The 1,153,433-nt window shown below is 43.8% G+C and overlaps 2 protein-coding genes across 5 annotated transcripts in view; one reads left to right on the forward strand and one right to left on the reverse strand.

The window, feature by feature from the left end:
* The first annotated feature begins 63,703 nt into the window (after window positions 1–63,703).
* SLC25A26 (solute carrier family 25 member 26) lies at window positions 63,704–906,305 on the forward strand. 3 transcript variants are annotated; one of them, XR_014968508.1, is made up of 11 exons: window positions 63,704–63,877; window positions 201,168–201,324; window positions 222,470–222,579; window positions 400,957–401,061; window positions 414,755–414,802; window positions 553,751–553,886; window positions 708,536–708,580; window positions 779,977–780,046; window positions 793,012–793,076; window positions 803,701–803,774; window positions 905,860–906,305. XR_014968508.1 is itself a non-coding variant. In XM_085624764.1 (10 exons), exons 1-10 carry the CDS (start codon window positions 63,845–63,847, stop codon window positions 905,978–905,980), a joined length of 828 nt encoding a protein of 275 aa, XP_085480890.1. In that variant the 5' UTR covers window positions 63,715–63,844; the 3' UTR covers window positions 905,981–906,305. The 3 variants fall into 3 exon arrangements, 2 of the variants coding, with proteins under 2 accessions (XP_085480890.1, XP_085480891.1); XM_085624764.1 differs by lacking the exon at window positions 553,751–553,886 and having other exon boundaries at window positions 63,715–63,877; XM_085624765.1 differs by lacking the exons at window positions 400,957–401,061; window positions 414,755–414,802; window positions 553,751–553,886 and having other exon boundaries at window positions 63,715–63,877.
* A 140,437-nt stretch (window positions 906,306–1,046,742) lies between these two features.
* LRIG1 (leucine rich repeats and immunoglobulin like domains 1) overlaps window positions 1,046,743–1,153,433 on the reverse strand; it is a 244,611-nt gene continuing 137,920 nt past the window's right edge. The window contains exons 4-19 of one of the 2 annotated variants that reach the window (XM_085624766.1): window positions 1,147,383–1,147,520; window positions 1,140,044–1,140,187; window positions 1,138,774–1,138,917; window positions 1,134,937–1,135,080; window positions 1,127,651–1,127,794; window positions 1,119,748–1,119,828; window positions 1,103,145–1,103,216; window positions 1,098,683–1,098,754; window positions 1,089,657–1,089,820; window positions 1,084,801–1,085,121; window positions 1,081,258–1,081,539; window positions 1,071,765–1,072,202; window positions 1,063,645–1,063,776; window positions 1,052,645–1,052,794; window positions 1,047,630–1,047,929; window positions 1,046,743–1,047,079 (exon numbers count right to left, since the gene is read on the reverse strand). In XM_085624766.1, coding sequence (XP_085480892.1) covers window positions 1,046,877–1,047,079; window positions 1,047,630–1,047,929; window positions 1,052,645–1,052,794; window positions 1,063,645–1,063,776; window positions 1,071,765–1,072,202; window positions 1,081,258–1,081,539; window positions 1,084,801–1,085,121; window positions 1,089,657–1,089,820; window positions 1,098,683–1,098,754; window positions 1,103,145–1,103,216; window positions 1,119,748–1,119,828; window positions 1,127,651–1,127,794; window positions 1,134,937–1,135,080; window positions 1,138,774–1,138,917; window positions 1,140,044–1,140,187; window positions 1,147,383–1,147,520 — 2,929 coding nt within the window. In that variant the 3' untranslated portion in view covers window positions 1,046,743–1,046,876. The remainder of the gene's footprint in view (window positions 1,047,080–1,047,629; window positions 1,047,930–1,052,644; window positions 1,052,795–1,063,644; window positions 1,063,777–1,071,764; window positions 1,072,203–1,081,257; window positions 1,081,540–1,084,800; window positions 1,085,122–1,089,656; window positions 1,089,821–1,098,682; window positions 1,098,755–1,103,144; window positions 1,103,217–1,119,747; window positions 1,119,829–1,127,650; window positions 1,127,795–1,134,936; window positions 1,135,081–1,138,773; window positions 1,138,918–1,140,043; window positions 1,140,188–1,147,382; window positions 1,147,521–1,153,433) is intronic. The other variant, XM_085624767.1, reaches the window with a different exon arrangement.

Here is a 1,153,433-nt window from a genome sequence, read left to right on the forward strand (position 1 = left end):
CAAGGCTGAATAATAAAATGTGTAACCATGAAACCTTGGTTCAATTCTCACTTTCCCTACGTGATCAATTGTGTGATCTTATGCAAATCACTTTTCTTTACCGTGCCTCATTTTGACTGAGGGCCAAATCTTAGGAACACCGAAGGAATTTTTTCAGGGTGTGCACTCTTAAAAAACTCACCTGTGTATGGGTTAATACACAATAATATTTTTCCACATACAACAATATTGGCCGTATGGTCTTGGCTAGGCCTGGGCGAAGCACTACGCTACGCTCGCGTAGTTTGCGAAGTTCGCGCTACTTCGCACTACGCGAACTGCACGTAGCACAGTGCGAACACGCGTAGCGTAGTGTTGCGTAGTGCTGCGGTCATTTTTTGCTTGCCTGCGGTCCTCAACAACAAGTTGGGGACCGCGAGCAAGCAAAATGACATCCCGGTGAGACTTTTTCCTTGTTCGCGATCAGCAACTGCAAGTTGGCGATCGCGAGCATGGAAAATAAACCTCCCGGCGAGATTCCCAACGCGAGGAGGTCAGGTTTCTCATTGCGAGTGGTCGAGTATGCTCGCGACCGCTCGCGATGAGAAACTACCAGTTCGCGTTGAGAAAACTGAAGCTCGAGTAAAAATCTACTCGAGCAGCAGAAAACTACAGCTCGCACTGTGCAAGATGCCATTTTCAATGATTGCACAGTGCCGGTTGCTTGTCCGCACTGTGCAATCATTGAAAACAACATCTTGCACAGTGCGAACATGTTACAACGCAGTTCGCGAAGTGCTACGCGTAGCTCGCGTAGTGCGAACTTCACTTTGCGTAGCTTCGCAAAGTGCTACTTCGCGAACTACGCCCAGGGTTAGTCTTGGCACATGACCAAGTGGGGAATGTATGACGTTACAACGCATACCACAATGCGGTATTTTACAACGCGTTCGTTACAGCGCAAGTCGTTGGCTCTGGACTTAGGAATAGTATGATTTACTATTCTAACTCCAGCCTACGGTACAGAAGGGAAGGTGTTGGAATAGTAAATCATACTATTCCTTATCTTAGAGCACCATCCAGCGCAAGTCGCTGTAATGACTTGCGTTGTAACGCCCTCGATGTAAACATACCACGGTGTAACAACCGCGCTGTACAGGTCGTTGTGGGTAAAAGTTCAAGCTTAACATTATTATTTATAAAAAATGTCAATACACTAAAGAAAAACAAAACGATTCAAGAAACAACCCAAATCTTTTGATGGATTGAGGCTGTGTTGCGCCTCTTGGAGCGAACCAGGTCCCTGGCTGGGCTCTCCCAGTGAGTTGGCTAGCTTGTCAATCTTTAGCCCACAAAAGGTTTACTTTTGCAAATTCTAGTAGAACACCAACAGAGTACCATAGACGATTTGTAAAGTGGCCAACCGGATGCCCAGCTATTGTGCATTAATGGGCTTTCCCATGAAAACCATCCGTCGAACGTTTCTTAAAGAGTGGGTGGAGGGGAGTCATCACTTGAGTCATTAATGTACAACATAAACAAATTAAAAAATAAAAGTTGTACTTTTCTCGGTTAGCCACGTGGGTGGAGGGAAGCCATCACTCGAGTCATTAATGTATAATATAAACAAATTAAAAAATAAAAGTTGTACTTTTCTCGGTTAGCCACGTGGGTGGAGGGAAGCCATCACTTGAGTCATTAATGTACAATATAAAAAATAAAAGTCATACTTTTACCAGTTGGCAACATTTCACTACCGTGTAAAAGTTCTTAAAAGCAGCCCGACAATCCTGCTAGCCTGGGACTTTTTATCTACATATCCAGCTCCCATGGAGTCTCTTCTGCGTACCACCCACATCCGTAGCCCCCACCGAATTGGTTTGGAAATAGCTAGAAGAAAGTGCAAACGAAAGGGTGCCGGGACTCATTCTTCTAGGGGTAGGGGACATCCATGCGTCAGAAGTTGAATTTGAAAAATGTAGCAAGAATTATTTTTTAACTCATGCTATAACTCTTTCTTGCAGCTTGTGGGCACCTCTAAGCACAAGTGAAATGGTGAAGCCGCATGCACAAGCAGGACACAAATACTAGTGTGCGCATGCCAACTTATAACTTCATAATCCTATATGATTTAAATAGACCATTATATTTGACTTAATTCTCTGACAAATAAATGATGGCGCTAGTTCAGAATATCCAGATTTGAAGTAGGGATCTTCCTTTGGCAGGATTCCAGTCTGAAGCAATGTGTATGGTGGAAAGAAACTGGCTTCATATAGTCATCGCGACTACTCACCCGTAATGGTCTCAAGGCGCTGGGGAGGAGGGGAGGTGCAGGTTTCAGTCCATCAAGGAGGGGGGTCTGTCAAAGAGCAAGGTTTTGAGGTTTCTTGTGAAGATGGGGAGTGATGTTGTCTGCCTGAGGTGGAGACGTAGGAGTACAGACACCATGAATACTATTTGCACATGGTTCCATCAAGCTATATCCAGATAAACATTATGTGCACTCCTATTTATGGTTAGGCATGTGATTAGAACAAATAAAGTCTTGGTCCTGTCACATCAGGATAGAGACAAATCTCCGGTCATTTGCACCCCAGAATGCCATGCTTTAGGTTGTTGGAGAGGAGCCTCCATTTAATGGCTTAACTATTTAAAGGGTTGACAGAGTTCAATAGGATCCCTCCCACCCCCAGAAAACTCGTTTTTCCTTTGACTCAGAATCACAATTAAGACTTCCATTTGGTCAATCACCATCAGCAGTAGCCACATCTCCAGGCTCAGACTAGAAGTAGAAGGAAGGCAACAACAAGCCAGGCCTTTTCCTGATATGCACCGAGCACCGGGTAGTTCATTCCAATGGGGGGTGGAGACATATCTCTATAGGCAACACATGGTCCCTTTGTAAGTTCCTTGGTGCTCAGAGAGCTTCTGAAGAGCCTCTTTTCTGATTAGTTCTATTCTCTTTCTTTCCCACTTGCAAAGTTCCTCTGATCTGTCTTCTGTATCCCATACTCATATTTGATAATCCCTTCTTGTGTAGCACAACAACTGCACAGTGCTCCAGTGTTCTGCACCTAGGTACATACATTCCCATACATACACTCCTAAATAGATGCTAGATGAATCAAAATGACCCTTCGGGAAGAAGGGGTTGGACAATTGCCCCACTGACTGAAGACAACACAGGGAATGCAGAGCTATAGTCCAATAAGTCATAAGAGTAGGAGTCAGGAGTCCCACCCTGCTTCCTTACTGTCCCTCTGCTGCCTTCCAACTTCATGTATCTTCTGGAGGCAGAGGGACAGTGCCTGTATCATAATTTTGTAAACCAGGAGAAACTGGCACCAAGTCAACAGATTTAGGGTTTGTTGGACAAATCAACCAGGGAGTGTGACACAAGCCCTGAAACCAACTTAAAACCCTCCAAATGCTTGGCTAAGCCCTGCTGTTCTCACCAATACTAGGCTTAAGATCTGAACATCTGCGTAGCACACTGTCTGAGAAAGGTAGTGTGAGGCCTCGAGATCACTTGTCAGAGGGCATCTCTTCTTAAACTTCTCATTCTGTGGTCAAATTATTTGGGTAAAAACTGACAGAAATAGACATGTAAGCCACAAAAGATGCCAAATGGACTGTGAACGTTCACCCACAGACTCTTGCTTGGACACAGCCTTCTCCACACTTTGTCTCAGGCTATCACTCTTCACCTGGGAAGTGTGGAAGGGGCTTGGTATCTTACCAGCTGGTTGGAGTCAATCCTACAATATACTCCTACAAAATATCTTAATCACTCCATCTCTCTCTCTCTGGACTTGGCATATACAGACATGATCTACTTGGGACTCCATGCCTTCAGCTAGTAGCAGAACAAATAGGCCTTCTGTCAACAGAGGGAATACTAGAGGCCCTGATCTAGACATCTGAAAGTCGGGTGTTCCAAAATCCACGTAGGGTTTTGAAGTTGAGATCCCACTTGAGGACTCCCAAATGTCAGGTGGCTCCTTCATGCTCACCAGTATCGGCAATCACAGGCGAACATGGTGGTTTACGTTTTTAAGGTACAATGAACCAGATACCCTTGAAACCTTTGATTTGCCACATTCTGGTCTACTGGGAATTTAAATTCATGAGTTATACATTTTGCATTTCTGTCCTGGTGAGTTTGATAGGCTCCTTGGGGTAGCTTCAGCTGGAAAATCTCAGTGAAGATGTTGCACTTTGTTCATATCTCTGTCCGTTGTCACCGCTGATCGTGATAATAAAAAATCAACCTAAAGGGCTGCTGTGAAAATCTGGATCTGGCCTCTGTTCAGAACCTGTGGTCCAGATGTCTGGTCTGTCATTCGATTGGAAGAATATGAAGGCAATGTTGATGGTGGTCAAGTTTTTTTCTGCTCAACTCAAGGGGATAAACAAGTAACTAAGAGTTATATGAATAAGCAAAGGAGCACCAAGTCTCCATTTCTAACCAACTAAGTGTAGACACTACTTTCTTGGGCAGAACTTCATTTCTATTTGATTTGTGCCTCTTCCCTCCAAGGACTGGAAGATTTACAGGCCAACACTCTTAGCTTGGTGTTTTTGGTTGGATCTTTTCACTTCCAGTCTTTCAATTCTGCTCCATGTGGAAAAACTGGGACTAGGGGGTGGGTGCATTTTCCTTTAATGTACCTTTTTTAACCTGGACCTCTGCTCAGGGTCTTATAGAAGAACTGCAGGGAAAGGCTGTCTGTCATTTTGCCGTTCCCTTTGTGGCCTCACAGACTAGTCACTTGTGTTAATTCAACAAAGCTGGCCTCTTCATTTGTCTTCAACCCCTCTGAAGTGTCCATCACTGACTTATTCTCAGTTGATGAAACTGAATCTGATGTCATGGAGGCCAAAAACCTTGGTTTACCATATGTAGGGTGTTACTGGAGGTTGCTAGTGCTTTGCAAACATCTAGGTTTCCCTCCAACTTGAAGACATTTATTACGCATGGGTATTTAATCTGCTTCTGGTGTCCCTCTAACTCACTTTCTCACCTTAATATGGAACTCTTCTTGAGTTTGGTTTGGCCCCTTATTCCCTTAAAGATCAATGGCTATTATATCTATTTTCAGGGAACCCTGGGCTGGAGTTGTATCACGTGCATGGTTTGATTCGTGCCTGCTTTGCAGCTTGGGCTTCACTAATCCCAGGGTAACTCTAGTGGTTCCTCCGGGTATATTCCTCCGGTCCATCAGAGTCTGAAGGGTCATCCTTTTGAGCTGCTGGAACATGTGCTACTCATGATGTTCACTGTGAAAGCAGTATCCCTTGGCGCCACAATTATGGCTAAGAGTCTGGGTAAATTGGGACTTTTTTACTACAAGGAAGCGGTGACAGAGTGCAGTAAGGCTTGCTGTATTACTCGGCCTGATTGCTGGTTTTTAAAGTATACCTACTTAGGAATATTGCAGGGTTTTCAAACAAAAGGTATTTCATTGATTTTTTAACAGTGCCTCTTACCTCTATGAGTACCGCTTGACTTTCTGGTCCGCTTTGGGTTTCCCATTTGTGCGGAGGAAGCCAAGAGTGGGACATCCTCACTTCTGCACGCCATTTCTGGCCGCCATCACAGAGGTTAGCAGACTAGTGCACCGCGCCTCTACAGCCAATTAGATGCAGGAAAACTGCCTGAAGCTAAACTCAGATAAAACGGAGGTTTTGCTCTTGAGGAATCACATCTCCTTCTGGAACTCATCATGGTGGCCATCTGATTTGGGCCCCCTTCTTGTTCCTGTTCAAAAAGCCAGAAACGTGGGCCTTGTTTTTGACACCAAACTGTGCTTCTCAAAACAAATCAACCAAATACCAATCCCTGCAAAATGCAGCCACAAGACTGATCTTGAATTTGCCCCTATCGCTCTGGTGCAGCAGGGGCTACACTCGCCTCCAGTGAGGAACAGGATCACGGTTATGGCACTGTGTCTGGTTCACAAGGCTCTCCACTGCACCGGTCCAGAATATTTTCAAATAATCTTCCTATGGCAATCTTCTAATCGGCCCCTCAGATCCAGTTCATCCAGATTGACAAATGTTCCTAGAATAAAAAAAGCTAGATGGGAAGGGAGAACCTTTGCCTTCGGTGAAAGTAAACTCTGGAACTCATTGCCTTTATCTTTGAGATTCCAGTCCAATCTGCTGCAGTTTAGGAAACAGTTAAAAACATGGCTTTTTGCCAAATCAATTAGGTAAGCTCAATCAATACCATTCTTCTCTACTGATTTCTGTCATTTAACCGCTAGCGCTAAGACACCTTTGAGGAATTGTACGCTTTATAAAACACACTTACTTACTTACATCTGCAGTTTTACCCTACTATCTTTCCTAAAGGCCAAAGATCCATCTATCACAATATATATTTTTTTCTGTGCATTTGGTTCTTGTATCTCAAGTACAGATGGACTTTAACCAGTTTGATGTGGGGAACGCTGTGTGGATCTATATATATTTCATAAAGAGGGAGTTTAAGACAAAAGCCTTCGGTCACAAACTTCAGTAGGTGAGTTTGTTACGCCACCACCTTGCTATATGATTTGGCCAATGTTCTTCCCCTTTGACGCGGATGGCTAGTCCAGGAGGCGAATGGCTTCCATGTGAGCTAAATGCAAGGGGATTGCCAAGGCAGATATTTGTAGAGATGCATTTAGAGATTCCCCTACCATGCTTTTATTTGACTATCATTTGGATATTCTGGATTCACCTGCTCCCCTTGGATTGCTCTATGTAGACTGAACTATGCTCCATCTGGATCTGTTCCCTGTTTGTGGTTCACTGGGTGAATTAAACCCTTTTTCTTCACGTGTGATCATTTGTACAGAGTCTGAAGAGAAAGAGGGGCAAAGAAAGAAAGCGCGGCTTACTTACAGGTAATCTTTATTACTCTAAGTCGTACTATTCCTGTCTGGTAGGATCAGTGTCCTCTGCCCAGTTGTCCTTGCTATAGTCAAGGATGCCTGACCATGTGCAGTTCCTCTGTAAGGAGGATCCTACCTGGGGGCTGTGATGAGCAAGAGTATGACACAGGTTAGTGGAGCAATTCAATTTCCCTTTTTTCTTGCAGCAAGACTCCCTCTTTCTGATGCTGCATCTTGGTATGTATAGATAATTGTATAGATAATTGCAATGACGCCATAACATCCTGCAATGGTTTGTTTTCAAAATCAAGTGAGATCTCAACTTTTTAAATATGTGGATTTAACTCCTGTGCCATCTACTGGATTTAGAGGTTGCAGATCCTACCATTACCCCTTTCTCCTTTTATCTGTAGCACAGCCCTTTAAATGTGGTTCATCCAATCTAGACTGCTCTCTAGCAAGCCTAATAATATATATTTTTAAACAGAGCTTGTTCATTACCACCTTTCACTTCTAAAAGGACCTGTATCACTAATCAGAGTCTGACTCCCAGCGAAGGAAGGAGGAAGGAAGGAGGTGTGGTCTGAGCTCTGAGGAGCGATGCCTGGTGTAGCGAGGAGGCGAGCGGAGAGGAAGCAAATTCTGCCAGCTGGAGTCAGAGGCAACAGGCAGCAGTTCTGCACAGGGTCGGATTGGCAGAACGAGCAACCGGCCATTACCCGAGGGGCCTGTGACGAAGGCCAGCAGGTGGGCCGTATTCTTCATCTGTAAATAACTTCACATTTGCCTGGACCGGCTTGTCCACTGGCGCTCAACCTGAAAGGCTCTTCAGCCTTAAAGCAGGGGACAGTAAAACCAAGTACAAAGCCTAGCTGGGTCATTGTCACGTGCAGTAGGACAATGCAGTGCTTAATTTGAGCCGGTGGTTTCCGGTGCTCGGTACTGGCACTTAATTGGTTTAATGGGGCACCAGCTCTTAATTGTCAACACCGTACTTATGGCAGTCTGCCAAATGGTGGCGCTACTCATCTAATTAAGAGATGAGCAGAACAACAGTTGTTTATGAATTTAATGTAGATTACAAATTACTAATACCTGCCTCCCCAACCATTCCTTTAACTTTGGGGACCTGGAATAATCTGAACTGTCGCACTTGCAGGTGAAAGAGATGGTTATGGCTGTTTTGGCAGTGATGACAGGGGCAATGGGTGGTGCAAGCTGCAGTGGCTTCCTTGTTAGGGCCTGGCACCTATTATTTTACAAATTAAGCACTGACAATGTGCCAAACTGTGGAGGCACAGCATGTGGTGGGTCTCCTACCATCCTGAGTGTCTGAGCTACCGTGCTGTTTTTGAGCATCACAACCAGCACTAACGTCACATGGGGCAAGGGGGAAGGGGCTGTGTAGTGAGACAGATTACGAGTGGTGGCCCTTTTATGAGGCTCTGCCTTTGTCTCCAGCAACAGTCAGATGAGCCAGGGTGTCTGCTAGCACCTTGTCAATGTAAAAAGGTAGAGGGGGCTCCCGTTCTCCGTTGAAAAAAATAAAAAAATGCCATAAAAGCAGTCAGAGAGGGGGAAGAAGATTTGGGAGAGAAGTGATGAAAGAAAGTGGAGAGAAGGGCAGAAACTGGTAAAGATAGAGAGAGATCAAAAACTAGAAAGCAAAAGTGGAGAGGATGGAGACAGGAAGATGAATGACATAAGAAATGATGGAGAGGCGATCAAGTCAGAAGAGGGTGTCAAAGGTTTCCTGTTCTATGAATACAAACGATGGATACCACCTCACATGCACTATTCTAGCTCTCGCCCTCAGTCTACAACTTAGGTTAAAGGTTGTTGTGATTCCACGAGGAAGCGCAAAACGTAGAGTGCAATCCACCTATGGAATTTCCTTCATGAGAGATGCAGAATGATAAAGAATATTCCACCACAGGATTCTCCTTTGCTTTTAGCGCTGCCTCCAAACACAGGAGAACTTTCCGTTCCTCTCTGTAGCCAGGCAATGCATGGCACACAATAGTCTATAACATTAGGTGTAGTACAGGATACAAAGGAGCTGAAGGGGCAAAGGGAAGTGAAGTGAGTAGGACTAACAGGATAGAGCACGCCTGAAGGTAAAAGGGAATATTTGCAAGACAGAGAAATTAAATAAAACTCCAAGGAGAGATAACAAATGAGAGGAGGAATAAGGGTATGAGAGATATAACAAGAACTGAAGTAAAGCCTACAGAGGAGACAAAGGAGTGAGCGAGAGGGGGTGGGGATTTGTAGACAGAGACAAAGATAGCAAACGACAAGGGAAAATGAGACAGAGTGAAGAAAATAGATAGAATTAGAGACACCATAGAGACACCATAGAAAGGAGAAGAAGTAGAAAATGAGAGGTCAAAAGAGGAAGAACCAGAGGGGCAAAACAAGTGATAAGGAGAATAACAGATGTGCATACAGCTAGTAAGAGAGAGGTATGGAGACAGAGGGAAAGAAAGGCAGAAGGGCAGAGAGAAAACGAAAAGAGAGTGTTATAGATGGACAGACAGAAATACAGAGAGCTAGGAAATCAGACAGATAGTCGCACTTGGTGATAGTGGAGGTGAAATGATGGACCAGAGAAAGGGGTGAGAAAGAGAAGGTATGTATATGTGTTTCTGTGAAAGAGAGCGATGGGGCAGATAATTCCTAGGAGATTAATTTTGGCCTAACGGTTAGAGCGGTCACCCTCGAAGCTGGGGAACCCAGTTTGGGTCTTGGCGAGGACGCTCAACATCCTGTGATTCTGGGCAAATCACTTAATACCTAATTACGATGTCGGTTAGACGAGCGTCTGACCGACACCATTGCGGAATGGAACTGCCCGACCATAAATCGGCGGTTCCACCTGCTGAATTAGGCTGCGACCACCAGATGGGCGGTCGGATACATCCATTTTACAATTGCAGCTTGTGCGGCGGCCGGAAAAGGGCCACAACACAAGTTGCAATTGAAAAATTGATGTTTTCAAACATCACTGCACCGTGTGACAGGCACATGTGGTGCCTGCCACACAGTGCAGGGATGTTTTGAGGGGCACCATAGGTGCCCCACCAAGCCCCATAGCAGTTGGACCACCATGAAAGGGCAAGCAGAAAGCGACATCGTTATCCCGATGGCGGAGTCGAGGCTGGCTCCACCGTCATTATGTGATATCTATTCCACCCCAATGGGCTCTGTGAGCCTGTCAGAATCGAAGCGGAATTCCCCCATGGGTTTCCCTCCGACCGCCAGTATTGTAATACGGCAGTCGGACGGAAACCTATGATCTCGGGCAGAAAGCCTCCGAAGAGCTGTCGGATGGATTTCCGACAGACATCATAATCAGGCCCTCAATCTCCCCATGCCTAACAAAATGAAAGTGTCCATCTGTAACGCAACTGGTGCTCGTGTAAACTGCTCTATACCTTCAGGTCGAGTTCGAGCTATATAAAACTCCCCCCAAAAAAGGCTGAATTTGGAGTAATTCCTGTAGCTTTTCCAGTTCCAGTCAAATCTCTCCCCACATTGCAACATACATCAAGTACCAAGCTGTATGCAGTGCCCAGACACATCACTTGCAGAGAGGCTGCTGGGTGACAACTAAAAGAGGAAACCGTGCACAACTCTGATGTGCACGACCGTAGATGCATTGCTCATTGCAGTAACTTCTCAGGGAATTTGGTAGTCACCTAAGGATGGGTGGCAGCTATGAAGGATCTGAAGGTGACCAAGAAAGCCCCTGGTTCAAGAGTGAGCAGGTACTTCAGGGGCATGAAAGTGAAGTGAGGAGGAACTTCAGTGACCCTAGGGTTATCATGAGTCTCCTCCACCTAATGTGGACAGGAACTTCACGGACGTAAGTCATGACCAGGAAGCTTGTCTACCTGAGAGTGACCATTAGCCTTAGGGAACTGACGATGAACAGAGGCCTGGAGACAAGCAAGAACATAAGGGACATGATATTGAGCAATTGTTTCAGGGAAATGGAGGTAAACTGGTGCCTCAGATATCTAAACTGAGCAGTATCCTTGAAGCTCTTGCTCGCTTCATTGTCCTCTATGGGAACTGGGGGAGAACAGGAGCTTCGGATCCCTAGGGTGAGCAGAGCACTTGATGATTTGCCCGCAGAATAAACATTGGAATCAGAGCCTTTCAGGTTAACATGGTTCTCAGCAACCTTATCACAGATATGTCTCACAGTTACTCCCCTGATACTAAGAAGCATTTCATGAAAGGTCATAATCCATATATGTGGATCACTTTTTTCTGGTTGCCCGGGCCTAATTTGAATCTCAATCTGACCCTTTCTGCACCCCGTCGATTTAGCCTACGAGGGCGTGGGGGTGAGCACCTAAGAGCCTAAGCACATGGAGTCGGCCAGTCTAGGTACCGGTGCAGCTTGCGGCTGGAGCTCAGCACCCCCTGCCTCTTGTCCTCGCCACTTCATCACCTCCCATCTAAAAATTGCACGAGCCGGCACAGAGGTACCGATTAGTACACCAAAGGATAAAAAAACAAAAAAACTGCTAACAGTGTTGGGGGACATGGGCTTTATGCCCTGATTGCGTGGGGCATCCCTGCTTTTTTTCTGTTTTCTTTGGATTCAAATTGTTGTAATAACACCAGTGGCAGGATCCTGGTGTTGGAACACCGTGTCGTTGTCCCCATTATCTCGCCTGCACATTGTGAGTACCTCAAGACCAAAATCCATAAAACACCATAAAGATGTGAGTTGTAAAAAGGCTACTAATGGGAGTTAGTTCAATGCCAGGAGTCAATGGCACATTGTCCTGGGTGACCCGAGTGGCAGAGCTTCCTGCGGTCTTACTCTGACTGTGTCTGGTGTAGGCCCGGAGTGGAGTTCCTGTAGATGGTGTCCTGTATAGCAGCCCATTTAGGCTCCAACCTTACACGTAAAAGAAGTGCAATGGTAATGTACACCTGACACTATATACATTGTGAGCTTTAACTTTATTAACATGAAATATAGCATTTAAACACATCATTGTAATGAATTCACTGTAGAAACTAGAGACTCATGAACGTGTGTAAGTTAACTTTCCATCTAATTGTGAAAACATCTAATTTCTCATTCGCATATACATTTGTGTTTCAGTTTATACTGCGTCTATTAACATGTGTTGCATATGTAATCTTGAACCCATTTATTCATGTTTGCATTTATTCTGAAGTCGCCCGCGCATTTATAATCATATTTTCAAAATGCACATTGAAATACTTAACTAACGTTAGCTTGACTGGAGGCCTTAACTTTGAAATGTATTTTGCTTGCTTTGCGTGTCCTCTCTTTTGCAAGGTGTGTTCTCATGATTTCATGGCTTCAGAAAGGAATGTTGTGTTTTTGATAGTGAGGCCTGTGAAGAGAAATCTTGGCTAGGACGTGAAGAACTCCTATTCTTCGCGTATCAGAAACAAGAAGATACTCAAGGTTGCAGAGACTGTCCAAGTTTGTGGGAATTGTACGTTGATGGATGTTGCTGATATCTACTATGATGAGGAGAAATAATTGGCTTTCTGGTGACGTGTGGAAAGATATATTGTTCTTGGAACTTCTTGGTATGATTAGTCTCACATCGTTAGAGTTCAGATAGGATCCTTTTCGACTCTGAGGGGTATAGACCTCTCTATTTCCCTTGCAAGTGTGTAGCTTTACGCTCATCATTTATTCTCTTTAGAAGACTTCTACTGGAGTTGTCACTGTGCCGACACCTTCCCGCACTTCTGAATTCCTTTGAAACCTTTAGCCAATGACTTTTTTTGACTCTTAGATTTAGAACTTGTGATAGAATCTGTTCATGTTTAGTTAGGAGGATCAGAGTTTCTCTAAGGAGCACCCACTTCTATTTCGCAGTATGAGTATTGCTGTGACTGCGATCATTGCATGTCTTATGCTATTGAATCAGAATCTCTTGCGATGTTTCAGCTTGCCAGGTGTAATTCTGCACGATTATAATATGTTTTTGATTTGTATATATATTGGATTGAATATTAACTTGTAATAAATCCACTTAACTTCATTTACTGATTCCTGGTCCTCTTTGTGTGGCTGAATGGGCTATACGCTAGTTGAAATGTCTTATTAACGCTGACTCCCTAAGCCTCTCAGTCAAATAAAAAGATTAATCTGATGAGAAACAGTAATCACCTTCCTGTTCGCCAGCCCCTGTCAGTGATCTGTAGTTCGAGGAGCAAAGGGAGGCAGAGCAAGGAGCAAGAGGTGCACATGTTGAGAGGTCGGTGCAGTGATCTCTACATTCTTTGGCAGATTTCCGCTATTAAAATGCCACCTAAAAGGCAAAAAGCAGCCCAGCAATCTTGTGGCTTCAGAAGTCTTCGACATTAAGTAGGTGCTCTGAAGAACCACCATACGGATATTCTAGCACTTTCTGGTGGACACAGGCCAATTGGAAATAGCAGCTCAAACTGCTTTAACTGCTCTAATGGTGTGCCTGAGGTAAAGCAAGTGTTAGGTGCGGCCAAGGAGAACATTCAAAAGTGAACCTCGCCTTGCTGAATAATGCTCTGTAATGTTGATTGTTTATCAATAAAAAATATTTATAAAAAGAAAAAAAAAAAAGTGAACCTCGCCAAGCCGACTGGACCTGAGGGAGGCCAGGAAGGAACCCTTAAACATAGAAGCAGGAAAGGCAGAGTCTGTCTAGCTAGATGTGGAACTTTGTGACAAAACATTTCAGTGTGTCGAAGAGTGCAAGAACATATACCTTATCCAAGAGTATTACTTTGCCACAGTTGTCTGTCCATATTAATATTGGCACTGTCACTGATGCGGACATTGTGCCTGCCATCTCCCAGCCTGATTTTGGCGTGCAATGTTTTGACATGACATTCAGGGATGGGATTGCGAGTGTGCCTCTGCATGAGGTAGAGGAAGCTTTTAGAGAACTTTTAGTTGAATTGTCAAAAGCTGAAATATTTGTGAAATGTCAAACGGTTTCTTACAGGGGTGCGGGTTAAAAACTGTGGGGTTTTCATCAATTGAAATGTCCTATATTAGTAAGGAAGGAGATGAAGGGGTTGAAGGGAATGCACAAGATGACATGAATAAGATTTGGCAGTTGGAGCTAGGAGGAGAAGGTGGTGGCGGGGCTGGACAAAGAGAGGGCTCTTAGGGAGACGGTAAAAGAAAAGCCCTATGCTCACCTCGCCTATTATCCTCCCCACTCCCAGAGAGATGTTTACATCTGCTGTTGAGAGGATCCGCCAATATATTTATTCTTGATGTACAGTTCGAGAGACCAATATAATAGAATATAGATGTTTAAGCAAAGCAAAAAAGTATTTACTCTTAATGCATTTGTTAACAAAATTGCAGAAGCTAACCAATTACAGGTTGTTTCGAAACAAATGACTTGTCTTGCAATAAGTATTGAGGCTAAAAACCACAGTCCTCCTGAGAATCGTCCTGAGGAGACTCGGTGATTTGCGCACTCACTATTTGCAGCAGAACCATCAGCAGAAGGGCTCTCCCGCAGGCAAGTCTCTTGTAACATTAAAAGTGGAAACTCCTCTAAAATTGAGATATAAATAGATGATTCTTTCAATTAGCAAATGTATATTCCTAACCAAAATTTTGAAGGCTAGAGAATGCCCAGACATCTGAAGCCATCACCTCCTCTGTTCTAAAACTTGGACGGGTTTCCCTCACTGGGCTTATAACGTTGCCTTTGCACATGATGGGGGCTTCCTTCTTCTTCTTCGTTAATAAATGTGATTGTTATTTTATAGTTTGATTGTTCAACTCTTTCAAAATGAAACAAAAAGCCCATAGCCCGGCATGACCTTGGTAAATGCGGTAGCTCAAGTTTTATTTAAAAAAAAAATGTTTTTAAATTAATGTATTGAATTTTCAACAAGAAAAAAAAAGAGTAACATAAGCTGGCATCTGCCAGCCTCACATTGCGACGCCATTTGGTCCATATAAAAGAAAATATAGCGTCCACAGTTGCTTACATAGTTTGTGAGTATCTTACATCAGTTTAGCTACTTGTCGTGCACACAAGCGCCCTGTACATGGTATCATCTATAAGCTATACATTCCCCACAGTTTCCCCCGTCCCAACCCTCTCCCATCACTACGCTGGGTTCGCTGCCTCTGGGACCTCAGTGTTTTCCCCTGACTCCTCCGCTGCTGAGGACCGCTCCTGTAGATATGCATGCAGGGGTTACCAAATGTCTAAAGTGCGAGTGGTAGGTGGCATCAGCTCTGCATAAACCGTCAGTTGTTCCTGGCAAAACATAAGGTCACGCAGCCAATCCTTAAACTTAGGTGCTCTTCCTCTCCCCCAGTTACAAGCCACCCTACGTTTAGCCAGGCGTAATCTTAATGATATGTACCTTCTTAAGGACGTCTTGAAGTCTTTGGTGTACCCCAGCAATGTGACAGATGGGGTGTTAGTTATGTGTATACCTGTTATCTGACTGAGAGCCCCAATTACCGTGGTCCAGCATGTCTGGATGGGGTCGCATTCCCATGCCAAGTGTAAAAATTTGGCTCCCTCCCTCCTGCATCTATCGCAGTTATCATTCTCCCTGAATCTAAATCGGCATAGTCTGGCCGGAGTATAATAAAGGCGGTGGAGGTATTTGAAATGTATTATACGCAGTCTACTACTAGCCGAGATTCTCCCCGTTTGTTGGCAGTGATCCAGCGCGAGACCGGAGAAAAAGGGGAAAATATATGTATATACACAGCTACCCTCCCTGCGTCGCAGACCCGATGTCACACTAGCTCATTCACACATGCAGTCATTGGTGGGGCCCATAACACCAACACTCACACGTCTCTACTCGCGGGTCTGCACACAGGAGGGATAATTATTTCACGCTGGACATGTGGGGGGGTACCTTATTACCTATAGGGAAGAAAAGTTATTTTACAAAATATACATTAGCATTCACCACCTATAGATTCCAAACATCAAGGCACTCCAGCCACTTGGTCGACGGACCAATTAGTTGGATTGGTTGATGGTGATTTAGAACCAGCTAAAACACATTTAAGACTCAGAATCCTTTATTCTCTTCATCGAAAAACCACAAACTCGTAATTTCTGTTAATCAAATATTTGTTTATCTAAATATTGTTTGCAATTAATTTCAACATTTATGATTAATCAAAGTTTAGAAATTTAGTCAATTAATACAGATCGCAGGACATTTATATTTACCTATTCTTGCTATCTGGATTTCTCTCTAATTCATTTGGCTCTGCATAACCGAATTTAGCTGTTAATTGTCCAAATAAAGCAGGCCAAAGCTCAAAGTCCAAAAGTTCTTTGCTCAGCACGTTACAGTCCCAAAGATCTCCAAAGAACCAGAAATCGTGCAAGCATCTGTCATCGCCTGTGGGGTCAAAAAGGGTGTGCAGTCATCTAAACCGCCGAATGCCAGACCCCTCCCTATTCTACTACTCTTTTTATAATAAATTTCGGGATAACATGAAACATTTTTAGGCGATGGTGAGTTGTGATTGGCTGATTGGAAAACGTCTGATTTTTATTCTATGGGGTTCCCATGGATTTTGCTGGTTCATTTCAGTAGTTCATGTTGCCCTTATGCAACAATGTTCAAGGTTTGCTTGCATGTCCCAATTGTTCATTTAGACCAGTTTTACTGACTGAAGTTTGGCAGTCCACCAAGATCCTATCTTTGACCAGGAACATGGTGAACCGAGGTTGTCAGGAAGTTCACGGAGCCATCCGAGTCTGCGTAGTAGGCATCACGCTCATGAGACGGTGGCCACTTCTGAACTCAATTTCGGACGCCATTTTTAGGTAGGCCCAAATGTCAACTTAAGCGAAACAAACACAAAAGAATAATTAATACAAAGAAATGATGATTCTAATGTTAAATCCCTTTATGTATTAGTATTTTCCTAGCATATAGCAACAATTAAAGCGATAATACTCACCTTTAGGATCCAAACAGGAGCGCAAAACATCACATAAGCAACGTAAATCATGTGATATCCTATAACCACATGTACTACTATTAATATGCGTACATATTTTAGTTATTAGAGTTATTTTGCCATGCAAATAGCAATTTCCCACGTGTAATTGGTGTATGTAAATGGTTGGTTTAGTTTCACACTGCAATCCGTTAGTAAAATTATAATCAGTAGGTTATATAGTTAGTCTTTTCATGCAAAATAGAGGAGGTATACAAAATTTTGTTCTACCTTCTCCATCAGCAGCAATATGTCCATTGATCATCGGTAATAGGGGTGACCAAGTCAGCTTCCCATCTTAGCCGCGCAGTGGGGGCAGGGTGTGGGCTATCTACTTGGGTGGTTCGGTACAGCATGGATACTGCATGTGTTGAAGAGGACCGTAGTAGTAAGGCGTTTAGCGGGGCCAAAGTGGGGTGCTCAGTTGGAAAATCAGGAGTGGCGGACTTGACATTGTGTCAGAGCCTTACATACATAAATAATTCCACAGTGGAGGGTTGACAATTGTTAAAGAAATGTTCACGTGAGCGGAATGTCCCTTCCTCGTATAGTGCTCCCCAAGTTTGGATGTCGAATTTGCGTAACATTTGTTGGCACCTTCCCTCCCTCGTGACTGGGATGTTCAATCTACCTGGCAATGGCAATAGGGGGAGTATATCATGTCCACTTTCATACGATTAGCAATTGCCCTCCATGCTCCATTTGTACATTCCACTGTGGTTGGACCTGCACATTTAGGGTTAGTGGGTGCACTTATATATGCCGAGTACGGGGTCAGCACCATGGGCCAGTGTTCTACCGCAAGGTGTGGCATGTATGGTGGTGGGTGCATCCAGTAGACCGCAAAGGGTGCCTGGGCACACCAGAAATATAGTTCCATGTCCGAAACCTCGAATCCCCCTTTATCGAAGGGTGGGGTTAGTGCCCCCCACCTCAGCCTGGGCTGTTTGCCCCCCCCAGGTCAGTCGAATGAGCTGCGATTTGAAGGCTTTAAAGAGGTATTTGCTGGGCGCATAGGGAATACTAGTAAAATGATAGAGCAATTTTGGGTGGATGACCACTTTGATCAGCGCTATCTGGCCTGCTAACGAAAGAAGCATTGTTATTCATCTTGTGATGGAATCCGTTAGTGTGTTGAGTGCTTTACCATAATTGGCCCTCATGAGGTTGTCCCTCTCTCTGGTTATTACTATTCCGAGGTATTTTAATTCATCCTCGCACCAGGTCAAGGGGAAGTCTGGGATGTATCTCTTGACTGCATCTGTGAGGGGAAAGATTTGTGATTTGCTCCAGTTGATATTGATCCCCGAATAGCGTCCAAACTGTAGGAAGAGCCCCCAATATAGGGTTCAGACTCTCCTCGGGATCGCATAAATATAATGTAAGGTCGTCTGCATATAAGGAGATCAGAATTTGCCTTTCAGGGTATATGAGAGCATGTTCGCGGTGGTGTTGCCGAAGCTTAGCCGTCAGCGGCTCCATAGCCAGGGTGAATAAAAGAGGGGAGAACGGGCATCCCTGCCTCGTCCCTCTCGTGATGTGAAATCTGGGGGAGCATACCCCGTTTATGAGTATCTTGCCTTGTGGTTTAGTGTACAATAACTGAATCCATGCTAGGAAGGGGGAGGGAACCCCATTCTTATCAATACGCACGCCAGGTAGTACCATTCAAGGGAGTCAAAGGCTTTGGTGGCGTCCAGGAAGATGGCCACCGCGGCCTGATCTGGGTCTATGTCCTGCGTAAGGGCGAAGAGAGTGCAGAGATTGTGTGACGTTGCTCTGCCAGGTATGAACCCTGATTGGTCCGGTAGCACCAGCGCTGTCATCAGAGGACTTATTCGATTAGCGAGCAATTTTGCCAGAATTTTAGCATCGCAGTTTTGCGTGTCTGTCTTTTGCGCTTCCTCGTACACGTGTTTTAAAATGGGGATGAGGGCATATGTTTTGTAGAATTCTGCAGGTAGGCCCGACCAGACTGTAACTGCATAATTGCAGTGGTTATCTCCTCATCCTCAAAATCCGCTAGAAGGAATTCCCTCTGGTTGTCGCCCAGCCATCCCAGCACTATGTAATCAAAACATGGCTCAAACTCTATCGGTTGTGTCCCGTGTTTTTTGTAAAAAGTATCATAGAACCCATGAAATGTGTCTAAAATGTCTGGGGTGTCTCTGTGTACTCGGCCGTCGTGGTCAATAACTTCCAATATGGTGCTGGAAAATTTAGGTTTTCGGGTTAGTTCTGCCAGAGCCTTCCCTGGGTGTTCCCCTTCCCCATATTGTCAGGACGCAATGGTATTTTCCCCGAAATTTGCATTCTCTCTTTGCTGTCTCCTGATAGTCTGTCAGCTTGTCCCTGAGCTGCCCCTGTAGTTCAGTGCATGGATCAGAGCTCATTTGGTTTTCGAGGTGTTTAAGTTCAGTTCCTAGTTGTCTGAGCGTGTTGCGGATGTCCTTTAATATGACTTCCCCCTTTGTAATGCATATCCCCCTAATAGTCGCTTTAAATGCCTCCCAGACCGTGTCAATGTTGCGCGGGAGGAAATCTTTTATTTCTTGTTCCAATCCCGCCCGGAATGGGATATCGAGCAGAGCTTTTACAGGTAATCTCCAGGTTTGATAAGGTGACAGTGTGAAGGGTGGGGCAAGAGTCAACAAAACGGGTGAGTGATTAGAGTATGTTCGTGGTAGATGTTTTGCTTTCGTAAGCCATGTTTTTAGCCCTCTGGTCAGCAGCCATCCATCTATGCGCGACCATGTGGAGTGTGGTGAGGAGTGCCATGTGCCCTCTCTGTCATCTGCGTCTAGCAGACCGTGTGCAATAACTATCTCTAATAGTTGACGTTGGGCGCCCGTGTCATGGTAGGGTTGTGAATGTTGCCGATCTATTGTTGGGTCTAAGGTGAGATTAAAATCCCCTTCCCATGCCACATGAGTTAAGCCTATGTCTAAAATTTTCCCCCAGAGGATGTTAAAGAACTCAAGATCATCGTTATTAGGGCCGTAGCAGCACACAATCGTTATAGACTGAGATGCAAACTGCCCCCATGTCAGGCAATACCATCCTTGTGGGTCGGCCAGTCCCCCCACAGGTACATATGGGACGTTTTTTTAAATTAGGATTACTGTTTCCCGAGCATAGGTGGAGTATGTCGAGAAGCATCTATACGAGGCCAACCGGGACGTGAACGTGGTCGGGGCAGTGGGGCCAATATGAGTCTCCTGGAGCATGGCGCAAAGTATGTAGTGTCTATCTATTCTCGCAATATTCTCTGTATGGGCAGTGCAGTAGCATACGGTAATTCCTGTGTTTGACCTTATTTTTTAGTGTCACCAACATTCCCTTCCCCCCTCCCTCCTCCCACAGCGGCAGCCCAATCCAGCCTCCCTCCCACATCAGCAGCCCTATCCTGCTGTGGCTACGTTCCCTCCCTCACCCCCATCCAGAAAGAAAACAAAAACTGCCATTCTGAAGAAATTAGGAAGAGAAATGAGAAAACAGTAAACGTTAAAAATTCTAGGGTTGTCCTGTTGGGGAGTCGCATGAGGGCACAGCAGTCTTCCCGTCGTAGACACGATGGTACCCAGGCTCTGATCCATTGTCCCTTGCATTCTGATAGTATTTACAGGTAGTGTGTAGGGAATATGTCCATGTTGCCCATTGGCATCATTACACCCATGATCCTTGTCAGGCCATGCTCGTTATGCCAGTGTCAGATGTCTGGTTCAGTATAATGTGGCTCCACGGCCCGCTGGGCTATTTTAGTCACATTGTCCGAGATTGAGCTGAAAGAGCATTCTAATAGTCTATTTGTCTCAGTTCCAAACGTGTTATTCTATGTCAGATAGGGCTGCATTTGAGTGGGAAGGGCTCAGGGATGGTTTGTTCTGGGGAGATCTACGGAGAGTGGTTTTCAGGAAGTCAGCAACATGTTGGGGATTGGTGAAAAAATGCTGTTTGCCCTGGTACGTTACACTGAGTTACGAAGGGAATAGCATGGCATACGTGATGTTGGCCTGCTGTAGTTTCTTCTTGATTAGCAGGAACTTTTTCCGGGCGTCTTGGACTGCCATTGTGAAGTCTGGAAAGATAGCCAGTTCGTAGCCCTCAAAGGAAAGCGTTTTACGCTCTCTTGCTAGTCTCAAGGCAGTGTCCCGATCTCGATAGTTTAGCATCCATGCGGTGATCGGTCTCGCAGGAGCTCCGGGCGGGGTACGAGCAGCCAGTGAGCGGTGTGCTCTTTCTATTATGAACATCGTGGAGAAGGCACTTCTTTCCAATACTGTCGTGAACAGGCGCTCTACATACTCCTCCAGGTGGCCTGTGTTGGAGGATTCCGGTATGCCCAAAATTCGTATGTTATTGCGGCGCGATCTTGATTCCAAATCTTCATTTTTTGCCACTATAACTTTCAGTAGGCACTCCATATTGAGTAGTTGTTCTTTTCTCCCCGTGGATGTGTCCTCCAAATTGGAAATGCGCTGTTCCGCCTCCTTAATACGCTCATCATGTTGATCGAGCTTATAAGTGACGTTATCTATGCCTGTGTTCATTGCGTCCATCTTGGCTTTTATTGAAGTAAGACTGTGCTTCATTGTAAGGAGTAGTTCCTTGAGATCGTCCATAGAAGTATGGGCGCCAGAGCTAGGGCCTTCTGCCATTGCCATAGAAGCTCTAGTGGATTTGCGGGCCTCAAATGGTAACTTAGCTTGCCTGCCATCTGTTTTGCCCATATTTTCTTCCTCATACGTTGTGCTCCTCCCGCAGCTCTAGTTCATGGAGCGGGTTCCTTTTCCTGTTCTGTCTTTCCCAAGTCGCGCACACCATTGAGCCATGCCATTGCCCCCTCCAGTCGATTTGTCCTTCAGTGCCCCTTTACAGGCGTTGAGCTCCCACCTCTGTGTGAATATCCCAGGCTCAGGGAGGGCTTTCCCAGGGCCTAATACGGGGTGGCGTGTGATGCTCGTGCTCTTCTGTCAGTGGTCCGGGGTGGGGCTGCTCTCCCTGCTGCTAATGATCGGCAGATGGACTCTTGCAAACAGTCTCTCCTCGCCTCTCGCACAATGGGGCCCGGTCTCAGTAGTTTCGATCCGCGGTCCAACATGCTTATTCAGGCACACAAAGCTAGTGGGGTCGCATCCCCTCACAAGGCACAAATATAGGCCCCGAATCTCCGCGCCACAGAAGGACACTTACCAATCACTTGGTGTCCAGGTTCCAACTGCCAAGTTCTAACATTGACCAAATGGTCACTGCACGGCGAATCAACAGAAGAGATCTCAGTCGAGGACCGGCACCACCTGGATGGTCAGATCAAAAGGAAAGGAAAAACGCCGTGGTTGCCAAGACTCGGGTCTCATCGGGCAGCGATCGCGTCCAGAGCGAGATTCCAATCCTTTGTCGCGACCAATCCTTTGGGCATCCGAGTCACCGATGAGTCCCACGTTGAGGCGCCAGTTTGTTGAAAGAGACCTCAGCTAGGCCTACCAGTGCAAGGGGTTTGCCCTTCTCTGCACAGAGTCCTCAGACTATTGGGAAGAAGTTGGCACAGAAACTGGAATAGAAAATACAAAGTTTAATAAACCTTCATGAAGTGGAACCACATTCACCCAGCACCCTGTGGTGCTGAATGAAGGTAGCACACAGAGTAGAAGAACCATGGGTCTTTTATACCCACACAGGGGCTCAGAAAGAGGGCGGTACAAGCATACATGAGAAGAGTTACATACATAGATGGTCATACAGAAATGCACAGTCAACAGTAAAGGAGGAGCTAGCAGTTGCTGACTCTGGTAGAAACAACCTGATAGTTACAGACTAAAAATAGATGTATGGACAGTTAGATATTCCTGCGCATGTGCAGGGTAGCAGAGTCTAAGTATAGCCAGTCTTCTAAACAGAGCACAAGGGTAAACAAAATGGCTGCCAGAAATACAAAATGGATTCCATGAAATGTACCGGATAGCCTCTAAATACCAGATGGATTCCGCTAACGCTAATTTAATCGCAGCCAATTTACGACAAGGCGGCCCTCTGTGCTCCTCTCCCCCTGGCTCCCGCTACGTGCTGAATCAGAGCAGTGCCCGGTCCGGGGGTCACGGCGTGTCCGGCCTGCTACTCATGGCAGCTTTTACTATCCTGGCGCTAGGGTATGGGGCCTCAGCAAATCGGTTTGTGTGGGCACCAACCGCAGCGCCGCCCCGCCGCCGTCCCACAGCTGTCTGTATTGGAGAGTCTGGCCAGAGCCTCTCCAGGGCACTCTCTTCGTCCCCTTTTGTGCTGCATAGGCGTTTTACTCACAGCTTCAGGTGGATATGGGCAGCCGCGGTCCGCCTTGCGATCTCCGCCAATATGTAACGCATTTCCTGCAGCGGTATTGTATTTCATCCTTATTGGTTTTGTTGCCGGTTTCATAGGGGCCGTGCGCGGTAGTCTTCCTGTGAGGGGTCTCCGGGATAAGGAGGACAGTATCCGCCAGGAGCCGCCCCTGCTTCTTCCGTCAGTATTAGCGCTGCTCCGCACACAGGTTAGCTGCCATTTTCCATATCATGTCGGGAGCCGGCAGTCAAGTCGGCTTTTTATCACCCGTGCAGCTCCTCGTTTCTTAATTGCTGGCTCAGGAGTGTCAAATGTCGTTCCGCTCGCTGTTTTCTCTCGGATTCATTCAATGTACAGGAGTTGGACAGGATTATATCGGATGTTAGTCCTGGGCTGCAAGAAGTCTCATGCAAGTGCGGCCATCTTGCATGCGCGCCCTCTAGCGCCCCCGCGGTAGCTCAAGTTGAGTTGGAACAAATTCTCCAACATGTTCCCTGTAAATTAGCAGGATTTACAGGGAACACGTTTATTAAAATCCAACACGGAGAAACCTTTGATATGGTTTATTGTTTAACAGCACAGCAATACATCTTTCCAGCAGCGGACCCCAGGCGCAACTGCAGCCCAGCTGGAACACACAACTGACCTTCTCAAAAGAACTTAGAACGAAAGATAAAAGATTACAGAGCGCATGCAGGCTAATGGTTTAACAAGGGCTCAAGTAATTAAAGCAACACAACCCTAATATGTACAGAATGTAACACATCCCCCTCATTTAGAGAAAAGATAAAAAACAAGGAAAGTGTTTAAACATAATCATCAAACTTTTTAGGACATTGCTTAAAGCTGTCAGACTTCTTAACTCTAGAAGACACAGAATCATCTTCATGTACATTGTTAAATTCATCAAAAGAGTCTGAGCTGTATTTGAGGATACTACCAAAATTTCTATCAGGACAAGAGCGTGTTTTAGAGAACAAATTTTGGGGACACTTGGCAACCCTTCTAATGTTCCATATCTTGCCATCTTGAGTAGCTACAGAATTTTCTAAAAACTTTTTTTATCTGAATAGCTTTTCCAAATTTGTTGGCACCTTTACTAATGATACCAGGTTGCAAAATCCTAACCCAGTCTCCAACTTTAAAAGAAGTCTTCCACTTCTTATCAAACCAAGATTGAGTTTTGTTTTGTTTGCTTTCAATTTTAAAAGCAGTATCTCTTAAACACTCTCTGCTCAAATAAACATTTGTACACTTTTCTCTGAACCACCAAGGGCAAATTTTAGAAGCTGGCTCCCTTCCCTTTAGCAATTTGAAGGGACTGACATCCGTTGTAGTATGAGGAGTTATGCGATACAACCAAAGTGTTTCCCTTACTAAATTCAACCAATTACTCCCTTGTTTGACAGCTTCGAAAATAAAACTTTTCAAAACACGGTTGAAGCGTTCAACTTGACCATTTTCATGTGGCCCAAACAAAGATGTAAAAATATGTTTAACTCGACATTCAATCACAAATGATTTCATTTCAGAAGAGGTAAATTGTACACCATTGTCCGTAACTAAACAAGATGGACACCCTTCACGTGCAAAAATCTCTTAAAAAGTTGATAACTACACTTGTGGTAACCTTAAAGACAAATTTTACCTCCAGCCATTTGAAGTGATAGTCTACTAAGACCAAGGCAAAACGAGAATTTTCTGGTAACATATTGAATGGGCCGGATATATCAAAAGCCAGTTTTTGCCACGGTTCTTTTGGCCATTCAACCATCCTCAGCGGGGGAATGTGGACACTCAACATTTTTTCACTTGAGACACAAAATTCACATTCCCTCACAATGCGATCAATGAACCTGTTCATACCAGGCCACCAGTAAAAGTTCCTAATGAGGCGTTTCATTGATGAAATACCAGGGTGCGTTTTGTGAGCTATTTAAAGAATAACATTTTGCATTCCTTTAGCAGGTATACATTTACTATTTTTAAACAATAGCTCTCCTTCAAACTCCAGTTCTTCTGCTACTTTAAAATAAGGAAATAACTCTGGTCTGATGGTGTTTCTTGGGCCACCCTTCCATGACATACTTTTTAATTTCAACCCAATCATTGTCATTGCGTACACACTCTTCCCATATAGTCTCACTGATTTCATTAAATTGTGAAGGCATGAGATCACTGATGTTAAGGATAAAATCAGATTCCTTAACCACACACACTCCATTTTCGGCACATGGCAACCTTGATAAACAATCCGCTGTCACATTTTTCTTCCCCGGAACATACACAGTTTTAAAACTATATTCCTGAAGCCTAGAGGCTAGTCTGGCAATCCTAGCAGTAAAATTCCATCCTCCACCAGGAGATAGGCTATTGACCAACGGTTTATGGTCGGTCCTTAAAGTGAAGTTGCTACCCCACACATATAACTTGTAATGTTCTATGGCCCACACGCATGCAAGTAATTCTCTTTCTTTTACCGCATACTTCCGCTCTGTCTCATTCAGTGTCCTAGAGGCAAACGCTACATTCCATTCTTCTTTTCCACTTCTCTGTGAAAGTACTCCACCAATGCCATAAAGACAGGCATCCACAGTAATTATGCATTCTTTCTTTAAACAAAAAGGTTTAAACGTTGGGGCACTCACTATATCCTACTTGATTGCTTCAAAAGCCTTTTGTTGACTAATAGACCAACCAAAATTTACATTTTTCCTTAGAAGTTGCCTTAGAGGTTCCATTTTACATGCAAAATTTTCTACAAATTTGCTGTAGTATTCACACATTCCAGCAAAACTTAGTAACTGTTACTTGTTAATCGGAGCTGGTGCGTTCAAAATAGCATCGACATTAGATCTCTTTGGAACAACTCCATCACCAGAGTGTGTCCCAAATATTCCACAGATTTCTTATAAAGCTTACATTTGTGTGCCTTAAGTGTAAGACCATGTTTTTCCAATCGTCCACAAACTTCATTCAAATGCTCTGTATGCTCAACCTCATTCTTTGAAAATATCAGAATATCATCTTGAAAACATTTAACAAATTGGTCAATGTCTCTGAAAATATGAAACATGACCCTTTGAAAAACAGACGCTGCCGAAGCCAAACCAAAAGGCATTCTAGTATAACGATACAAACCTTGAGGAGTAATGAAAGCCGTCAAATTGTTTTAATCATCCGTCAACCCAATCTGGTGATAGGGAGATCTTAAATCTAATGTAGAAAAGACCTTCGCACCCTCTAGCATAGACACCACTTCATTGATATTTGGAAGTGGGTGACAATCTATGACAATATTTTCATTCAATGCTCTTAAGTCTACACATACTCTCAAATTTTTATCAGCCTTCCGTATTAAAACTGTGGGTGAAACCCATTCTGAGGACTCAATTTCCTCAATCATACCTTCATTTGTAAGCTCTTTTAACATATTTCTCAGTTCTTCCCTCACATTAATGGGCACACCCCTGAGTTTTTGATACACAGGACATGCATCTTCCTTTAAAATAATCCTGTGTGAAAAGTTTCTAAGTTTCCCCAATTTGTCACTAAAAACATTTTTGTACTTTTCCATTAAGCCTGCAACTTTGTCTCCACAATCTATGACAGCTATCTTTCCTGTTAAACAATTGTTATTTAGTGTGACCGGTTCTGCAGATCGTGGGTTTAAAATTATACCCAGTTTACATTGATCTCGCCACCTTAAAACATTTACGCCTTTCACCGCAATGTATAACTTAATGTCTGCACATCTGTCTTTGAAGGTTAACGTGACATTAAAGTAACCCTCCATATCAATTCTAGAACCATCAAAACTTTCAGCTGTGATATCACTGGCATGTAATTGTTTCCCTTCGCATACAGTGCTCATCTTCTCTTCAAAATATTTTTTTGATATAATGGTCCAAGGTGAACCTGAATCCGTCATAAGATGTAATTCCACTCCTAGTACCAATACCTTATATTTTGGGGAATCAAGTAAGACTTCTCCTCTATTAATGATAGAATGATAGATACCACAAAACCCCTTTCACATTCTGAATTTCCTTCATAACAAACCACATTGTTTACATCTTTGTTTTCTGAAATTGTCGATATAGATCCACGTGTGGAAGTAACATTTCTTCTGTTATCTCTACAAACGTTGCTAAAATGACCTACTCTTCCACACTTCCTGCATTCTTTGTTAATAGCAGGACAACCATTGAATGATGCAAGGTGTGTTCTACTACCACACTTGTAACAGTAGAGTTTATTTCCAAAGCTGTCATTATGTCTAAATGAATTGCTACTGCTACTGTTGTATCTATTCCCCCCAAATTTCTGCCGATAACCTTCTACTTGTGTTCAACTTAGTTTTTTACTGCACATACTTCTTCTACACTCTCGGTTTTCTTCTCACATTGCCTTACCGTTTTCATCCATTTCTCTGATTGTTCTAAAGCTTTGGCAGTAGCTATAGTTTCAGATAATTTTGGATCACCCATAACCCAAAGATTCTCTTGAATCTTTTTGTTACAAACATGCACAATGATCTGATCTCTAATCATTTCGTCTGCCATCATACCAAAATTACATTTAATACATAAAGATCTTAAAGCTGTAAGAAAGTCATCAAAGGACTCCTCTTCTTTTTGTGCTCTTGTGTAAAATTTAAATCTGTTAAGAGCAATGCTAGTGGTGGGTTTAAATCTCTTTTCCATCCTCTGTAAAGCTTCTGTATAAACATTGACGTGCTCTTCACTGTCTTGAGGTGTAATCTGTGGTAAAGCTCTGAACACATCCTGTCCTTCCGAACCTAGGCAATGTAATAATATGCTTTTCTTCCTTTCTGCACTCATGCGTTCGCCATTAATTGCTTTCATATATGTTAAAAACTCTTCTTTCCATCTTATCCACGGTATAGGTGGCTCTCCCTTGTTTTGTAAAAATGTTGCTGGAGGTTCAAATTGCATGTTTATAGTTTATACTACTCACTAGTTTAGTATATCCGTCTTTCTTATGACGTTTTTTCTTTAAAATCAATATTTATGCTTGTTTCCTTAAGATTGTGCATCACCATAAAAATAAATAATGATAAAAAAATATATATTGTACTTCACTTTATAAGTATTTTCTATCTTTACCTTTGTAACAAGCTGCTTTCCTTTCTTTTTCAAACCGCTGTGGTTAATCCTCTTGAATTATCTTTTGAACCCTCTTAAATGCACGATCTTACTGAAGAACAGATCGTAATGTTGAGCGTTGCTATGGCAATCAAAATAGCTGCCACATAGCGTTGCACGTTGTCCAAGCGTACCTCGATTCCTCACTCGTGACGTGTTCCTTCTATGTTTCTATGGCAACCAAAATGCCTCCTTCGTTGTGTTGTACGTCAGCCAGGCGTACGTCGATTCCTTGCCACTGACGAGTTTCACCGACGTTATCTCCTCACTGAAGCTTAGCAACTGCAGATGCCAGGATACCGGTGTACTCTTTTGAAAAATCAACAAAGCACAACGTGCCGGTAAGCTTCACTATTTCTTCCGTAAGCTTCCTGTTTGACCACTTTGAAAATAAACGTAACTTCTTTCCGCTTCCACATGGGTTACTTTTGCTTTTCGCTGTTGTTCATCCTTTCTCAATGCTTTCCTTCCACGATCTTCACAAATTTAAAATAATCCTCGGGTTCTTGAAACTCTCCGTTCCCGTGCTGTTTAGTGACAGGAGGGTTTCAATAAATCTCGTCGCTAAAATCCAACACGGAGACCCTTTGATATGGTTTATTGTTTAACAGCACGGCAATACATCTTTCCAGCAGCGGACCCCAGGCGCAACTGCAGCCCAGCTGGAACACACAACTGACCTTCTCAAAAGAACTTAGAACAAAAGATAAAAGATAACAGAGCGCATGCAGGCAAATGGTTTAACAAGGGCTCAAGTAATTAAAGCAACACAACCCTAATATGTACAGAATGTAACAATGTTGTCTCTCCTCTGGCTCTGGGTCTTCGCTTAGCATTACACCATAAATAGTTAGTTCATCTTTTTTCCCGGCTACCTTGGCAGCTACTATGTTGGAGAAAAACTCTACCCTGGTTAATTCTCCCCCTCATCCGTCATTCAAAAGGCCATCAGATCTAAATCCCCAGTCATTATTACAAGTAATCTGGGGACTCTTTTAAAAATAACTAACAGTTTGGAACAATTTAATGGGGGAAGTTTCTAATTTCGTTTCCCTTTCTTTATTACTATAAAATAAAGGGCCTTAGTAGGCTGACATCTTGTCTGATCATTGTTATCTAATGCTTTCCTTCTAGATTTATTATTTGCCTTTTCAGCTCCAGCTCTCTTCTTACATCTACCTGTGGGAGGGGGTGTTGGGGGGCAGGCAGGCAGGGCTCAACCTTGACTCCACTTCACATTAAGAGTTGTGTTGGAAAAAGGCCCTCTCTGAAGGGTCACTCCAAACTTTTTGTCTTCCTCCTCTTTTTCTGACCTCTTTGTTGGCTTTAGGACTCAGAGCACTTTACCACTGCTAGCCAGTGCTATAGTGCATGTGCTCTCTCCTTTCGACATGGTAACACTGGTTCATACCCAATTGGTATATTTAATTTACGTATAAGTCCCTTGTAAAGTGAAATACCATATACCCAGGGCCTGAAAATGAAATTCTACTAGTGGGCCTGCAGCACTGATTTGCCACCCACACAAGTAGCCTTATAAACCTGTCTCAGGCCTGCTTGTGTATGCAGTTTACTGTTACTTCAACTTGCCATTTAAAACCACTTGCCAAGCCTTAAACTCCCCTTCTATTAAACATAAGTCACCACTACGGTAGGTAGCTCTAGGGCAGGGAGCTGTGTAAATAAAAGGTAGGACATGTCCTTTTAAGTTTTACAGGGCCTGGTAGTGACAAACAGCTAAATTCGTTTTTCACTACTCCAAGGCCTACTACTCTCATAGATTACCACTGGGAATTACTTAATACACTTTGGAGCTGTAATTGCTGATTAGGAAGGAGTAGCTGTGTCATGTTTTATATCTTTGAAATGGTAATGCTAACCCCTATGTACTGTTAAATTGGATTTAACATAACTAGTTTAGAAATGCCAGTTTTAGAAAGTGGGCATTTCTCTGCTCTGACTGCTCTGTGTGACTGCAGCCTGTATCAAATACACGTCGGTGGTGGGTGACAGCAACACTTTGTGCGTTCCCTCTAGACAGCCACAAACACTGGAAGGTTAGGTGTGTCTGAGCACTCATCTGTATTCTGATGGCTCTTCCTGGGCAGGAAGGGAGGGAAGAGATGATGCTTTCAACTAAATATGTAGAATCCTGCCCCCAAACAAAGGGTTGATCACCCCTACTGGAGCCAGGGCTGCGAAGAAAGGACCTCTGTACACTTCAAAGACCCTTCTTTGAAGTCACCCCCACGTCAAAGGCACAACCAGTAATAAGTACTGGGTTTCTCAACCCACCAAACCACACACTACTGGACTTGTGAAGAACTCTGCCAGGAGGAAGGTTTGCTGTGATGCTACAAGCACCACCCCTCTGCTGGACTGCTGCTTTGGAAGAACTGTTTTGCTGCTCTGCTGTGCTAACCTGATCCCTGACACCCTCTGTTCTGCTGAGGAAAAGGACTGAACCCATCACACTCGAACCCAGAGTGATTCCAAGGGCTTGCTGGCTTGCCCCCTGTTCAGAAGTCTCAGAAACACCAAAGACTTCCTGCAACCCTGCAGCAGCACCTGGATTCTGCCACCTGTGAGTTCCCAACCTGTCAAGTGGTGCCAACCCTGTCCTGGGCTCTTGGAAGTGAGTTTTCTGTGCTGACCCAGCTCTCCGTTGCGCCAATCAGAACTGATGCATCCACTTCAACACCTACGCATTGCTGCTCGAGGACATTGCTTCGACAACTGTGCCGGTCAACGATGACGCATCACCGGCATTGAAAAGGGGATCGCTGACGAAGCTTTGCCAACTGTGTGGATCGGAACTGGTGTATCGCCTCCATACAGGGGATCGACGGTGACGCATCACCTCCTCTGCTTCGTGCATCAGGGCTTTGGCATAGATGCATCCTCCATCCAGAGTACTTTTTCAGCGGGCCAAAGCTGATCCGTGTTTCTGACCCGCACTTCATCGCGGTTGGTCTGAACTTTAGATTCACTCAAGCGAGACCTGATGTCCCCGGTTGGCGCTTTATGACTCTAAGCACTATAATTTCATTTAATCTTTAAAAATTCATAAATCCAGTTCTACTTTTTTGGATTTTTGTTATTTTGGTCTTGATGTATTCATAAATTGCTTATTTTTCTAACCCTGTGTAGAGTCTTTTTGTGTCACTGTATGTGTGTGTGTTGCACAAATACTTTACACATTGCCTCTTTAGATAAGCCTGACTGCTCTGTGCAAGCTACCACAGGGTGAGCACAGGTAATGTTTTAGTGTGTATCTATCTTACCATGACTAGAGTGGTGGTCCCTGTTTGGACAGGGTGGATATCTCTGCCAACTAGAGACCCCATTTCTAACATTTCTAACATTGGTGATCAGCAGTGAGTATAGGAATTGTGTTTGTCTAATATCATATAGTAACTCATTGTTCACTATAACTCTATACAAGAGCAATTTGAACCTTTTTGATTTTTCACTAAAGCGTATTTCTCTCTGGAGAAGCAGCACCTGCACCTGAAGTCATTGATTTTGAGCTGGACATGTTCGAATCGTATACTGTGGTCACCTTACGGATTTTTTCAAGGCGTTTTATGTATCTTTGAGAGTCTTCACCCAGAAATTGGAACAGGAGAAAGCTTTGAGAGCCTGGACAGAGACCCAGAATGCAGGGATTGATGTCCCAGATGAGGAGGAGCAAGAAATTGAGAAGGAGGAGGAGAAGAAGCTGATCTTGGAGTCTAATGTGGATCTGGAACTGCCTGCAAAGGGGGCCAACAGTGTGCCCAATGCCGTGGCGGTTCCCAGAGCAGGGAGCAGTGTCTCCTCAAAGGACCTGTCCCCAGAAGAGCTAGCAGACAGGAGGGAGGAAAGAATGTTAAAGCTGGAGCTTTGAAGTTTGAGGAGGAGCAGGCTCTAGAGGAAAGGAGGGTGGCTCTTGAAGAGAAGAAATTGGCCCATGAGCTCAGTCTCAGAGAGATTGACATAAAAACCCTACAAGTGGTTTACAGCAACAGCAATGGTGGCAGCAAACCTGCATTGTCCAGTGGTGAGTCAAGAGTCCGGATACACAAGGATTTGGTGCCCAGGTATGTTGTGGGGATGACATAGACATGTGGTTTGCAGCCTATAAAGTGCCTTTAAGAGTGCACAAACTCCCAGAGGAGTCCTAGGTTGGTAGTCTATGGAGGTACACGCCCACTGGGTAAGGTGAGCCCCGCAATCCTCCAGTATGCTGACGACACAGTGGTAATGGACCATACCAGGGTGAGTCTTCAGAGACCCTTAAAGAACCTAGAAGTGTACAATAAGGAAAACAGCTTGTTAGTTAATGAGGATAAGGCAAAGATAATAGTATTTGGTAAATACACTCATAAAAAGCAAGCCTCTTGGGTACCAGGCGACCATTCAATTAGGACAACAACTGCCTATAATTACCTCGGGATTTGGCTAACAGAGAGGGCCACAGCGGCCACACACATAAAACAACTAAACACAAAAACCAACAGCATAATTCTCTCGTTGAGGTGCCTAAGTCCACGCTTGTCAAGCCCAACAGCAGAGCCAATGCTGATAGTCCTTAAGGCAAAATTTATCCCGGCCATCAATTATGGCCACCTGGCCTTCCCAGGAGCTTTTGACAAATTCATAAAGGCAGCCCACACAAAAGCCTACAAGACAGTGCAGCAGGGGCCCAGACAAGCAAGGAACACCAGGCTACGGCTGTAACTAGGTCTCAGCAGACCAGAATTGGCGTTACAGGGGGACCTAATTAAGTACTACGCGAGGGTCCTTAAGGCCCCCAATAAAAGTCTAAAATATCACTTGCAAACGATCTTCAAGGAAGTGGATTCCCGCTGGCACACTAAGGGGGCCATTAGGATGGCGGACGGATCGCCCCCGCCTGGCCGGCGGTAGCCACCGCTGGCCCGGCGTGGGGCGATCCGCCCGCCATCCATGCCTGAATGATCCCCGCCGTATTAGTATGGCTGAGGGGTCCGCGTCGGACGGAAAGACCGTCCCCCGCTTTTCCACCGGTCGACTCGTCGATCGGGTAGAAAAGGGGCATAATATGGTGGCGGTGTCTGCAAGACACCGCCATCCATATTATGATTCAGGTGAAGATTAACCTTTCCATGGCGGCGTTGCCGCCATGGAATGGCATGTGGTCCTGGCTGTTGGGGGCCTGTTGTGGGCCCCCAGGGTGTCAGGGGTATGGGGGGTGCACATGGGGGGGTACCCATGGTGCCCCCCAACATTGGCATGGACAAGGTGGCAGGCACCGCGCGGTGCCTGTCATGTTGTGCATGCCAATGCACAACGTACATTCACAATATTGTGGCGGGCGGTGCTGTGAGCACCGCCCGCCACAATGTTGTGAATGCGGAATGCCACCGCCACGGTGGCATCCTAATTGTTGGTGCGGGACCGCTGCACCACTGGTGGCCGGTCCTGGTACCGCTAGGGTGGCGGGCGGACAGGAGTCCTCCCGCCTTCCTAATAGGGGCCTAAGCTGGGCCAAGCAATAGGGACCCTGAAAATAGAAGCAGAGAGTATGACATTACATGAGATCCCACATTCCGCCTGGTCAAACGCAGTGAAGCAGCAGGCCCAGTTCATCTCGTTTGAAAAGGATCATGACTTACTCTGCCATAACACCAACATGACGGCACTGGACATGTCTTACATACCGGGGAAAGCCCAACAATATCTACGAGAAGCACTATCAGACAAAGCACGTAGGAAAATCCTGTTTATGCGGGTCGTTGCCCTTAGGATTTCGTACTTTACCCCAACATGGGCACAAAAGGACTGGGAAGTTTCTTGCGGGTTATGCAAATATCACAAGGAATCCTGGTTTCATCTACTATGCTGTTGCCCCAAACTGGCTAGTGAACGCCATCTGCTGCTTCGCCCGATCCTTAGGGCCAAGGGCATAAGGTCGTGCAAGGAGGCTGCGGACTAGTGTTTCTCAGACACAAATACTTGTCAACTCGCAAGAGTGGCGAAATTCACATATCTAATCAGAAATGTACTTGAGGCCCAGTCACAGATCCCAGAATCTAAGGCAGGCAGCAATCTTGAACCAAAAATCTGCCAGTGCCCACTGCAGCCCAAGAATGAAACCAAATTGATGGACATCGATAACAAAAAACGTACAATAAGGGCAGCAGCTGGGCTTAGCAGTGGGAATACTTAGAACATTCAAACTGAGCCTACAGGGCTATCATAACGGGCAGCAGTGAAATCGCAACTGCAATATGGAAAGAGAAAGTATCACACTATCTCTGACTCATAAAGATGAGCGCTGCACGGCCTGCCCTAAGAAGACAACGAAAAGGGGCTGAGTACCCACATACTAGAAAGCTGCCCGGCAACTCCTGTCTCCCGTGCCCAACCAGAGATTCAAACTCATTGAACTTTTAACAGGTTTCTGTGTAATCTTTGTACAACACAAATAATCAACCGCTCGACAGTAAAAACGTAATACTTTTTAATGGATTTTATGGAAATGTTAGTGCAACTAAAACGCACCGCTCTGCTTGTAGGCAAAGAAGGGATTTACCAACAAATGGGCTATTAGCATGTCTGGCGTGTTTTAAGTAATCTAGGGATGGGAGGCTGCGAGGGAGGGGGGTTTTGGGTGGAGGGGTGTCGATTATGAGCTTTTTTACTGTAAAGATTTTAAATGATCGAACGGTTGTAACTTGTGTGTTTGTGCAGACCACACTCAACATCCACAGTAGGGAGGGACACACTTCTCACACTAGAGGTGGGGGACCAGACATGCTACACTGCAATGAAGGCCATCTTGGTCAGTAAGTTTGGGTTGACTCCTGAAAAGTAGCCACACACAAGATATATGGTGGATTTCTTAGACTATAGTAGCAAGGCACTGATGGGCTGGGTGAAGGGCAGCAAGGTTGATGGTTATTCAGGGCTGTACAACTTGATTTTGAAGGAGCACATGCTTGATATTTGTTTTCCAGAGCTGCGCTAACACCTGGTTGATAGTAAGCTTTCTTACCCCAGGAAGCTTACTGAGAAGGCGGACATCTGGTTCAGCACCAGACTTTCCAAAAAGGAGGACCACCAAAAGGGTGGCCAGGGTTCCCAACAGCAGAAAGAGGGGGTATAAAAAGAAGGAGGTCTCTTCAGGCCCCAAAACAACTCACAAGGGAGAGGGTCTCATTCCCAAACTAGCCACTAGAAGAAAAACGACCATGAAAAAAGTCAGCAGTCCATGGCCTTTAGTCTTCTCCGTGATCCCCCACCTTTCATACAGGGATCTCTTTGCAGCATTGATAAGGTGATGGCCCTCTTTAGGTCCCAAAATTTCCATGGGCAATGGCACTCCCTTCATGGGAGTATAGCAACCGAGATGCAATCCCTCTTCCTAGTAGTGGCCCCCTCCTGGCACCAGGGGGTCACATAACGCACATGGGCACACAACCCGATCAGTGCGGCTGTCTAGTTCTCTCCACTGCCTCCACTTGGCACTTGGCATTTTGGGGGGTCACACACTGCATATAGGCAGACAACCCAACTGGCCTGCTGTTGTTGGAGGACCAGAATCTCACATTTCGCTCCTGAGATCCTCTGGACCTCACTCTCCCTGGCAATCTCCTTCTCAAAAGGCCCACTGATCTTGGGCTGGTGCTCCAGGCGCTTGACGGATGTTCTTGATTCTCCTGGATGATGTCCCAACACCTAGCATGGGAGACTGGCAGACCCTTAGTCCCCAGACCTGGTCACAGTAGGAAGAACTTGTGCTGAACTTCTCCATGCTGATGTACAACTTCAGTTTGAAAATACGGGAGTCTCATGCTCCCCTTTTTATAATTCATGTTCAGACACACTTGTGATTTAGTGTCTCTACCTTTAAAAGTCGTGTTCATGGGGCTGCCCACTTTGAAGTGCCCACTCATTGGTTTTGCTGTTCCTACAGACAGCGATCTTTCACAGCATGACAATCTCCAAACTTAGTAGCCCCAAAAACTGGCCATGGAAGTGACTAGAGTTTCACCTTGATGTCAGCCTCAGGAATAAGAGCATCAAAAGTTTACCAGAGGGTTCCAGACTTACTCTTAATGATTCTTTTATCAGCCCCATCTCCTTCCTCAGATTTACCCAGGCCTTTTTGACCAGTGGCCTCCTTTCGGTATCAAAGAGTCCATATCGGTATGCATCGAAGCGCATGTCTTTTCCTTCTTCCACTGTGAATCCCACGCAGCTCTCAGGAACTCAGCTATCCACAAATCAGTATAGGGGACATCTCTACCCCTCCCTGCTCCTCCAGCGAGCCCTGGGTATGTCAAAAAGGAACCACGTCTTCCATGTGTTGTGTCCATTGCAAGCACACACACAACTGCGCACAAACATACACACATGAGTAGCCTCCAATGTACTGTACCCTTGTAGGGAACATCCACACATCCCAGCATGCTCATGCAACATTGCACGCTATCGCCTATATGTGGTAACAGTTCACAGGCCCAAATATAGACCCGTGCATACATGTTTCCATTCGAAATATTTCCTGAAAGACAGTACCTTCTTGCGATCACACTTTTTTCACAGTGTGCACACAAAAACATGCAGGCTAATTCTTAATGCACTGTAACGTCTCACAGGCACACGTGTATCCAGGCACGCACACACAACCATGCATGCTATTTCTGGATGCACTGTACCTTCTTGCAGGCACTTGTGTATACCAGCGTGCATAAGCAACAATGCGCGCTATTCAAGCACTGCATCTTTCCACAGGCACACATGCATGCCAGCGTTGCACACAATCCAATAGAAGCCAAAGGTAGGTTAGGCAAACAGCAGTAGAACTTTACCACAGTTGCCCAAGTGGCGCCACACACGTAAAAATGCCTGTTTGCTATACTGGTCAGTAAAAACACATATGCTGATAACACCCCGCTCGTGCGGCGTAACTCCTGGTCAAGGCAGTAGCCTTCCACCACTTGAGGGTAACACTTTCGGTGCCTCTTCCGTATGCATTATACAGGCCTAGGTCATAGCGCATGTGCAGGACCCGTGTTCGCTCATTCTGTTACAGGGGTCTCCAACTTTTTTCTGTAGTGAGAGCTACTTCTGATCAGTAAAAATCATTGTGAGCTACTGAAGGCTAAACAACTCATGCATTGTTTCTACACCCCCCCCCCCCCCACGCCCAGCTTCATTGACTTTAAGGCTTATGTCCATACAGTCAGACACTATGGATTGAAAAAAATACTTTGACTAGGGGCACTATGGCAGGGCTGTCATGTGTGTCAGTGCCAGCATGGTCTTTGGGAAGTAAAAACATGTGTGCGCGTGAATGGGATATATGTGTATGGGTGACTGAGAGCCTGTGTCATTTGTACTTGTGGCACAGGACATACCTTTCACCATATGTGCCACCGTTACATGTATAGCACAAACATACAATAATTTTTTTTAAATGGGAGAAATTTAAAGTGGAGAAAAATGTTCTGCAAAAATGTTCAAAGTATGCAACATTTTTATGCACTTTAAATTTCTCCCACTTAAAAACAAATACTGTATTTTCCAGTTATACATATGGGACGGTGTGCACTGGCCACTGGGAGCAGGAGCCCTGCTGTTTTTAAATACAACACTTACAAATAAGAGAAAGTTTAAATTCATAGTTTCTTTTGGGGGGGGGGGGGGTAGTTTTATATAGCACAAACTCGACCCGAAGATATCAGGTATCAGAGTGCTTTACATTCTATGTCAGGACCGGAGGCTCCGATTATGCTTCTCATTTCTTTACTAGAAATTTGCTCAGCAGCCAATCACATTACAATAAATAAAAACTAAGACTACAATACCCATGAACCCACTGGGTATGACGTAATAACCATAGAGTATGTTCTTATAAAAGGTCACCAAGAGAATACCACATCCTCTTTCTTTGCTGCTCCGCAGCCAGTTAAGTGCATTTTTCTTTCTATTCTCATGATATTTCTCTGTCTTTTCATTGCGGCAGTGGTTTTATTATTATTATGCTTAGCGTTGCATTGTTTTGAATTTCTAGAGCTGTGCGCATATCGTTTCAATATTTGGTCGCGTGTTTGACTAATTTTCATTGACTTCGTGTCAGCGTTGCAGGGAGCGCGTGTCTGCCTCCCCGGTTCGGGCGCTGTGCGCCCGCGCCTCATTATTCAAGTGGAGCGGGAGAAAACGGGGCTGAAAGGCTACGCGCGTGTTGCGTAGTTCTTTCCTTCTTTGAATTCAGGCGTCGTTACCGCGCATGCGCGGCAGCCATTTTCCTTGTTGGTAAACACTGTTTTTCCTCAGGGATTCAGCACGAGAGCAGTGCTTCCTTTGCTCACATGCCCACAGCCTGTTTTCTTGCCCCTATTGACGTCCTGCTGCATATTTGACTCAGTTGGGGCTGTATAATTTTGCATAGGCACTGCCTAGAATGGCTTATAATAATTGGCAAGCCCTCCCTCCACATTTAAATATTTAAATATTTCAGGTTATTTCACCTGTTTGTTTAGTCTTGCCTACGGGGTTCTGCCACTCCCCCTTTATTGTGCTTTGGCATAACAGATTTCCTGTTGTTATTACTTCCTCTTGTGGGCTTTATTTACGCCAGGTTCTGCCATGGCTGAATATTTTGAGGAAGATGATTACTATTATTATTATGATGATGAGGACGCCTCTGGCTCTATGGAACAGGATTTAGTAGAGGCTCTTGACATGGGTGTTCAAACGTCTGTGAATAAAGCGCTGGTTCGCGCTATTACACCATTGAAGCGTCATTTGTCCCAATATGCGGTGCAGCAGGGTTGGCTGCCTAAGTCCTCTAAATCTTCAAAATCATCACAGTCCTCCAGGTCATCTAAATCTTCCAAAATGTCTAATCCACACAAGTCTGATTTTGTAAAGCTGGCTAAGGCCCTCTCTTCTGAGCATTCCTATGGTCAACCTCCCAAGGAGCCTTCGTCCCCTTGTGGAAATATGGATTTTTCTGGTCAGTTATGTCCCCTATCTTGGACCCCAACGGTTCTATGTGCATAGTACATGTATGTTCCCTCCAGTTCCAGTTATAAAGACGCAAACACATGTGCGTCCACCGTCAACATGTCCTCTGTCAGATCCGCCATGAATAGGCCGGATATTCCATTCCTAAGTACAAAAGGCCACCGGTTTTATATGGTTCACTTATGCCATTTTACAGGCCAGGCAAGTAGGCCCTGATTCTGTCATCAAACTCTTCTTGCCTTCTGCCTCTGAAAGCTCCAGTCTGAACCTGCATCTGTGACCATGAACTTTGTCTCATTCTCTGCGCGGCTCACAGCCTGACATCAGCCTATTCTCTGCCAAGTACTGTATTTCACCTTCGAATTATCTGCTTCCCCCTCAGCCGATGCATTCCTGCCTAGTAGTTTAAGTAAACATTCTTCCAGTTACCAAGCAAAGGGCCCGGCTTCTCTGCCCTCATGCAAGTAATTCATAGTCCTGTTACTATGGAAGATTCCTGCCCTCGCATTTAGTGTAGACGCCTAGACGCTTGTACACGCACGCACAGTCAGTATAGAATAGATTCTGTCCGAGAGTCCTTCTTTCTTGGATAACATAGTTCTTTAAACATAGGATGTTAGATATGATTTGGGATTAGGTTGACTTGACCCCCCAGACTTTTTGTCTCCACATGTAGAGCTAAATGTCAAGTCCCCTTCACCCCCTAGTTACACGTCAATTACACGTCATACTGCTGCGCGCGCATCTATGCCAAGTATTATCTTATAGATCAACCTATACATGACATCACAACCAATTATGTTCCTTTTTACTCTTTATTACACCCATTTCTGGTTACGTAGATATATCGTCATTTTCCTTATCAATTGTTACGCCTACTGTATTCGCTTCATTGTAATGTATGTTCTATAAAAGCCATTTCATGTCAATAATGTATGTACTTCACTTCCTGAACCTCCGGGGTGATGGAACTTGAAGCATCCGATTATAATCGATTATTGGAATAAAGCCCATTCCGAACCTCTAATACCACGGATTCTGCCTCTCATTTTACTGAGCTATTTTATAATGTTTCTGTATCAAATTCAGTCCCGGTAAAGGAATTTTATTTACCACATGATGGCGCCCGAACAGGGACACTTTCTCATCTCACGCGCCGGCGGTGAGTTGCAGGCCCGGTCTCCTGCCACAGCTGGACGGACAATAACGCGTACCAGCAGGATTTCCTGTATCTCCCTCCGGTCAAGCGGGGGCGACTGAGACTGCGATCAACACCCAGACGAGGCGGTGAGAAGTGCGAAGTATCCCGACCAGAGCCTAGCTGAGAGAGCAAGATCCGAGGTACACAGAGACCCACCAGTCCGAAGTCAAGCCCAGTGTCCGACGAGTCGAGTCGAGTCCAGTCCGGTTCAAGTTCAAGTTACTGAGGCCTTCCGTTTCCGAAGCTACCCGGTGAGTACCATTGCTGGGGAGGCATTTCTGACGTGCACATAGGTTGTGCCGGTCAAGACGGGTTTGGGTACACAAATCCGGTCTGCACTGTTTTAGCAGTGTATCTGTACTGTTTAGCAGTATATCAAGTATTCCGAAGTATCCAGTTATTGTCAAGAATTAAGCTTGGTGATTAGTTATGCAGACGATCATCATTGTTGCTTCAGTTAAAGGCTTAATGTTAAATGTTTAATGTGTTTAAAAACGTCCTGTATAGTGTGGTATGAATGACTGTTCATTATCGTGTTTATTGTATTAAGTCTGTTCAAATTCAAGTATCAGGTCAGTTGGTCAAAATCAAGTATAAGGTCAGTTCTCAATATGCCGCTCTTCTCGAAATTAAGACAGATCACTACTAGAAAAGGGGTTCTCGAAGAAGCCGTTCCTATTCCTCCTAGGGACACTCCAGGGCACTTCATGTATCACAAACATGGCTTAGACGCTATATTATTTCTTGATTTATGGGTAGACTACACCAAGGGATTACCAGAAAGTCAGAGGTGGCCCACAGCGGGAACCTGGGATGCAGAGTGCATCATGAAAGTTGAGGAAGAGTTATGGAAAAGGAAGGTCAGACAGTCACAGAAAGACGCCGTTGAGTTATGGCGTAAAGAGTCTCATAGACGCACAGAAAAAGCACGTAGACAGGAAGAAAAGAATAAAGAAAGTTCAAATAAAGTTCGAGAGAATCTATTAATTGAGGAAGGTAGCCGAGTGAAATCAGAACAAGTAGACAGACAAAGAAATGCCCTTATGAATGGTATGTATCCCCTTCTGGCCGAAGGATTACCTAAGGCTACTCCAGAAATACCGAAAGACTTGCCACCCCCATTGTTCCCAATAAAGGTACATCCTAAGGGGCATCCTAGAACCGCAGAAGATGTTTTTCTTTCCTCATATTTAGATGACGCAGCTCCCGAGTATGCTAATTCCGCCCCACATAGACCGCATACCAGGGAGGTTCAACGCCAAGATCCAGTGCCCGTATCCCTACAGCAACAAATCGAGTCACAAGTTCCGGCAAGCACATCTGTTTCTGCATCCGCTCCTACAGCTACTTCTACAGCTATGTCCACACCTGTAGTTGCTGTGTCACGTTCGACGAATCCTTTCACGCCCGACACCCCAGATGGGGCTACGGGAGGTGCTAGCAACATTTTTTCTACGCCACCCAGAATAAATAAACGTACTTTTCAAGAGTCAGCACATCCACGTACACCGAAACTCATAAGTGCCCGTACGCTGAAGGAACTTCTTATAGATTGTAGATATGACCCTGTGCCCGGTAAAGAGGACGAAATGACCCTGGCATCATTGCGTATCAGACGAGCCGCAGTGTATTTAGGAAAGTTACCAGGAATGACTGAGCATCTAGATAAAATATATCATTTTGTCCAAACAGGGCGAGATCCAGAATGTATTAACAGAGCTATGGAATACCAGAAAGTAGAGATACAGGGGGAACTGTTACGCTTCCTCATAAACTGTGTGATCAGAAATCAAGACCGACCGGGGGTAGACCCGGAAGCAATGAAAATTCTTACAAGATGGAGCCAGAATATATCAGAAGGGAGACATGATAAACAAAATTGTATAATAGCCATGTGCCGAAAGATCCGTAAAGAAATAGAACGCCTACACGAAGAGAGATTAGAGGTAGACGAGTTCGAACAAAGCGAGGAAGAAGGGTCAGGACTGCCCACAGGACAGTCGGACACCATAGCCTATGTAGGTAGAGGAAGATCTTGTAATAGTAATAGATGTCTTACTGACTCGATACGTCCGATATGTCCAGATAATAACAGGAATTTCCAAATACCTATAATTAATATAAGGTCTAACGAGCACTCGTTCCAAACCGCCGACAAACTACTCCAAGAACGAAGGGGTTATCATTTTCTCGATTCTATGGATGAACAAGATTTAGCCAGGGCAGCTGTCCATTGGGTGGACAGTCCCGGAAAATATAGTGATGATACAGTAGTACGCACATTTTTGAATCTTACCCCAGATGAACAGAGGTTAGCTGGGATTTATATGATTCAACAACTCATTATACTATATCGGAGTCAGCATTCGGACCCTGGTCCCTTACCTGACATATTGACTGAATTGCTTATGAATAAATGGAGAGGTCCAGGTACTAAATTAATTAAAGAAATTCTAGAATCAAGAAAGCAGTATATTCTTTTTGTATGTTCAGACCGTGTCTCATTACCCGTCAAGGAAAGAACCACGTATCACATGGATAGACAGAATCCTCTACGAGAAGTACACCCAATAAAGGGCGAGGACAACGAGTTTAAGCGCGTATTTGTATACACGCCCATATCAAAAATAGAATTGTTACAAATGAAAAAAGTGGTACCCAGTCATGACAAAGATCCAGCGGGTTTTCACCGAGAAATTAAAGACATGTTACTCATGGGAGAGTATACCTATCCCGACATTATGACAATATTAAAGGTATTGATGCCTGCTGGCATTTATGAAAAACTCAAGGAAAAAGAGTGGGAGGTAGGAGACCAAAAGATAGAATGGTCAGTGTTAGAAGCAGAAGAAAAGGCCCGAACTGCAGGAGCAGGACTTGGGGATAAAACTAAAGCACTGCCAGGTTTATTAGTACAGGTACTGCCACGTTTATTAACTACGAAAAAGGAAGATTGGGGTACAATTTCAGCCTGTAAACAGAAGCAAGATGAAGACACTAGTGATTACTATGCCCGATTTGAAAAATGTTTTGGTATAAATAGTGGCATAAAAGCAAGTAGCGAATCATACCCACATCTGTTTGTAACAAAATTAGTAGAAAATGCCCTGCCACCAGTAAAGAATAGAGTATTAAAATTCGAGAGTACCTGGCAAGGTAACACTCCATCACAAATGTTACAAATGTTACAGTACCATCACAATAGAATTAGAGAGGAACAAGAACATGAACACAGACGCATGAAAGACACGAAAATGAAAATGCTAGTTTCCCAGACAGTTCCAGCTGAAGGACATAAAAAGGGTATGACACATCCCGATTCAGCAGGACCTGTAAAAGGGACATGCAATTATTGTAAAAAGCCAGGTCATTACGTACACGATTGTCCAGTTTTGAAACATAATATCAGCATAGGTAAAACACAAGAAAGATCACGGCCATTTAGACAAGAGCAGAATGAACAAGGAGCTCCGCAGCATGCCCAGGCCATGCCAGCCGCACAACAGCCAATACAGTTTGTGCCAGCTGCACCACCGTTGCCTGTTGCTGCCACACAGACAACAACACGACAAATGTATCAGACCGCACAGTATGAATATCCTGAGTATCAGCGTTACGCATGAACTAGCCTAGAGAGGGAAGTTGACTTACCCCTTATTGAAATCCCAGTAGACCAAGAAGGACCTTATGTACATAGTGAATTATTAGGCCAAGATAGAAAATTTCTACTCGATACAGGGGCAAGTCGAACGACCATAAAACGTAGTGAAGTTCCAGGGGCACCCCTCTCAGGCTCACAGAATATTTCCCTTGGTTTTTCAGGAAAACCTATTGTTAATGAAGTGTCACAACCTCTGCCACTTACGATAGGACCTCTGACCCGAACTACAGATTTATTGCTTACTAAATCATGTCCAGAAAACTTGCTAGGAATAAAAACGTTGAAAGCTCTAGGAGCCATAATATGTTGTTCCCCGGAAGGAGTAAGGTTGTTTTTACGTGATTTTAAAGGTCACTATGTGTCTAGAGACATGGATCCCCGACTACAGACTTTACCTACACATCTATGGGCACAAGGCCCTACTGATGTTGGACGCATGAATATTACACCATATCAAGTCACATTAAAGGCAGGAGTGGTGCTACCACGAATGCGACAATACAAGTTACCACCAGATGCTGTAGTGGCTTTACTACAAATCATTGACGAGCTCATTGCCCAAGGAGTAGTCGTGGAAACGGACTCCAATGTATGTAATTCGCCGATAATTCCGATTCTTAAACGAACAGATCCTAAGGCCCCGCCAGTCTATCGATTGGTTATTGATCTGCGCGAGTTAAACAAATGCATTGTGCCACAATTCCCTGTGGTCCCAGATATCTCGTCATTACTGACAGCTATTGATTCCGAAGCGACATTCTTTACTGTAATAGATCTCAAGAATGCCTTTTTCAGCGTCCCAATAGATCCGGAAAGCCAATATTTATTCGGATTTAGTTTAAATGGACGTAGCTTTAAATTCTCACGCGCACCTCAAGGATTTACAGAAAGCCCCAGCATCTATAGCCAAGCACTGAAACGAGAACTAGATAGTATCCACATGCCAGTTAACACTGCTCTGCTCCAATACGTCGATGATCTGCTGATCACCGCGAGAAGCGAACCAGAATGTGAAAAAGCATCACTGACAGTTTTAAATTTTCTAGCCGAAAAGGGACACAAGGTGTCCCCTTCTAAGCTGCAATTCTGTGTCCAGCGAGTTGTTTATCTTGGACACTCGCTGTCCAAGGAGGGAAGGCAGCTTACACCAGACCGCATTCAGTTAATAGCTAACATGCCAATACCCAAGACACAAAAGGAGGTGCGGGCTTTCATAGGCCTCACTTCATACTGTAGACAGTGGATCCCGCAATATGCATTTCTAGCAAAACCACTCATCCAGTTGACAACCCAGGAGGCAGCCACATCGACTGTTCTCCCTTGGACTCAGGAACATACACAAGCTTTTGAAAGCCTAAAGAAAGCTTTATGTCAAGCACCTGTTTTAGCAACGCCATGTTACAGAAAACAGTTTACACTCTTCGTTACAGAACGCGAAGGTACTGCCTTGTCAGTACTCACACAGGATCAAGCAGGAGCACACAAACCATGTGCTTATTTTTCTAGTACATTAGATCCCGTAGCTCAGGCTTTGCCCGCATGCCTAAAATCAGTGGCAGCAACAGCTTTGGCAATCAGACAAAGCGATGCTATAGTGTTAGGACATCCATTGACAGTTCAAGTACCACACACAGTAGAAGTCCTTGTGAATAGAACGCAAACACAACACTTGACTATAGCACGACTTACAGGGTATGAACTTACATTGTTTCAGCCACATATAGAAATCAGACGCTGTAACACATTGAATCCTGCCACACTTTTGCCAGTAACCGGAACAGACCCACTAGCTCATGACTGTATTGAAGTTATTACTATAACGACAAAACCCAGACAAGACTTGACAGATGTCCCATTGTCAGATCCAGACCTGACGTTGTATGTAGATGGTTCATGTATGAGAACGAATACAGGAGAGTTAGTGGCTGCTTATGCAGTCACAACAGATACAGAAGTCATTGAAACTAATCGTATTAATACTTTGTCAGCTCAAGCCGCAGAGCTCATCGCTCTGACACAAGCCTGTATTCAAGCCACAAGTAAAAAAGTCAACATATACACTGATTCACGTTATGCATTCGGAGTTGTACATGACTTCGGCGTGCTGTGGCGAGAGAGAGGTTATTTAACTTCCCACGGTGCCCACATTCAGCACGGACCCCTCATTCATGCCTTATTAGATGCAATACATCTACCTACTGCAATATCAATTATGAAATGTAAAGCTCATACGAAAGTTACTGATATCATTTCTCAAGGCAATGATCTAGCCGACAGAACAGCTAAACAGACTGCTCAAACTCAGACTCCCGACATGACAAAGACAATAGTCCCGATACCGACACAGTGTATGACAGTTAAAGATCCTACTCTTGACGTAATTGACATACAGACACATGCTACACAAGACGAAATAAAGAAATGGACTGAATTAGGAGGGATCCAAACGGACCAGGGAAGGATGATGAAGGAAAAGTCTGTGTGGTTCCTTCCTGATTCAATGGTCCAAGTTATAATTAACACTACACATAGTCCAGCACATCTCGGAGAAAAAGCTATGCTAGACAGCATTCAACACATTTGGTTCAATAAACATTTACGAGCAGCAGCAAAGCAAAAAGTCCGTACCTGTATGATCTGTTGTCAGTTTAACCCAGGAAAAAGCGTTCCCGTAGAACAGGGTGGATTTCATCCTCCTGATTACCCTTTTGAAGTGCTCCAGATGGATTATATCCAGATGGAACGATGTCGAGGATTCAAATACGTTCTTGTAGTTGTCTGCGCTCTGTCCCGTTGGACAGAGGCGTACCCGGTTTCAGATTACACTGCCCCGACTACTGCCAAACAGTTAGTTCGAGAATTCTTCCCACGATACGGTTTACCACGTGTTGTTCACTCAGATAACGGCCAGCCGTTCTCATCCGAATTAATGAAACACGTTTCACTTCTGTTAGGATATCAGTGGAAATTCCACTGTGTCCGACACCCCGAAGCAGCAGGTCTCGTAGAAAGACATAACCAGATACTGAAAATCAGAATGTCCAAAATATGCAGAGAAAAAGGTGTCGACTGGGTAGTAGCGTTACCCGTTGCACTCTTTTACATGAGAATGGTAGCACACTCACGAACAGGGCTATCCCCGTATGAGGTGATCTTCGGTAGACCACCAAATATGTGGGGGACGCCTATACCACGAAAAATAACTGATGTTGACTGTAATATGCTGACAGATTACTTGGCTTCCTTGATGTCTGCACTACAATCTTGTCGTTCACAGGTAGCTGCAGCTTTTCCTGACAACACTGAGGTGAAACCCCATGACGTAGTTCCGGGGGATCTCGTCTTTGTGAGGAATTTCGACCGAAAGACTCAGCTGGAGCCCAGGTGGAAAGCACCCAAGTTGGTCCTGCTGACCACAAGGACAGCCGTGAAGATCGAGGGCCGCAAGGGCTGGATTCATTCAAGTCATATCAAGAAATTTCATGGACTATCCTCGGATATAGACATTGTGCCCTGCACTCCCTCACAGACTGATTCAAAACTTCCTTTGGTTGAAAAAACTGAAACCGAACTTTACAAACTAAAGCTTAGGCCCAACAAGTCGAGCAATTTGATTGTTTAAGTCCTCTCCAAGGTGAAGCGGTTGAATTGTCTCTGACATGTATCCCTTGGACCTGAGTAGAGAAAATACCCGGAAAATGTTGAAACGACAGGCGTATTGTAAATCACTGCGTAGCCACTGCATAGTGACATTATTAATTTTGTTTTTATTGAGTCTTTTAATAATTGTTACAAGTATGTTGTTGCACATATATTACCCTATTTCTAGACATGTTTATAATATTGCTGCTGAACATTCTTTTAGTGACTTACCTCCGCATGAATTGTCTTATAGACTTGCGCTGCGCAATAACACTTTCATTAGTATGTTACATCATTCCCATCAGACTAGTAATGCCACCAATTGTTGGGTGTGTGGCCGACTCCCTCCCTATCAGAATTATGAAGGAGTCCTGCCTTTCTTTCCACATCCATTTACACGTAATGGCTCCTGTGGAGCATGGTTCAGTTTAATCAATTCCATAGACTCAGACACAGCAGTTTACCAAGATCATTGGGTATGGGGATACCTGAACCTAGTTTTACTCAAGGTCTGCTACCCTGACAAGGAGGGTCGCCCCAAAAGAACAGGAACTGATCTAGAAAATGAAGTATATGGATTAGGTAATTTTACACCTAATCTCATGATTCTGAATGTCGTATCCGAAGTTGAACTAGTCTTACCCACCATGTCAGTATTTCCAGCGAAGGGCGAATTATGTGTAAGAAAAGTTGGTTCCATACATATGGGCCATAGTAAATGCACCACTACAGTAGAATTCAGTGATCAAGGCAAATCTTTATTTAGAGCTTCTCGCCATTCCTACTTTGTATGTGGTCAGACTGCATATATGCGTCTACCTCTAGATTGGGATGGTACCTGCTACATTGCATTCCTTTTGCCACCTGTTTTCCTAGCCCCTCCTGATTATTATAGAAATATTCATTTAGTACACAATAGAGAGCGGAGAGATCTCCCAATTGTCGATTATACTGAGACAGCATGGGACAAGTATGTAGATTTCAATAAAGGCATCTTTCCCTATATAGGTACAGTTACCAATAGTAAGCTGATACGTAGATTAACTAGAACCCTTGAAGCAGTAGTGAATGAAACTATTTCCGCCTTAGGCAATTTAACAGAAGAGCAGTCTGCTATGCGGATTGTTGTGCTTCAAAATCGTCTTGTCCTTGACGTCATCTTGGCTGATAGAGGCGGAGCTTGTAGGGTCATCGGATCCAGCTGCTGCGTATTCATACCAGAGAATTCGCCATCTGTATATAAAGCCATAACTCGCCTTCACAAGATTGTAAGCCAGATACACCAGAACCCAGGCACTTGGACTTGGTCCAGTTGGTTTTGGAGTGTGATATCAGCCTGGGGATGGAGAGTTCTATCCTTCCTAGGTATTGGCCTTCTCATACTATTCAGTTGCTGTATATGTCTACAATGTGGACCAGCGATTTGTGGTCTGTGTGCCACATCGTGTATTCCACCACCAAGATTTCATTCAAGATCCCGGAAGAAGAAAGAAGAACAAATGATGCTATATGAACAGATCAATGGATTAATGAAGATTGATATCTCTTAACGGGCAAGTAGGGGACAAGGAGGGAATGTGGAAATATGGATTTTTCTGGTCAGTTATGTCCCCTATCTTGGACCCCAACGGTTCTATGTGCATAGTACATGTATGTTCCCTCCAGTTCCAGTTATAAAGACGCAAACACATGTGCGTCCACCGTCAACATGTCCTCTGTCAGATCCGCCATGAATAGGCCGGATATTCCATTCCTAAGTACAAAAGGCCACCGGTTTTATATGGTTCACTTATGCCATTTTACAGGCCAGGCAAGTAGGCCCTGATTCTGTCATCAAACTCTTCTTGCCTTCTGCCTCTGAAAGCTCCAGTCTGAACCTGCATCTGTGACCATGAACTTTGTCTCATTCTCTGCGCGGCTCACAGCCTGACATCAGCCTATTCTCTGCCAAGTACTGTATTTCACCTTCGAATTATCTGCTTCCCCCTCAGCCGATGCATTCCTGCCTAGTAGTTTAAGTAAACATTCTTCCAGTTACCAAGCAAAGGGCCCGGCTTCTCTGCCCTCATGCAAGTAATTCATAGTCCTGTTACTATGGAAGATTCCTGCCCTCGCATTTAGTGTAGACGCCTAGACGCTTGTACACGCACGCACAGTCAGTATAGAATAGATTCTGTCCGAGAGTCCTTCTTTCTTGGATAACATAGTTCTTTAAACATAGGATGTTAGATATGATTTGGGATTAGGTTGACTTGACCCCCCAGACTTTTTGTCTCCACATGTAGAGCTAAATGTCAAGTCCCCTTCACCCCCTAGTTACACGTCAATTACACGTCATACTGCTGCGCGCACATCTATGCCAAGTATTATCTTATAGATCCACCTATACATGACATCACAACCAATTATGTTCCTTTTTACTCTTTATTACACCCATTTCTGGTTACGTAGATATATCGTCATTTTCCTTATCAATTGTTACGCCTACTGTATTCGCTTCATTGTAATGTATGTTCTATAAAAGCCATTTCATGTCAATAATGTATGTACTTCACTTCCTGAACCTCCGGGGTGATGGAACTTGAAGCATCCGATTATAATCGATTATTGGAATAAAGCCCATTCCGAACCTCTAATACCACGGATTCTGCCTCTCATTTTACTGAGCTATTTTATAATGTTTCTGTATCAAATTCAGTCCCGGTAAAGGAATTTTATTTACCACACCCTCCAGCTCGTCAAACAGATGATGACGGTACCTCTCCTTCTTCCTCCTCGGACCATGGGGTCGCTTCTCCTCCTCCTCGTAAGAGGGCTCGGAAGCAGCATTTTGTTGATGCGCCGTCGCATCCCCAAGTTCTTACCTTTGAGCCATCAGACATCATGCATCCCAATTCTTCTTCTTGGCTCCCATCTCAGGAGGTGGCGGAGTACGTCCAGACACACATTCGTCAACCTTTTGACAAGGATGTGCGTACCCGTCTCCGATCTGAGTGTCCACGGCCTGATTTGGCAGATAATTTAGCAGACACTCCTGAGGTGGATCCCACTATGGTGACATATCTTAAAAAATATGCCAAGGACCCAAAAAGAGGCATTGATAGAGCATGGCGCTCTTGTCAAGATAAGTTATTGGATTTACTGGGACCTCTCACCAAAGGAGTCTTCCTCTGCCATTGACCCAGATGACCTGATTGGTTGGGCTCAGAGAGCTATTTGTCAATTGAGTAATGCCAATTGTGCCATGTCTTCTGAACGCAGACGTTCTATATTATTGAAGTTGGACCCAAAATTAGCTGACCTCTCTACTTCTGAATCCGGGCCTTTGGCGCAGGGTTTATTGTTTGGGCAGTCTTTCCTTAAGGAACTAACGAAATTTGTGGCCACTTTCAGTGGTCTTGACAAGGCTCAAGCTTCTATTAGACGGGCTTTTCGCCCGGTTTTTGGAAGGGCCGGACGATATAGGGGACGATCGTTCCTCCGCGTTTTTAACCAATCTAACCAGCGTGGTTTCCAGTCCCAATGTGGAGGAGGTCAAGACCCCAACTACACCACCAACAAGCCTTCCTTCTACCCCTCCCGTAGAGGTCGATACCAATTCCGGAAAGGACGTGCCGGCGGTAATCAAGGAGGACATCACGATTCCTCCGCTTCAGGTGGGTTTGATCTCAGCTTCAGAGGTCATGTTGGGGGGCAGGATTCAGTTTTTTCTTCCCAATTGGCTTTTGATCTCCAGCGATGCATGGGTGTTGGAGACGGTCAAGGGTTTCAGAATAGAGTTTTTCAGTTGCCCAAGTCAACCTTTCCCTCCTTCTCCCTTGGTTTTTTCCCTTCACGATCAGGCGATTATTTCCACGGAAATAGACTCCCTCCTGAGGAAAGGGGCGGTTGTCCGGTCTTCCCCTCATCCTCAGGGTTTTTCCAGCCACATCTTTCTAGTTCAGAAAAAAAGGAGGCGGTTCCAGGTTAGTTCTCAACCTGAAAGAGTTCAACGGCTGGATTGTCTATCGCCACTTGAAGATGGAGGGCATCCATCTTTTGAGGGATCTTCTTCAGGAAGGGGACTGGATGCTTCGTCTCGATCTGAAGGATGCGTATTTGTCGATTCCCATTTACGGTCCTCATCGCCGGTTTCTCCAATTCCAATGGCAGGGTGTCTGGTACGAGTTCAAGGTTCTCCCGTTCGGCCTCTCATCAGCACCCTGGTGCTTCACGAAGCTTCTGAGGCCTGTGGTGGAGTCCCTGCGATCTCGGGGAGTTCGTCTGATAATTTATCTGGACGACATTCTTATCATGGCTCACTGTCCCCGTCTGTTAATGCTCCATTTGGAATGGTCAATAGATCTCTTACAGTCACTCGGATTTCTAGTGAATCCGCAGAAGTCTATTTTCCGCCCCTCGCAGTCGATAGAATTTCTGGGTTTTCTGATCAATTCCCTCTCTTGCCAACTTTTCTTGCCTCTTCAGAAGATCAGGACGATCAAACAGGAGTTGAGATTGATTTTACACAAACAGCTTGTGTCGTTGAGATCTATAGCTCAGATTGTCGGTCTGTTAGCTTCTTCAATTCAGGCCATCTTCCCGGGTCCTCTCCATTATCGGGCACTTCAGCGACTCAAAATCCGTCATCTCCAGAAAGGCCTCCGGTACTCGGATCAGATTCCTCTTTCAGAGGAAGCGAGGTGGGAGATGTTGTGGTGGTTGGAACACATGGAGTCCTGGAATGGCCGAGCCCTATTCGGAGTGTCCCCGGAGGTGGTGATCGAATCCGACGCCAGTCAGTGGGGATGGGGAGCCCGTTGCGGTCCAATGTCCACGGGAGGCCGGTGGTCTTCGGAGGAATTATCTCTCCATATCAATTGTCTGGAGCTTCTGGCGGGGTCGTTTGCAATCCCTTGTCTGTCTCCACGCATGACGAATTGTTGCATTCTCCTGCGCATGGACAATGTCTCAGCGGTTCGATATGTCAACAAGTTAGGGGGGACACGTTCCAAGATTCTAGCAGAGATTGCCAAAGATTTTTGGCACTTCTGTCTTCAGAGAAACATCACGGTGATTGCAGAGTACCTGCCGGGTCACAGCAATCTGGTGGCAGACTGGAATTCTCGGCATCTTCGGGATTTCAGCGACTGGAGACTTCACCCTCGGGTGTTCAGATCCCTGTCTCGAATGTGGGGCCCCTGCCAGATCGATCTTTTTGCCTCTCGCCTCAACACTCAACTTCCTCGGTTTTTCAGTTGGCGTCCGGATCCGGAGGCTCTAGCCACGGATGCATTTCTACAGACATGGCCTTCTCTTCTGTGTTATGCCTTTCCCCCGTTTGTCATGATATCCAGGGTTCTGGCACGCATGAAATTTTATCAGACGGAGTTGATTCTGATCACCCCTCTCTGGAGGGCTCAGGCTTGGTTCCCAGTTCTCCTGCAGCTGTCTTGTGCAGTGCCAGTCCTTCTTCCCCAACTGTGGAATCTGTTATTGGATCCACTCAACAATCCTCATCCTCTAATAGAGTCGGGTCATCTCTTTCTGGTGGCATGGCGGGTTTCGGGGATCGCTGGCAAATCTCAGGCCTTTCGCGAGACGCTTCCAGATTTATCAACGAAGCTTGGTCTCCCAACACACACAAACGTTATGCCGCAGCATGGAAACGTTGGTGTGATTGGTGCGCTCAACGGGAAGTGGATCCCTCTTCAGCAGATGTCACTTTGATTGTAAATGTTTTTGCATCTATTGCCTCCTCAGGTCTTGCATATCGGACTGTCAATAATTTCCGTTCGGCCATCTCTGCAGGGCATATTCCTATTAATAGTAAACCTGCGGGTGAACATCCTTTGGTTTCCAAATTACTCAGGGGTATCAGGTTGGTTAAACCTCCTTGTCCGAAATATGTTGCTTTATGGGATGTGTCTATTGTCTTACGTTTTATGGAGGCTTGGCCCTCCAACGACTCTTTATCCCGCAAGCAATTATCTGCAAAGTTAACTATGCTGTTATGTCTAGTGTCTTGCAAACGTGTTTCTGATGTTCGCGCGCTAGATCTTGCAGGTCGTACTTTTTCACCTGAAGGAGTTACTTTTTCTATTTCCAGACGTACAAAGTGTAATACTGATAGAGATCAGGGTGTATATAATATCCCTACTTCCACGGATAGAGTAATCTCACAGTTACATGCACATACATTCTTCATACACTAGGGCCCATTTCACTAACATACGCTCAAATACTCTACCAGCAATAATAACCTGTGGAAAGAAAAACTCCTAAACACCCTGCATCTATATCGAGGTCGATAAGATCTGGTTATTGATACTGCCCTTAAACATAATCTAAACAATCTATACAATAATAATCAAAATATGATATTCAATAATTGACAAGAAATAATAACCAACACCATATTCAAAATTATATTGCTTTATCTAAAATTAGTCAAAGAAAATCAATCAGAATAAATCATTTTTCTCATAGTTACCTATTCTAGCTAAATGTCAGAACGGGTCAGGACCAGTCTCTCGGTAAAGTCTCTCAAGACGAAGTCCCCTCAGCAACGATCTTCACCAACGCAGATTCGAACGCGGCAAAAGGCAAATGGCAAGTGGCAAAAACCCTCTCTAGGCTAACAATTCTTATAGTGCATTAAACAAAGGAAAATATAATTTGTATCGACTTCTTCCGTCAAACCTCTGAGCAAAGCGAGAAGGAAAGGATGTAGCATCGCTACATTTGAAAATCTCCGCTCAGGAAAAAATCACAAAATAAACATAACGGAACAGGAACCAAAAAATACATTTGTATCTTGTAGTTTCCACGTCTCCTCGGCAATGAGATCATAGTTCAGAGTCTTTCTTTAAAGCTCCTTTGTTTCCCAAAGCTGCCAAGGACGTTTCATTTCATTTGGAGATTGCCCAAAACTGCTGCTGTCCTCACGGAAAGTTTTAACCAGGCAAAGCAAGGACTGTGGTCAGCTGACTTCAGGACCATATTCAGCAAGGCTCTCTCTCGTCACAGTTTTCTACTCGAGGCCAGGCTCTACATGTCGGCCATCTTTATTTAGGCCACAATAGGCCACAATAGACCATCTTAATTAAAAGAGACAAAAACAACGGTACCACAGCATAGTGATTGAACAGTGTTAACCCCACTAATACCCTTATGTGTATGCAATTATCTAGCTCTTGCAACATAGAAAAGCATTAATTCGGAAAGCGTTTTGTGCTTAAAAATAAACAACACACAGCAATCTTTAAACATGTAAACACGCACATTATTATTAAACAGCACACTTATGCGTTCCCACGTGTAATTCTCTCTTGTTAAAACAAACGAGTTGATTAGTATAAACACTTACACAAGACAAATAATTAATAATGAATAATTAATAAATTAATATAACAAATAGACATGCCAGAGCTTCAAAACCCAGTTAATTTTCAAACTGAAAACTCTGCTCTAGCAATCCCCCCTTTGGTGATTTTATCACCAAATAAACCCAAAAAAAAAAAAATTCGTGAAAATTTAGTCCCATTTTAGGAAAAATAGGAAATGTCTTTTCCTCCTTACACAACACTACACACCAGTCACTCTTTCATCATCCCTCTTTGTTTCTAAATAAACACTCTCCCTCAATTCTTCTAATTCAATTTCTTGTGGTTCTCTTTTCAACCTTTTGTTTTTCTTCTCTTTATTCAATTTCTTCTTCCCTCCCCTGTTTTTACAACACACACACACTAGTCTCAGTATCAATAAAGCAATAATTATACAAGTTAAAGGAAACAATATTCTACCTATAATAGTACTACCTATTTTTGCAATAAAATCTTTAACAGCTATCACCTTATTAGCTATTTTAGTCCATAAACTCTCAGCTTCAAGTGGTACTAATTCTTCATGCAAATCAGTAATATTTTTGATATAGACCTTCAGGTCTTTGCTTTCGTCTGGAATGTAAGTGCAACAATGTTGAACTTTCAGCATTCCACAAACTCCACCCTCCTTGGCCAATAAAATATCAAGGGCAAGTCGATTTTGCATTGACATGGCACGTACGGCACTTAATTCCGTATTCACTAAAAGAAACCCTCCAGCGGTATTTGTCGATAAGCGATCCACCACTGTTGACAGTTTCCGAATTCCATAAGCATTTAAAGAAATTCCCACTGCTGGAATTAAAACCCCAAAAATATCACCCACTATTTCAGACCAGGTTTCTCTCTTGAAACGCATTAGTAAATTAATATGTTCTACATCTCTTATTTTATCTATATGGAAAATCTTTGGAAAGACCAGGCCCACATAACACGTGCCATACCAATGGTCAGGCAACTTGTAATAAGCCTTGTTCCCACAAACATAATACACTCCTGGAAAAACTGTATCTTCTCCACCTCTGAAACCCCAACCTGTTGCAATGAAGTATGTATCATGGCACTCACTAGTCCCAACAAAATATGTATCATATTGGGATTTCCTCCTTGTAATGCATAGCTTACCCTTCTGTGGTGCATCTAGAGCTAAAGTTGGACTAGCCCCATTCCTCAATTCTTTTCCCATCTCAATGTCCCAAATTGTCTCACTCACTTTATATTTCCCTGCTTTCTCATGCATGTTCAATCTCCTTTCCTCTACCATATCCAGGAAAGCTTTCTCCTCTTCTTTCAGACTGCAAGTTAAATTATTCTTAAAAATGTAATCTAATGTTAATCCTTTCTCTTCAATAAAAATTTCACCAAAAGTGTTAGCTTCTTTAGCTGGATTCAGCTCTTTGTTCATTGGCAAATGCCCAAAAATACTATCTCTGTTAGACATCTTATAATATATTTTCCCTAACAAATAGAAAACACTACTTAATATACTACATGAAATACCATATGTAGCTGGCAAATGATGATAAGTAACACCCTCTGAAACGGATGCAGGTAATTGCATACAAACGTAGCAATCCCTAACTTCCATTGTTTTCACATATTCGTATAGCAATTTCGAAAAAACATTACTAGAAAAATTATTAATTGACCTATCTTTGTGTATGTAAGTATTACTAATTCTAGTCAAAACTACTTTTTGCGAATTCTTCTCTATATCTGTCATATTTTCTGTATGCATCTCAAATGTAACTTTAAAAGTAACTAATAAAACTAAAACTCCCCACAGTAGCATTAATAATCCAGTACAGCAGCTGCACATTCTACACCATCTTTTAAAGAAGGCACATCTACTTTTATTATCCTCTATGTTAGCCATTTTACTACTTTGACCTTGTCTTTTGACTTAGCCTCTACTACTCCACTACTGTTATTTCCCAACTTTGGATTACTTCAGACAACTGAATTTCAGACTTTCTCTTTTCACTTTTCCTCCAAGTGATTTCTCAGTTCACTCAATTTGGATATTCATCAGTTTTCACTTCTTCTTCTTCAGTAACATCAAATTGTATCAGATCATCAACAACATCCTGTGCATCTGACTCTTCTCCAATGTCAGTCAGGATAACTTTTAAGATTCCTTCTTTTTCCTCAACCACTTTTCTCAAGATCCACTCCGGATTATCTTGAGTCACTGTTTCTTCTTCTCCTTCTTCAGACAGTGCCACATAAGACCATTCCGGTGATCTGTACTTTTGGTTGGGTCTTCTTATTCTTTTTATTTCCTCAGGTTCTCTTGATTCTTCTTGCTCCTTTCTTTTTACTTCATTTTGACTCGATACTTCATTCACTTGTTCAGCTTTTGATGTATTTGTTCTTATTACTCTGTATCTCAATCTCTTTACTCTGTTGTTAGGCCAACGATCTCCTTTTATCACCTTTTTCGGCCTAATTTCTTTATTATTTCTTTCTCCAATCCAAGTTCTCTTTCTCAGAACTCGACCCTCTGTTTGTTCATTCTCACTCTCATCCAATTCTGTTTCAAGTGCCTTCTGTTTTCGTTTTCTAGCAGTTTTCTTTTTCTCCACAGTTTCTTTCACCACTATTTGAGACTTCCCTACTCCTGTCCCTCCTCGGGTCTCCGACACGCAATCTTCTTGCTGTCTACTTGTCCCTTCACCTAGCTTGTCAAGAATGTTCCCTACACCTCCTCGGGGGTCTTCCGCAATCTGTCCCTCTCTATCTTCTTCTGACCCTGCTTCTTCAAATATAATCTCAAGTGGTTCTTCAGTCTCCTCCTCTTCCGATTCAGGAGTAATCTCTGTGGAATTACTCTTTTCTTTTCTTTTTTCTTCACTGCTTTTTGAAATTTCAGGCTCTCTTACAGAATCTGATCTCCTTTCTGAGACTCTCAATTGTTCTCTTGGAGTTTTTTCTGCTTCTTTTCTCACTGGTTCTGGGTCTTCATCATCACTGGAATCTGATTCTTCAAAGTACTCTTTACCAGTTCCCTCTTTAGGGTTTGGAACTCTCAGAGTATGACTCGCATGCACCCAGTTTTTCACACCAGCACACTTCACTGCAGTTGTCGTAGTTAGAATGACTTGTCTCGGCCTTCCCCACGTTGGAACTAAGCAATTTCTTCTTCTGTGCACCTTAATCCTCACCCAGTCTCCTGGACTCAGATCATGAGCTTGCTTCTTCTCAAGTGTGGTAGCTTCTTCTCCAACCTGGTGAAACACAGAATGAACTGCGTCAGCCAGGCCTTTACAGTAATCCAAAATCATGTCATCAGTTATTGTCATCAACTTATTGACAGGTACAAATGCATGGTGCATTGCACGTCCCATGATTATTTCGTGCGGACTTAAACCAGTAGTTCTATCTGGAGTAGATCTAATAGTCATTAGCACTAGAGGCAAGACGTCGGGCCATTTCATTCCAGTGGCTAAGCACATTTTACCAATCCTGTTTTTGATTGTGCCATTTATCTGCTCAACCACACCAGAAGCCTCTGGTCTGTATGCACAATGTAGCTTCTACTGTATGCTTAATGCTTCACAAATCAAAATCATGAGTTCATTATAGAAGTGTCCACCTCTATCAGACTCAATCGTTACTGGAAACCCGTACCTAGGAATCAACTCCCTTAACAGTAATTTTGCCACTGTTACTCCATCATTTCTCCTAGTCGGATAAGCTTCAACCCATCTTGAAAATAAACAGACTACCACTAGAACATACCTCAGTCTATTCACTTGGGGCATTTCAATGAAATCAATCTGCATTCTTGTAAAAGGACCTCCTTCTCTGCCTATTGTTCCCAGACTCACCACTGTCTTTTTCCCAGTGTTAAATTGCTGACAAATCAAACACCTTTGACAGATGCTCTCTGCAATTGTCCTGAATTTTGCATTGTACCAGGTCTGCTTGAACGACCTAATCATCGCATCCCTCCCCAAATGTCCCTGGCCATGATACATCCTTGCCATTGACGACAAAATGGAGTTTGGCATTACTGGTCTGCCATCCCTATAGACCCAAACATGGTCTGTTTCTCTTGGGGCACATCCTGCCTTAATCCAATCTTTTTTCTCTTCCTCTCCTGCCTCATCCTGCAACTGCTTCACTTCATCCCATGTCTCTAAGACATTAGTAAACATCACAGAGCAAAAAGACATTTCACCCTCTCGTTCCCTATTAATAGACTGATTGGATTTCGCACAGTATTGAGCAATGTCATTCGCATAACGGTTTCCAACCGTTATAAAATCCTCCCCTTGTCCATGGGCAGCACACTTTACAACTGCTAACTCCTTAGGCAGCTGTATCGCCTCAAGTAATTTCCCAATCACTTCAGCATTCTTTATTGGAGTTCCACTCGATGTCAAGAAACCTCTTTGTAGCCAAAGCTGGCCAAAATCATGCACCACTCCAAATCCATACTGACTATCAGTCATCACAGTCGTCCTCAAATCTTTCCCAATTTCACAAGCTTTTGTCAATGCCACCAATTCAGCAACCTGTGCAGATTTCACTCCTTTCAATGGTGATGCTTCCATAACCTCTGAAACTTTGCACACCGCATATGCTGCACATAGCACACCATCATCATTTCTCAGGCATGAACCATCCACAAACAACACATGATCACTCTCATGCAAGGGAAGATCCCTTATGTCTGGTCTCGGTTTTGTACAGTAATCAAGCACATCCAAACAATCATGATCATCTAACCATCCTCTGCTACCAGGAAATTGATAGAGATCAGGGTGTATATAATATCCCTACTTCCACGGATAGAGTAATCTCACAGTTACACGCACATACATTCTTCATACACTAGGGCCCATTTCACTAACATACGCTCAAATACTCTACCAGCAATAATAACCTGTTGAAAGAAAAACTCCTAAACACCCTGCATCTATATCGAGGTCGATAAGATCTGGTTATTGATACTGCCCTTAAACATAATCTAAACAATCTATACAATAATAATCAAAATATGATATTCAATAATTGACAAGAAATAATAACCAACACCATATTCAAAATTATATTGCTTTATCTAAAATTAGTCAAAGAAAATCAATCAGAATAAATCATTTTTCTCATAGTTACCTATTCTAGCTAAATGTCAGAACGGGTCAGGACCAGTCTCTCGGTAAAGTCTCTCAAGACGAAGTCCCCTCAGCAACGATCTTCACCAACGCAGATTCGAACGCGGCAAAAGGCAAATGGCAAGTGGCAAAAACCCTCTCTAGGCTAACAATTCTTATAGTGCATTAAACAAAGGAAAATATAATTTGTATTGACTTCTTCCGTCAAACCTCTGAGCAAAGCGAGAAGGAAAGGATGTAGCATCGCTACATTTGAAAATCTCCGCTCAGGAAAAAATCACAAAATAAACATAACGGAACAGGAACCAAAAAATACATTTGTATCTTGTAGTTTCCACGTCTCCTCGGCAATGAGATCATAGTTCAGAGTCTTTCTTTAAAGCTCCTTTGTTTCCCAAAGCTGCCAAGGACGTTTCATTTCATTTGGAGATCGCCCAAAACTGCTGCTGTCCTCACGGAAAGTTTTAACCAGGCAAAGCAAGGACTGTGGTCAGCTGACTTCAGGACCATATTCAGCAAGGCTCTCTCTCGTCACAGTTTTCTACTCGAGGCCAGGCTCTACATGTCGGCCATCTTTATTTAGGCCACAATAGGCCACAATAGACCATCTTAATTAAAAGAGACAAAAACAACGTTACCACAGCATAGTGATTGAACGGTGTTAACCCCACTAATACCCTTATGTGTATGCAATTATCTAGCTCTTGCAACATAGAAAAGCATTAATTCGGAAAGCGTTTTGTGCTTAAAAATAAACAACACACAGCAATCTTTAAACATGTAAACACGCACATTATTATTAAACAGCACACTTATGCGTTCCCACGTGTAATTCTCTCTTGTTAAAACAAACGAGTTGATTAGTATAAACACTTACACAAGACAAATAATTAATAATTAATAATTAATAAATTAATATAACAAATAGACATGCCAGAGCTTCAAACCCCAGTTAATTTTCAAACTGAAAACTCTGCTCTAGCAATACTGCCTCAGTCACTTACCCAAGTTTTCCCAATAATCCAAAACTCTGTGTAGTGCAATGTATTAAGGATTATGAGGTAAGTACTGCTCAATTTCGACAAGATATGCATGGTCAATTGTTGATTGCGTTGCAAAAACCTTTTCGCCCTGTGACCCCGGCTACTTTAGCTAGATGGGTCAGATGGCTCATGGGTGAGGCAGGTATTGATGTTACAACATTTGGTGCGCATTCAACTCGTGGAGCAATGGCTTCAAAGGCTTTTTCTATGGGAGTGACCTTAATAGATATTATGAAAGCAGCTGATTGGTCAACTGACTCTATGTTTAAAACTTTTTATTATAACCTATTCTGGATATTGCTTCTGTTGTGGTGGCTCAGCTTTGAACAAGCATAATCGGAGCCTCCGGTCCTGACATAGAATTCAAAATTTGCGAACATACGTGACAAGAATTTTCAATTCTATTAAGGACACGGAGGCGAGGATTATCCCACCCATTTTTTCTGTCATGTAATTTTGCACATATATCTTTGCATATGGTAATTTTCAATTCTATATTTCTTGTGTATTGTTATGATGTATTTGGATGAATTCCTTGTTTTTTCTGCCCTCCCTAAGTATCTATACCTTTTTCTTTCTTAAGAATGGTATATTACGACTTTATATCTTTTTCAGGTTCTGATCCGAAGTGAGTTGCGCTCCTCTATTTTTTCTTGGATTATCTTTTGGATACCTGCTGGTTCCGGTTTTGGGATGTCGACTCAAGCATCAAGTCAGCTGTTCCGACCTGTTGGTCTCTTGTTGCAGTGATCGAGCTACATTGTTTCTTCCAAGCTCTTTCCAGATGTTGCACTATTTTCTTCTTCTGACTGTTCTAACTACCAAAGAAAGAGGATGTGGTATTCTCTTGGTGACCTTTTATACGAACATACTCTATGGTTATTACGTCATACCCAGTGGGTTCATGGGTATTGTAGTCTTAGTTTTTATTTATTGTAATGTGATTGGCTGCTGAGCAAATTTCTAGTAAAGAAATGAGAAGCATAATCCTCGCCTCCGTGTCCTTAATAGAATTGAAAGTTCTGGTCACGTATGTTCGCAAATTTTGAATTGAGCACTAGTTTCATTACGGACAGACACGCTCATTTTTGTTAGGCACAGGGAGATTAAGTGATTTGCCCAGAATCACAGGATGCTGAGACTCGAACCCGAATCCCCAGCTTTGAAGTTGACCACTTTAGCTGTCAGGTCACACCCTCTCCCCGAAAAAATAACTTAATCATTAAGGTAACTTAGTTTTCTCCCATTTAAAAATGTTCAGCAACATAATTTTGTTCTCATGCTCTAATATTGAGCTGACAAGGACATTTTTGTAAGAGTTAAATACTGCAGTTCTTCGCCTCTGTGCCCCAGCTTGAGTCACAAATCTCACTGAGCAAGCTCATTATCAGGACCTGCTGTCTGCAGCCTGATGATAATGATGTAAAATAAACACAGCCTTCAAAAGGGAAACGTGACCCTGCGCTTGTTTAAAATTAACTCAAGGCTGTGAGCTACACTGAAAGCGCCTGAGATTTACTAGTACAACACGGTCGACTGGTTGAAGACAAAGTTTTGCTGTTTCAATGAAAAACCCAACAAGGAGTTCCCAAATTCACAGCAAAAATTTACTGAGGATATGAGTCGTTTTCACGTTCAATTACTTGCGATGGAGTGTCCCTAAAAGGGTCTCACTTGAAGTGTGCAATTGTCATACATAAGCACATGCAAAACGAAATGCCACACATTAGCATACTAAAATTAAGGCGTGGGCTCTTTGTCATGCATAAGTGCACCGAAAGCATAAAAAGTTAACAAATTAGCAAACCGAAAATTTGCAAGATATGCGTAACCCAAAGCACTTGTCCTCGGTTCCACAAAGTAAGTATTGTGCAAAACGTTACCAGCTGCAAGGCGAAGACAACACATTGTAGTCCTATTTCTACGTGCATGCTTCAGTTGGCGTGCTTGTGCACAAAACACTGACAATGGTAGCCGCCATCTTACAATGGCGCTGTTTCCGAAATGGAAACAAAATGACAGAAAAAACTGTTCCAATACGCACGGTCTGTTCCTTTAAATTACCTCGCAGTTAGATTAAATACAATGTCAGTGAATGTATTTTCTTACCAGAAAAGAATCATCATTAATGATGTTCTAGTGTGGTATGTGAACTTGATACTCGAAAGGGAATGCGGGCAATACAACGCAGATGGGTGTAGGAATCTGTTAGTAGATAATGAAAGCGACTCCTGCTTAATATATAATTTTGAGAAGGCAGGTTTTAATTTTGGCTATCTTTTTTATGCTGTCTCTTTCTTTATGTGAAGCCGAGCTTGTTTTGGTTCCATTTGACAGGATCGGCGCTTTCATGATAGTAACTTGTGCTTCTCTTCCAACCGCGACCTGGCGGCGCTGAAGGGCGCATGGTGTACTGTAGAGAGTTTGTGGCATGGAGTACTTGGCATATTGATATTCAGCGGGATGGAGCGGCGTGACTTCCTGGTGTCTCTTACCGTGAGTGCTCCTTTATGTATGACACCGCTGCCAACATTTTGTGGGTGCAATTTAGTGTTGTATTTCGCTTTTCCAGAAAGACCGAGACATACCTTTGCTTATTTAGCTTGCATCGTGACAAAATTACCAAGGTAGCATTGCCAGAAGTCGAAAGGTTTGGCCGTTGTAAAGTAAAACAGCGGTTGGCTTTTCGGTGTGGTATTGATTTCTAACTGCCTTTGTTGCGAAGGTATATGGTGGTAGGAAGTGCAGCAATCTGGTGCCTGTGTTCTGGGGGTGGCATACATTTAATGACATACAGCATAGCGTGCTCAATCTCCACTACTGTGATTTTCATCTTCTGAACAGGACTACTGCATTTAGGTATTTTTAATCTGGAATTGCCTGCCTTTAAAGTACACTATCCCCGTTTGTTGGTGTGTTGTCAATAGGAACGCTTACATTTCAGTAATACGCTTCTTAATAACAAGGTCGGACTGAGAACAAAAAACAGCCCGGCCAAAAATGTTAAAACTGTGCAAGCGAGCAACGTGTTATGTCGTTTGTATGGCGCAGCATATCCAGGCGCAATGATGAACTTTCCTAGAATGGTCTGAGAAGCGGTTCTACACAAAATAAAGTGTAATAAAAGGGGGTGAACTTGTGCATTTTACAGTGCAATTTTTCACGTTTATTGCCTAAAAAAGTTAGTATATTATGTGCAGGGAGTTCTGAATGGAAACTAGTAAAATATTGCTTTACTTAGTAGCAACACTACATCAAGGCAGACAATCATATAGCATGTGTCAACAAAAACAATATATGCCAGGTACAAAAATTGGATGTACAGCAGGCAGATATTAGTGCAAGAGGAACAGTAGTGCCTGTCTGATCCATTGTCCCACTGGGTGAATTCTGACCCAATATCATACACCACAAAGAACAGTACCAGTTTAAATTTTGTCAGGAAAATGGCTACAGTCAAAAGATCACTGACGTGCAACAAGGTCAGTGTTATTCATTGTACCAGGAAGCAACTAAATGTGTTAAGGGCTATTTTCTGCTAGGAATGTTGATCATCAGTATGTTAAGGCGGTGCAGGCTATTTATTAAATATGATGGTCATGCACTAAAAATTTGAGTTTTGTATGTATCTGACATTTTTATAGCATGAACATAATTCAATAAGTGGGAAGAGAGGTGGCTGTTTTTTAAGTTGTTGATTTATATTATTGTGTTCTTTAAAGGGGTGCGTCTTCAACTCTAAATTGGAACAGTCTTGGTTTGATCCTGATGTATACATCTGTTCCAGATCCTGGGTGCATTGATGGAAAAGGCTCGCTGCCTTGTTTTTTCTTTTTTTTACACTTCTTAGACTGCAGTCTGATGGTACCCTTGTTGCAAGTGTGCTGAAAACAACCAAAGATAGTGCGCTTGTCTGCGAGATAACCGGGGTGCTCGTCTTGAGGGCTTTGTACATGATGTAATGGGTTTTGATGACGATGAAGGCTGGAAAGGGGAGCCAATTGAGTTCCATCAGCGTGGGGGTGATGTAATCATAGTTCTTCATGCCCTGTTTTTTTTTTCACTGAGTTTTATATAGCTCGAACTTGACCTGGTATCGGGTATCCGAGCGCCTTACATAGCACCAGTTGCGTTACATGAGGACACACATTCGTTTTTTGTTAGGCACGGGGAGATAAAGTGATTTGCCCAGAATCACAGGATGTTCAGCGTCATTACCGAGACTCAAACCCAGTTCCCCAGGTCTGAGGTCGAGCGCCCTAGCCGTTAGGCCAACTCCTCTCTTTTGGTCCATTGAAGTAACTTGGTCGTCATGGCTCTCCCGAACAGCAAGGTTGCAAGGCTTTCACCTGTGGTTAAGTGAGAGGTTGAATGGTAAGCTCAAAGAGTGGAATTTTAGGCCACTTTAGGGTTGAGCTTTTCTAGCTGGACTGCTTTCTTTAGAGTACTCCTGAAACTTTCGACAAGGCCTGTTCCATTCTGATGCTTGGAGTCTCACAGGGAGAAACCAGGGGCTTGGTAGGTCCAGCATACAGGCCCCAGGGGCACTGGTAAAGAAAAGAGGATATGCTGTTCCCAAAGGGGGCGGGTTGAGAGATGTGACAGGCCACGTCAGTAATGTCAGTTACAGACAGATGCTAGATAGGACAAGATAGTGTGTGCTCGTCCAGGGATAGCTCCATTAAGGAGCAAGGGCCCTCACACACCATGAGGGGTGTCATGCTTCATCATAGAGCAGCTCCTCGTTGGGCTGGCGCTGCAATGCCAAACGGGCCCCACAGGGGGACTCTTTGCCGGAGGTCTTCTTGGTTTACCGTCATGAAGCTAAATTATGTAACTTGAGGGTGCCTATGTGTAGTGAGTAGAAATGGGATTGTGTGCGTGTGGTTTAAAAATGGCGCCTGGATTCTCCAGAGACAGTTTATTCGAGGAGTACCTGGGCCATGAGTAAAAACAGACTTAGGAGCCGTAGACTGAGGTGGGAGGATTAAACCCGTCTCCTTTCCAAGGTTTTAGTGAGTTGTGCAAGGGGTCGACATGTTTCATGCCTTATTCAGTCCGTAAGGATCTAGGCATTTCTTCAGGACCTGTTTATCCTCATCCACTCTCAGGGGGCGGCAAGTGAGGATTAGCCAAAAGGAGCAAAGAGTCACGTCCCCTCAAGTCAGAATTCCACAGTATTCCTAATGTGTGGTTAAAATAAGAGGTACAATTATACCTTCTGGAAGATCGTGCACCTAAAAGAGAATCGGTCGAAAACAGTAAGCAGCAGGACATGGCCTGGTTCACACTGGAAAAGTAACCATGAGGTCATGGAAGGGGAAGTAGGCACATGAGCACCTAAGCGGGATAGGAGAAAATAGGCAAGCTATCACCTAGAGAGGTTAGATTAAAATCACACATTGGTCATGGTAAAGTGTTGTCATAAAGGAAAAAAAATATTTCTAAAGGCCTGAAAGATCCACTTACGAATAAGTAATTACATAACCAACACATGCATCATCATCGTGAGTGTGTGGCGAGGCCACGTGGTGATGCTTCTGTCACGGGGCAATGTACCAGGGGAGTGGGTGTACACCCCCCGTGACTCTGTACCTTAGCATGTATCCTATGCAGTCTCTGCCACCAGTGAACTCACCTAAATAGGGGGGTTGTTCTGCCCCAACAGAGACAGGCCGGGATGCTCCCTGGCATTGCGAGAAAGACCAATCTGCAAATGTAAATGTCCAGAGAACCAATTCCAATTGTAACACTCGCAATTGTGTATATATGATCACATGCCCGCTGTAGTACAGAGAATGAATGAGACACTATAGCTAGTCGGATAGGGGTTCCGGGCACTAAGGTGGGCGGCTGGTACATCACTGTACACTGAGGTCCTGGTTTCTTGCGCGTAGTTCTGTATATGTGCAGAATCCCTGCAACAGAAACTCCGAGGAAGATGGTCCTGAGAAATCTGAAGCGAGGTTCTCAGAGGTTGAAAGAACAGCACCTGTTGAAATATAGTTAAGATGATGCAGGCAAAGCTGGAGCCATTAAGAGGGTGGAAAAAAAGGATCTTATTAAACACAGTTAAGGCGAGATAATACTCGCCTCCATGTTTTTAATAAAATTAAGACTTTCCGTCTTAAATGACTAGGAAAATCTACATTGTATTGCAAGTCCGGAGGCTCCTATTATGCTGATTTAAAGCAAGTCAGTGACAACAGAAGCAGCATTGTGAACAGGTTTATAATAAAAAGTGCGAAACACCGATTCATCAGCCGATCTGAGAATGTCCTCTAGCCGTGAACCAGCCCAAAAAGCAGAAGAGGCCATAGCGCCCCTGGAAGAGTGAGCTCCAAAAAAGGAGGTATTGATACCAGCAAGGGACATAATCCATCTGATTCAACGAGCAAGAGTGGGCGAGGAAACTGGATTGTGAGGTTTCCTGAAGAAAATGAGCAGGTGAGACTGAGAGGACGTTCTAAGATCGACTGTTTGGGACTCATAGACTTTAAGACGCTGTCCAATACAGAGCTTTGGTTAAGCTGGAAAGTAAGGGTAAAAAACAGAGGTTAAGTTTGTTTTAGTATGCCTGTGGACTGAGAAAAAGACACCTGTGGGGGGTAAATTGTCAAGAATTCATATTTAATGCTCTGATGTCAGAAATACATTTAATAGAAACAAGGAATAACAGCATAGTAAGCTTTTCAGATAACATTTTGAGAGAAAGGACCGAATTATCAGGCTAAGCTTCAAAACAACAGAAACATCCCAAAGTTTACTGTATTTGGGAACGGGGGGTTTAGAAAATGTTACTCCCTTTAACAGGCGACAAAGGAGCAGGTGCTCTCCCATTGGTTTTCCATTGATGTAAGGATGAGACATGAAAATGGATGATCTGTACAAATTAATGGTACAGTAAGACTTAACTGCTGAAACTTCGGATGCCAAGATGTTTACTATATAGACTATATCTGCTGAAAAGGAATTAATAGATGTTCCCAAACACCAGCTTGCCCAAAGAGATCAGGCTGATTTGTAGTCTTTAGAAGTACCTCGGGCCCAGGAGTTGTTGATTATAGGCTGAAGCTTCTGATGAAATGAAAGAGCAAGACTGGGAGTTCCTCAATTTTCCAAGCTCAAAGAAAGCGGAAGTTGTCTAGTACTGGACTGTGAGGTTGTCCCAGAGGGTTCAACAGAAGATTGGGAAAGGAAGGGAGAAGGACCGGAAAGTCTATCGCCAATTCCAAATGGGAGGAGGGGGGGGGGCAGAACCATACCTGGGATTGTCAAAAGGGGGCTAATAGGACTAAAGTGGCCCTTTGACGTTGAATTTGGGCTAAGACTCTGTTTATCATTATGAAAGGGGGAAAAGCATAATTGAGGAAAAGTGTCCTGTCTTGTAAGAAGGCATCTGTCGCTAAGGCCAGGGGGTCTGGACGCCGACTGAAAAAACATGGAAGATGGGAATTTAGTCTTGAGGCGAATAAGTTGATCTGAAAAGGACCTCATTTGCGAGAGAGAGCGTTGAAGACTCTGGTGTTAAGTCTCCAATCGCTGGAATCGGGAAGATGACGAGAGTGCTATTCTGGCACTGAATTGAGATCTCCTTGAAGATATTCTGCACAAACAGAGATGTTGTTGTGAACACCGAAATTCCAAAAGCTTTTTACTAACTCTGCGAGGGGCTTTGACCCAGTGTCCCTTAAACGATTGATATACTGGTCTGCAGAAATGTTGTCCATGAGGAGAAGATAGAGCATTGCTCTCTGTTTTTTGCAAGGCTTCTGATTGCAAAGGAGCCTGCAAGCCTCTCTAATCAATAGATATGCAGACTGGACTCCTCTAACAGCCATGAGCCTCCAGTTGAGATTGGTCCACAGCGAGGCCCCAGCCTGTTTGACTTGCATCGGATTTTAATACTAGATCCTGGGCTGACGCAAAGATGTTCCTGCCATTCCAGGCATCAAAATTGTCTATCCACCCCTGAAGTTCTGACCGGGATTCATGATCTAGAAACATGACGTCTATGTAAGCGAGACCCCTTCGCAAATGCTGAATTTTGAGTCGCTGGAGTGCGCGATAATGAAGAGGGCCTGGAAATATAGCTTGAATTGAGAAAGAAAGAAGACCAACGATCCGCGCCAACGATCTGCGGGAAATCTGTTAACCCTGAAGAATTTACAGTGTCTCGCCTTTTATTGCCTTGACTTTTGCCGAAGGAAGATTTTTTATTTTTTTATTTTAAAGGTTTTATATAGCGCTGGCTAGACCCGGAGGTATCAGAGCGCTTTACATGAGTATCAGACCATAGTTGCAGGTTACATCGTTACAAAAAGGTTACACAGTTATTAGAGCATGGTAACATAGTTACATGAAAGGTCGAGACAAACAAGAAGGACATATACGTAAGGGAAAAAGCAGGCAAGGGGAGAGATTCAGGGGAGGGGGTAGGAGCAGGGGAAGTAGACAGAGAATGGAGGAGGGAAAGAGGAGGGGAGGGTGAGAGACACAGCATGGAAAGAGGAGGGGAGGGTGACGGGACACAAACCGGTAGACGAGTCAAAGCTGCGTCCAAAGTCCGGTAAACTGTGGTCCCAGGGGATGTGGTATCATTTCCCTATCTCTGTTGCGAGAGGTTCCCTATACGCAGTAGACTCTCTGAGGGGTCTCTGAGACTCCAAGGCCTACATACTGGATCCTTCCCCAAAAAGGGGAGAGGGAGTGCTTTGGCAAGGGGCGCCATACCATACCTCAACTGTGAGTGGCTCCCTTGGCGCTGTGGACTCTCTCAGCGGGTTCGCTGAGACTCCAGAGTATAAATATTGGATCTTTCCCTCACAAGGGGAGAAGGAGTGCTTAGTCACAGGGCACAAACGGGCAGGGGGCTAGGCGGTGTAGCATGCAAGGGGAGAGATTCAGGGGAGAGGGGATGGGAGCAAAGGAAGTAGACAAAAAAGGAGAGTACTAAATGGGAACAAAAAGCATCAATTTGGGGGACAGACTGTTTTCTCTCTGTGGCCATGAGTTTGCCCCATCTCTAAGGTAAAAGCCTAGCACAGGCCATTCCAGAAGCTTTGCCATCCAGGACATGAAGCACACAGTTAGTAATTAGAGTAAGTACGCTGCACATCAGCAATCCTGATGTTATCATATTAAGTTCTTGGGTGCAGAGGATGATGCTCAGTTCGCCATGTTGTGTTCCCCTGTTGTCGGCACCTGTGAGCCTTTGGAGGGTGAATAGGATCCATGGATTCCAGACTGTGTTAAACTTCTTTGAAGTTCTTCTGCATCAACCTCCCCATCTTGTCCTGCAACAGCAGTGAAGTAACTCCACATAGGATCGCCAGTAGAATATGGGTATCCGGGGTGTGCACCAGGAGGCACGCCTTGTACTGAACCAGACATAGCTTGTCCCATTTGCATCTGCATTCCAGACATCTGTGCAGCACTGTAGCCAGCATACCCTCCGAATCCCTGGTACGCCATGTCAGAGGGAGGCCGGGAAGGACGTACAGAGGGATGAACCGGGGCTTAAAAGGTCGCTGCTACCGCGATGCCTACTATGCCCGCTACTCGCCCCTTGAAATCCAAAAACTCCTCCTACCTAAGATGAAGAGTGGCATTGGAAGAATCGACTAGCAACTCTAGGAATTTCATTTGTCTTGTTGGAGTTAGGACTGCCTTCTCTAGGTTGAGAAGAAAAACAGATTTGTAAGGAGAGAGCAGGTTATGATTAGATGAGAACGGAGAGAGTAAAGATTTTGAGACATTAAGAGGATCTTGTCCAGATAAATAATCAGACTAATTCCCTGAGATCTGAGATAAGTGACAACAGGTTTCATCATCTTGGTAAAACACCAACGAGCCGATGAAATGCCGAAAGGAAGAGGGAGACGTGGTGGGCCTGATCCTGCCTCAGGAATTGAAGGAACTTCCTGGAAGTTTGATAAAAGGGAATGGTAAGGTAAGCATCCTGAAGACCCACCTGACCATCCAATCATGTTGAATTAATGAATCTCAAAGATGAAGAATGGTCTCCAGTTTGAGATGGTGATACACCATGAAGCAATTGAAAAATTTCAGGTTGATGACTGGTCTCATCTTCTTGTTTTTCTTTTGTACTGAGAAAAATGGAAACCTGGAGAATCCGGGATACATGGATGAATTGCTAGTTTTCGCAGAAGGGACTGAACCTCTTGCTCTATCATGTGGGACTTTTTTATGGGTAGAGGAGGAGTTTCCGACTGGGAAGGTGCTGCGTAAAGCTCTATAGCATCTGCTAGTAAAGGGAAAAAAGAACAAGACGCCATCCCACGGGAGGATGGCCAGAAAAAAGGCTTATCTTGTTGAATGGTTCCTCTGGGGAACTTTTGTCACCAACCTCGATAGCCTCTGCTTCATTGCGGATAGAGCTGAGGTTTATATTCTTTGGGACTGTAGGCAGAGTTACTGGAGAAGGAGCCTCTTTGTCCTTGGAAATGGTCATTACGGCTGGAAAAGCAGCTCCTGCCTCTACCGGCCCTTGAAAAAGCCCGCTGGGAAATACTTTTTTCATAGATTGTTGAGCCTTATAAATGGATGTAAACGTAGTCACATACGTGGAAAGTTCTTTGATAAAAGAATCTCTGAACAACATGCCTTGAGCCTTAACTCCCGGATCTAAGGAGGCAAGATTAGCCAACTTGGGATCTGACTTAAGAAGAAGACACTTCTCCGCTCATGAATGATGGCGGCATTGGCATTGCCCAAAATGCAGAAAGCTCTCTGTATCCATAGGGAAAGTTCTCCGAGACCTACTGTGTCCTTGTCCTTTATAGCAGATTCTGCCAAATCAAAATTGCGAGCCAATGGACCAACAAGATCAAGCAATTTGTCTTGGCATTTAGACCAAGCTTTGTTGACACCCTTCCGCGGGTCCTTGCCAAATTTAGAAAAAAACATTAAGAGGGTAGGATTGATAGCAGGGGTAGATGTAATATTAGAGGACAGAGAAGGTCTAGGGCATTCTGATTTTAGTTTGGCCCTGGTTTGCTTGTCCAAAGGCAAACTACTTGTGGATATAATATAATTTCCAACATGTTCAATAGGAAACCATTCTGTGGAATTTGGATGATGGATGAGACCAGGGTTAAACATGGGGAAGCCCTGAGGATCTAGAATAGTTTGTGCCTCAAAGGGATCAGAAAACAACAATTTAGGTTTTTTTGAAGAAGGTGAAGAGGGATCAAAGACACCCAGTAATTATCATCATTAGTATCTTGGCCACCTAAGTCGTCGTCAGTGTCTAAAATTTGAGAAATTAAGATTTTTGATGACTTCATCTGTATATTTTTTTATTTATTCTTTCACTTAGAAGGTGTCTTAGAATTCCCCTCCTTGTTAGGAGGCCTGTGAGGAGCCACATCCTCAACCATGTGTGAGCGCACCTCACCAGTCACAAGTGCGAATGTTGGGGAAGGAGAAACAGAATGCGCCTTCTGAGACATTGTAGGAAAAACAGAGGTAGCTTTTCTTTTTCTGCTATCCCTTGCCGGATGGGCCATCAGAGGCTTAGACATTATGTTTGCCACAGAATTTTCAATGTTTTTGGTCACCACCACAAAAGGCCCCCCACCCCAGACTGTTTCTCTCACCATTCGTTGTCTGAACAAATCTGACAAGCATCTATCAATCACTCTGAGGCATATAGCTTCCTCGTCATTAAATTAATTTATCATACAGTGCTAGAGCATATCCCATCTCTCCACAAATTCGTCAATGGTCTCACCGGCTTTCTGTCATTATCTACATTTGGCATTGGCTTGAACTTGAGATTCAAGGCTGCTTTGATTTGACTGTCAGCTCGTCCCATTTTTTTATGACTTCTTTCACACCTTCACCAGCAAGATTCTTAAGGTACTTCATAATCTTCTTGTTGTCTCCTCCTTCAATTGCATAAATTAAATCATCAAATATCACTATCCATCTGTCACCAATAGTCAACATTTTGCCACTCTCGAATAGCGGTGGTGGTTTCAAGAAGGCAGCAGCATTGTAACCAATGGTGAAACTTACTGACGTGGAGAGTATAGTTTTCTCCGACCCTGCCTGGTGATCTTGTTTATGCAAAACATGTCTGAGGCCTTGCAACATGGGACCCCTTTCTTGGTCTCCATTCGAGAAGCAAACTGTCATTCTGACGCTGCTCCCAGCTTTCTGCACTTCAGAAACCTTTGGAGTTGTTCTGAGCCTCACTCAGCGGCGTTGAGGTGCCGCTTCAAATATAGATGGCTCAGCAAGCACAACCCGGTTGCTTTCTCTGGGGGTAACTCACTCCAGCCTATGATGGCTCTATTTATTTAGTACTGGTAAGCAAATGACTGTTTCTTGTGTCACTTTGCCTTTAAGCATTTCTTTGTACTGTCTGACACCTGGATGATCTCTGCCTCCCAGCGCTCCTGTTCGTAGTGTTATCTTGCACTTTTTGGCTCTTTCAAAACCTAGTTGCAGCAGCCTATAGTGTTATCACTGAGTATGAATGTATTGCATTGAGTTGCGTGGTAGCGCAGTTCTTCTTTGTGCTGCCTTCTCCAGCTGGTTTTCAGCCACCTATGTTTAGACTTCTCAGTGAAGCTTTCATTAACTTCAAATGCTTTATACAGAATTCGTGCTGCGCTTTGACTCCACATATGGCATACGTCGCTGCCGCACTTCGATGGAGGCTCACGTATGAGCAGTTTGCTGGACCACATGGAACTCTTGGGGAGAACACCGTCGATCTTCAGGTTGCTAATCCCCTATCTCATTGCCAGCTGTAATGGTCTCCCCAGGCCGGGTACTTGCCAATGACCACGCCACACATGGACCTTAGTATAACACTTCTTTATGCTGCTGTGTGTAACCGCGAACTCCACATTTTAAACCTGTATTCAATTCACTATGCGCTAATGCTTACGTCACAGTTCTACAAAGCCCATCAGGAGCCACAAAGGTTCCGTCATTACAAACTCATACAACACTACAAGAGCCATCAAACTCCGCTCGGACTCTAAAATAACAGCCTACATCAAGTGCTGAAAACCCGAGAAATTAGGGATAAGAAATGTCAAAACCCATAAAAAATTCAACAACCACCAAAAATGGTAATCCTGTCCCTGCCATGTAGAGAGGACACAATGCATCACTATTGCCGAAAATAATCATTCAACTTGTAACCCTGTAACGAAGACTTCCACTGTGCAAAAAAACTCACTCAATCTCATAGTGAAAAAAATGTGTTCTAATCATACGTTTAATTACAGCATTAATTCTATCTTTTCCTGACAAGTGTTGTAATTTAAGAATATTATCTATTGTTTTGTTGCAAAATTGTAACCTTATTTAGGGTTATCATTTGTCTGTGCATTTTGGAAGTCGATTCCTTCATCAGAAACATTTCCCTCACCAACAGACTTTGTCTATGGGGAAAGCATAACTAAAATATTGAACCTAAAATTTTTGGGTTGGCGTAAAGAGGGCTTTAGCTGTCTTCGCAGTCTCGTGCAATCTTCAAAATTAATACATTATACTCAGAGCCACTGGAATGATGCGATTGTGTGTCCGCAACAATTTTTGTATAATTATACATTTGCCGCAAAATCCATCATCTGCGGCTTTGAACAAAAAATACATTTTGTTTCTAGATCAAACTGTTCCAAAGTTAGTAATAATGCAGTGGCGTGTTGCAGCACTGTGGAGGCCCTTCTCAAACCATGCCTGCTTGGCTTTCTGTTGCTTATTGCTATATTTGGATGTTAAACTGGTAATAGTGAGGTGCAACCAATGCCCAGACAGTGTTACCTAGTTTAAAAATGACGAAAGCATGAAGTAATACCGTTACAAAATGTGGTGCATTTTAACTCATAATTTGGCTTTTCTTGCCACATAATTTACTTAATCCTAACGCATAGTTCCAATGGCCCAGATTATACCTCAGTCATACATAGAGTAAGGGACTTTAGGTCAGATGCCTTTTGTAATTCACTTGAAGGCGTGTCACCCAAAAGTTGATTTAGCTGCCTGAAGCAAGCATACAGAGTGGGAATAGGCCCCTTCCTTCATCTTATTGTTTTCATGGCCGTGTGAGTTGCATTTCAAATTGACACCCATAAAATCATTCTATAGTTTGAGTGTCACTTAAGTTGAGTGGCTTCGTTTTGCATGGAGGGTGGGATTTGATTGGGCATCTAGGGGGTGTTACTGCTGTGGGTTGTTGGAGCGGTTTTCTTCCAGAAAACATTACTGTATGCAAGTATCTACACCATGCTCTTTTGCAATCAGAATTATACATACAATGATTTCCGTGGTAAAATGGTGACTTTTGTGGCGATGTGTTTTCTGAATGTTGTTTTAGTTTTATCATTTGTTTTTCGTGGTTTGCTTCTATGAGTAGTTTCATTCAGTGCTTGATGTCTTTTTGAATAGCATCTGCAAAGGTCTAATGTGGCATTTGCTCTTAACGTGGAAAAAATAATATTAAACATGAAGCAGTGAACGAGACTAAGGCCATATATGGATACTTGTAAAACAACTTAACTGCATTATATGCTGTGAACGTTGTTAATATTAACACATTAGTAAGAATAAATGCTTATAAATCTTAGACAAATTGTTTTGAAATGTTTATAGAAGTGTGGACACATGCCATATCTTTTTGTACTACATGCATGCTCATCCGCTCTGCACTAATGTTTGTGCGCAGGTCAGTCGGCCATACTGATGTATAGTGTTGGTTTTCTTTTTAGGTCTCAGCTAGACAGTGCTTGCGCTTTCTCTTTGAGACATGTTGGAAATACTTTTTGGGTGGGCTTCGGCCCACCCACAGGCTTCCCATTTGCTGGCTCCATCATCGCTCACCAATTTTTTCTCCCCATTTGTCCATGGCATGCATGCATCATGCCTCTTCCTGTGTTTAGCCCTCCCTGAGAGCAGGGACCAATTACTATATCAATCCTCTGGCCCCGTTTTAGCATCTGTTTTAAGAACTCCTTTTTTCTTTGTTGAAAAGCAATTCACACCATGTGTCCTGTTTTCTCTCGCTCCGCTCCATTTCTGTAAACAGGCTTGTAAATCTTGTTCTTATCTTGTCACATTTGCAGAACATTCAAAGATCAAGATCAAATGTCAGATGCTGTTATCAGAGGGCTCCTGTTCCTTGCTCCCACCCCCTTCCTCATTGCTGCTTGTTTATTTGGTTAAGAGCACTTCACACGAGTGCTTGTGTTTTCACTCCAAGCTCCGTTTCTATGAGAGGATTTTTAATTGATGTCCCAGTGTCTGTTCCCACACCCCTCCCTCATCGCTGGTTGTTATTTTATTGGCAAAGCATTGGCATCAAGCATTGCCAAACAGAAAAGGAAACCGCTGGCTTAATGAAAGTGCAGGGATGTGGAATTCCGCTAGCCTGACGCCCAGGACATTTCGTTTGGGGACAAGGGCAACAAGTTTTCATGTGTATTTTTGTCCTTGGGACAAGTAGGCCCAACCCCATGCAGCACAAACCCTTTGGCTGTCAGTCTGCAGTACCACGTTATGGATCAGGGAAGGGCACTGTCTGTAGTTAAGGTAGCATTTTTGCCCATATGATAATGCTGTTCAAACTTGCATTTATGGTTCATTAATTGAAAGCCTTTATTATTAGGGTGAGTGCTCTAAGTAAATGTTGTAAGCTTCGACTTAACTACTGACAGTGGTTCCAGTATAAAAATGTGCACACACGTTTTCAAAGTTTAGCAATATGAAGCTATGTATAATGCTCTCTGATTTGATGCAAATATTTGCAGAAGCTTGAAAGCAAGATTGATGATTATTTGCTTTCAAAATAAAATGTTCATAAACAAATGAAAGTAGGAAAAAAACATTTTGCTAAACTACTTTAACATTTCAGGTACCATTTCTTTGCAGCATCATTTAGTAACATGTGTTGATATATGCTAGTATTTCCCAAAATATTCATGATGAAAAATCAGTGTAACCTATTTCATTAAGATCATGGGAAACAAAAATAAACAAGCATTGGAAAAGCCAGTAAGTCTGAAATTGCTGGTCCGTTTTAGTTTTGTCAATGTGTGACTTGTTTTAGCATGGTTTTTGTAAAACCATATTGGTGTGGGAGCTGCCGGGCCCTCACCATTATAACAAACCTTGGCAGAAGCAAAAATAGTTTTTTGGTCTCAAGGCGCACAACGCCACAGTAGTTACTGGCATTGAATAAAACTACTTTGTTTGCCGATATGCTCCTTGTGAAAGAGCAGACTGCTGTCACTCACAGTGCAGCCAGCTGATACAGAGAGAGAGACAGAATTTTAATAAACACAAAAGGTCACGGTTAACGCCTGACCAAATTAGGGGCTTAATTATTAAAGAAAGTCTAAAAAATGTACCCATGGTATATGTCCTTGCATTGAGGGCAGCTATACTGCTTTTGTGAATTCCCAAGAATTTACAGTTGTGGGACAAGAAATAGTACTCCTAGAAAATATTTGTGAACTGCATTTTCGCATGAGCAAATATGCATGTGTAGGGCTGAGTGGTTGCAAGTTCACTTTCTCTCCATCCACTTTTTTTTCCCAACTCTGGAAGAAGAGAACCATTGTCATGAGTACATTTCCAACATTTCTCAGTATGGGAAAAGATTAGAAAGAGTTGTTGAAAACCCTTAAAACATGCAAGTTAGTAGTTTTGCACAGACTCAAAAGGGCATTCTAACCCTGGAACAATTTCTTACCACTACCCTTAGCCCCAGTATGTAGATCTGCCGAAACGTAGCAACAGAAGGGGATTGCAAGTATTCAAACACTACTGTAATATGAGCCCTGGCATAATCAGAGAGGCTGTTTCAGAGCTCTTATAAATGAGATTTTGCCATAATTTGTCGATGCACACCATGCCAACAAAGGGGCAAATGGATTTTGTTACAGGACAAGTAGATTTATAACCTGCCCCATGGAAAAGTTGAGATTTTATTAAATTCCACACCCCTGAAGAGTTATGCTTTTTCAGAGTGTCCGTGCTTTACTCATACTTATTTATACGTACCAAAGAATAACAGTGACACTATGTGGCTAGTTGTTGTAGGATTAGTGTTATCTGTGAAGTTAGATATCCAGTTTAACAAAGGAAGTAGCTTGCCGACACAGTGGCTGATGTACGAATTGCGTATTTCCTAAGTTGTGATCCTTCCTTCTTTTCCAAAGGAACGATGGTCAACAAAATGACACCAGCTGAGTCTGTGGTACAATGAATGGTTGGCTCGCACCCCCTCATAGCTATCTGAGGCACTATTGTGCTAGGAGGAGCAGCATGGCACCCTATGTGCAAATCCCTGGATGTGGTCTGACCTCACAGAGAGTGCTGCTTCTGTGCCCATGGGTGGCGTGTTCAGCAGCCCTGGCACCTTGGGCCCGTCCCCCTCCACCAAGCAGCATTATATGTCTGTACCTGGCTTCAGGGCACTGAATTGGTTCACTCTGTCAGTGCTTGAAACATAAGAGGCTAGCAAGCAAATATAGGACTACTCTCGTGCCACAAATCAAATATTTTCTCAGCAATGCACACATCCGTTCATTAAAAAGTTAGAAATGGAAAACCTGCTGTGGAAAACGTTTTTTCTCTTTGTCTGGTAACTTTTGTTTCTATCAATTGTTACAATCCGGCTTGCCATGTTAAAAAATAAAGGGAACTTAAGCTATACTCAGCCACTCAAAATTGTAAAAAGAGCAGCAAAGTATGTCGACATCATTAGTGACACCTTCTGTCTGTTCCACCTTTCACCCAAAAGCACAGTGCATTCTGGGGCATGCAGTTTTCCATTCTATTTGTACATGTGGGTTAAAAAACAGCGTGAGGAATACATGATGTTGGCAAGATATAGAGGTGCTTCCTTCCACTTCAATTGTCTGGTATTTGGTGGCACTTCTAAGCTGTTGAATAAACAACTTAACCAACCGCAATAATAAATTGTTCAAACTATACGTATACTTCAATTAAAATGTTGATGCTCTTTCCGGATGCTTTCTTCTCATGAGTGATTTGTAGTGCTGCAAGTTATCAGAGGGTGAACTTTCTCTTAATAAGACCTTAATCTTGAGAGACCTTAGTGGGAAACTGATGGACTATCGATTTAAAACTGCGATCATATGTTTGTACGTTCCATTGAAAGAAAGGGAGCACTGCCAAATTGCATGTCTAGTGTCTACTAGCTACTCTGAAGATGGCTATGTCACTTTAATTCAATAACTAATTTCTAAAAATACATGCAGATAAGCCAATGAAGAGTGGAGTTGTTTGTTCAGTGCATTTCAATTGTAAGACTATGTTTGTGGCTGTAGACTTTTGCTCTGGGTTGCGTCTGATTAAGCGAGATTTAATCCTGACAGCACTCGGGGTTGACCATCTCACTCCATGTCACTACGGACATGGTTTCCAGCCCCGGACTTTTGTGTGATTACCTACTGCATTCTTGGTGTTGTAATGTAATGTAATGTAATCAGCATTTATAGAGCGCACTGTGACCCTATGGGTATCCTGGCGCTTGCACACGTGAACTAGATTAAGAGCATGGTGGGTATGTAGCCAGAGAGTAAAAAATATCACAACTTATATCCTAGGAAACAGCCAAGTGTTTAATCTCTTTCTGAACTGTAACAAATTTCCCATCTGCCTAAGTTTGGCTGGGAGTTTGTTCCAGGCCGACGCAGCCGCATTACTAAAAGCCCTACCTCTTGATTTAGCTTTCCTAAACCTGGACACTCTCACCAGTTTAGCTGAGGTGGAACGGCGATTGCGCGATGCAACATACCACTCAAATCTACTCCGCAGTGGCTTAGGCCCAAGGCCATGCAGAGCCTTGAAGACTATGCAGAGGGATTTAAACTCTATCCTCTGCATTACTGGGAGCCAATGAAGCTCAAGAAGAGCCTGAGATGCCGATGATTGACGTGGTCTCCTTAGAGCTAACTTGGCTGCCATCGACTGGATTCTCTGGAGTCTTTCAATCAAATATTTGGGAGACTCCAGCAGCAGTGCATTACAGTAATCCAGTCGACTGCTCCCTACCACCAGTGATCTTGCCTGTGTGGGAAGCAGCAGGAGGTTCCCTCGAAACACTCTAATCAGAGCGAAGCAGCTACCAACTGTTATAGTTACTAGGGGCTCTAAATTTAGATTGCAATCCAAGCTGACTGCTAAATTACGTACTACTTTGGCAGGGATCAGTGGTGCTGTCACCAGAAGTAGCCAAAACCCAGTTGGTAATGGAAGGGGATTCTTCCCGGCTGGACAACACAAAATCTCGTTTTTTTCCCCATTGAATTGTAAATAGTTATTTCGTAACCATAAGGCAGTATCTTGCAGACAGTCGTGAAATTTTTCCTGTGAAAGTGAGTGGTGGCCTTCTAATGACAGAATCAATTGAGTGTCATCAGCGTAATTCACAAGACTGATATTATGTTATTTGATGATAGCAACCAGAGGTCTCATATAAACATGAAATTAGATTGGACTAATAGCACACCCCTGTGGCACACCATGCTGGACGTTCATGAATTGTGATTGGTACGGAGGGAGTGCAACCGCCTGTTGTCTGTCAGAAAGAAGCCCCTCCAATGCCAAGCTTCCAACTCCAGCTCCTGCGAGCCTGGCCAGTAGTATCTCATGGCTGACCTTATCAAATGTGGCGGAGAGGTCTAGCAAAATCAGAATTGCTGATTGTCCCCTGTCCGCCTGCATTCAAAGATCGTCCAATACGGTCACTAAGGCCGTCTCCGTCCCATGTCCTGGGCGGAAACCAAATTGCACATCCTCCAGTCCCTCGTTAGCTTAAAAAAACTGGGACAGTGCTTGTAGTCTTGATTTGCAGCCCATAACCTAATAAAACTAACACACCTAACACTAGTTATTTGCAAGTGAAAAGCCCGGTTCTAATAACAGTGTCTGTAATGACATGGAGTGAGGTAGTCATCCTGGCACTCACTTATTACTTGCAGTGCTCAAAACCCTCCCAGAGTATTTGTTTTATACTACCACTGACACTCCGCTATCACGGACTAGCAGTCGTACACACTACAACGTGCAGTCTCCCACCCCTAACCAAGTAACAGCCGTAATCTATCAACAGAACTCTTAAAAACACACCCTGAGTAGCAATTACACAGGACCGAGAGCACTCTCACTCGTCCAATATCACTAAACACCTTCGCAAAGCCAATAGGTCCCAAAGACGAGACATATTGATTGTGCCAAAGCTTGTTTCACATTGCCATTGTTTGTTGACCGAAAACAATCAGACCAGTAATGGAAAGCAGACAATGACATAGTCTGTCACAAATTGCTCTATAAAGAACAGCACTGCAGAGTGGGCGAAAGTACATGGAGTTGTAAAGTGAATGTGTCTCTGCGTTACTCTGAACTTTTTCAATCAATTTTTATACAGTATCTGTGCAGATATTCCTATTAACAACTTTAACCACAAATGCTGCAGTAAATGTCCGGTATGCTTTTATTCACTTCTCTAATTTATGCCACAAAAGCCGTTTTTTGGTTTGGCCTAGAAATCACTTTATATGTTTGGCAGTCTCATGTAATCACGAAAATACCATAAATTAATGCATAAATATAAACACTTTGTGTGAGCCCCCTACTGCCAAAGGTTAGTAGGAGTGTCAATCTCATATCCATTCACCCCACAGAACTGCATTTATACAATGGGGCAGTGGATCAGCCACTGGCTTTCTGCAGGTATCTCATTTGCATTTTGACTCCACTCTCGTGATTGCTATTTGTTTTTTGATGTGTCAAACACCTGAGTGATGGCATTTTGTTGCGTTGCCCCCTGTCTCCACTCCGGTATAGCTGGTCCACGTACCTGCAGGCTAAACAGTCCCTCTATCTGGTTCCATGGAGCTATTGGTGGCGTTGTTCTTGGTACCTACCTTATTGCTAGATGTGCTCTAAAGCTGGCCATGGTGACAGAGAGTGCTGGGGACACAGTGGGCATTTCGTCCCTCCCTCGATACTAGTGGCAATGTTGATTCTTCTGTTAGAAGCACTCTTTGCCTTGGCATTGTATGGAGGGAGTCGCTGCATATACAGGCCTTAGTGGCACTCCTTCATCTAACACAATTCCATGAAGTCTTGCACATCTTGATCACTACAGCGCACAGTTTGAGGCTCATTGCGGCTTACCCCCACTTCTGCATCCGCAGCTAATGGAGGTGGTCAGCAGCAAGGTCCATGGAAAAATTGGAGGCATGGAATGGGCCAGGAAAGGTGGACCGGTGACTTAATTGTTTGGATATTGCTTAAAAAAACAACAGTTCCGAGACCTTCTAAGAGGGTAGCTAAATTTCCAGTGCAGGGCTGTGGAAGTTAATAAAATATCTACGTGTCCATGGGGCAGGTTTTATCATAAATCTACTGGTCCTGTAACAAAATCCACTTGTCCCTTTGGTGCCATGTAGTGCAGCGACAAATTATGCCAGCAGTCTCTTTATATAGGAGCTCTGATATAGCTTCTCTAATAATGCCAAGGCTCATACCATAGTAGAGTTTGAATACGTGCAACCCTCTTATGTTCCCATGTTTCCGCAGATCGACATACTGGGGCTGAAGGTAGTGGTAAGCAATAGTTCCAGGGTTAGAATGCCCTTTTGAGTCTGTGCAAACCTAATAACATGCATGTGTTAAGGGTTTTCAACAACACTTATCTAATCTTTTCCCATACCGAGAATTGTTGGAAATTTTCGCCTGACAATGGCAGACGTAAACCTTCTTCCAGAGTTAGGAAAAAAGTGGTTGGAGGGAAAGTGAACTTGCAAACACTCAGATTTTCGCATGAGCATATCTACACATGCATATTTGCTCATGCTAAATGCAGTTCACAAATATTTTCTAGGAGTACGATTTCTTGTCCTACTTCTGTAAATTTGTGGGAATTCACGAAAGCCTTATAGTTGCACTTAATGCTAGGACATATACCATGGGTGCACTTTTGGGACTTTCTTTAATAATTGGCTCCTAATTTGGTGTGGCGTTGACCATGACCTTTGCGTTCATTAAAATTCTGTCTCTCTCTCTGTATCGGCTGGCTTCACTGTGAGTGACAGCATTCTGCCCTTTCACAGTGGGCATATCGGCACAAAGTAGTTTTGTTCAGTGACAGTAACTACTTTGGCAGTGTGTGCTTTTTGAGACCAAAAAATGTTTGCTTTTGCCAATGTTTGTTATAATGGTGAGGGCCCAGCAGTTCCCACACCAATAAGGTTTTACAAAAACCATGCCAAAACAAGTCACACATTGACAAAACTAAAAAGCTAACCACCAATTTTAGACCTACTGACTTTACCAATGCCTGTTTAGTTTGTTTCCCATAATCTTATTGAAACTGGTTACACTGATTTTCCATTATGAATATTTTTGAGAAATACTAGCATGCATCAACACGTGTTACTAAATGATGCTAAATGAACAACGAGACGGCGGCCCTCATCCTCCTGGATCTCTCCGCCGCCTTCGACACCGTCTGCCACCACACACTACGCACGCGCCTCCGAGACCCAGGGATCCGGGAGAAGGCCCTGGACTGGACCACCTCCTTCCTCTCCGGCAGAACTCAGAGAGTCCGCCTCCCCCCGTTCCGATCCGAGGCCTCCAAGATCATCTGCGGCGTCCCACAGGGATCCTCCCTCAGCCCGACGCTATTCAACATCTACATGGCACCACTAGCACGCACCGCCCGACAGCACGACCTCAACATAATCTCCTACGCCGACGACACGCAGCTGATCATCTCCCTCACCAAGGACCCTCTCACCGCCAAATCCAACCTCCACCAGGGAATGAAGGCCGTCGCCGACTGGATGTAATGTAATGTAATGTAATGTAAAAAATTCTTATAGAGCGCAACTTACACCGGACGGTTTCTTGGCGCTAAGCACTTACTTGAGCAGAGGCAGAAAAAAGAAAAAAGAGGGCTTATGTATAGATAAAGTGAAAGAGATGGGTTTTGAGAAGGGATCTAAAGTGAGGGAGAGAAGGAGAAAGTCTAATATCCAACGGGAGTGAATTCCAGAAGGAGGGAGCTAGAAAAGAGAATCTGAGGCCACCGTGTTTTTTGCGCCTAAACCTTGGCGTCTGGAGGAGCGCGTGATGAGAGGAGCGAAGGTGCCTAGAGGGAACATAGGGATGCAAAAGAGAAGAAATAAAAGAAGGGCCAAAACCGGCCAGAGATTTATGAATCAGACAGCCAAGTTTAAACTTGCAACGCTCCGATACAGGGAGCCAGTGCAAGGCTTTGAGCAGAGGGTGGACGTGAGAATGTTTGGGGCAGTGGTAGATCAGGCGAGCAGCCTGATTCTGTATCAGCTGTAGTCTTTTAATTTGATACTGTGGGATGCCTACATACAGAACATTGGCATAGTCAATTCGAGAAATGACTAATGCCAGTAGTGCCAGAGTGAGGGCCTCGGTGGTCAAGAAGTGGGCTATTTTCCGAATCTTCCTAAGCTGGAAGAAGCAAGAAGACACAGTGGCACTGACCTGGTGTTTCATAGAGAGATCGTGGGAAATGTAGACTCCCAGACTTTTCACCTTGTCAACCGGGCAGGGAGAAGGACCCAGAGAAGGGGGCCAAAACATCGAATTCCAGGGGTTGGATGGGCCACCGACAAGAACAAGCTCAGTCTTGTCGGGATTAAGCTTGAGGTGGTGAGCACCCATCCAATCACTGATATGACAAAGGGTGAGTTGGAAATCTTGAATTGCTTCGTCAGATGAGTCAAGGTTGAAAACAAGCTGAATGTCATCTGCATAATTAAATGCAGTGACATTCCTTCCCCGGAGGGAGCGAATGAGGGGAGTAAGATACAAATTGAATAAAAGTGGTGACAAAGACGAGCCCTGTGGAACGCCACAGGTAAGCCGCATTTTGTCAGCCGAAAACTGGGAGAGCCGCACAGATTGATGGCGGTTAGTCAGAAAGGAACGAACCCAACTAAGGGCCGTCCCACTGATACCTGCCTCTTTGACACGGTCGGCCAAGATGGTATGGTCGACCGTGTCAAAGGCCGCCGAAAGGTCTAGGAGGATCAGGGCTTGACTGGTATTAGAGTCTGCACCTCTACGGAGTTCCTCCATGACAGAGAGTATAACTGCTTCCGTCGAGTGAGCAGGTCTAAACCCGGCTTGCTGGGAGTCTAAGAAATTAGACTCTTCAATAAAAGAGGTGAGGACTCCAGTCACGTGAGTCTCAAGTACCTTACTCAGGTAAGGGAGAAGGGAAATAGGGCGAAAATTGCCCATAACTGTAGGATCGGCATTAGGTTTTTTTAAGACAGGAACCACCTCAGCATTCTTAAACTGGCTAGGTACCTCACCGAACAGAAGAGAATTGTTCAGGAGGGCTAGTGGAGGGGTGGGGCAAGCTGAAAAAGCAGCGCGGAGGATCGCAGGAGGGCAGCAATCGATGGGAGAACCAGAAGAGACTTTGTTAAGCAGAGAAAGAAAGTCGCATTCAAGTATAGGGGGAAACTGAGTAAGAGAGTGGGGATTAGAAAAGGGAGTGATATCAGTAGGGAACATCACCGGGGATCCAGAGAGGATACTGTGTTTGATTTTACTGATTTTGTCAATAAAAAATTGATTGAGGGAATCGCAGAGAGCCTGAGATGGGAGGGGTTTGAGGGTCACCCTATCAGGATGTGAGAGCTCCTCCACAATAGCAAAAATTTCTTTTGATTTTTGTGCAGAGTTAAGAATTTTGGTAGAAAAGTAGGCCATTTTTGCAGCTGAAATGGCCTGTTTGTATTCGCCGGAGAGTTTTAGGAATTGTAGCTTTCCTGAGTGATCGTAGTTTCTGCGCCAACGGCGCTCGGCTTGGCGGAGTCCCAATTTTAGAGATTTGAGGCTGTCCGAGAACCATCGATGTGCGTCATGGGGACGCTTAGTTCTAATTGTCTTAAGGGGGGCAACCTTATCGCTGGCGGACTCCAGCCATTTAGCAAGTGCGACTTCTTGGGAGTCTATGGAGCCGGAACTAGGGAGAGCCGAAGATGTAAGAGATGTAAAAAATGAGTCAAGGTTTGCTTTATTCCAATTGCGGGCCAAGAGGCTAGGGCCTCGGCTGCGAGAAGGCGGTGGAGGGACCAAGAGGGAGAAAGAAATTAAAAAGTGATCAGACCAATGACAAGGTGTAATTGTGAGCGACTTAATACCTAGATTATAGGTCCACACTTGATCAAGAGTGTGGCCCTTAGAGTGAGTAGCCATATGGATATGTTGGCCCAGTTAATAGGTCGGTAAAAGCCAGAGAAGAAGAGCATTCAGAGGCGTCTGATGGCCAATAGTTGAAATCTCCCAGAACCAGAAGTTTGGAGTAGTTAATAATAAGCTGGGAGAGTAAGTCGCCAAAGAGCAAAGAGAAATTTGGCATATGTTGGGGGGGGCGGTATACCAAGACGCAGGTAAGAGGAGACACCGAGGATTCAAAGCGGATAACTAGGTAGTCAACCTGAGGGATATCGGGTAGGGAAAGGGAGGTAAACCTAAGGGGAAGTTTAATAATGGCGGCAACGCCGCCACCCGGTTTCCCAGCTGGGCGGTTGGCTTGAAGAATATAATACCCAGGTGGAATGGCTGCCAAAATGTCAGGGGAGGAATCCTCGTTCAGCCAGGTCTCAGTTATAAGTAGAATATCTGGTCGGTCAACGTCCAGAAGGTGGCAAATGTCAAGTTGATGACGGACTAACGACCGAGTGTTTAGATATATGATTGTTAATTCCATGTTGGCAGGAGCCTGAGCAGGCAGAGATGAGGGGGGAGAGGGAGTAACAATATGTCCAGAAACAAGGGAAGATGGGAGGGTCCGGAACTCAGGGAAAGTCCTGCGGGCTTGTAGAATGCCAAGTTGTTTAAGTTTTAACTGAATAGTAGCGGCCAGCGGCCGGGTTTGTGTAAAGAGATTAAGTCCCTAGGGGAGTAGGATAAAAATTGGGCAGAGTAACAGGCCCCAGGCCCCGGCCGGCCGCGGACGGGCGCAGACGGGCTTGCCTTAGGCGCGCCTTCGGCGCGCCAGCGGCGCGCCCGCTGCGCGGGCGCGACATCGTTCTTGAAATAGCGGAGGTGCGTGGCGCGTGCGCAGACAGCAGCAACAGCTATGACGCTACCCTTCGTATTGGGAGCGTGAAGGTGGCGAGTGCAAATACATGAAAGTACGTAAACAACTGATAGGCGCAATGACAAGATTTTAAAAAGCTAAAATACCCCCCAGGAGCATAACACACAGCTCCTTAGCCCCACAAGTGAAGATTAGGACAAAATTAAAACGAATTAGGCAAGGCAAAATAGTTGTAGCAGGTAACAGTTCCTAACCTCAAGGGTGCTGCTGCGCGACCGCGATCTCGCTCCTAAAATAGCGGAGGTGCGTGGCGCGTGCGCAGACAGCAGCAACAGCTATGACGCTACCCTTCGTATTGGGAGCGTGAAGGTGGCGAGTGCAAATACATGAAAGTACGTAAACAACTGATAGGCGCAATGACAAGATTTTAAAAAGCTAAAATACCCCCCAGGAGCATAACACACAGCTCCTTAGCCCCACAAGTGAAGATTAGGACAAAATTAAAACGAATTAGGCAAGGCAAAATAGTTGTAGCAGGTAACAGTTCCTAACCTCAAGGGTGCTGCTGCGCGACCGCGATCTCGCTCCTAAAATAGCGGAGGTGCGTGGCGCGTGCGCAGACAGCAGCAACAGCTATGACGCTACCCTTCGTATTGGGAGCGTGAAGGTGGCGAGTGCAAATACATGAAAGTACGTAAACAACTGATAGGCGCAATGACAAGATTTTAAAAAGCTAAAATACCCCCCAGGAGCATAACACACAGCTCCTTAGCCCCACAAGTAAAGATTAGGACAAAATTAAAACGAATTAGGCAAGGCAAAATAGTTGTAGCAGGTAACAGTTCCTAACCTCAAGGGTGGATGAAGGAAAGCTGACTTAAGCTGAACTCAGACAAGACGGAGATCCTCATTCTCGGTTCCAACCCCTCAGCATGGGACGACTCTTGGTGGCCCGCATCACTGGGGACCCCCCGGCCCCTACCGACCACGCACGCAACCTGGGAGTCATCCTCGACTCAACTCACCATGACCAAACAAGTCAACGCAGTCTCCTCCACCTGCTTCAATACCCTCCGCACATGCTCCGCAAGATCTACAGAGGGATCCCGACAAACACGAGGAAAACAGTCACCCAGGCCCTAGTCAGCAGCAGACTTGACTACGGAAACGCCCTCTATGCCGGAGCCTCGTCCAAGCTCATCAACAGACTACAAAGAATCCAGAACGCCTCTGCACGCCTGATCCTCGACGCCCCGCGACCTCATCACCCCCCTACCTGAGGAACCTGCACTGGCTCCCCGTCGACAGAAGGATCTCCTTCAAGCTCCTGATCCACGCACACAAGGCACTCCACAAAACCGTCCCAGCCTACCTCAACAGCCGACTCTCCTTCTACGTACCCAACAGGACACTCTGCTCCGCTGACCACGCCCTGGCCACGGTCCCGCGCATCCGTAGAACCAATTCCGGAGGCAGATCCTCCTCCCACCGCGCCGCCAAGACCTGGAACACCCTCCCCCTCTACTTACGACAAACCGAAGACCTACTGACCTTCAGGAGACCACTCAAGACCTGGCTTTTTGACCAGTAGCAACAGCCCACCATCCCCCCAGCGCCTTGAAACCCTTACGGGTAAGTAGCGCGCTTTACAAATTTACTGATTGATCGAAGCTGCAAAGAAATGGTACCTGAAATTTTACAGTAGTTTAGCTAAATGTTTTATTTCCTGCTTTCATTTTTAATGTACATTTTATTTTGAAAGCAAAGAATCATCAATCTTGCTTTCAAGCTTCTGCAAATATTTGCATCAAATCAGAGAGCATTCTGGGAGCATTATACATAGTATAAATGACAAAACAAAAGGAAGCGGTTCTCCCGCCCCCAACTGCTGCACTGCAAAATGAGGAATCTCTCCTCTAGAAATGAGTTCAATTGTGACCAAGTGCTCCAAAGTGATCAAAAGTAATCCAAAAATGAATAGATGACAATAATCCATGTTCTCAAACAAATCATATCAGTCTGGAGACAGCAATGTACACTGTGAGTGTTTATTGTGCATTTTCAAATGTCTGATGCTGCATTTCGCTTAAGACATAGACACGTGCTTTAAACATTCCTTCAAAATGGCACTTGTGCAAAAACCCAATGCATTTCGAACCATTCCGGTTCTTCGTCAGGGGTACTGAAACAGATAAAATAAAAGAACTGCATAAACAACCATACTGAGCATGTGCGACTTCAATAATGCGAAACAAAAAAAGGAGACCGAACAAATGTATCAACCCATTTGCCTCACCACCTGCATCCCTCTTCCCTCTTGATAACCAATGTGATTACCCAAGCAGTAACAGAAACCATATGTGAAACAGCGTTACTCCCACCCTGTAACTAAAACATCCATAAAAAACCCACTTTATTCTTTTACCTTCTGCGCCTAACAGTTACAAGTGTGCGTCTTGCTTTCCGCTTTCAGGGAGTCATCGACTTCCCACATAATGAGGCCGTTATTTAAAGCCTGCTCATGCACACGTATTTCGCGCTTATTCCCTAATTAGAACTCACCACGTGATCAGCCATGTCCTCTATTCACTTAAAGAAACAACTAATGCCTCACTTTCCCATAAATCATTGCGCAGGTGAACAAAACCCCGTGACCCCGTCTTAATCCCAACGCATTCAAATAAATGCTTAAAGAACTGTAAAACGGATGAATAAATGAACAAATAAACAAATAATGTCACAAGAACACATGTATAAAAATATACTCGTGCTGTGTAAGTGAAAACATTAAATCCATCAGTGTCAAACACAATCCATCGTGAAATCGTAACGCTTCTTCCTGCTGATTGTAGTTGTAAGAATGCAGTCCAACAACGTTGATGTTATCGGCCATTTGTACAAGATGGTTCTAAGTGCTGTCTCCAGAATTATACTGTCGAGTGGTTTCATTGTATTCCATATTGTGGGGTGCAACCTCGTTTTTGGGACGTTCAAGTATCAAGATCCATAACAGTTTTACGTGTGCACACCTTCCCTTTTTGTGAGTTTCAATTTCAAGTTTTTAAAGTTGATTTTTCGAATACGAGCGTGCTAGCAGCTTGCTGTGACCGTCCCTACACAGCATTAGTATAAATGACAAAACAAAAGGAAGCGGTTCTCCCGCCCCCAACTGCTGCACTGCAAAATGAGGAATCTCGAAATTCCTCATTTTGCAGTGCAGCAGTTGGGGGCGGGAGAACCGCTTCCTTTTGTTTTGTCATTTATACTAATGCTGTGTAGGGACGGTCACAGCAAGCTGCTAGCACGCTCGTATTCGAAAAATCAACTTTAAAAACTTGAAATTGAAACTCACAAAAAGGGAAGGTGTGCACACGTAAAACTGTTATGGATCTTGATACTTGAACGTCCCAAAAACGAGGTTGCACCCCACAATATGGAATACAATGAAACCACTCGACAGTATAATTCTGGAGACAGCACTTAGAACCATCTTGTACAAATGGCCGATAACATCAACGTTGTTGGACTGCATTCTTACAACTACAATCAGCAGGAAGAAGCGTTACGATTTCACGATGGATTGTGTTTGACACTGATGGATTTAATGTTTTCACTTACACAGCACGAGTATATTTTTATACATGTGTTCTTGTGACATTATTTGTTTATTTGTTCATTTATTCATCCGTTTTACAGTTCTTTAAGCATTTATTTGAATGCGTTGGGATTAAGACGGGGTCACGGGGTTTTGTTCACCTGCGCAATGATTTATGGGAAAGTGAGGCATTAGTTGTTTCTTTAAGTGAATAGAGGACATGGCTGATCACGTGGTGAGTTCTAATTAGGGAATAAGCGCGAAATACGTGTGCATGAGCAGGCTTTAAATAACGGCCTCATTTTGTGGGAAGTCGATGACTCCCTGAAAGCGGAAAGCAAGACGCACACTTGTAACTGTTAGGCGCAGAAGGTAAAAGAATAAAGTGGGTTTTTTATGGATGTTTTAGTTACAGGGTGGGAGTAACGCTGTTTCACATATGGTTTCTGTTACTGCTTGGGTAATCACATTGGTTATCAAGAGGGAAGAGGGATGCAGGTGGTGAGGCAATGGGTTGATACATTTGTTCGGTCTCCTTTTTTTGTTTCGCATTATTGAAGTCGCACATGCTCAGTATGGTTGTTTATGCAGTTCTTTTATTTTATCTGTTTCAGTACCCCTGACGAAGAACCGGAATGGTTCGAAATGCATTGGGTTTTTGCACAAGTGCCATTTTGAAGGAATGTTTAAAGCACGTGTCTATGTCTTAAGCGAAATGCAGCATCAGACATTTGAAAATGCACAATAAACACTCACAGTGTACATTGCTGTCTCCAGACTGATATGATTTGTTTGAGAACATGGATTATTGTCATCTATTCATTTTTGGATTACTTTTGATCACTTTGGAGCACTTGGTCACAATTGAACTCATTTCTAGAGGAGAGATTCCTCATTTTGCAGTGCAGCAGTTGGGGGCGGGAGAACCGCTTCCTTTTGTTTTGTCATTTATACTAATGCTGTGTAGGGACGGTCACAGCAAGCTGCTAGCACGCTCGTATTCGAAAAATCAACTTTAAAAACTTAAAATTGAAACTCACAAAAAGGGAAGGTGTGCACACGTAAAACTGTTATGGAGCATTATACATAGCCCATATTGCTAAACTTTTAAAACATGTGTACACATTTTTATACTCGAAACACTGTCAGTAGTGCAGTCAGAGCTTACAACATTTACTTAGAGCGCTCACCCTAATAATAAAGGTTTACAATTTATGAACCATAAATAAAAGTTTGACCAGCATTAACATATGGACAAAAATATTACCTTAACTGCAGACAGTGCCATTCTCTTATCCATAATGTGGTAATGCAAACTGGCAGCCAAAGTGTTTGCGCTGCAGGGGGTAGGTTGGGCCTACTTGTCCCAAAGACAAAATACACATTAAAACTTGTTGCCCTTGACCCCAAACAATATGTCCTGGGCATCGGGCTATAGGAATTCCACATTCCTGCAGTGCCACCCTTTTTCTATGCCCATACTGAAATAGGTTTTATGTTGTTCACTTTCTTTAGTTGCTGAGTTTTTAACAAAAGTACAAAAGTGAAGCATGCCCTCAACAAATAACTTATGCATATACATATTTTAGCAGTTTTTCTGCAGTTGCCTTTCAGTGCTGTACTCTATGGACAAAGTGGCATAAGCCTCATAAACCCCAGATACGCCAATATACACACACTCATCAGTGGCGCACAACAGTCAGTCCCGGATAGACTATTTATTCACACACCAGACGCAGGTGGGGCAATTCAGGGGAGCAGCTCATAAGGCACGAGGGATCTCGGATCATTCCACGGTTGAGGTCCGAATGCAGGGCTGTAGTAAGAATGCTGTTTTGCTCCCGAGATTGAACCCATGGTAATTCAGGGACAAAAAGAATAAGGAGGACTTGCTGGAATGCAGAACACGATATTTTCAATAGAATGAAGGATCGGTGGAGGAGGCATCCGCATTGTGGGAGGTGTATAAAACCGTGATCAGGGGACATGTACAGGCACAAATGGGAATACAGAAGTGTTGGAAGGTGGGTTATTGGTAGGGGCAAATGTAGGTCTGCCCCTGGCAATAAGGCCACTAAAACATGATAGGACCCAGCATAGGTCTTAGAAAATTATTCCTATGCTCAACCCTTGGTAACGTGGCTGCGTGCAGACAGGCTTAACTTCAAAGACAGGTATGTAAAGCATCTAAAAACACAATTTCAGTAAATAATTAAGACACAACACGAAATAAAATTCCAACACCAATTTATAAAAATATGTAATATTTGTATCTTTTAATTGACACCAAAACGAAAAACATCCACTGTAGGGAACCAGAGATATGAATTTTTAAAGATTAGTCACTTTCTAGTGCTTAGAAACCAACAGTGCCCCTTTTAGTTATTTTGTTTTTTCTGACAGGGACACACCTTTAGAAACGGTTCTGGAGAATGTCTCACCACTGTGTAGCCTTCTCCAGCAGGCTAGGTCCAGTTAGAACTCCTTCCTGAAGTTCTGCTTGCGGGTCCCAAAGTATCCAACACACAGTCCAAGGTTCTGGAATCTCCAAGAGGGTCCTTGAAAGTGTGAAACTTCAATTCCGCAATCCACTTGAACAAAACCCTTTCAAATTCACCGGTTCTCCAGGCTGGGTATTCTTTGTGGGGATGTCCAGGTGAGCTCTGTTAACCTGTAGCTTGCAGGGAGTCTACTTCTTAGTCCTTTTGTAGCAAGGTAATCCACAGGGCTGCAGTTTTCAGATGGCGCAGTTTTCAGAGGTCAGGCCTTAGAAGTCTTTGCACAGCAGAACTTCGCAGCAGGGCACGTCTTGCTTCAAGTAAGTTTCAAGCAGCAGATCTGGAGGGCTCTGCCCCTCTAAGATACTTATTCAAAATTCTCTGGGTCAAGCCACAGGTCACTTCTGACCAATGAAAGCAGGGTAACTCCTCATAGTTATGACTACATCCGGTAGAGTGTGGCATTATGTTGTCCCAGAGTGTATCTTTCTTCCAAATCCATAATGGCTGATTTTCCAGCAAGGAGGTAAGAGCTGGCTAAACACACCCCCTGGGATGGCTTATTTCCATGGACTCTCCCCCTACCATCTGCACATACCTTCCTTAAGCCTATCCCTGACTCCTGGTCAAGAGTGTCAGAGTGAACCTGAAACCCAGGCCTCCCCTCTGCCTTTGAAGAGCATAGTTTATGAACTCCACCTCCTGGCCTGGCATACCTATAGACCAGCACACTGCCCTCCCAGCAGAGTGGCCCTTTATCACCTCTTCAAAGCAGCCTGGCTAATCCACTTAACTCTGACCAATCGGGGCAGACCACTGGAAGGCTGAATTTGGACTTACAAACAAGAAAGTCTTATAACTTCTTGTACGTACACTTTAGGAGAAATTCAACAATATAATATTGTTAGATTTACTACTACCATTCTGGGAAGTCTTTGAATGGTCCGGCTAGTCCTCTCCTATCGATATTTATTAATCTTTAACTTCCTACCATGTTAACCTATGGGCCATGGGGTTTGCAATGGGCAAAATGACTTGGGTCAGTTTTCTAGCACCAGGGCTTATAAAAACATATTTTATAAGTATTTCCCTAATCTCTACAGGACCCCCACTCCCTGTGCAACTAAGGGAGACTTTAGGGGTTCTGAAGCTGCAGAAATATTGCAGATCTTCCTTAACCAGGTTTTCTAGCATCAAAATCGAATTTGAGCAGCTCTTTACTTTTTAAAAGCAGTCCTGGCAACCAGGGCTGGTTTTAAACGGACCCAGGCTTCAGCAGAGCACACATGCAAGTGCAGAAAATCTGCTGGCCTCTAAACTTCCATGCCCCAGGATACTGGGGACCTCTAGGTAGTTTCAATCCCCTGCCATATTATATAAATCTAATGTGTTCCTTTCAGCTTGGCACTGGCCCTGGACCTGGTTAGGCAGAGCCCAGGATCAGTCAGAGTCAGTTACCACCAGTTCCAGTCAGCAAAAAGTTGGGGGGTGCCCAGGGCACAGGATGACTTTGCAACATAGCCCCCCCCCCCTCCAAACGAAAGGTGATGGGTTACTAACCTACACCCTGGTAGTCCTCATCAGCTAAGTGGAAAAACCTGGAAAGTCCATCTGCATTTGCATGGGCAACCCCAGGTCTGTGTTCCACTGTAAAGTCCATTCCCTGTAGGGAAATGGACCACCTTAACAGCTTGGGATTCTCCCCTCTCATCTGCATGAGCCACCTGAGAGGTCTGTGGTCAGTTGTCAGTTTGAACACAAAAGTGAGTCCCAAACCAATAGGGTCTGAACGTTTTCAGTGACCACACCACAGCAAAAGCCTCTCTCTCAATGGCACTCCACCTCTGCTCTCTGGGAAGAAGCCTTCTACTAATAAAGGCAACTGGCTGATCAAGGCCCCCTTCATTTAGCTGTGACAACACTGCCCCAATCCCTTGCTCTGAAGCATCTGTCTGAACTACAAATTATTTTGTATAGTCAGGGGCCAGTAACACTGGTGCTGAACACATAGCAGCTTTCTGAGTGTCAAAAGCCTTCTGACACTCTGGGGTCCAAATCACCTTTTTGGGCCTCTTTTTAGAAGTCAGTTCTGTTAGGGGCCCCACAATGGTCCCATAATTTTTAACAAACCTTCTATAGTACCCTGTCAGTCCAAGGAATGCCCTGACCTAAGTCTTGGTAACAGGAGCTGTCCAATCCAAAATAGTTTGTATTTTAGCTTGGAGAGGCTGTACATGGCCCCCACCTACCAGGTGGCCCAGGTACACCACAGAACTCTGCCCTATTTGACACTTGCTTGCCTTAATAGTCAGGCCTGCTTGCTGCATGGCCTGAAGCACTTCTCTTAGGTGGTTTAAGTGATCCCCCCAGGTAGAACTGTATACAGCTATATCATCCAGGTAAGCTGCACTGAACTGTTCCAACCCAGACAAGACCCTGTTCACCAACCTTTGGAAGGTGGCAGATGCATTCTTTAATCCAAAGGGCTAATAATGTCCCTCTGGTGTGGAGAATGCTGACCTCTCCTTTGCTCCATCAGTGAGGGCAATCTGCCAGTAACCTGAAGTCAAATCAAAAGTACTCAGGTAATTAGCAGCCCCTAACCTATCAATGAGCTCATCAGCTCTAGGTATAGGGTGAGCGTCAGTCTTTGTGACTGCATTCAAACCTCTGTAGTCCACACAGAACCTTAACTCCTTGGGTTCCCCCTGAGGATTAGGTTTAGGTACCAGCACCACTGGACTGGCCCATGGACTCTCAGACGGTTCAATTACCCCCTGTTCCAGCATCTTAGCAACCTCAGCTTTAATGCTGGCTCTGACATGGTCAGACAACCTGTACAGTTTATTTTTGACAGGTAGGCTGTCACCAGTGTCAATGTGGTGCACACACCACTCAGTGATGCCTGTGGTCAAAGAGAACAGGCCAGCAAACTGCTCCAGCAGCTGCTTACAGTCTCTGTGCTGTTGGTCTGTCAATTTGGGAGAGAGAACAACTCCCTCCACTGACCCATCTTGCACATTAGTGGAGAGGAGGTCGGGCACAGGCTCAGTTTCCTCCTCCACACCCTCATCAGTGACCAGTAACATGGTCATGTCTGCCCTGTCATGGTGGGGTTTCAATCTATTCACATGCAGGACCCTGTGAGGGTTCCTGGGGGTGCCAAGGTCAACCAAATAAGTAACCTCACCCTTCTTTTCTAAGATTGGATAGGGCCCACTCCACTTGTCATGGAGGGCCCTGGGAGCTGCAGGCTCCAACACCCACACCAATTGTCCTGGAGTATACTCAGGCATAGTAGCCTTTTGATCATACCAGTGCTTCATGAGCTCCTGGCTGGCCACCAGTTTCCTGTTTGCCTTGTACATGTACTCTGCCATTCTAGATCTCAGGCCTAGCACATAATCAAGCACATTGTCCTTTGCTTCCTTAAGAGGCTTCTCTAAAGACTCTCTTAGCAGGCTCAATGGCCCCCTCACAGGGTGTCCAAACACCAACTCAAAGGGACTGAAACCAACCCCTTTCTGTGGCACCTCCCTGTAGGCAAACAGTAAGCATGGGAGGAGAACATCCCATCTCCTCCTGAGTTTTCTGACCACCCATTTATCATGCTCTTCAGGGTTTTGTTGAATCTCTCAACAAGACCATTTCCTTGTGGGTGATAGAGGGTGGTGAACTTGTAGTTGACACCACACTCATCCCACATAGCAGTCAGATAGCTGGACAGGAAGTTCGTGCCCCTATCTGACACCACCTCCTTTGGAAAACCCACTCTGGTGAACACACCAAGCAGCGCTCTAGCCACAGCAGGAGCATCAATGGTTCTAAGAGGTATGGCTTCAGGGTATCTAGTGGCGTGGTCAACTACCACGAAGATATACCTATTCCCTGATGCTGTAGGTGGGTCCAGGGGACCAACAATGTCCATCCCCACCCTTTCAAAAGGAACCCCAACCACTGGCAGTGGTATTAGGGGAGCCTTTGTCTTGCCCCCTGCCTTGCCACTGGCCTGACAGGGGACACAGGAGCTGCAAAACTCCTTTACCTTTTCAGACATAAGGGGCCAGTAGAAATGGTTCACCAACCGGTTCCATGTCTTTGTCTGTCCCAAATGTCCTGCCAAGGGGATATCATGACTCAAAGTCAGGATGAACTCTCTGTACTTCTGCGGCACCACCAACCTCCTGGTGGCCCCCTCCTTGAGGTTTCTGGCCTCAGTATAAAGCAGTCCATCTTCCCAGTAGAGTTTGTGAAACCCACTGTCATCCCCCTCCTCTTGCTTAGAAGTAATCCGCCTCAAGCTCTCAAGGGTGGGACAGTCACACTGTCCCTGGCTGAACTCCTCTCTGGAGGGTCCACCTGCTCCTGTCAGTTCTGCCAAATCTGACAGCTCTGGCAGGGATGGAGTCCCTCCCTCAGAGGCCAGATCCTCCCCATCAGGGTTAGATTCTTCCTGCACCTCTGGAGTTCCCTGGGCTGGCTCACCAGGCCCTATGCCCTTGTCCTTGGATGCTTGGCCCTTTGTTCAAGGGTCCAAGTGTCCAGCCCCTCCTTTCTGGCTAGTCTGTGACCTAGTCACAGCACATACCCACTCAGGGAGCTCCAATATTTTCATATGGAGTCCTCTCTCCACCTCTGACCACACAGAGGCTTCAAGATCATTGCCCAGTAAACACTGGACTGGGAGCACCTTTGACACAGTTACCTTCATAGGGCCTGTCACACCTCCCCATTCCAAATCCACCACAGCCATAGGATGGAGTTTGGTAGTGCTGTCTGCATATGTCACCTGGTGAAACTCACCAGGTAACAACCTCTCTGGAGGCACCAGTTCATCCAGGACCATAGTTACACTAGCCCCAGTGTCTCTGATAGCCTCAACCTCAGCCCCATTCACTTTAGGCCTCTGCCTGTACTTGTCCATGTTTGGGGGTAAGGCAGCAAGGGTTGCAATATTCACCCCACCCAGGGACACTGAGGTTGCTTCCACCACCTGACTACCTCTCTCTGGGGCACCATTCTCCACCCCTACACTGACACTGGCAATCCCTGTGGATGTCCCCTTAGGGGGGAGCTTCTTGGTGCAGACAGCATCTCCTTGTTTGTGCCCTGGCTGGTTACAGTCAAAGCACTTACCCACCTTTGAGGGATCAAAGAACCTACCATTCTTTCCCTGATACCCCCTCCCTTTGAATTTGGGTTGGCTCGGCCCCCCCCCCCTTGTGCAGGTTTTTGTGGGTCTTTGGAGGACTCTTGGTTTTGACCTTCCTTTCCCTGGGCTTTCCCCTGGGGAGGCACCTGTCCTCCTTTCTTCTGGTCACCCCCCTGGTGCTGAATGGAAACACGGGTTCTCACCCACTCATCAGCTGCTTCTCCCAGCTCTCTGGGGCCTGTCAGCTTAGAGTCCACTAGATACTGGCGTAACTTCTCTTCTGCGCAATGAGTCAAAATATGTTCTTTCAAAAACAAACTATACAATCCCTCATATGAGCCAACTGTGTTACCAACAATCCAGCCTTCCAGTGCCTTCACTGAAATGTCCACAAAGTCTACCCAAGACTTTGAACTCAATTTCTGGGTGCCTCTAAACTTCACCCTGTACTGCTCTGGAGTCAGACCAAATCTCTTGACTAAGCATGCCTTCATCTGCTGGTATGATTCTGCATCCTCTCCCTTCAGGGTCAGGAGCCTATCCCTCCCAGCTACGGGAATCAACTCCCACAGGAGTGCGCCCCAATACCTAGAGTGGACCCTAATCATTTTAAGGGCCCTCTCAAAAGTTGCTAGCCACTTGTCAATGTCATCCCCCTCAGTGTACTTGGGTACTATGCCCTTGGGAAGTTTAGGTTCAAACCTACCACCCCTGGACATCTCAACATCCTCTTCACTTTCGCTGCCACCATTCCTCTTCTCCTCCTCCCTCTCCCATCTTCTCTTAGCCAGTTCAAATTTCTCCTTCTCCAAGGCAATCCGCTCTAATTGAGCCTGAAGCTGTCTCTCTGCAAGGGACAGTAGTGGTACCTGAGTAAGGGACCCTTCCCCACTCCCACCACCACCTTGATCCACCTGGCTAACACTAGTCACAATGGGAGAGGTCTCATCCTCACTTCTCTCTCGGGTGAGGTTGGGGGGGAACATCCTCCCACCCCCCTTGCGTCTCCTCAGCTACCCCAGCCCAGGCCATTAGGGACTTAAGCAACGCTGTCTTGTTAATCTTGTTGGAAGCAGGCAGCCCCCTAAGCCTACATTGTACCCTAAGATCACCCACTGCGAACTGGGACAGTTTAGCCAGGTCCAGCTCCATGGTTCCCTAGTGTTGGGTCACAAAAAACTAGGCACAACAGACTTAAAACAATTTGAAAAAATCAAAACAATGGATTAAAAACAGTTTAGTCCAAATTCCAAAAATCAAACTCAAAAGTTTTGTTCTAAGGCAATTTAGAGGATTTTTATAATCTTAAATCATTCACTGAAAGGTGTACTTTTTAAATGCAAGTCCACATCCCACCGATGCCACCAAATGTTGGAAGGTGGGTTATTGGTAGGGGCAAATGTAGGTCTGCCACTGGCAATAAGGCCACTAAAACATGATAGGACACAGCATAGGTCTTAGAAAATTATTCCTATGCTCAACCCTTGGTAACGTGGCTGCGAGCAGACAGGCTTAACTTCAAAGACAGGTATGTAAAGCATCTAAAAACACAATTTCAGTAAATAATTAAGACACAACACAAAATAAAATTCCAACACCAATTTATAAAAATATGTAATATTAAATGACACCAAAACGAAAAACATCCACTGTAGGGAACCAGAGATATGAATTTTTAAAGATTTGTCACTTTCTAGTGCTTAGAAACCAACAGTGCCCCTTTTAGTCATTTCGTTTTCTCTGACAGGGACACACCTTTAGAAACGGTTCTGGAGAATGTCTCACCACTGTGTAGCCTTTTCCAGCAGGCTAGGTCCAGTTAGAACTCCTTCCTGAAGTTCTGCTTGCGGGTCCCAAAGTATCCAACACACAGTCCAAGGTTCTGGAATCTCCAAGAGGGTCCTTGAAAGTGTGAAACTTCAATTCCGCAATCCACTTGAACAAAACCCTTTCAAATCCACCGGTTCGCCAGGCTGGGGATTCTTTGTGGGGATGTCCAGGTCAGCTCTGTTAACCTGTAGCTTGCAGGGAGTCTACTTCTTAGTCCTTTTGTAGCAAGGTAATCCACAGGGCTGCAGTTTTCTGAGGTCAGGCCTTAGAAGTCTTTGCACAGCAGAACTTCGCAGCAGGGCACGTCTTGCTTCAAGTAAGTTTCAAGCAGCAGATCTGGAGGGCTCTGCCCCTCTCAGATACTTATTCAAAATTCTCTGGGTCAAGCCACAGGTCACTTCTGACCAATGAAAGCAGGGTAACTCCTCATAGTTATGACCACATCCGGTAGAGTGTGGCATTATGTTGTCCCAGAGTGCATCTTTCTTCCAAATCCATAATGGCTGATTTTCCAGCAAGGAGGTAAGAGCTGGCTAAACACACCCCCTGGGATGGCTTATTTCCATGGACTCTCCCCCTACCATCTGCACATACCTTCCTTAAGCCTATCCCTGACTCCTGGTCAAGAGTGTCAGAGTGAACCTGAAACCCAGGCCTCCCCTCTGCCTTTGAAGAGCATAGTTTACGACTCCACCACCTGGCCTGGCATACCTATAGACCAGCACACTGCCCTCCCAGCAGAGTGGCCCTTTATCACCTCTTCAAAGCAGCTTGGCTAATCCACTTAACTCTGACCAACCAGGGCAGACCACTGGAAGGCTGAATTTGGACTTACAAACAAAAAAGTCTTATAACTTCTTGTATGTACACTTTAGGAGAAATTCAACAATATAATATTGTTGGATTTACTACTACCATTCTGGGAAGTCTTTGAATGGTCCGGCTAGTCCTCTCCTATCAATATTTATTAATCTTTAACTGCCTACCATGTTAACCTATGGGCCATGGGGTTTGCAATGGGGAAAATGACTTGGGTCAGTTTTCTAGCACCAGGGCTTATAAAAACATATTTTATAAGTATTTCCCTAATCTCTACAGGACCCCCACCCCCTGTGCAACTAAGGGAGACTTTAGGGGTTCTGAATCTGCAGAAATATTGCAGATCATCCTTAACCAGGTTTTCTAGCATCAAAGTTGAATTTGAGCAGCTCTTTACTTTATAAAAGCAGTCCTGGCAACCAGGGCTGGTTTTAAACTGACCCCAGGCTTCAGCAGAGCACACATGCAAGTGCAGAAAAGCTGCTGGCCTCTAAACTGCCATGCCCCAGGATACTGGGGACCTCTAGGTAGTTTCAATCCCCTGCCATATTATATAAATCCAATGTGTTCCTTTCAGCTTGGCACTGGCCCTGGGCCTGGTTAGGCAGAGCCCAGGATCAGTCAGTCAGTTACCACCAGTTCCAGTCAGCAAAAAGTTGGGGGGTGCCCAGGGCACAGGATGACTTTGCAACAAGAAGAAAAAACAAAATGAGGAATACGAGGCGCTCGAAAGGGAGATAAGTGCACTTGAAAAGGACACTGGCGAAGGCTGTGACATACACCCATTGGCAACACGTAAGCTCAGGTACAAACGGCAAGAACTTGGATACCTAAGTGAATACAAGGCACATGTGCATATTCTTGAGACACAGCAACAGGTGTACGATATGGGAGACAAAGAAAATAAAATGTTAGCCTAGCTAGAAAAGAGAGATCGGGAACGGAAATGGGTGCTCGAGATTCACTCTAAGTAGGGAGGTATTTATAACTCTGGAACAGATATAGCAGAGGCCTTTGCAAACTACTCTGAAACACTATACACCCCATCGTCAACTGAGCAGCTGAGGATTGTACAGACTTACTTGGAGAAATAAACATGCCCGTTAACAGCAGACAACAGAGATTCATTAGACCAGGACTTAATGGTTGAGGAAATAACAAATGCCCTTCTGGACTTACAATCCGGGAAGGCAGCAGGCCCAAATGGCTTACCTGTAGAAATGTATAAATGTGTAGTGAGTAAGATAACACCACACATGCTAAATATGTATAGGGAATCAAGGGAAAAAGGGGAACTGCCGAAAGATGTCCTGGAAGCCACAATAGTGGTCATACCAAAGAAAGGGAAAGTGCCAATGGAGTGTGGGTCTTACAGACTAATCTCATTACTAAATGTGTAAGCAAAAACTTTAGCGAGGGCGTTGGCGACCAGGCTGCAGACGGTGATTTCAGATTTGGTACACCCAGACCAGTCCGGGTTTATGCTTCAAAGAAGCACAAGGCTTAATCTGAGGAGATTGTATGGGGTATTGCATTGGTCTAAGGAGATACAGACAGAAGAGGCAGTTATACTGTCATTAAATGCACACATGGCATTTGATAGTGTGGAATGGGAGTATATGTTCGAAATGCTACACAGACTGGTGTTTCGGCCCTACGTTTTGTGAGTGGGTGCAACTTCTCTACCAAGTTCCAATAGCCAGAGTGAAGGTAAATTGGGTAGTCTCACACTCCTTCCCACTAAGGAAAGTTACACAACAGGGCTGCCCGCTGTCACCAGTGATCTTTGCACTGGCCCTGGAACCATTGGCAGCGTGGGTCAGGAATGACCCAATCTTATCAGGAATCAAGGGAGGAGGTGGTTGGGATGATAGAATTTCTCTGTACGCAGATGATCTATTGCTGTATCTGACTAACCCATATAGATCAGTCCACAGGGTGTTACAAATGTTCCAGCTGTTCTGCAGCTACTCCGGATACACAATCAATTGGAACAAGTCCTTGATATTCCCGTTAAAGGGTGATATTCCCCAAAGACTGCTCAGAACCATAACACTTACTCCCAAGCTTCAATTCACATACCTATGCCTACGCATATCACGGAATGAAGGGGACTTCGTGGAGGATAACTTACACCCCCAGACTAAAGAGCGACGTACATAGCTGGAGGACCCTGCCCATATCATTAATGTGGGGGCCCCCAATTTTTAAAATAATGTTGTTACCCAGACTGTTTTATATATCCTGCAGAATACCCCCTACAAAATACCTAAGAAGGTGTTTCAGGGTATAGACAGTGAGCATCAACACTACCACCTAAAAGAAGGGTCTAAGGGAATTTTTTTTAAAGACCTGCCCAGATTCCAATCCCCAAATAAACTAGACTATACCACAATAGAGAATCGGGGGTCTAAAGGTAGACAGTACACAGAATAAGAAAGGAGTAGGGTGTGTAAAACCAGTCAAACCCATGCATGATCAGAGCAGAGCATGGATTACCATCAACCTCACTCATCCAATGAGACAAATAGTGAGAGCAAGGACACCTCTCTTGATCGTTTGCATCATATGGTATCCAACTAGAACAGAGGTATGTCTCTCGATCGTAGAGACTGCCTCACTAGTTAAAGGCTCTATTGCTCCTTGTAGGTTGACGGAAAAAAGTCAAAAGGACACGTGAGAAACTGTGACCACCAGACAAAATGAAAGTGCAGTGCAGAAAAAGAGACTGTGAATTCTAAAAAGAGGTTGTGTGGAGATTGTGAACTGTCTACCTTTAGACCCCCGATTCTCTATTGTGGTATAGTATAGACAGTGAGCTCCGTAGGCTGCTATGGGACGGTGGTCGCGCAAGAGTGGCATTGTGTAAACTACAAGAAGGGTTCTATGAGGGTGGCCTTGCGGTTCCTGATATCAGGAAATATTACTGGGCTGGGCAACTGACTGTGATAAATGACTGGGTGTTCACAGACTATAACGACCCGGATTTTAGGGGAGATCACTGGGCAATGGGACAGAGAGGATACTTAGAAGCACTCTATCGCAGAGGACGGGAGAAACAACTTCCACCACATACAGTCGGTGGTGCGGGCCTGGCGGGAAGCCTTCAAACATCTAGGATGGGAAGGGAGACTGACCAGAATGACTTCCCTATGGGACAGCGACATGCTACGAGAGGTGGGAGAACTCCCTGACTTTAAGAAGTGGGAACTGTTGAGGATTGAGAAACTGGGTGACATTTGGAGAGGACAGGAACGAATAGCATTTGAATCACTGCAAACTGAGTATGAGCTGGCCAAACTCGGAAAGGTACAAATACCTTCAATTGAAACATGCATTGAGTCTGCCTATCATAAAAGGGGACACTCCTCCGGAATACTCCCCACTAGAGGACAGGTTATTAATCGACCCCATGAGAGCAAAGGCAACCTCCCTAACATGTTAAAACCTTCTATATAACTCTCATTATCCGGTAGACCCCCTGAGGGGAGCGTGGGAGGTAGACGTTGGACTCCTGGAAGACGACGATTGGGAAGAGGCGGTCCCGAGCCCTAGGGAGGTCGTGATAAGGGTCGGTTTAGGCTTATCCAGATGCGTGTCCTGCACAAATAGTATGCATCAAGAAAGAAATTGCACCGTATGGGCAAGGGATATCCAGGTATTGTGCGAGGGAGTGCGGGGAGGTTGGCCCCTTCTTTCACATAATCTGGGAATGCAGATAGGTACACAACTACTGGATGGACGTGACACGCGTTATTTCACGAGTCACAAGTTAAGAGATTGCAGTGGAGCCCCGCTAGTTGCTTTTATGTGTGACGGGCGAGGACAAATGCGCGAAATATACATTAATATGGCTTAGAATAGCAGCAGTAGTGGCTAAAAGGAATATCGCCCAACTTTGGCGTTCCAGTTGGGTGCCAGATTGGAGAGACTGGGAAAAAGATATGGACTGGTGCGCAGGAGCGGAGAAGGCAATATACCTAAGCAGGGGCTGCCTCCACAAATGCAATAAAGTATTGGGGCCCTGGCCGAAATACCGGGGATACTAGACTACTAAGCTACGGAAGCAGGGGGGAGGGAATGCGGCAGGCGCAGAATGACCCAGGGAATGCAATACGATCCATGTAATTAAATTACCATCCATTGAAATTGAATATGTTTTATTCTGTCAGTATTAAGGATATACAAGTCATGCTATGATGTAATGAGCATTTGTTATTAAAAAAAATAACAAAAAAATAGTCATATAAGCCTCAAAATGATCTAGGTTCATGTTTGGAAGTAGATTGTGTGCAAGCGGCTTTTGCTCTATGGGTCGTGAGTCTGCCCCTGTTGTCTTCAGACCTTGTTGCTGCTGTATTTGTGTTCCAATATGTCTACCATTTCTTTGAGTAATCCTTGACTTCTTGATACTGGACTTTTGGAGAGGCAAGGTTACAAAATGAATAACCGTCATCTAAAGGGAATGAAATAGTCTTTAGCCCGGAAACATCATAAATAAATATGAGTATCCACCATGGATACTACCAAGTACTCAGCTACTGCCACAGGCACAGGCCCTAAAGAAAATGTCTCTTTGTATACGTCTGCCTTATCCCCTTTATGTGGAAATCATGGGGGCTTAGTAACAGTATCAATACAGGTAGCAAGTGCTGGAAATATACCATGGCAGGACTCCAAATCAAACGGGCAATTTACTGGAGGTGGAGAGACCCCACCATTAGGAATATCATATATTCTTGGATCCACCACTTTACCTACATAAATTGGACACAAACATTGTATTCTAAACCTGGGCATAGACCATAAACTAGTGACATTTACTCACGAAGGATGGTCCTTTGGTGTTTGCATTAGAAATACTGCCTCTCCACTTGTTGTCTAGTGAGAAGTTTTTAACTGTGGATCTATTGTACGTGGGTTTTAAACCTGGCCTCCCCATTTGTGAAAGAATGTGCCCTATTGAGCAATAATTTTTGACATGTATTCCTTTCCTGCCATTTTTTTGTTCAAGTTTAGGAGTACTGAGGGGGGGCGTGGCTTGGCCGGCTGCAAAATGGCCGCACTCTGAGTGGGCTTTGCCGGCCAAGCTTAAAGATCCGTCATCATCCTGCAGGCTCCTGTTTCGTACCTGCACATCAACACTGGCTCCTTAATCCCCAGGCTGTGAGGCGCTGATCGGTGCCACTCCGGCTTTCCTGCTTGGCCGGGCGGCTGGGCTGCTCCATTGGAGGGCGGTGCCTGGCCTCCTTACCGGCTCCCGTGTGGGCCGCAGCTGCCACCTCCGGGGCCGCCTGGACTTCTGGCGTCTCCCGCTGCGGGCTGGGATCTGTGGATCGGCCTGGAGGCTCCCGGTGAGTGGCGCCGACCGGGGGACGATTGCTTGCTTGGTAGGGGGGGCCGTGGGCCGAACCATCGGGTCTGGGACATTGTGGCATTGGTGGGGCCGCGCTGCTCAGCCTCATCCGGCCGCCTTTCATGGCGGCCGCCAACGCCCGGACCTGATTGATGGGGGCGGCGGCCCTCCCGTGTCTCCTTGCCGGCCCTGCCCCCTGAGTGTCGTGCGCCCACTGCCTTCCATCCACTGCCGCCCTGCCGGGCGGTAACTCTCTGTGCTGCTGCCTCTGCTTCCTTTGTCGCGCTGCCCGCCTGGTCTCTGCCGGTGATTTCCTCACTCCTCCAGACACGAGGCACTCCGCCTTAGCGCACCATCGCTTGGCTCCTGGTCGGGAGGAGGGAGCAGAGAGCGTGCGTTTAGTGGCTGCCATACTGGTGTGGATTCCCGGCGCCGGCCTGGTGGTGGGCCCCACGCTGGACTCCTCCTTACTGCTGCTGGCCGCTGCTGCCTTTGCGGGGTTCGCCTGCACTGGGCGGCCCCTTCACCCGCTGCTGGTGAAGGGGGAAGTGGAGACCCTTGGGCGCTAGCTGACTGTGGAGTCCTAATGGTGCCTGGACTGTCTCCGTTGGGTGATCTCTTCTGCTTGCCACAGGCATTGTTGGACTGTGGGAGTTCACGCCCGGCTGCTTTACTCCTGCTTGATTTCCCTGTGCGCTTGCCTGTGTGCAGCAGGCTGTAATCCTGGGGGTTGCGGCTGGGGTGCGGTGGCCCCCCACTGTTCTTCATTTTCCTGGAGGGTCTGGGCGGGAGGCGGCCCGTGCTGGAGTCTTGCTGGTTGCACGTTTGGTCTCCTAGTCCCGTCCTGGCCTTTGGAGCTGCTACGTCACTGGCCATCATCCGACTGGTTTCTCACATTAGCCGGACCGCTGTGTTGTCCTCTCTCCAGGTTGGGACTGTATTTGTACAGCTTCTGTGACTTTGCGGCTCTGCTACCTCCACGCCCTTTGTCACTTGGGTTGCCTTGACCATACATTTGTCAGTAATCACTGTTGTTGTTCTGGAGGTCATCTATACCGGGGGCACGCGCCACGTGGGCCGGTCTGTTCCAGGGCGCTGGTCGGCCGGGTGCCTCACTCGCCATGGGAAAGTCGGACCCGAAGCAGCCATAGATCGCATTCGATCCCCGCAGGTCCTCCCGCCAGGAAGGTCTCGGTGCTGTGGGAGGTGAGCATGTTGCCACCCCGGCGGCCACCCTCTCCCGAGATGATGACTTAAAGGCGATCATGTTAGACGTAAAGTCGACGGTCACTGGCATCGCTACCCAGCTAGACCAACTCTCGGCTCGTTTGGACTCAGTGAAGGCTCGTGTGGATACGCATGACAATCGTCTCTTACATGTTGAGTCTCGGGTGTCCGATGCAGAGGATGCCGCCACGCCGGACCGTCAAAAATTGCTCCAAATGGGACAAGATCCTGGCTGTCATCTGGGAGAAGAATGAAGATTTGGAGGCTCGCTCCCGCCGGAGCAACCTCCGCATAATAGGTCTTCCGGAATTGACCAACATCTCCCGCATGGAGGACGATGTTGAGACCCTGATCAAGGAACTGTTTGGTGATGATCTCTCCTCGGTGTTCGTTGTGGAACGTGCACATCGCTCCTTGGGTCCTCGCCCTGGTCCTGGCTTGCCCCCACACCCCATTATCGCTACATTGCTCAATTTTCGGGCTCGGGATGCCATACTCCGGGCTGCACGGGACAGAGGCACCATCACTCACCAGGGCAATTCCCTCTCCTTCTTCCCGGACTACACCACTACAGTGCAGGCTGCCCGGCGGGAATTCCTACCCGCAAAATGAATCCTACAGCAACACGAAGTGCCATACTCCTTGGCTTATCCGGCGAAGCTCAGGGTCCGCCAGGGTGCTCAAACGTTTGTTTTCCCAGATCCGCGGGAGGCTCTGACGTTCGCCAAGAAGCTCAAGAAATCGTCCCGGCCATCAACATCCAGGTCCCCGTCTGCAGCTGTGGACCGCCTAAGTGACAATAACTGAAGTGCCATGCTTTGTTAGATGATTGGTTTTCCTTTTTTGTTATCGTGGGGCCTGAAACTACCTTAGCTTGGCCACCCTGCTTTATTGCAGGGGTGTCTGCCTAGCCCTGCCATGCCCCCATGGGATGCTTCCCATTTGCACAGTTGTTTTCCCCCCTCCTAGTTGTGGGTTCCCAGGGTGGGGCGGGTTGGAGTCTCAGCCTGATTGGGGGGTTGGAGTGGGTGTGGGTTTTTTTTTTTTTTTTTGGGGGGATTTTCTTTTCCTGCCATGTCAGTCGGGGGGGATTGTTTGGGATGGGATGATGTGCTCTGTTCTCTCTGCTGTGTTCAAGGGTGGCTGGGTTGGGTTGGACTGGGGGGATGGCTGGGGTTCTTGGTTTGGCTTCAGGGGTTGCTTTGTTCTTTTGGTATTGTTTGGGTATTTTGTATCGCTTACACATGTTCAGTCCTCAACACCACATTGCGCTTCCAGCTGCCCATCACGACAGGCCAATGGCTGTTCACTCTCCACTTCCGCGCTGCTCATTCGACCCTGCTCCATTTCTATTTGCTGCAATCGTCTGCTCAAGGGTTCGGGGTGCTCCCCCGGTCCTCAAGTCAGTCCTGCATCCCCACTATATTCTCTGCCTACCTTTGCCTATGGGGGGTTCCTCTGTTGTTCCACCGGTTGACTCCTTTGTTGTGCTCCGCTCTGTGATCGCAAGCTTACGGTGCATCCCATTCGCGCAGAGCACATCCCCAATTCTGCTCTTCTTACTATGACGGACATTGTCTGCTGCACATGGAATGTTCGTGGCCTGAACGACCACCGAAAGGCGAGACTGATCCACTCACACTTACAGCGCCATAGAGTTGACATTTGTCTCTTACAGGAGACGCACCTGTTGTCGGGATCCCTTTCCAGACTCCAGGCGCGCTACTGGGGGGAGTCTCACTCTTCCACATACTCGTCCTATGCCAGGGGGTTTCCATTCTTATTCGTAGGGGTCTCCCATGACACACAGATAAGACGCTAACGGATCCCGAGGGTAGGTATGTTATCCTTTATGGTTCCCTGCTTGCCCAGCCCGTGACGCTTGTCGCAGTTTATGGTCCCAACTCGGACGACCCCGATTTCTTTAATCATATTTGGCACCTTGCATCCGCTTGCGGACCTGCCGCTGTTATATGGGGAGGGGATTTCAACGTTACACTGTCGGCACACCTTGATAGGTCCGGACCCCTCGAGTCCCATCCGCGTGCCGCAGCGACACTCAGGTCCATATTAACCGATAACTCCCTCTGGCGTCACTCGCGGCAGGATGCCCGAGAGGGCACTTGTGTTACTGGTGTGCGGGGTTGCTGGTCATGCATAGACTATTGGCTGACCTCCCCAGACGCTCTGATGTGGTTGGTCGATGTGACTCATATGGCTTGCACCTTCTCCGATCATGCTCCGGTCCAGCTTTGCCTGCGCCCCCCCCCCCCCATTCCCCGCAGCGGGCCTTCTCCTGGCGCCTTCCCCTAACGCTCTTCGGGATACTGCATTTTGCGCAGATATTCGCACTGCAATCAATAACTATTTCGATCTGTACACGGGGTCTGTTGACTCTGCTTCGGTGCTTTGGGAGGGGTTCAAGGCGGTCATCCGGGGCGAGTGTATCTCTAAACAGGCTGGTGTTCTCCGATCGATCCGCAATTCGCTTGCTAGGCTGGAGGCCGAGATTAAGGAACTGGACTCCTCCCATGCTGCACGCGCCGGGCCCGAGACACTGGCTCTTATACGTCAAAAACATACTGAATTCTCTGTGGAGGCTGACCGCGAGCTCTCCTTTCTGGGGAGGGAGGGCCGGGCTCGCCGTTTTGGGGGATCGGGTTCGCCCTGGCAGAACCCTAGTCAATCTGTTGCGTCCACCGCGTGCTACCTCCTACATCACGGCCCTTGCCGACGGTGGTTCGGCCAGGACTACCTCCCCGAAAGAGATTAAGTCCAGTTTTCTGGACTTTTATTCACAGCTTTATTCGGCCGGTTTACACCCGTCGCGGGAGACTTTTGATCAATACTTTGAATCAATTGTGCTGGTCTGGCTGGAGGATTACCATCGAATTCTTGGACGTGCCTTTCACTAGGGTGGAAATACTCGCTGCCATCAATGGATTTCCTGGTGAAAAGGCTCCTGGCCTGGATGGCCTACCGGCTTCCTTTTACAAAATGTACGCGGACATTCTAGAGCCACATCTGGCTGCCATGTATAATGAATAGTTCGATAATGGCCTCCTTCCCCAGTCTCTCCGTGAGGCTATGATAACCCTGCTCCTTAAGCCCGATAAGCCAGCCGATCATCGTGATTCCTACCGCCCCCTCTCTTTAATTAACATTGACAAAATCTTCGCCAAATTGATCTCTGCCCGGCTCTTGCTACTCATGCCCTTCATCGCTCTCCCGGATCAATCTGGTTTCATTCCCGGCAGAGCGACCTCGCACAACCTCCGTACAATTTTTTCGGTGCTACATCAAATCAATCCTAATCTCCCTGCGGTGGCTGCCCTACTGGATGCCATGGAGGCGTTTGACACGCTAGAGTGGCCATTCCTCTTCTACCTCTTACCACAAATGGGCTTCAGCGAACTCTTCATTCGCATGTTTCGGCTCCTCTACACCAGTCCTTCTACGCGCCTCCGCATCAATGGACAGATCTCGGACCCTATTTGCATCGAGCGGGGTACCCGGCAGGGGTGCCCCCTCTCGCCCATGCTCTTCGCTATTGCGATGGAGCCATTGGCTGCTCGCCTTCTGCAGCACCACACTCGCAGGGGAATTGGTTTTTCAGCCCGCTCCCTTCTCGTCTCCATGTACGCTGACGATGTTACCCTGTATGTCCGCCACCCCCTGGAGCACCTAAGCCCCTTGGTACGCGAAATGATACACTTTGGCGGCCTTTCTGGTGTTCAGGTCCACTGGAGCAAGTCGGTTTTGTTCCCCTTGACGGAGGCCACGCAGCCGTTTACTCCTGATTTTCCGTTTAAGTGGGCAACTGGCCCCACGCGCTACCTGGGCATATGGCAGCAGGGATCTTAACGAGTTGTGGAGATCCAATTTTGGTCGTGCGGCGGATTGGCTGGAGTCAAGGATCCCGATCTGGAGTCATCTTGCGCTATCCCTGGCCGGTCGGATCGCAGTCGCCAAGATGGTGGTCCTTCCGAAGTTTCTTTATTTATTCTTAAACGTTTCCATACCGCTCACTGCTCACTTTTTTCGTAAACTGCGCTCTTTGATTATTTCACTGGTTTGGGTCGGCAAGCAGCCAAGGGTGGCATACGACATCCTCACTCTTCCCATGTCGGTTGGTGGCATGGGCGCTCCCGACTTTAAGATTTATGCCCTATGCGTCCAGGCCAGCTTTCTTCACTTCTGGATTCATCCCACCCCCTATCAGCCACATGTGGTGGTCGAAACGGATATAGCATCCCCTTGGCCTTTATCCATGGTCGAGACATTACGCTGGGCCTGGTCAGGTCTGCGTCGGCTCTCTAATATTCCTCTACTCTCCGCGAATGCCATGCCGATAGTTCAACACCCTGATTTTCCTCCATTTCAGCCTTCTGGCATGCATAGACATGCGTCGCGCTTGGGTCTGTGGACTGTGGCGGACCTATATCCAGGGAACACATTTTACTCCCGGACGCCTCTGGTCCGCTGGACACTATTTTATTTTAACAACTGCGGGCGATTTGTCGGAAACTACACTCCACGTTCCCTCGGCCCCCTCCCACTATGCCGGCTCTTGATCTTCTTTACACATCCCCGGCCCCACGTAAATTGGTTACCAGACTTTACGCTTCTACGTTGACAGCTACTGCTGTCTCTGTGGACCGGGCGCGTGGGGCGTGGGGTTTAGACCTTGGTATGGACATAGCGCAGGCGGACTGGCTTTACTGCTATAATCAAACGAAGAAACTTTTGCCAAATTACCGGTTGCGACTGATACATTTCAAGTACTTGCACAGACTCTACCGCACCCCTGTTCAGCTCCACAAGCTGGGGCTCATACCTAGTGACTCCTGCATGCGTTGCACTGCCCCCGCTGCGGACTTTGCGCATCTGGGGTGGCTGTGCCCTAAGGTTTCCGAGTTCTGCCGGGCGGTGTGCTCCGTCATCTCTAACATTACCGGCACCACGGTGCACCCTGACCCCCCCCATGTGTCTTCTAGGGTTTGTTAAATTCTGTCCGGACCCTTCTCGCCGTCTGACTGCTATGCTGCTGTTCCTGGCCAGACGTAGGGTGGCCATGTGTTGGGGTTGTAGACCTGCCCCTAGGGTCGGGAGTTGGCTGGAGGATGCCACTAGGTGCCAAACATTGCTATCGGAGTTCTGGGACCTCTTGCCCGCCAAGTCCCGTCATAAGACAGATTGCTTTCTGGGTCCAGCCTATAAAGACCTTGGGGTCAATCAGTCTCTTGCTCCTTGGCCAAGAATGATAGATCCAGGGTGTCGGAAAGTGGCCTTGAGAGTTATAACAGATTCATTCAGCATGCTTTCCAAGAATAATCAATGCCCTTTTATGACCTTCAATAAACTTTCCTAGGAAAGTGATCAATTTTGGGTCCACACCTGCCGTCGGAATTACCTGCATTTGTAAAGATGGATGGGGATGTTGGCACAAAATATATTTTGCGCATCTTTTGGGAAAGACATTTTAAGCCTGACATGGATTAAAGCGTTACAGTATGCTTGATTCCGGTCCAGGGAAGACATGGCTTGTCAGTTCGGGCTGGACTGTTCCCATGAGGCACAGGGTCAAGACTGATTTGCATATGGCCATGTCTGAACTGGGGTGGCGTAGTGGGCAAAAGAACGATGGATTTAACCCAGATCTCTTGACTGGGGGAGAATGTCTGCATTGTCAGCATTCCGTCCATCATTTGTTTGTTGTAACGCTTTTCGCCCTAAGTGGGATGGGTATTCCCAGACGTGGGACCCGTGCTCACTACGCCACTGGAGTCAAGCTATCCTGGCTGATGACGGCTGATAGCCAGAAACTGGTCCTAGGATGCTTGATTCCGGTCCAGGGAAGACATGGCTTGTCAGTTCGGGCTGGACTGTTCCCATGAGGCACAGGGTCAAGACTGATTTGCATATGGCCATGTCTGAACTGGGGTGGCGTAGTGGGCAAAAGAACGATGGACTTAACCCAGATCTCTTGACTGGGGAAGAATGTCTGCATTGTCAGCATTCCGTCCATCATTTGTTTGTTGTAACGCTTTTCGCCCTAAGTGGGATGGGTATTCCCAGACGTGGGACCCGTGCTCACTACGCCACTGGAGTCAAGCTATCCTGGCTGATGACGGCTGATAGCCAGAAACCGGTCCTAGGATGCTTGATTCCGGTCCAGGGAAGACATGGCTTGTCAGTTCGGGCTGGACTGTTCCCATGAGGCACAGGGTCAAGACTGATTTGCATATGGCCATGTCTGAACTGGGGTGGCGTAGTGGGCAAAAGAACGATGGATTTAATCCAGATCTCTTGACTGGGGGAGAATGTCTGCATTGTCCGCATTCCATCCATCATTTGTTTGTTGTAACGCTTTTCGCCCTAAGTGGGATGGGTATTCCCAGACGTGGGACCCGTGCTGACTACGCCACTGGAGTCAAGCTATCCTGGCTGATGACGGCTGATAGCCAGAAACCGGTCCTAGGATGCTTGATTCCGGTCCAGGGAAGACATGGCTTATCAGTTTGGGCTGGACTGTTCCCATGAGGCACAGGGTCAAGACTGATTTGCATATGGCCATGTCTGAACTGGGGTGGCGTAGTGGGCAAAAGAACGATGGATTTAACCCAGATCTCTTGACTGGGGGAGAATGTCTGCATTGTCAGCATTCCGTCCATCATTTGTTTGTTGTAATGCTTTTCGCCCTAAGTGGGATGGGTATTCCCAGACGTGGGACCCGTGCTCACTACGCCACTGGAGTCAAGCTATCCTGGCTGATGACGGCTGATAGCCAGAAACCGGTCCTAGGATGCTTGATTCCGGTCCAGGGAAGACATGGCTTGTCAGTTCGGGCTGGACTGTTCCCATGAGGCACAGGGTCAAGACTGATTTGCATATGGCCATGTCTGAACTGGGGTGGCGTAGTGGGCAAAAGAACAATGGATTTAACCCAGATCTCTTGACTGGGGGAGAATGTCTGCATTGTCAGCATTCCGTCCATCATTTGTTTGTTGTAATGGATTAAAGCAGCAATTTTGAAGGATGGATTTGAGTTAGACAACCTGGGATAATGATTGCTTCTGGATCAAAGGTATCTTATAATAGGGAGGAAGGATGGATAATTTGATTAATGAGAAGGACCCTCCTCAGTTTTAAGGTATTCATTTCATTTCATTTCATTTCATTTCATTTAAATCTTTATTTCGACGCATTTGCATCATAAAAGAACAATAAAAAAAAACAATACATACATTTTAACAATTGTCAACTCAAGACAAGAAGGGAAAAAGGGGTCAAGTAAGCTAACCTATTCATAATATCCGTTGCTTCCGAGAGTCAATTTCATACTTCCATAATTCATTGTCAATCACATTTCGCCTGGGTGGAAATTTTAAAATTTAAAAATACAATTAATAATAAATATAGTTTAAAAACTCATAAAATAGTATTAAATCACTGAACGCTAGTACATTTTTTTTTTTTATAAAATTCATAAAAAGAACATCAACTACATCCTCCAAGTTGGATAATAAAACAACAATTAGATGGTCTGATATCATAATCTTATTTTTAATACTATCTAGTGATATGTTGTCTCACTTTTCCTCCCCCTTTTTTTTTTTTTTTTTTTTAAATGTAGACCCAACTTTATTCTAATAAAATTAGCAGCAAGAAGAAATCTACTAACTCCAAAAACTATCACCTGACTGGTGTCAGTTTTTAAAATTCTACCAGCCTCCTTGTAGGATCTAGAACCTATTCTATGGCAAAGTGGTACTATCCACTTTTTCCTTGGTATTACATAGCTTGAGCAAAATAGAAGTATATGTAAATCATCTTCCTTTGTACCATGAGTGCAAGAAATACAAAGATCACTTCCTGATTTCGCCCAGCTTTTTTCTAGGGCCTTCGTTCTAAGAGTACCATATCTAAATTTTAGGTACAGAGTTTTTGATAAAGGCGGGTGGATCTCGTCTAAAAAAGGTTCAAAGGATGCTACATCCTTAAACAATAAAAAGTTTTCTGTTAGCGGTCCATGGGTTCTTGTGTATACTGACTCATGGCTCACGTGTGACCAAAAGGATAGTTTAACAATTTTCTTAGAGCACGGGTTCATAGCCTCAGGGTCATTCCAAAAATGGGCTAGTCCAATCATGCCTAACCATTTTTTTACATGCTTGAACCAATAAACTTGGTTACAACTATCAAGATCCATAACTTCTTTCAAGCCTTTCTTATAATTTACTAGTTCTGGGGTCGTCCACAATCTAACCCACAGCAATAATGGTCTTAATATTGCATGTTGATCTGTCCGTTTCAGGTTTAGATCCAATAAAAGTGGTGTTAGTGGGGTATTTGTAGATATTTTTAACAACCCCCTAAGAAACTTGTTCTCATGGCTTTCAAATGTATTTCTACATGCAGGACCCCATAATTCCGCCCCATATAGTACCGCTGATTGTACTTTATACTTAAATATCTCTAGGGCAGGGGTCACAGCCTTATTCAAGCATTCTTTGTGCCTTTTGAGAATTGGTAGACAGTTTTGTTTAAAAATAATCTTGTTCTTTTCTAACTGCGGTCTCCATGCTAAAGAAGAGTCTATAGAGACACCTAGATATATAAAATTCTGCACATAATCAAGCTTCTGTCCATTTAGCATTAAATTTTTCTTAAAATTCCTATGTGGGCTCAGTGCCATGTATTTCGTTTTTTTAGTATTGATTTCTAGGCCCTTCAAGGAACAATACGACTGGAATCTATTTAATAAATTTTGGAGGCCCCGTGGTGTTTGAGAAATGAGGATGGTGTCATCTGCGAACAAAAGTGCAGAAACCCGTTCGCCCCCTAGTCTCGGTGCGTCGTTATCACTACACTCCATGTAAGATGGTATATCGTTGACAAACAGGGAGAATAGGGTTGGCGCCAGTACACACCCCTGGCGTACTCCTCTTTTTATAGGGATAGCTTTTGTAAGTTCCCCAGTAGGACCCCACCTGACCTTTGCGTAATTGTCCTTGTGTAAACCAATAACCAATTTTAGTAGGCCTAGCGGGAGCCCCTGAAATTTCAGTGATTCCCACAAAAGTTCTCTCGGTATAAGGTCGAATGCGGCCCGTAGATCTACAAATGCCACATATAAATGACCTTTACGTAGAGTAACGTATTTCCAATACAAGCAACAGAGCCTTAGGACTTGGTCTGTGGTTCCTGTTTTTACTCTGAAACCTGCTTGATATTTCGTTAAAATTTGTTCTTCTTCCAACCAGGAATTTATACGGTTTAAAATATGCCTAGCGTAGATTTTTTGAGTAATATCTAAAAGACTTATGGGGCGATAGTTAGCAGGATTGCTTCTATCGCCCTTTTTAAAAATAGTAATAATTTCCGCCCCGTTCCATGTGTCCGGAATTGTCTCCCCAGCAGCAACAGTATTGCACAAATGATTAAGATAAGGAACCCAGACATCAAGTTCGTGCTTGAACAGGTCACCTGGTACTTTGTCCAGCCCAGGGGCTTTCCCAGATTTGACAGAATTAATAGCTAATTCTGTTTCCTCTAGATCAAAAACTATATGTATCGATTCAGCCTCTGCAAGCAACAGAGCATGATCTTCCTGTACTACACTTTCAGCCCCTTGGTCGGCGTACAGGTTCGTAAAATGGTCTATCCAGGTTACTTCGTCAAGGAAAACCTCTCTTGAGCCCTTCTCCCTTTGGTTACCCTTAGCCACTGTTTCCCAAAATAGCTTTTGGTCCTTCATTTTAGCTGCCATCAGCATACATGACCACAGTTCCTCGTCCCATGTACACTTTGCATTGGCCAGCACCTTATTATATAATTTCCTATTTTCTTTAATTGCCAAAGAGTTTTTAATTTTTACCGACTCTATCAAGGCTGATTTTGCTGTTCGGCATTCTTTGTTGAACCATGGTTTACCTATAGGCTGCAATTTCACAGCACCCGATCCTTTTTTTGGTCTTCTGGTCATGAATTCTAATAGTTCTTTAAAGAACTCCTTATGTAATTTAAGAAATTGACCAGATTCACTTTCGGAGGGATTATAGGTATCGAATACTTTAGAGAGACAGTTATAGATATTTGCCACTAGGTCTTCTTGTCCCAGGATATAAGCCCATTTAACGGACCGACGATTATTGCTTAATATAACATTATCTGGGACTGGTTGATGTCCTCCCTCTTTGACTTCTGGTCCCATTATTAAGCTCTTTACAAAACTGACTTCCAGGGAATGATGATCACTATCAAATCTATCTTTGACCATCAAGTCTTTTATATATGGCCATAAGTCCATGGAAATAATAACATAATCAATTATGCTTTGGCAATGACGTCTCGTGAAAGTCGGTACCTTGGGGCTGTCAGAGGGGAAACGCCCATTACATGCCCTCAGTCCATGGCTTACCAGTACCCTTGTAATTTGGAAAGCTAGGGTAGTTCCTATAACTGACCCATTACTAGTTAAGGATGGTATACCATTAGCATTATCTTCATCCTCATACAAATTGTTCATTCCAACAATGGGTTCAAAGTTGCAGTTCATATCCCCGCATATGATCACGCTTACTTCCGGGCCCAAAGTATCCAGTACTGATTCTAATTTATCGATACATGGTGACTCCTTGTGTAATGGACATGGTCTATTATATACATTAAAAAGATATATCGTCCGGTTATCATCGGTAACCATTTTCAAACCAAGTATGTCTAGAGAATCAATTCTTAGTTGTTGTATGGCTATATTAGTGGACACACTAACCCATATTATTAGCCCTCCTGATGGACGGCCTCTTACTGATGGAACTGCTTCCAACTGGTAAGTTCTATATCCAACCCTGTACATGGATGTCGTAGCCCAAGTTTCTTGTAGGGCACAAATTTCAAAGGAATTTATGTAAAGGTTCCATTCAGGGTCACTTATTTTAGAACCCACTCCTGCAACATTCCATGACACAATCTTGGCCATAGAAGGACCTTGGTTTAAGCTGCAGCTAATAACCGATGAGGAATTACCTAATGTCATCGGTATTCCTGAGCTGTTACTAATATGATCATTTGCCTCATGATGCTTTATTTGTTCCACTTTGGGTACTGGTTCTAAAATTGCCATGAGTTTTTTTTTGGGTATGATGTTTCCGCCCTGTGTACCAATTGGTAATAATTGGGGTAAGCGAATTGGGAAATCAGGTGTCCTAAGGGAGCTTGTTGGAGACGCGGGTAATGTAGCGGGTGGGACTAATTGACAGGGTTGAGATTTATGTCCTTCCCCATGTACTGGAAGTCAATCAACAGCCTCCAGTCCGCTAAACCTATTAAAACATGGAATTAAGGGTTGTGCGAGCTGTGGACCCGTCCATTCTCCATGAAACTGCGAATTGACATATCGGGGCCTCCCGGCCCAACGTTGTATTATGGTCCAACCATCGTCCCCCTCCCTTTCTCTTCTCTTGGTGTTTGGATTTCCAAATAACTCACACCCATTACCATCTCTATATTGTTTTGTATCTCTTAACCAACTCCATGCGTTGTCTTCATATTTCATTGGTGGATAAAAATAAGCCAGGGGTCTTGCTACAATCAATGAACCGTTATTCTTTGGGATTCCCAAGCAGATATGTCCTACTGACCGAGGGTCTTCGAATGATACAATCACACAGTCCCCTTGTATTTTTTTCCTATTGTTGCCAACCCAAGGAACCCTCTCTACCATTAGGATATTACTTCTTATTGTTGGTGGTAATGGATGGTTAATATTCAACCAGTGTGAGACTTTGTTTTTAAGCGCCTCATATGGTTCTAGAACTGATGGATCTAGTTCCGGAACCCCAGTTAAAATGACTACATAATCGCATGCTTCAGGAGGTAGATTAACATTCCTGCGCTTTTCTATATGCGTGTTGTCATCAGTGTGTCTAGGCGTGCTACAAGGAGCCGTTTTTTCAACTGTTGTTCCACGTGTCATAATGGACTTTACATTTTTTCCACCCACATCAGTAATGATAGGATTGGTATTAGGGCCCTTGGGGACTGGACTCCTTTCTATTACTACATCATTGTCAAGTTTTTTAGATACCTGTACAATGCTAATAGGGGCTGGTATCTGAGTTATCTTTTTTTGCTTGTTGGTGTATTCGTCTTTTTTCTCTTTCCTCAGTTCAATAAGTTGTTTTTCTATCCCATCTAATCTTTCTTCTATAGGAATAAGCAATTTCTTAAATATTTTTGACAAGGTCAATATAAGGGAATCTTCATTCCCTATATTTATGCCTGTACTATCAGCTGATAAATTAACAGAAAGAATATCAGCTAGGGAATTGTCTAAAAAGCTATCGTCTACAATATTCATGGGTAATGTCTTAAGGACAACCCCTCCTTTCCCTGGTTTTTGGCCCTGTCTTTCCCTTATTACGCTTACATTGGATCTATTATTTTCTTTGCTCTTTGTAGCTTTGGCAGTTCTGGTAGTGGGGTGTTTTTTGTGGAATCGCTTACTTGTACTTTTTTTGGGGATTGCTCCCTCCCTTATCCCTTTTCTTGAAATGTTATTGTCAGTTATCTGACTATCTGACTGGGGAGCTACCGAAGTATTTTCTATGATTGCCAGCTCCTGTAAATCAGTAGTACTACAGTCTTGAGTATCAGAATTTACACTGGTAGTACCATGAGCCTCTGCATTAACATGTAGTGTATTAGAATTGATTGGGATTTTCTCGGGGGTTCGAACTGTGGCAATGTGACCCATGGAAGACCTTTTAGCTAAGGCAAGATCTTGGGAAACCCTCCTTTCCATAAGGACAATACCCTGATCTATTAGTGTATTTGTGCGAACTATAAAATCATCTAAAGTTCCAGTGAGTTTGGAACTACCTGACTGCTTCTAGTTCCACGTGACATCATATCAATATGATCGGGGTAACTAAGCACAAATAGATAATAACAATCTTTTGGATGTATTTAACTATTTGCTATAATAATAATAATGATAATGATAGTTAAACAATAGAGTTCCTTTTAAGACGATGAAAGGGGAGCGCCAATATCTATTGTATCTATCAAGCCTACCCACATCGACATATAACATTGAAAAATAGCTGTCTATGTAGTAATAAATAATAGCGCTAGTGTGCTTACGATGTCCAATGCATACACAATGATACGACCAGCGTCTCTGGCCCAGTCCAGTCTCCTCAGGCCTCTGAGGGCCTAAGAGGGCCCGCCCTTTGCCCGGGCTTAGCCCGCGCGCGGCCCCGCGACGCGGGGGGCAGGTTCGATTAAATAGCGCCTCCGGCGCGCAAACAGCTCCGTTTCCGGTTTGTGTCACGCTGGGGACCCTGGGTATTGTAGTCCCCTCTGGCGCTCCTCCCCACACAGCGGTCGCGTTGGTGTGCGACGGCGGGAGAGAGGCGCGGGACACGGCAGAGCAGCAGGACCCTCCGCGGGACGCCAAGGACACGGTGAGTGGCCCCGTTCAAAAAACAGGTTCGGCGTTGTCAGCAGTCAGCACTCTTCCGAGGGCAGGTTCGATTAAATAGCGCCTCCGGCGCGCAAACAGCTCCGTTTTTAAGGTATTCATGTTTCTGGTGCCAGCAAAAGGGAGCTATCGGAAGCATCAGTATCTCATTCTTTCGCAAAATCGCCTGGGACGGAGGTTGCGCCCTCAGCCATAGACTTCCCTTCCTCTTCCAATGATATTTCACATTTATTTGCATTTTGCTTATTTTGATTTGACTAATCAATACCCTTATGCCTTCCGTATTGTTCCCTAAAACTTAATAAACCTTCAAGTTTGTATTTAGAATCTTGACTTGTGTGTATTTTCCTTTTTAGGTCTCGTCTGACGTTAGCAGCGCACAGCGCTGCTCTCGCCATGTGAGGACTTTTTGTAATCAATTCACGATGTGCATGTTTACGGAGGGACAAACATGGCGTCGGGCTGTCCACATACAGCTGCAAATGCACGCACATGTGGACAGCCCGACGCCATCTTTGTCCCTCCGTACGCGTGCACATGTAAAAAGCCCTCGCATGGCGAGGGCAGCGCTATGCGCTGCTAATGCCGTCGAGCTGTCAACATTTGCGTGCAAATGCGCATGTGGACACTGAGAGAGGGGGCGGCACTCTCCTTTCCTCGGCGCACTCTGATCTTCTTTGCCATTCAACCTGCCAAGTGTGACAAACACCCTGGCACCTCCACCTCTACACTCCAGTCAATTGTTGGCTGTACCTTTACCTTTGACCTAATTCAGTGCTTCGCTGCCTTTCGCCGAGGTCCACGCTAAACAAATATCGCACACATACACAGTGCACTTAAACACCGGAGCGACTGAGGCGTCTCGACTTCCATAGCTGCTGTTTCCCAACTTTACTATATTTATAAATCCAGAGGTATTTAAATGCCTCTGCCTTACGTCCCCTCTGCTGCTGCGGAATGATCAAAGGTTGTGCATTGGTGCGGTGGGGGTTGCTCTCGTGTCCCTATTTAGGGCCATGTGTTGTAGTCAATTCCCTGCAGTATTTCATCATTAATGTTGGTTGAAATTGGCTCCTTCCAGGCTGTTGAAAAGCTTCAATGTGATTAACCCTCTTAGGAATTAAATCATGTCTTGTTCCTGATATGACACAAGATTCTGGAGTTACGTAATGTAATTGAGTCTGTCCCTAAAGGGTAGAATGCTTTGTTTCATGACTCACAGATGGCCTAGATTGAGAAAAGACGCTGCCTTGCTAAATGGGCATTGCAAGCCCCAACATGGCAACAATATTCCTCTAAGGTTGTCAGGTGTTTAGAAAGCAATACTTTGAATGGAAATGCCATGGTTGTTTTACTGTCAGCACATCGGCTTGAGGGCGAGTGCACGGTAGTTGTATTTGAACAAGCATTTGCAATGCAATAGGTCTCGCATTTACGCGAGTTTAAGCTATTGGCATTGTAAATGACAATGCGTTTTATTTATTTTTGAAAAACCAAAACATAAATAAAAGGCATTGTCATTTACAATGCCAATAGCTCAAACTCATGTAAATGCGCGAGCTGTTGCATTGCAAATGCTTGTTATATTTTATGTTTGCCCTCTGGGTAAATTTTAAAATCAGGTTTAGGGCCCTCATCTTCTTGAGTCACAAATTCCCGATCCATCAATCGTCCTTTTGATGTAAAATGCACCGCAACCTCCAACCCTCGTAGCAGGACATTTTGCATTAGTGACCAGCCGAGCACGAGCAACGGGGATACACCACTGAAATATGAGTCAATCCTGCAAAAAACGGGACGGTTGTCCATCCTAATTGAACCCCCAAATAACGTGTGGGCTGCAATCATGTCTGAACTGTGATTATTATTTACAGGGGATAAACTTGGAGTGTTAAACATTTTTGTAGTTTCATGAGCAGTACTGATTGGCCACTGTATGTTCAGAGAAGCCACCTCAGTGCTCTGCAGAGTGAGTGCTCTTAGGAAGGGATCATGGAAGCAGTGTGTCATGTCAAAGGTGGGTATGGGTAATGAACACTTCGCAATCCAAGTTAAATAATGTTCAAAACACTCCAATGTTAATATATTTTGAACAATGCAGGAAAGTGGTTTTTTTGGTGTGATTGAAATAGCTTTGTTCTAAAAGCTACCATAATTGCTGCTTTTCTGCATCCACTTTTCACCTGGAAAAGCAATGTGGCCTGTAGCCAGATGGATTCTGGCCATTTAGTCCACCCAGAGTTTTTGAATTTTGATCATCCGTTTTTCGGACCTTTACTGTGGGTGAGTCTTAATACTCGATCTCACAGTAATTACATGGTAGTTGAACTGCCCATGTTTATAGTCAGTGTCCACCTTTTAAGATAAGGGCGCTGTGACGCAGCTATGATACCGGGCACTTGGCTAGTTAATCTTAAACATGTGTGCTCGCGCATGTGTGCACATGTGTTGGCTGCAGGTGTGAGATTACAGTCATGCCCAGCTCGATAATTGCACACATGTAGCCTGGTGCAGATGGGACTCTGTCAGGATAGATGTTGACATGGGGTAGTCCTTATAATATTAGTGAGCATTCATCTATAGATCAGTAGGGTTTACTGGTGTATCTGTAGTGTCTCCGAATTATACACATAGGTGAAATCTGCTGTTAAATTGCAGTTTTGCTCTACTTAGGCAAACACAGTCTAGCAAGTTGTTAAACAGGGGTGAAACATGCAAGCCGAGTTTGCTTATGCAAGTCCCAAACACATACATGTACATCTTTTGGGTAGTCCAGTATTGTCATATTTCTCTGTTTCAGCTCAGAATCGGATTCTTGGCATTTTTGTCCCCATGCTGATCCAAGGTAATTGCTCTGCTCTTCAGCAGAGGGCGCAAAGGCCTCCCTACACAAAAGGAGCAATTACCAGTGCTTGACTGCGCTTCAACAACAACAAGCTAATGGATGGAAAGCTTGAATTAATCTCAGCCACTGGCTATCGCTTGGGGCTGCATCCCAATCCACCATTTTACTCCCACCATGCCACCTTAGTTTGGATCCAGCCATATGCAAATCAGTCTTGACAATGCTCCAATGTGAAGAGTCCAGCCTGAGCTGCCAGGCCAGTTACTCCCTGAACCGTACCACAAGCTACCTAGGACCGTTTTGCCCTAGTTTGGGCTCATCAACCAAGTGTGGCTTGGTTCAAATGACATAGTGTCCACAGGACCCACATCTGGGCCCCCATAAAAAAAATAGAAATACCCAAACATCGGGCAAAAAAAAACCATGTGCCGTGAGTCTGCACTGCTGAAGCCTCAGCACAGCCGGACAGCCCTCTACTAAAATATTCACCCTTCTCAGGCTAGAGTGTCCCATAGTGGAAGGGCCTGTATTCTTTGCTCGTATTGCCCCAAGGAAAGGTAAGGGCACCACCAACCTACTTTCAGAGAAGTGTGGGGTCTACAAGGAGTGCAGCAGTCTCCCTAGAAATTAACTTTTAAAAATTAACCCTATATCTCTCAGGGATGCATGAAATGCGGCTACTTTTACATAGTTATCAAAAGCACTCCGAGAGCTCTATCTTTTGATCTCAGGCTCTTGAGTGTAGGGATCCATAGTGGTTTGGCCTGAGTGTGCGAAAGATAAACATGGACACCGGTTATTTTTTTTTTTTTTTTTAAAAAACCTTTATTCGTGCATCTTAAAAGAACAAATACGGGCCTACAACCGTCAGGCCGGCCACGATACAGTAAAGCACTGATACCCACATTACAGCCCCCGTGCATCAACGGTCAGGATTAACAACAGGTTATGAGTCACATACTGGAGATATCTTTGAAACCCGGGGAAGGAGAGGTGAAGGTTAATTTTAAGTTTTTGATGATTTTATCAGAGAAAAAAGTCAATGAAGGATAAGAGCAAAGGAGATTCGAGTCCGCAAGATAGCTTCACCACACGGGCGAGCAGCAACATCAGTAAGAACAACAATGGAAGTAAAATCTCAAACAGTGAGGCGGTGCAGAGATATATCAGGATAGTCACATGAGCAAGTACGCGCCCCTCCAGAGCCGCCCCCACTCGATCCACCCCACACCCGGACCCCGAATCGAAGAAAGTAGAGCACAGAGACATAAAAGAAGAAAGGCCCATAGAACTAATTGAGAACAGAGTATTACCCCCCGACACCGGTTATTTTGATTTTTAGTGCTTTAGTGAAAATACTTTCTTGCCACTGATATTTGGTAAATATTGTAATACTTTTAAGCACAGTAATGATAGTATTTAAGCATGGTTACTGATTCCATTGATATTATGGTGATATTTAACATGCGATTATTGGTCTTATAATGTTGTGAGCAGTTCACAAAGCCAAATGCCAAATGCCTTATGTATTGATTAAGTGACTGCTTGACAAAGGCAATAGGCATGTTTTATTTAAAATGACACCCACTTATATTGTGATGTTCTATCTCAGGGGTCTCCAACCGGTCGATCGCGAGCTACCGGTAGCTCGCCAAACCCCCATGAGTAGCTCGTGCCTTGCATCTCAATTGTGTAGCCTGTTCTCATCATTTAGTGTTCTTAGGCCTTTTTTCATTGCCGTTGCCTGCCATTACCAAAACCAGCTGCTCAGATTGGCCTAACTGAGCTTAGCTGGGTGGGCAGGGCAAAGATGATGACGCTGTTGCTCCACGCCACCTGCCTTTCACAGACTGGCACCGCAGTCTTGATTGTGTAAGTCAAGACATGTGCCGGAGCAAGCACCAGGTGGGTTGGAGTGGAGCAGCAAGTCCCGGAAAACCTGCTAGCATGCAGGTGGCGCAAGCAGTATTGAACTGCTACGAACCCCACCACCAGCCTTTTTCTGCCTGGAACGTATTTCATCAGCAGATCAAACGGTAAGCGCTGGCCTGGCCAGTAAACACCATAATAATGCATTGTTCTCTAGACTCGAGCTGCGATGTGCGTCTTATAACCTTAGCCGCTGGTATGCCATGGGCTCTTGAAAGACCGGGAATATCATTTTCTCCCGCTTTCCAGCTCTTGGTTGTAAACAAGACAGCAGTGTGTTGCCAAGTTCCAGTTTCCTTTACTGAAGGCACACGATAAATCTGCACTCCTGAAAGCAACGTAATTGTTCCTATCTTCAGAAAGCTACGATTTTATGATCCAGTTTTAACTCTTTTATACCCTCTGTGGCACAGGCACACTCGTCCAAATTATGCATGTGTTTATATCCAATATTCAGGGATATGGATGTGTGTTTTCAATATTTGACACAGCAGCAGCTCACTTACTGCAAATAGTCTCTGTGATGCTGTCGCAATTCTAATATGTGATGTGTTTCGATCAAAAGAAACCTTTTTTTATGGATATTGCATGAATATTAACACAACAATTCTCTGCAAAAGGTCAGTAGCAGACCGTCACACGTCATCCACATTCCTAATAAATTAAAGGAAAATGATATTTAAAACAATTTGTTTAAGCATCCACAGTGAGCTGTGATATTTTCATTATAGAATCCCAGAATTAATTTGTAATAGCAAGCTTACTGTTTCTATCATCCAATAGGGTCTTTTACAACAATTGGGCAGGATGGTACAATGTTGTCCGAACTTTGCACAGGGTTTTTGCAGATTGTATTTGATTCAGGCTAGAGTTAGACTGCTCGGGTAAGAGATCTGTAGATGTAAGACTTTGTGCCACATCCGAGATTGTTCCAGAGCTGAGAAAGCAAACTACTTCACCCCTGAGTTGAGAAATCTTTTGATTACCTTCATGTACTAACATAGGCTCCGACACCAGAAAAAGGCTCATACTTTGCTTGTGGTATATCTGCAACCTTGTGTACCTTTAGTTCTGAGTGCCAGTAAGAACTCGCTCTAGTCTAGTCCATTTTGTGTGCAGAGCCCAGATTCCAAGTCTCTCTCTGTTTTGTGTTATTGCCTTAGTTACCTGTGTTGCCTTTATTATCGAACGCACACCTGGTGAATATGGCCTCTTTTTGAGCTATTTGATCGGAGTCAAGAGAAAGACTTTCTTGAGTATTTGGGGAGGCACAAGTGTTCACCAGTTGCTGAGCAAATTCAAGACGGTGTTGTTGTTTTACCTGAGGTGTAGGGACCTTAAAGACCTCAATTGGTGGAGGAACTGACGTGTTAAGTTTGGTTGGGTAAAGGGAAGATGGGGACGTGGTAGAAAACAGAGGGATGTGATTAGTTAATTCACAATTGGCTGCTGTCCTTGAAAACAGTTCTGGACTCAATTGCATGGTCTCCATGCCCAAGTTATTTAGCACCCGGGCTTCTCGCCATCACTTCTGGTATGATGAGTGTAGATAAGCCCTCAAAACCTTCTGTTGAAGAAAACCATAATCACAAGTGTCTTTTAGAAAATTTTATTTTGTTGGTACATTTGTAAATTTTTCAAACTTCCAGGTGAATGGAGAAATCAGACTATGTCCGCTGAGTGCTGCTTTGGATTTTATACCTTTTAATGTAGGTAATGATTGTCGTTTCTTCTTCCTGATGGCCACCGGTGGGGGAGGGGCTCTTACCCGCCCAGATCTCAGGTTCCTTTAGCTGAAAATATTTTCGACCTAGGACAAATTAAAGGTCTATCGGGCAAGGCTCTCTGCAGAACAGAGCTGGCTTTATCGGGCCCCCAGAAAGGGTGGGGCTCTGTGCCAGAGCCCACTTTGCCCATGCCTTTAACCTTCTCTGTTCCTAGTGATGGTGGTAATCAACACCAACACTACAGAACTTCTCTGTTCCTAGTGCATGTGGTAATCAACACCAACACTACAATTTTCTCTGGGTAGCAAAGTTACGGATCATGGACAGATCTGGAGTATTCCAGTTAAATCCTCAGTTGAGTTTGACTGCCTCTTAGGACCAGAGCATATCTGTTAAGAGTGTTTTGACGCCAATATATTAATGAAAATAGCCAGCCTCTCTCTTTATTCAATAAAAACTGTTATAAAAAAACAGGTGCTTCCCACACTTTCATAAAGAGTCAGGTCCTAAAATTGTTTTACAGATGCATTGTGAGCCACTGCCCAGGCCTAGAAGCTGTATTGGCGAGGCGGCTTTGCAGATTTTACATGCACACTAAATGCTGTCTTAATGATTACATTTATTCATTGAAATAAAACAGCGTTTCAAACTTATTTCCTAAAAAAAAGAAGTTATCCTGTTTACAAAGGAAGCTATGGGAGGGTACCTACCTGCCTAAACAGAATAGCCACATAAACTGGAAGCCTTCTCCTTGGCCCCAGGCATAGAGCATCTGTGACTGTTGAAATTCTATTTTTTCACAAACTCAGTGAAACTTGTACTTGATTGGGCCATGTATTATGTTGAAAAATATGTATTATACATAAAGAAAAATCCCTTTTCACCCCTACCAAGAAAACATGGTAGAAAATAAAATCCTTAATAAATCAAATGAGTTAAACAATATTTAAATCTGAACCAGGATGGGAGATTTTAAAACTTTACAAAAAAAAAAAAAGAGTATGTGATGAAGGGGAAATAATTGAGGTTCTTACTAAATGAGTCTCTTTTTTGAAAACTAGTGACTGCACATCTAAGCTAGACTTCAATAAATCACATTTGGTAAGGAATATATATGTTGAGGTTTAACTTTTGCAGTGTGTGAACAAGTTGATCGAGGATTACCAAAGGAAATCTTAGGCTTGTATCCCACATAGCTCGTTATACTTTCCAGGAATGCTTCCAAGCAAGACAAGCTTTTGCTTCAGGTAGCACAACCTACGGCTACGTCTGTCACGTCAAAAGAGGGAGTGTGGCCCCTTTTGTTCAAACAAAAGTAAGGGTTCCAAAGAAATTAGGCTTAAAGTCAATGAAACTGGGCGTGCGGTGTCTCTCGAAAAAATGTGAGAGTTGCATGGCCTTAAGTAGCTCACGATGATTTTCACTGACCAGAAGTAGCTCTCAATAGAGAAAAGGTTGGAGACCCCTGTTCTATCTTGTATAGATGGCTGGCACTGTAAATTTATGGGTCCTGGTTCTTGAGGGTCAAATGTGATTTTAGAAGGTTACTAGTAGCATTTCCCTCTGTTTGCTGTATATATTTGTAAATTAATGCATAGTTTTTAGTTGTGTGTGTGTGTGTGTAATAAATATATTTTTCTTTTTTCAAAGAAAAAGCACTGACGGGACAATTGTTTATTGAGTGTTGTTACAGCATGTCTGCAAATGGAGATTACTACTCGCCCTCACCAGCCCCATAATTAGGCATTGGACTACTCTGTTTCTCCACCCTGAGAGAGTAAACTACTATAGTGGGGTGCTTGGTTCCCCGTAAGGAGTCAATTGTGTACCTATTACGTGTGTAGGCCTCACACCATGCACAACAAATAATCCAATTTCTTACTTGGCCCATATAACTCTTCCAGCTTGTAGTGGAGCAACATATCAAGGGATAAGAAGAACAGTGTCTGCAGGCATATTGTGTTGAGTCAACTCGCACCGACTATTACTGAATGATGCTGAACTTTGTAAAGTGCACTAAAGGTTCCTGGGTGATAGTTCTAATCTAACCATGAATTTGGAGGTAATAAGGCACATTTGAGCATGCATTAGGGATTATGTGTTGGGGGAAATTTGAATATGCTCTAATAAGTGATTGTGAAAATTAGGGCATACAGCCAGAATATTCAAGTGGTGGTACATATTGGAAAATGCCTCCATGATTTCTGAGTTATGATGCAAATCTGAGCAGCCCGGATTATGAAGTGATTGTGCAACACTAGTGATGTGCTCATGATTACTGAGTGATGAGGCAAATCAGAACCTGCACTGAGGAGTTCTGAGTGATGACTCCAATCTTAACATGCATTTACAATTAATCAGTGATAGTGCATATCTGAACACACACTAGGGGCTACTGACTGATGTGGACATACAGATATGTAACAAGCATTAGCGGCATTGCAAATGGGAGTACTTTTCTAAGTTTTTCTGATGGTGCACATCAGGCCATGCAGCGAGGATTAGCAGGTGACGATGCAAACCCAGACATGCAGTCAGGATTTTAAAGTTGTTATAAGTGAGATTAATAAGTGATGATACAAATCTGAACATGCACTAAGGATTACTTAGTATTTAGGGAAATCTGAACATGAGTAATTTTATTGATTCTTGACATATAACATTATCTGTTGCATGAGTCATCAGCCTGAAAGATGTCTACATCCATACATGTTTTCACCCATAAAACTGTCCTTTCATGCATTCACCCATTCATACATGCAGTCCCCCATTGATCCATCAATTTTTGTAATCTTTCTCACATTTATCCAATCGCCAAAACAAAGACACATATTAGCAAAGCAAAGAAAAAGTGCGTTCACTTCTAAAATGGCCAGACGTATCGGCTTTAACAATGCTTGTATTAATTGCATCCAAATATGCGTCCTTGCAGACAAATGCCACATGCAGTAAAATTGTATTTTTCAAGTGGCACATATACTGCAGGATGAATTCCTAAATTTAAAGAAAGTATCCAACATCACCAGCACTATCATTAAACACCACTATTACTACCACCATCTTCAATAATACTACCACTGCCAACATTACCATGGTTACCAACACCACCACTACTACCACCACTATAATCATTGATACCATTATTACCACCACCAATACCACTACTAACACAACTTTCATCATTGGTACGATTACCACTAATAACTAACAAGACCATCATTACCACAGTCAACAATACTACCATAAACACCACAGCGAACAATTCCACCACTTCGATTATTACCACCGCCATCTCCAGTATCAATCCTATGAGCAGCACTACCAGCACCATCTACCCAATCAATCTGGCCACCATGATCACCACCACCACCACTACTACTTCTACTGTTACTACCATCATAATTACTGCAGTCACTGCATTCATGTGTGTATTGTTTTGTGTGTAAGAGCATTAAGTGTTGACAGTGTTATGCATGTGTGTAAGAGAAAGTGTGATGTGAACACAGGGAAAGACTGTATTTGCTATCAGCTATATAAAAATACCAGCGCTGTTGGCTTTGCTGAAGCTTGTTCTAATACATGTTTTTAACAAAATAAAAAGGTGTTCTTGTTCTGTAATGAACAGCATCATCTTATTGTAAGGTTTTCTTATTAATCATGTGTATATTTATGTACCTCCTCTGCAGGCAAACCTTTGTAAACTAAATAAACTCCTTTCAATTCATTTCCCACTGGTCGTCCCTTTATTGTCTTCTACATATCAATTTTAAGTTCATATCACTTCTCAGTTACAGGTGGGCAAATCACTGAAAGCCCGAGCCAGGTGCCTGGCGCTGCTCGAGGTCCTCTTGGATCTTCGAGTCCAAAACAAGCTGTGCTTTCGTGTGGCCTCTGTCTACCAACCATACTCTAACCGCATGTGCCAAATATTAAAGAGTAAGCATTAACCTTTGATGTAAAATAGGAGCGAGAAAAAGGTACCCATATAGTAATTGAATTGCACAATGTGAAACCAGAAAACCTGGGATCAATCTCTGCTTCCCGGCTTAAACAAATTGTGGAATCCTATGCAAATATTTTCCTTCACGAATCCTCATTTTTTTCATTATCACCTATGAGAGAACATTTAAATGCATGAGGTTGGGATGTGCGCTGTACAAATAAATGTCTAGTTTTTGATGTAATAGACTATATTGTTGCTCCATGAATTACAAGAATCTAAGCTATATATGGGGTGCACTTGACAACTGACTTCCATCTTTAAAATGTTGGCATGCCTGAAAACTATCACTTTCTGTCTCATAACGCAGTGATATAATCTGACGAAGGTGAAACTCCTCCATATGTTAAAGGAATTCTCTTTCACTTAAGCGGCTTTATCTTAATTTTACATCATGTTTGTTCCATGCTTTGCAAATTACAACAGATGTCAGCGGTGAGCATTAACCAACATGAATTGTTGAGATATGCTATAGAATCGCATAGATTTTATTGTTTACACCTCACAAACCTCAAATGGATTTCGATATATTTAAATTTTTGCACTTTATCGATAAGAGGTCAAGGCGTGAGCTTCTCCTTAGGTCCTGCAGGTCACTGAACCGAATCTTGTCTTGCCCGGCACAGGCTTTGATCCTTGCGAGCTCGTGAAAACGGTGCCATCTATTGGATTTCAGTAAAGCCTGGGTTCAAAAGAGAATGTGTTGTGTAAATGTGGGGTTATATGGCTGGAGGTTGAGTCACTTTGGTGCTACTCACTTTTTTTAGAATGACTTCGATAATGATATATTTGATTACATGAAACCGCGGAGGCCATTTTCTTCTCATGAGGTGTTTTAAGCTCCTACTGGATACAGCATTCAAACAAGTGTTTCCAAAAATGCATACACAGCTCGTAGTTTTAATGTAGAGTGTAAACATTTGTACAGTTTGATTCAAACTTCAAAGGACATGGTCAGAGTCTGTGGTTTATCATGTGCACTGCAGTTAAAATAAACATAGATGGCCAGTATGTCTCCTCTAGCCAGTCTCACTGGCAAAGCTCTACATTCTAAGGGTGTTGCTTCTGGTAGCCCAAGCCAGTAAATTATGCATGGACTCAGGAAGTGTAGCAGTTGTAAGTATTGGACCTTATGTGGGGGACATTGTGTTTTCCCTCTGCATTTGGTGAAAAGTCATTGTCACCCTATCAGCATATATACCACAGGTTTGATATGCCAGTGTTATCCCATACCCAAAAACCTTTCAAGTTAGTTATGTTCCTAGTGTAATACCCACCAGTGGGCGCCTCTCTTTCATAATTATACCTCACCAGCCAATGAAAGGTGTGGCTTTATTCCATCACCATGGCCAACTTCTGCCAGTGCGTTACTATTTTCACCAACTGGATGCAAAACAACTGCTTCAAACTCAATACGAAAGTTATGATTTTCGGGAACAACTCCACTCCTTGGGATAACTCCTGGTGGCGTGCAGAATTATAACCCTCACTCACCTCAAAAGACCACAACCGAAACCTCAACATCATCCTGAACAGCAAACTCACCATGAAAAGCCAGATCAATGCAGTCTCCTTCCTCATTCTTCAAAGGCTTCGTAAGATCTTCAAATGGCTTCCCATCAGCACCAGACAAACTGTCGCTCTAGCCCTAGTGACCAGCCACCTGGACTACGGCAACATACGACATACTAATCACTGTGCACCTCCTGAGGAGACTGCAGACCATACAGAAATGAGCAGCCCGGCTCATCCTCTACCTCCTCAAACGGACCCATGTCACCCCTTACCTCAAGAAGCTCAACTGGCTCCCCATTCAGAAGAGATGCCAATTCAAAATGCTGACCCACACCTACAAAGCCCTCCACAATCAAGGACCGACCCCTCACAATATATTGTTGTGGCCTTTGGTAGGGTTTGAACAGTTTTTCTGCCCTTCATTTCCCAGGCATCAAAATGCTAGTTTGTATTTTTGAGTAGCTTGTGTCCTCCTGTCATCAACAGTAGTGGGAAGTGGTCAAAGATCCTCCTCCGTCAAATGTTCCACATTTTCTGTACATAGGAGTCTCCAGCATGGGGATGAAGAAATAATCTAGTCTCGAAAGACACGTGAAACGGTTTAAAAACCTGGCAATAAGGTGGAGTAAAAACATTTAAATGAGGTAAAGAGCCTTTAGTGCGCGGCTGCTAGTGCGCATACCATTACTTCGCAAGCGTTACTACGCTTGCGATGTTACAACGCATACCATTAGTACGCAAGTTGTTACATCATAAGTGTTGTTACAACGCATGCGTTGTAATGGTATGCGCTAAAGAAATTCATTGTAAAGGCATGTGTGGTATGCTTTTACAACGAATTCACATGCGAACTAAAAATAAAAAACGATCCATATCGTTGTGAGGAAACTGAGGCTGTTTCTTCACAACGACGTGCACCGCCCCTCGGAGATGACGTGAAGAAGGTCCCAGGAGGAGAGAGGAACCACGAGGAGAGTGAGGTAAGGGGGATGTAGTGTGTTTGTGTAGTGTAGGGGTCGTGCTGGGGGTAGTGTTTTAGGGTTTAGGGTAGTGTTGTGGTGTATGTGTAGTGTAGGGTAGTGTTTTAGGGTTTAGGGTAGTGTAGAGGGGTTGTACTGGGTAGTGTTTGAGTGTAGGGACAGGAGTGGGGGTCAGGGAGGGTCGTTCTGGAGTAGTGTATTAGGGTTTAGGGTAGTGTTGTGGGTCGCGCTGGGGGTAGTGTTTTTGGATTCATGGTAGTGTTGTGGTGTATGTGTAGTGTAAGGGGTCGTGCTGGGGGTAGTGTTTTTGGGTTTAGGGTAGTGTTGTGCATGTGTAGTGTAGGGTAGTGATTTAGGGTTTAGGCAAGTGTAGGGGGGTCGTGCTAGGTAGTGTTTGAGTGTAAGGACAGGATTGGGGGGTCAGGGGTCGTGTTTTAGGGTTTAGGGGTAGGTTACTTTATTTAAAAATTATAAAAAATGGTCCATGTACACGAAGTAGTGGTATGCAAAGTTATGATCTGCGCTGTAAAAGACAATTCTTAACTTATTAATGCATTTGCGATGTACTGGTATAAGCATTAAAAGCATGCGTAGTAATGGCATACTAAGTATCATCATATATTCTTTAAATGACCCCTACACTATGGGAGAAAAGTCCCATGGTGTGATGGTCATTAGTTTTTATTTTTGTAAAAACCAAAATCTCTCGTTGGTAGTTTGTTTTTGAAGAAACTAAAATAAGTTAAAAGTTTGACAAGTAGCTATTGTGTTTGACGGAGCTTTCGCCAAACTTTTCACTCATTGACAGGACCCTTTGTGACGGCGGTTCCTGTCAATGGCCAGAGTTGTCTGCTGGGCTTTCAAGCCTTAATTCGGATGATGGTAACTTCGAACTCTAAATCTGGCCACAAGTGTCCTCCCTGCTGATCCGTTCAGTGCAGTGCGAACATTTGATTCCTTTTTTTTTTTAGGTGTCACCCCCCATAAGCCTTTAGCCCTATCTGCTCCAAGGGTGTTGTTATTGTTTCCTGTCTTTTTTCCATATATGAGGCTCCAGGTAATTAGCACAAAAGCCCTGAAGGTCACTACTTGTGCTTAGTAACACACAAAACCCACGTCATCCCCCATGTTTTGCTCTAGATAGTCTGCCTTTTCTACCTGTACAGTTGGCAAAGGGGTGTATTCAGTAAGGTGGGTGGCAAATTTAAGTGGTTTTGTGTGTTTAATCTATAGCCATAACTCAGTTTTAAGCTGTGTTTTTATAAGTGACATTTTAGGGTTTTATTTCAAAATACACTTTACTGTCAACCTGTGCTGCGTAAAAACCTTGGCAGTGCACAACATTGGTTGGGCAATGTGCAACAAACCAGGCAGAAGCTGGAAATCTCTGGTGCCTACAGCCTTCATGTTCGGCCAGGTCTTGCGCCCAACTTGCTGTGAGCAGCCACCCCAGTGTGCAGTGGGTGTTGACTGCAGGCTAGAGCTAGGCCCAGCAATACCTGCGGCACACTGCCTTCGGACCTGCACAGTAGCTAGGCTAGGCATAGCCCCCCAACTGGCCATGTGTGACCAGCCTACTGTCCATATGGATTCGACCAGGAGCAGCGTGGTGTCGGGATGGGAGGGGGGGGAGGGGGGGACGGTTGGCTGCTAGTTCTGGCCTGTGTCAAGGCCTAATGCCAACCCAGGTCAGGCTGCCAACCCCTATTTCACACATCATGTGGGCCAACCCGTATAGAAATTGGCTGGAGGGCCTGCCCATGGCCAACATGAGCAGTCGACTGCACATCTTTGGCTGTGCACAGTTGGCTTTTTCCCCTATTTTGTTAATGGAAAATTATTTTTCCATTTTTAATTTTTTTGTTTTTAGTGAAAAATCTGATCAAAGTGGTGTCTCTTTTGCTGCTTAAAAAGCAGCAGCTGAGATATATTGATTTTATTGCACTAAACCAGTTATTTTGTCATTTTGTGGCCCATTTGTCCGAGACTTTGTATCGACATCCTCCCGCGGCACTTCCCTGGGGGCCAGATGCATTTCATTCTGCACCCACATGGCTGTGGAAGTTTTTTTTCATCACAGCTCAAAAACTGCAATTTCAAGATGGCGGGAAAAAATGTATATCCTTCAATGACCAATCACACTTTTTTTTTAATAGATTTTTTTATTGAGCAGATTCCCAGATACGGCACAGAATAAATCATAAAAGCATAATTTTATGATGGTGTTGTGGAGGGCCTTGTGAGCGTAGGTTAGCATCTTGAAGGTGACTCTTGCTTCGATGGGGAGCCAGTGGAGTGTGCGCAGGTGCTGGGAGATGTGGCAGTTTCTTGGCAGGTTGAGGACCAGTCTTGCGGCGGCGTTTTGGATGTTCTGTAGCTTGTGGGTGAAGTTTTTGTTTATTCCGGCATAGAGTGCGTTGCCGTAGTCGAGCCTGCTGGTGACCAGGGCGTGAGTGACGGTCTTTCTCTGTTCGAGGGGGATCCATTTGAAGGTCTTGCGTAGGAGGCGAAGGGTGTGGAAGCAGGAGGACGAGACAGAGTTTATCTGGCAGTCCATTTTGAGCTCTGAGTCCAGGATGATTCTCTGGTTGCGTGCGTGAGACATGGGGGTGGGCGGGCTTCCGTGGGCGGGGTGGCCACCATGTGTCGTTCCAGGCGTCGGGGTTTGGGCCCATGATGAGTACTTGCGTTTTGTTGGTGTTTAGTTGTAGGCAGCTGTTTTTCATCCATTTGGCGACGGCTTCCATGCCTTCTCGAAAGTTGTGTCTGGCGGTGTTGGGTTCGTTGGATAGGGAGAGGATGAGTTGGGTGTCGTCTGCGTATGACACAATGTTGAGTCCGTAGGTTTGTGACAATGGGGGCTAGCGGAGCCATGTAGACGTTGAAGAGCGAAGGGCTGAGGAAGGACCCCTGGGGGACTCCGCAGGTGGTAAGTGTAGAGTCCGAGAGGAAAGGGGGGGGGGGGAGTCTGACCCGCTGAGTTCTGCCGGACAGGAAGGAGCGGATCCAGTCGAGGGCCTTGTCTTGGATCCCTGCATCGTGTAACCTTTTCCCTCTTGGGTGTATCTAAAACATTTGTTAGGGATAGGATATAAATTGCTCTCTGAGTATAGTATGCCATCCATCGTGATAAAAACAAATTCTCTTGAAGTTAGCTTCCCTAAGGTATTTATAACCTCGTATCAAGATATGTTCCCATTTTCAGCTGCCAGCTGGCATCCTGTCTCCTGTTCTATCTTTCTCAAGGGGTCTTCAATCAACGAGGAGTCTGTGTACTTCCGAAGGGACCTATACCATTTCCCTATCCCCATCAGTTGGATTTTATACCATAGTTTCATTAACACCTCTGTGGAATGGCTCATTTCTTGCGAGTAGTTGTTCGTCAAGCCTTTAATCTGAACAAAGCTGTGCCACAGCTTCTCATGCTCTGTCCCTACTAGTAACTGTATTTCCTCCCAGTTTGCAATCCAAATACCTAGATAGAAATCGCCCAATGACCAATACACTTGAGAGTTCCATATCCTACAAATAATTTTTAATACCACCAATCCTAATCCCTGGCAGTCCTGCAGCTATACCATACGATGACAAGCTGGGACTTGTTTAGCTTTAAAAAACACTTTTCACTATCCAATTATTTTTGCCTAGCACCTTGTATCTAGTTCTTTTTGGCAATCTTGTAATCTTTTTTTTAAAAAACAGAAGGTTGCCTCCTCTGACCTGCACCATTCTCTCAATGAAAAAGAGATCAAGACATTCCTTATCTGTACCCATTCTAACCATAATATCCAAACATGTAGCCATATAGTCTGGAAATGAGGAAGAGCCAGGCCACCTTGTTCCTTAGCCAGCTGAAGGATTGATAATCTCACTCTTGAATTTTTTCCTTAACATAAAAGTTTTATTATGAGGGAATCCAGCTCTTAAAAAAATACTTTATTAACCTTTTATTGGGAGATTCGCATATAAAAATAAAAACAAAAGCAAGATCGATGTTTTTTTTTTTTTTAGTTAAGTGGTTTTTATTGAAGATAAAAAACACACAGGATAACAAATACAAATTTAGCCAGTAGGAGTAAGTAAATTGTAAAACATGCCAGCAAATATAGAAGGTGATTATACAATAGGCTAATACTACGAAAGGAGGAAACAGAATTTAAACAGTATAAACAGTAAAACTTAAAAGTTTGCTAAGAACAGGCAATAAGAAGCAAAGCATAGTATACCACAAAGAAATATAAAACTCCTAAAAAGGTAATAATGCGAATATACTATTTAAATAGAAGATTGAAAATTTTTATCAAAAAGGAGAGCAGGAAAGAGAAAGAGGAAAAGGATAGGCGGAGAGAGAAAAGAGAAGTAAAGGAAAGAGAGAGGACAGAAAGAAAAGGAAGAAGAACAAGATGTTAAGAGTAGATAGAGACTATGATGTTGATGATAAGAAGGATGTAAAGGGTAGCCATAGTAGGTCGGATTTAATTTGTACGTGAATGGAGGATTGAGGGATAGAGGCAATTCTATGTTCGTCACAGATATAGTTCCACCAATGAAGAAAGGATAATTTAGAATTGTCTTTCCAGCAAGTGAGTATGACTTTAAAGGCCACAGCAAGGAATAAGTCCAACAGCGGAGAGGCAGGAGTAGCTAGATCAAAATCTGGTGAAACAGTGCCCAAAAATACATTTTGAATTTTAAGTTGTACATTATTAGGAAAGATCCGTGTACATTTTGACCATATCTCCTTCCAAAAGGCATAAACTTTAGGACAATAAAATAATAAATGTATTAAGGAGCCTTCAGCATTAGGGCAAGACCAACAAGATGATGTGACAGAGTGATTGAATTTATGTAACAAAAGAGGAGTAATGATGACTCTATTAAAAATAAAAAAGAGGGATTGTGTGAGATTTGCAGCTTTGGAGGTTTTGAATAGTTTCTGCCAAAACTTATCCCATTGTGATACTGACAGAGTCAAGGAAAGGTCATGTTCCCACTCTAGTTCCACCTTAGATTTGACCCGTGTACAGATAGGAGCAGATAGAGATTTATAGATATAGGAGGCACTAGGAGTAGTATCGGAAGAAGTGTGAAATAATGAAGAGTCAGAAAGAGAGGAAGGAGGAGTTGGAGGAGAAGAGAATTTCTGTAAACACTCATGTAGAATTGGGGCTAGCGTATCATATTGCAGAATACAGGAATCAGGAAGATTGAAGGTAGCTTGTAACTGATGGAAAGAGAGAATTACATTGTTGACAATTAGTTGATGTACAAAAAGAAGGCCCTTTTCTTTCCATTGTTTGTAATAGAATGACTTGTGGCGAAATTTAATGTACTTGTTAAACCAAAGTGATGACGCTAGAAAAGATTCATAATTATTCAGGTTCTTAAAGAAAAGTGTGTGTAACAACATTTGGGAATGTTTCAAAATAGGATATTTGGAAATAAAAGTACAGTTAGTCATGTGTACAACATCTCGTATTGAAAATTCATTAAACAAGGAACATTCAACATTAACCCAAGAGGGTTTAGGCAAGTCTTGATAATCCCTAGACAAAGCAAAAAATTGACGGATCAAGAATGCATTATGATACAAATTAAAATCAGGGAATCTTACACCTCCTTCATTTTTAGGACGAATCAATTTAGCCAGAGCAATGCATGCATGCTTGTTATTCCATAGAAACTTTGTGCATAGCAAATTAATCTGGGAAAAATAATATTTAGGAATTTTGAAGGGTAACATAGACAATATAAACAAAATCTGAGGAACAATCATCATTTTAATTGTATCAAGTCTGCCCCACCAAGAGAGGAACAACGGAGACCAGAGATTTAACAAATTAGTAATTTTAAATTTTAAGGCAGAGAAATTCTGAGCAAGTGTATCACGAATGGTGGGGGTAAACCATGTACCAAGGTATTTTATTTTCTGGGGACACCATGTGAAATTAGACAATTCAAACATATATCTGTAGCATGAAGGATTTAAAGGTAAAATCTCAGTTTTAGAGAAGTTCAATTTGTAACCTGAAACCTTAGCGAATGATGCAATTTCCTTCAAAAAGGGGGGTAGGGAGGATACAGGATTAGACATATAAATAAGAACATCATCAGCATTTGCGGACAGTTTAATTTGTTGAGATTTAAGATTGAAACCTGTAATGAGAGGATTACTTCTGATACGTTCCAGAAATGGTTCTAGACATAACAGGAAAAGTAATGGAGAAAGAGGGCAGCCCTGGCGTGTACCTCTTTGAAGGGAAAAATAAGGGGAAAAGCGACCATTAACAAAAATAAAAGCTTTGGGGTTGGTGTATAACAACTTAACATAAGAAATAAACTTTGGACCAAAGCCAAACCATCGTAAGGTGTGAAGCAGAAATTCCCAATTGACACGGTCAAAGGCTTTTTCAGCGTCCAGGGATAAAGCCGCTAATGGGGAGGGATATTTTGTACTAAGAGCAAGGATATTGGAAAACATTCTGGCATTATCAGAGGCCAAGCGACCTTTAACAAAACCAACTTGGTCAGGATTAATGAGAAGGGGAATAATTTTCTCTAAACGAGAAGCCAATATTTTTGCAAAGATTTTACAATCATAATTAATTAATGAAATAGGACGAAAATTTTTACAATAGGAGGGATCTTTATCTGGCTTGGGGATTACAATGATAAGGGCTTCCAAAAAAGAACGACAGGCTTGGGAATTGGAGATAAAAGAATTAAAAAGTTCTAATAATTTGGGTGCAAAAATTGAGGAGAAAGCAGAAAGTAATTCAATTGAGAAACCATCCGGGCCAGGAGATTTTGCTTTCTTCATAGATTTAAGTGCATCAGATAATTCTTGTAAGGACACTTCATCTTCAAGGGGTTGAAAATTATCTTGGGAAGTTTGAGGCTTAGGGATATCCCTGAAAAAAGTAGCAAAATCATCTTTAGAGGGGTTGGTGGTTTCTGTGTATAGGAGCTTGTAATACGATTGAAATGTGTCAATAATATCTGAATCAGATGAGAGGAGAGAGTCGTCAAATTCTGAATGGATTGGGCCAATAGCTTTTCGTTCTGATTTAATTCTTAGATAGTTTGCCAACATTTTCCCGGCTTTATTTTGGCCTCCGTGATATTTCGACTTAACCTTGAGGAGAATATTTCAGGCCTCCGTTGTGCCAATCTTATTCAGCGTGGATTTAGCTTTGATTAACTCTTGTAGAGATGAGGAGGATTTGGAAGAATAATACTTATGCTCTAACGCTTTTATGTGGGTTAAAGTTTCTTTATATTTAGCATGCAGCAATTTTTTCTTCTTGGAGGAATAGGCAATAGTAAAAGCTCTGAAAGATGCTTTAAAAGCATCCCAATTGTTGTGTAGGGAGGTATCTAAAGATTTATTAAAAGAAAAAAATTCCTTAATAAAAGAGGTCGCTTCTGAAATAAAAGTGCGATCTGATAGAAGAAAGTTATTAAAACGCCATCTACCTTGTTTGCAAGTGGTGAGAGATAAATCAATATGGGTGGAGACAGGAGCATGGTCAGAAATAAAGATAGATCCAATCTCAGACGACTGGAGACAAGGTAGCAGTGATTTAGAAACAAGAATATAATCAATACGAGATTTAGTATGATGTACAGGTGAAAAGACAGTAAATTCTGAGGTATCAGGGTTACATGTTTTCCAAGTATCGAATAGCGGGCGAGAGGAAATGGCTGTTTGAAAGGATTTGTGGGATTTGTCAGGTTTGAACTTGCATTTGGATTGCCTATCGGTGAACGGGTCCAACCAATTATTAAAATCACCACCAATTACCATATTAGAATTGGGAATTGATAATAATTTCAATTTTATAGAATTCCAAAAATCAATGTCTGGTTTAACAGGCCCGTAAATATTGAAAAAAGTCAGTTGTCGTTTATTAATGATAACCTCAGCCAATATCCATCGACCATTCGGATCACACTCAGATGATAGGATTTGAGCATTAATGGATTTATGAAATAAAATAGCGACACCACCGTGTCGGTCATTGGCAGGAGAGAAAACAATCTGATTGACCCATTGACGTTTAAGTTTAAGTGATTCTTTATCATTGCAATGAGTTTCCTGTAAAAAAGCAACCTGGGTGTTGAGTTTAGCTAGATGAGACAATACCTTTTGACGCTTGACGGGGTGGCCCATACCACGAACATTCCACGACACGACATTAACCATATTTCCGGGAACAGGGGAACGTACGAACATAGGACCATAAAACTGCAGGATTGACAAGAACAAAAAAGGAAAGACATGTTACAATAAGTAAAACAGAAAGACAAGTCTTATGCAATAAGCCAGACCTAGATAACAAGAGTAAAAATGGGGAAGAACGAAGAAAAGAAAAATAGAAAGAAGGAAGAGGAAGGAGGTGTGAAAGAGGGAAGAAGAGAAAAGTAAACAGACCAAGGACGAACATCCAGATCTGAAGAAAGAAAGAAGATCTAAGAGCAGGGAAACGTGGTGACACCAAAGGACGCGGACCACAATGAAAGCAGGGGCAGAGGAAAAAAATAAGAAATGGGCTATAAGCCTCACAAGAATAAAGAAGGACAGAAAATCAACATAAGAAAACAGGCAAGTCAATAAAAACAATTAAAGCAGGAACAATCCAATAATGTAAATGAAATCAAGAGCCAGTATCCATGCCATGCGAAGAAAAGTTATGAAGAAAAAGTTTGAGTTTATCCGGATCCTCAAAGGAGCGAGAGCGACCCTCATGAGTGATTTTGCAGAGGCAGGGATGAAGGATTCCATATTGAATGTTGAGTTGTCGCAATTGAGACCGAAGAGCAAGGAATTCTTTGCGTCTGGCGTTAGTAGCATTAGATATATCTTGAGAAATGAAAATGTTATGACCAGACCAAATAAGGCGACGTTTAAATCTGACAGCCTTCAAAACTTGCATGAGTTCGGTGAATTCCAAGAACAACATTATAATACCACAAGGTTTATTAGCAGATGGCTGAAGCCGACCCAAGCGGTGCGCTCTTTGTATGTTGAGGGGATTAGACAATGACTGAAGGTCCAAAAGCTCTGGAAGAAATTTCTGTAGAAATGAGACCAGGTCAGACCCTTCAACATTTTCCAGCAGGCCAAAAAGGCGTAAGTTGTTTCTACGATTGCGATTTTCAAGATCCTCGGTGTGGAGTTTTAGTTTCGAAATTTCTTGTTCAAGAAGAGGAATCTTTGTAGAGATATCTTGAATGTCACTAACTCGTTGCTCAAGATCAAGAACTTTACTTTCCATAACAATCCATCTTTCCTCAATTTGCTTGAGCTTGTCATTGGTGGCAGTCATGAAGGGCTGAAGGCCTCGAACCTCATCCAAAATGGTATCCAGGATTGGATTTTGCGATGATAAAATCGGTGAAGGTGGATCATTTTTGTGCCTTTTCGGCTTTGTGCCAGAAACCGATGGTCTGGACAAGTGGGGGTCGCTAGCCATCCTCAAGAACAACAGAAAGTCAAACCAGAATGTAAATCCAAAGCAGCAAAATTTTTGACGGAACTGCAATGTAAGGAGGTAAGTACGCCACTCACGCAGGTGCGCTGAATCAACTCAGGGATTGGCGATTGGAAATGGACTTGAGCTTGGGCTTGAACAGGACCGAGGTACCCCAAGGACAATGCACTGGTGTAAGTAATCAAAAACAGTGGACCCAAGCCTTGAATGAGAATAGTCCATCAATATTAGACAAAAAGCACCTGGTAAAAGCAGCAGAAATTGGAGAAAACACTAACCGCAAAGGCACCTCATGAAGCACAGCACATGTGAGGAGAAGCACTGCATATTGAAGTAGGAGGCGGGCCAGTGCACTGCAGTATCAGGAAGAGGTGAAAAACGGCTAAAAATAGCAATAATAAATCCAGAGGTGGGCTTCAGGCATCACAAAGGAACTGGTTGGAGGCAACACAGCCTCAATTGAGCAGATGACAAAGACTGAAGAGGGAGAAGCGAGCGCCGCAAAAAACAGAACAAAATGGCGGCCGCTCGCATCTCTGAGGTAGAGAAACCGCCGATGCGAGTAAAAGCCACCAAATGTGTGGAAATTTGGAGCGGAGGCGGTCAAAAGACTCACCGCGATGTCCCCATTGCCTTGCAGTCCCTCACAGCAGCACCACTGCCGAAACGACGGTATTAGGAGGTTCCGAGTCCCGCGACGAAGCGGAGCTCAAGCAGGGTCCGCCATCTTCCCTCGGCGTTCAAGCCACGCCCCAAGATCGATGTTTTTATAATGAAATGCTCCCTCTTAATGTGAGAGGCAACAAGGCCTTTCACCTTCTCCAGCGTATTCTCGTTCAACTTAAACCGGTCTGTATATTTATTGGTCACAAAGATCCCAAGATAAAGGATAGGATTACTGCTATTATAATTCTTAATTCTATCCAGAGGCATCACCAATGGCTGCACGTTAAAAAGCAAAGTCTTGGTTTTATCTTGATTAACCTTGTATCCCCCAGGTGTGTATATTCTTGTTTAACATTTAGAGCACAACAACAAATTTTTTAGGAGGGTCACAAGAAAGGGACTTGGTTTAAGGACTGAGACAACTCCGATCCCCAATAGACACTATGAAACCAAAAGAAGGAGTACAGTCCATTCAAAAACAAAGAATAGCAAACTAATGGTTATTGTGAAGGTGTGTACGGGGTCCTGCGAATAGTTGAGGCACCCCTGCAGGAGATAGGAGTCCATCAGCCCACCCTTACTGGCGGAGCATCGTCATCTGGAACTCCGAGGAATCACTGTCTGAGCCCGAGATAGCAGATCGCCCAGGTGCACAGGCTAGTGAAACCCAGAGGGAAAATAAACTCCTGCCAGGGTGTATACCCAAATAGTCGAGGGCTCCTGTGAAGTGCAGTGCTAAGAGAGTGATGTGAGGTTAAAAATGAATACTTGATCAAAAATGAGTTTAATATGGATTAATCAAGTTTCATATCTAAAAGAACCTATAGTCTGGTATGAATTTTACAGGCTAATCTTTGGTTCGTGTGAAAAAAATATGGTCGACATGTTTCAGCCGGAACGGTCACTTGACCCGGCTTTCTTCAGGACCTTGAAATTGAAAAAAAGCTACTGCTTAAAGTAATCACATAAAGTGAAAGAACAACAATAAATAAACCCATGCAAACCAATTGTGAATGTGGGATATGTATGTGGCGTGTGCCACCCTACCAGAACAGCTCAAGCATTGAGCGTGAGGACAATGTCTTCATTCCCAGCTTTATGTGGGAGTAAAGCCTCACCTCACCCGGTTGACTACTCGGAGAAGGAGGCACCGCTCTGTCCGTCGATACCTCTGACTGACTCACGAGCCGTCTTAGAGCACCCTTAATATTAATCTGGTCGGCTCTTAAATACAAGACCATATCGTCCGCAAACAGTTTAAGTTTGGACATCCCTTACAGCGAGCAGATATATCGGCACTACTTATTCTTTCCTCTAGTTGTTCAATGAATAAAGCAAAAAGTACAGGGGGACATTACGCACCCCTGCTGAGTGCCACATTTAATTTGCACTGTACCTGCAAAGTTTGTGTTCATTATTACCCTTACTTCAGCCCCTTGATATAGTTTAAGCATTGTCACCATTTATTTGTTTAATACTTTATTTATCCTTTTGTCACAGAAGAACATCACAATAATCAATTTACACAGTCTCACATGGAGTGAAAAAATACAAAGGTGCGGTGTCTGCACAGTTTTCAGAAATCAGCAAGTGTACAATAATATAAAAACATAATATGGTTAAGATATGATGGTTGTCCTGCTCAATAATCCGTAGCCATATTAGCTCACAACATGTATCAGCTTGCCATGCTAAATGAGGGCTGCAGTCTGGACCTGCCACAACGTGAATGTGAATTCAGAGATGGCAGCAGTCAGTTACATCTAGTAGGTAGCGTGTCAGGTGTATAATAAGTGGAGGGGCCATTCAGCGCACCCCAGTTGGTACTATGCCTTGTTCTAGTTGTGTGGCCGTGTCGTATTGTCGCGATGTAAGATACGTTTTCAGCAGACCCCACATGTTCCTAGGCCTGGAGGAAGAGGGAACAGTCGTGGAGTACATGTCGCTGTGTGTTTTAAAGAGAACCAAACTTCTCAGCCAGCTCTGTACCGTAGGGACCGTCCTACGGCCCAAGCATTGTCACCATTTTAGTTGGAAGCCCATTCCTCTCAAGTGCAAAAAACAAGGCATCCTCGCTGACAAGGTTGAATCCCTTTTCTGCATCGATCATTAGAATTGCAGCTTTATCTTGGCCACTGGAAAAAATCTAGAGCCTTAACCAAATACTGCGTATTTGCTGCCATTGTTTGCTTTGGTAAAAACCCATTCTGCTCCTTCAGGACAAGTGTCTGCCCAACCATAACTATACGTGATGCCCAGATCTTTGCAAATAGCTTTTAATCCGCATTGAGAAGGCTTATTAGGCGATAAGAGTTTGCGCTCATTGTATTTTTATCTTTTTTAAGAAGCTTCTCACTACTTACCCTTTAAAAGTGAAAGGTATGTCCAGCCCACCTCCTTTTTCATTAATTAATTGCACCAGATGCGGTAATAATTCTTTCTGGAATATTTTATAGACCTCTGTTGGAATTCCATCATGCAAATCGGCTTGACATTAGGCATCTTTTGCAATGCCCGAGTGACCGCCCGAGTGAGATAGCCTGCAGCAATGTCTCTACCTGTACCTCTGTGAAACAGGGAATCTGCCTATAGAATTCCTCAAGACTAGATCTGGCAACCGCATTGGCGTTCCCGTAGATATTTTTATAATGTTGCAGAAATATCTGCACTATTTTATGGTCCTCATTTTGCCCTACATTTGAGTTTGGATCCTTAATTTCCCCAATACTCAATGCTTAAGAATTGCCGACCAAGCCAACCGCCTGCCCACCAACTAGCTCTCCTCATGCTGCTTCGGCTGAAAAGTTTTCACATTCTTGATCTCCTCAAGAACAAAAAAATCCTTCAGCATTTGCTTCGCCTGATCAAATATTTCTTTTAGTTTATTTTCTTACATCTGCCTTCCCCTGACTACTGCATCTTGAGCTTTATCAAGAGCACTTTGTAACTCATTAATTTGAGCTTTCTGAGCTCTACTCTGGGCTGCCTTATACCCATTCACCAACCTCTAAATGCTGCTTTGAATGATTCCCATATTGCAAAGGGCGAAGCAGTACCTTGATTGACCTAAAAAAACTCTTGTATAAAATTATGCGTGGCATCTAACCAGACCTGCTTTGCCAAGAGTGTCCTACCTAGCTGCCCTCGAGACCTCAGGATTTTAGATTCTTCTATCTCGATTATGATGCCCACCACTGAATAATCTGAAAACGCGTTAGCCCAAATCACGTTCTTCCCCATTTCAAGGAATTTCAGATTTTAAAAAGTCTTATTGCACCTGATTAGGATGGTCCAAACGCCACGGATCAACCAGATTCAAATTACATTTAAGTCAAGAATGTGAGCAGTTTTAGGCTTCAGCTGTGTTTTTTGTTCTGTTTTGTTCTGTTAGAAGTATTCTGTTTGAGGTCATGAATAAAGTTAAAATCGCCTCCCAATATTAAGCCCATCCCCATTGCAACAGCAAACATTTCCCTCAGGGGGGGTATCTTCATCTTGTACCGGGCCATAATAATTAAGAAGACTAAAGGAAGCTGCTTGGACCTGCACTTTTAACCAAATCCATCTACCCTGTTTATCTCTTATCAGCTCCTTTACCTCCAAATCCACTGATCTAGAAAGGTAGATAGCCACTCCCTGAACTGCCAATCCTGCCAACGCGAAAAAGGCATGCATATAACTTCTAGGGATACACATTTTTGGAGTAGTCTCATTGAGGTGCATCTCCTGCAAATATATAACTTTGGAACTACAAGTAGGTAACCAGTTTAGTACAGCTCCATATTTTTGCCTGTTTAAGATGTCATTAACATTACATCACACTACCCCGATCTTACACATTCCAAGTGTCCTGCCTTAATCTTGCTGCCTCCCCATAGAATAGCGGCTGAAGCTCGTCCATTTTCCTCTGCATTTTAACATGTAAAGCTCTCCTGCTGTTTTTATGACAACACCCAAGTTCCAGCTGGCATATCTGCTCTTTTTTTTACTTTTAATTCAACACAAGTGCACAACCACCCCATGCCCATCCCTCCTTTGAGAGGGAGTAGCCCACATTATCCCCAACCATCCCTACCTAACTTCAGTGCCCTGGAATAGCACCCTGGCATGCTCAGAACGAAGAAAATATTTCCCACCCCTCCCCTCACTCTGGATCTTATCGTGATTGTCATCAACTATATAGAACACAAAGAACCGAACCATACATTTCCATCATTCTCCCCAACTCTTGACTGGACTGCACCTTTCTCAACAGGTTCTGAGCCTCTTCTAGTGATGAACATAGAAAGAATAGACCTTTAGATAATACTTTTAGTTTTGACTGGTGCGCTATGGAGGCCTGGGCCCCCTCCGGCACTGAATTGGCCTATCAGTCCAATCCAGTCTCTCCTTCTGTGTGCCGATGTCACTGACATTTCTCCGTTAGCAAAAATTATTTCTTTTTTGAGAATCTGTTCCTTTATTCCGTAGGCTGCAAAGTTTACAATGATGCTTTGCATTTGTTGGCCTTTGAGTGGAATACGATGGGCTCTCAAGATCGTTAAGTCCTCTGGCGGGTTCGCCAAAATGTGTTTTGATCAGTGATTCCATCAATTGCAGCATATTCTGGTGGTTAGCCATACTCTCAGCCCTTCCGGTACCCCCACAAAACGGAGGTTCGACCTCCTAGCATAGTTTTCCATATCTTTGATTTTATTTTGAGATTCACGCCTCTTCTTTCGCACACTCCTTATCCCAAACCAGAGAACGATCTTCCAGATCTGACATTCTTTGCTCTAACTCTTGCAATTGTGCTGGAATCTGACCCATCGTCTCCTCTATTTTGTCCAGCCTCTGATTGAGCGCAGCAGTTTCCTTGCTTTGCGAATTCCCCAGCTCCCGCAATTCATGCAAGATAGGCTTGAGCAAGAACTGTGAATGTGCCTGAGCCTGGTCAGCCTCGCCCTGTACTTGCAGGATTTTAGACCTCTCCACTAGTTAGGGGCTGGGCCCAGTCTGAAAAGAGACCTGTTCGGCATCCCCCTGCTGCTGACTTTGCTCAGGCTGTGACTCAGACAATTGATCCTCTGACGATTGCTTATCCGTTTGCCTTTCTAGGCTCCCATATCTTATCGAGTCCAATGGTACCTGCTCTGGCACCAGCTCTGGTATGATATTCTGGATCTCACTATGTCCTGGCTCCTTAGCCGAATCCACCACTGCATCTGGCAGCACTAGCAAATTTGTCATATTTTAATGTTAAAAAACAAAAAACACAAGGGATAGTCTCTCTTGCTTGTGCTTGAGGCGTTCTTGACATTCAGTCCATCTTGGGTCTGTACTAATGTCTGTGAATGGGTCTGGGTGCCTCCTTCCTCCTTCTCGATGACCCTGCCCCCATGTTAATGGCCACTGATAGCACAGTAGAACTAGTTGCTGCCTGCCTTAAAACCAGCCCCTTATTCCCCTGATTGCCCTCTGCACCCGGTGTTTTAGTAGCCGAGCTATCACCATCGTATGTCATCTGGGTCACTACATACAAAGATGACGCTGCCTTTGCCATTAACACCGACTGGATGTTGCTGGCTATTTTCTCCTTGCGCAGAGCAGGAGTGCATGTTAACTTCCTTTTGCCTTTCTGTAGTTGATGGGGCGAATTGGCAGTTTCAGAGTTGAAGCCTCTGCTGTGTGACTGCCATGTATTCCGCACCAATGGTGTTAAAGAACAGAAAAAGCCTCCGTGGTGCTCTTATGCAACTCGAGAAACTTGCACACAAAGCACCAATAGTGAGCCGACCCTCTACCATGAGCGAGAGCCAGCACCAAGCTGGCGTAGCGAAGCGCTCACTTACCCGCAGCGAGAACCCTGACGGCTCACTCATACTCCTGGATCTTCAAATGAGATGCCTCAAGTCATAACTTCTTGTGAGGCCAATCTCAGTGGTTCATGCATCCTTGATTCCCCCAACAAAGAACAGTAAGCATGTGAAAAGCTATACCGCATAAACACCATCTTCCTCGCAGCTCTCCTCGCAGCCCAGTCTGATCCGGAAGTGTTCCCTGCGGACGTAGTATGTAGCGTGGGGCAGGTCCTAGAGCATGCCTACTAGCGGATCATGTGGGATCTGTCCGCCGACCTGGTTTCCTCTAAGCATCACATATTCAGCCAATCACATTTGATAATAGTATTCAGATGTGATTGACAAGATACATGATTATTTGAATCTCAAATTTAAAAGGCAGCGAGATACAAAAGTGTAGTTGCGGTTGAGTTTCCCTTTCCATTAAAGATGCATTTTATTATTTGCCTATAACCTTTGGCCTTGTGGATGGATTTGCACAAAACACGTCAGTGTGTGAAGTCAGTTAGCTAAGTTTTGGCATGACCACTTTTGTGAAGATCTGTCCACGGGATAAGGAGTTAAAGGGGGAGTGAAAAAAATGCCTCTGGGTCCTGACATAGAATGTATTATTCAGCCATATTGAAACTTGCGAATTGGCGAGGTAAGTCCAAAGGTGGCCGACCCCAGGGAAGTGGTTCGAGGTACACAGAGGCATGGAAAATCCACAGCAATCCTATAAAATACTAGTTGATTTCAACTTCAGAGTTTTCAGGCAAAAAAAAGTACAAGGAAAGTAAAATAAGTATTTGGCTCTGCTTGGTAAGGGAGTAAGTAGGGAGCAGTACCTGCCACACGCCAGGCCCTCTTCTCAAACCTCTTTGAACAGCGGTCTCTGCAGTAATGGCAATAACTGATATTCTATCCCCATTTTTTATTATGTCTTCAGTCTGCAATTAAATATAAATGTGGGATTGGCATTAATACATAGCCCTAAATGTTACTGAAAAACCTTTATGGGTGCACAAATACACCAAAGAGGTACAACTTAATCCCCCCACCCCTCTTTTTTTCTGCACTAATACCCTGGCAATGATCGGATGAAACCTATAAACTAACCAGTAGAAATCTCAAAATTGGGAATAGTTTTCACCAGTAAGGATTCAGGGTCATGAAATGACAATAAGACATTGTCAGCAAAGATGTTTTTAGAGTTTCTTCCCTATAAGAGGTCATCAGTGATAGGTAAAATGCACTGCCTGGTTCCTCTTGCCGTTTGTTGTTTACCATTAGTTTATTAAATAATAAAGACTGGTGTGAAACCCGTGTGACGTAATGCTTCTTAAATTAGCTCCAGTCTTCTTGAATGAAAGCTTTTCCCATGTCGATTAGCAGCACTTTCACTTGTTTAATACATTTGACGTGGTTTATTACCTGTGCTGTTATATTGTGTCTCCTTCCTGTCACGCCACCTTCTTTCGGGGAATAAACATTGCATATATTGTTTAACTTTGTTGTGTCTGGGGCAGCTTGTTTCCCAGAGAACGATCATAGTTGCATTATTATTGAGTGGTAGGTGTACCTGAATCTGTTTGACCCTATTGGCCATAACCACTGGGTCTCTTAATAGGTAGTCCCCTTGTTTCCCAGTGAGATGTCTTATTTGCTTGAGTTTAAGTTGTAGTTTCATCACAAGCAGGGTGTGGTATAATAGAGCTTACCAGTTATGAATTTTTGAGTTGAATTAATTCTTTTGTGGGTTTTGTGGGAGTGTGAATAATTCTTCTTCATATGGTGCATTTTCCTCCAGGCGTCAAAAACACATGCATCCTTTATATTTGTCTGGATCTCTATTGTCAGACACATGTTCCCTATCCATTTAACTTAACATAACATAACAGGTGTATTTGTAAAGCGCACGATTACCCGTAGGTGTCCTGGCGCTGAATAACAGATGTTTATTGTTACCCAACTCAATGGTACTCATTTTATCGACCTCAAATGGATGAAAGGCTGAGAGGACCCGCCGGGATTTGAACCTGTGACCATGAGGTCAAACACAGGCCCCTGCAGTGGCTGCTTTAGTCCACTGAGCCACCAGACCCGGCTTAAAGATGTCTCTGGGGATTTCAGACCTCTGAAAGAATATTCCCCTTTGTTATATCTCACCTCTTTAGCTTGGTTTGACAGAGTAGACTCTGTCATGGAATCTTAAGTGTTGCTAGGCAACTCATTGTCAGTGTTGTTTGAAGACAGTTTGTGGAGCTGTTGGTGGAGAAGCCAGCCCTTCACCGTGCTCCTGTCTTCTGTGTAGCTGTAACCTGAATAAACTTCATTCAGCACTATCGACATTGTGGTACTCAATTACTACAATTATTGTGGCGACGAGGATGGGATACTGCACCCTTCCACCAATGAATGAAGATCAGGGAGTGAAGAAATATTTTATGTGTTGAGGCATTTGATCCCGCAAACAGGAAAAGTTGTCGGTCATGAGGGCCTACTACTATTGTGTATCTCCATTCTCAGACATTTTTGGTGTGTAGCAATCTGGATGGAAAGTCTCTACCAAGCAGCCATCCCACCCCCATACTTTACCTGTGTTGGACGGTGAGGTGTTGCTTTGGATAGTGTGTGCTCTTCATCTGTTTTTTTCAGTGTGGAGTGCACTTCTTGAAGAAAATCTCTGCCGCACTTCGTGAAGGCTAGCGTTTTTGTTTTACACAGTCTGTTTGTTGTTCAGGGAGTTAAACCAGAACATCAAATGAAATGACATTTCCTTTTGTGGTAGCCGAGAATACTCAGCACAGTATCTCTGAAATTCACAGTACTACTCAATGTATGCGAAGAGCAGATCAGGTAACACAAATCACGTTATTGAATCATTATTTCCATAGTTTGTGGACCGGATGTCAGTCAGTTTAATGAGAATCCACCATCGTCAAGTCTATTACTCATTTTCCTGCCAAGGATTCTAAAGTTCAAATTGTGAGTTTTGTCAGTGGGTATATGTAATTTCAGGCTTTTACCACTTACCTCGGCTTGGCTCAGATAATACACCATCCATAGTGGCGGATTAATATGCCATGTTTTGATTGTTGTATCTGTCAGGACCTATAATTATGTACAAACAGTTGTGGAGCGTCGTGATAAACTGGACATGATATTCTAGATTACTCTCAAATAGAGATGTTTAAATATCTGTTGTATGACCTGTCTGGTACCGTTGAAGATTAAACCTAAAACAGCTGGGGAGCGCTTAGGTTAGAAACATGGAATTAATAATATTTCAGAATACCTCTTGAAGTCAGCAACAAAAGAAACTGAAAAAGATGATAAGAAAGAAAACATCCATTGGCTTATATCTGTAATCAGTGGGAAAATCAGTAGAGTATAAAGACCGAGAGGTAATTTTAGAAACATAATGAAGTAGGCGAGTTAAGTTAATGGAATAGGTCAGTGGTAATTGAGGTCAAATCTAGTTAAGGTTGAAAACGGAAGGTCTGGAATAAAGCTAGGTAGCTTGTGTTTTTCCAAGGTTGATGTTAAAAAACAGAAAATCCCTTGGGCAAGGATGAGATAGACGGGAATTTGAAAGACTGAACACAGGCCTAGCACAAAAACACTGGCAACCCAAATTTAGAAAGCACCATCTTTTAAAGAGGGGCACTTGTTCAGCGTACTATTATCACTCCAACGTTTACTCACTACTGATGAATGGTATGGCTTTGCTGTGCAAGCTTCTAATGCTAACAAGGTAAAGGACGCTCCATGCATGTGTAGGTGTCCTCTTGGAATGGTGCAGGCATTTTAGAGTGTCTGCTGAAAAACCACTGTTCCTTATGGTGTGCAAGGGTGGACTACCCCATTGAGCATCCGGGAGTGTAGAGCCTCATCCTCACAAGTAATATGAGAAGCCAAATAGACTGCTAGAGGCATATTAGTGAGTGGTTGAGCAGAGCTAATAGATTGGAGGATTTCTCTCTGTTTTTTGTCAAAAACAAAAATCTGTGCCAGGCACTAATGACCTACCACAGGTGAAAAAGCTTGAAACTGGAGGCACTTGACACCTTCTTACCTTGATCACCGATTTGGAGGCAGCATGTGTAGAACCCTTCCGATTTGATGCATTACTCCTTTTACCTAGGAGGATCACTGTTGATGGCAGTGTATTTTGTTCTCAACCAATATACTTACTATTACAGTCTTACTGCACAATTCCTGTATCTCTCTCTCCATGTTATTTTTTAGAATTCTTGATCCTCACGCCGGACATGCAAGAAAATGTCTTGGGCGGTGGGGGGGACAAATGTGGCTGCCTAGATACCTCTAGAATTTACCAGTGGTGGTGTGTGTCCATGGGGTTTATTTAGGGCTTAGAGATTCTACACACTTGTAAGCTGTCATCTTGAACTCTCGAGCATGATAAACAGCCAGCTGGATAAGTAGCCTTTTGTGTGAAAAGAGTGGAGAATGGTGTTAAACACCAAAATTATCAAATACAGCCCAGACTCCTATACATTTTGCTATTGGGTTTCACAATTATCTTGAATCCGCTATTACTTTGTGGCTTTCTCTTCAGATACCATGCACAGGTTACCATTTAAAAGAAAGGAACAGGTGTCAAGAAAACGTTAAATCTTTGTTTACGCCTCAGCTATTTTTTCAAATGTCTGATGCTAAACTATTAAGCCAAAAGATTGAAGCATTGGTTCCAGTGACCATGTTTGATTGGGTTATTGCTGCTTCCATAGACAAGGCTTATTCTCTAGGAAGTCACCAAACAAGATTTGTTTTTGATGATGTTTTGTAAAATAAGAAATGCAACAGTAGGCCAAGCTTTGACTGTGTTGTGCTGTATAAATATGGACCATGTTGAGACCTGTAAAATATGCATTACATTATATATATATATATATATATATATATATATATATATATTCACTGAAAAAACCATAGGTTTCACACACGTTATAGTTAGGAATTAGCATTTAAAAAACCTTAGAAATTCAGTGAAAAAACCATAGGTTTCACACATGTTATAGTTAGCTGGACATTTTACTCGTAAAAAACCAATGAAATTGCCCCGTTATAGTTAGTTCAGCTAACTAGAACTCGCGCGCCCGCAATGCACTGCTGATGACGTCACATATTACATCACTCATGACATGGTCAGTGACATCACTCATGACATCACTGATGACATCTCAAATGACATCACTGATGACATCACTGATGACATCATCCTTGTGATAGAGTGGCAGACCTCCTCTCACCTTAATATAAGCTTTGATACACACATTCAAAAATAGAGACTAAAAATTTCAAAACAATGGACATACCAATACCAGTTACAACAACCTCTTCAGTAATTCTAAGATCCACATACACATCCACTCATTCACCAACAGTCCTATACAGTCACTCATACATGTACTCACTCATCATATGTACTCATACATCTATACATCCTGTTACACAATGCCACTCATCCATAGAGTTACTCACACACATAGTCACTCATGCTAATAAAGAATAAAACATACATTTACTTGCATATACAGTAATACACACACCACCATACTTACTTCTACGGAAACTTACACATACTTAGTCTTTTAAACAATCACTTATAGAAACACATACTTATTCATACAGGAACTCTTTCAATCTCTCCCTCTCACATATACTCACATATATACACCAATAGTCACATATACTAGTTAAAAACATATGTAGTTACTCCTGAAGACACTATTGAGACAGTCATTCACTCACTAACACACCCATACACACACTCATCCACCCATACAGTCCTGCACACATGCTGTCTTCAACACATACAAACAGTGAGTCACTCATTCATGCATCTATGCACTACGTAATACCCCCCACCGTACCATACAGACACTCAGACTGATACTCAAAAAAACAACTAATAACCTATATAGACACCCATGTAGCTACTCACCAACCCATGCAGCCACTTATACACAAAGTGAGAGATACACTTAATCAGTCAGTAACACAATCAATTTTTCAAAAACAAATCATCCATTTAGACACTTATATACCCATTTATTCTTCCATCGACCTTGAGATACACATATATAAAACATATTTAATTTTCAGAAAAACACACATTCACTGGATGATGTCATCAGTGATGTCATCAGTGATGTCATTTGAGATGTCATCAGTGATGTCATGAGTGATGTCACTGACCATGTCATGAGTGATGTAATATGTGACGTCATCAGCAGTGCATTGCGGGCGCGCGAGTTATAGTTAGCTGAACTAACTATAACGGGGCAATTTCATTGGTTTTTTACGAGTAAAATGTCCAGCTAACTATAACATGTGTGAAACCTATGGTTTTTTCACTGAATTTCTAAGGTTTTTTAAATGCTAATTCCTAACTATAACGTGTGTGAAACCTATGGTTTTTTCAGTGAATTTCTAAGGTTTTTTAAATGCTAATTCCTAACTATAACGTGTGTGAAACCCATGGTTTTTTCAGTGAATTTGCAAGGTTTTTTAAATGCTAATTCCTAACTATAACGTGTGTGAAACCCATGGTTTTTTCAGTGAATTTGCAAGGTTTTTTAAATGCTATTTTTTTTTTTTATTCTTCATTTTTTTCAAACATATTTTTAATTTAATTTTCTTATCTTTTATAAAGACTATGCTTAAATTTTTAAAATCCTTAAATATTTTTTTTATATATATTTTTTAAAATAAACATGTAAAATTTATTTCCAGTTTTTTATTTTTATTTTTTTATTTTTTTTTATAGTACGCGTACCGTAAGCTCACGGTAAGCGTACGGTTTACGCAACGCCCGTAATCTATCTACGCTGCTTGCGTATAGTTACGTACTTTGCGTAGCCGCGCGTACTGCGCGTGGGACGCGTGCGCGCTTACGCAACACGCGTACGTTACGCGGAAGTGCCGGGGAGTGACTGTTATGCGCATGCGCGCAAGCGCGTGTCTTTTTTACGCGCACGCGTACTTTTTGCCGTAAGCGTACCGTAAGCGTACGGTAGGTCATGTGATCTTGAAACACAACTTTTGATTGGTTGAAACTACTTTCAGTTCTAGAACTCTCCTACACCACACCCATTCCCCTCATTTCTGCTTGTGATCCCTTGGGAGAAGGAGCTGGTTTGTCTTTGGGATACGATGGCAGAACAGCAGAGCTCTTCTGAGAGTGAGGCTAGCACCAGCAGCACTGTCTTGAGGCAGAGAGCGAGGAAAGTAAAGCCTTCTTATGTTTGGGATTATTTTACTTTTCCAGAAGGCCAGCAAAAGGTGAATGCACCCTTAGTTACTTGCAAGCTGTGTAAGCGTGTACTTTCTAGAGGTAATCCTAACAGGAAGTATTCCTTTGGGAATCACACCATGAAGAGACACCTCCAGGAAGTACACAGAAGGACACATGGTCATCTTTTTGGAGGTAACTCTTCAGAAAGACGAGCCAGTACATCCACAGCAGCTCAGCCTGGACCATCACCTGCAGGGCAGACTCCTTCTTCTGCAGGTCAGGTGAGCCCTTCATCTGTGGGGGGAGAATCTCCTTTTGCTGGCCCTCTGGAAATTAACCCTCGGTTTGCGAGGGTTGAAGTACGGTGCGCCACTTGTCACGATCTAATTACTTATAGGGAGACCAGTGTTTCCCTGGTGAACAGTAAAATAGATCAGCACACTTGTCGTACCGTCTAATATTCCCAATCTTTCTTTCCTCTGTCCCTGCATGAACACAACGGTTCTTTTAAGAGCCAACCTTATCTTTCATCTTTTTTTTACATATGTTTTTAAAAACTTTTTTTTATTTTTTTTTACCGTACGCGTACGGTAAGCGTACCTTTTTTTTATTTTTTAAAAAAAACACTAAAAATCATTTATCACATTACAAGGTCCTTGAGAGACTACAATTATTATTATTGACTTACCATACTCACTCAAAAAAATATTTATTCATTTGTTTTTTTTAAAAATAGTTTTTAAAATGGTTGTAGTTTCCAAAAATTTTCTATATCGATCTGAAAAAAAAGAAAAAAGTATTAATATTTTTAAACCATTTTATAATACAGTACACATATTTACATTGCTACACTCCAGCAAGGGCAACCAGCCTTAGTGATGCTGAATGTATTTGCATTACAGACTTAAACCTGAAAACCCCACTCGCTTCTAATTACTGTGCATGACTATACATGGCAAGCACATGGGTGTGTGCTAAGCCTCTGCTTCTTCCCCCAAAAATTCGCTCCTCTTTTCCATCTACTGCAACTGTGAAATCACCAGAGCAAGACGCAATAAATCTCTGCCTATAATTCTTCTATGCACACAGAGTCATGTTTTCACATTAGTGCCAAAACGAAATTTCTTTGCCAATTTGAAAGCACACTTACTGCTCTTTTTTTTTCGGGCCAAGTGAAAATCTCTTTTTACAATTTGAAATCACTTTTACAGACTGACACATTCTGAAACCTTTTTTTTAAATTTATTTAAATGCACATGTCCAAGCTGTTTTTTTTTCAGAGCACCACCGTGTGTATTCTCTGTGACTGCCTACACTCCAGCAGGGGCAACCAGCCTTACTGATGCTGAATGTATTTGCATTACAGACTTAAACCTGAAAACCCCACTCGCTTCTAATTACTGTGCATGACTATACATGGCAAGCACATGGGTGTGTGCTAAGCCTCTGCTTCTTCCCCCAAAAATTCGCTCCCCCTTTCCATCTACTGCAACTGTGAAATCACCAGAGCAAGACGCAATAAATCTCTGCCTATAATTCTTCTATGCACACAGAGTCATGTTTTCACATTAGTGCCAAAACGAAATTTCTTTGCCCATTTGAAAGCACACTTACTGCTCTTTTTTTTTCGGGCCAAGTGAAAATCTCTTTTTACAATTTGAAATCACTTTTACAGACTGACACATTCTGAAACCTTTTTTTTAAATTTATTTAAATGCACATGTCCAAGCTGTTTTTTTTTCAGACCACCACCGTGTGTATTCTCTGTGACTGCCTACACTCCAGCAGGGGCAACCAGCCTTCGTGATGCTGAATGTATTTGCATTACAGACTTAAACCTGAAAACCCCACTCGCTTCTAATTACTGTGCATGACTATACATGGCAAGCACATGGGTGTGTGCTAAGCCTCTGCTTCTTCCCCCAAAAATTCGCTCCCCCTTTCCATCTACTGCAACTGTGAAATCACCAGAGCAAGACGCAATAAATCTCTGCCTATAATTCTTCTATGCACACAGAGTCATGTTTTCACATTAGTGCCAAAACGAAATTTCTTTGCCAATTTGAAAGCACACTTACTGCTCTTTTTTTTTCGGGCCAAGTGAAAATCTCTTTTTACAATTTGAAATCACTTTTACAGACTGACACATTCTGAAACCTTTTTTTTAAATTTATTTAAATGCACATGTCCAAGCTGTTTTTTTTTCAGAGCACCACCGTGTGTATTCTCTGTGACTGCCTACACTCCAGCAGGGGCAACCAGCCTTACTGATGCTGAATGTATTTGCATTACAGACTTAAACCTGAAAACCCCACTCGCTTCTAATTACTGTGCATGACTATACATGGCAAGCACATGGGTGTGTGCTAAGCCTCTGCTTCTTCCCCCAAAAATTCGCTCCCCCTTTCCATCTACTGCAACTGTGAAATCACCAGAGCAAGACGCAATAAATCTCTGCCTATAATTCTTCTATGCACACAGAGTCATGTTTTCACATTAGTGCCAAAACGAAATTTCTTTGCCAATTTGAAAGCACACTTAATGCTCTTTTTTTTTCGGGCCAAGTGAAAATCACTTTTACAGACTGACACATTATGAAACCACCATGTGTAACTACAACAAAAACAATTCCCATTTCTATTATTCATTTCTTAAGTTACCACATACATCCCCTCTCAAACTGTAAACTCACCTTTAAAATTAGTTAGTTGTGAAAGAAATGTGACACTCAAACAGCAGATTATCAGAGCCAGGATCTCTGTTGTGTTCACCTCTCTCCTCTCAGCAGAACCAGATAATGGCAAACTTTCCCTCTATTTTTCCACACATATACATGTAAGTTTCAAATCTCAGTGCTTCCCCCTTTTTTTCAAATGTAATGACACATTTCTATTGGTTGAAAACCAACCCTTTTCCAAAAGTACCCTTCCCCCAACTTGACTTCTGCCTAGTACCCTTCCCCCAACTTGACTTCTGCCTGCTACCATAGCAACAGCTCATGGAACACTGCTGTGTGCAGTTAGGTCAGAAGTTCGACACACAATGTTTCAATTCCACAGAGCAAGAGTGCTTGACTTTTCAAACCTAACAGCAAATCCATAGTACTGTTCTTTGGTTACACATTTTTTTGTACCAATACAAAACATGCTTCTATTAATTTTCACATACAGCCTAGTTTTTTTTCTAGAATGGTATGAAACAGCCAATCAGTTCTTTTTGTTTTGTAAAAAATATGTATGCCTCCATTTCCAAACTGTCTTTCTTTTCATATTGCCATTCTACTGAAAGACACCTCCTGAGTGCATCCAGTTCTCCTTTGAAGATGTTCACAGTGTGGATTGTAGGGCACAGCTATGTCTTCTGGAGTGAAAAGTTTGCAGAGAAAACAGATATGGTGAGAGACCTTGCTTTGCCAAATGTAGACATTAAATGGATTGGTCAGAGAGGGTTAAAGTGGCACCAATTGATGCCATTGGTGAAATCCTTCATTCAAATCCAACACCCTGACCTCATAATAGTGCACTGTGGTGGCAATGACCTAGGCACTTTGACTGGGGTAGGTCTGGAAATGCTTATGAAGGACACCTTTGCACAACTGTTTACACTTTTCCCTAAAACTGCCTTTGTGTTTTCCAACATATGCCAAAGGCAAAAATGGAACTGGTCCAATCATTTCTGTCCACAGATTGACAAAGCAAGAAAGCACGTCAACAAATCTGTTTCTGCTTTCCTCCGTGACTATGGTATGGGTGCCATTTACCACAACAACTTGCGTTACGACATGCAAGACATTTATAGAGGAGATGGTGTGCACTTCAATGATGAAGGGAACAGAGTCTTCCTCTTGAACCTTAGACTCTGCATCGGTACTTACTTGTAGGTACCACTAAAAAAATGACTCCATAAACACAACAGCTCTTTTTAGAGCTCCCTAATTTCTAAACTCTTAAATCTGATTTTCATTTATTTATTATTTTTTTTTTTACCGTACGCTTACCGTAAGCTCACCGTACGCGTACCCCGTGATTTTTTTTAAAATCAATAAATGTTTTTTTTGTACTTTTCTGTCCTTCTTTGACCCCCTTACAATTGTTAGGGGGTCTGTAACTCTCCTCATTGCCCCCTTTCCTTGTTTTCACTCTTTTTTTTCAGAGTGAAATACACAAAATGGCGGCCGCCGCTTCCTGGTTTCGGCCGATTCGAATGTTTACTAAGATCTAAGAGCCAATCAGAATCGCGCTCGCGCACGCCACCGTACGCTTACCGTAAGCGTACGGTAAGCGTACCGTAAGCGGGCTCAGATATATATATTGATTTAAAGGCTATTTTCTCAGAATCTACTGAACAGATTTACACCAAACCTACAAAAGGCACTTCCTTGACCTAGGGACTACCTCTCTGCCAAATTTTGAGTAATTCTGTTCAGCCGTTCGGGCTGTAGCTCGTTCTAAAGGTCCTATGGAAAAATGCATGGGAAAAACGCGTTTTGGGACCCCCCTTTTATCTCAGCCCCCGCTTGACGGATCCCCCCGAGACTTTCAGGGTAGGAGCGGAGCGTAGCGCCCCACCTATTTTGAGAAATTCGCGAGGATTCGTCGACCGGCGCCAAAGTTATTCAAAATAGAATGTTGAGGTTTTCCTATGGAAACGTGGTCCTAACTATAACTACCTACTGGCGACCGCCAGTAGGTAATATATATATATATATATAATATACATGACATTATTATTTCCTAAAAGCTGGTTTGATGGAAAGCTAGGATTTTACGATTGATGTGTAGACGAGATAGCACTCTCCTGCATTGTTTTCAATCACAGCATCCTATTTAAAACCTGATAATAATAAGCAATAGTTCAGTTAAAATAATGCTTTTCAGTATACTGATGTGTCTTTCCGTGTGCTTCTGTTTTGACCGTATTCCATGATGGGTCCGGTTCCAGTGGGTGGTGGGTCGGAGACCGTCCTTTCAGGATGGCTTCATCAGTGGAGCATGCTGAAGGCCAGAATTCTCTCCCTTGGACAGGATCCATCCATGGTTTATTGTTCCGTTGTAGTGCACTGTTTTTTTTAGCGCGAAAGGTGTTTGTTAATGCAGCTGCATTTCTTGTTTTAAAGGAAAAGTGACGGATTATAGGATTGTTATAATGCACATTTAAGCAAGTGCCTGCAAGAGTTTAAAATGGAGGATGGGAGGGATTAATGCCCTATTGCTATAGTAAACTGGTACAAAAAGTAAAATAGATTTTCTAAATATATTCTTGCTCTTTGACATTGTAATAAAGAAGATTCGTAATTTAACTTGCCTTTCTATCATTCTTAAAACTCTGGATTTCTTTAAACCCAGCTCTTGGAAATAAACCATTCAGGGCTAGATCCGAATAAATATTAATTCTCAACTCATCCCCAATCATACATAATTATTTTATGATTTTTTGGGTGGTTAAGTTACCAAGGTGCTTTTTAATTGGTAGTTATATTTATTAAGTATGATATCTACTATGCAATGTGCATCTTGAGTAACTGCTTATATGTCTGTTTTTGTCTGCAATGCGCATCTGCTGTATCTGCGTATTTATCTACTATGTTTTCCTGTAGCAACTTAACCAGCCGGCTTCGATGTACAGCGCTCTGATACCCTGCCAGGTCTTATTCCCGCTTTATAAAACTTTTCAAATAAATATGATATGTACTGTTTACTGCCTCTAGTTGGCACAGAAATACTTTAGTCTTTTCCTGGGTGGAAGAATTGTTTCCTCAAGAAAAAGCTGCTTGTGGAGTATTTTCCTCATGGTATAGGCAAGAAAAGAGTCATGCTCCTTTTAGCGTTCTCCTAAATCAAGCAATTTGAACAAGATTCAGACTGGCAGAATACAACTTCTATTTATGGCAAGAAGGTTTATAGAGTGGTGTGTGCCTCTTTTGCGTGTTCTGAACTAGGTCAATTAAAATGCAACAGAGTACAATCAGGTTAAATGATCGTGTCTGAAATGATAAATCGCGGCCGCTTTCTTGAATTGCGTTTGAATGCAGGCGAATGTGAATAGTTCAGGTTTTAGAAGATTTCTGAACTTCTGTTTGTTGGATTGAATTCTCAGATTAAGGCTGAGGGTGTTCCAGAATCTTGGTCCTAGCACATCCAGTAATTCTACCTCCATATTTCATCCTCTTGAACGATCTCAAATGTAGGATGATGCTAGACTAAGGGACACCAACCATGCATTGCGCAGCTTGGTTGCTACAATGAAAATACATGTGAGCCTGTGTCTGTGATTTACTAAGTATAAGAAACTGCAAGCAAAGAAGCTCTTAGTTTTCAATGTGTTGCCCCCCCTGAAATCACTAATTTGGTGCCCCAGTAGAAAGCTCATCTTCCATATTTAGGTCTTTATAAGTTGTGCTACCCAGTCGTAACAAACTCCAATAGTCCAACCCTTACTAAAATAAAGACTTGAGGACGTGAGTTAAATTTTTGTATTTAGGAATAGTCCTCACCTCCGATCTCCAAAATCCCGCAGCTAAGAGATAGAAACATGCATCTGATATAATTATTTAAGTAGTTGAGCAAGAATTTCAGGATAGTGGCCATTACATGCTTGAATATTAAAAGGCACAGATAAAGCTGCAAGCTAAAGAACGTTCATGGACAAGCTTTTCTTGACAGGTAATGCTAAAGTAGGTATACCCCAATATTCACCTTCTTCCTTAGTGAGGTCAGATCTCAAACTGAGAGGTTCAAGCTATCACAAAACATTTCATACTGTTGAATTCCAGACTATTATCTACATGGTTTACAATAGGTGGCTCTCTATTGATATGTTTGGTGTGCCCCTGTTGTAAATGTTTATCAAAACCACAGATTTTCCACACAGAATAGTAATCAACCCAAGTATTTGTTTAAATTTGTTTAAATATTAATAGTATTTGTTTAAATAAGAGATTTGTTTAAATTTACTATCATGAGATATCGTGATCCAAGCAATTAGCCTGCCCGAATCTCTTCCTGCTTTGGAACCATGAGCCGCAACACTAAAGGACTTGTACCCCATCCAGTGTACCGGAGAAGTGGCCCAGGTTTCTTGGAATAAGCAAAGGCGGAATTTATCGACATATGACCCCCCACTCACTATCCACTAATTTTGATTTAATTGCAGCTATGGTCCAGCTAAGAATATATGATGTTACAACGCAAATATTTACAATGCATGCCTTTACAACGCAGTTTCTACATCGCAACATTCATTACAACACATGCCATTACAACGCATGCCATTACAACGCATGCCATCACAATGCCTACCATTACAACGCATACCATTACATCGCATCATTTTGGGGGGTAACAGCAGGGTAAGTGTTGGATAGTGGAGGGGTAAAAATTAATATTCCCACTCCTGTAAGTGCAACAGTAGGGTAAGTATTGGATAGTGTTGGGGTAAAAACTATACGTTGTAATGGTATGGGTTGTAATGACATGTGTTGTAATGGCTGCTTTGTAATGGAATGCGATGTAAAGGATGTTGCGATGTAATAACTGCATTGTAAAGGTAGTGCGTTGTAATGACTGCGTTGTAAAGGTTGTTTCTCTCCAGCTAAGTGGGGTAATATGAGGATTTTCTGGGATAAGCAGGTCATTACCATTTCCCCTCATCACTTTGGGAATTACTTGGCTTATCTGGTCAATGCAGACCCAAGCAGTTGGCATTAATGTAAGGTGGGGCTATCACAAGCACTAGAATACAGGTAATCTCTCTCAGTAGGAAGGGGTTTAGGAAATAGTATGTTTCTAAACTTGGAGACGGTGGTTTGGAGTGCTCTTAATTTAAGTTGGACTTCAGAGTCCCCGAGTAGCCGTGATCTGAGGTTGAGTGAAACCAACCTCTGAACAATTGTGGGCTCTGCTAGAGTCATCTCTATATAGTCTCACTGAGCAGATGGAACAGAGTGGCAAGTTACATAAGTAGGGTCTGAAAAGATGATGCAGCAACATTTTCAGACATTTAGAATCCAAAGTATTATTTTGTTCTTTGGTCTTGATATAAGCTTTGCTTTAATATTGGGACATGGGTCATAAATATAACTTTTTGATCTAGCAGCCTTTTTTGTACGGATGAGTAATTCAATTGGAATTAAATATGGTGGAGTATGACCTAAAATATGCTAGGCCGTAGCTTGTTCCTCTCTATGTAAATTTCAGGGCTACAATTGGAGCTAATTAAAGAGGATCCAGTCTCCAATTGCTCTCCTTCTGTGAAGTCTCATAGTGCGAATTATATCTTCACCTAAGTAGACTTTGAATACGCTCCCCCGGCTTAATGGACATGCAGTTACTGTAAGATAGCCTCCCCAAAGAACTATCAATATCAGAGTTCCCTTGGCTATAACAGTTCCTCCTACCTTTTCTCAGCTACTCATTTAGGGTTGCGGAATAAAGTTGTTAAATGGACCTACCCTATGTTTGAGTTCTCTTGTGGATTCTCCAAGTATATCGAATATTTATAAAAGAGTCTGGATAGTGCGTTAACAGCTTGTCGGAGATTAAAATCTCTGTTTATAGTTCCTTAATCAGTGTACCTTCTTTACCAAATGGCATGGATGATAGACCAGACATTTTGTTTTGCAGGAGAAGCTATATTTCTGCACTCATTTCCAAAAGGTATCTGTAATGAAGATGCAGGAATCACAAATATTAGTAATATCCTGAGGCGCGCTCGAGACACAGCGGTAGGATTCTCTTGTCAAATACCTGAATTTCCGATAATAACTTAGTTCGAGTTCTTTTAAAGATTCAGCTCACGTGTCCGCTCCAGTTGCTCCGGTTTATTTTTTTTAACTTCTGATGCTCCCAATCAGCATTTGTCGGCAACTTCGGATCACAGCTTTGGCGAATCTTCTTAAATTATGCTTCCGAGGTTGATGTGGGTTCATCCGCTCTTCGACATCCCGTCGCCAGTATAATGAAGATGCAGGAATCACGAATATTAGTAATATCCTTTTAATAAGTCGAAGAGCTGACCAGCATACAAACAGTTCTCCTTAATCCCTGTAACTGTCTGCCCTACTCAAAAGATACATTCTGTTATGGCACAACACGTTCCAATAAGAACACTTAACTATCATCATACAGAATTAAGAACGAGGAAACACACTAAGAATGTAAACACAACAGTATCTTTCCCTGGATGTTTATTTCAGGAAGCACGAAGGGCTGAAATCTATTTCAACATACTTCAGTGGGCTCTAGATGAGCACCTTCACTGGATTGTTTTGGTAATTTTTCTGCTACAAGAGAAGCTGAACCTGGATTAGGTTTTTCCAGTTGACCATTCCTAGGAACTAAATTGTTGCTTTTAAGGCAAATAACTTTCTTTTACAGTAATCTAGGCCTTTTTTTAAAATCTATTTTCCGGTCCCCATTCATGTAAGGTCCTTACTTGTTTTAGTTTAGAAGTACCTTAGTTACATGCATATGTAAATACTTTAAACCTTAGTATGCAAACATCATGTCTCAATATGCAAATTCCTTCACTTAGGGTGTCTTCTATTGGAGGTTTCTATCAAATGTGTGATTGGCAAGCCGTTCCTGCACAGGTGGCTAGATTTATTTGGTCGGTGGAGCTTCAACGTCCTTTCCAGACGCTGCATAGTGAAGTTGCTTCTGCTACATCTCTGGTGCACTTAGAGACTGTTATTTGAAACAGACTGGTCAGAAAGCTTAGTCTGTCCTGTTTGCTACCGGAACTTCCAGTGTGTTTCTCCTACACTGTTATTGGATCAGGCAGAGCTGATGTAATTGAATTCTTCTAACCTTTTAAAATTGAGTACAATTATGTGTTAACAAAGGTTGCAGGCACCACCATAACCCCCATTTATTACTTTTCAATTAATGCATATGCTAAGTATAATGAATACAGAACACAAATAAATACAGCATTAGAAAAAGAAGTGGGAACACACTCCCTGATACACATACTGTAGTGGCCCGTGCTTCCCTCTCCACGGACTCAGCTCGTGAACACTTGCATGGAATCCACATCGGTGCAGAACCTCGATGAAATCTTGTGCTTCAATTCACATAAGAAAGTATGAGCTGAAGACCATCTCAATGCACTGTACTCAACCTGCTAATATTTGTATGGAGCGAGGAATCTTTCTTCCTTTATAATTCCTATTTTGTTTGGTAGATTAGGGCATTTTTACATAGTACTAATCTAGTCATGTTTTTATGGCATGCTGATCTGAGCCTGAGGCGAGAAGGGAACCCTGCATGCATCATCATGGATAGCATATGTTGCATGGTGTAGGATAGGAATACAGATTAGATATAAACAGGTGATGCATAAGCAAATATGATCACACGCTTAGTATGTTAGAGGAGAGGTAAATCAGCAGGCATGTACCTATGGGGAATTCGGAATGCTAACACCATTACACGGGTTGTAGGCTAGCTGCCCAACTTCAGCTAAATTGTAAAATCAACAGACAATAGCATTACTGAAACTTTAGAGTGATGGATACACCCGATAGACTCTGGAAAAAACTGAATCATGATAGTAATTTAAAAAGATTACAGGATACCTTGGAACGCAGAATTTTGAAGGAATTAAACATTTTGATACAAAACCAATTTTTATATTCCTGTTCTGCAAGGTCAATCAAGATTGAACATCTGGCGAAGCAACAAAGAGGAGCAAGTTTAAAACAAGATCAAGTACAGACAGATCTTCAATCAATCAGGGGTATGTAAATTGTGCTACTCACCCGCAAGGGTCTAAAGGCGCTGGGGGGCAGCTCCGGATCAGTCGAAGAGCCAGGTCTTGAGGTACTTCCTGAATGCGTGTAGGGTCGGGGAGCGTCTGATGTAGAGGTAGAGGAAGAGGTAGAGGAAGGGAGGAAGTCTGATCCTCTGGGTTCTGCCGGAGAGAAAGGATTGGATCCAGTCGAGGGCGGCTCCTAGTATCCCTGCGTAGTGCAGTCTGGTTGCGAGAGTGTAATGTGAAACTGTGTCGAAGGCTGCGGAGAGGTCTAGAAGGATGAGGGCCGCATTGTGTCCCTGGTCGAGTAGCATGCGGATGTCGTCGATCGAGTGAGGAGGGTGGTCTCGGTGCTGTGGTTCAGGCAGAATCCAGACTGGGAGGTGTCTAGGATGGAGTTCTCTTCGATGAAGGTGGTCAGCTGGGCGTTTACAAGTCTCTTGGTGACTTTGGCTGCGAAGGGGAGGAGAGAGATGGGCTGGTAGTTTTTCAGGTCTGTTGGTTTCTTGAGGAGGGATTTCACCTCCACCCGTTTCCAGTCGTCTGGGAAGACGCTGGATATGAAGGAGGAATTGATGGTCCGTCCTAGCTCGGGTGCGATAGCGGCGGAGGCCCTATGGAATATGTGCGGTGGGCAGAGGTCCGTTGGGGCTCCTGAGTGGGTTTTCTTCATGGTTGCGGTAGTGTGTTCGACGGTGGCGGGATTCCATGTCATGATGGTTGGTTTATCGGCGGTGTTGGGGGGTGGGGGGACGGTGGTCGACGTCTGTTCGTTGAAGTTATCGTAGAGGACCTTGATCTTCCGATGGAAATAGGCGCTGAACTTGTTGCAGAGTTCCTGGGAAGGTGTGACGTCCGTGGCTTCGCTGGGGGGTTTTGTGAACTGCTGTAGGACGTTGAACAGTTCCTTGGCGTTGGTCTGGACTTTGTCTCTTATGAAGGTCCGTTTGGTGTCTCTTATGCGCTGGTGGTATTCATTCAGGGCGTTCCTGTGGTTGTTCCGTGCTTCCAAGGTTTTCTGGTTTCGCCAGGTTTTCTCGAGGTGTCTGCAGGAGCGACCGGCCTCTTGTAGTTCCGTGGTGAACCAGGCGGCCTTCAGAGGGCGTTGTTTGGTGGGGTGGCGGAGGGGTACAAGCTTGTCGGCGCAGCTGGAGATCCAGCGGTAAAATTCCATGGCAGCGGAGTTGGTGTTAGTAGTGGCGGTGGGGCAGTCTTGGAGGAGGGTGGTGTTGAGGTGGTCATCTGTGACCTTGCTCCAGTTCCTTCGTGGCGGGCTTGGGTGCGGGGGTGGTGTTGAAGGTGAAGTGGACGCAGTGGTCGTTCGTCCACAAGGGCTGGGTGGTGTGGCTCAAGCAGACGTTTGTCCCTCCCGCGAAGATAGGGTCAAGGGTGTGTCCAGCTCTGTGAGTGGGCGTGTTGACCTGCTGCTTCAGTCAGAAGTTAGCTAGGTTGTCGAGTAGAGTGGTGGAGTCGGGGTTGCTGCAGTTGTCGAGGTGGAAGTTCAGGTCCCAGAGTAGAATGTAGTCCGTGGAGGTGATGACATGGGGGGGCGGCGAGCTCGGTAATGGTAGATGTGTGGTCTTGTGTGCGATGGCAAGTCCTCCCCCTGGGCGGTGGAGGCGGTCCTTTCTCTGGATCTTGTAGCCGTCGGGGATGGCAGTGGAGATGTCGGGGCCGGAGGTGGCATTGGTCCAGGTTTCGGTGAGGAAGGCGACGTCGGGCGAGAGTGTGTTGATCAGGTCCCAGATCTCTACGGCATGTCAGTGCAGGGAGCGTACGCTGAAGAGGATGCATGTCAGGGTTTCGGCGAAGCGTGCCTCAGACGGGCCATCGGCGGTAGTGGGGGATTTGTCGATGGTGAAGAATCTGCGACAGTGTCTGTACGAGAACTGTCCGTGGGTGGTGTTCGGCGAGGATTTTCTGCAGGCGGTGTGTCTTCCAGGATTGAGTGCGTGTTGGGTAGCGGAATCGTAGCGGTGGGGCCGAGGAGAACCAGGGTTCCTGGCGCTAGCCCCGGTCGGGATGCGGACGGGCGCATACGGGATTTGCTTTAGGCGCGCCATCGGCGCTGTCTCCATTAAGTAGGGGAGGGGGCGGGAGCAGAGGTAGGGAGGCGGGAGTGGGGCTGTGTTGGGGCGACGCAGGGGCAGCAGCGGCGGGAACGAGTGACCAGCAACACAGCGGAGAACACAAAACAATTACACAAGGCAATAAGGCGGTGAATGAAAGCAGAAATTAACGTTTTAAAATAAAATAAAACGGCAGGCAAGTGGAGAACGGCAGGCAAGTGGGGAAACCTGAGGCGCAGGGCCGGGTAGCCAACGTAAACCCTGCTCGCAAGAGGCTCTGTACCGGCGCGGTTCGGCTGAGAGGCGGAGCTGCTGCTGGGGAGAGTGCTGGCCTGGACCTGAAGTCAAGGCTTTACACGTGCTCCCCCGCAGCGGTCTCCATTAAGTAGGGTAGGTGGGTGGGAGCAGAGGTAGGGAGGCGGGAGCGGGGCTGTGTCGAGGGGGCAGGGCCGCAGGGGCAACAGCGGCGGGAACGAGTGACCAGCAACACAGCGGGGAACACAAAACAATTACACAAGGCAATAAGGCGGTGAATGAAAGCAGAAATTAACGTTTAAAATTAAAAATAAAATAAAACTGCCAGCAAGTGGAGAACGGCAGGCAAGTGGAGAAACCTGAGGCGCAGGGCCGGCGCGAACCCTGCTCGCAGGAGGCTCTGTACCGGCGCGGATCGGCTGAGAGGCAGAGCTGCTGCTGGGGAGAGTGCTGGCCTGGACCGGAGGTCAAGGCTTTACCTTGATAGATATGGCATGATCTATCCAAGGCAGCGGAGAAAATGACCTCGAGAAAATTCTGGCAAATAATAGCAACTCGATGCCAAATGAGATCAAAACTCTCAGCTATCGCCATTCCTTACAAAGAATGGCCGCAGTATCTGGGCCAATAATATAAGGGCAATCTGATACCCTTTAAATTCCAGATTATACCATGGTCAACAGAGGAAATGAGTTTATCACTCTGCTCTGCTTTGCTGGGTCTGCATTTAATGTCCAAAACTATATTTCCACCACAAGGTACTCTAGAGCGAAGGGACCAGATCAAATTCCCAAATCTGTAATGAAGTCAAATGCGAAAGACTGGGTACACAATAGAACCGTATTTGCTTACTTCTATCGCTCTGGAAATATTCCTGTATTGTGTATTGGGATGATGATCCTTCCATTTCAGTTAAAAAAGGTGCCAAAATAATCCTCAAAACCACAGACGGATCACTTTCCTGGACAGCGCGGGTAAGATTTTTTTAAGACCAAACATATCTCTGATTGGCCAGGAAGGGAAAACATTCTACAGCGTAAAGAATCGCTCTACCTTGGATAATATAGCTGTTCTTCAGACAATTATGGATCAATATGTTAAGTCAAAAATCACGAACCAATCTATGCTGCCTTTGCGTACCACCATGTTTATTGCCACTTTCTCTGTGGAAAAACTAGCACACAAGGGTTTAACTGCAACATTTCTAAGACTAGTAACTTGACCTGCATTACCTAAACTATAGTAAAGTGCCAATAACACCTGAAAATGGCTTTACACAAGGATGTATTTTAGCTTCTTTCGGCCTCCTTTAGTTTGTTCTTTGTATTTAAGTGATTTACCAAACCACTTTTGTTATATTAACAGTTTTGCTCCTAAATTGGGTAGTTTTAGTTTCCGAATATTTAATTTTATTAGATTTGGTCCCCATCGGCTTATAAAGACATTTGAATGCACTGTTTGAATTTACAGAGAAACACTATATAAAATAATATTCTAAAAAGTAAAGTAATGTCTTCTCTGAAAGAAAAAAAACCTTAACACTTTTTTGGAAGTTGGGGGGAAAACTGCATTATTCACGAGAAAATGTATCCTTATCTTTGCAGAATTTTCACACCGAATTTAAATGCAAAGTTACCTATTGCACATAATGGCTTGAAAAGCCCTTGCACATAGTGGAGCAAGCAATACATTTTACAGATTGGTTTTCAAAAGGCATTTAAAACAATTTATAGAAGATTATTATGGTCAAAACTCCACCATCCATCTCGTAATGGATAGAATACATCTCCCATAAATACTGGTTACAAGTACAAACCAGCATAGGCAATGCCAATAGGTCTCGCATTTGCGAGAGTTCGAGCTATTGTCGTTGTAAATGACAATGTCTTTTATGCATGTGTTTTGGTTTGGAGTGGATGTATGTGATGTTGAGTGGAATTATGTGGGTACAACTGCAGACTTCATATTTACACCAGCTAAACAGCATTTTCAAGGAGCAATGATTCCATTGCAATAAATGGAAGATGGCCCTTAGACTATTATTTCAGTATAAAGTTCAGTTCAATAATCTACACAGGCATACATATCTTAAAGTACGAGTAAGACATTAACTATGTTCATTTGACTGTAGTTCTATCATAAAGGAATTGTCTAATTAAAAAGGCCATAGTTCTTGTTAAAAAGTGCAACCCTTTACGTGGATATGGACACAAATTCTGAAAACACCTAGTGACAGTGCCCACGCTAGGGGAATAAGAGAGTGTGCAAGCAAGTAGGTTCTCCCACTAAGATGACCATAATCTGCTAAATACAATATGTGAAATACTTTGATTAGTCACTTGTGGGTGAAAACTTTCTAGAAGTTTAGTTTGCAGAGAATATAACAAGGCGACTCAGGCAGTAGGGAAGGCTTAAGTGGGTGGAAACCTCAGAAAAGTAAAAGTGTGTGTGCGTGTGCGTGCGTGTGTGTGTGTGTGTTAGTTATATTTATGTCAGAGCTTCCATAGGAAAAGCTTTTCTTGTTATGCTAATAACTTTGGTGCCGTTTGATGAATCTTACCAATACTTTCGAGAAATAAAGTTCATCTACCTCAGCCATTTCCTGAAATGTTTTCGCTGATATGTCAAGCTGGGTCCAAGGAATGTGAAGGGGGAGTAACCTCCATAGGAAGCTACAGAAAAATTTGGCTTAACAGAATTACACAAATTTAGCTAAACATTAGAGCTAGCATGCTTTAGTAATTTGGTGCAAATTCGTTCAGCCATTTTCGAGAAATTACCAATGTGGCAGCCATTATAGGACTTGGGGACATGGTCCCTACGTCTTGAAAATGAGTTAAAAGAACATATGAGGGGGCAGTGTGAGCACACCATGACCCCAAGGGACGTGTATGAGTGTGCAAAGGGACGCCATCCTTATTTACTAATCACAACATGGACAACTTGCTGTGGCAGCCATTACAAGACTGTGACGCGGTACTATTAGAAATGCATGTAGTCAAAGCCTGTTTTTGAGGGACACAAAAAGGAGCACATATACAGGATCATAATTGATTTTGATCACAATATAAATAATTTGTTGGTGGTACCATACTAATGTTTGGAATTGTGGTGTGTTCCAAGGGGATTCTACCCTGTGAAAATTCTGATGCTGTCCTGTGATTTGATGAACCTTGTTTGATTTTCTCTAAGAGCTAAAGGAAGGTGCTCCAAAGAGCACATTTTCTACGAGTTCTCAAATATTTTTCCTGTTCATGTCAGTAAAACATTCTGTCGCGCAAACTGATACATGTTCTTTCAACACCAGCAGCAGTCTGTCGGTTAACTCCCAAGTGTTATTCTGCAGGTTCTTACAGTGTTCTATGAATAACTAAAGTGCAAACATACTATTTTTATGACAAAAGTGTGGCACACCTGAAGGCTTCTTGATGGAATTAAAGCTGTAAACCATAAAGCAATTCCTTTAGAAATGAACAAAATGAAGGGGTTCTCTTTGTCATAGAAATATTGGTTAGTGCTCTAAAAAAGGTTTAATGTGGACACATTTTCTATAAGTTCTCAGATATCTTCCTTTTCCATTTCACTAAAATATTCTGACATGGTGACGGAAACATACGTTTTAGCAGCAGCCTGTCATCAGTTAACTCCCTAGTGCATTGGTTCTTAGCCTGTGGTCCGTGGTAGTTGTCGGTAAAGCCTACCCGGGGTTTTGCAACAGCTTAGAATATTCAATAATTTTAACAGACTAAAAAAGTGTATATAAATAAATGAACAAAATGTACAATTGAGAATTTTAAATGTGAAGGGATTTGAAATTGGAGACTAAACATTAAGTTAGTATCCTCAGATTGATTTGTGGGAGCAGTGCAAGTGTATCAAAAAGAATATAGTATGGACAATAAGGGGACTCAACTGAACTTTGAAAAGCTCCAACCTTCTCATTATCATTTTTTTTTTAAAAGTCTTCATATTAGTGTATTTAAAAAAAAAAAATCATTTGTTTATTTGTTTGAATGTTTGTTTCTGTATTTTTGTGTATTGTTTTGCAGTTCGAATCATCAAAAATACTTAGGCCGGGGTCCCCTAGTTCTAATAAAGTTTCAGTGGAGGTCAAATGATTTTTATTTGACATGTACAGTATAGCTTGTGGAGTTCCAAGCACTTTACTAATGTTTGACAGTTACTGCAGGAAAACAAACTATTTTATGTACATTCAAGGAAGATGTGAGTACATGTATTAAACTGGCTAGAGGTTGAGTGGGCTCTAACCTCGTATCTTAGGACAGGGGTTATGTGAGATGCTGTGGACCATTGTGAAAGGAGCCATGTCCATCTGTGCACTGAGCATCTTCTTGGAGCATAGGGACTAGGCCCGGGCAACATTTTTGTAAGACTGGCATAATCTTCAGCATTTTGTGTTGCGCTTGTTACCGTCCAAACATCACGCCATTATACCATGTCACATTATTTCAAATCTGTCCAGTTTAAAATCAAAAATTCTATTGCAGGAGCACAGGAACGACAGCAAGCAGAACACGAGTGGCTGCTGTTCATGGTTGTGTTGCTTGCACATTTTTATTTAGTTTAATACGTGTTCCCACAGCCGAAATGGGAGCAAGGATACATTGGAGTCTAAAATATAGATAAAATGATAGATTTGCATTTCTTATAATTTTACATAATTCTTCCAAAAATTATAGTGACACTATCTTGAAAAGGCAGGCCATCTAACTCATTTCAAGGATGACAAACTGAAATATTCATTGGCGATGCCAGTAGGTCTCACATTTAAGTCTAGTGTCATCATTTTGGCTTTTCTATTGCAGCTTATTCTGTTTTTTTTTTTTATTAGGGCCATTGATTTCAGTTTTTTCCCTTATTCGAAAAGCCATTCCAAGATTGCTGTAGTGTGTACGCATGCATATGTTGCATAATCATATTTGTGCTGTGACACACCAGCAGCTATTTAGACTCTTTTTCGTTACGATTCCAAAATGGGTAGGTAAATTAAAAATAAAGTGACACAGGAAAGCAAGTAGCTCCATAGCACCGTGCAGCCGTTGGGCCCTTCAAAGACAAGAATAACATAAAAAACAAGCATTTGCAATGCATTAGGTCTCGCATTTACGCGAGTTTGAGCTATTGACATTGCAAATAACAATGCCTATTGGCATTGTCATTTACAATGCCAATAGCTTTAACTCGTGTAACTGCGAGACCTATTGCATTGCAAATGCTTGTTAAAGAGAGTGGGGAAGCACCACGGAGGTGTAGGTGGGGGGATCAAATGGGTGAAAAAGAGCAACAAGGAGCTGGCAGAGAGAAAGCAGACTGGCGCAAAGGCAATGTAGGAAGAGTTGGGGCAAAGCACATGGGCGCGCTAGAGGAACAATAAGCTCGGGGGCAGGGGGAGCAGACAAGCGACACTGTGGGAAGACAAACAAACTCTAAACAAAAATAACGTAACGCCTGAAAAAGCAAGCAGTGGAACAACATGGTAATGCATCCGTGCTCCATGGGCGGGACAAACACATGAAGAAGGAAAGCCCACAAAGCTAATGAATACGAACTAGGCAAATGAGAGTGACAAACCAATAGTAAGGCATGGGTGCGGTCTGGGCCCACTGTAAGATAATGTGCATCGCAGTAGACTCTTGGGCCAGACCTAAAACAGCTCAAAGTACTTCTCGTTATCTTCAAGCTGTAACCTACAGTTTCCGCACCGAGGCCCAGTGACGGATGAAACTGGCAGGTCCCAAACACTCCTCTCTGAAATATAAGGCGACCCAGAGCAATACCCCGACCCCGACCCAAATCGAAAGATTTCCAGACTTGGAAGCTGCAAAGTCTTGGGAGGTGTATCCCAACTCTTACACGGCACCCTAAATCCCACAGTAGAGTAAGGAGCCGGCAAGGACGAGATGGACCCATTCACGTGTGTCCGACCCGTGACCACAGCCAGGGCCTGCGAAGAGATCGAAATGCTATCATAGTAGCGAGAAAAGACGTCTTTACGTAAAGCACTCCTTGTCTAGGTGGGTCTGTTCGGCGCTATACACACACGCAAGTAAACAAAGGAGGGAGGGGAGGAGAAGAAAATCGACGAAGTAAAGGAACACAATGTAGCCAATAAAAACTAGGGAGGGATGGAACGGGAGAGAATCAACAGGAAGAAAGGGAGACGGTGGAGAGAGGAACGGAGGGTGGGAGGAAGAGAAGATGCGAGAGCAAGGCAGAATGTGGGTGAGGAGAAAGGGAGGCGATGGGAAGGTAAGGGGGTGCGTGGCCAGTGTGGTGGAGAGAAGGAAAGAAGAGAAGCGGGGAGAAGGAAGGAAAGGAGAGGAGATAAGTGAAGAGAGAAGATAAGGAAGTGAAGAGAAGCGGAGAGAAGGAAAAGACGCAGGGAGAAGGAAGTAAACGAGAGAAGCAGGGAGAAGGAAGAGGCGCGGGGAAGGAAAGGAGAGAAACTAAGAGAAGAGGAGAAAAGGAAGTGAAGCGGAGAGAAAGAAAAGACGCAGGGATAGGAAAGGAAATAGGTGGAGAGAAGGAAGAGATGCGCGGAGAAAGAAGGAAAAGAGAAGCGGGAGAATAAAGGAAATGAGAGAAGAGGAAAGAAGGAAGAGCCGCGGGGAGAAGAAAGGAAAGGAGAGAAGAGGAGCGAATAAAAGAAAGAAGAGATGCGGGGAGCAGGGGACGGAAAAGAGGATGGAAAGGTGCTCAGGAAGAAACTGGCGGCGAGAAGTTAAGTAGAGAACGATGAACTAGAGAAATGGAAATACAAGCAGGAAGTGGGATAAGGGAGGGGGTGGCAAATGGCGTGTACATTTCGCGGGCGCTTTGATGTTCGCAGTGGCCACGCGGCTCACTGAGAACATCAAAGCGCCCGCGAAATGTACACGCAGGCTGCCAAATGGTGCGCGCGCCTGGCGCACATGCACTGTGTGAAAGTGATCGCGATCACATCAAAGCGGTCGTGCGGCCCGCGAAAGTGAAAGCAAACGGTGTGCAGACTGCCAAATGGTGCGCGCGCCCGGCGCACATGCACTGTATTTGGAGGCCTGAAAGCACTCGTTTGCACTTCCAGATCCCCCATTTACAAAAGCTCTCGCGAGAGCAGCGCTAAAGCGCTGTCTCAGGCGAGACCTAAAAAGCGGGCTGGAGATAGATGAGATGACACCAGGGGGCAACTGACGAGTGGGGCTAGAGCATACGGAGAGTGTGGGCCCTCTGGATTAGGTTGCGCGGTGGAGTGAAACCACAGCTGATGGACGTCTGTTAGCCAGTGCTTAAAGCCATCTGAACCACAGTAGCCAAAAGCTCAAAGGGGCTGTCCAAAAGAGCCCTTTCGGTATTGTGTTGTCATTATGTTGCTTCGCTGCCATTTTGTAGCCGAGAGCCAAAGTCTCACACTGCCAGCTGATGCTTGCTCCTCCTACTGCCCAGCATTGTTGGCTCCTCGTAATACCATCTCCGTAAGCTTCCGTATGGGCACTCGCTGACAGCCCGATCAGTGCCTGCAGATTCATACCTGCCAACTTTAAGAACAATCTCAGTGTGAGGAGAGGGCGGGGCCTTGAAGGGGGTGGGGCCTCGTGCAGAGAAGTAGCTAGGAGGCAATTATGAACCCCCCCCCCCCCGCCCCAAAAAAGAAAAGTTTGCTGAGGCTGGTGCCGATGGCCTGTGGTGTTTTCACACCCCTTAATGGACCCAGCAGTTCAAAGCCTCTTCAATGAGCTGGAAGACCACGATTGACAGTGGTTTTCAGCTCTTTTTCCCTGCCACAGTGTAATATCAGCTCCTCACCGGGTGACCGTGTGATGGGAGCCGATATCGTGTGTCACACTGTGGCACCATGTGAGTAGGCAGGTATGCAGATTGCATTGCTTGCCAGCATCAGTTATATGCAGTGCCCCAGACCTTAACCACCTGTGCTCCCTTTCACATTATCCACAGGTGACAGCTCCTCTTGCTGTCCACTTGTGCCCTGGCCTCACACTATCCGCCTGTGCCAACTCCTTATACAGTGAGTACCTTCTGCTAGTTTCTTGTACACCCACTGCTCACTAGTGCCATCTTCACACTGACCTCGTGTACCATTCCATTTATGTATTTTTTTGCATTTTTATATAACGCACACTTGGCCCAATGGCATTAGTATACATGCCAATTGATCTGACTCAGGTGGGAGACTCTCGATTTTTTTAAGCCCCAAATTACTTTTTTTTAGCTGTCTGAGGCCTGAAATTGCGTCTGTCTCAGTATTAATCAATTGGAAAAATCCATTCTCCCGATTTATTCTTTAAAATGTATCCTGTTTACTTGTTCTAAAATGATGCTGTGTATGTATTGGAGCATTTTACACGAGCACCAGATTACAATACGCATGATTTTTTGAGTCACAGAGAGGTTAAGGGACCCTACCAGGGTGTGGATAGGCGCTAATGATGAAGCATGTCATGATAAGTGAGTGAGGCATCTTTTCCAATATCTTTGAATACTCTAGAGGTTACCTTGGAGACCTTCTCTGACAAATAGTCTATTACCAGGCCTCTACAAAGAAACATATCTGAACAATCCAGTTGTCTTTTGTGTTTAAAAGGTTAAGTGACTTGCCTAGATTTACAGGATGGTGAACCAAACTGGGCCATGAACCCGGTTTCCTAGTTCCAAGGTCGGCTGCTCTGACATACTAGATACATCTCATACTGCTGTTTCTCAGAAAAAACACAATTGAGATTTTTGCAAAATTGATACTCCAACTTCCATAGTACTACAAATGGATATTTTTGCTTTCGCAATCTGCGCTTCATCATTTTGCCCACTAGATGGCAGAAGACGCTCACAAATATTTTAAGAATGCACAAGCTACAATTCCACGGAGGGTTAGGTTTCAATTCTCTTTCTATTTACGAATAGTATAGTAAATATAAATATAGAAATACAGGGTGAAAATTCGAACAGTTTTTCAGTCTTCATCATATATATCAAGTTGATGTATGTGCTGTTTTCCTTTGGATATTTTCCAAAGTTTAAGAGTCAGTTTTCTTGACACTGTGGTAATATGTCCCAGAGTTCTGGCCACCTATCACATTAAGGCAGTCATTCGCCGCCTAGATTTCAAAGAAAGGTTCTTTCAAATTGCATATATGATTTATGGGTAAGGTATTTCAAAATGAAAGAGGACTTCCTGCAAAAATGTATGTATCTACACATGTATAAATATAACACACACACATATGTGTATTTATTTGTTGGCACAATTATACAGCACTCCATGAGCCAAGAGAGTGTTTGAGCACTTTACAATGAACATGGGTGACTGGTTATATCATTTAGGCTATTCGATTTAATTCAATATCTTTATTTCGGTTCACATAAACCATAAAAGGTGCATCGTAAAAAGATTTTTATACAATTATTTAAATATGAATATACAAGTATAGCAGCTTCGCCTGTATTTAGTGATATTTCATTGTGTTAAGGGCTATCGTTCAAGAATATAAATTCGATTTCCTGGCCGCAAAAGTAACAATATAAAATATATAAATAATTAAAACTAGGCATAGAAAAATGTCTGAAATTCATTTACATAATCAATTAGATATAAGTGACCATTGCACCATATGGGCTCAAAATCCATTATAACTCTAGGTGATATTCGCACATGATTAACACAGATTACAATGGTTTGAAACAAGACGGGTGCTTGAATTTCCTTTTAGCACCATTAAACCTAAAGTGCATGTGCATAAAATAATGAAGTCATTAGCTTGAGAGTCCATATTCTTAAATTATTAGGCCTTACAATTTTAACCCTGCTTTTTGCCCTTATAAGACTTACATTGAACAAGAATCTGCTATTTTTTGTGAAGTATCGGTTTTCAGTATTCGTCCTGCCTCTAGGTACTGTCTAGTATTATGCCAGGCCTTTGGCTCGGGCCTTTAACGCTGCAGCGGGCCTTTAATAGCCGGTATAGCCCGCTACGGCGGGCTATAAGGCTATAGTGAACCATTGTCCCTAAGTCATTAACAACACGAGAAAGACCATTGTAGGTGGGTGAAGACGAGTCCATCGGAGGACAGAGTTCGTTTAACGAATTGCTAGGCGAGGAATCATGTGAACAGATGTGTTTGATGTTTCCCAAAGGGATTTAAAAGGGTTAGTTCGTTTTCATAAGTCAGGTGGAGAGGCAGAGAACGAAGGATCAAGCTTTCTCTTACTGCATGTCGACTGGAGTAGGAATTCCATCTTTTGTAGGTTGAGAAGAATTAAGTTGTCTGCCATCCAAGATCATAGTTGGTGGCGGCAGTTTCTTAGGCAAATATTTCTTCCAGAGTTTATGTTTTACTTAGTTACTCTGTTGCTGGGTGTTGTCTGCGTGGTAACAGATATAATTGTACATTATTATAAAAGGTTTTTAATCATGTTTTTACACTGAACAAATGTATTTTTAAAGGTTTAGCTCAAAAGTAGTGATGTGCTTGGTGGTGCCTCTGCTCTCCTAATTTCTCTTTAGTACTCCGAGTGCTTTGGTAACTCGACATTGGTCTGCAGCCCTTTACAAGAGCTGCAATTCGATAGTGTGTCTCACTGTTTCTCTGCAAACATGTTTTTCAGAACAAATCTTTACACACATCGCATTATGAATGTAAAGAATTATAGGTGAGTATTAGTGAATTATGGGAATGTTTTTCTCTTAGGGGTTCTGAGTGACATCAAATAGACAGCGAGAGCTATTTACTCAACTAAGATTTTATGTTCTGCATGTCCCCCCCCCCCCCCCCCCAAATTCATCTGCCGCTGCTTTCAATTACTACACAAGGGGAGAAACATAACATGGCCTCTTCTCCCTGTGCTTTCTGCGTTCACTCAAAGCAGACAATCAGCACTGTGCTGACAGGCTTTCAGAGAGCCCAGTAAGTCTTGCCTGGAAGGCCTTTGTGATGTAGCAACAGTGGGTAACAAGTTTTGTCATCAACTGTTGCAAAGTCACAGCAGTGAATTAACAGATTTAGAATCTCGTGTAAACGATACAGGCGTCCTATGGGAAGCTGTTTATAACAATACCATAGCTTGTTTCATACTTTGTATGAATTTCGGATGCAAATTACTTCAATTCAAATTCCAACACACGCTGTACTGCTCCCTGCATTACCTATTCAAACTTGAACCGGAGAAACCTGCAAAATGTATATGATGCTCAATTGACCCTGCCAGTTCCTTCTACCTGGGGTGAATGTATGACATTGTTTTGCATTCTGTCCATCAATTGTTGTTTTTGCAGTTTCTTCCACCTAGCACGGGACTGCCCACCCTCTAGAACATACCGGGGAGAAGTCCTCAGCATCATCGTGGAGAAGGCTGGGTCCCCTTTGGAGCAATACCCCCTTTGCTCGTACTTCTGGGATACACTTAACAACTCCCACAATCGACAAGAAGGTTAATTGGTGTACGACTCCTATTGGCAAAAAAACGCCCGATGATGGCTGAGTGCCCCCCCAAACCCCACCAAGACTGGAGATTGGCTGGAAAATGCCACTCTTTCTTTTGAGTGCACTGAACAATATTTTGAGCAGCAGCTTATCCAGTCACATCCGCTGAGATATCTGGGCACCAATGAGGAATTATCTCATATGTTACCTCCTGCGAACACTGGGAGAAAGATAGACCCCTCCACCACAGATGTATACATGGCGCCCAATGATGTGTACTTTGTACTATGATGATAAATGAGTATCTCCTACATGTTATTGACAACTAACCTGCACTTTATATCATTGTAACATGACCTCTTGCCTTTGGTCTCTATTTAGCTAATCGTTTAGCCAGCCATGCATCACTATATAACCATGTGAGTGTTGTTTTCTTTGTATGAAAATGGCAATAAATACATTAAAAAAAGATTTATATAAAACAATGTGCTTCACATCTTAAGGTTCCTTCTTCGCTGGAAAGGGTGGCTCAAGTTCTTTAGTTTCCCCAAAAAGTCTTATTATATAGACGTTTTTGCAGAAACACAAGATAAATTCTGTGGTCCTTTTTTCTAATCACTCGCATTAGAAATCCTTTAAGGAATATATTTAGCGGCAAGGTCCTTACCAAAGTATTCCAGTACCTTTGATTTAACCTTGGCCACCAGCTGTTGACTTTGGTCACAATTCAGACCTTCCTTAATGTTCTGTATCAATGCCATCTCAGCAACCCGTAGTTTGTAACGCCCTGAACGTCTCAGGATCGTTTAACAGACACGATAATGAGGACGCAACCACTTGTGAAGGGTTAGTTATTTTAATGAAGTCAAAAACAATACAACGAATAAACAAAAGTTATAGTCACTGGAATCCTCCAGGCTAAGTACGTTACCAGCCCACAGCACGGATGGTCCTAACCGTCCTCTGCATATACGCCGATCCCGGCGTATGCCAACAGAGGGCAGAAATGAAATGGCCGACAATGCCAATCGGTAGGCTGTGAGGGGCACGAAGAGTGTTGGGGAGAATCGAGGAGTCAGGGAAACACCCAGCCGGGGTCTCTACCTGAAGGGAGCAGCCGCTCAACCTCTTCCTCAGACTGCACCGGGACGCGGAGTCACCTCCTGGTGATGCGTCACCGATACCCCAATCAAAAGCAAGAAGACTGAACCGAGAGCAGCCGCTCGATCGATCCTGTGGACTTCCGAGTCTGTAACGCGGCAAACACCTCCTGGTGTGCGTTACAGCTGGCAGTCCCTGTATCTCTGGTCGGGCTGGGAGTTACGACTCCAACCAGCAAAAGCGCCACTGCGCTTTGACTCAGCCGAGTCAAAAAGCGAAGCTCAATGGTTGACCGGTAGAGCTTCCGGGTCCTTCACAGGTGATGATGGGGCAAGACACGGCCCAGGGAGTAACGACTCGACCTACCTCCGTTCTTGCCTTACTGGAGCACCACTCCGGAACACTGCTCTTCACGAAGCAGGTACGTCGGTGTAAACACAATATCCGACAGCGTTGTACCTCCCGGTTCCTCCCTTTATAGGGCGTGTTTTCCTTGAGTTATGTAACAGCTCTCCTGTTTACATAAGGGCGTGTTTTCCCTTGAGTTATGTAACAGCTCTCCTGTTTACATAAGGGCGTGTTTTCCCTTGAGTTATGTAACAGCTCTCCTGTTTACATAAGGGCGTGTTTTCCTAGAGTTATGTAACAGCTCTCCTGTTTACATAACCTCTCAACCGCTAAGCCTCCTGGGAGATGTAGTCCGTTTACGCTGGTTACCGTTTTCCTCCCCTCGCATGACAGGAATTCTTGACAGTACATCCTCCCTCTCAGCGGCTCCCCACGGGTCCAGCGCTGGCAGGAAAACGCCAATGGAACAAGGAGACCAAGCGCGGAGCATGAACCCCTTCAGCCGGTTCCCATGATTGCTCCTCCGGGCCATAGCCTTTCCACGCAACCAGGTACCACAGCTTCCCCCTGCGCCATTTGGACGCCCGTATGCCCGACACTTCATACTCCACCTCCGACTCCACGCATACCGGCCTAGGTGTCCCAGACGGCTTGGAGGGTGCTGGTTTGAGCAATGATACATGAAAGACAGGGTGTATCCGCAATGACTGGGGCAAGCACACCTTCACGTTCACAGGACCCATACACTTGGTAATGCGATAGGGGCCCATGTACTTGGGATGGAACACACTGTTCTTTCGAAACCTCATGTTTCTTGTGGATATCCAGACGTAGTCTCCAGTGCGGTACAGTGGCCCGGGCCTTCTCTTCCTGTCGGCCGCAGCCTTGTATCGTCTCTTGGCCTCTATTAGGACAGCCCTTGAGCGCATCAACGTGTCTTTTATGTGTGCCACCCTGTCCGCTGTGGCGGGAATCCTGTCCTCTCTGAACGGATGTAGAAATGGCAAGAACCTGGGATGTTGGCCATAGTTGCTATAGAACGGAGATGACTGTGTGGAGCTGTGAGTGGCGTTGTTATAGGCTATCTCTGCAACCCATAGCAAGTCAACCCATTCTTCCCTGCCCTGGTCCACAAAACATCGCAGATACTGTTTGAGCGTTTGGTTCAGGCGCTCGGTTTGGCCGTCCGTTTGAGGGTGGAAGCTGGTGGACAGGGCGGTCTTAACATGCAGCGCAGTGCACCAAGTCTTCCAGAATTGCGCAGTAAACTGCGACCCCCGGTCCGACACGATCACCCCAGGTAATCCATGCAGTCGTACTACATTCTTTAGGAGTAGTGACGCCAATTCCCCGGCCGTAGGGACTCTCTTGCAGGGGATGAAGTGCCCCATTTTCGTCAAGTAATCCACCACCACCAGTATTGCCGTCATCCCCTGGTCTACCGGTAGGCCCACCACGAAGTCCAGTGATATGCTATCCCATGGTCTATCCGGGGTCGGAAGTGGATGTAAGAGCCCTTGGGTTCGGCCATGGTCGGCCTTCATGGTAGCACACGTAGGACACTCCTGTCCCCACCTCCTGACATCCACTCTCATGGTTGGCCACCAGAAATGCCGTCCCATTCTAGCCACCGTTTTTTCAAAGCCCAAATGACCTGCGCATGGAGAGTCATGGCACCAGATGAATGCTTGTTTCCTTAGCCTAGGCGTGGGTATCAACAGGCACCTGCCCTTCAGGGGTATCCCGTCCTTCAGCTGCCATTCTCTGTGACTGAGGAGCCACCTCCGCCATGCGAATGACCTGATCCCTCTCTTTATTCCCCTCAGGAAAGTATCCGGTTGGATAACCCCCAATACCATCCTCGGGGAAATGATGGAACGCTCGGTCGCAGGCAATGGTTCCTTAACTGCAGATTGACGGGACAGGGCGTCCGCCTTCCGGTTTTCCGTCCCCGGCCGATATGTGATGCGGAAGTCGAACCCCGCAAAGAAGATCATCCACCGCAGCTGCCTGGGAGAAAGGTGTCTTGTGGCCGTCATGAACTGTAGGTTCCGATGGTCCGTGTACACCGATACCACATGTCTTGCCCCCATCAACCAATGCCTCCATTCGGTGAAGGCGTCCTTGATTGCGAGAAGCTCCTTCTCCGCAATATGGTAGTTGCGTTCGGCGTCGTTGAGTTTGCGGGACATGTACGCAACGGGATGAAGCACCCCTGTGTCGTGGTTGCGTTGGGACAAGATAGCCCCCAGCGCCACATCCGATGCGTCCGCTTCCACCACGTAGGGGAGATCCGGATCGGGGTGAGCCAACACCGGCGCCTTACCAAAGGCGCTTTTCAGGGCCTCAAAGGCTTTGTTCGCTTCAGGGGACCAGACAAACTCCTTGGACTTCCTCAGTAGCTGTGTGATTGGGGCCACCAATCCTGAAAATCCATCTATAAACCGCCTGTAAAAGTTGGCGAAGCCAATGAAACTTTGGACGTCCTTCACGCTTTGGGGCACCGGCCATTCTTTCACCGCCTTGATCTTTCGTTCTGCCATCTCCTGTCCTTCTGGACTCAGCATCACTCCGAGGAATTCCACGGATGTGACGTGGAAGTCACACTTGCTGAGTTTACAAAACAGCATGTTTTCCCTCAGCTTTTGGAGCACAGCTTTGACGTGGTGTACGTGCTCCTCCACACTGGACGAATAGATGAGGATGTCGTCGATATATACGACCACGTAGATATCCAACTCCTCTCTGAATACCTCATTCAAAAAGTACTGAAAGGCTGCCGGGGCGTTGCACAGACCGAACGGCATGACGAGGTACTCAAAAAGGCCGAACCTGGTCTTAAAGGCGGTCTTCCACTCGTCTCCGTCCCTCATGCGCACCAGATGGTATGCCCCTTTCAAATCCAACTTGGTGTAGATACGAGCTTTCTTGACCTGTTCCAGAAGTACACTGATGAGAGGCAAGGGGTACCGATTTTTTATGGTTATCGCATTCAATGCCCTAAAGTCCACACAGGCTCTCAGCTCCCCATTAGCCTTCGGGATGAAGAAGAGTGGCGAGGCGGCCGGAGACTTGGACGGGCGGATGAATCCTAGCTTGAGGAGTTTATCCAGGTACCCCCGGAGATGCACGTTTTCAGGCTCCGTCAGGGCATACAGCCTGCCGCTGGGAACGCTGGCCCCTGGCACCAGGTCGATCTGGCAGTCAAACTGTCTATGTGGTGGTAGCACTTCCGCCTTCACCTCATCAAATACATCCTCAAAACTGTGATAAGCCTGGGGGAGAGCCACATCTTTTTCTGCCGCTGTCGCCACCGTCTGACTCCCGCTCTCATCTGCGTCAAGGGATTCCGTTCTTATTCCACAATGCAGGATGCAATACGGTGACGTCATTTCGATGCGATGTGTTGGCCAATCCACAGAGGGGTTGTGTTTCTGTAGCCACGGCAATCCCAATATGACGCCATATTGGGGCGCTCGGATGATGTTAAAATCGATTTGTTCCAAATGGTCCCTCCCATATCTCATCGGAAGGACCCCCGTGTGCTGCCCGATGGGCCCCGTCACCAATCGCCTTCCGTCTACAGCATAGACGTCTTCGGGTACAGCTTTGGGAAGAAGCACTAGCCCTAGCCTGCATGCCTCGTTGTGGTCCATAAACATGCCAGTGGCCCCTGAATCCACCATGGCCACAACGGGTATCCACTGGTCATGCACTCCCACGTGCACCGTGAGAAACAGGTGTCGTTGTCCCTTAGTGACCGAGTTGGAAAGTGAAGGGATGGATGAGTGACTCCGAGATGCCCCTTCTTTGGTCTGGGAGTCCTCTAGTTTTCCGCCGGTATGTCCACCACGGCTGTTACCGACCGGTTGGCCCGATAACGTGACGTCTTCGGTTTGGCAGGGCATTCACGTACGTAGTGGCCTTTTTTGCAACAATATAGGCACAATCCTTGTTTACGGCGTGACTCTTTCTCCGTGGCTGTGAGGCTCGCTCGTATTGCGCCGATGTCCATGGGTTCTCCCTTGGATATGGTGGAAGTTTCAGGACTTCCCACCGTCACATAGGATGGAAGGGATTTTCCTTTTCTCCCATAATCCCCCTTTCTTTCACTTAGCCTATGTTCCAGCCGTAATACCAGGTTGATAAGGCCCTCACATGTCTTGGGTTGAGGGTCAATATGAGCCACGGCGTCCTTGAGCTCATCGCACAGCCCGTGATGGAAGAGCGCCGTCTGTTTAGCAACAGGCCACTTGGTTTCCGCAACCAGCCTTCGGAACGCGTTGAGATACTGCACCAGGTCGTTGGATCCCTGTCTCAACTCAAGCATTTCACGGTCCGCCGTGTACGAGTCAGCCCTTCTGTCGAATACCTTCAGGAATTCCTCGCGAAAAGCACCCCAATCACATAAGATGGGGTCGTCCCTGCTCACCAGAGGTACGGCCCATTGTGCCGCGTTTCCAGCCAAATAGGAAATAAGGAAAGCCACACGAGCCTGACTCGTGGGGAACGCCTTTGGTTTGCACGATAAATGTAGCGCCACTTGTGTGAGGAATACCTGCACTGTGTTAGGATCCCCACTGTACCTCTCTGGTGTTGCCAAGGGGATGGCTACCGGCATTTCCACTACTACCGCAGGGGTCTGGTTCGTGAGGGAGGTGCTGGGCGTGAGCGGGTCCAATTGGATAGCATCCAGTCTGGCTTTTACATCGGCTGTTTCTTGCCTAGAGGCAGCCACTTCAACTTGCACGGTCGCTAAAGCAGCCAGCACATCATCAAGTGTTGCCATGTCTGTTATCGACCGGGAGACAGTTAGTGTTATTACGGTCGGATATTTTGTAACGCCCTGAACGTCTCAGGATCGTTTAACAGACACGATAATGAGGACGCAACCACTTGTGAAGGGTTAGTTATTTTAATGAAGTCAAAAACAATACAACGAATAAACAAAAGTTATAGTCACTGGAATCCTCCAGGCTAAGTACGTTACCAGCCCACAGCACGGATGGTCCTAACCGTCCTCTGCATATACGCCGATCCCGGCGTATGCCAACAGAGGGCAGAAATGAAATGGCCGACAATGCCAATCGGTAGGCTGTGAGGGGCACGAAGAGTGTTGGGGAGAATCGAGGAGTCAGGGAAACACCCAGCCGGGGTCTCTACCTGAAGGGAGCAGCCGCTCAACCTCTTCCTCAGACTGCACCGGGACGCGGAGTCACCTCCTGGTGATGCGTCACCGATACCCCAATCAAAAGCAAGAAGACTGAACCGAGAGCAGCCGCTCGATCGATCCTGTGGACTTCCGAGTCTGTAACGCGGCAAACACCTCCTGGTGTGCGTTACAGCTGGCAGTCCCTGTATCTCTGGTCGGGCTGGGAGTTACGACTCCAACCAGCAAAAGCGCCACTGCGCTTTGACTCAGCCGAGTCAAAAAGCGAAGCTCAATGGTTGACCGGTAGAGCTTCCGGGTCCTTCACAGGTGATGATGGGGCAAGACACGGCCCAGGGAGTAACGACTCGACCTACCTCCGTTCTTGCCTTACTGGAGCACCACTCCGGAACACTGCTCTTCACGAAGCAGGTACGTCGGTGTAAACACAATATCCGACAGCGTTGTACCTCCCGGTTCCTCCCTTTATAGGGCGTGTTTTCCTTGAGTTATGTAACAGCTCTCCTGTTTACATAAGGGCGTGTTTTCCCTTGAGTTATGTAACAGCTCTCCTGTTTACATAAGGGCGTGTTTTCCCTTGAGTTATGTAACAGCTCTCCTGTTTACATAAGGGCGTGTTTTCCTAGAGTTATGTAACAGCTCTCCTGTTTACATAACCTCTCAACCGCTAAGCCTCCGGGGAGATGTAGTCCGTTTACGCTGGTTACCGTTTTCCTCCCCTCGCATGACAGGAATTCTTGACATAGTTGCTCTAAGCGGTCCTTTATCTGAGCCTGAATGATTTTCCACCTGTAAGCCGCAAAGCTCTTCCCGGACAGCGGCTTTAAATGTGTCCCAAACTACCCCATCCGCCGCCGAGTCCCGATTAAAACTGAACAATTCTTCTATCCATTTGACCATATGGTCCTGATAAAGCTGATCCAAAAGTAGTTTTTTTTCAAAGGTCCATGGTCTTGGGACTTTGGTCCCTCTTACCCGAGGGCACTCCATAATCACAGCATTGTGGTCTGATAAAGTTCTAGGATAAACCTCAACCGAGGCCTCCCCTACCAATTGATCTGACATAAAGATCTAATCTAGCCGCACCATTTTATTATAGGGAGCAGAATAATATGTAAAACCGTCTTCCATTTTATTATGCCAGTTCCAAACATCGGCAAGCCCATGTTCAGAAATTAACGCCTGGAGGGCATGAAAAACCCTTGGCTTCCTACCCTGATACTTTACATTGCCCACCAAGTTCCAATTAGCTGGCATATGGATATTCAAATCGCCACAGAAAATCATTGGGTGCGGCCAGGATACTAATTCGATGTTTAAACATTTCATGATCGACGGATCGTCTAAATTTGAGGTATAGATGGAACAAATCGTGATAAGATCATTACAAATCGAAATTTCAGCTAATGCCCACCTTCCCGCTCCGTCCACTTTAATCCTTCTACAGACACCTGCCCCGCACCTTAACAATGTAGCCACACCTCTAATCGTTGAGGATTGCTTCGTACAGGCTACTAAATCAAAACCCGGAAATTTCAGACATTCCCGCTTACCCCATGGGACATGCGTCTCTTGTAGACATAAGATATCAAGTTGCATAGGTTGCAAAACTTTGGATAAAAGTGCACGTTTCTTTCCAGCATTCAGGCCACAGATATTCCAAGTAGCTATACGCAACCTACCCTGCATCATTTAGACAATGTAAGTATTCCAGACAATGTAAGTGTTCCAATATACTGCTACAACAATACCATCTTTTTTATTCATATTATCACCATCGTCCACAGCCCTAACATTATGCTTGTCATGCTTGAAAAACCACCAAAACCCAAACACCAAACCCCACCCCCCCCTCCACCCTCACGACTGGATCTACCCCCCATCCAGTCCCCCCCCCATACCCGCCCTCTACCCTGAACTACACCCCCCTTAGGAGGCAACAGGACCTGAGTCCTAATGATGGTTATGAACAGGCTGAACCCCATACCCCCCTGGATCCCACCACCAAATAGAACCACCGCCCCCTTGATAGAAAGATATACACACTGAGAAAAGAGTAAGGATATCAACCACCAACAGTAGGAAACCTAAGCAGTCAACATGAACCTACAAAGCGTTTAAATATTCTTTCGCCTGGACCTCGGATAGGAAGAATCTGGTCTGGCCCTGATATTGTTTTTAATTTTGATGGAAAAAGCAAAAAAGCTTGAGCTCCTTTTGCTTGGAATGCCGCTATCAGCTGGCGGAGCTGCCACCTCCGCTCAACTGTTGCCCGACAAAATCTGGCCTGACGAAGAATTCACAACCTTTTCCAGCCCTCTTCCTATCTGGTCTTGCAAGCTCATAAACACTTTCTCTAGCTAAAAAATTATTTAAGCAAATCAGTATGGCCCGCGGTTTGTCTATAGCTAGCCCCTTTTTCTGCATCTTAAAGGGGAAGCGATGTGCCCTCTGAACCTCCCGCTGCCAGTCCCATTGCTTTAAATCTGGGAATGCTTCTGCGAAAAGCTCTATAACAAACTGCCTAGGGTCGGAGCCCTCTTTCCCTTCCGGAATACCTAAGATTCTTAGGTTGTTCCTCCTGGCCCTATTTTCCAAGTCTGTTAGCTTCCATACCACATCGTCCCTTTGTGCCTTAGCCATGTCTGTGAGGCCCTTTTGCAGTGCCAAGTCGTCCTCCAGGGCAGGGATCCTTTCCTCGTCCAATGCCGTTCTTGAGACTATTTCTGAGCATGTTTTGACAACTCTCCGAATAGAGTTCTGCATCTTTCGGCATGCTCCCTGCGTCCTAGAACTCTCTTGACGCGCCTCCTCTCTATGGGCCATCATAGTCTGATAGATAGTGGATAGCGTTATTTCCACCGGTGGTTCTTGAGCGCCATCATTTGGTTTAGGAACATCGGTAGTAGGGCCAGACTGTGTAGAGAATGAGTAGTCCCATACCATTGATCCGGCTGACTCTGCTAACCCAGATGCCTTACTTAGCGCCAGCCCTCCTTGACCACATGATTTATGCCTTACAGATTTTCGCACCGTACCTTCACCACCAGGTAAAAGTTCGGGTTTTTGCGTTCCTTGCCAGTCTATTAAGTCACTATCATCATCGGTCCAATCTTTTCCAAGCTCCTCATCTTCTGAAGAGCCTGAGCCTGAGTGATCCGACATAGAATAAAATTTGTCCGCAGCTTCCATCTCTTTAATTAAGCCACTACCATCATCACCAACTTGCATACTAGTGTCTAAGACGATGTTTGAATTTGGTGAGAACTGTGGCAGAGTTCTTGCCAAACGGCTTCAGCAAAGAAGTGTGGCAAATAGAATTGTTAGTGTTCTGGATCAGCAAGGTCAGGTGCTGGCTACTCAGGAGGGGGTTTTGGAAGTTTTTGCAAAATTTTATTCTCAGCTATATAAGGAAGATGAAGTCATTGCTCCTGTTGATTCTATGATTGATGGTTTTTTTCAGGATATGGATACCACTAGAATTACAAATGGTCAGAATGAAATTCTCTCAACCCCTATCACTTGGGAAGAGGTTGAATTGGCTATTAAATCGCTGGCTAATGGTAAGGCCTCTGGACCGGATGCTATTCCTCTAGAATTTTACAAGACCTTTGCTCAAGTAATACAACAGGATTTATTACTAGTTTTAAGGGAAGCTCAGAGGGGCATTATACCTGCATCTTGGAGGCAAACAACTATTGTACTTTTTCAAAAGAAAGGTAAACCGGCCCAGAATCCGTCATCTTATCGTCCTATTTCATTAATCAATACGGACAGTAAAATTTACTCAAAGATTATAGCTACTAGGCTTGTTACGGTAATTACCCCTTTAGTGTCTCTTAGGCAACATGGTTTCATTCCTGGTAGGGACACATCTGACCATGTAAGGCGGGTTCTCGCTTTTCTAGATTGGGCACAGGCCACTGAATCTCCCTTCGGGGTGATCCTATTGGACGCCGAGAAGGCGTTTGATAGGGTCTCCTGGGGGTTTCTCTGGGCAGTGCTCCGCTGAAAGGGGTTCTGCCCCGAATTTATACAGGCGGTGCAAGCATTGTATATTTCCCCACATGCATCGATTCGTATTTCTGGGCTGGAAACTTCTTTATTTAATATCGGTAGGGGTATAAGACAAGGCTGTCCATGTTCGCGGTTGCTTTTTGCTTTGTACATCGACCCGTATCTTATGAAAATTCAAGAAGATTAAACAATTTTGCCGGTTACTGTTAATGGTACAGATTACAAGATGCTGGCATACGCTGATGACATTGTCATTTTAACAAGGGATGCCTCTATGACTTTTACAACTATAATAAATCTGGCACATCAATTTGACTTATTGTCAGGATATAAGCTCAATGTCGATAAGACGCAGATTCTCCACTCAGCTTTTATGTGCCCCTCAGACATCCTCATCACTACGGTAGCAACTTATTTGGGGGTTAAAATTTCTGCTTCTGTATCAGATATCCCTGATATTAATATACTCGCAGTGGTCAAATCTATCAATTTGAAGCTCGGAAGATTGGATCACCTGCATCTCTCCATATATGGTCGCTGCAATATTCTCAAAATGTTAGTCTTGCCGAAATTATTATATCTGTTCAGAACTATTCCGTTAGAATTTTCTTTAGCGTCTTTGAATAGCGCCGAGAGGGCTGGTTCGAGATTTCTCTGGGGGTATCGTCGAGCACGGAGAGCAGCTAAATTGATGTGCCTCCCAAGAGCCCGAGGGGGTTGGGCGGTCCCAAATCTGCTAATGTATTACTGGTCAGCTATGCTGCAACATTTTGGAATCCTTCTTGTAGGGGGTAGGGCAGATGTCCCTTTAGCAAATAGACCCACTATTTATGAAATAGGTCTGGGGGACGCCGCTAAGGGTATTCTAGTGAAGATACTAGAACCTAGTTATTTTAAAAAGACAAGATTCAAAGTGATCTACGCGGCATTTAGGATTTGGCGGAAGATTCGCCGCAGGTGTGCAATCGCAAATATTAACTCCTATACGCCCTTTTCCGCTGCTGGAATGCTACCATCAATTTTCCAGGATCAAGTCATTCTAAGATGGCAGTTACATGGAATGCAGGTTATTGGGGATTTGTGCTCGGGAGGGGAAATATCTACTTTTTGTTTTCTTAAGGAGAAGTACAAATTACATACCCATGATTTCTTTAAATATCTTCAGATTACAAGTTTTCTGGGAAAACCCCGGAATGCGATGATTAGTAAATTTGGGAATATAACTATAATAGAAATGGGTCGTAAGAAAGTGAGAATAGGCTTGATCTATCAGTATCTTCTATCCTGTTTACCGGACGATCTGGACTCGCAGGATCTGAAGTGGGATGGGAAATTTGGTAGGACAGGGGTCGATATTAGGGTCACGCTACAGCTAGCAAGTCTGATTTCAGTTTCAGGCAGTTTACAGACCCAATGTTATATGGCGATGTTTGACTTATATTATACACCTGCTAAGATTGCAAATTGGGGGGGAAGAAGGGCGATAGATGCGCTAGATGTGGATTTCAGGCTGCGGATGTTTTATGTGTGTCCTAAGTTGGGGTTATTTATGCATGAGATCGAGCAATTTATCAATGTGATGTTAAAGATTCAGTTTAAAATTTCCCCTGAACTTGTGATAATGGGTTGTGATGGCAATGGGTCTATTGGGGGCTCTAGTTATACGGCTGCTTTTCTTTTTCTAGCAATGGCAATGATTCGACTATGCATTACATCACAGTGGATTAGCCCGGAAGCTCCAACTTTTTTTAATTGGAGAGCTAGGATGTTAGCGTTATATAACTTGGAGTCCTCTGTTTTTCTGTTAAGGGGGGAGGAAATGCGGGAGTTCGGGGCTAGAATCTGGGCCCCTTTCAAGGATTGGTTTGATGGCTGATGATGTGTTTTGCAGTCTCTTTCCTCTTTTGTTCTTTTCTTTATTTTACTGTGCTGTGTATAGCATGCTTGTCATGTTTTGTATCATTGTAAATTTAAAAGCAATAATAAAAAAAGGTTAAAAAAAAAGAAATCCTTTAAGGATTAGGTTAAAACTACCAGCTAGTTGAAGGATTCATCCGTTTTTTAGGTTTTTTCTTCAAGTCCGATCTAAAAGGAAAAAGTCCTCCTCTTTTAATCAATGATCAGTAAGAAGATGAAGTGAATTACATTTTTGATTACCTTTTCCATAGAACAGGTTGCACTTTCTAGTAGATTGAAAGGGCTTTCTCCATCTGACAGATCTTTGGAGCCAGCCTCAAATATTCCATGGTCCTTGTTTGATTTTAAAAAAAAAACAGAATCAGCCCATAAACCAGGTCATCTTGGGGAGGTGGAAAGTTACATCCAGAACCCTTTCTACTACAATATACCCGAAGTGAGTCCTTCCTGCTACAGAGTCTTGTTCCTTTCCCTCCTTTATGGGATTTTCACGGGCTGTTTGTACTACACTCTGGTTTTCTCTTTGGGGCAGCCCTGTCGTGGAGATGACTTCTCATCAGCAGTTCGCTTCTGAGGTTTGGATGTGCCTTTCTTCAGTCGGATACAGAGCCGAAGCAGAGATGCTTTGGAAGGCATGTTCCTGTCATCATCTGATGCAGTGTTGCTTGCTAAGGCCCCTGGTCACTCATAGGTGCTTGCCTGTGTTTGGTAGTTCTAGAACATTCTGTGGCAGAAACTGGCTCCTGTTTCTTGCTATCAATATTTTATTTTTCTACGCTTGATTTTAAATTGGGTTTAGAAAAAATCCTATTATTTAGATTGGGCTCTTCTCAAACAGTTATTGAGGAGATCTTTCCTGTTTTGTCCACTTCCTCTTCAAGGTCATATTTGATATCGCCATAGAAAAGGAGGTCGAATGAACGACTTGGTATTGGCAGTCCTGCCAAGAATCACGCATCAGGCGTGACTCTAACACATTTCAGTGTGGTGATCAGCATCACCGCACTGAAATGTATTGTCACGCATTAGCATAGTGCCTGAGCGTCAGCGAAGCGCTGCCTAAAACGGTAATATTATGAGTGTGGCAGCTAGCGACGCTGCTCCTGCCGGCTTGGTGCTGTAGTTGAGCTAAGGCTGCTGCTAGGCAGCTCACTGGCTGCTACAATGTATCCTAAGTGCTCTCAGCTCCCACACAGTAGTGCGGCTGCGCAAAGGCTACTAACATCACAGCCAGGGGGGCCACAGTCAGATAAAGCCATACCTGGCGCCGCCCAGCGTGTGACGTCACGTCCTGCTGCAGAAGGCGGGAAGTTTGTTTTGGAACTAAGGAATTAAGCAGAGGCGTTGGTGCAAATCATCATGGCGGGCCGGGCAACATCACTTTTTTTTTTCTTGCGGTTGGCAAGACCTCCCACCCCCCTCTGGCTCAGCATTTCTCCAGTTTTCTAGACCGGCTGCTCTGCCTGAATTCTTGAAGGTTTTCTTTTTTTCTGGACTTCAGTTTTTCCCCCTCAAAATACTGAAGTATTCTTTAGGCTGCTCCCATACATCTTTTATCTTTTTTCAATCTGGATCCCAAAGAGGCATTCCAAGCAGCAGGTATTTACTTCGTGCCAAGAAATTAACATCAGCGTCACCCAGGAATCCAGACCTTCACAATATGGTAAATAATGTCCGAGCCTAAATCATTTAACACTATTGCATTCCACATTTTATTTGAGTAATTGATTTTCGTTTTATAAGGGCACCACTAAATACACTTACCGTGCTGATATGTTTGAAGAAATTACTTCCTGCTTACATGTTGTATCATTGCAGTTGGAGAGTAGCTTTAGTTCAGACTTGCATGCGTGGTCACATAACCCATTGATTACTTAGATACTTTTTGATGAGGTGCGCCATGTCAAAATATGAAACCCACTGGATAGTCAAATGTGGCACAAGCAATGAATCCTGGTTGGGAGTGAGGAGGGAGTTAAGGTTGTCCTTGTATCTTATTGTGGACATGTGAGTCCTTTAACAATAGCTTTCTAATTTTGCAAATAATTTTAGTACAAAACACATTCTTGACATTAACACTTTTTTTTTGTTTAGATTTATCATGATGTGTCATTACAAATGACATTCACAAAAAAGTTGTGGCTGATTGAAGGTTATCTACTAGTTATCTACTAGTGAATATACGACTTGGCTGAAAAAATCTGTAGCGGTGGTGCACCTAAAATGTCAACCTTCTAAAGTGCTTCAGCTAAGATAGCCATGCACCCTCCTACTCCTCTGCCGGGCACTGCTCATGGACTTGCACAGTGCATTATATGTGATGTCATAAAAGAATGTGATCCTACTGAAAGCACATACACATCAAGCATATATGTGGATGGGTTACAAGGACCTCAAGTATTACAGTGACCATAGTGTGAGTGCTGGACGTGTACGTGAGAAGAGTGGCACGTGCATATGAGTGGTGTGGATGTCGGGCACATAAGTGTCAAGAGAGTTTAAGCAGAGCATTTGGATAACAATGTCATGTTTGAAAAAAAGATGCTCTACTAGGGTGTATATCTGGTGTGTAAAGTGCGTAAAGCCCCTCAGTGAGAGTTTAATGGGCATAGTAAGCGGGATGAGTAAACATGGAATTGTAATAAGCCTTCCGTTTAAGGCATGACATGTCTCTGCCAGAAGTGTATATAAAGGACCTAATGGCACCTGAGACGTGTAAAAGGGACACACTAAAAAGGAAACTGTGTCTGTTGTGAGCGTGTATACACATTATAGTCCTCGGTTTAACAGCTTCTCTTTACATACGTTTTTTTATTACAAAGTTTCGTGGGTGGGGTTAGGCAGGAGTGGCAATGAGGGAAAAACAAGGAGAAAGATTGAAAACGTGGGGAAAGCAAGGAGAAGGCACTCAAAAAACTGGGGAAAAAGCAAGGAGAAAACAGTGAAAGCAAGTAGAAGGCACTCAAAAACGTGGGAAAAAGCAAGGAGAAAGCAGTAAGAATGAGGGAAAAGCAAGGCGAAGGCACTCAATAATGGGGGCAAAAGCAAGAAGAACGCAGGGAGAACAAGGGAAAAGCAAGCAGAAAGCACTCAGAAAACGAGCGAGAAGCAGTGAGAAGACAGTCGCACGAGCGATGCAACCGGACGGAGAGAGCTGGGCCTGGGACTGTACACGCTTGTTACCCTGGTACAATAGTGGCCTCTTCCAAGTAGATATATTAAGCAACCTAAAATAAAATCTTGCACAAAACTTTAGTTTGAGTGTCATTAAGGTTTCACCGAAAACAGAAAAAGACCCAAATTCCCCTTGTACTGTTCATGACTTCTCACATAGGACACTGCTGACGGCATCATAGACAACATCATTGATCTGATGTGGCGTAAGATGTTACTTTTTCCCATTTGATGGTATATACTGGATATATGCAGATGCATTTTAACGGCAAAGGATACCTATTTGGTGGATATTATGACATTTTGCGGCTATTCCAGCACTACCTAAGTATTGAAAATACTTTTGTGCTCAAAAACTGCTGACTAAAATGCATCGTATTGTTTGTTTCGGGAATTTTTGTCAAGGCATTTTTCAAAAATTTCTAAAAATGTGCGTGTTTAAAAAAAAAAAAAAATGTGTTGGCCTAAAAAATAAAAAAAATAAACATGAAATCTTAGCTTCTGATTGGTGGAGCATCGTAAATATTTGTAACTTTTCATTAAGTGAATGATTTCAAGAGTCTTTCAAAGACTCCAGTGGTATTGCTGATTTCATGAGGCTTTGATGACAACCACTTTGTCTAAAGTGTTGGATAGCCTTTGGTGGGTTAACTTGCCAGCTATGAGAGCGTCCACTGGTCGAGCAGATTGCTCTGACTGATAGAAGCCTAGGTTGAGGCCCTTTCATGACCTTTAAGTGTATTTGTGTAGGAGGCCGGATAATGAGGGGTGTGACGGCCATGTAGAGGTTGAAGATGATGATCACTCCAGCTGAAGGGTATGCTTTCTGCCACTGAGACTAGTCCTATAATTGCCTCAAAAGTATGGCCTGTAGTTTGAGTGGGTCTAATGACTAGTTGGTAGAGGTCCAAGAGCTTCAAAGTTAGTGAGGAGCAGTGCAGTAGTTTGCAGCTCTGTTAAATGAGAGATTGAGGGCACACAAGATGCACGGATTTGGGTGGTCAATTTTTGATTTCTGAAATAGAATCTAGAAGAGCATCTGAGAAAGCAGTGCACTGTGGTTGGCAGACGAGCAGAAAGGAGGCCGAGAAGACTAGAGTTTGTGAGCAATGCACAAGGATGCATACTCCATTGTTTAGTTTTAGTAGGTAGCCGTCGTCAGTGATATTTTATTTGCTATTACTAGTCCCAAACCACATTTCCAGCAATTATACTTCTTCATGCAAGATTGCTGTGGCTTTTGATGCTCTGGAAGTACAAGGAGAACTTCTCATGGAACTTGCTTCCTGTGGAGATAAACACCTACATTTTACAGAAAGTTAAAAATGCATTGCAGTTTGCTTCCAAAAACTTGATATAGCTAGGATTAGGAGGGTTAGAGTAAAGAGGCCAAGGGACTATGCCTGGAAGTCTAGGAATCGAGAAGATGTCCGTGTGTAAACTATGGGTGTTGGGAATTTAAAAAGATGGAACAGTGGGAAAAACTTACTCATGTTATCTCGGTTTCTCTTTTGTTGGAGAATAACAAAATAACATAAGTAATTGGTTGAAAATTGCATAGGTAATGACCTAAAGTGTATTTTACATTTATTTTTGTAGCATCTTCCAAGTGTTTTTCAATGTGTTATCCAGATAAACTATTGTTGACTTAATCCTCACATGCCACCATTTTTACTGTGGTGTAAGAGTTGCTCAGATCCCAACGCATTCATACCACATTTATGCATTCTCGACACTTAGATATATTTTTGATGTGGGAGCCATCCAGCAGCATGCTGTTGTTACACAGTGATTGCATGTGTTTTGAGGCGACAGTCGAAGACCAGCGCGTGCAGTGACGCTGCATATTCTCCCATTTTCGATGTCCTTTCTTTGAGGCTATTTAAATTCATGAAGTCTGAGAATCCAAAGATGCAATTAGCGACTTTTGATTAATGTTTTATTGGATGGTCAGATTAAACCTGATCCATTTTATTTTGATCTGATAAGGTTGCTGATGGAGCATGAAGCGTAAATCAATTCATGCTAAGCCGCTTGATAGATGAAAAGAGAAATTATGTTATCGATTACAGAGTCACTGGTAGGTAGCAGCAGAGCACCTCTTGGATAATAAATATAAAACAAGATTGTGTTGGTTCTTTTCTTTGTGGGTAACTTCTAATTGCTTAAAGGCCGCAGCACACACACATTTGAATGAAGGACACTCACTCACTCACTCACTCACACTCACTCACTCTCTCTCTCATACACTCCCTGTCTCACACTCTCTCACTATGACACAGAGCGCGCACCCCATTCATGACCCGCATTTTGATTGTATTAATCTGGCCCATTTTAACTCCAGATGTGCCACTTAACATCATATCATGTTGTACAATTTCCCACACTTCTTTAAAGCATTAGCGGCACCCAAGTGTGAGATGTTTATTAATAAAAGACTAAATTGAACAAGCCTCTGTTGGAGATGGGAGAAACACTAGATGGAGAAAACGGGTTGTTTATTTTTCAGCTGAGAGCCTCCTTACAAGTTCCAAGGTAACCCAATGAGGCAGGTAACTGGAATTACAGACCCCATCTGGATGTGAGACCCTACTCACTGAAAAAACACAAAAGTTACAATAAAATTGTGTGTATCTTTTGCTATAATGACTAAGCGTAGATTTAAAAATAACTCAAAAATTCACTGAAAAAAAATGTGTAGTTAGGGTTACTTATTATGAGCAAAAAATCGCTTAAGTTCGCAAGTTGTGGTTAGGACCACATTTTATAACTCGCACAACAGCCATGCAAACCTTAACCCGCAATACCAAATACAATTAAATTGACATTACCCTTGATGTGGCAGGTGCCATTGCAATCATCTTAAATCTTTAAAAAAAATTGATTTATATCATATTACTCTTAACACTATGAAATGGATGACTATGAATGTAGTATTATTTGTTTGTTTGGTATGTGTTGTTATTTAATTACATTGTGTTGATTAGTTGAAATGTTGGGCAGTCCAAGCATTGCATTTGGTGAGCGAGTTAAAGTGCACGGTTGTTGTAAAAGGTATGAATTGCTGTCCCTGCCATAAATTGCAAATACCACTGTTTTTTGGTTTTCGTTCCTAAGCAGATCAGCAAACGTTAAGACGTGTAATATTGATTTATTTACCCTTGTATTGCTTTATATTGAAACTGAACTTGGTGATATTTGCCCAGCTTCTATTTTTGTCTTTCTTTAGGCAGGAGGCATAGCCGGGGTTTGTGTTGACTTGTTGTTATTCCCGCTGGACACTTTCAAAACGCGACTCCAGAGCCCACAAGGATTTTCCCACGCAGGGGGCTTCCGTGGGATTTATGCCGGTGTCCCGTCGACCGCCATTGGATCCTTCCCTAATGGTAAGCAACGTTTACTTTTTATTGCAGCTCGCGAAAAAGGAACGCCAATGCCATTGGCTGTAAAAAGGTATGGCCAGATACCAGTTAACTTCTGTTCAATTAATGGTTTGAAGATGTGCGATTGAATAGCGAAATATGCCAAGCAGTCAGGAAATCGCGCGGAACAGCAGATGCATAATGTAGCATGCATAAAATATATAATTACAAATAAGCATGCACATTCTTGGATGATTAATTATTCTTACGAAATACGAAGCAGCCACGTTCAATAGCGTTTGTTTTCAGTAAATTTCAACTCGGAGGCTGAATGCAAAATGCGTTCATTTAGGTCAAAGTAGGAGTAAAAAATGCTGGTTATTTGCTTTTGCAATTTGCCAGAGTGAGGCCGGTAATTCTACTAGTATGTTTTTGTTTTTTTACTGATTTGATATCACACCAATGTAAAAAAAACAATTGCGTTCGTGCTCCGTGGCCAGAAGTTTAAAGGCCTCGGTGTGTCACGGTGACTCCAGGATTGGAAAAAAGCCCTGTTATGGAACGAGAGGAGATGTTAAGAACTGCAACCAGGCCTAACGACACCTCGTTACTACTCTGCTACTCTGAGCACGTCATGACCTAGGCTGGAGGGTGCATGTAAAGGGACACAGGAGAGTTAGCGGAGAGGGTTGTAGGAAGGACGTGTGTCTAAGGTAAGGGTGGGCGTAGTTCGCGAAGTAGCACTTCGCGAAGCTACGCAAAGTGAAGTTCGCACTACGCGAGCTACGCGTAGCACTTCGCGAACTGCGTAGTAACATGTTCGCACTGTGCAAGATGTTGTTTTCAATGATTGCACAGTGCGGACAAGCAACCGGCACTGTGCAATCATTGAAAATGGCATCTTGCACAGTGCGAGCTGTAGTTTTCTGCTGCTCGAGTAGATTTTTACTCGAGCGGCAGCTTTCTCAACGCGAACTGGTAGTTTCTCATCGCGAGCGGTCGCGAGCATACGCGACTCCTCGCAATGAGAAACCTGACCTCCTCGCGTTGGGAATCTCGCCGGGAGGTTTATTTTCCATGCTCGCGATCGCCAACTTGATGTTGCTGATCGCGAACAAGGAAAAAGTCTCGCCGGGATGTCATTTTGCTTGCTCGCGGTCGCCAACTTGACGTTCAGGACCGCGAGCAAGCAAAAAATGACCGCAGCACTACGCAACACTACGCTACGCGTGTTCGCACTGTGCTACGTGCAGTTCGCGTAGTGCGAAGTAGCGCGAACTTCGCAAACTACGCGAGCGTAGCGTAGTGCTTCGCCCAGGCCTAGTCTAAGGTCTGTTTCAGACGTATTTAACTATCACAACTCATGTAAACACAACAACAATACATAGAGAGGAGCTGTAGGCCTCCCCCTTCAGCCATTGTCTTGTTTGGGTGAACTCCCTCCAGCGCCCATTGGACGCCTGAAGTATCCTTTACATTTTGAATCCACCATAGAATTCCACAAATGTTTACATTAGTGGTGCAGAATGCTGGGTAGTCGTGACTACCGCATTGTGTTACGCATTCTACAAACAGACACCTCGTCCCTCACTATTGTCTGTGGAATTGCCAAGTATCTGGGTTGCGCTTGGCTACTGCGGAAGAAAAATCTCGCTCTTCATATGCGCTAAATTACCTACGTGGTCTGTCTTTATTACCAGATATCTATCCACTCACAATGAATTTTGGGTCCTTAAGCTTCTTGTACTTTGCACATATTGTTTTTATCTTGTCTCATAGTCCTTTTAGATATACCCATGACTGATTAATTCTTTTATTGTCAATGTCTATTTGATCCTTTTTATATTATTGTATGTTGTGCTTTTATGATATTTTTTATCGAATAAAGCTTTACCTACCTACCATTAGTGGTGTTGACATTGCTTTGTTGATTAGTAGCACAAATTAGTAGGGGACCTGGGCACTGTGCACGCACCCCTTTAAGAAATGACATCAATGCAGACACTTCTATGGGCTTCAAAGCACCATGCAGTTCTCTTTCTGCTCATGCTTGGTGGTCTTCCTGGTAGCTCCTACACGGTACTCCCGTGTTACATCTTCCCTTCTTCCACCAGGCACTAGCAGCTGACAGCTCCCCTCCTGCTTGTTCCGGATGCTCTCTATTTAATCACACCCTGCAGCTCTCCTCCTCCTGCCACTGCTTGCGTGTGGCAGCATCACTCACAGACTTTCCCTTACCTCAGCACTTCCAATTGGTAGCAAAACTCTAAAAAGGTCTACAGTTTTGAAGTTCTTCAGAAAATGTGATTGCTTAAAAATATATATGCTCAATAAATGACAGCTGGGGAGCTGAGAGATAGCTGAGATAGAGTCCTGATTAATGGCATCATCAACAACATGAATAACTGTGCAATATGCAGCATCATACACCCTGTGTAACAAGCTAGTATATTATTAATGTAGGACAACATTATAAATTGGCAGGGCATACATTGGGTAAAATCCACATATTTGTGTTACTGCCACTAAGAGAAAATTGAGGAGCAGAATTACATCAACGAAACCTTAAAGTTAATTGACGAGTACTTATAGATACTTCTTCCTACGAATTGTGAGGACTAGGCAAATAGAATGTGTGAGAAAGTGAATTATTAACTAGTGTGGATGGAATTTCCCCACAAGCAATAATGTCACTATTCTTGTTAAGTCCAGTAAATATTTCATTAATTTAAACATGAACTCAACAGCTAGTAGCTATGGCACAGAGCAGACAGGTTTAACTTAAGAAAATGTGTAAAGCATATAGAAGTCCGAAAAACAACTAAGGTCGAAAGCATACCTCAATAAAAAAACCTCTGCATTTTATAAAAATTGAGAATAATTTAATAAACAAAATGACAAAAATCCAATAAGGGGAAACCGAGATGAAATTAAAATAAATTTAAAAATAGTGTGATAAAGAGATGAGTGCTAAATCATGGTCATCCGGGTGCGGTTGACCCAGAACCTAGGCACTTTCTAACTCTGCTGCAATGGAGCACAGGTTAGATACAGAAACTAGGTTTGTCCCGGTCAAAAGTTTTCTGACTTAGTCTCTGAAATGTAGGAAAAACATTATGTTCAGATCAAGGTAGCAGGCTGTGACCGAGATGTGTTCCAGGAGGCCAGATAGCCATGGGTGTTTGGAGGAGTACTCTTTGACACAGCCAAAGGTCCCATGGCATAAGATCCGTAAGAACAGCACTTGGGTGTTAAGACTCACTCCAGGAGAAGCCACCAGCAGGGCCCAGGATTGTCCAGTTGGAACTGGTCAGCTGGGCCCTTCAGAAAATGGAATTTGATCAGGTTGTTGTGTCCCTGTAGTTTAACAGGAGGTCAGCCAATTGAACTTTGGAGTCCACTTTCTTGTCCTGGGTACAAGTGGGAACAGGCCCAGCTTTTGAGGAATCCTTCTAGGTATCTACAGCAGGTGCAGTCCTCCTTCTGTCTAGTAGTTTTCTGAAGAGGGTGAATAGTTCCTGTGCCCACACCAGGGGTGTGACCAGATAAATAGGTAACCCTTTGTTTGTGTTGTTTCAAACCTATCTGGGAGCAGCTCCTCTACCGCTGGATTTGGTACTTGTCTGACTAGGTGGCCAAAAGTGGACCCGCCCAAGAGTCAGCTAACATGTGGCTGTGACAGGGTAGGCATTTTTGAAGATAATTACGTTTCTGCCCACAATCCAGACGGTCAGCCTGCCAGTGGAGCAGAACACCTCCCCCCACCCAAACTCTTTGTTTCAGCTCTGGGAGCAATTTTACACCTCATCAAGGTGCTATTCAGCTCCTGGGTGACAGTTGAAAACCCATACAAATGGGCTTCTTGAAGCTTTAGGCAGGGAGAAGGTGATTGTCTAAAAGCCCCTTTTCCAAAATATTTATTACAGATCCAACCGTACCAGTAAATATGGCTTGTAATAAATATTTTTAAAAGTCCAAGAATGAACTTTGTAGGTGTTTCCTATGTGGAAAAAACAGTATTAAACTTAACATTGTGGCCCAGTGCTTTGCTATGGAACAGCTAACCTTGCTAAAGTGAAAAAAGCTTACCAGCCTTGTCACTGGAAGGACATGTTTAATGTTAAACCTTTACATGTCCTCCTTTTAAATACCATGCACCCACCTTTTGGGCAGGAAGGCCTATGTAGGGGTTACTTAATATTTAAAAGGATGAATTAGGCTTGACAAAAAAGGCGTTATTTTGTTATATCAATGCATTCCATTTATCCTTTCAAGATGGCAATCAGGCACTGCCACCATATTCCACTGGAGCCTCTGCCCAAACTTTAAACATCATTCCATACAGTAGATTTGTCAGTGATGTTCCTCCCCTAAAAACTAGGGAGTCAGTTCAAGGTGGCCTATCATAACCATTTCCTTTAGGTATTTGATTCAGTATACTATCCCGTTCTTCTATTGTTTTCCAGGCCTGCTCGTCTGTTGCCAAACGTCTTAGTTCTGCAATCTCAGCTGTCCCCTTTACTTTCTTAATCACATGGTTTCTGTGTTGGGGTTCCCGCACTTTTCCAGCACATTGCTATAAGCTTTTTGGCCAAGAGTAACGCCAAGTCTGCAAAGCGACACAGCACTCTATGTGCCCTTGGTCTAGGCATCGATATCAATAGGGCCACTTGTGAATTCTGCTCTTGCCTAAAATCCATCGCACTCTCTATGTAGTCATAAATCCCAGTCAAATAGGGGGGCAGCAGCAGGCACTCTCAAAAGATGAGCACATCAGCCTCCCCCTCCTTCTCTTTGCACCGGAGGTATGTATCAGTCACCCTAGAAAACATTCTATGCAGTCTACTTGGTGTCTGGTATGTACGGTGCGGGATGTTAAAGTGTAATAGTCCAAATCTAGCGTTTCGTGCTACCATTCTAGGGTACCAAATGCAAAAACAACAATTGATGGACAGAATGCAGAACAATGTCATACATTCACCCCAGTACAGCGATCTGGGCCTAGATCCATCGTTTTTTTGCTCACCATGCCATTCCAGTTTGAACCCAGCCATATGCAAATCAGTCTTGACCCTGTGTCTCATGGGAACAGTCCAGCCCGAACTGTCAAGCCAGGTCCTCCCTGGACTGGAAACAAGCATCCTAGGACCGGTTTCGGGGTTTCACCCCTCTTCAGCCAGGATAGCTTGATTCCAGTGGCATGGAGAGCACGGGACTCACGTCTGAGCATACCCGTCCCACTCAGGGTGACAAATTCTAGGGTACATCACTACCTCAACATGACCAAATCTACTTTTTTAATACTTATAAGTGGCTGGTATAGCTGTGTGACTACCCTTCAGGAGGTGCCCAGACTCAGTACCATCGTCAGCACCCCTTGAGGGTACTGCTTGCATTGTTGAGGACTTTTTCACGCTCCAGAAATTGCCCAGAACTGATAAAATGCTCGTGCTGTTGTTGAAACATACCAAACTTCTGTCCTTCGAGCATGTCCTAAAAAGTTCATACTGCATCTTCCTCCCATGCCTTAACCTGTATCTCATGTGTCAATTTAAAAAAGGCCAGAGGAGTCCGTAGCGACATGGTCAGCAAAAAAGGCATCTTAGTCTTCATGCATTTCAGCATCCTGGCTACACAGCCCGTGACCACCAGCATCAACATAGTATATCCACCTTGCCTATTATATCTTTCCAGTAGGCAACAAAGGGGTTCAACCCCTCTCACCTTGCCGTAGAATATCACACATCCATTGACCCTGCCACTCATTGAAGCAGGGCCGCAAGGTAGGTCCATCTCTGGTGCCCACAGTCCCCGCTCTGTGGTCAGGAGCTGCAGTTCTTTAAAGCACACCCGTGCTTCCCAGACCATCCTATCGGTCCGCCAGTAAGTTATTAAGTCTCCCAAGCAACCTCACTAGTATTCTGATTGGGAGTATTGCAAAATATTAAAGAAGTTAGGGCAGTACAATGATTTTCGATACAGCTACTCTCTTGTGTGGACAACAGCACTTTCTTCCAGTGTCCCCGAGTCGCACAATAGGGCTTTTAATATTACCAGCTATCAAGTCTGCCTCCTCACGATGAATCTGCATCTCCAAGTACTTAAACTTGTGGCCCACCCGCCTAAGAGAGGAAAGCTGCATCTCTGCCATCCCAGCCCAAAATGAGCATATCAAGGACTTTCCAATATTTACCTTCAAGCCAGTCACTTTTTCAAAGTTGTCTAGGTCTATCATAGCCTGATCCACAGTCTCAGGCGCATTTCTAAGATATAGCAGCCCATCATCTGCGTATAATTAAATGGCATGCCCCTATTGTTCCACCTTTATGCCCCACCGGCTTAACTGACCTCTACAGCTTGCAGCCATGGCTCCATGGCCAGAGTGAACAAGAGAGGTGAGAGTTGAGACCCCTGACTGGTTCTATGTTCAATTGACCAGCCCTCTGAGATGGTTCTACCCGTATGCACTCTTGCTGTCAAAGGAGGAGCAGTTTCCACTTAAGAATTCTGTCACTAAATCCCATCTCCTCAAGCAGCACAAGCAAATATCCCTCAATTGACACAGCAGGCTCGTGCTGCAGTGTCGCCGCACACACTGTCATAACATGCATCAACCTTTGTACATTTTCTGCCATGCTTTTAGTAGGAATATACCCTGACTGGTCCAGCTCCACCAAACTAGCCATCAGTGGGTTCAGCTTATCAGCTACTAACATTGACTGAATTTTGAAATCTAAATTTAGATTGGACTGGGGTGATACCCACCAGGCGTGAGCACTTTTTGCCCCATATTTGATATTGCCACAATCACTGTTTCTCATGTTGTCAGGTAGCCTCATACATTTTGTGGAGTTTTGGACACAGGGCAGCTCTAAGTTTTTTTCTGGCTGCCATGCCCCGAATGACAGCCTTAATTTACTCTGACAGGGCATCCAAATCATCCCTCTGTATCTTATTCAGTGCTTGGAGCCCATCTCATCTAACATAGGCCATCATTGTCTCTCTCTATCTGCTACCCCTTGCAACTGGTATAGCAGTAGTGGTATAGCACTGGTGTATCAGTAGTGATGGGATACTCCTCTCTATGATCTTAGATGACTAGGCACTTCATATAAATGGTACTCGTTTGTAAGTTTTGCCTCTCAGATAGGGCAAGCTGTCAGTTTGCATAAATACCTATTTCAGCTTGCAGTAGGCTTAGAGCTCACCCATTGCTTACCATTCATTGGTTTTATTGTTATTCTCATTTGCTTGTATTTTATTTGGTGGATTGTGTGGGCTATCCTTCCTCTTCTTGTGTTTGTCCCTCCCCTGAAACATTTCCTCATTACTTGCGTCTTTCCACCACAAACTTTTCTTTTGGATTCTACTTAGTTCTTTTTTTGTTAAACAGTCCATGAGAGTGCATGTGTTTTCCAGCTATTTCCCTCATGTACTTCCCTTTCCCTTCTTCGCCACCATGTTGCCCATGTGCTTCTAACTCGGATCAGTAAATAAATAAAAGGAACAAAAAAGTACCTGTGTAACTTTGTAGGTGCACTTATGTGTGGTGCACGCACATACAAAATGATGCAGCTGCTCCATAGCGCCTTTCTTTCTTCTTTAGCCATGTTGCACAGCATCAGGGATGATGTATTGCATCACTAAATACCATTGTCAAAGCAAATAGGTTCCTAAAGGCAAGACCTGTTGGCTTTGCCAGTGCTTGTTGTATTAATGGACTTCTTCCAAAGCATAATATGGTTTTCTAAAATATGTAGTCATGTTCTCAGTAAATGTAGTTCTTATTAGAAGAGTCTATATCCCTTACCTTTAGAGCTTGAACAGTAACCATTTGAGTATCTGTTAAAACACAAATGGTGAAATATCTTATTTCTCTATCACAGGGCCCATATTTCCTTAGTGAAACAATTCTTTGTTTTTTTTTACTTAACTTGGCCCATTTACCCCTCTTATTCCTACAGCTATTTTACCAGTTTTTCTTAGGTTACTACCAACCTGAATAACAGGGGAGAGGAGTTGGCCTAACGGCTAGGGCGCTCGACTTCGGACCTGGGGAATTGGGTTCGAGTCTCAGTAATGACACTGAACATCCTGTGATTCTGGGCAAATCACTTAATCTCCTCGTGCCTAACAAAGAATGAATGTGTGTCCTAATGTAACGTAACTGGTGCTATGAAAAGCGCTCTGATACCTGATTGGATTCGGGTCAAGTTCGCGCTATATAAAACTCTGCAAAAAAAAACAGTGATTTGCTCCATGCTTTTTACATTTTCTATATACCAACCTAAAATTTAGCCTCATTTTAATTTACTGTAATCATCTGAGTGTTAAAGACTTCAGTGCCTATTGTAGCACGCTCACTGGCCAGCCCTACTGCAAGATGACAGTATTGGCTTCAGACACTCCTAGTTTGCTGCCCGGTATCTTATTTTGAGCTCCTGACTTTCTTAGTGGCTTTCTGACAGCTCTTTGCTAATTCTAGGGCCCTCAAGCTTTGAATTGTGTCTATATTCATGGTTTGTCATCTCAATGTTCAAAGGGTCTCCCCCTCCTCTGTTTTGTTTAGCAGTGCAGTTCTCTATTGTAATGGAATACCATTGGGACAATGGGTTCGAATGCCCAGTGCTGGTGAAAGTGTTTTCATGAAGGTTGAATCCTAGCACAGCAGGCTCAGCTTTCCATCCTTCCAGGAATGGCAAGTTGGGTAACATAGGTTGGGGAAGAGCAACATAGGTAATTTATGAGAGAAAACAATTATCATGTGAGCACATCCATCCCATTAGGGGTCTGTTCCTTTACTGGAGAAATTAAATTGGGCTCTTGGGCATATATGCATATATGCATGTACACCTGGGCTTATGTGCCTAAGCACTTGTGCCTCTGTGTTTTTATGTAAGATAATAATGTATGGACTCCTACCTCTGTTGTTCCTGTATCCCTGACAGCTGAGGTTAATCTGCCTTCCCGCACCAAAACACTTCACCTTTTACATCTTTGATACTTTTGGTCCATTCTGTCTCTCTATTCCACATGCAGAGAGGTCCTATCATTATTTACGGTCCCTCTGAATTTTAGTCTTCCCTGAGCATGTGTTGAAACCACCTGACCTTCTCCTACTAATTTAGGCCAGTACCAGGGGTCTTTTCACAGCCATGGCACGTCCAGAATTCAAGAACCAGTTTAGAGGTATAGGCCTCAAAATGATGCTATTGAGATTCAGATGTGTGCAATGGTAACCCAGCTCTGCTGCACTCAATTTATTTTGTGTTCTTCTGTGCATCTGCAGAAGGTGTTGACACTGGTTAACTCATGCTTCAAATATCTTCTCAATTTTAAGTTACTTCTTAAAATGAAAACATCCAAAAATATAATGTTAAAAGTAATAAACAAGCAACAGGTCTGTAGTAATTGTGTTGGCCTGAATGTTTTTTTTGGGGGGGTTTTTACTGTGAGTGAGCCTCACTACTTGACTCACCCACAGTACGTTCTGTGGAAATGGACTGAGTGTTCACCGCCATGTCTATCTTTAAAGATAAGGCAGCTGCTGAGCAGAGAGGGTAAGAGGCTCTGGGCTGGTTACATGAAGATATGTGAGCAGACATGGCCATATGTGTTCGGCCTGCGCATGTAAGACTACTGTTTTGTATCTCCTAGTATCTGTGCACTGGTAACCTGTAATAGAAGTGACTCTCCAAGGATTGATGTTGACATGAGGTAGGTCTCATAATGTGAGTGTGCATTCACTGTGTAAGTCTGTAGAGCTTATTGAAAGTCTGTGGAGCTTAACTAAATTATATATTAAAAGCAAAATCTACACCAAAGTATAGTTTTACACCACTTAGGCCTACAGGGTTCAATGAGGTATCAATCTTAGGGTAAACCTGCATCCACAGTGTAGATCCACAGTCTCTTTCACCATATCTACACTACTTATGGCACTTTGAGAATTTTCATGTTTCTCTGGCTCATCCATAATCAGGCATTTGATACTACATAGTAGGTCAAGTTAATCACTTTGCTGGCCAGCACGGAGATCAAAGGCTTCACCACATAATAGTCATTAACATTGCCTGTCCCAGTTTCCGAAAAAGGAAAGGGTGGTAGAGGAAATCTACATGTGTTAATTAACTGGTCTCACTGTACCTATGCTGGGAAGGCCCATGACCACAGAATCAAAGGAGAATGGGAGATCTCTGGAGCTAAAAGCAGGAAGGGCCTGTGGAAATGTGTAATATTTTACTTAGCATAAGTGACAGCCATTTTGGCTGTGGTGTTCATTTTGTTTCCTTCGTAATTCTTTCGTCTGCTGCTGCTCGTCTTTTCACTCTGCTTGTGTTATCTATTTTAGTTGACTTCCTGACTCAGCTAAAGCAATGTACGTGCTGGGGGTTTGTAGCTGCCAGTACACCTGGTCATAGATGTTCACTGTCAACAATTTAATGCTGCCATAAGCATTTCTGCTCCCCCTCCCACTTTGCTGACCAAGTGGTTATTGATTTGCCAAAAGTTATGTTGGCTCAAGTATATGATCCACCATTTAGGGGAGGTGGAAGAGGCGGACGTGCAATGTCTCCACCTGGGGTGCCCCCTCTCCCTTGAGCAAATTTGTCCCCTGATCAGTGTGCTTATTGTAAAGAGACTGGGCATTGGCGTTCTGAGTGCCCTCTTTTGCGAGTTCAGCAGTATCAACGGGGAAGGGGTGGTGTGAGAGGAAGCCCAGGGAATTCAGGAAACAAGGGAGGTACAGGAGCTCGTCCCAGATTTGAAGCAGTTGAACAAGGACCAAATTACTCTAATACTTTTGATAGACGAAATCAATATCACATGTCTGATTATTCTGCGGATGCCCTTGCAGGCTCAGATTATGCATAGGGATGCCTAGGATAGGGTAAGGAACCAGTTGAGGTGCCAGTAGATGAAATGGGTCCCTACGTTGACGCAAACGTCTTGGGATCTACTGATCGGTTTCTGGTTGATACAGGGGCTACCCATAGTGCTCTGTCTAAAAAATTGGTTCCTAGGGCTTCCCTGTCCGGCACATTGATAACATCGATAGGATTCAATGGGACACCTACACCTAGCCCGCTTTCACAGCCACTTGAATTCAAACGTGACAAATTCACTGCAGCATGTCCATTTTTTCTTTCCCCTAACACGCCAGACAACATTGTGGGTATCGATATGCTTAAATATTTCATGCTACAAACCATTGTTCTCCGGAAGGTGTGCGTGTTATTTTAAATAACAATTATCCAATGGTTGAGAGATCCTGTCTTATCAATGAGGATGCCGCTCTGGCGTCCTTACCTAGTTTGAAGAAGGAACACTGTTATTGTTATCATTTCTTGCCTCAAATCATCACAAAGTCTTGCGAAAGAAATTGCAATATTGTAGACAGCAGGTTACCTATTCAGGTCACCTCCTGTCTAAGGAGGGACGTGCACTTATACCAGACCGCATTCAGACCATTTTAGATACTCCTGTGACCCGTACTCAGAAGGATGACCGTGCACTGATTGGCCTCACTTCTTTTTGTAGGCTATTTTTCGCACATTATTAAACCTTTGTTGGCCCTTTTGACTAAAGACACTCCGATGCCCCTCCCATGGATTGCTGAGTGCCAGGGCGCCCTCCAACAGTTTCGCCAAGCCCTTTGTTCTGCACCAGTATTGGGTACCCCAGACATGTTGATGAGTGACTATTTGTCCCAGTTAACTGACAGCTTGTCTTCTATTTATCAGCAGGTGCGGGAAGCTCTTCCTTTGTGAGCCCTGCTTTGCTGACAGATCATCGCGACATTTTGATCACCGAGAGAGGACGAGCTGCATCACCTTAAGGACCTGAGGAAGTCTTCCCAGACCACACGATCCCTGGTGCATCTAGATACCTTCTTCGATCCAGGAAGAAAGACACTTCATCATCGAAAGAGACTGTTTGAGCCACTGTCCTGGGTGGTTAAAGACTGACTACAAAGGGGGGTAGCCTTTTAGTGACTACTCGTCTCAACGTTAGTGAAGAAACCAAGCCTGCCCAGGACCTTAGGGCATCATCCATTTTGTTGTTTGCTGATGAAAATGAGCTCGCCTAAGAAGGAGATTGCTGCGACAACATGCAACGGCTGTAAAAGCTGCATCCGTGGTTTGAATTTGACTACTGCCATCATCGCTGCTGTAATGTGGGTAGTGGAGGAAGTAATGCCTGGAGCCTCCTTACCTAACATTACTGTTACATCACTTGCTGCAAAAGAGCACCATCATTTTGATTTGCCGCAACATGAACAGGGATACCGGCAAAATCTGGGAAACAATTCATTTCTTCAAATGTTGCATCAGACACACCAGCTAAGCAATGCTACTAACTGTTGGGTTTGTGGCAAGATTCCTCCTCACCAGAACATAAAAGGAATCCCGTTGTCACCGCTGCCATTCTCTCACAATGGCTCATGCCCAGCTTGGTTCAAACTTCTATATGCCTCTAATGAACAAAGTCTGTTACCCCAACAAAGATGTGGACCCACAAGCAAAAGGGACTGCTTTAGAAATGGAAGAATATAGTAAAGGAAGTGCAACAAACTATGTGTATCCAAATTCTAGGTCGGCTAAAGGAAATGGACCCCTTATTATCTCTTTTGCCATAACCACTGGCCCCCTTTGTGTACAAACTACAGGCGATGTGCCAGTGGCCCACAGTAACTGTACTACAGTGTTGCAGATGTCTACGAGAGGCCGAAGCAGCTTCCTTGCATCACGTCACACTTATTTTGTTTGTGGAACTAAGGCATACTACTTCCTACATCCAGGCTGGTCTGGTACCTGTTACATAGTCTTCCTTCCACCACCTGTGTTTTTAGCTCCTCCAACCTACCATCAAGATTTGCAATTGTTTGATCACCATGCTGGAAGTAGGGGAAAATGTGCAATCGATGTCTCTGTAGTCAACCAGACAGAGACCACATTGGAGCAAAATAGACTTTAACAGAGGAGCCTTCTTCTTTGTTGGCCCAGTACAGAACAGTAAGCTGGTCCGTCGCCTCACCTGTACAATGAAAGCAGTGATCAATCCGACAACTGCGGCCTTAGGGAACTTGACAGAAGAACAAGCATCGATCCGCATGGTTGCTTTGCAGAATAGACTTGTTCTAGATGTTATTCTGGCTGATTGAGGTGGAGCATGCTGTATCATTGGATCCAGCTGCTGTGTCTTCACACCGGAGAATTCACCTTCTGTATATGCGGTCATCTCCAAACTACACAAAATAGCTACTGAGATACATCAAGACTTGGGAACATGGACTTGGGCTGGATGGTTCTAGAACATATTTTCTGTATGGGGTCTAAAAATATTATCGGCCTTATTCATAATTATTGCAATTCTCTTCTCTTGTTTATGTATCCAAGGCGGGCCAATGCTTTGTTCCCTCTGTATTTCCACTTGTACTACTTGTCTACCATCTAAAACGAATGTCCAAAATGTAAATGCCCGTTTAGCAAGAGACCGAGAAGTCAGCGATATAATGTTAATTGATATACATGATGTTTATCGTACCCCTTTTGAAGCATAAGAAAATGTCTTAGCTTATGCTAAAAGGGTCGTCTGTGGAAATGTGTAATAGTTTACTTGGCATAAGCGACAGACATTTTGGCTGTGGTGTTCATTTCGTTTCCTTCGTAATACTTTTGTCCTCTGCTGCTCGTCTTTTCACTCTGCTTGTGTTATCTATTTTAGTTGATTTCCTGACTCAGCTAAAGCAATGTACGTGCTGGGGGTTTGTAGCTGCCTGGTCATAGATGTTAACTGTCGACCATTTACTGCTGCCATAAGCATTTCTGCTCCCCCTCCCACTTTGCTGACCAAGTGGTTATTCATCTGCCCTTGTTTGCTGATAACTATTTCTAAGACATGTTCTTCCTATTTCTGTTCACAGGCTTACAGCACAGAAAACCGGTATAAAAGGGACACAGTTTGTAAATTCAGTGCACTACCTCCTTGCAGCACTTGAGAGTGTTGTGTGGATGTGGTCCCACTCATGAGTGATTAATAAACTTGTTATTTATTCCAACTCCAGTGCTGATCTCTATTTTGTTGGTCTCTGGACCCGTAGACTAGAGGGTGACCCTGTACCAGTGTGCCCACTTTTAGGCACATTTCCACAGGCCCTCTCTAGAAGCTTTGTATGGAAGGGATCAGACAGCTGTGTGAGGTTGAGGTGGAGCTGAGGCTCCACTGGAAGCTCTCTCCATAGACCACTTGAATTCGCCATCTGAAAAGTCCCAGAATGCTGTTCAAGGACATTTGGACATGGTTGGAGTGATGATATGGCACCCTTGGATTGGTCAAAGGTGCCTGTCTTCTAGAAAGCTTCATTACACCTAACATTCCCTACACAAGGAAGAGACTTTTGACAAGACTCTGGGCCTTGGAGCAACAGCAGCAAACACATGCCCTGCTGGAATGAGAATCTACCGGATGCCACTGCAAGGATGGAATGAAGGACTATAACTTGCCCTCAGAACTTTGATGCAAGGGAGGAGCAAAATCAAGCTCCTTCCCAACAAAACATTTAGAGGCATTTGGAGGTGATGAGAACTGAGGAACGTTATCCTGGTGGCTAGGGCTCACCACCAAGACTAAATCTCAGAATTGAGCAAATCGGCCCTTTGGGGCCAGAGAAATGAATACAATGTCTGGTCCCTTTGGGGAGGATCAGACGGAGAATGAAGGAGTGGTGCTTTTTAGTGGAATTCAGGTATTAACTCGGGGATGGCTAAACCTCTGGGGGTCATCGCTTCTTCAGTTGTTCCTCTGTGGATTAGTCGTGCATGGGGCCCACTCTGTGAGATCACTTATGGCCCTGGGGATGCTATCCCCTAGCACCCTATGCAATGCACAGCATTTCTCTGGGACCACATGCCCCTGGGACAGAAGAGGCTGAGGAACGTGTGTGGTACTCCCATATCCCCAGTACCTGGGCAGGTATACTTCCTGCCAGCGCTGGTGCTGCTCCCACTCGCACTGGTTCTCAGTTGGTGGTGGAGCAGACTCCAAAAAATAACCACATTGGTATATACATGCTGCTGTGCAGGGGATTGCCCCATAACCTCCTGTGAGCACTACCAAATTTGCTTATGTGCTTCTGTGGTGTACCAGGAGGGACGGGGCACCTTCAAGATTGCTTTAAGAGTGTTTCGGGGTCAGGGGCTACAAGACGTGCGGCAGCAGCCCTACTGAATGTTGTTCAAAAATCACCCTAAGTCTCCCAGGGGATTGAATCCAAAACACTGGGATATATTTTCAAGGTTCACAAGCTCTTTTTAAACCCATGCATTTGCTTGGGAATGCACCATTGACTTTTACGGTGGGTTATAACATGCATTGAATATTATTATTGCCCTCATTCATTTCAGTGGTGTTGCAGATGAAGTATTACATGTTGCTGCTTATAATAATATGGTGACACCCTGACTAAGCCAGTAGGCCTTATTGATAATGGCATCACCTTGTGTTGTGATATTTCATCTAAAATATGTGTGGGTATTGTAGCTATAGGGTTCAGGGCCCACTAAGGATGTAACATGTTTTTAGGGTGTCACGAAACGTGTTTATATCTACCTGATTGTACATATTTGTAGTTTAATATTCTAGTATTGAGTTGTGTGTGTAAATAAAATTACTTTTTCCCCTTTATAGGAAAAGGCACTGACTGTATAGTGATTTACTGAGTGCGGTTGTCGCATACTAGTGAGAAGAGGTACTACACACCACTTCCCCTAAGTAGGTCTTGGACTGCTCTGCTACCAGACCCTGAGGTACAGGCACTAGAAATAGGAGTGTGGGGGGCTGCTCAAGGACTCCAAAATAATCATGGTGGCATTCAGAAGACAAATCTGCAATCAAGTTGTTTTCAAAGTTGTTTTTTTGTATTTTAAATCTTGTCACAGTTGTCAAATGTTAGGATCTGTCTCCTGACAATTTGCTGCTTATTATTTTAAATGGAGATTGGTGTTTACATTTTTTTCTTTGACTGCAAAGTGAGAGGGTTTTGTAATTCTAACTATATGACATACTTGCTGAGTGAGAAATGAAAGGCTATATATAGGATGTTGAGTTTTTTTGTTTTTGTTTTAAACACAACCAGAACTGTACAAACATTTGAAAATACATCAGAAGTTAGGAAAGTACACATATAGCATAATTTTGTTTTGTAATTCTGAAGTATGATGGAAACAAAATAAACTCCCCTGAGAGCGCTAAGTGCTACAATTGGTTAATTGGTTACCAGTAAAGAGGAAGTTGCAGACTTTGGAACTAATAACCCAATTTCTAACAGAATTATTGCAAAAAACAGTTGCAGTGGGGCTATGATCTGGTTTCGATCAGCTCTTTAAGAAGTTCACCTTCCTCGTTCAAAGCAGTCACCTTATACCCTTATTCTGCACACCTCTTGGTGAGAACCTATCTTGTGTCTATGTTTTAAGGAGATATCAATAAAAGTTCTGCCCCAGTTCAATGTGATGCCCTTTGTGATTTAGGATTTTTGTCCTGTACGCCTTCAATGAAAGTGAATCCACAAACCCACCAACTCATAAGTATTCATGCCCCTGCTTGGCACCATCACACTTTGCTGGGTCATTTTTAAGTCTGGCTTAACAGCACAGATGTTGCCACACCTTATGTGGTCGACAAGAAAAGAACAGTAACGGGTACTACTGAGATGGGGCTTTTGGTTCTGCCATCATATTATCTCTTCTGGATTCAAGTGGGCACATGTTGAGTGCTTTCACTGAAAAGGAGTGCTTGTATTACACAGATTATGCTTAGTATAGTAAGTCTGGCTGGTTATGATTACAAGCCAAAGACCAAGAGGTTGCCTGAATGGTTCACTGGGAAAGGTTATACCAGATGCCATAGGTTTAAAACTATTTTTGACAAAGAGTTATGACACAGGCTGTAATCCTGAAGTCTTTATTGTGAAAAGCACATGTTAAATCCAAAAGGCCTTTTTTAGAACTGCTTGAGAAAAAAACGCACACAAAGTGGAATTACATTGTGAACTCTCTGACAAATACAACAGGAAGGGGGTTTTACATTGGCGAGCCCTTTGGAATACTCCATAGGCTGGTGATTTACATTGTCAAGCTTCTGACAAATGCAATAGAAAGGGGTTTACATTGTGAACTGTGACAAATGCAATAAGAAGGGGTTTTACCTTGTGAAATCTGACAAATGCAAAAGGAAGATGTTTTATATTATAAATTCCATGACAAACACCATAATAGACTTTACATTTTAAATGATTTGGCAAATAAGTTAGGAATTAGGTTTACACTGTCAGCGCTCTGAGGAATGCAATAGGAAGGGTTTAGTAGAAATATATCCTTTGTTTAGGGCTAGCCACAGTAAAGGTTGGTAATGCTGAAGATAACTTAACATTTGTGTCAATGTATATTTTGGGTTTGCCTAAATTGTTTGATAATTCTCTCTAGGTAATGGCCAACTGGTCATGCTTATGTTCGTGTTAAAGTTAATAAGATTATTTTAATGATCCTTAATTGATGTGATAAAATCAGTAGGCTTCTCTTTTTACATTGCGAAAGACTTTAAAACGCCTACAGACGTTACCTTTTTGATTGCAAAACTCCTTATGTTTTACAATAGTCCCATTTAGGATCATTGCTCACAGATCATTTTACCTCACCGATACTGGGAGCAAGCAAACGTTTACTAGGGTTGGTTGGCCCTTGTTATTTCTTTAGGGTTTGTGATTTGCATCCCATGGTTAATCTGCAAAGTTCCTAGAGGAAGAGTTCCAGTGTCTTTCTAGAAAAGATTGTTGAACGGGGCTAGTAATTAAAAATGACACTGGAAGGAGATTTACATTCTGAACTCTCTGACAAATGCCGTAGGAAGGGGTTTTGTAATGAGAGCAAAATGACAAGCACCATAGAAAGGGGGCTTACATTTTGAACTATGCAACAACTACAGTACATTATACACCCTCTAAGAAATGCAGTAGGAAGGGGTTTTCTACAGGAGCCCCTTTAGGTCTTGTCACAGTAAATGCTGGGTGTATTTACATTACTTTATGTTAAAGTCAATGTATACTCTTGGGTGCCTAAATTGTTTGATCGGTCTCTCTAGGCAGAGATCACATAACCATGTTTATGCTAAAACCAATTATCTTACCGTATTGATTTCTAAATGTGGATACAAAAGGCATCAGGCCTAACTTTGCTGATCATGAAAAGCTTTTTCTTGCAATAGGCCCATTTAGCGGTATTGCTGGTTGTTGGGGTTGGAGGTATTTGGTGCACAGATTGTTACCTGGTACAGCACCATTAAAATAAAAACAGACTAGAAGTACCAGATTAGATGACCCTTATGATATTTTTTAGGGGTAAATGATTTGCACTGTAGGAATATATTACCAGGCCCATTTAGTAGCGGTTTCAAATTGCAACTGTAATTGAAATATTGTAAATATCTGCAATTTAGTGCATAGTATCTAGTTGTGTGTTTTCAAAGAGGCAGTGGCAGGACACTGATGTATTGCTATTTTAGTACGTCGCTGAGTTTTGATTTTCTACCCCATATCACCTCCCTGAGTCAGCCGTGGACTGCTTTGCCTCAGTACCCTGGGATTCATGTGCCAAAAGGGTGCTTGGTCCACAGTTTGAGAGACCCAGGTATAGAGGTTCCAGTGCATCTAAGTGGAAAGACCCTCATTGACACAGTTGGGGTCTAGTTACCACTGAACAAGATCACTCAAATACAATAGGAAGGGGTTTTGCTATGTAAACACAGAAATAAAAAAGGAAGGGATTTTCATTGGGAAGGAGTTTTATGGGGGATTGTCAACTCAATCTAGTTATGTAGGAATGGACTTTACAATGTGAACTCTCTGACAAATGCAACAAGAAGGCCTCTACTCTATGACAAACACCACATAAAGGGGTTTACTTAGGAACCTTATACTAAATGTATAGTAAGCGAGTTTACATTGTTAGTGTAAGGACAAACACCATAGGAATGGGGTTTGCATTTTAACTATCTGACAAATGCAGTAGGAAGTGGATTTACAGGGGAACTCACTGACCAATGCAAAAGCAAATGTTTTACATTGAGAACTCTGTGACAAATACATTAAGAAGACTTTCCTCTCGTAATCTCATTGACGAACGATATTGTGAGAAGCTGTACATTTATTAATGCTTAGAGACCTTCTTAAACATCTCCCTAGTTCCAGTGGTGCTAAAGAGTTCTGGATGTCATTGTATATTTTTAATTTTATGTTTACTATTTGGTTGTGTGTGAATAAAGTTCTTTTTCCGTTTTAAAAGTACAAACACCAGAAATAGATTTTTAAAAGAATTATTGTACTCTGTGTGAAGTTCATTTACGTTTCTTTAACTCCTATAGCTGCTTCAATTTGTTCTTTTAGGTTGACTTTTCTAACTACTCTTTCTTTTGATATTCAATTCCAGAAGCAATAAAGTGATAGTGACACTGACTTTCTCCTTTAACTTCTAGAATTTCTTGCTTCAGTCGCTTATTTGATGAACAATAACCTTTTGAAGTTGAATGCGGATAAAACAGATGTGTTGTTTCCAGGGAATGCTTCTTAGACCTGGACCTATGTCTGGTAGCCCCAGGCTCTTTCTACAGTGAGGTCCAGCTCATATGACCACAAATGTTGGCGTTACTATCAGTGCGGATCTTACCTTCTGCCAACACATTGGCAAGACCTCTGGTACATGTACTCTCTTTTGAGGAAACTACAAGAGTAATTCTTCCTTGCCTCTTAGTTAAAGGGGGAATGTTGGTGATCCAAGCACATTTCTCACCCTGTTTGGATTATAGTAATGTAGACTTGCTTGGCTTACCTACGTACCTTATCTGTTGCCTTCAGATTGTGCAAAATGCAGCTTTTACATCTGTTCCTTAATTCACCTCCGTGCGCTTCAGTTAAATCTCAGTTACCAGTGAATAAAAGGATATTTTTTTAAGACACTTTGCAAGGTTGCACAAGATACTTGCTGGCATTTGTTTTGGGATTAACTCCGATCTCTGCTTCAGTGTATGTGCATTGTCAATGCTTGTTCAGATCTAGGTTTTGACAGTGCCACTATTATAGAGACATATTGCTAACCCTATAAATAAAATGGCTTTTTGGTTCGCCCCTTTCAAACATTGGCTTTTTTCAACCAGGTCTTTCCGCTAATGGCATGAGACATTGTCAATCATGTGTTGGCTCAGCCTAGTGGAGTAGTCATCTCTCATCTAATGCTATTGGCTGTTTCAATGTATTCATCTGTCTCCACTTGAGAGCTTCAATTAAATACATGAACGACTAGTTAACAACTAAAGTCCTCTCTGTCCACTGGCCCCTCCTGGAGAACTCAGTACAATGCGCTGCTGCTGCCACATGTTATCACATTGTACCCAGACCTATTGGCTTTGCCAACAATTAATTAATTATTTGTGTGGAGTTTGGTGAAACAGCTGTGTAATTTACACAACAAATGTATGTATGTATGGGATTTATAAAGCGCTGGAATCCCCCCTGAAGGGGTATCTCTGCGCTACCAAAGGAGAGGGTTCAGGACAGGCACTGATCAGTCCCGAAATAATTCCGTCTTCAGGAGTTTCCTGAATCGAGAAAGACTGGGGCATTTGCGCAATACCTCCAGCAAGGTGTTCCAATATTTCGGGGTAAGGTATGCAACAGTTCTGCCTCCTGTTCGTATTTTCCTGTGGCGGTGAACCACAAACAGCCCTTTACCTTCGGATCAGTAAACTTTAAACTTATCCACCAGGAAGCTAGGACTCATGCCATAAAGAGCTTTTATGGGCGAGGCAGCAGAGCTTGAATGTAATCCTCTGGCGGATGGGAAGCCAATGAAGCTGTTTCAGCAACGGCCCGAGGAGGTACGAGGCGGCTTTTTGAGAGCGAGGCCTTTTGAGCACAACTGATACTGAATGGATGTTTCTTTACCCATGCTTCCAATTAATCTCATTTGTCGTTTTAAAGAATAATAACTATGAATGGTTAAATGATTCTCCAAAGACTGTCTTCTTTTAGAAGTGTTACAATGATTGAATGATCACTTTGCGTTAGCTCTGTGTTGTTTGTTCTATAGATTGAGGATTTCATTGTGCTTCATTTCAGCTGCAGCCTTTTTTGTTACCTATGAATATGGAAAGGTCTTGCTCAGTTCCGGTTCATCGTCTTACTTGTCCCCAGTAACGCACATGGCAGCTGCCTCTCTTGGAGAAGTGGTAAGAGACTATGGGATTATTATTTAGTGAAAGTTAGGGAATCCGCGACAAGCCTTTTATTATTGTCACCTTTACCTGGTCTTTTCTAGAGTTCATTGATGCTGCTAATAGAAACATACAAAGTTACTACACGCTAGGGGCAGCCATCTTTAAAACGGTGGGATGGGGGAAATTCTTGTGCTGATATCTGCTTGTATCGAAAACAAAGACCATTTGGATTTTTCTGCAATGCCGCTCTGTTGTGTCATAACACGATGAGTTCACTTAAAATATGGAAGTGTGAGCTAGTAATTGGAGGTCAGTGAAGTTTATGATTTGACAAAACCAAACTGATTGCATCAATGCTCGCATATGTGTTGGTGAAAATGTTGATATACTGGCCGCTTTACCGTTAATTATTTAAATAAGGTATATTTGAGGTATTTTCTCTGACTATCCAATTAAGTCCATGGAAGCTTCTATATACATACTCACTGACCCCCCCATACACATATTCACTGACACCCTCATACTTATGATTTAAAAATGAATATCTATGAAGCACTACGTGCATCAAAATAAGTTTACTTTGATTCATTACATATTTGTATATACATTTAACAATACATTATTGCGTGTAACGATAACCTACGTGCCTTTTAAAACAAGGCATTTTAGTTGATCACTAAACATTGTTGACTATTAGAGAGCGCACAGATTCAAATTCATTGTGGAGGGTTTTTGTCAATCTTCTTTGAGTTCCAAAGGGACACTAAATAGGGGTGCCCTTTGCCTCCACTAATCTCTCTTCTTGCTCTTGATCCCTTGTCAGCTGCCATACACTGATCACCAGTGATCAGAGGGATTTATAGAAGTCCATGGGAATCTAAGGTGCTACTCAATGCCAGCGATATCTCACATATGCTTTGAACATCTAGGTCTTCAAAGCCCAACCCAGTGACACTCTTGGAACATTTTGAAGGTTTTGCATTTTATGTAGTGAACTGAGAGATAAATGAATTTCTTAGTATATGGTGGGCCACCTCCATGATGGTAACAGATGGTGACTAGTTTAGATAGATAGTGCCAAACTGCGATATCTTGGTGTGCTTTTGTTGCGAGGCTTAGAAAACCTGGTGGCAGACAACCTTGGCCCTCTTATTCTTGAACCCTTAGTGACTTTGCCTGATGGTACATCATTCTCTTGTCCCTCTAGAACAGGGACCAGGTGATAAAAATGGTCATGGCCCCACACTATATTTACCTGCTTTTGATTCTTCCACCTCTGACTCCCAGAAAAATAACTCTAAAACATAGAGCAATCCATCAAATCCTTTACTTGGGTGGACCAAAACTCTTCCTTCAGTGCATTAAACTGCATGTGGACTCCTCGTTGGGTGTATTCCGTTTACTTAGTTTGGGATCATGCTAACTAGCTCACCAGCTGGTTCAACTTGCATAACTAATTTCTCAGTCTATGTCCATATTTATGTCGGCCAGAATTTAGAGAGCAATATTTCAGGGACAAAATGGCCACCTATAATTTTTATATGGTTTCACAATTCCTTCAGTACACTCTGACTGTCGGTTAATCCTGGCTAATCTTGTGACCTGAATTATCTTCCTGCACTCTTTCTCCCCTCTGTGAAACAATGCAGGTATTTGTACATGAAGTCGCAAAATCTATTGTCGCACCGCCCTCTAAAGCACTGCGTAGGTCTGAGTAGAGAGGGTAGGTCTGAGTAGAGAGAGTAGGTCTGAGTAGAGAAACCCCATTAGTATCAAGATGTTCCCAGTCACGTGCGCAGAATACAATCTCAATTTATTCTAAAAATGAAGATAATCAGCCGAGAGTTTTCTTGAAGGGCTAACTTGGACAATTACCCTTTGCTCTCACAAACTAGCACATCATTTTAATTTAACAATCTTGGGACAACACAAGGGTTTGCTTGTTGCATGTATGACTTAATAATCTCCCATTTATTTTCTGATGGAGACGTATCTGATACTTTCAACTTCTGGTAACATATCCTGTCCCAAAATTACACTGAGGGGGATTGGTCGATTTTCGTGATGGGAGCCTCATGGAGGCAAGATTACTATAAAATCCTACAAAATTAGTATTGAACATGGTCTGTCCTCCGTAGAACTGGTCTCGGTCCTGACTCCACTTTTTGGAAACGCGGCTAACTTAACGTGACTACTTACATGTGCTATGGACTGCCTGTATTACATACATGACACCTCAGATGTGTGATTGTTATACCCCTGAGGTTTCTTTAGTTATCAACCACATAAGCTGTGGTTAAAATCTGTATTTTTGAGCCATTGGGGTTCTCTAGTAATGCCAACAATTATTGGACGGATGGATTTTCTGTGTGTCCTCCTAGGGAGTGATTATCTGTAGGGTGCAGAACTAAATTGGCAACTGCGATAGGATGTGGCCCCATTCCTTGGGAAACTGTAACCCTCCTGACCTATCCTGAATGTTGAGGAATAAGCTTGCCACTGCATTCACACCATGTACCTTTCATCCACCCTGTTTAGACGAGCTACTGGAGAGGTGGCAGCACCTACTTCCCTAAGGGCTCCACGTCTTAGATCACTAGCATCTTTTCCAGCAGATCTTGACTTAAGAAGGAAGCAGCATCTCTAAACTGTTCTACATTATTCTGTTTTACTCATCTTATTTGCAAGGGGATTGATTTATCTGATTCCTCCCCAACATCCTGTTTCCCTCGTTTTCTCCATGTTTCCATTGTTTCCTGAATTTTCATTTTTTTCCAGCTATGATCTTGCAGTATTTCTGCCAATAAAAAGGCCCACCTAAAAGCACACCATCATTGGTTGACAACCAACTGAAAGCAATAAACAATGCTATATTAATAGCCATCTCATTGATCGTGTTACTGCAACGGTGTGTAATTGGAGTATTGCATTTGGTGTGCAAGTTTTGGTTTGCATGGCTGTGGTACGAGATATGGTTACCAGAGCTGACCTTAACTGGTGAATTTCATGTTTAAATCTGTGTATTGGGATTTCAAATTTACTTGTTGAATTTAGAGCACAACGAAAGAAAAACTAAGAGTTACAGACATAGCAAATCGTTTCATGGCTCATATGGAAGTATCACACCCGTTACAACGATTGCTCACCCATCATTCATTATCAAATGTCCAGTAATACCTATTATAGGACAGATCCTTAGCCTGTAAGGAGAACTAAGACTTTAACTTAGAGTTCATAAATGAAAATTAAATGTAGTATGCCTGTTAAAGGGATTCATCAGCCCTTTACAATTAGTGCTAAGGTTCAATGAGTGTGTGGGCATTGTATTTATACTGGTTCATGTCTGAATCGGTAGCTGTGGCAGGGCCTCAGGGATGCCACCCAGATCTCTTCAAACTTAATTAACTGATTGTTTGGTTTATTGATCAGGCATTCTTGTTGGGAAGGGAGGGGCATTTCCAGTGCCGCGGTATGCAGATTTTGGCCTCTTCTAAAGCAGAGTTTAACCATATTTTCTTGTGGTTGGTTATTCCCGCAATGTCATGCATATCATGGAAGAGTACCAATTCTGGGGGGGGGATGACCTATGCAGTTCACTTACTGTCAACATCGTGCATTGGGCGCCAGCCGTGGAGTATTTAGAAAAAGAAAAAGACATTTCAGATTATCCTCTTGTAAGCCCCTGCCGTGATCTTATATTAATTCAGATCATTAGGCCTTGGTGTACAATTTTTGGAGGTGAGTTTTCTACTTATTATGCCGTAGTCACACAGTTGCTTTGGCGTATAGTTCATCTATAAGTGTTTCGTAGAGGCCATTGACTAGTTTTCTCCCCCATCTTTCTAAATAAACATTCAGAGTAGACTTGTCCAACTAGCAATGGGGGTTATTCACTTTGGTAGAGAAACAGGTTTTCAATTGTAGGGAGTATAAAAATTGGTTGAAACTCGATTGAAATTCTGTACATGTCTTCAAAGTGCTTGAAAGTTCCATCAGAAAAAACATGGTTATTTGCCAGGTGTGGCCAATATACAACCGGTTCTGATATTCTGAACTCCAAATTGTTCCAGGTAGGTGCATGTGTGTGTAGAAAACTATAGGAAATTAGGATCTGCTTTCATTGTTACCCCCACTTTTTGCTCGTGTCGGTATGTTTTTTTGACTAGTCTGGCTGGGATCCTGCTAATCAGGACCCCAGCCACTGTGCTTCCTCCCTAAATTTGACATAAGTACCTCTACAATTGGCTACTGATGTAACCCTTGTAAGTCCCTAGTACACGGTACTAAGGTACCCAGAGATAGGTACACCAAGGGTCCCCCCATGGGCTGCAGCATGTATTATGCCACCCATGGGAGACCACTCAGAACTGTGACTACAGGCCTACCATGGAAGCCTGTGTAAGCTGGTGCTAGCACCACTTAAGAGAGATATAAGTTTTCATATATATGAGGTCACTACACTTAAAAACTAAAAGTGCCCCCTAAGGTAGGCCTTTAAATCCTGAAGGCAGGGTGCTGAGTTATAAGTCTTCAGATTAATTGTGGGACAAGACTCAAGCCTAAAACAACGTCACTCTTCGACCGTCTGGACACTTGGACTTCGCCTGGAACCGAGACTGCATCAAGGAAGACTCCTGCTGCTCCTGGTCTCGCTGTTCTGAAAATCTTCTTCATTGTCTGTGCTTCTTCCAGTATCTTAAACAGACCTGTGGGCATCAAGGACGCCCGAAGTAATCTCCCTTGGAGTGAAGGAATCACTCCTCTGCCCCTGCAGGCACTGCAACGAGGCTGACCGGTTTGCTGTGCCTGACATCCTGCGGTCTTCAAAAGGCTCAGCAACACAGGTAGTGGTTCTGCAACTCTCCGGAGGCCTGACATGTCCTCTCTGCAATGTTTAGGCCAGTATCCCTCGTTGGAACTACTGGGATCGAACCCCTGTGCTCAGCGTCAACTTGCCGTTGCCAAGGCTTGTTGGCTCTGCACTCCAGAGATCTTCGGGCTGCAAAAAGCTCAAGCCTCCAGAATCTTTTCTTGCCAAGATCGGCGTCCTCACCACTTCCTCTGTATCGTGAGCCTTCATCTTTGGTGAGCTGCTTAAGGGCCGCTTGTGACTCCTGTGCCTCCGGCCTGTGGGTCCTCTCGAGGGTCTTCTCCTACTTCAGTGGGATCCCCTTCTTGCTTGGGGTCTGCTCTGACTCTTCTGCTTGTGGTGAGTCCCTTGGGTCTTGCTGGTCCAACTTTCCTCCTTTTTCGCTCTCCAAGCCTGTTGCAGCTGTCAAGGCTTTTTAGTGCTCCCGCCAGACACCGACCCCCTGATTCTCGACTTCCAGCGTGGGACAACTCATGCATGGCTCCTGCTCCTCTCAGCATCGCCTGGTCCTCACAGCTGCAGCGACAAGGTCACCGTCATCACTCCTGCATCTCCGACATCAATAGGCATTAATCTTCCGTGCCTCGTGGTTATCTCCGAGTGGCATAGACTCTGTCCCCTCTGCTTGCAGGTTCTTCAAGTCAAGAATCCACCCTTGGATTCCACCAGACTCTTGCACCTTCGTCACCAGCGGCATCTTTACTGAAGTCCTCCATTGTGGTCTACGGCGGTTTCCGACGTCACTTCGCACCTATGCACCCAGCTTCCCTGGTGTAGGTATCTTGGTTCCTGGGGCATTAAAGGGTGAAGTGACTATCCAACTTTCTGTCTTCCACAGGATTTCTTCATGGTCCACCGAGAAGGGTCCTTCTTCAAAACAGCAAGCGCAACTTTACCGTTGACTGCTATTGAGTACGCTGCTGTGTTCCCACTCTGCATACATCCTCCGTGGGGTTCCTGGGTACTTACCTTGGGTGGTTCCTTGGATCTCCAGCTCTTCTGAGACTCCTGGTCCAATTCAAACTTTGGTCCCAGTTTGTATTCTAACTGTTTTAGTATATGGTTTGGTCTCCCACTGAAGACCACTCTGTATTGTGCTTGCTTACCTATTTGTAATTGAAGTATTGTTGTCTATTTGTTTGATAGCTCCGGGTAGGAGATATAGCAATGTGTTAGTGAGTGTTGTGTAATAAATAGACTATTTTTATATACACTGTGTGGTTCTTTTTCATTTAACCTACACTACATTAATAGATCTGCTGAAACAAGCTGCCTAACACTCCTTCGGGATAAGCCTGAAGGCTGCTCTCGACAGATACCACTTAGAGAGCTTTCTAAGGTTGTTTATGACAACTAACGTCACCATAAGGTTTTTCTGGATTAGTGCAAGGTTCTTCACTCAAATAAGTGTACACAATATACTAAGCCAGCCAATACAAAAACCATGTTGCATTAGTGAACTACATCTCTCACGAACCCCAGAACTAGGTAACCGCGGTGCATACAGAATGGCGCGCCAGCATCGTAGTGGGGAAAATAAGGGAAGATACGCGTTCCACGATCTCATCATTCAGCATGGCAGAGGAAAGCAAATGTAGTTGTGGAAAGTAGGTATTGCACCCTTGATGCAGTAAGGAAGGGAGTCGATTTGAGACTCTGGGTAGTGATTAACCCCTTCAGCGCTGGGCGAATTCCGCCGCGGTGCTGAAGGGTTCGAGCGCGGGCGGGCTCATGACGGAACGGTTCCGTCATGAGCACAGCTCAACCGTGGCTCATGACGGAACCGTTCCGTCATGAGCATGGAAGGGGTTAAGGGTATTTTATATCTCATATTGGGTGAAGGGGACTCGGGAACAGAATAACCGAAGGCCACTATCCTGTGATACTTGTCCATATCAGATAATTCCGGCAGTGAAACATGAGATTATGATTATATAAAGAAGACTATCTTTCATTTTTACTAAAGGTGTTACAAAACCACATTGACATGTAGGACAGCATTTTGGCTCCATGTTAGATACACTCCCTTAGAGTAACGGGTAGTTATGCATGGAGTCTTTAGCCCTGAACGAAGCCGAGTGACTTGTATGGGCAGCTTGTCTTTGCCTGAAATATGTAGGCAACGCAATTAATGGATACAGAAATCATTGTGTTTCAGGACACATCCAGACTTGGTTTTTAACAATGACATGGGTACCTGCTAAATAAAGAGATATCCAGGGTTTTCCCATAGTTATTTTAACTAGAACCCTGCGCTTGTTTAGAGGAACATCCTATTTCGAGCTCCAAATTCCTTTTTAGGTTGCGCCCACTCAGGTGGTGTTCACCTACCCAAGTGAGAGGAGTCATCTATGATGAAGCATGACGTCATAGGATGGGTGAAGTGTCTCCTCCTATATCGGAAAGATATCCTGTTGGCTGTTAAATTAGGTCTCAAATAAGAGGACTAACAGAGATTCATGCCATATAATGTTTGTGTTGTGAATTTGTTTGACTGGGAGAACATGCGAAGGCCGTTATATTTCTCTCATTCATTCTTGGTGTGCAAATGGCAAATGTGTAAACCTGGGACTACAAAATGGCAGTTCTCTTTCAGTTTATTGTTGTAATTGAAGCAAGAAAATAAGAGGGTATTGCGGTATCGTGGTGTGTGCTGCCACGGAGACCAACTGGTCAGTTATGAACATGGCCCTGAGGTATCCGTCATCTTCCCCAACCCTCCCATATTTGCTAAATGCTGTGTTCCATGGAGGACTGGGACAGGTGCCCCGGTACCCTGTTTGCAATTGGAAAGAGCGTGCTGGGACTGATTTCAGCTCCGCCTTTTCTCTGTGGCCCACCCAATCCTGCAACGGTTGATCGCCAGAGCTGACAACATCCCTGATGCCATCTTCAAAAATAGCACTGGAGCAGCTTCAAGTCTCTCTTTTTTGTTTTTCCAACGGTACCCAATGAAGGGCATGACTGAGCAGGGTTTGGGACCTGATTGATGAATTATCCTTTGCCTTGTGTAAGACAGTGGCTGTCTAAATCCTACACACTCTTGGATATTGCAGGAGGGATCTGAAGGATTTTCCTTAACATTAATCGAACTTAAAAATCGCATATATTCTGCAGTTTCTTGATGCTGTAGAAAGACGACATAATACCCATGTGACACATCTGCTAACCATAAAGTGTATTTAATCACATTTTGAGCAGCTTTCTAATGCTTAACCGAAAAAGATCAAGCTGCAGGATTATAGGGCGAGAATTCCAATAATTTGCAACTGCCATGGAGCATACCCTGCTTCTGTACCATGCAAGGCTGAATTTTGGAACACATACTAAAGACAGATTTCTAATACTTAGCAGCTGCAATGGAGAATTCCCTGCTTCTGTAGCATCACCTGGTCAACTGAATGAAGAGATCGCCTGGAGCATATCATGCAAATTTAGAGGTCATTATAGTTTTGAAGATAACTGTTTTGCGGATGTGTAGACAATGCAGAGGCCACAAAGTAGCAGATATGTGATCAGACCTAAACATCATTGCAACAAGACTAGATGCAGAATTTGTCAGTATTTACAAAAACTTCAAAGGATTTTCTGTTGCTCCAAGGCCAGGCACGTTTCCATAGTTAAGACGTGACTGAGCCAGGGCTTTCACAGTGGAGATGTTCACCTGGGGTTCCATACATGAGGAAAACACTTTCAGAATTTTCATTCGAAGAAAGCAAGTAACCGTGGACTGTTTTTTAGGCCTGATCTCCTTTCCAGCGTATTCTATCAGGTGGGATAAGAAGCAACAACATCTTAGAAGGATTTAATTTGAGGAAATTGGCAGACACCCAGCAGTGAACATGGGATAGGCATTCCATCTTGGGGAGTGGGGTATTCCTCCCATGACTGAATAGTGTGGGTGCCCAAATATTAACTGAGTATTGTCTACATATATGTAAAATATACTTCAGCTAAATGTAAAATCTCATATAGAGGTCCTTATGTAGATGTTATTCAGAAAAGCAAAATAAATAGACCCCATGCATGACAGTTGAGGCTTTGAGACCTGGAGTTAAAGGGTGCGAGGGCAACTTCTTATGACCTATCATCCGTGAATAATTTCACCCAAGCTAGCACTGATTCTAGCTCTGATAAGCCTGGTTAGCACCACCCTTCCTTGGGTAAGGCAGGGATTGTCTCAAATAACCGCGTCCCCACTCTTGGCTGTTGTAAACGCAGTTGAAGAGCACACATAAATGATATTTCTTCTTTTTATTCTGCTTGGACGGGAAATCCCAACTCTCTTCTTGGTCAGGGGAGAGGGGCTGTCGTAAATTCCCTGCCTTGGGCTAGTAATTCTCCTCCCAACTCTTGATCAAGGCTGCCAGGGTGAGATGACCTGAGGCGGGAGTCGGTGCCCTGGTGCAAATAAAGTTTTCATCTCTTACACTTGGGCTAGATAGGAGTTTGTGCCTTATTTTACCCCTTCCTAGCCCTTAAGTAAGCGCATTGTTTTCAAGGCTACTTGCCTTGTCTTCCTAGCTCTCCATCACAAAGGGTCCAAACATCTCTCCCACCTCTTCAACTGGTGCACCCCAGGCAGGTCACTCAGATCTTCCTCAGCCAGGCAATTTTAAATTCCCAGGTTCTGGAGACTCATATGGGGCGGCTGGTCAATTTCCAGGGCTGCTGCCAAGTTATGGAATTCCCTGCCTGCCCACATTGCTAGATTTGACTCCTTCGCTCATTCAAGAAATCTTTAAAAAAAAGCTTTTCTCAACGTAGTTTCTCTTGCTTTCTGTGCATATGAGCTTTCTTTTTGGACAAAGCGCTTAATTTCCCTCGGGTTTAATGTGCTCTATTAATTCATTTTTTATTTCATTTAGGCAGGCTGAAGAAGGTGAAAAAGTCAACCCTGACCTTTTGTTAGGTGGGTAGAATAGCAGGAGAGAGGCAAAAGTTTCCTTTCTAAGCTATTGAGAAATGCTGACATATATGTTTTTACACCATGTCCTCTGAAGGTTGGGGGTACTTGTAAGTTCCCTTGTCTTTGCCAGGCCGGTGCGGGTTAAGACATGTTTTGGTTTTAAATCTCGCCCGGCCAATATGACAGGCCGGCCAGAGATCTACAAAAGTGAACAGCCAAAAGGCCCACTCACTTATGCCTGAGGCAGCATCAACTGTCTTTCTGTGCTGCTTTTATATTATTTTTTTGTTTCTTCCAAATGAACATTTAGTGAATGAGAACAATGTCGAGTGTCGAGCGCAAATGTCCCTAAATGTCTTGTGTACAGTTTTTGTCTCAGTAATGTTGTGCACAGGACACTTAGACTTTTTGCTTATGCCTCCAAAACATGTAGGCGAAAATTCCTCAAGCCAAGAAAAGGAACCAAATGACGGAAAGCCTGTTGGGCCATTAATATTTGGTGGACTTTCATTCAGCGGTTTCAGACTTGTGTGTGAGAAAGTCGCCTATAGCAAAATCCATGGGACACCCTTATAACTTTTGAACCGCTTGACCAGTCTGCACCAGATTTAGCACCTGCATGGGTATTCATTGTTTGCCACAAGTTTGGTGTAAGTGGAGGGGGGGCGAGTTATTAAAGAGACAAAAACTTTCTCTTTCTTTGTCAGTATTAACTTTAACAACAGAGCTGTGAGTGAACTAAATAGTTCTGGTTCTCTGCACCATAATAGCCCCAAATAAGACATTTATTTGAACGCTTTGTGAAAGGATTTTCCTTCTTCAGGCAGTTTCCAGATGAGGCTTTGAAAGATGCATGCAAAGCTTTTTGTTCGGCAAGTCTTTCTATTTTGACACAGAGACTACAGCAGACGGAATGTCCCAATTCTATAAGAATGCATTTGAATAACAACATTTCGCCTCTTGTATAATCATTTTGAACTGTATATTTCTACTGCTTTGCCGGAGTTTACTGTTTAGGGTTGAGCCTGCGAGTGCTTGTGCAAGCGTCTCCCTTGCGAGACACTACTGTTTACAACAAGCATTTGCAATGCAATCTGTCTCGCCTTTGGGACCTTATATGTATTTAGCTGTGCAGCACATTAGCCTGGGTGCTGAAACATCTACTGTTCTTTAACATGGAGGTTAAGTAAGCACCCAGGGTACCCCCAAGCGCTGACATCACAAACTCTTGCAGCCCTGCATGCCTCATCCCTGTGCACAGCGGTAAAGTAGCCTTCACATGAATGGTACAGCTGTTGCCCACACTGTATCCATCCAGTCCAATGGAATGTGCGTGTTGAACCAGCATTTCAACGTCGCAGGCGCTGTGGACTCCAAGACCTTGGCTAGGAGCTCATCCACATTGGCCATCCAAACCAACAACCTCGCACTAAAAGGCAACTACTTTCAGCTCATCTTTTCTAAGCCTACACATACTCGAACTTCCATTGAGGGTGCGCCTTGAAGCTATCCACCCCATAGAGCTACGCTACAAAAGTGCTTCAGTTTTTGCATACAAGTTAAGAGCTGCGTCCAAGCATACATATCCACCCTGCACCGCGTAATCTCACCCCAACCCCACTCCCTCTTACTTGAACTGTTGGTCCTGCAGGCGCCCTGCTGCAGCAACACCAGGACTGGGACCAGTAGCGCCATGGGACAGGGGATGCTTCGGCTGCACCTCGGGGATTGTGGCTCTAGACAGAAGTTGATTGTAAGGGGACTTCTCAATGGGGCTCTTCGGGCTGTACCAAAAGAGTGGAAACACAGGGCCGTAGGGGTCCCAAGTCTGAATGCGGTCCACCTGTGGGTGCTCTAGTGCCTTTCGTGCTTGCCACTGTGGTGGAGGGTCTTCCTCTTCAGTCTGCCACACACAAGCCCCACCCCTTCCATCTGGTTGAGCCGCGCGTCTTATTGCGCGCGGCCGCCATTCTTTAGCATATAAATACGTTTTTTTTTTTAGATACGGACGACGGGAGGGAGGGCACGGGGAGGTGGTGGTGGTGGTGGTAAAGAGGGCACCACGGATAACGGGAGGGAGGGCGGGAAAAAGAAGGCACCACAGAGGGCGGGGGTGGTGGTGGGAAAGAGGGCATCACGGATAATAACCGGGGTAAAGGAGGCACCACTGACAACGGAAGGGAGGGCGGGGATGTAAAGAAGGCACAGACAACGGGTGGGTGGTAAAGAAGGCATGGACAACGAAAGGGAGGGAGGGGGTAAAGAAGACATGGACAACGGAAGGGAGGGCGGGAAAGAAGGCATGGACAACGGGAGGGAGGGCGATTTTGTAAAGAAGGCACCAGGGACTGAATGTAAGCAAAGCACGTCGTGCCTAAACTAAGAGAAACTCAATTAAGAAAATAGTGCTTACAAGACTAAATAACACGTACTGTGTAACGACCGAAGTAAAGGGGACAGTAGCCATGGGATGTTTCACATGAAGAAAAGGTGGTACTAAGCAGGGACTAACAAGCCGATCACTAAATAAGAAGCCTGAATTCACAAAGGACAAACACAGAAGCCAGTGACAAATATGGGCGGAGAGTGGGTGGTGCTGCTCTTCCATACTCTACTACAGCAGATCACCAGAGCAGTGCATGCGTGCTGGCTCAGGCTCGAGCTAAAAAGGGCTTGGAGCCCACCCATTGTTTACTATTTCTGGGCTGCAGCGTTTTTTTTTCTTTGCAGCCTCCTTAATTGGCCAGTGCTGACCACACGTCACATTGGATCCTTTCAGTGGAGCAGGGAACAATGCACAGATTGATTCCACTTAATTGGTGCTAGTCTGCTGCTCCAGACGTGATTCAGGTACTATTGCTTCCCCTTCCACTCACGCTGTCGGACCTGGCTTTTCAATCAATGTGCCTTCTGGGAATTGTAGTTCACAGTTTCCCATTACACATATGGCCTTAAAAAGTCATGTTGACTAATAAGTCAGAACTGGCTGAGCATGTCAAATGTCATAGGGCCATTTGGGAGTTATGAGGATGAATGGCTAAATAACTCATGCATATATGCATGTAATGGCATTCGTTATTCTTTGCTTCGCTTTTTAACATGCTTACATAAAATAACCCATTTAAATTTGCTAGGCAATGAGGAAGCACCATTTAGGGAATGACGAAAAGCTTTAAGAAGCTATGCATTCTTATGTCCTCATGCCAGGATAACATTACAAAATCATTTTTGCCCTTAGGCTATGTTTGTATAGTACTTTGAAGCAGCCTGCATTGTTTGTTCTATAGAAGTATCAAACATAATAAATAGTGCCACACTAAAAAGTGCATAGAGAACGTGTGCCGTTTGTAAATCGTTGTTTATCGTTCAAATGGAAAATGATTGTGTTTACAATCCATTCAAAGTGAACATCCTGTGAAACAAACGGAATTAGCATGATTTACACATTTAACACTGACGCGGATTGCATAATAAGTGACGCTTGAACATTTTCAAGAGGTAACGGTTTAGGGTTATTTACTGCTCGGGTAAGTGCAAGACCAATTAAAAAAATTCAATTGAGAGGTGTAGTATTAATATTATTATGCTGCAATCTTCACGACCCATCATCTGCTGTATTTGTTGATTTTAACAAAAACAATTTCTATCTCAAAAGGATGACAAGTTAGTAAAATTACTGTAAACGGTGTGCAAGGCTGCACCATCCAAACACTCTGTGAAAGTGAACTGGTGACCTTCAGGTGGTGATCGAAGTAATTAACAGTTAGAGGCGACAGTGGTGCAAGGCTAAAGTACCATCTGTATTTGATTGACTGGGCTTAAGACTGTTGTCTGGAGCAAGGAGCAAAAACCTTAAGGTAAATGACGTTGGGGTTCGAAACAACTTTATTTTTTGTTTCTTAAACTTTAGCCATGCTGCACAGCATTCCGGATGCTGTGCAGTGTGGTTAAAAACCATTGGCCAAGTCAATAGTTCACAAAGGTTAGACTAATTGATTGTGCCAATGCTTATTTATAACATGTTTGGGTGTCAGGAGAATGGGTGCTTGTTGTGTCCTTTTCATGGAAGTGAAAGTACACTTGAATTCCCAGCACTGTCTGAAAATGATGAAAAAAAATGACGCCTCCAGATAGGAAATATATTTGATCAGTAACTGTCTGATGGTTCAGAGCTGTTCACATTTCCTAAGAAATGTCCTGTGTGTCAAGAGTCTTATATTTGTGTCCTGGAAAATGAAATTCTCTGCCTCAGAAATAATACCTGTCACCATCCAACCTCTAGAGAAATGTTTTCAGTCCGTGATTTTCAAAATGTCCGTCGCGGTGACTGATCTTCATTGGTTTGTTTATCAGACCCAACTGACAGACCGTTGTAAGAGCATACAACTTTAGTTGGTATGGGCCCCCACCGTACAGAACTACCTAATCCATTGGTGCCTTTATTGTTCTTTATTTTTTACTCCACCCTTTTAAATCTGTTTTTGTAAACAGAGTATATTTTGAGCTATTGATTCTAAAGAATTAGAATAGTAAAAAAAACAAAAAACTCGTGTCTTGTGCAACATGAGAAACAAGAAGAACTTGGTTGAACTATAAGTTCTGTTGTACCAGAAAATATGCATTTATCAAAAACATATCGTTGGAAAAATACTAGGCGTAACAAACGAAATTATTTTCACAAATCGATTTGGAATAACTCTGTACAAATAGATAAATGCTTTGTAGATCTATAAATGGAGTCATGAAAAAATTGAGGGTTTGTTGTTTTGTGAAATACTTCTAACTACAAATCCCGTACGAAATGAGCCACATGCACAATCCACACGGATTTCAACTGAGGACATCACAGTAGTGAAAATGTAAACGTTTCACATTACTACAGGTTTGCTCCGAGACTGAGACACAGTGAGTGGATTACATAGTCTCCAACCTTTGTAGCCCTCTGTTTTTGCCGCATATAAATTGACAAGTGCATGTGTTGGCGACAGTGTGGTGGGAGAAGGGGTCAGATACTCATTTGGTGTGTTTGCGCTCTCTTGACGACATACCGGAAAGAGTTATTAATGGCAATTAAAGAGATTTTAACACCCCCCCCCTCCCAAACTCACCCCACATCTGAAAAATGTCTGGGCCGAGCTAGCAGTAGCCAGAATGTGGACAGACAACAACACCAACTATGTACATGTTGTACAGTAAAGTATTGGACATAATGCCTATGGAACGCATGCCAAGACACCGGATTAAGGACAAAGATGACTTCCTGTCAGTATGGCAAAGAGTATTGGGCTATAAGGATAGGGACCTTATAGAAATACAATGTCCCCAAGACTAAGAGCGCTGCATCATTTGACCAAAATGCACACTGACCAGATTTGCTATTGACGACCCATTAAGTTATGAAGATCTGCAGACACGGAGTGTGTGGGGTGTATGGAAGTATTGGATGTGGGGAGAATATTGAACGTTTGTTTATTGTGGGAATGGTCTATGATGAGGAAAATGCTAATAAAAGGTATTAAAATTGATAAATGTTCCGTTTTTGAGGTGCTTATGATCTGGCTGCCAAAAGCTCTTGATAGCTCTGAAATATTCTATATAGTGATGTCAATGATTCCTTGCTTCCCATCGTGTTTTAAAATATTTAAACTCTATTGCTGCGTTTCCTTCACCATTTTTACTATGCAGTGGCTAGATGCCGCAAGAGGCAAATGTTGTGCTTCATGAAATACCCATAGCATAACAAAAACGAACTCTGGCAAAGCCAACTGATGATAATTCTCATTTTAAACAAAATGCATTTGGGAGAATGTAAGTTTAAGTCAAATCTGGGTGTACATTACATATAAGGGATCAAAACCCATTGATTTTCTAAAAGCAAGAAGATTTGCAACTGTAAAACAAGATTTAAAAATAAATCAGCAGTAGCTTCCATCACAATACACTTGGCTTCGAGCAAGGTAGAATGCAAGCAAAAGAAACTAAAAAAGTATACAAAATAAAAATGTTCCAAAGTTGAAAAGATGCCATTTTGCATCTACAGAAATTAACTGAGGTGTGGCTCGAGTCTCCTGATAAATGGAGAGCAACAGTGACTATGAAAAGGAGATTTGCGGCAGTTTGGCAATACTCGAGAACTACAGTAGCAGCAGATCTCCTACCAGAAATACAAATTGCTATCAGGCGCCCCATGGGAAATGCCTTGACTGAATGATGCCAGAGTAAAAAATAAATGAATACAGTTATCTAAATGCATCTTGTCCATATTCTCCAAACAGACGTGCATTGCAAAAATACATAACAAATCTTCAAAACTACCAGGAACAGCCTGCAGTCCCTGTATGTGGCTCTGCTCTAGAGCCATTGAGTAGAAACCGCTTAGAGACCATTTGTGGCACAGGCTTTCAAAAGATGGTGGGCGGGTGTTGTCCGGGGGAGCCTTTAGACTTGTATACGTTCTTACGAAATAAGGTAATCTCATCATAGGGCACATGCTGATTTTGCCATCCTTTAACTTTTATCCACTTTCTTAGAGGGAAATAAACAAAAGCACACAAGCTGTGGTGTTTTTTCTTGGGAGAGTCATGCAAATGGAACTCTTAGTGCCTTGAATTTGGAATCGAGATCCTGTTATTTTGGAGCTGAAAGAGGCCTCTGTTTGAAAAAATAATAAATTATGATGAGTGTTATTGACTTTTTTGCCTCAATACCTTTCAGAAAGCCGTAAGCTGATCTTGCTATGAAAAATTATGTTTTAATTGATCTTTCTTAAAATTGACAACTTCCTTTTTTTTAATTTCTCACCTTGAACAATTTATCCCCAAATTCTTCGCCCCAGATCTAACTAAAGCAATGTGAACTGTAATCTCCAGACATAGTAGCTCTATTTTGTGAGAGTCCAGCTAATTGTGCAGTTAGGAGCTTTATTTTCTTTCTGAGCATATTTTGACTTGCTCTGATCAACCCTCATACATCCAGGATGGAGTCAAGGATCAGACTTGTCCGAACATTTGTTACAGCCAGCTCCAAAGAACTATCCAATGGCTATAACTCAACAGCTTGACCTGTAACCACTGATCAATGAACATGCCAGTCTGAAAACCATCTCTACCTTTGTCCTCTGGCTGTGGTGGGTTGCCATCCCAGGACTCACTTTTTTCTTCTCCCTTAAAATGTTGTTCACATGTATACCAGAGTAGAGTAAACCGCTTCTCATAATCCTTTATGAACTTGGATGACACTGGGAGAACCTCCACACATTGGTAGACACATTATTTTTTCTGCACTCGCTTATAACAATAAACAACATAATATTAATAAATATAAATGTTTATTTAGCTCTTCATACTTCATCCTTTTCAGTTGGTAAATGTTGCAAATAACGGGTTTACTATTGCCCAATTAAAAGATACTCGGTCTGTTTATCTGAGAAGATTTAAAAGCTGAATTGACCATGCCACGATTCAAAATAGTAACAGTGAATGCTTATCTCTTTGAACTTATCTTTCCCAGATGCACTGCAAGTTTATTCCAGGATCCTCTTATTTTGCTCCATTTTTGCCAAAACGCAGCAACTGAAATTCTGTGTCTGATTTATGATTTTTTTCAATGTTTGTAGAAATCTCTGGTTTATTATGAGGGACACTGTGTGGCTCTCAATGTTCATATAGGAAAGCATTGGGAGTGTTTAACATTATGTATATGTGTATATGTACTTATATAGCGCGCGAATCACCCCTAGGGGTATCTCAGCGCTGTACTCATACCGCTGTAGGAACCCTTCCTGGCTATCCGTGTGAAGTGTCCACTCCTGGGCACCCCCATGGTGAAGTCAGGCATCCCAGCGCTGTTGGGGCCGTTGTGGAGATTAAGCAGGGCTCGATAAATCCACTCGACCGCTCGCATTTGCGAGGTAAATTTAATGAGGTCGAGCTATTTTTAGGTCCTACTCGCCCTTTCTGGTGAGTAGGAAAACATACAAACTTTTGTCCTCTGTCTTTGAAATCGGAGAAAATGTGACTAGATAACAAAATTTAAAGGCCTTTTTATTGCTCACAAAGCAAATGAGCAATAAAGATGCCTTTAAATCTTGTTATCTTGTCACATTTGCTCCGCTTTCAGAGACGGAGGTCATGTAGGTTACTGTTAGCTCGAGGAGACTTTTCAAGGTATTAGACCTGCAGGACTAGTACCATTTTTCAGATTTTTCGAGCCCTGTTAAGCAAGCTATTGCCCAGAGTTGCAGCGTGGGACCCATGATTAGAATAGGCACTGAGGCAAGAATATCAGGTCCGAGGAATTTATAGCCCGAGACCCTGCCGCGGCGGGAACCCTGGTCCCGGACCAGTGCTCTGCATCGAGGTCTGTCGCTCTAACCATTGAGCCACACTTCTATAAAGACTTTTGACCAAAAAAGCATAGGTTTGGTAAGCATGCTGGCTAATTTGACCGAGAACCTTGGTTGCAGGCAATTATTGTCTCTTTAAACGGTTGTTGATATTGGTGCAGGGGAGATTCACGTCACATGACATCTCTCTAGCCTTGATATAATATGGGTGAGGATTGCTAAACTGAAAGACACAAAGAATACCGAATTAGGGCGGGGGTTATTGTTATCATTAATTAGTACTGTCCATAGTGCTCACACTGTCAACAGATTAAGCAGTTCCAATTCTTTCTGCACCCTGATGTGCTGTCTCTTCTGCCCGCTATCATACCAGCATGAACAAAGACAATCTCTACCTGTTTTCTACCTTTTCAGTCAGTGACAAAGTGGTGCCAAGGCCCTGGGTGCAGGTAAGGCAAATTCCCTCCTCTCCCACCGTCCACAGGCTAAAGAGTAAAAAGAGCATTTGGGTGTATTGGACCCCTACCACGTCTGGAGCTCGGTGCCACTGCACCTCCTACACAGTTGATAGTTAAGCCTCTGTTTGCAGGGAAAAGAAGAGTAGAATGATCTTCACCAATACAGGCAGGTGTTGAGTGGATTTTAAAAACGCCACTGTTCGGCAATAGTATCTATGTGAAAAACATCAGGGGTCCCACATACTTTCTTTCAAGCCCTGGCTGTCCTAGGTGTGCTGAGCTCAGCATCACACTGAAGTATTAGACTAAGGAGAAGAGAATTCCTTCAGATAAGGATCATGGAATGTCTGCTTGAGGGACAGACAAAAACATGAGATATTGTCACTATTGTGTTGTCCTATGAATCATCCCAGGTAACTGGAAGTGTTTGTTTTAGACTTTGGGGTGCCTGTCTTTTGAGGTGGCCTCACATTATAGACAAGTACTGGGATTATCAAGTGTGTGTGATAACTGCCCACACACCACCATTTCTCCCAAAAATAAAACCACATAACATAGCGTACCAATTGGGGCTTTTGATCAGTGGGGTTTGCTAGAGCGGGAATGGTCATGGTAAGAACAGAGTTTCCCCGCTCTACTCTTTTATTATTACTCCAGCTGTTAGATCTTTGCCATTGTTTTAGAAAATATCAGAGCTGTACATCACATAAAAGTCTCGCACTCGCTGTCTATATTAGGCAATAATCAGAGTTTGTTATGCGGGTTTTATTGATCAAAATCTTTAGTAAGTCATCTTTAAAAGGTCACAAGTTAAATTCATCAATCTCAATCATTAGAATCTCCTTTGAAGTCAATTCATCAATGAGTAGGCGATAACTCGCAATAAAATTATTTTAGCGTGTTACATAAAAGAAAGAAAATCCCTATTCTAAAAGTGGGAAGAAAAAGGTGTCAGTTTCAGCAAACACACAATTAGGACCAGAGGAAATTTAAAGACCACCAGAGGCTGATTCACCACTCATATAACTGAAAAACAAAATATGGGCCTCTTGGTCTCATAATTAATTGATGGGGTATTGAAGTGTCCCTTTCTTAGGAAAAATCCCCTCACCCACCCAAAGGTGACATGCTTCATCACAGGGGATCTCCTCGCACTATGAACCTAGTAGTAGTGCATGCTACAACCCCCTCTCTGAGAGGAAAAAGCGTAGGGATGTTTTAGTGGAGATATTGAGGTGTACTAAACCTCTAGATGAGCTGGATGTGGTGAGAAGGGTGTGCAAGGAATGTGTAAAAGTGATTAAAACTGAATCAGTGGTCTGCTGGGCAACTTTATTCTTTTTTGTAAGGAACAGTGGTCCCATTCAAACAGAATAAAGTGACATACCGCAATTAGTACAATGAAAAATTGGGTTTTATGTTTAAAGATAATGCAAAAAATATTAGTAAATTACAGTAAAATAGTAAAGGAGAAAAATTAAACAGTGAGTGAGTTGGTGGCAGGGTAAGAGGAAATCAGCCGATTTCCGGTACCCAGGCAAGTGATTAAAAGGTGACTTTTTGGTGCACGAAGGTAAGTATTAAAAAAAAGTCAGTAAAACATTTCATACTCCAACATTTCAGATAATAATACAATGGAGTTTAGAAATGGTTGTCGACGACGTTTCGATCCCTGTGCGAATAATGGGATCTCTTCAGGACAGGAGGATGTCAAGATTATCTGGGGGTAGCGGTGTCAAAATTGAGGAAGGGGATCCAATAACTGCCACACAAGGTGGGGAGGTATGAGGCGCAATTGCGTCCAGTCAGAGGAGAGTTACCCGCGTCAGGACCTGACCTGGTTGAGGGTAATGAGTCCCGAGAGGGCGGGAATTGGTCGTGAAGGATCAGGTAGGACGTAGAGATCCCGGAATGCACTCCATGAGCTTTCACATCCTTCACATCGTCCACACTTCTGGAACCCTTATCCCGGAACCGGGCGTCTTCAATTGGTTATCCGCGTTTTTATACGCCTCGACCTCGGAACACCCGACTCGTTCGGGACTTCATTCTAGCGTTCTCCGGGACTCGGAACCCGCATTCGCCCCATTCTGACGAGCCTTACCTACGATTTACTCCGGGATCTCTACGCCCTACCTGATCCTTCACGACCAATTCCCGCCCTCTCGGGACTCATTACCCTCAACCAGGTCAGGTCCTGACGCCGATAACTCTCCTCTGACCGGACGCAATTGCGCCTCATACCTCCCCACCTTGTGTGGCAGTTATTGGATCCCCTTCCTCAATTTTGACACCGCTACCCCCAGGTAATCTTGACATCCTCCTGTCCTGAAGAGATCCCATTATTCGCACAGGGATCGAAACGTCGTCGACAACCATTTCTAAACTCCATTGTATTATTATCTGAAATGTTGGAGTATGAAATGTTTTGCTGACTTTTTGTTAATACTTACCTTCGTGCACCAAAAAGTCATCTTTTAATCACTTGCCTGGGTACCGGAAATCGGCTGATTTCCTCTTACCCTGCCACCAACTCACTCACTGTTCAATTTTTCTCCTTTACTATTTTACTGTAATTTACTAGTATTTTTTGCATTGTCTTTAAAACCCAATTTTTCATTGTACTATTTGCGGTATGTCACTTTATTCTGTTTGAATGGGACCACTGTTCCTTACAAAAATGTACCTACCCTCGGTCCCTTCTGACTCCTAGGGTCTCCTTGTCTCTTTAACTCGGGCAACTTTATTCTGGCATCCACGGTTCAGGATTAAAACACAGGCTAAGACAGGAAGTGATTCAATCTGTCTAAGCAAAAAAGGTGGTCGACGTGTTTCTGCCTAGTACTCCCGGAATGGATGTAACGGCTTTTATCAGGACCAAAATTAGTGAAAAAATAAAAAGTGCAGTGCCCACTACTATTAATTCAATAAAGTAGAGAAAATGTGTATATTGTATACTGGTCTGGACAACTCCCTACAAAGAGAAACAAAATGTGCAAACAATAAGATGGACAGCACAACCCCATGTATACATGGCTCTAAACAGAGTACATATTATACCAGCAAATTACATGAAAATGCAAAGAGGCACCAACCCTAGTAGTCAGTTTCAGCAACCCATAAAGAGTTCTGATATCGAGAGAATTCTTAAAGCATAAAGTGTCAGCATCAACAGTCAGCTCAATAAACCAATAATCAGTCAAAGCAGAACTTCTCATAAAGAGATGTTCAAGAAACTCCATAGTCTCAGAGCAGCATGGAATGGGATAAGGTAGGAACGAATATATGACGTTACGACGCATACTTTTAAAGCGCGGAAATAATACCTGGATATTAATAAACTCCCCCACCCAAAACCCCTATTTCCCTCGCTTCCTGTGCCAGAGTTTGGGGGTTGTTGTACCTGCATAAGTATTGATTTTAATTGTTTTAAAATAATAAAAAATAATGTTACAAATAAAAATGTAACAAATTAATGCCCAGGCATTAATATGAATACCTGGGTATTAATACACTCCCCCACCCAAACTCCCTATTTCCCTTGCATCCCGTGCCAGAGAATGGGCAAAACGCCCTCATAAGTTTTGATTTTAACTGTTTTATAATAACTAAAAGTAACAACATTAAAACAAATTAATTCCCAGGTATTCAAATTAATACCGGGGTATTAATACACCCCCCCCAAAAAAGCCCTGTTTCCCTTGCATCTCGTACAAGAGGATGAGTGGAACACCCTCATAAGTTTTGATTTTAATTGTTTTATAAGAATGAAAATGAATATTAAAATTAAAACAAAGTAATACCCAGGTAATAAAATTAATACCTGGGTGTTAATACACTCTATCACCCAAAACCCCTATTTCCCTCGCATCCCGAGCCAGAGGGTGGGTGTTACACCCTCATAAGTATTGCTTTTAATTCTTATAAAATAACTAAAATTGATTTTAAAATTAAAACAAATTAGTACCCATGTAAAATTAAGGTATGTGTACTAATACACTCCCTACCCCCAAATCCCTATTTCGCTCGCATCCCGGGCCAAAGGATGGGTGTAACACCCTCATAAGTGTTACTTTTCATTGTTTTACAATAACTAAAATTAATATTAAAAGTAAAACACATCAATACCCAGGTATGAAAATTAATACCTGGGAATGAATACTCTCCCTCACACAAACTCCTATTTTCCCTCGCATACCATGCCGGAGCCTGTGTGTTACACCCTCATAAGTATTGTTTTATTACATTTATTTATATTCATTTATATTAATATAATTCATTTAAAAAATTGAAGCAAATTAATACCCTTGTATTTAAAACACTCCCCACCCAAAATCAAATTTTCCCTTACACCCGCAAGAGTATTTGGAAAAAATACTCTTCTAAAACAAATTAAATTAATTAATTAAATTAATAATCAATACATTGTATTTAACAACACAAAGTAAAAAACTTTTTTTAAAAGTCATCAACCTGACTTACTTATACCTCTTACCCTACATTGCATTGTAAATGTATGCATTGTAATACCTTCAACATTGTAAAGGCATGTGTTGTATTGGCATATGTGTTTTATGTGTTATAATGGATTTGTTGTAAAAGCATTACGATGTAATGCCTGCGTTGTAATGGTCGTTTCCTGGTTGGAACACGCACTACTATACAGAAAGGAAATATTGTTTCAATCTTCATGTAACTCTTCTTCTTTCCTCTATCTACCAATCAGTTTCTGATGCGTGCATGGGAACATGTTCACTCCCCTTCTTTTCACAGGAACATAGCACTCTGCAGACAGCAACTTTTAAGACTGCTATCAAAGTTTTTTCACTTCTAAGTCTCTCATAAGTCATTCTCCCATTCAAATCTGTTTTACCACGTGTGAAACTATATTGCTAACCTTCGAAATAACAAGTCTATCCATTAGTTAACAATGGTCTGTGTAGAAGTTGTGACATCTATGTAAGCGAAAGAAAACATTTTTGCACAACATGCATTCATTAGTAAAAAACAAATATGGTAAAGAGGTCACGATCAACTTTTAACTCTGAACTTACAATTTCTTAGCTGTGTTAAGTTTAATACGGCAATGTCTCAGCGTATTAGGCCAAACACGTTTAACTATGATTGCCTAGTGCAAAAAAAAAGTCCCATTAGCTTTGTTCATTAATTAACATTTTCTGAATATTCTTTAAAAATGCTTCTCATTGGTCTATTACATTGTCTTTCGCATTTTTCTTTCGCCCACCACAGCATACAGCTTGGGGCGGAGGGTCAGCCCAGTGTACCCATTGGCACCCTTCACTTTGTGTGACTGCACAAAGCCTGTGCACAATGTTCACCTCTGCTTCAAATAGTCCTTTTCTCTTAAGATTCAAAGCAGAAGATAGTGTTTTTTGTTGTATTTTTAATTTTTTAATTATTAATTGTAAATACTGGCAATTTATTCTGCGAGCACTCCTTAAGTGACATTGTAAATTGTAGTTGTTTGCGATTTGAATGCTCAGTTAGGTGGTGGTTTATTCTGGTCTCCTTCACTAATAATAGTAATTAAATGCACGGAACACCTGCAGGGTTACTGTTTAAAAAAAATACTAGTAAAAAAACTGCAATGGTGAATGTAAACGTTTACTTGCAAGCATAAAGTCGCCACTTTCTGGAAACTGTGTTTTTTCTTTTTCTTTTTCTGCTATAGTCTTGCAATAAAAAAATGCACCAGCTTGCCAAAGACAAACCTATAGGTTTGCCAACACGTGTTTATTCTTGGAATCCTTTATTCATTTAACTATATTATTGCATCTTTATTTTTAAAATGTGTTAATCGACATAGGTCTACATAAATATTAAAAACAGAACATATACAATATACATATTTAAAATACACACAGTATTTCATACTTCTTTTTCATAATTAAAATAGAAATATTCAAATATTTTGCAAATGGAGTAACAACCTTTATCATACTCCAGGACTATCAACAATTCAAAAGCTGCGTGAACAATATATGTTCAGTCCTTAAGATTCCGATTACAAGTGCGTAGATCATTCTTCCCTCTTCTCCAATTTTGCCTCACAGTTTGTTACCCAACTGTATTTTACGCCCAGTTATTCATCATTAAAGTAAATGTGATAAGATGGTTACAGGAAAATTAACCATTCAGTGATTAGTTTGTGCCAGTGATTCTGCACCATTGATTATCAGCAATGCAGGCCAAAGCAAAACGTGGACCTTGCACTTATGTAATATTATTATTATTGTTATAGTTGTTGGAAATGGCCCTTTTTGCAGGGTTATCCACAAACTTTTTGCTTCTTCCTCTTTGTTTTTCTTGACCTGTGATTGTTGGCTGTAGGACTCTGGGCACTTTACCACTGCTGATCAGTGCTAAAGTACATAGGCTCTCAGTGTAAATTGTTATTGGTTATTGGGTATCCATGATTGGTATATTTGTTTTACCAGTAGATCCCTAGTAAAGTGCACTGAGTGTGCCAGGGCTGGTAACTCAAATGCTACTAGTGGGCTTGCAGCACTGATTGTGCCACCCACATGAGTAGCGCTGAAAAGAGGTCTCAGGCCTGCCACTGCAGTGCCTGTGCGCAGTTTGTTAACTGCCATGTTGACCTGGCCTGTGTACCCACTTGCCAGGCCTTACCCTTCCCTTTTCTTATACATAGGACACCCCTATGGTAGGCCCAAGGTACCACCCTGGCCATGGTGCAGTGTATGTGAAAGGTAAGACATGTACTACTAGTGTGTGTACCATGTCCTGATAGTGAAATACTGCCAATTTCGTTTTTCACTATTGAAAGGCTATCTTGCCCATAGGACAGAATGGGGAACGCTTTGTAACATATTACCAGCATATCTTCCCATAGGAGTGAGATAGAAACTTGGAGTCTGGTATCCTTGAACTCAGAATTTAATAACACATCTTTTAGAAAATATAACTTTCAGAAAGTGGCTATTTTCTTGTTCAACCTTTATTTTTGCCTCTGCCTGTTTGTGGATTGACTGTCTGGTTTGAGAGTGACAGGGGCTGGGGTGGCTCCAGAATTTGAGATTGAGGGGTTAGAGGGGGATGTGTTCCCCAGTGGGCGAACCAATGGGTCAGGGGCCAGCCTTAAGGGCTGAGCCTCCTAAGAGTGACCATGGTGACACCCCTTCTCTCCTAGGGGATCTTTGCGCGCTGTCAGATGGACAGGGGTCGGGGTATCAGCGCCAGGCAGACTGTCACACAGCTCATGAGGCATGTGTTACCCTCGGGGGAAGCTATGTGCGCCCCCGGGAGTCCTCGTGTGCCAGGCAAGTGTTCCACCGTAGGGTTTAGTCCCTGGGTTGGGAGGCCAGGTTCAGGTTCTGCCTGACCTGGAGGAAAGGACATCTGTAATCAGTGTCCCTAATGTTTTGTCTTCTAGGGGTACCCCTCCAGGTGGGAGGGTGCAGAACTCTGGAAGGGGGTGCAGCGGAAGGGAGTCCTCGCCTCTGACCCCGGTTCAACCTGAGAGTTTAGATCCTTGGTTGGGAGACCAGGTGCAGGAGAGAGGTCCCGAACTGGTGGGAGAGTTGTGTTCTGAGAGTGTCTCTCCTGGGAGGAGAGTGTGGGACCCCAGTAGGAGAGGTAGGGGGAGGAGAGCCTCGCCATGACCTCCGGTCAGCCTGAGGGTGCGGACCCTGGTCTGGTGGGCCAGTGTCATGATGCCATACCTGACTCGGCAGGAAGGAAAGTAGAGAAAAGGTGCCAGGCACCTAGGGCTACTGCTCCCCACTTTCTGACGCCACAGAGGTTAGAGAGGCCTGACAGGCATGAGGTCTGGCTCTCATCACTGACAGCTGTCAGTGGCCACTGTGGCTGGTTGTCCTGGTGGACAGAGTTGCCCCTGGGAGAGGGGCTGGAGTCACACCCTGGGGGTGGACTGGGCCACTCCGCTGTGTTGGCCAGGTGGGTACTGTCTACCAGTGCGGACACATCTGTGAGCAAAGTAAGTTCAGGCGCTGTACAGATGGGGTCACCAGGTGAGGAGAAGGGTCCCCCATGGGTAAGCCTAGTGGGCCATGAGAGTATAGATTGAGGGATCCAACTGGGTTCAGGAAGGCGTAGAACAGGAATAGTCCCCTGCTGTTCGGGCCAGGTTCCACGTTCTGTCGCCCCAAGCAGGGAAGCCCACCAAGGCATTAATTGGTCTACCCTGGCTTTAGGCTGGAAGGGGGTTGTGTTGGAAATGGCCATTTTTGCAGGGTTATCCCCAAACCTTTTGCTTCTTCCTCCTTTGCTTTCCTGACCTGTGGTTGTTGGCAATAGGACTCTGGTCACTTTACCACTGCTGATCAGTGCTAAAGTGCATATGCTCTCTGTGTAAATTGTTATTGTGATCGGTTATCTATGATTGGTATATTTGTTTTACCAGTAGGTCCCTAGTAAAGTGCACTGAGTGTGCCAGGGCTGGTAACTCAAATGCTACTAGTGGGCTTGCAGCACTGAATGGGCCACCCACATGAGTAGCGCTGAAAAGAGGTCTCAGGCCTGCCACTGCAGTGCCTGTGCGCAGTTTAACTGCCATGTTGACCTGGCCAGTGTACCCACTTGCCAGGCCTTACCCTTCCCTTTTCTTACACATAGGACACCCCTATGATAGGCCCAAGGTACACCCTGGGCAGGGTGCAGTGTATGTGAAAGGTAGGACATGTACTAGTGTGTGTAACATGTCCTGATAGTGAAATACTGCCAATTTCGTTTTTCACTTTTGAAAGGCTATCTTGCCCATAGAAAATGTTGGGGAATGTTGTGTAACATGCTACCTGCCTATCTTCCCATAGGAGTGAGATAGTCTGGTATCCCTGAACTCAGAATTTAATAAAACATCTTTAAGGAAGGATGTTTTTTTTAATTCTGTGTTTGAAAATAGCACTTTTAGAAAGTGGCAATTTTCTTGTTCAACCTTTCTGTGTGCCTCTGCCTGTTTGTGGATTGACTGTCTGGTTTGAGAGTGACAGGGGCGGCTCCAGGAATCTGGGTGAGTCAGCACTAGGCCGATCTGCATTTGGAGTGGTGGGAGAAGTAGTACCTGGGTCTGAATAGGGCGGAGCCTGCCTTCCACAATGCTGGTTCCACCTCCTGTGGTGTGTCTGAAGACCCTGGCCCCCACACTGACAAAGGAAAAAGTTGTGCACTGGCAGAGTGCACTCAGAACTGGTTTGGACTGGGTCCAGAACCCCACACACATAGAGTACAAAGACTTTGGGGGTATAAATATGAGAGCTGAAACCCCTGTAAGTCAGACTACTTTGTGATCAAGAGAAACCTGTTGCCAAAGAGGACAGCTGAAGAGACTGAGGAGAAGTACTGCCCTTGCTGTTTGTCTGGGGCTGGCCTGCAGTTTGCTGTTTCTACTGAGGAGAGGACAGAGGGACTTTGATGTGTGCTGTGTCCCCTGCTTGAAGAAGGACTTTGCTGTGTCCATCTGAAGAAAGTCTCCAAGGGCCTGAGAAGAGCTGGCCTCCTGTTTTGTTTTTGAAGTCCCTGGAACAGAAGGACTTCACCCCCAGCTTCCCTGAACTTCCTTGCTGGGAGTTCTGACCTGCCAGGAGGTGCCTGTAACTGTGTGTGAGGTCCTTGCTGTTGGGAGCAGGAAGTGCGATGCAACGAGGGAGAAGCGTTTCTCCGCCGCATCAGCCGCCGTCACATCGCCGAGGAAGCGTGTCACCGCTGCCGCTGTTCGCCGCCGCATCACCGGAGAAACCTGTCACAGGGCCCGTCGCATCGCTGAGGAAGCGTGCCACCGCCGCTGACCGCCGTCTCATCACCGGAGAAGCCTGTCGCAGGGCCTATCGTTGCTCAGGAAACTAACGATTTCACCGCACGGCCGTCAGGGGCGTGCACGCATCACCTTCATGTGGTCGCAAGGCCTTCCGCGGCTCAGGAAACCACTGATTTCGCTGTACGGCCTTCGGGCGTTCATGCATCGCCTCCACGTTGTCGCATCGCATCAATGACGCCATTTTGTCGCATCGCACCGGATTGCCGCAAAGCATCGAGGCGCCATATTGTCGCATCGTAACCGGAGCGCAGGAAGAATCGACGCATCGCCTTCTCTGCGACCCTTTTGTTTGTTCTGCAGTACGCATCCAAGGTACTTTGAGAGTAAAGTGTCGCATTTCCCATCTACAAGCTTATTTTTGCGGCAACATTTTTAAAGACATTCTACTGGGTATCTGTATGTTGGATTTTTGTTGTTTTGGTCTTGTTTAGTTTAGATAAAGATGTTTTATTTTTCTAAACTGGTGTGGTGTCCATTTGTGATGTTTTCACTGTGTTACTGTGAGTGTTGGTACAAATACTTTACACACTGCCTTTGGGATAAGTCTGTCTGCTCGTGCCAAGCTACCAAGAGGGTGAGCAGTGGTTATCTAAAGTGTGTATATCCCTTACCCTGACTAGAAGCAAGTGTCCCTATTTGGTCAAAGGTACCTACCTCTGCCAACTAGAGACCCCCATTTCTAACAATGGTACATGGGTTTCTGTAATCCCTATATAAATGTGCTTCTCTAAGTTCTTTATAATTGGCGACTTGTGACACACCCAGTCACTGATTATAAATAAAAGGTGTCAAAACTTGACAACTATAAGTTATTACAGTTGAATTGAGACATTGCAATGCCAGCAGCTGAGGCAAAAAGCAGGTTAGCTCACTGGTGTAATTAAAGCAGCTCTGTAAAGCAATGAAAACGGAACAATGCTTTTCTTTATTCTGCTCTATTTTAATAGCGTACAATGACCAGCAGAGAGAATGTTTATTTTTTGCACTCCTTAGAAAGAGAAAAGCTACAATCTTTGTGCATGTTTCTACACATTCCACGCTACTGCAGCTTTTATTTTAAAGAAAACACTTATTTGTACTGAACCATTTTCAATATCTGTTTGCAACAGATATCTTACAGGTTTTTGATGTGTTTAATTTTGCACTAGAGTTTTTTTTTTATTCTTCATGTTTACAAACATGCTTGCTCTTTCATATGAAAGAGCTTCACAGTAAGGCTTTGAGTGGTTTGTGGGAAAGGTGATGATGTGACCACGTATTATATGGGATAAAGTATCCCCTGGTACAAAGGACTTTGATCTATGAAATGGGCAGTGTTTAATTGGTAAATATGAACCCCTTCCATGCTAATGACGGAACCATGCCGTCATGAGCCACAGGTGGCATGTGCTCATGACGGCGTGGTTCTGTCATGGTGTGGCCGCTCCACCCACGCGGCACTGATTCCCCGCCTGTGCGGGCGAAATAATGAGTGGGCGGAGTCGTGACGGAACCACGCCGTCATGAGCACAGCTCGCCCGTGACTCATGACGGCGTGGTTCCGTCACGAGCATGGCGGCGCCACGCTCACCCCGCACCCCCCCAGCGCCGCGGGGGAATTGGCGCCGCAGCGAAAGAGTTAACAATGACACAACAATGTAATAATAACATTAATAACAATACTAACAATAATAAAAATACAAGGGATAAAGTATCCCTTGCCCTAAATAATAAGGATATTGCAGTTCTCCTTGAAGTTCCATAATCTTATAAAGAAACTAATTCCTCTACATGGTTATGAAACTCCTCTGAGGCTTGCAATATCCTTATTATTTAGAGCGGGTGATACTTTATCCCTTGTATTTTGATTAGTGTCAGTATTGTTATAAATGTTATTATTATTATTATGTTGTTGTTGTTGTGTTGTTATTATTTACAAATTAAACACTGGCCATTTCATAGATCAAGGTCCTTTGTACCAGGTATCACTTTTCACCCATAGGGCCATTATTCAGTTGTGCCAACATGACTCGCCCTTCTTACCTGCCATTATTTCCATCTGGAATCCTGAAATTTCCAACATTAATAATAATAAAAAATAATAAATCGTCTTGTGAAGTGCCATGGTTACACCAACCGCTGTGTGTCCGCGCTGGGCTAAGAAACCGCTCGAACTCGGCAGAGAGGGAAAGACTGAGAAACAAATAAGCCAGACCTCAATGAGCAAGTAAGGGAGCCCCACACTAAGGACGCGCAAGCAGGCAGGTTTTCAGTGTTTTTCTGAATAGGGATTCCGAAGGTTCTATTCTTAGAATGTCTGCATTGAATTCCACAGATACGCGGCGAGGAAACCAAAAGAGCAGCCCCCAAGCAGGCTTTGCATATACGGGGGGCTGTTGCCAGATGAGCCCCAGAAGATCGGAGGCTGTGAACAGAACTATAGGGGAACACCAGCGGACACAAGTACTGTGGCCCGTGCCCTTGAAGCTTATAAAAACAGAAGAACAGAGCTTTGAATACAAACAATTATACGCAACACAACATGGTAAAGTCATAGTACAAGAAGCCGGACCCTGAGGGGAAGGCGTTTTCAATAAATATTTTTGAGTGCTGTTTCAATTGCATATATTGAAATAGAAACTATTGTGGATTTGTCTACCTTGGATGTGTCTCAGAGGCCTGTGTGTCACCGAAGCAACTTCATGGTTATTCAGTCATATCTTCATTCACATTTACTAGGAGCCGCCTCAGAAATCCCATTTATCAGACTGAAGAGGGAGGCTTGATCGCATTTGTTAAACTTGTGTCTCTTAGGACTTGCTGAAAAATTGAATATGACATGACAGGGTAGGGCAAGTGGAACTGTTTAACTTCACCGGCCAAACGCTCCTTGAATTCAGAAGCAAAAATACTCTGAGCAGGGCTGTGCTGTTATTTTTGCAATAAATTGTTCCTTGCCTTTTCTCCTCTCCGCATACATTTGTTCTCTTCAGACTGTATCCTTTGTGCATTGTATTCCTTTTCAGGGATCAATTGTGTTTAGTGGGACCTGAGTGTGGAACTGTCATAAAGACCCCGACCGCAGGAAATTGACACTATTCACCACTTCCTGTGACGTGGGTTTGGACAGGAAAAGGTGAGGCGCCTAGACCACTGGTACCGTGGCAGCGTGGTGGGAGGCAAACTCTCTTGGAAGTAGACAAACGGGCAACTGAGACGGATAATGAATAAATGGCCATTGGTAACTAAAGTAAGCACATATTATTACTTGTATTCATTGCATGGATGGTATTGCACAACCTAAATAAAGTGCTAGTCCATACCGATTTAATACTATTCCTTACCAATTTAACCCCCCTCTACCACAGCTTTTCAGAAGACCTGTGTGTAGTGAACAATGAGAGGTATAGAGGTAGCCTGGCACTGAAGACCCGTGGAGAAGCAATCTGGTGCTGCTTTACAGTATGGCAAGACTCTGAGGGGCCATATGGGAGTCGTTGGGCATCTGGCAACGCCTTCAGCTCCCGAGCTGTGTGAACAGGTGTCATAGTAGGCCTGATCTTTGTCTTCAGAGACAGAGGATCATGAGTAGACAGCAGGGGGACCAGGGCCCAGGAGAAGGCTGCAGTATAAATTACATTTGCAGCTAATAGATAAAAGAGCAACAATGTGTTGAAAGAGTTAAGGCCCCGTCAGTCCCAAGAAGCAGGAGTCGCCATCTTTTTTGTCTCACAGAGGCAAGTGGGCATAATTTATTTCCACAGACCTCTCTTTTGTATGTTACTCAAGTCCTTTTGTTTTGTAAAAGAAATGCACCTTAAACAGTGTGGTTACATGACCACACTGCTCCAAGTGAGGTCAATTGGTAAATTTTTGTATAAAGAGATCACGGCACCGTCTATGCACTTGCAAGACTGTGCCACTCTCCCAGCGCTTTCACTCATTCTCTTGTAGAGTTCAGCTTTGGAGTCGCACTGGAGCTGTGCTTTTTTAGGGATCAAACTGCATTTTTTAGGTAAACAGGCGAACTTGTGCTTTTTTGTCTTTCCCAGGGCAGTTCACTCTCAGCGAGGTCTGCTATAATTCAGCTTTATCTTTCCATCAGGCCTGACAATTAGCCATTTTTAGGTCTCGCCTGACCCAGCGCATGCGCTGGTCTGGCGAGACTTATTGAGAGGGCTCCAAAAAGTGCTACCAGGACAGCCTGGATCTACAGTGCATGTGCGCGGGTGCCGCGCTTTACCGCGATTACTTTCACTTTGGCGGCCGCTTTGATGTTTGATCGTGATCGCGATCACTTTCACTTTCGCTGCGGCTTGGCATAGCCAATAGGTCTCGCTTTTGGGACCTTATAAGTATTTAGTTATGCAACTGTTGCATGACTAAACACTTCTAAGGTCCCAAAGGCGAGACCTATTGGCTATGCCAATGCTTGTTGTCTGTCTTGTCAGCACAGCTGCTTGGATGTAACCAAGGCGATACAATGTTCAATGAGTGGATTTTGCTTCCACCCAGGGGAGTAACCACTCTTTCACCTCTACCTAGTGGCTGTTTAGTGTGTTATTCCTTCTTCCGGGAAGTGCTTACATTGGAATGCTTGAGGAACTATTTTACATCTGAAAAGTATACGAATTCATCAGTTAATGTACTACATGAATTCTACTCAGAAAGCAAACCATTGTTGCTACTTTTCCCCCATGCACTTGCAAACTAAATAGGGCATGTTTTAATGTGATAAACAGCAAATGTAGACAGCATTTATGAATGCCCGTGGTTACATGTGTTGGCACATTAATGCAGTACCGATTGGCTTTCACAATGAGTGGTTAATTTGAGCCGGTGGTTTCCAGTGGTCAGCACCAGCAGTTAATTGTCAACACAGGGGCTTGTACCAGTCTGCCACATGGTGGCGCTCTTCAAAATGACTGTTGACTGCTGCCCAAGCCTTCCTTATAGCTTTGGGGGCCTAGAGTAGGCTGTATTGTCACACATTTAAGAGAGTGATGATTAGTAATTGTGTTGGTAGCGCTGGCAGGGGCAATGTGCGGTGCAAGCTGCAGCGGCCTCCTAACGAGGGCCCTGGCACCACTTCTCTCTTTTTTTTTTTTTTTACAAATGATGTGCTGTTCCCAATGTATCAATATGTATTTAATGATGTGTCTGTTCTGGGATTGCGGGGATAATTAGTTTGCAGTACTGAGTTGCTGCAGATGGGCATGTTCTGCTGATTAAGCACCCTAATATGTTACACTGTTGATATGAAGCAAGCAGATTGTCTGCCAAAGTCCCTGTTATCTGACTCTTCCTCTGCCTCTGCTCCTGTACTTCATATCTAAATGGAAAGCACAGGGCAAGCCCTTCAATGATTGCCTCAGCTACTTGGCAGTTTTACTGATTTAGGAGATGGGTGCCTTACCTTTTTGGGAAAACTATAGAAGACGATTTCTCGCTGTCACCCTGCTGCTTTTGGACAAACTGCAAATTAAACTTGTTACAAGGTGAATTCAAGCCCAGCTTCAAGAGCGGGAAGAGAATTACTATTCGGCCTCTCAAAGTAGTGGAGTGTTCTGAAATGTTATGTTTAGTGATGTCATCATCAGACTAAATGTCGAGTGATACCATTTCCGGTGATGTCATGATTATGCTAAACACTTGAAAAATCCCACCTCTTTTTGGACACAGAGGGCCATACATACAGAGCGGATACTGACGCGCCTAATTTAAGACAGACCCATGTTATTTTTTGGGACAGACGTGTCGTAATGATTGGAAGAGCTGGGGAAGTGCTATTTACCACCTTTGACAGTAGTCAATGGTTGTTTGCGACTGGAACTTTCAAGAAATGTGCTGCGTTTGACTGCAAATGTAGCAACATTAGCTAACACATAAAATAAAGAACAGAAAACAGTAACATAACACAAATCAACATAACAATGTGATAAAAACAGGACACAGCACAACAAACTGCATAACGCGAAAGCAGCACAGTGCAATAATGCTACACGAACACAACAGCACAAATTACACAAACATCACCACCACAACAAAATTCATCTCAACAAATGGGCACAAGGAATCACAAAAGGACCTGTGGGCACCCAGTAACACAAGAAATGCATCTTCCTTGAAATGGCGAGAAGTCCATAAGCACTGCAGGGAGTCAACGTAGAATGATTTCAAATCTTTTATTATTCAGTTATTCGAAATGTCCAGTTGATCAATTCATTCACAGCTTACGTGTCTCGCCCAAACTGATTAATCAATTCCTAATTTAAGATCATGTGAACAACGGTAAATCAATCTGACCAACCGATATTCTCTTCGCAACAGTAAATTATTGTTAATGACACATTTAATACAAAATATGTACTAGTACTTCACAGTGGGAATATTGCCAACAGTAGTGGCTGCTGCCGGGCAGTAGTGGTGGGGCTGGCTTACAAAGAAAAATGAAAAGGGGAAAAGAAAAAAGAAAGAAAAATTCACTTACCTTCCCGGCGGCTGCTTCTCCTCCATCCTCTTCAGTCGACGAACCTGGAAGCACCCAGGCTCCCAACTCCCCTAGCCATCACAATGCCGCCTTAGAGCTGCATTAGGATTGTTCTGAGCACCGTGGTTCGGCGCTCAGAGAGGGACGGGGAGGTTGTGCATGTTCTCCACCCAGGCTGTGCAATACAACTGGTGGAGAACATGCAAAGTGCGCATGACAGTTTGACCAGCCCAGGACGGCCTGACAAACCGTCATGCGCACTTAAGAGAGTGCCCACCACTCCTCCCCCTGCTCTGCGAGAAGCACAGTCCAGGCCCGCCCGCACCTTTACATAGCCAGTAATGAAAAAAAAAATTATATTAACATTTTTATTTTATTTTTATTTTTCCTGTGGGGCGACGCTCCTCTGCCTAAGCGAAGGAGCCGCCCCTGGTTGCCAATTGGCATGGTGACCACAGATGGAGTCTATTGGACCAGTTCCTTGCAAGCACAGCTCGCAGCAGCTCCCTCGGCCAGTAGTTTGTAGAAAGGTCTACAAACTACTGGCCAAGGAGGCTGTGAGCTGTGTTTGCAAGGAACTGGCTGTGTAATACGACTGGAAAAGGTATTTTCAGCACCCACTGCCTTGGTTGTGACCAAAGGACATTTAAAAGCCCCACCCATGCATGTTTTGCGATCTGGCCCAGAGTTTATGCAAGTAGGGGAGCGTGCAAACTGTCCTTTTATTCTAAATTTTGGTGCAATATTGTGTTGTAACATATGGTTCCAAAAAGAAGTGTGTCTCTATCGTTGTGCGGATGAATGGAGCAGTCATCAGTTTCAATACTTCTAATTCTTTTACCATATTATCTGATTACATTTCAAGGCTGAAGAGAAATAACGTTTGTGAAATGTTACTTCTTTAGTATTTCGAACACGTCCCTCCTATGATCTCCGCTAGGCGGTGTATTGTGATTTATAATGGATATATGTGCGTTTGAATTAGAGGGGCACGGTTCCTTTTAATGAATCAAACGGTTGCCGTGCCCTCGAGGCTGCTTCATTACCTTTGGCAGCACATTATGCCTCCACCTGCATCCAAGCAGCATTCCCGCACATTTATAGCAAGTGTGCCGTTGTTGCCTGAATAACTGATTAAAACTTGCGTGTGTTGCACGCAGACAGTGCGGCTTGGATCACTTGAATTACATTCACAGGCATCACCTATTATTCAAAGGAAATGCAGGCCGCCATGTTTTCAAAGGTGACTTTAGTGCCATGGGGTCCTTTGCGTTAGAGTGGGTTACTCCTCAGGGACCAGTCGGGCTGAAAGTGTGTCTTCTACAGTGACCCATACCATGTGATCCCTTGCACGCCCTGTACCCAATCCTTGCCATCTTTACACTCTCCCTGTCCCATGCCCCCTGCACCCAGACCACCCTAGAATATGCAGATTTCGAGATCAAAGCAGGAACCAGGCTTATTAATGACTCAAACTTCTAAGCTTGCTATTCCAGCTCTCTCTGCTTTTCACCCTGACCTCATGCCTTGAATGGATCAAGGAAAAAACACTGGTAACATGTTGAATGAAATGCCAAAATAGTGCGGATCTGGCAGGGATCATTGTTTTATTTTTATTTTCATTTTTATTTCTACCTTTCTTTCGTCCTTTAGCCACAGTCCACCTCCAAATGTATTAATTGATTTTTTTTTTTCCATGCCCAGATTTTATTTCGTTTTAGGTAAAGGCATAGTACACTGGTGCAGATACTTAACACTGCCCTGGAACTACTTTGGTCAGAGTTCATGCCGTGCACTACACCTTATCACAATCCAGAGTCTCGCAATGTATAGAAGTTACGGTAGAGGAAGTGGCCTAACGGGCTAGAGGGCGGTCGATCTCAAATCTGAGTCTCTGCCATGACGCGCCCTGTGATCCTGGGCAAATCACTCATCTGCACGTGCCTTACGAAAATTAAAGTGTCCTTGTGTAACGTAACTAGTATTCATGTAAAGCGCTCTGATGCCTAACTTCATGTCAAGTTCACGCTATAGAAAACTCTGGAAAAAAACAGAAGTGATAGTTATAGGAGAATATTTCCCGCACAGAGCAAAGTCCCTTTGTTGGAATTCACATCCACAAGTGTACATGTCGGAAATTTGACAAGGAGTGAATGAACTCTAACTCAGTGTAACGTGAGGTGAACCCCCAAACATGTTACTTCCCGCTATAGGAACACATTCCCTCTGAGCAAATCAGCACTCATGTAAATATGGTTGAAATGCATATTCCCTTTATACATGCAGAGGAGCGACAGGCCACTTGTACTGTAATTCCAAAGTAGCCCTGGTAACTCTTACTAGGTTTCCTTTCATACTGATGCAAATACAGTCTCAACAAAGCCTTACATTTTGGGCAAGTGACATATATGTGACAAATGGCAATCAGAGTCTTGCATGAACAATCCCCTTCAATATATTAGCGCATCTTTTTCTTCCTATAAAAATACTTGGAATCTGTGTCAGACATTAGAAAAATAACGTGTGTGATCGTTGGGGCTGGAACAGACCTCAAGTAATGTAATGTAATGTAAAAGGAATTTGTAAAGCGCAACGTTCACCGTACGGTTTCTTGGCGCTGACAATTTGGGTCCCAGTTTTGAACGGATAAGAGGACATAACACGAGCCATGTCATTCTCAAAGGAGGCTGGCATAAATATTTTGTTTAGTTTCACCTTGTCCACAGTACCGCTAGAATCTCCTAAAGTACAGACCCAATAGACATACAAACCTCATATTTAATTCGGAAATTTTGCAAAGTAGAGATTCTGGAGCATGTCCACTGGTTCCTTTACATAAGCCGTCTAGAAATCTTCATTCCAAGACTGCTTCTTTTTTTCAAGGCATGGAAACCCAGAACAGGACAGGTGAAGGGCTTTTTAAAAACATTTGTACTGTGATCTCTTAAAATCAATTTCGTTTTCGACATAAATGGACCAGCTCCATGTAGAGCGATTAGGGATATTTCATAACTATAAACACTTAAAAGTGGGGCAACAGACAAGCTTCCCTCATGAAAGTTAAACCACATTAGCCCATTGATTTCCTATGGCGACAAAGCTAGGGACTGCTTGTCCCGGTCGCCTTTTAGGGCATGCTGCAACCACGCCCCTCTTTCTTGAGTCGGCCCTCTGAACCCAAACTTCCGGTTCATCTACTGGCATTTTCTTTGCCGCCCTCTTGCGCCCTGTAGGTGCTGTGCCCTTTGTCTGTGTTGTAAATAGTTATCATCTGCAATGTACTTACTGGATAGTGGATACGTATCAGTCTCTTCTCTATGTTCTGCTATCATTCTCTTAGTGGAACACCTGTGGTGTTCCAATTACTTGCGTGCGATCCAAGCTGGGTTCTAGGGGTGGCAGTTGGTGTTCAGTCAGCTGGGGTGGTGTACGCTTGGTCTGTTGCTCTGGAATAAACGTACTGAAATGAAGGAAGGCTCCAGCGTGGTTTATAACACCTCTTCTACATCAATTTGGCGACGATCGTAGCTGACTGGACGAGTGAGAGAGCTTTCTTCGGAACGGACTTCCAAAGCGACACCCTCCATAAGAATCCACGATGTGCGGCGGCATGAATGACTACTTCACACGAGGTCTCTGATCTGAAATCCCGGTGAAAGCGCTTGCGGAGCTCTGTGGACTCGGAGCAACGAACTGTGAGTTACTTAATGTAGCTAATCTGAATAGCCATTTCGGGCAGAGAGTTGCTAGGCAGCAGTGCGCTCGGTCTCCAGCACGCGCAGAGTTCGAGTGCTGCTAAGCGGCGGTCCTGCCTGGCTCAGCGTTTGTTCCCGTATGCCCGCATACCAACGCGCTGCGTAGCCGTGACGTCATACGCCGAATAGCGCCATTTTGGATTGGGGAAACTGAATCAAAGCTAGAATTCAACGAGAGTAGACTTCAACGAGAGCATTTACGAGTCACTACCAATAGTGTAGTTTGGCAAGGTAAAGCTTGTATGGTGAAACGAAGGAAACAAAGTTCAATGTGTGAAGCTTGAAAACACCAGTGAACTGTTGGGTATTCATAATCAACATCTATGGGTGTTATACTTACACGGTGAAACTCTCATCAATTGGATAACAAACAGCAGTAAAGTGGTGCAAGATAAAATCTGGTATTCGAACATTTACGTTGGTAAAAGTAATTTTTGTTTTTCCATAAGTTGATACCTTTTTGCGTGAGGTTCACTGGGCATATATTCCGCTTCATTGAATTTGGTGCACCGTGGCTCAACAGTCGAATCAACAGGTCACCGTGATGCTACCTCCTCAATTCCTCAGTGAACCAGGCACTCCGTCAATTTCCTGGGAAGACTGGATACGCATGTTTGATAACTATCTAGATGCCCTAGATGGACAAGAGTTCCCAGCAAAAAGGAAAAAGGCGTTACTACTAAGTGCCTTAGGGAAAGAGGGCCAACGTGAATTTCAATATCTTCATCAAGCCTTACAAGCAAGTGGACAGCCTATTCCAAATGAATATAAGGAGGCCATAACCAGACCTGAAGTGAGATTTGGCAAGGAAGAAAACCTTGTTATGAACAGATACAAGTTCTACACTCACAAACAACGTACAGAGGAATCCATTGATGATTTTGTAGCACGACTCAGAGAACTGTCCGTGAAATGTAATTTTGGAGCAATGAGTGATGAGCTGGTACGTGATCAGCTCATAGTACTGTGCAACAACAGGAAAATTCAGGAGAGGTTGTGGGCGGCCAAGAATCCGTCCTTGAAATTAGCTATTGATTTGGCGAAAGTTGTAGAAGAATCAGAGAAATGTATGAAAGAATTAGATAAATATAGTTCGCAGCAAATCTCAGTGGTGTCAGAGAAGCCTAAGAGTGAGTGTGAGACAGAAAATGAAGAGGCTATTGGGGTAGTAAAGTTTAAAAGGAAAAATCCTTTAAAGAAGAATAACTTAGTGAAATATTCAAATAGTAGATGTTGTTCAAGATGTGGTAGTAATAGCCACAGCTCAGAGGCAAAATTCTGTTTTGCGAACAATAAGGAATGTGGTGTGGAAGATTGGGCCATTTCTCTAGGATGTGCAGAAGTATGGGCAGCGTTAATGTAGCTGTCATTGAGGATAAACCCATTGAAATAAGAAGGGAGAAAGATAACATTTTGAGTGTGGGTGATTGTGTTAGCAACATTAGCAATGAAAAGAGGGAAAAAAGACCCAAAGCAAAATTTACAGTTAATGAGTGCCCAGTAATCTTGATGGTTGACACTGGTTCGAGACACACAATCATTCCCGAGGATATATTCAAAGACAAGTGGGGTGAAACGCAATTGAAGAAGAGTGATATTTCTCCAACGGGCTACCAGGGTGAGAGAATAGACTTGTTGGGGTATTTTGATGCAGACATACATTTTGAGAACAGGTCAATCAAAGGGAAAGTATATGTTGCTGTAGATGGTCCACCAATTCTTGGATGGATTCATCAAAATGATCTGCATATCATAGTAAATCCAAGAGCACCCAACCAGGTAATGGTTGTAGATGATAATACTGTTAGTGACATACTTGATGGTGCAAAGAATGTATTTAGAGAGCAGTTGGGTGAATTAAAGGGCTATGTTCACAAGATTGTGATAAAGAAGGGCACGATTCCAGTACAGCACAAAGTAAGAAGAGTACCTCTATCGGTCAAAGATGAAGTTATAAAAGTAATTGATGAAATGCTGCAAGGGGGTGTCATTGAACCTGTGGAGGCATCTGCATGGGTGTCTCCGGTTGTTATCACGCAGAAGGCGGATGGCAAAATTAGGTTCTGTGTGGACTTAAGATCATTAAATAAGTATGTGGTGGCAGACACGTTTCCTCTTCCTAATATAGGGGAGTTAGTGTCTACTCTACAGGGGGCAAAGTTCTTCACAAAACTTGATTTGAAGAGCGCATATCATCAGAATAGACTTCATGATGAATCAAAAGAATTAACAGCGTTTATAACCACAGAGGGCACATTTCAGTTCACCAGACTTCCGTTTGGTTTAATATCTGCTGCCAGTGTGTTTCAACGGTTAGTCACAGAGATTTTCAAGGGCATAAAAAAAGCTGTTTTTTTTCAAGATGACATACTGGTGTTTGGTGACACTATTTCAGAACATAATTTGGTGCTCAGAAATGTGTTGCAAAGAATAGATGATGCTGGCTTTGTGGTAAATATTTCTCCTTTACCGGGACTGAATTTGATACAGAAACATTATAAAATAGCTCAGTAAAATGAGAGGCAGAATCCGTGATATTAGAGTTTCGGAATGGACTTTATTCCGGTGGTCGATTATAATCGGATGCTTCAAGTTCCATCACCACGGGGGTTCAGGAAGTGAAGTACATACTTTATTGACAAGAAGTAACTTTTATAGTCCATACATTATAATGAAGTGAATATAGTAGGCGTAACAATTGATAAGGACATTGACGTTTGGTTTGCGTAACCGAAAATGGGTGTAATAATGAGTAAAAAGGAACATGATTGGTTGTGATGTCATGTATAGGTGGATCTATAAGATAATACTTGGCATGGATGCGCGCGCAGCAGTATGACGTGTAATTGACGTGTAACTAGGGGGTGACGGGGACTTGACTTTAGCTCTATATGTGGAGACAAGAAGTCTGGGGGGTCAAGTCAACCTAATCCCAAATCATATCTAACATCCTATGTTTAAAGAACTATGTTATCCATAAAAGAAGGACTCTCGGACAGAATCTATTCTATACTGACTGTGCGTGTACAAGCGTCTAAGTGTCTACACTGAATGCGAGGGGGTAGGAATATTCCATGGTAACAGGGCTATGAATTACTTGCATGAGGACAGAGAAGATGGGCCTTTTTGCTTGGTAACTGGAGGAATGTTTACTTAAACTACTAGGCAGGAATGCATCGGCTGAGGGGGAAGCAGATAATTCGAAGGTGAAATACAGTTCTTGGCAGAGAGTAAGCTGATGTCAGGCTTCGTGAGCCGCGCAGAGAATGAGACAAAGTTCATGGTCACAGATGCAGGCTCGGGCTGGAGCTTTTAGAGGCAGAAGGCAAGAAGAGTTTGATGACAGAATCAGGGCCTACTTGCCTGGACTGAAAAATGGCATAAGTGAACCATATAAAGCCGGTGGCCTTTCATATTTAAGAATGGAATATCCGGCCTATTCATGGCGGATCTGGCAGAGGACATGTTGACGGTGGGCATACATGTATTTGCGTCTTCATAACTGGAACTGGGGGGGACATATATGTACTTGTGATATACACATGGAACCGTTGGGGTCCAAGATAGGGGACATAACTGACCAGGAAAATCCATATTTCCACATTCCCTCCTTGTCCCCTACTTGCCCTTCAAGAGATATCAATCTTCATCAATCCATTGATCTGTTCATATAGCATCATTTGTTCTTCTTTCTTCTTCCGGGATCTTGAATGAACATCTTGATGTGGGATACACGATGTGGCACACAGACCACAAATCGCTGGTCCACATTGTAGACATAGACAGCAACTGAATAGTATGAGAAGGCCAATACCTAGGAAGGATAGAACTCTCCATCCCCAGGCTGATACCGCATTCCAAAACCAACTGGACCAAGTCCAAGTGCCTGGGTTCTGGTGTATCTGGCTTACAATCTTATGAAGGCGAGTGATGGCTTTATATACAGATGGCGAATTTTCTGGTATGAATACGCAACAGCTTGATCCGATGACCCTACAAGCTCCGCCCCTATCAGCCAGGATGACGTCAAGGACAAGACGATTTTGAAGCACAACAATCCGCATAGCAGACTGCTCTTCCGTTAAATTGCCTAAGGCGGAAATAGTCTCATTCACTACTGCTTCAAGGGTTCTAGTTAATCTACGTATCAGCTTACTATTAGTAACAGTACCTATATAGGGAAAGATGCCTTTATTAAAATCTACATACTTGTCCCATGCCGTCTCAGTGTAATCGACAATGGGGAGATCTCTCCGTTCTCTGTTGTGTACTAAATGAATATTTCTGTAATAATCAGGAGGAGCTAGGAAAACAGGTGGCAAAAGGAATGCAATGTAGCAGGTACCATCCCAATCTAGGGGTAGACGCATATATGCAGTCTGACCACATATAAAGTAGGAGTGGCGAGAAGCTCTGAATGAAGATTTTCCTTGATCACTGAATTCTACCATAGTAGTGCATTTACTATGGCCCATATGTATGGAACCAACCTTTCTTACACACAATTCACCTTTTGCTGGGAATACTGACATGGTGGGTAAGACTAGCTCAACTTCGGATACGACATTTAGAATCATGAGATTAGGTGTAAAATTACCTAATCCATACACTTCATTTTCTAGATCAGTTCCTGTTCTTTTGGGGCGACCCTCCTTGTCAGGGTAGCAGACTTTGAGTAAAACTAGGTTCAGGTTTCCCCATATCCAATGGTCTTGGTAAACTGCTGTGTCTGAGTCTATGGAATTAATTAAACTAAACCATGCTCCACAGGAGCCATTATGTGTGAATGAATGTGGAAAGAAAGGCAGGACTCCTTCATAATTCTGATAGGGAGGGAGTCGGCCACACACCCAACAATTGGTGGCATTACTAGTCTGATGGGAATGATGTAACATACTAATGAAAGTGTTATTGCGCAGCGCAAGTCTATAAGACAATTCATGCGGAGGTAAGTCACTAAAAGAATGTTCAGCAGCAACATTATAAACATGTCAAATTTTCAAATTTCAAATTTCAAAGATAGCTTTATTCGGTATTTGACAAAACACCATATAAGCAAACATTACAAAAATGCGGTTAAAACAGTGTTATTTACATACTAAAAGGTGATAGAAGGGTCGAGGTAAATATGACATATTTATGTATTATATGATGTTATTAGGCACAAAATAATACTTCTACAAACCCTCAACCTTCTAATCACTTCTCATAGACCCTCTACATTTTATAATAAACGACAGAAATTTTATCATCACTCCAATAGCACATTCGTCTTGAAGCAGATACAATCTGTGGAGAGCTGCTTTACAGCTTCTCAGGCCCCACAGTTTTAACAGAGGCAATAGATGTTTTTTCCTACCCCATTGATAGTACTTGCAGAACAATATGCAATGTATGTTAGACTGGGTGGCTATTCCGTCACACGGGCAATTAATCATTTTCACTGACCAATCATTCGGTGTAGGGAACGTTATTAACCTGAAAAAACAGTCTGTCCTCAGACGAGCCAACAGCATTCTATGGTAAGGGGAGATATTTGGCGCTAGATAAGGATGTAAACCATGTTCGTGCAAAATCTGGCGGTGGGCTATAATGGTAGATTTATTCCCATCTAAATAGTATCTCCTCTCCTCCAATAGGCCAAGACACGTCTCTTTTAGTGCTTTTTTGGGGATTTGGGCGCATGATATTGGGTCTGAAAAGAGTTCTGGGTTGCCGATGGAGTTCAAGAGTTTTTTAACGTAGGCTAGCCAAGGTTGTTTAGCGCCATTTCCTTGCTGCAGGCAATCCTGAATTACCTCCCTATTAAAGGTTGTGTCCTCGCATGTCCAGATCTTATGCCACAACATCACTGGCGCTATCTTTATAATGTCACTAATGTGAAGTCTATCCAGTTCGTTGTGGCAGATAGTAGTAGATGTGGAACGCGGGACTCCTAAGAGGTACCTCAGGAAGGCATTCTCCACCCTTTGAATTTCGGAACTATCTGCAAGTCCCCAAATCCCCGCCCCATAAACAGCTGTGGACACACATTTAGCTGCATAGATCTTAAGTAGTGTGTCTACCGGTTTCCCGCCCAGTTTTTTAGCAAATTGCTTAACCGCCCCTATTGCGCGGGCAAAAGCCAGGTTTCGGGAGGTAACCGCGGCAGACCATGTCCCCCTATTATTAAAAATGATACCCAAATAGGAAAAAGTTTTCGACATCGCTATCTTTGAATTATTAACAAAGGTTTTGCAGTCTGGTACTTTTTTTCTCGTTGTACATGACATCGTGAAAGTTTTCCCCACATTTATTATAAGGCCTCTAGAGCTCATGAAAGTTGCAAAGCCTGTTAGTGCCTTTTGGAGTCCCCGCTGAGTGCGGGCCATAATCACCGCATCATCAGCGTATAGCAATAACGGGACTGCGAGTCCGTTTATCTTGGGGTAATCCACCTCCAGGTCATTCATCGAGTCTGCTACCTCGTTTATATACAAATTAAATAAAAACGGTGCAAGGATGCAACCCTGGCGAACGCCCTTTGCAATTGGGAATTTTCTGGTTTGTTCGCCATTTTTGCCATATCTCACCGTAGCTCCTGCATCTCTGTAAAGTTCCTGGATAAAAGTTAGGATGTTTTTATCTATCCCCATATTGGTCAGGGTTTTCCACAGGGTTCCATGATCCAGACAATCGAAAGCCGAAGTTAAATCGACAAATGTCAGGAACAAGTTCCCTTTTTTTGATCCAATATATTTGTTTATTATAAGGGACAGGTTTAAACCCTGCTCTATGGTTCCCACCCCCGACTTAAAACCATATTGGAATTTTGAAAGTATCCCGTTAGTCTTGGACCAGGTTTGTAGTTTGGTTAGTAACACCCTGCCAGCAACCTTCATTAAATTATCTAACAGAGAAATTGGGCGATAACATTTTGGGTCTTGTCTATCTCCTTTTTTAAATATTGGAATGACTATCGCTTCCTTCCATGTTTTAGGGAAACCCAAATTAGTATAAGCATTTAGAACATTTGCCAGTAAGGGAGCCCAGAGATCTACATTCCCTTTAAATAGGTCAATGGGTACACCGTCAGGCCCTGGAGCTTTTAGGCTTGCACTCTGGGAAATCGCTTGTTCCAGGTCTGCAGGGGTGAACATTACTTTTAGTGGGAAATTTCCCTGTGGTTGTAAAAGGATCTCCCTCCCCTCAGCCAACTCCTCTTGTGAGGTCGACATAAGTAAGTCTTTCTTATAAAGAGCAGTAAAATGCTTGACCCAGACATCTTCAGCTATGCCAATTTCCATGGAATCTACCTTCCTATCTAGAAAAAAGGGAGCATTTACCTCTTTCCAGAAGGACGTATTATCCCTTAGTGCACTTGCCTTTATCAAGGCTTCCCAAGCTGCATTTTTGAGTTCTTTCTTTCTTGTCAGGAGAGTCAGCTTATAAGCTTGTCTAGCCTCCTTGACTTGTCTGCTATCCCTGGGTATAGTCTTTAAAGCCTGTAAAAGTGTTTTGTGGGCACTTGTGCAGGCTCGGTTAAACCAGCCATATGTTCTCGTTTCCTCCCTTGCCTTTAATTTTTTAGTTAGCTTGGCGTTTATTTCTGCTTTAATCTCATCAAATGCCTGTATTATTTGTTCTGGGTTAATGCTTGGTTCCAAGCAGGTGTTAAATTGACTAGTTTCTTTCAGTAGTAGATCTTTCAGAAAATTCGTGGGTTCAATTTTTGCCCATTTAATGGCATAGCCATTTTTCCTGGCCAGTGCCACTGAACGGCCATGCAATATATCCGTGGTGGTTATTTTTTGCGTGCCCCGTTTCCCTAATTTAAGGGAAGTGCTAATGGGAAAATGGTCACTTATTGCTAGGCCCTCCGTTTCAAACCCACCCACCCAACCTTGGTTCCTATTTGAGACCAGGATGAAGTCTATTACAGTACCTGCCCCATGACCAAAAAAGGTTGTTTGAAACACTACGGGTGGCTGGCAAAGTTCATTTGCAAAAGCCAAATCCCATTCATGCATGAATTGATTTAGCAGATTTCCCGCTAGGGAATGTTCAAAATGTGTGGTGGGATCCCCTTGTGAGTCAAAAATGCCACATTTTTTTGTTTGGCTATAGGGACATAAATGACAATTAAAATCCCCTGCTATGATTAAGCAGTCTGCCACCTGACCGCCTTTGGTTAGCAATGAATCCAGTTCCGCTATTAGAGTTTTTACCTCTACTTTTGGCATATTATTATAAAGGTTTATCAGAAAAAAGGAGCGCCCATTTAATTTAAAAGACAATCCTAGTAGTGAACTCCCTACACCTGCTTTTGGCCCATTTGCCTCGTACATGTTCTGTTCTATGTTACAGAGGTTAGAGGTAAAAATACAAAGTCCCCCCGAACCCCTGCCTCGGTTACCCTGGATCGGGGGAACGTAGAAAGTACTAAAACCCTCTACTGATGTCTCATATGGGTCCCAACACTCCTGTAGGCAGACTATATCCTGCTTTTCCATGAAAGTTAAAAATAGCTGGTCACGCGCTTTTTTCGCAAGCCCAGCAATATTCCAGGAAGATATCTTAAGCAGATGAAACCCCTCAGTGATGAGGCAGGGTTCTTCCTGCCTAAGTTGTGAGACCATGCCCTCTTGCAAGGCTTCGATCTCATTATCGAGTTGGGTCTTGGTCCTATCTACTGTACTCAGATATGGTTTTATGTTAATAATTTCAGTTATTGTCCCAGTTCCGTTCTCAGTCCGTAACCTGCTGGAATTTTCTGTTAACTGCTGGCTTAATCGGTTACCTCCAGACGAGTCTTGCACTAGTGTAATCTCTGGCATCACGGGGTTAGTATTTTCTACTAGGGAAGGGACGTCATGGATCTTATGTAGGGGAGCAGTGACTTCTAAAAGGGAAGGGACGTCATGGATCTTATGTAGGGGAGCAGTGACTTCTAAAACCCCTGTGGTGACCTTTATTGGTCAATCGACCATGTCTAGACAGTCAAATCTGTTCCTCATGGGAACCCCCTCCCAGTAGTCGAAATTTGAGTTGCCTCTACTATGGTACCAGGGGCGGGAATTCCAGCCTCTATTCCATCCATTATTATTGTTATTCCTATTTCTGTTTCTATTAGTGTACCCCACCTGTGTCCAAGGCCAGTCCTGAACATCCTCCCATCCAGTTTTATTTTCATAATTCGGGGTATTTAACGGAGGATAAAAATAGGAAAGGCGCTGTACATCCACCCCCCCCCTTTTTTCAAGTGCTGGCCAGGAAGAGATATAGTCAACCATAGCAGGATCGTCACAGTTGACTATAACGCAGTCACCCTGTAAGCTTTTTTTGGTTTCCCCGATCCAAAACACTCTTCTAACTGAGTTAATTCTGTTATAATGCGATGGCTGTATAGGTCTATTTTGGCTAAGCCATTGCAGAACTTTGTTTCTCAGTGACCACTGGGACTCATCCGCTCCCTCTATTAGTTCTGAGACCCCTGTTAGGACAACAGTGAACGGGGTGGCCTCAGGTGGGAGATGGAATGGCCGTCTAGGTCTAAATCCCGTCCTCTGTTTCCCCTGTGCTTGAGAGGGCTGAGATTTCTGGAGTTTTTGTGTATTCTCCTTTAGGTTTGCTAGCTGAGTATTTAGGGCTACTAGAGCTGGGGTGGGTTGTGCGTTATCGCTAGTGGTGACGAGTTGGCCCATTCCCTCTGCAGTTTGGGGTTTAGGAATATTTTGTGGATTCTGTTTGACGTTTTTGGTGGTCAGGATGTTCCCTACTTTATCTGGTCCACAGGACTTTGGGCAAGCGGCTGGTGTTGTAGATGGTTGAATTGGTTTAGCCGATTTGGCCAATTTACTTGGTTGTTTGATCTTCCCCTCGCCCATGTCTAAGGTACTAAGTGACTTCTGCATAAATGCAGGAGTATTTAGTTTGGCGAGTTGTTTTTCAATTACCCTTAAGCTTTTCTCCAGGGGTTTCAGATGGTATTTTAACAGTTCCCCCATGCTGTTTGTGAGAAAGTCGTGTAGTGTCACACATGAGGTACAAGGTTTTTGTATGCCCCCTACTGCGCCTAGTGTATCAAGGTTCTCCAGTGGCGTGATGTTCCGTGGGGGCGTATTTAGAATCACACTATTGGTTGGTGATGGTGTTTGCAACAGTACGGTGTTGTTGCTGTCTATATTCAGGTTGCTAGGAATCCCACCATTTGGTGGAACTAATAGATGCACATGTGGGTTCGCCCCCTTATTTAACCTCTTATGTATGGCGCCCTCCCTAGCCCCCGTGATGTTTAGTTCTGTGGCCGTTTCATAATTATGTAGGGATTGTAAATCTGGTGTTTTTTCCAGATCCTCCCTAGAATCAGAATCGGAACCTAGTGACAACTGTGTTGCTGACAAATCCACAGTGTTTGAGACTGTGTGAACTAGTGCACTTGTTTGATTCAGCAGGGGTATAATCGACCCCTTTTGTATAGGGGTTTGTGCTGAGGCCAGCGGGCCCATAGACGATCTTTTTCTGGCCATCTCTAATTCGTGAGACACCCGTCGATCTATCAGTTGGATAGTGTTGTCAATGGCTGCATTGGCCTTGTGTAGAAATAGGTCAAGTGGACCCGTTATATCGGTGGTTTTGTCTGTTTTTTTGCTTCTAGTGACTCTGGACATGATTATGATTAAGCACTCTGCGTCACAGGGGCAATAACTTGTGGGTCGCAAGCAGAACTGGTGTCACTGTTACAACTAGAATATGAGTTCCCACTAATTTATGACCACACAGGACAGCAGGAAAACGGAGAAAAATATAGACATGAAGACAGAAATAGAAATACCGTGGCCCAGTCCAGTCCTGCACAGTCTGTAACGGGCTGAAACGGGCCCGCCCTTGGCCCGGGCTTCGCCTCGCGCGCGTCCCGCGTTGCGTGAAGTATGGTTTGATTTAAAGGGGGAGTAAAAGGGCGTTACCGCCGGGGGAAGAGGCACCAGGTGATGGAAGCAAAGGCTTCTGGTCCTCGCAGTCCCCCGGTGCAGGCAGCCAACTAGAGTGGGGTCTAGCGCACGCTGGGAGCTATTGGACACTCCGTCGATCAAGGAGGAGCTCCCACCAGCAGCGCGACCTCAAAGTTTCTGCAGGCAAGTTTGGCGCAAATCCGCTTCCCAGGCGTCCCTCAACAGGCAGTAAATTGGATTTTGTGAGTGGCACCCGCGAAGCGGGTGTCACGAAGGATAAATAGAGAACAGCAGGTGATGGGCGTTACCGCCGGGGGAAGAGGCACCAGGTGATGGAAGCAAAGGCTTCTGGTCCTCGCAGTCCCCCGGTGCAGGCAGCCAACTAGAGTGGGGTCTAGCGCACGCTGGGAGCTATTGGACACTCCGTCGATCAAGGAGGAGCTCCCACCAGCAGCGCGACCTCGAAAAGTTTCTGCAGGCAAGTTTGGCGCAAATCCGCTTCCCAGGCGTCCCTCAACAGGCAGTAAATTGGATTTTGTGAGTGGCACCCGCGAAGCGGGTGTCACGAAGGATAAATAGAGAACAGCAGGTGATGGGCGTTACCGCCGGGGGAAGAGGCACCAGGTGATGGAAGCAAAGGCTTCTGGTCCTCGCAGTCCCCCGGTGCAGGCAGCCAACTAGAGTGGGGTCTAGCGCACGCTGGGAGCTATTGGACACTCCGTCGATCAAGGAGGAGCTCCCACCAGCAGCGCGACCTCGAAAAGTTTCTGCAGGCAAGTTTGGCGCAAATCCGCTTCCCAGGCGTCCCTCAACAGGCAGTAAATTGGATTTTGTGAGTGGCACCCGCGAAGCGGGTGTCACGAAGGATAAATAGAGAACAGCAGGTGATGGGCGTTACCGCCGGGGGAAGAGGCACCAGGTGATGGAAGCAAAGGCTTCTGGTCCTCGCAGTCCCCCGGTGCAGGCAGCCAACTAGAGTGGGGTCTAGCGCACGCTGGGAGCTATTGGACACTCCGTCGATCAAGGAGGAGCTCCCACCAGCAGCGCGACCTCAAAGTTTCTGCAGGCAAGTTTGGCGCAAATCCGCTTCCCAGGCGTCCCTCAACAGGCAGTAAATTGGATTTTGTGAGTGGCATGTCTAGAAATAGGGTAATATATGTGCAACAACATACTTGTAATAATTATTAAAAGACTCAATAAAAACAAAATTAATAATGTCACTATGCAGTGGCTACGCAGTGATTTACAATACGCCTGTCGTTTCAACATTTTTCGGGTATTTTCTCTACTCAGGTCCAAGGGATACATGTCAGAGACAATTCAACCGCTTCACCTTGGAGAGGACTTAAACAATCAAATTGCTCGACTGGTTGGGCCTAAGCTTTAGTTTATAATTTTCAGATTTGTTAGGTTCAACAAAAGGGAGTTTTGTATCAGTCTGTGAGGGAGTGCAGGGCACAGTGTCTATATCCGAAGATAGTCCATGAAATTTCTTGATGTGGCTTGAATGAATCCAGCCCTTGCGGCCCTCGATCTTCACGGCTGTTCTTGTGGTCAACAGGACCAACTTGGGTGCTTTCCACCTGGGCTCCAGCTGAGTCTTTCGGTCGAAATTCCTCACAAAGACAAGATTACCCGGAACAACGTCATGGGGTTTCACCTCAGTGTTGTCGGGAAAGGCTGCAGCTACCTGTGAACGAGAAGATTGTAGTGCAGACATCAAGGAAGCCAAGTAATCTGTCAGCATATTACAGTCAATATCAGTTATTTTGCGTGGTATAGGCGTCCCCCACATATTCGGTGGTCTACCGAAGATCACCTCATACGGGGATAGCCCTGTTCTAGAGTGTGCTACCATTCTCATGTAAAAAAGTGCAACTGGTAATGCTACTATCCAGTCGACCCCTTTCTCTCTGCATATTTTGGACAGTCTGATTTTCAGTGTCTGATTATGTCTTTCTACGAGACCTGCTGCCTCGGGATGTCGGACACAGTGGAATTTCCACTGATATCCTAGCAGAAGTGAAACGTGTTTCATTAATTCGGATGAGAACGGCTGGCCGTTATCTGAGTAGACAACACGTGGTAAACCGTATCGTGGGAAAAATTCTCGAACCAACTGTTTGGCAGTAGTCGGGGCAGTGTAATCTGAAACCGGGTACGCCTCTGTCCAACGGGACAGAGCGCAGACAACTACGAGAACATATTTGAATCCTCGACATCGTTCCATCTGGATATAATCCATCTGTAGGACTTCAAAAGGGTGATCAGGAGGATGAAATCCACCCTGTTCTACGGGAACACTTTTTCCTGGGTTGAACTGGCAACAGATCATACAGGTACGGACCTTTTGTTTTGCTGCTGCTCGTAAATGTTTATTGAACCAAATGTGTTGAATGCTGTCTAGCATAGCTTTTTCTCCTAGATGTGCCGGACTATGTATAGTGTTAATTACGACTTGGACCATTGAATCAGGAAGGAACCATACAGACCTTTCCTTCATCATCCATCCTTGGTCCGTTTGGATCCCTCCTAACTCGGTCCATTTCTTTATTTCGTCTGGTGTAGCATGTGTCTGTATGTCAATTACGTCAAGAGTAGGATCTTTAACGGTCATACAATGTGTCGGTGTCGGGACTATTGTCTTTGTCATGTCGGGGGTCTGAGTTTGAGCAGTCAGTTTAGCTGTTCTGTCGGCTAGATCATTGCCTTGGGAAATGATATCAGTAACCTTCGTATGGGCCTTACATTTCATAATTGATATTTCAGTGGGTAGATGTATTGCATCTAATAATGCGTGAATGAGGGGTCCGTGCTGAATGTGGGCACCGTGGGAAGTTAAATAACCTCTCTCTCGCCACAGCACGCCGAAGTCATGTACAACTCCGAATGCATAACGTGAATCAGTGTATATGTTGACTTTTTTATTCGTGGCTTGAATACAGGCTTGTGTCAGAGCGATGAGCTCTGCGGCTTGAGCTGACAAAGTATTTATACGATTAGTTTCAATGACTTCAGTATCTGTTGTGACTGCATAAGCGGCTACTAACTCTCCTGTACTTGTTCTCATGCATGAACCATCGACATAAAATGTCAAGTCTGGATCTGACAATGGAACATCGGTCAAGTCTTGTCTGGGTTTTGTCGTTACAATAATAACTTCAATACAGTCATGGGCTAGTGGGTCTGTTCCGGTTACTGGCAAAAGTGTGGCAGGATTCAATGTGTTACAGCGTCTTATTTCTATATGTGGCTGAAACAATGTAAGTTCATATCCTGTAAGTCGCGCTATAGTCAAGTGTTGTGTTTGCGTTCTATTTACAAGAACCTCTACTGCGTGGGGTACTTGAACTGTCAATGGATGTCCTAACACTATGGCATCGCTTTGTCTGATTGCTAAAGCTGTCGCTGCTACTGATTTCAGGCACGCAGGCAAAGCCTGAGCTACGGGATCTAATGTACTAGAGAAATAGGCACATGGTTTGTGTGCTCCTGCTTGATCCTGTGTGAGTACTGACAAAGCAGTACCTTCGCGTTCTGTAACAAAGAGTGTAAACTGTTTTCTGTAACATGGCGTTGCTAAAACGGGTGCTTGACATAAAGCTTTCTTTAGGCTTTCAAAAGCTTGTGTGTGTTCCTGAGTCCAAGGGAGAACAGTCGATGTGGCTGCCTCCTGTGTTGTCAATTGAATGAGTGGTTTTGCTAGAAATGCATACTGCGGGATCCACTGTCTACAGTATGAAGTGAGGCCTATGAAAGCCCGCACCTCCTTTTGTGTCTTGGGTATTGGCATGTTAGTTATTAACTGAATGCGGTCGGGTGTAAGCTGCCTTCCCTCCTTGTCCAGCGAGTGTCCAAGATAAACAACTTGCTGGACACAGAATTGCAGCTTAGAAGGGGACACCTTGTGCCCTTTTTCGGCTAGAAATTGTAAAACTGTCAGTGATGCTTTCTCACATTCAGGTTCGCTTCTTGCGGTGATCAACAGATCATCGACATATTGAAGCAAGGCAGTGTTAACTGGCATGTGGATACTGTCAAGTTCTCGTTTCAGTGCTTGGTTATAGATGCTGGGGCTTTCTGTAAATCCTTGAGGTGCGCGTGTGAATTTAAAGCTACGTCCATTCAAACTAAATCCGAACAAATATTGGCTTTCCGGATCTATTGGGACGCTGAAAAAGGCGTTTTTGAGATCAATTACAGTAAAGAATGTTGCTTCGGAATCAATAGCTGTCAATAATGACGAGATATCTGGGACCACAGGAAATTGTGGCACAATGCATTTGTTTAACTCGCGCAGATCAATAACCAATCGATATACTGGCGGCGCTGTAGGATCTGTTCGTTTAAGAATCGGTATTATCGGTGAATTACATATATTGGAGTCTGTTTCCACAACTACTCCTTGGGCAATGAGTTCGTCAATGATTTGTAGTAAAGCCACTACAGCATCTGGTGGTAACTTGTATTGTCGCATTCGTGGTAGCACCACTCCTGCCTTTAGTGTGACTCGATATGGTGTAATATTCATGCAACCAACATCAGTAGGGCCTTGTGCCCATAGACGTGTAGGTAAGGTCTGCAGTCGGGGATCCATGTCTCTAGATACATAGTGACCTTTAAAATCACGTAAAAACAATCTTACTCCTTCCGGAGAACAACATATTATAGCTCCTAGAGCTTTTAACGTTTTTATTCCTAATAGATTTTCTGGACATGATTTAGTAAGCAATAAATCTGTAGTTCGGGTCAAAGGTCCTATCGTAAGTGGCAGAGGTTGTGACACTTCATTAACAATAGGTTTTCCTGAAAAACCAAGGGAAATATTCTGTGAGCCTGAGAGGGGTGCCCCTGGAACTTCACTACGTTTTATAGTTGTTCGACTTGCCCCTGTATCGAGTAAAAATTTTCTATCTTGACCTAATAATTTACTATGTACATAAGGTCCTTCTTGATCTACAGGAATCTCGATAAGGGGTAAGTCAACTTCCCTCTCTAGGCTTGTTCATGCGTAACGCTGATACTCGGGATATTCATACTGTGCGGTCTGATACATTTGTCGTGTTGTTGTCTGTGTGGCAGCAGCAGGCAACGGTGGTGCAGCTGGCACAAACTGTATTGGCTGTTGTGCGGCTGGCATGGCCTGGGCATGCTGCATAGCTCCTTGTTCATTCTGATCTTGTCTTAGTGGCCGTGATCTTTCTTGTGTTTTACCTATTTCGATATTATGTTTTAAAACTGGACAATCGTGTACGTAATGGCCTGGCTTTTTACAATAATTGCATGTCCCCTTTACAGGTCCTGCTGAATCGGAATGTGTCATACCCTTTTTATGTCCTTCAGCTGGAACTGTCTGAGAAACTAGCATTTTCATTTTCGTGTCTTTCATGCGTCTGTGTTCATGTTCTTGTTCCTCTTTAATTCTATTGTGGTGGTACTGTAACATTTGTAACATTTGTGTTGGAGTGTTACCTTGCCAGGTACTCTCGAATTTTAATACTCTATTCTTTACTGGAGGCAGAGCATTTTCTACTAATTTTGTTACAAACAGATGTGGGTATGATTCGCTACTTGCTTTTATGCCACTATTTATACCAAAACATTTTTCAAATCGGGCATAGTAATCACTAGTGTCTTCATCTTGCTTCTGCTTACAGGCTGAAATTGTACCCCAATCTTCCTTTTTCGTAGTTAATAAACGTGGCAGTACCTGTACTAGTAGACCTGGTAGTGCTTTAGTTTTGTCCCCAAGCCCCGAACCTGGACCTCGGGCCCTTTCTTCTGCTTCTAATGCTGACCATTCTATCTTTTGATCACCTATCTCCCACTCTTTTTCCTTGAGTTTCTCATAAATGCCAGCAGGCATCAACACCTTTAATATTGTCATAATGTCGGGGTAGGTATACTCTCCCATGAGTAACATGTCTTTAATTTCTCGGTGAAAACCCGCTGGGTCTTTGTCATGACTGGGTACCACTTTCTTCATTTCTAACAATTCTATTTTCGATATGGGCGTATATACAAATACGCGTTTAAACTGATTGTCCTCACCCTTTATTGGGTGCACTTCTCGTAAGGGATTCTGTCTATCTATGTGATACGTAGTTCTTTCCTTGACGGACAATGGAACATGTTCTGAACATACAAAAAAAATATACTGCTTTCTTGATTCTAGAATTTCTTTAATTAATTCAGTACCTGGACCTCTCCATTTATTCATAAGTAATTCAGTCAGTATGTCAGGCAAGGGACCAGGGTCCGAATGCTGACTCCGATATAGTATAATGAGTTGTTGAATCATATAAATCCCAGCTAACCTTTGTTCATCTGGGGTAAGATTCAAAAATGTGCGTACTACTGTATCATCACTATATTTTCCGGGACTGTCCACCCAATGGACAGCTGCCCTGGCTAAATCTTGTTCATCCATAGAATCGAGGAAATGATAACCCCTTCGTTCTCGGAGTAGTTTGTCGGCGGTTTGGAACGAATGCTCGTTAGACCTTATATTAATTATAGGTATTTGAAAATTCCTGTTATTATCTAGACATATTGGACGTATTGGGTCAGTATGACATCTAGTCTGATTCCTATTACAAGATCTTCCTCTACCTACATAGGCTATGGTGTCTGACTGTCCTGTGGGCAGTCCTGACCCTTCTTCCTCGTTTTGTTCGAACTCGTCTACCTCTAATCGCTCTTCGTGTAGGCGTTCTATTTCTTTACGGATCTTTCGGCACATGGCTATTATACAGTTTTGTTTATCATGTCTCCCTTCCGATATATTCTGGCTCCATCTTGTAAGAATTTTCATTGCTTCCGGGTCTACCCCCGGTCGGTCTTGATTTCTGATCACACAGTTTATGAGGAAACGTAACAGTTCCCCCTGTATCTCTACTTTCTGGTATTCCATAGCTCTGTAAATACATTCTGGATCTCGCCCCGTTTGGACAAAATGATATATATTATCTAGATGCGCAGTCATTCCTGGTAACTTCGCTAAATACACTGCGGCTCGTCTGATACGCAATGATGCTAGGGTCATTTCGTCCTCCTTTCCAGGCACCGGGTCATATCTACAATCTATAAGAAGTTCCTTAAGCGCACGAGCACTAAGGAGTTTGGGTGTACGTGAATGCGCTGACTCTTGAAAAGTAAGTTTATTTATTCTGGGTGGTGTAGAAAAGACATTGGCAGCTCCTCCCGCGGCCCCATCTGGGGCGTCGGGTGTAAAAGGATTCGTCGAACGTGACACAGCAACTGCAGGTGTGGACACAGCCATAGAAGTAGCTGTAGGAGCGGATACAAAAACAGATGTGCTTGCCGGAACTTGTGACTCGATTTGTTGCTGCAGGGATACGGGTACTGGATCTTGGCGTTGAACCTCCCTGGTATGCGGTCTATGTGGGGCGGAATTAGCATACTCGGGAGCTGCGTCATCTAAATATGAGGAAAGAAAAACATCTTCTGCGGTTCTAGGATGCCCCTTAGGATGTACCTTTATTGGGAACAATGGGGTTGGCAAGTCTTTTGGTGTCTCTGGAGTAGCCTTAGGTAATCCTTCGGCCAGAAGGGGATACATACCATTCATAAGGGCATTTCTTTGTCTGTCTACTTGTTCTGATTTTACTCGGATCCCTTCCTCAATTAATAGATTCTCTCGAACTTTATTGGAATTCTCTTTACTCTTCTCCTCCTGTCTACGTGCTTTTTCTGTTCGTCTATGTGATTCTTTACGCCATAATTCAACGGCGTCTTTCTGTGACTGTCTGACTTTTCTTTTCCATAACTCTTCCTCGACTTTCATGATGCACTCTGCATCCCAGGTCCCCGCTGTGGGCCACCTCTGACTTTCTGGTAATCCCTTGGTATAGTCTACCCATAAATCAAGAAATAATATAGCGTCTAAGCCATGTTTGTGATACATAAAGTGCCCTGGAGTGTCCCTAGGAGGAATAGGGACTGCTTCTTCGAGAACCCCTTTTCTGGTAGTGATCTGTCTTAATTTCGAAAAGAGCGGCATATTGAGAACTGACCTTATACTTGATTTTGACCTGATACTTGAATTTGAACAGACTTAATACAATAAACACGATAATGAACAGTCATTCATACCACGATATTCAGAACATACTTAAACACTTTAAACATTTAACATTAAACCATTAACTGAAACAACAATGATGATCGTCTGCATAACTAATCACCAAGCTTAATTCTCGACAATAACTAGACAATAACTAGACACTTCGGAATACTTCGGAATACTTGATATACTGCTAAACAGTACAGATACACTGCTAAAACAGTGCAGACCGGATTTGTGTACCCAAACCCGTCTTGACCGGCACAACCTATGTGCACGTCAGAAATGCCTCCCCAGCAATGGTACTCACCGGGTAGCTTCGGAAACGGAAGGCCTCAGTAACTTGAACTTGAACCGGACCGGACTCGACTCGACTCGACTCGTCGGACACTGGGCTTGACTTCGGACTGGTGGGTCTCTATATACCTCGGATCTTGCTCTCTCAGCTAGGCTCTGGTCGGGATACTTCGCACTTCTCACCGCCTCGTCTGGGTGTTGATCGCAGTCTCAGTCGCCCCCGCTTGACCGGAGGGAGATACAGGAAATCCTGCTGGTACGCGTTATTGTCCGTCCAGCTGTGGCAGGAGACCGGGCCTGCAACGCACCGCCGGCGCGTGAGATGAGAAAGTGTCCCTGTTCGGGCGCCATCATGTGGTAAATATTTCTCCTTTACCGGGACTGAATTTGATACAGAAACATTATAAAATAGCTCAGTAAAATGAGAGGCAGAATCCGTGATATTAGAGTTTCGGAATGGACTTTATTCCGGTGGTCGATTATAATCGGATGCTTCAAGTTCCATCACCACGGGGGTTCAGGAAGTGAAGTACATACTTTATTGACAAGAAGTAACTTTTATAGTCCATACATTATAATGAAGTGAATATAGTAGGCGTAACAATTGATAAGGACATTGACGTTTGGTTTGCGTAACCGAAAATGGGTGTAATAATGAGTAAAAAGGAACATGATTGGTTGTGATGTCATGTATAGGTGGATCTATAAGATAATACTTGGCATGGATGCGCGCGCAGCAGTATGACGTGTAATTGACGTGTAACTAGGGGGTGACGGGGACTTGACTTTAGCTCTATATGTGGAGACAAGAAGTCTGGGGGGTCAAGTCAACCTAATCCCAAATCATATCTAACATCCTATGTTTAAAGAACTATGTTATCCATAAAAGAAGGACTCTCGGACAGAATCTATTCTATACTGACTGTGCGTGTACAAGCGTCTAAGTGTCTACACTGAATGCGAGGGGGTAGGAATATTCCATGGTAACAGGGCTATGAATTACTTGCATGAGGACAGAGAAGATGGGCCTTTTTGCTTGGTAACTGGAGGAATGTTTACTTAAACTACTAGGCAGGAATGCATCGGCTGAGGGGGAAGCAGATAATTCGAAGGTGAAATACAGTTCTTGGCAGAGAGTAAGCTGATGTCAGGCTTCGTGAGCCGCGCAGAGAATGAGACAAAGTTCATGGTCACAGATGCAGGCTCGGGCTGGAGCTTTTAGAGGCAGAAGGCAAGAAGAGTTTGATGACAGAATCAGGGCCTACTTGCCTGGACTGAAAAATGGCATAAGTGAACCATATAAAGCCGGTGGCCTTTCATATTTAAGAATGGAATATCCGGCCTATTCATGGCGGATCTGGCAGAGGACATGTTGACGGTGGGCATACATGTATTTGCGTCTTCATAACTGGAACTGGGGGGGACATATATGTACTTGTGATATACACATGGAACCGTTGGGGTCCAAGATAGGGGACATAACTGACCAGGAAAATCCATATTTCCACAGTTTGACTCTACGGAAAGAGAAATGTTGTTTCTCGGTTCAACATATAGAGTATTTGGGCTATGAGATTTCAGCTCAGGGTGTTAAACCAAAGAGGAATCTCTTAGAGGCCATCAATCTAGCTCCTTCTCCCACTGAAAAAGAACAACTTAGGTCATTTATGGGACTCATTGAATTTTATGCTAAATTTGTGAAGAATTTCTCGGACAAGACATTGGTGTTGAGGTCTTTGTTAAAAAAAGGAGTGAAATTTTGTTGGAATGTTGATCACCAGGAGTGTTTTGATTTGATAAAAAAGGAATTGAGTGAGGCTAGGGTGTTGACTCCCTTTGACATCAGGCGTATGTCTATATTAATGGTGGATGCTAGTGCCACAGGCTTAGGGGCAGTCTTGTTACAGAAATGTCATGAGGGGGAAAAGACCATTGCCTTTGCGTCACGTACTCTGTCCTCTTCTGAACAGAACTATTCACTAATTGTGAAGGAGGCGTTAGCTGCTGCTTGGGGAGTACAGTACTTTAGAACATACTTGTGGGGTACAAAATTTCAGCTCAAAACTGACCACAAACCCTTAGTAAAAGTCTTGTCACCAGGGGGTGCCGGGAAGGGTTCACCAAGATTGGCAAGGTTGGCCTCAAAACTACAAGAGTATCAGTATGATATTTCGTATATTCAAGGTTGGCGCAACATACAGGCTTATTGCCTCTCAAGACTCCCTGTCAAAATAGAGGGCTCTTGAAATGAGTTTTCTGATGTGCATGCTGATGGGGATGTAGCTATCATTCATGATGTAGTAACGTTGAGTGGTGGTAGTTTTACCAAAGATGAATGGCTTACTGCAATGAGAAATGACGTAGTTCTTGTCAAAGTGATGGAGCTAGTAAAATTAGGATCCAAAAGGGAAAGTTGTGTTCAGCCTCCTGTACGGCCGTTTCTTAAAGTATTGGATGAATTGTCGACTTGTGGGGACAGTATTTTAATGAGAGGTGACAAGTATATTCCACCGTCCAGTTTAATATGTAAGCTTTTATTATTGGCTCATGAAGGCCATTTAGGGCAAACACTCACACAGCGTAGACTAAAGGCAGATTTTTGGTGGCCCGGCATGGATGCTCAGGTAGCATCTTGGGTGGAAAATTGCTCTGCATGTAGGGATTGTGAAAAGAGACTCAGAGTTGGTTCCAGTTCAGAGGTGAGCCACATCACCACTCCAGAATTACCATGGCATACTGTATGTCTTCATTTTATTGGTCCTATGGATAAATTACGAGCACTCAACGCTTTGCCATAGTTATTGTTGATGTGTATTCCAAATGGCTTGCAGTGGAATTTGTTAAGGATATAACCACAGATTGTACTATACAGTTTCTTAAGAATATATTTCTTAATGAAGGTTATGCTTCTGTTTTGATCACGGATAATGGAACTCAGCCTACCTCGCAGAAAATGCGGTTATTCTTATCTGGGTGTGGAGTGACTCACCATCGTACTTCTCTCTATAATCCACAGGCTAATGGTGTGTGTGAGAGGGCTAACAGAGTAGTAAAAGGAATTATTCAAATGGTGTGTGCTTCAGGGGATTTGCTGATGAAATGGTTAAAGATATGGTGTGGGCCTATCGGACCACTGTTCATAAAGAGGATTGCAAATCTCCGTTTGAGCTCATGCGTGGAAGACGTCCAGGTACTAAGCTTGCACCCTCTTGGATTCAAAATTATCTTGTGGAAGGCACTGATTCAGAGTTAAAGGGGTGTATTTCTAAAACAATCTCTGTAGGCGATTTGGTTAAGGTGAAACCTGGTAGAGTGACAAGGGGTCTTTCTAAATTCAGAGGGCCACATGGGGTCAAGGAAGTTTTTCCACATTATGTTGTACTGGACAACGGTGAGAAGTGGAATCTTCGCAGGGTAGCACTTTATTGTAGGTCAACATCATCTAGTGATTGTAATAAGTCAGTGGAACCTGTTCGATCCAGTAGTGGGTACTTGCTAGCTACTTCTGGGTCTTCGGTTTCTTCGGATGTAATTTGCTGTAGGGAGGAGGGTGGTGGAGATGCTCCCATGGCTGATAACTCACAGGGGGAAGTTCCTCATAGTAATTATTCTCAACAATCTGTTGTAATTAGAGATGTAAGATCTCGCAGACCTCCCGTCTATCTGAATGATTATTTATGTTAATGTATTTGAATTATTATTTATGTTCATGCTTATTGTATGTGTAACTTCTTTATGGTAGTTTTAACTGTTCAATGTTTAGGGAAGAAGATGTGTTGTAAATAGTTATCATCTGCAATGTACTTACTGGATAGTGGATACGTATCCGTCTTTTCTCTATGTTCTGCTATCATTCTCTTAGTGGAACACCTGTGGTGTTCCAATTACTTGCGTGCGATCCAAGCTGGGTTCTAGGGGTGGCAGTTGGTGTTCAGTCAGCTGGGGTGGTGTACGCTTGGTCTGTTGCTCTGGAATAAACGTACTGATATGAAGGAAGGCTCCAGCGTGGTTTATAACACCTCTTCTACATCAGTCTGCCACCCACAGGGGGGGGGGGTTGGGGAGGGTTACCCGTCCTCCCTCTAGGGTAGGCTGCGCCTCCCGGTCAGCGGAAAAACTATAAACACTTAAAAGCGGGGCAACAGACAACCTTCCCTAATGAAAGTTAAACCATGTTAGCCCATTGATTATTATAAGGCATTAGAAAGTATTTTATCCCTGTTCAGATTACTCTTGAAAATAACTACCAGATACAAGGTAGAATAAAAGGTCAGTAGAGTAGCCTCACTATTCTGCACTTGAACCAAGATCTTGATGTGAAATGTAATGGTATTGAGCTTGAGGTATTTTATTCTTACATTAGGTATCCAAGTTAGATAATTGGTGCTCAAGCCATAGCAGAAGAGAATTACTAGATTATTTGCATTTAGTAGTGTATTTACAGGCTTTCCACACACTTTTGTTAGGAAGCCACATGCTTGAGAAGGGATGCAAGTAAGCTCAGACAGGTATAACACAAAGAGCAAGGGTGCTGGTGCGTCCGGATGTTTTAAGCCAGTAAATGTATCAATCAAATCTAAGAGTTGTCTCTCGTCTCCCAACTTGAGTGTCGACTCAGGATGGAGAGGTTTGTATTCGGCCTCAACAACCAACAAAAAAATTATGGAATAAGAAACCGTTGCAATTTATTCGGGCGCCAATGTAGATTCCTGCGATGGACCGCTGCTGATTCTTTCATAGGACTATGACACAGAAGTCTTAGCGCTGCGTTCTGGACTACCTGCAACTTGTTCATGACATATTTAGGTGAGCCTAAGAGCGAGTTGCCGTAATCCAGCCAAGATGTGACCAGGGAGTGACTTACCATTTTCCTTAGCTGTTTAGGGATGAGCTCGAGGATCTTACGGAGCACTGTTAGTAGCCCAAAACAAGTGCTTGCCACCTTCTTTGCTTGGGTCTCCATGATCAGCTCCCTATCCAACCAGATTGGGAACGGGGGCATTCCCTAAACAGCGCGGCCAACTTACTAGGGGCCCAGGATCATCAATTCGGTCTTATCTCCGTTTAGTTTCAAACAGCTCCCTGTCATCCAGTTAACTACATGTCCCAGACAGGGAGCCAGCTGACCTGCCTCCCCGTTGGTCCTGGAGTCCAGTGACACCACCAGCTGAGTGACGTCAACATAGGAGATAACGGAGATTCCATATTCCTGCACAATGTCAGCCAATGGCTGCATATAAACATTGAATAATGTTGGGCTTAATGTCGAGCCCTGTGGTACGCCACAGGTCAAATGCTTTCTGTCAGAAAGGAAGTTGGCTTCCATGACCTGGAAGGACCTCTCCTCCAGGAAGGATCTTAGCCATTCCAGTGCTTTACCCATGATGCCCCTATGACTTAGTCTGTGTGCCAGCAGCCCATAGTCAACACCGTATCGCATGCTGCACTCAGATCTAGCAAAAGTATCGCAGCCGATTACCTCCCCCCCCCCCCCCCTCCGATCAAGAGTCATCTTTAATTCTTCAATAATTACTAGTAGGGCGGATTCCATGCTGAACTGTGGGCAAAATCCCATCTGTGTAGGATGTAGCCGAAGATGATCTTCCAAGAATTTAGACAAAGCAATGACATTGGACGAAAGTTCTCTGCTAATGCTGCATCCAAATTATATTTCTTTAGCAGCGGCTTAACTATTGCCTGTTTCCAGGCAGCGGGGACTTTGCCTGTTTGTAGGGAGAGATTTAGCATGTCAACTTTTGAAGGCAAAAGGACCTCCATGACCTGTGCCAGGATGTATAGTGGGGCTGGATCTAAATGGGAGCCTGATCTAATCCCCTTGATAATTAATTGAGCCATGATAATATCCAAATCTGGGAAGTGGGAAAGGGCGGGAGTTACGGCCACCTGCTGCTCCAATACTGGTGTGGCTGGGTTGTTCAGCTTCCCCTGCAGGGAGCTGTGGATATCTGCTACCTTTTTATGAAAATAGGTCACTAGCTTGTTACATTTCTCCTTTGAGGCTTGGTGGTAAAAGGTGTCTTGAGTGATCGAGGTTAGCGATGTTATCACTCTAAATAACAATTTCGAAGATTTCTGTGCCTGTGTGATTTTTTTCTCAAAGAACTCTGCTTGAGCCTCCCTGATTTTCATATGATAAGCTCTTATCGCTTGTCTATATTTCTCTTTGAGTCGGGGGTCAAAGTCCTTTCTCCAGTTCCTTTCCAGTTTTTTACAACCTTTCTTCAGCAATGCTAGCTGGTCATTAAACCAAGGGGACTTTTTGGCCCGGTTGGTTGGATTGGAATTCTTGAAAGGGGCGGCTTCCTCCAGTGACCTAGGACCCACCTATCCCAATTAGCATAAGCTTCGTCAATACTTCCACAGGCATTGAAGCCAGAAGATTGCAAGGCTTCAGCCCAGACTTCTGGTCTCAGTTTAACCCAGTTTCTCAGTTGGGGTGCTGAGTCTGACTTGATAGGTCGAATTTGAGAATTTGTGGCTTCCCTCTTTCCCAGGGCAATAGTAATTAGATAGTGATCTGACCATTGTACAGGGGTCTGGAGGCGTATTGATATTTTAGGGTCATTAGTTATCACTGGATCAAGAATGTGCCCTTTGGAGTGTGTGGGCGATGTTATAAGCTGAGTGCAAAACTCTCTAGTTCCTGCTCCAGCCTCACAACATTTGGGCTACTCTGGTCACCAAAATGCAATTTCAGGTCCCCTAAAATAGTGATGTATGCTTTCTTCATCAAAAGGCTGGAGACTGTCTCTATAAGACTTGGTTATTTAACCAGTAATCTCTTGTGATGTCTTTGTTTCTGGGAAGTTCTAAATGCGCCGAGACACCCAAGGGTATTCGTGCGCAATAAAAATCTTAAAAACATAAACATAAACATATAAGTCCCTCCAAAAACTCTGCCTCGGGCCAGAGGGCCTGTAATTTAACAACCCATGGAAAGTATGGGTTGGTGAGAAGGTGATGGTACATTGCCCGCATTCGTAGTCAGGGATGGGGAGAGGTTGAAAGCTACATTTAAACTCTTTCCTAATCACGATTGCAAGTCCTCCTCCCATCTTTCCCATTCGGTTGAGTTTGTGCATATAACAATTCCATCACAATATCTGGGGCCGAATTGTCATTAAGCCACGTCTCCATAACAAATAGGGCGTCAAAGTTACCCTCCTCTAGTAGCATACGAATTTGCACTTTGTGCTTGGGTAGCGAGCGACTGTTAATGAGGCCCAGCATCAAGAGGGTCTTATCTGGTGTAATCTTAGGTCCCTCAAGATTGCTGTGCCCCCCAGTGTATATCGAGTAATTACAGAGTTTACATCTCTGTAGTTTATCAATATGACACTCCAACAACTCCTTCTCTTCCCTTCAAAGTACCTGGGTAATTGCCAGTGATCGCAGCTGTTCTCTAGAGTAATGGCTTGTCGATGTTTGTGCAGGGTTCCTGGCCCCTGATCCTGGTTGGGCGCAGACGGGCTTGCCTTTGCCGCGCCAGGGGCGTGTCCGCAGCACGCCTGCTTTCCCGCTGCCATTTGAAGCGTGGGATGTCTGGCCACTGGACCGCTGACTTCCGGCGCCGCAAGCAACCCTGTGGTAGAGAGGGGTAACACTACCTCTCCACCACGCTTACACTCCCACTCTATTGTTCCTAGGGCCCCTCCTCTCAACTTTTGGTGCTTTCAATGGAGCTATTGCTCCCAAATACGTGTGACCTCTCGTGTAGCACCCTTTCCCCCAGTTTAAGACAACTGATAGCTTTAAAACATATTTAGCACTGCTTAAAAACATATATTTAAAATTGTTGTAGGAGTAAGTAAGCAAGGAGCCATCTCATAGTCCTGCTCGCTCTCGTTACAGTCCGCCATCTGGGCCCAGTGCTCAATGTGCCTTCATTGATGTTTTATAAAACATTTTCCAAGCTGAGTCAGTTCAAGATTGTCATTTTGTGAGCAAACGTAGAAATACTTGTTCAGAAATACCTGGAATGCTGCATGTATACTATCCAGATATTTATTTCAGGTTACATTCTGGATAAACAAATCTACATTATTCTGGGTACTTGCTGTACCCATTGCTACTAACGCCCAGCAAGTCTAAGAGTCACCATTCTGAAACATCTCCTCCATAGTCAACCATGCAAAAAATCTTGCTAGATTTTGTGTTGTCAAAGTAGTGATTCATATTTCTGCATTTTAGTCTTGTAATTTATTTAGGCAGATTCATTATTTAAGGATACCAGATGCTGATGTAGTATACATAGCCAGAGCGATTCTGCAGACACGGAGTCATACCAAGCTTAATTTGAGACCTACTCTCACCTGATGTGCTCACTGTGATTGTGGAAAATACACTTTGAATCTTATCATGATACTCAACTAGTTTGTTTACTGTATGAGTGAGAACATACGCTTTATTCAGTTTTCACCCGCTTCTTATCTTGCTATTTGGTCTCCTTCATTTTTGTCTTCTTTCTATACATTTGCTGGATTTCACACATTTGTATGCACAGTATCTCTGCTTCAAGACCTAAAATCCAAGCTATAGGCAAATCATTGCTATCATACTAGGCCGAAAACAATTCAAAAACCCCTATATAAATGAAATGACTGATGATCTGTAGACTGTAGTGCAGTAATCATTAGGAGAATTAAGGCAACCTCTTGTAAAGTTATGCCTCGCTGTCATATCGTCTAAGAATCTAATGCAAATAATTTTATGCTTGGCTCTATCCTGAGAATATTATGTCTGTCTCTTCTACAAGTGGGTATAATACCAAATGATGCATCTAGGATGTTACATAACATCCCCAGTTGATGCAACCCCTCATCGTCTTCAAGGGCCGTACGTCTATCATTCAGATCTCTGGCCAAAAACGGAGCCAAATGCATGGTGTTAAGTTCTGTAGTGTGCCAAATCGTCTCACAATTCCTCACATCTAGTGCTTTAGGATGTGCCAGAACAAGTTAATGAAATCACTCTTTTTTGTGGAACGAATTTCCAATTTATTGTTTCATTTTTGGGTGCTTGACTCTTCACAATTTGATTTGTGCGGATCAATAGATCCCCATGACAACAAGCATTGGCATAGCCAATAGGTCTCGCCTTTGGGGCCTTATAAGTGTATAGCTGTGCAACAGTTGTTGTTGCACCAAGTATATTGTGCTGCATAACTAAATACTTATAAGGTGCCAAAAGCGAGACCTATTGGCTATGCCAATGCTTGTTTAAAGTCCCTGAGGCACCGTGGAATTAATTGCAAAGGCTGGTAAATACAGACTGTAGTGCGCAATGTAGTAAATACTGTAAAGATTCTGCAGTGTGTGCTGTGGAAAATATTGACTGCACTGCGCATTGTACCACATGGTGTAAATATAATCTAGTCTAGTGTATACTGAAGTAAATACTGACTGCAGGGTATATTGTAGTAAATATACTCCAGTGCAAGCAGCAAAAAAATATTAACCGCTGGGCATACTGCAGTAATATCGTCAACGTATAATCCACTGCTTATTATTCTAAATTATGACTGAATTTCCTACTGTACCAAACAGTATATATGTACTCCCGTGCATACTGTAAATATTAAATACAGTACATGCTATACAGAATACTAAACACAATGACTCACTGCAGAACGTAGTAAAGAGTCCAGGACAAAGACAGCTGTAAGCCTAATAAATAAGAAATAATACGCCATATTAATTTACCGTTCTTCTGCCTGCCTGTCTCAAGGCGCGTCATCTTATAAACACGAATAAAATAAAGGGCGGATCAGGCAGACTGAAGACAATGAAAGCTATCAGAATAATAACAGAGCTGATTAGTTTTAGGTAAAATAAAACGTAATAGTGCTTATTTACAAAAGCAGTAGCAAAAAACAATGTCTCAACAGGGAAAATGAATAAGAGGACCAATCAATACATAATTCAATCAAAGGAAGGGAAAAAGAAGAGAGATCCAAGAATAGAAAGGAAACGATTTAATAATTAGATACACAAATGGTATATACAATTCAAAATAACCATAACTAACACATGTGCACTGACAATGAAGTGAAAAAGTGAACGGCGCAGTGACAAAAGTGTGGAAGTGACAACAAGGTACGGCGAAATGATTTAAATAAATTCAAGGTCAAGGAGAGTTATATACAATGGATAATTTACACATAATCATAAAGGTCTCACAGGACCCTGTAGTTAGCCGTAAGTAATGCTGTCTGGTCGACGACGTTTCAACCTCCTTACGTTGAGGTCATCATCAGGACTATGGTTATTGCAATATTTTAAATACCTGTGTCCGTGGTCAAAACCACTTCAATGTTAATTGCAGGAAAAAGTGGAACAATTAATTATGGTCCGTCACATTTAGAGGGGGATCTTCAAATGTCTGTTACTCGTTTAGACGCTGAGGCCCTATCCCGGACTAATCCCGATGCATGGTAATTGACGAGCCTACTCAAAGTCCTGATTGTTTTTCCAATATTGCGGATTAATTACCGCCGGATGCCATTCTCCTTACTTAACGAATTGCTCCTATTGATGGCTGCTTTTTAAACATAACCAGGATACCTTAAATTGTTCCTGTTGGCCTTTTTTTCTTTGGTGTCACTCACAGACACTTGAAGATCCCCCTCTAAATGTGACGGACCATAATTAATTGTTCCACTTTTTCCTGCAATTAACATTGAAGTGGTTTTGACCACGGACACAGGTATTTAAAATATTGCAATAACCATAGTCCTGATGATGACCTCAACGTAAGGAGGTTGAAACGTCGTCGACCAGACAGCATTACTTACGGCTAACTACAGGGTCCTGTGAGACCTTTATGATTATGTGTAAATTATCCATTGTATATAACTCTCCTTGACCTTGAATTTATTTAAATCATTTCGCCGTACCTTGTTGTCACTTCCACACTTTTGTCACTGCGCCGTTCACTTTTTCACTTCATTGTCAGTGCACATGTGTTAGTTATGGTTATTTTGAATTGTATATACCATTTGTGTATCTAATTATTAAATCGTTTCCTTTCTATTCTTGGATCTCTCTTCTTTTTCCCTTCCTTTGATTGAATTATGTATTGATTGGTCCTCTTATTCATTTTCCCTGTTGAGACATTGTTTTTTGCTACTACATATACCCGGTCTCAGCTGGGCTAACGGGCTTGCTCCTGTTTTTCTTGTATATTTACAAAAGCAGGCTCAGAGTCAGGCCACAATTAAACGATGAAGAAGACTGCTGCAGATTGGAATAATAGTGTAGACGCGATGCAATGCCAGAATGACATATACCCAATATCTCCTCAATTAGTTACCGGGGGCCCGCCATTTCTGAAAACAATCCGACCCCACTATTTCGCTGACCACGCTTTTACCTCAAAGCAATTCGGAAACGGGCTGAATGCGAGATTTTCGAGTCGTTATTTGCTGAATAATGCATTTGAAAAGGGCAAAAAAAAGCATTTATTCTCCTATGTCGAGTACCTCTTCGATCCTCTGGTGTTCCTAAAAATGTCGGCACAGGCATGTGACATTACTTCCTGGGTGACGTCCCTTCCGGCGCCACCGGATGTCCGCTCGAAGAGCTGAAGAAACGGGCTTGAAAACGCACAAATTATTGTAAATTGGTGGTTCAGCTGTTCGTTTGTTTTTTGCAGATTTATATAGCGAACTCGACCCAAAGGTATTGGAGCGCTTTACATTAGCGCAGTTACGTTCATTGCAAAGGGTGGTAAATATGGAGTGTATAACATTCTTTATTTGGCAGGCACAGGGAGCTGGGCTGATGCCGATGCTCGAACCGGTTCCCCAGCTCCAAGGTCGGCTGCTTTAGCCGCAAGGCTACATCTTCTCCTATGTTGTTGCAGGTGGAGATAAAAGTGTGTGGAAACAATGCAGCTGAATAAAACAAGCCGCGTGGAATGCATAGATGGGGGCTGCAGCGGGAGAGAGAGGCGGAGGGAGTTGTGTGTGTGTGCGCGCGCTGCGCGTGAAAGCACTTAATGAGCCATGACGGCTCGATAGAGGCAGATGGTGTCTGCGCGCGTTCACGCGCACATGCACGCAAGCTTTAGGCCAGGAAAAACTTGTGGGTAGCACTTTGAAAACCCCCTTACTAAAAGTCGAGCAAGCAGCGCATGTGCTGCTCTAGGCTCGACCTAAAAAGGATGTTTGACAGTCAACACCTGTTTCGCCCCCTCACAGTGGCCTTCTGGCCTTGGGCTTCCTCAGAGCGTAATGAATATTAAATTCCAAGCATGTTTAGTCTGTTTCTGAAATCCGTTATAGTAACTTTTTGTAATACTTGAACATTGGGTCTTCATAAGCAGTCTCCGTATCCCGCGTCGACAGTTCAATCAGCGAAAAAAGCCAAAGCCAACTAGTAGCACAGCCTGTTAGACTTAGGGTATCCCTAGAACTTAAATATCTGAAAGCCATTTAAGTTTGGGGGATCCATGAGCTCCTTGAAGCATAAAGATTGTGCACGCAGTGACATCTGGCATGTTATTAAATGCTTTCTTCATCTTACAAGGCCAAAGATGTTCCACAAGGCAATCTAAAGTCCAACAACATATACACATCTTCAAAGTAAGTGTTTGAAGAGTTAAGACTAGTAAATCTATAGTTGCATAACTTGATGATATAGCGGCAGTAGATACTGTGCACGCAATATTGTTGCAAGTTGATCTCTTGCCATTTATTATTGTAATACAGCCTACACTGCTGTTGCAGTCCTACTTCTGCCTGTGTGCCCTTGTGCATTTGAAAAGAAGACTGTTGCATTAAAAAACCTAATGAGAACTTTTGAATATCCTGGAGTCCATCCGTGAAGCAGATTCTGGCAGTATCATAACCTCCATTTCACTCTGGAGGCAAACTAAAATAAAAGATAGATTTGGCCTATTATGCAACACATCATTACAAATTTCAGTTGCACTCTTGTAATACCAGCGCAGACTGAATGGTTCCCAGAAACAACCATAGGTCCTCCCTCATTGACAACACTCTATTAAAATGCTTAGGACATGGATTCCTTTAAAACTCTAACTTTTTAGGTTTAAAGTCACTGCTATCAAATCCCTGTGGAAGCAAGAGTCATACAGTAAGCTGCATGTTCATGGATTGTTTTAACTTTCACCTTGGTCTAGAGTACTACAATAAAACATAAGTTTTAATGCCAGGTTAAAAAAAAACATTGCAGTACAGAAAAACTTTTCTTAAAAAAATCATATATATATTACATGTAATAAATAAAATAGTACATCATGATAAAAGTATAGAGATGGGCCCTAAATGATAGAAGATAATAAACAGCTAATCATGATGGGACATATCCTACGTCAAATGCTACAATGAATACAGATAAAATACAACAGTACAGTGAATCTTTTACTATACACAATTTCTGCTGTACTAATTGCATGTACTTCGCTCCTCTACTTCAAATTATATTAGTATGACAACTGAAACTTTTATTGCTACTTTTGTAGAACCGATTTTGCCCCCAAAAAGTGGACTTTAAAGGGATTTTCCTTTATGTAAGTAAGTGTGACCTAACAGGGGTGTTGAATTTTATAAAATATCTGCTTGTCCACTGGATGGGATGCTTCACAAATCTACTTGTCCTGTAAAAAAAAAAAAATTGCTTATTCCTTGGTTGGAAATTTACTTCTGACAAGGGCAGAAGTAAAAAAATATTTTTAAGCGGGGTAAAAATGGGTTGTAGGGAAAGGGAACTTGTAAACGCTGAGCAGATTTTCACCTGAGCAAACATACACATGCATATTTGCTCACACTAAAATGCAGTTCACAAACTTGTTGTAGAAGCACGGTTTCCAGGCCTCCTTTGTAAATTCATGAGAATTCATAAAAGTGGTAAATCTTCTCTAATGCAAGGACATATAGCGTGGGTGCACTTTAGTGACTTTCTTTAAGAATTGGGCCCTAATTATGTGTACCTTTTGCGTGTGTGTGCATGTGTGTGTGTGGTTGTGTGTGTGTGGTTGTGCGTGGTTGTGTGTGTGGCTGTGTGTGTGTGTGTGGTTGGCTGTGGTTGTGTGTGTGTGTGTTTGTGTGTGTGTTTGTGTGTGTGGTTGGGTGTGTGTGGTTGGGTGTGTGCAGTTTTGTATGTGGTTGTGTGTGTGTGGTTGGGTGTGTGGTTGGGTGTGTGTGGTTGGGTGTGTGTGGTTGGGTGTCTGCAGTTGGGTGTCTGCAGTTGGGTGTGTGCAGTTGGGTGTGTGCAGTTGGGTGTCTGCAGTTGGGTGTGTGCAGTTGGGTGTGTGCAGTTGGGTGTGTGCAGTTTTGTGTGTGGTTGTGTGTGTGGTTTTGTGTGTGGTTGTGTGTGTGTGTGGTTGTGTGTGTGTGGTTGTGTGTGTGCAGTTGGGTGTGGTTGTGTGTCTGCAGTTGGGTGTGGTTGTGTGGTTGTGGTTGTGTGTGTGGTTGTGTGTGTGCAGTTGGGTGTGGTTGTGTGTGTGTGGTTGTGTGTGTGCATTTGGGTGTGGTTGTGTGTGTGTGTGTGTGTGTGTGTGTGTGTGTGTGTGTGTGTTTGTACACACACATAAAACCTGATATATGGTGAACTTCAGTATGAGTGACAGCATTCTGCTATTTGACAAGAAGCACATCAACACACAAAATAGTTTCCTTCAGTGCCAGGGATTACAATGGTAATGTGTGCTTTTTTAAACAGTTTTTTTGTTGCTTTTATCCAATTTTTGTGTACATTGGTGAGGGCCAGGCAGTTGCTACGACAATAAAGTTTTACAAAACTATATTGAAACAGAACACACATTGATAAACCAAATGGATGGCTGTGGTATCCTGCTGCTCAGCCAGAATGATTGCGTGAGAGAATGTTGGGATGTGGAATGTTGGAGTGCCTGAGTCAGTTGGTGTATGGGCTGAGCAGCAGGGAAGCTGCTCCTGGTGGGGCTCTCATTATACTCTTATTCTTCTTTTCCATGTAACCTGCTAACTAATAAACCTTCTTGGAAAATTACTTGGACACGTTTTCTTTCAGTATACTATATTTTATTCAATTTTCTGCTTTACATTACTTTTACCTGCTACGCTACAAGGATTGTTCATTTTATTCAATTTTCTGCTTTACAATACTTTTACCTGCTGCGCTACAAGGATTATTCATTTACAATACTGCAAATTTTCTTTTACATGCTGTTGTTTTCTAGGGAACCTTTCTTTGCGTAACATTGCTATCTATTGTATTGTACTGTGTGGTACCTGCCCACAACTTTCTGGCATTTGTAGTAGTTTTACAGTTCCTATTTCTGTTTTTGCATTTACTTATTGTAATGTTCCGTGTGGCATTTTCTGCCATACCCAGGATTTGCTGTCTTTCTGGGGACTTTTCTCCATACTCTTGCTTGAGTTAAAGGCAACTATCCTTTTGCTTGTTCTATCTATAGCTGTCTTCCACCCTTTCTGGTTTTTTTCTCTCCTTCACCTTGTTGCTTATACCCTTGTATATTTTTATGGTTGCCTGGCCAGCTTTCATATCTTTGTACATGGGTTTGTTTTGTTATTTATGTGAGGGAGGATGTGGGTTTGTCTTTCTGTGAGAAAGGGTGTTGGTGCATTAGTCACGGTTTTCTTTTCATCTTTTCTTGTTTGCGTTTCCTACTTTTCCACTTTTCTTTTCATGTTTTCCGGAGTATTTTCTTCTCTATTTTTCTTGCTTATTTTCTGATGTATTTTAGTTCTTCCTTCTTTTCCATTGTAAAGGAGGGAGATATGTGGTATCCTGCTGCTCAGCCAGAATGATTGCGTGAGAGAATGTTGGGATGTGGATTGTTGGAGTGCCCCAGTCAGTTGGTGTATGGGCTGAGCAGCAGGGAAGCTGCTCCTGGTGGGGCTCTCATTATACTCTTATTCTTCTTTTCCACGTAACCTGCTAATTAATAAACCTTCATGGAAAATTACTTGGACTCGTTTTCTTTCAGTATACTACAGTGGCAGTCAGTGCCCAAACTATTATCTTCACCAATGTTTGTTTGTTGTGACGTTTCCCATAATCTTGCTGAAGCCACACTAATTTTCCATTATTATTTTTTAGAATTATTAGAATGTATTAAACACATTTTACTAAATCATGCGTCAAATAAATTGTACTTAAAATTGCAGTTTACCAAAATGTTTTTCTTATAGTTGCTATTTTTTCTGTGTACATTTTATTTTCACAGCAAAAAATCCTCAATATTGCTTTAAAGCTTCTGAGTGTGTGCACATTCTCATACTGGATCTACTGTCAGTAGAGCATGCCGACCATACAGCATTTCCTTAGTGCGAACGCCCTATCAATAAAGACTTTGCATTAATGAACCATAAATACAAGTTTGAACACCATGAACATATGGATACCGTAACTGCAGACAGTGCTCTTTCACAGATTCATAATGAGGTACTATAACCTGGCAGCCAAAGTGCTGCTGGGGGTTCGACCTACTTGTCCAAAGGACAAAATAAACATGTAAATTTGGTGCTCGTGACCCCCAAACAATATGTCCTGTGCATTGGGCTAAAGGAATTTCACACCCCTGCCTAAGACGGATTGACATCCAGCATGGGAAGTTTTATGAATATTCTATGTACAAATTAATTTTCTTATAGCTAATAGTAAGTGAAAATACAAATATTGACAACTGTGTTGAAGCTGTTAAATGCTTCCCATATATCTTTGCACAGTTAATAGTGTAGCTCGAGTTCAGGTAAAAAAGCACACAGTGAAACTGTGCATGTCTAAGACCAGGGCTTTAAGTGGGCCGGGTCTCACCGGTGCTGAGCACCGGCAGTTTTTTTTAAAGGGGCCCTCTAAACGGGTCCCTATCGGGCTCTGTTTTGTGCCCTGGCACAGGCGGTACGTCTTTTTTCCGGACTGCAGACAGCAGACACATCGATGTGCGCTGCTCACACTGATCACTTCTCACTAGTGGAGAAGTTACGGCATGAGCTCATGCCAGGTGAGTCTTGTAGGGGAAGGGGAATCCGTTAAAGAGAGTCGTTTTCTCTCTGGATTTCCCTTCTCCTGTTGAAACTCAGGAGCAGCAACATTGTGTGGTGTCACCAGGGTTTTAAGTGGAAGCTTTTTCATTATATACAAGCCATAGTTGCTGCTTATTTATCTTATGCAACTAACAACCATTGACAAAGCCAATAGTTGTGACTTGTTGTGGGTATGATGTTAGTTGTATCATATATCTGGAAGCAATGACAGAAATAGTAAAGTACAAGTCGGGCGGCACAGAATGCTAAGCACGGATTTTTGGCTTATATATTTTAAGCCACGCCCTTAATTTCATTGGTCACGCCCCTTTGAGAGCCCCCCCTCCCCCAGTTTTTTCATCCCACTTAATGCCCTGTCTAAGACCAAGTACAGTGAGCACTGAATAGGTCACGATCTGGACTCTGGTCCTGTGTCATGTGGTTAAAGGTCATGCACAGCCAGTTGAGGGCCATGTATGCTGGTGCAGGGCTTGGTTTTACTCAAGGCGTTGCTCCTTGTGCACACTATGCCTGCCCAAAGTCTGTGTGTGCAGCTACTTATCGTCTTATGGCCCTTTCATCACTCACGTCCCTGAGTTCGGTCTTTTAGCACAGAGTTCTCCAAAGTCTGTCCTGGCGGGCTGGATCCATGCCAGATTTTTAGCATATCCCCATTTAGATAAATGTAGTTATCTTAAAAATCTGCAACGACGTTTGAGAACCCTGTTAGCACTACAACTCCAAACTTGTTTTGTAGCAATTGCTGACCTCGGCAGCAGGTGCCCTGCTTTCAGGTCTAGCCATGTGGTACCTCTGCACCCACAACTCACCAATGACGGAGTACGTCTGTTCTGGGTTTAGCTGAACAACCGAAGGACACCTGGGATATGTAGTCCACTTTCACTTCAGTTGTTCCAAATGTAACAGCATGGCGTAAAACCGTTGTTTGTAAAATAAAAATCCAGGACCGGAGCACTGCATCCTTGGCGACACGGAGTCATTTGGTAACCACAGTGGTCACGGTGGGCATGCAACTTTTTCACCCTTCCTTTATTCTGATGGGATCCACTGTAATGGCGCATGGACGCCATGTTTGCACACCTGTGGTAAATCATCGTTGAGACCTCTGCTACCCTAGGGCATAACGGACCCCACAATCACCCGTTTCGTCGTGCCCCACTACCAGAATCCACTGGTTGCTGGAAGAAATCGAAACTCCCCGTTGTAATGGCTTAGCGGCATTTATCATATTTCTTGTCATTTTACCTTTTTCGCTGCAGTAATTTGTCTTGAAAGGAGCGCCCTGAAGCCCCACTGACAAAATAATAACCATTCCCCGTGGCAAGCGCTTGATTAAAATATAATGACAAATCAATAAAACTATAATTACAACAGTTCTGCCGTATGCTGGCAATTTGGCGGGCAGTAAATCGATGCAATGGGATTTGATATGAAGCAATAGTGAGAAAAGTCCAGTTTGTGTGATTATTATTAGGGGGGCTCGGCGCAGCAAACCTCCAAATCCCAGCCTCAATTACGCTACAGATGGGTTTTTCAGCACAGCTAGGGTTGAAGAAACACAGAGAAGGTGCGGGAGTCGAAAGGTTTACATGACAAGGGACCTGCTTGAACACCAGGGGGCGCTGCGTGCAAATATTGTATGAGAGCGTCTGACAAAGGACCAGTCACTGTTACTGTCTGGGGCTCTTGGATGGTGTGGTCATGTCGGTGTTACAACCTCTGTTCCGCGCAGCGCCGACAGCCTAAAGCTGCTGATCCAGTCTCAACCCGCTGATCTGATCAGCCGCTGCTTTTCGGCACTGTAATATGCTATGGTTTACTGTTATGGTTTATTTCTCAAAGCTGGTGGGGTAGCTCACTTGGATTACATCATCCATTTTTCTACATAAATATGAATTTACCCCACATCCAGTCAATCCCACAAGTTCTGCATAATTTGCAGATCTCATCGACAAAAATATTTCTAGGTCGAACCGAGGGAAGCTAAAAATGTTGCACATGTGGTGAAACTTAAAGCTAGACTTTTTTTGCAGAAATTAATTGGTCAATGTCCAGCTGTTACTTGCGCTTTGCAAGCAATTTGGCTCAGGTGGAGTTAACATTCCCACTTCATTGACTGTGAAGATGTATTTTGCCGCAGAATGAAACAGAAACATTTTATACTTAAATGTAGTTCAAGCAGGTTGGAACAAGTCATTCCTTCATTGTCCTCAAAACGTTTTACTTTACAAGCAGATTTATGTACATCAGCAAAGAGACAATATACAAAATAGCAGTCATTTCAAGAGGGCATTTTAATCCCAGTCACGTTGAATCTCTTTTTTTAAGGTCTAATGACTTGAATCTTTCGAGTGGTTCCATTTTAAGGGCACCTTTCACCTCTGAAACTGATGAAATAGTTAAGTTTGAGTTATGTGATAGTAACAGCAATTACCATGTATGATAAATACGACAGCAACAACAACAATGATAATAAAACAGAGCAAAAGCATTCATAATATGCATAAAGTTTCAGAATTGTAGCAGACGGCGTATATTACAATCCTGAATCCGCCACTGTTCCTGAAACTGGCGCTCCTTAGTTTTTAGAGCTACAGGCTGGGTGTACTATTTACTGGTCACACTATACTGGTCAAAATTTGTGACCAGTAATTTTGCAACCACTAAAGAATTGTAAGAACCGACCTACTTACTAATAGATTGATTCTTAAAATTCTGAATTGTAGTGAGTCTCAAGCAGTGACTTAACAGGGGGAGAGGGGCCGTTGCCCCAGGCACAAAATTCTTAGGGACATTCTTAGAGGCGCTATTGGACTTGGCCCTTTTTGCAGGGTTTTCCCAAAAATGTTTGCTTCTTCCTCCTATTTTTTCCTGACATGTTGATGTTGATTTTAGGACTCTGGGCACTTTACCACTGCTGATCAGTGCTAAAGTGCATATGCACTCTGTGTAAATTGTGAACATGATTGGGTATCCATGATTGGCATATTTGATTTACTGATAATCCCTTAGTAAAGTGCATGGAGTGTGTCAGAGCCTGTAAATCACATTCTAATAGTGGGCCTGCAGCACTAATTGTGCCACCCACATGAGTAGCCCTGAAAAGGTATCTCAGACCTGCCACTGCAGTGTCTGCGCCAGTTTTAAACTGCCATGTCGACCTGGCAAGTGCACCTACTTGGCAGACCCTAACCTTTCCTTTTCTTACTTGTAAGGCACCCCTATGGTAGGCAGGGTGCAGCATATGTGAAAAGAAGGACATGTACTGGTGTGTGTGACATGTCCTGATAGTGAAATACTGCCAATTTCGTTTTCACTTTTGAAAGTCTATCTTGCCCCATAGGATAGAATGGGAGTTTATTTATAACATCTTATAAATATAACTTCCCATTGGGACAAGATAGAGGAATAAAGTTTAGGCTCTCTGAACTCAGAATTTAATAACACATCTTTTAGTAAAGATGTTTTTTAAATCATTTGTTTGAAAATGCCACTTTTAGAAAGTAAGCAGTCTTGTTTAACCATTCCATGTGCCTCTGCCTGTTTGTGTATTGACTGTCTGGTTTTGGAGTGACGGGGCTGGGGAGGTGCATTCTCTGAGAGCCACTGGGCAAGGTACAGGGGGGTTGATGTGTGTCCTGCCTTTCCTGGATGAGTCCAGGCTGGGCTGAATAGACCCTGGCTGAATTTGGAGTAGTGTGAGGAGATTTCCTTGCACCTGAATAGGGCCTGTCACCCTTGCATGATGCTGTCTTCACCCCCTGCAGTCATGCTGTACCAGTGCAGAGGACAGAACTGGCTTGGACTGGGCTCAGAGACCCTTGCACAAAGAGACCAAAGACATAAGTATTAGACTTAACTCCTGAACTTTAGATTGCTTCTGGAATCAAGAGGAACTTTTGCCAAGGAGAAGAGCTGGAGAAACTGAGGAGAAGTACTGCCCCTTTGCTATGTGCTGTCTGGGGTTTGCCTGCAGTAGCTTTTTCTGCCAAGGAAAGGACAAGGACTTTGCTGGGTGCTGTGTCCCCCTGCTTGAGGAAGATCTCCAAGGGCTTGAGTAGAGCTTGTCTCCTGTTCTCAAGTCTCTGGGATACAAAGACTTCACCCCCAGCTCCCCTGAATTTCCTTGTTGGGAGTACTGACCTGCCAAGAGGTGCCTGTGACTGTGTTGGACCTCTGGAGGTTGTTTCTGCTGTTCAGAGCTGGAAAAGCAACGCAACTACAAGAATATTGACGCATCGCTGTTCTTGTGGCAGTTTTCCAGACGCAGCACAGCTGTGCAAGAAGAATCTCCACGCATAGTTGCGCCGCTGCCGAAGCCACTGCAAACCGACTCATCGAGGGGTCATGGCTGAAGAAACCGATGCAGGGCCGCTCGACACCGCCGTATAGATTGCCGACGCCTCCTGGATTTCCACGCATCGTACCTGTGTGGCAAGTTTTCCCGACGCATGACCCACGGACCAGAACCGTCTCAGAATCTACGCATCTCTTCCCCCTACTGACCGGATTCGACGCATCACTTCTCCTGTGTGCAACAGAACTGTCGCATCGCCTCCCCATGGTCTCAGGAACTGACGCATCGCTTTGTTTTTCAATGTTTCCCATCTCTGCGGCTGTTTGGCCTTGTGAATTTTGTCTCGACTACAGGTACTTTGAGAGAAATCACGCATTCATAGTTTTCTATGGGCCAAGTTGTTTAAAACCTTTTTAAAGTCATATTCTTATTACTTGTATGTTGGATTTTTGTCGTTTTGGTCTGGTTGAGTTTAGATGAAGATACTTTATTTTTCTAAACTGGTGTGGTGTCCATTTGTGGTGTTATCGCTGAATAACTGTGTGTTTTGAGTACAAATACTTTACACATTGCCTTTGAGATAGGCCTGTCTGCTCGTGCCAAGCTACCCAGGGGGTGAGCAGGGCTTATCTAAAGTGTGTATCCTCCTTACCCTGACTAGAAGCGAAGGTCACTATTTGGACAAAGGTACCTATCTCTGCCAACTAGAGACCCCCATTTCTAACAGGCGCAAAATGTTAAAAGAAAAGTGGAAGGATACTTGCCTGCCCCGGGCGCTGGCAACCTACGCTACGGCACTGGTCTCAATCCAATGTACCTCATTGATAATAATGAGGTAGGTCGATCATTGCAACTCACTACAATTGAAGCGTATCGCAGGAATTGTGGCCTACTGTAGTCAGCAGACCACCATGTCTGTGACTCTTTCTAAATAAAACAACCTTTTGTTAAACAAAAAATGCTGTCTGTTTTTCATCCAACTCTTTTGGCGAACGCATTACCACCTCCTTCAAGGTGGCGGTAATATTTCAATGTTTTGCAACTGTATTTCGGTTGTAAAACATTGATACATGTGATGCAGATTCGTATTTGAAAGGGGCAGCCTGCAGCACGGCCCATCCAAATGGCGAACCAGTATCCACGCCCGAAATGGAGCACTTGCGTCCCTTAAACTGCTTAGTGCATCTGGTCCCAGTTTCTTAGCAGTGGAAGTATGTATTTCTGGGTGGCTTAGTACAGCAAGTAGATATGTCTTGAAACGATGGAATGAAAGCACCAGAATAAGTATATTTGTATGTTTTATATTTAAATGCACCTGCATGTTTTTGATTCACTTTACATATATGCATACCATAGAATTTAAATTCTAGATTTTATTGATCATTTTATTATAAAATGCATTGAAATGTTTGTCACTTAAAAGTACCCCAGGGGCCGCCATAATTGCTTAGCTCACATATTTTTGATGGATAGAACTGTGCCCTGGGTTTGTCAGGCATGTAATGATGACATATTTAGTCATTAGAGAAAAGAAGGAATCCGTGCTGCAAATGTAGCCTTTTCTGCGAGCGTGGTTGGCGGGAATTAACTCTGCCATCCGAGAAACAGGCGCGGTGGCTGGGAGCAGCTTTGGGAGTCGTCGTGCAGAAACTAGTATCCATAAGTAATTCACGAAGTAGGAGACCACACATTGTTGGAGAGTAAATAGTTCAGTAAAGTAAAGGGCCAGTGTCTGGCTTTGTGTCGACTTACAGAAAGCATTAGAAACACAGCGAATGGACTGGGGGTTTCATTTGTTTATTTGAGCTTTCTCTTGAGCTTTATAAAGACACGGAGATTGGAGTTGTTAGAAAATGATCCCAGAGGACACATTAGAGAGTAACTAAGGGGAAAAAGCTTTTCGAAAGGCCCCCTCTATAAGGGAAGGAAAGGGTTACATGATGAGCCAGAACCATCCATGGATGCTGTGAATAATGTGCAGAGCTCACAAAGTTCATAGGGACCGGGTGTGAGCTAGCCAATGACTGCAACTAAATTGTGCAGTCCACAGAAGACAAGCTGTTTGGGTTGACAAGCTCAGGAATCGAGGAATAACAAGCAGTGGCAAAGCCAGTAAGTTGGTATTTAATGTGCCAATGCATGCGGAGTGAGGCATACAGGAGGGAGGCAACAGGAGCGCCGAGGGAAAGATATAGTTGTGAAGTAGTCTCATAAATTCAATGCAACATTTATGAATATTTTGAGCAATAGGTCATTATGACAGCTGTGCTTTAAAAACAGACCTAAAAACCAGGGTCTTTAGACATCGTAACAGTAAGAGCCAGTCAAGCAGTGAAGTTTTGCTCGAGACATCACTCATTGTCCATGAAGTGTCTTGCAGTTTGTTTAGATAGATAAAAAACAGTGTTTAATGTGTTAAAATAAAAAAGTGCACAACACACCGAAAGTTTTTCTAAGGTCCTGCTGTCAAATTCAATGGATGACGAACCCTGCCTGCTGGCGAATCAACCTTCTGCCTCTTTCCTCCACCTCCCTACATTTCCTGTCTTCTTATCTCTCTTTTAGGTTTTAGTTTGTGCACACTTTCTACCTTTGTCAGTGCCTTACTGGCTTTCCTCTTTCTCCCTTTTGCGCCTTTCTCGCTCTTGCTCTGGGTCAAAGTCTGAGGATGGCAAATTTTGAAGTACCAGTCCCCAACAATCAGGGCCAGTGTCCACCTCCTGCAACAAACGGCACAAATTAAGCACTTTATCAAGCAGTATTGGGTGTACTTATGTTAATGCTACACACTTAGATGCAGGTTTAGCGTATGAAACAAGCCTCACCTAAGAGACCTCTTAGGCTCATTGTGAGCTCATACAATAGCTAAGTGAGTTGTCGCACCTGTTGTAAATCTTGTGTAACCTAAACTATGTCATCTGTCTGACATTGATTGCCTTAGTATTACAGTTCAGTTGAGGGCCACCTGGTGTATGATAGAAAAGAGTCTGTCTCTTTTCATAGACCACTGTCCGGTTAAACTAAGGCGAAATACACAAAAAAACAATGCACTAATCTGCAGTGCAACAATCAGTTGTAGAGATCTTGATTGCCTCTAACATGCGGTAAGCATTTGCAAAGTGAAAGATGTCCATAAAGGACAATTGCAAATGTGGGGGGTGGGGGTGGTAGGTGGTGGGGAGGGCGTGGCGGGAGGTGGAGCAAACATTGGTCCCATGTTGCACTGCACTCTCCCCCTGATATTGTTTTGCAATGTGCCACTTTTATGGCATTTCAACCACTGTCCCTTTATAGGATTGTGTGAGTACGATATGTAAGCCTGTGAGAGTGAGTACCTGTAGGACTTAGAACCACGTCTGGATATTCTTGGTATGCCTAACCCTGCTGAACCAGAGATGTCTTAGGTGTTCGCCCCTGTAGGAGTGTAGCCCACAGCCACAAATGGAATGACCCAAGATAATGTTACTGATTTGGTATCTGTGGTCCTTCGGAAGGGGAGATGTCGCCGTGCAGTTCCAGTACTGGTAAAGCTCCAGGTGTGGGAACTTTTTCACTTCAGTTAGATTGAGAAGTACTGTACCCCCCAAAGAGTCTCTTAAGCCAAACATTGTCAGACATTCTTGACATGAGAACTGGATCTGCCCAAGCCTCCCAACCTTTGTAAATCACCGATCAAAATAAATACATCTTGAAAAACCTGTAAAATCAAATGTATTTTTCAATGCTTCTGTATTACCGTGCATTTAATTCATTTCATGTCATTGTTGTGAAGTTATCGATTAAAGGCTCTTCTTCCACATCCTCTTGCTCCTAACAAGTTGGAAGACACTACCAATTATTCACACAGCAAAACAATATTTAAATCGAAGGTCTTTAATTTTTTTGTAAATATTTCTGTATTGTTTTATAAATGCACAAGGTTTTATGCACACGAATTACAGCTCCTATCCAAAAAAGAATATTTAGATCGAACTGAGCTGTACTGAATTTAACAACAAGATACATGACATTATCAACTCCCTGCCCTTTAAGTGCAGTGTAGTTAGGAGGGCACTAGGGACATAGCTAATAAACGTGGCAATAGAAAGGGGAGAGAGTTGACAAAAATGTCATTTTATAGAGCTTTCTTAGCTGATACACCTTCAGTTTAGATTATGACACTCCTGTCTAGGAACAGTGTACAGGTAATGATACAGCTGCGCTCCTGCTTACAGATCTGCTAAGCCCACTGCTATGGGGTGCCCCAATAAGTAGGTCTCAGTAAGAAGTGTCTTGTTAGCCTCCTGCTGTGTATTTTCAGCGGGGTCCCCTGCAAGGTATATGCATGTGTTCTCCTGCTCAGAGTTATATTTGCTGTATATATCTGGTATCTTGACTTGTATTTTGGCCCTGGTGTTTTAGTAATGTAGTTTGTGAAGAGAGATCTAGGCCAGTCCCAGACTATGTGAAGTCCCGTTTGTGAGCTGAGTGGTGCACCACGATTACCCTTTTAGTGGTCAGAGGGCTACTGATGGTGTCTTGGGTGTAACACATATAGCAGTTGTTGGAAAATTGCCCTCTCTGAAGGGTCACCCCAAACTTTTTGCCTTCCTCCTACTATTTATCTGACCTTTTTGTTGACCTTAGGACTCTGGGCACTTTACCACTGCTGACCAGTTCTAAAGTGCATGTGCTTCGCCTCTAAACATGATAGCATTGGTGTATACACAATTGGTATGTTTAATTTACTTGTGAGTCCCTTGTAAAGTGGTATGCCGTATGGCCAGGGCCTGTACATTAAATGCTACTAGTGGGCCAGCAGCACTGGTTGTGCCACCCGCACAAGTAGCCCTTTAAACATGTCTCAAGCCTGCCACTGCAGAGCCTGTTTTAGCAGTTTTACTGCCACTTCGACTTGGCATTTAAAACCCTTTGCCTAGCCCGAAACTCCCCTTTCATTACACATACGTCACCCCTAAGGTAACACCTTTAAGGTAGGCCCTAGGTAGCCCATAGGGCATAGTATTGTGTAAGTAAAAGGTAGGACATGTACTTTTAAGTTGTGCATGCCCTGGTAGTGAAAAACCTCTAAATTAGTTTTTCACTACTGTGAGGTCTACCCTTCTCATAGGTTAACATTGGGTTTTCTTTATTACACTTACAAGCTGTAATTCCTGATAACAAAGAAGTAGCTGATTAGGAAGGAGTAGTTGGACCATGTTTCATATCTTTAGAATGACAATGATAAATCGTCTTTACTGGCAAAGTTGGATTTAACATTACTATTTTAGAAAGTAGACATTTCTCTGCTCTTACAGCCCTATGTGCCTGCAGCCTGTCTCCAATACACGTCTGGGGGTGGGTGGAAGCTACACTTTGTGCATTCCCTCTTGACTGCCACTAACACAGGCTTTCTGATGGCTCTTCCTGGGCAGGAAGGGAGGGGCTGACACACCTGAATAGGCAATGCCCTGTCCCCACCAGAAGGGCTGATTATCCCATGCTGGTAATCTGGAGCCATGTCTAGGAAGAAAGGAGCTCTCTGCACTTCAAAGACCATTCTTTGAAGTTACCTCCACTTCAAAGACACAAATGGGTATAAGTATTCGGTCTCTGACCTCACTAAATCAGACACTACTCGACCTAAAACTTGACTCTGTCAGAAGAACTGCTGTGCTTTATCAAGGACTGACCATCTGCTGGACTGCTGACCTGGAAGGCTTGTTTTTCTGCTGTGCTTGCCTGCTGCTCTCTGAACCTGCTGAGGAGAGTTGAACTCTTGAAATGAAGTGATCTCCAAGGGTTTGTTGGCTTGCCTCCTGTTGCTTGGTACTATCAGAGTCTCTAACCCTGCTCCTGTGACTGGTTCACTGGAAGTGGACCCAGATACTTGCACCAGTGAAATCGGCACATCTTCAGTCTGCATGTAGCAGAACCAGCGCATTGACCCGGTTGCTGGAGTAGATTCGGCGCATTGCACTCAGAACTGCTGCATTGCGTCCGGAATCACTTTGTTAGCAAGGGGCTACTGATTAGTTGTTTGTGAGGGCTGCCATTTGGTGGCTAGAAGGAGTGAAGTGGGTTTGGCTGAAGTTTCTGGTTTTCAGGTCAGACTTTTCTTTTTGTCTATCCCTGATTACTGCTTCAGAGAGGCTGGTGGTACTAAGATGCAGAAATCTCACACTTCACTGTGTTCATGTTGTAGGAGCTCCAGTCTTGTGCCAGTCCCAGTGCTACCTTCTTTGAGAAGCTTAATTTGACAGAAAGGCTGTCTGAAGGGCAACCAGAGAAGGATACGTGAAAGAGAACCACTGCAAACCTATTCTTGTGGGAAGCACCTCACCGGAAGTGTTCTGTCAAGCTAAAGCCTTGAAGAAGGGGTTTCAGTGGTTCTCTGCATCTGTCACAATTGAATCCACTCTGATATCATGTCATGATGCTTCCACTTTGATATTGTGTCCTGATGCTGGGGCAGAGTGAAGTGGGGTGGTGGGGTTTTTCCACTGTGAGCGTCTGTATATAGTTAATTTGTATAGTTAATTTGCATCGCGCACCAATCATCCCAAGAGGGGTATCTCAGCGCAGAACAAAAACAAAGGCCAAACAGATTTACATAGAGTTAAAACAGTGCTATTTTAAGTAGTTTCCCACGTTTAGCGTGATCTGTGCACATTTGAGTATGAAGGGGTAACTTGTTCCAATATAGCAGGGCTAGGTTGTAAAAGGATCTACCCCCAGTGCATTTGTTTTTGATCTGTGGAACCATTAATAGAGCTTTCTCACTGGATCTAAGGGATCTAGGCAGATGGTAGAAGGTGACCTTAGAGGATAGGTAACTGGGGCCATTTCCTATAAGGAGTTGTCCACTAGGCAACACATTTCAAAACATGATTCTTTTTCGTATTGGTAACCAGTGAAGTGAACGTAAAAGAGAAGAGGAGGCTGCTCCTGCAGGATGGTAACAAATGAGATGGGCAGCAGTATTCTGCCCAACTTGACGTTTTAATAATATCTTGTTTGCAGAAGCCAGCAAGGCATTGCCATAATCTAATTGACTTATGTCCAATGCCTGTACCAACATTTTCCTCACTGAAAGTGGACAAAGGGTGAAAACTCTCCTCAATAAGCACATCGTGTAAAAAGGAGTGCGAGTAATAGACAATACTTGCTTCTTCATAGAGAGAGTATGGTCCAATCGGACACCTAGGATCATCACTACAGTTTTGGGAAGCAGAGCTGCACCAAGTTCAATAGGCCACCAATACGGGGTCGAGAATTGTTGGGCCTTGCCAAACAACAATATCTATGTTTTACTAGCGTTCATCTGGAGACAGTTTTCAGTCATCCAGTAAGCAACTGCTCTCATCCCGGCTGAGAAGCGTTCTTTAACTTTGGCCTTCATCGAAGGAGATTATCAGCTGCGTATCAACGACATAAGATATTCCCTTGAATTCAAGATTCTGATGATCTTAGCAAGTGGGGCCAAATAGAGGTTGAAGAGCGTGGGGCTCAAACATGAGCCTTGTGGCACCCCGTTATTCAGGTTCTAGGTGCAAGATTTGCAGGAGCCCAAGATGACAGTTTGGGTTCTACTTATAAGAAAACTACTGAACCATTTTGATGGTAAGTCTTGGATTCTGTACTCCTTGAGCTCCTTGAACTTTGTGATAGAATATTATGTGTATCATTCCTTTTGCTCTGCAGTTTTTAGAGGACTAGATGTTTATGTGGGAATTAAGGCACCAAGGATTGCCGGAGTGTGTCATGCGTTACTAGTTGGTGCAGCAATGGAGCAGGCAAGTGCCTGTGGTGGTAATGTGGGATCTTCAGACATCAGCTGCTAGGCCCCTTTGTTACTGCTCACCTCAGTTTGTGCTACCTGGTGTGTAGTACAGCTGTCATGCTCCACCGCTTGGCATACTGCGGACTGTTCTTTGCAGCCACAGTGCATCAGCTGCTCTCCATTTTGGCTTCTGCTTGAACCACTTTAGATGGGCCTCAATTCTGTCTTATGTTCTTTGTAGGACAATGCAGACCTGCACTGCAGGAGAAGTAGGTGCAGTGCAAGGCCTCTGTTGTCTCCTTTCTATTTAGTTATCCTCTTTGTTGTAGTGGGCACAGCTGCAATCACCTTACTTGTGTAGTGCTCAGATCCAATTCGCTGAGAGAGGGTGGGGTTTTGGAGGGTGTGAAAAGGGCTTCTGAGCTTTAAGGAGCTTTAAAGAGAGGTGACCAGCCCTTGCCTTTCTTCATGTGTGGAGGCTGATGGGCCTCTGTTTAATGAGTCTTTGTCCTATTGTTGCTACCAAAGTACAGTACCCTGTTGTGTCTGTATAAAACATGTTTTTTACTCTTGTTTGGTCTACGATGATCTGCTGTTACGTTCTATGCAACATAAACGTTTATGGAGTGTATTGGCTGCATCCCTTTTCTATGCTATTTGATGTCCTATTTGTTGTTTTATGCTATTTAATGATCTGCTTGTGTAATACTGATGTTGCTAAGACTGTGTAAGAATCTGGTCTGGGAAGGGGAACAGCCATTACAACGCGGTTATTACCACGCTGTGCAGTTACATCGCATGCGTTACAACGCATGCGATGTTACAACGCTATGCCATTACAACGCAAGTCTGTACATCGACTTGCGCTAGATGGCGTGCTGACATTAAAAATAGTGTAGTTTACTATCCCAACACCTTCTCTACTGTTAAGTGGACTGGAGTTGGAATAGTAAATTACACCTTTTTAATGTCAGCGCGCCATCTAGCGCAAGTCGATGTAAAGACTTGCGTTGTAATGGCATAGCGTTGTAACATCGCATGCGTTGTAACGCATGCGATGTAACTGCACGCGTGGTAAAAACCCGCGTTGTAATATCGTACATCCGTCTGGGAAGACTCACAAGTTCTCTTATCTGGGGCCAAAAAAGCACGATTTAATGTTTGACTTACGGCCACATTGTTGGCCACTGCCCATCCCTCTTCTATTCCCAAACAAATATTTCTCTGTTTTAATGATAGTGTGGTTCTTATCAAATTATATGTTTTTATTGGATGTTAGTGGTGTGACTTGTGAAAAGCATATAAAAAAGAACACCGTAGAGTGACCACATCACTGCAGGTCATTACAGATGCTGTCTTTATTACTAAAGATTTTCTCATACAGATAATTTATTTAAGGTATGTTAGTTTCGTTCATTTAAAGGAAGTATAACAACAACATGCAACATCCAGAATGCATTAGGCTATAACCCAAAAGCCCAGGAATAAATACCGAACTGGTGTGCAAGGGTGACCACCTAATATTGTTAAAAGCATGAAGTATTTAAAAAACACTTAATTACGGGCAAGGCACTTTCTATGCCCAAGGAAGTTTTTATAGTAACGTGTTTTAAAGCATGCTGAATTGTACATTTCAGTAACAGACCTAAACCTGATGAGATTTAAGAATACATTTAGAAAGGCTGTGTATGGGTCTGCATCCATCCATATATTTACTAATTAAATTCTGCCGGCCATGGTCCTAATTTATAATGATTACATTCTGCCTGGAAGAGCGGCGAAGAGGTTCCCATAGGCCATTTACCTAAAATACAAACAACCATCACCAGCTTCAAAGTGTAAACTTGAACAGAACTGCAATATGAAGTTGTGGTTCTATAATGAAAAGGGGATATTAATTCCAAAGGTTTATGTAGGCATTGGAGCCATTTTTGTATTTCTTATTCACATTCTACCTTATCCACTATCACGATAACGATACCTTTTCTATTGCTATAATCAAGGGGTTAGATAATTTGTTATTATATTGTTTGAAATGGGGGGGTCTCCGGTTGACAGTGGTATTCACCCTGTCCTAGTAGGGACCCTTCCTTCTAGTCATAAGGGAGTTACACACCCTTCCTTCTAGTCATAAGGGAGTTACACACCTAAGATAATCCCTGCTCACCCCCTTGGTAGCTTGGCACGAGCCGTCAGGCCAATCTCAGAGGCAATGTGTAAAGTATTTGTACACAAAACACAAAGTAACACAGTGAAAACTCTAAAAATGAACATCACACCAGTTTAGAAAAATCAAATATCTTTATCTAAACCTATCAAGACCAAAACAAAAAAAATCCAACAAATAAGTTGAGGGATAGAGATTTGACCAGTTTCAATGAGTAATCACTGTTTCAGGATTGTCCTCACGCCCACTATATGCTTTACGGTAATTCTCAGAGGGAGCGGCACGCTCGGATGCTGTAATGCCGGCATGAACAATGCAGGCACTCCCTCAAGGGAGTATATAGCACTATGGGCGAGTGCAGGGAGAGTGCTCGAGTCTCGGGGGTATTGGCACAGCCTCTATGACTGATAGATACAGAAGACTCTGATTGTGCAAGCAATCACCTACGGCCATGTCGGGCACGATCTAACATAGGTAAAAAGGCACCAGTTCAAACAAACTTCACATATGTCAATTCACAATGACGGTGAGGCCGCCTCGTGAGACCGTGCGGCCCCTGCCAGAGAGTACATTACCTTGAATCTGCAAGGTCAGCCGCCGCTTGTTATGCTGTGTTACTGCTTGGCTCAGAGGGGTGGGGAACAGGCAAACGGCTCCAATTTCTTTACTGCAGCCTGATAATGCACTCCGAGGGTGGAACTGGAGTCAGGGCAGTAGAGCGAGGGCACTCTTGGCAGTATCCAAGTCCCACAGAGTTGGTCAGAGGAGCACAGTTCCCCACACGCTTAAAAGTGAAGAGGTGCTGCTCGTGGACTCTTCGGACAGGAGAGTGCTGACCAGCCCAGCGGGCGCAGAGAGCAAAGGAGTCACAAAGTCAACCTTAAGCAAAGACTGCAAGGGGACACTGTCTCCTAGTTGTTTCAGGCACACTCCAACGAAACAGAGTTTTTGTCTTTGATTTTGGAGAGAGGGGCTGGAAGTCCCGATGTTTCTCCTGAGGCTCCCGTAGCACCCTGAAACCACTACAGTCAGGCAGTACTATAGTTCATAACCAGGCGAGGTCTTTGCTGTTCCAGGGACCTTGAGAGACCAGGCGAAGTCTTTGATGGCCGTGAGACTTCCAATAGGCGGCAAGCACACACAAGCCCTTGGAGAACCTTTGATAAGCAGGATAGAAAGGCTGTCCAGTCCTTTCACCGCCCACAGACAGAAGCAGCAACTACAGGCCAACCCAACAAAGCAACACACACAAAGGGGCAGTACTCTTCCTAACAGTTCTTCTTCTTGGCAAAATCTCTTCTTGATCCAGAAGTCTGGGGTTTGAGGTCCAATAATAATACCCCTTTTGGCCTTTGAAGTAGGCATTCTTCAAAGGATAGTCTTTGTAGTGCACAAGTTCTTGCCTTGCCTGGTCATGGCTCCAGACATATTCCAGGGGGGTGGAGACAGCATTGTGAGAAGCCAGGCACAGTCCTACTATGGTGTCAATGACAATTCCTCCCACCACTGTAGCTCAGGAAGGCCCATCAGCCTGGTGATAGGCCATCAGGATATGCAGGGCACACCTCAACTCCCTTTGTGTGACTGTCTAAAGTGAATGCCCAAACAGACCCCTGTCAGTCTAAACCAGACGTTGATTCCAGAGGCAGGCAGAGGCACAGGATGGTAAAGGAAGAAAATGCCCACTTTCTCAAAGTGACATTTTCAGACACTTAATTTAAAAAACACCTTCACTAAAAGTAGTATTTTTAAATTCTGAGTTTAGAGAGTGCAAACTCCAAATCTCTATATTTTCCCAATTTAAAGATACACTTGTAAGCTGTTACAAGGCAGCTTAAATGATAACCTATGGGATAGATAGTCTTTACAATAGTGGATAACAAAATTTCACTATCGGGACATGTAAAACACACCAGTACATCTCCCACCTTTCACATTAACTGCACCCTGCCCATTGGGCTACATTCGGCCTACCTTAGGGGTGCCCTACATGTAAGAAAAGGGAAGGTTTGGGACTGGCAAGTGCCTGCACTTGCCAGGTTGACATGGCAGTTTAAAACTTCACTTACAGATACTGCAGTGACAGGCCTGAGCTATGTTTGCAGGGCTACTCTGGTGGCACAGACAATGCTGCAGGCCCACTAGTATAATTTAATTTACGGGCCCTGGGCACACAAAGTGCACTTTACTGAGGACTTGCCAGTAAAACATATATACCAATCATGGATAACCAATCATAATCACAATTTACACAGAGGGCTTATGCACTTTAGCTCTGAGTAGCAATGGTAAAGGACCGATAGTCCTAAAGCAAAAAGGTCAGACAAAATAGAAGGAAGGAAGTAAAATGTTTGGGGAATAACCCGCAAAAAAGGATCAGGTCCAACACATATGTCTCCCTCTCCCCACTGATACTCTCTTGATACAACTTACTGTCCCACCAGTTAATTTCCCAGTCGTATTTCGATCTAATCTGTGTATATCTAGTTCAAAGCTAATAATAATTCCAGATTTTAATTATTGCATCGTGATTCTAGTGACCATGTAAACTACTTACTTTGCTAAAATTCCAACAAAGGTTGAACATGCCTACTAATTAAAAGGGTACTTCTTGACCCAATTAGACATTGAATCCTAACATTGATGATATAAGGGTGAAACATATTCTCTGGTTCAATGATTTTCTTATTAAATGTGCTTTTCCATTTGGCCGCACTATAACCAAAGTAAAGAGAGCTGAACCAGACATGTAGTTCAGACACATAGTTGGTCCAAACTTTGTTTTTGATGTTCTTTGTGCGTCTATTGGCAAAGCGTGGTTTTGGCCAGCATAGATCGTTGGATGTTAAGATTCTCCAGTTTTTGTTAATTATTTTCTTAACGACATTTGAGAAAAAGAACATCAAAGACATCCTTGTACATACAAGACCTGCAGCCATCACAAGCAAAGGAACCTTAACAACCCTCTGGAACCTTGATCCAGTAATAGGACACTACCCATGTGGCTCGTGTTCAGTCTGCAAACTTACGAAAATTACAAAAACACCACAACTCTCATCTGATCTCACATGGACATTACGGCACCACACAAACTGTAATACAACTCATGTGATCTACATGATTGTATGTCCCTGTGGCCTCAAATACATAGGGATGACGTGCCGTAAAGTGAAAATTCGAATCTGTGAACACAGGAGCAATGTCTCCTGCAAACGAATCACAACCAAGATGAGTAAACACTATATCGAACAGAACCATACTCCTGACGACCTGAAATGGGTAGTTCTTGAAACACTACTATCCAAATCATACAACGCAGAGAAGATTCTCTTTGAAAAAGAACAACGTTGGATCTATCGCCTTCATACAGACACAGAAGGGATGAACGATAATATCCCCTGGTATACCCTCTCATAAGACATTAATCCATCGCCTCCTTATAGACAGAGACATGAGGAATGATAAAATCTCGTGGAATATCCCGTGGAATACCCCCTAGAACTGATCATATGTCTCTTTAACAGAATAACGTCGACCATTCACGACCAACTCCATTAAGTTAGCTTTTTAATGTTATAACTCCACACGGGCAATAACCCTTGACACATGATTTTCATATCCCTCCACATGACCATAAGGCATAAAAACCACCTACAAGTATATATGCATAGGAATGTGTATGAAAACCTTTTTATGCTTTTTCCACAACAGCTAATGGCTACAACAATACAGTATACTCAATAATTGATTCACTCTTTTTTAACATCAACTCTATAATCAAGAGTCTTTTTTCTTTTTTCTAATCACAAAAATCCCAATCGTTGCCAACCGACGAACAACTCAGTCCCTTTTTTCCTTCTGACCGTGACCGGGAACACAAAAGCACCGAGAAACGGCTCCCGCGTCACTCGGAGCTCCGTAGCAAGAGGCAGCACAAGTGCAATACGGTGATTACAGCGGGTGAGATCTACGAACAAAACAGACTTCCCTACCGCATCTCCGGTCTCAAGTAAGATACAATAACATTTCTCTTTTCCTTAGAATCAACCTTTTAAAGCCCGTCGGAGACTCCATGAAGCGGAAACTTAGCGCACATAAGGTAAAATTTACCCGCATGACTAACTATTGTGAATATCTACGCCCATTTGAATTTCATGCTGAAAAAATAATTCGAGCAAGCACAGATTTTCCTTTTCCTTTAACAAGCACTACGAACATTGCCGAGAGCAATCTATCTTTCACAAAGGAGCTAGTTTTCATGTTTATCTGTCCAAACAAAAGCGCGCGTATTCTAAGTTGCACCCTCGAATCATGCAACGTATGAATGAGCGAGAAAACGCGCACAATACGATGTCACCCACAAACCTATGTAAATATTAAATCATGTATACTGACTCACATTGGTTTTATGTCAATGAAAATGTTCTGAGCTTCTATTAGGCACTACGAACACTGCCAAGAGTAATCTGGATTTCACAAACCAGATAGTTCTTATGTCTAGTATTTTTCCAAACACAAGCGCACGTATGTGAGAATCTAAAATGTATCCGTGTTTCATGCGATGTATGAATGAGTTAGAAGACACGTAAAATACGATGTCGGCTACAATCCGATGTAAAATATTATATACTCACTCCGATATAGCTTTGCTTTTTCTTTAGTGTTCTTTAACCGAATCTCCGTGTTCACACAAATTGTGATGACTAATGCACAATGCTGCGTAAATATAACTCCCATTGCGGATGTGTATGAAAAATAATACTGTTTCGAAAGCTCTTGTTTTGAAAACGTAGAAAGATTATGTTTTCTTAAATTCACAGCACCACCCTTTTGCTTTACTTTCTTTTATTTTTAGGTACAGATACAACTGATCTGACCATCTAGTATCTAGTGGTAAATTAACCACTCTATGTAGAACCTCATTGGCCCTACACATTGAAATTCGGTCCTGACGAAAGCCCCGAGAATGTGCAGAGGGCTGAAACATGTTGACCATTAAGAAGTGCGAATGACTAGTAACTCATTCAATACGCACAATATCTTTCTTTTAAATTCCCATTCACTGCCTCACGAATATATTATAGAGGTTATAAGTGACATAGGGATTTTAATGTAGTATTTTTCACCTCACCACGAGCACTTATTCACGTTCATTTCTGACCACTACTGTCAGTGCCAGCAGGTCTTCCTCCAGGTGGAGGTCAGCATTTTACAATAAACTGACCCAATGATGTTGCTGAAACAGTACACAAATGGCGGAGAATGAAAATATACCGCCTTTGACCTGTGTAGATGTATGAGGGTCTTTTTATAGTGGATACAACCAATAAGACCATGGCACCACAGGACAAGTGATCCATCCTCCCCCCTTGTGATTTGTAACTAACTTTCGGAAGCTGGATGGACTTATAGCTTCTCTTTCCCCCACTTGATTACAACATATTGAAGCAGCGCACAGCTGTGGGAAACCTATTCCCCATAAGAGTGTTAACAAATGGGTCTGACACCCTTATCATAAAGAAGAACCAACAAACATGGCAGACAACCAAGGTTTGAGCTACACAGAAGAAGAAGTAAACGCTATCCTATCAGGAGCCTCACTACTGCAAGACAAGGATCTATCAAATACACTGACACATAATAATGAATGGGACGAATTAACTGAAATGAAGAAAGATCAAGTAAGAACAGCTATACATGGGATCATTATGAAAGAGTATCTGCGAGTCAACTCAGCCCCAAAAGGCTTATGGGTGCAAAATTCCCCACGTATTTTCCTTAAAGATCTTGCATTCAGAAAGGATTGGTCTTCCATATCCTGGAAGTGTACACGAGACTATCTGGTACTCATAATAAAAACAGCAACAAGATTAGTAGAAGCACTGACAATCAAGATTCAAGTTAGTGAAGCTAATCTAAAAACCACAGTCCAGATTTCCGTATACAAAAAACGCCTAGAAGAAATCAATAAAGAGATGAATGAGACAAAAGAATACATCACCCAAAATAAAATCCAAAAATTGGGAAAAGATCTCAAAAAATTCTCAATGGAGAAAATGCACCCATACGCAAGAACAGATTATGTTATTCCAGACCATCAAGAGGATGAGGATACAACAGGCGAAAGTTCCGGCAACAGCTCAGACTGGAGCAATGATGAAGGAACTAATCCCAGAAGAGGGGGAGGACAATTCAGACGTAATCAAAGAAGGAGGACCAACAACTGGCAGATGCCAAGATACTATGACCAATCACAACCCCCTTTCCAACCTTATATACCTCACTACCAAGGATGGATAAATCCCTACTTCCAAAGCCCTAACACCATGGGACCCCCAATGAATTTACAACAGCCCCCTTTTTTAGGGAGAGGCCAAAGCACACGGAGAGGGAGAAGAAAAGGGGTAACATGGAACGAACAAGAAAGACAAGTACATACACGAAGTATGACAAAAGAACAACCAGGGACCAGCTCGACGAATCACTGGTAGTAAATCTCACTAACATCACTCTCACAGCAGATCAAGAGAAAATTTTGAACAAAGGACTTGGTTTTGTACCAACACCAACAACGGATATTTTCAAACTAAAGTGCGAACTCTCAGAATTCTGTAGGAAAATAAAACTGAAGGCATTTTTCAAAGATAAAGAGAACTACAATCAAGATAGTGACACCAAACTTAGACCCAAGTCAACCTTCTGTCCACCTTCCCAAATGGTCCCCGTAGAAATACAAGCTTTTGAGCAGGCGATCATGAAAGAAGTAGACAACATAAAACCAACCAAGAGACCTTTTGTGAACACAACACGACAAGAAAAGAAAGCAATGAAAGAATTACACCAGAACACAGATCTGGTTATCAAACCAGCTGATAAAGGGGGAGCCATTGTCCTTTTAAACAAACAAGGATATAACGATCAATGCCTATCACTACTCTCAGATACAAAATTCTACCAGAAACTTACAGTAGATCCAACAAAAAGACTACAGAGGACAATTGAACTCATGGTGGAAGAGGCTGAGATCCACCAGTGGATTTCGAAGCATGAAGCTGAATTCCTCAGAACTAAAACACCAAGAACTCCATATTTTTATTCATTACCCAAAATCCACAAAAACAAATCACCACCACCAGGACGTCCAATAGTCTCAGGGATAGGGTCTGTACTTGAACCTTTATCACAATTTGCTGACCAATTCCTGAGACCAATAGCACAAAAAACACCTACCTATCTAAAAGATACAAGAGATCTCCTAAACATGTTAGGAGATCTAACATACAACGATCAAACAATGCTTCTGGTGGGACTTGATGTGGAGAGTCTCTATACAAGCCTACCACAGCAAAAGACGCTAGAGACTTTAGAGAATATTCTTTTCACTCAAGATTGGCAATACAGAACTCCCAGACATTTTGTTTTGGAATGCTGTAAGATGGCTCTGACTGAAAATTTCTTTGAATATGACGGGACCCTCTATGCCCAACGACACGGTACTTCTATGGGCAGTACCTTTGCGCCTAGTGTAGCAGGTCTATATGTCAGCGCGTTTGAAGAACAATGGATACAGAATTCCATCAATCCATACTTCAATCAGATGAAATTCTGGCGCAGGTACATTGACGATGTTCTATTAATTTGGGAAGACACCCAAGAAACACTAGCTGAATTTATGAACTGGATAAACACAAGAGATGAGTGCCTTAAGTTTACACACTCATCAAATAACAAGAAGATAGACTTCCTTGATGTTACAATCTATTCTGAGAACAACACCTTACAAACAAAAACTTTTTACAAACCAACAGCTAGGAACAGTATCTTATCTTACAACAGCTTTCATCCTCGACCATTCAGAGAAAATCTACCCTACAGCCAGTTCTTACGACTGAAAAGGAACTGCAGTAAGCTGACGGATTACAAGATACAAGCAGCAGCACTAGAACAAAAACTGCAACGTAGGAATTATCCTACTAAAATCATCAGGAAATGCCAAAAGAGAGCAAGGAACCAGCCCAGAGATAGTTTACTGGAAACGACCGAACGAGAAGAACCAACGGACTTGCTGACATGTGTCACTACTTACTGCACATCCACAAATGTCGTTAAGAAAATAATTAACAAAAACTGGAGAATCTTAACATCCAACGATCTATGCTGGCCAAAACCACGCTTTGCCAATAGACGCACAAAGAACATCAAAGACATCCTTGTACATACAAGACCTGCAGCCATCACAAGCAAAGGAACCTTAACAACCCTCTGGAACCTTGATCCAGTAATAGGACACTACCCATGTGGCTCGTGTTCAGTCTGCAAACTTACGAAAATTACAAAAACACTACAACTCTCATCTGATCTCACATGGACATTACGGCACCACACAAACTGTAATACAACTCATGTGATCTACATGATTGTATGTCCCTGTGGCCTCAAATACATAGGGATGACGTGCCGTAAAGTGAAAATTCGAATCTGTGAACACAGGAGCAATGTCTCCTGCAAACGAATCACAACCAAGATGAGTAAACACTATATCGAACAGAACCATACTCCTGACGACCTGAAATGGGTAGTTCTTGAAACACTACTATCCAAATCATACAACGCAGAGAAGATTCTCTTTGAAAAAGAACAACGTTGGATCTATCGCCTTCATACAGACACAGAAGGGATGAACGATAATATCCCCTGGTATACCCTCTCATAAGACATTAATCCATCGCCTCCTTATAGACAGAGACATGAGGAATGATAAAATCTCGTGGAATATCCCGTGGAATACCCCCTAGAACTGATCATATGTCTCTTTAACAGAATAACGTCGACCATTCACGACCAACTCCATTAAGTTAGCTTTTTAATGTTATAACTCCACACGGGCAATAACCCTTGACACATGATTTTCATATCCCTCCACATGACCATAAGGCATAAAAACCACCTACAAGTATATATGCATAGGAATGTGTATGAAAACCTTTTTATGCTTTTTCCACAACAGCTAATGGCTACAACAATACAGTATACTCAATAATTGATTCACTCTTTTTTAACATCAACTCTATAATCAAGAGTCTTTTTTCTTTTTTCTAATCACAAAAATGCCAATCGTTGCCAACCGACGAACAACTCAGTCCCTTTTTGCTTTCTGACCGTGACCGGGAACACAAAAGCACCGAGAAACGGCTCCCGCGTCACTCGGAGCTCCGTAGCAAGAGGCAGCACAAGTGCAATACGGTGATTACAGCGGGTGAGATCTACGAACAAAACAGACTTCCCTACCGCATCTCCGGTCTCAAGTAAGATACAATAACATTTCTCTTTTCCTTAGAATCAACCTTTTAAAGCCCGTCGGAGACTCCATGAAGCGGAAACTTAGCGCACATAAGGTAAAATTTACCCGCATGACTAACTATTGTGAATATCTACGCCCATTTGAATTTCATGCTGAAAAAATAATTCGAGCAAGCACAGATTTTCCTTTTCCTTTAACAAGCACTACGAACATTGCCGAGAGCAATCTATCTTTCACAAAGGAGCTAGTTTTCATGTTTATCTGTCCAAACAAAAGCGCGCGTATTCTAAGTTGCACCCTCGAATCATGCAACGTATGAATGAGCGAGAAAACGCGCACAATACGATGTCACCCACAAACCTATGTAAATATTAAATCATGTATACTGACTCACATTGGTTTTATGTCAATGAAAATGTTCTGAGCTTCTATTAGGCACTACGAACACTGCCAAGAGTAATCTGGATTTCACAAACCAGATAGTTCTTATGTCTAGTATTTTTCCAAACACAAGCGCACGTATGTGAGAATCTAAAATGTATCCGTGTTTCATGCGATGTATGAATGAGTTAGAAGACACGTAAAATACGATGTCGGCTACAATCCGATGTAAAATATTATATACTCACTCCGATATAGCTTTGCTTTTTCTTTAGTGTTCTTTAACCGAATCTCCGTGTTCACACAAATTGTGATGACTAATGCACAATGCTGCGTAAATATAACTCCCATTGCGGATGTGTATGAAAAATAATACTGTTTCGAAAGCTCTTGTTTTGAAAACGTAGAAAGATTATGTTTTCTTAAATTCACAGCACCACCCTTTTGCTTTACTTTCTTTTATTTTTAGGTACAGATACAACTGATCTGACCATCTAGTATCTAGTGGTAAATTAACCACTCTATGTAGAACCTCATTGGCCCTACACATTGAAATTCGGTCCTGACGAAAGCCCCGAGAATGTGCAGAGGGCTGAAACATGTTGACCATTAAGAAGTGCGAATGACTAGTAACTCATTCAATACGCACAATATCTTTCTTTTAAATTCCCATTCACTGCCTCCCGAATAAATTATAGAGGTTATAAGTGACATAGGGATTTTAATGTAGTATTTTTCACCTCACCACGAGCACTTATTCACGTTCATTTCTGACCACTACTGTCAGTGCCAGCAGGTCTTCCTCCAGGTGGAGGTCAGCATTTTACAATAAACTGACCCAATGATGTTGCTGAAACAGTACACAAATGGCGGAGAATGAAAATATACCGCCTTTGACCTGTGTAGATGTATGAGGGTCTTTTTATAGTGGATACAACCAATAAGACCATGGCACCACAGGACAAGTGATCCATCCTCCCCCCTTGTGAAATGTCCCCCAGTTAAGCCACAACTAATTGTTAAACTCGACAAACCAACTCCCTGGTACTGAAGGCAAAACAGACCAAAACAATCCTTCGCCAAGCAGCACATTTCCGAAGTTGGAAGTATAATGAAGCTTAAAAAAAAAATCAGACTAGCTCGGAACAACTATAACATTTTGATAGAAAAATAAACAACATGTTAATAATGGGGAAATTACAGGATCTCAAAACCCACAGAAGTGGTATTTCAAGAAATTAAGGAACTATCTGACGTGTCTAGCACTTCTTCAGGAATCAAGCCCTCTCAAAACGTTTCTGTTCGAGTTCCTTATTAAAAAGATCCATAATTTAAGATGAGAAAAGGAATAGAAGGATTTCGCTTTAATTTAATTGATATGGGACCTGATTTTACAACTATCTTAAATGGTTTCCTTCTTTGCCAGTAATTTAAAACCTCGGGCACTCACAGATCAAACCCTGCTTCATTAATGTTTTAAAATGGCTTCAGCGTTCCTCTCAATCCACTAGGACCAGCACTTTATTCTTTCATTGAGCAAGGCATCAGACCCAAACAATTGAAATCTGCTTTTAAAAAGCTGTAGTTAGCTTAGTCTAGCTTGAAAAATCTGGGCCTGACCTGATCATTATTTTGAATTTTCACCCCATATGTTTCCTTCTGGCAGTGGCAACAATATTCAAAGATCATGTGGCCAAACAGTTAAGTGCTCATACGCAAACTGCACATAGTACTGAGCCGGTGATGCTGGCTGTGCTTAGTGACTTCAGGTTTGTAGTGGGTGGCAGCAGTGTCAGCTTGCTGATACCATTGGATCTCTCAGCGGCGCTTGACACCATCGACCATGATATGCTGATTGTTTGGTGTTGGGTAGAAGGGATTGACGATACGTCTTTGGCCTAGTTCGCCTCTTCTCTGTTGGAGCATGCCCAAGCTGGTATGCTCCTCCTGGTCACTCCTCCTGAAGTTCTCTTGAGGTATGGGTCCTTCAGAGCTTAGCTCTATTGTCGCACCTGTTTATACATGCTGCCACTGGCCAAAGTCGTCCACTTTAAGGGAGTCAACCTCTACAAGTACAAAGATGACACCCACTTGTTAGTAAGACTGGGAGGTAATCTTGCATCTGAGATACATTTCTAGCAGTGCATGAGATGTGTCTGGGAGTGGATTTGTGCTAATTGGCTCAAGCTCAGCATTGCCGCAGTTTAGGAAGGACCTCAAGACTTGGCTCGTCGGATGACCCCAGCAATCAACGGAGCCGCCACCCCTTACCCCCTTAGCGCCTTGAGACCCTCAGGGGTGAGTAGTTGCGCTTTACCTACCCTGATTGATTGAAGCTCAATGCAGAAAAGAAAGAAGCATTAGTGGTGAATTGGGAAGCAGATCTCTCTGGTTTGATAGTTCTGGCCAAATAAATTGGGTCGTCCCCCCTACTCCAGATAGATGTCAGACTTTTCTAACAATCTGAAATTACTGAGGAAAATATTACTGGTTCTCAAGGAAGCTGGCAAAAGATTGACGTTTTGTGCGATTGTCTGATCATGACCGGACTATGCTAACTCCCTTTTTCTTGAAGCACCAGAATATCTAATTTACAGAATGCTGGAAATCCAGAATAAACCAGTTAAGGGAGCTCTAAACGTGATTGTGCTCCCCCTTTTTACATTCTTTACACTGGCTCCCAATTAAACAGCATATCCACCTCTCAATACTAATCATCGCTGATAAGGCTTGTTGCAGAACTCTATGATACTCCTTGAGCAAGACATTGGACACTTGCACTTTTGCCAGAAGTAGAGTTGGAGGTCACAGCTTCATAGTTATTACTGACAAACTTTGGAAGTACGGAACTCATTACCAACTGCAGTAAGAACTATCGTCTTACCTACATAAATCAGAAGTGAATTAAAAAAGAATTGGCTGATTTCCCTACGCATTCTAAACTTTTTTGCTGATATCCGATGAGAATGAATTTAAGATTTGTTGGTGTTTCTTAGTGCAAAACCCACTGGTGTTCAAGTACTCCATAAGACATTCTGACATGACATAACACAGCATGCACTGCACTGTCTTGTTACTAGAGGCCTTGATCTTTCAATAATTGACTGGTGCCACTGAAAAGACCATGCATGTGAAATGATGAAATGAAAAGGTTGTAAATTAGTTTTTTGGCGCAGTCAAATTCAGAATACAAAATAAGAGTACAACTCTTCCTAGGTATGGTAAGCAAAGTAATGGAGGAATTGGAGAAAAAAGTGAAGTTCTGCATGTGATTGAAGGGTCAGCTAAATGCACAGCATATGCTACCAGCATCCTCAGCATACATAATTTTCCTTAGGTGGCCTATCAGTTCATCAAAACGTCCTTTTAATATAAATTAAGGGTGTCAGGGCTCAGTGTTTAGAATGTGAATGCTCGGGGAGGCTGATTGTCTACTCTGTTTATTATATCATTGTATGTGTATTTGTAAAGTGCACTATCGCCAGCTAAGGTAGGTTAAATGAGCTGTAAGCCTCAGCCGCACATATTGTGCTCAGGAGACCTTGTGCACAGCGGCTGTCGCAATGAAATAAGAGGAGGCCTTAAACAAAGCAGGTGAGATCCTGATCCCTATAAGCACCTAGGGAACCCTCAAAAAAGCCTCACCAGGAACCATAAACAGAAACAGAAGGATACTTGAAAACCAAGATATGGGCATATAACAAACAGAATATCGTGAACCACCAAACGTCCAGAGTGGTGGGATAGAGCCTTGGCAGTCATTACATCACAAGGAGAAACAGGAAGGGAACAAACCATGCAAGCAAAGCAGGTTCTGACACACTAGGATGGTTTAATTTGCACCCAGACAGGAAAAATGCAAGTGTTAAAGGCATTGTAGGGCCAACATAAATGAGGCTCCTTGTCCGGCGTTATTCTCACCTGAGTTGGGGATTGTGCAACACTTTTCCCGATTACAGAACCGCAGTAGCACCACTGTTGGGAAAGTCATATTCCTGCATCTCTAAATGATGCAGGGAAATAGGTGGGCAGACGAGACATCCACTAATTTTTGGAGGGGTTCTGTCACTATCTACTTCAAAATGAGGAATTTAAGTGGCCTCTTAGTCTGGAAAATTCTGTTTTGGGGGAGGATTTAGTGCCTTGTACAGTGCAAACACTCTAAACTCTATCACGTTGAGGTGCTTAAACTGGTTGACCAATCAAAGTTTGATTATGTCTTTAATTGCCAAAAGGGTGTTTGAAGTGGGTTAACATTATATACTTACCGGGTAATGTTCTGAGGTGTAAGTTTTAGACAAAGACCTCCACGGGGAAAAAAAAAACACTTTTTGATTGCTAAATGTAGACACTGGTGGATAATCTTTGGTCCCTTTTCTGTTTTGTACCACGCTTGTGTTTTCAAATGGGACTCCACAATGGGAGCTGCTTTTCCCATTTATGAGGAGGCCACTTCAGATGTGTAGGAAGCGGATGGTGGGGCCTGTCCCTTCCAAGTGCCTCAAGACTCATTTATTTAATTCTTACATAGACTCCTGCTGGACGTGTAGAAACAATGCAGAAACCAATTTCCGCAAAGTGTCTCCATTGAGGAACAGCAAATTCATGGATTGCTCCAAGCCCCAGATTGTCTACAAGAGTCTTCCAGACAGAAAGTGCAGCACCAGAATGGAACTTGGGTTTGCAGCAGAGGTGACACCTTGAATTACAGTTGCCTGGATTGGGAAACTCGGCTTTTCCTCAATCAGTTTCATATCTGCAAAGTCTTTTTGGAAGAGTCGGGAATGGGTTTTAGGTCTTGGCTCTCAATGTACCTTTAATATGTTAAAATAGGGCATTTTCCAGGAATACATTTTTGCATAGTTCACAAATGCTTGTGGTGTGTGCTGTACTCCGCGAAAGGTCAGTGAGATAGGCCCTCGTTGACAAGCTCAACAGGTAACCTAGAGTCAGAGGTTCCGTTCCCAAAAAGCGCGACTGAGCCAATATCCATTTGAGATCAATAACTTGATTTCAACTGCGCTTCATAAAAGAAAACCCTGTTATTTATTGGTGTATGCAATGGCAAAACTGTGGGGCAAGCGATATGCTGACAGTTATTATTTTATTGAAAATTGGACTTTGCTGTATAATTTCATGTTTTCAGTTTTTATAGTTATTGAGATGCAGAATTCTGAAACCTTGCAAGTGTTTAAGGTATTCTAAAATTAGCTCTTTGGAAAATTCAGGCACTCAATAACATATAGCTGTATACATTTAGAGTCATGGTTGGTTGGTTCTGATGCTCCGTCCATCACCACCCCCTTTTGTACCGCTTTGTTCGCCATAAGTTGGCAGGGTATGATCAGACGTGAGTCCCTTGCTCACTTTGCCACTGGATTCAAGCAAGCCTGGCTGAAGACGGCTGAGATGCCAGAAAACGGTCCTAGGATGCTTGTTTCCGGTCCAGGGAAGGCATGGCTTGGCAGTTCGGGCTGGACTGTTCCCATGAGGCACAGGGTCAGACTGATTTGCATATGGCCATGTCTGAACTGGGGTGGCAGAGTGGGCTAAAGAACGGTGATGGATCAAACCCAGATCTGTTGACTGGGTGTGAGTGTTTGATTGGTTCTGATGCTCCGTCCATCACCACCCCCTTTTGTACCGCTACATTTAGAGTCATTAAAGATTCTGAATCGAAAAAAATACCAATATCATCTTTACACACTACCTCTGGCAAAAACAAAAGTATGGTCAGGCTGCAATTTCAATTATAACAAACCTGTGTCAACCCTTCATTCAAAGACATTAAACTTCATTGGTGGTGTTTTAGTTAAAACAACAGTAAAGTTTTATTAAAACGTGGCAATGTATTTTGAGAGGCACTTTAATATTGCTTCAATAATTAGCACAGAATTTTGACTTTAATTTTGAACTATCCATGAATGAATATCGGTCAATTTGCATCTGTGGTGCTGTATAAATTGGTCAACTCCAGCCAGAGAAGCTTGATTAAGCGGCAGGTGAAAGGCTGCAGAGAACACCCGGTTTGTATTATCCAGCACCGGTTCACAACACACTGAAGAGGATGGGTTAAATAATGGAAAACTCAAATTAGTGCTGCAGCTGGACATTTCTTGTAAATAAAGATGAATGGAGACAGAAATCCACAACCACTGCCAACAAATTCATCATACAATTAGAGCTTGAAACAAGCAAATTAGGTGCTGTCAGACAACTAACCAACCAGCCTCCCACCAGCATGTGCGCGCGCCGTTGTTTTGCAGGTGTTGCTCTCTGCGCACTTCTGTGTAGGAGTTGTGCATTGATCTATGACACAGGTTTTAGACTTATCTTCCACTTCAAATCAAGGCAGAAATTGATTTAACATCAGTGTCTAGATGGCAAATAAGTTTGCTCATTCCCACCAACCACCTTGCTCAAAGTTTCTGATCACAATGTACCTTTGCTACTGAAAATGAATGTATAAATATGTAAGGTAATAAAGAAAGAGTTGTTATTGAAATTGACACAGGGTTTATATATTAGTATATATCACTGGAAGCTGGTTAAGGTGCATCGTCTGCAGCATTTCCACTGAAGGAAAAAGATCTGTTGTTGTGCACATTAAGTATGTAATAAGGACATCGTGACCTTAGGGAGGTCAGTGCAATTAGTACATCAAGTAAGTAAGTAAACTTACCTGACAGCATCTCAACCAATGGCTCTATTATGCAAAGGGCAGGTGGCTTTGTGTGAGAGGAAATTGTTAAATGAAGAGTCCAATTACAGTGGAAACATCATCTCATTAACTATCATGTTCATTGGAATGTTTCGTGTTTTAACAGAGACAATTCCAAGACAAAACAATTCAAGCAAGATGATCCAGTGAGATTTTCAAAATCGTAAAACACGACTCATTTATACACAGATAACACGAAAGGTTGAAAGTACATGTTGCACACAATAGACACAGTGATAAATGAAACAGAGACAAGTGTAGTAGAAGCACTGTAAAAGCCCGCTTTAAAACGTAAGATGAATAAAACACAAAGTAATATTAAAGCATAAAAACAAAGTTGCACTAATGATTTTCTTATGCACATGTTGCTTATTAACGCATACTGATGAAGTTTTGTTGTTAAGTGGCCTAGTGTTTTTGATGCTTTTTGCTAATATGCACCAGTTAGAAAAGTCAGTGCAAAAATATGTTAGCAATGAAGTACAAGCTTGATATTTTACAAAATTATGCTAGAGACATTGTAGTTTATGAAAACATATAAACAATATTACAAAAACGCAATTTGAAAAACGTGCATTTATAAGAATAAATTGAATTTGTGGTAGCAGGGTATTTCTAACATCAGTTATTTCATGTAATAATAATTTGTGAAAGTTTATTCATTCTTTATTTGAATTGATTTAATTGCATTATATTTGAAGTAAAGTCAAAGCTCATTTCATTTAAACTTGCGATGTTAACTTAAAGGCCTTTTTCGAAATGATTTTTCTCTGGGTTGACCATTCCCCTGATTTAGCACAATGAGTTGTTTTACTGTAAGTGAAATATTGCACATTTGCCTCGTACATGCTTATGTCCTGACATTCCTGAATGTTTTTTTAACTCACCGTGAAATGTTCCTGTGGAAATAGAATTTCAGTTATTGCCTTCAACAGACTATTTTGTATCTTTGTATTTGATACTAGGCTTGTGAGCACACTCAACTTTTTTTTACCATGACTAGAATAGTAAACCATCTCGATGTTACAAGAATCTTAGGTGGCACTATATGACCACAGCCATGTGATGGTCTTTCGATGGTGGTGTGATACTAAGCCATTGGACATTGCCACAGACTCTATAAAAGAAGAAACCCCAAAGGACAGGGCTACGACTGACCGCCATTTAGATTTTTCCTTCTTGAAACCCGGATGCTATGCTCATCGATTTTCTGAACTCTTTTTTAACTTTGGACTAGCTGGTCTATGCTACAGTCGGTGTTTCTGCTTCTCTTCTGTGTAGCAATCATAGCGCTATCGGTGTGTACAATCCTTACACATCTTAACTTCTTTAGGAGGTTGGGACTTCCTGTTGCTATCCTTCATTTCTACAGTATGGTCTTAAGGGTGGTGTATCTAAATCTGATTTCAAACTTGTGAGTTGGCTGTCAATTAATGGTCCTCATTGGACAGGTATCATGGAGCTTCGTCACCCTTATTTCCACCCCTCCTATCGGCAGAGAAAGATTCATCAGAGAATCATTGCCTCTGTGGTAAATGAATTTGACTTAGTTTGTCTAATCGTAAAAGACCCAGTACGGTTAGAGAAGTAAATGAGAGGACGCAAATAAAATCATTTGGTACCACACTTGCGTTGTATCAAAGACAATTAAAGCATGGGAATCTAAATGTTTGTGACATAAAGAGCTGCCAATTACTTCTCAATAACCTGTCTTTTCTGATTTGCATTCTATTGCAATGACTCTTTCAATACAATTTCACTTATATGGAAGAATGTCTGACAAGCAGATAAAGTCCTTGTTGTATTTTGCTGGTTGTTTCTGGTAGAGGGCACAGACTCATATTTGGGGACCAGGACTTATTTTTATTTATCAGACTTTAACCCATAGCAAGAGAGGAAAGAGCTGAAGATGTGAAAGAAAGTGCAAGAAGAAGATGGGGAAACATTGACAATGAAAGAAGGCTAAAACTGGAAAATGGCAACAGGGTGTTAGCAGAAATGAGAAAGAGTCTGAAAAGTGGGATAAAGAGACAGTAAGTGTAGGGCGGTGGGAAAAGGAGGCTTGAAGTGAAATGAAGTCTAGGCATCCTTAGTGTTCAGGAACCCCGCCATCTGGCAATGCCAGCAGTGGATTCCTAAGAAAAGCCTTGGGTCCCTGCACTTATTTAAATAATTATTTTGTGTGTGCATATAGTTATTTATGCAAACTGTACACTTAGTAAAACACATATCAATTCTCTTTGGTAATCCTATAATAATATATGAATTATCCTAGGAAAATTACCTCATCATTCATTGTTCATGGTCATTCTAGGGCAGTGAGAAACTGTCTGTAAGGGTTTCACTTACCTTGCTCACCTTTCTGTTGGAGCATGAAGTAGTAAAGGAGTAATTTCAAATTACAGCTCCTACTGTGCCGTAGCTAATCTAGTAACTCATTAAGGTGATTTCCTGCTTCCTGGGGTCTGCATAGGCCAAAATATTGGTAATTTTGCCTGCTCACTGTTATCCCTTCAGAAGGCAATGGTATGTGAGAGTCAGTTAAGATCACTTTAATAACAGTTGGGAGATTAATAAATTGCCGTTACTTTGGATGCTTAGATGGGCATATAGCAGCATGTAAATGTCCAAATTCAAAATTCTGATTTACAAAGCATCATAATGCACTCAATAATGGACTCACTGCCACATTAATTTGACCTTTTCCTGGCAGTTTCCCACCTTGAAATGGTTGCCATTTAGGACATAATTTGAAGTTTGGCAGACAGATAATCCGTCAGAAGGTTTGGATGCCCCATCCAACTATTTAAAGTGCCATTGACTACAATGCATGCATGTTACGGCTGATGGAACTTCCACCACATTATGGATGGAGTACCTTGTCCACCAAACACTAAACAAGGCTTAATTCTATTTTGACAATAGCAAAGGAGGAGGAACAGCCCCAAAATGAATGTAGGTGAAAGGGAAGTGGTTTTTCAAATGCAAAATACATTTTGCCCAAAAACATATAAGAATTTAGGACGAGCGAATAAAAATGAAACTGTGCATAATTTTTATCTAGTCATTTGCATGCCACATTACCAATTATTTTCATGTTTACATATATGACATGAGTACGCCTGAGAAGGTGTGGCAGTTCCATCTTCCACAGATACTGCTGAAATTTAAAAACTCTAAAACTAAATCTAAATATAGGAGTAATCATATGGAAGGCATTGTCCACAATTGGACCCGTTCTGTCCGAACAAAGAAATCCCACACATTTCTAGTTGATTTCCTAATAGCTACCAAAATGTGAAAAATAGATACAGCTAGCATAAGCAGCTGTACGTTGAAGGAAGAGGAAAAGCGAGCATAATCAACTGTAAACTAAAGTGTCCAATTAAAAGTAAAAATCACTATTCAATCTAAAAGAAGGCACATAGATTGAAGCAAGGATGCGATAAGTGATGGCTGTTTTTAAAAATAGTTCTTGAAGTTTCGTAAGGTGTATTTGTATCAAATTCCCAATTACTCAGTCCAGGGTGGAACCCAGTGTTTGAAGGCCCTCTCAGTATCACAAGAATGGGAGGATGTTGAAGAGAAAAGTTGAACATTTGGCATAAAAATGAAGTGGTTTATCAAATAAGTTGTAGAAATCATTTCACATTTCATTGTTGTTTCTAGCATAGGTAAAACATTTGTATGCAGATGGATATAGAATATCTTGAAATCCAGTCATCTATGAGTGCAGATTTCTTTGTCTTCCATAGCTTTAAAATGTCTTTTTTGGCAGCCTTAAAACTAAGAAAGGGTAGATGTTGTTTCCACATCAAACATTTAAAGAGGATGGAGATGAATGAAACAGAACTAACAAGGGAAATCTATTTACATTGCAGACAATAACTAGATCAACTTGTTTCAGTACTGCTTTCCAAGAGGATGTAACCCTATTATAACATGACCCTGATCATGTGAAGGAATCCACATATCAAATTACATGCCCAGCACAAATTTTAAGTATCCAGACAAATATTTAACATTTGTACTGGAGTTCGATATGGAAAAATGAACTTCTGTTGTTTTAATTTAAGATTACTATCTAATGTGGCAAAAACAATCATTTTACAAATGGAGGGCACACACGAGAGAATAGAATTGGGGCTTAATTCATCAGACCAAATCCAGAATATTTTTTTCAGAGGAAGTTAGGTCCATAGGTCTTTTAGTTTCATTATGTTGGAATAAAGGAATGATATTACCAGCTGAAAACAAATTGTTTTTAATGCAATGACAAGAGGTTGCTTTGAACCTTATTGTTAGGGAGAGAGTAGAGATTCTCGGATACAAGATGTGTTTAAGGGAATGACATCTTGACTGCTGTCATTTTATTTCAATATTTTAAAAGTCTAAGGAGACCAATGTGTTATGTTGCTATAGTTATTTGATCAATAAAATACCAGCCGACATAGAAGATTTTCCCAAAATATATATTTATTTTCTGGTCTGAATCAAATCAAAGAGACGCATTATCATATAAGCGATTCATATTATCAGTTTCGCAAAATATATATATTTCCAGATATCGTTTGTGCATATCAGTGATGGAATTCAGGACACTTATGTTATCATTTATGAAATAGTAATAAGACTTTTTTTATGACAAAGGCATGCTATTAAATGAAGAAGGAAAGCCAAATTGTTTATCTACCTTTATTCTGTTTAACATTAGCTATGCGTCTATTGATTTTTTACTTTCCGCTCAAAGTAAGTTATGTATCTTTAATACCTTTGATAGAGGAAGAGAGAAATTCTTTAGTGCATATATGATGTGTTGTAGCGCATTCATTTTCAATGTATACATTTTACAGAGTAAGCTTACCTATATTTTCGTTAAGCAGGGAGAGGCTTTCTTACTATAGCCTACACTTCCTGCTGAGGAGGTGATTTTTGTATTGGTCCAAATTACACTTCTTCTCCAGACCCCACTGGGTTATACACACTGAATATTGAGATGGTGTCTGCTTGTGAGGAGCTGTGTGTCTGTGTAGATAGTGATTTGCTGTGTGTGATCCTCTTCTTTTCCTGCTCCCTCAAGAGACTTCTCTCACACTCTTTGATCCCAGAAATTTCTCTGGGAGGTTTCTTCATAGTGGGTCTGTAAAGGTGTGGCTTAGAAGGCAAATATGTGTATATTTGGAACTGAGAAAGAACCCTGCGCTGCTATCACCCACGCCTAATCAGCTAGCCCCTGATAGGCACATACACCTTTTATTCAAACTTGATGAGTAGTAAGCAACATCTCAAACATTCAATAATTTAGAGGGAAATTTCAAATTCAAAACAAAAATGATGACTTTCAATATTGATTGGCTTCAATTGTGAGGCTTGGTACCATCAGCCAGACAGGCTCTCGAATCCTTACACTGGTTGCCTGTGGCGAAGCGAATTAAGTTTAAGGCGCTTTGCATCGCCTACAGAGCTCTGCATAACCTTAGTCCTGTCTACTTAGCTGATCGCTTCCAATGGCAATTGCCAGCACGTACACTTGGGTCTGCCTCTTTGAACCTCGTGAAAGAACCCAAGGTCCACCTGCTTAGATGCGGTTGTAAAAGCTTCTAATGTGTCACATCCAGATGGTGGAATGAGATGCCAATGGAGTTAAAAAACTCCCCTGATCTGCTCTCCTTTAGGAAGAAACTAAAAACCTGGCTTTACACCCAATAACATCTCGTGAACATCTGGATGGTTGGTTGGTCTTTGTGTTGAGCTGCAAGCCCCTAGACGCCATTGGGTAGTAGTGCGCTATATAAATATATAAATCATATCTTTATCCGTCATATAGTCTAAAAATGGTTGATCAAACATTCTAGTACAAAGATATCTCTTTGTTGTAACAAGCCAGTATTGGAACAACCAACATATGTTTCACATCTCTGAAATAATTTAGATAAAACTAAGACAAGAAATAGTTGTTGTCGTGAACATTAATTGATTTCAAACCTATCCAGCAAACAAGAAAAATAGAAACATCTGATAAGTGCTATGAAATGTTTTACCACCCTTAATAAGGTCTTGTACTAATTAGTGCGTCCTATTTCCAAGGCAGCTAAGCGTGCACTATATTGTCCAACACCTTATCACAAGTCTAGAACTACCAACCTTTTTGTCAGATGTCTTTCCAGGCTAGTCATTTACATCTTTTGCACAGAACTTCACAACAACATACCTTTTTCTAAGCCTGAAGCAGAAGTGCTCTACGAAACACGTGTTGGCTGTTCGGATAACACGATATCTTTGTCCTGAAAGTTTTGATCTACCATTTAGCTATTTGGACAAAAAAGATATGACTAGAGTAAACCTCAAACTTTAAAACAATCAATATCTGAAATCACTAACTATGCCTTTGAGTTGATATTTTGGTTTTAATTATTGAATGTTTGCTATTTTTTATACTCCTCACCACACAATAGGATTATCTAAATGTAAGTACGATCCTTTTAGGGAGGCAAGTGTCTTCCAAAATTGTTCTGTGAGGCCAAATGATTGCATATAATAGTCGAATCGAATCGAAAAGCTTTATTCAAGGATTTCTCATAAAAGCAGTACATACAATAATTGTTAATATCATACATCATTAAAAAGACAATCAGTTTAAAGGAATAAAAAAGATGTATATAATAAAATAAAGTTAGCACAAACCCAGTGTAACATTCATCTAGGCGGTAGATTCCTAGGCAATGGTGCTTTGTCTAATAGACCATGCCCAACCCAAGAATTTAGCAGTTGCAACAGTCATTTGGAGACAGGAACTAGAGGAAATGATTCTCATAGCTACGGAACCCTTGAAAATGCTTACGTTTCTGCAAGCCGGTGCTAACCAAATGCGCCGGGGGGCAGTGTACGCCTTGCAGGAAAACAAGAAGTGCCCAATAGACTCCTTTGTTGTTCCACAAGCGGGACAGGAAGTGTCAGTAGACCCCCTCCACCTCCCGGTTAAAGACCTTAGGGGGAGGGTGCCTATCCTCAGTTGGAAGAAAAGTTTCCTGTCCCTTGGGTTGGTTATAGTGTCCCAAAATAATTCTAGTAAAGGGACGGACTTGACCTCCAAAAAACGGCCAGACATGGAGCCTGCATCAGATTTTCTCCATGCCTGTTCGGACACGTAGGCCGAATACAATTCCTTGATTGCATGCTTACTAGGGAAGACAGCTTCATGTGGGGATTCCCACAGCATCTTTAACCCAAGCGAACATAACAGTACTCTAAGTTTGGTCAGCCATTGGATCTTGTGGTAAACATCGGCCTTGATCACTGCTGCGAAGCCCTCAGCATAATGCTTGAGTTCTGGTGTGGTCCAGAGCCGCCTCCAATACAAGATCGGGCGTAATCGTGCCAAATCCCCTACTGCCTCCCTCCCCAGATCATATCTCATTGGGATCAGAGGTGTACTTTTAGGGAGACCGACTAGTGACCTAAAAAACGTATTCTCTGAGATCTGTATCGAGTTAAGGTTGCCAAATCCCCACAATTCTGCACCGTACAGTGCAGACCCCAAAGATTTTGCTTCATACACCTTCAAAACTGGTGCAATGGGTTTCGACCGTGATTTCCTGTGCTCAAGCCCAAGGATTCCAGACACTTGCCTATGCTTTAAGGCAGCCAATTCAATATGCCGAGCCCATCTTAGATCATCGGTTATATGGACGCCCAGATAGGTAAAGGCTCTAACTACATCCAGAGGGCGTTGACTCAAAAACAACCTGGGTCTGACACTGCGATGCGGATTAAAAAACATAAGTTTGGTCTTTACCACATTTACTTCTAGACCATAATCCCTACAGAAGTCGTCAAAAATACAGAGAGCACTTTGCAGGCCACTAGGGGTCTTGGACAGGATCAACGTATCGTCAGCGACCATCAGGATCGGAATCTTGATGCCCGCCAACGAAGGAGCGTCCACACTCGAAGCCAGCATTCTGGCTACTACCCCATTAATGAATAAAGAAAAAAGCAACGGGGCCATCGCACAACCCTGTCGCACGCCCAGTTCCACAGGGAAATCATCAGTAGTCTCGCCCTGTGTACCCCACTGTATCTTAGCGAAATTAGCCGCATGTAACCGCATGACCATGGTCAACAAGTCATCAGGCAGACCCAGGCTACTTAATTCAAACCACAACTTGGACCTAGGCACCAGGTCAAAGGCAGCCCGCAAGTCTACAAAAGCAGCGTACAAGCTGCCTCCGCCCAGCGCCACAGTCCGCCATTGGACCATAGTAAATCTGAACACTTGGTCTATCGTGCTAATAGCCCTCCGGAACCCTGCTTGGTAGGGTGATAATGCATTATGCTCGTCCACCCATTCCATGAGTTTGTTTACAACCATCCTCCCCACGACCTTTTGTATTGTTGCTATCAAACTGATAGGCCGATAATTCCCAGGCAATCCCCTGTCGCCCTTCTTGAATATGGGAATGATGATAGCACCCCTCCAGCTCAGCGGTACCGGTGCTCCTTGGGCAACTGCATTAGCAAGGAGAAGGATGTATTTACCCCATCTATCCTTGTCATGAATAAAGAGATCAGCCGGTACCCCATCCATCCCAGGGGCTCTACCCGACGATACTACACTTAGAGCCAACAAAACCTCCTTGGAGGAAAAAAACGGCTCATTCGGGTAAACATCCTCAAACCCTTCCATCTCCCTACCTGGGTTAGGGTCTGCATATTGAGGTTTAAAGTATTTAACCCAATCCTCCTCCGGGACATTGTTGACAGGGCAATCGGGGACACCACCTCTCCCCCATCTAACAATACTCCAGAAAAGCCTGGAGTCCTTGGAGCCACAGGCTTCCAACAAGTCTCTCCAGTGCCTCTCGTCCCACTCCTTTTTTGCTGCAACTATACAGTTTTTATAGTTGCTTCTGGAACTACGAATTAACACCAGGTCCCTAGGCTTAATGGCACTACCCAGGGCCAACCTTGCCGACCTGCACTGTGCGTTATACCACTTTGCAGTCGTGTTAGAGGCTCTGCAATTATTAGTCCTACCTGCCTTCTGGAAGTGAGACTTGATAGTTAAAAAGAGGTTATCATGTATTATTGTTGCTTCCTGCGACCCCTGGGTGACAGCGACAGTTTGCTCCAAAGCCTCAATAGCTCTATCCACCTCCCTGTTTATACTAGCTATAGAATCTTGGTTAGCCATTACGCGATTCCATTTTAGCCGGCGTGTATTGTTGGAAGAAACAGGTAGAGGGAGGCGTTCCCACGCTGTTCGAACATTCCCGCTAGACAGGGTCCACCATCCATGGGAAATACACAGAGGGTCGTGGTCACTTTCCATCCTTTGGATAACCTCCATATCATTGACCAGGTTCCATATTTCCAGGTTACACATGACATAGTCTATCCTGCTCCTACTCCGATTGTTATTAAATGTGCAAGCCCCCATCCTATCACTCTTGGTTCTCCCATTCAACGCACGGAGGCCTCTCTCCAGGCAGAGGGCATTTAGACAAATAATGTCGTCGGACCATCGCTTTATCGGATCTAAATCAAGTGGAGGGACACCCCAATGCCTATCTTCATCTAGCCCTAGACAATCGTCACCTAAGGCCAGTGGTTCAAATGTACTATTAAAATCGCCAGCAATTATGATATTATTAGCCAGGGAATGTGTATCTAGGAGAGCCACCAAGGAAGCTAGGACTTCTGACTTGCCACCCTTATTACCCCTAATATATACATTGTATAGATCAAGGCACCCTAGCAGTCCCAAGTCTAGATTTATTAGTTGGATATCCCTACTCCCTGTCTCGATAACTCTTGTATTTAAGGACAGGTTTTGCCGAACCCAGATCGTCAAGCCTCCCATCGGCCGGCCCTTTTTACCCTTAGTGGCTGGCACAGAATAGTTCAGAAAGCCCTGCAGGAACATGGGTTCACACACCCATGTCTCTTGGAAGAGGCAGATATCAAAACCATTGACAAAGTCAACCCACTCTTGGAACTCATGTTTATGACGCAAGCCCGCTATATTCCATGACATTAAGCTTCCAGTACCAACCCCACCTTTGTTATGATCTTTCCTGTCTGGCACAGACGGAAGCAATGACACCCTAGGGGTTGTACTTGGACCATTTCCGTCTGTAGCACAAGTCTCACTAGCCGTCAAAATCACCTCCCTGCAAATGTTATCATGAGCAATGATGGTATCTCGTTCAATTAGGGGAGCAAACCCAACTACTTGTTTGCTAGAAGAATCAATACATTGTGGCTTCACACTGGTCACACCCCCAACCAGGGAAGACCTCAAACCCCACAACTGCTGTAATCTTCAGTCGCACCCTTCCATATCTGTAAACACATCGAACCTATTTATGGTCTCCAAGGGTGTAAATGGTCTTAGATGCTCCATTCCCCTATTAATGTTTAAATTAAATCTAGGGGGAACAATATTCCACCCAAAGGGATCAGCGACAGGTGCTGGGTGTTGTATCTGTGCGGGGCATCCCGTGTCAAGAGAAGCTAAATAATTCGGGTAAATGGGTCCTTGGCCACTTACATGGGTTGTAGGGAACACCAATGATCTTGGATAGAAGTATGTCAATGCACGGGGTATGATGGAATTCATTCCATTGCCCGAAGGCCAATTTAGAATATGGTCAACCACTCTAGGATCTCTAAAATTAACTACGACTACATCACCCTCGAGATCTTTACTTCTGCCGCCCAGCCATGAGAGTCGCCTAACATGCACTATTTCTCCATTAATATTATTTGTGATAGGTCTGTATATGCTAAGCCAGTGCATGATTTTGTTTTTTAGTTGGGCGAACCCTTCCCTTTTGTTATCTGTCAATATGGGGACCCCCGTCAAAACGACCACAAAAGGCACAGCTTCAGGGGGGAGTTCAACTATTGGACCTTTGTTCGTTGGAATCCTTTTATATCTGGAGCTCCCCGCCCCCTCCTGCAGATTTCTTGCAAATACATTATCTGTTCCTCTCTTCGGTTCATTAGCAGATATTACTGCTGGTTTGTTTGCCACCGTTGGGGGAGGTAACCTTTGTTGTTGGTGTTTTCCTGGATTAAAAGGTACTGATGCAACTTTGGGGGCTTGGCTATTCGATTGTACGCCCAAGTGTAAAGGGGACAGCGCCATATTCACAACATCCCTGGTTGCAACATCCTTGCTCCTAATAGCACACTCGATGACTTCGAGACGTTTCTCCACCCTCTTAAGCCCCTCTATGATTGGAGAAACGAGGGACCTAATTAGTTGTTCCATACTATCTAGTAGAGGGGTGGGGGGAGCTGTTTTCAATGCGAAATCAGCAGAAAGGGCAGTGGGTGCAATGGTGCTAGCTTCCTTGTCAAGATAGGTAGATTTGAGGGAATTAGCTAATACAGCAGCAGGCGCCTGGTCTGTTCTAATATCCGGCTTAGAATGCCTGCCAAAATCTTTGTGGCTAATCTTAGATTTTTGGTGTTTGCCCCCTTTTCGTCTTCTTTTGCCTGGAGGGGGACCATGTGCCTTGGGCGGAATTGTTTTAGTCATCTTATGTCGGACGGGTCCACCTGCTTAGATGCGGTTGTGAAAGCTTCTAATGTGTCACATCCAGATGGTGGAATGAGATGCCAATGGAGTTAAAAAACTCCCCTGATCTGCTCTCCTTTAGGAAGAAACTAAAAACCTGGCTTTACACCCAATAACATCTCGTGAACATCTGGATGGTTGGTTGGTCTTTGTGTTGAGCTGCAAGCCCCTAGACGCCATTGGGTAGTAGTGCGCTATATAAATATATAAATCATTTCTTTATCCGTCATATAGTCTAAAAATGGTTGATCAAACATTCTAGTACAAAGATATCTCTTTGTTGTAACAAGCCAGTATTGGAACAACCAACACATGTTTCACATCTCTGAAATAATTAAGATAAAACTAAGACAAGAAATAGTTGTTGTCGTGAACATTAATTGATTTCAAACCTATCCAGCAAACAAGAAAAATAGAAACATCTGATAAGTGCTATGAAATGTTTTACCACCCTTAATAAGGTCTTGTACTAATTAGTGCGTCCTATTTCCAAGGCAGCTAAGCGTGCACTATATTGTCCAACACCTTATCACAAGTCTAGTACTACCAACCTTTTTTTCAGATGTCTTTCCAGGCTAGTCATTTACATCTTTTGCACAGAACTTCACAACAACATACCTTTTTCTAAGCCTGAAGCAGAAGTGCTCTACGAAACACGTGTTGGCTGTTAGGATAACACGATATTTTTGTCCTGAAAGTTTTGATCTACCATTTAGCTATTTGGACAAAAAAGATATGACTAGAGTAAACCTCAAACTTTAAAACAATCAATATCTGAAATCACTAACTTTGCCATTGATTTGATATTTTGGTTTTAATTATTGAATGTTTGCTATTTTTTTATACTCCTCACCACACAATAGGATTATCTAAATGTAAGTACGATCCTTTTAGGGAGGCAAGTGTCTTCCAAAATTGTTCTGTGAGGCCAAATGATTGCATATAATAGTCAAATTTATGTTGGTGACTGTTTTATTTTAATATAGCGTTAAATAGATGCACAAAACTAAGTTGTTTCCCTTCTTGGCATTTTGAAATAAGGAAACAAATCACTGTGGTTGTGAAGGCACAGTAAAAAAATACTTTAGTTGAAAGGGTCTTATTTTGTTATTTGATTTGCTCTGTTGTTGTGCTATCTAAAGAACAAGTAACTAAACTGTTTTTTCATGAATTATTGGTGATCCTGTTTTTCCTGCATATGTCGCTTACTTTCTCTCTTTCCCTAAGTGCCGTTCCTAATCCGCTTCCCCAACTGAGCCACCACCAACCTAGTGTCTAGCTCTTGCTCTCATTTACACTTTAGCAAACCCAGAGTACGAGCATAAAAAATATATCAACTCTTCTATTTGACTCTGGTTGCAGGAGCCAATGACAATCAATCATTCTGAAAACAAGTGTCTTCTCATGCAGATTGGTGCCTGTCCCTTCAAAGTATCCAGGGCAGACGTACACCACCTTTAGGCACCGGGATAAACAGTCTTTTCTGGATGCACAACATTTGCTGGCTAAAGCTTCTCACTCCATCAATGACTTGTAGCACAAAAATCAGACAGGCTGCTTGTCCAAAGGCAATGGGCCTGATTTAGATATTTTGCGGATAGGATACTCCATCACAAACGTGACGGATATCCCGTCCACCTTATTACAGGATATAATGCATTTGTAATATGGCGGATGGGATATCTGTTAAATTTGTGACGAAGTATCCTATCCGCCAAAATTTAAATTAGGCATGAGTCCTCTTGATTGTCCTTAAGCCAGAACTCCTTTTGGCATAGATGAAATGGACTGCAAGCAGTGTGAGATCTTGTAGATTGTCTTCTAAATACCACAGTGGAGCCAGTCTTGCTCTCAAGACTTCTTTGTCTTCTAATAGCGGGGTTGTGAACTGGAAAAAAGTCCCAGGAGACTTTGAGGCACGGACTCTCAATCTAGCTCATTACTCTTGGATGTGGACTCTCATTTAGCGCATGAGTTACAGTCTCTAACCACCCAACCCGCTGATTCCACTCTGCCGTACAGAGAATTGAGAATAGTAGCAGTTTGGCAAAAAAGAATGCCATTGTAAATCTGCTTTGAAACATTCATCTCACACTCAGGCCTGAAGAAGGCATTAATGGGTGACGGACATGGCTTTGTGCTTACCCTTTCCTCCATGGGTAAACCACAGGAATCCTAGCTGGATTGTAATAAGGCTGGCTTGAATGACTTTCTCCTTTCAGTTAATAAAGATGCCAAACAGTTTCTCCACCTGCTCGATAAGGACAAATGCTCTAAGCGAGAAATCATAACGCCAAGAAAGCATTTGACCAAGTCCATTGGCCATATCTGGTGGCAATGCCGGTCCACTTTGGTTTTGAAGCTCGGTTCTACACATGGTTTCTTAGCAATTATGGCCAACCACGAGTGACCGTTCGGGTAAATAGTCAGACTTGTCCCTCATTTCCTATTTTCAGGGGGGCGAGGCAGGAGTGTCCGCTGTCACCCCTACTGTTTGCTCTCTACATGGATACCTTTGCCCAACGAGTACGCGACAATCTGAACATCACTGGGGTCACCTTTGGCAGAGAGAAACACACAGTCAGCATGTTTGCTGAGGATGTCATTGTGGCACTGGACAATCCTATTAAGTCCCTCCCAGTCTTAGATGAGGCAGAAGCCTTTGGCAGTGCTGCAGGATTTCAGATCAATACCCAGAATTTGCAGGCCCTCAACTTCTCAGTTCCCTTGGAGACAAAAGCTCTACTTGTCAGTCGATATACCATACAGTGGAAGCTGACCTCTATCCCCTACTTGGGAATTCGGTTGGCCCCGACCATAAAAGAGATCGCAGCCCTTAATAACCAAACACTCCTCCAGCAAATCAGGAAAGATGTGCCTCCAAGGAAACTCGATCGCTTATCATGACTCAGCCTGATAGCAATGACTGCACTCTTCCAAAGATCCTCTTCCAGACACTCCTGGTTGAACCCCTGCCAGCATGATACAATCTTTGCAAGGAGAGATGCATCGGTTTGTGTGGCCACAGAGGAAACTCTGTATGAGTCAGGAACAGAGCTACCGGCCCCCAATAGAATGGGGGCTAGGGATCCCAGATCTCATGCAGTATTACCAAGCCGCTCAACTCCCGTACATGTTGGAGTGGTCTAGGACGGAATCTGAGAAACACTGGCTCTTTATGGATCGGGCGGTGGAGTGGGACTCACTAGTGGAAGATTCTGTTCTTGACTTACCCGCAGAGAGCGTGGCGTCACTACTCTTCACCGGTTACCAAAATTATCCTGTAGGTGTGGGATTGGGTGGTGAAACAGAAGGGCTTATCAACGTTCCCTTCTCCACTGATACCGATTGTAGGCAATACTGACTTTACACCAGGGCTTGATCAGGTTGCGTTCCAACACTGGCACTGAGTTGGATGCCGATCGGTTTGACATTTTTTGATGAGGACCGCAGTCTTTACTTTGAAGAATTGTGTGTGGATTATGTGTTTCCAGATCCGGAAAAAATGCAATATCTGCAGGTCTGACACTGGATAACACATACAACACTACACCCAGGGGCACAGCGCCCCCTGACCCCATTTGAGAAGTGGTTGATAACAGAAACCTCTGATAAACACCTTATTACGGACTGTATGGTATCTTACAATGCGATCTTCCATTGCCCAAGACACCTGGGCAGAAAGGCTGATAACTGGAAATAGTGAGGCAATTGACAGCAAAAGGGTGGGAAGAGGTGCACTATGGAGCACGACACATGGTGTGCAATACAACTAGCATAGAAACGGCTTCTAAAATAGTTACATATTGGTACCTTACACCGATGTGTTTACACAAGGGCAACCCCTCACATAGCGCTGAATGCTGAAGACGCTGTGAGTCCCCTGGGACACAACTTCACTTACTATGGGAATGATCCACATGTATTCAATACTAGGACGCGATCTTGAACGACATAGATGCTCATCTCGATACTCAGTTGCCTCAATTCCCCACCTACACTATCTAAGCACTTACCGTCCCGCTTAAATCACGTGAAGGGCGACACATTGGTCTCACATTAAGGGCAGCACTCCAGAACCTCCGACACACCTGGGTTGGCTCCACTGCAAATGGCATGTACTAGGTATAGAGAAACTTACCCTAGTCCTAACAGCACAGGGCGCATCCTATAGGGAGTACGGCGTCCTTACAGAACTGTCCTTTCCAAAGAGTATCGAGAACTGACATGCCCCAATTACTTGCAATTGCAACTTTTGACAGACGTTGGCGACCCCCTCCAGGCCGAGAGGGCTAACCAAGGTGAACCCACAAATAATGCTTAGTGCTTTGTCTGATTGAGCCATCTGATATGAGTGCTTCCAGGAGAGGGCAGGGAGAGGGGGGTTGGATGTTGGAATTCTGTTATATATTTTTTTTTTGGTTGGCTTCTCGACCGCTGTGACGCTCAATGTAATTGCCTTGCTTAAGCGGTGATGTAAAAACCATAACAAATATTTAAACCATAAATCTAATAGCTAACTGAAATGTCCATTGTTGCACAGTATAGTTTTTTTTTTTTTTTTTTTTAAAACCTTTATTAACCACAGTTGCATCAATTGGCAATGTACAGTCCTGCGCCAAAGCATCAGGTCGGCAATGCTTGAATACACACAGTTAGATGATTAGACACAGCCATTTAGCCGACAACCCGGAGGTCCGGCGGCGGAGGTCAGTTGAACATATGTAGGGGAATTGGGTGTGTACATTGCGTATAAGCGAGTCAATGGTGCTTTTCTGCTTTTTGTCACGTCGCTTCTCGTCTAAAGCGCATTGTCTGCGAGTGAGGGGGGCGCTGTGTACCAGCCCGCAGCGTAGCGTCGTCAACAAGCCCCTAGGCTCATAGGAGGAAGTGCGCTGGGCGCCAGGTTGTCCGTCAAGTGCCCTGATTTGCGGGCATCGGAGTCCCGGTGGCCCGTGTGTGGCGTGGGCTGGAGCGCGGCAAGGAGGCTGCAGCATAGCTCGCAAGGATGCGCGTGGCGACCGTCGCTGTATTAGAACACGGGTTCTGCCAGGGAGCTTAGCCAGTCGCCGGACTGCTCCCCGGGTGTGTAACATAAACGTAGGGATCAGGGCCAGGGTCGAAAACTCGGGCGGGGGCTAGAATAAGAGGGGTGGGGGGGGGGAAAGTGGAGATCTGCCTGCAGCAGTGTGAGAGGAGAGAGGAGCTGCCCAGCGGGGCGAAACCGGGCCGTGTGGGAAGCGCGTCGAGTGGCTGGTCTCGAAGGGGGGGGGAGAAGAAGGAGGGGGGGGGGGAGAGGGAGGGGGCCAGGAGGCCATCGGAGGGGGGGGCCTAGGGTCCGCAGTGCTTTGTGTTCGCAGTCTAGGACTGCCCGCTCGCGTGAGAGAGGTGTCCCTCCGCGTCTAGTAGGGGGCATCTGTGCGGGGCGGGATGATTCTGGCTCCCTGGGTGTGCCCTTGACCCAGTAGTGTGCGCGCCCTCTCGAGCAGCAGCGGCAGCAAGGCCCACGCGCGCCATAACACAGCGCAGGGGATGTCCAATCAGTAGCAACCTGCCGCACAGTATGTGAGGTATGCCAGGGGAATAAGCAGGCAGAGGGGGCCGGGAGCTATCCCCGCCAGGGTCTCAAAGATGTCGCCATCTAGCTAGTAGTGTATCGATGCCCACCCAGTGTTCAGGTTATCCCTCGAGCTCGGCAGGCCGTCTGAAAGGTGGCAAGGAGGCCATCCCAAAGGTGGGCGATGGGGAACTGCCTGAGTCCCGCAGTTTCCTCACGTAGGAGCACTGCACTTTCCGCTTGCGGCCAGTTTACGAAGGAGGCCCTCCAGTGCCTGATGTGCGGGGGGGTCGTCGCCTTCCAATGCTTGGTGAGCAAGCGCTTGGCCGTTACAAGCCCCATGTCCCAGAAGCGCGCCTGCACCTTATTCGCTTTTGTGCGCTTGTATAGGCCCAAGATACATGCCTCCCACGTGCGCGGCAGCCGTCCATCCGCACCACGCTCTATCAGTGACAGCACGTCGCCCCAGTATGTCTGTATGCCAGCGCAATGCCAGAGCATATGCAAAAGGTCCGCTCCTGGTGACGAGCACCGTGGGCAGGCGGCGTCCGTCCGCGAGAAATATCTATTGATCTTCTCAGGAGTGAGATACGCTCGCTGTAGCATGTAATATTGTATGAGTTTGAAGCGGGGGTTGCGTGGAACATTGGTCGGGCTGGCCAGTATCATCGCCCATTCTTTGTCTGTCCAGTCTCTGCCCCTGTCCGCCGCCCAGCGCTCCCTCAGCATCAAGGTGGACAGTCGCGAATGCGCGAGGAGCGCCTGCACCAGCCAGTGTATGACATGTGCGCCATTTCCCATGATATGCAGATATTGGATGAAGGTATGTGCCGGCGGCTCCGTCGCCATGTCACCCCAAGAAGCCGAGAGCGTCTGCATGAGGGAGGCATGCAGGAGGAACTGTCCTGTCGGGAGCGTCGTGCCTTCAGCCAGGGCGGCGAACGTCAGCAAGTTGCCATCTTCATACAGGTCACCTAGCGTATCTACTCCTGCCTGTTCCCATACTGCCAAGTGGGCCTCCGTGAGGGGTCCCGTCGGGCCAGGCATGCCCAATAGTGGTAACTCTGGAGCGTACGGTGTGGTTGCGCGTGTGAGGCGGAGGCACCTCTGGAAACACCTGCGCGCCACTGCCAGGTAAACCTGGGAGGGGCAGGGCGCACGAGTCAGCGGATGGAACAGTGTGTGGACTTGCGTCCGTGTCCAGGCAGCCGCATGCGAGGCAGTGTCCTCTAGCTGCTTGCCGCTCAGCCACCCCGTCACCCATTGCATCTGTGCCGCTAGATAATACAGCTCCATATTGGGAACCGCTAGGCCCCCAGAGTCTGTGGGCATGTACAATTTGGCCAGCGCTACACGCGGCCTCCCCTTGTTCCAGATGAGGTTGCGCAGCAATACCTCCAGGTCGCGGAATAATTTGGCGGGTACATACAAGGGCAGGTTTGCGAAATAGTACAATAGGCGGGGCAGCACTATCATTTTAGTCAGTGCCACCCTACTAGGTACGCTGAGGGGCAGGGTGTTCCAGTAGCTCACCTGTGTACGCACAGATGTGATCGCTCTGAGGAGATTCCCGTCCAGGACGTCCGCCGGGGCTCTGTAGATCCGAATCCCCAGGTAGCGGAAAGTGGTGGGGTACCACCGCAACCTGTCCCCTCCCAGTCGGACGTCGCACTCCGGTGTCTCCGGGCCAAAGGGGTAGGCTCCCGACTTGGCCCAGTTAACTCTCAGGCCCGATATCGCCTCGAAGGTGCGGAATACGTCAGCAAGGGAGGCCGGGATGGCGGTCATGTCTCTAACGTATAGTAGCAGGTCGTCCGCATATAGGGACACCGTGTGCAAGCCATCCGTCAATGGGATTCCCCATTCCAGTCCGTGTGTCCTAAGTGTCGCAGCCAGGGGCTCCATTGCCAGTGCAAACAGCAACGGCGACAACGGGCAGCCCTGGCGGGTGCCCCTGCGGACCCGGATGGCGTCCGAGAGGATGCGGCCCGTGCGGACCCGGACGGTCGGCTCACTGTAGAGCAGGGCGATCATGGCGTTATAGCCCCCCCCCAGCCGGTATTTCTCTGTTACTGCTCTCAGGTACGGCCACTCAACGGAGTCGAAGGCTTTCTCCAAGTCCAGTATCAGGCATCCCGCCCTTGGCCACTGCTGCGTGGCGTATTCCTGTACCCGGAAGAGCCTGCGGATGTTGTAGGAGGTATGGCGTGTGGGGACGAATCCATTTTTGTCCCGATGCACAAGAGCTGGTACATGAGGGGCCAGCCTCCTAGCCAACGCAGAAGCAAGGATTTTATAGTCTGTGTTTAGCAGAGCCAATGGGCGGTAGGAGCCCACTCGCGTGCCGTCCCTGCCTGGCTTAAGTATAGAGACCAGCGTGGCTTCATTCAGCGTCGGGGGCAGGGCAGCTCCCTCCGCCGCCGCCGCATACATTCGCAGGAGCGCCGGGATTAGGCTGTCCGAGCCAGCCTTGTAGAATTCAGCCGGTAGCCCGTCCGGGCCCGGGGTTTTCCCGTTGGAGAGCTGAAAGATGGCCTCTCTAAGCTCGTCCGCCTCCAGCGGAGCGCCGAGTTCATCTTGTTGAGCAATAGTCAATTGCGGCATCGGCAGAGGGGAGAGATAGTCTGTGATAGCAGTGTAGGGGACCGCGAGTCGGGAGCGGTACAATGTGGTATAGTGGACAGTAAAAGTGTCATGGATACCAGCTTGCGTGTACACCAGTTCCCCCCCCTCGCCCAGTATAGCCGTCACTGGTGCAGAGCGGGCGTCCCGCGAAATCAGCCACGTTAAAAGCTTGCCTGGTCTATCACCAAGGCGGTGAGTCCTCGCCGAGTGCGCAGCATAGTTGACATTGCGAAGTCGCTCCAGGAGGCGCGCATGTTCCGTGTGGGCATCATGCAGTGGGCCCCCGTCTCCCTCCGCAGCCTCCCCCTCTCGCGCAAGCAAGTTCGCTTCCAGCCTGGTAAGGTCTCTCTCTAGCTGATGTCTTATCTGCCCCTGAGTGTGCAGGCAGTGGCCTCGTATGACGGCCTTGAAGGCATCCCACTCCACCCTCGAGTCAGTTGCTGTGCCAGTGTTGTCCTCGAAGTATTGCGCGGTGCGCTCGAGTAGGGCAGCGCGAAAAGCCGCATCTAGCAGCAGCGCTGGTTGCAGGCGCCATGTGGGGACAGGGGGGTGTGGGCGGGCCCAGGCTATGGACATGAAGTGTGGATTGTGGTCTGAGTGTGTGCGGCCCATGTATTGCGCGTCCGTCACATGAGGTAGGAGGTCTGTGGATGCCATGAAGCGGTCGAGGCGGACATGTAAGTCGTGAGCGCCAGAGTAATAGGAGTACGTCCGCGTCCCTGGGTTGCGCTGTCGCCAGACGTCGCGTAAGCCCCACTGCGCGGCCCACTCCAGCAGCGCCTTCGTGGCTCCCCTGGTAGGGGCGTTAGCTGGGGGCGGGAAGGAGCGATCCAGCGTGGTGTCTAAGGTGCAGTTATAGTCGCCCCCTATGATCCACGAAGTGTCGTGCCAAGTTGCCATTATCGATGATAGCCGCGCCAGGAAGCCAGCCTGTTCAACATTTGGGGAGTAGATGGACATCAGTGTGATATATTGGCCATCTAGCCTGCCTCGCGCGGCCGTGTATCTGCCCTCGCTGTCTATCGCAGTGTCTGTGGCCTCCCACGGGGTCCCAGGGCGAATCCATATCAGTGTTCCGCGAGCAAATGAGGAGTATTCCGTAGCGTACAGCTGCCCTCGCCATCTACGATGGAGTGCCCTCACCTCGGTCCCATTCAGGTGGGTCTCCTGGAGCAGCGCTACGTTAATCTTGTGCCGCTTTAGGTACGAATAGATATGGTAGCGCCTAGCCGGTGTGTGCATCCCTCTGACATTCCAGGTGCATATTTGTGTGCTAGCCATGGTAGTCCTGTGTGCGGGGATCTCCCTCAGCCCCCAAGAGCGCATCTCCCATCTCGAGGGTCCCCCAGGGCCAGCGGCCCGCTCCCACCGCGCAGCTAAAACGGGTGATGTGCGTGCAGTGTCGTGATCTCCAGTAGGGTGAGGGGAAAGGGAAAAAAGGGTGCATAGAAAGCCGGAACATGGCAACTAAAAGAGAATTTGTAGAATACCAAAAGGTCGGCTGTACAACAGGTCGCCGTCCAAACACTCAAGCGAGCTTACGAACTATACAGTCTCGGGGGGTGGGTAATGTATCTTCTGAGCAACAATGGAAACAATGCAGGTTTGGGAGCGCCTCGCATGCCTTCCCGGGCGTTGCGTATATGCTGCCGTCGGCCGGCAGGCGCCTGAGGGCCATAGTTCAAGGCCGTAGCAGCTGTGTGCCCGGCCATCAGGCTAGCGGGGCCCGGAGCGCCCGCGGAGGGGGGGGGGGGCACGGGCATGTCCCCTCTCAAGTCATGCCAGTAGTAACAAGTCGACCATGCGGCACCAAAGGGCATCTCTCTGCATGTCTGTAGATCGGGTGTGCAGGCCGTGTGATCATAAGTAGAAAATGTACTCACAGTGTCTGGCTCCGTGGGTGGACCCCTCATAGTGTCGACTGCAGTGGCGCCAGGGCCCCTCAGCAAGTTCAGTCGCGCAAGGGGGCCACCCAGCAGGGATTCCGGCAGGTCAGCGGCTCGCGTCAGGCGGCAGCCCATCGCCGGGGCGCCTCAACCGAAGAGGTCCGCCGTTTGCGGTGTAATCTCCGGGGGCCCCCCAGAGTCTTGTGTGTCCGGGATGCCGTAGATCGCCTCGTCGTCTGTTGAGTGCACCGTCGGGCTGGCGTCCGGCCGAGTCGACGACGCCGGGGAGTTGCTGATCTCTGCCACCCTGCGCAGGGCGTCCCGCTGCTCCTGTTGAACGAGGTCCACTGGCGGGGAGCGGCTCGATGTCCCTCCGGTTGGCGGCGGCGTGGGCGACCCGCGGCGGCGTCGTCGTCTTGATCCCCTCGTTCTCTCCATCGCGCCTGCTCCCGTCGTCCGTCGTGGCGCGTCTGGCATTCCGCCATCAAGCCAGGCCTCCGCTTCCTCGGGGCTCGTAAAGAAGTGGGTTTTGTCGTGCGCCACCACCCGCAGTTTGGCCGGGAAGAGTAGCGAATACTGGAGGGCCGCTTCGCGCAGTCTTCGTTTGATCGTTAGAAAAGAGTGTCTCTGCCTCTGCACTCGTGCCGTGTAGTCTGGGAAGAACATCACTGTCGCATTGTCAATGGTGACGTTCCCTAAGGTTCTGGCTCCTCGCAGGATGGCATCACGGTCTCTGTAATTGAGGACTCGGAGGAGAAATGGCCTAGGGTTAGAGCCCGGAGGAGGTGGTTTCGCGGGCACGCGGTGGGCCCTTTCCACCACGAAGTGCGGGGAGAGTGTATTATCTGGTAGTAGGCCTCGTAGCCAGTCCTCAACCTTGCGGACAGGATTCGCCCCTTCCCATCTCTCCGGGATGCCTACCAGGCGGACATTGTTCCTTCGTGCCCGGCCTTCCGCATCCTCAGCCCTTCCTTCTAACAGTTCCACCCGATGCAGAAGGTCTTGCACCCCGGCTTCTGTCTGTTTGGTCGCCGGCTCGACCTCTGCCATGGCGCCTTCCAGCGCGGTGGTGCGCGTTTGCAACTTTTTATGATCGGCTCTGAGGTGCGTGAGGTCGACTGCCACACTGTCTATGCGGGTCTCCAGGGAGGTGCGCGTCTGTTGCAGCGATTCCTCCATCCTCTCCATGGCCGCCAGGACGCTGTCCAGTTTCGCCGTTACGTGGTCAGCATCCATCGCGGGCGTCGCCGTCTCGTGCCGTTTCCTCTCCACTGCCGCTCCCGGTCCGGAGCGGGTTCGCGCCCCTCTAGGCATGGAGCCGGCGGCGTGTGCAAGACGTCCCCCCCGTCGTCGAGGGGTAGGGGGGTTCTGCTCCGTCGATGCCCCACTCCAATGCAGGGGGAGCGGCTCACCTCGCCCTGTCTCACCGCCGCAGCCAGCCAGGCCGCGCCGCCATCGCCACGTGTTCAGGGGTCCCAACCAGTGAGGGGTCCGGTCGCAGCTGGAGCAGTGCCCAGCGTCTCCCTCCAGTCCGCAGGGCACTCCCGTGTCCCGTCTCCCGCGTCGTCCCTCACCTCAGTTCGTGGCGCAGGGGTCACGTCATGTGTGCGTCCATAAGGCCCAGGTCGGCGCCCCCACAGCGGCTCCAGGGCCCACGGGCGGCGACAGCGTGTATTGGCGCGTCGTGCTGCTGAATCGCCAACTCCAAAGGTGAAAGCCGCATCAGTGCGTCCACTGTCCCGGCAGAGTGCAGTGCGGGGGGGGGGGGAAGAAGTTAGGTCCGTGTGCGCCCTCTCAGGTCTGGGGGCGTCCTCCGCCGCTCCCCCAGCGCACCCCCAGTCCACGTGGGGCGCGACGGCTACTCTTGACGCGTAGTCGGTTGCCGCTGGGGTCCAGGCATGCGTCTCACCCGGAATCCGGGCGTCGCCAGTGGTGCGGTCGCGTGTTCTCGGGGGTGTCCCGGTTCGTCGCCGCCCTCTCCCCGGCGCCACAGGGGGGCCCCCAGATGAGTCCAGGCGCAGCCTTCACTTCACCAGGCCGCCCTCGCCGCGACCGCAGGCCGCCGCCCAGCGCCGCAGCAGCTCCCTCTCAAAGTGCAGCGTTGGGCCCAGGGGATAAGGCAGCGCCTCGGGCTCGCGTAGCCGCGAGCCGCAGCCGCGCGTCCGGCAGAGCGGCCACAGTCCCGCCTGTAGGGTCGGCGCGGTTCTCCACCGCCGATTCTCTGCAAATTTGGCCAGGTGACGGAGAAGGCTCCGTGGAGGGCCCGCCGGCCAAAACGAGCAGTGCTCAGGATCGTTGTGGCGGAGAAACGGCCCGGGGCAGGAGGGCTCGAGCGGGAGCTCTACCCGGGCACGTCCGCTTCCATCGCGTGCTTAGCCACGCCCCCGTTGCACAGTATAGTTTATGATAAATATAGACCTGCAGCAAATTATGAATTCATTTATGTCATCTCATATACATTTCCCATTAGTGTTTCTTGGTTCCTTTAAATTCTATACATTGTACACAATCTGTTGCCCTGGTCCCTGGTACAGCAATTAATTGCATCGACTTAGATTTTTCACTGATGAAAATAGGGTAGTGCCAAATTCTGTACTCATCAATACATTATTTTGTATTGTCTGTTTTTCAAAGAAAGACAGCCAATGTTAATGAACTATAATGCGATCTTTGAAGTTTAAACACAATAAAAATGATTGAAATGTAAAAATGTAATAATCAAAAAGCAAATCCCATTGTTGCTGCCATCACACAGTATACTTTAGGTATAGGCACCTTTTAGTATTCTTATTGTTGTCCACCAAAAAGGCAATAGATTACAATTACCTTTGTTTCATTTCACTTTTATTTTACGTTTGGCCTTCGACTTTAATTGCTCAGAGATTACAAAAGATTTCTTGGCTAAGGGAATCTATACAGGACACACATATTTCTAATGCACAGAAAGAGAATTCTACACAAAACAGTTTGGAAAACTATGGGTTCAGTCATGTGTAGATTCAGTTGCTAAAGGGATAGTGGGGTTAAAAGATTCAATAGTTTGAGGTGGTAGTGGGGCTAGAAGTCATGGAGAAGTTAAAAAGATTATGGCCCACGGGAAGGGGCAGAGTGGATGTTTGTATATTGTGGAGTACTTTTCTAACCAGCAGATGATTTCCGTTTTTAGGGTTCCGTAGGTTTGGAGGGTTCGCAGCAGGTTAATAAATTTGTGCACAAGGTTGGGTTGCTCCATAATGGTGCTGCACTAGGGAGAGAAGAGGTTTCCAGACTGTGTGCACTTTATCCCAATGGAAAGAGTAAGTTGTGCACAGTGTCAGGCAATGCAGCTGGTGATAGACATGGTGTTGGTTAGGGCCGCATGCAGCTTTCCCTGTTCTGGTGTGATACTTGCTCCCCAGATGTGGAAGTGCAGTGTAAAGGCAGGTGCATGCAATGCAGGTATATGCATGTGTTTAAGTGACTTGAGCTGTTTTTTTCTTTTTCCCCTCACCAGCGACCTGCTTCCTCTAGAAAGCAAACTGTGGAAAGAATAACTTTTTGGGAGCTCTAGGTCAGAAGGTAGATCCTTGCTGGTTCTTCCTCTAGGCCAAATTTTGTTTTGCGTAAGTGGAGAGAGATTCTGTACAAGTTGTTTAATGATTACCTTCAGTAGCTTCCGCAAGGGCAAACAGGTAAGCTATTTTAGAATCTCTCGGACCAGAGATTGTTTAGGGGCAGAGAGTTGCGGCAAGCCATTAAGAATAGTCTTTTCAGGTAATTCACCTCCTTCGCAAGTCACCCTTTACTCAGGGGTCAGAATTCTGAATTGTGCAGATTTTACGACACCCACTATTTATGCAATTTTCCCAGGATAAATTCTTCCCATATATACCATGGGAAATTGGCAGTAAATACAGTAATGCTATACTTGCAGTAAGCGATCATTATCTTGCCCAATAAATTTCAGTATGGGATATTGAATTTTATTGGGTGCAATAAATATCATCAACCCCTACATGGCACTGCAATCAGGGCCTTAGTGAGTTAGTTCTCTTAATTGTATATAAAAAAAGGTTTTTGCTTCTTAGTATCCAGTATCATAGTACAGCATTGTCCCTCTAGAATTCTGTAAATAACCCAATAGTGGTAAGTTTTGAGGCGTGTGTATCGATATTCCTAACTGTAGAGTTTCAAGTATGACCTTATGAATTCCTACATACGTTCCTGTTTTTTTTCTCTATAAGATATCCTCCCAAATGAAGCTAAGTCTGACATTCCTAGACTACACCATAATAAATGCAGTAATAACTTGCAGGCGTGTTTTTTATAAACAAAAGGTGTGATCTTCATTTGATTATCCCTATCAGGAGCCAAAAGCTTCCCAAAAACATATTTTGATTAAAATACAATTTTAAGGATTGGTCTCTGGTTTATTGAGGATGATGTTCCCAAAAATATTTTTGAGCGGCTCATTAGTCAACTGTTTGGCAAAACCTTACTTCACTTGAAGCTGTAAAAATGATTTAAAATAATTGTTTGATTATCTAGGATTATCTTGCGTTTGCTTTGTTTGCCCTAAATTGGCAAGGTAGGCCCAGACGTGAGTCCCTTGCTCACTTTGCCACTGGATTCAAACTAGCCTGGCTGATGAGGGGTGTTACCCCAAAACTGGTCCAAGGATGCTTGTTTTCAGTCCAGAGAAGAGCTGGCTTGGCAGTTGGGCTGGACTGTCCCATGAGGCACAGGGTCAAGACCGATTTGCATATGGCTGGGTCTAATATCATACATAACAGAAAACACATGGACATCCTTTTTAGAATCTCATTTTAACCAACAGGCACCAGGACCATATGGATAATCAACCAGCTTCTTCAACTCAAACTGTGACGACTGAAGAGGTTGAGGCTAATGGAATCGATGCTGTTATGATCAGGGATCAAATCTCTAAAGGGAGGAAAGAAGGAGCACCAGGGCCAAACGGGATTTCACCAGCTCTTTTCAAACAAGACCTGGAATACTGGTCAGAAACTCTGGCTCCTCTTTTCAGCTCTGTCGGACAGTTCGGGTCCTTGACCACATCGTGGAAGGGCTCCATTATCTCACCAACTTATAAGGCTGGAGATAAAACCCTACCAAAAAACTATCGCTTGATTGCATTGTTAGATGTAGAGGCAAAATACTTTGCGGGTACTCTACTCACAGAACTGCAGGAATGGGCCACAGAGCATAACATAATCCCTCCTTGCCAAACAGAGTTCTGTAGAGAGCCCAGCACAGTAACCAACCTATTAACAATGTCACTACTCATCGACATGGCAAAACTAACCACACAATCACTCCATTTCTGCTTTGTGGACTTAAAGGCGGCGTTTGACAATGTCAACCGAGCTAACCTGTGGAGGAAATTGGCTCTCAGGGGGATCCCTCCAACTCTTTTGAATCTTCTGATACGGCTACACTCAAACATGTGGATACAGGTTAAGCTAGGCAATGGCTCCCATCTTTCGAGGAGCATACCAACAACTAGAGGCCTCAAACAGGGTTGTGTGCTCGCACCAACTCTTTTTAACCTTTACACAGCAGATATGACCTAAGCCCTTAGTACCTGCAATGCGTACGCCCCTCGATTAGGGGGGAAAGCCATTTCCAGTATGTCTTATGTGGACGATGTTGTTTTAGCAAGCCACACTCAAGTTGGTCTACAACGTCTACTTAATAAATTGCACGTATACGCAGTCGAAAATTGCTTGGAAATCAGTATTACCAAAACCATGACAATCAATGGGTAAAAACGGTCTCATTCTTGGTCCCTGGGGAAAACTCCAATTGCAAATTCCTCTGAATACAAATACTTAGGTGTAATAATTGATAAGGGTGGTCAATTGATGAAACAGCTTGAGGCCATTAAGAGGAAAGGGATGGCGATAACATCAACATTAAGGCAACTTAAAACAAAATTGACAGGACCAATATTTTCCCAATAGCTTCGTGTTGCGCAAGCAAAAATTCCACCTTCAATCACTTACGGAAGCGAAACATTGAGGGGCAGGGACGCCACACTGCTGGATACCACCCTGGTAAAAGCGTACAGAATCATGCTAAACCTCCCGCCTTACGCCTCGCCAGCACAGATTCAACTTGAGTTTAGCTTAACGAAACAACTCCTTGCAAGGCGAGGCTCTTACATCAAGTGTTGGCACGAAAACATGAATTCCTCCAGGAATACACTGAACCACCAGCTCTGGCAAGAATTGTGCAGTACATCTACCTCGCCGGCCGTAGCTTACCTGGAGGAATCACTGGCTATCACCAGACTAGTCAACCTATGGGAAACTCCAACAACGTACTCGCACTTTAAGGATATTGTAAATAAGGTCATTAGAAACTTTCTCTTACAGAAGACAAAGTTGCCTTTGCACATAGGAGTCACGCATGGATGACTCTGAGTAGCTATAAATCATTTGGGCTGCAGGCACATTTTTTTCTGGGGTATTCAAGAAAGTCCAAAGAATCTTTTTTAAAATACCGGTTAGGAATCCTCCCAGCTATACCGCATCTTCCACCTTGGCTGAGAGAGAATTGCGGGAAATCATACAGGCTATGCGGGGTCGGAAATGAGGACATAGAACATCAAATTTGTTCCTGCGTCAAGCTAAAAGAGGAAAGGGCAGGCCTCTTAAAAACCCATTTTAACGAACGAGGTATAGGAACACGGAGACAGGCAGTACTTGCCTGCTTCAATCCAAAGGACCCGCAACTAAATGGAAAACTAGTTAGGTTCCTGTTATCAGTATCATCTAAGCAAGGCCCAGTGGCACTATGAGGAAGCGTAAAAACAACAAAAGACTTCAATCCTTCTCAATTGTAACATGCGGCCTACAGCACGATGTAAACTCTTCAGTTTTTAGAAACATATTTGTATTTTTTAACACGCAAGACTTCTACCAGAGTGCTTTTTGAAAATGTTTAACTAATCAAAAACTTTTATCAGAGTGTATCTTTTGTAATGGTTTTAATTAATCAAATACAATAAAAAAATGTACTTACTTACTTACAATATGGCTGGGTCTGAAATGGGGTTGCGAAGTGAGCTAAAGAATGATGAGGGATTAAACCCAGATCTGTGACTGGGGGTGTGTGTCTGAAAAGTTTCAGCGCTCAGTCCATCATCTCCTTGTATTTATCTCGGATTGTGCCAGCCATTTTTCCCTCTTAATTAATTATTGATTGCAAATATTGAAATTAAATATTTTTCATTTTTGTTCAGTGAATTCAATATTTCAGTATAGAATATCCCCTAATTGAAGAACTCAGTAACACCCTTAAACAATGAGCACATTTTTTGCACAGACTATGCACAGATTTTATTAGCATTTAATTGTATTTCTGTGTTTAAAACTTTGTTCTTTGTGCGCTGTGTAGATGAGCTGGGCTCAATTCCTATTGGCTGAGGTGTTAGTCAATTTGGGGCCTGCGAGGGAAGAGTCAGTAATAGCTCTGGGTCCTTATTAAACTGGCAGCTGTGCAGTTGTGCTGCCGGCGCGCCAATGACAAGCCCATCGCTGGCCAGCCGGGGCCAGGGGATAGCCACTATGTTCAAACTTTGGCGTATTCCTCGAACGATTTCAGAGTTTATCGTGCCAATATTCACCATTGGAGGAACCTCTGATACAAAAACTAGGCAATGTACTTATTATAAATCGCTATCAGTCGCTCCCGGTACCACAGGAGATACTGATGAAACAGGTCATCATTGTGGAAATTTCTCCTTGTTCTACGCAAAAACCTACTAATGGAAATCTAAATATTGCCTGTCTTAACATGCGATCTCTAGTCAGACACAACCTCGAGATATATGATTTCCTTGAGTCAGAATCCCCTGATATACTGTTCTTTACGGAAACTTGGTTAACCAAGGATTGTACGCCAGATATTTTCACGGCACTCCCTGGGAATTTTTTTATACTGAATCAGAACAGACCTCAGCTGGGGAACGGTGGGGGGGGGGGCACTGAAATTATAAAAAAGCACTTCGTTTTCACTAACCTTACCCCTTTACCTGTTTCAATGTCAGAAAACATGGTGGTCAAATTAGACTCACCCACCTCCCATCTGATTTTCATTATCCTATATGAACCCCCAGGTCATACGCAGTTCCGATCATTGTTAACCTATTCGGTATTGGCTGTGGCCATTGACTATGCCAATATCCTACTCCTTGGAGATTTCAATCTGTGGTCAAATGAGATAAATGGTGGTCACATATCTTCTAATCTTACTGAGATGCTGATTAGCCTGGATTTTTCCCAGCAAGTTTCCACAGCCACCCATATTAAGGGCCATACCCTAAACCAGACTGGGCTCTCGGCACCTTTCCTGAAGACTCCTCCTTCTTGGACCCCCATCGGGTGGGTTTTCGTCCCGCCCATTCTATGGAATCTGTTACACTCTTTGTAGTTGATGACATGAGAGAGGAAGCAGATAAAGGTCAGGCGCAGGCCTTGGTCCTCTTGGATTTATTTGCAGATTTGGACACAGTGGATCATGACATCCTTCTCGAAGGTAGCTGCGTGAGCGCTCTGCGCGCATTTGCTCTCACCTTCGTGATTTTAATAACTTTTGTCTTTTATTTGTTTGTTTATCTGTTTTTAGATAGCGCCCTCTACTTGCACCTTAATTGGCCCCCGCACTGCCGTTTTGGCGGATTTGGCTCTGGGGTGGGTGACCTGTCCGTTTTGGCAGCCATTTTGGAGTGGGGTGTGTGGATAGAGGTGTCTCTACCCTCCAGCGCTTCAGTGCGCAGGAGCAGCCTGGGAACACCTACTTAAAGCTCCTCCCCTAGCGCAGCGGGATCGCGCAGCGGGCGTGTCCTCGCGTGGCCGGAGTCGTGCCAGAGTCCTGCCCGTCTGCGCCCGTCTGCGCTAAGGACGCGCTGGACGTCGCGGTACTCTGTGTAAGGACTATCATACCATCCTGGGTCCACCATGCTGACGTACTCGCGGGATTGCCTGTTTACCATCGGTCAGGTAAGCCGCTGTTGCACCCTTCCACCGGTACACCCATTGCGTGGCCCATATCATTGCCCTTGTAATGGGTGGGCTCTTGACTCTCCGCATCCTCTCCCAAGGCTTATTTCCTCGGAGACCCGCCGTACTACAGACACTCCTACTACTCTGAAGATCCTGAATTTAAACGTCAGGTCTGCGCTGAAACATTATCAGCATATCTATGACCTCATTAAGGAGGAAGCTCCAGACGTATTTGCCATGACGGAAACATGGCTACAGGACGCTGATACCGCTATTACTAATCTAGCCTGCCCACCCGGCTATTCTATGTACACTCTGAATAGGCTGTCTAGGGGTGGAGGTATCGCGTTAGTGGTAAAATCTATCTACCCTTGCGTCTGGGGTGCCCTAAACCTCTCCGGGTGTGAAAGTGCCATGTTCAAGGTCTCTGTCAGCCCTGAGTTTACCCTGTCCGGGATGGTCGTTTATCGCCCACCCGGCAGTGATGTAGCGTTTAGAAATGCTTTCCCTGACACTGTTGGCCCTTTGGTCGCCGACTGTGCCAACTTCTCTATCATGGGTGACCTAAACCTACATTTTGATACCCTCTCTGGCCTGACAGTGCGCTCCATCTCCTCTGACCTGGAGGCCTTTCAACTTCCCCAGATGGTTTCCCAGCCTACCCATCTGGGGGGGCATATTTTGGATCCCCTGTTTACCAATCTGTTGGGGATTCAAATTACCTCTGTCTCTCCGGTGGAATGGACAGACCACTTCTTGGTGTCCATCCTCTGCCCGGTCTCGGCCACTCCTTCCATCTCCACGGCTAGAAGGGTTCAGAAGAGGGCATGGAAAAAGCTTCGGCTAGAGGACTTTCATCGTCTTCTATTAGAGGAGCCGCTGGGCCCTTTGACGGATGTGGAAAGGGGGTATGACCTCTTCTGTTCATGGATAACTAGGGCCTTGGACTCTCTGATACCCATCGTGTCTACTAAAATCAATTCCAGAGAGTCGAGTCCCTGGTACGATGGCACTCTCCGGGCCCTAAAGGGTGCCTGTAGACGAGCAGAGAGGGCTTGGAGGAAAACCTATGGGGCTGATCTAAAAGCTGCATACGCCAAGTCCGTTAAGCTCTACCATCGAGCTATCTGCCGAGCCCGTGCGGCTTTTTATGCCATCGAATTCCGGAACAGTCCGAATCCGTCAAAAGCTATCTTTAAGGCCGTAAAAGATCTCACAGCGAAGCGGACTACCTCTACGACCGTGAGCTCCCTTTCCCATTGTGAATCCCTTGCATCTTACTTCTTGGGGAAGGTCCAAGCTATATATAGGACATTCCCTAGCATAGGGTTCACTGAGGAAAGTATAAATGGGGTCCATCATCAGACTACACTGCTTGTCTTTCCCCCCCTTACCTTGGATGGTTTTGATAAACTTGCGCTGCAAGTCAAATCTGGGTCCCCATCCGATCCAGTAAGGCCTGCTCTCTTCCGAGATCAAGCTTTCATGGGGCGTATGCTCCCTTGTCAACCTCTCCTTGGAAACGGGAACTGTTCCATCTAAGTGGAAACAAGCTGTGGTGTCCCCGATCATTAAAAAGCCCACCCTGGACCCTTCCAAGCCTGAGAGCTATCGCCCCATCTCGTTGTTACCCTGGCCAGCCAAGATCACGGAGGCCCATGTTAATCTGGCCCTGTCTGAACATTTGACTCGGACCAATGCCCTCGACCCCACACAAAACGGATTCCGTGCTGGGCACAGTACGGAAACTGCGCTAGTTGTGATGGTGGAACATCTCCGGGCAAGGTTGGATGCTGGTCAAACGGCGGCGCTTATTTTGTTAGATCTTAGCGCCGCCTTTGATACGGTAGACCACAGCATCCTCCTGCGTCGGCTCGAGGAGACTGGCATTGGCGGTCAGGTGTTGCAATGGTTCCGCTCCTTTGTAGATGACCGTTCCTTCTGTGTTGCCATCCCTCCCTTCAAGTCCAACTACCAACCACTGGCCATGGGGGTTCCGCAAGGGTCCTCGCTGAGTCCCACGTTGTTCAATCTTTACGTGAGACCGCTGGCGGATGTCGCTAGGCAGTGGGGCCTTACTTTGGTCTCATATGCTGACGACACTCAGCTGGCGGTTACTCTCAGTGGGGATGCGGAGACTGAGGCCCCCAGGTTTCAGTCCGGACTGAAGGCGGTGGCTAGTTGGCTGACAGGCAACTGCCTTCAGCTAAACGCCACTAAAACAGAGGTGATGGTCGTCGGGAAGGGAGTGGAGCTGTGGGGTGACCACTGGTGGCCCTCAGAGTTGGGACCTACTCCGATCCCGGTATCGGAAGTGAAAAATCTGGGGGTATGGCTGGATGCGGGCCTCTCCTTTGTAGGCCACACTAAAAGAACCGCGGCCTGTTGTTTCGGTCTCCTGAGGGGCTTGAGACCTGTTCTCAAGTTCTTTGACGCCCCGACCAGGCAGCTGGTGATCCAGGCTACTATCATCTCACGCCTGGATTACGCCAGCTCTCTCCTGGCTGGGGCTAATCAGGCTGAACTAACCCGTTTACAACGGGTTCAGAATGCTGCGGCAAGGGCGATCGTTGGCTTGCCCAGATTCTGCTCAGTGACAGGTGTCCTCCGCTCCCTACACTGGCTTCCGGTCAGGAAGCGCATCCTCTTCAAGGTATTGTGCCTTGCTTTTAAAATCTTGCAAGGTACAGGCCCGGAAATCCTGTCGAGTTGTCTGTCGTTCTATGTTCCTGCCCGTAGCCTTCGCTCTCAGGGTCTGGCCCTTGCGGTGGTTCCCAGATTCAGGCTTAGCCGCATGGGAGGCCGCTCGTTTAGGGTAATGGCTGCGTCAGCATGGAACTCCTTGCCTGTTGAGATCCGCGTGCTGGAGGACCTTCTGACCTTTCGGAGGGCTATAAAAACCTTCTTGTTTTAGCTGTCTCCTAGTATCTGTTTTTAGCCTGTGGTTGTGTTACGTGCTACCTTGTCTCTGCGCCAGGACGCTCCTTGGCTGGAGTATCTGTGCGCACAATAAATAGTCGTAACATAACATAACATAACATGTTTTGAGGCCGCCGACCTGCGGGGTTGTGCTTTAGATTGGATAAACTCTTTCCTCTTGGACCAATCTCAATCGGTTCGCCTCTCCCCTTTTGCTCCTCCAAGGTCAGTTTGATTAGCAGAGTACCTCATGGCTCTTCTTTATACCCCCTCTTATTCAATCTTTATATCTGCCCGTTGGTGGATTCTCTTCAAAGGCAAAAAGTAAAAATACACAACTATGCTGATGACATGCAGCTATTGTTCAGTCCCAAAGACACTCCAGATTCTACAGAATTCTTCCAGAACACTATGGTCTTTATCCGTGGCTGGATGAATTGCCATCAACTGAAACTGGGACAAAACCAAGGTGTTGATGGTCAAAAACAAATTGCTGGAGTGCTTTATTTTAACCTCTAGTTGGGTTCCCCTCCCATTCCATAAAAAAGCAGTCAATAGCCTCGACATACTTGTTGAGGAGGGTCTCTCAATGAAGCCTCAGATTGGAGCAGTGACCTCTTCCTACTATTTTCAGCTTCGTAAAATAAAATAAAAATTAGGAAATTATTTTCTGTCCAGGCTATCATCCAGATCGTAATTGCACTTGTCATGTCACAAATAGATTACGCCAATGTTCTTTACCTAGGTCTTCCTAAAGGACTGAGTTCAAGACTGCAGCTAGTTCAAAACCAAATAGCCCGATTGGTTTGTTGTAAATCTAGACACTGCCATACTAAACCCCTGCTAAAGAAACTGCATTGGCTCCCAGTTGCTCAGAGTTGCTTGTTTAAAACTGAATGTACAATTTTAAAAATAGGCCATGGTAAAAGCCCCATCTTTCTCTCCTCCAGAATTTGGAGCTACATCCCTAAGCGTAATCTCAGATCAGCTCACCACAATCTCTTAGAGGTTCCCAAATTTAAGAGGGAAAGATTGGGGAGAACCAGGTTTGATGTGCTCGCTCCAGGTGTTTGGAACTCTCTCCCTGATAACATAAGAGCAGCAACCATTCTTTGAGTGTTTCTGAACCTTGCTAAAAACCTGGCTCTTTGGACAAGCCCATGACTAACTAGTCACTCTGCTTCAGCGCCATGAAACCTTTTGGTGAACGTGTGATTTAGAAGTTTCTTGTAACATAACCTAACGATATACCTAATTTTTCCGGGGACAAACTTGCACTTACTAAACCAGCTTCAAGTGGTGTGTTAAAAAGGTGTCTTATGTCCTAATGCAAGCAAGGACACCTAGCCCCTAGTTACAAGGCAGCCTGATCCTTATCCAATCCCCACTGCCTCTGCACTACAACAATGATTAGCCCCTGTTACCAGCACCTCATGGTGGGTTTACTATTTAATAACATCAGCCTTTAAGTTTCAGGTCTGTTCGCTTGACTTGTTCCAAGCTGTCCTTCCATTCAGCTCCTGCAGAATGAATCAACGCAGGTCGCACCTTGGCCTCAAAATCTTGTAGTGCCAGTTTCAGTTTACACCTTTCGAAATGTATTATGTTTAGCAGATATTCTTTCAACAGTCAGCCATAATACGTCCGTAGAAGAGACTTCCAGTTTACTCTTTCAATTGTTCACCTCATTATAAACCAGTCTTCTTTACATAGTTTTGTACCAGACATCTATCTAAGATGTTAATGCGAATTATTATTGTCTGGCAGATGGCTGCGAGTGTGTGTGGTGTTTCTTAATGGTCTGTGCTAACCAGTAGAACAGTAATCAAAGTTGCTGACGTGAGCAGAGCGTATCTGCTCCGCTAGAGGCGCATATTCCAACTAGTCCCACTGGGCTAAATTAGGCTAACTTTGAGCAGGGGTTCAGCTCCCCCATCCCTGCTCTCAAAGGCTCTCAAAAAAGGATGATCGCCTGTTGTGCAAGTCCAACTGGAATGATGGCTGAAACCCTATCCAGACTGGCAAATGATGAATGATTAAATGATGAGCGGAACGATTGGCTGGCTATAGGACTTCCAAAACAAGACTGATCCACCCTATCTCAGATCTTCCTCCTTACCTCTCATGTTCATGTAAACCAAGACTTACCCTCCCTCTTTCAGTTGCTTTGATCAGGGCACCACATGGCCTAGATTGGTAGAAGGCTAACTATTTTTAATCTTAGCCCAGCTGTTCTAAAAGATTTAAATTGTGAGCTTAGCACGAAACAGGTTTCAAATGATCAGGGAATATCATATTTAGTGGCATATGGTAAGGGCGCACTGTCCCAGTCTGTGCAGTGATGCACCTCTAGCAAGCTGTGCAAGGCCATGGCAGTCCATCCTCGTCACCAGTGTTATGAAGAAGAAAAATACTCAGGTAAGAGCATACTTTATTATATCACCACCAACGTAGTCCATAGCCTTTTAGTCACACAGGACCCAAAGAGGCTGCAATAGAATGTTGGGAACAGAGGAGGGAAGTACCATATGGTAAAAGGAGGAGGGGGGGCGGGACAAACCACAGGTTACAACAATTACCATCATTGCAAACCCAGGCAGCGCATTCGTAGGAAACAGAGTGACAACTTGAAGCAGCCAACCTGTCTTTCACAGTGAAAGCAATACAAGCAACATTAGAGGCACCACCCACACAGTCCTAAGGGGAGCTCAACGTCAGTCACTGTCCAGGGAACAGCGGGACGCAGCCTATTCCGTTCACTCCAGGCAACCATTCCGTCAACAATTGGCATCTCCAACTAACCAACAGATTTATAGAACTTTCAATAGCACTACACATCGACATACAAATTGTCAGGATGGAACAGTCTCCTACATCAATACCACCTGTCGCCTCTGCTCCTGGAACATCAGCGGCCTTAGTGGCAAAATGATGGAGCCTGCTGTCTTATCTTTTATAAGATCTTATGACATAGTGCTGTTTCGGGAAACGTGGGTGTCCGCACCTCACCATCTAGAGGTGGACGTATGGTTTCATACACAGACAACTAGGAAAGCAAAATATTGGCGGCCTTCGGGTGGGCTGGCAACCTATCTCACGGTTACAAAATCATTTAACGCCGTGGAAATTCCTTCAACTTCCTCGTCGGTCAAGACAATCAAAATCTCACTTTACATCGAAGGAAAAAAAGAGTAAGTTATAATCTTCAAATCATACTGTTGGACTTGGCCCTTCTGGCAGGCTCACCCCTAAACTTTTTGCATTTATCCTAACCTTTTTCCCTATGTAGTGTTAGTGGTTTTAGACCCCTAGGCACTTTAACACTGTGTCCCAGTGTAAAGTGCGTGCGCACTCTGAGTGCGTGTGGTGAGATTGGCCTGCCCTCCCATAGGAATGCATGGGGGATATGCGTGTCCATGGTAATTCCTGGTGTGGGAGGCGTGCAGGGTCAAGTTCAGTATGTGCGGACTCATGAGAATAAATGCTGCGCGCAGATGTATTGTCACTGGTGGAGAAGTGCCACTTTTAGAAGGTGGCATTTCTGTGTGCTGTGTGTCTGCCTGCCTGATGTGGAGTGCATGTCTGGCTTTTTGATTGACAGGCGCTGGATGGTGTGGGGAATTCCAGGAGCCAGGATGGGTCTGCCCAGTGGTGAATAGAGAGATCTGCATGCAGATGGGAGGGAGGAGTTGCACCTGGGACCTGAATAGGGCTGTGCCTTCCCTACACAATGCGTCTGATGTCCCTAGCCTGTCCTGTGAATAGGGAGAGGGGTTGAGCAAAACAAAGTGCTCCAGAACCAGTTGTAACTGGTTCTCCCCATTCCCTACAGTTGGTAACAAAGGAAATGTGTGTATAAGAAGGGGCTGTGACCCCATGTATGTTGTTCTGTGTGTGCTTGTGTTCTTGAGGGGACACTCTGCCAGGAGGAAACGCGCGGGACCCAGCTGCGGTTTCCTGTGGGTCCCTGCGTGCTGGCCTGCCTGGTTGTGCCTTGCTGGGGTCTCCCCAGCACCAAAGTTCCTCTGATTCTGCCTTCCTGGGGACTTTGTGGAACCTAGCGCCTGGGAGCACTTTTGTGCAGACTTTGAGGAGCAGCGCTTCTGTTTTCACTGCAGCACGGAGCTGCGAGCATTTTGAAAAGGGGATTTCCCCGCTTTTGGTACTTATTTTAATAGCTGGTGCCTTTAATTAATAGCGGGTGCCCACCCTGCGTTTTTGCAGCCTCTGGTGCCTTTAATTTATAGCGGGTGCCCACCCTGCGTTTTTGCCGCTGAAAGGAAGCCTACCCCGTATTGCCTGCGAAGAGGAATCACCGCCGCGACCCGGGTGTGGAGAGCGAGACAGGAAGTCAGGCAACCCGCGCCGAGACGCGGGCGGAGCCTGACCACGAAGACGCAGGAAGCAGACGAGAGCCTACCCCGCGCTCCTGTGTATGCCACAAAGAGCCAAGCAGGAGACAGGCGGGAGCCTACCCCGCGCTCCGGTGTAGGCTAGAAGTACTGCAGCAGTCTGCCAGCTGAGGGGGTAGGGCGAGGAAGAAGCCGGCGTCTTCCACCGGGGCTCCCGAGAGCGAGGAAGTGTCCCATGTTACCAGCGCAAGTGAGGCGGAGGTGTTGTTGGCCGAGAGGGGCTCCTGTGATGTCGAGGGAGCCCCGTGAACCCAGAGAAGCCAGGCAGGAGCCTACCCCGCTCTGACGACCGCCCAGAAGCCGCTGTCAGCGAAGCGCTCCTCCCGTGTGGTTGGGAGGAGCCCCGCGAGCAGCCCAGGACGTCCGGAGCCTTGCAGGCTCCTTGCAGAAGTCCCGGTCCCAAGTGAGGGACCGGGTGAAAAACAGCCTCCCCGAAGAGCAGACTGGAGTCTCTGGACTGCTGGTGAGTGGGGACGGAGGTGGGAGAGGTTGGCTTGTGCTCCCAAGGCCTCTTTCGGGGGTCAGCTATCCCCTGTGGGAGGCCAAATTCCACAGTGGCGCCGCCATAGTGGGCCACAGCCCTGAGGGGGCACCAGCGTTTTCAGAGTCCCAGAGCGGGACTCAACATGCACCTGGTTGGTGCTGGCATTTCTCCCAGCTGCCCCGTCCGTCAGTGGGCAGCTGCAACGGTTGTGTGCAAGTAAGGGCACCGTAGGGCCAAGGCATTTCCCCCACCTGCCCCATGTGATAGAGGGCAGCTGCAACGTGGCGCAGCTCTGTTACAGAGGGCAGAGTGAATGCCTGGGCCCATCTTTTGATTCTACAGCTGCCCAGCAAGTAGTGGGCAGCTGCCACGTTTAGGCCTGATCTGTTGCGCACTTTTACTCCGCTGCATGCGCAGCCAGCCCTGACAATCTGGACGTTGGGCCCCTGGGAGAGGCCAGTCGGCCTGGGGCTGTTTATTGTGGTAGGGCACAAGGCCCTAATGTGATGCCCAATGTTTTTCTGTGATGGCGCTCCTGCTTACAGTTATTGCATAATGTATTTTTGCTTGAGATGCCTACTGTAAATGCCTATTGCGTAATGGGTGATGCTAAGGAGGTTTGGGCCTAATATAGTTTTATGCCTAAGGTGATTCATGCGCAAAGTGGTTTATGCATCCTTTGTTTTACATTGCAGGATCTCATGCTAAGTTTATAACTTTACCAGTAGTTACTGGTTGTGCTATACATGGATTATTTGTGCTACATTTACAATTGGTGATTTGTGATGGCCTGGACAGTGGCCCCATGGGCCCTGTCGTGTGTAAATAGTCCCCTGTAAAAATTGCCCAGTGCCAGTTGGCACAGTGTAAACTATGTGATTATTTTTCTAATGTATTTATGACAATACAAAGGCTATTTTTATATATAACCTTATGTGGAGTTCCTTTTGTGGTGTACCACGGGTGTTGTTGCTGTGTGCGTGCGCAAACGCTTTACACATTGCCTCCGGGATAAGCCTGACTGCTCGTGCCAAGCTACCAAGGGGGTGAGCAGGGGTTATCTTTGGCGTGTAACTTCCTTGCCCTGACTAGAGTGGTGGTTTCTGCCTGGCTTAGGCGCACGCCTTAACCAGCCAGAAATCCCATTTCTAACACATACATACACCCGAAATACAAAACCAGAGATACCAAGCACCTGCTGGACCACCTCTTGTAAATTATGAGGCAACAAGATACTTCCAACTATATTCTCTCAGGGGATTTCAATCTCCACCTTTTGGGCTATCCGGTATCAGAAGAAAGCCTTGCCCGGTCATTGGCTTGGAGCATCCCCGACCAGAAGAAGAGACTGAATGGCAGAGCAAGTAAGATCTCCTGGGGATTCTTGGGGGACCTAGAGCACATGAACCTGCGAATATTAAATGGCAGCTTTGCATGAGATGCACCACCAGCAGCCTCATTTTACACCGAGGCTACAGCGTCGACCCTTGACTATACTCTGGTTTCTCTTCCCTTGTTTCTTTACGTGAAGTCGTTTACTTTGGGTGATAAGGTGGATAGTGATCATCGACCACAAGAAGTGCTCCTGCAGGCTAGCACTCCCCTTTACAAATCTGTACCAGGGGGCTGCAGTTCCGTTTACACAACTAACCTTAAAAGAGTTACATTTACACTGGCACACACCGTGGAATTTCTGGAGGTGTAAATGTTTCTCCTACATGACTGTAATGATCAAAAAAGAGCCCGGCCCTCGAATGGGAAGCATTCATCACCAAGTTATCAATTGAATATTGTACAAAAATTAAGCAGAGATCGATCAATGAAGGGTGTGCAATAAGAAGGAAACAAACCGGACATCAAAGCTCCTTAAGGACAACAAAAAAAAGCAATTAACAAGACCCTCAGATTACTGAGATATAACCCTGGAGGTTCAACCCTAATGCTCTAACTATGCCAGCATAGATCAAAGCTGATAAAAATCAAATGGGACATTAAGAGAGCCAAGGAAGAAGATCTTTGGGCCTGGCTACTCCACGACTTCAAAACTAATACCAAATACTGTTGGTCGCTTGTGAACAAAGAAATGCGCCCCTTACATGGTGGAGTGTCATCATACATTCCTGAGGAGATATGGGCACAGTACCTGGAATCGCATTTGAATCTCTCACTAGCCATCCCACGAGTGACCACTCTTCTGGGCCCCACTATAACTAGCAAACGGCACAATAAAAGCACCCAGGGAACTACTTTAAGTCATCAGGAGCAGTGCTTAATTTGAGCCGGAGCTTTCCGGTACTGAGCACCAGCACTTAATTGGTTTCCGGTGCTCGGCACCCGCACCTAATTGTCAACACCACACTTAGGGCAGTCTGCCACAAGGTGGCGCTGCTCATGTAATTTAGAAAGAGCAGTATATCAGCTGTTTAGAGAAACAATATACATTTAAAAAATGACTAATACCTGCCTCCCCCAGCCATTCCTTTACCTTTGGGGACCTGGAATAATCTGAACTGTCGCATTTACATGTGAGAGGGATGATTAGTAGTTGTTTTGGCAGCAATGACAAGGGCGATGGGTGGTGCAAGCTGCATTGGCATTCTGGTCAGAGCCCTGGCACTTAATATTTTACAAATGAAGCACTGATCAGGAGGATGTAAATACAACCCACTTAGATAGAATTAAACAGCAAATATCAAAAGGAAGGAAAGAGGGAGCCCCAGGATCTAATGGAATTCCACCAGTCCTTTTCAAACAGGATGCAATATTTTGGGCAGATACGTTAGACCCAATATTTTGCTATATAAGGCAAACGAGTGTGCTGCCACCTTCATGGAAGGGCTACACTATTTCACCGATTCATAAATCAGGCAACTCCAAAGAATGACTGTCTTATCGCCATACTTGATGTAGAAGCTAAATATTTTGCAGGCACCCTACTAGCGAAGTTACGAGAATGGGCCGAGGACCATGGTATTATTCCATACAACCAGACAGGGTTCTGCAAATCAACACGGCACAACCACTAACATCCTAATAATGTCACACCTTATTGACCAAGCCAAGGCGAGAAAACAGGCTCTGCATTACTGTTTTCTAGATTTTATAGCCGCTTTTGATAAAATTGATCAAGCAAGGCTGTGGAAAAAACTGGCTGGCTGGAACATTCTGAATTCTCTCCCCGAAATGATAATACACCTACCCACTGATACCTGGGTGCAGGTTAAGTTGGGTAATGGTACACATCTATCGAGGCTTATCCCTACAACTAAGGGGCTCAAACAGGGCTGTGTGCTCACCCCAACTCTATTTAAATTGTATGTGGCAGATGTGACTAAAATTCTAAATTTACCCAGCAGCCAATAGGAACAGTCCTGCTCGAACTGCCAGGTAAAGTTCTCTCTGGACAGGAACACAAGCAACTCTAGACCGGTTTCTGCGACCAGATACTTAGCCCCTGTGATGTTGATGAAATAAGTTTGCAAGTAACGCCTATCCTGAATGCTAGCACCTGTACTTCAAATGCTGAGCTACCACGTAGGTTGTGGAGCACAGTGACATAACTAGTATTTCTGAATGATCTGGTTATCCTAGAGCCTACATTTTAGGTTGTTATTAAGTAAATGCACTTTTATATATAGCCGTCCCTTAGAACTTGAAATTAAAATACAATATAGGAGAATAAAGCGTGAAATTTGGAAACCCAAAGATGCTGTGCACTGTACATATAAGGGGGGGAAACTTGAAATAGTTGCCAGCAATTACGAACGTTCTAAAACTGAAAATAAAAGCCGTGTCTACAACGAACCACAAGATGGCAGGCTTGCATTGCCCTGGCGATATTGCTGCGTATAGTATTAGTTTGTCAAAGTTTAGTATAGGACACTTAAAAGAACCAATTTTAAGTTATTGTTAAAAAAAAATCTTCTAGCGGAAGAGAGCATTATTATAAATGCATAAACAATAATGTGCGGTTCCAAATTGACATGCCTTATCAACAATTTGCCACCAAAAGATACAATCAGTGTAGTACTGGAGATTAATGTTATTGGCTGAGAGACATAATTTTAGCTACTGACAATGTAGAAAGTTGGGCATAGATGTTTACCAGCTTTTCAGAGATCTCCAGTGAGAGATTTTCCAATACTCCGTAGACATACCCTGAAGGAAATAAATATTTTTGAAAGAAGACAGTTTTCAGGTGGATCAGGTAAACCTCACGATTGATGGACTTTCCCGCTGTTTTAGTGCGCATGCGCAGGCACACATGGTAAGGGCTCAAGAGACATACAGTGGAAATCTTTTGCTCCTGTTGGTTAAATCCGACTGTTAGAAAAGTCCGCATGTGGAATTTAGGCCTCGATGCACATATTACATAGGATTTTGCCATATACATAATACTAGAGGAACCCGTTTAATAAAAGTGCAGTTAGGTTATTCTATTCCATACAGTGTATGCTTTTACCAGATGTCAACTTATTTCAGTATGTGTTGCCAGGATCATTATCTGTGCGTTTACACCCACTCGCTTGAAATAAAATAACGTTCTAGTTTAATAACAGCCATTCCTTGTTTAACACTTTCAGATCGAACCTACTAGAGAGTGCATGCCGGTTTGCAAACCAAGTATTGTGAGCTTACCAAGAACTCACAGGGTTTTACAGCCCGCCCATTGCTCACCATTGGTTGGCTTTATTGTCACTGTTATTTACATGCTTCTTATTCAGTGGATTTCCTTGTCCATCTTTTGTTTCTCCCTCCCTTGGAGCATACCCTATTTACCATTCTCTTAACTGGCTGATGGGTGTCCTTCCACTGCTCAATTTTAGGGAACTACTTTTTTCATTTTGGATAAGCCCTCCATGAGTCCATGTGAATGTGTTTTCCAGCTCTCTTTCTCTAGTATTTCCTTTGCCACTTCCCTGTCAAATAGCCATGCCCCGTGATCTGCGTTTCGGCTCTCCATCGTGGCTGCACTTTCTCTCCCATGTACTTCTCTATCCCTCATGCATCATGTTGCTGTCTTCCTCCTCTCGCGCTTCTCCACCCACCCCAGTGTTGCTGTTTTCCATGTGTGCTTTACCCTGCCCGTTGCTCTCTCCTGTCCCGTTGTACCCTTGCCCACTTCCTCTTGCGTCTTCAAACATGTTCGCCACCCGCTCCTCCGTTACTCTCCATAGCTACCCGTTTTTTTTGTGTGGGGGGGGGAGAAGGGTACCCAGGCATCAAACTCCTGCCAGCCCTTCCCAAAAGCGTTTTTGTACACTCCGTTTTTTTTTATTGACTGATCTGGCACCTGCATCTTAGATAGGTCAATCATTTTTTTAATGGCATTTGCGTCATTGTTTAGGCACACGCTTGCCTACAGAATGAGGCGGCTGCGTCATTGCGTCATTTTTGCCAAAACTTAACTGCACTGGCAAAACTAATGTTTTTACTGATTCTGTTCTGCATTGCCAAAAAGCATTGGCAAAGGCAGTAGGTTTCAAAGGCAAGACCTGTTGGCTTCGCCAATGCTTGTTTATACATGCAGTAAAAGCTATGTTTGAAAGTAAACATTTTGAGATCATGTTGATTTTTTCATTTTTTAGGACTAATAATATTTGTGAGAGTACGTGTTTTGACAGTCACCGGCCTCCTCTGCAACCATGATAGAGGAGGTGTTCTTGGATTTTAAGACTCCATCATTGCCCTTCAGTTTTTCATTCGGTTTGTGCACCCGCCACAGGGAAGAACACCGCAGAACGGAGCAGACTGTTCTTGTTTAAACAGAAATGCGTGCTGGAATGGTGGCTGGTCGTCGGAATTTTTTATTTGCTTTATTTCTGAATACAGTTAATTGGCTTACTTGTGCCTGAGCTGTTCTTGGCTCATTCTAGCTTGTGATTGGACTTGATAAATGGACATGCATTGTAGTGAACCTGGGAAGAGAATATATTTCTTCCTCTTCAAAGCCATTTCGGTTGAGGGGGCTCTTGTTTGCTTAAGGCCTAGCACATTTTGATGTCTCGTGAAATTGTCATTGTCTAATCTAGTGTGCAAATCTGTCTGGGGCTCAGGGAGAGATTGCCCCAGAGATCAGCCCAACAGCAGGCTCTTGGAGGGCTTTACCGAGACTCTGTGGTCAGGATTCAATGCAATACGGTTTTTGTTCTTGTGCAATGAAATATTCCCTTGTAGATCAAATCAAATTCAAATTGAAGAAAGATCAAAGTTAAAACAAGAACAAAGTGAAAGGTTGTCTGAGCATGTGCAGGCAATACATAAATGCATGACTTTGTATCGCACCCTTCATCCCTCTCACCCCTCCTCCCACTCCACACTGGCCGAAATTGATGTCACTCTAAAGTCAGGGAGCCATGCTGGGTGCTTTGTGACACCTCACTTGTTCAGATTGTATTTCACCCAGCAGCCTTTTTAAAGTTTCCCTTTTTCTTCCTTTTTTTTTTAAGAAACTGAAAGCTAATGTAAGGACATGGGGTGTTGTGGAGCGTAAATCGCTATAAATATTTATGCTGAACTTCAAATGTAGCCCATTCTTGTTTTCTTGAAAAATTGGGGTCGTTTGTTATTTCTGACCCTGAAATTGAAGAGCGCATGAAACTCTGTCGTTTTGGAATGACTTACGGATATAGGTAGCTCGCCATGTATGTTGTTACCATTGAATATACTTTGTTTTCATCCCTTGAATTTGGACATAAAAGGTTTTTTAGAAATTGCATAGCACTTCTGTTTACTACTGTATGACGCATTTTCTAATTATAATTTATCATTCTTTATTATTTAATACAAGCAGAGAACTATACATTCTCTTGACAAGCACTTCCGGTTAATATCCTTGTTAACAGAGCACACTTGTATTAAATTGTCAAACATTTGTGCCCTTTTCTGGGGCTCTAATATCTGTTAATTGCCCAAAGTGCAATTATGGGCCTGACCTTAAGGAGCATAATGAGAGGGACAATTCACAAACAATATTTGTTGGCGGCATGTGAGAAATGAGACAGTTAGACCTGTCATCTTTAGGGTTGTCTACCCCCAAACGTTTTGCCTGCTGACATCCTCTTTTTGCTGTATCTTTTTGTTGTCCTAACGACTTTGAGCACTTTACCACTGCTAACCAGAGCTAAAGTGCATGTGCTTCTCCCCTAAACATGGTAACATTGGTGTGACCACAATTGGCATATTTAGTTTCCTTACAAGTCCCTTGTTAAGTGGTATACCATATATACACAGGGCCTGTAATCTAAATGCTACTAGTGGGCCTGCAGCACTGGTTGTGCCACCCGCACAAGTAGCCTGTCAAACCTGTCTCATGCCTGCCATTTCAAGGCCTGAGTGTGCAGCTTACTGCCACTTTGTCTTGGCATTTAAAATCACTTGCTAAGCGTTAAACTGCCCTTTTATTACACATAGGTTACCCCTAAGGCAGACCCTAGGTGGCCCTAAGGGCAGGGTGCTGTTTACCTAAAAGGTAGGACATGTACTTTTAAGTTTTACATGTCCTGGTAGTGACAAACACCCAATTCGTTTTTCACTACAGTGAGGCCTACTCCTCTCGAAGGATAGCATTGAGAATTCTTTAATATACTTTTAAGCTGTAATTCCTGATTCGACCGGACTATCTGCTTCATGTTTCATATCTTTGAAATGGTAATGATAAATCCTCTTTACTGGTAAACTTGGATTTAACATTACTGTTTTAGAAATGCCATTTTTAAAAAGTGGAAATTTCTCTGCTCTTACTCCTCTGTGTTCCTTGCAGCCTGTCTCCAGTATTGTCTGCGGTGGATGACAGCTATACTTTGTGCATTCCTCTAGACAGCCACAAACACAGGAAGGGTGGGTGTGAGAGAAAACTCATCTGCATCCAGATAGCCCTTCCTGGTCAGGAAGAGAGAGGAGGAGCTGACGCTTACATCTGAATAGGCAGTGTCCTGTTTCCCACAAAAAGGGCAGATTATGCCCTATGGATAGTCTGGAGCCAGGACTGGGAAGAAACAGGGACCTGTGCACTTCAACGGCCTGCTTTGAAGTCACCCTCTGTACAAAGGCACAACTGGGTATAAGTACTGTGGCTCTGACCCTACCAAGACAGTACACTACTCGACCTGTGAAGAACTCTACCAGGAGACTGTTGTGCTACATGTATTGCTACTCTGCTTGACTGCTACTCTCCGGTGGAGCGGGTGCTATCCTGACGCCGTGGTCTACTTGGGGGACTCCCTGACACTTACCTGCTTCTGCCAATTGTCGACTTGGGTGCTGCTGGCTCCTTTTTCTCCCGCCGCCGCTCTGCTGGTTCGACGCGGTCGGCGTGGTGAGGAAACTACACTCCCCAGACTCCCCTGCTTTGGGGGCGGACACAGGCGACGCTACCCACGCGCCCGGAGGCGCTTCAAAATCGAGCACACCTCCGGTGGATCGGGTGCTATCCTGACGCCGTGGTCTACTTGGGGGACTGCCTGACACTTACCTGCTTCTACCAATTGTCGACTTGGGTGCTGCTGGCTCCTTTTTCTCCCACCGCCGCTCTGCTGGTTCGACGCGGTCGGCGTGGTGAGGAAACTACACTCCCCAGACTCCCCTGCTTTGGGGGCGGACACAGGCGACGCTACCCACGCGCTCGGAGGCGCTTCAAAATCGAGCACACCTCCGGTGGAGCGGGTGCTATCCTGATGCCGTGGTCTACTTGGGGGACTCCCTGACACTTACCTGCTTCTGCCAATTGTCGACTTGGGTGCTGCTGGCTCCTTTTTCTCCCGCCGCCGCTCTGCTGGTTCGATGCGGTCGGCGTGGTGAGGAAACTACACTCCCCAGACTCCCCTGCTTTGGGGGCGGACACAGGCGACGCTACCCACGCGCCCGGAGGCGCTTCAAAATCGAGCACACCTCCCGCGTCGCGGGACAGCGCGCGGGCAGCGCCGGGCTAAGCCCGGGCAAAGGGCGGGCCCTCTGTGGCCCTCAGAGGCCTGAGGAGCCTGGCCTGGGCCAGAGACCTTGGCTGTGCATAGATCGTCCATCTGAAGCTGCCTGTGAGCTCATGTTTCATCAACTACAGGGGTAAATAGAGCCGATTACTTGGGGACAGTACTCGTGGTATCGCCTTGTACACATATTGCTTGTAGTTAGTGGGTAGTAACAAGTTTATTTGATGGCCAAAGGCAAAAGTGAGAATATTCTGCATGGGATGGGCACTATGGATAACTACTTGATTAGGAAGGTAAACCAGATCAACAATGTTAGAAGGGCTTCCCTGGGTCAGGAGACCCCTATAATGATACTTGAAGAGGCGCCTTTCTCACTGGTGGACACACATGTGCCTAGTAAATCTATTACTAGTGTAAGGAAAGTTGCATTGGCTACAGCTCAGGTGCATGATGAGAGGCACGTAGGTCAGCCAGTTAACTCTAGGGCTGAAATAGAGCACGCCTTGTCACCCGTAAGATTGGCAAGAAAATATAAAAAAGCACAACGGATTCATAGGGGGAAGCACGACCAAAAAAGTGTAGCAACATCCAATCACAAAAGGGTCTCTTTTACGCAGTCACTATTGGGAAAAAGCTCTGCTCTGGGGCAATCAGGGATTGTGTCATCATCAATGACTAATCTAACAAACATCTTAGCAGAACATACTGGGTTATCAAATATTGGAGATACGGAGGATATAGGGGAAGTCCTGGTTAGCCCTCGCACTGACGACTCCCCCTTAAGCACGCTTGATAATACTTGTGAGTCTTTGCCGAGTTTCTGCATTAGCAATGATGATGAAGGGTTATTATATCTCCCTAGATTCTCCCCTGCATCTCCCTCAATTTCAAATGATGAGTTATCACCTAAGGTCGAATGTAAGAAAAGAGGGGGAGGCTTATCATTAAAGTGGCAAACTGAAAATCCACAGAGGAACTCAACCTCAATTCTGAGGGATGCGATGGACCCATCGACCCTTCTCATGACGCCCTTAGAGGTTACTCACTGCTCTATTAATGAGGGTGGTCTCTTGGAAAAATTGAGTACTTGGTAAAATTTTAATGCAGCCCCTTCTGGAAAAGATTATGATGATTAACACGCACCTGGATCTGATTGAGAAAAAGGTAGAAGATAATACACTCTCACTTTCTGGTTTGGCGAAAGGATTAAGTAACACAAATCCCAGCAAAATACCTGCAAAAGTGACGATAGCAACAATACCAGCTCCATCATGTTCCACCATCACCCCAAAACCTAACCAGATTAGACAAACGCCATCTTGTCCTTCCCTATTTAAAGTGTCAACACCGTCCTCGCTGAAGAATAAGCCTGCCCATAGGATGCAACCACAAAGTAAAGTAGGTGACCAAATGGTGGATAATCTGAATTTAGAAGTAAAATCTGTAGTACCATCACAAAACAAGGCCAATAAGGATAGTGAGGCTAGGAATATTACTAATAAAAACTGGCAATCTCACAGTACAGTAGATTTACCGCCAGAAGCTGGCCCCTACGCGATCTTTATGGCGGGCGTCCCTGAGCTCCCCTCTGAGAATAGGGAAGATTATCAAGCCCTAAGGAATAAAGTCATTCATTGGCTGTGTAATAATAGACCTTTGCCTGCCTATATAAATGGGGAAATCTTATATGTTAGGCGCTGTAACTGGGTGGGGTCTCGACCCAAAGATAAAAAAGGGGATGTGATTATCGTAAATTTCAAAGATCATAGAGCCGTTAGGCATATTGGGGACTGGTATGATCTAAGTAGTAGTGATTCCATCTCTACACACTACCTCAATTATTTCTACCCATATTCTCCAGTTCAACATCGTATGAATCAGGAGGAAAGAAGGCAGACTGTAAATAGGTCTGCTTTTAATCATCATGGTTATAGCCGGATCCCTTTTTCGCAACCATATAGTTCATTTAATTCCCACCCCAGGCAGCCCTATCCTTCCACCCGAGGCCTGAATTATGGAAATAACTATTTGTGGGATAATAGAGGCATGGCTCCACCTGCTTACAACATATCAACCCACAATCGGTTTGATGTTTTTGCAGGCCTTGAATGTGTGGATTGACACAAGAAGGAGACCTGCTATAGTCAACTACTAGGATTAGGTGGGCATACTGACAAAATTAATGAGAATGTAAATGAACAGAGGCCATGGGATTGTAATGAGGATAATATACAAATACAATCCGCTTATAGAGTGACTCATGCTGATATTGGGAAGGACTGTTGTAAGGTTTCGAACACACTTGATTTAAATGATGGGGGCATAACGGAGGACCCTATAATAAGCAATCTGAAAAGGTAATGGATAAAGGACTCTTATGTGACCTTGGAGCTAATAAAATAAGGAAAACCTGTACATTCCTATTTTGGAATGTGGCAGGTTTAAGGGAGAGAATTAAAAATCCATCTTGGGAATCTGTTATAGATGGACATGATATTTTGGCTCTCCAAGAAACCTGGTCTATAGATCCAGTGCATATTAGTGGTTACAGAAGTTTCTTTACCCCGGCCGTGGGGGGCCAATATGGAAGAGCAAAGGGTGGTTTAATCACCTTTGTTTCAAACCAGCTCAAATGTGATAAGATTTGGTTTACGCCAAAATCTAGTTTTTATCAACTAATAACCCTAAGAAATAAGAAGGGACTTAATGTTGTTGTTATAAACTTTTATAATAATATTCCGAGGAAAGAAATCCCTAGCACCTTAATAATGCTGAGGGAGGATATACAACACGAAATAGATAAAATTGACAGGGAATTTATGATTTTATGGGGGGGGGGGGTTTAATTGTAAACTCTGTATAAAGGGTAAAAAAGGTATCTGTGGTCTAATGATAGAGCAGGAGATAAATTTAACCCATTTTGATCATTCTCTGATCGGGGACCTATTAAACGATATATTGTTTATGTATGATTTGGGATATGTAAATGAAATTGCCCAAAAACCTACCACCTTTGTGCCCACATTTATTGGCAGAGGAGTATTGTCTACTATTGACTTTGTCATTGCCTCAAATAGCTGCAGCCATAAGATTATCAAGATAAATATCATGGAGCTGCCATTAAGTGACCATCTGCCCCAAATAATGGAGTCTGAAAACCCCTTTTTTGATTGGCATGAGGACGTACCCTCTATGTGTACAGTTTCTGTTGTGGCCCTTGGCAGACAGAACGGGTACAACTTAAAGTGGGGTAAGGTTGTCCCGGAAAAGTTTTTAGGTAAGCTGTTGAATGCTTGCTCAAACAGTTTTGATATCTGCTTGGATGAAAAGTCTAACAACGAGCTGATAATTGAGCATTTTAATATAATAGCTTCCATAATTAAGAAAAACCTGTGGGTGGAGTTTAAGAATAGGGCAAAGGGTAAGAAAAGCTGGTTTGATAACGCCTGCACCAGGTCTTTAATCGACCTGAAACGTGCTATTCATAGGATACCCCGAAATCCTATTGAAATAAGAAGTTGTAGGAAAAAATATAACGAAGCCCTAAAAAATAGAAAAAATGCCATAAAAAAGGAGGCCCTGGAAGCTTTATGTGAAGCATCACAGCTTAAGGATGCATCCGCATTCTGGAGGGCCGTTAATACCCCGTTCCTCTATGATAATTCCAAAGCGCATATAGAGATCGCTATCACTGAGGAGGACTGGGTGGAGCATTTCTCAAATCTTTATAGGCCTCAAGATGAATGTCACATCATAGATCCTGCTATAAGGGATAATACGGGTGTAGGGGTTGAAAAACTGGTAATAACCCTGGAGGAAGTTACCATGGGTTTGAAAGCAATGAAGGGTGGCAAGGCCGCAGGGCCTGATGGGATCCCAGCAGACTTGTATAAAGCAAATATTGAGATCTGGGGTCCCATGCTGGTACAACTTTTTAATGCAGCACTGGCAAGGGGCTTAAACCCGTCTTGGTTCACCTCGGTCATTGTACCTATATATAAGAAGGGAGATAGACAATCTTGTGCATGTTATAGACCAATCTCCCTTCTGGACTCATCTGTAAAAATCCTTGGGAGAATCATCTTGGCAAGATTACAAAGCTGGGCTGAGGAGAATGAGATAATGAGTGACCTACAATATGGATTTCAAAAGGGCATTGGCACTATCGAACAATGTTTAAATCTAATGATTTTACAATCCAAGTATACGAGGATAAAGGGTGAACGCCTGTATCTCACGTTTGTTGACCTTTCATCGGCGTTCGACTGTGTATCACATGTCAAATTATGGTCAATTTTGAGAGAGATGGGTGTGGAAGATCTTATTATTTGCTTTCTGAAAGATTTATACTTAGGGGCCACAGCTTCGGTCCGTTATGGTAGTGGGGGCCAATGCACTAGAAGTTTTGAGGTGGGCCGGGGTGTGCGCCAAGGGTGCGTTTTGGCCCCTTTTCTATTTTTGGTATATATAAACGGACTTGAGCGTCACCTACTGCAGGAATGCAGGGATATGCCTAAGGTTGGGAGGAGGTCTATCCCTGCACTCCTGTATGCGGATGACGCAGTCCTAATGGCCCGTACCCCTGTGGCACTACAAAACTTGATAAAATCTTTTGAGATTTTTATGTCTAGTTTAGATTTAAAAGTTAATTGTAGTAAAACCTTTTTAATGAATTGTGGCAATAGATCTGGAAAGCAGATAAAAAGAATGTTTATGAATAATGTTCCCCTGGAAATTACCTCTACTTTCCCTTATCTTGGTGTCTTGTTCCATGAAACTGGGGCGTGGACTAGTGCGGTAAAGGCCAGAACTCTTTTGTTCCAAAAAACTATAATGGCCTTAAAGAATTTTATCAAAAAATTGGGTAAGAAACCGATAAAAGAAATCTTAACAATATATAAAGCTATGTGTACATCGGTAGCTATATATGGCTCGGGTCTCTGGGGGTATTCCAATATAGATTCAATCCAAACAGCCGAGAATAGGTTTTTGAGGTATGTCCTGACAGTACCTCAAAGTGTTGCGACTTACATCTGCCATATTGAACTTGGATTAACCTATATATTTGATATAATCAGAATACAACCCATCCTCTTGTGGCATAGGGTATGGACAACTAATGAGTGTGCTATGAATCGAGCTATTTTACAGGATGTTTTAAAATTGGAAAATGTGGGTAGATTTGATTGGCTAAACTATGTTAAATATTTTTTTGCTAAAATTGGCTGCCAACAATATTTTGAAGACCCACTCTCAATGGGTAATATATCCAGAAATCTATTGTCTAAGCTATGTATGGAATACCTCGAGGAAAAAAGAAGGCAAGAGGAAACGAAGAAAAAGACAGTAACCTCGCATCTTTTTTTGTTAACTAGCAACAAAGTACAGCCATACTTAACCCTGCCGATGTCAAATTATGATCAATTTGTTTTGACCCGTTTTAGATTAAATATTGTTTTTAGACTCCTGTCCTTCCCAGAAATGAATTCATGGTTGTCTAATTTGCCCATGTGTCCGTGTGATGATTCTTCGTCCCAATCTGACATCCATATTTTATTTTTTTTGCAAATTTTATACTTTACCACGTAGGAAATTCATTATTCCACTCCTCAAAGAACTGAAAATAAATAAATGTCGCCCAGCTTTTTTAGAACTTCAGAGAATGGACACTGTTCTAACTGTTACCGTAGTTTTAAGCTTTTTTAAAAATGTTTTTAAATTTCGGAAAACAATGGGTCTTGATGAAATATAACTAGACCCGTTTCTTTTTTATATTTTCCCTGTGTAAACTGTAATTTGATGTTGTTGCTTTCATGGTTTTTGTCTTTTAAACCGAATAAAGTATTTTTTGAATCTTTGAATCTTTGAGCTGCTTTTCTGTGCTGTCCTGCTGCCTGCTGATTTAGATCCTGCTGAGGACAAGGACTAGACCCATCTTACTTGAACCCAGAGTGACTCAAAGGGTTTGCCCCCTTTTCTGAAGTCTCAGGGCGATCAATGACTTCCTTCAACTCTGCAGCATCACCTGGACTCTGCCATCTGTGAGTCCTGTCCTGCCAAGTGATACATATCTAGTCCTGGGACTTTGAAAGGTGATTCCTGCTGTCCAGAACCATCAAAATCGACTCAGTGATGACTTTGTGCCGATCGGAACTGACTCATTGTCCGATGACTATCAATGATACATCTTCGACAGACTACATAGCTAGACGATGCCAGACAGCGTGGCTCAATGATGATGCAGCGCCTGCATCGTAAAGGGGTTCATCGACAAAGTCTTCATCGCCTGGGTTCAGTGAGATCAACGCATCGAGTCTTCAACGTCGACGCTTTCGCCATCCAAGGTGCTTTTTCAGTGGGACCTGTGTGTGAGTCCTGTACCCAGCCTGCCCTCCATCGCGGTTGACCTGAACTTTGGATGTACCCTGGTCCAGCGCGACCTCAAGTAGCACCCAAGCGCTCTTTGACCCAATGCACTAGATTTTTATTTAATCTTTAAACATGTATAGCTCCGGTTCTAATTATTGGATTTTTGTCATTTTGGTCTGGTTTTACTCGTAAGAAAATAATCTATTTTTTAAAAATCTGTGTGGAGTAGTTTTGTGGTGTATTCATTGTATTACTGTGTGTGTTGCACAAATACGTTACACATTGCCTCTTTAGATAAACCCCACTACTCTTCCATGCTACCAGTTGGTGAGCCGAGGTTATCTTTTGGTGTGTACCTAGCTTACTGTGACTAGAGTGGTGGTTCTTGATTGGACACGGTGCATACCTCTGCCAACCATAAACCCCAGTTCTAACAGTGGCTTTTAGTGCTTGTTCTTCACATATCACCTGGCGCATGCAGACATTCTCAAGCCAAGTGTCTCACCCTGCTTCATGGTCCTGCTCCATCCTTTCACTGAAATTAAAATGTAGCTCATGCCTGCATTCAAAGCCTTTTGATTTGGGGAGCCAACCTTACCATTCAACTCAGCATTAATTAAGTGCAAATATGCTTTGTGAAGGGGAAAGGTAACCAACAGCTGTTAATGATCCACAATATGTGGTCAAGAATGCTATTCGTACCCATCCCCTAATCTCAACCAACCCACACCAACCGAATTCGGAATCTAATTAACTTAGAATGAGGTTAAACAGTAGTTAATGCCAACATTCAAGCGTTGTCATGAGCAAAGACAGTATTATCGTTTCTTACCCTGTTTTATTCAAAGTTACTTAATATCTTGAACTTTTAGACAACATTCAGATACCTTTCATTGTATACTATTACGATGGCCCAGCACCATTTAAAAAAAGGACTTAAATAAATAACTGAAAATAAAAATATCTTCCGCTGGCTGCCTTTTTAGAAGTTTTGCATCAAGTTGGTCAGTTGTTGCAGTAGTAGTAATGAATTTAATCTTTTTCAACAGGACTCAATTTGCTTTGCATAAATGAATGAAACATCATCATATATGATGTGAAGGAATACATTAATTTCTGTTTTCTCAACATCACAAGTCTCTCCTGAGCATGTCTGTTTGAGAGTTAAATATGCATCTTACACCATCAGAAAAATGATGGTGAATGTGATACAGCTAGAAAAGTTTGCTTGAATAATGCGGCTAGCTTGTTAAACATTAACACGAGTATGCTTAAAGAAACAGAAAAAAGAAAATGTGCATTTTTCTAAACCTGCTAATTAACGTGTAACATACTTAGCCTGATTTTTTTTTTTGTAGTAAGCATCCATTTCTGTTGTAATTTCTTTGTCAAGTTAAGCTAAGCCACATTCGTTCTCTTTTCTCTGTATTTCCTTTATTTTAACATTCGTAAATACTTGTTTTAGCAGAATGTGACACGGTGCAGTATTAAATCAATAATTAACATTAGCCTCAGAAAACATGTAATCCTTGTAGAATGTGCTGATTCAGGTACATGTTTTCTTTCCTTTCTAAGCTATATGTTCTCATCGCTCTTAGATAGATTTTAGCTGTCACTTGTTCATAAGGATGAATAACCAAAAGTATATTAAAACAATAAGTGTATGCAGAGAATCTGAAGCCTATGATTCAAACCCGTAGAAGTTGCAACTAGAATGTGTCTGCTTTAGACTGGTTCATTGTCACGCAGAGGAGTTCGGACATGCTAATAGAGGAAAACTGCAGGGTTCTTTTGGGAACTCGATGTGAAAAACTAACGAACATAGGCAATTGCAACTTAGTACGCCGCTTGAAGATAATGTTAGCTGTTCTCGTATGTAATCGTGGGACTGAAGAAGGGTGCGATAGACCATCGGACGGTCCTTCCACCATTGGTTGAAGATGACATAGCACCGAAGAAGATGGATACATACTTTTTGGTGTTTAATATATGTCTTCCTAGTTAGGGGACTTAAGAATCGTTTCCACAACCCTTTCCTTAGACACGCTCTAAGAGCTTTATGCTGATGAGACTGGTCCAGGCTAATTGCTCTGTGACTATCCTTTTGTCTCTTTTCACTGTGAGCTACTGCTGATGGTTTTATATATTCACTTTAAGACTACAGCTATTGCTGTGACTAACTCCTGATTGAGAGAAGACTTGTCCGAGTTTTCCAGAACTACTCTTCATGAGAGGTTCAACTAATTTCTGAATACTATTTCCAAAGGCTTCTTAAAATTCTTGCTCTTTTTTTAAAGGACTCTTCATGGGTTCTTATAGGTTAGGATCTATTAGAGTAGAGTAGGGTTTTAGGTACATTTCCTGTTGATTACTAACCTTTATTTTTGATATTTCTGTAAATGGTTTTAACTAATTTGAACTTAAATAAAGAGATTCAAAATCAAACCTCTAAACTTAAAACAATAAAGCTTTTGAAATTCAGCGAAACTCTCATAATTGTCTGAACATAATAAGTAGTGTGAAATGTAATATTTTATGCTCCATACTAAAACAGTAACTAAGATACAGTTGACCTGAAGAAGAACAAGGCACGGAGTTGGAGGCCGCTGTTGTTAAGTCAAGGGTTGAACCATTTTAAACTACTCATACGCCATCAAATGTGCTCATTCACCCTCATAAAAATGATAGTGAATGAGGCCCAGGACATCTGACATTGAGCCGCAGGCTGTTAGCAGCTGGGATACCACAATTCTTTTATTTTGTGCCTCACAAGGAGGTAAAACACAACCCTCGCACTGGGACAAAGCAGAGGGGGAGGAGGACAAAATGATATCTTCTTGACTTGGACAAGGCAGGTTAAGTAAAATACCCCTTTACACTTGGCAAACATAAGGGAATGTTTTAGTCAATCACAGCCAACACATGCTGTATTTTGCAAGCAAACTAGAATGTCCTATGTGGCTTGTAACTAAAGGTACTGACCACATAAAATTCCAAGTAATGGAACAACATTTCATCCTCTATGTTTCCTGCAGACATTTTGTCTGCAAAGAGCAACTGCGATTTCCATCTTAAACTGGGAATAAGCGACAAAACATGGTGCAGTAATACATATTTCCCTGGTTATTTCCCTTTCTCAGGGTTTCACTTGTAATTGGGGTATAGTTCTGTATCTTGAAGTTACTGATAACTGATATAGTATTGGTAATTTCATGTGCCAAATTATATACAGGAGTTTACAGCACACGTTTTTGTGGGCTTTAATTAACAATCTGTAGAAATCTCCATAACACCTGCAACCAGCTAACCTGTACACCATGTTTTGAAGTGAAGGTATATTATATATTGTTGGGACAGAAAAGACCTCTGCATTGTAAGAGACATGTACCCCACCCTGAGTGCCCACCTGTACTGTTGTTTGGATCCCTAATGCTGATTTATTTTATCTTAAGGAACACTGATCATGCTTGCGTGCCATGACAGTGGCCTGTCTCGCGAAATGTGGACTTGTTGGACTGGGAGGGGCCCAAAGCGCTACCTTCATACCCTTCACCAAGAGATAACAGCACATACGCAGTGATGGCAGCATACTATGTAGTGATCAGTAGCAGTGAACAGTTCTTTTTACCCTGCGCCACTGGATTGACGCAGTAGATAGGGAAGTCTGTGCCCTACTATCGGTAACACAGCAAGTCCGTATGCCAGGAGGGGCTGCCATTATTGCTGTGGCTAATAGTTCAGGTTGTTGCCCGGACGGGAAGAGGGTTGTTGTGACTGGTGGGTCACGCCCGCAAACTGAACTGCACTTGGCGGAATATTCGAGGACTGCTCGGAGGGTACAGACGCTATTACACCCTCGTGAGAGCAACAGCTAGGAGCCAGAGGATCAAATCCTCCTCACACTCTGTTAGGGGAAAGGTGACTCGCCTTGTGTCTGCTGGGCAGGAGTAACTCTAATCACTTGAGTGGACTGGCAGTGCTACTCGCAGGAGGGAGACCATGCCTGCTGGCTGCTGCTGCGTGCATTACATGCAGCCCGACTTCACCAAACAGGATCTGTACTGGTGAGTGTCCGTGGAGAGGGTATGCGGTGCACCGCTGAAACGCCTCCATACCACCGGAGGGGGCAAGACTAGAATTGGCCTGTGGGGCACACTGGAAGATTTGTGTGCATTCCCTAAATGCAACCACCAGTGAATGTGGAATAACTCCTACCACATTATATGGAAGAGGGTGGGACAGGGACTTGTCTGACAACTATTAGAGCCCCGGCCTCAGACGAACTGTTACTGCTCATGAATGTCGTTATTCCTGTGAATGTGTGGAATTAGAAATAAAATACTTCTTTTAATATACAAAAGCAAGTATTTGACTGGACATTGATTTATTGCTTGTACTGTTTGCACTTTGAGTTATGAGTCGTGTTCACTGACCTGTAGCTACATTCTGCTCCCCCATTTACCCCCGCCCCCAAGGCGAGCCTTGACTGCTCGACCACAGCTTCCACTGAGAGTGAAGTGCAGAAGGGATACTTAGCCCAGTTGTTCGCGATCCACAGTAGGTCGGGCCCCGGGACATCAGGAATAAAAGGCCTCAAACAACACTGTTGGTCCCAGTAGCCTCTGCATGCACGGTGGCCTTCTGAACGGGGTTCTGACATATGTTAAGAAAATCAAACATATATCGAAAAGTCCTTGTATGTGCACTTGTGTAAGCTATCTTAGAAGGTTTTTCTTAAAGCCCTAGAAAAAACATTCTAGGGTGGCCATAAAGTCATGCATGCAAGAGTGTTCATTTTGGGGTGGTTTAAACCCTATTTTAGGATGACTTCCTGCAGATAAGCTGGTGGGCATTTGGAAAGGGCCTCATTTGTTTTAAAAATGAGAGGGAGTGGGGAAAGGCACTGTAGGGTAGCAGGAAAAGAACAGAGAAGGGGACATAAAATAGTTCCTCATGCACTCCAACTCAAGGTGTGATACCAGTAGTGGAAGGATACATGTCATTCAATCAAAAGCAGAGTGCACCTAAATGCTCCTTGGTGGGAAAAAAACACAAAAATAGGGAGGAAATTCATCAACCCGGGAGCAGAGAAGTGACTTAGACAGGAAACCCACGAAATTATGAGCAAGGGGCGACATAAAGCACCCTCTATAAAAATTGATATTGGATATAATCGATCTGTTTGCTAAAAGACAGCTAAAGTTGGCCCTTAGACGAGACCTAAAACGTAGGAAACAATTATGTTAGAACAAACTGATGCAATATGTCAATGTAGTCTGGACATAGTCCTAAAGAACAGAATAGAGAGAAAAAGAAAACAAACTGTTGTTGCAAATAATTGTAATTCAGTGGACTGTGTGAAAGAACTATCTAGATGTTTGGGAGACCACTAGAGAAGACAATGCATGTACTCTTGTTCATTTGGCAGTGCCAAATTAATTTAAATTGGAAGTCGACAATGTTCTACCCCAGTCAGATTGCCAAAGCAATATTTTTGCCTAAATTATGCAAGTAGTGCAATCTAGACTAGAGAAAAAATTATGTAGCCCAAAAGAGTAATTAAAAAGCAATGAACTCTGCTCACAAAGGAATGTTTTCAAATGGAGCTCTACGCACAATAGTAGAAGTATGCACTTTGGTGCTATTCATCATTTTCATGTATAGATTTACACCTGGATGTAGACATACAAATCTCCACCTCTTCAAATGAGGGGGAGAGAGACTTCTAGGAATGAATTTAAGAGTGTACCATCATTATTATTAGCTTTTGCCGTATTTATGGGTATTTCCACCAGGGCAAAGCTTTCCCTATTGAATATAATAGTGAATTTTAGGGAAATTAATATTTCTACAAAATAAATGTTTTTCAATTAAAAATAAGTAAGATTCATTTCTCCAGTTTGTGTTTATACAGGCCGTGGGCAAATTGAAGGAGTCTCTGTCCATATTACCTTTAAACACCCCATTTATGAAGGCAAAGATTTTGTCCCAAAACGATTTGAGTAAGATACACTGAACGATAAGGTGGGCTAAGTCCCCCATCTCCCGATTACAGTTCCAACATGTTGCATCGTTTTGGAGCCCTAATGCAAATAAACGGGCAGTGGTCCAAAATGCCTTGTGTAGTAGCCAGTATTTGGTTTGTGAGAGAACAGGGGAGATCTTATTATGTGAGACGGATCTCCATAGTGAGGGCCATACCTGCTCCTTTGGTGACTCTGCGGGCAGTTGCTTCCAATAGGCTATGACCTTGTCATTAAGTTTGGAAGATTTTGGGCGGAGGAGTTTATATAACTGTGATACCTGGTGGCCCAGTGTGTTAATATTTGTCACAAATAAGGAGATTGAAGGTTGGGTGGTAGATAATTTGGATTTTGTAACGCCGTTCTAATTTTTAAGCAGTTGTAGAATTCAATGTCAGCTAGGCCTTACCTTACTTGGAGGTCTGAGAATGTAAGTGGGTATGTATTGTTTTCTAGTTGGTAAGGGAAGAGGATTCATTTCTTGATCCATGTGTCCAGGGTGACCTGTTAAAAATGGTTGTTGCCAACTATAAAGACATGAGTAAGAGGTCGTACAAGAGCTGGTTAAACTGGATCATCCATCTCAGAGGGGCTGACAACATAGCATTACAATGGAAACCGTCATCCAGGACACTACGGAACTCTTTAGACGCGTTTCTAAACTCTTATGATCCTCCATGAATAAGGAGCTCAGCACGGAGTCATATCCGGGGACATTACTGTTGTTCCATCTGAATAATTGTATTCAAGTGATATGTTCATGGGTACAGTCAATAGACTGTAATGTTATGTAAAGTTACCAATATAGACCACCCTTGTGCAGACATGTGAATAGATATGCAAATGCTAAGTTACAGCTCGCCTAGCCGAGGCTTCTCCCTCTATTCTCTTCTCTTTTTCTTTTCTTTCTCCTTTCCTTTGCCTGTCCTTTTTTTCTGCTACCAATGGTCGCTGGGTTAGGCTTGCATTATCCATTAAGGCGCATTACCCTCACAATATGTATGCACATGTAAAAGTTTGCCTTGGATACCCTTGCATACCCTGCTATACGCTTTCTGTATACCTTTTTTGTTATTAAATAATATGAATTGAAATATATTTTTTTCTTCCTCTGGCCTTATCATATCATGTGTTGAATGTGTCACTATCTTGGATGCAGGTTATGTATTATTTTATTTGTGATTTAATATTTGTTTAAAAAAAAAACATTATTTAAATATAGTGTAATAAAATATTTTTGTCCATACTAAAAGATTTACATTTAAAATCATTTAGAAATGTTTTAATTAAAAATTAAATAGCATGTAATTTAAACATTTAAATTATTTAAAGATTAATGTAAAAAAAAAATCTAAAAGTTATTTATTGTATTTTAAATGGTTCCTTAAATGTTTTTGCCTGGCCCCTTTGATTTCTATGGGAGGGTATTGCAGTACTAGTGGTGGTCAATCAATAAGACAGGATTTGTAAAGCATGGCTAATCATTCATGAGTGTCTCCAGGTGCTGAGAAACCTGCAGTGGAAGGGGTTCAGTTGAATAGCCATGTCTTGAGTTAGTTTCTGAATTCCAGCAGAGAAGATGATGTTCGGAGGTAAAGGAGGAGATAATTCCTGTACTTCACTGTGAGATGGGAGAAGGCTCGACCTCCACTGTTGCTTCGGTGAATGCGGGGAATATGTGCGAGGGAGAGGGAGGCGGGCGCAGGATTATGGTGGTTTGTTGGAAGTTGATACGGTGGTTGATGTATGCTCGTCCTTGGTTGAGAAAGGCTTTGTAGGTGTGGATCAACATATTGAATTAGCATCTCTTGTGGATGGGCATCCAGTGAAGTTTTCTTGAGGTGGGGGTTGATTTGCGTTTATCTGGGGAGGTTGAGGACCAGTCAGGCTTCTATGTTCTATGTGGTCTGTAGTCTTTTCAGTCATGTGTGGTGCTTTCTCCAAGGCTGGGCTGGATTCTATTTAAGCCTGTTTTCTCAGTAGTACTGTGGTAGTTTTAAATGTGTATTTTGTGAATTAAAATTGTCTTAATCTTATGTGGGTATTTGTTTGAATTAACCATCTCTCTCTCTAATCTCCTCCTCCAATTTCCTTGACACTACCCATTTTTCTAGTAATTATTCCCCATTTTCCAACCACTTCTCCTTGTCCGTCCTACGTTTACTACTAAATCTTATACGTGTGTGTGGAAATCTCTGTACAGTAAAGATGGGAGAGGTGGAGATCTCCAGCTAGAGGTTTGTAAATTGCACTTTGGACTATGTGAAGAGGTACTTTACATATTCCCAAATAGCTTTGGTGACTAGGGCCCAGTATTTCCATGAAATTAGTAGATGAGACAAGTTAACCAGCTGGGCACCGAAAAAGAAAATTTGCTAAAAGTTACGTTTATTTATGTTGTTGCGAAGACCAAGAATGTAGTAAGGATTTCAGGAAGGATGTCAGTAGACCGCCAACTCAAATCAGACATCCACCGTTAAAAATCAGTGAAAATACCAGGCAATGAATTAGGAAAATGAAAGTATGACAAAGCAAGTCAGTAGGCACCCTATGTAAAAAAAAAAAAAAAATCCTAGCTGTATTACTAACATAGTTTACCACACCGAAAAAAACACAGTTCTTCTATTATTCTATGCATTTGTAGCTGTCTGGAGAGGTGCTGCTCCACAGACGTGTTAAATTGCATTTGTTAAACATTTTGTTTAGAAAATTGATAAGGTTTTTAACTTCATAGTCCCACTTCCATCACCCTTTCAAGCACTGAACTGTTTGTAGGATCCAGCCCTTGCAATTGGAGTGGGTATTTGTGACTCTTGCCCCAAAATAAATTCGTCCCAACACAATGATTCCTGGTTACTCAGCCAGGCTGCGGAAATTTTTTATTTTACTCACTGGCCCTTTGGAGAGGCTGGTGTTTGTGTGTACTACTGTTCCTGGTCCTGGACAGACATGCAGGGGTGGTGGTCAATGGATTTTTATCTTTTTTGACTTTTCCGGGCTTGTAGGACAGGCTGCAGAGAAATGTGTATAGGCGTGCAGGCTTAAGATTGCTTCTCCTTTTTCTTTTTTTTTTTCCAGATGTTCGTGAACACTGGAAGGATTTTTTTCAAAAATATAGATGGCTTTGCCCTAATGCAAACTGAAACAAGCATTGGCTTAGCCAATAGGTCTCGCCTTTGGGACCTTATAAGTGTTTAGCCATGCAACAGTTGCATAACAAAATACTTATAAGGTCCCAAAAGCGAGACCTATTGGCTATGGCAAGCGGCCGTGCGGCCGAGAAAGTGAAAGTAATCGCGTTCAAGCGCGGCGTGCGCGCACATGCACTGTAGCTCTAGGCTGGCCTGGTAGCACTTTTTGGAGCCCTCTCAATAAGTCTCGCCAGACCAGTGCATGCAAGACCTAAAAAACTCCATGGGTACCATTTCTCATAGCGGTAGCATGTATTTTCGTAGTCAAGCAACGTGTTAGTCTTTTTTTACTTGCTTTTAATTGTTGAACGTGTTAATTAATGTTTGTTCTCATATGCAGGGAGGCGAGATGTTTGCCCTGTGAAAATTAACTATACAATAAACCTGTCCATGCACAATTGCCACTTTGTTTTGTTGCTTATAACTGTGGTTGAACATAAATAAACCAGACAAACAAAAGACACCAAATGGAGCCAAGCACTACGTGCCTGCGAAATTAGGTGTACTTTCATTAAACCATGTTTTGATATTTGTGACTAAATTTGCTGATTGAGATTTCCATGTTAAATGTGAGAACCTTTGTTTTGGAATATGTGTAGAGTATATAACATACTTTTAGTTCAAATTGGTTAGAGAAGTAAAGTTACTAAGAATAGAAACACTTTTTTTTCTTGTAGAGTGTCATGTCCGCCTTAACTGCTGCAGTTCGAAAACTGCCTCTTTAATACAAAAATAATATATATAATGTGAGTTGACAATAGAACTTCTGAAGATATGGTTAGATACATTAGTCCATAGAAAATCATATCTTGTAATTACCTCTAATATTTAAAACAATATTATTCATTTTTGTTAGATCAAAGTGTGTTATTACTCAGTTGTTGGTAAATTATGTGGATAATCCCATAGTATAATTTCCATGTTAACACCAGATTGGGGTGAACTACAGAAACAACTCTTAGCTGAATGACTCGTGGTGTGCAAACATAGATCAGCTTCTCCTGTGTGTTTTTTTATTATGTAAATCCTCTTTTTTTTGTGGAAATTTGAAATTAAATTCTCAGGCAGGTTTCTTAGGGGTTGTATTTATAGACATCAGGTGATGTCTATAACTTTCACAAATATCAAAAATTTATGAATGGAAGTGAAACATGATCAGTAACATTTGTGAACCTGTTCATATGTTTTTGTACTCGGCAGTCTGATTGGCTGATGGGTCAGCTGACTCTTGCCACAGGAGAATGTTCAAAAGTATGAATAGCGATATCCTATTTGCACGTTTAATTATTTGGATTGGAGTGTGTCATGTAGGCAATAAGGAATAGGTAAAAGACGTGCACAAAAAGATCTACATACATAAAGAAGGATGAACTCAAGATGATGTGACTGATTTAAAACTAGTTTTTGTCATCTCAGGTAACTATAACTTGTGCCCTAAGGTAACTATAACTTGGGCCTCTGCCAAGCACAGTTTTCTCATTATTAATTTCACTGTAAATATTGCAGTGATATTATCAATGATGTCACGGAAGATATTATGAGTTATGTAATATGTGGGGCAATTAGCAGTGCATGGAGAGGGCGCAAGTTATAGTTACTTGAGATAACTAACTTTCGATGGGTTTGTGTGTGTAAAATCCTAACCTAACTATAAGGTCCCTGCAACCTTTTTAGTGAATTTCTCAGGTTTTTTAAATTATATTTCCCAACTATAACAGCCCTATAACCTTTGCGTTTTTGCAGTGAATTTCTATGGTTTTCTTGTGCTATTGCCTAACTATAACATCCCTGTAACCTGGGTGTGTGAGTGGGTGGTTGTGTGGGTCTGTTAGTGGCTGTGTGAGAGGCTGTAAGGGTGTGCACGTGGGTGTGTAAGTGGTTACCTGATTCTCTGAGTGGGTGTGTGAGTGGCTGTATGTGTGTGTAAGTGGGTGTGTGAGTGGTTTTATGGATCTCTCAGTGAGTGTGTGAGTGGCTCTATGGGAGTGTAAGTGGTTTTCTCGGTCTCTGAGTGTGTGTGTGAATGACTGTGAGAGTATTTGTGTATATGTGTTTGTGTGGGTGTGTGTGTGCATGTGTGTGCGTGTGTGTGCATGTGTGAATGCCTGTGTGGGTCTGGGAGTTGGTGTGTGAGTGGTTCTTTGAGTGAGTTTGTATGTCTATGGGTGTGGGTGTGGGAGTGGTTGTGTAATTGGGCATGTGGGTGTGTGATGCATGGGTGTGTAAGTGGTTGTGTGCACCTGAGTGGTGTGTGAGTGGCTGTAGGGATATGTGAGTGGGTGTGTCAGTGAATTTGCTGTAAGGATGTGTGAGTGGGTGTGTCAGTGAATTTGCTGTAGGGGTGTGTGAGTGGGTGTGTAAGTGGTTCTGTGGGTCTGTGAGTGGGTGTTTAAGTGGCTGTTGAGTGTGTATGTTGCTGTGTGAGTTGGTTTGTGAGTGGTTCTCTGGGTCTCTGAGTGAATGTATCAATGACTATGGGTATGTGAGAGGGTTTGTGAGAGGGTGTGTGAGTGGGTTTATGGGTGTGTGAGTAAGTGTTTTTATGTGTGAGTGGGTGTGGAAGTGGTTGTGTGGGGGTGTGAGATAGTGTGCGAGTGGGTCTGTGAGTGGGTGTATGTGTTTTTATAATTGGGATCTGGATCCGTGGACCCGCATGGATTCACATGAGGTGCTGCGCTGACCGCTGGTGTGGATCTGCGTCTCTAGATATAAATAAATCTTTTTTCTTTAATAACTCCGAAACTGCTTAACAGATTTACACAAAATTACAAAAAGCACGCTTTCTGGACCAAGATCTAGCTTTCTGCCAAATTTGGTGTAATTCTGTTCTACGTTTCGGGCTGTAGTCCTGTCTAAATCCCAAAGGGAAATTCCATGGGGACATTTAGTTTAGGGACCCCCCACTTCTCGGCCACTGCTTGACAAATCACCCAGAAACTTTTCAGGCAGCAGCTGGTGTGACAGGCAAACTGGTTTTGAAAATTTTGGGGAGATTCGTCAAATAGCTCCAAAGTTATTAGCAAAACAAAAAATACTTTTCCCATGGGTCATACATGTATATATATTTATTTTTTCAAAGAAAGTTACGCCGGTGCCAGCAGTGGTTACGACAAGCGCGTTAATTATTTTCAAAGAAAGCTACACTTCCGGAACTCCGGAATGATAACAGCGACACTCCATACGATAGCACAATAAAGTGTCAATTGTGCTATCCTTTGGAGTGTCGCTGTTATCATTCCGGAGTTCCGGAAGTGTAACTTTCTTTAAAAATAATTAATGCGGTTGTCGTCCTGCTGCTGGCACCGGCGTCATTTGGAAGAGGATCGGCTAAGTACGACTTAGTGCTTATATATATATATATATATATATATATATATATCACGCTGCAGTTTAGCACCAAAATCAGATCACTCTCGGACGGGTGCTTCTTCCTGGTGGTGCCCCACGTACTATCCATGCTTCAAACTCTCCAAATCTCTTCGAAAAAGAGTGGTGCACTCTCGGGGAAAGATTATGCTTCAGATTTATTAATCACAACAAACGCGTTTCAGAACATTCCTTCTTCAGTGTCTGTCAGACGAAGGAAGGCAAGCAAAGCCCCATCTGGAAAGCAAATGGGAACTGGCTGGATACTAATTTTGTGATTTACTGAAAGATTATGTTGGAGAACAGTTGGAAAGAAGGTGATTCCAGTGAGATTAGCAGCAGATATTATCCTAAAGTCTCTATTGTTAGTTGCTGTGTGTTTGTGCAGAGTTTCAATCAGCAAAGAGGGCTATTGCATGGTCTAAATTGTATTCCCTAAAAGAAAGACTGCACCAAAGTGAGTGAAACAGGTTTCCGAACAGAGGAGTTGGCCTAACGGCTAGGGTAGTCGACCTCAAATCTGAGGAACCGGGTTTGAGTCTCGGCAAGGACGTGCAACATCCTGTGATTCTGGGCAAATCACTTAATCTCCCCGTGCCTACCAAAAAATGAACGTGTCCTCATGTAACGCAACTGGTGCTCGTGTAAAGTGCTCTGATACCCGATACCTTTGGGTCAAGTTCGCACTATATAAAACTCCGTAAAAAAAAAAAAACTGCCTGAGATAATGTGTCATGCCTTTATTTGTAATTGCCCGAGAGCAAGGCAAACTAACTAATTGTGCTATTTGGATACAAGTAAGTAATTGTTATTTGTATTAGTATTAGTGAGTTGATGTATGAGCAGGTCGTATAGATATGGAAAAAGTGCCATAGAGAAATGTTCCAAACCATGTGGTATTCTGTGTTTTTGTGTTTACAAGGCATGTTACAGACAAAGCCTTTGCCGTTCATTAGCGGATCGGTAAGGCTAGAGAGCTTCGCAGAAAGGAATTGTTTTTACCTCTTAAATATCCCTTTTTAAACTGTGCTTCAAGGCTGGTTGGGACAAAATTTATTGAAACTGTTTTAATCTGCATTGAAAGTATTTTTTAATCTTTAAACATAGCGTTTTTGCACATGTGACGTTGTTTGCACTATTGCCAACGGAGCTGCGTTCAATGCTCCAGGGGGACGAATAGAAGGGTTTTCTCACGTAACTGCGCATTCTAGCTGCGACAGCAAGCACGCACACCACTCCTCTTAAGGGGCAGATGACGCGGCTGCGCAGCTAGACAAAGCCTTTACCGTTCATTAGCGGATCACTAAGGCTACAGAGCTTCGCAGAAAGGAATTGTTTTTACCTCTTAAATATCCCTTTTTAAACTGTACTTAAAGGCTGGTTGGGACAAAATGTATTGAAACGGTTTTAATCTGCATTGAAAGTATTTTTTAATCTTTAAACATAGCGTTTTTGCACATGTGACATTGTTTTCACTATTGCCAAAGGAGCTGCGTTCAATGCTCCGGGGGGAGGAATAGAAGGGTTTACTCACGTAACTGCGCATTCTAGCTGCGACGGCAAGCACGCACATCACTCCTCTTAAGGGGCAGATGACGCGGCCGCGCCGCTGGCGCGCTGCTGGCGCGCCCAAGGCGAACCCGTCTGCGCCCGACCGGGGCCAGGGGCCAGGACCACTGGCCCGCTGGTTAAAAAGAAACTCTGCTACACCTTTGATCAGCTACTTGCACACAGACAGAGACTTCCCGCCCACTGTGCCCACTCTATATCGCCAAGAAACGATGTCAACAAATGCCCCCACTACCCTTTCGAACTAGTTTCTACTTCCAGCTCTATTGACTCTAACCTAGCATTGACACTGACTTTCAAAATGGCACTTTTGAACTGTCGTTCCCTACCCAAACATGCCACAGAGCTCCATTTACTTTTGAATGAGCTAGAACTCGACGCTTTATGGCTCACTGAAACTTGGCTGTCTGAATTTTCAGATCCCGCAGTAGTGCAAGCCCTACCCCTGGGCTATCTGATTCAAAGACGAGACCGGGAAACAACCAAGGGGGGGGGGGGGGACTAGCCATCATCTATAAGGAAAAATATAATTGTAATATGTCAGCCAACAATATCACGGATTGTGAAAGCTGTTTATTCTCCCTCGGGCTCTCCCCCACGTGTACCTTTTCTGGTGTCTTTATATATCGACCCCCTGGATACAGTGGCAATTTCATTAGGGACCTCCCAGACAATCTCTCTAAACTGGTCAGTTCATTTTCGAACTTTACCGTATTAGGAGAATTTAATCTCCACTTAGATAAAGAATCATCCATGGAGACTGTTGCCGTAACTGATTGCCTTGGTGCCCTACCTCTGAAACTTAAAGTATCTAGCCCCACTCACCAAAAAGGTCACTTACTGGACCCACTTTTCTCCAATAGCAGGGACATTATAATAGGAAAACACACTCCTCTACCATGGTATGCCCATTTTTTGATTCCCTTCACCTGGACTCACCAGGATGGGGATCAGTCACGAGGTAAGACAAAAATCTGGAAGCGAAACTGGTCCAAACTTGACATTGTTCTTTGGACATCGATCCTTCAAAAATCCACACCTCTCTTAGGCCAGGATCCCGATGTAGCCAATATGAAAGTGATTAGTTGGCTGGAATCCTCTCTAGACTCACTAATTCCTAAAACATTTACCATTAATAAGAGAGACAATCATGGTCCTGAATGGTATAACCCCAAACTTAGGGAGCTTTTAACAAACTTGTAGACGCATGGAAAGAAGTTGGAGAAAGGACTTCTCTGTGATTAAGAAACTGAAGTATAGAGAAACCATCAAGATCTACAAAGCAGAATTTAGGCAAGCCCAAGCAGAATATTATGAGAACAAGATTCTTTCTGCCGCTAATGCCCCCCGGGAAATCTTTAAAATTGCCATATCCCTTATCAAGCCACCTGAGCCTATTCCCTCATCTGCCGACCCCCTAGGGCGGTGCAACAATTTGGCTCAGTTTTTCTTTAAAAAGATTGATAATATTTATTCTACCTTCCCGCACCCTTCGGGACAAGAAGGAGATCCCCCTTCACAAAGCCTAACCCAACTGTCAGATCTTGAAATCAAAACCATCCCAATTATGGACTTGGAAATTTTAAAAGTTTATGCTCATAAGCTGAAATCCGGATCCCCAATGACATGATTGCCCCTGCTCTTCAACCAGGCGTTTGACTTTATCGCTCCAGCTATTCTTGACCTCATCAACCTTTCACCATCCACGGGGGTCGTTCCCTCCTTATGGAAACAGGCTATGGTGAGATCCCTCCTTAAGAAACCCTCCCTGGACCCGGAAATCCACGCAAACTATCGGCCCATTTCGCTGCTACCAGGGTTTGCCAAAATATGTGAAAAATATGTCAACACTATCCTCTCCACATTTCTGGAAGAGAATGACCGCCTTCACTACTCTCAAACTGGTTTCCGACCGCAGCAGGACACTGACACGGCCTTGCTAACAGTGGTGGAAGAATCAAGGAAAATCCTAGATGTTGGCGGGTCCGTAGCCATTGTGCTACTTGACCTCAGCGCGGCCTTCGATACTGTCAACCATCATATATTGATGAAAAGACTCAGAGAGAGCGGAGTTTCAGGAGTCCTACTTAAATGGTTGGAATCCTTCCTTAGAGATAGGTCTTTCCAAGTTTTCGAGAATGACTACGTCTCAGAGAAAATGCCGTTGCGCTGTGGGGTTCCTCAGGGATCTTCCCATAGCCCCACGCTTTTTAATGTATATATGCGAATTGGTCAAGCCCTTCGGGGTAAAGATCGTCTCATATGCAGACGATACATTTCTTTTCCAGGTATCCGATCTGTTTTTTAGCCTTCCAGCTCTCGTGGATTCTGTTGTAGTTTTCAGGACTAGAAGGCTATTTAATCGTGAAATGTTCAGTCTATGGGGTTAAGATGTTGTTTCAAGCCAAATCATGCCCCAAGCCGTGAACGGAACTATGAGAAGCCATCTTGAATGCTTCCAAGCAAATATTTTGTTTATTGCCATGGACGATGCTGTTCCCCATAGGATCGTTTCATCTTCTTCCTCTGTGAGCTAACATTCCCTAGACAGGATGGTTCTACATGTAAATTAATGAGATGTATTTTCAGATTCCTCTGAATCTTTTGTCCCGCACATGGATATTGCAGAGACAATTCCTAAATCCCCTTTAAGATTCGTAGGCCTTTATGGCCTAGAGGGCCATCAAGCTTGTTTTTAATTAGTTCCCTGTACTAAGGAATCTACCCCTTTATTTCACAGTTGGTAGAAAAACAGAAGTGTTTGTCTAGGCCTAAAACATGCACAGTGTGCAAAATGTGGTGGGGTGAGGTATCAAGGGGAGGCATGGTAGAGAGATATCGTATTGCAGTGAGCACTGAGAATGTCGAGAAACACCTTCTGCATTAGTGGATGGAAGGTGGATTCGAAAATAGACTATCACTTTGGAAAGAAATGTGGCATACAGAGTAGTTTAGTAGTGGGTTAACTCTTTGAAAGTGTAACAGAAGAATACCCTATTCCCTTGTAGCAGATATTGATTTTAAATAAGAGTGCTAAAACATACAGTGCTCTTAGTTATGGAGTTCCAGACATCTCAAAATGCCGAGGTGCTATACAAAGTGCAGTATTCAATTCTGTACTTGCACAATGTCTATTATTGTGCTTCCAGTGACATACACTAATTAGAATTGTGAATTTTCATGAAACATGAACCGTACATTAATTTTGCTGATCATGCCATATTAACAGCATTAATGTTAATACCTTTTTAGAGAGTGTTGGTGTTTGACTATGTACCCATAATAGAGGATGCAGTATTCTTCAGAGAACTGGGTTAGCTTGATATCTACTCACTGGCCTTGAGAAGACAAGGACAAAAGGAAATGAGGACCAGGCCCAGAGGAGGGTAAACGTTTTGTGGACAATGGCTGATCTGAGGTCAACCTTCTGAGCTAGTTCCTCCATTTTGCAGCGTATGAGAACTATTTACAAACGTAGTCATCTCTGTAATTAGGCTGTATGTATTCTGCCTTATTTGCAGAAACTTCACTCTGTCGGAAAAGCATTGAGTGCCAACGTAGGTCTTGCATTTGCTTCTCCTGAGACAATATCGGACACAAAGGAAGCACTTCTTCATAGACAACTGCATAAAACTTGCCACAGACTCATTGTCTCTTCCTTCACTGGAGCTCCCTGTGGTAGACTTGGAATGAGATCGATGTAAAGCCTCTGTTCTCTGTGGTTACAAAAGACAAACTTTCCTTCCTCGAGATTTTTAGTATTGCAATCAAAACTGAAAATAAATGTAATGGAGAAGTGTGGCTCAATGGTTAGAGCGGCAGACCCTGATGCAGAGGTCTGGCCCGGGACCAGGGTTCAATTCCGGTCTCGGCGGGTCTTGGGCTCATAATTCCTCGGACCTGATTTCTCGCCTCGGTGCCTATTCTAATCATGGGTCCCACGCTGCAACTCTGGGCAATAGCTTGCTTAATCTCCACAACGGCCCCAACAGCGCTGGGATGCCTGGCTTCACCCTGGGGATGCCCAGGAGTGGACATTTCACAGGGAAAAGCCAGGAAGGGTTCCCTATCGGTATGAGTACAGCGCCGGGACACCCCGAAATGGGGTAGCTGTGCGCTATATAAGTACAAACACATATTCCTAGTACCCACAACATAAGTGAGAGTGCTTTCAAGGAATCTGAAGACATCTACAAGCTGCATCACTGAAACATCAACCACACAACACATCTCTCTTCCCCTTACCTGTATGGGTTGGTGATAAGTTACAAGACCAGCCCCACCACTGGAAACATCCCTAGTCTTAACCGACAACTAGAAACTAGGGGGAACGGGAAGCCTGCGAGAATGAGAGCAACAGTATACAACTGGTCATGAAGACAGCAAGGAAATACTGACTATAGTAATGGGGAAAACACCCAGAATTAGGACAACAAAATTAAAGGTACAAAGAGTTGAGGCTGATGACCAAGATGGGTTAATCCCACTGAAGTGCCCTCTAGCTGGACCAACCAAACAAATGCCTTGCAGCACCAGCAGCTTCAAGAGGTCATCGAAAACGGTGAATGTTTAGCTATATCAAGACTCGCTGATATAGGTTCATCTGTAAAATATGTCTAAATAAACGCAAGGGCACAATACTAAACTGGCCATGCATTTTAATCGATTTGTAGCCCAAATTTTGCAGTCTAATAACGCATATCATTTTTATCTTCATCTGCTGTATTACACACGTGTATATTAAATGTAACTTATTGTGAAATGTACACATTTTATGGTTCATGCAATTTGGGATCATGTTTTAAGTATATTAACTGTAAGGTAGTTTTATAACATAGAGGTACTCAATGTGTTGTCGTTTTTTAACAGGTTGCATGTCTCATAAGGGTCCCTTCCGAAGTTATTAAGCAGAGGGCACAGGTGTGTCCGTCATCTACAACTTATCAGAAGCTTGTGGACACATTGCGCCAAGAGGTAATATCATTTGTGCGGGCGAAATATATTTATTTGAGCCATCATGGAACTGTACTATGTCTGAACCTAAATTGCTAGCCAACTTCATGTAAGTTTCCTGAAACAAGTTAGGTTGGAGGAGTCACCCTCAAATTAATTTAAAGACGTTGAGTATTTTTAACTTGGTCCGTAGCACGCAGTGTTCTTTTCTTTGAAATATCAAAAGGAGGACAGGTTGAGAGGGGGTCACTTAAATATTCCCTCGTTTGAAGTTGTCGGTGAAATCAGCTGATTCATGTCTCAGCTGGAGGGGGCGTTCCTAAAGCCTGTCACTTTGTGTTTTTCATGCTATCTCTGTACAGCGTGTGCTAAGAGATTATTGACAATGAGCCTGTCGTTTTATCATATACGATTAAAGGCAACTCTTCATTTTGAGAACAACTTGTAAAAGGGATATGAATGGAAGGGTCTCTCGCTGTGTGGTCCAAGCGCTGAATGCGGATTTGGCAGCGAAACTTTGTATGTCTTGGCTCAAACAAAAGAGTAGTTTAGTGATCCGTCCCTATATTTTATTATTTTGTGCCAAACTAAGCATTTCAAAGGTATATATTGTATGGTGCAGCAGATAAAACAAGAACATTTTCATTAAACTTTCAGCGGGTGTAGGGATACCCATATATTACAACTGAATTTCTACACCCCAGATCCCTTCCTCTGTAAGGATGGGCCTTCCCTTCCAGAACAGAAGAGACCAAAGCACATTTGCACAGTGTAGGGTGCTTTGTCTTTAAAAAATCAAGTCTGGGTAAATGTGTTTTCACCAGTGATGCACCCCAGACCTCCATCGTGCTCACCAGCTTCCTAGGACTTCAATCCTTTCTCTGTTCAAAAGGTTTTAGGGCCTTTGCACCAAGGATGTGAAGGTCACTTGCATTGTCTACTGTTTCCATTGCTTGAACAAGGGCTTCAAGGGAATCAGATCTTTGAAACCCATCGTCCCACTGTTTCCTGCTAGTGCACGAAATTTGGGACTTCTATCTACAGCAGAAGAGAAGTGGGTACCTTTTTGAATCTTGTTTGAAAGTGCAAGACCTATTGTTAACAACATAATTAGAGTGGCCTCAGGGTCAGCCCTTTGAATCATTAACTTGTTTGGGTCAGCCATCTTCAACCGTTGCTTTGCGATCGCATCGGTCTCATCTTGGATCAGGCCAGAGGAATATTGTACTCTGACCAACATTCTTTTAGGATGTTTGGAATGTGATTCTGTCTATTAGTAACGCATCTATTATAATGCATAAGGGACTATTTTACTTCTGAAAGTGCACGCTATCATCGCACAGTTTGGCACCTTCAACCGCTTATCTCCCATGCAGTCTACAAGGCGGCAATCTTTTTTTGTTTCTTTGTTCTCATGCAGCAGACATTGTCATGCTTTTGTCAGGATACGAGTGCGAGTCTTGACTTTAAGCTAGACGCCCTACTGGGTTGCCTGTTTGTGGATCAGGATAGCCTTACATCAAGAGGGCTGCCAAACGTCTCATGAGACTCCAGTCTACAGGAAGAAAAGCCATCCACTGAGAATCATATTTTTTCGGATGTATGACATTTCAACGCGTGTCATTACAACGCGTGCAGTTACATCGCATGCGTTACAACGCGTGTCATTACAACGCTATGCCATTACAATGCAAGTCTTTACATCGACTTGCACTAGATGGCGGGCTAACATTAGAAAAGTGTAATTTACTATTCCAACTCGAGTCCACGTAACAGTAGGGAAGGTGTTGGGATAGTAAACTACACTATTTGTAATGTTAGCACGCCATCTAGCGCAAGTCGATGTAAAGACTTGCGTTGTAATGGCATTGCGTTGTAACATCGCATGCGTTGTAACGCATGCGATGTAAAAGCTGCGCGTGGTAAAAACCGCGTTGTAATGGCTATTCCCCTATTTTTTCTAACTGATCATAGGATTTTGTGGGAAAGTATGGCCACCAAGACAACCCCAGAACCCGTCCTTAGCCTGTCATTTAGTAGTTTTTAATTTGAGACTTACTGATCTCAAAGTTCCTCTTAGAGTGAAGCTGATTCAAGTTGAAAGAAAACCAGAAGCACTCAAACGTTTAAGATCGTCTAATGGAGCTGGTAAAGATGGTCTCTCTTTGGCAAGCTCCTGCTTAGGTCGAGAAGCTCATATTTATGAAAAGTGGCAATAAATAAAGAATCACTGGTTGGATTTCAGGCCACTGTGTGTGAGGGTGGGTCTATTACGGACTGTAATTGTGATACCCCAAATATGGTTTTAATCTGAGATGTGACTATCATGGGGTCTAATAAAAATGTCTAGCAACAAATTCCTAAGGAGATGAAAACAAAAACAGGTGTCCATTTCACAAAGTGGATTAGAAACCAGCACTGATAGACGTACCATTCCTCACAAGAGCAGGTTTATCTCAGTTCACAAAACTCAGCAGTGGTGTGCCTGGAAAGCTGACTTTGTAAATTGGATTTAGTATCAATTTATAAAACACTTAAGCCCTAATTACAAGTGGCCAGTAATTATTCTTGTCCTTGCTTTCCCGGATTTGCCATTTCTCAAGGATTTAGGTAATTCCAGTGGCAAGGAAATAATTGGAAACCTATTTTTGGGGGGAAATAGCACGTGGAAAACAGACAAACGTTTTCCTTGGTGTTCTATCCGAAGACTTTGCCTAAGGGAAATATCTAGGTGGAAAATCAACTGTCAGCGGTATTTGTGCTGAACTCATCAATCAATCAGGTGTTTGTTAAGTGCGACTGCTCACCCGTAAGGGTCTCAAGGCGCTGGGGTGGTCGAGGTTCCTGTCCATCAAGGAGGGGGTCTGTCGAACAGCCAGGTTTTCAGGTTTCTTGCGAAGATGGGGAGCGATATTGTCTGTCTGAGGTGGAGCGGAAGGTCGTTCCAGACTCTGGCCGCACGGAAGGAGAAGGAGCGGCCTCCCGATCTGGTCTCCTCTGGACTCATAACTCTGATGGGCCAGACAGTACCCCTACCGGACCCATAGGCATTAAGATTGCGCTCTTGATGAGGGCCATAATATTCCTGTATTATATTACATATGCAAGAATCATTTTAAAATATAGAATGAGTAAAAACAGTTGGGTATAGTTGAATGGGGCAGACTACACATCATGTTATCTTTCTGGTATCGATGAATACAATCATTTGTTAGCAACCGTGCAAAAGTTCTTGCAACTTGATGTGTGAGTGGAGGAAGGGACATGAACTAAGATTTTGGAGGTCTGTAATTGGGAGACATGGCGGAATATCAGTGTTTACTTTCGTTTTGTCCTTTCTTGTTTGGCATGTGATTACATGGCATGTACATTAATTTGGTTCATGCTGTAAAATTAGTCACGTGCCTGTTTTTGTCAAATACATTTTTGAAACTTTGACAGGCAGGCTTTAGTAACTACTATATTGCGAAACAACAATTATACAATGAAACAATGATATTCTTGGATACAGCTGGGTATTAGCACCATGTTGATGGACTGTAATGTCATCCAGAGTGCGGAATGTGAGGGCAAAACATTTAATGCAAACTTCCCCCTTTGTCAGAATGCCATTATTAGGTTTTAGGAGTGAGTGTCACTTGACCTTGTGAGGGCTACTAATGATTTATAAATAGCAGCATATCATTGTATTAAGAGATGTCATGGTTGTAAATACTGCTGAAACATTATGGAGCGCTCTTTATTTGCAGTCCTTGTGTTGACAAAAGATAAAAGTGGTCACAAGCTTGACAGTTTACTTCCTTACAGCACCCAGCTAACTTTTTTATCAAAGGAGTCAATTATCTCCCAAGCCAAAAACTGCAGCCGATGTCAAAATTGTGGAAATAAAAAAACATAACTGTACAATCAAAAACAACTATTTCTCTCTTGCCAAACTTTGCCGCCCCATCCAACTTCCTGCCCCCTCCAACCAATTGGTCTTAGTTAATGGGACTTAATGGGCTAACACATGGTAAGACAGACACATTTGTGTATGCCTGTGTTTGCATTTCAAAGCCACACCTATTGGCTTTGCCAGTACTTGTTATAGAGGCTACCCATGATCTGTTCTCACCCTTTTGATGAAGAACTCATCTATCTAGAGGCTGTCTGGCTGTGTTGAACTTTAAGGGCTTGATGTACAAAGCCCCTTTATGACTGTACAGCCAGCGATTTGCAAATTCATAGGATTTGACACAGAAAAAGGACTATGATGTACAAAAGCCTTTTTAAGAGTTAGACAAATCTTTGTGACTTGTGTAAAGGCTTTTGCGAGTCTGCCTGATTCGCAAGGAGCCGCGCAAGTGGCTTCCTCCTCCTATTTACGAGTTGGAGTGGAATGTAGCTATGGTTTGTTACTGCAATTGTGGGCGTAAATCATTGATCAGATACCAACACCTAGAAAAGAGGTGATATCTTATTTGCAAAGGGGAAGGGATCCCATTTAGCTCCATTCCCATGTGAATCTTGAAAAAAGTTTCAGGGAGACAGTGATCCAGGAGACCACTCCCAACTGTAAGTGAAACTTTCTGACAAAAACATGTTTTTTTTAATGGAGCCCCGGGTTTTTTTTAAGGAAAATGGGCTGCATTAAAAAAGAAACGTTTTCTTTGTTTAAAAACAATCACAGACCTGGTGATCTGCTAACAATTGCAGGCCACCATTCCTGTAATCATGGCCAATCGCAGTGGGTCACACATTGTGACCAGCCTAATGAATATTAATTAGCCAGGTCGTTTTGCAACCTCCGGTGATTCTGTATTTTGTGAAAAACAAATTTTTACTCTGGTCGGTTTGCAAAATAGAATTCCATTCGCAAAAAGTTGGTATGCAATTTGCCACCACTTTTTGCAAATGGAATAATTGTACATAAGGGTGTAAGGGCACAATTATAAACGACCTGCAAAATACATGTGCAAATTGGCCACCTGTTATTTTTTGCATTGTGCATAGTGGGTGTGCATGAACTTGCACCCATTAGCGAAGCTAACATTTTGGTATGAGGAACAAAACACATCTTCCACATGGGGAGCCACATTATATTTTGCAGGTTTTGTTGCCATAAATTGCAAAAGCAAACACCTGTGCCAGGTAGCACTTGGCTTCTAATCCTGCTATGGGAGCAGACAGAATGTTGCACTCAAAAAAGGATTGTGATCATGGCTAAGGCTTTTAAAGCCTCAGGAACAGCAGATAACGCTTCTGTGTGATGATATTAGACACTGTGCTCTTGGTCAGTGTCCGTGATCTTGTGAAGCTCTCATTTTTAATTTTTTTTTGCAACAAATTTTTATTGGTTTTCGGAAGCCATATGGACAGACCCATGGGCAGTACAGAGAAGCAGTTGGGAAGGTAATATGCGTTAACATTACAGGCATTAGCATTCCTGAGGTCCTCCCAGAACTGGCTGCAATCGAAGAGTCCCATCAAGGATCCCCCAGGAGCATTCTACTGGCCCCCCACTTCCTCCCCGTAGTCAATTTAGCATACAGCTCGGCTCTCCTCCACACATGTATCTTGTGAAGTTCTCATCTGCAGTGCACAGCAAGGGCCTTCTATTTTCTCCACTAAGCTTGCTTCTCCACGGTCGCCATGGTATCGGCAATTATTTCTTTATACACGTTTGCCTTGGTAGCCACCTATGTGCCCAGAGTCACAAGATTATTGACGCTGGGCCACTAGCTCTTAAAAGTTTAATGTTACAACCTGAGACGAATCACATGTTGAACTAGCAGTGATACAACAATTTTGCATGCCCAACATTTTTTATTTTTTTTATTAGCATTTTAAAAACATTGCTACAAATATTGCAAACAACAAGCCAGTTGCAATACAGTGCATAAGCTGGCCATGTGTCCACATATCGCTATACTTACAATCTTTTTTTGAAAATTTCTATTGCTTTTTTCCAGATAAACTCAACATTATCCACTTGTTTTCCGCTTACAACATACTTGTAAATACCATTATGATGTTTATACAGTATAATAACCATTGTCGTAGCTCATACATACACATAAAAAAATCCTGGTTTCGTTCCCATCCTCATTTTGGGCATTGCAACAGAATGAAACAGAAATAAATTACTTTCGTCATGAGCTGATATCCGAGCTTGATTCTACCTGCGGGGGTTCGTATATGTTTCCTCTAAACTCGTTCCATTTTCCCCATATTCTAGACCATTTCATTGGGCATCCCCTGTGAGTATATACCGCCCTTTCCGCCACTATAGTTACAATCTTATTGATATGCGTGTACGTTCCTAGGCATAATACATAAAATCTTGAGAGCCTACATAGTACAACAGAAATATCGGCACCAACTGGACTGCAGTTTAGGTTTCATTACTGCACATCATTGAGTCACACACAAACAATAAATCCCGTCAATGTAAAGTCTATGTCTATTGTATATCATGTTATCACTGCAGTGCATCAACCACTCCCAGTCCCACCTGTACCTGTCTAGAAATCCACTTAGGCCTACAATACATGTCCCTCCGCCTCCTGCCGTGCTCGGGCCCACGTTAAAAATGGTTCCCATATGTCTCTAGGCCTGGATGCTGATGGCATCAATTCCCAAAAGGTAGTCAATTGTGAATGACCAAATGTTACATCCCTGATCCAGTCCCTTTCAGATGGTGCCCTCTTCCTTCCCCAATGTATGGCCACTTGGCGTTTAGCAAACAGGAGTAACAGGGCATGGAGTTTGCGAACTCCTATCGGCGTCTCCTTCACGTATCCCAACAGGCTCTGTAGGGGGTCAGGGTTGTCTATTGCCCCTGTTATCTGGTGAATCGAAATGAATATGTTGGACCAATACGATGACAGCCATGGGCAGCTCCAAGCCATATGTAAGAATGTAGGTGGAGTAAACCCGCATCTCCAACAGCTGTCATCATCCCTCAGTCCCATGCGATACAGACTAGAGGGTGTCCTATAGAACCGATGAAGGTACTTAAAGTGTATCAAGCGGAGTTTGTAGTTGGGAGACAGAGCCATAAGCTGGCTACAACAATAAGCCCATTGTACCTCCGTGAGGGGAGTCTGCAATTCCTCGTTCCAAGCCTGGAATGCCCGTGGTCGTGTCACAGGAAAAGAGTCTTGCATGTGATTGTAAATACGTGTAATGAGTCTTCTCGGCGAGTCTGTTTTAAGCACATTTTCTAATGCCGTGAGGGTTGGTGGAGAGCTCGGGAATGTATCATGTAAGGATTGCCCGGAGTTTATAATATACAAATAGTTCAGCAAAGGTTATAGTTTGTCCTTCGGGTGCAGCTGGTGGGGACCTAAAAGTTTCTTCTGGATAAAGGTCTGCAAAGGTACGAAGACCCATTTTCTGTGCTAATATTCTACTAGTGCCCTCCCCCATGGCGGGTAGCATTGGGTTGTGTGCCAAAGGAATTGACGTGGCATAAAGGATGGGAATGGCAGCGCTTTTGTAGCGATGAGAAAAATCGCGGCAGCCTGCAAGTTGTGGTGTAAGTAATGCAATACTGTAAAAAAGGTCCTAAGGTTGTGAGACGTAGACCTCCCAGGAACAAACCTCGATTGGTCTGGGTGGGCAATTAACAGAGGGAAGGGCTGCAGCCGGTTGGCGATATGTTTCGCCAGGATCTTCACATCCACATTCATTAGTGACAACGTTCTATAGGAGTCCACCTCATCCTCAGGCTTCCCTGGTTTCAAAAGCGTTATTATATTTGCCTCTCTCATCGTTGGTGGCAGAGTACCCGAGGCTTATGCTTCTTCATAAACCACCACTAGGCGTGGTGCCAGTTCCTCTACATACGTTTTGTAAAATGCAGTGGTTAAACCATCCGACCCGGGGGGGCCTTATCAAGCGGGAGGCTCTTGATGACCTGTGCCACATCTTCAACTGTGAAGGGAACGTCTAGATTCTCCGTATGTCCCCGGCCTGACCAAATCAACTCTAAGGAGTCCAGGAAAAGCTGAACGCCTTCCGGAGTAGAGTCCTGAGTAGTAGTATAAAGTTTAGAGTAGAACTGGGAAAATGTATCTAAAATTTCGTTCGGGCCTCTAATTCTGGCTTGCTGCGTGCCCTTCAGTTCAGTGATGTAGGCCGCCGATCTCTGGGGACGAAGCATTGCAGCTAAAGTCTTCCCCAGCCTGTCACCCTCCCCGTACCTTCTAGCCTGAGCGCATTTCCATAAAAATGTTACTTCGTGCTGCGCCTCCTCCTCAAGCTCCAACATTTTCTCCCTTACTAGTGCCATGGTTGTATGATCACCAGTGGAATAGAACTGAGTCTCCAACTCTTTGATTTGTTTTTCTAGGGATGCAAGCGTGCCTCATATGGCCTTCAAAACCCCAGCTTGTCGGGCAATGCAATTTCCCCTTATTACTGTTTTAAACGCCTCCCATAAAGAGGCTTCCGTGGTAACCGAGCCATCATTAAGGGTAAAATAATCCTCAATATCCCCTCTGATTTCTTCCCTAAACGCCTCATCTAAGAGGGCATCAGTCGGCAATCGCCACGTAAACATGCGAGGAACAGAATTGGGAAGTGTCAGGCGCAACAAGCATGGTGCATGGTCCGACAGGGATTGCATACCCACCATTAATCGGTTCTTATTACACACCGCCAGCCAATTTCAAATGGTCCACCGTAACTATGCAAACAACAACATGATGGACGGAGTGCTGAAACTTTTCAACCACTCACACCCAGTCAGGAGATCTGAGTTTAATCCATTGTTCTTTTGCTCACTATGCCACACCAGTTTGGACCCAGCCATATGCAAATCAGTCTTGACCCTTCTCCTCATGGAAACAGTCCCACCTCGAACTGCCAGGCGAGATCCTTCCTGGACCGGAAGCAAGCAATCTGCAACCGGTTTTGGGGTATCATCCCTCATCAGCCAGGCTAGCTTAATCCAGTTTCACAGCGAGCAAGGAACCCACGTCTGGGCATACACTTGACCACTTAGGGCGAACATAGCAAACACAACAAGATGATGGACACATCAAAAAGAATGGTACAAAGTGTGTTAATAAAGAAACATACCTGATATTTTGCCAATAATGACATGCTTCAATTTGCCAAATGAGATGTTATATTAAATTGGTTATCCAGCCAGGTGCCAATGGATTTCACTTCACTGACTGGTGTGGGTAGATAAACTAATTGCCATGCTTCCTAATGTCATATAATATATAGAGGAAAATACATTTTTTTCAGGATTCCGTTTAAGTTATGGACATACATACTTACATTTTTGAAACTTTGACAGACAGGCTTTAGGAATTCCTATGTTGTGATACGAAAATGATGCAATGAAACAATAGTCTTAGATACAGCTGAGTATCGGCACAATGTTGATGGATTGTAATGTCATACCGTTCGAGCAGTAAAGCCAGTATTCGCATAAATGTGTGAATTATATGTATCAAATAGGTATATTGTACAATAATGATGTATTCAGGCAAAGTTTGCACTGTGGCCATGACACTCTGATATATATGTTTGTGACCTCTCTTCCTGTGGCATAGGAAATTCATTGCACTTCATCTCAGCTAATTAGAACCACGCCCATTTTTAGGGCTTCTTCCCCACTGTCTGGTTTTATGGTAGGGAGCTTTGGTGATCCACACTGGTTGCTTAGTGCTGCATGCAGTGAATAAATTAGCTGTTAAATCAGGGTTCAAGAGACTGGGAGAAGGTGCCATCCCAGGTTTTTTCCATTGCTATTGGACATCAGGGTTATTGGTGAGGGCACCAAAGGCAGCACAAAGCATTTGGTTTTGCTGTAGCTAATATGACCTGGCATAATCCTAAACCATAATTTGCTTCACCTGTCTCTCATGCGCACACCCAGTGAGTCTCAGGGAGCAGTGTACCATTGAGTTCACTAGACGTATGCAACTGCACAAGAGGTTTTGATGGCAGTGGTAGTAAAAAATAATTTTTTCAGCTGTTTATGGAAATTTCGATGATTCACTGTGTTATAAAAATAAATAGATGGGCATGGTATGGGGCGTGGCCAAGATGGCGGCTGAGCAATAGCGATTCTTGTGAGCTCCGCCGTCCGCGGCCAGTTTAATACAGCTCGGTGCTGCCCTCGGGCTCCCAAACGCCAGCAAAGGTAGCTCCGGTGCACCAGAGAACCGCCGGAGCCCACGGCGGATGTGCTTGCAGGTCGAGGGCCATGCGGAAGCGAAAGAAAGCTGCCTCCGGCTGTCAGGCAAGATGGCGCCGGTCTGTGGCCCACGGAGATTGGCGGCCTGAGTCAGACGCAAGGACCCGGATGTGGCCTGGAGCAAGCAGAGGAGACGGCGAGGGTTGCGCCGGGGAGTCCGAGAGGTCAGTGCACTACCCCCGCGAATTGGGCACCAAACTGGCGGTGAGCGGCAGAGAAGCCCGGGAAAAGGCCTACGTAGGACCGGTCGCGATATAGCTAGGAGCTGCCTTCTGCGCCGGCAGGGGAGCCCCCGGTGCGCCGGGAAATCGCCGGAGCGGTCAGCAGAAGTGTCTGCGGGAGGCGGTCAAAGCCGAGGAACAGAGGAGCCCCCAGTGCATACCCAACAGGAGCAGGGGCGCGGTGCTGATTGCGGGCAGCAGAGAAGCCCGGAAGAAGGCCCGCACGGGACCCCCGCGGGTGGAGGGAGCGGAGTCCCCTTCCTGCTGCCACAGCAGTGGAAACGAAGATCCCTCCGGTTGTACACAGATTGTGTCTCCGGGGAGGTCCCTCCGCACCGGAGGGAGCGGAAAAAGCAACTCTGAGCAGCATCCCTAAATTAAACAGGCCCGCACTCTAAGGAGACCTATAGGAGCAGCGATCAAAAATTTGAGAGACAAGGTGTAGTGGTAGTCCCAGGGTTAGCCCCCAATAGGCTCGACAACCGAGAACAAAGGAGTTGGGGGGGAAAGCATCGCTTACCGAGGTAGCCAGTGTTGGGAGGCCGAGGTGAGGAATACCCAACTGTCGCATCATTGGGAGAGGAAATGGCGACCTCCAAACTGCCCACCAAAAAAGACAGCAACTTTGCCAAGCCCACCCCCAAAAAACCAATAGGACGTGGAGCTAGCCCAGAGAAGACAGTAGGAGACTAGGAGGAGGAGGAAGCCCCGGTGACAAGAACCTTCCTGGAAACCCTCTTTGGAGCATTGAGGTGCTAAAGCAAGACATAGCCTCTGAGGTGAAAGAGATCCGGAGAGAAGTGGGAGAGAAGTGGGCGACATAGGCCAGAGAGTAGATTCGCTGGGGCGAATGGGAGATGCAAGGGAAGAAGAGCTATACTCTCACCGCAGAAAACTCTTGGACCTTCAAAAGAAGAATGCTGAGCTCCCATACTGAATGGAAGACCTTGAAAACAGATCCAGGAGGGGTAATATACGTATCAAAGGGTCCCACTGCAAGCAACGGCGACCGGGTTGGAGGCAACTGTTCGCCGACTCTTCCACCATGTGGCCTCCAAGCTGGCTCCGCAAGACATCATTCTGGGCTGCATGCATAGAGCTGGCCGCCCCGCAAGAACGCCCGGGACAACACAAGATATTCTCAAATGCCTACATTACTACACCCAAAAGGAAGCAATAATGATGGCAGCCAGAGATCGCAGCACCATTGACTTTGAGGGCATTAAGATAGGGCTATATCAAGATCTATCCCCTATCACGCTGCAGAGAAGGCGCCAACTAAAACCCCTCACGGAAATCTTGCAACGAAAGGGAATTCAATATAAATGGGGCGACCCTTTCCGCCTTACCTTCGTATGGGCCAACGAGACCCATTCAGTCTGGAGCCTGGAGGAAGTTAAAGACCTGATAGAAACAGACAATCTCTATAAAAAATAACTGTCAACAACTTAATGTCAGTAAAACAAACCTTTTACTGGCAGGCTTGTCCCCTAAACAGATGGACAGACAAACTGTGGCCTCATAGTCTTGGTGCCGCTTCTTCTCCTGTGGCTAAAGTAAAATCATTAGTATTTGTATTTGATGTAATAACCCTCAGAAAGATTACCAGTGGGAACCTCAGCCACTTATAGTGAAATTCTTCATCATTGGTAACCTTACCCCGTCCTTGAAAAAGAATACAAACAGGATGGGCTCGACCTCTTTTGAGGGAGTTCTTTATTAAAGCCTACTGGATATAGAGCGGAATCCATGTGATTGAAATTACCTTTAGGTAACCCCAAAGGCATTTCTTTTATTCAGGGTACTTTATATGAGATTGAAACGTGAAAAGTGATCTGTATTGAGTGATTATAACTCACACATCCAGAGATGTACCAACATTTTTCAATCACAATTTGAAGCCCATTTGAGTCAGAAGCTTTCATCAGGGCTATTATAAAACCTCATCTACCTACTAACTGTAAACATTTATAGCAGTCATTTATTGATGGCTCCATACCTTCCTAGGATGAATCTAAGAAGACATAGATGGGTGAATAAAGGAATATTAGAATTATGATAGCTTGAACAACCATGATGGCTTATGTGTAATTAAGAATATAAGTGTAAAAGTGACATTTTGATAGTAAAAAAAGTGTGAGCACTGGAAAACAACACGGCACACATGGGTTGAGTTGGGTGCATACAACCACTCAAGAATGTCTTACTTGCCCTAGATATGGGAGAAATATTCCTCCTGGGGCCGTATTACACATTATCACTGTTTGCGCCCACCGCACCTTTCAAAAGGTGCGATGGGCGCAAACGGTGCTAATGCCCCCTATTATGGTGTATGCATTGCCCCATTGCAGCCGCGAACTCGCCTGCACTTTCAAATGGGTTTAGAGATCCCCTTGCAGGTGTGTGCAGTCAGTGACTGCACCCGCCTGCAAGGGGATGTCTGGGGGGTCCATGGGACCCCCTTTATCCCCTGCAGAGGGCTGCTGTCAGGAGGCGCACTGACAGTGCGCCACCTTTTAAATGGCGCACTGTCAGTGCGCCTCCTGGGAGCTTCTTTGACTCTGCGCCCGCGTCTGTAATATGGCGCGGGCGCAGAGTCAAAGGAATTTCCTCATTTGCATAGGGAACACCCCTATGCAAATGAGGGAACACCCTCTGTTGATAGCGCAGGCGATTGAAGTGCTCCAGCGCAATCGCTATTATAGAAGGGGACGCACAAACGTCTGTTTCCCCTTCTATACTACGAAAGTGCCCCGGGGGCGCGCAAAGCTGGCACAAACGCCTGTATCGGCCCCGGGGCACCATCTGTAATACAACCCCTGGTTGTAACCAGGGAAACACCCTCTGTAGTCACAAGCTTATATGGGAGAGATCGTCAGCGAACCATATTTCCAAAATCAGGCATCGTAAATGTCACAGGATCGTTTGTTTGCACTGTACCAGGCACCCAATTCTTAGTGACAGTGGGTTAGATCTCTAACAGTTGTAAGTCTGTCAATGTGGAGCACTCTTTCTCAAACATATTCTTTCCCACATTCTTTTTGGAAAAACTCCTAAAACCTACGTTTTCTGATAAGCTCTCTCCTTTTGTCTGTCTTTTTCTTTTTCCCCTTATTGGTTTATAGTGCCAAGAAGCCCTCTTATGGGGAACGTTTTGCGCTCTCTAAATGTTTGTACTTGTATTACTACTACTACAACTAATAGTTCCCTGAATTAACCCATTATTCTTTCTCTATTGTTCTTAAATTCTAAATTTCATTTCAGAACTCTAAATTAAATGTGCCTTTCACTACAGGGTTTTCGAGGACTCTATCGTGGTTACAAAAGCACAGTTTTAAGAGAGGTAAGCCTTAAAGTGTATCCCTTACTATGCATGTCACAGCAATTTACGTTCTACAATTGGCAAACCAGAAACGATTGCCATTCTTTTTGTTCTGGACACTCATTGTCTGTTGTGGACACTGGAAATTTGAAGTTCTTCGTGGCCATTGTATGTTTTTGTTTTAAAATAAAGTAGAATGTGAATCTCTTTAATCTGCATGCATTCAGTTATGGAACAGGTTTAGACTGCCATACAACCTTTTGCAGTTTCAATATGCTGATAGCAATAGCTCAAAATCGTGTACTTGCGAGACCTGTTGCATTGTAAATGGCAATGCCTTTTATTTATGTTTTGGTTTTTAAAAACATAAATAGAAAGCACTGTCATTTACAATACCAATATACCTCATACTGCTCTCCACACTTTCCTACATTCAAAACAACACTAAACTCATCCACACTTCATTCCTTCTCCCTATTTAATACCTGCACACCATTCTTCTGCCACATAGTATTCTAATCCTCACTATACTTCATTATCCCTTATGCTATTCTTCTGATAATTCGCCTTCCCAAATCTTAAGCACTGCTCCTCTCCTACTAAACGATGCTTTAAACTACTACACAGCTAACAAATACAATTCTTAAAACATAAAATCACAACATATCACAAACATACACTAATTAATACAAAGATATAAAACAATACCATTAGCAAAGCAAATTGCTTTAACTTGAACAAAGGCGAGACCTATTGCATTTGCAATGCTTGTTATTTTTATTTTATAGACTTCTTAAAAGTCGACGACATCAAATAACGAATAGTTTTGAATCTGTGATTCTTGCGATTCGTACATGGCTGCCGGACAGTAGGTTTAATATGAAATGAATTTTGAGAAAAAAGTCTCGATTTTACTAAAAAGCTGTAGAATGTCATACGTCTCATTACCTGTGCATGGATGAAATATATTTCTGAATAGTGGGATCATAAGGCAGTTCTTCAGTCAAGAAAGGCTAAAAGAGTCTCTTTGTAATTATTCAAATATTTAATGTTCCAAAGTTAAAGATCAAGCTTGAGAAGGTAAAACCATAGAAATGACATATTGCTTATGCTATGCAGAGGCTATTACCTGTGCTTGGGGATAATGCAAAGAGTTTTTAGGTTAGAGAGCGGTACGTTGTATTTATAAAGTGCCATTTTTTACAATGGCACTGAAATGACCTTCGCATTGGTGTACAGTCATGCCTTAACTTGATCACATTCCTTTTGTTTTTCTACATTACAACAACATAGCAACTTGTAGCTGGCAATAACATTTTAGTATTTTGGGTTGAATGTTTGTCTTTATTACAAGATAGTGATCTGAAAAGACCCAACTTAGGTAGAATGCAAGTGTGAATTACGTTTTTCTATAGTGTATCAAAAATGCATAGCATGATGCAGGAAATGTCAACTAATTGAAAGGTTTTTGGGCCTTTACCACTCCTTGTTCCACTGTTACATCCAGGGGAAGCAGTGCTGAATTTGTGCCAGTGGTTTCCGGGGCTCAGCACTGGCACTTAATTGTCAGCTCCAGCTCAAGTGACAGTCCACCACATGGTGGCACTGTCTTTTAATTTCAATATGAGCACAACAACCGTCTTTATCAAGTCTATATACATTGAAAATGAATAATAACAGCCTTTCGTGCCATTATTATAGTGTGGCCTGAAATAATCTTAATTGTTACACATGTAGGAGTGCGATGGGTAGGTATTATGTTGGTGCCCCAATTGGCAGATTTGACACGGTATGGGTGGTGCAGACTGCAGTGGTCTTCTGAGAAGGGCCCTGGCACTTAATTGTTTACAAATTAAGCACTGATGGGAAGAGGTTTGATCTAGTGGGCTCGAGCTCGAATCGCAAAACAGTTTGCACACCTAAATTCAACTTTGGTCCACACATTTGCCAGGATAAAATCATATTTCTTCTTCACTTATTTAGGATAACTGTAGCCTTGTCCTTGTATATGAGATTTGGAAGTTCCACCACTAGATACATAAATTTAGGATTGCCGCAAGGTTGTGTATGGTTCGGGGAGGTCTGAAATGCAAAACTGTTTAAGCCTGAAGGCATTCACATACCCCCTTGCATGGTTCCTACCACAGCTTCGGTAATTGGTGTTTTTCCAGTGTATGAATGGGTAGGAAATATCCACATATTTAATAGAGAAATAAAGGAAAAGATTCCTCTGTGAGGACACTGGCATATTTTCCCTAATGAGTATCCTTGGAAAACTATGACTGGTGTCCTTTTGCAAAAGTCCTCCTGTGGCTGTGGCTTTGTGAACACAAGACCACATCTGGTCATACCTGTCGCACTTAGGGGTCTATTGCGATGGCAGGCGGACAAAGTCCGCCCACCACCCGCGATCACTAAAGGGACCGCCCGCCATAGGTGCGGCGGTCCCGCCGTTGGCATTAGGATGCGCCCGCTACACTGGCGGGCGCATCCCGCATTTTTTACTTTGCACAGTAAAAAATGCATGTTGTGCATTTGAATGCACAACGTGACAGGCACCGCGCGGTGCCTGCCACCTTGTGCATGCAAATGCTGGGATGGTACCCCCCCATGTGCACCCCACAACACCCTGGGGGCCCGCAACGGGCCCCCAAATGCAGAATCTGCATGCCTTTGGAATGGCTGATCTCCGCAGTCATCTTAATATGGATGGCGGTGTCTTGCAGACACCGCCACCATATTAAACACTTTTTCTGCCCGGTCGACCCGTCGACCGGCGGAAAACCAGCAGACGGTCTTAACGCTCACCGTGGTCCCCCCCGCCATCGTAATGTGGCGGCAGGAAATGGGAGGCGGGCGGATCGCCACCGCCCGCATGGCGGTGACGATCCGTCTGCCAACATAATTGACCCCTTAGTTTTATATTCTCAAGAAACGTTCTCCTGTTATTTAGTTGAAGAACACACACCTGTTAATAGGGTATCTTTTTGCAAGGGAACACCTTATAATCTCAGGCATCTTTGTGCCCAGCACCCAAAAGTGATTTTCAGCCTAAGCACAAACTAAAACCTTTCTTTGTCAGAGTGCGGTCAACTGATCACATATAATTGCACTTGTAAACATTCATTATGCTTTGCTTAGGTTTTTTCTGGTACACGCAAGACATCAAGCGTTACTCTTATCAGAAATTATGTGAAATAATTTTAGTACGAAATTTTTGATGTATGAAAATATTGTTTGCGTGATGTTGGAGTGGCATTTGCTGAGACATATGCCCAGGTTAGCTTTATCCTGTACTTATTTTCTGAACTGAACAACCTTATTCTCTTAGATTGCTTCTCAAGACAGGTAAAAATGGGAGCCGAAAGCATTGTTTATTTCTCTGAGGGGCTGAATAAATTAATACATGCCAACAAATAGATAAAACGCACCGCTTCAGCCGGATGCTATTTTCTTTAAAATTCATTGTGACATATGTCAGGATGGAAATTCATTTTTAAGCCAGCATCCTGGCAGTGTGTGCAACCTTGGCAAGATACCTTTGTTTACTCAAAATGGCAGAATTTTTATAAAATGTAATTGGGGTCTTTCCCATTATGTAGATTAATAAAGGAACCTTCAAAACTAATTTCTGATGAAATATTGCTTTCTGCTCACAATCTGTCCAATTGCATAAGTACTGAGGAGTGAATCGCGGTTTCTTTTAAACATGAAATAAATGATAAAAGGTGTTCTGTTCGAATTCAAGTGAAGGCTTTATGTTTATTAAGGATATGTCACGTCCTCAATACTTGAGTCTCCAGAGACAGATTTTGTATAGCAATTTTCACCTCACGAGAAAGCATTCGAATTCCAAGTTCAGGGACTAAACAGCGTGTATTTTTATTCTACATCAGTCTTTTTTTATTTTTAACATACTTATGTTCTACTTCTGTTCCAAAAGCTGACTCCAATACACATGAGAATGCCATGTTTTTATAATCATGTGTGGGGAGGGATTTTCTAGTATAATTCAATCCAGGCAGTCCCTGACTCTTCTAGCCCCTATTGGTGACGCCCTCCCCCCCCCCACCCATAAGCACTTAAAAAACTCCTTAAACCCCAACTGTTGACTAAACTTGTACAACCAAATGAAGTCCAACCAAAACCAGTTGGACTTGAGGTTACATCCAGGGACGGCTTTAGCGCTGGTGCTGCCCAGTGCAAAAAATATTTTTGGTGGCCCTCCCAAGACCACCTCGGATTCCCTCACTACCACCCGACAAATGTGCCCCTCATCTCTCCATAGCCCGTCTCTCACATACAGTTAATTTCTTTTACAGAACTGGTAAAGGCTGGCTTTACTAATAAGAATGTATATCTACCCAAGCAAACCTTTTTGAGCAACATTAGGAATAGATAATGAAAGACTAGGGAAAAAACATAACTTCCTAACCCACTTTATGTAGCTTGCATGCAGTTCTTTCCTGACAGTTCGTAAAAGTCACTGTTCTATATTAGGGTTGTATCTTATGAACTGCTGTAACAAAAGGATCTCTGTGATAAAAGCAGGAATTCACCCTGCTATCCACATAAAATACAGATCTGTTCTTTGCAGCAGGCATATTAACCCTTTGCACTACTTTATGGCGAGTCAAAACTGCCACTAGATAAGCGTCTGATCGAGTTATCTTGACATTTTGACAATAAAACCGGACGCACAAGGAACTCTGCTGAAGGTGATTTTAATTTGCACGTTCTTTCTAAATACAGTGCCCCCCTCCCCAGGTCAGTGACTAGTGCCGCCACACCGGTCACACTGCCCTAAAGCCTGTCCTGGTTACATCAAATCGATTACCCTTGGCTCCAGGTTGGGTTGCCTACATAGATCCAGTCTATCATCCACAAATGCAATGGCGAGCTGACCTGGGGACATAAATGAAAGAAGACAGAATTGGGGCCCAGTCAGTGAACCTTAACTAAAGATAAATGCAGTGGAGCTACAAAAGGCTTCTCCTGTACTCAACAAGCATTTACCAACAAAAATGTCAATCATAGACTTCGCCTCATATTTTGACTGTATGCTTATGGCCTACACGGACTGAAAATAGCCCGGAAGGGCCAGAAGTTGATTGCTTTTGCAAAGCATGGCGCTGACTGTTACGTCATAGCACATGGAGAGTGGGAACAGGGGTGGGAGCACACCGCTTCACCACCCGGCAAGGTTCGACCCTAGCGTTATGGTAAATGCAGTCTCATGTTGCTTGCTTTGCTAAAAATTTTACGAGTGTTTCGCCAGAGTTGGTGCAGATGGTGCTTATCTCTAGACACGTGTTTCTGGTTCTTTAACCGTCATCAGGAGAGATTACAGGCTTCAACTTTGGGGTTTGCTGAGTAGGCTGCCAAACATCACATCAGGTCAGGTACCTCTCACTTGCGTGCGGGTGCTTCTTCCACGAGCTCGTCAGCTCAATGACTCACGGGGGTGCTTTTAAACAGGAACAGGGGTGGGAGCACACCGCTTCACCTCCCAGCAAGGTTCGCCCCTAGCATTATGGTAAATGCAGTCTCATGTTGCTTGCTTTGCTAAAATATTTACGAGTGTTTCGCCAGAGTTGGAGCAGATGGTGCTGATCTCTAGACACGTGTTTCTGGTTCTTTAACCATCATCAGGAGAGATTACAGGCTTCAAATTTGAGGTTTGCTGCGTAGGCTGCCAAACATCACATCAGGTCAGGTACCTCTCACTGGCGTGCGGGTGCTTCTTCCACGAGCTCGTCAGCTCAATGACTCACGGGGGTGCTTTTAAACAGGAACAGGGGTGGGAGCACACCGCTTCACCTCCCAGCAAGGTTCGCCCCTAGCATTATGGTAAATGCAGTCTCATGTTGCTTGCTTTGCTAAAATATTTGCGAGTGTTTCGCACATGTAGAGTGTACCATCTGCGATCTAGAGCTTCAAACTGTCCGGAAGCAAAACACACCAAGCCAGTGAGAGACTACTCTGATGATCACCTTTACTCTGCCCATATATTATTTCTCTCGGTTTCTGTGATTTGTAGGGTGTATGTTCCTGTTGCCAGCCTAATATGAGAAGCTAGAGGATTTCTGAGAGAATATAATCATTTTATTGAGTGAGACCGGCAACTTTAAAACGCACCGGAGCAAACAAAGGATGTCTCTGCAGAGGACGATGCAACGAGGAGTCTACTTGTGAGGGTCATTTTGATCAAGGCTAAAGGGGCATAAGCAGAAAAACATTTGTACCAATCTTAGCATTAGTGTGTAATCCATATTTATCCTAGAGCAGTATGTAAATAGGTTTACTGCACATTAAGCTTCATTTCTACTAGCAACACATTAACCTAGGAGGCGCAGGCCAGCAAAAATGTAATGTCTGTTATCAAACTTTACCTCTTGATTTTGTGGCAAAAAATCCATCATGGATAGTCTGCTGTATATATGTCTGGGGTGCCTGTATAGAGTGAACCAAGCCTATCCTCGCTTTTAACTCTGTACAGAGCGCTGTACAGTTTCAAAAGCAAGCATGCTGTAAACGACCGATAAGAGAGATAGTTGCGTACTGGATTGCTAGTACATTGTGATGTAGTATTCTTTAAAGAGGTGTTTCTTCAACTCTTTCCCAAATTGGAGCAATTTTGGGGAAGCCTGTATAGTTAGGATGATGTTGTTTTCAGATCCTAGGTGTATAGATTGAAAAGTCCCACTGCCCCAGTTTTTCTTTTTTACAGCTGATGGTGGCCTGGATGTGGATCTACCAAGACTGAAGGTGGTGAACTGGTCTGTAAGATAATCATGGTGCTGGTCATGATGATTTTGTAAATGATTCTGATGGCTTTGAAGATGTTATGGAGTGGCACGGGGATCAAATGGAGTTCACTCAAGATGGGTGTGATGTGAACATCGCTTGTGTCCCTAACTGAGGCCTGCTATGGAATTTAGGATGCCCTTAAGGGGTCCCTGGGTGGAGACTGGGAGGCCATGGAGCAGGGCCATCTAGCTGCCGTAGTATGAGGGCTTCAACTGAAGTTCTGAGGTTGCTTTCTGTGAGATGCAGTTTCACTTTCGTTAAAAGAGAGGAAGCTGATACCAGACTGTCTTTTGTGTGTTCTGTAGTGCCTTCCTTGAAGGTAGTGTCAAAGGTGAAAACATGGTTTTGATTTGGTTGAAAGTTGTGATTAAAAGCATTTTGGTTCATGTCATTAAGCCAGGTTTGTATTATGTCTTGCTTGTTGTTTTTAGCAAATAACTGAAATTGTGTCTTATTTAGGTGGAGATTCAGGTAGGCACTGGGCTATCGAGGTTTGAATGAGGTGCAGGCAGTGTTTGAGGCATTGGATGTCTAGAGAAGAGGAGACTTTCAAGTGGAGTTCTGTATCATCAGAACATTGGTAAATCTTGATACTGTTTTCTGTGAGTGAAGCCCCATTTAACTCCTTGTTGATGTTACAGATGACAGGAGACAGTCTGGGTCCCTGGGGAACTCTGCACGCGATAGGGATTTTTGGTAGCTGTAAGTACCCATGTGAACAAGCTGATGCCGATTGGAAAGGTGGGAGGATAACCAGTTAAAAACTTTACCAGTGAATTCCAATTAGGACTCCAGGCTGTGAATTAGGGTTGGATGATTAACTGTGTCAATGGCAGCTGAGAGGTCCAGCTTATATCAGGTGGCAGGTGTTGTCTTCATCTCTGGTCAGGAAGGTGTCTATGATGTGTTAGTTACCAGTTTTAGTGCTGCTGTGTGATCTGACGACAGAGTGGCAGTCATGCAGGAGATAGTTAGCAGTGATGTGTTCTTGGAATTAAGTGCCGACTGCTTTCTCAATTATCTTGCTAACAAAGATGCCTGGTTGATGGGCTGGTAATTGTCAAGGTCATCAGGGTATAGTGTTGGTCTCTTTAGGAGTGGGAGGATCTGGCTTGTATTAACAGCTTCCGGGAAGATGCCTTGAATCAAGCAGCCATTGGTATTGGTGAATAATGGTGAGAGAACGTTTCTGGAAAGAGCTTTGATGAAGGAGGAGGATAATTCATCACCTTCATAGGCTGTGGCTTTGAGGAAGTTGAGTATGTTGACAAGATCTGTGACCTGCATCGTTGTGTCTAATTTTTGTGCATTCTCACCTACCTTGTATTGTGTGCTGCTTTGTTCCTTGAATCTCCAGACCACTTGGAGATATTCCATTGGTGTTTATTTTGCTACCCCAGCAGAATGCTAAACTCTGCTTTTCCAAGGATACTCCCAAAGTGCACCTCCACACCCACATTGTGGGGTGATTACAGACATTTCAAAGCCCTATGGGAAAAGGAGGATTGTTGGGAAGGTTATGTTATAGTAGAGGATATTTCCTTCGCACATGACCACAGACGTTTGTTGATGCTCTAGCATTTGAACAATGAAATAATTGTCAACGATATAGAAATATAAGGAGTGATTAAGCATTGAACAGGCAGGTTTTCAGGGATTTCCTGAAACAAAGCAGTGGAAGTTAATTTTCAAATGGGTAGGCAACACATTCCAGAGTTTGGTTATGGCGATACATAAGGATTTGTTGGTTTGTTCTAACTCTTTGCACTTGAAGCAGAAATTTATGTAAAGACTGCAAAGGCCTATGTGGAACATACCATGAGTTGTTTTGCCAGAATTTATGGGTTGTTTTTTTGCAAGCATCCACCATCCACACATGTTTCTGACGCACTTTTATGAGGTTGTTCTGGTCGACACATGACGAGGGTCTGGACCATCAATCTTCGCTACCCTCAAAATGTCATCCAATTGTGAAACATGGTTGTTTAGAACGTCTCTCCCAATAGCATCACACAGTTAATCAATCTGCTAAAAATGCAGCCCTCGGAACCCAATTAAAAACATAAGCTTTTGAAATTTCTAAAACCTGTGAAAAACAGAGAAACTAACAAACTTTAACTAACCCCCAAAGAAACTGCAGTGTTCAGCATTTAAAACAAATAACCACTCTTCATAAGTCAAATGTATTCAGAAATCGCACTGTCAATGCACTTTTAGGAGGTTCTGTTGCTCGACACACGAAGAGTGTCTGGACTACCAAGCTTTACTACCCCCAAAAGGTGATTTGGGATGCAGGGTCAGCAGCCTGAGACAGGTGTTTGATGCTCCTAATAAAACGTTGCCTGTCTTCCATTAATGAAATTGCTCACTACAGTGAGTGTATGTGATATGACTGTGTTGATTTGTGGTGTGCTGTATGAGTGATATCCTCTGTGTGGACACATTGCTTGTCGCCGATCATAATAGCTTTTTTCTTCAGGATTACGACCCTTCTGGAAGCCTTATTGCAGTTTCACTTGCATCAGGTTTCTGGGATGCAATAACACATTTAGATACAGATCTGCTCCACTATAATACCAGACCTACTTGCTTGACTGCCTGGAAAACCAAAAGGCAGTCTTTAATCTGCTCAGCAACAATTCAAACCCTTTTGGCAGGTCTAGCCTGTCTTGGGAAGTGTGGGAATGGGCTGTCCTTGTATTAAAAATAATAGATGGACATCTGGGCTGTTCGCGGAGCTTTGGCCTCTTACTATCAACTCTGATGGTGCACAGATCTCTTCAAAAGACAATAGTTCCTCCAGGCTCTCCCTCTATGTATTGTCTCTTCCTCTATGTATTGTTTCCCATTATGTGTTTCTACCTCCGAAATCCGCTATTTCATAGATCTGGGTGAGACATATAAACCCATTTCTGTGAAGTTACAAAAAATTGTGTTTCTAATGGGAAACATATACAATTTAGTATTTAGAAGTGCATTACTCAACAAAAGAGTAGTCCCTGCTCTGTGGACTCCTGTATGTGTTAAATACAGTCCCCCCCTCACTCGTGTTAAGAGGCGAAAAGTCCTCTGCATAGCCCTGGAGAGCTGTCTTGCTCTGCTTTTCTGTAGTTTCTGCCCTTTTTCCCTTAATGAGCTCGACAATCATGCAAGCTTGATGATTGGTCTCCTTTTAAATGACCTAAGACCCAGACATATAGCCTGAGGTCGAAGTGGGCACCCAAACTGCATGTCTCTTTCACAGATTAGCCCCTGCCCTCTCTGTCCATGCTCTCAACGACTAACTGTAGTAACATTCGCAGACGGCTACTTATTCGACAGTTTATTCAGCACATACCCCAGGAAGCTGCCACATCCAGCTATTCCCAACATTAACTGCTGTTCAGTAGAATCTTAAAGACCTAACCACAGTCCATAACTGGAAAGTGCTCTATATAATGAGCACTGAGGCAGACGTAAGTAGACACTAAACATCAAACCTCCCTCAATATCAGGAAAAACCAGTATCCCACTTAGAGTGAATCTATCGTATTTGAAATATAACCAAGAAAATATCAACAGGGTAACAAAGAAAACAAAGAATAACACGTCTTGATCTACAATATCAAAGTTATCTGTCACAACTCTCTCCCACAATATATCCTTCCAGCCTTATAAGGAAGTCTACCACATGACCTGATCTAGTTGTATGTCCTTTTGGAATCTCACACACATGCACCCCAGCGGATTCAGACTGGGGTGACTGCCATTCTGACACATTGCATCGCAGCTTCATGTATTTCAGCCGTACTCATAATAGGACAAGCTTTATCTTCAAACCACCATCAGATCAGAATGCCAGTGTTCCCCCTCCCCCCTGTCCCATGCTTTGAATCCAAATGTCCATGGGACTTGGACAATCAGCTCAAGTACCAAACGTTGCCATCACTTAGCTTGGCTGCTTTGCTCCCAATCTTTTAAGGTTTTGGAGGACGTGTTTCCTCCCTACCCCGGCCTTACCACTTTCTTAAGTTGCAGCCATTTGCCTACATACAACGTTGCATTTTTCAAACCATGCTTGCAATCATAGTATTCCTTATGAACTGACTGAGCTTTTTGATATTCTGGCTTACAACATCTGTAGACAATTCCTTCTAGCTATCTGCAGTCATCCAACATAAATTGTCTCTGGTAAAGGGGCTCCTACTTTTCAAGACTTTGAAAAGGCTGAATCGTCTAAGAGTAGGATTTACACAGAATGCCAAAAATCAGTTTCTTCACTTCCTCTACCTAACACTTCCCATTCTTGGTAGCCAATTTAACAATGTCCATAATAACTCTATTAAACCTCTCTATGGCCCCATTACAAACTGGATGGTAAATTGAAGTATACTTGTGCTTGATGCCATTGCGGGTGAAAACATTTTTGACAACCTCCGCAAGCCTCAGTGGTGGTCTAAAGGTTACTTTTCGGCACTGCTGCACTCACACTATAGCATACCAACCTCTCAAGATCCAAATTCATCCCTGCACTCAGTATTGGTCATTAACTGGCTTTTTGATTTTTATTGATGCCATGTTTTCCTCATGATTAATCTTCAAAATTGTATCTCTCAGACTTAGCGGAACCCCTAATCTCTAACCTTTCAATAAGAAAACAGAATCATTGTCAGTCAGTCAGTCAGTCAAAGAACTTTATTCGGTTAATTAAAACCATAAAAGCAATACATAGTACATAAAACAAGGTTAAAATACAATTAAACAAGTTTAAAGGTGATTGCCAATCCTGGATAAAAAACATGTTAAAAAAGGATTTACAAGAACAAGTTTAAAAAATAGATATAGGGAGTACCCATTTCAGTATATTTTAAACATTCCCACCAAAATTTCTTTTTTTTTTTTTTGCAAGTGTCAGGTTTGGTGGTTGATTTTTGGGACAAGTCTTGTTTTATTTTGTCTAACAGCTGCTACCAAAAAACAAGCTACACCATATGTGACCTGTACCGAGTTCAACATCTGTAGGTATAATAGAGCCGGCCGTACCTGAGCAAAGTTTAAGTCTTTCAAGATAGGGAAAAGGAATTTTTTACGGGCCACCAAATAATGTTCACAAAGCATAACTAGGTGCAGAGTGTCCTGTGTGGAAAAAAAATCGCAGGTGCAGGGTGGGGAATCTTCTGGAGTACCCCACTTTGTGTACGAGCCAAGCACAAGATGTATCAGGTTGAACCTGAACCTTATAAGTAGGAAACGATGATATGGTTTGGTTACATATTTTAAATAAGGTTCCATAGCCATGGACGACGAAAGTTGGTAAAATGATCTTACCATTGGTTTACAAAGCTCAACCGTTTCCCTCTCAGCCTCCAACATATTTCGAAAGTGCTGCTTGACCCACCTTACATCCTCTTTCTTAAGATTCTGTGGAAAAGAGTACATATCCGGGCGCCCTAGCCTAGCGCATGCCGCTCTAACATACGCCAGCCACGGTATGCTGTCTGCTTTATCCAGAGTCATACAATCTTTGAGAATGCAATGATTCAATGTGATCTCCTCATTTGTCCAGGTTTTAATCCAACATAACAGTGGGGACATTTTTAAGAGATCAGTGACATGTCCCAAGCCTATTTCGTTATGGATTGAATATGTAGGAGATGATTTCGGGAGTGATAACAAGGCTCGTATAAAATTGTTTTCTGCAATTTGGATGCCTGGGGCTGAAACGTAGCCCCAAATATCTGCCCCATAGGATGCAATTGCCACACATTTGGCTCTATAAATACGAGTCATGGCTTCCATGGGTCTCGAACCCAATCTTTTGGAGAAATGCATAAGAGCTGTGGTGGATCTGCTAACTCCATTCTCCTTTAGTTTCAGTTGGGCACCCCAAGTTCCTTTCTCATCAAAGGTGACTCCCAAATAGCAAAAGAAGGGTACCCTCGAAATTGGAGAACTGTTACAGCTGAAGGACCTAACCTTCATATTTTTCTTCCGTGAACCTGTAATCATAACATGAGATTTAGCAGTGTTAATCTTAGGTCCAAGGCTTCCATAAAACCACCAAAGTGATCTAATAGTCTTTGCAGGCCCGTACCAGTCCGAGCTATAAGGACAGCGTCGTCCGCGTATAGGAGGACCGGAATAGGTAGCCCCCCCATACGCGGCATGTCCAAGGTAGCTGAGTTCAGGGATTTCCCCAAGGAGTTAATATACAGTGTGAAGAGGAGAGGGGCCAGGATGCAGCCTTGTCTGACCCCTCTCCCTGACCTAAACTTCGCCGTGCATCTTCCTTCCCTTGTTACCCTAACAGAGGCGGACAAGTTTTGATGGAGGTCATGCAAAAAATTAACCAAAGTAGTGTCCAAACCCAAGTCACGCAAAATAATCCACAATTTTGAACGGTTAACCAAATCAAAAGCAGAAGATAAGTCCATAAATCCCAAATAAAGAAGCCCCCCCTTCACCACGGTGTATTTGCTAATAATGAGGTGAAGGTTTAAACATTGGTCCATGGTCCCTCTATGTGCTCTGAAACCATACTGTAGTTCCGAAAGGATCCCGCTCTCCACAAGCCAATCCCCCAGTCTTTGCAGAATGACTCTGCCCAGGATCTTAACGGCAGAGTCCAACAGGGAGATTGGCCTGTAGCAGGCAGGGTCCCCCCTGTTCCCTTTCTTGAAGATGGGCACAATAATAGAGGTAGACCAGGAGGAAGGAAACCCAGCTGCAGGTATCGCATTGAAAACATTGGTTAATATTTTTGACCAAAATTGCGTATACTGGATGTAGAGATCTGCGGGGACCCCATCAGGTCCCGGGGCCTTGTGTTTACTTGTGTCTTTAATCGCCCTTTCAACCTCGGTGGTGTTAAACTCCACAACCAGGTGGGATGAAGCATGGGCACTGACTGGTGAAGTTAATGCTGTGGATTCATAAATCTGTTTGAAGTGGCCTAGCCATCTATCGTCTTCGATCACACAGTCCATATCAGTTTTCCCATCCTCGGAAAAAAAAGGCTGGTTCACAGTGGCCCAAAACTTTTTGCTGTCTCTCAATACATCAATGGATAGTAAACTATCCCAAGCTTCCTCCTTAATTTGGGTTTTGCGATTAATAACTGCAATTTTGTATTCCTTCCTTAGGTTAGCCACTAAGGGCCTGTCTCTGGGTTTATATTTTAGTGATTTCAGCAGGGCACTGTGTTTTAGCAAGCATTCCTTGTTAAACCATTTGTAAATCTTCTTATTCCTTTGTGCGCCTGGCCTTGGCTCCAGGTTCTTAGAGATCCTTACACATATCTCCTCATATGCAGCCACTACATCGGAGCCCAGGGCGGTTGGATCTAAGCACACTGCCATATTAGCCTCCGACTCTTGGGCTAATGTTTGAAAGAATTGATCAGGGACAATCATCCCCCATTTTAGACGCCTTCCCTGGTCCTTAGTCGTCAAGTCTTTTGAAGCTGCCACGCCTGTCAATCTACTGGTCCGGAAACAGTCTAGGTCCAGCATTAGGAGGACAGGATGATGATCACTGAAACTAGCAGTAACAACCCTATACTCACATGCCTTTAACAGGACCCCGGTTGATACAAAAATATAGTCTATGACGGTGTTGGCGTCCCTCCCAATAAAGGTTGGGGCTCTGGGTTCATTTTTGCCCCGATCAAATTCAAATAGGTTTAAGTTCGCAAGGAAAGTCTCAAGACACTCACCCTCGTTCGTGTGTTCGAAATGGGGAATGCCCTCGGTCGGTAAACCCCCATATCTATCGTTATAGCAATCTCCCTCACAAGGGTGAATGTTAAAATCACCCAGGATTACCATCTCTGGGACGGAAGTGCAATCTTGTCTATAGACTGACAGGAAGTCTAACAGGGAGGTCAAATGCTCATTCGCGTAGGAAACCTCCTTGGAATTATAGAAATTAATAAGCAAAAAAATGTTTGAATCAGGTAGAGTCCACTCCACAACTAACGTGTTCATGGGTGCGGAATCTAGTTTTTTAAAAACCCCCACCAAGTCCAGAGAACACAGTGTGAGTAGGCCACCCTTTGCTCTCCCTCTTGCTCCTGGAACTGCTGGAGTAGAAAAACTGCGGAAACCATCCAATGAAAAACTTGTGGTGGTGTCCCATGTTTCTTGGATTGCCAGGATGTCGTATTGTTTTACGAACCCGTGCCATATGGGATCTAGAGCCTTTACATTTAAACCCGCCACATTCCAGGTGAGAAATTTACAATATAGTGAATCTACGTTAGGAGGGGTAAGCGCTCCCCGGCATTCGCCCTCCGCCGGGCCTTTGTCAGGCGTAGGAGATAAGTTTAATTTAATCAAGTCCTCCGTAGCAACATCCTTACATGGTTGAATAGGAATAATCTGATAACTCCGTCCAATTGACGAGCCCTGTGTTTGTCAGTCAACCCAGTCTGTGGTTGACAGGCATTCAAAGCGATTGGCTATTGGAAAGTGCAAGGGATTGTCTAGACCATTTGTAAGCTGGTGGTAATAATAAGGTTGGATGTGATGTGGACCAACAAGAGGACCGCCTTGGCGCGGTCTACCTCTTCTGCTCCTTGCCAGGTTCCATCCCGCATCCCACCCCTCCTCCCACCCAAGGGATTGTATTTCCCAGGGGGGATTAAGTCTCTGTCTGGATTTACGGTCATGTGGTCTTTTTAACCAGCTCCATCGATTATCAGCTTGATTTTGTGGTAGATAAAAGTAGGAAAGAGGTCTAGCAGTCACCGTGCTCGCCTGATATCTAGGGGATCCACTACTACAAATAAAATCTACAACCTCCGTATTCTCAAAGGTGACCACTACGCAGTCCCCTTGTAGGTTTTTTCTGTTGCCTCCCACCCACGGAACTCTCTCTATCATTAGAATATTGCTCGGTATGTTTGGCGGGAGGGGATAATTTTTGGATAGCCAGTGACATACTTTGTTTTTAAGAGCCTGGTACGATTCTACTTCTGATGGAGGGATTTCAGTAACACCAGTGAGAATGATCACGTAGGGACAGGCATCAGGGGGAAGGTGAATATTTCTGCGGGCCATGCCCTTGGCTCTGTCGGGTGCATCAAGATTTAGAGGCTGTGATAAGCAATCACTTGATGTAGCCTGAGGGGTTGGATTAATTTTAATTGTTTTCTGGGTTTGATCTGTTTTCTGAGTTTGGTCAATTACAGAGGGCTTTGTTTTGGTGCCAACCTGGTTTGGAGTGTTACTAGGTTTCTTGGGGGCCACATTTTTGGTCTCCAACGTTCTGTTAACAGCCACCGAAGGCTTGTTGGCCGTTTTAGGTGGGATGGTGACCTGGGCAGTTTTGTTGTTCAAGGTAAAACTAGGGGCACTTATATCCTTATGTATGTTTTTTAGGACAGTTTCCAGGCAGTGTAATCTAGCCTCTATGGGTTCCAGCAATACTTTTAACATATTAAAAATAGTGGTGTTATTTATGCTTGAACCATTCCCCTCCTGTGATGGTGATTTTGCTAAATTACAAACTTCCCCGCTCAGCTCCAGAATTTCCTCCAGACTTTGGTCGATGATAGTGTCGTCTGGAAGGCTCAAGGGTAAACCACTCTTAATAGAATGCGGTCCCCCTGTGGGACTAGGTAAAACTACTGGCAATTTATCCATGTTAGGGAGGTTAGGGGGAATTCGAACCTTCTTTCCTTTAGGAATGGATGGTTTATTGGCCTTTCGATTTTGCTTGGGGATTGCCCCTTCTATCCGGCCCCTTTCTTTTGTAGCGGATATGGTGTTAGAGGTGTTTGACTCACTTTGTTGCGCTCCACTCTCTGTTAGGAGATGAAGGTTAGGAGAAGCCTCCAGATCCTGTAAAGTGTTTGAAGCATCAAGATCCCCAGTCTCTCCAGTGCTATGTACTAGGGCCTGTATATCTGTCCGAGAGTCAATGTTAGGTGTCTGTGCCTGTGCAATAAGGCCCAGGGAGGATCGCTTGGCCATGGCCAAGTCTTTGGACACTCTCCTATCCATTAGTATTATTCCCTCGTCGATTAACGCATGAGTGCGGGTGATAAAATCGTCCAGAGTTCCAGTGAGTTTTTTAGCTCCTACAGCGGCCATACTTCTAGTTTCGCGACAGTTCATAACCCGTATTTCCTAGCAGTAGTAGCAAAAAGGAGCTAAGTGTAACCGACCAGGGTTTGTGGCCCAGTCCAGCCTCTTCTGGCCTCTGAGGGCCACAGAGGGCCCGCCCTTTGCCCGGGCTTCGCTCGGCGTCCCGCTCGCGTCCTGCTGAGCGGAAGAGCGCTGTTCTTAAAGGAGGCGTTGCGGCCGGGGGCGTGTCTTGCTGGGGGCACGGCCGTGCACACCTGTGCAGCGCAGGGACTCCTGGTCTAGAGAGTCCCTGCAGCACGCGCCCTCAGTTACCTCACGCTGTTGTTCCCTCCTCCTTCCGGGTGCTCTCCGGCGCTCCTGCAGCCTCGACCCCACGCCAAATGCCGCGCAGCGGCACCCGCAAAGCGGGTGCTGCAAGTTGTTAAACGGCGATATGGCGGTCAATCCCTCCAGGGACACGGGGAGGCTACAAGATGAGTTGGCGGTTTCCCAGTTCACTTAGTCGGCAAGTGGCGGCGTCCAGGTAAAGTTCCTCACAAATAAAGGTCCCCTGTCAGTCATCTCACACCTGATTTCCCAGTAGCATTTCATATTCTCACCAAAATATTTTCTTGTCAGGCCACCACTCTTGGTTCTATTTCTGTACTTCAACCCAAATTTCATACTCTGATTAACTGTCTGGCCATTCATCCTTGGAAATCACATCTGTGTCTTGTGCATTCAAAGGAGCAACCAAAAATTCCTCCCACTGATCCTGTGAACGCTGTCATACAAATAATAGTGCTGTACTCAGGAAATCAGAAATACTATTCCCTGCACCCAGAACATATTGTGCCTTGTAGGTGTAAACTAACAATCTCCTAGACATTCTGGCAATACAAGGAGTAACTTTCAGTAGTCCACTGGTAGCCAAAAATGTCATGAGTGGTTTATGATGAGTTTTAAGAATTAACATATTCTTCTCAATGTCAGAATAGTGTTCTTCTGCTGGAGAGAGGGAGTGTGAGGCAACTACAGTAGCAATTTCCTGATCGTCAACGCCTATTTGAGATAATACAACACCTAAACCTTTGCTGATGGTATCCTTGGTAATTTTACTGCTGCTACTGAGATCCGACCATGTTTCACTCAATCGGACGTGACACCATCGACTTTAAGATTTGCTTTCAGGCTGACCAAGGCCTTGGGACATCCCGAATGTTTCCAGTGTTAATGCCTGGAACACCTACCTCATTCATCCTTTGCATTTCTTTGCCTTAACTTAGACCTTCTTGATATAGGCCTTACTAGGCTCCTTTTACATCCCTCACTGCGCCCGCTTGACTCGTGTGGAGCGCATACCGGTGTAGTGACTTCACTTCATTATAACAGATTCTCGCCTAATGAGCCCTGATGAAGTTCTCCTCATGAGAACAAAATGCGTTGGCTGTCTCCAAAAACTTCATTTTTGTGAGAATTAAAAGATTGAAAATAAAGACTTATTTTGAAATTCAAAATTGACTTTCTGGACTTTGTTACTTGACGCACGCCCAACCCCTGCTTTCCTTAGGATCTGTTGTACAGAGACATCATTTGACGGCTGGCGCCAGGGCATGTTGCGCAAGGACCCCCACAATGATTGAAACTAGCGTGAGGTGCAGAAGCAACAGTCCGCCGTTCAAGTATCTCTGTTTTTTTCTTTAGATCTGACCATGTAGTTGGTTTGCCATGCTGACATCCTCCTTGTGTCCATTAAAACTTTCTCGACGTCTTTAATACATTCAAGCTTGTGTTTATTCTTGAGCATTTGTCTTAGGTCATGACTCATAAACATAATCATGCACAAATTTAGAGTAGAATTCTGACAACCCTAAAATGTATCTTGCAGCATCCCTACATTTTCATTCTTCCCCTCTTGACTGTCCTCCCTTGACCAGGACACACTCTCTAGTTAATGCCTCGAATTTGGAGGCAGTAGTTTTCATCTTGCTGAGCAAATGGGCCATGGAGGTGGTGCCTCTGGAAGAAAGAGGCTCAGGATTTTACTTCCTTTACTTCTTGGTCCCAGTTCTGAATCTTCGCCTTCGGAGCTTGTTCATTCACCAAGTCTTTCTGGTTTTAATGTTTATGATTGGTTGGCATCCCTGGATATACAGAGCACATACTTTCTTCTTCCATTTCTCTTCAGCCAGACGTTATCTGAGGTTTGCCATGGATTTCCAACATTATCGGTTCACAGAATTGTCATTTGGACTGACAACTGCATCAAGCGACTTTACAAAAATGCTAGTAATTGTGGCAACTTCACTACGACCACCAGAAGTCCATGTATTTGTCGAGGAGCACCTTCAGATCACGATGACTCTTCTACACAACCTGGCATTACTATCAATGTTCAAAATTCTCACCCCAGTCCATTGTAGCATTGTAGAAGCTATACTTCATGGGAGTGACGCTGGACACAGCCAGCTTGAAGGCTTTTATTCCTCCTCAAAGGATCACAGATATTATTGAGGCAATGATTCCAAAGATTCTGACTTGGACATAGCTCTCTTATGTCTGCTTAGAATCCTTCTTCAGTATTATCCAGGCTCAAAAAAATGTCCATTCTAATTATTTTTCTCATACGGGTTCCCAAAACACGTCTTAACAGGCATTTTCAGTGCACTGGTCCAATTGACACAATCCTCTCCTGGTGGTAGCTCCATATTTAAAGCTTCTAAGTGAAATTTTCCATCTGTTTATCAGTGGTGTGTAGGTGGCTGTCTAGAAGTTGCTTTCACCAAAGCTATACCCTAGTCAAATTTCAATGTTTCACAGCCGATGAGAATCATGTATACCTAAAAGGCTAACTCTAATCATCAGGGTTCGGGCCATCATTGTCTTCTGAAAAATGGGTTGTGGAAATGGCATCCAGTGACCAGATCTTCACTTGCTCCAATCAGTTCTGGAATTATTTAAAATTCTGCCAATCGTTGCAATGATGTTGGATCATATTAGCACCTCCTTCTAGCAAATATTCACTGACTTCCCCTTGTAGACAGGATATCATTTAAAACCCACCTCTAACATACAAAGCTCTTTCGTTTGGTCATCTAGCCTACCTAAAATTATCATCATCAAAAGTCTTTATTTCAGTTTTACAGTACCATAAAAGAAAAAAGCACATAGGTCTTGCATGGCAATAATCAGAATAAAAGGTACTGTAGATTAAAATACTTCCTATACAGGCTCTTGATAGTTTAAAAAGAGATAAAAATTAGGATAAAAAGCTTATCACAAAGATACAATATGTACATAGTGCAAATATAAGCATATTTCAGTAATTAAAAGATGCGTCCTAACATCAAAATTGAAATGGCAAGCAATACAAATATTTACAATCCAAAGTGCTAGTGCAAAATACATGCCCATCTGTTCAGATCATTTGGGTTTCAATTCATTTACTTCCTTCAAGTCGATAAAGTCGATAGGGCCCTCCTTCTAATGGACCATAATTTACCCAAACATTTTGCCGTTGCACAAACAAAAAATGGTCTCGCATCTGACTTCAGAATGCGTAGGGCTTCTTTATGACTGTGTCCCTAGGTGTCTACATACCGGGATAAGTCAGTTCCTTCTGGGTCTGGCGTAGGCGGGGCACGCAAAAAATACATGGCCTATTGTTTCTTTAGGGCAAGGGCAAGAAGGACAGCCCTTGGGCTGTGATATATTTGTCCTCCAGGTATTAGTGAAAGCATTGATGGGAAGACAACCGTGTCTAAATTGAGTATATAATTTCCTATCTTCTGGCACTTTTATTAAATGAAGGAAGCTTTCTAACCGGCTGCTAGATTTAATATCAAAGAACAAGTCAGTTAAGCAGCCATGTCGTGTATTCATAAAATTCTTCTGTTCTACCCAAGCCCCAAACTGTAGTTTTATATATCCCTAGAATATGTGGGAGGGTGACCTTCTAGCTCCTTAGGCACACCAACGTCCGCCCGGATGGTATTTATATAATTGATCCACGCAATTTTATGGTTTGTGTCCAGGGCAGAAACTTCATTAAAAGCAGCTGCATAGGGCATCAGTTCTGGAGTTGTAACTAATCTGTGCCAAAAAAGCAAGGGGCGTAGGCTCACCAGATCATTGATAGACTTAACACCCATATCGAGTTTCAAGGGAAGGAGGCGAGTGATAACAGGCTTCTAAGAAACTTATTTTCTATTATCGAGAGGATATTAACATTTATAGAGCCCCACAGTTCGGCTCCATAGAGTACACTGCTTACTATCTTACAGCTATACAGCTTCAGTGCAGGGGCTACAGGCCTAGTATACTGGAGACAATGCTCCCGTCGCAGGGCCCCAGTTAACTGGGAGAATTTCAGGGATGCCCTCTCTAGATGTTTCTTCCATACCATTCCCTCAGATAACTTAATTCCCAAATAATCAAAGGAGCTCACTCGTTCGAGCAGGACATTATCAAGAACCAAGTTACTCTTAAAGGATTTGTGAGGATTTAACATCATCAACTTAGTTTAAGTTGTGTTGAGGACCAAACCGCTCTCGTCACAAAAGTTCTTAAAGCAATTTAAAAGTTTCTGTAAGCCCATGGGGGTGTTGGACACTAAAAGAGTGTTGTCTGCAAACAACAAAGTAGCTATTTTATGATTAGCCAGCGATGGGGCATCAGCCGGGGTAGTGCACAAGAGATCAGCCACCTGATTTACATTTAGGGAGAAGAGGGTGGGGGCCAGGGCGCACTCTTGGCACACCCCCTGCCTGATTTTAAATGGCTTAGTGTTTTGGCCCTGGTTTCCCCACCTTACACAGGCAAAGTTATCCTTGTGCAACCTAATGAGTGGGTCTAAAAGTTCCAGAGGCATACCCATGTCCCGCAGGACCTGCCAAAGCAGGTCCCTGGGAACTATATCGAAAGCTGTTTTCAGGTCAATAAAGGCAAGATATAAACTGCCTTTGCCCAACACAACTATCTTCCAATACAGCAAGACCAGGCGAAAAGCCTGGTCGATCGTGCCAGTCTTCCGCCGAAAGCCAGCCTGGAGTGGAGAAAGGATGTCGTTCTCCTCCATCCAGGTCTGGATTTTAACAAGGAGCGAGCGGCAGAATACCTTCTGGGCACAATCTATCAGGCTAATAGGATGGTAGTTGGCGGGTTTCGACCTGTCCCCTTTCTTGAAAATGGGTACTACCTCTGCCCCCTTCCAGGTGTCCGGAATGCTCCCTCCACTTGAGATGTCATTGGCCAGTCTCATAAAATAGGTTGTCCAGTGTTCCCTATCAGCGCGGAAAAGGTCTCCAGGGATGCCATCGGGCCGGGGGCTTTTGCTGGAATAATGGCATCAAGTGAACACAATATCTCCTCCTTAGTGAATGTAAGTGTACAAGCAGGGAGACCCATATCATGGAGCATCTGGTAACTGTCAATGTGTGGACCATTAGAGTATAACTCACTGAAGTGCTTATGCCATTCAGCGGCCGGAATGTTATTTGCCAAGGGAGGTGAACGTTCAAAGTTTTGTTTCGATACCAAAGACCCAAACGTCTGGCTATCGGGATGCCCAATGGCCTCTCCGAACTCCTCCCATCTCCTCTCATCCCATTCTTTTTTTGCTTTACACTGTACCTGATTATAGTGTTTCCTAGCCTTCCGAATACTAGTAGGCTCTCGATTTTTAATGGCAACACAAACTCCCTCTCAGGGTCCTGCACTCTTTGTTGAACCATGAATCTCTTCCCAAGGGTCTGCCCTGGGATAACCTCATTTTTTTGTTTGGAGCCTGAAAAAAACAAGCCAGATGGTCAAAGAATTATTTGTAGAGGATGCTACAACTACTCTGGTTAGATGGGTCTGTGGTCCCTGGTGCTAGGATCGCTAGGTGCTTAGTAAGGGCATCCTTAATCAGTTCGAACTTTAATTCATCTGCCAATACCACAGGCCATTTGAGATGACGCTTATGGCTTGTAGGTATTAAGGATTTTGTGCTTAATGGTATCGGCGGCTCTCTCCCAATACCTCCCCAGGGATTTTGGATAGACAAGATGAGGGGGTTATGATCGCTGTCACATGATGGAATTATGGCCATATCCTGTATCAACGGCCAAAGGGTGAGGTCCACTAATAAATAGTCTATCCTACTTGGACCATTTGGCCCCACAAAGGTCATTCCTCCTCCTCTATCTGAAATTGTTCTTCCATTAGCAGCCCTTAACCTATATTCTAAGGTTTGCGCATTCAGCTGAAGTGCAGCTTGCAACCATTTTTTTATTGGCGTAAGTTCCAGTGGGGGTACCCCCCCAGAGTTTATCCTCTGCATTCACATCATTATCCTCTGCCCAGTCGAGGGGTTCAAAAGTTACATTGAAATCCCCACCAACTATAAGTGGGTAGCTATCAACCCTAACTTCCAATAAATTATTCAAGGACTGGAGTGTTGGGGAGCTACCTCCTCTGGTACTCCTAGCATATACATTATATATGTCAACCGTCTTGCCCTTACCATTGGTTATCCTGATCCCAAGGATATCTGGGCTGTTCGTAGCCAGCTCTTTGACGTCACAATTTACCGCCAAGTTTACAAATATGAGCAGCCCTCCTGAGGGCCGGCCGTGTTTAGATGGAATAGCTGGTCTATGAAAGGTCATAAAACCTGGTATAAACACGGGGGACAGGCTCCAGGTTTCTTGGAGTAAGCTGATTTCAGTCTGTGCAATGAGTTCTAGCCAGTACGGGTGGTCAAGCATCCTTCTTATACCTGTCGTATTCCATGATGTAATTCTTAAAACTTGCCCACTACCTTGTAGAGTGGAAACCAAGGGAAGTGTAGAGGCATACAATTTGGACAGTGCTTGGCAGTCAATAACTGGATCTGGGCAGCTAGCCCGTGTATGATCGTTCATCACTGGAGACGAGTCAGTGGCTAAAGCCGACGGTGTGAGACATGGCATACGTTCTTGCTTTCTGTATGTCACAATAAGATCAGGGAGTACACAGTCGATGGTGGTCATGGAGCTGCTAATAAGTTTGCATTGGGGGACCTTATTTGAGGCCAGAGTTAGTCAATCAACCTGGGATAGCGATGAAATGGAAGGGTCCCCAATAAGCAAGCACGTGTTTCCTGCTTGGGCAGGTGTTAGAGGGAGCTTAGTCTCAGCCTAATTTTTGTGGCAGGGTTTGGATGGAATCTAATCTCCAAAGCAATCAGATCGCGCACCAGATGTTCGGAAGCTAGTCTTAGCTCAATCACGTTGTCTGAATTCGAGTGTGAAGAGTGCCTTTTGGCATATACAATGTCATCTCTGATAACTGACCAACACCCCCTAGTGTGCCTCAACCAGTGTATGGCCTTATTTTTTAATACATCAACGTTCTCATACTTCATTTGCTGTGGATCTACTTTGGGAACATTAGTCATGTAGATTGGGAATGCTAATGGGTTGCTCCGCTTATTATATAGAGCTAAGGGAGACTGACGAGATAAGGACACCCCATTAAATCTTGTGGCCATATTCGGTGCGGATAACCCTGACATTGGCCCGTGACCAACTCGATCCTGTGGCAGACACATACTTGTCATACAATGCTCGACATTTGGCCTACATGACTCCAAGGATGGACCTTTGAAAGCTCTTGTACTACAAGTTTGTCAATGGTCAGTAGGCAGGGGCAAAGCATTGCAATCCAATTGCTTCCCAATCAATGCTAAAGGTTCCTTACTAGGGATAGCATTGGTGGATACAGAAGATGATTGTAGTGACTGAGATGGTTGGTGTGGATGTGATCTAGTGTAGCCGTCTAGCTGCTCCTAGAGTTTGGATACTAGGGTAGATAGTGCCTCAACACTATTTCTTAAGGCTGCAATTTCCCTGTGAAGATCAAGGTTCGAGGGTGTAGGACCAAGATTTACTTCTCTTTCCCCCTGCAGTTTATTTGAACTTGAGTCGTTATTGTTAGTTAAGTTTGTGCAGGAGTTCATATTGATGTGCTCTTTGACTGGGAGTGGATCGTCAGCAAGGGGGGCAAATCAATTGCTAAGTGGAAACTCATCGGATATAGCGCTATCAGTAGGGCTTGTTTCCCCTTGAGCAGGTAAGGGGCTTGGCGCATTACTATTACACATTTCCACAACTGGGGTCGTTTTCTTCTTCCTTACTGCTTTCTTAAATAGGTTAGGGATAGTCCCATATCCTGCAATAGTAGATCTGGTAGGGCTAACGGGACATGGGGTTTTGGTGCATGTGGTTTCTTGGTGGGGCGGAGGCAATAGGTACAGGTGTGAGTAGCAAGTCTTCACAGTCTGCAACAATATTCTCTATGCGACCGAGAACATCTTCCTCTGTCCCTCCATCGCACCCAGTTCCCTTTGCCAGCGATTGGTGAAGTTTTTTATGTTTTTTCCAAATGGTACCTCCCGTCCTAGTCTCAGTCTGTTTTCTTTTCCCCTTTTCACTAATTGAGCAATCAACCTCAGCAGGAGTGTTACAGACAGTGCTGACCACCTGAAGCAGCAGTGGCCAACGACCGTTCAAGATCAGAATAATAGTCCAATATTAAGGGCCAGTGTCACTAGAGGTTGCAAGGGTAGTATGACAACAGTACCTTAATGGAAGATGACCCGGGGCTCCGTACATATGATGTTGGGGGGGTGGCCAGTTCAGCCTCCTCCAGGCGATGACGGGCAAGGACGGACCTGCTCTTGGCCCGGGCTTTGCCCGGGGAGCCCGCGTTGGATTTTAAATTGCCTCCGGGCGCGCCAATTAGCTGTAAATGATTAACCAGCTGGCGGCTCCTGCTGCAAAGGAACGTGGATCTTGTGGTGCCCCCACCACAGAGCACCGAAAGCAGGAACGGATAATTGCGGGACCTAAAATACAAACTCGCCATCCTAGAGGGATTTGTAATACATCAGAAATAAGCTCCTCTTTAACCTACATACAGTCCCTTGTGGCAAGAGTTAAACGACTTTCAAATACGCCTTTACATACTTTACTCCTAGAACATCAACATTCCTTCCAGAAATTGAGTCATTGCCCTTCCCTCTTGCTTTCTGCAGAGCACTCATGAATGTTCATTTTTCTGCCCATCTATGTGCCTCCAACTCAATAGGGTACACTCTGAGTCTCCCTCCCTGCAGCTGCAGGACATCGCAATTGTTAGGAATATGTCTAAAGCCCTGCTCGGCCAACGTGGTGAGGTTTGTACAAAAAAAATATAATCCCTGTAAATAAGTAATAGGCTATTTGATACCAGACAAAACTGTGTCAAGAGATGTGATGGTGAAAACTTGTGATCTGAAAAATAAGTCCACAAAATAATAGAGAACCATGTTTTGGTATGCCTAGCTGAGGACAGTGAAGTGTCTTCTTATGCTCAGTGGTCAACCCGCGTTTTGTCTCTCTCGGTACCATAACAAAACCCATCTTTTAATAGACTGATGGGAAGAAACGGAAGGCTACCAAAAGGAACCAAAAAAGGATGCCTCCGCATTAAAGAGTCTTTTGCTACTGGTTGTTGGCGATAGCTGGATTTTAGTGATGTGGAGGCTGGGTAGAGCGAGTGAAGTCCCTGTTCCTATTCCAGAGAGCTAATGTGATTTATTTTTCAAATGATTTCCTTTCTTTAAAAACTACCAAGGGAATTAGTGATTGTGAAGGGATCTTTTTAAGTATTCTATGTTCTCGACTTTACTTTAGATTGTTCGCTTTTTGGTTCATGGGGGTGATCCAGGTCAGCGGTCTAGTTTTTTGGGAGGACAAAACTGAGCATGTGCAAGTACTCCACTCCAGGATATTTAAATCAACCTGGAGCAAATGTGATTTACTTTGCATATTCTTTCCACTCTAAGGTACAGCAGAGCTTCTGGTTGTGAGGCAAGTGCCAGGGTGCTACTCCAGGATATTTCGATTGGCCCGGGAGCGCACTGGTGCATTAGGCATTCTGCTGGTGCTCCAAAGGCAAGGCACACTACTCTCTTCAGAGACCAATCATTAACCAGTGCCAGTCGTGCTGCACGTTGTCCATTCAATGAGGTTTGTCTGACTTATTCTAGTAGTGAATTAAAGGCTCTTAACCCCCTTGTGACAATGGATTAGAAGGAGGAAATAGTCCCAGGACCTTGGAGATTCCAGTTAAATTGCATTATGACAACAGTATTTTACACCATAACAAGAGGGCTTTGTGAAAAGCACTATTAAATATAAGGTCTCTTCATAATCACAATATGGAGGTTTTTGATCATATTTCCAGCTACAGTTTGGACGTTCTCTTCCTAAGAGTCGCCAAATCATCTTCTCTCTTCAGCAATTCCTCTCAAGTATAACATTATTCAGTTAGACCAAGGGAGTGGGAGGGGGGGGAGCTACACTAGTATTTAAGGAGGAGTTTCAATATTCGCAGTGCCTTTGGAGGAATTTAGGTCAGCTGAGCTCTTAAGAGTTAGGCTACATTGTTCATACACAATAATTGTAGGCTTTAGAGCCCCGGGAACAAACCCCAGTTTTAAGACTCAGCTAGTGGAATTTTTGTTATCGCCATTCTTTACGTTTGCGAACCTCCTTCTAATGGGGTTTTAGGTTGCGGTCAGACAGCCCCACACAGCAGGGTGCAGGTGATTCTTGGATACATGTCTAGAAGTAGAGCCCTATACATTTGTGAAGGAGGCTGTACACATTCGGGGTCAAACATTGGACCTTATATTTTCAACTAGCACTAATGTTCGTCCTTCCAAACATCTTCTACTGACATGGATGGATCACCATCTAATTTTTCTTTTCTGGGGCACAGGATCTGTGCATCTAGTCCCAGATCACCTACAGCCAGGGAGGCGTGGCCTTGGGAAAAAGTTGCACAAGGCACGGATAGCAGTCCTTAAAGTAAGCACCCTGACTTTGATTTCAATGACACAGAAATAGAAGCATTTAGCAGTACCTTCAATGAGCGGATTTCTAAGGCTCTCGCTATTGGACAGCAACTAGCGGCCACATGAACCTGCCTGCCATCCGTTGCCACGAGCTGTGATGAAGAATTTGGAGGTCTATCTTAAAGATAAGTTATGTTTAAATAACCACGGCAATAACACTGTTGACCGGATTTTCTATTTTAAATTGTGAAATAAATGTCCCTGTGCCTCCCGAAGGTTATGGTAGGAAAGCGTGGCCTAGTCCTTAATTCCTGGCCGATCGGACTACTGCAAAACTGTATACCTGGACACAGAGGTGTTGCTTTAAATGGGGCTATTTGGCGTGTCACCCCCCCCCCCTTTATAATGTATTAATTAATTAATGGATGGGTACAGGAGCTTTCGGTCGGGTATGGTAAGGTGTCTGTCGGATTTTACCTGGAATTTGTAAATACTCACTTAGACAAACACGCACACACTCTCTCTCTTTTACAAAATGCAGTGTTTTAAGTGCCCCTTCCCAATCCGCACTCCTTTCCCTTTCCACTGACCCTTAAGCCCCCCCATGCGCTGCTTCACATATATTGTTTCACATGATATGCCAGCGTCATTGTCGGAAAATCTGAGGCTCACGCCTCCCTAATGTTTCTGGCCAAGCTACGCCCCTGCCTGGACATTTTAAATATGTGGTTAGTAAAGCGACAGCTTCTCTTGAATTCTGCAGTTCAGCTGATCCATGGACTTAGGTGAAAAACAAATGTATCGGCAAATCAGAGAAAACCCAATCGCACAATGGCAAAGTGTGTTTTATTCAAGCTTGTGTGCATGGCGCGTTATGCGTTTTAAAAAAGTGTTCCTCTTTATTTAGAGCACGAAGTCCAGAGGTCCCATCCCGTCTGTCTGCTTCGAGCTGCGCACGCGCACATCTTGGTTACTTCTGTATTGACAACGTCCGCAGCGGAGGATATGCTTTTGGCTTCTTAGTGGACAATCACTGAAAAGTCCACCCAAATGATCTTAAAGAGATTCTCCCGCCTTCTCTTTAGGAAATCCCTAAAAGCCATCCTTTTTGATGGATCAGTGTGGGATTGGTGAAAAGTGATTTCCCATAAGGTTAGCACCAGGACACCCTTTTTATGGTGGTTGTTTGTACTTTAGAATTTGATTTAACATAATAGAACATTTCCTCATCTGTTCAGTGTAAGAGGGTGACAGAAATGTATGAAGTTTTCCGACCGCATCTGCAAGTTGCCTGCTGGTTATGTTTAGCTACCCCAGCCGGTCAGAGTTGGTCCCTGTGGATTTAGGGATCTAAAGGTCAGATGTGCAAACGATTTTACCGCTCACACACCATCCACTTCCCGTAAATGTTATGACTGGTAAAAAGTTTTTTCTAATGTACTAAACACATTTTATGGTTCTGAAAACTTTTTCGGAATTGCAAAATGGCCTTCGGAATGTTTACTGATTCGGTATTTGAAGAGGCATTTTTGGGGCATCCCTTCCAATTACCGAACCTAAACCCGGTTCATCAATGCAGCCATAATTCCAGTAGCAAACCATTGATAAATTACTGAGTCGACATTTTGGGGGATTAAGGGGTTGGTTAGCTGACTCATGAAGAAGGTGTGCCCTTTGAACCCCCTTTCTCTTTGGGAATTAGGGTGGCAGCTTCAGGTGCCAGAGACCTCGGACAACCCTCACTGAAGCTGTTCAGAAAATATTTTTTTTTTAGCAGGGAATCTGGCTGCTTAAAAAAAGTTTATAATTTTGAAATGCAGTTATTGGGATGGTGTCTGCTGTCCCTTACAGACCACCATCCCTGTGATTGGAGCAAATCATAGGGGGGTCGCAATTGAGCCCCGCAGAATTAATAATAATTGGGCAGGTTATACGGCGCCCCCCTCCTACAATGCCTTCTATTTGGAACTGACCTATTAGAATATAGGTTGGTTCACAAAATTAGATTCTCGTGTCAAAAATAAGGTTTGAAATTTGCGACCACGTTTTGCAACCAGTATTTTAGCACATCTGGCCCTAAACTATCCCATGCAGTACCCCACCACTGTGGGATTAGAATTGTATTCATCCAAGTTGAAATAAATGCGTGACATTTAATGATGAAATAAATATTGGGCTTCAAATTGGGAGAATTGCACTATCGCAGTTATGGATAATAAAGTCAAATGAATTATTGAAAAGAATAATTTACCGCTGAAAGCCTTGACAATTGGAATAGGGTGCTTGGAAAGACACTATCACTAAATATAATACATTTAGTGAGTTTTTCTAAACTAACGATATATGATGAAGTGCAACAATGACAACTCTTTCATTTAAAACATGCTTTGGTAAGCTCCCTAGAAGCATCATTTTACCAAAGCCCAGCAGTACCAAAACTGTTATTGCCTAGACATGAAGTACTTGATGACATCTCACGGATTTTAACAGCCCCCCTCCCGACACACACTCTCTCACTCTCGCTCTTTCTGATAGGCAGCTTTAATTGGAAAATTGAAGCTGCTACGCGCTTATAAATAGTTATTGGTATGGACTCAACAAAATCGATCGTTTTGCTCATAATATCATTGTTGTAGTCGCAATCAATGACTAAACCTATTTTTTTGTGTTCAAGTCATCGGGAAAAACTGCCTTTGAAACTTGAATCACGAATTCCAAACGCCACTTTGACATGGCCGCAAACTGTTGCGAAAAAAACATATATATATTTTTTTTCCCTCTGAGGAAATGTTTATGTGATATAGGTTGTGAAAATACATTGCTGATGTTTTAATGTTGAGTACTAATAAATAATATTTCTACTAATTACAAATGGTGAATTTTGTTTTATGACCTTACTCTGCCATAATAAATGCATTAAAAGGCCCGCTCGTTGGATTATTATTTAGCCATGCAAGATGCCACTAAAACGAACGTTTTATCCGTTAGAGACGTTAAATTCGATTTGGTTACGAATCGATAAGGTGTTTCTCGGGCATACTTATAGATGTATTATAAGCGCTTGCTTCATGGCAAATGTCCACTAGAGGGCAATGTAGGTCCAGGTTTTGTGAGACGTCTGCCTTGGCTAGGAATTCAAAGGTGGTCTGTCACATCTTACAAACAATGTAGTATAGTAACCACGTTATAAGTAAACAATGTACTTGCCGTATTCTTTCGAAAGAACAGTTTTTTAAGTTCTTCTCATTTTATGTCTTTAAAATCCTAGCAAAAGAAACAAAATAATGTTACTCTCGTACAAACATCCTATTTCACGAGTTATCGACCAGCGTGACATACAAAACATTTGATCGTGAAGCCTTATAGCAGGTATTACGGTACAGAATATGGTACCAGTTTTTTAAAACTTTTTTTGTGCAACACTTCAAATTCTGATTTTACTCGTGCAACAGTATGACACAGTCTGGTAACGTGCCAGCGAATCGCTTCTGGACATTCCATCTAACCGCATATATGAGGAGAGCTCTTTCGCGGCGGGAGATGATATAGTCGATTAGTAATTTATATTTGTTTTTGTCGAGTTGACCCTCATATGCAGCAGGGTTCGCACAGTGCCATTAATAACCGGGACCAACCATTTACAAACCTGTCTCTGGCACCCCCTCTACGGGACAGTCGGGTCCAAACTGGTTGTTCACGTCTCCACCGAACAATGTTGAACTTGGTCTTCAATGTGTTTCCTGTTCAGTTTCTGTACTTTGCTCCATCAGAACATTAATTTCTTTCAGCTTGTTGCCTAGATTCAAGTAGCGTCTACTTTTCAGAAAGAGCTTTTCTTCTTGCGAGGCTCTGCTTACTATATTTTCTTTTTCTGATAATTCTGTCGGAGTCGTAAAACGTAGGGGACGTTCCTTAATCTTTCTTATGAAGTCCCAGAAGTTTTTCTTTTTATTCATGTGTTATCTTGAGCAATAGATGAAGCATGTGATGCATCGGTATACTTTTTGTAATTTTGGGGTTCAGTTTGTTGAATTACCCTTAGGGGATGCAGTCTCAGCTTTCCAAATTATCTTTTGATTGGCTGTCCGTGTTCCATTCATTTATGAAGTGCTGCTTGCCGCCTCTCCTGCTGGGGCTGAGGTTTGAGCTGTGGGCAGATAAAGAGGGCCGAATTAGAGTCTAATTGGTGAAGGCCAGGCACCAGTTTAAGCATCTTTATTTGCTAAGCCAGAGGTGAGCCTTAACAAATCCGTTTTCAGGCATTTCCTGAAATGTGTCTAGTAAATTCTGTATGTATGGTGACACGAGCATGCATATACTTCATTCTAGGATGCCGTAGTGTCATTAATAAAACGTCTGCATGCATGTAACCATACACATCAAACCTTTTTCCTTTTTTTTGGCTGATACTAGTTATTTTTGCTTTTTGCCATTGTGTAACAGTATCTCCAAAAAACATTGGTAAAGCCAGTATATCTGCAGTGGTGAAGCCAAAAGACAAGACCTGTTGCCTTTGCCTTGTTTTCTCTTTATGTCCTTAAAGTTGCCATATATATGCGCGTACTTACAATTAAATATTGCATGATAATGTCTCCTGCGAAGTAGTGACCCTGGATGTAGGTGTAAGAAAAAGTACCTGTGATGCAGTGACTTTTGATGGAGAGCCTGAAATGCATTGACTCTCAATATTATAGATGCAATTTACTGGAGTTACACCACTAGGGTTTCATTTACATTTCCTGCAAAAGGTTTACTCCCGTCACATAAATGGAAAAAGCAACAGTGTCGGGTAATATTTTTGTGTTTGCACCACCTCGTTATTTGTACCTCTTTCCTCATGGAAAATAACTTGTGCTTCAGGCTTTTCTAGTCACGACTTCTAAATTGAGCAATTACTTTTATATAAGTAATACAAGTTCAGAACTTCTTGTTAAGAGGGGAGAAAATAAAAAATAAGATAAATCCTAACAAATCATTAAACCGAACCGTCCCTTTTAGCATTTTGTAAAATGTTACTTCCACTTCTCTGACTCGTGGTCTATTTTTGGAAGGCCAAGAAGTGTTAGCAGGCTAAAGCGTGTCTGTCCTGCTAATGCTTGTAGTGTCCTGCGAGACACGTTCTAGTGTCCCGCAGGAAGCTGTCATCCCAGCCACTCCCTCGAGGGCTGGGCACACTGCACCCCCATCCATCACGGGTGCCACGAGTAACGTGGCCCGTCAATAAAAGGGCCCGAGTGCACATGCTCGGGGCCAGGTACTGCTGTATTTCTCCTGGTGTCTGTGTCCCTCATTTCCGTGATGTGGGCCCTAGGCCCAACACTACACTGGCGACGAGGCGGGTAGTTCACCCCGCATGCCTGCTGCTCTGCTTCATTGTTCCTCGTAGGGGAGGAAAAGAGCCCGGCAAGCGACACCCTCGGCGAGCTGTCCACAGCCACCCGTGACTGCGGGGGAGACTGAGCTCCTCGTGTCACCGCTTACCGCCTCCTAGACCCGGGAGGATCAGTGTTGCCTGCACATTGACTCTCTCATACTACGTGCGTACACAGAAGTCGAAGCTGTGCTGAGGGAAAAGCAAGCCACCCAGCACATGCACCGGCATCATAGGAGAAGTCCCCGTAGCGCCCACGAACGGCAGCCGCTGCAGCAGTGATTCCAACCAACCAGCCTGACATCAGGTCAGTGGACTAAGAAGCACGACAGAGATTTGCCGCCACTAGCACTGCGCTGGAAGCGCCTGACACCCTGACCCTCGGTGTACTCCGCCCATACCCAGAGGCGCCCACAGGCCATCCCGCCCGCCATCATTGCACCAACACCCACAAGGAAAACGGGCACGACATGATGCGGCCATTCACGGCACCGCCAGCAGCGGCCTGAGACAAGAGGCGCTCACGAGACTGGAGAGGTTGTACAGCCTGGATGTCCACTACCCCGCTCTCAACCCCTGCATCCTTGCCGCTGGCATCGCGCACCGACCGGCACTCACCTCGGAACCCCCAGCAGCTGGCCAAAGACGACAGGGCGCCGCAGCCTGGCGAGGTGAATTCACACCGATTCACGGCCTCCCCGTTGCTGCACACAGGAGCGAGTGCGGCGCCCCAGGGGAACATTTGCAGCGGTGAAAGGGAAGAGCCTATGCCCAGCCGCACCAGCAGAGCGTTATGCTTTCTCCACGCCAGGCCCTGTCAACTTTCTGGAATCAACCAAAGTACTTGCAGCGCCACCTGGTGGTCAGGAGCAACGGTGCGTCTGCTCTCAACAGAAACTAGCAAGAACTGGCAATGGTCGGTTGAACCCCCACAAGCACACGTCCCCAGAGACCTGCCATACCAGCAGCGTTGCTCCAGGCAGTGTTTTTCCCCGCAGGAGCCCACAGCTCCAGAGAAAACAGAGGAAAAATCTCCTACTTTCCCGGGCTGCTCACCCCGTAAACAATCTCACGGACAACTGCCGATGCGGTGACCCTGACACAGCATGGCCGGCAGCAAGTGATAGGCTGCCACGCTGAACACTGAGGCGCTACACCGCCACCTAGTGGCCACGGGTAGTACTGCAGCCACACCAACCCAGCACGCGAGGGAGAAACAGCTGGCTGTGCAAAACCAACAGGACGATAAATTCCTCATAGCAGGGAGATCCAAGCCCATGCACCCACTGAGCTGCTGCGACCAGAAGTCCCCCAGCTTAGGAACAAGGCTGAGTGGTAAGGAATATCTCGGACCCCCACACGAGTATGAGGGGCAGCTCACGTCACCGTGGCACCAAGAGAACCACATGGCGTTCCCAACTCCCACATTGTGGCCACACATACAGTCACGGCACAGAGCTCTACACCAGTCCCTCCAGCACTCAAAATCTGCAGCATACAAAGCGAGCCACTGCAACGACCGCAGCTCCACCTGGCAGCTCCCAGATGCTACACGCTAAAGGATGGACGGACTGCCTGGCCAGAGCGGTTAGCCAGCTGTGCCCCACAACCGTTAGCCCAGGCAGCACCACGGACTGGAGGAGAGACCCGGACACCCCACTACCCTGCCAGGAGTGCAAGATCAGCAAAAGGAGATTCCAACGTGCTCCTAGCAGGAAGTTCCACACCGGCGCATCCACAGGGCGGACGAGCACACTGACTGCCCACCGCGACCGACATCAGGGTAGCTGCACTGCGCCCCACAGACCAGCAGTACTAGAGCACAGCATCCTGCTAACCAACCGGCAACGGCAGTCAACAGATCCAAGAGTGCGCACCGCCACCACCAGGAAGACTGCCTGCTCACGCCCAGTAGCTGAGACGGACTGCGCCAGGCACCGCAAGACGTGCCCTCAGAGGAGAATGATCATAGTGGCCCTCTGCACCCTGCCAGTGAGAACAGCCTGGACGCCTTTGAAGACAGTGGAGCCTCCAAGTGGCTGACACTCTCAAGGTGGTCCCAAGCTGCATCCGCGTAGACCAGCCTCCTATAGGCAAGAGCACTGCCTGCCACCCCTGCAAAGTATGGGGAGAGGCTGACAAACCTCGCAAAGAGCTGTAAGAAACTTGGAGCTACATACGGACAGCCACCACTAGCAAGAGTGGACGATCAGCTAAGACAGCAACGTCTCAAGGGAACTGCCCCAGCAACAGCGCAAGAAAGACTGGTGCAGAGCACGCCCCACACGTGGCTGCCCAACACCACTACCGGTGAAGAGGTCGCATCACCCGCCCCTACTGGTGAACAGCCACTACCGCAAGCCACACCCCAGGAACACCAAGTACCAGAAGGAAGCATCCCAGGAAAAGTCAGAGGTGTGCAGAAGGCCGCACCAGCGAACCTGATACACGGGCGAGCGCCCAGGAGATAGAGACATCTCCACAAAGAAGCACTGCTGAATGCAGGTAAGAGAGCACCCACATCTCCAGCGCCACAGCGGAGCCCTCAGTGGTCCGAAGACCACACACAGTGGCCTCCCTCACACTGCCTCAAGACAGAGTTGGCCGTGACCCAAGACAGGCAACAGAGGAGTTGCACACCCCACGTGGCAGATCACCACAGCAACATGCGCTCCAGCAACCAGTGACACGCGACCAGACGTCCCGTCACCCAGCAAGCAAGGAGCGTGCTGGAGCGAAGGCAGGAGCCGGCGCCACGACAGTGCCGAAACGAGGTCCAAGCACAACGTCCTCGAAAAAAAGAAAAGAGTGACAGCCCTGTCACCCCGAAAACCTGAGGAACATAGGTGGGCTGAATAGACCAACAAAAGGGAGAAGACCGAGGACTCGCCCAGCAAGCCAAGAGCACACCCTGACACACCAGACAGCCACCAAGGCGAACCGATGTCCACGGGTGAACCGAACATAAGCCGCAGCAAGCGCAAACCGCGTCTCATCCCTACGCTTCCACAGGCGACCATCCATCCCCAAGCGTCGGCAGTCTAAGTCAAGTGGCATCCCTGCTCCTGTCCGCAGATGCCACGGGTGAAGATCAGCACAGAGTGTCCGTCCTCACACCGCCTCAAGATGGAGTCGGCAGTGGCCCCCAAGCCAGGCAAGAGAGGATCCCCACACTCTTTGTGTCAAGCCGCCACAGACACTCCACCTCAGCAAGGCAGAGGCACATGGCTACCAAGTCCCTCCTGACATCTGAACACTCCCAGCAAGTCACCACCACCTGTCATTCCGACTCACCACATGGCTGGCAACCGCCATCACGCCAGCAATCAGCACATGCGTCAAACACCACTACAAGTGCACAAGTGGACTGGAGTCCGACACTGTTACCACACCAGCCGACTAAAAGAAATCAAAAGCCACCTGTGAACCTGGCCTACACCGGAACCGCGGCAGCGAGTGCAAGTCTTGACCAAGGCTCATCCACCCGTGAGGGTTGTGCGTGCGACTAAGTAACAGCTCCTCAGCGGTCCTGCAGCTGCCCCCAGACGGCCCACAAGCGGCCCCCAGCGCAGCCCTCCTACAGTCCCACAGCAACCCAGACGACGGACCTCCCCAGGCAGGAGAGCGAGGAGAGACATTGCCCCACCGACAGGGTACCGGTCACAGCCAAGCGGTTCAACAGGGACAGTCGGTCTAGCAACACCTCTGTGAATTCTCACTTGAGACTCCATCCATGGTCACGATGCAGCCCACTAAAGGGAACTGTTAGAACTCACCACAGACCATCACCGACGTCAGCAAAGTGGAAGCCATGCAAGACAACAAGACCTGTCATTGTCAGCGAACTGACGGTATGCAGCGGATGTCTCCAAGCCAGCAGTCGTGTCCTGAGCCCCTCAGGTTAAACTACGGGTGTCCGCTGAGAAGGTCCTGCTGCAAGCCAAGTCACCAGCCCATGTCTGATGTCGTCCTGCCACCTGACTCGAGAGAATGATGGACCCTGTGGTATTTAGTTAACTGTTTGTTTCATCCTCACCTGTTGGACTAACCTTTTGTTTGTTCCTCAATAAAGTTGGGGAGGAATGTAGTGTCCTGCGAGACACGTTCTAGTGTCCCGCAGAAAGCTGTCAACCCAGCCACTCCCTCGAGGGCTGGACACACTGCACCCCCACACCCATCCATCACAGGTGCTACGAGTGACGTGGCCCCGTCAATAAAAGGGCCCGAGTGCTCGTGCTCGGGGCCAGTTACTGCTGTATTTCTACTGGTGTCTGTGTTCCTCATTTCCGTGATGTGGGCCCTAGGCTCAACACTACAATGCTCACCACAGAAGAAGAGAAAGCTATATTCCTGCCTCGAGGAGAAATGAATGGTGCTGTACATCTCCCCCCTAATTGTGATTGATGGGATTCTCTGCTCTTTCCAGCAATCAATGTTTCCTGGCGTGTCAAAGGTGGAACAAGCCCATGAATAAATTATAGGTCGGGTGGTATTCACGGCCTTGATTCTCTTTTCTAACTGAAAACATGCTGATACGTTTATTGTCTAAGATCACGTGAAACAACGCTCTCTGCTGCCCCTACTGTTTCTTTTTCACCATTTGAATCAAATAAGCATATTACAGCTGGATCATGTGTGATTTAGGAGCTGGAGCAAGTTGGAAATGTTTGGCGATGAATGGTCCTACTTCTGTTTTAGCTGCTCTTTGGAAAGGGTTGTATGTATTTCTGCCACCAGATGGCAGTATACACGTTTGTGAATCCCTTGGGGAAAGTGCATGCTTGAGCTTCTCGCCCATTAGGCCTGACAGTAGTGGTTGATGGAAAAAGAAATATTCAGCATGCGTCCTAATTGTTAGGTCTCGCCTACGCAGCGTGCATGCGCTGCTTAGGAGGACCTTTAGCCGTCGTTCTGCTCTTTTTGGAGGCACACACTCGTGCTTGTGGCGGCATCCAGCTTGCGGGAGCGCGCAGCACGCGCCTCAAGCACGAGTGCAGTGCTTCCAAAAAGAGCAGACTGCGGGCACACGCACCACTCCCGGGCTTGTTAGGTCTCGCCTAGGCCAATCGTGGCACCCGCGATTTACTTTGGTAATGCACGGGTGCGCGATTGCTGCAAAAGTAAAGAAATAGATCGTTTTTCTATTTCTTTACTTTTGTAGCAATCGCTGGTGAATCGCGGCACCCGCGCTTTACTTTAACCATGTTAAAGTTATAGCATGGGTGCTGCGATTGCTACAAAAGTAAAGAAATAGAAAAAAACATCTATTTCTTTACTTTAGCAGCAATCGCGGCACCCACGCTTACTAGCAATCCTTAATTAGCAATCATGCATTGAAATCTAACACGTCAGCGGAGCAAGCCCAAATGTGAGCTTTCTTCAAGAAACCTACCCATATAAAATTTCTGTGTTTGTACACATTGTACGCTTGCATTTTCATTTAAACACTTTTTAAGTTTGGCATGCAGATGGCTTCAAAATGAAATTGTCATGATGACAATGGTGAGTAAGCATGCTCACCTATATTATCATGTACATCCTTTCATCAACTTTGGTTCTTATTTCCATAGTCACCCTCAATGGACAGAATTTATTACAACACGTCTGTCTATTTGGTGTAAAAATCCCTTTCAATGCTGCTCCTTAAGTAATAGGTCCTTAACTTAATGTTTATGGTTGTACACGACGGTGCCTGTCTGCTGCTAAGTAGACTAGTCCTTTTTGCACTTGTCAGTACTTGGATTCCAAGTCAATATAAACACCCTGCTTCCTCGAGAGGGTTGATAAGTGACTGTCAGTTCTTCGATTTATATGATTAGACCAAGATCCAACTTTGAGCTTTGCATGCCAGTTGTTCTGTTTTTGTGGCCCAGTGCTAGGGTATTGCATATTTAATCCATTTATAGCTGTCACTTCGCCTAATGGCTGTTGCCATGTGTAAGGACAAAAGTCCCCTGAAGACCTATACAGCTGTGCCATCCCCGTGCATCTTACTGCTGTCACTAAATATTCACCTATATGCTTTTTTGGCAAATTTTTTCAGTGCCTCTGATTTTCAGTAATCCATCAGACTTAAAGTTGGTTCTCAATTGACCTTGCCCACCTTTAGTCTCAAAGGGGTAGTTTGTATTGGACCCCGACTGTACGAGCTATAGTTGGTGGCAGCATATTGAGTTTTTTGGGTGCATAGTTGCTCCGTGGAGAGATACCTACTGGCCTCCCCATGTAATTAAGCTTATAGCCATGGGGGCAGATTTGGGCTGGGTCGTTTTTATTATATTTTGTGTGTGATATTCATTAATGTTATATTATTTAATGCAGTTGCCAGGACGCGTGCTCTTGAAAAATGGTTTGTGAACATTACTAATGCATCTTTCATTAGGGTTAGCCATAGCTGATCGTGAAAGTATACTTTCGTAAGAGTGGTGGCTCCAAGGTCCAGACCAGAAACTGCCAGGGGTCATCCTCCATCCCCTATGTATTCTTCCTGTGCTGTTCTTTGTTTTCCAGGACTTCCTTGACAGTATACACACGATTTCTTGCCATAGCATCCCCCTAGAAGGTGTCAGCTGGACAAAGAAGTGGACTTCTGGATTGCATTCTGGGAACATTACCTTCCCAGTTTACTTTCAAAGGATGGAAACTGTGCCCTTGCCTTATTGGCTAGATCTTTCTGAGCTTAAGGAATGTCTCAAAGTGCAGATGAGCTAAGCGATGAGTGACTGCTCAGCTAACACACTTCCTCTCTGCACCCATTTTTATTGTTTCTCTTCTTTATTAGAGCCTGTTTTTGTTGTAGTCCAGTACCCTTTTGGCTTGCATGTTAGCCAGATCAGAAGAGTCCTGTGCGACCAAAGGAACCCTTCATGTGTCTATGGTCCACTCAGTTGTCTCTTGGTGAGACAGGTGTCAAATGCCCTTGGTCAGTGAAGCTTCCCTGGAGTATGGAGCCACTTATCTGGAGCTTCTAAGGCCCCTTGCCAGCAAGATTTACCCATTAACCCTAAACCCATAAGGAAGGCATATGACCCTGGAGTCAGTGCTCGCTCACGCCTCAAAGTATACTTAAAGATATTGACTCCCTTGTATGTTCTTCATAAGGTGCTTTTTCAATCGTTTGCCATTGCTTTTGCTATGTTCTTGCCTTGTTTTTGGCATTTGCAACCATTAGGGTCGCAAACAGTGAACTTTCCAGACAAGTAACAAAGTTACCGTTTTGGCAGGAGGATTGCAGCTCTTCCATTTTGTAGTAGGCGGATTCCGGTCTGCTAGTGATTGTGTTCGTACATTATTTGAGAGTATTATTAACCTTATTAGGTGGTTCTATAATTGCATTGTTATGGTGTTGGGCTTTTAGTTGCAGGATTTTTCAGATGTTCTTAATTGTATGGTGATCATAAACATCATTAAGTGTGCTTATCCACATGTCCTAGTTTTACTGTTGTAATGTTTTCACCATTGTTTTACTGTGCACTGTTGTGTACGTCCGATATTTTGACTTACCTTTTATGCTGTTATTATATTAATGTATTCTGGAGTTATTAAAGTGTTTTGCATTTGTAACATTTGCTGGATAGAGCCAATGAAGACCGGTCTCGCATTCACATGAGTTTAAGTTATGGCATTGTAAATGACAATGCCTTTTTTTATTTGTGTTTTAAAAACCAAAACATAATTCCAATGCATTGTCATTTGCAATGCCAATGGCTCAAACTCGTGTAAATGCGAGACCTATTGCATTGCAAATTCTTGTTAAGTCTAGTCTTTGTTGGAGCAGAGGAGCAAAGTGGGATACAGGGGCAAAGCTTCAAGTGAGGTGTTTGGAGTGTGACACTCGCCAAATAAAAGTATCCGTGGCTGGGGAGTTGCGTCTGTGGGCCCTGAGTTGGGTCTGCTAACTTGGTGCTGGTTTTCTCGTCATGACCTAAAATAAAAAATACAAAACAGTGATATTTGATGTAGACGAGAGAGAGAGACAAAGATACCCTTCTGGTGGTTACATTTTCAAATGTGAAACAGGATAACCTGGAATCAATATCGGCTTCCCTGCTTGTCCAAATTGTGTGATCCTAGGAACATATTTTATTTCACAGAGGCCCTTTTTTCTTTATTAGGTTTTGCCTACAACACACATGCCTGCAAAAGCACTTATTCAAAAAAAAAAAAAAAGATAAAAGGGACTTACCATTACTTGGCTCCCAGGTCGCTCTCATTTCCTTGCTTCCTATTAGTGGGTGCCTTCTCCTCACCTCGAGCCTATTCAAGGGCTTCAGTCTTTGTCCCTGCCGTGGAGCATGGACCAATAACTGTTTTCTGTGGCCAGTCCTTCCACTAGCCACAGGCTCCTTATGGTACTCTTTTTTTTTTACTTTTCAGCATCACCCCCGTCATTCTCTTTAACCCACTCACCCCACCACCTTTGTTTAAAATCATTGACAACGCTATTAGGTCTCGCATAGGCAAAACGTATTGGCAGATTGCACTTTTAAATACTTGAGTTCAGGACATTCACTGTACAAGTTTCTCTTATTTTTTATTTTGATAGAATGTAATGTTGCTTCAACTATTATAAGAATCAAGGCCAAGTTTAGGGTTTACATGACTACTGACTTGCCTTCTAGTTTACTAATGGCATTGACGTTAGACACGAGCCATGAATGTTATTAAAAATGATCACTCTTAATAAATGTCTGTCTAATCGGTGATATTATCTGATGTTCTAAGGTGAAATGCTTCCACTTGTTAAAGAAAGACACTTTTTGGAATTTGTATGATATTGTATCATATTTTTTGTTAAAATGTTCTGTAAGAGAAACATGGAACCCTGCCACCAGTCACTGATTTGACAACTCTACCATCAAGGATTCTTGCAGTGAGGATGAAGAATAGTGCATGCAGTAAAAGTGCATTTAAAGTGATCCCAGGGCAGGGTCAAACCATCCCAAACCTTGGTGATCTCACCCCTCCTTCTTGCAGCCCACTGATTTTATTTTGGGGAGGGGATGGGATTTTAGATGCACACCTCTTATTCTCACTGATTAAGGTACTCCCCTGGCGGGATAAAGGACAGGCTTCCCAGACTTGAAGGTACAAACTTCCATGTTTGAATCCACATTTCTCACAGAAACTATCCAGGAATTCAGAATAGCCCCCTTCATACATTATTCACATGAGCACCTTGATTACACATTAATTCACTGGGTTTGATTTAATTACATCCATGTGATTATACTGTGGCACTTTCATAATGTTTCATTACCATGCCAGTTTTTTAGTCCTATAATTAATAACAGCTCTCCGCCCGTTTTTTAATTGATTTCAGGTCTTGTTTTGTATTGTATTATGTAACACAATCGGCGCTGTTGTTTTTGACTATTCGATTAGCAATACAATTATGAGATTCAAATTCTGTTCTAGGTTACGTGCAATGGGAGGTTTTTCTGACCTACACCTTAAAACATGGCTTTTGTGGAAAGCAAGGTCATCTCCAATGGCTCCAAACTTTTTTTATTTATTTTTTATGAGGAGTCCTTACAACCTGCAGTTAACATATGACACGGGCAGCGGCATGCTTCATATTGCCCCTTTTTTTCTTTTACACCAACATAGCACCAAAGACCTTTTCTGATCGAGAAGAAATCTAAGGGTTATGGTGTTCAAGAACCTTTATGTTGTTTTTGTACTGAAAGTGACAGTTCTTTTTCTCAGGATGCCCTTAATTCTTTTTGGCAACAGTCACATTTCTCAGCCCTACTGAAATGTTGCACTCCTTGCCTCCAGGCAAGTGCAGGTCCCTAGCCTTGACAGGTCCATGACTAATAAGGATTTCCTGTATCTTCTTGATCATCGCTCGTGGCTCCACAAGCATTATAATTTCAATCACAGACAGCAGAACTAACTGGTTTCTGGGGGGAGTCTGGTACAGGAGAAATTAAATCTTCCCAAGATGTACCCGAAAAAGGGTCCATGACCTCAACCGTTGTGTAGGGGACACACATTTTCGTGTTATGTGGAGGAAACATCTCTTTTTTTCCTCCACAGAAGATACAAGCGTCACTAATATAGGTTGCATCCATAAGATGAACTTTAGACTGTTTTTTAGGCAACCATTTGTATGTTTTTTGACTGCATGGTTACTTGCCAGTCGTGCAGGGGGTATTCTAGTGCGAAGCTGTACTGGCACAGAGAGGATTTTTGATGTGGAGAAGATGTGATCTAATGGTTACATTGTTGACCTTTGATACACTTAAACTTAAGATCTCATCACCTGCGTCAGAGCTTGACTATAATACTGTAATTGTATCGGAATTATTTTATTTCAAATTGTAAATGTTACTAGTCCAATGTATAAATATGTTTAATACTGCTATGTAAAGAGAAAGTATACATGTGCTCTCTAGTTTTGTTCCATGTGTATGTCTCCGCTCCATCCCCTTCCAGTCCAGGCTCTGTTGTCCCTTTCAGGATCCCAACCATGCAATGCGGTGCTTTGTCCATCTCATGACTTAGATACTCCTGCTGGATTTAAAGTTTGTTCTCCAATGATCTCCGTTGCTTTTTGGAGCAAGTTTCTTTTTTTAATAATACATTTTTGGAGCAAGGTCCTTGACTAGAAAGCGCCCCAGATCAATTAAATACATTATTTGTTTGCATACTTCTAATATGCATGAAGCTTAGGGGATGATGCATCTTCGTGCAATTTCCAAATCCCTTTCAAAAGTTAATATTTGCAACGGGCATTGCTACAGTTCGTATTACAGGGACACAATATTTTTCAAACATGAAGTCTTTGTTGAGTTTGAGCTACACAGCACACTGGTCATGATGGAAAAGACTGTAGTGGAAATAAGTTAGGCGTTCTTATTTAAGAGCTTCAGATCTGAGGGTGGGGGTAGAGCTTGGCAGCCTGAGATCCTAATTCTCAGAAGAACAGAGCAGAGGTAGGTCTTAGCTATAGACTAAGTGAAAAAGGTGGATCTCAGACCCTTCAGGAAGTCTTTTCTGAGTATTAGATGGGCCAATAAGTTGTTTCTTAGAAAAGATACCTGTATACAAAAGGATCTGTTCTTTATGCAAAAGAGGGGCTTGAGAGGTAATTATTGGTCGAGCACATTTAGTATCAGTAATATGTATGCACAGTAGCGTGCTGTTCCGTAGTTTCATCAATTGAACACTGAAGTAGATGAAGTGAAATTGATCACAGAAGGCATCCATTAGTGGATGCACTGGCTCTCACCCACAGACGTGGCATGCTTTATCATTGGACTGTGCTCCTCGCTGGGTGGGCACTGCAATTCCCACAGGGCCCGTCAAAGGAGGCTCTTTGACAGAGACCCTTTGATCTCAGTGTTTGGTGTTTGCCAAACGAAAGATTAGTACCCTATGTCAGAGGTGCTGGGAAAGTGGTAGACTGAATAGTGTGTTTAAAATTGGCTATGGGCAAATCATGAGGTATTTTATTACTAAACAAAAGCCCATGTCAAGTTTAACAAGCATTGGCATAGCCAATAGGTCTCGCGTTTGGGACCTTAGAAGTGTTTAGCCAGAGATATTGGCAATGTTTTTAAGCTATGTTGTAGATGAATGTAGCTGCTGTGTTTTATACTGTAAAGTTTGTGTGAAAGTTGTGCTTAGTGTAGTGACGTTAGGGCAGTGGTGTGCTGTGGAATGAAGTGGTGAGTTGTGATATGATGTGTGTTGTTGGCATATGTGTGTAGTGTTTTTTGCTGGTGTGTATGTTGGTGGTATTTTTAAGTTTACCCCCGCCCCAAAAAAACAATTGTAATGATATCAATTATGTGCGTAGTGTGATGCGGTTAATGTGTTTTTTAAGATTTTTATAATCCAATACATTGTTTTGTTGTGTGTTGTTTTTCTGTATGGCTATGCTAAGGCTTTATTTGAAAGCAATTAGAATCTGAAAAGTTTCTGCAAAAAAGCTCCAAAATAGTTAGAGTGGCAAAGCCAGAAGGTTCCACCTATGCCAAATGTATTGGCTTTGTCAATGTGTTTTACGTCGCCCAGCCGTTGATCCGCTGTACACCTGCCCTTTTCCCCTCTCTACTATAGTTAGGCTCTTCTGCCTCGATTATAAAACTGCCCTTGCAACAACACCACACCCCCCACCCCCACCTTTACTAACTTACCTGGTGCATGCGCTTCACGGAACTTGGAGCATTATGTGCGATGCGGTCACAGGGCTGTGCTTGGAGCATTAGGTGCGCTGCATTCACAGGGCTGTACTTGGAGCATTCGATGCGCTGCATTCACAGGGCTGTCCTTCAAAGCGCCACGAAGCTGCAGGCCCCACCTGCAGCACTGTTTACAGTATGCCTCTCCCTGCATTGGAACTGGGGCAGATCATTTCACTTTTTTTTTAGACAGATTTATATAGCGCAAACTCGACCCGAAGGTTTTGGAGCGCTTTACATAAGCTCTAGTTACGTTACACAAGAACACTTTAATGAGCCTGTGCACGTGAGAAGGATTCTGGGAAAGGTTGCGTGCGGTAGCCACATACACGCTGTTAGCTGCTGGTGCAGAGATAACCAAGCTTTTATGGCAGAAACATGTAAATCGATCACCGTGACACAAACTATTCTTTCAAATGAGCACTCGCTTCGCTAGCACATTGAATCACTGCTCACTTGGCTCTTACATTTCATGTGTTAGTACACTCACAATATACAGTGGGTTTCGGGCAACAAAAAGCCGCCAATGGAGCTCGGGCAGTAAAACACCAACCTACAGCAAACCATGTTTTAAAGAGCAAACTACTCCACTACGTCACTGCGTTCACAGGGCTGTGCTTCAAAGCGCCACGAAGCTGCAGGCCCCACCTGCAGCACTGTTTACAGTATGCCTTTCCCTGCATTGGGTTTGAGGCAGGTCATTTCACTATTTTTTAGACCGATTTATATAGCGCAAACTTGACCCGAAGGTTTTGGAGCGCCTTACATAAGCTCTAGTTACGTTACACAAGGACACTTTAATGAGCCTGTGCACTTGAGAAGGATTCTGGGAAAGGTTGCGTGTGGTGGCCACATACACGCTGTTAGCTGCTGGGGCAGAGATAACCAAGCTTTTATTGCAGAAATATGTAAATGTATCACCGTGACACAAACTATTCTTTCAAATGAGGACTCTCCTCGCTAGCGCCTGGAGTCACTGCTCACTCGACTCTTACATTTCGTGTGTTAGTACACTCACAATTTACAGTGCGTTTCGGACAACAAAAAGGCGCCAATAGAGCTCGAAGCAGTAAAACACCAACCTACAGCAAACCGCATTTTAAAGAGCGAACTACTCAACTACGTCACAGTTTAAAAACAATCCTTGCCTCTAAATACTTATGTTTAAATTTCAATCCCAGTTTCCGTTCCCCTATAAAATTTGGTCGCGTGTTAACAAGTGGGAGGGGTGGGGGGAGTGCGGCCGAGAGCACACACAGCGTTTCCCTTGCGGGAGCGAGCAGGGGCACCATCTGTTTGCAAGATAATTACAAACAGATGTCTCCAAAGCTCGCTCCTGCAAGGGAATCAACAAACGTGCACGAATTAAGCAATGCAAAGCGTGCACGTTTCTCGGCAAAAATGTGAATCGATTTCAAGAGGTCTCCTCCTAAGCAGCGCATGCGCGCTGAGTAGGCGAGGCCTAAAAACAATGATGTGAACCAACTGTGACAGCAATGAACCCCTGGTTCAAATGAAGGTCGACATGTTCGTCTGTTTTGCCCTTACCAGGCGCAGCTACAGTTCTTCACGGACCAAGTATTTCCCTAATCTACCCAGCGGTTATGTGTATCCTTCAAAACCCATCCCTCTTGGGGGAGGCCTAAAGCACTCCATATATCAGTGTTCAAGACTAATGGGACACTTTGAAATTAATGAAGAAGAATCAAGTCAAGACAGCTATACATAGGACCATAATGACGGAATATCTGCGTTCAAATACTGCCCTTACCGGTCTCTTAGTGACCAACGAAATGAGGATTTTCCTAGATGATATGAGCTTTCAGAAGAAATGAGCACAGATAGCCTGCAGTGTACAATGGAATAGTTAACACTTATTATAAACAGAGGACAAAGATTATATGATGACCTTCTGGTCAAAATCCAGATTGCTGAAAATGAATTGAAAATCAGAGTACAATCATCTCTATACGTGAAAAAGCTAAAAGAGCTAAACAATGACATCAACAGCAATAAGGATTGTGTCACTCAGCAAAAAAATAACAAAACTTCAGAAGGATATGAAGCTATTCAGCCTAGGAAAGGTATATCCTTATGCCAGAGAAGGATATTGTACTCCTCAATTAAAAAATACCACAAGAAGCATCTCCCAGAAAACTAAATCAAAAACCAACAAATAAACATTCAGCTCACATTAATGGAGCAGTGGCGGTAACCTTCCAGGAACAACATGTACCTCTGGTTATTAGACAGGCTGACCTCTTTACCCTGCCATTATTTTGGCCGTCTACGATTGGAAGTTACCCACCAATGTACCAAACATAATTTTCAGCCTTTTTTAGGAAGAGGATGAGGCAGAACACAATAAATAGGACCACAACCCCATGTCCAATGGACAGAAACTTACCAGATACAAACAAGAAGCAAGACCAAGGACACAGCACAAGAAAGAAAACCTAATTGTCAACTTATCTCAAAGAACCATTACTAATTTTGAAAAGCAAGTGTTCAATTGTGGTCTATGATTTGTACCCACACCAAAAGAGGACTTATTCCTACTTAATTGTGAACTTTCAACCTTTTTTCTTTAGAAAAATATCGTTAAAGTTTATTTTCAGAGAAAAACCTGAGAGAATGGAGAATTCTAACTCTGTTTTGCAAAACAGCTGTTCACCCACCACTCTCACTTATGCTGTATGAAATTCAAACTTTTGAACAAGCAGTTTTGAAGGAAATCTTTTAATTAGGTCCAAAACAGAACTTTCAAAAGACTGTAAAAGAATAATGGGCAGCGATCCACACTCTCTCAAATAATACAACAATCATAATAAAGCCAGAGGGGGAGCAATAGTAGGTCTGTCAACAGAAGACTACAGAAAAGAATGCTTGTGACCCCCTCACAGATAAAAGAAATTACAAGAGAATCTCACAAGATCCTAGCACTGTTCTTAGCAAGAGAATACAAACCAGGGTTTACTAAACTGAAACAATGGGTTGGATTACTGGAAAAGAATCGGAGTTCCTTCTGAAAAAAAGATTCCAAATACTCCTTATTTTTACTTAATTTCCAAAATTCATAAAGGGTGAATAACACCACCTGGGAGACCAATTGTTTCTGGCATCGTCTCTATTCTGGAGTCATTATCTATTTTCTGAGATTAATTTCTGCAACTTCTGGTAAAAGCCACAACATCCTTTTTAAAAGACACTAAAGACATATTGAAGTTCCTGAATACTGTTACCCTTGAAGGAGTAAACTATTTAATCATTACGGTCAATTTTGAAACTCTCTATGCAAGCATACCACAAGATGCAACCATGAAGGTCATAGAGGAATTACTCAGATCTTCAGATTGGACATCCATCACTCCGATCAACTTTGTCATTGATTGTTCCACAATTGCTCTAAAAGAGAACTTTTTTTAATTTGAAGATCATTTATATTTACAGACCCAGGGACTTCCATGGGAAACACATTTTCTCCAAGTCTCGCTGGCCTCTGTTTGCATATTCTGGGAAGACTTACATCTAAACTGTAAATAATCCATGTAAAGAAGATGTGGTGATCTGATGCAGGTATATCAACAACATATTTGTCATTTGGAAAGGTACCAAGCCCAGAGGAGTTCTTTAGTTGGATTAATATGTTTGAGCCTTATTTGAAGTTTACTCACACTCTTTAAGACCAGGAAAACTCCCTTTTGGACCACAAAATCAGCATACAAATCAATAAAGTAAATACTTGTACACACTACAAGAAAAAAGTGCTCTATGAATAAATCTTCCGTACAGACAATTCTTGCGGATACACAGAAATGACAACAAAATGTAAAACTAAGAGCTACAGGTGACAGACCTACCAAGGAAACTGAGAGAGAAACAATTTCCTCTGGAGGTCATTATTCCCAATGCAAAAAGCACTATAAACAACAGATATGTACTACTGGAAACAATTTCAAATTCTCCCAATTAGCAAATGACCCGCATAACCACGTACACTTCCATGTCAATGATATAAAAAGAATCATACATTTGAAAAAGCACCTACTGAACACTGGGAAACTAAATTGGAAAAAACACTATTTGCATTTAAACATTCCAGCAATCTCTGCGACGTGTTGATCCATACAAGACCAAAAAAGAAATGGAAAACAACTACAGTCACCTTACGAAAATTCAAGAACATTACCTGTTTGATGATTACAAAATCTGTCATCTGACTGAACCTACTAAAGTAATTGATCTATCTTGATATCTCCGAGAAGTGGCAACTATGGAGCCATACAAACTGTAACACAAACAACTGTGTATAAATAATATGATGTATGTGCTTGTTGAAAAATATAGGCATGGCCACCAGACAAGTCAAAATAAGGATAAATGGACATCTAAGCAGGATAAGATGCCAAAGAACAGCTACAAAACTAACTAATCTTTACATGGAGAAAAAGCATACCCACAACAACATGAATTGAGTCATCCTGGAGAAAACCCAAGAAAGACCAAATTTACAAGTAAGGCAATTGAGGAAGGAGCAACGCTGGGCCTTCAAACTGCACACAGATATGGATGGACTAGATGATGAAATACCCTGGAACTTACTGTCTTAATAAAATACTTCCATTTTTGGCCACCTCACAAATTACCACATTTTAAACTCTAAATTATATGCCCACAAAGTGCTACAAAAGGGCAACACAAAAATATTTTTACAACAACCCATAGACTTTTTATTCTCCCACACATGGGATACAGAACACATGTGGCAAACCTTTCGGCTAAAACAATAGTACTGGTTCTGGCATACATTATGTTTGAGTACCATCAGAACAGGCATGAGCGTCTTTGGAATTAGTTTTCTGTGTTTTTTTCTCTAATTTTTTTGTTCGCTCCTTTTTTTTTTTTGCAGCCATGTTTTCAATTTAGTTTGTTAACTTTATAGTGACACTACCTAGAATCTAGAATACAGAGCCACAATGATGAATATTCTGCACTCTAAGATGGTGCTGAAGTAACCTAACATGCAGTTATAACATAGACATGAGCTTCTATCTGTTGTTTGTGATTTTACTAATGAGGATTATTCCTGTTAGCCTATCAGCCTCGTAACTGCTATACATAAAACACACTCAGCCTCTATGGGGAGTGCTATACACTCCAAGATGGTGCTGAAATATCCCGATTCTCCTGTACAATGTGCCCGTCACATGACTTCAGCACGTCATTAGCCTGCCCGGTGAAATGATGATGGGAAACGGTTTAAAAACCTGCCCCGCTAACCACTCTCACTTTCTGAGACCTTGGAAGCAGGTAGGATAATAGCAATGCTTCTCCAGGACTCAAGTAAGTGGCAGGCCTCCTTTTATATAACAGAACAACTTGCTCAACCTAAGCCGCTTTAACATACTTGCAGTATTTGACTAGTTAACCTTTGTTCAAGTTGTCCATATATACAAGAAGCAGTTCCTAGGGACACTGATAGGCACATGTATAATAGGATACTGTAAGCGCATTTTTACAATTTGTATGAATCGATTGTACATCACAGCCACCATTGACTTGGCAGTGATCACGTCGATCACATGATGGGCATTTTGAATGCGCCAAAGCTGAATTTACAGCCTTGATCTGTTTTATCATTTTGTTTTTTGCAGGTCTCAAAAGGTCATATCATATTTCCATTGTGAGTAATTCAGCTTCTACAAAATTGTAAGACACCATCTTCCATATTTGAGGATATAACTTAGTTTATGGCCAACCTAACCCTTGTGTAGCTTAAGGGAGTACTTGTTCTAGAAGAATTGCTGCCGACTCTGTTATTTGCAAAACAGGCAGGAAATATGTTGATTTTCATTTGAACCAGGGGTTCATTGCTGTCCCAATTGGTTTGTGCCATTGTTTTTAATCTTGACATGGGCTTTTCTTTAGTGATATAATTCCCCAATTTGCATATAGCCAATTTTAAACACACCACCCAACCTACCACTTTCCCAGCACCTCCGACAAAGGGCACTACTCTTTTGTTTGGCAGACAATGAGATGAAAAGATCTCCGGTAAAGAGCCCCTTTGAGTGGTGTGCTAATTATTGCAGCACCCACCCAGCGAGGAGCATGGCCCATGATGAAGCATGTCACTGTGGTGGGTGAGGGCCAGTGCATCCACTAAAGTATGCCCTTTGTGATCAATTTTGCTTCATCTGCTTCAGAGTTGTTGATGAAACCACGGAACAGCATACTACTGAATGGATCTGCCCATTAATCATTTATATCTGTATAGACGAGTGACATGAAAGTTTAGGTTGACTGAGTTCAGGCTCCTGGTGCATTAATGTTGTTCGACGGTCTTGGAGATGGCCAAATGCTCAGCCATAAAGTATTTTGTGTACCAGGCATATTATTGTGCAATAATGGCCGTATCTGGGAACTTTCCATTGGCAAAAAGTAGTCGCAAATTGTGTACTGACTTTTTGCAAATGGAAAGAAATTTGTGAACCAACCTATGTACTAATAGGTCAGTTCACAAAATTCCAAATTGTAGTGGGTCACAATCCAACTTACCTATTAATATGAATGAGGTAGATATCAAATTGCAACTCATTCGATTGGATGCCATCACAGGGATGGTGGTCTACTGGGTCAGCAGACCACTGTGTCTGTGATCGAATTTTAAATAGTTCATGTTTTTCTTTGAATGCAACCCGTTTCCCTTAAAGGAAATTAGGGGGTGCATTTAAAAAGAAAATGCTTTTTTGTTTGTTTGAGAGTTTGCAGAGGTCCTATTGCTTACTCTTGCGTACACTTCAATGATCCAGGAGCAACCTCAGCAGTTGAACTAGCTAATGACCTTGAGGAACTCCAGCTGGTGCAGAAAGTTCACCTACCCACACATGAGCATGGACACTGTCTTGATGCTGTGTTTTCTAATCTGGAGAATCTCCAGGGAAGTGATCCCCTCCCCAATCCCTGGCCAGATCACCACCTGGTGCCCTTAGTCTGGCATCCTCACACTGCTACCCCCCTCCCTCAGCCCATACGGACCTTCGCCCATCCCTGCTCCAGGCTCCTCCAGGAAAACTGGTTCCAAGAACTGGAAACTAACAGACCCCGGTCGATCCCCTGCCCAGTAAAAATGTATAATAATTTTTGCAGCTGGATCGAGGATTCACTGGACCAGGTCCTTCCTAAAGCCTGGATCAAAAAAAAGAGCGGTTCACAAAGATCGCCCTGGTACTCCGCAGAACTACGCATTCTGAAACAAAATTGTAAAATATCAGAAAGACGGTGGAGGAAAGACTTTGCACCCGACAGTAAGACCAACTACAGAAAGGCCATCTGTAATTATAGAGCAGAGATGAGGAAAGCTCAGGCGGCCTTTTATGAGAAAAAAATCCAGCTAGCCTCTAACTTTCCAAGAGAGACCTTTGCTATCATAAAAAGGCTTCTCAAAAGTCCAATCCCGCCTGGTCTCGCAGACCCCCATGGTACCCTCTGCGAAAAGCAGGCGGAATTCTTTGATACAAAAATTCTGAAAATTATCAAAACCCTCCTATATATTGACCCTTTGTGCTCCAACTTACCTCTTGATCCCCCCTCCACCACTCATTGTCTAGAGCTTTTCCCCCCTCTCCCCTCAGAAACTCTTCTGACTTTAATGTCATCTGTTAAAAGTGGATCTCCTAGAGACCCAGCCCCTATGAGCATCTTATTAAAGGCAGCACCTACCATTGGCCCCACTATCATCCAGGTTATTAATACTTCACTCAGTACAGGAATTGTCCCCCCCAGCTGGAAAGGGGCGATGGTCAAAACCCTACTCTAGAAGCCCCAGCTAGACCCGGCAGACCTTGGTAACTATCGCCCTATATCCCTCCTGCCGGGGATTGCAAAAATCACGGAAAAATACGTCAATCACATTCTTTCTAACTTTTTCGAAATGTTTAATTTACTACACCCGTCCCAAACCGGCCTCTGCAGAGCACTGAGACGGCACTGCTTGCGGTGGTAGAGGAAAGCAGAAAAATCTTGGATGCTGGCGGCTTAGCAGCCATCATACTTTTAGACCTGAGCGCAGCATTTGATACGGTGAACCATCAAATCCTGATTCACCGTCTCACCAACCTGGGAGTAGCTGGCACTGCTCTAGGCTCGCTGCGTTCTTTCCTACAAGGACGATCATTTCAGGTTTTTGGGGAAGAAGCATGCTTCAAACCGAGACCTCGCAGGTGTGGTGTTCCTCACGGCTCATCCTTGAGCCCCACACTATTCAACGCGTACATGGCCCCCTAGCCTCGAATGTAGCTCCTTTTGTGATCCATATGGTCACCTACGCCGACGACACCCAATTGGTCGTAGCTTTAAATCAGCCCTCACATTACTCTATGACTCTAAAAGCATGCCTCATGGAAGTTGAAAAATGGATGGGCCTCTCCCATCTGAAATTGAATGGGGGAAAAACCGAGATTATGACCCTGGGCAACTTTGACAACACATCATTTGGAACTTTATGGCCAGCATGCATGGGCCCGGTCCCCATGCCCAAGCCAGAAATAAAGAGCCTGAGCATTTGGCTAGACCATAATTTGACTTTCGAAACGCAAGCTCGAAAGTCTATAGCAACCTGTTTCGGCCTGATCAGAATGGCTAGGAAAGTGCTTCCCCTGCTTCCCCCTATAGCTAAGAAAACCATGGTGCAATCCCTCCTTCTGTCAAGGTTAGACTACGGCAATAGGCTCTATCTGGGAGCCCCCAGTTCGGTGATCAATAAACTACAGATGGCCCAGAACTGTGCAGCCAGATTGTTGACAGGAACTCCCAAATTCCAGTCCGCAAAACCAGCCCTTCGCCTACTTCACTGGCTCTCAGTGAAAGAAGGAGTTATGTTTAAGGCTCTCTGCATAGTTCACAGGTCCCTGCAGGGGATTGGCCCTCCTCTTCTCTCAGCGATAATTCAGCCCTACAAAGCTAGGAGGGGACTTCTCTCGAATGATCTCCACCTCGTCAACATCCCCAGAATCAAACAAGCAAAAAGTGGCGGTCGACTCTTCTCTCTTAATGCCGGCAGGCTCTGGAACGCTCTGCCCCTCTACATCAGGAAAGAGACTGGTCATCTTGCCTTCCAGAAACAACTCAAAACCCTCCTTTTTCCCTGAACCCTGATGCCCCATCAGATTACGAGTGTTCGCCTAACGCTGGGAGGCCTTCTGGTAGCCATGCGCTTTACAAATGTCCTTTCATTTCATTTCATTTACTCACCAACAAATCTTTTTTTACATTCACAAAGAGGAAGGGGGCCAAAGGGGGCCACTTCCAATTTCAAATGGGTTGCCACCTCCTTTGAAGTGCCAGTAAATAATCAGGGCCTGATTATGATTTCGGGCGGACCGCCACTGACAGGCTGTCAGTGGCGGTCTGCCCGACAGACAGCCATTCAGTGTGACTGCAGCATTTCGATGCATGCGGTCAAACTGTCAGCAGTCGGGGTGAAGACTGCCGCCTCCGCCAGGATCTCAGATCCCGACGGGGCAGCGGTCAGAATCGTAGTCCCAACAAGAGGCGGTGCCGAGGCAGGCACTACCATAGGGATTACGATGTCTTTTTCCAACAGCCTGTTGATGGCGGAAAGACCGCCATGAAAAGGCTGTCGGAAAAGGACTTTGGGGGAAAACAGGGCCCTGTCCCTTGTGGGCCATTGCAAAGTGACCCTCGGGGCACATGTTAGGCCTCCACACACATCCATGCACCGTATGCCATACACCACATTGTGCATGGCACACAGTGCATGGATGTGCACAAAGTGCTCTTTAACACTGTGGCTTGTGCTGCCACCCTATTCCTGGGCCGCAGCACAAGCCGCAGTGTTAAAGAGCCCTTTCCGACCACCAGCACAGTGGTCCTATAGTAATTGGGCAGTCGGACCGACAACTGCTTGTCAGGCAGTCTCTCGGCCGCTGCTATGGCGGTCCGTTCAATCGATATTGTAATCAGGGCCTCAATGTTTGGCAATTGGATTTTGATAGCTAAACATTAATACATACCTTAATAATTCGCGATATGGAAAGGATGCCCTAAATTTTCTCCTTCCCAGATGCAATTTATTAACGATTTCCAAACCCGTTTTGTGATTTGGTAACCTGGTACATAAAGTTAACCAAGGTTTAAAAATCCTTTTAGAAGCTGGTTCAGCAAACTCTTCCCTCTCATTCCCATCTCATTGTGCAGTTCTTGCAGACACCCTCTCCATATTGAATCCGGAGATAATGCACTGTACTGTGCTTTTATGAAAACTATGGTAGCAGCTGCGAGTAAAAATACAAGTTGAGTAGCATTTGTGCGTTCACATTAAGGTGAAAATCCATTCCCTTTCGAGCTACATTTTGTTTCAAACACATTTATTATAAAACAACATCATGGCATTAAAACATATGTTAGTAATTAAATTAAGTAAAGAAAAAACTGTGTAAAGTTAAAATCATATTCCCGAAACACTTCATTGGTGCAAAAACGCAGCAAATCCTTGTCCACCACTTTGCTGTGTGTGTCATAAAGAATGGAGCAATGGGTAATTCCCTCAAAATATAGTTTCGACAAGGATCAAAATATAGAGCCAACCGGTTTCACACTATTGTTGCAATTTCTACATGAGATGAAACGGTGGAAGCACATTTTCCACGTTACAAATTAGAAAGATGCGAGTCTGAGGCGAAATTAGTATTTTAATTATGTTAACGAATCCGGATTCCCAGGGCCATGGTGTGAAAGTGTCTCTGCTTTATGGACCCCGCCAAAATGTTATAAGGAGTGCAAAAGATTTGCCGATTTTACACCAGTGCAGAGAATTCTTCTGCATTGCGGCTGCACGCATCTGTATAATAGAGCTAGTAACATTTGTTTTAAAATGCCCGGGAAGATGTTGACCCCCTCACCTTTACCATCGTTTTAGTTGTTTCTGTGCAGGCGTAGCCTATTGTGGTGTCGAGCTAGTACGCTGAATCACCCCGGCACATTATCCGAGTAATCTTCCTAGAGTAGATGTGTTTCTGTACTTCAAGAGCCGGTTTGTCACGGTATTATCTAGCAAACTAGCCTTTAAAACTGCTTATTACAATTTCCTTGCAGATGGATTTTTAATTGCCGTTCAAACTATTCCCCCCAAGATGTTTTTTTTTTTTGCAACAGACCAGCGCTTTTCTACACATCAAAAGGAGCGTGCAATTATCTTAAAAATAAATTGTAGTGCTGCAAGTCTTTGCTCCCAGTGTCTGAATTATGTTCCCAAATTAATTTCCAACTTTTTGTTGCCACTTTGAATGTAATTGAATAGCGTTTTTGTTCCCATTTCCTGCCTTATTTTCTATCGCTTGACGTTGCTGAAATAAAAAAAAAAGTGTGACCCTGTGCAAAAACCCATCCTTTGCTTGCTGCCTTTCTTATTTGAAGTGGAACACTGCGGGCCTCTCGTCTGAGTAGCTTCTTGTTGGCCTGTGGGAAAGGCTTTTGAGAATGTCGCAGTGTGTGACTGAACCTGTCTGAACACTATGGCCGACGGAAGGAGCGGCGGCCGAGGCCTCGCCGACACTGCGCCATTCTTCCCGCTCGGCCCCACAGTCACGGCTGACGTGCTGAGAGGAATGGCCGCGTCACGGGATGTTGAGACCCAGTGAAATGAGGCATGTATCAGAGAAGCCCTCACCGAATCCCTTCTGGGCGCGAACGGAGTTGGCGAGAACTGTGCCCAGCTTTGATTTGTTCCGTTTATTTGAAAGAAAAAAAAATCATAAAAAGGGTGGTGTATTGTTCACCTCTACCGCAGCTAAGCAAAAGAGACTAACACGAAAGGTTTATTTTGTCCCTTGTTTAATGTGAGTATTGCTGATTTTTTACATTGCATTTTCCACAAACTAAGCGGGGGTGGGCGGTTATAAAGAGGGTATGGGGTGTCAGAGCGTGTCAAAGTTTTCAAAACAGTTTATTGTCCTTGGTATTTTTGAGAGAATAAGAAACGCGCATTTCAATGTTTCTCCTAATTTAAGCTTGTGATAGACGATGGCCCACTTTTTTGCCATTAGCATATGTATTTAGAACACCGAGAGGGTGTTTCTGTAGTGATAGGCCACACTCAGGGCTTTAAGTGGGCTGGGTCTCACCGGTGCTGAGCACCGGCAGTTTATTAAAGGGGGCCTCGAATCGGGTCTCTATCTTGTGCCCTGGCACAGGAGGTCCGTTTTTTCCGGACTGCAGTGACAGCAGGCACATCGACGTGCGCATGCTCACACTGCTCACTTCTCACTAGTGGAGAGGTTACACATGTCGTCATGCCAGGTGAGCGTTGTAGGGGAAGGGAAATCCTTTAAGAGAGTCATTTTCCCTCGGGTTTTCCCTTCTCTTTTTGAAACTCAGGAGCAGCAACATTGTTGTGGTGTCACCAGGGCTTTAAGTGGAAGCTTTTTCAATATTATATACAAGCCATAGTTGCTGCATATTTATCTAATACAACTAAAAACCATTGACCAAACCAATAGTCCTGACTTGTTGTAGGTATGATGTTACTTGTATCATACATCTGGATGTAATGATAGAAACAGCAAAATACCTGTTGGGCGGCACACTCTGCTAAGCATAAGCACAGATTTTTAGTTTGTATTTTAGGCCACGCCCTCAATTACATTGGTCACGCCTCCTTGCTAGACCCCACAGTTTTTTCATCCCACTTAAAACCCTGGCTACACGGATGAATGCTTCTGTCTGATTTTATTCTAATTACCTCGTAGACTAAGGACAGGGAGCAGCCTACACCGTAAAGATCTTGAAAGGGAAAAGTTCTACTGTGATGTCTCATAAAACACTGTTTAAACGTGTCTGAAAAGGGCACTTGAAAGTCTAGTTTGTAATATCCCATGTTATTTCAAAGTTTATTCCCGAGCTTCAAGGGGGAAAATCACTTACCTCTGTACCACAGGTTATCATTGCATTACAGAGTGATTGGGCCCCCCTGTTTTGTTTTGTTTTTTTGCAGAGTTTTATATAGCGCGAACTTGACCCGAATCCAATCCGGTATCAGAGTGCTTTACATAGCACCAGTTACGTTACATGAGGACACACATTCATTTTTGTTAGACACAGGGAGATTAAGTGATTTGCCCAGAATCACAGGATGTTCAGCATCATTACCGAGACTCAAACCCAGTTCCCCAGGTCCGAGGTCGAACGCCCTAGCTGTTAGGCCAACTCCTCCCCCTGTTGTGAGCAAACAGTGAATGTTAGGGTTTACTCTCTGAATAAGTGCCTGGGAATGCAAGTGGCGCGTAGCTGGGGGGCGGAGGTGAGCAAGTTGTATCTGTCGACTAACACCATCCCCCCACGAACAAGTCGTCTGTCGGCTGTCTACCCCACCACCGAACAAGTCGTCCATCGGCTGCCATCCGCCTCCCCCTCTTACCTGCACTGGACAGCAAACTTAGGGGCCGCCCGGGTGGCATTAGGTCTAGCTACGCCATTGGGGAATGCATATAGGACAATATGCAGCCCTTCCACGGATCCAGTATTGGCAGTCTTTCAAAGGGCAAGCATACAAAGGGCTTACTGTTCCAACCATTAAGCTCACAACACTTCCACCTTTGAGATGAGCACCCTTACAAAGTTGTTACCACTCATGTGAGCAGAGATACAGACAGGTTTGTGTAACACTATTGCAAGCAAACGACGGGGCAGACATTCTACCAACAGTAACCGTGGCAGGGATCGACTATGGCTCACCCGCTGTTGCGACTGAAACCCTTACTCCGTCCTTTGCAGTGGCATTGCAAGTGTGCTATGGGTCCTAATGTAAGTAAGATAGGGCCCTTCCTGTCCTCTAGCAGACTGATAATATACAGCCTTAATTGGGGTGCAGGAGGCCTCTCACACTCCTGGACCCTAATACCAACGTATATGATGCACTAATGACAGCTGCCGCAGCCCCTTTGTGACTCTTACACAGCTGTCAGGTTTGGTGGGTTCATGCGTGAACAACACATCTGGTCCAATTTCTATCTTTGCCCTCTGGAATTGCACATCTGGTTTTCCAGGTATAAAATAAAGACTATAAATCCCATAATGCACAGCAAGCATTTGGACTGCATGAGTTATGAGATAAGCTACTCACAAAAGGGCATGGGAAACCTGACAGCTCTGCTCCTGTCGCGTATTTCCTGCTTCTGTGAAAATCTGAACTTGTTTTAGGTTCTTAGTTGTCATAGGCTTTGTTGGCTCATCTTTTCAGGTGGCATCTTGGTCAAAGGTTTTGTAATACCACTTCCTTTGGACATAGAGGGCAAGAAAAGCTAGGGAGGTGTCTCTTTCACTATCCTTATGATTGTGGGTGAAATTGCACCTATATGCAAGCTACTAAAGTGCCTTGTAGGTGCTCGTAATCTGCAAACAGCTGTTTTGATAATTCATCAAAAAAACTCAATTGTTGAACCTCTTATTCTTGGATGTAGGAGCACTTGTTTTTTCAAAGCTAAGATAAGAAAAAACACCCTTATCTAGAGAGAAGTCTTTTTGTAAGTGCAGTCAAGAATACAAGTAATGTATGGAAGTAACATACAAGCCATGAGCAGTGTGTGTAACATAAGTTACTCAAAGAAATGTGTTTAAAGTTGACAAAATGAGTAAATTATGCATTGTTCTAAGCATATATTATGCTTGAAGTTAATTACTTAAATTTCTCTGAATATTAATGATTTGGACATGCAACTTTTAGATGAGGAAACATGACATTTTAACTATAGAAAAGAGGTTATAATCGATTCAGATATGCAGCCCCGTTGCAAATCCTCAGCTTCCTTTGGACTGTCTCCGAACAAAGACCGAGGTAGCCTTCTGAACTGTCTACATAGTTGACCAGGCTTTTCAAGTGATTTTTAACTAAATATTTAATTTATAACAATATTTTACGACCAATTCAACAAGGCAGGAAACAAACTGAAGGAACAAACCCATGACAAGAACTGTTTGCTAAAATATAAGGACAGAACGACTTGATTTTATTGTGGGGATTGTGTTGAAGTGTGAGTAATATTGACACAATGCAGAGGACAGCATGCTGTATGCATTTCCACTATGGGACAAATACATTAGAACTGCCATACATGTGTTTGATTTAGGATTTCGTTACATGGCCTTGGAAAAGAAAAAACAAGCAACACAGAAGGCAAATATAATCATACAACAATCAGAGGAAGACATAAGTGTTATGAGTGTGTGACTCCTGTGTAGGAGAAACAGGCCAGGGACATGGTACAGTCAGGGCTTTAAGTGGGCCGGGTCCTGTCGGTGCTCAGCACCGGCACTTTTTAGAAAGCAGGTGCCGAGACGGGTCTCTATCAGGCTCTCCATTTTTACCCTCAGAGTGAAAAAAAAAACCTCAACTCCGCAATAGTACAACCCATCACTGCCTTTGATGTCACTTCAAAGAGACTTGTTTTTTACTTTTATATGGCGCAGAATTGGAGCGCTTTACATGAGCACCAGTTGCATTACACAAGGGCATATTCATTTTTTGAATCACAGAACGTCAGGCTCGAACCTGTTTTCTCAGCTCAAAGGTCGGCTGCTCTAGCCTTACGCCACACCCTTGCACACATAAGCAAGTAGCATTTTCAATATTATGTACACCGAAGTGATAGTTGTTGCTTATTTATCCTATGCAACTTACAACCATTGCCAGAGCCAACAGTCCTTGCTTGTTGTAGGTGTAATGTTACTTGTGTTATATATCTGGATGAATGGACAGAAGCAGCCAGTGGGGCAGCACACTATGCTAAGCACAGATCTTTAGCGTAAGTGTTTTAAGCCACGCCCTTAATTGCAGCGGCCACGCACCTAGGAGAGACCCTCCCCAGTTTTTTCATCCTACTTAACGGCCTGGGTACAGGATGCTCAAGTAATGGGGACAGACAGAGCAAATAGGCATGGCTAAAAACTAGGTGATGAAAACGGGCCAAACCTGAATTTGCAAAATTATACCCGACTGAACGGTGAGGAAAAGGCTAACACTTCAGCCAACTGTGGAAAGAGGCGCCTTTGAGAGTACCCACCTAACTGATCAAGAAGCTTCTTAGCCAGTCTCCACAGTAACAATGAACCCCACATTTTCAGCAGCCCTTTAATTTCCTGTGGGACGAGAGCGGGGTGTTCTCCATCTGGTGGGGCCTCTCATATGAACGGACAAGAGCAGCTGCTTGCACAGACCATCAAGGGAACCCGATTTGATGCAAGGCGCAGGAATGCCAGCTGCATATAGACCGGGTCATGTGAAAGCTCGCTGGGAGATTACAGATAAAAGGGAGACCAGCTCGGTCCAGTGGGATTTGATCTAGTCACACTCTCTTTAAACACAGAGGCCAGGCTTCCACACTGTCAGCAACCGCATCTGCCCAGCATGTGGTTGGCAAGAGGAACCTGGCAAGCATGAGGTAAGTCTGAAAGATGGCCAATGTTGAGCAATAGCGTGGAAATTCACCAGTCTGAGCAACTGTCAATCAGCAGTCCCAAAGTTAACTGACTAGCTGAGAGTAAAGAACAAGCATTGGCATAGCCAATAGGTCTCGCCTTTGGGACCATAAAAGTGTTTTGCCATGCAGCACACAAGCTGCTAGTTTACAAACATAAGAAAGTAGACAAAGCAACTGGTGACATTTTGTGTAACATCGTTAGATGTGCTGGCCAATTTTTTAAGTGTGTGTGCTTGTAACTTTGTGCTTATAAATTGATTTAAAAAATAAATATGAAATATTCAGCCTGTTCTAAGGCTAAGGTCATTTGTTTTCATGAAGGCATTCGTAGCTTCCAAATATGGTGCATGTGAAAGTCAGTGGTGCACTATATTTCTGTCCTTGATGCAAAAGTATATCTCTTGGAAGCGGGTCGCCCCCTTCACGATTCTGCAAACATGTGGAGTAGAACAGCCAAATAGTTAATGCAAGGCCATCTAAGTTTCTGCTTAGCCCACACATGCCTTGCTTTGAAAGGACTAAGAGCTCCACTAGACCACAGAGTTTTGACACGAATCAGTGGCCCGCAATGTAAACACAGGTTTTAACAGCAGGTATTATTCATGTATATTGCACCTCCTTATGTGGTTTTAAAAAGACAAATACATGATCAAAATAGTCAAATCAAGCGCTTTCACTGTTCCCTGTGCCGGTCTGAGATCTCCACACTGACAGGGCCGTTTAAGAAAGAAAGAGGAGCTGAGATGAGCGGAACGGAACGGAGAGTGCCCAATAGGGGAGCACAGGGCATCACTCAAGAGTGACAACTGCCGAAACGTCTCCTTGGGGCGCTAATGTCCATCTTAGCACCTAGAATCCTGCGGCGTCCAAGAGGAGTGAAACCAGCGCATCCCTCTCCCCGGCTCTCTTTCACTGAAGGGGTGTGACAGCAACTTTAACTATGTAAAAAGGTGCCCCAGTATCGTAGACCAATTATGAGAGCATAAGTGGCGTGTACACGCCAGAGGACTTAAGAACTGCTTCAAGACCCCTCCACTCCAAAAAGAGGTTACATCAGAAGGCTTGGCTGGTAAGGCTCTGGCAAATTGAACTTTGGAGCAGTAGGGGTTTGAGGCTCTACACAAATAAACCCCGTTGTCCTCATTCTCAGCTGGCATTCTGTTGTTTCTGACATTTTGACACACAAGGCACCTGCCCACCCTCCTCCTGTGCGTTTGTTATGCATTTGTTGGCATGTGCAAACTCCACATTGCAAAGCCTAATGTTTAAAACCGTAAGCAAACCACATCAAAATGGGTTCATTGTGACTCTACAAGTATAAGAGTATATTATTTGAAAGAGTTGCACATTTACCGTACCTTAAAAGCTGCTTTCATAAGTGCAATCCAATGTAATCTTTCGATGTCGCTATGATTATTATTTCCTGGCAGCCGCTGAGCAGAAGTGCTCTGTAGATAAGCATGGAACTAAGAAGCCTAGATACTGGTAAATATAGATGAACATTACGAGCACTAATTGAAACAAGCATTGGCCGCGCGGCCGTAACAGGAACACCGCGCGGCCGCAAAATAAAACAAATAAAAAACAAGCATTGACCGCGCGAGCGGCCGCAAGACGCGATGGGAGGGTGGGGGGGAGGTAGAAGCGGGAGTTCTGTGCAACTGGTGTGAAATAGCAGCAGGGAAGGGGGCGGAGAGGTGGGTATGAGGGAGAGCTACGTAAAGCCATATAGCTGCTATGCGCGCGTGCACGCCTCGTGCACGCCTCGTGCACTGTAGCTCTATGCCAGCGGTAGCACTTTGTAAAATCCATTACAAAATGTCTCTCCGAGCCAGCGCAAGCGCTGGGCTCAGCAAGACCTAAAAAAGCCTGAATTAGAGAAAGAACGTGGCACAGCCTACAAATGCGTTTTGTTCCTAGTTTGCAATGCTGAACTACCGAGGGAGGGTGCCAGCATCTTACAGTTTGTTCCAAAACAGCACAAACAAATACCCTTGCAAAAGTAGTAATCGCTGAGCAGTAAAATGAGTATTGTGTTGAGAGAGCTGAAGTAAGGAGGTAAGTTTGACGGAAGTTAGGATAACTATACCACACAGATGCAGTGGAGAGAACCAATGCATCTCCCAATATCTCTGCCCCTCTCAATTTAGTTGCCTGCATTAAGGTAAACGTGCTGGCTCGGCCAGAGCTTAATTCGATCAAATAAATAAAAATGAGTACAGGGCCTAAAGATTCTCTTAGGAGCAAATAGCCGGCGCTGCTGAATGCCAGAGTTGCCAAATTCCAAGGCTGCTTTGTCTTGATTCCACCTCTTGCCTCTTTCTTTTAGCACCTACATTTTCGGTCTCTTTATCCCATGCTTACAGGTTTTTCATGCCCATGTTCTTCCTGCCTCTGTTTTCGTCTCTTTCTCTTCTCTCCCTTTTCCCTTGTTTCTGATATGTTCTTTCTTGTTATGGGTAAAATTCTGAATGTGAAAAATTAGTCCTAGTCCCCAAAAATGTGTACCAATGCCAAATTAAGTACCGCTGTCTTCCATTTAAAGGTCTACGTTTAAATCCATAACCCAAACCGTGTCTCACGAAGGTCTCTCGAGAACTGGTCCACCTATATGATACCCCAAGTTACAACATTATGTCAGGTTGACGCTGGCATCCTGGAGCAGAGGATTGTACCCCTGTACACATTTTCCTTTAGCAACGACCTAAGGACAGGAAGTGTAGGAGGCAGACTGGCACTTCAAATTTTATGTGTGTAGCGACATTAATGTGAGTTACTCTCACTTTCTTTCTTCGTTAATCGATGCAAGAATTCTAAATCTATCCGAATATGGCCTCCGAGTGGTGGGGATGTCACTGTCGAATTGATGAAGTCTCCCATCATTAGCTGTTTTATTTCCAAGCGAGACACCAGGCTTCAAAGTAACCATCAGAACTTACATTTAATCTCCAACACAGAAAGGTTTTTTAGTCAACTTTGCTCCACAGTAATACACCTTCTTTAATGTGACACAGGCCTTGCCTAACCACAGCTGTGACCTTTGTGTTGCACCATAGGTACATCCAAACTGCTGCATGCAGTGCCACATTTTATAACTGGGATGACCTTTTACACTGGAGTTTTTCGTGTCATTCCGTTTTATTTCCCTCATGTGTTGCTGACAAAATACTGGAATGGTCTCACTTGTGCTTGTCTCTTTCAGCGAACTCAGAAAAAAACACTTCACCTCTCTTTCCACCAACATATGGCACCCTAAGAGGAAAACATCATTTAGTTGGGGTCTTTGGCCCCTCAGTCCACCTCAGTCATCAGTACTCGAATAGTCCATGAATACCAGACACCGGCCTCTGGTGACTTCTAAAATATCCTTGTCACCAATTGTGTTTTCAGCGCAAGTAGAAGAGGAGGCTGAGACTGTTCACTTGTCAGACACATTTTTAATGGGCGCCATGTTGAGAAAGTAATTAGGGCAGGCATTTTGGAGTGGTGTTAGTCTTGGAAAAACCTATGTGCAGTAGTGCAGGGCAGCAGAGAGGGATATCAATATATTGGACTTTCTCTGCAATGACCAACTTTAAGGTAGCATTGAAGGTATCGTTTTGATATTAGCAAGGCAATCACCTATGGCTGCCCTCATAAAGTACTTTCGTAAATCATGAAGCAGAATTGCACATTCAAGGATGTGATTTTTAATGCATTGCAGGCATCCATCCATATAACTTCCATTATTACTGTAATCACTACTGACGTCCCTGGAGGGGTGTGGCTGCATGCACATGCTGTACAGTTACATGCCAAAATGTAGTGCTCAACAGAACACTCTGCACGAAGACACAGGGAAGAAAATCACAACAGTAATTGTTTGACTGGTGCTGAATTCCTTACAGCCATCTTGGAGCAGCTCCGCTTCTTAACTATACTTACGTTGCTTTAAAAGAAAAAAATATATATTTGTTGGATAAACCTCAACACAGGTCATGCAGCCTGCCAACATAATACCTCTTCAAGGAATAAACTAAGGAAAAGAATCAAAGGGGAAACCACAACTTAGCTATCCCCCAATTTCCCCACCAAAACCCTCCCCCTCTGGCAAGAACTTTCAGTATATTGAAACAAGCATTGGCATAGCCAATAGGTCTCGCCTTTGGGACCTTATAAGTGTTTAGCCATGCAACAGTTGCATAACTACATACTTATAAGGTCCCAAAAGCGAGACCTATTGGCTATGCCAAGCGGCCGTGCGGCCGTGAAAGTGAACGCGATCAAACATCAAAGCGGCCGTGCGGCCGCGAAAGTGAAAGTAATCGCGGTAAAGCACGGCGCGCGCACCCGCGCACCTGCACTGTAGCTCTAGGCTGGCCTGGTAGCACTTTTTGGAGCCCTCTCAATAAGTCTCGCCAGACCAGCGCATGAGCTGGGTCAGGCGAGACCTAAACATTTTCTACTCATCAACCAATCATATTAAGCTCCGAGCAGAAATTTCATCTTTCCAGCGGGCACATACCCTGCCTCCTATTCATTCTCGAGGCAGGCGAAAGGATAGTGCTTGCAGGCGAGAAGTCCGTTCTAGGGTGGATGGTCACTGGAATATATATAACTCAATAGTGGTTTCCACACGGCATAAAATTTCATGTGCTCTCTCATTAGCAATAAGCCTTTACATTGCCATACCGTTCCTCAGTCTTGTGTGCCAGTCTGAGAGAGGTGGAGCTTCCCTCTTTTCCCTTCATGATGTATAGTAAATCTGGCCACCTCAGACACTACCCAACACAGGGAGAGGCCTGTGTACTTGCTACTAGTCAACAACCTGCTCAGTACAACTGCTCTTGGATCCTAAAAGGAACAGTTATGGGGCTGTTCCATCAAATGTGGATCGTATTGCTCTTACCGTTATGCATTATTTTATAGTGAATCACTATATTTTCTGCACAAACCTTGCTTTTATGGCTATCGTACCAGAGCGGTTCCCATTTCTTAATATATTACTCCCATTCTAATTATTTCTCCAAGCACTGTTTGTTAGTCGCTGTAAGAATGGGTCCAGACTTTAATAAGATCTCGTAAATTTTCACTAGAACTCCCTTATTGGCCTACACTGTGGAATATAATTTTCAAAAAGTGGTCCGACCTCTTGTATTTGCTTCCCTTATTAAGGGAAGCATCATCCAGTGGTACTATTGACTGTAATGTATTTGCACAATTTTGCCTAACCCAAACTCTACCTTGCACCGTGTAAAGGGTTTAAAAATCCCTTTCATATCCATGATAAACCTACATCCGATTGTTCTCCACCTTTCAAAGGGGTCAGGATATAAGGTAGGGAAAATATCTGGGTTAGAGTTTGTTAGAAATTGGGTCTCTAGTTGGCAGAGGCATAAACCCTGTCCAAGTAGGGACCACAATCCTTGTCAGGGTAAGCTAGATACACACTAGAAGATAACCCGTGCTCACCCTCTGGTAGCTTTGCATGGAGTAGTCAGGCTTATCTAAAGAGGCAATGTGTAAAGTATTTATGCAACACACACACACAGTAACACAATGAAAACACCAGAAAAATGCTCCACACAGGGTTAGTACAAATAGAGAATAATTCTGTGAATAAAACAAGACCCAAACAACAAAAACCCAATAAGTTGAACCGGAGTTGTAAAGTTTTAAAAAGAAGTCATAAAGTAGTGCTTAGAGTCAAATTGCGCTTAAGGGTTACTTGAGGTCGCATTGGACCGGGGTAAATCCAAACTTCAGGCTGTCTGCGATGGAGGGCAATCCGGCTACAGGACCCATGCAGGGCCAGCTGAAAAAGTACCTTGGATGGAGCAAGTTTCGGCGTCGAAGATGCGATGCGTCGGTTCCACTTAGTGCAGTTTGGTCGAAGTGTCATCATCGAGCTTCGCTTCGGCATCGACCCGCTTAAGATGCAGGTGCTCAGTCATTGTCAAACCTCACAGTCTGGTCCCACGTTGTCATCGAGCCGCATAGGGATGTCCTCGGATCAGCACTGTGTCGGCATTGAAGGGCACTTCATTAGTGCCGATCGGCGCAAACCAATAACAAGACTGGGTTTTGGCTGGTGGCAGTAAAGCTGAGCCAGACTATAGAAGTAACGAGAGAATGCTAGTACTGCAAGGAACTTTTTTTCTCAATCAATTGTGAGAAAGGATTTTAGAGCTAAACAAAAAACCTTAGACAAAAAGCTTTATCGATTGAATCAATCAATTCTTTAATATATTTTTTATATAGTTGACCTTCTAATTTATAGATCAATTGCAAATTTAGGAAAAAACTCAGTGGACAATACTGTGCTATCTTCACGAACCATCACATTCAGTCATTCAATTCATTTCAACTAATGTATTCTCATTCGTACATACATCCATTCAAAAACATACAAACAATTCATTCATCAAGTTTATAAAACATTTTTTAAGAAGACCACAGAAGAGAAAAGACTAAACACTTTTGTCTGACAATTTTGTCTGTCAATTAAGATTAAATCGGAATTCTTGTGGCCAAAAAAGAAAGGTCTACGCGTTTCGAGTCCCCATAATTACTAGGGCTCTCATCAGGACCTGTTGTGCTCTAATATGTGGAAAGTAGATCAGCCGATCTAAAACACAGATAATTATGATGTTGGCTTTCGTCTTGTTTTAATGAGCAGAAGCGGATATGTAATCAGGGCTGAGTGCAGTAGGGCAAGCAAGTCTCTTTGTATGCTTCAAGAGTAAAGTCACGGAAATGAATCTGGTGGACTCGTTTGAGTGAGTTTTTTTCTTTTTTATGCCGAAGCTCTTGGAGGCGGAGTCACGGGGGTGAATCGAAAGGACTCGCTGTAGTTTGTTTGTCATATACGGAACTCTTGGAAATCCAATTTGCTTCGTCCTCTCAGTCTCGCGGTTCGTGATCGGCGCAAAGTCATCATATCATCCATATTGAAGCTGAACAACTGCAGAACACTCTTCTGAGGCCAAGGACTGGATTGACACCCCAGGCAAGGGAGAACCCACAGAGCAGCAGGGTTGTAGGAAGTCTTTGTTGGCCCTGAGACTTCAGAAACAGGGAGCAAGCCAGCAAACCCTTGGGTCACTCAGGGTTCAAGTGAGATGGATCCAGTCATTGTCCTTAGCAGGACAGAGATCAGCAAGCAGCAGGGCAGCTCAGCAAAGCAGAAAACAGATCCTTTAGAGCAGCACTAATACAAAGTGGCAATCCTTGTAGCACAGCAGTCTTTACTCCTGGCAGAGTTCTTCACAGGCCCAGTAGTGTACTGTCTTGGTAGGGTCAGAGCCCCAGTACTTATACCCAAATGTGCCTTTGAAGGGGGAGTCAAATCAGGCCCTTTAAGTACACAGATCCCCTTTCAACCCAGCTCTGTCTGGCAGGCTATCTGTGGCGGGTAATCAGCCATTTGTGTGGGACACAGGACACTGTCTATTCAGGTGTATGTGCGGCTCCCCCTCCTTCTTCCTGTTCAGGAAGACCTATCAAAATGTAGATGAATGCAGATGTGTTCTCTGTCACACCAACCCGGCCTATGTTTGTGACTGTCTAGAGGGAATGCACAAAGTGCAGCTGTCACCCATCCCAGATGTGTATTGGAGATAGGCTGCAAAGCACACAGAGCAGTAAGAGCAGAGAAATTTCACCTTTCTAAAGTTTTACATCCAAACAGTCCCAGCAGTCTATATTTACATACAAAACACACAGTACATTTCTCTGCACTACTAACAGACGAGGATCGTTAACACATTGGAAGAATACGATGAGCACCCGTTGAATTGGATATACGGCGCATTTAGCCCCGTCGAGAATACTTTGAGCACCGACGTGCATTGTCTCATTGTTCCCTGACGAAGGGTCAAATACCCGAAATGCATTGGAATAAAAAATGAGACAATATTAAAATGAAAATAAACTAATGAAAGAATATACCTACAAAAGTGAATACAACTTTTGCAAAGCAACAAAACAAACGTCAATGACGTTTATTTGATGAATTTGGTCAAGCAACAGGAACCTCTTATCAGAGGACACAGATAGTGCCCAGGGGGACACACCCACATTGTTGATGTGCAGCCACTTGTATTACACTGAACGCCCTTGACCGGTGTGCGTTGCCCCAGGAGCACATCAGAACTTTAAAACGTATCAACCTTCAACTACATTCTAGGTTGTAGCGCGTACTATCTCTATTTTGTCACTTTCTAAAAGTGTCATTTTAAAATAGTATTGTCAAATACAACTTTACTAGTAAAGAGAATTTATTGTTACCATTTCAAAGGTATGAAACATAATTCAGCCACTCCTTTCTAACCGTGAATTACAGTTTAAAAGTCTTTTAAGAAAATTCTAATGCTCGGCTATGAGAGCAGTAGGCCTCATAGTAGTGAAAAAAGAAGTTGGTTGTTTGTCACTACCAGGACTTGTAAAACTGAAAAGTACATGTCCTACCTTTTAGTTACACAGCACCCTGAATTTAGGGCTATCTAGGGCCTACCTTAGGGGTGGCTTATATGTAATAAAAGGTGGAATTTAAGGCTTGGCAAGTGGTTTTAAATGGCAAGTCGAAGTGGAAGTAAACTGCACACACAGGCCTTGCAATGGCAGGCCTAAGACAGGTTTGAAAGTCTACCTATGTGGCTGGTACAGCCAGTGCTGCAGGTCCATTAGTAGCATTTAGATTGCATACCCTCGGTATATGGTATACCGCTTTACAAGGGATTGATAAGTAAACTAAATATGGCAGTTATGTATACACCAATTTCACGGGAGAAGCACATGCACTTTAGCAGTGGTAAAGTGCTCAGAGTCCTATGGCCAACACAAACTAGGTCAGAAAAAGAGTAGGAGGAAGGCAAAAAGTTTTGGGTGACCCTTCATAGAGGGACATTTTCCAACAGTGCTAATATGGAAAGAGTTGAGTTTTCATGCTTGGCCACTGTGTCTTATGTTATCAATGTCGTTTGGACAGGTGTGCTAGGATATGTAAGATGGTCCCAAGGAAGTTTGAAACCAGGCCACATCCCAGAGGGATCTTCCTATAAGTGCTGTTTCTATATAGGGACAGAGTTTATTAATTTCAGTTTTGGACCATGACACTCTATTAAAACTGTTAAATCAGGTACCTTATCATAGACTCTAGAGTCCGATAAAGTCAGCCCACCACACTTAATCCTCCCAGCCAGCCACAGACGTTTGATCAGAATGTTCGTGCTGGCACCTATTTAATACAATGAGCTATGGATTGCTGCACAAATTTGAGGAATAATTGGTCCATTCTACTGGCAAGGTCTGGAAAAGGTAAAAAAAAAAGAAATCTTGGTTTGAGGTTTTATTGCCCCAATTCTAACCATCTATGGACATAAAGAGGGGACCACCTCTTCAGGTCTTACAGGATTTTTGCAAGAAGGGGAGGGTAATTAACTCTATACAGGTCTACAATAGATTGTATCTTAACAGGTCTGTAACAGATGGTGTTTTCTTAACCCCTAGGCATTTGACTCAGTACCACGGATACCACTCTTTCAGGACATTCACAGTTGCTTCGGTAGTGTACAACTTAATATTTCAGATTTTCCCATACGTATGTTATACCCAGAAAGATTCTATAAGTTATATAGCTGGTCAGTCAATACAGGATGGGACCAAACCAGATCTCTTAAAATCAGGAGAGTATCATCAGCAAATAAGGACTGTGTATGCATATTATCTGCAAATATGGACTGTGTATGCATATTAGGGTCAAAGGGTAGGCAAACATTGTCCTAAGATTGGTGTACATTGCATGCCAGTGGCTCCGAGCAAACAAAACGGGTTAAAGGACAGCCCCGTCTGGTTCTCTATTTTTAACTGTATCACCCAAGACGTTTGGCAATTTAATTTTTTCGTGGCTATGAGGTTCTGATGATTAGCCATGACTATTTTACAGAAACTATGTCTCAAGCCATAAGTCTTCACAGCAAGATCCTGTCAAATTCCCAGGACGAAAGGCGTTCTCATTTAATGACACAAAAATTGCAGGCTTCCTTTCTGATATTGCCATGTGCTTGCATTTCTTTTAAATAACCAGATTGGTCTTGGTGCACCAGTCCAGGAACCACACGTTCCACTCTAGAGGCCAGAATCTTTGAGTATAATTTCAAATCTATGCTAAGTAAAGTAATTGGCCTGTATGAAGAAGCAGATTGTCTTCTTTCCCTGGCTTAAGAGTCAATGTCACCTCAGCTTTGCTCATGGATCAACTGAATGGAAAACGTCTTATAAAGGTTTCCAGTACAACCGTCCAGTCTTGTGGTTTTTGATATATTATATGCTCTTATAGCCACTTAGGCTTTGTCACTTAATTTGGTGACCTCTAGGATCTCCTCCTGGGAATAGGAGAGCACCTGAGTATTCACCTTGTCTATATACTTCTGATGAGCATAGGTTATTATAGAAGATTCTTAACTCTAATTTATCTTCCTCTTTGGACACATTTGTTCCTGCCTCAGTATGTGTTTTTTTTTTAACATCCGCCCTTTCCACTTTCTCCCTGAGATAACGAGGTTAGTGTTTTCCCACTTTATTGGCAGCTTCATACAGTTGCCTTTTAAGGGAGATAAGAGACAGCCCCCGCTTCACAGGTTAACACAAATATACTTCAACTGGCCCTTTGTAATTGCCATTTTCTCCAGCTTTTGATTGAGGCTGTTTTCCTGTTCAAGTTTCTTGCCTCTGTATGTCAAATGCTAAATGCAATGTATGCTTCTTAATCATGGCTTTATTGGATTTGAGATTCATGTCAGCCATCTCCCAGTTTGTGATTGAGATTACAAAACCCTGGGGGTGCCCATCTAGAAATTAATATGGAGAAAAAGTAATTGGGATACAAAATCTCCAATCTGTGCTGTTGTGATGAAGAACCAAATAAGAGAAACAGGAGATGAACATGCAACAAGAAAAACTCTCTGCGAGTGACCTGCAAAGAGACCGTAAGGTCTCTATCTAAAAAACAGAGCAGAAAGAGGCACAAATCACAGGGACAAAAACTGGAGGTGAAGGGGCTGACGATCCAGCCCGTAACATGCATTGGCAGTGCCAAGAGGCCTGGCTTTATGGAATGTTGTATGGGTATGTTAAGCATTACCAGTAAATAGCATGGGAATTGATATGTATTCGTGTGGAAGCAAATAATTGTAGAATAATATTGGTTAAAAGGTAGGGTGCCAATTGCACTGTCAAGCCAAACCTAAACACCCATGCAGGTTAATAACTGCCCTCCTCCCATCTTTCTTGCTGCCAGAAAAAACACCATAAATTAACTAGTTACCTAAGACACTTTAAAAACATTACAATGTGTTTGTTGTATGTGACCCTGAATGTTCACGCTCAGGGAACTGGATAAATAAACATAATGATCGCAGCTGTGTGGAGGGCAAGCATCTTTTTGTGGATACATATAACTTCTGCCAAATCTAAACATGTACACCTGGCTCCCAAAATGTGGGTGGAGCCAAATCCCCTGTCCAGTGGTGCTCACATCTGACGACAGCTGTGCTGTCAAGCAAGACCTTAAAAATAAACCAGAAGCATTGCAATGCAGGGGACTTTAACATAAAAGAAACAGGAACCAATCGCTTTTGTCCTGAAAGCAAAAGTTGCATGATGGAATGAGGACGATGAGACTGTAATAAAAACAGAGATTTTGCCATTTTGCCTTGGCACATGTATCTTGTGGCCACTCCCACATCAGCGGGAGACTAAAGCAAGAGAGCACCGTTGGTAACGAGTAGCCCATCCAGTATAACAAGCATTTGCATTGCAATAGGTCCCATGTTTATGAGAGTTTGAGCTATTGGCATTGTAAATGACAATGCCTTTTATTTATGTGTTGTTTTTAAAACAGATGAATAAAACGCTTTGACATTTACAATACCAATAGCTTAAACTCTCACAAATGCGAGACGTATTGCACTGCAAATGCGTGCTATAAAAATAAAAAAAGCATTAGGATAGAGCCTTTTCTGCCTGCAACAGCAGGCAGGACAACGCTATTTGGGAAAATAGTGCTCGAAGGCTGTAATTAAAGCCTACCGAGCAACAACACACGTAACAGGGGGTGTCGTCATGGGAGGTTACAAACTGAGACAAGGCCGTACTAACAGTAGACAATGACACAAGCTAATGAAAAATGTGGGCAGAGAGTGGGTGGAGTTTCAAGTCCGGACCTAAATACAGCGTGCCTCACAGAGCAGCGCATGTTCTGCCCAGGCTCGACCTAAAAATGAGCACAGACTTCAGACTTCCAGATACTGTATTTCCAAAGATCACACGGAGGCGTACCATCATTGAAATTAACCTTTCCCTAATTACAGGATAAAAGCCTTCAACACTCCCTAGAGTAGTTTGGTTTCTCGTTGGCCCCTACTAAAGAGTCTTCTGTGGGTTTTATTTTATGAATGAGGAGATAGTTGTGTTTTTAATTGTCCAGGAATTGTGTAAGCTGTAAAAGATGATTTTCTCATGTTGGTCATGGTGGTTGCCACAGAGTATAAAAAACAATTTTTGCAAGTAGCAGGGCATGATTCCACGGGCAAAATTGATGTTTTTATCTTCCAGGTGAATCAGCTTATCTCCTATCAAATGCAGGTTTGTAGATGGTGAAGTATGACTGAAGTAGGCTATTTAGAGCGAAGTTGTTTCGAATTTCTCTCTGCACGTGCAACCAGCCTCTTCACATGTGCACATCTGATCTAGCTAACAGGGCCAGCAAATAGCCAGAAACAGGCTCCAAATCAACTTGCCATTTAATGTCAAAGTTGTCCCCGAACCTTTGAAGGGAAACAGTCACTGCCATGTGCATTTTCATGTAGTTGTTCCTTTGAGCGCCTTTGAACTATTTTGTTTTGGTTTAATCCGGTTTTAAGGGTAAGGGTATATATCATCCGGTAAGCTTACTCTTGGATCCCAGATTCTGTTCACTGGTACACTCAATACCACACATTTTCACCCTGTGATCCTTGTTGACTCAATAAACCTCATGGATGGAGCATAATTAGATTAAGGCACTGAGCTGATAAGAGCAGAAGGGGCCCATGGCCTAAATGCCTACCAGGTTTGCTATAGAAAGCAGACATTGACTTTTGGGTAAGGCACCTAACATTGTTGTTTCAAGCTTACTTTATGTACTAGCAGTTCCCACAATCTTGGCGAGTTTCCCTTTTACCTCTGATCCCCAAAAAGGGGAACCCAAGGGACTAGGTAAACTTTCAGCTGATAGCCATGCTAGACATTGAGGCAAAAGCATTTGTGAGAATCCTATTCAGAGTTAAAAGAATGGGTTGAAAAAGTAAACTTAACACCTGTCTATCAGACTGGGTTTAGGCACAATTTATCATCCATAGGTAACATTGTCACACATTCTTATTTGGCCTACCACTCGAACCGAACTTTCCAGCCACGCATATTTGTCTGCTTTGAATTCTATTCGGCAGCATTTGACGGGGTAGCCCATCAAATACTTGGAAAAAACTAGGCTGTTGCGGTATTCCGGAGGCATTACTTAAGGTGATCACTGCACTTTTCATGGATACATGGGTGTGCATTATATTTGGAATTTGGAATTTGGAGGGGTATTTCTAAAGCGCAGACGTTCGCTCCGGAAGGAGCATCATGGCGCTGTAAATCCTGTAACCAGTCCACAGAGTGAAAGGAGGGGGGGGCTAGATGGCAGCTTTAGTCCAGTCGTCGGAAAGATTAAAAATCCACGTTTTGAGGAGCTTCCTAAAAGGCTTCTCGAGTGTCTGAAGTCTGAGATGCCTTGGCATGCTGTTCCAGGCTTTAATAGCCAGGGTGCTGAGAGTTTTTCCGCCTTTAGACTTCAGATTGAATTTGGTGGGGGTCATGAGGTTTTCTTGTGAGGATCTGAGGGAGCGGCACGGAGTATAGTGAGGGAAGCGTCTAGACAAGTAGGACGGACCGGATTTGTTGCAGGCTCGGAAGGCTACAATAAGAATTTTGAAGAGTATTCTCTTGTGCAAGGGGAGCCAATGTAAGGTTTTAAGGGCTGTAGAAATAGAGGATTTGCTTGGAAGTTTTAAGACAAGACGGGCGGCAGTGTGCAGAACACGTTGAAGTTTCGAAAGAGTGGACTTTTTGGTCCCTGACAGAAGACCATTACAGTAGTCCACTCGAGAGAGTATAAGGGCTACCGCCACAGTCTTTCTGGAGTCGAGCGGGAGGAAATCAAAAAAAATTCTCAGGGACTTAATTATGCCGAAGCATTTTCCTGCTACGGTCGAGACGTGGACTTTGAAGTTTCGAAAGAGTGGACTTTTTGGTCCCTGCCAGAAGACCATTACAGTAGTCCACTCGAGAGAGTATAAGGGCTACCGCCACAGTCTTTCTGGAGTCGAGCGGGAGGAAATCAAAAAACTTTCTCAGGGACTTAATTATGCCGAAGCATTTTCCTGCTACGGTCGAGACGTGGAGATCGAAAGAGAGCTCAGAGTCGAAAAGGACCCCAAGGTTTCTGGCCGATGAAACTGTCTGAGGTGGAGCAGCAGAATTGTCAGGCCACCACAGGGCAGGGCAGAAAGAGGCATTCTTTCCAATGGGAAGGATCTCGGTTTTATTCGAGTTGCAGCGGAGGTGGTTAGCGTCCATCCATTGAAAGACTTCTGTTAGGCAGTGTTTCAGATTGAGCTCTGCCATATTGGAATTGTCGTCTAGGGGGATGATAAGCTGAGTATCGTCGGCATAGGAGGTGACGGTTATGCCGAACGATTCTATAAGGGTAAGAAGAGGGATAAGATAGATATTGAAGAGGAGGGGACTTAGGATGGAACCCTGGGGAACTCCACAGGACACCTTTTTCTCATTAGATTGGAAGGGGCCAAGGGTGACAGTTTGGTACCTGTCGCTGAGGAAAGAACTAATCCAAGATAGAGCAGAGTTGGTAACGCCGATGTCCATGAGTCTATTAATCAGAATGGAGTGGGAAATGGTGTTGAAAGCTGCCGTGAGGTCAAGAAGGATCAAAATGGCCTTCTTCCTTTGATCCTGAAGGATTTTGATGGTATCGGTCAGTTCGATCAAGGCAGTTTCGGTAGAATGTTTAGACCGGAACCCGGATTGCTGGGGGTGAAGTATGTTATGGGAATCCAGAAAGGTCTTGAGCTCCTTGTGGACTAACTGTTCAGTTATTTTACCCAACGCGGGTAGCAGGGTGATGGGGCGGAGGTTGGTTAAATCCGAAGGGGGTTTGTTCGCCTTTTTCATGAGTGGCTTAACCACACCTTTTTTCCAAGAGAGGGGAACAGAACCGGAATTGAGGGATAGGTTGATTATTTCATTGATGATGGGGTTAACTTCATCAATGATGAGGTGAAGGACCTTTGGGGGACAAGGGTCTGAGGGGGAGCCAGATTTGCATGAAAGGATCGCTTCTCTGGTCTGAGTCAGAGTCACCGGGGTAAAGTTTTTGAGACTGTTAGCAATCAGGCGCGGTTGATCCAGATCCGGGATTGATTGAACAGGAGGGGGAGGGGGGAAGTTTTTATGGATGGAGGTGATTTTATCATCAAAGTAGTCGGAAATCTTGTCACATAGTCCTTGAGATGGGGGGATTTCCGGTTGGAGAGCTTTGGGTTTGGTGAAGGATTTTACTATTGTAAAGAGGGTTTTTTGCTTTTGGCTGGCATCCTTAATGGCGTTTACATAATAAGTTCTTTTAGCTGATTTGATAGTTGAAAGATAGTTTTTCCTCTGTAGAATGTAATTACTACGATCGCCATTATTGTAGGTTCTGCGCCATTTACGTTCCGCTTTCCTGCAGAGGAGGTGTGCGGCTGTTAGGTCAGGCGTGTACCAGGGGGCTTTGATTTTAGTTTTCTTCAAAGTACTGTCCTGTTGATTGGGTGGGCATCGTTTTGTAATTTCTTGAGAGAGCCAGTTATTGAGACAAACTGCATCTCTATCGATGTTACCAGAGGGAGAGGGGGCATTAGTTGGGGAAAAGGGATGAAGAATAAGATTTTTCTGGACAGTTTTCCAATTAATGGAGTGAACGTGTTGGCGCGTGCGTTTTTTGCAGGTAGGAGGGTGACAGCTAGAGATATGAAAGGGGATCAGACAATGATCAGTCCAAATCTGGGGAATGGGGAGCAGGGTGGAGATGGACGGGAAATTGGAGCAAACGCCGTCCAAGGTATGGCCAAGGGAGTGGGTAGGCAGCTTGACGCTTTGTTGTAGATTAAAGATATCCAATGTCTGCAGGAAGTTTCTGGTGTGAGAGTCGGCTAAGGTCTCGAGGTGTAGGTTGAAATCTCCCAGCAGGGTAAAATGTGGGTAACGGAGTAGGAAGTGTCCAAGGGCATCGTTTAGGGAGTCAAGGAATTTAGCAGCATTGCCAGGTGGGCGGTAGATCAGGCCACCGGAAAAGGAGAGAGCTTCACTGAGTTTAATACAAAAACCTAGTACCTCTACGTCAGTAAGAGGGTCAAGGCAGAAGGTGTGGCAGCTAAAGGTGTTCCTTAGGATAAATGCAACACCTCCTCCTCTACATTGGGCTATGGAGACAAGGCATAGAAGATCTACATACACAGGGGCATTAAACAAGGTTGCCTCTTTGCCCAGCTGTTGTTCAATGTATATACTGCTGACCTGAGCAGTGCATTCAAAAAGGCAAAAATTATTCTAACAAGAGTACGTCCTCATATCATTCCAATTCTAAATTACGCAGATGTCATTTTGGACCAAATTAAAATTGGGCTACAGAAGAATTCAAAAATACAACTTGAGCAATAAGCTGGGACACGAGCAAGTAAAACAAAATTAATGTTTTTTTGGAAATATACAAAAACTAATCAAAGCTCTTGTGGAAACTGGACTTAGTTAAGGTTGCCTATTCATCAAAAAACTATTTGGGAGTTTGGTTTGCGGAATCGAGCAAATCACTAACTTACTTAACATCTATCAAGAAAAAAGCAAGTAATTTAACTTTAAGCCTTTGTTGACTAAACACAAACTTACGTAGCCCTTCTGTGGAGGCCACCACAAGGGCTATAGAGGCAAAGTTGGTATCTACAACCTCATACGGACATCAAGCCTTTTCGTCCAAAGTTGGCACAACTTTAGATAGGCTGAAATGCATTACCTACAAATGAATTTTTTTCAGTTTCCCCAGTATATCCGTTATGCTCAGGTATGCCTGGAATTTGGATTATTAAAACAAGAGAGAGTGCGCAAATCATCCTTCCTTAAATACTATCATTGTTAACACACGGCCAAGAAGGGTCGCTTAAGCTGGTGCTACAAGAGATCTTTACAGGGACGAGACAACGATTGGGATACATTCTTAGATACGACCCTCTACAACTTAAACCCAAACTTAAATACTCTTTGAAGTAACAGTCTTTCTGATTCAGCCTTAAAGCGCATTTTGAGACATGTTGTGGCATTGTTCAGGAAATCGGACTTAGAATCTTATGACCAGTTTAGACCCATACTTCCCTCATATGAGACGTCATACATACCAAACTACCTAAAAGAATCGCGGAGAAGGGGATATAGGAGAATTGTTATGCATGCCAGTGTCTTGACAATCCCTATCAATGAATGTAGATCCAACTGGAGGAATACAACCAGTGCTCTTTCAAAATGCAGACTCTGCAACTACAAAAGAGAATGCATCACTCACCTGCTCTGCTGTTGCATGGAACAACATCCTGCCTCCTTGCAGTTGCTCCTTGCACGCACCTGCAAGGAGGCACTGCCACTCTGTCCTAACTCAGGTGACATGACGATGCGGGCTCGATTCGGAAAATACGCTAGAATAATACTGAATAGATTTAAAGATGGCAGCCGATGTAATCAGATGATGCATTTACATGATTTTACTATACACACTCTATAGTTTGATTATTTAAGGTGGTCGAAGATTGGCAAGCATGCTACTAGGTGTCACGTCATTAGACCATCCACGGTAGTGGGACAATGGAGGTTTAAACCCGCATGCTGGAAGACTTTGGTACATGACGACATTAAGACCTTTATAATAAGACTTATGTAAAGTGAATTTATGAATCTGTGGCTAATTGCAGTTGCACAAGTTAGAAGAAGTTGCACATTCTTGTTTTTAAAATGTCTCGTTTTATTGCTGTATTTTTGTAACAATTGTAAATAATATATGAAATAAATATGCATACATACACAGGCTTTTGATGCAAGCATAATTGCAGATTCTTGGTACTGCTAGAGCCAGGAACAAAGAGAGATCAAGTCTTATTAGATTAATGAGACACACATTTGGGGCTTTTTGTGTCTGAAGTTTAAGTCCTAGAAATGAAATTTGATGAGTCACAATATAAAGAAACTGATCACTTAGGGTCTACTTGGGCTATCTCTGCCACAAGGTGCTTCTAGGACTTCCCCTAACTTTGTTGGCTCTTGATATCCAGTCATGGTCCCTGCTGCTTTCTAATACATTTGCTGCATGGGCGCATCCTATATGAAATGATAACCCTTGGGTTGGTACAGATACACCAATGTGTACAATATCTTAGTGATTGTCCTCTAGGCGTAAGTAATAATGGATGGAAAGGTAGCAGTGGGTGACTAATGAGAGAAGGCTTGACACAGAGCAGAGTAAAAAAGTTCTGGCAAAATATGATAAGCACTAGAGGTCGGAAGGCCAAACAAACGAATGAGCATAAAGGCAAGATTTTAATCACGTTTGAAAAAAGAGATGCAGCCACAGAGCAGGATTAGAAAATGTTGTGTTCTTAGAAAAAGCAACTTCTGCTCAAGACTAAGACACTGCTACTGCAGCAAGGTGCTGAGCTTTAAGAGAGCACTGGGTGTGAAGGATGACAGTGGTCATAAAAGAATTGGTGGTTAGTTCCAAGTTCCATTGCTTTTTTTCCAGACGTAAACTAAGCCACAGACAAGCGAAACATCGTTTTGCAAAGGATGCAATTGACATTTAAGACCAGCTAGTTTCTGCGGCCAACTCACGATATCCTCCTTCTGAGATTAAGTACAGCAAACAACCTCCTGAGAAATCCGAAAAAAAGGCAATAAAAGTAGACACTGTTGTGTGATCACACCCTCTCAAGTGGAAATCTTGTAACTATTCCTGCGTTTTCCATTTTTTATGTCTTGGGCATTCGGTGTACTGTTCTGTAAAACGTTTTACAGTCGTGTTTTTTGCATAAAAAGCTCACATATCCAGGGCAGGTGTTACTTTTGGCTGCCTCGTTGCATGTAATATCCAGTCGCGGGTTTATGTCTAGATTCTGGGGTTACTTACGATGTTCTTGTTTTCTGGAAACAACAAGCTGCTTCTTGTCTTCCTGCTTCCTAACTCTTGTGGAGTGAAGACAATCACAGAACTGGAAAGATTTAGAAACAGTGATTGAGAGTTAGGGTGACAATAGGACGTGTTAGTTTCACAGATACCGTAAGACCAGTGTTCTTAAATGTGGTCATGTTTAGGTTGTAAAGATTGAATTCACAGTGAATACTAAACTTGCACCTGGCTGTCATAGTCCTCACTGTGTGAAGTCTGCTCACAACACCGGCTGCTCCAATAACCTATTCCCATAAGAACATTTCGAGCTAGGCGAAAGGTCACGAAGCTGCTCACAGCATGATGAAAACACGGTTTAATGGAGAGAATCGTCATTTGTTAATATAATACTTCAGGCATTCAGCACTGTTTCCAAAGTTGGTCCTATTGCCTAGAGTTTGACAACACTGAAGTATTTTAAATACTCCGTGAAAATTTTTAGGGTGAAGAAGGCACCATATTAATCGGTTTGCAGCCAAAGTTAATTTAATTTTGTTTCTTGAAGGAATGTGCAGAGTCCCAAAATTACTTACTTATTCTAGTGGTGCATTGTGGTTTAAAGTGTCCCCGCGCACCGCCATTTTCTGGATATTTTCTTACTCGTATCCTTTGTGCAAATTAATTTCTCCCTTGCTTTCCATGAGTGAAAGGAGACGGGGAATGGCAAACCTATTCCTATTATCAGGGACATCTGAAGGATTTTGGCAGCCCTGGGCCAAATCCATTTTGTGGGCTGCTCTTTGGAACAGCTTTGAATATTTGATCCACTTTCAACATTATTGCGCCCTTTTTGCCCAGGTCACTGACACTGCACAGGCACACTCATCCAAATTCTAAATATGTTTACATCTGATAAGGCCGGATTCTTGCCTTCCTGATTATCTCCAAGAATCCTCACAGGTCGCCAGGATCTTTTTATTTGCCAGATAGCGTGGAGGGGATGAACACAATTATCAAAATATATCTACCACAATTAAACTTCATTTGGAAAGGACCACTGACTCCGAATCTAAAATTTGTAGGATTTTATTACAACCAAAAATAACTGAACATACAAACACCTCAAAACAAGGTGTAAAAGGTAAATGGGCACTAATACAAATGCAAGCCTACGTAAGATTCTCATCCGACTCAGAACGAAAAGAATTACAGATTCTAAAATCATCAAAAAGGCAATTGTAAGGCCAATGTCTAAATTGGGAATCATTAGTCAAAAAGAAAAACGTTAGTCTGTCCCTACTCTACCTCTAAGGTGACATCCCTACTTAACATTCCCATCCCAGGCAAGAGAATCAAGGAAAAGGTGTCAGAAGTGAAGACTCCGTTAAGAAGTACCTTCACTTAGTCAGAGCTCGTCCTAAGATGCTCCTTCTAGCTTCCCATCTAAACCTCATCTGCTCAACCCACGGGGCACTGTCCCTAATACAAAACCCCAAAATCATAGAACACGCTCTTCGGCACACCTCTTCGGCCAGGTCTTCTCTCGGTAGTTTTCCACAAAGTTGTCTTGCAACCAACGACGGTTTGTTTGACCTTAGGTCCCAGGCACTTTGCGCAGCAAATGTATCTATCTCACATTCCAATGCACTCCCCTGTTGGCTTCTCACAGCACCCTAACTCCTAAAACAAAGATATATTCTCTCTAATGAGCTAAATGTCCTTGCACCTGCAACAGAAACATGGGAACGAAAAAACGATTTCACATCTTGAAGATTTTACATTTCCCTGCAACCCAAAGCCTTTTCCAAGGGAATCATTTTCGACCTACAACATTTGCTAACATAAGGAATGAACAGGCCTTCTCTTTAGCATATATGTGATCAGGCCTTTACACATTAACGCTCTATTAAACCACACTCTAAGCATTAGTTCACTATTTTCATGTACGTGAATAAGCAACCTATGCGTAAACTTTAACATGGCACACGTTTAGACTAATACATTGCATTATACGGAACTAATGATTATTCGTTTTGTTGAATACATTCACCATAACTTGCAACATTGATCCTCACAAAGCATTATTAAATTTCTAATCCCCTCTAAGTTAAACAATTACATCAATACATTTCTATGACACTTCTAAACATACATTGATAATATGCGGGTGATGTCTAACGGTGAATATGATGCACCCCTACAAAATTCAGAATCTTGTGACGCTCTATCAGTTCCCCCCTTTGATGACAAATGTCATCACATCATGACAATCTCATTCCCTTGGAGAAAGAACCGACCTAAACAGTGCTTGTTGCCATTCTATTTGGTCGGAACCTCTCCATTCTCTAAAGATTCTGGTATTGACTGTCCTGCAGTCTAGCCATTCGCCTTTCACTCGATCTAAGATCTCTTTCAACTTTGTTTCCTCTGTACCACTTACAGGCTCTAATGAGACCCCACAAGCAGATCACACAAACCACAACAATAATAAGAGGCTTCAATACAAATCCAAGGAAACCTTTTCCCAAGCTCGCAAACCAACTTCCCACATGACCGAATCCTTTACCAATCTTCTCCCACACACCCTCTTCAGTCAAATCCGCAATCTCTTGGTGAATCGTGGTAATGTTGTCGATATATCTCTCCAGATCCTTGCTGTTATCTGGAATATAAGTGCAACATTCTTGAACTTTCAACAATTTACAGACTCCACCCTCTTTTGCCAATAACACGTCTAAAGCAAGACGATTTTGCAAAACCATAGTTCTTATCAACAACATCTCTCCATCCACCAACAACAAAGACCTCGCCGTATTCATTGACAACTCATCAACCACAGTCGCCAACTTTCTTATCTTCACATCATTCAAAACCAAACCCAAACTTGGTCTCATCGCTCCAAAAATATCACCAATCACTGCTCCTGCACTTGCAGCTCTCCGCACTTTAGAATGATGTCCAGTCTCCAAAAGATCTAAGTCTTCTGTATGATAAATCTTCGGAAAGATAATAGCCAAATAAGATGTACCATACCAATTCGCAGGCAACCTCACATAGGCATTCCTTCCACACACAAAATACACAGTTGGAATCACTTGCACCGTACCTTGCAAAAAGTTTTTAGCAGAGTCCTCCATGGTAAAGGTATGATCGCACGTACTCTGTCCTACCGAGACTTTTTTATAATAAGTCTGAGGACGTCTCACACACAACTTCCCCTTCTGCGTCTGATCTAGCGCTATAGGTCCATAACTTCCCTTAGATCTGTGTAATCTCTCCTCATCAGTCCAGTCTACTGGACCCTCTCCTGTATTCCGTGTCTGGGTTAGTTTTCTATATCTATCCTCTATCTGGCCAATAAATTTATTTTCCGTTTCCGACAATAAACACGTTAAATTATGTCGGTGAGCATAAACCGTATCCAAACTCAAGGTCGGTATGAAATACTTCCGAAGTCTGTCCTCTGACTTATAATAGTCGTACTTATTCAAATGCTTATATGCCGGTACTTCAGGAAGTATTGCATCATAATGGGAAAAGAAATACTCAAATTGTCTTCTCTCGTAAAAGATGCTAAGCAGTAAGCTGCAAGAAATCCCATAGGTTAATGGAAGATGATGGTATCTAATATCCTCATCCACGGAAGAAGGTAGCTGCATGCACACATAGCAATCTTTCGCATCCATTGCATCAACATACTCGTACAACAGCTTTGCATAAGCATTAAGCTTAAAGTCAGTTCTAGACAGATCCATATGAAACCTACGACTCTCTTCAAGTCTTTGAGCTCCTATAGTAACCTCTGTCTGGCTAGAGGTGGTAGGTGTAGGTGTCTCCTGTACCCCCCCTCCTGCTCATGGGAAACGATATATGAGGCTACCACTATCACAACTATAGCAGCTATCACTACCCCTAAAAGTGTACCTATCACTAATTTAGCACTACGGTGGGTCTTTCCAGCATCCGCCATCTTTGCAACGTTCTCAGAATTTCAGTTCAACAGCAACGTAAAAGTCTCTTTTTCTCATCCGGGTGTTGCTTGTTAAACCAGTTCACACAACGGCTTGAAGCTGGAAGTCCCCTAGCAATTCTCAGTTCCTTATTTACACAGTCCACAAAAAGACTTCCTTAGCCCTCTTTCATTGTCCTGACGGAAAGTCCCTAACTTTATTCTTCTTCCACTCGGGCCTAGGTTATCTTCTTCTTTTGGACCGTTATGTACAACAAAGAGTTTTACTTTTAATTCAGAATAATATTCGCTCCCAACAGCTCTAAAACTCCTTGCAAAATCTCAAGACGGAGGATCACCAACTCCTGGTGTGGTGGTACAACAGCAAAAGTCGGAAAAACCAGCGTCTCCAGAATCAACTCACGAACTTTACTCAGAAGCGGTGGATTCGGAATATTGAGTGTCAGTATTCCTTCGATTTTCAATCCTGGAACTCTCAGCAACACTTCTATTTTGAAGTTTGGAGAATTGCTGATCAATGTCAGGGATCTCAGCCTCCCTGTGCTCGGTATGCCTGGCATCAGTCACAGCGTATATCCACTCTGGTGAGGCGTACCTTTGACACGGCACTCTTGCTCTCCTTGACCTTCTCAGATTAACTCGAGCTTGCTCTTCGTCACTTTGCTCAGATTCAGACATTTCAGTACCTGGGGAAAGATCTCTTCCAGGTGCCAATCTCAAGTTTACCCGTCTCTGGTTCACGGGCCAAACTCTCTCTGCTTCAGTGGCACTTCTGCTCTCCCTTCGAGTACCCTGTGCACTACTTCCTTCTTCAGCAGAATTTGACTCTACTCCACCCACAGCAACACTTTCTCCGTCTGAGTCAAATTCAGGGCTTCGATTTGCACAACCGCTTTCAGCTCGGTCTAGTGCACAACCAACTGCATCAGCAACCCTCACAGCTTGGCTTGCCCTCTCAGATGGCTCTGCCACCTCAGCTGGATTTTCATTCACGAGAGGGGCTGTATCTTCCAAGGGTGCTGGAACTCTGCGGGTATGGGAGGCATGCACCCAGTTCGGCAGTCCCACACACTTCACTGCCGTGTTCGTAACTAGTATTACCTGGTACGGACCACGCCAGCAAGCATCCAGGCAACTCTTCCTCACGTGTTTACCTACAAGCACCCAATCCCCTGGGCATAGGTCGTGGCACAGGTCACTTGCGCCTGGAACAACTGCTGCTTGCACCTGCTGAGACACAGAACGGACTACGTCAGCCAGGCCCTTACAGTAGTCGAGAATCAAGTCATCAGTGATGTTAATCAAAGCAGTAGCAGGTATTGCTGGTACTCGCATTGCTCTTCCCATGAGTATCTCATGAGGTGACAACCCAGTCCTCCTATCGGGAACACTACGGAGGCTCATGAGAACTAAGGGTAGTGCGTCAGGCCATTTCAGTGATGTCGAAGAACACACTTTTGCCATCCGTGCTTTCAAAGTCCCATTAACTTGTTCCACAATCCCAGAAGCCTCTGGTCGATAACTGCAATGCAATCTCTGATCCACATTTAAGGCAGCATAAAGCAATTTCATGATCTCACTATGGAAATGTGTCCCTCTGTCTGACTCCAGAGAGGTCGGAAAACCGAACCTCGGGATAAGCTCTCTTAGTAATAGTTTAGCTACAGTGAGTGTGTCACATCTACGTGTTGGGTAAGCCTTCACACATCTTGAAAAGACACATACTGCAACTAAGATGTACCTCAACCCATTGCACTTTGGCATTTCAATGAAATCCAACTGCATCCTATTGAAAGGCCCTCCGGACCTCCCAATGTGGCCCAAAGTCACAGCAGTTCTCTTTCCGGCATTCATCTGCTGACATGTAACGCACCTTTGACACACAGCTTCAGCTACTGCACGAAACTTCAGATTGTACCAGGTCTGTCGAAACACTCGCATCATCCCGTCTCTACCAAGATGTACAGCACCATGTATCAGTCGTGCCATTGGGTTCAACAAACATTCTGGCAACACAGCTCGTCCATCATTCGAAATCCATACGTCCACATCTCCCTTTTCACATCCAGCTCGTATCCAACTGTCTCGCTCCTGATCAGTAACTTAATCCTGCACCCGTTTTAGCTTCTCCCATGTATCAGCCATGGTCAACATCATGCTGAGATCGGTTCTTTCTTGGCTCTTTTCTACATGGCCTTCAGTGAATATGCATTCATATTCTGCGCAAAACCGGGCAACTTCATCCGCGTAGCCATTACCCCACGACATGAAATCGTTCCCCTTGCTGTGCGCAGAACATTTGACAACTACGATTTCCTCTTGACATTGCAATGCTTCCAACAACTGTCTCACATATTCCCCATTTCTAATGGGCGAACCAGAAGATGTCATGAACCCTCTCTGTGACCATAACTGCCCAAAATCATGAAAGACACCAAACTCAAACTGACTATCGGTGTAGATCGTTACCCGAATCTGGTCAGCAGCCGAACAGGCACGGGTCAAAGCAATAAGTTCAGCCACCTGCGCGGAGTGTACTCCTTCTAAACAAGCAGCTTCAACCACTCCTGTGATGGTACATACAGCAAACGCTGCTCTCAGTCGACCAGCACTGTCTCTTAAACATGAACCGTCCACGAAGAAAATTTCATCAGGGTCTGTGAGTGGCTCATCAACAATGTCTGGTCTCGGTTTGGTGCACAATTCAGTCACATCGAGACAATCATGGTCCTCACAACCTTCATCATCTACATTTGGAATAGGCAATAACGTGGCAGGATTTAAAACAGAACACCTCTTCAAAGTCACATTCTCTGCAGCAAGTATGACTTGCTCATAGCGAGTAAATCGATTGTTCGTGAGGTGCTGTGTTTTAGTCCTGGTCATCAACAGTTCAACAGAACAATGCTCTCCCATCTTTCAATACTGACACCTGTTGCAGCAACGGATTTGAGACATCCGGGCAACGCAGAAGCTACTGGATCTAAAGTAGCTGAGAAGTAGGCAACTGGTCTACGGACACCTCCATGACTCTGAGTCAAGACTGCCAATGCGCAACCTTCCCTTTCACAGCAGAATAAGGCAAATGCCTTATTGTAATCAGGCATCCCCAAAGTTGGGGCACAGCACAAGGCTTCTCTCAGCCTCAAAAATGATCTCAAACAGTCTTCGTCCCATGGTACCGGATCACTCACATCCTTACGCGTCAGCCGTTGTAAAGGCTTCGCTTCAAAGAAGAAATTGAGAATCCATTGGCGACAGTAGCCAACCATCCCCAAGAACATTCTGACTTCTCTCTGAGGGGTAGGCACAGGCATATTCATAATAGCCTCAATACGGTCTGGTGACACCTTTCTCCTGCCTTTCTCAATTCGGTGACCCAAGTACTGCACTTCACTCAGGCAGTACTGCAGTTTGTTCAGAGACACCTTGTTTCCATTCTCTGCCAGATAATTCAGTAGGGCAATTGTATCGATCCTGCAAGCGTCTTCAGTCTCCGACGCAATGAGCAGATCGTCGATGTATTGCACCAGAACAGAGTTCTGCGGCAACACAAGACCTTCAAGATTCTTCTTCAAAATCTGATTGAAGATAGACGGACTCTCCGTATACCCCTGTGGGATACGACACCACATTAACACACGATTCTCCAGCCGAAAAGCAAAAAGAAATTGGCTTTCCTCATGTAGAGGAATCGTGAAGAAAGCTTGACACAAGTCAATCACTGTGAACCATTCAGCTTCACATGGGATCTGAAACAAGATCACAGATGGATTCGGTACCACCGGACAACATGGAACGACTATCTCGTTAATCTTTCGCAGGTCTTGTACGATCCTAAACTTCCCACTTGGTTTCTGCAGTCCCATAATAGGTGAATTGCATGGGCTACCCATGATCTCCTTTAGAATTCCCTGCTTGATCATCGACTCAATTACAGGTTTGATCCCTGCAATAGTTTCAGGTGACAAATTATATTGGGGCGTCCTAGGGAACTCTACATTTGGCTTAACCTGGATTTTCACTGGGTCTATGCCTTTGACCAATCCGTTCTCTTCTCCACTGAGGTCCCAAACATCAATTGACACAGAATCCCACAAGTCTAGTCGGAGTTCTTCCACCGTCAATGCTGGATACATCTCTATGCACACACGCTGATTCGCAACCTTGAAGGTCGCATCATCATCCCTCGTCTGTACTTCTACTCCCTTTGGGGTACAATAAATGGTGCAATTCAGCTTGCACAACAGGTCTCTACCTAACAAGCAAATTGGACTGGAATCGCACACCACAAACTGGTGCCGATCTCTGAAGTTTCCTATCTTCACTGGAATTGGCTCGGTCAATGGGCTAGCCATTTTCTTATTTGCTACACCAACGACTTGGATTGATTGTCCCGAGAGGGGTAGGTCAGGGACTACTGCAGATCGCACAGTAGACCGAGTAACACCGGTGTCAACCAAAAGGGTTGTGGGGTGACCAGCAATGTCTACTTCCACAAATTGTCCCCTCTGATCTACTTCCAAGACTGCTCCAAGCGCGCAGTCCTCTTCCCCCCCTCAAGCACTGTCGTGCCAACGGATCTGGGCTGTATTCCTCACTCCCTTCAAACATGGGCATCTGTAGGTAAGTTCGGACTCCCTGTTGCATATTCGGTATCCTAGGTGGTTGAGGAATCTGCATCTGCAGAACACCAGAACCCCCTTTGACCATCTTCGGTCGAGTCACTGTAGGGACCATGTCCGCCACAGGAACCTGAACTACCTCCCCTTCTTGCTGTATCTGATTTAACGGGTTCAAAGGACACTCACCGTTCCAGTGTCCGATCTGGTGACGAAGATGACACACAGTGGTCTTTTTCAATGTCGCCACATCCATTCCTGTCTTAGGATCAATTGACTTTGGTCTTCCCTGACCTTGAGCATTCTCACTTCCTCCTTGATTGTTTCCCTGTTTTCTTCCTAAAGTCCCTCCATTAGGCTGTCCCTGAGCTGTTTGCATCTTGTCAAGCATCAATTTATCTTTCAACTTCCAGTGCTTCGATTCTATCTCATCACTACAGTAACTAGCATACCGTAGAATCTCATCCACTGGCTTATTCTGCCAACAAATCAAATGCTGCTGTATCATGAGACTAACTTCTGGCCTCAATCCCAACACAAATTTTGAGACAAACTGTCCCATGTCCTTCGTGTCTAGCACGTCTAATCGACTGTACTGTTTAAACGTCTGCAAAAGTCTCTCATAAAATTCCTGCACCGTCTCTTTTGGCTCTTGCACCGTTCGATCTATCTTCACCCAATCAGTGTCCTGAGGTGAGATTTTCGACTTCAACCATGTGATCACCTGCTCAAACTTTTTCATTACAATGGGCGATGGACCAATCGAGATTGGGTCCCTGTCAGGCTCTGAGGTTGGCCACTCAACAGCAATTTTACATGCTGACCACAAATCACTCGGAACCACAATGTCCAATAATGTGTTCAAATCAACCCACAACATCTTCGAAATTTTGACAAACCGGTCAACTTGCTTGTACCACTCCACGGGCTTTTCTCTCAACCGAGGAAAATCATTTGTAAATGTAGCCAAATCACCCCTACTCCATGGTACATGCACATATCCTCCATTCTGTACCTCTCGTAACAGGAAATTCCCTATCTCCGTCGTCCCTCCACCTGGGGGTGGCGTCTCTCCTATCGCTCTCCTCGAACTTTTCTTCTTGGACCATCTTTCTTCCCACTTATCAAGCGTGATCCATGCACGCATTGCTATGATCAAATCCTTGATATGGGTTCTCAAACCCATGATTCTCTTTTCTTCTAATTCCTGATCACTATACTGCAACCTATGACTCCCTTGCAATGTTTTCGTTTTGGACAAGTCCACATCATACTTTTTGGCCAATTTTGACAACTTCTCATGTGCAGTTCGTGCCCTGCGAGTCACATCCTTATCTACAAAGAGTAACTCATCTTGTTCTTACATGCATGTTCTCTCAAGAGGCAAATTCCCACTTATGATCTCATCTACCTCTGCCTTTAGCCTCACAACATCTAACATTTTCCCCTTCAGGGCTCGCTTCAGTACTTCCCTACAAGCTGCACCATCCTTTTCATCATAATCACATTCCCGTTCCTGTGATCTACTCTCTTCTGACATATTCATAGGAACTGAACGATTCACTATTGTGCCTCGTTCACTTTCCGCTGTTCTCACACTCTGATTCTGATTCCTCACTGGTGGTGCCCACTTCCGCAAATCTGATCTTGACTCGGCCAAAGATCTCGGCCTCACTGGTCTCACATCTGTCTGTCCCCTAGAGGAGTCTGCTGTAGCTGGCAATGGCGTACTCCATTCTATAGGCTTTGGAGTTTGCTCCATCCTGCTCACTGATCCATTCCCTTCAATCACACTCCTCGTTCCTACCTTTAGCGCATCCGGTAACCGCGCACCTCTCCCAACCACTGTGCTGACTACAGGCTGGTTTCTAGTACTCTCAGCTCGCGTCGAGATCTTCCCTTCTATTCTCATTTCCGACTGAGTCGGTACTCCCCTAGTCCCTTCTGACTGAGCCGATTTTCCCTCGCAAGGATCGGGGTTGTATGGAGGTGGTCTCTCGGACAACAACCTCTCTAGCAGGCTATCATCTGTATCACTGTCATCATCATCATCCTCTACTCTCTTTATCCTTGAGCCATCAGTTTTTACCAGTAGGGGATACAACCTGTCTCCTTCTATCGTTTGCACTCTCCACCTTTTCTCTTCTGCATCCCATCTTGCATTCTGAAATGCCTTAATCGACTTTTTCACCCTCTCCTCACTTCGATCTCTCTTCCTATAATGCGCTGCTCTAATCCATGCATGCAACGCTTCAAACTGGGTTGGTCTCGGCAAAGGTCGTAATGCCGTCATCACAGATTTCAACTGGTACAACACTTCCAATCTAAATGAGCCATATCGCGGGAAAGCTAATTCTCCTTCACCCTGGGTCATTTCATGCCAGTTTTCAAGTCAAATTATAGTATGCAACCCCACATTTCTTGCCATATAATGCGCTGGAGTATCCTCGGGAGGGGCCTCTTCTCCCCCACGACTAACCACATGTTTGCCACCTCTGCACAATTCTCGGAAAACTTTAAAACACTTCATGATAAACAAATTTCAATCGCACACAATGTTTTCGTTTACTTCCTGATGTCAAACCCCACCAATAACAGCGCGACTCACACCAACCGACCTATCGCAGCGCGACACCGTCTGACGTCACCCGTCCTTCGCTTGCAGCAGTACCCCTCCTTCACAGCACACGTCTCACCCTTGCATTTGTCCCATTCATACGCTGAAATAACCGTTTGTCCCAAACAAATTACTTCTCTGACTGTCCGTCCACAGTCTTTCGAAATTGTCGACCTCGGTTAGCAACTGTTTTTGACCTCATGGTCACAGGTTCAAATCTCAGTGGGCCCAGTCAGCCTTCCTCCCTTCTGAGGTCGATAAAATGAGTACCATTGAGTTAGGTAACAATAAACATCTGTTATTCCGCGCCTTGATACCCTTGGGTGATTTTTGCGCTTTACAAATACACATTATGTTATGTTATTTGACTCCAGTTAAAATTGACAAAGATTTATCCGGCTTCCCCAGCCATATGCCTTACATTTACAAATGTCCTCTGAAGATTTTTTGGCATATCACATGGACTTGTCCACAGTTTGCGGAATTCTGGGGGAGAGCGATGAGTGTACTGTCAAATGTATTTGAATTGTACTTGGACGGCTCTATACAACTGTGCTTGTTGGATGTGATGCTTCGTCGGAAACACTTCAAAGTGAAAACACGAATGATGGTGCTTGATATGGTGATGTCGAGGAGGTGGATTGCGATACATTTGATAGCAACCAGAGACCTAGATGTATCGGCTTGGAAGAGTGACCAATAACTGATGAGTAACATATAAAACTCACTACAAAAGATTAAAAAGTCGAGGAAGACTTAATACACTGGTGTTATCGCCCGCCCAATGGCAGGCCACCGTGAGCTGGAGCTAAGGTGCCATGTGAAATATATGTGAAACGAGAGGTAGATCGAACAGGGGCTTTCAGCTGGAGATTGCAAACTGCATGCTGTATTATGTCATCCAAAGTTTAGTGTACGATAAGTGTCATAGTTTTATTGGCTGCTCATGTTCATAGGTCATTCTATGCATTTGAAAACTAAATAAAAACAATTTAATAAAAAAACGATCTCCCTATCAGATCTGATCTCTTTTTTTAATACAGATGTCACATTATGTCCACCTGTACCAGGATTTTAAAAGTGATGCACCTCAAGTTGTAGTCTAGTGGAACCCTTCATCTACAGGGATTGGGATCCTCCAGTCATGTATCCAGTGTGTATTTGTCCTTTTCATAATGCTTTACTAACCTCTATAATTGGTGGAACAAGATTTTAGTTCGTACTTAGGCAGTCGGGTTCTGCTTTCTTGATTGGACGAGATATTCTAGACTATAGTGAGGTGACCTGAGGCAACCTGTTAGTAATTTTGTTTGTGGCGGTACACAGTGCTTTGAATTGATTGCAGGTAGGTAGAATGAACAGTGTATACTTAGTTATTTTTAGGTGTCATTGCATTGGTGCAATATAAATTGTTAACATGATGCTAATTTCACTTTAATTGCTTTTTACATTCTCACATTTTTAATTTGCTACTGAATTTGTCTTTTTTTTTTTTTAATGACCTGGTTTGTAATCTGAATCATTACTTTGTCCTGTTTAAGAATTAGAAGCGTAAACTGTGCCTAGCAATCCTCCTGCTGTTCCTTTAATTATATTTTTAGGTTGTGTCTTGTCCACCGATGTGTTGTTAGCCTTGTACTCTTCACAGAATTATTTTTGTTATTTAAAAAAAAAAAAAACGTTTTATTCGATTTTCATCATTTATATGTAGACAACAGTTGAAGAAAAAGAGCGATAAAGCATCATCAAGTAAAATTATCGTATGTGCAAATACATGCTGTAGGTTTCATATTGGTAGCATCATTGGCATGCAGGGTTTTTTGCTGCGATCGGATATCATGTTGGTATGGATGTTGTATTTTGTAGATCATGTTCTATTGTGTGCGCATACCTGTCTTATCGTGATGACTTTACATGTGGAAGTGCATGATAAGTGTGAGATATGAGGGGAATAACTCGTATTGAACGTGGGTGATCGGTTATGAACTGGGGGGTTTGCTGAAAAAGTAATTGATAAGGATGATGTTGATGGTGTAGTTGGGTGGGTGGGTGCAATTTTAGTGTGTTTGAGCTCCTAGGGAAATAAGTGTAGCACAAGCATCTTTTGTCTGGGTCTCAAGAGAGGCCATTTGGGGTGGTTCTCCAGTTAGGTTCCGTTTATTGTTCCGGTGAGGGAGGATGCTATGCGTGGCTGTGAGCGTGGGTGTGTCAGTTGGCATTTTGGATGCTCGTGGTGATATCGAGGGGGGCGCGATGCTTGTGGTGATGTGTTTAAAGGCTTGAAGGAGCACTGCCCATTGCATGGAAATGTGTCGTTTGCGTATTCCCCGGGTCTCTTCGTACCGGAGTGCATCTTCTTCAGACGCTTCCCACTTGTTGACCGCACCTGTCCGGGCTGCTAACAGGGGTCCTGCTGGTGCTCGCCAGTGTATGGCAATTCCACATTTTGCTAACAGAAGGGCCAGGGATGCAAATTGTATCTGGACTTTGAGGTGCTTGCAGCACCGAGTTATACCCAGTGCGCAGGCGTCCCATGTATATATGTTGGTGAGCCCTGTCATTTCTCGTCTTGCGTTATGTTTTCCTGTACGACTGTAGCGTAGGGCAGCTCCAGGAACATGTGGAGGAATGTCGCACTGGGGGTTTGGCATCGAGGGCAAGTGAACTGAGTTTGGGTAGTAACGCTGGAGGCATTCAATGTGTTAAATATGTTTGCTGTAACATGAAAAATTGTATATTTTTAAATCTGGAATTACGGGATACCTTTTTCGGGAACTCTAATGCTTGCTCCCACTCCTTGTCATGTAGGGGTCTTTGGAGCTCTACTTCCCATTTGTGGCGTAGAGGGGTAAGTGATATAGCTGTGAGTTCTCATATAGCTTTATATATCCACGTATTTATGTGGCGCCCAGGACACATTTGTAATATGGCATGGATGACCGGATGTGTCACTGGCTCGCTTTCCGTTCTATGCCAGGTTCAACAACAATCCAACACTAGTTTCTATGCAGGAGGAATTGACCTCTGGGGAGTCCAGCCTCCTCTGCGAGGTCGGAATGAGCCTCCTGTCTGCAAAGAGGGATCCTGCCTCTAATAGCGAGTGGCCCGTCCAGATTTGGAGGGAGCGTGAAGTATAATGTTTACGACCTTTGGGTAGAGGGGGGTATATGGTGAGGTCCCTCGGGATAATCGATGTATACGTGACATACAGGACTGTGCTATTCTCACTTGTAATGAGCAGGTCAATGCTGGTTGGGAGCCTGGCAGGAGCATACGTCGGATCACTGGTAAAGGTAATGGTCCTTTGGCTGCAGCCGTTTCTTCCAGTGCACTTCCCGCCATCCAGCGTGATAGCCACTGGAGTTGGGCTGCCAGTAAATATGCTTCAAATGATGGGGCTCCTAGTCCGTCCTGATCTATTGGCAACTGCTGTTTAGCCAAGGCGACATGTTGGCGCCTGTTGCCCCATATAAGGGTACATAGTAGTGTGTCTAGTTCGTGGGAAAACATGCGGGGAGGTTTAACCAGGAGGTTTGCAAAATAATATAGAAGGTGTGGGACCAAGACCATTTTGGCTAGTGCGATTTTACCTAGAGGAGACAGGGGGAGGGTCCGCCAATAGAGGCGTAAATGCCTGCCAGTGCTTTACGATGGTTGCCTTCATATATATCCTGTGGAGTGTGGTAGAGTCGCACACCTAGAGAGTGAGGGGCGTGGACGTGCCAAGCACAAATAGCACCTCCAATGCTTATCACTTGTGGGGTCAGGTCGATGCTAAGTGGATATACAGCTGATTTCGTGCAGTTAACTTTCAGGCTGTATACTGCAGCGAAGTCTGTCAGTGTGGTGAAAATGGGTGTGAGGTCCATCGTAATGTCGCTTACCTAGAGTAGCAGGTTGTAAGCATATAGGGATACACTATGAGTGACTTCTGCTAATGGCATGTCCCAATCCCTGCCCTCTCTCCGGAAACGGATCACCAAAGGCTACACCGCCAGGGCGAAGAGAAGGAGGGAGAGCGTACAGTCTTGCAGTAATAGGACAGGCGTCAGTATTTTTTCGTATGAGCCATGCTAGTAGTGTTTCCTCTCTATCCCCCTACCTATGTACCCTGGCTGTGTGTGCTCTAAAGTTGTTCCGCCTTAGGTCAGCTACCACTGCTGCGTACGTATTTTTGGCGTCTGTTACCTGTGTCAACGGTACCCTGCCCGCATCTACTGCCTGGGTCAGGGCTGCTAGTTTGCGTTCTTCCTCCAATATTCGTTGTTCTAACATGCATGTCCCTCTTATGACGATTCACAGCATTATTTTGTTAGGATTAGATCTGATATTGTAATTCAGAATAAACCCCTTAACCCTTTTCCCCACAAGTGCTGAGCCCTTTTCTGGCAATTTTGGGTAGTTTGTGCATAGGGCTCCATAACATTTGTTCCACATAAGGTATCCACGCGAAATCTATGTCCTTTTTTTCCAACATCCCGGGAGTCTAAAGGTACCCAGGGCTTACGGATTCCCTTGAAGCGGACCAAGAAAATAGGGAAAAGATATGTAAAGTTTGAGTTTTTGGGGAAAAGTAGATAAAAAGTGATCCGGATAAAAGTGTCAGCTATACTGCCCATTAAAGACCCGCTCACTCGTTAATACTGGAGTATGCCTTTAATGGCCGGTATATACGTTGAAATGCTGCTAGCTCCATTAAAGACAATGAACTAGCTCAGGGCTAATATTAGCTGGTATAAGCCTTCTGCTCCAACAGTACAATGTTTGTCTATCCGTTTCTCAGTTTTTTATTTAGAACATTCTACCCTCAGTGGATGGCATGTTCTAGTAGCCTTCTAGCCTTTCTGCCTCAAGCTGTACCAGTTGTTAAAGGCCTGCGGCTTGGGCCTTTACCAACTGGTATAGCTCTCGGCAGCGGGCTATAAGGCTGTATTTTGGGGTGTGCAAAGAGTATTCAGGTTCAAATTGAGCATTCAGTAAATACAAAACCATGTTCAATCAATGTTTACCTATGCACAGATTGTACATGGGAGGATGGAACATTTGGACCATCAGATGTGCTTGAGGTATACATGTGGATTAGACTATTGGAGAGGAGCTCCCTGTTACAGGTGGCAGGCTGATAGAATAAGAGGAGGAACAGAATCCAGGTGTAGTCCTTCATATAGATAGTTTACTAAATGGAAACTAAATCCTATCCAGTCCATTTTACTCACTGGTATTGTAAGGATAGGAATTTCCTTGCTTTGTCTTACAGGTGTATACCGCTGCCCTGAGTAACTCAGCTGTAGCTTTCACTAGTATTATTTAGTGCTCTGCCAGCACGACCATAACGCACACACTTTGAGGTCTAGGTTGTGTGAAAGGTTCTAAGAACCAGCGCATGGCTATGTGGTCTCGAAGGGCACACCAAGTGTATCTTCCTAAGGCACTGGGCTACTGTCAGTGTCTAAGAACATAATCATGGAGTGGTGGTGGTAGCATGCCGTTTGTTGTACAGGACGGAACTTTTTCCTATCCTTGAAAAGTGAGATGCCTTCCAACCTCACTAAGTAAATTTCCACTGCCATGGTGTGCCCAAACTCTGCGCTGACATACCAGAGTGTGTGCATGGGCAGTGTATATATAGAGACATATAGTGCAAATTTATGTTTAATTTAATTGTGTGACTGTGAGACCAGTGGAATTTGTTGTGGATAACCATTGGTAAAGCATGGCACACGATGGATGCTGAGAGACCGTCTTTCCAAACTGGCAAAGTGTAGCGCTGGATTTTCTGATCTTTGGCTTTGGCCTGTATGATGATGAAAACAGGACTACTTTAGTTATGCAGCAGTGACCGTTTTAGCATAGGGTTGCTGATTGTTTCTTCCTGAGTATGACCGTTTGGCTTGATGGGAGGTTTGAGGGAGGTAGCGACAGCATTCTCCTTTTTTTGTGCAAAGAGAATCATCTAGACATGTTATGCTTCTTTTCTCCATCCCAGAGATGGGTCTACCAAAGAGTGATGCCTGCCAAGTACAAGGTCTTTATGCATAATTGTGCTCACGTTTATGATGCTGCAGTTTGAGATACCATTGGAAACCTAAAGTGAAGACTCTGCCTGCTCTATAGAGGAGAGATCTAGTAAGAGAAGAAAACACTTTGGACCGGTTTCGTGACTCTGAGAGGGGTATCAAAAGTCTGAAATAGGACTATAAAACTGAAATTGAAACTTTGTCCCTTGGTTCCAGATTTCTTGGTGGCTGAAAAGGTTGTACTCTGCAGAATACAGAGTATTCAGTGAAAGGAGTGATTATTGCGGATTGAGCATTGCTTTGATGCAGAGACATTGCATAGTGTGATGATGGTCATACAGAGGCATTTGGCAGCCTCAGCCTCAACGGAGCTTAAATAGGATCTAACACATTATAAGAAGAATGAAGTGAGGCGTGTAGCTTTGTGCTGTTATGGAATCAACTTCCATAAGGGGAACTACTGAGATCTAATGAGTACACCAGGTGGTTCTGCAGTGGCTGAGAATGTTTAAGCAAAGTATTAACTGATCAGGTCGAAATTAATATCCAATAGGATCCCTCTGATTATGTCAAACAAAAAATTGCTAAAGTTGTCATTCAAAACCCAGGCAGGTAAACCACACTTTTGCAAGTGTAAAAAGTAAAAAAGGAAATTCTTATTTAACAAGCATTAGAAAAGCCAACAGGTCTCGACTGTTCAAGAGCTATTGACTTTGGCAATGTGTTTTAGTCATGGTGTACACCAACGTAGCTGCTGTTAAGCATGGCTAAACGTTAGTGGTCTGCAATGAGGTTGGGTAGGATAGATTGAGGTAGAGTGAAGTGGGGTAGATTGTGATAGAGTGGAGTGGGGTAGAATATGGTGGAATGTTATGGGGTAGATTGTAGTGGGGTAGATTGAAGTGGGAGTGGGGTAAATTTGCATGGTAGATTGGAGTGGGTAGATTGAGATGGATTTGGGTAGACTGGGGTGGAGTGGGGTAGAATGGAGGCTGGGAGATTGCGTTAGATTGGGGTGGACTGGGGTAGAATGGGGGAGATTAGGTTCAATGGGTAAATTCAAATGGGGTAGGGTGGAGTGGGTTATATTAGGGTAGATTGGAGTGGAGCAGATTGGGATAGAGTGGAATGGGGAAGACTGGAGTAGTGTGGGTGGGGTAGATTGGGGTATAGTGGAGTGGGATAGAATGGGGTAAATGTTGGTGGGGTAGATTGTGGTAGATTGTAGTAGAGTAGAGAGCGGTACATTGGATTGGGGTAGATTAGAGGTGGAATTTGGATAGATTGGTGTGTTAGATTGGCGTGAGGTTGATTGGACTTGAGAGGAGTGGGGTAGATTGGGGTGAATTGGGGTAAATTGAAGTTGGGTAGAGTGGGGTCGGTGCATTGGGGTAGATTAGAGTAGAGTGGGTTAGATTGGAGCGGAATACATTGGAGCGTGGTAGTTTGGAGTGAAGTGGGGTAGACTTGAGAGGTGTGATGTGGGGTAGATTGGGGAGTGGGGTAGATTACTGTAGAGTCGGGTAGATTGGAGTGAGGTAGAGTAATTTGGGGCAGATTTGGATGGGGAGGGGTAAATTGGGACGGGGTGGGGGAACAGAGTGGATTATGTTGGGGTAGATTGGAGTGGGGTGGACTGGGGTATATTGGATTGGAGTAGAGTGGGGGAGATTGGAGCGGAGTCGATTGGGTGAAAGATAGTGGAGTAGATTGGATAGAATGGAGTGGAGGAAATTGGGGTAGACTGGACTGGACTGGAGTGGGGTGGGGTAGGGTAGATTGGGTAGACTGGACTGGACTGGAGTGGCGTAGATTGAAGGGGAGTAGAGTAGAATGTAGTGTTGTGTCATGGAGTGAGTGGCATGGAGTCAGGTGATGTGGCATGGCGTAGAATGGAGTGTCATAGAATGCAGCGTCGTAGAATGGAGTGGAGTGGAAGGGCATTGAGTGGAATAGACTGCTTTACAGTGGAGTGGCGTAAAGTGGAGTGGCGTAAAGTGGAGTATGCATGGTGTGGTAGCGCACTGCCAGTACATACAACATATTTTCAATTGAAATGACCCTTACATTTGCACCAACATACAATTTTACTGTGCACAAACGAAAATGTGTGCAAATGTCATCACCTAGTGTATTGATGTGTTTTGATCACTTTTAATTATTTGTTTCCACCACACTACAGAATTTCACACAAAAAATTACTTCATTTGCACTTACCTAATTCTCATTTGTTCTGAAACGTTATCAGTTCACTTTTGTTGTGTGCTAGAAAAAATAACATATTACACCCTCTCCTCTCACATGGGTACTCAGCAAGATTGTCACATGTATTCTTTCACTTTGATGTCATAGAAAGAAAAATAAACAGCCAGGCTCCCTCTGAAGACAGAGCCTGTCATTTGACCTCTGTCTTTGAATACAGAGCAAACGTGAAAAGATAAGATCAAGATTTAAAGATCTGTTTACAGAAAGTGAGTGCTTGGAAGGCGACAGTATTCAAGGGATGCTCATATTCAAGGGATGCTCACAAGAAGGACGAACTTAAGCTACATAGCCAGGGCCGGACTGGCTGTAGCAGGCACCGGGCGTTTCCCCGGTGGGCCGCCAGGGTAGGGGCCGGTTTTGGGCCCCTGGGGGACTGTTTTTGTTACCAGGGGCCATCAATATCGCCCACCTGTAACAAAATCGGCCGAAACCGGCCATAGCAAACAGCTCGGCCGCATCCCCCTGCCCCACAGGGGGTGCCGACCAAGCAGTTTGCCAGGGCTGGGTTTGGTTCCCAGTCCAGCCCTATAGATAGCCCAAAGCAATAAAAGCCAGCAAATAAAATGAAAGCAACTATCATTTACAAACCACAAAGCCAATAGTAAGCAATGGGCACAATGCATTCGCAGGAAAGCTTTCAGAACGCCCACAAGAAGTCGTAAGCAAACCAGACAGCTGGGCGATCTGGTAGGCTTCGACCTAAAAACTCTAAATACCTGTGTTTTGTACCAACTTATTCAGTTGGGTTTGCATCACAGCTGCATCTCTTATAAGCATCTATCAGAAGAAAGAGCAATATCCGTTGTGAAAGCAGGATTAATCGCTGGGTATTTTAGCATTGTTTACGATTCCAATTCAGATTTAAAAGTGCTAAACTCTGTTAATACTGAGGTGTAGAAATGGTTTAAATTCCCACTGCATCCTACCGTAGTGATTTATACCTGCTCCACCAAGCCATTTCCATCTTCTGAAAGACGTCCACACTGTGCTACACGGCTCTACCGTTTCCCGTGTTGTATGAGTTTTTAGACATGTGATCATTCCCCAAACATTATGCATTCCTTTTTTCTGATCTCATTTTTGCTGGCCTTAGGACTCCACTTACTTTACTACTGCTAACCAGTGATAAAGCGTATATGATCCCCAATTGGCATATTTAATTTACTTATATGGCCCACTTAAATGGTACTCCATGTGCCCTGGGCCTGTAAATTAAATGCTATTTTTGGGCCTGCTGCACAGATTGCCACTTAAGTAACTCTTTAAACATGTTTCAGGCCTGCCATTGCAGCCTGTGTGGGCAGTTTAAACCGCCATTTCGATCTGGCAAAATAAACATTTTTGCCAGGCCCAACCTTTCTTTTTAATACACCTAAGTCACCTCTAGGGTAGGCCTTGGACATCCCAGAGGGCAGGGTGCAGTGTATTCAAAACATGAGACACATGCTTTTAAGGTACACATGTCCAGGCAGGTAAAAACTCTTATATTCGTTTTTCACCTCTGCAAGGCTTACTTCGCCCATAGGAAAACATTGGAGTTACCTTTTTACATTCTATACGTGTCGATTCCAAAAGGGAACAGGTAATAAGTTCATGTTTGGTATCTCTGGAATCCTAATTTAAAATCTTAACTTGTGGCAAAAAGTCTGATTTTAAATTACAATTTTGAAAATGCCACTTTAAGAAAGTTCAACACTAACCAAAGAGTGCCAGTACTGAAAGTAATCTTGAATAGGATTCTTTTTTTTTGCGGTCATGGCTGTGAATCAATGTGATCACTTTTTAATATTCAGTAATTCAAACATATTTCTGTTACTCAATATGTAATACTATCAAACACATTATGGCACCACAAAGAATTAACATACACATTTGAATGCATTTTTCAGGATACCAAAGCATATCTTCCAAATTAACTTAAATCAAAACATTTTGCAAACAACACAGGACAAAATATTCAATCAGCAATATGAACAACAGAACATCAAAGTAGTCCCAGTTCAGGCATGTTTAAGAGCAGCGAGCATCAGGTTTCTGATAAAGGCTAAAAAAGGCTCCCGGGGGAATTGCTGCGACTTTTTTGTTATTTAGACTTTATGCACAGGGACCCTCCAACAAAGTTCATCAAAGTCCTTCTCAGGGTTCCCTAAAGCCAGTCAATATTTTAGAAAAAAAACTCCCCGGTGGTCTTTAAATTGTCGACGTGTTTCAAACCCTTAAACCATTAAAGGGTTCTCTTCAGGAACTCAAACTGAGGTACATTATTCCCTTGTAGTCTCTCACTAGGGTCTTGGAAATTAATTTGCCCTTTCTTAACAGTTATTCAACATATGTTAGAAAAGCAACGGCTATAAATCTTTTCTTTTTCTTCCTGTGGTGCCAATTCAAATACCTTCAAAACCTTCCGGGCAAGTCTGGTTTGTTTACTTTATTCAGCTTTGCTTCGCATTGAAAGCATTCTTTTTTGGCAGCTCTTCCTCATGTTATGATCACGCCATTTGAGCAGTGTTGCAGCACCTCGTGGTCCATATTTGATTTATGTTCATTTGGAAGAAAGGCTTTAGTATCCTGAAAAAAATCATGAAAATGTGTAATCTCTTTGTGGTGCTTTAATGTGTATGACAGTATTTCAAGTTGATAACAGAAATATGTGTGAATCACTGTAAGTAATAAAAAAGTGATCACGTTGATTCACAGCTGTGACCACAAAAAGAATCCTATTCAAGATTATTGTCAGTACTGGTACTTGGTTAGTGTTGAATTTGCAGTGGCCCAGCCTTGCTGACAGCAAATGGGCCCAACACCCTTCTTTTTTGTAAACCTTTAAGAAAGTTGGCATTTTGCTGCCGTAGCCATTTACTGCCTGTAGCGTGTCTTTGTTTACATGACAGAGTAAAGCTGAAAGTTGGGCTTAGTGTATTCCTCCTAGCCAGCCTTGCAAAATTGTGAGCTTCTTTGTGCCTGGATTGGCCATCATTGGCAGGATGGGGATGAGTAGCTGGGCACAGCCCTACTTACACCTGAATAGGCTGTGTCCTACCGCCACACAAAGGGCTGCATACCCCCTGTAGTTAGTCTGGAGCCAGGTCAGGAAAGACAGGATGCCTGGGAACTTCAACGGTTGACCTCTAGAAACTTCTCCACTACTTTAAAGGCACAACTAGGTATAAATACTGGACCGCAGACACCACTACTTCAGTGCACTTCTTTACCTGTGGATGCTCTACCAGAAAGAACTAAGCTGCTGAAGGACTGTCACTCTGTCAGACTGCTGCCCTGCTGGACTCCCGCTGTGCTGAGCTGACCTGTTGCCCTCTTGCCTGGGTGAGCAGGACTGGACCTGCATCTCTTGAACCCAGAAAACCAGAGTGACTCCAAGGGCTAGTTGACTGGCCTCTTGACAGGAGCCTCAGGGACAGAAGGCTCCAACAACCTTGCTCCTGCATCTGGACTCTCTTATCTGTGGGTCTACCCTGCCAAGTGGTGCCACCCCAGTCCTGGGCCCTTGGAAGGGGCCTACGGTGCTCTGCCAGTCTCTGTGGATCCAGCGGAACCTACGCATCTCATCTGCTGCGCGGTACAAGTCTGAGCAGCACTGGCTCATTGCTGCTGCTGTGTGGATCTAAACCACTACAAAAACCCGCATCGCAGACCTCAAAGCATTGGAACCGGTGAGACGCGATGCATCGTTGGCGTAGGCCTCTGCATCTCTCACCAATGGCAGCCTCAACGATGACGCACTCCACATCGCAGCCTCACTGATTCTCACAATCGACGTATCGCCAATACTGTGCGATGCATCTCTGACTCCAGACTTCGCAACACAAACCCTTATTGATGGGTTCTTTGAAGATGACGCAGCAGGACCTCACGCCGCAGCTTCGCTGCATCTCGGAACCTGCGCATCGCTTCGGCTGCGCAACACATCTTCGACGCAGATCCTCGCAACACTCCATTGACTAGGATTTAAGGTGCTCTCTTCAGCAGGCCTAACTGGGTCACTATGACTGTCTTGCGCTCATTCGCAGCTGGCCTGAACTTGTGACTTTGTCCCGATCCGGCGTGACGAGATACCCACAGTTTTTGCTTTACACCTTTTGGTGCTATTTTTACTAAAGTCTTTAAAATTGAATACCTCCAGTTCTTACTGATTGGAAATTTGTCCATTTGGTCTTATTTTATTTATTTTAAAAACTGCTCTATTTTTCTAAGCCTGTTGTGGGCTCCTTTCGTGGTGTGTTTTCACTATATTGCTGTTTGAAGTGTTGCGCGAACACTTTACACATTGCCTTGGAGTTCAGCCTGACTGCTCTGTGCCAAACTTACCTGAGGGTTAAGCACAGGTTCATTTAGTGTTTGCTTGTGACTTCACCCTGAGAAGCATTGTGGTTGCTGCGTCACCCCCTAAAAAAGTAACCCAATTTCTTACAGTAGTCAACACATAGCTCAACGTTTACCAGGTATGTGCTTACTGCAAAGACACCCAGTAATTGGCCTGTGCACCTAACACTGTTAATGCATGCCAGCAACCATGATGTAATGTATCTTACCCTTCCTACAAACAGAAACACACAACATTTAAGTACAGAGCTAGTTGTGACCTCTCAGCACTTGTACATGGCTGAAGGTTAAGCAGATGCATCACACCACCCCAAGTTAACACAGTTTGAAAGTCTGTCCCACCCACAGGGACATCATATTCTTTGCAGCCACAAAAAGGAAAGCAAGACTATCAACATTGGGAATTAAAGAAAGCAGTCGACTTCCACCACAGCACATTCTAATAGCATCCAATTCATCCATGGACTTCTCATTGAGACTGAATTTAGTACCTCTGTTAAGGCAGTATATGTAACATTGGTGTCCTGGCTTACTGTTATCATTTCATTCTTCATCTTTTGATGTGCACCTTTTTGATTGATTCCCATAGGAGGGACACAATTGCATGCTGTTTCTACAACCACTTACCTTGGTGCTCAATTGAGACGAAGGTTTGAGGCTTCAGGTAGGCTTATAGGCTCCTATTTTCTATAGTAAAGCGTTACTGCGTCACATTTCGGCCTCCTGCACTTAAACCTCCCAGTGCTGTAGTTCCTGTCTTGTGATTCCACCTTGGGGACTAGGTTCCTCTTTTGCGTAATCTCCATCAAAGAAAAGTGATTGATTCCTCCCTCCAATTCCAAGGTGTTGGAGTAGCCGTTTCTAATTGTTGTTGCCAAATGCTGAATTGTCTTCTGCTAAGTACCCCTAAAATAAGAGGAAGAAAGAAAAAAAAACAAGCATTGGCATAGCCAATAGGTCTCGCCTTTGGGACCTTAGAAGTATTTAGTTATGCAGCACAATATCCTTGGTGCAACAACGTCAACTGTTGCATGGCTAAACACTTATAAGGTCCCAATGGCGAGACCTATTGGCTATGCACAGTGACCCCTGCCAGGAGATCCGCCCGGAGCATCGTTGCAATGGCAACGGCATTCTATTTTGCGCACAGCCCTGTATTTAGCCCACATTGCACCTATGTGTACGTTTGCTATTTCGAACTACTGCTGTTTGGGCCCAGGCGGGTGCCGTACGCCGGCGAGTACCCTTGTGACGTCACTGTGGTCCTCGAGGGATGGGATGGAATATCGCAGGGAGCACAGGCTGTGGGTGTGACCTGCGCCCTACCAGGCACCAATACCAGTCATTAAAGAGTTATATTGATCTGGACACGAGATCCTCTGCCAGGGACCAACTACCTTCGAGTCTTGGGAACCCCCCATTCTGCTCCCTGGCTTTGCATTGGCTGTGAATATTTGGAATTGTTCGTAACTGGGATATCCGAGCAAACCCTGATGCAGGGAAAGGCAGCCAGAACCAAGCTGTCCTAATCTGAAGTCACCTCGAGTAGCTCACGGTGACTAATCAGGGCTTTAAGTGGGATGAAAACATTGTGCTGGGGTGTCTCTAAAAGAGCCTTGGTTTATGTACTTAAAAGCGTGGCTTAAAAACATAAAGTACATTTCTGGGATTCCTATAGTGTGGTGCCCTAGTGGTATGAATCCTCTGAGTTTCTGTTATTGCATCACGATATAATAACACAATAAAATACACCGAAAACCAGCCCGGGCTGTAGTTAGTAGTTGTCTGTGTGCGCTGTGCCGAGGCCAAAGATTGGATGGCCATGTATTCTGCACACCCTTTTGGCCCACGGACAGGCACTGCAAGAAACTTGCACTGGCTTCAGCCTGAACACAGTGGCCGTTATAGCACCTAGAAGCAACTCAGCTGAAAGTATGCACGATACAAGAGTAATGTGCCAAACAAAAAACACAACCTGTTATGAACTGTAGGCAAGATTCAGTAAAACGTGAAAAATATACGGGACTTTATCACTGCAACTGATATGAATCAACTGAACATGTTAATTGTTCATAAATCAGCAGGGTTTTCACTGTAAAGTTAGAGATAAGGGACCTGTCGCATCTGAGACCCGAAGGGACCCGGCCCACTTAAAGGCCGGTGACTAATGTTATTTGATAACTAGTAGCCATGCATGTACAACAATCAAAACAGGACTAAAGGTACCAAAGGTCAAAGTTTGCAATAAGGCCTGGTAGGCATTAGTATGTGTCTGCTATGCGGAGGAGGGGTAGACAGCTGCTCACAGTCCATAAAATATTTTTTTTACATGAATGATTATGAAACACACATGCAGGGTCGCATTTTAAAATTTAGTATAGCAATAGAAGTGTGCCAACCTGTGCTCCGCGTCACACAAAGATGGTGCTAAATCCTGTTTTCTTTAACGGACCCCTCTCTCACGCACATGCCGCAAAGAAGCGAAGAGACAATCCGACTATCCCAGGGTCAGCTGAGGGACTCTGCAGATGCTGAGTCGCCCCTCTTTACATCCTGCTGGGAGACTGGAATGATTTTACAACAAAACCCGGTGTCGCATAGCATTTACCTCGCGGCCCTGCTGGGCTGTAGCTCTGGGCAGTGAAAATGAGATCCTGCGTACGCTACGTTTTCGAATTTTAATGTACGCGCTCACTCACTCCTCTTTCTAACCGGGACATGTGTTTTAATTTGAATATAATGCCGGGAAAGCTGGGCAGGCAGCAGAAATCCGTGACCCTCCCAAGAAGATGTATAGTTACCCAACTTCCTCTTCAATCTCCGAGATGTCTGTGAAAATGAAAACAATTACAAGCAGCGTGGCAGCCCCGAGCATCCAGCGTCTGCGTTCCAGATGCATGGCTCGGAGCGGGCAGAGGTGGCCGCGTGGTGAGCCCGGCAACAAAAGAGCCGTGCGGGGATTCTCGCGCTCGCCTTCTCCTCACAGACTGCTCGAGCTGCGTCCGGTCCGCGTGTGGTGGTCTGCGAAGCACACACCGACTCTGACACGAGGAGGGCAGCTGTCTTACTGCCTCCAGCCCCCCTTCCCTGCGTGGGTCTTGGCTGCACCTCTTCTCGGTGTGTGTGCAGGTAGCTCCTTCCAACCTTTCTGCGGGGGGCACGGTGCCGCCTTCAAGACCGAGAGAGGGAAGTAGGGGATCCAAAGAACGCGGAGCAAACAGAGCAGCTACCTCTCTACCTTTCTCAACAATCCCTCCCTGGCGCCTGTCCCTCGCAAAATGTCCTTTCTCTCTCTCTCAAAGTTTGTCTGACAGTGAGACAGTAATGGCACCTCCTGGAAGGGCTGCTTCAAAATTGAGATTTTATTAAGTGACGCCTGCCTTCGCTTACAGAGGAAGGGTGGGGTGGTGGGTTTGTGATGCCTCCCCAGCCCATTGACTAAGACTGTAGAATAGAAAGGGAAAATAAACATTATGGGCTGAATGGAAAAAATGAAACAATGAAAGGAGGGGAGAAGTCAGGGGAATTTTTGCAAATGTGGGAGGATGCCGGCGAAACATTCACCCCTCTTTCAGGAGCGTGCGTTACCACACACCTACTTGTTTAAGGGAGCTCATGGCATTTGTTTAAAGAACTCGGGGAGAATGTACGGAAGGTGTGTTAAAACAGAATGAATATACGAATCAGCAAAACAGTCATCATTGCTCCACAGGAAAACAAGCGAGCGCGCGCCTCGCGCGGCTGCAGGGGGAGGGGAGAGTGGAGGGGGCCTGCGTGATTCCCATTGCGGGAGCGAGCAGCAAGGCGCGATAATTGATAACATATGGCGCCAGCTGCTTTCTCCCACAAGGGAATCGCCACACGTGCACGTGTTGCCATTGACGGCAATGGAACGCGTGCACGTTTTTGGCTGAAAAGCCGAAGCGATTGCTAAAGGTCTTTTGCCTGAGCAGCACCTGCATGCTGCATAGGCGAGACATAAAACGGGCTGTGTGATCTGGCTTATTCTTTGACAGATTCTGGTGCAGTGTGTGTAGCTCCTGACTTTTCCAATCATCCCAATTTCCAGCAGCTTCTGTGAGAAAATTAAGGTGTGTTGTATGCGGGTGAGAGTGTTCTGATTTATTCTTTTCAGTGAGATAGTTTTCACTAATGTTTCATAGTTACAGGCAAAAGACAATCTGTAAAACTTCTGTGAAATTTAAGAGTTAATTTGCATGTTTCATCATTTTTAGTCAACTTTAGTTTAAAGTTTGTAGCCTAGATTTTCCAATAAACTGTGACACCACCTGTTGTAACAGTTGTATTTTATTTTGCTAGTTTACATTGTGTGCCTGGGCCCTGGTTATCAGGTGCTTAAGAAATAAGAGCATTTATGCATTATGAAGAAAATAAGTAAGAAATATTATAAAACACTTAATCATTATAACAATAAAAGCCACTCTGATGTGTCCCTGACCATATTGTGGGCACAGATTGTTGTTAGACAGTATTATAAGGAGATTAATGCTGCCTAACAATTATATTGAGATTAGCATTGCAGCCCCACTACCTGCAGCATAGGCCAGGTGCTTATCATTTGTTGCACATATTTGTTAGGAGATCACAGACAACCAGACCATCAGTTTTTTAAAATATGCACTTCTTTTTAAACTTAACATGAAAGGCGCTGGCTAAAAGTGTTTTTAATATAGCCTTATAGCCCGCCGTAGCGGGCTATACCGGCTGTTAAAGGCCCGCTGCAGCGTTAAAGGCTGGTATAGCCCTGCTACGAAGGGCTATAAGGCTATTCGAACATTCTGCCACTAGAGGGCAGAATGTTCTAACAAAACAAAGCCTTCAGGGAGCGCGAGGGGATTGAAATCCCCTCAGGCTCCCTGAAGTCTTTGTTCACAGCCAGAGCTGTGAACAAAGACACATTGGAATGATGGTGCTCCGGGTTTATACCAACCATTATAAGCCCAGAGCACTCCATTGTTTTCAATGGAGCTCCCAACATTCCAATGTTCTAATAAATTGTAATTGCAGTGAGTATGAGAGGTCCATGCAGGATTTTGAGCCATTATCCTACAGGTTATGGATGTCTAATGTTTTTTCTTCTTTATTCACAGCTGTCTCACGGCCAGCTTGAATGTGCTGTGATATCAAGATATCCTTCACATATTTAGATGTCAGCATTGCCTGACTACCTAGAATAAAAATAGTGGACTTTATTTCAAATCGAGTCACTTATGGTTAGTAGACCGGCACCGGTGGCCATTCCCATGGGCTACAACAAGCTCGGTTTGGCCCTAATATGTGGACTGTGTTCCTTGAAGGTTTGCAGCTCCCACTCATTTTCCTGTTTGAGAAGGGAGTCATCTTGTGAGGACAGTAGACTCTGAAGGACCGTGTTCTCCGATGTCCACAGCCAGAACACTTTGGGTTGCAGTTGTTTTTTTTTTTTTTACCAGCCTTACCTGTATTTTTACATCCAGTCTTGAAAAAGTACTGAGAAAAACAGTGAACTCGGGGATTTTTACCCTTCTAAAAAACCTAAAATAGTAAACATGTAACTAGATCATTTAGAAAAAATATAAGAACTACCTGAATCGTTATAGAACGATTAGTAGAGCAACTAGATGAATAATAACGATGTTAGAAAAAAAAAATGGTAATCTTACACAAATTCTTTTTCCACATACAATCTCACGGTTATTCCAGAATAGCATAATGTAAACAAATGGACAGTGTGTTATTAAGAAATGTGGCAACCTAAGACAGTACACCACTTCCTGCCCGATGGGTTTGGCAGTAAGGGTGGGAACTAAGTAAAATAGGGCAGCACGGGTGGAGACGAGCTCCAGCAGAAGTAGAGGATAAAATCTAAGAGATGAAAGAGCAAGTGTGGTAAAGAATAGTGTACTTACCCATCGGTGGTGTTATCCATCCACAGTACGTCCAAGTAGGCCTCAAAGATGATCAGACTTCTCCACCCCTTACTTATTCCATATTATAACATTCTTGCTGACCATTACTAATTTGTGCATAAAAAAACACAACTTTAACCCCTTCCCCGCTCATGACGGAACCACTCCGTCATGAGCCACGGGTGCGCTGTGCTCATGACGGAGTGGTTCCGTCATGCTGCGGCCGTTGGCGGCCGCTCCTCCAACGCGGCGCTAATTCCCCGCCTGTGCGGGTGATTAGCGCAGTGGGTGGAGTCATGACGGAACCACGCCGTCATGAGCACAGCTCATCCGTGACTCATGACGTCGTGGTTCCGTCATGAGCACAGCGGCGCCGTCAACCCCCCCAAACGCCCCCAGCGCTGCGGCGGAATTCGCGCCGCAGCGAAGGGGTTAAAGCATTTGGAACGATAATTAGTTAAATATGCTGATCATTTATGCAATTAACCAGATCAAAAAGGCATATGGAGAGCTTAAAAATAAGATTGAACACATTGCAGTGTTTGATAGTTCAAGCAGATGCCCTGCTTCTTTGATCGCTAATGTATTTCACTTCTACTGTTGTCAAAAGACACAAACTAGAAGTGCCTCTCGCAAACTCTGTTTGCTTCCTCTTTGACCCCAAGTCAAATTCATCTACTGCTTCCGGATTTGATATCTTTTTTTAATGAGGAAAATATTAGGAAGCAAATATCTCAGGTGAAACAAATAGGGGAACAACAACATTGAAACGAGCAAAATCAGGAATTGCACAGGTATGTCAGAGTCCTATTAATGTTGGTGTGAGGAATATTTTTACGATTATTCTAGGAAAAAGGGGTTGGAATAAATAATAATGAGGGAATGGAAGCAAACAAAACATTGAAGGGACCAAAATCAACAAGGGAACATAATAGTATCCCTGTCAGACTTGCATTAAGTTCGTTTAAGGGTTATATTTAAGTTTAACGAAGAGGGGAGTGATAAGAATAAAGTAATGGTAAGGGCGTGACTTGCATATGCGGTGGGGCATGGTGAAAGATAATGTGAGGGAAAGAGTAACAGACAGGAAAAGGGTACATGAGAGGAATGGGACAAGGGTTAGTTTAGGTCAAAATGGAAGGGCAAGACTTAGTTTAAGGTTGGTACAGGTGGGACGTCCCCCATAAACTAGAAGGCATTCTATTAAGCTTGGTACAGGTGGGACCTCCACCATAACCTAGAAAGCATTTAAAAATGGGGATATCTGAGATTTACTTCAGAATGCCAGAAGATTATTTCAAAAATATATCAGTGACCTCAATCGCACTGAGATTAATCACAGTTGATTAATAGCCTAGAGATTTTTGATTTTTATTAATCTCCTAGAGATTTTTGATTTTTATTAATCTCCTAGAGATTTTTTCTCCGGAATAAAATCATATCCTTCGGACTGCCTTTATTCAACCATTTCCTTAGTTAGGGTGTTGTGGATGATTGATATACTATTTTATGCTTATACACATTAACCTTCAGTCTCAAAAGTAACATCGGTAGTCAGACATTTTTCAAACTGGACTCGAAGCTATGTGACATCGCTGTGGGACTGAAGTGACCCCCTCTTTTCCAACTTGTAGGCCCCTGAGATGAAGGTTCTGGGATAAACCATTATTAAAGGTCTTTGACTTTCTCCCTGTGTTTTCTGTAACTTTCAATTAATACATGTAAATGCAGTATGTTAAGGAATTACCTTTATTGCTTAATTACAATTTTTGGAACTTCAGGAGTCAGCAAGTGGGAAAAGTATTTAAACGAATAAGCTTCATCGGAACGGAAAACCTTATAGTAGGGCATACAACATAGTGAAAATGTTGTCTGGCATGTAACATATAATATTAATAATATATTTATTCTGTGAGCTTTTATGCAATTCAGTAGTACTAATTGTATCAATCACAAGGATGAAAGGCTGGGCTTTGAACCTGTGATCTGAGGTTGCACAGTGAGTTGTGCAGCAGATGAAGTAATTCAAGTGGCAGCCAGTTTAATAATTGACAGTAGCCAGATTGAACCATAATCAAATCATAGGTGCCCAGATTTAACAACTGGGAAATCAGAAAGCAATTCTGTGCAGTCTCAATCATTTTCTCATCGTTGGTTGACAGATAAACTCCAGGACTCCCAAATGTTTCATTTATGTTTACTACTATTGGCATTGTTGGCAAAATGTGTACAGCAAGAAGACATTTACAAATAACATTTCTCATGCTTCCTTCCAAGAAACTTTAAATCCTTTGCAGAAGAAATTTCTGAAAGTGTGACTGTTAGACTTGGCATCCTTTCTTGATTTTCCCCTCCATTTTTTGCCTCTACCTCCTGCATTTTTGACTGTGTGCTGGATTACGTTTTTGCTGGCTTAGATGCTTTGGGCACTTTGCCACTGCTGATTAGTGTCAGATCGCAAGTGCTCCCTGTGTAAATTGTTATTATGGTTGGTTATCCACGATTGGCATATTTTATTTACCGCAAGTCCCTAGTAAAGTGCACTGAGGGTGCCAGGGCCTGTAACTCAAAAGCTACAAGAGGGCCTCCAGCACGGGCTGTGCCAACCACACCAGTAGCCTTTCAAATGTGTCTCAAACTTGTCACTGCAGTATCTGTGTGTGTAGTTTTAACTGCCATGTCGACATGACCAGTGCGCCCACTTGCAAGGCCCTAACATTCCCTTTTCTTACATGTTAGTCACCGCTAAGGTAGGCCCAAGGAACCCCCATGAGCAGGGTGCAGTGTATGTTAAAGGTACTGTGTATTTCATTTTTCACAATTGCAAGGACTAGCTCTCCCATAGGCAATCATTGGAGATGCACTGTAACATTTTACATGTGTAACTTTCAATCGGGAACAGCTAGAGATTTGAAGTTTAGACCCTTTGAACTCAGAATTTAATAACACACGTTTTAGTGAACATGGTTTTTAAATTGTGTTTTTTGAAAATTCCACTTTTGGCAGTTCCTTGAGCTTGATGTAATTGTTAGTCTCAAGGCTTGCCTGGTCAAATGAAATAGTGTAGAAACACGGTTGCAAATCATTTTAGAATCATTTTATGTAGTGATGTTCTATTGTAACGTTTGTGGGATTTTTTTGTATTGTGTAATGTATGTTTGCAGTATATTTTTTGAAAATTAAGTGTTGGTTTCCTTTTCACGCACTAGAACTTTGTTCTAAAAAAATATTTAAATAAACATAAATGGAAAGGTTAAATAAATAACCTAATCAAACTGAAAGGTGTTTGTTTGATCGTTGATGCAAAGACATAGCTTGAAAATGGTGAAGGAGTCAGGTCTTCCCCCTTGTTGTCTTTAACTTTTAGAAAGTGGTAATTTTCTTGTTTAACCAGCCTGTGTGCCTCTGCCTGTTTGTGTATTCAGCATCTGGTTTTGAAGTGACAGGAGCTGGGGATGTGCATGCACTCTATTCAGTCACAAGGAGGGGTTGAGGTATGTCCTGCCTTTCCTGGGTGACTCATAGCCAGGCTGAATAGACCTTTCTGCATTTAGAGTGGTGGGAGGAGTTCTCACTAGCACCTGAATTAGGCTGTATCTGCTCTGCACAATGCTGTCTCCACCTCCTGTAGAGAAGCTTGACCATTAAAGATAGAACTGGTTTTAACTGAGCTCAGAGACTTTTGAAACAAAGACTAAAAAGAGAAAATGGGGTATAAGTAGTATACCTTAAACCCCTGAACTTTAGATCACTTCTGGAACTAAGAGGACCCTGCCAAGAAGAGCTACCAGGAGGAGTACTGCCCCTTTGCTCTGAGTTGCTTTATTGGGTTGGCCTGCAGTTGCTGCTTCTGTCTGTGGCAGACTAAAGGACTGACACATTTGCACTGCTGTTGTATCCTGCTTAAAGAAGATCTCCAAGGGCTTGATGCAGAGCTTGCCTCCTGTTCTGCAGTCTCAGGGACACAAAGAATTCACCTGCAGCATCCTTGAACTCCATTCCTGGGAGTCCTGACGTGCCTTGTGGCATCAACTCACGTGTTGAGCCCTTGGAGGTTGTTCATGCTGCAAAGACCTGGAAAAACCTTAAAATCAACAGATTGCAATTCCAGTGGCTGTTTTTCTGACGCAGCACAGCCGAGGAGGAGACATTTCCACGCTCCTCTGCCGTGCGGCCGAAGTATCGACACAGCACCTGTCATTGGCTGAAAAATCCACTGCACACCGAGTCCCTTGCATCGATCTCCGAAGTCCAAGATCACCTCACCGACTCCGAAGCAGGCCCTGCTGTGTGGCTGAAAGTATCGACACATCGCGGGACTGCTGCTAAAGAAATCGACGCAGCGCCTGTTTGCTGCCGCGGCATCGACCTCCAGCATGCCCAGATTTCCACACATAGCACCTGTGATGGAAGTTTTCCAACGCAGCACCCGCAGACCGTAACCGCCTGGATTTCGATGCATCACTTCCCCATACAGTCTGGATTCACTGGATTCAATGCAGCACTTCTCTTGCGTGGCAGTAGAAGTGATGCATCGTCTCCCCAAGAGCTCAGAAACTGACACATCGTGTGTTTTCCAACACTTCTCAACTCTGTGGCTGTTTGGTCTTGTGGAGTATGACGCATTTGAAGTACTTGTAAAGAAATCACGCATCCTTAGATTTCTATGGACAGAACTGCTTGAAACATTTTAGAAGTTATATTTTGATACATGTATGTTGAATTTTTGTCGTTTTGGTCTTGTTTGGTTTAGATAAAGATACTTTATTTTTCCAAACTGGTATGGGGTCAATTTGTGGTGTTTTCACTGTGTTACTGTGTGTTTGGGTACAAATACTTTACACATTGCCTTTGGGATAAGCCTATCTGCTCGTGCCAAGCTACCAAGGGGGTTATCTAAAGTGTGTAATACCCTTTCGCTGACTAGAAGGAAGGGTCCCTACTTGGACAAGGTGTATACCTCTGCCAACTAGAGGCCTCCATTTTTAACAGTGACCCAGTCCATGAAGTACCAGATATTTCAACACGAATAGGTATTTCAAATAAAGAAGATGTTCCATCATCAGGTATCTTAGGTCCTTTAATAGAAGTCTCTTGGAGGTTCCTACAGTGATTAGGAGCGTAAGCTCATTCAGGTGATTCGAAGTAGGTATAGGAACTAAGTGAATTGGAAACCATTGGTGAATTTGACCTTTAGAACGGGAGTGAACATCTTTCTGTTGGTTAGGGGCATTCGCTTATTATTGAAACGGAGGCCAAATCCCATGCTATGAGGGTGATCTATCTGAGAGAAATCCAGAATTTGGGCAGGTTCAACCAGTCGCTTATTTCCTCAAAAGATTTCTCCAGCAGATTTAATCGATCCCATCACTGGCAAAGAGTTTTTAGTTATTTTAGAAATTATTTGAGGAGTGGAGTCTTTATTTGTTTGGAGCTTAAAACACTGAAAAAGTGTACACAGATCACAAAAACGTATAATTGTTAAAGCAGATCAGAGCTTTAACTCCCAAACAATTGGGATGGACCTTGTTCTTTTCTAATTATTATTTTGTTATTAATTATAGATAAGGTTCCAATAGGGGTAAAGCTAACAGTTTGTCCTGCTAGAGAAGAAACATGATAGATTATTGTATGAAAGGAAGACCATGTGTTTGCCAATCAAGCAGACTACAAGTTGGCTACATGATTCTAAAACTGCTGGGCATCTTAGATTGGCTAAATTTTTAGCATCAGTCAAGAGATATTTGTGATCAAACTATTTGTTGAACAATATGTTCCGATTTTTCCATTTGTGCTCAGATAAGCCTTGGCATATGGCATCAATAAATTTTATAGCAGAGTTGCCTAACAATCAAAACAGTAATGTAAAACTCTACTATAATTTTGATGGTTGTAGAGCATTTGACTAAATTGGTTATTTTATATTATTAGCTAAAGGGAAATACAGTTTTGTTGTCCTAGGATGGAAATCTTCCCGGGGAAAACATTTTTTATGTTCACCCCATTATTACATCTATATTTGAATTTTTTCCTTTCATACTTTTGAAACCTCCTGCCTCTCGGCTTATCACATATGCCCAAAAAATATGTCAAACTTCTTAATACTTTGTTTTATTCCAATAACATTTTGCTTACTGATATTGGCCCATATTGTCATTTGACAGCCAATATTAATAATTATTAATACACTCTAATTCATGGTATAATTTTGTACTTATTTATACATAAAGTTCTCCAACCTTAACCATATCAATATTTAATGTCCAGTGCATTTCGTAGCCTCTCTTCGCTTCTTCTTCAGGGTGCTTCATGGCCTAAAAGGCAAATAATCATAGATTCAATTTTCCTCACACTTTCAGTAAAAGATTAATACTTATTTTCAACAAGAGAACAAAATGTGCAAAGCTATCTAAGTGTTGTCCATAGAACATACGTTTGTTTATTAACTCAAACACATTATGTAAAAAAAAATGCCAAATGGGAATTCAGTGTTATGCTACAATGCATGTAATAAATTTAATCTCTGCACACATAATTTCCATGGTTATTAAACTTCTCTCCTACCATTGTTATGAATTTTCAGGGTACACATACAGAATAGAGGCCATCCAGTGTCTCTGGTCCGCAGAACAGGAAAGACATATAACCCAGTGGCGGCTGGCACCATGAAAATATGTTCTGGCACAATGCCCCAAAACTCACCCTAAAAACTGTGTCCCTTCCAGTGTGTTTCTGGCCGGATCCTGGAGACGATGAGCAGGAAAGGAAAGGTTTTCCTTCCTGCCTAGTGGACGCAAATCCAAACAGTCCTGAAGCTTCTCTCATGCTGTTTACAGCATGAAAGAAGCTCCAGGATTGGTTGGAGCAGGCTAACTCAGTGTTCATTTTGAGGCTGGGGGTCTGTGACAGCCCTGGGATTGCTGGGTCTACAGTACACGTCAGGCTGGCCGACGCAAGACAGCCGTCCCATCCAACATGCGCTTTGCAGGGGCAGCAGTGTCATCCTGCAATTACAGGAATTACCCCTGCCCCGCTAACACTCCCTCTCATACTGTACACAGCGCAAGCCGGCAGCAATTAAAATAGCATGGCAATGCCATTTTATTTATCTGTTTTTACCTGCTGCGCTCGCAGCAGACGAGACAATGCTCCTCCGCTCTTTAGGATGATCCGCTCCTGATTTCACCCAGCTTACCTTTTTGTTGCTGACTCCATGCATTTATTTCACCTGAACGTTGTTAACACGTTTTTGATGTAATTGTGCTTGGTTTCACGGTTACTATTCTAAAATGTCTCCCTGGAGCAAGATATCACAGTTGTTGAATGAGGGCATGTGCAGACTGATCCCTTGAAAGAACAAAGAATCCTTAGGGTCAGTGGTACCAGTACATAGGCATTCAATATATCGCAGTATTTGGCGTTGAGGCCTGATATTGAAAGATTGTGCCTTATTGAATGTTTCGTAAAGAAAAACAATGGTTCTGTTGGGTGAAACGATTACTTCATACAATTAGCAAAAGTCATGCGTTATTCAAAGATATGCGAATTCTGGCATAAGCAACACACCAAACAATTTTAAGTGGTAAATTGATTTTATATCCACAAGTTTTATATTAAAGACCGTCAAACGACAAAGTGATCATAATTAGTGACAAAGTGACAAGAAGTGCTCAGTGACAAAGTGCGTGATATGTACAACATTTTTTAAAAGGTTGATGATTTCTTAGTGGCCAGGAGAGCAAATAATTATAGTAGCTCTGCAAAATTAAATTAATTCGATTGGTGCAGGTTCTATGAACTGGTCCACATATTAGTGTCTGCGTTTCAACCCAGGTACTGCACTACTGAAAGGTCAGCGCGGGTCTTCATCAGGACTTAGACGGGGGATGACGGCCTGTAAATGATGAGATGGCTTAATCAGGTGTGCTAGCAAAAACAGCGGGTAATTTAACCAACTGAGAGGTGGCAGGACACTCACCTAAGTGGGGTTCAGGTCCAAATATGGACTGAACCTTTCAGAGCAATGTGCATCTCTGGATAGGACTTCAAAATCAGGGCCTGTAGATAATACGAATGAGGTATGGATCAGATTAATGTACGGGCTTGATTGTACTTCTCAATCAATGAGCATGAAAAACAGCGGCAAACAACTGCTCACCTATATGGAGTACTTGCGGTTGACTCATACGCAATGGATCTCCGGGTGATGTTTCAATTGTAGGTTACTGGGTCTGTGAATAATTCCCATTAACCCCTTCAGTGCCCGCCCCTTTCCCCGCCCAGTGCCGGCCGTTGCATTAGCGGGCGGGGTCTATGACGAGCTGGACTCGTCATGGGCACAGCGCCACCGCGGCCCATGACGAGTCCAGCTCGTCATGGGCACTGAAGGGGTTAAATCGAGTTAGTGTGGAATTCGCCCCGTGTGTCTGCTTCCCAATTTATACAAAAGAAGGTGATGGTGTTGGCTCACCTAAGCGGAATGACTCTCCCCTCGACCTATCTGTTCGAGCTGCACTTGGAGAATGACATGTGCAACCAGCGAATTTCCAATGTAGTCTGTGGGTAATTAATATACATTAGAAGCGAAACTAGCGATTAAGAATGGGCGAAGTAACAACAATTTATTTATGGCGACCGTGTCTCACCTTCGTTCAAATGCGGTGAATCAGTCAGCCAAACGTCTCTGTTATGAGCGTTTCATAGGGTCTATCTGTGGAAAATTGAAGGACGATTTAGATGGCTACTGTGAAGTAAATAGATTAAAAACTACAATCGGGAGATTCTCGTTTGTTACCTTAATCCACGATATGGACGGCAGGCAAACGTCCTGGCTCGTCTGTGCGGTTAAGCAGCGACACGCGAATGGAGTCTGTAGATGTAGCGAAGGGCTACGTGCGCGTGTACGTCGAATGTTGCTGGTTGCTTAGCAACGAGTGGGGTAAGCGCCGGGAAACGTCTAATGTCATAGGTTGTAGCCACGGACAGCATGTCAATCAGAGGAGCGTGTAAAACGAACTATGCGTTCTGCATTTGCCGTGAATGAGAATACTATTCAGTATTTCTATTAAAAATATCCTATCAATGCACAGATGCATACTGTGTTTCGCCATGTTCAGATACATGAGCATTGCAATTAACGCATGTGATGTGTCATATCATCAAGAACAGTTGTTAAAAAACTTTTTGGGAAGGCAGTTACGGAAACCTAGTTATGCGTAAATACATCACAGAAATACTTATTAGTAGCAATCCATTAATAGATGGATAATTAATAAACACTGCATGATTCAGGTTACATAGATTAACAAAATAGGATGTACAATGTTACGTTAAATAAATACTATATAAATACTGTATTTTCAATGCATGATCATGATCAACTCCCAACTCAGTATTTCTATTAAAGATATCCTATCAATGCACAGATACATAATGTGTTTCGCCAAGTTCAGATACATGAGCATTGCAAATAATGCATGTGATGTGTCATATCATCAAGAACAGTTTAAAAAAAAAAAAAAAAACTTTTGAGAAAGCAGTTACGGAAACATAGTTATGCGTAAAAACATCACAGAAATACTTATTAGTAACAATTCATTATTAGATAGATAATTAATGAACACTGCATGATTCCGGTTACATAGATTAGCAAAATGGATATACAATGTTAAGCTAAATGAATAGTATATGAATACTGTATATTCAATGCATGATCATGAGCAACTCTCAGAATGGATGGGGTGCTTAGACAGTATGCGTAGCTCATAGGTCTAAGCTATACCTAAGTGTCATGAGTAGCATATGGGAATAGACAGAGCACTGGGGAAGTTTACAGTTGGCCCATCTGTTTGGATGTCTCCTCCATCTCGTTTAACCCATTTTGGACTGAGTTAAGCAGATGGATCCATCTACATTCTTTGTAGTTAAGAGTCTTAGCGACAGAACCTCCTCTCGCATTGGGGATGATCTTTTCTAGTACCCACCATGTAAGACTGGTGGGAGAGTGTTGAAGTGTCATGAAGTGTTCGACTAAGGGGGCTCCATGTACCTTGCATCTTATTCTGCTCATGTGTTGCAAAATTCTGACTTTAGCTTTCTGCGTCGTTTGACCGACATAAATGAGGTCACAAGGACACTTGATGGCGTATATGACAATTGTGCTGTTGCAATTAGTAAAGTTTGTATGTTTTTCCAGTGTTGTTCCTTCCTGGCATAAATCACAAGCCTTGCAATGTCCACATTTGTGGTGTCCAGTTATGGTTGGGAGACCAAAATGGCTCCTAAGATCTGGTGGCTTGGGTGTTTCCAAGAGTGCATTTACCACTGCATCTTTAATGTTTTTGCCCCTTTTAAAGGCAAAAATAGGATCTTGCCTTGTTTGTAGCTCACTGGAAATCAAATTCCAATACTTCTTCACCACTTTTTTTATTTCATTGCTTTTGGTATTTTTTGGAACAGGGTTGTAGGTAGAAGAGAGGGACGTGCTGTCCAAGGGACTGTCCTTCGTTCCAACGGTCATTCCGGATTCCTTCCAAATTAAGATTGAGCTACAGCGTTTCTTTCGTAAAATCAGACTGAAGTATTACTTTAGTAAGAATACCTACAACCCTGTTCCAGCAGCTACGCACTTCAGACCAACTTCGACATTCACTCCAGGGGCTTACATGATGAGTGAAAAAATACTAGCGTATGAGAAAATTGTACTCCATGACACCATGCAAATTCTAAATGAAAGAAAATACATAAAATACAATATCAGTAAGGAAGAAAAAATGGCATTACGTTCCCTGAGTAATGACAAAACCATCGTGATAAAAGCAGCTGACAAGGGTGGTGCGGTCGTACTACAAAACACCATTGACTATACAGAAGAAGTGGAGCGACAACTTGGAATGGTTGACAGCTATCTCCCAACCTCACGAGACCCTACGCCTCCCTTGAAATCTATGATAGAGAGAGTTACCAAGGGAGGCCTAGTGGAAGGATTCCTCAGCCAGCATGAACATGAGTTTCTTAACAACAAGGAACCTCGAATCCCCACTATATATACATTACCCAAAATACACAAACAGGCAGAAAAACCACCAGGAAGACCAATTGTGTCTGGATGTGGTTCGATTTTAGAACCACTCAACAAATGTATTGACTATTTTTTGCAACCATTCGTACGTCAGACCAAATCATTTGTAAGAGATACCATGCATATCATACAAATTCTTGAAGGCCAGGCATTTGATTCTTCCACCCAACTCCTTGTCACTCTGGATGTGTCCTCTTTGTACACTTCTATTCCCCAAGACACAGCATTGGAAGTCATCAGAACCACACTGGACACGAGACCGAGACCAAATTGGATCCCAACTGAATTCTTTTTTTTTTTTTTTTAAACCTTTATTACAGAATTCAAAAGATATACAAAGATGGGCCTACGACCTTCGGGCCGGCCGCTAGCAAACAGTATGAGCATAGAATACAGTCAGTAAACAGTCGCTGCAGCGTGAGAGAGGTCACAGGAGTTGAAAGAAGCATTGGCGGCCACACCGTCCGGACCCTCCACATGGCGGTTCCATTTTTATATAAGAAACGACAAACAAATCCACAAGGCAGCCAAAAGTCAAAGCAACAGTATGAGCTCCCCTGGGGAGGACCCTACCGATCCACAGGAATAGCGGGGGGGGGATAGGCGACAAAGTGGACTCAAAGCCCAGAACCAAGGCGACAAGCAGACTAAGGAGACGGGGCCAGTGCCAGATCAGGCGTCAGCGGCGGGGTACAAATTCCGCCACGGTAGGTGTTCCAGGGGCCCCACACTTTTACCCATTTCCCAGGCTTACCTCTCGCAACATACACTACCTTTTCCCGAAACATACACCAATCCATGTTGTCCTTCCACGCCGAGACCGTTGGCAACCTCTGGGAACCCCACAATTGCGCAATGTCACGCTTGGCCACCATATATCCCAGAGTCACCCACCACGTCTGCGGCACTGAGTAGTCAGTCGGCTCCCACACATTTAGCAGACATCTCCTCGCCTCGGGAAGCAGCGTCACATGCGTGACCGCCTGCAACACCGCGTGCACATCACGCCAGAATCGCGCCACCTCCGGGCATTCCCACAAAATATGAAGGAAGGTCCCTAAGGAACCACACCCACGCTTACACAACCCATCCACAGCATATCCCATACGCATCAGACCCGGCCCCGTAACATAGATCCTATGGAGTATCTTGAGCTGGACGAAGCGAAGGCGAGCCGGTATGGCCACCTCTTTCGGGGAGGCCACCGCAGACACCCAATCCTCGTCATCCAGCTCCAGTCCATCGGCCACCCACACCGCACGAAGGCTAGTCAGCAGTCCCGAGCGATCGTTGATGAGCTTTTTGTAAATCAATGAAATCGTGCCGTCCGGTACATGCCCATCTAGCACTCTATCTTCCAGAGGGGAAAACTCCGGGATGGAGGCAACTTCCGGGAATACGGAGCACAGCGCGTGACTGACCTGAATATATCGAAAGTACTCCCTGTCCTGCAACTGGAATTCAGTCTGCAGCACATGGAACGTTTTGAATCCCCCCTCGTCCAGAGGTCACCCACCTTGCTGATGCCTATCATATCCCACTTCTCAAAGCCCTTCGAGGTCCACAGGGAGCCCAGCCTCTCAGATGCATACAGCGGCGTTGCCCGGGTCAACCGATCCTTCCACCCCATCGCCGAGTTTGCCGCGTGCCACACCCGTACCGCGACCCGCGTAGGGCCCGTCAGACGTGCGTCGAGCGATCTAGAATAAAGCGCCCGATTATAGTCGCCACCCGGCAGTAATAGTTTATCCATTTCAAAGGCCGGGTTAAGAGCGGGCCCATAAAGGCCGTGGTTTATAGCAGCCAGCTGGGAGGCCCAGTAATATCGTCTGATGTCCAGGAGGGCGACCCCCCCGTCGTACCACGGGAGCGTCAGCTTCGCAAGGGCGATACGCGGCCTACCCTCCCAGAACAAGCGTCGCTGCAGACTCTCCACCTCGCGAAAGTAGCGCGCCGGGACAACGTCCATCGTGTTCTGTAAAACGTATAGGAAACGTGGCAGCAACATCATCTTAAACAATGCCGCACGGCCGAGCGGTGAGAGCGGCAGGCGCCTCCAACGCGCCACGTCCTCCTTCAGGCGCTGGAGGGGGGGAGCAAGTTCTGTTTATATCGGGCCTCAGCGTCCAGGGTAATGAAGATACCCAGGTACTTAAATCCCTGCGGAGCGATCTGGATAGGACAACCCCGCGGAAGGATAGGAGCCTCCCCGGAAAGGACATACACACAGGATTTAGCCCAGTTGATGACTAAGCCGGAGTTGCGGCCAAATGAATGCAAAACATCCACAAGTACAATCAGCGATTTACGAGGGGAAGCAAGGTATAAGAGAATATCATCAGCGTAAAGGGATACGCGATCCTCATACTCAGGGGTCCATCGGAGACCACGGATAGAAGTGTGCCACCGCAGCCACTCCGCCAGGGGCTCCAAGGCAAGCGCGAAGAGGAGCGGCGATAGCGGGCAGCCCTGCCGCGTGCCCCTGCCCAGTTCAAACGGAGCCGACACTCTACCGTTTACCGCCACCTGCGCCAGCGGTCCGGAGTATAACAGTTTCACCCAACCAATAAATCCCGGGCCAAAACCAAACTTAGCCAGCGTCGCCCAAATATATGGCCACTCAAGCGTGTCGAACGCCATAGTGGCGTCCAGGGACGCCAAAATGGCCGGCTCTCGTATGAACGGGACCCGCGCGAGCACCCCATGCAAACGCCGCAGGTTGAGCGCGGTGTTGCGATGAGGGATAAAATCAGATCGCACACCACGCCAACCAGCCGATTAGCCAGCACCTTGGCGAGAATTTTAGGTTCCGCATTCAACAGCGAAATGGGCCTGTAAGACGTGACCCGATCCCGCGGCCTCCCCTCCTTATGAATAACCACGATAGTGGCCAGACGCTGGTCCAGCGGGAGGGAACCCGCCGAGCGGGCCGCGAGGAACATAGCACGGAGATGCGGCGCCAGCGTATCCAGCCGTAGTTTGTACAATTCGATGGGAAGGCCGTTAGGACCCATGGCCTTGCCGGAGGCGACCGAGCGTATGGCGAGGGCAATCTCCTCAGATGTTGGGGTCGCGTCCAACAACACTTTATCCTCCTCCGAAGGGGAAGGCAGCGCAATGTCTTTAAGCAGGGCATGGGAGTCATCTTCCGAGCGGGAAGATACCGGGGAATGCACCCCACGGAAATATTCTGCAAAGCAATCAACAATTTCTCCTGGTTCAGTGACACACACACACCATCCAATTTCTTAATCGACGGGACAACTAGACTCGCTCTCTCCTTTTTATCCAGCCACGCAATCAATTTACCAGCCTTATCACCCACATCATACAGTCTCCCCTGTTGCTCTCTGCTGAGGCCCCTGGCTGCCTCCGTGACGAGGGCCTTGTAGTCCGCCTGCTTGAGTCGGAGAGCATGCAATTTGTCGTCCGTCACCCCACACTCCAAATCACCCTCCAACTCGGTTATCTCAGTTTCAATACGGGTCACCTCCTCCCGCTCGCGCCTCCGGGAATGGGAAATAAGGGACAGGGCCTCCCCCCGGAGTACCGTCTTAAACGCCTCCCACAGAGAGACCGCGGACGACACAGACCCCACATTGTCTTCAAAATAGCGCTTAAGAGATTTAACCAAATCTGCGCGAATTGTGGGGTCACGCAGGTACCAGGGATTAATCGGGGCCACCCTCCCCTCCCCCCTCGGGACAATGTCGAAGTGCAGCCGGAGCGGGGAGTGGTCTGAAATACCCCGCGCCAAATGTCGTACCTTCCCAACCCGCCCCGTCTGTACCGCTGGCATCAGGACATAATCAAGTCTCGAAAGACTGCCATGAGCCCCGGAATGAAAGGTGTACTGTATCTGCGTAGGATGTTTCAACCGCCAACAATCCACCAGCCCCAAGGTATCCAAGAGGCTGGACAACCACGCTTGGGCACGGGGGAGATCCCTAGGAGGGTGACGATCCTCAGTCCCGGAAACCACAGCGTTAAAATCCCCCCCAACCACTAGAATCCCCTCCGGAAGGCCAAGAAGGAGGCGCCCCAGATCCGCAAAAGTAGTCGTTTGCAACCCTGGCGGGACATAAACAGAAACGAAAACAATCACTCTACCCTCCAATCTACCCACCAGAACCGTGTATCGTCCCCTGTCATCATGGAGCACCTCATCAACTTCCAACGGGAGCGAGGTCTTAGCCATAATGCCCACACCCCTCGAACCAGACGTGAAGCCCGAGTGGGCCATAAGGCGATAGCCCCGTCTGTTCATGGCACGAAAGGAGTTTCCAATGAGGTGTGTTTCCTGCAGAAAGACTATATCTGGTGAAATCCGTTTTAGGAACTGCAGGACCACCCCCCGTTTTATCCTGTCCCCCAGTCCATTAACATTCCAGGACAAAAGACTCAGTCCCCTACCCCCCATCATAGCCGAAGTCGATCAGTCGCCCCCCAGAGAGCACGTTAGAAATAGCACAACAATACTGCTGCCTTGTGGTACAAATAAACAATACCCAACCCCAACCCAACAGCCCCAACAAAACTCCCCCCTCCCTGCACCCCTGCATGAGCCCAAACAGCCCCCCCAACTTGCAGTGTGCCTGTCGCCCCTATGTGATTTAAACTACTAAGACCCCCTAGAGGAGGAAGGAGAACCCCCTCGAGACCCAGCACCTCCTCCAATGGAGGGGAGACAAAACACAACAAAAGACCCTAAGCTTGGCCGAAAGTGGCATCATCCGGAGTGAGCCCCCGTGTCAGTACCTCAGACCCGGTCCGGTGGGCACTCTCCTCCCGTCCCCCCCCCATCCCGACCATGACCCCCAGACAAAGTGTCCAGCCAGTCCCCGGCCGTTTCAGGACGATCAAAAAAGTGAGTGCGACCATCCGCCTCCACCCGCAGCCTGGCCGGGAAGAGCATGGCGTATTTTAAGTTCATGCCTCGAAGCCGCCGCTTGACGCCCAGGAAACTCAGTCTCTGCTTCTGAACCGCCTGCGTGAAATCAGGATAAAAGTTCACTTCCATGTTCTCCAGCTTAATCGGCCCTTGCAGTCTGGAAGCTTGCAAAATCGCATCCCTGTCCCGAAAGTTGAAAATACGGGCAATAAGAGGTCTGCCTCCGGGAACTCTATGGGCCCTCTCCACAGCAAAGAATTTACTCAGTCCTCGAGGCTGGAGATGGGTAGAGATCAGGTCCTCCACAAAGAGATCCGCCGCCGACTCCTCCCGTCCCTCGGGTACTCCGATGATACGGATATTATTCCTCCGGGCCCGGCTCTCGGAGTCCTCCAGGCGCCGATCCATGAGCGCACTTGCCTGACGGAGCCGGTGCACCTCCGTTTGAAGGGCCGCTACCTCAGTCGTGAGGCCCGATGCGGTGTGGGCCAAGGAGTCGACCCGGTCATTCGTCTTGGAGAGATCAGCTCTCACAAGGTTGACATCAATGAGGACCGCGTCGAGTTTGTGCGCCAAAGTGTCGAATTGCTGGCCCACCGAGGTCTTCATCTCAGCAATGGCGCCCATGACGTCTTGCAAAGTCAAATCCGTAGGCAAATCCGGGGCATCCGGGGGGCACTCGGAGGACTTGTGCGATCCGCCGGGAGACCCCTTCGGGAGGGTGTAGCGGTCCATGACGTTGGCCTGATGTGCGGTGCCACGCCGGGTCGACTTGGCCTTCAACCGATCCCCATCCTGCTTCGTGGCCATCGTCGTGTATCTCACACCCGCACCAGCCACGCAGTGGAGAGCAGTCAATCAAGGCCGAGAGCCTCGGGGGCCACCCCAGGACGGCAGAGCGGGCCACCGCAGGCAGGCAGGCAGGGTCTCCCAGCGAGGCCACCCCAACACAAAGAAGCGCCGTGAGCCCACCCGCGATAATGGCAAGGGGACTCAAAAGCGAAAGTGAAAGTGTGGGGTACGCGACTCGCCAGGCCCAGCCCGCCGTTGTTGTTCACTTCGCCACAGGGTTGCCCCCAAACTCGAATCCGGGGTCAGGAGAGAAGTAGGCCGCAAACTTCAGTCGGTGCTCACTCCGGCACCCGGGGTCCAATTCGAAAACGGAAAACGGGTACCACCTCGGCTCAGGCTCACCGACACAGTCCCCTCAACCGATTCAGGATGAAGACAGGATAAACGTAGGAGGTTGCGGAGGTCCTCGGGAGCCTCGCACCTACGCGGCCATCTTGGTTGCGCGCTAGGCTCCTCCTCCCCCCAACTGAATTCTTGATCTCTTTGTTGGAGATTGCAATGAAGAAGAATTACTTTACATTTAAGAAACAATTCTATTATCAATGTAAAGGAGTAGCCATGGGTGCTACCTATGCCCCTACTCTGGCGAATATATACATGGACTACTATGAAGAGGAACACCTGTACAATCATGACAATCCATACCTCAATTCCATTGCTGTTTGGAAACGTTACATCGATGACGTGATAATGATCTGGTCTGGGAGTGAAGAAGAACTCAAGCAATTCTTCAACTGGTTGAACATGAGATCCAATGACATCAAGTTCACCATGTCATACAATGAGGAAGCCATTGACTTCCTAGATTTGACATTTCGCGTAGAAGATGGATTGCTATACTGTGATTTGTATCGCAAACCGATGGAAAGAAACTCTTTACTGAAATACGAGTCACATCATCCACGTAGTCTGAGAGATAACCTACCTTACGGACAATATCTCAGACTTAGAAGGAACTGCACGAGAAGGACGGATTTTTTTAAGGAATCGGAGATACTCACTGTCCGTCTCAAACAGAGGGGGTACCCAACTGGCCTGCTGAAAAGGGCAAGAAAGCGGGCTTGGTATTGTCCCCGGGAACAACTTCTCGAGATCAATCAAAAACAAATGGAGACAGACAAGTTAGTCTGTGTCACCACATTTAATACCAAAAGCAATGAAATAAAAAAAGTGGTGAAGAAGTATTGGAATTTGATTTCCAGTGAGCTACAAACAAGGCAAGATCCTATTTTTGCCTTTAAAAGGGGCAAAAACATTAAAGATGCAGTGGTAAATGCACTCTTGGAAACACCCAAGCCACCAGATCTTAGGAGCCATTTTGGTCTCCCAACCATAACTGGACACCACAAATGTGGACATTGCAAGGCTTGTGATTTATGCCAGGAAGGAACAACACTGGAAAAACATACAAACTTTACTAATTGCAACAGCACAATTGTCATATACGCCATCAAGTGTCCTTGTGACCTCATTTATGTCGGTCAAACGACGCAGAAAGCTAAAGTCAGAATTTTGCAACACATGAGCAGAATAAGATGCAAGGTACATGGAGCCCCCTTAGTCGAACACTTCATGACACTTCAACACTCTCCCACCAGTCTTACATGGTGGGTACTAGAAAAGATCATCCCCAATGCGAGAGGAGGTTCTGTCGCTAAGACTCTTAACTACAAAGAATGTAGATGGATCCATCTGCTTAACTCAGTCCAAAATGGGTTAAACGAGATGGAGGAGACATCCAAACAGATGGGCCAACTGTAAACTTCCCCAGTGCTCTGTCTATACCCATATGCTACTCATGACACTTAGGTATAGCTTAGACCTATGAGCTACGCATCCTGTCTAAGCACCCCATCCATTCTGAGAGTTGCTCATGATCATGCATTGAATATACAGTATTCATATAGTATTCATTTAGCTTAACATTGTATATCCATTTTGCTAATCTACGTAACCGGAATCATGCAGTGTTCATTAATTATCTATCTAATAATGAATTGTTACTAATAAGTATTTCTGTGATGTTTTTACGCATAACTATGTTTCCGTAACTGCTTTCTCAAAAGTTTTTTTTTTTTTTTTTTAAACTGTTCTTGATGATATGACACATCACATGCATTATTTGCAATGCTCATGTATCTGAACTTGGCGAAACACATTATGTATCTGTGCATTGATAGGATATCTTTAATAGAAATACTGAGTTGGGAGTTGATCATGATCATGCATTGAAAATACAGTATTTATATAGTATTTATTTAACGTAACATTGTACATCCTATTTTGTTAATCTATGTAACCTGAATCATGCAGTGTTTATTAATTATCCATCTATTAATGGATTGCTACTAATAAGTATTTCTGTGATGTATTTACGCATAACTAGGTTTCCGTAACTGCCTTCCCAAAAAGTTTTTTAAGAACTGTTCTTGATGATATGACACATCACATGCGTTAATTGCAATGCTCATGTATCTGAACATGGCGAAACACAGTATGTATCTGTGCATTGATAGGATATTTTTAATAGAAATACTGAATAGTATTCTCATTCACGGCAAATGCAGAACGCATAGTTCGTTTTACACGCTCCTCTGATTGACATGCTGTCCGTGGCTACAACCTATGACATTAGACGTTCCCCGGCGCTTGCCCCACTCGTTGCTAAGCAACCAGCAACATTCGACGTACACGCGCACGTAGCCCTTCGCTACATCTACAGACTCCATTCGCGTGTCACTGCTTAACCGCACAGACGAGCCAGGACGTTTGCCTGCCGTCCATATCGTGGATTAAGGTAACAAACGAGAATCTCCCGATTGTAGTTTTTAATCTATTTACTTCACAGTAGCCATCTAAATCGTCCTTCAATTTTCCACAGATAGACCCTATGAAACGCTCATAACAGAGACGTTTGGCTGACTGATTCACCGCATTTGAACGAAGGTGAGACGCGGTCGCCATAAATAAATTGTTGTTACTTCGCCCATTCTTAATCGCTAGTTTCGCTTCTAATGTATATTAATTACCCACAGACTACATCGGAAATTCGCTGGTTGCACATGTCATTCTCCAAGTGCAGCTCGAACAGATAGGTCGAGGGGAGAGTCATTCCACTTAGGTGAGCCAACACCATCACCTTCTTTTGTATAAATTGGGAAGCAGACACACGGGGCGAATTCCACACTAACTCTATTTAATGGGAATTATTCACAGACCCAGTAACCTACAATTGAAACATCACCCGGAGATCCATTGCGTATGAGTCAACTGCAAGTACTCCATATAGGTGAGCAGTTGTTTGCCGCTCTTTTTCACGCTCATTGATTGAGAAGTACAATCAAGCCCGTACATTAATCTGATCCATACTTCATTCGTATTATCTACAGGCCCTGATTTTGAAGTCCTATCCAGAGATGCACATTGCTCTGAAAGGTTCAGTCCATATTTGGACCTGAACCCCACTTATGTGAGTGTCCTGCCACCTCTCAGTTGGTTAAATTACCCGCTGTTTTTGCTAGCACACCTCATTAAGCCATCTCATCATTTACAGGCCGTCATCCCCCGTCTAAGTCCTGATGAAGACCCGCGCTGACCTTTCAGTAGTGCAGTACCTGGGTTGAAACGTCGACACTAATATGTGGACCAGTTCATAGAACCTGCACCAATCGAATTAATTTAATTTTGCAGAGCTACTATAATTATTTGCTCTCCTGGCCACTAAGAAATCATCAACCTTTTAAACATTTTTGTACATATCACGCACTTTGTCACTGAGCACTTCTTGTCACTTTGTCACTAATTATGATCACTTTGTCGTTTGACGGTCTTTAATATAAAACTTGTGGATATAAAATCAATTTACCACTTAAAATTGTTTGGTGTGTTGCTTATGCCAGAATTCGCATATCTTTGAATAACGCATGACTTTTGCTAATTGTATGAAGTAATCGTTTCACCCAACAGAACCATTGTTTTTCTTTACGTAATACTGCCCAGGTTCTGAGGGATACTGGGTTACCCCATTGTGTACCTAACTTATTGAATGTTTCAGCAGACTGTTATTTTTTTGTTAATCACATGTGTAAGGAAAGTGCAGGGTAGTCTAACAATGTAAGCACGAAAAGTAGCACAGCAAGCAGGCTGTTACCCAAAAAATGTGTCTTGGGAGCAATAACATCAGCAATTGCATCAATAAATGAAGGGCAAAATGATCTCCACAAAGGAGGAAAGCTGGAATTTTATGGGAACAAAGAAATCATTAACAGCCGAAGACGACTCTGGATAATAAGATTATGGATCAAAACCCCTCATGTTTTTGGATCATTACTGTTAGACAAGATTATCAAATAAGGCAACCTTACTTGTGAATGTTAGAGAAGATTTTTGAATAGGGTGAGGGTAACATTAGTTTAATTGCAGGATTAGACTTGGGTCAAAACCAGGCATTGGCTAGAAAATGACTGAGGTGGGAGGTGAGTAAAAGTAAAATATTCTGCTTGTCTACTTTGTCATGGTGCTCGTGCACTCCTGGTAATTTCACACCTTGACAACAGTCTCAGTTTAGCGCCTTCCAGCATTGAAATAGAAGATAAAGTGAGATGAGTTAGCTTGTTTGCATTTTCATAATGACCCCGTGGCACTTTTGGAAAGTCTTTAGCTTCTGCTGATGTGTAACTTGTGGCTGTAGATAAGTCTTATTCACAACATCTGATATAATTGATTGAAATTGTTGCATGATTCAGTCATCTGAACTAAAATTGATTGGCAGTGTCTGCTGATTTGCCTGACCTGGTGTAAAAATATAATTGATTAATGAGTAAAATCTTCTGCAAGTCCAGGGATCCTCAAGAGAGTTACCAAGAAATCTAGTCACTGTTGGAGGTTAATGTATTAAAAAAAAGTCATAGAGCTTTTGCAACCCCAAAGAAAATGTATTTGTGTGCTCCCTATCACTTATTTCAAAGGGTGTTCCTTCGGTCTAGTTTATCTTTAGATGGGCACACTTCGCCTAGAATTCCTTCCTTTACAGGATTCTGTTCTTGTGTTTTAAATTGTCCCAGTGACCATTCTGCCAACTCCTGTTTACAGCCACTTTGCTTGCAACCAAAACCAACTTGGTTCATTATGATATAGTGGCTGTGCATCTTAGTTGTATGATTGTGGGAACATACAATGAAATGCAGGCACTAGTTTATAAAAAGGTAAACACAAGTAATGAAAAGTGTCTCAGTAGAGTCCATTATAGCAGTCTGGTATGAAAAATTATAGGTCCCTGGGCAGACTGTGGTTGAAAATTTTATTTGCAACCACTGTGTCTTATGCCTTTCTTCACCTATGATGGGGCAGGTCCCAATTACCTTTTGAAACTTTTATAATATCCATGTGAGTATCTTGCTCTGCAAACAGATCCATTAACTTGACTGACCGGCAGTTCTGAGATCATACTGCATGAAATTTCATTATGTGGACCTCAAATAGCTCCGGCTTCGTTCTGCTAATGACAGAACATTAGATGATATTTCAGAGGGTGAAAATGTATACCTTATACATAAGTGGATGGAGACGTGAGTACTTAGTCATGCAAAAAGAGGCTGAGACATAAGCTGATGAGCACATGCTTTTTTATGCCTAAGAATGTTATAATATTCCTCACCCTGTCACTGAGTGTGTAGGCGTTGAGTGTGTGTGTTTAGTCAAAGGCTTTTGAAAAAGTAATCATCAAAATAAATATATATATATATATATATATATATATATATATATATATATAAATGCACTTTACAATATGTGAGCCAATAGCTCGATATTTTTAAATCTGGAGCCATGAGATTAAATTCATGTTATGTATTTTACAGTTACAACAATCCAAATTGATAAGATAAGAATTGGCGCGTAAAAAACGCTTAAACCATGGTTGTATTTTGTCTATGTCTATGGCAATCAACAATGCACTGTCACTTTAAAAATGGGAGAAATGTAAGGGGAACGTCATGTGATCAAGGGCTGTTGAGCCCGAAATGCGTCATGGCGGCATAGCGCAAGAACAAAAATAAAACAAATTGGGTATAAATCAAGTGGAGTCCGTCCCCTTCTTGATCCATGGCAAAGAGGATCGCTTGAAGAAAGGTTTACTGCGATATTTACCAGGAAACGGCTTCCCTGGTTTTTGACGGACCCCCTCCTATCTGTGGCACTCCGACGTGAAGCTGAGTTCCGGGTCTCGGCCCGGAAGTGATTTGTGTCTCCGGGAGGAGAGAGTTGGAGTTACCCCCAGTCCCAACAGGCACGAAGGCTGTAACCAGGCGTGGAGAGTAGCGGTGAACTCCCGAGTCGGAGGACGAGGTGAGCGACTGCAGCGTTTCCACAAGGTACGAGCGGCCATTATCGACTGGTGGGAGGTTTAACCCAAGTGTATAAGGATCATTTGTTCCTCGATACGCAATCAAAGATTAAGCGCTGAACATGTCTGCCGACGTGCTAAGAGGGAGAGAGGAAATTTTCGGAGGGCATTTTTGTGGAAAGCATGTCCACACAAGCTCCAAAAGCAACCACAAATGAAGGGTCCAACAAAGGCAAAAACAATCTTCAAATGGTGGGAGCACAAATCCCTAACTAGTTATCTAGAGGTCAATAGAGTCCCCGTGGGCTCCGGATTTTTTTGGCTCCTAGCTATGATAAACCTAATCCTGCCATGCTCAAAGAGTGGGCTGAATGCAACTTAATGGCGTCAAGTGAACTAATGAAAGTATTAATTAAATACGCCCATATCGACAGATTGGAATTGGTAATGGAAATAGAACAACTAAATGCACAAATCGCTGTACTTGAAACTGTAGAAGTGAGAAACAAATGGCGAGACGAAATGATGGCCAGACTCAAAAAAGAAGACATCATCATACAAAGAAAAAGTTTTAAATTCCAGAGGGATAAACAAGACTACGAGCGTGGTCAGATCTTCACGTTTGCACGTAAATATGACGCTATTAAAGCTTCGTCAAAGAATAACAAGCTCGCCATCCCTCCAGTTACAGCAGGACCAAGCCATGCACAAGTAGATCTATCTTCGGTCTCCGATCTCAGCTCAGCCATCGATAGCGAGTCGGACATTGAATCCAGCAGAGGAGCAATGGGAGGCACAACTATTCCTAAGGAAAAACATACGTTAGTCGACGAACTTCATTTTTTAAGGGACGAGCGGCGCCAAACACTGCGCCCAAGAAATCAACAAATGACAGGAACAAAGAAAGAAATTTCAAAAGAAATGAAAGAAGGAAACGACGACGGAAAAAACAAAGGGAGATACAACAGAACACAGAAACGGAATTGGCGGCGTTAAAAAATGATTCACAACCCCAGACATCCAATACCATCATCAATTTAGCCAATGTCAACTTAGATAAAGCAGAACAACAACTTCTCGCGTTAGGATTATCATTTTGTCCTGAAACAAATTTTGACTATGCGCAAACCAGAGCGGATGTCTATCACTTTATACGTAAGCTCAAGCTACGCAGATTCCACTCTCAAATACCGAACAGGGAAACTGAACATCCCACTAAAGTGAACTCATCGGGGGAAACTATCCAGCTGGCCATATCTGACGTCAATCTACTAGGGACATTACATGAGTTAGAACAAAATGTATCTCCAAGTGCGTTATCACTCTCATCTCAATCTATTTTGGCGCAACAGCATCTCAACACAAGTCAGAGACCTAACACCAACTTCAAACCCAAGTCTAAGTTCGTGCCAATCTTGCCCAGAGACAACATTGATTTTTTCAGCGAAACAGTGGTTGCAGAAATCAAAAAACTTAACTACAAAACAGCGGGCACAAAAAAGAAATATTCTTATCAACAACAAAAATACCACAAATTGATCAAAAAACTCAAAGAACAAGACAAAGTGGTCATCCGCAACTCAGATAAAGGGGGAAACGTGGTACTTTGGCCCCTGCAACAATACACTCAAGAAGCATTGTCTCAATTAAACGACCGGGCATGCTATAAGCTAAGCAACAAACAAGCAACAACACAGGCACAAAATGAACTATTTTCTAAACTATTGGCTTGGAAGAGCATCGGCCTCCTCAATCAAGATGAATATAAATTCATGAAGAAAGATCATCCCATCATGCCAGTCATATATTTCATACCGAAAATTCATAAAGACACTCAACACCCTCCCGGACGGCCAATAATATCGGCCAAACAGAGCTTGCTTGAAAACGTTTCAATCTATATAGACTCCTTTCTACAAGACTTAGTAAAAGGACTACCATCATACGTCCAGGACACATCTGATTTCCTGAAACAAATTTACAACTATCAGTGGAAAGAGGACTATCTTTTAATAACACTGGACGTCTCCAACCTCTACACCTCAATCAATCACAAAGACGGGTTGAGAGCGGTAGAATACTTTTTGTCAAGTAGACTGATCCAATTCCATCAACACAATAAAATGCTGATCAGTCTCATTAAATTTTGTTTAAACAACAATTACTTTTTGTTTAATCAACAAATATACCAGCAACTAAGAGGAGTAGCCATGGGGGCTAGCTTTTCACCAAGCTACGCTTGCCTCCACATGGGCTTCTGAGAAGAGACTATTTTAAAAACCAAGCACGCAATACCAATGTCAAATCATGTGATAAAATGGATGCGTTATATAGATGATCTTTTTATAATCTGGCGGTGCAGTGAGATGGAGGCTCTGAAATTCATAGAGGGTATCAATGATAACAATCTCAATTTGCAATTTACCAGTACCATTGACAAAACAGAGGTGTGCTTTCTAGATGTGCGTGTATACGTTGCTAATAACCAGCTTCATACAACACTTTACCGCAAACCTACAGCAGGAAACACGACCTTGCATTCCTCTAGTTTCCACCCTAAACACACCATCCATAGTATTCCTTACGGGGAGATGTTACGGATCCGAAGAATCTGTAGCAACAACAATGACTTAGTAACCGCCCAGCAAGAAAGCAAGAACAGATTCTTAGAAAGGGGCTACAGCATCAAAATTATTGATGAGGCCATACAGAAAACTAGGTCTATGAAACGTGAGGATCTGTTGTTCAAACCATCCAGAAACAACAAAAAAACAACAACCAACACACAAGATGTATGTACTAATAAGACAGAGGAAATAAGATTAATCTTAACGTACAACAAACAGAGAGACAGCCTCAGTAAAATTATAAAAGATAATTGGTACCTATTACACCTAGACACGCAACTTAGTGAAATTATTCCATCTAACCCAACTATTACTTTCAGAAGGGCACCATCTACCAGTGACTTTTTAGTCCATAGCAGTCCAGAAATAAAATCAGGCACCAACTGGTTGACCAAACGTAGGGGTTTCTTGAAGTGCTCCACTTGTAAGGCTTGCAGACATGCAACCAACAAAACTTCATTCACAATACCCTTTGAGGACAAAGCTTACACGATCACGAAAACTATGACTTGCAAAACGGAATTTGTTATTTATGTGTTGGAGTGCTCTTGTGGGCTGCAATACGTGGGATCCACTAAGTTGCAGGTCCACAAGAGAATTCTCCAACATTTACGAGCAATTACGAATGTAGATTCATCCTATCCGGTGGCCCGACATTTTAGGGATTGCCATGAAAGCAATACAAAATTTCTTACATATTTTGCAATTGATTGTATTCCGCCTCTTAGAAGAGGTGGTGATCGTGAGGCTCTCCTGAGAAAATTGGAGACAAAGTACATACTAGAACTGGACAGCAAAAGCCCACATGGGCTAAACACCACGGAAGACTTATACACGTGGCTTTAGGAAGTCTATATATAAAAAATTAAGCAATTCAATATCTCTTAAATAAGCAACATTAGATATAGACTTCCCTTTCCAAAGGTTCTCCAATATCAGCAAAAAGAATAATTTTTAAACAATATATATTGACATATATGTTAGGATGTTCCTTTTTGTTTCCTCTCTCCCCCCCTTTTCCCCTCTTTTTTCCCTCATTTTCCCTTTTCCTGATTCTCATTCCATCTACATAAACAAAGTTTTATAGATGGTCATGTAAATTTACCTATTGGGTTGTAAACTTGAATTTGCACAAATGTTATATTGCACAGGGTTGCACAATTTTGCACTTATTTGCCGTTTTTGCATAGTCAGACTTAACCATGCTGCTAGAGATTTCTCAAATTTTTATCAATGATATGGTTTTAACATGTTTTTATATTGCTCTGATTTTATATGTGCAGTCTATTTATGTATTTATACAAATATAAATGCACTTTACAATATGTGAGCCAATAGCTCGATATTTTTAAATCTGGAGCCATGAGATTTAATTCATGTTATGTATTTTACAGTTACAACAATCCAAATTGATAAGAATTGGCGCGTAAAAAAAGCTTAAACCATGGTTGTATTTTGTCTATGTCTATGGCAATCAACAATGCACTGTCACTTTAAAAATGGGAGAAATGTAAGGGGCACGTCATGTGATCAAGGGCTGTTGAGCCCGAAACGCGTCATGGCGGCATAACGCACGAACAAAAATGAAACAAATTGGGTATAAATCAAGTGGAGTCCGTCCCCTTCTTGATCCATGGCAAAGAGGATCGCTTGAAGAAAGGTTTACTGCGATATATATATATATATATATATATATATATATATATATATATATATATATATATATATATATATATATATATATATATATATATATATATATATATATATATTTATATATACACAGTCGCCAGTAGGTAGTTGTAGTTAGGATGTAGTTTCTATTGGAAGAGCGTTTTTTTTCCATTTGCCAATCACTGGCGTCGTTAGATGAATCCTCGTGAAATTTTCAAAACGAGTTCAACACTCACTTCAGCTGCTGTCTTAAAAGTTCTGGGGTGATCAGTCAGGCCAGGTGGAGAAAAAGGGAGGGTCCCAAAACGTGTTATCCCGTTGTTAATTTCCATAGGAACTTTAATCAGGGCTGCAGCCCGAACTGCTGAACGAAATGACACCAATTTTGGCAGAAAGGTAGATATGTTGGTCTAGGGAATTGCCTTTTTGTGATTTGATGCAAATCCGTTAAGTGGTTGCGGCGTTATTTAAAGAACCATTAAGTGCTTTAATCTCCTCAGCGTTTTCTGTCTAAACCTCACTCTCTCTTCAGCCTCTTTTTGTTACGCTCCCGGACTCTCACTGCTCCTCTTCTCTCCTACGTCTGCCAGCTGACTCCCTCTGTCTCTTCAGCTTTTTGGAACTAAGAGCCTTTCTCAATCCTTAGCCCCACCTCAATATGTATATCCTTACAGAGCCTTATTTCAACCTCTCCTCTCTGTTCCCCTGTTTTGTAATCTCAGGTTCCCGTGCCTGGCTTCTGCGTTCCGTCCTCAGGCATTCTCATACAATACATCACACATATCGATGGATCAGCGTGGAAAATATCCTCACAAGATGATCATCAGCATCCAGGCAGTCATTGTTGCCTGCACCCTGGTGAGTGCGTGCGCAGAAAGATGCCACAGCGACACTGTTAACCTTATTCAACTCAACCCTACTGTCAGATGACGACAGTGGGACCCCCTTCTGAAGTGAAGTGGTGCAGTCATCTTGGAGGGGGGCTGCAAGAACAGTGGTGAAGCATTTGCGCTGTAGGCCCTGATGAAATCCAGGACAATGGCACCTCTGCAGCGTCTTAGATAGTAAACTAAAGCCTGACAAACCCTTCATGTTCACAAACCAAATGAGACTCCGGTCTGAAATGGAACCGCTGAACCAGCGCTTTAAGTGCGCCTGGTCTCACCGGTGCTGAGCACCGGCGTTTTTTAAAGGGGGCCTCGAAACAGGTCTCTAGCGGGCTCTGTTTTGTGCCCTGGCACAGGCAATCCATTTTTTTTCCTGACTGCAGTGACAGCAGGCACATCATGTGCGCGTGCTCACACTGCTCACTTCTCACTAGTGGAGATGTTACGGCACGATCCTTTAACGAGACTCATTTTCTCTCTGGATTTCCTTCTCTCTTTTTGAAACCCAGGAGCAGCAACATTGTCGTGGTGTCACCATGGCTTTATGTGCAAGCTTTTTCAATATTATATACAAGCCATAGTTGCTGCTTATTTATCTTATGCAATTAACAACCATTGACAGAGCCAATAGTCCCGACTTGTTGAAGGTATGATGTTACTTGTTCTATCGTATATCTGGATGCAATGACAGAAACAGCCAAATACAAGTCGGGCGGGACACTGTGCTAAGCACAGATTTTTTAAGCCACGCCCTTAATTACATTGGCCACGCCCCTTTGAGTGACCCACCAGTTTTTTCCTCCCACTTAAAGCCCAGCGCTGAACCATTTCAAAATTCATCCGTGGACTATGAGAATGCGCTGTGACGCTGTAAAAATTCATTAATTTGCTGGACAAATGAAGTGAACACTAACAAGTACTTAAGGACTTGGTCACAGGCAGCTAGGCTTAGAACCACTTGAGCTTGTTAGCTCACATAGAATCATAACAGATAACAATCTGTGCTGCAATAAAGAGGCCATTCATTTCCTGAACTGACCCCCCCCCCCCCCCCCCATGGATCAACATGGCCAAATGTCCAGACCACCCACAGCCTCCACTGCTTGGCAGCATTTGGATGATCATTAAAAAGTCTTCAATCCACTATATTTTCGATATAAGAGAATACAAATCTAAGTCACATTTACCCAGTTCTTCTCCCGCTGAAAACATATCATTAACAGGCCTTGTAAATCTGCGCCGAGGGTGAGCCATTCTTTGATCACTTGCGTTAATCATGGAGCAGAAGGCAACAAGTGCAGAAGTTTAGTGACTAAAAGCAGTTCACCGCGAGAAAGAGAAACACGCCAAACGAGCACGTGCAGAGGAGATTGACGTAGTGCGATGAGAATCACTTTCAGCTTTGGAACATGTTCTTCTCACATCTGCGCCATTTGGCTCTATATTTAGTTTCCACGTCAAGAAGACAAGAAGTCTGCACTCTGAAACTCCAGTATGTTCCTAGACTGGCAATAAAACGAAGCCTTTAGATGTTATTTTGTTAGTAAATAATAATAAGGTTACCTAATTAGCTGCTAAAAACTATAATAGTTCTAATTGAAACGAGGATATTGACATGGGAGCAATATAAAATACAGAATCAGCAAACTACAGAAACGTAATCTAAAATCTGAAAAACAAACCGCTTGGAGAGGAGGAGACAGAAGACCTTAAACTAAAAGCAGATGCATAAATGGGTGGATGTGTCCCTGAAAAGCGAAGGTTAACCAAGGGTAGCTTAGCTGCTAATGCTGCACTCAATGTCATCACTTGCTGCAAGGATCAGGCCCTATTTATAATCACAACTTATCAACCTGTTTTTTAGTTTAAGGTTTTCCTTATTTAGTAAGACCGGTCTCATTCTAGTATCCAATCAGAATAGTGAAGTAGTCATTTCTGAAATAACTGGTTTGTTATCATGTTATCTAATATTACCAAATGTCTAAACCTGGGTTCCCCAAAGTCGGTCCTGGAGGGCCGGATCCATGCCAGGTTTTTAGCATATCTCCATTTCGGTAAATGTAGTTATTTGAAAAATCTGGCATGGATCTGGCCCTCCATGTCCGACTTTGGAGAAACCTGGTCTAAACCCAAAACATTAAAGAGGTCGGATAAGTGGATATCATTGTGTAAGTAAGTTCTTTAAGGAAGAGAAGCACTAGATATGGATATGAACAAACCCCCTGACTGTTTAGTTTCCTTGCACAGACATTTTGGTGATCTTTCCTCATAAATTATTTGCGCCCTCTTGAAATTACTCATCACAACAAAATGTTGCAGCTTCCTTCAATTTTTCTTGAGTAAAATTGCTAAACTGAATGCAGACCTCGCCAATAAAATTTCTTCACCTCCTGTCTTCACCCAAAATACCCAATATAAGGAAATCATTCCAGCAAAAAATGTGACCCACCCCATATATCCTAGACATGATGTTAGACTGGAACGAGAACTTCAACATTCTCGTTCCAGTCTAACTCGTGATATTCAACACACCTCTATCCCAATGTCTGCGCCAACAATCTAAAACTGGGTCAGATGTCTCCCATACTCGAGAAACCGAATACCGACACAGAAATCAAAGAGAACTTTTATTTGGTGTTTCTACAACCAGGCCAATATATCAGCTGAAGGTAATTTTTAAATGCACATGAACACAATGCGGTCTTATTGCGATAGGGATCTCCATGATCCTTAGCACAAAACTACAGCACATGGTCAACACACATATGTCACCATTAAGATGAAAGGAGTTAGGCAAATCTACCTGGATCAGATATGGGGATCTACTCATTCGAATAACTACCTGGTGGTGACAAAAGGATAATTTTCCAGGACAAGGAAAGTCTGTAGGCCACAGCCATCGGTAAAGGAGTAGGAATCTTCCATCACAGACATGCAACAATAGATTTGCTTTCTGGAATTTTGAACAGATGATGGAGAGGAGCACTGCTGATGCAGCAATGTTAGAGTTGTTAGTCTTATGAACATATTGCGGGCCAACGCATTAACCTCAAGAACTGGTTGAGCATGGTCTTAGCCCCAAAGAGCTTATCAGTGTTTTTCCCAGTGTGGAGAGAGCACAGAGTAATAATGAGGGCTCCTGCCCAGGTGTGCCGCACAGACCTGTGGTAGCCATGATGCTGAACAACATAGAATGGGATTTACTGCTGCACTGAGCACATACTAAAGTCTTTTGAATTAAACAGCACTAAAGTTCTGCTGTTTCCAGACTTCACAACGGCTATCCAGCAATGCAATTCTTGCCAAGCAGTGATGATAAAGCTTGCCAAATTAGGCCTCTAATGGATTTTGTTATTTCTTGGTCCTCACTAGTGAAAATACAATGTTTATTAACACCAGGGATACGTGTACGAATTGACGAATGGGTGGAAGAACAGAGTGTACATTGATCAGAGTCCCAAGCCTCATCGACACTGAAGAGTCGAAAAACAGATGCAGAGAACAAACAAACTCATCATGGACCACATACCGAAAAACAAGCAAGGAACAGTGGCAATGAGCAGCTATTTTGGCTCTCAAGCACGTCTTGTCTCTCATATATTCAGACACAATTGAACAAAATACAGACGTGAACACCTCTACCTGAGATGGTCTCATAGGAAAAATGCCACTTCGAACATCCAGAGTTTTGGAAACAAGTATCTGAACTTACACTGTACCTTTATCTTTTTCTTCTTTTAAATGTAGTTTGAAATATCTACCTTAATGTGATACGTGCACTTCCTAAATGAGTCCTAGTTGCACTGACTCCTAGGATCGACGTTGAAATACATCTAATCCGGAGGTAGCGGCTGACAGACGAACTGAGTTTGGCTACATCCACTCTTCCCCCCCATTCTTGCCCCACTGTGTTTCCTTATAACTGGAAATGTTACAGGAATATATCTTATGCCTCCAAGAGGCATACATATACACATCTCAGGAGGGAAATGTTCACTTTGTTTTACTGCAGGAGATGCACCTAACATGGATTGATGGTGGAAGACTTAGATGTAGTTGGTGGGGACAGCTATTCCACACTACATATTCAGCTTGCACAAGAAGTACTCTGCTTTGGATATGAATGAGAATCCCATTCATGCCCGTAAAGCACATAAAGATACATTGAGCTGATTCACTGTAGTAGACGGATTACTCACTGAGAAACCACTGATGATGTTATCCACATGTGCAGCCAACGCAGTGCAGGTGGGGTTCCTAGACAATTTATTTTCTTATCTTTCCTTGATACTCCAATGACCTGTCCTAATTGAGGGTCCTATAAAGAGTTTTAGATATTCAGTTAGATAGATCTCACCTGCTGTTGCATGGTATCCCTGTATTGAAATTGTGATCAGTCAATCTGGCAAATAGCTCATTTTGGCTAATCGGATCAATGATGCCATTTGACATTTGTTACTTTTAGATAAACATAATTTCTAATTTCCAGAGATAAAACCAGGTTTGCCTGAAATGTATCTTGTATTTATTGATGATATGAAACATTATGTGTTTATATAGTAGAATGCAGAATTTTGTGACTGACAAATACGTGCCATGCCAGTGCCTGCTTAAATAATTCAGACCTATTACTTTTGACATGTCATGGATCATGGCTAAGGAAGCTGTGGTATGTCATGTAGGGTACCCCATGAATTAACCCTCTCTGTGCCAAGGATGTAACAGTTACGTCCTCTGGCAAGGTGACCGTGTGCGGAGGACGTAACCGTTACGTCTTCTGCACACGTCCAGGAAATCCCTCTGCTGTTTACAGCAGTGGGATTTAATTTTTTTTTTCCAGTCTCGGGAGCCGGGTAAAAGCTTCATCTGCCATTTGTATCGGGAGACCTAGGGGAATGCAGGGTGGAAGGAAGTTTGTGGCTCCCTGCAGATTCCAGAACTTTCCATCACAGAAATGTGAGAAAGATGTGTTTTTTATTGTCACAGTTTGAGATTTACTAGGGATTCTGGGTAATAAAATGTGGTGAAAAAAGTCAGCCCACCCTGTATAGCCCTAGGTTGGCTAGGGTTCCCTGGGTGCTGGCTGAGCGAGGGTCCAAAATCTAGTGGAACAAGAACTGTAGAGCAAGTGTTATTATCATTTTTCCGGGTCCAGAGAGCCCTCCCCTGCATGGCCGTTCCAGGAGTTCTGACCGGGCCCAGGGTCCTCACCAGGCACCGGGTCAGGCCTGACTGCAATGGCTCCGCCCTCTGACCTGCCACACCGCCCAGGGCGCAGAACAGGGTTCCATCAGGCACGGGGAGGGCTACCCTGCTTTGCCTGCGTGATAAGGTGCCTTCAGGCGCTGGGTTGGGTCAGAGCTCCATCAGCGCCCTCCTGGGCAGCCCGTGCCTGAGGCCAAGCTGGGGCTCCGAGCACCCGTGCGCATGGTCCCCTGATCCTGGCCATTTGGTTGCACGCCATGATTTCCACTGGGGCCATCAGATGTCCGGGCTACCCTGAAAGTCCTGTTCAGGGCTCATTTGCTTCCTTGAGCCCAACAGGGCTCCATGAGGTCGGGTGCATGCGGTACTTCGGTCCCCTCTGTCACTCAGTGCGCACAGATTAAAAGAAAGGAGAGTAGCCTTCCTCTGGATTACCAAGGACAGGCTACCCTGAACCCCCTTGTGGTCTGGCGGTTCTCAGCCAGCAACCAGGTGGCCCTGGACCGGGACCACGGAGGGCCCCTGGGGTGGGTGCCCCCTTATCCTGGTCGCTGTCCTCAAGCCTTCTGCATGGCAGAGTGTCTGGGACAGGGTCCTGCGGGCCAGTTAATACCTCCCCTGTCCAGCTGGGTCCAGGACCTCCAACTGGGGCCTGCCAGGCCCTGGGTCAGAGGCTCCCACCCTGGGCTCTGTCCTCTGGCCTGCCCCACTGCCAAGGACCTGGGACGGGGGTCCATCGAACCTGGGGATGCTTCCCCTGCTTGACTGGGGTCAGAAGCTCTGACCGATGCCCCGGGGTGGGGTCCCCACATCCTGGACTCTGTCCTTCGGCCCACGCATGGCAAGACCCTGGGATGGGCTCCAATGGGCCCGGGAAGGCCTCCCCTGCACGGCCAGATCCAGGAGCTCCAACTGGGGCCCTGAGCCCCTGCCAGGCCCATGGAGGGCCCTCCCGCCCTTGGCACTCCCGCCCTGGGCACTGCCGCCCTGGGCACTGCCTGCTGCCCTGCTAAGGTTCTGGGATGTGGGTCTATTGGGCCCGGGGAGTCTTCCCCTACTTGGCTGGGTTCAGAAGATCTGACTGGGGCTCCTGAGGGCCCTGGCGTGAAGCCCCCATCCTGTGCTCCGTCCTCGGGCCCACCACATGGCAAAATGCTCGGTCGGGTCCAGGAGCTCCGACCGGGCCCTGGAGCCTTTCATCATTGAACCTCATACATAGGCTTTACCCGCAAGCCATAGACTTCAACTGGATCCCACAGACCCATAATTGGAATACCAGTTGTCAATCATGTGACCCTTCAATCGTTTATTTTATGCAGGGTGTTTTTATTTTGTTACATTCATCCTCCTTTGTTTGATGCCTGGCATTACATGACTCAAGTCCACCCATATGCAAATGGCTAAATGATTTGGGATCCCTGCCTGCAAGATGTAGCAGCCTACCGGGAGCGAAATACAGGGCCCGAGGTCAAGAAGTAGTCGATTCTGCAGTTGGTGCCATATCTCCCAGAGAGAAATGTTTAGTCCCTCATATGGATGTAATAATATCCATGGATCAGATAGGGCATGGCCTGATAGTAGAACCCTCTCGTTAATTCCCCCTCCATCAGGTCATCCAGAGCAGCGATTGTCAGGGTCCATGACAATATTCTAGTCACCGCCAATTACCAACCTTAAGCGTTCAAAGTGCATGTGGAATCTATTCAGCATTAAGAAAAGTTTAGAATTTTCTTGACAGGGGTATATATAGAGTCCCTACCGAGTCTATTGCTTTCATTTTGGTGAAGCAAAAGACAAACAATTGATGGACGGAATGTAGAACAAAACAAAACATTCTCCCCCAGTCAAGAGATCTGGGTTAAATCCATCATTCTTTTGCTCACCATGCCACCCCAGTTTAGACCTGGCCATATGCAAATCAGGTGAATTTTGGTGAAAGCAGAACAGTTGTGTGTGTGCTAGTCCATTTATTCACTAGGCAATGTGAGCAGATTTATGAAATAAGATGGAACCCCATCTCTCCAATAATCTGCATTCTATGTTGTAGAGGGAGTGGTGCCACACATGTTAGTATGTGATGTTTAAGGAAGCAGCCACCTTTCTGACTGAGTACATTTTCAACTTATTAGATTCAGTGCATGACCAGCAAGCCTTTTGAAGAAGGGCTATGCTTGGAACTTGGTGGGCAAACATGACGGTGTTTTCTTTCATTCAACAATCAGGCCCTTTTCATGTACAGAAATTAATATGAGTAGGTGATGAAAGAAGGCCAATAAGGGAACCTTTTTTCTGGCTCCGAATTATGACTTTGCCCGACATAGGAACTGCTTGACAGGTGGCAGTACTGTGGTCAATGAGAGCTATATATTTTGTGTAGTTTTTTGATATTGACAGCATGTGAAGCAGATGGGGCAGTATAGTGGAGTGGGTATTTTAGTAGATCCACAATATAATAAGGTTGATTATCTCCTTTGTATGGGCAAAGGGATAGAAAGAAGGTGGAGACTGTGGGAAAATGTTGTACGGCATAGCTGAAAGCCCCTGTGAGTCTGAGTAAAGTGTTATCTGAAGCTACTAGAATTGTTCCAAGTAAAACTTAACTTCAAATGTTGATCTAAAATCAATGAGAATCGCAGCCCAATCTCCATTTCCATGAAAAGGATAGAGATACATCCACGTGGCTACCTCATCAGGGTAGCAGTAGGATGAGGGCCTGGAAAAGGGAAAGATCAATGGTAAGTAGCCCCCTCCCTCGTCCCCACCCACACACACAATCCATTTCTAAGACCCAACAACCCTATCCTCACATTGGCCTGTTACAGAATGTCAAATAAGGAAAGTTTGGTCCAGTTGGTACACTAATAGATTAGGATAACTGCATATTGAACAGTTCTGACAGCTGTTCAGTAGACACATACTGGTATAGCCAAACACTGTATTGACGTGCAGTCATGGCTTAAATAGCATTGTATGGATTTATTAAATAAAATCATGGTCTTGATCACAGTTATATGCAGTAGAGATGCTGCCAAGTAGACGGAGCTGTGAGGCATGCATGTCATTCAGAGTATTAAGAGGAAAGTGAGTATCTGGAAAAGGACTCATAGTCAGCAAGATACCTCATGAAATATTAGTGACCCTCGTGGTTTGGCATCCTTATAGGTGATCGTAGTACGTTTCAGACTGTTAGTATTGTCAATTCTGGGTCGAGGTGGGGACATAGATGTATCTCTAGCTTTCGGTCCAAGTCATTCTTTTTGTTGGTTATTGTCATATATTCTCCTTGCTACTGACACAGAAGATAGGTCCCAGGAGCACCCTCAATGTGCTGATCCGAAGAGCCTGAGGCATTTTGTGCAAGGTCCTGTATCGCAGGCGTATTCAACAATGAGTCCTCTACCACGTGTAAAAAGCGTATTAAGGCTTCCTGGTCACGAAAATCTCTTGAACTCTGTTTAACCCATATCTTGGCAGGTTCCAGAAGGTTGGAAGGTATATCCCATTTCCTGATGAGAGGGATGAATACCAGAAATGTATTATGGTTGGAGTTAGTCTCCTGTCGGTAATCTGCAGAATTCTGAATCCTACAGCCTTCATAGAACAAGGCCCGCCTATTTTTTGGTATGGCCTGTCTGGCCTGTTGATGGTGAAGCACACATGCTGTTACATGACATGCCACTCATCCTCTTTCTGCGCTGTGCGTTTGCAATCTGTGTGCCCTATGAAGTTCCAGTGATAGTGAGAACTTGATTTGTAATACTTATTGAAGGAACCTAGTTGGACACAACAGACTATGTCCTCATCACTCTTTTCCAGCACCTCAATGAAGTTCATATTGTCTAAATAGCTGCAGTCTTCGAGGTCATTGTCTTTCCTATTAAGGAATTGAATATTCCAATCTGATTCAGATACAGTTCATAAATGCTCCGGATTAGCAGTCATTTGTACTTATGTTGCCTCCTGTCCCCTTTAGAATGTTACCAAATCAGAATGCATAGATTTGAGTTCATAGTTAATTTCTATGGTAGAGCGTTCAACTATGCCAGCTAATGATTTGATATTTTGGAGTTCAGTCATAATAGATTATAGTGTTATCGCGCCATCTTGGCACCTTGGGGTACAGGTGTTAGGCATGTGTTCATTATTGCCTCAGAGAACAGGAGTTGCTTAGACCTTGGAATAAGACATGGAAGAATAGTTCAAGAATGGACTGCTTAGATCCCCCTTCTTTTTATATGGTAGAAATGTATTCTCAGTCAGCGCACTTTTTAATAATATTCCATGATATGAACAATTTAGCTAGCCATACGAGGCTCTATAGGAGAATCCAAATTACAAGCCTTCTGCATTGGACTAAGTGTTAGTATACTGGACACCAGACTGTGTCAAAGGAAGTCAGTCACTTTCAAGGTTCAATAGTAAACTTATTTACCTCATTGCAACATGGCCCATGTTTCAGTTGTAGACCTGCATGTTAAAAATCTGCCTTTACTTCATAGCCAGTTTCTAGATTTTGTGCACTCTCTTCAAGAAACCTAACAGTAGGACGAATTCCATTGCTTAGCTCCTCCAGGCATGAATCCTTCTTTGGTTTTGTACCTTTTCTACAGTTGCTACATTTCATGGCCAGCGCTACCCTGTAATCCCAAGCCAAAGCTTAGGTGCATCAGCACTGACGCCTGCTATTCAAGCACAATCCAGGACCACACGTTTCTGCGTCCCTGTCCTCTGGTTCCATCCAGGCAAGAAATCTGGATGCACCTTCATGGTATTTAGGGGCGTTTACAGGGGAGTGCAGGTCGGAATCAATAGGTCCCTTCCTTGAGGTGAGTACATTCCCTATTATGCCACCCTCCAGTGGGAGGGGCATGAGTCCCTCTCTAATTGGCTGGATCCTTCCCTCTTCGAGATGGAGGGGACTGAGATGTGTGCTTCACCTCGCCTCTCCCACCTGAGGGGTGGGGTTGACAAAGGTTGGCACACCTCTCCTCCTAACATGGTTTTCCCGACGATTCTCCCGCCCAAAGTGGGGATCAGAACTACTGGGAACTAGTTGCGGGGGGCAGCAAATGGCAGGGACAGCTTACAAAGGCGGCATGCCTTTGAAGCTTCCCCTTCGTGGACCCACCCCATCCTGGGGGAGGTGACATGACACCTCTCCACAGGATGGGCTTTGTTTCTGGACCCAGAGGGTGGAGGCCCTCTACCTAGGGGTCCAGAAACCTGTCTGGTGGGTGTAAATGGCAGGCAGCCATTCAGGAACCACACCAGGGCTGGTCGTTTTTTAGGGGGCATCTCTAAGATGCCCTCTGCGTGCATTTTACATTAGATCCCACACTGGCATCAGTGTGAGTTTAATGTGCTGAGAAGTTTGCTACCAAACTTCCCAGGTTTCAGTAAATCCATGATAGAGCTGTGGTGTTTGTAATGACCAACTTCCAGAGCATATACTCTTTGTCTTTACTGCACTTTCAATGTCTAAGAATGGACTTAGACATTGTAGTGGTACAGTGCTCATGCAACTGTACCCTCACCTGTGGACTATTGCGCCCTGCTAGAGGGGTGACTTACCTATGCCCCAGGCATTGCGTTGCTGGCATGGCCCACAGGAATGTGTGCGATGTCATCTCTTCACTTTTCTCTGCACCAAAACATACAGCCTGCAAAGGCAGTTTGTGGGCGTTAAGGTGCAGGGTCTCTAAGAGTGGCACAATGGTTGCTGCAGCCCTTAGAGGCCTTCCCTGGTCACAGTGCCCTTGATACCTATGGTACCTTTTACGAGGGGCTTACCTGTGGCCAGATGTGTGCCAATTGTGGGTACAAAGGTACAGTTTTGTGAGAGAACACAGGCCCTGGGAACCTGATTGGCAGGGACCCAGGACACCTCCAGTCAAAGTGCATCAAGTGTCAGGCAAAAAGTGGGGGGTTATTGCAACAGAAACCAACTTTCCTACAATAACTTTTTCATTCTTTTTGTTTCAGTAAACACATTTTTGACACAACTTTTTTCAGTCTACTTTTTTCCCCATGATGTTTCACTGCAACCCTGAAGGAGTAGAATTTCAGGTTTTCTTTCTTGCCACTGTTTTCAGTGACATTTTCTGGCAGTAAATATGCCAAAACATATGAGGCCGGATATAAATATAGATCCAGCTCCTCATGATGACACTTTATAACTAGCCCTATCAATTCTTGACTTCACCCCCCCCATATCTGGTGCGGTAAGAGGTTACTACATTTGTCTTCTGTTGAATAGTTTGGTATAAGGTGATTCCCGGAACATCAATAATTAAACGTATAAAATGTTCCTGCTTGTAAGAAGATTGAATGAACCCTGTCCATGTACAGTGAACATTGGCAGCTGCCTCGGAAAGGGGTTGGTATGGAAAAAACAAATAAAATTAACTTACCTTTACCGCTGCCACATGCCTTTCCTCCATCCTCACTCTGCACTGGAAGCAACTAGACTCCCAGACTCTCCTAGCCAATCACGACACTGCATCAGCAGCTTTGGGATTGGTCTGAGCTCTTGTTTGGCTGCTCAGGCACTGCTTGGGAGTCTGGGCATGTTCTCCATCGGGCTGTGCACCACAGCCAGGTGGAGAAAATGCTAAGTGCACAAGACGGTTTGGCCGGCCCAAGAGGGACGGACAAATCGTCATGTTTACTTTGGGAGTGCAATCCACTCTTCACTCTGGCAGCTCAGCCCTGCCCCGCCCCGATTGCCGCACAGAAAAATAAAATGATAATAATGTCTTATTATCATTTTCTTTTTCTAGGGCGCTACTGACAAACATTGTAGATACACAAGAGAATAGTAAGAAAAGTCCTGGTCATGACCATACTGATATGCCGGAAAATTACGATTATCCAGTCTCAGTAGAGAAAGAAAATATGGGGGAAAATGGACGCCTGTCAGTCCCATAAAGACTCTATACAATGAGATTTACCCACACACAAATTAAGTGTGCATATTTGCGAAAATTACTTCATTTCACTTTTATTTCTATAGCACTACTAGTCAGTGAGAGAGGGTGCAGGAAAGTGAACCACTAAATATACTTTTTGAGGCATGTTGGTGCAAAATAGAGAAGCGCTATCTAGAAGTGGGTCAGCCAGTGTAGATAAAAAATGAGTTCTCAGTACTCATTCCTACATTACTAAAAACACTAGAAATAAACATTCCACAATGTTTTAAACCAAAATCCAGAAGGAGCGCATTTATCCAATCGATCAGCAATAAAATATTGTAGTCCAAATAATCAAATTCCGATGTCTGCTTAGTGTTCAGTTCAAGAAATTTATTGTCATCCAAAAATTGTTGCAATAATTTGTAGTCCAACATCCAACAAAACAATTATAGATTGTACAGCCTACGCGTTTCGTCCCTCATAGGGACATCATCAGGACTCCTATATTTGACAATCCAATTAACTGGAAAATCCTAAGAATCTTCTCTTATCCTTCCTATATGACAGAATTCCCTTCCTCTCAGAATATCTATGCGAAGTCTTTAACATTTCAAAAGTAATCGTTTTCTTTTCCTGATCTTATCGTTTATAAACAATATTTTCTGGCCCCCAACCATTAGGTGATCTATATCTTTAATCTTCACATCTGAAACGTTCCAAGCAGCAACGTCTTAGTCAGTATAAATACACAATCCCAATCAATATCTTATACAGCAGCTATGGTAAGCCTCCTCTCGTACAACAGCCGGTCCGATAAATCCGCTGTAATCAATGTTTCTTTGATGATGTCTGCTTAGGGTTTGAGGACTGACCTGGGCGAGCTTTAAATTACACCAGAGTAATTGGCGTAATTTTGCGGATTCCCAAAATTACAACTATTCCACTCCTCGTAACTACGTGTCATTCCTGGTTAAATTTTCAGCGAATGGCTCAACTGAAAGTACAAATTTACACACACATGAAAAACAGAATGTGAGAGGCTACAGTGTCCTTGTTTAAATGCATCAGTATGCCAAAATTGACTCAAGGATGCATTTTGCGCCAAACTATAGCATGATATGACAGATTTCCATTAAGCATATTTAAGCGTATTTTTGCTGTGACTTCACGTAATTATGCGAAAGCAAATTATGCAAGGTTTGCACACCCCTATTTGAGAGCTGTTGTGACATTCATCGCAGGATGGAAACTAAGACCAAATGCCTACTGTAAAAGGAGAGCTTTAAGGCTTTTCCAGGATTTTATATAGCCGGAGTTAGGTCAGAGAAACAGTGTTAGGAAGCTTTGTTTCTGGAATGTTCTACTGTGGAAATGTTTGTGTCTGAAGAGATAGATTGATAGTTTAATTTGGTTAGCCGACTTGGGGCAATTGGCTGGCTGGAAGTGAAGTGGACAATGGCACAGTAGTACATATTGATGATTCTTTGATGATAGCTTGATAGAATGGTGTGGACACTTGCAAATCACTTGTCACTGCATAGCCCCACCCTTTAAGGCTTCATGGTTTTTGTTATAGGTTTTCGGTGTGGGATAAAAAACATACTACGTGCTTTCTTTAAGTTGGCATTGTATTTTCTTCATCTCCATAACAGGAGAAATACAGACCTACCCCCTGATTCTTGCAGGTCTGTTTAAGGAACCCCCAAACTCTATAAGTAAGCAATAGTCAGGGCCACTGGAGTTATGTGAATATTCAGTCATGGTCCTTTCCGCATAATTATGTATTTGCCACATAATACATCATCTGCTAGATAATTTGCCGACTTTAACAACAACATTGTTTATAGCTCGAACGGATTGAAAGTTACTGAAAATGTGCCATGCATGCTGCCGCTCAATGGAAGACCCTTTGCAACACTTAAATGGTCATCATTCAGTTGCTGGTTGCCCTTCTTAAGGATTAAACTGAAACTTATGAGGTGTATTTTTGCATGTCAATCAATTCACCAAAATGCCATTGGCAGTGAAACTGTCATCACATAACGTTTGTCCTTAATGGCATCAAGGGAAGTGACAGCATATGACCCTTCATCCTGATATTTCAAGAAAGATATGTCACATGACCCTAATCACAATAACTAACATTGCTGAAGTTGCATAATAACTGCATGATTAGTATAGCAACATAACACAGACACATGTGTATTTAAGATCCCACCTGTATTATGGTGCTGACTTGATCTTTGAAAGGTTTGAAGAGTAATATTTGCCCTGAATTCAAGTAAGGGAGCGAAGAACGTCAGCCTGACCTTTTTAGAATGTTTCTCCTTGCAAGGAAAATTTGAAAAAACTGATGGAAATGGTGCATTTTAGATCACAATTTTTACATAATTTTGCTAAAATGCCATATGCGCAGAAAGACCACTCATGAAATATTCAGATCCTTTTGTGGTGTGCAAAGCCAATGAAACCTGACGTTTCTCAGGAGTTGACCCAACTGTGTACAGAATGTGCTGTGGGTGCCCCCATGCCAAAAATTACCTCCATTGTGCCAGGGCCAGCCTTTTGTCATGGTTTCCCCCATGTGCTACAGATTCCCCAACGTATATCAACAATGATATAAAATATTCCAGTGTCAGACTGTTTCTATTTATATTGTTTAAATACCATAGGTGACCCTTACTTACTTCAGTATGTCACGGCCAGCAATTGTTATTGTTGCCACCCTCCCATATGTAAGGTCGTTCACCTTTATGCCAAGAATTACCTCTGTATTCTTGAACCAGCATTTCGCCACCGGTGTCCACATGGCAAGAATTTCTTCAAGTATGGCAGTATTTTTTTCGAAGTTGCTCTATATGCCAAGAATTACCTCCAATGTGCCAGTATCAGTATTTAACCATGGGTGCCCATTATGCCAAGAATTACCTCCTAGTGTGCCAGTGCCCATAGTTTGTCACAGGTGACTGACATGCTAAGAAATGTATGGTAGAATCAGTATTTTGCCATGGGTGTCTCTAAGAGCCAATCATTATTTTCAGTATGGCAGGGCCAATGACAAACTTAAAAGCATAATATCACATTCTTACTCACAGTCCCTAACACTCATTCCCGCTCACTCATCCATTCTTGCCCACACTTATTCTCGCTCATTCTTTTGTATTCTCACGTAGTCATTCTTAATGTCACTCTCGTTCTCACTCACTCACCCAGTCTCACTCACCACTTGTCACTGATTATTATTTACTATTAGTATAATAAAATTAATTGGCAGAAAATAAGGAGTTCGGAGCCACTCCTGTGTAGTTGGGACTGATTTTGCCACCTCTGAGCCCAGAGATAGCAAAGGCATTGCCAGGAATAGCGGGGGTCAAATAAGGGGGTCATACCTTCAACCCTTAAATGACGTCCATTTTTTTCCCCAGATAGTCTTAACATGTAAAAAGGACAAAATAATCAAGTAATACTGCCACAAATTGCTCCACATTACATCACATATTGTGCCTTTTCTTGTCACATGATTAAATCAACTGCCAGATAATTTGATCCTCCCCTGGAGTATAATGGCATTGCCCTTGGCTATAAGAGGTATTGTGTTTAATGGGTGACTGTGCGCATACAATCACGATTGACATTCCATAAGTCTTTTTCATCCTGTAGAAGGAATTGTACTGCCTTCTAGTTGTAATTAACAACTAAGCTCTGCCTGTCTGATAATGTTGTCTTTGGGTTTTATTTTATTATACACCACATCATGGAGCACCAGTCCATATTTCTTGGCCATAATGTGTTTGAACAAGTCCCTTTCTGAGGGCACCTCTGCTCAGCTGGGTCTCTCACTAGCACATGTACCCGCATCCACAAATCAACAGCTGGAGGCCACTCTTTCTTCTACACTGCACTCAAGGCATGGAACGACCTCCCACTCTACATCTGGGCATCTAATAATCACTCCAAGGAGACAGCTGCCGTTTTCACCTCACAGGTGATTAGCATGCTATACAAACCCATAACATGATCTAACATAACAGGGCTGGTTAAACATAGCTCCAACCTTCTTCAGCAACAACAGAGTATCAGGGTAAGTCTTGCCAGGTGTGCATCACCAGGATTTAAAACAACCCCAAGTGGGTGGGTGTGAGCAATGAGTTGCATGTCTCTGTTTGGGACTTGATTGAGGGTTCAGTGAAAAAACCAGCACTGAGGGGCAGATTTTGAATTTCTAATCTAGTGCATCTTTCTCAGAACATAGATGTACAGCAGCATAACATGAAATACCTTCCCTACAGTTTGAGAACATTTACCAACAATATGTGAATATATAAAAAATGAATCTGGTACATACTGCAAAACCACCACTTTTCAGCAGAGAATGCTGAGTTCTGGTGTGCCTTAGCTACTACAGTGCACAAGTTCTACTGCGACAGCTAATCATGATGTGAACTTGGTATATGGATGAATAGTTGGTCCGCATCAAGTTTAAGTGTAATAAAAAATAATATAACAATGAAAGAAAAAGGGCAAGCAGTGCAAACGTTATGCAAAAAGTAATAAAAGCATCCATTGAAGAACAGATGCAAAAGGTATTAGGTTGGGTGTCAATTGAAATTGGACAAAAAATACTCCAAAATGTGCAAGCTTTCTCCAGACATCTGAATGCAAGTTAATAGCCTCAAGTAACTGTACTTCTATTGCACCAAGTCAAATTGCTGTTGCTGGGTGGTCCTGGTCAAGAAGGTTAATAGAAACCAACCAGGAGCCTTTATTCAGAGAAGGTTCCTGGGATGTCAGAGTATGATCCCTCGGTAAACACTGATCATTGCATGGAAAATAGATCCAAGTAGACATGGTCGGAATCAGTCTAGGAATTGGTCTCCATTATGATTTCCATGTTCGGTATAAATAGCTTTTTCGGAGCCCAAAGTAGTCCGCTTTAACAATTTTGAAAGCTGTGTAAGCCCAGGGCTCCACAAGATCATCTTGGATTGATAGAAGACGTCCGTGAGTAGTTTTTGTATGAAAAGGAAAGCTCCATTTAAGACGAGGCAGTGTAGCTTAGCTATCCCATGCGATCAACCCTTGGCACGTTGCATGCTTGCACCATCATATACTGGCACTGCAGATGTAAAAAATTTGACCAGCAACTTAAACAGATGTCTACAAATCAGGGTCTTTGTCTTTAAAGTAACATTTACTTGCTGTAAGGTTTTTCAGGATCTCTTCTTCTGGGCTGGTTTCAGGGATCCTGGGCCCCTTCATTTACCACACCAGTTAACTGCGATCCTGTAAATTAGTCCACTGCCTCCTCTGATCCTAAGGCTTCACAAGATTTCTGGCCTTCAGTCTCCGTAAAGGTAAATCGTGGTCAAAAGGCAGACAGATATTTACTGCAAGATTGCGCTAAATAGTCCTGTCCACCAGGGCAGTAATAGTAGATCTCCAATTTCTTACAATCAGTTCCAGCAGGGCATAGTTTCAGACAGAGGTAGGGCCAGCTCTTTCAGAAAACTCGGGCAAACAAGGACACTTTTAGCAAAGCAGGCATATAATTCTTCATTCGCCTCCATCAGTAAGGCTGGTCCTGAAGTACAAGTGAGCCAAGCACTGATTTGTATAAGAAGAACTACAATGACACAGGTTGCCAATCTTAAGCCAATTCCTAAGATGTTCCTACACTCCCCCTTCTACTTTAGTGTGATTTATTTCCTGATGTATGAATGTGCTACTCGGTGGCGGCTCGCATAGGGTGTGCTGTGGGGTGGGGGAGGGGGAAGGTTGGCGGGGTAGTAAATTCAGACATACGACGGAACGGAGGACCGTAATACTCACTTTCCTCCGTTCCGTCGTATTTCCGAGTTTACTACCCCAACCACCCCGCAGCATGCCCTATGCGAGCCGACACTGGTGCTACTTGTATAAAAACCCTCTATTTGAACACTTTCTGCTGGGAGCACCGACGGAAGCATCTATAGAAGCAGTGGAGCCAGAGAACCTAAAGAGGCACCTTTTTTGAAGGGAGCTAGCTGATGGTAGGGCTATTCACTGTCAAAGGCCATGTTACAGAACCTATGTCAACCTCTTTCGTGGATATACATATTTTAACCCATAAAAAAGGGTAGGGTCGTGAGTCATAACTGGCAGTGGCGAGTGCCTCTGTCATGGTCAGGGGACTCCAATCTGGTTTGTAATAAGAGCCACTTATGTTAAATGAAAATTCTCCAGAGCTACTAATAGTGTTAGGGCTGTACTAGTATCTACATCAGAAAAGATTACGTTAGTGGCAACCATATGCAAAATTACTAGCCGTAATTACATCCGTGCATCAGAGAAGGTTGCTTGCAGTTATGTTGAAAATGCTCTGACAATGTAGAAAACCTCTACGTGGGTTATTCAAGTTAATATTATTAATAGGTGTCTCCCCAGCCTTGTTGGATTTTTATTACTCAAATATCAGCTTTGAATATATTTTGGAAATTCAGCAAATTTTCTCCAAATATCAGCTTATCAATTTGCTATTCATGTATTAATTCTACCACGTAAAAGCTTCTAATTTAGTTCACTGGGCACGAAACAGGAGAGCTACTTACAGGTAGCTAAGGCGCCACCGGTAGATCATGAGCTACTCTTTGGAGAAGCCTAGTCTATATTGTATAGTATTCACTTTCAATTGTATGATGAAGGATCCTGCTCCACTGTTATATGACTGAACAAAATATAACAGGAGGTACTTCTTGCAGTTCTTCGTGTCCTTACCATTGGGCTATTTTTTAATATACTTTTATTGTCCAATGTTATCCTGAGACCTCTGGCAGCCGGCTAGGTCAGTAAGCAACAGTAGGGTTTCATGGGGAGATCAAAAATGCGCTATTTTAACAAAACATATGTGACTGGGACCATTGCTTAGTTTGCAATACAAAAATGCCATGCCCAAAGTTTTCCTCAGAAGCCCGCGACTGGGGCGAGCGAATGTCGGCATGCCACATAACAAAGTTTCATAGTCTTGATTCCCCCTCCTCTTTACTCCACTACTGGACACTCCCAGCCCCTTTTTCTCACTCTTGCAGGTCCCCGCCTTTTCTACGTTTCTCATGATGCTTCTGTCTTATTATTCTTCCTCCTTGTGTGTGTTTCTATTGCTCCATGTCGAAATCCGATGAGGGAAAATAGGTGCCTGACCCCAAAGTTAGTGCTGGAGGCTCCCACTTGCAACCCCTGATTCAAATTAGGCACTGGTTGGTTTTAGTTTATCCCGCATCACCCACAATACAACTCATATGTTTAAGTGTTCATAAAAAACAGAGGTTAAGCACTATGCAGGCAGTTTCCTAATGCACAGTCACTAATGTTGCATGCACAAGGTCAGTAATCTCAGAAAACAAATCATAGCGTATTGAAATGCAGTCGACGTGTCTGATATTGTGCATATCTTCCTTTAATACATAATTGTATAATTGAAATTAAAATTTATATTGTGCTTACAGCCCAAGACGAGGCGTCGAAATACTTTTCAGTGAGTCGCACGTTACTCTGGAACCCAAAGGGGGCAATGATGGATCAGTATAGGGAAATATTAGTATAGTATTAGTACAGGGAGGTACAAGTTAATAGGAGCGGAAGACATGTGAGTCTGTTAGTTGGATTGAATAGAGGAATGGAAGGATAGAAGATGGAAGAAAACCAGAAGTGGTTTTTTTGTTCAGTAGGACTAAAATAATATATAGATACATGATTGCATAGTAGGGAATATATGTGTAAGAAATATAATATATTGTGATTTGTGCGTTTTTTTTGTAGAGTAGTGAAAGGAGATATGGATGTAGTGGTTTTCTGTGAACGATTTGTATGTGCAGTACTACTGGCGAGTTGTATTTCAATAGTACAGAGGTGGTGATGTGTTTTGGAGAAGAGTATGCGGTAGGTAATCCGAGATGGACAAGACTTATAAGTGTTGGTGTTAGATTTGATCACTGGAATGGTCGTGTGTGGTGTTGTGGCATATAAGGATTGTATGGTTGTGTGTAATTGGTAAAAAGAGGAGGCAGATGTTGGTGGTTGGTGTGATGGAAGCTGATTATAGGTTTTTTCATGGTAAAAGGGGAAGATATAGCTGGTGTTTTGTTTGAACAGGGAGGGTATGTCTGGATGCATTCAAGTTATGTATAATGTGGATTTGTGTTGTGTTGGTGATGTGTTAGTGATATAGGATAGAGTTGTGTTTTGTGTGAGAATATAGATGCCATATTGTTGTAGTTGGGGTAGAACTGTGTGTAGGTGTGGTCTGTGGGATTTTGTAGTGTTTCAATACACATTGAAATCTGTATGAGGTTTGAGGTGCATGAGTAGAATGCCTTTGCTGATATTGTGTTTGGATGTTGGTGACTGTGGAGGGCTTAAGGCGGTAGCTCGTAAGTGAAAATTGGGCAGCATCTCTGGCCCTAGGCCCAACCCAAACAGGCAACTGTCCTTGTCCTCCTCACCTTTAGCCTTGACGCCTGGACTGAGGCGTCCTGAGCCCTATGCTTAAAATTGCCCTATTAGCCAATTGAACCCTAGCCCTAACCAATCAGAACCCCAATCCTAAATCCTAGAGCCAATGAGAGACCTGATCCTAACAGTCAGTCAAAGGCAAAGTCCTAACAGCCAAGTGCAATAGTAAACCCTTGTGCTAGTAGCCAATCAGAACCCTAGCCCAAACAGCCTATGCAGCAACCCCTCTGACAACAAGAACCACATAAAACAGCACTGAGCACTTGTAGAGCACACAGCACCAAGCTTTTAGTTGACATCTACAAGCTTATTACATCACATCCCTGCCGTCTGAGCACACTCATAAGCACGAAATACATCAGATTGGAAGTTGATTAGTAGTAAAGTAATTACACTACTAGGACTGCCCTGCTACTTACCCAAAAGCATGAAAAATCGTTAAGAAGTATAATCCAGTTTAAGTTAATATGCTTAACATTCTAACCCAATTCTCGGTTATCTAGTAAAACTGTTCAAAAAGGCATCTGTTGGATGTAAGCTGTGCTGTTGAGCCACTTATCCAGATGTTGGGTCTGAATTAAATGTTTCAGCAATCATTTATTTAATATTTGATAGTTTGTTACAGATGGATGCATGTTTCTGAGTTTGTTAAACCGATGGGAAGATGCAAGTGAGTCAATAAAAAGCTTATTTATTTTTCCTAGAAACTACAGCACCACCCAAACAATTCCAGCTGCTCTGGTCTCCCAGTTCTCATCCAAACTGTCAGTCTTCTCCAACGCTGAGATCACCATATCCAGACTCAGCCTAGACAAGGTCACAGTCTCACGCCAGTGCCACAAGACTGTGACCGATGAATTATACAACACAAGGCATAAGTTTGCAGGATAACACATTCGCCCCCTTAGCAATAAAATAGATCTGTTACAAAGTATACCATGCAAAATAATAATTTGAAACAGGTTCCACAACATCTGGAACTAAAATAGAAAGTAGAATACTAATAAGAGAGAAAATCTCTAAAGCGAGCAGCAGAGTTTAGGCATCTAGTGCTTTTTCTTAGTTAATGGCTGTTGTTGCTGCCTGGGCTGGTACCTTGTTTAAATTGGAATCCCCCACCTCACGCATTTGATAAAACATCTGAGTATCACTCACTTTGTGCTCTACATGAACAGACAAACCGCTCCCATTCCAGGTTGCAGTACACCATTTCTGTATCCACAAGCCATTGTATTCATTCACAGGGATAACACTCCATTCTTTTGGTTTTGCAATCCTGTTTTTACTTCACAATTTGACCATCTTCAGCTGTGACAGATCCTTTACAGACTTGCGCTATATGTGTCAGAAAAAACAAGATAGATTGACCTTTAAAAGCATAATCATGTTGCCCTAGAAGAACCAACTCACACACCACAAATCTTTCTATGGTATGATGCAAGGAGGTGTACCTCCTGCTACTCTCCTTTTGTTAACAATTCACTCTCTCACTCACCTTGGTTCAATCTAATTCATCAAGACAGACTGGAGACCTTATAATGTAATGAGGAACACATTACAAAACTGGTTCCTTTAATCTCAACAGACGGAAATTACTTATACCGGTTATAGAATGTGGTGTAATGTGGTAACTCTAAATTTTCTCCCTCTATACTTTTTAGGTCTCGCCTGGCGTAAGCTGCGCACATGCGCAGTCTCGCTGGCGAGATTTAATGATTTGGGGTATTTTGTGTAAAGGGCATTAAGCCCCGCCCCTCTTTTCCATAGGCTGTCGTCGCCGTTTATGCTAAATGGTGGCCAGCCATTGGAAAAGAATTGGTAGTGATGTTTTTGTTCGGCTTTTTGAGCCGTCCCATTTGGACGGGCTCGTCTGCCTTCCTTGTGTCGTAAAAGCTTTCTTATCTTTATGGGGCCATATGTTTCAAACACATGGCCCCATAAAGACAAGACATCATTTTACAACGCGGACCGTGCTTGTTTAAAGAAGTATTTTGTTTGTCATGTCTCTAAATATATCCGGCAGGGCAGAATCCTGCAGCCTGCGCAGTTCTTGGTGCAGCTGAACTCTTTGAAAACAGTTAATCTTGGAGGGAGGGAGGGTGGTTATCCAAGTTTACATCTCAGGCCTGGCTTGGGGCGAGGCAGCGGCCTGGTGGAGGCCGCCTGCATTGCCTCCCAGTGGCTGCCACAGAGCAGGGCGCACATACATCATGGCCTGACAGCAGACTGCGTGCTGTTGCAGAGAACAAACCGCTCTGCCCTGTTTCCTGATCCGTCCCATCTGTGAGCAGGCCTCTGCACCTCTAAATTCACACTGAGGGGATTAGGGCAGGTCCCGCACTTTCGCGGCTCAGTTGTCCAAGATGGCCGCTTAAAATGTGGCTGGCAGGGGAAGTGAAATGGCGGTTCTTATTCCAGCGCTGGGGCAGCTGTGCGCCTGGGCCTACCACTGCACGCACTTCTTGATGCGGTGGCTGGACCATACCTTGCACCCTTTTCAGCACAATACTGATCTCCGGTTTAAAACCTGTATCTTAAAACCCGTATCTTAAAATGTGTGGCATTTATATATGTAAATGTACTGTATCTAACAGAGCAGGTTTTGATTAATCATTTCCATCTTTAACCTGAGTTCTCTGCTTCTTCGATTCATAAAAGGAGTCCTCGTGGTTTATACAGTTGGAGAAAAGAGCCAATCACAACTATTCAAGGAGCCTTCCCTCACACTTCCTGTTCTCTAATTGTTTAGGTAATATCGCGCATGTCACCATGAGAAACCCGAGCTGTATCGGGTGTGCACTGGCGGGCGGGTCCTTCATGTGAAGACACGGATGTTCGAACTTGTTTGCATAATGCACGTGTTTGGGAAAAAAGGTTAAAAAAAAAAGGCTGGACAAGGCTAGACCTATTGGCTTTGCCAATGCACGTTATGGGGTACTTCTGGACTGGATGTAGGTATATCGGCCAAGATGAGTGAAATTACTTTTGTTTGAAATAGCAAAGGTTGATTCACTGCAATTCATCACGAACAAGGCTCTGTGGGATCTCCTTCAATAAAAGAGGCGTTCTCCTTATTTAAGAGTAGGGTGGGTAAATTAAATGCATCACAGGCTTGGGGCAGAATGAGAATTTGTTTTCTGATAATGTACCACTCTAGTGCCAATGGCTAACATTTCAGTGTGCAATTACAGTTCATAAAGTTGAGCAAAGTATGCCGAAGACATCGGTTTTATTTTTTACTTTTACGGACTCGTGCTTGCCAACGCATGCAGAGATAACCCGACTGCCTCAGTCTCACACGGCTCCCATGGCAACCCACAGATTGAGGTCATGATGTGAGGGGATAATACCAAGATCAAATAGGTGCTTGTGAAGATGATGCCACCGAGACATGAGACACTGCCCTCGGTTTCCACCGAGAGAGAGCGTTTCACCTGTTTGTACGTGGGCTGCTACTGGTAAGACCTCTCCTCCATCAAACCACCCGTAACTAGACAGGTAGAGGTGGGGTTGGCTAGGCCGCATGCTTTGCCAAAGACCGCACGCAATTGGGCAAAGGCGGGTACATGTCACGCCTCTGCTCCGCCCACGGCCTATTGGTGCCGGTTACCCGCACAGGCCACATCTGTTTTCAATTATCGTGCCCAGACACGGGCGAGATCATTGAAAACAGATCGCTCGCTGTGACGCGCGCGCGTGCGTGCACCACTCGCTGGCTTGTTGTTCTTTTCCCCGAATGTTAGAGGTTTGCGAGCACTACACGTGTGCCTGCGGAAATATGCAATTTTATTGCGGAATTCAAAGCCCTGGCCATGGGGAAATGACAAGGCTGACCCATCTCCAATATGATGACCCCAGAGAGGGCCCCTCATGGGGCCTGCGAGGGACTTGTCAAGAGAGATCAGCTCCCACTGTAGAGTGAGTGACAGCTTCCACAGCCGGAACCAGCCTCAGCTAGGGAAGAGCTGGCACTTGTGTAATCCTCTGCACACCACGCAGCCCCCGTAGGTACAACCGTGAGGCAGGGGTGCACTTACAACATCCGGGATTGCAGGCAGAAGCAGTGATTAATGGGGCCCCTTCAAGCCTGACGTGATACAATCTGGAAACACGTGGGCCTGTCACTACCGTCTACACGCATGCAGGTAGGCACTTTGTTTGACGCCTCTGACGGGCCCCCCGCGTAGCTGCTAAATATGCCATGATGACACACGATGCAGGAGACCGGAACAGAAGGGAGGACGCGACCTGTCTCAAAGCTGCTCAACAATCAGCGCTGGCTTTGGGTCCCCTCAGAGTGATGCGTTTAAATGCCTGGGGGTGACTTACCAACCAGGCGCGTGTTATGTCAAATAAATAGGGGCGGGCCTGACAGATCGTCCAATGGGGCGGGGCCAACACTTCAAAGAATGAGACAGAGCTGTCCTTCAGCCAATACAAGAAACAGAAACGATTTGAACATTTTAAGCATATTGGTCAAAGATTGCAACTAACATGTTTTAGTGGGGTTGACAATGCTTATAGGCTACTGACGGGGATCTCTTAAAGGGGAATGGGTGATTTGACAATTAAAAGCAGTTTTTAAAGATTTCAGTACACAGCACTTTACAGACAGTTTTGATGAAGTCGTTTCAAGACAAAGACCCTTTTTGCCAACGCTACAAAAATTCCTTGTCAGAAATTACAATGAGCTGATGAAATATTGTTAATTCTAATGCTACTGCCTGAATGTTGACCAAAGGTACACTTCCAGTCTGCTTAGCAGACGTAAGAACAGTGCTTGTTTTAGACCGCACACATACACATGTCTCAGAATGTAGAGCTTGGTGGGTTAATGCACCTATCAAGATGTGTGATTTACAAGTCGCAAGCTTGATTCCCAATGCATCTTCCATTCCTTTGTGATTGATTGAACGCCAATCAGTTGCGGACATTACAGCCAGTTAATTACTCTGCCAGGATCTGTTCAAATCCAAAATGAAATAAAACAAGCATGGGCATAGCCAATAGGTCTCAGCTTTGGGACCTTATAAGTATTTAATTATGCAGCACAATATCCTTGTTATTTCATTTCTTCTGTAAATGTGTTGTATTGACGTTTCCGTTTTTTTCAGTCCTTTTAATATTGCAATGCATTACATTAAACAATCGTTTTATGTAAGCAAGGGCCTTAGCTACGTGAAGGTCAAGGGAGTATTATTGTTTATGTAATAGGCAATGTGAATTGAATGTTGCCACCGATTGCAGATTTGACGTCGCTACTTCTAATGACTAGGTAGCAAGGTATTGTGTACAATATTTACCTTAGAAGAGATTCCTCCTTAAAGGTATGCCCAACAATCATTTATGCAGAATGAGAATTAACAGAAGGTACTTCTACAATTACTCAAAGTATAAAACATGGCGCTTTTGTTAGCTTTTTTAGCAATAAACATTTGTTATTCAGCGCCAAGAGACCCCGTTGGGGTGAACGTTATTAATATCCATGGTAAATTTATCTCAGATGGGGGATTGGGCTTAACATGGGGCAGAGGGTGTACAAGAGACCATGTCATGCTCTCAGGTAGGGGGCGGGGGCTTCATATGGGGTTTGAGGGTGCACAACAGACCAGACCATGCTCTTGGTGGGGGAAGGGGCTTTTCATGGGGTCTGAGAGTGCACAACAGACCAGACCATGCTCTCGGGTGGGGGAGGGGGCTTTTCATGGGGTCTGAGGATGCACAACAGACCACACCATGCAAAAAACATTGCCATTTACAATACCAACAACTTTAAACTTTACAGATGCGAGACCTATTGCATTGCAAATGCTTGTTTCTAGTTAAGACTTCACCCTTTTAAAGTCAACTCTTTGTAGGCTTTGTAGCCCACAAGTGATGGTGCATGGTATCTAAAAGTGTGACCGGTAGAACATTTATATTATCATGTCCCTACATGTGCAATGCCCTGAAAGCTACTTTAACCGTGGCAGGCCTAGCTGTCCTATTTAGAAATACAGATTACAATACTAATAACCTACCTTATGAATGGGACCACCTAGAAAAGTAATTAAACACCTATTTTAATGGTTATTAAAAATCCAATTCATTGGTAAAGTCTGCTTTTTATTGAATATTAAGGAAAAGTAACTTTTAAGAGGTTACCTTTTCCATACTTTAAGTTCCTGGAGCCTAATTTGCGTTCACTCTCCAACAAATTCTAGCCTGTGCTCAGCCTAAGAAGAGATATGAAAGAGATGTGAAATTCTTCCCAGGAGCCCACAATAGGCTGGCCTGAATGGGCAGAGATGACTCCTCTAGGCTCAATAGAATATGCAGGGTGGGGTCTGTGGGCTTTCTGTTGAAACCTCCATGTCAAATCCTACCCGACAGGTCTGTTGAGCCACATGTAACACTTTGACGCAGACGAAAGAGAGAGAACAGGATATCAGGACATTTCTTGTGCATCTCTGTCTGGTTGGTGAAGGAGCCTGCTTTTGTACTACCAGACGCCTGTGGCTGTTTCAACCTGGAATCTCGTGTTATATGTGGAAGGAAACCAATAATTACAGTTGGTCACTCCTCCATATACCCACTACCCTCAGAGCGCAACTTTAGTGTGGCTAAAGACTTCCGCCATCTTGAAAATGCCCTGAGACAGGACATTTTGGACCAGTTTGCAGTAAGGTAAAATGAAACTGCTGAAAAAGAGGGTAGGGTTGCCCAGGGAACTTTTGCACCATAGGTTAGAGAAGCTTTTTCCAACTTTTTGACTTCCAGCATTTCACCAAGACCAATGTGCACTTGGTATATCTGACCCAGGCTCCATAAAGGTCCGCCTGAAATTACACCTTGATTCCGGTCTGCCAGTAAAAATTAATATCTCTGGTTTCCCTTATTGGAATTTTGCAGTTTTGGTGTCATTTTGTTCATTAAATATTCTCTATTTTTCTAATTTGGTTTGGGATTTTTATTGCTCAGTGTTTTGACTTTATTACTGTTTTGATATGGCTTAAATACTTTTCACTCTGCCCTAGGTTTAGTCTGACTGCTCCTTGCCATTGATACCAGGGTGTGGAGCTCAGGTTAATTTTGTGACTTTAAGGGTTCACCTTGATAAGATTTGTGATTATTCCATGATTGGGACAGTAGGCCAGCCCAAATAATAATCCAATTGCTTACACCCTTTTGGTATGTTTGACCATACAATCACTCTGTGGAGAATACAACACCAGTCTGAAGTGTACAATACTTGTGCTGCACAAATATTCCTTAATTTCTCAAGTCAATTGAACACCATTGTCGGAGACAATTCTTTTTGGATACCCATTGTAAGAAAATCCCTCTTTTTACGTAATCTACCCCATTTGCGGACCAATGCTGCTATATTTTTTTTACTTTGTGCACTGGGAATTCTGCTAAGCAGGCGCCAGTCCATGTGCTCTAACCCGTAAAACATGTTGACATTGACTATACTACTAATTGCCATATTTAACTTACCTGTATGTCTCTGGTATATGGTACAAAGTGAATCCAGGTCCTGTAAGTTAAATGTCACTAGTGGACTTCAGCTCATGTTATGCCACCGCTAACATGACAATTCAAAACATGACTGCAGGCCTTCCACCAGTAACCTGGTAGTTCAGGTTTAAACTTCAAATTCGACCAGTCAAAATAACCCCTTTTGACAGTCCTAAACTTTCATTTTATGGAAAAATAAGTCACCACTAAATAGCCTTTAAGGACCCCTAAGTCAGAGTGCATATATTTAAAATAAAGATGTAAAGGTTTAATGTAAAACATGTTCTTACAGTGACAAGGCCCCAAAACCTATTTTCACTGCAACAAAAGTAGCTTCTTCCATAGGAAAGTATTGGGAGTTAATACCAAAATTAAAAATGATATCTCCACCTAGGAATCAGATACAAAAAGTTAATTCTTGTACTTTTTAAAATATTCATCCCAAGTCTAATTCATTGGCAAAGTCTGATTTGTGCAAATATTTTTCAAAATGTACTTTTAAAAAGTCTCCATTGACCTACCTAAAGCCTCTAAATGCACCTTTGCATGAGCTTCCAACTGTCATAGAGGATCTGAATAGCTCCTTAATGGGGTGTGAACTTGCTCCCAGAGCTTAGACAAAGGCCTTGGGTATGGGGAGGTGCTCTGTTCACCTGATAGGATGACCATCTACGCAGTGCCTAGGAACTTAATTATCTCCAATGATGCATACCTTTTTATGGACAGATGTAGCGAACACCTGAGCATGCCTCTCTTTTGTCCTGTTAGTCAACTGGGAACCAATCCCAGTGTCTGAGGAGCTGTCACCAGAACCAGATTTGAGTGACCCCAGAGGAGAGGTTGCTCTTTTACCTTGCCGCTCTTCTACAGTGGGTGCAGGAGTTCTGCACAAGGGAACAAAGTTTCTGCCATCTTGATTTTAGTTAGACAGTGGCACTGTGAAGTTGTTTGCAGTGGGGCATACCGTAACTGCTGCAAAAGTGGGTAGGGTTACCCCAAGGAACTTTTTACTCATTGGTTAGGGAGAGGCCAGGGGTCATCCCTACTCATAGAGTAGTGCCAGGCATAAACATTGCACCTGTGGGTACCCTCTTCAAAACTCTGTTAGACATGTTCTAGACAGAAGAAGGATTGTACCTGCTGTTGAGACCTGTGAGGAGAACGCCAAGGGCTTTGCCTGATCCCACTTGTACTCAGGACTGAGAAGTGGACTCCAAGGGTCAGTTGGTTGATCTCCTGCTAAGCTACAAGGACACAAAAGTTGCAAGAAGCCCACTTTCTTGGACCCCGCTGGCGGCTTCTGTTGGCCTGGCCCCCAAGTGCTTTTCCTGAGGTCCCAGAATCCTTATCAAAGTGAACTTCTCCTACCTAACCCTAAAAGTTGGAACTTAAAAACATTTTGCCTACTTTTCTTCAAGAGATCTGATGTAGGACTAGGACCTACCAGCCAGCTACTCTACTGAGGGCGTTTCGCCGATTTGATTTCCCACAGCTCTCGCTATGTTTTTCACTGGGATCGATGTCAAAGCTGCATCCAAAGACTTTGAACCCTTCACTGGCTCCAGTCTGCAGCATTGCTCCGCTGAGAAAATCCATACTTCAAGAGAAGGGTCGAAGATCTACCATCCGCAACTTCGCCGGAATAGACGCTGACCAACCACCGATTGATGATGAGGCCATTGTTGGGTATGAATTGTGAACAACTTACACTCCATCCTTCCCACCTTATGTGATGACCGCATCAGGATCCCATCCTGCTGCTGTCCATTGCCGTTGATGCCTTCTTCAGCTGTAGCCTACTGCCTTTGACACCGACGAACCCATCGGCAATCCGTCAACACCCTGAATTTTTTTTAAGAAAAAAGCATAACTTTTTCACCTGGACAACCCCATTCTCTGTATGGACTGGCAATCGACCGTGGTCCAGGTCTCAGTGCGACCAGTTGCCTACAGTTGTCGTGCTCGTTTTGGCATTATTTTCTTTCAAAACTTAAACAATTCATATCTCCAGTTCTCCTTATTGAATGTTTAGTGTTGTCACGATCATTAAAATATTCTCTATTTTTATACATTGGAGTGGGATTTTTATTGTGTTGGGTTTTCAGTTACTGGGCATAACAAGGATAGTGACATTATTAGATGTGGTGGACTACCTCTTTTGGTGATAAAATCTTTCTCTACACTTAAAACATCCAGAACTTTAAATAATCTTGTAACTCATCTTTGAGACCTCATTCTCTGGGCCTACTCTGAACAATATATTGTTGGACCTCCTGCTTTACTTGGTCATTGTTAGACTGTTTTATCCATTCTTCCTGACTGATAGTTTGAACACAAACTTCAATCACATCTAATAGACCTACTACACATTCCACCTCTTAATCTGTTAATCCATCAGTAATATCCGGAGGAAAATGAGACAAGAAATTAACTCTCAGATTCTTGATTTCCTCAACATATTGTATCTTGAAATTGAACTAGTATTTTTCTGGATAGCAATCTAACTAATCTACATGAAGCCTTACCCATGCCATTTCACTCATCAGAAATATCAAAGGCTTGTGACCTGTACATAACTTACATTTTCTACCACAGATGTATGTTCAAAAATGCTCTTCAGTATGCACACACGCTAAAGCCTCCCTCATAATGGTGCTTTTCTGCCTTGCATGAACATCTTGATGCAACCACCATCATTTGTATACATCCCTCACTTATTTGATCTGATACACAACACCTAAACCTCATGAACTAGGATCCACAGAAATAACACACAGATCCCCCCTCAACATGTGGTAATAATGCAGGAGCCTGAACAATCCTGTGCCTTATCTCAAAATGTCATCCTGTCACAGAGGCCAGCCCAAATGACATACACCATTAGCAGTAAGCCCCCAATGGTGTAATAAAAGTGCTGAAATACTGGGCTTCTCCGAAAGCTGTATCTGATGATACACCAGTCTTAAACTAATGGTTGTAAAATATTTAACCCCACCCAATTGCTTGAAAATTTCCAGTATTTTTGGTATAGTATAAGAACTGATGAAAATATTTTTTCTTAGACCTGAGGTCTGCACACCAGTGTACCTTGCCACATTTCTTTGCTACGACTACAGAAGCAACACACTAAGCAGAATCAATGTATTCAGTTATTCCAGCATTTACTAATTTTTCTATATTTTCCTTAAGATCTTTCTTAATAATGAGTGGAATATAGCACACCGTGTGATGAACTGGCAACACATTTTCTTTTAAGATAATTTTTTGTTCATGAACTTTCACAAACCCACATTTGTCCTCAAATACCTTGATGTGAGCATCAGGGTCCTTGTTGCAAGAACTTATTCTCAATTGAAACTGGTAAAATAGGGCATTATCTACTTGCTTCACGAAAATATTCCAAAACTACCTTGATCTCGCCAGCCCAAAACACTATAACCCCTTTTGGCTACATGCACCTTTATGGGAATTTTGACCTTTCCCCAAAAATATCCTGATATGTCAATTTTAGACTCACTGAAAGCTAAAGTATTGATGTCAGACGGAAGGAGGGATGTCTTTTGCAATTCTTTATAAAATAACTGGTCTTCCTAATGGTAACAGGAGATCCAGAATCAACAGTTACTATTAAATCGATCAACCCAATTGTATTTCACATACAAGGTTCCCACTTACGCACTTCCTGTTATGCTTCCTGATGTTCGCTGTCAATACTAAATTGGACTTACATCATCTTTTAAACCATGAACAGTGCTAACAGACATGATCTTCAGATTGCTTTTGCATACTTTAGTACAATGTCCTGTTTTCTCACACTTATTGCATTTCCTACTTAGGAAAAGACAGTTTCCCGCATTCCTGCATTGTTTAAATAAAATTTTGACCTACAGCTGTAATTCCTCCCTTAAGTCAATTTGTTTTCTGACCCCTTGGTGCTATTTCTGTTTGAAACTGAGCTAGAAGAAAGTGTAATAGCAGCAACAGCTTTGGGAAACTGATCTAATTTTTGTTCAGTTCCTTAGAGGACCACATAAAGCGTTCAATACTCTTAGCAATATCGTCAGTCTCACAGAGACTTGAATTTTTCAAACATAACAATTATACCTGTACTTTTTTCTCATTGCAATGTAACGGTAATTGGTCTCTAATATATTGTTCAAACGTTCCATCAAATTCACGTGTAGTAGATGCAGAATTGTGTAGCTTTGTCATGCTTCGGTCAATGGATTCTTCAGGAAACTGTTTCCTTTTATAAAACCATTGTGTCTCATCTGCAATACTAGGCTCCGCAGAACTACCTATAGCTTCCAAACATTGTTTCCATTGCCCAAAACATGTTCAAAATAGATGAACCTTAGGCAAATGGTTAAAAAAGGCTTAGACGTCCAATACCTAAACAATTGTACACAATTGCTAGTCTTCTTTTCACTTCATACTTCTTTCTGATAATTAAATATTGCTAAAAGCCTCTGTACCATTGGTTCCAGCCTGTGGTTGGCTTACCTAGACTTGGCAAGAAATGGCTTGGCATGTAACCACCTTACATATATATTTTTTTTAAATTATGTTTCCTAGTTAGTATTTCTTGCATACATAAAACAAAGCGTTGACATTAAACAGTTCACCTGTGTTTAATTTATAGCTGGTGTCATTTGTCCAAATAAGTCTCCTTCAGTTACTACAGTTGCCCAAAAGTTCTCTTACAACCGCAGTTCCAACATTTAAAAAAAAAAATCTTTCGAAAGTGGATTGAATTTGTTTTTCACATAAACATATTAGACATTGCATAACTTGGGCTGATAATATATTACTTTGTACTTTTAATATGACTTATTACCAGTGTGACGCACGTCGGCAGCCAAGTCGCCTTTAAACGGATCTGTTCTGTGTAATCTTCCATCTTTTCCATTCCGGTTTGTATGCGCTCGGTGACACACCGTAATAGAGAAAGCAATAAAAACATGATGATAAAATGACCACCAAGTGTAACGTCAAAACAGGATGCCTTCACTCCTCACCAAGTTCACAGTATAACACGTTCCCATCCATAACAATAATAAAGAACATTATAAACATATATCTGATGCAAAGTATACCATGCATAATTATAATTAGAAACCGGTCCTGCAACGTTTAGAACTAAACAGGAAAAGAAAATACTCATAACACTGATATTTTTTTAAGCATGCAGGAACATTTTGGGATCTGGTGCTCTATCTTAGTTGATAGCAGTTGTTACTAACTTGGCTAGTACCTTCTACAGTGTTTAAATTGGAATCCCTCACCCCACACATTTGATCAAACATCAGAGCATCAGGGTTGCCCCTGTAGTTGCATCCAAGACAAAAATTGGTGAGATATGATTATGTGCAGACCCCATGTAATTAAAAAAAAAGTATTTTAATTTATTGTGATCCCCTCCCAAAAATATTGGACATCTTTGCACAGAATTCCCTTGCTGCGCCTTTACAAAACCTACATTTACCAGCACGCACAACTTGTCTGATAAAAGCACCAATGTTTCTGTACCAGATGCTCTGTGCACTAGGTTCTCCCACGACAACCTCCACACACTGAACATCTAGTGCATGCTGAATCCTGCAGTGATATATCCTGAGCACGGCTGATATGAACCCGTTTGTACTTTTACTCATTGAGTAGATATTTTCTTTCTGCTCAGCAAACAAAATTCTCTTTTTAATTTGTTCTTAATTATTTGATTACTCTCCATTTGAACTGCTTCAGGGCGTTCTCGTTTTGTGAGAGGCAAAACCTGTTCCACGAAAGGACATCTCTCCAATATCAGGAAAGCCTCAGTCTGCTTAGCTTCTGATTTTCTGCACATCTCTGAGTCTCCACGGATGTAACTTACACGGTAAACACGCTGGAATGTATGAACGTCTTTTGACTTTGTTGCTCCTCTTTCCATTGGGGTTTTTAGGGCTTTGAAACCGTGTGACAAATGTTTGCTGCTCATGAAATCTGGTTTGGAGTGAAACAGTAATGACCTCAAGCTTTGAACTTGCTGCTGTCGGCGGATGTCATATTGTAAGGGCAACGAGGCCACTATGCTGTGGTCAGCAGTGCTTTACAAATCCCAAATTAAAATACAATATTTGTTAATGAGGTTTTGTCTTGGTTTGGCCAGGACGGCTGACGTCCTGTAACTATGCTGGTTTAAAAATGATGAAAAGGCGGACAGGTTTATAGCTCTGTGTTGCAAAAAGTAGCTTGCATAGACGAATGCTGCGACCAAGAAGAATAAGAATCTCTATCCTAGCTGCAAAATGTTTGGGCACAAAACAAGAAAGAAATCCCTTTTCTTAGGGAATACCGTGTAAACCGATTTACAACCCTTAATGCCTGGTATTGTACTATTTGGTTACCTCACACAGCAATTTCTCATCTGACCGACTATGCCCTTTTTTTCTTCTCACTATCTTGTAACTTCTGTTTGCTTTCAACTTGTAATTTGCCTTTTTTACACTAGCTTATTTAGCTTTTAAGCGAAAACTCTTTTCAGGAAAAGCACTTATCCCCTAGACAACGCTGAGTTCGAGACAAGTTATTTGTGCCACAGTTGGTAATCTGTCTTGAAATCTATGAGGTTATGACTATTCAATTGTGGTCAATTTTCTTCCAGGAATGCTTTGCTTTTAACCACAGCTGTGTACAGTTTTGGAGCCTTTGCATTGTAAGACATGGTGACTGAGGTTGCACTGGGTTTAACGTTTTACCGCTTTTTAACTCTCTGGGCTGCAGTTGGCCCCCATCATTTTCTGCATGTTTGTCTCAAATGAAGCATGAAATGATTCAGCTGCAACATGTGGCTTTAATAACGAGGGAAAGCGAGTAAACGAAAGAATGTTCAGAATTAGAGGCATACTTCCATCTATGGTAGAGGAGAGGCCTCTGGGGTGGATTGTAGTTCAGTAATTTGTATCAGGCCACAACAAATGGGATTATCGATAAATACGATTTGTTGCGAGAGTTCTCATTCTTTTCCATGCTTCGTTTCTCCTTTTTTTCGCTGGTGTGCACCTGACTTCTAGAGAGAAATATTTTATAGTGTGGTTAATAAATGCTGTCACAAATAGAAAATGAAAACGTGTGCTAATAAAAGGCAACATTAAAAAGGCATCCTCCCCATCAGATGGCAAAGTGTTGTGCAGATAGCATTGGAGATAACGTGTTGCTTCCAGTTTTGCTAAAATCACTTTGATGAATGTTACAGTTCCACTGGTCAAATTGCATGTCTATTGGATCAAACCATTCTTTGATTGCTGACCAACAAGATCGAATATCTAAGCAGTAGTGGGAGTTAGCAATGACAAAACTCTTTTGGCTGCTTATAGACTCCATAAAACTGTGACGTAAGTGTTAGAGCGTAGTGAAGTGAATATAGGTTAGGAATGTTGAGTTTGTGGTTACACACAGAAGAATAAAGACGTGTAATACTAAGCTCTCTGTGTGGCAAATAGTTAATGTAACAGCATTATTGATCAATACACAATAGGTAATCGATGGCAAAATCAGGAAAGTCGACAGATTGTTCTGTTATGAAAACTGTAGCAGAACATTGTGAACAATTTTGATTCCAGTTTTACCAAGTCAATAACGACCTATTTGGTTTGCTACCTCCAGGCAGCTGAGTTCACCATTGAGGCTGGCAGTCATGATAATAAAAAAGAACACACATACCTTTTTCAAAGGGACACTGAAAGTCTCAAAAAGTCTTCGAAAAATGTATATATTCCTCCAATAGTAGAGGAAGATCTACTCATAGATTTCGGTAATGGTCGCTAAGAGAGATTCAGGTTGATGGGTGTCCTAGGGTACACTGGCATAACGAAAATTGAGGGGGCCTCCCTGCAAGGTAGGTGGAGGGGCACCCTCCTGGCTCAATCAGGTGCTCTCCGGCCTGAGTGCTGTGCTGAGGGGGCCCCCTGGAGCTTGGGGGCCCCACCGCGCTGCGGGGGCCTGTGTTACGCCCATGCTAGAGTTTTCATTGCCTTACAAGTACCCACTATCATTGACACACAAACTGCTGTTCACTCTATCACGCCACACGGATATGATCAATGTTTACATCATACTAACACACAAGTAGTTTCTCTACCTGCACACACAGAATGCTATTAATAGTTTTTGCAAAGCCCTTTTCATTATTCCTCACACATCTGTTTCATCAGCATAGGTGAGAGCATGAATACAGGAGTCACCTCGTTAGAGATTACTTATATAGGGATTGAACAGGAAGGCCATGTTTGCACATCCAAGTTTTACTCCACCATTTCAATCAATCCTATTTTTAATATGCTGTTCAGAGCCCATCCTTACCCTAACATACGTGTTGTAATAAATATCACCTACGAATTCCACAGAATGGCTTGATGAACCTCTTTCTACTGGCTTGGAAAATGACAGAGGACAGTTGGACCCACCTTTAATGCTCTCCCAGCCATACCAGTGCCTACAAGTGCATTGCGCAATATATACTTACGGGCCTCTACAAAATTCTGCCAATGCAAAAGATAGTACGTTATAGTCAGGAGCCCAATTGCACAGTTGTTTAGAAATATTTTGGAAAATATTTTGAACATGACTGTCAAATGATAATTTGATGGAAGAGCTTGGGCCATTTTTACAACAGGGTCTTAAGTAGCTTTTAATCACCAGAGGAGCAAGAAATGATGCCCACCAGCAAATGTGAGCTTTCATAGCAGACATTAATGGATGAGACTAGCTCTGCTATTCTTATTGGATAAAACACAGTAAAAATTATTTTGTTTGCGTTGTTTCGTACACATGGGAGTATATGTTTTCTGTACTACCTTATGCAAAGCACTAAATGGAAAAGTTGAAAAGAGAATGGTAAAGTGTAAAAACTTCTCAGACACATACCTGGCACAGTCTCTTTGGAAATCCAGAAACCTGCCTATTCATGAACACATTCTCAATATCATTCCAGGCCAGGATATTTCTCCCCCTTCCTCCATACAAGGTGGTGTTATGCTTCCATGGCATTATGCTTCCACCTTCCTCCAGACCTTGTTCTACTTTCTTTATATTCTGGTGTTTTCATTCCATCTCTCGTGAACTATTGAGACTGCAATCTCTATTTCATTGGCTTTTATTTCAATAAGAACCTGGTATCATTTTGGAATGATCTTACTTCTGCTCATAAATATTTTGGTTACAGGAGCCCGCCTGTGATCGAGACGTGTTCTCTCTTGTGCTGAATGTTGACTCTGGTTTGCCATTCTTCAACGATAATGCTCTTTTCACTAAGGATAACTTAAGGCCATCTTTGACTAAAGAATACAGAAGTTGTTTCTTGTGTGAATCTTTATTTTCATCCTGCTCGACCTTCAATTGCACTTCTTCAAGGTATATTCAAAATAAAAAAACAGACACAGATAAAAGGATCAGGTATTCCTGTAGTAATCTTTGTTTCTAATATCCAGCTGTGCAGCCTACAGTTTCCTCTATGGCGACCTTGTCCATTTCTCACCGTCCTCTATATCCTATATCTATTCTCCACAGGTTGACTATAAACTAAACTAAACATATAATAATATCTGTTAGAATACATTGGGAGCCTCTTCCTAGCTGAGAAGGCATGTGATGAAAGACTGGCCTGTATTAAGGAAGCAAGCAGGTTCCAAGCGATCAGTCTTAGCTAACACCATTCAGCAGCTATTTTGGTGATACGCAGACATACATCGTCTCTTGCCTAAGTCAGTCTTCTGGTGATCCCGTTTGTAGAAGGGTCCTCAAGTGGCAGCTGGTTCCTTCACCAAAATGCCTGGCAAGCTGTCCTTCTCAGTAGAAAATTAAGATAAACCTCTTGGACCTTTGAGATCTAATGTTAATTGTGTAATTGGTCAGATGATCAGTTCACTCTCCTCAACTACAAATCCTTCAAAGTCACTCCTATGGCAGTGATATGGTGTATGTTTACTCATTCATTCATTGTTGACATTGGTCTTCCTCAGCAACTGCTATTGCAAAGTGATCAATTAATTATCATCATTTCACTTCCATAGCGCTGAAATCCAGGTAAGTCATTCAAACACTAAAACAAAATGCTCTGGTTATAGGTAATTCTTTGGCCTATTACAGCCTGAATGAATTTTGTGAACGGGCGAAGTCAGGGCCGGCTCTAGGGCGACGGCACCGGACGCTGACTTACGGTGAGGGAAGTGGGTGTCCTACTTGCAAGCAGATCGTGGTTTTAAAAGCACCTGCTGCTGCATTCCTGGCCTCCAGCAATTTTCAGGCAGCAATAAAAATGTCAAGATAACTCCGGTGATTAATGTTCTTCCTGGAGCGGGATCAGAGTTTGGTTTAGTGAAAGTTTTGACTCATCATCAGGTAGCAGACAGGGTTAATATGCCTGCTGTCAGAAAGATCCTTTTGTTGCTGCAGTTTTTAAGTTAAAATCCTAATACAGAACAGTAAGGTATTAACTGTCATTAAAGAGCTGCATGTAAACTGCAGGATATAGATTAGCGCATTATAATTCTTCCCCAGTCTTTCATTATCCTAATGTGGCAAAAAGGGTTCATTTGCGTATGAGTCAATCCATATTATTAAAGAGAACCAGGGCTGGACTGGGCAAAACCGTCCCCCTCTGCTCCAAAACGAGCTCGCACCCTTCCAGCCTCCCGGGCAAACGCCCAATGCCTGCTACAGCCATCCTGGCCCTGAATAGAACCCCCAACCATGGTGATTGTTTTAAATTCTGAATTTTTGCTTTTCCAGACCAAACTCTCCCAAACTATACTGCCTATCAGTATGGGTGACATGTGACTCCTGCACATTTTCTTTCTCTGTCTTATGTAACAGTTTCTATTCACTAATTCACGCACATATGATTCATTATCTCTGTGTAATGTGTGTGTGATGTAAAGTGCTCTGACACCCTACACTGGTATGAGTAGCACTATAAAACATAAGAAATGCATGTGAGAGAGAGTGGTTGTGGAGACTTAAGGGGCACGGTTAAAGGGTGGTAGTGAGGGAATCCATAAAGAAGGAGGCACTTGGGGGCGCCAACAAACAAAGTCCCACTGGGCACCATCAGAGCTAAAGCCGGCCCTGGTTGTTTAAATCGAAAGGCATCCCGCACTGTATTGCACAGTGGAGTTGCATGACCATGAGGAGGTATGTAGCCCCAGCCTTCTGTACGTTCTTAAACAGGAGTGGAAGGTTTAACTTCTTGCAATGAGAAGGACAGGGTGTACTGCCTTATTCTGTTTTCAAATGCATAAGGGGCAAGCCCAGGCAAAGTTCAAATCTCGAACTGAGTTCTTGCTTTTATTGGCTGTCACAATTACACTAAGGCTATGAATCTAATTATCCACAGAAAGCAATTCCAACCCCGAGTTTAAGCAATTTGTTTGTACAAAGTAGCCGATTTTAAAGTAAACAAGTCCGTGTCAGCTTGAAGATAAAAGATAAAATACATAAGTCTTGCAGATGACATAAGATCTCACCGAAGAGGTGCATTTATGAAAAGTGGCATGCGGCATGGAATTTGTGAAGCAAGAGACAAACGCTAGAGGTTGGAATGCTCTCGCACAGTAGTAAATTATTTCGGCACTTGACAGAGCTCATCCTTCTTCATAATTATAGGTTTAAACGCCCTAATTTAAAAGGTGCTAATTAATGAAGTCACTCTACCCTCTGTCAAGGTGCATAGTTTATTATCTCATTAATTGCGCCCTGGAATGCTGCAAGTGCGCCTTGGGGAGAGGAGGGTGAGATAGGAGGTTGCAGTTGACAGCTGCTGTAAGATAAGGTGTTGCTGGAGAAAAAGTGAAAATGATATCTGACATCTCTCTTAAAAAGAATATGGCTGTAATCAGATAACCCCAGAGTCCTGTACAGGTATCAACAGTGCTTTCAAAATAATCAGGGCATTTTTGGAGTGTCATACTGTTGCACCTAGTTACTTGGCACCAGAAAATTGTTCAATATTGAGCGTTGCACCAGTGCGGGCTCAGCTTGGAACACTCAAAGCTGCAGCCCATTGATGTATCCACTTAGTGTGATAGGCCTGATTAGAAGCAAGCATTGGCAAAGCCAATAGGTCTTGTCTGTGCAAGAGCCATTGGCTTTGATATGTTTTATTTTTGTACACCAGAGTGGCTGCTGTTCAGCATGGCTAAATGTTACTTGGGTAAAGGAGAGTGGCGTGGTGTAAAGTGGAGTAGAGTAGAGAGGGGTGTTATGGAGTGGCGTATAGTAGAGTTGAGTGGCACAGAGTGGAATAGAGTGACGTAGACTGCAGTGGGATAGAGTAGATTGTTTCAGAGTTGAGTGAAGTCACATAGAGTACAGTGGTATAGAATAGAGTGTCATAGAGTGCAGTGGTGCAGAGTAAATTCAAGTGGCTTAGAGTGGATTGGTGCAGAGTGCAATGGTGTAGACTGAAGCGATGTAGAGTTTAGTGGCTTAGAGTGGCATTAAGTAGAGAAGCTTAAAGTAGAAGGGCAGAGAGTGCAGTGTTGCAAGTGTACTGTTGTAGAGTACAGTGGTGTGTAGTACAGTGGCGTGGAGTGCATTGGTGTAGAGTACAGTGGCGCAGAGCAGAGTGGCATATAGAGCAGTGGCACAGAGTACATTGGAGCAGAGTAGAATAGAGTGACAGAGTACAATGGCGTAAAGTGCAGCGGGGCAGAGTAGATTGGCGAGAGTGCATTGGTTTTGAGTAAAGTGGTGTAGAGTGCGGTGGCATAGAGTGGTGCAGAGTAGAGCGGAGTGCTGCTGAGTGCAGTCACATAGAGTAGATTGTCTCAAAGTAGAGTGCAGTGGTGCAGAGTAGATATCAGAGTGGCTTAGAGGAGATTGGCATGGAGTGCACTGGGGTACAGTGGATTGGTACAGAGTAGAGTGCATTGGAGTAGAGTGCATTGGAGTAGAGTGCATTGGAGTAGAGTGCAGTGGGTAGAGTGCATTGGCATAGAATGGAGTGGTGTAAAGTAGTGAGGTGTATATTGCAATGGTTTTGAGAAGAGTGCAGTGATGTAGAGTGGAGTGGCATAGTGTGGAGTGGTGCAGAGTAGAGTGGAGTGGCGTGGAGTGGTGCAGAGTAGAGTAGAGTGACGTCAAACATGCATGGTATGGTAGCGTTCTGCTATTACACACATCGCAGCTGCAATTGAAATTACCATTACATTTGCACTATCATACAGTGTTACTGATAAAAGTGTACAGTGCACAAACGATGTGTGGAAATGTCATCAGCCAATGTATTGATTTGATCTTCGCACAGTTCATTTACAGACGTTTAAATTTTATTTTGTGCTAGAAAAACAAAATAACATTGTACAGCCTTTCTCAAGCAGCCCCCAGTAGCCAGCTTGATTATCACATAAATCTTCTCACTTAAAAGTTAGAAAAATTAAAATAAACTCCAAAAATAAACACCAAGCTCCCTGGAGGACACAGCCTGACATTTAACCTCTATCTTTGAATGCACAGCAAATATGACAAGATAAGAAAAAGATGAAAAGGCCTGTTTACAGAAACCAAGTTCTTTGAAAAATTCAGTAAACGAGGTTTGGGCAACTGAGAGGGATTAACTTGAGCTGGATAGCCTAAAGTAAACAAAGCCAGGAAATAGAAAGCCAGAAAATGTGAGTTACAAACCACAAAGCCAGTGGTACTCAATGCGCATAATGCATTCCTAGGTCAATTTTCTGAATGTCTCCAAGATGTCTTTAGCAAACTAGACAGCTGTTTGGCAGGCTGCAACCTAAACACATCGTGTGCGCAACTCTTAACGGGCACTGTCTAAGTCAAAAGACCTCACCTGTAGGACCCATTGTCTGTGTCTATCATTTTCAGTGATGATGTACAAGAATGAAAAAAGACAATCTATGATGGAACCGCCAACATTTTTTTGGAGCTGTGCACCTACAAAATGACACAGGTGCTTTTTTCTCCCCCCCACCCCCCCCCACCCAATCTGAGTTGAGTTGGTAAATAAAAAGAGAAAAAATGTGCACTGATTTTTCTTTTTGAAAGTGAGGGGGGAAGCAAACTGGGGGCAGGAGAAAGCAACCTTGGGGCAGAAGCATAACTGGGGCTGAGGGGTGAAAGCAACACAGAGCGCTTGTGAAGCAACACTGGGGCACCAGTTGGGGTAAGCAACACAGAGGGCGCCGGTGTGGTGGCAGAAAGAATCAAATTGGGTGAGAGAGAAAGCAATATCGAGCCTTGTTGAAAGGAAATGGGTGAGAGAGAGAGTAGCGTGAAGCTGGGAAGGGGAGACGCACACAGGTGAGAAAGCAACATGGGGGAGAGAAGCATACAATGGTGCTTGCATCAAGAAGGGGCAGGGAAAAGCACACAAGCAAGAATGAGCAACATGGAGCAAGTAGAAGAGAAGAGAAGGGAAGCACACTAGGGGAGACAGCTGTCAAACACATACACTCTTGTGGAGAGCTTAGGGGAAAAAAAATAGCTCCCTTAAAGTGAGCAGTGGCAGGGCACAAGTAAATTGATAGTGCTCCAAGGGAGGGAGAGGCATAGAATGGTCAATGTAAGCTACCGAATTAAGAAGCAGCAAAATGAGGGTGACCGTAACACCAACCGATGGAAAGGAATCGGTGGGATACAATACCCTCTATGTTCTTATTAAGCCTGCTATATGTCTTCCAAACCAGAGAGCCGTGCTGTCTGATAGGCTTGTCTTAAAATCTATTGGAAAGTTTCCTAGCAGATTTCTGACTAGTTGTAATTCACATCACTTTTGCTTATTTACTTGCAAATCTCAGTAACTCTGAAAAATGTTGGGGAATTCATTTTTTCCATATATATATATATATGCTTTTTTCTTACTTTTTTCTCACTTTTTTTTAACTTTTTTATTTTTTCTTATATCATTTTTCTTATATATTTTTTCTTACTTTTTCTTATTTTTTCTTATGTTAGTCATAGATTAGCAATTGGGAGATTGCTCCTGCTCTGGTTTTCTACCTGATATAACTGTGTAAATAATTTCAGGATTTTAATCTATGCTCATTTTAAGGTTTTTAGTGTTATATAACTATCTGTATATTGGATTATGGACACTATCTTTCCCACTTATTTTTAGGCAATGAAACAGACTGGAGGCAGATAATCCCTTCAAGAACTATATAGATAGCGGTCAGAAATATTATATTGGAATAAATAAACACTGAACCTTGGGGATTGATTGTTATCTTACCCTGTATGGTTACGCTGTTGTAAAAAACTCTTTAAAATTATTTTTTAACCCACTTGGGTTTTTGAATATAGGGCAATAAGTCTCCGCCTTAAAAGTTTTGTTGACCTTTTTATATGTATGTATAAATATGATTGGGTAATGACCCACTTGGGTGTATGAATTATATATTGGGCGAAGCAGTACCAAAGGTGAGCTCTGTACTTGCGAATAGAAATACGATAGGTACTATATAGTTAAAGTAAATGTTTATCTATATGATGCATCGGTTATATGCAACTTGTAAGAAAGAGGGTGTTTCGCCATGACTCGGGAGCCTCACAGTTTAAACTGTTTTTCTGCTTGATTACAGTAAACTATACAATGAAGCAAATATTATTGACAAAAGCTGTGAAAGGGAAATCTAATGAGTACTGAGAGTGTCCTAGTTTACAGTTCAGATGTATGACTTTTTAAGCTGATGGACAAAGATATGAGTTCTAATAACGAATTTATTGTGTCATTTTGAACATAGAAAAGTCTGTGTATGGAAGGTATTATGTATTTATGTGTTAATATACACATTGCTTTGTCCTTATGTACCTTCGAAAACCACTACAAGATGGCCAACAGATTTCTGTTCTTTCAAATTCCTTTTGAGCATTAGTCCTTTTTCACTGTTATTATGTTTTACGTCACTTGTAAGTGTAATGTTTTGTTTAAATGGTCGTTTGTAACAGAAATGAATTTACCCGTGAGCAAGGCGGCGTTGGGTGCTTTTGTTTGGCTCGATGTATTGAAAATTAAAAAAACTCTTTGGAGCTTTTTCGGAGTTGGCGTTATTGCATGAGAGGAGTGCACGCGTGCTTGGTTGCACGAGAGGTGGCATAAGAAACCGGGTTGCCACGGACCCGGAGGTGCACCGCGGCTTACAGTGTCCCGGCTTTTTCTGAGGATGAGGAACGAATATATATATATATATATATATATATATATATATATATATAGATAGATAGATAGATAGATAGATAGATAGATATGGAGATATATATTACCTACTGGCGGTTGCCAGTAGGTAGTTATAGTTAGGACCCTGTTTCCATAGGAAAACCGCAACATTCTATTTGGAATAACTTTGGCGCCGGTCGACGAATCCTCGCGAAATTTTCAAAACTAATGGGGCGCTACGCTCCGCTCCTACCCTGAAAGTCTCGGGGGGATTCGTCAAGCGGGGGCTGAGATAAAAGGGGGGTCCCAAAACGCGTTTTTCCCATGCATTTTTCCATAGGACCTTTAGACACAGCTACAGCCCGAACGGCTGAACAGAGTTACTTGAAATTTGGCAGAGAGGTAGTCCTCAGGTCAAGGAAGTGCCTTTTGTAGGTCTGGTGTAAATCTGTTCAGTAGTTCCTGAGAAAATAGCCTTTAAATCAATATATATATCTGTGGCAGCTTACGGTGCGCTTACCGTACGCGCACGCTGCCGTGCGCGAGCGCGATTCTGATTGGCTGTTAGATCTTAGTAAACATTCGAATCGGTCGAAACCAGGAAGTGGCGGCCGCCATTTTCTCTCTCGCAGTCTGAGGGGGTGGAAAACAAAGGTGGATAACGTGAAAAGGGGGCAGGCTGGACAGTTCCTGACCCTCTAGCCTTTGTCAAGGGGTCTCAGAAGGACCCCCAAGGGCAAAAAATGATTTTTTTTTTAAAAATCGCCGAATGCGCGCAGCGTACGCGCACAGGGTAAACGGAGAAATTACGCGAAATTACGCGTACCGTGCGCACACGGTAAAAATATGTTTTCAAAAAGGAAAGCTTAAAAAAAAATAAAAAAATGTGAGGTAAGGTTGGCTCTTAAAAGAGCCGTTGGGTTCATAGAGGGATGGAGGAAAGAAAGAATGGGAATATTATGAGCGTCTACAAACGTGCTGGTCTATCTTATTGTTAATAAGGGAAACACTGGTCTCCCCAAAAACAATAAGACCACAACACGTTGTACACCTCATTGCAACCCTCCCAAATCGAGGGTTGACGTCCAGAGGAGCAGAAGAAGGTGATGCTCCCACCTCAGAGGAAGGGCTCAGGTGAGCTGCCGATGATGTACTCGGCTGAGCTTCTGAGGCTGGGCTCTGGTGACTTACTGAAGAGTTTTCTCCAGTATGTCGAGCAAAGGTCCTGGGATGTCTATCCCTAAGGTGTCTCATCATAGAGTGATTTCCAAAGGAATACTTTTTCCTAGGATTTCCTCTTGATAAAACACGGTCACAAAGTGTGCAAGTGACCAGTGGAGCATTGACCTTTCTCTCCCCCTCTGGAAAAGTGAAATACTCCCATACAAAAGAAGTCTTCTGTTTCCTCCTTCTCTAGATGATGGTGGTGCTGCTAGCCTCACTCTCAGAAGAGGTCTGCTGTTCTGCCATTGTATCCCAAAGACAATTCAGCTCCTGCTCCTAGAGAATCACAAGCAGTAATGAGGGGAATGGGTGTGGTGTGGGAAGATTCTGGAAGTGAAAGTAGTTTCAACCAATGAAAAGTGTTCTTTCAAGCAGTAATGAGGGGAATGGGTGTGGTGTGGGAAGTTTCTGGAAGTTAAAGTAATTTCAACCAATGAAAAGTGTTCTTTGTGGATCACATGACCTACCGTGCGCGCTCCGTAAGCTCACGGTATGCGCTCGTAAACAAGTGCGCATGCGCAAACGTGACGCTTACGGAGCGCGTACGTCAGATGCACTCGCGCATGCGCATTACACGCCCCTGCGTAACCGCGACGTTGCTTCCGGGTGTACGCGTACGTCACGCACGTATCACGTAGGCGCGCTGTACTTATGACGTGCAGAGCGCGTAGCGTCAGCTTAGCGTACGCGTATCCTATTACGTACGCGCACCGTACTTATGACGTAAGAAGCGCATACCGTCAGCTTACTGTACGCGCACGGAAAAATGCATTAAAAAAAAAAAAAAACCTTTCCATAATGCAGGATATAGTACATATATTATTTTATACAAAGGTTTACAAAATATGTTAAAAAAAAATTTGCATTTAAAAAACCGTACAAATTCACTGAAAAAACCATGGGTTTCACACACGTTATAGTTAGGAGTTAGCATTTAAAAAACCTTGCAAATTCACTGAAAAAACCATAGGTTTCACACATGTTATAGTTAGCTGGAAATTTTACTGATAAAAAAACCAATGAAATTCCCCCGTTATAGTTACTGTAGGCAACTATAACTCACGCGACCGTAATCCTCTGCTGATGACATATGTGTCTTTATGAAAAAAAAATATTTGTAATATATGTATAGCTAAAATTTTATGGAAGAAGACATGGGCAAATAAGTGTCTAAATACAGTATTAGCATCAGCAGAGGATTGCGGTCGCGTGAGTTATAGTTGCCTACAGTAACTATAACGGGGGAATTTCATTGGTTTTTTATCAGTAAAATTTCCAGCTAACTATAACATGTTTGAAACCTATGGTTTTTTCAGTGAATATATATATATATATATATGTATATATATATGTCAAAGAAATACCCTTTCAGGCATAGAGTGACGAATAAATTATGCAAAAAAAGAAGCAGAGAACTCTGGGTAGTTCTCAAGTTTAGGTGGAAAGCAGCTCCTGTATGGAGCATTCTCAACACCAGCGACACTCTAGATCTGCTCACCTCAAATGTCTGTTTTTCTATCAAAATCTTTAAGCATAGGATTAGCACAGTGCCATCCACGCCGAGATAGAAAAGGACAAAGTCTTTTGCCATTTGTACAGCAAAGTCTTTAAGCATAGGACTAGCACAGTGCTGTCCTTGCCGAGCTGTAAAATGACAAAAGCCAAATACCACTCCAGGCACAGTATTACAGCTTTGAATTGGTAAAATACCAATCAAGCCAACCTGAAATGAGTAAAAGCAACCCCTGACACAGTGTTTCGCTCTAATTAGAGCTCTTCAGAGAGGTATAGCTTTGTCCAGACACAAGGGAGCACCCAGTATAAGTCAAAGAAATACCCTTTCAGGCATAGAGTGACAAATAAATTATGCAAAAAAGAAGCAGAGAACTCTGGGTAGCAGAGCTGCTCTACAGCCTAAGAACCAGGTCAGCAGAGCTGCTCTAGAGCCAGAGAACCAGGTCAGCAGAGCTGCTTTAGAGGGAGAGAACCAGGTCAGCAGAGCTGCTTTAAAGCCAGAGAACCAGGTCAGCAGAGCTGCTCTAGCTGACACTGACTGACTGACACTGATTGACTGACACTGACTGACACTGATTGACTGACACTTACTGACTGACACTGACTGACTACTCTCTACTACTCACTCTCTACTACTCTCTACTACTCACTCTCTACTACTCTCTACTACTCACTCTCTACTACTGTACTACTGTCTACTACTCACTCTCTACTACTCACTCTCTACTACTCACTCTCTACTACTCACTCTCTACTACTCACTCTCTACTACTCACTCTCTACTACTCACTCTACTACTCTCTACTACTCACTCTCTGCTACTCTCTCTATTACTCTCTACTACTCTCTACTACTCATTCTCTACTCTCTACCTCTCTCTCTACTACTCTCTACCTCTCTCTCTCTACCTCTACCTCTCTACACCTCTCTACACGCACACATATGCACATATATATATGCATATGCATTTATATATATGTATGTGTATATCTATATAAATATATGTATATACACACACATATTCCAAAACCCAACTTCACCAGGTGGCCGAACACTACAGCGGGTGCTTCCGTCACGGGTAGGTGACTCCGTCTTGTTCCACAACAACTTCAAAACACACAGAGCACTCACACATATATAAACATATATAGAATCTGCATATCTACCTAAATAAAAATATAAATGCATGCATATATATACATATGTGCATACATATGCATGTTATGTACATGGAAGTTTGAAAAACACTAATAAAAGCAAAGCTAAAAAGCCATCTAATTGCAAACAGAATTGTTTTAACTTAAACGAGGACTAGACCTATTGCATTTTCAATGCTTGTTTACTTTGGTTCCATCAAGAAGGCATTCAGATGTGTCACACATTTCCCATAAATTCTGAATGTTAGCACTCTAGTTGCTCATTAGATCACTGTAGTAAATCTACTGCTCACCAGGGAAATCAGTTGCTGGTCGTCAAAGTCCATGTTTCAGTCTGCATGTCAGAGTTTTTTAATGAAATAGAAGAGGATTTGAGAAGTCAAAATGTGCCCTCATTTTTCTTTCTGCAGCACTAATCATAACTTCTATGGCAAAATGAACCCCCTCATTTTGTTCCTTTGCAAATTAAATGTTTTAAGTGTTACCACTTTATTCCAATCAAGATGACTTACGGTGTGCCATACTTTTGTCACAAGTAAGACTTTTAGCGCTCTAGTTGTTCTTTAGAACACTCTGGGACATTCTGTCATTGGGCTATACTTGGGCTACATCTGGGTGATATTTGTGCTACATTTGGGCTCTTTTGTCTCTGGTGGCCATTTTGGGAGACTTATTTATTATGAAGTTTCCTAATTTCCTCATTTACTACAGTCTCCTCAGTAGGAATACTTTCAGTTTTTTGCTTTGATTCCATCAAGAAGGCATTCAGATGTGTCACACATTTGCCATAAATTCAGAATGTTAGCACTCTAGTTGCTCATTAGATCACTGTAGTAAAGCTACTGCTCACCAGGGAAGTCTGCTGTTGGTATTGAAAGTGCATGTTTCAGTCTGCATGTCAGAATGAATTTTTTTATGAAATAGAAGAGGATTTGAGAAGTCACTCAAAATGTGCCCTAATTTTTCTTTCTGCAGCACTAATCATACTGTCTATGGCAAAATGAACCCCCTCATTTTGTTCTTTTTTTAAATTAAATGTTTTAAGAGTTACCACTTTATTCCAATGAAGATGGCTTCAGGTGTGCCATACGTTTGTCATAAGTAGGACTGTTAGCGCTCTAGTTGTTCTTTAGAACACTCTGGGAGGCTGCAGTAGAACAGAAAGGAATCCACTGACAGTCTCTGCCCTTGTTGGATGTACATGTTTTACTGAGCATGTCAGACTTCATTCTCACATGACTGAGAAAGATAATGTGAATTTACAGAAAATATGCTCTCAGTTTAGCTTATAGATCACCTTCCAAACCTCTGTGGAAAAAGGATGAGAAAATATTTTTCTCCCAAACATGATTCATGATATCCCAGCAGAAGACTTTTTCACATGGTAAAATCACCTTAGAACACACCCCAATTCCTCAAATGAGTATGGTTACCATCAACAAATGATTTATATACACACCACAATTCCTAAAATGAGTATGGTACCATCAATAAATGATTTATAATGTAACTAAAGTCTTAAAACCTTCTATTAACTGCAATGCTCTTTAATGAGGTGCTATTATGTATATTGGTCCCAAGATGGCTGCCAACACTTATTGGATGAAGTGCTGACAGCCAATCAGATCTCATGATGAGATGTGTGGTTAGGCTCCGCCCAGATATATCTATGATTTTACTTTTGATTTTTTCAGGAACTACTGAACGGATTTACACCATTTAACCAAAGGGCATGAGTGTGAACCAAGGGCTACCTTTTTGCCAAATTTGGTGTAATTCCGTTCAGCAGTTCGGGCTGTAGCTGCGACTAACGGTCGCTATGGAAAATTGCATGGGGAAAACACGTTTTGGGACCCCCCCTTTTTTCTCATCCCCCGCTTGATGAATCACCCCGAGACTTTCAGGATGGGAGCGGACCGGAGCGGGCCACAAGTTTTGAAAATTTCACAAAGATTCGTCAACCAGCCCCAAAGTTATTCCAAATAGAATGTTGCGGATTTCCTATGGATAATAGGTCCTAACTATAACTACCTACTGGCAACCGCCGGTAGGTAATATATATATTATCTACTGGCGGTCGCCAGTAGATAGTTATAGTTAGGACCGTGTTTCCATAGGAAATCTCAAAATTCTATTTTGAATAACTTTGGCGCCGGTTGACGAATCCTCGCGAAAGTTTCAAAACTAATGGGGCGCTCCGCTCAGCTCCTACCCTGAAAGTCTCGGGGTAATTCGTCAAGCAGGGGCTGAGAAAAAAGGGGGGTCCCAAAACGCATTTTCCCCATGCATTTTCCCATAGGACCTTTAGTCGAAGGTACAGCCCGAACGGCTGAACAGAATTACTTGAAATTTGAGGTAGTCCTCAGGTCAGGCATGTGCCTTTTGCATATATGGTGTCAATCTGTTCAGTAGTTCCTGAGAAAATTACAGTTAAAAGCACATAAATATCTATAGCCGCACACCGTGCGCGCACCATGCGCGAGCGTAATTCTGATTGGTGGATTCATGTCAGTCAACATTCGAATCGGTCGAAATCAGGAAGTGTCGACCGCCATTTTGTGTGTGACAGTGAAAAAGAAAGGTGGAGAACGTGAAAAGGGAGCAGGGTAGAGAGTTCCTGACCCCCTAGCTTTTGTCAGGGGGTCCCTGAAAGACCATGAAGGGTGAAAAAAACATTTTTATTTTTTTTTTAAATCGCGGGGTGCGCGTACGGTGCGCGCAAGGTACGCGCACCGTCGCGAGGTGCGCGCACGGCGGAATCATAAAAAAAATGGAATTCAAAATCAAATTTAAGTGTTTAGATGTTAGGTGGCTCTAAAAAGAGCCGTTGTGTTAATTGAGGGACAGAGGGGAAAAAAAACATGGCAAAAATTATAGGGTGCCGCACGTGTGCTGCTGTATCTTGCTCTCTATTAGGGGAATGCTGGTCTCCCCATAAGGGAGAAGAGCATTGCACGCATTGCACGCATTGCACCGTATATGCACCCTCTTAAACAGAGGGTGTATATCCAGAGGAACCGAAGCAGGTGAAGCTGCCGCCGAAGATGATGTGCTCAGCTGAGCTGCCGATGATGTGCTCAGCTGAGCTGCTGCGGATGTGCTCGGCTGAGCTGCTGGAGGGTTTTCTCTAGCAGCTCGAGCATAAGCCACAGGATGTACATCTCTAACGTGCCTGATCATAGTGAATATACTAAAAGAGTATTTCTTTTTAGGATCTCCTCTTGATAAGACACGATCACAAAGAGTGCAGGTGACTTTTGGAGCATTCACCTTCTTCTGCCCCTGTGGAAATGTACAAAATTGCCATAAAAAAGAGTCTTTCTGTTTCCTCTGTCTCTGTCTCACAAGGGTCTCCTGCTCACTCCCAGAAGATGACTGCTGCTCTGCCATTCTCAAGTACTGGAGTGCTGGAAAAGCTGCTCAGCTCCTTCTCCCAGGGAATCAGAAGTAATAATGAGGGGAGTGGGTGTGGTGTTGGAAGTTTCTGGAACTGAAACTACTATAAACCAATGAAAAGTGTTGTTTCTAAATCACATGACTTGCCGTGCGCGCACGGAGCACGCACGCATGCGCGTACGGAGCACGCGCGCATGTGCGTAAGGAGCACGCGCGTACGTAGCACGCACGACGTACGCATGCGCACACGGAGTACGTAAGCATGCGCGCACGGACAAAAACCCTTAAAAAAAAAAAAAATTTTTTAAAGCGTTTATAAGTTTATAGAAGATATTAACTATGCTGTTCAACTCTATCCAAATAAAAAAAAAAAACTGAGCCATTCCATATTCCAGGATAAAGTTAATCTATAACTATATATATATAGGTAGCTTATTGTAAAATAAATATTTAAAAAATATAATACATTCATAAATTAGCATTTAAAAAACCTTGCAAATTCACTAAAAAAAACATAGGTTTCACACACGTTATAGTTAGGAATTAGCATTTAAAAAACCTTGCAAATTCACTAAAAAAAACATAGGTTTCAAACACGTTATAGTTAGGAATTAGCATTTAAAAAACCTTGCAAATTCACTGAAAAAACCATAGGTTTCACACACGTTATAGTTAGGAATTAGAATTTAAAAAACCTTGCAAATTCACTGAAAAAACCATAGGTTTCGCACATGTTATAGTTAGCTGACATTTCACTCGTAAAAAAACAATGAAATTCCCCCGTTATAGTTAGTTCAGCTAACTATAACTCGCGTGCCCGCAATCCACTGCTGATGACGTCACATATTACATCACTCATGACATGGTCAGTGACATCACTCATGACATCACTGATGACATCTCAAATGACATCCCTGATGACATCACTGATGACGTCATCCAAGTGATAAATTACCACATCTTCTCACACCCTAATATAACCTTTGATACACCGACTCAAAATTTAAGAGTTCCATTCTCAAAACCATACATACTGCAATACCAATAACTACATACCCACTTATTAACTCTTAGGTCTACATACACCTCCACTCATTCACCTGTACAGTCACTCATACTTACATTCACAACATACAAAACTATCATATGCATTTATACACCTATATAGACACTCACACACTACCAATCATCCATAGAGGTACTCTCACACCTACTCAGTCATGCAAAAAATCACACTCCCATTTACTCACCTATGTGATTATACACACTCAAGTTCACTTACTCATAAAAATAGTATCACATTCTTACGCTCTTATAGAATCATTGATACAAGCACACACTCATCCATACAGTCACTCTCACAATCACACTCTCTCACATCTACTCACTTATATACTCTTACACGCACATATACTGCCTTTCACATATGTAGTTAGTCACAAATGTACCACTGAGATATACATTCAATCCCTAACACACCCATACATACACTCACTCAATCATACAGTCCATCACAGATGCACTCTTAAAACCATGCACCCATAGAATCACCCACTCACACATCTATGCATAGAGTCACACACACACACCCTACCCACACAAACACTCAGGAACCCATACAGATACTGAGACAAGCAAAAATCTTTTAAACCTTTTTTCAGAATTAAGGCTGGTCAAAGAAATCCTTTGAGTACCAGTCGTTGTGTATGTCTGTGAATGTTCACAAACGTCCATGCCATTCCCTCCCTGGAATGCCCACTGCCCCCCATAGGAGGAGACTGACCCACATGGAAATGTCTGCGTGTGTAACTAACTTCTGTGAACTACAAAAGTTGTTTTGCACCCATAAAAAGGTCTATTTGCACGTCAGACGTAAGTGTTCAAATAGCTTTTTGAATAAGGCTCATAGGTTACATAGATTTCCCTATTTTTAGGTTGAAGCCTACCAGACAGGGCAACTGTCCGGTTTGCTAAAGACATCTTGGGGCCTTTCAGAAAGTTAACCTAGGGATTGCACTCTGCCTTTTGCTTACATTGGTTTGTGTGGTTTGTAATTCACTTTTTCTAGCTTTCTATTTGCTGGCTTTATTTGCTTTAGGCTGTCCAGATTGAGTTTGTACCTCCTGTTGCCCAAACCATGTTTACTGTATTCTTCCACAAACTTGCTTTCTGTAAACAGGCCATAAAATCTTGTTCTTATCTTGTCACTTTTGCTGTGCATTCAAAGACAGAGGCCAAATGTCAGGCTGTCTTTTCCAGGGTGTATATTTTTCTATCTGTCTTCAAAGTGAGAGAATTTATATGGCAATCCTGATGAGGGCCCATGTAAGAGGAGAGGGTGCAGTATGTTGTTTTTTGAAGCACACAACAAAAAATTAACTATGCTGGTGTTTCAGAATATTTCAGAATTAGTACAAATGACACACATTTTCTGGGTAATTCTGAAGTATGGTGGAAAGAAATATTTGAATACGATCAAAACACATCCATCCACTAGAAGATGATATTTGCACACATTATTGTTTATGTACATTAAAACTGAATTTCGGTGCAAATGTAATGGTTATTTACATTGACAATGTGTTGTTTGTAATGGCAGTGTGCTCCCTCACCATGCTTACGCCACTCCGTTCCTTTCTACGCCATGCCACTCCACTCTACGACATATCACTTCACTCTACGACATATCACTTCACTCTACACTTTTCCACTCTAATACCCTCTGCAACAAGCCACACCACTCGACTCCACGCCATTCCAATCTACGCCACTCACTCCACAATACAACATGCTACTCCACTCAACACCCCTCAATGCCACGACCCTCCACTACACACCATCTACCACACTCTACTCTATCCCACTCCAGTCTATCCCACTCCACTCCAGTGTAACCCAATCTCACCCACCCCACTTCGCTACAATCTACCCATATCTTCTTCACTCCAATCTACCCCACCCCAATTTACCCATCCCATTCTACCTCAGCCCAATTTACCAATCCCAATCTACCTCACCCCACTCCAATCTACCCCACTCCCCTCCAATCGACTGCACCCAATTTACCTGCCCCACCACAATCTACCCTACACCACTCCAATCTACCTCACTCCAATCTATCCCTCTATAATCTACCCCACTGTAACCCAACCTACCCCATTGTAACCCAATCTAACCCACTCAACCCCAATCTACTCTACTTTACTCTAATCTACCCCACTCTACTCCACTCTACACAATTCCAATCTACCCCACTCCACTCAATCTATCCCTATCCACCTCATTCCAATGTACCCCAATCCAACTCACTCCACGACAATCGACCCAACTCCACTCCAGTTGGCTCCATTCTATTCTACTCCACTCCACCCCAGTCCAATGTACCCACTCCACTCCAATTTACCACACTCCATTCCAAACTCCAGCACAATCTATCCAATTCCTCTCCACTCTAATCTACCCCTCCCCCTTCCAGTCTTTCTGAAGCCACCGCAATCGACCCCACTCCAATCTGCCACAATAAACCCCACTCCAGTCCACCACAATCTATCCCACTCCAATCTGCCACACCCCAATCCACCCAATCTATCCCACTCCATTCTACCCCCTTCACTCTACCACACTGCACTCCATTCTACAAAAATCTAATCCACTCCACTTTATTCCAATCTACCCCACTCCAATCTAACCCACTCCACCCCAATCCACCCTACACCAATCTATACTACTATAATCTACCCCTGCCCATTTTTTCCACCCCAGGCTACTCCACTCAAATCTATCCCTATCTACTCCACTCCAATCTAGCCCACTTTAAACTACGCCAGTCATCCCTGTTCAGTCTACCCCACTCTAATATACCACACTCCATTCCAATCTACCCCACTACACTTGACCCCACTATACTCCACTTTTCCCAAATCAATCTCACTCCACTCCAATCTGGACTCCACTCCAATCTATTCAACCTCACTCCACCCCCACTCCAATCTACCCATTCCTTTTTACCACTAGCTACCACACTCAGTTCTACTCTACCCAATCTACTCCGATCCATACTACCACATGCCACCCAAATCTATTCCACTCCATCCCAATCCAACCCACTCCATCCCAATCCAACCCACTCCACCCCAATTCACTCCACTCCATCCTACTCCAATTTACCCTACCCCACTCAACCTACCTCATCCAATTTGTCCACTCCAATCTACCCCACTCCACCCTACCCCAATCTACTCCACTCTACCCCAATCTACTCCACTCTACCCCGCTTCACTTCAGCCTACCCCACCCTAACCTAATCTACCCATTCCAGTCTACCCGACCCCATTCCAAACTACCCCACACCACTTTATCCTCTCCACTCCAACCAACTCCACTCAATCTACCCACTCCACTCCAGTCTACCCCACTTCACTCCAATCTACTCTACCATAATCCATACAAGCTATCCCACTCAAGTCTATCCCACTCCACCCTAATCTACCCCCCTCCAATCTACTACAATCCACTGCACTCCACTCTTTCCCAATTTACCCCACCCCATGCCAATCTACCCCACTCTACCCTATCCTACCCACTCCATTCCACCCAATGCACCCCACTCTATCCCCATCTACCACACTCCATTCTACTCTGCCCAATCTACTCCACTTCACTCCATACTACAACATGCCACTCAAATCTACCCCACTTTAGTCCAATCTAATCCACTCTACCCCAATCCATCCCACTCCAGTCTGTCCTACCCACTCCACCCCAAACTACCCCATCCAATCTTCCCACCCCAATGTAGCCCACCTCAATCTACCCTAATCTTTTCCACTTGAATATACCCCACTCCAATCTATCCCACACTAACCCAATCTACCCCACACCACTCTATTCAACTCCACTCCAGTCTACCCTACTCCACTCCAATCTACCCCACTTCACTCCGATCTACCCCACTTCTCTCCAATCAATCCTACCATAATTCACACAATCTACCCCACTCAGTCTACCCCACTCCAATCCAATCTACCTCAATCCACTGTACTCCACTCTTCCCCAGTCTGCCCCACTCCAATTTACCCCAATATATCCCACTCCACTCTACCCCACTCCAATCTACCCAGTCTGCTCACTGCACTCCAATCTACCCCACTAAACTTCACTCCAGTCTACCCCACCCCAGTCTACCCGACACCACTCCAATCTGCCCCACCTCCAATCTACCCCAGTCCACTCTAACCTATCCCAGTCTATCCCCACTCCATCCATTCTGCCCTACCGTAAGCCACCCATTCTACCGCACTCCAATCTACTCGAGTCCACGCCAATCCACTGTTCCCCAATCTACCCTACTCCACTCCAGTGTACCACAATATATCCCACTCTATTCTACCCCAATCTACCCGATCTAGCCTGCTCCTATCTACCCCACTCTAATCTATCCCAATGTACTCAACTCCAATCTACCCCACTCCACCCCAGTCTACCCCACTCCTCGAATCTCTCCCAAATTCAATCTACCCCACTCCAGTCTACCACAATAATCTACCCAACCCCCTCTCCAATCTATCCCACTCCACCCCACTCTAATCCACCCTACTCTATATTCTACCCCAATGTATTCCCGCTCCCCTTTTGCCAATCAACTCCACTCTTTCCCATTCCACTCTACCCATATCCACCCCACCACACTCCACACCACTAACTTTTAGCCATGTTGAACAGCAGCCACACTGGTGTACAACATCGCTGAAACACATTGCTAAAGCCAATAGCGCTTGCACAGATGAGACCTGTTGCTTTTGCCAATGCTTGTTCTGAATGCACGCCTTGGAAATCACTGCTAATTGTGCATTTTCAGACATATTCCTTTTCTCTCAAGAACAGTTTCAAATGCTATTTTTCTCTCCTTTTCTGCACATGGAATCTTCTTTTCATGCAGAGAAAAGCACCCTTTGTACCCCGTAAAATATCAAGTTTAGACACATACTCATGCATTTTTTAATAATAAAGCGAGATGCTCCAACTAGGTTTGAAAAATCTTTGGCAATGTTTGTGAAGACCCACAGTTATTTGTTGGGGATGTTTGTCCCCATCCATACCTTCATTTGCACTGTGAACGCCTATATTTCGAACATTGAGTAAATACACATGAAGGCAAAAAGCCCTTCACTGCTCCTTGGAAGTTGGCTTGTGACTTAAAAAAAACCTGAAATAATTATAACAATAATTTACTTTGGGAAAGCCGTGTGTTTTGGCTCTGTGTGTAGGGAAACGTTAGTGACTCTAGTGATGCCTTAATTAAGGTGCATGAATACTTCACATCCAGGACCAGAGTCGCTGGTGGCCATAGCTTTGAGCATGTCTCACTCTGAGAGTGAGTGCCCTAATGATAAAAGAGCAAAAACCAAAGGAAATGATGGACAGAGTGTTGAACATTGCAAGCACTCACCCCCAGTCAACTGATCTGGGTTTAATCCATCACCGTTCTTTAGCCCACTCTGCCACCCCAGTTCAGACATGGCCATCACCACCCCCTTTTGTACCGCTTTGTTCGCCATAAGTTGGCAGGGTATGCTCAGACGTGAGTCCCTTGCTCACTTTGCCACTGGATTCAAGCAAGCCTGGCTGAAGACGGCTGAAATGCCAGAAACCGGTCCTAGGAAACTTGTTTCTGGTCCATGGAAGACATGGCTTGGCAGTTCGGGCTGGACTGTTCCCATGAGGCACAGGGTCAGACTGATTTGCACATGGCCATGTCTGAACTGGGGTGGCAGAGTAGGCTAAAGAACGGTGATGGATTAAACCCAGATCAGTTGACTGGGGGTAAGTGCTTGCAATGTTCAACACTCTGTCCATCATTTCCTTTGGTTTTTGCTTTGTTCGCCACAAGTTGGCAGGGTATGCTCAGACGTGAGTCCCTTGCTCACTTTGCCACTGGATTCAAGCAAGCCTGGCTGAAGACGGCTGAAATGCCAGAAACCGGTCCTAGGAAGCTTGTTTCCGGTCCAGGGAAGACATGGCTTGGCAGTTCGGGCTGGACTGTTCCCATGAGGCACAGGGTCAGACTGATTTGCACATGGCCATGTCTGAACTGGGGTGGCAGAGTGGGCTAAAGAACGGTGATGGATTAAACCCAGATCAGTTGACTGGGGGTGAGTGCTTGCAATGTTCAACACTCTGTCCATCATTTCCTTTGGTTTTTGCTTTGTTCGCCACAAGTTGGCAGGGTATGCTCAGACGTGAGTCCCTTGCTCACTTTGCCACTGGATTCAAGCAAGCCTGGCTGAAGACTGCTGAAATGCCAGAAACCGGTCCTAGGAAGCTTGTTTCCGGTCCAGGGAAGGCATGGCTTGGCAGTTCGGGCTTGACTGTTCCCATGAGGCACAGGGTCAGACTGATTTGCATATGGCCATGTCTGAACTGGGGTGGCAGAGTGGGCTAAAGAACGGTGATGGATCAAACCCAGATCTGTTGACTGAGTGTGAGTGTTTGATTGGTTCTGATGCTCCCTCCATCACCACCCCCTTTTGTACCGCTTTGTTCGCCATAAGTTGGCAGGGTATGCTCAGACCTGAGTCTCTTGCTCACTTTGCCACTGGATTCAAGCAAGCCTGGCTGAAGACGGCTGAAATGCCAGAAACCGGTCCTAGGAAGCTTGTTTCCGGTCCAGGGAAGGCATGGCTTGGCAGTTCGGGCTGGACTGTTCCCATGAGGCACAGGGTCAGACTGATTTGCATATGGCCATGTCTGAACTGGGGTGGCAGAGTGGGCTAAAGAACGGTGATGGATCAAACCCAGATCTGTTGACTGGGTGTGAGTGTTTGATTGGTTCTGATGCTCCCTCCATCACCACCCCCTTTTGTACCGCTTTGTTCGCCATAAGTTGGCAGGGTATGCTCAGACGTGAGTCCCTTGCTCACTTTGCCACTGGATTCAAGCAAGCCTGCCTGAAGACGGCTGAAATGCCAGAAACCGGTCCTAGGAAGCTTGTTTCCGGGCCAGGGAAGGCATGGCTTGGCAGTTCGGGCTGGACTGTTCCCATGAGGCACAGGGTCAGACTGATTTGCATATGGCCATGTCTGAACTGGGGTGGCAGAGTGGGCTAAAGAACGGTGATGTATCAAACCCAGATCTGTTGACTAGGTGTGAGTGTTTGATTGGTTCTGATGCTCCCTCCATCACCACCCCCCTTTTGTACCCCTAATGATAAAAGGGCAGATTCAAAAAGCATTCAAAAATTCCACCAGGAGCAAGTGCATGCATTAATTTGGTGGAATTTCTGACTGTTTGCCTGGTTCACAAAGGGCCTTGATAAGTCCTCTAAATATACGTGTTTTGAAGGTTTCCATTGCTATGCTAGGAAACCTGAACCTACGCCAGGTGGAGTATCTATTGGTATAGGTGTAAGGCTGTGCTGCATTTTATTTTTAAAACACCTTTTTTCTCCAGAAAGACAATATTTTTCCTGTGTAAAACCCTATTCTCCTCTACATCTATTATACATGGGGTGTTCACAGATGATGCTGTTGGGCTGAGGGACAGAACGTTTCTCTAGGCTCGTGGCATAGATTCAACTTTTCAGCTCATTCCTGTAGTCTCCGCCCCCCTTCCCCGCCACCACCCCCTCTCGACCCCCACATTGCACTGAGAAGCGAAAGTAATGATATCGAGTTTGTCAGCTGACGGTGCACCTGATGATATGGCTGTTGTGAAAGAAGAACATTATCTACTGTTGTTTTAAATGTGAAAAACAGCCTTCCAGCTATAGAAGTTGTAGGATAGTGATGCAAACAGTGTTATGTCTCGAGTGGATGTCTGAAAGATTTGGACGGGAATGGGAGATGCAGAAGGAGGAATGCCAGAGTCAGCAAGAAGGTGCAGGGAGAGAGAAAGAATTGGTAAGTCCCAACAAACTGTGGTTTAACCACAGCAGTGGAACATATGTGGTGGAGCCTCAGGAGAAAAGTGGCAAGGCACAGGATTCATGACGGATTTGAGGTACAGGCAAAGGAAGGTAGGATTTTGATTCTGGCGCACACATGATTGGCCACGGCTCCAACAAACCTATGGCATGATGGCAGAACCACTTTGTACCCGGCATGCACTTGACTTGAGCTCCTGGCACTTGATAGCACTCGGGCACAATCACTTCGAGGGAGGTAAGCACCTTGAGGAGTAACATTTTGGTTTGAGGTTCTGCTGCCTTACTGTTGAGACTTGTGTCTATATGTCAGGAAACAACAGAATAGGGAGAGCTCACAAATGGTTCACATCATGAAATATCGAAACAAACAGCGCATAGAGAAAGCATCGGAGGACTCGGAACACAAGTAGATCCTTACTTTGGGACGAGTTGCAGAAAATGCTGATCAGAACAGCAACCTCCACTCATAAAGAAATGAGTGCCAAGACATATGAAATAGGCTCTTGGATTGAAGAAGTGGACATTAAATTTGAGACACTGGATGAGAAAGTAGCAAAGGTTGAGCAGGCCCAACTAAAACAGGTTGGGTTGAGGTGTAGCTGGAAAATGTTCACTCTGCGACAGCTACCCATCATATGGGAAATGAAAATTGCATTGCTAAACTAAAACGTAAATTGGAAAACATGGAGAACTTGTGCAGTGGGTTGATGAGCACTAGAAGGTAAGTTATCACTGAAGTTCTCCTGCTCATCCAGTCATCCACTGGGGCATCTGTGATTTGGAAATGTGCTGTTAACACTTTGGACCCAAAAACATTTGATGATATGCACAATAAACGGTCAGCTAGGATTCTCTTTTTCTACAAACTTTCTTAAAAGTGGCATTTTTAAAGTTGTAATCATAAATCCAATTTAGCCATTATAGAGGATTTATAATTACAAGTCCATAAGTATCAAACATTACAGATCTACTCCCTTTCAGCCAGGAATTCTAACTTATTCGATGTAATAAGAAATCCTCAATGGTGTAGCCGATGAGAGGGGTGTGCCTCACTATCAGGACATGTAAACTGGAATGTTTATGTCCTACCTTTTAGTTACACAGCACCCTACTCTATGGGCTACCTGGGGCCTACCTTAGGGAAGACATATATGTAACAAAAGGGGTGTTTAAGGCTTGGCAAGGGGTTTTAAATGCCAAGACGAAATGGAAGTGCAAACTGAACACGCATGCTCTGCACTGGCAGGCCTCAGACATGTTTTAAAGGGCTGTGTGAGTGGATGGCACAATCAGTGCTGCCGGTCCACTAATAGCATTTAATTTACAGGCCCTGGGAACATATAATGACTTTACTAGGGACTTATAAGTCAATTAAATATGCCAACAAACAGCAAAGCATACAGGCAAAAAGTTTAAGCGAAGACCACTGTAAGGCTGAGAGGTCTAACATCCAGCTCACAGATATGTTTTACATATTCTACCACTAAAAGAAAACACAAATTTACCATCAAAACAAAACTCAAAATTAGCATCTAATTTGTGGTGTGGCAGTCCCCTCTGGAATCTTCGGTACACACCCAGTAAATGATTTATCAGGTCAACCTAGTAATCTGATTCCTGAACAATAGCGCTGTTGAAGGAGAAATCATCCAAAGCTAGGCCGCTTAAAAATGCATGTTACCCCATAGCACATTCCTGCCTCCCAGTCACTTCCCACCCTTCCCCCCAACACACACACCCCATAGGAAAGAGCCAGAAATTCAAACAGGAGGTGCCACCAGTGAAGAACAGGAAGGTAGCTAAAAAGATACAGTATTGTTGAAAACTATTTCCCCAAATTTCAAAGCACAAGCCAAAGTATGCCCTAAGAAGTAAGATATTGACGTGGATAAAAAAAAACGTGAGGCATTTATCAATTAGTCAAGGTGGCCTGAAAAGGTTGACAACGACTCATCCCAGAATGAAGCTTGTCCCATGATTGAATCATTGTTGATTGCAGAGAAAGCCTCATGCCAGCATTTCTCAGCTGTAATGAGTTGATAAGAAGGTCTCACCACTGAAATCATTCTGTAGTCTTATGTGTCCATTTGCAAGCTGTAGCTTCCATTATGTAATGGAAGCCATTTGTTCTTTTTCATTTCCCCATTCTCAAATTGTGCTCAAAATGCATTTAGATTGATTTTAGATCAAGACCTTTACTTTTATTGTAGTCTTTTTCTGATGTATTAAAGGCTAGTACTAGTTAAAAGTGAAAATTGTAAGCTACGTACATATAAAGTTACTGTCTGACCCTCATTAATTAGTCGTCATAGTACACAATGGTTTAACTCAAAAAAGGGTTTTCCGTTTATTTATTTTTAATATCCTTAGTGTGAAACGTGCTGCAGGCTGATTCTCAAGGCTTCAGAAGGCAGTTTTCAACTGTATATTGCCTTTTATAAAATCGTACATATGTAGGCCACCATATGTCAGCTGCTCCTCTACTTTCCCCTCCTGACACTCATTTCCTCTCCCTATTGAGACTTCTTCTGTGTTGTCATCTCCAAGAGCCTTGTATGTGCCGTGGGGGACATGCTGAAATCTGAGATGCAATATTTACAATCTAGTTAAATCTGAACACGACTTAAACTGTCACATGAATTGTCTATAAAGACATTTTATGATACTTAATCCCTTCAATTATAGAATTACTAGAATATGACATCCATCTTTATTTGGTTGAGGAAAATATATTTTCTTCCTAGTGTTTCTAGTTTTGGGGGGAAATATTTCTAACATTAACTGATAGAACCCACTACTCATGTAAATTTCCCTGACTTAAATGTTTGTGTTGTCATTTTGTGTCCACTCATACACTGCTGTTGGCCTTATGCCAAATATTTTGTTGCCATTTTTGACATCCTCCTGATCTCCGTCAATATTTCCAGGAATCTTGGTTGCAGAGTTATTTATTTATTTATTTAAACAACTTCTAAAGCGCACAAATACCCTTGGGTGTCTCGGCGCTAAGGACTAAAAGGAAAGGAGGGCTGCTTATTGATCGAAAAGCCAGGTTTTTACTTGTTTCCTGAAAGCTAGCAGGGTGGGACTGGTCTTGATCTGCAGAGGAAGTGAGTTCCAGAGCCTGGCGGTGGCCACTATAAATCTTCAGTCGCCCCACGCGGCTCTCTTAGTTCTTGGGACGAACAATAGATTGGCTTCTGAGGATCGCAGAGTTCTGCTGGGCGTGTATGCGCAAAGAGCTTTATCCAGGAACTCCGGTCCCATGTTGTGGGAAGCCTTATAGGCAATGCATAGCACCTTAAATTTGGTTCTGCTTCTTATGGACAGCCAATGTAACTATCAGACCACCTTGGATATGGACATAAACTTAGGGGTACCTGAGAGTAACCTCGCGGCTGCATTCTGCACCAGTTGCAGCTTGCTTAGAACCCTTTCCTGAGCATTAATGAAAAAACCATTGCAGTAGTAGACTTTTGTCATAACCAGTGTGCTTATAAGAGTTTTGCGTGTACCAACTGGAAGAAAAGGTAGAAGTTTTTTTTATCATCCTTAGTACATAGAAGGATGAGGAGACTACTGCGTTGGCGTGGTGTAAGAAAGACAGCTTGTCGTCGAACATGACACCCAAATTTCTAACCTTTTCGACAGGGGACGGAGGTAAACCCAACGCAGCTGGGCACTGAATTGGAGACCAGAAGGGGGAAAAGTTGCCAAATATCATCACCTCAGTCTTATCTGAGTTTAATTTAAGGCAATTATTTGCCATCCAGGCACTGATGGCCATCATGCCATCTTGAAATCCTACAGCGACTGCCCCTCCATCATTGTGCACCGTTAGCACCAGATGCGTGTCATCTGCGTAAGATGTTAGACTCATCCCGTATGATTTGATTACTAGCGCCAGGTCCGACACATATATGTTAAATAGGGTCGGACTCAATGATCATCCTTGCGTCACGCCACACGGGAGAGCGAACAGTGTAGAGTTGAAGTCACCTTGGCGCACTGGCTGGGTCCGATTAGATAGAAAAGAGGACAGAAGAGCTTTGGCCTTGTGTCTGAAGCCAATGGCTGAGACACGGTCGATCATATTTGGCAGTAGCAGGCTGAGGTCAGTCCCACTGCATATCTTAAAGTCTAGAATTGTTTTAAAGTAGATATTGTGAAGGCATGATGTTACATGCACAGGTTGTCACCACTCCTGAATATTTTATCACCCAAAGCTCATTGTTTTACTAGCTTGGTCAAAGTCAAAACTTGAACTTTGTAGGAGATGAAAGGGCATGAAGAATCCTCTTCAACTCAACACAGTTCAAACCAGTTATATATCATATTGTAATGGTCTGCTTTTAAAAGCAGTCCTGTCCCAAGAGGGATTGAACTAAAAACAAAGGACTATGAGAATTAGGTGTTTTTGCTCAGACTACAAATATACTCAAGCTCACCCATTACGTATCTCAAGACTTCTTTTACATTATACTGTTGGTATGGTAGTCTGATAGGGGAGACTGTTGGAACTTTTATTTTAGAGGATGAACTGTCGCTACCAATGATATGCTAGTATTTGTCAACAAGAATTTATCTCCAGCCAGTGCTCCTCAGATCAAGATTTGTAAGTCACAAAATGACCTGGTTTGGCATACCAGTTTCCTGATTTGGCCTCCTAGGTTAGTGATGAATGAGTCTCCTTCAAACAGTGTACTTTGCTTGCTGGGGGGGAGACAAAAACATGAATGCTGTCTACCTGGAGTTTGTCCTTATATCCATGTCTTGCCAGTGGAAGATTAGCTAGTCATACTGGGAAAAATGGGATGGACTGGTTCCTCCTCTGTGGGCAGAACTGGTCTGCTGTAGACTTCAGGATCCTCCTGTGGGCCTCATTTACTAGTGTACTTGATACTGGAGAAGACACTGCTTCAGATGAAGTTTATGGCTACTGGGAAGAATACCAGTGAGCTGATCTGCTGGGATGTCCTTGTCAATCCAGACGCAGTGAATAAAACCTCACAAACCACGTTCCAAACATGGTTTTGGTCGCTAGGACCAGTCATGAAATTTTCTTGAAGATCATGTTTTAGGCGGTGATGTTTTATCTTTCTGAATGTTTGAACCAGTAACCTCCATATTTGAACTGGGGGTCGATCGGCATCAAAGCCACTGAATCACAGTCTTTAGAAGTGTCTTGATTCAGTCTCAACTTTTTGAAATGTACTATAAGTGTGGACTTGGCTGTCCTTCAAAGTCGCTGTGACTTTGTCCATCTCAGGCCAGCTATGACATGTAATTTTCTTACACTGGAGCACTGACCCACATTAAAAATTAAAAGATTCAATGTATATATTCAAACTGGTTAAAAACAGCATTTTTTAAAAACCGTTTTGTACTCCTAGGTCAGCGCTGTAAAGCACCTTCTGCCACTCAAACCCTTTGATATTAGAGGCTCGATATTCAGCAAAGAGTCCTGCAACACATACCAGACCTTCTTGAGCCCTGTTCGGACACAGCCTCTAGACTGCTGCCACTTTTCATTCTCTAGAGTATGTAGATAAAACGCATTGTTAGAATAAACCCAAAGCTATCCTACACCGTACACTCATTTCTACCAGTTTTTTAATTTTCCAATGATGTTTAGTTAGAGTTTTCCTCACAATTTTTTATCTTTCTTCCCTGTTGGCCTTTACTCCTTATCCGTTTTCTAAATAGGTCATGTTTCTTATTAAATGTTATGTTTTTAATGAAACTTGGTGTGGACATTTATGCTATTTATTTCTTCATTTCTATTGCTGTATGCCCAACATCGCAATAAGGCCCTTAAATGGTAATTATGTGAATTTTGTAATGGATTAATTTTCACTGTAATTATTTAAGTGTATTTTGTGATTTTTGGGAATATGTAAAATATTAACTATTATGTTTTATTTATAATGTTTTTAGGTTAATTAAAAGATTGCTTTGTAAATGATTTAATTGAATACTTGTTGTAAATTATTTAATTGAATACTTGTTATGTCAACTATTTGTTGTATTTTAATTAATTGTTGATTCGTTCTTAAGTATATTTAATAATAAAATGACTTTTACTTTTATTATTTCTTTTATTTGTATTTGTTTTATTTAATTACTATTTTAATGTTAATGTCTTATTTATAATTTATTTGATGGGTTTTGGGTTGTAGACAGTTAAGTGTATTTATTTTATATGTATTTTGTTTTATATTTTTAAATTATTAAATTATTTCTTTTACTTTTAATTTGATTTATGTATAATGAATTTATTTGTTATTGAAAATGTTTTCATATTTTATGTTGTTAAGATTTTTTTTTTTTTATAAGGAATAGGAATTGAAATGGCGTATCCAACCCTTCTCATGCCAACACTTTTCTATATTTTCTTAAATTGGAGTTATTATAGAAAAGCTGACTCGTTTGAAGTCCAACACTTTTGCTAGTGTTGTTTATTTTTTAATGTTATTTTTTTTAATTATTTTATCTTTAGTGTTTATATTATTATAAATAGGAAGTGTAATGTTTTTAGATTATATTTTTGTTTTTAATTTTATCTTTAGGTGTGAAATACGTTTGTGTTAGTATATTTTTGTTAATTTTGCTTTCTGAGTTACTAATATTTTGATTTATTTTCCAAATTAACATATTGTTTTTATATTTTTTAAGTGTATACATATATTTTATTTATATGCTAGTATACGCTAATTTATAATTTAATAGTGGGTGGTTGGGTTTCTAGTGGAATGGGGGAAGAGTTTTAAATTAGAAATTATTGAGTTTATTAAGTATGTAAACTTGATATTTTTGTAGGCTATTTTTTACATGATATTTTGGTGTCACAATATTGTTATTATCGATAGTTATGTTAGAAGGATTTATATAGCGCGCATCTACCTGTTGGTGTCTTGGTGCTTGCTGAGCCTGAACATGCTCAGAAGGGATGTGTTAGTTGTTAAACATCCATGTTTTAAGCTCCTTCCTGAAGGCAAGCAGGGGGGAGGTGGCTCTAAGATGTGGAGGAAGAGTGTTCCAGTGCCTGGCAGTGCCATTGACAAAGCTCCTTCCTCCCTAGTTCACTTTCTTGAATTTAGTAGTGGCAATCATTCTGGCAGTAGTCAAACGCAGATGTTGGTTGGGAGTGTACCACTCAAGATGTTCCCATAAAAATTCAGGCCCTGCATGATGCAGGGCTATGTGAGCCACACAGAGGGCCTTGAATTTAATTCGCTTGTGGATAGGGAGCCAGTGCAGTTTTCAAATACCTGAAGAGATCAAATGAAATTTTGGAAGATTCAGAATCATTCTGGCTGCTGCATTTTGGATCGATTGATCGGTCATACAACCACACATTATTTCCCCTTGAGCAGCACAGTGCAGTAAATTTGGTTGTTGCTGTGGATTTCATGAAACCTCTGTAAATCTGGGCCTTAGTTTGTCTGAAGATTGCCACACTGTTCAGTCTAGGTAAATTTGAGCAGGTATCATTATTGAAACCTTTTTACCTCTATGAGCTATTCTATTTGGGCAACATGAATACGAGGTGCGGAGCGTTCTTGATTTTAGGTGTTTTCTTAGTTGTCTTGTACCTTTGCCTTCACAAGTCACTGGTTCAAGCACATTTTACATACCGGTCTCAGTACCATCTATGATGAGGTCTGGATCAGCATTCATCCATCTGCTAGCAGTCAGTTTGTGGTCCCAAATTTCAACTTTCAAGAAAGTTGCGTTGATCAAGCAACATTTGCAAAAAGAGTATTCCTGTCCTCGCCTATCGATCCCTTAATGCTAAGTCGCTTCAGGGCGTCTGGGAAGAGCAGCATCTGAGCTCTACACAATCAACAGTTAGATCCACTTCTCCCTACGTTGTGACCCTTCGTGATTCCAACAAGGAAATGGGCATAGGATAGGACTCTGGTGAACCTACCTTATATTGACTTCATTGAGTTGCCCTGCACTAGTGATGAGCTGTTCACATCCTGGGGTTTGAATCTGTGCGATATCTCCAGAAATGGATCAAACAGTCTTAGGTGGGATGCAGAATTAAACGTGATAAAAAACAGTGCCCCTCGCTTGTCATGGAATGCTATACCTGCACACATTTGAAGCCTGGTGAAAAGTATATACGAAAGTACAGCCAACAGTGGCTCGGTCTTACCAGTATAGAGCGAAATACAATTATTTTGTGAGAATAGTAAAGCTGAGACTGAAGAGAAAGCGCAATAGGGCCTATTTTCTGATTGGTTGCTGAATTGAATTAAAGCTTACCGTTCGTGGTGGTAATCTTGGGAAAATAACCCACCTTGTATCAGAGATAAAATACCATGTACATCATTTAGGCGAGACCTCTTGACTCTATATCTGTGAATGCAGTATAGACATTTACTGCTTATTACCTTTTATGGTACACTCATACAAAGAAAATAACAAGTATTTAATGACATTTTTTATATATAATCTTTAAAAATGTAGTTCAACAGCTGTTTTTCGAAAGTAAAAGGTTTCTTGTATTTGCAATTCTGAATGCCACAGAAAAGATTTAAGCGGATTGCATATCAGTCTGCACACATAAATGTGTAACTTTGACCAGGTCTAAACTGGGGTGGCATGGTGAGCAAAAGAATGATTGATTTAACCCAGATCTCTTGACTGGGGGTGAATGTTTTGATTTGTTCTGCATTCCATCAATCAATTGTGTGTCTTTTGCTTTCTTGCCCTAAGTGCGCCGGGTATGCCCATACGTGGTTCCCGGGCTCACTGTGCCACTGGATTCAAGCTATCCTGGCTGATGAGGGGTGAAACCCCGAAACTGGTCCTAGGATGCTTGTTTCCGGTCCAGGGAGGACCTGGCTTGGCAGTTCGGGCTGGACTGTTCCCATGAGGCACAGGGTCAAGACTGATTTGCATATGGCCAGGTCTAAACTGGGGTGGCATGGTGAGCAAAAAATTATGGATTTAACCCAGATCTCTTGACTGGGGGTGAATGTTTTGATTTGTTCTGTATTCTATCCATCAATTGTGTGTCTTTTGCTAAGTTTGAGGGCTGGTCACATGTTTGAAGCTTTAGCATATGTCAAGTCCCATGTTAATACGTCATCATTGTTTGGGGAGGGAGATAGAAGAAATACTTTGCTTTCCAACTGTGACCGTCTACACTTACTTCACCGCCTTCACTTGCTAAATGTGTTCCCTTGAGGTCTCAGTACCTCCTGCACGTACAAGTGGTAGTAGGCAGCAACCTTCTATGTGCCTAACATGGGTGTCCTAATAAGGAATTTCCTTTAACATATATGAATATGCAAAAAAAAAGGCCGCACAAATGATTTAAAATATTTGAAATGGTTTTACTTCTGACTGACGGTGGTTGATGTACATCCTGCTTATACACACTTTGTTGTGGCATCACAAAAACGTGAAAACTTGAATATTTTAAAATAGTTGGGAAGACCCCCATGGTCTTATTATTACTTTTACAGATTTTTCTTTAAATTGTTTTTATGGGGAGAATGCCACTTTGTGGCTATGATGCTGAGATTTATAAACATGTATACGGATGTGTGTAATTAATAGGAGTCACAAATACAATGTGATTGTTGTACCAGCAAATAGGTGTGACCTTTGACTATTTGAAGGAATTATCAATGTGTCCCAGCTCTGGATAGATCTGCTTTAGTAGGATTACCTGCAGTGAGATAAGCTGTCTCGTGATGTGGTATGAGTGCTCAATTCATGAAGATAAAGCAATCAAATAAGTAACGTAGATAGGTTTCGAAGATTGTAGAGACGTTTATCAGTTGCTCAGCTTGTTGAGTCAATTTCTTTGGTCTGGCCCACCTCTTCCTTTGGCTTGAAGAAAGAGGGGACATGGCATTTATTTTGGACTTCTGGAAATCCAAAACGATCCTGTTTATATTAAATATGGTGCTGTCTCAGTCATTTAGCAATAGCTGTATAGGAATTGACAGGTTTGGGGGAGGGGGAGATTGTTTCGTTTGTTTAAAAAAAAAAACCTTCTGGTAGTAAAAGAGTGACATGAATATCTTGGTACTGTAAAATGTGTGTGAACTGTTAGTACTGCTAAACCTGTTGGCTATTGACCTTGAATATCGATATAGTTTCAATTAACATATCAGTAAAGAGTTCAGCAAAATGTTCACCCCAGCGCTTTTGAAGCACTCCAGCTGAGCGTCACATGACAACAACATTTTCCCTACATGGATCCCTTCATAATCCCATACTCAACAAGCCATGCACAGCAAATGTAGAAGCTGAAGATAAATATACACAACTCAACCACTCAACTTCACTCCAATGCTTATGCGCAGCATCAAGTTTACCACATTTTTGGAGGACACTTCTAAACTTCAGATTCAACATAAACACTTCTCACATTGGCTACTCTATAAACCCGGAAGCTACCAACCATGCACAAATATTGCAATACCCTCTTACTTGAAGCATGCACAAACACAACTCTGACTTTACTCCATGCTTATGTGCAGTATCAAATGTGCCTGACGCCTTTGGAGCGTCCCTCCGAAATTTACATATGAATCACAAACTCTTCTCACCTAAGCCAATTCTTTGAACTCAAACACCATCAAACATGAGCAACTAAGTGCTAAGGTCCTTGTGAGGGTTAGTTGGCAGTATATAAATGATACAATACACTAGCAAAGGCTTTTGTAACCCACCAAAAATATGTAAGCATACAAACATCTTGGGCAAAATGTTACTGTAGATGTATTTATTGTTTATGGAGTGAACTTGTTGCTGAGATACTCTGGGCCTGATTATGACTTTGGTGGTGTGGGAGCGAGGCTGCCATGCCGCCGTCCCACTCCACCAAAGTCCACTACTGGCCACCCACCAGATTTTTTGAGTTTTCTTGTTGTCTGGCGGGTGGTCTTTTGGCAGTCCCACAGCGGTGCCTTTGAAAAGGCACCGCAATGGGAGCGCCAAACCCTGTTCCTGTACCTGTTCCTGTCTCCAGTCCATGCCATGCAGGAACGTGTGTGCATGCACACAGGGGGCACAACATGTAATATGCTTGCAGTGCCACAACGGCACAGCCAGCATATTACTGCCTTACACTGCTACAACACTGCTGGGGACCAGCAGTTCCCCAGCGGTTGCAGCCAGCCTGCGGCAGTCTAAAAATTTGTCGGTGCAGCCGTAGCCGCCACGCTACTGCAGGTTTGGCCTATGGACCGCCAAACTCATGATCATCCCCTCTGTGACTAGCTAAATTGGTGTGTGAGAAAGATATTAGAACATATGATGCTTGATGCAAAAAGCATTGTGTATCAGTCGCACCATATATTTTGCCTGTTCTACACCAATCACTTGAGTTGCGTGATGGTGATAGTGGTTACCTCTGGTGTACTTTACTAGTCATTGTTTTTAGTGGTGTGCGCTAATCTAAAAGTCATAGTGATCGAATGCACAGCATGTTACCTACAATTAAGAGTAGAGGTGGGCGATCCACTGAAGGCTCGAGCGAAAGCCGTGGCTCGGGCTCATCTCGAGGTCCACTTGGAGCCTCATTGCCCAAAACAATCCGAACCTTCCTGCCACCCACCCTCACCTATTTTTTTATTTGCTTAAAGAAACTCTTAAAGTTTAAACTTAATTATACATTTAATACCTGTGGTTATTTAATCCAATGTACGGACGATAATCCTCAGAGAATTCAAAACAAGGCATTATCCTTCCGTAAAGAGGAGGAAGAGATACCCATCCAATGGCTGAACTGCACAACCAGCAACCTTGGATGAGTCCCACCTTCCCTGCTTGAGTAAACTGAGGGATTCTAGATCATGCCACTGTGCCTCCTTTTCCGACTCACCACATTTGAGGACTCTCTGGAACGTATCAGTTTGCGGTGTTTGCACTACAAATACCCCTTATACATGTTTACTGGAATATAATTGTATTCAATCTGTAGTAAAAAACCTAGGCCACATATGGGGTTCATTTGACTTCTGCCTTGCCTCAAGGCTCATGAATGGCATCGTCCTCACTGAGGAGATGACTATTTCTAAATAAATGTTTAGGAACTATACCACTCAATGCAATGATATAATCCAATGTTAAGTGCATGTTAAAGATGTATATATGAAGAGTCTGTTACGTTTCTTGCCCAAATGTATGTCTACGGCTCGGCTCGTCTAGAGGCAGACCCTTGGCTCGGGCTCTCCCTTTTCATGTCCTTGCTCGCCCACCTCGAATAAACAGACTTTTAAAAAAATGATTATTTCCAGAATGAAATGCTGTCATAGAACTAGGCGTCTAGCTGCAGCCAGAGGCAATTTTAAGTGCCTGAAGCTTGCCCTTGTCTGCTTCAAATAATCGTGCCATCTGCAGGCTCTCGTTTTATCTTGGGGCCAATGTTTCCAGCGGTGACTAACTGTTATGACATGCCCTGAAACAACTCCGGGCCCGCTTATGTAAATTCTGCTTGTGAGGTGCGTTAGAAGCCTAACAGCAGGAATTTTATTGTGGTTTTATTTAAATACCCTGACAGGTTAAGGGCTTTTGCCATTTATCTTTCGGAGTTACTACTTTGTGCAAGACAAGCGAGCAGCGGTTTTATCACCTGGTCGTTAGAGCAACACGCGCTGTGTTGCCTCCTTCCACTGAAACAGTAAATAAATCGCCCAAATTCCACATATGCGGTCAAACAGGGGGTGCTCAATGGAAGAGTATTTATTTTACCCTCCATTTATGCTGTAGTGTTTTGCAAACCAAAAAAATGTTCGTCAATTAATATGTTACTGTGTAATCATTGGAAAAACACCAAGATTGTATTTTTCATTTTCAGCAAGGATTTTTTTTTTTTTTTAATTTAACAACTTAACAAGCTTGTCTCTTTGTAGGCAAGTCCAAGGTTTTGGGCTGGTTTAAAGTCGGTTTACATTGGCAAGTAGTGGTAGACATCTGACTGTGAACCGTTAGTCACAAGTATCACTTTCGGTCTGGATGACTCGGCCTTTCATCTTTCAGAGGTCGATTAACAGTGCTTTTTAATAGCATGTTCTGCTAAAACAAGCATGGTATAAGCACATACGTTATTATAAATCTTTGTTATATGCGCTTATTTTTGTAAGCACATAGAGAGTGCAGTTTGTTATAAAGTCATCATTTCTGTGTGTTGGGTACCATTTCCTGCTGCTGCTAGCGCTGGTACTTTTGGTGATCTAAAGGTATTGATACAGATCAGGGTACCTAAATTATGCCCACTACCACAGATAGAGTAATTTCACAGTTGCACGCACATACGTTCATCATACGCTAGGGCCCATTTCACTAACATACGCTCCAATACCCTACCAGCAGCAAACCTGTGGGAAGAAAACTCCTAAAGCACCCTGCATCTATATCTAGGCGATAGGACCAGTTTAGTGGTTGCCTAACATAATATAAACAATCTATAAACAATAATCAAGAAGTATTCAATAAACAACAAGAAAAGAAACAACCAATACCATGTTTAAAAGTTATATTGCTTTATCTAAAATTAGTCAGAATAAAATCAGAATAAATCATTTCTCATAGTTACCTATTCTAACTAGTGTCAGAACGGGTCAGGACCAGTCTCTCAAAAGTCTTTTCAGGATAAGGTCCTCAGCATCAGTCCTCAGCAACGCAAGTTCACGCAGCAAGGCGACGAAAGAAAGTGCGGGGAGAGCCCTCCCTAAGCTAACATTTTATAATGCAAAATACAATGAAAACCCACATGAATTTGACAAGTAAAACTGTATCACTGAGCAGAACGAAAAGGAAGGGATGTAACTTTGCAACATCTTGAAATCTCCGCTCAGGAAAAGTCATAATACGCAAATCACGGAACAGGAACCAAGAACTAGAAACTATTAAAGTATCCATCTCGCTCATTTCCCTCGGCAAACCGGCTTTAGCACAATGTTCTTTCTGAGGTTCATTGTTCACCAAGGACACATCATTTCTTTTGGAGATCCTCCAAGCTTGCTGATGTCCTCCCGGAAATTTCCATATAAGGACTACCGTCAGTTTTTCTGTTAACTGAACTCCAGCAGGGGTCTCCCTTGTCACATCACAGATTTTGCCTGCACCAGAGCTCAGCCAGGCTTCAAATTATTCTCAGTTATTTTCATGAAGGCCTCCATAGGCCAAAATAGACCATCTTTAATTAAAGAGACAAAATAAAGATTACTACATCATAATGATTAAACAGTGTTAACCCCACTAATACCCTTATGTGTATGCATTTATCTAGCTTTGCAACATATAAAGCATTAATTCAGACAGCATTTTGTGCTTAAAATAAATAGCACACAGCAACGTTTAAACATGAAAACTTGCACGTTATTGTGAATACAAAAACAGCACACGCATGCTAACCCTCGTGTAACCTTCTCTTGTATTAGGACAAACAGGTTGATTAGTATAACGCACTTGAACAAGACAAATAATTAGTTGTTAATTATTAATTAATTAATAAAACGCATAGACATGCCAGAGCTTCAAAAGCCCCAGAATTTTCTAACAGAAAACTCTGCTCCAGCAATCCCCCCTTTGGTGATTTTATCACCAAATAAACCCAAAAAAAAAATTAGTGAAATTTTAGTCCCATTTTTAGGAGAAATCGGAAATGTCTTTTCCCCTTACACAACATTAAACACCAGTCACTCTTTCATCATCTCTCTTAGTCTCTAAATAAACACTCTCCCTCAATTCTTCTAATTCAATTTCTTCTGGTTCTCTTTTCGAATTATTCGATTTCTTATTTTTCTTTTCATTTTTCAATTTCTCTTTCCCTCTCCTGTTTTTACAACACACACACACCAATCTCAGTATCAGCAAAGCAACAATTATACAAGACAAGGGAAACAATATTCTACCTACGATAGTACTACCTATTTTTGTAATAAAATCCTTAACAGCTATCATCTTATTAGCTAGTTTAGTCCATAAACTCCCAGTTTCAAGTGGTACTAAATCTTCATGCAAATCAGTAATATTTTTTATATAGACCTTCAGGTCTCTGCTTTCATCAGGAATGTAAGTGCAACAATGTTGAACTTTCAAAATTCCACAAACTCCACCCTCCTTAGCCAAAAGAATATCAAGGGCAAGTCGATTTTGCATAGACATGGCACGTACGGCACTTAACTCCGTATTTACCAAAAGAAATCCTCCTGCGGTATTTGTTGATAAACGATCAACCACTGTGGACAATTTCCGAATTCCATAAGCATTTAAAGAAATTCCCACTGCTGGAATCAAAACCCCAAAAATATCTCCCACAATTTCAGACCAAGTTTCTCTCTTAAAACGTTTTAATAGGTTAATATCTTCTACATCACTTATTTTATCTGTATGAAAAATCTTAGGAAAAACCAAACCCACATAACATGTGCCATACCAATGGTCAGGCAACTTATAATAAGCCTTGTTCCCACACACATAGTACACTCCTGGAAAAATAGTATCTTCTCCACCTCTGAAACCCCAACCAGTCGCAACAAAGTATGTATCATGGCACTCACTAGTCCCTACAAAATATGTATCATATTGGGATCTCCTTCTGGTAATGCATAGTTTACCCTTCTGCGGTGCATCTAGAGCCAAAGTTGGACTAGCCCCATTTCTCAACTCTTTTCCCATCTCAATGTCCCAAATAGTTTCACTCACTTCATATTTTCCCCCTTTCTCATGCATGTTCACTCTTCTTTCCTCTACCATATCCAGGAAAGCTTTCTCCTCTTCTTTCAAACTGCAAGTTAAATTATTCTTAAAAATGTAATCTAATGTTAGTCCTTTTTCTTCAATAAAAATCTCACCAAAAGTGTTAGCTTCTTTAGCTGGATTCAGCTCTTTGTTCATTGGCAAATGCCCAAAAATACTATCTCTGTTAGACATGTTATAATCTATTTTCCCTAACAAATAAAAAACACTACTTAAAATACTACAAGAAATACCATATGTAGCTGGTAAATGGTGATAAGTAACACCCTCTGAAACGGATACAGGTAATTGCATGCAGACATAGCAATCCCTCACTTCCATTGTCTTCACATATTCATATAACAGTTTAGAAAAAACATTACTAGAAAAATTGTTAATTGACCTATCCTTGTGTATGTAACTATTTCTAATTGGAACTACTTTTTGTGAATTCTTCTCTATATTAGCCATGTTTTCTGTATCCATTCCAAATTCAACCTTAAATGTAACCAATAAAACTAAAACACCCCATAGAAGCATTAATATTCCAGTACAACAGCAGCACATCTTGCACCACTTTTTTAAGAAGGCACATCTATTTGGGTTATTCTCTATGTTAGCCATTCTGCTTTAACTTCTACTCCACTACAGTAATTAGAACTTCAAATCTCCAACGTTTGTTCCAAACTCTTCAGCTTCTTCAAAGATCCTTCCGTTCACTTAGTCCAAGTGAATCCTTTTTACTCAGTTTGGATACTCATCATTTTTCACTCCAATTTCTTCAACATCAAATTGTATCAAATCTCCAACGTCAGAATCCTCAGTATCTGACTTTTCTCTGATGTCAGTCAAGAGTACTTTCAGAATTTCACCAGTATTTTCCTCAACCACTTTTCTCAAGACCACTTCCGGATTATCTTGAGTCACTGTTTCTTCTTTTCCTTCTTCAGACAGTGTCACATAAGACCATTCCGGTGATCTGTACTTTTGGTTGGGTCTTTTAACTCTTTTTATTTCTACTGGTTCTTTTGTTCTTCTTGATTCTTCTTCTTCAGCCTTTGAAGTTTGACTGGATACCTCATTCACTTGTTCAGCTCCCGATGTATTTGCTCTTATTATCCTGTATCTCAGTCTTTTCACTCTGTTGTTAGGCCAACGATCTCCTTTCACAACCTTTTTCAGCTTTTCTTTAACACTCCTTTCTCCAATCGAAGTTCTCTTTCTCAGAACTCGACCTTCTGTTTGTTCATTCTCATCATCCGATTCTGTTTCAATTGCCTTTTGCTTTCGTTTCTTAGCAGTTTTCTTTTCTTTCACAGATTCTTTCACCACTATTTGAGACTTCCCTACTTCTGTCCCTCCTCGGGTCTCCGACACGCAATCTTCTTGCTGTCTATTTGTCCCTTTACCTAGCTCCTCATCAATGTTCCCTACACCTCCTCGGGGGTCTTCCGCAATCTGTCCCTCTCTATCTTCTTCTGACCCTGTTTCTTCAAGAATAATCTCAAGTGGCTCTTCAATCTCCTCCTCTTCTGATTCAGGAGTAGTCTCAATGTGCTTCCTCTTTTCTTTTCTTTTTCCTCCACTGCTACTTGAAACTTCAGGCTCTTTCACAGAATCAGAATCTGATCTCCCTTCTGATACTCGCAGTGAATCTCTTGAAGCTTTCTCTGCTTCTTTTCTCACTGATTCTGTATCTTCAGGATCTTCACCATCACTGGAATCTGACTCTTCATAATACTCTTCACCAGTTCCCTCTCTCGGACTTGGAATTCTCAGAGTATGACTTGCATGTACCCAGTGTCTTACTCCAGCACACTTTACTGCAGTCGTTGTAGTCAGAATAACTTGTCTTGGCCTTCCCCACCTTGGAATCAAGCAATTTCTTCTTCTGTGCACCTTAATCCTTACCCAGTCACCTGGACTCAGATCATGGGCTTGCTTCTTCTCAAGTGTGGTAGCTTCTTCTCCAACCTGGTGAAACACAGAATGAACTGCGTCAGCCAGGCCTTTACAGTAATCCAAAACCATGTCATCAGTTATTGTCATCAACTTATTCACAGGCACGAATGCATGGCGCATTGCACGTCCCATAATGATTTCATGCGGACTCAATCCTGTAGTTCTATCTGGAGTAGATCTCATAGTCATCAAGACTAGAGGCAGAACATCTGGCCATTTCATGCCAGTGGCTAAGCACATCTTTCCAATTCTGTTTTTGATTGTGCCATTAATCTGCTCAACCACACCAGAAGCCTCTGGTCGGTATGCACAATGTAGCTTCTGCTGTATTTTTAATGCTTCACAAATCAAACTAATGAGTTCATTTTGAAAGTGTCTACCTCTGTCAGATTCAACTGTAACTGGAAACCCAAACCTAGGAATCAACTCCCTCAACAGTAATTTTGCCACTGTTAATCCATCATTCCTCCTTGTCGGGTAAGCTTCCACCCACCTTGAAAACAAACAGACTACCACTAGGACATACCTCAGTCTGTTTACTTGGGGCATTTCAATAAAATCAATTTGTATCCTTGTGAAAGGACCTCCTTCTCTGCCAATTGTCCCTAAACTCACCACTGTCTTTTTCCCAGTGTTAAATTGCTGACAAATCAAACATCTTTGACAGATGCTTTCCGCAATTGTCCTAAACTTTGCATTATACCAGGTCTGTTTAAAGGACCTAATCATCGCGTCCCTCCCTAGATGTCCCTGGCCATGATACATCCTTGCCATTGACGACAAAATTGAGTTTGGCATCACTGGTCTGCCATCTCTGTAGACCCAAACATGGTCTGTTTCTCTTGGAGCACATCCTGCCTTAACCCAATCTCGTTTCTCTTCTTCTCCTGCCTCATCTTGTAACTGTTTTACTTCATCCCACGTTTCTAGGACATTAGTAAACATCACAGAAGGGAAAGACATTTCTTTCTTTTCTCTCTCCCTGTTAATTGATTGATTCAGTTTTGCACAATACTGTGCCACATCGTTAGCATACCTGTTGCCAACAGTGATAAAATCCTCTCCTGAAACATGTGCTGCACATTTCACAACTGCTAACTCCTTAGGCAGCTGTATCGCCTCAAGCAATTTTCCAATCAGCTCAGCATTCTTTATCGGAGTTCCACCCGATGTCAAGAAACCTCTTTGTAGCCACAGTTGGCCAAAATCATGCACCACTCCAAACCCATACTGACTATCAGTCAATACAGTTGTTCTCAAATCTTTCCCAATCTCACAAGCTCTCGTCAATGCCACTAATTCAGCAACTTGCGCAGATTTTACTCCTTTCAATGGTGATGCTTCCATAACCTCTGAAACTTTGCACACTGCATATGCTGCACAAAGCACACCATTATCATCTCTCAGGCATGATCCATCCACAAACAGCACATGATCATTCTCAGGCAAGGGAACATCCTTGATATCTGGTCTTGGTTTCGTACAGTACTCAAGCACATCCAAACAATCATGATCATCTTCCATCTTTATACCCACATTCTCAATATCCGGCAAAAGTGTCGCTGGATTCACATTCGTACATCTTTCAAGAGTCACATTTGATGTTCCCAAAATCACTTTCTCATACTTAGTCAACCGACTATTTGACATATGCTGAGTTCTGCTTCTTGTCAAAAGAATCGCCACATTGTGAGGTACGAATACCCTTACAGGATACCCCATTATGATTCCTTCACTCTGTTCCAGGCTTCTGCATGTTGCAGCCACAGATTTTAGACAACCTGGTAAACCCACAGCTACAGGGTCAAGTGTCGATGAGAAGTACGCAATAGGCCTTCTCAATTGTCCATGTTTCTGGATTAACACTGAAAGTGCACATCCATTTCTCTCACTGCAGTACAGTTCAAATTCTTTTTCATAGTCTGGCATACCCAGAGCTGGAGCTTCACACATTTTTGTTTTGAGCTCTTCAAATGCTGCCAATTGTTCAGCATCTAGATCCAATGGATCTGTCATGTCACTTTTTGTCAATTTAATCAATGGCTTTGCTATCAGGGAAAAATTAATTATCCACTGACGACAATATCCTACCATACCCAGGAACATTCTCACTTCTCTCTGAGTTTTTGGAGCTTTCATTTCTCTGATTATTTTGATCCTGTCAGTAGTCACTTTTCTCAGACCCTTCTCAATATTATGTCCAAGATAATGCACCTCTTTCTTACAAAACTGTAATTTGGCTGGGGATACCTTTAACCCTCCATCTGCCAGATGATTCAGTAAAGCTATGGTATCCACTTCACAAGCTTCACGTGTCTTTGATGCCACAAGTAGGTCATCAATGTATTGCACTAGCACTGAGCTTTCAGGCATGATCAGACTTTCCAACGACCTTTTCAATAACTGATTGAATATCGAAGGACTCTCCGTATACCCCTGTGGGATACGACACCATGCTAAAATACGCTGGCCAAACCTAAATGCAAAAATTGGCTGGCTGTCATGATGTAATGGAATTGAAAAGAATGCATGACACAAATCAATCACTGTATACCACTCAGCATCATGTGGAATTTGATACAGAATCACCGATGGATTTGGCACGATGGGACAACATGCCACCACAATCTGATTAACCTTTCTCAGGTCCTGCACGATCCTGAACTTGCCATTAGGCTTTTTCAGTCCCATTATCGGTGAATTACACGGACTACTCAGTAGTTCTCTTAGGACTCCTTGCTGAATCATTTTCTCAATTATAGGAGTTATCCCTTCAATTATCTCTGGTGTCATTTTGTACTGAGGAATGTTAGGATATGCAATTCCCTCTTTCACTGCAATTTTCACTGGATCTACATTATTCATCAATCCCACATCCTCTCCTGTAAAATCCCAAACTGCTTTTTTCACTGTGTCTCTCAGTACTTGAGGCAGATCCTCCGGATTGAACACTGGAAATGCACCAATTAATTCATTTTCTCTATTTTCTAGAGTCATGCGGTAGAAAACATCATCATCTGGTGTCTCAAAAGCTATTCCATCTGGTGTACAGAAAATCGTGCAGTTCATCTTGCATAATAAATCCCTACCTAACAGGTTCACTGGGCTTGTGTCACAGACAATAAATCTGTGCATGTCTGAAAATTTCCCTATCTGTACTTTCACTGGTTCAGTAAGACGTGTTCTGATTTGTGTATTGGCTACACCAACTACTTGGATTGCTTCATCCGAGAGAGGAAGATTTCTAACATCTGTTGACCTGACAGTTGATCTTGTCGCACCTGTGTCTACTAAAAAAGTAACACCTTCTTCATTTATTTTCCCATCTACAAATGGTCCTGCCTGGTCTATTTCTAGAGTTGCACCAAGTATGCACTCTTCTTCCTCTCCTCGGCACGTCAATAATCACCTTCAGACTCACTCCCTTCACTCTTTAACAAGTACTGCTGTACTTTGTTAGTGCGTCTTGGTTTGTTTACCTGCTCATCATTGAAGAATCCCGAATCCTGACTGTACTTTTGTACCCCTCTATTCTGCGGTAAAGGTGGTTTTGGCTCTTGACTCTGCTGCTGTCTCACAACTTTCTGCTGTTGTTGCTGTTGCTGCTGGTTATTCCCTTCATTCTGCACCTGTTGATTTAAGGATTTACCCTCATTTAATGGTGGATTAGGACATTCCGACCTCCAATGTCCCAGTTGGCCACAGTTGTGACACGGGAACTTTTTCTTTGCTTCCTCAAGACTTCCTCTTCCTTTACCTGCAAACCTTGATCTATTCCCTGTATTATTTCCTGGATTATTTGCCTGTTCCACCAACTGTGCTTCCTGTCTTTCTGCAACTTTCACCTGTGCCCACATTGCTTTTTCTTTTAGCTTTCTTTGTTTTGCTTCAATTTCATCACTGAAATATTTTGCATGTCTCAGAATCTCATCTACTTTTTTACTCTGCCAATCCACTGTGTGTTCACGAATTCTCTCACTAATCTCAGGTCTAAGACCATATACAAATCTGTATACAAAATGACTCAAATCTTTGTCACCCAGGTGTTCATCTCCACTGAATTGTTTAAAAGCCAGTATCAGCCTTTCGTAAAAAGCATGAACTGATTCTTTTGCTTCCTGCTGTGTTCGATCTATCTTAACCCAGTCTGTCTCTTTTGGAGGAACTTTACTCTTCAGGTATACCATCACCTGATCGTACTTCCTCATCACTTCTGGATCTGGTGCCCCTGTTCTCGGATCTCTTGGATATTCCTCACTAGGCCAACTCACAACTATTTTACACTCAGTCCACAAGTCTGCTGGAACAATTATATCAAACAGACTATTCAGGTCAACCCACAGCACTTTTGACAATTTCACAAACCTGTCTACCTGCCTATACCACTCGACGGGCTTTTCTCTCAATCGAGGGAAATCATTCGTAAATGATAAAATATCCTGTCTGGTCCATGGAACATGTACATATCCTCCTCCAGGTATTTCTCTCATAGGAAACTGCTCCACTGGTTTCTCTTTTTCTCTCACTGGAAATGCTGAGTAAGTTGTTCTATCTTCAGATTCATCCCTTTTCTTATACCACCTATCTTTCCACTTTTCCACATCACCCCATCTACGCAATAATGCCACCATTTCTTTAATCTGTCCTGTTCTACCAGAATTATTCAGATTCTCTATGTCCTTCTCTGTGAAATCCATCCTGTACGTTTTCTGTAAAGCCTTTATTTTATCAATGTCAACTCCTTGCTCATTTGCTATCGCTCTCAGTCTATCATGTGTATTTCTTGCCCTCCATGTTATGCTCTTGCACATAAACAATAATTCACCATCATGATGACTTTTCAGGATTTCTGTCGGAACCGTTCCTGTCACAAGCTCTTCTAATTCTATACGTAATTTAACCACATCAACAACTTGTGAATCTTTATCCTTTTTCTGAAGAACCTTCATCCAGTCATTTAGGTCATCAACTGTTATTTCCGCAGTTTTTCTCGCTGAAACTATTTTTCTCTGCGGTTCTAAAATTGGCATCCCTAAACTACTAGAATCACTAACATTCATGAATTCATTACCTGTCTCATGTCTTGTTTGTCTCAGGTCATTTCTCCCTGTTCCTTTACCTGAATCTCCTGAAGGACCAGCTGAATTATTTGCAATATATGGAACTACCAGCCCATTTTCACTTACTCTCTGTCCATCAAACATAGGAATTACCGGACCTATAGTAACAGGCACTGTAACAGCTTCCATATTCATCGTTAACTCTCTAATTTTCTCAGTCAGTTCTGTTGTCGTTTTTGCTAATTGTCTGGCATTCCTGGCATTTTCCTCTCTGAAAGAACTATTATTTCTTGATTCAGGTGTCATTTTTTCTTTCTCAACTGTATCTCTTATCGGAGAAACAACTGGTGTACTCTCTTCCGATTCTGATCTGTATGGAGGTGGTCTCTTGTACATCATATCATTCAAGACCTCATCTTCAAATTCTCCATATCTTCTCCTATCTGTCTCAGAAACCCCCTCTTCTGAAGGAGCCGAAGCTTCAACTGTTCTCATAGGATATAATCCTTCTGACATGGTAGCATCTCGCCATCTTTTCATTCGATCCTGATGTGTCTCACGATCATGTCTCCTCCCAAACATATACCTGTACTGACCTCCAGTTCTCTGTCTTTCTCGATTTAATACTTCTTCTTCCCATTCCACTAAAGCCTCGAACTGTGTAGGTCTCGGCTTCGGGTCTAAGCATAACATCTTTTCCCGTAAATTTCTCAACACGGCCAGATTAAATGAACCATGTTCTGGGAATGCTAAAACACCATCTTCTTTAGTATAGCCAACCCAATTCTGCAACCATATACAGGTATGTAATCCATATTTCGCAACCATGAAGGATGCAGGTGTTTTCGCTGGAGGTAGCAACTCACCCTCTCTTGTCTTAACCTCTTTATCCTTGCTAAACCACTTCTTAACCTTTCCAAAGAACGTCTTTTTCTTTTTCTCTTCTTGATAATACATCTTAACAAGCACTTATTAAACTCTCTACTTTTCTAGGTTGAAGACTCAATTCTCGCTAACGCACCAGTCCTGGAGCGTCTACGTCACTAAGCAGCTCTTCCAATCCCTGCGCGACTCACACTAACGCACCAATCCTAGCGCGAACCCTATTCTGAGTCACTATCCAATCAGTACGCGAACCTTCTGACGTCAGTAACCGCTGCAGTCTCTGTCTCCTGTCTCTGTCACTCGTCTACCCCTCCTTTACAAAAACTCTCAGTAGACTTCGTGTGTCACAATTTCTACAAAATCTATTAGTTACAACATGGAAACATCTCCATTGTCTGCTTCGCTAACCACAGAATAGTAAAAAGAGAGTCTATTTCTCAAGAGTCAACAACTTTACATACATCTCATAACTGTTTCCTCTAGGACGTATCCAAAAGAGTCTTACAATCAATAAATGTATATGCATTCACGCACAATCATACGAAAGAGAAAAATTGTACATACACACAGAATCCTGCTTCTTGAGAACAGCGCACAATCTGCCTCTACACAGAATTATAACTCACAATAACTAAGCAGCTTACCTCTGCCCAGTTCTGCAAACAAGCTCAGAGAATACCTATTACTCCTCCCGCAATAAGCTTTAACGGCAATCCTTACGGATCCCTGGGACTTAAGACCAGAGTTTCACAGATAACCTTCACTATGATTCACACTCCTTATATACTAGAAATGTCTAATAGTAACATACAATGTCACTGATTCCGAACCCAGACAATGTGAACGCGCAACTTCAATTGTCACACGTAATTCCTTACAATCCCGCCTTTCCCGAGAGCAGCATATACACCTTCCTCTGCCCTACTACGGAATTGCTTCCACAGCTTCCAAGTTCCAGAAGCACTACATTTAACTCAACATAACGACTCCAACATTTAGTATTAGTACATATACCAAAAACATCAAAATAAATCAATAATCAATAAGCTAATTTACAAGCAATCTTATCTTATCAGATCAAGACAACCATCTAAACCATCCTCTGCTACCAGAGAAACTGATACAGATCAGGGTACCTAAATTATGCCCACTACCACAGATAGAGTAATTTCACAGTTGCACGCACATACGTTCATCATACGCTAGGGCCCATTTCACTAACATACGCTCCAATACCCTACCAGCAGCAAACCTGTGGGAAGAAAACTCCTAAAGCACCCTGCATCTATATCTAGGCGATAGGACCAGTTTAGTGGTTGCCTAACATAATATAAACAATCTATAAACAATAATCAAGAAGTATTCAATAAACAACAAGAAAAGAAACAACCAATACCATGTTTAAAAGTTATATTGCTTTATCTAAAATTAGTCAGAATAAAATCAGAATAAATCATTTCTCATAGTTACCTATTCTAACTAGTGTCAGAACGGGTCAGGACCAGTCTCTCAAAAGTCTTTTCAGGATAAGGTCCTCAGCATCAGTCCTCAGCAACGCAAGTTCACGCAGCAAGGCGACGAAAGAAAGTGCGGGGAGAGCCCTCCCTAAGCTAACATTTTATAATGCAAAATACAATGAAAACCCACATGAATTTGACAAGTAAAACTGTATCACTGAGCAGAACGAAAAGGAAGGGATGTAACTTTGCAACATCTTGAAATCTCCGCTCAGGAAAAGTCATAATACGCAAATCACGGAACAGGAACCAAGAACTAGAAACTATTAAAGTATCCATCTCGCTCATTTCCCTCGGCAAACCGGCTTTAGCACAATGTTCTTTCTGAGGTTCATTGTTCACCAAGGACACATCATTTCTTTTGGAGATCCTCCAAGCTTGCTGATGTCCTCCCGGAAATTTCCATATAAGGACTACCGTCAGTTTTTCTGTTAACTGAACTCCAGCAGGGGTCTCCCTTGTCACATCACAGATTTTGCCTGCACCAGAGCTCAGCCAGGCTTCAAATTATTCTCAGTTATTTTCATGAAGGCCTCCATAGGCCAAAATAGACCATCTTTAATTAAAGAGACAAAATAAAGATTACTACATCATAATGATTAAACAGTGTTAACCCCACTAATACCCTTATGTGTATGCATTTATCTAGCTTTGCAACATATAAAGCATTAATTCAGACAGCATTTTGTGCTTAAAATAAATAGCACACAGCAACGTTTAAACATGAAAACTTGCACGTTATTGTGAATACAAAAACAGCACACGCATGCTAACCCTCGTGTAACCTTCTCTTGTATTAGGACAAACAGGTTGATTAGTATAACGCACTTGAACAAGACAAATAATTAGTTGTTAATTATTAATTAATTAATAAAACGCATAGACATGCCAGAGCTTCAAAAGCCCCAGAATTTTCTAACAGAAAACTCTGCTCCAGCAGTATCATGGTGATCTAAAGGTATCATCCGAATGCCTGCCTGGACTTTCTTGTTAAAGGGCTTCCAAAAGAAATCTGGGTGCTTTCCCTTTAATATCAGGTTTAGAAGCATGGACGTGGATGAATATGTTTGTATTAAATATGGAGTCTGCTGAGTGGAGCTGTTCCAACACAGCCGGGGACATCTTGTATTCCAAGCACTATTTCTGATTCCGAAAACGCTGACCCATCTTTGATGAAGATTCAGATGTGTCCACCCAGCTGCGCTTCAGCTGTGGTCTTTCAAGTGGTTTGGCTTAGTTTGAAGGAAGGAAGCCTTCAGTCAGCATGGTCTTGCATCTTGCAGCCGGCACTTATTTTGGATTGCGGAAGTTATGATTAACAGGATGGAGACTTATTAGTTTGCAGCATTTGATAAACGACATTCTTTGCCACCAAAGTCGATGTGATTGGTTATTCTATCAAATTCTTTGTTCCTCAAACTTTCCTTAAAAACGGTGGTACTGTTTTGAAAACAAATATTGCCTTAAGGCAATGGTCTTCAAATGTGCCCTAAGAAAGGGAACCCCCTCTGATACGAAGTAAGGTCTGGGAGAAGAGGGGGGAAAACACAATAACCAAACTGATAAATAAACCTCCCCCTTGACCTCTATTACTTTGGCACAAGGGCAGAATCTGCTCCAATAGGGCTATACAAAAGAAATGTATATTAAGACATGTTGTATTTCACATCAACATTCTTTTATTTCAAATATATTGTCGTTATCTCATGATGGTTATACTCATTTCTTTTTACTTCAAGTAGAAAAATAATTTTCTAAAAACATACATACTATTACAGCATATTATTTTTCTTTTTTAGCACATGTTATAATGTATAATAAATGCTATATCACTTTATACAAACATATAGTGACCAACAGTAACCCCCTATCAACAAAATAACAATACAAGAAAGCTCAGTTTACCTTCCATTCACTCTCAACCACACCATTCAAACTAGCAGACAACCCACAGACACATACACAATCTGGTCAGAAGGGGACAGAGATATTTTCGGTCTCCATTACCCTGTCGTGGGCTGAGCGCATACAACATGGTCGACGCGCGTTTCGGTGGAATAAGCCTTGTACAAACCACCTTCTTCAGGACCTTCTTGCATCAAAAATTATTTTTCTAATGGTAGGGATACAGAAAAAATGCATTGTATTGGCCGTGGCTGGCTTTACATTTCTTCACATGGGTTCACCAACTCCAGTGAGTACTGCTCTTCAGGCTCTATAATGCCGGTGTTAAATTCTTGCTAGAAATAATTTGTCCTCGTGCCGTTTTGGCATTCTGCAAATATAAAAACGATCGTCCGCTGCTCACCAAGCTATGCACCTATATTCCTGGTTTAATATTAGTACCTTTAATTTAGTAAGATCCAAGCTTCATCTCATGTAAATGATGGTATGGTCTATCAAAACATTTTTAGTGAATCCCTCTGCGGTGCTCACAAAGAGAGGCCAAGCCTCTCCACTAGTGTACTGATGCAAAATATTTCCCATCGACCGCAGACCTCCGAGGCAGCCTCATTACCACCGCAGAGGGATTCACTAAAAATGTTTTGATATACCGTACCATCCAACCAATGACATGTGGAAATTGTGCAACCTGATAAAAATCTAATTTAGTTTGCAGCAATTCCGGTGGTGTTGTGGGGAACCTAATGTGGTGGTGTATCCTCTGCAACATGGCATTTAGGAAAGAGTTAAAAAAGCGCGCTAGGGCACTTTGAGAGACACCTCCAGCTGCAGCAATTACTCCCTGGAAGGTCCCTGAAGCTAGGCGATGCAGAGAACACAGGACCTGCACATGGGTGGGGATGGCATGTGTCCTGCGAGTCTGACGCTGCAGTATTGGGTCTAACTCAGCAATGAGATCTAAGATTGTGGCAGCATACAGGCCATATTTATCATAAATCTCTTCCTCCGGCTGCCCTAGCAAAGTGACGCGCACTCTGAAAATGTTCTCCTGTTCTGTATCCTCCTTCTTCTCTGTGCTGCTGCTCTTAGCCTCATCCTCTTTGCCATGACGTAAAGCGTTGCCATTGTGAAACATTCAGATGCATTCTGGGACTGTTTAAGGAATTTGATGATGATTAACACCTGATTTGTTGAATGTGAAATTTTTACCTCCTGATATGATTTGTTCTTATTTAAGAAGTGCAATTTGCCATTTTTAACTTATTCTATATTTGCGAATTCTTGTTGCATTGGTTTTTGCAATTTCTTATTAGCGATTACTTAATACGGTGTCGCTATTACAGATTCGGTATTTTGGTAATCACTAATTTGGCGAAAAATAGAGATATTCTGCAAATTTGCTTCATGCATAGGAACAAGCTATTTTACGATCACAAACAGCCTTTTTTAGCTATTCGCAACGTTTGTGATCGTAAATTAGCCTGATACCTGTGGGCCATAGTTTTTATTATACATTATAACATGTGCTAAAAATGAAAAATAAGGGAAAAATGATATGTTGTAATAGTATGTATGTACTACTTGCGGATGAAATAACAGCAATATATTTGAAATAAATGAATGTTGATGTGAAATACATGTCTTAATATATATTTCTTTTGCATAGCCCTATTGGAACAGATTCTGCCCTTGTGACAAAATAATAGAGGTCAAGCGGGAGGTTTATTTATCAGTTTGGTATATGTGCCCACACCAGCCCCCCACCATCCCAGTGGAAAAAAAATCTTAGGGCCCCCCTGACAATTTTTCACCATTATTCTATTAAATTTGCCACAGTGTGATTAATAGAATTGGTGGTGGGGGTTTGAAGAATATTTGGAGTTCCTTCCCTTTTGACTCTTCTCCCAGCCAGGATATAAATGACAAAAGATGCTAGTGATGGTCCATTATAGAGCGGCTTACTGCCACTAATTTTTTCAGCTTAAAACTAAGCACTGTTATCAGCATGATGCTTCTTTTGGCCAGAGGCTGGTGGCCCTCCGGGACACTTGAGACACTCCTCGATGGGCTGCCCCCAGTTTGAAGACCACTGCCTTAAGGTCAAAGCACAGAACTCTATTGTTTTCCCTCAAATATCTAAATATCTAATTGGCTCCTATTGATTTAGTGATGGAAAGATGACACCAACATCGGCATACATAGCCCTACTCACACAGTGCCCAAATCAAAGACTGTTCTCATCAGCTACATGTCACCGTTAACTACTTATGAGCTCTTAATACCCAGTGCCACGCTGCACCCAGTCTACCTACTTTCCCTTGCCACCCTCAGTGTATCTGAGTGGCCTTCATCGCCCAGGATTATCTGACCGTCTCTCTGTGGGAATAAGAACTAGGAAGTCTTTTATTCTTTTCCCTGGAAGAATTAAATAGAACATTTATGTAAAGCTTTTAATATAACAAAACAACGATGGAGATAATAATTCTTTAAAGTTCACAGCTTTATAATGTTGAAATGGCAAAGGTGAGAGGACTAGAAGGAAAATTGAGAAACCACTGAAAGAAAAAGTAAATGGAGGGTAGATTACAATAGGAGGAAAAAAATTAATGGGTTCTTTTTAAAAATATGGCTTGATTTATGGTTTGGCAGATAGATATCCGGCTGGCTTTATTTCAAGTGCATTATACCATATAGCACGTATTATAAGGCGGACAGGATATCCGTCGCGTTTGTAATGGAGGAACCCGTCCACAGACTTCAAATCAGTCCCTTGGTGTCTACAGTTTTTAAAAGCAAATGTCCAATTTACTGTGCATGAGCTTGATTGTTTTGTCATACAGTGCCATTTGTAAAGCCATATGAATAGGGTAAGGTATATACTGAAACCATAGTGTGTAGCTAATGACAAAGCACTTGCGTGGCAAGAAAAACTGTGCCGTCCTACCCTTTAGTTTTTTTCCCCAGAGAGGCACTCATTAAATTAGATATAATTGTTTTTAGATTGACAGTCATTCATTCTCTACACATCTTTTGTTAGGTTAACACAACCTGGCCTAATGCTGTGCAATCCCTGCTGTCCACAATGTACGCCTTACTCCTGATTCAAACCTAAGACTCGAAGCACAGGTGACAAAAGTATCTGGGATATGCTACGGACAGTTCAAGAGTCTATGAAAAATTACTCCCCTCAATTGATGAGAAATGGCACATACTCAAATTAAATCCTTGAGGCAGTCTTGGTTACACTATGCCAGTGCCACCTTCTTGACTGATCTACTGCCCTCAGCTGAACCAAAATGCCACAGACTGGCTGCAGGTATTCATAGACGTGACATGACAGGATTTCCCCTGTATGGAATTACCTATACTGGTGCCTTTTCCTTTCCAGAATAGCCTACTGGACACTCACTGTTGTACATCCTCGCACCTCTAATATTAAATTCAGGAAAACTGTAAAAACCTGATTATTTTAACCTTCTCCTTTCTTCCTGTCAACCTATTGTGCTATCTTTTCTTAGCTCCAAGAAGCTCTGTATTAGTAATGCTTCATGTAGATTTTATACAACAAAGTTGCCAACTCTAGTGGGAGAGTTTTAGTAATCCATATAGACACCGAACCAGGTCCAAGCTCTGCCAGAGCTGGTTTGGCAGTCTGAGCAGCTCTGTTAACTGATCCTCCCAGAAGTACTTCACATCTGCTTAGGATGTCTGGCATGTCACTCTTCTATTACACATTATTGAGTCCATAATTGACATTCTCATTTTATCAACTGCTGAAAACTTAGTCAGGAAAGAACCTGCTCAGGATATCTGAATTGCCTCACTTGCAACCTGCATTTCCTTGACTATTTGATACCAGCCCCAACCACATTTGTACCAACTGCCTAGAGAAGTGTGCCCTGCACAAATTGGCCAGAGTTGCAGATTTTGAATGGCACAGCTATCAATTGATCATGATTTACACATTGTTCCCTCTGCATTTGATAGGGACTTGCCATCTAGGACCAATTGCTTATATTCATTTCAATTGAGAGAAACTTCTAGAGTGACACCACTGAAAGATATTTATTTTATTAAGTTACAAAGACTTATATAGTGCAAACATCACCAAAGGGCACCCCAGTGATATGCAGTAAATAAAACAAAAAGTTTCCCGTTATATTATAAGAAATCTACATATATATCAAACGTCAATCGACAAAGTAAACAATAATATAACACAAGTTGTATCACCTAGAGCTATTTGTCCCATGTGCTCTAAAGGCAGCGTACCAGTAAAGTTGGTGCTATCTACAGAGTGTTGAGAGAGTACCTGGTGAGGCTGTCGGTCTGTGTTGATCCTGGACACACTAATGACAAGAGGAATCTGTTGAATAAAATCCCTGTGATTTCATTCAACCGGTCTCATATTCTTTCTGCAGTAACCCGAGAGACTGGCTGCTGTCCCTGAAGATACAGGAAGTGTATTTTCATATACCCATCCTGCAGTTCCACAGGTGTTGTCTGTGAATCTCTGTAGAGTTGAAACACTTCCAATTTGCTGGGCTTCCATTTAACCATACCTCAGTCCCTCGGGTGTTCACAAAAATGATGACGGTGGTCTATACCCATCTTCAGAGGTTGGGGAGACATGTGTTAATGACACGCTGCTCAAGTCTGGCTCCCTACTGTCAGTCGGAAGGCCACCTCAGAATGACAAAGTCCTCACATCTCTGGAATTTTCCATCAACGAGCTGATGTCATAACAGAGCAACAAACAGAGGATTCCCTTAATTGGGTCAGTCCTAGACACTGTGGCATTCAGTGCCTTTCCACTTTTGCTGAAAGTCTGGAACATTCAGGATATGATCCTGATGTCTTTGGCTCAATCTTGAGTCTCAATGCGAATGGCTCCGAGACTTTTTTTGACCTCTAGCCTTGCACATCCTCCTCGTTTCAAATTCCAGGCCAGTAGAATCACAGGTTCCAATAGGCTCAGCATGATGGCCGCCTTTTCTTCTCTTTTCAGATCCCACAGAAGACACCCAGGATATTCAGTGGTGTAAGACAAGTAACCATCTTATCTGCAGTAGACCATTCTCCCTGCCCCTCTAAGACTTCATAGTTGTGACCGGTGCATTGCTGCTGGTTTGGGTATCACCTGGGAGAAGAGGAAATCAGAATTACCAGAAGAGGGTCTGTTCCACTTAAATCTTCTGAAGCTCAAGTGATCCGCCTGGCTCTGAAACCCCTTCCTGCCATCCATTATAGAGAGACTGGTGCAGGTCCTCATAGACAACCTGACTGCCATGTGACTGTGAAACAAGCAGGGTGGAGTAGGGTCCTGGATCCAGTGCGAGGCGGCACAACGCCTTTGGGGTGGCTGTACCAGTAGAACATCATTCTGGGATACCACCATGTTGCGCGATCCCTGACTGCCCCAGCACATGAGCTGAGTAAATGTCAACTGGTGGACCACAATTGACGTGCTCTATCCCAAGGTGGCGTATGGTGTCTTTGATTAGTGGGGTACCATTAGGCTCGATTTGTTCACCACCATTAAAAATGTGCAGTGTCAAAACCTTGCATGCTGGACTTTTTTGCAGGGCGCTCTCTATGCAGTGGGGCAGAGGGTTCCATTATGTGATTCCACAGCTACCACTCTTGCCACGAGTTCTGAGAATGGACTAGGCCAGAATAATCTTAATTATGCTGGACTGGGCGAGACTGTGATACCCAGAGATCCTGAGCATGAGCATTTGCTTTTTGATCCACCTACCACTTCAGCAACAGGGGAGGGTCCTGCATCAAAGTCTACACAGCATGCATGGAGCTTGAATGGCAGGAATTAAATACATTAATCTCCCAGGTGAATTAGCTAATGTCATCTTTGCAGCCCATTGCCTTTCGGCAAAGTCCATCTCTGTTGAGAGAAGTAAGTTCTCTGGTATAGTGCTCATCATGCCAACCCTCAAGCAGGAAAGATTTTGGATGTATTATTGTTTGTTCTGTCATTGGCCTAGCAAGTCCTTCCAGTGTGCACACTTAAAGGTTATCTGTCAGCCCTTTCAACCGTTTTGTGTTTATCTCAACAACCCTCACTATTTGAATCACCAGTTGCTATGAATTTTATCAGCGGTCTGACTCACATGTTTCCCCAAAACTATTCGACACGCCACTGTGAAACATGAACTAAGTCTTGACATTTCGTATGTATACCCCTTTTGAGCTGATTCAGTTTCTAACTACGACTACTGATGCTCAGAACAATATTCCTGACTGCCATCACTTCTGTGCACCATATTAGTGAATTGCAAATGGTTTCAGTGCAATGCTCTATACCCCCTTCTTCATGGACAAGTTAAGCAGTATGACCGGTGTGGCCAATCTGTCACTTGGCCAACATTTTTATTGCACCTCAAAAGAGGAGGCAGAGTTTTATTAGCTCATCCCTAAAAGGGCTTTGAGTTATTACATTGACAGCACAAAAGACCTTCATGTGGACAGTCAGCTGTTTGTAGGATTCCTGGAGCAAAGAAGTAGAGGGTAGTGCAAAAAAGCACTGTGTCAAATTGGATTGTACTCTACATCAAAATATGCTATGCGCTGTTCAAAAATGAAGCCCCTGATGGCCTGCAGGCTCATTCCACCAGGACCAAGGCTGTTATGACAGCATTGGTGATGGGCGTTCCAGTGCTAGACATCTGCCAATTCACAACATGGGAACCAGTGTCCACATTCATGAAGCACTACTGCTTGACATTCAGGTCTGGCTGAAAAGCCAATTTGCCCGATTAGCCCTGCTAGACTTTCTACACTTAGTCCACTCAACCAGACCTCACAACTTTTGGTAGATACTTAGCGGTATTTAATTTAAAGCTGAAGAATCTGTGGTTAAAACTGTCCATCTGAAGAACAAGTTACTTATCTTCAGTAAAGCTCTTTCTGGTAAATACTTTATCTAACTGCAGATTCCTCACTCCTGTGCTGCACCCTAACCATCATAAAAGGTTCCAAGTTAGATTTTGGCACAGTCTCACCTGCAGTTTGTTTGAGTGCTCCGTGTTGTAGGGTTTGATTACGGAGTCACCGCAGAGCCACTTATCTGTACTTGGCAGCATTGCTGAAGAATTCAGTGGATCCAGTCTGGCACATAGGGATAGTCTAGACAAAAGTAAACATTGATTAGATAGACTATCATCCAGAAAGAGCATTACTGAAGGTAAATAAATTGTTGTTCCTTCGCTTTCGGTCTAGGGATAGTTTAGCTAGTGGCCAACTGTTGCATTAAATTATTTTAAAAGAGTTTAGGTTCAGTTAACAGAAATGAGATATCACTGGCCTATACTAACGGCATTGTTTCTCCCACTTTGTTCTATGCCTTTACTAAAGGCTTGGTGTCTCCCACTGTGTTCTATGCTTTTGATGTTCTTATTGTTTGTAATGCTAAAGGGAGGGGTTCCAGCACTAGTAGGATCAGCACGGGAGACAAGGGATAGCCCTGCCAAAATTATCTGAAATGAAGCCCCTGCATGAAGCTCCTTGTTAATTACTTTTGTCCCTTTGCTGAATTTGGCCAATGAGCTAAACAAGTGGACCCATTCAACTCTGTCAAAGGCTTTTGGAGTGTCCAATGAAATAGAGAGATGTGACTTTCCCCCTGTGGGATGTGTAAGAAGGCCTTTGTGTTGTTACTAGTGGTTCTCGATCGGAATGTATATGAACTTGAAATGTGTGGATCAGCCCGGGAATGAATTTCTGAAGTCTCTTTGCTAACACTTTAGCATGAATCATAACAATCTAATTTGGTTGCATCTCAATTAAGTTTGAGGATTATGGTGATCAGACACCTCTAAAAATCAGTGACAAGTAACTCCTTGACCTCTTCTTTATAGAACATGATGATGGAAAAAATGTCTGCATTCTCCCCAGTGATCCTGTAGAATCCTATCTTTCCTTTCAGTACTGTATACTGTCAAGTTCCTTTTTTGTTGAGGTTTGTCCACGATTGAGTTTCCCTGGTGATGACTGTTTCTTTTCACCCTTTCCAGTGTGCAGCTACTAGAGTAATAAAAGAATCCTTGGGGGCTTGAATGAAGGTGAGCGATCGATCACCTATTTACTTTTCATTTTTCTACTGCTCTCCCGTCATGCAGTTGACTGGTTCATTCTTAAGACCTTCCTTTGAATTTGGATGCTTTGCAAGCTAAGTCTTCTGAGCCATTAAAGACAGTCAGTATCAACTTCTTGTTTAGGGAGGTTGTATTTTTGTTGGTTGTCACACTGGCAATATGTTAAAGGAATTAAGTTTCCGTTCTATACAAAGACTCATACTTAATCATGCACTCTGAGTCGTTATTTTATGCTAATGCCAAACTTTCTAGCCTAAAATGATGTCTTACTTTCCAAGATTCAGAAATAGTGTGTTGCCTCGGTTTTTCACACTTTTATCCACAGTAGAGATGTGTATACATTGCCTGCATGTGCATATGCCTCTCACTCTATTATACAGTGGCATTGAAATTGTGTGTGTATAGGATGATGATGAATGCAAATATGTATCTGAGTATTTGGTGGAATAACTGTTATAGATGTAACTGGGGCACTGTTGGGATCAAGAGGTGTATTGTGTTGGTATCACAAACTATAGATGCTTTCTCCTGCTTTTCCCTATTCTGAGAATATAAGTTAGAATAACAATGTCTTTGTTTATACTCCTGTTTTTAATTAATTGAAATTGTGTCTTACCACTTATTGATTTAATATATGCGTTTATGTTATAGATGTTTTAATCAGCGAGAGTACAGTTTACTGTAATCTTGAAAAAGAAGGTTCAACTATACTATACCTTCGAACCGCGTCGACGCCGGTTCACCATAAACTCACCGCCCTTAATTTTCCCCAAATGTTGATGAACTACGACACATTAGGGTGATTTTGTATAGTCTTTGGCAGTGGTTATGGTATCCAATGACAAAGTTTAATGTCTCCAATAACTCTAGTGTTGTGCTTTTAAATAATTTCTTTTTTGTGATATTGTCATTTATATTGTTGCCCCTGGAGGGAAAAGGAATTTTCTACTTCTCTCCCTGTATGAAATGTTTTTAAATTTTGTATTATGTATTTAATAAATTGATTACATTTATGTATAACTTGCAGGTTTTGTGCCAATATATGGACTATTGGTTCTAACAGTGACCCGCCTGGTTGAATGATTAATGCTTGTTGGTCGCAAGAGGACTTTGTTTGTGGTTGAATAGTGTGAAGTCAGGTCTAATTACTCCCAGAGGACGTTCCTTTAAGAGTTTCTGCGTGAATCCTAGTCCTTTGGGTTCCAAAGGGTCCCTCTCTTTTTAGGTCTCGCGCCTAGCGTTGCAGTGCGTAGCACTACTCGCGCAGCGCAAGACCTCATGTAGGGGTTTCAGAAAGCTGACCATACGCTCTTGCGTGTGCTTTTGTTTTTGTCTGCTGCAATTTACTTTGTTGTGCGTTTTTTTTTTTTTAAATACAGCACGCAATTGGGCAAAGGCGGGCGCAAGTCCTGCCTTTGCTCCGCCCACTTCCCATTGGTGTCTGTTATGCGCACAGGGTAACATCTGGTTTGCATTATCGTGCCCAGATGCGTGCACGATAATGCAAAACACATGGCTCGCTGTGGCACGCGCACGCACAGCACTCGCGTGCTTGCCGCCGTCTCCACTCCCGACCCACTTGCTTGTCTGTGTTTGATGATGGGAAGCTCTGTCTATGGCGATGTTGTTGGCTTGTTTACTAACATGCCTCCCAATGCGACATAAGATACCGGGCCTCCTCATGTGAGAACGCGGACGGCACTCTCGTTTTTAACTTGTTTATTGGCAGCTTTTGTTTCCTTTCTCTGACACAGGGACTTTCATTTTTTAATTAGCAGACTTAAACAGACACGCACGCTGGCCGGAGGTACGTTCGCTGTTCCGGTTAATGTTGACTGTGGGCAGCAATGCACCAAAGTAGACAGGTTGGCAAAAGTACCTGCCCTGGCAGGAAACCGTTGCACAGCTCACCTCACCGTCCTCGTGATGGCAGTAGCACTGTCCGCCTCACCTCATCCCGATTCCTGGGACAGCTCCACTCACTGTGCCGCTGACGTAGCACCATTCACATGCAAAGCTTTACTTCTTTTTTTTCCTCCCAGTACTGTAGGGAGGAGGGGGGAGTTAGTTGCACGATAGTGGGGGTGGGGTAATGTGTGTACTTATTTCTTTGCTTTCCCAGCAAGAATATTGGCCCGTGACGGAAGTCCCAGCGCGGCCACCGGCCTGGAATTGGCTTCTATAACAGGCTGGGTGCTGCTTGCATTCCGCCCCCCTTCCCCGACCCCTCTCCTTTGGGTTATTCCTGGAAGTGCTGAGGGAGCTGTTGGTAAGGGGTAGGACTTTTCTCAATCGGAGCTCTTTCAGGTTTTTATAAAATATTTTTATTATGCTTTTCCCTGCAGTGTGTTGTACAGGTCATTAGACAACATGCACAGTGTGAATAGATTTCTCCTTCACCTATTTTTTTTTTATATATCGGCTTTGTTTTGAGGGCTCGGTCTCTCTCCTTCTCCCCACCTCAATTTCTCTCCTCACTGTCTCGTTCTCTCTCATGCACCCTTATTCGCTCCCTTTGTATATCACTTTCTCCTGCTCTTTCGTCTTGCCCAATGTCTATCAAAACTTTCTAATATGTATTTTTCAGTTCTTCTTCTACATTTACTGTTAAGCCCTCTCTCCAGTCCGGCTTTCCCCTCCTCTCTAATATATTTATTCTGCGATTTGCTCTTTTTCTGCCCTTCCCTAAATTAGTTATGGTTTTGTCTTTCTCTCATGTATTTTTAGCTCTGTCACACTTTGCCCTTCTCTGTGCTCCACTTTCTCTCTGCTCTCTTATACTGCCTCTTTCCGTTCCTATCACTCTGTCCTTGTCATCTCCTCTTCAATATTTTTCTTCTGTCCACTCTCTATCATCTGATGCCATTTTGTTCCTGCAGTATTGCTTGTTGGCCCCTCTCTATCTGCTGCACTTTTTCTCTTTCTCTATCTCGCCACCAGACTCATTCTTATTCTAAAGCTCTCACAACCATATTTTGTTCTGGTACCTATCGCCATATCTATCTATCTATCTATCTATCTATCTATCTATCTATCTATCTATCTATCTATCTATCTATCTATCTATCTATCTATCTATCTATCTATCTATCTATCTACTGTCTAAGATTTCTTGGTTTGACCGTCCCACCACCACTCTTTCTGCTGTTGCTCCCTTCACTTATTTCTATATTTCTTACCCCTAATCCCCCAAATTCCAGATGGATGTTTCCTTACACATATTTTTGGCCTTGCCTCATTTCTATCCTTCCTTCTCTCGCTCTACTCTTTTTACTGCAGATGTCTCACTACAATTTCGTTTTCGAGCCTCCTCTCAACTGCCATTTGCTCTCTCTCGTCCTTGCACAATGCTTTTTTCTGTATCCCTTCTGCCTCGTCACTAATGCCTTCTATTCTCTCTTCTCCCTCTCTCCTCGCCAGTGGATCTCATCTCTTTTTATGGCTGGTAGAGAGGATTTTTTTTGTTGTGCTGAGTTACGTGATATGTCTGGGCGAGGTGCACACCTCATATAGTAATCACTGGGATGAGGAAGTGTAAGCGGAGTGATTAAATTTACTGATATGAAATCAGCACATTTCAGACATCTCAATAACTGGAGGCTCACCAGGCCTCTGTGTGACAGGATTTCCAGATAGCTTCATGTTGGAAGGACACCATGTAACCAGTTCTGTTCTTTCCTTTTATAAATCACTTCTGCCATGTGGTTCTTAAGCCAATTGAGTCATGGGAAGAAAAAAGATTACAGGTTCTCGAATCTTTTTGAAATTATGTTTGGAGGTCTGTGCCCCTTAATCTGATTAGATTAGTGGAATAAAGTTTCCAAGAGTTATGTCTTGTAGTTCTCAATCGGCAAGATTTGCCATTTTTTTATTTGTTTCTTTTCAACATAGATATCACACCAAAGAACAAAAACAGCTGATATGTGTTTTGCCCAGTGGGCAGGTGGCCGAGGGCTTTTTCAAGGCAAAATGTCAGATGTGTGGTCCTATAGTTTTAATCCAGAAGTCTGAACGACGTGGTCTCTGTGCTCCCGGAAACAATTTGTAAAAGCCCTCGCCCAAATGGCCACTGGGAGAAACACGTGTCAGCTGTTTTTGTTCTTTGGTGTGATATCTATGTTGAAAAGAAACAAATAAAAAAATGGCAAATCTTGCCGATTGAGAACTACAAGGCTTAAGTCTTGGAAACTTGATTCCATTAATCTTATCGGATTAAGGTGCACAGACCGCCAACCATAATTCGTATCTCTTCTCTAATTGCTCTTGGGAGTAGCCATTTGTGAGGTGCGTGCCATCCCTACATTGGGTCTCTACAACTGCAGCATGAATCCTAGAGTTATCCACTCATCGCAGTATCCTTAACCTAGAATATTTTTGTGTTGTTATAGTCAACCCAAGTGGGAAGGGTATGCCTAGATATAGGTCCCTTGCTCATAGTGCCACTGGATTCAAGCTCTCCTGGCTGACCAGGGTGATACCCAAAAACCGGTTCCAGGATGCTTGTTTCTGTTTCATGGAGGACCTGGCCTGGCATTTCGGGCTGGACTTTCCCCATGGGAAGCAGGGTCACGACTGATTTGCATATGGCTGGGTCCAAACTGGAATGGCATGGTGAGCAAAAAAACAATGGTTTTAGGCCCAGATCTCTGTACTGGGGTGAATGTTTGACATGATCACCATTCTGTCCATCTTTTTGTGTTGTTTTAGCCTATTAATTCACTTGAAGAAAACAGGTTACAGGTCCTAGAATGCATCTCTCTGTTCAAAATAAAAACAAACCGGAATGTGTTGTGCTGAAATAGAGTGACCTGGTAACTTTACAGTGAAGTGTTGTATAAATATTTTCGATGTAATAACCAGAGATATTGCTTCCACAGCTGGGGTTTCTTTTCTGCCATTATCAGCTGCAAATCCTCTAAGTACACAAGTTGCTGTTTCACATTTCGTGGAGGTTTTTTTTCTTCCAGATGTGTTTTCCCAACATGGGCCCAACTCTTAGATTCTGCTGCTGTGGCCTTTTCGTGTGAACAAAGATTTGTCCTTCATGGTCCTAAACTGGATGCGTGTGCATGTCTTAAAAGCATTACCTGCCAATAAATCGGAGATTAGCTGCGGCTTGTATATTTCCCGATCGCTTCACTTTTTCAGATGGTTCGCCGTTATCCTGTTTCCTTTCATGATGGGGCAGACTAATGGGTTTGCCATCTGACATGCATCTGTTTCCTGTTCAGACAGTATCCTCGTTCTTCTGAGATGTTAAAGTCGTCTGTCATTCTGCAGGATGTTTGGTGGTGGTTAAAAGTGGCGTTCACTGGTGTTACGGTTGTTAACTCGTATGTGTTTGTGTGGCTTTTACCAGTAATAGGTGAACACACAAAGTGCTGGCGACATTGTCTTTTGCCTCATGCAAAGTTTCTTCTCAGTTCCTTTCTTTTGATAACAGTGTATATTTTTTGTTTTCTAATGCTTCACTTTTTCGCTAAGCATAGTTAAGAAAATCGAACAGTGTCACCAAATCTGTGAAATTGCTGTTTTCATATTTCTATATTTTTGCTTGTGTGCTGCTAAAAAAAAGTTTGCAGAATTCCAAGCGCTTACAATGCGTTTCCTGTAACTTGTGCGTAGTGTGATATACTTTTGAAAGAGTGTGTTACAACCTTTTTTCGGGGTCTCCTGCAATTTAGCCATAGTAACTGCCTTGATAAGATGTTCTACATGATAACACCTACTGTAGCAAGAGACCTGCCTCCTGTGGAGGATTTCCCAAAAGTAGGTGTAATAATATATTGTTTGACTGCAGATCTGGAATTTCTGTCAGGCAAATATGATCTGAACGGTGTGTTACGTTAAATTGCTCCCGAATTCGTCCGTAATTGGTATGAATTCCTAGCGCACCGTTCAGGTTGCTTCCGTATTGTCTTCCCACCTGCACTGGGTTTTTGATAGGCCGCAGACTGATTAATGTATTGTTCGGTGTAGCACTGAAGGGCATGTAGGTTGGGTTTCAGAATACAGTGGAGCTAAAGTACATTTGTTGCTCGCAGGCAAAGAGTCTTGAATACTTTTATTTTCGGTTATCAAGTGAGATAAAAAAAAAAAAATCACCATTAATGTCTTCAAAGGTGCGTGCTAATGGTATACATTTGTATTCATACTGTAAAAAGGTAATGTAAAACTTTGCTTATTCTAATTTTAAGAAGTTTTTTAAAAGTTCATAATTTTAATAAAATGATAAACCAAATCAGCTTAATTTAAGTATTTGTGGTGCAAACCCCCCAATGTACTTTTAGTGGAAAAATCTGTCCTACAAAAAGGGTTTGTGGGAATTTCCCCTCCCCCACAAAAGGGTTTAGCGGGAGAATCCGCCCAATTCACTGCTGGGCTGACTTCACTTTACGCATGTACATAAAACTTTGTAACTTCATGTAAAAGTATCCACTTTCCAAAATTTGGCAATGACATCATCACGTGAAGTTGAGCTGCATATCCCCCTCTTTTGATGTTAAATAAAGAGTGGTATAAGCTAAGTGTTGGCTGCCTATGAGTGACTGCAAAATTGAGCGGCTTGATAGGCAAACTGTTTATTTTTTAAACAATTTATGGGTTTTAGACATAGGCATCTGCAATTGCCATTAACATGTTCAGGGTTTTTCACAATTGTAAATTACACTTGTGAGTAAATTATATGTGTAAGTTTACTCTTACACTTTTGAATAACTTTACTACTTTTGGCTATTCACTATTTACGAGTGTAAAGTTACTCAAAAGTGTATACTTGCGTGTCTCCACCCCCGAAACAGAGGGTGGAGTCTAATTTATGAGGGTGAGTTACTACTACCAGAAAGGAGCAGTAATAAGTCGAGAACCCCATAGGAATTAATTATACATTAAATTAATATATTTTGACTTTTCAAATACACACACACACAAATATATATGTGTAAGTCTATACATATATATCATTTATTTAATGTTAAAATGTAAACATAATTAAAAAAATATTATCAAACTCTTTAAATGTGAAAATAAAGGTAAATTCTGTTTTTCTGAAAAGTGAGTTATTTTAAATTAATTCTATACCTAACTTTTTGTAATTTCTAATGCATAATAATCCTAAACATTTTAGTTTAGGTGGCCTATTTTTCAATAAACCAAAAACACTAACGTTACTTATTTTTAAATCAATTAAATGCTTTATTCAAAATTAAGCCAATAGTGCTGTAGCTGTGTTTTATTTTGTTTTGCATTTAAAATAAATATATAACATTAATTTATTAATATTTAACATAACAATACTTTTACCTTTTTTTAAGTTTATTAAACCTTTTTACTTTTTCCTGTAGTTTACCACAGAAGAGATCTCTGTCATAATGTCATGGACATTCTTTTACAAAAACTATTCTTACGTCATGAAAAGATGAAGGAAGTGCCTAACAATTGCAGCCTCTTTTTCCAAAAAATGTCATGAGTAGATTCATAGATTCATCTGACATACCAATATCAAGCAGTAGTGTACAGTGTTTATTACTACACAAAATACATACTCACCTGCTGTATATGCTATTAGATTAATAATTACTTAAAACAAATATTTCTGGGACTAACTTCGTGCTTGGGGAAGGTATGGTATTTTCACAAACATCTATTTAGTCCTTATTTGACTGTGGTGCATTTGACAGCCTCAAAACCAATATCAAATTGTTGCTTTCTTGTCCACACAACTTTAGTTGGGATAAGTCCACTTGTCATTGTGAGAAAGGTGTAAGGTCTCAGATCTGAATATACCTTTTAGTAAAGCACCCCATTTAAATGCATTCACATTGTAACATAAGCATCCATTTCTTATATGCAAGATACTAAATACTTTTCACTTAATTGGCTTCACAGTGGTCTTTCATTATTATTTTAACTAAGTATGAATGTAACTGTTTTATCCCAAGAGTGGGCCAGTTGCACCTTTCTCATCCCTTTCTTTTCTTCCATATGTAACGCCAAAATTTCAAACTCCGCTTATTGTAACATGTCAGACTTCGCTCTGGACATCAAGGTGGCCCTTTTTGATTCCCATACAATTGGAATCCGCGTCATTATCAATAATGTTACAAGATCAGTAAATGTACTTCTAGCCTTCTACTACTTTTGCCCAAGGCACTTAACTTAGAATTAACTTCTAGTCTCATCACTGAGATCACTACCAATATAGGATAGGATAAAAACTTGTATAGCGCACGAATGCCGAAGCGTCTTGGCGCTGGTAAGCACAGAGGGAGGGCGCAATCTTCGGAGGCGGTTCTCATCGAAGAACCGTGTTTTTAACAGTTTTCTAAAAGCTTGATGATTATCTATTAGTTTTAGAAAACCGGGAAGCTTGTTCCAGAGTCCGGCAGCACGGAAAGAGAAGGCTCTACCGCCCCATCTGACTTTCCTGACCCGATTTATCTTGATAAGACTCCGAGTGCTGGACCTTAGCACCCGGCCCGGAGTATAAGGGATGAATAACTTCTGAACATCCTTGGCTTCCCCAACAAACACAGCCTTATGTACTAGACATATAGACTTAAAGTCTATACATTGCTGGACCGGGAGCCAATGTAGTGTTTTGATTCCCGCTGATATAGATTGATCTCTTGGGACGTCTAGCAGAAGTCTAGCTGCAGCATTCTGAAGAGTCAGCAGCCTCTTCATCTGAGTCTTGTTTATCCCTAACAGCAAGGCGTTGCAATAGTCCAATCTGGACAGCACAACAGCAACTACAACGGTCTTGCGAAGGTCAGGTTCAATAAAAGGAAAGATCTTCCGCAAGGTCCTTATTAAAAAGGAACAGGATGACGCAAGGTTATTGACGTGCGCTGAAAAATTGAGCTGGTTATCAAACAACACGCCCAGATTTCTAACTTTGGGCACGGGACAAGGGCACTCCCCAGCCTCCACCGGCCACCATGATCCGTTCCACAGGGGACTTCCCTGGCCAAACTCAATGATCTCCGTCTTCTCGGTATTAATTTTCAGGAAGCTATCCCGCATCCAGCTCATAATTTCAGACAGGCAGCTATGGAATTTAAAAGCCATGTCATTAGATTGTTTAACCGCAGAAACTATGAGCTGGGAATCATCAGCATAGGAGACTATCGTGAAACCATGCTTCCTAATGAGCTTGGCCAGCAGAGTCACATAGATATTAAATAGCGTCGGCGATAAAGCTGAACCCTGCGGAACGCCACATGGCAGATGAAAGCTGTTCGACTGCAAGCCGTCCCATAGCAAACTCTGCTCCCTGCCTTACAGAAAAGAAGAGAGGAGGGACAATGCAGCTCCCTGAACACCAATTTCCTGGAGCCTCCGAACCAAAACCGCATGGTTTACGGTGTCGAAGGCAGCAACAGGTCTAACATCACAAGGATTGCCCTGCCTCCCCCATCCACTATGCTACGAATTTCCTCTGCTGCCACAAGAAGTGCTGACTCCGTAGAATGTTGAGCACGGAAACCGTGCTGGGAGGAGTCAAGCAGATCGTGGGAGCTTAGATATTCCGTCAGAGATCGATTTAACTCCCTCTCCAAAATTTTGGCAGCGATAGGCAATGCGGCAATTGGGCGGCAGTTCTTTAATATGTTGGGATCCAGTGTGGGCTTTTTTAGCAACGGTCTGATTATTGCCCTTTTCCAACTTAAAGGGTAACTGCCAGATTCAATTACTTGATTGATTAACGGGGACAGTTCTTCTGCAATCAGCTCTGCTGCAAGATGCAAAATTGAAGGGGGGCAGGGATCCATGGGCGAGCCTGATTTTGTTAAAGTGACTAGCCTACACGTTTCCTCTTTTGTAATAGGGGCAAAATTCCTAAGGGCCAATGGCCCTTGGAGCTGGTTGACTGCCTCTGGCCACAACTCTCCAAGCTGGAGTCCGAGCTCATAAAATCCTTGTAGATTACCTTTACCTTATCCTGGAAGTACGCGGCAAGCATTTGGCATGTTTCTTGGTCAGGCCGATAGGTGTTATCCTGAGGGGGCTTAGAGAGAGCAGATATTGTCTTAAAAAGCTCCTTGGCCGAATTACCGGCTTCCCTGATCTTAGTGGCGTAAAAGGCACTTTTAGCTACAATTATTGCCTCTATATGCTGTTAGGGCACTGTTGTAGTGTTCTTTGCCCTCAATGCTGTAGTCCCCTCTCCAGAGACGCTCTTCCCTCCTACATGTACACTTCAGGGCCTTAAGTTCCTTATTATACCATGGCGCGGATGGTTTAGTTCTCCTAGTGCCAAGCAGCTTCTCCGGCGCTACTTTGTCAGCAGCAGCCGCCAGCCATTTATTGAAGAGCAATGCCGCCTCAGAATTATCTCTGCTATGGGAAGGACGTGAACATCCCAATACAGTGATTAGATTATCCGCAGTCACCTGTGACCATGGTCTAATCTTTTGCTTCTCCGATATGGGGCGGGGGGAATGCTAGTACTCCAGTCATGATATTAAAATGAACCGCCCTATGGTCAGACCAAGGAAGAGTCATGATGTTAACAATCTCCAGGTCCATATTGTTCATAAAAATACCGTCTAAAGTGTGGCCCAATCTATGAGTAGGCCCCTTAACTACTTGATTGAAGCCTAATGCTGCTAAATTTTCAATCAGCAAGGCTACTTCTGGCTGATCCGTGAGTTCAAGATGGTAGTTAAAATCGCCCAGAAGCATAAAAGGATGGGGATCCATCCGAGATTCTAAAAAATTCATGAGCGTTGAAGGGAAAGTAGACTTACGCCCAGGTGGACGGTAAGCTAATAGTCCTTGGAATTTAAAAGAGTTACCTACATTAATGGTGAAAAAAAATACTTCCGCGGAGAGATCTAGGTATGTTTCCACTCGAATTTTTAAATGTGCTAAATGGGCAACCGCTACACCCCCCCCACTCTTACCTATTCTGTCCTGAGAGGTGACCACATAACCACTTGGTAAGGCAGTGTTCTAATCTGGACCGGATGTATTATCCGTCCAGGTCTCAGTTAGAAAAATTATATCAGGCGCGCCGCTCTCAATCAGGTCCCCAATTTGATACATGTGTTTATGCAGGGATCGGACATTTACAAGGATGCAGCTTAACATTTGGGGCTGATTAATTTTAGTCATGGTGTGCGCATTCAGTCCACCGTTATTCGCTACACGAGCTATGCGCTTCATGTCCAACAAATTATTTAGACCCACCCCCTCTCGATGCCACCTGTTCTGATAAGAGCATCTGGTACAGGTCCAGTTTATCTCTGGGTGCTACCAGAGAGCCCCTTGGCACTCCCTGAGTGTCCTATATAACATTGTGGTGTCGTCTTGTCCCTCCTATAGTAATTAGTAGCTGTAGAACTCCTTGAAAAAGGGTGTCCACATCCCCTCCACACCTTAACATTTTGAGTGTCTTTGTTATCATTGAATTACTGATATTTATTTTTTGCATCTAGTCTAGCAGTGAGCAACATTGTGAATATATGCCTCCTCCAACTCAGTGAATATTTTTAAAAACGTATTGAGGTTTGCATCTTACAGAAAATCTGCTTGTCCAAGTGTGGAGAAGGTCAGGCAAGATTTTTACATACGTTGTGGCCCCATGGCACACTAACCATTTTCTGAAAAATGATACTTAATACGTTGTGTGGGAGTGATGGCCTAAATTGTACAGTACAGTGTTAAATATCGCCTGATGGGCTACATGTACAGCGCGCAAAGGAAATGTGACTTAAATTTGCGGTTTTATGTTTACTCCCGGGTAAGCAATTGCTTGCCCACAGAAACTGTGTCCTACTAGACTTAAAGGTGATATTGGAGTGACAGTCTGCAGAGGAGGATACCAGGACAGATGCAAATCTCAGCGAATATATGTAAAGATTGCAAAAGATAATGTGTGCGATGCTTATTCCGCCCAACAATATGTCACTGTGAAATGTACTTGACCCTTTAATAACAAACATATGATGGTTCTGTTTTACTGAGTTTAATGTTTATGAATAAATGGGATGTGAATCATAGGAGATTGAGGCCTGTTGATCTGTGCAACATCAGAATGAGAAATAGCTTTGTTTATGTGACTGTAGTACACCTATTTTTTGAGAACGTAGTACCTCTTTTAGCGTGGTGACCCCCATTTTTTGTGGACTTATTTTGCTAATTTTTCAAATGTGCGCATTGGGCCACTGCCGTCCAGCCCCCGGTGCATACACTCTGAGCCCTAAAATTCGATGAAATTGACTAATTCCAGATTGGCCCATTTAACTTTCAAATAAGGCCATAGTATATGGTGCAGCAAATACACCAATGGCGTGGAAGTTAAATGACACCTGTATTTTGCAGCACATATGTTGTTATCCACTATGCGTACAAGAAAACATGGCGTCAGGCCTACATGTCTAATCAGCTTTTTAACCTGCAGTCAGATCTGTCAAAGTACCCCTTTTTGACAGAAGGGAACCCTTCTTTAAATATTATGTAAGTATCCCCTCAGTATGCCTTGCAGTCATTAGGTAGCGAGCCAGTGTTTAAATGAGGAACATGTAAGACATTATGATTGTCATGTCCCTGCACTTACTAGCTTCACAAGAGCTATTTTCACTACATAGGACTGTGGCTTGTTCTATAGGTGGGTTAAAGTACACCTACTTACTATTTTTGTATCTTTGGCTTGCCTCAAGCTATAACATTCATTCAACCACTATTTTTAATATTTATTATAAATCCAGTTCAGTGGTGAAGTTGATAAATGTGTAGAATCAGTAACGTTTAGAAAGTTACACTTTTCCTGCCTGACGTTCTAGGAGGCTAATTCACATTAGCCCACCTGTAGCTGCCCCTGCCTGCGCTTCCCTTTGATGAGATATGAAATACAGCTCCCTTAGCAGATACCATGTTTGTCCTGGGAACTTGGTCTGGGGGACCCTTAACCAAAGAAGTGCACAGGAGGAGAGACCAGGAACTAACTTGATAGAGACAACGGGAAAGTCTGTTTTTTATAGTTTAGTGATAATTGATTCCATGGAGAAGTGGGGCCTTTTCACCACAGGATACAATTCAGCCTTCTAGGCCCAATTCATTCTCAGTGGAGAAGGGAGATGGCCGTAGAAACTGTTTGGGGTGGTTGATTAGGAGAAAACTGCTTGTTACACAGACTCACTCCTAGGCAGATCATAAGCTTCTTCCGGGGCAGAATAGTTCTGTCATCTTTAATTTGACTGGGATCGTTTGCAGTATGCCAAGCAGGATGTGCTGGAAAAGAAGAAGGGGTTATCCTTTTTCACTATGGTTAGAGAATTGAATAAAAGTAGCACCTCACCCTCAGCGCCTCAGAACACCCCTGGATCAGGAAGAAGCCTAATGTCTGTGACCTGTATGACGACCAAAGCACTGATCCTCCTCCCACTTGTACCCAAGACTGAGAAGCCGATTGCAAGGGTCAGTTGGCTGACTTCTTGTCTGGCTACAAGGACACCAAAAGCTGCAATAGTCTTTTTCCTGGAGTGACCAGTTAACCAGTGGCAAGTGTACCGTGAATGAATTGTCCTGGTGGCCTCTGCTGGAGTGGGTCCTGGGCCCTACGTGCTGCCCCTGAGGTTCTCATAGCCCTAGAGGGTGACAAAATGCAATACTCTAAAAAGTTGGAAAATTTGGGTCTTAAAAAATGTTTGTCCTCCAGAGGACAGGGACTAAGCACTCCAGGTGTGACCTCAGCTGTCAAGAAAACCATACTAGTCCTGCTCAGAGCTTTTTTCCACCCACATGAAGACTTCAGTTTACTCTCCGTGCTAAGGAATCTGGCTTTGGTGCAATTGGCTGCAGCTCCCAGGCTTGTACCACTGGATGTTTTCAAGCTCCAAAAAAGAGACGAAGTTCCAAAGTAGAAATCATGACTGGGTGAAGGCGTGAAAAGTATCTGGCCAATGAGAGGACTTCATTGGGCACAAAACCTCGACCAACGTGTATCTGACTTCAAGTGAATTTCATCGGGTCCAGTCTTCCACCTTTCCGGAAAAAAGACAAAGTCTGAAGATGAAAGTCTTTACTGGCCCTTTTTCTGGGCTTAACCTCTTTGAGTGAAAATGTGTTATTCTAATTTACCATCATTAAGCAAATTATGCTAACGTGATTAAAATGTTCCCTTGTCCTAATGCTAATTTTGCAAATACTGTGGCTACCAGCTTCATGCTGTAAATACTCACTCATTCCTAACAGTGTAAACTTGAGGGAGGCTGAAATGTTTACACAACAAAGTGGAGGCTTTGTACTGCTGTACAGAGTCTTCTGTCAGCTCAAGTGTTCTAATTGAAAAACCCCAAATATCCTTTGCTTTGTCTAGAGCTGAAGGGGAACAAGTGCCCACAGGTCCCAGAAGGCAACATTTGTGGAGTAGCTCCCTCTGGGGTCACAGAGTAACCACAATATCTTTCAAACACCGCTAATAACCTGTCTGATTCCAGCGACCGTCTGCTAACTGTATGATGAAGGACGATTTGAATCCTCATGAGGTTCAGTCTACTTGAAGAGGAAGAACAGGGACGCAGTTTGTCTGCTTTTGCACAATGTAACTTCCAAGCAAAAAGATTATCTTAGTTAAGCATTGAGAAACGTCATAATATTTTGGATTGTTATTTCTTGGTGGTGGAACTATATCTGTTCTTGGAGAGGCAATGTCGTATCACAATATCAAAATCTTAGTATCGTTCTGCAGCAACATTGAGTACAGAATATTGACTACCACTAAATCATCAAGTTAAGTATAGGTAGGTGAATATAGATTTCCTAAATCCACGTTTCTGTTTCTTGACAATATATATCTTCAAGGTATATAGTTATGGAAGGAAGAATAGTAAAGCTGTGCCTATGTGTACTTACTTCATCTATATAGTGGTAGTCGATATTCTGCACTCGATATTTTAGTAATGCAGGATTTAGTCACTCGATGTCCTGATATTTATCTGGAGAGACACTGCTCATCAACCCTGAACGCACACTGATCGTGTGGTTTTTACAATACCATACATCACCATCCATTAATGTTTTTAGTTGATTTATAAAATATTTTATGGCTATGTGCCGAAATAAAGATTTTTACTACTGCTGCTAAAATATTAAACATACATCATTGAATCAATGATGCCATCACCCACATCATTCCATATAGAAATAAGAAAGTAGAACCAGCCTCAATCATTCAGCACCCTGACATTTGCACTAAAAATATTTCTATAAACTGAAAAAAATTAATTTGTTAAACGTTTAGAAAAAATACTTTAAATGCATTTTGAGTAAAAGACTATCCCTAGCACCATCCCAATAATTGATTATATTTTTTTAAATGAATGATTATTTCAAAACAAGAACTCTCTCTACCCTCAGTTCAATCTTTTATCTTCAGCATTTAAGGATACAAAATATGCTATAATTCATATTGACTGCTACAAAGTACCTGTACCCGAAATAATGGTGTCCATTATAACATACTGTTCTCTGCTGTCTTCTCCCCTGTAAACAATTGCTGCTTCAGCGCCAGGATACCAGTCTATAATAACAAATCCCCCCTGTGCTTGGGTGTGCCATCAAGTTCTCACCACATCTAAGAGTGGCAGGGGCTCAAACGTAAAAGCATATAGTTCTCTTGTGCTACCGGTAATTGTGTAGTTGTAGAATAGGTTTGGGTAGTGTAGGAAGCTGGCTCTGTATATACTATACCAAAGTAAGGTATAGTGTACACAGCGTCAGGTGGACAGGTAGGTCAAATGTTAAGAAACAGTTGAAATTACTTTTCAGTTACTCTGCAATTACTTTGTGATTACTTTTTAAGTTACTTTTAAGATTACTTGTTCTACTCAGTGTGATATGCCTAGATATCACACTGAGACATTTCCTGGATAAAAGGTGAGTAAAACAGTTTTTATCAAAACACAGTTTCTTAGGTTTCCATACAAATCACCCTCAACACAGCTTTTTTTTAGAAGAAAACAGTCAATGCAATCCTATGGAGAAAAAATTGGGTTATTGTTTTGCAGGTAAGTAAACGGTCTTGAGGGTTGTGTTTCTGGGTTTAGAACAAGGGTTCACCAGTATCAAGGATGCACTCAGAAAGCACCCTCAGCCGCACTAGGGCGGCCGGGAGCAGAGTGCTGAGACCCAGTGTTATCCAATGGGGCTTACGGGGCCTCCGGTTGTTGGCTGCTCACAAGCAGGCCACAAGGTTGAGGAAGCAAAGCTCCTGGTGTTACGCTTAGGGCAAAGAGAGGGGTCAAAACAGCACAAGGGCGGCAGGGTGCATCAGGTGCCCTGTTGTTTTCAATGGGAATACTCTAATTTCAACAAACACTGCAGGTTCAGGGACAAAGATCTTCTGGAGGCGACCACTGGTTGGAGAGGTAAGTTGGGATGACGTAGGATGCCGGGACACCGTTGGTTGGGCCACCCAAGGCCGTGGGGCTTCGGGTGCAGGGGTGTCTCTCCGGTTGCTGTCGCGGGGGATCTTCCAGAAAGGGGCTGCAGGCGATGTCAGGAGACTTGAGGTAGGTCAGGGATCACCTGATCCCAGGTCAGGATCGCCGGGGAAACCTCCTCGTGGTGTTGGGCCACTCGGGCCGTGGGCGTCGGGTGCAGAGTGTTGCAGACTCGCAAATTTGGCCGGAGCCAGAGTCTGTTGTTGAGCAAATCCGGTGTTCACGGGAGGCACAGTCTTCAGTGAAGGGAGGGCAGGTCCTCTGGGTTCTGGGGGGCTGCTGGCTGCAGGCCACACCAGTATTCTGCTGGAGCAGGTAGAGGTCCGGACAGGCCGGTAGGACTGGGGCCAAGTCAGTTGGTTTCCTCCTCTTCTTCCTTCAGCACGGCTTGTCGGTCCTTCTTCTTCTTGTTTCTTCTTCTTCTGAGGAGGCAAGGTTCGGGTTGCCCCTAAATACTACATTTAGGGGTGTTTCAGGTAGGTAAAGGTTGGGACCAATGGGTCCCTCCCTTGAGGTGGGTACAAACTCTATTATGCCACCCTCTGGTGGGAGGAGGGCATAAGCCTCACTCTGGTTGGCTGGGTCCCCCCATCTTTAAGATGGCGGGGACTGAGAGTTGTGCTTCGCCTCGCCTCCCCCACCTGAGGGGTGGGGTTGGCAAAGGTGGGCACACCTCTCCTCCTATCTTGATTTCCCAGCCGATTCTCCCGCCCAAAGTGGCGCTCGGAACGGGTGGGGGCCAGTTGCTGGGAGCAGCAAAGGGCTGGATCAGCTTACAAAGGCAGTAAGCCTTTGACGCTTCCCCTTCGGGGACCCTGCCCATCCTGGGGGAGGAGGCTTGGCACTCGACCCAGGATGTGCTTTATTTCAGGACCCCGAGAGTGGCAGGCTCTCGACCCGGGGTCTAGAAACATGTCTGGTGGTGGCAGCTGGTGAGCATCCACTCAGCCAGGACACTAGAGTCAGGTCGTTTTCAAGGGGGCATCTCTAAGATACCCTCTGAGTGCATTTTTCATTAAATCCCACACTTGCATCAGTGTGGGTTTAATGTACTGAGAAGTTTGATATCAAACTTCCCAGAATTCAGTAAAGCTATCATGGTTTTACTGCACTTACAGTGTCTAAGAATGGACTTAGACACTGTAGGGGTACAGGGCACCTGCACCCTCACCAGTGGTATAGGGCACCCAGCTAAAGGGGTGGCTTACCTATGCCATGGCACACAGGGAACACGCAGCCTGCGATTGGGGGGGGGGGTGTAGGTAGGTAGGTAGGTAGGTAGGTACAGGGCCTCTAAGGGTGGCACAATAAGTGCTGCAGCCCTTAGAGGCCTTCCCTGGTGACAGTGCCCTTGGTACCTATGGTACCTTATACAATGGACTTGCAATATGGCCAGGGAGTTGCTAACTGGGTTTGCAACAGTACAGTTTTTGGGAAACAGCATAGGCCCTGGGCACCTGGTGGGCAAGAACCCAGGGCACACTCAGTCAAAGAGCATCAACATTAGGCAAAAACCATGTAAAAAGGGGCACCTTCCTACAGGTTGCATTAAGCGCTTGCATGCCAGAGTGCATTTGTGTTTAACTCTTTATCGTCTTTCAACTTGTTCCTCTTTTTTCAGTTGTAAAGAACTTATGGATTAAACCATATTAGAGCCAGGCGCGTAGCTAGGGGGGTGCGGTGGGGGCGGTCCGGCCCAGGCGGCACTATTTGTGAGGCGGCAGCCGCGCGGCATTGGTGGCCCGTGGTGGGTGCCTTATCATTTGTTTGGACACTCAGTCCACAGTAGTGTCCTGTCCCCAAATAAATGATAAAGGCAGCCGCCACGGGCCGCGCGGCCCCGTCTAAACAGCAAGCGAGCGCACCTGCTTTTTAAGCAGCGACGTACCCAGGATGTGGTTCCTGTCCCAGGGCCGTCAATCTTGTAGCGCGCGAAAGCGCTACCAATGACGGCCCTGGGCATAATGTTTGGCCAGCCCGCGCTGAAACGTAGCGCAGCACGGCAGCAGTGACGCGTCACACGCTCGCCTCTCCTGAGCGGCCGCCAGCACGAACATAGTAGGTGGTGTTATTATAAAATGCATAATCAGTCTATTTTTATTTGTATTCTCCGTTTCACAGGGTTATTATAGAATGCATAATCAGTCCAGGGTTATTATATAATGCATAATCAGTCCATTTTTATTTGTATTCTCCGTTTCACAGGGTATTCGGTTAGAGTCTTTCATTTCTATAAATCGTGAAGGTCTCTTGTCCGCCTTCAAAACTCTGACCTATTCTTATTGGGAGCGGAAAGCCGTGCAGATTATAGTCCCGCTCACGTTACCATCAAAATAATATTGCAGACGCCTCCGATTACTTTCAGTGGACTCCCTGTCCAAACTCCCCTGAAGATGCAGCTCTTTGTCACACTGGGGCAGCCCTGGACAGACTGCGTTTTCGTTCTAGAACAACGGGTGATTTAATCGCCATCTGAAATAACGCCCTTATGGACAGCTGGTTGACTGTATGCGAGACTGTGTGTTTGGGGGTACGATCTGGTAGGAAAGAAAACGTGACTGCAGTTCTCTTTGTTCAATGACGTATTCTTTGGTTTTGCTTCATAGCTGTTGAAAGTAGTTGGCAGACTCTACTGCTCCCTGCGGTGTACTATGTGCCATTTCTATGTCCTGCTACATGCTTCGTGAATGCATACTTTTGATATAGCCGTTACTGATTCTCTCCCTTGTTTAGCACAGCCTCTTTGAATCTTTGCCTAAGATTGGTTTGGGGAAACTGACTCAAAGTTGCTTAATAAGGGCCCTTTCCTCAGGGTTTTCTCATCAGCGCGGAGTCAGGCTTGTACTTTTCCCTGTCAGAATTTGGTAATATATGTAATTGGGATTGTGCTGTATTATGAGGTGCCTATTCAGCTGCGGGACTAATTCTTTTTGGGTAAGCCTATTAATTGGCTTGGTAAGAGTTATTTTTTTACTGGAGTTAATTTAGTAATCATATATTCAGTTAATTAAAACCTTTACATGATGAGAGAAAATGCAAGTAACAAATATTTTTAAAAAGCATGTACTCTATCAAAGAGCTTTTTTAAAAACATGTTTTAAAAAGGCTGTATGTATGCTCTGCCACCCTTCCGAGCGTACACACGAGTGCCAATGATCATTTAAACTTTGTCCTTAATGGAACACGAACGTGCAAGTTAAAGTTATTATTTTTTCTTGTGTTTTTTCAAATTTATTAATTGTTTCAAAAACAACTAACTACCCACCATTGTGCTGCAGTTGGGTTCCAGATACTATCGACCAAGGGTTGTTAAACAAATGAATCCTCTTCGTTCTTCTCATATGGTCCAGCTGGCCACTGTGGCTTGCCTCACGGCCCCCGAAATGGGAGGGCTCGGGTCACTCGCTCAGGTCACTGATGTAGCAGCAGCTGAGCTTGCATTGTTTTTTTGGGGGTGATCTAGTGGTTAATGCTCTGGGTTTTTTGGGGGCGGATGAAGTCAGCCTGTTCCGTTCATCGCCAATAGCTCCGTTAATCACTGAGTGCTCCGATCTGTGAGTTGTGAATTGTAAGGTCTTAGAAGCTACTGATGTGTGGCTTCATGCCGCACCTCTGGTATTAGTTTCTGCCCAGATACTTCCTGCTGGTGAACCTGCAAGGCCAGAAGGCGTCCAGCCTTCATCCCCCAATCATAATAGCATTGTTTAGAGTGTAAAAGTGTTTTTTCTGCTCTGGTGGTGTACAGAGTGGGTGTAGAGTGTGACCTATGTGGGAGTCGTTTTGGTGTTCTTGATGTCTAGCGGGTGGTTTTACTGCTGTGGTCTTGTAGCAGCAGTTCAGTATGGAGTGGTGTAAAGAGGAGGAAGGGATACATTTACTTATGTGTTTGGCTACCATTTTAGTGCTGGTGGGCCTTCCTCAACTGAGACTTGACCTTCGAGGTTTGCTCTATGCTTACGCCGCAGTTTCACACCCTTTCTTGTGCAGTGGAGTAGACAGTGGCGTTGTAACTTAAACCCTGTCAATCTACCCCTGCTGCTCTCCGTCATTTTTCCCCAGGTCCCCCCCTCCGCCCCCGCTGCTACCTGCCATGGGCAGCAATCTGGGGGATAGCCCCGGGCGCCATGAGCTCTAGCTACGCCACTGATTAGAGCAAACAGTAGAAATAAATAAACTACAGTCTGATGCTGCGACTGTAAAGCCTATGATTAACAAAATCACAGGGCTTCCAACTACAGAATACTTCTAAGTCTAAAAGGGTTTTGCGACCTTGTTTGATTCACAATTTGGAGGTGACACCTCAATTCTTAATTTGAGCCAGTGGTTTTCGGTGCTCGGCACCAGCACTTAATTGTCAGCAATGGCGCTTTTGACATCCTGCCAGAAGGTGGAGCTGTCTAGCTAATTTTGAGATGACTTCAACAGTTAATTAGTAATGGTATATTCATTAAAAATGACTAGTACGTGCCGCCCGAGACATTGTTATAGCTTTGGGGGCCTGAAATAGTCTGAAATGTCACACTTGTAGGAGTGTGATGGTGAGTAGCTACATTGTTACTATCAATGGCAGCATAGCAGGGCAATGTGTGGTGCAAACTGCAGAGGCCTCCTGATGAGATCTCTGGCACGTATGAACTGCCCATCGCGTTTCTATTTGCAAACTATTTGATGTGCAAATGGCACATCCCTGGTTTGCGCATGAGAATTGTGTCTCAAGCCCTAAAGTGTGAGAATAGGCAGGCCTGCAGTGCGTAAATCCTCACTCGATGCTTGATGCTGCTAGTTTTCTTTCTTTTTTTAATGGAAGTTTGTACATGGAAAGTGATAGAAGCGTTTCCCTTATTCCTAATAACCAATTTCCTCTCAAAAGAAAGTTGACAAATCCTGTGGATTATATGCGCGTGGCCATCTTTGTTCCTCCATAAGTAAAGCCAAGAGAGAGCAGGAAGGCACACACACTCACTCTCTCTACATACATACCGACACACTCTCTCTACATACACACACACACACACTACATACACACACACTCTACATACACACACACTCTACATACACACACTCTACATACACACACACATACTACATACACACACACATACTACATACACACCCACACTACACTCACACACACACACACACACACACACGCACACACACACACTCTCTACATACACACACACACACTCTAAATACACGATGTAAGCAGTTACCAAGCCAGATCCCAAAAATAAGTTTAAAACCTATGGCCTTCAAGAGAAATTCCTCCCATTCCACACCCACCGCCCAAGGGATTCATGCTTTGCATGACATGACAGGTTGACAAGCTATGTGCCTACACCGTAAAAGAAAAAACTCTCAATCTCTATTTGTCACTAATTGACAGACTAATTGGCAATCTCCAGTGAAATACCATGGTTTGTAAGAGCATGTAAACCAAACAGCGCTCCTGTCCCCTCGAGATGGCCGCCCTACATCAGGGATTAGGCACATGCGAACGGAAGTGTGGGAAAGTGCTCACAGCTGCTTTGCACGCTGGACATGTTCGACGTCAGCCGTTTGGCTCCAGTTATTCAGGAAAGCATCATTTTCGGTGCATTTGTTATTCTATGTAAAGGTGAAGTGTGGGAAATCCAGGCAACTAGTAACAATTGGAAATGATTCAGAGTCTAAGATACTGTGAGATACCTGCTTCCAACGGCTAACCTAAGATGATGAGTGGACAGCAGAGGACGTTATTTTCATGTGTTGAATTCAAGACATGCCCAGTGCTTACCAATGAATTTAAAAATGCAATTTGTGTGAATTAAATTAGAAATAATATGCTCTCTCCCTTGCAGCGAACGTGGTTTAACATTTCCAAATAATATACTTAGACACCTGGCGTTGAAGGCCACGATGGAATAGATGCATTCTCAGTTGAATACAATATGTAGCTGCAAGCATTGGAGCCTAGTCCAACCTTGCAGCTGTCGGTGCCTCCCGAAGTAGCGTTCTCACCATTTTCTAAGTACCTATTTATTTAATGTATTTATTTAAATATTTTGCAAAGCGTTGGCTTGTGACAAGTTCCACTTCGTAGGACTAGTTTGCTTGTGCACGTATATTGAAATATGTTAAAAAAGAAGGCTTGTGGGTGAATGGTTGATGTAAGTGACGGTATTCCCAAGCAGTGGTTGCCGGATGCTGTTGCCATGGTGCACGTAGAATAACAAATACACATTTGCCTTAACTCATTGAAGGTGGACGAAGGATATGAGTAGGGCATCTCTGGGTGAAATGTGACAGTACCTTTCTAAGCGGGCTACTCTTAGAGCAGGTTACCCCGTTGATATGTATTGTGATTGGCAGGGCTCATCTTTGAGTCTTGGGAGAGCCAAGTGAGGTGGTTAATTCAGTAACATTAAATGGAGTATCATTACATTGTGTAGCAGTTGTTATTTACAGCACACAGTAAAGGAAGAAGTGCAAATGAGCAACTGTTAAAAACAGCAGAAATAATAAACACAATTGCACTTTCTTAATCATTATTATCTTGATCACAGGGCAAAATCACAGATTGCAGTTCCACGTGTCTAAGTAATTGGACTGTCAAACTCATATATGTGGTAATAAAGTGCAGAAACTGCAGACTAGAAAGGAACTTGCAGTGGCAACTTGTCCCCTAACCATATGAGCTAGAGATGCAACATCACATGCATTTTGACTGCCACCCACGGACCATAATTACAGGTCATCATATATGGGATAAAGTACCCCCTGCCATACATTATTAGGATATTGTAAGTCACTCAGGAGCGCAGAAACCTTATAGAGGAACGAATCTGAAGGATGAGTACCTTTAGAAGGTCAAGGAACACCATGGTGACTTGAAGTCGCCTTTTTAATGCAGAGCAGAGAGTATTTTATTCCTTCTAATACATAGTCATATCATCAACCTTCCCAATACTTGACTAAATCCTTGGAGTCTTGCTCTTTTATGTTAATTGCAGATCAGAAGAATGAAAGCAGAATCTGTGCTGTTAAATTTAAATCCCAATGCTTCCCCGGACTATAAATAGAGTGAAGGAACCACAAGTTTTGCATGCCGGATGGTTCGCCACACTCAGAATGACCCTCTTAATCTCCCTATATATTAAAAAAAATGTTGAAATGTTAAATATAAATGTTTGATGCAGAGATAAAATTCCCCGCACAATCTTGTATCTTTTTCCACCATCCTACTCCAAATTCCTTCACTGTGTTTATCAAATTGACCTAACTTAAAGATTCAGATAGGCATTGAATGGTGTTTAGGTGATATGAAATTGGGGTATGTTCAGCACATCTTTCTATTGTCCTAAAATACATTGAAAAAGTAGCAATTATATTTTTTTTTAATGTTAGGAACAGGGTTATTCATTTGGTAGGGGGTATCCCAACTAACTTAATGAATCCACTCTGGTTATGTCTAGACCCAATAGTTAGATAATCCATGCTCAGCCCTTGGTAGCTAAGATCCAAGCAGTAGGAAGTCCCCAGACACGTGTGCATTACATTCAAGGAGAACCAACATTTTTAAAGTGACGAACAGAACGCACTCAAATTTGCAAGCAATTTTGCACCATCAAGAAACATTTAATGGGAAAAATGTATCCTAAGATTTTGAAAATAGGATAAAGGGAACCAGCGAGAATAATCTTTAAAGTTTAGGGCAAAAAGTGCCAAGAAAAAGTACAGGGCCAATCAAAAGTAGTGGTTTGCAGTTGACTGGGGGCCAGGTGCGATTTCAAGCTGACTGCAATAAATGATTCAGATACATCACACAAGTCGTCCTGGTAAAATATTGGATCCTCTGATTTCATCTTTGAAGTTGAAGTAAAAATGTATCAACTGGGAAAAAGGCCCAAGGCTGTCACCAGAGAAGTTTCTTTAAAGTCATATACATCATTGTCAAACTCCCACTGAAACCGTTGGTTTTAGCATCAAAAGCTCCAAGCGGTATAAATCAGGATTTTGTAGCAGCTGAGGTCCTTTTGTGGGTCTCATAGATTTTCTTTCTCAGTCCAGTCCAATGGTTTACTCTTGAACTTCTTTTGGAGTCCAAATCCTCCAGCGGGGCATGACTGGAAGTTGTAGCTGGGTAGGGTTCCACAAGGCCAGATACCTTTGCTGCTAGGTACGGCTAAACAGGGTTTCAGGGTGGCAAAAAGATCTGAGCGGGACAAACATAGTTTTACTGTCACCTTGGATGGGACCTCTCTTGGAAAGCCTCAGCTTCTTGACTCATTCTCCTGAGTGGGAAAAATGTGTAAGTCTCACTTTTTTCAGAGTGTTGGAAAAGTTCCTCCTGATCAGTCCTGCAGCCCATAGCTCTCCACTGCAGGGATTTAGGCACCAGATTTCTCTCCAGCCAGGACTTTATCAGGGTCCAATCCTGTATGTTAAGTTGGACCCTCTGGGAATCATGAGTCCTTCTGTTTTTTGTGTCCCTGAAACAAGCAAACAAGAGTCCAGCCACTTGACACTTGAAGACCAGTTCCTTGGTGCTAGCAGGTTCCTCGAGTCCTTGAGTGAGTCTTCTTCCTCCGGCAATGCCTTTTTCTTCAGTTGTTTTCATAGGTCTTGGTAAGTTCTGAGGATATGGTGGTTGCCAGATTTGTCCTGTACTTTAGCCAGCAGCTGGAGAAATTCTGCCCCCCAATCCAAGCAATTTTCTCAGACACCCACTTCCTTTTGCACCACTTCCTCTTTGCCTTACTGTAGAATTACCCAGGAGCCCCTGATTCGAGATGGCAGAAACCATCTTGCGGAAATCGCAGCTAATCTCTGTTAGCATAATCTGAAACCATCTTGTTTGTGGCATCCATTTTGTTAGCCTTGTAATTCTTCCGTCTTCACTGTTGCTTGCTATTCTGCTTGCATCATCAGCTTTAGTTAACTCCTTCTATTCTAAGCTCAAGCAATGTATGAGCTCAGAAAGGCCTGTAGCTGCTAGAATGCACCTGACTAAAGACCTAACTGTCAACTGTGTCTTGCAACTGTAAGCAGTTCTGTTCCCCCTCCCACTTTGCTGACTAAGTGGTTACTCATCTGCCCATATCTGGCTGTAACTATTCCTGTGTATGTTTGTACCTTCTATTCGTAACTACATGCTTATCAGTGCAGAAAACACAGTAAATAAGCACCATGGTCTGTGTATTAAAGCCACTACCTCCTGGAACACTTGAGGGTGTTGTATGGACGTGCTCTCACTCATGAGTGAATAAACTTGTTATTTTGAATTCCAGCTTCAGTCCCAATCTCTATTTTGTTGGTCTAAGGACCCGTGGACACATAAGGGTGAACCCCTGCACCGGTGAGCACCTAATAAGGCTAATTCCCACAGTTTGGCGCCCAACATAGGGCTCATCGGAGATGCGGTCGTCCGAAGGAGTAGTCTTGACGGAGGACAGGAATTGTACTGAGGAGATACCCTGCACGAGGAGACCCTTTGTCTTTGTTTTTCTGGTTTTCCCGATCTGACCCTTCAGGTGGTGGCCGGTCCCGACTGAGATTCCCTTTGGCGTACGTTTTGCAGTGACCATTAGGTCAACCAAGAGCTTGGCAGGTGGAGGTTGGAGACTTTGGTTTGGTAAGGTCGCTGAAGCGACACTCTTGTTTTGGATTTGCTTGGCCAAGATTCTGGTTTTGTTTATTTGTTTGTTGAAATAAACAAAGGCAGGTAATGAGGAGATTGTTGTCTCTACTTTTGATATACTTGGGATAAATACTATTTGACTATAATATTATATTTAATTATAATATTTTTGGCATGCCTGCATTTAGTAAAATTCATAAGTGGTGATACGAAGCGCTTTTTGAGTGTTCCGCCAGGCCAATTGGTAATTCGGTCTCTTCATGCAAAGGCTTGGGCGTTTTACCCTATCTTGTTTTGGGTGGGTCTGCGGACCCCTGTAATAGGCATGCCTTCTGGTATAAGTATGATTTGGTAAAGACACAGAGTGTTTGCAAACACTTTGCCAGACCAACTGGTAATTCGGCGTATTTTGGAAAAGGGCTAGAGCCTGTCTTCTTGAACATGGAACAGTCTTTGGGCTGTTTTACTTTTCTTGGTGCAGTCTCTGAATTGCTTTTAAGAGCTCTTTTGTTTGTAAATATGATTTACAATTGGTTTTGTTTGAGTACAGTCTGTGGGCTGCCTTTTGTTTTTGTCCTGGTGTTGATTTGTGGTTTTATTGTGTGTTTGAGTGTCTATGAGGTTTGTGGACTGACACCGGTGGTGATGCCTGTGAAGTACTTGTTTGAGTGAGTAGCGACTGTGCTCTTTCTGTAAGGATGACTTGTCTCAGCAAGCTGTGTTGTGTGTTATGAGTGTGTGGCCCCTTCTTGAAAATGTCTCGAATGAGCTCAATTTGCTTTGTTGTCGTCATTGTGTTCTGCAGATACCATTGGAAGTATTGCACTTTAAATTTCGAAGAATTAATAAATAATAATACATAAATAAAAATATGGTTTGATCAGAAATACTAGTAACAATGTACATTCGTTTTGACATAGGAAAAGTGCAACTTTTGAAAAATGTAAAAAAAGAATGCACGTTTAAATTAAACAGTGCCATGTAGCTCTGTGCTTAGAAAGACACGTATTTTAAAAGTGCATGTCGGAATGTGCTCTCCCCCTCTATGAAAAAGAAGGGGGGTGAGACCAGAGCGGACGAAGGAGGGTTTATTTCTGGCAGGCTTGCTCTGGCACTTTGACCTTGGTAGACATTCCGAAGGAGGGGGCCAGAGTGTAGAGAGAGAGGGGAGGCTCTGCTTATTATTTTTGGCAAAAGACCAGGCAGGTTCTATGAAGCCATAAGAGAGGAGGAGGGGCAGCAGTGTCTGTGGGCCATGTGCAGCTTTTGACACAGAGAGCAGCTCTGCCATGCATACAAAATAATGGTTTCAATTTAAGATTGCTGTGCCAGTGCCAGATGAGGAAGCAATAAAATAAAGTTTGCATTAATGCGCCATCATGTTAAACAGCACAATAAGCTAAAAGAATTGGTAGTTGGTCATTGGATTAATGTTTTCTAGTTAGCTCAATGTGCTTGTACAGCAAATTTTACAAAGTGATACAGTCCAATAGTATTGGACATGGCCTCCTTGGTGTGGTTTTCCCTAGTTATTTACCTCCTACAAGTTTGTCCATGCCCAGCTGCCAAAAGGGGTAAGTATTGTCGACAGGAGGTCACATGCTTAGGTTACCTACTGTCGAAGGGGGGGTAGGAGAATAGCTCCTGGGCAAATTAAGGATAAGCAAAATTAAGTAACACACTGTGTTTTTTTGGTTTTTGTGCTTGGTATATGTATTATTGTGACCTTTTTTCTTGGTTTATGTGCCTATTATGTGTATTATTGTGAGCTATTCTGCTTGGAAAGTACACAGGGCAGCTTGTTGTTGTGTACTCTCCCTCTCTCTCTCTCACACCTATCTAAGCTGTCTAGGAACGGCCATGAGACAATCGGTTGGGCTCGCTTTAGTCATTCATTACACAGGATGCTGTGAATATGTTCTTGAGTATATAGAGACAAAGCACCTCATCAGTGCACGTCTAATTGGCTATTAAGTAATACTGTTTGAACAAATTGTTAGAATTAACAAAATGAATAAATAAATACGCCATGTTACTGTCCCTCCTGTCTGTAAACTTATGAAATTGGAATTGGATAAGGATGAAAGGATGGGTAGAATAGACTGATGTTCCCTTATTTGACCTTTAAGGGAACTATATGTTGGTGGTTTTTGTTCCAAATTCCCAGGTGTCAACACCATTATTGTTGATGTTATTACAGCACTAAATAGGTCGCAGAGGCATTACAAGTCCCTCATCAGTTAGTCTATGTAATCGAGCTGACAGCCCTTGCTAGAGCTGGTGAAAAGGTTTCTCCCCTGAATATGATGTTATATGGCCCGGATCGTGAAAAGTATGATGCCTATGGTTCACAATGCTAGGAAAGATGCCCATATGCCCTTAGCACATGTTTTTAAAAACAAAATGTTCTTTGCTTGTTTTCTTGTCTGCCACAAACGAGTTCTACTGGAAAATTCATATACCTATTACGTTATGTTTAATTTATCAGTTATTCATGTAATATGGATCTCTGTTACATTCACAGTTTTAGAGTTTCTCGCTACACCTATAATATGAGAGCATGGTCATAAGAGTAAAACATGGTTGTTCTTATACAAGCAAAAACCAAAGGAAATGATGGACGGAGTGTTGAACATTGCAAGCACTCACCCCCAGTCAACTGATCTGGGTTTAATCCATCACCATTCTTTAGCCCACTCTGCCACCCCAGTTCAGACATGGCCATATGCAAATCAGTCTGACTCTGTGCCTCATGGGAACAGTCCAGCCCGAACTGCCAAGCCATGTCTTCCCTGGACCGGAAACAAGCTTCCTAGGACCGGTTTCTGGCATTTCAGCCGTCTTCAGCCAGGCTTGCTTGAATCCAGTGGCAAAGTGAGCAAGGGACTCACGTCTGAGCATACCCTGCCAACTTATGGCGAACAGAGCAAAAACCAAAGGAAATGATGGACGGAGTGTTGAACATTGCAAGCACTCACCCCCAGTCAACTGATCTGGGTTTAATCCATCACCATTCTTTAGCCCACTCTGCCACCCCAGTTCAGACATGGCCATATGCAAATCAGTCTGACCCTGTGCCTCATGGGAACAGTCCAGCCCGAACTGCCAAGCCATGTCTTCCCTGGACCGGAAACAAGCTTCCTAGGACCGGTTTTTGGCATTTCAGCCGTCTTCAGCCAGGCTTGCTTGAATCCAGTGGCAAAGTGAGCAAGGGACTCACGTCTGAGCATACCCTGCCAACTTATGGCGAACAGAGCAAAAACCAAAGGAAATGATGGACGGAGTGTTGAACATTGCAAGCACTCACCCCCAGTCAACTGATCTGGGTTTAATCCATCACCATTCTTTAGCCCACTCTGCCACCCCAGTTCAGACATGGCCATATGCAAATCAGTCTGACCCTGTGCCTCATGGGAACAGTCCAGCCCGAACTGCCAAGCCATGTCTTCCCTGGATCGGAAACAAGCTTCCTAGGACCGGTTTCTGGCATTTCAGCCGTCTTCAGCCAGGCTTGCTTGAATCCAGTGGCAAAGTGAGCAAGGGACTCACGTCTGAGCATACCCTGCCAACTTATGGCGAACAGAGCAAAAACCAAAGGAAATGATGGACGGAGTGTTGAACATTGCAAGCACTCACCCCAGTCAACTGATCTGGGTTTAATCCATCACCATTCTTTAGCCCACTCTGCCACCCCAGTTCAGACATGGCCATATGCAAATCAGTCTGACCCTGTGCCTCATGGGAACAGTCCAGCCCGAACTGCCAAGCCATTTCTTCCCTGGACCGGAAACAAGCTTCCTAGGACCGGTTTCTGGAATTTCAGCCGTCTTCAGCCAGGCTTGCTTGAATCCAGTGGCAAAGTGAGCAAGGGACTCACGTCTGAGCATACCCTGCCAACTTATGGCGAACAGAGCAAAAACCAAAGGAAATGATGGACGGAGTGGTGAACATTGCAAGCACTCACCCCCAGTCAACTGATCTGGGTTTAATCCATCACCATTCTTTAGCCCACTCTGCCACCCCAGTTCAGACATGGCCATATGCAAATCAGTCTGACCCTGTGCCTGTAATTGGCAGGATATGCTCAGACGTGAGTCCCTTGTTCACTTTGCCACTGGATTCAAGCAAGCCTGGCTGAAGACGGCTGAAATGCCAGAAACCGGTCCTAGGAAGCTTGTTTCCGGTCCAGGGAAGACATGGCTTGGCAGTTCGGGCTGGACTGTTCCCATGAGGCACAGGGTCAGACTGATTTGCATATGGCCATGTCTGAACTGGGGTGGCAGAGTGGGCTAAAGAATGGTGATGGATTAAACCCAGATCAGTTGACTGGGGGTGAGTGCTTGCAATGTTCAACACTCCGTCCATCATTTCCTTTGGTTTTTGCTTTGTTCGCCATAAATTGGCAGGGTATGCTCAGACGTGAGTCCCTTGTTCACTTTGCCACTGGATTCAAGCAAGCCTGGCTGAAGACGGCTGAAATGCCAGAAACCGGTCCTAGGAAGCTTGTTTCCGGTCCAGGGAAGACATGGCTTGGCAGTTTGGGCTGGACTGTTCCCATGAGGCACAGGGTCAGACTGATTTGCATATGGCCATGTCTGAACTGGGGTGGCAGAGTGGGCTAAAGAATGGTGATGGATTAAACCCAGGTCAGTTGACTGGGGGTGAGTGCTTGCAATGTTCAACACTCCGTCCATCATTTCCTTTGGTTTTTGCTTTGTTTGCCATAAATTGGCAGGGTATGCTCAGACGTGAGTCCCTTGTTCACTTTGCCACTGGATTCAAGCAAGCCTGGCTGAAGACGGCTGAAATGCCAGAAACCGGTCCTAGAAAGCTTGTTTCCGGTCCAGGGAAGACATGGCTTGGCAGTTCGGGCTGGACTGTTCCCATGAGGCACAGGGTCAGACTGATTTGCATATGGCCATGTCTGAACTGGGGTGGCAGAGTGGGCTAAAGAATGGTGATGGATTAAACCCAGATCAGTTGACTGGGGGTGAGTGCTTGCAATGTTCAACACTCAGTCAATCATTTCCTTTGGTTTTTGCTTTGTTCTTATACAAGGAAAATAATTTTAGAGGTGTCTGCAGTTTTTCACAATAGTGAAGGTTCACAAAGTAGAAGCTGTATTGTGATTTCTATGACTTAAGTACAAGTTTGTTAAAAAGAATAGTTGTTTTGAAATTCCTTTTTTTTTAGGTTCTTCAGAAGAATAATATAGGGGCGTTTCTGAAATTGAATATCCTCTTTTGATTGATTATTTGTATGTTTTGTCTAAAGATTTCTGTTCTGTTCACTAACCGATATCTGCTACCCTACAACCAATGCCAGAGGGGGCAGGATATCAGATCCAACCAAGGAACTAAGTGCAAGTCTAATTTGGAGCCTAGGTGAAGGGACCCAGCCCAGGTGTTGCTGGCCACTATAACAGCGGTGAAGGTGGAAGGCCGGAAGAAACGTGTACCCCTACCTCTGTCTGATAATTCTTGGGTGAAAGACGGGATCACAAATCAAGACGGAGAGCTGATTCCTTGCTTTGTTCCTTTTTTTGATGCCTAGCTAAGAGAGGCACAGGCCGATAACAAGAGCAAAGATTTTTCTGATGCTTCTGGCGACCAGAACTGCAGTCTTAGTGACTAATCAGAAGAACTGGGTCCATTCTACCCACTGCAAGAGGATACCGTCCGCCTTGATGGAACCTGCTGTGCTGAAAGATCACCGCGATATCCTGAACACCGAGAGAGGCCAAGCTGCGTCACCTGAAGAATCTGAGGAAGTCTTCCCACACCACACGATTCCTGGTACATCTCGATATCAGCTGCGACCCCGGAAGAAAGACACTTCGTTGCTGAAAAAGAATGTTAGAGCCACTGTCCTGAGCTAGTGAAAGTCTGAGTAGCAAAGAGGGGGACTCTTTTAGTGATACTCGTCTCAACCTCAGTGAAGAAACCAACGGATGCCCAGGACCTTAGGGCCCCATCTGCTTTGCTGTTCAATATCGAGATGAACATGCCTACGGAGAAGAAATCAACTGCCGCAAGAGTCTGTGATCGAAAGAGTAAAAGAAATACTTTTTCCTTAAGCCTGGGTTACAATATTTTTTCTGGGTTGCAAGCTGTGCAGCTCCATCGTGCGAGATGCCATTAAAGCATATTTTGAAAATTAAGTAGGAAATACATTTAAAAGATTTTTCTAGCATTTTCTAAGTGCAGATAGTAAACAAGGATTGTAATCCCTTCTAGGCCTGTTCGGGGAAAAGTCTAGCAAAGCCTACACAGTGAAATAGCATTTGGGTTTTATTTCAAAGTAACGCACTCTAACCACAATATGGAGCATCCCCTGTTTTTATATATTAGCACCTGTCCTGTGAACTTACAAGGCACACTTTTTGAGCAGTTTCTAAATATATAAAATAGACTGTTCCTCCATGGCAAAGGCATTTTTCCTTTCTTTGTGTCACTTATGGGCATTTCAGCTGCAGCCTAGCCAGAGCAGAGTTTCCTGGCAGACATACACTTTTGCCATATATGCCAATGTTGTAAATACACACTACAGCCCATGTATGACATTTAACCTTCCATTACATTGTTGCATTTTAGACACTGTTTGCATTGGATTTATAGGGAAGTTGTCTTGGACAAATAAAGAGTTCTAATGTACAACTCATATTTTAGGAGGAGCAAAGGTGCTTTATTACTGCTTAGCATTGGTAAAGCGCTAGAGTCCTAAAGGCAGCTGTTGCAAAGTCATCCTGTGTAATGGGCACCCTTATTTTCTGCTGAATGGTACTGGTGGCAACTGACTCTCACTGTCCCTGGGCTCTGCCTAACCAGGGCCAGTGCTGAAAACACTTAGAATACAGTAAAAACACCTACACACACTACTATGGGTTAGTGTACCCCTATGATTGGCATGACCTACCCTATAAGTCCCTCGAACATAATAAGGCAGAGGGATTAAAACTACCTTTAAGTCCCTAGTATATAATAGGCCATGGCAGTTCGAGGCCAGCAGCACTTTCTGCACTTGCATGTGTGCACTGCTGAGAGCCTGAGGTAATTTTAAAAGCAGCCTTGTGTTGCAGAACTACTTTTAAATGTAAATAGTGGCCAAACTCGACATTGGTGTTAGAGGTACTTAAAAAGTGATAAACTACAATATGTTGGCATATTAGATATCCCAAGGAACTCTCCTAGGTGTCCCAGGGGTGGGGGACATGTACTTATAAGGAGGGCCCTTAAAAAAGAGTTTTATATGCCCTGGGGATAGAGAAATTGCACATTTCATTTCCCTCGTAGTAAAGTGCTTCCTTGTCTTCTTTGTCCTAGGAGGACCGTTAGCTCCTCCCAGGTGGTGGCTTTGAGGGGGCGGTGTATAGTAAATCTCCGATATCCGTCCTGTCAGGCCCTACTAAACATGCCGTGCATGTGTTGAAAGATGCCATCAGGAGTCTGGGTTGGGAGGGTAAACTCACCAGGGCCACACCGCTCTGGCACTGTGACCGGTTGGGTCGATTATCGCGGTCCCAAGGATTCGACAAATGGGAAACCATTGGCATCTCCAGAATTGGGGATCTATGGAAATCGGGCGAGGTCATACCATTCCCCCACTTGCAGCAAGAATATGAAATGGCTGATTCCGAACAGTTTAGGTATCTCCAAATCAGACATGCTTTGCTTGCAGCTATCCCAAAAGGGACTGACCCCCCTGAGTCCTCTCCCCTGGAGGACAGGATTTTGGATGGCGATTTGCCAGAAAAGGCTATATCCCTTATATATAGAAAACTCATTAACAACATGCCGGATCCCCTGATCCGCCTCAGATGTAAACGGGACCATGATGTGGCTTGTCTGGATGACGAGGAGTGGTGGGCTGCAGTGGCGTCTCCGCGGGAGGTCGCCATCTCTTCTAGGTTCCGTTTGGTCCAACTCAAAATCCTTCACAGAACATATTTGTCTGGACCCTCTCTGGTCCATATGGGATATGCTCAAGACGCTAATTGTGTCCGGCACTGTGGGCAAGAGGGCACCTTTATACACACACTGTGGGAATGTGCAATAATATAGAAATATTGGGAGAGGGTGGTAGGTATGATGGAGGAGGCGCTGGGACAGCAGATACCATGTAACATCAAACTGATATTGTTGAACATCTGGGACCCAACGGACCTCAGTGCTAAAGAGAGACTTTGGGTGGCTCTGGGCTTAATGGTGGTCAAGTGTAATATTGCACGTCTTTGGAAGGCCCCGAACCCACCCAAAATTGGCGACTGGGCCAAAGACATGGACTGGTGTATGGTGTCGGAGATGCCTATCTATGTCTCTAGGGGGTGCCAGACGAAATGGTCTCAAATATGGGGGTCATGGAACACTTTTCAAGGGGATATATGTGAACCACCTGGGAGTGGGGAGGAGGGTGCTGTGTAATGGTATAATTTGTGACTTTTGACGATATTTGTAATGTACTGTGCCATGAGATATTTCTGCTGTATTAATGTGCTTCACAGACCTTTTGAATATTGTGGTGCTTCGATTGTTTACATGCCTTTTTCAATAAAAATAATTATAAAAAAAAAAACTTTGTCCTAGGAGCACTGTGGAGTGAGCATCTACATTACTTTTCTATATACAGGACCCCTAAAGTCTCCCCTAGGTTTCCCAGGGGTGGGGGTCATGTAGTACATGCAGTTTATAGCCTTTGTGTTGGAGAAATTGGACATTTCATTTCTCCCATCGTAGATCCCCAGCCACATAGGTTAACATTTCAATAGTTTATGAATTCATAACTACCGCAAGGGACAACTGAAAAATATCATTCAAGGACTTAGGAGAATGGTATTGATAAATCCAACAATATGCTGTTGTTGACTTTATCCTAAAATGTATAGAAAACAAGTTATAGGAAGTTCTTGTCTCTAAGCCAAAAAATGTGGCCTTCCAGTGTCCTGCCCTGATTGGTCAGAGCTAAATGGATTAGCCAGGCTGCTTTGATGAAGTGATAAGTGGCACTCCGAGAGAAAGGCTATCTCTTGTAAGAGGACCCTGCTCCACAGGAATGCCAGAGCAGGGGGAGGGGTCGTAAAGCACCAGCTTCAAAGGTAGAAGTGGATAGGCTGAGACAGCCAAGTCCATCTACCCTGTTCCACTCTGAACCCAGTGAGATGGTAGGCTTAAGGAAGGAATTTACAGATATAGGAAAGAGTGGTGCTATGGAAATTAGCTATCCTGGAGGTTGGTTTAGCTAGCTCTTGCTTCTCTGCTGAGACTAATGCCATATTGAATTTTGGAAGAATAGTGCTTTCTGGGAGACCATTGTGCCACACTTTGAAGGAAATGGTCATGCTCTGGGGTGTTACCCTGCACCTCATTGGATAGGAGTGCCCTCCTGCTTGGCTCCAGAGAACACTGAATAAGTATCTGAGAAGGGCAGGGCCTCTCAGATCTGCTGCTTGAAACAAGAGAAGAAGGGTCCATGCTGGATATTGGATGTGCACCAACCAGGCCCTGCACTCTGACTGACTGCACCTGCTACACAATCTGGAACTGATGCCCTGTGGGCCTAACTTGATTCAAGAGGATTAAAGAGTGGACTCCCTGCAAGCTACAGGTTAACAGAGCTCACCTGGACCATCACAAACATTAGAATTCCAAGCCTGGAGTGCGTCCAGTGGATTTGTAAGGGTTTTGTCCAAGTGGATTGAGGGAACTGCAGTCCCAAACTTTCAAGGACCATCTTAAATATTCCACACTCTTGGATTGTGTTTTGGACACTTTTGGACCCCAAAAGCAACCTCAGGAAGACGTTCCAGAAGTTTGGAGCAACTTTGGAAAAAAGCTCCATAAGTGGACCGACTCGACCTGGCCAGCCAAGCCAGCAACCGTATCCGCGAGCCGGCCTGCCCTGTAGGTTCATCCTGCTGAAAAGTTCTGGCAGTCGGACTTCCCGAGTTTGACTGGGAGCTCGTCAAAAGCCAAGCTGGCGAACCTGGCCTGGTGAAGAGCATCGAGGGACCCTAGTGGAAAAATTCAGTAAAGGTTTCTAAGTGTCTATGTGGACTAACGGCTAGAGCGGTCGACCTCAAAGCTGGGGAACCGGGTTCGAGTCTCGGCAGGGACGCTCAACATCCTGTGATGCTGGGCAAATCTCTTGATCTCCCTGTGCCTAACAAAATAAGCGTGTCCATCTGTAACGCAACTGGTGTTCATGTAAAGCGATCTGATATGTTCGGATCGAGTTTGCGCTGTATAAAACGCCCCCCCACCCCCTAAAAGAATGGCTTGACCGGATCTGACCGCGAGAGTCAAGCTGCCTACCTTCAACCGTGAGCCAGCCTGGATCCCTGGTTCGTCCCGTTGGAAAGTGCCGGAGGTCCGACTTCCATAATTTGACCGGGAGCTCGTCGAAAGGCAAGCCGGCAAACCCTGACCAAACCCAGACTGGCGGAGAGCATCGAGGAACCCCAGCAGAAACAGCTCCAGGAATGTTTCTAAGTCAGAAGGTAAAAACTGTGACGAGGCCTACCGTGAGGTGTAGCCGCACAGGGCTCCATCGCGATCAGCCTGAAGCTTTGACTTTGTCCTAGTCTAGCGCGACCACCAGATGTTCCAATAGGTGCTATATGTTTCCATGTGCTATATAGTGGTACATTTTTTTAAAATTCCTATCTCCGATTACCTACATTGGATTTTTTTCATTTTGGTGTCATTTTAAAGATAAAAATATTTCCTATTTTTATAAATTGGTGTTGGATTTTTATGTGTTGTGTCTTAATTATTTACTGAATTGAGATTTTTAAATGCTTTACATACCTGTCTCTGAAGTTAAGGCTGCCTGGTCGCAGCCAAGCTAGCAAGGGTTGAGCATGAGAATAATTTTCTGAGACTTATTCTGAGCCATAGACTGGGTTAGTGGCCTTTATGCCAGTGGTAGATGCATATTTAGCACTACTAATAATCCACTTTCCAACAGCAGCAAAATCAGACCAGCATAAATCGGATGACCACAACATAAATGAGATAATTATGCGACAAGAAGAGGTAAATTATGCGAACATAACGCTGCACATTTTGTGATAGAACTACTTGATTATTTTGTCATTTTTACACTTCCTAACCCTGCCTGGGCATAGGTTTCACCACATTTGTTCCAGTTAAAGACCTAAATATAGCAAGAAGAGAAGTTGGCCAGTAAACCTTTGCAAAGGGCCTTTCCCTGCTCAATAACACGTTGCCGCTTTTTTTTTGTAACTTTTGATCTGTTTGCAGTCAAAACAAATTTTTTGCTTAAATCTGCAGATTAAACAGCAGATGACAGATCATGTGACTAATGCAGTAAATTCATGTTTTTGCAGAAAACGTCGCAGCCATAAAATCACATAATTCCACTGGCCCTGGCCTATGGTGTGTATGATACAAACACATGTTCTGCATGTCTTGTTTTAGCACAAAATGTTGTGCCATACGTATTATGCAAAGTCATCAATGGTGCTATATATTTTTCGCATATGTGTCATATACACGGGCAGCTTCTTTTAAACCATGTGGGGATCGTCAACCTCCCACCATGGGGGAAAAGAAAAAAAGAAAAAGACCGAGCAGCTGTAAATAAATTGCTGTTTTTGCTCTGTGATGAACTGGTATTAATCCCAGTTTTTTTCTGAGAAAAAGGGGCCGGAGAATGTGACCATTCCTCAGCATTGCGCATGTGTTGGCAGGTCAAAGTATTCCTTGCCCTATAGTCATATGCCAGGCCTATGACAACAAACTGGGGGCGTGGTAAATTTTTCTTTTCACATACCAGTTTCCCTTTTGGGCGTTTATTACATGGCCAGGAGTGGGAATAAGACACTGCCATTACTTAAATGGCTGGCGGCAAAGCGAGCCTTTGATGATAAGGAAGGAGTGGGTGTGTCCCTGATCTCATTCTCCTCCTATGCCTCCCTGCAATTGAGTAAGTAAGTAATCTCTTTATTGCTTGATTAATAAAAAACCTTTGCAATCAGCTACATAGTAAAACACCTGTACAAAGGGCATAAACAACCCATTTTGTAATGATAGTTAAATCATTTAAAAATTACAATGTTTCCATAAAACTACAAAGAGAATATAAAACTGGCATACAGTACGAACAGTAAGGTGCAATAGGTGTCATGAAAAAGTGCAAGATGTCAGATTTAGAGTCCATTCTCCCAAAAGTTCCTAGGGCAGTGCAAGTTTCTATAAAATTGGCTTTAAGAGTCATGACCGAACTAGCATGGAAGTCTGAACGTGATCATCCAAAAGTACAGATTTGCCACTTGCAATCGGCAACAGCAGTATCGCCGTATAACTCCCTGCAGTTGGTGCCCTTGGTGAGGACTCACATGTGATTGGTGGGCTGGGGCAGGGTAAGTGGCACAGCACAGCTTCTTTCAGGTTAATTAACCAAGTCGAGATTAAGTATTGTTTTTATTACTTTTGTTTCCAGTGCATGTTCTGCTTTAAAGAGACTTAATAGTTTGCACTTTAGCCAAACTAGTTGGCTGGATCCTGCTAACTTAATTAGCAGTTAGAACAACAAATTATCTAGTCATCACCTTTATCGCTGCATGTTACTTAAACAGAGGCAGACCATAAACTAATTTATTTGGTCTGTAGTATTTATTTAAAGCCAAATGTGGGTAGAATCGTGCGTTTCCCGTGTTCTAATTGTAAATGAATATTTTCAAAATGATTAGTAAATAAATACTACAGACCAAAGAAATTAGTTTATGGTCTGCCTCTGTTTAAGTAACATGCAGCGTTAAAGGTGAAAGGTGATGACTAGATAATTTGTTCTAATTATTGACAGGCCCTATCTAGTTGTCGCTTACAGGGCCTAACCCCTTTATTAAACTTAATTAGCAGGACAGCACTGTGCAATACCAGTGGTGAGGGATTTCTTTGTGCCTTTGATTAGGGAGAGAGCAGACCTCAAGAGACAAAGCCCACGGCCACACACAGAGAAACCAACAGAATTCAGTATTCTGCCCGCCCGGCCCTGTGCATCAAGTGAGTTTTGAAACTGCTGGTCCCATTCTGCTCTCTGCCAGGACTGTCTCCTCCTACTATTAGCCCGAGGCAGCAGCCACCATAGAGGACAGACTCTGAGTCCATAGAGGCATCGCATGCATGGTCTTCACGCCTCAAAGCTCAACTCAGGATCCAGCCTTTCCAGCGCCTTATTGGTTCCCTCAATGTTATTCATTGAGACCCCATTCAGAAATTCCTCCTCTACGATACCTACAATTGTTTCATTGTTTATATTTTTTTGTGCTCCTCTACTGACCTTTCACTTCCCTTATTTTATTATTGTTTGTTACCTGGAACCAAGGACTCTTGCCTTGCTCGTCACACTGTAAAGCGCTCTGATACCTAAAGGTTTAGCTAGCACTATATAAAACCTTAAATAAATAAATATACTTCACCGTAAGTTTGGCCCCTGTCTCCCTTTCCATGTTTGCTGAACGTGCATAAAGGAACAATTACTCCTGCTAATTGCTAACTAGTATATTTATGAGAGACAAATAAATACCCATTTACTGGCTGATTTGCAGGAAGTGAAACTGCAAAACATGGGATTAATCCCTGTGTTTCCCTTAACCAAATTGTGTAATATGCGGCAAATATTTTCATTTCCCACATTCTCCTTCAAATATGTGACTTCAGAATGTGTTGTGTTTAAATTAACAGACTGTAATGTTGTTCTATCCATAACAATCTGTGCCACATACAAGGTGCACATGACACCTGAATCACCTCTTAGTCCACGAATGGCAATGTCACCAGGGCGGGGACAGGAACCGTTCTAAGACCATGCTTATAACTATCGCTTAATAAATATCTCTCAGTGCACTGATAACATGTGATATAATTAAGTTAAATCTTTGGTATGTTAAAGAAAAACAGTTTTTAGACTTTAAAAGAGTTTTTATCGTATTTTAAGTGAGGTTGTGTGTTTTACATGGAAACATTTTCCGGGCAGGGCTCTAGCAGAGGTTCTAGTAGCCAAGCCAGGCTCTTGGCTGGACTCTCTATTAATGTGTTGGCTCGTCCACCTCTAAACCACATCGCATCGCTATTCGTCACGTGCCATGTGTGCATGTCTAGAGGATTGGAGTTTTACAATGTGCTCGATGCCCGCAGGTGTGCCTAGGTGTCAACATAACTAGTGCGCACAAGGATTGGTATTTAAAAAGTTAACAAAGGGGTTTCTCTGCATGGGTTCTAGTATTTTTTTTTAATTACATTTCCGTATAGACCCAGTATATAGATCTATGAGCATAAGCACATATAAAATCCATATACTGAGTTTGTATGCAATTCCCTCTCGGGTCTAAGATTTCTGCCTCACCACCTTTAATATCCCCCAGCCGCCACTGGTCATATATCTAGATTGCTCATGTATCAACACTAGCATTCATGTGGATTTTCAGTAATACCTATGATTCATGTAGCAATGCTTTTTGCACATATTGTAACATTTCACACACACCAACACATTTTACGCACAGACACAATCTAAACACACATGCACATGAAAACATATACTGCCCCAAAATACATTCTGGATGTCTTTCTTGTGCAAGAAAAGCATACTCTACAAAGTTGTTTGTAGGAGGGAGCCTTTCTGTGGCACAGCCCCTGATCAGTAGTGCAAGGGTTAAGCTCTTTGGTCAATACACATACTGCACCTTCCTAGCACAGTGTCAGCACATTTAAGGTATCCCATGGCAGCTACTTTAGTATGTCAAAATAAGGGAATAACTGTATGTCGGTGCTAGTAATTAAATTTGTCTGACGTGCACTTTGGACGTACTTACTGCTGTACCTTTTAGCTAATTGATTTACATATTGTGGTCATCTGAATTAAACATGGGGTTTTATGGCATTCATGTCAGCATCGCTCAGAATGCCACTGTGTTTGACTGGTGAAGTCGTAGACTGCAGAACAACAGGGCCTGGTGCATTCATGTATGCCTACTCATAAATATGTAAGCACGCTTTACCGTAAAAAAAAACAAAAAAACTTGGATGTTGTCACCCAAAATCGAAAAGGTAATTGAATCGCTACACTAGAGTTTCAGGAGCCCAATAAATAAGACCCACGTTTGACCTTTATTGGGGGACTTTGAGAGCCCCCGTGGGATAGTCCTCGGTGTTCCAAATAGCGAACTTCCACTGAGGTTTCAGCTTGTCAGCTCAGCGCTCTGCAGAGGCATTGATTTCTTCTCACTGTCACTTCCTGTCTGGAGAGATAACAAATTTTTTGTGGCAGGTGTCTGTCAAGCCTCGTTTTTCTAGCGAGCCTAACTGAAGGAGACTCATTTATTAATCATTATTTGCGAAACAGTAAACAGAAAGTATTTAACTCTTTATGTGTTGAACCAGAACTGCATTTAGTCAGATATGTTTCCAACTAAAACAGGTACATTCTGTAATGTTTTCGAGAGGCCAGTGATGAAGAAGTGTGGCTCAATGATTAGAGCGGCAGACCCTGATGCAGCGGTCTAGCCCGGGACCAGGGTTCAATTCCCCGCCTCGGCGGGTTTTGGGCTCAAAAATTCCACGGACATGATAATTCTCGCCTCGGTGCCTATTCCAATCATGGTGTCCCACTCTGCAACTCTGGGCAATAGCTTGCTTAATCTCCACAACGGCCCCCACAACGCTGAGGATGCCTGGCCTCCACCTTGGGGGTGCCCAGGAGTGGACGCCTCACAGGGAAAGCCAGGATGGGTTCCACAGCGGTATTCGTACAAGCGCCTTGAGACCCTTGCGGGTGAGTAGTGCGCTATACAAGTATCAATTTACATTTACATGGTGCTTAATTTCATCAGTTATTTATTTATAGGAATTATTATATGATTTGTAATCTGTTTTGGAATATCAGCACTTGAATCTAGGGTTCCCAAGTGTGACCCAAGGCACAGTAAACTGTGGTATTCCCCAAACGCTCATTAACATAACTCACACTTGCTCAGTTGCCTTAGCAAAACGGTAGCTGACCTTTCACACTAAATTGAGTATCAGAACCAACAATGCCCTAGAGTTGGCTCAAAATCCACAAATGATTTAGGTTAAATGTTCAAGATTGAGCTGGTATAAATGCAAATGATGGCTATATATTTTCATCATGTTAGACATGTTAGCCTTAGGGTGGTATTTCCCCAAACGTTTTGCCTGCTTCCCTCCTGTACGCTGGCATTTGTTTTTGTTGTCTTTAGGACTTGGTGCACTTTACTGCTGCTAACCAGTGCTAAAGTGCTTGTGCTCACACCTTAAAACAGTAAAATTGGCCTACTCATGATTGGCACATTTATTAATCTTATAAGTCCTAGTAATGTGGCGCTGCATGTACCAAGTACCTGTAAATTAAATGCTACTAGTGGGCCTGCAGTACTTATTGTGCCACCCACTTAAGTAGCCTTTTAAAACATGTCTCAAGCCTTCTGTCAGGCCTAAAACTCCCTTTCTAATACATGTAGGTCACCCCTTAAGGTAGGCTGTAAACAGCCCATTGGACAGGGTGCAGTGTATGTAAACAATTGGACATGTATGTTTAAGTTTTACTTACCCTGGTAGTGAAAAACCTCCAAATTCGTTTTCACTACTATGAAAGCTACCTCTCACAAAGGATAAGATTCAGGTGCCTTATTACATTTAATAAGTGATAATCTTTGTTTGAGAAAGGGTAGAATTGTCATGTTTGACCTCTAAAGAATTGTAATTTAAAATCCTCTTTAATGGCAATGTTGGATGGATTTTAAGTCACAGTTCTGAAAATGCCACACTTAGAAGGTTGACCTTTTCTTGTTCTAACTATTTGGTGCCTGTAACCTGTGTCCTGGGCCATCCTGCCAAGATGGGAGAGGCAGAGCTGTTTCCTGCCCCACTTACATTTCAAAGGAGCTGCCTGAGCAGAGTCACAAAGAACTTCACACCAGTCTTTTGTCACCCCAGACCTCCTGGATCCTGGGCAGGGAGGAAGGAAATTCTTAAACCTATTGTGGGGGGAACCTCTAGAAGTTTCTTCCACTTCAAAGCTGGCACCAGGTATAAAAATAGGATCCTCAGACCCACTCTTCTATGCACTCTTGGTCCAGCTGCAGACACCCAGAAGACCTGCCTTGTACTTCAGAGGACTGCCCTGCTGCTTGAGCAGTGCCTTGCTGCTTGAACCCAAGACTACAAGAGTGACTCCAAGGGCTAGTTGACTGGCCTCCTGTTCTGAGCTACAGGGGCACAAAAAGCTCCAGCAATAGAACCCTGTACCTGGACCTTGTCTCCTGAAGTTTGTCCTACCCTCCAAGTGGTGCTCACTCAGTCCTGGACCCATGAAGAGGTGCTAAGGGTACCAAAACAGCCAAATGTCAGAATGTAGAAATCTTCACCTTGACTTCATCCAGCGGCTCCCCAATGACGGCGTTTCCTCTTCCTCGGACACATCCGGCTGCCTTGTCCTGCTGAACTTTACCTTCTCAGACATTGTTCTTCAAAATTTCTTCCAAGTCCGAAGGTAAGCCGAGACTGGGCCCAATCCCTTTGGTGTATTCCAACTGCGCTCATTTGCAGATGGCCATATCTTTTGACTTAGCCCTGTCTCACTCGACTAGATGCCCATAGTTGGTGCTTTGGTCTTTTAGCTGCTAGTTTAACAAAAAACTTTTAAAATTCATAACACCTGTTCTACTGATTGGATTTTGTAGTTTTGGTGTCAAGTAATTTGTTAAATATATCTGTTTTTCTAAATTGGTGTGAATTGTTCTTATGTTGTGTATTCACTTTATTACTGACTGTGTGCTGCATAAATACCTTACACATTGCCACTAAGTTAAGCCTCACTGCTTTTCTGCTAAGTTATAGAAGGGTTAAGCATAGGTTGATTTAGTGACTTTTGTGATTCACCCTGACAGGGATTGTTGCTTGAGAATGGTTCACATACCCCTCCCCTACCCCCACCAAAACCCGATTTCCTACACATCCCTACCTTTCTTGTTTGAACCCAAAACGGTGTGTACGGCGAAGTGCAGACTGCAGCTTTAACACTTAAGTTGGGTTGTCCATACACTTTAAGGCTGAAAATACCTTGCAACAAATGGGTACTTTACAGATACTTATGCCGCACAAGTCATTTTGAGCTAAATTGTAGGACGGTGATCCACCTTGAGCTGTGTCCAAGTCTGAAGGCCTTTTTTATTGATGGCCTAGTTATTGTTGACATGTATGTACAAAATGTGCAAAATAATGACGCTGTCACCACAGTTTTCAAAATTCTCAACACCTACTTCACATTCAGGTTTGTGAAGTCTGAGCGTAGGATCAGTCAGTCAAAATCACTTTATTCGGTTATTTAAAACCATAAAAGCAAGTTAAAATATCCATTACATAAAAACCAAATATTACACAATCCTAAAACGAAAAGCAATCATATTTGGTATACAGTCCTGGGTAAAAATACACATAATTAGAAAAATTCTCTAAAAAGTTCAAATAATGTAATATAAAGTGCATATTATTAGAGAGAAAAACATTTCACATTAAAAAAGGATAGACAATGGATAGGTCAGGTTACATGGGCCCTCTTTTTTTCCTTACTCTGACTGCCGCTACTAGAAAGCTATCAATGTTAAAAATTTCCCAGCGATCATTCAGCATCTGCAAGTCTAGGGCAGGCCTAGCCTGCAAGAAGCCTTTGTCCTTTAAAATAGGAAAAATAAGACGTTTACGAATGTACAAATAATGCTCACAAAACAGGACAAATAATGCTCACAAAACAGGACAAAGTGCAAAGTATCTTGACTCGAGAAATTATCACAAGAACAGGGTATCAGATCCTCTATCTTTCTGCAGCCCTGGGGTTTAGCCAACAAAAAGTGCAGATAGTTAAACCTCAGTCTTGTTAAAAGGAAACAATGTTGGGGCTTTGTGTCTATATCTAAATAGGGCTCCATAAAATAAGTAGTTTTTACAATTTGGTGAGCCGGTACAGTGGGTTTTAATAACTCTCTAGCCTCTCTTTCTACAGACGCTAGATCATTCTTACTGTGTTTTAATTTGATAATTTAAAGTGACTTTTTTCACATTAGGCTTGGTTTTCACTGCAAATTACTGTTGCAGTAGAAAGTATTCCTTTTCAGTGGGACTGTCAAAAACTGTAGGTACGTTTTCCATCTGATATAGCTGTGTTCTTGTGGGGCTGATCTTCGAAGACCATAGAAGTTTCCTTCTGGAGTATGTAAGCGCCTTAGATGCGTTGTTCTAGATATTTGGCATTCAGAAAGTGCACAGTTGGCCACTATTTTCAGATCGCAATGCTTTCAGTAGATCACAGTTATAATAAGAATGGTCGGCTTGGAAGCAATTCAAGTTACCAATACGAATTACAGTTAAATAGGCATGGCTCTTGCATTTTTTACATAATTTGCCAAATCTTTGGATTTACCTACCTAAGCAGACAGACCAACAAAGCCTTTGCTTTTCTTAGCTCCTAGCATTCACATCCATGCACCAACATATCTAAAACAAATTTCAGCTCCTGTCACTTAGCATCTAGAAAGAAATGGGCGTTCAAAATCTTTAGCTGTCTTTCATAAACTAGCAAATTGTGGCCTGAAGTAGGTCCCGGGCCTTCGCCTACATGTCTTTATTTCATTTGGAAAGTGTGGAGGTACTATGGTTTTCATGGAACATTTGTTTCTTTTCCCTAATAATCAGGGAGTCACTCTGAACTTCCATATCTTCATGCGCCTTTCCACATGTGACAGATGGATGCCAGCCTTTTGAGTAGCACAGTCCATCTTTTGGGACTCTGTTGTCTGATGCCGTCACTATTATAAGTCTGGTGACTTTTTAATCCACCTTACTGTTTTTGTCCTGTATGCTAAGGCCACGAGTGACCCCCAGTTATCACAGACAAAATAGTCAATAATTTGCATTGATGAACAAGGAAACGGTTTCTCAAGACTCAGTTCTGTAGACTGGTGAGCGAGTGAGTCGTGACTGTCAGCAATCTCTTAACTGACGTAAAAGCTGCTGCTTTGATGCTTGTTTGGGAAATAGTCTTTCCTTCTAGATCCATCACTTTTCACAGTTTGGAAATACATATTTGGTTGATGGCCAAGCCCTGCTTGTTTACGGATTTGTCCTATTTTTCAGTGCTAATTCCATCTGGCCACCAGACGTCTCGGTCCAATGCCATGCATTTCACTTGTTATTCACATAGGCGGACACACAGTCAAGCTAGGGTGTTTCTGACTGTCAAACAATGATGTATCACTTTAGGAATTACATTAAACTGGTCTTAGCAGACATTTATCATGGTGTAATCTTTGGCGGTCAGTGGTCATGGCCACGGTGTTGACCACTGTCATATGGTGGACCTTTGTTTTGCCATAAAATGCCGCACTAAGAATTGTCAATGATTAATTATCTATAGTGTGGTGGTGCAACACAAGGTGTAATTTTGGTTTCGGTTTTTACTTCCTCTTAAGGCATACTGGAGGATCATTGCATTTGCCACATCTTCATATTGCAAGGAATGTAAGAAAGTAGTTGGATGTGGTGTTACTGACTCAATTATTTATTTGTATTCTTTGTTACGCCTGTCTCCCAGTCTTCATTATCACAGTACTGAGTCCTGCTTTCCCTTCTGTCATAGAGCTCCTATTGTGCATGGGTTATCTAAGTATTCTATAGGAGAAAGAAGGGGTATGGGGCTTTCTATAGCCAGATGGGCAGAGGCTGAAAAACGGTGAAACCTCTTGCTTGGTAAATTGTTAAAATACATTAGAACGTTCTCTGTCCTGCCAGAAAAGAGTGACCTACGGAAGATCAGCATGGTCTTTCCACCGCTTCTCCTGGGTTCAGTGCTTTCTCCCCTGTTTGTGTTAAACTTCCCCCAGACCTTCTGCACACCTGGTAACCTCCTCACTGTTGAATTCGTTGGGACACATGATTTAGAAACATGTCCTGTCCTGGCTTGGAAATGTGGCCAACACAGTAACTCCTTATGAATAGAAAAATCGCTGTGTTTGTATTTATTGCACATTGTATGCTATGCTTACGGTGCTGGGTGGTACACTACATGTAGCAAAAATATTACAAAATATTAGAAATCTATAATAACTTGTTTATTAATAACAATGTACTAGTACATTGGAAGACAATACTGTGGTAGAGGGTTTACAAAAACTGGTTTAGAGGCTCCATTTGTGTAATGTGTTGTTTGCCATAAATATAGTATACACTACTAAGTTGTCTGTGGTGTTACTGACCAAACTGCCACATTTGTTATTACATGTGTTGATGTTTTGCGCGTGCTGCTATTACAGCTGTTCACTTGTTTGTAGTTGGAGCCTACCATTATCCACCATTTTCTAAACTGACCATCCGTACTTACTGATAAAACTTGAGGATGGTAAATTTTGTTCTAGAGCGGTTTGACCGGCTATATGCACTATTCTGTAGCAGGTAGAAATCAAAAGCTTCTCTTTTTATCAATGCTTCCAAATAAACATACTCCCTTGCCTAATGAAAAGACATGTCTCACAAATATTGGCACGCCCAATTCCTATGCAGAAAGCTACTACAAAGACATGTCTAACTTTAGGAAATATTTGTATGGAATCTAAAATATATTTTGTAAACTAATATAGTATAATATGTTATTTATACATACATACATACGTATATATATGTGTATGTATTATCTACTGGCGGTCGCCAGTAGATAGTTATAGTTGGGACCGAGTTCCCATAGGAAATCTGAAAATTCAATTTTGAATAACTTTGGCGCCGGTTGACTTATATTCGTGAAATTTTCAAAACTAATGGGGCGCTCCGCTCAGCTCCTACCCTGAAAGTCTCGGGGTGATTCGTCAAGCGGGGGCTGAGAAAAAAGGGGGGTCCCAAAACACGTTTTCCCCATGCATTTTCCCATAGGACCTTTAGTCGAAGGTACAGCCCGAACGGCTGAACAGAATTACTTGAAATTTGGCAAAGAGGTAGTCCTCAGGTCAGGCATGTGCCTTTTGCTTAAATGGTGTAAATCTGTTCAGTAGTTCCTGAGAAAATCAAAAGTAAAATCACATATATATCTGGGCGGAGCCTAACCACACATCTCATCGTGAGATCTGATTGGCTGTCAGCACTTCATCCAAGAAGTGTTGGCAGCCATCTTGGGACCAATATACATGATAGCACCTCATTAAAAAGCATTGCAGTTAATAGAAGGTTTTAAGACTTTAGTTACATTATAAATCATTTGTTGATGGTACCATACTCATTTTAAGAATTGTGGTGTGTTCTAAGGTGATTTTACCATGTGAAAAAGCCTTCTGCTGTGATATCATGAATCATGTTTGAGAGAAAACTATTTTCTCATGTTTTTCCCACAAAGGTTTGGAAGGTGATCTATAAGCTAACTGAGAGCATATTTTCTGTAAATTCACATTATCTTTCTCAGTCATGTGAGAATGAAGTCTGACATTCTCAGTAAAACATGTACATCCAACAAGGGCAGAGACTGTCAGTTGATTCCTTTGTGTTCTACTGCAGCTTCCCAGAGTGTTCTAAAGAACAACTAGAGTGCTAACAGTCCTACTTATGACAAACATATGGCACACCTGAAGCCATCTTGGTTGGAATAAAGTGGTAACTCTTAAAACATTTAATTTAAAAAGGAACAAAATGAGGGGGTTCATTTTGCCATAGAAAGTATGATTAGTGGTGCAGAAAGAAAAATTAGGGCACATTTTGAGTGACTTCTCAAATCCTCTTCTATTTCATTAAAAAATTCTGACATGCAGACTGAAACATGCACTTTCAATACCAGCAGCAGACTTCCCTGGTGAGCAGTAGCTTTACTACAGTGATCTAATAAGCAACTGGAGTGCTAACATTCTGAATTTATGGCAAATGTGTGACACATCTGAATGCCTTCTTGATGGAATCAAAGTAAAAAACTGAAAGTATTTCCTACTGAGGAGACTGTAGTAAATGAGGAAATTAGGAAACATCATAACAAATAAGTCTCCCAAAATGGCCACCAGAGACAAAAGAGCCCAAATGTAGCCCAAATATCACCCAGATGTAGCCCAAGTATAGACAATGACAGAATGTCCCAGAGTGTTCTAACGAACAACTAGAGCGCTTACTGTCTTACTTATGACAAAAGTATGGCACACCTGAAGCCATCTTGATGGAATAAACTGGTAACACTTAAAACAGTTAATTTAAAAAGGAACACAATGAGGGGGTTCATTTTGCCATAGAAATTATGATTAGTGCTGAAGAAAGAAAAATTAGGGCACATTTTGAGTGACTTCTCAAATCCTCTTCTATTTCATAAAAAAATTCTGATATGCAGACTGAAACATGCACTTTTAATACCAGCAGCAGACTTCCGTGGTGAGCAGTAGCTTTACTACAGTGATCTAATGAGCAACTAGAGTGCTAACATTCAGAATTTATGGCAAATGTGTGACATATCTGAATACCTTATTGATGGAATCAAAGTAAAAAACTGAAAGAATTTCCTACTGAGGAGACTGCAGTAAATGAGGAAATTAGGAAACTTCATAACAAATAAATCTCCCAAGATGGCCACCAGACACAAAAGAGCCTAAATGCAGCACAAATATCACCCAGATGTAGCCCACATGTAACCCAATGACAGAAGTGTGCAAAACACTTATTTTTTGTGTATTTGCAGTTTTATATAGTGCAGACTTGTCAGGTATTGGAATGCTTTACATGAGCATTGGTTACATCACACAAGATCAAATTCATTTTGGTTGTAGACATGGGGAGATTAAGTGATTTGACCACAATCACAGAATGTTGAGCTGAAGCAGAAACTCCAACCTGGTTCCCCGGTTGCAAAGTCTGCAGCTCTGGAAGTAACACCACATCCTCTCGCCAAGGTGCAACATTTAATCAAGTGGTCAACTGGATAAAAAAACATAAAGATTACAAATAATTTAAAAGTTCTTTGTCGCTATTTGAAAACTCAGAAAATATGTCCTCATTTTAGTTTTTTAGAGCACTAACCATAATTTTGATGCAAATAAGACACTCTCATATATGTAATTTCTAAAGGAAATACTCTAGGTATTACAGTTTTGATTACATCAAGATGACGTCAGGCATTCCACACTTTTGTAATAAATATAGAATGTTAGCAATCTAGTTATTCATTGGGATACTGTTGAGAGGCAGAGGCCAGGGGCACGGACTCTGAAAATTGAAGGCAGGTAGGAGAGTGCAGAGGCAACAATTTGACCACACTGGGCAGGCAGGAAGGGCAGTGGCAGCACAACAGACTATGGAGGGCAGTGGAAAGGGGGGCAGGGGCAACAAACCAACAATACAGGACTGGCAAGAGAGGCTGTGGCAATATAATAGACCATTGTGGGCAGAAGGAAGAGGCAGTGGTAGTACAACCATACATGCCAACAGACCCGTTTCAGCCAGGAAACGTCCAATGTTTTTAAGCTCAAATGGGCTTTATTTGATCTGTCTCCTGTCTACAAGCTCCTCTTTTTCAATGTAACTCCAAAGGGAAAATCAATACCCCAGTTTTTTTCAAAATCTCCCTCTTACCAAGTTCAAAATGTTCGCAAGTATGGTACATTGAATCATGGTAGGCAGGAGGAATTGGGGTAGGGACATGGACTCGGATAACAGAGGACAGGAGGAACATGGAGAGGTGCACCAAACTGACCCTACAGGGCAGGCATCAGGGTTTGCAGCAGCACAATACACCACACAGCGCATGCGGGACGGGAGTGCAGCACACCAATCCATAGAAAGCAATAGGGAGGGGACAGGACCATGCACATGGACAACAGAGAACAGATGGGAAAGAGGCAATGGTAGCTAGCTGACCATAATGGACGGATCAGGGGCATTACAATGGAACAGACAAGCCAGGAGGGAGGGAATAGGGGGTCTGCACATGGAAACAGAGGGCTGGGGGCAAGGTGGCAGGGCAGGAGCAGCAAGATGACCATGGAGGTCAGGCAGGATGGGCACTAGAAACAAGACACACCATGGAGAGCAACAATGAGACTATGGTGGCATACACACAGACCATGGAGGGAAGGTGGGAGGGGGTCAGGGGCAGCTAGCTGACCACACAGGGAAGGTGGGAGGGGCCATAGCAGCGCACAAGACCATGCATGGCAAGCGGGAGGGTTAGTGGCAGCACAATGGCTATGATGGGCAAGAAGGAGGGTGCAGGGGCATGCACAAAGGACCATGGAGGATAGAAGGGAGGGTCAGGACCTGGGCACAGACAAGAGAGTTCAGGGGAAGGGGGCCTCACAACAGACCGCGCGGGGCAGGCAGGAGGAGCAGTTGCAGCACAACAGATCAGGGAGGGCAGAAGGGTGTGGCAATAAAATGGACCATGGAGGACAGGAGGAAGGGGATAGGGGCATGGCATGTGGACAGGCAGGGTGGAGGTGGCAGGAACAGGTTACAGTCCTCTGACAATGCTAGGCAGGTGGGAGGGGAGTGGCAGCTCAACAGAACACTCAGAGTAGATAGGAGTGGCAGGTCCATGGAACATAGTGGGCAAAAAGGATGGAGCAGGGGCATGCACAAAGACACCGGAGGGCAGGGGGAAGGAGAATAGGGGCAGCAAGCTAAGCACAGAGGCTAAGCAGGAGGTCAATGATGGGCCATAGAATTGGGCAATGGAGGGCAGGAGGAGTGAACTGGTACATCATGCTAAATGGAGGGCAGTGGCAGCACATCAGACCATGCAAGGCCGGAGGGAGGAGGCTAGTCCATGGATTCAGACAACAGAGGATAGGGAGGAGGTGGATGGGGCAGCAAGCTAACTGTTCAGAGAAGGTGGGTATTAGGAACTTTATTGTTTTTAAAATGTGTGTCTGTGCGAACTACTTAAAATATGAACAAGTATGCAGCATAATCTCACTTTTATTCAGGAAGAAGAGGACGTTTGTGACTGTGACTCCGGGCTCACTTGGCAGAAACACCCCCTGACCCTCCACCCCCATCGCAAAATGTAATGCCTGTGAAAAGGGTAGGTGGACGCAGTGTTATATAGAACATAGTCCTGAGAGCACGATTGAAAATGAAAACTAGATGTAGTATATGGTATAAACTATGCACCAAAAAGTGTGATATAAGATGAACCGGGGCGTCAAATATAATATGCAATACATTGTGCGCAATGACAGATTCATTGGAGAGCGCGAGATAGCACAGGCACTAGCGCGTGCTATGCGATATCCGCCTTGGAGTGTAATATGCACAGGGCAGTGTTGTGTAACATAACTAGTCTCTAAAGTTGTAATATAAAATATGTGCTGGGGAGTGTAACGTTGCATATGCACGGTGACAAAGATATGGATAAAAACCAAAGGAAATGATGGACGGAGTGTTGAACATTGCAAGCACTCACCCCCAGTCAACTGATCTGGGTTTAATCCATCACCGTTCTTTAGCCCACTCTGCCACCCCAGTTCAGACATGGCCATATGCAAATCAGTCTGACCCTGTGCCTCATGGGAACAGTCCAGCCCGAACTGCCAAGCCATGTCTTCCCTGGACCGGAAACAAGCTTCCTAGGACCGGTTTCTGGCATTTCAGCCGTCTTCAGCCAGGCTTGCTTGAATCCAGTGGCAAAGTGAGCAAGGGACTCACGTCTGAGCATACCCTGCCAACTTATGGCGAACAAAGCAAAAACCAAAGGAAATGATGGACGGAGTGTTGAACATTGCAAGCACTCACCCCCAGTCAACTGATCTGGGTTTAATCCATCACCGTTCTGTAGCCCACTCTGCCACCCCAGTTCAGACATGGCCATATGCAAAGATATGGATCCCAGATTGTAATATGTATGGCATAGCGCTGTGCGTTATAACATACACATCGACGTTAGATGGGGCAATATAACCCGTGCGAAGGCAAGTGTGGCATGACATATTCACGGGGTGGTGTTACAGTGCACATGGGCTAGAGAGTGTCATAGCATACGCACTAGCTGGTGGAATACAACACAGAGGTGTGAGGCAATCACTGGTGGGTGTAACACAGTATTGGGCTCAGCCAGGAGCATGCTGTGACTCTCAAGTGAGGTTCGTCTCCTTTCCAGAGAGTAAAATAAAAAGGATTACACATCCGGCGGTGGATGTGTTTTTTATTAACCGTGAGGGGGGTTTCTTGCATAGTTTGGTCGAATTTGTGTCGAATCCCCTTTGAATGACTTGGTGTGCGTGTATATTAAATGGGCGCGTCAATAGCTACCCATGTTTGTATAAATAAATGACAAGGGTGTCTACTTGGGGAGTACCCACCGGCGGGGGCGCCGGGATTAGGCACGGTAGGGCGTCATACATGTCAGAGCTTCACTAGCGGTGTAAATACATTCCATGTGGATTCATTCTATGCATAGTCGCCTTTTAATGAATATCACGCAAATCGTCATGGTGATGGGTACATACGGTTTGTCCAGCATGTCTTAGGTGTTTCTATAAATATATATATTTTTAAAATAATAAAAAACGAAGGCCGGCCCCGGGGGATGGGGTCCCCGGAGCCATTAGTGGCCTGAGGAGGGGGGCAACACAGCCCCCTCCTAAAGAATTTAAATAAAAAAAAGGCCATGACCCGGGGGTTGGGGTCCCCGGGGCCGATTAAGGCCTTGGGAGGGCCAAATTAATTTTTTTCAACAAAAAAAATTAGGGTGCAGGCCCTGGGGGATGGGGTCCCCAGGGCCAGTAAATTAGAAAAAGAAGGGGGGGGCCACACAGCCCTCCTTCTTAAAAAAATAAAATAAATAAAAGACCGGCATCGCGCTGGAGGCCGCGCCCCCTCCTTGCAGCACTCTGCAAACGCGCCCCCTTGCCAGTTGTAAGTTGGGGAATTAATTCCCCTTCAATACTGAGGGTCCCTGAGGGCCAACTAGCCCAACCGGTATCTCCAGTGTGCGCCAGGGAGCTGCGTTGCAGACAGGTGTTCTGAGGCCACGCCCCTTTTTACACCTCTCTGCAACGCAGCTCTGTGGCGCTTACTGGAGGTACCTAGTGGGCTAGTTTGACCCTAGTGACCCTTAGGCTTCAAGGGGACTTAATCTCTCAACTTAGAACAGCCACAGGGCGCGTTTACACAGTGGTAAAGGGAGGGGACGGGGCCTGAGGTGACGTGTGCAAACACGCCCTGTGGCGCGTTTTAAGTTGGGGAAATAATTCCCCTTCAATCCTGAGGGACCCTGGGGGCCAACCAGCTCACCAGGTGCTTCCAGTAAGTGCCACTGCTCTGCGTTGCAGAGAGGTGGTGCAGGCCGTGCCCCTTTTTACACCTCTCTGCAATGGCGCTTACTGGACGTACCTAGTGGGCTATTTTGCCCCTAGGGATCCTCAGGATTCAAGGGGACTTAATCTCCCAACTAAAAACGGCCACAGGGCTTGTTTACACAGTGGTGAAGGGAGGGGACTGGGCCTGAGTTAACGTGTGCAAACAAGCCCTGTGGCGCGTTTTAAGTTGGGGAAATAATTCCCCTTCAATCCTGAGGGACCCTGGGGGCCAACTAGCCCACCAGGTGCTTCCAGTAAGCACCGCTGCGTTGCAGAGAGGTGGTTTAGGCCGTGCCCCTTTTTACATCTCTCTGCAAAGCAGCTCTGTGGCGCTTACTGGAGGTACCTAGTGGTCTAGTTGGACCCTAGGGACCCTCAGGATTCAAGGGGACTTAATCTCCCAACTAAAAACGGCCACAGGGCGTGTTTACACAGTGGGGAAGTGAGGGGACGGGGCCTGAGGTGACGTGTGCAAACACACCCTGTGGCGCGTTTTAAGAGGTAGTTTTAATCCCCTGCCCTATTATATACTAGGGGCTTACAGAGGAGGTCATGCTGATCACAGGGGGGCCCCAACGCATAGTGTTCCCTAGTGTCTGTAGGTGTTTTCACTGTATTCTGAGTGTCTTTTAACATAGCACTGGCTCTAGGACTGGTTAGTCAGACTCAGTTACCACCAGTATCCGTCTGAAAAAGTTGAGGGTACAGGATGATTTTGCAACAAGGCTTCTTTCTGCTCTTCTGTTTGTTCTTTCTGCATGTTATCCTTCTTCCTGCACTTTTCTTCGTCTTTGAGGACTTCTGTTGCTTCTTTCTGCATTTCTTTTTTTTCTTTCTGTGCGTTTTTTCTTCTTTCTTCACATGTCCTATCTCTGTAGGCATAGTTAGAAATTAGCATTTAAAAAACCTTTGAAATTCACTGAAAAAATCATAGGTTTCAGGCACGTTATAGTTAGGAATTAGCATTTAAAAAAACCTTAGAAATTCACTGAAAAAACCATAGGTTTCAGGGGCGTTATAGTTAGCTGGACTTTTCACTCGTACAAAACCATTGAAATTCCCCCGTTATAGTTAGTTCAGCTAACTATAACTCGCGCGCCCGCAATGCACTGCTGATGACGTCGCATATTACATCACTCATGACATGGTCAGTGACATCACTCATGACATCACTGATGACATCTCAAATGACATCACAAATGACATCACTGATGATATCATCCTTGTGATAGAGTGGCAGACCTTCTCTTCCCCTAATATAACCTTTGATACACACATTCAAAAATAGAAACTACAATGTTCAAAACAATGGACATACCAATACCAGTTACAACAACCTATTCAGTAATTCTAAGATCCACATACACATCCACTCATTCACCAACAGTCCTATACAGATGTCAATTTGATACTTGTATAGCGCACTACTCACCCGCAAGGGTCTCAAGGCACTTGTACGAATACCGCTGTGGAACCCATCCTGGCTTTCCCTGTGAGGCGTCCACTCCTGGGCACCCCCAAGGTGGAGGCCAGGCATCCTTAGCGTTGTGGGGGCCGTTGTGGAGATTAAGCAAGCTATTGCCCAGAGTTAAAGAGTGGGACTCCATGATTGGAATAGGCACCAAGGCGAGAATTATCAGGTCCGTGGAATTTTTGAGCCCAAGACCCGCTGAGGCAGGGAATTGAACCCTGGTCCCGGGCTAGACCTCTGCATCAGGGTCTGCCGCTCTAATCATTGAGCCACACTTCTCCACTATACAGTCACTCATACATGTACTCACTCATCATATGTACTCACACACCTATACATCCTGTTACACAACGCCACTCATCCATAGAGTTACTCACACACATAGTCACTCATGCTAATAAAGAATCAAACATCCATTTACTTGCATATACAGTTATACACATAACACCACACTTACTTCTCCAGAAACTTACACGTACTTAGTCTTTTCAACAATCACTTATAGAAACACATACTTATTCATACAGGAACTCTTTCAATCTCTCACTCTCACATATACTCACTTATATACACCAATAGTAACATATACTAGTTTAAAACATATGTAGTTACTCATAAAGACACTATTGAGACAGTCATTCACTCACTAACACACCCATGCACACACTCATCCACCCATACAGTCCTGCACACATGCTGTCTTCAACACATACAAACAGTGAGTCACTCATTCATGCACCTATGCACTACGTAATACCCCCCACCGAACCATACAGACACTCATACTGATACTCAAAAAACCAACTAATAACCTATATAAACACTCATGTAGCTACTTACCAACCCATGCAGCCACTCATACACAAAGTGAGAGACTGATACAGATATTTACATATTTAAACATTACTCACTAAGCCATGTATTCACTAAGATACACTTAATCAGTCAGTTATACAATCAATTTTTCAAAAACAAATCATCCATTTAGACACTTATATACCCATTTATTCTTCCATCGACCTTGAGATATACATATATAAAACATATGTAATTTTCAGAAAAACACACATTCACTGGATGATGTCATCAGTGATGTCATTTGAGATGTCATCAGTGATGTCACTGACTATGTCATGAGTGATGTAATATGTGACGTCATCAGCAGTGCATTGCGGGTGCGCGAGTTATAGTTAGCTGAACTAACTATAACGGGGGAATTTCAATGGTTTTGTACAAGTGAAAAGTCCAGCTAACTATAACGCACCTGAAACCTATGGTTTTTTCAGTGAATATATATATATATATATATATATATATTATCTACTGGCAGTCGCCAGTAGATAGTTATAGTTACAACCTAGTTTCCATAGGAAATCTCAAAATTCTATTTTGAATAACTTTGGCGCCGGTTGACGAATCCTCGCGAAATTTTCAAAACAAATGGGGCGCTCCGTTCAGCTCCTACCCTGAAAGTCTTGGGGTGATTCGTCAAGCGGGGGCCGAGAAAAAGGGGGGGTCCCAAAACGCGTTTTCCCCATGCATTTTTCCATAGGACCTTTAGCCGCAGCTACAGCCCGAACGGCTGAACAGAATTACGTGAAATTTGGCAGAGAGGTAGCCATAAGGTCAAGGAGGTGCCTTTTGCAGGTCTGGTGTAAATCTGTTCAGTATTTCCTGAGAAGATAGCATTTAAAAGCATATCAATATCTATACGCGCGCACCGTGCGCGCACCCTGCCGTGCGCGAGCGCAATTCTGATTGGTTGTTAGATGTCGGTAAACATTCGAATCGTTCGAAACCAGGAAGTGTCGGCCGCCATTTTGTCTCTCGCAGTCTGAGGGGGTGAAAAAAAAAGGTGGAGAACGTGAAAAGGGGGCAGAGTGGACAGTTCCTGACCCCCTAGCCTTGGTCAGGGGGTCACAGTAGAACCCCCAAGGGAGAATTTTTTTTTTAACTTTTTTTAAAAAAATCGCGAGGTGTGCGCGCATGACACGATCTGCGAACCGTGGGTGCTCGGTGCGCGAAGTGCACCGAGCGCCCACAGCATGCGCACGGTGCGCGCACGGTGAAAAACCTGAAAAAAAAAATTTAAAAAATACATAACTTAGCATTTAAAAAAACGTACAAATTCACTGAAAAAACCATAGGTTTCACACACGTTATAGTTACGAATTAGCATTTAAAAAACCTTGCAAATTCACTTAAAAAAACCATAGGTTTCACACATGTTATAGTTAGCTGGACATTTCACTCGTAAAAAACCAATGAAATTCCCCCGTTATAGTTAGTGCAGGCAACTATAACTCACGCGACCGCAATCCTCTGCTGATGACGTCAGATATTACATCACTGTATTTAGACACTTATTTACCCATGTCTTCTTCCATTAATCTTTAGCTATACATATATTACAAATATTTATTTTTCATAAAGACACATATGTCATCAGTGATGTAATATCTGACGTCATCAGCAGAGGATTGCGGTCGCGTGAGTTATAGTTGCCTGCACTAACTATAACGGGGGAATTTCATTGGTTTTTTACGAGTGAAATGTCCAGCTAACTATAACATGTGTGAAACCTATGGTTTTTTAAGTGAATATATATATATATATATATATATATATATTTATTATATGCTGCTTTCAGCTTAAACTTGAGAACTACCCAGAGTTCTCTGTTTCTTTTTTGCATAATTTATGCGTCACTCTAAGCCTGAAAGGATATATATGTATATAAAGAAACCGCTTTCCCTTATTGATTTTCAGTTCAATTCATTATGCTTTATTCGTTTTTTTCAAATACAACAATAAAAGTCATACATACATCAATAAAAACTCCAACATGTATATAAAAGTCAATACAGTAAAATCGTTCTGAACCCTTGATAACAGAATTAAGAAATAGGTCCCACTACCAGATTTAATCACAACTGGGCCTAAGCCTGATGGCAGCCCTTAAAAAGCTAAGCATATAGAGTACAGAATCACTTGAGGGAAGTTGTAAAAAGTTAAAATATTGGTTTTCAATTTATGTCCATTTTTTAACTGCCCCCATGTTAATATGATATTTTGACATACAATCAAGTGTGCTTTATTTAATACATGGACGTTTGTTTTACAGATTCCTTTCTCTGTTGTGCAGTTTCCGCTGTGGGAGTTTTTAAAGGTAAGTTAAAATGCATTATTTACACCACCATTTGTAAGGCGGTGACTTTTAAAGTGTTTTTTCGGGAAAATGGGGAAACAGACATGTCCATGGAGACAAATTAGTCACAAGATGAGGGAGTGGGGATGTCTTTTGACAGTCAGTCCACTGTAAGCCATACTTCAGTGATTTTTGCTCATTTCAGCACAGCACCAGCAAAGGCCTATGTGGTTGCCCTTTGTTCTTGCTGTACACATCCTCTGGAATGGAATGGGATGGGAGGATAATGGTACAGGCGAAACCTTACCCAACAATGCATACTTTGAGTTGTTTTGGTGCCCTTCAGCTGAGTATCAACTATCCGGCTGACCTTCATTAGGGGCACCAGGCAAAGACACCAACATATCATTTAGGGCACACTCTGGCAGTGAGGGGGTCAATCGGTATTTCGTTTTTTGTCTTGTTGATACCAGGGGTCATTAAATACCTATTCCAGTCCATAATATCACACATGCTTTTAGTGGAAGAGGAGAGTGGCGTATTTGGATTGTGGTTCATTGAAATGGGTGTGGAAGAGGAGTAATGCCAAGCGACAACTGACCAGACGTGTGAAACTCTGTGCATCACACCTAAAAACCTATTGCTGCTTTCCTTCAAACACTCAAAATTATGGAAAAAATATAAAAAGCACCACCAAATATTATTGTTATGGTTATTGAAGGATTTCCCTTAAATTCTGCTCCAAATCATCCCTATAATTGACGCTTGACTTATTGAGTGTGCAAAAACATTACTAGTTGTGTCATTTAAAGGACCCAAGCAAAATGCATTTACTCAAGGATGGCGCAAGATAAAACGTTGGAAGTTATATATATATATATATATATATATACCTTCAGCAATGTAGTGTTGCATGGATCAATCGATGTACATAAGTACTTTACTGGAAAAGTAAACGTGAAATTGTAATTCTTTATTTTATTGATGACATCTCAAGGCAAAGTGTACACCAACAACTTGGCATCTTTGTTCTTAATATTACATGGTTACTTGGTGAAATAGTTAAGTGCTCATGGTATTATGGATCTATGAGAAAATAAACCCTATGCAAAGAAAAAATATTTTGGTATTGTATAGTGCTTGCCAACCCCTTGCACGGCTTAAGGCGCTTTTTTGAGTGGCCTAATTGTATTATTTATGTTTTGCCATATAGCCCTGTCTCTGATCTGGAGCACACTGATTTTCACCGGGAATCAGTACATCCAGCAGGTTAGGTCCTTGTCACTACTGAGTAGACTCCATATACTGTGGTGGACTCCACTAATGCACATCAACTGCGGTTGCTACCTATGATACTGTCCACTGCTAACGATGGCAAATACCTGTAGGCATCACTACATCAGTTTGTTTCTGGTGTCATCTCCCGTAATAACCCTTCAGATGGACCCAACACACCTGGCGCACCATTCCTCTTTCGCTCAAAATTATTGGTTATATTTTTATTGGTATCACATTTTCAAAAGTATGGGTTTCAGGGTTTGGGTTAGAGATTTTTACTTAATGACTTTTTTATCAATAAATAACACAGTGAAACGTTGTTAACTATGGGCATGTAACATTTTTGGAGTCAATCCTTGAATATCTGGCGCTTGAATGACATTTCTCATTTAGACGATGGACACAAGTGAAATGCTTTTAATGTTCTGCCATTTCCAGCTTGGTTATACAGTTCTGCATCCTAAGGTCAGGATGCTGTTCCTTACAAGGGGCCTTTTCTCAAAATAGATTGCAAAAACGTTTCAAAGGAAAGAAGATGTTGCCGAACCTCAAAAGAAGAGAGATCAGGACTGTACTTATAAAATGCTCTCCTGTATTTTTCCAGACCTAAAGGATTAACTGTTGAATAAGAAGAGGTGTAAAATACACATCTCCAAATTCCTTCAAAGAGTACTCTGAGGCTTTCTCCATTAAATGAACCTTTCCTTTCAAATTTTTATTTATTTATTTATTTTACATATTTCTCGCTCACAATTAGTTTGTTTAGTTATTAAGAACTGAAAAATTGTAAAAACACGTTTTAGATATTTTTTTAGGGCTGTTAACTTCCCCTGACACTATGGGGTCTATTAGGATGGTGGGCGGATGGCCGCCGCTGGTCCAGCGGTGGCCATCCACCCACGTTTGAAACCCGGAAAACCACCAGTTCGATTATCATCGCGGTCGTGATTTTCTGCCCACCATTTTTCTGCAGGTTGCTGTCTGCCTGCTTTCCTGGCGGGCGGAGCTGGACCGCTACAATTGTGGCAGATCAGGGCCAAGCACCGCCAGCATGATTATGATGCCGGCGGTAGCCAGCCTTTCCGCTGCGGTCGAACCGCCATGGAAGGGTGGCGGAAACATGTTCCGGGGGCCCATTGTGGCCCCCAATGTGTTGGGCGGTGTGGGTGCACTGGGGGGCCTACATTTCCCTGTGCAAGGTGGCAAGCACTGTGCAGTGCCTGCCACGCAGTGCAGGGAGATGCAGGACATGCTCCTTTTAAGATCGCGGTGGTGCTGCTGGCAGCAGCGACCGCCGCAATGTTAATCGCCAGAATCCGACAGCCGCAGTCGGATTTCGATTGGGGAGCATCCTAATTGGACCGGCGGTTATGCCGTGGTCCTTGCGGGCGGTCTTTTTCCGCTAGCATGGCGGTCGGGGAGATTTTCCGACCGCCATCCTAATAGACCCCTATGGCTTCAACATTGCACTATTCATCGACTAACCAAAACAGCAGCAGCGTTTGTAAGTCATGGCTCAGTCCATCATCACAGAGGTCCTTTTAGGGTTCTTTCTACACATTAGTCATTGGGGATTAGCCCTAGAAATAAGCAACCTTGCTCTTCGTGATCTAACCAGATAAGTCAAACAGTGGTGGCAGCCATAAAACGAAAGTGAGGGGATGGATCGGGGTGGAGGGGGCAAGGGACGGGGAAAATACTAATTTAAAAAAAAAACATACCTTTCCTTTCACTGCCGCTGCCTCCGACACCCGCCTCTGTGCTTTCCCAGCAGTCTCTAGGAAAGCAGGCTCCATACCCAATCCAGATGCTGCTCTCATGATAGAGATCAGTGCCAGGATTGGGCTGTGCGGCCTGGTCTGACACTCAGACAGTCCCTGGGTGCCTGCGGCTTTTCTCCAACCAGCTGTGAACACAGCTGGGGTGGAGGAATAGAAATGCGCGTGTCTGTTTGCCGGCCCAAGACGGCTGGCTAAACTTCTAAGTGCCCACCACTCCTCCTGGCCCCGCCCTGCCCTACACACATGCCTTAACCAATCACAGAAAAATAAAATGATGTTGTTTTATTATTATTTTATTTTATTGACTCTCACGAGTTGGGCGGCGCTCCTCCGCCATTACTGAGAAGCTGCCCTGGACTTAAAAAAATAATATATATATATTCAACACTCCTTCACTAGACAGGATGACGACGCCACGCGTAAATACTCAAACATTTTAATGTCAGGCCACCATCGAACACATTTCGTCTGCAACCAGCCTTGCTCATAGAGCAGCCGAAACGCTTTCGATGGTGGCCTGACATTAAAATGTTTGAGCATTTACGCGTGGCGTCGTCATCCTGTCTAGTGAAGGAGTGTTGCAATTGTTGCAGACCTTTTCATGTGAGGTCCGCTAAGACAACGCGCCTTTCGTTCAGGAGAAGTAGCGGCAAACAACAAGAGGAGGACGGAGGAATATATATATATATCTCTGACTGGGGATTACCTTTAAGGCTGTATGAGCCAAAACCAAGTATGTAAGGAATGAATTGCCTTGAGAAGGTTCCCCACCTCTGGAAAACGGTACCTAGGTTCGCTAGGGTAGAAAATGTATAAGCGTTCTTCAGAAATCACCTTTAGTCTCTACATTCATGCTGTTTTAGCAGTATTTGCTTAAATGAACCTAAAATACTTTCCAGGAATCTAAGATGCTTCTTCCTCCAAGTGAAACCGATCACATTATGAACTCTCTCGCATACCTTTAGTATTCATCAATCATTAAGTTTGACTAACCACCACACATGAGTTGATACATCACGGGACATTTCTCAATCTCTTTACCTGCCAAATGTCTTTAAAGGTTTTATTTAATTCTAATGCTATCCGCCCTCACTTCAAAACTACTAACTAAAGGATCACTTAATTGGAGGGCCTTTCACAGGATCTTGTACCAAGAAAAAATTAACTGCGCTGTAGGAACCAAGAGGCCATTCCCGCAGATATGTATTTTTTAAGAAAGTTAATGACTCTACACACATCACCAAATAATGTGTTGGTTGAAGGAATCACAAGATGTTAGGCTTACAGTTAAGACTTTAAACAAAACCCTGAAATTTACCAGTTGTGATAATCTGTACAAATTTAACACCCCCAATGAAATCTGACACATGATTTGAGAGAAGGATCACAATTGGCATATTGATGATATCACTGGTGACATTGCATACCTTGTTACTATTGACTTTATAGCTGACATCACTGAAGCAGATCAGCCCCCAGATTCTGATTACTGGCTGGCTTTAGAGCCCCCAGAGCTCACCCTCTGGCTGTTCGCAGAAGATTCTTAGACCGTGCCCGGCCTTCCATCAGCCTTGGCTCATGCTCATCATCACACCCCTTGCCTGGATCCGACCAGTTCAAAATATATCTACACATTAAACAGCTTGGAACATGGCCATTGCCTGCGCCTTAGATTTCGGTCTTTGTGAAGGATGCATATAGAAAAAAAGCTGGGTTTAATCTGTCAGTCAACAGATGTGAAATAGAGCAATCGTTTGCAAGTTTAGTCATGTTCCATGATGTCAGTAGTGTTTTTTTCTGTGATGGAATGCTTATTGGAGAGCGTTCTGGTTGAATACCGATTACTGCAGAATTTCCTCTATTTTGGATTTTGAATCTTAATGTCCCTTACACTCTATTTTATTTTACAATATTCTTAATTTTTTTTGGTATAAACATACACAGAACATGTGTGCCAGCCATTTTTAGAGTGAAAGAAAAAAGTGTTAGAAGACATAATATAAATAATACAAAGTACACCTTCCAATTATATGATGTATCTTCATCAAAGACAATGTAGCAGAAATACAGTTTCAGGTAGCAGCCTGTATAGAATATTTAAGCCAGTTCCCCCAAACCTTGGCATATTTCTCTGGACATCCCCTTGATGTATACACAAATTATTCTGCTTCGGCAAAATAATCCACTTCCCCGAGTCAATTCAGTCACTGTTGGAGCCGATGCTGATCGCCAATGCCGTGCAATATCTCTCTTACCAATGAAGAGGCCCCTGGCCACCAGCAGTCTACTATGACGCCATTCTGCCCACTCGCCCATAAGGCCCAATATTACCATTATGGACTCTGACACTATATGCCTGTGCACCACCTACAACATTACTTGATACACTTGAACCCAATATCATTGTGTAGTCGGACATTCATAGATTGTGTGGAAAAAAGAACTGCGCTTGACCCAGCAGCGCAGACAGTGGGGGTCTAGGCCTGGCTTCATCCCGTTTAGTTTGGTGGGCTGTAATACACCCTGTACAAATATTTACAGATGGATTTTTATAGTAATTTCCGATTTTAGTTAACATACCTTATTTTGCCATGTGATTAAACAAACATAACTTAGTGACATTTTTGGGTTGTTCATTTGTTGTGATGTACTTTGTCTACCGAAGAAAGTACCAGTGGATTCGGACCGTATGGCATATCATTTGGTCATTGCCCACTGTCCCTTCCCGCGGAGTCTGCTGCACACAGCCTCTGGTTTTATGCAGTGGCCTCTGGCCACAATCTGCCTACAGTACTCCTACACTGAGAGACCACTGCACATCCCATGCTCAACAGACACTAAGCACGGGACATTGCAGTTTGCCAGACCATCCCTCCCTCGAGCCCACCCATGGGCACACACAGCTTGCTCTGGAGTGGGAGCCTTGCCCCAGTGCCTGTGCCTCCAGAGCCAATCCTGCATAGCATATTGTTCACGTCATAGTCCTTAGTCATGCCTTGCACCCAATGCAGAACACTAGCACCCACTGTGTACAGGCTGAAGCCTTTTGTCTTTCCCCCAGACCAGTACGTGGTTAGCATGGCCTTCAACCATGCATAGTGACTACTGGTAACAGTGCATGGTCTTCATCCATTCCTTGCCTCCACTACCATTAGCCTTGGTTGAACCTGGAACATGGTGTCAGCTTTTTTCCCCAACCAACCAACATGCAGTCTACTCAATGGGTACAGCATGTGATCTACAGCTTTTCCATACACCTAGTGTTCTAAAAGCAACTAGGGAGAGGCTTCTGACACGCCCCTGTGTAACTGGGCACAAGGAGTGGCCTTCAATCATATAGTGCACCCAGTTCCCCTTCCTGACTGCAAGGTGGACACAGCTTTATAATGTGATCATTGGCCATATCCTGTAATCATTCCCTCATGCTAAGAGCCTCCCCACTGCATCACCTCAATGTCCCACAGCAGCACAGTAGAGAGAGAAACTATGCCAGTGTGAGCTTGGCGGGTCAGGAACACGCTGCCCCCTTAGTAGCACTTGCACATAGGTAAGTTGCTAACCCAAAGACCTTCTTATGATTTGTTAAACGTTTATTAATGGGAAGAATGGCTCTCAGTAGACTGGCAGAGAGACCTCAAAGTATTGGGGTACCCCTTCCTAGCAGAGAATTAAGGTCTTAAAAGGTAACTTAGTCGTCAGATTTAGTCCTTGTAATTCTGCATTGTTTATTAATTACTTGAACATTAAATCATTTTCAAAAATGGACTTTCCAACTTGCGATGCCAGGAGAAACACAGGAAAAAAGGGAACACGCGACTTGTACAATTAATTGTTTTTCCTTGGGGCTTACGGTTAATTTAGAAATAGGGAAAAGTACAGTTTTAGTATAGTCATTAAATCTATGAACCCTGTAATAGATAGAACAGATATGAAACAATGAATCCCAATGAAAACGAAGTGATTAAAAAGAGAAAAGATAAATCAAAAGAGACATAAAAGAGGAAAAAGAGAAAGGCAAAAAAATCAAAGCGGTACTACGATTAGATTAATTTGCATACTAATTCAGAATTAAGAAGACTTTGTGATAAGACTTTTATCGTATTATGAAAGTCTTATCATCACGTTGTTTCCCCTAATTTCTGATCCTATTTGAAGATATAGAACTGGCAGAAAAGTGTGAATCATCTAATTTTGTTAAAATTTCAAATAATGGCATCATATTTAGGCCCAAACGTCTGACAGAAATAAATAACTATGCCGTGCCTAACAATAACTATGCAACTACCTCAATTATTAAGGTTTCAGTCGTTAACATCATATTATGGCCCAAGCATCTGCCAAATATTACTTGATAATACTACATTATCCACTGAATGTGATTTGCTGTCTAAAACTTCCTATTCAAACTACGTTCACCAAAATAAAAACAATTTTTCATTAATATTTTGTATTTGAGAATCAACTGTTTACATCACTGCACCAAAAAGTGAAACAGAAGTACGGAGGACTTGCATCATTATTAAGGGCTCCTATTAGGCTTTAAAGGTGAAGCGGACAGACTATTTTAAGACCAATATACGACTAGTAGTCATGTCATTAATTACACGAAAAAGTATTGCGCCAAAGTAGTTGGACTTGTGAGGTCATGGCGGTTTAATCGTGATGTGGCGCAGCTGTGAACACCTTGGTTCACCCATGTCAACAGTTAATTTTAACTAATATCTGTTTCATACTAAAATGCATGATCTTTCAGTTACAAAATCGTTTTTTTTTTTAATACATTTTGTGATGGCTTGCCATCAATAAAGTATAGTGGTAGGTCATTTTCACCGTTACGAAATTTCAATACTGAAAAATGGAAAGAGAAACCAGCTCCTCAAACACTCCTTTCAAGGGCGTGGGCAAATGACGTCTTAAGGTTCAGTGCTTTAATTCAGAGAGAAACTAATGCGAGATGGCGGCTTACAGTGAAGGAAGTATGTTGGCAAGAGAATACTTGAGATGGTTTTCACAATTGCGTGAATACTCTGACTTTTTTAATACTGCCCTATTAAAAGATTGTTATGCCACTGAAAAGCTCAAAGCAACCATAGAGATGCATCAAGTGCGGAGTACGCTCCTTATGTCCTTGTGGCTTACATAATGGTGCCAGATATAAATACGGTCACCGTTATGCGCAGGTGCGGCACCCCAGAAGCACCAGAGCAGAGAGACAATTAAAACGGCAATAAAGTTTATTTATCACCGTTTTATTTTTCAGTAACCCATCGTGAACTAAATTTCAGGATGGGGCGGGGCCTGTGCTGCCGAGTGGCAGCAGCAGGGAGCTGTAACAGTGCACTTTAAAATGCGCATGTCTCTTTGGCTGTCTGTCTTGGGCTGGCCAGCCAGCCAGTCATGTGCGTTTTAAAGTTCTCCACACTACCTGTCTCAGACAGCTGGGTTAGAGAAAGCACAGACCTCCAGTGCATCTATCCAATCCTGGAGCTGCATGTCATGCTGTGAATCATGCCCGTGATTCTGGTAAGATGCCCAAGTGCTAGGTTCTCTTTTTCCACAAAACAATCAACAGCCAGAGTACACAGGGATGACAAGGATCATTTATTTTCTATATGCCTGCAACATTCACCATGTGACTTACAGAAAATACAATGGACATTCTCAAGGGAAATGCAAACAATATCATGTATACTTTCAAAAAGAAGGTGAAAATTAGACTTTCGCAAGCTTTTAGAAAGTAAGATGCTCATGAAAGATGGCGGACACACATGTTCTGTGAATGTTTATACTAAAAAAATAAAGAAAGTTGCATTAGCAGAAAGAAAAGCACATTTTTCACAACGTGTCAGTCAGACCCTCACCAGGGGCATGCAGCAGCACAATGCACAAGTGCGCATGAGTGGGGATGGAGGGCGAATTTTCGCGCCGTGCCCAGTCATGCGCACTTGTGTTTGCACTGGCCGGCGCATGCCCATTAGGAGAGCGAGGGTTGAGCAAAGGCTCAAACCTCGGTCTCCTAATGGGCAGGCGGGCAGAGAGTAAACGTGCCCCCAGTCAATCCTGGCGCTGAGAGGGCTTGCCACTTGCAAGCAGTCAGTGATGTGCGGCTGTTCCCGAGTGTAGGCGCCAACGGACCCGAGGCAGCGCGGACTGTGAAGCACTTACACTCTATCAGCTTCATTAAGGGACTCCCCTGCACGTGAAGCACCAAGGGATTCGTTTATTTATCTTTTTTATCATTAATTATATTATTAAAATCACTATTAGCAGTATTTATTGAGCGCCCTACCGCCAAAGCTTGTTGGCGCTAGAAACGGAAAAAAAGAAACAAACATATATAAAACATGACCAAATACCACAACGGGGTTTAGTGACTAATAAAGAGGGCCATGAAAATATGGGATTCCGCTGCTACAGCATTCTTTGCATAATTAAGGATCTGGAGCATTTACCACATAATCCACCGTGTGCTGCACAACCCTCCAATTTTAACCCCCCCCCCAAAAAAAATGCTTCTATCTGCAATGCTTCAAAAGTCACTAAAAGCGCAGCGACGTGTTGGTAGGTAGCAGAGGCGCAACTAGAGCCAAATTTCGGGGGGGCTAAGAAAAAATTTCGGGGGGGCTGAATCTTTAAGCAATAGGCAGAGTGGAGCTGATTTGGGGGGGGGGGGGGCAGAATCTTTAAGCAATAGGCAGAGTGGAGCTGCAGGGGCTCTTAGAAGGGGTGAAACAACAGCAAGGCCTCATTAACATGCAAATGGTCTTTTAAAGACCTGTGAAGTGCTCGGGTGGGGCTGTGTGTGTGCCCGGGAAGCTGTCTCATCCCGGGCTGTCACACACGACGGGGGTTGAAGCCCTTTGAGTCCAATGGATGTTGCGCGCCTGGTAGGTAGTGTTCTCAGAGCCGCCATGATAAAGTCTGGCCAGACTCAGTTGAATGTGAACTCTCTCTTGAACAAGGTTCTCAGGGTGACCCCGGACCAACCGGTCTCTTCAAGAAGTCCTGGCTGCCATCAGAGTGCCCCTTCAAAGAGCCATCAAAGCTGGGGTCAATGCCAGAACAGCAGAACACAGGCCATGACCCCTAAGAGAAAACACAGGGACTGGACGCGGCTGGACTCACACACTTTGAAACCAGTTACCTCATTGCCAGAGGAGCCAACATGATGCAGAAACACCTGCGACCTGGTGACCTCTCACTGGAAATGGGGGCATTTCTTGGCCTGGGGCAAGAGGTTTTGCAACCTAAAGACAACACAGAAGAGGTTCTAGTGACAGTCAAAGCACAGTATAGGACCAGGGACGCAGCTATTAATGGTGCACCACGGGAAGTGGCCCCAGGGCCTACAGGTCCGAGCGGCCCGTTGCACCTCGATAACACTTCTTTTTTTCTGCCAACCGGCAGGTGGGGGCATTTCCTGTGCTAATGTTAGAGCCCATTGCACTCTTACAACGCTGCTGCTTGGCACGAGGCACGAAGAGGGGATGGTGGATCAATTCTACATGGGGATCTGCTGCGGGCACGCCATATGGTGACGGTGGCATTCCGTTGGACCGTCTGAGATCTGTAGGGTTAACTGGGCAGGCAGTACTATGCTGTTCTTTTTTTATAAGGTATGTCTATGGATGTTGTAGTGTCCACTCCACAGGGGTGTGCCCCAGGGCTCTGCACCATCCGCAATCTCTTCATTTTACCCATTCAGGCTCTGCAGCTAGTCTGCTCCTTTGTGTTCGCTGCCATTTTCTTCACAGATGACACACAGAGCTTCTTAAATGTGACTTGTACTCTAATTCCATCCCTGGACTAAAAGAGCGCCCTGAAGCATGGAGTAGTGATGCACGTCCCTCCGCTTCTTAAGGTTAGATGGTGACAAGTCTGAGGCACTGGTCACAGGAGGAGTCCCCCGCGAGCCGCGACTGATGTTTTGTAATATTTTGTAAACCCCTCCCGCCCCCCCACACCCCCACCACGTGCAAACCCCCCCCCCTCCGCGATCCCCCACCAGCTACTTGTCATGCCGCCGGCGGGTCGTGACTGTCTGCTATATATAGCTCAGAGCCGTGTGCACATTTTCATAAAGTTACACTTTGTCTGACACAACACAGCAACACAGATGTCTGGAAGCAGGCTTTTATTTGCGTTTACAAGTGTTCTTTTTCTCATCAAACTCCTACCACCACGACAACCTTACTTCCCCAGCCCCTCGCTTTATCTTTTAATTAAAGTTTTTCAAATGAAGTTTCAAGTCCCTTACCTGCTGGCCTGGACTTCCTCATGCGAAAGCCCTCACAACGGCAGGAAATGCTACTTTTGATTCCGTTTTAAACTTTGAAAGGACACGCACAGCAGCGAAACAAGGGCAGACACATAAAACAGAAGTCAGAAACGTACATCACAGACTTTTGGCCAGAGCACCTGCCATGAAGCAGCCTTGAGTCTTATCAGAGCTGGCAGAGACTTCGCTCTCTGAAATCCAGAAGCAGGAACTCTGTGCCATGTTTTAGAACTGTCACTGGGGCATGGTTTTGAAATCTGAACACAGGGCATCTTCTGTACATTCCTGGAGGGTTCGGGAGATATTCTCCCCAAGTGTATTCTGCCAAAACGTGAATATATGTGTGGTGATAGATATGCGTCACATCTTGCTCCCTTTCTAGTTTATATACCACCCTTTCAGTTCAGAGACCTTTGTCATCAGTCTGTGTTTACATGCCGCAGACCGCTTCTCGAAACATGAGCGCGCAGACATGGTATTGCTGAGGTATGCCAAGCCTCCAGCATTTATGGTCAGAGTCATAGTGGAGCAGAAGTATTGAGGGCTGGCTTCATATGGGATCCTTTTCTGGGCGAAAGTTAATGTGATGTGTGTCATTGTGAGTGATTTTTGTGCTAAAGTGTGGGGTTTTTAACAACAGAAGAATATTGATTTTCCCCGGCCTTAATTCTTCATTAAATGTCAGAGGCTGGTTCATTTGATCGCTTCAGAAATCCCCTCTGTTTAGTGATCTAGCGGCGCCTTCGGGAGAGCCTTGAAGGGAACAGCTGTAACGTTACGTGCCTTATTATCTTAAGCAGAATTACATTGTTATTCACTTGTGAAAAGAGGTTCGTCCGATTGCGCACTTTGTATTAGGATATGATGTGGCATTATGCGCATATTGTTCAAAGAATTTGACATTTTCATCTGCCGAGTCTGAGGTAATTTTCGAAAAAAAATGCTTGTCTTTTTCTTCTGCAGGCCATGATGGTAAATTACATCGTATGCGTTACTTCCCCATATCGGAATGTGTGCGTGTGAAATGCAGTAATCAGCAATGTTGTCACTCTGTAAAGAGCCCATGCTATAGCTATTGTAGTTTACACTTTGAGACAATACCAGCTTTCCATTTTCAATAATTTAAGTAGATTGTCCACCGTGGTGGCAATTTCCATGATCAGTCCACGATGTTGCATCTACTTGTTTTGGTCTCTTTGTCTATGGTGACACTCACAGCCCTACAGTGGATAACACAGCCTTGTTGTTAACTACTTATGTGCACTTCTATATGTGTAGATTTCTGTGTTTATCACTATATATTTCTTTTACTGTAGCTTTCCCGTTCTAGGTACCCTAGATTCAGTAGATCGTATATAGACCCTTCACTAATGTATATAATTTTAGTTGATAAAGGATTTCTTGATTGTGCACAACTTCAGCATAAATACTCTTTTTGGTCTGTAAGCAAGAGTACCAGCCTTACCTCATTTCACGGGAACTTAAGCAGCACACATTGCTGACCAGCAAGGCCAGGGCACAGACTATTTTTCTGGCGAGAGTGCTGAACATGTAAGCAGATGTTAGAAAAATGTAAACAGAACCACGGCAAGCAAAGATAGACGGTTTCAGTTTTTATTTTTACATATTTCCCATTCGAGTTAAACATTAGTTTACGCAGAAAAGGCTTCTGTAACAGGTTTTGGGTTAACGTACTATCTGTTTTAATGTTTGGTGCTTTTCACCTATTCGTTGATGCTTGCAGATAAAATGAGTACCACCAAGTGGGGTGATAGCAAAATGTGTGAGCCTGAGGCAAATTTGTGCTTTATTAAAACATCTGGTGTCGTTAGACAAACAGTGCTTTATCCATAAAACGAAGTAAGTGAAGTGGCCTGTAGAAGCGACATGTTTCACTTGCTGATATTTTGTTCCTACTGCTATGGTCTTAGCACTAGAAGTCAAGGGTAAAAAATATTTTAATATTTTATGAACTTCTGGTATACTGACTATGACTTGGACAATGCTTCTTTCGCTTGGATACTAGTATACGCCAGGTTCCTTTGTTGTCACTTACTCCAAATCTTTAGAACTGAAGCAGAATTTAAATAGATGCTGAACAACTGGAGACAGGACAGCACAGTCATGGAGTTTCCTTCCTAAGAGCTGTCATATCACCGGTGTCTGGTGGTTCTGCTGTTGTTTGCAGTTGTCTTTTAATCATTGATAGGTCGATTAGTGTTATTGCTGTGGCCAACGTTCTTGTCGAAGCATTTGGCTGGTGTTCTGGTTTCTTGCCTACCCATTTCCTGGCATGTTGTGAGTACATTAACTCTCCATCAGCACAAAACATTTTTGCTCCCTCTGTCGCTTTGTCATGTTCTTCATTATGTTGAGTCTCAAGATGTGCCTGTGTATGTCTGTATGTGTGTGTTATGGTATGTATGTCTGTATGTGCGACTGTGTGTGTGTATTTGTGCTTTTTTGTACGTGATCGTTTTTTTTGTTTTTACAATACGCTTAATACATGTGTGGATGGTATATGAATGTTCCTAATTTTGTCTGAAAATGTAATGAAGAAACAAGATGGGGAACTCATTTTCTGGGGATGACTCTCTTTGTTAAGTGGGGAAACTGAGATTATAATGTCAATGCATTTTAGGTACAGCAGGACTTCACCTATGAACATACCCTCTGCAGCGGGCTCTATGTGTGTTTGCAGCTCTAGTATCGGTGCTTCTCAAATTTGCTTGAAAATGCACCCTTTACCCACTTTTTTTTCCAAATTTTCTTGGGGGGATAAACCCCCCTGAACCCCCTCAAAGATGGTCGAGCTCGCTCGCTGCGCTCGCTCGCCGAGGTGCACTCTGACAGAAAGTTTACGCATCACCACTTTCAAATGTCACCAGCCGCCCCTGCAACGTGTGTGTGGAACATTTTCCTCATGGGGGCGTTGCCAATAGACCAGGCGTTCCGAACCATTGCATTTGATTTTCAGTATTAAAGAAACATTTTTCACAGATCCCAAACTGGCGAGCGTGTGCACATAATGGAGCCATCCGTCCAGTGCATTGCTACTTTTCACCACCCCAGAGCAAGTGCCCTTTGGTAGTACAGGAACGGGGATAATGCATTTCCTATCTTTTTTATGTCGACACACCTTCTGTGAGATTGGGGTTCTTTGCCGCTATTGCTTTCATCCACGTCATCTCCATTTTCTTTCTTTCTTTTATTTTTTATACAGAGTTTTATATAGCGCGAACTTGACCCAAATCGAGTATCAGAGCGCTTTACATAGCACCAGTTGCATTACATGAGGACACGTTCATTTGTTTTTTTTTGTTGCTGCCCTCTTCTGCTCAGTGACGTAACGCAAAATGATCCGCTCCCCACGCAAAATGTGAGGTCCTGAGTGTCCCATATCTCACAGATATTCACTGCCCTTGGACCGAATGGGGGCCCCTTGAAGGATTGGTGGCCCACTAAAGGCTTGGAGGAAGGACCAGCTCCAGAATTCTGCCCCTAGGAGGCCCATGAAGGGGCACGGGTAGGCCATGAAGATGCACGTTAGAGCAAGCAAAAAGAAAACAAGGGGTTTTGTAACATCTGCTGTTTTAGGCTCTGACATCTGTCTAATTTTGACAAGTGGTAACATTTATATCTCTTTGTAATGCTGAGTCTCATGTAGCAGACCATTAAGCATGTCCTGTGCTCAGTACCTTACTTGTAAGCAGGGAGAAGCATTTGCCCCAGGGCATAGGTACCCATTGGGTACTGGCTGCAGGGTACTTGAGCACAAGGCCTGAGCGCTAGCCATTACCTGCACCTGTGCTCACTAGGCATAAACATGTCCCATTGTATCCATTGAATCATGGGTAGCTACGTCACCACACCTAACCATAAATGGTAAAAATCAATGTTTTTAAAGCTCTAAATCATGATTAAAATGTCCTTTTGGCAATGATCTCAAAATACATATTTCACTGGAATTATGTCAAGCCTATGGGTAATTTGCTTTCCACAATTCTTTGGGAATTACACTAGCCCTGTATATTATAGATTTCAGTTAACGACAAGGATACAAGGTATTATAGTACAACACAGCATACATCAGTAGGGTGTAGTCGTTTTTAAATGGATATTTAACTATTTTAAAAATTGTAATCTAAAAAATTCCATGTCAGATAACAGTTCGGCTGAAATTTACAAACCACTCTGACTCATGATTATCATGTCACAGAAACCCCTCACTGGCACTGTAGAACTAAAGGTGTGCAAATTCAGTGGCAGCTGGTGACATTTGAAAGTGGTGCGGTGTAAAAGTTGTGGGCGGCGCACTGTGGCTGGTGAGCGAGCGAGACTGAACGTATCAAGGGGGCTTGGGGGGACATTTTGAAAAAAGAGCGGTCAAATGGTGCATTTTCAAGCATATTTCAGAAAGCAATACTGTTAATAAAGCAATTGGGACTGTCGATATTTTGTCATTTTTATGCAGGCTAACACTGTCTGGGCAAAGAGTTACTCTTATTAGTTCCAGTGTAACACCCTCATGCAGCAATAAGCGTCAGAGACGTAAACCTTTGCAAAGTGCCTTCTTTTGAGCTAGAAACACATTTTTTGTTAATGCTACAGATTATGGAGCAGATGATGGATCATGTGGATTGGCAAATGCGACAGAGCGATAATTATGCAGAAAACGCTGCTGCCGAAAAAAATAAATAATAATAATTCTAGTGTCCCTGACTTGAGTGTAAACAAGCCATGTGAGTGGAGATTAGGTGTTCCCCAGCGCCTGGGCGACTGCATCTAATCTCACAGTTTGAAACACTTAAGTTCAGATAAGTAGGAAGCACCATGTTAAAAGTAGGTCCCTGAGCCCCACGCATGCCTCACTCAACTCAGAAGACACACCACATCTAATGCCCTTGCAACTATACACTTCAAGGGGGTGACCAGGAACAACTCTGCCTCGTCAGGGGGTACACATCGGCTTTGTCAGGAGTAAGAACTGCTATCCAAGTGCCGAGGTGCAATAAAATAAAATGCCCTGGAAGTTTGTGCACCACAGGATACTATTTCTGAACCACTTCTGGACATTTTGATTTCATAAAATATGCTGCTTGTTAATGCTTCAGATAAACTGCTCTAGTTGTAGATAAGTGCCCTGCATCTCGTGTTTGGTTCGTGTGGTGGGAGATTTTCAACATAGATGTTATACCTAATGTTTCACACGCATACATTCAAAATGCATCCATCATGAGGCTGCCCTCTACTCTAGACCTAACAAATATCCCCTCACAGGACCTACAAGGCACTCTGTCCAACTCTGGCATATTGTGAGTCGCAAACTAGGATGGGCTGACAAACTCACTTTGGTTACCCCGCTCTGGGTCTCCGAAAGGTTGGGTAGACTGGGTCGTACAAAAGGGTTTCGCAACTGGGACCTGATAGGGATCTCCCGTATAAAAGACCTATGGGGGCCCAATGGTATGGTGACATTTGCCTCACTACAGCAAACGTACGACTTAGCGCAAACGGAATATTTTCGATACATGCAGATCAGACACTCACTCCAGTCTAACATTCCACCCGGAACGACGCTCCCGGAGTCCTCCCCCCTAGAGGACAGACTGCTTGACGGCCATCTACCGGAGAGGGCTATCTCCCTCACATATAAAAAACTTATACATCACACCCCTGACCCCTTGCTTGCACTTAGGAGAAAGTGGGAGGCTGACGGTCTTGAGATTGATGACGAAGAATGGAGAGAGGCACTTTCCTCCCCCAGAGAAGTGGTGATTTCGGGCAAAATTGAGACTGATACAACTAAAAATATTACACCGAGTTTACATCTCTGGTACACGCCTATTATTGATGGGTGGGAGTGTGGACGGGCTTTGTAGGAGACAGTGTGGGGAGGTGGGAACGTTCCTCCACATACTTTGGGAGTGCCCTCTAATACAAGCCTGCTGGAAGCGGGTGCACAACTGTATGCAAATGTCTGGGGGGTAGACTTGCGACCCAAAATTAAAAGGTTCATCTTAAACAGCTGGGAGCCCACAGACTTGTCCGCAAAAGGCAAAATATGGGCGACGCTTGGACAGGTAATCGCAAAACGCAATATAGCACGCCTATGGGGAGCGGGAACACCTCCAACGCTAAGTGCATGGAAGAAAGACATGGACTGGTGCATGCTGCAAGAGAAGACAGTCTGTGTGGCCAGGGCTGTCCCCGGAAATGGGTAGCAATTTGGTCAAAATGGAATGAGTACAGCGGAAACCTGTGTGAACCTCTCTTGATTCCCTCCCTTGACGAACCGTTAACGCCGTAATGATTTATGTATTGATACCATCGTGTGTGCTAGGACATCGGACGAGGTATATTTGTATAAGAATCTGTGGATGCAACGCTGTACTAACTATGAATCCCTGTGTGTAATGACCAACGAGTTTATTTTTGCAATAAAAAAAAGTTATGAAAAAAAGAAAATGCATCCATCTAGTTTGGAGCAATTACATACAGGAATACAATATATTTTAATCCATAGCAAGAACATTATTTGCATGTATGTGTACGTGCACTTTGAAACACATTTTAATCCAAGATTCAATTTACATGTTTAAAAACATGCTATTTCTGGTTTCAGATTTGGAAGGAATAGTAGAACCAAGTAATAGGCATCGCCAATGACTTACTCTTGAGAAATATACAGGGCCTCTGTAATCCCCATGAAGGAGGATAACTCATCTCATGTCACACTAACAGTTCACATGACCCCCTCCTGACCTTAAACTGACATTAAAAGCCAGGGCCAGACTGGCCGTAGTGGGCACCGGGCGTTTCCCCGGTGGGCCGCTAGGATGGGGGTCGGTTTTGGGCCCTGGGGTGCCGTTTTTGTTACCGGGGGTCGGAAATATCGGCCCTCTGTAACAAAATCGGCTGTAACTGGCCCTCGCAAAGTGCTCGGCTGCACCCCTCCTCACTCAAGGGGGGGCTGGGCGAGCAGTTTGCGAGGGCCGGTTACGGTTCCCAATCGGGCTCTGTTAAAAGCACAGTGCTGCAAGTCTGACAGTCAAGCAATCTGTAAATCGGCAATCAAAAGGCAAACAAGAATACAGACGAACTTAAAAAATAAACCTACTAAAACTCAATGCTAACAATTGACCGACAGGGATTACAAACAAGCTTCACTGAGAAAGGCAACACTGAGGAGAGCGATGGCCCGCGTGCACAGCGGAATACAAGACGAGAAAGATGGGGACAGGCCTGCAAGAGCCGTAACGGGCACTCCAGACGGCGTCTCCGAGTGACATATCTTCTGCTGCGTTGTATTCATATCAATCAATAAAATGTGCCTACATTTCCCAATACACATATCCTTACACCATAAAACCACACGCTTCAGATTTCACAATATAAAAAGCCATAATAATGCACAACCGGAGTGTGGACCTACCACACACTAGCATTTTACTTTAAAAAGAATGCGGATTCTCTAAAAGGTGACAGAACACTTTCATAGGTCACCTTACAGAGCAAACTGACTATAAAGGAGGTGAACACTGTAAAGGTGGAACTAACATGGATGAATTAGATGTTTTTGATGACTACGTAGGCGCATATGCACAGATGAAGTGGCCGAGAGGCGCAATGGGCTTTTGCAGCCGCTTTCGGTGCCCCTGCCCATTTTACAGAACAGGCTTCACCCACTTGTGCGGCTCTTTCTGCAGTTGCGGCCGGTTGGACAGGAGGGGGCCATGCGGGTGGGGTGGTGGGGGTCTTGTGGGGAGGGGATGGAGGGGTTAATTAAAAAAAAGAATTATTAAGAAAAACTTACCTTCGCCTCCGGTGCATCGCGCCTCCTGCTCTCTGCAAACAGGAAGCAGAAGCTGGCAGCCTCCCTCTCTTTCCCTAAACCAATCACAATGCTGCAATGGCACGTAGTGATTGGCTAGGACGCCGTCCTTACAGGTGTCTTAGGGGAGGCCGTTTTTTTCATGCAGCCTACATGAAGAAAACGGAGAGTGCTATGACTGGTTTGGTCAGCCCCGGGGCCGACCAAACAGTCAGGGCCTCTAACATCGGGCTAGCTACTCCTCCCTGACTCACCCACATGCCCGCCCCCAACCAGGCATACTCTTCTTTTGCTTTCTCGTACTGCGAGAAGCAGAAACGTAAAATGGTATTTATACCATTTTACATTTCTGCTTCCCGCACTGCAGGAAAGCAGTGAGGCGACACGCCAACGTGGAGGAGCCGGCTGCAGGAAACTGTTATACTATGCTGTCACTCTGGGATGAGTGACATAACGGACACACAATAACCACCGCCAAACAAGATGAGAGTTGTCCTTACGAACTGACAAAAGTCCTGCGACTGGCAGTGCTAGTCGAATCTGGTAAAAAATAGCTGGCACACAGTCTTCTTCTGGCCAAGTGCGGCGGCAAAAACATTACCACTGCTGCACAGGCCCCCTTTTTTGCTCCTGTTATGTTTCAAAAGCTTAGAAACCTTACAATTAAAGATGATTAAACAAAATATGCAAAATGCAAAGCATTGCAACTTTGCACACCACTATATAGAGACATAACACACAGTGGCCCATTGTTTATCCTATATGCATGTGGATATTATAATGGTATACTGAAGTGCCATTTTAGTTAATATTAGGTTACCCTTTTCAGAATTTCGAAGTGTGCTCCTGGATGCATGTGTGGTGAATACTGTGCAAGAATTTCATAGGTTGAAAGATGATTTTATGAAGTCTGTTTTCTTTTTAACTATTCCAACACAGGTTTCTTCTTAGATATAATTTCAGTAGGACGCACCACAAGGATCTTCACTTAGCCATAATTTTATTTGAGAAGCACATATTCCCACTGGAGACACTGATCAGTTAGTTTGGCCCGATCTTCTATGTTCACACAAACGGCACACTCATTTTGATGTTTCTAGATCATTATTTGGCCAACACTTCTTACTTCTAAGTATGTCTAACAGCAGTAGCAGACTGGATGTCAGCTTACATTTTAAAATGGAACTCTGCATTGACAGAGATTCCTGCTACAGATTGGCCTCTTTCCCTGTCTATATTAGATCACTGGTTGGTGGCCCCCACCCTCTGGCTTGTGTCCACGCTACTGAAGTCAGAACCCCAGGCATTATGTTTGATTCAGGATTAACTTTTACTTTTTGCTTCACATATAGATAAGCTGGCCTCTACCTGTTTTCACATCCTAAAAAACGGAGAAAAATTCGCACATGTACCCCTACTGATTGCAAAAGTCTTGTTATACAAGTGGCTAGCTCAACCAGGTTAGATTATGGAAATGCCATTTTAACTGGGCGCGCCCAACTCTTTGATCAATGAACTTTAGATAGTCCAGTACATGGCCACTTGACTGCTATTAGGTCTGAGAATAACTGAGTCACTTTCCTCCTAGTTTGCAAAGATGTAATGGCTCCCAGGGAATTTTTTTTATAGACTCTTGAATGATTCACAAAGCCATTCATGAGGGTTGACCAAAGTATCTTCAGAAGGATTCTTTTTACAACCATGTAGACTCTTAGGTCTATTATCTATGCATACCCAAATGTCATTTCAGATTCCTTATGTTTATGTGGCCGCTCCTTGTGTTAAAAAGGAGTGGCTTTGTGAAACTCACTCTACCGCTCTTTGTGCCAAAATCCAGACCTGCCATCATTTAGCAAGGAACTTAAACCCCATTTGTTCAGAATAGAAGACTTCACTGTTAGATGGGGAATCCAAGTACCAGGACACTCTTAATGTATTAATTATTGTTTCAATGAAATAAATGTATGGGTCACCTTAGAGCACACATTTCTGAAATCGATTTCTATCAAATTTCACACAATTTTACATGTACTTGATCCATATGCACCTTAATATGGTAAAACCATCTTTTTCAATTTCAGAAAAAGCATTCTAAATTTGTTCAAGACTTAAGTGTAGTGTGGATGTTCACAAAGAAAAAAACAAATGTATATACAATGAGTATCTTCTAAGCCCTATGCGGCCAGTACTTCACAGCCTCATTACAAATTAAAGTTCAGTTACTATTCCAAGGTTGTGCTGGAAACTAAAATCAGCCCAGGCAGAATGATCAACCTTCCCCACACTGCAGGAGAGGACCACTAGGAGTCCATTGGACTTTCATAGTCTGATGATGGCAGGCATACCACGTCTAAAAGAAGCCCCAAGCATGCAATCCACTGGGAAGATGCCAGACTACAATGGCCAATTCTGCATTGACTCTCAAGACAAAATTAAATGGACTTGAATAAGCTCGTACAAAGTCCTTTTCTTTACTCTATAAAACACATAAAAGTGATCATTAAACAAATGAATGTACATTTGGATATTGAATTGTAATGCATATTTAAACAAATTACATAAATCTAAACTTAACATTGCGCTGATCCAGCGGTGTACCAGCAACAGGTACTCCAATACCATATACTCACCTGGGCCCATAAACACTCATACACACAGCCTGATAATAACTGCTGGAGACAAATTTATGTTTTCGAAATTTCAAGATTACTCACCTCTTATTCCTAACTAAACTTTCACGGATCAAAAACGTCTTTCCTCTGGTCGATGGACCATTAGTTGAACTAGTTGATGGTGAAATGACATAAAATAATCTTCTCACATTAAATGAAATGACTACAGGGTTGGTAAAAATGTTAAGTCTTTATCTAAATTAATTTCATGTGAACCATTTTTCAAAGTACAGTACAGTCGTCGTCACCCATAGGAGAGAAATTTCAGTTCATCATTCATCAAACACATACTTTGTACTTTTGCAATGACTTATGCTCAGAAAGGAGAGGACAGAGAGAGAGAAGAACATCAGCACATTCACGGAAATAATATTTACCTAGGATGGTGTGAAATCCAACCCCCTGGCCAAGGAGCTGGTAAGGGTCGCCCGGGAAAGATCAGGTGACAAAGGCTTCAGGACAGGATTCAGGACAGGATAGATGACCTCTCTAACACCGACGTTTGCTTAGCACCCCTCTCTGACACTCTCTTCCTCCTCGAGATTCTTTCACGATCTTCTTCTAAATCAATTAATTTAAGATAGATGGTTCTGCATTCGATTCTTCTTCAGCATCTCTCTGTACTCCGACAGCATCCCGAGCTCTGCAGCATTTAGCAAATCTCTGTCTGACTAACTAACTAAGACTACCTCAATTATACACTTCGATATTCATGTACCACCCATTAAAGTTTCAATATCGTAAAAATTCTACCTCTGATTGGACTGGCAAGGGGGGGAAGATCATCACACCATGCTTAAGTGCCATCTTAGTCTATCAACCCATTGTTCATAAATCCAACCCCTTAATTTTTATTCATCCAGAGGTCTTCAGTGCTTGTTCCCAGGGTATGTAACTTGTGTGTCCTTGGATTGCGTTCAAGAGTATCGTAACTTTTCCGGCTCTCTTTCACCAGGCATGCCCGGATGTCACATGTCTAACAAACTCTCTGGACACTCTCGAGAGGCCCAAATGCACACTAATAAGAAAGTCAGAAAGACAAATGTTAACTTCAGAAATAAATGATTTCACGGTATACCACCCATCTCTACTCTAACCCCCTTTAATCATTAATGCTTTCCCCGCATTAGCATTAGTAAAATAGCTTGGTTTATTTTCAGCAAAGTGAATGCTAAGCATGTGAACTTTCAAGCCACCAGTTTAATAGCTTCTACTCATGCACAAGAAATTCCCTCCAAGCGACAGCTCGTCATAGTGCGTAGATGCAGTTGACGCATGTGTAATAAAGATTTCCCGTTAGCAGCCATTTTAGAATTTCGCTTGAGTTACTTATATTAGTAAACACATAAGCAAACTTCTCTGTCTCTTATTTTAATGTGGTGCGTATTAGTTTTACACAATACGTAATTAATACAATGTTAGAAGTTAAATGAGAGGATTGCTTCCGAGCAAGTCTCTTTTCTACAAGTCCTTGCTCCATCAGCACCAAAAATGGATGTTAAGCCCAATGAACTGTCATTCACCAAAATAAATGCACATTAGAATGGTGTCCTCACAGCATTACATTAACAGGATTAATTTTAACATGTACCATGGCAACTGATCATAAATATTGCGTGCACGTACCCTCAACTAAGCGTGTGTAGTTCCGCTTAATGACTGTTACTCACCTGATTCCTCATTATTTAAGAGCATTAAGGGTACAGACTACTAAGCTGAAAAATTATATCCAATGGCGCAGAAATTAAATACCAGTGCTATGCAAAATTATTAACTCAGCCTTTCATCCTTCCAAAGTGGGTAATAGTAGTATCTGTGAATGTTCAGCACTTGGAAGTATCAAAAGTGTGTTATTTACCGCTACATATAAAATAACAAGCTATTATTATTTAACTATTTTTAATACTGTGCAGTCATTTAGGAATTGCGTTAAAGCAGGAAGAAACTATATCAAACCACTACTAAGTTGCACAAAAGGCAACATTCTTTCAAGATTGTTTTGTTATGTCGCTGGTTTTGTCTTTTAAGTAGCTGTTGAGATAAGCTTGTCTCTTAAGCTACAGTGTTAGTGTCGCTAAAAACCCCTACTGTTCATATGTGCATAAAAACAGCTGGTTTCACCCCTGCAACAAAGTACAGTCATTGCTTAGTATCCCTTAAAGAATTAGGCAGACAAAACCCACTGCATTAGAAAGAAAGAACAGGACGGCAGTCCACCCATGAATGGCCCTGGGTGGGCTAGATAGCTGCTTTGGGAGGGCCTGGACCACCTTGCCCCCCCCCTTCTAGAACCAGGCATGGTTGGAGGCCCCCCACCCTGCATCGCAGGGACTCCAGGGACCTGCGTTACGCCCCTGCTTCCACTCATTATGCATGTGGCAATGTGAGATTTGATTGTTGTGTCCCTTCTTTTCACGTTTTTTCAGTCAAGAGCATAGTGCATATGCACAAGTGGCAGAGAGACAAGACATACATCAGGTGCATCAGGGTCCTGGGCAAAATGTGGGTCGTTTTGGTTTCAAGTACAATTATTCTTTTGTGAATATTGGAGGGTAATGCGCGGTGAAACAGCTATTAGCCTGAATTCTATATCTTATTCTTATTGTCTTTTTTTGCATATATAGCGCTTAAACATTTGGTCACCTAAACACACTAAAAGCAAAGCCACCAGCTTGGTACCGCCCTGGTAAAGGCGAAACGTATTGGCTTTGCTTATGCTTGTTTTAGAAGGTTATATGCAGATTCCTAGTACACAGTCAGAGTTATAAGCAATACAATCACGTATCCTCTGCGGGAATACTGTGAATTTAAGAACCTTGATAATACTTTGAACTTCACTTTTTATGGAACATCTCCTAATGTATCATAGTCTTCCTGCATAGTCGTAATTAGGGAAAATTGCAAACATTGTTTAGCCCCCTCACCCACCCAAAAAAACAGTCTCGATCATTTATCACCATTTTTGAAGTGCACCTGTGATTCAAGGGGCGTCGGTAGTGGATTTTTGTTCATGTCAAATTTGGGGAAAAATGGAAGTGGACTGTTTTGAGGTATATTCTCTCCTGATATGTTATAGAGTCCCATGCTAAGAGTTCATACCACAATCTCAAAAACAGATATTTTAAATTATGAGATCTCCAATGAATGCTCACCAGGTGTCATATTTATTAGCACGTGACATGCCAGCAGAATGTGTGTATTGCTGTTACCTATCAAGATTGAATTATGTTAATTTGGCTGAATATGTATTGTGTTGAAAGCATGTGGGTGTTTTTAAGGGAATTAGTTGCTTTCCGGGCCCATGAATCGGTGGACCGTTTGTATAAAGGCCACATTTTTCATGGAAAGTGACCATAAAACAGACAGCTGTTGTCCACAAAAAGCCCACTGTGTTAACGTCACAATAACTGTCATTCACATCGCCTGTGCACAGTTTCAAAGGCATTCCTAACACCATCTGCGCACATTTGTGAAATAAGCTACTAACAGCCCTGCACAAGTTCTGCTTTCACTCCCCTGTTAAATGTCGGATGCTTGAAAGGTCTCAAATTGTGGGGAAAGATTAATTAAAAAAACACAGCGCTGTTTTATTGCAGCGTCCGACATCTGTCGAAAAAGACATAACACGACGGTTAATATTGTATAATATGTACAGTTAAAAAGTCCCACAAGGCCTTTCTTAGGGACATTTTCTCTGGGGCAATTTATCTGCTCGGGCCATATATCATAATTATGCCACTTCTCGTTGTTCCCGCGCAGTACTTAATTTGTAAAAGAAAGAGTGACGGTGCTCATGCTCTGATCAGAAGCACGCGCGCAGAATACCAAGGCTGATGGTCTTAAATGCACCTCATGCCGCTTTAAACAGCTGCCAGACACTCCCTTCCCCTTTCATCTCACTCCTGCAGGTTCTTGGGTTCGCCCTTTGTGACGGTCTTGCGTCTTTCTGTTCTTCTGTATTTCCGATCTGTGTGTTTTTCTCTCGGTAAAAATCTGATGAGGAGCTGGTGGCCCCCACCATCAAACTTCGCCTCAAATTAAGCACTGTTCCCGAGCTACGAAAGCCTATGGTGCCAAGTTCATAAAGCCACTGATTAAAAATTCGAAAATCTACGCCTCCCAGGTTTATTCTTTCCTTTGGAGTATTTTCTGACTTTGAAAAGGATTCCAGGAGTACTACTGGAAATCTAAGACAGTTGTAGGTTTCCCGAGCACTCTGATGCTAGTTAAATTTGCGGAATTTACACCAGGCAAAAATATGAATGAGTAAACAGTACGAAAATTAGCATTTTCAGGATTCACTTTTTTGGTCTAAATGAGAAATAATTTCCCTGTGGTAAAATCCTTCCTACAAACTAAATGAATATGTGTGGAAATGTACCTTTTTAGGGGTACACTGGTGCAGGGTCACCCTCTCATCCACGGGTTCCAAAGACTAACAAAAAGAGATAGTCACTGGAGTTGAAATAAAATAACAAGTTTATTAATCACTCATGAGTGGGACCACGTCCACACAACACTCTCAAGTGCTGCCGGAGGTAGTACCCTGAACTCACAAACCATCGTTCTTATATACTGGTTTTCTGCACTGTAAGCATGTGGACAGAAATGGAAAGACCAAGTTTAGAAATAGCTATCAGCAAACAAGGGCAGATAGATAACCACTTGGTCAGCAAATAGGGAGGGGGAGCAGGAATGCTTATGGCAGCAGTAAACAGTCAACAGATAACATCTAAGACCAGGTGCACTGACAGCTATAAACCCACAGCACCTACATAACTTAGTCATGTCAGGAGGTCAACTAAAATAGATGGCACAAGCAAAGTGAAACGGCAAACAGCAGATTACGAAAGAATTACAAAGGAAACGAAATGGACACCACAGTCAAAATGGCTGTAGCCTATGCTAAGTAAAATGTTACACATTTCCACATATGGAGGTGCTCTCTTACTCTGCTCGTCCTGGAAAGGTGCATGGTCATGGCTTTCAAAGGAGTACGTTTGTGTAAAACTACCTGCCAATTGATTGTTATTCTGGGGCCATCCACACTAGAATGCTCATTGTCTAACCCTGAACCCTGTAAATGGATCAATTACACTACAGTGGAGGATTCTCTTTATCAATAAATTTACTTTACAAGAGTAAAAATCCCACATCATTGAAACGAAGTTGCATGAAAACATTTGTGAACTATGCTCACTGAGATTGGAATAAAGTGTAGTAAGAAGAAAAAATATTTGCCAGCACCTTTAACATGATCAGACCTGTCAACTTCAAAATAAAATCCACAATGTGTGAAGGTGGCGTGGCTTGGCCTTGCCAGCTTGATACAGAGAACTGCTTGACAAGTGCTTGTGCCCCCCGCATCGACCTCCTTACGCTCCAAAACAAGAAAAAAGGTTGCTCAATCAATCAGGTTCTTATAGGGTGCAGTTAATCACCCATTAGGGCCTCAAGTCCTGGGGGAGAGTGTTCTGCAGTTCAGTCAAAGAGACAGATCTTGAGGTCCTTCCTGAATTGAGGCAGCGAAGGTGATTGCCTGAGATGTAGAGTTAGAGAGTTCTAGATCTTCGCAGCGAGGTAGGAGAAGGATCTTCCTCCGGCTAAGGTCTTGCGGATCCGTGGGATATGGTCCTGTGTTGTGGAGGGCTTTGTAGGCGTCCGTAAGGTTCTTGAAGGTTATTCTTTTGTTGATCGGGAACCAGTGAAGGTCTCTCAAGTGACCAGAGTTGTGGCTGCGGTGGGGGATGTCCAGGGTAAGTCTGGCGGAGGCATTCTGGATGCTCTGCAATTTCTTTTGAACTTTTTGGGTGGCGCCGACGTTGTGTGCGTTGCCATAGTCTAGCTTGCGGCTGACGAGCACCTGGGTGACCGTTCTCCTGGACTCAGTGGGGATCCACTTGAAAATCTTCCGGAGCATGTGGAAGCAGGAGGATGAGATGGCGTTGATTTGGGGGTTCATTGAGATCGAGGAGGCGAGGATGATGCTGAGGTTGCGTGCACGGTCGGTGGGTATGGGGCGGTTGCTGAGGCTGACTGCTTTGTCCTGATGTACTTTCACACCCTTTAATGGACATTGGCTGCTTAGAGCCTCCAAAGACTGAACTGGAAACTACACTAAGTGCAGGGGTTTCCACTTCGCCTCACCTGCACAGTGTGATATTGACTCTTTATGGGATGACTATGTTCAGGGAGACAATATCATGTGGCACACGGTGGCAGCTGTGTGTTGGCAGATTTTCATGATGTTTTACTTCCCTCTGCTAAGCAAGAAACAAGTTCTGGGCCCTCAAATAGGGTGCAAAGCTAAATCTAGTGGTAGTGTGCTGCTATGCAAATAGGAGGTGAGTGTTTTTTCTGGGTTTAGACTCCACTGGTAAATATATGAAATAAAGGTCAATTAGTGGGGCTAATACGGTAGACTCTATAGAACATATTTGGTTGGCTTTCTTTGGTTTGGTTGGCTGACTACCGGTCTTTTGCTGGAAGTAGCGTTTTGCAGTGTGTTTCCCTGATACAATTCAGCTAACTCGCAGTCTTCAAAATTTGCATATGTGGTATGAATATGTTGTAATCAGATTAGCATACACACCTATCATGATTAATCAGGTTAGCACAGAAAGGGATCGTGCGTCCCACACCCTCGCAGCCCTTCAATGATTTTCAGATTAGGCACGAGACAGTTTTAAATGACTATGTCATGTCATGGTTGACCCCTTATGCCGAGAATGACATACAATATTCCTGTGCCAGAATTTTGCAGATGATGCTGGCCACACACCCTTGATGACCCTGATATCACAAATGACCTTTAGCCTGTCTGGGATAGCATTCTGCTGGGTCCTACATGACCCCAGCCATAGAACATGGTTGTTGTAGGAAATTGGTTATGCCCATTTAAAGCCCTGGATCTTTCGCTTCGTGACTACATGGTTTTTGACTGATATTAGAGTGAGACCAGTTACTTAGTCTCAGTGAATTATGTGGAAATGGACTGAGAGTGCTAACTGCCAGTGTCCATCTTTTAAGATAAGGCAGCTGGCTGCTGCTAAGCAGCTAGGGTAAGAGGCTCTGAGCTGGTTACACAACTAACCTATGAGCACCTATGTGTGCGCATGTGTGCAGGCTGAGCATGGTGAGACTACCATTTAGCTCAGCCTAATATCTGCGCACAGGTAAACAGTTGAAGACCAGACCCTTCAGGGGCCTGACATGTAGACCTTACAGTGTGAGTTGGCATTCATTGTATAGGTCTGTAGTGCTTACTGAAAATCTGCACATTCACTACATTATACCTTATGGGCGAAATCTGTGCCAGCGCACAGTTTCACCATACTTCGGCCTAGAGATAACGGTCAAGTCTCAATTTTAGGGTAAACATGCATACCTAGTGCAGATCCACTGTCACTTTTTTGATAACTAAACTCCTCATGGCACTTTGAGGGTTGACAAATTTCCCTGGCTCAGCCATAATTAGATGCCCCTACTGGGCCACGCTAATTACCCTGCTGGCCAGCAGGATGATCAAAGGCTTCCCTACCCAATAGAGCCATTAACAGTACTTGTCCTAGTTCCAGGGAATGAGTGGAGAAGCCATCTGCCTGTGTTAATTACCATTTCAAACTGCATGTAGCCAGTGAAAGCCCAAGCCTACAGAAACAAAGGAGGTAGTCAGACCCTTGCAGCCAAACACAGAAGGGTCTTCCCTTAGAAGTTTTGGTGTGAAGGGATCAGGCAGCTGGGTCAGTTGGGGGCAGGGCTGAGGCTTCCATAGAAAGTCTTTTCATGGACCACTTGAATTTGCCATCTTGAAATGTCCTGGAATGCTGTGCAGGAGTGTTTGGGTAGGGGTGGAGTGATAATTTGGTGCCTTTAGATTGGGGAGAGGTGCCTACATTCCAGAAGTTTTCACCCCACTTAAAAACTCCTGCACAAGGGAGAGAAATTTGAGAAGACACTGGACCTGGTTGCAACGATGGCAAAAGAATGCCCAGCTGGAAGAAGCCACTAGACCCCGCTGAGAAAATGGGCTGCATGACACCAACTGGCACCCAGTAGTAGGATGGGTCTCTCCAAGGTCAATAATGCTGGCTTCCTCATACCTCCCAAGGAACAGTGGGGGGAATAGACTGCTAGGGTAACTCAGGAGGGTTGCCCTTGGACTTCTGTGGACTGGCCACTAATAACACACAGTTACACTGCAAGATGGCTAAAGCCATAATGCCTAGGGAGTGCAGTAGGGGTGTTCTGCTTAGTGGCTGTCGTGAGGCTGTGGAAGACGTCCCTCAAAAAGCAGAGAGCGTCAAGAACCCAGGCAGACGACAGGCCTTGGCAAATGGAGCCTTAAAAACCAAGCTCCCCAACAAACGTACTCTTTAGAGACCTGAAGTAAATGCTCAACGGGCCTAGAGCTGATCCCCAGGAGTAAAACAAGGCCAAGATCAGCTAAATCAGCCTACTGGGTCAAAGAAACAAGTATTTGCAGCTTGGTGCCTGGGGGAAGACTGGGAGGGAGAAGGGAGTGCATAGAGTTCCTCTGTATTCTTTAAAAGCTTCCCAGTGAGGGCCAAGCCCTAGGGGGTCAGCGCATCCTCATTTTATTTAAGTACAATATGGGGGGGGGGGGGCTGCATGGGGCCCTCCAACAATAACTATGGCCCAGGAACCTCATCCCACATAGCCCGACGCAATAGAAACCGTCCCTGGAGACCCCATCTCTCCAGGACAGAAAGCAATCCTGCACGCCCCTCTCTTGTGATGTGTGGCGCACACATCCCGAACCATATATGGGGGAAACGGGCGCACACCACAGCTGCCCACCCACAAGGATGCAGGCGGGAGAGATAAGTTGCCTGCTCCTGTGCCAGCACCAGAAGCAATGTCGGCCGGGCGCAAGCCGGCTGGGCAGTGCAAGGCGCAGAAGTGAGGTTCCTCGTGCTGGCCCATACAAAGACAGCAGGGTCCCAATCTTTGTGTACTGAGGTTCAATCAAAAGTTAAAAATACTCTTTTAGTGTTGCATTTGTCCAATGTTCTTCACTCTTGGGACTATTAAGAACCATTTTTGAAAGCAACGTTTTGCCCCAGCAATATAATAAAATTATTGAGTGAGCGAGTTCTCTCTGGCCAAGCAGCGGACTTTCAGAATTAGACTGCTACAAGTGACTGGCAAAACTTTGAAGTTTCCCCATACTAATATAAACAGAAGTTACATGACCGGCCTTAGTCGCTTTTTCCTGTTTGACTGTCATGTAGCCAGGTTACACCAGTTCTCTGTCCTGAGGAGTCACCCTCTAAACACTTTGGGGTTGAAACGTGCCCACTTCAACACCATTAGCAAGGGCTAAAAAGGCATTCACCAATCTCAGGAACATTTCACTGAGGGCAATAAGAATTCCCTTGTGCTTTCCCAAGCCATTTTTTGGCCATTACCCCTGTGAGCTACTTATTATGAACTGAGTACAGTCTACTGTATGCAAAGAAACCATCCATTATATTAATGTGAAAATTATAGGAACAATTTTTCCTTCTTTTATAGTATACCTGCAATTGAATGATCTCATATTCTCTTACATCATAAAGGTGGTGCCACTTCGTCCACTGTGGTTTGAACTTTTTCATTTTTAATGGTGCATTTCTATGGCTTTAATTGTGTTTTTCTGTGCATCTGTGAGAAATTGGGTTGTTAATTAACTGGTGTGTGAGCCCGAGTCAAGCAGCAACCACAATCCTTGTCAGGGTGAGGCACAAGCCAATCCTAAATTAACATGTGCACAAGCCTTTGGTAGCTTGGCACAGAGCAGTCAGGCTTAAGTTAGATGAAAGTTGTAAAGTGTGACACTTCAAACAGTAATAATGTGAAAACACCACACAAAAAGGATCCCACAGCAAGTTAGAAAAATAGAACTTTCCTTAATAAATAAAAACAAGACCAAAATGACAAAAATCAAGTCAGTAGAACCTGAGCTGTGCAATTTCAAAGATTGTAGTAAAAATAGCACCAAAAAGCACAATGCGCCAACTGTGGATATCAGGTTGTGCCGGATCAGGACATAGTCACAAGTTCAAGCCGACCGCAAAGGAGATTCTAGAACTTTCCACCCTCTACTTTAAAACCCCTGCACAAGGAAGAGACAGTTGAGAATACACTAGACCTGGGAGCGAAAATGGCAAAAGTGTGCCCACCTGGAAGAAGAAGGTAATTAACCCCACTGAGAATATGGACCTGAGGTATTTGACTCCAACTGGCAACCAAAACTGGGATTGGTGTCTCCAAGGTCTCCTTATGCCCCCTGAGGAATAGTTGGGGAAATCAACCTGCTGGAGGGATTTCCTGGGACTTTTATGAACTGTTCACTGACTCCATTGCTGCCACACCGGTGCACTGCAAGAAAGCCAAAGCCATTGGGTCTGGGGAGTGCAGCAGGGAAGGTGTTTGTTCTCCTTGTCGGCTGTGGCGAGGATGTGGAATAAGCCCCCCATGCAGGAGAGAGCATCAAGAGCCCAGGCAGACAACAGGTCTGGTGAAGGGAGCCAAGGAAACCAGACTCCCAGACAAAAGTAATCTTTAGAGGCCAGGACCCCTGAAGAAAATTCTCTACAGGGCTAGAGCTGGTATTCAGAAACAAAATGAGACCAAGGCCAGTGAAATTGTCCCTAAGATGCTCGAGAAACCAGCCCTTGAAGGAGGACCAGGTGGAAATGGAGCTTGTAGCGCTGCACTGCAATCTTAAAAATGCCACAGGGGAAGGCCAAGCCCCAGGGGGGTCATCATAGCCTCATTTAAGTATAACAGGGAGGAGGTACGTATTAGCTTCACTTTTATAATAGTACCATGTTTTAGATAAAGCCTCATACTGCACTTGTACCATTTCTAAGTGTTGTAACTATCAGGTATCTGACTGCTGGATATTCTGCATGAAAAAGGAATCCATGCCAAAGCCCTACGGTGGCTCAGCTCGTTTCTGAGTAACAGAACACAAACGGTACAACTGGACCAGTTCTTCTCTAGACCTAGGGCCATCGGCTGTGGTGTACCACAAGGAGCATCCCTGAGCCCCACACTTGTCAACGCTTATGTGTCATCTTTAGCGAAAATCAGTAACAAATGGGGTTTCAGCATTTGCTCTTATGCGGATGATACCCAGCTGATGGTAGCGCTCAAGGAAAGGCATGATGACACCAAAGCAAAACTGAAAAACTGCCTCGCAGAAATGGCACAACAGATGTCAGAACATTGCCTGAAATTAAACGTAGGGAAATCGGAAATCCTGCTCCTTGGTGGAGCCAACTTGATTTGGGATGCCACTTGGAGGCCACAAACCCTGGGAGATGCCCCAGCACCCAAGCAATGTGCAAAAAAGGTAGGCATCCTCATTGGCAATACCCTTTCCATGAAGGACCATGTGGGGGCCCTGTGTGGAAGGGGCTTTGCAACTCTGAACATTTTAAGAAGACTCTTTCCCTGGATCCCATTGGAGTGCAGACAAACAGTCACACAGGCCCTGCTCATTAGCAAGCTTGATTATGGCAATGCCTTGTTCGTAGGCATGGCAGATTACCTCTTTACATGACTACAGGCACTACAAAATGCTGCAGCAAAATTTGTATGCAATAAAAGCAGACTGAGCTCAGCATCCATGTGCATGAAGCAACTCCACTTGCTACCCATGCGACAGAGAGCAGTGTTCAAGCTACTCAGTCATGCACATAGGGCACTACACTGCAGTGGACCATGAATTTTACAGAATAAAATCGAATTTTAAGCTCCTACGAGGTGCCTACGGACACTCTACCAAGCGCAGGACAGTATAAAGCGCACAAGGAAAGTGAGGGCTGGAGGACGTTCATTCTCATATCTGGCAGCAAGAAGTGGAACGAAGTACCTCAAGCCCTACAGACTATCTGGTTTTTAGGAAAAAACTCAAAACCCATTTGTTTCCTAAAACCTAATATCTGTCAGATCCACTACCCCCGCTGGTAACTGTACAACAAATTCTTGCTACCTAGCGCTGTGATATCCTTCGGGATGATTGTTAGCGCTCTATAAATAAATAAATAAATAAATAAATACTAACACAATATAATTGTACCCAATTTGCCAACCTCATAAGAAATGGAAGGCTGAGTCGGCCTTTCTGCTTCTCCAACTTAGGACCTGCTGATCACCACATACTTCAGGAGCAAGCGTTCAACTGCCAGCTTTTCTAACCTTATTGGTAATATCTGAGAATTACCAGTTTTCACCTAGCTGTGTCACAGACATTGCTTGTCATGTTTGAGTTCACTTTTTAAAGCCCAAATGTGACTGGAATACCATGGAGTACTCGGTGTCCTTAACGGAGGAAGAGGACATTTTACATAGTTATCTATAACGTTCCAAGAAGAGGGAAACTTCCCTCCAATGAAAGTAAGATGGTTTATTATTCCATACAAGAGGAAACTATCGCAATGCTCTCCTCCTCCCAGCCTGCCACCAATGATGTCATAACACATTCTGTGACTTCACAGCCCATGACAATCCTGCATTCTGGAATGCAGGATGCCACCCATCTCCCTCCTCACAAACAATGCAAAGCATAACAGTATAACAACAAGCAGCACATTATATATTAAAACAGTATACATAATGGAGAACAAAGGATAAATAAATATAGTTGGGAAAAGCAACAAAAACGTACACTAACATCACTGCATAGCTAGGCAACTAAAATATATATAAGGTGCAGAACCATTGCCATGAGCAAGTATCAATACATTACGTAGTCCTTAAGCCACTCAGGTGCTTTCCGGAACCTGCCTTGACAAGATTCCCTTGGAAAAGACTTGAGTTCCAAGTCTTTTCTGTTCTCACAGATTCCTTTGTGATACAATCTGCCAACTTTACCTTTTTCACATTTCCGCCACTAAGGGGAACTATTTGACCATTCACTTTTTTCACTTGTACCCGAACCAAGAAATTTGACATTCCCTTTCTCCCTTTGCACCCACTTAACACACGCACCCATTCATGAACCTAAATACCATGGCCATTTGCATTTCCCCTTCCATACTCTCCGACAACCCTCTTCTCCACATTCTGCCTCTTATCAATTTCCACACAGTCTCCTTTTCCATGAGCCACCCTGACCACCCTGACCTAGAGGCAGTTGAAGACCTTCCTTAAGCGTTCTTTTCCACTGCTCCACAAGTGCATTCCCTTGAGGATAATAAACAAAGGAAAGGACGTCCTCTAACCCCCCCTGTCTCCAAGAAACCCTCTCTATCACGTGACACAAACTGCACTCCATTGTTCGTCACTATCACCTCAGGGACCCCTTTTCTGTTCCTTATCTCTTCCAGGAAAACAATCACTTCCCTCGTATTAACCTGGTGGGTGAACTTTACCTCCAGCCATCTGGAATGATAATCCACTGCCACAAGAGCATAAACCGACTAGGCACTTAAAACACCATAGGGTCCCCAAATGCCTACACCTATTTTGTTCCATGGGGCATCCATCTTATCCGATATCACAGAAGGGTATGTCCCAGTCTTTGCGACTTATCGCTCCATGCACACGCCAAGCAATCACGTATGCTTTGTTCCACCTCACGTTCCATGCAAGGCCACCAGTATTCAGATCTCAACCTACACTTCATCACACTCATTCCGAATGACCCTTGTGTGCAAGGCACAAAATAGGTTTCCTCTATACTTTAGGCACCACCAACACTTCATTCCACCACAGTATCTCTTTAGTTATCGATAGTTTATCCACCACTTGCTGATACTCATTGGCCTGATTGGAACCTTCTCCTTTCCTCGGCCACCCACTTTTCACGTACCCCATGACTTCCTGCAAAAACTCGTCCTTCAAGGCTCGTACCCATTCTTTGTCGGAGATCTGCCCCCCTTCCATGACACTGACTCTAGCCACCATCCAATCCAACTCACCTAAATCTCAATCTCCCAAACAACTGACCAGCAACCTCGACAACAGTCAGCCACCACGTTCCTCTTTCCTGGCAGATATTCTACAACATAGGTGTACTTCATCATCCACCTTGCGATCCTGACAGAAGCTCTTCCTGCCCCCTTCGTGGTGAAAACATTCACCAACGGGCTATTAGCCTTTCGCAACACAAGCTCAATTCCCCACACAAACTTCTTCAAATGGCATATTCCCCACCAACATGCTAGAGCTTCATGCTCTATTGTGGAATACGTCAATTCCGCCTCCCTCAATGGTCAAGGCACATAAGCTATAATTACCTCTCTTCCCTCACAACGCTGCAATAACACCACGCCCATACCTACACCGCAGGCATCTGTGCAGATTGTGCTTTTGTCACTTGTGTTGAATGGTTTAAGTGAGGGAGCGGACGCCATGCTCTCCTTCAGTTGCACAAATTCATGTTCACACCTCTCACACCACTCAAATTTAGCATCTTTTGCCATTAACCTCCTCATGTTCACGATCTTGTCAGAAAAAATAGGTATAAATCTTGAGTAGTACTTTGCTACTCCTAAGAATGAGTGCAGTTGGTCTTTGCCCGTAGGGGCCGGGGCATCCTGTATTGCCTTCACCAATTTCACCTTGCCATGCTCATTCAACCGGTGCCCCAAATACTCTACTCCCTTATCTTGATCTTTGTTTTTTTCAAACTGATCCTCGACCCTTAGTACTGCAATTTTGACAAAACACCATGCAACACCTTATCATGCGTCTCCTTGTCCTTGCCAAATATCAAGATGTCATCCTGGAAATTGAAGTACTGGGTATTTTAGACCCAGCGGTGCAGGGGCACACACCCTATGACTTCTGGGTTCACCCTGTTCCGGACCTACAGAAACACAGAGTCTTCTGGATGAAGTCAAAGATTCGTTTATTGGCTGCAGACCAATGACAGGTATCCTAGAAGTACAACAGCGTGTATGTTCTCAGGAGACTGCTGAAAATCATAGGAACGGACTTCTCCTTAAGTACAAAATATCATGCTCCAGGCACACATTCCTTGGTTTACGATATGGTCATATAAAGGTATACATTACAAACGAAAAAGCAGAGTCATGATGACCATCCCACATTCCAGTTCGGCCGGCCCACAATGATTTACACAGTAAGGTTCAGATCCCACGTTTGATGTAAAGAGACCCCCCAATAAACATGAGCATCTCCTGTTTTGGGAAACAAGTCATAAAGCAGGAACAAGCAGGTGTAGAAGAGATTAGCCGGGGGATTGTATAGAATGAAAGGGCTTTATGACGGGTCAAACCCTGATGCTAATCACAGGTGGACGGAGGAAGGGGAGCTCGTGAGACCGGTTTGACCCGGGGGCAGCAGAGCCAGCTGCCCAGGTCACAGAGAAGTCAGAGGGAAAGCCCATGTACTGTGAGGCCCGTATTAACTCCATCATAGCCTATGTGAGGGCAATGACAAGATGGCCACTGCTTCCAAAATGGAACCCGCGTAGTGAAGCTGAATAACGTGTACACAGTGCATTCATAGCTAGAACGATATATAAAGCACTCGTACATGCCGCATTTACCATTTGCGGTTCGCTAATACCAAGATAGACAGGGGTAGGGCCCTGTCCCCTACGCGGTCCCGAATATTAAAGTACGACAGACCCTCCTTTTGCCCTTACATAGGCAATCACTATACTCATCTTAATCCGAGTCTAGGTCAATGTTCACAAAGTCATGGAGATGTTGCTGTAGCATCATCCTATTACTTAGCTCGTCCCTCGATACAGGTTTCCTTACACATAAGGTAGTACAGAGACCACATATCGCGGGAGCACACTGTATACACAGACAGAACAGGAAAAGAATGGCTAAGATCATTCCAATGACCATCAGAACTTTCCAACCCCAGGCAGATATCAATTCCCAGAACCACCCCACTAGTGACAAATCTCCCTTATCCACGTGTATGGCTTCAGATATTTTATGGAGTTTGGAGATGGCTTGATACACTGTTGGAGCATTATCTGGTATGAAAATGCAGCAACTGGATTGGATGACCTTGCATACCCCACCGCGGTCTGCAAGAATAACGTCTAGAACCATGCGGTTCTGCAGAGTCATAAGGCGATCCGCTTGGAGCTCAGCTGTCAGATTACTAAGGGCACCAGCCGTTACATTGACAGTGGATTCAACCACACGAGTCAGCTGTCTCAGGTTCCTACTATTGACCATAGGTCCCCAAAACGGCAGGAAACCCAAGAAGAAGTCTCCTGCTTCTTGACCGGCAGTATCCTCCTTACTAATCACACCTCTCACAACTCTGGTCTTGTGATAGTCAGAGGCAGCAGTAAATGTCGGCGGTAGCAAGTTTGCAATATAACATGTGCCCGAGAAATCAGGGGGCAGCCATGTATATGCTCGGTCATGACAGATGAAATAGGTGCCCTTGGCAGCCAAAAACGCAGGGGAAAACTGTGACGGGAAAGTGTACGTTTCAGTACAGTCACTTCTTCCCAGTTGAGCTCTAGGATTCTGACCATTACCCTGTAAGCAGAACCGACCCATGTGGGGTACGACCCAGATTGGAGATGAGATTTTTCGCTGTCTTTCACCCAGACTAATACTATACCCCGTCGCGTTCCATCCTACATAAGGTCTCAACTCTTCTTTGGGAATAGATGAGTATGCATTAATATCCCTACTCATATCGGCCACTCCTTTCATCAAAGCCTTATTATTGGTGATAGGTCTGATGGAACGCGGTTGGCGAGGGGAGTATGTATCTAGAGCATAGAGAAACATGGTTTGGAATGCCCATGACGATCCATTGTAACTGTACGGCAGCACCAGGTAGGGAATACCCTTGTTAATGGTATGGGGCATTAACCCACACACCCAGCAATTGGTCGTATTCATTACTAGTTGGTGCTGGTGCAAGAGCTGGATAAACGAGTTATTTACGAACTCTGATCGTCTGGTCTGTTCGTGCTCAGGCAAAGGGTGAAAAGAGTGAGAGGAGGCAGTAGAAAGAGATATAGGCTGTTGAGTGGGTTCAATGGGCTTTTGAGCGGAGAAAAACACAAATCCTACAATAAACATTATTATGCTACACAGTGTAAAAAGGCACAAAAAGACAAAACATTTACTTTTTACAATTCTGCACATCCTTGCGTTAAAGTTCATTTCCTCAATCGGTCTCTCCATCTTAAAAAACTCCATCCTCTACTCGGGCCGCTCGCGGTGGATGAGTTTCTTCTGCTAAAGAGTACGCCTGTCAGTCCAGGGAAACGCCCTAGACCAACCAGAACCGTCGACCTAGCGTCTTCGGCCTGTACCCCAAAGTCTTGGCACCGCGACCCTGCGGCAGAACCCAGATGGTGGTTCGAAAAACAAAAATCAAGAAAGTCCTTCAGATGGGAGAGCAAAAATGTCAAAAGGGAAACAATGAGGAAATCTTTATTTGTCCATGTGCCTAGGTCTCAAATTATAGCGGAGACGGCCAGGTGCTGTTTGGTCTTGAAACAAAAGTTCAGGCTCAGTGGTGTCCAGTCGATTTGATGGTGGCACAGCTTCCTGCAGAATATTGTCACTCTCTTGGTCTGAAACTGTGCCTCTTAAGCGTGCGTCACTGAATGGTACAAAGCGAGGTACAATGTCTGTCTCTGAGTCGGCGATACCCTCCTTGACCCACTGGTCATATGGCAGAGGCAAGGGGACTACTTTGCAGTGGGTACCATGAATCCAGTGCTTCTTCCCTTTCACTCGCACTGCTGATCTTGTCGAAAGAAGAACAAGATGAGGGCCGATCCAGCGAGGCTCGTCGTTGCTCTTGCGCTGGAAATTTCGGACTAGCACCCACGTACCAGGGTTGATAGGGTGTCCAGAAGGTTCAGAGGCTTGGGGAAGAGTATCATGTACCTGTTGGTGCAAAACACGCAGTTTAACAGTCAAATCATACAGGTAATCGAGCAGTACTGGATGTTCTATTTCGCTAAATTTCGCCGGTCTTGGCACGCCCCATACATTAGCCGGGCGGCCAAAGACGACCTCATAAGGGCTAAGTCCCACTCGTGAGTGTATGGTCATTCTGGTGGACAGGAGTGCTAAAGGCAGAGCGTCAGGCCATTTAAGACCGGTGCTCGCCTGGATTTTGGCCAGCTTGAGCTTTAAGGCTCCGTTGTAGCGTTCTACTAATCCAGCTGATTGGGGGTGATTTGCAGCGTGGAACTTCTGCTTTATCCCTAGCCCTTCACATACATTCTTCATCACTTTACCCACAAACTCACTTCCGTTATCACACCACACCATTCTTGGCATCCCAAACCTAGGGAAAAACTCCTTCACAAGGGCTTTGGCTGTGGATAGGGCAGTGTTATCTTTCAGAGGATAAGCCTCTATCCATTTTGAGAAAGCGCAAACAACCACCAGTACATATTTCAGGTTGTTGCATCTTTCCATGTGAATAAAGTCCAGCTGCAAAACTTCAAATGGACATGATGGGGGTGCAAAGTGACCAGCCGGAGTTGGGGTTCCCCTACCAGGGTTGTACTTCAAGCATACTATGCAATTCTTGACCACGTTCTCTGCACACTTGGGAATCCCAGCATTCTGCCATACTGGAGCCAACAACTTGCATATACCTTTCGTACTGATATGTGCCATTCCATGTGCCATAGTAACCACTGGAAGCACATATGCATCAGGCAACAACCATCGCCTATGTTCTGTCAGATCAATCCAACAACCATTCTCATCCAACTTACCCATACTTTCTCTCCACTTGCTTAACTCTTCCTCTGTGGCTTCAGCTTGAAGCGACTTCACACTCTCTATTGTGTTTTCACACATTCCAACATCATTAACCCATCTTGCGGGACCTGCAACATACATTCTAGTCTTCACATTCTGTGCTGTTTCTTTTGCGGTCTCATCAGCAAACGCATTCCCACGTCCAACATCATCTGTGACTTTCCTGTGCGCACTGCATTTCATGATCGCAACTTGCAACGGTAGGGTCAGTGACTCAAGGAGATCATTCACCAACTTGCCATTCTGAATTTTGGCTCCATGCGACGTCAGGAACCCACGCTCCTTCCATAAACGCCCAAAATTATGAGCCACGCCAAAGGCGTACTGGCTATCTGTGTATATGTTCACTCTCATTCCTTCAGACAACACACATGCTCTCGTGAGGGCGATTAATTCTGCTGCTTGGGCCGAATTATGTGGCACTCGTGCAGTTTCCACGACTGTGTGTAAAGTCGTGATAGCATATGCAGCAGTCGTGTCACCATTAGGGAGCTTAAAACAGGACCCATCTACCCATAAAGTGCCATCACACTCAGTCAGGGGAGTATCTTTTAGATCTACTCTCCCTTTCGTCTCTTCTTCTGTTCTGAACAGACAGTCATGTTGCTCAATCTCATCTGAGTCTGCTGGAATTGGCAACAATGTAGCTGGATTCAGCGTATTGCATCTTTTTATGTGTATGTGATTAGCTAACAGTGTAAGTTCGTAGCCCGATAATCGTGCACTAGTCAAGTGTTGTGTCTTGGTCCTATTTAATAATGTGTCTACAGCGTGTGGAACCATGACAATTAATGTGTTGTCCATTACCAAACCAGCAGATTGTCGGATAGACATCGCTGCAGCAGCTGTCGCTCTCAGACAGCTTGGCAATGCCCTTGCTACAGGGTCCAAGGTAGATGAAAAATATGCGCATGGGCGCGGTCTGTCGCCAAAAGGCTGTGTTAACACTGACAACGCACATCCATCTTTCTCGTAAACATACAATGTAAAAGGCTTACTGTAGTCGGGAGTACCCAACACAGGTGCTGAACATAATGCATTACGCAATTCCACAAAACTTTTCTGGCACTCTTCAGACCATGGGATAGGATTCGGTGTGTCTTTGCATGTTAAGGCTAACAAAGGTTTTGCCAATAAAGAAAAACTAGGGATCCAATGCCTACAGTATGAAGTGATGCCCAAGAAAGCACGCACTTCTCTCTGTGTTTTTGGCACACTCAACTGTGCAATAGCTTGAATTCTTTCTGGGGTCAGTTTCCTTCCCTCCTTCGATAAGAGATGACCTAAGTAGGTCACTTCTTGTCGACAATATTGCAGCTTAGAGAGAGACACTTTGTGATGGAAAGCGGATAAATGGCGCAACAGTGACAATGTGGCTTCTTTACAGATCTTCTCAGTATCCGCGGCGATCAGTAAATCGTCCACGTACTGAATCAGGATAGCGCCACTAGGTAAAACAAGTGCATCAAGCTGCGCTTTCAAAGCCTGACTATATATGGATGGACTCTCACAGTAGCCCTGGGGAGCGCGTTTGAAACGGAAGCTTCGGCCTCCCAGACTAAAACCAAAAATATCTCTGCTCTCTTCTGCAATTGGGATGCTAAAGAAAGCATTCTTCAAATCGATCACTGAAAACCATGCAGCAGAGGCTGGAATCATCGTTAACAAGGCAGTTATATCAGGGACAACCGGAAACTGTGGCACAACAATCTTATTAACCTCTCTAAGATCAATCACAAATCTGTAAACAGGTGGCTGTGAAGGGTCCGTTCGTTTTAAGACAGGTAAAATCGGACTATTGCAAACGTTGCCTCTTGTCTCTTCTATCACACCCTTATTAATCAAGTCGCTGACAATGTCTAACAATGCTTTCTGCCCTTCATTAGAGATCTTGTACTGGGGAATACGTGGCAGTCTGACATTAGCCTTTAGAGTCACCACATATGGCGGTATCTCCAAGAGGCCCACATCATTGGGACCAGTAGCCCAAAGGGCATCCGGAAGGGATGACAATTCAGGTGGCATCGTGTTTTTAGACAAATACATTGGGGAAATCACTTTCTTGCCTAATGTAAGTTGTACTCCTGAAGGAGAACAATACAGTGTAGCGTGCAATCTTTTCAACAAATCTAATCCCAGCAAATTCTCACCACAACCTGTTGTCAGGATCAGGGGTGCTTTCAGCTCGCAAGGTCCAACAGAAAGTGACATGGGACTGGAAATCGGGTTCCTAACCGGGGCGCCAGAAAAACCTACTGAAACATTTATATCGCCAGACAAAGGTGCGCCAGGGAATTTTGAATGCATGATTGAACTCTTTGCAGCACCAGTGTCTAGCAGAATAGGCTCCGTTACATTTGCTGTAGTCACCTCAACATACGGTCCACTCTGATCCACTGGCACTGAAACAACTCCCTCTCTCTGTCTATGGCTGTCCTAGTAATCATTATTCTCTGCATCACCGTCCTCTGCATAATAATCATTATTATAATACTGTGCCGTATTACTAGTCGCGTTAGCTTGCTGATCAAAGCTATTGATGGTACTTTGAGGCGGCAGAGGACGCGCGTTCCGGGGAACACTTCCACGCCCTCTGCCTCTAGGAGCTTGCTGACCACCCCTACCTCTTGCGCCATACATATTACCGATCCGCTGCATTAATTTAGGGCAACTGTATTTAAAATGACCTTCCTCTTTACAGTATGAACATTGGTTGGGACCTACAGGGACACGTGGTTGGTAATACCCGTTCATTTGCTGGTTTGTCTGAAACTGTTGGAGTTGGTGATAGACACCTTGGGGTTGCCTATAATTATTACCACCTCCACGTGGCGGATAGGCCTGCTGTAAAAGGACCTTTGTCTTCAGTTCCTTCGTTTTCTTCTCCGTTCTATCTTTCTCGTCTTTATCTCTATTTTCATAATACTGTGCAGTAGCCAGTATTTGCGCTGAAGAAGAAACCGCCCAAGAACTTTCTGAATCTTTTAACTTTTTACACAGGTCAGGAAGTAAATTCTGCACAAACTTATCCACAAACAGCCGTTGGCCACCCTCAGTACTCATATCCTGCCCACTGTGGTCAATAAACGTTTCTTCAAACCTAGTAAAGAAGTCTGACACTGTCTCATCTTTCTTCTGCTTGCATGCAGATAACTTGTCCCAATTTACGCGCATCGCAGGCATTATTGTCTTCATATACGTGATGATTCTACCAGGCAATTCAGCTACTAAAGGTTCTGGTTTCGCACCACCAGTTTGTCTAGCATCAGCAGCAACAATGTTAGTCCATGTATCCCCTAGTTCTGCATTGTGATCTACATTACGAATTGATCCCCATAGAGGCTGTGGAACAACATTGCCAAACAACATGTCTATATCGGCCAGATTCATAATGCATGACCCTGCCGTCTGTGACAACTCTTTATAATAACCTGCTGGGTTTTTACGGGGATCAGGCAAGGACTGCTTAAGCGCTAACACCTCAGAGCGCTTCCATGGAACATGCACCCAAACACGCTGGAAATGCGCTGCCACAGCGGGGTTACCACCGACAGCTGCAACCGCTTCCTTCCATACCGGGGGAACTTCTCTCATAGGGTATTGTCGCGCTTTTGCCTTTTTCCCCACAAGGACCTCTTGTTCAAACAATGACTGTTGGCAATCGTCATTCCTTAAGGACAATACAACCGCAACTGCTTTATCTACTTCGCGGTCCACAATTATACCAGTTCCAAAATTGAACCTCACTCTACACAATTCCTGCGGGTTCGGATTTCTACCACTATCCTCCAATTCTTCACAGAGAATTTCGCACATTTTCTCAAACACATATCTCTGTTTAGGGGCATCCCATTGATGGAAAATGTTGATAACTGATTCCACATCATACAGTGAAGGAAAAACGATCCATCTACGCGCCATGTGATCTATTACCTTTTTCTCATCGGGGTTAGGCAATTGGCTGCGCAACTGCTTACGCTGTAAACCAGGAGTTGCACCAGATGACCCAAAGAGAGGAGACATTAATGTAGTAACCACATTAGCTAAGCGCTGTCGCGCTGAAGGAGAAGCTGAGGCGAGAACAGGGGGAAAAACAGAGAGAAGAAAAGAGGATGTAGAGACAGGTACTGGAGTGGTGGAAGGAAGAGTGTTAGGGGAGGCAGTTACTGGATTAGGCAAAGTCGCAGGAAGTGCGGGGGCAGTTGGAAGCACAACTGGCGGCGCTTGAGAGGGCTGCGCTACAGGAATAGGAACTGGCTGCAAAGCAACTGGCGGTTGCAGCAAGGCTTGCAGTATATGCACTGGAGGCGGCATATTTACAAGCTGGGGAGGCGCCGTGGCAGTTTGAGCATACGGGGGTGGCGAACTCAACAAATGTGACATCAGGGGATCTTTCTCTTTTTCTTCTGACTCATTCTGCTTAGAATGTGGCAAAGCTGGGTGACATTTGTCAATCCCTAACTTACGCTGCCTGTGCAATTGCTCATTCATTTGCTCCTCTTCATTGTCTTTAAATTGTACAGCTGCTTGCATTACTGACATACCTCTCTCTCTCTTATTCTTTTTCGCTAACTTAATTTCCTTCTGTTTGGCTTCCTTTCGCCATAAGCGGAAAGAGTCAAACATCGCCGGCCGGGCTTTCTTCTTAAACAATTTAATTTCCAGATTATCTAAAATATCGGTATCGAAACTACCATTTTGGGGCCATTTTAAAACACCATCTTTCCTGGTGTAGTGGATCCACACTTCGTTATATGCAATGGGGCCTACGCCATGTTTTACATAGAGCTCATAAGTTGGAGTTCCAACCGGAGGAACCGGACATGATTCCTCTAGCTGGAAATCTTTTCCACAACCCAAACAGAATAATCTACCAAATAGTCCAGAACCAGGCATCTTTGCTCACTAGTCTAGATCCAAACGTCAAAGGATTATCAATTACGATAGCCTCGTGAATACACGAGTCCTCTGGTTTTGGCGTTTGCAAACTCCAAAGTACCAATTCAAATGATCCCGAAGGATACCAAAACAAATGGGAGACGCTCCACTTATACTTAACTGAATATTGCTGATCGATGGCGTCGCCAGAAGACTCTCTCGATTGTTTCACTCTCTCAAACTCGTCAAGGGTCCAAAACAGGTCGATTAATCAGGGCAGCAGTCCTTCGTAGCCGTCGGGACGCGGAGAACCTCGCAGAAAAGACTTTCAGACCACGTCGACATGCAGGGGTCGATGAAGTGGCGGCCTTCCTCCGGAATTTCCACACGAAGCTCCTCACGAACCTCTGGCTTGGACTGGTACCGCTGAAATCGCCCCACGTTGGGCGCCAAACTGAAGTACTGGGTATTTTAGACCCAGCGGTGCAGGGGCACACACCCTATGACTTCTGGGTTCACCCTGTTCCGGACCTACAGAAACACAGAGTCTTCTGGGTGAAGTCAAAGATTCGTTTATTGGCTGCAGACCAATGACAGGTATCCTAGAAGTACAACAGCGTGTATGTTCTCAGGAGACTGCTGAAAATCATAGGAACGGACTTCTCCTTAAGTACAAAATATCATGCTCCAGGCACACATTCCTTGGTTTACGATATGGTCATATAAAGGTATACATTACAAACGAAAAAGCAGAGTCATGATGACCATCCCACATTCTAGTTCGGCCGGCCCACAATGATTTACACAGTAAGGTTCAGATCCCACGTTTGATGTAAAGAGACCCCCCAATAAACATGATCATCTCCTGTTTTGGGAAACAAGTCATAAAGCAGGAACAAGCAGGTGTAGAAGAGATTAGCCGGGGGATTGTATAGAATGAAAGGGCTTTATGACGGGTCAAACCCTGATGCTAATCACAGGTGGACGGAGGAAGGGGAGCTCGTGAGACCGGTTTGACCCGGGGGCAGCAGAGCCAGCTGCCCAGGTCACAGAGAAGTCAGAGGGAAAGCCCATGTACTGTGAGGCCCGTATTAACTCCATCATAGCCTATGTGAGGGCAATGACAAGATGGCCACTGCTTCCAAAATGGAACCCGCGTAGTGAAGCTGAATAACGTGTACACAGTGCATTCATAGCTAGAACGATATATAAAGCACTCGTACATGCCGCATTTACCATTTGCGGTTCGCTAATACCAAGATAGACAGGGGTAGGGCCCTGTCCCCTACGCGGTCCTGAATATTAAAGTACGACAAAATAGGATACATTTGGCACACCCTGGAACAGATGGTGCATTGCCCTTCGGAAAATGTGGGTGCTAATCCAAAGCACAAATCTGTATACCCCCTCGGGTGTAACAAACAAGGTCAAAGGTCTTGACTCAGAATGCAACAAGATCCGATGATACGCGGATGATAAATCTAAGATGGAGAACACTTTAGCCCCCTTAATCAACATATCACCTATGTTGGGCAGAGGAAGTCTGTCCACCCATATTTCCGCATTGAGTTCACAGAGATCCACACACATCCTCAGATTTTTATTGGTCTTCTTTGCTAACACTACTGGAGCTAGCCATTCCGATACCTCTATCTCCTTGGTGATGTTCTCTTCACATAACCTGCGCAACTCTCTCCTCAAAGGCTCTCTCATGACGAATGGTACTGGACGAGCCTTGTGAACTTTGGGCGTGGCATTGTCCTTCAGTCTTATTTTATGTGTGAATCCTTTCAAGAGACCCAGAATGTCTCTAAAGACCTCTGGGAACTGCCCCTTCCAATTGCTCTGCAACACCCCACTGATGCTGGACTTTGCCCCTATCACTTGATCCGGATGATTGGGATCCAGTTTCATCTGCAGTTCCTTTTGTTGCGGCCAGCCCAACAAACTGAACCCATCCTTTGCAATGTACACCTTTGACATGGTCGACACACCCTGAAACTACAAAGTACCATTAAAGTAACCCAGCCTATCAACTGGCTTATTTCCCTACACCAACTTCACGTCTGGCGGTTTTACGTCTTTTGCTCATGTGTTGTTCTCCAATTAGCATTTAAAGTGGCCCTGAATCAACCATCATCGGCACATCTACACTGTAAATAGACATTGTGCAAAAGGGGTTATCCAACTAACCTACTACTCCTATTTCACCCATTTCGCCAACTTTCAACTGGATCTCTTCGGGCATAGCATTTTCTTCTTCCCCGCTAACGGAAGCAATCAAGCTTTTAGAATTCGAGTAAATGCTCCACTCTTGCCTTTGAACGCCCAGGCAAAATGTTCTTATGATTTGCATTTCCAACATATTTGTTCTTTCGCAGGACAATCAGGACTGGTTGCAACATGTCCCCGGTAACCACATTTATAGCACGTTACATCCTTGTTGAAAATTTCTGTGGACATTCCTGGTGTTTCTTGGTTTTTTTTTAGTTTTTTTTTTACACTGTAGTCTCTACGGGTCTCCTGCAATGCACCAGTCACTTTATTTACTTCACCAGATGCCATTTGTTTCTGTCTTTCTTGGGAGTTCTCCGCCCTCTTTGCAATTTCAATTGCCTTGCACAGTGTCAGACCCTTCGTAGTTAGCAATTTCTCGTGCATTTTCTTGTCTCCAATTTTTTGCCCCAATTGATCCCTCAACATGTCATCTAGAAAGTTATTATAATCACACATTGACGCCAGTTGGTGCAAGTCAGCCATAACGTTATCAATCGTCTCACCAGATCGCTGGCTCCTCTTCAGGAACTTATATCTCTCCACTACCACATTTCATTTCTTTCCCTAAAAGATACCCAGTGGCCGCACAGCTATCTGGAATTCATCCAAATCATCATCATCCTCCTTCTCCTCGTCAAAGAAGGAACGTTCTTCAATATCCGTCAGCCTTCTGCTCCTAAACAATGCTTAAGCATTGCCGTTTTGCATGCTGCCGTAAATATTTCGCCTCCTATTGCCATCACATAGGCCTCAAAGTGCTCCTTCCAGTCCTCCCATAAAATTGTGGGCTCTCCTGGGGTGTTTAGGAATGTTGTGGGGGCAATTATTCCTTCCATTTAAGCGTATCTTTATTCTCGTTTAAGGTTTTGGTTTTTTTTTCCTTCCTGTTGCTTCTTTTTATAGAAATCAGCCTAAGTTTTCCAAAAGCAGCCTTTATTTTGATTTATATGTGCCCATAAGCTATAGCCTTAGCCTTGCAATCACACATTTACCAAAAATTAGCTATAAATTATGTTCTGTTTATTTGTATTCACAGTAACTTGTAGCAGATGTCATTTTCCATTTATGTATTCTTTATCTATTCTCCTGCTTTCGCGTCAGTACAGAGCTCGCTTGAGTTGCCTAGCAACCTCAGTGTAGCACCAGCGTGTTTACACAGTTCTCTCATTGCCGGCAGGAGTGCTTCAACTCCAGCGTGTGCAGGTTCTTTTGTTGCTAAGCAACACGTGGGGCGCTCTGATGCGTGTGTGCATCGGTTACTCATGTGCCAAACTGCCTGAGGACCTCACGCTTGCCACGCAATTGGCAAAAATAGTAGATAACAGCACCGGTACCTTCCTTCACTGGACAGCTGAATTCCTCAAAACTTACAGTTACAGATTCTCACCTCCTGCCCCCACATGATCTTGCCCTTCCCTCTGCCGTCATCGGTGCTGTGCAGAAAGAGCGAATAGCAACACTGCCAACGTTTCCCTCTTGTGTCCAGATTTGGTCCTCCACTCGTCGCCACTATAACGTTCCAAGAAGAGGGTAACTTCAGTCTGTTGAAAGTAAGATGGTTTATTATCCCATACAAGAGGAAGCTATTTCAGCGCTCTCCACCTCCCTCCTTGCCTGCCACCAACGATCTCACCACACATTCTATGACCTCACAGCTCATGACAATATTGCATTCAGGAATGCAGGATGCCACAATATCATTAATGGCCACAGAGAGCAAAAGCCCTTTCTTCCCCATATACTGTCAATTAGGATTGTCCTTAGCAAAGGGAATACATTGTTTTACATGGCTTTATTGAATTTGCTAACTATGGCTTTATTGAATTTGCTAACTATAAATGTTTTACACAGTTCCAAGTTTACTTAAACTGGCCACAATTTTGAAGAGACCTGTGTGCCTCTGGTTCAGCCTGATTCGCTTCAGGAACCACCCATAATGAAAGTGAAATCTGTCATAAAGGTACATAACAATAATTTGAATAAAAACATCCTTGGCAAACATCAGGACTAGTGTGAAGAAATTATCATGCACTGGGTCATGAAAGAGCAGTGAAGGTCTTTCTCACAATTGGGTAAGCAAAGCCGATTCCCACATCATATGGTGCATGCACCAATATATTGAAATACCCCATCATAGAGGATATAACTGTGGTCTGGCAAACCCCTCTGGCCAATTCATAATGTTTTTTTTTTTTTACATAGTCAACTTCTCTCTATATATCAGTATGCAAATCTTCTCGTCATCCTTGGCATTCACCTTGCTGGTACATTCTGGTGGGTGCAGCAGCATGCTGGCTCCTTTAGGGTCTCATAGATGCAGTAAGGCCAGAATCAAGTGTGGCAGATGTGGCAGCAGGGCCTTGGTGTCCCTGTTCAAGTGCACCAGATGCCAAAGGGCAAGGCTGGACTGGCCGAACTGGATGTTTACCTGGGAGGCTGGAAGGGCGGGGGCCGGTTTGCTTACTGGTCTTTTCTCAGTGAATTGGCAGTGATGAATTTTATTGTATTTTGATATAATTCGTCTCAAGATGTGCCACTGTCATGGAAGGAGTTTTATAACTAGTATCAGCATTAATTCTAAAATGTATTCAAAGATGTTTCAATGTCTGCTGGCAAGGGTAGCTCTGGTACACATGGGTCAGCTCAGTTTCATATTCAGCATGGACAGCAACACTAATGCATAACAACTTTCATCTGTTTAGGATGCCAGCCAAAAAGAGCGCCTGCCTTTAGTGTACGTGTAGAGAAGAGCTTTGATCGACCACATTTAGTGGTTCTACCTTTACAAAAAGCTTTTGAATGTCATGTTTCATGTTTGGTTGATCAAGAGACCAGTAGGTGAGTGTCGGTTCCTGCTTGTGTATTGCTGGTGGTTGCGTACAGTGCGCAAGTAGCTTGGTCCCCTTCCCTAATAGGCTTTAAGAATGGGAAAAATTGCCTTAAACTTGACCCTGCGTTCAGCAGTGGCGTCTGGAACACTTTTGGGGTTGGTTCAGTTATTTGACTTTTGAAGACGATCCCACATATTCTAGTCACTTGACTTGGCAGTGAGTTTTTGTGTTGCAGTAGTAAAGGTATCCCAAGACCAAGCATCACGCAATGGTGAGTTTGGAGAATTAATAGTATTTTTCGGAGAATGGAGAGTTGCATATTGACTAAAATCTTGACTGTATTAATTTGCAACTCTATGGGAAGAGGATCCCCGGTTTCTTTTATGTTTATAACATTGCCATAAGTGTCCCAACGCTTGGTGGCCACAAGAACTCTTCCCTTCCTAACACTAGAATCTCCGTGTTTTTTTACTCAGTTTGTTCAAAGGAAGTTTTTCTTCATCCACGGAAACACATGGCTCAGGCTGAGGTAATACTGGCAGCATTAACTTGTCTAATTTCCAGTTGGAATTGGATATCTGTGTTACCAGCATACATAGATGTTGAGGAATAGACTAGAAATTTCTGAGCGCCGGGGTATACCATGTGACACTGATTGTGAAAAACACTCCACTGACACTATCCTGATTTTTTGGCTTTGAATAGACAAATTATGTCTGCCCAGCGTTAAAGTCTTTTTAGGAGCGTTCTGTGATCCACCATTTCCTACGACGCAGAGTGGAGGAGCAGCACCAATGCTGTTTTTTTGTCTTCGTCCATATATAGGACTAGTTTTTCTTTAATACTGACTAGTCGATTCCGTGCCCCTAAAGGTTCTAAATCCTGAATGGTAGTCGTGGAGGAGGTGGTTTTGGTCTATGTAGTTTTGGAGTAGCCTTGTAAGTTACCTTTACTTAGTCTTGCTACAGTAGAGTAATTTAGAGAGAGATCAACACTTTACCAGGATCTGGGGCCAGGTGGTGGTGGTTTGTAGGAGGGAAGTGATAATGACGTGTTTCAGACATCTTAGAACGCAGAGCATGAAGAAAGTCTTCACACAAGACTACCCTCAAGCATGAACAGTAAATATACATGCAAAAAAGATGCATGTGCAGTGTGTAGCCCCCCTCCTTTACGCGTATATGTGATTACATATGAGTGTCAGTTGGAACCAGTTTCCAACTAGAAGAAAAATAAGAGCTTAATTACATTTTGCTTCTATCTATGTTAGCCAGACTAATTATTTACAATTTGTTATTCATAGGAGGAAGAAGGAGCGATAGAGATAGTGCCTTTGAAGTACAACACAATGTTGCCTTAGTCTTTCTTTTATTAAAGTACGTATAACACAGGCTTGCATCATTGTCAATTTAGTAATAACTGCTGGCCTCTCTGCTCTGACTGCAGATGTTAGTGGGAGTGCAGACTGCCATGAAAGAAATTACATTGTTCATACTCATGCTGTTCTCATTAGAACAAGCCTTGAGCAATTAGATATACGCATTATTTAGTTAACCAAAGTAATTGAATTTTTTGGATGAGACATTACTAATTGGGCATAATTTCTGCTTGCGAGCATCTACTGTCAGTTCACTGGTCGGCAACGCATCCTTTTGTAATGCTTTGTGCTGTCAAATGACACCATTTGATATTCTCTTTCGGTAGCAGAATGATTTTGAGAAGAAACAGAATTCTCCATTTTAATTGGTTTCAAGGAGTAAAATAAAGCACGTTTTCTCAAAATAGAGACTTTACACCCCACAAAAAAACAACTGGTGTTGCTCATTAAAATGTAAGAGGATACAAAGTGGTAAAAGAGGAGGCGCGAATATGAATTAGCTTATTGGGTGGACATGTACTATGAATGAATGTTTGATTACATATGTGTAACATACTTGATGCACAGACGACTTAGCACAGTGTCAAGCATCCAGAAGATTGTGACCTTCACTGGTGGTGGTGGTCTCGCATTCAACCGGTGTTCCCAGCCGTCTGTCTTGGTCATCAACCCCTTTTCCTCTATGTACGGAGCATCTAGGGTTGCTTCTGTTCCTGTTCGGAGGAGACCTGGCCTAGCAGTTTGGGCTGTTCCTGTTTAAGCTGTACCAATTGTGAATTCCTTTTGGCTCATTTCTGTCGGAAGTGGCATAGTAGGCAAAAGACAATGGATTGGAATGTGGCCTGAGCGATTGCCAGTAGCTAATATTTTTGAAGCCAGTGCTGCTCACTATCTTTGTGTTTTCTTCAGTGTGATGCCATAAGTGCGGTGGGTATGCCCAGATGTTTGTCCCTTGCTCACTGTGCCATAGGACTCATACCTCACTGCCAAGGACTAAATTGGGCGAAACCGGTTTGGGAATGCTTATTTTCCCATTCGGAAGGGACCAGGCCTGGCAGTCAGTGGCGTCACTAGGGTTGGTGTCACCCGGTGCGGGTAACTCATGGTGTCACCCCCTCACGACTTACCGCATGGACCTCCTCCGCTCTGAGTCCGCCAGTGGACACAGTTGGCAAATAACGGGACCATACAGAATCCTTAGCAACGTTTGTAAATGTAGGTCCTATATTTACAAAATGTGCCTGTTAACAACAGTGTGATAATGACTCATTAATCAGGTTGTACAGTGGGCTACCTGCTAGTCAACAGTTTATTAGAATTTATAATATCATAGGTATGGTACTTTGTACTGGTGTGGTGTTCCCACTATCCAGCAACACGATATATCAGTGGTCGAAGTGGGGGGGAAAAAGTAGGGGAACTGTGGGCGGAGAATCAGAGGGCGGGGAATAACCCAAGGATTGGATCAGTGGGCGGAGCCAGAGGTGTGGCCAGAATGCGCAAACATCCCAATTTTTTGTATTTGTTTGGTTTCACTGCCCAGTTTTATCAACCAATGGATACATATGATTATTTAAGGTTATAATGAGTTATTGACAGTAAAATGTATTCACAAAGTGGGATATACTTCTAATCACAGAATGTCCCCAAATACGATAAAAAGCACAAGCCATTTGTCTCCGAGCAATGGAGTTTCTGTCATCAGCACTTCTCCCTTTTCCACAACAGCAGTTCAAACATGAATGGCTAAAAATCCTAGTTTGCAAATGTTTTCTAAATAATAATGGCTCTGCCATATTTGCCTCATAATGCAAGATCTGCAGCATGAACTGACTATTTCAACTAATAAATTGTAGCTCAAACGTATCAAAAGTTAATAAAAAATGTGACTTGTGTTGCTGCGGAGTAGATGGCAGTTAATAGCTCACTGTTCTATGTTAGGATTTTAACTTATAAACTGCAAGTAACAAAGGATCTCTCTGACAAAAGCAGTAGCCCACTGGCCTACTTACATAATGTGCACTTTGTGATCTGCATGGTACATGTTCTTTGCAGCAGGTACATTAACCCTCTGAGCTACCTTTCCATGAGTCAAATCTTCCATTAGACAAAATTCTGATCTCTCTCTAGGAAGAGCATTAATCACCAGAGTCATCATGACATTTTTATTGTTACCGAAAATTGCTGGAGGCCAGGAAAGAGGCAGCAAGCGCTTTTAAAACCATAATAGACTTGCAAAAATGATGCCTTCACCTAAAGTCAGCACCTGGTGCGGTCACACCGGTTGCACCGCCCTAGAGCTGGCCCTTCTCAAGGGTCCTGTGACCTCAGTGACAGGGTCACTGTTGTTCTAGGGTGTGCTGCTTCATATGCCTACCCGCAAGACTGGAGGTGAACTTCAGTATGGATTGTGGTGGACAAGCCTTGAAGGTTAACCTACACTTGTCATGCTAGGGTCCACCTGCTCGTGCTAAGACACCAGGGCTTCTAAGGTCTTGCGAAGCCTTCTTAGGTCTAGCATGGGATTGTGCTCTCTCAGGAGAGTGGTCTGGTGGACTGGTTATTAAGGCTGAACCTGGTTCCCCAGTTCCAAATTCAGCAGCTCTGGCCATAGTGCCACATCCTCTCCTCCACTGAACACCATACTGCCCCACTGAGAAAAACTCAAACTGCCTTCAACTACAACCCAATTGTTGCCAGCTATAAACACATGGATGAGGCTCAATTTAAATTACGCACTGGGCAAGAGCAATATGTGGCCTACAAGTAAAAAGTGACAGCATCCTGGAAAAAGCAAACAATCATAGGGAATGCAAAATTTTGCAAACCATGTGAAATGTAAGCAGGAACAACATGCTTACCTTAACGCTTTTACACTCACTGTTCAGAAATCAGTGAGTGCTTTTGCCTGAAAAGTTAAGGACATGACAACAGGGCCCTGAATGGACCCATTTCAATGACCATTGCTTATATATCCTTACAAAACGTAAGCAGTATGGTAAAAAAAAGACAACATTCCTAGATGCAGAGCAGCAGTACAAATTTTGTTTTTCAATCCTCACATTGCAGTACCTCCAGGATTGGTGCACTAGTTCCAAGCCCTGGGAAAACAAGGCCAAGACAACAAAAATAGCGCTTCACTGGCAAACTCTGTAAAAGTGGCGCTAATCTGTTTGGGTGTGAATAAAATCAATCTGGCCAGTTTGCTACCACTCTGTCTTACTTTATTTAGTTATTTATTTTGCATATTTTTAAACTTTTATTCCCGATGCTGCACTTTGGAATTAGATGTCAGAAAAATACGACATTGATTTTCCAGCAAAAGGGATTTTCTTTTTTGGATCCATTTCACAGGGGAGCAAATAAAAGAAAGGAGAGGAAAGAGAGTGAGAACCCCGTCTTGCAGCCACTGTCTTCAGTAAGAGAAGAACTGCCCGGCTAGCAGGCGAGAGGCCTCAGCTTGTACACAGAGCTGCTGTGCCTGAAAGTCGTCTTCGCAGGCCTCCCGACAGCTCAAAAGATGGGCCCACAACTCGGTGATCAGAGGCAGGCAACCTCGCTCCGCACTGCCTTAGCTCTCCCCCTGCGCCCTGCTGGGTGTCACCCCATGTGAGGGTGTCACCCAGTGCGGACCGCACCCCCCCGCACCCCCATAGTGACGCCGCTGCTGGCAGTTTCAGCTGCTAGACTGGCCCAATTGGAGCAGGACAAAGGCTGATTTGCATGTGGCTGGTCTCTGCCGAAAGTGGCATAGTGGGTGAAAAACGATACGCTAAAATTCAGCTCAGAGTGGTTGCAAGTAACTTAGACTTTTGCATGCATTCCGCTGAACTCCTTTGTGTTGCCTTTGTCACACATTATTCCCTTACCTTTTTGTTCAAATGGGATAGCCAAGCACATTCACAGCGTTTGTTATATTGCTGTGTTTGTCCTCTACTTATACCAAAGATGCAAAGTGTAAAGCCCTGGTTACAATTGAACTGGGCATTTCCAACCCCTGCACAAATCTCTGTCATGTACTTATATCCTATACGATTTGACATCCACTACAGTATGTTCTGTCACAAAGTCGAAACTATAGGTACGTACATAAAGTCTGAAAATGTGTCAATTCTAACAAAAATGTACTCTCTCCTGTTTGTTAATGTTTTACAGACAGCTGCTCAAAAAAGATATTTGATTTTGTCTTTTCCATTTGCTGCCCAAATGTCTTGCCATTCTAATTGTAAAAGTTCCTTTCACCATATTAGGAATATGTGTAGTTTAGTAGTTTACTGTGCTGTTTGAGATCCCTCTTTATAATTTTCATTTTTTTGTATCCATTTACGTTGATCCAGTCTGAACAGCCATATGCCATGTGTGGTTTTTAGGTTGCCGCCAGTTGTCTGGCTTTGCGAAAAACATTTTGGGGACTAACAGAAAGTTGACCTGGAATTGCATTTCATCCCTTTGCTTGCTATTGGCCTTGTGGTTTGTAACTAACATTGTCTGCCTTTCCATTTGCTGGCTTTATTTGCTTTAGGCCGTGCAGCTTCAGTTTGTACCTTCCCATGCTAAAGCCTTGTTTACAATATTCTTTCCTAAACCTGTTTTTTTGTAATAAACAGGCCTTTAAATCTTGTTATCTCGTCACATATCAAAGACCGAGGTCAAACGTCAGGCTGTGTTTACTTGGGAGACCTGCTTATTTTGCTTTCAGCTGATTTCAAAGTAATAGTGTTTATAGGAAACAGGAGTGCAGCATACTTTCTCCATGGAACCTGCTTGTGTCCTTTTTTTTAATATTATTTTAGACTTCACTATTTCAAAAGATATCTCTTTCTTAAGCTGCACAAAACATTTGCACGTTTTTTGCATAATTTCTCTTTGGTGAGTCCATTTAATTTGTGAAACTGCCTTTTCAGAAACAAAGTACAAAACCGCATTTCAATCTAAGTGTCAGCCTAACATATGGTGATTTGGGGCAATTTACAGTGTTTCTGGCCCATTCACTGTCAAGCACAGGAAAAGATCTTTTCACAGGAAAGAGCTAGCTACATTGTAACATAATTTAACAATGCTTGGTTTTCACTTTGATGTGTAAAGCATATGCTTTATTTATGACATCTGTGGCAACTCGTTTTGGAGAGTTAGAAAAGTTTAAAGGCACTTTTAATGAAAGCTTTAGTGTTTATATTTAGCTACATAATTATGTATTCAATCTCAAACTGTGCTTTTTCGGAACACATATATCACTGGATATAAACGGTTTCCTCATTTGTCCTTGCAAGCACTAGGGCAATGATCTGAATGGTGAAGCAGGTGCAGTGACACAGGGGTCAAAAGGTCTAGGAAATGCTCTGAACACCGATCAGTGCTATATTTTCCTACTAAACAAGCAGCCAGGAGTTCTTTTTTGGCTCTTTTGTAACCATTGCACTTAAAGTAACACATAGCCAAAAGCATCACTGTAATAAAAGCTGTAAACCTATTAGACTTTTCTGTCTGCCTACAACTTATGTTACATTCAGCACATTTATATGGAACATTTTCACAGTTTTTGTATGGTGCTAAATTGCTTCTTATTCTGGACATGCTAACACCTTGGCAAGGGCATTCTTTAACATACCAAGCATCAGCAAAGAAAATAGGTCTCGCCTTTGCAAGAACTATTGGCTTTGTCAATGTGTTTATAGAGCAGTGCTAGCATCAGTGCAGCATAACTGAAAAAAGTTCTATAGCACAGACAACACTGGCAGTGTTATACAGGTTTTTTTTTTACATTACTTTCAGACATTTTCATCTCCAAAAACATTAGCAAAGCCAATAAATCTCACATTGGTAAGAACTATTGGCTTTGCCAATGCTTGTTGGTATTAGAATCTGTTTTTAAAAAAATCCTGTTTGTTATAGGGTGTGTTTCTGTACTTTTATGTAAGGGATTTTTGTTGTCTGTATATCTTGATGGTTTTGTGGTGTTCTTGTTTTCAATGAATACTTCAAAGGCACGAAAGCTTGCATGAGCAATTAATATGCACGCCAGGTGAGAGTTATTGCAGTTGATTAGATAGTTAATCTTTTGGTTGAGTGAACCCTGATATGCGAAACTCTGGTTTTGGTTAATCCTTGTTGACATATTGAACATCTGGCGCATGTAAAAAGCCAAGTGGTTTGCGTAATTCAAATAAAATCTGTTGTGCTTTCTCTTCTGGTTTAAATTTCAATGCACACAATTGGCATTTGAGATCGCAGGGCTTTTTGGAAATATTCGTTCTTTATTGTCCTCATTAGGGTCATAATGTTGGACCTTCGAAAATATAATAAATCTAATGTCTTGTGTTTGAATGCGTTTCTGTTTTGACTGAAGTAAACTTGTGGTTTGTTTTCTTTGCTGTATTCAGGTGTGATTTTATGAACTGCTTCATTGCATTCTTTGTTCCTTGAACCTGCCTTTTGTCACTTGTGCCTTACTGGTGAGCATTTGTCCCTATTAGAGGTGACATCTGATTCACACTACATCTCCCTTTGGGAAGCCACGGACGCCATGTTTGAGGTGAAGACTGTCTCCTTATAGCAGGTGAAGTTGCATTGCAGGCTGTGAATTTAAATTGAAGTAGATTTTTTTCTAAGTATAACGCATTGCCAAGGAAGGTGATGTTGACTTATGTTGCTAGTCAAATAAAGTCATTCACAGAAGATGAAAGTTAGTCATGCACAGCTTGGTGCACCACACCTATCATCTTTCCGTATCGCACCCTAGTCAATAACAAAAAAACAGCAAATCTCACTTTAAGTCTGCACATACTTCAGAAAACTAGGTCACGGCAGAGACAATCACGCACAATGTTCTTCAACAGATAACTACCACCACCCGTTTCAATGCAACTCTGCCATAATTCACATGACTCTGTATCATGCATGCCTGTTCACCTCCACTACCACTCTCTGGCACACAGCACTAGTCATTCCATTTCACATAACTCCACCCTACACCATATTGCAACATATCTCACACCTAAATGTTCACCTGATTTAAAATTGTAAATCATTCTACACCATCCTAAATCACAAAACCTCTTTATACACTTAACGCACCACACTACCCTTCAAAGTGTGATTCATGAATGTTCATACATCATGTAGTGTGTGTGTGTGTGTGTGTGTATATATATATATATATATATATCTATATGTAATAAACAAAGAAAATTCTGGGTCGTTCGATGTGCACAACAGCGGGTGCCTCGCGAAGGGGCCGGATTCGAGCCCTAATTTCAATTTTCTGTACAAAGGACGCAGCACTCCAGAGCTTAGATTTCAACAGCTTTAATCCAGCAACACACCACCACCAACATGTTTCAGCCTCACTCGGCCTTGATCACCAGCAGAGTGAGGGGGAAACACATTGGTGATGGTGTGTTGCTGGATTAAAGCTGTTGAAATCTAAGCTCCGAAGTGCTGCGTCCTTTGTACAACACCCACCCACACACACACACACGCGCGCGCGCCCCGCCCCTGGGTAGTTATAGTTAGGTCAGTGTTTCCGTAGGAAAAGCGTTTTTTTCTGTTGCTAATAACCATGGCAACATTGGACAAATCTGCATGAAACTTTCCCAAAAAGTGCTCTTTTTCAGCTAGTTTGTCCACAGAAAGTTTTGGAGTGATCCCTCAAGCGGGGGCCGAGAAAGAAGGAGGGTCCGAAAATGCAAAATCCCCATGCATTTTCCATAGACATCTTTAATAAGTGAATTGCACCAAATTTGGCTAGAAGCTAGATCTTGATCCACAGATTGGGCTTTATATGATTTGATGTAAATCTGTTAAGTAGTTTTTTTTTTAAATTAAGGGTAAAAAATATTTGTATATCTGGATTGTTGGGTCCTCGAGAGGCTCGTGAGACTCTCACAGGAGTGCCAATTTAAAAATGGAGCGTTCTGATTGGCCAAAGAAGCTTTATTTCCCTTGTGCGATCTCAATCGTGTGAGAGTCAGACTCCCGTAGGAGCGAGCGCTCTGATTGTCTGCCCTCCCCATCAGAAAACTTTTGCTGGCAGCCGTTACAGGACTCAATGACTTAGTTCCCTGTCCTGAAGTTGCAAGTAAAAACAATAAGGTAGTAGGGTAGTGATATCCTGACGCCCTGGGACTCATGGGGGGACCCTTGAGCCAAAATTAAAAATAAATTTGCAGTTTCTGCCATGATCCAGCAGTACTCCCACAGGATCGAAAGAAAACAAACCAAATGGCGGCCGAGGGCCACCCACATTTTGTAATTCAGGAAACTGCAGCTCCCCTTCCCGAGGGGCTGGTTTTGGGCCCCCGGGGGCTGCTTTTGTCACAGGGCCGTATTTGCAGCATAGCTACAATATCGCCCCATGTAACAAAATGGGCCGAAACCGGCCCGGGCAAACAGCTCGGCCGCACCACCATCCCCAGGGGGGCCGGCCGAGCACTTTGCCAGGGCTGGTTTTGGTTCCCAGTCTGGCCCCCGGCCCCAGACCCCATCTTCCTGGGACCCTATTTATTAATATAGGGAGGGGTACTTGCGCTCCCCTCCCCGAGCTGTATATGGTAGGGGACCCCATCCTCCAGGGCCACTAATTAAGTTAAAGGGGGGGTGACATGGTCCCCCCTCCTTGAGCTATTTACAGCCCCAGGGACTCAATTCCCTGGAGCCCAGCCTTTTAAAAGCCCAGGGATGGGGGCTGCATGCCCCCTCCCCTTAAAATATACTTTGGGCCTAGCGGTATGGGGTCCTCAAAGCCTAATAAGGCTCAAGAGGAAGGCCACACGGCCCCTCTCCCCTTTGAAAAATAAACGGCCCTGGGTGAGGGGGTCCCCAGGGCCTAATTAGGCTCGGGGAAAGGCGCCACGTGGGACCCCCACTCCTTTAAAAATAAGCACAGCCCTAAGGGATGGGGTCCCCAGGACCTTTTAAATGCTTGGGGAGGGGGACCACATGCCCCCATCCCCTTAAAAAACATATGGCCCTGTGAGATTGGGTTCTCAGGGCCTGATAAGGCTCAGGGAGGGGGGGCATGCAGCCTCCCTCCCCTTTTTCATTATATTTGCCCCTGGAATGGGGTCCCTGGGCCCAAAGACCAGCCCTATGCGGCGCACAGCAAAGACTGTGCGTGGTGTGGGATTTGCAGTCTACTGGGGTTTGTCCACTGGGCGAAACTGCAGGCTAAGTTCTGTGAACAACCCCAGCTGTGCATGGCCAAAGGCTGTATGCAGCGGGGAAGGGGGGTTGCCAGCCTGCAGGGAGTTGGAAGCAGGTCCTGGCTGCAGCACACCACGTATGAGAAAAGGAAATGCACAACATGGGGTTGGCTGCCTCCGGGTGACTACCTGTGGCCAACCCCATGCTATGTGCGACGAAAGGCCGTGCTCATTGTGAGGTTAGCTGCCAGCAGGGGGGTCGGCTGCCTGCAGGTGGGTTGGCCACAGGGCCCGGCACAGTGATGTCATAAATGATGTCATAGAACATGTCATGAGTAACGTAATTTGTGCGCTCATAAGCAGTGGATTGCGGGGGAACAAATTATAGTTCGCTTTGCTAACTATAACTGGTGAATTACTGAGGTTTTTTTCAAGTTCAAAACATTGATGTTGTCACTGACATACTCACCTAACTATAATGTTACTTAACCTTTGTTTTTCTAGTGAATTTCAATATATATATATTTTTTTCTTTTACAAAAACAGATCTTTTTATCTGACCTAACTATAATGTTACTTTAACCTTTGGTTTTGTCAGTGAAAAGAAAAAAAATATATAGAGTCACCTCTGATGGCAGTTTAATCGGCAGGTACCCAGGTACCGGGAAACGCAACGCGTTTCAACCAGTCACGGTCTTAAGTGTTTGTTAAGAGCACGTGGAGCTAAATCCCCATAATCTGTAATTGGCTACTATAGCTTAAACAAATAGGGATTGTCCACATACTTTCTGAAGCATTTGATACAAATGTTCCATTGAGCGTTACTTATGCGTAGTTGACTGGTTTGAAATGCACCAAAAGGAACTTTCGTTTTGTGAGCATATTATTGTGTTTTCCTTTCATTCAACTGAAGGGGTATGTGCAACGGGATTTGCACTTTTTTGTTGGACATTATGATTTATGTGAGAGCACTTTCGGGTAAAGCAAAGTCTGTTTACTATGGTTTTTTTTTTTTTGAAACCTTTATTGCAGAAGTCAAAAGAGATACAAAAATGGGCCTACAACCTTCGGGCCGGCCGCTAGCAAACAATAAGAGCATAGAATACAAGTGGGAAACACATGCTGCATGCGTGAGAGAGATCACAGGAGTTGGAAAGAAAAAACGTTGGCGGCCACACCGTCCGGACCCCCCAGATTCTGTTTACTATGTTAATGACAGCAGTAGTCCCCAATAAAATTCGGCTTTAACGACTATGCTCATGTGATCAAGACTGTGAATAGTTGAAATGTGTTGTGTTTCCCTGTACCTGCCGATTAAAGTAATCAGAAGGGACTCCATTAGTGTTGGCTCGTATTTTCAAACTGGAGTGAATGTTGATAGAGTGCCAAGTAATATATATAATAAAGAGAAGTGATTCGAAGGGATGGTGAGCTTTGGTTAAAGTACCTTAACATATAGAAGAAAAAAATCAGTTATGGTTAGAAAACAAAACCTAAAAATCTCAGAAATTCATCAGCTATTGGTAGGTAAATATATATATACCTGATAATTTGCTAAATATATTTGGAAAGGGATCAAGGCCAGGAACCGACCTTCTTTTTTGTGAACATTTTATACTGGTCTAAAAAACTCAGACTACTGAGTATAAAGGAAAAGTAGGATCCTCTACTAAAATATTAAAATGTGCATGCGTGTGAGTTGTAGGACGTGTGAAAGCCAGTTTAAAATAATGTTTTCATGAAAATAAGAGACATGATTAAGTAATCAATGTCTTAAAGATATACTCTAGTAATTTATCTGGCGCATTCACATTCACGTAGTCTGCACACACAACTTACAAAAACAATATGAATATCTTATAATCAGAATTCTAATTAAGAGTAAATGTAATATTAATTTAAGAATAAAATGGCTCCCGTTCTGTGCATGGTCAGTGACCTTGCACTAGGCACTGAAAAGGGAAATGAGATTAAATGAAAGTATATTATGAAAATTAATGCTACACAACCTTTCTCTAGCCTGGCCAAGATCTACAAACAATGTACTTTGACAATATAAGAAGGTTCTTGGATTATGTTGAATTGTATATCCACTGTATTCTGCCCTGGGCTAATAATGATAAGAAACTATAGTTTCGTAATTTAATTTATTAAATAACACTTCTTGCTCATAAATATTTATAACTGTTGGTTTGCTGCAGTTTCTCTCACATTCATCTTTCAAGTAGGCACGACGACAGGCTCACACCTCAACTGCTACTTAGGAAGCCTCGGGCCATTTTTGAAGTTGTTAGTAGAAATGCAGATTACTTTTTCATTAATTCTATATTGACAGATGATTAATAGTGTATACATAAAAAATGAAATCCTAAAACCTCTTCACTGAATAAATATTAGGTTTGTTTTCTACTTTTAAAAAGTATGACGAGAGTTGGATGTAGCTAGATACCTGCCATAAACAAATGTGTGCTTCCTAATAGCACAGAAGGAAAACCCAAAAGGGACATATAAAAGCAGGGTACATTTTGATCTCGTTAAAAGCTGTTTTCAAAGCAAGACTTGATGCTTCCAACTGTTTGTTTTTTTCTTTACTAAAAGTAGAAAATTATGTTCAAAAATATAAAAAGGCTTTACATAGGTGATAGGAAATATAACTATTAAAAACTAGCTGTAATCAGCCTATCAACAGGTGTGCTAGGGCTGCGTTCATTATGACTCTCCTGCGTGTTCCTCTCTTTTTGGATATGTTGATTGGTCTCGTATTTGCTTTGATCCAGTAGTATCATTGCATGGCTCTGGTTGAGGCTTCCATTTTTTTTTTCTTGGTCACCCTTGTATGCGTTTTACTTTCTGTTGTGGGGGCTTCCAAAGGCACAGATGCTTTTATAATGTAATTACCCTGCCAGGCATGATAGGAGGTTTTTGTACACCCGTCTAGCCTTCACTATTTTAAGTATAGAGGAAACTCGAGAAAAAGGCTACGCATTGTCTGGGTGGGAGGAGAGCGGTGGATCGTCTCAGTTTCACCTGCTTTACTATCTGTGTTAAGGCTATTACCTACAGCTATTTGGGTGGCATGTAGTACTGTAAGTTTCCTCAAACCTTACCGATGCGCTCAGGCTCCAGTACTGGTGCATTAGCTTGGTTCAAGGGTGCGTCTTATTTAAATCCCCTTCTTTAGTGTGCTGAAAAAAAGACTACTGAATGTTGCTATATTGAAATTGAGGAAGGTTTCTGCTTAGCATTTACCATATGCGGATGTGTTCCTTCAGAGATCATTGGATACTTCCCTAACCAACCAAATGCATATGTTAATATGGGGAGGACCTTCCTGATTGTGTCCTAAAGGTAGATCCGTTTAGATTACAGAGACTCGGATTCTTGAAAGAGTTATCAATGATATACAAGTGGGGGATCAGTCATTATGTTAAGCAAGCAATGTCAAAGCCAATAGGTCTCGCTTATGAGATAATTTGGCGGTATCAATGTTTTGTAGCTGTGCTGTACAGCAGCATGGATGCTGTCCCGCATCGCTAAAAGTATTTAAGAAAAAGAGCTATGACTCAACGTCAGCCGCCTCATAACACTTTTTCTATTTTTAGCCAAGTGCACCCACAAGGCAACATGGAGGGATGGAGGGAGGCAGGAAGTAAGGGAGGGAGAAAAAGACAGGCGAAAGGGGATGGAGAAGCACACGAGCAAGGGAGCTGGGGGAGTACATGGACAGCAGAGGGCGGTAGAGAGGGCAAGAGAACGGACAAGGGAGGGTGGCGAGCGATCAAGCAGATGGGCAACTGATTATGAGTGGGACAAACAGACAGACAACAGAGGGGGCAAGAATGCGAACTACAGAGGTTTGCGGGAATGAGTAGCGCCAACCACACGTACATGAGGGATGGGGCAGCCACTCAGACAGGTGGTAGGGGGTGGGCAACCGCACACACAGTACTTGAGAGACAACTGAAAAACTCACACTTTCATGGAATGCTCAAACAAAAAGAAAAAGAGCAGTGCCTGAAAAAATGAGCAGTAGAAGGACACAAGTAATGTGTCCATGCTCCAGGGGGCGACAAACATATGAAGAGGAAGGAAGCCTACAGAAGCTGACAATGAAACCAACCAATACTAAGCAAAAGGCAGCCTCGAAGCCCCATGTACATTAGACAGCACACGAAGTTCAAAATAATCTAGTTAATTCCGGCTTACTATAACTGATTGAGGTTTGCAGAAGTTCTGTGAATCATAGTTGTGGTAGCCTTTTCAGTGCACGTGTGAAGCCCGATTGCATTGCGTGTTCACAGAAGTAAAATAAGATTTGTACTCCGAAATAGTCTTGATTGTTCAATGTAATGTTCAGTTTCTCACAGCATCTAGTTGAAACATCAATAAAAAAATTTAAAAGAAAAGCTTTCCCACAAGTCAGTGTTATGTTTGCATTTGAGGGGTGGGTGTGGTGTTTTTTGGTGATGCATTTGAATGATGTGCCAAAGGAAATAGGCAACCTAGCAGAAAGCAGTTTTGGTAAAAACTCGCTGCTCATAAAAAAAAATCTAAAAAAATAGACTTCTCATCTGATTTAGCATTAGAGGTGGGTGGTCCCTATATTTTTCGTAATCTCATGACCTGGAGGTCCTAACAAGTTTGGTTGCATGGCTCTACTCTTAGGGCAAGCTTACTTTGTGGGGGCATGTGTAAACACAAAGGGCATTCACCGGGACCACTCAGTCACTTCTTGATCTGGCGGTTGTATGACGGAATGACGTTTCCCTAAACCACGCATGCCTTAACACCGCATGCTAAACAGCGACTGCGTCTTTACCACGATTGCTTTTACCATGTATGCCTTCATTGTAAAGGCATGATTGGTAAAACAGTACACCCCAACCTCCCCCTGCCCTGAGCCCTAAATCCCGGCCCTCAGCCCTGTAATCTACCCGCCCTAGCCCTAAAATCTACCTTCACCTCCACCCTAAGCCCTAAAACCGGGCTCCCAGCTCAAAAAACGACCCCCACCCTGAACCCTAAAACTGTCCGCTTGCGCTGAAAACTGCTCCTCCCCCAAGTCCTGAGCCCTAAAACTATCCCTCAGCCCTAAAAAGTACCCCGAACCACCCTCCCCCCACCTTCCGGCCCCAGCCCTACTTACCAAGCCGCGTGCCGGTCCTTTCCGTCCCGAACCTTCCTGTTCCTCTCCCCGCCCATCCACTCCGCATCTGGAGCGCGGATTGGGCAAGCGTTTTCTGCTTGGAATGCAACAGCACACATGGTTAAGCCTGCATTGTAAATGCAGTTTTCCTGATCAGGCTAGAATCAGTGCTTAATTTGAGCTGGTGGTTTCCGGTGCTCGGCACCGGCACCTATTTGTCAACACCAGCGCTATGGCACTCTGCAACATGTTGGCATTGTTAGCCTAATTTAGAGATGAGCACAACAATAGTTTTTTATTCATTCATTACACATTAAAAATGACTAATACCTGCTGCCCATACCATTCTTTTCGTTTTGGGGACCTGGAATAGCCCTAATTGTCACCCTTGTAGGAGAGCGATGGTTAGTAGTTGTGTTGGTTATGCCACTGGCAGCGCTTGCAGAGGCAATGATTGGTGCAAGCTGCCATGGCCTACTGACGAAGGCCCTGGCACTTACTTATTTACAAATTAAGCACTGGCTAGAATGCAGGCTAACTGGGTGCTGTTGTTCTGCATTCCAAGTCTGTACAACAAAAGATGGTGCATGGGGGTAATGTACTTGTCAGAGAGTCACCACCCAACTCACCTGCACTTGATGATGGTGGTTTATTGTGGTAGCCCTCTTCTGGTCTGGAGGAAAAAAATCTTTAATGCGATGTGTCCATGCTCTAGGCTCCTTGGACCTGCTCGGCTTCCATGCAGGAAGGTCAGCAGCAGTGTAAGCAAGTAGAGCTGTAGTACAGCCTCCGGGCTTGTTCCCACCCAAGAAAAAATTAGCATTATTTCAGCTTAACGTTCTCAACCTCCACAACAAGATGCACGCTGGTCTTTTTAATGTCACAGTTTTCTTTGAACTGGGACAGGACGCAAGCATATATGTACAGTTATTTGCATTTGGGTATCGGACCACTGTCAGTTACGTCACTGCTTGTCCAGCCTTTTCCCTTTCCCAGAATGTGCTGAGGTGGCTAATGCCTATGTGGTAGTGACTATGCAACCTCCAGGGCCTCTAGCTGGAACCTTTATGTAGTCTCTTCCAGCATGTCTTTGAGACAAAGGAAGACAGCGAGGAAGAACAATTTGGAGATGGGGCTGCCCTTGTTTCACTGTTAGCAGCAGATATTCCCTCTCCCATCTTTCAATCACCATTTCTTGTAGTCTTATGTTTATAATCAGCTGAGGCTAAGCATAATGTCAGTTTCATTATAGATGATTGCAAACAATCCTTCTGGCTCACACTTTTCAATGTTGGCGTTCATTATCTCGGGAACTATGGACATTATATTTGTGAACATTCACCGTTACAGCAAAATCATCCCCAAGGTGCCCCGTTTGCCACAACCACTGTACCTATTGTAGATGGTTAAGCCGGTTGGGAAGAGGGGTGGCGCCGCAGCCAGGGCAACTGACACCGGAATCTGGGGATCTCGGTTCGATCCCTGGCGCCCGCGGCAGATTAGCCCAGCACCATGTGACTCTGGGCAATAGCTTGCTTAATCTTCCCGACGGTCCCCAGCGCCTAGAGACCCTTACGGGTTATTGTTCGCGCTTTACAAATGTGGATACTATTATATTATCAGGCTTCTTTAAATAGTATAATGCTGCCACTGGTCAGGGGCTGTGGAAACTGGAACTGTAGTATGGAGAGACCAGTGGAGGGTCTGCCTAATTTCACTGAGTGCCCACATTGTCGCTTGAGGACTCTCTATAGATTATGGCGCCCCAGAAACTGTGAAGAAGGACGAAAAATTGGAACTGGGATGGGCAATGAGCTGCTACCCTTACAGCCTGTAAGAAAGGAATAATACAGCAGCTGTAGTAAGATAAATGGTCAGGAGACATCTACTGATCAGTTACATTGGAGCATGTCAAGGACCTCCAGTGGACACAGGCTCTGGTAATGAGGTAAACTTTCAAGTTTATGACAAACAAACGATCCCACAGCCGACTAATGTTGCGCACATCAATGTCAAAGTCCCATAAATAAGTAGCTCCTGTGCCAGACGTCTCCAAGACCTGCTGTGGATAGATCTCACTGGAAATCCAGAGAAGAGACTTTTTAAAAAATATATTGTTATTGATTGTTTACAAAGGAAACAATTTATATGTTTCACATCCTCATAGTTAGATAGAAGTACATTCCAATAAACTTATGACTTTCGCATTCCGATTGTACATTTAACCGAACTCCAAATTCAATTACCATTCTTACATTATTATCACATATCTATACATTTTCTTCCTCAGATGTTTCCCCAGACCGTGCCTTAGGAGGCTCACAAATATATCCTCTACATTTATTCCATCCTCCCCATACTTTAGTCCATTTACTCGGGCATCCACGGTTACTGTATACTGTTTTTTCAGTTATCATAACCCCATCCATATCACTACACCAAGTTGTTATCGTCGGTATTTCCTCCGACCCCCATCTCTGTGCAATGTTCCGCTTTGCAATCATTATTCCCAGTGTAACCCACACCTGAGCCATGAGCGTAAGCCGAGAAGAGACTTTTGAAGAAAAATGGAGGCAGCACCAGGAATGAAGTGACGAATTCGTAAACGTGAACTTATTCAAAACAATCCTTTATTCTTCTTCATATAAAAGATAGGAACACACAGGACAACAGCCAACGCGTTTCGTTCCTTTTAATGGAACTTCATCAGGGCTGCAAGCAACATAAAACAACATATAAATATCCACATAAATATAACGTAAACATTTGACATACATAGGCATTTTAATCCTATCACACTGATGACACTAAACCCTAAATCAAAAAATAAATAAACAAACCATATCAAACAATACATATAGACACAACTTATCAGCGTCACAACATATATATATCTCTTTACAATACAAGATGTATACAGATTTAAAAAGGACAGATTTGTACAAGGCTGACACTATTAACGGTCATGTAACCATTTGACCGATTACTTAAATGCAATCCATACTGTCACAAAGAAAAAACTTTCAAGGAGGAGAAAGACAAACATAATATAACAACATATGTAAACAATACAAGCTTACAATAACACGCAATATAGGTGAGAAAACCTAATAAAAACAGTTTCCAAAATATGATAATAATAAATAAATAAATGAAATCTCACGATAATGAAGCAAAGGTTTCGATAAGGTTTTACTAGTAGTATCCAGAGTGAAGATCATCCAATAATAAACAAAGAGAAATGGGTATGATACAATTTATCCGAAAGTGAGCGAATAACGCTCATTACAGTCTCACCAAATAGCCAATTATTTGTCAAATCCCAACAAGAATGTACATACATATATAGGCAAATATAACTCTCCAACTTATGTGAAAAAGGGGAAAGGATTTTTAAGAACAATGACAACAATAAGTTTCTCACGATCGTTAGTTAACTTGTGGTAATATAGTTCATATGTAACTAAGGCTTGGGTTATAATAAACCCCCAATTTCAGAGCCTGAGAAAACATATAGTTAAGAAATGTCATAACCACTGTTGCCATATGTAGACACAATTAACACTCTAGACCAGTATGGGCATTATATCTGAAAGAAAGTATCTGCCCTGAACTTACACGAACATCGCTTATAAGTACCTTTGAACAATGTCCCAGCAATGCGACAAATCAAAGATTGCATCTCACATCTAATCACTGTAAATCACTGCAAGCTTGTGGTAGTAAATATATGATAAAGTCCATTGTCTAACAGTAGAGCTTTTGTTCCATAGTAATATCTTAGATAAACAGAAGTCAGTTATATATAACTGGTAGAACAATATTTGCCCTTACTATAAAATACCCAACTAAGCCACAGTGTCCACATATTTTCAAAAGATCGTAAACGACACTCAAGTAAGAAAGGTCGAACCCATAATAAAAAAGGCGACCATGGTTATTTTAAATGCCCCTAGCAGCTTGTGGCAAAATCGTAGCGGGACGTAGTCTATGCGTCTTGCATAAGGCATACTAATTAGATGTAGCCTGACCATGAATAAAGTTAAACGTTGTTGCAACAAATATTAAGTCCTTAGGGCTACCACAACTCATTATAAAATAGGGGTACTGCAACAGTGGCCTCATATACAAATAAATTAACTACCAATAGTATCTACTCACTTCAGTACGCGTTACAATTGACGCTCACGATGTGAGGCTCCATGCCCACAGTCCGGGAGGAAAGCAACCGATTCCATATTTCGGGCAGCTTATAACGTGTCTCTCGACGGGAAGCAACTTAGATTATACTTACACCAAAACGTTCTGCGCCATCTTAGAGTGTTCTCAATCTCTACTAGGTGCATACTTTTAAAACGCTTATTTTTAAGGCTAATCACCAATTATTTATATTAGAGGCATCGTGCTGATATATTAAAGACACAGACACGCTCAAGAGTTATCAGCGTGTCGAGATAAAAATCTTTACAGAAGATAAATGAACAATGAAAAAACATGAAGAAGAATAAAGGATTGTTTTGAATAAGTTCACGTTTACGAATTTGTGACTTCATTCCTGGTGCCGCCTCCATTTTTCTTCAAAACTTTCAAGTTTATCATTAAGTGGGGTTTTGTTGTGAGTCGTTTTACAAACAAGAATCATTTTCATGTTTAAGGTGGTGTACTTTAAAGATAATGTAATGTTAAATGGCTTTCCATTCTTTTCAGGTGGAGTGTTGTGTGATGCCTATGACAAACTATCACAATTAAGAGTAACAGAGTGTCAGAAACCTCTCTGGTTTTACAAAGAGATCGAGACGTGCTGACGTTTACCCTCTGGCAGATAACACGTCATTGACAGCGTTCCGCCAGTATTTAGTTTCATATTTGTCATCTCCGAGGAAAAATGAGCTTCTAGCATATTTCAAAAGCTGCACTGCTGCAGGGCTGTGCAATAGATCACGGGCCCCCACGTGATTTGTTGTGTGTGCTATTTAGCTCCAGACTGCCATCTGCTCGCATCCTGGCACAGTGACGTTTCTTTGGGAACATCACTCATTGCATCATTTGAAAAATGCCACGAAAATAACTTCTCCCATAAGTTCCCATCCTCGGAGTTAACCCAGAGGGCTTTCAGCTGGTTTCCAACGTTTATTAACTTTAATTTTCGTTCCTCTCTCCCTGCAGGATCTCTGGTCGTGGAAGCAGGGTCATGTGGTGGATTCTTGGCAGTCTGCTGTCTGTGGAGCGTTCGCAGGTGCGGTGAAGTATACGTTGTACTGTGAAATGCCAAAGGCGCGAGAGAAGTGAAGCGATTCTTGCGCGCGCAAAAACAGGATTTTCTGAGGTGTTTATTTTTTTTTCTTCACGCGGAAACAAAAAGCTGAGCTGCTTTAGATAGGTCGGAGGCGAGGAGGAACGAGAGAAGGGCAAAGTGCAAAAAGGTGTCCCTTTGAAGGACAGCCAATTTGTTTTTGACAAATTTCTCTTGTTTGAAGTGGTGGGCCTGTCATTCAGGCTTTGGGGTTGTTTTTCGAGATGATCTGTGAATTCCTCGGCGGGAACAATCCGCCTGGGTGCGGGGCGGCGCAGCTGTCTGCCCCAAGCAGTTCTCCTGGGGTTTTAAATGATTTCATCGGGAGGTCCGTGACTCACGGGTCATGTGGCAGGCTTGACAGCAGTACAGATTAACTGGTGTCAGGAGAGCAGGGGATCTACAGCAAAAGGCTGCAGGCTGCAGCGCGCTCAGTTACACAACCGGAGACCCAGACATCTGGCCAACCCCGGCCAGAGCACAGCCAGAGAAGGGGGAGCGCATCTAATATTGTATTACAGACTTATCAGAAGATACGCATAGAACCTCGCTGTGGGCCAGATGTCCCAAGCACTGCTCTCAAAATAGGGGCATCATTTGCGACCTGTATTTATGCTAATAGTTGGTATTTTGCAAACCAAAGTATGTACTAAGAGGTTGGTCGGTGAAATACCGAATTGTAGTGGGTCGCAAATCGACCTACCTCATGAATGTTAATGTGGCAGGTTACAAATTGCAACCCACTATGATTCACTGCCATCACACTGACGGTGGCAGGCTGCGGTCAGCAGACTGCTACGTCTGTGATTGCGTTTCAACATTGCAACTCATAATAGATTTGATGCCCTCTCGGGATTAGAGCTATGTGACTGACAGGAGGTATCGGGTGGGCAGGAAATTCATGGCTTAACGGATATGAAATGTTCGGAACGTAATTTGGCTGTCAATATCTCTAATAATATAATATCCTGGAACATTGCGGGTCTTGGTTCCAAAATGGAGGATTGCAATTGGATTGAGTATATCAAAAAGTACCAAATTATCTGTTTACAGGAAACTTGGTCAATCGATTGTAATTACTTCCTGGAAGGGTTTAAGGCCTACTACGTACCGGCAGTAGCAACAAATAGGGGTAGAGCTAAGGGGGGCCTGGTTGTGTTTATATCTATAGCTTTATGTTGTAAGGTTCGGAGAATTACAACTAACCACACTGGTATTATTGGTTTAGTTTTAAACGGAGAAAACTGTACGGCCGGTCTGGTCAATTTTTATAATTCTACTATTTGTAGCACCAACTCTAGTCATATAGCTACATTGCATTCCTTTATCAGTAACTCCATGAAGGGCTGTTTTCACAACCTCATGGTGGTTGGGGATTTTAATGTTCATCCCTGTGGAGACCCTCTTTTTAAATTGATCACAGAATTTAATTGCTCGGTCTGTGAGAACTTTCATTTTGAGCACACAACTGAGGGGGAACACTTGAATGATATGCTTAATGAATTAGAATTAACTCCTATGATGGCATTGATGGCCCCAAATAAGCGTTTTGATACCCCAACGTTTAAGGGGAATGGCAGGGCAACTTTTATAGATTTTATTTTGTTAACATCTGCCATGCAGTCTTTTGTGGGATCCTTCTCTATCGAAGACAGTGAATTTAGTGATCACAATCCTCTCACTGCTCTTTTGAGGGGTCCACTGATAGCAAAAGAAAGAGTGGAATCTCTTATCGGTAGGGTGAACACCACTGATGGCAGACGCCGTCTGAGATGGTCCATGGTAACTCCTGATCAACTATATACCAAAATAAAAACTACTTGTGCTGACGAAATTTCGTTATGCACGCAAGTAGATGCACTCCCAAACATTGTTCTAAATGCCTTCAATCGTTTAGCGATGAAGGTATCTCAATTACTATCAGTTCCTATAAAAAATTCAGACTCCCTAAAAGGTCCAAAGTGGTTTAACAAGGACTGCACTCTAGCAGCCAAAAATCTAAGAGCAGCATTGTCATCCAAGCCTAGGATAAAAGCTGATGTCCAGCAATGTAGAACGATTTATAAAAACACTATTGCAAGACATAAGGAATCTCTAAGGGAAGAGGCGTGGTTAGCGATCCTAGATCCTGCCACCCTTGGAAGTAGTACAGCTTTCTGGGCCTTGATGAGAAAACCATTTTTGACACAGGACCCGGGAAATGGTACTGAAAGTTATATATCTAAGGAGGAGTGGGAAGAGCACTTTAAAAAATTATACTGCTGTGCAGAGGACATGGATACTAGTACTGACTGTAGTAAAACTGGTGTGCAGATTGTTTTTAATAGAATTGAGGTCTTAGAGGGAATACAGGGAATCACAGGTGGAAAAGCTCCTGGCCCGGACGGGATCCCCCCTGATTTGTATAAATCTGATCCTAGCTTTTGGGCACCGATTTTGGAGTCAGTTTTTAACGCAGCTGTAAAAGAAGGATGTCCACGATCATGGGGTGTTTCCACAATTGTCCCAGTTTTTAAAAAGGGTGACAAGGGCAGCCCACACTGCTATCGCCCGATCTCTCTACTAGATTCTATGGTTAAGATTGTAGGAAGAATTGTACTGCAAAGATTGGTAGAGTGGGTGGAGGAAAAGAACATTATGTCTCTTTCGCAGTACGGATTTTGTAAAGGCCGATCCACAACTACTCAATGCCTTAACCTTTTCCTGATCTTAAGTAAATATACCATAATACAGAAAGGTACCATTCATCTTGCCTTTATGGATTTGTCTTCAGCGTTCGACTGTGTCAATCGGTGTAAGCTGTGGCAATCCATGAGGTCAAAAGGGGTTGATAGCGGTCTGGTTGATTTCTTGGTTGCCCTGCACCATAATACCAGTGCCAATGTGAGATATTCCCTGGATCTGAGTGTATCTAATAATTTTAGTATTGGAAAGGGTGTCCGGCAGGGCTGCATCCTGGCCCCCTTTCTTTTTAACTTTTACATTAATGATTTAGATGGGGTGCTACAAGATGTTCATGCTGACTGTCCTAGAGTTGGCAGGCGAGGAATTCCAATACTTCTCTACGCAGATGATGCAGTACTTATATCTAGGACCGAGAGGGGATTGCAATCATTACTAACAGCTTTTAATACATTTATGAGAGATAGAGACCTCTTGATAAATAACACTAAATCTTTTGTATTACAAGTTGGTCAGCAACCAAGAAAACCCTTCCAATTTAGGATTGGCGGAGAAATAATACCCTCAACTAAAACATTTTGTTATCTAGGAGTTCTCTTTGATACAAAATTAAATTGGGAACCCCATCTTGTAAAGAAAAAAGGTGAAATGGTGAGGGTTAATGCATCAATATTTAATTTTGCAACCAAATTGGGAAAAAAGCCAATCTGTGCAATGTTGAAATTGTACAACGCTAAGTCTGTGGCAACTGTATCCTATGGTAGTGAACTTTGGGGGTATGTTAATGGAGAGCAATTACAGATTGTTGAAAATCGTTTTATGAAGCGCTTATTGTGTGTCCCATCTGGTACGGCTAATTTCGCCGTCCATGAGGAGTTGGGGTCCCAATATATATGCGACTTGCTTTCCTTACGCCCTTTGATGTTTTGGCTTAAAATTTGGCTAAATGAGAACATACCCCTAACACACTTAATCATTAAGGACTTTATGTCATTGGACAAGGCATTGAGTTCTCCTTGGCTAAGCTATTTAAAAACAAATTTTGACAAACTTGGTCGCCCTGATCTTTTTTCTAATCCTCAAACAATTATCAGGGGAGATTTGGAGCAAATTAAACAATTATTTTTGTGTGATAAGAGGACCACGAGAGAAGACGTGGAGCTCCAGAAACCAAGTGTGAGAAAATTTGTTATGCTTAAGACTACCTTGGCCATTGAACCATATTTGGAAGGGTCTTTTTCTTCACATGAGAAATTTTTACTGACCAGATTTAGGTTTAATCAATTTCATCATCTGCTTATTCGACCTAAATGTGATATTTTTAATAAATTGGCAGCGCCCTGCGGCTGCGACGGAAAGTCTCCGCAGGATATGCTGCATTTTATCTTTTTATGCAAATTTTATGAATTTCCTCGTAAATTATATTTAGTGACTCTTTTAAAAAAACTTGATTTTAAACAAATCAGACCGGCTCTTTTGTATTTGCAGCTTTTGCACAGTGACAGTGTTCTCCAAATGAAGGAATTTTTAAAATTATGTATTAGATTGAGAAACTGCCTGGACCAGTGAAACCATGCCCCTCGCTCGGTGTTCATATTTTAGAGAGCAATATCCTTTTTCTTTGTGTACTGAAATGGTTGGTGCTCTTGTAATGATGTATTGTATATTTTATGTATGTCTTTTATGGTTAGCAATAACCGAAATAAAGATTTGAATTTGAATTTGAATTTGAATGTACTAAGAGGTTGGTCGGTGAAATACCGAATTGTAGTGGGTCGCAAATCGACCTACCTCATGAATGTTAATGTGGCAGGTTACAAATTGCAACCCACTATGATTCACTGCCATCACACTGACGGTGGCAGGCTGCGGTCAGCAGACTGCTACGTCTGTGATTGCGTTTAAATAAAGCAATCACTTATTTAAAAAAAGAAGTGTAGTCCGTTTTCCTAATGAAATGGAATGAGTAGACAGTGGTTCACGGCACCACTACTTGCTCTTTGAAGAAGAAAAAAAAATTATATCAGCATTCACAAGGAGGAGGGGTCCCTTGGAGACAACTTCCTGTTGGCAAACGATTTCCACTACCTTTAAATTGTTGGTAAAATGTTAATGTTTGCAAGCAGATTTAAATTGCAAAACATTGATAAATCCCATTCCGAATCGCTATTCTGGAAGGACGTCCTAAACACGCCCCTATTGATGCAGTTTGCAGTCGCAGACACAAATTGGAATTCACTAATATGTTACTGATTCACAGATGAGTCTGGTACATAGATAAAGGCCATGTTTTTTGAGGTTGCAACAAATGGTCTGAGTTTGTCATTCAGAATCTTTGGGACCACAAAAAGGGTTAGTACATCTGGCAATCGGAGTTTGACAGATTTTCTGCTGTAATACCTCAGTTCTGTAAATGTGTTAATGCAGCCAGTATCATGATATTACCATGATTACGAGCACTAAATGATGGATAACTTTTGAAAGTTGTGCTTTTTCTGCTTTTAAACGTGCAAAGGTAGCACCAGTTCTTGCTGATGCTAACATGCATGAGTTAGCTATGCTGTGATTTGATATTTCTAATATTTCGGATGCACTGATACCACCATGTTACATGCACTGAATTCTGCTTTTACCACTCATCTAACAAGACTTTTTCCTCTGCTTGGCCTATTCTAAATGAGGAATGAATCGACCCTTAAACATATTCGAGAAATATATATTCCTGTTTTCGGGTACACTTACTACACGGCAGAGAAGCCTCAATAGTTTTTCCACATTGCCATATTGTACAGTGTACATGAACGCATAAATGAAAATGCAATCTGTGCTGGCTGCCGCTTGTTTTACTTCACAATGAAGAAATGCTCCAGAGGCAGAAAGAGTGTCTTTAAATGATCCTGCCCACCCTCATTAATTAGCAATGCCGCGGTCATGAATTAGCAATGACTTTAGCATCTTGGTGTCATGGCATATTTGTGCGATTACAGTTTGCACTGTGATTTGATACAGTGCTGGTCACAGATGTGATCATCTCAATGATGCTTGATTGTATGCAGTGCGGACCTCTGTCCAGCAGCGTGCTGGCATGTAACTACGACAAACGAACACAGAGTAGCTTCGACTAGAGATGCATTGGAAAGGGTTGTAGAGTTTTCTTACACCCTGGTGTTTCCAGTGAATGAGGAACAATTGCAGAGCTAAAGCTTAAAACACTAGCATCCTGAAGTCTCAGTGCATGCTAGGAGAGCAGGAAGCTGCTGCTGCAGAACTCGGCGGATCCAGGTGAAGTCAGGGTATAGATTAGTAGGAAAGCCGCAGGAAGTTTGTAGAGCTTTGTAGGATGAAACACAACTCAAGTCTCAAACAGGAGATAATTACACAAATTCAGGTTAGCTGTTTTGCTGTACCCTGGCTAGTAGTGAAGTGCCATTTAAATGCATTTCATCTATTGAGCGTGATGGTGAGAAAGAAATAATCTCTAGTGCCCAAGTAGTTCTAAAATGTATGCACAGAGCCTGTTGTTTTGCCCTGTGTACAAAGGAAACAGGTGGGAGATGCTATCAACTTTCAGCATTCAGATGTCCCTAGAGCCTAGGGGGTGTGATTTCCATGTCTGTTGAGGCATCTCCAATGATGAATACTGTGCCCTTGGAAGCAAAAAAAAACACTTCATCCTGGTTTACCCGTGAATTAATTGGGCTTCTGAGATCCTGGTGGTTAAAGTATTTAGTGGATAAACAAACAACACAGACCATTAGACATGGCAACCGTTCCATAGCTGGTTTAAAGAAGTTTCTCAGAAATGCTCAGTTGTATGCACATTTAAAACACTTTCATGGCCTTTAATAAATTTGATTTGTTCCATTAGCACATTGCAATAATAAGAGCTTTTTGTGCACGCATTTACAATTTAGGATAGGTTACTAGGTTAAAATGAAAAAACATAATAATCTAAAAGAAGTTATAAATGCTACATAGATATATAGTCAAAACACGCAAATGAAAAACAACTCAGTCAGTAAGGATATGATCAGAACGTATCGGTCTTTCCACCAAAACAGTTGTCTTAAGGTCCCTCAGTCTGTTCACTACAATTCCTATTTATCATCTTTGGTCGATTATCAAAATCTACTTTTTCAACAAATAGTCAGTAGAGCTTATGTTAAAGGTAATGGTGTCTCTTCACAGGATGCTCTCAAAAAGCCAGCAACCACTTTGGTCACACAGCTCAAGTGGTCAGTGAGAAGAGCTATCATTGCAGATTTCTTAGCTGTCAGTCAACACTTCCTCAAAATACTCATCACTGTCTTCATTCTCAGTTCCTGGTAACTAGGAAAGAGTAAGACAAATGTTGTAAATTTTATTTTTGATCTGTACAACAGCAACACTTAAGACGTTTAGCCAGTTTGCTGTTTCTGAATGGAAGTCCACTGAGGAAGACTGTCAGAATGTGTCAAAGCAAATACAAGTCTCTCTTTGGATTTGATATAGAACTCATTTAGAGTTGCTGAAGGACCTTCTTTTTAGTAAAATATCAGCCCAAAATTCTTAAGCTTCTCTAATTTTTACATAGAACTTTCTCCGTTAAAGCTCTTACAACAGTGGAGGCATGAGAACTCAGTCTAAGACATGAGGGTACTCTCAGGGCCTTTGATTATCGGATACAGACCCATCTCGTCAGTTCTTGACATCTTGGCTGGCATTGATTTTATCTTTTTAGGCATTTTTATGTGCTCTTCCCATTCCATGTCCAACAGATAACTAGTATTGGTTACTGGCTCTTTGAGGACTTGACTCAATGCAGAAGTAACTATTCTTTTCATACTGCTATATATACTATGGGCCTGATTACGATGTCGGTGTGAAAGCCTCAGATCGACAGTGGATTCCTCTAGACCGTGTCGGAACCCATTTGCCCGACTCGGTCGGAAACAATTCCGACCGACCGATTACGATGCACACGGTCGGAAGGGGAACTGTTTGGTCATTCAGATTCAGTTCCGACCGGCATTTGGAGAATTCAAGTCGGTCGGAACCGATTCGTACAGCTCAACAGACAGCGTTTCCGACAGACCAATTACGATGTCCGATTCCAACAGCCTTTCCGACTCTGTCAGACACGAATAATCTATGGAAAACAGACTTTGGGGCCCCCTTATCAGGCCCCCTTCATCCTGGGTCCTCCGGTTTGGGGTCGAGGGGGTACCCAAGGGACCCCCCCCCCCCTGTAAAATCATGACAGTGTGGCAGGCACCATGGGGTGCCCGCAACAGGGTACAAGGTTTTCCACAAACACCCATTTTCCCTATAAGTGAGCCTGTGTTGTCTGTCGTAAACACAGGCTCATATGGTATTCAATGGGAGTTTTTCTTAACAGTGTTCGGAAGCATCATAATCGGTCGGGTGGAACCGCCGAACGCGAATCAATGGGACCCAAATCCGACAAGGAGTCGGGCGGTTTAGTTTCCGACTGATATCGTAATGAGGCTCTATGTTGCATTTTCCTAATACAGTTGAAAGAGCTCCTGCAGGAACAATATATTTTTGAAATATGCATTTTAAAATGTTCAGATGGCATATAAAGGGTTCCATACACAACTTTACTTTAGCTCTTAATATTGTATCCACTTAAGAAGTTATTCAGTTGTCCTACTTCTTGATGAAGCTTGTAGTCATGTTCATTGCTGACACTGCTTTGTTGGCTGTTTATTTTATACGTGGGGACCAGGTAATCCCCTTGCTTGCCGGGATGCCAAGATGAGGGAAAATGTTAACCATATCCAGAAATTCTCTATCCAACTTGATTCAGGCCCCATAGTGCTGTTGCTTATTTGTTAGAAGAACAACACTTTTGACTTCTTTGTTTTACCAACTAGCCGATTTTGATCACAGTTGATGCTCACTGAGAATCACAATAACAGCCAGAAAAAAATCACCAGTCTCCATCCTTTTGATCTTTGATCAAAGTTCTTCTTGCTACTCTTGGTAAAATAACAAAAAACATCCAGATATAGAACATACAAAGGCTTTTTGTCCAAGGTTGTTTATTTGTGCATGATACAGAAGTACATAAAGAGCTGATCATTTGTTAAGAGTCACTTCCAGAAGCTACCTTGCGATGAATTCAAGCAACCAGTTTCGTCTACCCAGGCTTGTAGCTTTTTCAGCATTAATGGGGAGAAGAGCTTGCTATCCGTTTCAATGAGGCTTATCAGCCTCTTGGGCTTCACATAAGTTGTCAGTCCAGTTTTATAAACAGAAACTATTGCACATAGAGATTATTAAACTGGAATACCTGGTATCATTCAAAGAGGCAGAAGCTTTTGATCATAATCAGTATCCACCAATCCTGAATACTAATGAGATGTCCTTATCCCTAGAGGTACACAAATACAATATGGTATTTATCCGTGAATAAGATTTCCAGGAGCTGTCTCATTACCTTGTGCTTGAAGGTTTTGGACTAAATTTTGGAAAGCTTAGGAGGGGAAATTTTTGTCTATGATTTAGAACCCAATTTGACCAGCCTTTCTAGAAGTGTGGGCTTGTCAGATTGAGCCTTCGGGAGGAGAGAGGGTTGTGTGACCTTTGGTTTTGGTCACAAGTGAGAGAGAACAGTCAGGAGTAAAAGGCGGGATTATTGCTGTTTTCCATAGACTGAATCTGGGTAGGGCAAGGGTTAGGGTCACAAAGCTGTATAACAGTAGTCTTTCCAAAGTCAGATCTGTAAAAAGTGAGCAATGGGTTTTCTATTTAGCTGCTTATTTGTGTATATCACATTCCGATTACGACTGCATTGAGGAGGCATATCTCGACTGTATCTTCAGGGAAGCTTAATTGAATTCCTTCTCTGGCTAGTAGAGTAGAAGAGGAATCATTTGGCATAATGATTTGGATTAGTGGTGTTCACACATATTCAGGGCCTTTATTGAAATGCTCCGTTTCCCTTTCTATGTCTATAATGAAAAATCCTTTTTTCCTTTCTGTGGATAGGGTGAATATTGCATGTGTGGTGCAGGCTTCATCCTAGTAGACCTTCCTTTTCCATGCTGATTAAGGTGAGTGGTGAAACACACTCATGCAAGTCTTTAGTCGCTGTCAGCAGTATTCACTGTTTTTTCTCATTTCGGAAGAGGACCGAAGATGGCCAATCTCAAGAGAAGATTTATGGCTGTATACTGGACAGAAATATAGCAGAGGGGAAGGCTCAGGCACAGCCTTGCCAATTCTTGTAGGGAGACGCAGGCTCCAAGCTCAGTCTCTCATCAGTAACCCTCTTCAATAAGCTCAGCCTTCCAGTCCTTTGGGGCACTGTGAACTCTTAGTGCGCTCGCATCTCGCACACCCACTAACGGCACCCAACCTCTGCATCGGGTCAGGCCTCCTATGTTATTGGCATGGCCGACTGTCTTGCCTGTGGACAGTGCTGGTGGGAAACAAATCGTTTTCGCTTTAGTCTCTCATGCGCGCAAAGACTAGTGCTCAGACCCTGCTGAAGCGAAGTGAGACATTTATGAGTTGGAGACTGACGAGTGAGGAGTGTTAGAGGGACCATAGGCCAGGAAACACTTATTGCTAGGTGTAACCAAGATAGAACTCTCTGTGCAAATAATCTTTGGGGTAATTTACATTTTTTTTCATCTGGGGCCTTTCTCAGGCTGCCCTTAGAGAGCTCCCATGGGACTGAAACCCTAAGTGTGTTTCTGTGGAATAACCTCCAGCCCTCAGCAGGCGAGCTAGGTATTGTATTTTAGGTGAACTATCAAGACTCCATGGTCCTGACATTAGGAGTCATTCCCTTGTTTGCCTTAAGTATCATCAGAAAAAATGCACATGTTTCATGGAAATGTTTGATAAACTAAAAATGCTAAATAAAGTTAATACATTTTTTTTTTTGTAAAGTATCATCAGAAAAAGCACAAATACGACGGAAAGTGTGGTGCGGGGTGAATGTAACGGAACTAAAAGTAGGGAATGTAAAAGACACCTCTGTGTACATTCAGCTATTGAATCACCCCACTTGTATGGCAAATAAATAGACTGTTCATGCAGAGGCTATTGCCAAAATATGGTTAATTAAGATATTACTTGAACATGCAGACTCTTATATTACATACCCAAATTGAGTTGCCAGAATGTCAGCTGTGGGTGGTTAAGAAGTGGGTCTAAAATTGACAGTATTTCACTGAAGAGGGGTGAGATCGAACTGTAAATGTTGATACTACCCAGCAGAGTCTTTTTCACAGTATAGTTAGTTGCACTGCTGAATTTTTAATAAACAAAAGAATTCTTCACAACCTACAAAATGGTGTAGACAAATGATTATTATTCCAGCACCATATTTCATATATTCAGCTCTGATTTATTTGTTCTTCTGGCCTAGGGTCAACAAGGAGCTGAAACACGTTCAGTTTCTGGTTATCTGACTACGCACTTGTGTCACTATGGAGTTTCCAAGGAGTTCAGGTCTACCGGTCATCATCCCATTGCTGATAGAGTGAGGCACTCATATTCGGATGTACTTTTTCTGCACCAATGAGATTAAAGAGGAGGGCTTAAATCCTGCACTTATTCATGTATTGAGCGCTACTGGTTGCCAGCAGATCAAACCACAATAAATCCCTGCATTAACATGCTATTCTGAAAGTTAGCTTCACAAACAAATATGCCAAATGTCCCACAAACTCGTTAAAAAACTTTTAAAAAGTAAAAAAATAATGTAGAAACGCTTCGTGCCAGGATTATTGGGCCAAACTTTGTAAACAATTAATTAAAATAAAGAATGATGGCATGGAGGTCAAGCACAAGAATATTAGGATTTTTTTATCTTAAAGAAGCGTTTAAAAGTTTTCTATCAAAGGCAAAGTCAGCTTTGAGACATAGACATTGCCAAGGAGTGGCATGGTTTGGTAGCTTTGATACTAACATCACTTTCTTGTAGCGTATGTTTGGCGTGTTTTGATTTACATTGAGACGTAGAAGGGTGACTGATTCACCTCTTTGTCGAACTGTGCCTGCTGCACTTGCCCCAGTGGCTGCCCTTGCTAACATTGAAAGTAAGAATTGTGTCACCGCAAGTGACAAAGTTCAAATTAAGGAATGGAACGCCGGCCTCACACGTGTGTGCCAAATTGATTTGCCTACAGAAAGTTACAACCTTCAGCTTGCCTCACCTGGAAACGGGTTCAGATCCCAGCCACGGTTCAGTATCATATCAACACTGACAAATTTCCCTGTGCATAAAGACATTAGAGGTAGTCTCAGTCTTTTGCAAAGTAAGACCCATAAGGATCGTGCTCCAGTTTCATTCTGAGTAAAACTGACCAAGCCTATCATGTTAGAATCTTTATGTATGTATAACTCTTATGTGGGGTTATATATCTACATATTTATATATTTTCTGCCCACTGCAGAGAAAAGAAATAACCTCTTTTGCTGCTATGAAATCGCAAGCCCCTCTTCCGTCCTTTGTCCTATTCATCCAACTAGCAGGCTCTCTGACACATCCCAAAACTCTTTTACTATGATGAACTCCCAAATAATCCTTTCTAAACTCCTATCTCCTCTATCCATCCTTTATCCTATTCATCCAACCAAGTGGCTCTCTGACTCACCCCAAACCTCTTTTACTAATATGAACACCCAAATAATTATTTCTAAACTCTTTGCTCCTCTATCCATCCTTTATCCTATTCACCCAACTAATAAACTCCCATGTTTACCATTACTACCACTCCAAATAATTTATATTTCCCTCCACTAATGCGCATTTGTGTTCCTGGGTAACATGCTACTCGCAAAAAAGCACTTCAACGCCTCGTCAGGGGTACTAAGCGCTATATAAATACATTTGCTGCAGTGTCTAGCCTGTGTGTAGCTGATTGGGGAGCGTGAGCGAGAAGAGATCCTCCAAGTACATATTTTCGTGGCACTAGTTAGTGCCCTGCAAAGCACCAACATTGAATGCCCATTTATAGCGCAGCTGTGGTGTCTGATTCCCCGGGGATTGAACCACAAAGTCTGTCACTTGGTGAATATTGGAGCCGCGTGTGAAAAACTGTTTCTCAGTGAGAGAATAACCGAGCAAGTATTAACTTATTAGAGATCTGCGTGTTTCGCAATAGAGCAGCGTCTTGGCAGGGCACGCGGTGCGCGCGGATTGTGACGGATGTGTACCAATAGCAAACGTTGTCTTAATGCTTTGTGTGTTTTTGTGATCCTTTCAGGCGGATGTGCGGCCGCAGTCACCACCCCTCTTGATGTAGCTAAGACACGCATAATGCTGGCAAAGGTAAGCGGGGGCGGATTACTGCATGACTATTCTGCATGCATGATGCCAAGAATCAATTACTAAGAGAATGGGACTCTCCTAATTACGATTACTTAAATGATTGCGTTGATTTATGTGTTTACTTTCACTGTCAATAAAGAGAGGCATTCGAGTCCCTTCCTGTTGGGCGATCTGCGCTTAGCATGGCCCCGTTTTATAATATATCACTTTTAAATGACACATCGGAATACTTATTTACAGACACGTTTTGATGAACTGGCTGTTTGCAGAGCCAGTTGTTACTGGAGTGCTGGTTTGTGGGAGCGTTTAAGTACCTTTAAATCTGTCAACCCTTTGTGCTACTTTAGATGCATCTGTCTTCCAGATGTTAAAACCATAATGCACAGCTTTAAAAACCAAGCGTTCATTCACACGTTAATAAACAATCGCAGCCAATACAAACGTTGAAGATGTAGTTCTTCTGTACATGGTCAGAACAAGATTAAAGCCTGTGAGTAATGGAAGAGCAAGCTGAGTTGTGTGCAGTGACTGTATTGTCATGTAGGGTTCTGTAAAGAGGTGAGTGAGTCTCCAACTCTTTCGGTCCTGATGGATAGGGGGATGTTGTTCACGATACTGGATGCATGAAGGTGAAACAGGATTGTCCTCCAGTGGCGGCTCCACCGCTAAGGCGCAGGAGCGTTGCCCACTGCATTTCAGCTGTGCAAAAAAGGAAAAATTAAATGATAACAATATGTTATTATCATTTCATTTTTCTCTGCTGAGGCAGTTTTTCAGGGCGGGGCTTGGCTGCTTACAGAGCCGGGGGAGGAGTGGTTGGGTAACTTTCTAAGTGCACATGACAGTTTGGACGGCTGTCCTGGCCTGGCCAAACAGTCATGCGCACTTTGCATGTTCTCCGCGGTGGAGAACATGTACAGGCTCATAGTCCCTGTCTGAGCGCTAAACCACAGCGCTCAGACCAATCACGACGCTGCTGTCATGGTGACAGCAGCGTCGTGATTGGCTATGGGGAGCCTGTGTGCTTCCTGCTTCCATTCCAGGACTCGTCGGTAAGAGAAGCGGAGGAGAGATGCGGCGTGATGAGGTAAGTGTATTTGTTTTCTTCTTCCCTCCAACGCCGATCCATGCCTGCTGCCACTGCAGATCTCTTGTTTTTTCTTTTTTACACTTCTCAGTCTGATGCTGTCCTAGCTGCAGGGGGGAAAAATCGTTTACAATGCGGGGATTACATCGCGATGCCATTACATCGCAGTTTTTACAACGCAAGTCGTTACAACGACTTGCGCCAAATGGCGCTCTAGGACAAGGAATAGTATAATTTACTATCCAACACCTTCCCTACTGTACGTAGACTGGAGTTGGAATAGTAAATTATACTACTCCTAAGTCCAGCGCCCTCCAACGCAAGTCGTTGTAACGACTTGCGTTGTCAAAACCGCGATGTAATGTACCGCGATGTAAATGTATGCGTTGTAACGTCATACATCCGCTGCAGGGATGCAGATATATTAGCGAACTGCAGCCAGATAGGTTGTTAATTTATACACTACCAGTCCAGGTGATGTGATTGCAGGGTTCTAAAGCAAAATGGCTTACTGGATTTTGTAATTTGGCACTACTGTTTTATGGACCTAGTAAATCTAATATCTAACTATGCAGTTCAATTGTAGAAGAAAGTATCTGAAGGAACTTGAGAAGAGAAGATGTCTATTGGCTCAGGTGCTGATTGTGGAACAGATGAATTGAGCATTGAATCTGACTTTCCCACGCATTCTTAATACTGGGGACTGGACTGTGTCCGAATCCCTTGTTGCTCAGGCTGCAAGAGTTATGGGTCTGCTTTAGAGATTTGTGGTAATGGAAAATGTTCTTATTTGTGGAGGATATTAATAATGCAGTGGATTATTGACAGATGGAATTAGTTTTGCTATATTATTACTATGAAAGGAAATTCTGCTGATGGATTCCAATAAATCTCCACTTCCTCTGCAAATCAGAGAATTATCCATTACCACTGAACTATAAACCAGTATTTGATGTGGGGAACTGTTCCTGATAAAGCTTCCATTATCCCACAATTTGCTTTGCTTAGCTAACACAATACCTGGCTGTGTGGGTATGCACTAAAATAGCAAGCTGGCACAGGAAAAGAGCTTGTTGGAAATGGCAGTGAGAAATTCAGCTGTCTGAACTGGAAGAAAAAGTTAAGACCCTCACAAATAAAAATATGCACGACAAACCTGAGGGCCAGATAACAATTTAATGTTTTCTTCGGACAGTCCGAATGCACCTTCTTTGAATAACAGACAAAAATAAGAGAAAGGGGAACAATCTATCATGTCGCTAGCTTACTGCCTATAAGAAAAGACACAATAAGAGAGTATTTTATTCATAATGGATGAGTAAGTGCCATTAAACCGAAATTCAACTGACCTCAATAATGTGTTTACTCACTACCAGGAAACCTACAAGTTTTGCAATCTATTCCTGGAACAGTTTAGCAAACCATTTCACTGGATAACATCAACATTTAGGTTGTGTTAGTGGGCAAACTTCAGGGTGTGTTGTATTGCCGTTGGGGTTTTTTAATGAACTTGCAAATTCAAAACACCTTCCCTGTTACATGACGTTGTTGGAGAAGCAGTGTGAAATGGATCACTGTTGATATAGCTAAACATACTGTTGATCTCCACCATTCTTAAACCTCTGAGGGATGTGTTGGGAGGTAAAACATTTATAACTGTATTCCTCATAAAACTCATTTAACTGTAATGAATATCAGATTAGTATGCACGTGGCTCATTGCAGGACTCCCTTAAGGCATGATTTGTTTAGTACCACAGCAGAAAACACATATTGCCCTTCATTAATTCAGCAATTTAAGAGACCCTGTTGGGATGACGTAAGGTCCCCTGCATGGCTTTAGAGAGCCTGCACCCCTGACACAAGTTCATGTCTGCAAGTTCTTTAGATGTATGATCCCCTAACATAGCACACACAATAACCATTCCAGTGTGTTTAAGGCTTTTCTATGACATAAATTGCGACTAAGAGTTGGGCTGTGTGGCCTGGTGGGTCACACCATGTGCACCATTAATACAGAGCACCACTATCTTCAGCTCACTGGGTTGTACTGACAGTAGTGACAGAAATAAGATTATAGTGGCAGGACAAGCCTTTTGCCCTCACTCTACCAGGGAGAGTCTATCACATTTTTTTAATTACAGATATTTTGTGTTTCCTGCATCCAAGTGGTACCTAAGATGGAGGTATGGAGGGAGTCCCAGACATTAATGTGAATAGCAGGGCCCCTCTAGGACATTCCTGTGATCCTTTGTCATGGCTCAGATGTTTAGGTGTGTGGGAGAGTAGACCGAGGGTGCCTATGAATCTTTTCATTAAAAAGTAATGGAAAAGGAAAATACTAGCAGGTTGCCAACCTTCTAGCCCAAAGAACATTCAGATTAAGAGATTTTAGGAATTTAAGGGGTTGCGCAAATGGCATTAAACAGGAATTGAATTGACATCACTGACATGTCTACCCACTGCTAGGAAACCCTGCAAAGTTTGCAGCCTATGCAGCTGAGTTGAATAAGTGAATGGGCAGCAACTGCTCAGAACCATTCTCAGCCATTCTTTGTTATAAAGATGGCGCAAAAACGTCAAGCCACTGTATCAGAATCTTGCATCTTGACACCATTGGTGACCAAGAAACTCTCCATGCTTGTGGCATGGGGTAGCCACCATCTATTCCCTGTACCAGGTTCAGGAACAGAAACCTGGGAACTTCAGCCAAGACATCGACGAGGAGCTGCCTGGATCCTGCTTTGAGGGAAGGAAAAAAACAACGGCTCATGAGGGGCGTTGCAGGTTCTTTTGCACAAGGGAGATGCTGTTCTGATGGAAATGGACCATGAAGTAGCATAGGTGGGGTGAGCCAAAGATTATAAAATGAGAAAAAAGACCAGCATCTTTCTGTGAGGGTGAGGCCTGGGAGCCCCAGGGTGTATCTGCAATGTGAATGCAGCTGTGCACCATCATGATCAAAAAGTGCCATGTAACTCAAACTCTACCCTAGTTGTATTGTCAAGGTAAACCCAAGAATTACACTAACGCTAGATGCTTCTGCCAAAGGCAGTCATATTGTATACAGAAATGATACGCTACCAATCAACCCAAAAAATATATTTAAAAATGGGCCTTGGTCTTAAAATATCGACCAGTAATCCCCTCCTTTGTCTTCCTTCAAGAACCAGTGCATTGAAGTGCAGAGCTTCCTATCAAACAACATTGAGAACATCATAGAATCCAACCCGTTACCCATTCTTCACTCCTATCTCTGTCTGCAACTCTTATCCTCCATTTGTTTATTGTTTCCTCAAGAAGTGTCTTTTTGGGTGTTTTCTCCCTAATCCAGAAACTCAGCTCATTATGTTTTCCTGTGAACTTCTGCTGCTGGCCAATACAGAAGGAAAGACATTTTCGGCATTTTCCACCTATTCCGTTCTATGTAACTAGAGATTTTCTCGATGAATCTTTACTAAGTCATTGGAAGAGGCCATAAACAAGCTCATGCTGACAAAAGGCAAAAGAAGGCTTCTGACAAATATCCTCACTCTTATTACTTGGGAAAATCCTGGAGAATCTGTTTTGATCCTAGCAGCACTTTAATCTTGACAGTCGCTCATCTGGACTCTCATCAGTCTGGTTACGAAGAGACACACAGAATAGAAGCGTCTTTGATTGTAGCTGACGATCTCTTCAGAATAGTAGATTCAAATAGCTGTGTGCTGTTGATCTGGTTGACCTCTTAGATTCCTTTACCACACTTGATCCCGACATCGTCATTCACTGATTACAATCTGAACCCTGAGAATCTTCAGTCGCTAATGATATTAAAGTCATCCACAAAAGCATCAGTTTTAAGTCAACATCTGTTTTCTATTTCTCATGAAACAGCTTTCTGTGCAGTATCTAACTGCACCATTGTGTATCTGGTATCTGCTAGCTAAACATGACTACAAGGAAGCCTACTCACAACATCAAGGTTTGGTTTTTCACTCCGTGCTGGTGAAGTTTTCTGCCATAATAATATTTAAAAACTATTATGAGAATCAAATATTGTGATGTCAAAAATCTTGTGGAATATAATATAGAAGGCAAGAATATTGTTTATTAAGTCTTTTACATAATTTTTTTAAATATAGACAGTAAGCATATTGCTTTTTATTATTTAGATACGTGTTATTACTTTTGCTTTACAAGTCATTATTTTAATGTTGAGTATATTTCATTTTTTTGTGTGGTATTATTTAATTTTGTAATATAGAGGGTTTTTTTCATTTGATATAAAAAAAATTGGGTTGTTGGGTTTGTAGGGGAAAAGGTTGGGGACTTTTAAAGATATTTTTTTAATTGATTATACATTTGTAAGAATTTTTAATGTGTTAATTTGATAAGTAGTTATGTGAATTGCTTTCAGTTATTTCATAGATAAATTTGAAAATATTGTATTTTGCATTTTTATTTATTTGGTCAACTAAGTTTTGTAATTGATTTTTTAAAATTAATTTTGATATTAAATAATGATGTTATGTTTAAGGTTTTTTGACTAATTTTGTTTAGTTTTATTATGTTTTTCAAATGTGTATTATTATGTTTTCTGTTATTAATTGAATTTGTTTTGGTGGATTTTAAGATAATAGGATCGCAAGATTTGTAAATCTATTTTTAAACTGTTTTAATTAATATAATTTTTGGATATAATTGAATTGTATGTATGATTCTATATGCTAATGTTGTGTTTTTAGTTTGTAATAATTTGTATAACATATACCATGGTAAAATGTTTTTAGATTTTTATGGAAATATATTTTCTGTTTATTCATTTGTTATATCTGTAATTTATTTTGTATTAATTTTAGAATGGGAACATTAGATCTGCACTTTTGTAAAGTTTAATATCTTCCCTATTGTTGCTTATGCTGGAGTGGGAATGGTGGTTCTCAGTCCTCCTAAATCCAACACTTATCCTACTGTTGCTATTGTCGGGTGGGAATAGTAAATCTAATGTCTCCAAAGTCCAACACTTTCCCATCTGTTGCTTACTTTGGAGAGGGAATCATCACTTTCACTCCTGTTGCTAAAACTGGAGTGTGAATAGTAATCCCTAGGGGATTCTTCCATAGTCTAACACTTCCCCGACCATTGCTTATGTTAAAGTGGGAATAGTATACCTAACCCCTCCAAAGTCCAACATTTTCCCTACTGTTTACGTTTGGGAGGGAATGGTAAATCTGACCCCTCCAAAGTCCAACACCTCCCCTACTGTTATTTACGTTTGAGTCGGAGTGGTAAATCTGCCCCCTTCAAGTCTCATTTTATTATCTGTTTTTTTAAAATTGTTTATACATATAGTTTTTGTTTCAATTTTAAAAGTTAGTTTATTGTAAAGAATTTTTTCATTATGTTTGTAGTAATATCTTATATTTTATTATTATTGTATACATTGTGGTTAAGTTTCATATTTCACGTTTGTAATTATAATTATTAGCATTATTTATATTTGTTTAAATAATAATTTTATTTTTTGAATATTATGTTTGTTTTTTTGATAGTATTTTAAATTGTATTCTTTATTTCAAGTTTATAAGTTAGACTTTTCATTTATTTTTACACCATATAGGATATTTTTTTATGTAATATTTTTAAACTTAATATAGTGTATAATTGTTAAAATGTGCTATACTTACATATTTTACGATGATATTGTAGGTATATATTTTTGTAGTCGATATTTTTGACTTCACAGAAATAACATGTGTAGTCGATATTTTTGTTCTCAATATTTTTGGCGATATTTTGTCACCTATATTTGTCATGCAACTGCTGGTGATATTAAACTATGTATTGGTCTCTCTTGCTGTGTCTTTTTACATCTTGCGATGCAAGCGTAGATGAGTATATTTTTTATTTGCCCACTTGCTGTTGCACCAAACTGCTTGCACATGGATACATTTGTGTTCTCTATTGTCTCTTCACTCCCACTTCCTGCCTCTAACGTTGGTAAATAGTATAACAGTTAAAATTCTAACACCATATGAATGTGTCACCATCTAAACTAAAGCCATACCAGGTTCTCTACTTGCTGTCAACCCATCTGAAACTGCTCTTTCTACAGCTCACATTATTGCAAGCAACTCGGTAATCTTCTAAAGTAAAAACCGGTCTCATTTAGAGTAACTTCTTAGCCACCCATGCTTCACCCTTCACATGGTTGAAGTGGTCCTCAGCACTTGCATACCTAAAGGGCTTCGGGATTTATACTGCTGCAGAATCAGTTTTTTTATTCCTCCACAAACTATAGATAGCTAGCCTGCAAGGGGCAAGAGATAACTGCTGCACATGGCCAAAGGCCTGCAGACATCAAGGGTCTCATTATGACTTTGGCAGTGCTGTGCCGGCCCACCCCGCCGCCGCACTGCTAAAGCTGTGGTCAGGTCGCCTGCCAGATTAGGAGTTTCCTGTGGTCTTGTGGGATCTTTTTGGTGTTCCCACAGCAGTGCCCCTGAAATGGGCACCGCAATGGAAACGCCAAAGACAGTTCTTGCACTGCATGGACAAAAAAAGTCCATGCCATGCAGAAACTGGTGCGCATGCACACAAGGGGGCCCAACCCCAGGACACGTGGGTTTCTCTGCCTGCACCAGCATGGAAACCTGTGTTTGCTCCCAGCTGGGAGCAGACTTTGTGTTTGCTAATCGTTTGGCGGGATCTTTAAAAATGCTCCCGCCAACTGGGACCAGACTTTGTGTTTGCTAATCATTTGATGGGAGCTTTAAGAATGCTGGGAGCAGACTTGTATTCTGTTTCCCTGCCTGCATCGATGCAGGCAGGGAAACAGATCAAGAACAGATCAAGATTTTGCTCCTGCCATTACAGGAGCCCACAGAGGTTTACCAGTTATAGTGAATGCTGCTGCTATAATGGCTCATGGAAGGGGAATGCTTGTTTGGTGGGTGGGGAGGGGGGAGAGAGAAGGTTCCTTTGTTGGTTGTTGTGGGTTAGTAATGGAACAGAATGGTGGGATGATGTGGGTCTATTAAGGGGGTACAGAGATTGATCAGCCCGAGGACCCTGAACTATACTCAATGCATTATCAACTCCTTGAACAAGAACAAGACCAATGAATCCTGGGGGACGTCGAACCAAGATTATTGTGTATGGATATAAATCGCTAATTGCTAGAAGTGGCTTGTAAGTGCAGGGTCATCCATGTAATGCTATTGACTGCTTTATTACCAACTAATAAAATCGGTTTACAAAACAATGGAGGTGGAATGCTTGATCCCCCCTCCTGTTACAGAATGCGGCCCCGTGGGTGGGCTCCCCCAGGGCCTATAATGGCTTTAGGAGAGGGGCTTTGTGGCTCCCCTGCCCCTTTTATTTAAATATTGGCCCCGTGCATGGGGTCCTTAAGGCGTAATTAGGCTCAGAGAGGGGGCCACGAGCCCCCTCCCCTTATTAATTACCTGGTCCTTGTGGATGGAGTCCCTGAGGCGTAATAAGGCTTGGGGTAGGGGGTCCATGTGGCTCCCTTCCCTTTTTAAGGTCTCTGGGACCTAAAAAGGCTCAAGGAGGTGGGCAATGCAGCACCCTCCTTTTACGATGTAACTTGGCCCCAGGGGATAGGGTCCCCGGGGGTCTAATAAGGCTTGAAGGGGAGGACACTTGACCCTCCTCTCCCTTTTAAAAAGACAGACGACCCCAGGGGATGGGCTCCACAGTGCTAAAAGAGTTTTGGAGAGAGGGGTCGTGTGGCCCGGCCTTCCCGGAGATGGGGTTCCTGAGGCTCAAGCTCAGGGAGGTGAGCCATATAGTCCCTCTCCCCTTTTGAAAAAATAAATAACTCCAGGGGATGGGGTCACCGGGACCAAATAAGGTTATAAGATATGGTGATAATATGATGTCATAGAACATGTCATGAGTGGTGTAATATGTGAGGTCTATTTTTCTTCTGTTTACATTGTTTTTTTCTGTTTTGTGTCTGTGGTAAACCTATCTATTTACATATGGATATCCTGTTTGAGATCATGTTTGAATAAGATTACTAATGCCAATCCTAGCCACTGTGAGGCACTCTATTTGTGACATTCTCCAAGTCAGTCTGAAGCTGATTTGTTTACCTATACCTTCCCTTCTGATGGGGAATTTTATTTTGGGGATTCTTACAGCTCTCATGCGCGATTGCCCTATTTATATATTTTTGTGTGAAGTGTAACAGTATCAAATCCTTGGGTACTGCTGAAGGAGAGGACATCAACGGCATCCCGAATAAGCAAAATAACAGTACATTTCTGAGTGCGCATTTCACGATTTGACATGATAAATTTCTCTAAAATCCATGTACATCTCTGTTCAATTTGGTTCTTCCAGGCGCTCCTTTTAATTGCGTGTATTAGTTGTAGTCCTTGGTCCTGAGATCAAGCTTTCTGGGTGGTGTTTTCTACTGGAACTTTATTATTAAGTACATTTTACTGGGAACACCCCACTTACTCTTCTTTTGGGTGCTGGTCATAACTCATCACAGAAATATTAGGAAATAGCTAAATATTTAATTTAGGGCCTTAAGTGGAAACAAGCAGGTCGAAAATAGTTGATGCAAATTGTTCACCATCTTTTCGCTATTTGGGAAAGGCTTTTACAAATTGGAAAAGGGGCTTAGTCCAGTAAGAAATGTTATTTTGCCATCAAACTCTGATTTTATGAATCGCTTTAGGCTACAAATTCCTTTCATACACCTGGCCCTTAGTTTCACAATAATTTAACTGATTTATTGAGACTAAGACACACACATAAGTCAAACCTCTTAGTGGTAGCTATTCTCTTAATCATTTACAGCCAGTTCAATTTACTGAAACAGCATTGTAAATACAATTTAAAGTTCCAAGAGATCACGCCGTTATGATAAGTTTTGCGGTCTGTCTATAACCATAATTTATAAGTCTCGAAGAAAGAAAACAAAACACTGTATTAAGTTGTGTGAGAGACCATAGAGGGCTAGAAGCTGAGACAAATGTTTCTAGTTAAACCTGCTGTGATTTGTCTCTTAGAATTGAAAAGTAAATGAAATAAGGGGGTGTATTGTAAAATAATCTCTTGAGCTATATAATACATTTACAAATAACCGGTGATTAATAAAGAAGTAATGAGTGTTTATTGAAAGTTTGTACAAAATGTCCACCAACTTTTAACTCAGAGTGATTGCAAATATAATGCTAATATTGATGTCTTAAGAGTATTACTATCAGTCATATATGTACACGACGTAATGCTTTCACACGTTTGTGACAGCTGGTATAACAATACATAGAAGTGGAAAGGTTTTTTACCGACCTTATCTGAACAAGACTTTTGAAATTCACATTTAGAGAGAATTAACATGAGCATCTTGTAATTAGTGCAATATCCTCAATGCATGCCTCTATTTTTCTTAGCGCGACATAGCACAATAGTGTATGTATATGTCTGTTTGTGTGTTTTGTGCATATTGACACTCAGGAACCGGAATCCTAAGTCACTGTGGTAATTTTTTGTGTTTTATGTTTTCCATGTATTACAGACAGGATCCAGCACTGCCCGCGGGAATGTGTTATTTGCCCTCCATAGTATCTGGAGAACGCAAGGAATTGCTGGGTAAGAATGGATAACCAGTTAACTTTTTTATTAGTTTATATTTGAGTCTTAAAATAGGAATAGATCGGTTAGCATTTTAGACAATTACTCGCCCAAGAAGAATGAAATATCATAGGCGGACAGAGATAGGAGATATTTGTTTGGTGTTCCAAGGATTTCATGTTAAAAGCAGGTTATTTGTGTTTCACTTTCAACTATTTACTGTGATTTCTTCTTCTTCTCCGCTGGTTGTCTTGGCTTTTTTACTTTCTGACAGCAACAAAAATATCGTGTCAAACATGTGGATAGACAGGTGGTAAGGCTCAAAATGGCTCCTGGGCATCACAGGACACACCTTCAGCCAGCCCTGTCCGTTTAGCCAGCAGAACAGAGGGCCAAGGACATAGAAGAGGGCTAAACTGTATGGCCTTCCTGGTGAGCTGTCAAAGGGCGGAAGCTACAGGCGGCTGACATCTTGGCTTTAAGAATGCACCGCTTTAGGGGTTCTATTTACAAAATGTTGACACCAGAAGAATGCTTGTGTTTTAGGTTGGGGATGTAATCCTCCATTAAATTAACGCCTCCAGCAAGAAAGCTCTTTAGAGGGTACACCTGCATTCACATTATGTAAATACCTCAGTTGTCTGTGATGCAACCTTGATGCATATTTCTTAATTTAATTAAGGACCCCACAATGTGCTGCAGCAGGGCTTTCCCCTTTAAAGCATTTGAAGCAAATAATGGAGGAAGTTGGTACTTTTGTTGAGAGAGTGGTTTTATATTCACTTTCACTGTGAAGATGGAGCAACAACTTTGTTTTTGGACTGTGTCCGAGTATTTTCTAAAAAGGCACTGTGTAAGATGGAAACTGTCCTAGTAAATTAAAGAGGTGGAAGTTGTTGCTGCTCTGACATTTGTATATTTGCTTCAGTGCTTTCTACCCAGTTTTATAATCCTTTCCTCACAACTTTAGTCCCTGTGGCAAATTAACAAACAAACATATGCAGAAACACTGAGTCTTTTTTGTAATGCAAGTACTTGTTCGTTGATTCACAATTTTATATGCTTCTGTGTGTGTGGGTGGCTCAGATAGATGGTTTAATAGTGCATGCTGGAGAGTCAGAGGAAATAGAATTGGATAGATGGCTTAATGAATGGGTGAGTGATTGGCTGCATCTATAGTTGAATGGATACATTTCCACAGATGAGTGAGTGCCTGTATGAATGGGTGAGTCAATGCATGGGCATATGGCTGGCTAAATACTTGACTAAGGATTTATGAATTGGTAAGATGAGCAAGTGAGTGCACGGAGTGCCATTGTGAGGTTTGTGCCAGGAATTTATTGTCTCCCGCTGATGTTGCTCGCTCCTTTTCCACTCACCCATTCAATCATTTATGCTCCTAAACACAGAGACGTTTTAATGCATGGGCAAAGTGGGCTCTGGCCCAGGGCCCCAGCCTTTCAGGGGGCCCCCTGACAGTCAGCTCCATTCTCCAGAGTTTTGCCCTAATGACCTTGAATATTTCCTAAACAGTTTGTTTTAGATTCTGTTTTCCTTTCATTTATTTCTTATGTACCTGATGTGTGAGAGTCTAGTACAGCCATTTTGCAGAGAAATTTTGTGTTTATGTTTCATGCAATATACATAAAAAACGTTTATTTTAGATCAAAACAAGGCCTAACATATAAGAAATGGGAGGGCATCACAGAGATTATTTGCAGTAATATTGGTGAGCTGCTGCTGTGTTACAATATTGAAAACACACCTAACTATCCCTGAATATTAGATGTAAACACATTCAGGGCCTTATTTATGAGAAGTGATGCATCGCTGTGTGAAAACAGGGATGCGTCACTTCTTAGTGCGCCCTCCTTGCGACATGATGGATGTGTCATATTTACTGTATGACGCATCATGTCGCAAGGAGTTACAGATATGTCAGTATTTCTGACGAATCTGTATGCGCAAAAGTGATGCATTGCTGGGGTGTGTCTGAAAATAGACGCAACTCCAGCAATGTGTCCTTTCACATGGGGCAAGCCCCATGTGAAAGGGCCTGCAGTGCCTGTCAATATCTTACACCTGCCTGCAGTGAGGCAGGTGTAAGATATTGACGCAATGGCGTCCTAGAAGTGGCGCACTGAGTTCTCATAGATTTCAATGCGCCACTTCTACGAGGCATTTTGAGGGGCAACACCCAACCTGCATACATTATGCCTGGCGCAGGTATAATGCGGTGCAGGGGTTTACTAATTGAAGCATCTGCCTAGATGCGTCACTTTGTAAATAGGGCGTAACTTTGCACATATTTCATGCTGCCGGTGCGTCACAAAAAGTGACGCACCAGCGGCATAAAAGTGAAGCAAGGCCTCATAAATAAGGCGCTTAGAATTTGGACAAGTGTTTCTTTGCACTGTCAGGGACCAAATGAAATGAAATTGTGTATTTAATAAAGCGCGCAGCTACTCAGACTAGAGAGTCCTGGCGCATGACAGTGGGAGGAAAACATGCGTAAAAGACCCATCAGTTATCAAAAGCCAGTTCTTTCATGAAAGAGAGTAGGTCTGTGGTTAGTCTCAGAGACTCAGGGAGGCAATTCCACAATTTTAGGCCTAGAAAGCTGTGGGATCTGCCTCCAATGCGGGCACTGCATATTTTAGGCATGATGGCCAGGTTGGCATTGGAAGAATTTAGGGGACTAGCTGTTGTGTAGCGATTAATGTGCTTATTTATGTAGCCGGCTCCTAAGCCATGGAAAGCTTTAAACAAGATGGTCATCGCTTTGAAGCCGATCCATTCTTTTATGCGGAGAGACTTAAGAATAGGGGTCATACTAGATCTGGGTTTAGGTCTCAGGATGGCTCTGGCCGCCGCGTATTGTACCACTTGTAGGCACTGGATGAGGGATTTGGGAAGACAGAGGTACAAGCTGTTGACATAGTCAAGCTTTGATGTCACCAGAGTCTGCACCACAATCTTTCTGCTCTCAAGGAGTAACAGTGGCAGGAGTTTTTTTTAGCATCCAGAGTATGCCAAAGCAAGTGCCATTTAGATTTTGAATTTGAAAGCACATGGAGAGTGACTTGTCTATGACAATTCCTACGTTTTTGACTTTCTCCTTTTCAGCAGGCGGGGGCGGCAGATATTTTGGCCACCAAGCGCTCCAGTCAGGCGTTTATGGATTACCAAAGAAAACAACTTCAGTTTTGTCAGGATTGCACTTCAGCTGATTGATCTTAAGCCAGTTAAAAACCTTTGTGAGGCAAGACCTAATCATTGCCCCGTCAAAGTCGGTTCCTTTTTCACACGTAAAAATGAGCTGAGTGTCATTAGCATAGGAAACAATTTTGGCGCCCTCTTCCTCTACCAGAAATGCAAGGGGGATAGATATATATTAAAAAGGGTAGGACTGAGAATGGAGCCCTGAGGGACACCTACATTCATGGCCCGGAACTGGGGATGAGAAAGGGGGGAGCCAGATGTCCTGCGATCTATTTGCCAAGAAGGATGACATCCATTGTAAATGCGGTCCCCCCCCCCCCGACCGATGTTAGCAAGTCTCTCCAGGAGCCTCTCAATTGGGACCGTATTGAAGGCCGCCGACAGATCGAACAGTATCTGAACAGCCTTGCCTCCCTGGTCTAGCTTACCCTTGAGAAATTCAGTCACTTCCAGCAGAGCGGACTCCATACTGTAGTTAGCCCTAAAACCGGATTGGGACTCATGAAGGAGCTTCCCATCTTCAATGTGTTTTTGGAGGGCCTTGTTTACATGCTTCTCTAGTATTCTGGAGAGGGTCGGAAGAAGGGAGATTGGCCTGTAGTTGGCAGGGTCCGTCGGTTTGGCGTTAGTCTTTTTTATCAGTTGAAGAATCTTAGCATTCTTCCATAATTTCAGCATGTTACCTGAGGAGATAGAAGCATTAAAGAGCTGGTTTACTGTGGAGTTTATGGTGGGAGCCAATAGGTTCAAGATATTCCCTGGACATGGGTCAGTAGGAGTGCCAGACTTAATGCTTTGGAGAGGGGTCAGTGACTCTTCAAGCTGAAGCTCAGGGAAAGCTAGTAAAGATGTAGGATCCAAGAGGTGAAATTTGCTATTAGAACTAAGGTAGAAGGTCAGTTCTTCCTCTGAGATGTTAGTGAAGGCTTGTTGGATCATGGAGATCTTTTTGTGGAAGAATTCAACTATTTACTTAGACCATTCTTCCGTGCATGGCCCTTCCTTTGTGCCGGCTCTCAGGGCAGTAAAGGATTTAACTATGCTAAAGATTTCCTTACTCTTATTTTGGGCATTTTCTATCTTGGGTTGAAAGAGGTTTTTCTTGGCTGCCTTCACGAGAATGTAATGAGCTTTTAAGGTGTCTTTATACACCTTCCTGTCCTCAGGTAGATAGGATTTACGCCATTTCCGTTCAATTGTTCCACAATTTCTGTTGGGAGATCTAAGGGAATCGTTAAACCATGGAGCTGGTGGGGCTGACCTCTTTGAGGAGCAGCAAACAACCGGTACCACTGCATCAATGTTGGTTCGGAGCCATGAATCTATAGAGAGGGCGTCCGAGTCGGGGCAGCCAGACAGCTCTGGTGAGGAACGACCGAGGGCGTCTGCTAAACTCGGGATGGATATTTTATGGAACGTTCTGTAATTAGAGACCCCCTGCCCTGTGTTAGCTCAAGGGGCTGTGGCAGCGTTGGAAATGACGAATTTTAATAGGAGGTGGTCAGACCAGGTAATGGGAAGAGGTAGGTTAACTGATATGTCAAAGTTGTGAACGATTTGCTCTAGGGTATGGCCCTTCTCATGGGTGGCCAAAGAAACAGATGGAAACATGTTGCAGGCCTGCAGCGCCTCCAACAAGGAAATTATTTGAGGGTCTTTTCCATTGTCCATATGTGTATTGAAATATCCCAGAATGAGGCAGTTGTTGTATTTTAAGGCCAGGGAGGTGGTGGCTATATTAAGCGTAGTAATAACATTTCAAATAGCACTGGGAGGTCTGTAAATCAGAAATCCAGCTATGCCATGATGGGGGGATAAGGTACAGCAGAAGCCTAAGCAGTCTAGTTTTTTATTGTAAATTATGGCAACACCTCCCTCCTTCCCATTCGATCGGTCCCTCCTAAGAATGTTATGACCCATAGGGATGGCCGAGGTGATAGTAGGGTTGGAGGCTTCAGACAGCCAGGTCACAGTGAGAAATAAAAGATCAGACTGTTAGTCTAAAAGTAGGCCATAAATGTATGGTTCATGGTTTTGTATAGAGCGACAATTTAAAAGGGTGGCCTTTAAGTCCTCTGTTTTCTTATTGTTTTTACACTTATTGTTGCGTGGGAGGATATTGGGAGCGAGTTTCCTGGGCTGGAGGAGAGTCCAGTTGCACTTATTGCATCGAAAGTCTACCTCCAACCTCGGATCAGCGCCTGTACAGTGACATAATGGTAGCCGCCTATGGCTAAGCAATTTTTCCCTATTGCAATATAGTGGAATAAACTCACCGGAGGGGAACTGGGCAGCATGGCCGGCGCCGAACGCCTCCGGGTGCAGACAGGCTTACCTTCGGCGCCAGCGGCGCACCCGCTGTGCACGTCCACTTAGCGCATCCGTTTGCATCGGGAATATATAGGCTAATGCCTATGATGCAAACTGGATCGCCAATGCAGCTGAGGAAGCGGAAACTGCAGAGGCATAAGTGAGGAGCCAGATATTAGCCCCAGCCCTCCGCACAATCAGCGTATCAGCCGCGGCGGACCAGGACTGGAGGAAAAGCGAGATGCGAATCGAAGCAGCTAAGGAGGTGTAGGCAAGCAGAATCAAGTAAAGTGCAAGTGCGCATAGGTAGGAGAAATTATTAAAAAGCACAGAGTAATTCAGCCAGACATATACAATTTAAAAAGTAATAAAAACCTAGTAGCAGGGCAGGAAACACTAATTCCTACAGCTATCAGCTGCGCGCATCCGTTTGCATCGGGAATATATAGGCTGATGTCTATGATACAAACTGGATCGCTAGCACAGCTGAGGAAGTGGAAACTGCGTGGGCGGAAGTGAGTAGCCCGATAGTGCAATAGTGCGATAATGTGAATCGGAGCAGCTAATGAGGTGTTGGCAAGCAAGCAGAATCAAGTAAAGTGCAAGGGCACATAGGTAGGAGAAATTGTTAAAAAGCACAGAGTAATTCAGCCACACATATACAATTTAAAAAGTATTAAAAACGTAGCAGCAGGGCAGGAAACCCTGAATCTTACACCTGTAAGCTGCACATGTCCATTTACATCGGGAATATATAGGCTAATACCTATGATGCAAACTGGATTGCTAGTGTAGCTGAGGAAGCGGAAACTGCGTGGGAAACAGGGGCTCAAATTAGATCATAAATTCAAAGGTGTCCTGAACAGGGGCCCCCAAAATATGTTTGGCCCAGGGCCCCCAAAATCCTTAAGATGTCCCTGCCTAAACAGCCATTCATTCATCCATCCTCAATCACCCACATGGGTGGGTTCACTCATATAACACCCACATTCACCATATTGCCTTTCCCTACAAACACACATACACAAACCCGTCCACGAATTACCAAGCACTCTCACTAAGAAAGAGCAAGACGTATTTGCTTGCAGAGGCTCGTGTAGGAAAGCAACGATGTACAATGGATAACATTTTATTTCTCGATGCTGGAAATATTTCTCAAAGAAATGTTTTTCAATGACGATGGTGTTTTCATACCACCTTTCGTGCCTTCTGCACCTGGATTTGGCTAATGACCTAGGGGCCACATGTGCGAGCAGAAACATTTTGTGATTTACTAATTGCGACTTTTTGCAACTTGCAATTAGGAACTTGCAAAATGTGATGTACAACAGTGTACAAATCACAGAAGTAGGGACTGGGAGCAGAAAAAAGAGATCCAGTACCCATGCTCCCAAGAACACGAATATTGAACACTAAAGGTGAAGTAGTGACGGGTAGGGCTGCAATGGAGGTCGCAGGCGTACGCAAAGGTAACAATGACCCCTGGGAGCATAAGGGAATCTCACCTACCCATGTCTGCTGCATCCTCCATTGAGGCCCTCCCCTTCGCTACGTAATTGTTGGATTGTTATTCTTGAGTGACTGTTGACACAATATTTTTCGGCACCGCTACAATTAGTCTGACCAAGACTAGACTCAGGGATTTTTTTTTTAGAAATAAGTATTTTTTATTCTCATCAGCACTTATTCAAATTTAACCTGGCCCTGATGAAACGCCAAGTATACTTTCCGGACCAACAGGGTGTAAAACATGTCGACCCCATGACCTTTATCACTACACACACTATTTGAACCAAACTATACTTCCTCATTAGCGGAAGGCCACAGTTTGGTTTCCGTTGTTATTATACCCGGTGGACCCAGGAATAAATAGCCCTTTTTGGGTACTACCGAAGTATTTTTAACCCACCTCTGCACCAAACCCACACACCCCCACTCACCACTACAGTGTTTTCTAAAAAAAGATCTCCACCAAGAGCCCTCTTGCGGGGCCCGTGGGGGATTGCAGCGATGACCACAAGAGTAGCAAAAACGCCCAATGGTGAAGCATGACACCTTCACGGGTGTGTGAGGGCAACCCTTCAAAATTGTGGATTTCCCATATAAATATATCCATCCTGAGACCCATTTATTTTCAAAATCCTAATCTTTTTCTCATTCCTCCATTTAGTCCCCAGCCTATTAGGCCGGAATCCCCTTTCAGGAACAGCGACCCTTTACTGTTCAATTTACAACAGTGTCTCAGACACTATTTGCAATTCTCAATGGGGTTGCAATTGACCTGCCTCATGAATATTCATGAGGGAGGTCGCAATTTGCGACCCATTGGAAATGGTCTGTGATCACAGGGATGGTGGCCTGCTTGGGTCAGCAGACCGCAATGTTTGTGATTGCTTTTTAAATAAAGCTGTTTTTTTAAATTTTTTTAAATGCCTCCCTGTTTCCTTAAAGGAAAACGGGTGCATTTCAAAAATAAAAATGAAGAACTACCTTTTCAGTTACCTAAGAGTATGCAGTGGTCCCTGGAACCACTGGCTGCTCTTAAAAAATGTTGGTTCCCACATTCACAAAGAGGAAGGGGTCCCTTGCAGACACCTTTCCATTTGCGAATGGCTTACGAAGTCAGAAAAATATAAATGTTTGTGACCGCATTCCGATCACAAATTATTCATACATGTCCCTGTGACTCGCTTTCAGGGAGAGACAGCTTTTGCAACGCCCCTTCCTAATGATGACTTGCAAACCCTATTTTGCGAGTCGGTAGAAGGTTAGACAATCACAAAATAGGGTTAGTACATGCCAAACGATGCTCCAGCAGTCGTAAACGGGCCAATTCTCCATTTGCGACCGCTAAAACTTGTCGTACATGGCCCCTAGTGTCTTGTCGCTCAGTGATCATCAATTGTGCTCAGCAAATATCTTGGCTAAACAACTTTCTTATTCTTAGATTTCCTAACAAAGTTAAAAGGAAGTTATCCGCATGATAGTGTTTTTTTAAAAAAAATATATGTTTTTGCGTTTGTCCCCAGATGACCTATTTGAAGCAGTTTATGTCTCAGTAAACAGGTCTAAGCTACAGAATACATGTGGCATCTCATTCAGGTTTAATGAAAAGGAAAAAATGTTTACACCTGCTTCCAGACAATCTTGACTGCGAGGTTTGGAATGAAAGCTCGGTATTGAAACTATTTCCTGCAAGTTTTTTTCATATGCAATACTCGAAAAGTAAACTAAGCTTTCGTACTGACCATCAGCCAAGCATAGCAGAGACGTGCACATGTGGCCTGCAGAATGACTGGGAGATGCTGAACAGAGGCCCTGCTGCAGGAGCAAGCCAGGTTTTTTCCAGGACTTTTTTCTGTTTCTGTTCCTCCACCGCCCCTTGGCATTGGTGCCAACTATCCTTCATTAATCAACACAGCAATTTTAAGGTTATGGCATTTTGATCTATAGTTTGGCAAAGTGGTATTCACTTTGGAGCCTGTTCATCTGGTTTTATCCCGTCCATAAAATATCTCATGAAGTCTGGAAGTGTGATTCATAGAACAGGTTCCCTTTACTTGTTTTCTTTGTACCAAAGGTAATTTCTGTGATGAGCTTACATCAGTCAGGGTTGTCCTACAAATGTCCTGTCCTGTCACATTAGGAGATGGACACTTGAAGACATGTATAGTTGAATTTGAAATATCATCTTGTCTCCATGAATAGATGTAATTTATGAGTTGCCAGAAGTAGCAAGTTGCCCACAATTCCAAGCGTTCTCATGAGCTGCTCACGAGTATCTAGCACTCATATTTATTTGAAAAGTTTTATATAGCGCTGGCTAAACCCTGAAGTATCACAGCGCTTTATATGAGGAGGTACAATTGCTTCAAAACATAATTACATAGTTACAACCGTTTCAGGTACGTAGTTACTGGAGATGCAAGAGTTACAAAGGCATGGTTCAGGTATGGGGAAGGAAAAGCAGGCAGGGGAGAGAGATTCGGGGAAGAGAGGGAGGGAATAGAAGAAGATAAAGAGTGAGGGAGGAAAGAGGAGAGGGAGGGGGTAGTAAACACAACGGCGCGACGAGAAAAGAAACAGTGTCTGACGATCGGATGGGTACGCGACGGCCAAGGGGGGAACCAGATCCAAACTCCTCAATAGCTGCGTAGGGCAACTCCACCGGTCATCGGCCAAAGGTTGCTCGGTCGCCGAAGTATATCAGAGGGTTAAAGTATCAGCCTAAAGGAGATCATCAAAAGGTTTCAAAGAGAGCGCCTTTCACGGTGTAAGGTGCTGAGTTCCCAGCGATAATGGGAACATTCCCAAACCTCCGCTATGTGAGAGTCCCTTAACACTGTGGACTCTCAGAGGGGAATCTGAGACTCCGGGGCAAAAATGCTGGATCCCTCCCCATAAAAGCTGAGATACAGGAAATGTTCTTTGCCTCCCTTCTAGCCCGAACCTGCAAGAAGCTTTTGGCCAGCAATTATGTGGCACAGTAACTGCGACGATAATGATTTAGGAGGCTACAAATTGTAGCCACATATGCTTCTTCTTATGACTCCTCTATTCCTCTGATCAGCTTAAAAAATATATAAATACATTTGTTAGTTTATGCATATTATCAGCTTATTTTATCCACTGCTTGTGATTCCATCATGACCATAGATTGGGCGAGGTCTCGTAATATGATGTCATCAAGGGATGAATGTCATGGAATGGCACTTCTAGAGACATTATCAGAGCTTCATGCATCCTACAGCTTCACTTCTATTACCAGTGTAATTTCGTTGGACCAACAGCAAGCATGCACAATGACTCAAGCAAAGATTACATTTGTGGTTGGTGTGGTTGGCTTTTGTACCAGACTGCCTTCCATCACCGTTGGCACCCTGACTTGGAATCCTGGATGCCCCTCGTTAATAAATATTAGAGTAGTGATGAAACTGCTATCTCGCTGTGATAGGAATTGACTTCAGCATTTGAGCTTCAAAATATTGGAAGCGCCGAGAAGCCTGATAAATGCAGGAAGCATGCACATTATTTTTTTCAAGAAGTGGCTGCCAACTGGACATAGGTTTTCAATTGCTGACTCAATAAAAGCAAAGCATTTATTTCATTTCAAAAGGAGGCGGTATTTTGGATGGTCCTGAAATGTCGGGTGTTTGGCCTCAGCTGAATACTGTTCAGGTTTTGAAGAGCTCTGGTGCTTCTCAAATGTCTGCAATCCCTGAACTAAGCTCTGATTATTTACTTATGTTGATTTCCGTGGTGGTTCCACAGAACTCTATTTTCCTGTTACAGTTACATTTGGAGCTATTGGGCTTCCTGTGCTGTTATCTCGTTAGAAGTTTGCGAACAGCCTTCCCTCCGAATCAGAAACCTGGTGTTAAAACACTTCAAACCAGTCAGTCTGGACAGGAATGAAAACACAGCCTTGTTATGACAAATGGCCAATTATCTGCTGTAACAGGAGAAGCTCAGCCACTGACTGCTTCTGCAGGCGGACTCTGAGGGGGAGGGGCGTGGGGTGAAGGAGGCCCATTGGCAGTGGGCAGTGCTTCCATTCTGAGCCACCTAGATCAGTGAAAGCTTCCCAAACTTTTTAGAACCGGGGCCCACTTCTTAGAATGACAGACGTTTGTGGCCCACTGAGCTTTAATGCACAAGAGGCAGGCGATTTTTTAACATAACTAAAGCATCATGTGGTAGCGCATTAACATTTACAGACCGCACATTTTTCATTGAAATGGCCACTAAATTTAACTTTGCACAGGCATACAGTTATTCTAATAAAACTATATTGCGCACAAATGATAATGTGTGGAAATCGAATTTCAGTGAATATTTATTATTTGTTCATTTGTTCATCACCACGTATAGTGCCTTGACTTTTTCTGATCCTACTAAAACCCCTATTTTATCATATTTCAGAATTACAAAAAAAGTGTGCTTCATTTTTGCTTTCCTAATTGCTTAATGTGTACAGTTCATTTACAGGTATTTACATTTTGTTGTGTGTTACGAACAACATGACATCCTGCACCATCTTTTTACACTCCATGTTCCTCAGCAAGATTGTCACATAATTCACTTTACTTTTCTTTCTCTCATTGCAAAGTGAGAGGAGTTTGTAATCACCAGTCCCCGTGTTAAAAAATAAGCAGCGATTAGTTATAAGACATACCTAGACATTTGATCTCTGTCTTTTAAGTGCAGCAAATGTGACAAGCTAGTTACAGAATTTAAAAACATCTTTATTTATTGCTTGGACTTTTGCGACACAGTGGGTCGCAACCCACAGTTCGGGAAACACTAGATTCCTTCTCCCTGACAAGCCCATTGTCCCATTGTCGCTCATCTTGCCTGACAAAGTGGAAAGAAAAGTCTCAGGGTAAGTGTGGCGAGAGAAAGTCACCCACTTAGTGTTAAATGTTCCCCTTTTGAGACCCTTCTCCACACTATCTCATACAACTTTTTGCTACTTTCTTTATTGTCAGAGCATTGAGTTTGCTAAATTTGTGTGTCGTTTACCACGTGGTATCACCCTTTTGAGTGCTAATTATGAATGCGTTTGAGAAGTAGGTGCTAGTTATCACATCTGACTTCCCAAGGTAAAGAATTTATCGGGTGCAATAAATAGCACCTATTTTGAGTTTTTGTGCTTACAACATCAAAATTGGCATGTTACATGATGTGTCATATTACTGCTAAATCCAAGAAGATTTGAACTGCGGACTTTTAACAAAGGATGAAGTATTTAACACACCTGGTAATTACTGGATGCAGTAAATAGCACACAAATCAGAAATCTGACCCACTCGTAATCAAGTGTCTTGTTTCAAGTACTAAATAACACTCTCTGGTCCACACTCCATCCTGTACTCTATATAACTCATCGATATCCCTAACTTTCTAGAATTTTCATGTTGTCACTCCAGAATGTAATACTGGCTATATGCCCATGAGAAACGTGCCATGGGATACAATACATTTTTAAGGCCTGATTACGAGTCAGACTCGCAGGGGTGCGGCGGGCTCCTGACCACCCGATTACGAGTCGGTCCTTCAGTTCGCCACAGCCACTCCGCAGCCGCCAGGGCGCCACTGTTCCCTGGTGGTATTGCGGCGGTCAGGAGGCCACAATATGTTTGGCAGGACCCACCAAGCATATTACGGGTTTCCTCTCCGCCAGGTTTCGATAGAGGTTCTTACTCCATGTAAACCCTGACCGAGAAGAAACAAAGGGGGCCTTATGAGGCCCCCTGGTGCCTCCTCCACATATGGATGCACATGTTGTGCCCCCTTGTGTGCATGCACACCAGTTCCTGCACGGCATGGACTTTTCTGTCCATGCCGTACAGGAACTGTTTTTGCCGTTCCCATTGTGGTGCCTGTTTTTAAAGGCATGGCCATGGGAACACCAAAAAAAAGCCTTCCAGACATGAGAAACACTTGAAAATCTGGCGGGCGACCTCACCACGGTTTTGGTGGTGCGGCGGTGGAGCAGACCTGGCGCCACACCGCCAAACTCGAAATCGGGCCCTTAGTGTCAGATTATCATTTTTGTTAGCTTTGAAGTGGAATGATGACACAATTTGCCTGGAAATGGAAATAATTATAAAATAAATGTGAAATGAATGCCCTCATAAAGTTGAACGGTGCCTATCACTCTGGCATCAGTGCCTTTTATTTTAAAAGTACTCCGCTTATTCTTAGAGCCCTGGTACTATTAATGAAAATGTGATCTAAATAAAGAAATAATAAAGTAAAGGTGCAAATAGTAGTAAGTAATATTCACCATTGTTTATTTTTTTCACAAGGACAAATGGATGTTGCGACTTAAATGTGATTCCCAATACCTATGTTAAGAAGTCGTATTAGTCATAAAATGCATTAAATTAGATAGTGTTGATCCAATCCATGTAACTGCATTAGTAAATGGGGCACAGCATGGTGTTCTCTCACATCTTTACCTCTTCCATAATACTGTACATTTCCAATATTGTGCACTTCGCTAGAGCACCAGTATTGTGCATGGTCTCTCTTGCTGTTAGGTAACCCTAGGTTAATTGACATATTTGTACAGCATGCATCACCTACGCCTTCCTGTAAACCCAAATAGCCAATTTTGAGAGTTAATATGAGTTTCCACCAGAGCAGCAGTGCTAGCCATTTCTTCCCTGAACCTCTGTACAGCTTCTCTGAGGCGTCTCATACACTATGGGGAGCCACCTCACTGCATGCTCAAAGGGTTAAAGTTCCCTCTCGGCAGGTCTTGCACTGAATCAGTATCGGGAGACCATGTGCAGCAATAGCCACTTCCCTTGGTCCCATCAGTGATCCTCTCTCTGTTGTACTATGTCAACCTCCCAAGCACGTGTAAGCCTCTCAAAAGGATACGTGGCCTTCTATGACATCTGAGAAGGTTTTTACTGTCAGGCACAATCGTGAACATTGCGTCCCTTGGGCGGAGTCAGACCCCGTGTTCTCAAGAAATGGCGAGGGAAAGCATTTACAAATTCACTTATGTGTAGCTGGAATTCTCCCACTATTTTCACAAAAGATACAATAAAGTTTTTGTTTACTGTGTTCCTTAATTTTCTGATGTTTATTTGATACCAATTGACAAAGCCCGGTAGGGCAGAGACTTCGGGGAGGTAGTGCCCAACCCAGAGAGGCTTCTCCATTGCAAGGCAGCAGAGCAATCCAGATTTTCTCAAAGGCCAATAGCAGGCCCATTGAACCTTTATCACAGTGCGATTGGACTCCCAGTAGCATAGTTGAACATCGGCCCTTTCCAGACCGCTGTCGAAGGTTGACTTGGTGCACTTACTTATGGACATTTAGGGCACCCTGTCCCTACCATACCCCAAAAGAATGGAACAATTGATGGCTGTGTCTGGCCTTTGTAAAGAAAATTTGAGATGGAATTCAGAAGTCGAAAAAGAGGCACCAGCTGAAACAGGGTTAGGTACACCCAGTAGTTAGGTCCCTCACTAGGGAAACCAGCCGTGGAGTTATGGTATGTGGTCAGCGCACTGATTGATCTTGCATGACGAACACAGCATTATTGATTCATTTACTTATTTTTTTGCAGTATGATTTATTTATTTATTTATTGTGAGCAGTGGAAACATTCTGCGTAGATTTGTTTTACATAGCATCCATGATGGTACATAGGTAGTGTATTTTGTGGTGTTTGCATAGTGGTTGATGATATCAGTTAATGCTTTGTGGATAGCACCATATTACAGATCTGATTGGTGAAGAAAAAATGATGTGGCATAGCAAAAGACACCAAAAATAATGCACTCAGTGCATACTATGAACATATTTATAGGTTGCTGTTAGTGTTTACTATTGCAACAGATGTGTTTTCAGCGAGGCTTTCAATTTAAGTTATGTAAAGCTAACTTGCTTCAATCTAGGCCTCAATTGTAAGTCTAATGCTGTTCCCACCTTGGCCCGGAAGAAATGTAGATTTTGACCACTTGACTGAGGGCCTGTAACACTCTCCGAATGTATTGCTCTGGGACCCAACTTTCTTGGGTGACATAGGTATAGAAGTAAATCATCAGCCTAGAGGGACATTCAGTGTTTCTTACGAGAGGCCGATTTGATGCCTCTAAGAGGCCATCCCTCCTGAGGCACTCAGCTAGCGGGCCTACCACCACTGAGAAGAACTGTGGCAACAGATGACATCCTTGCTAGGCGTCCTCCCCCCAACGGGAATCCTCTCCAGCAACACACCATTGAGTTTTGATTTAGTCATAGACTGCATGTACAGGAGTCTCACATAATTCAAGAGTGGTCAAAATTAATGTTTTGTACAATGGCAAATAGATTGCTCAACTAGTATGATCATTTACCTCTCTTGTCCTTACATTAACTTTTCCATTGTTACGATGTCACAGAGGAGAACATGGAGAACAAATGTATTCAATTTTTTTTATATATATACATATATATATATCAACTGTCCACATCCTCAGTACTCCGGGACACAAATGCGGCGGTGCACACACAGGGTCCGAGGAAATCCTGTATCTGATAAACGTCTCACCATGTGTATTACATACACGAAGGCACTCCTCCCCAAGAAGAACACAGCAAATCCAAAATTCAGTCACGAGATTTTAATGTGCTTAAGCCAAAAGTCTACCCAACGCGTTTCGACGATCATATCGTCTTGGTCACGGGTAATTCTCTGTTTGATTACAACAGTTAAATACAATCACCACAAACGAAAAGAAGCATCAGCGCTACGCGCAAGTCTGGCGTGCATTAACATCAAAAGAGGACTACAGTTTGTATATGTTCCTGGTTGGTGGTTTGGCGGCCATCTTAGAATGGTAACAACATTTGGTGATGTTAACCTCACAATCACCTCAATAAAGTTGTATATTCAACAGGCGATGGAGGCGAGAACAAAATAATATTAATTCGTATTTCTACATACATAGCAAAGTGCTTTTGATGTTAATGCACGCCAGACTTGCGCGTTGGGTAGACTTTTGGCTTAAGCACATTGAAATCTCGTGACTGAATTTTGGATTTGCTGTGTTCTTCTTGGGGAGGAGTGCCTTCGTGTATGTTATATATATATATATATATATATATATATATATATATATATATATATATATATATATATATACATACATACATACATACATACATACATACATACATCTCCAGTTCATGAACTGCAACACCATCCCAGTGAATGAGGAATTCCTCCTCCAGATGTAAAGCCAGGGCCTCTTGACCAGTCGTGTTTCTAATTTTGTCCATATCCAATATCCTAAAATGCGCTATGGCTTTACTCTGACGTACAGGCCTGAAAGAACCTCAGAGGGCTTGTAGAGAATTATTCGACCCTGCATTTGCAATGAAGTAAAAGACAATTTCCTCTCTATGCTATTCAACAAAAAAATTGTCATTGTTGTGCAACAAATGCCCAACCACGTTTTTCCCTTGTGGGTTCCATTTGAATGATCTATACACTGCTTGGCCAGTGAGTGCGCTGAGAGGCAACATGCCACATTATAAGTACCCGACTCAAGCTGTATATCTGGCTGAAAAATTAGTCAAGGCGGATGTGGGCACTGCTGTGAAGAAAGTGAACCCTCTTTCTGAAGGGAGCAAGTTGTGCCCCATGTCACACAACCGTAATGCATATGCAAAGTTGGCAATGGGAAAATGCATAGTAGTCCTTTCTTGCACCTGCTGGAGTTGTTTAAGTCCTTGCCTATCGCCCCATTGAAGCCCTCCCAATAGATGTTATTCCTGCTTAGTTGTCTGCAGACCATGAAGATGGACCGCACACATTCAGCAATGTCCACACCCAGCACTCAATTGGTGATAATGGTTGACACATAACTTATTTCAGGGAACTGGAAGTATTTTGAACTCTCCTATGGTCAAAATTTCCTGTGTGGGCGCAACCAACTGTCCCTCCAAGCCTGACCCTGCCGGACCGAAGTATTCATGCATCATTTGTCTCATGACAGGCCAGCCACTGATCTCATCATTATAATAATGTGCCAATAAAATAAGTCTGGGAGGTACTAGCTGACACTATCAATAGGGCTCTTCCACAAGTGTTGCAGGGCTCATCATATTGGCTGGAAAAGGCTGGCTGCTCTGTGGTTGGTACAATACCCTGCCTGTTACAATATGTTGCCTATGCTGGGACAGGATTTGGTTCTTAGTCCTCAGGTTAGACCATGTGCTGGTGGTTCAATATGTCCGTACACTAGAAGGGACTAAAGCTAGGACTTTAGCTGGAATAGCCAAGGAGTTTTGACATTATTGCAAGGAACAAGGGATTTCAGTTATGGCACGCTTCTTCCCAAGCTAGACCAACATATAATCCTATTGGAATTTCAAATTCCTATTGATTCTAGTGAGTCTTTGCTAACACCAGGGGTTTTGCTTTGTTAGTTACAACATAGTCTATCTAGACAAAGACCTGTTCACATTTAGGCTGTGCTTTTCAGTTGGTCATTGGCCATGAACACAACAGCGACAGGAACATTCCTTCAGGAGTGGTTCACTGGGTAAAATAAACATTATTTGATTTGAGCTGGTCTAGTGTACATCTGGATTGGTGTCTTTCCGAGATTATTGGTAAGTAAAAGGAATTTAGCTGCAGGCTGTTTTTATTCTCAAATAAGCTTGTACAACTGGCACCCACAAGCCATACAGATCAGCCTGCGATACATGGGTATCATTGGTAGCTGGATAGCGAGTGAATCCGGTAGCAGAAGAGATTACCAATGTTTTGAATTTTCGGTCAGTTTTGCATGGTTAATTTCTGTCAATCCAACATTTCTGTGAATCATGTGCTGGCGACAGGTATGTTGATTGGGGAACACACTTGTCCTTGACTATAATAGAATCATAACTTTCCTTCCAGATAGCTAAGAAAGTTTACATTCACCTACGTTTCCGGCTTTCTTAAATTAATTTTAATTGTCTGGTTTTGGGGGTCATTACCGGTCAAGCTTGTTTAAGGGAATGCAAGGTGCCTACAAAAATGTAGTGTGATTTGTTTCCCAGTGGTTGGTTCTTATATAGCTGCGGTGTAGTTCAGCTCCCATTCTTTCCTTTCATTCTCAGTGAAGGAAGAGGTTTCCCTGATTACTTACGAGTTTGAAAATTGAAATAAAGAATACATGAAGGATGTGGAAGAAAAAGCCATGAAGGATGCAAATATTCAGTTGTTCACGCCTTAACTTCTGAGGTTTTTCCACCCCAGTATTGAGCCTCTTTTTTGTTACTTGGGGTACTTTGCTCTTACGCCACCATAACTTTTTTCACTTAAGGTATCCACGCCACATTTGTTTATTTTTTCCCGCCATCATAGAGCTCCTAAGGGTACCCATGGTTTGTGGATTCCCCTGAAGGGGACCTAGAAGTTAGCCGAAATATAGCTGAAAATGTTTTTGGGGTGAGAAATGGGAGGAAAGATTTGCAAGAACGTGTCTGTTTTTTTCACCTAAAAAAGGCATTAACAAAAGGCCGGCTGGGTTAAAATAACCACCTTCCCAGCTTTCAGGAAAAAGCAAAGCTGTATCAAGAATTCTTTTTTTTCTACCACAGGTTGGCTTTGTTTCAAGAGGTCACCCATTTTCTAAACTTTTTGTGCTTTAAACCTAATGTGGTGGGAAAACGTGTGAAACCCATGGGTTAGGCAGGAAAGCTATATATTTATGAAAAAGTAGAAAAAATGTTGAATTCAGCAGGGATGCATTTGTGTAGATTCCTCAAGGTTTTTCCAAAGAAACTAATTTGAAATTAAAAAAAATATTGAAATGGAGTAATAAAAAAACAGCAGTTTGTGACAATTTTTTATTGGTAACGTTTCTCACGATGGGCGATTCACAAAAGCTGTATACGGTTATGTCTGCTAGACTCTTCTGGTTGTGGGGATATATAGGGTTTGTAGGTTTCTCCAAGAATCTGAGGTAACCTGAGCCAAAAACCGCTGCACATTACAAAGGCTTTTCATTGTGCACAGAGCATAGAGCAATTCATATAGTAAAATCTAAAGAGTGAAACATGGATATGAAAGAAACCTATGTACTTCTGAAATGTACAGAAAGTAGTTTCAATCAGTCCAACTTGCAGGGGTTTCAGCTCTCATAGGTATACCCCTAAATGTCTTTGAAGTCTTTGTGTTCAGGGGGCACTGACAACTGTCCAACCCAGTTCTGGGTGTCTCCCTGCCAGTGACACCTTCTTCCTTTGATTAGTGGGAGTCTGGTTCCTCAATCACTCAGCAGGAGGTGAAGCCATTCTTTTATGGCAGCAGCCCAGGCCTCTTCACCCCCAGGGACTAATCCTCCCCACTACAATCCAGATGCAGGTCAGCCTGTGGCTGTCTCACCTCCTCCCCTGGGTCAAGACAATTCCCAGATCCTATCACATTCAAATCCAGACAGTCAATCCAAAACCAGGCAGAGACACACAGAATTGTTAGAACAAAGAAACCAGCCACTTCTAAAAGCGCGGTTTCTAAACACACAATGCAAAAACAACCTTCACAAAAAGATGTGTTATTAAATTGTGAGTTCAGCCACACTAAACTTCATCTCTCTAACATAAGCCTATGGGAAGATAGGCTGGAAACATATTACACAGCCTACCCCATTCTGTCCTATGGGCAAGATGGCCTTGCAACAGTGTAAAATGAAATGAAGAGTATTTCACTGTCAGGACATGGTACACACCTCAGTACATGTCCTACCTTTCACAGACACTGCACCCTGCCCGAGGGGGGGTACCTTGGACCTAACATAGGGGTGTCTGATGTGCATGGAAAGGGAAGGGTGCACTTGTCAGGACAACATGGTAGTTAGCAAACTGTGCGCAGGCACTGCATTGGCAGGCCTGAGGTCTCTTTAGGGCTACTTGTGTGGATGGCACAATTAGTGCTGCAGGCCCACGAGTAGCTTTTGCATTACCAGCCCTGGCACACATAGTGCACTTTACCAGGGACTTTACTAGTAAGGTAAACATACCAATTATGGACAATCAATTACCATAACACTTTATAAAGGGAGCACTTGCACTTTGACATTGATCAGCAGTGGCAAAGTGCCCAAAGCATCTAAGCCAGTAAAACGCAATCCATCACAGCATCAAAAATAGAGGAGTTAGAGGCAAAAAGTCAGGGGTAATCACGCCAAGAAATGCCAGGTCTAACAGTAAGAATACAAATTGTGATATATTGTTTGAGAGTAGGAGTTATCTAAATACAGGTAAAAAACTATAGCTTTATTGTTACATTTGTAAGTTTTCGAGGTTCTTGTTACCGATATTGCAAGACCAAGGCATTCTGACCCCCCTCGGCTATTTTCTAAGGTTCATTGAAGGCCTACAAATTCTTATGGACGATTGCAGAGTTTTGATTGGTTTCTGACAATTTACTGTTCCACATTCAAATAGTTCTTGACTTTCTTGCTCAGATCATTGTGCTCTTTTCCATAAGAGTGCTCTGTATCAAAGGAGACTATAACGTTTTTTCGCTGTGCTTTATGTTTTTTAAACAACATTTTCTTATTCATAAATGGCTACTGGACAAAAAGATTGAGGCAGATCAAATTCTGAGGAAGAGAGGCAAGAAGAACTGGAAGTTGGTGAAACTGATGATCAGTTTCTAGATCTGAATCAACATGTGGAGGTTTTTTCCCATACCATCTTTGAAAAAATAACATTGATCTTTGTTACTTGCACTTTCTTCAAGAAGAAACTGAGCATGTGCAACTGAGAGAAATACAGCTTCGGTGCCAGATTGAAGGACAAGTATCTTAATGCTTGGCCAGAACATTAGTTAATTGCTGGGAAATTAAATGGATGGGCGCCATACTGTGAGATTGCATTCTTTGTCGTGTGGCAGGATAATCTCTGGTGAGCAGAATAAGAATTCTTGGCTGAAGTAAATTCTTGAAGACTTGCAATTTTATTTCTTCATCTATCCCAGCTTGTGATTTCCATGTTGTGATTTTTATTACCACACCAGTGCAGGACACTAGAACTGTTTTTGTTTTACTCGAAAAAGGAACATCATAAAGAATAAAGAAACTGAACAAAAAATGGTTCTTTTCAGAATCACCTTTAATGGTTTAAAAAAAGATGAACATATATTTTGTTTTGTATGTGAGAGTGAATGAGTGAGTGAATGTAAGTGTTGGACGCAAGGAGAGTGAGTGAATCACAATGCGTGTTTGTGAGGAAGGGAGTGAGAGGGAGTGACCCGGAGAGTGAGAATGTGTGAGTAAATGGAAGTGAAGAAGGGTATGAGGGAGTGTGTGAGAGAAAATGAGTGAGTAAGAAAATGATTTAAGACTGAGAGGTCGTGTGCAGTTTACATTGGCCGGTTGCGGGGATTAGGCAAAGGGCCTAGATTCCAGACATGCCCCGCGCGCAACTCTAGGTGGGTGGCCAACTCCTGCAGTGCAAAACTTTGGCCATGTGCAGCAGTGGTTGGCCACTGGGCCTAGTTTCTGTCCTGCACCAAAGCCTCCACAGTCCTCCTACTCCCGCTGCTTAAGCTTAGCAGGTCCTGGCCATTCTCTTCTTTGATCAAAAAAACAAAAAGAAAGGGGGGAGTGAAGAAGTCCTGCTCACAGGAGCAGTGGAGGTGGATACATCCTCCCCGGGTCAATATATGCAAAACAGAAAGATCCCCCCCTCAGATTATTGTAAATAGCTGTGTACTTCCAGATTACGTACGTTTCCTACAGTGGTGGAGAAACACACAGTTTTTGTTTAAATACCTCTCACACACCAAAAGGGCCCTTGGTGTCATGCTTCATCATAGGGGTCTTCCCGCCCCACTGCAGGACGGGCCGTGCTACAACCTACGACTACGCGGGAGCACTGTTTTTGTACAAAGACTATGTGTCATGTAGGAATGTGAGTGGAAGGGCCAGTAGTGAATGAGAAGGTAAAATTAAAAAATACCTGACTCATTGGTCTAATAAAACTTTAATATTCCTTTGAGCTGGTATTATTAAAAATGGGGAAAAGGAGGTGTATTGCTTTAATGAGCAGTCCCTGCTATGTCTGTCAACATGTTTCGAAGCCCTCCCCTGGCTGCTTCTTCAGGACCAAGAGGATCCCTTCTACACTCACTGTGTATTGTGGAGCGATATCTAAATGGTATCTCACAAGTGGTGTATATACATGTAGTGTTTACGACGTGAAGAGCATGCCAAATAACCATGCACTGATATACAATACCTAACTAGGTATACTACTTTGTGATTTGATTCCTAAGGGAATATTGCCCCATGAGCCTTTTAATGGGTGGGAAGGGTGCCTATAGTCACACTTTACCTGCCTCTCTACGTCTGGCCTCCCCGCAGCTCCGTCATAGAGCCTAGCCAGAAGCCAGGCATTGCAGCGTACCCTCACTGTGCTTAGCCTTTGGTCAGGCTGTGTTCTTCTTAAGATTTGCAGCTCCTATCAGAGGATTCGCAGGTGCACTTGGGGTCGCCCCATATGTGTCATTGTATGTACTAACCCTGCCCTTTTGCACCCTTTCAAAAATATTTGAAGGACACAGGGACAGAGTCCTCATACCTTGTAATTTCAGCTGCAACACTTTTCTTTGGAGTTGCAGCCAGCCAATCAGATTGCTTCAGTTTTGCGCTTAAGGTGGTGGATCCGTAAACCCAAAATATCCAAACAAAAAAAAGTTCTCATCCAATCGTCTAATCAGTTTTGAGTATTTGTTGATTTTTTAGAATTGAGATGTCCTTCAAAACCAGGTTCATGGAACTTCATGGATTAACAGTTGAAAGGTCTCTGAAATGTAACCTCTTCATGCCCAGCCCAGAACACTTTTTAAAAGCTAATTTCCGCAGAACATCTGAACGGATTTCCACTAAACTATGCAATGGCACTCCCATGAGTAATGTTCTACTTTCATGCCAAGTATGGTGCCATTTGGTTGAGAAATATTTTCTGTATTGTGTAGCAAAGAATCCTATGGGAGTTAAAATTGAATGTTCACTTTTGTGAACATCTGCCCCTGTATTCTGTTACCCGCTGGACAGATCTGCACAAAACTTACAAGGAACAGCCCAAAGTAGATGTACTTTGTCTTTGAAATGTGTTTGCAAATTTGTCAAACGATGCATTAAGATATTAGCCAAACAAAACATGCCTTTCAAGTACAATCTCTCACTTAAACTGAACTACACATGTGATACTTCTCCCTGTGTGTGTGCGTGTTTTATACTGGCAGATGCACAGAGTGTATTACTGTTGTTGAGAGTGGGTTTGGGCCATGACTCACTTGAGGCCATTCCCCCATAGCACCAATCCTGCTTTAGATTTTGATCCACAAAGCAAAGTGGAATGGGCACTCACTAGAGACTGAACTGAATCCTCTGTTAGGGAGCCCTGCAGAAGAGAGTCCTCATTTGCAGTGGTAGTATGCAGAGCTGGGGAGGTGCAAAATTTGCAGCTACACCGGATGCGAATCTTCTAACATAACTATTTCTGCCCAGGCCAATCCCATACTACCATTTAATAAAGCCTAGACTGAGACGAATAACCTTGCTGCATCCCACCAATGAGTCTCATTATTGCCAGACAGCACATACCTGCCTCAGCTGATCCCATTTTTCTGACACAATAGCCGACTCCTGAGAGCCTTGTAGTTAATGTTCTATAAACAAAGTTCATCAAAATTCTTTTCTCAATGTAGTCCCTTTAGTTTCCCCTCCATCACTCAACTGGGATTAGTACAGGGCAGACTACAGTGCTGTTTTCTTCATTGGTATTGTATTATGTCAGACCAATGGGTCTTTCAAATTGTTCGACAAGGTTAGCACTTCCTTTTAGTGTGCCCTGCTTCAGTTTCATCCAGTTTTTGCTCCTATCTTCACATATCATGGACAATTTTAATCCAATTATTGATGATGCTGAAATCACGCATGATGCATAGGAACCTGGTTTGGTATTCCAGATACCTCCAAACCCCCCTAAGACTTCAGCGTATTGAACTCATTTCTTAAGAAGTAGAAGCTAAGATGATGATATTCACTGGTTCTTTTGGCCTCCGAACCCAAAGACTTTATGGTTTGCGGAACCTGCAGGACACATACTTTTATGTGCCTATCCTGCACACTCATCTGCTTTGTACTGGGGCTTGACAACCTTAAAATCATCGTCCACCTTTCAGCCTGACTTTGGCCCCTTGGGTCCTTACTAAGGTTATGTTGGTGGTGGCAATCCATGTTTTTTATTTTTGCTTGTTTTTTTTCCAGAGTTTTATATAGAGTGAAATTGACCCGAAGGTATCAGGTATCAGAGCGCTTTACATAAGCACCAGTTGCGTTAGAAGGACACATTTTCTTTTTTTTTTTAGGCACGGGGAGATTAAGTTATTTGCCCAGAATCACAGGATGTTGAGCGTCGTCGCCGAGACTCGAACCCGGTTACCCAGATTTGAGGTTCACTGCCCTAGCGGTTAGGCCACATCCTCTCCGTGGTCACATGTTCTTTCACTTCTGTACTTTGCATTTACATTTGTGTTACATGTTTCCTGGTAGGATGGTTCATGAGGCTGGTTTTGGGTTTTAGAGGCGTGACCTCATTCTCAACTAGGAGAAGTTCAAAATAATGACACTCAATGACGTTTTATTGACCTTGTATCCCAAGGACTTAAAAGTGTCTCTGGACCTGCAGGACACATACTTTCATGTGCTTATCCCGCAGACTCTCAAATGCCATCTGTTCTATGTTGTATAGTTTGAAAAATTCCTATTGACTGTCCTACCTTTCGGCCTGATATCAGCCCCTCTTAGTCCATTCCTCGACTGACAGAAGTGAAGGACTTCCCCACTGTTTGGCAAAATCCCCCTTTGCTGTTACAAAGCCTTAGTTAACCTGTAGCTTCTGGTATCAAGAGAGTTTAATTGCATTTCATATGCCCAGTAGTAGACTAGCTGCTCTTTTGTCAATGTCTACTCCGACTGTCACCTCTAACGTCTCATGCATGCCATTCCAGTAGGTTATAATCAAAGGGCAGTCCCACAATATATGGAAAAAGTGTCTTCCCCGCAGCCTCTTTGGCATTTTTGCTCTTTGAATATGCCTATTTTAAACAACAGGTCTTTGCTGAGATATATCCTCTGGCAGACCCTAATTTGGACAAGGCAGAGGCTGGCCTCCCCTTAGGAAATTCAAGGGACATCATCCATTCACTATCCTCCAAAGGACTCTAACCATCACCTCTTTGTAGCTGAGGTCATGTATTTTACTGTAAGCCTTGACACCTTGTTCCAGTTGTTTAGAGATCAAAATATTACTGACTCCCAATTTTTCCCCAGTGCTGTACATCTTCCACCAGGGCCTATATACAGCTCCAAAGTTGCTAGTAATGGCTCCTAGGAAGCCAGCTCAACAGCTTGTTCCAGAAAGTCCACTGTACCCCCTACTGGTTAGCTGGACCATCTCAGGCCTTCTGTTGTCCTTTGTTTCACTTGGAGTACAGGCTGACAGCCAAAAATAATTTCCAGACCTTAGACTGAAGGGATAGCAAGTCCAAGCCTCAATCCTTTCTCTTAAAGGTAGATACGGTCACAGGTTATTTGACTTCTGTTCTTTCCAACTACATTTGTGTTCTGAGGAGTTTATGGTGGAAACCTTTTCTACAGCGGTCACTAGCCAGTCACAATTAAATTCTGACAGCCCTCACTTATAGAACTTCCTCTCAGTTGTGTGTGTGTGTGTGTGTGTGTGTGTGTGTGTGTGTGTGTGTGTGTGTGTGTGTGTGTGCGCGTGTGCGCGTGTGCGCGTGTGCGCGTGTGTGCGTGTGTGCGTGTGTGCGTGTGCGTGTGCGTGTGCGTGTGCGTGTGTGTGTGTGTGTGTGTGTGTGCACACGAGCATTTCTAGAGTGCAAACCTAGCATGTTCCCTGTGAAGATACAGTTTTGGAGGAAAGGTCCACGTTGACATTTCGGTTAGGGGTAGTGCTCCTTAAAAATATAAGTTTATTCACACATAGCCTGTGGTATTGAATCCTTTTCACTGTAAGTCATCTAAATAGTAGGCATAACCTACGTTTGGACTCTGACTTTGCAGGATTTAAGGCGCTAATTAAAGGAAATGCAATTGTCAATAGTAGGATTTTTGTATATGTCAAAAATGGTTTCCCTCAACGTATGCCTGCTGCAGTTATGCTCGCAGAAGTTCAAACCTGCAATGTTAGTCTGCACCTCATTATTTTAAAGTCTGTCATATGGGTGGTTCACATTCAAACCTTTTGGCTGCTGGTACTATTTCTGTACATTTGTACTGCAGCCTTACCTAAATTTTAGACGAGCCAGTTGGGGATTGCCTATCTTTTACCATCTTTAGAGGTCAGAGCAAATGCACTGGAGACTGATTAGCAGTTTCCCAGTGCCCATAGTCAAACCATGCCCGTAAGTCCAATGTCACAAAACCCACAAATCTGGGGAACCACACAAAATGGCGAATTCGTACAGTTCGCCTCCCCAACCCCCTCATCCTTGGGCCTACAAAGTCTTCTGCAGCCAACAATAATTCAATTTTTTTTTTAGTTCCGAAACTTACTTAAAAGAGGGTGGATGATTTTAACTGAGAGATGGAAAAATGTAAACTATTTTCCAAGTGTATGGTACAAATTCAATAGAAGCATTGGTTTAAAAATGGCGGGCTAATTTTCAGAAAACTCTTCCAATTGTATATGAATTCCTAATTTCCAGTTTTATAGAACAGCACATGAATTGCCCCACTGGCTCAGAGCCAGCAGCTGAAAAATAAAACAGTATTTTACTATTGTTTTAATTTTCAGCTGTTGCCTCTGAGCCAGCACGTGTAGGGAGGGGCAGACCGGGCATTGGGAGGGAAGAGGAGGAGTGTTGTGCACTTCTAAGTGCGCGTGTCTGTTCGGCCAGCCGGCCATCCTAGGCCAGCCAAACAGACATGCGCACTTAGGTTTCTCTAACCGGCTGTATTGTACGGCCGGGTTAGAGAAAGGCACAACCTCCCTGTGCCTGAGCAGAGTGTAAAACCAGCCTGCTCAGGCCAATCCCCACGCTGCTTTCATAGTATGAGAGCAGCGTCTGGATTGGATGGGGAGTCTGTTGTCCCAGGTACTGCCGGGAGCAGCAGAGCAAAGGCCGCAGGGAGAGGTACTTTTTTTTTTTTTTTTTTAATTCTAACCCTCAATCCTTCCCCCCTCCTAACCCTGCCGCGTCCCATCTGGCGCTCCTTCTGCCATGCTACTTCATAGTGGCAGTAGCCATGACTGCCCAATTTTTATTCTGACCTCTATCAAGTTCAACTTCGCTTATAAGCATTGTTGCATCTTGGATATTTCCTACGTACTGCATTTTATTGTGTTGTTCTTGCTTGTTTGTAAATGTGCATGCCATCCGTTTTGCTTCATGCTCTTCGTAACATTTATGGGGCATAGGTATTGATTTGTCAATGTGCATGTACAGCATGTATTTACAGCAGCAGTGTTAGCTGACGTATTATTTTTGTGATATGGCATTATCATCATTTTGCCTAATTCTCCCATTTTATTTGGTTAGCAAGGACTCTCGTGTTGCGACTTAATGTGTCTGAAAATCTGAGGGTTTCCGACATCTTAATGTATCCTGGCAAGTTACAGTCTCAGCCTCCTCTCTCAATGAGCTGTAAATGGTCAACATCTTTCACTGACTTGTTCTGATCAGTCAGGTGCTGCACCAAACTGATGCAGGGTATTTTCCTGCAATGGCAACGGGAATGGCCAGAAACATTCAGGCTCTCACTATATATACTTTGGAGACTTTTTAGAAGGAGTGAATGTTCACATCTCAGCAGGGGTGCCATGTATTTTATGAGGCACTCTAAAGTACTTCACAACAAGGATGCTGTACCTTTAATGAGATGGCAAGAGCGCTTCTCACCATGGGTGCTATACTTTAACTGAGAGTTCACTAACACTCCTCATAGGGACTGCTATGCATAAAATGGGACACTGCATATACTTAATGGACGGCTTGACGTTAATGGGATAAACACAGTACTTTCCAGCATGGTGGTTACAGTTTAAATTGGGTGGGCCCAGAACTTCTGTAAACAACTTCTTTTTATTTAATGTGACAGTTTCAGTGCATTGCAGCAAGCTTGCAATTACATTCATATTAGTTTAGCGGGCATTTTTAACGATAGTTTTTATCATTTTGTTTTTTTTGTTGTTTTTTTTACAAGATGTAAAAAGAAGTGCAGAACTAAATGGCATGCTTCACCGTACTTCCTGATTTCAATGTAATGGTTGGCAGAAATTCTTTAACGCATCTTCTACCAACAGAAAATAAATTTTCATCGCTAGTTGAAAAGGTGTTATAATTTTTTTTAGTGGGGGCGCTTAAATCTTATTTCTCATAAAATGTTGAGTTGAATCAACACATTTTTCGCTTCACTATAAGATGTTCTGTGATTTTGTTTGTGTTGTTTCTGGTCGTGTTAGAGCAGACAATATTGTAGCATTTGAATGAATGAGGGAAATTGCGAGCAGTCGGGGAAGCATTCACGCTTGTGGTCAGGGACGACATGCAATAGGGCCAGATACCAAACTAGACCATAAGTCCTCCAAAATGCAGACATTTTAAGGAACCATCATTAAAGAGAAGGGACTACCTAATGGCAAGGGGTGATACTTACAAATTTGGAATGTAAAGAATATAGCATGAAGTTGCATAGAGAGGGGAGTGAATTGGGCAAAATACTCACTTGGTTAGTGAAGCAGGAATGGCAATCATGAGTATTCACTCAAATATAGTGAGCAAAGGGAGCAATAACATGTAGACATGATGACAGGAGGAAGGGTGTCCAGAAATGTTATTGTACATTATAAGAACAACCCTCGCTTCCCAATCCAGGGGAGGCAACCTTTTGGGACACATCACGAGTTGGATCATAATACTGATTCGGTTGGAAGCAGACTTCTCCACCTAAATTGGTGTTATGAGTCCTATGCTACTATTGCAGTGGTTTCCAGGAACAAATCCTCCTGGTTAAACTCAATCAATTTGTTTCCAGACAAAGGTTTGGAATTACAAAATAATATGTTGTAGAAGCAATGTTCGCTTCTTTTTCCCCATGTCATGTCTCCAGGTAATAATGTAACCCAAAATTTCCGATCCCCTATTTATCTGTAATACTATTGCAGCATTGCCGGCCATAAATGTGGGAGACCTCATGAGGGTGCCCTTGCTAGAGGTCTATATTTCTAAATTCAACAATTGTTAGAGGGAGGAGCTAGCTGATCTAAAAAAATTAAAATGATCAGAGAGTAGGAGGCCATGTAATAATGCAGGGGGTTAAACCTCCAGTTAGTGATTGATTATAAGTAGAAATTTCCAGTCTTGGTTATTGACAGATAAGCTATTTTCTGTCTCTATGTTTGTTAACAGTTGGTGATTTTGTTATGTTTTAAGATCATGGAGACCCATTCTTATTGTGTATATGTTCTAAAATGCCGAGTGGCTGGTCTCAAGTACTATGTTTTAAATAATATAATCCTAATTACACGTACTCTGCAGACAAAAATTAGTAGTTTGTAAAGCTATTTCCAAAACAAGATGTGAAAGTAAATGTAAAAGTGACATTTTCCTTGCACCATTCTATTGCTGCTCCTTCGCATTCCTGCCATTCTGCTTAGGTCCAAGGATAATGGCTTTGTGCCACTGTTGTGAGTAGTAGTTTGCTCCATGAGACCTGCCTGCTATGACAGACGGGTCTCATGGATCCAAAATATTAATACTTTTTTCTGTTGCTTAAAAGAATAATTAATCTACTATATAAAGTGGAGTATTGTTTTGCTGTAAGCTATGTTTTTTCTGGTTTAGTCTTCTTTTGGCCCATCTATAGAAGCATTATTGTAGTTTATCTTGCTTTACAATACTTTGTACCGGAATATCTCATGGTGGGTGTTGGAGCCCTTCCTCCATAGGGTGCATGGTGCTAGCTGTTATCTGAATATTTGCTGCTTCTGTTTTCATGAGATACATGGAAAGCTATTCCTGTTTCTGAGCACCGTGTTCTGTGACTGATGATGTTTCATGAGTGTAAAGAAGAGTTGCAACATTCCTTGGTTGGGCTGGTTTTATTCCCAGGTTGATGAGATTGTGAGGAACGTAGCCCTGTAAAGCAGATGGCCCTGATGCTACCTCTATCTCAGTCCAATGTATCTCCTACTCCTAATATTGCCATGCTCTACTGGTGTTCTGTAGCCATTTATTTATTTCCCTATTACACACTCTCTTCTGCAGGTGCTAAGGTTTGACCCTGTAGTATTCTTAGTTTCGATTCCTGGGTCGGAGCTGTTGAGTATGGTTTACATTCTCCATATGCTCCTTCGCTTCAGGTTCATCTAACACTCGCCTTGCACTCTCCTGTATTTCTCGGCTTAAGATTGACTCGCTATGAAGCTTCTTACTGTCTTTTCTTGTTGAGAATGTTTCCAAGCTATGGTAGGTTTGCTAATCCTTTTCAAAATTCTTCGGCTAGGTGGATGAGCAGCGATAGCCTGGCATACTCCCCCACTTGTTTGCACCAATGCTTGTGTATTTCTATATTTCTTCATCTAATGTCAGCAATTGACCATTGCTCGTTTTTTCATTTAATGTCTAGGTACCACTGTTTATTTTTTTGTGAGGATGGGCAAGTCCTTGACCTCTTACCTCGGTTTTAATCCTTTGGTGTTGCTTTTTTGTTGTTGTGGCTGATGTGCCAAGATGTTTTTTATACTAGTCCTGTCACCTTTGTTATGGGTGCCAGTTCCTGCTTTTGTGGTAATTGCCTATATGAAGTGCAGAGTTTATCTTCTTTGTTCTTCAGAGGGAGTCGGGCTACTCACTGAATGTGCAGGTAGCGTTCCCAGTCTTGCCTTAAATTGTGTCATAGTGCTAGGGGAAGTGATCATATCTGTTTTGTAAGCAGCCACGGCCCGTGCAGGTAAGAGCGGTGGGGCCGAGTGGGTGTGATTTCGAAGGACAATAACGAGAGAAAATTAAATAAATTATTTTCCCTCACCATCGTCCTTTGAAATCCCACCCACCCGGCTCCACCGCACCATGCTACTACCTGCACGTGTCGCGGCTGTTTGTAAGTTTGATCTGTGTCACTCTCCTCGGATCAGGATTTGCCAGTTTTTGATGTTTTGGTCTTATAATGTAACATAAGGGGCACTGGCATAGCCAGAGAAAACTAAGTCTTTTAGTGGATTTCTTCATTTATGATGTGCTTTCAGCAACTATGACTTGTGTGATACTAACTGGCTGTCTGACCAAATTATTTCTATGTACATGTGGCCCTTATTTAGAAGTCTCTCTATTCCTGGTTCAAGAGAATCAACACTTTGAAGATTGGACTCCAATACACATTAAGTTGTGCCTTTGTATCCCAAACTTTGACGCCTCCCATCCATTACTAAAACTGCCATTTTGCAGATCAGTTAACCTGAAATTTAGGCTTAGAGTGACAATTGATTTTATGGGTCATTAGTCAGTTTTATAACTTTCTAAATGCTGTTTTCTGAACCAGTACATTCAATAAAATCATGAGCTGCATATGTTTTGTGAGCATCTGGGGAGGCGTGATGGTTGAGTACTTGTCAGTACTTGGTATATCTGCATAACTTAATGAATTAGACAAGAAAGAGTAATGAAGTGGTAGTTTTGTGATTACTTACTGGCAAACCTATGTACACTCACTCATCAGTGCTTAATTTGTAATAAAATAAATAATTGACGATCCCCAGTTTTATTTTTCCTTGGGAGACTGAATGAGAGGTGTGGGCTAGGGAAGCAGGCCTTACCTTCCTCTTTTTTTCATCAGCTGCATTACTACTTCTGACTGGAGCGCACCCGCCACCTCTGATTGCTCCCTGCCCATCGACTCAACAATCAGCCTGGCTGGCGAGCAGATTGCAGTCTGTCATGGAGCATCTTTTATTTCCATTGTGGTTTGTGGAAATAGAATCTGCCAGTGCACTGAAAGATGAAAGATCAGGCTTCCTTCTCTTTCCATAGACCATAGTGGATGTAATACAGTAACCCTATTTTGTTGTCACCCTCATTTAATGCACTGATGCTACTGGTTTGAACTCTGCACACTGGGGCACTGATGTCCAGTCCCAAGTGTATGTGTTCTGAACCCCGCAACCTGATAAAAGTAGCTAATGGGCAACTGGAATATTCAACTTTCCAGCAAGGCCATAATATATGCAGCAAGAAAATTCACCAGTGGCTTAGAAAATTAAGTGTCTCCTGTAGACAGTAGCACATGTTGTGCCATCCACTAGGCTCACAAAGAAGACAAGGATTCAGGTTGTGTGAATGGTGCTGCTTTAAAACCTGCATACAACCTGTCAGAAAAACCCTTTGTGGCAGGAAAAAACCCTACTTTAAAATATGAAATTAGTTCACCCTAAGTATGCCTTGTAGCCCACAAGGTACGGTGCCTTGTATTTAAATGTAGTACATGAAACAATATAATGTTGGCCTGTTCCTTCAGTGACTAGCCTCCAAACGCACTTTTCACTGTACCGGATGTGGCTGATACTATCATGAACAAGCATTTGCAATGCAATAGGTCTCGCATTTGTGAAAGTCAGAGCTTTTGGTGTTGAAAATGATGATGTTTTTTGGTTTTGCTGTATGAAGTGGTCCCAGCTAAACATGGATTGAGCTGAAAACGAAAAAGCAAAATTAAAATACAAGCAGAAAAAATTCACTTTGAATGTTGGTTTTGAACATGCCTTGTTTTGGGGCCAAATATTTAATCTCCCTGTGCCAAATTGTAAGCGGAATAGTATTTTGGATGTGCCGATAATATGGTGCCGACTGGGCAAGATAAGGCAATTACATATTAGAAATCGCCACTTCTGAACAGCCAGTAGGGTTGGAGATGGGAGCTATGCAGCATATCTCATCAGAGGCGCAGTGCTCCAGCCGGACCTCCTATGTAACAATAAAATGCATTCTTGGAGTTGTAGTCCTCGTTAACGTCAGAGTATTATAATCCACAGTAATTAAAAAAATCCAAAACAATCATTTCTAAAAAGGAAACTCCATGACTGGAGCATTAAGACCTTGTGACATGGGGTCATATAGTAACCTGAGCCAGGGATCAAAAGGCTCACCAAGTCGGCCTCTTTTCTGCTTACCCTTCACACACAGACCACAACATGGTCTCCAGCGTTGTCACTGTGTTCTCTCAACTATTGCCCTCTCATTGGACCACCTTCCTTCAAGAGCTGTTCAAATCTGTAAAGTTGTGCTTCCACAAAATTATGTTTTTTGTCCGAACCTTTGCAAATCGCTCGAAATGTGCAAAAAATGACGATACAAATCCTGAAAAGGTGGTTTTGATGAAGCAAATATCAACTAAAAATGACTTTTGGTGAAATCATTTTCTTAATAATACTATTTTTCAGGTTAATTTTGCAAATCTTTTTTGCACGAGTTTACGACCGCAGGCCACATTTTAACACGTTTTCAAAACTTCACAACCAAAGTGTGAAGGGTGACAACATGTGAAATAATTTGTAGGGGGGGGGGGGTTACATTTCGCCCACTTTTAATACGGTTTGGAATTTGGATTGTGCGACTGACAAGGGCGTCTTGGCGCTACAAAATATAATGGGCCTATATAGTAGGCGAGGTGGCAACACAACCTGCCATCGCTACAGTGGGAGAGACCGGTATTGACAGCTCCCTAAATTTTATCGGATTGCATTCACCTCTGATATGATACGGGAGGAAATGTCAGGATATTTTGACTTGAACCCGAAAAAAATATTCTGCTGATCCATGTAGCAGTCTAGTTGTTAGGCCGTGAGACCGCCTCCATTGCCCGGAAGGGCATCCATACATTGTAACACTCTCTGGCCAGGCGTGGCCAGAGAGGATAAAATAAACTGGCGGAGGTCGCACTGGACTTCCGGCCCAGACCACAGCTCTGGTGTGTGTGCATTATTTGTGTGGCTCCCCCGCCCCGTAATCCAAGCACCCTAGGCCGTAGACACCACTTTCTACATTGGCGACGAAGGTGGGCGTTTGTCTGCCCTTCGCATGCTGCCCGCACACCTCCATGACCTGCTGACTGGTGGGAGCGTTGATGAGCGGAGTTTCCGCGCTGCCGATCATCGGAGATCCGGTTTCATCCCGAGGCGCTGGTGGAGCCGCGTGCGAGCGGTGAAGTCTGATTGCCGCTACTGTGTCTGCAGCGCTGCCTGCAGAATCGTCCAGCTGTCCAGCCCTGAATTGGCCGAAAAGGGTCCACGCGCTTGATCAGCGCTGCACAGCCATCGTGCACATGCGCGAACCGGCCCAATCTTTCACCGGCTTTTCCTGATTTATTCAGAGGAACGGCGCGGCGCCACCTGCTGGTGGCTTCAAGGTACTGCATGTATATAACGCCCCAAATGCTGATAAAAGAAGCGTGAGGCCGGGACTTTTGCCTGTTCATGCTCTGCTGCCTCCAGAGTCAGCCTTTGATCATCTCTCCATGCCTAAGACTTCCTAGTGCCAGGGGAAGCAGAGTCTTCTGGGAGATTAATGCACAGGCTCTCTTCCTGACTTTACTCTAAGCCTGAGGGGGAAATACCTTACCTTGATACAGTGCCCTGTTTCATAAACTACACCCGGGCACCACCATGTCTGGCCCCGCAGCAGCGGCTGGGCCCGCGGCCCAACAAAACGCGCCACTTGCGCAGCAAATAGTACAGCCCACATCGCAACACGCGCAGATCACAGCACTGCCCCCGTTTGGTGAGCTCATTGATCCTGCGACAGCATCACCGAGGTGAACAGTTTGGATCGGCAGGCTCAACAACTACTTTACCGCCACTCGAGAGACAGACGGCGCAGTAAAAAGGTTTCTGTTGCTTCACTTTGGGGGGGGGAAGAAATATATAAACTCTTTGAACACCTCCCGGATACCGGTCCTCCTACCGACTACGACGCAGCAGTCAGGGCACTAAATGCCCATTTTGACCCCCAGCTCAACCCAGATTACGAGCGAATCAAACTTCACCAAGCGCGTCAGAGAGAAGGCGAGACAATGGATGCCTTCCACGCTCGACTGCGAGAATTGGCTAGTACCTGCACGGACGATGACCAGAGCAAAGAAGTAAGAGCCCAAGCAATCCAAGGGTGCCGCAACAAACGCCTTCGGACCCTCATACTGTGAGAACCAGGAATCACCCTGGAAGATATTCTTATCCTAGCAAGGTCGCACTAACTCTCTGATGCCAGAGCTACAGTCATGGACGCCGTGCTTGCCCAGCAAGCGGAAAAGCCGATAACGATAAAGACGGAATGTATGGATGCCATGCGAACTTCGTCTAGAGGCTCCCGGGGGGCGATGGCTGACCAGAAGCCCGCGAGGGTCACACTGTGGCTACTGCAGGAATGAGGAACATCCACCCGAAGAATGCCCTGCACAAGGCCGGACGTGCTCGAAGTGCGGCATCCTCAACCATTATGCCAGCATCTGTAGAGGAGGGGCCTGAAGCAGAGGTGCTCGAGGAAGACGATCGCCGTCCAAGGCAGTACGACAGTTATCGCTTGACGAAGTAGACAAATCTCAAGGAATGAAAATGTCAGCCAACCGAAGGCAGTACCTAGAAGACTCATCCGCAGAGGACGAGGCTGAAGCCTACATGATATCTTTTGCTGGCGATCTAAAACGAAGATGGAGGCCACAGCCGACGTGTGCAATCGAAATTGCAGGAACACCAGTAACCGCTCTAATTGACACAGTAGCGTCCGTAAACGTCATGGGCTGCCAGCAGTACAAACAACTGAAGCCGAAGCCGGTACTAGCCCTGTTGAACGTAAAGATCTTGACGTATGGAAGCCAGAAGCCACTACCCCTGAAAGGAAAGATGACGGTGCAAGTCAAGTCGGATACACACGAGGTCACCACGACGTTCCACGTCATAGACCGAGAAGCAGATATCCTAGTGAGCAGCCACACATCAGAAGATCTGGGACTGGTAACTTTTGCTAATGCAGTCAAGACCCTACAGGCCGAGGATATACTCGAGATGTTCCCACAACTCTTCAAAGGCCTTGCATGCATGAAAAGAGACCTGGTGAAGCTACACATTGACAAGGCTGTAAAACCAGTGGCCCTACGACACCGTTGTATACCTTTTCATCTCAGACCACTCATCGAGCAGGAGCTACAGAACCTAGAGAAGCAGGGAGTGATCGAGAAAGTCAAGGGGCCGACACCCTGGGTGTCACCCATGATCATAGCCGAAAAGCCGAAACAGCTAGGGAAAATACGTCTCTGCATCGACATGCGCATGCCTAATCAGGCGATAAAGCGGGAGAGACACCTTACCCCAACAGTCAACGACATACTAGCGGATCTCAATGGCTCTCGGTGGTTTTCCATACTCGACCCCAACGCGGGGTACCACCAGCTGAAGCTGGCAGAAGAAAGCAGGTATATCACGAGCTTCTCAATTCACCTGGGGCTACGCCGCTATAGAAGGTTAAATTTCGGCATATCTTCGGCAGCAGAAATCTTTCAAAATGCAGTTCGGGAGATGCTATCTGAGCTCCAAGGCGTCCTCAATGTCAGTGACTATATACTCATTCACTCAGCGACTCTCGAGGAGCACCATCGTCATCTCAGAACCACGTTGCAACGACTATTTGACCATGGAGTAACACTCCACCGGGACAAATGTCAATTCTTCCAAAAGTCCATTGAGTTCTTTGGCTACGTGTTCAGCCAAGATGGCGTGCAAGTAGACCCTAGAAAGTTGCAAGCTATTCAACAGGCACCAGCACCCAGCGCAGCATCAGAAGTTCGGAGCTATTTGGGTATGGCCACTTACTGTGAACGGTTCATACCGAACCTGGCTACGGTGGCCGAGCCTTTAAGAGCTCTTACAAAGAAGGATGCAGTGTGGCAATGGGGAAAAGAAGAGGAAGAGGCATTCCAAAAGGTCAAGACGACCCTGCTGAGCAAAACCACCATAGCCTACTTTGACCCTACACGTCGAACAGAAGTAGTAGTGGACGTGGGGTTAGGAGCACTCTTCGCCCAAGAAAATTGGTTCCCCTAGCCTGCGCAAGCACAGCACTCACACCAACCGAAGCTCGTTACTCCCAAATTGAACGAGAGGCGCTAGCTATCAAGTGGACCTGCAACCATTTTTATCTTTACATTTGTGGACACCCGTTCAAGGTCGTAACTGATCACCAGCCACTACTTCCGCTGTTCAGAGGCACTGCTCCGCATCCACCGCCCAGGATTGAAAGGTGGGCGATACAACTGCAACATTATCAAATGGACATAGAGTACAGGCCCGGAGCCAAAAATCCGTCTGACTTCTTGTCCAGACACCCGTTAGACACACTGACAGGAAGCGCCCGACAAGAACAACGTACCGAGGAATACGTATGCATGCTGTCTCAATGGGCCTGCCCACGAGCTCTCACAATTGAACAGATAAACGGACAATGACGTTGTACTCCAAAAAGTACTAGAAGCCATACGCAGGGGGTCATGGGAAGGTTTCCTCCAAGGTATCACTGGATGGAATGAACCAGACCGAATCCGTCTAGGGAAGATGTGGCGAGTACATGACGAGCTGAGCACTTCCGACAGTGGTGTCGTATTACGTGGATCACGGATCGTCATCCCGGTGGGCCTCCAGGAATGAGCAACTGTTCTAGCTCACGAAGGCCATCAAGGTACTGTGAGGATGAAGTCTCGGATGCGAGAAAAGGTGTGGTTCCCTGGCCTAGAGGCAGCTGTGGACACTTTTGTGAGGAGTTGCCGGGCCTGCCAGCTCACCAGTAACCCCGAAGCACCATCACCGTTAGTAACAGAGGAGCCAGCTCCGTCACCGTAGTCATGGGTAAGCCTAGACTTCGGGAGTTTCCCAGACGGAAGAGTCACTGCTGTCCTAGTCGACAGTTACACAAAGTATCCCATTGTACAAGTCATACCGTCAACATCATTCAACCATCTGCAGCCAGTGCTTGAGAAAGCATTTGCTCTCTTTGGACTACCTCAAGTCGTAAAAACTGACAACGTACCTCCATTTCAAGGAGGAGAATTTAAAGAGCTGTTAACGCAACTAGGAATCAAACATCACCGCATCACTCCACAGTGGCCCCAGGCCAATGGCGAAGCGGAACGCTTTATGCGAACACTCAGTAAAATCCTTCGCATAGCAGTAGCCGAACAATCTGACCCAGAAATGGTGCTTCACAGATTTTTAAGAGAATACCGCTGCACACCACACTGCACGACACAGCGATCGCCGTGGGCACTAATGCTAGCTGGTCCCCGATGAGACACCAATCCAGTAGCCGAGAACTGGACACCAGAGCCATATCATCCTGTCGAAACACAAGCTCGACCAAGAGATACTAACGACAGAGCAAGTAGCCGGAGAAGAGCGCGACCGAGAGTCATAGCGCCTGGATGCACCGTCCTAGTGCGGCACCGTTGCAGGGGAGGGAAGTTCCACACAGCATGTGAGCCCGGATTGTGGACAGTTCTGAACCTCAACAGAACTGCCCTCACCGCTAAGAAAGGAGGCTAGATCCTCACCCGGAATATCTCCTGGTTTAAACAAGTACAACCGGAGGACATCGATGTTGAACACCCCAGGAGAATGGAGGATGGGGAGTGTCCAAGTGGCTGTCTGCCACCACCCGCTGACAACACTCAAAACCCAGTGCCTGAAGATGCAATGCCAGCCACGGATGGTGGACAATCCAATGTCGTGGAAACACCACCAGCCGCCAGCGCAAGGAGAGGTCAGCGCGATACCCAACGCCGCTACATCCTAAGGCCGAATTCAAGGCCGAGCCAGAGGCTAGCAGACTTTGCATGTTGAATTGTCGTTGATGTCCCCGAAGAACACTGATTTGGGATGGGATGTTGTACTGCAAACAACATTCACAAGGAACTCATTCAAAGATATTTTTCTAATACATGCAACATTAATGGTTGCTTTTGAATTAATCTAGCACATGTAAGCCAAAGACAATAAAGAATGAAAAATAAAGTAAGACCAAATCAATAGTCAAAACAGTAAGTCCATACACAGCCTATTTTCTTATTGAAATCTACCAAACCTCACCCGAGGTCTTTATTTAGTGTACAATTATCAAATCACATATAAAAACATTTTATATATACATAATACCTCTCTTTCTTACATTTATAGTGCAATGTGAACCCCAGTGAAAAAAACCATAACCTGTTGTAAAGTAACCAAACAAGAAGGGGGAAAATATAGGTTATTGGAAAAATTATAAGGACAGTTTATATACAATTAACAATAATTCAGTCAGACTGAATTATTGTTAATTATATATAATTGTACATTAAATAAAGACCTCGGCTGAGGTTTGGTAGATTTCAATAAGAAAATAGGCTGTGTATGGACCTACTGTTTTGACTATTGATTTGGTCTTACTTTATTTTTCATTCTTTATTGTCTTTGGCTTACATGTGCTAGATTAATTCAAAAGCAACCATTAATGTTGCATGTATTAGAAAAATATCTTTGAATGAGTTCCTTGTGAATGTTGTTTGCAGTACAGTGTACTTACCCGGTTCACAGGGACATAAGGGTCGCTCTTGTGATTTAGAATATGGGATGGGATGTAGCAGTCTAGTTGTTAGGCCGTGAGACTGCCTCCATTGCCCGGAAGGGCATCCATACATTGTAACACTCTCTGGCCAGGTGTGGCCAGAGAGGATAAAATAAACGGGCGGAAGTCGCACGGGACTTCCGGCCCAGACCACAGCTCTGGTGTGTGTGCATTATTTGTGTGGCTCCCCCGCCCCGCAATCCAAGCACCCTATGCCGTAGACACCACTTTCTACAATCCACACCAGCCGGAATTTTAGACTCATGAATTTAGGGTCATCGAGGTGGCTGGCTAGAAAGGTGAAGGCTCTATGCACTATGCCTAAGAGGCATGGGAGTTTATTTTCTTGTGCAAAGGAAATTATGGGAGTTACAATGTATTTATTTTATAGTTTTATGACGAGCTGTGAGTAACCTTCGTTACTCCTGAGTGCAGGAGGAGGTAGAACAGCAGAATCTGAAGAAACGCAGCGTGGGGCGGGCTGTCCCATCCGTTAGGGTGGGTGCCCGCAGCTAATGTTCTGCGATCACGAATCCTGAGAGTCCGAAAGTTAATTCAAAAAGAACATTCCAATAATCTACTTTTCAGGAGGTTCCTGAAGCGTGTGTGATTCAATTAGGATGTCAGACGGGGTTGCGGGCATCCCGCAGCGTGGGCCTCGCTCCCAGTGGGATCGGCCGCCAGATTTCACCTACATAAAACACCAGGGTGGGGGCATGTCACACCAAGCCCTAACTTCTGATTAATGAATTTTTTTTTTTTGCGGTTCTGTATAGCGCAAACTCGACCCGAAAGTATCAGAATGCTTTACATGAGACGGTTTGCTTTACAGATGGACGCCTTCATTTTTAGGCACGGGGAGATTAAGTGATTTCCCCAGAATTACAGGATGCTTGAGCCTCCCATCAGACTCGAACCTGGTTCCCCAACTTCAAAGGCGGCCACTCTATTTGTTAAGCCACATCCTCCGTTTTCCTACCAGCCGCCTTTGATGGAGACTGTCACATGCATGTAATGTCATGAGCAATGAATCTCCCCTCCCCCCCATGTTACAGGGGCGCCTCTCTACAACCCTTCCTCCACGTTTACTCCTTCAACCTGGCCTGTGCCCACTGCCTTTCTGGACTGGAGTGTATGTGTAACATCACTTCCCTGATCCAGCGGGCAGATGATCGGATTCTGGAGCTCCCCCGTTGACCTTTAGTTGAGTAAACTGTCTCTTGTCAGACTTTACCCATCAGGGGACCTCGCCCACAGACCTGGAAAGAATACTGCAGACAATGGGACTTTTCTATTTACCTCGATAAAGTCACTTCACTGATTCAATCTATATATGTATTGAGGGTCTATATATGTATTGAGGGTCTGAGGAGCCCCCAAGCATTGACTCAGACTGGAAGGCGGTCTCTGGTCTTCCTTTATCCATCTGGGGATCTTGGGTAGAGAACTCTATACAATGCCGCTGATGAGATCACAGGACGTTTGCCTTTATGCCCCTTTGTACTCTAAACTTAACCCTCTCCGTTGCAGTGTAAGATTGTTTACCCACCTTTAGGTCAGAGACGAAGACTCTCCAATTCTTCCACTTGTCTCAGATCTCACACTCTACTCTTCACTGTTATCACATGTAGAACGAGTGGCGCGCGCGAGCAGCCCACCTCTCTTTCCTTATTTCATTTAGTTGAAGCAAGCGGCAGGGAAAGCGATCGCTTTCACTTTCGCGATCTCTTCAAAAACGAAGCCCGCGAGTGGTGCGCACGCGCCACAGCGAGCAATATGGTTTCAATTATCGCGCCCGTGTCTGGGCACGATAATTGAAACCATATGGCAGGAATGCGCGTAATAGACACCAATAGGCCATGGGCGGAGCAATGCGCCCGCCTTTGGCCTATTGTGTGCTATCTTTAAAAAAAACACGTAGGCAAAGGCCAATAGCAGGCTACAAAAGTAACAAGCATTGGCATAGCCAATAGGTCTCGCCTTTGGGACCTTATAAGTGTCTAGTTATCCAGTACAATATCCTTGGTGCAACAAAATCAAGTGTTGCATGGCTAAACACTTATAAGGTCCGAAGGCGAGACCTATTGGCTATGATAATGATTGTTTTGAAACGCCTTTGGGTGTTTCTGCATGAGGCAGGGCCTAGCAAAATGTTTGCGAATACACAGAGTAACAGGTTGTGACGTTTCCACGCATTTTGCTTTTCAGTCTCATCCTTTGCTGCCCTTTACCCAGGGAAATATTAATGTGCAATTCCGACATACTGGAATATTATGCACCACGTTAAGTGCACGTCACAGTTCTAAAAAAAATAATTTATAGTGATTCTTGGAGTCAGTATGTAAACTTTACAGTCAAAGATGCTTTTGTGTTTGCCTCAGTTATGTTTAGTTGTGCCAAAACTTTTAGGCAAAGGGCTTTCAGGCGCTTGAAGGGTTGTACGAAGATGAAAAGATCGCTTGGCGAAGAGCGAAGCAGTGGGCGCAGACTGTGAGGTAAAATGACATTATTTTTGTTTTTTGTTTTTAATAGCGCGAAATAGACCCAAAGATATCAGGTATTGGTATCCGAGAGGGAAAAGAGAGGCGAGAGAGAGGATGGTTGGAAAGACAGATATAGCGCAGGAAAGGAAGGGAGAGAGATTTAGGAGGGAGGAAAAAGGTAGAGAGAAAGTGATCAGAGTGGAAAAAGAGAGAGGAGAGAAGGAGAGAGAGACAGAGAGAGAGAGAGAGAGACAGGATGGTTGGAAAGAGATACATAGCGCGAGGAAAGGAAGAGAGTGACCCTGCTTTGATCATTTTAGCCTGGGCTGCTTTTGGTTCTCCATGTGTCTGTCCTTTCCGTTGCTAGACTCCACGCAAAGCATATGAAGTATGCAATATTGTTTACACCCAGAAGATCAATAGTCCTAATTCAACATGAAATATGGCATGCGCCAACATGCGTGCTGAGTGCCGACACCCCAGCGTTAGCATCAATTCTGATAGCTAATTAAATTCAGCTTGCCAGTGGGAAGGCAACAACAGCTGACTGCTGCAGTAAAAGGCAACAGGACACCTTTCGCTGCATGATACATGTTCATTAAGCGTCACTTGGACTTCAGGGCTGCCACCGCGGCGGAGAATGGATACAGGCCGACCGTGCACTGCGCGCTGCAAGGGATACATCTTTTCCAAGGAGCCTCTTCAACATGAATGAGCCTGCACTGGACAAGGCTCTGGCAACGCGCGTGGCACTTCCGCCTTCCTGTTTACTTCCTGCCCGTTTGTCATCGGATTAATTAAAAAAGCGGCTGTGTGGCAGCGGAAGTGATTGCGATCAAACATCAAAGCGGCCGCAAAAGTGAAAGTAATCGCGGTCAAGCGCGGCGCGCGCGCGCACATGCACTGTAGCTCTAGGCTGGCCTGGTAGCACTTTTTGGAGACCTCTCAATAAGTCTCACCAGACCAGCGCATGCGCTGGGTCAGGCGAGACCTAAAAACACACGCACGAGCGTGTACAATTCCAGGGTCTGTTTCGCAACCCCGGACAAAAGGACTGCATCGCTAGGCGCGAAACCTATAAATAGTGTGCAATTAAAACAGCGGCGTCACTATGGGGGTGCGGTCCGCACTGGGTGACACCCTCACATGGGGTGACACCCAGCAGGGCGCAGGGGGAGAGCTAAGGCAATGCGGAGCGAGGTTGCCTGCCTCTGATCACCAAGTTGTGGGCCCATCTTTTGAGCTGTTGGGAGGCCTGCGAAGATGACTTTCAGGCACAGCAGCTCTGTGTACAAGCTGAGGCCTCTCGCCTGCTAGCCGGGCAGTTCTTCTCTTACTGAAGACAGTGGCTGCAAGACGGGGTTCTCACTCTCTTTCCTCTCCTTTCTTTGCTCCCCTGTGAAATGGATCCAAAAAAGAAAATCCCTTTTGCTGGAAAATCAATGTCGTATTTTTCTGACATTTAATTCCAAAGTGCAGCATCGGAAATAAAAGTTTAAAAATATGCAAAATAAATAACTAAATAAAGTAAGACAGAGTGGTAGCAAACTGGCCAGATTAATTTTATTCACCCCCAAACACATTAGCGCCACTTTTACAGAGTTTGCCAGTGAAGCGCTATTTTTGTTGTCTTGGCCTTGTTTTCCCAGGGCTTGAAACTAGTGCACCAATCCTGGAGGTACTGCAATGTGAGGATTGAAAAACAAAATTTGTACTGCTGCTCTGCATCTAGGGATGTTGTCTGTTTTTTTACCATACCGCTTACGTTTTGTAAGGATATAAGCAATGGTCATTGAAATGGGTCCATTCAGGGCCCTGTTGTCATGTCCTTAACTTTTCAGGCAAAAGCACTCACTGATTTCTAAACAGTGAGTGTAAAAGCGTTAAGGTAAACATGTTGTTCCTGCTTACATTTCACATGGTTTGCAAAATTTTGCATGCCCTATGATTGTTTGCTTTTTCCAGGATGCTGTCACTTTTTACTTGTAGGCCACATATTGCTCTTGCCCAGTGCGTAATTTAAATTGAGCCTCATCCAGGTGTTTATAGCTGGCAACAATTGGGTTGTAGTTGAAGGCAGTCTGAGTTTTTCTCAGTGGGGCAGTATGGTGTTCAGTGGGGGAGAGGATGTGGCACTATGGCCAGAGCTGCTGAATTTGGAACTGGGGAACCAGGTTCAGCCTTAATAACCAGTCCACCAGACCACTCTCCTGAGAGCGCACAATCCCATGCTAGACCTAAGAAGGCTTCGCAAGACCTTAGAAGCCCTGGTGTCTTAGCACCAGCAGGTGGACCCTAGCATGACAAGTGTAGGTTAACCTTCAAGGCTTGTCCACCACAATCCATACTGAAGTTCACCTCCAGTCTTGCGGGCAGGTCTATGAAGCAGCACACCCTAGAACAACAGTGACCCTAGAACAACAGTGACCCTGTCACTGAGGTCACAGGACCCTTGAGAAGGGCCAGCTCTAGGGCGGTGCAACCGGTGTGACCGCACCAGGTGCTGACTTTAGGTGGAGGCATCGTTTTTGCAAGTCTATTATGGTTTTAAAAGCGCTTGCTGCCTCTTTCCTGGCCTCCAGCAATTTTCAGTAACAATAAAAATGTCATGATGACTCTGGTGATTAATGTTCTTCCGCAAGAGAGATCAGAATTTTGTCTAATGGAAGATTTGACTAATGGAAAGGTAGCTCAGAGGGTTAATGTACCTGCTGCAAAGAACATGTACCATGCAGATCACAAAGTGCACATAATGTAAATAGGCCAGTGGGCTTCTGCTTTTGTCAGAGAGATCCTTTGTTACTTGCAGTTTATAAGTTAAGATCCTAACATAGAACAGTGAGCTATTAACTGCCATCTACTCCGCAGCAACACAAGTCACATTTTTGATTAACTTTTGATACGTTTGAGCTACAAACAATTTATTAGTTGAAATGGTCAGATCATGCTGCAGATCTTGCATTATGAGGCAAATATGGCAGAGCCATTATTATTTAGAAAACATTTGCAAACTAGGATTTTTAGCCATTCATGTTTGAACTGCTGTTGTGGAAAAGGGAGAAGTGCTGATGACAGAAACTCCATGGCTCGGAGACAAATGGCTTGTGCTTTTTATTTGGGGACATTCTGTGATTAGAAGTATATCCCACTTTGTGAATACATTTTACTGTCAATAACTCATTATAACCTTAAATAATCATGTGTATCCATTGGTTGATAAAACTAGGCAGTGAAACCAAACAAATACAAAAAATTGGGATGTTTGCGCATTCTGGCCACACCTCTGGCTCCGCCCACTGATCCAATCCTTGGGTTATTCCCGCCCTCTGATTCTCCGCCCACAGTTCCCCTACTTTTTCCCCCCACTTCGACCACGGATATATCTTGTTGCTGGATAGTGGGAACACCACACCAGTACAAAGTACCATACCTATGATGATATAAATTCCAATAAACTGTTGACTAGCAGGTAGCCCACTGTACAACGTGATTAATGAGTCATTATCACACTGTTGTTAACAGGCACATTTTGTAAATATAGGACCTACATTTACAAACGTTGCTAAGTATTCTGTATGGTCCCGTTATTTGCCAACTGTGTCCACTGGCGGACTCAGTGCGGAGAAGGTCCATGCGGTAAGTCATGAGGGGGTGACACCATCAGTTACCCGCACCGGGTGACACCAACCCTAGTGACGCCACTGAATTAAAATACCATTTTTAGTAACTCTGGTTTGGGATAAGCTACAGAAGTAATTCATCCACAGTTTTAATAACTATTAAAAAATATTTCAATGGTTAAGTTAGATTTTAGATAAATAGATAGAAAAAGTGACTTTGTTAAAGTAAATTATGATTACAAGTGAAGTATACCAGGAGGACAACCCGTAAAGTAACAATCCGTATTAATGAGCCTTGGAGCACCATCCACTGCCAGCGTTCAACAACAAAAATGACAGCTCATGTTTTTGGAAAAGGGCAGTAATTAAAACGACCTATAGTGGGTCATTTTTAAATTAATAATGCAACATAATCAAAACATTAACAACATACTCGTTGAAATAGAACAACAATGGGTGTTCAGATTAAAATCAACAATAAGGGGATCTATGGGATCCGACCTCTGTGCACTGTAACTATTAGGTGAATACCTTAAGTTTTTCACTCTATTTCAATTAGAATAATCTCTATCTGAATATATTACATAAACATACTATTCTTTACAATATTTAAACAAATCCAAAAAAACATCATAAATGTGATCCAATTGTATTTTTAATTCATTGGATGTCCATAAAGTTTCAAGTTTTGCAATCAAACTTCTTTCACATTAAATTGTTCAAAAAAGTCTTGCTGCCCAATGCATTTCGAGCCTTTGCTTGGCTCTTCTTCAGGGGCTCATTTTCTACAATATAAACAAAAAGTCTTGTTTTACTTACATAGGTGTGAAAGTATCATTCAGTCCAAAGCAGCTTAATTACTTCATTGTACATATATGCAATGCAATAAATCTTATTAGTAAAAAACGACATCGTGGTGATTTGGATAAACCCTCCACCAAAAGGTAACTGTGTTAATAAAGTTTCAACCGGTCTAGTGAAAGTATACATTTTGAAGAGATGTGGTATTTACGAAAAAATGTGTACCTTTAACTTTGGATCTTACGCACAACGCAATGGCAAGGAGAAGTCTGGATCAAACTCGGTCTGTTAAAAAGACAGAATATACATAAGCGTAAAGGGAAGTCAGTGAAATCGAGGAGTTTGACCTCTGGTAAAAATTAACTGGCTCATAACAGCTGAATACGGCATACCGTGTGGATGGATTCGGTCGAGCTGGATCTAGGTCCGTAGTAATTCAAGGGCGAGTGCGGGAAGATTACTCCGAAACTCTTCAGCGTGCTGTCGCTAGAATCTGTGAAGGTTCAGCGCAGTCGGGAGCGAGTGTTAAACGCGGAGCCGATAGCTCTCGAGATGACGAGGTAGCCTAGAAATAGTTAAAGGACTACGGGTCTAAGGTCTGTGAGGTGTCGCCATTTTGGAATGGTTTAGAATATGAAAATCGTTCTTCTAAACGATGGAACAAAAAAATGGGGGAAATGGAGGTGGACTTCAAACTAAATAATATGATGATATCAGGGGTCCTGGCAATCATCAGAATGATGAAAGGAACAAGTTCAAAATGGTCACGCTATCTAAAAAGAATTGAATATAGAAAAATTGATGGAATTATAATGAAAAAATACCGGCTGGTGCTAAGATACCAGAATTTGAAGTGTACTATAAAAATATAAAAATAGGTGGAAAACATTATTATAGGAAGAATTTTAGCATAGAGATTTAAGAACACCCTTGTGAAATGTCGTCATATGTTCATTATGAAAACAGCGTTTAGAAATCATGCTGAACCATCCTGTGACAATAGAGTATACAGGTTCATAAATAACAAGCATAGTCTGTTCTGTCGTTCATTCCCCTATCTATCAGGGTGTCTAGACGTTTTATCCAGTAGGTCTCTCTTTGTAGGAGACTTCTGGTGAGGTTAGTATCTGCGTGTTGTTTTACTCTTTCCAGTACTGAGAACTTTAATTGGGCTATACTGTGTCTTTCATCTACCCAGTGGGTGGCCAAGCTGCTATTTTTGTTTTGTGTTCTTATTGTGCTTTTATGTTCAGATATTCGTATTTTAATTTTTCGTTCTGTTTTTCCCACGTAAAGTTTCCCACAGGGACACTTTATGTAGTAAATAAGTTTACTTGAATTACAATCAGAGTTATGGTTTAGTTTGATGACTTCTCCAGAGGTTGGATGGTGTAGTACATTTCCCACTATAACGTTGTTACATTGAACAGAGTTCAGACATTTGTTCATGCCTTTGTAATTGATGTCAATTCGCTGTATGGGTGTATTAATAAGTTATTTGATATTTTTAGATCGTTTGTATGCAAACATTGGTGGATCCTTGAAGATATTATTGAAATCTGGTTCATTTTGTAACATTTCCCATCGTTTAATGATGATCTTCTTGAGTTTTTTGGAGCTTGTCGAGTATTTTGAAACAAACACCTGGCGAGATGTCTCTCTCTTGGGGTGAAGCTGTAACAACCTTTCTCTTGAATATTTAGAAGAACGTTGTTTCGCTTGCTCTATTACTTGATCTGGATATCCTCTTTGTAGATACTTCTGGTGTTGGTATGTGGATTGTTCTTCCATATCTTCAGGTTCTGAACAAATTCTTCTAATTCGTAAGAATTGAGAAAATTGTAAATTTTGTTTGAGATTGATGGGGTGAAAACTCTGATAATGTAGCGCACTGTTGACATCAGTGGTTTTTCTATGTACTTCAGTCTGAATTCGATCTCTTCTGTTGGTTAAAGTCACATCTAGATAGGAAATCTTTGTCTTGCTGATTGTATGAGTAAATTGAATGTGTTCATCCATTGTGTTGAGGTTACTGATTTTTTCTTCTAGTAATTCCTGGGTGTTCGTCCATAGGATAAAGATGTCGTCTATGAATCTACAATAAAGCAGGGAATTCCTCGTCCATTCACTGTCATTGTATATGTAGTCCGATTCGAATTTTGCCATAAAGGTATTGGCATATGCAGGTGCCCCTGCAAAGCCCATAGATGTACCTTGTTGTTGAAGGTAAAAGTTGTTGTTCCAATGAAAATAGCTATGATATAAACAAAAATGCAGGAGTTCAAGTAAGAAAACTTTGTCTGCTCTGAGTGAAGATTGACGGAGTAGAGCCCATTCTACTGATTCCATACCTGCTAAGTGCGGTATGGAAGTATATAGTGATTTGACATCAATCGTGCAGAATAGCATCTCTTCTGTGGGTGTAGTCATTTTCAGCTTGTTTATGAAATCCTTGGTATCTTTAATGTAAGAGTTCCATCCTTGAACGAAAGGTTGCAAAAAGTTGTCTATATAGTGTCCAAGGGGTTCAAAGATTGTACCACATCCAGTTACTATAGGTCGCATCGGTGGGTTGTGCAAATCTTTATGTATTTTTGGTAGCATATATAATATAGGTTTTCGGGGATAGTCCACAGTGAGATATTGTTTGGTGGCGGTAGTTATCCAACCCATTTCTAGAGCATGTTCTAATATGCTTCCTAAGGTTGTTTTTAGGTCGATAATTGGGTCTTTGTCAAGCATCAGGTAGGTTTGTAGATCTGCTACGTGTTCTTGAACTGCGTTGAAATAAAAAGAGCGATCCATTATGACAATGGCTCCTCCTTTATCTGCTCTTTGTATCTGTATTTCAGTATTGTTCTGAATTGAACGTAGCGTTTTGGTTTCATATTTGGTCAGGTTGGTTTTCTTGGTTCTGTGAAAATGCATCTGTTGGAAACCTTTTTTCACTAGGTTTTCAAATGAATCCAGTATCTTGTGAGAAATAGGTGCTTGAAATTTTGATTTTGGGCGAAATTCCAAATATTCGGTTGTTTGTTCTGTTTTTTTGGGTGGTAACACGTTAGTGAAAAAATGTCTCAAGCGTAAAATTCTTAGAAACCTAAATAGAGCTATTTCACTTTCCAATATGTTGGTGTCATATGTAGGAACAAAGCCTAATCCTTTATTCAAAATTTGAATTTGTGATAGTTACAGTGCACAGAGGTCGGATCCCATAGATCCCCTTATTGTTGAGTTTAATTAGCACACAGGGCTGTTGTGTGCCTCCTCCGTAGCACGCTGCTGTAGAACGTATAAATATAACCATAGCTACCAACTAACTCAAACGAGTGTGTGCCTCTCCATATCAATATTGTCGTTTTGTTCAGATTAAAAGCCCATTAATATTGTCTAGATGACGACATACACTGGTCATTACTACTCAGGAAATTACTTCTTCTACATATGAAATCTGTGAAGCATGCAAGTTGTTTATTAGATTTGTATCCTTGACACCTAAGACCATAAACAATACAGATCATTATTTGTGTCTAATATATCCACCTATTGAAACTCCCTTTATATGAAAATCTACTTTTACACAGATAATGTAGCACCTGTAAGATGTATTTATTTATTTTGAGTTTTGTATTCACTGGTGCGTAGAAGAATAATTCAATTTTGGGCTTATTACTTGGAAGGATTCGCATACTTCACAACTAATAACCCTTTTTCCTAAAGTGGAAATAAAAGATAGAGTGATCAGCTTTTCCATGACACTTTCTAAATTAAGGCAGCTGCAAACCAGCACTATGAAATGCTGGGCGTGGCGGAGAGTGGCGGCCCCCTGAAGAACGTGTCTGTAGTGCCTACCTGCAATTACAGGGACAAATTAAGTGTTGGGAGTCCTATTCCTACTCATCACAGTCTTACTTTCCTCCCTCCCTTTAGTGTAGTTTGTCTGTGAACATTGTACTTTTAAGTGTTACGAACAGGACTTCCTGTTGAAATGTTATCTGTTGTTTCCATGTAGACAGAGTGGGTGCATACTTTTGTTAAAATACAGCTGTCAATTTCTTGGTCATGATTTACTCTCAAAGAGAAAATACTCCAATGCGGAGAAGCTTTAGAGAGTTTTTCTAACTCCAAATGGCCAGCACTTCATTTCAAGCAATGTAAATACAGATATGGCCTAGCGATTGTTGATTGAGAAATGTGAGAACGTGACAGGGTTGTAATCAATAACTAGGGATTTCAGGTTTAGAACTATTAATAGTACTGTAGTTAAGTAACTGTAACATCAATGTACCTCTTCATAAAATAATCTACAGATACAACCAACTTAGTACAACTCAAACACCCACACAGAAAAAAGGTGTCCCAGACCATAAATTAATACAACCAACTCAATACAACGCAAACACCCATGCAAACACCCACCCAGAAAAAAGGTGTCCCAGACCACAAATGAATACAACCAACTCAATACAACGCAAACACCCATCCTGAAAAAAGGTGTCCCAGACCACAAATGAATCCTTTGTTCTTTAGCACCCCAACGATGAGTTTACACAACATGTACGCAGACATGCCATTTGTATCAATAGCTAGTTTTCACGTTATGCTATTTCTGCCATTTTCACATTACAGTGGGAGAATTGTTTCTCCCACTGCTATAAGCGACCATGACTGCTGATTAACAGAGATAATATGACTAGTCATGAATTGAACAAGCATGTCGGGTAGCGTTTTGATATATGTGCGCGTTTTGTACAGCACTTTAGAAATCCCCCTTCAGGATGTGACAGTTTTTAGGTAATGAACGGAAATACTTTCCACGTCGTCTAGACAGACGAGAATACTGCAGAATTGTCTGGTTTATGTCGTTTTGGCATCTCCCAGGGGGTGAAGTTTGTGAGCCAAAATATGTTTTATTCTTTTCAAAGCAACTGATAGAACTTTGATGTTCACTCGCTTCCGTTTATCCTGTTTTCGTCACAGTTGGAAACCACGCAAGGGTAAAAATAAGTTTTTCTTCAACGGTTTCAAAATGGAGCTTAACTTCTGACAAAGACCGTTCTCGCGTTTTAAGTGATGGTCTACATTCTTTTGAGACGCATACAATTTTCCTCTTAAATATTGTTTGCTAATTACCTTAAATGTACTTATTGTGTATTTCTTGTTGCGTTCCACATTCATACCAACACCATTGTTATAATAACAGTGAGGTTTAAAAAAAATACATATTTCATAATAATAAATATTTTTCTCTAGCTCAATAAATTATTTCTTTCTCTACACCAGAAGGCGGGATTGGCTTCACCTGGAGGAGAACCTGTACAACTGATACTGTCACAAGTTTTGCAGGTGGTGCCTTGCCCAGGATTTCTGCTGTGTATCATGCCACTCCTTGAGTTCAGATGTTTGCACAGCTGGATTAAACCTTTCCGGCCAGCTTCTGCTTCAGCTGTGTTCACCTCTGTGTGTGTGATGTAGTGGCTCCCTTTCTGGCAAAACCCATCCTTCATCCGTCTGCGTTTGGAAACTAGGCAAGTTTCGGTGCTGCCCATTAAGACAAAAATGGTTATAAAGTTATAGAAGTGTAGGTTCATTTTAAAGGTTTTAAAGCACTAGCATAAGTGCTGACTTAAATTTGTTATGTTAAATTGATTAATAAAGCGCACGTACACCAATTGGTTTTGTGGTGCTGATTATAGGATCTGCTAGAGCCCTGTTAATTTATCATATGCTTAAGTTTCAGTCATAGGCTTGGGAAAATACCCATGTCTTAAGGAGCTTTCTGAATCGCAGAAAGTCCGTGCAGGCTCTAATATCCGCTGGAAGGGAGTTCCAGAATCTAGGTGCAAGCACAGAAATTCTGCATCCACCTTGGTGCTTCAGTATGAAGGAAGGTATGGCCAAAAGGTTCATGTAGGATGAGCGCAGGTTGCGAGTAGGTATGTTCCTTTGAATGAGGCAAGAGATTAATTTTGGGCTTGTGATGTGCAAGGCCTTAAAGTTAAGGCAACCAACTTTGAGTGCTGATCTTTGTGGGATGGGGAGCCAGTGCAGCTTCCTCTTAAGAGGGGAGATATGTTGCCATCTTGGCTGTTGGAAGATCAGTCTTGCTGCTTGGTTCTGCACCAGTTGCAGTCTTTTCATAAGATATAATGGGATGCCAGAAGTATAGTCAGTTGGCATAATCTATATGTGATATCACCATGGCTAGGACAGCCTGTATCAATGCCTCCCTAGTAAGGAGTCTACTGATCTTCCTTATCTTTCTCAACTGGAGGAAGCAGGTTGAAGTAACTGATCCAATTTGGGTTTTCATGGTCAGGTCGCTGTTGTTTATCTCCCCAAGGCTCTTGGTCGATGGGGATGGAATGGATGAGGAGCCCAACTCAGTTGGCCAGAAATGGGAGCACCAAGAGTTCTGAGTTCCTGCTATCACGATGAGTTTGGTCTTGTCTGGATTAAGTTTTAGATGGTTGCTGTTCATCCAGTCACGGATGTGCAGCTTGGTAGTTTGAAATTCGGACACAGTCAGGTGTGTTATTGATGGTAAACATTAATTGTAGATCATCAGCGTAATTGTACCATTAACCATGCTGCGAGAGCTTCCTCACTGGTAGTAAAGATCGCTGAGTATCAGGGACTGTATTTGTCAATGTGTTCAGCAGAAGATTTTTGTCAGCACTATTCCAGTTCCTGGCCATGAGCCCTTTGGCAGCCAGGGGTTTGGCCATAGTTATATTGTTCATAACAAACTGTATTAAATAGTGGTCAGACACTGTGAGATTGGCTGTCCAGACGTGATGTAGAGTATGACCCTTATTATTGGTAGCAGAGGTTACCTGCTGATGACAATTTAATCCATTAAGTAGTTCAGTCAGTTTTTTAGACTGAGGCCCGCCCAGTGTGTCGTTGGCCCAGTAGTTAAACTCGCCAATCAGCAGTATTTTTGCATGGTTCGTTATAAGCTGGGCCATCTGTTTGCATCTGTTTGCACAAAGAGTAGTATATTCTGGGGTGGGGCTATATAGTAGTACACAGATTAGGGGAGCCGAAGCAGACTCCAGTTTAATAGCTAAATTGTCTACCGACGTTAAAGCTAGTGAGGTTAATGAGGTGAATTTTAGCTCCTGCCGTATAATGGCAGCAACTCCCCCACCAATCTTTCCTGGGGAGCGATTTGCCTGCAGGATATAGTAATTTTTGGGGAGTGCAGCCAGAACATCAGGGGCGGATTCCTGTGATAACCATGTTTCTGTTACAAAGAGAACGTCTGATTGAGTTGAATCCAGTAGATGAAATACATCAAGCTTATGTTTGGGCGCGAGTATTTAAGTAGAGGTTAGCTAACTCTGTTGGCCTGGGTTTGACAAGTTTCTTGTTGAGTCCTGTGTTATTGAGACGGATCTCGTGTTTTTGTTGTACAATTTCTGGGAAGGAATTTCCAGCTTAGTCAGTGTAGTGCCAATAAAGGGGTTAAGTGACTGATCGCTGGAGTATAGGAGCTTTAGCTCAGATGGGGTATAGGATAGAAATCGGGCATAGTGACTGGCCTCTGGCCCCGTGCAGACGGGTGCAGATAGGCTTGCATTTGACGCGCCGCGGGTGCTTCTGCACTGCGGCCGTCATTAAGTGTGTGGTTGCCACCTAACTCCTCCTCCCTCCCTTTGTGGGAACGCCCCTGGTGGGTGTCTCCCAGGAAATAGGAGAACTGCCTCACAGTAGCGCTCGACCGGTCCAGATTTAGCTTGAATCTGAGAGGATCTACATCAAATTTAATTTTAAACCAGGGGCATTTAGTGGAGAGAGAGCTGATGAGCGTTACACACTTGGTTCTATTGTGGTTTTAGTAATTTCTTCAGGACCACCATTCACAGTTTAAGCCTTACAATGCTAAGCAGTATGCCTCAGGCAACAGCATCGCAGCCCATCCCATTTCACAGCTACAGTAGAACTGTTAGTCCTCAGTTTTCATACATATTCCATTGGTTCGGATGTGCGCTTGATGATCCAACAGACCTGGTATCCCACTAACTTCACTGAATGCTTGCAGTCAATGACGTGGTGGATGCTAAATCGCCCTATATTAATGAGAAACCAAAACCCTTATGAGGAGGAAGTGCAGCCACATGTACCGTTTTCCAAGTTTTATTCTGGAATCACCCCATTCAGAGTCCCAATCACACACTTTCAACAAGTATTGGAAAAACCAATAGATCACACCTTGTGACATATTGGCTTTGCAAGTGTTTTTTGGGATGTTATGCAACATGGCTAAAGAGCATAAATAAAAGGTCTATGACATGGTCTGCCATGTCATTTTGTGGGCACATAACTACACAATGACCCAGGTACTTTTTTCTTTTTATTTATCAATCTGAGTTCAAGCATTATATAAAAAAAAGTAGCACCAAAGCATTTTTTTAAACCAGGTGGAGGTAGCAGCACATAGTGCATGATTGTAGGTAAACAACTCAGAGGGTCTTGGCCAGAAGCAATATGGAGGTTGCCGGAAACGAAAGCAACACAGAGTGCGGGGCCAGAAGCAACACAGAGGGTTTGGCAGAGAAAGCAACACAGAGGAAGTCGAAAGCAACATGGAGGGCGAGGGAGAAGCAGAGGGTGAGGCAGAGTAATGTGGAGCAGAGGTCAGAAACACAAGGACAGGACACAACAGCATGTGGGGAGAGAAGCACACAGACAAGAGAGATCAACACGAGTGAATATGTGGGAGGGAAGCTCACAAGTGAGCTAGTTGGAAAACACATGCACTCTGGTGGAGTGCCTAGGCTAAAAAGAAAAGAGTAGTTCCCTAAATGTAAGCAGTGGAAGAACAAGTTATTTGGCTGTGTCATCTTCAGGGTTATGGGGTCAGGGCAAGAGATATTTTGGGGGACCCTGTTCAGAACAACTTTGAATTGTATTACCCTTTTCCTGCAATTTGAAGTACACATCATGCCAAACAATGCTGAATATGTGTTAACATTTCAGAAAAAGGATCACAGAAACAGTAGAAATCTTTCTTTTCCAATCCACTAAGAATCCTTAAGATAACACTGGGTGGAGAGATACACAATCAGAAGTAAAGGCAGAGAGGATGTGATAAAAAGTAGAAGAGACAGAGAACAGAGATAAAGTTCACCTTTGTAGGGGCCCACTTGGAAGATGGTGCCCACTTGGAAGGTAGGGCCCTGGCCAATTTCCTACTTTGCCAATGCCTTAAAACGTCTATGTAATACAGTCATGCTCCATGAACGGGAGAAACACAAGAGGACACAAGAGGAATGAAAACAAACACAAGGTAACAATTAAAAAGCAAGCAAATCAGAGTGGCAATAAAGCCAAACAATGGTAGGCAGTGGGTGGGCTGTAAGCCCACTGTAAGCTGACAACAAGTCTTTTCCCAAATGAAAGCTTGCAAAGTCTGGTAAGTGAGACATAAAAAGTACTATTTTCTTTGCCCAGCAACTGGTCAGTGATATGGTTAGTAGCCTTCATACCCTTAATAATAGCCTCAGTTTGTTCTCTCTGCCAGCGGCTGTGAAACACCTTATCAAACCAAGATTATTGCAATGGTTTGAACTGGAGCTACCCTAGAAAAGACTTCTAGATTCTTCATCTAATCTAACTCTTCGCATCAGGGAACCATGTTTAATTTTATTACCTACTCTCCACTGTCTTACTGTCCAAAGAAGACTAGCATTTTAGATGCTTTACCTGGCTTATAAGACTATCTGGTCAAAGTAGAGTGTGCCTGCTGGTTCATCATTTTCTTGAGTCTCTCCTCCCAGTCAGTCAGTTTATTACAAGACTATGGTAAGGGGCTAAACATTTGCAGACTATCTTCCCACCCTCTGGAATGTCCGCCCATAATGAGTGCAGAGACCAGGGGCCTCTGTGTTGTATGTGACAATTTGACTATTCTGCCATTTGTACCGGTAACTGTGATCTCCTCTGCTTTTAAAGATATGCTTCACATTTTAATGTATTCTAGCTGAAGCTGACCCTCTGGTCCGCCTTTCTAATTTTCTGGTCTCAGTGGTTTGAATCTAGTCTTGTGGTATATTGGCACTAAATAAATCAATTATTATATTATTACTATTAGTAGGAGCATTAGTAGCTTATATGCTTAATTGGGACTATGTGTATGAGGATGTTTAGGGTCCATGAACAATTTTATGGCATTCTAGTCATTAGTTACTATGATGACAAATGCACTTCAGCATGTTACCTGACATTAAAATAAATGAACATGTAAGACAACATTAAATGGGCTTAGGAAGATGGACAGGCAATTGATTAATCAATCCATCTCACCTGCCTACTTCTCCCTCTCCTTAAATGTGGAGACCCCCCATTCTCATCCATGTGGGAAAGAAAATACATGAATTGGGCTAAAACACCTGTAAACTGTACAAAACTCAACTACAACTCCTCATTAAAACTAGTAGCATGTAAATTTAGTGCATATGAAAAAAGAGTACGCAAATGATTCATACTCCATACTGAACATAGTCAAGGCAGGAAGGCTTGGCCTCTCACAAACATGAGCAGCAAACATCACTAAATTCAAAATGGAAAACATACAACAAAAAGCTACCACTAGCAAAATCAAATGTCAAAACACACCACAAGACACAACAAATGACTGCAATCAGGGGAACCTGAACACACTCTACCTATAGGTGGGTCTAACTAACCACACAGGTGTAAAAATGGACTCCGCAAACGTTCACAATCACCACCACCAGGTACAGTTCTCGACAGGCACTGGATTGCAGTGCACCATTTATTGTCCAATATGTCATTCTTCTGGAGCAAGAGGAGCAGACCGCACATAAGGACAATACTAACCTATAGATGTAGGAGACATTCACAGGACAAGGGTCAACCCCTTCATTATGTCACAGTCTCGCATTCTAACAATGAAATTCACACCATAGACCACATCTTATCTGTCCTCTGAGGTACATTGGAGTTATAGACAGACTGCTATTTATACCCTTGTCAATTACTGAATCACTGTTAGCCCTCAGTTCCAATTTTGTAATCTATATGAAGTGCATGCCCGTTTTTCCTCTCCATATAATTACATACACCCTACTCAAAGTCTTGCCAGTACACTAAACCATCCTTCTGCTGCCCTAGAATTGGCATCAGTTCCTCCTGCAGTTCTTGATGTTCACCATGATTCCTGGACAATGCTGCGTTCATTTGTAGCTATGTTTATTACATACACATTTTATTTGCCTGTAAAATGCCTCTGGCCTCCACACCTCCTCTGATTGCCTCTAGGCCCAACAGGTTGATTATCTCCAGTATCTTCTCCTCTCATGATTTGTTGTGTATTTCATGGTTAGGAGATCCTCTTGTCCTGATTCTCCCAGTGATGGTCTGAATCTCTATCCCTGACTATTCACTTGAGGTTGTTCCAGCACTTTTAATATCATCCACTTCTCGGGAGTAGATGGTCACCGCATTTATCTTATGAGGTATTGTCTGCCAATGGCATTTGCACAAATGTTTGGGTCGGCATGGTGTGCTTGAGCATGAAATGCCAGAGTTGGTTGACTCCTGGACATTCCTAATCACACAGCGTCTTCAACTTCCAGTCTGAAAATTTCATTTGTGCTCATTTGCACATGCCATAGCTCAGGGTAACCTGGTCTAGGGTTCGTGGATGGAAGATTTGGAGGGAGGATGGCACTGAATTGTCCACATAGGATTTTTGAGACTGATGTGCTTACTAAATGGGTGCCCTCCTTCCTGTATTGGCATAGGGGATGCAGAGGAAGCTTGTGTGGTCCAAACAATACAGTGAGTGCTCCAGACTTGACAAAGCTCCAAGAAGTCGAAGCTGCAGGGTGCTGTCAATGTATCTTTGTGCATTTTTTGGTTGCCCAAGTTGTATGCTAATAGTACATGCTAATTTTGTGCATATGCTAATAAAGCATGCTCTAATTGTGGGCATGCTATTATTGATACTTTAGGACATACATCCTGCTCAATGCCCGCTCTCTCTTCAAACATGCCACTGAAATCAGGGACACTATCACCACCCTCTCCCTGGACATTGCCAACATTACTTGAACCCTGACATCGGCACCGCCACCCCAGATGGCTAGAAGATGATTCCCTGAGACCGCAAACATGGCGGGGGCATCACCATCATCTTCAGGAAAACCATCTGATGCACCGTCACCAAACCCCAACGACCCAATGCCTCAGCTACTGTCTATTGACTGACGCCAAGACCACGATAAGAGCACCCTTGCCTACAGGCCACGGGACCCTGTCCAGCATTCTGCAATGCCATCTCCAACCTCATCACCCCCCAGCCATTGACTCCCACCACTACATCCTGCTCTGCAACCTCAATTTCCACGTCGATGACCCCGCTAATGCCAACTCCGAACCCCTCCTGGACTGAACAACATTGACCAAACCCAACCGGTCACCGAACCCGCGCACAAAGCCGGACATAGACTCAACGCTATCTTTACCACCAGCGACAGAATCAAATTCCCCCATGTCACAGAACTCACCTGGACTGACTATGCCATTGTTCACTTCACCATCTCTGATGCCCAGTATGCCATCACCAAGCACCACAGCGCCACCCACCGCAGCTGGAGCAAGATAACTGAGATGAAATGGACACAGGCCCTCATAACCCCCACAACCTGTAACTTCAGCAGACTTTGACCAGGCCATCCAGAATTTCTCCGCCTGGTTCACCAACTGCACCTACAGAGTCGCCCTAAACAGCAACGGCCAATGAAACCTCAAAACAAGCCAGTTGGTACACCCCAGAGCTCAGAAACACCAAGTGCAGCTGCTACCTACTCAAGAAGACATTGCACACCACCAAGAACCCTTCCAACAGGGGCGCTCACAGAGCAGCCCTCAACAACTACCACTAGTGCCTCAAGGAAGCCAAGAGGGCAGCCATTACTGCCCACATAGACACCACGGCCAACCACAGGAATTCCCCAATCTGACAGCCACGGAGAACACTGTCCACCCCTCCCTAGAACTCTACAACACACACACTGTCTACTTCCACAGCAAAATCCCCACTATCTACTAGTTCAACCCCCTACCCACCTTGCTCAGCCTTGATAACCTCAACCTCCCACCAGCAGAACGATCACCACCAGGTCTCCACTTACCATTCAGACCACCACAGCCATCGTCCTACATCCACTCCGGGAGGCACCCACCAACCCTTGCTCCCACCATCTTTTCAACTTCAGAACCAACCCAATCAGAACAGAACTCACCAGCATTCTCAATGCTGTGATCTCAATCCTCCATCTCCACAGCAACCTTCCCGGAAAGATGGAAACATGCCGAGGTCAGACCCCTCCTAAAGAAACCCTCTGTCGACCCCAGCGATCTAAAAAATTACCAACCGATCTCTCTTTTCCCCTACCCAGGAAAGGTACTTGAGAAAGCCATCAACCAACACCTTACCGAATATCTAAAACACAACCACCTCCTAGACCACTTTCAATCAGGATTTCACGCCAACCGCAGCATGGAGACTGCACTGATTGCTGCCACAGATGATATCCGAACTCTCCTCGACTGAGGAGAAGCTGTGGCCTTGGTCCTCCTTGAACTGTCTGCTGTGTTCGACACCGTCTCCCACCACATCCTCATCGACAGACTCTACAACATCGGCATACAGCAAAACGCCCTCAAATGGATCGCCTCCTTCCTCACAGGATGCACACATAGCACCCAACTGCCCCCCCTACACGTCCACACCCAAGGATCATCCCTCAGCCCCATCCTCTTCAACATCTACATTACCCCCGTCACAGACATCATCAGATGCCATGGACTCAATATAATCTCCTATGTAGACACCACTCAACTAATCCTCTCGCTCACCAAGGACCCCTCCAATGCCAAAACCAACTTCTGCAACAAAATGACCAACGTAGCCAAATGGATGAAATACAGCTGCCTCAAATTCAACTCTGACAAAACTGAAGTTCTGATCTTCAGCAAGAACACCTCCACCTGGGACCACATATGATGGCAGCAGAACTCGACCCTTCGCCCATACAACCGACCATGCACGCAACCTCTGCATCATCTTCGACATCCACCTGACCAAGAAGTGACACGTCAACGTAATCGCCGCCTGCTTCCACACCCTTAGCATGCTTCAATGAATCCTCAAATGGATCCCAGTCAACACCAGAAAGACCATCACGTAGGCCCTCGTCAGCAGCCGCCTCGACTACAGCAATGCTCTCCATACTGGTATCTCCACCCAGCTCCTCGGAAGACTCCAGACCATACAGAACGCTGCTGTCAGACCTGGGCCTCCCCAAATGAACCCACATCTCGGGAACCTCAACTGGCTGATCATCCAGATGAGATGCCAGTTAAGGATCCTCACAAATGCCTACAAAGTTCTACACAAGCAAGGACCATCCTACATCAACCACTGACTGAACTTCCATCTGCTGTCTAGGCATCTGTGCTCCGCCTCACTCACCCCCCGCATCGGACACAGTCACAGCAGAGGATGCTTCTTCTACATCGTCGCCAAGACCTGAAACAACCTGCCCCTCCACCTCCATGCAGCATCTTCCCTGGCGGACTTCAGAAAGAAGCTCAAGACCTGGCTTTTCAACAGACACAGTGCTCTCACCGCCCAGATACCACTAGGGGTGAAAGTGCTTCACTTTTTCAATATTGACTGATTGAGATCCCTGTTGCTTACGAGAATGTGTTTTCCTCATCTCCACTCACTGAGGTGCAATAAACTTAACAATGGGCCTGCACCTCCTACTGAAACCTGAGCACTTGCCATAAACAGTATTCACCCTGTAAAGTGATGGGCTGATTGCTGATGCGGCCCGTAAAATGAAACGCAGTCATACTGGGAAAGTCACCTCAAAGACCACGATGGGTAAAGGGACTTGTAAAAATACTCTTCATTCTGATAAGTATGCTCCTCGCTTTGCACCCTCCGTTCAGCAAGCAGCTCCCTAAAGTACAGCAGGCACCGAGCCCATACTGTGCACCACTAGCTGCATTGGCATCCAGCAAACCCCAACCCCGCAGCCACTCCCCCACACCCCTCCCTCCAGCCCAGTAGCTGGCCCAGAAGCAACATCTGCACACCACGATGCACAGAAAAGGCTTTGAAAGAAAAGCCTGCCATATCAATACCACCACCCACAGCACCCTCGACTATCCAAGCACTAGCAGCCACGCTCTGCTCGACCAATGAATATCAACTCTGCCTGCAGGACCCGCAGTCATTCAAACAGAGGACCCCTGCACAGCTCCTGCCATGGATTTCAACTCTAGCATGCAGCTGTCGCCTCTCTGCCACCATTGGCACCCACAAGCAGTCCTGAAAACACATCTCCATCCTGACCTGCAGCAAGATCTTCCCCTCTAGTACGGATAACCACAAAGCGCTCTCCCAATGCACCCCTCTAATGCTCTTTCTCTTACCCTCTTTCTGGCCCTTGCTCTATCCACCCTCCCTGTCTGTATCTCACTTCCTCCTTTGCCAAGGACGGGTACAATAATATAAATAGTATGCACATTAGTATGAAACCTGGTAAAGATCTCTAGCAGTTACCTGCTTGGATTAATGGCTCATTCCCAAAATGGTAAATTTATTTGTTTACAAACAAACAAAAATATTATTAATCACATAGGTGAAACATGTTGCATTTACTAATGCTTGTTTGACTCTTGTTCTGTGGTACCATGCATGCTATGTCTTTTAACTACTTACAAATCTTGAGATGTCGGCACAGCATTTAAAGGCGAAAGTTTAAGAATGTTAGAAAACAAGTCTGACTGCTTTTTAATGGTTTTTGTGTCCAGTACTTCACTTCAATGACTCTAGATCTTTAGCGGAAGCCACATGAAAGTCTACACCGTAATGATAGTGTACAGCACTTTTTCTGAAATTTCCACTATAAGATTTTTGTCAGAAGGTGCCGCGTACAAATTACTTTGCTTTAATGCTGCAATTATGATAATAGATACAATTGCTGTCTGGGGCAGCCATTGCATGTTTCCATCTGCAGGCTTACCACAAACTCTTGGCAGGCTTTATTTACAAAATGACTAAGCAGAGTCCTTCTAGTGTGCCAGCCAGTCAGGAGCGCAAAAATAAGACTGGCGAAAGCACAATCATTGTTGCTGTTAGCCCTGGCCCCATGATATACCTCCGTAATTTATTTTTATTGTTGTCCAAAGATTTTCATTTTTGATTTGTGTTTTTGTATCATTAAAGAAATATTTTAGCTTGGGTAGACACTGCTAATCTGGGCCGAATATTTCTGAACGACATTTTAAAAAATGTCGAATGTGTTTTAGTGATGATGTAATATTTCAGGAACCATGAGACCTATATACTTCATTTTGGTGTCAAAACATAGCTTTTGGGGGTCAAGTAGTCTTATAGTGATAGAAAATAACTCCTCAGAGCACCCTTGTGCTATTTTCCAAAATGGCGGCTCCATAATGATGTGTTTTAGCCATCATATTTAACGTAATGTATTTTAATATTATTTTTGTTTTAGGTTTTCCGTTGATTCAAATTCGGAAACATGAGCGAAGTAGGTGGTAGAAGAGAATCTTTACCTCCTGACTGAGTGCTGCTAACTCCAAAATCTGAGGACTCCTTCAGCAAAGAAAAATATCTCATATGCCAAACTAATCTGAAAGAAAGCTAACAAAAGATTAACACTGATGGGTGAAGAGGATCAAATATCTTATCATTGTAACAACAAGTGCTACAAGTCGTATACAATGGAAAAAAGCCTGGAAAATATGGTTAAAAAAAATTGCAGAAACCAGTGAATCACAATAAGAATCTGAGTCTTCTGAGAAAGCGACAACAACCAAACCCAATGCCCATCCACTTGGAAGATCCATGGCTACCCCTCGTCCACCTCCAACAACTGATAAGAAATCAAAGGATCTTCAATGTGTTAACTGTGGTTTTGCCAGAACAAGGGCCAAACGGACTGATGAAAAAACAAAGTGCATAGTACGTGAGTCTCAAAGGTGAAACATGTGTTTATCTGCTGCTAGTTTCTTCCGAGATGAAGTTTTCAGCAGAGTAGCTGATCTAAACAGCAAGTTGAATGTATTTGCAGTGGATTTGTATGCCCACCCAAACTGCATGCATGCATACTTTCGAAAATATGAATGTACAATGAGCTCCCAGCAGCAACATAACCACCAGCCTTCAGTTAAGTTTGCACACTTTGTAAAAGCAAATTAAGTTTTAAAGTCACTCTTGAGTACTGGCTACAGTTTCACACTCAGTGAGATCAGAGGAATAATGGTCAACATTGATAAAACTGTATTGATCCATAATAATGACATTAAGATTTCTCAGGTGAGAATGTACAATGACAGAATTAGTTTTTGTCAGTCTAACAAAAAGTATGAGCCACTTATGATGTTCTCAGCTGATTTGACTCCTGACGTTCTTGCTGCCCAAGTAAGATCATAGGATGCAGGAACCATTTTCAGAAATGTCCTGAAAGATTTAGATTTTGGACTTCATGACAAATTTTGTAATGCCGCAGAGCTCCACAAATCATGGGAATCAAAAAGAATTCCTAATGATGTCTCAACAGATTTTTACATCATTGCTTAATATCTGCAAAACAAAACTGTTATGAACTAAAGTTCTTGAATTTGGAGCTTAAGCCAACAATATTGATGATAGCTTTGAAGATATTAGTGAAGAAGTGGAAGACAATCCCATGAACCGACAGATTTATTCTGTGCAAATGTACTGTCTTTTCCAAATCATGTTTTATGAATTACCTCGCGTCAAAAATAAAACTCTTCTATACACGATGACTGCCCATGCAATCTATGACAAGTGCAAAAGTAGAGAGCTAATCGCTTCAATGACTAGAACAGGTATATCAAAAAGTTATAATGACATACTAAGGAGCAGGAACTTGTTAGCAGCTCATGCTGTAAAATCAGACAGTATGCCACTTCCAAGTCACTTTACCATGAAAGGATTTACAATTGCAACTCTTGATGATTTTGAAGACAGCTGTTCTTTGATACATCCAGCACACATGATACTGTCATGGTGCTTTTTCAAAACTGTACAAATGAAGTAGCTGCTGGAAAACAAGCTGTGTCTGCTGTAGGTATAAACAAACAAAGCTGCAAACTTAAAACCCAACTGCATTGCCAACGTGTGCAAAATCACTACAAGCCCTCACACTTCCCAGTCTACCAGAAAGTCTCAAAGTGGCTGAGGACATGGATCTTCTTCTACCTGAATCTGCGATCCGCAAAGCTGATTTACCTCAATTTATCATATCGCTTATTCGGTGCGGACTGAAGGATAAAGAAAAGCCGGGTTCTCCATGGGCTGGAATTCATGCTTTGATCTCTCAGAATAGTGTACGACTGAAGAAGGTTGGGTTTTTACTAGTAATACCATCTCCAGTCACAAACTACGAAACAGTATACTCCGCTCTAAAATGTTTCTAAAATTTGCGTGCTCAGCTTGAAGACCAGCCTATCCTGCCAAATTTCTACGATGAAGTTGTTTTCTGTATTGTAGCTGATATTTTTTGTGAGCAATCCAGTAGAATGTAATGGTCTTTATCCATTGATGGGCGTTTTCCACATGACAAAAGTTGCTTTGTGGTGTGCAGGAAGTTATCTCAGTGGATGTGACATAGACGATGCACTTATTGAGGCTGAAATCTTTGGAAGCAAAACTGTCCAGTCATTATTGAGCGGTACTCCTGTTCATCTGTTACAAGGTATGCGTATCATATCTGATGTCAAGGGAGTAGCCAGAAAAATAAAATACCCCCCACTTTGAGCCACGCGGAACGAAGTGTCCTCACAAAGTGATTGATCCCGATCCTTTCTATTAAGGAGATTGTGGTCATTGTTGCTCAGAGGAAAATGCTTCAGAATGATGCCTTTTACAGCATGATTTGCAAATAATTTGGCCGAAAATTGCACACTTACCAGCATATACTTTTTCTTTCTTTGATTTATTCTTTCCTTTTTTCTCTCCATCTTTCTTTCCTATTTTCTATTTATTTATTTTCTCCATTTTCATTTGCTTCTCATTCAGTTTTTCAATTTTCTTTTGTTCTAGCCATTCTTCTTTCAGGTGCCTTTTGAGCTCAATGTCCTTCTTTTTATTCATGTTTACTTTTTTTTCCTGCTTTCCATCTTTCCTTTACATAGTCCATTCTCACATTCTTGTTCCCTCCTCTCTATTTATCAACTCCTGAACTTCCTTTGTCCCTTCTCTTATCTCTCTTTCTTCTTGAATTCCTTCCATTTGCTAATTCTTTCTTTTCTTTCCTTCCACTGACTTTCTACCTATCTCTCAATTCTTCTTTCCAATATTTCATTCTATTTTCAGCTTTCCTTTCTTTTTCATTCTATTTTCAGCTTTCCTTTCTTTCTCTCCTCTCATTTTTATATATTTGTTTCTTCCTGTCATTCCATTTCAAGTTTTATTCTTTTCTTCCCCTGCCATTCTTTTCCCCTTTGTGCCTATGTTTTATTCTGCTTCCTTTTAACTTTTCTTCTTTAGGTTATTTGCATTTTCTATTCCTTCCTTCAAGTTATTTCATTTTATATACCTCTAACGTATTTCTTCTTTTCTATTCAAAACATTTCTCTTCCATTCTGTCACCATTTTAAGCTTTTTTTTTTTTAGTTCTTCCACCCCTTCCCCATCCCACAGTTGAACCACTGTAATATATAGGTCTTTCCTTTTGCCTTGCAATGACCTGCAAACCAGAGATGAAAGTTAAGAAGGGCTGTAAAACAATTTAATCTGTCCCAGGCACTCCCTCTTAGCTAGCAAAATGGGGGGCTTCGCTGTGCCACTGTCTGAGGAAATAGAAACATTCAGTTGAAAGGCTTTCTGGAACAAGAATAACTAATTAGGTTTTGCATATCTTATCTCCGGGTGCACTTCATTCAAAAGACATAATGCAAAGCAAGGCAATGTTCAATACGCTCAGTTCAAAATCCGAAAACCTGAAAACCAAGTTTGTAGAGTTTCTCAAAGAATGTGAAGAAAAATCAGAACTTTGCAAATACTGAGGACATGTTTTACACATGATAGCTCTAGTCAACAAATTGATACATGCTGATCGGGAAGGGGATTGGGAGCTGCACGTGAAGACTGTGGACTCACTGATTACTGTGTTTCATGAATTTGTTGCGTAAACTACCTGAGATATGGGTTCTGGTATTTGGAACGAGTGGATGTACTAGAGGTGGAAAAACCATACCGCTACAGAAAATTCACCCAAAGACATTTTATGGTGAAAGACAAAGGGAAGGTTCAATGCTGTGGTTCCAGATATGAAACTGGAACAGACAATCCAGAGATCACAGAAAAGGTCCAAGGGAATTGTCGGTCAGACACGTAAAGGTGAATATGTGGCTCAGTGGCAGCTTGTTTACCATGAAGTCCTTTCTATTTGCAATGTTTTCAGAGAGAGTACAAATTCAGAATTATTGGACCATTGTGAAACTGTTCTTCACCACAAAGTTGTGGGAAAGAGGGTGGAGCCTTTTAAAAAACATGTTGGCAGCCTTTTTTATTTCATGCAGCAGCAAGGAAACCCCTTTAAATAGACTGAGCTTGTGTGACTACATAACTTCGTGACCAAACAATATGTGGATAACGATATAAAGACACATCTACTAGATGTCCTGGAATGTGGATCTAAACTATACACAGAACTGAAGCAGGAGAGATTTGTACGGAAAGAGAAAAAGCTGTTTGACATAATTACTAAAGCTAAACTACCACGCCTTAATTACCATATTAAGAGTTTTTTCCAACCAGCCACTACAACATAGGTTACAAAAAAACGACTTTCTGAAGCACATAGAGAGATGGCTGTAGCAAAAGAAAGGGGTAAATTTATAGAGGAAATTCAGTTGCATGATCTTCTTCCAACAAACACATTATTTGATGGATATGCCGCAACCAAACCAGTGAAGCACAAACTTGTACAGGAGCTCGGAAAAAAACCTTTCACCTGAAGAATTTCAATTCTAAAAGGTGTCCTCATTGAAAACTGCTGTTGTTGTGGACTATGTGTCAAAATTGGGAATGGGCAAGATTTCATCCATGCAAAACTTTGGAGAGGTCCTTCAGACTGTTATACAGATATCAAAGTCAGCGTGTGCTTTGCAAGCACTGCACATTGTCTTTGACAGTTATCTTGAACTATCTGTCAAAGAATGTGAGAGAATCAGACGAATGTCTACAAATGGAACAGTTTACCTTGCCTGCATCAAAAAATCCGACACCTATACCTGTGCAACTTGATACATTCTTGTCATCAACATCAAACAAGATGAATTGGAGATGTTAAATTGCCAAGAGTTTGCTGATGCTTCAGTGAACACTGAATTTACAATTATTGCAAGTGGAGTGATTGTCAATGAGGAGTTGGTGCATGTAGCGACATATTCAAAAGGTATGAGCCATATTGTTCAAGAACTTAACAGCAAGTTGGAGGAAGCTGACCTTCATGTTGTGCCACTTATTGAGTGGGCTGTTCAAAATGGTCCAATCAACTTATTTTACCGTCAAATGACACAGATGTTCTTATTGTGCTACTTAAATTTGTTGCAATGTTCATAAGTAAAGGATTGTCAGAGTTATGTATACGTTATGGAACAGGTGAGAAAAAACACTTAATCCTGCTTCATATTCTGTACAAGCAACTTGACCCAGATTTCTTATCAAGGCACATATTCTTACTGGAGATGACACGATGAGCAACATTGGAACAAAGCTTGGAGCTTGAACTGCTGAACCTGTGAAGTTTCTATAAAGATTTGCTGAGAAAGAAGAAGAATGTGACTTTCAAGATGTAGAAAAATGCCTTGTGCGTCTGTGGAAAACTAGTTCTGACTGTCACACATTTGATTATTTTTGGTACAGTGAGTTTAAGGGATCAGTCCTGCAAAATGACGTTCCGCCGACGTCCTATTCTGTGCGTTGACACATTAAAAGAACAAGCTACTTGATCACAAGATGTGTATATGTTTTGGATCATGCATATGTAGATAAAGATCCATGTGAATTTGGTTGGGAAGATATTGATGCAATGCTAAAACCTACAAAATGTCTAAAGCCTCTACCCACAGAACTTACACGTACATTTACTTGCAAAACCTGTGCTACAAAAAGATGTCCCTGTCGATGTACTCTTCTCAAATGTTCAATATTCTGCAAATGTATCACTGGCGATTGCCGAAACAAATACATAATGTGAACTATGAAAATGTGTCTAAAACAGGAGTGATAAACATTTATTTTTTCATATTCAGATCATTAAAATTGTTTGGTGTATACATAAAAGGATTAAAACCCATTATTATTTGTTTCATTTCTGTATATGTCTCTTCTTCCTCTATTAAAGCCATAATTTTTTTAAATGGCGAAAGAGTAGCTCTTATTTTCTACCTCTATAAGACTACTTGAGCCCCCAAACCTATGTTTTGAGACCAAAATAAAGCATATACTGAACAATGCCATTTGTGATTCCTTATTAGCGAAGAATAAGGATTCGCTAATAAGGAATAGCAAAAGGCTATGCATGTAGAAATCGCTTAAAAAATAGCGATTTCTAAACATTCCTTAATTGCGACTCGCAAATTGTGAGTCGTAATTAAGAAATACCTCCCCATTCATTCCTATGGGCCTAGAGGCCCATAGGAATGAATGGGAAGACATTCTCAATTTGCGATTCTCACTTAGAGAATCGCAAACTGAGAATACAATTTCAAGGGTGCCAGGGTGTCAAAAGGACACCCTGTTGCACCCCTGAAATCTGCATATGAGTACATCTTGCACACACACATGCCCCAAGGGCATGTGTGTGTGTAAATTGGAACTTTGAAAAATGCAATTTTTTTACTTTAACACATTGCATATAAGGAATCTCAATTTGCGATTCCTTAAATGCAATCGCAATTTAAGTAATCGCAATTTAGAGATTACTTAAATTGCGATTTTTGCATTTGGGATGATACATCCCACAAGCAAAAATACCGGTCGCAAAGGGGCAGATTCTGAGAATCTGCCCGTTTGCGACCGGTTTTTGCTTTGATGCATGTGGGCCATAGTTCTTATGGTTCCTGAAATATGACCTCATCACAGCAATACATTCGCCCTTTTTAAAAATGTCATCCAGAAAAATTCAGCTCGGATCAGCAATGTCTACCCAAGCTAAATCTCTTCTCTAATGATCCCAAAATATAAATCAAAAATAGAAATCTCTGGGCAACAATTTTTTTTACAGAGTTATATCAGGGGGCCGGGATTATGTCTAGTGACTTATGCAATGTCAACAAGCCAATACTGTAGCGGAAGGATCCAGGTGATAGAGATGTATTTTTGTACTGATATTGTCTGTGTATAAGGAAGGTTTGAGAGCTTACGTAGGTTAACAGCCTGTTCCTAATAACCGCCTTACCCAACTCAGTGATGTACCCACAGTCCAAAAGAGTCCCACATTAAAGTGGATTTGCCAGTGGTCTAGGTAAAAATATACACTGCAGAATTTCAGCATTTGAAAATCTCACCATCAAATCAGCATTAAACAAAATATTGTATCCTTTTAATTTTTTTGTTAATGCTTCTGTTTTCATCATAGGGTAATTCATTAAAAGATGCCCCAACACGACTCAACCACATCTCATAACTTCAAACAAAGCAACATCCTAGAATGCCTATTGTAGATGATTGTTAGAGATATAGGGATAAGGTAAAAATAAGTTATTTTCTCTACATTGGAGGCCCACTGTAAAATAACGAAGTAATGATAATTACTCATGCTTTCTTTCTCCGTCCCCCTGTTTACATTTGGCTTCCTTGGCACTTATCAATGGGACTGGCATTGGCCTCAAAAGATAATAAAACATACCTTTGTGTGGTGTTACCACACAAGCACGTGCAGGTCCTATGCATCACCCCGTCATCCTTGCATGTTTTTGTTTTCTTGACAGTTCTACTTTTTTCCACCAGTGTTGATTGTAATCTTCCTCTCTCATCTCAGAAAACACCTAACAAGGTTGAGGGCCAAACCAACATTCATCCAGTTTTATCTACTTTTCCAATGTTTTCCTTTCTCCTCTTTGAGCTCCGTTATCATTCCCCACAGTCGTCTGGTTTTAAGCTATGTATATTGTGTCACTGACACAATGCAGTAGGTGACATGCATAGCCACTGTGTTTCTGTATTGGCCACAGTTACCCATTGCGTGCCCATGCTTCGTATGTTTTCATCTATCTGGGGTCCCTTTGAACTAGTATGGTGTGCATTCAGAACAAGTATGCACATATTCTGCAAGGAGATGTTTAATTTTAACAGTATGAAGCAGTGTCACGATATAGATTCAGAATCTAAGCCATCCGGCGCAGTCATGGGTATACTTCACACTAGTGTTTTAGTGAGGCACTTTTTCCAGGGTCCCTCTTCTGTATCAGAGACACCCTCACTGTTATTGGCTATACTTTAGTGGTGCTGTTAAACTTGGAGGATATGAAAACACCCTATTATTATTCCCCCAGAACCACACAACACCTGGTTGGTAAAGTCAGGGTAAGGCATTTTAGGAACTTGGGTATCTGAGGGCGCCAGGAATCAAACTCTTTTCAGCTCCAGAGGCTCTGTTGCACCATCAGGCCGGGGCACAGCTCCACACATGGCTATAGAGTCCCAAACCACCTTTGCTTATTGCGATTGAGAACATCTTCCCTTCTATATGTGGTGCCACAAACACATTCCACTGAGAAGTAGAGCAAGCCTGCCTCCCTTTATGCAGTTCAGGGCACCATGTCTCAGTTGATGTTGTGAAATTAGGATGTCACCGAAAGTGGAGTCCCCAACAGAACAAGCCTTTCCACCCCCTTGCTCCAGTTCTGAACCCAAGCTCCAGCCTCTGTAATGTGGGGTGCAGGAGGCTGTAAAGATTGATTTAGTGTGGTACAGTAGCTGGCAGCTGGTGGGGAAATGGTGAGAATAGACAAAAGGGAGCTTGCCTTTGGCATTGCCATGCAGCTCGCACAGCTAAGGAGCAGCAAGACCTACGAACTGGACTTCACAGTCAAACACTAAACTACCTGGCAGCACTGATGGTGGAGCAGGAAACAGTATGCTAAAGATAGCTCAGCAGAAAAGCTTGTTTAAAAAGAGTAAAATAACTTCCCATTTGGTCAGTTAGTAGCCTCATTGCAAGACAGAAATAACCAATGTTTGAGGCTCACCCAGCCTCACACCCCACAACACAAGAGGCAAATGAAGAAACTGGGAGGCAGGTGCCTCTGCTGAATTCGCTTCACAGTTTAACCACCCATAGCCATCTTGGATCCAACACCCACTTCCTTTTAAAAGAACCCATTAGTAAGTGACACTACTGTCCTCTGTGTCATTCCAGGTCGTACAAGAGCAGGACTGTGAGCCAAAATGCTCACTGCAGACAGAGGCTCTGAGCCTCTCGTGGGTCTCAGCTTGTCCGAGCAATCTACCCATCCCCTCTCAGAGAAGATAGACTCCATATTGGAAAAGTCATGCTTATGGGATCTACCGGATCAGGAGCCGCAAGGTGTGATGTCTGTCTTCCCAGGTCACTTGGACCAAGGCAGAGGCTTTCCCTCCATGTTTACTTCCATCCTTAGCTCACACTCGCTTTTGGATGCTCTGAGTATGAAACTGAAGGACAAGATGACTATCCCAGTCCTCCCACCTCAGTTTTCAGTGCCCCCTGTGCATGCTCCAGCCGCTGTGCATCCCACCAATGTTTTCTCTGGCTCCTTTTCTTAATATGGTCCACAATCCATCAGAGAAGTGTGAGGCTCTCACAAGGTTATTCCACATATCTCCTCCCTGCAAGAGGTATTGCCTTAGGGGATCCTGCTTTTGCCAGAGACCATGAAGACTCAAATTTCATTGCAACACTGCCACTTGCTGAGCACCAGGAAGCTCTGTCCTGTAAGATTTCAGTGCCATGCCACAGAATGGGATCATCTATGCTTTGGTGGCAACCTTCACTCCCAAAACATCCATATCCAGATTTACTAACAGTTCATGCAATGCAGGGCAGCAAGCAAAGATCCTGTCCTGTGTTGCGTGAACTGGAAAGAGCAGACCGGCACCATCTCTCCAAAGAGGTGACACAGTTCTGGGCTGAACATGCACTAGCCTACTTTGTGTAGCTATGTGCCAATGCAGGCACCCTTGCACCATAATGCAAGAGTGTCTGTGTTGTGGTCTGCATAGTTGCTTTGAAGTTATTTCCTCTATGTATGCATACTGCAGAATGCAGCACACTTGCAAAGATGAAAAAACAAGGACAAATAAAGATACTTCCATTCATTATGCCAGTCTGGGGTAGATGTAGGATTTTGGCGTAAATCAATCTCCATAAGTCTTTGCAGATATTAAATCACATCAAAATCCATGGGTGGGAGCATGGCAATGCCCTTACACCATCAATGGAACGCCTCCCTGACATGTTAGTTTGTAAATCCCAAACACAATTTTGCATCGAGTCTGCTTTAAAAAAGTAGCACAAACCCGACACAGAGCCTTTGTGTAGGATAGTGCCCTTTTTGACATGGTCACCCCCACTATTTGCCTGATATTTGATGTGATTTCATCTGGAAGTGCACTGGGTTCCTGCTAACCAGGTCCCCAGTGCCAGATCTCTTTCCCTAAAACTGTGCAATTGTATCCCAATTGAGAATACCTTCAGCACTCCCTGTAAGTGGTGCCCTTGGTACCTAGGGCAAGGAGGATAAAGAGGGACCTTAAGGGCTGCAGCACAAATTGTGCCACCCTAAAAGACCCCTCATCATAGGACATACAGACTACCACTGCAGGCTGTGTGTCTTGGTGCAGTCAGAATTGCAAACACAACATGGCACACATCCCTGTGTCCCATGCCAACAGACACAGCATGCAGTTGAGATAAGTCACGTCTATGGCAGACCTTGTAGCTCTAAGGCAGGGTTCACTATAATACATGTGAGGGCCTATTTGCACAAGCAGGTATGCAACTGTGCTGGTCAGCTCTATTGCTGCCAGTACAAGTGGACAGGGAAGCCATCTTGAGTACATGCAATGGACACTGGTGGAAACGAGTTTGCCAGTTACATGAAGGCTCTGCTGAAAAATGGGATGTTTGGCATCAAACATCTCGTATTAATAAACCCACACTGATGCCAATGCTTGATTTATAGATGCGCGCACACAGAGGGCACCTTAGAGGCATCCCTGAAGACCTACCATCTACTGGTGTGCTGACTGACTGTTCTTTAACCAGGTTGCCACCAGAGACAAGTTTCTGACCCCCAAGGGTGAGGACCTTTGTACTCAGGCGGCCAGAAATCAAGCCTGCTCAGGCAGAGGGTGCTTACACTCCCACCCACAGGATGACCTGCAGATTAGCATTCCAAGCCAAGGGAGCTTTGTCCAGAGCCCTTTAGCACCACGACAGGTGGGAACATTAGCTAGTCAGATAGGCGTGTCCACTCTCAGGCCTTTACTACCCCGAAGGTGGGCTACCTGAATTTGAGGTGACTTTTCAGAGTTAGCCATTTTGGTGATGGCAACTTTAGGAACTCTGGGACATGGTTATGCCCACTTCCCGCAGGAAGTGGTCCTAAAGGGGGCGTAGTGACCCCATGGTTAAATAAACCATTGGCTACTACCCTACACTTCCCTAACGCCCCATAATTCTCTATTTAGGTGACCTCTGGCACCATATGATCAGATCCCGATGACCTACGAACAAGTAGGATGCTGAAGAGCTGTGAAAGCAGAAGGCTAAAGAAGAGCAACCTGCCGGCCATTTTACTGTTGCCCGTCGAACGTGCATCAAAGACGTCTCGTCCTGTAGCTGTTATGCATCCAAAGCCTGCCTTCAATAAAGACTCAAGAACTCCTGTGGAGCAGCGGAACTGCTCCCCTACATCCTGCAGGCAGACCCAAGAAAAACTGTGAGGCCAAAACCTGACGCCACCAAGCGCTACTACACCCATACCCCCCTGCCCGTGTCGAAGTGGGCCAATGGTGTCAGCGTGGTCCCTAAGCCACCAATAGGCAGAATCCACTTTGGTTTCACTCTTCATGAACTCCCTGATGTTGCCTGCAGCCCCTATTTTCAGGTCCCCTCAACCACGAGTGCTCCCAGATGAAGAAACCTGACACCTCAAAGACCCTCTGCACCCAGCCACCCCGGCCCAAGGAGAAGAGGACCACTTGTGTCCCCACGTCCCCTAGCATCACAAGACTTTAACTCTTCTGTTGATTCAGCCTCACTGACCTCCCAGTCCAAACCTGCAGCCTTTTTTCACGCAGACCTATCCCCATTGAACAACATTGGGCACCCAACACTGCATTGCACCCCTGCAATCACCAACCATGTGCCGCTGGAAGAGACCTCCTGGTGCTGCCTTGGACCTAACCTAATACTCACCGTAAATCCCATAGATTTGTCTCGTAAGTCGCTTTACTCTACCTGAATGCCGTACTTTCTCCCATAGGACACATTGCAGCTTCCGAAAAATGTACTGTTTCGACTTTTCAAACGTGAAAGTATTTATCTTGCAAAACGTACTTACCTGATTGTATTGATTCTGGTGCCTAAAGATATATAAATATACGGGTTAGTTTTATAACTTGAGTCGTGTGCATCCTTTATTGACTATTGTGTGTATGTGCAGATATCTAATAGTCCTCTCTGATAAGCCAAAGGCTGCTTGACCACACTACTCCCTAGAAGGGCACCTTGGGATTGCTAGAGAAAGCCCCTTTCCACTCATAAGGGAGCCCCTGAACTCTTTGCACAATATGCCTCACTTTGTTATATCATATAAAGAGCTTCCTACACTTTGTAAATCTGGGCCACAGTTTTAACCATTGAGCCAGGTCGACAAACAGGCTCAGGAGATCAAGAGGAAGCAACAGACTGGAAGGACCACTTCATAGTCATTGAGCAATAGTCATAGGGCTTCCAAAGATTGCTCAGTGTCTGTCTCCCACATCCGCCTTGGTCTGTGGTGGTGATGGCTGCTTTTTACAATTTCAAAGCTTTAACTTTCCACATGGACGAGTAGGTAAACCTTTCAATCTAGTAGGAAAAGATATATAAGTGCGTCACACTCTACCTGAAGCAGGTTAACATGATCATGACATTTGCAACCTTCTCTATGTAGCTTGTGTTTCACTGGTACATCTCTGTACTCTCACACCAGGGCTATTAGGGTTAGGCATGGATGGGGCTCACAGAGTTTCACTCTACGAGATTCAGTGGAGTTACCTAAAAACTCCTAGGAATTTCGCTATGTTCCGCAAGCGGGCAGAGTATCACACCTTCCGCCCTAACCCTCCTCTCACATCAATCTGTTATGAATGGGCTGCCAACAAATGGCAAAAAGCTTGTTTTCAAACAGTTTCAGGCAGTGAAGCCATTGTGTATTGCGGAACTATCTCAGTCAACGGGCATAGAAGGCCCAATCCCACTGTTCATGATAACATCGAACCTCTGTCCCCCGCAGCGCCTGTGATCTCATGGTAGGTGAATGCAGCACAGTGCACTTCATGAGTAAAGAGTGGAAGCTACCATGCTCTGATGCTAAAGGTAAATAAAACACACCCAAGCGAAATTTCAATCGGTATTTTTTTTTTAAAAAAGGAATAACGAATAAACTTGGCTACAGTGATACAATTGAAAGACTTGTGAAGAAGGAGTGACATGAAGTGGTAAATACAGATGATACACTTAATTTGTGAACTGAAACGTTGTGTAGACTCATAGTATGCGTCGACGTTTCGACCCGATGCATCGGACTGAGAACTGGAGAGACGTGCATACACCAGATCGTGTAAATCACCCGACTGGCCCACAAGGATTAACTTTTGAAATACCAAATTCCAATACCTCGACGATTCTTGTATCTTTTGAGGTCAAATCATATCGATTTCTACTGGACTAAGAAGCCCAACGCACGCGCAGTGATCCTTGACATTCTGCACAGGGCTACATACCTACCCCACTGTCCCGAGGAAGACCCGCCATGACGCTTATTAAATATTGCGCTTTACACAGGGTCGAAACGTCGACGCATACTATGAGTCTACACAACGTTTCAGTTCACAAATTAACTTATATCTGTCATATACTAAGTGTATCGTCTGTATGCAAGATGCCTGGTTAATTTGGGTGAGCAAAGAAGCAACTCAATGAAAGCTGTTGGTGTCTTAGCACTTCTTTGACATTAAAGCCACCGCCATTAACACAGGTCTGTAGAACCGCTGGCAGGTTTATCTCATCTCTTGAAATTTCAAGCCTGGAGCACAGGAGAAAGGCCTCAGCCTCCAGTTTGATGAAAATAACATTCGATGCCCCTACAAACGAGGTCCATCACCAATATAAAATGGGCAAAATGATTCATGAGCACATTGCTGATGGCTAACAGTTTTTTTTCTAGGCAGAGAAGGCTTTTTATTCTTTAAAGATCATGATCAATTTCTTCCATACATACATCGGTTGCTTCCTCGGACTTAACTCCACGTTCTAAAAGAAATGCTTCTGGGGAGAGAGCAGGTCAGCCTTCCGAAGCAAAGATGTTCTCCTCAACATAATTTCAGAAGGCCCAGTGGACTCCGGGAGGTGTGGGGTAGGGATTCTCTCTATCACCATCAGTACTTCTGGATAACCACTGACCCATGGTCTGTTAGTGGTTCGGAATACCTATCCTGTACATTTTCTCCAGCCACCATCATCATGGCCACCTCTGTCCCAGTCAACATCTCAAGAGCCACTGCTGGAAACCAATCCTGCAGGAAAAGAAGAATTTACCACCATGCGCATTGGGAGAGCAACATTGGCAGTATGGGGTTCTTCCAATTGGTGTCAATGCAGCTCCAGAGACTTCCACAAAATCCTGACCCCAGTGGCTTCTTTTCTGCAGCTAAGGAAGGCCTATTTCTACCAGATTGCTTTCTAGTGAACCCCAGGTCTGCCTGCAACAACAATGGTAATTACTAAAGACTTTCTACTCAAGTGAGTGTTACCAAGCACTGCATTTACCACAATGTATCTGGGCGAATTGTGTGCTGGTATGCCAGGTAGTGTTATCCCTCCCCCTTTTTGTATATTGCTACCTGCGTAGTCACAGTAGTGTCAAGGAAGGCAAAAAATCTAGACCAACACTTCATCACCATAACATCAGGTCCCTATTCACTATTGGGTTCTCTGTAAACTGACAATTATGCTCATTGGTTTTTCTGAGTAAATCCAGTCTCTGGTCTTGCAAATGTTTTTCCCCCTTTATAGAGGCTTATGGCCATCAACCAGCTAGTAGATAATTCCTTCTGGGATTAACTGCCACATCAAGGGCTGGTCACCCATGTGAGGGTACACATGTGGTCACTGCAACTGTAACTGGCAGAGCATTGGAATCAGTTGCTGGACAAAGAGCCCAAGCCAGTTCTATCCTTCTATGCTGTATTTGATCCCGGCCTTGTTCTACAACTCACAGTGGGGTGCCTCTTTTGTCTGTGTATCCCACAACTTAACATCACAACTGACTCTTCAGTTTATGGACGGACAGCTTAGACAGGGAACTCTCCATCAGTACTTGTGAGACAGGCCAAATATTTCTCTCCACATAACCGTGTTGAAGCTAAAGGCAATCTTCCTAGCTCTGCCTACCGTTGATGAGATCCAAAGTGCTCATTGTACTCCGGGGCAGACAGCCTGGGCAGATATTTTCACTATTCACAGAAGTGGTAGATTCACCATGAAGTCATCGATTGCGCCTATGAGGCCTCGAGACTCCTATCCAATGATATCCGTGCAACTCTCCTGAATTCTTGATGGACATTCTGTACATGAAACCTTGCTTAGTTTTATTGACTGGTTCCTCAAAAGTCAATGTTTGCTCGGCAATGCCTTTCTGCTGAGAATCCTGATATTGTTGTGGCAACCAGAAATGCCTGTATCAGAGTATTACAAAAATCTGTATCTGATGTCCTATTAAATGGCTCTCAAATAGAAGATCAATCAGGTAACATTCTCATGGGTGATCCACTCATAAGGGAACCCCTGGACTCTTTACAAAACATACCTCACTTTGGTATATCATATAAAGCGGCAGCTTCCTACATTTTGTAAATCTGGATCACAGGTTTAACCATCGAGCCAGGTCGACAAACAGGCTCAAGAGATCCAGAAGAAGCAACTGACTGCGCGGACAACTTAATAGTTACTGAGCAATAGTCATAGGGCTTCCAAAGAATGCTCAGTGTCTGTCTTCCACACCCGCGTTGGTGGTGGTGATGGCTGCTTCTCGCACATGATAGCTCTAGTCAACAAATTGATACATGCTGATCGGGAAGGGGATTGGGAGCTGCACGTGAAGACTGTGGACTCACTGATTACTGTGTTTCGTGAATTTGTTGCGTAAACTACCTGAGATATGGGTTCTGGTATTTGGAACGAGTGGGTGTACTAGAGGTGGAAAAACCATACCGCTACAGAAAATTCACCTAAAGACATTTTATGGTGAAAGACAAAGGGAAGGTTCAATGCTGTGGTTCCAGATATGAAACTGGAACAGACAATCCAGAGATCACAGAAAAGGTCCAAGGGAATTGTCGGTCAGACACGTAAAGGTGAATATGTGGCTCAGTGGCAGCTTGTTTACCATGAGGTACTTTCTATTTGCAATGTTTTCAGAGAGAGTACAAATTCAGAATTAATGGACCATTGTGAAACTGTTCTTCACCACAAAGTTGTGGGAAAGAGGGTGGAGCCTTTTAAAAAACATGTTGGCAGCCTTTTTTATTTCATGCAGCAGCAAGGAAACCCCTTTAAATAGACTGAGCTTGTGTGACTACATAACTTTGTGACCAAACAATATGTGGATAACGATATAAAGACACATCTACTAGATGTCCTGGAATGTGGATCTAAACTATACACAGAACTGAAGCAGGAGAGATTTGTACGGAAAGAGAAAAAGCTGTTTGACATAATTACTAAAGCTAAACTACCACGCCTTAATTACCATATTAAGAGTTTTTTCCAACCAGCCACTACAACATAGGTTACAAAAAAACGACTTTCTCAAGCACATAGAGAGATGGCTGTAGCAAAAGAAAGTTTTAAATTTATAGAGGAAATTCAGTTGCATGATCTTCTTCAACAAACACATTATTTGATGGATATGCCGCAACCAAACCAGTGAAGCACAAACTTGTACAGGAGCTCGGAAAAAAACCTTTCACCTGAAGAATTTCAATTCTAAAAGGTGTCCTCATTGAAAACTGCTGTTGTTGTGGACTATGTGTCAAAATTGGGAATGGGCAAGATTTCATCCATGCAAAACTTTGGAGAGGTCCTTCAGACTGTTATACAGATATCAAAGTCAGCGTGTGCTTTGCAAGCACTGCACATTGTCTTTGACAGTTATCTTGAACTATCTGTCAAAGAATGTGAGAGAATCAGACGAATGTCTACAAATGGAACAGTTTACCTTGCCTGCATCAAAAAATCCGACACCTATACCTGTGCAACTTGATACATTCTTGTCATCAACATCAAACAAGATGAATTGGAGATGTTAAATTGCCAAGAGTTTGCTGATGCTTCAGTGAACACTGAATTTACAATTATTGCAAGTGGAGTGATTGTCAATGAGGAGTTGGTGCATGTAGCGATATATTCAAAAGGTATGAGCCATATTGTTCAAGAACTTAACAGCAAGTTGGAGGAAGCTGACCTTCATGTTGTGCCACTTATTGAGTGGGCTGTTCAAAATGGTCCAATCAACTTATTTTACCGTCAAATGACACAGATGTTCTTATTGTGCTACTTAAATTTGTTTCAATGTTCATAAGTAAAGGATTGTCAGAGTTATGTATACGTTATGGAACAGGTGAGAAAAAATACTTAATCCTGCTTCATATTCTGTACAAGCAACTTGACCCAGATTTCTTATCAAGGCACATATTCTTACTGGAGATGACACGATGAGCAACATTGGAACAAAGCTTGGAGCTTGAACTGCTGAACCTGTGAAGTTTCTATAAAGATTTGCTGAGAAAGAAGAAGAATGTGACTTTCAAGATGTAGAAAAATGCCTTGTGCGTCTGTGGAAAACTAGTTCTGACTGTCACACATTTGATTATTTTTGGTACAGTGAGTTTAAGGGATCAGTCCTGCAAAATGACGTTCCGCCGACGTCCTATTCTGTGCGTTGACACATTAAAAGAACAAGCTACTTGATCACAAGATGTGTATATGTTTTGGATCATGCATATGTAGATAAAGATCCATGTGAATTTGGTTGGGAAGATATTGATGCAATGCTAAAACCTACAAAATGTCTAAAGCCTCTACCCACAGAACTTACACGTACATTTACTTGCAAAACCTGTGCTACAAAAAGATGTCCCTGTCGATGTACTCTTCTCAAATGTTCAATATTCTGCAAATGTATCACTGGCGATTGCCGAAACAAATACATAATGTGAACTATGAAAATGTGTCTAAAACAGGAGTGATAAACATTTATTTTTTCATATTCAGATCATTAAAATTGTTTGGTGTATACATAAAAGGATTAAAACCCATTATTATTTGTTTCATTTCTGTATATGTCTCTTCTTCCTCTATTAAAGCCATAATTTTTTTAAATGGCGGAAGAGTAGCTCTTATTTTCTACCTCTATAAGACTACTTGAGCCCCCAAACCTATGTTTTGAGACCAAAATAAAGCATATACTGAACAATGCCATTTGTGATTCCTTATTAGCGAAGAATAAGGATTCGCTAATAAGGAATAGCAAAAGGCTATGCATGTAGAAATCGCTTAAAAAATAGCGATTTCTAAACATTCCTTAATTGCGACTCGCAAATTGTGAGTCGTAATTAAGAAATACCTCCCCATTCATTCCTATGGGCCTAGAGGCCCATAGGAATGAATGGGAAGACATTCTCAATTTGCGATTCTCACTTAGAGAATCGCAAACTGAGAATACAATTTCAAGGGTGCCAGGGTGTCAAAAGGACACCCTGTTGCACCCCTGAAATCTGCATATGAGTACATCTTGCACACACACATGCCCCAAGGGCATGTGTGTGTGTAAATTGGAACTTTGAAAAATGCAATTTTTTTACTTTAACACATTGCATATAAGGAATCTCAATTTGCGATTCCTTAAATGCAATCGCAATTTAAGTAATCGCAATTTAGAGATTACTTAAATTGCGATTTTTGCATTTGGGATGATACATCCCAAATGCAAAAATACCGGTCGCAAAGGGGCAGATTCTGAGAATCTGCCCGTTTGCGACCGGTTTTTGCTTTGATGCATGTGGGCCATAGTTCTTATGGTTCCTGAAATATGACATCATCACAGCAATACATCCGCCCTTTTTAAAAATGTCATCCAGAAAAATTCAGCTCGGATCAGCAATGTCTACCCAAGCTAAATCTCTTCTCTAATGATCCCAAAATATAAATCAAAAATGGAAATCTCTGGGCAACAATTTTTTTTACAGAGTTATATCAGGGGGCCGGGATTATGTCTAGTGACTTATGCAATGTCAACAAGCCAATACTGTAGCGGAAGGATCCAGGTGATAGAGATGTATTTTTGTACTGATATTGTCTGTGTATAAGGAAGGTTTGAGAGCTTACGTAGGTTAACAGCCTGTTCCTAATAACCGCCTTACCCAACTCAGTGATGTACCCACAGTCCAAAAGAGTCCCACATTAAAGTGGATTTGCCAGTGGTCTAGGTAAAAATATACACTGCAGAATTTCAGCATTTGAAAATCTCACCATCAAATCAGCATTAAACAAAATATTGTATCCTTTTAATTTTTTTGTTAATGCTTCTGTTTTCATCATAGGGTAATTCATTAAAAGATGCCCCAACACGACTCAACCACATCTCATAACTTCAAACAAAGCAACATCCTAGAATGCCTATTGTAGATGATTGTTAGAGATATAGGGATAAGGTAAAAATAAGTTATTTTCTCTACATTGGAGGCCCACTGTAAAATAACGAAGTAATGATAATTACTCATGCTTTCTTTCTCCGTCCCCCTGTTTACATTTGGCTTCCTTGGCACTTATCAATGGGACTGGCATTGGCCTCAAAAGATAATAAAACATACCTTTGTGTGGTGTTACCACACAAGCACGTGCAGGTCCTATGCATCACCCCGTCATCCTTGCATGTTTTTGTTTTCTTGACAGTTCTGCTTTTTTCCACCAGTGTTGATTGTAATCTTCCTCTCTCATCTCAGAAAACACCTAACAAGGTTGAGGGCCAAACCAACATTCATCCAGTTTTATCTACTTTTCAAATGTTTTCCTTTCTCCTCTTTGAGCTCCGTTATCATTCCCCACAGTCGTCTGGTTTTAAGCTATGTATATTGTGTCACTGACACAATGCAGTAGGTGACATGCATAGCCACTGTGTTTCTGTATTGGCCACAGTTACCCATTGCGTGCCCATGCTTCGTATGTTTTCATCTATCTGGGGTCCCTTTGAACTAGTATGGTGTGCATTCAGAACAAGTATGCACATATTCTGCAGGGAGATGTTTAATTTTAACAGTATGAAGCAGTGTCACGATATAGATTCAGAATCTAAGCCATCCGGCGCAGTCATGGGTATACTTCACACTAGTGTTTTAGTGAGGCACTTTTTCCAGGGTCCCTCTTCTGTATGAGAGACACCCTCACTGTTATTGGCTATACTTTAGTGGTGCTGTTAAACTTGGAGGATATGAAAACACCCTATTATTATTCCCCCAGAACCACACAACACCTGGTTGGTAAAGTCAGGGTAAGGCATTTTAGGAACTTGGGTATCTGAGGGCGCCAGGAATCAAACTCTTTTCAGCTCCAGAGGCTCTGTTGCACCATCAGGCCGGGGCACAGCTCCACACATGGCTATAGAGTCCCAAACCACCTTTGCTTATTGCGATTGAGAACATCTTCCCTTCTATATGTGGTGCCACAAACACATTCCACTGAGAAGTAGAGCAAGCCTGCCTCCCTTTGTGCAGTTCAGGGCACCATGTCTCAATTGATGTTGTGAAATTAGGATGTCGCCGAAAGTGGAGTCCCCAACAGAACAAGCCTTTCCACCCCCTTGCTCCAGTTCTGAACCCAAGCTCCAGCCTCTGTAATGTGGGGTGCAGGAGGCTGTAAAGATTGATTTAGTGTGGTACAGTAGCTGGCAGCTGGTGGGGAAATGGTGAGAATGGACAAAAGGGAGCTTGCCTTTGGCATTGCCATGCAGCTCGCACAGCTAAGGAGCAGCAAGACCTACGAACTGGACTTCACAGTCAAACACTAAACTACCTGGCAGCACTGATGGTGGAGCAGGAAACAGTATGCTAAAGATAGCTCAGCAGAAAAGCTTGTTTAAAAAGAGTAAAATAACTTCCCATTTGGTCAGTTAGTAGCCTCATTGCAAGACAGAAATAACCAATGTTTGAGGCTCACCCAGCCTCACACCCCAAAACACAAGAGGCAAATGAAGAAACTGGGAGGCAGGTGCCTCTGCTGAATCCGCTTCACAGTTTAACCACCCATAGCCATCTTGGATCCAACACCCACTTCCTTTTAAAAGAACCCATTAGTAAGTGACACTACTGTCCTCTGTGTCATTCCAGGTCGTACAAGAGCAGGACTGTGAGCCAAAATGCTCACTGCAGACAGAGGCTCTGAGCCTCTCGTGGGTCTCAGCTTGTCCGAGCAATCTACCCATCCCCTCTCAGAGAAGATAGACTCCATATTGGAAAAGTCATGCTTATGGGATCTACCGGATCAGGAGCCGCAAGGTGTGATGTCTGTCTTCCCAGGTCACTTGGACCAAGGCAGAGGCTTTCCCTCCATGTTTACTTCCATCCTTAGCTCACACTCGCTTTTGGATGCTCTGAGTATGAAACTGAAGGACAAGATGACTATCCCAGTCCTCCCACCTCAGTTTTCAGTGCCCCCTGTGCATGCTCCAGCCGCTGTGCATCCCACCAATGTTTTCTCTGGCTCCTTTTCTTAATATGGTCCACAATCCATCAGAGAAGTGTGAGGCTCTCACAAGGTTATTCCACATATCTCCTCCCTGCAAGAGGTATTGCCTTAGGGGATCCTGCTTTTGCCAGAGACCATGAAGACTCAAATTTCATTGCAACACTGCCACTTGCTGAGCACCAGGAAGCTCCTTCCTGTAAGATTTCAGTGCCATGCCACAGAATGGGATCATCTATGCTTTGGTGGCAACCTTCACTCCCAAAACATCCATATCCAGATTTACTAACAGTTCATGCAATGCAGGGCAGCAAGCAAAGATCCTGTCCTGTGTTGCGTGAACTGGAAAGAGCAGACCGGCACCATCTCTCCAAAGAGGTGACACAGTTCTGGGCTGAACATGCACTAGCCTACTTTGTGTAGCTATGTGCCAATGCAGGCACCCTTGCACCATAATGCAAGAGTGTCTGTGTTGTGGTCTGCATAGTTGCTTTGAAGTTATTTCCTCTATGTATGCATACTGCAGAATGCAGCACACTTGCAAAGATGAAAAAACAAGGACAAATAAAGATACTTCCATTCATTATGCCAGTCTGGGGTAGATGTAGGATTTTGGCGTAAATCAATCTCCATAAGTCTTTGCAGATATTAAATCACATCAAAATCCATGGGTGGGAGCATGGCAATGCCCTTACACCATCAATGGAACGCCTCCCTGACATGTTAGTTTGTAAATCCCAAACACAATTTTGCATCGAGTCTGCTATAAAAAAGTAGCACAACCCCGACACAGAGCCTTTGTGTAGGATAGTGCCCTTTTTGACATGGTCACCCCCACTATTTGCCTGATATTTGATGTGATTTCATCTGGAAGTGCACTGGGTTCCTGCTAACCAGGTCCCCAGTGCCAGATCTCTTTCCCTAAAACTGTGCAATTGTATCCCAATTGAGAATACCTTCAGCACTCCCTGTAAGTGGTGCCCTTGGTACCTAGGGCAAGGAGGATAAAGAGGGACCTTAAGGGCTGCAGCACAAATTGTGCCACCCTAAAAGACCCCTCATCATAGGACATACAGACTACCACTGCAGGCTGTGTGTCTTGGTGCAGTCAGAATTGCAAACACAACATGGCACACATCCCTGTGTGCCATGCCAACAGACACAGCATGCAGTTGAGATAAGTCACGTCTATGGCAGACCTTGTAGCTCTAAGGCAGGGTTCACTATAATACATGTGAGGGCCTATTTGCACAAGCAGGTATGCAACTGTGCTGGTCAGCTCTATTGCTGCCAGTACAAGTGGACAGGGAAGCCATCTTGAGTACATGCAATGGACACTGGTGGAAACGAGTTTGCCAGTTACATGATGGCTCTGCTGAAAAATGGGATGTTTGGCATCAAACATCTCGTATTAATAAACCCACACTGATGCCAATGCTTGATTTATAGATGCGCGCACACAGAGGGCACCTTAGAGGCATCCCTGAAGACCTACCATCTACTGGTGTGCTGACTGACTGTTCTTTAACCAGGTTGCCACCAGAGACAAGTTTCTGACCCCCAAGGGTGAGGACCTTTGTACTCAGGCGGCCAGAAATCAAGCCTGCTCAGGCAGAGGGTGCTTACACTCCCACCCACAGGATGACCTGCAGATTAGCATTCCAAGCCAAGGGAGCTTTGTCCAGAGCCCTTTAGCACCACGACAGGTGGGAACATTAGCTAGTCAGATAGGCGTGTCCACTCTCAGGCCTTTACTACCCCGAAGGTGGGCTACCTGAATTTGAGGTGACTTTTCAGAGTTAGCCATTTTGGTGATGGCAACTTTAGGAACTCTGGGACATGGTTATGCCCACTTCCCGCAGGAAGTGGTCCTAAAGGGGGCGTAGTGACCCCATGGTTAAATAAACCATTGGCTACTACCCTACACTTCCCTAACGCCCCATAATTCTCTATTTAGGTGACCTCTGGCACCATATGATCAGATCCCGATGACCTACGAACAAGTAGGATGCTGAAGAGCTGTGAAAGCAGAAGGCTAAAGAAGAGCAACCTGCCGGCCATTTTACTGTTGCCCGTCGAACGTGCATCAAAGACGTCTCGTCCTGTAGCTGTTATGCATCCAAAGCCTGCCTTCAATAAAGACTCAAGAACTCCTGTGGAGCAGCGGAACTGCTCCCCTACATCCTGCAGGCAGACCCAGGAAAAACTGTGAGGCCAAAACCTGACGCCACCAAGCGCTACTACACCCATACCCCCCTGCCCGTGTCGAAGTGGGCCAATGGTGTCAGCGTGGTCCCTAAGCCACCAATAGGCAGAATCCACTTTGGTTTCACTCTTCATGAACTCCCTGATGTTGCCTGCAGCCCCTATTTTCAGGTCCCCTCAACCACGAGTGCTCCCAGATGAAGAAACCTGACACCTCAAAGACCCTCTGCACCCAGCCACCCCGGCCCAAGGAGAAGAGGACCACTTGTGTCCCCATGTCCCCTAGCATCACAAGACTTTAACTCTTCTGTTGATTCAGCCTCACTGACCTCCCAGTCCAAACCTGCAGCCTTTTTTCACGCAGACCTATCCCCATTGAACAACATTGGGCACCCAACACTGCATTGCACCCCTGCAATCACCAACCTTGTGCCGCTGGAAGAGACCTCCTGGTGCTGCCTTGGACCTAACCTAATACTCACCGTAAATCCCATAGATTTGTCTCGTAAGTCGCTTTACTCTACCTGAATGCCGTACTTTCTCCCATAGGACACATTGCAGCTTCCGAAAAATGTACTGTTTCGACTTTTCAAACGTGAAAGTATTTATCTTGCAAAACGTACTTACCTGATTGTATTGATTCTGGTGCCTAAAGATATATAAATATACGGGTTAGTTTTATAACTTGAGTCGTGTGCATCCTTTATTGACTATTGTGTGTATGTGCAGATATCTAATAGTCCTCTCTGATAAGCCAAAGGCTGCTTGACCACACTACTCCCTAGAAGGGCACCTTGGGATTGCTAGAGAAAGCCCCTTTCCACTCATAAGGGAGCCCCTGAACTCTTTGCACAATATGCCTCACTTTGTTATATCATATAAAGAGCTTCCTACACTTTGTAAATCTGGGCCACAGTTTTAACCATTGAGCCAGGTCGACAAACAGGCTCAGGAGATCAAGAGGAAGCAACAGACTGGACGGACCACTTCATAGTCATTGAGCAATAGTCATAGGGCTTCCAAAGATTGCTCAGTGTCTGTCTCCCACATCCGCCTTGGTCTGTGGTGGTGATGGCTGCTTTTTACAATTTCAAAGCTTTAACTTTCCACATGGACGAGTAGGTAAACCTTTCAATCTAGTAGGAAAAGATATATAAGTGCGTCACACTCTACCTGAAGCAGGTTAACATGATCATGACATTTGCAACCTTCTCTATGTAGCTTGTGTTTCACTGGTACATCTCTGTACTCTCACACCAGGGCTATTAGGGTTAGGCATGGATGGGGCTCACAGAGTTTCACTCTACGAGATTCAGTGGAGTTACCTAAAAACTCCTAGGAATTTCGCTATGTTCCGCAAGCGGGCAGAGTATCACACCTTCCGCCCTAACCCTCCTCTCACATCAATCTGTTATGAATGGGCTGCCAACAAATGGCAAAAAGCTTGTTTTCAAACAGTTTCAGGCAGTGAAGCCATTGTGTATTGCGGAACTATCTCAGTCAACGGGCATAGAAGGCCCAATCCCACTGTTCATGATAACATCGAACCTCTGTCCCCCGCAGCGCCTGTGATCTCATGGTAGGTGAATGCAGCACAGTGCACTTCATGAGTAAAGAGTGGAAGCTACCATGCTCTAATGCTAAAGGTAAATAAAACACACCCAAGCGAAATTTCAATCGGTATTTTTTTTTTAAAAAAGGAATAACGAATAAACTTGGCTACAGTGATACAATTGAAAGACTTGTGAAGAAGGAGTGACATGAAGTGGTAAATACAGATGATACACTTAATTTGTGAACTGAAACGTTGTGTAGACTCATAGTATGCGTCGACGTTTCGACCCGATGCATCGGACTGAGAACTGGAGAGACGTGCATACACCAGATCGTGTAAATCACCCGACTGGCCCACAAGGATTAACTTTTGAAATACCAAATTCCAATACCTCGACGATTCTTGTATCTTTTGAGGTCAAATCATATCGATTTCTACTGGACTAAGAAGCCCAACGCACGCGCAGTGATCCTTGACATTCTGCACAGGGCTACATACCTACCCCACTGTCCCGAGGAAGACCCGCCATGACGCTTATTAAATATTGCGCTTTACACAGGGTCGAAACGTCGACGCATACTATGAGTCTACACAACGTTTCAGTTCACAAATTAACTTATATCTGTCATATACTAAGTGTATCGTCTGTATGCAAGATGCCTGGTTAATTTGGGTGAGCAAAGAAGCAACTCAATGAAAGCTGTTGGTGTCTTAGCACTTCTTTGACATTAAAGCCACCGCCATTAACACAGGTCTGTAGAACCGCTGGCAGGTTTATCTCATCTCTTGAAATTTCAAGCCTGGAGCACAGGAGAAAGGCCTCAGCCTCCAGTTTGATGAAAATAGCATTCGATGCCCCTACTAACGAGGTCCATCACCAATATAAAATGGGCAAAATGATTCATGAGCACATTGCTGATGGCTAACAGTTTTTTTTCTAGGCAGAGAAGGCTTTTTATTCTTTAAAGATCATGATCAATTTCTTCCATACATACATCGGTTGCTTCCTCGGACTTAACTCCACGTTCTAAAAGAAATGCTTCTGGGGAGAGAGCAGGTCAGCCTTCCGAAGCAAAGATGTTCTCCTCAACATAATTTCAGAAGGCCCAGTGGACTCCGGGAGGTGTGGGGTAGGGATTCTCTCTATCACCATCAGTACTTCTGGATAACCACTGACCCATGGTCTGTTAGTGGTTCGGAATACCTATCCTGTACATTTTCTCCAGCCACCATCATCATGGCCACCTCTGTCCCAGTCAACATCTCAAGAGCCACTGCTGGAAACCAATCCTGCAGGAAAAGAAGAATTTACCACCATGCGCATTGGGAGAGCAACATTGGCAGTATGGGGTTCTTCCAATTGGTGTCAATGCAGCTCCAGAGACTTCCACAAAATCCTGACCCCAGTGGCTTCTTTTCTGCAGCTAAGGAAGGCCTATTTCTACCAGATTGCTTTCTAGTGAACCCCAGGTCTGGCTGCAACAACAATGGTAATTACTAAAGACTTTCTACTCAAGTGAGTGTTACCAAGCACTGCATTTACCACAATGCATCTGGGCGAATTGTGTGCTGGTATGCCAGGTAGTGTTATCCCTCCCCCTTTTTGTATATTGATACCTGCGTAGTCACAGTAGTGTCAAGGAAGGCAAAAAATCTAGACCAACACTTCATCACCATAACATCAGGTCCCTATTCACTATTGGGTTCTCTGTAAACTGACAATTATGCTCATTGGTTTTTCTGAGTAAATCCAGTCTCTGGTCTTGCAAATGTTTTTCCCCCTTTATAGAGGCTTATGGCCATCAACCAGCTAGTAGATAATTTCTTCTGGGATTAACTGCCACATCAAGGGCTGGTCACCCATGTGAGGGTACACATGTGGTCACTGCAACTGTAACTGGCAGAGCATTGGAATCAGTTGCTGGACAAAGAGCCCAAGCCAGTTCTATCCTTCTATGCTGTATTTGATCCCAGCCTTGTTCTACAACTCACAGTGGGGTGCCTCTTTTGTCTGTGTATCCCACAACTTAACATCACAACTGACTCTTCAGTTTATGGACGGACAGCTTAGACAGGGAACTCTCCATCAGTACTTGTGAGACAGGCCAAATATTTCTCTCCACATAACCGTGTTGAAGCTAAAGGCAATCTTCCTAGCTCTGCCTACCGTTGATGAGATCCAAAGTGCTCATTGTACTCCGGAGCAGACAGCCTGGGCAGATATTTTCACTATTCACAGAAGTGGTAGATTCACCATGAAGTCATCGATTGCGCCTATGAGGCCTCGAGACTCCTATCCAATGATATCTGTGCAACTGTCCTGAATTCTTGATGGACATTCTGTACATGAAACCTTGCTTAGTTTTATTGACTGGTTCCTCAAAAGTCAATGTTTGCTCGGCAATGCCTTTCTGCTGAGAATCCTGATATTGTTGTGGCATCCAGAAATGCCTGTATCAGAGTATTACAAAAATCTGTATCTGATGTCCTATTAAATGGCTCTCAAATAGAAGATCAATCAGGTAACCTTCTCATGGGTGATCCACTCATAAGGGAACCCCTGGACTCTTTACAAAACATACCTCACTTTGGTATATCATATAAAGCGGCAGCTTCCTACATTTTGTAAATCTGGATCACAGGTTTAACCATTGAGCCAGGTCGACAAACAGGCTCAAGAGATCCAGAAGAAGCAACTGACTGGGCGGACAACTTAATAGTTACTGAGCAATAGTCATAGGGCTTCCAAAGAATGCTCAGTGTCTGTCTTCCACACCCGCGTTGGTGGTGGTGATGGCTGCTTCTCGCAATTTCAAAGCTTCAACTTCCCCCATGGATGAATAGGTACAAGTTCAAACCTTGTAGGAAAAATTCTATCAGTGCTTCAGACTCTCCCTCAAGCAGGTTAAGACCATCATGACATTTACAACCTTCTTGATGTAGCTCTTGTTTTACTGGTATATCTCTTTGCTCCCCCACCATGACTATTAGGATCATAGATTCCTGATTAATTTGAGTGAGCAAAGAAGTAACTGATTAGAAGCTGTTGATGTCTTAGGAATTCATTGACATTAGAGCCACCACCATTAACACAGGTCTAGAGAACCACTGGCAGGTTTAACTCATGTCTCGATATTGCAAGCCTGGAGTGCAGGAGAAAGGCCTCAGCCTCCAGTTTGATGAAAATAACATGTGATGCCCCTACTGACGAGGTCCATCAGCAATACAAAATGGGCAAAATGATTCATGAGCACATTGCTGATCGCTAACCATGTGTTTCTGCTGAGCCCACAGTTTTTCTTCTAGGCAGATAAGGCTTTTCATTCTTTAAAGATCATGATCAATTTGTCCCATAACCTCCAGCGGTTGCTTCTTTAGACTTAACTTAGCGTTCTAAAAGAAATGCTTCTGGGGAGAGAGCAAGTCAGTATTCAGAGGCAAAGATGTCCTCCTCCACATAATTTTAGAAGGTCCACTGGACTCCGGTAGGTCTGGGGTAGGGATTCTCTCCAACATCATCAGTAGTTCTAGATAGCCACTGATACATGGGCCGTTAGTGCTTCGGAATACCTATCCTGTACAGTTTCTCCCGCCACTGTCATCTAGGGCACCTCTGTCCCAGTCAAACATCTTGGCCTACTTGTATTTCCAAAAAATTTAAATTTGTTTCAATTTATAGAAGCAGCATTCCACAAATACGTGCCATCAATATTTTGAATATGTTTGTCTGCATGCAGTTAGCCCATATTCAAGTGTCTCTATTTAATTTGAGCAAAAACGTTTTCTAACAATGTTTCTGTATTCATCTGGCCATTACGTTTAACCAGCTAACTCTTACCCCCCACCACTCTTTCATGTTCACATTTCCCGAACACACCACCGCCCACATTCATAAAGCGGACTAATCCTGCTTTGTAATCCCGGCCCCCTGATATACCTCCGTTGTTTACAGGTAGGAAGGTGTGTTTGGATAAGCAGGGGAGCTATGCGTTTTTGGATGTGGAGGAAGAGGAGTGTGTTAAAAACACTGATTCTGGTGTTGCAGATATTGTCAAAGAAGCTCCTAGAAGTGTGAGGTCTCACAGTCGCAGCCAGTATGACTCACGGGTGGTGGTCGTGCGGGTGGCGCGTGCGGGGGGGTTAATTTTTTTTAAAAAACTTACGTTAACTTACTTTTGCGTTTGCAGGTCTGTCCCACGTTGTCCGTCTGACAGGAAGCAGCCACAGGCAGCCTCCCTCCGCTTCCCTAAGCCAATCACAGCACTGCAATGGCAGCGTTGTGATGGGCTGGGACGCCGACCCCACAGGTGTCTATGGGGAGGCCATTTTCTCTATGTAGGCTGCATGCAGCCTACATATAGAAAATGCAGAGTGCGTATGACTGGTTTGGTCGGCCTTGGGGCTGACCAAACAGTAGGCCCACTCAGATTGGGTAAGCCACTTCTCCCCTGGACTCCATGAAAAAGAAAGTAAAGGGGGAAGGTGTGTTGCATCCGCGCGAGTGTAGTCTTTGTTTACGCTTGTGCGTTGGTGTTTACATTTCTATCTTGATGTACTATTATGAAATGGACACGAGCATGACACGGTTGTGTGGCACTCGTGCCTATTTCATATGTGGCCCTTCCATTTGTAATCTCATCCACCGTATATCTGCCCAGCTGGGAAGCAGCACCAGTGGCCCCCGCAGTGCTGAGGCCCCCCTCAGCACACTACCCTGGCCTGAGAGCTCCTAGTGAGTCTGGAGGGGGCCCCTCGATGTACTTTGCAGGGGGGCCCCCTCAAGTTTCGTTACGCCACTGAGTAGCACCACCTAACCATTACATTTATGGCAACCATTTCTGCAAAGTCTCGTTACTGCCCCACTAAAAGTACAGCAGCCCAATGGAAAAGTTCTGGACCTGCCCAAAGCGAGTAATGCAGTCCTGCTGAGAATTAACTGCATTATCCTGCTAAAAGTATATCATCCCTGCTGAGAAGTTCTGTACTGTCACATTAAAAGGATGGCATCTCTTCTAACAAATGCCAGCGCTGTTCCATTACATGTATTTAAGCCCTGCTGACAATTGCCAGTTCTGTACTATTGAAATAATGGCAGCTCTGCAGAGAGGTGCCTATACTGTTTGATTCAAGGGATAGCAGCCCTGCTGAAAATACTATTGTGTTTTAAAATTTTCTATTTTTGATCCTCTACATTTTGCATATGATTTCTTTGAATTCATTCTCTCCTGCTTAACATGTCTTTGTTCAGCCATATGTATATTTCCTTTGTAGGCCTACACCAGACTTCACACCAGATGCCGTATTATACACAGTCAAGGAAAATGCACCGTATTAGGGTAAATGTGATGCCCCAGGGCAACCGTGAATTAATGCTGCTGTGGGCGCAACGCATTCATGTGAAAAATGCAGCCGCTGCTTTGAAGTCGCTCTGTTTTTTCACAGTGCAGGCAGGTCCAGTGAGTGAATGCACTGCCTGCAAGGGGATGTCTGGGGGTCCATGGGACTCCCTTTCCCCCCCTCCAGGGGACTGCAGTCAGGTGGCGCACTGTCAGTGTGCCTCCTGAGAGCTTCTTTTCCTCTGCGCCCGCATCTGTAATACAGCGCGGGTGCAGAGGCAAAAGGATTCCCTCATTTGCATGGGGTCACGCCCCCATGCAAATGAGGGAACGCCCACTCGAATAAGCGCTGGCAATGTATGTGCGCCAGCGCGTTCAATATTACAGAAGGGGATGCCCAAGCGTCTGCAGCCCCTTCTGTGATACCAAAGTGTTCCGCGGGGGCTCAAACACCCCTTGGGCACTTCTATGATATGCCCTCAGTTGTACTGGTCTGTCCACATTACACCAGATCCACCCTTTAGCCTGACAAACCATCACCCGAACCTTTCCAGCTACTGGGCAGTGGGGTATCTCCAAGTACAATTTACTGTTACTTGCACCTTTGAAACTTCTCTCTTTCCAGTGCTGTTTTCCTTTTCCCTGCTGTAATAGCTACTTTAGATCATGATGCACAGCTTTACACATAGATTCATCCACCCCATTACTCCAAATGAGCTTTGCTCTTTCTCACCACCAAGAGTGAATCTATATGCTGATACCATTTCCTCTGCTATCATGTGACTAAATTATTGCTTGATGCAAACTCTCCTTGATACCTCTAATTGCTCTCTTGCTCATTTCATTCTCTATAGGGCTCTGAAATGCACTTTGATGATGGAGGACACCACATCTCGCTAAAAAAAGAAACTCTTATCTCATTAGAACAAAATTGCACACCATTGTCCTTCATAAACTCCTTTGGAGGCGCCTTTGTTGGAAATACTTTACCAACACCTTGTCTGAACTTGAGAGACTGAAGACTTTATTTTGCCATTTTAATATTCCTTTTAGACAAGCGCTGAGGCTCTTTTGAAGGCTATCCGGGCCATGCGCCTACTCATTTGTTGGGCTGGTAACAGTTTGGTTCAAGTGAATATTTTCTGCAGCTCATGTGTTTTCCTTAAACCCCTTATAGTACAACAAACTCTCTACTTCCTTCAAAGAGTGGAGCAAAGTAGGGAGGATGGGTAGCATGGGTGATTAGAAGCTGTATACCCCTAATGCACGGCATTTCAATATATATCAGAAATTAACTTATCTGAGAGGGTGCAGAAATTGCCAATAAGACAGATGGCATCATTGCCTGACATGATGCACTGCAGCATTCATCCTGAAGGATCTGCACCAAGCACACTTACAGCTTAACATTTCAGCAATATTTTAAGTCACCAGTAACACCCAAAGCAAGAGTCCCACCTTGGGGGAGTCTTGAAGCACCGGCAAATCATTTGTATAATAAAACTGACCTCGTAATACGTGGTGCGGCCACATCTTAGTGGACATGGCTATAAAGCCATTACAGCTAATGAGTAGAGGTTCTTCTCTTGTAATGATTTATGTGTGCAAAGTTGATCTGATGCATACTTTAGCTGGCCATGGGAGTGAGATGTGGCAGGCTAGGATGCAGAGGTCAAGAAGTGAATGGGATAGTATCTGGGACGTTAAGGGGGGGGGGGTATAATGAAGTGGTGCAGGAACAGGGAGGACAGGCTTGAACACAAAGAAGAATGGTATGGAATTGCCTAAAGAGAGGGTTGAACTAGGCATAACCAGCGGGAAAGATTCTTCCAGCGATGGGCCAGAGCATGAACCATGTGGGATGGGAGGTGGTTGAAGGTGAAGTTTAAAGGGGTATTCCTCTGTCTGAATAGTTCTCGGTGTATACTTTTGCCTCTTGGCCCCAACAAAATTATTGGCTGATACATGATTTTTCGGTTTGTAATGTTTTGTTACTTTGTTACTTGGAATAGGCAATACCTTCCTTGCAGTATTGCAGAAGAAATATCATGGAATATTTTGTAGGTGTGGACATGATATGTGCAAGGTCTCTGTGTGCTTTTAAGACTTTCTTTTTAATTTTGTATCTTTGCAACTCCACCAGGAAGTTCTTTCGTCGATCCTCATTTCCCGTTTGGTTGGGCCTAATCCTAAACACATGATGCAATCACGGATAATGTATTGATAGACTTTGCCAGCTCTTCCATTTCTGCGGTCTTCCCCTGCGCCAGTTCGCTAAATTTATCTTCCATCCCATAATGCTCTTCCAATTCATTTACCTCCACCGCCCCCCTTGCTTTGTCTGGGGCATTTGAGGTCGTGCCACTGTTCATCATCTAATTTTGTTTAGGCCCTTTTTCAAGTTGGCAGGTCCTTTTTTGTGATATTATTTGGTTAAGGTTTACATTGTAAGGCCTATATGTGTGCTAGGCATCCATCATCAAGGTAACGTTGTGCCTTTGAGGGATTTTCCTCCCAAAGCGGGTTTGCTAATAAGGTCTTGTGAGATGTAGAATTGAGATACCCTGCAGCAGCACTTTCCTGTTTTATCATTTAAATGGCTTTTGGGCATTTGATCTGAAGCTGTTGCCTCATATTCTAGTTTCCACTTGAATGTGAAATCCACATGCAGGCAAGCAGCTCTGCTACTGGTATTTCAAGTCTGTCTCGTTTAAGTACAGAGAACCCATCTGAGGAAAAGGTGTATCTTTGATAATAATGTTCTATCGGTGTGTGGAGGTTGTCGTTGACTCACATTGGTGGAGACTTTTGTTTTTGGATTAACAAATATGGACCAGAGGTACTTTAAAATGGATGTGGAATGGACAAGGTGGTATATACCTTTTGGTGTAGTAGTGATTGCTACGGCACCAGAACCAACAATTGAACCATACTTGAGGTTCTAAAATTGGCAGTGTCCAAGTGCCTATTTTGCTTATTGCTAAAGAAGGGCTTAGTGTTTTTCTTGTTGGATATGGGTCAATGTTGTAAATGCTTTAGTTGTCTAGTAGCAGATTCATAGCTGTAAATCACATTGCATTACTGTTGAGCTCAACTAAGCTTGGGAATTGAGGAAACTGTACATCATTTTAACTTAATTTGTTCATTTTCACTTGTTTCTTGGTTGTGGGATGTGACCCACTCGCCACTGCTTTATAATATTGTAGCATCATTTTGCACACCCCAAGCTGTTTGTCATTTGATTTTTTTAATGAATATGCATTAATATTGTAGAACTCCTGGAAGTCAACGAACAGGTCAATGGAGCAGAAGGACCAGGCCATATTAGTGAAATTTCCCTTATTGCAATTTGGTGTTACAGTAGGGGCTGAAGTATTTTGTGCAACCACTTCTATACTACCCAGTGCATGAACACCAAGTTCAAGACTGTGCCCAAAAAAACACTAATTCACCTTTTCCATAGGTGCCTCAAATAAGGGTTGAATTAGCTCACAGGTCTGGTCTTTGCTGGAATGCATGTGTGTGTCAGGGAAACCAGGCGTTCTCAACTCCATGCGTGCACATTTACGTTCAGCTGTGCAATGTAGATGAAAAGACATAGAAAGAGCATTATACAGTGTACACCAAAACCATTAGAAAACAAAGAGGTGTCTGCCTCAGTTGTAGGTTTTTATATATTTAACTGTAAGAGCTGCCAGTCTGCTGTTACTTTCCCTATAATCCTTTTATGAAATGTCTGCAGCCTCCCTCGTTGTGTGGGACCCTCCAATGCATCTTTGTCTCCAGAGGACTATGCCTCAGTCCAAAAAAACTTGCTTCCTTGGGTGTCTGTGCCAGAGGTTGACACCTTCCTTTTTCCAAAACACAAGAACTTCAGCACCAACGCTGTCATAATTATAGCGCCACACCCACCAGGCAATGCTCTATTTGAGGTCAAGAGGGGAACAATGAGCTCCATAAACGTGAACAAGGCCAGTGCGCCCCCATAGTTTCAACCCCCACTTGGTTCTCCTAAGGTTAGGAGAGGATTCTCGGAGGGCCCAACCAGCTGGATGACCTGGTAGAATCATGCCAAGATGATAGGGCCTTCAACAGTGTTCTACCATTTTTGGCCAAGTAGGGTCTCTTTTCCCCAAGATTAAAAGGATTGGTGAGTTCTCGCCTCATTCTCAAGAAAAATCCAGTTGAGTTAAGGACAAAATATGTTTTATGTCTATGGGATTTTAACTTTAGGACGGGGTACATTTCTCTCCAACTAGTTATTTTGAACCCACTGTAAGTGGTCCACAATGCAGTCTTTAATGTCTACGGAAATGTCTTGGCTCAGCAAGTAAAAACATTTTGTACCCTGACTCCTAAGGTTGTAAGATAATGTTTCTGAAGCATCTGCTTGTAGGGCATTTAAACACTCAGAAGTGTGAAAAGTCTTGTGTTCTAGAGATATGTCTTGTCATTTCTGGGAATCCCCTTTCTTCCCAAGCTCAGTAACCTTTGTAATACATATTTTGAGAAGAGGTGCAGATGAATCCAAGACGTTCAGCAGCACTCATATGATTTGTATGACATAGTAGGGGTTTAACTCTTTGATGGAGTCCTCATCCGGTAGATGTACCAGAGAAAGCCGGGGTACTGGACTTCAACCAACCATGACGTTTGTTGTAATTTACCTTCTATGGCTGTGCAAACAGGACCAAGTAAACCCTTTCTGCACTTGACTTTTAGTGTACTGAGAGCAAGCAGTCGATGGCTTTGCAAGTAGCAGCGGAAGTTATAACTCAGAACTCAAACAGCCAAAAAGCAGACACAATCATTCATTTTTAAGCCCAGCGCTTTTCTTTTAATAAACAGAAAAGTACTTTCATCACACCAAAAGGAGATACTATACACAAGCCAACTTAATCAACACAAGGTTTGCTTAGTGAGGGTTCTATTGGGTGAACTACACAGAATCAGTATGCTAGATTAAAGCTCAGGTGATGCTCACTAATGGTGCAGATGAGCAGCTACCCTGGTTCTTGTGACCCGTAGGTCAGTCCCAATCTCCTTCACTAGACAGTTCTCTTTCAAGAGGTTTATTGTTCAAGCACCACCGATATCTGTCTTAAAGCTCATAGTCAATGTTCAGTTCAGGTGATGCTTTTACATAAGAAATATCTGGTGCTTTTTAGTCTTAAGCGGACCACAGCCAAACAAATGAGCAGATACTGGTGTGGTGCCACAGCCAGTTGGTCAGCCAACTTCTCTTTACTCAGGGCCCTGTGTAGAGGCAGCAGCTCTTGGGAAGTTGACTCTGATTACGCAGGCCCCATAAGCCCTTGGGAAGTTGACTCTGATAAAGCAGGTCCCAGCACTCTTGGAGGTTGGCTTCTATCCTCTGGTCTGTGGTGCAGGTCTGGGTCTTGGTGTGCAGAAGGTAGAGTCACCACACTCTTGGGGGCAAGGTGTCTTGAGTAGCTTGGATCTCTGCCAGGTGGGGTAGTTTGTGTCCTACTTCTATAGACACTTCCCAGACCGGGGATGTTGATCGCGTTGTCATGACCAGGAACCAAATTCGGTGGTTCCTTTACATATTTCATTTTCTTTCTATACTTGAGACAGTATTTGTAAAAGTTGAAGGCTCTCACAGCAGGTAGTAATGACTTTGACTTCAGGCAGAGTTACCCACAAAAACATGATTGCAAGGATGTGTGAAACCCTTGCCCCTGGCTGTCACCAGCCTTCCTGAAGGAGCACTCTGGAAAGATGAAAGAGGCTGCCTGGAAGCCTCCCTACCCTATTAACAGAATCTGTTGACTCACCCCATTCTTCCCACCAGTACACCAAATGGCTGTGCTGAGGTAATCAGTGATCCTCTGCTAAGAGGTCACCATCCTCTCACACAGCAGTGTCTGGGTTAAACATTCCAGCTCAGGAATGTAGAAAATACACTTCCACTGTTTGAGGAGTGTGTATTACAAACTTTATTGTGTGCCATGTAAAATAAGGGGCAATCCAAAGTGGATCCTGCAGGTCTCAAAAATCTCAGACTTATTGAAGCAGTGTCCTATCATTCACGCTTTACATATAATGCACTCGACATGCACACACCATATCAGCGCAATGGTCTAGAGATGCCTCATGCCAGTGGTGCTTTATAGGGGTGGGGACAGGTAGGTACCATACCACCTGTGAATCAAAGAAAAATGTCTGTTCTGTGCTAGGATTATAGAAATAGTAAGCTGCCACCATTGCTTAGTGTCAGGAAACTAGGATATGGACCGCTGTCCCATGTCAGTTACAGGGTACACTTGGTGCTCCCCTCTAGGTGTCAGAACCAGACTCTGAACCTCAGAATCAAAGGACAGGCTAATCACTCAGCACACATGCTTGGCCACAAAAAGTCAGATACCAGATATTACATGCAGTTGGGTCACGCGTGGCAGGAGACATTCCCGTTCCTTATGCCCACTCCATCAGATGTCAGCTGAGGCATAGCTGTTCAAAATGGCTATATTTGTGCGGATTCTGTAAAACAGCAGCTTGGCTGTCTTATATGCATTCTATAAGTATTACATTTTGGTTGAAGTCCACTAGTAGTCTGTTCGGCCGATGTGTTGACTGAACTAAAGTGGGACTTCTTCCCAGCTCTTTGTATTTTGTAACCTGTTCCTATAAGAAGGGAATAGATATGGGAAGATGCCCATGGTTAGAGGTAGTTAGTGACCTATATAAATAGTGGTACTGGTACTTTAGAAACATTTTATATTACTAGGCCTGGTCTGGACAAAATGTACTTAATTTCCTTTGTGGCAATTACTCAAAATGTAAAAAACACAAAACAAAAAAAACATTCAAATGATATGTTATTACACCGGTCTGGCATTTTGCGTTATATTATAGCGCAAAACACAATCTTGCATCCGTTTTTGAAACAAGTGTGCATATTGTGCTAAAAAATAGTGCACAATTTCGTGTGATGCAAACAGCCGCTTATGTTCTGTTTGTTCGTATTGTTCCTGTTGAAGAATTTTTACTTAACTCTAAACTCAATTGCACGACGTGGCATAATGGCATAAATGTGGGCATTTCGCAGCATATCATGAAATTCCGGAAATTATGTCCGATTATGCTCGTGTAAATTACATTTCACTTAACTAGTGTACATGTGGTTCTGCACATTCATTGTAGCAATTTGTAACAGTTCTTCATTTTCATCAGCTCTAAAGTCCAGTATTGAAGACCTGTTTGTGCCAGTATACGTGAACTGTAGGAACATGGGTTTTTCTGTGTCTCTTTGTTATTATAACAGTACAGCTTCTTCTAAGTAGTCTTCTCATTTTACAGTGATTTATTTCCAACATGAGTATCTACATACGACTGACTAACTCAAGTCAAATACGTTGAAAATTGTATCGGCAGAACATTTTCGAGACCTGGCTGGACAATTGGAAATAAGATCTCATCGAAGCATGGTCCAATGTGTTACTTAAATGATATAGAAAAGTCTCAAGTAGTCAGGAAATGAGACAGCTGGCACCAGTGCTGTGATGTGCACCATGTGTCAGCTGGGGAACCTAGTAAAACCCTGGAGCTGGGTAAACCGTCAGCCGTTTTCACATTTTTTGCTGAGGGCGGGCAGAGTTGTGGCTACAGAAGAGAGGACATTCAGGCAAGTGGTGCAAGGTTTCTAAAAAGTGGTATAGGCGTTATATATTGGCTCAGACTGTGGGAATGGTTGTATGACGGTACATTTCTTTGCTTCAGTGACTCATGTACTTATTACCGACAATAAATATTCCAGCCCAGCGCTTCCTAATCAATGTTAGCATGTTTCTTCTGGTGCCAGTGGTCTATCATATATTTAAAATTGTCCAATACATATTCTTACTATGGATCTTTCAGGCAAGGGAGGGGGGGGTGTTTTAAGAGCAGGATTGGCGGCCACGATCCAACCATGCCCAGATGATCCCATTTTAGTTGTGGCTTCATGCAGTTTGGGGTTGATTTGAACTTTTTTTTGCCAAGGAGGATTTTGGGTTCCACTCCTGCGATTATTGTGACTTTATTGACCATACTTGCATTCTGAACCTATGTAGTTGGGTATTAAATGTGTTTTTAATGAAATGGGCTTGTTCTAGAGCTCTGTTAAGATTAACAATGTTATTTTTAGAAATTCTTCTTCCTAAACTGAAGGCTTTAATTGGAAATGTATTGTAATGTTCTGGAGATGGGCTTTTTGTATTATCTTGTGTTGAATGCTTGCTGTGTACACTTGCCACTGCTGGCATATAACTTCATCTTGGTCATGTTTGTTGTTTCTTCTAGGTTATTTGCTGGCGTTGTCCCCCGAATGACCACAATCAGTCTAGGAGGTTTCATCTTCTTGGGGGTTTATGACAAAGCTTGCAAAGTCCTTCTCCAGTTTGATCTACCGATATCCTCTTGAACCGCTCTGAAGCTCTAGCAGTGGACACCAGCAAATGTTGCAGGACTTGCCTTGGACATTCAGGGATGAGATCATGATGATGAGCCTTTTAAAGTTTTCTGTTTGGATCTTCGCATGCTCAACAGTTTTTACAGTGCTGTCTTGCAAAGCAGTCCAGTTCCACTAATACAGTACTTTCCAGTGTGGACAACTAACTAAGTACTGGAGTCATGAGAGGGACATGCCATGGAAGCACGTTGTTTTGGATCATATTCACAATGATTGCCAGCTGTTATCTGAGCAGTGGTTTTACAATGCACTGAATAAACTGGTTCTTGTGCTTTGATAGCATTGACTGTTGCTTTTATACTCCAGGTTCTTAGGCTGCTTTACGTGCAATGTGTATTTTATTTAAAATATGCTATAAAAAGATAAACGATGAGTTAGAAGGGAAACACACAAGGCATTGGCATATGTATTGTTTTTCTAAACTCAGTGGCATTTCTTCACGAGGGCGGGGGAGCGAGCCACGCAGGAAAATATAAAATGGCAATGAAAAGATTGAATTGCCATTTTATTTTTCCAATGTGTGCACTTCTGCAGCCATCCTAACCCAGAGACATGCAAGGCATGTCCACTGCTGATGATTGGCAGCAGAGGACAGGAGCAGTAGCTGGCTGGATGCTCCAAAGTGCTTTGTCCGGCTGTCTTCCGCCAACCAAAGTGACATGAACACTTTTAAGCTCTCCAAGTACAGGCCTACAGGGCCTGAAGGAGCATCCGGACAGCATGCTCTATCCAATCAAGGCACATCTCTCATGCTGATTGACTGCATGAGAGCAGTGTCTGGAGTTGTTAGGGGAGCTCGACTTCCACAGCAGATTCAGAAGAGGAAGTGGAACACCAAGGACGACATGCAGCCGTGGGTAAGTAACTTTCAATTTGTTTATTTGAAATCTTATTCTACTTGTATTTTGTCAACGTTTGGAGGGAGGGGTTGTTTTATTCTGGGCTTTCAGAGGGAGGTTTTTTTTTTGGGGGGGGGGGAGAAATGGTGGGGTACTTCAGTCTCCCCACCGCTTTCAAAGGGTATCAGCCGCCGCTGCCTAAACTCCTGCAGAAATGTGAAGACTAAAGGTCAAAATGACTAACTGCGTTAAAACTCCCCAATGCAGAAAGCTAAAGGTGACTTTGCGACAAATGGACAGGAGACAAGATTAAAAGTAACATTGGTACAGCTGTGTCATTTTAAGAAGTACATCGGTTAGCATAAGGTTTTCATCTGTATTTTAGTTTTTTAAATTAGAGTGCTTTAGGTATAATTGCCTTTGTTAACATAACATTTTGTAGAAAGCTCAGCTGGTAAAATGGTGAAGCCTGTGAAAAGGTAGCTACACTTCCTCTCCTTCTTGTCTCAAGACCTAATCCCTGCACCATTTTGCAGAGCTGATCAAGAATCTGCTATAATCACAGTGGGACGGCAGATGGTCAAAAGCTGGGATGGCAGCAGTCCACAGCAGTTTCCAAAGGAAGAGCTTCCTAGCTGCTTCGTCTGTGGTAGATATAATAGATGGCCTTGATAGAGCGCTTTCAGCACTCTATAGTGTATGGGTGCACTATACTCATGGTTAATATGCACTCACATGTATTCTTATTGTTTGCAGTATTTTATGATCATTAGAATGATTGAAACATTCATTATAGTGAAATTTTATAGTATGATTATGTATGTATCGTAATGCCTGCATATATAAAGCGCAGGACAGTCTTATAGCCACATAATGTAACTGTGTTTTGTTTAAGTTGCCCGAGTTCTTAGGCCCAGTAGTTGTTTTTGCACCTCCTTGGCGTCTCGAGAAATAAATAATTAAAAGCATGTTGTTTTCGAGAAATAGCAATGTTGTCATCCTACTGCAGGTGTCGGAATGCCAACTCGTTATTTTCATATTGGAAAAGATACAAGGGACGCTTTGAAGAGGTTTGGAAGTGAGAAGGAAGGACGCCTTTCGTGTCTGGCTGGCCCGGGAGCCAGGGTCGACTCGGTGAACAAAGAAAATTAATTAAGAGATCATGAAGTCGCCACATAGAAAAAGTTGCAATGGAAAGTTTTACTAGGATGACTCAGTAACAATCGAATTCTATATTGTATAATGCGCAGGGACAGAGACCCCAGACTTCTGCTAGCTTTCGGAGAGAAAGGAGCATCTTAGAACTAGCTCCTAGCCTTAAGCACTTTAACCCATTTGACCTGAGTACTTCTTAGGAAGTCAACACGTGCTGACAACTTTGGGAATTGATGGAAGGGTATTAGACAGCATCTCCTTGTAGTACAGAGTAGGGACAGATTTGTTTGATGTTTCAATGAAAAGGGACTTAGACTCGGCATCCATTTTGAGTTGTATTCTAATTATGGAATTTACTATTATTTTCCTTTTATGCCGAATCACTTATATTCGTAGAATCGGCCATGTATTGATTTTTCTATATCTATACATGCTAATTTTGAGATGTGTATACATCTTATTATTCTTGGCTTTATAATAAATTGACAACCTCAAAGTCGGAGTCTGTGGTCCTTTTAGGTATGATATTTTGATGTATTGTTATGAAGTGTTTCTTCCCCTCCATCACTTTTAGTAGGTAAATAAAGACCATCGGCGGTAAATTCTAGGAAGAAGACAAGAGTGCAATTTAGCGTAATCAGCCTTATGGATTGCAATACCCATGAAGGAGGGAGAAGAGAGAGACTCTTGTTCCCCATCTTAGTTATTAAAAGCCACAGATTCTCTTATTATCTCTTCACCTCAGTCAAAATCACACTCTGGACTTCTATAAACTTATTTCAATAATGGTTTGCACTAAGCCTACTCTGTCTTTATTACGGATAACAACATGTAGTGCAGAATCGAACTTTCACACAAAAATGTTCATTCATTCGTACAAAGCAATGGTATGGTGATGAGAAGCTTGCAAAGATTGTCACATTTTCACTTATCACTCCGTGCTGTAAGACCTTGCACATTTCCGTAGACTGGAGGTAAGTAACCAAGGATATGAGATGGGTAACTGTTGGAAGGAGATTTGGGCTGGCTGTTGTGTTGTAATGTTGGACTTCTAGTGCTTTCAAATGAAAAAGCCAACATCTGGCAGGCTCTTTGAAGTTACTATCAAGAACTCATTGCAAGCAGTTCATCTGCATTCTCACACTCCATCCTCGAATCCACATAGACTTCTGGTTGTTCTTCATATGGACTATTCACTCTGCAAAAATGCTTAACTTGCAACATCCATCTTTTGTACAAAAGGCTGTGCACGGTGGGGGGGTTGGCTGCATTGCCTTATGTGTTTTTTAAAGGGGATCGGCGCCCTCTCCAAGCTGTATTAGGCTCTGGGAACCCCATCCTCCAGGGACATTTTTTTAATTAAAGGGGGACACGTGGACCCCTCCCCGAGACACCCAAGTCCCTGGAGACCCCATCCCCTAGGGCCACAATGGTAGTTAAAGGGCTGCAGAACCACTTATTAGGCATGGGGAACCCATCTTTAAGGCAGTTTTTTTTTTATTAAAGGGGGGCTGCTGGCCCTCCTCCCCGAGCCTTAGTAGGCCCTTGGCAGGCACCCCAATCTCCCAGGGCTGTTTTTTAATTTTTTTTATTAAAGGGGAGATGCCGCACAGCCCTTCTCCCCTGGCCTTATTAGGCTCTGGGATACCCATCCCCAAGGCCTTTATTTTTTAATTGAAGGGGGGCCACGTGGCCCTCCTCCTTGATCCTATTAGGTCCTGGATAGCCCATGCCCCACGGCCTTTTTTTTTTTTTTTTTTTTTTTTTTTTTTAGAAAAGGGGTGCCTCATCCCACTCCCTGAGCCTTGCTAGGCCCTGGGGACCCCATCTGCCAGAGCCACTACTAAAATTGAAAAAAGTAGGGGCCGTGCACCCCCCTCCTGAGCCTTGTTAGGTCCCTGCCCTCATATAATTTTTTTTAACTTGTTCGGGACAGGGAAATAAGTCCCGAAGCCCTGTAATGGCTGCTACCAACATTTTTCTCATGTTGCTGGCAACCAATCGGAGTGCTCGCTCCTGCAGGAGTCAGACTCGCTCGTGAGTGAGATGGCCCAAGGGAATAAAGCTCTCTGGGCCAATCAGAATGCTGTATTTTTAAATTGCCACACCCGCAAGAGTTTCTCGAGGCCTCAGGGACCCAACTGTCCAGATATACAATTATTTTTCAACCTTAATTTCTCAAACTACTGAACCGATTACACCAAATCAGAAAAAGCACAATCTGCGGACCAAGATCTAGCTTCCTACCAAATTTGGTGTCATTCCGTTCAGCAGTTTTTGCTGTAGCGTTGTCTAAAGAAGGCAATGGAAAATGCATGAGAATTTTCATTTTGGGCCCTCTCTTTTTGCTAGGCCCCCACTTAATGGATCACCCCAAAACTTACCTTGCACAAATTAATCTGAAAGTATCACCTTCTTGGAAAGTTTCCTCCTGCTGCTGATTTCTGCCGGTTGGTACCAGCGACTTATGATATGGGGCCACAGCTAGCTTAAACAGGCTAGCAGCCACATCTTGCCATCCCCATCCGTGTCACCACAAGCAGCAGCCTCCTCAAGCTTATGCGATACCCTCTGGGAGGTGCGAGGGTCACAATGCCAGGTCACGTCTTCCATCCCGACTCCGCCTGCGCCAGAACGAGTGGCGGCCTCCTCTGGCTGATGCAAGGCCTGTGAGATGGCGTGCAGGCCGCAGCGTGGGTTCACTTCCTTCAGCGAGCAAGCTCCTGGCCAGGTGCTGGGCTCTTTTCTGTAGCAGTCAGCTACTGCCAGGGCACTGTTGCTATTTAACAGGTGAGTATTGCCGATTGTTGCTCCAGCCCACGAAGCTCTCTGAGAAGGCCGACATCCTGTTGCTCTGTGCGGCCACACCCTAGAAAGCAGACATTCTCTAGTTTTGGTAGCGTGGATCTTTAAAGTCCAATGAACTTAAACTACTAAAGAAGGGACCTTCACTATCAACAAAGCAGCGAGAAACATTGATAGGGATAGCAGGAGCAAGACATGCACCCCCCCCCCCAACCACCACCACCACCACCAAGACTTAACTTTCGGAAGAATACTAAAAGTATGACACATGTCAAGCATTACCAAACAGTGGGCTGAACATGAAAGCTACCACTTACCTACTGTTATTAATGACTTTTTGAGACTACGTATGCCATCATGTATTTGGGGAGAACTGGAACTGTCGTGCCAACTAGTATGCTTCTCCAGCTACTTGTATTACTGCAGTAGAGCTTGTAATCTGTTTTTCCCGTGCAAGGTGGTATGAATATGTTTGCTTCTGAGTGCAAAATAGAGCTCAACATTGTCTGCATACGGTTTAATCTTTTCCCCCCTTTTTAGAGACAATTACTTATCTGGGGATTCAAGTAAATCTAAGGCAAAAGGCTCAATGAAGAGAGCTAAAAGTTAATGGGACAGTGTGCACCCCTGCCTTGTGTGGTAGATAAGAGAAAATATATATATTGTTAATGCATTTTTCATAGGGTAGATTTAATACCCTGTCTATAGCCTAAGACTATCCTAATGAACCAGGATGGAATTGCAAATGTATCCAATAGAAACCATAGGTACTCTTGGACCACCAGGTGAAAAGCATTCTTGGCTTCAGGAAAGTCCACCCTCCGTTTATCTGATACATCTGAAATACCTTCCGTCAGATAGGCCAACCACTGCTTATTATGAGGCTAGTTTGGTCCAAGCCCCCATACTCCCAATAGCAGATGCCAGGAGGTATTCCAGGTTCTTTATACAAATCCTGTAGTCTGTATTAAACAGCGTGCAGAATCAGTAAGAGACATACTTGGCTGGATCCATGCATAATTTTGTAATTGTTTTATGTTTCCGGTTATATTCCTACATTCCATATATGATTAAACAATATCAACAGCTGTGAAACTAAGGATCCAGAAAATGTTCTATACGATTCAAAGCTAAATTTATCTGGACTGTTGGACAAATCTTTAATTTCCTTGTCTACCTCTCTTTTCGTAATAGGAGATTCAAGACCTGTCATGGTATTGATGCCGACTATTAATTTTTTACTGACTTGGAAAAGTCTGCATCTGTTCCTTAATAGAATCCTGAGTCTCTGTAAAAAGTTTCACATAAAAACTGGTTGGACCTGGCATCCACTTTCTGTCCCTGAAGCTTACGACCAGTGTCAGCAGCTTGTTTTCATTATGATTTGTTTTAGCTTTCTTGCTGTTGGTCTGTTAAATCAAAAAGCCTTCCCACTTAACATCTTTCTTCATATAGCTTCTTCACACTTACATAATTCAGACTTTTGTGAATCTGGCCAATATAATTAAAAAGTTGGAAGCTAGAAACCTGATTTAGAGTTGGCCCATAATAGAAAATCCACCAGTTCTGAAGGAAATGCTAAGGCTGGAAGAACACACAATTGTGGAACTGACCCCACCTACTATGCAAAGGCTAAAGGAATTACCATCCATGTGTTCACCTCAGTGCTCAATATGTGCTGCTTATTGTAGGTTGTGGGCATAGGTGCTCATTTTTGGGGAACAGGTTTTATTTTTCATTATTAGATTTTGAACCCAGGGCAAGGGAGAAGGAAAAGAAAGAAAGGAAAACAATTGCAAAGGAAGCAAGCGGGTGAAATTGAATCTGCAATAAGGCGCTACAGTGAAAGGAAGTGTGTGGTGGTAGAGAAGACTTTGTAGTCGGCAAGCCTGGCACTTGATTGGACAGGCAGCAGAGAAACTATGGGCACTTATATTCATGTTCTTGTAAATGAAGCCCTTTTTCTTTTTTAGAATTAGTATTTTCTTACAAAATGGAGGACAAGCTCATGGGCTGTACTACAAGAGCAGGGTCAGACTGCCCTATAGCCCCCAACGGGCTGGTCTGAAAGGTCAGTCTGTTTTACGTTTTTTGGCTGTTTGCGGGCATGATTTATGGTCTGCTGTGACGGTTTTTACTTTTAATTTGCTGATATGAAAACAAACATTGCCTGTAGCAATCTCAAATCCAAGCAGTCTTCCATACCTCGCGAAACACTTTTATAGCCCGTCTTTCCAAGTTCGAAAGGGCGCCATTTCGAAAATGAGCCACCTTTTTAGGTCTCGGCTCGAAGGTTGCGCTTGCGCAGTCTCGCTCCGAGATTTAATGTTTTGGAGTGGGGCTTTAACCCGCCCCTTTTTTTTACCTCTTCTCCATTGGCTGGCCTCTTGAATGCTGGCCAGCCATTGGAGAAGAGGTTTGTCTCTCCGAACAGGCCCCGTCCTTTTCGGATTCGGGGGCGTGTTTTTTGCTACTTTTCTCATTATCTCCTCCAGCCAATGGCAAGAGGAGAAAAAAGAAAAAAACGCCCCCGAATTCGAAACCGCCGCTGCCTTTCTCCGAGGCATTTCTGCTTCGCCTCGGAGAAAGGCAGTGGTGTGCTTGTTGTCGTGGTTTCCAGCACCCTCACACAAATTGACTCCTATGAACTGCCGTGTGTACATTATTGTGAAAGGGCAAATATGCTGCTTTTGCACTAATTAACTGTTTAAAAATTTGAAAATTGATTTATATTTTGTTCCATTAAACAAGCTTTAATTTAGAAAGGCGCCATTTCATCCTCACGTTCAGTTGACCAACAAATTTATTAAAGTATTACACTGCTTTCTTAGTCCCTCAACAGGTGCAAGTCCACCTGAATAATCAATGGCGTTCCAATTTCCCACCGCAACAAAGGTCTCGGAACCAGAACGCTGTAGATGAGAGGCATTCTTGACACAAACGGGAGCGCGCCGAAGTCATTAAAACGCGTTGAACAGGGCAGGAGAATGATTAAACTCGAGCAGCGTTATATTTTTTTTTTAACGCTGTGACGACAGAACATTCAGAGTGCGCCGTTCTGCCTCACACCGCGGTTTAGCCCTCGCTTGAAGCGGCGGCCATGCTAATGTCAGTCAAATGTAATTTTACTTTTACTTTAGTCGATGCCTTCCTGGCTCTATCTTCTGATGCTTTTCAATACGTTTTCCCTGACTCTGATAAAGTCTCTGCTCCGCCCACAAGCTCGTCCTTCGCGACGTTTTTTTTTTTTATATCTTTTTTTTATCTTTCTTTTTTAGGGAACGCTCATGCCCTACAGACAAGGCGCGCGTCCTCGAAGTTACGTCCGATTCCAATTGAGGGCGGAGCCGCGAAAGTGAAAAACAAGACCGAGGGGGAGGGGAACTTGCGAACCGGCAGTTAGAGTACAGTAACAAGCATTTACAATGCAATGGTCTCGGCATTGGTAAAGTTAGAGCTATTGGCATTGCTCATGACATTATTTTTGTTTGTTTTTGTTTTTAAAACATTTAAAGAAACGGCATTGTTATTTACAATGTCAATAGCTCAATCACTCTCAAATGCGAGACCTATTGCATTTGCACCCACACACAGATTAAGCTATTGACATTGTAAATAACAATGCCGTTTCTTTACATGTTTTAAAAACAAAAACATAAACAAAAATAATGTCATGAGCAATGCCAATAGCTCTAACTTTAACAATGCCGAGACCGTTGCATTGTAAATGCTTGTTTTTTGATCTATCTGATACACTAATGAGAAAAGAAGTAAAACGAAAACACAATCAATTATTACTGGGTAATGTTATTTTAATAACAGCTAATCATTTTCTTGGGATATTTTGGCCAACCAAAAGAATTAAAACCTAAACGTAGTTAAAATGGCAATTAACTATGTTTAGTTTTTCATTTTTTTGGTTAGTCACAATGTCTCAAGATTTGATTCTTTGACGTATGATACACTTAGAAAAAGGATTTGCTGTGATTAAAAGAACGTTACCCAGTGATAATCGATTGTGTCATTGATGGTTTAAATACTTTAGTCTTTCCCCGCAGCTTTCCATTTGACTTTTGTCCTGTTATTCAAAGCCCAGCGACTGCGGAGTCACTAGGGCAAACCCTTTATGCTCTGTGGCCAGTTCACATATTATTTTGGTACCCGGGCTATTCTTCTTTCCCAGTCCGACCCTTAGAAGAGGACCTTTCCCTTATAAAATACTATGCTTTAACTGAGTTAAAGGATTTGGTAACTCTGTGTGTGTGTGTGTGTGTGTGCTGTAAAGGGGATGGGCGGAATTTGCAAAAGTGACTTTCGCAAATTATCGCGAAAATGATAAAAATCTCCGCAAACACGCGGAAATATCGCGAAGATGCGGAAGTTTTTTTCCCGCCCGTTCGCGGTATTTTCTGCGTGTTCGCGGCTCACCAAGTTACCCATGCGGTTGCTCGCGGGCGCTGCCATCTTGTTTTCACTCTTCTCGCGGTGCATGCACCGCGAGAAGAAAGACGTGATCGCGCGACCAATGACATTACTGCGGGCGCGAACTGTCGCGAGACAGCGCAAATGGCTACCAACAATCCAACATCTCGTGGAGAACGCGACCGGATCGGGAAACTTGTCGGCGGACGCGGGGATTCAGGTAAGGCGATCGCGCGCGAGAATGTATTATTTTACAGCGCGAGCAAGAAGCAAATTATCGCTAAGCTGCGGAATGCGGAAATTTTGGCATTTTCGCGCTCTCCGCGGAACGTGAAAATGTCAAATTATCGCAATTTCTGCGAGTGGAACGGAAATTTAGCCCAGGCCTAGTGCTGTACAATAGAGTACGCTAGCAAAGTTAGAAATGTTTTGAGAAAAGAAAACCTTTCTCTAAAGCCTCGAGGAGGTGTAACTTTTTGCCACAAATCCGAGTTTGCCAATGTTAGTAGATAGTGGTCTGCATCAGAACCCAGGGGCGGTTGCATAGCAACGCCCATCATGGACCACTCATGGTACGCCTCCTTGACTCAAAGTAGCGCAAAGTGCTACTGTGCGTTACTTTGGGGCTACTTACCAGAAAATTCCAAAATTAACACGGTGCCCCAGTGTGTGTCACATTTGTGATGCAAACCCAACGCAGTGCGATACATTTGCCCCACTAAGTTCAACTTTAAAAGCACTCTGAACCTTTGCTGATGCAAAGTACATTATTTGATTGTCCTTGAATCCAAAAGTGCTCTTTTCCCAGATGATTAAGCCCCCTTCGGGTTTAAACAATTCCACCTGAAAGGGATTTAGCTGATTTGGCAGCTCAAATGCCGCATGAACAAAACAAACTGAAAATCACCTTAACCTGTGGATGTTTGAGGTTTGCCTTTCTGGGAAACACGACGTGATTCAGGAGTCGGGGTTTTTCTGATGCTATCAAGCAAAGCGACGCGCACACAAAAGGATGCCAGATTTTGAATCAACTTGGCCATCGAGGTCATCTGACTTATTAGCTCATGATCACAGGACAAGCTGTTCTGTTATTGTGCATCAACTTTGTTGGTGCCTATGCGAAATCTGACCTCAACTACCAGGAAATTAGTTTTTCCCTGCTTTTCTTGCTGACGTTTTTTCGCACAATCCTGGCATGCGCAGCTGCTGCACGTCGGCTTCAAAAGGCCATGTGTGAATGATTCAGAGGAATTGTTTATAGAAATCATAAAATGTACCTCAACAAATATAAATGCACACCAGGTTGTCCGGCACGTGCATTTTCCGAGGTAGTAACTTGCGTTGTATCTTTAAGGAAGACACGCGCACGTTTGCGATCTTTTTTGTAACATTATAAAAAGATTTAAAACAAATAAAGGGTAGATTACAAGCCCCTTGCGACACTTTTGCTTCGCTGTTACGTCACTTTTGTAACGCAACGGCGGCGTAAAAAAATGCGGGCAATTTACAGCGTGATGCATCTAGGGAGATGCGTCAAGTTGTAAAGCCCTGCGTCACATTATACCTGCGTCAGATATAATGTGTGCAGGGTGGCCGTTCCCACTCAATTTCACTGCGTCACTTCTAGGACGTGACTGTGTCAAAACCTTACGCCTGCTTCAAGCAGGCGTAAGGAGTGACGCAGTGTAGTGGGAAAAGGCCTCAAAATACATTGCTGGAGTTGCGTCATGACTCCAGAAATGCGTGTCATTTGCCCCAACAGGTGCGTCAGAATTTCGGACGCATCTGTCAATCCTTGCGCCATGGTGCACCGTATTATAAATACGGCGCATCCATTGTGGTGCAAGGCTTTCTCAGGGTGGTGCAGGGAAAGTGACGCATCTCTACAGATGAGTCACTTTCTTGTAAATCTGCCCATAAGTGTTTTTAGAGATGCAAGCGTATAATATTTTAGGGGGATTGGACTCGCGCTTCCACAGAACAGCTGCCTCCCCTCCGCAATGCAACTGAAAGGTGAGCACTATGCTCCCTTCCCGGTGCACTGGATACATCTGTGGGTAGCAGCAAAAGTTGCTGGCTGTCTCATCAACCTATAGTAAAGAAGAGAATATTTACTGCTATTATTATTGTGAGGATAAGAGTTCTGCTATTCTTGTTTTATGTATTGCTGTGTATATGCATGATCTTGAAGCGAAAGGAGTGAGGGATAGCACAGGATGCAGGGGGGCATGTACATTAAGGCAGTGATTGGTACTATTATGTGTACAGTAGATGGTTGAGTACCATTGAGTTGGGTAACAATGAACATCTGTTATTCAGCGGCAAAAGACCTCTGGGTGAACGTGCACTTTACGAATACACATGTTATGTTATGGTTGCACCAAGTGATGCATTCTACAAAAACACTCATCATACAAAGAAGTTGTTTATATTAATGTGCAAGTCTCGTTATTTTATTGTCTATGGACACTTAAGATCCTCCCTTTATCCTTCATACACAAACTCTAAAAGGGCCTCAGCTGCCAGATCTGATTCACTTGAAGGCAGAATTGAATACAAAAACTGGAAAAACCTAATGGTATAAATTAACAAACTGAGCAACATACCACTAACACGAGACACCAAAAAATTCGATATACCATATGTATAATAATGAACATTACGAATTTGGGCCTAGATTTACAAAACCTCATGTAAAGCTTTGTTGCGCCAGAAAACGTTGTGCTGCGTTATGCAACTTTTATACCCCATGAATACGCCAGATTTTCCAGGTGCCCAACTACGACACACAGCTATGCATTGTAGCATAGTGTGCCATAAAGCAACTTGTTCTTTTGTGTCACGAATCAGACTTTGTCACGTCTGCAAGGGGTATTTGCGTCGCTTTTCACTTTAACAACACAAATCTCTTGCAACATTTCTCCACTTTCTCCATGGCAAGGCAAGTGAAACTATCACCCAGGATGGTCTTTTCCAACAAAGAGTCGCTATCCAAGAGGTAGCCAAAAAAGAAAGGTGAGTTTAACTGCAGAGGAAAATTAAATTTTGATTTCAGTGGTGACAAAGCACAAAAAGATTCTGTTTGTCACCTCCAAATTACCATTATCCAAGAAGGAAGCTTGATGGGAAGTCATAGTTGACAAAATCAATGCAGTAGCACCAACACACAGGGCTGTGGTAGAGTGCAAGAAAAGGTTGCATTGTTACAAGCACAGGGCTAAGGAAAAACTGGCAAGAAATGTGAAAGCTGCAGTGACAACTGGAGGAGGACCAGACATCCATGAGGACTTGACCCCAATGGAGGAGAAGGTGACCGCATTCATAGAACCGAATATGTTAGTGGGCATAGAGGGCACAGACACTGCCAATCTGGAGACTACATGTATCTCAGTTTAAGTGTAAATTAAAGAATATGTTTGTTCATTTTTTATGCATAAAGTGCCAATGAGAGTCAATGGTTGCTATAGACCAGGACCAAGGCGCAATTTGATGCTGACAGTGATGGAGCACAGGTTGGATACACCAACGAGGTTCGTCCTGGTCAAAGATTTCATCTTTGGACTTCAGTCCTTTAAGTCCCAAACCATCAAAGAACTACACTTCTAAAGTCCTGTAGAACCGCATGGCAGGCACTTAAAGACTCACAGGGTATCAGGCAGAGGCCAAGCAGCAAGGTCCAGTTGCCCCTGGTCAGCTGTGTGTTACAGAAAATCAATCAGGATTTATAAAGCATAGCTAATCACCCAGATGTTTGCAGGCCCTAGAGGCTTATTCAAACATCCAGGTCTTGAGGGCCATTTGGAATTCCGGAAGTGACTTGATGGTCTGTGGGGAGGCTGTTCCAGGTCTTTGCTGTGATGTTGGAAAAGGAGCGTCCTGCACTTCTGCTTCTGGAGATGCGAGGAGTATGGCCAAGTGAAAGGGAAGTGAAGCGTAGTCTTCTCGATGGTTGGTGGAAGTTCAGGCGGTGGCTAATGTAGGCGGGTCCTTGGTTATGTCTAGCCTTCCGTGAATGGGTCAGGAGCTTGAATTGGCATCTCTTCTGTATAGGGAGCCAGTGGAGTTTTCTGAGGTGGGGTGTGATATGGGTTCGTCAGGGGAGGCCAAGGATGTGTCTGGCTGCGGTGTTCCATATAGTCTGAAGTCTCACTTGAAGGTGTGCGGCGATTCCTACTTAGAGGGCAGTGCCATAGTCCAGTCGGCTGGTGATGAGGGCTTGTGTCACGGTGCGTCTTGTTTGTAGGGGTAGGCACTTGAAGATCTTACGTAGAATGCGTAGAGTGAGAAAGCAGGCAGAGGAGACGGCGTTGATCTGTGATTTGATGGCGAGCTTGTTGTCAATGATGATTCCAAAGTTTCTTGCGTGGTAGGATGGAGTGGATGCAGGTCCTAGGTCTGATGGCCACTAAGAGTCATTCCATGTGTTGCTGCTGTTGCCGAAGATCAGTACTTCCGTCTTGTCTGTGTTCAGCTGCAGGCAGCTGTTCTTCATCCAGTCAGCAACATTTGTCATGCACCTGTGGAAGTTGGTTCTGGTGGTGTGGGGTCGTCAGTAAGTGAGAGGATGTTGGGTGTTGTCTGTTTGGGAAATTATGTTGAGACTATGGGATCTGATGATGTTGGCCAGCAGGGTCATATATGCGTTGAAGAGGGTGGGACTGAGGGAGGTGAAAGGTGGGCTGTGGATTCTCTGGGTTCTTCCTGTGAGGAAGGGAGTGATCCCTCTGAGCACGTCTCCTTGGATGCCGATCAGTGTGTGGTGGGATACAGTGTCGATGGCTGCCGAGGAGGATCAAAGCTGCTGTTTCTTTTTGGACGAGGTGGGTTTGGATGTTATTGGTGGCTGTGAACAGAGTGGTTTCGATGCGGTGATTGCTGTGGAAGACGGATTGGGAGGAGTCGAGTAGCTGGTTCTGCTCTAGGTGTGTCATGAGTTGATGGTTGATAATATTTTCCAGTACCTTTGCTGGGAATATGACCAGGGAGATTGGAAAGTGGTTTTTGAGTTTGCTGGGGTCGTAGAGGGTTTTTTTGAGTAGTCTGACTTTGGCATGTTTCCAGGCATCGGGAAATGTTGTGGTGGTGATAGAGATGTTGAGTAGGGTGGTAAGTTCCTAGCCGATCCTTTTGTTTCTGAGGTTGAAGATGTGGTGCGGGCATGGGTCTGTGGGAGCTCCCGAGTGGATGGATTTCATGATAGAGATAGTGTCCTAGAGGATGTTCCAGGTGGTCAGTGTGTGGTTCATGTCGGTTATAGTGGTGTCGTATTGCTTGAGGAAGACTGTAGGTGTGGGTTGGGGTTCAAAATTCTGTATATGGGTGTGATCTTGATGTGGAAGAAGTGGGCAAGGTTGTCACACAGCTCCTGTGAGGATGTGATATTGTTTTTGCTGGCAGCCGGGTTGGGGAATTCCTTAATGATGTTGAAAAGTTCCTTGGTGGTGTTAGTGCTGGTTTTGATGAGTGTAGCAATGGCTGTCTTCTTTGTTGCCCTCAGCAGGAGGTGGTAGAGGTTGAGGGAGGTCTTGAAGGCTGCCCTGTCGGTGGTGTCCTTGCTGGTGCACCATCTCCTCTCCAACTGTTTGCTGTCTTGTTTCGCCGTTATGAGTTATTGGGTGTACCAGCTGGCCTTCATAGAGGATTTTCTCTGGATGATGCTCTTGATGAGGAAAATGCTTTCTGCGCAATTGGTGATCCAGGCCTTGAAGTTTTTTACTCCCTGTTCGAGGTTGGTGGCAGTAGCAGGATTGGAGGTGTTGAGGGCATTCGCCCAGGTGGTCTCTCAGACCTTATTCCACCTTGGGTGGGGAGCGTTGGTCATCTTGGTGGTTGTGGTGTGGGGACTGGAGATGCTGAAGTGAATGATGGAGTGATCGGTCCATGTGAGTTCTGTGACATGACGTGGTTGCTGGAGGTGAAAATTGGATCCAGCATGTGTCCTGTGGTGTGTGTAGGGTCGTGGACAATCTGGGTCAATCCGAGGCTGCTCATACTGTCGAGGTGTGCGGTGTTTTTGTCATTGGGATCGTGGATGTGGAAATTTAGGTTGCTGAGGAAGATCTAGTCCTTGGAGTCTGAGGCTAGGGACAGAATGAAGTCTGTGATGGTGTTGCTGGAGCACGGGCCTGGAGGTTGTTATGCCAGTGTACCTCTGATGGTTGTCTTGTCATCCGTGTGAAGCTTTAAGTTGAGATGTTCCATAGGGTGGTGGTGGTGTTGGTTGTGGTGGTACACTGTATGGTCTGTTTGTGGACGATGGCTGCTGCTCTTCCCGGCTTGTTGGTGCGGTACTGGCGAGTGAATTTATATCCGTCAGGGAACGCTGTGGCAATGTCTCGGGCAGATATGGCATTGAGACAGGTGTCAGTGAGGAAGACTATGTTGAGTGCGAGGGTGGTGATGAGGTCCCATAATTCAGTGGAATGCTTGCATAGTGAGCGTATGTTGAGAAGGACTCATGCGAGTTTGTGTTTTTGTTCAGGTAGCATCTGGTGGAGTGCTTGGGGTGGGGCTAGTCAGTGGGCTGGTGTGTGTGCATGCAGTGAGAGGTGAAGTGGCAGTGGGTGCAGGTGGAAAGTTCTACCTTGGAGCGTGGGTCAGCCTGGTTGCAGTGTTTTTGTAGTGGCGTCCGGGGTCGAGGGTGTACAGCTCGGCGATGGTGTGTCCTCAGGCGGCAGGAGGGCCAGGGGTTTTGGCGCTGGGCGTGGTACAGGTGTAGATGGGCACAGATGGGTTTGTCTTTGGCGCGCCTTCGGCGTGCCAGTGGCACGTCCGCTGCATGCATCCACTGCATGGTCATGCCGAGGTCTGCATTAAGTAGGTCCTGGGGTGGGCAGGGCTTCTGTGAGTGGGAAAACCCGGTTGGGAAAACCCGGGCAGCTGCAGTGTCACTGGATCAGTCTGGAACAAGCAGGAACTGGAGGCCACAGGTAAGTGGCAAGCTAGGTGTCCAGTTACTTTGGGGAAGTCCTTCTGTAATATCCAGGAGCTTATTGAAGAGCTCTCTACCTGGTTTCAATCCAAAGTTCGCACTTACTAAATGTAATGAGGTAACACAGTGTTAGTCAATGGGAGACGCAGGCCTTACAGGACTGAAAAAAGTGCCTTTAGGAGTTTTTCACTACCAGGATATGTAAGCATCAAACCCACTAGGCCTACTTTTTAAATACAAGGCACCCTGCCCTATGAACTTTGACAACCTACTTTAGGGGTGACATACATATATGATAAAGGAAGGTTTAGGTTTGGCAAAAGGTTTATTTTGCCAAGTCGAAATGGTAGTTTAGAACTGCACTATATGCTGCATTGGCAGACGTGTTACATTAGTGGGTAGCACAATGCATGCTGCAGGCCCACTAATAGCTTTTAATTTACATGCCCTGAGTGAAAGTAGTACCATATGCTAAGGACTTATAATTAAATGTGACAATTAGGTGTAGGCCACGTTGACCATGTTTAAGGGAGAGAGTACAAGCACTTGAACACTGGTTATCAGTGGTAAAGTTCACAGAGTCCTAATACCAACAAAATCAAATTCGGAAAAACAGGTGGGTAAAGGCAAAAAGTTTGGGGTTGACCCTCTAGAGACTGCCAGGTCCAACAAGCTCCCTCTGCAAATCAGAACTCCCAATTCTTTTAAAAACATTTGTTATCAAGGGACTCCTGCAGGATCAACGGTCCAGATAAAATGTACTTTTTAATCCTTTCATGCCCACTTTGAGCACCTTTTTAAAAGCTTATTTCTAAAAAAAAAAGGGCTGCACTGATTTAAACCAAATCACAAAAATTACTCCTGCTGAGTAAAGTTCCAACTGTCTGCCAAATTTGGTGTAATTCCATTCAGACATTTTTTTCTGTATCGAAGAGCAAAGATTCCTTTATGAATTAACATGGGAAATGACCATTTTGGGACCTCCCTTTTTCTTGGCCCCCACTTGTTGGATCAGCATGAAACTTTTCATGAAGGAGCCGAGGTGGATGAACATTTTTTGGGGAAAGGTTTGTGCAAATTCGTCGAACTGTACCAAAGATATTAGCAACAACAAAAAACACTCTTCCTATTGGAAAAACTTTGACCTATCTATATCTACTGTGGCAACACACTCCTAGCGATTAAAAATAACATTAGGAAGTTTAAACTGTCGGCATTGCCACCTCGATGCCAGAAAGTTGTGCTTGTGGCCGATTACATCAGCCCAGTGGTGCATCACCAGCTGCTGGCTGTATGGGACCTCGGTAATTTAACACATTTTGCGCCCTGCTTTCTCCAAGCACACCTTACCTTTGTTAAAGTTGTAGCCCTAGTGGGTATGCCGTCGACATACGGGAGAGGGAACGCTGCACCAAAAACAAGTGCTACTACACCCTCTTCGGATAAAAAAATGTTGCTCTGGGTTACTTCTCATTCCGAGATCGGGATTGGGAGTGCGTGTCCCAGTGCTTACTACCAGCTCAGACATGATATGGGTAAATGGGAGGTGAAAAACACAAACAAAGAATACTGGGGGATGGAATGAAAATGAAAAATAAAAGCTGTGAGGAAAGTAATGGAGAAAAAAAGTGAAGAGAAAGCTGAAATAATGGACAAGAGTAAGATGGGTGGATTTGGAATGGTGTGGGAAGTTAGAGAACACAAGACAGGCAGTAGACTGGATTTGCATCATAGTCATAAGGGCAGGGGGGTGGCTCCTCCGCTAAGGCGGAGGATCATGGCCCCACTGCCTAAAGGCAGAAAATGAAAAATAAAATTATAATAAAACACTTTTATTATCATTTTATTTTTCATTGACCCGGCTGAGTTTGCGAAGTCTGCCGAGTTTAGGGCAGGGTGGGGCTAGGTCGCAGCATCATCAGCAGGGGGAGGAGAAGTAGTATTGGGTACCGCCAGCCAAACCAACATGCACGCTTGGATTTCTCTAGGCTGTTCCTTGGAGATATCTGGGGGGGGTCAGGAGCACAGGCTCCCAGTCCCTGCTGGAGCGTGAAACCGGCCCACTACGCCCAATCCCAGCGCTTCTCTCATGCTGGGAGTAATAGCATGAGAGATGGGATTGTGTGGTAAGCAGGGAGCCTGTGTTTATGGGAATTGCTGTGCCGGTAGCAGAATAGCAGCAAGGCACGGGAGCAGAAGGTAAGTGTATATCTATTTTTTATTTATTTTTCCGATTGTTGCCCCTGCACTGCCCTACCACGTAGAATGGGAAGCAGCCACAACTGCATAATGGCCATGCACATGTGTTGTGTGGAATGGCACTTCGTGTGATTATTTTAATGTGAAATGAGTCTTCATATCATTTTTTAAAGTAGGACACATTTTGTATAATTATGTAGAATTTTGAGGAAATTCATGTAATTATGCTAGCCAAGAGGGTATATGAGGCACATTTCATGCATGAGGGTGCTATACCCAGAATCTGCCCCAAACTGGGAATGTCCTAGTATCAAATATTGCTTGTAGATTGTGCTTAAGAAGTTTCCTGATGTGAATGTCAGCCTCGAATAAGGAGGATTTGAAATTTTCTTTAGCTACAGAGGTGCCTTCTGGGAACTTCAACATGAAAGTAGATACTATGGGTTGCACCGGTTAGTTTCTGCCTTTTCTTATTTGAAATTTAGTGATGGCTACCATAGAAAGACTTCTCTGCATGTCAATTCAGGACACTTAAAACATTACTGGCTTGGCCAAATTGTAAACACATTTGGGAATTCATTACTCTCATCTTTATTTCAGAGAACATAAACTTCATTAAACTTTACAGGAGCTCAATAATACTTTAAATACAGTTACATTTATAAGGCTTGATTTTCATATATGTGTAAATCGATCAAGGCCCTGATTTACTAATGCTTTGTACCAAGTTTGTTGCGACGCAAAGTGTTATGAAGGGATTCACTATCCAAAACAAATCGGGATTTGTGCTGGATAGTTTCCCAAAGTAACGCATTGTTGTGCTATATGGTGCTTTGTGTTATTTTGTATCAATGTGCGTTCCATAGATGGTACATAGATATTCCTTTGCAACCACCAATGGTTTTTGACACAAATCCATATGCACCAACTTTTGTAGGCAGGGACTTGCAACATAATCTTATGTTTCCTCGAGGCAGGCATAACGAGGAGAAATGTTTTCATTTCTCTTCATTCTTCTAATTTGCATTCATGCTGCATTGTACAGCACATATACAAAACTGAAAAATTGTTAAAGGATGGGGTCCCCTACCAGTACAAACACTATTCCTTACTGAATGCAGACACACTTGCACTACTGCGCAAGGCTAAGTGGGTTGACAGAGTAAAGTGCGCCAGTGCAGGAAGAGAGAAAAAGAGAAAAATTGGACCATATGTTATTACATATGGCACTAATCTGTTCTCTCCCTTTGACACAAAGCAGTACAGCATATTTAGTTGCCCTGAAGGACTATGCCTGCTCCCTCTTTTACACAGGACAAAGAAATGGACTCCAAGGGTCAGTTGGCTGACCTCATGTGGAGCTACAGGGAGAAAAGCTGCAAGAGACCTTTTCCTTGAAATGCCCAGCGGCAACTTGACCTGGACTGGTCCCTGCTGTTGGCCTCTGCCTTTGCACAGTATGAGCCTAAGTGCCTCCCCTATGGTTCTGGAGGGATTTAGAAGTTTACTCCTGTGGTTGATTGGGACATAGAAGACCAAATCAGGAGATACGATCTTTGACTAGGACAACGCAGCTTGGTATATCTGGCCTGTGCAACATAACGGTCAACTATAAATCCTGTTTCCCACGCCCATTGATTATCATTGGCACTTTGTGCTTCTTGCCGCTATTTCTACTTAAAACTTTAAACTGGTTGTGCTTATTGGATTTGACCTACTGATCTATTTCTCTAATTCAGTTTGGGATTTTTGATGCTCTGATTTATAACTTTATTACTGCTTTAGTACTGCATACCTACTTTACAAATTGTCCTAAATTAAGTCTGTCTGCTCTGTGCCATAGCTACTAGGGGACTGAGCGCAAGTTAATATAGTGACTTTAAGGGTTCACCCTGATAAGGGTTGTAATTACTCCTTTTAGTCCATAGTCGTCCACCCCAAATAATCCAATTTCTTACACACCACACGTGTATAGAGCATTTGCAGGTCTACATAACATGTTAAGTTTGGAAAAGGTTAGCCTTACTAGGACCTAGACCAGTCTACTCTTATTCTATTACAGATGCTTCACTAATGTGCTCTACTAGATTTACTGGGAGTTTCTCAATAGAGGACACCACTGCAAAGATTTACAATTTTTTTCCATGCAACACAAATATGCTGTGTTGCGTTTGTGGGAAAATATTGTAGAGCTATATCAACTAAGAACAGCTTGCTGTTGCTATCATCCCATGTGCTGGTGCACAAACAGGATTCCTTCTTCAACACACTGTCTTGCATCACAACCCCATGTTCACTATCAAGTATGTACTGGAGACATATTTGTTTCCGTACAAATTCTGTAGTTGCATAGACAAACTCAAAACGTTCTCACACATTGGATGTGCGCTGTGCACTGCAGCTCATATACAATGCAGTTTTTAAAGAAATCAACATATATCCCTTTGTTTACATCTGATTCAAGAAGGGATTTATTATTTATGCGAAGGCCTGTCTGACTATCTTAGTAGATCAAGCTTTGCATCAAAATCTATGACTGTTAACATTGATCCGACTCCCGGGTTTAGTCTGTTTAAATTTGCACAAAGATCAAATATGCCCATGGAGAAGAGTTTTTCTGGAAGATGTAAAGAGTGGATGGAACACTAAACCTGCATCTTCAAAGCTTACAATGCCCTAAGGAAGAATGTAAAAGCCTGTCTTAATGCTCTATTTGGATAAAAAAAATTGGTAAGATCCTTTCTTTTAAATTCTTGATTCAGATCTTGAGCTTTGATTTGGTTTTGAATGTAAACTAAGGACCATAGGAACACTAAGGAATATATTTCCAAAAGGTACTCAGAGGTTGGAGCTTGCCTTGGCTGCAGTAGCTCCAAGTCAGCAAAAGAAGATAGGGGCCATGCTGTGATATGGGTCGGTATGCTGAAGGACCTTTTTTGGCACAAATGGGATTTCTTGACAGGGCACAAGGTGATGGTTAAAGTAAGTGCTGAATTAGAGGGAAAATACACTAGATTACTAATTAAAAAGACATGTTACTGGACTTAGACACAACAGCACATGCCACTGAGTAGGAAATAAGTAAACATTTTGAGGAGAGGAACAGAGGGGTTCACAGTTGATATGAACAAGGAGAGGGAAAGGCTTCTATTTTCTCATGTCTTGTGTCTTGAGTAAAACAGAAGTATCAGTGAATTTTGCTTTTGTGAAAGGCGGTTATTAAAATATATATGGATTATTTTCAATAAAACATCTACAGAGATAGGTTCAAACTTTTCATTTCACACAATCTTAACCCAAATAAAACCCTGCAGACATTCGATAACTCACTGCACCCCACTAACTAGTATCCCATCTTCCGCAGCTGTGTATGGTCTTCTCACCAGCCTTCATACGCTGTATATCCCACTTACACATAAATCATTATTCCTTTTTGTTAGGAACAATAGTTGTGGCACAAATATGCCTTGAAGCCTTGATAAAATTGGCTATTCCAGTATATAGCCTTCATCCTGCACATTGGTTTTAAGTAGAAACAGGGTTATTGTCTGACCTACCACCATCACTGAGGGGTCTTTTTATTCGTTCAATGGACTACTTATATACAGACCACCTAATGCAAAAACGGCGTTGATCGAACTGTTAAGCCCGTTTCTCGAATCTAGTGTGACTAGTCCGGACTACACAGTTTTAGGAGATTTTAATCTACATTTAGAAAAAACCTCAGACTCGAAGATAGCCTCATTCATTGATACAATGTTAAACTTTAACCTAAAACAAAAGGTACATGTGGATACCCATGAAGCAGGCCATACATTGGATGGTATTTTCACCTCCTGTATAAATCTAACAAAAACAGATACCATTCCTATCCCGTGGACAGACCACAAACTCATCAGTTCCACATTAGAAATTAATGAGGACACAGGAAGACCTATGGAGAATATTAAACAAACGACATATTTAGAATGGTCTAAATTAGATAACCAGACATTCATTGATATACTGCAATCATCGTACCCTGCACTTCAAGAAAACTGTAACACAGCCTGCAAACAATTTAATGAATGGCTAGAGAATGCAGTAGAGCAAACAGTCCCACGAAAAAAAGCCACACTAAAGAGAAAAACCCCCTCACAGCCATGGTTCTCGGAAGCACTAAGAACCCAGAAACAGACATGTAGAAGAGCGGAAAAAAAATGGAGAACTAATTATGACTCCGATCTCAAACAAGAATACAAAGCTACCTTAGCATGTTATAAAAAACTAATTATAACGGAAAAAAGTAAATACTTTATCCATAAAATCAATGAGTCAAAAAACTCAAGCAAAACCCTATTCGACATTGTCAAAAAATTATCAAAATTCGAGAACAACAACTCTGAAACGTTAACTTCAGACTTCTGCAACGTGCTGGGAGAATTCTTTGTCAGCAAAGTATCCCTAGTATATGACTCATTTAAAAACCATAACACAGAAATACCCATAAAGGATAATTCATCAACAACAATCCCAGTGAGTAGGGACTCAGATCCCACCACATTCTTCCAATTCACCCCCCCTACAGTGGAACAGATTCAAAAACAAATCCACACCATCAATTCAGGCAGCCCAATGGACCCATGTCCATCCAAAATAATGCATGTCTGCTCAGAACAACTGAGCATAGTACTAGAGAAATTATTCTCTCAAATCATTAAAACCAACATCTTTCCCGATGTCTGGAAAATGATATCGATCAGGCCACTTTTAAAAAAACCCAACCTGGACTGCGAAAACCCGAATAACTATAGGCCAATAGCTAGGATCCCATTCGCCGCCAAAATCCTAGAGAAACTCTTAAATAAACAATTATCCCGGTACCTACTGGACGGCAACTGGCTGGACCATTCGCAGTTCGGTTTCCGCGAGGGACATGGAACCGAAACTGCACTTATTACAGCGATGGAGGAACTTAGACAAGTACTGGACAACGGATCGAAGGCCGCCTTGATATTACTAGATCTATCGGCGGCCTTCGATACGATTAGCCATGAGACCCTCATAACACGTCTGAAAACAGCACAATTGCATGAATCAGCATGTGCACTCATCACCTCATATCTAGAGAACAGAACGTTCTCTATAGAATCAGGAGAAGCAAAATCTAATCAATTCAACCTACCATGTGGAGTCCCACAGGGTTCATCGATTAGCCCCACTCTTTTTAACTTATACGTCACCCCCCTCGCACAACTAATAAGGGACTGTGGATTCACCCCAATATCCTACGCCGACGACACCCAAATAGTGGTGTCAATAAATGAAGACGTAGAGAACACAGCAGAAAAATTTCAAATCTGCATGCAAAAAATAAGCCAATGGATGAGAACAAATTGTCTAAAATTGAATGGAGACAAAAGTGAGGTCATGATCCTAGGAGGGGACAAAAAAATCTGGTCCCATTCATGGTGGCCAAAAGAACTAGGAGGATGTCCTGAACCAACGGAGAAGGTAAAAAACCTAGGAATTACTCTAGACACTAATCTCTCCTTTGACGCCCAAGCGAATAAATTGGCATCATCCCTGTGGTACATTTTAAAAATGATTAAAAAAATACTACCCTACATACCACTTGACTCACGAAAGACAGTGGTGACAGCATTGGCCATGTCCAGATTGGACTACGGGAACGGCCTATACGCTGGAGCCAGAAAAAAAATTCTAACCAAACTTCAACGTTTGCAGAATGCAGCAGCCAGGCTGATATTAGGTACACCTAAATTTGAAAGAATCAGCCACAAACTTAGAGACCTACATTGGCTGCCAATCGAAAAACGAATACAATTTAAAATACTGTGCCTAGCATATAAAGCTACCAATGGAACCGGATCCCAATTTTTAAAAACTCATCTAAAAATATATGAGCCAAATAGAACCCTCAGATCTGGCCAAAAGAAAATAATTGCGGTACCAAGATTCAAGAGAGCAAACTGGGGAGGAAGAAGCTTCCTGGTACATACAGCGAGGATCTGGAACAAACTACCGCTAGATATAAAAACTAGTCCATCACTGATATCTTTCAGAAAGCAAGTAAAAACGTGGCTGTTCTCGGCATATCCCTAAACTAAACACCTCAAGAGTCAGAGTCAAATCACAGCGCCAAGACGCCTATGGGCAATCGCGCGCTTTACAAATGCAAAAATCAAATCAAATCAAATCAAAAATCAAATCAGTCTTTTGGGGCATTTTCACCAGACATGTAATCTATTGTAGTGCCCACTGCCCCAGGATAGTCGGACTATGACCTAGAATCCTATCACAGCTGCAACTAATCTTCACCTTTCACGCTCAGGAATATGCAATGTAGCCACTCAGGCATATAGTGAACTTGATGCAAGAATTTAAATTGCATCAGTTCACACATCTAATTCAGAGATATGGATTTGGTCTGGCGACAGATGACGAGTGTAAAAAATAGAGTATTAGTTCAGGGGGTGAAAACACACCTCAAATAATCACCAACCTTGTCAGGGTAAACCACAAAAGTCACTAAATAAACCTGTGCTTAACGCTCTGGTTGCTTGGCACACAAGCAGACAGGCTTAACTTAGAGGAAATGTTTAAAGTATGTATGCAGTGCTCAGACAGTAATAAAGGGAAAACACAACACAAGAAAAATACCAATCTAGTTTAGAAGATGTTTTAATAAATAAAATAACAGGAAAACAACAAAATTCCAAAAAGTAGAACTGGAGATAGGAATTTTTGAAGATGAAAAATCAAAATAGCACCAAAAAGCGTTAAACGCCAACTGCAGTTATATGGTTGTGCTTGACTGGGACAAAGTTAAAAGTTAAGGCCGACCGCAATGGAGCACTGGTCTGATACAGGGACTAGGCTTGTCCTAGTGCAAAATGTTACCTTCAGACTTAGTCTCTGAGATGGAAGTAAAAAATATTTAGTAGAGAAAGGCAGCAGGCTGTGGCCGAAGAGTGCTTCAAGTCGTCAGATAGCCGCTGGACGAGGTCTCAGCGGAGCCGTTGACTTTAGGTGGAAAAAATCAGAGTAGGAGAAATTCGAATTGCTTGACCAGAGAAGGTCCCTCGCTGGCCAGACTTTGCCCAGTGAGGATTTCTACCTTAGTACTAACTGATTCTTTCAGCGGGGCAAGGGTGCAGGCTGTAGCTAAAGAGTGTTCCAAAAGGTGAAATCTGCTGATGAGGAAAACAACATAGCGGGAGCTACCCGATTCTGTGGCCCAGCCAAATCACCTTTGTTGGATCAGACTGACAGGTTGGTCCCGACCCCACATCAACTGTCATTGCAGAAAATTGGCAAAAAGTGTCCAAGTTCCAGATTTCTGGAACCTTGAGGAGGAGTACTCTTTGACACCAGCCAAGTTCTAGTGCCTTGGGGACAGCATTGGGGGTGGGGAGGGAAGACTTACTCCAGCAGAGGCCAGCAGCAGAATCCAGGCCATGCCCAGTTGGAACTTTCCAGCTGCGCAGTTGCATGAAATGCCTTTGGAAGCTTGTTGTGTCTCAGTAGCTCAAAAAGGTTAGACGACTGACCCATCAAGTCACTTGTGTGGTCGTAAGATCAAGGCGAGCAGGTCCTGTCTATCTTCAAGATTTTCAGACAGCAGGCCAGTCCTCTTTCTGATCTTCTTAGGTCCAGGAGGGTTCTGAGAGAGGTACCGGTGATGTCACTTTTATGCTCCGTGCCAGCCTGTGTTGGGGAAACTCCAGGCCACTCATTAACCAATGGGGTAAAGGTTCCCAGGGGTAACCCTACCCACGTTTGCACCACTTCGTGTGTGTTTTACTGTAAACTATACCACAGTGGCCTTTTCTACCAAACCCAACATGGCGGAACCCTTCTTTCCCTGGTCAGACCTACCTGGGCCCACCAAGAGGTGTTGCTATAATAATGGGCAAACTACCTTGTGGCCACTCCAAACTAGTTCCGGGGCAGCCCCCCCTTCCACTAGATTTCGAGGCAGGCTGATGAGGAAGACAAAGAGAGGCAGGCATAGATGTGAGCTTCCTCTGCCTGTGAAGCTCAGAATGGGGCTAGACACAACCCTCAGGCCGTCATTCTCAAGAAAGAAAAGCACCTCTCCACGCCCAAGTCTTTTGTCCACTGTCTGGGAACAATAAACATAACAACACAGGAGAGCCATAGACATTCCTAACACTGGCAGAAGGACACATTCGGCATAGGCAGAGTAAGACCACTTTCTAAAAGTGTAATTTCAAAAATAGTAATATAGAGTCCGCTTGACCATTAAGTTGGATTTTAAATACTATTAAAGTGATTCCCTTAATATTGGTTCTAGCTGCTCCCAAACTAAAGATACGTGTTATAAATTGTTATAATGTAGCCCAGTGTTTTCCTACGGGAGAGCCTACTTTGCCACAGCGAAAAACATCTTTGTAGGGTTTTCACTGCCAGGACATGTAAAACTTTAAATATACATGTCATACTTTTTAAATACCATGCACCCTGCTCCATGGGCATTTAGGGCATAGCTTAGGGGTATAATAACTAAAAGGAAATATTTAGGTCTGCAAAAGGTTTATTTTGCCAGGTTGACGTGGCAGTTTAAAACTGCATAACCAGGGTGCAAAGACAGCTCAGTAGACATGTTTTACAGTGCTACTTTAATGCGTAGCACAATGAGTGCTGGAGCCCACTTGCTGCATTTAATTTACATGCTCTAGGTACATGTAGTACCACATAGTAGAGGCTTATAAGTAAAATACATGTGCCAATAATGTCAATACAAACTTCACCATGTTTAACAAATAGAGTACAAGCACTTTACCACTGGTTAGCAGGAGTAAAGTGTGCAGAGTCCTAGGGCCAACAAATACAGGTGAGTTAAAGAAGACAAAAATCTATGGGTATTACCACTCAGTCGATGGTCATTTCAACCATCAGCCATTGATCATCTGGCAACGGGGCATTAATTGTATCCCAAATGCCCCAGATAGTCCTTGCCATATTAGATTTTGCACCAGTTGTCTTTAAATATTTTTTTATTAAGAACTTTGGCATATGATGTCTTAGGTCTACCATATATATATATATATATATAACAGAGAAGGTTTACACTTATTTGTCATACATGCAGCTGTTCCTCACACCACTGCTTGGTTTTTATAATTTTCCCTATCTTACCAGTCTGTTAATTATTTCTGCAGAGGCTATCCACAGTGAAGGTTAAGTATGTCTATACTCAATGTGCCACCTAGGATAATGTAACTGAACTCAGTGTATAATTTAAATGATATTATTCATAAGAACAAAACACTGCAAACTAATTCTACTGCAACAAAAAAATTGCTGGGCAGCCTGCACTGAGCTCTCATGTAACTTATTTGTAACTGTATGGACCAAGATCTCATAGGACACAGTGGCTGGAGCAGCAGCTGTTGGGATCCCTGCTAACCAAGCATGCAATGTTTCTATTAACCAGACCTTCACCTATAGTAGTTTGCCATCTATCACATTTTAATACTCGTCACCGGGGGTTTGGGCGGCATAAACGACCATTTGCATCCATCATTGGCAGATCTGTAACTAGGGTACTCCATGCCTGAACAACGTCTGGCTGAAGTATACCTCTCCCTGCCTCCCTCTTCCGAGTTCTTTCCTAGCATTCAGCCCATAATAATAATTAATAATTAATAAATTCTCCCCACCATTTTCCAATAGCTGGCCCGTAGGCTTTTTCCAAGTCATTGTAATCTGACATCTAGCCAGTATCAATAACAGGTCCAGAAATCTACTTGTCACTCCATTGGCCTTGGTCCTCTGGAATAAATCCAACAGGCATAGTCTTGGGGTTTCATCTTGCACCAGCTATAGCCTTATGCCTTCATATGTGAACCAAGGGAGCAAACTGGGGAACCGCATACTTGGCGAAAAAGAATTTGGATATGTCTGAAATTGAGAAGTTGTGTCCTAATGGCAAAAGTAGGTGTGGCAAACACTGGAAGGTCAAATTTAGTATTCTAACTCCAGTCCTAGATTATTTGGGGAGAGCACAACTTTCTCCAAAATAGTCCAAGAGGCTTATTTACTATTCTAACTCCAGTGCCAGAATATTTTGTGAAAAGTTAACAATTCCTCAAGAAAGGGTTAAAAAGTAATTTTGATTTAATGAGCTTCTGCCGTTGAGGTGGCAAGGTAACCATACCACGCTAGTGCCTTCGGCATTGAGCGCTTTAATTCCTTAGGTCCTGTGCCTTATTTGGATCTTTTTAAAGTACCCCGTTCGGCTTTATTTCATTTATTTTTCAGTTGCATTATTCCTTGATTCTAAATCCGCATACTTGCACATTAAAACTAATATACACACCGCGGCTTCAGCGGGTCCCCAGCGCGGTGAAACTGACACCTAGCGTCATCTTGGGGGTAGGAAGGGACGGATAGCGGGCGACAATTTGGGTAGCGTTATAGCAGGCAGGCTGACTCGCTAGAAGTGTACTTAAGGCGGTGAAGCTTGCGGGTGAGCCTTGACAAGGTAACCATACCACGCTAGTGCCTTCGGCATTGCGCGCTTTAATTCCTTAGGTCCTGTGCCTTATTTGGATCTTTTTAAAGTACCCCGTTCGGCTGTATTTCATTTATTTTTCAGTTGCATTATTCCTTGATTTTAAATCCGCATACTTGCACATTAAAATTAATATACACAAGGAGGAGCCTAGCGCGCAACCAAGATGGCCACGTAGGCACAGGGCTCCCGAGGGCCTCCACAACCTCCCACGTCTATTCTGAATATATCCTGATTCTATCGACGGGCTTCTAAAGGCGAACCTATGCAGAGGTGATACCCGTTGTCCAAATTCAAATCGGACTTCAGGAACCGGGATAGCATCGATTTCAAGTGGGCGGCCTACTCCTGACCTTGCCCCGGATTCGAGTTGGCTTGATGCCCGGGCAGAAAGTGAACAACAGCGGCCGGCAGGACCCGGGCCGGTGCGCACCCCCTACTTACACTTTCGGTTTCGGGTCTCCTCGCTGAAACTGACGGAGGGACCCCGGATTGTCAGCATACATTGATAGTGGGAAGATCGGGTATCCTGCCTGAATCTTGGACCCTAGTCTGGACCGCCTTTCGTGATCGCCGAGGCTCCCTAGATCGGCTCTCCGAGGATTGCTAATCGTGTTGGTGGACGATAACCTTGGCGACCATCAGACAATGGCGGCTAGATTGGACGGCGACAAGCAAAAATCCAAGACGACTCGGCGGGGAGCTCATACCCAAGCTAATAACATGGACCGCTATACCCAGCCAAAAGGATCTCCTAGTGGCCTGCATAAGTCACCGGAGAGATCCAAGGATGGCCCGGGATCGTCTACGGAGTTAACATTGCAGGACGTCATGGGCGCCATCGATGAGATGAAAGCAGCAGTCGGCCAGCAATTCGACACCTTGGCCCATAAATTGGACACGGTTTTGATCGACGTTAAACTTGTCAGAGCGGACCTTTCACAAACGAATGAAAAGGTCAAATCCTTGGGTCTGACAACGTCGAGTCTGGCAACGGACGTGTCTGACCTGCAAACCGAGGTTCGTAATCTGCGGACGTCCAATGATTTGTCTGCCCGTCGGCTGGAGGATTTTGAAAGTAGGGCTCGGCAGAATAATGTGCGCATAATTGGGGTACCGGAAAAATCGGAGGTCCCTGCGGCTGACCTCTTCGTGGAAGACCTCGTGATCAACCATCTCGCACCCAAGGGATTGAGTAAATTCTTTGCGGTCGAGCGGGCCCATAGAGTTCCGGGTGGTAAGCCGAAACCGGGCGCTCCCCCACGGCCACTCATTGCCAGAATTTTTCATTTCAGGGACAGACGCTATCCTGCAGGCCTCGAGGGTGAGTGGGCCGACGAAGTTTGAGAACACTAATATAAGTTTCTACCCGGACTTTACACAATCGGTCCAAAAGCAGCGACAGAGGTTCATGGGTGTTAAACGGCGACTGAGAGACATGGACCTGAAATATGCGATGCTCTTTCCGGCCAGGTTGCGAGTTGAGTTTGAGGATCGGACATATTTTTTCGATCGGCCGGAGGAGGTAGGAGATTGACTTGATACCCTGCCCCAGCGACGAAGTCGAGAGGGACCGACCGAGGAGAACGGAGTGGGCCTGGCTGGACAGGAATAGACTTTGGTTCCCGGTGACTGAACATTGCGATGACACTTCCATATTTTGGTTCAATGTTTTTCCTCAGTGCCTTATCCGTAAATGCCCGGGGTTGTGGGGTGCTCAGTGAGGCTCTTCCCTCCTCTGGGGTTTCCCCTTTTTGTAGCTTAGTTAATGCTAGGGCGACAGGCACACTGCAAGTTGGGGGGGCTACACGGGCTCACGCAGGGGTGCAGGGAGGGGGGAGTTGTAACGGGAATGTTGGAGGGGAGGGGGGAGTTGGGGACTGTTTGAATGTTCTACAAGGCAACGTAACGCTATACGACTGGTGGTCGGGTTCGTGTACTCTGGGGGGGAGTTGTGCGCGGGGTTGGGATGGGGGGTAGGGGATTGAGAGTACTTTTGTGGAATGTGAATGGCTTGGGGGATAGGATTAAACGTGAAGTAGTGCTGCAGTTCTTGAAACGGCTGTCGCCAGACATTGTCTTTCTGCAGGAAACGCATCTCATTGGGAATTCTTGCCATGCAATGAATAGGCTGGGGTACCGTCTCGTTGCTCATTCTGGTTTCACTTCTGGCTCGCGGAGGGTGGGCATCTTGATTAGAACCTCTCTCCCGTTGGAGGTAGACGATGTGATTCATGATGCTAGAGGGCGGTATGCTGCACTTGTAGACCGATGGGAGGGCAGAACCGTATCGCTCGTTTCTGTGTATGTCCCACCGGGGTTGCAGACCATAACTTTCGCTGATTTGGGGCGAATGGTCTTGGGGCTCCCGGGGGGGGTTCTGGTGGTGGGGGCGATTTTAATTCTGTCGTATCCGGTAGGGCGGATCGTCACCCTCCCAGGGACCTCCCGGGGGCACAGGCCTGGCTGAGTGGGTTTATAGATACCCTCGGGCTGATAGATTGCTGGAGACTGATGCACCCGGGGCAGGCGCAATACACTTTCCACTCAGGGGCTCATGGCAGTTTATCGAGACTTGACTATGTCCTTATGCCGGCGGCCCAAGCTGTGATGATTAGGGAAGTAAGACATCTGGCCCGGGGTATTTCTGATCATTCCCCACTACTGTTGCACATTGAGGACATCCCTGGGGCTGAGGGGAGGGTAGCACCGATTAATCCCTGGTACCTGCGTAATCCTAAAATCCGGGCGTACCTGGTCAAGTCCTTTGAGCGCTATTTCAATGAAAATGTGGGGTCAGTGTCATCTGCTGTCTCGTTGTGGGAAGCCTTCAAAACAGTGATCCGTGGGCAAGCACTTTCTCTAATTTCCCACTCCAAGAAAAGCAAGACTGAAGAGGTGGTTCGCCTTGAAAACGAAATAGCCAAGTTGGAGGGGGACCTGGAGTTGGGTGTTACGAATGATAAGTTGCATGTTCTCAGTCTCAAGCAGCTTGACTATAAAGCGTTGGTTACTGATGCTGCCAAAGTGATGAGTAGGGAGCAACAAGGGCGCTTATACGATGTGGGGGATAAGGCTGGAAAATTGATTGCATGGTTGGACAAGAAGGAGAGAGCGAGTCGAGTGGTGCCGGTTATTGAGAGAACGGATGGCGTGCGTGTGACTGACCCTGTGGAAATTGTTGAATGTTTCGCGACTTATTTCTGCGAAGTGTATTCTCCAGTCTCGGATGGCCTTGAGGATGACTCTCATCTGTTGCTGAGAGATATTGCGTTGCCGTCTTTGTCAGAGGCGGACAGGGTACTGATGGATGCGACGTTGTCACCTGATGAGATTGCTTTGGCTATTCGCTCGGTCGCTTCTGGCAAGTCCATGGGTCCCAACGGCCTTCCCATCGAACTATATAAGCTGCGCCCGGACAAGATGGCGCCTCATCTCTGCAACATGTTTCTTGAGGCACGTGACGTGGGCTCCCTCCCCTATGATCAGCGTCTCGCTACAATAGTCGTGATTCACAAGGAGGGGAAGCCACGGGATCGGTGTATTTCTTACAGGCCCATCTCATTGTTAAATGCTGAGCCTAAAATTCTGGCTAAGGTTTGGCTAATTGTCTGGTTAGGGTCGTTGGCGACTTGATCCATCAGGACCAGTCCGGTTTCATACCCCACCGTAATAGGCTCTGAACCTGAGACGTCTTCATGGAGTGCTCGCCAGAGCGGCGTACATACGTGAACCGGCCGTTTTGGCGTCCTTGGATGCCACAATGGCGTTTGATACCCTAGAATGGCCGTATCTTTGGGCGGCGCTCGCGAAATTTGGTTTTGGCCCCGGGTTTATCGGTTGGGTGAAGTTGCTGTATGAGGAACCGTTGGCTCGGGTAGTGGTGAATGGCAGAGCGTTGGCGCCCTTCGAGTTGGGAAGAGGCACGCGGCAGGGTTGTCCATTGTCGCCCCTCCTCTTCGCACTTGCATTGGAGCCTCTGGCTGCCTGGTTACGATGGGAGCCCTCATTGCGCGGCATTAGGTGGACGCCTGAATTTGAGGACCGCATCTCTCTCTATGCGGACGACATTCTCCTGTACCTCACATCTCCTCGGCAGTCTTTAATTGTACTAGTCGATGTTCTGACCTCATTTGGTCGCAACTCCGGTTTGGTCATTAACTGGGCCAAGTCATGCGTCTATGTTCTCTCTGGGGATGCTCCTCTCCTCCCGCGTGGCTGCCCTAACCAGATTTCGCAGTCAGGGTTTAAGTACCTGGGGGTATTCATAACCTTAGACCCTGTGGCCCGTTATGAGCGGAACTTACTCCCCCCACTCCAACGACTGAGGGCCGACGTCTCGAGGTGGCGACGGCTCCCGCTTTCGCCGCTCGGACGCGCGTCGTTGTTTAAAATGATGTCGCTACCACGATTCCTATATGCACTGCAAAATACACTCGACGTCATACCGGCCCGCTACTTCCGTGAGGTGGAGAGCTTGCAGAGGCAGTTGTTTTGGGACGGGCGATCGCGAACCGCTCTCTCAAAATTGACACTCCCTTGGTATGATGGGGGTATTGCACTCCCCGATATCAAGCGATACTATTGGGCGTCCCAATTGGCGGCGGTGAACCACGGGATGTACGGACCGGCCCTGAACCCGGCGTTCGAGATGGATAAAATGCTATTGCCTGGGGGGGATTGTAATAGAGCACTCTATTCGAAGTCTCCTGGTGTGCAGTTGACAGGCCCAACCAAGATAGCGGTACGTGTGTGGCATGCTGCTAATGCCGCGATGGGTTGGAAGGACCGCCTGACTCGAGCGACTCCACTGTATGCTTCAGAAGGGCTGGGCTGTTTGTGGAGAACTAAAGGATTTGAGAAATGGGATATGATTGGCATATGTAAGGTGAGTGATCTCTGGGTGAAAGGGGAGTTTAAAACGTTTGAAATGCTGAAAGCGGAATATAAGCTGAGCGATAGGGAGTACTTCCGGTATGCTCAGGTCCGTCATGCGTTGTGCTCGGTTTTCCCTGATGCTACTGCTATCCCGGAAAATTCCCCACTGGAGGACAGGGTGCTCGATGGCTACGTGCCTGACAGCACAATCTCCTTGATCTATAAAAAACTTATCAACGACCGGGCAGACCTGTTGACCCACTTGAGGGAGATCTGGGTGGCTGACGGTTTGGAATTAGATGATGAGGACTGGGTCTCGGCAATAGCCTCCCCGAGGGAGGTGGCAATTCCGGCCCGCCTTCGGTTCGTACAACTAAAGATACTCCATAGAGTGTATGTCACTGGTCCCCGCCTGATGCGCATGGGTTTCTCCGTGGATGGGATGTGTAAGCGTGGCTGTGGTTCGCTGGGTACTTTCCTTCACGTTATATGGGAATGCCCTGAGGTGGCTCGCTTTTGGCGTCGGGTGCATGCTGTAATGGAAGAGGTCACTCATGTCGCTCTGCTTCCAGAAGCCAGGAGATGCCTGCTGAATGTGTGGGAGCCAAACGATTATAATGTGGCGCAGACACAGTGGGCGACTTTGGGAAATATGGTGGCTAAACGAAACATCGCACAGTTGTGGGGTTCCCAGAGGTCGCCCACGGTCTCGGTGTGGAAGGAGAATATGGATTGGTGCATGTTTAGGGAAAAGACGGTGTATGTAGCGAGAGGCAAGCCTAGGAAATGGACTGGGGTGTGGGGTCCGTGGAATTCTTATTGCGGAGACATCTGTGCCCCTCCCCTGGCTATTGTATTGGATGTCCCTTTGTCCCCCTAGCTGACCATTCCTCATCCGTTAGGTTATGAGTAGGTTACAGTTTGATTTTTCCTCTGTTCCCAGGCCCCCCTCCCTTCTCTGCCGCAGGTCATTGATTTCCTACCCCGGGGAGCGCGTCCTGATATTCACACTGTCTATTGCCTTGTTTGTGTGTAATGTTTATTAGTTTTAAATCGAAAATTGAAACCGTATTTAATATTGTCACTCAACTACTGCTTCTGCCTTCACTGGGAGTGCTGATGGACTGACGGGATCCTCGGATTGACCAATCTGTAGAACGGTGGAATGATACGTCTCATGCTAATTAGTGGCCGGCCCAAGGGGTTGTAGACCCATGTCTGTAACTCTTTGAAGTCAAATAAAGGTTTCTTTTATTAAAAAAAAAAAATTAATATACACACCGTGGCTTCAGCGGGTCCCCGGTGCGGTGAAACTGACACCTAGCGCCATCTTGGGGGTAGGAAGGGACGGCTAGCGGGTGCCATTTTGGGTAGCGGTATAGCAGGCAGGCTGACTCGCTAGACCTCTACTTAAGGCGACTATGCAAGCTCGCAGCATTAGCGCGCAGCGGGCACGCTGTATTCGTGCCGGAGTCGCGCCAGGGTCCAGCCCGTCTGCGCCCGTCCGCGCTAAGGACGGGCAGGACGAGACAGTAGCTGGGCATAGAGATGACAGACATGTAAACTGTATGTATACGTTTCAGGACTTAGTTGCCCTTAGACCCCGACGATTGCAATGTCATTACTCGTGTCCTCCTGAGGCTTTTCTAGATGCTTTGGGTTGTGGTTGTCACTCTGGAAAATGCACGCTGCCGTCAGTTCGTGCCTCTTACTCTAGTCCTCCCATTATGGCTAGTGCCACCCCTAATATCAGGACTGAGAGTGGTTACCTTATTAATGTTAGATCACTGGTGAAGAATAATATTGCCTTTAGTTAGTTTGTGTTGACAAGAAAACCCTCTTGGATTGTCCTAACGGAAACTTGGGCCTCTGAGTCCTCCGGCCCGGATTTGGTAGATGCCATTCCTGATGGCTATTGATTTATAGACCGCTGGACCCAGAGCTGAGTTCAGCCAGATCCTGCTTAACTTTCTAGAGCCTTATTTTGGCTGTGCGCAGCTGACGGTCCTGGGGGATTTAAATTTTCACCTTGATAACCTGGACTCTAGGGAAACTTTATCCCTCTTGGATTCGCTATCCGCTTGTGGCCTTCAGCAATTGGTTAAAAACCCTACTCATCAGGCAGGTCACATCCTGGATGGGGTATTTTCTAATGACTCTAGGCTATCAACAGACTTGCCTATTCCGTTGGTCTGGTCTGATCATCTTGCTGTCCCACTGGAGCTTCTGGCCTCCTCCATAAATACCAGGCCGAAGGCTCCTAGTAGAAAAGAACATTCGTGAAACTATAAGATGATCTCCAACGATACCTTGGCTCCTTTAATCTCTAACATTGACATTGCCACAGTGAGCGATATCAGCACGGCGGCTCTTGAATTGACTTCCTCCATTACCAGGGCTGTTGACTTGTTGGCTCCCGTCTCCCTGCACTACTCCGCCAGGAAGAGACCTTCGGCCCCCTGGTTTTCAGACTCCTTAAGACTTTTAAGGCAGGGTTGTAGGAAGCAGGAGAGGCTGTGGAGGGTCAGCTGGGACAATAAAGAGAGGGAAAAGCATAATTCTCTTTTGAAAAGGTATAAGGCCGAGGTTATTAGGGAAAAACAGGAGTACTTCTCTAAGTTAACTACCACGTTATCCTCCCCCAAAGATATTTTTAAAATTGTTGATTCTCTGTGCACCTTGCAAGTGCCCGACCCTATTGTCAGCTCCCTAGATTTTTGTAATAGGATCGCCCAGTTTTTCCATTCTAAAATAGCCGACATCTTTTCCGCTCTGGAACTGCAAAGGGCCTCTATGCCTTCCCCCCCCCCCCCCACTTTTGTTACATCCCCCCCAGCAAATGGAAATTTGACCTCCGCGGCGAGCTTGTCTAGCTTTCCCCCGCTTTCCTTACATCAACTGGACTTGATGTTGAGTAAGACCAGGTCGGGGTCCCCTTTGGACCCTTGTCCTCTTAAAGTTCTTAAGGATTGCAGGAAAACTCTATTGCCCTTGTTTTTGGATATCATGAACAGGGCAATGCAAGAGTGCTGTGGTCAAGCCGCTTCTAAAAAAAAACCTACCCTGGACCCTGAAAATCTTAAGAATTTTCAGCCTATTTCATTGCTCCCTGCACCTGCAAAGATGCTGGAGACTCATTTAAATAAACATCTGTCGGCCTTCCTTGATTCTTCGGGTCTCCTGGATCAGTCCCAGCACGGTTTCCGGAGGTTTCACAGCACGGAGTCGGCTCTCACGGTTGTGCTAGATAACATTCGCACAGAAGTTGACCAGGGCCATACTACTCTCCTAGTCCTGCTAGACCGGACAGCTGCCTTTGACACCCTATCCCCCTTGATTCTAACAGCTCGTCTCAGGGAGATAGGGGTGGAAGGTTCGGCCTTGAGCCTTTTGGCCTCCTTCCTTGATCTGAGGGAACAGAGGGTCAAACTGGGCGAGTTTCTATCTCCATCCCTGCCGGTACAATGTGGGGTCCCACAGGGGTCAGCTCTTAGCCCGACCCTTTTCAACATTTATGTGGCCCCACTTGCCAGGTTAATAAGATCTTACGGGATGGAGGTGGTTTCTTACGCTGATGACACCCAGATCATGGTGTCCCTCTCACACTTGGACAATTCCTCTGCTCTCAGCTTTAGGAATTGCATGGAGGCAGTTTCTCAGTGGATGATATTTAACTCACTGAAGCTGAATGGGGAAAAAACCGAGGTTCTTGTCTTTGGTGGTAAGAGGGACATCTGGACTTCTGAGTGGTGGCCTCCTACTCTGGGAGTATGTCCTATTCCTACGGACTCGGCCCGGAGTCTGGGAGTTCTGATTGACCCCTTCCTTTCTATGGCTCAGCAGGTAAATAGGACGGTTGCCACCTGTTGGGGCATCATTAATATTCTTAGGAAAATAAAAAACTATCTAGCCCCCACAGGCTCGCAAACAAATTGTGGTGGCACTGGTTCCCTCATGGCTTGACTATTACAATGCCCTTTATTCTGGTATAGATAAAGGTCTTGTGCAACGCCTGCAAACCGCCCAGAACGCGGCAGCAAAATTTGTGCTTGTTGCCCCGAGGCTTTCCTCGGCTACAGCAGCTGGGAAGAGTCTGCATTGGCTTCCGATTTATGCCAGGATTACTTTTAAGACCTTATGTATGACCTACGGGGGCCCTATCCGGTCTTGGAGCTGGGGGTGTTAGGGACTTGTTGGCACCTTATGCCCCCTGTAGAAATCTTCGCTCCTCTAGAAAGAGCTTGCTATCAGTAGCTCGTTTCAGGAGAGTCAAGTGGGGAGGAAGGGCTTTTTCCTCTCTGGCCCCCAAGTTGTGGAACACCCTCCCTACTGAAATTAAAACCCAACAATCTGTCTCTCTCTTCAGGAAGGCATTAAAGACATGGCTTTTTGTCAAGGCATATCCGTGATTTTGGTTCTGTGTCTATTTGATTTTATTTTGTTAGGCGCCTTGATGCCTTTGGGCTTAGTCTGCGCGTTATAAATCTCTCTTCATTCATTCACACTTGCCTCCTCAAAGCAATAGGATGCGCAGGTCTGGGATTACAGATACAGTCATCTACCACCAAACATTACTGCTACCAGTGGTGTAACGAAATTTGAGGGGGCACCCCTGCAAAGTACATGCTCTGGACCCAGTCAGGAGCTCTCAGACCAGGGGCCCGCCATCCGTGCACAGTGCCAGAGGGTGCGCCCTAGAGCTCCCCCCGCACCGTGGGGGCTGCGGGGGCTATTGTTATACCGCTGAGTATGCCATTAATAAATCTATGATGCTGGAACCCCACAGCATTTCAACGTGCAAACCGAAGGTTCTATGGAAAAAAAACGCATAGGGAATTTCCAAAGCAATGGGATATACAGAATCCAGTTTCCCCTCTATCCGGTCTTGGAGCTGGGGGTGTTAGGGACTTGTTGGCACCTTATGCCCCCTGTAGAAATCTTCACTCCTCTAGAAAGAGCTTGCTATCAGTACCTCGTTTCAGGAGAGTCAAGTGGGGAGGAAGGGCTTTTTCCTCTCTGGCCCCCAAGTTGTGGAACGCCCTCCCTACTGAAATTAAAACCCAACAATCTGTCTCTCTCTTCAGGAAGGCATTAAAGACATGGCTTTTTGTCAAGGCATATCCGTGATTTTGGTTCTGTGTCTATTTGATTTTATTTTGTTAGGCGCCTTGATGCCTTTGGGCTTAGTCTGCGCGTTATAAATCTCTCTTCATTCATTCAGGTATCACATCAAGGCAAGTAACTAGTAATACTAAGCACATCTCCTGTACTGAGCCCTGCCCTGAAATCATCCAAAGACAAAGAAAATTGGTCTTCATCTTACTTCTGTATTATATATATTTCCAGCGTTTTCCTATATGCATTCTCGAATGCCACTGATATGATGCGGATGTTGACACAACCCAAAAGTGAGATGAAAGTCACCTCCGCTGCCACTATACTTGCCAGCCTGCTCCAAACCCAGCCAACTGTGGCCCAGGTGTATTTACTTTTTTTTTCTTTTGGCAGGATGATCGCCTCAAGTGGTGTTTGTTCAGCAAATGCTCTTTTGCTGGTGTACGTGTGCTCTCACACTTGCCTCCTCAAAGCCATAGGATGCGCAGGTCTGGGATTACAGATGCAGTCATCTACCACCAAACATTACTGCTACCAGTGGTGTAACGAAATTTGAGGGGGCACCCCTGCAAAGTACATGCTCTGGACCCAGTCAGGAGCTCTCAGACCAGGGGCCCGCCATCCGTGCACAGTGCCAGAGGGTGCGCCCTAGAGCTCCCCCCGCACCGTGGGGGCTGTGGGGGCTATTGTTATACCGCTGAGTATGCCATTAATAATTCTATGATGCTGGAACCCCACAGCATTTCAACGTGCAACCCGAAGGTTCTATGGAAAAAAAACGCATAGGGAATTTCCAAAGCAATGGGATATACAGAATCCAGTTTCCCCTCTCATTTCCCCTTTTGTCACGCTTACCCTTACCGAAACTTTGCCAGATTTTGAATGGTGAAATGTATGGGGTAGAGAATGATAGCTTAATTGCCTCGAATCGGGAGTTACTCAGCCCTTGCAATAAGGGCCATAGTGCCCTTGTGATGTCAATTACATTTCAAAGTCAGTAGCCGCCAATTCACCCAGCTCATATGCTAAAGTAATGATGTCTGATTTCAATCTAGTGGCCCATTTTTTAAATCTAATATTTACAGGACGTTTTTGCTCTAGCAGACAACATTTACAGAACATTACATATACACCAACAATAAAAATAAAAGATCGGGGGCACCACCACCATTTGCAATACGGAAACCAAGACTATCGTGAAGTGTGCATTGTAATGTTTCTCCTGCCACTGGAAAACTCTGTAAGACAGCCCTATAGTCTCCTTATTATGTTTTCCATACTTCTGCTGACATAGATAATGCCACCCCCCCCTTCAGTGGGCCACAGGGCAAGTAGGGGCTACTGGGCCACAACTGTGGGAGCCTTTGCCTCCTACTAGGTTTCTGCAAAAGTAGGTCAAGCACAACCACTCAGCACTTCATTCTCAGAGGTAGCAGTGATGAACAGTCACAGGCTTCTCAGAGAGGTCAGTATGGAGGTACAGCAGGTTGAGAACCCAATAATGTTATTGTTCAGCCCAGAGCTTCTCTTTAGAAAAGTACAATATTACACAAAACACAAGATTGTTGTGTCAAATTACAGATGTATGGGTGTGAGTCCCTGTGCTTCAAGGTTGGACACACCTCTTACTCTACTACTCGATTAGAATCCAGGGACTAGTGGCATTGTAGCTAGTGCTGGTGTAGCACTGTCCTCTTGTTAACATATAGTCTCTCTCTGGCTGGAATAGCCAAATAGCCTCTCACCTGTTCCTTTGGGCGGCGGTGGGCTGTGATGGCCTCCCTCACATAGCCTGGCTAATTGGAGTTGTGCTGGGCCACGGTCGACTCACACAGCAGAACAGCTGAAGTCGGGCATGCGCAGTCAGCTTATGGAGAGCGTCAATCGCTTCTTCATTCAAGCAGACCGATTGGACACACTTGGGGAAATGTTACAGCTGCAACAATGAGGATAAAGGAGGAGACCGCTCAGGCACATTTAGTGAGTGCTACGGTTCCTCTGTGGAGTTTAGAGACGGGGTCCAAGGTTAGAGGATAAGAGTTATGAGTGTCCGCTGAACATGCTCCGCATCAAGGTCACCACTTCTGTCCAAAACAACAGTCGGTTCTTCCTGTGGGGTCGGCTCGCTCATTTCACCTCACTCAGGCAAGACTCCTCAGGGGTATGCAGTCTTTACCACACAAGTAAGTACCACACCAGTAAGTATTCTTACCATGCAAGTAAGATTTCTTTTCGAATGTCATAATTATGTCATTAAAAAGGAACATGTTAATGGATTGGTAAGAGTTCAGTGTGGTAGGCGAGGATAGAGATAGAGGAAGATAAGTGGTTTTAAGAGTTCAGGGGCGGGTAATGGTAAAGGAAGATCATGGATTTTTAAGGTTCAGGCGCGAGTGGAGGTCAAGAGATGTAAGGTGGTTTTTAGGGTTCTGTTCAGGGTGGAGGTAATGGGAGACAATGCTTTTTAGGGTTTAGAGTAAGGCAGAGGTAAAGTCAGGTAAGATAATTGTAGGCTTCAGGGGAAGGTTAAGATATACGGAATTAAGGGATTTTTAGGGTTTAGGTGAGGGAAGAGGTAAAGGGAGGTAAGGGGTTAAGGGTGAGCAGAGGTAAAAGGAAATAAGGAGTTTTTAAGGTTAAGGGTCAGATAGAGGTAAAAGGGGTTAAGGAGTGTTTACCGTTTAGGGGTGAGTGTAGGTAAAGAAATGTAAGGGTTTCTAGGGTTCGGAGCAGGTAAAGATACAGCATTAAAAAATGAGAGTTTAGGGGATTACTCCCAAAACAGGAAAAAAGGGGTTAATTGGGGATTTCCTCAAAAACAATAAAATTGTACATTATATACATAAAATGCCCCGTGTTGTAACATTTGATACTTCTCTTCAGGCTTTCAGAACAAAACAAGCAGCTCTACCTCCTGAACACCTCGACTCTGGGAAGCTGGCTGTCAGGCAGACACCACCTCTGGTTGTGCCATTGTCCCCTGGGCACTCTGTGAAGTACCCTTGCCTTGGTCAGAGAGAACTTGGAACTGAAACAACAAGCGGGTAAGCATTTCCCACTCCTGTACAAAGATGGCAGACAGGGGATGTGAATTCTTTGTATGTCCTTTCAAAACTTGTTTGGTCCTCTTTTCAAAGGTCCTTCTCGGTCAATCATCCAGATTCAGCTTTTGTCTTGAATGATGCGCTTCACAGAAGGGTCATCTACAGGTTAGATCACCAGCAACAGAGGCACAAAGAGGTGTGAGCAGTCTGCACCAGACTATCAAAAGTCACACCTGAAAGTGTTCAGTAAGAGAGACAAAAGGGTAACCTTCTTTTAAAAGGACCCTTCACATTCTGACAACAGGAACTGTAGCCACACCCTTCACCTCTACCATCCACCCAATTGCAGTCTCTGGGAGACGAATCGGCAGTCTCTGTATCAGAAAGGTCCTAGTCAAATATCTAAGACTTTCTGCACTTCAGTGTCTGGGTTTTCTCCCTCCAGGCTTAGGATTATCAGCAATATACATCAACCTCACCTTCTCCTTGTACACATGAACAGGATAGGGACTTCCAATATGGAACCTGCATGCCTATGCCACTCTGGTTCAATCAGGCACTCATACTGTGTAACATGCTTCTTATACACAATACGCATTCATCAATTTGCTCGGAATTTCTGTGCTAGGATTCCAGGTTCACCGTTAGCCGAAATTTATAAGGCCAGTAAAAAGGACTTGTCACACCAGGAACACTTCAAAACAAAGCATGCTGCCAGCTCCGTGCTACACACTTGAACCTGTGACAGGGACAGTAGTCTAAGAGCTTGCTTGGTGTACCCCTCCAGGTCTAGGACCAGTTTAATGTCAAGATCAGACCTAGGCCTTCGCACACATTCTAGATTAGTGTGAGGCTGGGGCCAAACAATCCAGAAATCAGAATACCAGATGCTCGCAATTGGACATTCATAACACAGGACACAACTTTACGCTTTCCAGGGGACATTCTTGTCCCAGATACATGATGGTAACCACCCTTCTGTAAAACATAAATTCAGCCCTAACAAGTGCTGTCAATAGTAAGAGCTCTGACCTACTCCAATTTATATATAAACCAGAACATTTGCCAAACTCTTTTGCCAAAGGTTAAAGATTGAATTTCGGACGTTCAACAAAAAGCAATATATTGTCAGCATACATAGAAATTTGTGTAGTGCTCCCATGGCACTGTGTGCCTCTGTGTCTGTGTTCTTCCCACATCTTACAAGGCAGGTGCTGTGTTAACTAGGGCAAACAGGGAAAGGGAGAAGGGATATCCCTGCCTCGTCCCCTCGATATATCTATTGCATCCAATGTTTTCAAACTAAATTTCCTCCTGAGTGGATCAGCACGTAGCATCTCGATAAGTGAGTGAAAGTAGCTCACAACACACTCTCTTCTCAACACTTTCATAATAAACAGCCATTTCACATAATCAAAAGCCTTTTCTGCATCTAGTATGGCCAGTTACATTTCCGGCCATACTTGAAGTGTAGCTGTAAATAATGTCCTGAGATCAGCCACTTAAATTGTGGGGTGTATGAACACTTATACACAATACGCATTCATCAATTTGCTCGGAATTTCTGTGCTAGGATTCCAGGTTCACCGTTAGGAGCCGAAATTGATATGAGGCCAGTAAAAAGGGCTTGTCTAGGAACACTTCAAAACAAAGCATGCTGCCAGCTCCGTGCTACACACTTGAACCTGTGACAGGGACAGTAGACTGAGAGCTTGCTTGGTGTACCCCTCCAGGTCTAGGACCAGTTTAATGTCAAGATCAGACCTAGGCCTTCACACACATACTAGATTAGTGTGAGGCTGGGGCGAAACAATCCAGAAAGCAGAATACCAGATGCTCGCAATTGGACATTCATAACACAGGACACAACTTTACACTTTCCAGGGGACATTCTTGTCCCAGATACATGATGGTAACCACCCTTCTGTAAAACATAAAGTCAGCCCTAACAAGTGCTGTCGATAGTAAGAGCTCTGACCCACTCCAATTTATATATAAACCAGAACATTTGCCAAACTCTTTCGCCAAAGGTTAAAGATTCAATTTCGGACATTCAACAAAAAGCAATATATTGTCAGCATACATAGAAATTTGTGTAGTGCTCCCATGGCACTGTGTGCCTCTGTGTCTGTGTTCTTCCCATATCTTACAAGGCAGGTGCTTTGTTAAATAGGGAAAACAGGGAAAGGGAGAAGGGATATCCCTGCCTCGTCCCCTCGATATATCTATTGCATCCAATATGTTCACATTACATTTCCTCCCGAGTGGATCAGTACGTTGCATCTCAATAAGTGAGGGAAAGTAGCTCACAACACACTCTCTTCTCAACACTTTCATAATAAACAGCCATTTCACATAATCAAAAGCCTTTTCTGCACCTAGTATGGCCAGTTACATTTCCGGGCATACTTGAAGTGTAGCTCTAAATATTGTCCTGAGATTAGCCACTTAAATTCTGGTGTGTATGAACACTCCTTTGCCAGACACCGTGCTTGCGCAAGATTTGCTGAAACATTGAAAGGGCACTTCCTTTGACATTTCTGCTTTGTGCCCATGTCTTACATATACGTCAATGTACTGGGTACCCTTATTGAACAATGTGTACATTTATAAGCCAATGTTGCGGTCAATCAATTGAATAAGGCGGATCCCAACGAAACCTTGTAGAACCAGCAGGGGTATTAGTAACCTCTTTTTTTGGATTTTAGCGTAAATTGTACAATCAAAATTAAAATCAGATAGAGAGGCCGGAATGAGTCTACCACGCTTCAAATGTAGCATAAATAGTGCCTTGCGATTGGAAAGAGGCAACCTCTCCATCCAACAAGTTTGTAAATCTTGCTGCAGCAGGTGCAGAGCCAATATTGCCTTATACAACTCACCTTTACTTCCTGCACCAGCTATGATGACCTTCCCTGTCTCACAAATGGAACGTTTACTTTTGCTATCCAATCCCTTGAATCTGGGAACAGCAACCTCTTCTACAAAAAACAGAATTTAATCAATGGAGGGTTCAGAGAGCATGGACCACAGCTCACTGTAGTAAAAAGCAATCATCAAGTTAATGTCCTTGGGACCCAGAAAAATACATATGATGCTGGGAAGGAGGTGGAGTAGTTACCTTTCTGTCCACTTCCTTGTTTTAGTCCTAACGAATGAGGAGTGTGCTCCTCCTTCAGACCAACATTAAACATTTCTAGAAACAAAAGAAGGTTAATAATCCAGACATCACCTTTGCATCTCAGGTACACGCCACATTCTCCCGCTTAGATTATGTCTTTCTCCCCAACTCGTATGCGTCCCGCATAAAGTCCGCAGAGATCTGGCCGCGGGGTATCTCGGATCATTCCCCCCTTCAGGTGATCCTCCGCCTCCGGGTGAGCAAACCGCGGTTCCGCTGGAGGATGTCCCCCTGGTCCCTGAAGGATCCGACGTACCAGGAAATGCTCGCCTCGACCATCGGGGATTATCTTGCGAGCAATGTGGGTTCGGTTGGAACCGCCGGGGGCGTCTGGGAGGCCTTGAAGCCAACATTGCAGGGGGTGGATATTAGCCATCGGGCGGCGTCAAAGGCGACCCGGTTTCGACACCTGTGGGAATTGGAGGAGAGTCCGTCGCGATTGCAGTTACAGGCCACCCAGGGAACGGACCCCGCGGTCCGGCGTAATATGTTTGCAGCTCAACAGCAAATCCAGGCCCTCCATACGGAAGCGGCCAAGGAGGCATGGTTGGCAACGCAACACAGAATCTATCATTGGGGAGACAAATCGAGCGGGATGCTGCACAGGCTGTGCCAGGCGCGTGCGTCCCCTACCCAGGTCCCCGTGCTGCATTTCCCGGAGGGTACGCGGCATTCCTCCCTGGAGGCGGTAACGCAGGCCTTCGCGGCCTTCTATACAGAACTATACGCCGAGAGGGAGGTCATTGCCCCAGAACTCATTGACGCTTTCTTCTCAGATATTCCCCCGGCTCGGCTGTCGGATACGGCACGTGCCGCACTGGACAAACCTATCACGCTCGATGAGCTCCGGGCTGCTCTCGTGGCTCTGCGACCAGGTCGGGCGCCGGGCCCCAATGGCTTTCCTATGGACTTTCTGAGACCCTATATGACGGAACTAGGCCCTCATCTCCTAGCGGTGCTTCAGGAGGCCCATGACTCCCGAGCGCTACCCCCAGACTGGAGACACGCCGAAATTGTCGTCTTTCTGAAGCCCGGTAGGCCCCCGGAAGATCCTGGGTCTTACCGCCCTATCTCTCTCCTAAACTTTGAGCCGAAATTGTTGGGGAAGGTCCTGGCGGACCGCCTCCGCACCTGCATTGGAGACCTGGTCCACCCGGATCAATCCGGGTTTATGCCGCTACGTGCAACGCGCCACAACATCAGGCGTCTCCATAATGCCATCGCTGAGGCCCCGACACTTGGTCGCCCGGCGGCGGTGATGTTGGCGGACATCGACAAAGCGTTTGATACACTCAGCTGGACGTACCTGTTTAAGCTATTAAACGTCATCAACCTGCGGCCGCGGTTCCAAAACTATGTTCGACTTCTATACACGGACCTGACGGCGACGGTCCGGGTCGCGGGACATCAGTCGACCTCGTTTCCGCTCCGCCGGGGCACCCGTCAAGGGTGTCCGCTCTCCCCCCTCCTCTTCGCCCTCGCTATTGAACCTTTGGCGTCCTGGGTACGCCGGGACGCGGTGATGCGGGGAATGGAGTGGTCCAGTGACTACACTGATAAGATCGCGTTATACGCTGATGACGCCCTTTTTTATATGACCGACCCCTGGGTATCGGGGCCAAGGGTCCTTCAAATTCTTCGTGTCTTTGGTGAAACGTCAGGGCTCCGGGCTAACCCTGCTAAATCTATCCTATACCCGATCTGTGGTGACCAGGGTCGTACGGCCTGGGCGGACCAATTGGTTGTGGCCACGGACGGCTTTAAGTATCTAGGGGTGTACGTCACCAGGGATCAGACCACGGCGTGGACGAAAAATATAGCGCCGCTCCTCCTGGTGGTGCGGGATGAGACAACGGTCTGGTCACAGCTACCACTGTCTTTATTCGGACGCTCGGCCATCTTTAAAATGGTGTCGCTGCGCCGTTTATTGTATCGGGTCCAGAATTATCCCTACCCAATCCCGCAGTCCTGATTTACTCAACTGAACGCGTTGTTGAATAGATTTTTGTGGCAGGGCGGGGCGGTGCGGGTGGCCTTGGCAACGTGCACCCAGTCGACCTATTGTGGGGGTATAGCGGCGGCTGATGTTAGGGCCTATTATTGGGCGGCGCAGCTACAGGTAATTAACGACTGGTGGTATCACTCCCCGGGAGATCCGGCTTATGCGGTGGAGCGCTTGAATATGTCCCATTCGCGGCTCCACTCTCTCCTGTACAGCTCCTCCCCGCTAGACGCGCATCCCCCGGCTTGCCGTATGGTGATCCAGGTGTGGCGGCGAGAGGTGCATTTAATGGGCTGGTGGGGGTGCCTTACAGAGAGCACCCCTTTGTGGCACGGCACGTACCTGCGGCAGACGGCGGCCTTGGCGGGCTTCCGCCGCTGGGACGACATCGGCATCTCCACCTTAGGGGATGTCATGCAGGGCACGGTACTCAAATCCTTTCAGCAGCTCCAGACCGATTTTGTCCTTCACAAATCCCAATTCCATCGCTATCTACAGTTACGCCATGCGTTATCCCCAGCCATTGGCTCCCTTACCATGCTCCCAGAATTCCATCCCTTGGAGGGTAGACTGTTAATGGGAAATCTCGGTCGGCATAAAATCCGTCAGATATACCAGTCCCTAACGACCCATGCTAAGACTACACTGCATAATACGCGAGAGCGGTGGGAGGCTGATCTCCCTGACTTGACCGATGATGATTGGGCTGAGGCGCTGGCAAGTCCGCGTGGGGCAGCGGTTTCCACTAGATACCGTTTGATCCAATTTAAGTACGTGCATCGGGTCTATTATACTCTAGTTCGGCTTTGGCGTATGGGAGTGATCCAGTCCCAGACCTGCTTGCGCTGCCGTGCTGAGGACGGCACATTCTTACACACAGTGTGGGCGTGTGGGGCGTTACGGGTCTTTTGGCAGGGGGTGGTGAATTGTTTGAGTGAGGTACTGGCCTGGACCCTTCCCCTAGAACCCCGTTTGATCCTACTCCATAGTACTGAGGACATAGGAGGGAATAGGTATAAGCGGCACTTGTTTTTCCTGGGCCTCACCTTGGCCAAACGGGACGTGGCCCAGCACTGGAAGGATGATTCCCCCCCTAGACTGTCCCCTTGGAAGAAGGCGCTGGACCGCTGTATGATTGCGGAACTCGCGGTCTTTCAGGCTCGGGGGTGCCCAGTGAAGCATGGGAAAATATGGTCCAGATGGGCTACGTATAGAGGTATAGACCTGGCGTTGTTAAAACAGCCCGATATGGGGGATCCCATTGAAAGATTGCTTAGAACCACGTAGCACGACTCGCTTGCAGTGTCATGGAGGTGTCTGAACCCTACAGTACGGTGGCAATCGTCAGGTTGCGCGATGGAACGACGTGGGTGTGGGCATAGGTTGGGATGGGAGGGGGGGGGTTGGGGTCTGATGTTTGCAGACCAGGGTAGTGGGAGGAAATTGCAGTAAAGGTGCTTATGTGTTTCATATTAGTACGAAGTCGCCTTTCTTGATTGACCCTTGTACTGTACAAAACAATAAAGTTTGTTGTTAAAAAAAATAATCCAGACATAACTAGGTACAAAGAACCCGCCTCCCCTTGGCACATCCTGTGTTTGGTCTACCTCGTTAGATAGGTAATGACTCTGGGGAGACCCCGCCTCCTCTTGGCCCATCATGTTTTTGGTCTGTCTCGTTAGACAGGTAGGTACATATTTATGAGAGGTTTGCGTCATGTTTGCACCGTGCAACATGGTACATGTGGGACACAATCTACTACGACAGATTTATGAAGCCATACAAAGCCACTTTGCGTGGCTCTCAGTGGCTCCATAAATCTGGAGTAGCACAATGCAATGCAAATCGTTGCATTGCGCTACTCTGCCCTGGGTAGGCATTCCATGGGCATGTCAGTGGGTGTTCCCATGCAACTCCCATGGATTTTGACCCATTCCCAGATTTACAAGATCTTGTTAACCTGGGAATGCGCCAAAACCCTATGCCTTCCCTGGGGAGGTGTAACAAGGGGAAATGCCTTTATTTCTCCTTATTACTTCCTAGAAAGAGGAACTGGCCTCCTGGGATTGTTTTTGTGCAGTAACGTGCCCCTTCCTGCAACAAAAACAATCCTGTCTGCAACACAGGCACCCATGCACCATGGTGTAAGGGTGTCTGCGTTGGTGCTAGGCAGCCAAAATGGCACCAGCGGAGGGACGAGGACAGGAGTGTGTTGTATTCTTTTAAATAGACACATTCCTGTCCTTTCCCTGTCACGCAGCGCAGCAAGGTGACTTGGAGTGGAGTTACAAGCCCCGTGCGTTGACAGAATGTCCCTTTTTTCTTTATTAAAAGTGACGAACTGGCAACGCAAGGGGCTTGCCAATCATTTTTTAGTTCTTCAGCCGTTCAGATTTTGTCAGCTGCAGCATACTGGCTCCTTCGTTGCCAGTGATGGGAGGCAGCAAGGTAGAGTGGCATTTTGGGGATTCAGAAGGGCATCCGAGCTTTACCTTCTCCATGCTGGCTTCTGGGTTTCACATGCAGTGAATGCTGGTGTGCGAGGCTCCATATAATGCAAGGTGTCCAACAACCTCATTTTTGTGGTTGTCGTCCTTGTCAAGGGGTTAGAGAAGGAGAGGCGAAGCTGGCGTCTTTTCCAGCGATCTCGACCCTTCTTTTGCAGTGGTGATTTTTGCAGCTGGGTGGTTTTTAATATTGTAATGCATATGCTTATCTTTTTTTCTTTTACCACTATTGGTTCAAGAAAGGAGTTAAACACAGAATCTGGCAGTTCGCGACATGAAAAAAGCATTTTTAAATGTACAAATCCCTATTTGTGATTCAGTAAGCTATAAAGTAAGCTAAAACCAACACGGCGGAACACTTCTTCCCCTGGTCAGACCTACCTGGGCCCACCAAGAGGTGTGGCTATCATAATGGGCAAACTACCTTGTGGTCACTCCAAACTAGTTATGGGGCAGCCCCCCTTCCACTGGATTTCTAGGCAGGCTGACGAGGAAGACAAAGAGAGGCAGGCATAGATGTGAGCTTCCTCTGCCTGTGAATATCAGAATGGGGCTAGACACAACCCCCAGGCCGTCATTCTCAAGAAAGAAAAGCACCTCTCCACGCCCAAGTCTTTTGTCCACTGTCTGGGAACAATACACATAACAACACAGGAGAGCCATAGACATTCCTGACACTGGCAGAAGGACACATTCGGCATAGGCAGAGTAAGACAACTTTCTAAAAGTGTAATTTCAAAAATAGTAATATAGAGTCTGCTTGACCAGTAAGTTGGATTTTAAATGCTATTAAAGTGATTCCCTTAATATTGGTCTAGCTGCTCCCAAACTAAAGGTAAGTGTTATAAATTGTTATACTGTAGCCCAGTGTTTTCCTACGGGAGAGCCTGCTTTGCCACAGCGAAAAACATCTTTGTAGGGTTTTCACTGCCAGGACATGTAAAACTTTAAATATACATGTCATACTTTTTAAATACCATGTACCCTGCTCCATTGGCATTTAGGGCATAGCTTAGGGGTATAATAACTAAAAGGAAATATTTAGGTCTGCAAAAGGTTTATTTTGCCAGGTTGAAGTGGCAGTTTAAAACTGCATAACCAGAGTGCAAAGACAGCTCAGTAGACATGTTTTACAGTGCTACTTTAATGAGTAGCACAGTGAGTGCTGGAGCCCACTTGCTGCATTTAATTTACAGGCTCTAGATACATGTAGTACCACATAGTAGAGGCTTATAAGTAAAATACATGTGCCAATAATGTCAATACAAACTTCACCATGTTTAACAAATAGAGTACAAGCACTTTACCACTGGTTAGCAGGAGTAAAGTGGGCAGAGTCCTAGGGCCAATGCAGGTCAGTTAAAGAAGACAGAAATCTGTGGGGACTATCACCCAGTCGATGGTCATTTCAACAAACAGCCATTGATCATCCGGCAAAGAGGCATTAATTGTATTCCAAATGCCCCAGATAGTCCTTGCCATATTAGATTTTGCACCAGTTGTTTTTAAATATTATTTTATTAAGAACTTTGGCATATGATGTCTTGGGTCTACCATATATATATAACAGAGAAAGTTTACACTTATTTGTCATACATGCAGCTATTCTTCACACCGCTGCTTGGTTTTTATAATTTTCCCTATCTTACCAGTCTGTTAATTATTTCTGCAGAGGCTATCCACAGTGAAGGTTAAGTATGTCTATACTCAATATGCCACCATAGATAATGTAACTGAACTCAGTGCATAATTTAAATGATATTATTCATAAGAACAAAACACTGCAAACTAATTCCACTGCAACAAAAAAATTGCTGGGCAGCCTGCACTGAGCTCTCATGTAACTTATTTGTAACTGTATGGACCAAGATCTCATAGGACACAGTGGCTGGAGCAGCAGCTGTTGGGATCCCTGCTAACCAAGCATGCAATGTTTCTATTAACCAGACCTTCACCTATAGTAGTTTGCCATCTATCACATTATAATACTCGTCACCGGGGGTTTGGGCGGCATGAACAACCATTTACATCCATCATTGGCAGATCAGTAACTAGGGTACTCCATGCCTGAACAACGTCTGGCTGAAGGATTCCTCTCCCTGCCTCCCTCTTCCGAGTTCTTTCATAGCATTCAGCCCATTTAATAAATTCTCCCCACCATTTTCCAATATCTGTCCCGTAGCCTTTTTCCACGTCATTGAAATCCGACATCTAGCTAGTATCAATAACCGGTCCAGAAATCTACTTGTCACTCCATTGGCCTTGGTCCTCTGGAATAAATCCAACAGGCATAGTCTTGGGGTTTCATCTTGCACCAGCTATAGCCTTATGCACTGTAGACATCAGTTTACTCCCTCCCTTCATACGTGAACCAAGATCCCGGGTGTGGGAGCAAACTGGGGAACTGCATACTTGTCGAAAAATAATTTGGATATGTCTGAAATTGAGAAGTTGTGTCCTAATGGCAAAAGTAGGTGTGGCAAACACTGGAAGGTCAAATTTAGTATTCTAACTCCAGTCCTAGATTATTTGGGGAGAGCGCAACTTTCTCCAAAATAGTCCAAGAGGCTTATTCACTATTCTAACTCCAGTGCCAGAATATTTTGTGATAAATTAACAATTCCTCAAGAAAGCGTTAAAAAGTAATTTTGATTTAATGAGCTTCTGCCGTTGAGGTATCAGATAAAGGCAAGTAACTAATAATACTAAGCACATTTCCTGTACTGAGCCCTGCCCTGAAATCATCCAAAGACAAAAAAAATTGGTCTTCATCTTACTTCTGTATTATATACATTTTCAGCGTTTTCCTATATGCATTCTCGAATGCCACTGACATGATGCGGATGTTGACACAACCCAAAAGTGAGATGAAAGTCACCTCCGCTGCCACTATACTTGCCAGCCTGCTCCAAACCAGCCAACTGTGGGCCAGGTGTATTTACTTTTCTTTTGGCAGGATGATCGCCTCAAGTGGTGCTTGTTCAGCAAATGCTATTTTGCTGGTGTACGTGTGGTCTCACACTTGCCTCCTCAAAGCAATAGGGAGCGCAAGTCTGGGATTAGAGATGCAGTAATCTACCACCAAACATTACTGCTACCAGTGGTGTAACAAAATTTGAGATGGCACCCCTGCAAAGTATACGCTCTGGACCCAGTCAGGCGCTCTCAGACCAGTTGCCCGCCATCCGTGCACAGTGCCAGAGGGTGCGCCCTAGAGCTCCCCCCGCACCGTGGGGGCTGCGGGGGCTATTGTTATACCGCTGAGTATACCTTTAATAATTCTACGATGCTGGAACCCCACAGCATTTCAACGTGCAAACTGAAGGTTCTCTGGAAAAAACCGCATAGGGAATTTCCAAAGCAATGGGATATACAGAATCCAGTTTCCCCTCTCATTTCCCCTTTTGTCACGCTTACCCTTGCCGAAACTTTGCCAGATTTTGAATGGTGAAATGTATGGGGTAGAGAATGATAGCTTAATTGCCTCGAATCGGGAGTTACTCAGCCCTTGCAATAAGGGCCATAGTGCCCTTATGATGTCAAGTACATTTCAAAGTCAGTAGCCGCCAATTCACCCAGCTCATACGCTAAAGTAATGATGTCTGATTTCAATCTAGTGGCCCATTTTTTAAATCTAATATTTACAGGACATTTTTGCTCTAGCTGACAACATTTACAGAACATTACATATACACCAACAATAAAAATAAAAGATCCGGGGCACCACCACCATTTGCAATACGGAAACCAAGACTATCATGAAGTGTGCATTGTAATGTTTCTCCTGCCACTGGAAAACTCTGTAAGACAGCCCTATAGTCTCCTTATTATGTTTTCCATACTTCTGCTGACATAGATAATGCCCTCCCCCCCCCTTCAGTAGACCACAGGGCAAGTAGGGGCTACTGGGCCACAACTGTGGGAGCCTTTGCCTCCTATTAGGTTTCTGCAAAAGTAGGTCAAGCACAACCACTCAGCACTTCATTCTCAGAGGTAGCAGTGATGAACAGTCACAGGCTTCTCAGAGAGGTCAGTATGGAGGTACAGCAGGTTGAGAACCCAATAATGTTATTGTTCAGCCCAGAGATTCTCTTTAGAAAAGTACAATATTACACAAAACACAAGATTGTTGTGTCAAATTACAGATGTACGGGTGTGAGTCCCTGTGCTTCAAGGTTGGACACACCTCTTACTCTACTACTCGATTAGAATCCAGGGACTAGTGGCATTGTAGCTAGTGCTGGTGTAGCACTGTCCTCTTGTTAACATATAGTCTCTCTCTGGCTGGAATAGCCAAATAGCCTCTCACCTGTTCCTTTGGGCGGTGGTGGGCTGTGATGGCCTCCCTCACATAGCCTGGCTAATTGGAGTTGTGCTGGGCCACGGTCGACTCACACAGCAGAACAGCTGAAGTCGGGCATGCGCAGTCAGCTTATGGAGAGCGTCAATCGCTTCTTCATTCAAGCAGACCGATTGGACACACTTGGGGAAATGTTACAGCTGCAACAATGAGGATAAAGGAGGAGACCGCTCAGGCACATTTAGTGAGTGCTACGGTTCCTCTGTGGAGTTTAGAGATGGGGTCCAAGGTTAGAGGATAATAGTTATGAGTGTCCGCTGAACATGCTCCGCATCAAGGTCACCACTTCTGTCCAAAACAACAGTCGGTTCTTCCTGTGGGGTCGGCTCGCTCATTTCACCTCACTCAGGCAGGACTCCTCAGGGGTATGCAGTCTTTACCACGCAAGTAAGTACCACATCAGTAAATATTTTTACCATGCAAGTAAGATTTCTTTTCGAATGTCATAATTATGTCATTAAAAAGGAACATGTTAATGGATTGGTAAGAGTTCAGTATGGTTGGCGAGGATAGAGATAGAGGAAGGTAAGTGGTTTTAAGGGTTATGGGGCGGGTAATGGTAAAGGGAGATAATGGATTTTTAAGGTTTAGCCGCGAGAAGAGGTCAAGAGAGGTAAGGTGGCTTTTAGGATTCTGTTCAGGGTGGAGGTAATGGGAGACAATGCTTTTTAAGGTTTAGAGTACGGTAGAGGTAAAGGGAGGTAAGATAATTGTAGGGTTCAGGGGAAGGTTAAGATATACGGAATTAAGGGATTTTTAGGGTTTAGGTGAGGGAAAAGGTAAAGGGAGGTAAGGGGTTAAGGGTGAGCAGAGGTAAAATTAAATAAGGAGTTTTTAGGGTTAAGGGTCAGATAGAGGTAAAGGGGGTTAAGGAGTGTTTACGGTTTAGGGTGGGTGTAGGTAAAGGAATGTAAGATTTTTTAGGTTTCAAAGCAGGTAAAGATACATCATTAAAAAAGGAGAGTTTAGGGGATTACTCCCAAAACAGGAAAAAAGGGGTAATTGGGGATTTCCTCAAAAACAATAAAATTATACATCATAGATACATATATATATATATATAAAATGCCCCGTGTTGTAACATTTGATACTTCTCCTCAGGCTTTCAGAACAAAACAAGCAGCTCTACCTCCTGAACACCTCGCCTCTGAGAAGCTGGCTGTCAGGCAGACACCACCTCTGGTTGTGCCATTGTCCCCTGGGCACTCTGTGAAGTACCCTTGCCTTGGTCAGAGAGAACTTGGAACTGGAACAACACGTGGGTAAGCATTTCCCACTCCTGTACAAAGATGGCAGACAGGGGATGTGAATTCTTTGTATGTCCTTTCAAAATGTGTTTAGTGTGGTTCTCTTTTCAAAGGTCCTTCTCAGTCTATCATCCAGATTCAGCTTTTGTCTTGAATGATGCTCTTCACAGAAGGGTCATCTACAGGTTAGATCACCAGCAACAGAGGCACAAAGAGGTGTGAGCAGTCTGCACCAGACTATCAAAAGTCACACCTGATAGTGTTCAGTAAGAGAGACAAAAGGGTAACCTTCTTTTAAAAGGACCCTTCACATTCTGACAACAGGAACTGTAGCCACACCCTTCACCTCTACCATCCACCCAATTGCAGTCTCTGGGAGACGAATCAGCAGTCTCTGTATCAGAAAGGTCCTAGTCAAATATCTAAGTCTTTCTGCACTTCAGTGTCTAGGGTTTCTTCCTCCAGGCTCAGGATTATCAGCAATATACATCTACTGTCTGGGAAAGCAACCTCACCTTCTCCTTGTACACATGAACAGGATAGGGACTTCTAATATGGAACCTGCATGCCTATGCCACTCTGGTTCAATCAGGCACTCATACTGTGTAACATGCTTCTTATACACAATATGCATTCATCAATTTGCTCGGAATTTCTGTGCTAGGATTCCAGGTTCACCGTTAGGAGCCGAAATTTATATGAGGGCAGTAAAAAGGACTTGTCACACTAGGAACACTTTAAAACAAAGCATGCTGCCAGCTCCGTGCTACACACTTGAACCTGTGACAGGGACAGTAGTCTGAGAGCTTGCTTGGTGTACCGCTCCAGGTCTAGGACCAGTTTAATGTCAAGATCAGACCTAGGCCTTCGCACACATACTAGATTAGTACGAGGCTGGGGCGAAACAATCCAGAAATCAGAATACCAGATGCTCGCAATTGGACATTCATAACACAGTTCACAACTTTACGCTTTCCAGGGGACATTCTTGTCCCAGGTACATGATGGTAACCACCCTTCTGTAAAACATAAAGTCAGCCCTAACAAGTGCTGTCAATAGTAAGAGCTCTGACCTACTCCAATTTATATATAAACCAGAACATTTGCCAAATTCTTTCGCCAAAGGTTAAAGATTGAATTTCGGACGTTCAACAAAAAGCAATATATTGTCAGCATACATAGAAATTTGTGTAGTGCTCCCATGGCACTGTGTACCTCTGTGTTTGTGTTCTTCCCACATCTTACAAGGCAGGTGCTTTGTTAACTAGGGCAAACAGGGAAAGGGAGAAGGGATATCCCTGCCTCGTCCCCTCGATATATCTATTGCATCCAATATGTTCACACTAAATTTCCTCCCGAGTGGATCAGTACGTAGCATCTCGATAAGTGAGTGAAAGTAGCTCACAACACACTATTTTCTCAACACTTTCATAAGAAACAGCCATTTCACATAATCAAAAGCCTTTTCTGCACCTAGTATGGCCAGTTACATTTCCGGGCATACTTGAAGTGTAGCTGTAAATAATGTCCTGAGATCAGCCACTTAAATTGTGGGGTGTATGACCACTCCTTTGCCAGACACTGTGCTTGCGCAGGATTTGCTCAAACATTGAAAGGGCACTCCCTTTGACATTTCTGCTTTGTGCCCATGACTTACATATACGTCAATGTACTGGGTACCCTTATTGAACAATGTGTACATTTATAAGCCAATGTTGCGGTCAATCAATTGAATAAGGCGGATCCCAACTAAACCTTGCAGAACCAGCAGGGGCATTTTTTAGGATTTTAGCGTAATTTCTACAATCAAAATTAATCAGGTAGAGAGGCCGGAATGGGTCTACTACGCTTCAAAAGTAGTATAAATAGTGCCTTGCGAATGGAAAGAGGCAACCTCCCCATCCAACAAGTTTGTAAATCTTGCTGCAGCAGGTGCAGAGCCAATATTGCCTTATACAACTCACCTTTACTTCCTGCACCAGTTATGATGACCTTCCCTGTCTCACAAATGGAACGTTCACTTTTTCTATCCAATCCCTTGAATCTGGGAACAGCTACCTCTTCTACAAAAAACAGAATTTAATCAATGGAGGGTTCAGAGAGCATGGACCACAGCTCACTGTAGTAAAAAGCAATCATCAAGTTAATATCCTTGGGACCCAGAAAAATACATATGATGCTGGTAAGGAGGTGGAGTAGTTACCTTTCTGTCCACTTCCTTGTTTTAGTCCTTACGAATGAGGAGTGTGCTCCTCCTTCAGACCAACATTAAACGTTTCTAGAAACAAAAGAAGGTTAATAATCCAGACATAACTAGGTACAAAATACCCGCCTCCCCTTGGCACATCATGTTTTTGGTCTGTCTCGTTAGACAGGTAGGTGCATATTTATGAGAAGTTTGCGTCATGTTTGCACCGTGCAGCATGGTACTTGTGCAACACAATCCACTACGACAGATTTATGAAGCCATACAAAGCCACTTTGCGTGGCTCTCAGTGGCTCCATAAATCTGGAGTAGCACAATGCAATGCAAATCGCTGCATTGTGCTACTCTGCCCTGGGTAGGCATTCCATGGGCATTTCGGTGGGTGTTCCCATGCAACTCCCATGGATTTTGACCCATTCCCAGATTTACAAGATCTTGTAAACCTGGGAATGCGCCAAAACCCTATGCCTTCCCTGGGGAGGTGTAACAAGGGGAAATGCCTTTATTTCTCCTTATTACTTCCTAGAAAGAGGAACTGGCCTCCTGGGATTGTTTTTGTGCAGTAACGTGCCCCTTCCTGCAACAAAAACAATCCTGTCTGCAACACAGGCACCCATGCACCATGGTGTAAGGGTGTCTGCGTTGGTGCTAGGCAGCCAAAATGGCACCAGCGGAGGGACGAGGACAGGAGTGTGTTGTATTCTTTTAAATAGGCACATTCCTGGGGGGGCGGAGCTAGCCGGCGGCTATGGCGGACGTGTGAGTGCGGAGCTCCCGCTCTAAGCCCCTGACTATCCGAACATAGGATCCTGAACAGCAGCATTGCTCTGTGCACTGGTGTGGGGGGTCCCCTCTGGCACTGGGTGGTGTCACCCCGGGGGCCCGGCGGCGGCGATCGAGCCCTGGTGTACCGATACCGGCGAGCGAAGAGTGAGGAGGCGAACTGGGCCGCGATCCCCGGGCTGTCCTGTGGCTCTACCTGACGTGCGTCAGCCGACGTGCGGCTGCCAAGTAGGAGGCGGACCCGACCATCGTGGTCCAACGGCCGGGTCCCCGGGAACCGGCAGAGAGGCGAGGTCCGGCGCACCGGACACACGAACGGAGGGACAGCTGCGGTGGCGCCCCCCCCCCCCCCCCCCCCCTCCCCCTCCCCCTCCCCCTCCCCCTCCCCCTGGCTAGCTGGCTGAGTGGGCCGGCTGGTGGGAACTGCTGCCCACGCTGCGTCGGACTTCAAGCACCCCTGGAGCGCGGGCCCGGAGGCCCCCCCGAGGCACCTCGGAACTGGGCGACGAGCTGGTGAGGCTCACCTCCCCCCCCCTCACTCCCCCCCCCCGCTGGAAGTACAGGGGGGCGGCGCAGGCTGTGGGGCGCCCGTGAAACGGGAGGCAGTCGGGACACACATCGGAGCTGCGCCGGGGTGCCAGGGAGCGGCGGGCACCTGTGGACCGCTTGGAGGTTGGCGCGCTCGCCACCCCGCCCCCCACTCGCGCTGAGGGCGCTGATCCGAGCCCGCGGGGGCGGCAGAGGGATTGCTGTTCATCCTGGCCCAGATCTGTGTCCAGTAGCGGCGGCGACCCGATACCTGTACTGTGGAAAGCCCGGTGAGTGACGGCGGTGGCCCGGAGTACTAGTTCTCGCAGCTGGCGCTGAGGCTTGGCCGTATGTGGTGGAGAGGCCGCTGGTGTTGTCGCGCGGAGGGGTGCGGTTCGCTGCCGTGGTCCTCTGAGGTGCGGCCATCGTTGCTGGCGTTATTCGGCTGCGGCCCTGGGGGCGCCCTCCCTGTCCTGGATAGCAACGCCACATTTGGAGTAGCGAGGAATAACTGACTTGGGCAAGGCGTGCCCCATTCGCACTCGGCCCTGAGGAGGCGACCGGACACTGGAAGTGGCGAGCGCGGCTCTTCGACACCGGAGTGCGGGACTGTGACGCGGGGAGGTCGGCGCCCCGGACATCGAGTGGTTGCGGCGGTGGCCTGCAGGACTGGGCCTTTGCATCGTAGAAGCGGCCACGAGCCAGCTGCTGACCTCCGGCGCAGCCATGGGCAAAAGTGATAAATCACAGTCCAAACTGTCTTTTGACCCCCGCAAGCCGAAGGGGCCAGTCGAGGCTTCGCCGGCGCGGCCCCCGGACGGGGCGACTGCGGAGAGCTCCATGTGCGCCGACATCAAAGCAACACTGGCGGCAATGGAAAAGGGGCTGAAGCTTGATGCGCTCACATACCGCATGGACCGCATGTCGGAACGAGTGGATAAGAACGCTGAGAGGCTGGATGCGACCGAGCAGAGGATAACGCAGGTGGAGGAGACGCAGACAGCATGGGACTCGGACCGCCGGCAATTCAGTAAACTTCTGCAGGTCATTCAGGATAAGTCCGAAGATTTGGAGGCCCGTTCGAGGAGATCGAATGTACGTATCACCGGCGTGGCGGAATCGACGCACACAGGTCGAATGGAACTCTTCGTGGAAAAACTGCTGCGGGCACTGCTTGGAGAGGAGGTGTTCTCCCCAATGTTCGTGGTTGAGAGAGCCCACCGCTCGCTGGGCCCTCGACCCAAGCCCGGGGCGCCAGCCAGACCTATAATAGCAAAACTGCTGAATTATAGAGACAGAGACACGGCCCTGCGTGTGGCGCGGGAAAAGGGGAAGCTGCAATATGAAGGGATGGATATCTCCATCTATCCCGACTTTACGGCAAAGGTACAGGAGGAACGCAGGCAGTTTGCACCCTACAAAAAACAGCTCCGCGACTTGGGCCTGGACTATGCAATGTTATACCCGGCGCGGCTCCGTATCAACAGGCAGGGGCAGTCGCACTTCTTTACGGACCCGAGGGAGCTGCAGCGATCCCTGAAAGAGTGGTCGAGGGAACAGCGGCGTGGAATACAGGACGACGCGACTGCCCGGGCGGAGGTCTCCGACCTGGGGGACCAGGACTAGATCACTGGCGGTGACCGCTTGATACGCTTTGTCTCCTGGTAAGGGGACGCTGCCCTGTTGCAGAGGCTGCCGCTCCACTGGCGGCTCTGCGGCAGCTGGAACTTTGTTGGCGTGTAGGAGACGACGAACGCCCTGGAGGACTCTGAGGCTGCGGCTGGGTGAGAACATTCTGTTGTGTTGGGGGAGCCCCGGGTGTCGCTGCCCTAGAATTGGTGGGGGGGCGAGAGACTGGTCCTCTTCCACGGTTCTAATCAGGGGCGGGATAGCCCTGTGGCCCTAAGCATTGCGAGACTTTGGTGGGTATGGCGCCTGGAGCGCACCGCATGGGCTGAGCTGTGAGATAAATGGGCTATGGCCTGGTTGACTGTCCGGGGGAGGTTGGGGGGTGCTGTGCAGATTCAGATAGACTGGGGAGCTCGCCGCTGATGGGCGGGCGGGGGTACCCCCCCCACCGCACCTACTGGAGGGGAGGCGATATTCGCTCGAGCTGCACTTAGATTGGGGGTTTAGAGGTGGGGGCATGGCCACATGGTGGACTCTTGAGAGTTTAGAGTAGCTGCTCAACGGAGGCCCCTGCCCCAGTGCTGATAGCTCTCTTGGCCCCCACGGGGGCGGGTTCAGGGATGGTTTTGTATGGTTGTTGTGGGGTAGGGTGGGGGGAGGGACGAGGGATCTGTCTGGCCAGGTTGGGGACGGTCGGCTGTGGGTGGGGGGCTGGGAAGTTAGGGGGACGTTCTGCTTTGGGCATTTGTGATAAGCACTGTCTTTTGCGTGGCAAGCTATTTGATTTACTGGTGTGTGGCTGTTTCCGACTGTCTGAACTTGAGGGGTGGGCGGGGACTCCCAGCTGCCCTAAGTGCAGAGGTGATATTTGTATGCTTAACCGGGATGACTGGAACGGGTGAACGGATGGGTGACCCTGGTGGGGAAGCTCTTAGAGCGCTTACGTGGAATGTCCGAGGGCTGAATGACTATCGCAAACTCAGAAAAGTCTTAAACTACCTCCACCGACATCACATTGACCTGGCACTGCTCCAGGAGACTCATCTCCCACTTACAAGTAAGTTGTTAGCGGCGAAGGGCCTGGTGGGCTCCAGCGAGGCAGCAGGCTTTACATCGCACTCCAGGGGGGTAATTACCTGGGTAAACCCACGATCGAGACTGCGGTTGACGTCGCTGCTCTCCGACCCGGACGGGCGCTACTTAATAGCGAGGTGCGTGGGTAAGGGCCACGACTTGATTGTGGTCAATGTATATGGCCCTAACTATGATTCCCCCGACTTCTTCGACGCACTGGCGGCACAATGCAGGCTGCACGTGCCCACTGGCATGGTATGGGGTGGCGACTTTAACTTCACATTCAATCCGGAGTTAGACCGCTCCTCGGGGCCAGCCCGTCGCCCAGCGACCGCCGCCCTACACATGCAGGCGGAGTTGATCAGGCTCGACATGCTTGACGTCTGGCGACATCGTCACCCGGGTAAAGGGGGCTACACGCATTACTCAGCATTTCACGATGTGCACACCAGAATAGATTACTGGCTGGTGTCCCGGTCACTGCTCGCGTGCGTTACGGACTGCGAGGTGTTGCCGCGCACTTTGTCGGACCACTCCCCTCTGCTGCTGGCCCTGACCACTCCGCATCGGCGAGTGCCGCCGTTCACGTGGCGGCTGCCGCCGTATTCACTGTTGGACGACGTGTTCCGTGGGGAACTGGCGGACGAAATAGACACGTTCTTTGAGGTCAACGCAGGCACAGTCCAGAGTTTCCAAATTGTGTGGGACTCGTTCAAGGCCTATATTCGTGGTGTAGCGATGACTAAGCATTCGGGAGTGCTTAAATCCATCCGGCGGCGGCTCGGGGCCCTGGAGACGCAGATAGCTCAACTGGAGGTGAGTCAGGGGGCCTCGGTGGACCCTGAGGTGGCCACGAGGCTGCAGCACCTGGTCACTGAGTTCAATAGTGAAGCGGACCGAGAGGTGCAACATATGGGGAAGTATGCCACAGCCCGCACGTACGGGGAGGGTGAGCGCCCGGGATCCTTACTAGCGGGAATACTGCGTAATTCTAGGCGACCCCTGGTCATTGATGAGCTCGTCACTGCTTCAGGCGATGTGATTACCGAGGAGGAGGGGATCATAGAAGAATTTAGGGCCTATTACGCTGGACTGTATAAATCGCAGTCCTCGCGCATGGAAGAGGAGATAGACGACTACCTCAGTTACCTCAAAATGCCGTTTTTGTCCAACTCGCGGCGGGAATTCTTGGCGCTGCCCATACAAAAAGACGAGATCTTGGAGGCTTTGGGAAGTATGCGGGCGGGCACTGCCCCGGGAGCAGACGGGCTGACGGTGGCCTTTTATAAAGCCTTCCAGGACCAGCTCCTCCCGCACCTTATGGCCCTTTTTGACGACATTTGTCTCGAAGGTAGTATGCCCGACACGATGCGAGAGGCCCTGCTTGTTACAATTCTAAAACCCGGGAAGCCTCCCAACCAGTGCGGATCCTATAGGCCACTCTCACTGATCAATGTCGATGCCAAAATATATGCGAAAGTGCTGGCCACGCGTTTGGCGCTTCTGGTGCCGGAGCTCGTGGCGCCGGAGCAGGCGGGCTTTGTCCCATCCAGGAATCTCACGTACAATATCCGCACGGTCCTTGGAGTCATGCAACATGTGCGCCCAGAGAGTAAGGCCATAGCGCTCTTCCTTGATATGGAGAAAGCGTTTGACTCAGTGGAGTGGCCGTTTATGGTGCGGGTGCTGAGGAAGCTTGGGCTGGGAGAGCCTTTTCTGCAGATGATTGGGGCATTGTATTTCAGACCCACTGCCCGGCTTCGCCTCGGAGATCGTGTCACGGAGCCGTTTGCAATCACTAGAGGGACCAGGCAGGGTTGTCCTCTCTCCCCACTTCTTTACGCGCTGGTGGCGGAGCCCTTAGCGTGCGCAATAAGAGAATACCACAGATTCGAGGGAATTAACTTTCCCTCTTATAAGATTGGTATTTCTACCTATGCGGACGACACGCTACTGTACGTCAGAGACCCGGAGGAGAATCTCGCCTCTATCTTGCGGGAGGTGGTCCGGTTTGGGGCGCTGTCGGGCCTCAAAGTCAACTGGAACAAATCTCTGGCATTTCCGCTGACCCCGGCAACATTGCCGTTCCCTATGGAATACCCTCTGCAGTGGACAACGGACTCAATCCGCTACCTGGGCATTCGGCTACACAGGGACCCGGAGGTCTTGCTGAGGGAAAACTATGGGGTGGCTTATTCCAAACTCGTGGATGAGGTGGAAGAGTGGAACAGGCTGCCCCTCTCGCTGATGGGCAGGATAGCCATTATGAAAATGATCATCCTACCGCGATTTCTGTTCCTCTTTACCAACATTCCTATAGTGCTGCCCAGGTCTTTCTTTGCACAGCTGACTCAGACCCTGGTCCGACTGGCTTGGGGTGGTAGACAACCGAGAGTCCAGTGGAAAGTGCTGACGTTGCCATACGAGATGGGGGGACTTGGAGCTCCGGACCTGGAGAGTTATTACAGGGTGGCGCAGGCGTCCCATCTGCATGCGTGGATACACGCTGAACCAGATGTCCCACATGTGCTACTGGAGCGCTTGTTCGCGGATCCGGTACCACTCCCGGCGACGATCTTTCTGCCCGTGGATCGGAGGGCGGGACTGTTGGACTCGCTCGGAACCACTAACCACGCGTGGCACATGCTCATGAAACGGCAGGAATGTGACCTCTTATACTCCCCGCTGATGCGGGTGGAGTGGGCAGTTTGGCTCTCTCCTCTGCGAGAAGAGGGGGTGACGCGGGCGCTGGGTGCTTTGGGTATAGTTAGGATGGCTGACCTGTTCCAAGACGGCGTGGCTAAGACGCTGGAGAGTGTTGTATCGGCACAGCCGGGGTGCACATTACTCCAGCGCTTTCAATTCCACAGGGTTCGGGGCGCACTGCTGTCACTTCTGGGGCCGACTGCGGCGGAGCCACCCGAGATCCCGGAGCTTACCTATGTCATTAAAACTGCGGCGCCGTCCAAGCTGGTCTCGATACTCAAAAAGATCGGGGATCAACACAGGGAGCCCCAGTGTTCTGCTGCGCGGCGAGCCTGGCAAACGGACCTTGAAATGGACATTTCGGATGAGATGTGGAGATACTGCTGCTCCAGCACTAAAAAGGTCTCTTTGAACGGTCGACACCGATTAATACACTTTAAGTTCTTGCAGCGGGTCTACTACACCCCTGAAAGACTACATAGATATGGGTTGCGCCCCACGGCGGAATGCGAGCGTTGCCATGCTCTTGTGGCTGACTTCCTACACATGGCCTGGCTTTGCCCAGGTGTGGCCCGGTTCTGGACGGCGGTATTCCGTGAGTTGAGCCAGATCTTGGAAAAAGAGATCCCCCCTGATCCAGCTCTAGCGCTTTTGGGCTACTCCAAGCCGCTTCCGCGGGCGCTGAGGCGACTGACGGATGTGGCGTTGCTGATTGCGAGACGAGTTGTGGCGGCCTGCTGGATGAGAGGGCCTCTTCCCACTAAGAAAAGATGGGCCAGGGATATGCTGTACTGTAGCACACAGGCGGAAACGTATAGCGAACTGTTGCCCCCTAGGAGTCGCCCTAAGAACTTCTGGGCGCTGTATAGCACTTACATGACAGCAGGAGACTCTGAGGAGGTTGGTCGAGGGGAGACGCAGCATGAAGCCCCGGAGGTGTGCGGTGGGGTAGTGGAGGGTGTGCCACCGGATTAGAGTTCGATAGAGATGAGATAGGCTATGATGATAGTGTGACGTTTGAGAGAGCGACTGGTTGGCGGGAGGAGGGACGGGGTGTCCCCTGTATGAGTCGTGTGCTACCTTGCGGCGTGCTTGCGAAGCAGAAACTGGAACCGCAGGATTGGCCAGGCCTGGAGGCATAGGGTGTGATGTCTGGCCGGAGTTCGGCGCCCTGGTTAGAGACAGCGTGCATGAGTAGACATGAAACGGGTGAAGACAGTGGCACGATGGCGAACGGGGTGGGGGGTTGGGTGTTGAGATATGGTGTACAAAACTTTAGGTGCTTGAGCAGACTGCCTGCAGGTTGGACGAGTGGGCTGGTTAAACCACGGCGCAGGCTGGGGGGGGCATACGTATCACATGCGTTGGAAGTGCTTCAGCCCAGACTGTATTATGTAGAACTGCAATGCCGCCGGTCCTCCGGGATGTCGGCTAAATGGCTGTGTGAGAGCTGCAGGACCGTAACAGACGTGTTTTCTGAAGTAACCCATTGTATAAGGAGCATACGGCAGTCTGCTATGTCTATTTACTATATCTCAATAAAGGTTTTTGAAAAACTAAAAAAAATAAAAATAGGCACATTCCTGTCCTTTCCCTGTCACGCAGCGCAGCAAGGTGACTTGGAGTGGAGTTACAAGCCCCTTGCGCTGACAGAATGTCACTTTTTTCTTTATTAAAAGTGACGCACTGGCAACGCAAGGGGCTTGCCAATAATCTTTTAATTCCTCAGCCGTTCACATTTTGTCAGCTGCAGCATACTGGCTCCTTCGTTGCCAGTGATGGGAGGCAGCAAGGTAGAGTGGCATTTTGGGGATTCAGAAGGGCATCAGAGCTTTACCTTCTCCATGCTGGCTTCAGGGTTTCACATGCAGTGAATGCTGGTGTGCGAGGCTCCATATAATGCAAGGTGGCCAACAACCCCATTGTTGTGGTTGTTGTCGTCCTTGTCAAGGGGTTAGAGAAGGAGAGGCGAAGCTGGCGTCTTTTCCAGCGATCTCGACCCTTCTTTTGCAGTGGTGATTTTGCAGCTGGGTGGTTTTTAATATTGTAATGCATATGCTTAGCTTTTTTTCTTTTACCACTATTGGTTCAAGAAAGGAGTTAAACACAGAATCTGGCAGTTCGCGACATGAAAAAAGCATTTTTAAATGTACAAAGCCCTATTTGTGATTCAGTAAGCTATTAAGTAAGCTAAAACCAACATGGCGGAACCCTTTTTCCCCTGGTCAGACCTACCTGGGCCCACCAAGAGGTGTGGCTATGATAATAGGCAAACTACCTTGTGGTCACTCCAAACTAGTTCTGGGACAGCCCCCCTTCCACTAGATTTCGAGGCAGGCTGACGAGGAAGACAAAGAGAGGCAGGCATAGATGTGAGCTTCCTCTGCCTGTGAAGCTCAGAATGGGGCTAGACACAACCCCCAGGCCGTCATTCTCAATAAAGAAAAGCACCTCTCCACGCCCAAGTCTTTTGTCCACTATCTGGGATCAATACACATAACAGCACAGGAGAGCCATAGACATTCCTGACACTGGCAGAAGGACACATTCGGCATAGGCAGAGTAAGACAACTTTCTAAAAGTGTAATTTCAAAAATAGTAATATAGAGTCCGCTTGACCATTAAGTTGGATTTTAAATACTATTAAAGTGATTCCCTTAATATTGGTCTAGCTGCTCCCAAACTAAAGGTAAGTGTTATAAATTGTTATACTGTAGCCCAGTGTTTTCCTACGGGAGAGCCTGCTTTGCCACAGCGAAAAACATCTTTGTAGGGTTTTCACTGCCAAGACATGTAAAACTTTAAATATACATGTCATACTTTTTAAATACCATGTACCCTGCTCCATGGGCATTTAGGGCATAGCTTAGGGGTATAATAACTAAAAGGAAATATTTAGGTCTGCAAAAGGTTTATTATGCCAGGTTGAGTGGCAGTGTACAACTGCATAACCAGGGTTCAAAGACAGCTCAGTAGACATGTTTTACAGTGCTACTTTAATGCGTAGCACAATGAGTGCTGGAGCCCACTTGCTGCATTTAATTTACAGGCTCTAGGTACATGTAGTACCACATAGTAGAGGCTTATAAGTAACATACATGTGCCAATAATGTCAATACAAACTTCACCATGTTTAACAAATAGAGTACAAGCACTTTACCACTGGTTAGCAGGAGTAAAGTGTGCAGAGTCCTAGGGCCAACAAATGCAGGTCAGTTAAAGAAGACAAAAATCTGTGGGGATTACCACCCAGTCGATCGTCATTTCAACAAACAGCCATTGATCATCTGGCAAAGGGGCATTAATTGTATTCCAAATGCCCCAGATAGTCCTTGCCATATTAGATTTTGCACCAGTTGTTTTTAAATATTTTTTTATTAAGAACTTTGGCATATGATGTCTTAGGTCTACCATATATATATAACAGAGAAAGTTTACACTTATTTGTCATACATGCAGCTATTCCTCACACCGCTGCTTGGTTTTTATAATTTTCCCTATCTTACCAGTCTGTTAATTATTTCTGCAGAGGCTATCCACAGTGAAGGTTAAGTATGTCTACACTCAATGTGCCACCTTGGATAATGTAACTGAACTCAGTGTATAATTTAAAAGATATTATTCATAAGAACAAAACACTGCAAACTAATTCCACTGCAACAAAAAAATTGCTGGGCAGCCTGCACTGAGCTCTCCTGTAACTTATTCGTAACTGTATGGACCAAGATCTCATAGGACACAGTGACTGGAGCAGCAGCTGTTGGGATCCCTGCTAACCAAGCAATCAATGTTTCTATTAACCAGACCTTCACCTATAGTAGTTTGCCATCTATCTCATTTTAATATTCGTCACCGGGGGTTTGGGCGGCATAAACGACCATTTACATCCATCATTGGCAGATCAGTAACTAGGGTACTCCATGCCTGAACAACGTCTGGCCGAAGGATTCCTCTCCCTGTCTCCCTCTTCCGAGTTCTTTCCTAGCTTTCAGCCCATTTAATAAATTATTCCCACCATTTTCCAATATCTGGCCCGTAGGCTTTTTCCAAGTCATTGAAATCTGACATCTAGCCAGTATCAATAACAGGTCCAGAAATCTACTTGTCACTCCACTGGCCTTGGTCCTCTGGAATAAATCGAACAGGCATAGTCTTGGGGTTTCATCTTGCACCAGCTATAGCCTTATGCACTGTAGACATCAGTTTACTCCCTCCCTTCATACGTGAACCAAGATCCCGGGTGTGGGAGCAAACTGGGGAACCGCATACATGGCGAAAAAGAATTTGCGTATGTCTGAAATTGAGAAGTTGTGTCCTAATGGCAAAAGTAGGTGTGGCAAACACTGGAAGGTCAAATTTACTATTCTAACTCCAGTCCTAGATTCTTTGGAGGGAGCGCAACTTTCTCCAAAATAGTCCAAGAGGCTTATTTACTATTCTAACTCCAGTGCCAGAATATTTTGTGAAAAGTTAACAAGTCCTCAAGAAAGGGTTAAAAGGTAATTTTGATTTAATGAGCTTCTGCCGTTGAGGTATCAGATCAAGGCGAGTAACTAGTAATACTAAGCACATCTCCTGTACTGAGACCTGCCCTGAAATCATCCAAAGACAAAAAAAAATTGGTCTTCATCTTTCTTCTGTATTATATACATTTTCAGTGTTTTCCTATATGCATTCTCGAATGCCACTGACATGATGCGGATGTTGACACAACCCAAAAGTGAGATGAAAGTCACCTGCGCTACCACTATACTTGCCAGCCTGCTCCAAACCCAGCCAGTTGTGGCCCAGGTGTATTTACTTTTCTTTTAGCAGGATGATCGCCTCAAGTGGTGCTTGTTCAGCAAATGCTCTTTTGCTGGTGTACGTGTGCTCTCACACTTGCCTCCTCAAAGCCATAGGATGCGCAGGTCTGGGATTACAGATGCAGTCATCTACCACCAAACATTACTGCTACCAGTGGTGTAACGAAATTTGAGGGGGCAGCCCTGCAAAGTACATGCTCTGGACCCAGTCAGGAGCTCTCAGACCAGGGGCCCGCCATCCGTGCACAGTGCCAGAGGGTGCGCCCTAGAGCTCCCCCGCACCGTGGGGGCTGTGGGGGCTATTGTTATACCGCTGAGTATGCCATTAATAATTCTATGATGCTGGAACCCCACAGCATTTCAACGTGCAAACCGAAGGTTCTATGGAAAAAAACCGCATAGGGAATTTCCAAAGCAATGGGATATACAGAATCCAGTTTCCCCTCTCATTTCCCCTTTTGTCACGCTTACCCTTACCGAAACTTTGCCAGATTTTGAATGGTGAAATGTATGGGGTAGAGAATGATAGCTTAATTGCCTCGAATCGGGAGTTACTCAGCCCTTGCAATAAGGGCCATAGTGCCCTTGTGATGTCAAGTACATTTCAAAGTCAGTAGCCGCCAATTCACCCAGCTCATACGCTAAAGTAATGATGTCTGATTTCAATCTAGTGGCCCATTTTTTAAATCTAATATTTACAGGACATTTTTGCTCTAGCAGACAACCTTTACGGAACATTACATATACACCAACAATAAAAGATCCGGGGCACCACCACCATTTGCAATAGGGAAACCAAGACTATCATGAAGTGTGCATTGTAATGTTTCTCCTGCCACTGGAAAACTCTGTAAGACAGCCCTATAGTCTCCATATTATGGTTTCCATAATTCTGCTGACATAGATAATGTCAGCCCCCCCCTTCAGTGGGCCACAGGCCAAGTAGGGGCTACTGGGCCACAGCTGTGGGAGCCTTTGCCTGCTACTAGGTTTCTGCAAAAGTAGGTCAAGCACAACCACTTCAGCACTTCATTCTCAGAGGTAGCAGTGATGAACAGTCACAGGCTTCTCAGAGAGGTCAGTATTGGGGTACAGCAGGTTGAGAACCCAATAATGTTATTGTTCAGCCCATAGCTTCTCTTTAGAAAAGTACAATACTACACAAAACACAAGATTGTTGTGTAAAATTACAGATGTACGGGTGTGAGTCCCTGTGCTTCAAGGTTGGACACACCTCTTACTCTACTACTCGATTAGAATCCAGGGACTAGTGGCATTGTAGCAAATGCTGGTGTAACACTGTCCTCTTGTTAACATATCGTCTCTCTCTGGCTGGAATAGCCAAATAGTCTCTCACCTGTTCCTTTGGGCGGCGGTGGGCTGTGATGGCCTTCCTCATATAGCCTGGCTAACTGGAGTTGTTCTGGGCCACGGTCGACTCACACAGTAGAACAGCTCAAGTCGGGCATGCACAGTCAGCTGCTGGAGAGCGTCAATCGCTTCTTCATTCAGGCAGACCAATTGGACACACTTGGGGAAATGTTACGGCTGCAACAATGAGGATAAAGGAGGAGACCGCTCAGGCACATTTCGTGAGTGCTACGGTTCCTCTGTGGAGTTCAGAGACGGGGTCCAAGGTTAGAGGATAATAGTTATGAATGTTCGCTGAACAAGCTCCGCATCAAGGTCACACCTTCTGTTCAAAACAACAGTCGGTTCTTCCTGTGGGGTCAGCTCGCTCATTTCAACTCACTCAGGCAGGACTCCTCAGGGGTATGCAGTTTTTACCACGCAAGTAAGTACCACATCAGTAAGTATTTTTACCATGCCAGTAAGATTTCTTTTCGAATGTAATAATTATGTCATTAAAAAAGGAAGATGTCAATCGATTGGTATGAGTTCAGTGTGGTAGGCGAGGATTGAGGAAGGTAAGTGGTTTTAAGGGTCCAGGGGCGGGTAATGGTAACGGGAGATAATGGATTTTTAAGGTTCAGGCGCAAGTAGAGGTCAAGAGAGGTAAGGTGGTTTTTAGGGTTCTGTTCAGGGTGGAGGTAATGGGAGACAATGCTTTTTAAGGTTTAGAGTACGGTAGAGGTAAAGGGAGGTAAGATAATTGTAGGGTTCGGGGGAAGGTTAAGATATATGGAATTAAGGGATTTTTAGGGTTTAGGTGAGGGAAGAGGTAAAGGGAGGTAAGGGGTTAAGGGTGAGCAGAGGTAAAAGGAAATAAGGAGTTTTTAGGGTTAAGGGTCAGATAGAGGTAAAGGGGGTTAAGGAGTGTTTACGGTTTAGGGATGGGTGTAGGTAAAGGAATGTAAGGGTTTTTAGGGTTCGAAGTAGGTAAAGATACAGCATTAAAAAGGGAGAGTTTAGGGGATTACTCCTAAAACAGGAAAAAAGGGGTTAATTAGGGATTTCCTCAAAAACAACAAAATTATACATTATATATATAAAATGCCCCGTGTTGTAACATTTGATACTTCTCCTCAGGCTTTCAGAACAAAACAAGCAGCACTACCTCCTGAACACCTCGCCTCTGGGAAGCTGGCTGTCAGGCAGACACCACCTCTGGTTGTGCCATTGTCCCCTGGGCACTCTGTGAAGTACCCTTGCCTTGGTCAGAGAGAACTTGGAACTGGAACAACAAGCGGGTAAGCATTTCCCACTCCTGTACAAAGATGGCAGACAGGGGATGTGAATTCTTTGTATGTCCTTTCAAAATTTGTTTGGTTTGGTTCTCTTTTCAAAGGTCCTTCTCAGTCTATCATCCAGATTCAGCTTTTGTCTTGAATGATGCTCTTCACAGAAGGGTCATCTACAGGTTAGATCACCAGCAACAGAGGCACAAAGAGGTATGAGCAGTCTGCACCAGACTATTAAAAGTCACACCTGATAGTGTTCAGTAAGAGAGACAAAAGGGTAACCTTCTTCTAAAAGGACCCTTCACATTCTGACAACAGGAACTGTAGCCACACCCTTCACCTCTACCATCCACCCAATTGCAGTCTTTGGGAGACGAATCAGCAGTCTCTGTATCAGAAAGGTCCTAGTCAAATTTCTAAGTCTTTCTGCACTTCAGTGCCTGGGTTTTCTCCCTCCAGGCTCAGGATTATCAGCAATATACATCTACTGTCTGGGAAAGCAACCTCACCTTCTCCTTGTACACATGAACAGGATAGGGACTTCCAATATGGAACCTGCATGCCTTTGCCACTCTGGTTCAATCAGGCATTCATACTGTGTAACATGCTTCTTATACACAATACGCATTCATCAATTTGCTCGGAATTTCTGTGCTAGGATTCCAGGTTCACCGTTAGCCGAAATTTATAAGGCCAGTAAAAAGGACTTGTCACACCAGGAACACTTCAAAACAAAGCATGCTGCCAGCTCCGTGCTACACACTTGAACCTGTGACAGGGACAGTAGTCTAAGAGCTTGCTTGGTGTACCCCTCCAGGTCTAGGACCAGTTTAATGTCAAGATCAGACCTAGGCCTTCGCACACATTCTAGATTAGTGTGAGGCTGGGGCCAAACAATCCAGAAATCAGAATACCAGATGCTCGCAATTGGACATTCATAACACAAGACACAACTTTACGCTTTCCAGGGGACATTCTTGTCCGAGATACATGATGGTAACCACCCTTCTGTAAAACATAAATTCAGCCCTAACAAGTGCTGTCAATAGTAAGAGCTCTGACCTACTCCAATTTATATATAAACCAGAACATTTGCCAAACTCTTTTGCCAAAGGTTAAAGATTGAATTTCGGACGTTCAACAAAAAGCAATATATTGTCAGCATACATAGAAATTTGTGTAGTGCTCCCATGGCACTGTGTGCCTCTGTGTCTGTGTTCTTCCCACATCTTACAAGGCAGGTGCTGTGTTAACTAGGGCAAACAGGGAAAGGGAGAAGGGATATCCCTGCCTCGTCCCCTCAATATATCTATTGCATCCAATGTTTTCAAACTAAATTTCCTCCTGAGTGGATCAGCACGTAGCATCTCGATAAGTGAGTGAAAGTAGCTCACAACACACTCTCTTCTCAACACTTTCATAATAAACAGCCATTTCACATAATCAAAAGCCTTTTCTGCATCTAGTATGGCCAGTTACATTTCCGGCCATACTTGAAGTGTAGCTGTAAATAATGTCCTGAGATCAGCCACTTAAATTGTGGGGTGTATGAACACTCCTTTGCCAGACACTGTGCTTGTGCAGGATTTGCTCAAACATTGAAAGGGCACTCCCTTTGACATTTCTGCTTTGTGCCCATGACTTACATATACGTCAATGTACTGGGTACCCTTATTGAACAATGTGTACATTTATAAGCCAATGTTGCGGTCAATCAATTGAATAAGGCGGATCCCAACTAAACCTTGCAGAACCAGCAGGGGCATTAGTAACCTCTTTTTTAGGATTTAAGCGCAAATTGTACAATCAAAATTAATCAGGTAGAGAGGCCGGAATGAGTCTACCACGCTTCAAAAGTAGTATAAATAGTGCCTTGCGAATGGAAAGAGGCAACCTCCCCATCCAACAAGTTTGTAAATATTGCTGCAGCAGGTGCAGAGCCAATATTGCCTTATACAACTCACCTTTACTTGCTGCACCAGCTATGATGACCTTCCCTGTCTCACAAATGGAACGTTCACTTTTTCTATCCAATCCCTTGAATCTGGGAACAGCTACCTCTTTTACAAAAAACAGAATTTAATCTATGGAGGGTTCAGAGAGCATGGACCACAGCTCACTGTAGTAAAAAGCAATCATCAAGTTAATGTCCTTGGGACCCAGAAAAATACATATGATGCTGGTAAGGAGGTAGAGTAGTTACCTTTCTGTCCACTTCCTTGTTTTAGTCCTAACGAATGAGGAGTGTGCTCCTCCTTCAGACCAACATTAAACGTTTCTAGAAACAAAAGAAGGTTAATAATCCAGCCATAACTAGGTACAAAGAACCCGCCTCCCCTTGGCACATCCTGTGTTTGGTCTACCTCGTTAGATAGGTAATGACTCTGGGGAGAACCCACCTCCTCTTGGCCAATCATTGTCTGTCGTGTTAGACAGGTAGGTGCATATTTACGAGAGGGTTGCGTCATGTTTGCACCGTGCAACATGGTACATGTGCGGCACAATCCACTACGACAGATTTATAAGCCATACAAAGCCACTTTGCGTGGCTCTGAGTGGCTCCATTAATCTGGAGTAGCACAATGCAATGCACGTCGCTGCATTGCGCTACTCTGCCCTGGGTAGGCATCCCATGGGCTGTTCCCATGCAACTCCCATGGATTTTGACCCATTCCCAGATTTACAAGATCTTGTAAACCTGGGAATGTGCCAAAACCCTATGCCTTCCCTGGGGAGGAGTAACGAGGGGAAATACCTTTATTTCTCCTAGAAAGAGAAACTGGCCTCCTGGGATTGTTTTTGTGCAGTAATGTGCCCCTTCCTGCAACAAAAACAATCCTGTCTGCAACTGTAGCGATACTCGACGGTTATAGGCATGCCCGAGTTCGCCACCACCCTTATAAAGCTAATTCGAACCAAAGGAAATAGACGGGAGCAGTGCACAATCCAAAAGCACTACAACTCCCATAACACCATGGGGCCCGGACAGGAAACGCGCTGGAACATGAAACACCCCGCCCCTATATAAGCTCCACCTCAATCAATGGTGAGTGCTTGACAATCCTACCGGAACCAGGAACTGCGCCGAGGCTTCGTTGCAGCTGTCCTGGCCACCGTACTTCGAGCCCCAGTTCAGCGGATGCTTGCCTTCCCGCTAAGAACCGGCTTCAGAGCCAGCTCACCCCCGACGCCTCCGCTGTGCGCGGACGCTTGCCTTCCCGCTAAGGAACGGCTTCAGAGCCCCCTCACCCCCGACGCCTTCGCTGTGCGCGGACGCTTGCCTTCCCGCTAAGGACCGGCTTCAGAGCTATCTCTCCCCCGACGCCTCCGCGGTACGCGGACGCTTTCTTTCCCGCTGGAGCTGCGGGAGGCGTGACCGCGGTACTTCGAGGGCGGGCGCTTTCCTTCCCACCTAGGAATACAGAAACATACCCGTTCTCTGTTTGCGAAGCGGACCATTCTCAGGGAGACAGGTAAGGGGCGCTGAGTGCGTGTTATTTAACGCACTTTTAGACGCTCAGAGCTGTTACCTTACAAACCCCCTACGAGGCCGGGCGCACGCTGTGCGTTGTACATTTGTATCATTAGGGATACAAACTCATTGACATAGAGGTGGTGGTTGGGTAAAAGCGGATCTGACAATTGCTTTCCAGAAGGCGGCTGTGGTGTGAACAGCCCGATGGTTTACACCCGACCACGCATGAACTACAGTGAAATACCTTGGTGCTTACGTCACCCCTGACATTTGGCGCAAGCAACCCAGGGAGGGAGTGGAACCCCCGACACCCTAGCGATCCCATTCTCAAAACCTTGTGAGTAGTTTGGGACAACCCTACCAGAGAAAGTCATGTCTTGGTGTAGTGTACTCCCTGTATGGTATTAATGCTTATGTTCTACTCCCTCTGCAGCCTACTCCAAGCCGTGTGGTACCGAAACCTTCGCCCACCACACACCTCAGCAATTCCCGAGCGGCTACTCTCTTCCCTGTTCCCCGAGGTGCTGCCCTCCATACCAGAGTCCATTACTGGGTGGGAGATAGTATCTGGGCGAATAGGGAGGCCTCTCTACAGGCTGTCGTCCCTGCTGGCTGTTACTTAAAGGTTAGTGGTCTGCCTGTTTACCTTGTGCTGCTGACATCCTGACAGATTGTCAAGCCCAAGTTAAAAGACCGGCCTGGACGATGGACACCAATGTGGTCTTGTCCTCTCTGCTGGAGAGTCTTACGGCTCTTCAGCAGGAAGTACAGACCTCCCGGTTAGAGAACCAGGACCTGAGAAAAGAAATGAATACCTTGTGGAGAGAGGTGGCCGGACTGTCACGTAGGGGCCCAGGGATAGGTTCCTATATTCGTGATGCTACCCTTCCTCCACCAGGGGTGGTGATTCCCCCCCCTGTATCAGCCACCGCGAGTGAGGGTGGGTTTTTTGTGGTACCTCCTGTCTCATCTACCTCCTCAGGCCCAAACCCTACGGTGCACGTGATACAAAATACAAAACACAGGAATTCCACTGGCCCCTCCCGAACGCTTCCATGGAGACCCGAAGAAATTTGAAACCTTCCTCAATCAATGCAGGCTCCATTTTGTATGCAAACCCACAGTCAAAATGATGTAGCGAAAACAGCATTTATGATGTCGTACATGGGAGGCAATGCGGCCAGTTGGACCATACCGTTAATGGAAAGAAATGATCCAGTGCTGCATTCCTTCCCTGACTTTTGTGTGGCACTGAGGAAATTGTTTGATCGCAAATCGCACGTTATCCCTTGACCGAGAATTGCTGACCCTTCGACAAGGATCTCAGGATTTACTGTCCTACATAACCTCCTTTAATAGATTGGTAGTGGAAACAGATTGGCCGCCGGAGAAAAGGACCACTCTGTTCTATCAGAGTCTGAGGGGTGAACTAAAGGACGTACTTGCACAGGTAGTGCAGCTCCCTGCCACCTGTGAGGAAATGATTGACATCACCGTCCAGTTGGATCACCGGTTGCAGGAAAGAAAAGGAGATAAGGGTAGAAGCGATCCCCGAGGTTGGTACCCTAAACCTAAACAAAGCACGGAAGAACAGCGTAAGGCGGTGGATGGGGCAGAACCTATGCAGATAGGAGGCATTCGCGGGCCCCTCACCACCGAAGAAAAGGAAAAGAGAAGCAAGATGAAATTGTGTCTTTATTGCGGTAAAGGAGGACACTTCATTCGGGAATGTAGAGCCAGAGCCCAGCTGCCCGAACGGGCGTCTTCTCCCAGACAGCAATCCGTGATGGGGATACAAGACCCTGCGGAAAACTGAAGAGCCCGAGCCAGAGGGAGATCGCTGGTTCGGGTGAACGACGGAATCCGATCTCTTCAGTTATAGCTAATACCTTGCAGCCAGCAGTTGCTCATCTCTGTGTCAATGTTACCTTGTGGATCTCCACTGACGAACCCCGCGAGGTGGATGCACTATTGGACTCGGGTGCAACGGGAAATTACATGGATCAAGGGTATGCCTTGAGCATCGGAGTACCATGGGAGACGAAGAAAAGACCCGAATACGTGAAGGCGGTCGACGGATCCGCGCTGACTTCAGGACCAGTGACATCGCATACGGTTCCCCTGTTAATGCATTTCAACGCCTGGCACCAAGAATATATCCAGTTTGATCTGATAGACGCACCTCAATTCCGCCTCATCCTCGGCATGCCATGGTTGACACTCCATGATCCCACAGTGAGATGGGGGGAGAGAACAGTGTCCCTTGACTCAGCGTCCTGCGCAAAGAAATTGCCATATAAAACCAATCTCGTGGACCAGGTCCACCGATACCCAAGCCTGCCTGCTTGCGAAAGCCAACACACAAGATCGGAGCTCTGTCACCCGAACACTGCCACAGGAGTATGAAGTATACCGATCTCTCTTCGATAAACAGACAGCTACGCGGCTTCCTCCTCACAGGGAATACGATTGCCGCATTGACTTAATACCAGGAGCACACATTCCGTGTAGTAGAGTGTATGCGCTTACAGAACCAGAGACACTGTATCTAAAAAACTACCTGGAGGAGAACCTGGCTTCCGGATTCATCGTCCCTTCCTCTTCACCAGCTTCTTCCCCACTTTTTTTTATACCGAAGAAAGACTGTGACGAGCTGAGACCCTGCATAGACTACCGAGCGATAAATAGCATAACAGTAAAGAACAGATACCCGATACCTTTGATTCCTGTCTTGCTGGATCAGCTCAAAGGAGCTCGTTACTTTACAAAGTTAGATCTCCGAGGCGCATATCATTTAGTCAGAGTAAAAAGTGGAGATGAGTGGAAGACAGCCCTCCGAACTAATTTTGGACTCTTCGAGTATAAGGTAATGCCCTTTGGGCTCTGCAACGCCCCGGTAGCCTTCCAATATTTTATGGACGAAGTGCTGAGGGGATTGCTGGATACTATTTGTGTAGTATTCATAGATGACATTCTCATTTATTCTTCTTGTCTCCAACATCATGTGAACCATGTTAAAAAAGTCCTCAACAGACTACGTCATCACGAGCTCTACGCAAAATTGGAGAAATGCTTTTTCCATGTGCAAGAGGTAGCCTTTTTAGGGTATATTATCAACGCCCAGGGCTTCCAAATGGAAACGGGAAAGATCGAGGCCATCACCCAGTGGCAAACCCCCCAACATGTAAAATCAGTGCAAAGCTTTTTGGGGTTTGCTAATTACTACCGTCGTTTCATTAAAGATTTCTCCAAAATAATACATCCTATTTCCAGTCTTTTGAGAAAAAACACGCCGTTCAACTGGAGCGAGGAGGCAGAAAAGTCCTTCCAACTTCTTAAGACTCGATTCACACAAGCCCCCATCCTTAGACACCCAGACCCGCAACTCCCCTTCATAGTTGAAACAGACGCATCCCATCACGCACTAGGAGGGGTGTTGTCTCAAAGACATCCACAAACCGGACAAATACATCCTGTGGCGTATTTCTCGAAAAAACTCACCCCCAGTGAGGTTAATTACTCTATAACAGACAAGGAGTTACTGGCGATCAAAAGGGCGTGCGAGGAATGGAGGCACTATCTGTTAGGGGCCCATCATACAGTCGAAATTTACACAGATCACAGAAATCTGCTGTTCTTGAAAACCGCCAAGCCCCTCACCCCACGCCAGTTGCGTTGGACTCTCTTCTTCGCGGATTACGACTTTGTAATAAAGTACCGCCCGGGGCCGCAAAACGGCAAGGCCGATGCCCTTTCACGAAGTATGAACACGGAGAGCGAAACACCTTTGAACGTCCCCGAGACTCCTTTGATTTTGGCGGAGGGAGTGTTCAGGCAACAGTCCATCACTCTGTTAACAACGACAGACTTTGTAGACAACGTTAGGTCCGCAGTAAAAGGTATAGACGAAAACGAGTGGCTTAAAGAAAACCCCAACCATAGGACCGTGAACCTTGGTTTACTATACCACTTCCATGCCTTATGTGTACCCATCCCTGACCTACAGCTACAGGTATTGAAGTGGGCACACGATTCCAGCCTCGGAGGACATCTAGGAATCCGCAAGACGATTGCCTGTGTGGAACGAGCCTTCTGGTGGAACTCGCTGAAGGAAGATACCAAGGAATATGTCCAGAACTGTTCGGTGTGTGTCCAAGGGAAGGCGAGACATGAAAATCCCACTGGAATGCTTCAACCAATTCCTATACCTCCTGGACCATGGCATACTGTGTCCATGGATTTCATTGTGGAAATGCCCCCCTGCCAAGGATATACAACGATACTGGTAATAGTGGACCATTTGACAAAAATGGGCCATTTCGTACCATTGACAGGACTACCTACATCCTCCGCACTAGACCTTTTGATCCTACAGCACGTCGTTAGACCTCATGGAATTCCCAGAGTCCTCATCACAGACAGAGAGACTCAATTCACCTCCCGCTTCTGGAAGGCCTTATGTACAACTATGGGAATAGAAGCGCGCCTTTCTTCCAGTTACCATCCCCAAACAGATGGGAAAACGGAGCGCCTCAACCAGACTCTAGAACAGTATTTCCGGTGTTTTTCTCTACAAAACACAGCAAACTGAGTAACATTAGTGTGGATGGCGGAGTTCGCGTACAATAATGCTGACCATGCCACGTTGGGATGCTCCCCTTTCTTTTGTCTCAACGGATACCACCCGAACATGCTTCCCTTCGAGTAGCCTGTTACCACCAACCTTCCAAGTATACAGGAACATCATGAACACCTTAGAGCGGTTCTACTCGACGCCAAACAGCATCTCATCGCAGCACAAGCAGCACAGAAACGCTTCGCTGACAAGAAGAGAACAAGAGAACCTGAGTATCAAGTAGGGGACAGGGTATGGTTAGCCACAAAAAACCTCCACTTAAAGGGAGTGGGAAAATTAAAACCCAAATATATCGGTCCCTACAGTATTGAGAAAGTGATAAATCCAGTTGCTATGCGATTTGCTTTACCCGCAGCATGGCACATACACCCCGTGTTTCACGTGTCCTTGCTCCAACCCTGCCCCCCTACCGTGAGGTTGCCAGACAAGCCTCCACCTCTACATATTGATGGCCAAGAAGAGTATGAGGTCCAACAACTCTTGGATTCCCGATTGGTGCGAGGGAGAGTACAGTATCTGGTAGAATGGAAAGGGTATGGGGTGGAAGACAGGACATGGGAGCCCATACAGAATCTCCACTGCCCTGACTTACTAGACCAGTTTCATAGGAATATTCCAGGCAAGCCAGGTCACCCGCCGGGTCGGCGGTCCTTGAGAGGGGGTTCTGTAGCGATACTCCACGGTTATAGGCATGCCCGAGTTCGCCACCACCCTTATAAAGCTAATTCGAACCAAAGGAAATAGACGGGAGCAGTGCACAATCCAAAAGCACTACAACTCCCATAACACCAAGGGGCCCGGACAGGAAACGCGCGGGAACATGAAACACCCCGCCCCTATATAAGCTCCACCTCAATCAATGGTGAGTGCTTGACAATCCTACCGGAACCAGGAACTGTGCCGAGGCTTCGTTGCAGCTGTCCTGGCCACCGTACTTCGAGCCCCAGTTCCGCGGACGCTTGCCTTCCCGCCAAGGACCGGCTTCAGAGCCAGCTCACCCCCGACGCCTCCGCTGTGCGCGGACGCTTGCCTTCCCGCTAAGGACCGGCTTCAGAGCCAGCTCAATCCCGACTCCTTCGCTGTGCGCAAACGCTTGACTTCCCGCTAAGGACCGGCTTCAGAGCTATCTCTCCCCCGACGCCTCCGCAGTGCGCGGACGCTTTCTTTCCCGCTGGAGCTGCGGGAGGCGTGACCACGGTACTTCGAGGGCGGGCTCTTTCCTTCCCACCTCGGAATACGGAAACATACCCGTTCTCTGTTTGCGAAGCGGACCGGACCATTCTCAGGGAGACAGGTAAGGGGCGCTGAGTGCGTGTTATTTAACGCGCTTTACGACGCTCAGAGTTGTTACCTTACAAACCCCCTACGAGGCCGGGCGCACGCTGTGCGTTGTACATTTGTATCATTAGGGATACAAACTCATTGACATAGAGTTGGTGGTTGGGTAAAAGCAGATCTGACAATTGCTTTCCAGAAGGCGGCTGTGGTGTGAACAGTCCGATGGTTTACACCTGACCACGCATGAACTCCATCACCACCCCCTTTTGTACCGACATCCTGACAGCAACACAGGCACCCATGGTGTAAAGGTGTCTGCGTTGGTGCTAGGCAGCCAAAATGGCACCAGCGGAGGGACGAGGACAGGAGTGTGTTGTATTCTTTTAAATAGGCACATTCCTGTCCTTTCCCTGTCACGCAGCGCAGCAAGGTGACTTGGAGTGGAGTTACAAGCCCCTTGCGCTGACAGAATGTCACTTTTTTCTTTATTAAAAGTGATGCACTGGCAACGCAAGGGGCTTGCCAATAATTTTTTAGTTCCTCAGCCATTCCCATTTTGTCAGCTGCAGCATACTGGCTCCTTCGTTGCCAGTGGTGTAAGGCAGCAAGGTAGAGTGGCATTTTGGGGATTCAGAAGGGCATCAGAGCTTTACCTTCTCCATGCTGGCTTCAGGGTTTCATATGCAGTGAATGCTGTTGTGCGAGGCTCCATATAATGCAAGGTACCCAACAACCCCATTGTTGTGGTTGTTGTCCTTTTCAAGGCGTTAGAGAAGGAGAGGCGAAGCTGGCGTCTTTTCCAGCGATCTCGACCCTTCTTTTGCAGTGGTGATTTTGCAGCTGGGTGGTTTTGAATATTGTAATGCATATGCTTATCTTTTTTTATTTTACCGCTATTGGTTCAAGAAAGGAGTTAAACACAGAATCTGGCATTTTTAAATGTACAAAGCCCTACTTGTGAATCAGTAAGCTATTACCGAAGCAAAATTTTGGTTTGTGAGTTGCTATTAGGAAGGGTTGTGTCAAGCGCGTCACTTCTTGATATCGAGTCGCAGGGGCATGTATGAATGTTTTACCACTGGACTGCGGTCCCAAAACCTTTATACTTTCCTGACTTCATGAAGGAGGTGGTAACCCATTTGCATACAGTAAGGGGTCTCCAAGGGACCTCTTCCCCTTTGTGAATGTGGACGTCAACATTTTTTAAGAGCAGGCAGTGGTCCCACAGGACCCATTGGGGATCGCAAACAGTGTAAAACACACTGTTATGCATAGCTGTTTGCTGCGATTTCCTAATAGAGAATCACAAACATTAGCTATTAGGAAATTGCAAATGGAAGTCTATGTACATCTGACCCTTATAGGATACTGGGATGGGATAAAGGAATGTGAAGTGTTTGCACTTCACCCTCTGAAAGCCTTTTCTGTCCAATTATTTGTTCTCTGGTTTCTTCTTCGCACCTTCCTTTGGTTGTAGATGCTTTCACAAAATCAACTTTTGAACCTTTAGAAGAGATTGATCTTAAAGCTCTCACTCTCAAAGTTGTTGTATTATATCAGCATTGGGATTGGAGGAGTTAAGATCTCTTTTTTTGTAGATATGCGTTTTTAAGGAATTTTCTTCATGGATCAATCTTGAGACCAGGGCCTTCTTTTGTTTTTCTAGCCATTTCAAAATTAATTTTGGAACAAGGTATCACATATTCTTTAACCTTGTTCCTTGTCAGAATTGCACAAGTTGGATGTCAAAAGAGTGGTTTTGATATATTCCCAGAGTTGTATCTTCCCAGCAGTCAGATTCCTTGTTCATTATTTTGGTCTTGCTAAAAAGGTAGCTAAACTATCTATTGAAATGCTAAGTTATTTGGCAAAATCTGCTCTTAATTGGGCCTTTCGAATCCAGGATGATCCCTGTCAGCTAGGTAAAGACTGTGAATCCACCTGGGTTTTGAGTGCTTCCTGAGTGGAATTCCAGGTTCTGTCGTTGCTAGATATTTGAAGGGCAGCTACCTGGGCTTCTCCCTCCACTTTTCTCAAGCATTATAGGTTTCTAAATATGGACTGTGGTGACATATTTGCTTCCTATGTACTTTCTTCTATGAAATAATAGGTAATTGTTTCATTAATGTTCAGTATGTTATCATTTCGTTAAAACTGAAACGAGACAGCGAGCAATGGAATAATGTTTTAATTACTGACCAGTAATTCCACTACTCCTGGTCAACTCTTCCTAGTTTGAGTCCAAATTTCCTTCCCTCCCTCTCATGCTTTTTAAGCCAGTCCAAATGGGAAGAGGAGTGGATAATTAGTATTGTATTTCTTTTCTGGCTTTTCTTGACTCACTGTGGACACTAGATTTAGAGTTAACAGATCTTAATGTACAGAATTGCATTTGTCGAATCATTATTTGATTGCATTTTACACTCCTAGCTTCAATTACTCAGGCAGTCGGCATGCAAAGTTTATTAATACTCATAAATGGAACCAGATTAATATCCAAGAGATGGAGGTTATGCTTGCCAAAATACCCTGATATTAGGGGACTCTGTGTTGGAGGCAGAAAGAGACTACTCACATTGACTAAAAGATGCAGCAGGCCAGTTTGCACCAGTACAAAAACAAAGCATGATTAAACGAGCAAAGTCATCCCCATAGTTTACTTTGGAACTGCAGGAAGCTAACCTTAAACTCATTTAGATTGAACGCCAGTGGTGCAAAGACTATCTGGTTGAGTATACAAACACATATGAAGATTGACAAAAAGAATATAAAATCAAATGGCATCTAGTAAAATCCAAATAATTTAATGAATGGATTTTGAAAATGGTCAAATGATCAACAGAAGGGAACGTTTCTTATTCTATATGAGCTCATTTCCTCGAAGACGCTAACCGCCAAGTTGAAAGCTTCTCAAGACCTAGGTGAGCAGCTTAATCCGTACTTTATAGAAAAAAAATGAAAACCATCAGGAACTGTGCCCTGATTTCAAGGCAGAATCTAATGACACTTGTCTCGCTTGTTTCTTGTACATAGATGAGCCTAGACTAATGGCACTACTAAAAGAAAAGTAAATTTGGGCTCACATAAGGGCCCACACCCTCTAGCTATGTTGGAAGGCATGCCTAAGGCAATATTTTCCCTGTTACAAACACTACTGAACACATCACTTCAGCAGGGTCTGGTGCCCCAGGCTTTCAAACACGCGAAACTGTTCCGCATTGCTGAAGAAGCAGGGGGATGATCCAGCGGTCCTAAAAAAATCACTGCCCAATTTCACTTCTTCCTTTTCCAGCCAAACAGATAGAGGCATACGTCACTCAGGAGTTGAGCAAACATTTGCAAATAACTGATTTCCTCCATCCAACTCAAGCAGGCTTTAGACCATTCTATAGCATGGAATCCATGGTGACAGCAGTTCTAAATGATCCACGCCTAGCAAAGGATCTGGACAGGAATGGGGCCCTGGTCCTTTTAGATATCTCTGCTGCCTTCGATACGGTTGACCATAGGATCTTGGTCAACCTTATATAGGAGAAAGGGGTGCAGGGCACTGTTCTAGAGTGGATTAGGTCCTATTTAGAAAATCATACACAATCAGTGAAGCTTGGTCATTTGACTTCCAAAGTAGTTAATCTTGACTGCGGAGTCCCTAAAGACTTTTATTTGTCTCATCTTCTGTTTAACTTGTATACGAAACCCCTAATCAAGGCATTGACTACTTTTGGGTGCAGAGTATACAACTACGCAGATGATTCACAACTTCTCTTTCACATGGATAATGTCTCCAACTCCCATATAACATTCCAGGGCACCCTGAGATTTGTCGCAAACGGTATGGCAACCAATCACTTACAGCTGAACACGGGCAAAACAGAAATTGGCTTGCTGAGAAATGAGAATAAGTTGTGGAGGAACAACTTTTGGCACAGGGGTCTTGACCCTGTACCTACTCTATCACCCTCTGCCTAGAGCCTTGGGGCAGTGATTGCCGGCAATCTAACACTTAATCCTCAGATAGCAGCAGTTGCTGATAAATGCACCTTTCTTTTAAAAACCCTAAGAAAAATTGCTCCAACAGACTTACTGTCCCAGCCGTCATCAGTATATGCAAGTTTACCCCGTACTGCTCTGCACAAACAACAAACTAACCAAAATGCAGCAGCACAGCTGATTTTTTGTTTGCCTTAGCACTCAGATTCTACACATCTTTTGAGTGAGCTACACTGGCTTCCAGTACAGGAGCGTATTCGTTTTGAAGTATGGCCAACTCGGCCAACTCGTTTAGGCATTTAAACGCAGTGCAACATACTTCAAAGCAAATACGCTCCTGTTCTGTTTCATGCCTTTTCCCAGGGAGAGTCCAAGACATTCAGGCTGTAATCCCAATCTTTCAGCCTCTGTCATGTATTTCAGTGAGGTCAACTGAGGCTTCCTGCATTCTGCTGGTCGAGCATGTCTAGTGGCAGTTGCACACTGAGGTGGTGCAAGGTCTCTTTCGTGAATAGGGAGCACTTTGGCTCGATCTGTTCGCCACCCCTGAGAACACACAGTGTCTGCACATCTGTGCGGTGGAGTTTCCAAGGCATCTCTCACTCAGAGACACATTCCGCCTCAAGTGGAACTTGGGACTCCAATAGGTCTTTCCGCCAATACCACTCCTGACCCAAGTTCTCAAGAAGATCAAGACCGACCTGGCCCAAGTCATCCTAGTGGCCCCAGATTGAGTGCAGAGGGTATGGTATCCAGAACTCTTCGCCTTAATCATCGGACCTCCAATCAGACTGCCTCTTTGGGAGGACAAGCTGTCGCAGCAGCAGGCTGGGTTCTGCACCCTGCCCTTCACAATCTCCTCCTTCATGCTTGGAGATAGAGTGTTGACAGTTGAACACCTTTGACTTTTCTCCGGAGGTGGATGATGTCATCTTTCGAGTCAGGTGTCCCTCAACTAAGACTGTATACACCTTTCATTGGGACAAATTTGTTGCATGGTGCAGTGCTAAGCAAGTTGAAACCCTTCTGGGCAAGTTATCTAATATTTTTTTGTTTGTTTAGGCCCTAGCCCTCCACGGTCTTGCCCTGGAAACAGTTAAAAGTTACCTTTTGACTCTCTCGTTTTTTTTTTTGCAGTTGCTGGATTAGCCCGCTTTGTTTAAGCAGAGCAAGTTATTTACCTTCAGTCACACTTTATCTAGTAGGGTCATAGTTTAGCCACAGATTCCTTACCTTAGAATTCTCCCCAGGTGCCAGACTGGATCTGGAAATGTTTTCAGCAGTACCCTTGCGCATTGGTAGAGGGTGTCATGCGACTCCATACCAACCTTGTCCACGTGTGCGACGTCACCGGAGTCCATATAAGCCCCTCCCTGATGCGCTGACGTCAGTTTCTTCTAAGACTATTTACGGCACTAAAAATATGGAGCCATCATAGAAACTGGTGGTGGAAACTGTGCGTCATAAAAGATAAATATCTCTGTGAAAGAATAATTACAAAGTCTAAATAAATGGTGTGCGAATACCAAGAAAGGTATCTTTTAGGCCAGATGGAAACAGTTTCCAGAGCGGGGAGGATGGATGGGTCAGTAAGGAATCTGCTGCTAGTCTATGTCTCTACCAGATAAGGTGTTACCAAAGGTAAGTAACTTGTAAATCTGATGGAGACATCTAGCCGCAGATTCCTTAAAATAAATACCAAAGCAATACCATCACCCAGAAGAGAGTCTACGAACTGATCGTACTAAAAATCCCTGAATAGAACTAGCTAGTCTATAATTAGACAGACAAGACCAGTCACTCTTACAAAGTTAGGTGAGCAAGAACATACACTTCACCCTAAGAACTATGGCAAGAACCACAGGCAAGTAAGGTCATAAATGCAGTGAAAAGATGGGAATAGAATGACCCATTGCAGGGGACCGGAAATGGGTGCGTAGACAATATTCAATATAAATACAATGCTAGGTATCTCCCAAGGTGGGACCCACACATGGTTGGCTGTGAATGAAAAAACCAAAGGCAACAGCCAATGCCCCTAAGCTATAAATCATTTTGTCAGTCAAACGTACTCCGCATAACACAGAGAAAATGGCCCCAAGAACCGAACCCATGGGCAGCTGCGGCCAGTAGCGTAACAAGGGAAGGAGGGGGTGGCCGAGTTTTGGGGGTGGTGGCCCCCGGTCTTACATGAGTTTGCCGCAAAGGCGGCAAACCGCAGGAATCCTTGCCAGCCCCCCTACTCCACTCTTCAGCATGGCCGCGAGGCGGAAAAGGCAAAGTGCCTAGCTACGCCACTGGCTGGGGCTCGAAAGGCTAGAGACAATGGCAAATGCATTAAAGACAAACGTGTCCTGAGAGAAACTTGTCCTAAGAGACACTGAGAAAAGAATCTTAGAATAGATCCACAGTGGAGGAGCATGGATTAATGCAGCCACCGAAAGAATTGCGAAGACAAGAACAACAAGTATTGACAAGGACAACGCTTGTGTTAAGAAATAAGTCTCAAACACAAAAAGATACTGATGGAATCATTCAACGTGTAGAATCCGTAGAGGTGGAAAAAATAGCTAGTGCATACATAGCGGCTAAGTAAAAGACGAGAATGCAAGACAAGAATAAAGGTTACAACCATGTAAGCTACACACAAGCCCTTTTTACGAAATGTAGCATAACACATATATACAGATATATATGCACTGCTATATATATACACACACACACACACACATATATATCTACACAAACAGACAATAACCTCCATGCATATAAATATATCGATGAAAGAAGATACCACCCCTCTGAAGCTGAGAAACATAAGTAGAATTGGCTGAGTAATCAGCTACATAGTACTAACCATAAAATGGTGAGAGAGAAAAACAAGAATAAAACTAGGGCCAGAAGCAGGCAACCCATGGAGAGAGGCAACCCATGGAGGTCTACCAAAAGGTATGGAGCCTTATCATCCAACTGTAAGGCATATCCGACAGAGCAGAAGCAGAGTAAAGATCGGACGAAAGTAAAATACAATAGGCCCCGAATACGATGCCTGGAATGGAAACTGACTGACTAATAGTATGTGTTCCATCTGACAAATTCGGATGCGACAGGCCACGAGGTGGTCGGAAACATACATTTTTCCACTGCCGGAAAAGGGCTGCAGCACAAGCCGCATTCAAAAAATAGATGTTTGCAAACAACCAGGCACCGTATGGTGTCTGGCACACAGGGTATGGATGTTTGGGGCGCAAGCTAAGCAACAGAAGAGATGCAAGCTAGAGAAGAACAACAATTGTTGATTAGAGGAAAAAAATGTCCAGCAGGAAGGGGGAGGGACCTCCAAATCACCGTAGATATAAGGGCAACACTCGTAAAGCATGGGTGAAGAAAACCCAGAATTGCGGTAAAGAAGTGAAATACAATAGAGGGGGATATTCTTTATGAAGAAAAAACCTCAGCAATAAAGATAACGGATAGGTGTAGTGACTTACCCCAGAGGGTAGGATATAAGGACACCATATAGAACAAAAGGAAAGAGTTGTTCATGGAGAGAGTTACCAAAGGGAACAAGCAAGACAACAAGGAAACTAAGTCCAAGAGGACGAAACCATAATGTTCTAGTAACAGTTTTGAGTAACAAGGAATCCACCAAGAGGTGGATGAGCCATTATAACACAAAAAGACCACATGGTGTCTTTGCAACGATACAAATGTAGATGCCATGATGCCACAAATGTGTATGAACTCTGAAAAAGGAGGTGTTTGTGGAAAAAGACTTTCCTGTAGGCAATAAGAGAGCGTTGGGCCTGGCCCTTTTTGCAGGGTTATCCCCAAACATTTTGCCGTCTTCCTCCTATTTCTTCTGACCTGTTTTTGTTGGCTTTAGGACTCTGGGCACTTTACCACTGTTAATCATTGCTAAAGTGCATATACTCTCTGGTGTAAATTAAATTGATGATTGGCATATTTTATTTACTGGTAAGTCCCTTGTAAAGTGCACTATGTGTGTCCCAGGCCTGTAATTCAAATGCTACTAGTGGGCCTGCAGCACAGATTGTGCCACCCACATGAGTAGCCCTGCAAACATGTCTCAGAACTGCCACTGCAGTGTCTGTGAGTGCATCTTTAAACTGCCATGTCAACCCGGCAAGGGCACCCGCTTGCCATGCCCAAACCTTCCCTTTTATTACATGTAAGGCACCTCTAAGGCAGGCCTAAGGTAGCCCCATGGGCGACGTGCAGTTTATTTGAAAGGTAGGACATGTAGTGGTGTACTTTACATGTCCTGTGAAATACTGGCAATTTTGTTGTTAACTATGCAAGAACTATCTCTTCCATAGGTTATCATTGGTGCTGCCTTGTAACCTCTTACAAGTATAATTTCCAATTAGGAAGAGATAGAGATTTGATGGTTGGGGTCCCTGAACTCACAATTTAAAAATGCATAGTTGGTTTTTCAATTGCGTGCTTGAAAATGCAACTGTTAGAAAGTGGGCATTTTTTTGCTTTACCATTCTGTGCCTCTGCATGCTTGTGGAATCCACGTCTGGTTTAAACTTTTGTGCATTCACTCTACACAGTCACACAAACGGAGATGAGGTGTGTCCTGCATATCCTGATGGCTCATTACCATGCTGATGGGTCTTACTGACCTAGAGTGGTGGTAGGAGTTGTCACTGACACCTGAATAGGGCTGTGCCTGGCCTCACGCAAAGCTGTCTCTACCCCCTGTAGCGTAGTCTGGAGCCAGGCCAGGGAAAGGCAGGGTCTTGTGCACTACAAGACTTTCCTTTGAAGTTTCACTACTTCAAAGACAGAAACTGGTATAAGTACTAGCGCTGTGACACCATAACTTCAGAACACTTCTTTGTGTTGGGCTAGTCTGCTGCTTGCTACTTAGATCTTGGTCAGTGAAAGGATTGGACTTTGCTTTGTTTGCCATGGTTCTCCGAGGGGTCATGTGTGTTTGCCTCCTTTTAAGAAGTCTCAGGCCATCAAAGACTTCACCTGTAGCCTCCGAACTTCTCTGCTGGGAGGTCTGACCTGCCAAGTGATGCCAATTCCAGTTCTAGGACCTTAGAGGTGGTTTTGCTGCAAAGAAGCACAAACATCCATGCAACGATCATCAGCGCCTGTGTTTTCTGCCGCAGTCTTGCTGTACGGTTGAAAGATCACCACACACTGAGTCCTGAGCACAGTGTCTCCAACTTACGAGGCACCCACTCAGACTTCGACGCAGGCCCTGTTGTGCAGCTGAAGAAATCAATGCATCACCTGCTTGCGGCTGGGAAATTGAGGCAGGTTCTGTTTCATTGCATCGACCCCAGCGCATCCAGATTTTCAACACATTGCACCAAGTTCTTCATCGATGTAGCCCAGCAGTAAGGAACCAAGGCTGTGTGTCCAGAAATTGACGCATCACCTCCCCATATCCATAAGGAATCGACAGATCACCTCCCCTGGCTGTAATGAATCGACACATCACCTCCCCTGCGAGTAAAGAACCAACGCATTGCTTCGTTTTCTGGCGCTACATCACCCCTGTGCTCGTTTTCGTCTTTGATTTTGATGCATCCCAGGTACTTTGTCATAAAAGTGAGCAGTGGCGGCCGGCACAGGTAAGAGCAGTAAGTGGTTTTATTATTTTTTTTAATTTAATTTTACCGATCCCGTAGACTTTTGACACCCCGACCTGCCTCACCGCTCTTACCTGTGCCGACTGCCACTGAAAGTGAGGCATCTATAGTTTCCTATGGACTGAACTGTTTTGAACCTTTTAAAAGTGATATCTTTGCTTGTGTATGTTGGATTTTTGTCATTTTGGTCTTGTTTGATTTTAGATAAATATACTATTGGTTAGGTTTCCAAACCGGTGTGGTGTCCTTTTGTTGTGTTTTCACTGTATTACTGTGTGTTTATGTACAAATAAATGCTTTAGAGATGGCCTCTGGGCTACCAAGTGGGTGAGCAGGGGTTATCTTGGGTGTGTAACTCACTTACCCTGACTAGAATAAGGGTCCCTACTTGGACAGGGTGCAAGCCATTGCCAACTAGAGACCCCCCCATTTCTGACAGTGACTATGGCAGATTACCCGACAAGAAAAGTCAGAGCAAGGACAGCGACACCGGTGTTAGAAAAAAGTCAGCACTTCAGTACTTTCACACATGAATAAAGAATGTGTAGGAAACCAAAAACAAGATTGAGGAAGAAAACTGTTTTAAAAATTGTTTTTATTAAAACACCTTTGTGAAAATCCCAACAAGTGAGTGAAACCTGTGCACCAGAGTAGTCCATTAAAACTGCACCCTGCTGAAGAAGAGCAAGGAGCTCGCTAAAGAAATGAAGGACACAGAGAAAGGAATGGCCTAGCGGGAAAAAATGGCCATACCAGTAACGTGGACAACAGAGTAGAGACTGTGGCACGTGTCCCACTGCTACAGGTGAAATTTAGAGCCTTTGGCAAAACAGAATTACACAAGAAGGGTAGCATAAAGGGTACTCCCTGTATAGATAAAGGAGAAACTAGAGATTCCCAAGAAAGGGATCTCATTGAATAAGGTATATGGAAACTCCCCAAGGGTGAGAAAAGTGAAAGGTCCCTATAAGGGTCACTAAGCGTTCTTTATCAACATGAAGTGCTGGTGTGAAAAGTTCCAGCAGTAGGATGCGAGTCAGAGCTTGTAAACTCTAGACCACAAGTGGCTCACATAAGTAGTGATTAAAGCTTACAGAAGTGCTCTAAGGAGCACTTAACACAGGTAATTATTCTTGTGTAAGAAAAGAATAATACCGAAAAATGACCTCTTGGGCACGGAGCCCATAGTCAGAGAAACAGAACACCTATGCAACATTTGTTAAACCTATGCAGAGTCATAACGGACCCATAAGCTGTCCTCAATAGTGTAAGAAGGATAAGAATAATACCTGCAGCAGGAGGAATACCACAGAGGGTAACACCGGTAGGTGGGACAGACAACCATGTACACCACCATGGAATGCTCAACCAAGAATGAAATCAAGGACCAACATCCCCGTACAAACTGAAATGGGTGGATTAAGGGAGACAGACAGGAGCAAAAACGCCGCAAAGCCAAGTCGCCATGATCACTGAAAAGGTGCGTGCCATCAAAAGGCATGTCACGCAAAGTGGTCTGAACAGGCTCTGAAAAAGCAAAGGTTCATAGCCAGGCTTGACAAAGTAACGCCACTATAGAAGCCATGGGCTGACCTACCATATCATTGGTATCTGTAAGACCTGGCACCGTTGGCATGGGTTTCCTCAGTATTTCTTAACTTTGCCTCCTATGTTTTTGCAATATGTTGGAGTCCGGATGAGTCCGGACTGGGCTCAATAGACCTGGGCTGCATTTAGAGTGGGGGGGGGGGGGGAGATTTCCTTTCACCTGAATGGGCCTCGTCTGCCTCCCACAATGCTTTCTCCTCCTGCCAGGAAGCTGCATCAGAGAGGACAGAACTGGTTTTGACTGAACACAAGACTTCTCTGCCACCAGAGAACAAAAGATTTTGCTGTACAAATATTGGAGCCCAGACCCCCGAACTTTATATCATTTTTGGACTTCAAGAGGAACCTCTGCCAAAGAGAAGAGGTGGAGAAACTGGAGGAGAAGCACTGCCCCTTTGCTGTGTGCTGTATGGGGTTGGCCTGCAGTAGCTGTTTCTGCCAAGGAGAGGAACTGTGTGTGCATCCTGCTTGAGAAAGTATGTCCAAGGGCTTGAAGGGGAGCTTGCCCCCTCTGTTCAAGAGGTCTCAGGAACAGCAAAGACCTCAAAATCCTTCTGGGCACTAGCTCTGGCTCCGCTGGTTCCAGTCGCCACAGAAGAAAAGAGCAGCCTACTCCGTTGCAGACTCCGTGTCCTGAAGGCACTGCAGAGAGCACCGCCCTGCTTTGCAACGAGCAACTAATCGCACCGCGTCCTGTGGGTACCACACTCTGCACCGCTTCACTACACATGGCACAGATGTCACCGACTCTGTTGCTGCCCGACTCAAACATCAACCAGCTCGGTTGCCGCCCCGTGACCTGCCAGCACCGCATTGAGCACCGTCTCTGTCAACGAGACGCTGCCTGCACCGAGCCATGAGGACACCGCACGCTGCAACGGTTCCATCTCACATCGCAACCGTGACGGTTGCCCCGACGTGTGCATGCTCCTTGTGATAGATGCTGGAATGGAAGAGGAGACTGAGCCTCTTCCTGACCTCCTGTCTGCTAAGGATCATGATGGGTCAGTGGACTGTGTAACTGTAGTGGGCTGGTCCCACGTGTGCAGGATGTACAAGTAGACGCTGTAGACGTGGCCAGGTAGGAGCAGATGATGTTTATTGAGATCTAGGTGTAGAAGTAGTAAATCCAGAACAGGCTCCACAATAGGCCCCAACATAGGCCCCAGCATTAACCCCACCAGGAGCAGCTTCCTAGCTGCTCAGCCCATCTTCCCAACTGTCTCAGTCCCACACAGTATCCAAGCATTCCACCCACACTAACATTCTACGCGGAACACTGACACTGGCTGAGCAGCTAGGTACAGAATGAAGGGAACATAATAACATGACCTGAGGATACTACACATCCTCTTCCTTTACACTGAAAATTAATAAAACCTAAAATAAACCCAAACTACTAATAAGCAAACAAATAAATACAGAAATGTACACAAGATATGAATAGTCCATAAACCCAGGAATGCATGTAGAAATACATCACGAGAGGGAAAACAGACACACTAAGGAGAAAGGAAAGATGCAAGCATAGATCAACACACTAACACCATCCCCTTCCCTTAAAACTGAACAAAGAAAATTTTTAGAAGTGAAATGAGAGCTCACATACGACAAATGAATATGATACCCAGAGTAGAATCCTACGGGTATAAATGTCTATGGGTAGAACAACACCCAAGGAAGTACTTCTCATGTGAGAAAACTGTGACGACAACTCAAAACGCCACCCCTCATGTAAGGGACACTATGGGACTAAAACCCACGTGTTTGGGACTAACACCCAAATGTAAATAATACGTCACATGGGACTGAAACCCACTGACACGTGAAGCATGTAAAACCGACACGCAGCACAGTGTGGCATCAAAAAAAATGGCTACACACACAGAAGACAGCGAAAACGTAAATGAAAGGACTGATACCCAACATACACGTAAAGGTGGGACTAAAACCCCCTTTAAACTTAGTAAATAAGACTGGTACCCATTACTAATGACATAGGTGGGACTCTAACCCCCTATAAATAGGTGGGACTCTAACCCCCTATAACCGAGTAAATGGGACTGACACCCAAACTCAAAGGTGGGACTAAAACCCCCTTTTAAAAAAAAAATGGGGCTAAAACCCATTCCCATATAAATTACTGTGAACGTGGGGTGATGGGACTAAAAACCCACTCCCATCCCTAAGGCAGGGATAAAACATTTTATATAAGGGTCATGGGACTAAAAACCCACTCCCATCCCTAGGCAGGGATAACTATCTAAAAAGGAAATGGGACTAAAACCCACTCCTATCCCTTAGGCAGGCAGGGATAAAACATATGAAATAAGGGTCATGGGACTAAAAACCCACCCCTATCCCTTAAGCAGGGATACGTAAATAAGAGACATGGGACTAGTACCCACTCCCATGCCAATAAAACAAGAACTTGTACATAGCGATAAATCAACGTTGGCATAAAGCATTTACAAGACATAGTAGAAAAAAAACATTTTTTGCGATAAATAAATACTCTTGTGAAATATTTTTGCGATAAATAAATACTCTTGTGAAAAAAAACATTTTTGCGTGAAATCTATTAAACAATACCTACAACTAGTATTTCTAAAGTCAATGGTGTGCCTGTCACCGCGACAGACGTTCCAAGTATTAAATTTCCAAGTATCTATGTCCAGTTCTTGAACCAGAGAGAACTTTAAACAACACCACGTTTTGAAAATGCCAATTGCTGTGCTTACGTCGCTGTCCAACAGTTCATGCAAATTTTAATCTTCGAAGCGAAAAATAAAAATAAATTTACCTGTGAAATGTGAATAGACTAAGTAAAACAATATCATAGCTGTCAACTGCACATGCTAATTCTTTCTTCCATGCGAACAATGCGCGTAATATTTAGCATCGCGGCATTCTTGTCAAAACGTAACTTTATTGAAAATGCTGAACTTGTAAAAAAAAAACGTGGTTGGCGTGGTTGGCAGATTGAAAAAATGGCGGATGAAAGAAACAGTACACTTCTCCAAATCCACGATGGAGGCACGCTGACTTACGTTGTACCGGATGGCTCCCGGCATCTCCAAGACTAAATACGTCGATAGGCAGCCATGCGTGCATTCGAAACGAAAAGACGTCATGGAGATCAGAAGCTACTTCGTGCGACACACAGACCAGGTGCGGTGCACGAGCCACATTTGAATTTTAAAATAATGCGCAACTGTAATCTTTCACCTGCATGCAGAGATTTCTCTCACACAGATGGTTTAAAGCGGCAGCCTTAGCCAAAAAGAGTCAAAAGTCAACATGAGGTCACATTTCCTCACAGTCTATCGCTCGCTTCATAAAACTTTCCGTATTTCGCTTGCTACCTTCAAACTTAACAGCTAGTCTTTTCTCGCACCCATTAAAACAACACAGTACCAGTCAAATGAAACACCCATAACAACTGATTTGGGCACGAAATAGCAGATGAAACAAGTCCCAAAATACGAAGCTGTAGAACACACTTCCCGGGCACATGAGATATTAAAGTCTAAAGCTTCAGCACAACCACAAATTTTAAACTGGATGCCTTTTGTCTTAGAGAAGATTTCAAACACCGCACTGATGATCAAAGTCACAAACAGCCACAGATTACCTTGTTACTTGTTGCTCAAAAATTCTTTGTTGTAGCACAATAGACGTTTTTTTTTTCCTTGTGGCATAATTTCTTTTCCAGATGTAGACTGGCTTGTAACTATTTTTTCTGATATAGTAGATGATGAGATGAAGACACAGCATGCCTGGGCTGGGCTGTCCAGTGTAGTGGACACTGGTGGGGCAGACAGGCATGCTTGACATAGTTCTCTGACTTCAGCTGCGTCGCTAAACAGGTTTCTTTTCTTTACTTTAAATTTCTTGATGCTTGTTTCTTTTTTTTTCCATTTTACTTGACATTGGTTCTTTTCTACACATTCTCTTTGTCCACTCCTCATTCTTGGTTGCCTTCAGGTTACCTTTTTGCGTGAGATTTTCTCCAGATCGTCGCCATAAATGTAGTGGGCTGGTCCCACGTGTGCAGGATGTACAAGTAGACGCTATAGACGTGGCCAGGTAGGAGCAGATGATGTTTATTGAGATCTAGGTGTAGAAGTAGTAAATCCAGAACAGGCTCCACAATAGGCCCCAACATAGGCCCCAGCATTAACCCCACCAGGAGCAGCCTCCTAGCTGCTCAGCCCATCTTCCCAACTGTCTCAGTCCCACACAGTATCCAAGCATTCCACCCACACTAACATTCTACGCGGAACACTGACACTGGCTGAGCAGCTAGGTACAGAATGAAGGGAACATAATAACATAACCTGAGGATACTACAGTAACCCTCTCCCCCGCCCTGACTTCTGAACAGCAGAGAGACTGCCGCCAACTGTTGGGACAGTTTGCTGCTCTGTTCTCCCTGACCCCTGGTGTCACTCAGTGGTGCGTCCATGATGTGGACACTAGGGACAGTCCTCATGTGAAGCACAAAACTTACAGAGTGACTGACAGGGTCAAGGCTTGCATCATGGAGGAAGTCTCCAAGATTTTAGCGCTAGGGGTGATTGAGCCCTAAAACAGCCCATGGGTCAGCCCAGTGGTCTTGGCCCTAAAGGCTGTGGCATCTGGTGCCACGCCAGGACTCCGGTTCTGTGTGGACTAACGAGGGCTCAGTTCAGTCACGAGGACTGATGCCCACCCCATCCCCAGAGCTGATGAGCTCATCGATCAGTTGGGAGCTGCCAAGTACCTCAGTGCGTTTGACTTAACATCTGGGTACTGGTCGATTGCCTTAACTGATGGGGCAAAGGAGAGGTCAGCATTTTCAACACCAGAGGGGCACTACCAATTCCGGGAGATGCCCTTTTGGTTGAGGAATGCCCCTGCCACCTTTCAGAGGTTGGTCAACCAGGTGTTGGCTGGACTGGAGGATTTCAGTGCTACCTACCTGGATGACATAGCAGTGTCCAGTGCCACTTGGGAGGAACATCTGCACCACCTCTGGGAAGTGTTGAAGGCTCTACAAAGGGCATGCCTCACGATCTAGACAAGCAAGTGCCAGATCGGGCAGGGTTCCGTGGTGTTTTTGGGACACCAGGTAGGGAGCAACCAGCTGGCGCCCCTACAGCCCAAGATTGATACCATTCTGGCTTGGGAACCCCCGAGAACCAGACAGAGGTGTGAACTTTCTTAGGAATCACTGGGTATTACAGGAGATTTGTCAAGGGTTATGGCTCCATTGTTGCCCTCTTGACAGCGCTGACTTCCAGGAAGCAGCCCAAGAAAGTGAACAGGACTGACACCTGCCAAAAAGCTTTTGATGCCCTGAAATCTGCCATGTGCACGGCACCCATGCTCAAGGCACCCAACTTTTCACAGGAATTTGTGGTGCAGACAGATGCTTCAGAGCATGATGTGGGGCTATGCTCTCACAGCTAAATGAGGAGGGCCTAGACCAACCTGTAGCCTTCATTAGTAGGAGGTTACTTCTACAGGAACCGAGTTGGAGTGAGATTGAGCGTGAGGGTTTTGCTGTGGCCTGGCGCTGAAGAAGCGGAGGCCCTACTTGTTTGGGACTCACTTCCGGCTTCAGCCCGACCACAGGCCCCTCAGATGGCTGATGCAGATGAGGGGTGAGAACCCAAGGTTGTTGTGGTGGTCAATTTCCCTACAAGGGATGGACTTCATGGAGGAACACCGCCCGGGGACAGAACACGCCAATGCCGATGATCAGTCCAGATTTTTCGCCTTAGTGAAGAGAACTCCCAAGAGGGAGGGTAGTTCTCTCCACATTTCAGCTTGGGGGACACGTGTTAGACCTGGCACCATTGGCATGGGTTTCCCCTGTATTTTTGCCTTTGCCTCCTGTGTTTTTGCAGTGTGTTGGACTTCGTTTTTGCTGGGCTAGATGCTTTGGGCACTTTTCCACTGCTGTTAGTGTCAAAGTGCAAGTGCTCCCTTTGTGAATTGTTGTTATAGATTAGTGATTCCATGATTGCCATATTTGATTTACTAGTCAGTCCTGGGCCTGTAAATCAAATGCTGATAGTGGGCCGGCAGCACTGATTGTGCAACCCACAGAAGCAGCCTGTAACAGTAACTCAGATACTGAAATACTGCCAATTTCATTTTTCACTATTGCAAGGCTACCTGTTCCCATAGGATAGAATGGGGAGTTTGCTTATAACATCTTATAAACATAACTACCCCTGGGAACCGGGTAGGAAAGTAAAGTTTAGTATGAATGAACTCAGAATGATAAAATGCATCTTTTAGTGAGGGTGATTTTTACATTCTGTGTTTGAAAATACCACTTTTACAAAGGAGGTGTTTTCTTGCTTGGCCATCCAGTGTGCCTCTGCTAGGATGTGTATTGACTGTCTGGCTTTGGAGTGACAGGGGCTGGGGATGTGCAGTGGCTCCGGAGAGTCTGGATGAGTCAGGGCTGGGCTGAATAGACCTGGGCTGTATTTAGAGTAGGAGAGGATATTTCCTTTCACCTGAATGGGCCTGGTCTGCCTTCACAATGCTTTCTCTACCTGCTCCCAGGAAGCTGCACCAGATAGGACAGAACTGGTTTTGACTAAGCACAGAGATTCTCTGCCACCAGAAAACAAAGGATGTTGCTGTATAAATATTGGGGCCCAGACCCCAGAACTTTAGATCACCTTTGGACTTTAAGAGGAACCTCTGCCAAGGAGAAGAGGTGGAGAAACTGGAGGAGGAGCACTGTCCCTTTGCTGTGTGCTGTCTGGGGTTGGCCTGCAGTGGCTGTTTCTGCCAAGGAGAGGAACTATGTGTGCATCCTGCTTGAGAAAGTATCTCCAAGGGCTTGAAGGGGAGCTTGCTCCCTGTTCAAGAGGTCTCAGGAACAGCAAAGACCTCATCATCCTTCTGGGCACCGTCTCTGGTTCCAGTCGTCACAAAAGAAAAGAGCAGCCTACTTCGTCACCGAGTCCGTCGCAGTCTCCGTGTCCTGAAGGCACCGCAGAGAGCACTGCCCTGCTTCACAACGCAACCCTGGTCTCACTGACTCAGTCAATGAGCCGCTGCGTCTTGTGGGCACAGCACTCTGCACCGCTTTGCTACATGCTGCACAAACATCACCGACTCTGTCGCTGCCCAACGCAAACATCAATAGGCTCTGTTACTCTACCGTGAGCTGCCAGCACCGCATCGAGCACCATCTCACCCTGCAACGCAAGCCCTGGTCTCACTGACTCCGTCAACAAGCCGCTGTCTGCACTGAGCCGTGAGGACACCGCAGCTGCAATGTTTTCATCTCACATTGCAACCACGACTCGCGTTGGCCACAACAAGAAAGGTACTGTCGCCCGAGTCTGTTGACGCTTTAGCTAACCCGTACCGAAGCGGTTTGCTGGAATTGTTAGACTCCGTCGTGTTCAGTATCGCGGTAGCCCCAAAAGGAACTACTGAGTCGGAGGAACTGTGGGGCAGATTTACAAGCCCCTTGCGTGACTTTTGCGCTGCAGTTGCATCACTTTTTTGATGCAACAGCGGCGCAAACAATGCAGCCTATTTACAACGGGACGCATCTAGGGAGATGCGTCCCGTTGTAAAGCCCTGTGTCACATTATATCTGCATCAGGTATAATGTATGCAGGGTGGGCGTTCCCACGCAGGAAGGCCTCGTAAAAGTGACTCAGTGATATCTACAAGATTTCACTGCGCCACTTTTAGGACGCCACTGCGTCAAAATCTTACGCCTGCTTCAAGCGGGCATATGTAGTGATGCAGTGTAGTGGGAATAGGCCTCCACACGCATTGCTGGAGTTGCATCGTGTTTGCGACACAACTCCAGCAATGCGTGACTTTTCCGCCAACAGATACGTCAGAATTTCTGACGCATCTGTCAATCCTTGCGCCATAGTGCGCCGTATTGTAAATACAGCGCATCTATGGTGGCGCAAGGGTTTCGAAGGGTGGCGCATGGAAAGTGACGCATCTGTGTAGATGCGTCACTTTCTTGTAAATTTGCCCCTGTGTTTTTACGTTATTGCAGGTTATTTTGCACAGTGACTATTTTTACAAGTATTTCCCTTTGGATTTTTGTCGTTTTTGGTCTAGTTGGCTTAGATAAAGTTTTGCTTATTTTTCTAAACTGGTGTGGTGTCCATTTGTAGTGTTTTCACTGTATTACTGTATGTGTTCACGAATGCTTTACCCACTGCCTTTGAGATAAGCCTGTCTGCCAAGCTACCAAGGGGGAGAACAGGGGTTATTTTAGAAGTGTACCCCCCTTACCCTGATAAGGTAGAAGGGTCCCTACTTGGACAAAGGTACCTACCTCTTCCAACTAGAGGGCCCCATTTCTAACAGTATCCATCACACATCTAATAATGAACTTAGCCGCCTGTTGTCCATCTTGGATCAACTGGGTAAGCAATGGTAACAGACATGTTAAGGAATCCCACAGTGTTTGTGAAAAGCATTCAAGTACGCAAGATGTATTAATGGAATGCGAAGCAGAACTTGAAGAGGAGAAGATATGATATGCCTGCCACAAGCGTCTTGTCTCCTGGAATCTCTGTCTGACAGAATATGAGAAAGAGAGTTGATGCGAGGCCGAAGCAGCCTGTGCCACCAAACTAGGAGGAGTAGGGTGCCGGAGGAGACAGGCTGGATCACCAGGGGCCGGATGGTGTCGGTCAGATATAGATTGATCCACTGAGGCCCCTGCATTGGGTTTAGTCCAGCTCCCAACAAAATTTCATATAGAGAAGCACAGGCTCCACCACTGTGTGCGCCCTGATGGAGAACGTCAATTAGGGGTATCAGTAGATTTTTCTACAGAAGGAAGAGTTTAATTCAAATTCAGAGCAACTCATCATAGCATATCAGCTAAAGAGGAGCTCTCCTCTGTAGCAAGACCTGGAGGGGAAAGAAGGCCCGAGGCTGGGGAAGACTAATCCACTAGCTTCACCCAGTTCAGTTAGCCAGCTATCCTCCAGAGGAGGCTGAACAACATCAGATGTGCAGTGCAGAAACCCAGACTCATCTCCACAATCTCCTAAACAGTGTTCCTCAAAAGGAAAAACATTGGAGGGCTGCACAGAAAGTGGAAGAAGTGTGTTGAAGTTAGGCGGCACCATTTGCTCTGCAGTCAAGTTGACCGGCGCTGAGTTGGCTGATCGTATACAAGCACCGAAGGTGTGAACCCCTAAGGGCTGTGCACTGGCACCAAGACGGAGTAGACTATCGAACTCGAGGGCCTAACTGATGCCGAGGGCGAACTTGCTGGTGTGGACACAGTTGAGGCACCTCTCATCTCCTTGGGTCCTGGAGGTGCTCCAGGGAGAGATGAAGACTCCAAGAGTGGCATGCAGAGAGCAATAATATGCTCGCATCTGGGTCTGAATCGCCCTGGCTCCATGATAGACAGGGAGGCATAGGGCACACTCTAGCACGGAGTCCTCAAACAGGAAGTGGGAGAAGGTGTGAAAGTTGGATTCTCTGTGTGGGAGTTGCCACAACTTTGACCGCCGTCTTCAAGACTCACCGTGGGATGATGATGGAGAGTGACGTCCACAGGAACAGCTCCTGGACAGGGCTCGCGAACAGACTGTGCAGTGACTGTGACAGCCGCGCCGACAGGAGCTTCTTCCGATGTTCCCACAGTGCCTTCGGTCAAAGTAGATGACAGGAGTTGCACTTCTTGGAGTCATGTTGCTCTCCCAAACACCACATACAAAACAGAAAAGCTCAGTTTCAATGATGAAACCATAAAAGTAGGCCAGGACTGGCCTGAGGTAACTGCTTCTCCGGAACTGCATTTTAATTGTGGAAAAGAAAAAACTAACGTCAGGGCATCAGGGAGGGGTTTATATGGACTCCAGTGATGTCGCATACATGGGCAACACCGGCACGAAGACCCACAACGCTCTCTACCGACATGCAGGGGTACTGCTGAAACAATTTCCGGATTCAGACTGGCACACGGGGAGAATTCTAAGGTAAGGAATCTGTGGCTGGACGTCTCTATCAGCTATCCGTTATGAGTTGCCTAAAAAGGTTACAACATTTGTTTTCTCCCTCTCACTTCGTCATACCACAGTGGGACCTTAGCTTAGTCCTCTCCTTTCTAATGTGCACGTCTTTGAGCCACTTCCCAGCTGCCCCTTGTGGCTCCTCGCCCTCAAGAAGGTGATACTTGTCACCATTACATTAGTGCGGTGTGCGAGTGAGATTTAAGCTCTACACCACCTTCTTCCCAGAACAACTCGTTTTGCGGAGTCACCATCACCCTACTGGCATTCTTTGTTTTGTTTCACCCCTCTGAGGAGGAGAAGGAGGAGGAGAGAGTCCACTGCTTGGAAAACAAAAGAGCGCTATGTATCTACATAATCATACCAAAGTCCAATGGGTGGATAATCAGCTCATTGTGGGATTCTCTGGAGTGAAACAACAAGAAAGGCGGTGAAGATGAGAACCATCTCCCGCTGGATTATGCTCTACATCTGCTATGCACTAGCTAAAAAGCATCATCTTTAAGATCTGTGTACTAATTCTACCAGATCAAAAACTGCTACCACTGCCTTAGCACGAGGGGCACCATTGTCTGAACAGTCAGGTTTGCAGAGAAGGGCATTTTGCCCCCCGTGTTTGACAGAAATTTTTGGTTTGAGTCAATTTGTAGCCCTTCTCCAATTAGGTACTGCTTTGGAAGGTATTCAAATATGAGCAATCTGCAGCTAGTCTTTATCAGAAAAACAAGCTACTTCCGCTATATACTTTTTCTAGCTGTAGATTCCTCACCAACCCTCACATCCTCGGATTGGATTCTTGCCGCTACTAAAATCCCAAACCTAGGAATCTGCACACTGGTCATGCCAATTTGCTTTTGGGAATCTGTGTCTGGGGGCACGGACAGTCTTGAAAGCAACTGACGTCAGTGTGCTAGAGTGGCTCCTAGACTCCCCAGGTCATTGTTTGAGCTGAATTGCGTCAGTGCGGAGCCACATGGTGCCACGTACCGGCACAAGGAGGTACTGCTGAAATGTTTCTGGTGAAGAAAATTTGAATCATCACCAGTTACTGAAGATGCTGATAAAAACAAAGGTGACGATCCTGGTGAAGGTACCAATGCTGATGGCCAGTTACAATTTGAGGGATAGAGTGAAGAGCTGCAGTAAAGACACGAGCTGCAGCAAGACAAAATATTCTGTGGTCTGACCAGTAAAAGAATCCAGTTGAAAAGTTGACTGTTAAGATCCCCCAAAGGGAGAAAGCAGTTCACAGTGAGTCAAGTTGCTGATGCTGAATAAAATGCAAATTTATCAGTCAGTTTAGAAAATTAAGATGTAGTCATAAGCGAAGATGGAAGCGTTGAGACATCAAAGACACTGAGGACACCATGCAAAATAAAGTGCTGGCAGAATGAAAGATTAAAGTCAATCAAAAAAGAATCCCAAATAATTTAAATTGACTCAGAGAACGGTGGGAGTGAGTCGCCAGTTGCTAAAGGAAAAGAAAGCGTTACCCGATTCATCATATCTAGCATCTGTATCTAAAGAAGTCAAATACAGAAATTTTCAGTTCAATACACTGTTGCCAATTCATTTTTGAAAATGAGCTAGAAGAGCTCCTTTGAACTTCACAGAAAAAAGTCTGACAGTGGTGAAAGCAGTTTTGAATTTTGTGAAAGACACCAGATGAAGGAAAGAGTTTGAGAAGATGAACGGAACAAGAGAGCTAAGAAAAGTCTAGTTTGATTTTTGATTATTCCTTTAAAAAAAAAAAAGCAATTCTAATATCGTTTTGAATAAAAAGTATTTTTCTGCTGAATTTTTTAAGTTGCATGTTTTATTTTTGATCTCAATAGGAAAGGCTTACAGCAAATGCTGTAAAATTGTTAGCTTGATCTTGATAATGATACTAATAGTTTTAACTAGTTTACTGCTGTTCCTCATGCCTCTGATGGGGTATAACTCCACAGAGGTTGAATTAACTAGAGTACATAATGGAATTGGCTCTAATAGATTGACACATAGGGAACATTTAGTTAGTGGATTTCATGATCATATATATACTAAAATGTTGGGTGAACGTGTGGACATAATGGAGGTTGAAAACTGCTTGCGGTGTACTTTTCTTCCTGCCTCTGTAGGTGAAGGTGTGACCTACATTTTCTAGTTTCTTTTGGATTGCCTTGTATTGTGTTTGCGAGTATATTTAATAAGCATACACTTCCATTGCCATATTTGTTGGATTTCAATGTTTTGCTGGAAAAGATTCATATTTCTGAAGATAATAAAGGGTGAGGCAAAAAAAAGCTGTACATTTCTGGATACATTTGCGCAAATTAACCTTAATACTAATAAGACTAAACAGGAGTATGTGTGAGTAAAGAGGAGTGTGAATTTGTTAAGAAATAGAACGATATAAGAGTGAAAATAGTGAGGGATTGGAAGGATACAAAGACAAGAGAAAAGATTAAGGCTGGGGAAGAATTTAGGCTTTGGAATTTGCATACAAGATTGAGAATTGAGCATGAGAGTGAGTGAGTTGTGTATGGTGCATTGTGAACCTACAGGATTTAGGTCAATAGAATTTGTGGTTGACAGTGTGTGAAAATAGTTATGTTGGTGATGATTATGTGGTTGGAGGAGAACCAATTCTGAGAGGGATATATTATGTGTGTGGTAAGACTACCTATTTCAACTTGCCTCATAATTGGGTGGGTTACTGCTATTTACCTCTAGTATTTCCTAGGGTCCGTCATGTGAATGGAGAGAATGATAATTTTGGTTTGAAGAGAGTGAAACAAGGTTCTGGACAGATAGCATTAGATAGTTTAGAATGCATTATTCCATCTATAGGTGTGGCTATGAATGATGTGAAAATTATAACATTGTCGAGGCTTGTGGACTGGTTTGCTTCTAACACTGCCGTGGCCCTAACTCAGATTAATTCTGAACTAATAGTAATGTCAGGAATAATTATGCAAAACCGCTTAGTGCTAGATATCCTTTTCTCAAAATAAGGTGGTGTTTGCACGGTTTTGAAGGTTAGAGAGTCCTGAGCCTTCATACCTGATAATAGAAGAAATATTACATGTAAAATCCAAGCTTTAAAGGAAAGTGGATTCCTGGGTTAGCGAGTGTTAGAAATTGGGTTTCTGGTTGGCAGAGGAATGCACCCTGTCCAAGCAGGAACCACAAACCTAGTCAGGGTAAGTCACAACACAACCTTAATTATCCTGTGCTCACCTTCTGGTAGCTTGGCACAGAGCAGTCAGGCTTAACCTAGGAGGCAATGTGTAAAGCTTTTGTGCAACACTTCATACACCAACACAGTGAAAATACCACAAAAAGACTCCATCCCCAGATTAGAAAAATAGATTATGATTTTACCAATAAAACAAGGCCAAAACAACAAAAATCTAATAAGTAGATCCTGAGATATGCAATTTAAAAAATGTAGGTGAAAATAGCGAATAAAAGAGCAAAGCACCAGCTGAGGTTATCTGGTCGCACCTGACCAGGAAAAAGTCACAAGTTCAGGCTGACTGCCATGAAGCATGGGAACCACTTGGGCCCGCTGAACACAGTACCTTAAATCCTGGTGCGTGACGATGCTTTGCGAAGCTTCTTGTAATCTGGCGTCAGTTTCGAGAAGCTGCGTGACGAGGCTTAGTGGGTATTGGCGTCACTTTGCGTCGGTCTTGAGGAGCTGTGCAGCGAGGCTTTGTAGGGCTTGCCGTTGCTTGGCATCGATCCTGGGGAGCTGTGCGGGGAGGCTTGGCATCACTGTGCGTCGATTCTGATAGACTGGCAGCTGCATGGCGAGACTTTGTGGGGCTTTGCATCGCCCGGCGTCAATTCTGGTGATGCTGGCAAATGTCCAGCGGGGCCTTGCATTGCTTCTGATGAGGACCTCAAATGATAGAACACCTTAGGCCCACTTCCAAGGGTCCTGGACTGGATGGCACCACTTGTCAAGGCAGACTCGCAGCTTGCAGAGTCCAGATGCAGGTGGTCTGAGTCTTTGATATCCCTCAGACTTGGTAACAGGAGGAAAGCCAGCAAGCCCTTAGAGTCACTCAGGGTTCAAGTGATGCAGGTCCAGTCTTTCTCCCCAGGTAGGCGAACAGCAGGCATCAGGGAAGCTTAGCAAAGCAAGAGTACAGTAAGGCAGAGTTAAGCAAATCAGCAGTCCAGAGTAGCAGTCCTTTCAGCAGCACAGCAGCTCTTCTTCCTGCCAAAGTAGTCACAGATCCAGAAGTGTACTGATTTGGTAGTGCCAGAGATCCAGTACTTATACCCAGTGGTGTCTTTGAAGTGGGGGAAGTTTTGAACTGCATAGGGGTTCTCCATTTCTGCACTGGCTCCAGACACACTACAGGGGGGTAATCAATCCAATGTGTGGGGACAGGACACCGCCCTGTCATGTGTAATAGCTCCTCCCTCAGATACCAGTCAGAATGGCCCATCTGCATGCAGATGACCACTCATGCACACCTCCCCCTTCCTTTGCGTGTGACTGTCTAGCGGGAATGCAAGAAGCCAGCCCAGACATGTATTCCAGAGATAGGCAGAAGGTATCAAATGGCTAAAGTAAGTAAATGCCATCTTACTAAAAGTAGCATTTGCTAAATTGGAATTTAAAATCATTTGCTAAATTGGAATTTAAAATCCAACTTCACCATAAGTTGTGATTTTAAATTGTAAGTTCAGTGACCTCAAATTTAGAAAGTCTATCTCTTCACAATTAGGAATTATACTTAAGAAGTAAAATAAGTTAATTTCCAAAACGAAATCGCAAGTTTTTCCCTACCAGAACATGTAAAACTTAAAAGTACATATCCCATTTTTTTAAGTACACTGCACTTTGCCCTTTGGACTGTCCAGGGCCTACACTAGGGAGGACATATTTATAAAAATGAAGGTTTAGGCCTGGCAAGAGGTTTCATTTACCAGATCAACAGTTTAAAACTGCACGCACAGGCTCTGCAGAGCAGGCCTCAGACATGGTTAGGGGCTACTAATGTGGATGGCACAATCAGTGCTGTAGGCCCACTAGTAGCATTTGATTTACAGGCCCTGGGCACATGTAGTGCACTTTACTAGGGACTTATAAATAAATTAAATATGCCAGTTGGGTATGAGCCAATGTTACTGTGTTTAGAGGAGAGAGTACACGCACTTTAGCAGTGGTTAGAAGTTGTAAAGTGCTCCGAGTCTTAAAGTCAACAAAAACGAGGTCAGAAAAAGAGGAGGAGGAAGGCAAAAGGTTTGGGGTGATCCTTCGGAGAAGGCCATTTTCCAACAGTGAGATAGAAAAGGGGTTTAGGAAAATTGGTGAATGGTTGGATAGTTTGGTTGTTCTTACGTATAAAGTTGTTTCTAATCCCTGTAAATATTGTACTGATTTGTGAATTGTTTGGTCTCTCTTGTTGAAGTTTTTTAAATTGCGGTTTCTAAAATGTGGGTATAAGACAAAACAAGAATTTTAGATGGAGGATACCAGAGATCGTGTTTATAATCAGCTAAACTCGATGGAAGAATTGACTTGAAAAAAGCAGAAAGTGATGCAGACTGTTATAATTGTTGAAATATTTATATTAATTGTGGGTCTTAGTAATTATAAAACTATCTGAGGAGGAAACTTGTAAAATATATTGTGTCTTTATATTTCTGTGCATCATTAACAACGTGCAGAATGTAGTTTTACCCTTGATTACACATGTACTGATAGTGTGCTGTTGCCTTTGAAACAAATTTCTTATGACCTGTAGAAGTTTGTTTTCCTGACTCATGTTGACTAGGCCTCAATTTGGGCCCACTCTTATCTATTTCACGATGGATGTCTCCCCCCCACACACATTTCACTATCCACTATTCCTGCAAACAGTCAATCAAAGTCATGTTTGTTTATTTCCATTGACTTTCTTACTTTTCTCAATGAAATCGTCCTAGCATGGTCACAATACTGGAACTCTTTTCAAGGATCTTCCGCTAGCTCACTGTGCCCCATTCATTCAGAATAGTTTGCTGCTGTTCATGCATTTAGTTTGTCCTACCATCTCTGGATGACACTATTATAGAGTGGGCAGACTAAATATTTGTTTAGTGGTATGTTATTTAGGTGCTAAGGCAATATGATGTTTAACAAAACTGTGTTCTGATTTGCTAATTAGGTGAAACATTTTGCTCATACCATGATGAATCTGCCTTTTCTATTCTGTTCGATGAGAAGATTTCCTATATAAAACCACGATTTAGGAGCTAAGCCAGATTTCTTTCGATTCTACTAGGGATGCTTTCGTTTCTCTATTGATTTTGCTACCCACTTAGGACTTCAAATGTTTCAGATTTTTCATTACGCTGTAATGTTGCATTTGGTGACAGCCTTCATGGCAAAGACTTTGATGTACATGTCTTTCATGTGTTAGGAGGTACCTTACCTCGGGGACACATTGCCACATGGAATTGAAGTTTAACACCATCGCTGATTCATCAAATTGTGGATGTCCTATTGAGGTAAAGGTTTAGGGTGTAAAACGTTTGGTATTCCCCGCAGCCACAGGAGGGAGTCCTCACTTTGCCACTGAATTCAAGCTAGCCTGGCTGATAAGGGATGTTACCCCGAAACCGGTCCCAGCATTCATGTTTCTGGTCCAGGGAAAACCTGACTTGGCAGTTCAGGCTGGACTGTTCCCATGAGAAACAGGGTCAAGACTGATATGCATATTGCTGGGCCTGAACTGGCATGGCAAAGAGAACCAAAAACGATGATGGATTCAACTCAGATCTGTGACTGGGGGGTGAGTGTCTGAAAAGTTTCAGCGCTACGTCCATCATCTCCTTGTGTTTGCTTTGTTTACCCCAAGTTGACAGGGTATGCCCAGACGTGGGTCCCTCGCTCACTTTGCCTGGCTGATGAGGGGTGTTACCAGAAACCAATCCCAGGATACTTGTTTACGGTCCAGGAAAGACCTGGCTTGGCCATTCGGGCTGGACTGTTCCCATGAGGAACAGGGTCAAGACTGATCTGCATATGGCTTGGCCTGAACTGGGGTGGCGAAGTGAACTAAAGAATGATGATCGATTCAACCCAGATCTGTGACTGGGAGTGAGTGTCTGAAACGTTGTAACACTTTGTCCACTCTCTCCTTGTGTTTGCTTCATATATAAAACAAGCCTGCATACCATTTACACACTGTTCTGTTAAAAAAAGAGTTAAACTCTGGTAAAATATAATCAAATCTTATTAATTAGCACACATTAAAGTGTCAAACCCATCTTCTTCCGTAACACCCCTACTGCAAATAAATATCTGCTTAGGCCAAAAGCTATGTACGGGGAGATATAATTTTTATTAAAACTCTCAGTGCATCTAAATGTTTCCTAAACCTCATATTACAGCACATCAGACAAATCCATTTCCCTCTCAAATTAGCATAAACCAGACAGACAAAAGCACGATTTTCTTTAGCCTTTAAAGTACATAATGTGCAGTTAATTCCTTCAATAGCATTGCCACCTCGATGTCAAAGATTTAGGGGGATATTCTCAACAACGTGTGATAACTACTGCAAAAGTAGCTTAACGCAACGCTTCACATCGCAGTCTATCGTGGGAAAAAAATACCGTCATAACGTGGTATTCCCAAGCCGGCGGTACCATGCGGTAGGCCTACAATAACGCGTCAAATGTCTGCACTAAAATCAACGCGACTCCGCAAAAATGCGAAGCACTAACGCGAAAAAAGTTGCGATGCCCCAAATCGCGATACAAAGGTTAGCGACAACCAGCCACAGGCCTGCAATTCCCACGAGTCATGCGGGAAATGCACTATAAAAGCAACAACAACAAAAAAAATTACCAACACCAAATCAAACTGCGTAGCACCATGGATGCACCCGGACCGAGTGCAGAGGACAACCCGAACCCCCCAAGCCCCACGGAGGACCAGCCAGGAACCCCGTGCCCGGGGAAGGGCAAGGAGAAGAGGAAGACGGGGTTCATGCCCCAGGAAGATCGCATCATCATCACGGAGTTCATAGAACACTACCAACAACTGTTATTCACCTCTAATGCGTCATTGGCAACACAAACGGAAATATGGCAGTCCATCGTCACCAACATGAATGCAGTCGGAGTATCGAGGAGGTCAATGGAGGAGGTCAAGAGGCGCTGGTATGAAGGGCACAGCCAAACCAAGGAGAAACTCGCTGCCAACAGGAAGGCAGCAAAGGCGACTGGAGGTGGGACTCCTGCGCCACAGGAGGAGCTGGATGAGCTAGAGGAAATGGTCATCAGTGTGGAGACGGTGGCAGGAGTTGGGGGCCTGGACACAGCTCGATGTGACCTGACCCAACAGCAACAGGGTGAGTAACGACCAGGGACAGGGAGGACGGAGGGAGAAGGGCACAATGGCACACATGCATAATAATGAGCAGCACACTGTACAGCCACAATGAGTATGGAACATGTCCCTGATACCCTTGGCACACTGCAGCACACATAGAAACACCAAGTAGGCCCCCGCCCACAATGTGCACAAATGGGCCTCCTCCATATTACCAATTTCCCAACCTACCCATGCACATGTGCTGAATCCAGAAAAGCAGCGGCTCTGTTCACCACACGGACAATGCAAGTGACATTGCATGACAGATAGCATGGCTAAAGTCACAATACATGCCATGGTGCACAAGACGACTTTGAGGTGGCTGAGTGTGGACCACATCCGTAAAGGAGCAGGCCACACTCTGACACATACATGTGCACCTACATACAACCCATGACATCAAAAACCCATCTGCAGACAAACAATGCACAAGAGTACAAAAACCATACAAGTGCACAAATGACCCAAGATGCAAACATCCCAACACCCGAAAACCACACAAGTCAAAGGCACACTGACTCAAAGGGATAAGGGGCCGCAAAATCAGAGCTGCAGGGGAGACTCGCCAACAATGCAGCAAGCAAGCACAGTACACCAACATTGACGACAATGTCGTACAAAGTGCAACCCTTACACCACAGGACAGAGGACACAACTGGTGCCACCCGTGCGTAGTAACTGGCCAATCACATCTGGCATTGCATGACACTGTGAGATGATAATGTACGAGTACAACCTCACATCCGTCATGTAGTCGAAATGTCCACTGTCTCCCATCAAATAGCCAGCTTCACCAAAACAGCCAAAATGTACACTGTCATGCAGTCTTAATGTAAACATCGACAATACGTGAACATACATGGAACACACTGTTAACCTGCATCTCCTCGTTACATTGCAGAGGGACAATCAACACCTCCTGCAGAGCAGACCACACATCTCTACAGTGATGATGAAGAGGACACCCTGCACATTTGCCCAGACACCCTCCAACGGCTCATGGACAGCATCTGCACACCGCCCCCAAGAGCAGGGCAGCCCAGCTGCATCTCGGTGACACCACACCCTGCACAGACCAAACAGCAGGAAGCACACACCACCACGGCTGGCTCAAAGGACCACCACGACCAACACATGGAATTCCAACGCCGTGTGTTAGGTTGTCAGGAGAAGATGGCTGATCAGCTGCGGGTGGGGTTCGACCTCATGGCAGCCAAACTCAATGCCATACATGGGTGTCTGAGTCCCATCAGGGACCACTTACAGTCCATAACGGAGACCCACTGTCCACACCATGCTCACCAACAATCCTTTTATAACCTCGCTGGGGCCATTACTCGGATACAAGAACTGTCTAGTCAGACAGGCTCCAGCGATGACAGCACAGAGTTGGCACAGATGCGGAGGACAATGGAAACCATGGAGCCGATGCATCCTGGAAGCAGGGCTGCCACGGCTGAACACCAGCGAGATGTAGCTAGGATCGTCCATGCCTCACAGATCCTCATCTTGCCATTGCTGCCACAGAGCCTGTCACAGATAACTGCTGCTGGAACTTCGACACACACATCTCTGCCCCCTGATGTGTCATTGACACACAGTGATGCAACCCTACCACCTCCGCCCCCTGATGTGTCAGTGGCACACGGTGATGCAGCCATAACACCACCACACACACCTGACACACCGGACACAGAAGACGTCTCAGAGGAGTAAGATGTGGAGGGTGATGACTGTGTGAGGAAGGAGGCAGTAGCATCTGTAGCTGCCACATGGCCTGTCCCTGCCTGGTTGAGCCCTATGCACCATGCCCTGGAACAACACCTCCCACTGTCCCCCGGAACACAATGCGACATTCACCTGGACCCCGACATGGACTGCCATATCTGCCCTTGTACCAATGACACAGCAATCCGGCTGAGGACTGAACTCTTCCTTTCCAAATTAACTTTGCATTCCCCCAAGGACTCTGGTTGGCCCACCACTGGGCAACCACGTAATGTGGGCTTGAACTGGCCATGTGCTCCTCCAGCTTCGACACTCCCCAGGAATTGAATAAAACATTCCAAATCACACAGACTTGTCATGTCTATGTTCACTCACGTGTACGAGAAAAGATGAATGTAGGGACATTGATTGCACAAAAAAGGTACACCCTGGTAAATGTCAATGTGCATGTTTGACCCAGGGCCACATGGACCTTTAGATGAATGTGAAGGTGTGAACTAGCTGTGGCCTCATTGCACATGAACAACAATCTCGCATCACCCAACGTAGCCCCACGTCCATGTATTAAATGGGGCTGTGTGTGTAAATGTCAGAATCGGTAGCTCGCCTGAAGTAGTGTCCTCCATCACATGTGTCTACAGAACATCTCTTCGCATGACCTACTCACACACATCAGTGTGGACATGGTCTGTTATAATGGATAATATTGATACACATGGCAAGAAGTTAGACACCAAACTCACATTGCTGAAGACACATAGGAGCACACGGCTACCAGCAACTATCCCAAACACAATATCTGGCTCACAGAGGTGGAGCTGCCAATAGTGATTCACCACCAATGTACCAGCGGCAGTCTGTCCCTCCCTGTGTACGGACAATGCTCATTGAGGCACACGATTAGTCATACTAATCAACACTCAACACAGTTGCGAAGACTTTATTAGCATGTGCATGTCAGTACGGGCAAGTAATGGGCCACAACAGGCTGACAAATCCTTAAGACACTTACAGGCAGAATGGGAACGTGTCGAGGTGCAAGAATCGGGGATGCAAAACTGAACACATATCCTTACGTTTGGCAACGGTCTCAGCCCCCCTTGCCTTGCTGGTCGAGTCATGTGATGTGAGGCGTCTGCTCATAGCCCTGTGTCAGGGGACACAGCTCACATCCCATGGGATCTGCATGGAGCTGTACCACCGGACTGCGCCGACTGTGTGCTATGTTGACAGTGAGCAGGTGACAGGGACCAACAAGGTCACATGTCGTGCTACATTGCCATGTGTGTAGTCTCCCTCCAGCAGTATGTCAGCTTTAGTAAATTTGCCAACCGACGCTGTGCAGCTCCGCCCATAAGGCTGCAGCACCCTGCACAGGTGTGTGACAACACGCGTAGGGGAAAGGAACATACATTCTGAGTCCGAGCAAATACAGACATGTCCACTGTTGTTCTGGCTTATGGGACCATTTCTCCACAATGCAGCACGGTGTTGTGACCTGTGCTCTGGGTGTGAATCAGTTGTGGCTGCAGGAAGGTAGTTACTCGTCCATGAATGCGAGCGCAGCTTCATAGGCAATCAGTTCCAGAAGTACGTCGTTCTCAAATTCAAGGAACACAAGGGAGAGACAATCCATTAACTGGTACGGACAGATGTGCTCCGACCACGCAGTTTCACCGATCCGCAACACAGCCCAATAGGGGAGCGCCTTCATGTGGTCACTGCACACAATGACTTGTGCAATCTCCCATCCACTACTGCCAGCACATACGCCACAGATCAGGTCATCCCATGCACGCCTATCCCGGTTGCACTCCTGTTCGTGGGCCAACAGGCGGCACACACACACACACACACACGCGTCATAATCCAGTTCAGCTACCGTTGTGTTGGATAGGCAGACCTCCATGGGCCACTTGAATGTGCATGATCGACAGTGGAACCAGGGCTAGACGCATGTGACGTACGCATGCCGGAAACTCAGACGGTAACTGATTTGCAAAACTGCCATTGGCAGAGCTCCCAACAGATTCAGCATTCGTTCACGGTACAGTTCCACGTGACGGGTTGTGCATGTGCTCGGTATTGCCTGCCATTGCGTTTGTTGGTCTCGTACCACCGGCAATCCTCAGACCGGCGGCAGTTCTGTGGATGATATGCCACAGCTCGGAGAAATTAGTCGTATGTGTGTTCAACATTTGGACGTATGGGTTGTTTTTTGGCAATGTGTTGGGAGCATGCCATGCAGGTGTACCTCGAGCATGGACAAGTGGGTGTGACACATTGCTCTTTCATTAGCGCAGTTCGTGGTGTGGGGGTCATAGGAGTCTGGTATGGTATCTCACTCAGGGGGTGCTGGGCAGAATGGAGACCAAGATCAGAGGTTCGGATGTCCTTCCGCCTTGTGTATTGAGACAAAGGAGCTTTCATGCCTAATTTTAGTCTGACTAATGCTTGCATTTCTGAAATGTGATGTGGCCTTCGCCCTGAAATCGTTGCCAGGCCTTAGATTTAGGGGGCACCAATTGCGAAACACACGCAACAGTTGGCATGTATGAGCCAAGGGCCCAGTTGTCCTTGCGCTCCTTGTTCTGTCTCTCTCTCTTTCGCTCTCTGTCCTTTGATGAGTGCCTGACACTCCTTCTTATCTTGGATGTTGCCTTACAGGTTGTCACAGATTGTCCAGGTATGACCCGCCATGACTCTTTGATTTGAAATTTGATTGGGACATTTTGTTTGGACTTTCGATGGTGAATGATTCATTCTGCTTTTTCTGTACTCACATGACTGTTAGTAGTGATTCTGCGGCATCAGGCAGATGATTTTGTTCATAATTTCGTGCCGTTGATGTGCAGTCTCTTGGTCCGGGGGAAGTGGGGGGGTGCCCGGGATGGGGCTCCATCCGGAGATGGGTGGCGGTGGGTGTTGGGGCTCCGAGTTGCATGATCGTTGGCTACATGGCATCTGTTGTTCTTCAGGTGTGGCTCTGGGCTGTGCTCCCTTGTCTGCGGCCGGTTGTCGCCCGACTTTACACCAGGTCAGAGCAGGTGTTAATTTCCTGCTGCTAAGGCGCCTTATTGCATGTTTTGTGTTCTTATCACAGATCAGGCTGGTCATTAAGAATGTTGCGGAGTGGTGTTGTCATGGCTTTTTGCTTGGGAACGCCTACTCTGCATCTCATTAGCGATAGTTGCCGGGGTCGACCGTGGCAATGTGTTTTGAGGATGCTATTGCAGGAAAACTGGAGATATCGGCTGTTAGCACCAGCTTGTGAATGGGGCGATCACTTTATTGCGACTTTGGCTGCGATGAAGTGCCAATAACTCACTTAGAATATGCCCCTTAATTTGAAGAATGTCAAATCGGAAATTTATATATACAATGTTTTTGACATTTGAGGTTGGACAACATCCAAATACTGTTCAAAACCTGAGCTCAGTTTAACAGTATTTGGATGTCATCCTTCTCAATCTAGAATTTTGATGGAGCACAATTGAAACATACTCCCTGTAGATCCGCTTCAGATACTTCTTAAAGTGGACCGTTAGTGTTTGAGGGTCACTTCAAAAGGAACTTAGGCCTAGCTTGAGAAAACAGGCCTGAACATGACAAACCAAGGGAAGCTGGAAGAGTTGTTAAGCCCCAACAATTCCCTTAGTGCCTCCCTATAATGCACAAGTGTGGATCTAGGAAGACATAATAACATTCTTATAAACTTGTTCTCACCCAGAGTAAGCTTATCTAAATTGTTCACACACCACAATTCAGCTCCACAGAGTGCAGCTATCTGGGACTTTGCTTGTAAATCTTGAGAGCTGCAGAGATAGCTTTAGATGTAGTGGCTTGGTGTTTAATAAAAGCCATAGAACTATGGGCATGGGCAGTTTTAGATTTATTTATGTGGGTAAGCCAAGATAATTTAGTCCAAAATTATGCCCAGATAACTAAAATTGGTTACTTGCTCCAAGTTTTGCTGCCGTAAAACAGGGGTAGATTTACAAAGAAATGGAGCAACGCTGCAGCAATTTTTCCTTAGCTGCGGCATTTTAAAAAACGCAGGGATGCGCTTTATTTTCAAGAATACGGCACACCCCCGTCTTTTCCCTTTCGCTAGTGCTAAAAATAACTGCTTAGTGCCAACACAGACACCCTTGCGCCAAAGTGTGCCTGCATAGCAGTGCAAGGGTGTCTGTGTTGCAGGGAATGATTGTTTATGTGCACGAAGGGACATCTTCCTGCACATAAACAATCTTTAAAGGCGATTAGAAAAAGTAAAAACAATGAGAACTAAAATTATTTCTCCTTGTTGCGCCAATCTAACACTTGCTTTTGCATGGCATTAGGTTTTGGCACTACATCAGAATTACATATCCTTATAAATCTGGTGCAGCGTCAAAAAGCAATGGGTTTGCAATGGAACGCCCGAAGCAACACCCACTGCATGTTCCTTTCACGCAGATATATGCATGAAAGGGTACCATATTTACAAGGAGGCGTTAAGCCATGCAAAGTTGCTTAATGCCACTTTGTAAATATGTACAAAAGGGGGTGGTGATGGACGGAGCATCAGAACCAATCAAACACTCACACCCAGTCAACAGATCTGGGTTTGATCCATCACTGTTCTTTAGCCCACTCTGCCACCCCAGTTCAGACATGGCCATATGCAAATCAGTCTGACCCTGTGCCTCATGGGAACAGTCCAGCCCTAACTGCCAAGCCATGCCTTCCCTGGACCGGAAACAAGCTTCCTAGGACCGGTTTCTGGCATTTCAGCCGTCTTCAGCCAGGCTTGCTTGAATCCAGTGGCAAAGTGAGCAAGGGACTCACGTCGGAGCATACCCTGCCAACTTATGGCGAACAAAGCGGTACAAAAGGGGGTGGTGATGGACGGAGCATCAGAACCAATCAAACACTCACACCCAGTCAACAGATCTGGGTTTGATCCATCACCGTTCTTTAGCCCACTCTGCCACCCCAGTTCAGACATGGCCATATGCAAATCAGTCTGACCCTGTGCCTCATGGGATCAGTCCAGCCCGAACTGCCAAGCCATTGCTTCCCTGGACCGAAAACAAGCTTCCTTGTAGGGTATGCCCAGACGTGGGTCCCTTGCTCACTTTGCCACTGGATTCAAGCAAGCCTGGCTGAAGACGGCTGAAATGCCAGAAACCGGTCCTAGGAAGCTTGTTTCTGGTCCAGGGAAGACATGGCTTGGCAGTTCGGGCTGGACTGTTCCCATGAGGAACAGGGTCAGACTGATTTGCATATGGCCATGTCTGAACTGGGGTGGTGGAGTGAGCTAAAGAATGATGATGGATTAAACCCAGATCAGTTGACTGGGGGTGAGTGTTTGATTTGCTCAAACGTTCCGTCCATCATCCCCTTTGGTATCACTTTGTAAATATGGAGCAGGGCATTAAGACACCGGAATGTCAGAAAAAGTGAAGCTCCGATGGCGCAATCCCCTTGTAAATATGCCCCAATGTTTCTTCTAAAGATCTTGTGTGGTCTGATGCCCATGTCTTTTGTTTTGCTGGAATTGATTTCTAGACCCTTAGAAATACAATAATCTCTAAAACTGTCGAATAGCTTTCGCAAGCTCTTTGACATCTGTGCCAGCAAAATGGTGTCATCTGCAAAAAGTAATGCATGTACTGGAGCCCCACACAGCTTCGGAGAATCGTGGTTACACTCCGTCAGATGCTTTACAACATCACTGACAGTGAGAAAAGGGTGGGTGTGAGCACACATCCCTGTCTCTATCCCCTAGTTATAGGGATGGATTCAGTGAGTTCACCACATGGGCCCCAGCGAACCTTAGCATAGTTATCCTGGTGTAATCTAGTTATTTGTGTTAAAAGTTCATGAGGTACATCTTGGCTTTTTAACAAGGCCCATAAGAGGCCCCTTGGGACAAGGTCAAACCCCACCTTTAGGTGGACGAATGAGACGTACAAATGACCTCCCTTCAGCATTATGTACTTCCAAGCGATACATAGGAGCCTAACCACCTGATCAATTGTGCTGACATGTGTCATGAATTCCGCCTGATATGATGACAAGATTTTATTTTCATCTATCCAGTTACTAAGGTTATTCAGGACCTGTCTAGCATATAATTGTTTGCTATTCCAAAATAACCCAATCACTCCAAAAGTGTTGTAGATTAATGCGAGTTCCAGACTTTAACCTCTTCCATGAGTCGGACGGCCGGGTGCCGTCAGACGTCAGCGTGGGCGTCAGACGGCCAGGGGCCGTCCGATTTGCGCACGCGTGGAATTCGCCCGCACAGCGGGGGAATGTGTGCCGCAGCAAAACGGTTAAGGACTTGCTTGTCATTCCAAAACAAAACATTGTTTATTATCTGTATGGGAACTTGTAGACTTCAGTACATTCAAATGTTAACTTTTCTTCAAAACCAGCCAACATGTTTCGTCACACACTGACTTTTTCAAGACTGAGAAGTTAAAAGCATAAATTACAGATTAGAATAATAATTTTTTTAACAAAAGAGAGAAAAAAGACAAAGAAGAAAAATATCAAGTAAAAAGTGGAATGAAGAAAAAGGAACAAGCATATATTTTTTTGCAAAGAGTCTAACAAGCTTTTTGGTCTGTAGTTACCAGGTTCAGGTCTGTTCCCTTTTTTAAAAATGGGAACTATTTTGGCTCCTCTCCACATATTGGGGACAGGGGCACCTGAAGCCACTGCATTACATAATAGATTAACATAGAGCGCCCTTACATGCTGATCATGACTAAGTCTCCCCCTTGTCTCTTCTAGGCTAAAGTGAGATACGTATGTTTTACCACTATTTGATTGACCATTCAGTAACCCTTGTGGCATCTGGGAATACTCGGGGGTCTCGAAATAAAGGTCAGTGAAGTGACAGGTCCAGGATCCAAGTACTGCTCTGTACATGTATGTACATCCTTACTACCATGTGCAACTATTATCCAAAAAGTAGTAGTATCTTTACTTTTAGCTGCATAGATCAGGTCCTTCCAATGAGCCTCTTCCCATCTCCTTCCGGCTAGGAATAATACTTTCATATATTCAGTCCTAGCCTCTCGTATAACCTTTGTACTTTTGGTCTTTAAAGCCTTAAGTAATAGCTTCTAAGCCACTTTGTAATCCTCAGTGTACCAGGGATTACACGAGGATCGCTTGAATGTTCCTTGGTCTACATTTTGCTGGGGCATCCAAGTTAGATTAGTGTCAGAGAATACATTATAGCTCTTGATCGTGGTATCTGGGTTAGTCACTATTAACGCCCACTTTACTAACCTATGATTATTTCAGATAGTCAGTTGTATCGATGTTGGACGTGTGTCCAGTGTCCACATCTAAGAATCCCTGACATTACTGAGCATAGTGGGAGATGGCCACCATCTTCCCTGCTATCTATTTTAAAATATGTTAATCTGTCCCAAATTACTACACTAATCATTACATAGTCGAACTTTGGCTGAGCATTACCCCTTTTAAATGTAATTGAGCTAGGCCTGTCAGATTCCATCCTGCCATTACAAGCTTGCAGCCCATGTTCTATTGCTCAGTGGGTCCATTGCATGGCAGCTATGGTACAGAGAAAGTGGCATCTAGAGCAGAAATCCCTCTTGCCGGGTCCTCTTCCTCCAGAATCACATCTAATCTGATTATTTTCTCATCACCACCACCTACAATAATCATAGCACAAAATTCTCACACATAATTTATTCAAAGAAATGTGTTGCTGAGGCGAACTGTAACCAGAAGGACTCTTCACATAACCAACATTGTTCATAAATGAATACTGTACTTCCGGAATGTCACAAACCAAGGGGACTGGCCCCGTCTCTTCCAGGGTATGGCGGGCAAGGATGGGCCCACCCTCTGCCTGGGCATGTCCTATTCTGCAAGTGAATGCCTCACGCTATACACCATTGACCAGCGTCAGGTGTTGGGAGGGCTTCCTCGGGCCAAAGTCTCCTGGGACTGGCAGTCCCTGCCTCCCCTCCAAAGCAAACAGCACAATATTTTACAGCTTTTTACCTCCCACGTTATAATATTCACGCATTGGTCTTGAGTATGTTTACCACAGACCTAGCAATTAGTTATACTTGACGCCTTATTTTCGGACAAACCACACACAGGTTGTGAAACCCAGCTCCTTCGTCAGTGCAGGCCTTCTCCACTGAACCCAGCCACACACCATCACCAACAAACCCACAACTTCCAATGCACCAACTTTCCACGCCCCTAGCTTGTCAAATCCTCCAACAATAGTTCCCCAAAAACATGCAGTGCCACTGACATTATGTTACACCAGATGGCTACTCCAGCCAGGACTACTCTACTTTGCATTAAAATGAGAAATGACAGCATGTACCGATCAACTCTGATGCATTTGAAACCCATTTTACATTGTGTCAGGTGCCCATTTGAGTGCACTTGCTGTATCCTATAACAAATTAGGTGGCAAATAATATCCTTGAACAACATTGTAGTAAAAAATCTGAACATCACAGAAATAACATCTGAGCCGTGATGCCTGTCTGCAATGCCTGCCCTATCGCACATTTACACATTGAGTGGAGAGGTGGTGATTTGCCTATGTCCCCTCATTATTAATTTCCGCTTACACTACGTCCTATCTTCCGAAATTCCAGCTTTGTTGATGAACTGGCGTCCCCAGGACACAGAATTTCATATTCCACAAAAGACACATTCCTGGGCATTCTCTGTACTCACTCCCCTGCTGTCTTTCAGGCTATACCCTATTTATCTAAGGAGGAAAAGGACAATATCTACATTACTTATTTATAGGAGCTAAATTTGACATACTCTACCGAATTCTTATGAACCGGAATACCCTAAATGTGAGGTCCACAAAGCGGACGTCCTACGCTTGATTTGGGAATGTCCAGCCAGTGATCTGCGTACCTTTATCACACCAAATTGATTATTAAATGATTTACTGCAAATTAGATCCAACACACTTACCAGGTTAGAAACATAGAACAGAATTTAATATAGAGAACAAGACCACAATGACAAAAATCCAATCAATAGAACAGGACGTATGAATTTTTAAAGAATAAACTGCAATATAACGCCTAAATGCATAATGCTCCAATGGTTATCTGTTCGTGCTTGACCGGGTCAAAGTCGAAAGTTCAGGTCAACCTCAATGGAGCGTGGGTTGAATACAGTCCCAGATTATGTTTACCTTCTCAAATTTTGTGTCAAGATTCCCGTTCACCTTGGAGAGGTTCTCCGGGCGCAAAGAAAGCATTGCAGGTGGTAGTTGGCGTGACGTGAAGAGCAGGCCAGGTGTCTCAGTCGGGCAGGTTGGAGCTTCGCATTGGCTGACGATGCAGCTGTTCGAAGGGACAGGCTGTTGGCAGCCTTTTCTGAATTTATGTGTGAGCAGCATGGTTCCGGTGTGAACAGGTCCATTCACAGTTGCGAAGAGCCTAAAAGCTTGCATTTAAGAGCTCAAGTGCCACACAGATCCAGGAACTGTTGGGGAGCCTTTTATGTTCCTGAGGCTCAGATTAGGACGCCAGCAGACTAGCAATTTGAGTCACTTTGGGGTCCTGGGTTAAAATTGATTCCAGGTCCAGTTCTTCCTCTCCAGGCAAAAGGTAAGCACAGCAGCTCCTTCAGGGTAGCAGTCCAGCAGAGTGGCAGTCAATTTAGCAGTGCAGCAGTCCTTCCTGGCAGATATCCACAGGTCCTGAAGTGTACTGAAGTGGTAGTGTCTGAAGTCCTTTTAATACCCTGGTTCTGGAAGGTGGGAGAAGCTTCTAGACCGTGTCTTTGAAGTGCATGGAATCCCCTACCTCCCCTGCCATGGCTCAAAGCTGGCTGAAGTGACAATACAGGGTTGTTTAGCCCTTTGTGTGGAGGCAGGACGAAACCTATTCAGGTGTGAGTCTGGGCACAGCTCCTCCCTCACATCCTGTCCAGTGATGGCCCATCTAGTCACACCTAAGCTCCCATTGTGTGTGGCTGTCTAGGAGGAATACAAAATGTCCAAATGCCATCTACACTCAGTTGTGACCAGAGGCAGGTAACAAATGGCTAAGGGAAGAAAATGCCAACTTTCTAAAAGTATAGTTAAGTTGGTCAGGAAAGCACTCCTATATACTATACAATTTTATCATCAAGGTTGATTCCAAAATGAGTCACTGGGTGCTGCAGCTAAGCATGGGTTGTCCACCAATGCTGAGATTAACTGGAGTTATGAACAAGTACGGACTTGTTTGTAGTTGCGCACTGTTCACCTGGTGTTTATATAAACACCTCTTGATTACACATAATAATACAACGTAAACACTGTATTCAGGTAAAGTATTTTTCATTAAATTGTTTTCAAACCATGTAATGTTGTTTGTTAAACAGACATTTGGAGAAAAAATAAAGTTTTCAATTTGAATAGGTCAAGAAAAAAACATTCAATACTTTTACAATAGTTCCTTGTGGTGTGTAAATGTGTTATACATTCACAAAAGTACATATGTTGTTATTCACATAAATACAATTTTTGTATGCATGCCCAATGCATTTCGGAACCTATGAGTTCCTTCTTCAGGGGCCAATCTGAAATGAAAACATAAAACAATCCTGTCAATTTATATGTCATGGTGGCTACGTTCATATGGAAATGAAGTGTGTTTAAAGAGTCCATACCTCATTAGTCAGAAATTGATACGCTATATGTAATGTGCTCTGAAAAAAATAATGGAACATAAGGTGGATTATATGTCTGTATTTTACTGTCACTGATTGTGTGTTATAATCAAGACCGATATCACTGGACTTACCTTTGCGTTGTATTAAAGCGAGGGATTGTTTGCCCTGTGTGATGAGAAATGAGTAATTGAACTACATGGAACGAACTCAATGTTTTCTCACACTCTAAATTAATTAAATGCGAAGGCATCTGTCTTACCACTCAGAGGTATGTTGCAGAGCTGTTCTGAAAATAATAACAATAATATACAAAACGTCCGTTATGGCACTTCGTAAAGAAACAACATGCCAAGAGCATAAAATACGGCAGTATGATTGAAGACGAATGAATCCCAAAGTAACCAGTACGAGCTCACCAATATATAAAAATAGTAAGCATTGGCATGCTTCTTACCTCTTAGAGGTGTACTGTTGAGCTGCCCTGAAAAAACGTGGGAATACGAGCGTTATTTAACTGTGTGGCGATCCAACGTTCTATGGATATTAAACCCAGCCGAGTGGGAAAAGCATTAATCCTAAAGTAGCCGATGTAAGCTTACCGTTGGGAATCCGAAATGAACGTATCAAGTAGCTGCCAAAAGACGTGGAAGTGGCTACGCCGTGGGATAATGATTTTAAAAAGCCTGTTATCGCAGGAAGATGTGCTATAGAAAGCGGACTGAAACTAATTCGTCTGACTTCCTTTGTCGAGACGCGCCATGTTAAAGAATGTTAATACTGTTTCCAGCGTGCTAACTATTAATGAAAGCTAAAATATGCTGGAATTCGATGAATAATAAAATGTGGTTAAGATGAAATAATAAGCTGTCGAGTGCTATCTAAAGAATGTAAAAATATAACAATATAGCAATGAATGATAGAATACTAGTCAAATACTTCTCAATGTATTCAAAATGGCTAATAGTATGAAGATATGATCGTGAAAGGAATAAGAAAATTATCTGAAATGCTCAGTGTACCTGATGTGTGGTAAAAATGTTGTCTTTTCATGTATTGAAGAGGATCCTGTGCCTAGTATAAAGAATGTGTTGAAAGGGTTTTGAAATCAAATAAACGAGAGGAAACTGACAATGGCGGTGTGAAAAGTGTGAATGTTGTGATTTAAAAAGAAAAGACCTAATGTATCAATGATCTGACTGTGTGACTTCATTTCTATTGGACTAATGTTCACACTGGAACCGATAAACAAAGCCAGAAGGCAACACTGAATTAGGTAACTTGTGGATGTCCGAAGGACAAACTCAGTGAGTTACTACACATGATTGGAAAAAAACGGTGTTATAAATAACAAGCCATGTCCAATCTGTCATTTAAACCCTTTGGAAGCATTGTGTCCAGATATTTTATCCAATAGGTTTCTCGTTGTAAGAGTTTAAGGTGGTTATTTACTCCTGGGACTGGATAAACTCGTTCTATAATCTGAAATCTCAGTTGTGAGATTAAATGGTTGGCTTCTGACCAGTGAACGGCAAGCGAGGAGTTCAAGTTCTTGGTCCTGATGCGGCTTTTCTGTTCTGTGAGCCTTGTTTTAATTTTCCGTTCTGTTTTTCCTATGTACATCCTACCGCAAGGACATTTGATTCCGTATACAACATTACTAGTGTTGCAATCACTTGTGTGTCTGAGCGCTACTTTCTTGCCAGTGATCGGGTGTGTTAATTCATGTCCCAGAATAACATTATTACAATGAGAACAGTTGGAACATTTTATAGTTTCCTTAGATGAAGTTTGGGTTGCTTGAACTCGTGGATTAGATAGTAATTCTCGTAAATTTCTTCCTCTAGTGTATGCATGTAATGGTAGTTCCTTGAAAATGTTGTGAAAATCAGGTTCGTTGGCCAAAAGCTCCTATCGGTTGTTGATGATCTTTTTAATTGCTGGTGAGCTGGTGGTGTATTTAGATACAAACACAATATCCTTCTTGCCAGGTGTAATAGTGGCGTTTAGGAGGTCATTACGATTTTTCATGGATGCTCGTTGAGCACATTCTTGCAGTGTCGTCTCCGGATAACCTCTTTGTTTGTATTTGTATTTGAATTCCTCTATTTTATCATTGGTTGCTTGAGGGTTTGAGCAAATCAGTTTGATTCTAATGAATTGCGAATATGGAAGATTTCTGATGAGACTCCTTGGATGAAAACTCGAGTATTCCAAGGCATTATTCCGATCAGTGGGTTTAGAGTATATGGCAGTTTCAAGTTTATTGGTGTCTGTCGATTTTGTAATTATGACATCTAGGTATTCAATAGATTGTGCATGAATCTTGTGTGTAACTTGTATCCTAGAGTCATACGTGTTAATGGTGTTAATCATCATTTCCAAATTCTCTTTGGTGTCCATCCAGATAAGAAATATATCGTCAATGAAGCGGCAGTAAAGTTTGATCTTCGACCACCATGTGGGGTTGTTGATGATGTACAGATATTCAAAATATGCCATAAAAATATTGGCATACGCCGGTGCTCCCGAAAAACCCATGGAGGTTCCAGAGAGCTGGGCGTAGTACATGTCGTTCCACTGAAAATAGCTGTGATGTAAACAAAAGTGCAATAACTGGAGTAAAAAAACTTTCTCCACTTCAATGTCATCCCTCTGTAGTATGGCCCATTCCACTGCTTCTAAGCCTAACATGTGAGGTATAGATGTGTAAAGAGCCACCACATCGATGGTGCAAAGAAACTAGGAAGAATGTGTATCCATTTGTGTATTTTCAAGTTTGTTTAGAAAGTCTGTAGTATCTTTCACATAAGACTGCCACCGCTGTACGAATTTCTGAAGATAATGGTCTAAGTATCTGCCAATTGGATCAAACAGTGAACCGCATCCTGATACAATCGGTCTGAAAGGAGGGTTGTTCAGATCTTTATGAATCTTCGGAATCATATACAGGTGAGGTCTGCGAGGGTTGGTTGTCGTCAAGAATTGTTTGGTGGATTCTTCAATCCAGCCATATTCAATGGCTTTCTGCAAGATGTTGTTAAGTATGATTTGAAGTTCCTGAGTAGGATCAGACATTAAGGGGGAGTATGTCAATGGATCCAATGCATGACTATTGACTTTTTGTTGGTAAAACACTGTGTCCATAATAACTATTGCTCCACCCTTGTCTGCTGGTTGAATGGTAATGTCAGGATTCAATGCTATGGCATTCAGGGTATATCGTTCTTGTTTGGTTAAATTTGGATGTTTGTACTGGGTGAGGTTTAGCGACTTTATATCTTTCTGTACCATAATCTCAAACGTGTCTAACATCTTGTGTGATACTGGTGCTAGAAAGGTGCTCCTAGGTTTAAAATGCACTTGTGTTTCCGTCGTTGGGATTGTTTCTTTGGTAACTACATTCGTGAAGAAGTGTCGTAACCGTAATGTACGCATGAACTTGAACAGAGATATTTCAACTTCCTGATTGTTAGTGGTATTGGTAGGTACAAATGAAAGTCCCTTATTCAGAACTCTTTTCTGTTGAGATGTTAAATTGAGTGATGAGATGTTGACAATTAGGGAATGTTCTTCCCGCTCCGTAATGATTTGCCTCCTCTGTCCTCGCCTGGTCGGTCTCTTATACTTGATGACTCTTTCTGTATATTCGGAGGTTGACCTTGATCCGGAAGTCAGACGAATTAGTTTCAGTCTGCTTTCTATGGCACATCTTCCCGCGATAACGGGCTTTTTAAAATCATTATCCCACGGCGTAGCCACTTCCACGTCTTTTGGCAGCTACTTGATACGTTCATTTCGGATTCCCAACGGTAAGCTTACATCGGCTACTTTAGGATTAATACTTTTCCCACTCGGCTGGGTTTAATATCCTTAGAACGTTGGATCGCCACACAGTTAAATAACGCTCGTATTCCCACGTTTTTTCAGGGCAGCTCAACAGTACACCTCTAAGAGGTAAGAAGCATGCCAATGCTTACGATTTTTATATATTGGTGAGCTCGTACTGGTTACTTTGGGATTCATTCGTCTTCAGTCATACTGCCGTATTTTATGCTCTTGGCATGTTGTTTCTTTACGAAGTGCCATAACGGACGTTTTGTATATTATTGTTATTATTTTCAGAACAGCTCTGCAACATACCTCTGAGAGGTAAGACGCATGCCTTCACATTTGATTAATTTCGAGTGTGAGAAAACATTGAGTTCGTTCTATGTAGTTCAATTACTCGTTTCTCATCACACAGGGCAAACAATCCCTTGCTTTAATACAACGCAAAGGTAAGACCAGTGATATCGGTCTTGATTATAACACACAATCAGTGACAGTAAAATACAGACATATAATCCACCTTATTTTCCATTATTTTTTTCAGAGCACATTACATATAGCGTATCAATTTCTGACTAGTGAGGTATGGAATCTTTAAACACACTTTTCATTTCCATATGAACCTAGCCACCATGACATATAAATTGACAGGATTGTTTTATGTTTTCATTTCAGATTGGCCCCCGAAGAAGGAACTCATAGGTTCCGAAATGCATTGGGCATACAAACAAAAATTGTATTTATGTGAATAACAACATATGTACTTTTGTGAATGTATAACACATTTGCACACCACAAGGAACTATTGTAAAAGTATTGAATGTTTTTTTCTTGACCTATTCAAATTGAAAACTTTATTTTTTCTCCAAATGTCTGTTTAACAAACAACATTACATGTTTGAAAACAATTTAATGAAAAATACTTTAACTGAATACAGTGTTTATGTTGTATTATTATGTTTAATCAAGAGGTGTTTATATAAACACCAGGTGAACAGTGCGCAACTACAAACAAGTCCGTACTTGTTCATAACTCCAACTTTCTAAAAGTGGCATTTTCAGAATTGCAATTTAAATTCTGACTTCACCATAAGTTAGGATTTTAAATTGTAATTCCAGAGACACCAAATTTGAAGGGGTTCTCTTTTCCCATTGGAACTCACACGTATACAAAGTAATAAGGTAACTCCAATGTTATCCTGTGTGAGGGATAGGCCTTGCAGTCGTGACAAACAAATTTAAGAGTTTTTCACTACCAGGACATGTAAAACGTAAAAGTACATGGCTAAACTTTCAAATACACAGCATCTTGCCCTTTGGATTGTCCAAGGCCTACCCTAAGGGTGATTTATATGCATCAAAAGAGAAGATTTGGGCATGGCATATTTTGCCAGATTGAAATTGCAGTTTAAAACTGCACACACAATCTCTGCAGCAGCAGGCCGGAGACATGTTTGAAGAGCTACTTAAGCGGGTTGCTCAATCAGTGCTGCAGGCCTACTAGTAGCATTTAATTTATAGGCCCTGGTTACATGTAGTACCACTTTACTAGGGACTTATGAGTAAATTAAATATGCCAATTGAGTATAAGCCAATATTACCATATTTAGGGAAGAGAGCACAAGCACTTTAGCACTGGTTAGCAGTGCTAAAGTGCACAGAGTCCTAAGGCCAACAAAAACAAATTCAGGAGGAGGAAGGCAAAAGGTTTAGGGGTGGCCCCGCAGAGAGAGCCAGGTCCAACAATACTGGTTTCTCAAACTACAGAGTATGTCAGATTTGTTTAATCTCCTCAATTCAAGTGCCATTATTGTTCAACTTTGATCTTCGTTTCAGGAATTCATCCTCTGCTTGCATTGCCAACATTTGGTATTCTAGCATGGGAATTTGTCCTCATGTGCTGCCCCTTAGCAACACCATGTCTAAAATAGTCTTCTCTGGTGCCTGATCCCAACAGAAAAAGCTTCAACTTAACATTGAAAGCCGTATATTACCAATGAACCCTTTACCACAAGCCTTTGCCTTGTATCTTCCCTGGGTGAGGGAACTGTAACCCCCTACATTCAACCTCAGGTAACAAGTAAGGTAGATATTGCTGCAGGATTGTGTTATGATGTCTGGAAAGTAATAAAGGTGGCTACGAACTTTGAAATGGTGGTTTTGGTCACATACCACAATCGGAGATACTGGGGATGTGCCAGGTGAATGGGGATGTAGAAGTAGACATTTTTTAGGTTAGGGGTCGCCATGTCATTGCTGGAGAGCAGCAGGATGACACCTTGCAGGGTTGTCATTTTCAAATGCTGCAACTGGATCTTATCGATTAATTGGTCCTATTTTGGAACAAGAAAGTAGAAAGAGTATCCTCTTTAATTCCCCCGACCCCTAGTGTGTTAAACCCCACATCAAAGTTAGATTTATTCGGGTTAAAGAAAGAAAAAAACATAAAAGCTCGTGCAATAGAACAATACATGAGGTAAAATACTATATCAATAAAAATAGATAAAATGCACATAAAATGTTAAGCAGACATTAAAAAAATCTGATACGAGACTTCCAGTTGTAGATTCTTTACCTTCAGAATTTCCCTCAGCTGTCAGTCTGGATCTGGAGATTTTTTATTAGCAGTACCTCTGCGTGTTGGTAGGTGGCATTGGTCGGCATTGTGCGCCCTGGAAGGACATCGCAGGACCTACATAGACGCCAGCCAGGCGAGCTGATGTCAGTCCATCATTTTTACGCGCCAGCCTAAGCGCTGAACCGGAAAGAGATACCCCTTAGCTGTTTTTTGGCTAACCTTTTTTCGACGCTTGCCTTTGGACTCCTGGCGTCATCAAGATGTCCCAACGTAGGACCGGATTCAAGCCCTGCAGATCCCATCATCGGATGATGTCTGACGGATGCACACCTCGTGTGCCTCTGGTGCTTGGAGTGCGACCCTGACTCGAAGAAGTGCTCCGAGTGCCGGGCCATGAATCCGAAGGATTTGGGGGAACAGTCCCGAAAGCTATTGGAGGCCCGGCGCTTGGCTGTGTCGCTCTTGGTCGAGAGGAATGTCCTGAGAACGGTCACCGAGCCCACACTCCTCGTCCCATTCCAAATCTTTGTGGCACTCAGGTAAGCACAAGAAGTCGAAGAAGCATAGTTATTCGACTTCACCCTGTCCGTTGGCAGACGCGTCGCTCTAGGCCTCCGTCCCACGAGCCTCTTTCCGAGATGACTCCGCGCCTCCCGCCTTTACCAGAAGCTGGAGCGTCTCCTGCCCAATTACAAAGGTTTTGAGGCCTTGCACCTCATTGTTGGGCATCCTGGCTCTGATGGTGCGCCTTCGGGCCCCGCAGAGTCAGTTGGGGCCCCAGGCCTTCAACACCAGCAGCTTTGGCTCCGGAGGGCCCCATGGATCCGTTATCGGATCCAGATTGAAGTCAGTCGTTCCAACTCTACCTTCCCCGACGTCGATCCTGGTGACGACGCTCCAGACGCCGATCATGCTTCCGGTCGGTGTCAACCCCATCCTTGTCCCCGACGAGGACACGGAGCTAGATCGACATCTGTTCCGACACCGGAAGGGAATTTTGTCCTTGTGTTCATCCCTGGTGTTGATTTTGTGACAGGAGGTGGTGAAGAGAACTAGAAGGGGCAGCTGAACCTTTTAACAGGCCAGCTTGAAGACCCCATGGACTGGTGGATGGCCCTGGGTATGGCCAGTGGGTTGGACACTTCTCCTGACACTGACTTGCTTTCTCTGGCTAAAGAGGAGGGGGTGGTGATAAGGACGGCCAAGGGCCTTGGCCTCGAGCTCTCTTCGGTGGCAGTCAGGACTAACCTATTGACAGAGGAGCTTCAGGCTGTGACTTCTAACTTGCCTTTTATTATATCTCTAACTGATGTCATTACTGTCACGTGGTCAAAGACCAGCAAAGGGGCTCCTGTGGACAGGATAATCACCCGCTGCAATCACCACGCTCCGGGCAACCGAACATTCCTTACGCAACATCCTCCCCCCCCCCTGAGAGCTTGGTTGTCCAAGCCTCATCTTCCAAAGGCGCATTCTCTTCTGCACCCCGATAGGGAATCCAAGAAGCTGAACCATCTGGGGAAGAGGATGTTTTCTTCCTCCAGCTTGGCATTGCGGTCGGTGAATACCGCTTCCCTCTTGGGCTGATACTCCCATACCATCTGGAATACAGTTGCACAGGTGCTGCCTCAGTAGCCGGAGGAGGGCTGGGCAATTCTCTCCCAGGAAGTTTCGGACGGGAGAGATGCAGGGAAATCCACCATTCGTTGTGGAACGAACACCACCGACTCACTGGGAAGAACAGTTGCCTTGTCCGTAGCGCTATGGCTGGTTGAGGACTTCTGGCTTTTCAGGAGATGTTCAATCTGTCCTTTGATGGCACTCGCCATTTCAGTTATAAAGCAGACTTGATGCTTGAGTGATTCAAGGAATCTTGAGCTACGGCCAGATCCTTGGGCTTCACAGTTACCATCCCTCCCCCTCAGCCTGCCTTTTGTGGCTATAGGAGGAGCACCTAGCCACGTCCTGCCCAGCCCAGCAACCGAGTCATGCAAGCTGTTCAGCTTCTGCATGGCTGTGGACGTGGGATCAAGCGTCCTGGTGGGTCAGGCAGCGTCCTGGTGGGTCAGAGAGCCAGCAAGTGGGGCAGTCCACCCTTTTCCCCTCAGCCCCTGCCTCCAAACCCTCCTAGTCCTGTTTCAGGCACATCATCGGCAAGTCAGGAGGCAGGATTCACGATCGCCTCCTCCATTGGCAGTCCATCAAGTCGGACACATGGGTTCTGCAGATAGTCCGAAGGAGCTACTCCCTCCCCTTCATGCCACCCTCCTATGACCGCATGCCGGAGGATCATTTGGCGCTTCTCTGCAAGGAAGTTACAGCTCTCTTGGCCAAGGGGGCCATAGTGAGGATCCCTGTGCCAGAAGTAGGATGTGGTTGTTATGCCCCAACTTTCTGGTGCCCAAAAAGAACAAAGGCCAGCATCCTATCCTACACCTTTGGACCCTCAACTTCCTCCTTCGGAAAGAGAATTTCAAAATGACCACATTGGCTCAGGTCATTTCTGTCCTTGACCCAGGAGACTGGATGGTAGCTTTGGACTTGCAGGATGCTTATTTCCATTTCCCCTTCCTTCCTGCCCGCCCACAGACGTTACTTACGGTTCACGGTGGGCCATGAGCACTTTCAGTTGAGCGTGCTCCCCTTTGGCCTTACCAGTGTCCCTCGAGTGTTCACAAAAATGATGGCGGTGGTCGCAGCTCATCTGCGCAGATCAGGGGTCCCGGTCTTCGCCTAGCTCGGCGACTAGCTGTTGAAGGCGGGCTCGTCCCAGGCTGTCGTCTCACATCTCCAGACTAAGGCAGACCTCCTGCACTCACTGGGGTTCACTTTCAACGTGGCAAGACGCTCCCTTTCATCTATGCGATTCTGGATACAGTGCAGTCTCGAGCCTATCCTCCTGAGCAATGAACCCAAGATATTCGGGCTATGATACCTATGTTTCAGCCTCAATCCTGGATTTTGTTGATAAGGACTCTGAGGCTGCTGGGCCTCATGGCCTCCTGCTGGTGGATCATGCCAGATGGCAAATGCAGGCTATGCAGTGGGACCTGAAGGTCAGTGGGTGCATCATCAGGAGAATCTTTCAGACTACGTGCAAATCTCGGAGGGAACTGTGAACTAACTGCAGTGGTGGCTAACGAACCAAGAGTGGGTCAGAGGCAGATCCTTCAATCTTCCCCAACAAAATCTGACAGTGGTGACGGATGTGTCACTCCTGGGATGGGCAACCACCTGGCCGGCATTTTAACAGGTAATAAACATCTCAAATCTTGTAGGATACCTCATCACTATTGTTCCTCAGCCTTACAGCAACTTTTAAAAAATTGAGTACATTAAAAATAATGTCCCCTGAAAGAATCTGTATAAACATAAGAGCGAGCCTGACTTGGAAGAAATGTGCCCTTTTCAAAATGGGAACAATATACGCCTTCCGAGGCATTGCATAAAAGCTACATAACCCTGTTGCACTCCTCTTTTAATACTTACAGGACTTGAGCACTGTAGATCTTTCGAAAATCGAACTAAAGCCTAGGTATCCTTGTGAAGGTCTCCTAGAAACAAAACAATGTGCAGGGCCACCCCCATAGTCAACATGATCTATCTGAGTTTTGTCCTAGTGACTCAATCAAATTCAGCTGAGAGGTCCATAAATCCTAAGTGCATGGAACCAGGGTGTGCAACTCTATATTTGCTTATGACCAGATACAAATTCAAGCATATAGAATCCAGATATCTTCAAGAACATAATACAAAGTCCTGCTGAGCCGCACACATGAAATATCTATTTTTGATACTGTATTGCCTCTAGCAGATGCAACGGCCAACATCACCTTAGAATATTCTCCACCAGGAATAGTTAAAAGATGTTATGTTATATACACTTGTAGCGCGCACAGATACTCCGAAGAGTGTCCCGTCGCGAACCAGACAAGGATAACACTGCCAAAGATAAGAGGGTTAAAACAAGAGGGTTTTCAAATGCTTTTTAAAAATCACAGGGTCTTTAATACCCCCTCAGAGTCAATGGCAGAGCATTCCAAGCCTGAGTTCTTGACAGAGTCACCCTTAGAACAAGGAAGTGGAAACCCAGGAGGCCTAGTTTCCTTCTGAAGTCGTCCGGGAAGGAGCCATACAAGAGGATCTCCGATTTCTCCTCGTTACATTTAAGCTGAGCTTGAACAAGCCAGCAAAAAACCGAGGAAAGACACTGTTGAGCAGGGAGGACAGAGACCTCGTCTCGACACCAGGAAAACAGCAGTTGAGTATCGTCCGCGTAGGCCATCACCTTAGCCCCCAAGGTTTCGGCCAGAAAAATAAGCGGAGTAACATAGATGTTAAAAAGGCGGGGACTAAGGGATGACCCCAGAGGAACGCCAGTAGCCACTATCTGTGATGCCGAGGCGCACGGAGGAAGCCATACCTGCTGAGAACGGCTCTCTAAAAAGGACCTAACCAAGCCCCACACCGACCCAGAGATTCCAATCTCGTGGAGGCGATCGAGAAGCAAGGCATGGGGCACCGTATCAAAGGCCGCCGAGAGGTCCAGCATAACCAGCGCTGCCCTCCCCCCGGCGTCAAGGCACTCTCTAATTGCCTCCAACACCTCCAGTAAGGCAGACTCAGTACTAAAAGCCGCCCAAAACCCTCATTGCGCCAGATGGAGCAGGCCAGAGGCCTCCACATAATCCGTGAGCTGATTGGTGACCACCTTTTCGCAAACCTTGGCCAAGCTAGGAAGCAAAGAAATGGGACGATAATTTCCTGGGGAGAGAGGGTCCAAAGATGGTTTCTTGAGGAGGGGAAGAATTTTAGCTTGCTTCCAAGAAGATGGAACGCAGGCCTCCCGCAATGACATGTTGATAATCTGATTGACCTCCGGATTAACACAGTCCGCAACGGAAGCCAAAAGTCTGGCCGCACAGAGATCTGTGGGAGAGCCTGATTTTAAGGCCATCATAATTTTAAGACATGTACGGAGATCCACCACAGAGAAAGAGGAGAAATTGTGGGAAGATTCAGGTGGCCGAGAGACAGAAATACCTCTGGCAGATGTGTGAGTGTTAGTGGAAAAGATAGATTGAATGTCCAGAATTTTGTCCTGAAAAAACCAGGCCAGTATATTACACCAATCCTCTGTAACAAGAGCAGGACGCACCAGAGCTATCGGAGACAAAGCTTTTTACTATTGAGAAGATTTCTTTGGAGTTATTCGCCTGGTCAATCCGCGTTGTAAAGTATTGACTTTTAGCTCCCGCAATCGCTACGTAATAGCTCTTTTGTATAGATCTCAATGTAAGCTTTGCCAAGGAGCAGAAACCACTAGAGCGCCAGGTCCTCTCCAACTCTTTGCACTCATGTTTCCGGACTTTCAGCTCCGGCAGGAACCACGGTTTAGAGGGAGATTCCCTGGTAAGCTTGGATGGGAGGGGCGACGAAAGAGAGGATACTGCGTCAGCAATCCACCTTGTGAACCCGACCACACACCATGTAAGATATTGTTGGCGAGGGGGCCTAGAAGCAGCCAGGGAGATCTTAAATTGCGAAGGATCAATTTTAGTAAACGTCAGAGGACGGAGAGAGCGCAAAGACTGAACTGGCCAACTAGTGTACCAGGAAAAACCGATGAAAAAATTGGCCGACCAAGGGACCGGCACAGGATCGTCCACTACCAATGGAAAATTAGAGCAGATAGGGTCGAGAATGTGGCCACCCTGATGCGTGGGTGAAGAAACCCACTGGGTAAGGTGAGCAAGTTGAAGAAAGTCAAGGAAAGCCACCGACTCTTTCGTGTCTTGTTGGTCAAGGTGTAGATTAACATCCCCTAGAACCACATAGTGGGAAAAGCGTAGTGAAAAAAAATTCAAAAACGCACTGGCTAAGCCAGGGGCATGATAGATAAGAGAACCGCCTAATGTAAAATGATCCGAAAGGTGAATGCTAAAATCCAAGACCTCGCACCCATCCCATAGGGTAGAAACTTCGCTATTCAATATTAAATTCTCTCTGTAGAGAATCGCTACCCCACCTCCTCTGCCAGCAGGGCGGTCAACCCTACAGAATTTAAAACCAACAGGGGTGACCAATACAATAATGGGGTTGGAACCAGCGTCAAGCCAGGTCTCTGTAATAAACAAGTCAAGGGCATTGCCCGTCAGTAATTCAGAGACCTCAGAGTGATGTTTCCTCACTGGCCTGGCATTTATCAAGGCGGCTTTCATACGCTGCCTTTTCGGAGCGTTACTGAGAGCCGAGAGGAGCTCAGGATTGAAGGCAAAGCCACAGTCGACACACAAGAAATCGGCTCTAAAGGGTGGGGGCATGTATCCAAGACAAGGGCAGGGGGGCGGCCGAAATGATTTAAGGGACTCACTTGACAGCTGGAAATTGGCTCCGACAGTAAGTACAAAACGGGCAGTATGACTGGCCTCTGCCACTCACTTGGCGCGGACGGGTGCAGACCCGCTGCGCGCATCCGAACCTCGCCCATTAAGTAGGGTTAGAGTGGGCGCGTGCAGCGTGCGAGAGCTAGAACGCTACTTGCAAATGGCACAAGTAAAATGGCCGCTACGTCCTATATGAAAGTAATGAAGAGGGCGAAAAAGCGGAGTTGCACACACCACCAAAAAGCATGAATTAATAAAGCCAGCGATTTGGTTTAAAGACCGGAGTTGAGGAGGCTCCGATTAGATAAAAATAGCAGTGTTTGTTTATAAAATCACCCCCCCCCCCCTAAGTAATGAGCACTTCCCCAACAGCACAATAAAACGTTACACTTTGCACTTTACAATTCCCAACAGCAAAAACCAGAACCCCCCCAGCATAAAAATAAATCGGTTTATAAAAGATCTAAAACGTGGCAAGTGAGAGGAAACCTTGTCAGGCGCTGCGCGTCCAAGCCTCGGCCATTAAGTAGGTTTAGAATGGGCACGTGCAGCGTGCGAGAGCTAGAACACTTCTCGCAAATGGCACAAGTAAAAAGGCCGCTAAGTCCTATATGAAAGTAATGAAGAGTTAGAAAAAGCGGAGTTGCACACACCACCAAAAAGCATGAAATAATAGATGACAGTAAAAGCATGTACAATCAATCAGATACCGACCAGAAAGTAGACGAGATAACACCTTACTGAAGGGGGCTTAAAAGGCTTACATTTGTGACTTTAGTGCGAATTTCGGTAAGAATCCACATACTCTGTGTCAAAAAGCAGGCTTAGATATTGCCAGTATTTATTAATGCCTACCAATGGGGAATGGAATCAAGCATGCTGTTGTTTGCCGGAAAGTGACAAACATATAAGCAACAAAAGAAATTCCAGAGAAGTCCCACTAATCAGCCTGGTAGGCTGGGATCTCTAAAACATTAGAGAATAACATTTACTATGGACATAATTCAGAATCTACTAAATTCCAAGAAACAATAAATGCCCAAGGATACTAAATGATTTCCTAAGGTTTCACCATATGTTTGAGATTTGCTGGTTTCAAAACAAGGGCGGGAGGGGAGAATAGCCTCAAAGGAGTTTCTCAAACCAATCTGAGGAAAATATAAACACAACTGATATGTAAAAGGCCGTAATGGCTCTGTCCCTAGATCAAATTAAGGCACTGATCCTTGGTGAACAATAGATCCTCTCACTCAGGATGTTAGGCACTTTAAATTAAAGGGCCCCTGATACTAGGTTCCTTACAAGATATGAATTGAAAGCAACAGTCCTGCCTAACAAGTGCAGGTGTGGGTCCCAGCACTCACTCATTTTCTACGCTGAAACAAATTACATAATAGGTATACTGGGCTACCGTAGCAGTCTGCCAATGCCCACGTAAAAGAGTACACAGGCAGCCCTAGGGAAATTGAACACAACACAATTGCTGCCTAGTTCCCTACTGCCTCGCTGTACCAAATGTCAGCAGCTTGCTGACGCTTCCAATCTTAACATGGTTACCACAATGTGAGCATCTTGCATGGGCTGTGGAAGCCAGAAATAGGGCAGCAGGCAACCCTTTGCACCAACTCACCTGGGTGGTCGATTGCCACATAAATAACACATGCACAAGTGGCAGATGGTGGTGGTATGGGCAACTTCAAATTCATAAGGGTTAGCGAGTCGCTTGTTCATACAAACTGGCCGTGGTTGGCTGTCTTTACAATTGCCTAACCAGTTGCTAATCATGCATATTTACCCAAATGTGGAGCACAAAATAGGCCTTACCTGTTATGAGCTGTGCATATCCTACCAAGTCCAACTTCCATGTGTGTGGCTCCATGATCCTGCCCCCTTAAATACAGGGGTTGTAGGACCAATCAGGTCAATTTGTGTTTAGACTGCTCTTTGCTGCGTTCAGTATGTACTAACATGGTGACCATCTTAACAGAGATGATAGAGTTCTTTTTTTTTTTTTTTTTAACATCGTTTGCATTATCCTAGATACCTGCTATTTCATGATGCATAATCTGGATGATAGTTTAGGGACTGGTTTCCCCTACTTTGTGAGAAGATAAATAAGTATGAGAATATGCATTAATTAAGTAAAGTATCAAAGATTGAAACAAAGTCTTGCTGAGCCTCTCCACGCTTATTCAATTTTAGGACTGATGCGGATTCATTTTGGAGGTTAGGAGGGGGATCTTCCTTTGTATAATATACCATGTTCCCTGCCCTGTTGACCCATTCATAGAAGGGGTCCCTTATTATTGAATTATATCTCATACAGTTAACATTCTTTCCCAGGGACATCCGCAATTTACTCTTACCAACTGTAAGATATTTGTGTGGACAGATTTTGAACTTGCGTTAGGATGGTTCAACTATACTGTGTGGTTCACTCCCATGCCTTGGTGATATTTCATTCTGTTCAGCCTAAAAAAAAAATAATTATCACACAAAATGTTAATATAGCGAACTTTAATTAAAGACACTTCAATGCCATTAGTTAGACACTTCAATATGTTACATGTTTCTCAATGTACAACATTGTACCAACTTTTTCTTTAAATAAATAACTTTGTACAAAAAGTAACACTTCCTCTTTCACAATTGCCTCTCAGAAGCAGAAAATTCACATATTTTGTGGAAGTAACACCATAAAAGTTTACTCTCTCTGTCAAAAAAATAAATTGTCATATTTAAGAATGTGGCAAATCTGATTATAAACAGTGATGGCAATATTTTTAATAATACCACTAGAAATATTGACCAGATTCTCTACAAAAGAATGACTGCTACTCTGGCATTAGTGTTTATGTATGTATGTATGTATTCATATGTGAACACATATAGACAAGTTCACATAGGCTTCTTCACATACTACATATGAAAGCAGATTATCGCATGTTTATGTATTTCTTTTAAATGTGACATTGTTTTAACTGTCCCTCCTTACTAATTAGTGTCAACGACCAGGAGATTTACGTTTTTTTAAATGTGCAACATATAATAAAATAAAAACATCTTCTCCCATCTGATGCCTTCAGAATACATTCTAACTGGTTATTCCATTGTAGTGGAAAGATACAAGTGTAGATTCGGATGCCAGATAGAATTAACAGGTACAATAAACAGGGGAGTAACAGTAACTAAGCAAGAAAATGTTCCACATTCCATAAAGGTTTGCAAACACTTTCATTAGAAGAAGACCTAGTTCAACTTGACTTGGGTTTTAATGTTGAATATTTTAGACAGCTGCTTTTGTATGGAAAACAATCACATTCCTTTAGGTTCAAGGTGTCTCTCGAGAGAAACTGGTAGCTATGGTCTGGCATTTCTTCCAGAGAAAAACACCTGTTCCCTCACTGCTAATGCGTCCAATAGGTTATGACCTTACTGCATTTTGGCACTCCAGAAGACAGTTACCCACCATAAAGTGCAAATGTGTCTCAAGATAGGCATATGCAGACATATAACTTATAAGACAAGGGTAATCTCTAGCGCCTGACTTCCTCTAGGAAAATATTGGAAGTCTAGTCATCTGCAGTCACTAGGTGTGGCACTGTGAAACCTATACAAACAGGAGAAACAGAGCTTAAATTACAAATGAGCTTCAAACAAAGTGTGGAGTCATTGTCAACTAAAGATACTTTTATAAAAATGTCCGTCTCGAAGTCCAACAGGAGAAAGTGACTGATGTAAAACACTGGCTCTGACATGCTATTTGGACAACTAATTAGAAACTGAATCAGTTGCCAAAAAGAAAATAGCCAGTGGCTGCATCACAAACTTAGTCAAGAGCACTCTGAAACAGCCGAGAAAAGTAAAGAGTACTACAAAACAGTTGAGAAAGATTAAGGCCTCACCACTAACTTGAATGCTTGTGTAGACAAAGAAACAGCATAAACAAGGAGGTAAAAGGCTCTTACGACCCAACTTATAAGATTTTTCTCTCTCCAGTATTAACACTAAATAATTTGCTATGCCAACTGCAGCTTTAGGGAAAGTGTAAATCTTGAAATCCTTAAGATGTACAAAAATGAAAAAAAAACTGGCAAATTAAAACCATAGGAATCAGTGGTTAAATTGAAAGATGCTGTTCAACAGATGTAGTACAAGTACAGTATACATGCATGAACAAAATTAAAATGTAAGAGGCATATCCTCCCAGTTTTACTGCTGAAACTATTTCCTTTTGTAACATTTTAAACATAATATGCATATGAATGCTGCATCACTTTTAACATTTTGGAACACAATCCGTAGATGGTGCCTCATTTCACTATACAAATATGTAACTGGTACAAACAGTATTATTCATGAAAATCTCTGTAAAGAAATACATTTTTTCATCACCAACTCAGGTCTCCTGGTACTTTGATCACTTGGCTTTTACAAGAAACTATTCGTAATTTGTTAAAACAAGTTAACTGTTAATTTTAAAACTTAAGTGCCATAGGTTTCAGGGAAGATTGTGAAAATGTTGTTACTAGAGACTGCACGTTTTTGACACTAAACTTTACCGGGATTTTTAAAAGTTCAATGTATGCATTAAGGCACCAGTTGTCTTCTTAAAAAAATAGCCACCTAATAAAACCAATATTTTCAAAATTGTGAAATGTCACTCAGTTACTCATGCACTAAAGAATAAAATAACCTCTGTAAAAGATATATATATTTATATAATATTTATATATGAAAACTCTTATGTACAATATCAAATACAAGTTTTTTACATAATATCTTGCAAACAGTGTGCTCCAAATGCAAGTCAACTGTTGAATTACCATCACTTCCCATGGAAGTTTAAAAATTATATACATTTTTTGTGACGCTCGAACAGGAACGTTTCCCACACAAGCTTTTTTCCTCATAACTCGTCTGCATACTTTCAGAGGTTGTGAATCCAAGGGAGGAGGTAGAAAAAGCCTCAGTCTTCAATGCAAAAAGTTTTTCTTCCCACATGGCAGTTTGCTCTCATTTGCTTGATATTTAGTGTTTACTCATAACTAGAGTCATATGATTTGGGTGGGTATCGTTTGAAAATAGGAGTCTGCCTGAAGAGTCAGTCAATGGCTCCTGTAAGGTGTGTGACAATTCAGGAACCTCAGTTTTCTCTTGCAGAACACCATCTGAAAACAAGGGTTGAAAGGATCCATTATGCTCTAATGGCATAAGCAAAGGCTGTGAAGATCCTAAAAAAAATACAAAAAAACATTTAAAAAAGAACAATTGCAGGCAAGGCGAGTGCATTTTTGAACATACACATTTTAGCTCACTAAAGGAAATTATCAAAATGTCTTCCACAATCCTGCATGTAGGCACTCTAGGGATTATTCACTTTTGATGAATTTCGGGTAAACCTTTACTTCATTTATCCATAACTCCCTGCATAGATTGATTAGAATGTCAGCAAAAAAGTGTTGACATTTTAAAGTTGGAATTTTTACACACATTTATGATTTCACTGGCCTAAGCTCAAATATAACCAAAAAACGTCATCAATCATTCAGCTATTAACCCACAAAATTATTTTGTATTATTTGTGCTGGTCTCTAAACCTGTCTCTATACAAATCTCTTAATCAAAAAATATGTTTGTTTCATTATAGCAAAGCGTTCACATGCATCAAATGCCAGTAAGCATCTAAGAAAATATTATTAATCAATACATTTGGGAAAAAACGGCCCGAGCAAAAGAGGAAAATCTTCACCAACTTTAAAAATATGAATACAATGCATGTACCTTCTCTTGAAGAATCCAGCCCCTGCAAATGTTGTAGATATGCTGCTGGTATCCTGTCATGATTACTGGGGTACACTGGTCCATTGCTATCCGCCCTCAAACTTGATAATGGCTTTCCATTGCACTGCTGAAAGTTTAGCATGCTGTCAGCCTCTCCTTCATTTATGCTCAGTTCTTTGCTACTTGGTACCTTCTTCTGAGATCTATTATCCACTGATTTAAAGTTCTTGGGATTGATCTCTCTCTCGTAAATATCAGTGTGTTCGCTGCAATCTGGGCACATAACATGGAGGCCATACCCTTCGAGATAAAAAAAAATAGATAAAACAAAAGGTTATTGCCAATCATTTTACTTTTTAATCCTAAAATAAATGGATTGCATTGTGTTTCTCTAGTCGTCACCTAGCCCAAAAGATTTTAGAAATAAACACTGTGTTATGGCTTCGAGTGTTGCATGCTAAACATATATATTTAGTTTATTACGCTATTTATATTATATCCACTTCAGTTAATTTTAAAAGGCATGTCATGCACAATAGTCTCTGAAGCTTCCCATAGACCTGATATTGCTAAATAGTTGTAATTTGCTAAATTTTGTTAATTGAAATAGATGTACGAAGAACGCTGTCTTGTGAGTAGCACTGTAGATGGCGTTTACTCACATTTCTATAGTGCGAAAAATAACTCGCCACGTGAAGGAAGAACGTGAGTGGTAATGCAGATATGGGTATCACTTGTTACATGAAACAGCTCTTAAACGTCAGTCATTTCTCACACTTAACTCAAAAACATTTTACATTCCGACACTTGTAGTTTTGTGTTGTAACCCGGGAAGTGGAAGCCGGACCCGATCGGGGCCTGGGTCAAACGCCGTCTGGGGGCGAGAAGCCCTCCTCCGCCCCCCCGGCCCAATTTGCATCACGGCTAGGCAGGGGCGACCAGGATTGGGGCGAGCGCGGCCCCCCAAATCAGGGAACGAGCAGGCTAGGGTGAGGGCGGGATAAAGAGGGCCAGCAGGCCACAGGGAAACACAATCACCTCACAGAGAAGATAGAAGAATCGTGTCAGTGGGAGCGGGATGCCAGAGTGACCTTCCAGGAGTCGGAGGACTGCCTCCTGAAACCGCCTCGAGTGTATTGCTGCCAGAACCGAGCTGGGCCTGTTTGCCACCTCTCCTATCTGCAGCCCAGCCGTCCGACCAACTGATCCAGTGCAGAGGGAATCGGCGGAGCAGGTGGAGGTCAGCGCGAGTGGTGTGCTCTAGCCGGCTTTCGCGCCTTTTCTGTGTGGCGGAACTCATCCTGTTTCCACCTCCCCTATCTGCAAACCAGCCGCTAGACCAACTGATCCGGTGCAGCAGGAATCGGCTGGGCAAGTGAAGGTCGGTGCAAGCGGTGGGCTCTAGCCGGGTTTCGGGCCTTTTCTGTGAGACAGAACCCAGCCTACAGCTGACCTGGGCAACGGTGGAATGAAGACTGCAGCGGCTTGGGGGCGGCCCCAACCAAGGCATCGACGCGAGCCTTAAAGGCACACGACCCCAAGCAGGAAGCAACATGTGGATTAATGGCACGGCCCGGCAGCTGAGCGGAGTGTTGGGCCGGAATACTCCCCAAGCAGCGGAAACGGGAAGAAAGACCCGAGGCCAGCAGGAGGTCTCCGGGTGCAGAGAAGGAGCGGCGGCAAGCGTGCGCAGAATTTGAGGAGTGCTAGCAGCATTTGGAAAGTTGATATGCTATCGACTGGGACAGGAGTCCTGAGGCCAGCAGGAGGTCCTCAGTGGCCGCCCGGGAGCAGAAAAAGGAGCGAAAAGCGTGGGGGCAATTTTTCCTTCACTATTTAAAACTCAGAAATAGTGGACAAAAGCGCGAACAGCGCGTGTGACATTGTTGGATTTTACTTTCTTGTGGCTGAGGCCTTTGGTCACACAGGACCTACTGCTTGAAGGTTTTGATCGAATAGCAGGACATTGGAAAACCAGAGCACGACCAGCTGCAGTGACAAGTATCTGAGCATCTAACCACTAAGCCACCAAAAGAACAGGGTACAGCACAGGATTTTTTGCATGAATGGCTAGCAAGCGGGGGGCAGCCGGGAGAAAAACGCAGCACTGGCTCGCTTCATGGAGAACCAGGCACTGCCGGAGGCTGCAAAGAAAGGCCAGACGAGACGCAGAGGAGACACGGGGCCTGAGCTGGACGACGACCTGCAAGCCATGTTGGATCAAGCCAGGGCACTGGTTGCCCTGAAGGGACAGAGCTGGGTGGACCAGCAAATCAAGGATGGGGGTCAAGGGAAGGAGAAGAGGCAATGACTGGCGTCCCCAGCAGGGCCACCCCCTAAGAAGGCGGGGGCAAGGGGCCTGCAGCCAAAACGGCGGTCCCTGCGAAGGCGAAAAAGGGAGTCGATCAAGGGGGAAGGAACCCCCCACCAGCCAGGAGCAAGAGACCTGCGTCTCCGGAACAGATATCCAGCTCGGAAACGGATGGGAGCAGCGATGACGAGGGGTCTGTAGCCAGCATGGCGGCCCCTCAGGAGAGACGTGGGAAACAAGGCAACATGGGTGACGGAGAGAGTGGTAAACATGGCGCACTACAAAAGCGAGGGCGCGGGAGAGCGGAAAGGAGCCAAGAGCAAAACGTAAATATGGGCACTAAGCTGGTAGTGAGCAATGTAGCAATGCAAGGACCATACCCTACGCAACCCCATGGCTGGCAGGGCTAGGCCTAGGGCGTCAGGATTTCCAGGTGCGGGGGCAGCTCATCCAACAGCATAAATGTACTGGTGGCAATGGCCAGGGGTAGGAGCTTCATTCCCCGGGAACACACAGTGGGGCGCAGGTGGCAAAGGGGACAGCACAATGCCAGACCAAAGGGCAGACAGTAGAAGCGACACAAGAGGGGCGACAAACAAAGAAACAGCGGCAGCAAACCAGGCGCAGCAGGGGGAAGGGACAAGAACCGAGGCAGTCACACAAGAAGGTGCAGGGGCCTCGGGGGTGGGGTGGAGTACAAGCAAGACAGGCGAGGGGCAAGACACTAACAGAAAGCAGGCCAGCGAGTACTTACGCCCCTCCCCGAGTGAACCCCCCACGACCGCTGCTGGGGCTGGCCAACCTCATACCACTAACAGTGAAGGAGAGGATCTGGAGAAAGGGGTTCATAGACATTTTTTCACTACTGGGAGTGCGCTGGGCAGGTTTAGACCTAGCAACACAAGACAAGAAGGACGATGACAGGAGGGCCACCCATAAGCCCAGAGTAGAAAGCTCAATAGAGAATTGGCTGAAAGCATTCAGAACATTAGCATGCGTATTCATTGAGACATTCCCTCAAAGCGCAGCGGCACTGATCTTATACGAGCAAAAGGTGCACGAGGCGCAGCAGCAGTATCAGGGCGAGGCATGGCTAAAATACGACGAGGTTTTAGGGAGAAGATGCAAGTATGGCCAATAATGGAGTGGGACTGTCAAGACATGGAAGGTTTCATGAAACACCTGGTGGCGGCCAGGGAGGGGGGTCGGCGCAAAAGAGAGCAGTTTTTGTTGCTACGGGAGCAAGGGCAAATTTGAGTGGCAAGGAAAAGATTCCAAAGAGAAAAACCAGGCCAGTAGCAAATCAAGTAAGCCATGTTGGAAGTTTGACAAAGACGAGTGTAAGTGGGGGGCTTCATGAAGGTTTAAACACGCTTGTGGTACATGCAGGGGAAACCATCCCACCATACGCTGTAGACGAGCCAGGGGGCCAGGGGCCACCAAGGATAGAAAAGGCACAAAGAAATGAGGTAGAGGCCCCTCCAGTTGGGGGTAGCGGGGAAAGGGGCGGGGCAAAGACACTACCAACACTTATAAAGACAAGCAGACTGTTACATTTGTTAAGGGACTATCATAAAATAACAGACAGGCAGCTGTTAGCTGAAGACTTCACACAAGGTTTCCCATACCCTTACAAACAGACCCAGGGGCGCCCGGGAGAGCCTGAATCTGAAATCAGTGAGAGACAACCCCGGGTGGCAAAACAGAAGGTAGAGAAAGAAGTACAACTGGGATGGGTGGCTGTCCCGTTCTCCACCCCCCCCCCCTAATGAAGGATATGGTGGAATCACCGCTCAGCGTGGTGCCCAAAAAGGAGCCAGGAAAATTCTGGCTGATCCATCACCTGTCTCACCCCGAGGGAGAGTCCATTTATGACTGGTTAGAACAAGGAGCATCAGACATAGAATCAGCCTTCAGATTATTGCCGGTGCACCCAGACAGCTACCACCCGTTGGGTTTCAAACTAGATGGGCAGTATTACTATGACAAATGCTTCCACATTACAACTATGGGCTTCAAATTTAAAGCATGAGATGTGCTGCTAAGGAGGACACTTTTAAAGTGTCATGTGATTCAACCTAAAAGAGCAAAAGGGTAAAGTTAAAATCTTAAAATAATTTAACGATACTGGAAACCTCCAAGAATAATGCCCAATAACTAAAACAAATAAATAAATAAATAAATCACTGGATGTGATGGCGCTCATATTTTTGGTTTAGGTTGGAAGCTATTTTTTTACATTTGAAAATAAGTTTAGAATCCGTGCACAGCTACAAAAATAATATTTTTGTTTGCTACCATCTGGCTTTGGTCAATAGCATGTCATTTGACAGTGGTGTGCGAGTTCTTGTATTTAATAAAACCAATACATCAATTGCTGCCTACAGACATTGTGTTCAGTTTCTAAGAATTAAAGAAAAAGCCCACACATTCTCAGAAAAATATTGTGTTTTCTTACTATCTTTATTAGCTGCAACATGCGGTCTTCCCTAGGTCATTGCCAAGCTTTTCAGGATGTGGGTATCTGCATTCCAAATGTACATCATGACTATTTTTAAAGAAGAACTATAATTCTGCTTATGGGTTATAACTGAATTCATGCACTGCTTAACTAGGATTTGTTTTCCTATCCAAAGACACAGATACATTAATTTCGCAAATAAACAGAGACCACTGTTCTTTCAAATACAAAGTGCCTTCCTACCGTTACTAACTGGACCAAGAACTCCATCTTCTGCATCTTCCATTGTGCAAGCAGTGCGAGTATTGCAATCTTTATACTGCTTTGACTGTCTGCATGAATCACTGTGTATTTCCATAGTTGGAGGCTGTGTCACATCACTCTTGCATACACCTACAGGAAAAGTACCAAAGTTGTATCTGAAGCAATTTTAACTCCGATTAACATGGCATGCATGCAGTCAACAAATTACTTACAATACCCGCTTTGGAATACATAATCGTCATAACATTTTATTTCGGTCATAGACCATAAAAGTATAGATACAGTAAATTGCATGCAGAGCAATTTAAAGGCCATATAGAAGACACTAATGGAATACAACATTTAATCTCATTAACAGCTTAAAATCTACCTTTAACAGAGTCACAGAAACGGAATTGTTTAGATCATACTCAGCAATCCGTCTAATACAGAATTATTCTTTTTTGGTTCGATGCATGATTTACAAAGTGGCACTACATGACAGAACTCAGATTGGAGGTACTGCTAGTGTTTCTTACAGGCAGATGCCTTGAGGATACCACAGATGCCACCTTAGATGTGAATGGAGTGTTCCCTGCCAACGTCTAGCGGTTGGGCCGAATGAAAAGCGCAATAAAAACTGATGCATGATGTTATCCTTTTGGTTCTGGTGTCCTCCGCAGGCCTGATCAGCCACTAGGCTAGCAATATTGTCTCGAAACTTCACACCTGTTGAATGCAGATCCATGTTTTAGTCGAGATCAATGTTCAAGGTGCATGTTTCTTCCAAAGTGTGGAGGATTTCCTCAACAAAGGCTGAATGGGCACATGGAAAACAATTGTTGGGAGAACACACATCATTGAAATGGGAGGGGGGGGGGGGGGGGGGAACTATCCTGTCACACTGTGGAATCATCATGAACGTCTCAGTCATAAAATAGCTTATGCTGTTAGTCAATGTTATTGCCAGTAGGAAGACTGTTAAACAACAGAGGTATTAATGTACAGGATGCCATTGCGTCAAAAGACTTGTCCACCAAACCATCCAGAACCAGATTCAGACCCAAGAGGTCTGTGGGACGTTGCTTTGAGATGAACACATGTACTAGGCTCATTTGAGGTTTCTTCACAGACTCTTTTGCCAAGGAGCAAGATTCCAGAGGCACGTTCCTTAGGTCTCAATGGCTCCAAATAGGACTGGCAGGTATCCACCTTTACCCATGTCTCAATCAGTTGACCCGTGAAGGACATCGCTTCCCGATCAAGTAAATGGGTTAATGTTCTTAACTAGTGTCCAATGATGGAACTTCAGTAATTTGTACTTTTACTGGATTCTAGCGGAGGAATTCCTCCAAATTGTTCCATTAAAAGCTAACTCACTAAAAAGGGTACTTTTCTATCCTTCCAAGTACAGTAATTCTACCATTCTGGGTTGAGCAGGACATAATCCATCAGCAGTAGTTGGACTACATAAGAGTAAATACATCTTGCAAGGTCTGGCCAGAACGATTAGAACCAGAGAAGACTGGCGTCTACCTGATCTTCTAAAGGACCCTCAGGATAAGATGGGTCAAAAGGAAAGGCGTACAGAAATGCTCTAAGCTAGTTATAAGGCCATTCCCTTGCAATCCAGGCTTATAACTAATCCTAGAAAGTGAGTGGTTTACATGTGCAAAGAGTTACAAAGGACTCTCCTATTCAGGTCACACATAGAGAATATGTTTTCTCTGTTGGTGCTGGTGCACAAGACCAAAATGCCTGTACTTTATTAAAAAACCAACTTCCAGAGCCTCTGACAGCGAACACAGCTTGAGGGAGCAAGTACTCCGTGGTTCCTCGAGTGGAAGAGACAAGTGTTGTTGTCTGTAAGGACCATCCCCCATCCTGAATATTACCACTACTACAAACACAGTCATTACTTAGAAAACTGCCTTGAAGCCCAACACATTTATGTGCAGAGATGTTTCAGATTTGTTCCACAAACAACTGATGAAGAGTAACCCACAATATGCTCCCAGGGTACTCTGAAATCAGTGGTGACCACTGTGCATGAGGCAGGGGAAACCAAAATGTTGCATGTCCATGCCCACGCCCACCATTACAAAGATAGGACCAATAATGATCAATATGAAGTTTGATTGATTATCTAGTGGAGTGCTGTCATCCGCTGCATAACAGAGTTGCTAGAGTCATTGCAGAAATGGAGCCCACTGGCCTTGAGGTCTTTGGTAGTAGACGAAAGTAGAAGTCGTGGCCACAACCATTAGAACAGGGTGGGTACAAACAATTTCTTCATATCAAACGTGGAGCTCAGGGGCTGCATAGCTTTGTGTTGGACCTTCAGATCAAGGCCAGAGCACTTGTTGCATGACTTTGACAGATGGCCAAACGAAAATCATGATCCAGGTGTCCAGGACCAGGACTTCACTGGACACAGGCAGCTTTAGTTCTTCTGCATATTTGCTTAGGTTGAGCATGAACAGCTACGCTTTGTCATAGTCTGAGAACAAGTATGTGTACTGGTCAAACTAGTGCTAGAGCTGGAGACTGTTCATTATGTCGGCTGGCTTAAGTGAGTAACATCAAGAATAGTAAATATTCTTTCAAATGTGTGTCAAGTCTCTTGGTCTTCTTGGCTACGTGATTTTTTTTTTTCCATTCAGAGAAGCCTCCATCATCACAAATGACCCAGTTACTGTGATTGTTGGCTCAGAGAAATATTTTTTCCAACTATCCTGAGCTTTCTTGAGAACTTAAGGTTCTACGGCCTGGCCTGGCCTAGCTTCAACGTTTTTGTGGCCACTCAAGAAGAGATATCCACAGTTTCTGGTGGGAGCACTTTGGTCATGAAGGAAAGCACCACTTAAATGGTCAACTTTATGGCATATTAGCAGCTCATTGGGTGTAACTTCTAACTGTCACAAGTGCCGATCTCGAAGGGGGCCTAGAAGCTGGATAGAAGGAGTGGACAGAATCAAGTGGCTGGGCCAAGGAGACTAGTACCAACTCTTGCCTCTGCAGGAAGCAGTCTGCACAGCTCTGACAGGCTCATGTACTGAGTCTAGTGTGCTCCAGTGTCAGGACAATCCTAACCGGACTGATGTGGCTGGGAGCATAGGAGAATCTAGCTGACACATATGCTCTCTTAAAGGGCCTTTTGAAGTTACACAAGAAAAATTTGCTTTATGGTCACTACAGTACTCTAAAGTCTATACATCTTCCATTCCAAACTGTCACTCTCTTTCTGAGGGATGGGTAACTATTGCTGATGCAATGCTTTGCTAGTGGTGTGTGCTTGCACTGTTACTAGACTCTTTGCTCACGCAATTTGGTTTCCGGTAGTTTATATCAGCTAGCAACAAGATATTGGCTAGGGCAGAGAAAGTTGGCGCCAGCAAAACCCCCAAAAGACTGCTTGTCCTTTCTGAGGGCCCTAATCCCATTCCCAGTATGGTGCAAGGATGAACAGGTCGCCCAACTATCTTCCAAATCATCTGGATAAAATATCTTGAATTTTATCCAGATGATTTGGAAGATAGTTTGCACTGGCAGACTACTTCAGACTTTCCCTATGAGGGAAGAAAGAATAGTAATTAGTGGAGACATTTTAACTAGTGTTTTTGCTGTTTATACAACACGAGGGACTAAACTGAAGAGCAACAAGGAACAGCAAGAGCAAAACACAAAGCAATCCACTTACTGGCTTGGTTTACAAATTCCAAGTTTTACTTAGTTCATCATAAACTACTGTGAAAAATGGTAGCTTTCTTATTATTGGCTTTGATCTCCATCAAAAACACGGATTGAGTAAATTAAAGGCCCTACAGTATTGCAGGTGCTCTGTTGAATTCGTATAATAGACCAACACAATGCTACAAGTGGGGGGGGGGGGGGGAGGGAGGTTGGGAATACTTTTCTGTTCTGGTCACCGAACGGACATCAGACAAATCAAAGAACTATAACTATGCCAGAGATCACTTGAGACGTACAAAAACCATAAATATTAACAAAGTGAGGTCATGTCCTAGTTTGGACCTTGGATGCTATGCATGGGTCAAGCTTTTAAGGGTCACTGGATTAGAAGCTTAACCGTGAAGATTTATATTAAGCAACTAGCAGCAAAAAATGTGGCAGGTGGAACGACTAAGTTAAAGATGTAATTCTCAAACATGTACAGTTTTTCAAGATGATGTCAGTAGGGCATAGTTAAAGGAATACTTTGATGGAACTATCAAATGGAAATGTTGGTCTTTTGAAATAGAGCTATGTGCAAGACCTCTTCCTTCATAAAATATTTAAAACAAACAAAAAAGAGTAAGGAACATTTGCATGGTCTTCAAAAAGATAATTGTTTAACAATAAGTTTCATATTAAGTTGGATGGCAATACACTAGTTCACCAATTTGTTCTTATGTATTGGTTGAAAAATTGAAGTGGGATAAGCCACCAAATCAAAAACAAATTGCTTTTAACGCTAGGTTACACAAGCCATTCTAGCTATGAACATCCTGACAAACAATGCCCAGATGTTGGTGTTGGAGGGAGGTAAATGGAGTTGGAGAAAATCGGGGTAGGGGATTGGTGGTGGTTTGGAGGGGGTTGCACCAAATGATGAGAGGCTCCTAATAGACTTGAGAAAACTCTCTCTAACTACACCAGAGTAGACTATTCATGTCAACCAAACTCTTTTGGACCCATATTACCTACAGACATATGTTTTAAGAGGGGTAGGAAAGCACCAAGCTATGTGGCATGAACTGAAATCTACTTCACGAGCTAAGAGCCGCAATCTGCTAGCTCTTTTCGGAAATTACCTCCTTTATGGCATCCAGCAATATGGATCTCCAATTATGCTCTGCAGTCAATAAATACCTCCAGACAATAGGTAAATGGGGCAAGATGTACAAAGCCATTTTATGGTAGCAAACCCTGTGATTTCTAAACTCGCAGGGCCACAGCTTTTCAGACTCTTAAAATGGGTTTTGAGATGCAATCGGAACTGCGTTTTAGAAGGGTGCGTTAGAGAGGCATCTGCTCCTGAGTCGCAAAGGTGTGTAAGAATGGTCTGCAGCCCCAATTGTGGTCACAAACCAAGCATTAATTATAAACACTTCAAACAAGATTTGCAAAGGGGGCATCTTCTTTGGGAATTATGCCAGCATCCTCAGGGGTAGGGGTAGCTTTGGGGCAAAAGTCACCTATCCAGAGGGCTACTACCAGCTCCCCTTTATGGTTTCCTAAAAAGAACTATTTTTAATGTGATTTATGAAACCTTGAAGCAGTGCAAGTCAATAATAATGGCATGGTATATTGCAATGTTAGAAATAAGCATATTTTTGCTTATGCTTGTGCATGAGGGAGTGCTAAATCTGTTGCTTGGCTATGTTCGGTACTTTCACGGTGTAACACAAGGTAGCCATATTCTCACTACAAATGTAAAAAAATTAAGCTAATTTCCCCAAAGAATGAGGAATATGTTGCATAGTAATTAGGCAATAACTCACACAGTAATTACACAGTAGCCAATGTAGTAATGAGGCAGTAGCCAATGCGTGGCTTGTGACTAAAGATTCTACTTCAGCAATTAAATAAATACCTTCTACTCTGAAAGAATAAATGAATGAAAAGGTATTTGTAAAGTGTGCAGCTACTCAAAGTGTCTCGGAGAAGGAGAACCATGTATCATGCAATCAAAGTGCTTATGTGAGGTAAATAAAAGGTTTTCAAAGCATTCAGGAACTGACATTCGCTCTGAATGTCACAAAGAATAAATGGGAGCCGATTCCACAACTGAGAGGCCAGAAAGGAGAAGGAGTCACCTCTCCTCGAGTATTTGATTCTAGGAACCAAAGTTAGGAGAGCATAGGCAGACAGAAGTGCTCTCGCCGACGAAAAGGATTCTAGGGCCCGCACTCAAAGCGCGATGACGCGGCACCAGAGATTTAAAAAAAAAAAATTCTCTTCATAATAAGCAGCCAGTACAACTGCGAAAGGTAGGTGGAGATGGAAACACAACGAGATAATTTGAATAGAAGGCATGTAGCTAAATTCTGAATCAACTGCAAGCGCTTGATAAGGCAGTCCAGTAAGGTCTAAATAGAGAAAAATTGGCATAGTCCAACCTAGAAGTAATTAATGCATGGACCACTGTTCTCAGACAATTGAGTGGCAACAAATAAAGGAATTTCCTAAGCGCTGTCATTATAGCAACACAAGAGCCAACCACAGTCAATACCTGGCGCTAAAAGGAAACTCGATGGAAACATTTTACTCCCAGATTACTGCCCACCACAGAAGGTGGAGGGGGGTGACGGCAACACATGTGCCCAACAGCCATCCCACCACCAAGTGAGAGCCAGACCAACAGAAGAATTTGTTTTATTAGAGTTACACAGCAAGCTATTGGTACACATCCATTTCCTCACTGCTCTCACCCATGCTGTAAAGGACAACTGATTGGTTAAAGAGCCTTTCTCGCGTGAAAGGAGGAGCTGAGAATCATCAGCAGAAGAGATAATCTTAATATCAAAGGACTAAACCAATTCAGCTAATGGAGACATATAGATATTAAACAGACTTTGGCTCGGAGATGAGCACTGAGGTACTCCCATGTTGGCAGCCTTAATAGCAGATGAGTAAGAGTCATCCAAACAGCTTGTCCTCTGTTGTCAAGGAAAGAACAAATACATTTTAATGTGGCCAGATCTCACACTTCAATATCTGAGAGACCTTGTAAAATAATGGCATGTGAGACCATGTCAAATGCTGCAGAGAGATCTAATAGAATCAAGGTTTCATTATTTCCTTGATTGTGAGCCAGTCTGATGCAATCTGAGACCTCCAAAAGCACTGTTTCAGTATTGTGTCGGCAATAGAAGCCAGACTGAGAAGGATGGAAAAGCCTGTATTTCTCTAAATACTCGGAAAGTTGAGCATTGCCAATTTTTTTCAGTATTTTCAAGTTGGTTGGCAGAAGAGAAACTGGTCTAAATTCAGCAACTGGGACCTATTATCTGAAGGCTTTTTAAAATATGGAATCACTTTAACCTGTCTCCAGATTAAAGAGACCTGCGCTGTCGGACGATAAATGTTGAAAATATTGGGTTACATTTTTCGACTGCCTGGATAAACATGGATGATGGACAAAGATTTGCTGGTGAGCCTGTCCTACAACTTAAAATGCCCTTTTTAGGCTCCTCAGGAGTGACCTGAGACAGAGCATAGGTTGGAGGCAGAACCTGACTGCTCATACAATCCTGTGCTATAGAAGCCACTAGCAGAGATTGAGGTGTTTTTTAATGATTGTTTTCTTTAAAGAAATCTGCAAGTTTAATACACGTACTTGGACAGGCCTTAATAGGAGGATCAGGGGCTCTAGGGTGTAAGGCATTAGCTGTTATTTTAAAGATTTCTTTCGGCCGGTTAACAGCAGAAGCAAATTCGTGTTTACGGTAGCTACTTTGCACTACCTTAATCGCTGCATGATATTTCTTTAAAGAATCTCTAAAGATAGTCTAATGTGCAGGTATTATTTCTGCCAAGTGTTTTCCAATTTATTGCAATGTAATTTTTCCTCTAACACGACAGTGAACCATGGTGTGGAAGGAGCTAGTTTCTGATTGGAGATAAAATTCACTAGGGCAGGCTTATCTGTGGCTAACTGCAATAAATTACTGACTGTAAGCACTGTATGTTTACATCACCTAGCAGATTAGTGGTGGGTATAAGGGTAATATTAGCCAACTCCGGAAGCTTGATTTTATTCCAGGTGCAAGCAAGAAAAGAGAGATTGAGCTTCTCCGGTATGGAATCATCGTTACCAGTCTCAGGAAAATTAATCAAGCAGTAATCTGACCATGTAACCGTCACAGGATGTCCCACCAATAGTGCAATGTTATAGAAGATGAGAGCAATCATGTGCCCAACAGAATGTGTAGGGTCAGAAATACATAAAGGAAGACTGAGAAAAGCTAATGTCTCAATTAGCGAGACAGCAAGAGGAACATTAGAGTTATCAACATGCAAATTAAAATCCCCAAGTAGGGTATTTGGCATTGTGTAGTGAGGCGAAAGGTATCCTAACAAGTAGCCCCTCCACTGTCTTTTGTAGAAGAATACAAGTGTGTACAGTAGTGGAACAGTGTTCATCTGAATAGGACTGTGTACAATAACATGGGTTAGTGGGTGTACCATCGACAAATGTATGTAGGGTGATACACATTTTGCCCCATTAAGAAACGTATATACAGTAACACTTTTGAAGTAAAAAAGCGTGATGTAACACACTTACGAACCATGATAGACATGCGCGGAAGAAACACGATTAGAGTAGCATCATTTCATACTGTGGAAAATGCATGTGTAGTAACACGCGAACAAGGGGAGATTCCTCCTGTAGTGCTAAATAGTGTGGGGCATATGTCCTGCAAGCTTGTATGCCCTTCAGGATCCTCCCGAATGTTAATCAACGTATAAACTTTGTCCATGGAGCCTCAAACTCGTAAGCACCGTACCCCTCTTCCAAATAAATCAGGCAACTAGTTTAGTTTGGGGTTAAATAGATTCTTTCTCATCCCTTGCTTTCATTAATAAATTACTTAAGTGAACGGTCTACCCCATCCTCTCTCACAACCACATTCCGCATAGCCAAACAACATAGTAATGTGGGGTTCCCTCAACATAGCCTATGGAGTCTCAAGGGATTAGGAAAATCCATGCAGATCACAGAGCTATTTTCAACAAGGCTGCAAACCTTGTAGCCAGATCGGTCATTGACAAGATCTTGTCCTTCTGCCCTTTCCTCGTGTGAGACTAGTAACACATTTACAGCCATGTTTCATATGACCCAATGATACATATTAGACAGTACCCACTTAATGCTGTATCAAAGCTATATGCTTAGTTAAGCTCTGTCACAAGAGCAAACAGTCCTTACACAAACCTACATCACAGAACCAGGAGTACATTTCAGATAAACCATTCTCCACCCATTACCACACAGTGGTTTATAACTATATATTTTTCAAAGAGCACAGCATCAAAAAGAAACACTACAAACAATGTTAAGTTAAACTGTTTAAGTAGCAGAGTGAAATGAATAGGTCCTACATCTGCATACCCATACCTAATATTTCATTACAACGTTCCTTAACAGGACTGAACCCGAAAGATTTGTGTGCTAACACTAGACTGAACAGACAGATCATCAACTCGCAAAACCAATTAATTCTGTCTCGCCTTGAGTCACAATACAATACAATAAAACTTTATTCGGCTTTAAGAATAAAACCATAAAAGTCATACAGCCTTCAATATACCATAAGTCAGACTGCAAATTGACAGATGTGATAAAATCCAAGTGAACTATACACATATAAAAAACATGAATTACAATACAGGTATTATTTACAACTTGTCTTTTGTCTGATAGCGGCCCGTAGAAAATGGAGTGTGTACAAAACGGTATCACTAGAGAAAAGTTGTAAGAAGATAAAAGCTGGTCTCACCCTCCTAAAGCCCATTTTTTTTTTAAAGATAGGAATAATAAATAACCTTCTGGGAACAGCCTAAAAAGTGCAGAACATTAAAAAGTGCATCATGTACTGGAGAGATTCTCCATCGCAGCCACAGGGCATGAGGCACTGACCTCTGTGAGAACCATCAGGATGTGCCAGTAAGTAGTGGAAGCGGTCAAGCCAGAACCTCGTCAAGAGAAAACGATCAGGGATGCGTTTCAGCCCTAGAAGGTAAGGCTCCATAGTAAGCACGGTTTTCAGTACAACGTACTTTCGCACACTGGGCTTGCACAGCTCAGTTCCTTCTTTTACTATATCGCATTCTTAAAAAACACTCTTTGGCCCAAATGAGGTCCCTTTTACCAATACCCTTAGGATTCGTAAAGAGTTCTGCTCTTCCTAGCAGGCAAAGCCAACTTTTATGTACGGAGCCATCGAATACGTGAGACGTGATCAAGTGAAAGACAATCCCGTAAGACGTCTTTGCTAAGTACGCTCTCTTGCTTGGCCCATATCTTGAGCCACAAGGCCAAGGCGTCGAAACGCCAGGTCGTCAGAGAGAAAAGGCATCCCCAGTTCTTGCAGGACGGAAAAAGCTCTTCGCAGGAATGCGCCACAGAGCACCTAGCGTGATATGGCCCCATATCTCGCTCTCATAAATAACCTTTGAGTCAATTTCCCACTGCCACCAAGAAAAAGCCTTCGAGACCTCTGGATGAACCCTATGGCAGAAGGTTCCTGTATAAATGATGGCATCATAGATTAACATATTTACCCTACCTGGAAACTTTGTAAAGTAACAAACACTCCAACATGACAGAAGGGTTGAAAAGGGGGCTATGCCTGCCAACTATGTATACAAGCTTGCATCAGATATGGCTGGGGTTATGTACTCTCTTTGGGTCCAAAGAAAAAGACTGAACCAAAACAGCACCATATAATGTGCTTCCTCTAGCAAGAGCTGATCACTATTTCTGAACCACCTTTCTATGCAGACCAATATTTGCAAAAGAGGACATAATCCTCAAGTGGCTTGCTGGCAAATCGAGTAAAGTACCGTCAAGACGATTCATAAAAGGAAGACAAAACAGTCATATTTTGACGTCGGATACTACAGTCATTTGTAAAGTTAGTGTGATAGTTTAGAAAGTGGAAGAGAAACCACCTGTACGATTATACAAAAAATAAATAACTCTGGAATAAATACACTGGTTTATGCTTGAAGGTCCTTTGAATAAAGTGATCTTGGTTCCCCTATTAAATGGTAAAAAGCCTACATTGTAACTCCTTCAAGCAAAGGCTCATGGGAAAGGATGAATAAGAACTGTAAGCATTCAAAGAATATCTGGCTTTGGTGATTTCCTGATGGGACGATCAAAGCGAAAATTAAGTTTAGGTTTCTAGCTGCCACAGAAAACAATCCATGTACTTCAGAATGTACCTTCAAAGGGTGCATGATTTTAAAAATAATGAGTGCATTCATACCATAACTTTTTATATGCTCACTGGAATGGTAGCCATTGGTATTTTCAACCCTAATGCTCCCTTCCTGTATGTCAGAGAGGGTACCTTGGGAAGACAGGTAACTTGGGACATCAGGAGGCACAACTGTTTCATCTGCAAAACAAGACACACAACAGTAAACACACGGATGACCACTCAGCAGCTATACTGTTATTTTGGAATTTAGAAATTATCATTTTCTTAAAGATCATTCAAGACAAGACAAGACACTGGGTCAAACACTCCCTAAAGTTTACCAACAGAGCCCTATATTCTGCATGTTAATTCACATCACAAACATGCACCTGGCAAAACAAATGTAAGTTAGATTTGTGTGTGGAAGTTAGCCAAGTGATCTTCTGGGGTCTATTTACCAAACTATTGTAGACCCGCCTTGCAAAGCACCAGCTCTGCGAATAAAGCTGCACAACATTTCAATGAGACAACACACAGCAACACTGTATCTTTAACCAAATTCTACAAACCAACTGAAATATGCTAGAGAACTTCCATCAAACACACGGTACGCACTTAACACAATATTAATATTAAGAGATAAATAGTAAATGAGGTTCTTTTGCACGGTTTTTTATGTGTAGTATCTATTAAACAAAAAATGATTTGACTATGTGTGTACTACAACAGTCATAAGATCTCCGGATCGGTCTAAAGACCCAACTGGACTTTAGGAGAAGTAAATGCCCTAATCACCAAACCCAATTTTCCTATAGGATGCTCTGTGACAGAATACAAACTCAATGTATTTTAGGATTCCATTCAGAATCCCTTTTCAGAAAATAAATCTGAATTGTCATTCTGGGGGCTCCATAAGATTTTGAGGCACCTCTATAGGAAATGTATAGGGAGGACCTTCCTAGACCAAACCAGACTGCACATGTTGGAAAACAATGCAGCTACCTTAGAGGCAGAAACCAGCCAGGATATCTCATTGAGTTAAACTGGCTTGAAGTTTCCTGCAACAAACCAATCCCAACGGCTTTGTCTGAATGTGAGGCATGCTGTCTTTCCAGAGGAGATGGCCATGTAAAATTACCAATTTCTGATGGTCTACAAGTAGAATAAAAGTTGGGTAAAGGTCACGAGGCGACTCTTGAATTAGAAACCAATAAATCAAATGGCGAGGGGGCTTTCACATAGTCAGGACTGACGTTTAGTAGGCTCTAAAGCAGCTGTGTGAAAACTGAATGGAACAGAACAGAGGCCTTTTTCAGTAGGCTGAAAAGGAGAAAACGTCATCCTTACAGCTGTCTGGAAAAGTAGTAATGGTTTGAATACTAATAAATGTAATAGTTAGTTACTATATGTTGATGTCAGTTTTAGCTTCATTAGTTAACATTCTCTTCGGCACAGACTTTGATGGACAATTGAACCTTGAAAAATACAATAGTAGTATTTCTGAGTAGAGGTCAAACAGAACAGTCTAACAAATTTTAAGTGCTCATTCTCTGCCAAAATGTTTTCTAGCACAATAGCAACGTTTATTTTACCAAACTTTATGGTACTCCTTTTATTGCCCCTGGAAGGATGAAATACAAAATGAAGCCAAAGGGATTTGCTCTTGATAACTACTTGGTTAAACATGAGACCCCCTGAAGTGGATTAGTAGAAGGTCTAAAAAATAATTGTCAGGAAATACTAAAGATAATATCTGCTTCTTTTGGGAGTCAGCAAAGATGTATGAGCACAGATGAGATTTCAGAGGTGGCAGAAGAAGTAAAAAAAAAAATGTTCATATAATTATTAATAAGAACAAGAATAATAGGACGTGTATACATTTTCACCCTGTGCTTAAAATGAAATGCACTTTAGTACCAGAGTTGGTCAGTCAATACTTTTTTGGCAAAGCATTTTTTCTTTCTATTCTTTATGCTTCTTTATCTTTAAGACACTTTTGTGCATCTAACTAATTCTTCAGGTTACAGTTATTCAAAGCCAATAGGACTTTTCCTTTGCCCCAATAAGAATCCTATTTTTCTGTGCATGCGTTAATACTAAAAGTCTTTCTATAACTTTTCTAACTTTAAATGTGAAAATATTATTGTAAGTATATGCCACCATGTTTGGCTGGCAACACTGTTCTCTACTTTTAAATGCTTAATTAAAAAAACTATTATACCCATAACACCAGCTTGTCAAGGCCAGACCTATTGGTATTGTCAGTGCTTTTTTAATCTTGGAAGGGTTAAAAGCTGGAGAGAACCTGCTGAGTTTCTAATCTGTAACTTTCAAGTAACACAGAGATCTCTGCAATGGGTCAATTAGTCCACTTGAGCTGCATTACCACCTTACAGGTATCTTACAAGTTGCATCATCTTCAATGCCAAAATAACATTTCTGTTGTGGTTTGCGACAAGGCCTTCCCACATCCAATATACGGTTAGATAGATAACTGCCCGAGTAGTATACATTGGAATCCCATTTTTTAAAAAGATGTTTTTTTGGCTGTGTATTTAAATGCAAACAAGCCAAAATCTACATGTGGCCAGAAGGATTTATTTGTACTCGGGGGCTAAAACAACTAAATGAGGTGCACTGGACAATTAATTTCCTCACAGTTGAACACCCACCTTATTTAGGTTTGCCAACTACGTTAACGCACTCTACGCCGGAATAAACACAAACCTCACCCGCAAGCTACCGAACATCCAGAACGCCGCTGCAAGACTGGTCCCTAACCTGCCAAGACAATGCCACATCTCCACTGGCTCCCCATCGAGACTAGTGTCACCTTCAAGATACTCACCCACGCATACAAGGCCCTACACGACACCGGACCAGCACCCCTGAACAGCAGACTCAAATCCCACGCACCCCAAAGGACCCTACGATCAACCCCGCTCTCCTACGCCGTGGTCCCCGCACCAGAAAATCCAGGTCGGAAGGCCGCTCCTTCTCCTTGCTCGTGGCAAAGGCCTGGAACGACTTTCTGCTCCACCTCAGACATTGCTTCCTATCTTCACAAGAAACCTCAAAACCTGGCTCTTCGACAGACCCCCTCCTTGATGGACTGGAACCTGCATCCCCCCCCACCCCTAGCGCCTTGAGACAGTCACGGTTGAGTAGTAGCGCTTAACAAAAGCCTGATTGATTGATTGATTGATGTCTAGCAAACATTCCAGTCAGAAGGCCTTCCTCTGATGAACTAAGATAAGCCACCATGACATTGGTAACAGCAAATTACATTTCATTAAAGAGGGGTACCACGGGGCTTTGGCCACACCAGATGCTATTACCAAATCCCTGGCAAACAAGTTAATGAAAATGATACAGGTTTGTAGATTTCAGTACTGTGTGCCTACATAAAACTGCACTGGTGTTAATATGATTCAAAGCTAGACATCACACCCTTCATGGAAGAATATAAGTAAGGCAGCTTACTACATTGGCTTGTTTCTTTGGGTCTCACAACATGTAACGGTGCACTACAAATTATACCTGGAAGTTGTCACGCATTTGATGCTGACAACAAAATCATTACAACCAAACAAAAAAAAACAGAAACAGAACAGGGTGAGCAAAAGAGTATTTTCAGATAGTGTAAAGTCATTCAGACAATCTCACGGCATTTTCACTCCAAGCAAGTGGACTTCTTTGCAGAAATGCACAAAGAGCTCTATGAATGGCCTAGATTTATCTTTATTCAGCACTGTATTGGTCTTTAAAGCTATAAAAGTGAGTGATTCACCTGCATGTCCTCCTTCACCTCAGTCACTTCTTTGTTGTGATAAAGCTTTACTGAAGAGACTGAGCACTTAATAGAGGATACACATTCATGTTATTAAAAGTAAATGGCAATAACTTATACAAGAACAATCCCAATCTATTCAAAGTAGACATTCATCCTCGGAGTGATGTCCTTTCCGAATCTACGAGAACAATACTCAGCACCACGTATGCATGGACACACTCTCTATTAAGTCACGCTCTCCATTAAGTCATACCTCTTTCTAAAATCCTTAATTCCATCTAGAACAGGAGGAACAAAATGAGCTGTATCTAACAATAAACTGAGATAGAAAGTATCCGCATTGCAGTCACCCCCGCCCAAAAGATCTCTCCCATGCTTTCCCATCCTGAACATCCGCCAGTCCCACATCTAAAGCCTCACCAATGCTGAATACTTATCTCTTCCTGCTCATGCTCTCAGCTTCTTCAGCTACCCACTTTATCCAAACATCCATCCTCAGCCGAAACTCCATCTAACACTGATAATGGCCTTCCAGCCAACTTTGTCCTGCACCAAAGAATTTGTTCTTGGACACCCAAAAGTAATACCAGTCTAGCTTCATATATAGGGCAGCACAGACAGCTACTCTACTGATACTCAATGGTGCTCTGCATATTCTGGTGGTGCTTTCTGTTTCTTTTTAAATCGCAGCAGCCTACTGAATAATCATGGGTTTTATTGGCAGACCCCTCTGGGTTAATAAAAACAGATTATTCCAGGTATGTCACTCTTCCACTGACCTTTGGAGTGCAACCACTGGTACGGATAGTACCACACGACAATACTATAACACTCTTCAAATGTTGAGGAGTAGGAAAAACACCTATTCTCCATCAAAGCTTTAATGGGCTCCTTCACCTTCAGACTGAATCCTTCGAAAGCAACATTTTCTACAAAAATAGCATTCACATGCTCCATCCTGACTTACTAATGGTTCTCTGAATTTTCCCTAAAGTTGTTTCTCCTCTAAAAATCTAAGGAGATCAATGTTGCCAAACACTTCACTACATTTCTCAAATAGACTAAACTGCCTCCTTACTCAACCACCTAAAGATATAATCGAAAACCTTTATTCCCAACCAACAATTCAGATTCCCAGTTGTGATGATGGTTGTAGCGCAGATTGATAATGACATTCTGAAAGGTGTAGGTAAAAGTTGGTACCGTTGATTAACACTTTTCTCACGTCAAGTGTCTAGCTGTACATGGGGACCAACAAGACTAGCCACATCACTCCTTTCTGGATCGAACATCACCGACTTCCAATGAAGGCTTGCTCTACTTTAACATTTGTGGTATCATTTGCTACTTTCCACAAAAGCAAATTCACCATTGCTGCCAAGTGCCAAACTACCACACATATGACCTACCTAAATCTGTAAATTCAGGGTCAAGAAGACTCTTAACAAACATTTATGTTCGATCCTTGAATAAATCCTGTGTTATGTGAAGCCCTCGCGACTCATCTCATCTATGTCTCTGCTTCATACCCCTGACACCTCCCTTCACAGACCTGCAAAAGAACTTTCCCTTCCTAGCGTACACTGTGAATATTTCTGTACTCAACCACTCTGCTGTTCTGTGTGGGGAGTCATGCTCTAGAAATACTTTCAGAATACATGTAACTCAATTAGTTAATACAGAAAATAAACTTTTCTCTGCACTGACTCCCTGAAACAGGGAGGTGTTAATACAAGTTGGTTATACAAAATGAAAAAGCCAACAACAATACGGCCCACTGTGCTCTACTAGATTGCTTATAAATCCATTTCTCCCAAGGCTCTTTCTCTAATCAAACACACTTTTCTATTTACTCCACGCCACCTTTTAAGATGGAGTTGATTGTGGGCTTTCGACTCATTGTCTACGGTGCAGCGCTTTGGAAGTCTCCTCAGCATCATAATAAAACAACATCCAGGCAAACCGGTCTGTATAATATGATATATATTACCCAGTTCTGTCCCTCTTGAATTCTGTCTCTGTAATTATCTTGAGGCTAATGCAAAAAGACTACATCTTATCATCAACTAACAAGAACAAATGAAAATAAAAAAAATGTGGGAAATACTCTGCTGGATATGAGAAAAGGTGAGTATCATTGGTCCCATGTGGAGGTAGTACAATATCAGCGGTCAAGATTGTTATATTAATAACACAATTGTAGTAATACAGGTACTTTTTTTAGTAATGAAAGAAAATAAAGACACTAACAACCTTTTTTTTTATCCTCCAAGTCCTAATTAGGGAGCCATGAACAGACATTTTGATGGCCAAGTTCTTAATACTGAGTCACAGATTAAGAAATGGATTATTTTCATTGAACCACACTCAAAAACATGGAAAATCCACACACTCCTAAATTTTAAATGCAGTAGGTGCCAATGTGGCCATGCAAAAAGTGGCACTTCAGATTGCAATGAACAGCCACAAACTCTTAGGTGTGTTAGAAGTCATGATCAATTTGCAGGTAGCCTTTCAATCTGGAAAACGAAGTAAAGCCACTCCCTCCAACATCTGTGGCTGTGGGGGAACACAACAACTACAAGTGCAAAAGAGCATTTGGACGTCAGTTGCTCAAGCAGATTTTTCCCACCTAGTAGAAATTGTGCATGCGCTAAATTTCGTACCTAGGAGTACTCTTGGAACTTTATCACTGTTGTAGATGTCCAGATTTACTACTCAGATGGTTTGTGAATCCCATTAAAGTTTAAAATCTACTAAAGTATCGACATAAACCTGTAAGACTGGATGTCTCGCCTAAGTGTCTATTTCAACATAAATATGCGATATGTGAACCCTCAAGTTTTGTGGTTCATATTTCCAGAACATTGGAAGGCATAGCAAATAAGAGGCAATCCAATGTATCTGCAGCTAAAACAGCAGTATTTACAAACAGAGAATGTCCAAAGGTAGCCGAAATAGGAGTTCATGCAAAACTGAAGATTTCGCAACATTTGTCTTCGGCATCTCTAGTTCGAAAAAATGAATAAAAAAAAATAGAGCAGGAGGTTTGTTTTGTACACATCAATACACTTTATGTTTAATGATTCCTGCTTCTCCCTAAAGTTACTGAGTCTACCAGTGGATTCGTTTTGTCTATGTGTCTTATTAAACACACCACACTGGTGAACCGCAAAAAATGTAGCTCTCCTTCAAATGACCCCCATCCTGGCCTTCTAAGAAGTCAGATACTGAGCTCTTTATCAGCCCTGAAATAGGTAAACATCCAGCCTAACTCAACACAGTCCATATTCCACCCAGCAGCTGGAAAAAACGCTTAAAGCTTTTTAATTCTAATCTTAATTCAAACTTTGTTCTCCCATCAGCATTAAAATTAATTCCATGAAAACAGAGTTCAAGGTAACACTCAGCATGCAAACATTTTGTCTTCAGCACTGGTGATTTCTTTCTTCCCAGAACCAATCCCGGAAAAAAATTAATTCTGTTCAAGGAAATTCTCTTTGCCATCATAAATAGGTGCTTTTATTATATCTAGTATTTGCAACTTGAATTCACTGAAACATGTTGGTCTTTCATCCAAATTTCTTTTAAGAGAAAATGTAGTAAAGCGTTTAATTCTACAGAGGCTGGAAATAGGCCAATAGGAGTCTAATTTCAACACCTAAGTCACCACGCCTCAGGGCACTTCGTTCACTTCCCGCATCCCACGAATTGATTTTACAGCACTCTGCATCATACTTCACGCTTACTATAGTCGTGGCATGAATTCTGAGGGGCAAGCCAACAAGCTACAAGCCAGAGGGAGATATTTGCATTTCTACTTCCAAATTTCAGTTTTTCTGACTCGAGTATTCTGCAGAGTTCTACTTTGCTTCTGGTTAAAACAACCACCAAAAAGTTCAATTTCAGAGATCCCCTGCTTTCTATTCCCAAAATGGCATAGCAGCATTTGTGGCAAACACTGTATAGGGAATTTCTAGCTTAAACAATACTGCAAAGATGTGCTAGAAGTGATGAATGTGAGGTTCAGACATTTTATATAACCCTAAGAAAGCAGGAAAAAACAATATGTCACCAGTTATATTTTAAGAGAAGGTACAAACTAATTGTTGGATTTTTAAACAGATAGTCACATCCTTGATGAAGACGTTACAGTTAGCACTAATCATCTGAAATATTGCCGGGCTCAATCTCTTTCCAAAGTAAATTCCTATGTTAAAGTACACTAAAATTATGAAGGAGGCTAGAAACTGCTTTGACCGCTCTGTATGGTTTAACATAAAATACCTCAAATAGTTCATAAAAGGTGTAATAACACAGTAGTCTGATCAGCATTGTGACATTGTTGCAAACGATATCTTGATATAGCAAATTGATTTAAAAAAAAGTGTACCTGTGTTAGTAACGCTGTACTCTTCTCTCTTCTTCCTGGTTTGATAGATAATGCACACCCACACCAGAGATGTCAGGACAATGCTACACACCACAGCAATGGTAATTATTCCAATCGTCATGGTTCCTTCCATTGTGCCTTGTTCCGCAACACAGCCGGCTACTTTCGTCACTGTGAGGCGACTATGGGCACGTTCGGTCCCCAGCGTATTGGACATCACGCATGTGTACTTGCCTTGGTCTTCCAGTGCCACATTTCTGATGATCAGCAGTTGGTTGCCAGGGGTGTAATGGTGCCGCTCTGTAACAACCAAGGCTTCATCACCTTTTAGCCATGTAATGCGAGGCGGAGGACTTCCACTAGCCTTGCACTGAAGAGCGACAGTTGCACCAACAGAGACGGTGCGATCTTCCAACGGGTATAACAAATAAGGAGTATCTATAAGAAAATGTAAAAAAAAAAAAACATTAAAAATGAAAGCTAAAGAAAAATGTGAACTACAATTCCTAGGAAAGAAACCTTTTTGTGCAGTGAGTATATCTAAGAGATTGCTTCCCCCTTAGATGGGAGAGAGTGGGGGAGAGGGGCTGGGGGAATCAATATATATATATATATATACTGAGAAAGAAGCGATAAACTCACAAAACTTTAACGTTAAAAAGTTCACCAAGAACTGTCAGGAATCAAACAAACTCAAACTATTCAACATCAGATTATAATGCAACAAAACGTTGCGCAGGGATTGTCTTGACAAAACGCAAAGTATTAGCAGACAAAATTATTTCACAATTTGTGGCTAATGTTTCTGCTCATTTATATCAATTGCATAATGAGTGTCCAACCTGATTCATGCAATTTCTAATTCTAGAAATAACGAAGACTTTATATATGTATGTCTCAAACTAATTTGCTATTTATTATGGTTGTTCCGTGTGTGGAGGGAGTAGTAGGACATTAGAGCAGCTGCCTTGAAAGGGTAACAAGGCCCCCTCCCTTACTTCAACAGTGGTAATGAGTAGCATAATATCTTGGAGAATCTGAATGTTTACTTGAAACAGAACCAGAGCACAAGAGGTTAAATCTGAGCAGTGATATAACATCTAATTAAATATGACTAGTGAGTATGGGCCAGGTTATTTACATCTGGGAAGTAATGGACTCCGTAAAGCATTACTCAATAATTTATGTATGTTAGGTCGTACTATGAAACTTGTATTCTAGTAATAATTGTACATTTTAGAATTGTTTGTCCAATTATGGGCCACTTCTATGTTGACATGCAAACTACAATTATAATCTCAATCCCTCACTCCATAAGAACGTGTGTGTGTGTGTATATATATATATATATATATATATATATATATATATATATATATATATATATTCCACAACGCAGGTTCTCACATTCGCAGAACCTCTCCAACAGAGCGCACTTCTGAGCCATACACAATGTCCAAGCTTAAATTTCAATTGATTCCGCCGTTTCTGCACAAAAGTTAAAAAACGCGTTTCGGCGTTGTCGCCTTCGTCAGTGTCAACTTGACATTTCAAATTATGTGTTTAAATAAAGATGTGCTTTACAATTCATAAACATTGAAAGTGACTCGTGAATCCAAAAATAAATAAAGAGAGTTCATTCATGCGGCGGCCATTTTGTAAAGGTCTGACTTACGAAATTTTGTTAAGCCAAATTCATATTGCTAAATCATTTCACTAAATTAATGAGTTTTGAGATAGGGTTTTTTGCCTTTTTCCCTGGTATAAGATAAAGGGATTTTTTCCCTGCATGAAGTGCAAAGCATGTAAAAACAGCCATAAGGTAAAAGATTATCTTATACCAGGGAAAAAGGCAAAAACCCCTATCTCAAAACTCTTGAACTGCAACTCACACTATACGGTCTATTGTTTAGTGTGCCCCTGTGGGAAACCGTATGTGGGAAGCACTATTCATCCCACTAAAAAAAAGAGTCCTGGACCATCTTAGGGCGATAAATAACAGGGATCATAACTATCCTGTTGTGCGTCATTTCGAGATGGAACACGACAGCAACAGTAATCTTCTCACATTCTTCTGCTTGGATCAGGTTGTCAAATCTGAGAGGGGAGGAGATCATGTGAGAAAATTACGCACACTGGAATCTAAGTATATTATTAAGTTGCAAACCAAAATGCCTAGAGGGCTTAACAATGAAGAAGAAATGTGGGTCCACATAGGCTAAATTCGCTCTTGAGTAAGAGATACGGGGTGGCATTAATTTACTATCGCCTCATAGTGATAAGGGCTGCTGATCTAATTAGATCAAAACTGTAGATTTGAGGGATGACTTTTTCTTGGTATTTAAATTGTTTACAGTACATAGATGAGCACATTTAGGGCAGTAGATTCAACTAAAAAATACTTACAATTGAATGTCCATAAAATGAAAGCAGGCAAATAAGCGAGGCTGCGCAGTCTGCCCATAAAGGGCGTAATAACGGTATGGCGGCTTTGAATAGGTCAGAAACTCTGGGGATTGTAGTGCGGAACATGAAATGAATTTCCGCGCCAGATGGCTTCCCTAAGATTAAAGGTTGAAGCTTAATTCCCGGTTGAAGTGATTGAATTAAATTACATGTCATTTATATTACAATGTAAATATGAAAAACTGTTAATTGTGACAGAGGGAATCATTAATTTAGTGAAATGATTTAGCAATATGAATTTGGCTTAACAAAATTTCGTAAGTCAGACCTTTACAATATGGCCGCCGCATGAATGAACTCTTTATTTATTTTTGGATTCACAAGTCACTTTCTATGTTTATGAATTGTATAGCACAGCTTTATTTAAACACAATTTGAAATGTCAAGTTGACACTGACTAAGGCGGCATTGCCGAAACGCGTTTGTTAGCTTTTGTGCAGAAACAACGGAATAAATTGAAATTTAAGCTTGGACATCGTGTATGGCTCAGAAGTGCGCTCTGTTGGAGAGGTTCTGCGAATGTGAGAATCTGCGTTGTGGAATAGAACGCGCACTCCACCGTGCGCTGAGCAAGCACCCGTGGCGTTGAGGGGCAACGGCTGGTGGACCTGTGTTTTGGAAATATATATATATATATATATATATATATATATATATATATATATATATATATATTTATTCTACTAACTACATCTATCTCTCGCTAACTACATGCTACAAATGTTTATATATATATATTTATTTATATACACACGTATATATATATTTATCGCTATCTATAGCTATCTCTAGCTAGCTATCTCTATCTATCCATCTCTATCTCTCCATCTCTCTATCTATATAGGTTACTTACCTTGTAAACATCTATCAGTAGTGGGTAGTGCTTAGGCTCCACATGCTATGCACACTCCTGCCATCTAGTTTTGAGCCTGGAATTTACAACTTGTTTTTCCTCTAAAATTTCTTTGTTGCCAAAGAGACGTCGAGACTCCTCCTCTTCGAGTGAATGTGCATACTTAACGGCTCCATTATTAGGTTGTTTATCTTTTCCCACCCTATGGCAAGTGAAAATGGAGCTAGAGAAGATATATATAAGATTAAGTTCTAGATGTGGAAGGGTAAACTTATATGTACATATTTGGCTATAGCATATTCATATATGATATCTGACACCAAAGAATGCCTGCCAGGGTGGCGGGAGGGTGCATGTGAATCTGCAATACTACACATTACGAATATATGCTTACAAGATAAGTAGCATTGTCCATTTGTAACATGCTTTGGCATCAGATACACATGTTATGTATAGACTGTAATGCAGTTTCCTTACTGCGGAGGCTTTAGGCATCAGTTGGTGCAGATGTCTGGAATAAAGTTAACACTGTTTGATCAACCAGAGCTTGTTGTCTTGCTTGGGCATCCACCTTTATTTCTAATAGAATGAGCTTGTGGAATTGAAGGTAGCATACGTTTAACTTTAATGTAACATATCTGTATGCATCTTACTATCCATCGTGCAATTTCTGCTTTTAAATTTGCGTTTCCCTTTCAAGGGTTAGAGAAAGCAAAAAATATCTGCTGTGTTTTCCTAAAAGGTTTAGTCTTATCAATGTAATACAGCACTGCTCTTTAAACATCAAGTGTGTGTCAGGTGCTCTTTCTGCAACTCTCTCTGGTATAGGAAAGAACACAGGGGTGTCTAGTGTCGAATGTAAGTGAAAAGGAGATATGCCTTTGGGAAGAAACTTTGATTTCATCCATAGTCGTACCTTGTTTTTGAAAAACTGAAAATTCTGTTCTTCTATTGTGAGGGCATGTAATTCACTAATCTTCTCGATGCGATGGGTACCAAGAAAGCAACATTTCATGACAGTAACTGAAGGCGACAGGAATGCAAAGCTTCAAAAGTATGGAAAAGTCTTGTAAGGACCACATTCAAAGTCCATGCTGGGACTAGGGGGTGCTAATGGAGGGATTATTTTTTTAAGCCCTTCGATGAAAGTTTTAATGAACGGTACACAAAAAAGGGATTGGTACTTCAAATCTGAAGGTATGCTGCAATTGCAGCAAGGGGAGCCTAATGGAAGTGTACGCTTGCCTTGATTTTTGTCGGTGTAGCAAATAGCATACTAATGGTTGTACCGTAGGTGCACAAGGATTTGTGTGTCATGCCATACAGCAATGGACAAATTCATTCTATTTAACTGTATAGCAGGCTCTAGTTGTTGACGCAGTGCCTCTGGAAGAATGTCCATACACTTTGGAGGCAGGTGCAAGTATCTGAATTGTATGACTTTAAGAGCCAAATTGCGAGGTTCAGTTGTTTGGGTTATCTGATTTTTTCACCGCTCTGAATGAGAAAATCTGGTATTTTGGGAAGCTTCTCATGAGGTACTAGAGACAGGCCAAGCAGTGTCGTGTATCAGGGTTCTCTGACCCAAGTGGGAGCTCCTAAGATCATCGTGAGAGGAACCGGTCTGAGTTACTTTACAAAAAAAGGAAAGAGAGGGAGAAAAGAGTGGGAGAGGTGGAAAAGCGTAGGCAGATATCCCTGACCAATCCATCAACAGTGCATTGTTCTTGGACTGAGGGTGCTAATGCCTGGAGGCGAAGCTTTGTCATTTTGAGTTTTCGGCGGTGGCCAATAGATCTACGTCCAATGTGCCGCAGTAAAAGAAGCAGCGTTGTAGGAGTCGAGTGGAGTTCCTTCTCATGGACTTGCTGCTGCGTTCTGCTGAACATGTCTGTGACTGAACTGTCCACTCCGGGGAAATATTCAGCAAAATGAGCCCAATACTAAATCTTCTGCGCCAAGTGAAACAACTGTATTGAATGGCTGCCCCCTTGCTTTTGTTTGTAATAAATTGCCATCATGTTGTCTGTTCGGAGAAGAAAAACCTTCTGAGTTACAGCTTTTAATGCTAATTAGATCGCTACAAGTTCTAGTATGTTGAGGTTTAGTGTTTGTTATTGTTCGGTTCATGCACCCTAGACCGTTGTATCCTCCATATGCATTCCACATCCTAAGAGTGATGAATCTGTGGTAATTGCCACTTGCGGTATCGGGTCCACATAGGTTTGCTCTTGAGTAGATTGGCTGTATTCCACCATTGCAGCGACAGATGGACAGTGGGTGAAATCAACAATAGATCCTCTAATTTGCCTTTCACTTGTGACCACTGAAATGCTAGACACTCTTCTAGGGGACGCATATGAAGTCTGGAGTGCGGGACAATTGCTATACAAGATGCCATCGGGCTCAAAACATGCATCACTACTGGCAGGCAACAATGTGTCTGAAAAAGAGTCAGTTGGTTCTGGAGATTTAGAATCTTCTGGTCTGTGAGATTTGCTTTGGCTGTAACAGAGTTTAGGGTCACTCTCAGATGTGTGTATCTGGAGAGGCTGTAAGTGGGATTTTGTTGAACTGATCGTGAAAACCAATTTGTGTAGCAAGTTGATGGCAGTCTGGGTATCTTGCAGGCATTTCTTTCTGCTAGAACTCTTTATCAGCCATTCACCTAGGTATAAGAAGACTTGAATGTTGTGTCTTCTAAAATGAGCTGCTACAACTGCCAGACATTTGGTGAAGACTCTTGATGCTCTCATAAACCCCAAAGGGCAGCACCTTGAACTGGTAGTGATGTCCACTTACAAGGAGTCTCAGGTACCCATGATGTGCTGGGAGAATGGGAATGTGAAAATAAGAGTCCTTCAAGTCACCTTCCTGAAGCAAAGGGATCACATTCTGCAGTGTTAACATATAGAAGTATTCCAATGTTATGTATTGATTGAGAGGCCAGAGATTCAGTGTTGGTCTTAGTGTGCTGTCCTACTTGGGTATCAAGAAATATAGGCAATACACACCTCTTCCAATCTTTTGGAACTAGCTCTATTAACGTTTTTCAACAGCAGAGATTTCACCTCCTCTGAGAAGGTGGAGATGTTGAGTGTCTGTCTGTGTGGTGATATGTTTGGAGATTGTGAGGTAAGTTCTAGGCAGTATTCATGCTGAACGATGGACAGCACCCACTGGTCGGATGTTATTTTGAGCCAGAGGTGATGGAACTGCTGTAGTCTTCCACTGACAGGTGACGTGCGGAAGTTGTGGTGAATCATTGTTTTGAGCTAGAGGCTCCCTTTCCTGGAGTACCTTTTCCTCTTTGACTACCTCCTTTGTATCCACCTCTACAGTACCATCTAGCAGTCTGCTGGTGGTATGTCTCCTGTTGTTTCTGATAGGACTGTGTCAACGGTGGTGGTTTTATCTGCACCCCTGCCCTGAAACCTATGAAAGGACTGCTGCCTAGGGGGTGTGAACTGTAGGGCTCCCATGGATTTTGCAGATTCAGTGTCTTTTGTTATGTTTTCTAATTGGGTATTCATCTGTGGACCCAAGAGTTGCTCCCCATCAAAAGGGATGTTTAAGAGGTGCTAATGAACCTTCGCTTTAAAGCACCATATGGGTAGCCAAGCGTACCTGCATAGAATGATTGAGGAATTGATCCCTCGTGCAGCGGTATCTGCACTGTCCAAGGTGCAGTGAATAGTTGCGTTGGAGATTTGTTTGCCCTCCAACACTAATTCCCCAGCCCAGCCCTTTGTTTGAACTGATCTGGGAGATGTTGTAATTGCTCTTCACAGGTTGCTCTGTTATAACTTGAAAGTAGGCAGACTGAATTGGCTATGTGCCTATGATTGGCAGGTCTTACTGCCACTCGTTTGCTTGCTGCATCTATTCGCTTACTCTCCTTCTGTGGAGGTGGTGCATCACCTGTACTTTGGGAAGCTGCCCTTTTCCTAGCTGCTGACTACTAGGGAATCTGATGTAGGATGTTCCATAATATAGAGCGGATTAGATGAGTTTGTATTTTCGCTCAATAACAGGCGTTATTACTTTTGTTTTAACTGGGTCTTTAAATATTTCTGTAGAGACTTTAAGCATTGACCCTATCATGTGCAAATACTGCACTGAGCTCTCATCTTGGGGAGTGGCTCGCCTAAACAAAATTTCCCTCCTCCTCCGTGGTGTGCATCTGAACTATGTGATAGTGTGCAGCAAACTATGATAAGAAATAGTGTTATTTGGTGGTGATGCATTGACTGGTGTAGGCACATCTATGTCTGGATCTGGTGGATCATCATCATAGGCATCACATGAACCTGGACTGTCTGGGGGCACTTCCTCAAAGTCATTGCCCTGAGTGTACTATGCAGGGCTGCCTGAGCAAATGCCCCGGAGTGTGTTGAAACTGGTGACATGGATTGAGGTAAGGTGTCAACTAGCATAAGGCTAGTTGCCGTGTGTTCCATAGGCCTTTTCTTCGGAGGAGGCTGGATTTGTGCAATGTCCTGCCTCATCCTTTTATGACTTGATGTTTCGTGTAAATGTTCAGCCTCCAATCGTTTTTTTTTCTATTCATGAGAGCTTGGAGGTTTTCAAAGACATTACTTTCAACCTCAGAATTGATTGCACCTTTAACCTGTGGCAAGTCCTTTTTATGTTGTGCTCCTGTCGAGTCAAACCCACGGTCGTCGGTGGCTTTGATGCCAATGTCTTTTTATGCATTGACTTTGATGATGCTTGTATACTAGACGCCGTATGGCTAGTCACCTCTGATGACTTTAGTGGTACAGAAGAGGTATGCTACACCGATGGTTTGTTCAGCATCTGAGATTGTGCAAGCATCGATGGCTTCATCAGCACTGAATGCTGCTTTGGCATCGAAGGCTGAGTGTCCCCTGCAGTTTTGCCATGTATGCCCTGAGCCCAATTGGGATTGATGCCATAATCCTGTCTCGGCTCCAGTGGATGATCTTGGTGTCAACAAGAGCCCAAAGGCTGCGGCGCACCAAGGTGGTGTTTACTGGATATTTGGTAAATGTGAGGTGTGTGTGGATGGGTCTCATGACTCGGTGTACTCACAACCCCAGGAAACGTACTGGGCCCCAATCTTAGTCGTTGGATTTTCATGGAGCTCTAGAAGTGGCAGCGAGGGTTCACCCTGTCCTTCTTTCTCGCGTTGTTCAGAGTCTGAAGACATGATATAATGAGGACTACTCAAGATGACGCCGCCTTCACCATCCTCTTCCCATTGTTTGCTGTCTTTGTCGACGAGTTCTACTTCCGCAGAGAATTCTGCCTCTCTCGCCATCTCCATGTTGTGAGCTAGGTGTCGATCAAGTAGAGTGTGAAGCATTTTCTTGTTTTTAAACAGGTTGCAGTTTGTTATTCTGTTTGTCATGCTCCGGCGACAGGCAGAGGTTGCAAACGTTGTGCTGATCCGAGTATGCATGCTTCACCCCACACTTTCAAAAGAGTCGGTCTTTTTTTATCATCCATTACCCAGAGTCGAGCATTCTCAACGGCATGGAGGAAGAGGTATGGGCGATGCAGCTGCCTTGGTGGAGGTTTTGAAGGAGGTCGCCGGATACAACATTGACAATCACAGCACAGTTTCGTCATATCAGTCGATTCCGTTCAGTCGTTGGAAGGGCGCCGAAGGTACACAGAGCTCCGGCGCTATCCATCTGATCCGATGGCAGACAAAAATCAATCTACCGATTGAGTTGTTACGCATGCGCAATGTGCATTCACTTGAAGAGGAGGAGTTTGGATGTCACGTAGGCAACAAAGAATTCTTCAAGAAAAACATGTCAAGTCCAGGCCCAACACTAGATGGCAGGAGAGTGCATAGCATGTGTATCTGCAGCCAACAAATGCTACAAATATATATATTGTTTGGTAAAAACTTTGCCCTGTTAGACGAATCTTCACACAACTTTAAATAAAAATAAAAAAAAATGTTTATCCACCTCAGCTCCCTCTTGAAAAGTTTTGGAGAGATCCATCATGAGGGGGATGTGAGAACGGGGAGGGGGGTAAGGGGGGGGGGGGGGGGAGGGGGCGCCAACAGGTAAAATCCCAATGCCTTTTCCAAAGACTTCTTTAGATAAGACTACATCCCATTACCTTGAAACATTATCTGTTGAATAAGGAAAGTAAAAGTAAAAGGTGAAGTCTTACCCAACACAGTAAGGGTGGCATTGGCAGAAACTGAGCCAGCAGAGTTCTGGGCTGTGCAGCTGTAAACTCCCATGTCTTCAATTTTCACATCCATTATGAAGAAGACATCATCATCTGGCATGACATGCATACGTCGTTCTCGAGCCGCAGGAAAATCTGTACCGCCGTCCTTCTGCCATGCAATTTCAGGGATAGGGTGCCCTCCAGCAGCACACTCTAGTCTGGCTTTCATTCCTGTTCTGACAGTGACATCTTGTGGGGTTTTGATAAAAGATGGCAACACTACCCAAAATAAATTAGATTATTAGGTACAATCCAAAATAGCTGTATACTTCATTGTTAAGAACAACCTACCACATATTCTTATGTACTATACTTCATAATCACCTCACTGGGGAACCACATATCAAAAGAACGCATGCAATAATAAATTATCCACAGTATGACAAGTGTTTGTTTTCAACGTAGTTTCTGTTGCCTAAAACTCCTAAAGGCATCCAACTGACAGAATTTTACAAAGCCTTTAAGCATCTTAACTTTGGTTAACAAAGTAAACAGTTTAAACTTCTTAAGATGTGTGACATCAAATCTGTGTCTCAATAATGCCAGAATATAAGATGGCCACATGCACCACGCTGATACTGTTGGAGGAGTACTCTCCGCGTTTTGTTACTCTGCTACTATTGACAGGTTATCTGATATTGGCATTGAAATCTTGACTGGCCTTTTATTATATTGTTATAAGGAACTACAACATTTTACTCTACATCAGCCCTGAGTAAGCCGGAGGCTAATTAGCTGTAGGACGAAAAACGTGTTGGCTGGCTGTTCTTATAGTGCATCACAAGTGTATTGACTGGATGTACAGAAAAACTCTGCTTTGATGTGTATTGGAGGATTGGGTTAAAGATGACAGAAACTTTACAACTACTTTGATTGGCCATTTGACTTACTTGTGAACTCAGAGGGACCAAAACATTTTGGACTGCACAGATTAACACTTATTCTGGGGTTGTGTTTGGGTAGTAGCCAACACTTGCTCTAGAGCACCATCAATTTGCTACATACTGTTTTTACTGTGTCCTGGAAACTGTTGGTGAGCTTCTGTCTTAGGTCTGGCTACCATGCTCTTTCGATCAATGCAATAAGATGCAGGTCTTTTCCTCGAAATATTAGGTGAATGAGGAGATTAATCTCTCACTAGTGGGTTATAAAAAGAACCAAACTAAATGAACCACATGTGGTTGAATAATAGGTGATGCATCCTTCTTTCCACTACCACTAGTCACTGCCCGCTACTGCAGTGTGCTGGCTTATCTTTTCCTAGTTCTATTCAGCGTGATTGGTAACGAAGAAAATGCTTCTCTATAGAGGGTGCTCCTTTCCTTTCTTAACAACTCACAAATGAGGCTTCAATGGTGCCTGGTTCTTTTTCAGTAAAAAGAAATCAGCAATTTGCCAGAGGATTGCGTCCTAGGTGTGCTATGTGTTTATCATCTACAAAAATACTGGTTGTTGCACTCCTTAAATCCTCAGCAGTGCTGCCACACAAATGTAATGTTGAATTCCCCAGGTAAAATTAAATAAATGTCAGGTGCAAAAAATAATGAAATTACTGAGGGTACATTCAACGCTTGCTGGCATAAAACAATGAGGCTCAAGCATAAATTCGAAAATATAGAAAGTTATTATTTCATTTTCTCTAACATCCAATTATTTTAAGTTCACGACATACAGGACACTACTACAAAGAAGGGGGGTCACCAAACATGGGAGGATGGGTATTTAGAAGGGGAGGGAGACAGAGAAACAAGACAGAGCTGAAAAATGTTTGTACTCTGATGGAAGACTTACCCAAAAAATTAAAAAAGTGATTTCCTAAAAGTGAGCAGTGGAGGGCCACAAGTCAGCCAGTGAAAAGAGCAGCAAAGAAGCAATGCTCAGGGGTTTGGACAAACACAAGATGGGCAAGGAAATCCATCAATTAAGAATATGAAGCAAGCAAATAAGAGCGACAACAAGGCCAACCAGTTGTAAGGCATGGGCGGGATGTAAGACCCTAAAACTTCTTGGTAAGTCCACCACAGTTCTTTAGCAATCAGACAGCTTGCGCTGTCAGGTAGGCTTCACCTACAAATCATTGGCAAAGCCAATAGGTCTCATCTATGTAAGCGCTATTGCCTTTGCCCATGTGTTACAGCCATGCTGTACATCAGGATGGTTGCTGTTCAGCATGGCTAAAAGTTAGTGGAGTAGAGTGCTGTGGTATTGAGTGGCACGGGGCAAAGTGGCGTAGAGGGAATTGTGTGGAGTGTCGTAGCGGGGAGTGGCACAGAATAGAGGGCTGGGGCGTAGAGTGGTGTAGAAGGTGTAGGGTGGCCTAGACTTAAGTGGCATACTGGGGAATAGGGAATAGAGTCGAGTGTCAGAGTGCCAGAGTGGAGTGCTGTAGAGTAGAGGAAGTTGAGTGGAGTGTCAGAGTGGAATAAAGTGTTGTAAAGTGCAGTGGAAATGGTGTTGCCAACACTGGATTAAAGTGGCATGGAGTGGCGTAGTGTGGCATAGTGTCATACAGTGTCGCAAAGTGGCAGAGAGGAATAGAGTGGAGTACAGTGTTGTAGAGTGGGGTGTTGTAGATTGGAGTATTATAAAGTGGAGTAGAGTGGCATGTCGTAGCAGAGTTGAGTATTGTAGAGTGGCGCAGAGTGGTGTGGAGCAGAGTAACGTACAGTGGAGGGGCGTAGAGTGGAGTCAAGTGTTGCACAATGGTGCATGCATGGCGTGGTAGCGCAATGCTATTACAGACAACACATTTTCAATTGAAATGACCATTACATCTCAATAGACATACAGTTTTATTAAGAAAACTATACTGCACACAAACGATAGTGTGGAAATGGCTTCACCTAGTGTATTGATTTGTTTTGAGCGTATTAAAGTATTTGTTTCCACCACACTTCAGAAGTACAAAACATTTGCTTCATTTGTGTTTCTTAATTCTGATATACTCTGAAATATTTGCAGTTTATTTACAGACATTTACATTTTGTTGTGTGCTTTCCTTTTTACCCCCAGATTGTCACTTAAATCTTCTCACTTTCAAGTCAGAGAAAGAAAAGTAAGCAGCAAGCTCCCTCAAAGACAGAGCCTAACTATTGAGCTCTGTCTTTGAATGCATAGCAAAATGACAAGATAACAAAATGTAAAGGCCTATTTACAAGAAGCAAGCACTTGTGGAAGAATGCAGGAAACGGGCTATGCCCCACGGGAGGGATAAAGACATGCTGGATAGCATAAAACAAATAAAGCCAGCAAATAGAAAGCAACCACTTGTGAGTTACAAACCACAAAGCCAATGGTAAGCATTAGTGGAATGCATTCCCAGGGTAGCTTTCAGAATTCCCCAAGAAGTCTTTTTGCAACCGGACAGCTGTGCTGTCTCGTAGGCTTTGGTCTATATAAAATGCTTCACTGTGGTGTCCTTGTTTTGTTGCCAAATACTGTAAATGAATAGTCATTCTAATAAAGGAGGCTTGTACTTACCATTAACAATAAGCCGGGCTCGTACTGAGTAAGAAGCACCAAAATAATTGGTCATGATACACTGGTAGCGGCCTTCATGGCGAAATGTTACATTCCTCAGGTGCAGGATGGTGGTGTACTGCATAACTTCCCCGTCCTTCACACGCACATCTGCAAAGTTTTCCATCTCTGAGGTGCGTAAGATTTCATTGTCTTTCTTCCAGGAAAAAGTCATAGGGGAACTACTGCTGCTTTCGGCTGAGCAGGTGAAACGAACGTCTCTGCCAAGAACAGCCATGGTATTCTCTGGCTGGACGGTGATTTGAGGCTTAGGGAAATCATCTAGAAAATACAAATGTAAAAAATCAGCTGGGCATTCAACCTCATCTACTTGTGAAAGATGATTTAAGTGACAAAAGTGTTAATTCAAGATTTTATCAAAACACTTTCATGTGTTTGGCCCTTAATGACAATTACATGTTATACTGTGCATGCCTAATTTAGTAGTGATTTACAAAATACATGTGTGGAAAACAGACAGCGCTTTTTACTTAAAGGAGGATAATCTGAGCAGGGGAGAGTTTGACCAAAGACCTGTCCTTGTTTACTATATCCCCAAATATAGCTCCACAACTGTAAACAATATCCACCTCTTTTCATACGATGGACTACAGTATTCAGTTCAAATTTACCATCCTTAGAACAGATATGCACAATCTGAAAGATCATTTCATGTAAGCAGCACACAGAACTTGCAGTTCACCTCATCCCTCTAATGTACATGCATGTGAGGCTTCAGCTAGCATCCCATAGAATATTTCTGAACAGAAACTCTGAAATACTGCATATTGCAAAATTTTTGTTAAATCAAAGGGAGTGGCTTGAGCTAAAATAGATACAAATATTTGAGCTAAGATATTATATATGTATGTGTATATATATACATATATATATATATACACACACATATATATTTTTTTCAATTAAAAAAACAAAAAAGGTTACAGGGAAGTTATAGTTAGATTCGGATTTTACACACATAAGACCATAGAGATTCAGTAGTTATAGTTATCTCAAGGTAACTATAACTCGTGCGCTCGCCATGCACCGTTTTCTCATCGATAATTTTATTGCAAATACTGCAATGATATTATCAATGAGGTCATAGAAGATGTAATAACTGATGTAATATGTGGGGTAATCAAAAGTGCATGGCGAGAGCTCTAGTTATAGTTACCTTAGGGCATGAGTTATAGTTTCTTGAGATAACTATAACAACTGAATTTCTAAGTTTTTGTGTCGGCAAAACCTAAACCTAATTATATCGTCCCTGTAACCTTTGTTTTATTAGAGAATAATGCAATTTCCTAACTATAGCCTTTTTTTTAAATTCTATTTCCTAACTATAACGTCCCTGTAGCCTTTGGTTTTTTTCAGTAAATGTCCATTTTTTTCATGCAATTTCCTAACTATAAGCTTCTTGAACCTTCAATTTGTTCAGTGAAATTCTAGGTTTTAATTTTTTTTAAAGTAATATTAAATTACCATACTTTAATCCAACCGCCGCCGCGCCTGGCCTTTGTCTGTGCGCGGCAGGTAGTTGGCCACAGGGCCTGGCCGGAGCCCCACGCTGCTCACGACCTTTGGGCGTGCAGAGTGTTTTTTTTTTTCACAATAACAGGCTTGCGGTGAGGCCCTGTGGCCAAACCCCACAAAGGCAGCCAACCCCCTGGCCGCCTCCCCAGGCCGCAGTTGGACCCAAGGAACCCATCCCCTGGCGCATTTTTTATGAGTAGGGGGTACAGGGCCCTCCTCCTGGGCCACCTATGGTCCTGGGAACTGGCAACATATTTCAGGAGGGGGGGGGGGGGGGGGGGGAGGGCATATGGCCCATCCCTCCCCTTGAAGATTTTGGCACTGGGGACCTCATCCCTCAGGGTTCGGCACATTTTTTTAGGGGAGGAGGCATGCAGCCGGCCCTCCCCTGGCAGTTTTTAGCCTCTGGGGTCCTCATTCTTTGAGCCCGCCACTGTATTTACAGGGGACGGGGGCTTGAAGCCCCCTTCCTGGGCCGATTAAAGCCCCGGGGACCTCATCTCACAGGGCCCGGCCATACTGCAAAAATGGGGAGGGGAACACAATCTCCCCATCCCCAGGAGCCCTGCAGCACTGGAATTGGGGGTGGGGACAGGCAACTCCCTTTCCCAGGCTGATATCGGCCCCAGAGACCCCATTCCCTGGGGCGCGGCTAATGTCCAACGGGGGAAGAGGCCATTTAATTTAATTTAATAACGATTTCTAAAGCGCCTGGTGACCCAAGGGCATCCCCGCGCTGTGAGAAATGTGATCCTGTAGAGGGGAATAGAGTGGGGAGAGACATATATTGAGGGACTCTATTTCGGGAATAAATGAGTTTTTAATTTTTTTCGGAATACCATGTAGTTGGGTTCCAGTCTGAGGGGGCGAGGAAGAGCGTTCCATCCAGCAGCTGCTTGAACGGAAAATCGTCGACCTCCTGTACGAGTCTTTTTGAATCTAGGAGTGTTGGCCAGGTTCTCATTCTGGGATCGTAGGGATCTGGATGCTGTGTAGGGGGTGATCATGTTGCTAAGGATCGCCGGGCCAGATCCGTTGATCAGCTTATGCGTCGTGCACATGGCTTTGAATTGCACCCTTTGGCGCACAGGGAGCCAGTGCAGAGCTTTGAGGGCCGGCTTGGCGGACATTCTGGGGGGGAGGTTAGCTAGCATGCGTGCTGCAGCGTTCTGTGTCCGCTGGAGTTTCGTCAGGGTGGCCTCAGGGGCTCCCAGGTAGACCAAATTGCTGTAGTCTAGGCGAGACAATACCAGTCCCTGGATGAGCAGTTTCCTGGAAGTGGGTGGCAGTAAGGGGAGAATCTTGCGGGTCGTGCGCATAAGCCCGAAGCAGGTGCCCGAAGTTTTAGCTGCTTGTGTCTTCATAGACAGCTCTGGTTCGAGCCACACCCCGAGTGTCTTAATTTCACGTTTCGGGCGGGGGGGGGGGGAATTTCCCCGAACACGTCGGGCCAGAGTGCTGGGGGGATGGTCGTCCATTGTTTCCCCAGGAGCATCACCTCAGTCTTTGACCCATTAAGTTTTAATGATGAGTTACTCATCCAATTGTGGATTTCTATGAGGCAATTGGTCAGGTTTTCTGGGTGGTCGATCAGTTGGGCTAAAGAGACGACCAGCTGAGTGTCGTCGGCATAGCTTCCCATTTTTATGTCAAAAGGTGTAACTACGTCCTCAAGGGGGGCCATGTAAGCATTAAAAAGCGTCGGGCTCAGGGAAGAGCCCTGAGGGACACCGCTTGTAAGTGGAAGGGTGGACCCACACAAAGGCGCCAGCGAGCAAAGGGTGGTGCCCACCCAGGGCACTCACCACACTATGGTTGGGGGCTGCAGAGGGGAGCCCTACGGCACCAGCGATGCCCCAGCTGGCTACCCACCTCAGGCAGAAGCTAACACTGTTCCAGCCCACAGAGAGCAGCTAAAAATGCTGCTCCCCACAGGCGAGAGCAATTTATTCATCTGCTTCCCTGTCAGCTTCAGTGTGAGCAGGAAAGCAGATGAATAGTCTCGCCCGCTGGCGGCAGACTTGATATATGCTCCGGCTTGGCAGGAGTTTTAAAATTGCTCCCACCAAGCGACAGCAAACACAGGTTTCCCTGCCTGCACCAGTGCAGGCAGGGAAACTGATCAAAGAAATCCACTCCTAGCGGGTGGGAGCATTTTTAAGGCTCCTGCCGGCTGGACTGAGAGTGGACTCTGTGTTTGCTCCACACAGTGCGGGCAGGGAAACCTCTGTCTTGGGGTGGGCTCCTCAGGGCATATCATGATCCTGGCTCTGGGGGAATGGGGAACCCCAGGGCCATTAATGGCTCAGAGACGGGAGCCTCCTCTTTGTAGTTGCGCCCACGTCCCTAGGGCTGAAATTGTCCCAGGTAGGGGGGCTGCATGATCCCCCTCCCCCCCCCCCCCCTCCCCATTATATATACGGCTGGCCCTAGGGGAATGGGGTCTATGGGGCCAAAATCAGCTCAGGAGGGGGGGGGGGGGGGACGTGTTTACCCTCCCACTTTTCTCAAAATGTAGGGCCCAGGGAGATGGGGCCCTGGGGCCAAAATTGGCCCATGGACCAGGGCCTTTAAAAAAAACCCCAAAAAAACAAGCGTGAGAGATCACATTTTTTTTCTCCCTGTGGAACCCCACCACCAGGCCTAGGGGGGGTCTTGCGTTTTTTTGCCTTTTTCTTAGGACTCGAGCGGAGTCCTAAAATGGCTGCCACCCCTTCCTGGTTGAAGAGGTGGCATCTAATCAGATCTCAGTAGGAGTTCTTTTGGATCCATCGACCGTCCGCGTCTCCAGAAATATAAAATCTTTTTATTTTTTTTTCTTGCTTCAAAACTACTGAACAGGTCTATACCAAATTACAAAAAGCACTCTTCCTGGACCAATATCTAGCTTGCTGCCAAATTGGGTGTAATTCCGTTCAACAGTTTGGCTGTAAAGCCCCAATGGGAAATTGTAGGGAACAAAAGCATTTTGGGACCGCCTCCTTTTTTAACCCCGCTTAACGAATCACCTCAAAACCTTAGAAACCGCAGCTGTAGTGACTGGCAAACTAGTTTTGAACATTTAGTGAAGATGTGTCAATAGGCGCCCAAGTTATTAGCAAAACGAAATGGAAACTAGGTCCCAACTAGAACTACCTACTGGTGAATGAAAAAAAAAGATATATATATATAATCCCATAAGGTGTCTCCAAGCCAGTCCTAAAAGAACATGCGAATATGAGACGCTGAGCCAGGCTTCTCTGTATATCCCTTAAAAGTAAAATTACACTTGGAAATCTTACCGCATACAAAACTTTCAGATGCCACTTTGAAAATACTTGTGTTTTTCAATGACTCGGGATGAGCACAGCTGGCTTCCACACTGGATTGAAACCCATTACTTGTTAACCACTGAGGAAACCACTTAAGATGGCAGTCGCACAGGAAGCTGTTACTGCTAACTCGACTGAAAAGTAAAAGCAGATTAAGGGCAATTGCCAATATCGAACAGAGCAAGAGTTCAGAGCAAAGAAGGATCAAACAAATATTAATACAAATAGAACAAGTGATTTGATTAAAATAAGAATGTTCTTCTGAATCAAAGCTAGAGTTTAAAGAAATAAATATATATTTTTTAATTGGCTATTTGTTCAGTATTGGGCTCACACTCAAATAGAACAAAGTTCCAGTTCCCTGTAGCGAGTGTTCGTGTATTATGGAACATATCTCACTCTTACATAGGCGTATGAATGCAGTTTTAGTTTTATAGTATAATAAACTCACATTTCTAAGCCTTTCTGTACAGCCTTATGTGATGCAGTTACTAACGAGTTTGCAGAGAGCTCTTTCAACAAAGTGAATATGCAGCAGAACCCCATACAGTAAACACAAAAATAAATGGAAACAGAACAGTTTTAAATACTCACAAACTTCTAAACTACTGTTGCGCACAATACTTTACTTCCTCATTTACACAATTTTTATCGATTCTTAAAACTTAGTTTTAAATGTTCAATTTGCATATTCGTGAACCTGAAAATCATACAGGTACTCTAACCTCAATGAGAGACCATTAACTTGTTTTTGGTAGCACAGGTAGTGTTGACTGATCCTATACATTTAACCCACTCATTGTGTCCCAAGAGGAAGAAACACACAGAAGGGTCCAGTCAATTAAGGGCGGTGACAGGGAAAAAGTCTGCCTGGATTGTAACAGATAGCAGTATTCTGAGTCAGCTCGAGTAGTTTTGCACTGGGACTTTTTTTTTCTTTTCTTAAAAACACAAACTCTTTTTTATATGTTATATGGGATTTTCCGACATAAATAATTCGGAATGTATTAAACTAAAATATTTTTAAGAAGGGTCAGAAAATGCGATCATCTAACGTCAAAACATAACTTGAAAATATTTGTACAATGGTTCCCTGCAATTTAATATAGGGGGGGGGATGAAATAACAATATTAAAAGTTGTCAGTATCCTAGAAAGGATGGACCCGAGAATCATTTTTTTTATTCCCTCAACATTTGTTCGGTCATTTCATCGAAAACAATCTAGATGTGGATACGAAAACCACACAGGACCATCCAGGAACAGGTAGGACACAATCAAATTGGAGCCAATCGCACCAGGCAAACAACAATGTCGCTCACTAGTAATGTAGCAAGCCTGGAGTTGATTAGGTTCATAGAGTGAGAGTATTACATATAATGCCCAAACACTACACTCCCATTTCAAGTATTTTTGCTAATAAGGAGCAAAGACAGAAAAGTGCCCAGTGACAATTTTTGGGGAATTTCCAGAGCAGCACTCATTTCAAAACGTCAAAATCCTCGGACACTAAGGAAAAGGATTAAAGCTGCTGGTAGAGAATATTACGGGTTACAGAGGAAGGGTTCTGCATATACCTCCAGGAAAAAAAAGCTGTCCAAGTGTTCCATTTCCTTCATTCACAGTTGTGGCTGGATCTCCTTTCACCCGCCACACTGTACATTTATACTTGCACAGTAACATATGTTCACATCTAAAATATACTCTGATGACAGGTGGTTGTATGCACAAATAATAAAAGGGGTGGGATTTGTGGTAATGCTTTCATTTCTACTGTGATTATTTCCCTTTCAAGTATAATTTGATTTTAGCACTATATTGGGATGGACAATCTGGTAATTTAATTGCTTATAAATAACTGTCCCACAACAACTGGCAATAGTAATTCAGGATTCACTTCATCAATTCTCAACCAAGTTCTTGTGAGAGTGCATATGAATGATGAGGGGATATTAGCTATTACAGAAGATTAATTTTTGGCCTCATATACCGGCAGTTGGTAAGAGACCAAAAGCTGGCTTTAGTGCTTCCTACAAGGACCACTAAGTAGTTTTGTACAAGAACAGACCTCAATAAGCACTAACTTTCATGGCCTAGAGCTTGGCCAGGTGTCAAGGTGTGTTATCAGGTGGCAGTAGTAGCAGTCTATGGATGAACCTGAAATGGGTTACAGCTCAGCACTCCATGTCCCCTTTTTAAGTGTACCTGCTTTCATAGAAGACATTTCATAAATGGAATCCTTTACTGAACCCATTAATCTTGGAATTACAAAAGACTTGGATGGAATGAAGAGAAACAAGAGTATCTTCCTGCTTTGTGTTATGATTGCTGACAAGTCTGTGCTGAATGGGGCAACTTTATAGGAGAGGATCACAGGATGTCATTTAAAACAAACTGAGTTTCCCTTATCAGAGGGACTTGCTGACTTGTACACTCCCTCCAAGAAACAGGTGAAAAGAGGAGGGGGCTGAATTTGTTTGCCCCAGATGTTCTTGGAGTAAATACGGGGATGTGAACAAAAGATCAATCAAATACGAGTGATTACCTCCCCTACAAGACTGGCATGAAAGAAGTCCTGAGAGGATGGACAGAAATACTCCTCTCTACATGCCAAGTTTGACATCCTTTATGGTTCGGTGACCACACTGAAGGGACAAATAGAGCAACTTGGAGCAGTCCCATCCAGGCAGTCCCAGGGATTACAAAACTGACCCAGAAAAACATGGGGACATACAGCAGGGGATGGAACTGATGGAGAAGGATCTCATAGGAATGGACAGGTAAATGGATTTGTTAGAGAATTCAATTACAGACAGAAACCTTAAGTTACTAGGAGTCCCAGAGAAGGAAGGGCCACATGTATGTGTCAATCTGTATTGCCCGGGTTGTGCGGACTGATAATGGGTGTTAAGATTTGCTACAGCTTGAAAACAGGCAATTCCTCATCAGAGCAGAAAGGTGGTGGCCCTACCATCAGGTTGCCTTTCAGGGATGAAGAACTTTATTTTGGTTAATAACGAGAGGCAAAGAACAGAATGTATTACTCTGACAAAATAAAGGAATGCTAAGCAAAAAACACAGACTACCCGGCGAAGCTGAGTTTGATCAAAGAGGGAAAGAAATTTCCTTTTCTTGAGTGCTTTGTACGCTCATAGCTGTTTAGACTTATTACAGTGTAGGACTTGCACCCTCCATGATTTGGACTTGTCATTTATGGGGAGTTTATGGAGTTCCTCCACTTGGGGAAATCAATGATGTTTGGCATTTCAAAAGAGTTCAATCAAGTGCCTAAGAGACGCACATGTTTTAGTTACAGTGGATGGGCAGTGCTGCAGTGGGCTAACACTATTTCGCCTGGGGCACTGAAAGTCCTTGCATGTTTCTCCACTTCTTCAACAAGAAACTCTTGGTCTGCTGTTGTAATTTCAATTGCACCATTTTACAAGCTCATATGGAAAGGTTCCAGCCACTGGTCATGTAGGACTGATGCTTCACAGGTAGCAGAAAAACATGAGAAGCGAAGAACAGCTCCTTGATGGACATATTACTTACCTTCGGTAACGCCTTATCTGGTAGAGACATAATCCAACCGCAGATTCCTTACCATAGAAGTTCCCAGGCATCAGGCTGGATCCGGAAGACTTTTCCTCGAGTAATACCTGTGGACAGGTTTAGACCAGGAAGTTCTGCAGGACAGAGCGACCAAGCAGGCCATCTCTGTGGACTTGACTGTCCAGGCAAGTAGTGCTTCGTGAACGTGTGCAGTGAGGTCCACGTTGCTACCTGACAAATGTCAAGGACTGGAAAACCACGTTCCAACACTGTGGTTGCAGCCTTAGCTCTGGTGGAATGAGCTCTTAAGCCTTCAGGAGGCTGGTTCTTGGCCAGAGAGTAGCAAATCTTGGTGCAGAGGACGACCAATCGTGTGATAGTCGTCTTCTGCACCACACGACCTTTCTTTTATCCAATATACCCCACGAAGAGTTGGTCGTCCACCTGGAACACTTTAGTGCGGTCAAGGTACAACGACTAGGCTTTCTTTTTTGGGTCCAGATCGTGGAGTCACTCTTAGAGGGGTAGAGTAGCATAGAAAGTGGGCAAGCGGACTGATTGCCCCACATGGAATGGTGTTACCACTTTCGGTAAGAAAAAGGCCCTAGTGCAAAGCACTAACTTATCAGGGAAGATGGTCGGGTAAGGATGCTTAGATGACAGAGCCTGCAATTTGCTCACCCTCCTGGCAGAAGGTATTGCCACTAAAAAGCTGTTTTGATGGAAAGCAGCCAGAAGGGGCAGATGTGCGAAGCTTCAAATGGTGCGCACATCAGGAAGGTGAGAACCAAATTAAGGTCCCACTGAGGCATGATGAATAAGGCAGGTGGGAACATTCGAACAAGCCCCTTAAGAAATCTGTTTACAATAGAGGATTTAAATAAAGAGGGTTGGTGTGGCAGCCTCAAGAAGACAGACAAGGCCGAATGGTACCCTTTAAGAGTGCACAGAGCAGATCCCTGCTGGGCAAGGGTCAAAATAAAGAGAAGGACTTGAGAGAGGGAAGTAGAAAGAGGGTCAATAGACCTTTCTGTACAATATTTTACAAACGTTCTTGGTAGAGGGATGCCTGACTTCCAAAATCATGTCACAGACTTCGTGAGGAAGGTCGAATGCTGTCAACTACCGCTGCTCAATCTCCATGCAAGAAGGCGGACAATTGACAGGTACGAGTGGAGGACCCTCACCTTCTGCTGTGCAGAAGATCCTCCCGAAGGGGCAGCCTGATCGGAGGATTGTTGCTCAGTTGGAGAAGCTTGTGATACATGACTCTCCGCGCCCAGGCCGGAGTGACAAGGATGACTTGGGCCCGATCGCTCATGATCTTCTTGAAAACTCTGGGCAGGAGTGGTATTGGCGGAAAGGCGTACAGGAGGCCTGAGCTCTACTCGAGACGAAAAGCGTAGCTGAGCGAGTGCCCTCTTGCAAACTTCAGTGCGCAAAACTGCGGATAATACGCATTCTCGGTGGAGGGCAAACAGATCCAACCAAGGCTCTCCCCACTTCTGAAAGAGACCTTGGGCTACCTCCGGATGGAGATGCCATACGTGATCTGCTAGGCATCGACAGCTGAGTTCGTCCACTCTGGTGTTCAGGGAACATGCCAGGTGCTCAGGGAACATGCCAGGTGCTGAACCACCACGGATATGCTCTGCTGTTCTAGACATGTCCAGACATGCAGAGCCTCCTTACAAAGGGTCCTGGACCCCACATTGCACTATTTGTTGCAGTGGCGGTGGTGTTGTCCGTGAATAGCTGAACCAACTTTGCCTTGATGGAAGGGAGAAAAGCTTTCAATGCCAAGTGAATCACTCCACCAAGTTGATGTGGAATCCAGATTATGCCGGAGAACAGAGTCCTCTGATCTTCAACTCTCCCAGATGGTTGCCCCATCCCAGAAGTGATGCATCTGTCACTACTGTGTGATCTGGTTAGGAAAGGGAAAGGGAGAGGGGCCGGCCTCTGACCCAATTGTGGTTGGTCAGCCGCCACTGCAGATCTTGTGCAGTTCCCGACGAGATCTGGACCATGTCGGAGAGATTCCCCTGATGCTGCGCCCACTGAAACTTCAGGTTCCCCTGCAGAGCCCGCACATGCCATCTGGCATGTGTCACTAGCAGGATGCAGGAGGCCATTAGACCTAGCAGCCTCAGAGTCAGTTCTCAACGAAATCCAGGATAACGGCTGAAACATCGGTATCATAGCCTAAATATCCTGGACTCGCCACTCGGGAGGATAGGCCCAAAAGTGAACTGTGTCAAGAACAGTTCTGATGAAAGTGAGCATCTGAGAAGGAGTCAGGAATGACTTTGGCAGGTTGATAGTGAACCACAACGAAAGCAGGAGATGCGCTGTAATCTGGAAGTGGGAGAGGACAGTCTGGGGCGAGCTCGCCATTAACAGGCAGTCGCTGAGATAAGGGAAGACTGGCACCCTTGATTGGCACAGATGAGCAACCACTACCCACATCACCTTGGTGAACACCCGTGGGGGTGCTGGTAAGCCCAAAGAGGAGCACTGTGAACTGAAAGTGCTTGTGGACTACCGTGAACCGCAGATAGCGCCGATTGGCAGGCAGGGCGGGAATATGAAAATAGGTGTCCTGCAAGTCCACCACTACCATTCAGTCTCCGGGTTCTAGGGCAGACAAAACCTGAGCCAGAGTGAGCATTTTGAACTTTTCCTTTTTGAGGAAGTCATTTAGGGCTCGCAGATATAGAATAGGAAGAAGGCCCTTGTCCTTCTTCGGGACCAGAAAGTAGAGGGAATAGCAACCACATCCTACTTCTGGCGCTGGAACCCTCTCTATGGCTCCTTTGGTCAAGATAGTCCGGACTTCCTCCTGAAGCAAGTTCAGGTGGTCCTCCATCAGCTGGTCGTACTTCGGAGGCATGGAAGAAGGGGTAGTCTTGAAGGGGAAGGAGTAGCCCCTTTGGACTATCTGAAGAACCCACTTGTCCGATGTGATGTTTTGCCAGTGGTGGAGGTGATGGCTGATCCTGCCACCAACCAGCTGCCCATGATCTTGAAAGACCGGACTAGGAAAGTTTATAGGCTGCAGTGGGAGTAGTGGACTGACTGGACCTCTGGCCGCCTGACCCAAAGGAGCTGCGCCCACGGACGCGCAGAGGTTGCTGAACTTGCGCTGCGACATGGCTGGCGCAGCTGAAAGAACCTTTCGTGGCCATGTAAGGGGAGAAAAGCAGACTGGGACGGCTGGTCACCGAAAGGCCCAAAGACTTGGCCGTAGCCCACGAGTTCTTAAAGTGCTCCAGGGCCATGTCTGACTGGTCTCCGAAGAGACGGGTGCTATCAAAGGGCATGTCCTTAAGGGAAGCCTGGACACCCCCAGAAAAAGCATGGTCTCCGAAGAGACGGGTGCTATCAAAGGGCATGTCCTTAAGGGAAGCCTGGACACCCCCAGAAAAAGCATGGTCTCCGAAGAGACGGGTGCTATCAAAGGGCATGTCCTTAAGGGAAGCCTGGACACCCCCAGAAAAAGGTGTGTCGAATAGCCACCGTCTATGACATTTCTCTGCCCAGCGAGTCGGTGGTGTCAAGTCCAAAACGAATGGAGAACTTTGCTGCATCTCTATCTCATAGCACTTGGGAGAGAATGGCCGTGCCTCATCTAGGACCTGTAGCGGCACTTGTGCAACCGTTTCCCACACAAAGCAGGCGTAACGGCCCAATAGGCATGCAGTGTTCACTGACCGCAATGCAAGATTGGTGGAAGAAAATAATCGATGGCGGCGGGTGACAGTCCTATTCACAGGAGTCCATGTACTGGGCTTGGACCATGTTCCCAGAAGAACATCAGTCAAGGCCTCATTGAAAGGCAGTAGGGGTGCCGAGGAGGAGACTTCTAGGAGCAGGACCTCTGTCAAGATGTTCGCCTTGACTTCTACCGATGAGAGCTGAAGGTCCAGGACCTCGGCTGCCCTTCTCACCACCATAGCATTTGAAGCACCCTTTTCCGTAGCAACAGTAATGGGGAGAAAGCAGGCCAGAATCTGGTGAGGTATCCAGTCCACTGGCCTCACTCAGGCTGGTCTTGCACAGGTTCCGGCGACCCCTCTCAATTCTCCTCCATTTCTAGCCCCTCAAAATAAGGCAAAGGAACCAACCTAGGACACAAAGGTGCAGTTGGCATCGACAGGCGCCGATCCGGGTAATCAGGGATAAGGATGGGGCTGGCGCCGGTGGCTTCTGGAGTCTCCACAAGGGGGTTGGTGCCGGGGAAGGTCGCAGGGGTACGACCGGCACTGGTTCGGATCCACTGGGGGGCATTGGCGCCGGGCCGCTGGTGCAGAACCAGATGGAGCCTCTCTGAGCCTATGGGCCCGGAGGCGCACCGGGAGGGTCAGGTCGTCCAAATACGAGGCACATGGCATCATAGAATTCTTTAAGCTGGGCGGGGGTCGCCTCAGCTCCTAGAAAGGCAGAGAAGAGCGAAGCCAACCCAGGCTCAGCAGAACAAGGCCTAGAGCTTTGAGACTCCTCTGTCACGTTGGATGGGGAGAAGTTGAAGCATGTTTTGACTTCTTGTGTTTCTTATGCCTCACACCTGACTAACCCGACGACTTTGAGTGGAAGAACGATGACTTAGAACTCCTGGAGCAGTGCCTGGACCTTCCTTGCAATCAGGAACAAGACCTCTGGAGTGAACGGCATGGAATTGAATACTTGGCCGAAAGCAGCTTTAGTGACCACTCACTCAAAGCCTTCTGAGTCATGGCCCGGCAGTCGGGGCACGACTTCAAGTCGTGGTCATGCTCCAGGCACCAGAGACAAATTAAGTGAGGATCCGTCACTGACATGGCGCTATGGCAGGTGCCGCACGGTTTGAATCCAGTAGTCTTCTTCGACATTGGAAAACACCTACACATCAAAGATCATCAACAAAACATTGAAAAAAAACCTGTCAAAAAGTGACAGACGGTAGCTCTCTTTATGGATCTGTGCTAGCTAGCGCGGAAAGAAAAGAACTGACATCAGCGTGCCGAGGTGGTGCCTATACAGGTGACGTGGACGACACATCCAGCGCGAGGAATGCCAACGACATCACACGGAGCCGACCAAGCCACCTACCGGAGCACAAGGGTATTACTCGAGCAAAAGTCTTAAGGATCCAGCTGGATGCCCGGAAAATTCTAAGGTAAGGAATCTGCGGCTAGATGTCTCCGTCAGATAAATGTGCGGATTCAACTTTACAACACAAAAAAAAGTAATAAATCGAAACTTGCACTTGACAGGTGCTTGTAGACCATCTCTAAATCGAAGACATATCGTCCATTTAGAAAATCCCCTTTAATAAGGGGGAAAATATTTGTTTTCAGACGAACAGAAAAACAGAACAAGAATCCTATATTACTCAGGCTGGCTTGATCATAGCTATTAATAAACAAAATATGTCCAGTGTCCACATGGATTATTGCGACTTACAGCTCCTTCAGTTTTTTCATTTTCACAAAGGTATCCGGCTGGATGGATCGTATGGCATTGTTTCCAAGATCACTAAAAAGAAGAAAATATAGAAATAAATATGCTGTAAATAATTTGGTGCCTATGAAAATATTCAGGCTGTTGAAATCTACATAAAAAAATACATACAGACCCAATACCGGATTTAAGTCGCAAAACTGATAACTATTTCACAATTTCCTTCAAACGGAGAAATAACTTAGGTCTCGTCCACTCTTCTAAATAAGGGGACAATTGCAGTCTAGGACCCGTCAGGCTATATTGTGCATACACACATTTTATAGAGTCTAGGCGCCTGATTACAAGTATAGGTGCTATTTATTGCACCTGATAAATAACTATACAACAAGGTATGTTATTTATCAGGTGCGATAAATAGCACCTATTACAAGTTTCTGGGGGAAAACATGGGGATTTTGGTGCAAACACACCAATTAAAACAAATGCACCACTCACAGGGCTAAGGGGCAAGGCATTTCAATACTACACAGCATGATGTATGGTAAAAACCAAACGTGTTCACCATAGGCACTGAGGCAATTATATTGGTCTGGGGCTCATTGAGAAGGCAATGTGGGGGAACCTCAAAGGTGTGCCTGCTCAGACAGCATCTTGGATCCTTTCCTTGTACTAGGATGGATAGAATATGTTTTGCTCTGATATAGTGGCGTCCTCATTGAAGTGATCAGTAAATGTGAGAGGTTTGAATAAGGTCAATTCAGGTCCACAGACAGTTGGGAGGTATGGTGGTCACTCAGTGTGGTGTCTGATCTGGTCTATTTCATCAGTGAAGAATTTGTTAATGGCCTAAGGCATTAGCTTGCAATAGTACAAGACAGCAGGAGATGTGAACAACAAAGACTCTGCAGCACCAACCATAAACTGATTAAATGTCACAGGGCTAAACACCAAAATGGCTGACAGGCATGAGGCATGGCAATGCTTATAGATGGATCCAGTAAGCCTAGCACTGCCGGATGGTCTATCTCAGGTAGTGTAGTTGCTGATGTTGCTTTGTTGGATACAGAGAGATCGGTTTGGGTTAAATTAGCTGGGGTGAATCATTGTGCTAAAAGAGTTCTTCCAACAGTGGCATGAAGCAAAGTATTGTTCATTCTAAACAAAAGGGAGAGGCTGTGGGTAGGCCAAAAATGACAAGAGTCTTCCCTTTGGATACTAGATCTTCCCACAGATTCCTCACCTTATGAATATCCCCCAGGTGCCAGACTGGATCTGGACGTTGTTCCCCAGTAATAGCTCTCTAACATGCCAGGTGGTGCCATGTGGCCACAGCATTGACTCCTCCCGCCCGGTATGCGACAACATCAGAATATATAAGATGCCAACCACCGCACTGGCATCAGTTTCTGGTACTATTACAATTCCCCAAAGAGATGTGTGGAAAGGAAGCAAGAAAGCAACAATGACAGCAATAATACAGCATGATATGTTTGCCTACCGGAGATCTTACAATACATCATATGATAGGTTTGCCTACCACAGGATCTTAATACTCACAACACTAATACACAGGAGAGAAGGGAGGGCAGAAAAGAATCTGCAGGAAGATAGAATAAAAACCAGAAAGACTGTTATAGAAGGGAAGTACATTTTCTATTCTAATGAATACCTATTCCTGCAGAGTGTTCAACTTATGAATAAGCCTCAAAGTGATGCACTCTAGGAGATAGGAGTGAGTAGTAATGATTATAAAAGGGGGTCATGCAATGCAGCCCTGGCAAAGTATGCCACTGTGTGCTTGAGCTGTGAGGCAATAATGCTAGCCAATGTATGTAAAGATGACCACGTAACCATTTGGCTGATGTCAACTACTGGTAAGCCACTGGTGAGAGCAATAAAAGCAGCCTGTTGGAGTAGCACAAATGACCGTTAGGGGGGGGTCTTAATTGGCCACGGCATAGCAGGTCTTAATAAAAAGGGTGATTTGCCCATCCTGGCTCCTGCAAAGCCTACAAATAGCTGATCATTCACAAAACCCTCTCAGGTGTGGTCGATGTAGTGAGACATTATACACCTCACCTAGTGTCCACTTTCAGTGGTGGCCCCTCCGCTAAGGCAGAGGAGCGTCACCCCACTGAACAAAAAGAAAAATAACATGATAATAACTTATGTTATTTTTCCTATAGCGGTCAGTGGCTCTCTGGAGAGGCGGGCGAGGCTGGCCAGAGCAGGGCCGACCAAACAGCCCATGCGCACTTTGCATGTTCCTACCAGGCAGCATTACACAGCCTGGTCAGGAACATGCAGAGGCTCCCTGTTGCACTCTTAGTGCCGATCCACGGATCTCAGACCAATCACAATGCTGCATTGCAATGTTGTGATTGGCTCAGGGGAGCCTGTCTGCCGGGTGCTTCCTGTTGCCGGAAGTCTGTAGGAAGTTGACTTGGAGTACACAGGAGAGGCAGCAGTCGAACGGCCAGGGGGCCGGCCATTCCAGGTAAGTGTTATTTTTTTGTTTCGTCCTTCGGCTTCCCCCTCGCCCCCCGTCTCACCACCTGGGACCGGTAGCAGCCGCTAGTGTCCACTCTATGCAGCACTTACTACTTTTTGGTGGGATCAGGAGGAGTAATTGACTCACCCACATGAAAGGTCGATTTGGAAAGAAATATGGACTGGTGTGAAGAACCAATATACCTGGGTAGAATACCATAAATGGCAATCGGACTGAGAGGGCCTGAAGTTCATCAACACTAAGGGCCAAAGTCACTGGTACTAAGAAAACAGTTCTTGAAACATGCAATTTTGCATGGGTTTTAGTAGCGATGACACGAGGAACACAAGATTCAAATCTGACGAGAAACAAACTGAGTAAGACACAGCAAGTAAAGGTGCATTGGGCTGCCATGTAACCCTTTAGAATATCCAGTGGTAGGCCAGTCTACCACACCTACTAGGCTACAAACATCCTACGTGTAGCACGTGAGAATGGCGTGGCTGAAATGATTTCAGACATTGTGACTCGCACCACTGAACACATTTATTCCAGCGACCTGCACAAGATTTTATGGAGTATTTCTTGGCAGCCTAGATGACATCCATAACTTCCAGCAGTAAGCGGAATCTCTAGTTGCCACCACTCAATCTCCACGCGTTCAGGTGCAGTGATTTGGGTAAAGGGTCTTAGCTGAGCTGCTTCGAGACAAGATGCACCCTGTTTAGGAAGAGCAAGACGGGTCCAGAGTGCTGAGTTCGAACAGATTGGAGTACTAAACCATCCTCATCCAGTATGACGTGATCAGGAACATCCGTATTTCTGTGCCTGATCCTCATGCACCTTCGGCAGAACTTTAAACAGAAGCTGGATTGGGAGAAATGCATAAAGCAGGCCTGTGACCAACAGGACCTAAAGGCATCTCCCAAAGATCCCTTCAGAGAGAAATGTATGGCACATTTCTGATGATGTTTTCTGTTCTGGCCTATGGCCTGGAGATCCACATATGAACACCCCAATCTGGAGAATAGAATTTCCATCACACTAGGATGAAGTTTTCGCTCATGATCCTCCAAGGATGTGCGACTGAGAGCAAGTGGTTGTCTTTATCCAAGTTTTCCTCTCTCAATGTGAATTTGACCAATGGCAGAGGGGGTGGGCGTTGTTGTACAAGTTCAAAGTAATATCTGGAATGCTACACTTAAAACCCACAATAGGATAACCCATGTGAGATCAAAACCAGAATCTACATCCCACCACACAAATGTGCAGGCCCTGTGCAAAACAAACACATACAATTCATCAGTGAGGCACATTATGGTTTTGAACAAAGAAACGTGTGGCAAGCATCACTAGATTAACATTGTTCTTACGACACACTGAAAATGTCTCTATAAAAGAAATTGCATTCTGCCTTCACCATTAAATAACCTGGTGAAATAATAAGAATTAATACTAAGACTGGGCGCCACGGGCATCAGATCTGGGAGTGAAGAAAGCAATCTGTCAAAGTACGCAAGTTGCTTCCAAGCACTGATTGGATGAACTTTCTGCTTTCTTCTGAATTCATACACAAATCAGTCAGTCACACACCCCAGAGACGCAACAAAATGTGTAAGAGGCTCTGCCAGTCCGAAATTTTAAACATTAATTATTCATGCAGAGCAGAAAAATAATCTGCGGTACTTAGTGTGAGTTGGAAGTTACAGAGGCTCCAAAAAAGATGTTTATTCAAATCCCAATCAAATAATTAAGAGGACACAAATGTTCCATATGTTGTATAACTTTGTTCCTGGCACACAGAAAAAGAGGCCGAAGTTGAAGCTAACTTATAATGAGAAGGAAGCAGCTGGCCTCCACAAATGGACCAGCTTCTCAGCTTACAAAGACGCTATTAAATTGCTAGCAGACTTCTCAAGCAGCCACTTTTGGCAAAGCCCTTCAAACCGCAAAGCATGCTGGGATACTCACAGGTGCTCGAGGGCCTCCAAGCCTGAGAACGCTTTCTTGGCCACCGACTGGATCTTGTTTCCAAACAGAGTTCTGCAGTTTCCAAACATCCAGCGCCAGATGAACAGAAGGGAAAAGGCAATAGGAAGAAGAAAAAAAAAAAAACACAATTAGTTGGGCTGAATCAGATAAGGTATCAGATGTGCAGCAATGGAAATCCGAACTAAGAAGAGATTATGGGTTGGAAGCATGCTGGCTGCCCATCTCTGAAATGAAATACCTTTATCTTTATTAGAATTTGATAGTGATGACAGGATGAAACTGCAGGTACCCTACACCGCACAGGGCAGGTACCGGGCCCAACTCGTTTGCTAACAGAAGTACTCCTGTTCTCTTTGAAGGCTTGACGTCGAGGGAAACATTTTCAATGAGCGGCCAAAGCTACACTTCCGACTTCACCCAAGCCAGGAAGCATGGCGTGACGTGGACAGAAAGCCCATCCTTTCAACTGATGTAAAAAGCAATGCAATTATTCAATATCGATATAAGATCGAGAATCGTTATTTACACTTAAACAAAGTTGTTCTACACAGTAGTAAGGATTTGCTGTCTCCAGCCCTGGTTCCAAGTCGCACAGGAGGGAGTGGGGAATGTACGAAGCCCTTAAATAAGGTTCCCAAGATTTCGGGAATTTACTCGGTATGGCAATTACCTCCGAGTCAGAGTTTTCAATTTGGAAATGTGAAAATACAAGCAGGATTGGTATTTAACACCCCAAATTCCAAAACATTTCTCATCTTTGCGGGCCTTTTTAAGTGATAAACTGAGGCAGGTTTGTGCTGTCAGAATCTAGATGCCACCTGCACTGTAACTCCCTCTTTTGGACATATGACTAATTAGCCCATAGAAGAGAGACTATAAATTGGGACATAATGGACGGGCCTACAAAAAGAATCTGAATCTCGTTGTTTTACATATATGCAGTCACTACTTTTTGATACGGTGCATGAGAATTTTCTAACCTAGCAGTTCTGGATCACCTTGTTGCCCAGCGACTACATGATTCATTGTTCTTTAATTACTATAAATATATGGCATTTATTCAATAAGTGCTTTGTCCGGGCCTACATGTTTTTGGATTTATTTCCATGTTTAAGCTTTCTTTATGAGCATTTGTTCAATTACAGACTTTGGTGATTTGGTGCGAATCTTTCTCCGTCAGGACCATTGTTCGATAAAAAAAAAATACACAGCCGAGGATTAATCACGCCTTTTGCTGATCTAATGGTTTGTGTTGTATTTAGAGGGCTAGGAGAGCTACTGAAGTCAGGAAAGGGGCACGACTAGGCTTCCCTGAGAACCACTGACGTGTAGGGTTGATCCCAAACCTACAGTAACTATATGTAAATAAATAGCCCCTCTCAGTCAAGTGGACATATTTTGGATCTGTGGTAAAGGCCAAGCAGTCTGCTCGACCTATGTTACCCCTTACTGGGCAAAGGTTGAATTGTTGGGTGCAATTAGGCCTCGCCTAAGTATTATCACCCAGATCCTGCCTGCTGTGAAGTCCCAGGTTGCCTTTCCTACCCTCCGCCCAACAGTTCATGCTCTAAACAGATTCTCCCTCTAAGCACCAAAAATCTGGAATACGATCCCCATCAACAACCTGATTGCCTGGATCCTCCTGCGATTCAGAAAGGTACTGAGGACATACCTCTTCGGACAGCAATACAACTACACAATAGTTACACCCTCCTGAACAATCCTCGCCATTTTAAATAACTTTGAAACATACCACAGGTACTACACCTGCTGTTCAGAGCCCCAGTGCCATCTATATAGGTTGTACTCGGCAAATAAAACTACATCCATACAACAAAAGCAGAAATATGCTACACAACTAATGGGCTATATCAATTTCCACAAGCTATGTCAAATTTAAAATAAGTATATTCCAAACAAGTAACAACATACTGGAACATGCCTAAACAGACGTCTTTTCATAAGATGACATTATCTTTGTTGTTAATGTAGACGCAGACTTCATTAGACTTACAGTTCTCTAATCCAAAGAATAAGATTTTTTCTAAGAAGTTATTAGTTGGTAAGTTTGAATGTATGCACCAGCCACTCATGGCATGGTTCCTGCAATACTACAACCTCTGTATAGACCCTTAAGCTGCTTTAGCTATGAGGTGCATCAAATAGAGAAGAAAGGGGAAATATCCCTATTTGTTTAATATATTGTATATAAAGTACAAGCAAACTATAGTAATTTGCCACCAGCATTAAAGAGGACATTTTTTGAAAGCCTGTTAGGTCACCTTTTTGCATACACAAAGCCCTATCCCTCTGAGGTGTTTTTGAAGGATGCAAAATTAGCCCTCTGCTATGGTTTGAACAAAATCTGGAAGAATGCCAGCTAATAATTAGTTTTCCGGTAAAACAGGCAATTAGATCACTGGAGAGCTTCACGGTATTACAACGATGCAAACAGATGAGCTACAGAAGATAGATAGATATGCGCCTTGCAGGATAAGCAGATATTTCCAGGAGCTGCATTAATCCACAGAACTATCTTGCCCAGCATAGAACATCTTTACTTTCTTGACAAAAAGACTGAAGGGGCTTTAAGTCATTGCTCAATGAAAATATATTCTCTGGAAGCGCACAGAAATATCCACTGCAGTAGTTGGCCCACACCAAATCATTTAACTAAATCAAAAATAAATTTTGAAATGTACCGAATTGTAGATTTTCATAGCGTTTATAAGGGGCATTGCTGACCGATAACACCCTAATCCAAGGTACATGAAAGAGCTAGTTTTGTACAATTTTTGGCAAACAAGTTACATTTTTTATGCTATTAATTCTTTATCCACTTTGGGAAATATGGAGGGATGGGCGTTATGGTGGAACTCACATCTGTACTTAAGTGAAGCCCTCCACCCCCATTTGTGGATTGTCTTTTGAACCAGAAATGCACGCGTATCCGGCCTCTGCAGTGAGTTTACAATCGGGTGCGTTTTCAGCTGCACAGAAAACTAATGATCAAGGGCCATGCACTGGAGAGGATGGACAGATGCAAAAAGTGCAAGGGAGTGAGTGCTTTGGGCTATCTCCCATATGAAACATATAGCTTGTTGAAAACAGCAAAACAAAAGGTGATAGAACTGAAGAAGGAACAGCAACATCTCAAGGAAGCTATAATTACAGAATTAAAAAAAAAGGAAAAAATGGCATGGTGCTGCACTCAAACAGAAGTGTAAGAGGAAAAAAAACATTCATACTGCAAGTTGTTCATACCCAACCTGCTTTTAAGTTACTGGTCTTAACCATAGAAAAGAATAAGTCTTTTCACTAAAGCCAACTGATTTACAGGAAAGAGAAGTGCCACAGCTGGCACCCGCCTCCAGCTGCAGTGTAACAGAGAAGTCATGCCATTGTTAGGAAGCCACCCTCCACAGAGGACAAACTGTGCCACAGCTGTACGGCTAAGCCCTGCCAAGACAAAGCAGGCAAACCACATCACTGTGAACGGATCCTCAACAGAAGGCAGCCTGTGTAACAGCAGAAACCCCAAGTCAAAACTAGAGGGCAATAAAAAACATTAAATAATATAGAGGTGGCAAACTCATGAGAAGAAGAAGAAAAAAAAAAAGCAGCAAATTTTGTCAGAGAATAAGATGACTTAGTGTGTGTTGGAGTGACACACCCCTCACAGGACACATGGATGACTGGTGGGACTGAATTCAGGATACATATACAAGGGCTACGTTTTACAATCTTGGAAAACATAGTAGAGTCTGGTACAACAGTGCCTCAAATACAAGAGTTTATGCGTACACAGACAAGTCAAGGTCAGGTCTAAGCATCACATGGGCTACTAAACTGAGATATTCACAAACATTTAACCTTTGATACCAAAAGCCACAACCTAATGTGCAACAATGTAATCGAAAGCAGGTACTGCAACGCAGAAAGCAGAGCCGACACCATCTTAAGATGCTCACAGAAGCTTCCAGCTGAAACACAAAGAGCTTTTGAACTCTTCATCATCAAACACAAAGACAACCAGCATCCAGAGCCGTCTATACATGCAGTACAAACTCTGCGGCTACAGCCGAGACGTGCCTACAGTCCATAAACCAAGATTGTATCTTAAATTCATTGTATCTACAGACCCTTATATCTTGGGTGCACCTGAAATCATAGATTAGACTTCTGAACTACTCTTACAAGTAATATAATGCACTAGCAATTATGTACATTATTCCCCAACACTGTTCACGACATCGCTGCTCTACATCCAAGAGATTATATGCAAACTAAAGCACAAGGTGAAAAAACGTATTGAACCTTACTGAATAGGAATGAGATTACCACATTGCAGAAGACTAAGTAGAGATGGCCATTTATAGATCTGCTACGGAGAGAATACCAAGGTACAGACTTTGTAGTGCTTACTTTGGGCTCCATTGTGTGTATACTTGGATGGTTAAGCCTCTAGCAGATTTTGATCTACATATTTCAATGCTCAGGTAGACACAGAAATAAAATATTTCCCTGCAGAAAGTGTCCAGAAAGCTGATGGATGCGCCAAAAGTTAGGCACAGAATGTTAAAGACCACCTGATGCCTGACCATTGGCCAGTTCACCAATCTCCTCGCTGTGAAATAGAATCACGGTTTTGTAAGGCCTTAAGAATCAGTCCCAGGCTCACCTGCTACACTGCTCCCTCCAACACGCAGAGTGCAGAACATTATACTCACAAAGACTGTTGCCATCCACAGGTGGCTTCTATCCAGATTTAAGCATATGTGCATAGCATTTTAATATTTGTACGTTTGATGGCCTACAGCTTTGGATGAGTCAAACTATGTACATTTCGCAGTATATCACTGTGCCTTCTCCACAAACCTAGTCTCTGCTAAATAAAACTGCATAAACAAATACATATGTACTATTTGCTTCCACTTTATTGAATTAATGTATGATCTTAAAGTCTAACAGAATTCCCTGAGGTCGACAGACTATTAATTGACCTGCCATAAAAATTCATAACCTGTAATATCCCAAATTTTCTCTCTGAATCCAGGTTCATTCAGTGTATATTATCTGAACAGGAGCCTGACCGTGCTGAGCTGCCTCCCTCAGATTCAAGATATATCAAACCCAGAGTCACTCTAGCGACAAAAGTGCACTTTAAAGGGCATTAATGATGACGAATGAAACCTAACAGAAAACTCCTTGGCGCTTCTGTTTCTATAAAAAGATGGTTTAAAAAGAAAGACAACCCATTTTTATGTAAAACCGCGCTATGGGTGTAACACCAATTGGAAACAGCTGAAACAAAGAGGACATGACGCACTGTAAGAGCACAACCCATGGACCGCAGCTATGGCAACAGGGAGGTCAACTTTTTGGCAGACATAAAAGTGAACAACTTGTATACAGGTTTAAAATACTGGGAAAAAACTGTTTTCACTATCGGAAATAGCAAATGTTTCAGAAGAAGGAAGAACCGTGTCGGTTTGGTTTATTTCTGTTTTTTTTTTGGGAGGAATTTTTTGTTCTGGCTTGACAGCACAGGTGTCGCCAGATGTAATGTGATCAATATACATAAGACCTTTCAAGAGTATTACAGAGAGGGACTTTGCTCCGCCCACATACTGGTAGCCAAGAGTACATGTTTTGGTTGAGCAGAAGGTGAATGTTTCCGCAAAATAAAAAAAAATCACAGCAATGATTATTTTGCTTATTTACCCAACTGCCTGAGCCAGCAGCCGCAGGGTTGCCTGAGCTTTCAGGGTAAAACACATGATACTGTAATGCTGTTAAAATGCCTTAGAATGATACCCACATAATGTATGGTGTTTGTTTTTCTCCACCAGAAACATAGATCCCCACTCTTCTTCCATCACAAATTTTATAGTGCTGTTTTAAATTTGAGAGCTGTATGGGATGCTCAGGGTAACACTAATCTACATAGATTTTTAGGTCTGGTTTGGCAGTACAAGTATTTTGCAACCTTATGAAACACGCAGTCGTCATAGCTGAGATCATACTCAATTCAGACCTAGACATCCTCAGGCTCGCTGAAACCTGGTTGAACGAATCCTCTACTCCTATCCTCAACACCCTTGCCACCCCCGTCATGACATCATTAGACTAGATCACTCAGGAGTCTCAGGAGGTGGTCTAGCCTGTATATTCAGATCCTCACTCTCTATGAAACCATCACACACTACATCTCTGCCCTCTCGTGAATACCTCAAGATAGACATAACCACTACTAACAATTCAAGGAGCTCCCGCCACACATTTTATTAGCCGCCAGGAGAAAACCACACATTCATTGACCAGATCATGGAGATGATTACTGCCAACAATGAAGAGCACTCCAACCATATTTTCCTTGGAGATTTCAATATCCACTGGAACAATTCCAATGACCCGCTCGTGAACAGTTTTAAATCCTTCCTCCAGGACCTCAACCTTATCCAAGCCTGCAACAGCCCAACCCATAACAAATGAGCACCCTAGACTTAATCATTGCTGATGATAGACCATACAAATTGAATCCATTCTAATATGCGACTGGACTGACCACCACAGCATCACCGTCTTCCTAAAAAAAGAGTCCATCACTTATATGGGCCAACCAACGAAAGCCAAACACTGGGTTACATACAGCCACAACATTGACTCACACACTATATCTACTCTCAGGAACAACTTCCTGCCCCCACCCTCCTCTATGAACAACGTCCATGACCTCACTGATCATTACTTAAACTCTCTGACCAAAAACATGGATACCCTGGCTCTAAAACAACTTAAAAGTATCCCGTCTAAAAGATCCAACTCTTGGTTCAACTCTAACCTAAACAAAGAATGCAGACAATTCACACTTGCAGAAAGAGCATGGAGATATTCCCCCTACTCCTACATCAAAAACGTAGTGCTTACAATAGATGCACACATTAGGTACTCCAAAGCGGCTTTCTTCTAAACATCAACTAGACTTTGCAACCAATCAACCTTAAAAACTCTTTGAAATTATTAAACACCAATCAAACCCCAAACACAATCCCACTTCCGCAGCTAACAAAACTTTATCCAACAGTAACAGTTGCCTCTTTTTTTGCAGATAAAACCTTGCAAATATCTAACGATATCGAGAACACCATTAACCTATTTCCACATGAACCCCCCACACCTCTCCCCTTCCTATCAGGATACAGGGCCAAAATATCCCCCCTTCTCACCCATCTAGCTTCAAAACCCTTGATGGAAATGGCACTTTAAATCTTCTGTCCTCTCTGAAAATCTCCAACCACTTCAGCGAACCCCTCCAGTCCAAATTCTTAAAGAAATCCATTTACCGCCTACTCCCACCATGGACTGGGATAATCAATGCTTCCCTTTCCCAAGGCTCCTCAAAAGTGGCCAGTTTACCCCTATCTTGAAAAAAACCCCAACTCCAGCCAATTCAACCTCAACAGCTACCACCCGATCTCAAACCTCTATACGCTGGCCAAACGCCTAGAACAATGTTCACACATACAGCTTCACAACCACATAGAGAAATTCCAACTCTTCGACCACTGCCAATCTGGCTTCCGATCTGCCCTTAGCACCGAAAATGCCATGCTCCATTCATCAACGATGCCCCACACTCACTCTACCAGAATGAATCATGCCTCCTAATCCTGTTGGATCTATCAGCAGCTTTTGACACTATCAGCCATATCACCCTTCTATACCTTCTTGAACACATGATAGGCCTCCTTGACTCAGTGCTGAAATGGCTCTCCTCCTTTCTACATAACAGGTCTCAAAGCATTCCTAACCAACCAACCAACCAACCTCTTTTTCTGACCAGTCTCTGTCACTAGACGTACCCCAAGGCTCTGTTCTCTCCTCAACATTGTTTAACTTCCATATAGAGCCCCTCAGTGAAATTCTTAAACTCTCCTATGTCTCATAACACATGCATGCAGACAATACCCAACTCTACATGAAAATCTCCTCCCCCAGCGACTTCGATATCCTAAACAACACCCTGACTAAAGCACAACACTGGATGACTCATAACCACCTGAAACTCAATGCCCTTACAACTAAATTCCTACTGATCGCACCACCACTCCCAAAATCAAAGACTGGCTCCCCCCTCTCGGTGCCCTGAACTGTACCCCACATATCACTGACTCTGCCAAATCGCTAGGAATAAACTTGGACAAAGACCTCTACATACAAAAAACATCAGCTCAATCACTAGAGGAGGTAACCATCAGTTGCACATTCTTAGGAAACTAAAATATCTTATCTCACCACGGCAGTTCAAGCCCTTGTACTATAGAAATTAGATTACAGCAGTAAACCTCACTTGCACCATTAAAGGCTACACTAAATGCAGCAGCCAGGCTCATCGCTGGTTCTAAAAGAAGTGATCACATCACCCTGACCTTCAGTCACTGAAATGGCTACCCTCCAAGGCTAGAATTCATTTCAAAATTGCTTGTATGACCCACAAAGGACTGCACTACTATACTCCCTCCTATCTGACCCAAAAACGGACCTGATTAGGTGGAAGCACTAGCTCCTTACTTCTTAAGCCGTACAAAATGTAAGAAAAAGAAAACATACAACAGACCCTTCTCTGGAATTGCATCAAAAATATGGAATTCTCTCTACACAGAGATCAGATGCAACCCATCCACATCCATCTTTAGGAAGGAAGTAAAAAAGTTACTATCCAACAAATTACTCTCCCCCTGAGAACCTTCCTCCATCTCCCCCAGACACCCAATTGATGTCTTTTATCAGGCCGGTATATGTTTGAATCTGGACTCACGCTAGTCTATATACTCCAATGTTTATAATCTATATATACTCTCTGTTTACCTCATGTGCAATCATATCACTGCCTACTCTGGTAATAACGTGTAAATAATATTCTACTATTTGTACACAATGGATTTCTATTTTCTATATTTATGTGTTGTATCCACATGTCTTCCTGTTCTATCCAATATTTTTGTATACACCTGTAAAGTGCTCTGTCACCCGAAAGGGTCTTATTCGTGCTATATAAAACATAAAAAAATAAAATCAACAAAAAAGACCTTTCAGGGTACTACTGAGAGAGGGGCTTAGGCTCCACCCACATGTTGATTTCCCCCGCCGGGGGCATAATTTGACTGGACCAAATTTGTGTGCTTTCACTAAAAAGCCCCATTGTTCTGCATTTTCTGGACTTGTGGCAAAACGTATACTCAGTACAGCAGGACTGAGTAGGCTATAGACCTAATATGTTTATCATGAAAAGTTAGGATAAAGACATTAGGCCAGACATATTGATTTTGGAAACTATAAGTTAAAGATAATAGGCATTTAAGGGTAGATTGTTTTTACTGTGTATTAAAGCCTACAGATAAGTATTTTGTTACATGGAATCTTACAGATTAGAATATTAAGCAAGGGTTTTGGTGCTGGTTATCTCCTCTGACAAAATGCGGGTACAGCAGAATTGCACTAACTCAATCCTCGTTAGGCCCTCTTAGTAGATAGAGATAGCATGCTGTTTGCTAACTGTAATTTTGTAAATTGTATATTATGTAGCTTTATGAATATGCCTGATGGTTGCCGGAAGGTAAGGCTTAAGCTCAGTACAGGAGGCCTCAGTTGGTTATGGTGACAAACCAATGATAATAGCTAGAGGCCTGACTGGTTCACTAGGGAAAAAAAAGATGCCATAGTCTTATATGTTTATTATGAAAAGTCATGAACATCACAGCAGGCCTGACATATTGATTGTGAAAAACACATGTAAAAATCAATAGGCATTTTGGGTGGATTGTTATTTCCCTGTATTAAAGCCTACAGAGAGGTACAGATGACCTTTGTACAGTAAGGATTTTTGTGTTGGTTACTGCCTTTAACTGTAGGTGTAAGTGGAGAAGTGTGTCTCAATGGGTGGAGAAGTGTGGCTCAATGGTTAGAGCGGCAGACCTTGATGCAGAGGTCTGGCCCGGACCAGGGTTCAATTCCCGCCTCGGCGGGTCTTGGGCTCAATTTCCCCGGACCCGATAATTCTCGCCTCAGTGCCTATTCTAATCATGGGTCCCACTCTGCAACTCTGGGCAGTAGCTTGCTTAATCTCCACAACGGCCCCAAAAGCGCTAGGATGCCTGGCTTCACCTTGGGGGTGCCCAGGAGTGGGCACTTCACAGGGAAAGGCCAGGAAGGGTTCCACAGCGGTATGTGCACAGCGCCTGAGAGACCCTTTCGGGGGTGTGCGGAGCGCTATTTAAATGCACTATATTTACATTTAGGAGCAGAAGAGTGTACTGCAATAATTCTTGTGAGAAGCTCTTAGCAGCCTGGCAGGGTCTTGTAATGAGAAATAATAAAATACTACACCCATGTAGATTGATTGATAGATAGACCGATAGAAACAGATAGAAAGATGGCGTTTGCGTCATATCTATTCTGTAATTTGTCTGTCTGACTATCATATAAACTCTGCTTCCATCCATTACAGCATACTGCACGAGTGATGGTTCAATCCACATCGGTCACGGGCTTGCACCAACATTTTCGGATCACGTGTACATCCACCAGAAATGGAGTGCACTTCAGTCTCAGGGCTGCTTGGCCTGTCCTTTAGTTTTTATTATTCTCATTTTATTGTTCCCCTTTCATTTCTTTGCATCTCTTCTTTTTATTTTAATGTTTCCTAAGTGGATACTTTAGCTCTCCAGGCAGTGCTAATGAGCTGCTTGCTTTCTGCTCATTTCATCTCCAGAGCGCCGCCTCCTACGTGGCCATTTCCCCTACTCCAGAAGACCATTATGGATTGCTGTTGCCCGTAGTGCATCATTTTTCTACGAGCCTAAGATGGGCAACACGTTAGTTCTAAATGTAGGAGCCAAGCTGAAAATTGAAAACAACAATCTACTATTTACAAGGCTTGCGCAAGATGGCCACCCGCTGCTATGTTTAGCCTCATTAGTGCAAGCATATGCTTGCTGTGTTTAGCATGTTTTCTTTTTTCTACTTGTAGTCTTTTATGTATCTTGCCAACATGTTAGTTGAGTTAGTGTGTTTTTATTATGTTTGTGTCAGAGGGTGAATACAAGAATAAGTCAGTGGATGGATGAACAGATGCAAAGATGAGTGAGTGCATGTACGATGGTTTATTTAGTGCCTATAACCATCAAAAACACAAAAGACACTTTCAATCATAAGGCAGGTCTATTGGCATTGCCAAAGCTTGTTTGCATTTTTGGCATACATGCCCTTCTCTGTTGTGCAATAAGCGTGTGATCCCAACAGAACAAATACAATTGAATTATCATACACCAATGCTTAAATCTGTTCCATTTAAAGTAATGCATGCACTGCCAAACACCTGCAAACAGAACGCGTTTACCTAGTTAAAATGCAACCCAACAGTCGCAAAGCTGTGCCACGCACAGTCGAAATACAGCACTACATGCAAAAACAGCCAAAGCTCCGCGGAGCAAGCTCTTTGCTAGTAAGGGCCTCAACAAAGCCGGATCTGTGTCAAGCTGGCCAAGGCATTCATCTAATACTTCCCTCCAGCAACTGAGCTGAGCTCTGGCACGCAGCCAGACTCATAGTATCTTTCTGTGTCATTTATTTAATCGGAAACAAATTGCTGTTCTAAGTCTCAAGCACAAAATGAAAAACTACAAAGCGGCCCAAAAGCTTAGATTTCAGGCAGTTTTAACTCCCAGCCTTCTAGTCAACAAACCGCACTTTCACTTCTGGGTCCACTCTGTAAACACCATTAGCCTGCAGCGCCCAGCACACGGGGCCTGGCTGCTTGCTGCTGCACTAGAGGTGTCGGAGAAGCAGATGCTTGCGGAAAAAGCGCACAAGCAATGCCAGGTTTTATAAAAAATAGAATAAAAAAGTGCATAAGGAGTAACTAGAGGGGCAGTTGGATAATTCTAGATGACATTGTACTGGGAGGGTACATTTACATTATTTTGCACTACGAAATGTTTGGCTTCTAAATAAATGACCTACCTTTAGAGCACACCATGCAATAATCGCCACAATTAACTGGATTACTACTTAGAGCACTTTCTGTCCTTGCAGCTTCGTAGTGCTGTAAAAAACCTGTGTAAAGTTTTTCCAACTCAATGGCGTTCCATTTACTGACACTAGAAGGATGACAGGCTACATGAACCTTAAAACAAACTCTGATCCCATTAAGCAATGCACCCGGATACTCAGAAAGACAGTGAGAAATATGTGGAAATACACAAATGGTCAAAAACTTTGAGCTTTAATCCCATTCCAACCCACTAGCATACATCACCCCACCAGTGGCCATTATAGGAGGTCATACAAAGCCACAACATAGAGAACGTCCATCAGAGGTTCCTGCACCCTCCGGTCAGCCCAGAATATTCCCAGCAAGCCCCCCAGATCTTCATATGGTTACGGAGAGATCCCAAAAACTGCTATTTAACATGCTTTCAGGCTCTTTCCCTTCTTAGTTCTCATTTGCCTTTACATACATTTCTAATATCGTATTATACACAGGGGCGTAGTTTCAGGGGGGGGGGTGTTTGAAGTGTTACGCCCCCCCCCCAAATGTATTCTGTAGTGAATAGTTGGGTACAGGTGCATTCAGTCGAATATGGTGAGTTGTGTGTAGATTTCACCTAGGATTTTTACATACCCCACACCGTCAAAACACACACACACTCACTCTCCTCTCTGTTTTACAGGCCTTAAAAAATGTTGGCCAGTTTTAAAAATATTGTGCTTTAAGTACCTCTAAGAATGCGCAATCCTCTCTCTTTCCACGCCCTCTTATTCCCCTCATGTCCTGTTTCTCATATAATCTATATGTTAACGAGAGATCTCAGCGTGATTGTTGGAAAAACTGGAGCACACGCCCCCACAGTCTTACAGACCAAGCTACGCCTGTGATTGTACATGTGATTCGATCATGCTTTGTGATCCCAAGGAACAGTGGTCTACAGCAAAAGAAGGAATTGGCAGGTGCACTCACCCAGCTCACTGAGTTGCTGAACGTGTATTCTTAAATCAGTGAGAATGGCGACATACGACCTACCTTGATACAGTGGGATAGTGGGCTCTTGAAGTAAAGGAGATTTACACAATAGAGAATCAATGTTTGTTGGGTTACACTTGTCCCTCAGACTAAATCTATATAATGGGCAAGTAGGGTATATTAAGGAAACATTATGGCAAAGAGTGTACGGGAGGGGGGGGGGGGGGGGACACTACAAATGGCACAAACACGCACAAAAAAATCTAGTATTATATGCTTTACAACTCACATAATATTAACCTAAAATGTAATCCCCAAGAGCCCCGTGAAATTAGTACCTGCCCATCTTATGAGAGGAATCGTGTATTTAACTTTTAACATTTTACACATCTTCCATGATAGATTTCATAGTGACTGTGTGGATGGATGGATACTCTTAATAGATTTTACTATCATCTTAGAATTTAGCTCTGTGCCATCCTGGGTTTCTACAACTTGATTTCTGGCGAGTCAGTATTGTAATTACTTTGATGCAAAATCTCTCCTAGGAGGTCCTTAGTGATATAGCAACTACAAATTTTTGCAAAGCAGATAAAGCCATCATCAGTGGGTTGGAGAGGCTGCTTCAAATAAGACTTCAGGCAAAGCTGAACGATGCTCATGATAGCAAGACCCGACTAATGAGCTATAAATCCAACATTAGACATTCACTACAGAACTGTAACTACTCCGGTTGCATGTACTAATTTCACCACTCACTCTTGCCAGCTAGTAAGCACAAAAGCGGTGGCTGAACGAGCCAACAAGCAGTCACTTGATTTTACAGCCTGGATATTTGGAGACGAGTTGGTTCCCCATCATGTGTTTCATGCCCGTCTTGCTCTTCAGCGCCTTCCTGCTCCACTGTGCATAAGTTCATCTATAATTCAATGCAGGCGAAAAGGGACTGGCCTTTCCCCTCTGCCACACCAGCTTTAAGACTTTCAAGGCATGGAGTAACAAACACACTAGTGGATCATCGAAGTCTAATCCATTCCACATCAAAGACCCCGCTCCTCAGGCACTTCCCCCCCTGGAGCGGAGGTGATCATTAATTTATCAGTAGTCTTCCCCTGTAATACTCAATTACTCCTCTACCCTACTTAAATGCACTACAACACAGAGCACAAGGACAGCCTTACAAAAAAAAAAAAAAAAACTCACACGTCTCTAAAATCACATTCCTCACACTGCAGAGGAAATGTGAAGATTTGTTACGTATTGTATAAATGGACTGGCCCTGGCCGCTACTGTTTTGTAAAGGATTCACTGTAAAAAAGAAAATTCCTTTTTTTTCATAGATTTATGCTAGGCGAATGGTGCAAATGACTACCTTTCGTCTAACATTAAACCTTAACATTGTTAATACTACTATAAAAGGACAAATGTATCTGAACATACAATTTATATTGTTTAAATAACTATGCAAATGGCGCATACTGGGGTGGTACACACCAGGTTTAACCAGTTCATTCTTTTCAACAAACTCTATAGGATGAAATGTTATAAATAAAAGAAAACCAATGCCTCTGTTAGGTTATGATATATACAATGAAATTCATCCAATAAATAATTTAGAAAATAATGAATGACTCACACACAATCATCCTTTACTACTAGCGCTACTCCCTGTTCCGAAATTGGTTCTCAAAGGGGGGAAACTGTGCATGCTCCTGACTCATAACAAAGAAAAACTGCTATCTCAAAATGGCAATCTTTACTGTAAAACTTTAAAGACAGTTAGGAGTTTAAGTAGCTTTAAATCTTGTTAACATACATTTCAGTGAAAGCTTACAATGGACATTAATAAAGCCGTCAATATTTCTTAGATGTTATTTCCAAATAAAGTTTCAACAAGTGACGTCACAACATTTTTACTATATTTATAGAAAGGGATGTAACAATGTGCCCCATGCTTCAAAATGCAAGAATCGCCTCTCAATACAGTCAACTAATTCAAAGGTCATTACCAGCATCTTGGAATATATTTAGGTTGGCTCCCACAGGTTAGCCGATATTAGCTTGGGAACCACTACGATGTGAAGAAAGTGAATACAAAGCCGCAGCAAAACTTTATTTGTCTCTACACTCATCAGAGGATATAAAACTAACCTAGTATGACTGATTAAAATTACACAAAGCGAGGAGGTCAGATAGTCTGCATTACAGGTACTCCTAACAGGGTGGAAAAGGACCTACAACTGTAAAAATAAAGAAGGGTTAAAAAACAGGGTTATGGAAGCCATAACTAGCAAGCACTGGCAAAGGCAAAAGGTCTGGGTGTAATGTGCCAAAGAATGTCAACATAAGCACATTAAAGGCAGTAGGAGCTTAGAGAGAGAGAGAGACATCTCTACAGTGAAGTAGTCCCTTGAGAAGCTTAACACAAGCATTGAAATGGAGGCGGAAGAATACACTCAAAAAGCAGTAGCTTTATGTGATAGAGGAATACTCCACTGTCCTGAGCTAAGAAGAGATTCATGCAGTCTCAAGTCAATGGCTGAGACTGGTCATTGAAAACCAACTGTTGAAGAGGAACCAAAGAAAGTGTATTCCAAGTAATGAGTCTGTCTGATGGCTGAGCTGTCAAAGACCAAACCAAAAAAGGAAATAGGAGATGGGCCTGAAAATAAATTAGAAAACCAACATATTTCGTCTTCCTGGTTACGTAAACTTTTAAAGGAAGCCAAGAAGGACTGCAATCTGCTCAAACTATTTTTCGCATGAAACTCAAGTTGCCACTTAAGAAGCAGGGATTTAACATCCAATGTGAACATGCTGATCCAGTGAGCTGTCCGAAACTATTTTCAATTTAAATCCAAATCAAAATGAAAGGCTCAGTACTCCACCAATTATAAAATAAAGAGAAAATGGACATTGGTATTACTCTTAAATTCATTGCACCAGTATCACACTCTATAATGCGGATCTTACTCCATACCAGGCACTCCAAGCAAGCATTTGCACACACAAAATATAAGCAATGCCTTTGGGAATTCTAGGGTAACAACCATTTGCTGGCACAGGAGAGGAGCTTAAACTGATTTCCCATGACGCACAACAAAATGCTGATGACAAAACGTACACTCTCAGGCATGTAGCAGAAGTATTAAAATTGGCTGAAAGAGCATTATTTTTTTTAGGTGGGAAAAACAGATAAGGATAAAGAGCAGGAAGTAGCAGAATAAACATGTTTACATCTCTACCATATCTTGTTTCACACATTATCCTCCCACTGCCTGCTAAAGAAGCATCAACTTCAGAGCAAAATGTTCTCTTGAATTTCTGAAATAATGCTTGAGCTGCTAATAACAGATCAACCACGAGCAGATAAACCCACACAACTAACAAAAGTACAGTTTATAGAGTGATGCAAGACACAGGACAGAGCCTGGCTCTGTCAAAGACTAAATAGGTTGCATAGAACTTTCTCATTCGTGCCATTGAATTAAAGACCACCTTACAAAATACATTTGCAAGCAGGCATCTTAAAAAGGGATTGAAAGCAGGGATACTCACAGCTTGGTCAGGCTCTCCAAGCCTGCAAAGGCCCCATTGGTGTCTTCTATTGTTCCAGAGATGTCGTTATGGTCCAGCTCCCTGAAAGGGAGACACATAAAGTTTCAATCAGTTTCTCAGCGCTGGACTTCCACTTTAGGGGCAAAAATGAAATATTTAGAAGCAGCGTGCAAACAGTCTGCGCTTTGTGCCTGCCACACATTTCTTTTCCCAAACTTTCCCACGTCAATGAGGATTGACTGCCCCAGTCTTTGGTCTTCTTTTCTTGTTCCACTTGTCCTCGCTTAGACAAGGCACATTGCTTAGAAACTTGGAGAATGAATGATTAATGACCAGCCTTGCCAACCTTATGCGCTATACTCCGCACTCTAAAGAAGTGATTAACATTCACTGTTCACATTATCATAGCTAACAACTGTGGGTTTTTTTTATATCTGGCTTGACAGCCCAACTGTATCAGGCTTATTGTTACAAACTATTGGACATGCACAGAGCGGGCTTTGTCTTTGCCCAAGTGGAGTATTACCCAATCATCACAAGCTAATGTCTGTTGTATCATTCCACTGTATTCGGAGGGTCTGCATACCAATGCATCAGGGACTGCAACATCTCAAAAGTACACTGAATTATCACTCACATTCTTCATCTGACATGCATTTTACACACAAAGCAATTGCTATTTTAAAATGTTGTGTGCCTCTAAATGCAGGTTAATCCCAAAGTTTGGTTTACTGGATGTTGTCAGTACCCCTCAAAATGAATATGCAAAACGCTTTGCAACTAGGTTTGCATTTAGATTTTACCAACACCAATAGAACATGGCGAGTTTAGGATTACATGGACGCTGGTCCCTTTGAAGGCGCATTTAAAGACTGTCCAGAAAAGGCCAATTGATGCACAGCTGCAGGTTCCTGTCGGTGTCTCTGCTGTCTGCAGAAGAGCAAAGAACCGTACTCCCATAATCTGCTCCCTGCGTGTCCAGCACAAAAGATATGCTCCCTGCGTATAAAGCACAAGAAGATAAAAACCCCTGCTTGGACTGTCCTTTACAAAAGGTCTGGTTAAGTCTCAGCACAAGAACCTTTTGTTTCGAGCGTTGCCCTAGTTTTCTTTAAAAAGTGCCCTTCCAGCAGCAAACACCCAAGGACTCCTTCGGACCTGGGGTCTTCTGTTGTCCTCCCAGGCACAAAGCCCCTGGCAGCAGAGTGAGGATGCTATTGAAATGTCGCCTATTCACTACCGGACCATCGCTTTTATTAGACTGGCACATTATACTTATTTAAATGAATAAAACGGCGCTGCTTGCTGCCATCCTGGTCACTATGAGGGGAGAACTGCAAGGTTCGTGCTTAGTGCAGAAAAAGTACTTTATTTAATTTTTAATGGGCAGCTTAGCCTTCTCTGTGGTGCCCAGTCTTCCATTGTGTTCGCCCTCCTTCGCTCCCATGCCAATTTCCTATTCTTTCTGGCTGGCTGAGCCTGAATGCTTGCTGCCTTGTTAATCATTGTGCTGTGAAGTCCTGGAGCCTGACCTCCATTTGAATAGCTCCACATTTCATCAGCTTCACACCCACCAAAGGCGGGGGAACAATGGGGCCATCGTTAAAGCATGCTCCGGTCTCTTTCACCAGGTGCAGGACCCAATGGGGAGCCCGCTTTATCAAATTAGAATGCTCCCTTCTCCTTCCTCTCCTCGCATAGGCAACAAAGGGGCCGCGGCAGAGAATTAACAGCAAAGAAACGAAGGGACGCACAAACTCCACTGCCCACTCTCAGAAGGGCTGCCCTTTCATCAATGACCTGGCAGCGGAAAAATGTCCCTGCTGAATACAGCGATTGAAGGGACTTTGCAAGTGGCTTGGAAAGTGCTACTGCCTTCCTCTATGCAGAGGAAGGCAAAGACATTCAACTGAAACTGGCTTTCAGGCAGTGAATATTTAAAAAACCCAAGCCCAAACTTAAATTAGGTTTGTGTGAAAGCAGGCATATGTATATTAGCTGGCGCAAACAGAAGGTATGGCACCATATTCCTTCCTTCGGAGTTATATGTGCGGCTTGGCGAGCTGCACCCTCTGCAGTCACACTGGTCTGTGTTAAAACAGGCACATGCTGGTTTCGAACACATTAAGATGCCGAATTCTGAGTCTCATAGGCATACATAGTGTGTATTACAAGCGCTAACAATGCTTGTTTTAATGGCTTTTCTGTATTAAAAAGTTTTCTTAAGATTCAGTAATACGGATGACAAGTAAACCATGAAGTCACAATATTTCGTCCAAATCTTGGGATAATCATTTTTTTTCAAAAATCTATTGCATGTTTGATATTAAATGGCACTTGGCATCTTTATTGTTGCCGGGGAAACAGTGCTTTTTATTTAGTCCGAGGTGTCTGACACTATCGACTGCAATCCCTGGGTGATCTGAGAGCTTTGGACTGGAACGAGTCATTGGTCATGGATGTGTGCGTTAGCACGCCTTCTATTTTAACCATTTATAAGCCTGCCTGATGGGGCAAGGGCAGGACACCCCAAATTTCGGGTAAAAGGATCTTCCTACTCTATGTGGACAACACCGTCCTAATGTCCAGGACACCCAACGGGCTCATGAACCAGACTGATACATGTGATTGATACATGTGATTGATACAGGTGAGGTCTACTGAGGATCTTGCGATTGACACTAACCTTTCTAAAACCTTTATTCCCAGCATGAGCCAAAGATTCAAAATGTTTCTTATTTAGACTCATGTTCTGGGGAAAGTTCAAGCTTTCATATATTTAAGGAGTCCCCTTTGATAACTCCAGATGGGGCTCAGACGATTCTGGCAGGAGCCTTCAATGTATTCAGTCATTATAGCAGGGCTAGGCTTCGCCACTTGACCAGGCAATTAACTCCTGAAAAGTAAATGTGCGACTCCTGTTAGCGAGGTATGTGTGGGCTTTTTTTCCTGATATCTCATGCCTCCAAGTAGAGGAAAAATATATAGATTTTTATACACTTGTTGGGTGTGCGCAAAGCACTCCATGTCACCAATGCCACGAGGAATTGGAGTTAGAAGATTAAATAAAACGGTCACTTCTCTTGCTATGGATTTAGGTCTTGGTAAATCCTGGCATATATCTAATTGTGAAAATATTCGCCACTACAAACGCCTGTAAACCTCCCATAAATTCAAGTGGCTGAAACGGATTGACGCGAAGTGTCATGGGTTTGGAAGATCTGAGCTGTACAAAATCCAATCAAAACTGAGAAGTTTGGTCAAACCTGGTTAGAAATGCCTTTCGCCAAGTAGGAAGTCAACTGAACAGGAAAAATTAACAGTGGGATCAATTATTCTTAATACTACCATGGTAACATAACCTTATCTAGGACTGGTTCATAGAGTTTCTCTACCCAATTTACTAACAGGTTTCGTTTGGGAATTGTGCATAATCTATTTTTCCCTAAAAGGTGGGCGTTTATTCAGCAATTTTGTGCCCACCTGATAGCAGTTCTGTCTAAACTATGATGCACTAATTATATAAACATTTCCGGTTTGCACTTCTGAAATAACTTGTACCACTTTTGAAAGAAGAGAAGTTTGATAGATGTAGACTGTTTTTTTATTCGTTCAAATGTTTTGACACCCCTAGCATTTTATGAAACGGACTTTAATTATGACTATTAAAATGAGTTTATTAATCACTAATTATTCAAAGCAACTAGTTTTATGAAGATGATAATGACGAATTTAGCTGGATTCATTAATTGCACTTCAATCGTAAGTATTGTACATGTGTGTTTCATAGTTCATATATATATATTTTTTTAACTGCAATAAACGTCTACTGATTGAGGTAAACAAATGGACGTTTGAAGCGCTGGTGTCATTGCACACACAGAAACTAAAGACAGGTTAAATACAAAAGCATGGCTAAAAAATAGTAAAGGATAACTAATAGGAACAAAAAAAACTGCTGGTAAAATAAAGTACTGTCCCTTCAGACATGGCTCTGACATGCACTTCTTTTTGGGCAGATGCACACATGTGACCTGACAAAATGCCAGCTTCTCACAGTGCAAGAGAGCCAATGAGTGAAGTAGGCTGATCCCTAACCCCAAGCTCGCCAAAAGCAAAATGCGAATTATAGCTGAACAGCCCAACAGATGAAGGGGACAGCCCCACAGTCCCTCTATGTGCATATACATTTTGATTATATGAGGCTGTCACAAAACTAAATCTGCTCCTCAGCCAGACCTAAACGTGAGCATGGTGCAACAGTCAAACTTTGTGCAATGTACGTGGAATCCACTACTGCTCAAACACGTGAACCTCGCACCATTTTGGAATGGGATACAGTATTTAGTTCCATACATACAGGATTTCTAGCAGTCAGTTCTGTTCTCCCGAGAGCCTAAATGAAAATTGCCTTATTTGTGATTAAGGATCTCAGTTTTGCTATAACACTGGACAATATTTAAGTTTTGCAAATTATCCTGTAAATATAGAGCAGAACATCTGGCACACCCGCTAATTATACTACTGACAGTTTTTGCAAATGTGATGCAATTCTTAGTCTGTTGCCATCATCATTTAGAAAGCACGAACAACATCAAAGGTAAGGTCAAATTATATAAGCATGCTGTCTTCTGAAAATACATTGATTGAAAAAGAGTAAATGCTACCACATTTTAAGGTTGTCTGCGTGAAGAGACAGCTATGTGAGGTCACAGGAGGACATGCTTCCTGCCTGCTAAAAGCATCAAAGATACTTAAATAGTTTTAAGTCAGATTATGACTTTCATTACAGCTCTGTCTTTATAGTATCGCTCAGATTACACTGCCCATAATAATGTATTAGTGCATTACAGTTCTTTACCAAGAGATACACTGGTTGTTAAAGGTCCTGAACTGGAGGTATAGGCATAGGCCAGGGCCTATAAAGAGGAATAGGGAGTTTAACAAACGGTAGAGCCATAAGGCTATTAGAACATTCCACTATATGTTCAAAATGAAACAGACAAACATTGGCATGTTGAAGCAGAAGGCCTATATCAGCCAGCATTAGCCTTGAGGCAGTCCATTGTCTTCCATGGAGCTTCCAACATTCCAATGTTCTCATATAGCCTGCTGACTAGGGCTATACCAGTTTTTAAAGGCCCTGAACCAGAATTATGGAACTAAGCCACGGTTCCTAGCATAATGCTTCTGCTCCAACATTCCCACCGGAATGTTGGAACAGAAGGGTTATACTAATCATAACTAGCCATGGGCCACTTGATGGTCTTCAATGGAGCTCTGAACAGTCCAATGTTCTAATATAGTCTTAGAGCACGCCATAGCGGGCTCTACCGGCCACTGAAGGCTCGCTCCAGCATTAACAATGGAGTGGGCCTTTAATGGCCGGTAGTGCCCGCTACGGAGGGCTCAAAGGCAAATAGAACATTCCACCCCTAGAGGGCAGAGTGTTCTAATTTGTAAACAAATGCCTCACAGTGCCTGAGGGAATTTCAATCCCCCTCGGGCTCCGGGAGGCCTTTTGTTCTCAGCAACACCTGGGAACAAACATTGGAATGTTGGAGCTCTAGGCTCCTACCGGCCATTAGAAGCCCGGAGCACTCCATTGCTTTCAATGAAGCACCCAACATCCCAATGTTCTAATTTCAGAAATAGCACACTTCTCTACCTGTACTGGCAGACAATGCACACTCTTTTATAGTCAGTATTTGAAAGTTTTGAATGAGATTTCTTGCCTGCATGAGGTTTTGTTATTTGATAAAGTCAAAGAATCAATGTGCTTTACACAATCCAGCAGAAAATCCGACTTGCACTGAGCTATGCTATCACCATCAAGCGTCCTTGGCTTGGTTTCTAGATTTTAGACAACCCCTGACGGGCCCAGTGAGATGCCATGAAATACACCAATGTCTCTTGTGTGTCTGATTTGATGGGCACTGCTTCTTATACAGAGAAATGCCAATATGAAAACAAATTCAGTTAATAAACTAACTAATGTGGAAATTAATCAGGGACCGATTGATTCAGATGGTAAACACGAACCAGCTCTTGTGTCGCTTTTTACTTAATCTCCCCGTGCCTAATATAAATGAAAGTGTACATCTGTAATGAAACTGGTGCTCATTTAAAGCGCTCTGATACCCGATGTCTCGGGTCTAGTTTGCGCTATATAGAACTCTATAAAAAAAAAAAATAGCCCATTGAGTAAAAGGAAAAAAACTTGACTAGCTGCTCTTGTATGTGCCACCAATGCGAGACGCCAATGGTGCATTACTTTCTAAAACGCTTGACTAATTAATCAAGAGCCAAGAACGACTACAATTGAAAATCCGAGCAGGGAAATCATACATTTGCTAAAATGACATAACTGTCTCAAAAAGAAAAGGAAAGATTTTGAAGTGCTGCTTGTGTTCCATTTCAGTAGTCCGTGTGGGGCAGACACCATAAGAGCACAGAAATATCATTGGGGCGCATATTTTTTTGTGTTGTTTAGCCAAATCAAGCACTTGTTTCATCACAGGTGGCTTGTAGCCAAAGGGAAAAACGCACTGTAGAGCTATGAAGAAACCAAAGCAAGAATATATTGCTTCATGCCTGGGCAGAAGCCAAGGGACACATATGCTGCACCACAAGAGGACATACGAAAGATAATAAGCACAACTGTTTATAAAAGAATGACAATATATGTGTGGAAATAAAGCAAAAGATCCATACTCTAAAAATTAGATTGCGTGAATTCAGATTCCACGATAACATACTGAAGCTCATAGAAGCTTAAGGTACTTTAAGAATATACAGATAAATCGATAAACTGGATATGCGTTTGTACAACAAATAGTCCCACAGATACACAAAAAACTGGAACAACCTCCCCCAACACATCAGGGCCTTCTCCTCACTTCTTGAGTTCCGCAAGAAGCTGAAGACCTGGCTTTTTAATTAGTCTGCCTTATGGACCACACGCCTAGTCTCACCTACTCAGCGCCTGGATACCCTCATGGGTGACAAGTAGCACTCTAAAAATCCACCTTACAAATATGAATTTAAGGGCATATTGGCTTAATCAAGGTGTGCTTTCAATAAACCTGTTCCAATTACTTGTGAATGGGTGATACACAAATATAAATAAAGCAAGAGAATAATATAATACCAAAATAAAATTGAGTCTGCAAGGGTGTTAGCAAAAGGGCTACGGATACAAATATTGCTAATAAAGGAGAGTTTTCGAACAATAGATAAACATACAAAAATAGTTGTTTAGTACCTACATTTTGATGGCATGCTTATTTCTTCAGATTTAAAATCTAAAAAAAAAACTGCCACCAAAGCATCTCCCATTAGATGAAGAAAATAAACAACCAGCATTTTTAAATGTTAAGACTAGTCATTAGTAAGACAACTTCGACAATCAAGAGTGGGCTAAAAAAAAAAAAAAAAAATGTACGTTTAGATATTTTTCAGAATCAAAATACACATTGGGTTACAGGAAGTTACATAAAACACATTGTGAACAACAGAATATTGTGTTTACCAAGTTAAGGGGGAAAGGGGTAAAAAAATAAAGCAATAGAGGCCACTTAATTGGGAATTCATGTAAAGTTGAGCAAGGACTGCCGTTGACTATACGAGAAGCCAAGTGAGATGAAAGTTCTTTAAATTAGCAAGTATATTTTTCTACCGAAAAGAGAAAGCAACTAAGAGACAGATAAAAAGAATGAATTGACAACCTAACCTACAAGCAATAGCACAAGGACAATCTTTAGAACTTAAAGATGAGAAATACATTCTGGAATAAGAACAGTATTTGCTGTGAAACAAGAACCAGTTTTGCTGGTTAATGGAGATCTAACTTTTAAACATTATATTTGGTTCTTCCATAGACTGCAAATGGTTATATACTCACAGGATCCGCAGACTTTTTAGTCCTTTAAACGCCTCTTCTGCAATGTCACTGATGGAATTGTGACTAAGACGGAGAATGCCCAGTCCACTCAAGTCATTCAAACTTCCCATATCCAATCTTGTTAAATTATTGTAAGATAGAACCCTGGAAAAAGAAAGACATTAAAGAATAAAAAGCTCTTTCTTGACTTATTGCATTTCTGTAGTCTATAAAATATGTCATGAACGCTACATTAAAATGTACTGCCCTGCTCAACTGAAGGACCATGAAACACTTAAAAAGGTAAAGTCCTATGAATGCCAATACTGTAAATGCCTATTCGGTTTCCAGTGTGGACTCTTACATTTTACCATGCCATAATGCCTTCATCATTACAGCATTTATTTTGCCTAGATAGGTGTATTTGAACAAAAATGAATAGATACATACTACTTACATGCAACACAGGTTTCTTAAGAAAACCTGTGGAAATTATATAGAGGTTGACAGCGCTGAAACAGAAGAGGAACCCCCAAATACTTTAGGAGGCATTATCCTAATTGTGTGGTTCCAATTATTCTGATGTACCATGTCTTCTAAGGAACCTTGTGTTTGATAATTCAGATTTGGTATAGGTAATGCAATAGTTGGCAAAATATCTGCAGGAGAGGCTTGCAATTTGAACCTACACAAGATTCAACAAGGACCTTGTTCGTCTCCAGCGAATAGTCACACATATTTTCAACATGCTGTGAACCAATAGTAAAATAAACATGAATGAAAGGAGAGCAGAAAGAAATACAGAGCTAGCTAAAAACAAACATTTTGCTACACTTAGCGTACATCTCCAAGAGGCTGTTCTTACAGCATGCATGAACACTCCTGGAGACAGCATCTTTGGGGTAAGGAGATTAAACGTTAGTCTCCCTACGAAGCTAAGAGATCTAGAAGCCTTCTTAAAGTTTTGGGTTCCAGATAAAAGAGAATCTATAAACGAAAACCCAGAGGCCAAAATGGTGCTATTATGGCTATCTCAGGGTTGTTGCAGCTCATGATTTTAAAGGTAAATTTAGGTTATCAATAGTGGGAGGGATGTCATAAATGAATGTCACCATCAATCTAACAGGGGAGCCTCCCCTACAGGACAGTTATCCACTCTCAAGAGGGAGACACATTTCGTATATTATGAGGTAATCTGTGATAAAGACACCTACGCGAGGAAAGACATAGGCATGGAAAGCATCTTCCCTACACTGTTGTTAACGCCCTTTAGTGGGATGCAGGACAATTTCTCCATAGAGTATGTGATTCCATATTCTTCCAACTACCCCCCAAGATTAGAGGCTACAGACAATAATGCAGTTCTGGAGGGACCAGGACAGACATGTGGAAACTAGCCAATTAAATGGGAGCAAGCCTCTCTTGCATCCTGACTTGTTTCATTAAAACATTTGGAGAGGAGAAAAATAAATATGCAACATTATGAATTTTCCCTTGAGCTTCAGATGATTGATATGGAGCATCTAGACTTGAGAATCGAAAGACTGTAGATCGAATGTGTCAGCTAGTGAACCTTTCAGTCTTTCCACAGCAGCGCCTGAGAAACCATTCAACATAATTGTTCATACACAAAAAGGAGTCTGAAAAGGAGAATCTCTAAAGTACATTTGTTTCCCGATACCACCATTGACGTCTCTTCATTGCAAGGCTGGTGATAGTATCTGCAGCGATAAAATTGACTCTCTTATTTCACTAATAATATTTTAATCCATCTCATGGTCTTTGTACATTGCACTTAGAGATATGTACTCTGTACAATAAGAACACAAGATGATTTACGTCCCTCAAAGTCCCAGCCCTCTTTGACAATTTCCGTCTGCGAGGTCCCCTGACAGTTTGAGTATGCAGACTCGAATCCAACCCCTCCTCCATTACCCAATTGCTTGATTGTTATATATTACTGTATCCTAACCGTGGTCTACTTTACTTCTCTATTATTCTATATTTTTCTATAGGACTATTTGTTAATCTCACTTGACTTTGTCATTGTATTTCTTGTAAACTTATTATGAAAACATGTAAAGCACTCTGATACCCTTGGGTCTAGCCAGCGCTATATAAAACTCAAATAAATCAAATACAAGAAAACAAAAGTGTAAGAAAACATTCCAAGAAGGCTCCATAGACACAGTATTTTGCTGTAAGCTGAATAGTATTGAAAAGTTGTCTGAATCGGTGATAATCCCTGGAGGGATTAGACAAAATCCAAAAGGATGGGAAAACCCAGGCACATCAGGTAAAAGTTGTGCAACAGGGGTCCTAACTTCACTTTTAGGAGTGCCAACGTTGTGGCAACTACAGGTGCGTGGTATCTTCCATAGATTTACAAGTCTTGCATTATTACTTTGCATCAGAATAGGAATGGCTGGGGTAGGACCTTAAGCACCTATCCAGTTGTGTTTTTGTAAAAGCTGAGAAGAAGCCTTTCAAAATGCCTTACCTCAATGAGGTAAAAGTTTCGCTCATTTCTTTACTTTGAAATAGAAGAACCGTAAACACCCTAACTGAGCAATATTTAAGATGGAGATCTTATTCTAGATTTCCCTCATACCATAACTCCATGTCTCCTTAGACAGCAGACCTCATCATGTCCCTCCTGGTTTCTCAAATAGAACGTAAAATTCAAGGTTTCCAACTGTATTACAAACAGAAAAAAAAGAGGGGAAATACTAGAAGGCAAAAGCACTAGCATACAGTTCCTATGTGGGCCAGTGTCCTTCAACTGACTGATCCCAAAGGTGGGCGTTTTAGCCTTTAGAGAAGCATTCAGTTTCCATATGGAAAATTATGGTTGATTGCGATATTTGCAGCTTGCTTGGATGAATTTCTGATTTCTGTCAGTCACTACTAGTTCTCCAAATGTTCTTGGATTAGTCTCAAACTGGCTGGGAAGCGAACATCTTGCTAGGTTTCATATTCTGCTCATCACTGAGGAGTAACGGGGACACTTTTGTGATTGCTGGCATTCCCACTCAGGAGGGAGGTGGCCTGCATTTCAGACTATACTGTTCACGTTGTGGCAATGCCTAAAATGAATATGGATATCTTGATCCACTCCTGTAATGGGACCTATAGGATAAAAATGATGGCATGAAATGATTCTTAGAGGCTAAAAAGCATTTTTATCCATCATATTTTTTCCACTCGGAGGGTGGTGTCAGAGAAGCAAAAAAGAGCAAGACAGGTGTTTTTGGATTTAAAATATAAAAATTGTGTACATTGCCAAATACACACAAGGTGGAGGCACAATAGGTATGACAGGTCGTTGGAGTATCTGCATTCAAGGTAGCAAGTATCGGTATCTTTCACAATATGGTCCTAGGAAACATTTTGATAACTAACTACAGAAGAGTTTTAGCCAGCAATGGTGTGAAATTCCTGGGCTTTTTCCAAACCCAAATTCCATCCTTAACCACCACAGCCTTGCCTCTGGGTTTGGCCGCGTCACACAATTTTGTTTAAGGTGTGGGTGTTAAAAAACTGAAGACCACAGTCCAAGCAAAATCTAGGTCAGACCAAGGTTATATTCTAAAGCATCATGACTTTGTTTACTTCACCTATTAATCATTTGTCTTGTGAAAAGAACACGCACATGAAAATTCAGGCAAGATTAATGAGCTGCAAGACAGCATATGACAACATTCTTTCATTCTCGTAGACAGTGCAGGGTTAGCTATGAAGAACTGGCAAGCAGCCAATGTACGTCCCCACCTGCGATTTGTGAATTTGGCTTGCAAGAAAAAGAAATCCAGAGAAGGAAAATAATTTTAAACCTACCTCAAATAAAATTACTTTGATACTGTACAGAAAAGGCTTCTGCCACAACTGGCAAAGGCATGCTCCTCTGATATTTTCTGCTGCCACGTCAATACAGACTAGTGTATACTTTGGGATATCTGTCACCATGTGCTGGAACCAAAGCAATTGACGAGGTTCCTGCCACACTTTGCAACACTGCTTCTTTTATAAACGAATTGCTCTTTACAAGTACTATCAGGTAGAATTGAAGCATGTGCAAAAAAATAAGTGTGCGCCAAAAACATTCTCCTTCACATTTACTGTTGCTGAAGGAATTTATCATTTTTATTTGCGAACACGAAACATCTGTTTGCGAGTCAAAATCCGACTATGGCACTTTGGCATACAGCAGCATTAGATCTATCATACAATCAAGGTCCGTTCAAGAAAAGAAGGAAGTTAGCCGGTAGTAAATGTCTTTAAAACATGCCTTTATTCGAATATGCACTTTTATAGAAAGAGAGCATTTCTGGGATCCATTTTCTAGAAGGTAAAATCTGACATAATCTGAAGTTATACAGGGTAAGATAAGTTTAGTACAAATTGGAGAACTGCAGGCCCTCACTGAGATTCAAAGTAGCTCACACCAGTTCTCCTTCCTTGGTTCTTCATTAAAGACAGAAACATAGAACATGCTTAAAAATAAATCGAAGTAAAAAAAAAAGCAAAAAATGTTTCATGTGTCACTGGTACTGAAGGGGACTACTTTCTCAGTGATGACATTTTGTCTTCGGCAGAATAGCGTCATTCGTAGTGAACTGAACCAATGGGCTAACCCACTGCCCCATGCTGTATTCTGTGAGAGGAAGCAACATATAAATGATAGTACAGCAAACCAATGGATAAAGATGGCTGGCTGAAAGCCTCTCTAATTAGGTATATGGTATATATTTTTGGGAAAATCTAATGGTCTTGATAGCACCAGACCTAAAAATTAATTTTTTGAGAAACATAAATTCTTTTAAAAAATCCATTGGAAAAATACAAAGGAGATTAAAAGCAAAAAGAGCACTGCTCCAGGCAAACGCTATACTTTCCCATTTCAAGAGAAATACTGAGAGGCATTTTTTAAAAACAAAACAATCTGAGAGGAAAACTGCATAGTTGCTTTAATGATTCCCACCGACTGCAAATGCAGTGCACTGACAGTTTGTTCCTTAGTTTACTTTGTTGGCTCTATCAGGGAAAAGTTCAGGTTTATGATGGCTCCATCAGGGAGAAGTTCAGGTTTATGAATTAAATTATGATACCCAAGATCAAAAACAGGTCCTACAGGTGAGAACCATCAGCTTCACAATCGCAGAATCGGAAAAAATCCTAAAAACTCAATAAGATATCAAACCCGTCCATTCCCATAGCAGACGAAAGGGCTAAAAGGAACAGCAACAGGAAAGACCGTATCAAGTTGCATCAACACCTGCCATCGGCTGTTTTAGGGCCTGCCAAACCATTGTACGTCGCCTTAGTGATCATTTGTGGTTTGCTGGGGGTTTTGCATTTGGTCAACAATCAATATGGCACAGGATACTTTTTAATTGTCTTTAATTGATATCTGGCAAGGAAATTTGATTAAATCATACCAAGAGTTGCAATCCCAATTTACCCCTGCTACCACCCAGTTCCATTTGCAATTAAACCATGTGTTATCGTATCACCATTCAGAGACTGAGTCACTGCCAGAGTTCAGTCTCCTGGAAGCTAAACTTCCAATGGGCGATTTGGGTAAGAAGGTGGTATCTCAAATTTACAAATCCCTCGTCATAAACATGCTGCACAGATTCACACACAAACAGAAATGGGAAACATGGACGAGACACCTAGATGAAGAGGATTGGGGGGGATGCACAAATGTCGCCTCACACCCATGCCCTTTCATCCAGGTTAAAACGTATGCAGCTTAATTACCTACACATTACGTACACCTCACCCCTCGCAGACTATGGCAGGCAAACAGACGAGCCTCACCAACCTGCTTCCACTGCTCTGAGACTTAAGCGGATTTCTATCATGTGGTGTGGCGGTGTCCTGGTATCAAAACATATTGGTCTTCCATAAAGGCTGTACTCTCTCATATGCTACGTCGACCATTGAAACTGACCCCAAGAATCACCCTGCTAGGTATCCTAGTGGACTTGGGAGGACCGTTGTGAGACTGAACTCTCGTGGGTCTTGCAACCCTATTGGCTAAAAGAGACATAGCTCGCATCTGGACCTCAGACTGTGGTCCCAATCTCTCAGCTTGGAAAGTTACCATGGATTGGTTTGCGAAAATGGAAGAGCCGATCTATCTTCTTGTGTATTCTCATGTAAACGCACACAAATATGGGTCAGATGGTGGGAGTACTTTGGCTTGGCTGATCCATCCCTGTGGGCCTCAAAGTTTCACTAATCTTGAGTTTCTGTACTCGTACATATCCACAAATGTTGCAATTGTGGGACAACGTGTGTACTTGGTCATGATTCTGATGTATTGTGTTTTACATACTGAAAAAATAATATTTGGTTATAAAAAAAGCTGTTGAACTTCAAGAGGTTGTTCAACTTTAATAGTTCTTGGTTAACCATGCCACAAGGCTTAGGGCCTGCAAGGTCAAGAGATTAACTTTCATCGCTACACAGTAAAATTGACACTCATCAACAAGGGAAAACCTGGGCCAGCTGTAAATGGCACCGACCAACACCAGAAACCATGGACCTAGCTGCAAGTGACACTGATGAACAAGGGAAAAACATGGGCCTAGGTGCAACTGACACGGATAAACAAGGGAAAAACATGGGCCTAGCTGCAAGAGTATTAGGGACTAGTAGGGGATTCAAATGGGGAGTTCTAATAAAAAAGATAAACCTGGGAAGCAGCAGAAGACGCTAAGGGTCACTTACACAATTTCCATTTAAAAAAAAAAAAAAAAAAAATTAAATGCTTTCAAAAAGCACAAAACTAGTCAAATGGGGCGGTGAGCACACTTCACAAACTAACAGAAATACAGAAACCTAAGGAAGAATTTTAGACAAATGTTCCAAGCCATATTACAGCCTGGTAAAGTTTGAATGATGATCCAGAGCACAAGACGAAAATATTATCATTTTTAAAGGTGGGTGTAAAGGGTGCATGCTATGTTACGATAAAAAAATAATTTCCACCCTTAAAATAACCTGCCTTCATTCACAACACAGTATATTCCTGCTTTGCCTGTTTTGAAAACAATCACTAGAAGAATAAACACCTTAGTCCCAAGATCAATTCCTACACAAGTTCAACAGCTGTTATAGCACACTGTATTCAAATGTGATGTTAATTAGGGTTGTTTTTTTACTTTTGGTTGTAATTACGCCTTTTAGGACAACTTTACCGACAAAGTAAGACTCGAGCTCAAAGTTTGTTTCCAGGTTACACTTAACTATTGTCAATTTCTCATGTAGGTGGGTTGTTAATAGAGTAAAAAACTCACAGTTCTAGCAGCTTCTGGCAGAAGCTCCACCCATCCGGTTTGATCTGGGAAATGGAGTTGTTATTGAGGTGAAGCTGTTGAAGAGAAGAGAGGCCGTAGAGATATCCACCATGCACCTCAGTCAGGCTGTTGTCTTCCAGGTGGCTAAGGAGACAAAAAAGCAAAATTTACATAGCAGCATTTCAATGGAGTAAAACCTAGTTTACTGCCAGCCTGGATTGGAGCAAAATGGTACATTTACTGAGCCCAGAGCAACCCCTCAGTCTTATAACGTAACTGGAGTTTTAGGTTTTGCCTTGTCCTGTGGAACTGAAAGTCCTTGGACAATCTGTGTCAGGATTCCCAAGGTATGTCAAAGAGCACCCGTTCAGAAATCCTAGGGTGCTCCTTCACTGTACCGTCAGGTGATATCTTTTTTCTAGTTTGATCTCTAGTCCAGGGTTGGAAATTGAGAAAATGCACCCCAGAAGCTGCGACTGAAAGGGGGTGGAGTTTCGTGGAGCAAAGAAGTCTTGAGGGTCAGTGTCGTTAGGAAACGGGTCAATAGCGGGCAACATGTGGAATGCCACGTATTATGGACCGCTTCTTGCAGATGGCCCCAAATCATCTGGCAATACACAAACATTCAATAGTGAAGCTTTTCTGCTTTGCTTTACTGGTCACAGGCTGCAAGAAAGACTTTGATAAAGGCAGCTGCTACAGAAGTCTCAGTGCACCAGTAGGATGCAGGGTGCAATCCTTGTATAAGACATCAGCTAATGTGTCAGCACAGGCTTTACTTAATCACTGTGCAGTTGCTACAGGCCACTGGGTATAAATTCTAGGACACAGATTTAGATTTGATAAAAGTTAGGTCGCTGGGTTAATAATAATGCTGTTGCTGAGCTCATTATGTAATCTGCAAATCACAAGTTACAAACCTTGTAAAATAGCTTGGTGGGCAATGCAGTGGCTGCAATCAGCTGCACCTAATCTGCAAGGCATAAACTTGAATTCTCGCAGGGTTTAACTCAATCTTCCCATTATTCTAAAATTGATGAAATAGGTTGCCTTTGATAGTAATACAGACTTAATTCTAAAAAGAAATATTTGCACTGTGTGCTATATGGGGAGTTATAATGAAGACATACCCAACATTCCTGCAGAGCTTATCAATGAAACAAAAGTAGGCAGGTTTTGGAGTGATCATGCCACAATGTATTAACTGTTTTGGATAATGTTGCTTACATAATTGGAACTACAATGTTCTTTTGTTATAATCTCTTAATAATGTTGCGTTAATGTCGCCGTTTCACATAGACTTAACTGAAAAAACACTTTCTATGTCTATGATTTGTGTTGCTGTGACAACCATGGAGGACGGTGCCTTACGTTTTGTATTTAAGTAGAGACCATAGAGGGACCTGATGTAGTGAAGAAGACGGTTGTATCCGTCGAAACGCGTCAGGGCATCCTTTGGAAATAAATATTTATTTGATTCATCATCCCACGGTGTCAGCGCCTGTCTTCATATACCTGCAGCACAGGACTGGTTTATATATATATATATATATATATATATATATATATATATATATATATATATATATATATATATATATATATATATAAAAATTTATTAATTCAGACCCGTTTCATTTAGGAAAATGCACTGCATTTAAAAGAAAACATGTTTGCTTTATTTAAAGCATTCATAGACATGGTGATCTGCTGACCCAAGAAAGGCAACATCCCTGTAGTGGCCTCCAATCGAATGTCACAATTTGCAATCATATTTATGACATAGGTTTTAAAAACTCACCTATTGGTACATTATAGGTTCTTAAAATTCTTTACTGGTCACAAAAACACTGGTCCAGAACTGACACCAGTAAATACAACATTTGGCCAATTCTGTACACTCTGCTCACGGCTAGGTATGAATTAAGTCAGAAACAACACTATACAGCATTATATCCATGCAGGAATCTTTTACACCTCCAAACACGGGCCCCAATGTGCGGGAATATGTTCTAGGGACACCAATGGTCTCCGAGCTCGGCGTTTAAAATAATGCTTCCCTGTTAGAAGCTGGAGTGAGATCGCACAGATTGCGAGCGGGACCTGGTATCGAAAAGGGCAGCGTACTCCCAAGGTGATTTGTTTTTAAGACTACCAGTGAGCAGCCACTTAAGAAATGGAGTAAAGTACCCCACTTGCTTGGCATAAGCGGGCGGGGCAGTCAAAGACACAGTTTATTTCAGAGGTCAATAAACTACGAAGTGACTTCGAATGTCCTTTTTTTATCATACAGCACTGGAGTATTCTATTCTTATATATGGGGCCAAGACATTATGCTTCTTACAACCCTCTTAAATCTTTAGTCTATTGCTGCCTCTTCTAAAAGGGGTCCTATGTTGCAGATATGTGGAATAAAAGTGCAGCAAACACACTTGTATTTGTAATTATATACTGCTTACGACCTGCTTTTCCGGTGAGTAGCACGCTACTCCTGAACCCAAGATTAAAATTAACGTCAAAAAGTTAGTATATCAGTATTAAGTGCTTATTTCCCTTGTGGATTAATTGTGGTAAGTTTTTAGAGTTTGTGCTCGAGTTCTTGTGCGTTTTGTAGTGTTTTGAGTAGGGACAGAAAGAAGGAAGATGCTAAAAAAAAGTGAAGTTGTAAATTGTTATTGTGAGAAGTGGACATGTGCGCCGGCTAGTTGGGTGAATTGTCTGAAAAGGAGGGGAAGGTTTGACATGAATGCTTGGGAGTTTACAGAAGTCAAAAAGGTTTGAGAGGAGTCCAAGAGAGAAAGGATAGGACAAAGGTTGAAGGAATAGATTTCTGTTATTTGACAAATAACACAATGCACAAAGTGTGTGTAACCACCACATCTGGTGTAGCCTGGACAATAATGGTCAGTGTCTCGACTATCAATGTCAAGACTGCCATGGCCTACAAAGTGTGGTAACAAACAGATGAACGTAGGTAATACATTATTACAGTAGAGTTGTAATTGCATTTTCTTTCTACAGGTGAGCAGTGATGCTGCAAATAGACCACAAGTAAACTAGATAACTACTTTTATACAATTATTGCAGGTGTCGGTGTATTGCAAGAGTCTTGTCCTGCACACATATTCTGCACATTACTACAGCCGTCAGTATTCAGGAGGTGTCAATCATACCGTAAAGGAAATGAGAAGCATGGAAGGTTTTAATCAAATTTGGGTAGGAGCCAAGTGCTTCCAGGGTTCAACAGAAACACAAACTGGAGTACCTTTTAGATTTCCTTAAAAAAGGAGCACCAACGCAGCTCAGAAAAAATATAGACTTCTACTGGTCATTAACAAATAAGCTTCAAACCACACTTCTGCTGTTTCTAAGCATTGTAAATATCCAGTGCTACTATTATCAAACTTAATGGCACTACATTTACCCATCTCACAAGGATGGAAGGCTGACTCTGCCTTACCGGATTCGAAGTTGTGATATTCTAACCAGTGCATCTCTCAAGCAGGGAGCATTTAACACACTGAGCCATCCCATAGCTTTAGAATGTGCTCTAACCAATTGCTTTACAAATTCACAATATTGAGAAAATGCATTTCATGAAGAATCAGTATTTTGAGAGCAATGGCTTAAATACAATACCCACAATAATATTAGAAGCCTACACATCAAACCCACTCACCAAACGTAATGCCTCTGTTATCAAAGCCTGTAGGAGGAAGTGTGCCTGGAACATTAGCATGAACAATGCTGATCCTCGTCAGGCATTCTCTTCTAGAGCAAATACACACACTTTTTCGGATTCCGGCATGTATACAAAAAGATTGTACTTCAACTTACAGGACTTGCATCCTTGAAAGACCCCAAAAGGCACCATCAGTTAACCTGCTGATATTGTTGCGTTGCAGTTTCAGAACTTCCAAGCTGTCTAGGCCATGAAACGTCAGTCCATCAATTAGCTGGATGCGGTTCCGGTTCAGCTCCCTGCACGTAAAGAGATCCGAATTAGTAAAGCGAATGGCCAACTTCACCAGTTGCCACCAAGGATGAACAAGTGCGGCCACGAAAAGATCGAAACCCATATATTTTAAACTATTCGTTTAACTACCATAAGACCTGAAATTCATAAAACACACAAAAAAGTTGTGGAAAGGCTTTAAAAAGTGGGAAAAAGTCAGAGTTTAGTGATGAAGACTCCCGACATGGGCAGACAAATTACCATTCTCCCCTCTACTAATAGCATTTCACACCACAACTGGTTTAACACAGAACAATACATTTGTCTTATGGAACCAGCCTTTGAGGAGGCTTTATGTGACATGTCATTTTCATTGACTACTGAAGAGAAAGTGAGGCATGCGTGCTCTCAGGTGGCTTTTTATGTGCTTTTCTACAATAAATAATTATTCACCCAACATCATTTCTCTGCAGTACCCAAACAAGGGTTTGGATCACCTTCCTACTGGAGACTACTAAAGTTACATTTATTAGCAATGAAAAGTTGTAGTTTATTTATGAGTTCTGTCTGAGCTTTTAAATGTGTTTCTATGACGCCCTTTACATGCCCGCACATTCAACTAACGGTAATAAAACAGCATTTACGAGAAAACACAAACCCCAATGTATTCACGTGAAAAATAAAGAGAGGGGTGTAGGACTGTAAAGATAGATTTCATTCAGAACACCAAAGACCCCTTAAGTCCCCAAAACGAAAGATATTTTAAAAACTTTGTGTTTAATACCAGAGAGAGCAAGCGAGCCTGGAGCTTTAAGATTCAAAGAATTTACAGGGTGCGGGAGTTTGGGGGCGCTTTACTGAACACAGGAATAGTAACACTTCAAGAACAATAATCAGAGTAGGACATTTAAAACGGTTCTATAATTTCTGAAATTTCGATTGGAAATGCCACTTTTCTAGTTAACGAAATTGAATACAAGACGGTTATTTTAGCCAGTAAGGGCAATCCTAGTTGACCAAACGTCATCTCTAGACAAATCTATAAATAACATTTTGACGTTGAGGTAGCTTTATTCTATGTTCATGTCCCTAGAACACCATTCCTAACCAGAACTTTGCCAAGCATGAAGTAAGATGTGCATTTCTACTCACAGTTGAGTTAACCTTGGTAACTTGAATGCCTTGACAGGAAGGTGGGTGATTCGATTTTTGCTGAGACGAAGGCTTCGGAGCGACCGAGACAAGTTGGAGAAAGCACCAACCTCCAAGGTGACAATTTTGTTGCTCGCCAAGAAGCTAGAAAAGATGATTTCAGATAACACATTGGTAAGGTCAAAGGCACAGCTGAACATCAAACTACTAGGTCTTCAATAAAGCTTTAACTATAAAACTGTATTAATCCTGGATGCAGAGAAGAGCAGGAATTGGTTTCAACCTCAAACAAAATCTGCGTATATCACAAAAGTGTTTTAACAGAAAGAGAACACATCCCTCCAGCAGCTTTTCACCAGGTTATGTTACAGCCTACTGCGTCTACTTTTGATTGATTCTTGGACCAAAGTGGAGGACTTTCATTGGGGGTATTCAGCACTTTGGGAGAGGTGAGGGCGCAAGGTGAAAACAAGGGGAGATACATGGAGGAAGAGATAGTGCAGTATTTTTATAAATGTATTTATCGGCTTTCAAACAAACTACTCTACAACAAAATCCCAAGGCTGGGGGGGAGGGGCATGGGGGAGGGGGTGACGGAAAAGAAGGGGGCGTGACAGAGAAGAGGCAACGAGGGTGGCATATGGAAGAGAGAGGGGGAGGGTGGGGGGACACGGCACAAACAATAGGATACACAACAGGCATCAATCCCACAAAACGGCATTTAGCAGCACAGTTGTGACAGTGTTAATTTCAAGCCAATAATGCCCCTCCAGTTGGTCCACAAATATCGGAGCAGTAAATGCCACCATTCAAAGCATTTGCAACATTGCCAGTTATACACGGGGCACCAAACTTCACAAGGTAGGATATTCATTCATATTTAGAACCCCAGAGATTGAGGGATACCACCAGAGGTTTTGTTCAGTTGCCTATGGCAGGGGATTCTCTAGGTCTGAGAAAGGCAAGGAGGGGCTCCCTAATGTCCTTGGGGCGGGATCTTGGTGACATAAGTTCCCAGAAGTGAGACAATTGTTCCTACCAATAGGTATCATCTTTCAGCCATGCCTCCAGGGTAGTAGCCGGCCTTCATTCTCAATGCATAGCTACCCTGCATTTGGCCCTCAAAATAGGCACAGCAGTGAGCTTACGATCCACAGCGGGCACATCCCGCACCTACCCCAGAAAACCAACAAGGGAGCTGCGAGTCAGGGGGTGCCCCGTAATGGCCTGCACATTATAAAACACCTCCGGCCAGAAGGCCGCAACTTGCGGACAGTCCCATGTGAGATGCAGGCCCGAGGTGCAGCACAGGGAATACAGTGTGTGTTGGTGATCAGTCCCATACAGAGGAGATGTGAGGGGGTACAATATAAACTGTATACAAATTTAAAGTGTATGAGGCACAATCGATAATTGGGAGACAGATTCACCGTCTGCCCACAGCAGTAGGACCATTGTGCGTCAATTCACGGGGAAACAATGTCGGTCTCCCATTCCAAGGGCACCGCTGATACACAACAGGCGCTGTGGCCTGCATGACTGAGTAGAGTCGGGTAGTTAACTTGCACGGGAATAGATTAGTAAGAATATGTTCCAGTGCTGGAAGGGTGCAGGGGGCGAGGCGGTGGAATGTGGCATGTAGCGCAAGGCAAGTCGCCCGAAGTTGATGGTATAAAGCATCTCAAGTGCAGAGGGGTGTGTGGTTCCCTGGCCCTCAAATGGAGGTAAGAAGTCGTCACTTGGATAGAGTTCTGAGCACTGAACTAGGTCGTGTTCACTCACCCTAGCAGACACATCCTGCAGGGGCGTCACAATGGGGTTGCAACCCACGGGTATAGAAGGGGCGTATAAGCAGGAGAGCCCTGTGCACTTCTGCATGCCATCCCATGCCCAACGCATTCATTCCACAGTGTCAACTGTCTTCCGTGGGGTTTGTAAGGGAGATACAGAGCTGTAGTCAGAGGGCATGGTGCAGTATGGTCCACCTCAATGGCTGAGTGTGACTGAAATTGTGTAGGATAAATTCAGAAATGTACATATTGTGCCTGTGCGTGAAAAGGATATAGTGTCTTATCTGGGGCGCTCAACCCCCCTGGTCTAGCGCAGAGTGAGGATTTCCCAGGAAATTCTGGGTTGTTTACCAGTCCAGGTCAGTGCAACCATATTGGATCTTAGTCGCCATAGGAATGGGATGGTAAGGAGTAGTGGTAAATTTTAAAAAGGATCCAAGAATGGGGAGTATGACCATTTTTGATATGGTGATCCGTCCAGACATTGATGGTGGCATGCAAGACCACACCATGATACAATCCACCGGCCAGGCCACAGAAGGCCCTTAATTAGGCCTCCAAAGCTCGTCCGGGTCCCGGCTAAGCCAAATGCCTAGATATTGGACCGGATCAGAAGCCCACTCTAGCCGTACCCCATGGGGAAGTGCTGTGTGCAGCCAGTGAGGGAAAATCCACCAAATCTTATGACCTCACGTATAATCGGGGCTAGGTGCTTAGCGGTGTTACGAACATAGAGGGTGACGTCATCCGCATACATAGAGGCCTCCATGCCAGATAGGAAAGAGCTTGTGAGCAGCCCGTGGTCTAGCTGGTTCGCAGCCAGGCTGCAAGATTACTAAAGTGTGCGGCAGTAAAACGCGGCCAGGTACCCACACAGAGTAGAGGGACCGGTATCATTCAAATTGGGTGACTCACAGCTCCTATCAACGACACCCACCTCCTCATTGGGCTGTCCAACTGCAGTCACGATCCAGGGGTCGGAGCGCCCGGGCTGCGACACACAGATGGCAGCACTGCTGCGGGCCTTAAGTGGCACCTGAGGCTGGCACAGGCCTCAGCTCAGGCTGCGGCACTGCAGCCAATGGACACCAGCTGCAGCCATCCAGTTTGTACAGCAGCTCCTCCACTGCTACTGCTGTGTGGCTGCCAATACAGATATCAGCAGATAATAGCCCGCTGTTGCCGGATTAATGGCAGATTGTGAAATCGGCTGGCAGAGCCCTCTATCGAGCGGCCATCTTGCTGCCCAGCTAGGCTACCCACCCTCCTGGATTTCTTGTTGCAACTTTAGTGTGCTAAATCCCATGGTGAGATAGGAGGCTGAAAGAACATGGGTCCCAAATAGGTAGAAGGGCATAAAATGATGCAATGGACAGTGACTATCCTGCATTTGCTTTTAATCCGATTCCTTCTTGTGTCAAGAATTAAAAATGCAGTGTTTGTTTCATGTGCCTTCACACTTCTTTTGGTGCCAAGGTTACCAGATGGCACTAGCAACTAGAGGCTGAGCCAGGAGAATTAGGGAGCAAGACCCTAGAGGAGTGCGTATTCTGTATCCGTAATCTATCTGGAACATTCCACCAAGAGTATGAAGATCATTTCCTGCAAGAGGCCACAATCTTCCTTACTACATTCATGACTAGTAGTTCCATTTGAGCTCTCTAAATCCCAAATGGTGCTGATGCCTAAAGGCAGCTGCCAGTGAGAAACAATCCAACAGGATGGGGGAAAAAGTCATGAACAGTCCCATTACCTATATGGATGCTGCAAGCAGCTGCTAGGTACAGTCTGATTACCAGATGCTTGATTTGATCCAAGCAGCAGATCATCACTTAGGAAGATCCACATCAAACAAAGTCAGCTAGCAGTCAAAGGAGTCTTTAGGATAATTTTGGGACTAGGATGACTGGTACTAACAAGAATGTGTACATCACGCTCCACCGGAAGTACTGTAGGTGTGTGAAAGAACCATCTTAGCAGCCATATAGAGCCTTATAAAGGGCACTAAAAGGCAGGGCAGAACACATTTTTCTATATTATTCAGACTAGCTTGGTGTGCAAGCACCCCCGTAAATGATTCACGGCTTCTCTTTTGAAAAAGGTGTGTATTTTATTTATATCTGCTTCTTTCCAAGGGCTGCATAGGGGCGTGCGGAATGTTGTGCGAGTGTCTTACCTGCAGTTACTGCCCGAAACATGCTTCTAGGAGATTGCAGCATGTGGCCATATATCTACGATTAATCGAAGAGGACGGTCACACTCCTTTTATTGTTGTGTGTTTCTTCAGGTAACTTAATTTCATAAACTTTGGGTGCTATAGGGTATCACCTCCTGATCATTGAGGCGTGTCAAATTATGGAAAACGAAATCCTTCACCACTGGAAGGGTCACCCATATAAGCACTCCAGCGCGAACAAAGATTTGCTTTCAATAAGTCAATTATCCTTTAGTTGAATGTAGCTGAAGTTTATTAAAGTTATGTTTCAATAGTGAGGAAATTCATTCCTTAAATCAAAATCTGTATTTATCCAAATTTTTTTAACAATCCATTATACGAGCTGTTAGACAATCACAGGAACACAAATCCCTGATGCATTTCGGTACTAGCCCTTCTTTATGCTCTTCATAACCCTAGAGCAGAATGCGTCATAAAAAAATAGAAAACAATGATATGCTATGGTCGTTTGACTAAAGTTGTTGTTAGTCTATGCGATTCATTGTATTACAATGTGATCATGATGGCTATAAATACGGGTGCCAGATGTTATACCAGGTGATAGGGTGAAACGGTTCAAACAAGATATGTGCACACGTGATAGAAGTGCTTGTAAATGAGAAACGTCCTACTTATCTGTCAATTTTAGGACGGCATGAGCTCGTGTGCATCGGATTTTAAAGAGTGAATAAAATACTAGAAATCCTGTGCTCCAATATATCGGAAAGGAATGCGTGAAACGGAACCTACGAAAAAGACCTCCGCATGTACCGGCACGCAAATGTGCAAATGAATATCAATAAATGCTTTATGCAGGTGCCGTAAAAAGTGTTGCACCGAAAAGTGCAGGAAGTGGAAGAAATCGCATTCGCAAGAAAGATAGATACCTGTGACTTGTATCAAATTTGGCGTGTTCCATGCGCTCGCGTCAATTGTACAGTGCATCAACAGTGGCCCGGAAAAAATACTGTGTAGCCCCGGAAGTAAATACCATGAAACTAAAAAACTGTCTCTAGAGAGGTTCAATGCCCAGAATTGTGTAACGCTCAATTGCATGTTCCGTGACCCTGATCCAAGCACGTAAAGATTATAGTGAGTGTGTAACGTTGTGCAATAAAGTTGCCATTGTTCACGAATAGTAAACAAACTCAAAAGAGTCAAAATAATAAGTGTGGTGCAAAATAAAAAAAGTTAGTCTGGATGGAATGTGAAATATGCATAAGCCTTCAGAGACAAAGGTACAGCTGTAATGCAAAACGAGGAGCTTATATCTGTGAATGAATGTAATAAGTGTGGTAATGTCAGTGACAGAAGTTCTGAAACCCAGTTATTTAAGAAAAGTAGAAATATGTGTCAACCAGATGATAGGATAAACTACATAATAACTTGATTTATCCTAATGTAAATGTTAAGTCAACATGCTAACACAGCAATGATACGAAATGATTGTGGAATCCAATACATGACTTAGACAGTTATAGGTAACAACTAAACTCTACTCGGTCATTAAGTCCTTTCGGATGTAGGGAGTTCAATTTGTGGATCCAAAATAACTCATGTTGCAGTAAAAATGTCTTATTGTCTCTGCCTTCTTTTAACGGAACGTGTTCCAGAATTAAGTACCGGAGTTGGCTGATGTTGTGCTTTTTTTCCTGTTAGTTCATTGCGATTGTGGATTTGGGATTTCTCAACCTTATGTTGCTCTTATGTTCAATTAGACGAGTTTTAATTTTGCTTTCTGTTTTCCCCTCATAGGGAAGCCCGCACGGACATTTCAGTAGGCATACGACATGACTTGTGTCACAAGTTGCTGTTACTTGAATATTCATGGGAGTCCCTTGTGTTGGATGTCTCAAGGTCGTACCTTTTATTATATTATTGCAACTCCCACAGTTGTGACATGGGGTCGTGCCTTTATAAACCTGTGTGGAAACTTTGTTTTTCATCTTTAACAATTGTTGTGTTTGCCGTACGTTGGTAAGCAAAGATAGGGATTTGTTCAAATATACCTTTGAAGTCAGTTTCTGCCTGTAATAATGGCCAATATTTTTTGACAATTTGTTTAATTTTTTGACTTTTTGTTGAATATTTTGAAACAAATACCATTGTTTCTTGGTCTTTTTCTGTAGGTTTTTGAAAGTTGAGTAATTCAGTCCTATCTTTTTGATTGGCTCTTTCAGTTGCTAGTTGCAAATCTTTTCTGGATATGCTCTGTGTTTGAACTTTAATAATAGATTGTCTCTGTTTTCATGGTATAGTTCTTCTGATGACAAAATTCTTCGTGCTCTGAGTAGATGTGAATATGGAAGGTGCTTTTTTAAACTCATCTGATGAAATCTTGAGAAATGTAGAAAATTATTGCGGTCTGTCGGCTTGGTGAACACTGACGTGATTAATTTATGGTTTTCAATCTGAATTTCAACGTATAAGAATGGAATTCGGTTCCTATTCAAGGTGTGCCTAAAATTGAATTCGTTAATCTATAGTGTTCATTTCACTGATCGCCTGAAGTAGGTCACTCTCTGGTCCTTTCCAAATTAGGAACAGGTCATCAATGTATCGTAAGAACGAAATGATATTCTTCCAGATGTTTTTAGACAAAATAAGTTCCAATTCAAAATGATGCATAAACAGATTCGCATACGCATGAGCTGCGCAATTGCCCATAGAAGTGCCATTTGAGTAAATAATTGCCAGGTGAAATAGCTGTGGTATAAGGTGAAATGCATAAGTTAAAGTAAAAATACTTTCAGATCCTCACTTTTGTCACTATTCAAAAGAAAAAATTCCATTGCCTGTAGACCTAAATTATGTGGAATAGAGGTGTACAAAGAATTTACATCGACGGTGCATAGGATGTATTCGGTGTCAGCATTCAGCTCTAATTTTCCCGTTTTGTTAAGAAAATCTGTGGTATCCTGTAAATATGTAGACACCTACCTCGAAACTGTATCATTAACATATTCGAACGTTCTACCATATATCTTGTTTACATACTGCCACTCTGTATTTAGATTTACTCCAAATGTAACTCATGTAATTGCTGCTACACCAACTTTGTGAAGCGCTCAGATTCCTTCGGGTCAAGTTTGCGCTATACAAACCTCTATAAATAAATATACTAGCCCGGTGATGCATTTACATCAAATTCATTTTTTTTTTTTTACTATTGCTAGTTTGTCCTTTACAGAATTTGAAAAAGATATTGCATTTGCATGTAACTACACATCTGCAACCATGCACACAGACGTTTTCCCGAAAATAATTAGTAAGCACAATGCTTAACTTTACGACAGCTTACTGCAGACACACATATAAATTGGAAGACACTTACAGCTCCTTTAGTGGAAGGCCTTGAGGAAAAGAAGTAGAAAGGAGTTCGGTGAGGTTGTTGGAGCTGAGGTCTAGCGTCTCCAGTGAACTGTAGGGCTTCAGAAGGCTTGCCTCGATGCTCTGGATCTTATTGTGATTCCTGAAACACAGCAGTATCACTATTAGCTTCACTTCTTTTACTAATGTTGCTCCACAGGTAATTGTTCAAAGAGAAAAAATAAATTCAATTTACAGCTATAGTACTGTGGAGCGCCTTGAGTGCAAGCTGGTTAAATGGACAATTCACCAAGAAAAAGCTGTGATAAAGAGAATCTCTGTCCTGGAAAGCCAGGAGCAAACCACAACTACTCGTAGAAAGACTTTTGTTATCGGAATAGAGCTATTAGAGGGGATCCTTGTAACTGTGTTTCCGAAATACATACAATTACACTCTGCTTGATGATTTTCAATGAATTCTGAATGAACCAGATTCCAAAGAAGGAGCATATCCTGCAAAGCTTCAGTAAATGATAAACCTTCAGTAATAATGAAGCACGCCAACAAAGATCAATGCAGTAACCAAGAGTGCTTTCCTCCAGCTTAAGAACCTCCCCTGCATCAAATGTGATCTACACACAGAAGTCATTGGCTACTAAGCCAAAGTGTACTTTTCTATGCCAACGCCCTGTCATTCAGCTTCTCTGAATGCACTCTTAACAAAAGCACAAGATATAGTTGCTAAACTGGCCATCAGCCAGAGAATGAAGAGTAGGTCTCTCCTGACACTGCCAACCTCCACTGGCTATCTACAGGTGGACAGATCAAATTCAACATATTCTGACTCACCTAGAAATGCCCTGCGATACACAAACCTGACTGCTGCATTTAGCTATCCATAATCTCCTGTTTGTATTCAAATGTACCTACGCCGCCATACAACAATGTCCCTTCCATGACAATAGGATGCTACTTCTGCCTCCCAACACTCCCCTGCTAAGGACGGAGACCTGTTTTTAATACAGATAGGAATCTTACTGGTCGATGTGCCCATTCTGGATGCAAAATGTGCCTTTGCACATGCAGTTTGTAGTCTAGGGCCTACAAATACCTAGCTATAATTTGATTGCAGGGAGATGTGAGGGGAAGCATTCCTCACTCGTTTGGTTAAAGTCTCTCCGTATTGATCTACCATCATTTATTTGCAGGGACTATTTTATGTTATCCATTGCCTTAGTAAGATATATTAGGTTTTACAATCTGGGTAACCTTAAGTTAATTAAAAAATAATAGAAGAAAGCTTTAAGAATTCTGTATTTCTAAAACCCGGGATGTAAAAAATACTGATGAGTAAAATGTTTATGCGACAGTACAGCCCTACTATGATCATTAAATATATTTTATGGCACTATAAAATGTAACATGCACAGTAAAAAAGACTCAACAATGCTAGTAAATAAGTGCCGACTTCTTTGTGAGAACTAATTTGAGGATGGAGCAGGACATTGCAATAAGTGAGTAAATTGAACTTCCTATCTATACAAGGCTGAGTCGGTTAGTAAGAACATCTGAGAGGAAGAAATGCAGAAAATGTTCTCAGTATCTGAATATTTAATTGTTATTCTTTCAATAATTTAAATAGAGACTTTAAAAACAATATTTGCTTCCCTATTTGGAGCTGCAGCGGTACAGCCACGCACTGCACAAAAAAGACTCGTGGAGACCATGCTGCAAGACATCACAACTACCTTAAAGACAGCAGCGCACTCCTAGTGAGGGAGAAAACGCTAACTTCACTGATTCCATTTATTATTAAACACCATCTACATTCCCCAAGTTACATCATCTGCTTAGATATCGTCAGAAAGCTGTGAATATCATAGTTAGTGCAGTCATTTACTTAGTAATGTATTGATCAGATGGATGAAGGTATCACATTAAGTGTCAACATGAGAATTTACATTTTAAGTAATTTAAAGAGTGAGCCCTTAAGTCTTTTCTGAATGATAAAAGTTCCAGATTTAGTCTGATGTTCTCTGGGATAGGATTTCACCGTCTAGGGACAAGACAAGGCTTGGATTGGAGTCTTATGATTTTATAATTTGGTGTTTCAGAAATGTAGACTGGTTCAGCTCCTTCTGTCCCCTTTAGCTCAGGCGGGCACCATCTGTCCTTTTGACAAGAGAGTAAATTTAAGTTTAGAATTTGGTAAATTTGGTATGCAATGGCACAATGTGCCATTCATGGCGAACATACTGTGATCTATTCATAATTTAAGGTGCTTTGAGTCACTCTTCTACAACCATTGCTTGTTTGGCTCAGCAACCTTCAGCCATTCGATTGGTACATTGTCAATCACATCTTCGATCAACCCATAGGAGTATTATATCTTAATGTTTCTATTGGTTGTCTGGTGATATACTTCCACCTCCACAGGAATGCATGAGGGATCAGTTTACATCTATGCAGTACACTGTCAACACAATTGTAATTCTTTATCTCATCCATGCACATTTAAAAAAAAACTGTTTTATACTGCATTGGGGATTTTTTTAAAAATTATTTGTTTCCCACGTGCAAAAGTTAAATCTATTCGCTTCAACAATGACTCCTGTATTATGCAAGTTAATTCTATGAAGTTGGTTATGTAGAGCATCAATCTGTAGATTAACAGCTGAGAGACCAAAAATTTTACTAAACACCAAAGGAAAAAAATGGACAGGTAAGGAAAACGGTCTAGTTTAAAGGTAATGTTGGACTGCGGTGCAAATGTTATGAAGAGTATTGCAGACTATCAATGACCAGTAATGTGGCAAATTATCATCTGACCTCCATTTTGCAAAGCTAAAAAAACCTTACTAAGTACAGGATGGGGGAGTTAAAAGAATCTCAAGTGAAGAAAACCTGCCCGTGAAAAAGTGAATCACTTAAAAGTATGTTAGTTCTTTGAATGCACATGGAAATGTACTTGGGATAAGCTCAAGATCTGGAAATTAAAAAGAAGCCCAGGGCGAAATTTGCATAATTTACTGTGTGGAAATTAGAAGAAATTCACCCCCAAAAATGACCAGTTACAATGCAAAAGGCAGCCTTTAGAATTTTGCACTCGTTTTTACTGTGAAATGCATCAGTTGGTCATGAGGATGCATTTCATGCAAAAAAAAAAAATAGGGCAACAATCACACCTGATGCTAGCAGTTCGTGTTCAGTTTATTCGCAACCTTCCTGCGCTCCCAAAATACAATCAATTTTAACTCGAAAGTCCCAATTATACAACTTGGCTAATACCAGGCATTTTGTGTAACAAATGCCAAATATTACACCTGTAAATTAATATTCACCAGAGCATATTAATAAGTAGACCCAATGTAGTTAGTAGAGTTAACAAAACACAGAAAAGGTGAAATCTGACAGGAAAATAAACGACAACTCGTACTTGTGGTGCACTGCAAGCGGAGACTGCAAGAAACCGCACAAGGGGGCTATAATTTACCTGCATATTTAATTTTTTCCAAATTGCAGCTCGCTACAGAAACATGTGTCCTACTGGCCCAAGGCCAAAAGTAATTGTTCAGAGACAAGCTGAAGAGTGACCACAAACTATTAACCTCGATGAGGAGGTAGGAACATTTCACAAATGTATAGCAAAAAACATCCCTTGAGTGCCTAGAAACAAAACACGCTGCACCAGGCTCATGGAATAGCGCCCAATGATTCTGGAATACCAGGTTTTAAAGAATATTCTGCTGACTGATTACCACACTGCACTTGGTGTCACTTACATTAATGTAACTTTAACCGAATTTCTAGGGTAGCCCATTATATTTCAGTTAAAGTTTTAATGATATTAACAGTTCTTCCTGGAGAGGGCTGTGTGATCACAACAAGACACATGATGCCACTTAATGTACAGTAAGAGTGCAATACTCGATGCAGCTTGGTTTCTAGGTATCCCTGGTGAATTCTTTTTCAGTAAAAGTAGTTCTTTAACATTATTTTGAAACAGAATCAAATTTGTTGTGTACAGTGGTAAGATGTGGGTTTTGGATAGAGCGGTAAACTTTTTTTAAACTCTAGTTTTAAGAGGATTTCCATGAGTGATACCGCTCCCTCGCATGCGAAAGGTTGCATTGGACTGGGAGGAAATTGCTCACACATATGGCTTCTCTCTTGCGCTGAACGGTGATCCCACTCTTGAAAAATGGACCTGTACCAAGAGAGTCAGGCTTCGCTGGAGTATGTCAGAGCCTCAGCTGCGAGCCCTGCTCCATCTCACAGCGCTGCATTTCAAACAAAGCATAGCTGGGTACATTTTCCTATATACTGTGTATGATACTAAGATAATTTGTTCAAAACCTTTCTCGACTTGATTACATTTTTCTACCCTTATGTTCATTCCTTTAATACTGAGAATTTAAGCATAAACAGCACACCACAAGCGTCGGCTCCTTCATCAATCCAGAGACAAGCGCCTGCTAGAGCCCAGCGCTTTGAAAAATAAAATCGAACACAAGCACACAAAGTTTGTTCTGCGGACGAGCCACAAAAAGCACCAGAAATTGTGGCCTACTTAACAACGTACGAGAAGAACACTTCAGTTAATTCCTGTGTGCAGCTTCAGTACAAAATCCTGGTTTGTTTGAAATCTGGACAGTGATAAACACTGATTAACACATAGTACTTTTAGCCTACCTTAAGTAGGCACATAACATTTGGAGCAGGAGATCTACCATATATTCCTTCTTTGAGCAAGCATCTGCAACAACAGTTTGAGGCCCGGGTTAAATCTGCTGAAAGAAAAGTCTGTGCTAATGTGATTCAACAGGTGAAGCCTTGAACCGAACCAAATATTTTGCCTGGCCATACAAAGTAAGGAAAATGTTACTTTGTAAGCATCTGTTTGTGGAATATAGTGCTGTAGATTCACATGCTGTGCATACTCCTGCAGTCTAGTGTTGGGCCCGGATGTGTGCAAGTTGTTTTTCTTTGAAGTCTTTCGAGCCACGGAGTAGAGGGACTCCTCCCTTTGGTGATATTGCGCATGGGCATTGACTCCATTATTAGATGGTTTTCAGGCACGGTGGGTGAAGATCAAGTGTGAAACTAAGTGATAGGTAAGAGATGTTCATGCATAAGAGGAAAAAAGGAGATATGAAGAGATACTGCAAAAACCACAGGTGTCCAGGGGAAGGGTGGGCGCATGTGAATCTACAATACTACATGCCACGAACAGATGATTGCAGGGTAAGTCACATTTTCCGTTCGAGGCATGTGTGCCTGTAGATGCACATGATGTGCGTATACTGTAAAACAGTCCTCCCCAAAAATGGTGGCTCGCCTGTGGGTGCTGCAGTGGTTTTGAAACGTGTACGTAGCATTGCTGGACCAACATTAGTTTGTTGGTGTCCTAGAACATTCACATAGTAGTATTTAGCGAACGTGTGTGGTGTAAACCAGGTAGCGGCTTTACATATGTCAGCTATTAGGATGTTCCCTAGGAACGCCATAGAGGCTCCTTTCTTGCGAGTAGAGTGCGGTATAGGGGGAGCATCTAAAGTTCTTTTACCTTTAGCATAACATGTTTGAATACATTTAACTATCAATCGGGCAATTACAAAGCACAAAAACGCATACAGCAGCAGACCAAGGTCAAGCTCATTAAATCCCACCAGTTTTATATATTTTTACACGAGTGCAACTACTCCCGGTACCCGCTGCTGAGGGATGTTGGTTAATATAGAAAGTCCACAAGAAAGGGAGGTGCACTCTGAATAGAGTCAGTCAGGAGACATGCGTTATCCAAAAGTCTTTTATTAGCGTGGTTTGGTTAAAACCGGCACAGCCAACGCGTTTTGTTCCCTTGTGCCACGGGAACTTCGTCAGGGCTTATTCGTAGTATAACAGGCCTTTTATGACCTAAGTGCAGAACAACTGGTCACCAGTATACAAGGACGCCGATTCAAATCGTCTCATGTATACAATCCAAACGAATCTCAAGTGTCGTCCACTCCTTCAAAGCATCAGTATCCCGAATATAAAATAACATATGATCACTATGCCGTGATTCCACTGGGTT

This window comes from Triturus cristatus, chromosome 9 (genome assembly GCF_964204655.1).
Source record: "Triturus cristatus chromosome 9, aTriCri1.1, whole genome shotgun sequence".
In the NCBI taxonomy this organism is placed as follows: domain Eukaryota; kingdom Metazoa; phylum Chordata; class Amphibia; order Caudata; family Salamandridae; genus Triturus; species Triturus cristatus.

Coding starts and splice junctions, on each gene's coding strand:
- SLC25A26 (XM_085624764.1), top strand. CDS start 63,845: ATGGAGCGGCGTGACTTCCTGGTGTCTCTTACC. Junction 63,878..201,167: donor ACTTCCTGGTGTCTCTTACC/GTGAGTGCTCCT, acceptor GTCTTTCTTTAG/GCAGGAGGCATAGCCGGGGT. Junction 201,325..222,469: donor CATTGGATCCTTCCCTAATG/GTAAGCAACGTT, acceptor GCTTCATTTCAG/CTGCAGCCTTTTTTGTTACC.